At 39.3% G+C, this 1,095,701-nt stretch overlaps 1 protein-coding gene across 1 annotated transcript; it reads left to right on the top strand.

The window, feature by feature from the left end:
* The first annotated feature begins 358,142 nt into the window (after positions 1-358,142).
* Positions 358,143-1,057,955, top strand: Orc1 (origin recognition complex subunit 1). The gene is made up of 14 exons (XM_090372377.1): positions 358,143-358,391; positions 408,162-408,289; positions 493,585-493,763; positions 521,801-522,014; positions 562,502-562,943; positions 602,592-602,757; positions 626,913-626,998; positions 710,318-710,419; positions 752,414-752,585; positions 859,044-859,301; positions 908,110-908,229; positions 962,496-962,677; positions 1,014,716-1,014,840; positions 1,057,798-1,057,955. The coding sequence occupies exons 1-14, from the start codon at positions 358,297-358,299 to the stop codon at positions 1,057,953-1,057,955; spliced, it is 2,427 nt and encodes an 808-aa protein (XP_090228503.1). The 5' UTR covers positions 358,143-358,296.
* Positions 1,057,956-1,095,701: the final 37,746 nt, after the last annotated feature.

Raw genomic sequence — 1,095,701 nt, 5'->3', positions numbered from 1 at the left:
TAAAATAAAACAATGTTTATTTACATATCATACAGAAACTAATAATAGTGACTTGTTATTTCATTAACCTTTATATGTGTAAATATCTTGTTCAAACTCCAATGTTTTATCATCAGATATCCTATTCTAATACACATTATTATTCATTATGCAATGGTGTCTCTTCGTGTTCTTTACAGGGACTTGGATAGGTCGTGGTATTCACTTCACATAGATTCTTCCAACTCTTCTTCTGAACAGTCTATATAATACACCAACAACTACCAGCCAATGAACTGGCTCACAAAAACCTTCAGAGTTCGTGTCTCAATTTGTAAGAAAATTTCATTTATTCAATTAGACACCTTTACTGCAATCAGGTTAACAGGAAATATTAATCAATTCAATTTAACATTACCCTTCAGGACCGTTAATCCCCTATACCTTTATATATATCACTTTTAATTAGCCCCTACTCAAATCAGAAATACTCTCCACAAATCAACTCATTATAAATCAAAATTCCAACCTTTAACTTCATATATAATATAAAAACCTTTCCCAACTTTAAACAATTCTCAGTTATCTATTAAACCCTCTCCTTCCATCAAGCATTATTATGAGGAGCTTCACTTCAAATTATAGGCTACGTCCGTCTTAAATACATTACACTTTTATACATATATTCATTGCTTAAATCTCCCTCCTTAACTATATATATTTATTTCTCCTAAAGTCCTCTCCTTAATAAATTAGGTACACCTATTTCGGTAAACTCTATAGCACTTACATGTTTGGCCTGGAACTTTCCTCTCTGCTCGGCTTCCTTTCATATCGGTCATTCAGGTACTGGAATGCGGGGGCGCTCATTTGGGGATCTCGGTGATTTATGGTGTCTCCCTACCGGATACTGCACGGCTGGAATCAATCAGGGTCGTATATTCTTTACCGGTCAGCATTTCTTCTTCCGTGGATAGAGGAGTTGTCTAGTAGGTCAATGGTTCGACCACTCATTCGACTGGCTTTGCCTACATAATTTTCAGGATGTGATTCTTCCTTGCTACGGCTTCCATGCTTACAGGTGAACATTCCTACGGGCTGTCGGGATACGCAGAATTTCTATCATTGCTTCCATCTACCTCAGGGCTGCAGCTATCACCCAAATTAGACTACTGCTCTGCTTTGTATCGTTCTCCAACTCATTCAAATCATTCTCCAGACCGCTTCGAGAACTTCTTCCGACTCCTCCGAAAACTTCTTCCGAATCCCACGAAACTTCTTCCGAATCCCACGAAAGCTTCTCCCTGAATGCCACGAAAACTTCTTCCTAATCTCCCTCTCAAAATTCCCTCCACTTTCTTCCTGGCCAATAGGAGATCTGCGCATCCCTTTTCCTGTGCTCTCATTTGTCTTCTCTCATCTTCCGTGGGCGGGTCTTCTTCCCAACTTCCGTGGCCTAGAATATACGAGAACCATCTAGAACGAGAGGCGGAAGTTCAGGTTAACTGAGAAACGTCACAGCTCTTCCCGTGACCTCACGCGCGCACACCTGGTGACGTCGCCCACCTCTAATGGCGTTTCACCGTGAAATTTCTAAGAGAGCCAACTTAAGTGCTCTTGGCCCTTACTATGGTGCATCTGCCTCTGTCTTAATGGGGATTTGTCACGGTTATTTACTTTTACTGACTCGTCAAAGAATTTCCATACAAACAAACTACAACTAAACAGGGAGTGACTGGAAGGTATTTTTGAATTCCAGAGCTTCTTAACCCATGTTGTTTTTATCAGAAAACCACTATTCGTATCACAGTTAAATTCACATAATATTTAACAAATTTTATTAATTAATGTAAGGACGGGTCCTTACATAGCATTCCTCTTCCCCTAAAAAATTTATATTCCATATGTAAATTTTTTTCTTTCTTTCTGTCCTCAGACGGATTTTCCTTTATCCCAGATCCACTTAATCGACAGCCAATCTCCTCTAATTGCCTTTTTATATTTTCTAATTACACTTATATACCAGACATTACTTAAACTTATATTAAGCTTCATTAACTACTCCCATCCCATATTTTCGTCGAATACTGCTCCTAGATACATTTGCTGCATCCTGTTTATTTCCTTCAGTTTGTGTGCCTTCTCCTCACTGGAAGCTTCAGTTCTGTAATTTCCTAATCCTTCGATTCCTTTAATTTCTGTTGCTCCATTTAATTTGCGATCCTTCTCATCACAGCCATTCTCTCCCCCTTCATGTGTTTTCTCTCCCGAATGTAAACCGACCCTTTCTCTCGTTTCCAAAATTCCTACGTGTAACACCCTCCCCTTCTCTTGGCACCTTCCCTCATTATTCCTATTTGTTTTGGTGTTCTTATTTAATTTCCATTTGTTTTGTGTAACCAGAACTTTATTATCTGTGCTTGCCTTACACCCTTCTAATTCTTCCCCACTAGCTTCCTTTGGAGTTTCCCCTTTCTCTGGCTCATACTGGGCTCTGACGCCTGCCTTTCGCCTCCTGTCTACCTTTGGACTCGCCTGGGTATTACTGCCGAAGGTAATGCGGCCATTTCTCACATCTATCTTGGCTCTTAACTTCCTTAGGAGGTCCGTGCCTAGTATTGCGTCGTGTCGACGACTGTTTATTCTGTTTGCCACAAAATATGAATGGGCCACCAAGTTATCACACCCCTGTATTCTTACCTTGTCTCTGACAATGTAATCGGTGTGAATTTCTCCAGCACCTACCCCCTCCACAAGAAAATCGCGGCAACATCTTATATCTCCCTTACTCGGCCTTTTGCAGTATTTAATGAGGTAGTCCCACATTAAAATAGACCTCGAGGCTCCTGTGTCCACCAGAAACTTACCTGGTACCCCTCCTAAGCTGCCTCTCACATATAATAGGTCGTTTCTACTGCCATTATCACTTACCGCACCTAAAGATATGGTTTTTCCTTTGGCGGTGTTTGAGTGTAATGATGGCCTCCCGCAGCGGGCATGTCTAAAAGATCCATGTCTCTTGACTACGGCATTGTTGATGCGCTCTTGTTCATTCCGATACCCCCCTTGTTTTGCGCAATGCCTTTCCTCCCTGTGCTTGTCCATGTTTCTGGGGTTTTTTACGTGTGGGTACCTGTCTCGTTCCCAATACTCTTCTCTTTCCCAGCTTTCTTTAGCACCCTGTTTCACTTTGCAGTAGCGGGTCCAATGGTCTGAGTCCTGGCACTTATAACACCATTTACGACCGCTATCCTTGTCTCCCCCCTCGTATGTTCGTGAAACTGTACCCAATCTTTGTTTCACTTCCGTTTGTTGCTGATTTTCTCTAGCATCATTGCTTAAAGAGAGCCTTTCCATCATCCACTCCATCTTTCTTTCGATGCTATTTAAATGTTTAGCTAACCCTTCGATTTCGCTTCTCCCAAAATTTTCGCAGTCCTCGCCGCGTTTCCTACCCTTTCTTGGCATTTTTTTATTTTATATCTATTAATCTCTAGCTATCAACTTTAACTAATCAATATGTCTGCCGATTAATCTTTCTACAATTCTTTAACTATATTAGATAATCCAATTCAATCTATCATTAACATTTACCTGATTGGTCAATAATCAATTAGTAAAAGTTCAACACCCAATAATTATAAAACTCCTTAAGTTTTACCTATCTATCCTTGAAGTTTCCCTGTTCGGTCTCACTAATTAATTCAATTGTACATAAATAATAATTTCCAGTTCAACACTAAATCAATACTTGCCTCTAAAATCCACCATTATTTACTTGTTCAATCTAAATTCATTCAACAATAATCAACTCAGTAATACATATATAATTCTAACTTACGCTTTCTGGCTCGCCAGCTGAATTTTAGTTTCAGCAACTGATTATAATGAATCTTTGTTTTGTCATTTCTAAACACAGCCTTCCATTGAGGAGTTTTCCTGGCTGGCATATCGCCAATTGTGGGGGGCGGGGTAACGTTTATTACTTATGGGGTTATTTTTTTTGTATATCTTCCTTTTGTATTAATATTTTAATTTTTTTTATTACTTATATCCCCTCTTTATATATGTATATCCCCGTAGTCCAATCCTCCCACTTAGCATCTGACTTGTTTGTTCTCAGAAGATTACCTGACTCGAAGGGGACCTTAATTATTTTAAGTATTTCTCCACAGGATTGGCTGAGTTTCGGAATGACAGACTCCAACACATGAATGTAAAATAAAACAATGTTTATTTACATATCATACAGAAACTAATAATAGTGACTTGTTATTTCATTAACCTTTATATGTGTAAATATCTTGTTCAAACTCCAATGTTTTATCATCAGATATCCTATTCTAATACACATTATTATTCATTATGCAATGGTGTCTCTTCGTGTTCTTTACAGGGACTTGGATAGGTCGTGGTATTCACTTCACATAGATTCTTCCAACTCTTCTTCTGAACAGTCTATATAATACACCAACAACTACCAGCCAATGAACTGGCTCACAAAAACCTTCAGAGTTCGTGTCTCAATTTGTAAGAAAATTTCATTTATTCAATTAGACACCTTTACTGCAATCAGGTTAACAGGAAATATTAATCAATTCAATTTAACATTACCCTTCAGGACCGTTAATCCCCTATACCTTTATATATATCACTTTTAATTAGCCCCTACTCAAATCAGAAATACTCTCCACAAATCAACTCATTATAAATCAAAATTCCAACCTTTAACTTCATATATAATATAAAAACCTTTCCCAACTTTAAACAATTCTCAGTTATCTATTAAACCCTCTCCTTCCATCAAGCATTATTATGAGGAGCTTCACTTCAAATTATAGGCTACGTCCGTCTTAAATACATTACACTTTTATACATATATTCATTGCTTAAATCTCCCTCCTTAACTATATATATTTATTTCTCCTAAAGTCCTCTCCTTAATAAATTAGGTACACCTATTTCGGTAAACTCTATAGCACTTACATGTTTGGCCTGGAACTTTCCTCTCTGCTCGGCTTCCTTTCATATCGGTCATTCAGGTACTGGAATGCGGGGGCGCTCATTTGGGGATCTCGGTGATTTATGGTGTCTCCCTACCGGATACTGCACGGCTGGAATCAATCAGGGTCGTATATTCTTTACCGGTCAGCATTTCTTCTTCCGTGGATAGAGGAGTTGTCTAGTAGGTCAATGGTTCGACCACTCATTCGACTGGCTTTGCCTACATAATTTTCAGGATGTGATTCTTCCTTGCTACGGCTTCCATGCTTACAGGTGAACATTCCTACGGGCTGTCGGGATACGCAGAATTTCTATCATTGCTTCCATCTACCTCAGGGCTGCAGCTATCACCCAAATTAGACTACTGCTCTGCTTTGTATCGTTCTCCAACTCATTCAAATCATTCTCCAGACCGCTTCGAGAACTTCTTCCGACTCCTCCGAAAACTTCTTCCGAATCCCACGAAACTTCTTCCGAATCCCACGAAAGCTTCTCCCTGAATGCCACGAAAACTTCTTCCTAATCTCCCTCTCAAAATTCCCTCCACTTTCTTCCTGGCCAATAGGAGATCTGCGCATCCCTTTTCCTGTGCTCTCATTTGTCTTCTCTCATCTTCCGTGGGCGGGTCTTCTTCCCAACTTCCGTGGCCTAGAATATACGAGAACCATCTAGAACGAGAGGCGGAAGTTCAGGTTAACTGAGAAACGTCACAGCTCTTCCCGTGACCTCACGCGCGCACACCTGGTGACGTCGCCCACCTCTAATGGCGTTTCACCGTGAAATTTCTAAGAGAGCCAACTTAAGTGCTCTTGGCCCTTACTATGGTGCATCTGCCTCTGTCTTAATGGGGATTTGTCACGGTTATTTACTTTTACTGACTCGTCAAAGAATTTCCATACAAACAAACTACAACTAAACAGGGAGTGACTGGAAGGTATTTTTGAATTCCAGAGCTTCTTAACCCATGTTGTTTTTATCAGAAAACCACTATTCGTATCACAGTTAAATTCACATAATATTTAACAAATTTTATTAATTAATGTAAGGACGGGTCCTTACAATTATAAAGGCCAATAACTTACGCTGAAGCCACCATAAATAAAATCGTGACTTAATTGCATTTTAAACGCGCTGAAGGTGAAATAAATAAATAAATAATGCGCAGAAATTTTCTCCGCTGCGCAAACAGTGACAAAAAAAAAAAAAAAAAAAAAAAATAGGATAAATCAGAAGTGAAGTAATTTTTTGTAATTTTTTCTTATAACGAGATATTAAATTTCACTGAAACTTCATTCAGTCAGAAACTTCAAAATGACTTTGAATGTTTTACTTAAAAGTGAACACAGTCGAAATTTGAACTGGGCGTTAATTCTTGATATGTGGAAAAGAATTAACACTCAGGAAAAAACTGTGTTTCTGCCATTCGCAAAGATTCGAGTCCCGAAAACCCTTGTGAATGGCAGACTTAAGATCGTACGGAAAAGTAGAGGGAACCAAAGTCGCAATGAACTCTATGAAAGCTCTCACAAATGTTTACTGCTCAACTAAATTATAAATAATACACATAAAACATAAAGTTAATGTACATAAATGGCATTTTAAACCATAAATTAGTAATAAATTCTTCTATCTTTGATCCTGAAATGGTATTCATTGGTGGCGATGACGGTGATGATGATGCGCCTTGATGATTGCGTGCAGATGATGGGAATGGACGGAGGTCGTTTGTCACTGGGGTGAGGAGTCCTGTGGACACTGCCCCCTCCCAACATATCAGAGTAAACTGCATCATAAACTTCTGAAACTATGGAAATCGATCCCTTCGTGGAAGGAAGCTTTGGCGTGAAACCGTGAGTGTGGCTTGATGATTTTGTTATTTTTTGAAGTCAACTCCAGAAAAGCTGAGCTGCCTTGTTTCGAAGATCGCTTTGTACGCTGGCAAAGTTCTGGTGCACCGTTCACAATCTGTTTAAAGCCGAAGTTTCCGTCCATGAAGGCATCGATTTCCATAATTTAAGAAGAAATGGATGGCCATTAATTTGTTTGCATCTGCTAGGGTTATCCTCTTTTTCGGTAAGCGCATTGTAGCCTTAGTCGCTGATGCACAAGTAAAACCTAAATCCAAACCCAACCCAAAACTCTTTTTCATTCCAATATCTTCCACCTTATGAATGGATGGTGCAGTCAGCTTTTAAAGGTCTCCTTTCACTAACTTCTGAGAGTGAAAGTTTAAAAGTCCAGCGACTTCATTTGAATGCATGTAATCAAATCTTTCACCATACAGACGTAAGAATTCGGATAATCTCATCATCCATAACAAGGAAACCTGTGAAATCATTATTCATAGGTTTATTTGAGAATAATGAATTCACAAGTTTCATTATCCACATTTCTCCCGTGCAAAAATTAAGGGTGAATTAAGTTCATCCACTGATTCCTTTATGGTGGCCAATGCATGAACGATGATATATCCTTTTCATGCGTCTTTCAGTGAAGTCTCCAATATGGTCGAAAGTGCTTCAGATGTAAGTTTTTGAATGCTTTGATTACACATTGATCCATGGGTTTAAGGGGTGGGTAAGTATGGGGAGGTCTTTACTATTAATACAATTTAAATCAACAGATTCACGATCACTGTTTACCACCCGTTATTATATACCCTGTATGTGATACGCTGCAATATAATATGCGAAACACGAACAGAGTTGTTAACTTTCGGGAGTCGAAATGCAATACGACTACACGCAAATAAAGTTTGACACAGAAGGGCAAGTGATAATTTGTTGAAGGCAGTTGCTGATGCTCTTGGTATACATATTCCGATCCTACTCTATGCCTCCGTAATCTAGCCTTCAGCTCCTAAGCACAGTAAAAGAAACTACTATAGGCTAGAATACTGGATCATGCAGTGGGTCAACCGGTTAACGGGAGGGGGGGGGGGCAACTGTTTACAATCTCTAGGTCGATCCTTTATTCCATCCTAGGTCTAACTTCATGGAAAATACAGATTTCAGCTCTCTCTCTCTCTCTCTCTCTCTCTCTCTCTCTCTCTCTCTCTGCTAGAAAAACTTTTCTCAGGGAACGTAGACACACTTTCAATTACAAGTAATTGGATGCTGAAGCCAGGTGGGCCGAGAATCAGGATGCACGAGACTTCCGCTCCGGAGTAGCGTCAACAATTTAGTGTGTCTGAAAAACACATTCTCATCCAGGATGAGATAACTGGTCTCTACAATTCGCTCGCCATAGATCCCTACAAATTTTGCAAAGAGAACAGCTATAGGAAAGACGCAATCAAGAACACTTACTAATTCATTGAGATATAGCACAGCAACTACTGATATTGGACATGAGCGAAGTAACTGAGACGACCAGTTAAACTATGACCAATTTATCATAACAAAGTGGTATCTTCCTGGCATGCTGTGGCACCCTTGCATCCTCAAAAGAAATAAATTATTGATCCCAAAGAATATATTTTATTGTCACTCTATAAAACTGTATGCACTTTCAGCCTGAATTTGTAAATACTCTATGTTCATAATCGGTAAATGAGTACGGCTGATATCCCGGTGTTAGTCATAATTACCTATAAATAATTATACATGTTTTAATGCGATTATTGTAACATTTTGCCGGAATATATAAGCACATCATCTTCTGTAAAAATAGAATTGCTACATCAAATTTCCACTGCTAATTAATACTTTGAATGCATATGTGAATCTCACTGAGATGGATGCGTTTTCATTTTTCACCATGTCTTCTGACTGCGTAAGCACAAAACCTTACGGTTAAATTAACATATAATAATAAAATGCGAGAAGTAGCGGATGTCCAGTCGTTACTGGGAAAAGTTACAAACTTCGGATTGCTTTAAATAAAAAAAACAAAAAAAAAAAAAAAACAACAACAACAGCGGAAGCTGGGCCGCAGTGATGGCATAATCAAATGAGTAATAATTCAAATATTTCAATAATCAAAATAGTTGATTATGTAAATCATTCGAAGTGATGCTATCACAACTAAAACTCAAGTCCTATAATGTCGTATGCCACTCGGCCAACCTCTTCTTCTTTCTCAGTTTTCGCAGTTTAAATGGAATGGAATCTTGCTAATTCTGACTAACAGAGAGAAACGGATAGTCCAAATTCATGAAACAGAATGTAATAATACAAAATATTTTCAAGTCATAGTTACTAAAAAATAAAATTTATTAGCACTCTAGCAATATATGTTAATTTCGATGGTATTAGCATACAGTTATGATGAAAAGAAAAAGAAAAAGAAAAAGGATTTTATGAAAATGTTTATATTCAAAACAAAGCTATTTTGAATATACAAATTACTCTTTGAATATAAACAAAAGATCCTAAGTGGGATTCCCTCGTTTGAGATTCCCTCACAATAAACATGATTTTCAACATCGCAACTAGGTCCCAAAAATGCTCAATTCGGGCTGTGTTGGGCGGCCATGGGAGCACGGAGAATTCATTGTCATGTTCCTAAAACTAGTACGCAACCAACCGGGTCTTGTGGCATGGCGCGTTGTCTTGTTCACAGACGCTGGAGTTGTCTGAATACACTGCCAACATAATGAGGTGTACCTGGTCGGCGACGACAGAAAGGAAGACGTTGATTAACTGTGTTCAGAGGACCCAGGGCTCGCCACAAAAACAGCCCCCAACTTCGGGATGTGTTTTGGCTCGATTGTGACAAAAGGCATTAAAAGGCAGAGTCCCCGATCACAGGCTCGCCCCTGCCAAGCTGTCCTCCCCCTGATCTTGATAGCTGACACCACGTTTGGCTTCCGCGTAGCTGGGTTGGGCCTGCGTTGGCCTCTGGCCTTCACAGAGTTTGTATATCATATACAAACTTTGTAAATACAAAGTTTACTACGCGGAGTTGGGGAAAGCGATTCCCGGTGCAGCTTATTATGTTACACTAAACACTAAAAGTCCATGTGGATATTGATCTTGCTATTCCTACGTTGTACCAGATAATTAGCTTGGCCACTGTGCTCTCTTGCTCATGTGTTGTACAACGCTCATGCAATCGTCAATCGCACGTTGTCATAGCAGAATCGTGATATCCCAGAACGGGCGCACTTAACAATGTTAGCTGTGGTCCAGATACTGGCATCTGTATGTCTTGTCCCCTACAATCATTCCATGTTCGAAGTCAGAATGATCTCGGCGCCGACCCATTCTCCCTCGTAGACACTCAAAATCTTCTCTTTCTTGGTGAATCCTTTCTACTCTCTCTCTCTCAGGGTAATAGGAAAAAATTTTTTTTTGGCCAGTGCAGCATAAGCCTCAGGCTTCCTTGCACCATATGGCTAATAATAATAATAATAAAAACTGTCGCCACGTGTGCGAAGTAGAGCAGAATCACTAGGCAAAATCACGAGGTCTTATGCGAGACTAGATAAATCTTTCATGAAATTAATAATGATTTTCAAAATTAAGAGATTATTTATTTATTATTATTATTTTTTATTTATTTATTTATTTTTTTTTTTTTTTTTTGTATTAATGAAATTACGGAACAGTAGCAATAAGAAATGCTGAACCTTGTGAAAGTGCTGTTCTCTGGGGAGAACGATCTGGATAGCTCTGCCCAAGCGCATTAAAGAGGTTCTGTCTGATAGCAGGCATGCAAGCGAGAGCAGAGAATTGTTCAGAACCCCGTAGAGTTGGAGCGTAGCCAGAATAGCTCAGTAAGAGCGAATCAAAGAAAAATTGGATAAGTCAAATGAATTACATTTGGGCTCTAAATATTTAAGAATATTTAAATTTATAAGAATATTTAAATATTTTTTCTTCCACAAACTTGTTTTTTTTTTTTTTTTTTTTTTTTAGAAGGTCATTAGAAACTCTAGCACTTTAGTGCCGTGAGGCTGAAGGTTTAGAAAACGAAGGATAGTTAATGATATTAGACTTAATTTCATGGAATTCAATTTTCGGAAATACATCTGAGAGAAGGTTGTTCAAACGAACAGCAGCAGTAAAAGGGATATATGAGGAAGAGAAAAAGTCGGTTCTGTGATGGAGTTGGGCAGTGAATGGATGTTGAGGCACGCGTACGGTTCGGGAGAGAATTGAAATTACACACGTCCGTTCAGAAGAACCCGAGAAAGGATTTAGGCATCACCTCTCATATTAGAACAACATTCCATGATAGAGTGGATCCAAGATTTGTAGTCAGTAGCTTTTTAGAAAAAAAAAGTAATGCCGAGAGGGAAAAATAAAACAGTTTTTCAATGCAGAGGAAGCAATATACATATATTTATTAATTTTTTTATTATTCCTCCAAAAAAAAAAGCATGGCCTTATACAAAAGAAACATGTATTATACACTGAGCAGAAATACATTAAAGTGGAATAGATTAGAAAAGAATACATTAAAAAATAAAGAAAATATTAAAGTGGATTAAAAATAAGTTTAAAAAAACACTGACAATTGATTTATTGTGTTAGCGGCGCAGACCAAACTCCGGTGTGTATTATGTGAAGATACTGTACTAATAAATCCAATCAGTGTAGTGTATGTATCGTAGTGTGATGTTGGGTTGAATGACTGACTGGCAACTTAGCTCAGATGGCAACAGAAACTGCCTCATCTGATTACCATCCCTGGCAAGTGGAGCAGGGTCAGGGATCTACAAATCTTGCGTTCTTTACAGATGTATAAAAATTAAACTGTATTTCAGTCTGCTAACGTTGAGTCACAGAATAAAAGTGATCATTTCCTCAATTACCCCCAGCACCACCAATGCAAGAGCGTGAACTAATGCGGCTATCAAAATCCACAGATTAGTAATTGCACAGCTGTATGTTTTCATTATGAACAGGAACTACATGCGTTTAGTATGCAACAAGCGCGAAATACGAACGTACCGATTTTCAACAGATAATTCAACCATAAAGCGACACAATCTGAAAATAAAAGCGTGCATTAAGCAAATGTAATAACTACTTTAAAACTAATTACATCCATAATAATAACATCGATATTAATCGCAGTTAATAATAACTATGTAGAATGAAATAATTAACCAATTTAATTTGATGGATTACTACGTTGTGAGTTGTGTTAAACCCCATCATAAATTTAAATATATTATGTTAATCGTTCCTGCACACCTTAATACATTTTTTAAACTTAAACGAGATCCTTTAGTTTTTGTTTTTCACTTTTTTTTTTTTTTTTTTTTTTGGCTAACTGACTGGTTAAAATACACTAGTTGGTAAGATATCAAACATAATCAGGATTATTTTCACTAAACTATGTGCTTCTTATTTTCCCTATTGGCTTCAGAGAATGAGTCCAAAGCAATTAAAAGAACACCTAAACGCCATGCTGGGATTAATTACATCCAGACTTAAAGATAAGTTCTGAAATTTCAGTAAGTTAAAAATTCCTTTTTCAACAGGTCTAAAAACAGCTTCCCTGCAATACAATACGCATCCCTTTTATCCCAAATTTGATAATCGACATATAGTTTGAGTTAAATATTGGATAGCTTCAGACAAGGCTTTTGCTCTCATATTTACCTTCATAGTCCAAGCACTTACAAGTTACTGAGAAGAAAGCTCAACTTACCAAGTAATGTTGACCCTGAAATGTTTACCATTGCTGAGAACAAGGATTCTATCTTATTCTGCTGAATGTTTAGAAAAGCATAAAAAATAAACGGCACAATCTTTTTACTGTAAAGGACTTTGCGCTTTGTTTCGACGAGACATCCTTGAAATTTCTGCAGATTATTAGTCACAAAAAGAACTCAGTATAGGGCTGGACAAATTTTATAAGGTTTTTTTGTTTTTTTTTTCAGAGCTTATAAAACAGCACATGGAAATGTACACAAACTACTGTTATACAGTTCAAAGGTATGTTAAATACAGATGGTAATTACAACCACTATTGTCAACTAAAGCACTTATGATTTTGGCTTATTGACAGTGCCACAACTGTAAATAAGTGATCGGTTATTTTCGTTTTTTTTCCCTTCTAACTTCACCTCAACTTTAAAGAACTGTTCTGAATGCATTACAAGCTATAAAAGTTACTAGGCTGAGTGTTGTGTTGATAGTGTATGATTAGGCACCCATTAACTAAGGCTTATTTTGAGATCTTCAAGTGCCAGAAGAAAAGCCATGATTTTTCATTCATGAAAAATAATTGCATTTTATGATGTGCGGTACTTGTTGAAGCGTATGAGAATTAAAAAAAAAAACCCAAAAACATAATATTCAATTTTTTGTTGAGTAAAAAAGGCTTATGAAGTTCATTATCTAATTACAGATAATGAACACTGATAATGAACTTTGTTTAATTATTTGTGTATTCTCGTAATGGTTTGCTTATCTCAAAATCTATCTCTATTTCTTCAAAGGGGAGGGAGAGAGTTTTCTGATCAGCGTTCTTTTTGTTAATTAAAACATTTAAAAAATAAAAAAAGGAAAGCAATTGATGATATTGCAAATCCATATTTGCATGACACTTTTAATTGTTAAGATTGTCGTACCTTCCTATATATATTTTTTTTTTCAATAACATTGTACCATGACTAATCTTTTCTTCCAACATGTTTTTTGCATGGCGTTTTGAAGTTACAACTACACCATATTCTTTACTGGTGTTTCAAGTACTATTATGTAGTGAGTTCAAAAAAATATTCATCTCCTCCACTAAGTCTTCTGTAAATGACGCATCTGCAAATAAGCCACCAATAAACACAAAGGCCAGAAGCCAAAGAATGACTTAGTATCTGAGCTTTCAAATTTAACAGATATGATTCCTGTCCTGCTTATCGTAAAATGCCTTTTGGTCAAACACAGTGCTTGCTGATATCGCTTGGCTTGGTTCAACTCAAAAAACTTAAATATGTAGATATTCTCTGTGGAAGTTTCATTTGATTTGTGGCTGAAAAACATGGACCGCACTACTTCAAAAATCACACTTCAAAAGAAAATTCATTTATTTGGTTCAAAAAATTTGTGTTTCTGGTTTTTTCTTTTCTTTTAGTGTTCGTAATTGTTTTTATTTCAGTACTTATGCTTCTTAGGTATTCCTTGAGCTGCATGGTGCGTAGGGAAACTGTGCTGTTTGATCGGAATCGGTTATTAAAGAAAATAAAACACTCAAACCTACGTTGGTATAATTACGTTTATTTCCGAAGTGGAAATGTGTACATAACGGAGCCAAACGTTTCGTGGCTCCATTACGTATATGTTTCTTACCGCTTCTTCAGTGACCTTTCGTGACGGTGCTCTTGCAAAGAGAGCTGTCACTGAAGAAGTGGTAAGAAAAACCACGAAACGTTTGACTACATTTCCAGTACATATTTACAATTCGGGAATAAACATAATTATGCCAACGTAGGTTTGAGTACTTTATTATCTTCAAACTTATGATAATTATCATGGAAATAGACAGTGCACAGTATATGATTATTATATATTAGTGAAAATAATCCCAACCTGCATAAACTATACTTACTAATTGCTTTAACTAATCAATCTGCCTTTAGAAATTATCAGAAAGAAGGGATGCTATTTAAATAAAAATAATGTTTGACTGGCAGAAGAAATGAAATGATTGGCATGGCATGATATACAATATTTAATTAACTGCTGCTTTGGAGGAAACGGTGGCGAACACCCAACTCTGCGATATCAGTAATTGCATCTTTAGATTTTGTATTTGTCAAATTGAAGTGGTTAAATATTACGCTGTTAATTACTAATCGTGATTAGTAAGTAACAGCGTTAGTTAAATATAACCTTTATATTTAACTAATAGTTAAATATAAGGTTAAAAATATATTTAAAAGTTAACTAAACAAATTTGTTATAACGAATTTTGAAAACGAATATATGATTATGATGAATTTTGATTAATAATGAATAAATAATTTTATTATTTTAATGAAAAAAAAGAAGAAAACACGAAAAAAAAAGCGATTTGAACCGACAGTAGTAAATTAAAAAAAAATACACAGCGCAATTACCACTCAGTTTCTGAAACTTTGTTATCATTTTGTTATCATTCGGTCTGTTATACGATTATTTTTTCTTGCGCGGTAATAACATTTCTTGTGAACATTATAGTTTCAAATTGGGGATCGATATAACTTACATCACAATTTAGTAATATAGAAAAACTCTCCGAGAAAAGTTTCTCAATGCAGTGCTTGTTTCTCAGCGCTCACATTGGGCTCTACTTTCTATGCGTTTTAAAGGCTGACCGGAGTTAACATTATCGCCTGTCCACTCTGTGTGTTACTACTCTGTATTGCAACATTTTGCTGATAATCTTAAACTTTACAAAGTTATGTCGTCTTTAACCGAAAGTAATAAATTGCAATCCTGTCTTGGTTCGCTCTCACTCTGGCTTAACAAAAATAACATTTCTAAACCCAGTGAAATGTAATTTATGTCGCTTCCTTCCACTCAAATCGCGCAGTTCGTCCTTTCACACATTGAAAGACTTCGGTGTCTTATTATGATTTGATCTTTATCGCTCTGGCCATACACTGGGGAGGAGACCCAGTTCTCAAATTTCCAAACTTCTTGGTTTATTAAACGTTCTTACACGATTTTTAAGAATGACAAAGTTATAATTCTCCGCTTCGGTATAGTGTGGGTCTTTCTAGGGTCCATTCCCTAGAATTCTGCTAAGGCTGTCTTCCACTCTTGTTTCATTCTGGATATTGCGATCTCTTCCGTTTCCCCTTCAGTTGCTCCGGCTTGTGGTTCTTGTACTTGCTGTTCCTCCTCTATTTCTGGCTCCCTCGTGTCCGTAATCGTTGTTGTTTGTGTTTTATCGCTCACATCCTGCTTGATTTTTTCCAAGATTGCAGGAACCATCAGGTTCTTCTTGACGGTGGTCCTTCTCTGGTCTGCTTTTCGCTGTTCGGTGACTTGAACAGTCGGGAATCGTTCCAACCATTTAGTATGTAGTTTCATCCTGTACATTTTCATGTCTATCTCTAGCTTCGTTACTTCGTAGTATGCTGGCATGAGGAATGTATTCATTTCGATACTCCACTTCATACGTTGGCTCTTTCCTCCTGGGTGGTCACTTGCACAGGAAGCACTTCTAGTTGGTTGGGCTGTGTGTGTGTGTGTGTGTGTGTGTGTGTGTGTGTGTGTGTGTGTGTGTGTGTGTGTGTGTGTGTGTGTGTATACTGGTTCCCAGGCAAATGCCCATCTCCACCTAAATCATTTAAAACAGAAAATCTGTAAAGTGGACCTGATAAATAAAAAGATAGCTAAGAAATAAGAAGACAAAACATATTTTTGAAAAGAGAAGTAAAGTAAAAAAAAAAAAAATTTAAGTTAAGTTCATAATCTAAGCTAAGTTAAGTGTATAAACAAGAAATTTTGAATAGGAAAGAATAAAAGTAAATATAAGAGAGATGTTTGTGAGTGTAGTATGTTGTTTATGTCAGGTCACTGGATGGTCTTGGCCTTCAGTTGTGCCAGCCATACGGGAGGCAGCGCCACTCGCTCCACTGTCGTCCACTGTCTCCGACTTTTCCAGCCAGGAAGTGTGACTTTATCCTGCACCATATTCGATGCAGTACGTTCAATATTTTTACAACTGATTGTCATCCAGCTATGGAGGTGGATCTGTTTATATCTGACATCCAGTGATGGATGGTAGTTATGGAAGCGACAACAGATGGCACCACTCTGCCTCAGCTGTCATTCGACCTTGGAGAGGTAGGTCCAATGGAGCGACTTTCGTGATTTTTTTTCTCTGGTCCGCGTTTTTTATTTTTATCTCCACGGAGGAATTCGAGCCCGGGTCCAATATATTTGGTAGTCCGACGTCGTAACCATTGGGCTAATCGCGCCTTTTTATTATTATTTCTCTTATATTATTATTACTTTTATATTATTATTACTCTTATATTATTTCTACCTGATTGGGGAGTCCACCTCGTGATGGGTATTGCTACCATGTACACCGGATGGTTGTTGTCATGACTGGTGTTCAGGATTTCAACTTTCTAGAGTTCCTTGTAGGTGTTCGCTGGGAGACCTATTGCTGCTACGCTGTTATGTACGGTCATTGGCACCATACCGGTGGTGGATACGATGATCGGGACGGTCGTTACTTGTTGCATATGCCTCCTCTCTTTAATCTCTTGTCTTAGGTTCGTGGACTTCCTGATTTTTTCCTCATGGGTTTTCTGGAGGTTGCCAACGTTGGTGATCGCTATGTCAATAAGATAGGTAGCCTTTTCCTTCTTGTCAACAAGGTTAATGTCCGGTCTGTTGTGCGGGATTGTCATATCCGTTATTATGACGCGGTCCCAGTACAGTTTGTAGATTGGGGTCTCTAGTACTGCCTGGGGTTCGTACTTGTAGTACGTTTTACTTTCTTTGATCAACTGGTATTTCCTCGCTAGCTTCTGGTGTATTATCCTGGCTGCCTGGTGAGTGTACTCAGTCTGGGTGATCACCTTGCATCCCGCGGTGATATGTTGGATCGTTTCTGAGGCCAGGTGGCATCGTCGACATGTGTCATCGGATACTCCGGGCTCCTTGGCGAAGTATTTTCTATAGTTTCTGGTGTTAGACCTGATCTTGGATGGCGAGCATGAATCCTTTAGTCTCAGGGAAGAACGTCTCGCTCGTGAGCGGGACATTACTTGTTGCAGCCTCCAATTGCCCATTGGAAACAATTTTATCTATGTGATCCTGATGGAGGACACTGTAGTGCAGCGAGTCTCAAACTTTCTGAGCCCACGCCTACCTTGATCTGTAAAATTTTCAAGGTGCCTCCCTTGAAGTAAAGCATCTATAATTGTGCAATTTCTTATTTTTAATATGTTAATACAATAATTATTAATACTACATGAAATAATAAGCATCTGTAGTTCTAAATTACTAACATAATTTAGAACTACATCTTCTAAATTACTAACGATTATTATCAGTAAATAATCATGCCAAAAATAATAAAAAACACAATCGCATACCACTGAAACCATATTTTCAACCATGCAGCTAATGCTATATTATGCAATCTACTTATATATGTCATACATAGTACGCACTAAATTATATATATATTACGTTACATCATATAAATCATAATTCATCAATCCATTTCAGCAAAAAATAATATGTTTTTCCCAAATAAATGTTTATCTCATTTTTATATCGAAGTTAGAGTGAGATAGGTGGCGGTAAATGCTTTAAAAAATTGGTTATAAAATTTAATGTTATGTTATGAAAGTTTATTTATATGTATATTTTTTTATTTATATATATTATGTTATGAAAATTACATTTCTGTTAAACTTTTCGCGCCTCCTTTTGCACCAGTCCGCGCCTCCCAGTTTGGAAATTGCTGCTGTAGTGTCTGCCGTGGAGTATCTTCTTTGCCATTCTTTTTAGCTTTCTTTGTGCCGTCAGGGTGGGAGAGGACTCCTCGCTTAGGTTGAGTGGGTATACCGCTTGTTTATCTTCTTTATGGCTTGGTAGAGTGCTGCTATGTGGAGTATGGTCCTGATAGAGTATTATCTTTCTGTACATTAAAAAAGTTTTCCTTCTAGTGATAATTATTCGAGCCAATGGAAGAAGAGGGTGGGGCAATTACATCACTACAAATATGCAGGTAAATAAGTACATAGGTCATTTCTCGATTAGATAGGTCATTACATAGGTTATTTATTGATTAGATTTCGATCAGTGCGTTATATTAGTATAATGTTATTATTATACAAATAATAAAACTATAGCATATTTACAGAAAACTAAAATATTTACCCCTGTAGTTATTATTATTATTATTATTATTATTATTATTGCTGCTTTTATACAGGGTGAATCAAAAATACACGGTATAACTTCAGGAATGAGTTCCTCATATGTAGACAATAAAAATATTTTATATCAACATAGTTCGGGAAATGCTTGGTTCCCGAGTTATTAACCGGAATGTCTTGTCATCCGCAGGTGATTTCCTTCATCACAAGGTACTGACAGAATCTGGTGGTTTTCCATTCCGACCGTGTACTCAAATCAGGAGCAAGCGGATATGCACTTTATGTACGTTTGGCGGACGACAATGCTCTGAAGGCTCGTCGTTTGTATCACGAAAGGTTCCCAGAATGAAGATGTCCAAACAGGAAAACGTTTGAAGGTATCCATCGCCGCCTTTGTGAACATGGAACCTTTACACCTCGTGCTGCCGACAGAGGACGACCAAGATCTATGACTTGGTCGAGTAGAGGAGGAGATTTTGGATGTTGTGCATGCCACGCCTGGAATCAGCACACGCAGAATAGCAATGCAACTGGCTGTTCAACGTTCGACTATTTGGAGAGTGTTGCGAGAACACCAACTGTATCCTTACCATCTGCAACGGGTACAGGCCTCGTCACCAGCAGATTACCCTGCGCGATTAATGTTCTACCAGTGGTTCTTGCAGCAGTGTGGTACAACTCCTCACTTTTCTGCCTTAGTGATATTCACAGATGAAGCACTGTTCACACGAGACAGAATCCAAAACTTTCACAATCAGCATGTATGAGCTGAGGAAAACTCACATGCAATTCTTCCATCACATCACCAACAGCGGTTCAGCCTCAACATCTGGGCGGGTGTTTTTTAGTTATAAGTTATTTGGGCCCCATGTACTTCCAAACAAACTCGCAGGGTAGGCGTACAGAAACTTTGTGGAAAACAACATGCCTGATTTCTTGGACGACACGCCACTGATCATTTGTCAACAAGCACACTTCATGCACGATGGCGCTCCCGCACATTTCAGCCACCTAGCCTGCAATTACCTGAATCGAAGGTTTCCTGGTCAGTGGATAGGTAGAGGTGGACCAATTGCCTGGCCTCCACGCTCACTGATTTAAACCCACTAGATTTCTTATTGTGGGACCATTTAAAGTCATTGATATATTCGACTCCGGTAGCTGATGTGGAAACTCTCCGCAATCGAATTGTGGCAGGTTGTAAGACGATACGAAGCATGCCAGGAATTTGGCATCGTCTTCGCGAATCCATGAGACGTCGATGTGATGCCTGTATTCAGGCCTCACATCGACGTCTTGTGGACATTTTGAACAATTACCTTAAGGTGATGTGACATTTTGGTGGACATTTTGAACAATTACTATAAGGTGATGTGAACAATTAAGTGTCATAGACAGACCTTCAAAACTCGGAAACCAAGCATTTCGGAACTATGTTGATATAAAATATTTTTATTGTCTACATATGAGGAACTCATTCCTGAAGTTATGCCGTGTATTTTTGAGATATCCTGTATTATTTCTCCCTAATTGGGGATTCAACCCTATGATGGATATTGCTACAAAGTACACGGAGTGGTTGTTATGTCCTGTGTTATGATTGGTCGAAGAACTATCTGATTATTATTGTTGCTCGTATATATTTTTTCTCTCTGATTGTGGGATTATCTCTCTATACATTAAAAAAAGTTTTCCTCAGTAATATTTATTCAAGCCAATGGGAAAAGAGGGCGGGACTATTATGGCACTACAAATGCACAGGTAAATACTTACATTGTTGCCTTCCACTGAAAGACAACTGCTTCCATAATTCACCAACCTCGTGCACGTGCTTCACTGCGTAATACATGACCATGCCCGGAATCATTTGATGTCCCATTGTAATTTCAGCTGATGAAAGTACCCGATATAGTCGTATATTTGTAAATAGTTTAGTATTTTGTAAATAGTTTAAATATTTGTATAGATTGTAAATATTTTAGTCCTTTTCTTTCGGGTGCAACAATATTCCTCATGCCTTATGGAAACCGAAGCAAAAGGCCTTTTTCTAAGTGATCTGTGTAAAAGTAGGTAAATAATTGCATGGAGATATTTATTCCATCTTGAAAATGCCTCGGGGTGTAGTAGCCAATGGGAGAAGAGGGATGCGGGCACGTGGTACAAGTGGGCGGGGTAATGACGGCACTACAAATGCAGAGGTAAATAATTACATAGTTCATTCCCTGATTAGTGCGTTTCGACAGGTGAGTCTTTTACGTAGAAAAGGTTTGACTTACTCCGTCATACCTCTACATTTTACGTAGAGAAGCGTGCGCAGGGGTTGGCGAGCAAAGGGCGAATCCCCCTAGTAATTATTATTATTATTATTATTAAAATATGTTTATTTTAGCAGAAATACTTTTAACTCTTTATAAAAATTTAGTTAATATAATGCATGCAACGCATTATAAAAGAACAAGTGTTCCTCTGACATTATTAAATAAATCAGTGGCCACTGGCCGATTGAAAAGAATGTATAAAGTATACTGTTAAAAAAAAAAAAAAAAAAAAAAATATATATATGCCTATTCTATGTGCATAATTACAAACTGCGATTGAAGCATTCAGTTTTATTACTTGCATTCCTGTGCTGTTACTTCTAATCTTGAAAGTAGATAGTAATGAAACAAGAGTGGTTTAAAAGATGAAAAACAAAATGGTCTGCAGCTTTAAAAGAGAGCGCTTCCTCCTTTTATGACATTCTCAATGCTATTGGTTTGGAACAAGAAAGCATGCTTCAGAAGATAGTGTCTCTTCACTTTATTGTGCCAAAAGTCCTCAGATAAGAAGGCGAATGAGTGCTACACTTAAAGATACACAAATCTAGTTATACAAATAATATGTACATAGCTTTTGTTTCCTATAAACTGAAATATTAATATATTCTATGCCATGTACAGTATACGGTGATGCGCTAATATCTAGAGTAAAACAGACATTATCAAGTGAATCAAAATATAACCCAGTAATAGAGGAAACGCCACAGTTTATCCTATGTGCAACTGTTGTTATCGGTTGGAATGTTTTGGCGCATCCTCTGAACCTAGTGCGCTAGTTCTTCTAGCCTCCAGTTCATACGGTTTTATATCTGTATAAGTGTGGCAAACATAAAAGTGGGCGGTATGTACAGGCTGAAAAACTGCTAACTGCACTCCTGATTGAAGGAACATTTAAGAATCACTCCAGTTTCTGCGGGTTTGAAACCAGACTTATCCAAACAAATGGCCAAATCATTATACTGTCAAGGAGGAAAAGACCTATGCATGGGTAGCCCGTGGACGGACAGTGGCTACTTAAACTTGAACTTCAACGAGAGGTACATATAAGCAAATTAAGAGGTCGTCTAGACTCTAGAGGGCCAAGTGAGGAAAAAATCAAGTTTAAAAAAAAAAAAATGAAAAAAAAAAAAAATATATATATATATATATATATATATATAATAATAAAAAAATAAAATAAATATGTCATTATTTCGATTCACATGAGCGTACTGAGGAAATATGACTTAATTAATTTCTTTACCTTTCTGGGAATTTATTAATATTTCAGATCTCTTTTATTTACTACAAAGAGTTAAGCAAAACTACTCCGCTAAAACTTGGCCCACATCTGCCCTTAGGAGTTGCCGATTCCATAGTTTGCTTGGGGAGCCAATTTCGGCACCTGGTCAAGCGCAACCCCCTAAGTATCTGTAATAACAGTTTCCATCATATTAACACATGAGGCATTATTACAGGTTTAATTTTAATGCTTTAATTTATTCAGAATTACAGAAATTAAGCTTACCTAAATTCTTTAATGAAATGCAATTATATATATATATATATATATAGGTTTCTTCGGACTGATCCACATTTATTCATCCACAAGTAGTTGGCAGAATAGTTTACACGTTACACAGTAGTTTACACAGTAGTTTACACGTTTCCACTAGTTTCAGAACACCATCCCATCCAAAATTCTGCTACCGCACTAAAACCATCGGCAATAATGACAATATCTGTAGAGAATAAGTTATCATATTTTGAATAAATCAGCACCCTCACTTGCTGTTCATGTTCAACTAAGCTCCCTTACTTGCTGTTCGGCTTCAAATAGGCAACACAGTGAGTGATTACATGACTAAGAGCTCGCCAAAACGAAAAGATTCCTTTATAATTAAAATTACATTAAATTAAGTTAAAACACTTATCCCCACATTTTAAAAACAAGCGCTATTCACTAATCAGTACTACGTCTTCTGCTTCCCTCCTTGTTTTCGCACAAAGTAGTCTTTACTAAATTCAGTTGCTTAGCAACACACTTCTCCAGCGCGAATTCACGTGAACTGCTTAGAGCTATGTATTACATTAGAAATTTTATATTATATCTCCATTATTATTTTGTAACTTCATAAAAATAAATGCTGCTCTAGTTGCCAAAATATTATTTTAAATTTTTGGTGAATGATATTATTAGAATAATGATTATACAAATAGTAATATTAATAATAATTGCCATCGTAGTTCCTTATACGTTGGCAATTCTCGATTTCACGAAATAGCATTAACATTAGTAGAGGCATATGATGCAAGAAAGCAAGCTTATACAGCATTAGCCAAAAAAAAAAAAAAAAAAACCTTCCCATTTCACCCATCCATTCGCTCCAAAAGTTTGTCCACTTCTTTCTTGAATTTATTTAAGCTATCAACTTGAACAGATGGAAGTTTGTTCCAGCAATCAACTACCCGCTGGCTAAAGGCAGATTTCCACACATATATTCGACAACTGTCTTTCCTTTCCTCAATTTCATTTTATTCCCCCTTAGGTTTGTAATCTAAGCAAGAGGAACCCCATCAGCATTGAGCCTGCTCAATCCATTTAAGGCCTTATATCCTTCAATTCAATCAAATCACCTCGTAGGTGCCCAGTCTCCCTGCAGGATTTAAGCCTCTCTTCGTAAGAGAACCCTTTTGTTCCCGTCACCAATCTCGTTGCCCTTCTCTGTACTCGTTCTAGGAACTCTACATCTTCCTAAAACGAGACTTCCAGACCTGTACGCAGTACTCAAATTGTGGCCTGACCGTTGCCCTATACAAGGGGATTATCACCTCCTTATCCATACTAGCAAAATTCCTGTATATCATTGACAAGACCCTATGACCTGCTCTGGAAGTCTGTCTGCACTGCTCAAAAAACTCCATATCTGACTGCACAATTACTCCCAGGTCTCTTTCATTCTCCACTACCCTGAGTATGACACCAGTTGGTACCTTTCTCTTGGGTTACTGCTACCCATATGCAGTACTTTGCATTTGTCAATGTTAAACTTCAGTTGCCACTTCTCAGCCCATCTGCTCAGCTTTTCTAGATTCTGTTGTACAGATTCTGTTTTCTAGATTACTGTTATTAACAACCCTGCCAACCTCTGTATCATCTGCAAACTTCGACATTAAGCTTGATATACCTTTATGAATATCATTGATAAATACACAAAACAACAATGGGCCCAACACCGAACTCTGGGGGATATCACTAATAATATTAGTCCACGGAAAGCAATGCCCATTGATTACCACTCTCTGCATTCTCCCACTGAACCATCCTTTTATCTATTGTAGCAACTTGCCCTTAACGCCATACTGCTCCAATTTGTACAGTAGTCTTCCATGTGCAACAGTATCAACAGCTTTCCTGAAATCGAAGTACTATGATATAAAAATTATTTCATATAAATTAATAAAAAAAACTATTTTTTACATTTGCAGCATTATTGATTCAGGCCAAGTTGAGGCCTTGACAGACAACTTGACTGTATTTTTAAACTGTATAGCAATCAGTGTCGGCTCGTGGCCAAGTTGTAGACTTACGCAACTACCAGTTTCTTTTTCTTTTTTTTTAATCAAATAAAGTTGGTATATAATTAAAACTTATTGTGATTTCTCGGTACTGTAATATAATATTTTTTATTTGTATAAAACAGTATTCCTACACGCAAGTCAATACTCCTACAATTTTTTTTCATATTTTTCCTTTATTTACACACACAAAAGAGACTTATGCATATCAAATTATATACAAGATATATTTACATATATTTAAATGCACTCTAACATAACTTCTAACGTACGTGTGTGTGTGTGTAAATATGTTCCTGAATCTTGGTAGCTCCCAGTCATACGCCCAACTTCACCTTGGAGATGTCTGTTATAGTATAAAATCTCTACAGAGCCGGCCTGCAAAAGTATATTGCGTGACGGTCTACTATCACTGTAGGGAAAATGTTAAAAAAATGAACGGAATGAAGCGTTGAGCGCAGTTCTCTGTATGATCAATTTGTAAACATACGGGTCATCAGTTCGAGACTTTTTTAGCATTTGCTGAGGGTTTGGGAGTCTATTTATGAAACTTTGCTAGATCACAGAGAAAAATGCAGTAAAATTGCGTTACAACCAACTTCGGGGGGCACAAATCATTTTGTTATATCGAAATTCCACTCTCCATGAATATCGCTGAAAGTTATTTCAAAATAATAATTATTTATTTATTTTATTTTTTTTTTACCCCAAATAAATTAGGTGCAATATGCTGCACTTTTATAATTACAGTATGTAGAAGTAGTAAAACTTAAACACCTATTTCAAAATAAATAAAATAATACTGTATATAAATAAAATGGCAAAATACATTGAAGACATACTTTATTTATAAGGAATATAGCATTTATTCAGAAATACGGTATAGATAAAATTTATTGTTACTTTTCATAAATAAATACATCAATTTTCGCTTTTTAATGCTGAACTCGTATTTTAATATGTGGATCCAACCTTGGTGCAATTGAAAATATGCGGGTTCAACTATCACAGTGGTGTCCACTCCGCGGCCAGTGTGAGGCTCACTCCATCACAATGTGCGACCCACGGCCATATACAGGCAGCCTCTCAGGCGATGCCGCCCACGAGTTTAATAACTAGCGTGTTACAAAATTTTAGCGTTTCACGCTGACTTTTGCAAGCATTCGTTTTCAACCCATTCGACATATTATATTCGACTTTTCAACATTTTTTCCTCATGTTTTATGTATCTTTCTCAGAATTTAGCAATATTATTATTTAACCGTATCTTGCGGTAGAGTCTTACGAGTCTCGTATTAGTATCATGTAATATGTAATTAGTGGATTTTTGTATTCAATTATTAATTGAAAAAAAAAGTGTAAATACGAACGTAGAAAAAATTAAAATCTATTTCGAAAAGCGCATAATTAATGAAAAGGGGACTGGCCTTGCGGAACGCGACCTTCAGCAATTTGTCTGTTTTGGCCCCTAACCAAAAAGGGTTGGACGACCTTGAACCAGCACCAAATTGGATTCGATTACTAATTCTGATACTTTTTTAGACGGTCCAGTGAACTCTTTACGTGACCGTAAACGGAAGAACCTGAAATCATGGAAAAACGAGACTCGTTTCATTACTGGCCCCAATTTGACTTTCGTATTTTTTCTTCAATTTCAGCATTTTTCAAAAATTTCCTCTACAAACTTCGTAATCACACATCATTCTTCTTTTTTTTTGTGTGTGTGCATGAAACGTTCCCGGAATGCTGTACCGGTTGAGTGGAAGGCTCGAAACATCCTTCATTCAAACATCTGGAAAATGCAGAGGGTGCAATATTGAATTATTTTGCCTTGTTTGTTAAAACTTTCACATTTTCCTTCAAGCAAAATGCTCCTATAACAAACAACTGCTTTTAGTAATTGGTTATCCAGTTTTCTCTCTGATTACTTACGGCGGTGATGGTAGATGGCTCGCTGTCTTCTAACTTCTTCACTAATGCTGGTGTTCTCCCAAGGTTCATTTCTTTCTCCCACTCTTTTCCTCTTGTATATTAATACACCTCTTTCCATTGACCTGAAATCCTATTCATAGTTTTGCTAATGATAGCACATTGCATTCCATCTTCCAGTTTGAAAAACCTTGCCCTGCACAAACAACTTCAACTTCTCGAATATCCACTACTAATTCTTTAAATGCTGACCTCCAGGTAATTAAGTTATCTTTGTCATGGAGGGGCAAAGATAACTTAATTACTTATGAATCCTTCTAAAAGTCAGTCCTGTCTTATATCTCGCAAAACAGGATCCTTCTGTTCCTATGGTTATTTTCCATGACACTCCGATTTCTAGGCAAGATCATATATCTCTGCTGGGGATATATACCTAGAGGCGGCCTAGAGCCTGTAAGTTAAAGAGCATTACATCCCTACATATATACCCTTATTCTCAGTGGATGCCACCAACCAGACGGTGGTTCAGAAAATTGTGAAAATAACGAGATCGGAAAAAAATTATGAAAACTTCAAAATACTCTTTCTCAAAGAAAGAAAATATGTACTACCTTTTGGTATAAAAATTTTCCTAAGTAAAGAAAGTGATTTTTTTTTATTATATTTAATTCATTCACAAACGGATGACAACGAAACAAACATTATGAAACTTATAATTTAATTTTGAAGAAACCAAAAAGTTATAATAATAAAATAAATAAAACAATAATGAAAAATGAAGGAAATTTCAAAATTGGGAATTCTCTTAGTAAGTTTGTTTATTGTTATTATTATTATTATTATTATTATTATATATTTTTAATTATTTTATTTATTTATTTATTATATTTTTTCATATATCCTTTAAATTTATTCAAAGGATATACAGGGAATTCAAAGTAAATGACATGAGATACTCACCTCATAAAGACAGCTGTGGATACGGATGCAAATCCGCTTCCTTTCTATTAATCTCAATTCACCGCCACCGTCCCACATAGGTTGACAAATCCTAAGATGGGTCACAGTACAAGAGTGTGTTCTCAGTCAAACTGCATGTTGTGCAGGAGAAAAAAACAGAATAATTCTGGGTGGGGTTAGAAGAAACCTGCTTTCTCTCTGCCTCTGATCAGCTAATTATAGCTGTGATGGAAGAGGCCTAAAGAATTTTTACAGTCGCAGGTGGGAGTTGAACCCAGACCTTTCTAAAGGGGCAGGCGGTGATATTTCGTAGAGACTGTGCTGCGCGACGGACTCAAAATAAATATGATGTGAAAAAGAATAATTTTTACTTCATGGTAATATAGTAATATGAGAGGAATAAACTTAAAACTCTACGAATCTTCAATTTATTGGCTCAATCACGTGAAGAAAGAACGGACCACAAAATGTACTTTAATTATTGCTCTCTTTATTTGTGTGTAAATATGGCGAAATCAAAAGTTCTTTGGGCAGTGGTGGATTATAATTATCGATGCCAAAGACGTTGCTCTTTGAGATTCGGTACTATAGGCATAGGTAAAGCTGAACAGGTACAGTCACTGGCTTCTGCTTTCGCATCTCCATTTTCCCTTCCCATTTTTGCCCCTCCCTCTCTTTCTTTCTGTTATGTTTCGCATGACACATAGAGAGAGAGAGAGAGAGAGAGAGAGAGAGAGAGAGAGAGAGAGAGAGAGAGAATCACTTTTTTAAAGTTCATTTTCATCATCGAACGTCCGGATTTAAAAAATTCATGTTTTCGATGTTCAAGTATGTGTACTCGTTTCCAAACTTTACTTCAGTAAATTTCATTGTGATTACTGAACTGTCTACTGATTTTTATTTTACATTCGCGGGGAGGAAAAATACACAATTATACTCTTTAGACGTTACAGGAAGCCTACTTACCTACTTACTAACGCCAGTTATACCTGTGAAACGGACCTTTCAATATTCAATCTAGCACGCACGTGTCAGTTAACTGTCCGTCCACAAAGTGTAATTTATCAGACACATCTGTGCGCAGAAATGGCCATGTGGAACAGTCAGCTTCCTGTAGCTCGTCACGCCACTGTTAAGAACGAGACGACTCGGGATGCCCGAGATTACTGATAACGTGCGAAAACCATGCGTAGAGATGAGAGACAGATCGCACGCTTGACAACAATAGCGAAAGTAATTCTATGGCCTGGAGCGGCAGCGTGAAAAGTCATGCTATTCTGGTCATAGTTACAAAAAGATTAATCGCAGTTCTGTGGCCGTTCATTCTTTGAATGTATGAACTTCCTCAATAGAGGTACGACACGTGGATAGAGATCGAAAGTGCTTTACCTCATGTTGCAAGTGGAGAGCGTGAATAGCAGGTCTCCTGCGTAGCTAGGCCTCCTTTCTCCCTCCCTTCATCCCTCCCCGACCGCTTCACTCTCCACAGAAGCCACTCCCACTGAAAGGGAGCTTGTGGTGTTTGGCTCTAATTAAGAAACGTCTTTTTTTGCTGATATCTCAAGTGATAAACAAGCTGCTGATATTTTATTTCATTTCCATTGTCCACCCTTGTATCTATCACTCGCACAAGATATTCTTCCAATGATTAGCACTATAAAAATACATAGTTAACTAAATTCCGCACTTTTACTAATTAACTAATACTGGTTATTGTATACTGTATGCAGCCGTAGCTTTTCGTTCAACTTTTGCGATTACCATTACACTGTATTCCATAAAGATATATTAAATTTTCTGCCCACTGGGCTGTAATTGTCTGTACGCTGTGTGCCTTTAAGGAGCATCATTGTGTAATACCATCGTATCCGATGGAAAAAACTGCGATTGCAACTCGAGACCAAGCAACCAACACTTAAAAGAAGGCCACAACAATTCGAAATCTGACTGGAACGAAACGTCTACAGTGGATTGCAAATTGGGAAATGTGTGACGTGTTAGCAATCAGAAACGTACGCTTGAAGGAAAAGTAGGAACAACGGGACTAAAGGTTTTTGAAAGGTAACAGAACACTTATTTTATATTAGTTGATACAAAAAAAAATACAGATAAAAATTTTGAACTTTATGATGACATAATAAAGAAGATTTATTTACTTATAAAACTATCCTAAGGTTAGATAAGAAATGTATATGGAACGGCAAGTTTATTCAATAGGTTTATTTTACAACGTGGTAATTTAGAAATTTAATTTAGAAATAATGTTTAAAACAGGGATGGGTTCCGCTCAAGAAGAAGCTTCTTCGTCACATTTTGAGGTGGTGGCTGATCCAGGAATAGTTTGGAAGTTGATAAACTAAGGAAATGAAAGTTTAGAAGTTGATTGCCAACACATTATATAAACCATTCGTCTCTGTCCGGGACAAATAACAAAGAAGCAATCTTGGCATATCGAATCGTTGGATAGTATTTTGCAGAGCTTAACTTCCTAAATAAGAGTGTGCATTTGCATAAGGAATATTCTGTCGTGTAGGGTCTGGGTATCCTTCCTCATGTAAATAATTTCTATTGACGAAAAAGATAAGTCGCGCTGGCAATCCTTGTCCTGGTGAAAATCCAAATATATCATAATTCGGCTGTGGGGTTCGACGACCAGAACTGATTTATACGTTTTCAGCCCTGAATGCATCACATTTACTCTATCAAATCAGAAAAATAATCCTTATCATGTTGTTTTTTTGTGGCATACTTTTCATCTCAAGATCGACTCTTCCTCAGGAAAGACTCAAGACGGTAAGTTTCCATTCATTCCGTGATCGACTAAGAGAAGAGAACCCTGTAATTCTGGTTGCAGAACATGTTGAATCCTATGGATAACAAGGCTGGTGATAGATATTTTACAATTAGGGCCATTCGCACATTATATTTACAAGGGTATTCTCGGATATCTTGTCTAACAAGATTTCCAAAATTTCTGCTAAATTCTTGAAAGCAAGTGTCTGACTTCTTCCCAAGCAATTTCCCATCTGAAAATATTTAAACCTAATAGAGAATGAACATGTAGTAAAAGCTTCCCCTAGACTTCACAACTGCTCCAGTTGTTTCTCACCACTTTGGGTCACTTATTGTGTCCCAAACTGGAGAGTTCATATTGAAAACAATTCTGAAGTGAATTCATATTGAAAATAACTCTGATCTGTGTTGAACACAAAGGAGTAAGCGATATCAGTTTTGTATCAAGTATTTTCGAATTCGGTCAGCGAATTCCTGAGGTTCTTTTTTTTTTTTTTAATATCACTTGCTTCCTCTACTTTTCTTCTTGAAAGCAAGTGTCTGACTTCTTCCCAAGCAATTTCCCATCTGAAAATATTTAAACCTAATAGAGAATGAACATGTAGTAAAAGCTTCCCCTAGACTTCACAACTGCTCCAGTTGTTTCTCACCACTTTGGGTCACTTATTGTGTCCCAAACTGGAGAGTTCATATTGAAAACAATTCTGAAGTGAATTCATATTGAAAATAACTCTGATCTGTGTTGAACACAAAGGAGTAAGCGATATCAGTTTTGTATCAAGTATTTTCGAATTCGGTCAGCGAATTCCTGAGGTTCTTTTTTTTTTTTTTAATATCACTTGCTTCCTCTACTTTTCTTCTTGAAACGAACATGGTAACTTTCCATAAAAGGGTTTGCATTTTTTTTAAATTTAAATTATGGCCTGCTGTAATATTTGGTAAACATTAATTTTTAGCATCTCCTTTAATCCATTTCCACAAATGCCAGTAATGCAGCGACACGCCGGTCCCCCCCCCCCGCACCATAAAAAATACATAGAATATCAAAAAATACGGATATCTTTTGATTTTTTCTATGCTTTTCTGACTTCATCCCTTCAGTATGAACTTAACAATCTAACGTACCTTATGGAGTGTCTTATACTTTTTTTTCAGGAGCATCCATTGCCTTTTCTGCTTTCTAAATCGATACGTCCCTCTAATATTTCTTCCGGATCAACTATTTGATCTGATCACTGTCGAGATCAGACTCACAACACAATGTATCTCCTTCCACTGTGGCAGTCTCTCCGGTTATTACATGTCGTATTACTATTAACATGGTGATGGTGTAACACATAACGTAACTTAACTAATGCAGTTTTCGTGAATTAATGTGAATTTTGCTTAAAACTTAAAACAGAAAGTGCGAAAATGCCCTAAGAGGCATTCACTTTGAAGCTTCGTTTAGAAATATGTGTGAGAATATGTTTAGCCATGGTGTACGCACGGTCAACGATTTCTTTATGTTTTTAACTGCATTGTGTGCAGTCTGATCAATAGTTTTCGTATGGTCTTAATTGCCGTTAGTCCAATGCATATTTTTATTATTAACAACACATACACACGGTTATAAACGAACCAGAAAGAAATATGCTTCTTAAAGAATTTCAGTACTTTTATTTTTAAGGCAACTTCACGCTAATTAACTTCATATTAATCATAGCTTCAAATTAGCGCCATTGTAGCTAATTTATCCATGGATGAGCTAGAGCGTATTATTTTTGGGAACTCGGTTCCGCCACCGTGCGTGTATAGAAACGTTATGTTAACGTCCTGTTCGTCATTATTCAGAGGGGAAATACAAAGTTCTCAATTTTCTTAATGGAATTTCTCCTTTCATTCAGTTTATTTCGGAGGTGGAATCAGAGAATACTCTCTCCCTTTACTTGTTGATTGGTTCGTAGAGATGGCTCGTTGTTGTGTTGTACAGTTTCAGGCCCATCAGAAACTTAGGCCATATTGCGCTGTACATGATATGTTGGTAAATTGTGTGTGTTCTGTGGTCGATTTGCTCTTTGTTGAATGAAAAACCTGAGTTTCTTGGAGAAAATATCATTCTACTCTCGTCTGACATCGACTAATTCAGTTAATGTGGCGAGGAATTTTTATGGATATTTTTCATGTGAAAAATACCGATAAAAATTCCTCGAGACATTAACGGGATTCGAACTGAGATCTTTTTAACTTACACGAGTGTGTATGTTAATCGCTAAATTAATATTAGTAATTATGCTGCACCAGCCAAAAAAAAAAGAAAAAAGGAAAAAGTAAAATAAATAATTAATAAAAGAAAAGGAAATAAACAATCTGTGCATTTCCCTCCTCCCGTAGGTAACTATCCAGCTGACCTTTTAATTTCCCCAAACTATCAGCCTCAACCACCCATGTAGGTAACTTATTCCAGTAATTTATAACTAGCTGGCTAAAATCAAAGGTTATGAGCCATCAGTATACTGTGTTGGCAAATGGCGTATAGGCAATTTGCAGACACAATATAGGCCAATTTGCCTGTTCGTGCCCTCGTGGGTAGCACAGTTGGTAGAATCGCCGTCCTCCCCACACCGGGTGGAAAAGACATGCGTTCAAGGACGGCGGTTCTACCAACTGTGCTACCCACTAGAGCAATTTGTAGAGAACTTTGTGTTTCTGTAATAGGCAGCTTATATGAATTTTTTTATTTTAAAAACGTTTTATTATTATAAAACCAGCTTTCAGAATAGCACCAATATATTCTATTGTTCAGTTCTATAATATATGTACAGATTAGAGAAGCCTCTCTCTCTCTGTTCCAGGAGAAGCACATATACTAGTACCATCAGTACCCTCAATGAGAACAACTGGTAATATTTATAATTTTTTCCAATATATACACATAGCAACGTTTTCCCAACAAGCTAATTCGTCGATGCGATGATCCCAATTACCTCCGTCGCTGCATTTAGTTTGATGTAATTTCCGTGATTCGTTACACTGGAGTTATGTCAAGAATGTTTTACTGCAAGAGATTTAGAAAACATGGATCAACGGAAGAAAATTTAATAAGTAAAGCTCGTTGCATTGGATTCTAATAGACCCATTCCAGTCTCAATGAGCAACCTTTATTGCAATGGAATTTTAATGGAGAGTCTCCTGTGAGTTACAGCATTTTTGCTTATATCCATTGTATGGTGAGTCATTTCTTTGTGCAAGATGTCGGCAATCCGACGGATTGAATTGAAAACTCAATATAGTGTTAGGCATGATTGAATTTCAGAGGAAGCCCTGAGCTCAGGGCACCAAATTGAATTGAGCAAATGAAAGCTATGGGCTCATCAGAGAGCCAAGTGTCTGATGCTATGTCAGGGCGACATACTTCCGAATGATATCGCACAGAGAATGAATACAATTGAACTATGGTACGCTTTTAAAACATTAATCACAGACGCCTTGAATGCGTATTTACCATTAAAAAAATACTCAACGAGGAGGGTTCCAAGTTGGATGAACAGTGAAGTTGTCACATTACTTGAGCAGAAAAAAAGGTGGCATGGAAAAGTTACAGAGCAATAAAAAGTACTGAAGCCTATAACAGCTACAAGATGATCTGTAATAGAGCCACAGAAAAGGTTCGACAGGCAAAGGCAGTTTATGAGAAATCGCTAGCAAACAGAGCAAAGAGGGAGGGATAAGGAATTCTTCACATATATAAATGCCAAGAAGAGCAGGACAAACCAGATCAGACCTTTACGTAAGGGAAATGGGATAGTATTAAATACACCAGCTGCCGTTGCAGATGAACTCAACAGTTATTTTGCATCGATATTTACAAATGAAAAACCTTTTGTGGTAATGGGAAATTGTGGGAGCGAAGTTGAAAAATATGTAATTAATGATATTGAAATTTTATTTAATAAAAAAACTTTCGAGCCTACAGGCTCCTGGAGTTGATAGAATATACCCTATAATCTTAAGGGAGGCGGAAAGTGAGTGCATTGAACCATTGAGGCTAATTATGTGAGCATCACTAGACTCTGGGTAGATTCCGTTGGATTGGAAAAGTGCCAATGTATCTCTCATACATAAGGGCGATTCTAAGAGAGAAGTGGGAAATTATCGACCTGTCATTCTGACTTCAGTAGTAGGGAAAATCATGGAGGCAATGATCAAGGGTGGAATTCAGGATCATTTGGATAGAATTGAAATTCTCAAGGATACTCAGCATGGTTTTGTACAGGGAAAATCATGTTTAACAAATCTGGTTCGCTATTTTGAAAGGGTCACTCACAAGCTGGATTTAGGGAATAATTTCGACATTGTTTATTTTAGATTTCAGCAAAGCTTTTGACTCAGTCCCACATGAGCGATTGCTTTATAAGCTGTAACAGGTTGGAATCACTGGGAAAAAATCCTTGGATGGATAGAAGGATGGCTTCAGGGCAGGAGGCAGAGGGGTGTGATAAATGGCTGTTCCTCAGATTGGGTTGATGTAAGAAGTGGGGTTCCCCAAGGATCAGTATTAGGACCACTGTTGTTTTTAATTTTCATAAACGACATTGATGAGGGGATAGAAGGCGTGATGTCTAAATTTGCAGATGATGTTAAAATTGGTAGAGTAGTTAATGATCACTGTCAAGCTGAGCTTCTTCAGAGAGACCTAGATAGACTTCAGGAATGGTCAGAAAAATGGCAGCTATGCTTTAATCAAACATAGTGTAAGGTATTACACCTGGGAAACAGTAATCCCAAAATAACTTATTCACTTGGTGGAGTTCAACTAAACCCAGTACTGGAGGAAAGGGACTTGTGTGTTACGATACGGTCAGACATGAAACTCTCTGAGCATTGTAAACAGGTTGCAAGGAAGGCCCATGGTGTCCTATCAATGATCTATCGAACTTTTGCAAGTAGAGATAGAGACGTGATAATCCCATTATATAAGGCTTTTGTTAGACCACACTTGGAATACTGTGTTCAAGTATGGAGACCGCACCTAAAGAAACACATCGAGCTTCTTGAAAAGGTGCAAAAGACAGGTAACTCGCCTGGTGAGATCGGCAAAAGGGCGTCCTTATGAAGAAAGACTTCGAATATGTGGGTTGCAGAGTTTGTAAACTAGACACCTTAGAGGAGATTTGATTGAGGTGTTTAAGGCTCTGAGAGGCATCAGTAAAATGTATGAGGATAAAATTTTCAAGATTATAAATGATGCTAGATCTAGAGGACATAAATTCAAGTTATGTTAAATTGGACTGCAGGAAGTTTTATTTTAGCCAGCGAGTTAAAAATTACTGAAATAAGTTGCCTACAATGGGTGGTAGAGGCTGACAGTTTGAGGAAATTCAAAGGTCATCTGGATAGTACCTTCGGGTGAGAGAAACACATAGGATGATAGGTTTAATTTCCTTTTCTTTTATTAATTGTTAGTTTGTTTTTTTTTATCATTGTTTTATTCCGTTTTTTTTTTTTTTTTTTTTTTTTTAGCTGGTGCAGCATAAGCCATAGGCATTATTGCACCATGCGGCCACTGCTAATAATTAATACTAATGTGGCCTCAAAAATTGATTAACCAGTACAGAACGTTTTGGTTTCCGCAGGTATTCTCTATTGGGGACTACTCAATTGTAAAGGAGATGGGAACATATTCTGTAAGAATGACAGGTGACACAGGACCTGAATATATCTACCAGGGTGCAAAAATTGACGCTGTAAGAAACAATTTATCAGCTCTTAATGGTACTAGTAGTGAAAATAATATATGTGAGGGACTAATGATTTTTAAATCTTAGATGAATTGATGAATTTATTATTAATTACGATAGTGTCAAAAAAGTGTAGCGAAATAATACAGAATGTTTTCGTGTCTGCAATTCTGCCCAGCCGTGGAGAAGGAATTTCACGATGAAAGCCTTGTAGATTAACCCTAAGCTTGAAGGATATTGCAAGGCTTAAGGAGAGTATGGTCCACCTCAGTTGCTAGACAGAATTTATTTTGTAAAAACTGTATTCACTTAAATAGAGGAAGTGCAAGGGTTTTTGTTAATGCCATTGAGAAGACGTATAGGTTCTTTGTGGTATCACAGTTGATAGGATCGCCGTCCTCCCCACACCAGGAGGAAAAGATCTGTTCGAGTCCCGTTGATGACGGAAGAAATCTTATGAGCCTCTTTCACATCGCGGCCGAGTTAGTCGGTCTCGAGCTAGGAAAACAATTTTTCTCCGGGAAACTCTGATTTTTCGTTCAGCAAACAGAAAATCAACCTCAAAATACATGCAATTTACAGATAATATACACGGAGCAGTATAACCTTAGTCCCTGAAGCTCCTAAAACCTTACCACAACAACAATAACAACGAGACATAGGATTCAGGGAAAACTGTTAGTTCGGGAGGTCAGCGAAATCTACAGACGAGTCGACTGAGGTCAATAGCACGGAAAACATTTACGTTCAAACCCTCTTTTAGAGCGCTACCAGTAACTATCTTAATCACTGAAAGGGAAGCTAATAGAAAAAATCCACTATAAATATAAGCTCACGTGAGAAAACATAAGGTGGGGGCTGCAAAGTTCACTTAAACTTCTGAACATCCGATTTAGGTATATGAGATGCTGAAGGGGTTGGGTAAAATGAATGAGGAGGGTCTGTTCTCCTTTATAGGTGAGATAAAAACCAGAGGAGCACAAATACAAATATTTCAGGGAATAATGGAAGGCTGTATTTCATGAAATTTGTTTATATGCAGAGAGTTATCTAACACTGGAACAAGTAGCCTTCCACCTACGTGGTAGAAGTAGTGCGTCTCGTTAAGTTCAGAGAGGAACTGGATTGTTACTTTGTAAGAATGGGAATAATATATTTCTATACATTAAAATAATTTTCCTCCTAGTGATATTTATTCAGCCAATGGGAGAAGAGGGATGTAGATTACGTGTAATATGTAACAAATACTAAAATTCGTAACAGAAGCTTGTTTTATCACAGTAAAACAAGCTTCTGTTTTAGCGTGATCATGTTAAATGAACCTCGCGCTTTGTTTATCTGGCATAACCACGGGGTAGCATTATTGATTTCTATATGTAACGTATAACCTTAGTTTTCATAACTAAGGAAGAGACCCACATTGTGTCGAAAGCTTCTGTAAGTATTTTATTTTATTTTATCAAAAGAAGCGAGCGCAGTGAGCAGGAAACGAAGTCACCCAGTAAAAATTATTATTATTATTATTTATTTATTTTTATGAAAATCCCAAACACGCGAGAGGTATTAAAACCTATAGTACTTAGTACCGTGCATGGGTTGGAGGTTGAGAAGGAGAAAGAAGATATTTGCTGACTTCTATAGATTGTAATTTTCAGGAAATACGTATGAAGGAAGGCTGTTCCAGAGAGCGGCAGTTGAATGAATAAACGAGGAAGATTCAAAGTTGGTCCTGTGAGTTTCAAGTTGGACAGTAAAGGAGAGTCATTAATTAACCTAACTGCCCTCTTCTGAATGGAATCTAGAAGCCTCAGAGAGGTTTTGGGGGCACCGCCCCAGATGTGGGAACAATATACCATGGTAGGGCGGATTTGCGTTTTGTACAGAGTGAACAGATGTTTGGAAGAAAAGTAACGCCGAGAGCGAAAGAGAAAACCAAGTTTTTTAGATGCAGAGGAAGCAATATTTGTAATGTACTTGTGCCAAGAGAGATTAGAAATCAGGGTAATCTCTAAAAGAGATGTATCATCATGCCTAGAAATTGGAGTGTTACCGAAGATAAGCATAGGAGCAGAAGAATCCTTTTGCGAGATATAAGACAAGACTGAGTTTTAGAAGGATTGAAATAAATTAAGTTGTCTTTGCCCCACTAGAGAATTACCTGGAGATTGGCATTTAGGGAATTGGTAGCGGATATTCGAAAAGTGGAAGCTGAGCAGAGCAAGGTTTCTCAAAGTGGAGTGCAATGTGCTATCATCAGCAAAACTATGGATAGGATTTCCTGTCAATGGAAGAAGGTCATTAATATACAAGAGGAAAAGAGTGGGGGAAAGAACTGAACCTTGGGGTACACCAGCATCAGTGGAGAAGTTAGAAAACAGAGAGTCATTTACCACCACCCTCAGTGAGCGGTCAGAGAGAAAACTGGATAACCGATTACAAAAAACAGTTGGCAAACCGTAAGATGGATTTATTGTTATTTATTATATATAATAATTATTTATTATTATTAAATATTTATTGCAGAAAAAGTACGCTTTCTTGCACCATTTGGCCTTATTAATACTAATTATGTGTGACTAATATACAGGCATAAATAATTAAATAAATAATAATTTTTATTAAGAAAAATATTAATTCTTTTTATTTAAAATACAACCCACAAGGTTGCTAGATGAGTTTGCAACTTTATTGTGGCCGTTTTAATTGTGGTACTGGTACTGACAGGGTACAGGTACTGGGTTTGCATTTTGGGTCAATCTCATTATGTACTTACGTTGCATTCACGACGTTCGATATATTTTCTTATATATGAGTATTTACATAATTTCAAGGTAGATGCATAAAGAAAAGATGCGTGAAAAAAAAATCCCTGAAAAAATTAAAGCTAAAAATTAAAGCTAAGCAGTAGTCACACCGAACTCACAAAAAAGGACAAGAAGGATAATAGACAATTTTAATAGTACCTTTCAGAAGTGAATGAGAATTTCTTATTATTTGTGTTTAACGACGGTGATGTTAATCGAATTGTGGCGCCTCCGTAGCCAGGTGGGCTGGAGCAGCAGTGCGTAGCACACGCTTCTTGATTAGACCGGGATTCAAGTCCGTGACCACCAAATACGGAGGATGCGGTAGGTCAGGGAATGACCACCGCATATCCCCAGTCCGGATAAAGGGTGAGGGTTGGCGTCAGGAAAGGCATCTGGTCGTAAAAATTTCATGCCAAAACAGTAAAAACGCTGACCACATATATATAATGGGAAAAAGGCGAGGACAAAAAAAAAAAAAAAAGATGTTAATCGAATTGTAGAACAATTTAGCATTTCAGTTCTCGATGGAGTGTCTGCTTCGACAAAGAGAATGCTTTTTCAAAATAAATCAGTGTTAGAACCAATGTATATTTTATGTTTCACGTCTGAAGAAAACTGTATAACGAGATTGACAACAGAATGCATTATCTGTGTATATCCATTTAGTGCCATAAATTCCGCTCACATATTTGTCGGACTGTTTCGTCTAAAAACACTGGTGCGAGAAATACCTTAAGGAATTATGAATATCAGTCTCTCGAAGAAAACGGACACCATTAAATGTACTTATTGTATTTAGCCGTGTTATCGTATCACCATTTTCCTGAAAAAATACAATACATACGTATAAGAGCAAAGTATAATTCATAGCTCTGTATTTGGAAGTGCCTACTTTTAAATACAGGGTTATGAAGCTTCCTTCCAAGTTAAGCCATGAAGCGATGTTATAAATAATTAAAACATTAAAGATATGAATTTTGGTAAAAAAAAAAAAAAAAACTTGTCTCATTCTGAACAAGATATTGGCAAGGTACATGATCCGAATCGAGTTTCCTGTATTACATCTCATTACCGGCAATAATGTACGTATATATTCAGACAGTAAGCAGCTTCTATAGCTCAAGCTAAATTCTGTTAGCACGAATTAGACAGGCCTAGGTGCACTGCATACGTCGTAGCTAATTAGCATCGTGTGAAGCCAGCCCATCAGTGAGAAGCTGACATTCGTCCAAACAAAAGAGAATGTAAATTATCACAGCATAAACAGCGTTGATGGCTGCTATCGTTTCCGGCTTGCAGAAGACGCCGCCCGAGTGCAGAGATGTAGCTTTTCATCTAGTCAAGATCTTAGTTTATTAACTGGTGAAGGTAAGCTAAACATTAAAGATTAAAAGCGTCGCCTATCAACAGCAACTGCAGTGACGCGTTTGACACTGTCATGCTGATCACATTAGAAAACTTTCAAAACCATCTTCATAACAAATAAAGCAAGATAAAGATGCATTACACGTGGTAGAACCAACAACCTCGTCTGTATACTATTTGCAAACCAATCATTTCTTCCAGTTAACTTAGTACACATTATTTTCCCCTTGAATGTTATTTTCTGTGGATGTTTTGAGATGACATAGTGGTCTTTTTTTTCTTTTTTTTTTTTTTTTTTTTTTGTTAGTTGTTGGCGCATCGGCTTCTGTGGCCATAATGCACCTCCCAAGGTTTTCACACTACTCTGATCCAAGCCCGAGGCGGGATTCAAACCCGCGACCTTTGGGTTGCCAGGCAGGCACCATACCCACCCGGCTAGCCCGGTCGGCTACATAGTGGTCATAACGGATGTGCATTCGTCGACGTACGATTCTGTGCGTAAAGGTAAACGACGTGTCAGACCTGGTGAATTTCTGTTATATCAAACGTATATTAGTCAGATTTTAGCAAAAACCTTTGGATCTCAGGGCAACTGCAAATTTTGTATTTCACGCAGATGAAAGAGGCACTGATAGCCACTATTTAATATATTTTAGAGTCTGCTTTCTTTGATGCTAACATCCTCTGCAAGAAAAGTTATTCTTTCCAGAAAACTGTAAAGTAATCAAAGAGAGAGAAAAAAATCCTCCAAGAAACATTATCAGACCAAACTGACGTCTCGTTGATTGTTAGTTTTGCCCTGTGTAGCGAAAAACACAAACGGTTACTTCACCTTCAGTATGCTAAACAAATTCCGCTGAGGATCAAGTCGCTTAACACCGCTAAACTGGGACTATTTTTACTTGTAAAAGAACTCGTAATCTCAAGTGCGGATTTCTTTCTCCGCCTTATCATTATGCAAATATTGCACACTTTGGTATATCGATCTTTCTGAGAAACTACTTCTTGTATAGCAGAAATCGATATCATTTTCACTGTTGGAAATACAATAATTAATTGATTAAAAGAATTCATACAGTTGTTTCATCCAGAATTCCTTGCCTTTAACTCCACATTCATGTGGATTTAAAGGTAATGAATGCTGGGTAACAACTGTCAGCTCTATAAAAGTGCAATATTATTCTATCCGTTTGATATTTAAAGGCATTTTATCTATTACTCAAAAGTATAACGGCGTCTAAAGATTGCACCCTGTATTTAGAGTCAGCACGATCAAGGTATAGTTACTCGTTATTGTAGTACTCAACTTAATATAGTTTTGAGTATTCGCAGGCCGATATGCATGTTATGTGGGCGGAACTTGTGATATCTTGTCCTTGGCAGCTTTTGGCGTATCGGCTGCTCAGGTCTAATTCGCCAGTTTCCATATGGATGAATTTCTTGTATTATATCTGTACAAGAGTTGCTCACAGGCCGATTTACATGTTGTAAGGGCCAGCAAATCGGAATAACTCTCAAGAGGAACCCTACTTCCTTGGCTTGTGATCTGTTAGGGGGATTCATATAAAGTTATCCTTGGCGTTAATACGTTCATCCCATTGTATTATCCATATAATTAAAAACAACTGCCAGGTACCTGTAACGATCCTTTAGTATGGTTTTCGGTCTCAGAATTTCTTGGTCTTGAAGCTACGGCGCGCGCGCGCGCGCGCACACACACTTTTATTATGTTTACACTCCGCTACAACCACTAGGTCAGAGTTTACAATTACTGTAATCATTCAATAATAATACAGTACTGTACAATCGTTAACCTTTAACAATCACGTGAACTTGAATCACTCAAACGCGTGTGCTATTGCACTTTCACGCTTGACAACTCGACTACATGTTATTTTTGAGACAATATCATCCAATATGTTTTGAGATATTAAATTATTAACAATATCGTTGGGAAAAATAATTTTTTACATCGAGCGTGACGTTCACGGGCTTTAATGACATTAAAATTACCCTCTGCGAGACACTGTATAAGTTACATGGAGACTGGAATCTTGCTCCACCCCTCCAATAAGACTGCGGAAAGTTCGCTGCTTGAATTAGGACGTCTGGTTCTGGCTCTTAACTGTTTCAAACGTGAACTCGAGAGCTAACGTGGGCCCCGTATAAAATGCATGACCTTGTTTTTGTATATGTGTTTGAATGTGAGGGTTAAAAGGCAACAAGTCAATGTGGTAAATCCAAATGTATAAATTAATTAATAAAGTAAAAAATTAATTAATAAATTAATAAAGTAAAAACATTTTTATTATTTAAGTTTGTAGAATTTTAGCCGATTATTAAAATGAAATTAATTATTATAGAATGTATTATTGAGGTCAATTAAGTGGGGGGCGGGGACGATCCGACTTTTCGTTTTAGAGTAATACACGAAATATACTTTCATTTATGTGAATAGTTTTCTGGGGTCGGATGGAGGAGGGCAGGGGAGGTTCTGATTGATCTCAAAAGCGTTCCAGGGACCAACGAAATATACGCTGAAAATGTGATATCGATTGAACTTTTTCTTATTAATAATGCCTAACCATCCAATAACAAATTTCCATTTAGGTAATACACGCAGAACAACTTTAATTATAACTTTATGAACAATTTTAATTATAACTTTTTAACTTTACTTTCTCTAAACTTAGCTATCTAGTTTAATTACAACTTCATAATACAGTATTTATTACCGTTTTTTATTTTTAAGTATCTTTCCTCTCTGCGTATCCAGTACGTGTCTCTTCACAAGCGACATCACGTTCATGAGTCTTGCATAACAATACACACGAAGCATGCACAAACAGTCTAAAGCTAACAGTACTGCATTAAAACTATAATTAATCTATGAATTTTTTTCCCCTTACAAATTGCATGAAGAAAAGAAATAATAATCGTCGTTTTTCTATTTGTCTGACGTTAAGGAAATTTCGATGGCTCGACAGATATTTTTATATGAACCAAATGTAAAATTTCATGAAAATACCATCATTTTATTTTTTAAAACACGTCCTCTCCTTACACCATTATATCTATTGGAAAATCACTTCGAATTTGCGAACTTCCGCTGTACAAACTACTTTTCAGAAAAGCATGATGCTATTAAATCGGGTGGCAAATGAAAGGATGAAAAACGATTGGCATTATACTTAGAATGTTGTTGTAGAGTTTTAGGCGCACCAGTGATTTAGACTAAAGTGTAAAGTGTATTCGTGTCTAGCGGCACCGGAGGTTTCCCCCAACTCCGCGTTGCTTTCATTGTAGGTGTAACATTCACTGTAAAGGCCAGAGATTTAAAAATGTATGGATTTTGCAAGTGTAGTGTTGTGTATCATTGTTCTTCTGGAGATTTAGCCGCTAGACCCCTGCTGGGGCCCAACGATGTCCACACTTAGCCTCGTGGAGGCAGACCAGGTACCCAGTAGTTGATATTTTACTCTGGCAGGCCTTGCCACTTAGTTTCCTGAGATTTCAGTGGCTAGGGCCTTAAAAATAAAAAAATAAAATAATCGCTGAAAAAGGTTTAAGCCGAAAGAGTTTTGCGTGCGCGGTTTGAATTTGGACATATTTTAATTTTTAACATTGTGTGGGACATGCGCTGGTGTATAGACAGAGTAGGGGAGGGAGGCTAAAGACTGGGGGGGAAAGCCAGAAGTATGGGGACAATATAGTAGGTGTCCCCAAAAGCAGTAGGGCAGGCCCATGCCCCACCAGAGGTAGAGAAGCGGGGAGTGGCAGGGGGGAAACAGGAAACCGTCTCCCCCCTGCCTGGGGATTGGGAATTAAAGGTGAATAGGACTAGGGAGTCCTATTCAGACCGCCATATGGCGTAATGCAAATAGTTCCTGCATTTATGTCCAGTTCGGGCTTTTTGTCATTTGGTTTGTTTGCATGTAATCATCTTCGTCGGTTAGTTCCTATGGCAGTGTCTGACCAGGTTCCTTGTCACTTTGCTATTTTCTTGATCTTTGTAGGGTTCTGTTGGGTCCTTTGATCCGTTTGTGGCCTCACTTTGGTCGGGGTTGTCTTCATCCATGCTCATTTTGATTTCCTCTTACTCTTTGCAGTCTTGTGGGGTGGTCGATTATCTTCGAGTATGTAATTTAATTTCATTCATTGTGGATGGCAATTTCCGTTCTTCTTCGGTCGAAGACTTCTCGTGCAAATTGGCTGAAAGCCGCGTAGTCGTCTTCTGTGTCCAAGAGATGATGTTCTTTGTTTTTTGGTATGTACTGTATTTTAGTTATTAGCACGCTTCTGTGTTCCTCATAGCACTCACAGTCGTGCATTATATGATGCCATGTTTCGGGATCACCACAGGTGCAAGTTAGCTCCTCCGTTATACCCAGCATGTTCAATTTTGCCTTGAATGGGCCATGGCCCGTTAGTAAGTACGTTGCATTTAACCCCGGGTTAAACCACGGGGGGCTTTTGGATACGTCTTGGCAAGTGGTATGAATCTCTTCGTCACTTCGCCTTTGTTTGATGCTGTCCATCTGTCCTGCCACAGCTGTAGCAGGTGAGCCACGATTCTATGCTTTTTCTGCTTTGCGGTTGTTGTTTGGTTCTAGGGTGAGTCCATAGATTGTAGTGGGTGTTCCCTTAGAGAGGTGGTACATGAGCCCGCAGCGAGTCACCTCCAGGTCCAGTGGGAGGACTCCTGTCAAGACCTGGAGGGCGTGCGTGCTCACTGTTCTGCATGCATGAGAGATGATGAGCATAATGCTACGCCGGATTGTGTCCAGGTGTCTTTTATTTACTACTGTTCTTGCTTTTTTGTACCATATCGGGGATCCGTAGGTAATGGCTGGGATGAAAATTGCTTTGTAGTACAGGGACAGGGTTTTTCTGTTTAATCCCCAGTCCCTGCGTGAGACTCTTGCTATTAATGCTGCGTAATTCCTTAGTTTTTCTTTCAGGTGGATGATGTGAGGGGTGAAGGATAAATTACTGTCGATTGTAATTCCTAAGTATCGTATTTGTTTTGCAAGTTTGATGGTTGCTCCTGCTATCTTTATTTGCGATGGTCTGTGGATGTCAAGCACTCCTTTCAGTAGAACAGAGTTCGTCTTCGTGGGTGAGATCTTCAACATTTGTAGCTTTGCCCAATCCTGTAACACCTGTATTGCCTGGTTTGCATGAATCTCCAAGCCCGATCTAGAGTCTGCCTCCACCATCAGGACCAAATCGTCAGCAAAGGCCTGGCAACTCACTTCGCCCAAGTCCTGAGCCAGGAAGTCGTCAAAGTCAATGTTCCACATGAGCGGCTAGGACCGAGCCCTGGGGGCACCCTCTGCGGGCCCATCGAGCCACTTTTCGAAAAGGTGTTACCACCTCAATTCTTCGGTCAGTTAGGTAATCCTTTCTACACTTGTAGAGGTTTGTTGGGAGCGCTGCCTCCCGGAGCCGGCCGAGGACGCTCGGCCACAACAGGGTGTCGAACGCCCCTGCGAAGTCCACTGCAATGACTAAGAAGTACTTCCTGTAGCATTGGGTTGCTTTGAATATAAGGTTTTGGACTGCTTCTATGGTTTGAATCCATATTGTTTTGGTGATTATAGGTTTGCAGCTTTGTTAGTGGTTCATAATTCTTTTATGCAACAGCCTTTCGTAAAGTTTACTCAGGGTAGTCAATAAAGCTATCGGTCGGTAGGAATCCGGTTGTTCCAGTGGCTTGTTAGGGTTCTTCAGGATGAGTTTCAGATTTGCGGTTTTCCAGGAGGTCGGAAATTTCCCCGCTTGCAGGCAGCAGTTTAGAAGTTTGAGCAGGAGGCCAGGTATGTGTTCCACAGCCTTTTTGATCAGCCCCGGTTCCAGGAGGTCCGGTCCCGAACATTTCCTATTTCGCATCTGTGCCGCAGCATTTTGTAGCTCGTCCATGGTGAAGGGCGGCTCCATTTGTTGCTATGTGTATGCCTCGTTCGCTTGGGAGATTTCTTCTTGCTTGTCACTGAGGTTGTCTGGGGATTTTAGAATGATTGTATTTAGAATGTTATTAATTGAATCATCCCATGTTTTAGTGAGGGATCCTTGAGGCGTTTTTGTTGCCGTCGTTATTTCCCCCCTAGGGAGCTTATTTGTGGTTATTTTGTATACAACCCCCAGGGGTACTCATTTCCGGTCGCAGAGACTAGTCGCTCCCAGGAGGCTTTCTTATTTTTCTTTATTTTTTCAGTGTAGGTATTGCGTAGCTGTTGGTATTGATGTCTTAGATAGGCTACCTCTTCAGGTGGCCAGGTTCTCCATGCCCTCTGGTATTCTTTTCTCTTTATTTGAACTTGCTTTCGTAGTCTTTGTAACTCCGGGATCCACCATGGCATGGCTCCTACGGAGGGTGTCTTCCTTTTCATCGCCATTTCCGCTGCAGTGGTTATAATGTGGGTGACTTTCTCCTGCATCCTGTCTACGTTTCCCATCCGGTCACTTCCTCTTGTGCTTTGCGGATCAATTGTTCTCGAAAGAGCTCCCAGTTTGCCTTTTTGATGGCGAACCTGCTCGTCATGTATTTGCCATTTGTTGGTCTTGGCATCGTTCTCTTGATATTGAAGGTGATTGTGCGGTGATCCGATGTGGTCCAGGCGTTTTGCACAGTCCAATCGGTCACATGAGCTTCTATGTTTCTTGTGGTTAGCGTGATGTCTATGGTTGATTCCCATAAGGTGTTGCAGTATGTCGGTAGATTGAAGGGTTGATTCTTTACAGTGAAGATAGAATTTGCTAGGAACTCCTCAAGCCTCTGTCCATTCCTGGTACCTCGTCGGTCTGGTGTAGTGCTGTGCCAGACAGGGGAGCGGCAGTTTACATCGGCGCCGATTACGACTCTTTGTCCTGCTAGGGTTTCTTGCACCGTTTGTAGGTAAGTAATAGCGAAATCTATTTCTATTCCGGGTCTGCAGTACAGCGAGATCATATACAGGCTGCCAACAGAGCTAATAATATGGGCACATGCTACCCATGGCGTGCAGAGTTGTGGTATTTTTGTTGTGGTTATCTCCGGGTTCCGTACTATCACCGCCGCCCTCGGAGTGTCTTCGTTGCATTGTACAATTTTATATCGGAGCGGATAGCCCCTGACTTGCCCTGTGTGAGTCTAGGGCTCCTGTATCAGGATAACATCTGCGTTTGCCTCATCAGCGCTTTGCCGTACTTGGTCGGCCACTGCTCTGGCCCGCTGCGCGTTATTTGGTGCACCACAAGAATTCCGTTATTAAATTTCTTATGGTGTATCCCCATAATTGATTCGTGACTGGTATGAACTCTTAGCTTCCTGGTAAGTTGGGCAGTTTGTGTCGCGTGTGGAATGGGCATGATCTAACCTCAGGGATTTGCAGTTGGTGCAGATAGGATCTTTTTCTTTCTTTGGGCAGCTGCTGTAATTGTGGCCCATTTCAGAGCAGTGGCCACATGTTGCTTCTTTTTGGGCGCAGGTGTGTGTTGTGTGGCCGTACTTGCAGCATCGGAAGCACCTTGGTACATCCACATGTTCTCTAAATCTATGACTGCCCCACTCTATGTATATGGTGTTTTGCTTTCGTAGGATCTCCCATGCTTCGGGGGCCAGCTCTACCACCCAGTTGCAGTTTCCACTATTTCTCGATTTCGTTCTGTACTTGGGTATAATCAGCTGTTTTTCATCCTTGTCAGGTAATTGGTTTAGGAGGTTTTTCCTGTATATCTCTTTCCTTACACTTTCCTTACACTACCTGTTACCATCCCGAATGAACTCCGCTAAACATCGGATCTTTCTTGAACAAGTTCTACCAGGGTTACTTGACGATGTTACAGCAAATGCGAAACGCAACTTTTGGTTTCAACTTGACGGGGCGCCTGCCCATTATGGAAGGTGTGTTCGTGACCATTTGAACAGGCGTTTTGGGCGTCGATGGATTGGCCGTGGTGGACCCGTTGTCTGGCCCCCACGCTCACCTGATTTATCGAGCCTTGATTTCTTTTTGTGGGGGGGCTCAAATCTATCGTGTATGAATCGCCTGTGGAGACGGAAATGGATCTCGTGGCGAGACTCGTCTGCGCTGCTGCTACTGTCAAAGAAACTCCAGGTGTGTTCGACCGTGTCCGCCAATCCATGCTGCGTCGGTGTCACGCATGCATCACGTCTCATCACCTTCGAGCATCTGTTGTAACATCATGAAATGCATCCATCTCGTACTCCATTGTTAATATTATGTCAAATAAATGTTTGCCACTAATTACTGTCTTGTGTCATTTCTTCTACTACTTTCCCGTGACGTTTCCGGTTAGGAGTTCCTATGCAATTTACATTCCTTTAGATGTTGCCTACCTCCCCTAAACGTTTGTACCAGTATTTTTGAGACACCCTGTAAATAATGTATAAATAATGCGCAAAGTTCATGTATAATATGTGCACTAGCTGTAAATAATTTTCCAGAAAAATTCAATATAAAACCCCTGGAATTGCTGTACAGTGAAAGGTATATCAATTTTGTGTGCAGTAAAGATTATAGAATTAGCGGCCAGCTAGTTAATAGGCCACTAATTTTGTCAGTTAAATGAAAAATACCCATGTTTTAACTCAAATCTACCCATGTTTTAGCTACTCAGCAAGTACAAAGTACACGATAAGCAAAATAATTGTAACCAGAATTGCGAATTGTTTTTGCCGTGTTACGTTGTTTTATGAAATCGCATGTTTTGTTAATTTTTATATTTATTTTCGGGAAGTGTAAATTCTAAAACCGTGACTCATGCTTATAGTGCCGATGTTCACTTCCAGTCAGAAGTCGCCTAAATATGACTGCTGCACAAGACAGAAAATTTATGAAGGTTTATACCGTCCCATCGTAGAGATGCCCGGCGCCAGTGTCAGTTACCGACAATATATTGGTTTTTCAGTGGTCTGTTTTCCTGAATAAACAGGAAATCGTTGTTGGATAAAGTCACAGCGACTTAGAAACGGTTCAAATACTACTTCATTTTGGTGTGCAGTGGCGGCCATTAAAGATGTTGCGTTCACCTGTTAAATTTCTTCCTGGAAGGCGTGCGTTTTCTCATAACCTAATGGAGATCATTCGTGTGAAGAAATTATTTTACAGGAACAGACTCCATTTTCATTACCACATACACTACTTCATTGCTCACAATAATGAATCAAATGTTCCTCGTAATGTTAGTGCTGGTAACGTGCAATAAAATGAAAAATACAGGATAAAATAAAGGTGCGAAGAGGCTTCCGAATCTTTCACAGTCGATAGTATGTACGAAGTCCACTAATGAACATTATGGCACTTGAAGACTACTTAGCTTGATAATTGCGGCCGAGAATCTCCCTTTATTTAATATTGCTATTGAAATCCATAATTCTTACCTTGTGTTCTTTACATTCGTTGCTATGGGCCCTGCATCCTTATTCATTGCACATTGCTGTTTCGGAATACCTGAAATGTTCAGGTTTTTATTACAGCTTTTCATTACTTGTTCTCCCTGCCATCGATTATTACCATACTTAAGATTGGGGTGTGTGTTAAGTGCCAAAGCAACTAAGGCTATGAGGCGTCAGTATGAGAGAAAGAGAGAGAGATAATCTTTATTGCCCATCATGGCCATAAAGCCAGGGGTTTACAGCCTCCCGACAATTCCGGTATAATCGAACAATTATTTACAAAAAAAAAGGTAATTATACAAACGAAAACATATTTTAATACAAAGGAGAGAACTCTTCACGAGAGTTTAGTCTCAGACAGGAACAGATGCAAGGTACACATCAGTAATTGCTGATTAGTCCTGCTGGTCATAATTTTTTTCCGGTAAGTCCGGTCAACAGCGAATTTGTTCAGGTCGGCGTCAAGTGCCTGGGTTTGCTTGAGCATTTGCTGAGGGAGGAATCTGTCCGAGAGATGGAGTCGTGCTGAACGCGAGTAGAGCTCGGGATTGGCCCTAAGGGCAGCAGGCGGAACCCTCCAGCCACAGGTATCCCAGAATGAAGGTGTTGCAATTATGCCTGTTATCATCTTGACTGTTGCTAGGAGGCGTTGGTCGTCGACTAAGGTGGGAAGCCGTGAAATCCCGAGAGAGTCGGCAAGCTGCGTGGTGCGAATCAGAGCTGGAAGGTTGTGCTTCCTGTTGGCCCCTTTAGGAGCCAGAATTCTGCGGCAAAGAGTGGTTTCTTTATTGACGGTGCCGCTGACTCCCAAATTTCAGCAACATAGAGTAAAGGTGGAAAGATAACTGTTCTTATGGACCTCACGGTTGTCTTTTTATCTGTGATATGAAGGAGATGTTGTTTGCTATCCACCGGAGTCTCTAAGCACGTGTGAGAAGCATGTCTATGTGGGCGTTGAATCGAAGTTTGGAGTCGAATACCAACGCCCAGATCACGATGGCTGGACACAATTGGGATGAGGGTGTTGCCGACCGAAGGCTGGAGAGAAGAAGGAGTTTGCTCCAATGAATACACCATAAATCGGACTTAGCAGGATTGATCTTGAGTCCAAACTGGCAGAGGTAAAATGTGACTGCGGTGAGAGTGTTGTTAATTTCCGCTTTTACCAGATCTAGGTCTTGACCGGGGATGATGGGAGTGAGTATCTTGATATCATCCGCATAGCTCAGTAGACATCGGGAATGTGCAACCAGTGGGAAGATAATATATGAAAACAGAAGGCCCGAAAGGACTCCTCCTTGTGGGACTCCTGCGGTGACGGATCTTGTAAGGGTGCGATCTCCTGTATGAAGCTTTATAACTCTGTTATTCAGAAGAGAGGAGAGAAAGCATAGTATGTTTCCTGTGATCTGGAAGTGGCATTCCAGGAGAGTGAGTAGTTGGTTTACTTGGACGGCATCAAATGCAGCCTCAATGTTTAAGTAAGTAACAGCTAGTTCTTGCCTTTTCTCAAATGCTGACAACATATTATTCGTGGTTGCTAGCAGATTGGTGATCGTTAATCTGTTTGGAAGGGAGCAGTGAATTTGGGCTGGATTACTGGGAAAGATCTGCTTAGTGAGGATGGGGATATGTTGTGTCTGCAATTGCGATCATATAAAACATCATTATAAAACTATTTCTTGAAAGTGAAACTTCACCAGTCAGTTAATCAGCTGTTCTGAAGCGGTGTTTCGCGAATAATTGGGAGACGTGTCGGCGAAATTTAGTAATAGGTTTAGTCGATTTAAAATCCAAGAAGCGAGTTCTTAATACATTTAAGACGGGTGTTTATTTTTTATTTATTTATTTTTGCTGGCAATTCACCTGGAAATGGCACCTTGAAGATTGAAACACGGTGTGTACCAATAAGGTCAATTTTGGCTCTTTATAAAATTTGAATGAAAAATCACAATGATGTATAATTATCGTCTAATCTGTTAAAAAAAAAAAAAAAAAACTTTAGTTGAAATTAACATTTGCAGTATTTAGGCTGTGATTTATAGTTTCTTAAAATAGTCAAATGGGTCTCTTTTTTTTTTTTTTTTTAGAAGCATTTAGTTCTAAATAAGATCCATGATGTCTTTAGATAAAATTTTAGATTTACAGTTATTTTTGCATCACTTCCGGTTATTACAGTTAAACTTCCGGTTATTACTCATTGTCGGCGAATTCAGAACTGCTTTGCTCCAGACCTTATCGCCAGGCTTTCTTTATCGGCTGCCATAGCATTTCTGAGTCTGTCTGTAGACAGATCAGACAGACTCGGAAATGCTTAGATATGTAAAGAAAGGAAAACACTTTTTCATTCATTCATTGGAACAACCACATGTCAATAAGGCCCACCCGGTCTGCATCAGCGCCTATTAGATTTTCCTCTAGCTACGTTGCCATCTAAATATTTTAAAAATCTTTATGTAGTCTATGCCCTATGGTAAAGGAATATAAATGCTGCATAATAATATATAGAACATTTAGATTCCTTTTATTTTATCAGAAATATGAACTAATATTTTCAAAATTATGATTGTGAAGCCCTATTAAAATTTTATTATAATAAGTATCTTAAAGTGGCTTGCTGCAGTTATCAAAGCAACTGAATGAGGTTTTTTTTTTTTTTTTTTTTTTTTTTGATGCGGTTGGCGGCTCTTGATCCCAGCAAGCACTGCATTAAAATGGTGAACAGTGAAGAAGAAAGCAATGTGCGCTTTGTGGCTCTGGGACTGTAAAAAGATATTTTCAACGGGAATTCCAGAAATATCCAACTACTGAACAATCAATCAGGTGATGGTTGAATCAGTTTTTAAAGAAATCGAGCAGCGCGCTGCACCAGAAAGGAGCAGGTAGGCCTAGTTTATCTGCAGATAAAGTTTTGGAAATTCAGGAAGTGTTTTGGAAAATCTGCAGTTTTGGAAATTCAGGAAGTGTTTTCCCGAAGTCCTACAAAGTTTATCTGCCGGGTAACTTGCAGCTGCAAATACCGCGAGCTCTTTGTTTGTTGTACGGTTTTTTTCAGGTGTATCAGTGACTTAGACCTTATATTATGTCTAAGTGCATATCATGCATCAATATATATTATTCTGTTCCGTATATATTATGTTTTTAAATTGCTTGTGTTCTGTGGTAGATTTGCTGTTTGCTGGACACCCGAGTTTCCGGGAGTAAAAAGCATACTACCCTCGCCTGAGACTGATTAACTCAGCCATGATGTGAAAAATTCCTCACATCATCAAGGAAGGGGATGATGAGAGGTATTTTCTACGCGGTGTGGGGAATTCCGCGATCCTACAAACTGTAGGATGGTTTCCAAGAGATAGACTCTTTATGCTTACAAATTGCAAATCGCACAAAAAATTAAGCCTCACGACAAACCACAAGGAGAGAGGAATTCGCTGTTCTCATTCTCAACCGTATAGACGAAGATGAGTACTTTCTGGAAAACGTAGTTTTCAGTGATGAAGCAACATTCCACCTGTCTAGTAAAATTAACAGCCGCATTTGTCACATATGGGGTCTGAAAATACTCACTCAGTTTGGAACACTAGCGCGATAGTCCCAATGTAAACGTATAGTGTGCACTGTCCTTCAGCCAAGCGATTGGACCATTTTGATTCCATGAACACTCTGCGCAAATCACCTAGATATGCTTGAATTGTATATTGCCCCATCTCACTATCTTGCAGAGAGCTGCAAGATGGGGCAGCACCACACTGGAACTCGCATGTGCGCGATTTCCTCAATAAAAAAATTCCTAGTCAATGGATCGACCGGAAAGGTTCCCTTCCAATGGGAATGGAACCTCCTCGTTCCCCGGATGTCGCACTTGAATTTATTTGCATGGGGCTCCGTAAAGAACAAGGTGTTTACAAAAAAGTTAACAACGTCACAGTGTTAAAAGAGCAGATTGAAGAGTACGCGCAGTGACTTCTATTTCTCAAGAGATGCTTAAAAACATTTGAAATGAAATTGGCTACTATCTTGATATTCAACGGGCTACCAAAGATGCCCATGTTGAGGTTTACTGAAGTGCGGTTGTGTAATAAGAAACTGTGCTAAGAAATTCTTTCAGTTTCTTTATTGTTTGAGTTGCTTTCTTTTCTTTATAAATTGAGTTTCTTTTTAAGTGCAGCAAATGATTTTACAAAACCTATTACAATAAACTTTTAATCCAGCTTCATAATCAGGTGAATAATTTATAGACACCCTGTATTATATTGTTGTTTAATAATTAAATTATTTTATTTATTCAATTAAGACATACAATATAATAAATTCATAAAATTGAATTAATATTACGATATAATTATAATTTAATTAATACTTCGAATGCTATATAATTAATATAAAAGACTTCATATAATATAATAAGAATTTCATTCTTTTTAATTGTTGCATAAATAATCAACACGGCATCATCGACTCTCATTGCTGCCTGGAAACCCACAACTCCCTTTTCTTCGCGAATTATTTTTAGTTCAACACCTTCAAGTCAATAAATTATTTTTGAGTTGTATTTTTCCAAAACGAAGAACTTTGCTTTTGCAGAATAAAAACGGTTGCCACTTTGTTGAACATTTCTGAAGGCTATCCATGTCTTTTGGAAGGAGTGTTGCTTGGCGCTGGTAATTATCCATCCTCACAATTTTCACACCATCTGCATATATTATCATGTCATATCGCTTCATCAATACGATGAAATAAAAAATCAGAAGCATGTATTGACCCAGCACCAATCTCTAACAGACCCCATTTATAACAGCAGCAGGATAAGCATTAATTATAACCCTTTGTCTCTTGTGTGTTGTCATGCCAATGCCTACAGCACAAGAGAAAAATGATTTTGCGAATGATCCCAAATGTTCCAGCTATATGATCCCAATATGTCACAAAATGTAGCAATATCGCTTGCGGGAACGAGTCAAATGCTTTACTAATGTCCAAATAAACAACGTCAAAGTTATTTCCTACATCCAACTCATGTGAGTACCTGCCCGGCAACCCAAAGGTCGCGGGTTCGATTCCCGCCTCGGGCTTGGATCAAAGTACTGCAAAAACCTTGGGAGGTGCAATATGGCCACAGAAGCCGATGCGCCAACAACTACCAAAAAAAAAAAAAAAAAAAAAAAAATACCAACTCATGTGTGACTTTGTCATAATAGCTTATCAGGTTGGTTGAACAAGATTTTCCCTCTACAAAACCAAATCTGGTTTTCCTTGAGAATACCATTCTGCCAAGATGATCCTATGTTTATTTATAATGTTTTAATAACACCTCTATAATTTATTGACGTTTAACCAACATGTCTGCAATTACGAACTTTGTTCTTAGAACTACTTTCATGAATTGGTGATATAGGTGGCGCCTTTCCAACCTAAGGGGAATTAATTATCTCTGAATTAAATGAAGCCCTCATAATTAACCTCAATGCTCCGATGTTCTCCTTTTTCCGCTTTCCCACAAGATATTTAGATCATCTGCGCAAAATTCTAGCAAGAAGTACTGAAGTTAGAATAGCAATCCTTTAACCACTTGGAAAAGGACTGAAATTGAATCCTGTAAACGGACGGGAGAGATTTTTTTTCACACTGTGAAAGAGTTACTTGGTCTGAGTTGAGGTTGCATGCCCTTCACGGTAACACAGTGATTATAATCACAATCCTCCCGTACCTTGTGAAAGGTTTCGTACATGAGGAACTTCTATCAGCTTTCTTCATGCCATTGACGAGTAAGTCGGAAGAGTGGTTTCAAGTGCTTTACCTCGGAAACTCCAGTTAACCCGAACTGAAAATGAACTTCTGAGGTTTCATGATTTTTTCCCCCAACTCAGTTTTCTTAAAACAAAACTGGCTAACCTCGAGCATAGCATACGCACAATTTATAGTCACAATGCACTGATGCTTTATTTCCTTGATTGCTTTGGCACAAAAACGAACTAATTAACTAATTGAAAGAAACCATAGACGAATTTACTTGAAAAAGTTTTCAAGTAAACAATCATCTGTAATTTCCATACCACTGATTCGCAATGCGATTAAGTTCAGTACACAATTCCTACGTCATGAAGTGGCTTTCTTCTATAAAGATCGATATGAAACATCAATTCAGTTCATCAACTAATTTATCAATAGCTATCCCGCATCTATGACACAAAGGTGCAACTTAATTTTTTCTTTTCTTCTTTTTTATTTAAGGACAAGGGCTGCTCTAGACTGTCTACCAGCAACTGGTAGCAATCGATGTCTCTAGTTTTTCGCAACCGATGCCCTGGGCAAAGTATGAAACCGCCATTCCTCTTCTCCAAGCCGGTAGGGTTTGTTTGTTTATTTGGTTTTTAGGAGCATTAGTAACTAAGGCCATATTGCTCCGGGGATATGCGGTGGTCATTCCCTCACCTTTCCGCATCCTCCGTATTTGATGGTCACGGGCTCGAACCCCGGTTTTTAATCAAGAAGCGTGTGCTGCTCCTGCCCACCTGGCTACGGAGGCGGCCTAGCCGGTAGGGTAGATATAAGCTGAGGCTTTGATCAACATGTTGTTGAGTGGCCGACTTGTTGTGGCTCAGTTACTGGTTTAATAAAGTTGTGGAGCAGGCCACCACCGGCCTTATCCGGAAAATTAAAAATGAATTTCCCAGAAATATTATTTATTTTTGAAGTACATAAAAGATGTTAATAAATTCTCAGAAAGTAGAGAAATAATTATAATTCATTCTCTCGGTGCGTATGCGGCAATTTTCTGATATTTTTAATTTTATTTTCATTTTTTAACTCATATTTGTCGTTTGGCGATCGCCTGCTTTGCCTATATGGTTGGAGCGCACCTCAACAGTGTAAAACTACTTACCCTTTCTTGGTTCGCTTAGGCAGCGGTTTCTCTTTTTCATTCTTTGCCAGCCGAACGATTTCTGTAGTATTGCTTCGTATCAACTTATAACTCAGCACGTAATAAAAATATAAATGATTAAGAGATTTTCATTGCTCTAACTGCCTTCTGCTTTTTATTTTATTGTTGTTGTTTTGAATTAGGCAGTTCGTGCTCTATTATTTTATTATGATAAAATAAAGGTGATAAGTAATTAGCCTGGATTCATCTCAAACCTGTATGCGGAACGCTGAGCACACAGAACTAACAAGATCATTCGGATAGAATGATCATTGGATGCTATGGTGGTAAAAACGTCCGTGTGCTGTTTCTCAGGAATTTACACTCGAAGAAATGAAAATCCATAGATTACATTGAAAATTACTGAATGAGACCATCCAACGCACCTTCACATGGTTGGTTACCACATCTTGCCATCAGACCCTCGTCTGAGTTTGAGTTGTGAGAGACCACGGGCAAACCTGTGGATCAATTGAAATCGGACATACGTTCCCGTTTTATGGGAGTGTTTGGGCATGGAGGAAAGCTTGTAGAACACTTATTAGCTGAGTGTATTTTTCTAACAGGCTATTAATTTTTTTGAATAAGTACGTGTTTCATTTGTGTATTTATTCAAAAGCCGAATTTTTTTTTTTTTTTTTTTTTGTCAGTACCGCTTTCCCTGATCTGAAACTTCATTGTTTATATTTGCTAATTTGTAATTGCAATGTGTCTTTTTTCTCTTAATTTAATTCACTGTAATCACATTGAATATTCACTTTTATGTACAGCCTTCCAACCGAACCAGGCTGTTCCGCGGATGCCCACTGATGTGGAAATAAAAGGATATTAATAATAATAATAATGATTGATAGGAATATGTATACACATTCATGGCTTTCGTGCGGTCTCCAATTATTCCATTGTTTTCTGTATTTCCCTTCCTCCCTCCCGTCCCGAGCTGCTATTCTAGTTAACAGAGGTCTTACAACGTCTTAGATTGTCATAGTTTCCTTCTCGAGACTAAAACCTCTGCCATTACCTTAACAACAAAGACCTTACTCACCGTTGTCCTATATAGCACTCCATGATCGCTTCGAGCTAAGAGCCCTTGTTAGATTCGGTTCACTTAGGTTAAGGGTCCAGGCAACTAAGATTACAAGGCGTCAGTATGTTGTGTCTGCAACTGCGTGTATTTTGTTTATCGGTTTGCTGTGTACCGGAAGAAAAAGCAGGGTATCAAAAAAACATGGAGCTTCTCCTGAGACTGACAAAGTCAGACACTTTATGAAAAAGGACATAAAAATTCCTCCCGTCATTGACGGGATTCGAACTCACTCGTGTTGGGGAAGGATGGTGATTATAGCCATTATGCTACCAGGAGAAGGCTCGGGTTTCTGAACTGCATACTCAGTATAGTACGTGAATCGAGGCAGACGATCAGCTCGAGAAATTTCTTGCCATTAGTATCTTCTCTAGAGACTGCGCGGGTAGTACATACTCTAGAGAGGGTACTAGATTCTGCGAAAAAGTGGTATTGTCACCGACCCCTCCCGCCCACGCTTGGTGGAAAAGGCCCGGGTTCGAATCCCGTCGATGACGCGAGGAACTTTATTGGATTTTTTTCACTGCGTGGCTGAGTTAGTCGGTCTCACGCGTAGATAGCAAGGTTTTTTACCCCCAGAAAGTGGGGTTTTTCGTCCAGAAAAACAGGCAAATCGACCAGAGAACACACGCAATTTACAGACATAATACCTATATGGGTATATACAAGAAATTATGAGTGGCCCTAATATAATAGTTTGAGTACCCTATCTAGTGTTGACCTTGTTTCTGTAGGCAGGGGACAAGGCGGGATTAGTACAGCTGGCTGACTGATGCGATAACAGCAATCAAAACAATACAAACTGTGATATTACCTTATGATACATGAACACTATTATCATGATAACGGCCAATCAATTTCATTATTGGATATTATAGTATCTGAAATATCCTATAACAATGCACTTGCTTGCCTTTTAATAATTAAATTATAAAATAAAACCTATTAAATTATTATCGATTTTTATATTATCTAGATACTATCGGTGTAAATACACCATAGTTAACCCATAAATTTGAACTACGTAAGTAGCGTAGAAGGCATCGTTTTAATTGTATCTCATATTGTGGTTGCTTTCACAACGAGATTGCTGCTATTGCAGTACTTCAAATAAATAACGCTTCTCTAGTAGAGAAGACTACTGTTATTTATTTTCAGAGGATACCACCACCCAGACGATCGTTTCGAAGCTATTGTGAATTTAATGTGAAAAAAAACCCATTGGACCAGATCTATTAAATCAAACAAATGAATTATAAAATTCAAACCATTTGTCCGTATTAGATTTAGAAAAGCAAAAAGGTAGAGGGAAAGTAATAGTAGTAGTGGAAGAGGAAAAGAAACATGTCGAAGAATGAAAGGGACAGTAACTCTTCAACTCACACCACTCAAAAACTCAAATTCCTCCAATAGGTAACGCTTCCCCAGTAGAGAAGACTGTTGTTATCCATTCTCGGAAACTCCGTGAATATCAGGCTCCCCAGACATGTTTCAAGGCTATTGGCTTATCATCAGTGGGTGGGCAGGTACCCTGGTAATACAACATGCTATCACGGTTGCGAAGTTATATCCACAATATCAGAGATACCAAAGGGTGTTGGTAAAAAATGTAATAACAATAGTTTTCTCTACTAGAGAAGCGTTATTTATTTGAAGTACTGCAATACCGCTATCTCGTTGTGAAGGCAACCACAATATGAGATACAATTAAAACGATGCCTTTTAAGCTACATACGTAGTTCAAATTTATGGGTTAACTATGGTGTATTTGCACCGATAGTCCGATACTATGTAGTTAATTACCAAAACCTATAAGAATTATGCCTTGTCCATTTCATTTTCAAATTACATTTTTACCAACACCCTTTGGCATCTCTCATATTGTGGATATAACTTCGCAACCGTGATGGCATGTTAAATTAACAGGGTACATGCCCGCCCACTGATGATGAAGCCCAATAGCTTCGAAACGATCGTCTAGAGGCTGGTTTGTGATTTGTTTCGTTCAGATCTGTTCTACTCATTCTGAAGGTTGAGGAAAGTGTCCGATCGTATCAAGAGGTTAGCGGCGGTCCTTTCAGCTGAGGTAACCCCCTTGTGGGGAACCTCCTTTAGGAGAGTAGTAAGTAATTGATTTTTTTTTGTTTTACATTTCTTTGAAATTTATTTCTGCCAAGTTAGGTATTTTCTTTTTTTAGTTTTGCTGGTGTCAGGCAGGACACGGGATTTTTAACTATTCATTTTCCTTAAGGAACCGAGATTAATTATGGCACAGTTCTTTTTTAGAGAAAGGACAGTGGAGTTTCAGACTACAGAGGTTTGTCCAATTAGAGAGGTAATGCGGGGAGCGGGGAGTGACTCAGGTTGTTTCGGTTCACGAGATAAAAGGATTAACTCCATTACCGAGGCAGAAATATCAGTTGGTCTTAAACAGTAGAGGCAAGAGAAAAGGTTTTGAAAGGGTTTTCTATTAGAAATGTCATGATCAAACCTGTGCAAATTGGTAACATACGCAAAGTGATTACTATTGACAGGTTTCCGGTAGAAATGTCTAATAGTCCTGTCGAGAGTTTTTTTAACAAGTTTGGTAAGGTTGTTAAGATTCACAGGAAAGAATATGAGGAATGGCCAGGCGTAGAAACAGGTACGGTGCAAATTCATATTGACATGAAAACGCCCAAACATCATCGATTTGATGGGTCACAGGTTATTAATAAATTACCTGTGACCAGGAGTTCAGAAAGTTTGTTTGAGGTGTGGAGGTAAAGACCATTTGGGAGCAGAATGCCAAAAATCACGTTGTTTTAATTGTAATGGCACAGGTCATATTACGGCCAACTGCCTTAATAATTGTAAAAAATGCGGAGCTTCCACGCATAAATTCATTCAATGTCCGGAATGCACGTTTGCCGAAAGAGTAGGGGAGGACAGCAGAAAGCCAGCGAGCGGCCAAAAGATATGCCTAACGCTGAGAGCGCAGAAACTATAGTAGCGCAGAGGAGTGAGACGCAGATTAAGGAAATCACACCCCAACGTTTACAATAGCTTACGATATGTCGACAACACATGCGGAACTAACCGAGGACATGGAAGCGGAAAATACAGTACAAAATGTACATAAGCGGGGGGAGATGGAAGAAATAAGCGGTAAAACTAAAAGAGCAAAAGGGGGAACAGAGGAAATTTGATGATTCAATTTGATGAATTTGAGGTATTGCTCAAAAGATCAAAGGCAGATATTGTAGGAATTTCAGAGACATGGTGTCACACAGATATAAGGAATGCAGAACTAGAATTTGGGGAGTACAATGTCTACAGAAAGGATAGACAGGATAGGAAGGGAGGAGGGGTTATGCTATTAGTTAAGAAATACATAAAATCCAAGGAAGTGAAGCCAGTTGCCATTACTGGACAGTGCACTATCGAGTCAGTTTGGTGTGACATAAGCATTGGGAGATCAAAATTGAGAGTAGGAGTGTGCTATAGGCCTAATGACTCTGATGAATATAATAAGAAACTGTACAGGGAAATAGAGTGGGCCAGTAAATCAGAGAATCTTTATAATGGGGGATTTTAATTTCCCAGATATTGACTGGAATTTGGGGGCTGGTCACTCAAACACTAGCAAGGCTTTTGTGGATTTATTGGATGATTGTTTTCTACATCAGCATGTTCGGGAGGCAACTAGAGGGAGTAATACTCTTGATTTGATTATCAGCAGAGATTCTTCATGCATTAAGAATCTGCAGATAAATGAACCACTAGATGGCAGTGATTACAGTGTGCTGAAGTGGGATTTACTCAAAGATGTAACTACCATCAGGGGTAAAGGGAAGGGTTATTGCTTTCGTAAAGGCGACTACGATGGACTGAGACAGTATTTAAATTCTATACAGTGGGACCAACTGATGATGTTACCAATAGCAAATTCAAAATGGGAAGCATTCAAAGAACTTATCTTACAAGCTACTAGGCTTTACATACTAACTAAGAAATATTGTTCAAGGTTTAGGCCTAAATGGATGTCAGATGACCTAATGAGACATATGGCAGAGAAGTAAAATGCATGGGATACATACAAATCAATGGGTGACATGGAAGCCTATGATAGATATACGTTGGTCTGTAACCAAGTTACAAAGGAGGTTAGGCAGGCGAAGACAGATTACGAGAAATCTTTGGCAAGGGATGCAAAGAAAAACAGCAGAGTTCTTTATTTATGTAAACTCTAGAAGGAAGGGGACGAATCAGATTGGTCCACTTCATATCGATGGGTCAACTTTTGATGATCCTGCTCAAGTAGCAAACAAACTAAATGAATATTTTGCATCGACATTCACACATGAGGAGTTATTCAGCGAGGGGAATTCCAGAGGTGTATTCAACTCTGGCAGTAAGCTAGAGAATCTTATAATAACTGGGAGAAAATTGGAGGAGAAATTTTTGAAGATAAATACAAGAAAGGCACCTGGGGTGGATGGGATCTATCCAGTTATATTAAAGGAGGCAGCAAAGGAAGTAAGCAAACCCTTAGCCATAATTATGAGAGCTTCCTTGGACTCAGGGGTGGAGATGATCAAAGGTGACTCCAATTCACAAAGGAGGATCAAAGGGCGACAAGTAATTATAGACCTGTTAGTTTAACTTCTGTTCCCGGAAAATTAATGGAGGCACTGGTTAAAGAAGCACTGCAGGATCATCTAGACAAGACTTCAGTTATAGCTCAGACACAGCATGGTTTTTTTAATGGGAAGTCTTGCCTAACCAATTTGATTGGATACTATGATGCAGTCACAAAGGAACTGGATGCAGGGAATAACTTTGATATTATATACTTGGATCTTAGAAAGGCTTTTGATACTGTTGCACCTGGAAGACTGCTGCACAAATTGGAGCAGTGTGGCATTGGAGGCAAATTGCTGCTATGGATCAAGGGCTGGTTGAGGGGCAGAAGGCAGAGAGTGGTACTCAATGGACACTGCTCATCGTGGACTAATGTTATTAGTGGAGTCCCTCAGGGTTCAGTATTGGGTCCATTATTGTTTTCTGTATTTATAAATGATATTGATGATAGTATATCAAGCTTAATGTCCAAGTTTGCAGACGATACAAAGATTGGCGGGGTTGTCAAGGACACTACTGACACTATGCTACTGTAGCAGGATCTGGAAAGGTTGAGCAGATGGGCTGAGAGGTGGCAAATGAAGTTTAACATTGACAAATGTAAAGTGCTACATATGGGAAACAGCAACCCCAGAGCAACGTATCAACTCTGTGGTACTACACTGACAGTGGTAGAGAATGAAAGGGACCTGGGAGTGGTTGTGCTGGCAGATATGAAGTTTTCTGAGCAGTGCAGACGGGATGCAAGAGTAGCTCATGCTGTATTGTCGATGATACATAGGAATTTTTCTAGCAGGGATAAGGAGGTGATTATTCTCTTGTATAAGGCAATGGTCAGGCCACACCTAGAGTACTGTATACAGGTCTGGACGCCTCATTTCAAGAAGGATGTAAAGATGCTGGAACGAGTACAGAGAAGGGCAACAAGATTAGTGAATGGAACAAAGGGGTGCTCTTAGGAAGAAATGCTTAAGTTTTGCAAATTACAGTGTCTGGAGACTAGCCACCATCGAGGTGATCTGATAGAGGTGTATAACGCCTGGAATGGTTTGAGTATGCTCAATGCTGATGGGATTCTTCCTCTTGCTCAGAATAATCACCTGAAAGGGCATAAATTCAAATTGAGGAAGGACAGATGTAGGATAGACGTGAGGAAATTTGCCTTTAGCCAGCGGGTGGTTGGTTGGTGGAACAGACTTCCATCCCTTGTCGTGGAAGTTGATAGCCTAAATAAGTTTAAGGCTCAGCTGGACAAGTATTTCGAACTAACAGAGGGGTGAAGTGGAAGTGGTTATTTTTTATTTATTTATTTATTTTATTTTTATTTTTATTTTTATTTTTTTTTTTGGCTGATGCTGCATAAGCTTGCTTTCTTGCATCAAATGCCTCTACTAATGCTAATGCTAATTCAAGAAGTGACCGAAACAAAACAAATAGAGGGGGAAGAGGTATCAATTTTGTCAGGCGGTAAGAAAGATTGCAAAACACTTTCGGGGTCTGATTCGGATTCAGATGGCATACAAACGAGGGAATACGAAGGAATAGAATGGTTAAATGTAGTAGGAAACACAAAAGAATACAGGGAATATAGGCGAAGCTGGGCGGAAATTGTTAAAACTCGAGGAGAACCGATTTTTCTTTGGAATGAAAACGAGGAGGGTGAAGTAGTAAATATACAGTTCGCTTGGGGAGATTTTGTTATTTCCAATATTAGAAATAAGACTGTTGAAGATCTCATTGTGTTGGTCACCAATAACAAATTAAAGCTAAATGCCGAACATAGGAATATCTTAGCAGAAGTTCTAGTAAAGTTCTGCTCATAATGTCCGGAATAACATTTATGTCGTTAAATGTACAGGGTCTGAGAGTGGTTAACAAACAAAGGATGATATGGCAAATTGTGATGGACATGGGGGTGAAGATTTGGTTTCTACAAGAAACTCACTTCGCAAATTTAGCAGACATCCAGCAGTTTCGAAACAGATACTGGTTTTTTAGAGCTTTGGGACAAATCGATCCGCAGGGGTGGGAATAGTAGTGGTTCCTCCAATTTTAGGGACTGTCCGACTGGCGGGTAGGGATACAGAAGGTCGGGTTGTGGCAGTGGATTGGAGTTATAGGGGGCGCACAATTAGACTAAGCTGTGTCTTTAGTCCAAATTCCACTTTAGAAAGGAAAACTCTGTTTCAGGGACTGGGCAACTATATGAGGGGGTGCAGTGGGTTGTAATGGCAGGGGACTGGAACTGCGTTCCTGACCCCATTATGGACAAAATTCTGGGGGGGGGTACCCTGCATCATGGTACAGGGGGGTTCGTGAATTAATCGAGGTTTGTACTAAATGGGACTTGGTAGACGTCTGGAGGGAAAAAAATCCGGGGAAACGAGGGGCCACCAGAATAGCCAATAATATAGGAACTAGGATAGATCGCACTTATGCAACGAGTCAGTTGAAGATTAAGATGACAATAAGATGAGCTTGCTTTGCAGAAAAAAGAGAGACAACCCATTTAGACGATTGGACAATTCACATCCGAGCAAAAAGCATTACAGGACAGGGAAATAATTATGGGGGATCTAACTGTGGCTCTAAAATCGTGTAAATTACGACGCGTGCTGGGATCGCATGGTTTGGGGGTTGAATTTTATAAGAAATTTTGGAACTTGTTAGCGCCTATTCTTCTGGCCGTCTTTAACAAATTTTTTCAGGAAGGGGTTGTACCCTTTCCTGAAATGAAAGGTTTTAAATGCCTATACTACTTTCATTCCGAAGCAAGGACGGAATTTAAAGAAAATTGGCTAATTGTGAGTACAAAATATTTGCAAAGATTTTGATAGCTAAGTTAAAACGCGACGTAACCCAGTTAGTTAGCAGCACACAGTGCTGCGGTATACCGGGGAGGCGGATAGAATATAACCTTTGGCTATTAAAAGATATATTAGAATATCGGAAACGAAAGAGGTACAATTTAGCGTTAGTGGCAATTGACCTAGAAAAGGCTTTCGATAGAATCGATACACGACTACCTTTTCTCTATAATTAAGATAGGAACATAGGATCTCAGTTGTTTACAGTCCTGAGAAATCTATATACACGTAGTAGGACACGACTTTTGATAAATGGAGAAATTTCGAAAAACATTAAAATTGATAGGGGAGTAAAACAAGGATGTCCGCTTACTCCTTTGTTATTTACGTTAGCACTAAAACCACTACTGGGAAGAATAGACAGAACTGAGGCCATTCAGGGGATGCCGTTGCCAAAGCTGGCAGAATAAATGTGTAGTGTACGCTGATGATGTTACTGTCACTCTCACTACGAGTTATGCGGTGGAAGAATTTGTCACTCTTTACTTCTTTTGGTAAGAAGTCGGGGTTAAACATAATTGAAGATAAAACTAAGATCAAATTGTTAGGGGAATGGGTACATAGGCCTTTACCACAGCCAGAAGTGGAGTCGGATAAATCGATTCAAATATTGGGAGTTCCGTTTAGAGAGAGTCCCATACTACCTGTAGGAGGGCTCACCACTAAAATACGGGAAAGTTTAAAAGAGTGGAAAGTGGGACAATTTTCTTTTGAGAACAAATTCATCGTTGTTAGAACCGTAATTCTTCCTATAATCTTATACACGGTGTTTATAACAGGAATCACAGCTAGGACAATGAGACGAATTTACGTTCCAACATTTCAGTTTCTATGGGGAGGAAAACGGCAAGAGATAGCGCAGAAAGTTTTATTTTTACAGTGGGAAGATGGGGGAATAAGTATTCCAAAAATTAATTTGAGGTGTAGCTGTAAGAAACTGCTGGACGTGGCTAATATGGTGCAATCTAACCATTTAGTAGCGGTACTGATAAAATATTTAGGGGATTTAATACAGCCTTAATTAAAGGCGGCAATTATCTAGGGCCAAAAGCAGAGACAATTCCTATATATTAGGAATAAGGGAGAAAGATATAGATCCTTTTAAGGGTGGTTTAAAACGACTCTACTGGACACTGTTTAACTCAGAAAAGCCAAATTTAGGAAACCATAATGCGCAGTTGTTTTTTAAAAATCTAAAATTGGCGGAAACTACCCATCGCGTATTGACTTTTCGTGGAGGGTTGGTTACGGAAACATACCAGTGAACGATATCACGTACAGATTTAGTCAGACAGGCAACAGATTATGTGAATTTTGTACCGAAATTGAAACAGTGTACCGTTTATTTTATTACTGTCGATTCGCGCAGGAAGTTTGGAAGAAAATTTGTAGATTTTTGAGGATAAGACAGTTCACACTGGAGGAGGTAATTTACTTGCAATTCGATCATCCCTTGGGCAAGAAAAAAATGTTCACGATATTTTTAATTACAGAGGCAAAATATCATGTGTGGAAGCTTCGAAAACAGAAAAGATCTCTTTGGGACTTGAAACAAACAATGTCTGCTTCCATGCAAAGGTTTTTACAGTTCGAAAAATGGCGTTTAGGGTCTGATAAGTTTCTGAAAAGGTGGAGAGAGCCACCTCTTCTGTGCAGTTTGGTTGGAAATGAGGTTCATCTAAAGTACTGGTTTTAGTTATTTGGAGGAAAAAAAAAAAAAGCACCTGGGTTTTTTTTTTTTTTTTTTCGTTTATTAGAAAATTGAGGTTTTTTTTATAAAAATCTAGATCTCTTAGGCTCTCATCAAAACAGTTCCATGATATAGGTTTGAATTTTATAACTCACTTGTTTGGTTTAATTGATCTGGTCCAATGGGTTTTTTTTTCACATTAAATTCACAATAGCTTCGAAACGATCGTCTCGGTGGTGGTATCCTCTGAAAATATATAACAGTAGTCTTCTCTACTAGAGAAGCGTTATTTATTTGAAGTACTGCAATACCAGCTATCTCGCTGTGAAGGCAACCACAATTAAAACGATGCCTTCTACGCTACTTACGTAAATCAAATTTATGGGTTAACTATGGTGTATTTGCACCGATACTATATAGTTAATTACCAAAGCTCACGAGAATTGTGCATTTCATTTTCAAATTACATTATCTATATACGTAAAAATAACAAGCATTTAGAGCAATATTTTGTTTTTAAAATGAATTATAAACTGCTTCTTTAACTGTATGCGGCGCCTATGGCCACGGCCATATTCTGTGACGTCCTTGTCTCCTAGGAATCTAGGGAAACCCGGAATATTGTTATTAACAGCGCCAGTGCTGCATGACGTGCCAGTGTTTCATGTGCATCTGTTAGAGGTAATCATACGTCCTGTGCAGTCTACAACCTCCTCTGATGGATATTTATTTTCAGGTATGTATGAGCTAATTTTCATATTTCAGTAATATTATGCTTTACTAGTAAGTTTATACAGGATGGCAGGGCCGGCGGAAGCGAGCCTGCATTGCAGACAGGCGCCACTACAAGGTGGGCGCCGTTTCGAAGTTTTAGTATGAAGTTTAGTAAAATAATAAGAGGAGTTTACCTCAATATAGTGCGTAGAACACTTCCGTGTGATATCCTCCAGAAATTAAAACGGAAAAAACGAAAAAATCGACAACTTACCGGTACATTAGAGTAAAATATAAATAATTAAATAATCAATTTAACACAATTCAAATCAATTTAAAACAATTAAAAATCAAATTAACGCAATTAAAAGAATCTAACGAAAATATTCAAAACGATTTTCCTTCCTTTTTTTTTTTAGTATTACCACTGTATCTCCTTTATCTGCCCTCTGTATAATAATGTCCTTATTTCCCTGAAGTTCTCGTAAAGCTGAACTGTCATGTGTATTCAATTTAGGAAGTCGCGTTTCTTTTATGTTATTCACTACTTGGTTAACTTGTTGAATAAATACATCTTTTTGTGGAACATTTCGAAGTCCAAATTCAATATCAATTACGCATTGTTTTTTATGCAGTTTTCGAGGTGGTAAATTATAATTAGTCCTTTGGATAAAAGCGAAATCTGGTCCTGTGATAGTGTGCACGAGGAAAGATTTGTAACCTGTTGATATGTCGGTTCGTTGGATAATTGGTGAGGGGGTGTTCGTGAACTAGCTGACATATTCTGTGGTAACACGTTGTGTGTCTGTGGGGGGGATGTCATCCAACTCGTATGAACTTGGTCGCAAGCCCGCGACAATGTGTTAGAATTCGCATGAACGTGTCTTGACCTATCCGATAATGTTTGCAACTTATTAACGTGTCTGTTTTTTTATTTCTGAGGCCTGTGCTTCCCGTCGCAAATCTATGGAGGTCTTCAATACAGACCAATCGTTCGGATGTAGATAATTTTTTAATTTATCGCGAAGCTTCCTAGCCTGAGAAAGGTATTTTTGTTTATTCGAATATCGAGATTTTAAGGCAAGCTTAACAATATTACGCGATGTCGCCAGTGTTAGTTGTTTTATGCCTGAAATTTTTTGATTTAAATTCACCCTGGCAAACTTCGGAACGATGTTGTTTTGAAGGCAATATTTTAGAAAAGAAATATGGTAACTTTGGGCCGAGTCCCTTAGTGTAGATTTAATGTAATTTTGTACCAAGCCATTCAAAAAATATTCCATAGTTGTGTGTATCGATTGTTTACTGCTGGAGAGGCAGGAAGTGAATGAAATAGTCAATAAGAGTTTAAAAATTAATTAGATAGTATGAATCAGAGCTGTACTACTCAATTAGGAAGGAAAATCGTTTTGAATATTTTCGTTAGATTCTTTTAATTGCGTTAATTTGATTTTTAATTGTTTTAAATTGATTTGAATTGTGTTAAATTGATTATTTAATTATTTATATTTTACTCTAATGTACCGGTAAGTTGTCGATTTTTTTCGTTTTTTCCGTTTTAATTTCTGGAGGGTATCATACGGAAGTGTTCTACGCACTATATTGAGGTAAACTCCTCTTATTATTTTACTAATATTATTATCAACGTAGAACATATTGAGTAGTACAGCTCTGATTCATATTATCTAGTATGAAGTTTAATATGTTTGGGGGCGCCCATTTCAGCTTTGCAGGCGGGTGACGTCCAGCCTAGCGCCCGCCCTGCAGGGTGGAAAGCATCTATTCGTAGCTGTGGGGATCAAAACATCTACTTCATTTCGTATTCTTTTCCCACTTCACTTCATCCGACAGTGATTCTCAGAAGACTCCGACAAGCCAAAGCACCACTCAACCTTTATAGCTGTGTCAAGGAGTACCTGAGACACCGCACTGTCCATGTTAGTACCACCTATAAATCTGTCACTAGCCAGGTCTCCCGAGGCTGTCCCCAGGGCTCGGTCCTGGGGCCTTTCTTTTGGTCCATCGTCCTGCACGAGTTCCTTGGGATGGACTTGGGGATTACTCAACCCCTTGCGTTTGCTGACGACTTGGTTTTGGTGGTGCATGGTGACACAAGAGCTGATCTATAGGAGCGAGCAAATTGCGCACTAACTAAGCTCCAGAATTGGGCAGCCATTCACCGACTAAAGATCTCCGGAGAGAAAACAAAATCTATATTGCTCAAGAGAATGCTCCAACTACGAAGACCACCGGTTATCAAAATTGACAACACCTCCATAAGATTATACCCAGAAATCAAGTATTTAGGAATCGTCTTAGATATGAAGCTAAATTTCCATCCTCACTTGAAATATACGTCACAGAAAAAAAAAAAAATTACTCGGCCATGATCATCAGTATAAGCCGTGCAGACTGGGGCCTTAAGCGCCGGGCTCTGGCCCTCATCTATAATTCCATATTTATCCCAATGCTATGGAGCCTCAGTATGGTGTACTAGAGCCTCCCTCGACCGGAATCGCCATAAACTAGACTCCATACAGCGTTCTATGCTCCTTGCCTTAACAAGGGCGTGCCGTATAGTAAGCACCCCAGCTCTACAGGGGCTACCTGGATGTATACCCCTATACCTAGAGGTAATAAGAAGAGGATTGTATTAACGGTTGAAGAAGAGTATTCCCACCGAAACAGCAAGCATCACTCTTAACCTTGATAACAACCCCAAACAGGAAAGGAAGAGAATCTCTGAAATTATGTACAGGATCTGGCAAGAGACATGGGACACCACCAACAAAGGATTAATAAGCAAAAGTTCATTCTCTCTGTGAACCTCATCAGTCCAAAGCCTCCTCCCTGGTACTCACCAGGTCTCCATACTACATTTCTATTGACAGGCCACGGACTCTTTAAAGAGAAGCTAACATCCCTAGGCATTGAAGATGTTCCACTGTGTCACTGCGGGGCTGAAGAAACGTGGGATCACGTAATGTATGATTGCCATGAATATGACCAGTTCCGGCTAAGGTTTGCCATTAAAATCCCCGGCATTGTGAGCACCTGATTATAGTGGACGAGCAGCGCTACGCCACCTTTACCGAGTTTGCGCAGTCTGTCTTCACTGCTAGATGGGTTAGGCACCCAAACACCACCCATTGAAGATCAAAGTAAGAAACTTCCTGGATATGACAGTCCTCTCAGGAAAAAAAAAAAAAAAAAAAAACACATCCTTCCTTCCTTCGTCCCTGGAGTGACAGAATCCACCAGCACAGCTCAGCTGCTGTCATTAGGCCTCCCTAGCCACGCTCCCTTGCGTGGTCTTTGCCTCCACTCCCCGGCGGGAGGGGGAAATTACCCCCTGGTTCCTCATCCCTCTTTTTCACTTTGGTAGGGAATGGGCCTGCTCCACTGACTTTGGGTCATCTTCTCTATGGACCCCGTATCTCTATCTTTTCCCTTCAGTCTCCCTCCCCTTCTCTAACTTAGCTAGCGCCCGAATCAACTCCAAATTGCTTGAGCCCTAAACCCAAAAACTAAATAAGCCCAACTAGTACTGCCTTTGTTTTGGCTGACCCCTGTCAATAGCGATTTTTTTTTTTTTTTATAGGTCCTTGCCACTGAAATCTCAGTAAATTAGGTGGTAGGACGTGCCAGAGTAAATAACTATAATAGTGGTGTACCTGGTCTGCGTCCACCGAGCAGATTGGGGCAACGTTGGTTCCCATTAGAGGCCCAGCGGCTAAATGACCAGATGAACAACAGTACACGACACTACACAAATACAAAATCCATATACTTTTAAACCTCTGGCATTGAGAATGTTCTATTTCACACCCACAATGAGGCCGCCGTAGCCTAGTGGTCAGGCGCGTGGGTACATAAGTATACGTGCCTTGAGTGGCCGGGGTGCAAGCCGTGACTGCTGAATACGGTGCTGTTTCTTGTGAAACAGCACCGTATTCAGCAGTGCTGTTTCTTGTGAACTCTTCTGCCCGTTTGGTCGTCCAGGAGTATAAACAGAAAATTTATTTATTTTCAATGTATAGCACGCAGAGATGGGGAAACCCCTGGTGCCGTTTGACACTAAACACACTGTACTTCATCCGACAGTGGTTGACAAGTTCTAATACGAACCATATGTCTTTTGTCCGTACATGTGTGTTCGCAACTCGATTTACAAATCCCTGCTCCCCTCTGTTTGAGATCGGAGAATTACAGCGCCAATTGAAGAGCCCTAACGAATTCTTTCAGTCGCACGTGGAAACCGAACCCAGATCTCTCCATGGCATGCGGTCATGTATCGTGTAGACAGGGCCGGATTAAGGATGAAATAGGCCTCCGGCCATATTTAAATTTGAGGCCTCTTTAATATATATATATAAAAACTATTAATATTATTAGAAATTTTAGCACTATTTTAGAAAATATTTACACAGAAAATGAGGCCCCTCTTCTAGTGAGACCCCCAACCATATTCGGTTGGGCCGTAGCGTTAACGCGGCCCTGTGTGTAGACTAAGCTTCCACGGAGGTCTGTATCGAACGGAGCTACAAACTACAATTTTGCAAACGCTATGATTGTTGCGCTTTTATGATTTATACTATAACTTTTATCCCAAAATACATGCGTCTTTATTGATGATTATATACCGCTACAAAGAGCAGATCATGTAGTTTGTCGCTTCAGAGTAAAGGACATATGCGCTTGATTTTACTAACTTGGCATACGAATTGCATAATGGAAGCAAACCGAAGAAAGCAGCGTAATTTGTGAAGAAACGCATGTATTATGATATGCGAGTATTACGAATTAAAAGAAATTGTCAAGTTATGCTCGAGTGCCGCTTTCGGCACTGTACCAAAGTTGCCGACCTCTGATCTATACAAATGTACACATCCACAATGTAGGCAGATCTCAGTACTGAGCTGTAGAACTTTGTAAACACAGCAGTGTGATGCTGGTTGAAGTTTTTAGCATATCTCTTCCTTCTCCCCTCCACATCTCCCTTAATTTTGTTTTTACAATTGCGTGACTTTTAAAAATAGCAAAGAACTCATGGAGTAGAACAAAATATAAAATAAATTTTTGTATTTCTTATAAATTTGTAAGAAATATAAATTCTATTGCGCCAAACATGACTAATGTCTGTTCAGATACCAACATTTAAAGGTTAAAAACAAGACACGATCTGCGAAAAAAAAAAAAAAAATGGAAACACCGACTAGCGGTTGTTAGTAATGCTATTTTGGCATTTGTATCGAGGAAACTACGGCCATGATGTGTCAGGTGTGTGCATCTGGAAACTGCTTGTGTTTTATGGGTGTGGTTTTATTTATGATATTTTGTAAGATGAAGAACTCTATGATGAAGAGTAACTTGTAGTATAGTTGTGACGAATGGCAGTTAGGTTGACTGGAGAAATATACACTCATCTAATCCATTTGGTTTTTATTTATTATTATTATTATTTTTGTTGTTGTTGTTTTCATAGTGGCACAATAAGACCAAAGTCGCTGATGCGCTTAAAAAGATATATACATAATATCGGTTTAGATACACCATAGTTAACCCATAAATTTGAACTACGTATGTAGTGGGCATCGTTTTAATTGTATCTCATATTGTGGTTGCCTTCACAGCGAGATAGCTGGTATTGCAGTACTTCGAATAAATAACGCTTCTCTAGTAGAGAAGGCTACTGTTATTTATTTTCGAGAATACCACCACCCAGACGATCGTTTCGAAGCTTCATCAGTGGGCGGGCACGTACCCTGGTAATGCAACATGCCATCACAGTTGCGGAGTTATGCATATCTTTACACTAAATACCTAGTTCAAATTTATGGGTTATCTTGTATCTACACCGATATTATATTGTTAATTACTAAAACCCATAAGGATTATGCCTTGTGCATTTGATTTTCAAATATATATATATATATATATATATATATATATATATATATATACAAAATTTGTATATAGAACTCAATTCCTTTTAATAGTGGTATGGTAAAGTGTGGCATAATTATACTTGCCATTTTGGACTTGTGAGAGTTTGGAAAGGCTAGGGAATGATGTGATTCATTGTTGGAACAAACTACGATATGGTATTATGGAAATGTAGCTTGAATAAATTTTAGGACGAATTAAACATATTTTAATAGGGAATGGGTAGTGAGGTGTGTTGGTGTTTTTTTTTTGGCTGATGCATTATGAGCTTGCTTCGTTTCACCATTTAACACCACCACTACCTACACTACTAAATCGTTATAGTTATCCAGAAGGAAGCGTAATTATGCCCCCTTCCATTTACCACTATTAAAAACAGATGATGAATGCTTAATGCAGAATTTTAAAACATTGCGTAATTTATTAAATTCAGACTTTTGTAGCTGCTGAGAAATTCTCATTGTGAAAGCAAATTGTTTAAGATTAAGGACTGAGTTTCGCGTTTAAACTGATATAAATAAGAAATATTAGCTGCAATCTCCAGATTAGATGTTTCTGCAGTTGTACGATATTCATATTAACCCTACTCTAATAGCAGAAACAAGACCACGTGGCAGAACAGTTTCGTTGGTCACTAATTTGCAATCCCTCATACCAGCAGATGTTCTGTACGAGATAGAAAGAGATGAAGAGCGACTATTATTCATATACCATTTACTCAGTTGTGAAGACCTCGGATCCAACTTAGAGTGCAGATTTAATTAGATGTTGTTGTGGTAGGGTTTTTAGGAGCATCACCGACTTATGCCATATTGCTCCGCGTATATTGTCCGTAAATTGCTTGTGTTCTGAGATCGCTTTTCTGTTAGCTGGACGAAACACCCGAGTTTCCGGGAACAAAAACCATGCAACCCTCGCCTGCGACCGAATAATTCAGCCACGTTGTGAAAAAGGCCCATAAAAATTCTTCCCGTCATTGATGGGACTCAAACTCGGGTCTTTTCCACCCTGCGGGTGGGGGGGGGGGACGGCGATCCTACCAACTGTGCTACCACGAAAAAAAAAAAAAAGGTAAAGTGCAGCCATTATCAACCCACTGCAGGATGGAAGCCTCAACATTTCATGCTGAGGGAAATGGACCATAATCTGCCACGCTGGTCTTGTGCGGGTTGGCAGATCGACCGTATTCAGCAGTCAGGAGCTTGAACCCCGGTGTACTCAAGGAGCGTGTGCTACTGCACTCCCGCTCCTGACCACTCGGCTACGAAGGCAGATTTAATTAGAGTAGGACTTATTAAAGCTTTTACAGCCTTAGTAACGCTTATTACAATGGTTATGGGTGATACAGGATGAAGCTTTATTGTTTTTGATTTGCCTTATTTCAGGTTATTCTTTGGGAAACTGATGAATTCAATGGATCTCTGAAATAGGAGGACTGACATGTTATTTGTGATGATTTTAGTCGAAATGTTCAGCAGATCCTCACTCTAATATAGTATTTAAAATTTTTGCTGGGAAGCTAAGCTTAGTGCATTATACACGCATGAACACCTACAATAATAGCTTGTTGAGCCACCTTTCGCCTTGATAACACTTGCTTCTTGTAGGATTGTTTTGGCATCAGCGATTTAGGCAATATTATCTAATTGGGCCTGTCTGTAAATTGTGTGTGTTACTTAGTCGATTTGCTGTTTGCTGGACGAAAAATTCCGGAGAAACACCGTGCGTGGGCCTCGACTCCACGAGATCGCGGAAGGCGTTTTAAAGTTTTCTGGAGTACTGGATAGAAGGATGTCGAAGAATGCGGCAATGGAGCGAGGCACTGGCGAAAGCTCTATTCCATCTTCATCCCACAAATTTTTGATAAGATCAATGTCGGAAGAATTTGGCGGCAAGGGGAGCACACGAAATGCTTAAATATGATCCTTCAACCATTCATTCCCGCTGTAAGACATAGTCTTACAAATATATTTCTCTTAGTAAGAAATAAAGAAAACATCCTTACCGAAATATTTCCTCAAGTTGGGCACTTGAGGAAAATCTGGTAAATGGTCAGGTGCGGAAGTGGGTTAAAATTAAAAGCTTTGGAACAATAGACAAAGTAGCGGTGTCGTTAGAAAAAATAGCCGCAAATGAGAAATTTGAAAGTGTCTGTACCTCTGCCCAGACACGATTGGAAGGAATATATGAGGAGAGCCTTGTCAATCAATGGAAAGATTGTGCAAGGCTCATGGGCTAGAATTTTTCTCAGCGTGGTCTGTGCTTGTTAACAGAAGAGACTGCTTCTAGAGGGATGTGATACACTTAAACGGCGCCTCCGTGGGCAGGAGCAGCAGTGCGCAGCACACACTTCTTGATTAGACCGGGGTTTGAGCCCGTGCCCGCCAAATACGGAGGATGCGGAAAGGTCAGGGAATGACCACCGCATATCCCCGGAGCAATATGGCCTTAGTTGCTAATGCTCCTGAAAACCAAATAACAAATACAAATACACTTAAACGGAAAGGGTGCAAGAATATTTGCTGATGTTATTGAGGCAGCGTTAGGCGGTCGGAAAACTGGTAGTTTGGGGGGATACGCAGACTAATAGATTAATCATAGCCGCAGGCAGAGATGAAAATAATCTAGCATTGCTTCTATTGGAAAGAGCAGCAGCCTGGAAAGCAAGGTACTGGAGATTTCAAGAACTGCTGGTAGCCATCACGGAACAAGAAAATACATGGGCTGTGTTAGGGTAATTTAGAGTAAAAACAGATGCATGTATAGTCGCAAGTACACCAATTCTAGGGGTATAGTAAATAAATCTGGGATATTAAAAACGTGGTGTCACACAGATGCAGAATTGGAATTTGGGGAATACAATGTGAGCAGAAAGGACAGACCGGATACGAAGGGAGGAGGGGTTATGCTGTTAGTTAAAAACACATAAAATCTAAGGAAGTGCACCCAGTTCACATGGGTGGCCGCTGGAATTTTGAATCAGTTTGGGGAAAAAGCACTGGGAAAACAAAATGAGAGTAGTAGTTTGTTATAGGCCTAATGACTCTGAGTACAACGAACAACTGAACAGAGAAATACAATGCGCTAGTAAATCAGTGGGCTAGCAAGACTTTTGTGGATTTATTGGATGACTGTTTTATAGTATTAGTATTAGTATTAGTAACGGCCGCATGGTGCAAGAAAGCCTATGGCTTATGCTGCACCAGCCAAAACAAAAAAAAAAAAAAAAAAATTAAAAAAAATAAATCCGAACAAAACAATGATAAAAACAAAAAAATAAAAATAAATAACTAAATAATAATAATTAATAAAATAAAAAATAAATAAAAAGGAAATTCAACCTATCATCCTATGTGCTTCCCTTACCCGAAAGTACTATCCAGATGACCTTTGAATTTCCCCAAACTGTCGGCCTCTACCACCCATGAAGGCAACTTATTCCAGTAATTTATAACTCGCTGGCTAAAATAGAACTTCCTGCAATCCAATCTAAACATTTCCCCCCGTAACTTGAATTTATGTCCCCTAGTTCTAGCATCATTTATAATCTTGAAAATTTTGTCCTCATTCATTTTACTGATGCCTCTCAGAGCCTTAAACACCTCAATCAAATCTCCTCTAAGGTGTCTAGTTTCCAAACTCTGCAACCCACATATTCGAAGTCTTTCTTCATAAGGACGCCCTTTTGCCGATCTCACCAGGCGAGTTACCCTTCTTTGCACCCTTTCAAGAAGCTCGATGTCTTTCTTCAGGTGCGGTCTCCATACTTGAACACAGTATTCCAAGTGTGGTCTAACATAAGCCTTATATAATGGGATTATCACGTCCCTTTCTCTACTTGCAAAAGTTCGATAGATCATTGATAGGACACCATGGGCCTTCCTTGCAACCTGTTTACAATGCTCAGAGAATTTCATGTCTGACCGTATCGTAACACCCAAGTCCCTTTCCTCCAGTACTGGCTTTAGTTGAACTCCACCAAGTGAATAAGTTATTTTGGGATTACTGTTTCCCAGGTGTAATACCTTACACTATGTTTGATTAAAGCATAGCTGCCATTTTTCTGACCATTCCTGAAGTCTATCTAGGTCTCTCTGAAGAAGCTCAGCTTGACAGTGATCATTAACTACTCTACCAATTTTAACATCATCTGCAAATTTAGACATCACGCCCTCTATCCCTTCATCAATGTCGTTTATGAAAATTAAAAACAACAGTGGTCCTAATACTGATCCTTGGGGAACTCCACTTCTTACATCAACCCAATCTGAGGAATAGCCATTTATCACAACCCTCTGCCTCCTGCCCTGAAGCCATCCTTCTATCCATCTAAGGATTTTCCCAGTGATTCCAACCTGTTCCAGCTTATAAAGCAACCGCTCATGTGGGACTGAGTCAAAAGCTTTGCTGAAATCTAAATAAACAATGTCGAAATTATTCCCTAAATCCAGCTCGTGAGTGACCCTTTCGAAATAGCGAACCAGATTTGTTAAACATGATTTTCCCTTTACGAAACCATGCTGAGTATCCTTGAGAATTTCAATTCGATCCAAATGATCCTGAATTCCACCCTTGATCATTGCCTCCATGATTTTCCCTACTACTGAAGTCAGACTGACAGGTCGATAATTTCCAACTTCACTTTTAGAGCCACCCTTATGTATGGGAGATACATTTGCACTTTTCCAATCCAAGGGAATCTCCCCAGAGTCTAATGATGCTCGCATAATTAGCCTCAATGGTTCAATGCACTCGCTTGCCGCCTCTCTTAAGATTATAGGGTATATTCCATCAACTCCAGGAGCCTTACTGGTCTGTAGGCTCGAAAGTTTTTTCATTAAATAATCTTGCGAAATTTCAATATCATTAATTACATATTTTTTAACTTCGCTCCCACAATTTCCCTTTGCCACAAAAGGCTTTTCATTTGTAAATATCGATGCAAAATAACTGTTGAGTTCATCTGCAACGGCAGCTGGTGTATTTATTACTATCCCCTTTCCCTTACATAAAGGTCCGATCTGGTTTGTCCTGCTCTTCTTGGCATTTATATATGTGAAGAATTCTTTATCCCCCCTCTTTGCTCTGTTTGCTAGTGATTTCTCATAAACTGCCTTTGCCTGTCGAACCTTTTCTGTGGCTCTATTACACATCACCTTGTAGCTGTTGTAGGCTTCAGTACTTTTTGTTGTTCTGTAACCTTTCCATGCCACCTTTTTCTGCTCAAGTAATGCGGCAACTTCACTAGTCATCCAACTTGGAACCCTCCTCGTGGAGTATTTTTTTAATGGTATATACGCATTCAAGGCATCTGTGATTAATGTTTTAAAAGCGTACCACAGTTCAATTGTATTCATTCTCTGCGCGATATCTACCCAGTTAATAGAGGCCATGTAGTACCTTAAGGCATCGTAATTTCCTTTTCTGAAATTAAAACCCATTCCTTTGCCTTTTACTTCTGCTACCTCTCTCGTCATCATCCACCGTAGAACTCCGTGATCACTTCCTGCTACTGGTTCCTCTACTGTCAGCCCTGTTATGTCATCTGATTCATGTGTGATGATGAGGTCTAGGATACTCTTTTCTCTAGTATTTTCCCTGACATGTTGATACAAATAACAGTCATCTAGTTGATTTAAAAATTTTGTTCCCCATGTCGAGTTTCCTTCCCATTTACTCCAATCAATTAGAGGCAGATTGAAATCACCCATAATAAGGCATTGACGCTTACTTGCCCATTCCATTTGCATGTAGAGGCTTTTGTCATAATCTTCACAATCACCTGGTCTGTAGATTACTCCTACTCGCATTATACCTTTGTTTCCAACTATCTCACACCATACAGACTCTATACTAGCATGTGAAACGTCTGAATCCGGGAATACAGTAGCTTATTAGGGAAGCAACCAGAGGGAGTAATACTCTTGATCTGATTATAAGCAGTGATTATTCATGCATTAGTTATCTGCAAATAAAGGAACCAGTATGTGGCAGTGATCAGTGTATTTATGTGGGATTTGCTTAAAGATTTAACTACCATCAAGGGTAAAGGTGAGGATTTTTGCTTTCGTAAAGGTGACTACAGTGATCTGAGACAGGTTTTTAAATCTATACAGTGGGAATAAGTGATGATATTACCAACAGTAAATTCTAAATGAGAAGAATTGAATGAATTAATCTTGGAAGTTACTAGGCTTTCCATATCAACTAAGATATACTTTTCAAGGTTTGGGCCTAAATGGTAGTTTCAGGTGGTAGATGACTTTCATCAACCGGTGAAATACCACCACTTTGCTTATTGGAGGCTTGAAGTGGGGAAACCCATGTTTAGTCTCTAGAGCAAAGTTTCCGGCATCTTCTCCCCCCCCCCACTTCTCCTTCAACCCATGCATGGTACTAAGTACTATAGGCTTTGATACCTTTCGTGTTTGGGGTTTTCATAAAAAAAAAAAAAAAAAAAAAAAAATGGATGTCGGATGAATTAATGAGGCTCGTGGCAGAGAAGAAAATGCATGGGATACATATCAGGCGACAGAAGCCTATGGTAAATAAGAGCTAGTCTGTAATCAAGTCACAAAGTAGGTTAGACAATCGAAGGCTGATTACGAGAATTCTTTGGCAAAGGATGCAAAGGAAAACAGCAAAGACTTCTTTACTTATGTTAACTGTAGAACGTAGGGATGTATCAGATCGATCCACTCGATATCGATGGTTCGACTGTTGATGACCCTGCTCAGTTAGCTGACAAACTGAATGAATATTTTGCATCTACATTCACAATGAGGAATTCTATAGGGAAGTGTAGGCCAGAAGTTTGTCAAACTCTAACAGTGAGCTAAATGAGAGTAAAGTGGAAAAGAAATTGTTCAAGTTAAACATAAGAAATGCACATGGGACGGATGGAATATATTTAGTTATAATAAGGGAGGCAGCAAAGGAAGTAAGTAAACCCTCATGAGAGCATCCTTGAATTCGGCGGAGATCCCCACGGACTGGAGTTGTGGAATGTATTCCCAATTCACAAAGGGTGACACGAGTAATTACGGACTTGCTAGTTTAACTTATGTTATAGGGAAATTAATGGAGTCACTGGTTAAAGAAGTAATGCAGGATCATCTAGATAATACTGCAATTATATTCAGACACAGCATTAGTATTTTAAGAGGAAATTTTGACTAACCAATTTGATTGGATACTACAATGTGGTCCCAAAGGAACTGGATGCAAAAACATTTTGATATTATATACTTGGATTTCAGGAAGGCTTTTGATACTGTTGCACATAAAAGACTGCTCTATAAATTGCAGCGGTGTGGCATTAAGGGCAATTACTATGGATAAAGGGATGGTTCAGTGGGAGAAGGCAGAGAGTGGTAATCAATGGACACTGCTCTTCGTGGACTAATGTTATTAGTGGAGTCTCCTAGGGTTCGGTGCTGGGCCCATTGTTGTTTTCTGTATTTATCAATGATATTGATTAAGGTATATCAAGCTTAATGTCCAAGTTTTCAGATGATACAAAGGTTGGCAGGGTTATTGATGACAGTAATGATGGTATGCTAGTGCAACAGGATCTAGAAAAGTTACGCAGATGGGCTAAGAAGTGGCAACTAAAGTTTGACAAATGCAAAGTACTGCATATTGGTGGAAGTAACCCAATAGTAACGTACGAAAGTAACGTAATTATGCAATCAGATATGAAGTTCTTTGAGCATTGCAAACAGGCTACCAGGACAGCTCATGGGGTTTTGTCCTCATTTCTGACACTACTGTGGACACAGTTAAGACTAAGTAGTATTCTTTTGTTTATTACCTTGACACACCCCTTGGAATTATTTTTTTTCCTAACTTTATCTTCCCGCTCGTTTGAAACATTGTTACCCTCAGAACAGCTTAACAACATCGGCTGTTGCGGCAAGAAACACGAATTCCATTAATTTGGATCAGTGTATGGTGTTTATTGTTCATCAGCACCGAAGTTTCCCCTAAAAACCGCGATGTGTACTCTGTAACGCAATATAAACTGTGTAAATGCCAGAGATAGGGTAGGTTTTAGGGCAAGTTTGCGTTGTGTAATGTTGGGTTATGTTGGTCTGTTGTTACTCTCGCATTTGGCTAGTGGGACCCCGCATTTCCATCCACCGTCTCGGGGAGGCAGCCGGGTAGACGAAGAAAGTTCTCTGCCACGGGAAAACTCTGCGCTGTGCCTGAGCTTGCCAGGGTGAGCACCAGTAAAAAAAAAAAAAAACCGCTAGAGGTAGAAGACGTCGAGGGTGACAGTGAAAGGGAGGAACAGAGCAAGAAGATTAGGGTGGGCGATAGGATGTTAAAGGGATAAAAGAGTATCCCTGTGGAAGGAGCCCATCCACAGGGGAGACTGTCAAGGAGAAGCGAAAGGTTTGTGGTGGGAGAGCCCACAAGGCGGCAGGTGGGGTGGGAGGTGAGGGAAAGAAGAATAAATATTTGGGGATTAAAAGCAAAGGGCTAGCATCCCCTCCTACATGGTTGCCCAATTTGGGTGGAGATCGCACTGAGGGCAGTGGTTCTCTGTATGTATTCTCACACACCAGCCAGACCAGCTTCAGCTGGTGTCAGCATAATAAATCTCAGAGAACGACGCAGAAAATCAAATCCCATAAATTTATTTATTAGTGCAATACTTAAAATTCAATATACTTTTTGTTATCAATCGGCCAACATAGCACGTACGCTACTAGAGGCTCAACCATTTCTCACTTTTTCTAATTCAATTAGGAATACAGTTCCATAAATCATTCGAGATTTCAGTTACGTAATCCAGTCAAGGGTCCCGTATATAATACAATTAAGATCCAGTTCACAATCGAAATTTTATCTTTAAGGTTTAAGATTCAGAAGGTGCTAAGGCGATTCTCGAAACGCCTTTAAATTACAGTTGTAAATTATTGAAGCATAAAAAAAAAAAGTTTTATTTTAACAAAGTAATTTGAGAAATATTTCTAAAGTCTACTAAAGCAGCATTATAAAGCAATAAGGCAGTGACAGAGTTTATAATTTTTCTATTGGATTTGAGTCAATTGGTTATGAAACATGTCGGGCGGGATAGACAGTTCATCCTGATAAGTTTTGACCTATTTTATTTTGAAGTCGTTCTCACCTCTGAACCCTTGCAACATACCAGTAAAATACTAGCTACATGCCCCCTGGTATACGCACGAAGTTTGTACTGGTATTTATAAAAATACCGCGTTAATAAAAGTTTGAGGATGATAAAAGCCTCATTGCTTTATGATAGCCATGTTTTTAATACATTTCGCATAGGCGACAAATGAAACTAAATGTGTTTTTAAATATTTAATTTATTTAAATGATTTTGAAAAGAGTAAGTCCAAAATCAAAGCAATGTGAAGTATGTTTTTGTTTGTGGTTTCATTGTATATGAAAAATATTCTGTAAATCAAGTCCATTTGGTGCATGAGAATGTTTATACCGATAGATAAGTAGTAGATATACCAACCCTACTACTAACGTGGAAAAAATTACCAATTACAGACTGTTAGCGTATAGATGGTTCCCATCATCTGTGCAACTTAACACCGGTGACCTGTTGCTGCGGCAACAAACAGGAAATTTAATCAGCGTTCTTGCGTCTTACGGTAAGCAAGACACATTCATCTGCGCCACACTCACTAAATTGGGACCATCTGCGTTTACAAGGAAGGAAATTGGATAGGCGGTGAAACGGTGTGCAGGCAAACTAGCAAAGCAGCAACGTGAGGAAGTGTAGCAGAAACTGGAGTTGATTAATTTTTCTCTGTTTGGCCGGATTCAAGATAAAGATGTTGTTTATTTGTCTTCCGCTGTCTATACGTGTAAGGGCAATCAACAGATTATTACAAGTCTCATTTTCAAATGAGAGAAACGTACTTCAGAAAAAAAAAAAATCTTTTCTGTTTAGCACATGTGGTGATTACGATCAATATTAAGTTTTTACCTATAGATACAGACTTCTACAAAAGTTGCTCTTTATTGTTAAATACTTCAGTTATTCTTTTGAAAATAATATCTGGCAAAATCAAGCGTCAAACAGATTTCGCTATATTCATGAGTATATTATGCGCGATCATCCGATTAAAATTATCTCGTGGACTAGAAACCGATTCAGCAGATGAAGGCATTAAGAGTAATTTTCAAATTGCCAGCTGGGAGCAGTTTGACAAAGCTATCATTCTGCTAATTTCGCGAAGATAGATGTTATCAGCTGTTCCATTAGACCTAGGCCACTAACTTTATTTTGTTCAGTTGCCTCGCTTGACATTTTTTTGCCTTGTAAATCGAGGCTATTTTAAGCCGTTATAATGAAATAATCTACATAATAAAACACTATAAAATAATAATAAAATTAAAAATATGTTGCTAATATCGTATTGTCGAATCATATTAAATCAAAAATTAACTTAACATAAAACCTTGCTAAAATAAATAAAACCATGAATTCTTAGTATAATAAAAAAATAAAGAATTTCAAATCTTTAATAAAACCATGAATTCTTAGTAAAAAAAAAAAAAAAAAAAAGAAGAATTTCGAATCTTTAAAACTTTTCAAGCTTTTCGCAAGATTTAAAATATATTTTAAGAGAATTAGGATTTAAAAGATATTTTAACTTTTAAAAGGAGCAAATTTAATTTATAACACATTAAACATTAAGAACGTGCCAGCGCTAGAAGATTCCGATTTTTTTTTTTTAATTTGTGATTTTAATATTTGATTTTAATTTATGATGCTACGGATTTTGAAATGGGCTGACAATTATTTATAACCCTGACTTTAGACTGTTCCCTATATGTATCTATTTTTGTGTCGTCTTACAGGGTATTTCCTTCCTTGTAAATGGGTAACAAGCGAGGAAGTATGTTAGAATACAATTATGTAAATTATCTGTATAATAGACAGTAATGTTGCCAAATGTTAGTATGGACTGGCCAAATACAATAAATAAATGAAAAATAGTATGTACTCTGGAGGGCAGAGGAATTTGTAACTAATGTTGAGTTTTCAAATAACACAAACCCTTGTATGTAAATTGCAAAAGCATTTGTAATTATTTGGAGAAGACTTCGTATACCTTCGTAAGTGGCTCGTTGTTTATTTCCTGGAATGTACATATTGTGTACAGGATAAAGATTCTAGATGATTTTAGCAGAAGACTCCAGAATTCTAGCAGAAAATATAACCGGTGTTTCGGTTCCCATATTAAATAACTAAGGTTTCAGTATCTGACGAGAAGAACTAGTATAGTTGGTAAACACCTCACCATTGTATATTTAAAAAAAAAAAAAAAACTTGTGGTATAATATTGTTTTTTTTTTCTTTTTTTTAAATTAGCGTTTAATGATGCCATGCCAGTTATCGTCCCTCTTCCAACTTATTAAATTTTAATATCTTTGAAATGAAACCTATAGTGGGACCAACCAAGTGACATCCACTCCTTCCTTGATGCCTGGGTGCCAGACCGTTGGATGAATGGAGATGGCCATTCATCCAACGGTCTACCACCCAGACATCCATTCCTTGGCCACGAACAACTGTCCATCGACCAATTGCCTGTCGAGTAACTATCATAGACCTGTCGAGATTTAGGTAGACTTAGTATCTGTCCTGGCCAGACCAATCGTCGGTTTTTGTTATTGTAGGATTTTAGGAGCATTTTGCTTCGTATACTGTATGGGAATTGCATGTGTTCTGTGGTCGATTTTCTGTTTGCAGGATGAAAATTTCGAATTTCCGGACGAAAAAAACCCGATCTCGATGTTAGTGAGCATGTAAATTGCTAAATTTACATGCTCACTAACATCGAGCATGTTACCATGCATAAAAAACGTTTATGCATAGTTACTACACATACATCATTTCTACTATCGAGATTGTATGAATGCATCGTTTAATTATATCTCATATTGTGACTACCTTCACAACGAGTGGTCGAGGCTTTATGTTATTGTTCTGCTTTGAATAAGTAACGCTCCAAGAGTGGAGAAGACTAATGTCATTAATTCTCGGCAGATACTACCACCTAGGATTCCTGCTGACAACATCTCCAACAGGCTATTAACTCATGGTACTAATAAAGTGGCCAGGCAGTTTAGATCCAGCTTGGTATTTACAGTCCTGTGTGCTTTCAATAGAAATGAAACAACTTTGAAGCCTTGTAACATTTTTTATATAAAAATGTTTCTGATTATATGTTGATATATTATATTCATTTTATATAATGTGTTTTAGATTTAATTATGTTAATACCATAACATAAACCGAAATGTGTGCTATTGATGACTGGATTAGTCATTAACTAGAGGACACGCATATTTAGACATGCTGCAGCTGTTTGCGGCGTCAAAATTATTACAACAGAATGGGGCTTCGCTTCACTTCACTGATCTCGTGACATCCGCTCCTTCCTTGGCCACCAGGATCGACTGACCTTACCTCACTCGATTTTCATATGAACGTGATGTTGAACTATCACAGACATCATGATCAATATAAACAGAGAAAAACGGTGTCGGGAGAGTAGATCGCGCAAAGGATCATGGGAGGTGATCTTGGATGTGCTCATAGCTGGCATAAACCTGCTGGTGGCGGAAAAAGGTTTTATGATTCGGGGCATACCACTTAGATGGCTTTGGGTTAACCATTGCTACCCGTGGCAGAAACCTTTGGTAACCAGAGAAATGGATATCTTGAGGGCAGTGATCTTGGATGTGCTTAGAGCTGTCATAAACCAGCTCTGAGCACATCCAAGATCATTACATTACATGCACTTCAGCCTTGCCAGTTGAAGAGAATGTAATGGAGGCGATACAGTACCCGTCTGTATTACTTGTACAGGCGTTTTTCTGAAACCAACTGGGCCGGTCAAGAATATTTGAATCGGTTTGCGATTAGGAGATAACAGACTCCAAATTACATGTATGAGTAGAATCTTTTGCTTGTCATTGGTCATTTTCATTAAGCTGCAGAAGTCCTCGTTGGTCATCAAGTTTTCGCGTTTCTTTGCAATTGCGCTGAGTCTGTTGAGCGTGACGAGCTTTAGATCCTAATTCAACTCGCTGTTTGGATGATTGTAAAAGTTTCGAAAGGGGTCTTCTTCTCGCAGTTGCGTTACAAGGCTGTGCACGTCATTACCGCATGCTCCGTCAGGGTCACCGTCGTCGTTGCCTTGACGCATCGCTTACATACAGTATTTCAATCGTTTTGCGAATGTCCAAGTCCGATTACACTCTAGTATGAGTTCTTCATTGTCGTCGTAGATCTTGACATATTTAACCTTTGACAGTATCTCTGTTTCCTCATTATCAAATGGAATGTGCAGCATTACTATCTCGCGCTTGCACTCGTTGGGATCATATTTAATCTTTGACAGTATCTCTGTTTCTCATTGCGAAATGGAATGCGCAGAGTTACCATCTCGCGCTTGTACTCGTTGAGATCCTGAGCCAAGTCATAGTTTCGATAGCTTAATATGCGTGGTCGTTTCTTGAAGATCTCGTAGCGCTGCATGTATAATTTGCGATAAAGCATGATAGAGTAACATGATCCAACATGATACTATAATTGTAAAAATACAAATACTTGTATTGTTGCAATCATACTATTCAACAAATGGCTACAATCAAATGGGTAATTAGGCTATTAACCTAACCTCTTTTAAATGTTTATTCGGTAGAGTAAGTAGCGGGCGTGAGCATACATTTCATCGTTCATTATTTCGGTTCTAACTGTTCGAAATTTAGTTGGTGTCGTCAAAGATGTTTACACATAAAACATCTTTCGCGTACAGGGTACACACGCGATTTTTTTGGTTTACAGAATGCGAGAGGAATAGAACATTTATTCTCGCAGGCCTGCGGGAAGTAATATTCTATTCCTCTCGCATTCTGTAAACTAGAAGGTTGTAACTTTTGAGAATATCGCCTACTGCGCTGCGTCTTTTTTTTAAAACTTTGACTTGCAAAATATCAGCTGTCTCGATGACTGGCATAAACCTGCTGGTGGCAGGTTTATGCAGGAGCAATATATGGGCATCGAGACAGCCCATATATTGCTCCTGCTTGGTTTATCTCGAGAAACAATGTTAAAAAAAACAAATGACGTTGTTAATTAATATTAATATGGTTTGAATGACTGAAGGTGTTAGAAGTATAGTTAATCAATTTTTGACGAGATATTCAAATACTGCTAATAATAAATACTTCAGGCGTGTCAAACAAGGCATTAGCATGGCCAAAATGATTTTATAATAAATGTCATCAGTGGCCTTCATCTATATTCATAATGACGTAAAAAAAAAGCTATATTATAAAGTTTATCTACGTGCAAATAAACATTGGAAGAAGTGGAATTATATTTGAAAAAGTGAAATTATATTAGAAGAAGTGGAATAAAAAGGGGCTAAATAGTTGCTAATAAGGCTTCAGAGTTAATAATCGATAAAGATAAACAGTTAAATAGGTAATAAAAAGGACACTTTTCTGAAATTACAGTAATATGTGGCCTTATGAATTTCAAGAAGCGCCCTATTTTTAGTTAACCAGTTCTGGTCAAGTTGTAGTGGCGAAATAAAATGCCGCACTAATATCAGGATACGTAGGTGATGCCCAGTTATTTAATTTCTCAAGGGTTTTTCTTAATGAAAAACATTAATTTAAAATAAAAAAATGAATGCTCAGTTTGAAATTGCATTAATAGAAAAGTTAATATGAATTGAGAAGCTGGCTAATTCTATCCTCTCCTTCAGGTCTTAATTAAAAATCGAAAACTTACTTAGATCGCTGCCATTGCAGATTTTTACACCAAGGAATCGAATTCATTCTTTATTTCAGGGGTACGCAATCAGGAGGTCGCGGAAGAAGTTCCAAGAATCGCGAGGGAGGGTCACCAACCAAGAGACAGTGAAAAAAGAAAAGACACCCAAACATAACTTTTATCATATCGTATGGCAATTGTAGCAACTACAATGTCACGCTAAATGATAAAAGTATTATGATTGGGTCTTGTTTCTTTAAAAAAAAAATCCTTTAATTGCGACACTCCCCGACCCCATTGTAGTTCCTACAGTGCCACGCGATATGATACAATAAATGAAATGTAGTTGAACAATTGGGATAAGCCTTCTGATCTTAATCTCAAGCTACGGCTGAGGTGACGTCATTTGTTCAAGACTTATCCCAATTGATCAGAAGGCTTTGTTTCACGAACGTGACATTCTTAGCTAAATGCACGGATAGTAAAATATGAGAGATAGTTTTCTATATTTCCAATCTTCTGTTTTTCTATTCTTTATTCTGTACCATCTTCATTGTATAAATATAGTAAATACTATTCAAAACCTATAAAATATGTATGTTTTAAATTAAGTAATTAATTTAATTTCAAAACCTATAAATTACGTATATTGTTCCCTAGGCAAGTAAATAAATAATCTTTATTTACTAGTAATAGTCCGTATTATTCAGTTACAATGTATTACCAGTATATGCTCATCACGGCAGCAGGGACTGGGGGGGGGGGAGTTGCATGTCACTGTCATCTAAATTTAAGGGTCGCGACTAGTAAAAGGCAGCGCGCCCCTATTTTATCTCGTAGTTCTACAAAACAGTACTTCTGAACTCGAATTAACGGCGAATCGAAGCAGTCGATTATGAGCATACTTATAAGTTTTTAATTGTAATTCCAAACTCAAAAACTAGCAACAGCTTCTAGAAAGCACATACTTGTATGAAGTCATTTAATGCATTCGAACATAGTAAAGAAAGTAATAAATAGTTTTATATATAAACTAAGGTAATTACTAGAAAATTTATAGCAGCAATTAAGGTTCCTTTGTAATTAACAATGCTACAACCAGGAGCTACTTTCACTCAGAAGGGTGGTGTTAACTGCAAAAAGTTAGCCACCCAACTTTTCCTTTCGAGTTAAATAGCAGCAGAACTTCATTTACTTTAATGAGAAAATTTTTGCAAGAAGACAGCACAAACTGCGCACAAGGGATTGAAAAATTCCCTTAACAGACACTTCAAGAACTGTTACTAACAGAAGTCACATAGATAAATAAAAAGCAAATTACAACAGACATAAGTCAATGTGGTAAGCTTTCTGGTGTTAACCAGCATTCCCAACCGGCTTGCGGGAAGAAATATTCTATTCCTCTCGCATTAAAAAGTTGTGACTCTCAAAAGTTACTCTCTGAAGTCATCGAGATTATAACGTACTGAAGATTTTTTCAGTTGGCTTTTTAATTTTTATGTATTGCTTAAAGAACACATAAAAATTAAAAAGGCAACTGAAATCATCGAGATTTGGCAATGCTGTACATAATTTTTTCTTTTTAAAATACGTGGCGGTAGTTGTTAATGGCTATTTTTTTTTCCTACGAACTTCACTCTTTCTTACTTAACTGAAATTTATACTTATTACCTTTGCATTTCTTCTAGTACATTTAAGTAATTTATAGATGCTGAATAGCTGCATCATTATTAAAGGCGCTGTTCATAATACCATATGAGTATTTACAAGAAAAGCAAAATCACACACACTTGGGTGAGCGTGATTTTACAGTTCTGTTATAATGCATATGCTGTAGATATGATTCGTTTAATGACTTTTTTTTAGTATATTTTTCCGTTGAAATCGGGTAATTTGACAGTCTCCTATGACAAAGAATTCTTATTAGATTTGTAAACCAATAGGCGATTTAACCAAAAAAATTTAATTAATAAATGGTTTCTGTATTATAAAAAAGCCTCGTGTAAAAAAAAAATCAGGAAGAGGTATTGTGGGAAATTCTTTCACTCAAGTAATTCAAGTATTGGTTAAAAATGACAGAAAAAATTTAATGTTAACAAATGCAAAGTATTGCACTTCGGGAGCAGGAACTCAGGAGTAGTAGATTAGAGGGAGAAGAATGGGTGTTGAGAAAGACTTGAGGTTCCCGATACAAATGCTACCTGCTTACACTGTGTTCAACATGCGGTGTAAGCAGGGGGGCAAGAGCACATAACGGTCTATTTATGATTTATCGGAATTTTGCAGGTAGAAGGACGTCATTATTCCTTTCTATAAGCCCATGGTGAGGTGTCTAAGCTCTGATAATTGCTTATCAGAGCTTAGCAATTAGATATCTTAGAGGGATTGATGGATTGTATAAGGCGGAGTACACATTATCCTCATATACTGAGGTGTGAGAATAATGCATATATTATCCTACTGCTGTTAGGATCATCGGTGTCGCCACGACAACCTGTAAGCTGGCAGAGCGCGTATAAACATTGTCAGACTTTGATTTTCATCATTTGATTACCTCCTCTCCTAAGTAAGGTCCCGTTTGACTGTCTCCCATCCTAAGTAAGATCGCATTTGATCGTCTTCTATCCTAAGTAAGATCGCATTTGATCACCTCCAAGTAAGGTCAATAAGGAAGGAATATTTTCGGTGGCGAGTGAGACAAGAACCAGAGAGCACAACTACAAAATCATATTGCGGAACAGTACACCAGACCTTTTGAAGTTTATCTTCTGGTTGCATGTTGTGGAACGTTGGAATAAGTTGTCTGAAAGTCGAGGAGGAGAGTTTGGTCGAGAAAGGTCAAGGCGGAGTTTCGTAAAATTAAAGGACGAATTGGATGGGCACTTTATCAAGAATTTGAGAGTTATTTGTTTATTTAATTTTTTTTTTTTTTTTGGCAGATACAGAATAAGATTGATTACGCCATTTTAATACTAAAGCTCACTCCTCCCCCAATGAAACTTTTTGCTTTCATGAATATTGATGTAATTTCTCTTCCTATAATCCCATTTACATTGTATCTGCAGCGCATTGTCCATCTGTTGGTCCATCTGAACAATATGACCCAGTGAATGCTAAAGAAAAGTTCTAGGTTTCGATCTCGTAAGCAAATTAATCAAGACCAAATTCTTAACTGTGGCGCCTCTAGTTAAAGATTCAGTGAGCATCACTTTAATTCTGCAGTATGTCAAAAATATAGGAAATAAATTCGAAAATCATCAAATTATTCAACACGTAGTGGGCGTAATACACAGCAGGAGCAGCAACAGGATTTTAAGAAACACTGAACACCCACGCACAGTTTAAATGTACATTCCCAGATAATGATTTCGGTTCAGTCTGTTCCGTGTGTTTGGTTCAAGAACGATGTGAGCATTGTAGCAGCTCGAGGTCACGTCTTCTTCAAACAGCATTTCCAAATGAGGATGTAAGTCAAATGTCGGCCTATAACAGCTATTTTGGCTCCCTCAAGAACAAAGTTGTTCAAAGTGATGTTACTACATAAGTCACTATTTCGTAGTAACAAAAATTCTAAGCTTATAGCTAGCTTTCATAGATTCTGTTAAAGTACTCGTATGATGTCGATATTTGGACCTAGGCTAATTAGTCTGAGCTCAACTTGATCAAGATTTGATTACATAGAATAAAGAAAGTGAGGCTGAACTCCAGATTATGGGTACATCTTGTCACCGCGTTGCGTGCATGGTCAAATTCGGGATGGATCGGATTCAAGCAAAAGAAGTGTGGATTTTTTAATATACTTTCATTTTTGGCCATTGAAAAAAAGGTTATGTTAGTTTACGCCAGTAACTCGGGACGGATTCAAGCAAAAGAAACCACTTCCTCCAGAGGTGTACCCATAATCTGGAGAATAGCCAAAAGTGATTACGGGGAAGGATACTTGGAATAATAGAGTAGAGAAAAAGGCTTCTTACTTAAGCTTAAAATAAAATTATCTGAGCAGAAACGAAGATATAACTTGTTCTGCTCTAATATGCCATTATATCAGAACAAATATCATATGATGATTATCCTATGATTTAAACAAGTACGATTAAAAACATATTTTGATGATGATTAATGGAATTTTGACTAATCTGGATTTTAAATTGAGACCAACTTATGAATACTTTTAATAATTAAATTATTATTGACTTTGAGAAGAATAATTTATACATCTTGCAATACTGATTTGCAATTATATTTACCATTGTAATTTGATATACACATAAGTGTAATAGAGATAAAATATAAACAAAATTTAACAATTGAGACTATAGAAAGGAGTTTTCTAGAAATCATCTAGTAGTTAGCTGAAGATGGGTTACTAAGTGTAGTACTCTACTATACAAAGTGAGTGTGGTAGCTTCCTGGGATTAAGCGGGGCTTTACAGTTGGTTTTTTGGGTTAGGTATTCTCCCAGGGTTTAGGCATAACTCAAGCAAGCCAGCGATAAAGGTTACCCTGGATTGTCTTTTTGTATGCCTTATTTTCAGTTAGTTTGTAATGGTCAATTTGAAGATCATTTAAATATTTTATGGTGTTCGCTGGAAACAGTATAAAACACCATTTTCAGGTGGGCGAAGTTGTTAACTTGTATTTTTTAGGGAATGGGAGGATTTTGCGTGCTTGTGTGCCCGTGACGGTATCCGCGACCTCTGACAATATCAATAATGTTAGGAATATCAACTCTTTTGGTCAGTAATTTTGGCCGAGTGGAGATATTTTTTTAATATAATGAGGCGTTCCAAGGTGTCGTGTCGTTCGGGATATAGTGAACGATAACCCTCCGAGTCGGCTTAGCCATCTTAAGATCCAATATTCGATGAAATATATCTTTTATTGGTGGCATGTCGGTGCAGAGGACCAGATCTCTGAAGAATAGAGGGGAATGGGTGTGAGCTGCCTTGTTATATAATAGCATATTAGGGCCACGTTATGGTAACTGAAAGGAAGGATCCTTTCTATGATTTTTTTCTTGCCTGTAGGAAATGCGGCTGAAAAGTTGAGGTTCTCATTCCGCGTTAGGCCAAGATCTGTGTGGGATGAGAATTTCTGCACTATATTGCCATTGATGAACGCTTGGATATTGGATTTTATAGCACCTCTTCGTACAAGTCACCTGTGAAGTTTTTTAATGGCTCAGTTGTAACCATGAACTCTCTAAATAATCGACAAGTAGGTAGGTTGATTTGATTTGTTTGCAGCCGTATTTTGATTTATTTCTTCGATTGTTTTGGAATCATTAGAGGTGACAAACAACTTCAAGTCTTTGGCATTAGAACTGAACTTTATGAGAAAGGACGACTGCATAGAGGGTTGCTGATAACACCCCAACTTGTGGTATTCTTTTTACAGTAGTCATAGCACTGTAGTTTCCATGATATGATACGTATTCCTTTCGTAAGGAGGTTCTGTAGAATAGAGATTAATGAATCAGTTGCCTTGGGCATCATTTTTTAATATATGAAGTAGTGCTTGAATTGATATTGTCGAAAGCTGATTTTATATTAGGTAGAGTGAACTTGCTAACAAGAATCTATCCTTAACAAGTCATTTTTAATTTTTCTTTTTTGATTTCTTTCAACGCAACTTATCGGATAAGTTATTAGGAAATTGAGGGTATAATTTAATTCTCCTGTGGGATTTAGCCAGGCCCGCATGTTGAACACCTTTTCACACCTCTTGACATTAATGAGAGGTGGGATATGATAAGGTACAGCAATCTTTTGCAACATAAAACTACTTTTACGTGTAAAATGCGCTAAATGGTGAAGAACAGTTACATGGTACTTAATAATTAAATCGTAGTTACACTTTCATGTGGTAATTAATCTCAAGTTGCAAATTCTATCAGTATTGTTAAATTAACCATCATTTATCGTAGAATGCGTTTGACAATTATGCTATCTCTATCCTTTCCAAAACGCTTTACTTTATGTATATGAAAGTGAATAAAATTCTGTTTATATTGCACCATTAAAGTCGTTAATTATCAAGTTAGTTTACCTGCGGCTATGGGAACGTTAGTGCTGCGGTTAGACGAACCGCATTGAAAATACTGACGCTTACCTTATCTCTTTCTAACAATTGTCAGTCTCTGCGTTTGTCGACCACAAAGCTGTGAATATGCTAATAGCTTGATTTCTACGTTAATGGAGTGAACAGCATCCCAGAAGCCAGATAATGGCATTCGCAAAATATTTAATGATTATCCGATTATGTTGCTTGGGTCATTAACGGTAATATAAACAGTCTTTTTCTTACGAAAGCAGAAATTTAGATGCGAACAGTTAAAACAATCGTAGACGTTTTCACTACAAACAGCATTGGGGAAAGAGAGGGGCCTGATAATGAATACTGGCAAGGGAGTTTTCTTGTTTTATTTCTACAGAACAATACCCATTTGTAGATTAGCAACTGTCCGTGTATTTATAGACAATCCGTGAAAAGAGCGAAAATTGGATTTATAAGTAAATTTAGTTAAACTATGTATATTTCCCTAAACACAGTAAGAAATTAAGGGATTTACAGAATATAAAAGTGCACTGATGGCAAACTTTTTCTGAAACGTACCAAATATATTTGAAGGATGGGACATCGTAGAACTAGAGCCTCTATTCTAAGATTCTTCTTGTTATAGTACAACAACCCCTTTTTTTCCTTAGGAAAGAAGGGGTTGCGAGTTTACTGCACTAAAGAATTTGGTTGACCACTTTTCCGTTAAAGAAAAGCAAAGCTGTCTCTTACCATTTTAAGGTCGGACTATTGAAGGAAATTGACTCACTACCTTCCCAACCTTTCACTAATCTGCGTCTGGAACCATCCAATATTATTGTTATGCTAAAATGCTGAAAAATATGAAATACCCAGTCTCATTTTTGGACTAATGGGCTACAGCCTCCCTCCCGTGATAAAATGTTTTTTTTTTTTTTTTTCTCCTTTTTACTGCTACAGCTGCTACAAGATGATTAAAGTTCACCCGAAATATAAAATGATTTTTCTGAAAAGGAAATGTACTTAACTAAAAAGGAAAAAAAAAAAAAAAAAAAAAAAAAACAGATTCCCAAACTTTTATACCTTGAGCACCTTAAAATTTTTCATAAATTTCAAGCACCCCCCCCCCTAAGTTTCAGAGCAAGTGCTAATTACCAGATTTGACATAAATTTTGCTACGAATTATACATACTTTTATAAATTAATACGAGTATACTTGTATATACTGTACTTCAATACATTTAATCCTAAATAAATAAAATACGTATAATAGAAACAAATAAGAAACGCTTCGTACCTGAATTAGTGGGATGATTTTTCCATATTTAGCTAAAAAAGTGCTTTCTGAAAACAAGTTTTTCCTCCCAAAAAAAAAAAAAATGTAAATTTTTATTATAATTTACATATATTGAAGGCAATTTAAGGTGCGGTTTAATGTAAATCTTAATTTAAATTACTTTTATATTTCTTGAAGAAGCGCAAGGAATATTTTGTAGACATATTTCTACTGCTTTAAGTTAAACATAAAAAGGATGAAAGGATGGCCTTTTTTTATAGTTAGTGTGTTAAAGTTCTTATTTTCTTTGAAATACAATTATGATATTATATCTCTTTACTATTTATGCATATAGTTAAGCCGAAATTTCACAATATTCCTTTTATCAAAATTTAAATCTTTCATATATTCTGGCTCTATCACTTTTCTTCGAAGATTGATAATAACTAGGTGGTTCTGCATCCTTTATTTCGCTGGCTCTAAACAATATCCTCTAGCGGCCACACTAGATGCATATTGGAGCTGCTGAATCAGCAACTTAGCATGCAGTTATTGGACTGTGAAGTTTGTAGCTGGGAGCAGAACGTTCGCCATCACTCACATCCCAAGGACAGCGTCACATATTCAAGAAACAGATGGGTCAAGGTAAATTCCGAGGGTTAAAGAACCTTTCTTCCTGTCTGTAACCTATTCAGGTCTTCCTAATGCCGGCTGACGTCATGGTTCATACTTGTAATGCTTTCTTGACGAGCAAAAACTTACCCAACTGGTTTGTAGGAGACTCAACGCATTCTTTCACATGCATCGAAATAATACTTAAAGCGCAAGCGAAGTAAGGAAGAGAAAATATTCAGCTCGAACGAAAGCACAAAATAAAGCAGAACAGTAACGTACAGTACAGGAATTCTCTACCAATCATGGGGGATAATATCTGATGAATATTGCGTTTGGTAAAACAAAGATCCTGTAGAAAATTGGGGATTAGGGGAAAAAGAATAATGCCGATAAAATGCAGTGAACATATTGAGACGTCCTCGCGAAACACTATATTTATCAGGGGTCGTCAATTGTCAGTCCGCGTTCGGATCGTTAAAAATTTTTAACGGATCGCAAGTGATCTGAACCGATATCAATAATTTGCGCTTAAAATAACTTTAACATTGCATTATTGTAACTTTCCTTAATTTTATGTGTGACATTTAAGAAATCGATCTCGATCTCACGTTATAGTGAATGCACCTTTCTTCATGCTTCATAATAAAATGAAATTAAAATGCGAGTATGTTACCATATTATTAACTGGACTCGCATTAATTTTACGCCAAAAGGGATCTGGACCGCAATGATAACATATTTTCTAATACCTACCTCGAAGAAAATTAATTGGAAACCCCTAGTATACATACTAGTTACCGACTTGTGCGTCATTGAGAGGGTAGAACCTAAACAAATCCGCACCACTAGTGAGGTGGATTTACCGAAGGTGCAGTGGCCTGGTTACTCCAGAGTCCACGATTGAGAACCCCGGAACAATGGAATTGGTGTTGTGCAAAGGTCTGCACCCGAGAACAATTTAAATGAAGTTTAGCCTCGGTCATCTCTTTCTTAAAATCAAGGGGAAGAAAGTTTATATACGGGTTTATTCCTTCTTGAGACCTTAAAAAAGTGGTAGACGTTAAATGCATGCCTCTTCATAGGATTTGAGATGGGCCTAGGAAAAAACCGCTTGAAGTGCGACAGAGCGCTGTAAGCAGGAGTGTTATAAAGTAACGTGCAGCCATTATCAACCCACTGCAGGATGGAAGCCTCCTCAGCAATTCATGCTAAGGGAAATGGACCATAATCTGCCACGCTGGTCCAGTGCGGGTTGGCAGATCGACCGTATTCAGCAGTCAGGGGCTTGAACCCCGGTCTACTCAAAGAGCGTGTGCTACTGCACTCCCGCTCCTGCCCACTCGGCTACGGATATAACGGAAGTTAACTATATTCTGTGTTAAAAGGGAAACAAAGCAAACATTCAAGCAAAAAAACAAAATTTAAAGTACAACTAGCCACCAGTTACTAGACATCTCATATCAGTAGGTTATACATGATCAGCAGAGCTGTGCAAAGTTCTGTATTGTCCTATAAGAAGATTTTATTTAACCCTTCAACTCCTCGTTGAGAGGAAAAATAAAAAAAAAATAAACGACCTCTAGTCAACTGCGCCATGTGCCTAGGTATAGACCTCACTACCTTGTTTAAGGCAAAGGTAATCAGTGGGCAGCTAGAGAGCTAAATATTGTCCTTATACACAGTGGCTACCCAGGTACGGGCAGTCATTCGAGTTTCCGGAACTTTAGAGGAGCTGTCTTGCCTAACTTTGTAATATTAAATATTTTTATTTCGTACAAGTTAGTGCAATTGCATAATTTCTGTACGTAGCCAACTACTTAAGTAGTTATAAATTGGCATCATTAAGTATATCTCATATTGTGATATACATATAGCATATCAATATCATGGCAACTCATATAGCATATCAATATCATGGCAACTCGTTGTGAACGAGTTGCCATGATATTGCACTACCTGGAACAAGTAATGCTTCACCAAAGGAGAAGACTCCTACGTAACCTGAGGCTTTAGCCCTAAACTATTCTGTAATATTTTTATTGCATATTTCTGTCTATATATAAAGGCCGTGCAGAAGAAAGCATAGCAACATTTTTTGGCATTACAGCCAGAATAATCGTGGAGTACACAGAGATTATTAAAAGACAGATGATAATAATAGAAGGAAGGTCAGGGACGTATTAAGGGGTGGGCAGAGGGGGCATATGTCCCCTTATAACCAAAAATTTTAAACTAAATAAAAAAACGCAGGAGGCGTTCTAAAAAAAAAAAAACTGCAAAGCCTGGTTGCCATGCCCCCCCTTAAAATGATATCTGGATACACCACTGAGGAAGGTAATAGTCAAAGGATGCGCAGAAAGCAACGACTATTGAGTAAGAGTTAATTGAATTACTGTAAGTAACTGTAATTCAAAATAAACTAAAGTTAATCAAGATACACAAACATGAAGTTAGAAATCAGAACTCCAATGAAGATCCTGAACATCAGAGGAAAGAAGGCTTTCTGAAACAATGGGTATCATCATTGCATATTTACAGAGCAAACTATTTACGTATTTTGTTACAAATTAACACGTCTAAAGGCGTCACGAAGTATTTCTAACAAAAACGAACAGGTGATGTGGCGATATGATGAGTTCATGGTTGAGCTGATCTAGAAAGCTTCTGCAATACCTCGACTCCAGTTACCTTTAAACTGTTTCCGACCAGGCGCATTCCTTCATGGCTGCAGTGTATTCACCTGTAAATGGTTTCTCCCAATAGGATAATGCGTTATGTCCTAAGGACAAAATTGTACAGAGCTAGTTCTAGGAACATGAGAGTGAGTTCAGCCTCGTGCGGTGGCTTCCCGTGTCATCAGATTGCAATCCAATTGAGCACCTCTGGGATAAGGTGGAGTGAGTCCTTGAGAGTTTATAGCCTTAGTAGCTAATGCGCCAATAAAACCAAACCAAACCAATTCTTGGGAGTAGCACGATCCACAGCCATCCAATTTGCAATAACTGTGGGAGGTAATTGAGTCAAAATGGACCAGTTTTCATGTAGTCCGCGTTAGACTCTTCGTTGCGTCCATTTCTGTTTCTTAAAACTTCAAAATCAGCCTTTCCCTGCTGATTTTGAGTTTAAGAAACAAAAATTAGCTTTAAAGGGACCTAGCTATTATTTAGGTAAGAGTTGAGGTACTTCTTATTTAGATAACGAGTTGTCTTACCTAAATAACGACTATGCCACATAATATTTACTGTATTTAAAATACAATGAATGGCCGCTATAGAGACTTAACTAATAGCGACTTTCCCATCGATCCTATCTCATCTTACGTTTTGATTCATTTTCTGGCTTCACTCAAACGTACTCTGTTCACTTAGGAATAACTCACTATGCTTTCCAAAGTAATTTTTTTTGCCAATTCCCTGTTAAAATTCAAAGTTTTCTCTCGAATAGAAGGTTCTCTAGAAATTATGATACAGAATTGGCCGTATCTTATGATTTCACAAGACCTTTAAATAATACTTCAGAGAAGTTTTAGAAACGGGTAAACAGTGAAATAAAGTCGCATAATGAATTCAATAATTCGAAATATGTAAAAATCCGTGATAGGTTAATACGAAATGAAAGATGAAATTAATAAAATTTAGATAAAATTAATAAGATTCAATTATTTCCTTGTCTCACAGGCATGCTCATTTCAAAGTTTTTGTGCAGTAATTAACTGCCAAGAATTGAATCGAATACTTAAGGTGTGCGATCACAAGAAAGTACACTCCAGTAGCAAAATTTCTATACCGTGTTCAATAGGAAACCGAATGAAACACAGACGATGAGCAAAAGTTCCCCCCGCCCGATAATCTGCACTTTGATAGCATCCCTCATTAGCTGTGACCTTGCTCCTATAAGGTAGTATTCCTTATTAATTCGATGTTTGGGGATAGACAACGAACGCCTTTGTGGTGACAGAATAAAGTGCTCTAATTGGAAACGTGTCACCAGAGAATCGTGTACATTCAATTAGAGCCAAGGTAAATCGTCACTAAGGAATGATTACCGGACACGGTCACCATTCGTTTGAACAACTTCCGAAACATGACAGATAGGAATAGAAAAAGAACTACACCAACAACAACAATTCGATTGTGAACTAAGTGAACATGAACTTCAAATAAAAACGTGCAGTTACATTTTAAACAAACACTGAATAATTTCTGCGAATTTTGCGATATCTTCCCATCCATTTAAATTGACAAGATTCGTCCGAAATTCCTTAAATGCATGAACATTATTCTCATTAAAAATTTTGAGAGCTAAGATACTTTACTGCTTCTTAATGTTATTAGCATACAACCTCTCTGCAATAAAGGTTTGAGTGCATTTTATTTATTTTTTTATTTTTATAAATTATAAACATGCAGTAGATGATTAAAATTAGCATTTCGCATTAATTCAGATCATCATGGAAATTTGAACAAAGGATCAAGGAAAATTAAACCAGTTAAATGCAATTAAAATTAATCTTGTTTAAGGTTAATCCAGTTATTTCTTAAACATTTTAATATGTTTGCAGTTTCATTGTCACATGGACTTAGAACTGTAGCACTTAGAGAAAGATGCTTTTGAAATATTTTTCGAACATATTTCAAATATTAATGGTATTGTTGTCTGTAACAACACTTATCGCATGCGCGCTCCCATTCCACTCAATTTTTTTTAACAAATTAACAGTATGGAAATATAATTGGTCAATATAATTGAAATATAATATAAAAATTTAAAAAGATTTTCCTCTGATACATCTTTTGTGCTTCAGCACAAAGATGTATCAGGAAAATCTTGTTAAATTTTTATATTATATTTAAATCATCTGAATTTATTTCATAAGAATTTCAAACTTCCTCTCATCAGCATTATCTAACTGTGCTTTAAAATCACTCAAGGTTTTCATAGACGTCAAGATTCAAGATGTCTTGACTAGCACTTCAAATTCTTCAGATTTATTTACTATACTCCTACCATTGGTATACATGCACCTGTTCTTACTCTTAGTTACCCTAACACAGCCCATGATTACTCCTAGCAGTTCTAGAAATCCCTAGCACCTTGCTTTCTAAGCTATTACCTCAATCCAATAGAAGCAGTGCGGTATTTGGCGCATTATAGCCTCAGTTGCTGATGCGCCAATAAACCCCAAACCAAACCAAACCAAGAAGCAGTGCAAGAATTACTTTCACCTCTGCCTGCTGCCATCGTTAATCTTTTAGCATGTATATCCTTGAAGCTAGTAGTTTTCTGACGCACCAAACACTGCCTGGATAGCATCAGAAAATATTCTTGCACCCTTTCTAATTAAGTGGGTTCCATTCCTGAAGAAGCAGTCTCTCCTGTTAATAGGCACAGACCACGCTGAGAATAATTCTACCCCATGAGTGTGGCACAATCTCTACAGGGCCGAATTAATTGACAAGGCTCTCATTATGTACTCCTTCCTATCATGTCTGGGCAGAATTGCAGACACTTTCAATTTAGCCCTAACTTGCGACTTGTTTTCAACATTGATATGTACTTGCTAAATAATTCTGCAGATCTACTCTTAATGTCATTAGTGCCAACGCGTACAACAATATCACCTTTTGTGCCCTTAAAAGATGATATCTACTCTACAACGTTATAAACTTTTGCCCCTAGCAGACATACACGACTTTTCCTTCTTACTCCCTGACAATAGAGTCACCAACAACTAGTTGCTGTGGGACCAGAGCATACTGCCTTGGGGATTGCCACTGTGTTGCCTGATGATCAACTGCAATCTCTGGCGTTGATGTGGGCAGCTGAAAGCTTGATGGGCCCCCAATTTAAATCCTTAGACGGTAAATCCGCCCTGTTCTTCAAGATCTCATAAAGGTCCTTAACAACGCTGAGTTGGCGTCTTGACTTCCTCATACTCCTTATATCGAGCACACACAAAGACATCCATCCCTCTTAACAATATCATGCCCCGTTCCTGATAGTCCACAAACATCAAACAAGCAGTACATTTCAAAAGACAATTCAGATGACAACCACCCTACTTCAATTCTCCCTCCAGCCACAGCACTCCTACTTTGAGCCTTTTGCTTTGCTACTCTGGTCTGAGGCATGATTTCGATTCAATTTATTGTTTCGTTTTGAAAATTTTTCTAAAGATATGATTCAATGAAGTCAATCAATTACAACTATAGATTTGTATCAGCATTTTCAACCTTAATTTCAAATGAATTTTGAAATAACATAAATGAATTTTAATCACTATCAAAATCAATAAATCGTCTTTGAAATTGGGTCTGCAACAAAATAATACTTTCATTACGATGCGTTACGGAAAAATTGAATTTAGGCGCCATTTTTTTTCCAAAAATTTCACATCACTGAAAATGTGAATTTTCTTTTTCATTTAACTGTTTTTTGAAGAAACTCTAATTTCACTTAATGATTTTACATCACAAAAGAGTCCATGCACAAGTTTACCCTTGCTTTCAAGTTTATGGTGAGATCGTTAAGATGTTTCTGTCAGGAGTGCGAGATCCCATAACCGTGCAGGTTAAAAAAGTTGAGGTATTGGTTTCAATTTTTTATCCATAAACATTAGTTTTGTTATGCAGGTCAATAGGACGTTTCAACATTTGTCTGCAACTTAACTACCGCACTTCACAATAAATCACCAAATTCAGTTCGATAAACTTCGAAAACTTTTACTGACGATGATTCAGTCCAACTTTTCGAATATAATCCACTGTAGAAATGGCAGTAGACATGACAGAATAGTCAAGGGATTTTCCTCATAACGACTGTTGGAAAATAATGCCATGTAACTGCAACGATTTTTGGCTACCTCTGTTTTTAGTCAATTTGTTGAAGGGCCTTGTTAATCTCAGATTAGCGCCTATCATATTTTTAGCGCCATCAATGGTAACATAAGTAAGGAATTCCCATTTTGATCCAAAGTTAGTCTATCGTTTCAGATACCTTCACAAATATATTTTCATATATATATTAGGATACTACTGCTATCCTTTAAGCTCTGTAATGCTGATACTTCTTCAGTTAATCCCATACATAAACAACTCAGAGACATGACTTGCATCTTCTCTTTTGTCAATTGCCGAAAACAAAAGTGAATAAAATCAAGCGCTTTTTGTTTCAGTTGAAAACATTCTTTCTCAAAAGTCTTCAACTCGTCTGGTTGTGTTTGGAGACATGCTAACTTCGGAAAAAGCTTTCATTTTATCCGGGCATACAGGTTGGTTTTTTTTTTTTTTAGGAGCATTAGCAACTAAGGCCATATTGCTCCGGGATATGCGGTGGTCATTCCCTGACCTTTCCGCATTCTCCGTATTTGGTGGTGACGGGCTCGAATCCCGGTCTAATCAAGAAGCGTGTGCTACGCACTGCTGCTTCTTCCCACCTGGCTACGGAGGCGCCCGGGCATACAGAATTCCTCTTCAGCCATCGCTAAAACATATTTTTTAATTAACTCACCATCAGAGAAAAGTTTGCCTTCTCCAGTGAGATTATGAATTCGGAAACTAGCGCATACTACCGCAACATTTTAATTTGAGAAATTTTTGAGAAAATATCTTATTAACTTCTCACTTTCGTTGAGTTCCTGTAATTTTTTTCTTGTGTGCGCTCCCTTGAAAGATGTATTTCTCATCATGCTTCTTATAATCCCATTCAAATTATATTCTTTGAAGGCTGAGACAGTTTCCTGCAGATAAGGCATATACATATGTCTTTAAACTCTATGAAAAAAATAATTGATTGTCCTCTGTTCATTAAAAACACTACATTCACTGTCCACTTTTCTCTTCCTTGACATCTATCGAAAAATGAATTAAATTTTATTTAATATAAAACGTTATCATTAAACAGAAGAACAAATTGCTATTCCCAACCTCGTATTGTTTGGCATTACAAGAATGCAAAATGGGATGACCTGCGAGACTTCTTTTCTTCTTTTCCTTGGTCTGATTACTGTTTCAAAACTTCTGATGTCAACGTTTGCTCAGATCGTGTCAGTGAAATTATTCTTGCAGGAATGGAATCCTTTATCCCACACTCCACTTTAAAATCTCGTCCTTTATCTAAACCTTGGTTTTCCAATAAATGTGCTAAGGCTGTCCAAGAGAAGAACGTTGCATATCGTAATTGGCTTGTTTCTAATTCTTCAGTTTCATTTTCTGCCTACACCAAAGCTCGCAACAATTGTAAAGCAGTTATTAATCAGTCCAAACTAGAGTTTGAACAGGCTAAGAGTAGAAAACTTGCTTCTTGCCCTAATGGTAGCCGAGCATTCTGGTCTCTTGCCAAAGCTATTGGCCGCAACTTTTGCCCATCTGTGCTCCCACCTCTGTCTAAACCAGATGGTTCTGTTGTCACTTCAGCCAAGGATAGAGCTGACCTGCTAGCATCCCATTTTTCTTTGAGCTCATGTATTAATGATCTTGGTAAAACACCTCCCACCATTCCTAACACGCTCCATTCAATGCCTCCTGTGGTCTTCCGTCAAAAGGATATCAGAAGGATTTCGATGAATCTTGATGCTAAGAAAGCTCCAGGTCCTGATGGTATTTCTCCACTTGTTCTCAAAACCTGTGCTCCTGAACTTACTCCTATTCTTTGCCGCCTTTTTTCACTTTCTTATTCCAAAGGTGTTTTTCCTTCTGCTTGGAAATTTGCTCATATCCAGCCAGTTCCTAAAAAGGGTGACAAATCCCTCCCATCCAATTATCGTCCCATTGCAATTACTTCTACTCTTTCTAAAGCAATGGAGAAATCAATTAACCGCCAACTCTTAAACTACCTAGAAACCTTCCGTCTGATCAACGATCGCCAGTATGGATTCCGTCAGTGTCGATCCACTGGTGATATTCTGGCTTATGTTACCCATTTATGGACTAATTCAATGGAAAGGTTCGGTGAAACACAAGTAGTTGTTCTTGACATCTCAAAGGCTTTTGATCGTGTTTGGCATAAAGGTCTTCTAAACAAGCTTCCATCTTATGGTTTGCCAACTGTTTTTAGTAATTGGTTATCCAGTTTTCTCTCTGATCGCTCACTGAGGGTGATGGTAGATGGCTCTCTGTCTTCTAACTTCTCCACTAATGCCGGTGTCCCCCAAGGTTCAGTTCTTTCCCCCACTCTTTTCCCCTTGTATATCAATGATCTTCTTCCATTGACTGGAAATCCTATCCATAGTTTTGCCGATGATAGCACATTGCATTGAACTTTCCATTTTGAGAAACCTTGTCCTGCTCAATCAGCTTCAAGTTCTCGAAAATCTGCTGCCAATTCCTTAAATGCCGATCTTCAGGTAATTCTCCAGTGGGGCAAAGACAACTTAGTTGATTTCAACCCTTCTAAAACTCAATCTTGTCTTATATCTCGCAAAAAGGATTCTTCTGCCCCTATGCTTATCTTTAGTGACACTCCGATTTCTAGGGAAAATGATATATCTCTTTTGGGGATTACCCTGACTTCTAATCTCTCTTGGCACAAGCACATTACAAATATTGCTTCCTCTGCATCTAAAAAACTTGGTTTTCTCTTTCGCTCTCGGCGTTACTTTTCTCCCAAACAGCTGCTCACTCTGTATAAATCGCAAATCCACCCTGCCATGGAATATTGTTCCCATATCTGGGGTGGTGCCCCCAAGACCTCTCTCAGGCTTCTTGATTCCATTCAGAAGAGGGCAGTTAGGTTAATTAATGATTCATCTCTAACAGAGTCTCTCCACTCGCTTTCTCATAGACGCACTGTTTCTGCTGCATGCCTCTTCTACAGATACTTCCATGGGCACTGTTCTTCTGAATTGGCTTCTATAATTCCCGCTCTCTCTTTCAAAACAGTCCGAACACGTGCCGCCACCAGCCAACATCCATTTACTGTCCAACTTCAAACCCACAGAACCAACTTTTCATCTTCCTCATTTATTCATTCAACTGCCGTTTTCTGGAACAACCTTCCTTTATACGTATTTCCTGAAAATTACAATCTACAGAAGTTCAAGTCCAATGTCAACAAATATCTTCTTTCGTCTTCTCAACCTCCAACCCAAGCACGGTACTAAGTACTATAGGTTATAATACCTCTCGTGTTTGGGGTTCTCATAAAAAAAAAGAAAAAAGAAAAAAAAAATAGTCATTATCCTCCGAAAGACGCAACTAAACTGAAATAGTTCGGAAACTACAGCTGATTCAATTGGCCGTACGTCGGGCGCCTCTGTAGCCAGGTGGGCAGGAGCAGTAGTGCGTAGCACACGATTCATGATTAGACCGGGGTTCGAGCCCGTGACCACCAAATACGGAGGATGCGGGAAGGTCAGAGAATGACCACCGCATGTCCCCGGAGCAATATGGCCTTAGTTGGCCATATTGCTTAGGCCAACAAGAAAAAAGTTGAGATTCGACGAATCGCCCATTGTGTTTATTAACATAAACATTCAGTAAGTCACCTTCATGTGTACTAGGGGAGTACGCATGAAGGCACTTTGAAGCCACTTTACATAAAATCCTACTAGGTCATTACTAACCATAAAAATGAACAAACAAATATTACTCCTGGAATAAAAATAATAAAAAACGTATTCTTATTTAAAACACAGAAGGAGCAATATTAAAGATAAAAATACGTTTCAAGTGGGAAAATAAAACTTAAGTTTATAAAATCTGAATATAAAATATCTGCAGGTCGCTTAAAATCCCTCGCGGCCGTAGTTTTGGGATCCTTGCACCAATCCCATCAAAATACAGAAACGTCCTCCCTGTCTTGGCTCAGACTACATCTGCTTTCTCTATAGGCTCTCAACTGAGTCACCATCGCACCAGAAATTTCTATTGTTTGTTAAAATATTTTTCAGCTCATGCGATCTATTTTGCAAACCTAGAGCGGAATTTTTCCATCTCGAGCAGCATACCCAAATCCCGAGACAGAATGTATTCATTTATTAAAATAATTTTATTTCCTTTCGGTGGTGTTCAGCCCAGTGAAAGCCGATTATTGAGAAGGGTGCAAAACATATGTGACATACAAGTACAGTATTATACAGATCAGGGAGGTACGTGTACTAAAACAATCTCATACTCTCATACAGATTGGATTTGGAGATAATGCAGCAGTATCCAATGGCTACAAATTGGCTTCAAATAAAGCTGAACATCAATTAGTAAAGTGTGAAGTCAGTAAGACAAACCATTCGCTTTACGAACAGTATATACCAGAGGTGACCAAGCTGTGTCTACAGGATGTCATAAGTGACTCGCGTACCACCTAGGTTCCAATCTAGAAGCTTCCGGAATCACTAAACCCTTTCCTCACCACTACTGATCTGCTTCTTGAACTAACAAATATTTTCGCCAACTACGTAAAAATTTTGTTCTTGTAATAAAAAATAATTTTACGCTTATAAAATAAATTTAATATAGGTTAACGAATAAATGTTCAACTTAAGAGAATCGACGTAGTTAGACATTAGCGCCCATATTTACCCGAGTCAAAAACAGGATCATAATTTCTGCTAATAAGAGTCAAAGCGTTCCAAACTTTTTTGATACTGACAAACTATATCCGTGCCAAAAATAATTATTCGACACGCCACCCTTTTTGTCTTTGATCATTAAATGATAAATGAAATGGTAGGCAACTTTATTTGTTTCGACCAAAAACATCTAAACGAGAGAGAGAAAGAGAGCGAGCGAGCGTTACTAGATCTTACTCGTTATAGTGTAAACAACGTTGATACGTTTCCAAAATTTGGCAGTACCCATTTTGTAAGCTGCTGTATCTGTTTAGCTTCATTTCTGATTTTTTCAAATCGGTTGTACGATGTTTAGGTTTTTTTTTTTTTTCAAATCGGAAAGCTTGCCGCTAACAGGATCTGCACGGGTCAAACCTCTACCCTATTCATCCTTGAAATCTTTCTACTCTCAAAGCAAGCACTTCTAGGGGGAGTTCATACTTTAAGAAAATTTCGGTGACGACCAGGTATCTACATATATGAAACCTTTTAAATATAAACTTTTCTTTCATTCACCTTCAGAAAGAAGAAAAAAAAAATTGCCTTAATTGCTAGAAACCAAATAATTCAAGGTAATTAAATTAAGAGAGTTATGCAGTATAGATCTAACGACTATTGTTTCCTTAAAAATGCTTGAAACTCCATCCAAGCAACATCGGTTGGAAAACACTGTACTAAAATTAACAGTAATATTTTGTACTGCTGCCAGTCTGGTCGATAGATGGATAGTTGTTCATTCTTCATCTTGTTATGCCAATTATTCGTGTTAAACTTTTATTACAGTGAATTAACTATTCTCTTAAAAATAGTTGCCCAATATTTTGAAAACAAGAACATAGAAATATATTCATTTGACATATTTAAATGAAGAATTCAAATAGCTCTCGGAAAGAAAGTTGGGAAATCTTAAAATATAACTAATGCTTTAGATTAGGGCGAGCCTAAAATTTAGGGAGTCAGGATTCGACGATTAATGATGGAAGAAATTAAAGTTGGAGGAAAGCAGAAAGGAGTCGGATTGAGGGGAAGAGGAGCACCCTTTCTTGTTATTTGGGTCGTTTATCAGTCTGTGGCGACTGCACCCTTAAGACTGATCGTCCCTACCTTAGACTGCGATGGTTATATTTTTATTGCTGGTGATCGCGTGGTGCAGTTTTTCAAACTGTGTGAATGAAAGCAATAATTAATGTGTGCAGTTTTGTAAAAGCACTCTTTAAGTTGTAAAATATCGAATATATATGATATCAGAGATGAGTACACAATTTCCGTGTTTCAGCTTCGAACACAATTTTTTTTTCTGCTTTTTTCTGGCTTCTTGTGAAGATAAGAATACCGTTCACTGACTGGATGCGCTTTAAAAGGATACTCCATTACCTGTCCCGTGTTAAACAGGATAAGCAGGTTTTTTTCTTTCTCTCTCTAACATGCTAATTATCAGCGCGTGGGAATAACAAGTACGATGACTGTATTCCGGTTACATCTATGAATCAAGTAACAAAACTAAACCAGGTGGACAAAGATAAGTGTGTTATTGTGACAACAATGGTATCGCTAATACCAAAACTGGTACTAGAGTTTAACGTGTTATTTTGGCACAAACGCTAATGTTAAAAGTTATACAGTGCCCTCCACTGTGAGAACAATATTAATGTTATCGGAAAAATTAATGTATGTATTATATAAATGTTGACAACAGTGGCATGCTGTAAATTATATAAGCGCTTATTGTAAGTAAGGATTATAGTAATTATTTCATTGACTGTGAAATTATGTTAATAACCATGCGCACACAGTGATTACCCCATCCATAATGGACTATGCTACATAGCTCGCAAAATAAAAGACCGAATTTCCATCTTGTCTTTCAAGACAAAGTGATAAAATAGCAGTTATGGGACGTAGTAAAGGTATCACGGAATTTCAAAAGGGCACGATTGTGGGAGCTCGTGCGTCAGGTGTTTCCATATTAAATTATTATATTAGAGTTACCCGTAATTTAATACATAAACCCGTATTTGTGTCTCTGTAAATTGCGTATGTTCTCTGGTCGATTTGCCTGTTTTGCTGGACGAAAAAATAACCCTGTTTCTGGGCGGGGTGGGGGGATACTGTGTGTGTGTGCGCGCCAAACACGCATAGCGGAAGTTAAGTGAAACTTCGTTAGGCGAACATATATCACTTGACTTAGGACCCGTATTGACCATATGAATGCCGCCAGCAACGAATCTGCATGAATGAAAACATTGGAGATATGAGACGGTCCGTTACCAAATCTAGTTTCGACAAGTGCTGTGGCATCGGATGATATTTAAAACCATTTTACTTCGATCGAGCCGGAATCACTGTGCTCTTGAGAGAGCCACGACAGCTGTTACCGGCCGACATGTGACTTACATCCTCATTTGGAAATGCTGTTAGAAGAAGAGCGTGATCTTAAACTGCTGCAATCTTCACATCGTTCTTGAACCAAAATTGACCACACGCGGAGCAGACTGAACAGAAATCATTATCCAGGAATGTACGTTTAAACTGTTCGTGGATGCTTCGGTGTTTCTTAAAATCTTATTGCTTACACCGGCTACGTGATGAACGATTTCATGGAGTACTTCCGGCAGTCGGTTTTGGCTTCTTCGCTTTTTGTTTACGACTGGGCTTAGAGGACGCTTCATCGTTTTCATTTGCAGTATCAACTTCCATGACTCCTTCCAAATTCATTTCTGGGGAGATGTAAGGCTCTGAAGATGTGGATGGACCTTCTCCAGCTTCTTTGTTCAACTCCATCGCACGCTGTAATTTCTTCCGCTGTCGAAATAACTTAGATCTCTCTCTCCTTTGTACTCAATGGAGCTGGTTTCGGTGGTCGTATTGCACGTATACGTGCTCTGTGCCCCTTACAACACTCACTACAGCTAACCCCTGCTTTACGATTGGTTCACTCTACGATCAAATTACTTTAAGATGGACACCCCATAACAAAATATCTTTCAATAGACCGTAAGCGCCGGTCATCGTGACCGCATTTGCGAATTGAATTTTAATTCTATTAATGGCGATTCTAATAAGCGAAAATAGGAGGAATATTATCCACATGCTATAAAAGTAAAGATATAAAGCACAGATTAAACAAAATTAAATGATACATGGAAATAAGAAGAATATTTTCTACAGGTTAATAAAAAAAATTTTAAAAAAAGAGAGAAGGCAAAAAATCAATTACGCTCTCTATTCCCAAGTCATCACCCTCGCCATTACTAACTGCGCCTAAACTTCGGTGATCGTATGAAAACCGGGGTATTTATTCTGGTACGATAGTTGGCTGTTCAGAGTGCCTGTAATGCGTTTACTTATGGTAACGGTAGCATTTTCGTTGCTATTTTTGTCGATCTACGAACGCAAGCTACTCTCATCTGAAAACCGCCTAATGAAGTTTCACTTCAAAAGTCAATTATACCAGGTATTACCAAGTGGTTACCCTACTTATTTATTAACCGTAATAATATTATTACGGTGGCGAAGGCTTGACACTGCTTAACTTTACTGATTGCATGAAAACCTCGGCATTTAGCCTAGTACGATAGCTAGCTATTCAAAAAGCCTGTAATGAGTTTACTTATGATAATCGTTGCATTTTCGTGCGTTTTGACTTTAAAATTGTTTTTACTGGCGTTATTCCAAAAATTTTGTAACGAAAAACTGTCGTGCGAAAGCGTTCGGAAGTGACGTAATCTTCAGCCAGAAGAGAATTGTTGAAATCATACTTTTTTTTTTTTTTTTTTTTTTTTACGAAAACCCCAAACACGAGAGGTATTAGAACCTATAGTACTTAGTACCGTGCTTGGGTTGGAGGTTCGGAAGACGAAATAAGATATTTGTTGACATTGGACTTGAACTTCTGTAGATTGTAATTTTCAGGAAATACGTATGAAGGAAGGTTGTTCCAGAAAACGGCAGTTGAATGAATAAATGAGGAAGGTGAAAAGTTGGTTCTGTGAGTTTGAAGTTGAACAGTAAATGGCTGGTGGCGGCACGTGTTCGGACTGTTTTTAAAAAGAGAGAGAGAGCGGGAATTATAGAAGTCAATTCAGGAGAGCAGTGCCCATGGAAGTATCTGTAGAAGAGGCATGCAGCAGAAACAGTACGTCTCTGTTTCTGCTGCATGCCTAGACAGCGAATAGAGAGATTCGAGAGATTCTGTTAGAGATGAGTCATTAATTAACCTAACTGCCCTCTTCTGAATGGAATCTAGAAGCCTGAAAGAGGTTTTGGGGGCACCGTCCCAGATGTGGGAACAATATTCCATGGTAGGGCAGATTTCTGATTTGTACAGAGTGAACAACTGTTTGGAAGAAAAGTAACGCAGACAGCAAAAGAGAAACCCAAGTTTTTTTGATGCAGAGGAAGCAATATTTGCAAAGTCCTTGTGACAAGAGAGATTAGATGTCAGGGTAAACCCCAAAAGGGATATATCAACTTGCCTAGAAATCGGAGTGTCACCAAAGATAAGCATAGGAGCAGAAGAATCCTTTTTGCGAGATATAAGACAGGACTGAGTTTTAGAAGGATTGAAATCAACTAAGTTGTCTTTGCCCCACTAGAGAATTTCCTGGAGATCGGCATTTAGGGAATTGGTAGCAGATTTTCCAGAAGTTGAAGCTGATTGAGCAGGGCAAGGTTTCTCAAATTGGAAAGTGGATGCAATTTTGCTATCATCGGCAAAACTATGGATAGGATTTCCAGTCAATGGAAGAAGGTAATTAATATACAAGAGGAAAAGAGTGGGGGAAAAAACTGAACCTTGTGGTCACCAGCATTTGTGGAGAAGTTAGAAGACAGAGAGCCATCACCCTCACTGAACATCAGAGAGAAACTTGGATAACCAATTACAAAAAACAGTTTGCAAACCATAAGATAGGAGCTTGTTAAGAAGAGCTATATGTCAAACACGATCGAAAGCCTTTTAGTTGTCTAGAGCAACTGCTTGTGTTTCACCGAACATTTCCATTGAATTTATCCATAAATAAGTAACATAAGCCAGAATATCGCCAGTGGATCCATACTGACGGAATCCATACTGGCGATCGTTGATCAGACGGAAGGTGTCTAGGTAGTTTAAGAGTTGGCGGTTAATTGATTTCTCCATTACTTTAGAATAAGTAGAACTAATTGCAGTGGGACTGTCTGCGCGGGTAGCACAGTGGTATCGTCACCGTAATCCTCACACCGGGTGGAAAAGGCATGGGTTCGAACCCGTCAATGACGCGAGGAACTTTAATGGGCTTTTTTCACTCCGTGGCTGATTAGTCGGTCTCAAAGCGTAATAGCAAGGTTTTTCTCCCCAGTAACTGGGGTGTTTTCGTCCAGCAAAACAGGAAAATCGACCATAGAACATACGCAATTTACAGACACAAATACGGGTTAATGTATTTAATTACGGGTAACCCTAAAATAATAATAATTTAATTGCAATGGGACGATAATTGGATGGGAAGGGATATGAGCACATTTCCAAGCAGAAGGAAAAACACCTTTGGAATAAGAAATTGAAAAAAGGCGGCAAAGAACAGGAGTAAGTTCGAGAGCACAGGTTTTGAGAACAAGTGGAGAAATACCATCAGGACCTGTAGCTTTCTTAGCATCAAGTTTCGTTATCATCCTTCTGACATCCTTTTGACGGAAGACAACAGGAGGCATTGAATAGAGCGAGCTAGGAATGGTGGAAGGTGTTTTACCAAGATCATTAATACATGAGTTGGGAGAAAAATGGGAAGAAAAAAGGCCAGCTTTATTCTTGTCTGAAGTGACAACAGAACCATCTGGTTTTGACAGACGTGGGAACAGAGATGGGCAAAAGTTGCCGCCAATAGCTTTGACAAGAGACCAGAATGCTCGGCTACCATTAGGGCAAGAAGCAAGTTTTCTACTCTTAGCCTGTTCAAACTCTAGTTTGGACTGATTAATAACTGCTTTACAATTGTTGCGAGCTTTGGTGCAAGCAGAAAATGAAACCGAAGAATCGGAAAAAAGCCAATTACGACATGCAACATTCTTCTCCTGAACGGCCTTAGCACATTTATTGGAAAACCAAGGTTTAGATAAAGGACGAGATTTTAAAGTGGAGTGTGGGATAAAGGATTCCATTCCTGCAAGAATAATTTCACTGACACGATCTGAGCAAACGTTGACATCCAAAGATTTGAAACAGTAGTCCGATCAAGGAAAAGAAAAAAAAGAAATCTCGCAAGTCATCCCATTTTGTATTCTTGTAATGCCAAACAATACAAGGTTGGGAATAGCCATGAGATAAACGGCTCCATTGGAGAAGAGGCAATCACCAAGTTGTGACCCGAGGTGCTTAAAGGACCATTCACTTTGACCGTGTACTTAGATGGGTTGTTTGTGAGAAAAAGATCAAGCGTGTTGGCTGTATGGTTAGGATTGTCCGGTATTCTTGTAGGTAAATGAACAATTTGTGCAAGGTCATTAGTAATTGCAAAAGCCTCAGCATCTCGACTAACTGAGTCGGTGTGAGTAGAAAACGGAAGCCAGGTGGAGCTGTGAACGTTAAAATCACCTCACTGTTAGGAAAGTTGGACTGGAGAAAGTCAAGTTGCAAAGAGAGGAAGTAGAAGAGCTCCATGTGATTAGTGGAGTTGGGAGAACGGTAGAGACAACAAATGAATTTGACACAATGTGGTAGAGAGAATTTAAGCCAGAGAAGATCGAAAAGAGGAGATTCCAAATTACCAAGTCTGTGATTGGGAATATCGGAACGGACAAATTCACAAGTACCACCTTTGAGGCAAAAGGAATCTTGTAGCGAATAATTTGTGGAACTGAGATGAGCAGTAGTTGAGTCAACCGATAACTGAGATTCTATCAGAAAAAATACATGGGGGTTGGCAGACTGCAAATGGAAATGGACATCGTTCAGATTAGAATTGAGACCACGTATATTTGTGAAATTAACTAGGAAGTGTTTCGGAGGTTTAGATCTTTTCGCAGATAAGCTTGCTCTATTAGTTTGACAATTCATGATGTATTCAATAGTAAAAAAAAAAAAAAAAAAAATTGAAAAAAGTGCTGTATGAAGTAATGAAATTTTTGGATATGGCGTACACATGGTAAGAATATACCCAGATCCTTGACATAACGTGGCCTCAACAATGCCCCCCTGCATACACAATACTCAGACTCCGTCCAGTCACTATCTGGGAGAGTAGGGACAGCAAGGTTATACACTAGCTGATCCGGAGGCCTCCTAAAGAGTTACCAATAGGTTCGGGCCGGTGACAGAGGCCGACCTGCGAACACCGTTTTAGAGTTGTACCCTCGAAATGTAAGGAAGATTGGATCTCACCATGATGTCCATCATAACCCCAAAAGTAATCACTCATACTGCATGATGGAAAAAATGGGGACGGGTGACTGGGACTTAGTTCTGGAGACTAAACATGGGTTCCACCACTTTAAGCCTCCAATAAGCAAAGTGGTGGTATTGCACCGGTTGATGAGAGTCATTTACCATCTAGTGTTGACTGGTAACACAGAGGGGTGGCATTCCTCCATGAAGTGTGGGCACCACACCTCGATCCCTACTTACGTTGGTTCACACCTAGGTGGTCACCCACAGTGCTTGTGCATGGGGGTGACCACCCAGTGCTTATGCAGGATTACTAACTGTCCCACCATCGTGAAGGTGAAAGCAGAGGATTTGACTGTCACAGACCGTCGGGACTTTACCGAAATAGGGTCCACTTGACTTGAGTGTCACCCGAATATCAGTTCCATCAGCGTTTTAGACTCCCAGGTAGCAAGTACAGCTTGTCTGGCATATCTGAGAGAATGTCTGTGACAACCTCAAGGACCAAATGGACCAAGAACTTGTATGATGACAACAATAATTTATTTTCTACTGGACCAAATTTAATGAAATTTTGCAAGGCACTTCATCTTGGCTCTATACTAGAGGAAAAACTTTCAAACCTCTTAAAATTGCAGTAGTTTTTCCAGGATAGTGGAAAATATGAACATCTGATTAAGGAAATTTAGTCGGTCTCAGGCGTAGATAGCAAGGCTTTTCCCCCCAGAAACCCGGATTTTTCGTCCAGCAAAACAGACAAATCGACCATAAAACACGCAATTTACAGACATAATGCACGGTAGATGAATTTAAATATTCAGGTGGCCTAACACAATACTAGTATCAGCAGCTCTTCGTAGACCATATGCACTCTGCCCTGATACATTTTTCCACGGAGACAAATGGGATCTTCCAAGACGATAAAATCATCGGCCCCCACTGTGAACGAGTGGTTCGAGGAACACACTGACGATATCATCCATTTTAATTAGTCTCGCTTCAGTCCAAATGAATACCGTTCTGACGTCTGTTATCCGTGCGAACGTGGGTTAGATAGGTGGTCAATATTCAGTTATCACTGAACAAATATATCAGTATATTAATTTTTACCATAAAATCTTCCTGCTGATAATTTTAATGTCGTTTTTAATTAAATATTACGTGATCGCTATATATATTTGTTTAATTTTACTAGAATGGTATTGTATCCTTAATTTTATATACCCAAATATTATCACCAGACAAACAGCAAAATATATGGGGATGCCTTTAACTATCCTCTCCATCTTTCTATCACTATTCCCACCCACCAATCTTCTCCCTACTGTATATCCACTCTCCTTTCCTGTTCTCACGGATTTCCCCAGACCCTCGGTTCTGGGGCCGCCCAGCAAGAGCTAATAGATGAATCTTGCATGCCTCTGCACAGCTAGAGATGAGAGAAATGGAACAATCAAACTGGTGTTTGTCGCCTTCTGGCTGCTAAATCGCTTGCTGCTGGCCACTCAACACAAGATAACATTGCATCTTCACATACACCAACACTACAGACAAATAGCGAGCCATGGCACTTACCTCACTGCAAGATGACAAAACGACGAATGTGGGAACCCCAGAATCCGAAAAAAAACACACACACACAAAAAAAACCACTAATAATAATATGGGATCCTCCAAGGGCAGTAATTTCAAATATTAGGGGATGATATCCGGCCTGTGAGAAGTTTGGCTATCAAGACTAACCTCTTTTCCATGATCAGGGACTTCACCCTCGGGATTTCGAGTGTTTGTGCCACCTTATTAGTTGTGGTAGTGGGAAGTTGGCGAAGCTTGGTATTGGCCCATTTTACTAACTAATATTCAGTGGTGTACATCCGCTTAAGGTTTGGTAGGTGCGGCTGAGGCCCATATCCCTACTGCCAGTACTAAGTAAATTGTATGAACACCTACTACACAGCAGGATACAAGCTCACTACCAAGAAGCAGGCCTCCCCTCTCCCAAGCAATTTGGCTTTCGACGAGGATGTTCCACCGTGGATGCCCTGGAACGTATAATAAATGCAGCTACACACAGCAATAGTAAATACTTCCTTATTATCTCCATTGACTTTGCCGGGGCATTTGACTCACTTTGGTGGCCAAGTGTCCTCGGCAGACTCCGGGAGGCAAACATTCCCAGCAACTTATACCAATGCATCAAAACCTATCTTTCGGACAGAAGGATCTCAGTATCTACACCCTATAGCCAACTCACCCGGCCGGTGTTCCGGGGATGCCCACAGGGATCAGTCCTGGGGCCTCTCTTCTGGAACTTGGTGTTGGACGGCTTCCTCAACCAGGATCTAAACGGAGCAGATGCTCAAGCCTTCGCAGATGACCTGGTCCTGATGCTGGAGGCGGACAATCGTGCACAACTTGAGGCTATTGCAAACAGGGCCATAGATACCCTCCAAGAATGGTCAAAAAATCATCACTTAAGAATATCACCTTATAAGACATCCTCAATACTTTTAAAAGGCTCCCTTGATATCAGGAGGCCACCTCAGATAAAAATAGAAGGAAAAACCATAAAACTGACCACGGAATTAAAATACCTAGGAATCATCCTTGACAAAAATCTTTCATTCACCCCACACCTCGTATATCTACAAAAAAAGATCAAAAACTACTCAGCCCTCATAGCAAGAGTCTCGCGAAAGGATTGGGGCTTAAGGAAAAGAACCCTGATCCTCTTTTACAAGGCTTTCTTCATTCCAGCCATCAGCTATGCAGCAGGGATCTGGTTTAAAAAAGCAACCACCGCAGTCAATAAAAGAAAGCTAGAAACGATACAGCGCAGCATCTTACTCACTGTCTCCAGAGCATGCTGCACGGTCAGCTCACACGCACTGCAGGCCCTTGTAGGGCTCCTACCCTTGGACCTGGAGATTGTCCGCTGTGGCATGCTATATCAACTATCAAGAGGGAACAGTGTAACTTGCATTGGCTTCACCACAGACCCGACCAACAACAGCAACGCAGAAAAGAAACGACTAACCAAATATCTTCAACAAACCTGGCAGTCCCGATGGGCAGACTCAACTAAAGGTGAGATAACCCGGAAGTTCATCCCGGACATTACCCAAGTGTATCCCGAACAGCCAAACTGGTTCTCACCGGGGCTCTACACCACCTTTCTTCTAACAGGGCATGGCTCTTTTAATGCCAAGCTGTCAACCTTCGGCATCAGGGATTCCCCATTATGCCACTGCGGAGAAAACCAAACATGGTCACACCTAATGCACGATTGTCCCCTCTTTGAGGACATCAGATGACATTTCATCACAAAGATACGCTTTAATCCGAAGGAACGGGAGCACCTTATATTACATGAGGAGGAGCACTACAAGGCCCTCTCGTGCTTTGCACATGAGCTGTTTACCCGGCTAAGGGCAATGACCCAACCTCCCCAGGCTTGATGCAGGACCTGACTACAACTACAACTCATCGGACGGGACTCTGCTCTCATGAGTGCCATTACTTTGTCAACTGTACCAGAAAGCTCAAAGTACCACGATATCGGACGGGACTTTGCTCCCACGAACATCACAATCAAACACGGACACCCTGTCAACTGGACCGACAGCGCATGTAATTTACCCAACGAACTACCCTAGAATGTGACAATCACCATATGCAGGAGTGACAACACTGCATCGACGCCCAGATAACAGAACAAACAGTGAAAGTGACCACATACCAAGAATGACCACCCAAAATGGAAATAGAAGGACCATGACCACGACCAAACTGGATGAGACCTTGATCCCATGACCAACGCCGGCATTCAACCGATCTCTGAACAAGTCGGTAGGGACCTTGTCCCTGTATGTACCTCCTGGTGGGGCCAGTGTTATGATGCTGTCCTGAACCTGCTGGCCTAGCCACCACTCTGCAGCCAGGCTGCACACACGCCATATTGGCGACCTGTGCCGGCTCCCTTGTCCGGCCCTTTCTATCCCATCCCGGCAGGGGGGAGGAGACGGTCATACTGTTTCCTCTCCTCCACGCCACCCCCATTCTTCCTTCTGGCAGGGCATGGGCATGCCCTGCTGACACCAAATTGAGGCCTCCTACTCTATTGGCCTTATCCTTCCTCCTTTAACCCCCCAGTCTTCATTCTCTCCCCCTTCTCTATCTTTACACAAGCGAATTCCCCCACACACATAAATTCAATGAATCCAAATTAACTGACGCCCATATTTCGGTCTATCCCTATTCAAGCGACATCACCCTACGCAATCGAGAGATATCACACATATATCTATACATATATGTGTAAAAAAAAAAAAATTTTTTTTTTTTTTTTTTTTTTTTTAAGGTCCTAGCCACTGAAATCTCAGGAAATTAGGTGGCAGGACCTGCCAGAGTGAACTAAAGACTATCGGGTACCTGGTCTGCCTCCACGGGGCGTAAGTGGGACAACGTTGGGCCTCAGAAGAGGTCCAGCGGCTAAATGGCCAGAGGAACAACGGTACAAAACACCACACTTCCATAATCCATACACTTTTAAATCTCTGGCCTTCCCAGTGAACTGGTACACCCACAATAAAAGCAACGCGGAGATGGGGGAAACCCCTGGTGCCGTTTGACACTGAAAACACTTACACTTACACTTACACTATTTCTGCACCATACCTCGTATATCTACAAAAAAAGATCAAAAACTACTCAGCCCTCATAGCAAGAGTCTCGCGAAAGGATTGGGGCTTAAGGAAAAGAACCCTGATCCTCTTTTACAAGGCTTTCTTCATTTCAGCTATGCAGCAGGGATCTGGTTTAAAAAAGCAACCACCGCAGTCAATAAAAGAAAGCTATAAACGATACAGCGCAGCATCTTACTCACCGTCTCCAGAGCATGCTGCACGGTCAACTCACATGCACTGCAGGCCCTTGTGGGGCTCCTACCCTTGGACCTGGAGATTGTCCGCTGTGGCATGCTATATCAACTATCAAGAGGGAACAGTGTAACTTGCATTGGCTTCACCACAGACCCGACCAACAACAGCAACGCAGAAAAGAAACGACTAACCAAATATCTTCAACAAACCTGGCAGTCCCGATGGGTGGACTGAACTAAAGGTGAGATAACCCGAAAGTTCATCCCAGACATACCCAAGTGTATCCCGAACAGCAAAACTGGTTCTCACCGGGGCTCTACACCACCTTTCTTCTAACAGGGCATGGCTCTTCTAATGTCAAGCTGTCAACGTTCGGCATTAGGGATTCCCCATTATGCCACTGCGGAGAAAACCAAACATGGTCACACCTAATGCACGATTGTCCCCTCTTTGAGGACATCAGATGTCATTTCATCACAAAGATGCGCTTTAATCCGAAGGAACGGGAGCACCTTATATTACATGAGGAGGAGCACTACAAGGCCTTCTCGTGCTTTGCACATGAGCTGTTTACCCAGCTAAGGGCAATGACCCAACCTCCCCAGGCTTGATGCAGGACCTGACTACAACTCATCGGATGGGACTCTGCTCTCATGAGTGCCATTACTTTGTCAACTGTACCAGAAAGATCAAAGTACCACGATATCGGACGGGACTTTGCTCCCACGAACATCACAATCAAACACGGACACCCTGTCAACTGGACCGACAGCGCATGTAATTTACCCAACGAACTACCCTAGAATGTGACAATCACCATATGCAGGAGTGACAACACTGCATCGACGCCCAGATAACAGAACAAACAGTGAAAGTGACCACATACCAACAATGACCACCCAAAATGGAAATAGAAGGACCACGACCAAACTGGATGAGACCTTGATCCCATGACCAACGCCGGCATTCAACCGATCTGTGAACAAGTCGGTAGAGACCTTGTCCCTGGATGTACCTCCTGGTGGGGCAAGTGTTGTGATGCTGTTCTAAACCTGCTGACCTAGCCACTCTGCAGCCAGGCTGCACACACACCATATTGGCGACCTGTGCCGGCTTCCTTGTCCGGCCCTTTCTATCCCATCCAGGCAGGGGGAAGGAGACCGTCATACTGTTTCCTCCCCTCCACGCCACCCCCATTCTTCCTTCTGGCAGGGCATGGGCATGCCCTGCTGACATCAAATTGAGGCCTCCTACTCTATTGGCCTTATCCTTCCTCCTTTAACCCCCCAGTCTTCATTCTCTCCCCTCTCTATCTTTACACAAGCGAATTCCCCCACACACATAAATTCAATGAAATTTAAATCCAAATTAACTTGAAAAAAGAAAAAGAAAGGACCTTAAAAAAAAAAAAAATTTTTTTTTTTTTTTTTCTTTTAAGGTCCTAGCCACTGAAATCTCAGGAAATTAGGTGGCAGGACCTGCTAGAGTGAACTAAAGACTATCGGGTACCTGGTCTGCCTCCACGGGGCGTAAGTGGGGCAACGTTGGGCCTCAGAAGAGGTCCAGCGGCTAAATGGCCAGAGGAACAACGGTACAAAACACCACACTTCCATAATCCATACACTTTTAAATCTCTGGCCTTCCCAGTGAACTGGTACACCAACAATAAAAGCAACGCGGAGATAGGGGAAACCCCTGGTGCCGTTAGACACTGAAAACACTTACACTTGCACTTATTTCTGCACCATCTGGTCAGTGCAAATGGCAATGCTGACCCATGGGGAATTGTTTATAGAGCTGTCACTAAAAAGCTCCCAAGAGGGGAAGTGGTTACAGCCACCGAAACTGCACCGGGTAGTTATACCAGAACCTGGAAATCATCAATTGACAACATATTAGATCACATCTTCCTACCTCAAACTGAACCCCAGACTGAGGAACAGAGAAAACTCTATGAAGAAAACTCCTCTTATTGTACCATGGCAGTTGAGGCCCCCCCTTTACAATCATGGAGTTGAGCATAGCAGCAGCAAACATTAAAAACAGGAAAGCCCCTGGTGACGACAGGATTGAACCAGAGATGCTCAAAAAGGCAGTAGAGAAGATACCAGACATCATTCTAAATCTCTTCAATCGCTGTCTTTCAGAAGGCTATTACCCTAATAAGTGGAAAACAGCAAGAGTAAGACTTATACTTAAGAATCCAACCAAACCCCAGGATAAGACAACATCGTACAGACCCATAGCTTTGCTTTCTACATTGAGCAAACTTTTTGAGCTGCTTCTATACCATAGATTAGAGACTCACTTCCAGGAAGCGAACATAATGTCGCCGAACCAGTTCGGCTTCAGAAGAGGACGCTCAGCGGCAGACGCTTTGGAAAACATAATTGAGGCAGCAAAAAACTGCGACATGTAGTATTTTCTCCTCATATCAATAGACTTTGCTGGCGCTTTTGATTCTCTCTGGTGGCCGGGAATCCTGGCCAGACTTCCGCGCGCCCAAATTCCAGGCAACCTGTTCTGCTGCCTTAGATCATACTTGGATGACAGAAGAATTACAGTGACTGCTCCCTTTGCCACTCTCTCTGCAGGCAGGTCCACAGGGATCAGTTCTGGGGCCCCTTCTGTGGACTCTTGTGCTGGATGAGTTCCTCAATATGGAAATCCCTAATATAAGAACGCAGGCATACGCCGATGATCTTATACTGATGCTGCACGCTAATAGCAGGACACAGCTGGAGACCCATGCAAATCAGGCCATTACTGTTCTGCAAGGATGGGCAAATGGGAATCTACTGAACATCTCACAGGAAAAAACACATTCAATACTCCTCAAGGGCTCCCTTGATCCCAGGAGGCCTCCTTAGATCAAGATAAATGGAACAACCATTAAACTCCAAACAGAAGTCAAGTATCTTGGCGTTATCCTCGATAGACACCTTAACTTCACACCGCATCTGAGTTACCTCAGAGTAAAATTCAGGAAATATTCCGGCCTATTCACTATGCGCTCGCCATCCTCTACAAGGCATTCTTCATTCCGGCACTAGCTTATGCAGCAGGAGCTTGGTACGCTAAGGCAAGCACTGCTGTTAACAGAAGGAAATTGGAAACCATCCATCGAATAATTCTCCTCACAACAACCAGAGCATGCTGCACGGTGAGCACCCACGCTCTCCCTGTCCTTGCGGGATGTCTCCCTCTGGACTTGGAGATTGTCGGCCGTGGGCTGCTGCACCAACACGCCAAAGGAAGGGTAATCACACATTTGGGATACACTACGGACCCAACTCTGACTAGACCACAGGAAAAAAGACGTCTTACAGACCACATGAGAACAGTGTGGCAGAATCGGTGGAATGACTCCACTAAAGGCCGCATAACTAGAAGCTTCATACCAGAAATTGGACGTGTTTACCCTATTTCCCCGACCTGGTACTCTCCTGTACTTCATACCACTTACCTGCTGACAGGGCATGGCTTCTTCAGGAAGAAGCTACACGATTTTGGAATCTCGGACATAGCGCAGTGTAGATGCGAACAAGAAGAAACTTATTACATTCATAGATCACCTGCTCTATGAATGTAATATATATGAAGACCTCCGTGGCCTGCTGTTTACCAAACTACGCTCCATCCTTAGAAATCAGGAGGACATAGTGCTGCAGGAAGAAGAAAACTATAAGGCTTTCACGCGTTTCGCTCAAAATCTCTTCGCGAGGCAAAGGGCACCTCCACCACCCTGAAACAAACTTCAGACTTTGGATAACCGATGGACAGAAAGAACACAACTGGCCATTGACGACCAGCTGAGTGACTACAGCACTTGAACACAAGTGGTGGGGACAACCTACAGCAACTGAAAGACAACTGAGTCCTAACTGGATGCGACCAAACATTGGGACTAGATGTAGTTGGCCTGTCACGTGCAGGTGACGCATCCTGGCCTCTGCCGAGACTAAGTCCACCACCTGGAGAGTCAAAGTGAACGACTTAGATTGCAGCCTTGCTGCCAACTAGCCAAATGGCGACCCAGATCCGACACCTTCCGGGTCTGCTTTATCTCCTTTTCCCGGCGGGGGGGGGGACACCCCTCTCTCCTCCTCTCCCTGCAAAACCCAATTTCCCTCTGGTGTGGCATGGGCATGCCCACTGAACATTTGGGGGCCACCTTCTCTATCGGTCCTTTTCTTCTTTTTCTATCCTCCAGCCTTCCTTCTCCCCACCCAAATCTGTCTACCTTCACAGCGCACAGCCCCACATGTCAAAATTGTAACTACACCAAAATTGCTTGCCCGACCCTTTTCGGCCAAAAATAAAACTCATCCAGCGTACAATCCATTCTCGCTCTTAAGGCAAATCTCTATGACCAAACAAAGCACCAACAGCGATTAAAGCAATGTCTTTTTTTTTTAATATATATATAGGTCCTAGCCATTGAAATCTGAGGAAAGTAGGTGGCAGGACCTGTCAGAGTACTGATTCCTTACTGGTAACACCTGGCTAGCCTCCACGTGGCGCGGTATGGGCAACGTCGGGTCCCATCAGGGGCCGATGGCCAATAAGCCAGATGAACAATGGACACAACAGACTACACTATACAAGATGCACACACTTTAAATTTTTTTTTTTTTTTTTCTACTCTGTCGGCCCCTAGACATGTATAAGATATACATGTAGACTTGTATATCTTCTACATGTCTACATGATGGCACCTGAACGTCAATTCATCTCTCGCGCCTTTGTACACTGTGATGATTACAGAAAGCACTGTAAAAGGCCAGAAATGTGTTTAATATTATGTTCTAGAAGTGTGTGTGTGTGTTGTTTAGTTGTTTCTGGCCGTTTTGTCACCAGGCAGGCGATCGCCTGGAAAGCCTGTCCAGTGTCCATCTACGCCACGGGGAGGTAGACCCCAACTACGCATGTATCGCGGCTGCCCTCCGAACGCTTTGGTTTACCAGCTCTTATTGCCCTAATATCAGAGCAAAAATAAAAAAATAATAAATAAATAAAAATAATAATAAAAAAATAAATAAATAAAAATAACAATAAAAAATAAATAATAAATAAATTAAAAAAATAATAAAAAAAAATAATAAATAAAAAAAAAAATATATATATATACACATATATGTAAGAAATATATATGTGTGTTTCGGTGCCGTTTGCAGGTACCGACCAATAAACAGTAGGGGAATAGGATTTGTTCCTGGTAAGGCGATAAACAAGACCCCATGGGTCCCGATTGCCAGTAGAAATAACCAAGTTCTGCCACGATTTTATTTTACAGGTAGTGATGGTTTTGACGTATTGTCTTTTGAGAACTTGATATTGTGTTTTAAGACTTTCGACGTCGGGAGGTGGCCAGCTCCTGCGATGTCGTTGGTAAGTACGCCTAGCCCGATGCACTTGCTGACGAAGCAGAGTAAGTTCTCGGTTCCACCGTGGAATGGGATGGGAAGACCGAATTTTCTTGTTGGCTGCTTTATAACAGGCGTAGCTGAGAGCATCATTAACATAGGAAGCTAATTCAGAAGATGTAAAGTGATGGATGAAGTTTATGATTGGGAAATCAGTGTTGATTGAGTCATTAAACCAATTCCACATGATGCGTCGCAAAGAAAGTCTTCTAAGATCCTCTAGTGGAGGATTATATGATTGTGCAGAGCAAATCACGGAGGAGGTGATCGCACTATGGTCATTTGAGCAAATGTTAGTATTTACTGTCCAGTCATTAATGTTTGAATAAACGGTGTAAGAAGTAGCAGTGATGTCTATATTTGATTCGCCATTTAGAGAGCTGAAGGTATAAGGTGAGCCGGGTTTATTTAGAACCGTCAGCTCATGTGAAAGGAGAAAGTCTTCTATGAGTGAACCCTTGTTATCAGTATGGTCTTAGTGCCATAGACTGGATTTGGCATTAACGTCTGACATTATAATAAGTTTAGCAGTACCTACCAAAGAAATAACTTGATCGAGGTAGGCAAGATGGAGTGTAATGTCGGAAGTTGGTGGGCAGTATAGTGAAACTAGAAAGTAAGAGCCATGAGGAGTAGATACACTTATGCAGACAGCGTGTTGATTAGTAAGACTAATTATCTTGACTACGTCCAATTTAGGATTAACTATGACGAAGGCTGTACGTGGTTCAGCATGTTCCGGCTGAAAAAAGAGATAGGGTTATTTTACCGCGGAAATGGTATGGTTCTTGTATGGCTATAATATCGTGTTTAATTTCGTCGGTTACCTTTCGGACTTCATCGGCCACCAATCGTGACCGCTGAGCATTCAGTTGAAGCATGCTAATTTCAGAGACTGATTCATCTGCAGATGAAGAACTGGTAAAAGACAATGTATCCATAATTGGTCCGTTGTCTTACAAGATCAGATACGCAAAAGTTCCGGGCATTTGCAGTCACGAATTGCCTCATTGATCAGCGGTCCTTAATCGTGCAATCTCTAGAGCTCTTTTATATTCATGGCAGTTAGGATCGCGGATGGAGTGCCGAAAGTCTCTTTTACGCCTCTTGCAATTTATGCAGCAGGCAGGCTCATCCTTATGAGGGCATTCTGCATGCAGATGACCACTACAGGCGCAATGTCCCCAGGATGGGAAGTTATGGGTACAGTATTGTGTTGTGTGCCCATATCCCAAGCACACACTTAGGAACTATTGTAAATGGCCTATGCCTATGTGAGCTACAAGCAAGAAATATTCTGTCTATTGACGAAATACACCTGTAAATTTTTGGGGAGAAATTGATTACCCAGTGTACCAATGACAAGGACCTTGACTTAGTTGTGAATCTGAACGATGTTTTTTCTTAATCTCCTCCATTGTAAAGTCATAGTCAGCTAGATTTTTATTATACAGTTCTTCTATTATGTCCTCCTTACTTAGATCCTTGGGCACGTCGTAGATAATTATGGAAGGGTTACTTTTTTTAGGAACTCCCGTAGAGGTTCCTGCAGAGGACAAAGAATCAGATGTTGAGATACTAATCAAGTCCGACTTAGAGGCCAATTCCAAAATTACGCCTTTGTTGCATGCTAATTTGATTGATTTTATTTTGACTGTTTTAAATTCTGTCTTCAAAATATTGGTTACCAAGGTTTTTACCTCAGCGCTGGTTTTAAAATTGCTGTTCTCTAACGCTGTAAGTACCATTACATTCTCACTAGGTTTAGCTATTTGTTTCTTCAGTGTGGGTCTATTTCGGGCTACATCTGCATAAGATCTAACAGAAGGGGATCCCTGTAACAGGAGGTCCTCATTTTGCACTTTCCTATCAGCAGGGGCCTTAACTTCTGGCTCTTGTACATAATCTGTTTTATTTGGAGTCATTGTGGAAAAGGTTTGTATTATTTTGCTCGCATATTTATTTCATGATTAGTGGCCTTCAGTATTTCATTTTCTATCAGGAGGGCTGTTGTTACTTTCTCAAGCTTGGACCATTTGTCCATAATAGCATCTCCTGTCTTTTTAGTTACTTTATTGGACTCTCCCAAAACGAAGCTCCTCATATCTTTACGTATTTTTGAAATCACCTCATAGACCGAAAATGCATCCTGAGTAACATCTAATTCTTTAGTCGTTTTGTTATCTTCAGAATTTGTGGTTGTCACAGCGTTTCGATCAGTAGATAAACCACCAGCAATATCTTTCTCATGAGACGATTGTGGCATTTTGGGAAGCAATAAGGGGGTGCTGTCGTTTCCTCCCTCAGACATATCTGTAAGTTTTCTGACACCAGTATTATTTCCATCCATACTGATTCCCTATTCCATGCTATTCAACACAAATTCAATATTAGACTCGGATATGCTGTCCTGAGAAAAGAAACTATGTAATGGTACAGCAAAGGTGGCAGTTTGGTGTACGGGATTCGATATCACACAGTACGGGATTAGACAAGGAAATCTGTCAACCTCATTTGTTTATTTTCGTAGCGCGTATGTGAGACAAAAGGCTAATTCAAGGTCCGCTTGCTATTGTCCTACGATGTACGGGGGGGGAAGGATAAATGGGACGCTTTAGCAGACTATGGACGTCCAGTCAAGGTCACGCAGCTTGTTCTGGGACATGCGTGGGGAGAACTGTCGCAACAAATGGATAATGGCCGAACACGCTGGTAAAGCAATTACAGCGAAGAGCATGCAGAAATTTAAACAGTACTTATCTTTTATCCATTCTTAAAACGAAATGGTCACATCTGGCATTTGCACGAGTCCTTCTTGAAGTAGTAGCACTGAAAGGTAACTACATACTGCTTCCTTAATAAACAATACTAAAAATCTATCCTGGGAGTAAGTTTATTTTAGATTTTTTTGGGTTCTCCGTTGAGATATTTTCATTATTTATCTAGCGCTGTTGTCTATGGGTCGGGTCACCACGCCACCATAGACATAGCATTGGAGAGCGCGGTCACTCTACCTTTGGCCGCCACGAATATATCTAGGCCATACTGGCGATCTGAGTCAGCTTCCTTGAGTGGCTCACTGTCTCTCCCCTCCCCGGCGGAAAGGGGGGATGACGGTCCCCCTGTATCCCCCTGCTCGCCACCCCTCTTCTTCCCTCTGGTGAGGCATGGGCATGCCCCACTGACATCTGATTGGAGTCTCCTTCACTATCGACCCCATACTTCTGTCTTTCTCCAGCCTTCAGTCTCCCCACCTTCTCTATCTGCAAGCTAGCATATGCCCAGACGTCAAAATCCAACTTTATCCAACTTTATCCAAATCTAGATTTGCTTGTGACTTGAGTGTATTTGAACATTCTGGAACTCTTCTGACCTTGAAATTCTCACCAGGTCTATTCTCACTGACCGACAGCGAAACCAAGACCTGTATTGTCTTCCTCGCCTCTTCCACTGTGCTACAACGGATTTTATAATGAATTCTGTGTCCCCCCCACTTCCACAAACTTTCCGTGGCTGACTTTCGACTCTTTCTTAATCTTGGTACGTCTGACAGAGTTTATCAACTTTAGCATTTAAAACAAATTATCCCACGAAGTTGTGGTTTGCATCAATCGGAAGATTTTTTTTCTCCCTTTTAAAAGGATACGCACAGACATCTCGCTTATCCGAACTATAATCGGCAAGCCGAATTATCATGGAGAAAACATTTGTGTGCCAGGATAACAGGGAAAATCAATCCCAAGATTCCCCTGAAGTCGAGCTGTTGGATGAGACTGAAAACCCCACCCGACCGCAACCTCAAGAAGACGGTTGTACCCAATTCTGATCGTGAGACACGGAGCCAATCCGAACTAAAGGACTCACAGGGCAACAACAACTCGCAAATTCTCCCAGGGAACGACCGAGCAAAGCAAGCAGCAACAAGTAATGATGGCCCAAACAAACAAAAAAACAGCAATCATCTGTGCCCTTGGATGCTACCCTACCAGAGGGTTCAATGTTGGAACAGGTACTTGTCTTGAGGACAAAACTAGAAACTCTTATGAAAGAGCCAACCAGCCAGATTACTACTTCCTTCCGCGGCGACATTGTCGCTTTATGGAGCAAGTTAGAGACAATCCTTACGGAGCATTTGGAACAGGAAAAAACTAAGGCAAGACTTACTAGAAGAGAGAGATATATACAAATGCCACAGCGTTCTCTCTCCTATTCCGACGCGTTGACGATTCCAGCACCATCGACAACAGCGGGAAAGATAGTATAGCATTATATTGTAATTTTCTAATTAATCTGGTGTATTTATTCTTTACTCGGCCTTGTAATTGCATAAAAGTATCGGTAAGGGTATCCAATCCACGTGTTACAAGTTGCAGCTCCGCTGAACAAGAAGTTTTTCAGCCCTATTTAGCCATCAAATTATTTTCTATAAGTATCTTATAGACCTAGTCAGGATCCTCAGTTTATTAGGAATTGAGACAGCGAGATTTGGAAGTTAATTAATACTTAAGTGTCTGCAGATTTACCGTTCGTAACTTGCCGCCATTGTTATACAACACAACGTTATAGTATAATATAGTATACAATATAATATTGTCAATTAATCAGTAAAATCTATTAATCTTATTAAACTTCATTGTCAATTAAATTGTACTTTTAACTAAATACATATAACGACTTAGATTACAAACGTAACATAATTAATTAATACATAACTTGATACGGAAGTTATATAAACGGAACTCGTAGATAATACTCGATACTGAAAAATATATACAGCGTTATAACTGTGTTGAGATACAAGTTTAGGGTTAGAATTTTCTACTGAAATTGAAATTTTATTGAAATTAAATCGAAATCATGACTCAGACCAGAGAGGCAAAGCAAAAGGCTCAAGCTTATGGGAGTGCTGTGGCTCAGGGGAGAACTGAGGGGGGGGGGGGGGCAGTTGCCTTCTGAATCATAGCCTTTTAAAATGCACTGCTTGCATGATGTTTGTGGAACAATCGGGTACGGGATATGATATTGCCATGGGGTATGTCTTTGTATTGGCGCGATGTAAGGAGTGTAAGGAAATCAGGCGACAACTCAGCGTTGTTATGGGTCAAAATGAGAGCTCGAAGGATCTAAATTGAGGGGCCCATCAAACTCTCAGCTGACCACATCAACGCCAGAGCTTGCACTTTGCCATCACGCAACACAGCGGCAACCCCCCAAGGCAGAATGTGCTGGTCCCACAGAAACTAGTAGTTGTTGGCGACTATTGTCTGGGAGATGGGGATCATGCTTTGTAAAAAGGAAAGGTGGAACAGGACCAGGGTATGTTAAACAGCGGCAAAGGTTGATGACGTTGTAGAGCGGATATCATCTTTTAAGGGCACAAAAGGTGATATAGTTGTACACGTTGGCACTAATATTAAGACTAGGAGACCGGCAGAATTACTTAACAAGTACAGGTCACTGTTGAAAAAAAAGCGATGAATTACGGTTGAATTTGAAAGTGTCTGCAATTCTGCCCAGACACGATAGGAGGGAGTATATGATGACAGCCTTGTCGATCAATTCGGCCCTGGAAAGATTGTGCAAGGCTCAAGGGGTAGAATTTTTTTCAGCCTGGTCTGTACCTGTTAACAGGAGAGACTGCTTTTAGAGTGATGGGATACACTTAAATAGAAAGGGTGCAAGAATATTTGCTGATGCTATCGAGGCAGTGTTATGTGAGTCGGAAAACTGCTAGCTTGGGGGATACAAGGATTAATAGATTAACAGTAGCCACTGGCAAAGGTGAAAGTGATTCTTCAGCAGCAGCCTGGAAAACAAGATACAGGATATTTCAAAGACTGCTGGGAGTCATCGCGGTACAAGTAAAAGCATGGGTTGTGTTACATTAGCTAAGAATACAAACAGGTGCATGTATACTTGCGTGTACACCAATGCTAGGAGTTCGGTAAATAAATTTGATGAATTTGGGGTATTGCTCAAAACATCAAAGGCAGATATTGTTGGGATTTCAGAGAGGTGGTGTCACACAGATATAAGAAATGCGGAACTGGAATTTGGGGAGTACAATGCGTACAGAAAGGATAGACAGGATAGGAAGGGACGAGAGGTTATGCTATTAGTTAAGAAACACATAAAATCCAAGGAAATGAAGCCAGTCGACATCGCTGGGCAGTGCAGTGTCGAGTCAGTTTGGTGTGACATAAGCATTGGGAGATCAGAATTGAGAGTAGGAGTGTGCTATAGGCCTAATGACTCTGATGAGTATAATAAGAAACTGTACAGGGATATAAAATGGGCCAGTAAATCAGAGAGTCTTATAATGGGGGATTTTAATTTCCCAGATATTGAATTTGTGAGTTGGTCACTCAAATACTAGCACGGCTTTTGTGGATTTATTGGATGATTGTTTTCTACATCAGCATATTTGGGAGGCAACTAGAGGGAGTAATACTCTTGATCTGATTATCAGTATTGATTCTTCATGCATTAAGAACCTGCAGATAAAGGAACCACTAGGTGGCAGTGATCACAGTGTGCTGAAGTGGGATTTACTCAAAGAGGTAACTACCATCAGGGATAAAGGGAAGAGTTTTTGCTTTCGCAAAGGCGACTACGATGGTCTGAGACAGTATTTAAATTCTATACAGTGGGACTAACTGATAATGATACCAACAGCAAATTCAAAATGGGAAGCATTCAAAGAACTTATCTTGGAAGCTACTAGGCTTTACATACCAACTAAGAAATATTGTTCAAGGTTTAGGCCTAAATGGATGTCAGATGAACTAATGAGACATATGGCGGAGAAGAAAAATGCATGGGATACATATAAATTAATACGTGACACAGAGGCCTATGATAGATATAAATTGGTCTGTAACCAAGTTACAAAGGAGGTTAGGCAGGCGAAGGCAGATTACGAGAAATCTGTGGCAAAGGATGCAAAGAAAAACAGCAAAGAGTTCTTTATTATGTAAACTCTAGAAGGAAGGGGATGAATCAGATTGGTCCACTTGATATAGATGTTTCAACTGTTGATGATCCTGCTCAGGTAGCTAAGAAACTAAATGAATATTTTGCATCGACATTCACACATGAGGAGTTGTTCAGCGAGGGGAATGCCAGAGGTGTATTCAACCCTGGCAGTGAGCTATGTAATCTTGTAATAACTGAGAATAAAGTGGAGGAGAAATTGTTGAAGATAAACACAAGAAAACCACCTAGGATTGATGGGATCTATCCAGTTATATTGAAGGAGGCAGTAAAGGAAGTAAGCAAACCCTGAGCCCTAATCATGAGAGCTTCCTTGGACTCAGTGGAGGTTCCCATAGACTGGAGATGTGTAGATGTGACCCCAATTCACAAAGGAGGATCAAAGGCTGACACAAGTAATTATAGACCTGTGAGTTTAACTTATGTTCCTGGAAAATTAATGGAGGCACTGGTTAAAGAAGCACTAAAGGCTCATCTAGACAAGATTTCAGTTATAGCTCGGACGCAGCCTAGTTTTGTTAAGGGAAAGTCTTGCCTGACCAATTTGAGTGGATACTCTGATGCAGTCATAAAAGAACTGGATGTAGGGAATAACTTTGATATTATATATTTGGATCTTAGAAAGGCTTTTGATATTGTTGTACATGGAAAACTGCTGCACAAATTGGAGCAGTGTGGCATTGGAGGCAAACTGCTGCTATGGATAAAGGGATGGATGGTTGAAGCGGAGAAGACAGAGTGGTAATCAATGGACACTGCTCATCATGGACTAATTTTATTAGTGGAGTCCCTCAGGCTTCAGTGTTGGGTCCATTATTGTTTTCTGTATTTATAAATGATATTGAAGATGGTATATCAAGCTTAATGTCCAAGTTTGCAGACGATACAATGGTTGGGAGGGTTATTAAAGACACTACTGACGCTGTGCTGGTGCAACCGGATCTGGAAAGGTTGAGCAGGTGGCAAATGAAGTTTAACTTTGACAAATGTAAAATACTACATATGGGAAACAGTAACCCCAGAATTTTTCTAGCAGGGATTAGGAGGTGATTAATCCCTTGTATAAGGTAAGGTCAGGCTACACCTTGAGCACTGTATACAGGTCTGGAGGCCTCATTTCAAGAAGGATGTTGAGCTGCTGGAACGAGTACAGAGATGGGCAACAAGATTAGTGAATGGAACAAAGGGTTGCTCTTTAGAAGAAAGGCTTAAAGTTTTACAAATTACAGTGTCTGGAGACTAGGCACCAGCAAGGTGATCTGATAGAGGTGTATGAAGCCTTGAATGGTTTGAACATGTTCAATGCCGATGGGATTCTTCCTCTTGCTCAGAATAATCACCTGAGAGGGCATAAATTCAGATTGAGGAAAGACAGATGTGCGGAAATTTGCCTTTAGCCAGCGGGTAGTTGGTTGGTGGAACATACTTCCATCCCTTGTTGTAAAAGTTGATAGCCTAAATAAATTTAAAGCTCAGCTGGACAGGTATTTCGAACGAACGGAGGGGGTGAAATGGAAGTATTTTTTTATTTTTTTTTGGCTGATACTGCATAAGCTTGTTTTCTTGCATCATATGCCTATGATAATGCTAAAAGGAACTAATCACAAAGAAACTGCTGCTACTAACGTCGGACATAGTAATATTCCAACCGTAGGATACAGAAAAAACCTGGACTAGTGAGGACATAAAAACAAGATAATAGCCAACATGAAAGAAGACTTAAAGCAAACAAGAATTAACTAAATTAGAAAGATGAGAAATATGGGAGGGGTAATTGAAACAGAAAGTGAAAAAGAAGTGCAAATCACCATTGAGAATCCTAAAATTTCAACCCTTGGACTCAAAGCTGAGCCACCCAAAAGAAAGAGACCGTCCGTAGCTATTTTTGACTGTAGTAAAGAAATCTCACCACAACACCTAGCAGAAGAAATATATCACAAGAATTTGCGAAACACACTCCCTGACGCGGAATCGCGTCATCTAGTAATGCCAAGATACTCTACTAAATTCAGGGATGGCGCAAGTGCCAAGTGGATCGTGGAGCTCTCCGGCGGCATGGCAGGTGATAAAGAATCAAGCCAGGATCTACATAGAATGGGGAAGCCACCGCCTCCGGGAGCATGTGACCGTGCCCAAATGCTTTATAAAGCTCTATCATTAATATATAAGGCAGTATATGGCCCGATTGTGTGCTACGGAGCATCCATCTGGTGTGAAAAGGCAATCCTGGAAAGGAACAAGCACAAGCTTGATTCCATTCAAAGATTTATGTTACTATCGGTTACCAGGGCGTGCTGTACTGTCAGCAGCCCTGCATTACAAGTCATTGCAGGTTACTTACCTCTCTATCTGGAAGTTGTCAAGAGGGGTCTCTTCCAGCGCCTGAAGAAGGGAATCCCAACGCAATTGTTAAATCTGCAGTTGAACCATGCAAACGACCCTAAGAAAGAAAGAAGAAAAATTGCAGACCACCTACAAAACCTCTGGCAAGAAACATGGGACACAACGCCGAAAGGAGCAGTCACCAAAAGGTTTATTCCCTCAATAATTCGGACTTCCCCAAAGCCTCCTCCCTGGTACTCGCCTGGATTGCAAGTGACCTTCCTGCTTACAGGCCATGGACCGTTCCAGCAAAAATTAACAGCCACGGGAATAGAAAATAACCCATATTGCTACTGTGGTGATGAAGAGTCCTGGGAACACGTTATGTACGAGTGTCTCACTTACGACAACGCCAGACTTCAATTCCTCACAGAGATTCAAGGAAACCCCCGCAATCAGGAGTCAACTTTACTTCAAGAAGAGGCCACATACCTAGACGTATATAAAGAGCCTGGACGTAGCCTTAACACGCTACGTCCAGGCTCTTTTCAATTCTAGAAGAGCAAGACTTGTGGAACTCAGGGCAGAACAGAATAACGTGCCACCCCTGCGATCTCCGAATGGGGTAGGATAATGCAATTCACCCTGGATGCAGGATTTTCAACTCCCTTCTCCATCCACTACCTTAGAGTTGACTGCCTTCCCAACTACCCCCACATTTTGACCTCTTCTTCTTCTCTTACTCCCCATATGCTCTCTTCAGAAAAGAAAAAAAAAAAAAACCGCCTCAACTTTTTTTTTTCTCTTTTCATTTTTTCCCCTCTCTTTTCAATTTTTTTTTTTTTATTTATTTATTTTCTTTTCCTCTCTTTTCATTTTTTTCTCTCTTTTCAGCTTTTTTTATGGCCTCTGTCAGGAAGCTCAGGCAACCCTGGCAGAGGCAGCCAGACTATAATGGGCAACCTGGCTCACCTCCCAGTTGGTTGTGGCGGCAACGTAGCGTCCCGGTAGGGGCCCCGCGGCCAAGCAGCCAGACACAATAACAGAACAAAGCACAATACTACATTAACCAGACATTACATTTTTTTTCTGGTCTGCGCGGGTAGCACAGTGGTATCGTCACCATCCTCCCCACACAGGGTGGAAAAGGCCTGGGTTCGAATCTCGTCGATGACGCGAGGAACTTTAATGGGCTTTTTTCACTCCGTGGCTGAGTTAGTTGGTCTCAGGCGTAGATAGCAAGGTTTTTCTCCCCAGTAACTGGGGTTTTTTCGTACAGCAAAACAGGCAAATCAACCATAGAACATACGTAATTTACAGACACAAATACGGGTTAATGTATTTAATTACGGGCAACCCTAAAATAATAATAAATTGATTACACTTTTTTCTGGCTGTGCAGTAGTTCTGCATTTCATTACAGAGTACATATGGCGCAGATGTGGGAAACCACCGGTGACGCCTGAACCTAAATACTATGCCACTATGCTTTAGGTGCTGCAAATACGGCCGCACCTCCCACACATGCATGCAAATCACCCCCACCTGCGGTCACTGCTCTGAGAAAGGGCATGATTACAGTGCCTGCCTCAACAAAGCCATGGAGCCAGTTTGCATAAACTGCAAGTCGCTGAGAATAGATCACAACCATTCAATCAGGGATCCCAAGTGTCCAACCTACATAAAGGACAGAAGTTTACACCAAGGACGAATCAATTATGGAGACACGTATTAAAAAGTTTAACGCTACTATGATTAAGATCTTTCAACTAAATGCGCACAGAGCCAGAGCAGTGGCCGACCAAATCCGTGTCAAAGCGGACGAAGAAAATGCTGATATTGTCATACTCCAGGAGCCATATGTGAACACAAAAAGTGTTAGGGGTTATCCCCTGACCTATAAGATAATTCAGACGGATGTGGACCCCCCTGGGCGGCTATCCTAATCAGGAACCAACATATTACTGCTACCAGAGTTACACAACTTTGTACGGCTTGGGCTGCCTGTGCTCACATTATTATAGCCTTGGGCGCCTTTTATATTGTCACACTATATTGTAGGCTCGGAGAATAGATCAATTTTTGCAATTAATTACTTACAATACCTCCTTGATGTACTACCGAAGATAAGCATAGGAGCAGAAGAATCCTTTTTGCGAGATATAAGACAGGACTGAGTTTTAGAAGGATTGAAATCAACTAAGTTGTTTTTGCCCCACTAGAGAATTACCTGGAGATCGGCATTTAGGGAATTGGTAGCAGATTTTCCAGAAGTTGAAGCTGATTGAGCAGGGCAAGGTTTCTCAAATTGGAAAGTGGATGCAATGTGCTATAATCGGCAAAACTACGGATAGGATTTCCAGTCAATGGAAGAAGGTCATTAATATACAAGAGGAAAAGAGTGGGGCGAATGAACTGAACCTTGTGGTCACCAGCATTAGTGGAGAAGTTAGAAGACAGAGAGCCATCTACCATCACCCTCACTGAATATCAAAAGATAATGATCGGTGCAGACGTAAACTGTCGCTCACCAGTCTGGTTTAACACAACACCCGACAGATGGGGTACCAGGAAAGGCCAACTTCTTGAGGAGTTCCTCATTGGCTCCCAGATCTCCGTGCTTAATCAGCCATACCAACTGCCGACCTTTTGCCACACCCTTTGGGAGTCCACGATTGACATCTCTCTTGCTGCAGGAAGTATTGCACGGTTCGTGACCAACTGGAGGGTGTAAGACTCATGGATAATGTCAGATCACCGCGTTTCAAATTACCAGAATTCTAACAAGAACACCGCCAATCAAGCAGCTCCACAACAGATTTGCCATAACTAAAGCAGACTGGGAGCTCTTCAGGAACTCCTTGACTGCAAAGGCAGAAAATAATCAACAGATGCTGGACCAATGGAGTGATCCTGACTCATGCCAACGCAAGGTAACAGAAATTATTACAAGTGCCAGTTCAACAGCTATAAAAAGAAAAAAACCACTGGTGCAGTTCCCTGGTGGACACCTGAGATTCAGCAACTAAGGAGAGAAGTAATTAAAAGAAGGAAAGCCTTCCAAAGAGCACGGAGGACCTGGCCGGCTGCAGAAGTTGAAGTGCTTAGGCAGCACTACAGAAATGTCAGGAATTTATACAGAAACTATGAAGAAAAGTAAAATACAGAAACTATCAAGAAAAGTAAAAAGAGATCATGGGAGAGCTTGGTCTCCACAACAGGAAATGCTAACCCCTGGGGGGTGGTTTACAAAGTCACCATCAATAAACTCCCCAGAGGCGAAGTTTTAACATCTACTGGAACACCGCATGGTGTGCTCACGACAACTTGGGAGCAATCAATGGAAAATATTCTCGGCGTTATTTTCAAGGACCCAGCTATACCGTTCCAACAAGAACAGCACCAATTGTGCTAAGAAAACCAGAATTATGACACATCACAGCAGGAGCCCCCTTTCTCACGGAAAGAGTTCCTATTAGCCCTCGCAGAGATCAATACCAAGAAATGTCCGATCTTAGATCTGATCGAGCCGAAAATTGTTTAAAAGGTAGCTGAATATGCACCGATCCTTCTGCTGGATCTGTTTAACTGCTGTATGGAAGCAGGAAAATACCCAACTGAATGGAATACAGCAAATATTATGTTAATTCTGAAGAACCCAACCAAACAGACAGAGAATCCATATTCGTATAGACCCATTGCACTTCTATCAGTGGTGTGTAAACTATACGAAAGATTACTGCATAAAAGAATTTCCCAGCACTACGAAGCAGCAGGACTACCAGCAGTGAACCAATATGGGTTCAAACCAGGTTCCTCCACGATAGATGCATTGAAAAACCTGTTCATTGCAGCAGAAATACTTCCTCCTGATCTCCATTAACTTCGCCGGGGAATTTGACCCATTTTGATGGCCGAGTGTCCTTGGTAGGCTGAGGGAGGCCAGGATGCCAATAAATCTATTCAACACTATAAAAGATTACCTATCACAGAGAAAGGTTGACGTCAATACCCCGTACAAGAACATAGTAAAACAGATCTACAGAGGCTGTCCGCAGGGATCTGTACTGGTCCCATTGCTCTAGAACATTTTCTTCGATGAATTCTTGAGGATGGCCATGGGGGAAGCCAAATCCCAGGCTTTCACGGACGACCTCATCCTTACAGTGGAAGCGAACTCAAGAGCTCAGCTTGAGACCCTGGTCAACCATGTCCTTCGACTGCTTCAAACCTGGGCAGCAAAGAACTTTCTCAAGATATGACCTGCGAAAATCCATTCTCCTTAAAGGCTCTCTCGACCTGCGTAGACCACCCCAAAACAAAATTGATGAGAGCACGATAAAATTGGCGCCACAGCTCAAATATTTAGGTATTCTCCTAGACAGCAAACTGTCCTTTCAGACACATCTTAAATACATCAGAACGAAGATCAGGAATTAATTGGCCATGGTGGCCAGAGTCTCACGTAGAGACTGGGGCCTCAACAAGAGAACGCTGGCACTCTATTATAAGACAGTTTTCATCCCGGTAATCTCATATGCTTCGGCCATATGCTACGATAAGACCACGCTAGTAATAAATAGGAGAACGCTGGATTCTACCCAGCGATCCATCCTCCACGCCATAACCCGCGCCTGCAGTACAGTGAATACTCCAGCCTTACAAGTAATAGCAGGAACGCTCCCACTAGACCAAGAAATCGTTAGAACTGGAATGTTCTATTACCTTTCCAAAGTAGTCGCAGTTATCTTCCTTAATTTTACAACTGATCACACTAATAATAGGAAGGCAGAAAAAGTACGCCTACAGAACCATCTGCTGTAGGAGTGGCAAAACAGATGGGCCGGTACCACCAAAGGAGAGATCACCCGCAAGTTTTTTCCACAGACAAATAGAGTATACCCGAAATCACCATCATGGTTCTTCCCAGAACTTCATGAAACGTACTTAATAACAGTGCATGGCCCCTTCAATGCAAAGCTCGCTGGCTTCAGACTCACAGAAAACCCACATTGCACTTGTGGAGAGATAGAAGTCTGGAACCATCTTATGTTTGACTGTCCCATCTACGAAGACCTAAGATGTATTCTGATTACAAAAGTGAGATATCTTCCAAGAGGACAAGAATTTCTCCTCCTTGAAACAGAAGAAGATTATAAAGCATTGTTACGATTCCCCCAGGACCTCTTCGCGAGAAGGAGGGTGCAAATTGCCATGCACTGAGGAAAAGAGTAAATGCCACCCGACCATGGCAACCCAAAGACAAAGCATATCACCAACCAACATTTCTCCTCTTTAAACGGAAGAAGATTAAAATCGAAAACTTGATGACAGACTGCAAGCGCAACCTCAACAACCTGAACTGCAGTACGGGACTTGTTCCAGGAATGACCCACAACCATAGAAGTTGACATCTATTTAGAAGAACTAGAACCTAAATAGAAGACCTACCATGGACTTGACCTCATTGCAGCTCTGGTGCCAACGCCACAGGAGATCCTACACCTGTGCTCTCTTGCACGGTATTTTCTTTCCACTTCTCTGGGGAGGGTAGGAAATGGTTTCACTGGCTCTTCCCCTCCTTTTCCTCCTGGTGGGACATGGGCCTGCCCCACTGACCACAGGGGTCACCTCCTCTATCGACCCCTTACTTTCTGTTTCTTCTCCCCAGCCTTGAGTCTTTCCCCTACTCTGTTCACTTTCACAGCGTAACCCTACACAGTCTAAATTGAAATTTGAGACCTTGACCTGGGGTCGCCTTCCCTATTGGCTCCATATTTCTGACTTTCCCCCCTACTCTGCCCCATACAATGTCAAAATCTTAAAAAATTGTCACAATTCCAACTGCATACGAAAACCCCTTTCGGCCTAATTTAATAGTATTGCTTCCCGATACTATTAAATTATTATATTTTTTATTATTATTATTATTATTTATTTATTTATTTATTTTTATTAATATTTATTTATTTATTACTATTATTTATTTATTTATTTATTTTTATTAATACTTATTTATTTATTACTATTATTTATTTATTTATTTTTATTAATATTTATTTATTTATTACTATTATTTATTTATTTATTTTTATTACTTTTTTTTTTAGGTCCTTGCCAGTGAAATCTCAAGAAATTAGGTGGCCGGATCTGCCTGAGTAAATATCTAAATACTGGTGTACAACGTTGTACCACACCATGCCTCTAAGAGGCATAGTGTGGACAATGTTGTGCCCCAGCAGGGGGTCTGGCGGCTCAATGGCCAGAAGAACAACGGTACACGACACTGCACAGAAAATCCATACACTTTTAAATCTCTGGCCTTTACAGTGTTCTGTATCACAAGACAATGTGTACCACGCGGACATGGGGGGGAGCCTCTGGTTCCGTTAGACACGAACACACTATACACTATATTTCTGCACCATAGGGAATGGCGGCGAAGAATGGAGATCATGAATCTTTTAACAATGAGGGGATGTCAAACGTGTAGCAGCTGCTGCTTTGAGATCCACTTTCGACGAGAAAATTTGGTATTGATTTTGTTGATCTGATTGACAAAGGACACTTTTGGTCAAATAGAACGCCATGGCCTGTGTGCGAGAGCACATTTGGTATTCGTACTGCTTCGAGTGAAACATTGAGTAGTGTTGGCATGGATTTTAGGGAAAATATAATTTGAACAGACTTCAGTGAGTTGATTTGAAGATTGAGCTTGCCAGGTACATTTTAAGGACCTTAAGTTGCGAATTGATCCTTTTGCTGAGCTGAACAGGGTTAACTCGGATCGACACGTCATCAAAGGCTGCACTTACGTCGACATATGTAGTTGCAAGCTCGGCTCTTTGTTCGAATACTGAGAGGATGCTTTCGGTGGTAGGCGAAGGAAGATCATTTGACGATCTTCCTGAGATGGCGTAGTGGATTTCAAGTGGTTTCATTTGGAGGATTTGGTGAGTAATTGTGGGGAGCAAGTCCTTTTCGAGAGATTTTAACAAACTGGAGGCAACTGAGATGGGTCTAAACTGGCTGATGCGTGTGGCAAATTGGATTTCTGATTTGGGGTGGAACACAATGCTCAGGTATGTATCTGTTGTAGATCGAAAGAAGGGGAGTCTAAGATAACACAATACTAGTACTTACTAAGTTAAGACCTAAGAACGCCACACTTACAATAGAAGGCGAACTCGGATGTAAGGTCATGTGAGTGTAGACACGCATGCACGTCGCTCCTAATTATTTGAATAATTCGATCTATAGGCGTTTCTAATGAATCAAGTTACACCATCAAGTGCCGCCGTAGCCGAGTGGACAGGCGCGGAGGTTCATAAGTACACGTGCCTGGAGTGACCGGCGTTCAAGCCCGTGAGTGTATAATATGAACGGCCGCCGAAGAATATGTTCATAAAATTATGTTTATTGTAATTTTTTTTATATTTGTTGTTATTAACATTTTGATTGCGCGATGTCTAATGAATCATTTGAATTTGTTCCACGACTCGAGTATTTTAATCAATTTAAGCAGCAGCGTTGCCAAACAGTAAGCAAGCATGGCTTCTAGCAACGCTGGTAAGCAGGCACACAGTCGGTAGTGGTTTCCGGACTCTCGGCTCTGCAGAATGTGGTTGCAGTGCAAGTGTATTGTGCGTTTCAACGGCAGACGTCAGTGAATAATTGACGAACAGGTAAATCCTGTTCAAATAATTTGAACAGGATTTACCATTTCATTTTTATGAAGGTAGTTACTGAAACCTATCGAAATGCATAATTGAAAATCTACGTTTATTAAGGTTTTATAAATTCTTTGAAATTATAACAATTTTCGATTTAATTTTTTTGTCTATGAATATGGTTATTAAAGGTTATATATGGCTACACCATATAAACAGAGAATTGTATTTGTATTTTGTTATTATAATTGTATTTTTGTATTTTGTTATTATACTTGTATTTTTGTATTTTGTTATTATAATTGTATTTTGTTATTATACTTGTATTTTTGTATTTTGTTATTATAATTGTATTTTTGTATTTTGTTATTATAATTGTATTTTTGTTATTTGTTATTGTAATTGATAAATTTTATTTAGAGTTACAAAAAGAACTAGATAAGAATATAAAAATGGACCATGTAATTATTTTGGGAGATTATAATGCTCGGGTAGGGAATAAGCCAATAAAAAATATTATGGGATGTTATGGAGAAAATAAAGTAAATGGAAATGAATATAAATTAAGAGATTTTACAACATTTAATAATTTAAAGATAACAAATACATTTTTTTAGAAAACGTGATATACATAAATACATAGTCGGCAAGAGTCAATCAATCAATAATAGACTATGTAATAGTAAATCAAAAATTAGCAAAACAATGTCGAGATACTAGGGTGTTTAGAGGATATGATATTAATTCAGATAATATTTTAGTGGCTTCAAAAATAGAGTTATGGGCTAAATGCAAGAAGAGAAAAGCTATTAAACAAGAGAAGCAGGAGTTGGGTTATAAAATATATCTACTTCAAGAAGAGAGTATACAAAATTCATATGAACAAAGGATTAAAGACGAAATAATTAAAACATCGGAGAGAGAACAAACAGAAGAAGAATGGAATAATATACGAAATATAATTCAAAAGATAGCAAAAGTGACACTAGGACAATTCAGGAAAAAGCTATAAGAAGATATGGAATGAAGAAATAGCTAAAGAAGTACAAGATCTTAAATATATACAAAATAGGACAAGTGAGAATGAAGAAATATATAAACAAGGACGCAATAAAACTAAAGATATAATAAGAAAGGTTAAAGCAGAGTCAGGGGATAGATTTATAAGCACAATAGAACATGATGTTCATGGAAGACAAAATTTGGCATATAAAATGGTAAAACACTTGAATAGCACCGAGAAAGACACTTCAAGAATAAATATAATAAAGGGAAAACAATGGAAAAAAACATTATGAAGAATTGTGGAAAGACCCAACATATCAAACAGAAGAGATACAGTTAGTGACATAGATCCGATAACGAAGGAAGAATTGGAAAAGGCATTGAAACTACAAAAAATAGGAAAGCAGTAGGAATGGATGGTATAAATGCAGACTGATTAAGTATGGAGGAAGTTCTTTAAAAGACAGGATACTAAATTTATTTAATAAATGTTGGGAACAATATAAAATACCAGAAGAATAGAAGATAGCAAAAAATATTTCAATATATAAAAAAGGAAATAGAAATGATACAAAGAATTATAGAGGGATTAGCATACTAAATACAGTATATAAAATGTATAGCAAAACAATAAATAATAGAATTAAAATTATCTCTGATGAAATATCAATAGAAGAACAGGCAGGTTCAGAAAAGGAAGATCAGGTACAGATAATATATTTATATTAAAACAAATAATAGAAAAACGAAAAGAGTTTAATTTAGAAACGCATTTAGTATTTATAGATTATGAAAAAGCATTTGATCGAGTAAACAGACGAAAACTATAGGACATATTGAGTAATAAAGGGTACCCAAAGCATCTTACAAAAATAATACAGAGTTTATATCAAGGAACAAAAATAGTACAGGTAATAAATTAACAGAAGAAAGTATAATAAATCAAGGAGTTAGACAGGGATGTAACTTGTCACTAACGCTGTTAAACATATATATCGAGGATATGATATGTAAACGGAAAGAAGAAATTAATACAGGTATATATTTAAATACAAAGAATAGGATTAATACCCTGTTATTTGCAGATGATCAAGTAATTATTCAAGATAGTGAAGATAATTTACAGAGCAGTATTTAAATTAAACCAAATAACAGAAGAATATAAAGTTAAAATATCAATGATGAAAATTAGAACAATGGCTTTTAAAGGAAAAAATACGCTGAGAACAAAAATAGTTATAGAAAATAAAATATTAGAACAAGTAAAACATTTTAAATATCTAGGATGTGATATAACATATGATGTCGAAGAAGATCATCATCATCATCATCAGCCATTTTCAATCCACTGCAGGATGAAGGCCTCTCCAGCAACTTTCCAGTTCCTTCTGTTTTGAGCACTGGCCATCCATTTACTACTCAAAAAGTCATGAATTTCATCTATCCATCTCCGCCTTTGTCTTCCAGGTTTTCTTCTAGCTCCTCTTGGGTACCATTCTGTTATTTTCTTAGTCCATCTGTCATCATGTCTTCGAGCTATGTGTCCTGCCCAAGACCATTTTAGTTCTTTAGTTTTGATAAGAATGTCCTTTACTTGAGTTTGCTGCCTAATCCATGTGTTTCTCTTCTTATCTAACAGTCTGATTCCCAATATAATTCGTTCCATTCTTCGCTGTGTAGTTCTTAGCTTCTCTTCCATTCTTTTGGTGAGTGCCCAAGTTTCACTTCCATAAGTCATGGTGGGGAGTATACATTGATCCATTATTTTACGTTTCAGACAAACTGGGATATTGCTCTTCAGTATGTGACTATATTTCCTGAATGCTATCCATCCAAAATTTATTCTTCTCTTGACTTCCAGCCATTTATCATTATTACAGCTGATAACTTGTCCCAGATAAGTATATGACTCCACCTTTTCAATTACTGCTCCTTCAATCATTATTTCCCTTTCCGTGGCATACTTGTTCATCATTACTTTTGTTTTAGCCATATTCATCTTTAGTCCAAAATCCTTACTAACTGTGCATAACTGATTAAGATTTTCCTCTAATTCTTTGGGATCGTGGCTTATGACCACAATGTCATCTGCAAATCGTAAATGGTTTAGGTACTCTCCGTTCACATTGACTCCTTTCTGCGACCAGTCTAATCTTCTGAAAGCTTCCTCAAGGGCAGCAGTAAACAGCTTCGGAGATATTGTGTCTCCTTGTCGAACTCCTTTCTCGATTTTAAATTTGCTACTGTCTTTGTCTAGTCTAATAAAGGATGTAGCACTCTCATATATTTTCTTCAAAATCATAATATATATGGAGTATCTATGCCTTGTCTTTCCAGTGCCCGAAACATTGCCTTATGCTGTATGGAGTCAAATGCCTTTTCATAATCCACAAATGCCAGGCATAATGGTGTTTTATATTCATTTGCTTTCTCCATTAGCTGTGATATTACGTGAAGGTGGTCCATAGTTGAGAATCCTGTCCTAAAGCCAGCTTGCTCTTTCGGTTGATTCTCATCAAGTATTCTTTCTAATCTGTTAGTAATGACCCTTGTGAACAACTTGTAGATATGGGATAACAAGCTAATTGGTTTATAATTTCCAATTTCTGATTTATCTCCTTTCTTATGCAGCAAAACTATGTTTGCATTATTCCACTGCTTAGGCATCACACCTTTTCTAATGCACTTTGTGAAGAGCCTTGCCAGTTTTTGTGTTATGTCTCTTCCTCCCAATTTTAACAACTCTACAGTAACTTCATCTTCCCCCGGGGCTTTCCGATTCTTCATTTTCTTCAATGCATGTTCTACCTCATCAGGAAGAATATCGGGTATGTCGTATGTATTGCTACTTTGCAATCCATGTTCCCCACTGCTGGTATCATTCCCTCGCTCCTTGTATAATTCTCTATAGTAGTCTTCTGCTATTTGAATTATGCCTTCTCTGCTCTTTATAAGTACACCATCGATATTCTTCAGTTTCAGTATCATTTGTCTTTCTGTATTACTGCTCATGGCTGCTTATTTAAATCCTTTGTTTTCCCTTAATGCTTGTTCTACTTTTCTTGTGTTAAATCTTCTTATGTCCTCTCTGAGTCTCTTTCTAATGGCTTTGCATAACTCAGTATACTCAATTTTCTTCCTGTCAGTGTTTTTCTTGACTAATTTTTTCTTCTTTGGATTTCTGTTTCCCTATAGGTTTCTTGGGCTTTATCACTTTCAGAAAGTTGTAATATTCCTCGTCGATATCTTGGTCCTGAGCAGTCTGCAGAAGATCAAACTTGTTCTTAAGTTCCAGTACATACTGCTTTTTCTCCTCCTCTGTTATTTCAAAGACCTTTGTATTATTTACTCGAGTCAGTTTTTTCCTTTCCTTTCCTACATCTATATCAAGTGTACATCTTACCATTCTGTGATCACTTCCAATTTACCTTATTCAGGACGGTAACATCATTCACAATATATCTTCTGTTAGTGAAGATGAAGTCGATTTCATTAGTTGTTAATCCATTTGGACTCTTCCATGTCCACTTTCTGTTCACCCTTTTCTTGAAAAAAGTGTTCATTACTGACATTCCTTGAGATTCTGCAAATTCCACAAGTCTTTCACCTCTTTTATTTCTTTCACCAATTCCAAAATTTCTTATAATTCCTCTTTCTGCGCTGTTTTGACTTTTTCCAACCTTAGCCTTGAAGTCCCCCATAATAATATTGTAGTGGGTTTTCTGCTCATCTAGAAGACTCTCAATTTCTGTGTACATTTCTTCAACCTCTTCATCATAATGGCTCGATGTTGGTGCATAAATCATTATAATCTTTAGCTTGTACCTCTTAGAAATCTTGAGTATTAGTCTTGACACCCTTGGTGATGTACTTTTGAATTCCAAAATGTTGTTTTTAAAATCTTTATGGACCAGAAACCCAACTCCACCTTCACTCCTTTCACTGTTTCCATTGGTGTACAGCAGATTTCCACTTGATAAACTTATAAATGATTCATTTCTTCTTCTTGTTTCAGCCAAACCGATGATATTCCAATTCACATTTTCTAATTCCTTTTCCAGCTCTAATATCCTGTCTTCACCGATGAGTGATCGTACGTTATAACAGGCCAAGTTCAATTTCCGTGCATGGCAGCCTGGTCGTACCCAGAGATTCTTAGCACCCTCTGCTTCCACCCTGATCCTCTCGCTGCCGTAAGAGGGAGAGTGAAAGCTGCTGGGGACTGAGGGCCATTTGTATTGTTGTGCTCTCATTGCTGGAGGGTTTGGTCTTTTTCTCTTCACGCTGACCAGGCGTCTTGAAGAGAACCACTCTACACGTTCGTTGCCACCTAAGTGACGTAACAGGGCTTACCATCGAGAAGGTGTGCATGAGTGGATTTTAGGGAGGCAGGCCAACCGGACTTCTCCTAAATCTTCTGTAATAGAGAGATATTGGATCCAAGTCGAAGAAGATATGAACCAACCAAAAATTCGCGAAATTTCAAAATATATGTGGAACAATAAAAAGAACTCTGGCTAAGAAAACAAGGAAATAAACACAATTGAAATTTTACAAAGTAATGGCAATACCAACACTTCTTTATGGTTCTGAAACATGGATACCGAAACAAAGAGACATTAATAGAATACAAGCTGCAGAAATGAAATTTTAAGATGATGTACAAAATTAGATAAAATACCAAACGTAAATATTAGAAAGGAATTGAAGATTTACTCAATTAATGGAAAAATTATAGAATATAGACAAAGATGGAAAGAACATGTAGAAAGAATGGAAGATAATAGATTCCCTAAATTAGGTTATACATATAGAGCAAAAGGAAAAAGAGACAGAGGAAGACGAAAGAAAAGATGGGCAGACCTCTTCGAGATCGGAACAGGCGGATTGCCTAATCCATGAAGGAAGATAAGATAAGTTATTATAATTGTATTTTTGTAATTTGTTATTATAATTGTATTTTTGTAATTTGTTATTATAATTGTATTTTTATAATTTGTATTTGTTTTTCTTACTAATAAAATTAATTATATGTTCGAGTATGTATAATATTGCAATCAATAACATGGAACTGTTTATGACAATTTTTTCATCATACATCATTTTAAGAATCCTAACAATCGTGGAAAGCTAAAAAAAATTTCAGCCCGCGTGTACCTCACAGACAAAGGCCACAGGCCAAATAAATCACAGAGATTTATTTGGCCCTCCATTTAAAAATGATGCCCACTCCTTCTCTAGACAGATTGCATTTAAAATCGATTATCCGAAAAAAACAAAGTATCCTAAATAACCCCGATCCCTATATGTTTCGAATAATCGGGATACTGTACTCGGTTAAGCTTTATTAGACGCATCGCATTTTGTTCTCATGAATGAAAGAAGTTCAAAATTGAGATTATAAAATGAATGAATATAATTTTATGAATATATTCTCTTTGAAACTAGAAAGTTTCAAAAATAAAAACTCAAGTTCCATTCCTTTCTTATATTGCAATCAACTCCCACTGGCAGGAGGACTGACCAGTAAACACTTTTTTTTTTTTAAAAAAAACAATAACCAATTAAAAGCAAGCCTGTTATTAATTTATTTATTATTAGTGTTGTTTTTGTAATAGGACAAATAAAATGAGTGGCACGTGTCTGTCGAGTTCAAGAGCCAGAACAACCACTGAATCAGGTCATTGTCAATGGCGATTACCTACTATAAACCGTAACAACGTTAACGAAACCTTTAAGGCCACGAATATTTATGAACACTCCTACGGTGCTTTGTACGCTAACTCAGATAACCTACTTATCGCATTTTATTCCGAATTGTCACATGTTCCACTGCCTTAGACTCTTCGTACTACTTTAAGTTTGCCGTTGTGTCACACTTGGAGGAGTTTTCAGTTTTTGTAACTGTAGCACGCTGCTTATTCCAAGGCAAAAAGTGGTGTTTTGAGAGCTCGGAGATGGAAACTGAATGCTGTTCCAGTTCTTCATTCAACTACTGTCTTATTTTGACTAACATAATAGGTTAGTGTAAAAGCATCATTTTAACGTAGCCATCTACCAAAGTAGTAAAATTAATTAATTAAATTGGCATCGTTTTGGTTATATCTCATATTGTGAATGCCTCCACAACGAGTTGCCATGGTATTGTACTACATCGAATAAGTATCACTGCACACCATCAGACACTACACACCATCATATTGTGACGTTATACTTCATAACTGGGTTGTCACTATTGCAACACCAGGGTACCTGCCCACCCACCGAAGAGGAGCCAACAAGCTTTGAAACGGTGCCGTCTGGGGAGCCTGATGGCCAATGAGTTTCCTCGAAGGTAACAACAATCTTCTCTACTGGGGAAGCGTTGCCTATTCGAGGAATATATGAGCTTTGAGTGTGAGTTGAAGGAGCAACTGTCCCTTTCTTCCTTCTACGGCATTTCCTTCCTCTACATCTTTACCTATTTTATAAGTCTAATAGGGATAGTATGAGGATAACCAAGAACTTTATCCCATACCATATTTCAAAACGGTGCTGTCTGGGTGGTGGTATCCGCTGAGAATAAATAACAGTAGTCTTCTTCATTGGTGAAGTGTTACTTTTTTGAGGAAGTAAAATACCATGGAAACTCGTTGTGAAGGTATTCACAATATGAGATATAACCAAAACGATGCCAATTTAATTAATTAATTTAACTACTTTTGTAGATGGCTACGTTAAAATGATACTTTTGCACTAACCTATATTTTTGTCATTCTACCTCGTAGCATGCGGCCTTTGCCCTTAAATATTTTATAGTCTGTCTTATTTTGTTATTCCGTTTCGTAAGATTTTCCATTTCGAGTTCTAGACATAGTAAGTATTCCAAATTTTTGAACTTCGGTTGTTCTCACTTCTTCTCATTGTAAATGGCATCTTCTCTCCTGCTTATCCGGTTCTTATTAAAGAAAAAAAATCCCAGTTTCGCATCGCAGTCGAGAAAACGTTGTAATCATGAAGCAATTAGTTGAGGAGGACTATAACGAGTTGTCTCGCGAGAGTCGAAATAGGGAAACTATTTTCTTATATTGTTATTCCGTTTTGATTGGATTTTATAATAAAATAAACAAAGCAATGCAGCAGCGTTAGTATTATTACAGAAGGCACCTTGCAAGCAAAAAAATAATGTTGTTATTTGTTATCCCAATGTTGTTATCTCTCTCTCTCTCTCTCTCTCTCTCTCTCTCTCTCTCTCTTTCCCTTGCGCCAGGTTTAGATGGGGTTCTCTCAGATCCTTTGTTTCCGGGTTTTCGCCATTCACGGCCACGTAACCAGCATTTCTATGATATATAAAAATAAGAGTAAATATACAGCTGTACGAACCTATTTTATTTGCTTCGTACTCGCGCCAAGGCTTTTTTCCCCTCTTTTTCTCACGAAGAACCATTTCAAGTACATGGCCGAGGTGAGTGTTTCTCTACACACCTCAGATCGCAACTCGGAGATGGTTTATTCTCCGATGGAGCCTATCTCTCATGGCTACTCTAAACACCTCGTGTAGTTTGGCATTACAACATGCAAAATGGAATGACCTGCAAGATTTTTATTCTTCTTTTCCTTGGTCTGATTACTGCTTCAAACCTTCTGATTTTCTCAGATCGTGTCAGTGAAGTTATTCTTGTAGGGTGAAATTCAACACGCCACTTTAAAATCTCGTCCTTTATCTAAACTTTGGTTCCCAATAAATGTTCTAAGGTTATTAAAGATAAGAATGATGCATAATAGAATTGGTTTGCATCAAAATCTGCAGGTTCATTTTGCGTATAAAGCAAAGCTTGCAACATTTGTAAATTAATTATTAATCAGTCCAAACTACATTTTGAAAAGCTAAGAGTAGAAAACTTGTTATTTGGTCAAAAGGTAGGCGAGCATTCCGATCTCTTGCCAAAGCTATTGGCCGCAACTTTTTCCCTCCTCTCTATTCTCACCTCTTTCAAAACCGGATTGTTCTATTTCGACTTCAGCCAAAGATAAATCTGACCTACTAGCATCCTACTTTTCTTATAACTCGTGTATTGATGATCTTGGTAAACTACCTCCTACTATTCCCAGTACACTCCGTTCAATGGCTCCTGTGCTTTCCGTAAAAAGGAAGTCAGAAGAATTTTGAACAGTATTGATGCCAAGGAAGCACCGGGTCCTGAAGATATTTTGGTAAAATTCAAATTTTGAAACGTCCTAAGTACATACCTAATACATACTTAATTTATTATTAAACAGTAAGCACGTTACAAAAAAGGTTAAAATTCATTTATTTCGTTGGAAATTATTTGTAAATGACATGAATGATCCAACACTAGTGAATATCGCCATGTTCTAGGTATATGCCTCTTCTGGATTTCTGCTCCTTCAGGTATTTTGTAAGAACCAGTAGGAATCTCGAAGATATGGTGAATGAAGATCTTGAATAATCTTTGATGAGACTTTTCAATCGGTCTTGAATAATCTTTGATGACACCTATTTCACTTTCTTTCGTTTTCCCTTCTGCTTGAAAATTTCCTCATATTAAGCCAGTTCCTAAAAAGGGTTACAAATCCCTCCCATCCAATCACTGCCAACTCTGAAACTTTCCATCTGATCAATGATCCCCAACATTAATTTCGTCAGTGTCGATCCATTGGTGATACTAGCTTGTGTTACTTATCTACGGACAAATTCAGTGAAAAAGTCTGAATCTCAAGTAGTTGTCTTGATATTTCAAATTCGTGTTTGGATAAGGACCTTCCAAATAAACTTCAATCTTATGGATTACCAACTGTTTTTTGCAATTAGATATCCAGTTTTCTCTCTCACTACTCACTGCGGGTGATGGTTCTCTATCTTCTAACTTTTTCACTATTGCTGGTGTTCCTCAAGGTTCAGTTCTTTTTCTCACTCGTGTCCTCTTGCACTGACTAGAAGTCCTATTATAGTTTTTTTGATAATACTACATTGCATTTCATCTTCCAGTTTAAGAAACTTTGCCCTGCACAAACAGTTTCAACTTCTCGAGCCCTCGTGGGTAGTACAGTTGGTAGGATCGCCGTCCTCCCCAACACCGGATGGAAAAGACCTGAGTTCGAACCCCGTCGATGACCGGAGGAATTTTTATGGGTCTTTTTTCTGTTTCAGGCGAGAGTAGCATGGCTTTTTCTACCGAAAACTCTCGTTTTTCGTCGAGCAAAACAGAAAATCGACCTAAAAAAACACATGCAATTTATAGACAATATACACGGAGCAAGATGGCCTTAGTCGCCGATGCTCCTAAAATGCAATAACAATCAACTTTTCGAATATCTGCTACCATTTTTTAAAATGCTGATCTCCAGTAATTCATCAGTGCGGAAAAGATAACTTAGTTAAATAATTTCAATCTTCCTAAAACGCAGTTCTCATATCCCGCAAAAAAAGATTCTTCTGCTCCTATGTTTGTCTTTGACGACACTCAGATTTCTAGACAGGTTAACATATTTCTGTTAGGGATGACCTTGACTACTAATCTCTCTCTCTCTCTCTCTCTCTCTCTCTCTCTCTCTCTCTCTCTCTCTCTCTCTCTCTGTCTAGGCATAAGCACCTCACAAACATTGCTTCCTCTGCATTCAAAAAACTGGGTTTCCGCTTTCGGCGTTACTTGTCTTCTGATCAGCTACTCACCCTGTACAAAGTCCACTCAAGTCCTATTTGGGGTTTTCATAAAAAGAGCTTTACAAACTTAAGGGCGGCTCCGAGAACGTCAGTTCAAATACTAATTCTAAGTTCATTCAGCTATAGCTGATGTGGGAGAAAGAGTGAGGCAATAAAATATGCGCCATCTAAACCAACATCTCCAAATTCTAAAGGAGAACATCCAGCCCATTCTCAAATATGTGAACGTCGGAAGCCATAAAAAAAAAAATATAGAAGTATAGGGCAGAGCGAAATATCTCATAACAAGAAATTCATTCAACTCTCCCACTCTTAATAAAATCACTTTGCGAAACCGAAACTTGAGAAAAAGCAGCGAACATATAGTTATTTCAGTCCCATCTCCTTTAACCGGTTCGCTAACGAAAAACGATCAACTTCTTCGTAAATTCTTTTTGAACAAACGAAAATAGAAGAAAAGAAGTTAACTGATGAATCAATGTTGGCAACATTCATAGATAAGGTTATCAACACAGGAAAACGATACTTTCAAAAAATAAAATAATAATGAAATTAATAAATAAAAAATCAAAACCGGAAAACTTTAAACCACGGAAAAAGATTAGAAAGGTTGTAACAAACCTATACTATTAATAGAGTAATCTGGTTGAACTGTTCAAGGGTTCCATAAAAATATAGAAAATGTGCAAATTATTATTATTAGTTTATTTATGTAATACCCCTCCCCTGTACAGACAGTATCTAGGAGGGTGGCTCTAATACTAATACTGTACACGCGTTTATGTTTACAAGAAACATTTTTAAAACATAGGAGGGGCTAATGCATTACACAGTAATATTTCGAAGAGACAGAAGCGCAGAAAGAATAACACGTGGAGATGATGGAATTTTAATTAATAATTTTATACCTGGCCAACATATATATCGACGATATCAACAGACTTTTTATATTGTTGACCTTATATCTTAATCATCAGGTTGATCCTGCTAGCACGCCACCCAAGACTTTCCATTTAAAGTGAATATCTATAAATAGTGAATTTAAAGATATAAGCTGCTGTTTTGATAATATTTTATAAATATGATTAATGTAAATAACACGTTTTAAATAAATAAGACTAATTTAAATGTTTTAGCAGATGAGACTCGTATGTACTGATATGTAACCTCCAGTGCATGTGGTAACTCGCATCTAAGTATGTAGTTATCACTCTCCTAGCCTATGGCTGTTCAGGGGTGAATCCTATAAGATTAATAAACTGATAATAATAATCCACCTGGAAAAAAAAAGTTTGCGCAGTCCTAAAAGGCTAAGCATGAACGGTTAATCGGAAAAGAGTAAGATACAGGTTATATTTAAAGCTGTGACAAGTATTAGACAGAGTCTACAATAATAGTCCGAGACTTTCATGCGCACCAACCCCGAAGTAAAGAGACACACATGTCATCGGACAAGTAAACTTAATAATAAAGTACATTTATAAGAATTCCCAGACAATAATAAATCAATTTTATGTTCAAACTCCGGAAGTGTCACTTAGAATCGGTAGAGTTTAGAAGAGGAGAGGACACCACAAGAAAAGGCTAACTTGCTTTGTGGTATCACATGAATTCTATGGTGTGCGGAAATAGAATATTCATTTGAGTACTCGGCGGTGATAAGGTTTATATTTAATTTCTATTTAATATTGACGAAAAGTGTCAAAACGAGATTATATGGTGAGCTGAATATCAAATAATATTTCTTTAGAAGGAATTTCATTTGATACTTAAACACACATGCAAGAATTTCAATTGTTGTCGAAGTTGTGCTTTTAAAAAACTATTAGTACTTACCCATTCACAGGAAACGGCCTATAGATAAAAAAAGATCGATATGTAGCGTCACAACTTAATTCCAATAAACGAGATTCATAGAAGTTTATTATTTTCTGTTAATACAGTGTATCCTCTCTTAAAGGTCGCCACGCACAAGCCACCAGTGCTTCTCATACTAACAGAAAGGGGCTACCAGATTCCTGTATCCATTTAGACAGTTTAACCACGGTAACGCCAGGTTCAGGTAGGCTAGGGATGAGTAGTAAAGAGTCTAGGGGTTCTACCTGCCACTATTGACCTAAAGCCTGAGGAGATGAAGCGGAAGCGAGCCTCTTTTGAAGCAGTCAAACCTGAATAGGCTACGCGGAGGAAGGAAAGGACCAGGGATCAAACTGGTCTGAACTAAAAAATCGCGGTCACGAGAACTACCTGGGGAATGTGACGAACAGTCACGATCACTGGAGTGTAATACGTTTGCAAGAGACAAAGGTGATGTAGTTTTCTTCTTACAAGTGGGAGCTGAAGCTCAATCGCATCATTTGTGTGTGCAAAATGTAGAGTTTTTGTGAAAAAATCACCTAATAAATTTGTTAACGAGCTACACTACCCTCGCTACTTTCTTAGGACCGTAAAGGTTTGCAGCAGTCTGTGAAAAATATGTAAATCAAAGATATCACATGGTGTGTGACAATTGTAGGAAAGTGCTATGAAGCAGTGTGACAACTAGCGCCCATATCAGTTTAGAGGCAATGGAAAATGAAGAGGAACTCATGAACTTCCAAGCAGGTATGTCGGAGCTCGGATTTTTCACCTGCTACAGCAGAGAGCACAGTTGCACTTTTGGAGTATTTGAATCTTTAACGAAATGGAAACGCATCCATGAACAGTAGCAAACTGCTGCGGAAAATGTAAGGTGACTTGAGCAAGGTGATTTGACATGTCGAGAGGATTATAAGTCGTAATCATGGCTAAACGACCGAACAATTAACCTCTGCATTTAATGCGAGAGCATCAAAAGACAAGACTACCAGTATTCTCGTCACAACCTCAACAGGCATTCCCCAAGGAGCCGTTCTCTCCAGTACTATATTTTCAGCATCTCTTCAACCACTTCTACAAGAAAATCCAAATCTACTGGCATATGCCGATGATTTAAAGTTATTTATAATCTCCAAAGCCAGTGATGATATTCGCAAAGTTATCAATGATGCGAATTCACAGATTTGTGAAATCATCGAGTACCTGAAAGATCTCAATCTGAATATAAATGCAAGCAAATCTGCTCAAATTACTTATTCCCTTGAGAAACAACCCAACCACATAGAAATAAAAATTGCAGATGTCCCAATCCCAAATGTTTACGCTCACAAAGACCTTGGGGTTGTTTTCGATAAAAATCTCTCCTTTAATACCCACTATTTATATGTTGCTCAAAAAATTCAAAAAGCAAAATGGTTAATCAAACAAGAAATAGCAGCGATTCAAGACAGAAAAACAGTCATTAAGCATGTTCAAAGATGCATCCTTCCCATTCTGTCCTATGCTTCCAAAATCTGGTCTGGCGCTCCTCAAGTAACCGTCAAGAAATTCCTTGCCCTAGAATATTGGGTTCTTAGATGGCTCAATAGTAAGCTTCGTTTTCCCCATACAATATCCAGGCAACAGCTTTATAGAAACCTAAAAACAAAGCCTCTGCAACAGATGATCAACGAGTCTGGAGTCATGCTTCTTGCAAAGTTAATCACCTCTGCATGCGATTCACCAAACTTAGCCAATAAAATAGCTATCCCCAACAGGGAAAATTCAAGAAACCAGCAATTCAAATCCAACCTCTCCAGGCTCAAACAAATGGACAGAATGTTCCCCAATACATCTCTTCACCTCATAAATCATCACAACATTGATTGCAACAGGTTAATCAACTCTGAAGCCTACAGGAGTCAGATCTCCGATAAAATAAAGAAAAATAGTCCAACCCAGTAATTGCAACTGAAAGCCAAATGTCCTGTTCTGCAATTTTTTTTAAATTCATAACTGTTCTGCAATTTTTAAATTCATAACTAAAATTCCTAGGCATTGTTTGTATAAAATCTGCTATGTACATATACTGGATTATTTTATTCATTCCCGTTGTATTTTTACCTGCCCCTAGCCATGTGCTGTGATGGGCTTGCTGTATTTGCAATAAATGAATATTTATTTATTTATTTATTATTATGGGAAGAGCCCTATAAAAGGAAAACAGCACTACGGGAGTAGATCTGTTCGTAAGACTGATGGATCTGGAAAATATCCATTCGTTGGTGCTAGGAAGGAACGCAAAGGATGGACAATTAGGACCCGCTATAACCCAAAGTATGGGTTATAGCGGGTTCAATGAGTCTCTATTGTCGCTTTACGCTCCGAAGGAAGAGCGCACATATGGGAAAAATAACCACATGAGGTTATTTTTCCCATATGTGCGTTGATTCTGTTGTGTAGCAACAGTATACACACTGCTTTAGGAGGTTAATGGTGTGAGGCATGTTTTCGTGGAATATACGTGGTTCTCTGATACCATTGGAGGACACCATGAATCCCATAGAACATCTAAACATCGCTGCTGATCAGACACATCTGACATTTTTGCATGTTTACTCGTATGGAAGGGATATTTTCAGAATGACAGTGCAACCGCCGTGCCAAATGTGTGAAAGAGTACAAGTAAACACATGGGTTGTGTTAGAGTAGCTAAGAATAGAAACAGGTGCATGTATACCTGCGTGTACACCAATGCTAGGAGTTTGGTAAATAAATTTGATGAATTTGAGGTATTGCTCAAAACATCAAAGGCAGATATTGTTGGGATATCAGAGACGTGGTGTCACACAGATATAAGTAATGCGGAACTGGAATTTGGGGAATACAATGTGTATAGAAAGGATAGACAGGACAGGAGGGGAGGAGGGGTTATGCTATTAATTAAGAAACACATAAAGTCCAAGGAAGTGAAGCCAGTCGACATCGATGGACAGGGCAGTGTCGAGTCAGTTTGGTGTGACATAAGCATAGGGAAATCAAAATTGAGAGTAGGAGTGTGCTATAGGCCTAATGACTCTGATGAGTATAATAAGAAATTGTACACGGAAATAGAGTGGGCCAGTAAATCAGAGAGTCTTATAATGGGGGACTTTAATTTCCCAGATATTGACTGGAATTTGTGGGTTGGTCACTCGCACACTAGCAAGGCTTTTGTGGATTTATTGGATGATTGTTTTCTACATCAGCATGTTCATGAGGCAACAAGAGGGAGCAATACTCTTGATCTGATTATCAGTAGTGATTCTTCATGCATTAAGAACCTGCAGATAAATGAACCACTAGGTGGCAGTGATCACAGTGTGTTGAAGTGGGATTTACTCAAGGAGGTAACTACCATCAGAGGTAAAGGGAAGGGTTTTTGTTTTCGTAAAGGCGACTATGATGGTCTGAGACAGTATTTAAATTCTATACAGTGGGACCAACTGATGATGTTACCAACAGCAAACTCAAAATGGGAAGCATTCAAGGAACTAATCTTGGAGGCTACCAGGCTTTACATACCAACTAAGAAATATTGTTCAAAGTTTAGGCCTAAATGGTTGTCAGATGAACTAATGAGACATGTGGCAGAGAAGAAAAATGCATGGGATACATACAAATTAATGGGTGACATGGAAGCCTATGATAGATATAAGTTGGTCTGTAACCAAGTCACAAAGGAGATTAGGCAGGCAAAGGCAGACTATGAAAAATCCTTGGCAAAGGATGCAAAGAAAAACAGAAAAGAGTTCTTTACATACTTGAACTCGAAAAGGAAAGGGATGAATCAGATTGGTCCACTGGATATTGATGGTTCAACAGTTGAGGATCCTGCTCAGGTGGCTAACAATCTAAACGAGTATTTTGCATCTACATTCACGCATGAGGAGTTATTCAGGAAGGAGAATGATGTAGGTAAAGTAAACATTGGCAGTGAGCTGGATGATTTTGTAATAACTGAGAGGAAAGTGGAGGAGAGATTGTTGAGGATAAACATAAAAAAGGCACCTGGGGTGGATGGGATCTATCCAGTTATATTAAAGGAGGCAGCAAAGGAAGTATGCAAACCCCTAGCCATAATTATGAGAGCTTCTTTGGACTCAGGGGAGGTACCCATAGACTGGAGATGTGCAAATGTAACCCCAATTCACAAAGGAGGATCAAAGGCTGACACAAGTAATTATAGACCTGTTAGTTTAACTTCTGTTCCAGGTAAATTAATGGAGGCACTGGTTAAAGAAGCACTGCAGGATCATCTAGACAAGAATTCAGTTATAGCTCAGACGCAGCATGGTTTTGTTAAGGGCAGGTCTTGCCTGACCAATTTGATTGGATACTATGATGTAGTCACAAAAGAACTGGATGCAGGGAATAACTTTGATATTATATATTTGGATCTTAGAAAGGCTTTTGATACTGTTGCACATGGAAGACTGCTGCACAAATTGGAGCAGTGTGGCATTGGAGGCAAATTGCTGCTATGGATAAGGGGATGGTTGAGTGGCAGAAGACAGAGAGTGGTAATCAATGGACACTGCTCAACGTGGACTAATGTTATTAGTGGAGTTCCTCAAGGTTCAGTGTTGGGTCCGTTGTTGTTTTCGGTGTTTATGAATGATATTGATGATGGGATATCAAGTTTAATGTCCAAGTTTGCAGATGATACAAAGGTTGGCAGGGTCGTTAAGGACAATACTGACGCTATGCTGCTGCAACAGGATCTGGAAAGGTTGAACAGATGGGCTGAGAGGTGGCAAATGAGGTTTAACATCGACAAATGTAAAGTGCTGCATATGGGAAACAGTAACCCCAGAGCAACGTATCAACTCTGCGGTACTACACTGACAGTGGTGGAGAATGAAAAGGACCTGGGGGTAATTGTGCAGGCAGATATGAAGTTCTCTGAGCAGTGCAGACGAGCTGCAAGAGTAGCTCATGGTGTCTTGTCAATGATATACAGGAATTTTTCTAGCAGGGATAAGGAGGTGATTATTCCCTTGTATAAGGCAATGGTAAGGCCACATCTTGAGTACTGTATACAGGTCTGGAGGCCTCATTTCAAGAAGGATGTAGAGCTGCTGGAACGGGTACAGAGAAGGGCAACAAGATTAGTAAATGGAACAAAGGGTTGCTCTTACGAAGAAAGGCTTAAGTTTTGCAAATTACAGAGTTTGGAGACTAGGCCCCGGCGAGGTGATTCTGATAGAGGTGTATAAGGCTTTGAATGGTTTGAGCATGCTCAATGCCAATGGGATTCTTCATCTTTCTCAGAATAATCACCTCAGAGGGCATAAATTCAAATTGGGGAAGGACGGATGTCGGATAGATGTGCGGAAATTTGCCTTTGGCCAGTGGGTGGTTGGTTGGTGGAACCGACTTCCATCACTTGTTGTTGAAGTTGATAGCCTAAAGAAATTTAAAGCTCAACTGGACAGGTATTTCGAACGAACGGAGGGGTGAAATAGGAGTGGGTTTTTTTTTTTTTTTTTTTTTGGCTGATGCTGAATAAGCTTGCTTTCTTGCATCATATGCCTCTGCTAATGCTAATGCTAATGCTAATGCTGAGAGTAGTTTGAGGAACACAAAGAGGTTTGAGCATCTGCCTTGGTCGGCCCTATCCTCGGATCGCAATCTCATTCAGCATTTGTGGGATGAGTTGGAAAGGTGTCTTTGTCAGCTCAGCCCTCTGCCCATGCCACTGTGGACAGTTTTGTTACCTGAGTGATCCAATATTCCTCATGTCACTTTTAAACACTTTGTCGTCATGCCTTGTCTTGTCAGAGCGGCGATTCAGACTAATGCCCGTCCAAAACTTATGCCAGACAGTGCATTATTATTTTTACAAATACCAGAGTCTTTCTTGAGGTAAGGGCAATTTTCCTTCTTGTTACCAATCTACTAAAAGAATCCTATTATGTCACGAAGCCAATTGACAGAGAAACAAATGTTTATAGCTCTTTATTTTTCTTTATACTGCGGAACAACCACGTAGATCAGAAGTTTACAATTTATTTACAACATATTGACAAGAATGCAATCACTGCCGTCCTTAGCAGTCATATATGATTAGGCTCGAATATGATTAGGCCCCAATAAATTCAAAGGCTTGTGCTACTGCATTTCCATGCAAAGCCGTCTTCCCATTAGGCACTGTGCCTAGGGATACAAAAAAGAAAAAAACAAAAAACAGGAACCTGAAAATATGTAATTCAATAGAATTCTACTATTTTATTCCAATAATAAAATTCTTCAATATAATTTTTAAACATAGATTTCTAAGGCATTTTTTCTTAAGCTTTTCTATTTAGTAAAATCATTATCATGATTAAAAATTCATATTGCGAAGAACTGTGCTGGATCAAGCGTTATGGAAATAACTCAATAATCAAATTTATAGGAACGGTTTCGAATTTTCTTTAAAAACAAAATAAAAAATAAATTTAACCCGAAGTCATTTTAATACGTTTGATATAATGAGGTAAGGCCTAGGAAGAGGCGTACCTAGGGCCTACGAACCCTACTGGCATTCACCACTCTGCTACATCAAGCCGAGTGACCATACTGAAGAATAAGTAATTCCACAGAGTAGATATTCCCGTATATCGTGAATAATTTGAGTGCCAGCTATCAAGTGAATGTAGTCGGTTCTTCAGAGAGTGGTTGCAGTCAAAGGATGACACCACATTGTTCTTTTCTTGCTTTAGGCCAATCAGCAACTTAAGCCATATTGCGTAGTACATACACTGAGTGATCACTGAATTATGACCACCCCTATAAAAACTGAATGCGATCCGTTGACCACGTGAGGTACGAGAGTGCGGAGTTAGTCGGCCTACGCAGCATAGATAAGGTATCAGTGGTTCAGTAGGTAGTAAAATTCCGAGCGTGATGGGTAAAAGAAGTATAGTATAGTGTATAGCGTGTTCGTGTCTAACGGCACCAGGGGTTTCCCCCATCTCCGCGTTCCTTTCATTGTAGGTGTACCAGATCACTGGGAAGGCCAGAGATTTAAAAGTGTATGGATTTTGTAAGTGTAGTGTTATGTTTCGTTGTTCTTCTGGCCATGTATCCACTAAACCGCTGCTGGGGGCCCAACTTTGTCCACACTATGCCTCGTGGAGGCAGACCAGGTACCCAGTAATTTTAAGTTTTACTCTGGCAGGTCCTGCCACCTAATTTCCTGAGATTTCAGTGGCAAGGACCTATAAAAAATAGTAAATAAATAAATTAATTAATTAATTAAATAAAATAAAATAAAATAATAAAATAAAATAAAATAAAAAAATAAAATAAAAAAATAAAATAAAATAAAATAAAATTAAATTAAAAAATAAAATTAAAAAAAATAAAAAATAAAATAAAAAAATAAAATAAAACAAATAAATAAAATAAAATAAAATAAAAAATAATAAAATAAATAATAATAATAATTTAATAGTATTGGGAAGTAGTCACTGAAAGGTTAGGCCGAACCCCCAGGTCAAAGTTTTAAATTTAATTTTAGACTATGTGGGGTTACGCTGTGAAAGTGAACACAGTAGGGAAGAGACTGAAAGCTAGGGGGAGGAAATAGGAAGCAAGGGGTCGATAGAGGAGGTGACCCCTGTGGTCAGTGGGGCAGGCCCATGTCCCCCAGGAGGAAAAGGAGGGCGAGGAGGGGAAGAGACAGTGAAAGCATCTCCTTCCCTCCCCAGGGAAGTGGAAAGAAAGTACCGTGCAAGAGAGCATAGGTATAGGCTGTGGCGTTGGCAGCAGAGCTGCAATGAGGTCAAGTCCATGGTAGGTCTTCTATTTAAGTTCTGCTTCTTCTAAAGAGATGTCAACTTCTAGGGTTGTAGGTCATTCCTGGAACAAGTCCTGTACTTGCAGTTCAGGTTGTTGCGGTTGCGCTTGCAGTCTGTCATCAAGTTTTTCGGTTTTAATCTTCTTTCGTTTAAAGAGGAGAAATGCTGGTTGGTGATATGTTTTGTCTTTGCGTTGTCATGGTTGAGTGACATTTCCTCTTTTCCTCAGTGTATGGCAATTTGCACCCTTCTACTCGCGAAGAGGTTCTGGGCGAATCGTAACAATGCTTTATAATCCTCTTCGGTTTCAAGGAGGAGAAATTCTTGTCCTCTTGGAAGATATCTCACTTTTGCAATTAGAATACATCTTAGGTCTTCATATATGGGACAGTCAAACATAAGATGGTTCCAGTCTTCTATTTCTCCACAAGTGCAATGTGGGTTGTCTGTGAGTCTGAAACCAGCGAGCTTTGCATTGAAGGGCCCATGCCCTGTTATTAAGTACGTTGTATGAAGTCCTGGGAAGAACCATGATGGTGATTTCGGGTATACTCTATTTGTCTGTGGAAAAAACTTGCGGGTGATCTCTCCTTTGGTAGTGCCGGCCCATCTGTTTTGCCACTCCTATAGCAGGTGGTTCTGTAAGCGTACTTTTTCTGCCTTCCTATTGATAGTGGGATCAGTTGTAAAATTCAGGAAGGTAATTGGGACTCCTTTGGAAAGGTAATACAGCATTCCAGTTCTAATGATTTCGAGGTCTAGTGGGAGCGTTCCTGCTATCACTTGTAAGGCTGGAGTACTCACTGTACTGCAGGCGCATGTTATGGCGCGGAGGATGGATTGCTGGGTATAATCCAGCATTCTTCTATTTACTACTAGCGTGGTCTTATCGTACCATATGAGATTGCTGGGATGAAAATTGTCTTATAATAGAGTGCCAGCGTTCTCTTGTTGAGGCCCCAGTCTCTACGTGAGACTGGCCACCATGGCCAATTAATTCCTGATCTTCGTTCTGATGTATTTAAGATGTGTCTGAAAGGATAGTTTGCTGTCTAGGAGAATACCTAAATATTTGAGCTGTGGCGCCAATTTTATCGTGCTCTCATCAATTTTAATTTGGGGTGGTCTACGCAGGTCGAGAGAGCCTTTAATGGATGAGGAAATGGATGAGGTTTTCGCAGGTGATATTGTGAGAAAGGTCTTTGCTGCCCAGGTTTGAAGCAGTCGAAGGGCATGGTTGGCCAGGGTCTCAAGCTGAGCTCTTGAGTTTGCTTCCACTTTAAGGATGAGATCGTTCGCAAAAGCCTGGGACGACCTCATCCTTACAGTGGAAGCAAACTCAAGAGCTCAGCTTGAGACCCTGGCCAATCGGAGTTTGATAAAGGACAGATTGTGGGTGCTCGACGAGCTGGTAACTCGATTTCCCAAACGGCTGAACTGGTGGCGTGTTCGAGAGCCGCCGCAGTTAAAGTGTACCAAGACCGGCGTCAAAATGATGAAACAACGACCCGACGGCAAAACTACAAAGGTTAGCGAAAGGCTGAGGTTAGAGGTGAGCAATCGGGTCCGACAACTCATAAAGGCGAACAGGCATGGCACTGTTGAAGAGTTGACTACCCAATGCAACATGGGCCAACTCGGAACAATATCTGACATGAACACGGGTCGCACGCATGGTCTATACCAGCAGACAACCCCTACGGCTTCCTCTCCTAACCAAGGTTCATCGGCGTAAAAGACCCTTGGTGCAAACAGCATTCATGTTGGACGTTAGAAGACTGGAAGAAGGTATGCTGGTCGGATGAGTCACGTTATTTACTCCACACCGTGGATGGTCGTGTACGGATTTGGCATCAACAACATGAGTTTCTTGATTTATTATGCATGGTATCAAAAGGGCTGAGGCCGTTGTATGGTGTGCGGAATGTTTCGCTGGCAGGAACTTGCGCCCTTGGTGCATGTAGAACAACGTATTACTGGTCTCCGCTATCGTAAACTGCTTGCTGACTGTCTACATCCCGCTATGTTACACTTTTCCGCGAATGGTGATGGTGTCTTCCAAGATGACAGTGTGCCGAGCCATCGGGCACTTGTTGTGCAGGAATGGTTTGAGGAACACAGTTCTGACTTCCAGCATATCGATTGGCCTCCGAACTCCCTCGATATCAATCCTATAGAGCACTTTTGGGACACTATGGAAAGGCATATGAGGCGTCTGGATACACCAATCACCTTCATACCTGACCGCATTACACCCAGCTTGGTTGGCCACACTTCCTGAGTGCTTCCAACATCTTGTTGAATCAATGGCACGTCGGATAGCTGCTGTACTGAGGGCAAAAGGAGGACCTACGAAGTATTAGGTAGGTGATCATAATTCAGTGATCACTCAGTGTATATATAATATGTCAGTAAATTTCGTGTATACTATGGACGATTTGCTAGTTTCTGGACAAAAAATCTGGATTTCCTGGAAAAAAAACATGCAACCCTCGCTAAGACCGAGTAACTCGGCCACGTTGTGAAAGAGACTCATAAAAATTTCTGGCGTTATTGACGGAATTCAAACTCAGGTCTTTTCCATCTGAGTGGTTGTGGGGAGGATGGTGATTATACCAACTGTGCTATCCACCTGGGCGTGTTCTCTTTGCAGGCGCTTAGATACAATGCGACCATAATGTGCCATGGTCTACTCAAAGAGCGTGTGCTGCTGCACTCCCGCTCCTGACCACTCGAATAAAAAGGCCTCGGGGGGGTACACACGGTCAAATAAATCGGGAAATCTGTGTTAACGGAATCTCTCTTTTTAGATTTCTGGCATGGGAGAGAAATTTTATTTATTTAAACGTTGGAGATTGAATACTTTCCCACACGAGAAATTTTATTTATTTAAACGTTGGAGATTGAATACTTTCCCACACGAGAAATTTAAAAAGAGGGAGACCACGGTAACAATACAAATACAGTACTTGATTTCCCGATATAGTTCTCCTCGCGTTGCTCAAGCCTTCATTCTTGCTCCTAGTCGGTAGAAGAAGGATGTTCTCCGAAAATTTTCGTTCCATTTGCTGACGCTTTTTCAATTCATTTTAAATTGTGCAAAGAAACCAGAACATCGAGATGCACTTTCAGCTTTTGAGATTTTCTTAGTTAATTTCAATCTTCTTCTATGTACTTAATATTTGTATTATGCATTTACGAATATATAATTGAAATAATCTCCACGGTTTTCGCGGGCGAGTGAGCCCTAAAAAGAAAAGATTAATACCACTTTTAGATATACAGGGTGTCTCAAAAATACACGGCATAGCTTCAGGAATGAGCTCCTCATATGTAGACAATAAAAATATTCTATATCAACATAGTTCCGGAAATGCTTGGTTCCCGAGTTATTAACCGGAATGTCTTATCTCCCGCAGGTGATTTCCTTTATCACAAGGTACTGACAGAATCTGGTGGTTTTTCCATTCCGACCATGTACTCAAATCAGGAGCAAGCGGATATGCACTTTATGTACAGGTGGTGGACGGCAATGCTCTGGAGGCCCGTCGTTTGTACCACGAAAGGTTCCCAGAACGAAGATGCCCAGACAGGAAAACGTTTGAAGGTATCCATCGCCGCCTTTGTGAACATGGGACCTTTACACCTCGTGCTGCCGACAGAGGAAGACCACGATCTACGACTCCTGAAGTAGAGGAGAAGATTTTGGATGTTGTGCATGCCACTCCTGGAATCAGCACAAGCAGAATAGCAATGCAACTGGACGTTCAACGTTCGACTATTTGGACAGTGTCGAGAACACCAACTGTATCCTTACCATCTGCAACAGGTACAGGCCTTGTCACCAGCAGATTACCCTGCGCGATTAATGTTCTGCCAGTGGTTCTTGCAGCAGTGTGGTTCAACTCCTCACTTTCTTACCTTAGTGATATTCACAGATGAAGCACAGTTCACACGAGACAGAATCCAAAACTTTCACAATCAACATGTATGGGCTGAGAAAAACCCACATGCAATTCTTCCATCACATCACCAACAACAGTTCAGCCTCAACATCTGGGCGGGTGTTTTTGGTGATACGTTATTTGGGCCCCATGTACTTCCGAACAAACTCACAGGGCGCGCGTACAGAAACTTTGTGGAAAACAACATGCCTGATTTCTTGGACGACACGCCACTGATCATTCGTCAACAAGCACACTTCATGCACTATGGAGATGTACACAAATGTACTTCCCGCTCATTTCAGCCACCTAGCCCGCAATTACCTGAATCGAAGGTTTCCTGGTCGGTGGATAGCTAGAGGTGGACTAACTGCCTGGCATCCACGCTCACTGATTTAAACCCACTAGATTTCTTCTTGTGGGCCATTTAAAGTCATTGGTGTATTCGACTCCGGTAGCCGATGTGGAAACTCTCCGCAATCGAATTGTGGCAGGTTGTGAGACAATACGATACATTCCAGGAATTTGGCATCGTCTTCGCGAGTCCATGAGACGTCGATGTGAGGCCTGTATTCAGGCAGAAGTCGGACATTTTGAACAATTACTATAAGGTGATGTGAACAGTTAAGTGTCATAGACAGACCTTCAAACTCGGAAACCAAGAATTTCCCGAACTACGTTGATATAAAATATTTTTATTGTCAACATATGAGGAACTCATTCCTGAAGTTATGCCGTGTATTTTTGAGACACCCTGTAGAATAATAATGATAATGGATACGAAGCAATATGAAACAACTTTTTCTGAGCTTTGTTTTTATCGCAGATAACTTCTCTGTAGTATTTAAATGGTCTGCAAATTTTTTCATCACTTTTCACAATATCTCAGTCAGTCAATTAACTTAGTTAATTAATCCAATTAAAGTGACAGATAAGCACACGCTCTCTTTAATAAAGACCCCCAGAGCCCATTGGGCTCTATGGTGTGCAGTGGTATTTATTTATTTATTTATTTATTATTTTTTTTATTTATTACTCCAAAACAACCGAAGCCTTACAGAGGAGGAATATGACAGTAACAATATAGTAATACTGTAATTCTATTTACAATCTGTACATAATGTCAGGTCTCAATATACAATGTCAATTTACAACATATACAATGCATATCATACGTTACAAGCGATTTGCATTTGAGCAAAGCTGTGGTGACAGAGAAATTTGTATTTCTAAGCATTTTGTTGTTTTCTTTTCTTGTTAGTTCACATTAAGTAGTTGCATTGATTGAGTTGTGTTATTATTCTTATTGTTATCCCTATTTTTTTTTTTTTTATAATTGTTATTTCTTATCTTTGTTCATTGAAAAAAAATTTTTTTTTTTTTTAAAGCTAAGTATACCTATCTTTATAGTATTATTATTGTTATTATTATTAAATTAGTCATTTATTTTCATTCTCTAGTAGCGTGATTGTAAAACCTTTGTAACTCTTTTTTGATATTAATGTTTTCATTTAGAATATCAATGTTGGATTCATTTAGCAGCTTTGCAGTTCTGTTAAAGTAATGGAATTTAAGTTGATCAGTTCTGAATGGATCTTGTGCCAGCATATTTTGTCTTCTCAAGGCTCTTGGAGGACAGCTGAAGTTGGTGAGGTAGAGCAGCTCGGGGCATCCAACTTTCCAGCCACGAGATGCATTAGGAATTTGCAGTCTGCCGCAGCTCTTCTTTGGTACCATCCAGAAGTGAATACACCATTCATCGTAGGATTTTGTGTTCAATTCCAACCTAGATTTGTACACCAGGAATATGACTATGGATTTCTGAATACGTTCAAGTTGTTTTATAAGAATTTTGGTATGAGGATTCCAGATTTGTGAGGCATATTCTAGAATTGGGTTGATTATCATTATGCAAGCTGTTTTTTATGAGCTGTACGTTGGTGTGCAAAACTTAAGAACAACACTATTTCTAAAGGTTGCAACCACAAAATCAAACGAAACAGCCTGTGGCGATTTGCATAACTTGGCCGTTCAGTAGAAACCTGGTGCACATGCTAAAATTTGAATCGTGATGAGAGGGCTCACATAAACAGATTGAAGCAGCAGTTCAGCAGTTATGTGAAAATTACTGAATGGTGAGCACGATTGTTACAGACGTTCAATTGGTTTCATACAGTGCTACAGACAACGACATGGCCAGTAGACAATATCTGGATGAATTTACCAGGGGTCGAATAATTGGGAAGCTCGAGGAAGGTCCAAGCGCGAGGAGTGTGGCTGCAGAGTTCGATATCGCCCATAGAATCGTCCCACGTGCGTGGTCGGGCTTCAGAACGACAGGTACAGCTGTTCGAAGGACCAGTGGCGGTTGTCCACGAAAAACAATGTCCAATGATGACCGCTATATACTCTAAAAGTTGATGACGCTACAAGCCAAGAGGGACCGACACCAGACAGCGGGATCCATTGCAAACCAGCTGCAGAGGACGCAGGATATCGTGGTTTACTGTGACCAGGCGACTCCACAAAGGTGGACTGTTTGACCCACGGCCGGTACGCTGTGTCCCTTCAACACCTGCTCATCGGAGACACCGTTTACAGTAGTGCATCGAACACAAGGACTGGACAGTAGCGCAATGAGGTAAGGTACTCTTTACTGATGAATGTAGATTCAGTTTCAGCAGCGATTCTGGACGTCAGCTAATCTGGTGAGAGGTTGGCACACGGTATCACCTCGCAAACATCACTGAAAGGGATCGATATGGAGGTCGAAGTGTTCTCGTCTGGGGAGGCGTTATCCTGGAGTACACAACTCCAGTTACTGGAAGGCGGTACTGTAACCGGTGCACGCTACTGCACTGAAGTAATCCTTCCCCATGTGCGTCTGTTTCAACGTGCCAATGGCCCCGAGTTCGTGTTTATGGATGATAACCCCATACTCCATCACACTGCAGCTGTTGATATGCTTTTGGAAAGTGTTCGTATGGATTGTCCCCGTTCCCGTCGATCTAAATCCCATAGAACACATATGGGACGCTCGGGGGAGACGCCTAGCGGCACGTTCACACCCACCAGAAAATGTTCACCAGTTGAAGACGGCGCTGGCAGAGGAATGGACGAAGTTACCGCAAGAATTTGACAGGCGGTGCAAAGCCTGCATCGATATTAGGGGTGGCCATATTTCCTACTGAGGACCACCTCTTCCCTTTGTTCCATCTTTGGCAGTGATGCATCTGTATCATGGCAGCCAGTGCTATTTTGCCATTTTTGAATAAAGTCCGTCTGTACCATTTTGTTTCCGTCGTTCTGTCGGTGTTGTTTCCTTCATCGTTTCTGTACCTCATGAGATTCCTTTGGTATGCTTTTCCCAAATCCAGGCCACTCCTATCAGAAGCTACAGGTGAAAACCTGACTAGTCCTTAAGTTTTGCACACCAGTGTACTTATTTAGATACTCACCGGTGTCTAACTGACTACGATCATTCTCGAACTACTGAGACTGAATTACTTATTACCTATTGCGCAATCTTTTATGCATAAATATATTCCCAAAACACACACTGGGATACGAGAATATGGAGCAGGTTTATTCAGCCATATTAGATAATGGCTATGGGCCACCATCTTTATTTTCGAATATTTTATTAGGACATATGAAAGTTGCGTGTGTGCTGGGTGCGACTGGTTTACCACATGTGTATAAGAGTTAACTATTAAACAAAATCAGCAGACTTAAAATACAATACTGTGGCCACATCATAAGAGGTTCTAAATATGAAATAACTAATTGACCTTAAAAGTGAAAATTCCCAGCAACCGAGAGGAAGAAAAAGAAAGAAACGGGATGGACGATATAAAGGACTGCACTGGAGTTCCCACAGAAGAAGTCATTCATAGGAGTAGAGAAAGAGATAACTGGTATTTGATGGCCTCCAACCTCTAAGACGGAGAGGACACATGAAGGGGGAGAAGAGATAAGGATGACTGGGAGTATAAATTCGCCTCTGGTATTTATAAGCACTATCGATTTATTAGTCCCAATAAGGAAACAGAAGGAAACAGTTTAAATTATGGAAACAACTTGCCATCTAATCGTGCAACACTAGAGCTTCAATAAATTTAAGGAAGGATTTAATTGGATTTCATCCAATTATCTTGCCAGTATTTGGATGAAAACGTGAGCAAAATTTATTGTAAAAGTAAAGTGCATACTGCAAACGAATCTAAATATATATTCATTTAAAAATATATTTATTTATTTAAACAGATAAAATTACTAGTCAGAACAGATTAATGCCATCAGAAATGATTATACAAATCATCATTTAATTATTTAATTCAATAGATATTAGCATAAAATGGTACCTATCACGACAAATTAAAATTCTAAAACAAAATTGGCAGGAATATCTGCAACATATAAGGGACCCTCTCAGCCTCTATATTCAGTCATATATAGCACAGCTAATATGGAATTATTATGATTTTTATTAGCTTTGCTGGATAGGGTCCTTTGTATGTTTGCAGATATTCACTGCCAATTTTTTTTGAATTTTAATTTGTCGTACCATTTTATGCTATATCTATTGAATTAAATAATGATATATATATATATATATATATTAGTGATAAAAAAGAAAGTTAATTATTATAACGACTGTAACTGTAACTAATATTTATGGGTCAATGCAGTTGCAGAGCAATCATGCATTACACCCATAATGTCTATAAAATATTAAAGATAATAGAAAAAGTAATCAATCAAATAATACATTCAGGGATTTAAGAAAACGCAAAAAAAAAAAAATTATTATCGCTTTTTACCCACAATCCAGATGACTTCAACTGGGGCCAACCTCCCAGACTGAAGGCAAAAAACGACAAGAGGTTCTCTGTTTCTGTAATAATCAATATATGCTAAGTAATTTAAATCTAAACCAAATATAAACCAATATAGGTAAAATATAAATCAAATATAGTAATTAAAAAGTTAAGAAATATTAGAATTTTTAGAATCAAAAGTAAGAAAATATAAGTAAATTATAAATGTAAGCATATATTAATCATCGTTGACCCGACAGGAAAGCGATAAGCATAATTAATTTCAAAAATTGGTTTTCTGAACCCATTGGTTCAATATAATTGTCATATTTAGTGCCAATGATATACGTACATAGGATACACTTTGCATTCATGGTGTCTTACGGCGTAGAAAACTTGTACCGGCTTGCAAATTACAGTGTATCACTTTTTTTTTTTTTTATATATACATAGTTAAATTCATTTAAGTTTACTTAAGTTCACGCTAAGGTAATATGCAAATTCAGCTCAGGGTCCTACTATAGGAATGGGTTTGCGATCCCGGGCATACCCGAGCCACAACTTATATCTTGTAATGTCTTTAAGCTGTCCTATACTCTATTTTTATTTCTCCGAAATTATTAGGGCAATCCGAGGACGTAGGAGAAACTATTTCTTATCTATACCACTATTTTTCGCCTTTGTGGAGTTCAGGTTCTATTATTCCTACTCTAGTTTTTCTTCTTACTATCTGCATGTTTCTCTTTGCGTTAACTTAGATTTGATTGGCTAATTGATTAATTATTTATTTATATTTATTTTTACCATATCCATCACATAGGGGGCACCGCATATTATTTTGACGGCTATTACATTATGTCCTGGATACGGTAAATATGTAGTATGTATTATATATTTAATCTTATTTTAATCATTAAATTACGTTCTCTGTTGGGTCAACGATGATTAATATATGCTTACATTTATAATTTACTTATATTTTCTTACTTTTGATTCTAAAATTTCTAATATTTCTTAACTTTTTAATTACTATATTTGATTTATATTTGGCCTATATTGGTTTATATTTGGTTTAGATTTAAATTACTTAGCATATATTGATCATTACAGAAACAGAGAACCTCATGTCGTTTTTTGCCTTCAGTCTGGGTAGTTGGCCCCAGTTGAAGTCATCTGGATTGTGGGTAAAAAGCGATAATAATTTTTTTTTGGTTTTTTTTTTTGCGTTTTCTTAAATCCCTGAATGTATTATTTGATTGATTTACTTTTTCTATTATTGTCTAATATCTTTAATATTATATATAATATTAAAGATATTAGACAATAATAGAAAAAGTAAGTATGCATGAAAGTTTTCATATTTTCATATCACCCGTTTATTTTGCAAAAATATAATTCATTTTATAAAACCAATATGAATATATTGGTTTTTATAAAACCAATATAAAAATAATTCATTTTATAAACCAATATGAATTTATTGTTCTGTTACTTAAAAATGAAAATCATATAAAAGGGATTTGCAGTGATAATAACAGACACGGGAGAATCTACTCCCGTGTTGTTAATAATAGATACTTCTGCAAATATGAATGTTACTGCTTTTTACAATAGTGTACATGCATTTTTTAAATGATTTCTCTACATATTGTAACCGGGCCATCGCTTGTAATAAATAAATAAATTAGGTGGCAGTTTTTCGTGGGTGATAAGTAATACTTCCATATAACTAGCATCCGGCAGTAACAGTCGCAAAAAGTATAAGATATCTGGTATCTGCATTTCCAATAAAAAAAAAAAAATACAAAAATGTACAAAGCTCTGCGGTAAAGTGACTAAGATTTCGAAATTATTCTTAACCAGCAATATTACAATCAATTGTGATATTGAAATTGTTAGTTCTTACTTCAGTGTTCTGAATAGTTTATTTGCTCGGTTAAGTTTTAATGGTGCAAAATAAGTAAGGTTTATACTGTTATAATGCACAACGTAAAAGCTAAAATTTCAAAAATAAAGAGATTTTGGTAACGTTTAACAAGTTTAAAAGGTTATATACTGTATATAGAAAAATTATAAAAATAAAGAAAATAAATATAAAGGTATCATTAGAGGCAGTAAAATACACAATCCTCCACATGATGCCCGATGCATAACCGATATTCAGTTTAAAATTAAAATCAAAACATATGCCAGTAGTATGGCAAAACTGTTGAGCGAAAATTCAAACATAATAGTTAAATTAACATAAAGGTTAAATCAACGAGGAGGGGAAAGTAAAGGTAACAAGACTAAAATTGACTAACAAGACGAAAGCTTCCGAATAATTTAGAAATTCAATTAAAAATCCAATTAAAAATAATTCCATTTAAAATTTAAAATTAAAGCCAATTTATATAAAATTTTGCGCCCCCCAATAAGGTGCAAGTTCCAAGATACGTGAAATATCACCAGTAGAGACTAAACAAACTAAGAAAACAAAACAAAGTAATAAAAATAATAGACTGACCATTATGGCCCATATCGACAGAGGACATGACCATTATTGGCCACAAGGCCAATAATGGTCATGGAATCGCTGCATTTCAATTGATTTAACCTTTATGTTGATTTAACCTTTATGTTAATTTAACTATGTTTGAATTTTCGCTCAGTTTTGTCAGTGAGACTAGTAATCTTTAAAATTAATAGATATCTTTAAAATTTTATTTAAAAACAAAAATATAAATTTCACAATGAAACTTGAACGTTTATTACAAAATTACAATGTGTTAGATAAAGAGATCCAACGAATGAGATATACTGTGATGCGAGCGAACGCTGCATCTTGATTCGCCATGAACTGAACGATAGAACTAGTTGTTCTATGAACCGTGAGTCTGAAGCCTGATTCAGTTACTGTACAGTCGATGTGGCGTAATCATACAGTCTTCTGGAGAACCACGTACAGGATTTTTTTTGTCATTCATATACGTGCTATATATATAATATGTACATGTGAGTTTATGACCGATCTCTACTATTTAGATTAATTTATTTATTACTGTTTCTTCTAAGGTAAAAATTAATTTTAGGGGATTAAATATTTAAATTTACGTAATTTCAGTATTTAAAAATTAAAATAAATTTTCATTATATACAAAATGAGCGAAAAACGCAAGCAAACAATATTAAATTGATTTTTTGATAAATAACTGAAAACTGTGCAAGAAAATGTACAAACATGTGGAAATGATAACGACATGACCTCTTCTTTTCCATCAAGTTCTAAAGATGAGAGAAACAGTGATACAGAATTAAAAATTTAATTGGCCCCACGTTTGGAATGCTGACGTGTGCACTGAGAAGAAAAAAAAGCATATCCTTACTTACATGCGACGCTGGAAAATTAGGATGTTTGACTTGTGCTGCTGTAAAAGAATTAGGACCGTCTAAAACACAGGGACTTAGCATTTCAAAGGAATGGAGTTAGGTAGTGGTATCATCTTATGGCAAAAATAGAAGTGCACAATTGACATCTTTGTGTAAGAAAATTTATGAACATGCAAAAAGTACTTCACATATACCGGCTGAAAAAATCTTGCCAGCTGCAAATGAACAATATTTAGAAGAGGTAAGTGATCAAATGAATGACTCCGAAATTTCTAGCACCCGTAAGGTTTTCAGAACTGCATATTATGTTGTGAAACATGATCGACCATATTCTGACCATTTTGAGTTGTTACAACTTCAAGAATTGAATGGCACTGTTATTGCTCACGGTTTGCGTTCAAGATTAAGTGCTACTAATATAATAGAGCATATAATAGAGCAAGGCAAATGGAATTGAAATTGTGCCAACAAATTGTAGACATACGTGGAAACTTATCAATTCTCATTGATGAGTCTACCGCTCTAAGCAAGAAATCTACTCTGATTATTTATTTAAAATGTGAAATCAATAAACGAAAGAACGACATTACATGTTTCTTGATTTAATCGAATTGCCAGATCGAACAGCTTTCACAATAACAGTGTCTCTTAATGTCTTGAAAAATACGGATTTGACGACAATTATTTAAAACCCTAGGTAATTTCTTTTATGGGGCAAGAAAATCTGGAGTTGGAAATAAATTATTAGAAAAATATCCAAATTTGATCATGTTTCATTGTTTAAACCATCGGCTTGAGTTATCACTTGGAGATGCAATATCAGAAGTTCATGGAATTAACCATTTTCAAATATTTATGGACAAACTGTAAGCCAATCTCCAAAAAACTAGAGAGAAATAAAAGCATGCGCTACCAACATCGGCGAAGAAATTACAAGGATTGGACAGGTATATTTAATGTAAGGTGGGTGGCCAGCTCTTTTAGGACCGTATCAGCAGTTTGGAAAATTTTGCATCTTTATGCCATCATTTTGAAAATGCCAGAAAAGATAACAACCGAAACGAGACTGAACAATTTATGTTCAACGGATTATATAAACGAATTTCATCCAAACAGTTTGTTCTAAATTTAGCCCTGATGTACGATATATTGATTGGGCTATCGATTCTTTCAGAGTCATTGCAAAAAAGAGATACGACAATAGTATATTATGCAGACAAATTGATTCGTTGTACAATTCGTTACTTGGAATTTTTAAAAGATCCTCAAAAAGGAAAAAAAGTTATTAGAAGCCTTAGATGCTATTGAAAAAAATGCAATTATTTTCAGTAACATCAATTCATATAAATCAATTTCTAAACAGTATTATTAATAATTTGAAGCTGATCATTAGTATGAGGCTGAGCATCAGTACAGATTCTACTGAATTTACTGAAGGAATTTCAACTTCAGACATTAAGAAAGAGTTGCGAATTCTTGAACCAAGCGAATGGCCATCTGAAATTGAAATTGTATTTGGAGAAAATGAAATAGAATTTCTCTGTAAACGTTTTAATTGATATTTAACAAAATGTTTGAATGCCTACAGGGATTATTTTGCTAATGGTGGTCGTAGCGTGCCCACAGATTTGTAACATTTAAAAACTTATTTCAAAATTATAGCCTGCAGTTCTTCTGAATACGAGCGTGGCTTCAGCAGTATGAATTTAATATTAACTGAGGAAAGATTCCGTATTCTTGTCGAACATGTGGCAAGTTTGTTGTTTATTAAACTACACGGTCCACCATTGGAATTATGGAATCCAAATTTTTATGTCCGAAATTGGCTTCGGTCTCATCGTTCAGTTGTTGACCAACAAACAAAAAGTGCAGTCACACAAGAATACGTAATCGATCCTTTATGCGAATTTCTATGATTCTTCTGAACAGTATTTTTTATATTATTTTGGAGTTTTTTGTTTTCGTTTTTTTCTTTTCGGATTTTTAAAATTTTTTTGTCTTTGTTTTTTACTTTTGAAATTTTTATTTAATAGTTATAAATAAATACTGAACAAATATTCTTATCTTTGACTTATTTATTTTTGCAAATGAAAAGAGCGTAGGTAACTATTTGTAGTTAATCGACGATTTTTTTTTTTTTTTTTAGCAATACACCTCTGGTTACTCTAATGTCCAGTATCAGCATCCCACACCACACCTTTCCCAGCTAGGAAAAGCTACAGCATGGTGTCAGCTTAGATAACCATGAGGCCACAGATGGCCTGCATAGCCATCAGTCTGTCCGGTGGAGAGGCTAAGATAGAACATGCAATTAATAATAACTTTCATTCACACAGTTTTACTTTTTATAGGTTTTACTTACATTTTCTCTTTTATACTTGTTTCTTACATTTTATAGACAACACGCATTTTATATATTTTACAATTTTAAAATATATTTTTTTGTTTGTTCATTCATTCATCATCTTTTACACCAGGGGGGTAAGCATATGGCAAATGTAATATATCAGTAACCAACGTCATTTAATCTAGCCTATATGAGAGGATAACTAATTAAAGTAATTGGTCAAATTAATAGACATTTACACATTTATGTGACCTTAATACTCGTATAATGGGGGTGAAAGTTCCTTTTATGCCATCTATTGTTACTTGTGTTATTCCATTCAGTTCATTTTATTAGTCAATTTCAGTCAGTTATTCTCCCATTCTCTTATTTTCACTGATGCACTTCAGCATTCATCCAGTAATGCACACAGTCATTTATTCATCCACAGATTAATTTGTTCACTCATTCAACTCAGCCATTCTCATTCAGACATATTCACGTCATTCACGTTCCCCACAACATTTTGTCTTTCACATTCACTACAACTGCTCGGGTTTCCACATTTACTCCACTAGTCACTCGCCTTCACCACAGCATTCAGTCACTCGCCTTCACCACAGCATTCAGTCACTCGCCTTCACCACAGCATTCAGTCACTCGCCTTCACCACAGCATTCAGTCACTCGCCTTCACCACAGCATTCAGTCACTCGCCTTCACCACAGCATTCAATCACTCGCCTTCACCACAATACTCATTCTTACAAATAATTTACTCATAGCCATGCATCTACTCACTCACTTTCTAGCATTTAGACTTGCATATTCAAACAAGGATACCACAGTGACTCTCAGCTGACTATTATTATTCAGCTGAGAGATCATTTATCAATCAATGAATTTATAAATTTAATAATTTGAGTTATTTAATTTAAAACTTTAGCAGTTCAGTTTAATCATTTATCAATTTAACAATCACTCACATTCACCACAGCAATCAGTCACTTACCTTCTCCACAATACTCAGTATCTCAATCAGTCACTCACATTCACCATAATACTCAGTCTTTCAATCATTTACTCGCAGCCTTGCATCTACTCACTTCCAAGCATTCAGACTTGCTCATCTCATTCACACAAGGATACCACGATTACTCTCAGCTTACTGTTATTCTTCAGCTGCGAGAGGTTACTAATCAATCAATTTACCATTTATAAATTTAATTATTTGAGTTATTTAATTTTTTTTACAATTCAATTCAATCATTTATCAATTTAACAATAAATCACCCACATTCACAACAATCAGTCACTCACATGCACCACAACAATCAGTCACTCACATGCACCACAATACTCGCATTTACTCAATTCCTCCTTGTGTGAAGGAGCATTTACTTGCTCCTTCACACAAGCATACCACAGTGACTCTCAGCTTACGGTTATTCTTCAGCTGAGAGGCAGTCCTGGCTGCAGGCACCATTTAGCCTCCTGGTGATCCTGTCGGTTATTTGGTAAATTTAGGTATGTTTATCCAATTTGGTTTTAGGATATGTGCTACGATGGGAGCAATACCAGCTCTTATTCCCATTCGGTCACGTAGGTTGTTTTCCTGCATCTGGGGTCCCCCCCCCCAGAAGTGTATCAACTCTTGTAATGTGACCTTTTTCAGTAATTCTTATACAACCTCTATAAATGTCCCTTATACCTGTCCGAAGTTTCTCACTATCTCCTCATTTCATCGTTATTCTATGGTATACGACCATGCCAAATTTTATCCTGTTTCATCGCAAGCTTCACGAATTACACCACGTTTTCTACGTGTTCTGTAAATTTTGTCGAGCAGTGTATTTTAAATGCTTGTCTTTGTGGCATAGTTAAGTCCATTGTGTCTCGTGTTTCACATAGGTCTTCTCACACAGTTTCTTCACGCGGATTTTGTTATATGATTTTCACCCTTACAGGCCACTTATTTATGAAATATATTTTCAATATGTATGTTAGAAGATTTATGTTATTCATTGGATCTCGCATTATGCAATATTTTACTCTTTTCTTCAGATAAACCAGTTTAATTTCAATGATGTTGCCAAAGTGCAAGCAGCTGCAATGCAAACGCTGAAGAGAACTGATTGCTTTCGATTTAATCCTAACTGCTTTTGGAATGCTCTACGTGTGTAACAACACAGAAACTAACAATTTCTCCTCAATGAAATTCAATTCGGAAAGAACGAAGTACACCCTACAATTCAGGGGTCCCCAAACTTTTAGTGAAGCGGGCCACACGAATTTTTTGAATATTTGGCAGGCCGGAGAAAATTCCTAAAAACTCCATTCTCCGCATAACTTTAATGTTATGCAGAGAAACGATTTTTATAACCACCTATATCTATAGATTCAAAAATAAATTGATGGATATGTAAAATAAAATATACCAGTTTGTTTATATCAAATTTTAATCATTACTTATTTATTATAATAATCACAAAAATACAATTAGTAATACAACAAAATTAATTATTACTTTTTTATTGTACTAATCACAAAAATACAACAAAATTATAATTAATGCGATGAATGTGGACTAAGTTACAAAGTGCGACTAAGTTTCGCAATATCGTGTTTTAAAGTAGTGGTTCTAATTGTTAAAAAGTCATGTAAATGCGGATCAGTTCGACGTGATCGTATTTTTGATTTTACATATTTCATTTTTGAAAAGGTCTGCTCGCATATATACAGTGAAACTTCCCTTTAACGGACAGCCATGGGGAACGAAAATGTGTCCGTTAGAGAGAAGTGTCCGCTAACAAGAAGTCTGAGGGAGAAAAAAAAAAAGAAAGAAAGAAAAATCGTTAAACGTTTAATGTAAAATTAAATTAAATTATATACAGATTTTGCACAATATTTTTGTAAATAATATACATACAATTGTGCTATGAATATTATGACTTTATCTTAAGAAAAATACATACAGTAATCACTTATTTTCTTCTGCACCTTCTTCCGGCTGATAATTTTGTTTTCAACATTTGTCTGGAGTGAAGAAACCATCGAAAGTCCTTCAGTATCTTCTTCAGCGGCGAAAAAATTTTTAAACGATTGATTTGTATGAGCGCTTCTTCTATTTTCATCGGTGGTTCGTCGTTAATATGTTCTTCGACAGAATGACCTCCTTCCATTTCTTCATCCTCATGAGGAACTTCTTGAAAAATATCGATGATAATGTCGTTGATATCTAGAGCACCATCTTCTGTAGTGAGGTTCGAGTCCATATCTTTGTAGCCAGGGTCACTTGTAGCGGAAGCATCGTACATTATCAATAGATGTTGAAGTTCTTGTTCTTCTTGGTGCTCCACATTGCTGTTCACAATTTCAATTTTTGCGTTTGAGAAGCCAGACAAAACAGTTCACGACAGTTTGTTTTCTAATTGCGTTTACTGAAGAGAAAATCCATTGAATCGCATCTAGGATGCTGAGTTTCTTTGCAAGGTCACTCGCACATGTTACATCGTTCATGTTTGCAATGAGATGTCTTAAAACACGTTTTCTGTAGTGAAGTTTAAAATTTTTTATTATCCCTTGATCCAAGGGCTGACACTCTGCAGATGTGTTTGGTGGCAGAAAAACGATTTGAATGTTGGACAATTCAATGTGCGGGTGAGATGCAGCATTATCCATGAAAAGAATAATTTTTCTGTTTTGACGAATCATGTTTTGATTAAAGTGACTTATCCATTCGCTCATGATATCTCGTGTCATCCACGCTTTTTTATTAGACTTCCAGTCAACATCCAAAAGATTCAACTTTATGCCCTTGAAACAACGAGGATTTTGTGGTTTTCCTATAACAAGAGGTTGTTCAAAGTCTCCCAGCATATATGTACACAATAATACAGTCAAGCGTTCCTTAGAAATTTTTCCGCCCTAGCACTTTTCGTTTTTTAGACTCATTGTTTTTTCAGGAAGAGCTTTAAAAAACAACCCTGTTTCGTCACAGTTGTAAATATCCTTAGCTTCAAAATCACGACATAAATCTTCCAGTTTGACGGTCCACTCTGTTACAACCCCAGTATCAACAGATCCACCTTCACCACTTACGGTTTTCCAAGAAATTTTATGCCGAGTTTTGAACTTGTCTAGCCATCCCACAGAAGCTTTGACCTCATTTACTCCCATAGATTTCGCAACCTCCAAAGCCTTTTCCCTAATAATAGGCCCATTAATTGGAATTTTTTTATCACGTTCGCGACAAAGCCACTCATACGTAACATTGTCAATTTGAAGTCCAACAGTTTTCGGGAATGATTTTTGAACCTGATCACTTCCGTGTTGAAAAAATTGTTTGAGCAGTTCATTTTTTTTCTTTAGAATGTCACTTACCTGCGTTTTCTCGATTTTGAATTTTGCAGCGAGATTGCGAACACTATTTTTTTGCCAATCATACACATTAATGAGTTCGACTTTATCTTTTAAAGTTAAATGTAAATGTTTACGAGAAGACATTGTGCACCTCACACGACACTGAACAAAACTGAAAACTGAAACTGCACACACCGAATTCATCAGAAGTTTTACACGTGCCTTAAAATTCTTGAAAAAGGGTTTAGAACCACGACGTAAAAATTGATAAAATTCAGAGAATCGGAAATAGAAAATAAACACACGATTGAGGCAATACGTGGAAGAAACGTTCCTAGAAAAAGGGCCGTGAACTCGCCCGCTGTCCGTTATGGGGAGATCAAATTAAGTGCTAATCTAAACGAAACAGTGCAGATTGCCTGTCCGCGTCCGTTACAGAGAATGTCCGCTAGACAGAAGCTGAAAACACGTTAAAACCAATGGAGGTGAGTTGGGGAATTTAAAAATGTCCATTTTAGAGAGATGTCCGTTAAAGAGAGGTGTCCGTTAGGAGAGGTTTCACTGTATGTACTTCGAAAATTGATGTAACCTTTCTTGAAACATTATATGCAAGAAAGGAATGCATCGGAATTATATTGCAGGAAAGGAATGCAACTGGAATGCATCGCCAACCAAGTATTACAAAATTTGCAGCACTGGGCTACAAGAAAGCAGCAACAAATCTCACCGACTAAACCCGTATCTATCCTACTTAAAGAAACCCTCCAAGTCCACCACAAAACAAAATAGTTGAAGTGAACATCAAACTTGCAAACTAACTGAAGTACTTATCAATTATTATAGACAATAACCTATCCTTCCATCCCCATCTAAAATACATAAGGATAAAAATAACACAATACTCAGCACTGGTGGCCAGGGTCGCAAGGAAAGACTTGGGATTAAAAAAACGAACTCTAATGTTATATTATAGGTCTACCTTCATCCCAACAATAACTTATGCAGCTGCAGTATGGTATAACAAAACGATACTTGTAGCCAACAAAAGAATGCTGGATATGATTAAGAGTAGGAGACCGGGAGAATTACTTAACAAGTAGAGGTCAACATGTATACTTGCGTTTACACCAATGCTAGGAGTTTGGTAAATGAATTTGATGAATTTGAGGTATTGCTCAAAACATCAAAGGCGGATATTGTTGGCCTATCAGAGACGTGGTGTCACACAGATATAAGGAATGCAGAACTGGAATTTCGGGAATACAACATCTACAGAAAGGATAGACAGGATAGGAAGGGAGGAGGGGTTATGCTATTAGTTAAGAAACAAATAAAATTCAAGGAACTGAAGCCAGTCGACATCGCTGGACAGTGCAGTGTCGAGTCAGTTTGGTGTGACATAAGCATTGGAAAATCATAATTGAGAGTAGGAGTGTGCTACAGGCCTAATGACTCTGATGAGTTTAATAAGACACTGTACAGGGAAATAGAGTGGGCCAATAAATCAGAGAGTCTTATAATGGAGGATTTTAATTTCCCAGATATTGACTGGAATTTGTGGGTTAGTCACTCACACACTAGCAAGACTAGTGTCTGGGTGACAAATCAAAATTTCCTTTTGTGGATTTATTGGATGATTGATTTCTACATCAGCATGTTCGGGAGGCAACTAGAGGGAGTGATACTCTTGATTTGATTATCAGTAGTGATTCTTCATTCATTAAGAATCTGCAGATAACGGAACCACTAGGTGGCAGTGATCACAGTGTACTGAAGTGGGATTTACTCAAAGAGGTAACTACCATTAGGGGTAAAGGGAAGGGTTATTGCTTTCGTAAAGGCGACTACGATGGTCTGTGACAGTATTTAAATTCTATACAATGGGACTAACTGATGATGATACCAACAGCAAATTCAAAATGGTAAGCATTCAAAGAACTTATCTTGGAAGCTACTAGGCTTTACATACCAACTAAGAAATATTGTTCAAGGTTTAGGCCTAAATGGATGTCAGATGAACTAATGAGACATATGGCGGAGAAGAAAAATGCATGGGATACATATAAATTAACATGTGACACAGAAGCCTATGATAGATATACGTTGATCTGTAACCAAGTTACAAAGGAGGTTAGGCAGGCGAAGGCAGATTACGAGAAATATTTGGCAAAGGATTCAAAGAAAAACAGCAAAGAGTTCTTTATTTATGTAAACTCTAGAAGGAAGGGGATGATATCGATGGTTCAACTGTTGATGATCCTGCTCAGGTAGCTAACAAACTAAATGAATATTTTGCATCGACATTCACACATGAGGAATTATTCAGCGAGGGGAATGCCAGAGATGCATTCAACTCTGGCAGTAAGCTAGATAATCTTATAATAACTGGGAGTAAACTGGAGGAGAAATCGTTGAAGATAAACACAAGAAAGGCACCCGGGGTGGATGGGATCTATCCAGTTATATTAAAGGAGGCAGCAAAGGAAGTAAGCAAACCCTTAGCCATAATTATGAGAGCTTCCTTGGACTCAGGGAAGGTACCCATAGACTGGAGAAGTGCAAATGCGACGCCAATTCACAAAGGAGGATCAAAGGCTGACACAAGTAATTATAGACCTGTGGGTTTAACTTGTGTTCCAGGAAAATTAATGGAGGCACTGGTTAAAGAAGCATTGCAGGATCATCTAGACAAGACTTCAGTTATAGCTCGGACACAGCATGCTTTTGTTAAGGGGAAGCCTTGCTTGACCAATTTGATTGGATACTATCATGCAGTCACAAAAGAACCGGATGCAGGGAACAACTTTGATATTATATACTTGGATCTTAGAAAGGCTTTTGATACTGTTGCACATGGAAGACTGCTGCACAAATTGGAATAGTGTGGTGGCATTGGAGGAAAATTGCTGCTTTGGATTAAGGGGTGGTTGAGGGGGAGAAGACAGAGAGTGGTAATCAATGGACACTGCTCATCGTCTACTAATATTATTAGTGGAGTCCCTCAGGGTTCAGTTGGGTCCATTATTGTTTTCTGTATTTATAAATAATATTGACTATGGTATATCAAGCTTAATATCCAAGTTTGCAGACGATACAAAGGTTGGCAGGGTTTTAAGGACACTACTGACGCTATGCTGCTGCAAGAGGATCTGGAAAGGTTGAGCAGATGGGCTGAGAGGTGGCAAATGAAGTTTAACATTGACAAATGTAAAGTACTACATATGGGAAACAGCAACCCCAGAGCAACGTATCAACTCTGTGGTACTACACTGACTGTGGTAGAGAATGAAAAGGATCTCGGGGTAATTGTGCAAGCAGATATGGAGTTCTCTGAGCAGTGCAGACGGGCTGCAAGAGTAGCTCATGGTGTCTTGTCAATGATATAGAATTTTTCTAGCAGGGATAAGGAGGTGATTATTCCCTTGTATAAGGCAATTGTCGAGCAACACCTTGAGTACTGTATACAGGTCTGGAGTCCTCATTTCAATGCTGTTGTAACGAGTACAGAGAAGGGCAACAAGGTTAGTGAATGGAACAAAGGGTTGCTCTTATGAAGAAAGGCTTAAATTTTGCAAATTACTGTGTCTGCAAATTACTGGCACCAGCGAGGTGATCTGATAGAGGTGTATAAAGCTTTGAATGGTTTGAGCATGCTCATTGCTGATGTGATTCTTCCTCTTGCTCAGAATAATCACCTGAGAGGGCATAAATTCAAATTGAGGAAGGACGGATGTCGGATAGATGTGCGGAAATTTGCCTTTATCCAGCTGGTAGTTGGTTGGTGGAACAGACTTCCATCCCTTGTTGTGGAAGTTGATAGCCTAAATAAATTTAAAGCTCAGCTGGAGAGGTATTTCGAACAAACAGAGGGGTGAAGTGGAAGTTTTTTTTTTTTTTTTTTTTTTTGGCTGATGCTGCATAAGCTTTCTTTCTTGCATCATATGCCTCTACTAATGCTAATGCTAATATGACGCAAAGGACCATCCTACTAACAACCACACAAGCATGCAGTACAGTGAGCACACCTGGTGCTCACTGGTGGCACCTCCTGGAACTAAAAGCTGTAAAAGCAGGCCTACTCTTCCTGCATAACAATCGACCCAGTCAGTAGTTTAAAAACAGAAAAAGCCCGATTGCAGGCCTACTTACTTAGGGAGTGACAACAAAGATGGATAGAGACGACAAAAGGCGAGATCACTCGCAAATTTTTCCCAGACCTAAACAACATACATCCCAAGCAACGGGCCTAGTACTTCCCGGGGTTGCCTGACTTCTCTACTAACAGAAAGATAGTACTAACTACTACTATCTTTCAATGAAAAGCTTCCCGGTTTCGGCCTCACTATGTCCCCAATTGCACATGTAGCGATGTCACCCTAGCCACTAGGAAGTCTGGCGGGCTACATCCTAAACTGGTGAGTCTAGTACTCGTGGACGACCTCCGACCACAGAGTAATTACTTATCACCTACAAAGAAACCTGGAGCACAACCAAATTCCCAGACAGATAGAGGCACGCTTTGCGGTTAAAAAGGTGATCTGGGAATGTTTCAAAGAAATCCTTATTCTCGCGGCTGCTAGGCAAATGGAGGAAATCCAACGCCTGACAGATCTCAATGAGATTCAAACAAGCGTCACAAACGCCATTACGGATGCAAGCCAAAAGACCATTCAGAGGAGAAAACAAATCCCAGGACTGGTCCCATGGTGGACCCAAGTAAAAGGTGTCATCAGAAAAAAAATATCATTCCAGAGAGCGAGACGAAGCTTGGCCGCCAACTGAAGTGGAGGCATTAAGGAATATATAAAGAAGGGCCAGAAATAAGTATACTAGCGAAATAGTCAAAAGCAAACGCAAGACCTGGGAAAATCTAGTTACTGAAACTGGAAACAGGGAACTCTGGGGAGTGGTGTATAAAATCACCACCAACAAGTGCCCCAGGGGAGAAGTTATTACCACAACACAGACTCCACAAGGAACTCTGACAACAAACTAGCATCAATTGGTGAGCAACATACTGGAAGCTATCTATCCTGAACCAGCAACACCAACTCTGCCTGAACAAATTACCATCTGTGCTGAGAATGAAACATAGGCCAGCGGACAGCAGGAACCAGCTTTCACTGTGGAGGAATTGAACTTGGCTGCAACACAAATTAGAAATAAAAAATGCCCCTGTCCCGATCTCCTGGAGCCAGAAATAATTTAAAAAGTTGTATAAATATAGTGCAAATGCATCAGAAATACATAGCTATATCTGAATAAATCAGAATATTGGTAAAACGGCATCGTTTTAAGTTATATCTCATATTGTGAATACCTTCACAACGAGTTGCCATGATATTGCACTACTTCGAATAAGTAACGCTTCACCTAAGGAGAAGACTAATGTTACTTATTCTCAGATGGATACCACCACCCAGACGGCACCGTTTCAGAGCTATTTGGCTCTTCTTCGGTGGGTGGGTAGGTACCCAAGTGATGCAACGATGGCAAAACAGTTATGAAGTATAACTCCACAATATGAGAGATGCCTGATGGTGTATCATGTATTTAGACTCAAGCGTTTAGGGCATAAGCCTCAAGCTATGAAGGAGTCTAGACTATGTATAAATATAGTGCAAATGCATCAGAAATACATAGCTATATCTGAATAAATCAGAATATTGGTAAAACGGCATCGTTTTAAGTTATATCTCATATTGTGAATACCTTCACAACGAGTTGCCATGATATTGCACTACTTCGAATAAGTAACGCTTCACCTAAGGAGAAGACTAATGTTACTTATTCTCAGATGGATACCACCACCCAGACGGCACCGTTTCAGAGCTATTTGGCTCTTCTTCGGTGGGTGGGTAGGTACCCAAGTGATGCAACGATGGCAAAACAGTTATGAAGTATAACTCCACAATATGAGAGATGCCTGATGGTGTATCATGTATTTAGACTCAAGCGTTTAGGGCATAAGCCTCAAGCTATGAAGGAGTCTAGACTATGTATAAATATAGTGCAAATGCATCAGAAATACATAGCTATATCTGAATAAATCAGAATATTGGTAAAACGGCATCGTTTTAAGTTATATCTCATATTGTGAATACCTTCACAACGAGTTGCCATGATATTGCACTACTTCGAATAAGTAACGCTTCACCTAAGGAGAAGACTAATGTTACTTATTCTCAGATGGATACCACCACCCAGACGGCACCGTTTCAGAGCTATTTGGCTCTTCTTCGGTGGGTGGGTAGGTACCCAAGTGATGCAACGATGGCAAAACAGTTATACTTCATAACTGTTTTGCCATCGTTGCATCACTTGGGTACCTACCCACCCACCGAAGAAGAGCCAAATAGCTCTGAAACGATGCCGTCTGGGTGGTGGTATCCATCTGAGAATAAGTAACATTAGTCTTCTCCTTAGATGAAGCGTTACTTATTCGAAGTAGTGCAATATCATGGCAACTCGTTGTGAAGGTATTCACAATATGAGATATAACTTAAAACGATGCCGTTTTACCAATATTCTGATTTATTCAGATATAGCTATGTATTTCTGATGCATTTGCACTATATTTATACATAGTCTAGACTCCTTCATAGCTTGAGGCTTATGCCCTAAACGCTTGAGTCTAAATACATGATACACCATCAGGCATCTCTCATATTGTGGAGTTATACTTCATAACTGTTTTGCCATCGTTGCATCACTTGGGTACCTACCCACCCACCGAAGAAGAGCCAAATAGCTCTGAAACGGTGCCGTCTGGGTGGTGGTATCCATCTGAGAATAAGTAACATTAGTCTTCTCCTTAGGTGAAGCGTTACTTATTCGAAGTAGTGCAATATCATGGCAACTCGTTGTGAAGGTATTCACAATATGAGATATAACTTAAAACGATGCCGTTTTACCAATATTCTGATTTATTCAGATATAGCTATGTATTTCTGATGCATTTGCACTATATTTATACATAGTCTAGACTCCTTCATAGCTTGAGGCTTATGCCCTAAACGCTTGAGTTTAAAAAGTTGTATAATGCGCTCCGCAGTTACTACTCCAATTATTCGATAGTTGTCTGAATGCCAGTACCTTTCCCACCTCTTGGAAGGTTGCTGGAATTAAACTAATATTGAAAATCCCACAAAGCCAGCTATACTATCAAGTTCTTACAGACCCATCGCTCTCCTACCAGTTGCTAGTAAACACTTCGACAGGTTTCTGCACTCAAGAATAAGCCACCACTATCAAACAGCAAACTTGACCGCCCAAATGCAATATGGATTTAAGCGAGAATCGTCCACTACCGAAGCCCTGCGCCATCTCATCAGTTCTGCTACTGCATGCCAAGAAAAATATTTCTTAGCGATCTCCGTGGACTTTGCCGGGGCGTTTGACACCATATGGTGGCCGAGCGTCCTGGCGAGGCTCAGAAGGGCTCAGCTTCCTGGGAACCTCTTTGGTACCATTAAATCATACCTTGACAACAGAAGAATCCAGATTACTGCACCATATGGTAAAATTCACCGACGGGTCTGCAGGGGATGCCCCCACGGTTCTGTCCTGGGGCGTTCCTTGTGGAACATTATCCTTGATGTTCCTCACCCTTGATTTGCAGGGCGTGCTTTCCCAGGCTTTTGCGATTGACTTGATCCTGATGGTTGCTGCGAATAACACGGCCCAGCTTGAGGAAAAAACAAACCAGGCCATGACTAAGCTCGAAAACTGGGCTACGATTCATGACTTAAAAGTATCGTCGGAAAAGACTACATCCATTCTACTCAAGGGCAGACTTGACATCCGCAGGCCACCCCAAATTAAGATTGACCAAGACCATTGACTTAACCGACAAAATGAAATACCTTGGCGTTGTTCTTGATAGTTGGCGTTGATCTTTCCTTCAAGCATCACCTATCCTACATTCACACAAAAATAAAAAGATACGCTGGCCTACTAGCAAAAAGTGCACGACGGGACTGGGGGTTATCAAAACATACTCTCAACTTATATTATAAAACAGTCTTCCTCCCAGCCATCTTATACGCAGCTCCGGCTTGGTACACCAAAACAGCAATGGTTTTAAGTCGGAAGACCCTGGATGCAATCCAAAGAACTGTGTTGCTCACTATCATGCGAGCCTGTAGCACCACAAGCACTAACGCCCTGCAAGTTCTGGCAGGGATCCTACCCCTAGACTTGGAAATTGCAAAGAGTGGAATCAATTACCATATAGTGAAAGGACTCCCCTGCACCTTCCTAGATTACACAGTTAACAACAGCACGCCATGCAAAGAGGAAAAGAATAGGCTTTCAGAACCACCTCACACGGATCTGGCAACGTCGTTGGACTGAAACCACCAAAGGCTGCATCACCAAAACATTCATCCCGGACCTGTGGAAAATATTCCCGCAAACGTCCACTTGGTTGAAACCAGGACTTCATACATCATATGTACTGACAGGCCATGGCGCCTTCAAAGAAAAACTGGCCCAGATGGGATTGGAAGAAGACCCAAGATGAGTGTGTGGTGAGGCCGCCGTAGCCTAGCGGTCAGGCGCACGGGTGCATAAGTACACGTGCTTTGAGTGACCGGGGTTCAAGCCCGTGACTACTGAATACGGTGCTGTTTCTTGTATTCTGTCTATCTCGTGAACTCCTCTGACCGTTTGGTCGTCCCGGAGTATATGGACTCGAGTGAAGAATATGGAGCACTAACAAACTTTGCTCAGTAGCTCTTCACCAGGCGAAGAACACTCATCGCCTTACACAGAGTGATATAAAAATGGCGATACAGAACAACGCAACAAAATACCTACGTTCTCACCAACCCTCCCAAGGTGACCGGGGTTCAAGCCCGTGACTACTGAATACGGTGCTGTTTCTTGTATTCTGTCTATCTCGTGAACTCCTCTGACCGTTTGGTCATCCCGGAGTATAAACAGAAAAAAAAAAAAAAAAAGTGGAGAGTTGGACACACGTCATATATAACTGCCCAAACTATGAAGACATGCGATGTAGGTTAATGACTACAATAAAGTACTTCCCAAAAAATATGGAATCACACTTGCTGGACTCGAGTGAAGAATATGGAGCACTAACAAACTTTGCTCAGTAGCTCTTCACCAGGCGAAGAACACTCATCGCCTTACACAGAGTGATATAAAAATGGCGATACAGAACAACGCAACAAAATACCTACGTTCTCACCAACCCTCCCAAGGTGAAAGCAGACAAGACAACAACCAGAAAACTGGACTAGACAAAACGATAAAACCGCAATGATTAAATGGAAACGACAAACGGTCTCTTTCCGCGTGCACCACTGAGTGCTCCGGTGGTGTGGGGACCCTGAAAGGACTACCTAAATACAAGGACTGGAACGGACATCCTCTGAACCTAGGACGGTTGCCCTGAAAGCCGAGGAAAGCCATCTGACAAACTGGGCTGGACATCTGTTACAGTCTGCTTTTCCCCCCTTTCCAAGGCGAGGGGGGCGACGCTTTCGCTGTCTACTCCCCCTCCTGCCACCTCACTTTTCCTTCTGGTGCGGCATGGGCATGCCCACTGAAAAACGAGGGGCTGCCTTCCCTATCAGTCCCTTTCTTCTACTTCTGCCCCCAAGTCTTCTGCCTTCCCTCCCAAAACTTTTCCTATACAGCGTATTACCCCCACAGGTCCAAATCTAATACACCAAAATTACTGCCCAAACTATTAGACCTCCAGAGAAACTCATTCAGCGAAAACCCCACTCTATGTTTAAACAAATCGTATTATTAAGCAAACGGCGAATAATTTTTTTTTTTTTTTAGGTCCTAAACACTGAAATCTCAGGGAAGTAAGTGGCAGGACCTACCAGAGTACCATTACTTTTATTGGGTCTGCGCGCGTAGCACAGTGGTATCGTCACCGTCCTCCCCACACCGGGTGGAAAAGGCCTGGGTTACAATCCCGTCGATGACGCGAGGAACTTTAATGGGCTATTTTCACTCTGTGGCTGAGTTAGTTGGTCTCAGGTGTAGATAGCAAGGTTTTTTCTCCCCAGTAACTGGGGTTTTTTTCGTCCAGCGAAACAGGCAAATCAACCATAGAACATACGCAATTTACAGACACAAATACGAGTTAATGTATTTAATTACGGGAAACCCTAAAATAATAATAAAAATAATAAATTACTCTTATTGGTACAACCGGCCGGCGTCCCCGTCGCTGGGTATGATAACGTCGGGCCCCACTAGGGGCCCAGCGGCTGCGGCTGACAGGCTGGATGAACAATGGGCACAACATACTACTACATTCTACATGACCCACACACTGTCAAACCTCTGACATTGACAGAACACTGTCACTCGATACAGAGAACGTACGCGGAGATGGGAGAAATCCCAGGAGCCGTTACACTCTCAACATACCCAATACCCAATGGGCAACGGTTGGAGGAGATCCTGGCCAAGGTCTGGAAGTCATTAATAGGCGCAACAACCTGCCGACGTTTTCCAGCTCACTTTGGGAAGCCACGATTGATTCCAAAACCGTTATTGGTTTTGGAGGTTCCAGTGCATGTGAAACAGCAGCTGAGAAAATATTCAATTGAACTGTGATTTTTGAAGTTTATAGTTCATCCAGACTATTGAATATTATTGTTGTTTTATTATATATATATATATATTTTTTTTTATTATTATTTTTTTTTTCCCTGCTGGCTCCCTGGTATGGCCAACCCGGGGCGCGGGATTGCTGGCACTCACTGGTATTGCACTACCTCCAGTGGGTGCGGGATTTCAAGTGCGAATAGCGCTACAGTAAAATCAGACTCAAGTAATTTAACATACTTTTTAAGGACTGCTTTGTAAAGACTATATATTCCCAAGTTCTCAAGGTAGATTTGGGCTTATGCCTGGGAGCTACCCTGAATAAGAACACACTTGCACACACACACGAGAGTTTAATGTTTGTCAGAGCATATAATTATATGTAAATATATCTTGTATATAAATCATGTATATACTTTTATGTACATAATGTTGAGACTATATTGTGTGTAATTAATAAATGAATGAATGAAAAAAAATGTCAGATTGGACCGTGCGGGAGGGCTTGTCCACCTCAGACCATCGAGCCATAACTTTCAATATGTACAGATCGATCACTCAGTCCACAATTCTCAGACAGAAGCAACACAGATACGCTTTGAACAAAGCTGACTGGAACCTGTTTAAAGAAACACTCATCAATGGGATATTGCGCCTACAAACCGAGAACGAGCAAATTCAGCATCCAGACTCCCATCAGTGCAAGGTCACAGACATAATTACGAACGCTGCAAATACAGCAATAAAACGGAAAAATCCCATCCCCGGGGCGGTCCCTTGGTGGTCAGGGGAGCTTCAGGCCCTTAGACGCGAAGTAAACCAAAAGAGGCGCGCATTACAATGGGCCAGGCGATCCTCTCCCCCCCCCCCGCAGAAATTAAATACCTCCGACAGGAGTACAGAGAGAGACTCGAAACGCCTACAACGTGATGATCAGGCAGCGTAAAAGACTGTCCTGGGAGCACTTGGTATCAACAGTTGATAACTCTGACCCCTGGGGTGTCGTGTTCAAGATAAGAACAAATAAACGGCCAAGAGGTGAAGTTATTCGCTCCGCAATCACCCACAAGGCCATGTGACCACCAGCTGGCAGCATTCAATTTCAAACATACTTGATCACTCTTTCAAATAGCCACCAGATGACAACTCTCCAGAACAGCAGCAGCTTTGCCTCGACATTAACAACTATAACTCAACACTCGTGGAAGAGCCTTTCACTGTCGAGGATCTCTCTATGGCCTTTGGGAGAGTGAGAAATAACAAGTCACCAGACTGGATATTCTCGAGCCCGAAATAATTAAAAAAGTTGCCGAATTCGCTCCTGAAACACTGCTAAACCTCTTAAACCATTGCCTGCTAAAGGGATGATTCCCAAATGATTGGAAAACTGCATCCATTCGGCTCATACTCAAAAATCCAACTAAACCGCACGATCGACCTGACTCGTACAGACCTATTGCTCTCCTTTCTGTGCTGAGTAAGGACTTTGAGCAGCTCCTTAGACGGAGACTGGAAAACCACTACAATACTGCACAGCTACCAGCACGAAATCAATTTGGATTCAAGCCGGGCATGTCTACGGTCGATGCGCTGGAGACCATTACCAATGCTGCCAGAAACTGCACACAGAAGTACCTCCTCGTCATCTCGATCGACTTTGCTGGGGCGTTAGACACCTTATGGTAACCTAGCGTCCTCGGACGGCTGAGATGCGCTGAGCTCCCAGGAAATCTCTACAACTGCATTGCTAGCTATCTCAGTAACAGGAGCATTGTGGTTCAGGCTCCCTTCTCCAGTGTGGAACGTCGTGTCCACCGAGGTTGCCCTTAGGACTCTGTCCTGAGCTCCCTTTTCTGGAACTCTGTACTCGACGAGCTTCTCAGTACTGACTTAGGCGATGTCCAGACCTTGGAATACGCTGATGATCTCTCCCTTATCCTGGCAGGGGACTCCAGGGCTCAACTTGAAGTATCTGCTAACAGAGCTCTTACTACCCTGCAAGAGTGGGTCTGGAAAAACCATCTTCTTCCGCGGAGGCCGCCTCAAATCAATATACATGGCACAACCATCAAGCTTGTTACCCAGCTGAAACTCCTTGGCATTATCATCGACAGCAAACTAACATTTCTCTCACACCTCAACTATCAACAGAGGAAAATAAGAAATTACACTGCACTGGTTGCCAGGGTGACCGGCCGAGATTGGGGACCCAAACAACCCACTCTGGCAATACTCTATAAGCCATATTCATACCGGCTATCACCTACGCTTCTGGCACATGGTTCACCAAAGCCTCCACTGTGGCAGGACGAAGAAAGCTGAACATCATTCTACGGCCAATTCTCCGTACGATAACCAGAGCATGTTGCACCTCCAGCACGCACGCTCTACAGGTCCTCGCCGGTGTACTGCCCCTAGACCTTCAAGTGGCCCATGTGGGAATGCTGTATCAGCTCAGCAGAGGAAAGTGTACTACCTTTATTGATTTTACCAAGGATCCTGCTAACACCTATTCCAGTGAAAAAAGCAGGCTCCTAATCTACTTACAACAGACCTGGCAAGCTAGATGACCTGAATCCACCAAAGGGGCCATCACCCGCAAATTTATACCTGACATATGAAAAGTATATCCAAAATCACCATCCTGGTTCTCCCCAGGCCTTCTAACCACGTACCTCCTAACAGAGCATGGTGCCTTTCGCAGAAAACTGAACCTTCTTGGACTTTCCGACAGCTCCCTTTGCACCTGTTGTGCCCAGGAGACCTGGGACCACTTAATGCATGACTGCCTACTATATAATGACCTCGGATCTTCTCTCATCACACAAATTCATTTCATCCCGAGAGACCAGGAGCAACATCTCCTGTAAGACCACCATACCTATACAGCCTTTTCTAACTTTGCTGAAGGCCTCTTCACGAGGCGGAAAACCCTACCACAACCTCAGAATCAGACCCAACCAAACAATGAAACAGCCTAATCAGCCATGTGTCAAGACCATTACTTGCTTCAGCATACTGAAATACACGTGAATACTTTCAACTTGCACAATAATCATGCCTTTACAATATATTCTCAACATAACCTCGTTCTACCATGACTGCTGCTCCGGCTTCGCCCCCACCAAATTAACTCACCACTGAAATGACTCCACTATCTGGACGGAACTTCTCTGTTCCAGAATTAACACTAACCGGATTTGATCCTCTCGGATTGACTCTACCAAATATATTTTCATGCAGCTCACTAATGAAATGACTTCACCACCTGGACGGGACCTGTCTGTCCGAGGAATGCACTACTCGAATTTGACCTTCTCGGACTGGACTCTGCCAACTATGACTTCACGCAGCATTGCTGCCAATGCCACGTGGCGATCCTAAACCCGTGATCCCTTGCACGGTCCTGTTTCTCCCCTGCCCTCCTGGCAAGGGGGGAGGTGATGGTCCCTTTGTCTGCTCCCTGCCACTCACCATTGCTGCAGATAGCAGGGCCCAGCTAGAGGAAAAGGCCAATCAGGCAATGCTGATATTGCAAAACTGGACCAGAACCCACTGCCTGACGATATCAACAACAAAGACGTCCTCCATCCTGCTAAAAGGCAAGCTTGATATACGTAGACCGCCACAAATAAAGGTGGGACCTACCACAATAAAATTAGTGACCCAGTTAAAATATTTAGGGGTTATACTGGATGGTAATCTTACCTTTAAACACCATCTAACGTATATCAGAGCCAAAATTAAAAGATACTCTGGATTGGTGGCTAGGATCGCCAGGCGGGACTGGGGGTTAAACCAACGCACCCTGTCATTGTTTTATAAAACAACCTTCCTACCCATCATCACTTACGCCTCAGCAATATGGTTTCCCAAAACAGCAACTGTAGCAAACCGACGCATCCTTGATGCAACGCAAAGAACCATCCTACTGACAGTTACACGTGCTTGTAGGACAACCAGTACCCACGCACTGCAGGTCTTGGCCGGAGCTCTCCCCCTTGACTTAGAGATCACGCGCAGGGGAATGAACTACCACATAGAGAAAGGAATACCTTGTACACACCATGGCTATACTGTGGACGTTAATGCACCACAAAAAAATGAAAAGACAAGACTGCAAAAACACCTGATGCAAGTTTGGCAGGAGCGCTGGGCCAACTCAAATAAGGAAAATATCACCAGGAAATTCATTCCGAACATCGACAGGATGTACCCCAGTCCCCCAACTTGGTTTCAACCTGGCTTATACACCACCTATTTATTGACTGGTCACGGGGCCTTTAAAGCCAAGCTGGCAGCGCTGGGGATTGAGGTGGATCCGAGCTGTGCCGGTGGAGAGCTTGAGTGCTGGGAGCACATTATGTATGATTGCACCCATTATGAGGACCTCAGGTGCAGACTGATCACTGCAATACACTACCTCCCCAAGAACTTGGAATCACATCTATTGGACTCACTAGAGGAATACAGGGAGCTAAAGGAATATGCCCAAAAACTATTTGGTAGGCGTAAAACACTGATAGCCATCTACAGAAGATAAAAATAAAAAATAATAAAATAAAATAAATAAATAAATAAAAAGAGACACAGAACACGCGTGGAGAGGATTCAAGGAGAACCTCCCTCAGGAACCTGCTCACTACTAATCATCTAAAACCAGCGATCGCAAGAATAACCCCATGGAGATGCGGATCTTCCCATGACGAAGAGAACCACAGCCATTGCTAACAGACTAACAACGGGCCTGACCAGTGTTCATAGCTGTAGGACAAATCTGGATACCAAACGCTACCAATGACAGAGAAGACCGACGAAGATAGAGAAACTCCAAGTTTCTGCCTCAACGGAGCCATATTGGCTCAAGGCTCTGCACTCTCTTGTGCAGTGCAATTCTTTTACTCCCACACCCGGCAGGGGAGGGAGGTGACGGCTTGCTGTCTCCTCTCTTCCCTGCCACACCATTCCTTCCCTCTGGTGGGGCATGGGCATGCCTCACTGAATAATTGGGGGTCACCTACCCTATCGACCCTCTTCTTCCTATTTCACCCCCCAGCCTTCACTCTCCCCTCCCAGCACTTTCTCTTGCACAGTGTATAGCCCTACACGTCCAAATTTAAAATACACCAAAAAAATTTTGCCCAACCTTTTAGGCACTTCAGAAAAAGGCCTTCAGCGTCAAACCCCATATTAGCGCTTTAATGTAAGTGAATTAAAATCAACCGCGGTCGTTCCAATTTTATTTTAGGTCCTAGCCACTAAAATCCCAGGAAAGTAAGTGGCAGGACCTGCCAGAGTACAATTGACTCAATGGTAACACCCGGCTAGCCTCCACGTGGCGAGGTATGGGCAACGTCGGGTTCCATTAGGGGCCCTGGCGGCCAATAAGCCGGATAAACAATGGGCACAACATATAACACTACTCATGACCCACACACTTCTAAATCTCTGGCTTTGACAGGGTACTGTCACCGATACATAGAACATTCGCGGAGATGGGAGAAATCCCAGGAGCCGCTAGACCCTCAATATACCTCATACCTCATACCTCATACCCTGCCACCCCCTCTTTCCTTCTGGTGGGGCATGGGCCTGCCTCATTGATTTTGTGGTCATCTTCTCTATCGACCCTATACTTCTGCCTCTCACTCCCCCAGCCTTCAGTCTCCCATCACCCTCTAGCTTTCCCATGTAAAATTTATCCTAGCCCTACACCCAAAATTCTTAATTCCACACTGTATAACTTAAAACTCCTTTGGCCTGACCCAACCTCTAGCGCACCTCTTTTTTTAAGGTCCTGGCCACTGAAATCCCAGGAAAGTAGGTGGCAGGACCTGCCAGAGTACTTATTTAAAAATACTGGTGTACCTGGCTTGCCTCCACGGGGCTAAGTGTGGGCAACGTTGGGCCTCAGTAGGGGTCCAGGGACTAAATGGCCAGATGAACAACGGTACACGACACTACATCCAACAATATCCATACACTTTTAAATCTCTGGCCTTTACGATGTTCTGTAACACACGATAATATAGACTACACGGAGATGGGGGAAACCCCTGGTGCCGTTAGACCCTAAACACACTTTACACTTTTACCCACATACTCACCGAGTGAGAAATTTATTTTTATTTTTTTTTTAGGTTCTAGCCACCGAGATTTCAGGAAATTAGGTGACAGGACCTGCCAGAGTAAATATCTAAATACTAGTGTACCTGGTCTTCCTCTACGAGGCATAGTGTGGACAACGTTGGACCCCAGCAGCGGTCTAGCGGCTAAATATCCAGAAGAACAACGATACACAACACTACACTTACAAAATCCATACGGTTTAAATCTCTGACCTTTACAGTGAACCTGTCACAGCCACAATGAAAGCAACGCGGAGATGGGGGAAACCCATGGTGCCATTAGACTCGAACCCACTATACACTCTATACCCATACACTTTTAAATCTCTGGCCTACAGTGAAGTGAACTGGTACACCTACAATAAAAGCAACGCGGAGATGGGGGAACCCCTGGTGCCGTTTGACACAAAATACACCTCACCTTACACCATACGGCTGAACTGGTGGGGTGCTCGAGAGCCGTCGTAGTTAAAGTGTACCAGGACTGGCGTTAAAATGGTCAAACAACAACCCAAAGGCAAAACTGGAAAGGTCAGCGACATTTTGTTAGAGGTAAGCGCCGGGGCCGACGATTCGTACAGGCGAACAGAAGCAACACTGTTGAAGGATTGACTATCCAATACAACACGGGCCAACCCGGAACAATATCTGGCATTATCATGCGTCGTACGTATGGGCTATACCAGCAGACGACCCGTACGACATCATCTCCTAACCAAGGTTCAACGACTTAAAAGACTCGTCTGGTGGAAAGACCATGCAAATAGACTGGAAAAAGGTGCGCTGGTCGGATGAGTCACATTATTTACTCCAAACCGTGGATGGTCGTGTACGAATTTGGCGTCAACAACATGACAACATGAGGCTCTTGATCGGCGTAAAAGACTCGCCTGGTGCAAAGAGCATGCAAGTTGGACGTTAGAAGATTGGAAGGTGTGCTGGTCAGATGAGTCACATTACTTAATAGGGATCGTGGACGGTCGTGTAGGGATTTGGCGTCAACAACATGAGGCTCTTGATCCATCATGCATGGTATCAAAAGTGCAGGCCAGAGGAGGCTGTTATATAGTGTGGAGCATGTTTCACTGGCAGGAACTTGGACCGCTGGTGCATGTGGAACAATGTATCAGTGGTCTCCGCTATCGTCAGCTACTTGCTGACTGTTTATCCCCCCATCACCATGGTGATGGTGTCCTCCAAGATGCGTGGAGCCATCGGGCACTTGTGTGCAGGAACTGTTTGAGGAACACAGTTCTGATTTCCAGCATATCGATTGGCCTCCGAACTCCCTCGATATCAATCCGATAGAGCAGGGGTGGCCAACAAGTCGATTGCGGCTTTAATTTCGGTCGATCACGACGAATTTTAAATATACTGTATATAAAAAATATAATTGTCAAAATCTAAATGTTATTATTATTATTATTATGAGCCTCACTGCGTACGCTTATTACAAATCCGTTGAACCACGTGATTACTCTTGCCGCCGCGCAGCCGCTAAGCTTGTCTAGTTCACGTAGTTACGTTGTGGAGAGCATAGTGTATGTGTCGAATTCTTATTTAGCTTATTTTAATATAAATAACTGGACAGTGTTTATACGTTAATTTAATACCTATTGATTTAAAATGAATACTATGAAAAAGAGTAAAACGTATCATTTTCAACAAGAGTAAGAACTAGAATTCTTTTTTGTGATGATAAAAGAAACATATTGTTTGATTTGCAACTTCCGTGGACCCAAAAAAGGAAATTTAGAAAGGCACTTTATAAATTTAGATTGTCGATCGCATTACAAATTAGTTTGCCAGCCTTGCCATAGAGCACTGGTGGCATAATATCGAAAGGCATATCAGCCGTCTGGATACACCAATTACCTCCATACCTGCATTGCTGACCGCATTACACACAGTTTAGTTGGCCATACCTCCCGAACGCTTCCGACGTCTTGTTGAATCAATGCCACGTCGGATAGCTGCTGTACTGAGGACAAATTTAGTGATTTAGTGATCATAATTTAGTGATCACTCAGTGTATACTGCAGAGTTACATGCAATTAAAGTAGTCCTTGAGCACATTAAAAATAGCCAAATCAAAGGTATATGATATACAGGGTGTCTCACAAATACTGGTACAAACGTTTATGAGAGGTAGGTAACATCTAAAGGAATGTGAATCGCATAGGAACCCATAACCGGAAACGTCAAGGGAAAGTAGTAGCAGAGGCACAAGAAACAGAAATGACACAACACAGTAATTAGTGGCAAACATTTATTTGACATAATATTAACAATGGAGTACGAGATGGATGCATTTCATGATGTTACAACAGATGCTCGAAGGTTCCACCATGAGACGTGATGCATGCGTGACACCGACGCAGCATGGATTAGCAGACACGATCGAACACACCTGGAGTTTCTTTAACAGTAGCAGCAGCGCAGACAAGTCTCGCCACGAGATCCATTTCTGTCTCCACAGGCGATTCATACACGATAGATTTGAGGGTCCCCACAGAAAGAAATCAAGGCTCGATAAATCAGGTGAGCGTGGGGGGCAACGGGTCCACCACGGCCAATCCATCGACGCCCAAAATGCCTGTTCACGAACACACCTTCCATAATGGGCAGGCGTCCCGTCATGTTGAAACCAAATGTTGCGTCTCACATTTGCTGGAACATCGTCAAGTAACCCTGGTAGAACTTGTTCAAGAAAGATCCGATGTTTAGCGGAGTTCATTCGGGATGGTAACAGGTATGGGCCGACTAAGCAGTCACCGACCATACCTGCCCACACATTTATTGCGAAGCGATGTTGTGCCGCATGGGGGCGCACACCGTGTGGGTTGTCGTGAGCTCACACATGAGCATTGTGCTGATTGAATAAGCCTTCCTGAGTGAAATCTGTGAACAAAACATAGGCTGGAAAATTCAACTCTTGAACACTTTCTTGGAGAAACCACTGCGCAAAAGCCACACGTGCAGGATGATCTTGGGGGGGGGGGGGCAGTAACTGAACCCTTTGGAGATGAAAGGGGTGTAAGCAATCGTCGTGCCAGACACGCTGTACACTGCAACGAGACACTCCTAAGGCAGAGGCAACGGCACGCTGAGCTGGTTAGTAGGATTATTCTGGACGGCATTCAACACACTTTCTTTCATGGCGGGAATTCGCGTCGAACGTGCTCTGCCCGCACTTCTCCTGTTACCTCTAAATGACCCATAATCGCACAAATTTTGATGCACACGCGCAAACAAACGGTAGTCCGGTACATGTCTGTCTGGGAAGCGTTCTCCATAAATTCGTTGAGCGACTCGTCCATTGCCCTCTGCTAATCCATACACTAGGCGCATGTCTGCCAGCTCACAGTTCATATATCGATGCATACTCTTCGTGCGGCGACTACCGCGCCGTCTACCGAATTACGGTGACGTTTCCGGTTATGGGTTTCCTATGCGATTCACATTCCTTTAGATGTTACCTACCTTCCCTAAACGTTTGTACCAATATTTTTGAGACACCCTGTATATAGTGATTCATTGAGCGTATTACAGACTCTTTTATCGGTGAGATGTAATCCTGATCCAGTCCTGTCCCGAATTTGGTGGATGCTTTTTTCTCTTCTTGAATCAGAATTTGAGATTTGCTTATGCTGGATCCCAAGCCACATTGGGATTAGGAGAAATGAATTAGTTGATGTCGCGGTGAAATTAGCTACTCCCCTGGAGAGTCATTGCCTTTCAGTCCAATATACAGACCACAGGCAAACAATGAGCTCCAGATTGTATCCCAATGATCATTGGCACAGATAGACGATAAATAAACTACATGAAGCCTGTAATTACGCAATGGCAGACTAATCTAGGCAGGGTCTGAAGAGAGGAAGTTGTTCTTGCTTGGCTGCACATAGATCACAGTCATCTACGCTTCTGATATTAATTTAGTTTAGATCGTTATACTTAACGTTATAAAATGATTCGCCTACCAGCGAATTCCTCTTCTGCTCAAGCTTGATGTCGTATCATCTTCGTGATATGATAAACAGGTATATCTGATTTTTTTTAATTATTCCTGTATGCACGGCGCTTTAGCCTTCATGAATCCGGCAAACGCCCCATTACCCTAAAGGCTTAATGTGACAATGAGTCAGTCTTCACCGAGTAACAAAGCATCGCACTACTAGGAAGTTCCCTAGGAAAATCCTCCCTCTCTTCTGCCTCTTGTGCTAAATACACCTGTCTCAACCATTTATTCTTTCTGCTTTCTTGTGTTCTCCCTTTTCGCGTTTACAAAGAGTAATCTCTTTGGAAACGCGAACATAAAAGCTGCAAGCTTAATAGTGCGAGAGCAAACAAACAACTGGGAATTAAAGACAAACTCTTAAAAGTGAGCATGTTTATTGCTCTTCCCATCCAAGTGAGTTAAAGACCCGAAATCAGGCATGGCACATAAACAGAATAAAACTTGCAAGAATCCGTCTGCCTTAGCCTGCCGCGACAGGAAGGAACCAACCATTCGATGTCATGTATGCAAAACAAGCATTTGTGCCCACTCAGTTAAAACAGACATCACACATCTTTCTAAACAACGTCGGAGAAGGTTCGCATGTGACATTTGCCTTGGAGAAGACGCTGAAATATCTGAAGTTCCTCTGTCCCAGACTGAAACTAGCCCTATCGACCAGATGTTCACTGTTATCATTCAACATTCACATTTAAATACTGGTTTGCCTAAACCTTCACTCATGACCATCGCATGTGATGAAACAGTGGGCAAGGGAACATCACCTGACGGTACTGCCAACCACGTTATATGCAGAAATAATCAGTCCAATTCCCCACCAGAAACTAATGATCAAAACTGTGCCTCGGTCGTTAACGTATTCTCCACCTCAAACCGGACACTAGTCAACAGGTACTTTTCAAGTTGAAGATGATTCTCCAAGGATTAACGCCGAAACTACAGTGTCGACCCCTCTTCTACAACCAGACATCATAGACTTATTGATTCTCCTAATTTACCAGTTGTGGTCCCAAATTGAGGATCTCAAGGATGAGGAACCAAAATAAGCATATCGCACATATGCTCTCCGACCTCTGCTCTTTAGTGAGCCAAAATGGTAAGCTGACATCTCAGACACCATTAATATCTAAACGGACAAAAACTATTCATCCTGTCAAACCTCCTAGCCTTATAAAGCCTGCCTCCCAAAATCAAATTCACTCGAGGCAATAAGTAGATAGACCTGCAGACACTCCGACTGAGAACGCTAGTAGGGCCCAGTCATGCACTCAGCAGAATACTGGTGACCAACCACAGCTGCAATCTCTTGAAGAAGTATCCTAACCAGAGAACCCATCAGGAAATAACAAACACTCCCTACAAGTCCAAGAACTAAACAGTAATTCAACTAACGCCCATCAAGCTCTACCCACGTCATATGCCGGTATGCTTACCAACAGCGATTTTAGCGATACCTGCGTCCCATCTGGAGATATACAAAATTCACTCATTTCCGCAGCTAACCCTGCCTCAAATTCCTTTGGATGCCTTCACGCTACCAATATTGATTGCCCTCCCTATCACGCTATTATTCCTAACCAGATCTCCTTACCCAGCCAAGTAACAGCCACCAAACCTCATCTCACACAGGCCAAAATATAATATCTCCCTGGAAATATAATATCCCCGAAATATAATAGAACCAGAGTCAATATTTACTACTCCAGATTTGGATCTGGAACATCTCCTGAATCTATAAGCAGAATGTTTAAAGAGGAACATAATCTATCAGTTCCTTATAACACCTCCTTCCTTATAATGTTTTAGCCCGCTGTCTACCAAAAGGTAGATAGCGGGCTAAAACATTATAAGGAAGATCGTGCCTCCTGGCCCCAAGGCGTATACACTGAGTTATCACTGAATTATGATTGAACAAGCTGTGGCATTGATTCAACAAGATGTCGGAAGCGTTCGGGAAGTATGGCCAACCAAGCTGTGTGTAATGAAGACAGCAATGCAGGTATGGAGGTGACTGGTGTATCCAGACGCCTGATATGTCTTTCCATAGTGTCCCACAAGTGCTCTATGGGATCGATATCGAGGGAGTTCGGAGGCCAATCGATATGCTGGAAGTCAGAACTGCCTCAAACCATTCCTGCACAACAAATGCCCGATGGCTCAGCGCATTGTCATATTGGAAAAATCGGGAAAAATTGTAACATAGGGGGAGATACACAGTCAGCAAGCAGTTGACGATAGCGGAAACCACTGATACGTAATTCTATATGCACTAGGTGTCCAAGTTCCTGTCAGTGAAACATGCTCCACATCATACAACCACCTCTACCGGCCTGCACTTTTGATACCATGCATGATGGATCAAGAGCATGTTGTTGACGCCAAATCCGTACACGACCATCCACGGTTTGGAGTAAATAACGTGACTAAATAACTCATCGGACCAGCACACCTTCTTCCAGACTTCTAGTTCTAACGTCCAACTTGCATGCTCTTTGTATCAGGCGAGTCTTTTACGCCGATGAACCTTGGTTAGGAGAGGATGCCATAGGGGTCGTCTGCTGGTATAGCCCATACGTGCGAGCGTGCGACACATGGTCATGCCAGATATTGTTCCGAGTTGGCCCATGTTGTATTAGGTAGTCAACTCGTCAACAGTGCTGCCACTGTTCGCCTGTACGTGTCGTCCGACCCGGCGCTCACCTCTAACATCAACCTTTCGCAGACTCGTCGGGCACCCACAATCTGTCCTTTATCAAATTCCGATAAATTCTTCCTTTTACCCATCACGCTCAGAATTTTACTACCTACTCAACCGCTGACACCTTATCTATGCTACGTAGGTCGACTAACTCCGCACTCTCGTACTTCACGTGGTCAACGGGTCGCATTCAGTTTTCATAGAGATCGTCATAATTCAGTGATCACTCAGTGTATATCAGGCCCTTTTTTGAGAAAAAGAGACCCCCATTGACAACCTGAACTAATTCGCCTTCCTCGATAGCAATCAATGCTGCAAGGGAACAAGCATGAAAGCTCCACATTCTGGGTATTTTCTCAAAATGTGCGCAGCATAATTCAAAATTAAACCAGCAGTGACAACATCGGCATCCTCAAATCGTTACCATCAGCCTTCAATCACCAACGATAAACAGTTTGGGAATGCTGATCCCAACGTGAGTCACGAATCGATAAATTCGAAAGCCTGCCTTGAATAAAAATACTAGAGACACTTGCCTTAATTATACAATCAGTCTTGTACCAGAACGTTAGAAGCCTCCGAAACAAACTGGATACCATTGACCAAATTCTTCTCGCTTGTGATATCGATAATCTCTGTGTCACCGAGACCTGGCTCGATAAAGATCAAGAAATTTTTATATCTTGTACTCCCTCTGGGTATAAATCAGCGTTTATATCTAGAGTTGGCCAAAGAGGAGGCAGTGTTTCCATTTTCTTCAAGAGCTCACAGAACTCACTTTTTCATCAAGTTTCTAGCCAAACACCAGCATATGAAGCTCTTACTGTAACTCTCAGCTGTCTACGCTGGTAGCACAGTGTTACACCACCGTCCTCCCCACACCGGTTGGAAAACGCTCGGGTTCGAATCCCGTCGATGACACGAGGAACTTTAATGGGCTTTTTTCACCTGTTGGCTGAGTTAGTCGATCTTAGGCATACATAGCAAGGTCCCCCCCCCAGAATCTAAGGTTTTTCATCCAGCGAAAACAGGCAAATCGACAAGCGAACACATGCAATTTACAGACATAATAAATAAACTGGTATATGTAAGAAATTTCGGGTGGCCCTAACATAATAATTTGAATTTTGTTACTCTCAACTACTATAGCGTCCCCATAGACGTAATTGTTATTTATATACCCCCAACACCTTCATATAAAGCCATCCATGAAATATCAAACTGGATCATTAATCAGCATTGCACTTTGTGTGTCGAGACTTTAATCTTCCTCCCTAGCTAGCTAACCTTCAGCAAACGTTCCTGTCAAACCTATCTTGTACAGGGTTACAAATGATCAACGACCTCCCGACTAGAGGTCCCGACCAACTAGACCTCATCCTTGCCTCCTTTCATTGCACACCTGATTACCTGCCAGAGACCTATTTTAATTCGGATCACGAGCCAATTATTGTTCTTTTACATATACCTGCCCCTAACTTTAATGTTGCGAATTCAACTAATGCCAAAGTAATAGTTAGTCCCAGATTTTTGAGTATTGCTAAATGTGCTGAGGCTGCCTCTGCCATCCCGTGGTCAGTCCTAGAAAACTGTGATCTTGAAATTGCAGTGAATTGTTTACAAAATGACTTAAGACGATTGCGATCCTTGCAGCATCAAAGAGAATTTCTATTATGCCTCAGTTCAGAGCATGGTGGACTCCCGATCTTAATATGAACTTCAGGTTAAAACAGCATCTGCACAAAATGTGGAAGCAGTCGCAGTGTTTAGTCTAGAGCACGTGCAACATTTAACAAGCTGAAATCTCAAGCAATTAAGAATTATATGCACTACCCTTCGTAGAGGAAAAACCCCTACTTTGAGTGGCCTTTTGATTTCCCACAAAATCTTGAACCTGACCAATGGCTCGACTTTATATCTAGATTTGCCTTGAACTCGGAACAATGTGCTGATCTTCAGACACCAACAACTGGAATACCGCCTGACACGCTGTCTGCAGTATCAATATCCAGGAACAGCTTATGGCTGCCATTAATTCTACACTGGCTTTTGCTACTGCAGGTGCACATTGAATACCCAAATTCATTAATAAATGTCTTAGCTCATACATTTTGGGTCCCCTTCTAACAATTATAATGCTCTTTTGTCAAGTCATATCTTTCCCCAGCAGTGGAACATCTACCTTGTGAAGCCTATACCCAAAATCCAATCTTCTACTCTTCTGAAGCATTACCAGCCAATATCCAACGCCCCAAGTCTTCTAAAACTCCTTGAGAAGGTACTTCTCCCCGTTCTAACTAAACAACTTCTTCCACATCAGCCTCATCAAATCCATTACCGGTACTCCCTTCCTCATAGATCCAATAACCTCTTAGCCACCACCAGCTCTTATCTGTGGCTAACCTCTTAGCCACCACCAACTCTATCCTCTCAGCGTTCGAATCTCATGCAGAGCTTGTAGTCACCTACGTAGACCTCGAAGCAGCTTTCGACTCAATAAACGTTCCTGCTATGCTGAAGCTACTTTCAGACCATTATCAAATCAAGGGAGATACTCTTCAGTTCATCACTTCACTCCTTCAAAATAGAATAATCCGGCTTACTGTCCACGGCCAAACATAAGAGCGATGTCTCTCTTCAGGCGTGTCACAGAGTAGTGTCTTATCTGGGCTCTTGTTTACAGTGCTTATCTCTCCGTTTGTTGAGTCCAGGCATGATACTTTACGTTATGCTGATGATATGGAACTCCTCACACTACTTTCTCCACATGATGATCTTCTCGTTATAACAGCATCAATTAATAATATACTCCTGGAATTTGCAAACTACCTCAACCAGTCTGGACTAAAAATAAATCCAGAAGAATCTGAATATATGAAATTTTCATTAAAGAAAACGCCTTCTTATATTCAGCCAACACTATGTAATTCTCCTATTCCTATCGTCAGTAAGCATACTGATCTCGGGGTTGTTTTTGATTCTAAACCCTGCTTTGGTAACCACTTGGAAAATCTGCTCACACGGGCAACTCGACTCCGATGGATGGCCAAACAGCATTTGCATTATATTGATGAAGTCATGACTACCAGAAGATATATGTAAACTACAGTCTACTCTCCGCTTTTATATGCTGCAGAGGTATGGGCATCTGCTGCCCCTATCACAATTCGACCACTCTTTTCTACTGAGTTTGGGCTCTTAAAATGGACCATAGTTCCTCCACAGTTAAGGACTACTGAAATGGCCAGTTTAACAAAAATTCACAGGCACTTCACACTGATTAGGATGAAACGCCTTACTACGACTGTACAAATGACCACTGGCAAGATTTCGTCACTATCATTTTGGGACTTGTGCTCTTGGAGAGTCCCTCGTCCTTCCTTCAGAGCAACTCCAACTCTGCCCACATCTCAACCGTCTCCACCTATCTGATAGGTTTCTGCCATTTCAGCTACTTTCATGTTCCCAGTTTGTTTGTTTGTTATTTGGTTTTTAGGAGCATTAGCAACTAAGGCCATATTGCTCCGGGATATGCGGTGGTCATTCTCTGACCTTTCCGCATCCTCCGTATTTGGTGGTGATGGGCTATGTTCCCAGTCTTTGGATGCTTACCTTAATAAGTTTTCTTGTGACAGGGAACACAGACGCTGCATTCTTAAATTGTACTTCCCTGTCCCGGATCCTTCTACTCGAAGCTCGCCTTAATGCTGCAAGCCAGCAATATGACATGAAGATGGTTTACTAACTTTTGAGTTTTCCACCTATATATTCTTTGTACATGTGATGTATTTTCCAGGATAGATGGTAAAAAACAAATCCGGGATAATCGATTTCCAGGTTAATCCAAAAATACAAAAGTCCCCGACATACGTAAGAGATACGTTCCAGAACTTCTTACTTCGTCGAGTTTTACGTAACTCGGGAATGACTAATAACATATTGCTACTATATTATTATTGACAAATCTGAATTCCGCGCGATACTTGTTAATGTTTGGCCATTTTGGCTTCTTTATTATAATAATTCCTTAGATTTAACAGTTGCACCGTTTTCAAACTTTTGAATAATTTCGTTTTTGTTTAACTGAAAACGCAACTCTTTTGCATTTACCCATCATTTTCGCGATTTCTAAACAAAAAAAAAAATTTACTATAAAAAAAATTCTGATATCCCTGACATAAATAACGAAACAAGTTTGTCCTTTTTCGCTGCGACGGAACACAACAATCGACGCGATGCACTAAAACAAGCTAAACATTTGGTCTCTTTTTTCTTTTTTTTGAGCGGCGGATGTGAAGACAGCGGGGATTGCAAGATAATAGGTACACTAATCTCCCAATGACGACTTATAATGTCGCTTGTCACTTATTTACGACTTGCAAAATATCTATTTATACCTATTCTAGTTATTACTTGAATTTTTTTGATTTCTGGTTGTTGTTTTTTTTTTTTTTAAATTGGAGCTTGAAGTGTTCCGGTTAATCCGCTTCCCGGTTATTCTAGAGCTCGCTGTACTTTGAGTTTTGAGCTGTATTTCCTTTTATTCGTCCACATATGTATTTCTTATGTTTAATTTATCAATTTCTTTCTCTTACATATTGTACTATTACTGTTAACCCGTGGCCTTGTGGCCGTGAAGGGCAATATTGCAATGTATCCATTTGTATTTTTTATTGGAATAAAGATTTCTAACACACTTATTTGCTGAGGGCGAATGTGAGAAATATATAAAACTATTTTAACCATTGCTTATAAATAAAAAATAAAATAAATTTTCTGTTTATACTCTGGGACGACCAAACGGTCAGAGGAGTTAACAAGATAGACAGAATACAAGAAACAGCACCGTATTCAGTAGTCACGGGCTTGAACCCCGGTCACTCAAGGCACGTGTACTTATGCACCCGCGCGCCTGACCACTAGGCTACGGCGGCTTTATTGAACCCTGAAAGTCGTTTATATTTTACTGATTTTATTAATCTTGCTGAACTTTCTACGCTCAGCCAGATTTTAAATGACAGAGACGATATTTCTAACGTTTTTAATTTTTTACAGTCCGTGAATTTATACACGCTTATTTGAATTTATACTTTTATACTTTGATATACATTTCCATTTTTTGACGTGGTAACCTGTTTAGGTTACCAAATATATTTGATGTGCTTTTTTGACTTGGTCTGGCGCCTCCGTAGCCAGGTGGGCAGGAGCAGCAGTGCGTAGCACACGCTTCTTGATTAGAGCGGGGTTCGAGCCCGTCACCACCAAATAGGGAGGATGCGGAAAGGTCAGGAAATGACCACCGCATATCTCGGAGCAATATGGCCTTAGTTGCTAATGCTCCTAAAAACCAAATAACAAACAAACAACTTGGCCTTATTTGCCAATGTGCCATAAAAAACCAATTAGCATCTATGGTTATTTGTTTGCGGGTAGATATAAAATTTACAAAATTATTGTCATAAACGTAGTTTTGTTGCTGACTGGCTATAAATTGTTTACTGAAAAGAGATATCTAGTTTGACGAAACAGTATGGTACTTTCCTCTGATATTCGCAGATTCCTAACACACAAAATTCTTTTAGATGGCATCTGAAAATATCTTTTATTTCCGAGCTTCTTCAAGTCATTCAATTATGATATAACTTTCGTTCAGAATAATTTGTTGAAAACTGTTGGGTTTATTATTTTTCTCCTATTTCAGTGCCAGCAAAAGGAACGAGTACCAGGAAGAGAAATGCGATAGTATTGCATTTACATGGGGGTTTGCTGTGAAGGGTTTCTTTAAAACCACTCTCCCCCCCCCCCTTCGAAATGTGCATTCTGGAGGCTAACTGTCACTTGCACTGCCTGTTTCCTGTTCGTATCTCATCGGCTTAACTTATTGACGGCACTAATAACATCATCCCTCTGCAATGGTACCGAGCTGAAAACGGTACGATATTTATCGAAATTAATCTCCAACTTGTATTGAAGACATTGCCGGCGCCCAGTCCCAAAAGAAGTCTATTTTTGAAAAAAGAGAACTCCTTGTGCCAGCTGAGAACTTTGTCTCCAGAGCCGTGGATGACGTATGATAAGGGACTTATGGACTTTATAGGGGTATCGATCTTATACAATACCATGAGAACCCACTGCAGTCGTCTTGTGCAGGGGGGAGGCGAAGTTACTGGTGTAGGTCACAATATATAGAGCGTTCTTTCCATGAGTGAATATGAGTAGCTGATGTGCGATCTCTTTTTATCAGCCTTTCATTTATGAAGACCACCAAAAAAAAAAAAAAAAAAGCTCGACTTTTACAATATCGCTGTCAGACAATATTTTTGTTTTATTTTCGTAGTTTCTTGGCTACCCAAGGTATGCTCTCAGAATGAAGCCGAGAATAATATAAGTTCCATTATCTGCATTATGAAAGGATACAAAAGAAAAGAAGAAGAAGAAGAAGAACTCTTTATTTCATACAAAAAGCACGCTCCGTATACAATACCCTTCACAGCTACAAGCCAGGGGTTAGTCTCACTCGCTCTCCCTCTGTCCCCTTCCAAACTTTGTTTTCTTTTCGAAGAAAAGAAAAGAAAGTATGGGAATAAGATAGCATTATCGTAACTATAATATTTCTACCTTCTAAAACGTACGAATCTGTATGTATCATGTCATCATCATCAGCCATTTTCAATTCACTGCAGGATGAGGTCCTCTCCAGCAACTTTTCAGTTCCTTCTGTTTTATGCAATGACCATCCATTTACTACCCACGAACTTGTGAATTTCATCTGTCCAACTGCGTCGTTTCTTTCAGGTTTTCTTCTAGCTCCTCTTGGATATCATTCTGTTATTTTCGGAGTTCTTGGTTCTTTTCTTAGCAAGATCTTCATGATAATAAAGAGGCAGTTAATTTCTCGTACAGCTTTTGAGCAAAATGCAAAATGAGAAACTTCTGTACAGAATTCATAACGACTAACATTTGTAATAAATGTTAGTTTGCACTTATCTTTGAATATGGTGTGAATAGTACGATTTTAACAGATGACCTAACAAAGAGGATAATCCCATCTGTGAAAATTAGCTAAACTCCACCGAAACCACTATCCACAAGTTGTTCACAAGGGTCAGTATAGTTTGGGACACCAATTCATTGTTTTATCTGTGTGGTGCTGGTAACGAAGTTTATGAGTAAAATGCGAGCAGATAAAAATGTATATTTGAAAATAAACACATGTGCTTTACTATTTCCCCGTGATATTCACGTGGTTTTAATTCGTTTTTGAAAATACAGACAATGATGTGTTTTTAGATTTTTCAAAAACAACTACAGATATGAAAGTAAAAATTCTGTATAGCTCTTCTAGTGGGAAAATATCAATTTAATTTCAAAGAAAAAATATATATCCATTAAATTCCAAAAAGAAGAGGTAAGTTTTATCGTTTTTACATGTATGTCGGCGTTAATGTTATTTGGTTATAAGGCGGAAATTATTGCTTTGATAATCGCCGCTTAATATCTGCTCCACACAAACCTCTATGCTGTCTTGGAAAGGAAATAGCTTTATGTGGTTTTGAAATTAACCTTTTCAAAAATAAATTGAAGAAGAAAAAATGTCATTGTAAATTCAAAATATACCCAAACAAGAGTAAAGCTAACAGTGTTTAATTAGTTTAAATTTTCAAAAAGGTAGCTACAGACAATGGGAAAAAAATATATATTTGATTCTGAAGAAGGGAAATGAATATCAGGTTATATTTTCAACTAATCAGAAATCATTATGTATTTGTAAATAAATGAATGCTACAGAGAGTTTGCTAGCTTGAGAAGAAACATCCGAAAAGATTTGTAACATCAAAAAGCTTAACAGGACATGACCCACAGCTGAAAAGGACACGTCCGGGCTTGTTTCCTAGGTGCCTCTAATAAGGAAAGAAGCAGTGGTGGCTCATGACTCTGATGTTTGGGGGTGCTGTGTCTTAAAGTTATGTTAAATTGCCTTTGTTATAAGACATGTAGACATACACAGTAATAATAATAAGCAAGTTAAAAATACTACAAAACATTAACTAGACATTTACCATTAACAGACCATTAACTTTTATTTAAAAACAAAATCCATTCTTCAATTTTTATTTGTTGAAAATAAATTAATAACTTTTTCATTCAAGTTTGGTGCACTGTTAACCAAGCTTTTCTCTATTCAAAGCATTGCTTGAGCATTTAGCCTTTCCTGATTCATAGTGCACCTTAAAAATGGTTTTATTATTTTTAATGTTGAATGGCAGCGTTCAGGCTCTGAAGTAGTCATTGGAATGGTCAAAAGAACTTTTATAAGTTTTGTACGTTTACCAAAAACTTCAGCTAGATTATTTTTGGAGATAAATTTTAGCAAGTCAGTTAATTTGCAATAGTTTTGTAGATCATGTCTGCTATAGAAAACTTGTAATTCCGTAAGAAGTTTTTCTCTTTCAATCATCGAATATGACTCAATAGTCCCCTGTATCTCTTCCACGGGCATTTTCGTACGAAAAATAACAAAGTTCTCCTTGTTAAACAATTTAGCAGCAATTAATTGCTTTGTAAAATAATATCTCTCCCCAATGTCAACACTTATCTAGTCGCATACCTCCTTCACTTAAATCATGAGTTTTTGAAGGATTTTCCCAGTACATTGAATTCCTGATTTTTAGAATGGCAGTCTTAAAAGTTTCAAACATCTGATAGTTTATCGTTCCACGAAACCCATTGTATGTCGAAAATATTGTAAGTTGAAACCAATAATACATTGATTTCCTGTAATTCGTTCTAAACTCTTGACGGTCGACCCCAATAACACATAAAATACAGTAGGTATTTCTTATTTATTTCATTTCCTATACATGTTATAATTCATTTTTACATTAAAATGAGTGTTTTATAAAGATTATTTAATAAATAGTCATAAAACATCTTAAAATGAAAAACAAACAATATATTAGCATTTACCTTAGACTTGAATTGCAGAGCTATGAAATCAGTGGCTTCGTACTGGTGGTGGGACTATATCAGACGTCAGGTGTCTTTTCAGTGTTTTGTCTTTTGCTGCTACTGGCAAAGAAACAGTCCAAAGTGGACTGTTTTTGACGACATGTTTTGTAGATTCCTGACAAGAAATGACAGTCTTCAACTCTTCAGCTGACACTTTTTGGGTGTCTTCTTCTTTCTCTTCCTCTCTAGTGTCACTCTTCGTAATTTTCTCTAGGTCTTGTAGCTCCTCTGTTGTTAGCTCACGCCCATGAGCATCAATATGGTCGTCTACATCCTCTTCATCAACCTTCAGACCCATTGATTTACCATGAGTAACAATATCATTTGTCAAAGCACCATCATCTTCAAATCTGTCAACGTTATGGATAATTAAAGGCCAGATATTTTTCCAGGCTGAATTTAAGCACCTGGTGAAAACATCGTTCCAAGAACTTACAATCAGCCTCACACAGTCCAGGACGTTGAACTTCGACCTCCAAAAATCGTTGAGAGCGACAGTATTTTCACCAGAGGTGGCGGCAAAGCAACTTGTAAACATTTTCTTGGTGCAGATTTTCTTGAAGTTTTCTATCACTTGCTTGTCCATTGAAGAAAAGGAGTGGTGCTGAGTGGCAAAAATTTCACCTTAACAAAGTCAGAATATGCCTCAAGAGATTTATCAAGGTTGGGATCATGGCCTGGAGCATTATCCAGCAGAAGCAGTGCCTTCACAGGAATTCTATTTTTCTCAAGATAACTCTTCGCTGAAGGACAGAAAACTTCAAGCGCCCATTCACTGAAGGCATATCTTGTAACCCAGGCCTTCTTGTTACTGTGCCAAAATACTCCCAACATGCCTTTGTCGACCTTTTGTTGTTTAAATACTCTGGGGGTGTTATACTTCATTTCAAGCTGAAGCCTTTTCTTGTGTATCACTCTTTCAGAGTGATACACAAGAAGAGGCTTTAGCTTGAAATCTCCAGAGACATTGGCACCCAATAAGAGAGTGAACCTATCTTTCATAGGCTTATACTCAAGTAAACTAACCTCATCCTTAGCGATGTACATTCTCCTGGGCATTCGCTTCCAGAAAAGGCCGGTTTCGTCAATGTTAAAAACCTGTTGTGGAAGATAACCCTCCTGATCAACAAACTCTTGGAATTCAATTTTTAAAGGCATCAGCTGCTTTATTATCAGAACTGGATGCCTCTCCGTGCTTTCCAACACTTTTGATATTCGCCCTTTTTTTGAAGCGCTCGACCCAGCCTCTGCTAGCTTTCAAGTCCTGAAAGTGCACAGCGCTGCCACTGGTGGATGGAGCTTTAAGTTTCAGATCGTCATATATCTGCTTAGCACGTTCGCAGATAAATTGTCCAGGCACTGTGTCACCCTTCATCTGATTTTCCCTAATCCATATCAACAAAAGGCTTTCCATTTCCACAATAAAGTCTCTTCCCTTATGCATCGATGTGGAATCATCACTAACTTTAACACTCTTCAGAATATACCGTACTTTTGTTTAAGTATTGTAGAAATAGTCGATTTAGGAATATAAATCCATACTCGCGTATTAATGCACTAATTTTTACTCCTTCTTCGTGTTTTTTTTTATCATCTCTTGCTTCACTTTAATAGAAATTTTATTCTTAACTTGCGCAGCCATTGTTATTTAATTTCAATTTATTTAATTAATTAATTCAAAAATAACCACAATTAAATTACTGTAATTACATATGCTTAACAAAAAACACACTGCTTACACACTGAACAAGAGCATCAAACAGAAAATAAAGAAACTCTCCAAAGTACTGGTAACACATGGGAATGTTTATTGAACAATAACAAATATGCTAATTTGTTGAGAACAATTGTACGAGTGATATTCCACGCGCCACGCGTCTGAAAATATCCACCCATGTATCGTTCCAGCTATATCGGAAAGCCATCGGTACCTGCAAATATCATCGGTTCTTAAAATATCGCATGAAGGTATAACGGTTCCCGAAAATATCGCATGAAGGTATAACGGTTCCCGAAAATATCGGATGTCGATGTCATCGTAAGTCGAGGCCCACTGTATATTCATGTATTTTAATTGCCTCTATTTCTCGAGATTGCATTTGATTATAAATAACTTCCACGTGAGGCATTATCGGATGGAAAAGTTCTAACCAGAACTCGAATTTTTCATTACTCAAGATGTGCAAAATTCCAGTTGCTTCTAAAATCGTCTTATCTATGTTTGCTGTCGCTTGTAGTTCCTCCATGCACTTTTTTAAGGATTCAAAATTTTCATAAACGTTGTTCACGGTGGGTATATTGAAGTTCCATCTTGTAGGGGAAGGTCGGACAACACGACTGTCCATATGCTTTCTGAGAACAGAGAGACGCTGTGGCGATCTCGAGAAAAACGTTGATATCGACATTAGGTTCGAAAAGAATATTCTTGAATCTCGGGTACTATTTGCTGCATTTTTCATCATCAGATTCAGTTGGTGTGCAGGCAGTGAATAAAATGTGCATTTTTGTACTCTTCTTTTATTTTAGACTGAACTCCCCCTTTCTTGCCTTGAGCCATCAAATATTTAAGCAACCAGTTTTTTACATTAAAATGAGTGTTTTATAAAATGCAATGGTTTTGTAGATCATTTCCTTCGAGGATTATGTCTAACTGATCTAGAATGCACTTCGATATTCGGTCTGCCGTTTGGTTTTCCGGAGTGAAAAAACGCTCAAAAATGTCTCCATTCACTTCATATCTCAGAAAAATTACCATTTGTATACGTTCTGAAATAGCTGTTGTGTCATCAGCTGCGAATGAAGCTTCTTTAATTTCTTTTTTTTTAACAAAATCTGGTGACTAGCAAAGTAGGAGGAAATTATCCCTTTAATTCTGCAGCTCATTACCGGCCGGTAGATGTCGCTGACTAAATCTGGCTAGACGCACAGTTCTTATGCTCCTCGGATTAATTAGTTAATTAGTTATTCAAAGTGATTAAAGTGGACTTATTTTGTGTTCAGAAAATACTATTCGTCAAGATCTATCAGTAGATGGTCTCAAAATCAAGATCGGCAAAGGTAATGAGAAGTTATGACTATTTCAACATTTTGACTTGTAGCGTGTGATTACTATGTACAACTGCACACAGCATGGCGACGCTATATAGGTCCGGCCGTTATTCAACATAGTTTTTTTTTTTTTTTTTTTAAGGAGTTTGTAACTTTATTGTCTATTTAGATGTTTGACATTATGCAGGATTGAAGCTGCTTCATTACGGTTTAGTTATATTTAATTTTTAGAAAGATTGTATTTGTCATTAATGAAATAGATACTCATGAAGATTTTGTTGAAATAATTACGTACATCGGCGGCGGCCATAACTTCTTCCTCAATCAAATCAAAGGGCATTGTTTCCGTTATTTTGGTCACGTGACCATCAGCAACACCTCTCATTGGTTCGCTCTGTGGAACGGACCCCTCCAATCCCACGAGATGTGATACGGTATAATTCAAAAAAGGCAGACTGGCAACGTTTTCGGACTGAGCTAACAAGAAGACTCCCTGAAGACACTCCACTCCCTGAAGCACTCCCTTCAGACGATTGTGTACAGATTATTACCACTGCCATAAGATCTGCATGTGATCTCTCCATCCCACGCAGAAGGCCCTACCGATATGCAGTTCCCTGGTGGAATCCCCAACTACAGGATCTCAGAAGAAGAGTCCACCATGCAAGAAAAATGTTCCAGCAGGCTCGATCAAGGCTACCTCCCCATGAGGTAGATGCCGCCAGGGAGGCTTATCGCATTGTCAGAAATGAATACACAAAGCTAATTCGTAAAAGTAAAAAGCAAACTTGGCAAACCCTGGTATCCACTTCTGGGAATAAGGACCCCTGGGGCATAGTTTTCAAGATCGTAACAAACAAGCTGCCGCGAGGAGAGGTACTCGATACGACACTAAAGATGGATGGCTCCTCTACTTACACCTGGAAGGATAGCATTAACAATATTCTAGACACCATTTATCCCATTGAAGCTGCAGCTATGACTCAACAACAACAAGAAACAGTAGATGAAAATCACAACTATCATCCTGCCTCTGTGGAATTCTCCTTCACTAACATTGAGATGGACTTGGCAATAAACAAAATGAAAGTAGGAAAAACACATGGTGCTGATCTGCTGGAAATGGATGTGGTTAAAAAATTTGCAGAATGCTATCCTGTTACTCTCCTAAGCCTTCTAAATAGGTGCCTGACAGAAGGCACATTTCCAACATCCTGGAAAACGGCAACCTTGAAATTTATATTGAAAAATCCCGACAAGCCACCACAAATTCCAACCTCCTACCGCCCGATTGCCTTGCTCTCTGTAATGGCCAAGCTACAAGAACGCCTGCTCCTATTTCGCTTAACCGCCAGATATGAAGAACAAAAACTTCGAAGTGACAAGCAATTTGGATTCAAAGCAGGTAGCAGCACAGAAGATGCCATTAACAGTTTAATCACTCAAGCAACTCACACAGCCTTTAAGTACTCCCTTGCAATCATGGTAGACTTCGCTGGGGCCTTTGATCGACTATGGTGGCCCAGTGTTCTTCGGAGGCTTCGGCAATCAAATGTTTCCAACAACCTATACAACAGTTTAAGGTCATATTTAACTGGTAGAAAAGTCCAAGTTACCAACAGATTCCAGACAGTGACTAGGTACATCGATCGAGGCTGTCCGCAGGGCTCTGTGCTTGGCCCTTTCCTCTGGTCTATTGTCCTGGATGAGTTCCTGGGCATGGACCTGGGAGGGTGTTGAGCCCTTGGCCTTCGCGGATGATCTTGTCCTTTTGGTATGTGCTAACACCAGGACGAACTTAGAGAAAATGGCAAATGGAGCACTGGTAAAACTTCAGAACTGGGCAGCCCTGCACAACCTTACCATTTCAGGAGAGAAAACAAAGTCCATACTCCTTAAAGGCAGGCTACAAATCACAAGGCCACCTATAATAAAATTAAACTTTTTGCCCATACGGCTGCACGCTGAAGTCAAGCTCCTAGGTATCTTCTTAGACTCGGGGCTTACCTTCCACCACCACCTAAAGTATCTAGCCAACAAAATTCAAAGGTACAGTGCTATGATAAGGCGGGTCAGCAGGGCAGACTGGGGGCTGAAGCACAAAGCTCTTACTCTGATATACCAAGCGGCATACGTGCCAATTGTGTGTTATGGTACCTCCATCTGGTAAGGAAAAGCCATCCTAGCAAGAAATAAACGTAAGCTGAATTCAATCCAGAGATTCATGCTCCTTTCAATTTGCAGGGCATGCCGCACCGTCAGCACCCCTGCTCTGCAGGTATTAACTGGATAACAGCCACTATACTTAGAAGTGGTTAAAATAGGGATTTTTTATCACTTAAGGAAGGGAGTTCCAACCCAACTGCTAAATTTTCAACTTGACACCACAAACGGCACCAGGCAGGAAAGACAACGGATAACCAAACATCTACAAGAGATATGGCAACATGACTGGGACACTACAACAAAAGGGGCCATCACAAAACGATTCCTTCCATCCATAAGTTCAACTCACCCAGAACCTCCACCTTGGTTTTCGCCTGGCCTCCATGTGACCTTTATCATCACCGGCCATGGATCCTTCCAACAAAAACTGACCGCCATGGGAATCGAGAATGATCCACGTTGCCACTGCAGTGAAGAGGAGTCCTGGGGGCACCTCATGTATGAGTGCCCCAGCTACGACAACATTAGGCTTAAATTCCTCACCACAATACAGAGAAACCCTCGCAATCAAGAATCCACTCTGCTACTCGAGGAAGATACCTATAAGGCATTAACCGCCTACGCGCAAGAAACATTTGCACTTAGGCGAGCTAAGATTGCAGAACTCAGAGCCCAAGAACTAAACCGGACCGGCGTGGGATAACTCTCCATTCCCCCGGAAAAACGCAGACATAATCATGCAAACCCTAATAGGGTAGGATTCATTGCAGGCACCATCCAAGGTGCGGGATGCTGGCACTCCTCGGAGTGCGGGATTTAAAAGTCATCGCAAACCCGAAATGGGTAGGATATACTGCTGGCACCGATCTAGGTGCGGGATTGCTGGCACTGACCTCAGTGCGGGATCTACAGGCACTATGCCATTGGCAATTACTTTTAAACCCACACTCTTTCCTATACTTCGCCTAAATTAGGGTGGATTTATTCTCCCCTGTCAACCCACCCAAATTCATTCTCCCTCAAATCCTCTCTTTTTCTATGTCCCTCTCTCTCTCTCTCCCTTTTTTTTTATTATTATTATTTTTTTTTAATCTATTACTTTATTTTACTTATTTTTTTTAATTAATTTATTTTTTTTATTTATTTTATTTATTTATTTTTTTATTTATTTTTTTATTTTATTATTATTTTTATTTTTTATTTCTTTTTTTATTTATTTATTTATTTTTATTATTTTTTATTTATTTATTTTATTTTATTTTTATTTATTTATTTTTATTTTTTTATTTATTTTATTTTATTTATTTATTTTTATTTTTTTATTTATTTTTTTATTTTATTTTTTTATTTATTTTTTTTTATTTTATTTTATTTTTTTATTTATTTTTTTTTTATTTTATTTTATTTATTTATTTATTTATTTTTTTTTTTTGTCTCCGTCAGGAAGCTCAGGCAACCCTGGCAGAGGCCAGCCAGAGTATAATGGGCAGCCTGGCTCACCTCCCAGTGGTGGTGGTGGGTAACGTGGGGTTCCCTTAGGGGCCTTGCGGCTAAGCAGCCAGAGACAGAACAAAGAGACAGAACAACACAGCACAACTCTGTCACAAACCAGACACCACACTTTTTCTGGCTTTTACAGAGATTCTGTAAATTCTTCACAAAATACCATGGTGCAGATGTGGGAAACCACCGGTGGCGCCTTCCACAAAACACTATGCCACTATGCCACTATGGGCGGACCATTCTACGAGCAGTATGTCGTCAGAAGATTTTTTACACACCTGTCAGGCCTGCCTGAAGAAGGTAAAACATGTAATAATCTGCAATGGCGACTGCAGCCGATCCCTATGCGGAAATTGCTCAGGACGGTCACTAATTTCTAAAATGACAAAGGTAGCTAAAGAGCGTTACGTTTGTGCCCGATGCCAGTGCAAAGCTGCCCCAAGGGCCGCCACAGAAGCTAACCTGCTGCCAGAGCAGAATGACGACCCCAAAGACTCTACATCACTGAATACAGATGCTAACACCATACAGTCACTAGATGGATCTATAACAGAACAAATTCATTCACTGCGCCTAAACCTGGAGGCAATAATGGCAGAACAGAGCAATCAAATCACTACCATTGTCAGAGGAGAAATCATAGAAGTATGGTCACGAATGGAGCATGTTCTGGTAAATCTTCATGTAGAACATGAGAAAACGAAGGCTAAGCTAGAAGCTTACCTTGAAGGAAGGGGGAAAGAAATGCCACAGCGCCCCCTATCCTACGCCCAAGCGCTGAGGACAACTCCAGATACAACCGCAAGCATCAAACTACCATCAACAAAGAAGAAAACACTACTCAGCACGCCACATCTGGTCATAATAAAGCCAGTGGAAAATTCGACTATAGACAGTAGCGAAGCAGTAAAAACTACCGTTGTCCAGAAACTGGCCAAGGACTTTAAAACCACAAGAATAAAGTCCATCCGAAAAACAAGAAATGTTGGAGTAATCATTGAAACAACAACCAACCAAACAAGGGGCTCACTCTATCATCACCAATCCAACAGTCAGTACCCTAGGTCTTACAGCAGAAATCTCTAAAAAGAGAGGCCCATCCATGCGTATATTTGATGTGGGCAAGGATATCACTCCAGAGAACATCACAGATGAACTCTTCAACAGAAACTTCCAAGAATTAACTGACATAAGTAATGCCAAGGAACACATCAAACCAAAATATCACACTAGCTCCAAGTCTCCCCAGCTATACAATTGGGTGGTGGAGCTTTCTCCACAGGCATGGAACATCCTCAAACTACAGGACAGAGTCTTTATGGGTTGGAGCAGTCACCACTTCAAGGAGCACGTGCCTGTTCCAAAGTGCTTCTGATGCTGCCATTTTGGGCACACCACCCACACATGCATGCAAACCGTGTCTACCTGTGGACACTGTGCCCAAAAAGGGCATGACTATAATTCTTGCCCAAACAGATCCACAGATGCAGTTTGTGCAAACTGCAAAGCAGCAAAGCTCGATGCAGCCCATTCTCTCAGGGACAGTAAGTGCCCTGTTTATCTAAAAGCTCAGAGGAACCAACAAATAAAGACCGATTAGCATTAGCATTAGCATTAGTAGAGGCATTTGATGCAAGAAAGCAAGCTTATGCAGCATCAGACAAAAAAAAAAAAAAAAAAAAACCCACTTCCACTTCACCCCTCTGTTCGTTCAAAATACCTGTCCAGCTGAGCCTTAAACTTATTTAGGCTATCAACCTCCACCACAAGGGATGGGAGTCTGTTCCACCAACCAACCACCCGCTGGCTAAAGGCAAATTTCCGCACGTCTAGCCTACATCTGTCTTTCCTCAATTTGAATTTATGCCCTCTCAGGTGATTTTTCTGAGCTAGAGGAAGAATCCCATCAGCATTGAGCATGCTTAAACCATTCAAGGCTTTATACGCCTCTATCAGATCACCTCGCTGGTGCCTAGTCTCCAGACACTGTAATTTGCAAAACTTAAGCCTTTCTTCGTACGAAGCAACCCTTTGTTCCAATCACCAATCTTGTTGCCCTTCTCTGTACTCGTTCCAGCAGCTCTACATCCTTCTTGAAATGAGGCCTCCAGACCTGTATACAGTACTCTAGGCGTGGCCTGACCATTGATGGTGAAAAGATGGTGAACTATACCTGGGCAGGACGAAGCCAGAGGAAACTCTGGTGGAGGTCCGCAGCGGTTCTGACGTGCAAATCGATCGTCAGACCCGGGTATAGGGGCGAAAGACTAATCGAACCATCTAGTAGCTGGTTCCCTCCGAAGTTTCCCTCAGGATAGCTGGCGCTCGAGGGAATCAGTCTCATCCGGTAAAGCGAATGATTAGAGGCCTTGGGGCCGAAACGACCTCAACCTATTCTCAAACTTTAAATGGGTGAGAAGTCCGGCTTGCTTGACTCGAAGCCCGGACGAAAGGATGTGAGTGCCCAGTGGGCCACTTTTGGTAAGCAGAACTGGCGCTGTGGGATGAACCAGGGATAAGGAGGTGATTATTCCATTGCCTTATACAATGGAATAATCACCTCCTTATCCCTGCTGGAAAAATTCCTGTATATCAGTGACAATACTCCATGAGCTACTCTTGCAGCCCGTCTGCACTGCTCAGAGAACTTCATATCTGCCTGCACAACCACCCCCAAGTCCCTTTCATTCTCTACCATTGTCAGTGTAGTACCACAGAGTTGATACGTTGCTCTGGGGTTGCTGTTTCCCATGTGTAGTACTTTACATTTGTCAATGTTAAACTTCATTTGCCACCTCTCAGCCCATCTGCTCAACCTGTCCAAATCCTGTTGCAGCAGCATAGTGTCAGTAGTGTCCTTGACAACCCTGCCTACCTTTGTATCATCTGCAAACTTGACATTAAGCTTGATATACCATCATCAATATCATTTATAAATACAGAAAACAATAATGGACCCAACACTGAGCCCTGAGGGACTCCACTAATAACATTAGTCCACGATGAGCAGTGTCCATTGATTACCACTCTCTGTCTTCTCCCTCTCAACCACCCCTTTATCCATAGCAGCAATTTGCCTCCAATGTCACACTGCTCCAATTTGTGTAGCAGTCTTCCATGTGCAACAGTATCAAAAGCCTTTCTAAGATCCAAGTATATAATATCAAAGTTATTCCCTGCATCCAGTTCTTTTGTGACTGCATCATAGTATCCAATCAAGTTGGTCAGGCAAGACTTCCCCTTAACAAAACCATGCTGTGTCTGAGCTATAACTGAAGTCTTGTCTAAATGATCCTGCAGTGCTTCTTTAACCAGTGCCTCCATTAATTTTCCTGGAACAGAAGTTAAGCTCACAAGTCTATAATTACTTGTGTCAGCCTTTGATCCTCCTTTGTGAATTGGGGTCACATTTGCACATTTCCAGTCTATGGGTACCTCCCCTGAGTCCAAGGAAGCTCTCATAATTATGGCTAAGGGTTTGCTTACTTCCTTCGCTGCCTCCTTTAATATAACTGGATAGATCCCATCCACCCCGGGTCTCTTTCTTGTGTTTACCTTCAGCAGTTTCTCCTCCACTTTACTCCCAGTTATTTCAAGATTCTGTAGCTTACTGCTAGAGTTGAATACACCTCTGGCATTCCCCTTGCTGAATAACTCCTCATGTGTGAATGTCGATGCAAAATATTCATTTAGTTTGTTAGCTACCTGAGCAGGATCATCAACACTTGACCCATCAATATCAAGTGGACCAATCTGATTCATCCCCTTCCTTCTAGAGTTTACATAAGTAAAGAACTCTTTGCTGTTTTTCTTTGCATCCCTTGCCAAGGATTTCTCATAATCTGCCTTCGCCTGCCTAACCTCCTTTGTAACTTGGTTGCATATCAACTTGTATCTATCATAGGCTTCTGTGTCATGTGTTAATTTGTAAGTATCCCATGCATTTTTCTTCTCTGCCATATGCCTCATTAGTTCATCTGACATCCATTTTGGCCTAAACCTTGAACAATATTTCTTAGTTGGTATGTAAATCCTAGTAGCTTCCAAGATAAGTTCTTTGAATGCTTCCCATTTTGAATTTGCTGTTGGTAACATCATCAGTTGGTCCCACTGTATAGAATTTAAATACTGTCTCAGTCCATCGTAGTCGCCTTTACGGAAGCAATAACCCTTCCCTTTACCCCTAATGGTAGTTACCTCTTTGAGTAAATCCCACTTCAGCACACTGTGATCACTGCCACCTAGTGGTTCATTTATCTGCAGATTCTTAATGCATGAAGAATCACTGCTGATAATCAAATCAAGGGTATTCCTCCCTCTAGTTGCCTCCCGAACATGCTGATGTAGAAAACAATCATCCAATAAATCCACAAAAGCCCTGCTAGTGTGTGAGTAACCAGCCCCCAAATTCCAGTCAATATCTGGGAAATTAAAATCTCCCATTATAAGACTCTCTGATTTACTGGCCCACTCTATTTCCCTGTACAGTTCCTTATTATACTCATCAGAGTCATTAGGCCTATAGCACACTCCTACTCTCAATTTTGATCTCCCAGTGCTTATGTCACACCAAACTGACTCAACACTGCACTGTCCAGCGATGTCGACTGGCTTCACTTCCTTGGTTTTTATGTGTTTCTTAACTAATAGCATAACCCCTCCCCCCTTCCTATCCGGTCTGTCCTTTCTGTAGACGTTGTACTCCCCAAATTGCAGTTCTGCATCCCTTATAGGCGCCTCGGTAGCCAGGTGGGAAGGAGCAGCAGTGCGTAGCACACGCTTCTTGATTAGACCGGGGTTCGAGCCCGTCACCACCAAATATGGAGGATGCGGAAAGGTCAGGAAATGACCACCGCATATCCCGGAGCAATATGGCCTTAGTTGCTAATGCTCCCAAATAACAAACATCCCTTATATCTGTGTGACACCACGTCTCTGATATCCCAACAATATCTGCCTTTGATGTTTTGAGCAATACCTCAAATTCATCAAATTTATTTACTAAACTCCTAGCATTGGTGTACACGCAAGTATACCTGCACCTGTTTCTATTCTTAGCTACCCTAACACAACCCATGTGTTTACTTGTACCGCAATGGCTCCCAGCAGTCTCTGAAATACCATGCATCTTGTTTTTCAGGCTTCTGCTCATTCTAATAGAAGCAGTGCAAGAATCTCTTTCACCTCTGCCAGTGGCTACTGTCAATCTATTGGTCTTTGTCTCCCCCCCAAGCTAGCAGTTTTCCGACCCACCTAACACTGCCTCGATAGCATCTGCAAATATTCTTGCACCCTCTCTATTTAAGTGTATCCCATCCCTGTAGAAGCAATCTCTCCTGTTAACAAGTACAGTCCAGGCTGAAAAAAATTCTACCCCTTGAGCTTTGCACAATCTTTCCAGGGCCGAATTGATCGACAAGGCTCTCATCATATACTCCCTCCTATCGTGTCTGGGCAGAATTGCAGACACTTTCAAATTCAACCCTAATTCTCGGCTTTTGTTCAACAGTGACCGTACTTGTTAAGTAATTCTGCCGGTCTCCTACTCTTAATATTATTAGTGCCAACGTGTACAACTATATCACCTTTTGTGCCCGTAAAAGATGATATTCGCTCTACAACGTCATCAACCTTTGCCCCTGGCAGACATACCCTGGTCCTGTTCCACCTATCTTTTTTACAAAGCATGTTCCCCGTTTCCCTGACAATAGAGTCACCAACAACTACTAGTTCCTTCGGGACCAGCGCATTCTGCCTTGGGGGTTGTCTCTGTGTCACGCGATGCCCAAGTGCAAGCTCTGGCGTTGATGTGGGCAGCTGAGAGCCTGATGGGCCCCTCAATTTAGTTTCTTCGAGGGCATCCACCCTGTCCTTCAAGCTCTCATATAGGCCCACAAGAACGCCGAGTTGTTGCCTGATATCGATACACTCCTTGCATCGCGCACACACACAAAGACATCCCCCTTGGCAGTATCATGTCCCGTACCCGATTGCTCTGCAAACATCAAGCAAACAGGGCATTTTATAAGGCTGTGAGTCAGAGGACAACTGCCGCCCTCAGTTCTGCTCTGAGCCACAGCACTTCCATTAGCTTGAGCCTTTTGCTTTGCTGCTCTGGTCTGAGTCATGATTCTATTAATTTATTAATTAATTATAATTAATTATGTTATGTTATTAATTATGTTAAATATAATTAATTATATTATGGCAGCACGCCATAAATCATTCAACAGCAATATCATAAAGTTTATCCAACTAAACGCCCAGCGAGCCCGTGCAGTAAGTGCCCAGATTAGAATCAGGGCCGAAGAGGAAAATGCTGACATATTAATTCTACAGGAGCCATATACCCATTCAAAGCTAGTCAGGGGATACCCCCTGACTTTCAAAATCATACATACAGATGAAGACACGCCCTGGGCTGCCATAGCTGTCCGTAACCCTAACATCATGGTTACAAGGATTTCCTCCCTATGCACTGCATGGGCGGCGTGTGCCCATTTAATTTGCCTGTTGGGAGCCTTCTACCTCATCTCCCTCGACTGCAGACCTGGCCACTCCAACAATAAATTATCACTCCAACAATAAGACCTGATCACTCCAACAATAAATTATATACGTACAGTCCTTGCTACACTTCCCAACAGTAAGATTATCCTTGGGGCAGATGTAAATTGCCGCTCTCCTACCTGGTACATCCTGACCACTGATCGCTCTGGGTGCCACAATGGGCAGCTTCTTGAAGATTTCCTGGCCACTTCTTCCTTCCTGGTTCTGAACAAGCCCAATAACCTGCCTACCTATTCCAGCACTCTGTGGGAATCCACAATAGATATCTCCATAGCTACACGATCCATTTCCAGCAAAATTTCTGGGTGACAGGTCAATGAGGCCTGGACCACCTCAGATCACAGAGCTATTACATTTAAACTCACAAGATCCATTGATCCAACTCCACCACCTCACTACAATATTAGTCGCTATGCCATTAACAAGGCCAATTGGGAAATCTTTTGCTCCACGCTGCAGACCATGATCCAGAACCACAACTCTTCTGATCTTCCAGCACTGGACCCCAACCAACATCAAAAGCTCACCACAGAAATCATCATCCAGGCCTGCAATCAATCAATTAGAAAGAAAAGACCAATGCCTAATGCCGTCCCATGGTGGTCCCCAGAGCTGGAGCACTTTCGCCGAATTGTACACTCCAAAAGAAAAGCCTTTCAGAGAGCTCGTACCTCTTTGCCCCCAAATGAGGTCAACACCCTCTGTGAAGAATATCGAAGAGTCAGAAACGACTACACCTCCCTTATAAGGCAGCGTAAAAGATCATCTTGGGAACGACTCGTCAAAACGACTGACAATACTGAACCCTGGGGGATGGTGTACCGCATCACCACCAACAAGCTCCCGAGGGGCGAAGTTATCCAATCCACTCTCACACCAAACGGCACTATAACTACATCGTGGGAGCAGTCTATGGCCACGCTTTTTGGTACAGATACTGATCCTCTGACAGTACAACAGCAAGAAATATGCCAGGCAAACAACATCTACTTCAACAATGCTGTAGAAGACCAATTTACCACCGATGAACTGCTGCAGGCTCTTACCAAAATGAAAGAGAGGAAATGTCCTGGACCAGACCTCATTGAACCTGAAGTCCTTAAAAAGACCGCCCAAATTAACATCCAGTTTCTACTCGACCTCTTCAATAAGTGCTTGTCCCATGGATCTTTCCCAGAAGAATGGAAAAACGCCAATGTAAAACTGATCATAAAAAATCCGTCTAAACCGCTCCAACAACCAGAGTCATATCGACCCATTGCCCTTTTATCCATGGTCAGTAAACTGTTTGAACGACTACTCCTTGTACGGCTCCAAGACCATTACACCAAAGCTGGGCTACAGTCCAACTTACAGTTTGGATTTCGACCGGGGCGTTGTACAGAAGACGCACTGCAAAGGATCATCTCTGCAGTCTCAACTTCTACCTCCAAATACTACCTACTAATAGCAATATATTTCGCAGGAGCATTTGACAAGCTCTGGTGGGCAAGTATCCTTTGCAGACTTAGGCAAGCAAATATTCCATTAAATTTATACAAATGCATCGAAAACTACTTATCAAATAGGAAAATTACAATCTCCTCAACGTACCGAAGAATTACCAGGTCAATCTACAGAGGTTGCCCCCACGGTTCAGTCCTTGGTCCTTTTTTGTGGAACATTGTCCTGGATGAGCTCCTTGGACTGGACCTAGGTCCTGTAGCTATACAAGCCTTTGTTGATGATGTGACCATCTCGATTGAGGCTGACAGCAGAGCTTCTCTGGAAGCCAGAGGAAACCAGGCACTTCAAATCCTTCAGAACTGGGCTGCCCTACACAAACTAAGACTCTCACCCCAAAAGACACAATCCATTCTCCTGAAGGGATCACTGCAGCCTACTAGAAACCCCACTATCAAACTTCAAGGCCAAACCGTCAAGCTAGTTTCTACGTTAAAACTACTGGGAATAGTACTTGACCCTAAGCTCACTTTCTCTCCGCATCTTGCACACCTCCACGCGAAAGTGAGAAACTACACTGCTCTCATTGCACGGGTGAGTGGTCGTGATTGGGGATTGAACGAACGCACCCTTAAGATTCTGTACAAATCAATCTTCTTTCCCTTCATAACGTATGGATCAGGGGTCTGGTTTCGCAGGGCAACTCTTTACAACAACAAACGTAAACTGGGAACCATCCAGCGCACCATCCTTCTTACTATTACAAGGGCATGCTGCACAGTTAGCAACCCAGCCCTTCAGGTTCTTGCGGGCGTCCTTCCGCTTGATCTGGAGGTTATTCGAAGGGGCCTCCACCACTGTCTATCCAGGGGTATACCAGCAACTATCCTTGGACACTCCATCAATAACCTGAATGAAATCAGGCAGGAAAAGAAAAAAATTGCCATCCTACTACTTCAGACCTGGCAGAATAGATGGACTGCTACCGACAAGGGCCCAATCACCAAGAAATTTATACCGTATGTGAATGCCGTATTTCCTAAATCTCCAAATTGGTTTTCTCCTGGTCTTTATACCACCTACCTCATTACTGGATACGGATTAATAAACCATAAATTAACATCCATGGGAGTCATTGACAACCCCTACTGTGCATGTGGTGAAATAGAAGACTGGAACCATCTAGTATATACCTGTCAACACTATGAGGACCTCCGCAGCATCCTGTTTACTCGTATACAAGATAACCCTCAAGGAAATGAACACTTATTCATCACAGAAGAAAACTGCTACTATGAGTTTACCAAGTTTGCACAAGCCCTCTTCACAAGACGGAGCACCCTATTGCCAACACAAAATAGGAACAACCCAAACATCTGATCCTAACCTAACTGGCCAACCGATCTTAACCTGGATAGGATCAACTGGCGTATGGACCACCTCATTCCTCAGTGGCAACTTGCACACGGCTCTCTTGCTGTCTTATTTATCGTCCCTCCCGGGTTCCCCTTTCAACTGATGGCGCTTATTGCTCCATTGATAACCTGGAGGATACCTTCGCCTACATCCTCCATATTTCTAGCTATACCCTCCTTTCTTGCGTACACTCTGTACTTCCCCGACTCTACCTTTTTTTTTTTTTTTTTTTTTTTGTCTCCGTTCAGGGAGCTCTGGCGACCCTGGCAGAGACAAGCCAGAGAATAATGGGCAGACTGGCTACCTCCTAGTGGTGTGTGCGGGCAACGTGGAGTCCCACCAGGGGCCCTGCGGCAAAATTCCAGGACACACAACAGAACCTAACGCAATATGTCATATACAACACACAACACTTTTCTGGCATTTACAGTAGTACTGTATTCCTTCACAGCGAACATATGGCGCAGATGTGGGAAACCACAGGTGGCGCCTGACCCTAATACTATAAAAAAAAAAAAAAAAGCTCATTACCGGTCTGGACATGTGTTGTATCCCCATATGGACATGGTTAAATATGACTCACTTTTTAATTGAACGAAAACTAAAAGCGAAAAACTATCAAATTTGTTAGATGAGAAATTACTATTCATTTCGAAGTCATAATCGAGTTGCAGCACCACATAGCTTGACTTTTTGTCGATGTTAGGGAAAATCATCATGAAATGAAAACAACAAGCCCACAAATTATTTTTAAAACTAAGTTTGGTTGTGTGATTGAAAATTAAAGACTAAACAACCACTTAATATGAGCATAGAGAAAAACATTGCATGTTCACATCGTCAAAAACAACAAATTAAAAGCAGATGGATGTTGGTTATTTGGAGCATTAGCAACTAAGGCCATATTGCTCCGGGAATATGCAGTATTCATTTCCTGACCTTTTCGCATCCTCTGTATTTTGTGGGCCCGGGCTCAACCCCGGTCTAATCAAGAAGCGTATGCTACGCACTGCTGCTCTTGCCCACCTGGCTACGGAGGCGCCTAGATGGATGTGACTTCCACTCAAGCTAAATGATGATTTTGCTTACTGTAATTCTTAATGTTTGAGCATTCAAGGAGGAAATCACGACGAGCAAAAAACCACTTTGTATCGTGTTTACCTGTAGTCTTCGAGCAAATGGACTGATTCTTTAGATTGATGTATGTGTAGAAGTGTATCTCTATCTCCTTTTTAGCCCTTGACATAGTGATTCCACGGGAACAGAAGTCAAGAAAAGAGTTATCTCCAAGAACTTATCAAGCCCGAACCCCATTCCACAACAATGTATAACTACACCAGCATAGCTACCTGTCCTCTCTAGCGGAGTCTCCCAAATTATATCCGAGAGCGGGTGCAACTTATGGATGTCTAACATGGAGATGACGAGCGAACATCGGACCGATCGCATTCCATTTAGAATATCCAGTAAGAGAGCACATCAAACGCGACATCGATCCCGGGACGAGATTTCAGATCATTATGTGAAAAGAAAATACTGTTCAAAGAGTAATCTCATCATAGTACAACCTTCTGTCCAAATAAAAATTCGATGTTTCCTACAAAACATCAGGAGTGTCAAAAACAAGCTAGATGGCCTACTTGATTTGCTTTCCTGCTCAGAGTACGACTTCGTCATTCTGATTGAAACCTGGCTCAGATATGAAATGGAAATTGCTGCCTTCACCTCAAATCTTGGGTATCACACGCTGGCTGCTAATAGAATTGGGAGACGAGGTGGCAGTGTAGCAATCTGTGAAAGGAGTTCACTACCCCTGATTAAGGCATCCACTTATCCAGGAGGTGACATAGAAGCTGTTCTTGGAATCTACTGAATTGCTGGTTTGTCGGTCTCTGTGTGTGCCGTTTATTTACCTCCACCAGTTTCTGAGGATTCTGTCCTTAATCTGGCAGCATGGCTGCCATCCACAATCAATCATCGGCAAAAGCTCATCATCCTCGGAGACTTTAACCTTCCACTGCCAGCCACAAAGAAGCTCCTAGATACTCTGTCATTGAACATGTCGGAAATGGGCATTGGTCTTATTCATGTTCCTCTCTCACACGGCGATGCCACCCTGTAGCGCATCTTCTCAAACTGTTTAGTATAGGAAACCCTGACCATAACTGAGAACTTCCTCCCGTCCGATCATGTTCCGATTGCTGCGATGATATCTCTGCAGGCACCTAAGGATGAATTTACACAAGTACAAACTACGAACACTGTCAGGAGAGTATACAATCCAAAATACATCAACATTGGAAAAGTTACTACCCTTTTCCAACTTTACCCATGGAACATACTGGCTGAGCTTAACATAAATGAGGCTGCCTACTGGCTCTCGAGATGGATGGAATTCATTGCAAGGTCTGCAATGTCCAAAACTTGCATCCTTAGTCCCCACTCAAAGCCATGGTGGAATGACCTCCTGACCAAGGCCTTTAGGGAAAAACAGGCAGCCCATGCCTCTTACAAGAAGTCACCTTCACAAGAGTCATACGCCAAATTTTCCAAAGCAAGGATGGATTTCCAGAAGAGGAAACAATTTTCTATTGACAATTTCATGAACGGCCGGCTATGCAGGGGAAAACGTGTGTGGTCCACTAGTCATACTTGCACCCCTCTACCTTTAGATGTCCAGGAATGGTGTGAGCATCTGCTGCGTTTTAAGCGAGATCACCGTGTGTCCGAAGCATATCCTTGGAACGAAGCGTTTAACATTTCTTCACCTACTAGTAATACAGAAATTTCCGAAGAACAGCTAATAAAAATAATAAACTCGCTACCTGACAAGTCCACCATAGGAATTGATGGTGACTTCAGGCCAATATCAATTGCCTCTCCCTTCTTGAAATGCCTCGAGAAGTGCATCTATAATGATGTAGCACTCGCAATCTTTGCGCATAGGCCAGAACACACCCATTATGCCATGCGTAATAGATCTACGGTAACCTGCTTACAGTCATTATCACAGAAAATACTTCAGGCCTGGAATGACAACGAAGATCTTCACACCATTTTTCTCGACGTGAAATCTGCTTTCGACTCAGTCCAAATAACACCCCTTCTTGCCTTACTTGAGAGATTCTACGGGATATCCGGAAATATGCTCGAGATCCTCAATAATTTGCTATCTAGGAGAATGCTTCACTTCAAAGGCGATGGCATTAAAGTCACTAAAAGCGTCGAAGTAGGGATCCCACAAGGTGGTTGTCTCTCAGCCTTGTTATTTGCAGCTTGTTGTGCTTGTTATTTGGTTTTTAGGAGCATTAGCAACTAAGGCCATATTGCTCCGGGATATGCGGTGGTCATTCCCCGACCTTTCCGCATCCTCCATATTTGGTGGTGACGGGCTCGAACCTCGATCTAATCAAGAAGCGTGTGCTACGCATTGCTGCTCCTTCCCACCTGGCTACGGAGGCGCCTGTTATTTGCAGCAATTTTCGTTCCAGTAATGGATCAAATTCCAGCGTTCCTATCATATGCGGATGATATTGTTAGCTACTTTCTATGCAAACGCCATGTTGGTCATTCACAAGAAAGACAAACCGCCTCTGAATCTGTAAACAGCTACCTAAATACATTCTATAAGTATGCTAAATTTTTTGGCATGTCAGTCGATCCAGAGAAGTCAAACTATCTCATCTTTACGCCAAGTCGGATCACTTCTACTGATACTGCATCTTCTCTACTTCCGGAATTGGCAGGAAATGTCCTGACTCCCACAGACAGTGTCAAATTCCTAGGAGTAATCCTTGATGCCAACTTCACCTATAAAAACAAATCCAAGCTCAGTATTCCAAAGCCCTGAGAGCGTTCTGGGGAATGAAAATTGATCTGTGCAAAACGCACAATAAGAAAATAATCAAGAAGTACCTCGCAACTTACTTCTGTAGTGTACTCTCCTATGCCGTAGAAGTTTGGTCGGCGGCACCACCCACCAGCCTCAGGAAATTATGGGGCCTCGAATTCTGCTGAAGTGGGCCAACTTGTGGTCGCACCAGATCTACACAACATCTGAATCTACTCTCTGCTGCAACCTGCAATATACGCCCATAGTCCACAGAGCCCATGTGCTAAAAATAAAGTCATTCCTCCATCTGTGCTCAGCTAAGCAGGATCACATCAACATCTGGAACACGGTTGGTTGGCGTTTGCCAGGCAGACATCTCCGTAGTACCCCCTCCTTGTGCTCAAGGCTCCAGCGGTTACAGAATTTCAAGAGACACTTCCCAAATGTGACTCTGGACACTCTCAACTCGCTCAACATCGACATCGACCTGTGGACTATAGACAAGGCATATTGAGATGGCATCTTGTCCCATCTTGCTGTTTGTAAAGGACATTTATGTAAGTGCCGATCTTAGTAAGTTAACCGATGTCATATCATGTTCTGTTCAAATTGTAGTCCTTTTTCGCTGTAATTACTACTTCATTTTTACATTTTGATTATCATCTTTGCTTTGATCTATTAATTATTATTATTATTTTATTTTATTTTTTTATTTTTTTTTTTATAAATCAAAATCACTTGTATAAACAACTAATTGTAAGATTCCTCTGGCTTTCTGTGTAAGGAATCACTATTGTATAAAATTTATGTTAATAAAGAATCTTATTATTATTATTATTATTATTATAGTTGAGAATCTGTAAAAGTTGAAATTCCGTTTAAACATGCCAATATGAAAGATGTACCAGTAATTTTTTTTTTCAAAACAGATCCAATGCTTGAACAAAAAAGTTTTTTTTTCTTGCTTAATGGTTTGAAAGAGCATTTGTACTGTTAGACAGGCAGAGACAATACTCAGACACTTAATGTGTGGCTATACACATCAACATGAGATGTAACTTCCCCCTTTTCGACTGACTTTTGATTTCATGTTGTTTTAATCTGAAAGTAGAGTTAATTGAAAAAAGTTTGAATTCTAACGCAGTTCAGAATCATAACTTAGCATTTTAAATATCTAACCCATTTTACTTTTGCTGTTAATGACATTTTAATAGCTTTCCTTTATTTTTCTTTGGCGTCAGACAGTCATCGGTATTTGTGTCAGACATTCATAGTCTCAAGATGTGGAAGACGAATCCTCCCTATCTTCATTAGCTAGGATACATTTCTGATTTTTCCCCTCTTGCATCCCAACCCAACACACGCTGAGGGAGCGAAGGTTGGGATGCACTTGCTACTCGAACCGACCAAAGGCACCCGGTCGGGGCCCCCCAGCCATCCGAGACGCTGGTCTTCTACTGCGCAGAAGGCCGGCAGCTGTGTGGGATGTTGAGGTTAAGATGTGAATACTATCTGTTTCTCGGTAGACTGCAAAGACGTGTGAATAGTTAAAATAGACTCTCTCATGTTTGTTTCCGATATAAACGCGTGTGTTTTTCAATGAAAACTCAGCCGAAAAATAAGAATTTACACATTTCGGGTTTAATAAAACGAAAAATGTCAATTTTAATTAGATTACAGAAGCGAAAATGCGTTATTAAGTATAATTTTATTCTGTATACATTGGAACAATGCCAATTTTTTATTCAGCTAATATCAGGAAAATGTATTTTTTCCGTATAGACTACATTGGTTCTATCAGAAAATCGTATTCACATGTCTTGAAGATGAAAACGGGTAATTTCGTTCTCTTCAAACAGACTGGAAAACGATCTCGGAACGCGTCGGATTCTTCAAAGCTATATTCTTCTTCAGCAGATATCAGTCAAACTAGTAGATACAGTGTGTACGCGTGTTTTCGCTAGTGATATTCAAGTGAACAAGGGGAATTAAAATGGAACTGTATTCTTTCTGTCGGTTGAAGTTGTATATGGTTTATGTTTTCATACAGCTAAGTGGATAAAATGTGTTTTCTTGTTTGCTGAGGGCGGTGGGGCCGCAATCCCACAGCTTAGCCAACCCCAAAATACACCTTCCCTATTAGCACCCACAATGCATTGCCACAAAATTTACGCTAAAAATATTCACAAAAATTCACTATGACGTCACAATCGATACATTCAAAAGCTACATCTAATCCAAATCTAATGGGGAATCCGCGCAAGGAGACATAGGTAGTGCCGCTTGGTGGCCAAGCGTTGAGGTAGTAGTTTGTTGGTTTGTTATTTGGTTTTTAGGAGCATTAGCAACTAAGGCCATATTGCTCCAGGGATATGCGGTGGTAATTCCCTGACATTTCCGCATCCTCCGTATTTGGTGGGCACGGGCTCGAACCCCGGTCTAATCAAGAAGCGTGTGCTATGCACTGCTGTTCCTGCCCACCTGGCTACGGAGGCGCCTTGAGGCTAGTAGTTAGTAAGCCTAATTAACTTAAAGAAAAAGTTGATTTCTTAGTGGTTTTAAGAAAGTAAAGCTACTTAACAGAAAAATTTATTAAGTAAGAGAGAAAACAAGGAAAACTCAGTCGCAGGACAGAAAATTTCTCTTTAAACGCACAAAAATTGATTGGCCTTGATTATAACCGCTGTAGTACCGCTAGGCTCTGTGTTTAACATTAAATGATTTTGAGAAAAATTATTATTTACATACACTAGGAATAATGTCACAGTTTATAAACTTCTAATTGAGTATTCAAGTTAAATCATAATTATCAAAACTGTAATTAAAAACAGTGAAGTGGGGGCGTTATCGTCAGAAATTACTCAAGCTCTGTAAGCCATTAATTTTGAAATTTTGATCTCTTGTTTTCTTAACAGTAGATATAAAATTATGTCTGGTGATTTATACCCAAGGAAACATAATGAAGATAACTAGATAATAAACATTTGGTTACTGAAAGTCTTCGAATGTATATACAGAATTTCTTCTAGTTCTTTCGCTGTGTCCTGAGGGATCTGAATAATGACATTAGTCCACAAACATGGCAACCTCGTCTACTCTTGTAATCGCTGGGTAAGCAAGAAGTGTCCTCTAGAAGCAGCGGTTAATCAGGGATAAGCTTCATGACCTCGGTTCGTCCGTAGAACCTTTCTTCTTACTCTAGGGAAAAGTAACAAAGGCTGCTCGAAGTTCTAAAGGTATAATATTGGCTTTACGGCCACTAAAATGGCTGTGAATTAATGAGGCGAGACCAGCAGAAATGAACTGCACTAGAATGTAATGGGATCTCTTAACGATGTAAAAGAATAAATCATTTCGGAAATCTGCAGGCCGAGGGACGAAGTCCGAAACTTGCCCCAGTATTTCATCGTGGTGGAATAGCGTAGCTTTGTATTTTCTCTCCTCTTGTTCTTACTCTATTCATTTTGTTTTTTTGGGTTCTAGTTTTCATGATATTCATTATAATTAGTTTTCTTATCAAATTAATAATCTCCCTAATTTTGCTTAAAAAAGCAACTACTTTTCTCGTTATGCTAGTTTCTGTCTTAAGGACGATTAGGCAATATTTCGCTTCCAAAAGTATTTGAGGTTATTCATGAAAACTACCTGGGGAGCAATTAGTTTATAATTTAGGTCATACATTTGAATTTAAATCAAATAGGTCATACATTTGAATTTAAATTTGTTTTGAACAAAGACAGAACTCAGAGAGATTTGCTTCTTTACTTATGATGAAGTTGAGAGACGAAGGTTCTTGAAGATCAGTAGTAATGGATGCCGGTATGGTAGGTTCACCACTCACATGGGGAATTGGTTTATATTTTCTGGCAGGTGTTTTTATTTTTTCTCAATAGATGGCGTTAGTCGTAATTTCTGAATTTGGAATCTATTTTTTTTATTTTTGGAATATTTGAAGACTGCAATCCGGAGACCTCTTGATTGAAACAACCACCTGAAAACACTGTGCGCGGCTGTTAAAGACAACAACATTTGATGGATTCCTAGTATAAATTATTCCCCACAACATCTTAAATTCGTTGAAGGTGTCATTAGCGAGTGGGACCTAATTTCAGTCTCCAAAGAAGAACTACTCCAAGAATTTAACCGTCAAAAAGTAATAAATATGAAAGGGATCATAACTAAAAAAGATAGAAATCTCTCTCCAACTCTAGTTGGAGTGAGATCTCCATCGTTTTAACATTCACCACTCCTGATTTACAATCCTTAATTAAAGCTGGCTCTGCCCCGAGTGCCAAGCGAGTGATCAAAGCGACTTTAAAAGCGAATTTCAACGCGAATTTAAAAGCGAATTTCAAAGCGACTTCTCTAGAATTAGCAGTTTTTAGAGAATTTTCTAGTCTTTATTTGCAAAATTACTACATTTCTAGTCTTCCAAATAAAGAAGTAAGCTTTCCAAAAGAGAAAGGAAAGTTATCTCTCTTCTTGTTGAATTAACTTACATAAATAGAATTAACTTACATAAAATTATAGAATTATAGAATTAACTTACATAAAACACTAACCACTGACTTCTTATTGTTTAGTCACTGGTGACACCGCTCCTGCCTCCACGTGGCGAGGCCGGTAACCTAGAGCAGTGGTCTCCAAAGTGGGATGCACATACCCCTAGGGATGCACGAGATGATCCATGGGGTGCGCGGATGATCCAGCGGGAATTTTACGTAGTGTCCATCTACGCCCGACCAGGAGAAGACATACTCCCTACAATACAATATCTTCAGAATCTGCAGAAATAACTACCAAACGCCAAACTTATATTAGGCCTTGATGCAAACTGCAGATCACCTGCCTGGCACAGTGATACACCAGAACGGAGAGGAACAAACAAAGGCCAGCGCCTAGAGGAGTACATATCAAGCAGCGACCTATTCATTCTAAACAGACCAAACCAGCCACACACCTTCTCGAGCACTATGTGGGAAGCTAATATCGACCTAACCCTTGCAAGTCATTCCATAGCAGGACACCTCTCTTCTTGGAAGGTACAACAACACTGGACCACTTCAGATCACAGCGTGTTAACTTACAACCTCCACCGATCACTCTAAACGCAACATGTCACACGACTTTTATTACCAAGATACGCCATATCAAAGGCGGATTGGAAACTTTTTAAGCAGTTGCTGACGGAGAAAGCAGAAAACTTCCACCCCAATGAATTCAACCTAGACCGGCATCAGCGAGAGGTAACAAAACTAATCACAGAAGCGGCAGATATAGCCATCAAGAAGAAGATGCCTTCCCTCAAAGCCGTTCCTTGTGGTCGCCAGAGCTCAGAGATCTCCGGAAAACGGTAAATAGTGCCCGCAAGGCATTTCAGAGGGCGCGTAGATCCTGCCCACAGGCAGAGGTCGATGTACTACGGCAACAGTACCATGAGGTCAGAAATGACTACACAGCTAAAATAAAGAAAAGAAAGAAAGCCTCATGGGAAAACCTAGTAAATACAGAAGGAAATGCTAACCCCCTGGGGAGTGGTGTATCGGGTCACCACAAACAAAATCCCCAGAGGGGAAGTCGTAAGGGCAAACGAGACAGCTCAGGGAACCTATACCCGAACATGGAAATCCTCTATAGACAATATCTTGGACCATATCTTCCTTCCTGCAACCGAGCCTCAAACCCAGGAACAAAGAAAACTATGTGAGGACAATAACTCATACACAACCACAGCTGTTGAACCTGCATTCTCACCAATGGAGCTCAGGATAGCGGCAGCGAGGATGAAAAATAGAAATACCCCTGGTATAGATCAAATTGAGCTCGAGATGCTCAAGGTGGTGGTAGAAACTATACCAAACACAATATTGGGACTCCTCAACCGATGTCCCTCGGTGGGCCACTTCAAGGCCTCGTGGAAAACGGCACGAATAAAACTCATTTTAAAAAACCCGACGAAACTACAAGGAATTCCAGGGTCGTATAGGCCAATCGCCTTGCTGTCAATCTTCAGCAAGCTCTTCGAGCGCCTTCTCTACCAAAGAATCGAGAACCACTTCCAAGAATCAAACCACATGTCGCCTAATCAATATGGCTTTTGGAAGGGGCGCTCGGCTGTACAGGCTCTGAAAAATATTATTCAAACAGCTAAAAACTGCAACACAAAATACTTCCTCCTAATATCGATTGACTTCTCTGGAGCCTTTGATTCTCCCTGGTGACCTGCTGTTCTGGCCAGGCTCCGGAAGGCTCATATCACAGGAGACTTATATCGATGCCTCAAATCCTATCTTGAAAAAGGGCGAATCACTGTGACCACTCCATGCGCCTCTGTTTCTAGGCCGGTCCACAGGGGCTGCCCTCAGGGTTCTGTCCTGGGGCCGCTCTTGTAGAACCTGGTCCTAGACGAGTTCCTTAATTTGGATATTCCAATGTTAAAACCCAGGCATATGCAGATGACCTGGTTCTGATGCTGCAGGCTGACAGCCAGGCACGACTTGAGACCATAGCAAACCACTAGCGACTTGCAAAATTGGGCTAGTGCAAATCTCCTTACTATCTCCTCAGACAAAACAAGTTCAATATTTCTCAAAGGATTCCTTGACCCTAGAAGGCCACCGCAGATTAAGATAAACGGGAAAACCATAAAGTTGCTAACAGAAATAAGATACCTCGGAGTGATACTTGACAGAAACCTTAGCTTCACACCACATCTCTGCTACCTGAGAACAAAAATAAGAAGGTATGCAAGCCTACTGGCCAGAGTCACTAGGAAAGACTGGGGCCTGAAGAAGAGGGCCCTTGGCGTCCTCTATAAGGCATTCCCTATCCCAGCACTAGCCTATGCAGCTGGGGCCTGGTACACAAAGACTAGCACAGCTGTCAACAAGAAAAAAATGGAGATGACACACCGATCGATATTACTCATAACGGCAAGAGCTTGCTGCACTGTGAGCACCCACGCACTCCAGGTCCTGGCGGGATGCCTTCCCCTGGACTTGGAGATTGCGTACTGGGGGTTGCTGTACCAAAATTCCAAAGGAAAAATAGTCTCTCATATAGGATTCGCCACAGACCCAACAAACTCCAAAACTGTGAAGAACAGACGGATTTTGCAACACGTGAAATCACTATGGCAAAATCGCTGGAACCTCACTAACAAAGGCTCCATTACTAATAAGTTTATACCGGATGTCGGACAAGTTTATCCACTCTCCCCAGCCTGGTTTTCGCCCGGACTACAAAGCACCTACCTATTGACTGGACATGGCTCGTTTAGAAAGAGGCTATATTACTTTGAAATCTCAGCTACTCCGCGGTGCTCCTGTGGGCAGGAGGAGTCCTGGGAGCACCTGGTCTACGAGTGTGACCAATACGTGGACCTCAGATGTAAACTATACACTAAGATTCACTCGCTTCTTCAAAACTAGGAGGACATCGTTCTACAAGAGGAAGAGACCTACAAAGCATTCACACTTTTTGCGCAAAATCTGTTCACAAGACAACGGACCCTATCCTCCCCTTGAGTGGAGGTATCCCAAAAGTTCACAAATCCATGAATAGGATAATATCAATCACGAGACAACAGCCATCCCTCAATGGCCCAGAGTAATGGAAACACAACTAAGACTCTGACTCAACTTGTTCAAAGACACCACAGAAGACCAGAAGAACCCCACTTTGCCCTGTTGGGCACCTGGGCTAAAGGACATCCAAGATTGTCATATGACTCAACATACACTGTTTCTGTCTTGAACGGTGCTTTCTTTCCCTTCCCGTGGGGAGAGGGGGCTTTGCCCCCACTCCTTCCCTTCCCTTCCCCAAATCTCTTCCCTCTGGTGGAGCACGGCCTGCTCCACTGCAATCGCAGGGCCATCCTCTCTATCGGCCCCTTACTTCCTTTTCTTCCCTCCAGCCTTCAGTCTTCACACCCCCTTTACTGTTGACTTTCACAATGTTTTCAGAACCACGCGTCCAAATTTAACTACATCAAAATTTCCTGCCCGACCCATTTAGAGATATAGAAAATATTATTTCAGCGTATAGCCCCTCGCAAGCGTCTAAATTATTCTAACAAACGCTAATAACTAAACCGCGAGCAGCACTTTTTTTTTTTTTTTTTTTTTTTTATGTTCTAGCCACTGAAATCCCAGGAAAGTAGGTGGCAGGACCCGCCAGAGTACTATATAGGTAACACCCGTCCGGCCTCCCCGTGGCGAGGTATGGTAACGTCGGGTCCCATTAGGGGCCCGGCGGCTAACAGGGCGGATGAACAAGGGCACACATGACCCATATACTTTTAAATCCCTGGCTTGTCCGATACAGTGTACATATGCGGAGATGGGAGAAATCCCAGGAGCCGTTAGACCCAAATATACCTATATCTATACCTATGATCCATCGGGTGATTTGGTAAGTATAACGAACGATGCAATCCTTCCATTTGGATCAACGTACCTATGTGACTTTCTCTGCAATGACTATTATTAAAACCACGTTTAGAAATAAACTTAACTTCGAACCAGATCTTTCGGTAGCTGTGTCCCAAAATATGAAACCAAGATACACATGAAAAATATTCAAATATATTTTTCCCACTAAAGAATGCTGTTGATTTGATTTATACCACCTTGTACTTTAATTTCGATTTCGTTTTGTTTTGTATTTTTGCATCGAATTAGATTGTGATCTTTTCAAATTATATATGATTTTTATATATGATTTTATATATGTGATTCTAGATATAATGCATAAAATGTAAATTATGTATAAATAAAACAAATCGAATTACATTACATTTACTACACTTGTTAGATTAATTATTTAATATTATTTTGTGCTTGAACTTCAACTTAATTTAGTTTTGTATTTTTTTTATTTGTGATCTTTTAAAATTATATGTGATTTTAGATATAATGCCTTCCATGTAAATGATTTATAAATAAAAATATATATATTAAACTTATATACAGTATTTAATTTTTTTATTCCTGGGTGCGCGCTAGTCCTTTTAAATAAAATAAGGGTGCGCGACCAAAAAAGTTTGGAGACTACTGACCTAGAGGAAAAGTTATCCGCCGGGGCTAAAAGGTGCAATTATGGATTTTGACAACTACCCAGCACTTGAGCTAGACGCTCAACTGTTTGTGCGTATCGTCACCGTCCTCTCCACGCAGTGGAAAATTCACGGGTTCGAACCGTTATGACCGACAAACTCAGCCACGGAATGAAATTCCGTGGCTGAGTTTGTCGGTCTCAGGAGTAGATAGCAAGGTTTTCCCAAAAAAAAACTGGGTTTTTTTTCGTCCAGAAAAACAGGCAAATCGACCAGAGAACACACACAGTTTACAGACAAAATACATATATGGATATAGGTAATCAATTACAGATAAGCCTAATATAATAATAATAATAATTTAATTTTAGACGCTCAACTCATGACCTGAAGGACTCATGGCGAAACCGAACATAACGCATCACAAATAAGAAACTACGTAAAAATGAGAATCAGCAGGAATTTCCAACATTCCTTATGTTACATTTTCTCTCATCCAAGCCTGTGATTGCCCTATCACCATATTCAGAAATGTTTAGAAAGTGTGGCTGGTTCACCGAAAATGGTGAAAGACTCCGATTTGGAAATCGACTAGTTGAAACAGCTAAGCATCAGCATTCTCAGGCACTACTGAAATTATCAAATTTCGGCGGAATATCTATACATGTCACCGCTCATGCTGTGAGGAAAGTCACCGCTTAGCCCGGAAGCAGGTACAAACTTTATAAACAAATTAGGTTAAATGTGACATCCAGTAAGTTCTACAGTCATCAGTAAGAAAGTCACAGTCAGCCAATCACCAATAACAAAGTCACCGTCAGTTAACAGCCAGCCGAACAATTTGAGGAGCAGTAGAATTTACTTCGTAAAATTGAGTTGTGGGTGCAACACTTCTAGAGTTGCAAAAAATGGGACCGACGAACATTATAAATTACACTATTAGTCCTAAAATTGAAGATCTTGATTTAATCTTGATAAAATTAGATTTAATTTAATCAAAAGTTTATTGGAGTAAGTGACGTCATGGCACAGAAGGTGATAAGTTTTGGGCAGAATCCAGTACATTCTGGAACGTGAAAGATCTCTCGAAGTTTAGGACAATCAAAACCACTACGAGGTGAATTTATTCTGTAAGCTAGAAGAAAAGCAAATAATAGAAAATGTATGTCATTGGAGTCAAGTTGAAGCGTCTTGAGCTGAATTTTAAACGTTCGAAGACGCAATAATTGCAGAAAGCATTTCAAGTAGGGCTTACAATACAGAGATTCCGAAATCCTGGTCATTTTTTTCCGGTATTCAAATCCTAGTATTGATACAAAAATACCGGATTTTCGGTACTAATTTAAAAAATAATTATCCATGATTTATTCACATAAAGGTTATAAAATCGACAACAATAAATCATTAACACTGCTGAATTTGAAAATGAGAGATTGTTATGCACAGTACAAATGCAACTGAAACCTGAAAACGTATAAACTGTAAGACATAAAATCTTACAAATATATTTCTCTTAGTAAGTATAGTGTGTGTGTGTGGAAGTAAAGCACTTAAAGGAATAACGAAAACTTCATTACGGAAATATTAAAAAATTAAAATTATTAAAAAAAATTAAAAGCTTCTGAACAATAGTATAATTCCTCTATTACATCTCTACTTAAGGATGCGACACTTAGTGTATTTTGGGAAAGGGTGTCGGTATGGAGTAGTTCAAAGATATTGTGAACAGGTGATAAATAAAAATAAAATTTTCTGTTTATACTCCGGGATGAGTATAAGATAGACAGAATACAAGAAACTGCACCGTATTTAGCAGTCACGGACTTGAAACTCGGTCTTACTCAAGGCATGTGTACTTATGCAACCGCGCGCTTAATCACTTGGCTATGGCGGCCGTTAAAAAGGCAAACTGCAGCAATTATCAATTGACTAAAAGGTGGAAGCTACCCTCAACAATTCATGTGAAGGGTTTTTAACAAGCAAGGGTTTGGACGCCGGTCTACTCAAAGAGCGTGTTCCACTGCACTCCCACTCCTGACCACTCGGCTACAGATGCCACTCGATCTTGAGGTAAAAGATGAAAGCGTTTCCTTGTGTGGGAAAAATATTCTGTTTTTCCCACACAACGAGTGAGTTCAAAGACTAACACCGTGATTTTGTCACGTTTAAATTAGATAGGGGAAGATACGTAAATACGTGCAAACTCCTCTGGGGTTTGTATATAAGCTTGCATATAAAATGGGCGATTCTATCTTGCAATCAATTCAATAAATAAATAAATAAGAAGGAAATAAATAAGGTGTTCGCACCAAAAGACAGGTTTGTGGTTGCTGTTGTTGTTCGGAGGGGTTGCAGACTTCCAGTCTGGGTTCAGTTCGGGTCAGGTTCTGGGAGTGTCCGGTAGCGAAAGGTTCCGCCGGGCATGTTCCTGTGCTAGAAGTTAATCCGGAAGTTGAATAACAAGCCAGTCAGATAGTGCCCTGGCTTCTACTACTGCTGTGGTAATTTCCTTCAGTATTAACAGAGAACCGTTCTCGAAATCCCTAAATAAGACAGTACTGGAAGAGCTATACAGCAGAGATGCAGAGTTCAACTAAGAAGAGAGAGAGAGAGAGAGAGAGAGAAAGACATCACCGCACTCCATGGAAGGAACCCGCACAAAGGAATCTCACCGTGAAAGAGAAGGAAGGTAAGTCCTCTGAACTGTGTTGTTTTGGAAATGGTACTTAGATAAAGTGGGAGATTATTTTAGAGTAAAATTGAAGCTGAAGAAACACGAGAAATAAGGAAATGTTTAGTATTGAGTTGGTTTGTTGGTTGAAGTTGTAAAGAAAATTGATATTGCTAAATTAAGAGAGATTACATGGAATTGTTAGTATTAAGTTAGGGACTTATGGTTACTGTTGTGAAGAGATTGATATTGGTGATTAAGAGATTATTATTATTATTATTATTATTATTATCTTCATTTTCTCCTAAGAGACACCCGCTTACAGCTATTTACCAGGGGGGGGGGGTGCACATTCATATATACATATAAGTTATATACATGATTATCCATTTATATTTATACATATTATAGATATATGAGGAAATGATTAAGATTGAATTAGTTTAGTGTTTGAAGCTGTACAGAGAGTTGAGATTATTAATTGGGAGAAATTTTATGGAAATGATAGCATATATTAACAGATTAAATGAGAAAAATGAATAGATTAAATGTAAATGAACACCAGTTATGTACTGTAAGTAGATTTGTATGATAAATGACTTTTGTTTTATATTTGTGTCATTTCTCTTGAGAAATTGACAACTCACATATAATACATATACGATATTAATATACTCGTATGGGGGGAGAGATATCCCTCAGCTCCTGGAAATTCTCATAATTTTAACGCAGTCAGGTAGCTTGTGGGGCTTAGTGCTTGAGGGGAGCTGCTGTACGAAAATCATAACAATGGCCATTGACTGAGATACTAAGGTACAGGAAAATTAAAATAAATAAATAAATAACCCTCCCCCAACAACCATCTCAGATTTGGTTTTCTCACCAAGCTTAACCGTCTGATCCTTTCTTTCGTTAATATGGGTATAGTGCCATAAAAAGGACGTTTTCTGCCACTAATTAAATATGTACCAAAATTAGATCCAGTTTAAACGATATTGAGTTTCTTAAGAGCTCACTTTATTCGGACAAGTAGTGTGGATGCTTATTTATTTTTTTTGTTTTTAGAATAATTGTATGTTTGATAATTTTTACTAGAATATTTATTATTGTAATAAAAGTTTGATTTAAAACGTGAATTCAAGTAATTACTTGTTTTTTCCTTACTTTATTGCACCTAGTTTTCATCAAAATTTATTGCGAAAAATGTTTTTTTTTTTTGGAATACTGTTATTAATACCGGTATCCCGGTTTCATAAATTAAACATACCAAAATACCGATATTAAGATTTTGACCGGTATTGTGAGCCCGAATTGCAAGCCTTTTAGTGAAGGCTTCCCTAGCAAAATCCTGAACGGGCGTGATAACTGGTGGAATTTGATACATATTAGGTTCCAATCCTGATGAAAAGTTGGGTCCGCCAAATTGTATTCTTTTTCTTTTATTTTTTTATACATATATTTTTATTATATATACACTGGTGTTCGAAGAAAGTGCATCACCTCTTAAAATTGTAATTCAAAGAAAGTGCATCACCTCTTAAGATTGTAATTGTCGTCCCCCCGAATAACGTAGGTATATGACAATATTTCTTGCAGATTGCATCAGATAAGATTGACACGCGGAGATGATGATGTAATATTGCATCAGCTGTTACTTTCAGCTATATAAGCATGCTCTGCAAGGGTTGCAGTCATTCCTTGCTTGTGTCAGGATGGCGAGTTACGTGCAGTTGACGCCACGAAGATAGAATGGTTTTATTGCTTTACGTGAGGAAGGATTTTCTTCCCGTCATATTACTTATAGAGTGTCTTGTAATCAGTCGATAGTGAATAAATTTCTTTCCAAACTCAAGAATACTGATTCGCCAAAACAGTTCAGCATTTTGAAGCGCTCATGCCGTAAAAACCATAAGGCTTCTTCGTCTGAGCTGAAAAGAGAATGGGAAGAACATACAGGAATGGTAGCAAATGTAGTAACAGTCAGAAGACGCCTCTTCAAAAATGGACTTGTAGCCGGACTTGTTCTTCTTGTAGCCCAAGAAGAAGCCCCTCCTCACACAAAAAATGAAACAGGCCCGATTAATTTGGTGTAACGAGCATGTCAAATGACCTCCGAGCAGTGGAAGTCAGTTATTTTCTCGGATGAGAAGAAATTCAACCTGCATGGCTCTGGTGGGAGACAAACGATTCGCCGTAGACGTGGTGAAGAATACCATCCAGACTGCATGGTGTCTACAGTGAAATTCCCTACCAGCCAAATGAATGGGGGGTGCATTTCGTATCGCTTGCAGTTTATAAAAGGTTCCGTAAATGCCAATGGATACCTGGCTATATTGGAAGGCAAATTAGAGACCATTTCAACCTGCCAAGTAACTGCATCTTTCAGGACGACTCTGCTCCTTATCATCGGGCAAAAAGTGTAAGTAGGCACTTCTGTAGTTATTTTAGCTTCATTTCTGCATTAGAGGTTCGACAGTAATGTGTTTACATTTGTTACAGGTGAAAAAATGGTTGGAAGAACGGTTCATTACAACTCTTAGCTGGCCAGGAAACAGCTCGGACCTGAATCCTATAGAGAACTGTTGGTATCGTGTGGAATCTGCAGTTGCCAGAAAGAAACAAAAGACCTTTCGTGAACTTCAGGAGGAAGCCATAATTCGTTTTTGGAACCACGAACTATCAGTTGATTATCTTCAGAAATTGATCTTGTCAATGCTTCGACGGTGTGTTGCTGTCATCAGGGCCAGAGGCGGTTCAACTTAATATTAGTTTGCACCTGGTGAACTTTTCATTTTGTTTTCCATTTAAAATGATAAACTGAAGAAAACTGAGTGCTTCTGACATCATTTCAGCCACAATTGTCGTGTTTACCAAAGGTTGCAGATGCTCATTTTGGAACATTTTGAGAGCACCTGTCGAATATTACTTAGCCTTAACTATTAATAAATATCATTTGTTTATATTTCTATTTGTGATTCTAGTCATTAATGTAACATACCATCTCGAAAAAGGGTTAGAAATGTGAAATTCCTTGGTGATAAACTCTCTTTGAACACCAGTGTATACAAATATACGAGATAGATACAAACACTTTCTATTTACAATCATCACATTCTGTGTAAGAAACTCTTTCAAAATTATACAGCTTCTCTTTCAAAATTATACAGCTTCACTTTCAAAGATTATACAGCTTCACTTGCAAACTATAAAAGGCAAAAAAACATATACTATGTGTGTATGTATGCGTACATGTTTGTTTAGGGTGGCACCTAAACGTTTAGTCGAACTCCGCCTTAGAAAATCTGTGTTGAAAAAGGAACACTGTCTACAGCGATCAACGCCCTGTCGATCGCTGCCTAGTGCCTATTTCTAAACACGAGGAGCCGTGCCTGCTTCCATTATCTAGTGCTGCTGCACCAATTTGTCGTCCAGTGGAAGGAGTGCAATACCAAAGGACAGGAGCCCCCAGGCTGTCCAACCTGAGGGAAAAAAAGACTTATCTTTATGCTGATGACCTCACTATGTCCAGTCACTCACAGAATGTGTACTCCATTGAAAGGAAACTAACTATCAATAAATAAAACACAATCATGGTTATTACAGAATGATTACCGACTGTCTCCACAGAAACCGTTTGTTAAACACTTCTGCAAGAAGCGAAAACTGCACCCTGATCCTGAATTGCTCCTGGGAAGTCATGTTATTACAGTTAAGGACAACGTTAGATACTTAGGTTTAACATTAGATGAGAAATTAAACTTCTTGAAACAAATAGAGCATATAAGAACTATTTGTTTGAAGAAACTAAATATTCTTAGAGTGCTTTCTACGATGTCATGGGGAACTGACTGGTACTCCCTTCTTCACCTGTATAAACACAGGTGCAATACATACTGTATTGCACCTGTATAAATTCAACTAGAAAATCAGCATTGCAGTCCCTCGATACCATTCAACACAATGCATTTAGAATAGCTCCAGGTGCCTTCCAAACATCGCCAGTCGATAGTCTATATATTGAATCGCATGACCTCCATTATCCTGTCGGAGACAGATGCTGCTGCTGGCGTATGCGGCCAAACTTCGGAGTCTTTCCTCACATTCCATCTGGCCCCGTCTCTTTAACCCGTATTTCGTAAATTTCTACAGGAATAAACCAAATGAAAATAAACCTGCTAGAATCAGATTGAAGGATGTAATTCAGAATTGGAGTGTCCCACTAGACAATATCCACCCAGAAACTGGAGAAATGGAGCTACCATGGTCCACATCCAAACCATTATGTGGTGACTTTTTTCAGAAGTGGGGAAAACAGGCACTGGACAATCAAATTATACAGCAGCTACATTCAGCTCATGCATCAGCAAACACACTGTCTGCAAATATATAGTGATGGATCCAAATATGATACATGTGTAGATGCTTCAGTAGTTCTTTCCACGTGCTACCTCTGAAAAGGGTTTCCTTAATTGCAGCATTTACACCGCTGAACTTCATGCAGTCAGAATGGCTATTGAATACGTCAACAACACATCGAATGAAGAGATAATAATCTATACCGATTCCTTGAGTGCAGTAACTTCTTTACAATATAAATGTCACAATTCTCATCCTATTTTGAAAGAAATCAGAGCACAGTTTATAAATCTCAAGAATACAACACAGCGGTAAGGTTCTGCTGGATTCCTGGGCAAGCTGGAATCCAGGGAAATGAGAAAGCAGATCAAACAGAAAAAAGTCCTATCAACCCCCGTGTCTTCACTTGCCCCGATTCCTTATATGGACTGCAAACTCATCATGAAACAGTCATGCATTGACCAATGGTCATCAGCATGGTATCAACAAACCTATAATAAACTCTTCCAAAAAAAAAAAAGCCAATACTGAAATCTAGTTCACGATTAAACAGACGAAAAGAGGTTGTCCTTGCAAGGACACGCATTACGCATTCCCATCTTACCCACCTTCACTTGTTGACAGGTGATGATCCTCCTCACTGTCGTCATTGTCCCGTCCTACTAAAAGTGAAATATGTCCTCCTCGAGTTACCCCACAATCATGCTGTTCGATTAACAAATTTTAATTCAGTTTTAACTCAAAACAATTGATTACAGATGTACCAGTGATGATGCAGATCTGTCCGATTTATTTAATTTTTTAAAACAAATTCATTTATATGAACTTATCTGACATTTGACTGAAAAAACAGGGGGAGGATGGTTTCATTTGCAGAATTACTGTGACAGGCACAATTTGACCTTAGTTGCCCTTGTGTCAATAAATTCCCATTAAAACCAACCAATCTCTCACAGATTGAACAGCTACTGACATCCCTCGTGGTAGTGACCACTTTCCGATCATCTGTAATTTCTGTACAAGTTCTCCGCTCATTTAGATTCCTCCATCGTTGCGATTGACAAGACTGATTCTGCAGTATATTACATAACAAATAATGACGGCAGCTGAATCTGCTGTCCCGAAATCATCATTTAAAATCCGGTTCCATCCAAAAATGTGGTGGAATGAAGCTTTCCTTTTTAGCATTGCTAAAAGAAAGAAAGGAATAAATATTGGAATCACTTTCGAAAACATCCAATCACAGACAACCTCTTACAATTTAAGAAAGCAAGGGCTTGTTGTGTAAGACGAGTGATTAAAAAAGAAACATTGGCGCATTATGCTGCCACCATAAACAGATCCATAGGTACTGCTACAGTGTGGTAAATAATCAAACGAATTAACAGCAAATATTTGTTTGCAACTTCTCCGATTATAATTCTAAAAGGGAAAGAAATTTCTGAACCTGTGGAAATTGCCAATGAATGTGGTTCATCTTCTGAAACTCGTTCAGCTGTTTCCACATATGAACCAGCTTTCAGTTGCTAAAATCTCGGACAGAAAAATACACACTGAATTTCAATACTGCTCTCCAGAATTCATACAATCTGCCACTGACCGTGACAGAACTGCACAATTCTTTCAGGGGTAAAGAACAGTGCTCCGAGTCCTGATGAAACTTTTCAACGTGTTTCCTTGGATTTTTTATCACGTTTATCTGCAATGTTGATGTATTCCAAAGTAAAATTAAGCAATTGTTAAAATGTTATTACCTGTGTGTGTGTGTGTGTGTGTGTGTGTGTGTGTGTGTGTGTGTGTGTGTGTGTGTGTGTGTGTGTGCTTGAAGTCTTGTAAACTTTATCTGTAATGATTATGTTATTTTCTCAAAAGCTGTAATTTGTGAATATCGAGAACTAGACAATTCGATTTTATTTTGGTTACATTGATCTTCTGTAGAATTAAAATGGATATTTTCCCCTTAAAAAGCTGTATAGCTTTTTAAGGGGAAAAAAAAGATACGGAATATATATTTCTATCTTCAACAGTTTATTTCTACGACTCATGAATATAACTGTAAAAGTCACCCTACTGAAGAGGGCAGCCACATATGAGTCGTTCAAAATTGAGTGTGATGAAAAAGATATTAATAATGTTGCCGCCACTTCCTTCTGGCTAGTGGGAGCTCTCATCAGGCCTTTTTATCACAACGGCCAGCCGAGATTAAAACTACCTCGCTATGTATATCCCAGTAAGCCAACAAACAAACTCCCAAGTATGACGCCAAAGGAAGGAAACCAGGCCATCACAGAATATACGCACCCCGTCAGTTACACAGGATACTGAACCTCTACCGGATCGCCAGTCAGATGTCAATCGAATTTATACAATAGCCACTACCCGACACATGATACAAAGTAAGACTATACCCCGCAGAAGACCTACTAGGATACAGATAAAACCATTATCCATAGGGAAGATTTTTTATCAGAATGTTAGGAGCATACGAAACAAGCTGGACACATTGGAACAAATGCTCTTGTCACGGTCTGCTGATGTTAACTGTCTTACCGAGACCTGGCTCCAGCCACATCAAGAGTCTCTAGTTGCTGCTGGATATAATGCCTACTTCAAATCCAGATCTGTAGCGAAGGGTGGAGGAGTAGTCCTGTTTGTACGTGATATAGCACTTCACTTCAAATAATTTCGGTCGCCTACTCGGATTTAGAGCTTTATGAGGCATTACTTGTCACTTTAAAAGTCCACACAGCACTCTTAGATATAGCAGTCGTTTACATTCCACCTATCCCTAGTCTAGAAATGATAAATAAGGTAGCAGACTGGCTTCTCAACAAATTACATGTGTTAGCCACCCATATAGTATGTGGAGATTTCAACCTTCCACCACAGCTCAATAACCTACTGGACACCATGTTAAATAAATTACAGCCATGCCCCATCTCTCTTATCAATGACCAACCTACAAGAGGTGAAAATAGACTTGACCTAATTCTGTCTTCTGGTAAATGTATAATTGATGCATCCCCCGAAATGTTCTTTCCGTCCGATCATAGCCCAATTGCAATGCTCATAATACAACCGTATGTGGACTTCAATGCCAAGGAAACAATTAAGAGCCAGCTTGTCACTTCGCCAGCCTTTCTGGACCCAAATAAATGCTTATTTACTGCCAGCTGTATCCCCTGGGAATGTCTACTCAAATGTGATGCCTTATTTGCAACAACTCTCCAACCAGTTGGATCAAATCTATTACAGAATTGGCGGCTTCCAAAGTAGTAAGGATATCATCAAAATCGAAAACCTAGTGGAACTCTAGCTTAACTGCATTGTTTAAACTAAAGCAAACTCTGCACAGAAATGGAAACTGTCTAATGATACACATAATAGAATTAACTACTCGAGGGCCTGAGCAATATTTAATACGGAAAAATCTAGAGCAATCAACCACTACATGAAAGACACACTTGACAGGGGAAAGCTACTACGTTGCACACATAAAAGTGACACAAATCAGGGGCTTGACCAAGAAGTGTAGATGAACCACATCAGAAGATTCTCCAGCATATATCATGAGTCTCAAGTCAGAGAGTTTGAGTGGGATCAATTAGTTGACAATGAGATGGAGTCTGTTCTTATCACTAAAGAAGCACTAATACAGAGTATTAACTCCCTCAGGGCAACTAAGACAGCTAGAGTTGATGGAGTCCCCCAATTCATGGTAAAGTGTCTCAGCCCTTACCTAACTGAACCACTCCAAGCAATTTATAGTTCTATCCTTGCTTGCCGAGTTTTCCCTGAGAACTGGATTAAGTACGCTGTAATTCCAATGCCGAAAATTACAAAGCATAACCTTGTGGAGCACTATAGGCCAATATCTACTGCATCTACCCTGTTAAAAGTACTGGAGAAAGCTCTTTTGCCAAAGTTGTCGAATCAGATACTGGCTGGGCAGCCTCAACAAATTCATTATTCAATAACTGGAAGATCAACAATTACTAACCTCCTCACAGTTCAAGCCGCGATACTAAATGCTTTCCAAGCCAGAAAGGAAACTGCAATAATTTATGCCGATATAAAAGCAGCCTTCGATAGTCTGGATGTACATGCCTTACTTCATCTGCTCCAACACGCCTTCCAAATAAAAGGAAATTTGCTGAAGTTCCTACAGGCCCTACTTACTTGTCGGTCCATTTATTACCACACAGATAGTCAGATCCTCCAACGCCAACTCCATGCAGGAGTTCCACAGGGTGGAGTTTTATCTGGACTCCTCTTTACCGCCATGTTGATCCCGTTCTGCAAGGGTAGGGATGATGTATGCACTTATGCAGACGATATTAAGATCCTAACACCCATCCAACCATCCATGAACAATAGGGCATTGTATGAGCAGATTAATTATAAGCTTCTGAAATTATTCGTGTACTTAGACAAATTTTGCTTGGCCCTAAATCCGCAGAAGACTGTAATCATGGTGTACTCGCTTAAAAAATCGCCTACGCTCGTACACCCGAAACTTAATGGCAAACCTATCCCAGTTGATGAGACGCATAGAGATCTGGGAGTAACATTTGATACGAAACTTACGTTCAAGCCTCATATTGACCTGATTGTAAAGAAAATTGACTATTTACGTTGGGCAACAAAACAGCACCTCTTGCACGTGAAACAGACTACAACAACCGCACGATATTTAAGAACCACAGTGTATTCGGCCATTTTGTATGGCGCCGAATTGTGGGCGTAAGCCACCCCTACCCACATTAGGAGAATATATGCGAGTGAATTCTGGCTGCTGAAGTGGGCAAATCAAAAGCACCATCTCCCTCAACAGTTAAGAACCACGCAGCTCTCTGAGCAGCTTAAACTGCAGCGTTTACCAGACATCATTGCCTGGAAACGATTAATAACCACAATCAAAATGATGACTGGCACGGTATCATCACCATGCTTCTGGCAGCTTTGTGAGTGGCACATCCCGCCATCTGCATTAAGAGGCCCAAAATCCTTGAGAATGAAGACCAACAGACTGAAGATGGCCGACAGGTTTATACCCGCCAGTGCGTTAGAATCAATTCAGTGCCTAACACGTATAGGAATTGACCTACAAAGGGTAATAGAAGATCTGAAATATAAGAAACAAACCGTAGTGTGGTTCGCTGAGGCTACTGTTGCCTAGTAGTTGTGTGAATTTCTGTCGAACTGTGTGTACGCAATTGAATAATGTATATCTCGCACAAGTTGATCAGTGGATGTGATGTTAAGATGAACTTTTGTATTACAATTGCCAGGACTCTACACAGAAATGTAATGATGAGTAATGCAGTTTATATTTCATCTTTTCGTGTATATTTAACCTTTCTTGTATATTTTAGACATTCGTTTATTCACATTTTATGGTAATCCCCTGGAATTTTCTGCCGTGAAGGGAATTTGTCACTTACCGATGTACACCTATATTTTAAATTTGGTAGGACAAATAAAGATTTATTTATTTATTTTTACGCATATCTCCACAGTAATTAAATCATCTGTATTCTTAAAGTATTTCTGGACCAAAGCTCCACCTGTTCTGTTAAAGCTGAAAAACTAAAGCTGTGTGTGTGTGTGTGTACTTGATGCTTATCTAGTTTATCTGCAATGACTGTTTAATTAATGTGTAAAACCTATTTAAGATTTAAAATTAAACAGTTGTTTAACGCTTAAAATGTTATTTTTCTCTCTAATACTAAAGAATCAATACAGACACAGATAACATTATCAAAAAAATGAATAATTTTTATTGGGGTAAATATAATAGTCACTCACATATTTTTTACACAGTGTACATTTTCTGTCTTTTTTTCCATCTAGTTGAACAGGAAAGCACTATATTTGCGAGAATAACTGGTCTCTAGTTCTCTCATCATAGGTACAACAGCCTGGTAGATGGCATAGGAGTTGAATTTTGGATGTCTGTCTTCTCTTACCTTTAGCTTAAAATTTTTGCACCATAATAAAAGGACTTGCCGTGCGTAGGTAGTGTTCATAAACAGGTAAAAATGGTATGCCGAACGAACCAGGAAAATATTCAGATCTCAGTCGCTCGCGTACCTGATCGAGGTCTTCCATTACTGTTAGCTCTGTTAGATGGAATAATGGTTTTTCTGATTCCAATTGCTGTAAGAAATCATCACTGAAGGGGATTTCAAGAGAAAAGACCTCCAACTCGGAAATTTCAAGAGTTAATTGCACTTCAGCATTACCAACGTCAGTGAGCCATTCTATAACTGCATGAGCATTACCTATTTCGATTGTTAGCCTGTGAAGATGTAAGGTCTTTTTAATCCTTCCACGTATGAGAAGTAAAATTTCATCAAGTTTTCCTTTCAGCTCAGTCCATTGGTTTTTGAACAGCTTTATGTAAGCTTTAGACGTTTCAATGAGTATAATGGGATGGAAATAGATAAACAGCGCACGGAGTGTTCAGTGTGTACCCAAACGTCTATAGAAAACAACATTTTTCTCACCCGAGCAGGATGAGTCATAATTTGTACTTGCCATTTTTATTAGCAAACACAAGCTCAAGAACTGAGAATTAAATGTCTCCTTCAGCCACAACCAGAGCAATTGTGAAATGTGGGTGTGCAGTAACGACTCGAGTGACGAAAAGGACATGCTACCGTATCGAAATGGAGTTTTCTGATTGATGGACAGTTCAGATCGTTCACATCCGTAAGAGGCAGCGATGTAAAGTTTTTCAATATTTTTACTTTTTCTAGCCCTTTAACAGAAATATGATCGATGTCGTTTGTTTTAGCCCATAACCATGTCCAGATAGCCTGCCACAGAATTCTGCGGTTCTGTCATCGGATTTTAAATGGCAATAGCCACCGTGTACAATCTGGATGGATCATGGCAAAATACGTACCTGAATCGTTAGAAACACAATTTCTTTTACTATTCATTCAGACTGTTCATTTAAGCTCATTTGAACATCAGAGGCAATCATTTTAACACTTTCACAAAACACGTCTGTTCATGCCACCCTCCCAGCAACAATACACACTACAACTATGAGTCACTTTCGATCGACAAAACACAACAGCGCCACCTAGTGGAACAGAAAATAAACAATGCCAACTGCTGGATAGAAAAATTTCTCCACCCATACAAACCCTCTTCAGGACGACAAACCTCCCTCCTCTTGAGGGGGGAGATTTGTCGTACAGACAAATGTATTTGTCTGAACGACAAATCATTTCTGATTTTTTCCCTTACATCCCAATAGAACACACACACACAGAGAGACCGAAGATTGGGATCCGCTTGCTACCTGAACCGACCAAAGGGCACCCGACCTGGGGCCTCCAATCATCCCATGCAGCCGCTGGCCTTCTACTGCGCAGGTCTGTGGCAGCGTGGGATGGACTGATCTGAAAGGAGGAAACTTGATGAAATTTTACTTCTCATATGTGGAAGGGCTAAAAACACATCTTCACAGGCTTACAATCGAAATAGGTAATGCTCATGCAGTTATAGAATGGCTCACTGACGTTGGTAAGGCTGAGGTGCAATTAACTCTTGACATTTCCGAGTTGGAGGTCTTATCTCTTGAAATCCGAGTTGGAGATCTTATCTCTTGAAATATATATCATTGTAAATTCAAAATAAACCCAACACTCATGACTGTTTTTTCCCTGTTTGATTAATAAGAGCAAAGATAATGGTGTTTGACGATTTTAGATTTTCAAAAAGGTAGCTACAGACAATGGGAAAAATATATGCATATAAATTTCATTCGAAGATGGGAAATAAATATCAGGTTATATTTTCTACCAATTAGAAATCGTTATGTCTTTGTAAGTAAGAGAATACTACAGAGAGTTTGCTAGTTTTAGAAGAAACATCCAGAAAGTTATGTGACGTCAAAAAGCTCAACAGGATATGACTCACAGCTGAAAAGAACAGGTCCGGGCTTGTTTCCATTAAACGTAGGAACCCCTAATAAGGAAAGTAATGACGTTAGTCAAGATTACTGCGCATGTCACAGCCGATGAATGCTACTGCTCTGTTTAAGATTGTCATTATCAGTTTGATCTCTCTGTGTACGGTTCAAAAGAATTACTAGTGTTACTAAATATGATACGTCCTCCTGGAAAAATAAAAATGTTGTTTTCTGTAGGTGTTTGGGTATGCACTCAACGATTTGAGGTTTGGTTTTTGATTTCCAGCAATCTCTCTTGTTGGAGGATATTAATAGCTCTATAAGACTATCCAAAAGCCAATGGATAGAATTGAAGTCAAAAATTTGCGAAATTCTTGTACTCCTACATGGATGGGCTCTTCTGACTTTACAATCTCCACCGGTTGAGTTGAAACAGGTAATTCCAAAGCAACTATAAGAGTACTCACTGACAAAGGGACATAAGTTCAATGAATGCTTGACATTTCCGAGTTGGAGGTATTATGCATTAAAACGCCATATATCGATGATTTGTTCCAGTTATTGGAATAAAAAAAAACATTATTCCATCTAATGGAGCTTACCGTTATGGAAGACGTCGATCAGGTACGTGAGCATCTGAGATCTGAATATTTTCCTGGTTCATTCGAATACTTTTTTTCTTTGTTTATGAACACTATTTATGCAGAGCAAGTCCATTTATTACGGTGCAAAATATTTTAGCTAAATGTAAGAGACAGGATAGACATCCAAATTTCAACTCCTATGCCATCTACCAGGCTGTTTTATGTATGATGAGTGAACGTGGGGCCAGTTATTCTTGCAAATATAGAGCTTTCCCATTCAACTAGAGGTAAAAGAGACAGAAAATGTGCTCTGTGTAAAATATATGTGACTGACTATTGCATTTATGGACATGAATTTCACATTCTGTTGCTAGTTAAGAAAATAATTTATATGCTTACTGGAATCTTCTTTAGAATTTGTTTATTGGTTACACCCAATAACAATTATTATTTTTTTACAAATATTATCTGTGTCTGTGTTGATTCTTTAGTATTAGAGAGAAAAATAACCTTTTAAGCATTAAACAACGGCTTAATTTTAAATCTTAAATAGATTTACACATCAACATATACAAAGGTTAGAGAAAAAACCAGATTGCAAATAAACTTGATAGCACTTCAATAAACACAATGGTTTAATTTTCAGCTTTTCAAGAACAGGTAATAACCATTTAACTACTGTTCAATCTTAAATTTTACTTTGGAATAGATTTTACACATTAAGTATATAAAGAGGTTTGAGGAAATAACAATCATTGCAGATAAACTACATAAGGCTTCAGACACACACAAACACAGGTTCAATTTTTCAGCTTTTCAAGAACAGGTGCAATTTTTGGTCAAGAAAAAACTTTAAGAATACAGATAATTTAATTACTGTGGATAGAGATATGTATAAAAATAAACTGTTGACGATATAAATATATATATATGAAAAGGTGATATAGTTGTACACGTTGGCACTAATGATTTTAAGAGTAGGAGACCGGCAGAATTACTTAACAAGTACAGGACACTGTTGAAAAAAAGCCGTGAATTAGGGTTGAATTTGTAAGTGTCTGCAATTCTGCCCAGACACGATAGGAGGGAGTATATGATGACAGCCTTGTCGATCAATTCTGCCCTGGAAAGACTGTGCAAGGCTCAAGGGGTAGAATTTTTTTCTTCCTGGTCTGTACTTCTTAACAGGAGAGACTGCTTCTACAGGGATGGGATACACTTAAATAGAAAGGGTGCAAGAATGTTTGTTGATGCTATCGAGGCAGTGTTAGGTGAGTCGGAAAACTGCTAGCTTGGGGGGATACAAGGATTAACAGATTAACAGTAGCCACTGGCAGAGGTGAAAGTGATTCTTGCACTGCTTCTATTGGAATTAGCAGAAGCCTGGAAAACAAGATGCAGGATGTTTCAGAGACTGCTGGGAGTCATTGCGGTACAAGTAAACACATGGGTTGTGTTAGGGTAGCTAAGAATAGGAAGAGGTGCATGTATACTTGCTTGTACACCAATGCTAGGAGTTTGGTAAATAAATTTGATGAATTTAGGTATTGCTCAAAGCATCAAAGGCGGATATTGTTAGGATATCAGAGACGTGGTGTCACACAGATATAAGGAATGCAGAACTGGAATTTGGGGAGTACAACTTCTACAGAAAGGATAGACAGGATAGGAAGGGAGGAGGAGTTATGCTATTAGTTAAGAAACACATAAAATCCAAAGACGTGAAGCCAGTCTACATAGATGAACAATGCAGTGTCGAGTCAGTTTGGTGTGACATAAGCATTGGGAGATCAAAATTGAGAGTAGAAGTGTGCTATAGGCCTGACTCTGATGAGTATAATAAGAAAATGTACAGGGAAATAGAGGGGGCCAGTAAATCAGAGAGTCTTATAATGGGGGATTTTAATTTCCAGATATTGACTGGAATTTGTGTGTTGGTCACTCACACTCTAGCAAAGCTTTTGTGGATTTATTGGATGATTGTTTTCTACATCAGCATGTTCGGGAGGCAACTAGAAGGAGTAATATCCTTGATTTGATTATCAGTAGTGATTCTTCATGCATTAAGAGACTGCAGAAAAAGGAACCACTAGGTAGCAGTGATCACAGTGTGCTGAAGTGGGATTTACTCAAACAGGTAACTACCATCAGGGGTAAAGGGAAAGGTTATTGCTTTCGTAAAGGCGACTACGATGGTCTGAGACAGTATTTAAATTCTATACAGTGGGACCAACTGATGATGTCACCAACAGCAAATTCAAAATGGGAAGCATTCGAAGAACTTATCTTGGAAGATACTAGGCTTTACATACCAACTAAGAAATATTGTTCAAGGTTTAGGCCTAAATGGATATCTGATGAACTAATGAGACATATAGCAGAGAAGAAAAATGCATGGGATACATGTTTTATTAACACGTGACACAGAAGCCTATGATAGATATAAGCTGGTCTGTAAGTCACAAAGGAGGTTAGGCAGGCAAAGGCAGATTATGACAAATCTTTGGCAAAGGATGCAAAGAAAACCAGCAAAGAGTTCTTTACTTATGTAAACTCTAGAAGGAAAGGGATGAATCAGATTGGTCCACTTGATATCGGTGGTTCAACTGTTGATGATCCTCCTCAGGTAGCTAACAAATTAAATAAATATTCTGCATCGACATTCACACATGAGGAGTTATTCAGCGAGGGGGAATGCCAGAGGTGTATTCAACTCTGGCAGTAAGCTGCTCAACTCAGTAGTAAGCTAGATAATCTTGTAATAACTGAGAGTAAAGTGGAGGAAAAATTGTTGAAGATAAACACAAGAAAGGAACCTGAGGTGGATGGGATCTATCCAGTTATATTAAAGGAGGCAGTAAAGGAAGTAAGCAAACCCTTAGACATAATTATGAGAGCTTGCTTGGACTCAGGGGAGGTACCCATAGACTGGAGATGTGCAAATGTGACCCCAATTCACAAAGGAGGATCAAAGGCTGACACAAGTAATTATAGACCTGTGAGTTTAACTTCTGTTCCAGGAAAATTAATGCAAGCACTGCAGGATCATCTAGACAAGACTTCAGTTAAAGCTCGGACACAGCATGGTTTTGTTAAGGGGAAGTATTGCCTGACCAATTTGATTGGATACTATGATGCAGTCACAGAAGAGATGGATGCAGGCAAAAACTTTGATATTATATACTTGGATCTGAGAAAGGCTTTTGATACTGTTGCACATGGAAGACTGCTGCACAAATTGGAGCAGTGTGGCATTGGATGCAAATTGCTGCTATGGATAAAGGGGTGGTTGAGGGGGAGAAGACAGAGAGTGGTAATCAATGGACACTGCTCATCATGGACTAATGTTATTAGTGGAGTCCCTCAGGGCTCAGTGTTGGGTCCATTATTGTTTTCTGTATTTATAAATAATATTGGTGATGGTATATCAAGCTTATTGTCCAAGTCTGCAGACGATACAGAGGTTGGCAAGGCTGTTAATGACACTACTGACGCTATGCTGCTGCAACTGGATCTGGAGAGATTGAGCAGATGGGCTGAGAGGTGGCAAATGAAGTTTAACATTGACAAATGTAAAGTACTACATATGGAAAACAGCAACCCCAGAGCAACGTATCAACTCTGTGGTATTACATTGACAGTGGTAGAGAATGAAAAGGACTTGGGGATAATTGTGCAGGCAGATATGAAGTTCTCTTAGCAGTGCAGACGGGCTGCAAGAGTAGCTAATGGTGTCTTGTTAATGATATACAGGAATTTTTATTGCAGGGATAAGGAGGTGATTATTCTCTTGTATAAGGCAATGATCAGGCCACACCTTGAGTACTGTATTGAGTACTACAAGAAGGATGTAGAGCTGCTAGAACGAATACAGAGTAGGGCAACAAGAATGGATCAAAGGGTTGCTCTTACGAAGAAAGGCTTAAATTTTGCAAATTATAGTATCTGGAGACTAGGCACTGGCGAGGTGATTTGATCGAGGTGTATAAAGCCTTGAATGGTTTGAGCATTCTCAATGCTGATGGGATTCTTCCTCTCGCTCAGAATAATCACCTGAGAGGGCATAAATTCAAATTGAGGAAAGTCAGATGTAGGATAGATGTGCGGAAATTTTCCTTTAGCCAGCAGGTAATTGGTTGGTGGAACAGACTTCCATCCCTTGTTGTGGAAGTTGATAGCCTAAATAAATTTAAGGCTCAGCCAGCTGGACAGGTATTTCGAACGAACGGAGGGGTGAAGTGGAAGTTTTTTTTTTTTTTTTTTTTTGGCTGATGCTGCATAAGCTTGCTTTCCTGCATCATATGTGTCTACTAATTCTAATATTCTCTATAACTTTTTCAAGGGGAAATATCCTTTTAATTCCAATGAAGAGCAATATAACCATTGTAAAATTGAATTGTCACGTTATCGATATTCACAAGTTACAATTTTTGAGAAAATAACATAATCATTGCAGATAAAGTTGACAAAACTTCAATCACATGATAAATGTGTGATTCACACGCACACAGGTTTAATTTTTGCTTTTCAATTACAGGTAATAACCTTTTATCAACTGTTAAATTTTACCTTGCAATAGAGTTTACAAACCACCATTGCAGATAAAACTGACAAAACTTCAAGGAAACACACAGGTTTAATTTTCAGCTTTTCAAGAACAGGTGGAACTTTGGAAGGAAAAAACTTTAAGAATACAGATTTTATTTTCAGGTCTCAGCAACAGATGGAAAGAGCAAGGAATTCATTTTCAGATCTCAACAACAGAGGGAAACAACAAGGTGTTTTGATCTTTCAGGGAAAAAAATGGTTTTTCCTCCCGCAAAGCTTTTCTTTTTTTCATCCCATGCACAAGGTTTCGTGTCTGCGACGCGGCTGCCTGTAACTCAGACGTGAGGCAGGCAGTGGTGTTGAGGGCGGTGCCCCACCCACAGCATAAACATCCCCAAAATACACCTTCCCAATTAAGGCACACAATGCATTGCCACAAAATTAACTCTAAAATTATTCACAAAAATTCACTATGAGGTCCCAATCTATACATTCAAAGACTACATCTAACCCAAATCTAATGGGGGAACCTGACATAGTTGCGATGTATGTTCACCACTCACCAAGCATAATAACCTCAGTTCACGCCTGAGGTAAAAATTAAGATAATAATATTTATTATAAAAATTATAAAATTAAGATAATAATATTTATTATAAAAATTATAATATTGAGAGAAAAACAAAACTTTTTATTCCCAAATAACATTTCCCGCTAAATCGGACCCGCCTCCGTTCCCGCAAAATCAGTTCATATTATCGGGACCTGCATCCTTCTGCGAACCCGTACCCGCAAATTTCGTTCAAACGGTATCCCAATACTACTTACAATAACGAATTTAAAAGAACGAATCTTTGTAGCAATGGTTTGACCAAGATTTTTAGTATTGATGTCTCTACTCAGATATTAATTGTAACAATGTGTTATAAATTTCATCAAGTTGAAATCTTAATGGCGTAACTGCTTTTATTCTACTTTTCCAAGGCATATCGGTCATGGATTTTAAGGTGAATTTTGGAATATTTTCCATTAATTTTTCCTATCTGTATAAGGATCAACCTTCAAGAAGATGCTAAAAGAGAAAGAAGGAGACTGTGGAACGAGTTAGTAAACATTTGGCAGTCTCGATGGGATACAGCTCCCGTTGGCGCAACAACGAGAAAATTTATACCACAAGTTTCATTTCTCCTTGATAAACGTGTTCGATTGTGGTTCTGTATGGACATATTCACGTCGTACCTGTTGACAGGACATGGATCGATGAACCAGAGTCTTCTTAGGTTCAATTTATCACAAACAGACATCTGTTCGTGTGGATCACCAGAGAGTTGGGATCACATCTTGTTTCATTGTTCCCTGTATGACGATCTCAGACTTCCTCTTCAAGCACTTACTAATTTTCAATCAGGACAGGAGTCGTTTCTGCTTCAAAGCTCGGAGTCATTTCAGATTCTTCAGGCTTTCGCTCAAGGCGTATTTCTTCGAAGGCGTTCAGTGTCGACAGATCTCAACAGAATGCAGCACAACGGTCCTGCTGATGAATAGCTGGCTAGATCTCCTTATAATACATAAACTCAAATCCTCAAGAAATGAAATTTTCCTCGGCCTGCAGACAAAATTAAGTGCTTTCTTCCTTTTCTTTTTTTTTTTTTTTTTAATTTTATTAGTTATTATTAATTATTATTTAGTTACATAAATGTTTTATTTTAATAATTTTGGTTCCAAATCCAGCACCACGGGTGATCCTTTTTTTTTTTTTTTCTCCTTCTGGAATGGGCCCCCAGAGGATCCTGGCCTACCTTCTGACAACATTAGGTGGGTCAGAGTCTCTCTTGAGACAGTACGTGCTTTACATGGACTGGCCCACCTTCCCGTGGTGTGGACGAGTACCCAGAATCATCTGTCCAGATGACTGATGCTTCTAGGTAGCCAAGCGGCCAGAACAGAACAACAAAACACACACATAATACACACAAACTGACGTCACACACATATCTGGCCCATTTGTAGTGATACTCTTCTTCACAGAGATACGAGGCGGAGTTGAACAAACGTTCTAGGAGCCGCCCTTTACATATACACATGTCCACATATCTGTATAAGGAACATACTGAACATACCTAACAAATGACAAGAACTGTATAAACCTGCAGATTTGGACGAGATCAATATCACTGCACTTGATATGGATCCCGGAATTGACACTTCTACTACCTGGACAGAACTTCACCAACAGTGACAAACCACCGAACTTGACATTCATCAACACAGACCTTCACTGACTTGACTGAACTGGACAGGAGCTGGTCCCATGAGTGATATCCCAAATGGGAACACCAATACGACTGAAGACCAACCGCAGCTTGCTGCTGGCCATCTTGGCTCTCAAACCATGCTCCCTTTCGTGGTCCTATCTTTTCCTCTTTCTCCCCTGGCAGGGGAAAGGGAGGGGACGGTCTTTTCCTTCCCTCCTTGCCACTCCTCACTTTGCCTGGTGGGGCATGGGCCTGCCCCACTGATTATCTGGGGTCGCCTTCTCTGTCGTCCCCATATTTCTGTCTTTTCCCCAGCCTTCCATCTCCTCCCTCACTTTACCTAATACGCTAGCGTATACCCCACATAAGTTAAAAATTTTAATAACGACTAAATTTAATTGCATTCACTCTAAACTCATTTGGCATTTCTACTCAATTTTCTTAAGCCCCCACCGAGCGAGAATTTTTTTTAGGTCCTAGCCACTGAAGATCAGGAAATTAGGTGGCAGGACCTGCCAGAGTAAATATCTAAATACTAGTGTAACTGGTCTGCCTCCACGAGGCATAGTGTGTGGGCAACTTTGGACCCCAGCAGGGGTATAGTGGCTAAATGACCAGAAGAACAACGATACACAACACTACACTTACAAAATCCATACACTTTTAAATCTCTAGCCTTTACAGTGAACTGTCACACCCACAATTAAAGCAACATGGAGATGGGGGAAGACACCCTAGTGCCGCTAGACACGAACACACTATACACTATACACTATACACTATCTGTATGAGGAGTCTGCATGTGTAGCACAGTGGTATCGTCACTGTCCTCCCCACACCGGGTAGAAAAGGCCTGGGTTTGAATCCATTTTGATGCGTGGAAAGTTGTTGTAAAATCGGCTTATACAGAGATAGTAAGAGATGTAGTGAGAGGATGTCCTAAAGGCTCGATGATCTGTCCTCAGGCTTGGTACATGATAATAGATGAATTTCTGAAGCGTATTTATATTGGGGTCGTCGATGTGATTGCTTATGCGGGTGACCTTCTCTTTTTAGTGTATGGGAATGCATGGGCTTATACTGAGGAACAAGCTGCGAGAGTTCTAGGTGATTTGATGGAGTGATCTAATTTACATGGTTTGCAACTTCCGAGACAAAAACAGTACAGATACTGTTGAATGGGCAATTATGTATGAATATGCACCCATTAGTAAGGGCTCATAGAATGTCTGTCAAATATGTTACTGTTGTAAAGTACTTAGTTGCGATGATAGGGTAACGAATTAGTTTTGTGCGGCATGCCTAATATTTGAAAAAGAAAATTAGAATGTTATATGCCAAGCTAAAGAGAGTTATAAGAGTAGACTGGAGCATAAAGGACAGGGCGCTCAATTTATTGTATGGCTATCTACTTGTACCGATAATGTCATATGCCTGGGCAGTTTGGCTTCATAAACTGACTAATTCTTTAATAAAGAAATATATATGGCAGGCACAGAGATTTGCTTTGCTGTCTATTACAAGAGTATGCAAACAGTGTCGCAGATGCTCTACAAGTAGTCTCGAGAAGGCTGCCTGCAGATTTGCAGAAAATTATGTTTTAATGTACTGCACAAGGCATAATATAAGGAGAACCATATTGAACATAAGCTCGTGTCCTAGGCTATATACCAGACAGAATCTGCAAGAGGAAAAGAAAAGGATACTGTCAGGACTTATGTATGAATGGCAAGTGAGGTGGGATGCCTCAGATAAGGGACAAGTAACTTATATGTTTTTACCCAAAGTTGAAATTACTAATGTGAAAAAGAGTCTGACAGCACTTTGGTGTAAATGCAGCCTTCCTGATTAGTGGACATCGTCTTGCGAAGAGACTCTAGGTTTTGTTGAAGATCAGAATTGTATATTTAGTGACCACGCAACGTCTGAACTTGCAGCTATTATGTAGATATAAGAAATCAATTGGAAATATTGATAGGAAGTTTAGAGTGTAGGTCCTTATGGACTTTGTTTGTGAAGAGATGCCATTTTACTTGTTTTAGTGATTTTGTAGTTGCAGTTTTTAAAAGAAGAGCGCAGATAAAAGCCAGATAGTAGAGCCTGCCTCCCAGTGACAGGGATGGAAACCTGGTCCATTGGGATAGACGTGACTGGAATTGAAGCATTCCATGTCTATTTCACTTGGCTAGGGCAAAGTGGTATTAAGTGATCTCTATTTTGAGAAGTTAAGCATTGTTTTCAGTTGTATTAATTTAATTATTATAAATTTTGTGAGTTTTAAATTAGACAGCTATGTTCAAAATTTAATTAAATCATAAACCACATATAAGCTTAAGCTTGAGTGGTGGATTGGCTCTAATGGTATCTTGAATGGTGTTCCTTTTAATATAAGTTTCAGTTGTGCTTCCTTCCAACTACGTGGGAAAATACCATCTTTTAAGCACTTATTACACATACTTAAATACAGCTCTGGAGTTAGTGAATATGCCCTTTTCATAACAATTACTTCTATTTTATCCAGGCCCGGTGACTTGTCAACCTCCGTCCGGTTCATTGCCAAAGTTAACTCATCAAGAGTAAATTATCTTTCTTGAATATCTGATTTATATTTTAAATTCTTGGAAACAATTTGTCTTTGATGTAAAGTCTTCGTGTCCATTTCTTCCTGTGGAAAGAGGCTGTCTATGATCTTGTTCACAGAGTCAGCCCATGTTACAGTTTCTGGATATCATTCCATATAGTACTGGTCATATCCGGCAATTTTCTCTTATTAGTTATTATCTTAAAAATCGAACTCCATGGATCTCGGGATCCTTACTCTTCTACGAATTTTCTCCAACTATTTATCTTAGCAGTGTTAACAGCTTTACATACTCTCTTCGACATACTGTCCCATATAATAATGTAATATATCTAAATTACGATACCTAAACGTCTATGGTTCTAACATTTTCTCCTCAATTTCATTGATTGCTTTCTTAATTGAGTCAAATGGTCAGACCACTGAAAAAACAGGCCTATTTACAAATTTCCTTTTCCTCATGCTAACATTGCATGATTGATCCAAGATTCTTGTCAACTAATCAACATACTGAATAGGTGAGAGGTCTTGCCAGTTTATAATATTTATTAAGCTTAAATGCATGGTATTAAATTTGGACCACATAGCACTTTTAGTTAAGAATCTATCAATATCATTTGTGCTCCGCATTTCATCTTCTGCACTTACTGTAAAAAGGATAGAATTGTGATCACTAGTGGAATGCGACTCTATTACCTTCCAGTGTTTAATTTTGTTTCTTATAGCGTTTGTAATCATAATAAAGTCTATATAGGATTGCTCATGGACAATGGAATAAGTAGGAGGATGTCCTTCCTCGTCAACCACCTCCATGCCAGAGGCAGCAATAAATTCCTCCAGAACATGTCCTCTTTCATCAGAACAACTACTGCCCCATAATTGTGAATTGAAGTTCGAGTCTAAAGGCATGGCCACCTCGCAGGAGTCGAACATGCCATGTACCTTTGCTAGTTCACAGTAGGAGTTCAACATGCCATGTACCTTTTCTAGGTACTACACATATGGTTCAACAGGTTCTGCATGCTGACAATATAGCGTTATTAGGTAAACTCTTCCAAAGACCCCCATTATTTCGCAACAGGTTGCATTATTGTCTGACAAAAGCATCAATTTAGTCACAACCACAGCTTTTGCACTTACTATAATAGTGGTCTTAGGAGCATTGCTTTCAGCAATAACTTTACAATTTTGTGGATATCCTCTGATCTGAGCCAGAGCAACGTATGGCTCCTACAATAGGACTGCAGCGATATCCTCTTTCTCCACAAGGTAGTTAACTTCAAAGGCAACACTTTTAGCTCTCTGAGCATTTATCTGTAGAACCTTAATATTTACACCGCCCCATGCGTTGCCTCTATATTATTTCTTTTACAATTTCCACAAGATGGTTGTTTATTTATTTTTGTACAATCGTTAAAAACATGCCCATTTTCCCCACAATGTCCACACATCAGCTCCTTTATACAGTATTTAGCTACCTATCTTTACATCATACATTTGTAACACTGTGTTACTGTTTATATATTTCCTTATGTCAGCAGGACGATCAACCTATCAGCAAATGCTTCCTATTCATTATTATTTGCCATACCTGAATGACCAAATTCAGGTGTTGTAAATAGTGTGGCAAATTTGGAGCTACCTGAATGACCCAATGTTCCATTTGAGTATTCTTAGATCTATTTACAGTTAGAAACTCTAGGCCATAATTATAATCCTTCTCACCAATATTAAAGTCTTTAAAGTTCTTTATCCAAATTTCTTTGCGTAAACCTTTATAGAGCCTGTTTCTTGGGATAAGACCTCTACAGAGCCTATTTCTTTGGATAAGGCCTTTACAGAGCTTATCCATCTATAAACCGACCAACTGGGATACGTTTTTGCTCTGCTCACTACAGGCTGACTGGCAAATTGACCTTAATAAGATGCAGCCTATTGCCTCTCATACAGTCCCACCTTGGATGTATCATATACTGCTCTGTGACCTTTCACAGCCTGGGGAAAATACATCCTGTTCCAACAGAACATACAGCAAATACATGCCACACTGTGAACCCAGCACAGTCACTACACACCAATCTACACAGATGAGTTTGAATCTAAAAATCAGCAGCATTATTTCCCAACATTACCATATCCAAGAAACTCCCGACTGAATGTAGCAGCTATACTGCAGAACTCTGTGCTATTCACATAGCCTTAAATTACACACTCTCTACAACGATATTGCACAGTGTTATTTTTACAGACTCCGTCAGTGCCAGGACCGAATTTCCTATTAGGCACTGTACCTAGGGCCTACGAAGGAAAGAAAAATAGTAAAAAAAAAATAGGGAGGAGAAAGGTTTTCGGACATAAAATAACGCAACTACAAATCTTCAACATATTGTTGAAATTAAAAGGAAACAAAATCTACAATATCGCCCATATTTAAATTACTTGTAACACTTGTAACATTTCTTAATATCACAAAAGTTTCTTGGTTCGGCTATTCGTTGTAGCAAAATCTTTAGTAACGTCCTCGAAGTCCATATGACTCGTTATATCGTTCTCGATACATAGAAGTGAGAAGTGCCAACGACGATAAGCGAACTTTGCTCATAGTCAAACAACCCTTCTAAGTACCCTTCTAGGCACCTCAGATCACAACTTTGCGATTGTCTCTTCTCCAATGGAGCCTATATCTCATGGCTATTCTCAGCCTCGTGTTGTTTGGCATTACAAGAATGTAAAATTGGATGACCTTGAGGCCTCCAGATCTGTAGACTTTGTTGTCTACAGATCTGGAGGCCTCATTTTAGGGAGGATGTAGATTTGCTTGAGCGTGTACAGAGAAGGACAACAAGATTGGTAAGGGGAACGAAGGGGTCCTCTTACCAAGAGAGGCTTAAGTTCTGTAAATTGCAGCCGCTGGAGACTAGGCACCTGCGAGGTGATCTGATTGAGGTGTATAAGGCCTTGAACGGGTTGAGCACGTGGAATTCTGATGGGATTCTTCTGATTACTCAAATTACGAACCTAAGGGGGCATAAATTCAAATTGAGGAAAAACAGCTGTAGAACAGATGTGCGGAAATTTTCCTTTAGCCAACGGGTGGTTAATTGTTGGAAAAAACTTCCATCTGTCGTTGTGGAAGTTCATAGCTTAAATAAATTCAAGGAAGAACTGAAAAAACATTTAGAGGTAACAGTTGTGCGAATTTTTTTTTTATTTTTTTTGGCTGATGCTACATAAGCTCATACGCTTTCTTTCTTGCATCACATGCCTCTATTACTATTACTATTACCTGATGGATTTCCTTTCCTTGGTCGGATTACGGTTTCAAAACTTCTGATGTTAATATTTGTTCAGATCGTGTCAGTGAAATTATTCTTGTAGGAACGGAATCCTTTATTCCACACTCCACTTTAAAAATCTCATCCTTTATCTGAACCCTGGTTTTCCAATAGATGTGTTAAGGCTGTTCAAGTGAAGAATGTTGCATTTCGTAATTGGCTTGTTTCCAATTCTTCAGTTTCATTTTCTGCCTACACCAAAGCTCGCAACAATTGAAAAGCAGTTACCAATCAGTCCAAACTGGATTTTGAACAGGCTAAGAGTAGAAAACTTCCTTCTAGCCCTAATGGTAGCCGAGCATTCTGGTCTCTTGCCAAAGATATAGGCCTCAACTGTTGCCCATCTCTGCTCCCACCTCTGTCAAAACCAGATGGTTCTATTGTCACTTCAGCCAAGAATAAAACTGACCGGCTAGCATCTCATTTTTCTTCCAACTCATGTATTAATGATCTTGGTAAAACACCTCCACCATTCCTAGCATGCTCCATTCAATGCCTCCTGTGATTTTCCGCCAAAAGGATGCCAGAAGGATTTTGACGAACCTTGATGCTAAGAAAGCTCAAGGTCCAGGTCTCAAAACATGGGCTCCTGAACTTACTCCTGTTCTTTGCCGCCTTTTTTCACTTTCTAATTCCAAAGGTGTTTTTCCTTCTGCTTGGAAATTTGCTCATATACAGCCAGTTCCTAAAAAGGGTGTCATATCCCTGCCATCCAATTATCGTTCCATTGCAACTACTTTTACTCTTTCTAAAATAATGGAGAAATCGATTAACCAACTCTTAAACTATCTAGAAACCTTCCATCTGATCAATGATATCCAGTATGGATTAAGTCAGTGTCGATCCACTGGTGATATTCTGGCTTATGTTACCCATTTATGGACAGATTCAAATGAAAAGTTCGGTGAAACACAAGCAGTTGCTTTTGACATCTCAAAGGCTTTCGATCGTGTTTGGCATAAAGGTCTTCTAAATAAACTTCCATCTTATGGTTTGCGAACTGTTTTGTGTAATTGGTTATCCAGTTTTCTCTCTAACTGCTCACTGATGGTAGATGGCTCTCTGTCTTCTAACTTCTCCACTAATGCTAGTGTCCCCCAAGGTTCAGTTCTTTCCCGCCCACTCTTTTCCTCTTGTATACTAATGACCTTCTTCCATTGACCGGAAATTCTATCCATAGTATTGCTGACGAAAGCACATTGCATTCCATGCTCAATCAGCTTCAACTTCTCGAATATCTGCTACCAATCCCTTAAATGCTGATCTCCAGATAATTTTCCTGCGGAGCAAAGACAACTTAGTTGATATCGATCTTTCCAAAACTCAGTCCTGTCTTATATCTCGCAAAAAAGATTCTTCTGCACCTACGCTTATTTTTGGTGACACTCCGATTTCTAGGCAACATGACATATCTGTTTTGGGGATTACCCTGGCTTCTCATCTCTCTTGGCTCAAGCACATTACAAATATTGCTTCCTCTGCATCTAAATGACTTGGTTTTCTCTTTCGCTCTCGGCGTTACATTTCCACCAAACAGCTGTTCACTCCGTACAAATCGCAAATCCGCCCTACCATGGAATATTGTTCCGACATCTGGGGCGGTGCCCCCCAAAACCTCTCTCAGGCTTCTAGATTCCATTCAGAAGAGGGAAGTTAGGTTAATTAATGACTCATCTCTAACAGTGTCTCTCCATTCTCTGTCTCATAGACGGCTACAGATACTTCCAGGCCTTTTCTACAGATACTTCCATGGGCACTGTTCTTCTGAATTGGCTTCTATAATTCCCGCTCTCTCTTTCAAAACAGTCCGAACACGTGCTGCCACCAGCCAACATCCATTTACTGTGCAACTTCAAACTCACAGAACCAACCCTCGTTTATTCATTCAACTGCCGTTTCCTGGAACAACCTTCTTTCATACGTATTTCCTGAAAATTACAGTCTACAGAAGTTCAAGTCTAATGTCAACAAATATCTTCTTTCGTCTTCTCAACCTCCAACCCATGCAGAGTATTAAGTACTATAGGTCCTAATACCTCTCGTGTTTGGGGTTTCTATAAAAAAAAATGTTGAGAGTTACACAATTCTTGATCTGCTTAAGTTTCGAAAATGAGCGCTCTCCTTCAGCATTCGATCCAATAATGCATAGATAAATTCTTAAAGCTATGTGTACGTTTGGGAAAATAGTAATCAATTTACCTTTTTTTTTTTTTTTGCCTTTTTTAATTCTGCCACAGACGTTTTGTCCTTGTATAGTGCCGAAAACAATAGGAATTCATCAACGAAGTCTACTTCTCAGTCGGAAGAGTAGTTGATTAATGCTGTAGTTTTCGATCGAAATTTTTCTTTTGACATTGATTTATCTATAACAAAATGAAGGTATCATGCAATGTATGCACTTTTTTCTGCTGGTACCAATTCCTCTGGTGTTTCATCATATTCTTCCTGTTCCGCTTTCGGGCTTCATATTGTCTGTAATCAGAATTTCAGAAGAATTCTTTTGCCATTTTTTTCAAAATCATCAAATTTTATTTCGTCACCAACATCAATCAAATCTAAAGAGCATCATATAATTTCACAATTATGCAGAAATCAGTTCCAGGTTCTTGAATTGCTTTATTCGCTCTATCTATGTCAGCAGTTTTCAACCGGGGTGCCGCGGCACCTTAGAGTGGCGCAACAACGTTCCAGGGGTGCCACGTAATTTGGGTTTAAGTTACTTAAACTTATTATTATTTTTTAATTTATATATATGGTCCGAATCTATAAATAACATCCTTGACGCCATGTTCCATCAACACACGCCACCAAGCACCCCAGAACAAATACTACTATGTGAGGAAAACAGCACATACCCCACGGCCCAAGTTGAAGACAGCTTCACCAAGGAAAAACTGGACACCGCTGCAGCAAAAATAAAAAACAAGAAATCTCCAGGAGAAGATATGCTGGAGCCCGAGATCGTAAAGAAGGCTGTTGAAACCATCCCAAATGAGACCCTAAACCTCTTCAACCATTGCCTTGAAGCAAGCCATTTCCCAGCAGTATGGAGGTCTGCAAAATTAAGGCTTATTCTCAAGAATCCGACAAAACCACAAGACCTTCCGGAGTCATACCGGCCCATCGCTCTTCTATCCATACTAAGCAAACTTCTAGAACATCTTCTAAGCAATAGAATAGAAATTCATTACTCCAAGGCTGGCCTTCACTCTGACAACCAATACGGCTTTAGAAGGGGATGCTCCACGGTGGACGCCTTAGAGAATATCGTCAAAGCAGCTACCACTACCAGCCATAAATACTTCCTTGTCATTTCAGTGGATTTTGCCGGGGCGTTTGACTCCCTCGGGTGGCCAAGCGTCCTCGGCAGACTCCGGAAAGCAAAACTACCAGCTAATTTGTACAATTGTATAAAAACCTATCTTGCAAACAGAACAATAACAGTCAGTGCTCCGTACTGTTCAGTCACACGACCAGTCTATAGAGGATGCCCACAATGCTCAGTACTTGGCCCACTTCTCTGGAAAGTGGTGCTCAACAGCTTTCTAAACCTCGACCTTGGTGATGTGAGGTCACAGGCCTATGCGGATAACCTGATCCTGATACTTGCGGCAGACTCAAGAACTCAACTAGAGATCTCTGCAAACCATGCTATAAATATCCTACAAGACTGGGCCACCCAAAACCACTTAAAGATATCCCAAACAAAAACCTGCTCCATCCTACTTAAAGGTTCTCTCAATATCAGAAGGCCTCCCCAGATAAAGATTCAGGAAACAACAATTAAGCTTTCCACCGAACTTAAATATCTTGGTATTCTGCTGGATAAAAATCTGTCATTCACACCCCATCTTACTTACCTACGAAGCAAAATCAAAAAATACTCCGCACTAATAGCTAGGGTAACTCGTCGCGACTGGGGGCTTAAGAAGAGGACCCTAGCCCTCTTCTATAAGGCAGTCTTCTTACCAGCAATAACATACGCATCAGGAGTCTGGTTCCACAAGCCGGTAACAGCAGTAAACAAAAGGAAGCTAGAGACCATTCAACGTTCAGTCCTACTGACAATCTCGAGAGCCTGCTGTACTGTAATCACCCAGGCCCTCCAGGTCCTCTTGGGCGCTCTCCCCCTGGACCTGGAGATCGTCCGTTGTGGGTTGCTTTATCAACTATCCAAAGGCAAAGCAATCACCTGCCCAGACTACACAACTGATCCGGCGAACGATCGTAAACTCGAGAAAAAACGCCTTTTCACCCACCTACAGCAGGCCTGGCAAACCCACTGGACGACTTCGACAAAAGGGGAAGTCACCCGAAGATTCATACCGGATAATCAACTAGTGTTTCCCAAAAGCCCAAACTGGTTTTCACCGAGACTGCTGACATCTTACCTACTCACGGGACACGGCGCAATAAGAGCAAAACTCTCCAGTTTCGGATTGAGTGACACCCCTCTCTGCCACTGTGAACAGCCAGAGACGTGGGAGCACCTCATGCACCACTGCCAACTATACGAAGATCTCCGCTGCCTCTTAATAACTAGAATACGTTTCTCGCCAATAAACCAAGAACAATATCTCCTGGAGAGCGAGGACAACTATAAAGCCTTAACGCAGTTTGGGCAGGATCTTTTTACTAGAAGAAGAACATACCCACAATCTTAGCAGGAAATTTCCCACAAACTAACCACTCGTCATCCATAATAAAGATCCTAAGATGTGTCAACAAAACAAAAACCTAACAGCTACAATCTGAAAACTAATCATTAACTTAACCTGGATCTGACCACTGGCTTAAACTGGAGTCATTATCTGGACTTGACCAGGACAGGATGACATGTCCCAGGAATGGCATACGAAGACCTGACAAAGACATTATGCAGTTTGCTGCCGAAACATCATTAGGCGATCTGAACCGGGTACACTCACTCGGTTCACTTTCTTTCCCTTCCCTTGGCAGGGGATGGTTACTCTGTACTCTCCCCCTGCCATCCCCTATCTTCACCTGGTGAGGCATGGGCCTGCCCCGACGACTTTTGGGGTTATCTTCACTACTGACCCCATATTTCTGTCTTTCACCCCCCAGTCTTCAGTCTCCCTTCCCTCTCTAGCTATATTGCAACTAGCGTTTGACCCTTGCCAAAACTACACAAGCCCCACACTAAAAAATAAAAAAAATAATAAATAAAAAATGAACTCTAACCCGCATAACTTAAATCTCTTTCGGCCTGACCTAATTTCTAGCGTTTCTCCCCCCCCCCCCATCCACTTTTTTTTTTTTTTTTTTTTTAGATCCTAGCCACTGAAATCTCAGGAAATTAGGTGGCAGGACCTGCCAGAGTAAATAGTAAATTTCGAAAATACTAGTGTACCTGGACTGCCTCCACGAGGTATAGTGTGGGCAACCGTGGGTCTCATTTAAAACACAACGGCTTAAAGACCAGATCAACAACGGTACAAAACATTACACACCACAATATCCATACACTTTTAAACCTCTGGCCTCTACAGTGTTCTGTATCACACCACAATGTATATTATGCGGAGATGGGGGAAACCCCTGGTGCCGTTAGACCCTAAACACCCTATACACTATAAAAAGGTGTACAGTATCTTTTTAATTTTGTGGTGATCTATAATTGATGTTTACTTAGTACCTCTATATAAAGAATAAAATTATATCTGTATATATATAATTTGTATTATTAAATGTAATTTTTATAATGATATTATTGTAATAAATATCATATAACATATATATTTTTTAATATTATATATATATATATATATATATATATATATATATATATATATATATATATATTAAGGATAATAGAAAATAATAGAAAAAGTAAATCAATCAAATAATACCATTCATGGATTTAAGAAAACGCAAAAAAACCCAAAAAAAAAAAAAATTATTAATTATCACTTTTCACCCACAGTCCAGATGACTTCAACTGGGGCCAACCACCCAGACTAAAGGCAAAAAACGACAAGAAGTTCTCTGTTTCTGTAATGATCAATATATGCTAAGTAATTTAAATCTAAACCAAATATAAACCAAATATAGACCAAATATAGTAAATAAAAGTAAGAAAATTTTTAGTTTGTAGCTATTATTTTATAGTTACACGCTTTAAGACCAAATGGTTTAGAATATCTAAATCTGATATTAATATGTAAGTTATTAATAGGCAGTAAGGCATTACGTAAATTAATAGTTCTATGTATATTAATAGTTCTATGTATAATTTGGATATACATAGAACTATTAATTTACGTAATGACTTGCTGCCTATTAATAACTTACATATTAATATCAGATTCAGATATTCTAAACCATTTGGTCTTAAAGCGTGTAACTATAAAATAATAGCTACAAACCTTCACAATATTAACATCGAACAGGATACATGTGTTTGCCACAAACCTTCATTTCATAGATACGTGGATCCTAACCATAACCACATTATAACCGGCGATATAGATATAATCCCATATCCTGAACTTAGAGATATTTTATCACTTGGTTTTAAATTTCGACCTATTAATAAATCTACCTTTAAAAAATTGTTATATCTAGATTTATTAAAATACTGCATAAGATCAGCATACAAATACAACATACCGGTTGAGGCATACCACGTGTGGTTATTTACAATGCTTAATATCATATCTAACAAATATAATCAATTGAAATTCATACCGGATAATCTATATAATCCAAAATTAATAAATAGGCAGCTCAAAGATATACATGAACATTTTGTATTTACTCCCGTTGACAAAGCTGCTTGTAATTATGCAATTATATGTAAGTCACATTATATAGAAATTATTAAAAATGAACTACAGTCTAGCCATACATATAAATACATAGCATCCTCCTCTAATATAATAATCAAAAAATTAATTGCATTGCATAAAGAATTAAAGTTAAAGTATAATAACCATTTATATATGGCATACCCAAATTTCATAAATCACCTATTGCATTTAGATTCATAACATCATGTAATAAATAAATAATAAATTTTCTGTTTGTATTCCGGGACGACCAAACGGTCAGAGGAGTTCACAAGATAGACAGAATACAAGAAACAGCACCGTATTCAGTAGTCACGGGCTTGAACCCTGGTCACTCAAGGCACGTATACTTACGCACCCACGCGCCTGACCACTAGGCTACGGCGACCTTCTTAGAGATAGTTATGCTAAAATTCCAGGAAAAACATTAGAAAAGTTACTTAAAATCATATTAAATAATGTAAATAAAACTATTATAATAAATAATAACTTACCGATTATAAATGCAATAAAAAATAACAATATTCAACAAATACAAACATTTGACTTTAACAGTTTATTTACCACTATTAATCTTGATAATTTAAAAGTAGTTCTCCAGAAACTATATTTGGAAAATAAAAATGCTGTAAAGGTTGATTTAACCTATTGGGATACTCTAATAAATTTATGCATCTTTAATAATTATGTATATGACGGAACATCGTTATACTTGCAAGTGAATGGCACCCCTATGGGAAGTCCAGCATCAAGCATAATCGCAAACCTTTATCTATATTATACAGAAAGAGCATTCCAAGATAACCTACTTATATTCAGATACGTAGATGATCTATGTGTGTTTAATTTTCCACATTTTGTCCAGGATTACAGTAAATTATATCCAGAAGAACTTGTATTAGAAAAAACTAATAGTTCTGATACTGTAGCAAATTACCTGGATCTTCATATAGAAATATTCCATAATAATATAGACGTAACCGTATATAATAAAAGAGACGCATTTAATTTCAATGTAGTCGGCCTTACAAACTGGAGATCTAATATATCAAAATCAGTGCATGCTAATATCATTTTATCCCAATGTCTGAGGATTGCTTATATTTGCAATAATAATAAAAACTGTTCAGCAAACATAATAGCATTGTACAGCAAGCAAGTTGATCAATAATAATTTCCCTATCGCTTACCTGAAATACCACTTCAGGAGGGCGATAAGCATAATTAATTTAAAAAAAAAATTGTTTTCTGAACCCATTGGTTCAATATAATTTTCATATTTAGTGCCATGTAGTGCCATAGGATACACTTTGCTTTCTTGGTGTCTTACGGCGTAGAAAACTTGTACCCACCGGCTTGCAAATTACAGTGTATCATTTTTTTTTTTTTTTTTTACATAGTTAAATTCATTTAAGTTTACTTAAGTTCACGCTGAGGTAATATGCAAATTCAGCTCAGGGTCCTACTATAGGAACGGGTTTGCGATTCCGGGCATACCCGAGCCACAACTTATATCTTGTAATGTCTTTAAGCTGTCCTACACTATTTATTTTTATTTCTCCGAAATTATTAGGGCAATCCGAGGACGTAGAAGAAACTATTTCTTATCTATACCACTATTTTTCGCCTTTATGGAGTTCAGTTTCTATTTTTCCTACCCCTTTAGTTTTTCTTCTTATTATCTGCATGTTTCTCTTTGCGTTAACTTAAATTTGATCGGTTAATTAATTAATTAATTAATTAATTATTTTTACCATATCCATCACATAGGGGGCATCACATATTATTTTAACGACTATTATCGTTACTACATTATTACGTTATGTCCTGGATACTATAGATATGTAGTATGTATTATATTATATATTTAATCTTATTTTAATCATTAAACTACATTCTCTGTCGGGTCAACGATGATTAATATATGTTTACATTTATAATTTATTTATAATTTACTTATATTTTCTTACTATTGATTCTAAAATTTCTAAATTTTTTATTTACTATATTTGGTCTATATTTGGTTTATATTTAAATTACTTAGCATATATTGATCATTACAGAAACAGAGAACTTCTTGTCGTTTTTTGCCTTCAGTCTCGGTGGTTGGCCCCAGTTAAAGTCATGTGGATTGTGGGTGAAAAGCGATAATTAATTATTATTATTTTTTTTTTTTTTGCGTTTTCTTAAATCCCTGAATGGTATTATTTGATTGATTTACTTTTTCTATTATTTTCTATTATCTTTAATATTTTATACAAATTATGGTTGTAATGCAAGATTGCTCTGCAACTGCATTAACCTATAAATATTTGTTACAGTTAGAGTCGTTATAATTATTAACTTAGAGAGATAATCGGATCTAACAGGCAGAAAATTGAGTAAGGGTGCCGCAAAATAAAATAAATTACTTAGGGGTGCCGCTATTAAAAAAAGGTTGAAAACCACTGATCTATGTTTTTTTAGAGGATCTTCCCAAATGACAGTCATTAATGCTTTTTCTAACCTGTTGAGTTTATTTATCAAAGCTTTTGCTTCATGAACGACTGTCGGTTTTTGTTCTTCGTATTCTGAGTATCAATATGTGCTGCACGAATTTTACTGTAATTTTTTTTCAATGATCTCTCAGCATCATAACGTGATGACCATCCTGTGTCTGATAGATTTTTGATCGAGATTGTATTCTCCATCGTACTCAATTTAGACTATGATCGTGTTGAGGCTGCAGAGAATGTGTAGAGCGACTGTAAAATGCCGAAAAAATTAACGGCAGCCAAACAGCATTCTGTGGATGTGGTTCCTACTAAATTAAGACCGTGTGAAGCACATGGAACCCATACTGCTAGTTTTTTGTCTTCCTTGAATCTGTCTTTGACTCCGGAATACCTACCACTCATTGTTTGTTTGTTATTTGGGTTTTAGGAGCATTAGCAACTAATGCCGTATTGCTCCGGGATATGCGATGGTCATTCTCTGACCTGTCTGCATCCTCCGTATTTGGTGGTCACGGGCTCGAACCGCAGTCTAATCAAGAAGCGTGTGCTACGCACTGCTGCTCCTGCCCACCTGGCTACGGAGGCCTCTCATACCACTCATCTTGGCAGCGTTGTCATATGACTGAGATCTGCAATTTGCTATATCTATTCCATGTTCAAGATCAGATGCTACCGTGTCAAAAAGATATTTTGGATCATACTTTTCAATGGGAACAAACATCAAGAAACTCTCATGTACTTCGCCATCTTTTGATACATAACGAATAATGACCGACAACTGATCTGTGTGACTTATATCAGTGATTGAATCTTCATTTTACCCAAAGCTTTTTCTTTTTTCATAACCAGATTCGTTTTTTGCATATATCCATCAGACATTTTAAATCACGTCAAACGCAGTTAACACAATAAATTATTCTAGGATCAGAATATATAAAAATTGAAAATACAGCTCACCAGTCTTCTTTTAAAATTCACACTGTTTTCTTAAAATGTCACACCACAAACTTATTCCGCTATTTAAAAAATATAATAATAATAAATGTTCTTGTGTATGCTCCGGCACAACAACCAGGTCAGCGGAGTTTACAATATTATAATAATTATTATTATGATCATTAGCCATATGGTGCAAGGAAGCCTGAAGCTTTTGTTGCACCAGCCAAAAAAAAATAGAAAAGAAAATTCTGTGTTACCCTGAGAGAGAGAAGTAGAAGGGAATCACCAACGCAGAGAAGAATGATGATATCTAGCTCATGACCCTGGGTGTGCCAAGCCCCAACTCACCAGAAGTGAGTCCCTGGGGGTTAATATAAATCAATCGATACAAATGTTAATCACATTTAGTAGTCACGGGCTGGAACTCCACTTCACTCAAAGATCGAGCGCTACCGCAGTCAAGCTCCTGACGAATCGACTACCGCTCTCTTCGCATAATAACTCGCATATACATATTTGTGAGTACAACTGTTTTGAACAGGAGAATGTACGTTTAACTCTCTACGAAACAAGTCAGTTTAACAAGATGGGCATGAGACAACAGTCATAGACGTTTATTATTATAATATTATTTCTCCCTGATTGGGGGTTCCACCTCGTGACGGTTATTGCCACCAAGTACACAGGGTGGTTGTTGTTATGTCTGGTGTTACTGTCGGTCGAGGAACTCTCTGACTATCCTACAAGTGTTCAGGATTGCGACTTTCTAGAATTCCTTGTAGGTGTTTGCTGGGAGACCTATCGCTGCTAGACTGTTATGTAGGGTCTTTTGCACCATATCTGTGGTTGAAACGATGATCGGGATGGTCGTTACTTGTTGCATATGCCACATCTCTTTGATCTCCTGTCTTAGGTTCGTGTACTTCCTGATTTTTTTCACCATGAGTTTTCTGCAGGTTGCCAGTGTTGGGTACCGCTATGTCAATCAGATAGGTGGCCTTTTCCTTCTTGTCCACAAGGGTTATGTCGGCCTGTTGTGCGGGATTGTCCTATCCGTTATTATAGCGCGGTCCCAGTACAGCATGTGGGTTGGGGTCTCTAGTACTGCCTAGGGTTCGTACTTGTAGTACGGTACACTTTCTTTGCTCAACTGGTTATTATTATTATTATTATTATTATTATTATAAACGTGCATGCGCTGATCAACTGCACATACTTGCAGTACATCAAAAGATATAATTCGCAGTCAGTGTGTTAATACAGTATAATTTATTGTAAGAAATATTTTACTCCTCTTTTCCTACTTTTCAGAATAAAATTGCCTAGGGCCTACAAATATTAAAATCCGGCTCTGATCAGTGGTATTCAAGCTATACAACAGAATATGAAGAATAATAACTATTAAAAAAAAAAAAAACGATTTATTAGGGTTATCCCTAGAATGTTAATTCAGCTACCCATGTGTATTGAGTCTCTAAATTGCGTGTGTTCTCTGGTCGATTTGCTGGCTTTGCTGGACGAAGAACCCCGGGTTCCGGGGGAAAAGTCTTGCTATTTACGCCTGAGAGTGACGCCACTGAGTGAAAAAAGCCCATTAAAGTGCTTCGCGTCATCGACGGGATTCGAACCCGGGCCTTTTCCACCCAGTGTGGGGAGGACAGTGACGATACTACTGTGCTACTGCGCAAAGAAGAATGGTTACCCTTACTTCAACGGATTTCGACTGGTTTAACTTACCAGAATAAACAATAAGTTCTCTTTCGTTGGATACCTGGTCACACTGGAATTTCTGGAAACGAAGAGACCGACCTAGCTGCCAAAATTGTTACTGATCCTATTGACCAATCCTGTGCTACATCTGCACTGACTTCACGGACATTATAAAGAAACGATGTCTTGAGCAATAGCAATGCATCTGGCAGAATAGCCAATAACAAACTACCCGGTATAAAAAAATATCTAAAACAATGGAAGTCCAGTATACATGAGAACAGACATGAATAAATCATACATTTGTATTTGTCCGATTACGGACAGGCCACGCACACCTGTCACATCGTTATCTGCTTGCGGCTACTGACCAGCCACAGTGCACAAACTGCAATGTCCATCTTACAGTCTAGCATATACTCCCATTTATAACAGTGAGCGACAAACTTTCTTTGCCTCATTTTCAGCAACAAAGACTCCGAGTATTGCTCATCAGTACGCCACAGGTGAACAAAATCTTTATTTTTCTCAAACAGAAACTCTATAACGCACTCTAACTTCAATCGCAGTCCATATTGATATAAAAAAAAAAAAAAAAACCAGTCCATTAAACTCTACCATAGTTAAGCCCATTATGGCCATGCTGCCTTTCGCCGTAAACCTCCCAAACAAACACAAACAACAGACAAATACAACAGAAAAGAAATACTACGAGAAATGAAAAACCAAGGAGTGGTTCATGTTAAAAGAGCAACGGTCAGAAAAAAGAAGGAATAATTATCCACACCAGAAATATCATTTTAACTTTAAATACTTCATGTCTACCGCAGCACGTGAAAGTGGATACTTGCTCTGTGAAATTCGACCCTATATATAAAATCCTATCTGATGTTTTAAATGTTAAAAATAGGGACATTCACAAACAACATGCAGAGGAAAACAATATGTACCAAATGTGGTTTCTGAGAACATACCAGTAGTAGTGATGGCACTTTGAACAGAATTTCACAGCGGGTGATCTGTCGAGCCTCCCGCTGCCCCTACCCCAGAAACACCTTGAACAGAATTTCACCGCGGGTGGTCTGTCAACCCACCCCGCCGCTAGGTGGCGCTGCCATCGAAACACTTTGAACATAATTTGTCAGCGGGTGGTCTTCCACCCCCCCCCCCTCTCCCCACCTCGCCATCTAAGAGATGCCACTTTGAACCAAACTGACCAGGGAAGTATTCCCTCCTCCACCGCTAGGTGGCGCTGCCATAGTAACACTTTGAACCAAGCTGACCAGGGAAGTATTCCACCCTCCCCCTCCCCACTCCTTTGCGGTGGCACCGTCGGAAAGGAGTTATTTTATTAAATAAAATAAAATTGCTCGACAAGCTATTTTGTAGTCCCACAATGATCAGGGTTAAGTAAAATTTCTTAAGCTCGTCGCAAAGGAGCATTGTTAGTGGGTGTAATTGTTATTTCCCCGTTTTAAGGTTGTTCCTTATGTACCCCATCTTTTCACTAAATCAAACGTTTTGACTTATTGACTTAGGTTGGTGTTGTTCGGTCTTATCGTGTGTAAAATAGTCGGTGATCTGCAGCTGTTATTTTATTTTTCAGGTTTATTTTGGGTCAGTGTGAATGTGAAAATAGCATGCACAGTGTGTGTGTGTGGTTAGCCTAATTGCCTTCGGCGGGTACTATTTCTGCAGAAATCGGCTATTTTCAGTCGAAATAATGAAATTAAAAGGGTGACACTTCAAATGTATACGCTTCCAGTTAAAATTATCTTAAATTTTCATGTGTTTGCTTCGAATTTTCAAGTATAAAGTGAGGTGTTACGTTGGTAAATGACGAATTATATAATAAACACGGTATCTGCTGATACATTAATAAGGATGATTGTAACAGCAGTGATTATTACTGCTATTACCATGGTTTCAGAACTCTTGTTTGCTTTGAGATTCAAAATTACTTATGTTTCTGGAAAATTGTGGTGAGCTTTCCTAATTGTGTAACACACTGCTGGGTTTTCTTATTGTAACATGCACTTTAAATATGGTAGTTTTGAATTGTTTGAACACATGTATGGTGTTTTGCTCTCATCTAGTATATTGTTTTTGTTTAGCTTTGTTAAATCAAGGTTTTTGTCTCAAATTACTGTTGCTAAAAGTATAGTTTCCTGTTGTCGTTGTTAATTTTACAGTGTGGTGTGTGTATTTTCATGTTTCTGCTGCAACAACAGATCCAAAAATTGTTAACATTTCAACTGTTCAGAGTATGTACTTTGAAAAGTTTTTTTATCATTAAAAATATCATCTTTTTACTGTTTTGCTATGTAAAAACCAGCAAAGTTATTTGTTTATATGTCGCACACATGCAAATTTTCAACGTTTGATTGTAAATAAGAAAAAAAACGCTTTTTTATTTGAAAAAAAAAAAAAAACCCTTATTTTTCACTAATTCTAATATGTTTCCTTGATTCCAAATGTGTAATTTCTGAAATTTTGAGGGATGATGGAATTCCTGGAAACACAAAAGATCTAAAATGTAATTATTTCAATGATAACGGTTTATATATTTTTAACCTTAGGCGTGTCTTAACACCATAATCGTTTTGAGGGGGGTTGTTAAGAACCTGTGAAGTTGTGGCTGGAGTCTGAGGGTTGAATAAATGTTGAAGCTGTATTATTTAAGATATTTTTACTTAATTTTCTTATATTTCTGTCAAAAATTTTCTTATATTTCTGTTTCTTATATTTGTGCTGTCAAAACATGAAATTCATTCAAACATGAATGAATTTCATGTTTTGACAGCACAAAAATGTTGTGATGTGTAAACAAATTTTAATTAAAAATCTCACAAACACATCCCTTGGGTACATGGGAAAAAGCCGATTATTTTCTTTCTTTCTGACCATTTTCTCTAATTTTAAAGGGTCCATTAATTACTTGTACACAGTTTCCGTTGTTTTTTCATGTTAATGTGTAAGCTTATTGGAATTCTGAGGAAAAAACCCAAGAATGTTATAATCATTATTAATCCCCTTGAGTTGGTGATGACGCTCTATATATTTTTGAATCATGAGGCGGTAATCTGCTGTGACACAGTGATCCTTTTGTGTGTACAATGGTGGGTTGGGATGTGGGTGGGGTCTCAATCTTAAATAAATGTTGAAAAACATTTTATTAAGATTTTTTATATTTTTTTTCTTAGATTTTCCGAGGTTTGGCTGTATTTGTTGGAGTTTTACACTGTTGAACAAATTTTTTCCATCAAATAGTTTCTTTTATAAAATAATTTTCCATTCCAATTGTCTTTATCTGAAATCTTTTTTGTAGATGCGGCTTTCTTGGAAATGGCTCTCTCAGGAATAGGTCAGTTTTGTATCACATGATTACAAGCTCAATATAAATCCCATGGTTCTTGGAGATGAGCACTTTTCTTGTTGCGTTTCATGATTTTTGCTGTTATTTGGTTGCTATCAGTTGTATTTGGTGATATGCAATCCAATACTGTAAGTATTATTTATAATATTTGAATTTTTCACTTTAGTTTACCTGTTTAATAAAAATTCATTTTTCGGAACATTCGTTTTTTTTTTTCGACTAATGATAGTTAAGAATAGAAATAAGGTGAATGTTTTCTATTGCTATTTTTCCATGGTAACAAGGCGGTTTTGAAATCACAACAATGTTATTGTTTATCGACAAGTTTTTATTGCAAATTCCACACTCTTTAACGGTCAAATTGTTAATCTATAGGATATTGTGTATAATGTCCACCAAATTCATACGAAAAAATGGGGTGTGTAAAGGTGTGGTTACAAAGGAACTGGATGCAAAAAATAATTTTGATATCATATATTTGGATTTCAGGAAAGCTTTTGACACTGTTGCGCATGGAAGACTATTGTACAAATTGGAGCAGAATAGTATTAAGGGTAAGTTGCTACAATGGATAAAAGGATGGTTAAGTGGGAGATGACAGAGGGTGGGAAACAATGGGTGCTGCTCTTCTTGGACTAATGTTATTAGTGGAGTCCCACAGGGTTCGGTGTTAGGTCCACTGTTGTTTTCTATATTTATCAATGATATTGATGAAGGTATATCAGGCTTAATGTCGAAGTTTGCAGATGATACAAAGTTGGCAGGGTTGTTAATGACAGTAATGGCAGTGTGCTACTGCAACAGGATCTAGATAATTTGGGGTTAAGAAGTGGCAACTGAAGTTTAACCTTGACAAATGCAAAGTACTGCATATGGGTAGAAGTAAACCGAGAGAAAAATACCAACTGTGTGGTACTACACTTAAAGTGGTAGAAAATGAAAAAGACCTGGGAGTAATTGTGCAGTCAGATATGAAGTTTTCTGAGCAATGCAGACAGGCTGCTAGGGCAGGTCATGGAAATTTGTCAATGATATATAGGAATTTTTCTAGCAGGAAAGAGGAGGTGATTATCCCTCTGTATAAGGCAATGGTCAGGCCACGCCTTGAGTACTGCGTACAGGTCTGGAGGCCTCATTTTAGGAAGGATGTAGATTTACTTGAGCGTGTACAGAGAAGGGCAACAAGATTGGTGAGGGGAATGAAGGGATCCTCTTACCAAGAGAGGCTTAAGTTCTGCAAATTGTAGTGGCTGGAGACTAGGCACCTGCGCGGTGATCTGATTGAGGTATATAAGGCCTTGAATGGGTTGAGCACGCTGAATTCTGATGCGATCCTTCCACTTGTTCAGATTACGAACCTAAGGGGGCATAAATTCAAATTAAGAAAAGACAGATGTAGATTAGTTGTGCGGAAATTTGCCTTTATCCAGCGGGTGGTTAATTGCTGGAACAAACTTCCATCTGTGGTTGTGGAAGTTGATAGGTTGAATAAATTTAAGAAGGAACTGGACAGGCATTTGGAGGGAATGGTGTGATTTTTTTTTTTTTTGGCTGATGCTGCATAAGCTCATACACTTGCTTTCTTGCATAAAATGCCACTGCTACTACTACTACTGCTACTTACGAGAACCTTCTAATAAAAAATTAAATTTGTTGGTTTTCCAATTTTGAAATTTTTGCTGATATTTTTATAAATACAAGATTTTATGATTCTCGTTTATCTAATTCAATTAGATTTATCGCACGCATCTTTTGCTTTCCAATTAATAATAGAGTAGAAATAATATGCTTTTTTTTTTCATGGTATACGGTTTTGATTTTTTTTTTTTTTTTTATGTGAACCCCAAACACGAGGGGTATTAGAACCTATAGTACTTAGTACCGTGCTTGGGTTTGGAGGTTGAGAAGACGAAATAAGATATTTGTTGACATTGGACTTGAACTTCTGTAGATTGTAATTTTCAGGAAATACGTATGAAGGAAGGTTGTTCCAGAAAACGGCAGTTGAATGAATAAATGAGGAAGATGAAAAGTTGGTTCTGTGGGTTTGAAGTTGGACAGTAAATGGATGTTGGCTGGTGGCGGCACGAGTTCGGACTGTTTTGAAAGAGAGAGCGGGAATTATAGAAGCCAATTCAGAAGAACAGTACCCATGGAAGTATCTGTAGAAGAGGCATACAGCAGAAACAGTACGTCTATGAGAAAGCGAGTGGAGAGACTCTGTTAGAGATGAATCATTAATTAACCTAACTGCCCTCTTCTGAATGGAATCAAGAAGCCTGAGGGAGGTTTTGGAGGCACCACCCCAGATATGGGAACAATATTCCATGGCAGGGCGGATTTGCGATTTATACAGAGTGAGCAGCTATTTAGAAGAAAACTAACGCCGAGAGCGAAAGAGAAAACCAAGTTTTTTAGATGCAGAGGAAGCAGTATAAATAAACTAAGTTGTCTTTGCCCCACTGGAGAATTACCTGAAGATCGGCATTTAAGGAATTGGTAGCAGATTTTCGAGAAGTTGGAGCTGATTGAGCAGGACAAGGTTTCTCAAAATGGAAAGTGGAATGCAATGTGCTATCATCAGCAAAACTATGGATAGGATTTCCAGTCAATGGAAAAAGGTCATTAATATACAAGAGGAAAGGAGTGGGGGAAAGAACTGAACCTTGGGGGACACCGGCATTAGTGGAGCAGTTAGAAGTAGGAGAGCCATCTACCATCACCCTCAGTGAGCGAACAGAGAGAAAACTGGATAACCAATTACTAAAAACAGTTGGCAAACCATAAGATGGAAGCTTGTTTAGAAGACCTTTATTTAGAGGACCTTTGAGATGTCCAGAGCAACTACTTGTGTTTCACCGAACCTTTCCGTTGAATTAGTCCATAAATGGGTAACATAAGCCAGATTATCATCAGTGGATCGACCTGACGGAATCCATACTGGCGATCGTTGATCAGACGGAAGGTTTCTAGGTAGTTTAAGAGTTGGCGGTTAATTGATTTCTCTATTACTTTAGAAAGAGTAGAAGTAATTGCAATGGGACGATAATTGGATGGGAGGGATTTGTTACTCTTTTTAGGAACTGGCTGGATATGAGCAAATTTCCAAGCAGAAGGAAAAACACCTTTGGAATAAGAAAGTGAAAAAAAGTGGCAAAGAATAGGAGTAAGTTCAGGAGCACAGGTTTTGAGAACAAGTGGAGAAATACCATCAGGACCTGGAGCTTTCTTAGCATCAAGATTCATCAAAATCCTTCTGATATCCTTTTGACGGAAGACCGCAGGAGGCACTGAATGGAGCGTGTTGGGAATGGTGGGAGGTGTTTTACCAAGATCATTATTATATGAGCTGGAAGAAAAATGGGATGCTAGCAGGTCAGCTTTATCCTTGGCTGAAGTGACAACAGAACAATCTGGTTTGGATAGAGGTGGGAGCAGAGATGGGCAAAAGTTGCGGCCAATGGCTTTGGCAAGAGACCAGAATGCTTGGCTACCATTAGGGCAAGAAGCAAATTTTCTACTCTTAGCCTGTTCAAACTCTAGTTTGGACTAATTAATATAACTGCTTTACAATTGTTGCGAGCTTTCGTGTAGGCAGAAAATTAAACTGAAGAATTAGAAACAAGCCAATTACGATATGCAACATTCTTCTCTTGAACAGCCTTAGCACATTTATTGGAAAACCAAGGTTTAGACAAAGGACGAGATTTTAAAGTGGAGTGTGGGATAAAGGATTCCATTCCTGCAATAATAATTTCACTGACATGATCTGAGCAAACGTTGACATCAGAAGTTTTGAAACAGTAATCCGACCAAGGAAAAGAAGAAAAGAAGTCTCGCGGGGCATCCCATTTTGCATTCTTGTAATGCCAAACAACACGAGGTGGGGAATAGACAGGCGATAAAGGTTCCATTGGAGAAGGGAGAAGAGACAATCACCAAGTTGTGATCTGAAGTGCCTAAAGGACCTCTCACTTTGACCGTGTACTTAGAAGGGTTGTTTGTGAGAAAAAGATCAAGCGTATTGGCTGTATGATTAGGATTGTTCGGTATTCTTGTAGGTAAATGAACAATCTCTGCTATGATGTTATAGCACAACGATGTTATTGCTTATCGATAGGTTTTAGCTGTCGAATGGTTAATGTAACCTTTTGCAGAATATTGTGTATAATGTACTCCAAATTCATAAAAATTGGGATGTGTAAAGGTTTGACTGGGACAATGAACATTTGTGATATATATTTTATTTTTCTTTCCAAAAAGTTTAACAGCCTGTCAATATGGTAATCTTATTCTTTCGGCAGTGTTGTTTTTTTTTTTTTTTTTTCATATTCTTAGTTGTACGATTTTATGTTGAAATGTGGGACCACGTCAACTGATCACAGACAGTTCCAGGAAATGGGTCAGAAATCAGCAGTGATCGATTTTCAAATTTTCTAAATTTTTCTAAATTCTCATGGAAATTATTTTATAAAGGAAGTTGCATTTTTTGACGGTGAAAATTTATTTAGCAATGTAATGTACCCGCCACGTGGGTGGAACGAATTACCAAACGCAATTAAGAGACAAAATATTTGGATTTTTAAAAACTGTCACCAATTACCATGGAATTCGGGTTTCATTCAACATAAAGATTTAAGGATGTGGTTGGATATGGTCACTACAAAGTATAGTATAATTTATGTGAAAGGAGAAGAAAAGAAACACATTTTGTCAAAATATACCAATGCATCTGTAATTAATTTAGAAAATATTGGTTGTCCACAAAGAACGGAAATTCAGCTTGAAACGGCCCCTTGTTTATATGATCAAAATATTTATTATTGCGCTCATATAAACGTGCAATTATTTTTTTTATTGGCTACAAACAAATTAAAATAATGTAAAAAATTAAACTATTTAATTAGGAATTGTGTTCGAAGAATAACGCCAAAGTTTATGACGTCATAAGACTTGTTATACTTATACCCTGTATGGGGAAGAAAACCTTCTCTTTGAATTCCAGGAATTACCCCAAAGGGTTATTATGTCATAAGACTTGTTAGGCCATGCAATGGTTTTAATCACGATTGAACATGTCTAAAGTTCAACAATTTACAGATTTAAAAAGGTTTGGAAGTTTATACCTTTGTGCATGTTTGTACGCATCTGTTTTTGATTGGTTGAAAAGTAGGGATATTTGGTTTAAAAAGGGTTTTTGATCTGTGCTCATTTCAGCTCTCTCTCTATAGCCACAGCGTCTAAGTTTTGCTAGTACAGTTTCTTTCGCTCTGTGTCTTCAAAATGGCTTGTCCGGGTTGAATTTGTAAATTTTAAACCCTGTGTTCAGCTGGAATCCGATTCCCAAGAGTAGTAGGGGAGGCACTTTGAACCAAACTGACCAGGGGGGGCGGTCTGTCAAACCTCCCTTCCCCCACCCCACCAACCCTCCCCTCTCCGCGCTGGCGGTCTGCCCCCCCCCTCCCCTACCCCACCAACCCTCCCCTCTCCGCGCTCGCGGTCTGCCTCCCCCCTCCCCTACCCCCGAAACACTTTGAACCGATTTTGTCAGCGGGTGGTCCGTCGACCCCTCGCCACTAGGTGGCGCTGCCATTGAAACACTTTGAACCGATTTTGTCAGCGGGTGGTCTTCCTCCATCCCCCACCTCCGTCACCAGGTGGCGCTGCCATCGAAACACTTTGAACCGATTTTGTCAGCATGTGGTCTTCCCCCCCCCATCTTTGCCGCCAGGTGGAGCTGCAATCGTAACCCTTTCAACGATACTGACGGGGGGTTGTGTTCCAACCTCCCTCTTCTTACCCCCGCCGCTAGGCGGCGGTACTGTCTCACAATGTTAAAACATGCATGGTGTAACATGTCTTATGACGTCATAATCCTTTGTAGTAATTCTTGGAATTCAAAGAGAGGATTTTTTTAATTTTACTGTTGGATGGTATATTTTTAATAGAATTTTAAATGAGAAGACTATTTTAAACCACAGGCAATAAATTAAAGTATTCATGAAGAAATCAATGGTATTATTTGAACGTCGATGGTATTTTTTAAAGTATTCATGAACAAATCAATGGTATTTTGTGATTTGAAAGTGATTTTCAATATAATTTTTAATGAAGACAGATTTTAACGGATGACCTTTTTTGTTTGGAATACTGAACTACAGTTGCTTTCGAATAGATTTGAATAAATTTGTACATGAATATCCTCGTGAATATTGTTGTTTGCCGTATAACGAACAGTCAAACTCATTCATGGCAAGATTTCACTGGTTCTCTTTATTTCGAACACAGTTATAATTTGATTAGTGTTATTACTTGAATGCAATTAATGTGTTTTTTCATAATTATAAAGTTCGAAATTAATTTAAAATGGTTGAAGTTTAAGGGGAAATTTAAAAAGTTAAAATAAATTAAGGGGAAATTTAAAAAGTTAAAATAAATTTACCACAGGTTGTGTGAAAATTACAAGGTAAACATCGTAACTCCCAAGCTGTATAACATTCTTACTATTCTGGTTAAAATTCTAAAATCTTCATTGCAGACACGGGTTAAACGAGCTTTTATCGGAATTCTAAAGAGACCGCACAGGTCTTTACTAATAACAATTCAGATTGCATACTGTTATGAGAACAATCCATTTTTTGTTTTCCTGTATGATGTTTTCAAGCATAGTTCCAGAAAGTGTTCAGCATTTACAGTATGGAAAAATTTTCGAGCTCCACAAAAATAGAGCGGTGATGCTAAGTTTAAGTACTTAGCAATTAAGTTTAACTTATTTACATAGTTTTCCACTCACCTAGTTTTATTAGAGTTCACATTTTGTCCTTTCAGTTAGCGAAATTTTTACACACACATAGCTGAACGAGAATGGTTTGAATTTGAAATTGTACGCTACCCAGAGCCACAATCCTTGACACGTTGTCTTCCTTTTGCTGCGAATATTTTATTAATTCTGGACATTTCTTCACCACTTTGATAACTACAACACAAGAATCTGAATGGAGGGTTGAAAAATTCACAAAACCAACACGAGCAATCCATTTGAAGATACAGAAATTGTAATGACACCAACCCCACGGCTAAAGGCAACTGAAATGCTATAATTATCACGTGGGAGTTTAACCAATCATAAACCAGCTTTGTACGATAACAAGCAAAAAATTAAGTGATATCCACAATATTTTTTCAAAAAATGTTTCCAACATTTGTGCGAAACGTAATCTGTATACTGATATGTCCATAAGCCTGGAAAACGCAAAATAGGTAGAACTCTGAGAAAAACCCCCAAAACAGCAGTGCCATAAACCTCCGTTTATATCATAATCCTTTGGTTTAATTCCAGGAACACAATTCCCAATTAAACAACATAGTTTTACATAATTGTAACATGTCTCTGTAACCAATAGAAAATAATTGCATGTCTATATGAACGCAATAATATTTATTGTGATCCAGCGATTGTGTTTTTACCAAAACACTAAGACGTTAGTATGAACTTATTTTCTCTCTCAATAATAGTACTAAGACACAGATAAAATTCGCAAAAGAATAAAAACTTATTTCTCTATCAATAATAATGTTAAGGAACCACAAAGACACAGATAAAAGTTACAAAAGAATATTCTATTTTATTCTTAAAAAAACTAAAGAAAGATACAAAATACTTACAACTAAAGATTCCCTAATCTAAATAAATCAAGCTACTGTAACCACCATCTGTTGTTAAAACATCGTTACTCCGATCGTGCCAGATGATGGGCATGGTGGAAGCACCGGACGTGGAAAAACCGCTCTCGTCAACGGCATAGGGATTCCGAGGACCACCAACATTTACATTGTCTTCTTCTTCTTCTTCATACTCCCTGACAATAATTATGTCCGGTGAATGAACCTCACGATCAACGTATGCCGATCCTATTGACACTCCCGATGCCGACCGTGAGGAGTTGGATGCGGATATATCACCATCGTATGAAAGATGCAAACTTGCAGAGGTTGAAAATTTCATTGACACTTCCCATGAACAGAGGCTATCATCCAGCGATAGAGATGAATTGGTGTAATCGATACAGGACAGCCCCGTACTAATGGGAGTTGAGCTCCGTGTTTTTGGAAAATATGTCGAGGCATTCCAGTCAAAGACCTCATAACGGTTAGCAACGTCCGAAAGGTCTATGTCGTCGCAGGAATCCAAGGGAGTTGAACTCCGTATTTTCGGAAAATATGTCGAGGCGTTCCAGTCAAAGGTCTCACAACGGTCAGCAACTTCCAAAAAGGTCTACGTCGTTGCAGGAAACCCACGGGTCACCACACTCTGAACTTTTATCATAACAGACACCTGACCCTGAACACATGCACAAACTGTAGCTACACAACATTGTAAAGACGGAAAAAACGTGAGAGTTGCATGAAGAAATAAACACAAAACTAGCCCCCTTTTAAACTCAGGCAGGTTCAAATGTTAACCCAATACAACCAATCAGATTGGTAGGAAAAGCTGAAAATTTAACCAATGAGATGCGTTCATGAACGTGAGTACGCGCCCGCGTGTACGTACCGGAATCATCGTATATAATACTGTTGCTAAAAACAACTTATTAGTTAACGTGCTCCTTTTTACCTAATTTGTTAACACACATTTTGTTGGATCTGTGAACTGCAAAGATTTAGAACATATTTTTCTGATATAATTTTAAAACTTCATAAATGAACGTTCTGTTATGGTAATAGAAATGAGAAAATACAGATATATACACCTAAAAATTAACAGATTTTCTAATTTTCACAACCTATTTGTAGGTGTCAAATGTATATTTTAGCCGTTAGGGGATAGCACAGCTTGGAACTTCACAAAGTTTACGAAAGATAGCCTTTGTTTGTCCATAAGATCTTCACTGAAAATAGGAAAGTTTGAGAAAATCACATGTCACCTTTAGATATTTTGCGTGTCCAACCGGAAAATTTGTCCCGTTATATTCTTTTCAATTGCTAGAATTTGTACGAAATCGAACTTTTTGTGGCAGTTTCGCTTTCGAGATAGAGAAATTGTCCTTAAACGATTTCGCCCACCTTTCAATCCAACCCTCAAGTTTTTTTATGCATCCCAACTCAAAAAATTACGCAAAACGACTGTAAAACGGTCCGCAACCGACTCGTTGGAATTATTGAAATTATGAAAAATAAATATCGTAAAGATACATTGACTGGTAGTTTAAAATCAACACTTGTTGACAAGCTGATGGAGGGGAAAAAATAACATTCAATCTCAGCAACTGCGAATGGATCCAAAACAGTTAAAAGCTGAGATTTTTAATAAATTTTCAGTTATCCATCAACACTTTGTAACCTTTTCAAAACAAACGTGAAAAAATCAACTTAAAATTTTTAATTTTAAGCATTTTCCGTGTACTATAAGATAAATTTGAACCTGAACAGCTCATTCAACTAATAAAAAACATCCCCGAATAGCATAAAACTCAAACAAATACACCCAAACCTCGGAAAATCTAAGAAAAAATATGTAAAAAATCTTAATAAAATGTTTTTCAACATTTATTTAAGATTGAGACCCCCCTCACCCACACAAGAGGATTACGGTGTCCCAGCAGATTAAAGCCTCATGATTCAAAAATATATAGAGCGTCATCACCAACTCAAGGGGATTAATAATGATTATAACGTTCTTGGGTTTTTTTCTCAGAATTCCAATAAGCTTACACATTAACATGAAAAAACAACGGAAACTGTGTACAAGTAAATAAACATTACATCCATTCACAATGCTTCTTTGCACGAAAACTTAAGAATTTTCATTTTAACAAACCAGGACCACAAAATAGCTCGACGAGCTAATTTTATTTTAATAAAATAGCTCCTTTGCGTCGAGCTATTTTGTGGTCCTGGTTTGTTAAAATGAAAATTCTTAAGTTAAAAACTTAAGAATTTTCATTTTAACAAACCAGGACCACAAAATAGCTCGACGAGCTAATTTTATTTTAATAAAATAGCTCCTTTGCGTCGAGCTATTTTGTGGTCCTGGTTTGTTAAAATGAAAATTCTTAAGTTTTCGTGCAAAGAAGCATTGTGAATGGATGTAATGTTTATTTACTTGTACACAGTTTCCGTTGTTTTTTCATGTTAATGTGTAAGCTTATTGGAATTCTGAGAAAAAAACCCAAGAACGTTATAATCATTATTAATCCCCTTGAGTTGGTGATGACGCTCTATATATTTTTGAATCATGAGGCTTTAATCTGCTGGGACACCGTAATCCTCTTGTGTGGGTGAGGGGGGTCTCAATCTTAAATAAATGTTGAAAAACATTTTATTAAGATTTTTTACATATTTTTTCTTAGATTTTCCGAGGTTTGGGTGTATTTGTTTGAGTTTTATGCTATTCGGGGATGTTTTTTATTAGTTGAATGAGCTATTCAGGTTCAAATTTATCTTATAGTACACGGAAAATGCTTAAAATTAAAAATTTTAAGTTGATTTTTTCACGTTTGTTTTGAAAAGGTTACAAAGTGTTGATGGATAACTGAAAATTTATTAAAAATCTCAGCTTTTAACTGTTTTGGATCCATTCGCAGTTGCTGAGATTGAATGTTATTTTTTCCCCTCCATCAGCTTGTCAACAAGTGTTGATTTTAAACTACCAGTCAATGTATCTTTACGATATTTATTTTTCATAATTTCAATAATTCCAACGAGTCGGTTGCGGACCGTTTTACAGTCGTTTTGCGTAATTTTTTGAGTTGGGATGCATAAAAAAACTTGAGGGTTGGATTGAAAGGTGGGCGAAATCGTTTAAGGACAATTTCTCTATCTCGAAAGCGAAACTGCCACAAAAAGTTCGATTTCGTACAAATTCTAGCAATTGAAAAGAATATAACGGGACAAATTTTCCGGTTGGACACGCAAAATATCTAAAGGTGACATGTGATTTTCTCAAACTTTCCTATTTTCAGTGAAGATCTTATGGACAAACAAAGGCTATCTTTCGTAAACTTTGTGAAGTTCCAAGCTGTGCTATCCCCTAACGGCTAAAATATACATTTGACACCTACAAATAGGTTGTGAAAATTAGAAAATCTGTTAATTTTTAGGTGTATATATCTGTATTTTCTCATTTCTATTACCATAACAGAACGTTCATTTATGAAGTTTTAAAATTATATCAGAAAAATATGTTCTAAATCTTTGCAGTTCACAGATCCAACAAAATGTGTGTTAACAAATTAGGTAAAAAGGAGCACGTTAACTAATAAGTTGTTTTTAGCAACAGTATTATATACGATGATTCCGGTACGTACACGCGGGCGCGTACTCACGTTCATGAACGCATCTCATTGGTTAAATTTTCAGCTTTCCCTACCAATCTGATTGGTTGTATTGGGTTAACATTTGAACCTGCCTGAGTTTAAAAGGGGGCTAGTTTTGTGTTTATTTCTTCATGCAACTCTCACGTTTTTTCCGTCTTTACAATGTTGTGTAGCTACAGTTTGTGCATGTGTTCAGGGTCAGGTGTCTGTTATGATAAAAGTTCAGAGTGTGGTGACCCGTGGGTTTCCTGCAACGACGTAGACCTTTTTGGAAGTTGCTGACCGTTGTGAGACCTTTGACTGGAACGCCTCGACATATTTTCCGAAAATACGGAGTTCAACTCCCTTGGATTCCTGCGACGACATAGACCTTTCGGACGTTGCTAACCGTTATGAGGTCTTTGACTGGAATGCCTCGACATATTTTCCAAAAACACGGAGCTCAACTCCCATTAGTACGGGGCTGTCCTGTATCGATTACACCAATTCATCTCTATCGCTGGATGATAGCCTCTGTTCATGGGAAGTGTCAATGAAATTTTCAACCTCTGCAAGTTTGCATCTTTCATACGATGGTGATATATCCGCATCCAACTCCTCACGGTCGGCATCGGGAGTGTCAATAGGATCGGCATACGTTGATCGTGAGGTTCATTCACCGGACATAATTATTGTCAGGGAGTATGAAGAAGAAGAAGAAGACAATGTAAATGTTGGTGGTCCTCGGAATCCCTATGCCGTTGACGAGAGCGGTTTTTCCACGTCCGGTGCTTCCACCATGCCCATCATCTGGCACGATCGGAGTAACGATGTTTTAACAACAGATGGTGGTTACAGTAGCTTGATTTATTTAGATTAGGGAATCTTTAGTTGTAAGTATTTTGTATCTTTCTTTAGTTTTTTTAAGAATAAAATAGAATATTCTTTTGTAACTTTTATCTGTGTCTTTGTGGTTCCTTAACATTATTATTGATAGAGAAATAAGTTTTTATTCTTTTGCGAATTTTATCTGTGTCTTAGTACTATTATTGAGAGAGAAAATAAGTTCATACTAACGTCTTAGTGTTTTGGTAAAAACACAATCGCTGGATCACAATAAATATTATTGCGTTCATATAGACATGCAATTATTTTCTATTGGTTACAGAGACATGTTACAATTATGTAAAACTATGTTGTTTAATTGGGAATTGTGTTCCTGGAATTAAACCAAAGGATTATGATATAAACGGAGGTTTATGGCACTGCTGTTTTGGGGGTTTTTCTCAGAGTTCTACCTATTTTGCGTTTTCCAGGCTTATGGACATATCAGTATACAGATTACGTTTCGCACAAATGTTGGAAACATTTTTTGAAAAAATATTGTGGATATCACTTAATTTTTTGCTTGTTATCGTACAAAGCTGGTTTATGATTGGTTAAACTCCCACGTGATAATTATAGCATTTCAGTTGCCTTTAGCCGTGGGGTTGGTGTCATTACAATTTCTGTATCTTCAAATGGATTGCTCGTGTTGGTTTTGTGAATTTTTCAACCCTCCATTCAGATTCTTGTGTTGTAGTTATCAAAGTGGTGAAGAAATGTCCAGAATTAATAAAATATTCGCAGCAAAAGGAAGACAACGTGTCAAGGATTGTGGCTCTGGGTAGCGTACAATTTCAAATTCAAACCATTCTCGTTCAGCTATGTGTGTGTAAAAATTTCGCTAACTGAAAGGACAAAATGTGAACTCTAATAAAACTAGGTGAGTGGAAAACTATGTAAATAAGTTAAACTTAATTGCTAAGTACTTAAACTTAGCATCACCGCTCTATTTTTGTGGAGCTCGAAAATTTTTCCATACTGTAAATGCTGAACACTTTCTGGAACTATGCTTGAAAACATCATACAGGAAAACAAAAAATGGATTGTTCTCATAACAGTATGCAATCTGAATTGTTATTAGTAAAGACCTGTGCGGTCTCTTTAGAATTCCGATAAAAGCTCGTTTAACCCGTGTCTGCAATGAAGATTTTAGAATTTTAACCAGAATAGTAAGAATGTTATACAGCTTGGGAGTTACGATGTTTACCTTGTAATTTTCACACAACCTGTGGTAAATTTATTTTAACTTTTTAAATTTCCCCTTAATTTATTTTAACTTTTTAAATTTCCCCTTAAACTTCAACCATTTTAAATTAATTTCGAACTTTATAATTATGAAAAAACACATTAATTGCATTCAAATAATAACACTAATCAAATTATAACTGTGTTCGAAATAAAGAGAACCAGTGAAATCTTGCCATGAATGAGTTTGACTGTTCGTTATACGGCAAACAACAATATTCACGAGGATATTCATGTACAAATTTATTCAAATCTATTCGAAAGCAACTGTAGTTCAGTATTCCAAACAAAAAAGGTCATCCGTTAAAATCTGTCTTCATTAAAAATTATATTGAAAATCACTTTCAAATCACAAAATACCATTGATTTGTTCATGAATACTTTAAAAAATACCATCGACGTTCAAATAATACCATTGATTTCTTCATGAATACTTTAATTTATTGCCTGTGGTTTAAAATAGTCTTCTCATTTAAAATTCTATTAAAAATATACCATCCAACAGTAAAATTAAAAAAATCCTCTCTTTGAATTCCAAGAATTACTACAAAGGATTATGACGTCATAAGACATGTTACACCATGCATGTTTTAACATTGTGAGACAGTACCGCCGCCTAGCGGCGGGGGTAAGAAGAGGGAGGTTGGAACACAACCCCCCGTCAGTATCGTTGAAAGGGTTACGATTGCAGCTCCACCTGGCGGCAAAGATGGGGGGGGGGGAAGACCACATGCTGACAAAATCGGTTCAAAGTGTTTCGATGGCAGCGCCACCTGGTGACGGAGGTGGGGGATGGAGGAAGACCACCCGCTGACAAAATCGGTTCAAAGTGTTTCAATGGCAGCGCCACCTAGTGGCGAGGGGTCGACGGACCACCCGCTGACAAAATCGGTTCAAAGTGTTTCGGGGGTAGGGGAGGGGGGAGGCAGATCGCGAGCGCGGAGAGGGGAGGGTTGGTGGGGTAGGGGAGGGGGGAGGCAGACCGCGAGCGCGGAGAGGGGGGGTTGGTGGGGTGGGGGAAGGGAGGTTTGACATACCGCCCCCCCTGGTCAGTTTGGTTCAAAGTGCCTCCCCTACTACTCCCAAGTAATTGTTATTAAGTGTGAAGAATGGATGCTGATTCAAAAGAAACTTCCGGAATTTACAAAATATTTGAACCGAAAAGAATACACCGAATGCAGAATAAGTGAAAATCTGGCAACAGTGTGTGGGAATGGATCTTTGACTATTCGTCGTATAGAGAACAACGATATTCACGATGTTAAACTCGATGATTTCGAGGCGGAAACTTTATCAATTAAAACCATATCCATTCAAAAACGACTGCAGTTTTTACAGGAGGAAGCGGCTATCTTCAAACTTATGGGTGATATTATAGTTTCACGTTTATATCAATACCGTGAGGTGTTCCTAAAAAGGAAACTCTTCCAAACCAATACTTTCTTGAACGGCGCTGAGGATGAAAATTTCATCTATATATATGAATTATATTTAAAGATTGTATATCCTTATGATGTTGTTCGTGAATTTGACGGGGAAAAGAAAGGTAAAGGACTCTTCTCATAATTCGATTCTTATCAAATATTCAATGCTGTAAATTCAATGTTATCTGAACTGAGATCCATGTTGTTAGACCAAGCACGTGCTCATTTTTATTATTAGTTTCCATTGTGCATATTGAAGAAAGAGCGGTGTGTACAGATTTTATCAGAATAATTGTAAATAATTTTGTTAACAGTGTTCAATAAAAGACTTCGTTCATTATAATTCTGTGTCTTCCTTAAAAATTATATTGAAAATCACTTTCAACTGACAAAATACCATTGGTTAAAAATATTGTTCATGAATACTTTAATTATATTCAAATAATACCTTTGATTTGCTCATGAATACTTTAAAAAATACCATTGGTTAAAAATATTGGTCATGAATACTTTAATTATGTTCAAATAATAGCATTGATTTGTTCATGAATACTTTAAAGTAAAAACAACAATTCAAAATAGCACTAATTAATTTATTGCCTAAAAATAACACATTGTTTAAAATAGTCTTCTCATTTAAAATTCTTTTCAAAATATACATGTGTTGCCATCCAGCAGCAAAATTTAAAATAAAATAAAAAAATAACGAAATTCGGTGAGCGCAAAGGATCATGAGAAGTCAAAAACAAAAATGTCCTGAGAGGAGATTTCTCAAAGGACCAGGAGAAGGATTCACGTGATTGGGGATGTCATCACATTCAAAGATTCAATTTCTGCGTGCGACGGTGCCGCCGCCTAGCGGCGGGGAGGGGGGCAATACTTCCCTGGTCAGCTTGGTTCAAAGTGTTATTATGGCAGCGCCACCTAGTGGTGGGAAGGGGAGGAGGGAATACTTCCCTGGTCAGTTTGGTTCAAAGTGCCATCTCTTACATGGCAGGGTGGGGAGAGGGGAGGGTGGAAGACCACCCGCTGACAAATTCTGTTCAAAGTGTTTCGATGTCAGCGCCACCTAGCGGCGGGGGTGGGTTGACAGACCACCCGCTGTGAAATTCTGTTCAAAGTGCCATCACTACTACTCACACAAATCAATAATGCACAACTGAACACCCTAAATGCCCAAATTGTAGTGGAAACCACACTGCCTACTCTCGGGAATGCGACAGATAGAAACAGGAAAGGAAAATCTAAAAATACAAAGCAGAACATAAAATTACATACCAGGAAGCCAGAAAGACGTTACAACCAGCCAACATAAGGAAACCTACCTATGCACGGATAGGACAAGTAGTACAAATAACAGGATCACAAACCGAAGTCACAATCGTACCAAATGAATCGTTGTCGGATTGGGCACTCAAATGGCTCACGTCCACAAAACAGCAGAACCGAGAACAGGCTGCAAACACCCTTATCTCAGTTCCACCGACTGTAATTTCACCGCTACAGGGAAAAACCAAAGAAGACCCCTGCTTAACAGTACACCATGCTGCTGAACAAATGGACACAGCAGGAAAAACAAAACCAGAAGAACCCATTCTAGAAATATTTGCTGAGGAAGATATGAACAGTGGAAAGCCATATTTCCAAAAAAAATACAAATCACGGACTGCAAAATATAAGACAGTTACGAGAAAACAACCTTAAAACTCATCTAAAACAATGAGTATTTTTATTCAATGGAATTGTCGAGGTTTCCATAATAATATTGACGATGTCCGGAATTTATTTTCTCAATATCACCCAATATGTTTCTGCTTACAAGAAAGATATCTAAAACCTGACGATACAATCTTAATCAAGTACTACACTATACATAAACGAGATCGAATAATTCTATATCCCACGGAGGAGTAGCAATCCTTGTCAATTCTCACATATCAGTCCAAAATGTCCGCCTACAAGTCTATAACTCTTGAGGCAATAGCAGTACGTAGTAGCGAGTAGCAGCAAGTAGTTTAATAAAAATAGTATCAATATGTTTACCCCCGAACCAAGAAAAAAATTATGAAGACTTAGAAGAACTGTTAGATCAACTATCCCTTCTTACTGTATAATGAGGATCTAGATGTACATCATCCCTTATTGGGAAATATAGATCTTAATAAAAGGGGACGTGAAATAGAAAAAGTAATAGATGCCAAAAATCTAACCCTTCTGAATAGTGGAAAAAACACGTATGTTTTCCACTGTTCAATTCCGTAGCCATTAGAAGGACTTGTGGACTTGCCTATAGAAAACTTGGTACTGGACTGTCATTTGGTATTGAAAATTATCTTCTGTTTTGTTTAGTGCTGGCTTGTGCTAAGTTGAGAAGGTTTTATTTAACGTTGCTAATATACGTAACATACAGTAATGCACTGTATATTTCTGAACAATTATTATTGTTCGGTATGGCCTTGATTTAAGTATAGCTTAAATATTGTCGGTGTTGCTTAAGCTTGGATGTTAACTGCAAACTTATTATTATAATTAGGTTTGATTGGCTTACTGCTTGGATGGAATTAATGTGTACATAACTTAAATAACATTATTAACAATTCTAAAATCAATTAGATTTTAGAATTGTTAATAATGTTATTTTACTGATTATTTCATTTGAAGATAGCTGACATGCTTATCTACCTCTGTGACTAAAGGAGATTGTCTTATTTTTGACACAAATCATCTATTCTTAGCTCGGTTAGAGCCTTGTATATTTCATCACTATATATTTTTTTTTTCTTACAGGGGGACAACCTGTGGGATAGAGTGCATTCATTGGATGTACTAGGTATCCATTGCTCATTTCTTATTTTATCCCAAACTGTTTTAGTATTTGTAGTTCTCTTTATGGTTGAGGCGAAAGGTATCCAGGAGGCTTTCTTGCATGCTCATCTGACGTATCTTGCTCTTGCTCTCATTTTTTAAAAATATATTAGATTATCTGTGATAAGATTTATATATATTTTATGTACATTCACCTAGACGCAAGTCAAACTCCACCTTGTCAATCTGTCCTAGAAACAGTAAAACTGTCTAAAAGAGTGAGAATGTTGTGTCTGTGTTAAACATACACAAGCACAGCCGATACCTGGGCAGTTGCTTCCTTGCACCCGTCTCTAGGCACGTTTAGCTGGGACCGGTTCTGCTATCTAGTGCTTATACGCACCAAGTTCTCATTCATTGGAGATAGTGCTGTTTAACTTTTTGGAAAGAAAAATAAAATATATATCACAAATGTTCATTGTCCCAGTCAAACCTTTACACATCCCAATTTTTATGAATTTGGTGTACTAAGAATAGGACGTACCAATGTTACCCACTCCGAGCTGAATCTCCACCTGAGTGCTCTGACTATCAAACTGTGCTAACAATTCATCATATTCTACTTGACTGCTCTAACTTTACAAGAGAACGACAAATTACTTTTAAATCCTTAAAAGCGACGGACGCTATTTCATTACGAACAATATTCACAGATAGACCTAATATATCGGAAGTTTTCTAGTTTCTGAAATGTGTACACCATAATATAATACAGAATACATAAGTGAAAAAATTACAAATCATAAGTTTGGCGCACTGTGGCCATAAAAGCTGATGCGCCAGAAGAATACCCAAACCAACCTTTTGAAGTGATAACCTGTTTATAGGGTACCAAACACATTTATAACTGTTTTCATTTTGATTTGCCATATTATGGACTGAACTGCCATTGCGGCATTAAAAACGAATTCAACCATTCATGTTTAACCTTCATATCGTTGATAGGCACAAAATGACTTTAGTAGCCATTGCGCCAGAAACAACGACAACGACGTTCTTGTGCTTTAACCAGCAGGACAACACTACAACCGCTTATGTGAAAATATTCTGTGAGTTCCTTATTTGATTCATTATGATTTTCAGTCGATCTTGCGCCGTGAGGCACATACAATAACGACAGTGCTTTTTCTGTTAGTGTATAAATATCTCCATGTAATCTCGATTTGCAAAGCGATTCCAGCTCGTGTATTGCGGTAGTTACCGCTGCTTTTAACACTCCTCATATCTGTTTCAAACAGGCTATGAAGGGTAAATTAAAAATAGTAACTAAAAATAATAAGAATAATGCACTAGTAAATAATTTAATACCAACGACTGCCAAGTTTCAGACCATTTGTAATATTACGACGTATTCTAATAAATTAACTGTATCAAAATCGTGTTGAAACCATTCACATTTGTATGTCTTTCGGCATAAGAGTTTATCTATGCCCATCATGAATACATCAATATTTGGAAATAAAATGTTCTTCATACTTAGCAATAGTGTTAAAACAAAACTTCCTAGTAAATTATTCTGAATAATGACGTGACTAGCCAGCACCGATATCTACAGACAGAGTGGTCCCATCTGCGTTTCTAAGCTCGTGCGAAATTGCCTCCACAATTGAAGATGTAAAAAAGGGGTAACTCGAGCAGTACCATCTGCGTTCTTGGCATTCCGAAAACATTTGTCCTCCTATGGGATTTCATTCTCGCAAAGGCAAACGAACCGGGAAGCGTGATCGTTGAAGCAAGGAAAACAGAAATTGGGTAATGTAAACAGTTTTCTTCGACTGGAGATATTTTACTTGGTGACGTCTAAACATTCAGCTTTCTCGCCTCCGGGCGTTCATTTTATAGCCAAATAGAGACAATCACAAAGATTTGAAAGATAAAGAAGAGTTATAAGAATTATGTTTCATAGTTCTATTTCACAGTGGTAATGCCAACTGCTTCTAACTGATGGTCTTTCGTTAAGATTATACATACTCTCCTAGAGATTAATAGAAAAATACACTGACTGTTTATTCAAAACATGTTATTAACACAATTTTTTTTTTGATCTCTTGTTTTTTTTTTTGGTAATTATGTGAATTACAAACGTATATGCGTAATGATACAAATGAGAAATTAATGTTGTTGGCAACATCGATAAATAGCATATACAAAAGGTAAAATTAAACCGGGATTGATGTTGTCCTAGGATGAAGCAAAGCGAGCTGATGAAATTCGCGCTATGTGACATCGATTCCATACACTCCCACAAAAAGATAACAGTCCATTGTTAGTTGCTGCGCTGTTATATCGGCTGCAATAAAACAATTACAAGGAAGTTGTAAATTCTTCTAGAGGCAGTCGTCCACATTACAAATGTATATTTATTTATTTTATACATCAGATGAAACAAATATTTTTAGCTATCATATTTTATCTTCAAAACAATATTAATATAGAATAGGCCGCAGGTGCCAAAAGATTTTGTGATCAAGTGACTTTGCTAGTAAATTTCCACTCTTTCTTGAAAAGCTAAATAGTTTACTTGTTCATAGCATTATACACTGCTTGACAAAATTAGTGTATGGTGGTTTACCATAAAATAACGATTAAATGAGAAGACGGCGAGAAACTTCGGACAGGGACATTTATAGGGGTTGTATAAGAATTACCAAAAACGTCAGGCCCAGGGTGCCAAGGGTTATTGTGATCAAGCGATTCTCTAAGCTATTTATAGAGCATATTTTTACTGCGACCGTTCTGCTTAATTTGGACAGCTTTTCTTACGTTCCAAGTACAGTCAGTCCTCGTATAACACGTGTTTACATTACACAAATTCGATCATACACGATTTATAAATAGGGGTACGATATCTTATATAACACGAACCGAATTCGCTTATGCACGATTCGCCTTTGTGTTTACAAGAATTGGCAGTCGAACGCGAAATCGCCCCAACTGAACGCAACAGGATAGGAATGAAGAGAAGATTCCGAAAATGTATTTATGTGTTTTATATCAGTAAAGGGGAAACATATTTCACCATAATAACGTAAAAACCAACACAGTTCCAGCTATCGATATAATCGCAAATGCAATTAGATTGAGTCTACTACCAGTTTATAACAGATTCCACTAGCAGAAACGCAACTGGAAATTGTTTTAATGTTTTATGGTAGTAACCCTAGAAATGTGCTTTAGTAAAATGTGAGGTATTAAAAGTGTATCTCTGCCTTTATGGTGTTGTTTATTCAGTTTGCTACACGCGCGCAGCTTTGTTTATGTGTATCAAGCGTGCCTCCTCGTTTTGTAATTGTGCTTTATTCCCTAAAAATGAGTAAAATACTTAAAAGGTGTGAAAAGATTCAGATTCAGACACTACAGATTCAGAGAGAAAAAGAAAAGCAATATCGATAAACAGAGGCGGACTGGATCAAAAATTCTTACCCGGGAAAATTTAGTGGCCTCATACTACGGTTTATGGCCAAAATCACACCGGCCTCCGGCCCACCGGGGTTTCTCCGGTAAGGCTTATGGCCAGTCCGCCACTGTCGATAGTGCAAAGTGAGTAGGAGAGGGGGCACTTTGAACGAAACTGACCAGGGGGGGCGGTCTGTCAAGCCTCCCTTCCCCCACCCCGCCAACCCTCCCCTCTCCGAGCTTGCGGTCTGCCTCCCCCCTCCCTCCCCCACCCCCGAAACACTTTGAACAGAATTACACAGCGGGTGGTCTGGCGACTTCCCCCTCCCTCCCCCACCCCAAAACACTTTGAACAGATTTTGTCAGCGGGTGGTCCGTCGATCCCACCCCGCCACTAGGTGGCGCTGTCATCGAAACACTTTGAACAGAATTTCACAGCGGGTGGTCTGTCGACCCACCCCCGAAACACTTTGAACCGATTTTGGTTGCGACGGTCGCCGCTAGGTGGCACTGCCATAGAAACACTTAAGCTAGCTGACCAAGGGCAGTATTCCACCCTCCCCACCCCCACACACAGATGTTGAATCTTTGATTGTGATGACGTCATCAATCACGTGAATCCTTCCCATGATAATGTTATTTTTAGGCAATAAATTAATTAGTGTTATTTTGAATTGTTTTTACTTTAAAGTATTCATGAACAAATCAATGGTATTTTTAAAGTATTCATGACCAATATTTTTAACCAATGGTATTTTTTAAAGTATTCATGAACAAATCAATGGTATTATTTGAACATAATTAAAGTATTCATGACCAATATTTTTAACCAATGGTATTTTTTAAAGTATTCATGAAGAAATCAATGGTATTTTGTGATTTGAAAGTGATTTTCAATATAATTTTTAATGAAGACAGATTTTAACGGATGACCTTTTTTGTTTGGAATACTGAACTACAGTTGCTTTCGAATAGATTTGAATAAATTTGTACATGAACATCCTCGTGAATATTGTTGTTTGCCGTATAACGAACAGTGAAACTCATTCATGGCAAGATTTCACTGGTTCTCTTTATTTCGAACACAGTTATAATTTGATTAGTGTTATTACTTGAATGCAATTAATGTGTTTTTTCATAATTATAAAGTTCGAAATTAATTTAAAATGGTTGAAGTTTAAGGGGAAATTTAAAAAGTTAAAATAAATTTACCACAGGTTGTGTGAAAATTACAAGGTAAACATCGTAACTCCCAAGCTGTATAACATTCTTACTATTCTGGTTAAAATTCTAAAATCTTCATTGCAGACTGGGTTAAACGGGCTTTTATCGGAATTGTAAAGAGACCGCACAGGTCTTTACTAATAATAAAATCTCAATTCAGATTGCATACTGTTATGAGAACAATCCATTTTTTGTTTTCCCGTATGAAGTTTTCAAGCATAGTTCCAGAAAGTGTTCAGCATTTACAGTATGGAAAAAATTTTGAGCTCCACAAAAATAGACCGGCGATGCTAAGTTTAAGTACTTAGCAATTAAATTTAACTTATTTGCATAGTTTTCCACTCACCTAGTTTTATTAGAGTTCACATTTTGTCTTTCCAGTGAGCGAAACTTTTACACACACACACACATAGCTGAACGAGAATGGTTTCCATTTGAAATTGTATGTTACCCAGAGCCACAATCCAGAGACACGTTGTCTTCCTTTTGCTGCGAATATTTTATCAATTCAGGACGTTTCTTCTCCACTTTGATAACTACACCACAAGAATCTGAATGGAGGGTTGAAAAATTCACAAAACCAACACAAGCAATCCATTTGAAGATACAGAAATTGTAATGACACCAACCCCACGGCTAAAGGCAACTGAAATGCTATAATTATCATGTGAGAGTTTAACCAATCATAAACCAGCTTTGCACGATAACAAGCAAAAAATTAAGTGATATCCACAATATTTTTTCAAAAATGTTTCCAACATTTGTGCGAAACGTAATCTGTATACTGATATGTCCATAAGCCTGGAAAACGTAAAATAGGTAGAACTCTGAGAAAACCCCCCAAAACAGCAGTGTCATAAAATTCCGTTTATGTCATAATCCTTTGGTTTAATTCCAGGAACACAATTCCCAATTAAACAACATTTTTTACATAATTGTAATATGTCTCTGTAGCCAATAGAAAATACTGTAATTGCATGTCTATATGAACGCAATAATATTTATTGTGATCCTGCGATTGTGTTTTTCCCAAAACACAATCGTTAGTATGAACTTATTTTCACTCTCAATAATAGTACTAAGACACAGATAAAATTCGCAAAAGAATAAAAACTTATTTCTCTATCAATAATAATGTTAAGGAACCACAAAGATACAGATAAAAGTTACAAAAGAATATTCTATTTTATTCTTAAAAAAACTAAAGAAAGATACAAAATACTTACAACTAAAGATTCCCTAATCTAAATAAATCAAGCTACTGTAACCACCATCTGTTGTTAAAACATCGTTACTCCGATCGTGCCAGATGATGGGCACGGTGGAAGCACCGGACGTGGAAAAACCGCTCTCGTCAACGGCATAGGGATTCCGAGGACCACCAACATTTACATTGTCTTCTTCATACTCCCTGACAATAATTATGTCCGGTGAATGAACCTCACGATCAACGTATGCCGATCCTATTGACACTCCCGATGCCGACCGTGAGGAGTTGGATGCGGATATATCACCATCGTATGAAAGATGCAAACTTGCAGAGGTTGAAAATTTCATAGACACTTCCCATGAACAGAGGCTATCATCCAGCGATAGAGATGAATTGGTGTAATCGATACAGGACAGCCCCGTACTAATGGGAGTTGAGCTCCGTGTTTTTGGAAAATATGTCGAGGCATTCCAGTCAAAGACCTCATAACGGTTAGCAACGTCCGAAAGGTCTATGTCGTCGCAGGAATCCAAGGGAGTTGAACTCCGTATTTTCGGAAAATATGTCGAGGCGTTCCAGTCAAAGGTCTCACAACAGTCAGCAACTTCCAAAAGGTCTACGTCGTTGCAGGAAACCCACGGGTCACCACACTCTGAACTTTTATCATAACAGACACCGGACCCTGAACACATGCACAAACTGTAGCTACGCAACATTGTAAGGACGGAAAAAACGTGAGAGTAGCATGAAGAAATAAACACAAAACTAGCCCTTTTAAACTCAAACAGGTTCAAATGTTAACCCAATACAATCAGATTGGTAGGGAAAGCTGAAAATTTAACCAATGAGATGCGTTCATGAACGTGAGTACGCGCCCGCGTGTACGTACGTACCGGAATCATCGTATATAATACTGTTGCTAAAAACAACTTATTAGTTAACGTGCTCCTTTTTACATAATTTGTTAACACACATTTTGTTGGATCTGTGAACTGCAAAGATTTAGAACATATTTTTCTGATATAATTTTAAAACTTCATAAATGAACGTTCTGTTATGGTAATAGAAATGAGAAAATACAGATATATCCACCTAAAAATTAACAGATTTTATAATTTTCACAACCTATTTGTAGGTGTCAAATGTATATTTTAGCCGTTAGGGGATAGCACAGCTTGGAACTTCACAAAGTTTACGAAAGATAGCCTTTGTTTGTCCATAAGATCTTCACTGAAAATGGGAAAGTTTGAGAAAATCACATGTCACCTTTAGATATTTTGCATGTCCAACCGGAAAATTTGTCCCGTTATATTCGCTTTCGAGATAGAGAAATTGTCCTTAAACGATTTCGCCCACCTTTCAATGCAACCCTCAGGTTTTTTTATGCATCCCAACTCAAAAAATTACGCAAAACGACTGTAAAACGGTTCGCAACCGACTCGTTGGAATTATTGAAATTATGAAAAATAAATATCGTAAAGCTACATTGACTGGTAGTTTAAAATCAACACTTGTTGACAAGCTGATGGAGGGGAAAAAATAACTTTCAATCTCAGCAACTGCGAATGGATCCAAAACAGTTAAAAGCTGAGATTTTTAATAAATTTTCAGTTATCCATCAACATTTTGTAACCTTTTCAAAACAAACGTGAAAAAATCAACTTAAAATTCTTAATTTTAAGCATTTTCCGTGTACTATAAGATAAATTTGAACCTGAACAGCTCATTCAAATCATAAAAAACATCCCCAAATGGCGTAAAACTCAAACAAATACAGCCAAACCTCGGAAAATCTAACAAAAATTATGTAAAAAATCTTAATAAAATGTTTTTCAACATTTATTTAAGATTGAGACCCCCACCACCCACACAAGAGGATTACGGTGTCCCACCAGATTAAAGGCTCATGATTCAAAAATATATAGAGCGTCATCACCAACTCAAGGGGATTAATAATGATTATACCGTTCCTGGGTTTTTTTCTCAGAATTCCGATAAGCTTACACATTAACATGAAAAAACAACGGAAACTGTGTACAAGTAATTAATGGACCCTTTAAAATTAGTGAAAATGGTCAGAAAGAGAGAAAATAATCGGCTTTTTCCCATGTACCCAAGAGATGTGTTTGTGAGATTTTTAATTAAAAATTTGCTTACACATTACAACATTTTTGTTCTGTCAAAACATGAAATTCATTCATCACAGTAAAAATCAGGGTGGAAACACGCAAAACACTGTCAAGAGACAGAAATATAAGAAAATTAAGTAAAAATATCTTAACAATACAGCTTCAACATTTATTCAACCCTCAGACCCCAGCCACAACTTCACAGGTTCTTAAAAACCCTCCTCAAAACGATTATGGTGTTAAGACACGCCTAAGGTTAAAAAAATATTAACCGTTATCATTGAAATAATCACATTTTAGATCTTTTGTGTTTCCAGGAATTCCATCATCCCACAAAATTTTAGAAATTATGTAAGGACCCAGCCTTACAATAAATTATAAAGTTTGTTAAATATTGGAAGAATTAATTGTGGCGTATATAGTTAGTTTCAGACAAGTATCATTTGTTAAGAAACACTGAAATTTGAAGGTTAGTCCAAACACACCCAGTTAGTTAAATCTCGGTTGTATGGAAAAATTCCTTAAGCGAGTCAGTAAAAGCAATCATAATGGACCGAAACAAATCCCACTTAAGACAGGAGCATATACACTATAGAAAGGGCGCTGAGTGCGGAAGTGGCCCTATTAATAAATTTCACGGTTCGACCTCTAGCAGGTGTGGGCGACGTAGTAATGGGGGGTGAGGTCACAAAGAAAGCCTGAAACACTCTTAGCTGACCGGAACTTACGTTTAATTTCGAGAATTTACCAGTATTTTCCAGATTATCGGAAGTTCGGTCACACTAGGAAAAAGAAAGCACGCCCACGGAAATGAAGGGAGACGAATAGGAGCACGAATGAAAGGATGTGGAAGTCAATGATTGGCCAGTAAGAAAGCGGTGGGAAATTTGAGAGAAAGGAGAGAAGGGAAGAAAAAATTGATACTGTTCATTCGGAGAGGAGTTTTTGTGGTGGATGCAGTCCTGGGGAGATGGAAGCTGTAGTGGGAGAATTTGTTATAAGAATTGTGAAAGTCTAGAGTCGGAAGGAATGTTCCCTTGAAGAAGTTAATGCAGTCAATGGAGGAAGAATGGTGAAACGCCCTAGAGGCAAATTTCTCGATTGAGCAGTTGAGTGACTAGTCGACCCGGAAGGTATCCCAGTCCTCGGACGCAACGCAGATGGAGGAAGAAAGGAGATAAGATCCGGTATTATCTTCAGCCGTGCAGTACCCGGTAGAGAAACCCAGGATAGATTACTGTGTTCCCCGGATGAGCAACCTTTCGCTTTCCAGTCCTCAACCCGAGCAGATAGGAAGAGAGACTGAGCAGGGAGGAATACCAGACCATTGCGTAAGTGTTAGAATAAGTACTGAGAATATAATTTGAAAAAAAGGGGAACTAATTTAATAATGAAAAGGACTCTAGGAGGACGCTATAAGTTTTAAGAGAGAATGTCAAAGTACTAAATATATACATATATATTTGAACGAGTGTAATACTTAAGGAGTGATAATTCAATTTAGTATAGAGATCAGAGTAATGCAATTTAAGAGTAAGTTAATCTGTAGTAGGAAGTAAAAATTTTGTCCTTGAATTATTGTGAATGTTAAATTGCTGTGAGTATGACTTATTTGGGGTAGAAAATGATTAAACAGGTAAACAATTAAATGAGCATCTAGCCCTAATTGTGAAATAGTGGATTAATTGAACGGAAAGGTAACTTAAGTAAATTGGTTGGATATTGTTGACTGTTGACATGTTTGCAAGTAAGGATTCTGGAATGAATATATATGTATTTCCTAATAAGTTGGGAAACGAGCACTTATGAAATTATATTTTGTTTGTTCATTGGCTGATGGTGGTTTATTGACTTACATGGACTGTTAAAGAGCAAAGAGACAGATTGTGCGTTGTGAGGGGTAATAAATGCCCGGACCTACTGAAATCTTTGTAGAGCAACATGAAGAGACACAGTGATATATATGTAGATATATATAAGTATTAGGATTTAGTAGTTCTTTTGATAACAAGGTTGACTGTAAATTACAAGATATATACACATTTAAAAATTAGTAAAATAACAAGTGTCAAACTAAATACTGTATTCTGTTAAAGGTTATTGTAATTTTCTTATATATAATATGACAATAAAAAACAAATTTGTATATTCTACATTCTTGTGTGTGTGTCTGTCATTTCTAAACTCAGCCAGTCCAGTGGAAGAATACCTTAATATATTAGGGGTCCCCGTGAGTCTGGGAATTTTCTGAAATCAATCAAGTCAGGTGTTAAAGTGGGAGGGGTTAAAATAAGGGGATATAAAAAAAATATAACATAATATAATATAATTGTAGGCCTCCCTTGAGCAATAGAATTTTCAGAAAAAATAAAAATAGCTTTTTACCCACCCCCACAATTGGCGAGCGTAAGCCAGGATAATTCTGCACAACGGAAGGCTGAGTTCAGAACGACAGGAAAATATATATACATGTATATATATATGTAATCCAGTTGCTGAAACTGATAGAAAAAATTCAGCTGGCGAGCCAGAAAGTGAAAAGTGAAAAAGTAAGTAGTTAAAGTGGGTACTGAAATAGAATTTCCTTGTGTTTAGAATTAGGTGAATTAAGTTATAGAATAAGAAAGGTATTGACAACAAATAACTAGTTAATTAGAATAAACCCCCTCCTCGAAAGATAAGTCATGGCTACAAGGAGAGCGAACAGCAGTAGGGATAGAGAAAGGGAGGAAAATATCAACGGGCAGGAGATATCAGGAGAAGCAATTGTTAGTATAGGGAATGATAATAGGGGCCCAATTAAGTTAAGCAAATTTTTAAAAGTATTTAAAGGGGAACCATCAGAAAATGTGGAACATTTTCTGAGAAAACTGAAAATGATTAAGGAAAAGGAAGAATTAACGGAACTAGAAATAGTCATGATGGCGGAATTCAAACTGGAAGGCAGGGCCCAGACTAGGTATTTAGAGGAAACCCAAGGGATGGAAATAGAAACATTAGATAATTTTGAAAAGATATTAAAGAAGTTATTTTCCCCAAAGATCACGTTTCTGGAAGGGATCGGGATATTAAATAATTACAGTCAAAATAATCGCGAAAGCATAGAGGACTATTACAAAAGATTTTTAACAGTAAAATTAAATACTGAAGTATCAGAAAAAGAAAAAAGTGCCTTTGACAAAATCCTGATGGGACAGTTTTTGATGGGGGTCAGAGATAAATATAAGCGAGAAATCCTTAGGAGAAAACCCAATTCATTAGCTGAGGCCATGAAACTAGCCACTGATGAGGAAAAGCTAGATCTCCAAGGTCGGGGGGCAACAAGAGGGGACATAAATATAGTATCAACTGGAGAAGGGACAAAACCGAAAGGTAATAAAGAAAGGGAAGGCGAAATTAAGCTAGAAGGGCTAGAGAAACAGATAGCGGGAATGGAAATAAAATTAAATAAATTATTAGAGCAATTAAACACGAAAAATAATGCACTAGATGAAAATAATAGGCAGGGGGGTGAAAGACCGCAAACGGGGCAGAGCACAAGAGGTAAGTACAACGACACAGAGGGGTGGAAAGGGGAAGTCAAAGAAGTTAGGCGAGAAAGATATGGAAAGAAATGCTATATATGCGGGCGAAGCAATCACTGGGCCAAAGACTGCTGGTATAGGGATAGATATCACGGGGACAGAAATGAACACTGCCAAGACAGGGGCACAAATCAAGGGCAGCATATAAGTATGAATGCTCTGCATCTTAGACACTGGAAAAATAATTCCTGTGAAAAAGGGAGGAATAAATCAGGCAGCACAAGGACGATGCCCCTCACACATAGAAGTAAGTTTATGAATAAAGAACCAATAGTTTTGGCCAATCGAGGACATAAATGGAATCATCAAGGTCAGGTGAAGTGTTATAGGTGCAGCAGATATGGGCATATAGCCAGATTCTGCCGGACTCAGATGGTGGATCAGGGAGTCAAGTATGGGAATACTGATCCCAGAAAGTCATGGAAGATCAAGAGAGGTCGATTTTATCCTTGGCGCTCAAGAAACCTCATATTTGGTCCAATAGAGTGCAAGGATAGGCCAGAAATGAGAGAGATGAATTATGGAAGTCCGGTAAGTGAGAGAAACGACAAGAGATCAAGCTCGGTAATTGAAAGGAAAGAAAAGAAGTGGAAAGAGACTGAAAAAATTGATGTGAAAGGGCGAAAGAAGGGACCCAGACGGCGGAATAGGACCAAAACACTACACGTGGGAACATTAGAAGTAAAGGAGAAAGATAAAGAGAAACATGAAGATAGCGAACTGTTAAATAAAGTGGAAGAAAGTGGAGGTGAAAAGAATGACAACTGGGTAAATGAATCAACAGAGTCGAAGAGAATCGAATGGCCATGGAACCACAGAACTGAAACTTCCTATGGGGAAAGGGCCCTCAAGTTGAAAGAGACAAACAGACTACAACAAATGTATTTAGGAGCAGTATTTAATGAAAACATGGGATGGAAATAGTTTTAGAAAAAAAAAAAATTAAGTAATGTCATGTATATAATTGTATATAGAAAATTTAGAAGGAGGGATAGATTGTAGTTAATAAGTAGGCCCTGGAAGAAGGCACATCCGCCTGAGGACCTGTATAAAATTTATATATATGGGATATAAATTTTTAGGGGGAGAGGGATGCAATGTAAGGACCCAGCCTTACAATAAATTATAAAGTTTGTTAAATATTGGAAGAATTAATTGTGGCGTATATAGTTAGTTTCAGACAAGTATCATTTGTTAAGAAACACTGAAATTTGAAGGTTAGTCCAAACACACCCAGTTAGTTAAATCTCGGTTGTATGGAAAAATTCCTTAAGCGAGTCAGTAAAAGCAATCATAATGGACCGAAACAAATCCCACTTAAGACAGGAGCATATACACTATAGAAAGGGCGCTGAGTGCGGAAGTGGCCCTATTAATAAATTTCACGGTTCGACCTCTAGCAGGTGTGGGCGACGTAGTAATGTGGGGTGAGGTCACAAAGAAAGCCTGAAACACTCTTAGCTGACCGGAACTTACGTTTAATTTCGAGAAATTACCAGTATTTTCCAGATTATCGGAAGTTCGGTCACACTAGGAAAAAGAAAGCACGCCCACGGAAATGAAGGGAGACGAATAGGAGCACGAATGAAAGGATGTGGAAGTCAATGATTGGCCAGTAAGAAAGCGGTGGGAAATTTGAGAGAAAGGAGAGAAGGGAAGAAAAAATTGATACTGTTCATTCGGAGAGGAGTTTTTGTGGTGGATGCAGTCCTGGGGAGATGGAAGCTGTAGTGGGAGAATTTGTTATAAGAATTGTGAAAGTCTAGAGTCGGAAGGAATGTTCCCTTGAAGAAGTTAATGCAGTCAATGGAGGAAGAATGGTGAAACGCCCTAGAGGCAAATTTCTCGATTGAGCAGTTGAGTGACTAGTCGACCCGGAAGGTATCCCAGTCCTCGGACGCAACGCAGATGGAGGAAGAAAGGAGATAAGATCCGGTATTATCTTCAGCCGTGCAGTACCCGGTAGAGAAACCCAGGATAGATTACTGTGTTCCCCGGATGAGCAACCTTTCGCTTTCCAGTCCTCAACCCGAGCAGATAGGAAGAGAGACTGAGCAGGGAGGAATACCAGACCATTGCGTAAGTGTTAGAATAAGTACTGAGAATATAATTTGAAAAAAAGGGGAACTAATTTAATAATGAAAAGGACTCTAGGAGGACGCTATAAGTTTTAAGAGAGAATGTCAAAGTACTAAATATATACATATATATTTGAACGAGTGTAATACTTAAGGAGTGATAATTCAATTTAGTATAGAGATCAGAGTAATGCAATTTAAGAGTAAGTTAATCTGTAGTAGGAAGTAAAAATTTTGTCCTTGAATTATTGTGAATGTTAAATTGCTGTGAGTATGACTTATTTGGGGTAGAAAATGATTAAACAGGTAAACAATTAAATGAGCATCTAGCCCTAATTGTGAAATAGTGGATTAATTGAACGGAAAGGTAACTTAAGTAAATTGGTTGGATATTGTTGACTGTTGACATGTTTGCAAGTAAGGATTCTGGAATGAATATATATGTATTTCCTAATAAGTTGGGAAACGAGCACTTATGAAATTATATTTTGTTTGTTCATTGGCTGATGGTGGTTTATTGACTTACATGGACTGTTAAAGAGCAAAGAGACAGATTGTGCGTTGTGAGGGGTAATAAATGCCCGGACCTACTGAAATCTTTGTAGAGCAACATGAAGAGACACAGTGATATATATGTAGATATATATAAGTATTAGGATTTAGTAGTTCTTTTGATAACAAGGTTGACTGTAAATTACAAGATATATACACATTTAAAAATTAGTAAAATAACAAGTGTCAAACTAAATACTGTATTCTGTTAAAGGTTATTGTAATTTTCTTATATATAATATGACAATAAAAAACAAATTTGTATATTCTACATTCTTGTGTGTGTGTCTGTCATTTCTAAACTCAGCCAGTCCAGTGGAAGAATACCTTAATATATTAGGGGTCCCCGTGAGTCTGGGAATTTTCTGAAATCAATCAAGTCAGGTGTTAAAGTGGGAGGGGTTAAAATAAGGGGATATAAAAAAAATATAACATAATATAATATAATTGTAGGCCTCCCTTGAGCAATAGAATTTTCAGAAAAAATAAAAATAGCTTTTTACCCACCCCCACAATTGGCGAGCGTAAGCCAGGATAATTCTGCACAACGGAAGGCTGAGTTCAGAACGACAGGAAAATATATATACATGTATATATATATGTAATCCAGTTGCTGAAACTGATAGAAAAAATTCAGCTGGCGAGCCAGAAAGTGAAAAGTGAAAAAGTAAGTAGTTAAAGTGGGTACTGAAATAGAATTTCCTTGTGTTTAGAATTAGGTGAATTAAGTTATAGAATAAGAAAGGTATTGACAACAAATAACTAGTTAATTAGAATAAACCCCCTCCTCGAAAGATAAGTCATGGCTACAAGGAGAGCGAACAGCAGTAGGGATAGAGAAAGGGAGGAAAATATCAACGGGCAGGAGATATCAGGAGAAGCAATTGTTAGTATAGGGAATGATAATAGGGGCCCAATTAAGTTAAGCAAATTTTTAAAAGTATTTAAAGGGGAACCATCAGAAAATGTGGAACATTTTCTGAGAAAACTGAAAATGATTAAGGAAAAGGAAGAATTAACGGAACTAGAAATAGTCATGATGGCGGAATTCAAACTGGAAGGCAGGGCCCAGACTAGGTATTTAGAGGAAACCCAAGGGATGGAAATAGAAACATTAGATAATTTTGAAAAGATATTAAAGAAGTTATTTTCCCCAAAGATCACGTTTCTGGAAGGGATCGGGATATTAAATAATTACAGTCAAAATAATCGCGAAAGCATAGAGGACTATTACAAAAGATTTTTAACAGTAAAATTAAATACTGAAGTATCAGAAAAAGAAAAAAGTGCCTTTGACAAAATCCTGATGGGACAGTTTTTGATGGGGGTCAGAGATAAATATAAGCGAGAAATCCTTAGGAGAAAACCCAATTCATTAGCTGAGGCCATGAAACTAGCCACTGATGAGGAAAAGCTAGATCTCCAAGGTCGGGGGGCAACAAGAGGGGACATAAATATAGTATCAACTGGAGAAGGGACAAAACCGAAAGGTAATAAAGAAAGGGAAGGCGAAATTAAGCTAGAAGGGCTAGAGAAACAGATAGCGGGAATGGAAATAAAATTAAATAAATTATTAGAGCAATTAAACACGAAAAATAATGCACTAGATGAAAATAATAGGCAGGGGGGTGAAAGACCGCAAACGGGGCAGAGCACAAGAGGTAAGTACAACGACACAGAGGGGTGGAAAGGGGAAGTCAAAGAAGTTAGGCGAGAAAGATATGGAAAGAAATGCTATATATGCGGGCGAAGCAATCACTGGGCCAAAGACTGCTGGTATAGGGATAGATATCACGGGGACAGAAATGAACACTGCCAAGACAGGGGCACAAATCAAGGGCAGCATATAAGTATGAATGCTCTGCATCTTAGACACTGGAAAAATAATTCCTGTGAAAAAGGGAGGAATAAATCAGGCAGCACAAGGACGATGCCCCTCACACATAGAAGTAAGTTTATGAATAAAGAACCAATAGTTTTGGCCAATCGAGGACATAAATGGAATCATCAAGGTCAGGTGAAGTGTTATAGGTGCAGCAGATATGGGCATATAGCCAGATTCTGCCGGACTCAGATGGTGGATCAGGGAGTCAAGTATGGGAATACTGATCCCAGAAAGTCATGGAAGATCAAGAGAGGTCGATTTTATCCTTGGCGCTCAAGAAACCTCATATTTGGTCCAATAGAGTGCAAGGATAGGCCAGAAATGAGAGAGATGAATTATGGAAGTCCGGTAAGTGAGAGAAACGACAAGAGATCAAGCTCGGTAATTGAAAGGAAAGAAAAGAAGTGGAAAGAGACTGAAAAAATTGATGTGAAAGGGCGAAAGAAGGGACCCAGACGGCGGAATAGGACCAAAACACTACACGTGGGAACATTAGAAGTAAAGGAGAAAGATAAAGAGAAACATGAAGATAGCGAACTGTTAAATAAAGTGGAAGAAAGTGGAGGTGAAAAGAATGACAACTGGGTAAATGAATCAACAGAGTCGAAGAGAATCGAATGGCCATGGAACCACAGAACTGAAACTTCCTATGGGGAAAGGGCCCTCAAGTTGAAAGAGACAAACAGACTACAACAAATGTATTTAGGAGCAGTATTTAATGAAAACATGGGATGGAAATAGTTTTAGAAAAAAAAAAAATTAAGTAATGTCATGTATATAATTGTATATAGAAAATTTAGAAGGAGGGATAGATTGTAGTTAATAAGTAGGCCCTGGAAGAAGGCACATCCGCCTGAGGACCTGTATAAAATTTATATATATGGGATATAAATTTTTAGGGGGAGAGGGATGCAATGTAAGGACCCAGCCTTACAATAAATTATAAAGTTTGTTAAATATTGGAAGAATTAATTGTGGCGTATATAGTTAGTTTCAGACAAGTATCATTTGTTAAGAAACACTGAAATTTGAAGGTTAGTCCAAACACACCCAGTTAGTTAAATCTCGGTTGTATGGAAAAATTCCTTAAGCGAGTCAGTAAAAGCAATCATAATGGACCGAAACAAATCCCACTTAAGACAGGAGCATATACACTATAGAAAGGGCGCTGAGTGCGGAAGTGGCCCTATTAATAAATTTCACGGTTCGACCTCTAGCAGGTGTGGGCGACGTAGTAATGGGGGGTGAGGTCACAAAGAAAGCCTGAAACACTCTTAGCTGACCGGAACTTACGTTTAATTTCGAGAAATTACCAGTATTTTCCAGATTATCGGAAGTTCGGTCACACTAGGAAAAAGAAAGCACGCCCACGGAAATGAAGGGAGACGAATAGGAGCACGAATGAAAGGATGTGGAAGTCAATGATTGGCCAGTAAGAAAGCGGTGGGAAATTTGAGAGAAAGGAGAGAAGGGAAGAAAAAATTGATACTGTTCATTCGGAGAGGAGTTTTTGTGGTGGATGCAGTCCTGGGGAGATGGAAGCTGTAGTGGGAGAATTTGTTATAAGAATTGTGAAAGTCTAGAGTCGGAAGGAATGTTCCCTTGAAGAAGTTAATGCAGTCAATGGAGGAAGAATGGTGAAACGCCCTAGAGGCAAATTTCTCGATTGAGCAGTTGAGTGACTAGTCGACCCGGAAGGTATCCCAGTCCTCGGACGCAACGCAGATGGAGGAAGAAAGGAGATAAGATCCGGTATTATCTTCAGCCGTGCAGTACCCGGTAGAGAAACCCAGGATAGATTACTGTGTTCCCCGGATGAGCAACCTTTCGCTTTCCAGTCCTCAACCCGAGCAGATAGGAAGAGAGACTGAGCAGGGAGGAATACCAGACCATTGCGTAAGTGTTAGAATAAGTACTGAGAATATAATTTGAAAAAAAGGGGAACTAATTTAATAATGAAAAGGACTCTAGGAGGACGCTATAAGTTTTAAGAGAGAATGTCAAAGTACTAAATATATACATATATATTTGAACGAGTGTAATACTTAAGGAGTGATAATTCAATTTAGTATAGAGATCAGAGTAATGCAATTTAAGAGTAAGTTAATCTGTAGTAGGAAGTAAAAATTTTGTCCTTGAATTATTGTGAATGTTAAATTGCTGTGAGTATGACTTATTTGGGGTAGAAAATGATTAAACAGGTAAACAATTAAATGAGCATCTAGCCCTAATTGTGAAATAGTGGATTAATTGAACGGAAAGGTAACTTAAGTAAATTGGTTGGATATTGTTGACTGTTGACATGTTTGCAAGTAAGGATTCTGGAATGAATATATATGTATTTCCTAATAAGTTGGGAAACGAGCACTTATGAAATTATATTTTGTTTGTTCATTGGCTGATGGTGGTTTATTGACTTACATGGACTGTTAAAGAGCAAAGAGACAGATTGTGCGTTGTGAGGGGTAATAAATGCCCGGACCTACTGAAATCTTTGTAGAGCAACATGAAGAGACACAGTGATATATATGTAGATATATATAAGTATTAGGATTTAGTAGTTCTTTTGATAACAAGGTTGACTGTAAATTACAAGATATATACACATTTAAAAATTAGTAAAATAACAAGTGTCAAACTAAATACTGTATTCTGTTAAAGGTTATTGTAATTTTCTTATATATAATATGACAATAAAAAACAAATTTGTATATTCTACATTCTTGTGTGTGTGTCTGTCATTTCTAAACTCAGCCAGTCCAGTGGAAGAATACCTTAATATATTAGGGGTCCCCGTGAGTCTGGGAATTTTCTGAAATCAATCAAGTCAGGTGTTAAAGTGGGAGGGGTTAAAATAAGGGGATATAAAAAAAATATAACATAATATAATATAATTGTAGGCCTCTTTGAGGAATAGGATTATCAGAATAATAAAGATAACATAACGAAACCCACCCCCACAATTACACATTTGGAATCAAAGGAACATATTAGAAAAATAATAGGGTTTTTTCAAATAAAAAAGCGTTTTTTTTCTTATTTACAATCAAAAGTTGAAAATTTGCATGTGTGCGACATACAGACAAATAACTTTGCTGGTTTTTACCTAGCAAAACAGTAAAAAGATGATATTTTTAATAATAAAAAAGACTTTTCAAAGTACTCTGAACAGTTGAAATGTTAACAATTTTTGGATCTGTTGTTGCAGCAGAAACATGAATGTACACACACCACACTGTAAAATTAACAATGACAACAGAAACTATACTTTTATGAATCTATCGGCATAACAACTGATGAATTTTCATATGCACACACTCATACAAAAGATGAGCAAAAGTAATTTGAGACAAAAATCTTGATTTAACAAAGCTAGACAAAAAAACAACATACTAGATGAGGGCAAAACACCATACATGTGTTCATACAATTCTAAACTACCATATTTAAAGTGCATGTTATAATAAGAAAGACCAGCAGTGTGTTACAATAGGAAAACTCACCACAATTTTCCAGAAACATAAGTAATTTTGAATCTCAAAGCAATCATCCTTATTCATGTATCAGCAGATACCGTGTTTATTATATAATTCGTCATTTACCAATGTAACGCCATATTTGAAAAAGGAAAAATTCGAAGCAAACACATGAAAATTTAAGATAATTTTAACTGGAAGCGTATACATTTGAATCGTCACACATTTAATTTCATTATTTCGACTGAAAATAGCCGATTTCTGCCGAAGGCAATTAGGCTAACACACGCTGTGCATGCTCTTTTCACATTCACGTTGAACCAAAATAAACCTGAAAAATAAAAAAAAACAGCTGCAGATCACCGGCTATTTTACACACGCTAAGACCGAACAACACCATCCTAAGTCAAAGATGGGGTGCATAAGGAACAAACTTAAAACGGGAAAATTACACCCACTAACAATGCTCCTTTGCGACAAGCTTAAGAATTTTCATTTAACCCTGATCACTGTGGGACCACAAAATAGCTTTTTTATTAAATAAAATAAAATAGCTCGTTTTCGACGAGCTATTTTGTGGTCCCACAGTGATCAGGGTTAAATGAAAATTCTTAAGCTTGTCGCAAAGGAGCATTGTTAGTGGGTGTAATTTTCCCGTTTTAAGTTTGTTCCTTATGCACCCCATCTTTGACTTAGGATGGTGTTGTTCGGTCTTAGCGTGTGTAAAATAGCCGGTGATCTGCAGCTGTTTTTTTTTTATTTTTCAGGTTTATTTTGGTTCAACGTGAATGTGAAAAGAGCATGCACAGCGTGTGTTAGCCTAATTGCCTTCGGCAGAAATCGGCTATTTTCAGTCGAAATAATGAAATTAAATGTGTGACGATTCAAATGTATACGCTTCCAGTTAAAATTATCTTAAATTTTCATGTGTTTGCTTCGAATTTTTCCTTTTTCAAATATGGCGTTACATTGGTAAATGACGAATTATATAATAAACACGGTATCTGCTGATACATGAATAAGGATGATTGCTTTGAGATTCAAAATTACTTATGTTTCTGGAAAATTGTGGTGAGTTTTCCTATTGTAACACACTGCTGGTCTTTCTTATTATAACATGCACTTTAAATATGGTAATTTAGAATTGTATGAACACATGTATGGTGTTTTGCCCTCATCTAGTATGTTGTTTTTTTGTCTAGCTTTGTTAAATCAAGATTTTTGTCTCAAATTACTTTTGCTCATCTTTTGTATGAGTGTGTGCATATGAAAATTCATCAGTTGTTATGCCGATAGATTCATAAAAGTATAGTTTCTGTTGTCATTGTTAATTTTACAGTGTGGTGTGTGTACATTCATGTTTCTGCTGCAACAACAGATCCAAAAATTGTTAACATTTCAACTGTTCAGAGTACTTTGAAAAGACTTTTTTATTATTAAAAATATCATCTTTTTACTGTTTTGCTAGGTAAAAACCAGCAAAGTTATTTGTCTGTATGTCGCACACATGCAAATTTTCAACTTTTGATTGTAAATAAGAAAAAAAACGCTTTTTTATTTGAAAAAACCCTATTATTTTTCTAATATGTTCCTTTGATTCCAAATGTGTAATTTCTAAAATTTTGTGGGATGATGGAATTCCTGGAAACACAAAAGATCTAAAATGTGATTATTTCAATGATAACGGTTAATATTTTTTTAACCTTAGGCGTGTCTTAACACCATAATCGTTTTGAGGAGGGTTTTTAAGAACCTGTGAAGTTGTGGCTGGGGTCTGAGGGTTGAATAAATGTTGAAGCTGTATTGTTAAGATATTTTTACTTAATTTTCTTATATTTCTGTCTCTTGACAGTGTTTTGCGTGTTTCCACCCTGATTTTTACTGTGATGAATGAATTTCATGTTTTGACAGAACAAAAATGTTGTAATGTGTAAGCAAATTTTTAATTAAAAATCTCACAAACACATCTCTTGGGTACATGGGAAAAAGCCGATTATTTTCTCTCTTTCTGACCATTTTCACTAATTTTAAAGGGTCCATTAATTACTTGTACACAGTTTCCGTTGTTTTTTCATGTTAATGTGTAAGCTTATCGGAATTCTGAGAAAAAAACCCAGGAACGGTATAATCATTATTAATCCCCTTGAGTTGGTGATGACGCTCTATATATTTTTGAATCATGAGCCTTTAATCTGGTGGGACACCGTAATCCTCTTGTGTGGGTGGTGGGGGTCTCAATCTTAAATAAATGTTGAAAAACATTTTATTAAGATTTTTTACATAATTTTTGTTAGATTTTCCGAGGTTTGGCTGTATTTGTTTGAGTTTTACGCCATTTGGGGATGTTTTTTATGATTTGAATGAGCTGTTCAGGTTCAAATTTATCTTATAGTACACGGAAAATGCTTAAAATTAAGAATTTTAAGTTGATTTTTTCACGTTTGTTTTGAAAAGGTTACAAAATGTTGATGGATAACTGAAAATTTATTAAAAATCTCAGCTTTTAACTGTTTTGGATCCATTCGCAGTTGCTGAGATTGAAAGTTATTTTTTCCCCTCCATCAGCTTGTCAACAAGTGTTGATTTTAAACTACCAGTCAATGTAGCTTTACGATATTTATTTTTCATAATTTCAATAATTCCAACGAGTCGGTTGCGAACCGTTTTACAGTCGTTTTGCGTAATTTTTTGAGTTGGGATGCATAAAAAAACCTGAGGGTTGCATTGAAAGGTGGGCGAAATCGTTTAAGGACAATTTCTCTATCTCGAAAGCGAATATAACGGGACAAATTTTCCGGTTGGACATGCAAAATATCTAAAGGTGACATGTGATTTTCTCAAACTTTCCCATTTTCAGTGAAGATCTTATGGACAAACAAAGGCTATCTTTCGTAAACTTTGTGAAGTTCCAAGCTGTGCTATCCCCTAACGGCTAAAATATACATTTGACACCTACAAATAGGTTGTGAAAATTATAAAATCTGTTAATTTTTAGGTGGATATATCTGTATTTTCTCATTTCTATTACCATAACAGAACGTTCATTTATGAAGTTTTAAAATTATATCAGAAAAATATGTTCTAAATCTTTGCAGTTCACAGATCCAACAAAATGTGTGTTAACAAATTATGTAAAAAGGAGCACGTTAACTAATAAGTTGTTTTTAGCAACAGTATTATATACGATGATTCCGGTACGTACGTACACGCGGGCGCGTACTCACGTTCATGAACGCATCTCATTGGTTAAATTTTCAGCTTTCCCTACCAATCTGATTGTATTGGGTTAACATTTGAACCTGTTTGAGTTTAAAAGGGCTAGTTTTGTGTTTATTTCTTCATGCTACTCTCACGTTTTTTCCGTCCTTACAATGTTGCGTAGCTACAGTTTGTGCATGTGTTCAGGGTCAGGTGTCTGTTATGATAAAAGTTCAGAGTGTGGTGACCCGTGGGTTTCCTGCAACGACGTAGACCTTTTGGAAGTTGCTGACTGTTGTGAGACCTTTGACTGGAACGCCTCGACATATTTTCCGAAAATACGGAGTTCAACTCCCTTGGATTCCTGCGACGACATAGACCTTTCGGACGTTGCTAACCGTTATGAGGTCTTTGACTGGAATGCCTCGACATATTTTCCAAAAACACGGAGCTCAACTCCCATTAGTACGGGGCTGTCCTGTATCGATTACACCAATTCATCTCTATCGCTGGATGATAGCCTCTGTTCATGGGAAGTGTCTATGAAATTTTCAACCTCTGCAAGTTTGCATCTTTCATACGATGGTGATATATCCGCATCCAACTCCTCACGGTCGGCATCGGGAGTGTCAATAGGATCGGCATACGTTGATCGTGAGGTTCATTCACCGGACATAATTATTGTCAGGGAGTATGAAGAAGACAATGTAAATGTTGGTGGTCCTCGGAATCCCTATGCCGTTGACGAGAGCGGTTTTTCCACGTCCGGTGCTTCCACCGTGCCCATCATCTGGCACGATCGGAGTAACGATGTTTTAACAACAGATGGTGGTTACAGTAGCTTGATTTATTTAGATTAGGGAATCTTTAGTTGTAAGTATTTTGTATCTTTCTTTAGTTTTTTTAAGAATAAAATAGAATATTCTTTTGTAACTTTTATCTGTATCTTTGTGGTTCCTTAACATTATTATTGATAGAGAAATAAGTTTTTATTCTTTTGCGAATTTTATCTGTGTCTTAGTACTATTATTGAGAGTGAAAATAAGTTCATACTAACGATTGTGTTTTGGGAAAAACACAATCGCAGGATCACAATAAATATTATTGCGTTCATATAGACATGCAATTACAGTATTTTCTATTGGCTACAGAGACATATTACAATTATGTAAAAAATGTTGTTTAATTGGGAATTGTGTTCCTGGAATTAAACCAAAGGATTATGACATAAACGGAATTTTATGACACTGCTGTTTTGGGGGGTTTTCTCAGAGTTCTACCTATTTTACGTTTTCCAGGCTTATGGACATATCAGTATACAGATTACGTTTCGCACAAATGTTGGAAACATTTTTGAAAAAATATTGTGGATATCACTTAATTTTTTGCTTGTTATCGTGCAAAGCTGGTTTATGATTGGTTAAACTCTCACATGATAATTATAGCATTTCAGTTGCCTTTAGCCGTGGGGTTGGTGTCATTACAATTTCTGTATCTTCAAATGGATTGCTTGTGTTGGTTTTGTGAATTTTTCAACCCTCCATTCAGATTCTTGTGGTGTAGTTATCAAAGTGGAGAAGAAACGTCCTGAATTGATAAAATATTCGCAGCAAAAGGAAGACAACGTGTCTCTGGATTGTGGCTCTGGGTAACATACAATTTCAAATGGAAACCATTCTCGTTCAGCTATGTGTGTGTGTGTGTAAAAGTTTCGCTCACTGGAAAGACAAAATGTGAACTCTAATAAAACTAGGTGAGTGGAAAACTATGCAAATAAGTTAAATTTAATTGCTAAGTACTTAAACTTAGCATCGCCGGTCTATTTTTGTGGAGCTCAAAATTTTTTCCATACTGTAAATGCTGAACACTTTCTGGAACTATGCTTGAAAACTTCATACGGGAAAACAAAAAATGGATTGTTCTCATAACAGTATGCAATCTGAATTGAGATTTTATTATTAGTAAAGACCTGTGCGGTCTCTTTACAATTCCGATAAAAGCCCGTTTAACCCAGTCTGCAATGAAGATTTTAGAATTTTAACCAGAATAGTAAGAATGTTATACAGCTTGGGAGTTACGATGTTTACCTTGTAATTTTCACACAACCTGTGGTAAATTTATTTTAACTTTTTAAATTTCCCCTTAAACTTCAACCATTTTAAATTAATTTCGAACTTTATAATTATGAAAAAACACATTAATTGCATTCAAGTAATAACACTAATCAAATTATAACTGTGTTCGAAATAAAGAGAACCAGTGAAATCTTGCCATGAATGAGTTTCACTGTTCGTTATACGGCAAACAACAATATTCACGAGGATGTTCATGTACAAATTTATTCAAATCTATTCGAAAGCAACTGTAGTTCAGTATTCCAAACAAAAAAGGTCATCCGTTAAAATCTGTCTTCATTAAAAATTATATTGAAAATCACTTTCAAATCACAAAATACCATTGATTTCTTCATGAATACTTTAAAAAATACCATTGGTTAAAAATATTGGTCATGAATACTTTAATTATGTTCAAATAATACCATTGATTTGTTCATGAATACTTTAAAAAATACCATTGGTTAAAAATATTGGTCATGAATACTTTAAAAATACCATTGATTTGTTCATGAATACTTTAAAGTAAAAACAATTCAAAATAACACTAATTAATTTATTGCCTAAAAATAACATTATCATGGGAAGGATTCACGTGATTGATGACGTCATCACAATCAAAGATTCAACATCTGTGTGTGGGGAGGGTGGAATACTGCCCTTGGTCAGCTAGCTTAAGTGTTTCTATGGCAGTGCCACCTAGCGGCGACCGTCGCAACCAAAATCGGTTCAAAGTGTTTCGGGGGTGGGTCGACAGACCACCCGCTGTGAAATTCTGTTCAAAGTGTTTCGATGACAGCGCCACCTAGTGGCGGGGTGGGATCGACGGACCACCCGCTGACAAAATCTGTTCAAAGTGTTTTGGGGTGGGGGAGGGAGGGGGAAGTCGCCAGACCACCCGCTGTGTAATTCTGTTCAAAGTGTTTCGGGGGTAGGGGAGGGAGGGGGGAGGCAGACCGCAAGCTCGGAGAGGGGAGGGTTGGCGGGGTGGGGGAAGGGAGGCTTGACAGACCGCCCCCCCTGGTCAGTTTCGTTCAAAGTGCCCCCTCTCCTACTCACTTTGCACTATCGACAGTGGCGGACTGGCCATAAGCCTTACCGGAGAAACCCCGGTGGGCCGGAGGCCGGTGTGATTTTGGCCATAAACCGTAGTATGAGGCCACTAAATTTGTGTGGATCATGTGAGTGTGTTATGTTATGTACCTTTGTTCTTCTGGCCATTTAGCCGCTGGACCCCAGCTGAGGCCCAACGTTGCCCGCACTTCGCCCTGGAGGCAGACCAGGTAACCACTAGTTTAAATTTGCGCTCTGGTAGGTCCTGCCACCTAGTTTCCTGGGATTTCAGTGGCTAGGACCTTAAAAAAAAAAAAAAAAAAAAAAAATTCCATGGGAATATTGCGCTAGAATTGGAAAAGCCAAAATGGCAGGCGAACAGCGTAATTTAGACACGGTTATTTTTGGCATGTGGGGCATTCACTTGCAAACAGATAGAGTTGGGTAGGGAGAATGAAGACAAGGGAGATAAAGACAGAAGAATGGGGTCAATAGGGAAGACGACCCCAGGTGGAATCAGTGGGGCATGCCCATACCCCACCAGAGGGAAGAGTGGGGTCGGCAAGGAGGGGAGGAGACAGGAAAGCCGTCGCCTCCCCCCACCGGGGTAAGGGAGAAGAAAGGGCCGAACAAGGGAGCCGGCTCAGATCACTAACATGGCATGTATGCAGCAAAGCTGTGGCTTCGTCAAGTCCGTGACAGTGCACAGTCCATTAGTTGGTCAGTGTTGGGATAGGATCTCATCCACTGCTGTTCCAATAATCAGTATGTTAGTGTGGGATGGTGTCACTAAGGGGATATAGATCTCATCCAGTAAAGTCCTAGTCATTGTTGTCCGTTTCAGTTGTCAGAGTTCCAGTGTCGAGTTTAGGGAAGTTGTGGTAATGCTCGTAGTCTGCTGAACAGTTCGTGCACAAATTTCGAGAGGGCTCTATAGTACTCCTCCTCCCACAGTACAAGGTGTTCCCGATCCTTCAGGTTGAAACATATTTTTGTTATAAAGTGACATGTTATATCATCAAATAGAGGGCATTCATGCATCAGATCGGTCCATGTCTGATTTTCACCACAGTGGCATAGTGGTGATTCTTTTATTCCGAAGGTCGAAAGTTTGGCATTAAAGGAACCATGTCCCGTTAGAAGGAAGGTGGTGTAGAGCCCCGGTGAGAACCAGGCCGGCTGGTGGGGGTAGACTTGGGTAACGTCCGGGAAAAATTTCCGGGTTATGGCTCCTTTAGTTAATTCTGCCCATCGGGACTGCCAGGTTTGCCGGAGATAGTGGATAAGGCGTTTTTTCTCTATGTTGCTGTTGTTGGCTGGATCGGTAGTGAAGCCGATGCAGGATACACTTTTACCTCTGGACAGTTGAAAGAGCATGCCGTAGCTGACAATTTCCAGGTCCAGGAGGAGTGATCCTGCCAGGGCCTGCAGAGCATGAGAGCTGACAGTGCAGCATGCTCTTGTGATGGTGAGCAAGATGCTGTGCTGTATTGATTCTAATTTCCTTTTGTTCACAGCTGTGGTTGCTTTGTTGTACCAAATCCCTGCAGCGTATGATACGGCAGGGATGAAAAAGCCTTGTAAAAGAGAGACAGGGTCTGTTTCCGTAGTCCCCAATCTTTTCGTGTGACTCTTGCTATGAGGGCTGAGTAGTTCCTGATCTTTCTCTGGAGATAGATGAGATGTGGGGTAAAGGATAAGTTTTTATCCAATACGATTCCGAGGTATTTTAGTTCTGTAGTTAGTTTAATCGTGGTTCCTTCTATTTTGATTTGTGGTGGCCTTCTCGTGTCGAGAGAACCCTTGAGGAGTATTGAGGATGTCTTGGTTGGTGATATGGTTAGGTGGTTCTGTTTCGCCCACGCTTGCAGGGAGTCAATTGCTCGGTTTGCAGTGGCTTCCAGTTGTGCCCGGCTGTCCACCTCCAGCATCAAGACGAGGTCGTCTGCAAATGCTTGTGCATCTGCCCCATTGAGATTCTGATTCAGGAAGCCGTCCATCACCAGATTCCAAAGGAGTGGCCCCAGGATTGAACCTTGTGGGCACCCCCGGAAGATAGGCCGAGTAAGTTGAGAGTAGGGGAGCACATACTGAGATCCTTCTATCAGATAGGTAGGTTTTGATACAGTGGTACAGGTTATTGGAGATATTTGCCTCCCGGAGTCTGCCGAGTACACTTGGCGACCAGAGTGAGTCAAATGCCCCGGTAAAATCGACAGCGATCATTAGGAAGTATTTGCGGTTACAGTTGTTAGCTGTGGTTATTATGCGTTCCAAAGCGTCTACAGTGGAGCAGCCTCTACGAAAGCCAAATTGTTTGGGGGAGCGGAGCCCTGCTTCTAGGTAGTGGGTTTCTATTCTGTTGTGGAGTAAGTGTTCAAATAGTTTGCTCAGTACCGGTAATAGTGCTATAGGTCTGTACGACTCAGGAAGATCCCGTGATTTTGTCGGGTTCTTCAAGATCAGTCGGATCCGTGCAGATCTCCAGTCGTGAGGAAAGTAGCCTGCAGAGAGACAGTGATTGAACAGATTTAGGATAGTTGTTGGGATGTATTCTATGGCCTTTTTTACGATCTCTGGTTTCAGATAGTCTTCACCAGGCATTTTCTTGTTTCGTATTTTGGCAGTTGCCAAGTCTGCTAGTGTGAATGGGTCTTTGCGTTCTACTGGGTTGTAGTTTGCGTTTTCTTTGCAGAGACGGAGCTGCTCCAGGGAGTGAGCTGTCGGGAGTTGCCGAAAGGTGGTATTGAGGATATTGTCTATTGATTGGTGCCATGATTTTGTATAGAAGCCAGCAGGTGTTTTAGTTGAGGGAACTACCTCTCCTTTGGCTAGCTTATTCATTGCGACTTTATATACAATCCCCCAAGGGTACTCGTTCCCGGTTGTTGAAACTAGCATTTCCCAGGATCGTTTCTTCCGTGTTCTGATCAAAGCGGTGTATTCATTCCTGACCTCATGGTATTGCTGCCTGAGGACCTGCACCTCTGCTGCCGGCCAGGATCTTCTTGCTCGTTGAAACTTTTTCCTGCATGTATTTACCTCGTGTCGGAGTCTCTGAAGCTCCGTGCACCAAGAGGGGACCGCACCTGGGAATGGTTTCTTCCTTTTGATGGTTCCGTTTGCAGCCTCTATAATTATGTTTACAATGGCGCGTTGGTGTTGGTCCGGGGTAAGAGTTGCATAGTCAAAAGTTTGGACAGAGCCAGTCAGTGCTTCTTGAAATTGTTCCCAGTTGGCCTTGTCCACGGCGAATCTGTTGATGGTTATTCTAGGTGTGGGTTGTCTGTTAAGGGCACGGTGCATCTGGAATGTAATAACTCTGTGGTCAGAGGTTGTCCAATCCTCTCTGACCTTCCATGAAGATATATGTCCAGCAATGGAGCGGGTAGCAAAGCTTACATCTATTGTTGCTTCCCTAATGTGCTTGAGAAGGTGGGCGGATTGTTCGGCTGTTTTAGTATTGCCAGGCTATTGTTGGTGAGGAATTCTTCGAGGCGCTGGCCGTTAGTAGTACCACGTCGGTCAGGGATTGCACTGTGCCACGCCGGCGACCTGCAGTTAACATCTGCACGGACTATTACTTTGGCGTTGGGGAGCTCATGGAGAACATTTTGCAGGTAATGTATTGCAGGGAGGATGTCTTCGCCAGGTCGACAGTATAATGATATTGCATAGAATTCTCCTAATGGGAGAGATGATTTGGGCACAGGCAGCCCATTTATTGCAGAGATGAGTTAACTTTGTTACCATGAGGTCAGGATTGCGAACTATCAAGGCTGCCCAGGGGGTAACTCCGTCATGCTGAACTATTTTATACGTGAGGGGATAGCCTTTCACCTCCTTCTTGTGCGTGTAAGGCTCCTGGAGAAAGAGAACATCAAGATTGTCTTCATCGGCCTTCTTCTTTAGTTGCGCGGCAACAGCTTTAGCCCGTTGTGCATTATGTTGAGCAAATTACATTGTGTTTACATTATTGCTTATATGAAGAGTTCCCATAATCGGTTCTTGATTGTTGAGCACTTTTGGCTTTTATGTAGACGGGGCAGTTTCTGTCTCTAATGTAGTGATCTGCTGGTAGTTTTAAGGCTTTGCAGTTTGCACACACTGGTCGGGCGGTTTTATTAGGGCAGGAGTTGTAGTTGTGGCCTATGTCTGCACAGTGCCCACAGGTTGGGGAGGTTTGTGGTTGCACACACGTATGTGTGGTATGGGCGAATCGGCAACACTGGAAGCATTTGGGCACAGCCACGTGCTCTCTAAAGCGGTGGCTGCCCCAATTGATGTAAATCCGTGTCTGTTGGCTGATTATCTTCCAGGCTCTTGGGGCTAACTCAATCACCCAGTTTGTGGCGTTACCGCTTCTTTGTCTGGTATTTAGGTGTGATTAGCACCGATGGGTCAGTATCTGGAATGTTGTGCTGCAGGTTTCTTCTGTAGATTTCGTCCTGTAGTTGGGTTGGAGAGAGGTCACTCCCAGTGTCATAAACTACAATACTCGGTCCCTTTCTCTTGGGGACATGTGGATATGTGTATATGTAAGGGCGGCACCTAGAACGTATGTTCAACTCCGCCTTGTGTCTCTGTGAAGAACAGTATCACTACAAATGGGCCAGATATGTGTGTGTGACGTACGTTTATGTGTATTATGTGTGTGTTCTGTTGTTATGTTCTGGCCACTTGGCTACCCAGAAGCATCAGTCGCCTGGACAGATGATTCTGGGTACTCGTCCACACCACGGGAAGGTGGGCCAGTCCCAGAAAAACACGTACTGTCTCAAGAGAGACTCTGACCCACCCAGTGTTGCCAGAAGGTGGAACAGATTCCTCTGGGGGCCCATTCCAGAGGGAGGAGATAAAGACAGAAGAGCCCAAAAAAAAAAAAAAAGAAACCCACCCGTGGTGCAGTTAGGGAAAAAAAAAAAAAAAGAGTAAAATAATAATAATAAATTAATTAATAAAAAAATATATATATTAAATGATAATGATAAAAAATAATAATAAAAAATAGGGATATAAGAAGAAGAAGAAGAAAAAAAAAACAATTTAAATAAATTGGCTGTACTAGAGAGGGAACTCAAGGCAGAGCACGTGAAAAGAAAAAAAAAAATAATTAAAAAATATATATAATAAAAAAAAAAATAGGAATAGAAATAATAAAATAAAATAAATAAATAAATTGGCTGCACTAGAGTGGGAACTCGAAGCAGAGCACGTGAAAAAAAAAAAATAGATATAAAATAAGTCAATAAATTGGCTGCGCTAGAGTGGGATCTCAAGGCAGAGCGCGTGAAGAACAAATTACATAAATAAGAAAAATAATAATTTAATAAAAATAAAGAAAAGAATAATTTGATTTAGAAAATAAAGAAGAGAAAAATAAATAAATAAATGAATGAAATGAAATGAAAATGAATGAATAAATAAACAGGCTGCACTAGAGTGGGAACTCCAGACAGCACGTGGAGAAAGAAAAAAAAAAAAAATGAAGAAGATGGTGGCATGCGAATATAGAACTCTTTAAGTCACTGAAGAGGTATTGTTAGGTGCAGTAACAACTATGTAACTCTGCTTCCTGCGCTCAAAGACTTCGGATGCATAGGATTGGAATGCCTTTAGATTGTCAGGTATTTGGAGTAGAGGCTCTGGTTGCTGTTCTGAGATACCTGGCACAGCCTGCAGCAGGGTCCTTTTTATGTCATCGTACAACCTGCATTCGAAAAGAAGATGTTTCCAATTCTCTGAACTGCCACAGAAACAGCGATCTGTTGGTAGCAAACCCGGTTGATGTAACTTTTCGTTGAGGGACCCGTGTCCGGTAACCAAGTAGGAGGATTCCAAGGTGAGAGAAAGCCAGGTCTTTACCGTTTTCAGGGTTGTGAAAGTGACATCAGGGAGGAATTTTCTGGTAACGGAGCCTGTGTGTGAGGTGTTGCATCTATACTGCCAAATGTTGACGAGTTCCTTATAACAGCGAGCTCTTTCTGCTTTGGGGTCAGTATTGAGATTTAGTTCTAGGCCCTGTATCTTCGTTGGTATTTTCTTTTTAATTCTGAAATCAAGCCCTCTGAAGATAACAAATAGATTGTGGGGGGGTGATGTTAAGTAAAGATTATATTTATTTTAATATATTATTGTATATACTTTATATTTAGTTCCCCTTTTTAAATAGATCCCCTTTTACATATCTCCCCACTTGCGCATCTGACTATTGCTTCACAGAAAATTCTAAGTTCAAGGGGAAAATCTCCATAATGTGTTTAATTCCCTTTGGATAGGCTTGTACTCAGAACAACAAAAAACACACAAATGTTGTATATAAAAAAAATCAGTTTATTAGACATATTTACATGAGCATAATTAAAACCAAATGATAATTGAATTCATACATATGACAACATGATTTGATCTCACCTACATGTGTATATATATATATATATATCATATTCATACTTCAGAAAAAAATCATCAACAAGCTAATATCAATCCCTTCCTTTGTTAATATATTTTATCCTGCATCCTCTAAATACCATTAGTAAAAAAATATCCATTCCATTCTATCCCCTTCTACATATGTTTAATACTGCATCAGTTAAATACCATTAACAAGATATATCAATTCCATTCCATTCCTTTCAACATATACTTAATACTGCCTCAATTAGATACCATTAACAAGAAGTATCAATTCCATCCATTCCTTTCTACATATACTTAATACTGCTTCATTTAATTACCATTAATAAGAACCATCAATTCCATTCTATCCCATCCTACATGTATAATACTGCATCAGTTAAACAAGAAATATCAATTCCATTCCATTCCTCCCTACATATACATAATACTGCATCAATTAAATACTATTAACAAGAATTATCAATTCCATTTCCTTCCTCCCTACATATACTTAATACTGCATCAATTAAACAAGAAATATCGGTTCCATCCATTCCTTTCTACATATACTTTCTACTGCTTCATTTAAATACCAATAATAAGAAATATCAATTCCATCCATTCCTTTCCACATATACTTAATACTGCTTCATTTAAATACCATTAATAAGAAATATCAAATCCATCCATTCCTTTCTACATATATTTAGTACTGCACCAATTAAATACTATTAACAGGAAATATTAATTCCATTCTATTCCATCCTGCATATGTTTAATACTGTTTCATTTAAATACCATTAATAACAATTAATGATTAACATCAATTCCATTCTATCCCTTTCTACGTTATCATATATCCAACATTCTAAATATCTTATATCTAATAAATCTCCCTCTTTTTTAATTTTCTTCCTTCCTGATTCTTCACTAAACTATCTTTACAATTAGGTATTTCTAAAGTCCTGCTGACCAATTTACTGGGTTTCTACAGTTCTTTGTGTATGTGAAGGTACTATGTACTACAAACTAGCGACTTACTTGTAGAACTCGGCGGGGCGTCATCTTTCATCCTTCCTATCAGGTACAGCTTATCTTCACTATCTGGGGCGGCATCTTACTATTCTTGAAGAATTAGGCACTGGTAGTGGTGCTGCCAGGTAGGTTTCGGCTTCATTTTATTCGGCTCACTTGATGCACCTCTCCTGTTTCGGAATGGCTACTCTCATGTCGGTCAGGATTCCGATTCCATCCGATTCCAGCACTTTGCTTTCCAAGATTTCAGGAATCTTGGTCTTTAATGGCAGATTTGATTTCACCTTTTTTTTGTGACAGGCTCGTTTATCTTTCCCATATTTCTTCCCAACTCCTAGACTTTTCCAAAGAGCAAACATTGACTATATTCCACTCAAAAAAAGAACTCTGACTTTCTCAACGACTAACCCATTCTTATTAGCACCGACCAAAATCTAAACTTGTGTCTGACTAAACCATTCTTACTAGCACCGACCAAAATCTAAACTTGTGTCTGACTAAACCATTCTTACTAGCACCAACCAAAATCTAAACTTGTGTCTGACTAAACCATTCTTACTCACACCGCCAAATTCTCAACTTAGTGTGTCTTGCAACTCGTTCACTGCCTTTTTTTCTTTCTCTTACTGCCGATTTCGCCACGCCCATTTCCCAGTGACTTCTACCAATCTTACATTTACTTTCGGATTCTATCTCATTCCATTTGTTGGAAAACCCCTTATTCCGCTGGCCCAGTAGCACGTGATCAATACACCCTAGTTTACAACCTGTTGGATCTGCGGCCATCCGGTATGCCGTTTGATGGTGCTGATTGTCCAAAAACAACTTTACTCTTCACATATAACGCCTTGTCTCCATAGCGTTCTAAAACCACAAAAAGTGACATTAGTGACCACAGCATCTATTTTTGGAAACTTGTGTGTGCCGTTTAAGAACCGACTTCCGGTCTGCGACTGAAGTAAATTGCCCTACTATTTTGACCTTGCATAAACATTAACTTGTTTGTTTCGCTAAACCACTTGCTGCTTTTGCCGTAGTATTCACCGTCTATTCCCTGCTTACAACGGAAGTTATGCTAATGGCTCTGTTTTTCATTACTACTACCCACTAATTTTACAATTCTTACTGAATAATTCTTGTTATTGAAACTGGGGATATTACCATTTTATCCTATTAACGGCAAGAATCCAAAAGGAAAACTAACTTCCAAAGTCTAAAAAAAATATTTTATTTTATTTTTGTAAGATTTTCAAATCTTACAAGATCAAGTGGCAGAGTTCCAGCTGTCACCTGGATGGCAGCTGTAGACACTGCTCGGCATAATCTGTGCGTGGCCAAGAGCATAGCACGTTGAATGGAGTTGACCTTGACTTTCATATGTACTCGTTGGACCTGGTGAAACCAACTTTCTGGTTTTCAATGGGGGGGCACTTTCTGGTTTTCAATGATTTTATTCGCCTCTTCCTGTGTCTCAGTTTCAATAATGACACCGACGTTGCGAGTCTTAGTCATCGATTTTATTCTGGTGGTTTTAAAATCTTCACCAAGGTTAGTAATTACCGAGTTTTTCACCTCTTCGCTTGTATGGTGAGTCTCTGGTGTGGTTGGCCTTAAGATGACCAGATGTGGGCATTGTAGTAGGGGCCCCTTCTTCCTGCTGGGGGCAGCAGGAATCGGCTGTTGCTCTATTGTTGTGGTCCTCAGCGCTTGGGCATATGTGGGGACGCGCTGTTGCATTTTGTTCGCCCCACAATCAATATAAGCCTGGAGCTTTGCTGTTGCTCTTTCACTCTCTAGAAAAGTTTCTATCAGGAGTGTATCCAGCTTATTCCACAAGTTGACGATTTGGGCTCTAAGCCCTGTGGTCACCCTGTTGGTTTGCTCCTTGAACAGTGTTTCCAGAGCTGCCTTGAGGAACATTGATTTTTCATGTACGGTGCCCTCTGGCAGGGTGGGATCCAGAGGCAGATCCGGTTGTTTCTCCTCGCTGGCATCTTTTTGACTTTGCTGGTTGTCGTGTATTTCTTTTTTCTCCTTAGGCTCAGTGTGTGAGCGTGTCTCCCGCTGCAAATTTGGCACTATTCCCTTCCTATTCTTTCTCTTGCTTGTCTGGGGGGGCCCCAGAGCGGGGGTCCATCGCTTCATCCTTGTGTCCGATGATAATGGGATCATCGTTTGGGTTTTGCTGCATGGTGTCCTGGTTATTATCACGTTTTCCCTCCATATCGGGTAAAATCCGGATTATTGAGTCGATTCGGTTTAACGGGGTTTTGTGGGTTCCTGTGAGAGGGCTCGTGAAAACGTGCAGATTGTCGCCGGTAGCAGGTCTGTAGGTGGAATAGCGGCTGAACAGTCCGTCAGCGAGGTTTTGTGCTGGCCCCCACTGTCCACAGGTGGGGGGGAGAACAAACAAATGTTAGAATGCACCTAGAGCAGTGGAATTAGTTGCCTATAGTGTTTTTGGGGCTGCTGAAGATGATGGTGATGCAATAACACAATAGAATTCACTGGAGGAGAGTTTTTCCTCACCATGAAAAGTTTATGGTGGGGGGGAGTTCACTAAAAACATATTTCTCAGCTGTTTAAGACAGTTTAAGCACAAATTGTTGTAGCTCTCTTTCAGCCCGATAAAAACACTGTTGGGGCACCCTCCCCAGTCAAGTGCACACTACCAACGTGGCCTCCGGTTTATAATCGGTGCTCTCTATGGCCCTGCTGCCAGCCACATGGTGACCATTGTAGTCTGGCAAACAAAGGACCCAGATAAAAACGCTGGTAATTTGCTAAATTCCCAAAATTTTGTAAAATTGTCTCAGCTTGGTAATCCTCAGATGAATGTCTTTCGACAGGAACACTTTTCTTGGCGAACTAAACACTTAAAACTCATATTTTAACACAAAAATCAGGAGCTCGTAAAAATGTGTCTACTCGTAACAGCAGCCACTGTAGTGTCCTCGCCACTGTCGATATAGTAGTGGCATAGTGTTTTGTGGAAGGCGCCACCGGTGGTTTCCCACATCTACACCATGGTACTTTGTGAAGAATTTACAGAATCTCTGTAAAAGCCAGAAAAAGTGTGGTGTCTGGTTTGTGACAGAGTTGTGCTGTGGTCTGTTGTTCTGTCTCTGGCTGCTTAGCCGCAAGGCCCCTAAGGGAACCCCACGTTGCCCGCCACCACCACTGGGAGAGGTGAGCCAGGCTGCCCATTATACTCTGGCTGGCCTCCGCCAGGGTTGCATGAGCTTCCTGACGGAGACCAAGAAAAAAAAATAAATAAAAAAAAATAAAATAAAAAAATAATAATAAAATAAAATTAAAAAATTAAAATTAAAATAAAATGAAATAAAATAAAAATAAAAAATAAAGCAACAGATTAAAAAAAACTAATAAAAAATAAATAAAAAGATAATAATAATAAAAATAAATAAATAAAATAAGTAAAAAAGTAAATAGATTAAAAAAAAGAGAGAGAGAGAGAGAGAGAGAGAGGGGCATAGAAGAGAGAGGATTTTTTGAGGGGGAATGAATTTGGGTGGGTTGACAGGGGAGAATAAATCCACACTAATTTAGGCAAAGTATAGGAAAGAGTGTGGGTTTAAAAGTCACAGGGGACAGGTGCCCCTGTGTAATTGCCAATGGCATAGTGCCTGTAGATCCCGCACTGAGGTCAGTGCCAGCAATCCCGCACCTAGATCGGTGCCAGCAGTATATCCTACCCATTTCGGGTTTGCGATGACTTTTAAATCCCGCACTCCGAGGAGTGCCAGCATCCCGCACCTTGGATGGTGCCTGCAATAGATACTACCCTATTAGTGTTTGCATGATTATGTCTGCATTTTTCTGGGGGAATGGAGAGTTATCCCACGCCGGTCCGGTTTAGTTCTTGGGCTCTGAGTTCTGCAATCTTAGCTCGCCTAAGTGCAAATGTTTCTTGCGCGTAGGTGGTTAATGCCTTATAGGTATCTTCCTCGAGTAGCAGAGTGGATTCTTGATTGCGAGGGTTTCTCTGTATTGTGGTGAGGAATTTAAGCCTAACGTTGTCGTAGCTGGGGCACCCACTGTCGATAAGTGTAAAGTGTAAAGTGTGTTTAGGGTCAAAAGGCACCAGGGGTTCCCCCCATCTCGATGTAGTTTACATTGTAGGTGAACCAGTTGACTGGAAAAGCCAGAGATTTAAAAGTGTATGGACTTTGTATATGTATGATGCCTTGTACCGTTGTTCATCTGGTCATTTAGCTGCTGGGCCCCTACTGAGGCCCAACGTTTCCCCACTTATGCCCCGTGGAGGCAGACCAGGAACCCAGTAGTCTGTTTCACTCTGGCAGGTCCTGCCACTTAAATTTCTAGAGATTTCGGCGGCTAGGACCTATATATAAAAAAAAAAAAAAAAAGAAAGAAAGAAACACATCGACGTAGGGGTAGAATCGCTTAGTTTTGCTAGGCCAAGTTATGGGCGTAAGGTAATTTAGATATGTTAAGTTTTTGGTATGTAGGGCTTTCGCTAGCGTATAGATAGAGAGGGGGAGAGGCAGAAGGCTGGGGGGAGAAAGACAGAAATATGGGGCCAATAGAGTAGGTAGCCCCAGTTTTCGGTGGGACATGCCAATGTCCCACCAGAGTAGAAGATATAGGGTGGAGAGGAGGGGAGGACGAAACTGTCCCCCCTCACCCCAAGGAAGTAAGTTTAAAGGTGAAGGGGGCTAGATTGCCCTCTTCAGATCGCCATATGGCTATTGGCAGCTATTGTTTCAAGTTTCTTTACTCATGGGGCAAGCTCCGTCCTTGTGCTTGTGTCCCTCATCTTTAGTTGCAGCCTTTGCATTGTGCTGGCTGGTGTCTCAATAGTGGTACTTGATGTCAGTCATTGTAGATGGTTATTAATGTCCTTCTCCTGACGAAGAGGTCTTGTGCGAACTGGGATAATGCTCTATATTCATCCTCAGTATCTATGAAATGGGATTCCAGTCCTTTTGGTAGGTATCTTATTTTTGTTATAAGTACCCCTCTGAGGTCTTCATATTGTGGGCACTCGTACACTATGTGATTCCAGCTTTCTGTCTCCCCGCATGTACAGTTGGGGTCCTCAGTGAGTCCGAATCCGTGCAGCTTCTCATTGTAGGGTCCATGTCCTGTTATTAGAGATGTAAAATGGTACCCTGGGAAGTACCAGGTCGGCTGTTTTGGGTAGATTTTCTGGAGGTCTGGTAGATGTCTTCTGGTTATCTCGCCCAGTGCCCTTGGTGGTCTCCGTCCATCTTCTCTGCCATAATTTTAGCAGGTGGTTCTGTAATCTAGTTTCTTCCGTTTTTAGGTTGTTTGCTGGGTCAGTTGTGTAGTCCAGATGTGTGGCCGCCACTCCCCTGGATAGCAAGTATAGCAGACCTGTGCGAACGACCTCCAGATCCAAAGGAAGTGCTCCAGCGAGTACCTGTAGTGCTGGAGTACTCACTGTACTACACGCACGCGTCGTAGTTAAGAGTATGGTCCTTTGGATCATGTCCAAAATTCTTCTATTCACTGCCAGTGCAGTTTTTGGGAACCAAATAGTTGAGGCGTAAGTAATTGCTGGGAGAAACGTTGTCCTGTAATATAGCGTAAGGGCTCTTTTTTTGAGTCCCCAATCTTTCCTAGTAACTCTGGCTACCAGTGCAGAATAACTCCTGATTTTTTTTCTTATGTACTTTAGGTGCAGCTGGAACGAGAGGTTGTTGTACAGTACCACGCCTAGGTACTTAAGTTGGTTTACAAACTTAATGGTGACATTGTCAATTTTTATTTGTGGTGGTCGTCGCAATTGCAGGGTTCCTTTAAGCAGGATTGAAGTGGTCTTTATGGGTGAAATTGTTAGCTGGTGTTTTGCCGCCCATTGCTGGAGGTGCTGCAGTGCCTGGTTTGCTTGGGTTTCCAACTGGGCACGGGAATTCTCTCCCACGGTCAATATCAGGTCATCAGCGAATGCTTGTGTCCTGATGGGTCCCAGATCCATCACTAAGAACTCATCGAACACCATATTCCAAAGGAGTGGTCCCAGCACCGACCCCTGCGGACAGTCTCTGTGCACTTCTCTTGTGACCTTATGTGACCTTATGGTATTCTCTTGTGACCTTATGGTATTCTCTTGTGACCTTATGGTATTCTACATTGATCTCCACTCTTCTTTGTGATAAATAGTTTTTCATGACCTTGAATAGGTTTGTTGGCACCCGTGCCTCCCTCAACCTCGCCAGGACGCTTGGCCACCAAAGTGAGTCAAACGCCCCAGCAAAATCAACCGAAATGAGAAGCAGGTACTTGTTTCTACATTCTTGCTCCGTCCTGAGTAGGTTTCCTAGTGCGTCCACTGTCGAGGTCCCTGGCTTGAAGACATACTGATTCGCGGCATGGAGTCCAGCTTTTCCGTAGTGAGCCATTATTCTTCTGTGAAGTAGTCTTTCGAATACTTTACTTACCACCGAGAGCAGTGCGATGGGTCGATATGCATCTGGGCTTTCTGGGTTTTTTTGGGGGTTTTTTGGAATTAGTTTTAAGTTGGCCGTTTTCCATGCCTTTGGAAAGTAGCCGGCTTCCAGGCATCTGTTGTATAGGGTGAGCAATAGGTACGGTGCGTATTCAACAGTTTTCTTTAAGATTTCAGGCTCAATCATGTCGAGACCTGGGCATTTCTTGCTTCTTACTCGACTAGCTGCCACGCTGAGCTCGTCATTGGTAAAGGGGGGCACCATTGCCTGATTGGTGTAACTGGCATTGCTCTCACATATTTCGCTCTGTGCTGGTAGTATCGGCATCGCTGGTTCTGGTAGATTGTGTCCAGTATATTGTCCATCGACTGCTCCCAGGTCGTGGTAAGGTTTCCCTGCCGGGTCCTGGTGGTGGCATTCACCTCCCCTCTGGGCATTTTGTTGGTGGTTACTTTGTAGACTAGGCCCCAGGGGTCAGTGTTTCCTTCTGTGGATACTAAGAGCTCCCAAGAGCGTCTTTTGCTCTTCTTAATAGCATCAGTATAGCGGTTTCTTATCTCCCTATATTGTTGTCTCAGGACTTCGACTTCGTTTGCAGGCCATGATCTGCGGCCCTCTGAAAGTTCTTCCTTGCTATTATCGTTTGCCGCCGGAGCATGGCAATTTCTCGAGTCCACCAGGGTACTGGCCCCAGTTGGGGGTGTTTTTTTCTTATTGCTTGGTTACTGATAGTTGTCATCAGTTCCGTAGTAACTTTCTGCAGGTCGTCCGGGCTGTTCAATGGGTTCAGGGTTAGTGGGTTACTGTTGATCGCTGTGGTCAGTAGTTCTTTGAATAGCGGCCAATCCGCTTTGGCAACTGCATATCTATGGCATCGTTGGTTGATTGTTGTTGCTCTTGTCATTGTGCAAGTTATAACTCGGTGATCCGAGGTGGTCCAGGCTTCCTCCACCCTCCAGTCGGCCACGTGATTCGCCAGGTTCCTAGTAGCTAAGGATATGTCGATTGTGGCCTCCCAGAGGGTGTTACAGAATCTCGATAACTGGTGTGGTTGGTTTAGGACCGCTAACTGTGATCCTGTCAGGGAATTCTCAAGCTGCTGTCCATTTGCTGTCCCTTTTCTTTCATCTGTAGCGCTATACCATAGCGGGGAGCGGCAGTTTACATCCGCGCCTATTATGATTCTTTCGTTTGGCAGGATGTTCTGTAGGTAGCGTAGGTAGTTGATGGCGATCTCTATTTCTTGTCCCGGTCTACTGTATAGAGCCACCACGTAGAGGGAACCCAGTGCTGTGATGAGTTGGGCACAGGCTGCCCAAGCCGTGCATAGTTGCGTTATTCTTGTTGCGGTAATATTCTTGTTTCTGACCAATACCGCCGCCCACGGGGTGTCTTATTCTGTGTGGATCACTTTATATTGTAATTGGTACGGCTCCTGTAATATAATAACGTCTATGTTCTCTTCATCGGCCTTGACCCGAATCTGGTCAGCCACCGCTTTTGCTCGCTGGGCATTTGTTTGTATTATTTTGATCATGGTTGTTTTATATTTCTTAATTTTTGTACCCATAATCGATTCTGTTTTGGTAGGTGCTCTTGGCTTTTATATAGATTGGGCAGTTAGGATCCCTGATTGAGTGTGTATATTCGAGTTTCATTGTTTTACAATTTGCGCATGTGGCTTCCTTGTCTTTGTGTGGGCATTCTTTATATTTGTGGCCCTTTTCAGTGCAATGTCGGCATGTTGGGACTGTCTGGGAACAGACGTGGCTGGAGTGGCCGAACTTACAGCATCTAAAGCATTTCGGTACTGCCACCCGCTCACGAAAACGATAGCTTCCCCATTCTATGTAGACCCTTGTCCGGTCCTTTAAGACTTGCCACGCCTCCGGGATTAGTTCCACACTCCAGCTGTTTTTTAAGCCTCCTCTCGCCTCCATGTGGAACTTTGGTGTTATCACTTCTTGCGGCTGCTTGTCCAGGATCTCGCGTTGGAGGTTTCTGTGGTAAAGTTCTTCAGCCATCTGGGTGGCTGTAATTTCTGGGCTAACGTCATAAATTAATATATTTGGTCCCTTCCTTTTGGGCGGCTGGGCCGTTAATCCAAGGGCTTCAATCTTGGGGTTTTCAATGATGCTCTGGATTTCTTGCCTCGTCTCTGTCTCTATTACCAGTCCTACGTCTCTCATCTTTCTCATCCCTTTTATTCGTGTTAGCTTCAGGTCCTCCTTCATGTTATTTATTACTTTTGCTTTGAGGTCTTCGCTTGTGGGAATTTTTCCTGTTTGTTTCGGTCTAAGTATCACCAGGTTTGGTGTTGGTAGGAGGGTCTTCCTCTTCTGCTGCGTTGTTATTGTCTGTTGCGTTTCCGTTGGGGTCCTCAGCGCTTCTGAATATGTCGGGGCACGCTGTGGCATTTGTCTTGCCCCGCATTCGATGTAGGCGTGTAGCCGTGTGATGCCTCTCTCGTTTTTCAACATGTGTCATGCAGGATTGTCTCCAACTTGTGAAAGATGGTGACAATCGGTGATCTCAGGCCAGACGATATCCTACTGGGATTCTCCTTAAAAATGGTTTCGAGGGCCGTTTTCAGAAAGAGAGTTTTCTCGTATACGAAGCCCTCTGGTATGGTATGGTCCAGACATAGTTCTTGTTGTTTTTCATCATTTCTTTCTTTTTGTGATGCATTGGCTTCTGGCTGTTCCTTTGTTTCAACCCGAGATTGTGTGAAGGCGCCTCCGTAGCCAGGTGGGAAGGAGCAGCAGTGCGTAGTACACGCTTCTTGATTAAACCGGGGTTCGAGCCCGTCACCACCAAATACGGAGGATGCGGAAAGGTCAGGGAATGACCACCGCATATCCCGGAGCAATATGGCCTTAGTTGCTAATGCTCCTAAAAACCAAATCACAAACAAACAAACAACCGAGATCGTGTTTCGCGTTCCGGTTCGGGAACCAATCGCTTGCGGGTTTTCCGCTTGGTTGGGGGGTCCCAGGTCGGGTGTCCTCTATATCCTCCAGTTGATCAATAATGATGGAGTCATCATTTTGTGTCTCTGTCAGGGAGTGTTTGTGCTTGTCTTTCCCCTCCATATCCGTGGATTACGGATTACCGGGACTGTTCGGTTAATCGGGTTCACAATGTTGGGGTTAGATGGTTTGTTAAAAATGATGGCGATTGATGCCAACCACAAGTTTGTGGGTGTATTTGAAGGCACACAGTGGACTGTGGAAGTTTTGGGTCTCCCTACAGCACTTGGAGCGGGGGGGGGGGAAACGCCGGATGTAGAAATGCTCCTAAAAGGACAGGACTACTTTCCCAGCGGGATATAATATCTAGTATATATATCTAGTATATAACAATATCTTAATATCTAGTATAATATATAATATCTAGATATAATAGATAGAAATATAATAGATATCTAAATATATAAATATATAATATATAACTATAATATATAATAGATAGAAATAATATCTAAATATATAAATTTATAATATATAAATATAATATATAATAGATAGAAATAATATCTAAATATAATATCTAATATATATAATAGCAAAGCAAAAGCAAAGCAAAAGGCTCAGGCTAATGGAAGCGCTGTGGCTCAGAGCAGAACTGAGGGGGGCAGTTGTCCTCTGAATCACAGCCTTATAAAATGCACTGTTTGCTTGATGTTTGCAGAGCAATCGGGTACGGGACATGATACTGCCAAGGGGGATGTCTTTGTGTGTGCGCGATGCAAGGAGTGTATCGATATCAGGCAACAACTCGGCGTTCTTGTGGGCCTATATGAGAGCTTGAAGGACAGGGTGAATGCCCTCGAAGGAACTAAATTGAGGGGCCCATCAAGCTCTCAGCTGCCCACATCAACGCCAGAGCTTGCACTTGGGCATCGCGTGACACAGAGACAACCCCCAAGGCAGAATGCGCTGGTCCCGAAGGAACTAGTAGTTGTTGGTGACTCTATTGTCAGGGAAACGGGGAACATGCTTTGTAAAAAAGATAGGTGAAACAGGACCAGGGTATGTCTGCCAGGGGCAAAGGTTGATGACGTTGTAGAGCGAATATCATCTTTTAAGGGCACAAAAGGTGATATAGTTGTACACGTTGGCACTAATAATATTAAGAGTAGGAGACTGGCAGAATTACTTAACAAGTACAGGTCACTGTTCAACAAAAGCCGAGAATTAGGGTTGAATTTGAAAGTGTCTGCAATTCTGCCCAGACACGATAGGAGGGAGTATATGATGAGAGCCTTGTCGATCAATTCGGCCCTGGAAAGATTGTGCAAGGCTCAAGGGGTAGAATTTTTTTCAGCCTGGACTGTACTTGTTAACAGGAGAGATTGCTTCTACAGGGATGGGATACACTTAAATAGAGAGGGTGCAAGAATATTTGCAGATGCTATCGAGGCAGTGTTAGGTGGGTCGGAAAACTGCTAGCTTGGGGGGAGACAAAGACCAATAGATTGACAGTAGACACTGGCAGAGGTGAAAGAGATTCTTGCACTGCTTCTATTAGAATGAGCAGAAGCCTGAAAAACAAGATGCATGGTATTTCAGAGACTGCTGGGAGCCATTGCGGTACAAGTAAACACATGGGTTGTGTTAGGGTAGCTAAGAATAGAAACAGGTGCAGGTATACTTGCGTGTACACCAATGCTAGGAGTTTGGTAAATAAATTTGATGAATTTGAGGTATTGCTCAAAACATCAAAGGCAGATATTGTTGGGATATCAGAGACGTGGTATCACACAGATATAGGGGATGCAGAAATGCAATTTGGGGAGTACAACATCTACAGAAAGGATAGACAGGATAGGAAGGGGAGAGGGGTTATGCTATTAGTTAAGAAACACATAAAAACCAAGGAAGTGAAGCCAGTCGACATCGCTGGACAGTGCAGTGTTGAGTCAGTTTGGTGGGACATAAGCATTGGGAGATCAAAATTCAGAGTAGGAGTGTGCTATAGGCCTAATGACTCTGATGAGTATAATAAGGAACTGTACAGGGAAATAGAGTGGGCCAGTAAATCAGAGAGTCTTATAATGGGAGATTTTAATTTCCCAGATATTGACTGGAATTTGGGGACTGGTTACTCACACACTAGCAGGGCTTTTGTGGATTTATTGGATGATTGTTTTCTACATCAGCATGTTCGGGAGGCAACTAGAGGGAGTAATACTCTTGATTTGATTATCAGCAGTGATTCTTCATGCATTAAGAATCTGCAGATAAATGAACCACTAGGTGGCAGTGATCACAGTGTGCTGAAGTGGGAGTTACTGAAAGAGGTAACTACCATTAGGGGTAAAGGGAAGGGTTATTGCTTCCGTAAAGGCGACTACGATGGACTGAGACAGTATTTAAATTCTATACAGTGGGACCAACTGATGATGTTACCAACAGCAAATTCAAAATGGGAAGCATTCAAAGAACTTATCTTGGAAGCTACTAGGCTTTACATACCAACTAAGAAATATTGTTCAAGGTTTAGGCCAAAATGGATGTCAGATGAACTAATGAGGCATATGGCAGAGAAGAAAAATGCATGGGATACTTACAAATTAACACATGACACAGAAGCCTATGATAGATACAAGTTGATATGCAACCAAGTTACAAAGGAGGTTAGGCAGGCGAAGGCAGATTACGAGAAATCCTTGGCAAGGGATGCAAAGAAAAACAGCAAAGAGTTCTTTACTTATGTTAACTCTAGAAGGGGATGAATCAGATTGGTCCACTTGATATTGATGGGTCAACTGTTGATGATCCTGCTCAGGTAGCTAACAAACTAAATGAATATTTTTTGCATCGACATTCACACATGAGGAGTTATTCAGCAAGGGGAATGCCAGAGGTGTATTCAACTCTAGCAGTAAGCTACAGAATCTTGAAATAACTGGGAGTAAAGTGGAGGAGAAACTGTTGAAGATAAACACAAGAAAGGCACCCGGGGTGGATGGGATCTATCCAGTTATATTAGAGGAGGCAGCAAAGGAAGTAAGCAAACCCTTAGTCATAATTATGAGAGCTTCCTTGGACTCAGGGGAGGTACCCATAGACTGGAAATGTGCAAATGTGACCCCAATTCACAAAGGAGGATCAAAGGCTGACACAAGTAATTATAGACCTGTGAGCTTAACTTCTGTTCCAGGAAAATTAATGGAGGCACTGGTTAAAGAAGCACTGCAGGATCATTTAGACAAGACTTCAGTTATAGCTCAGACACAGCATGGTTTTGTTAAGGGGAAGTCTTGCCTGACCAACTTGATTGGATACTATGATGCAGTCACAAAAGAACTGGATGCAGGGAATAACTTTGATATTATATACTTGGATCTTAGAAAGGCTTTTGATACTGTTGCACATGGAAGACTGCTACACAAATTGGAGCAGTGTGACATTGGAGGCAAATTGCTGCTATGGATAAAGGGGTGGTAGAGCGGGAGAAGACAGAGAGTGGTAATCAATGGACACTGCTCATCGTGGACTAATGTTATTAGTGGAGTCCCTCAGGGCTCAGTGTTGGGTCCATTATTGTTTTCTGTATTTATAAATGATATTGATGATGGTATATCGGGCTTAATGTCCAAGTTTGCAGACGATACAAAGGTTGGCAGGGTTGTCAAGGACACTACTGACACTATGCTGCTGCAACAGGATCTGGAAAGGTTGAGCAGATGGGCTGAGAGGTGGCAAATGAAGTTTAACATTGACAAATGTAAAGTACTACACATGGGAAACAGCAACCCCAGAGCAACGTATCAACTCTGTGGTACAAGACTGACAGTGGTAGAGAATGAAAGGGACTTGGGGGTGGTTGTGCAGGCAGATATGAAGTTCTCTGAGCAGTGCAGACGGGTGCAAGAGTAGCTCATGGAGTATTGTCAATGATATACAGGAATTTTTCCAGCAGGGATAAGGAGGTGATTATTCCATTGTATAAGGCGATGGTCAGGCCACACCTAGAGTACTGTATACAGGTCTGGAGGCCTCATTTCAAGAAGGATGTAGAGCTGCTGGAACGAGTACAGAGAAGGGCAACAAGATTAGTGAATGGAACAAAGGGGTGCTCTTACGAAGAAAGGCTTAAGTTTTGCAAATTACAGTGTCTGGAGACCAGGCACCAGCGAGGTGATCTGATAGAGGTGTATAGAACCTTGAATGGTTTATGCATGCTCAATGCTGATGGGATTCTTCCTCTAGCTCAGAAAAATCACCTGAGAGGGCATAAATTCAAATTGAGGAAAGACAGATGTAGGATAGACGTGCGGAAATTTGCCTTTAGCCAGCGGGTGGTTGGTTGGTGGAACAGACTTCCATCCCTTGTGGTGGAGGTTGATAGCCTAAATAAGTTTAAGGCTCAGCTGGACAGGTATTTTGAACGAACAGAGGGGTGAAGTGGAAGTGGTTTTTTTTTTTTTTGGCTGATGCTGCATAAGCTTGCTTTCTTGCATCAAATGCCTCTACTAATGCTAATGCTAATGCTAATGCTATCAGATCACCTCGCTGGTGCCTAGTTTCCAGACACTGTAATTCGCAAAACTTAAGCCTTTCTTCGTAAGAGCACCCCTTTGTCCCATTCACCAATCTAGTTGCCCTTCGTACTCGTTACAGCAGCTCTACATCCTTCTTGAAATGAGGCCTCCAGGCCTGTATACAGTACTCTAGGTGTGGCCTGACCATTGCCTTATACAAGGGAATAATCACCTCCTTATCCTTGCTAGAAAAATTCCTATATATCATTGACAATACACCATGAGCTACTCTTGCAGCCCGTCTGCACTGCTCAGAGAACTTCATATCTGCCTGCACAACCACCCCCAGGTCCCTTTCATTTTCTACCACTGTCAGTGTAGTACCACAGAGTTGATACGTTGCTCTGGGGTTGCTGTTTCCCATATGTAGTACTTTACATTTGTCAATGTTAAACTTCATTTGCCACCTCGAAGCCCATCTGCTCAACCTTATCAAATCCTGTTGCAGCAGCATAGTGTCAGTAGTGTCCTTGACAACCCTGCCAACCTTCGTATCGTCTGCAAACTTGGACATTAAGCCTGATATATCATCATCAATATCATTTATAAATACAGAAAACAATAAAGGACCCAATACTGAACCCTGAGGGACTCCACTAATAACATTAGTCCACGATGAGCAGTGTCCATTGATTACCACTCTCTGTCTTCTCCCTCTCAACCACCCCTTTATCCATAGCAGCAATTTGCCTCCAATGCCACACTGCTCCAATTTGTGCAGCAGTCTTCCATGTGCAACAGTATCAAAAGCCTTTCTAAGATCCAAGTATATAATATCAAAGTTATTCCCTGCATCCAGTTCTTTTGTGACTGTATCATAGTATCCAATCAAATTGGTCAGGCAAGACTTACCCTTAACAAAACCATGCTGTGTCCTAGCTATAACTGAAGTCTTGTCTAGATGATCCTGCAGTGCTTCTTTCACCAGTGCCTCCATTAATTTTCCGGGAACAGAAGTTAAACTCACAGGTCTATAATTACTTGTGTCAGCCTTTGATCCCCCTTTGTGAATTGGGGTCACATTTGCACATCTCCAATCCACGGGTACCTCCCCTGAGTCCAAGGAAGCTCTCATAATTATGGCTAAGGGTTTGCTTACCTCCTTTGCTGCCTCCTTTAATATAACTGGATAGATCCCATCCACCCCAGGTGCCTTTCTTGTGTTTATCTTCAACAATTTCTCCTCCACTTTGCTCTCAGTTATTACAAGATTCTCTAGCTTACTGCAAGAGTTGAATACACCTCTGGCATTCCCCTCGCTGAATAACTCCTCATGTGTGAATGTCGATGCAAAATATTCATTTAGTTTGTTAGCTACCTGAGCAGGGTCATCAACAGTTGACCCATCGATCTCAAGTGGACCAATCTGATTCATCCCCTTCCTTCTAGAGTTTACATAAGTAAAGAACTCTTTGCTGTTTTTCTTCGCATCCCTTGCCAAGGATCTCTCGTAATCTGCCTTCGCTTGCCTAACCTCCTTTGTAACTTGGTTACAGATCAACTTGTATCTATCATAGGCGTCTGTGTTACGTGTTAATTTGTATGTATCCCATGCATTTTTCTTCTCTGCCATATGCCTCATTAGTTCATCTGACAACCATTTAGGCCTAAACCTTGAACAATATTTCTTAGTTGGTATGTAAAGCCTAGTAGCTTCCACGATAAGTTCTTTGAATGCTTCCCATTTTGAATTTGCTGTTGGCAATATCATCAGTTGATCCCACTGTATAGAATTTAAATACTGTCTCAGTCCATTGTAGTCGCCTTTACGAAAGCAATACCCCTTCCCTTTACCCCTAATGGTAGTTACCTCTTTGAGTAACTCCGACTTCAGCACACTGTGATCACTGCCACCAAGTGGTTCATTATTATTATTAGCCATATGGTGCAAGGAAGCCTGAGGCTTATGCTGCACCAGCCAAAAAAAATTTCTGAGTTACCCTGTGGGTGTGTGTATGTGTCTGTGTGTGTGTGTGTGAGAGAGAGAGAGAGAGAGAGAGAGAGAGAGAGAGAGAGAGAAGTAGAAGGAAATCACCAAGAAAGAGAAGAATGATGATATCCAGCTGAGGACCCTGGGTGTGCCAAGCCCATACTCACCAGATGTGAGCCCCTGGGGTTAATTTATCTGCAGATTCTTAATGCATGAAGAATCACTACTGATAATCAAATCAAGAGTATTACTCCCTCTAGTTGCCTCCCGAACATGCTGATGTAGAAAACAATCATCCAATAAATCCACAAAAGCCTTGCTACTGTGTGAGTGACCAGCCCCCAAATTCCAGTCAATATCTGAGAAATTAAAATCCCCCATTATAAGACTCTCTGATTTACTGGCCCACTCTATTTCTCCGAACAGTTTCTTATTATACTCATCAGAGTCATTAGGCCTATAGCACACTCCTACTCTCAATTTTGATCTCCCAATGCTTATGTCACACCAAACTGACTCGACACTGCACTGTCCAGCGATGTCAACTGGCTTCACTTCCTTGGACTTTATGTGTTTTTTAACTGATAGCATAACCCCTCCTCCCTTCCTATCCTGTCTATCCTTTCTGTAGACATTGTACTCCCCAAATTCCAGTTCTGCATTCCTTATATCTGTGTGACACCACGTCTCTGAAATCCCCACAATATCTGCCTTTGATGTTTTGAGCAATACCACAAATTCATCAAATTTATTTACTAAACTCCTAGCATTGGTGTACACACAAGTATACATGCACCTGTTCTTTTTCTTAGCTACCCTAACACAACCCATGTGTTTACTTGTACCCCAATGATTCCCAGCAGTCTCTGAAATATCCTGCATCTTATTTTCCAGGCTGCGGCTCATTCCAATAGAAGCAGTGCAAGAATCACTTTCACCTCTGCCAGTGGCTACTGTTAATCTATTAGTCCTTGTATCCCCCCAATCCAGCAGTTTTCCGACCCACCTAACATTGCCTCGATAGCATCCGCAAACATTCTTGCACCTTTCTATTTAAGTGTATCCCATCCCTGTAGAAGCAGTCTCTCCTGTTAACAAGTACAAACCAGGCTGAATAAAATTTTTCAGCCTGGTCTGTACCAGGCTGAAATTTTTCAGCTTGTCTGGCATATCTGAGAGAATATCTGTGACAACCTCAAGGACCAATTTTGCCACGTTCTGCCCAGAAATGGCTCAGAAGATTTTCGTACAGTGCTGAATTCAAGTAATGAGGAGTTGTATGAATTTTATAATGAATAAAACTTGAGTTCAATAACTTTATGTAATACATTTTTTTTCAAATTTTGGGGCCCAAAATTACGGTGCGTCTTATACATGGGGAAATACGGTAATTGATAATACTATACTAAGCTAACAGATTCCTAATACAGTGCTTCGTATTACGCTATCTAGATTTATGTTATATCTTACGCTATCAGTTAAAGCTATATACGTTAAGCTATTTCTTATTGACTACAATATGGCGACTAGTTCAACAATATTGGCTCCAACACCAGAAGTCGTAAATTCCAAACTCACTGGTTAAATTCAAAAAAAGAAGCTAACGAATGCTACTAAACCTATTTAATATCTTTGTAAAACACAATGCAGTATGTTAATTAATGAAGAATACAATAAAAATATCAAAAATACTTATCCAATAGCTTATATATCCAATATACTTATCCAATCAAAAATACTTATCATAAAATTAAAAGCATTACTAAAGACATATACCTAGTACAAGCAACATAAACAAATAAATTAATAATAGTAAAGCACTGTGTCACAGTCTTCAATACAATTCTTGATTTCATGAACTGTAAAGATGCTGTGACATGCTGTTATTGAGAGATTAGCCTTTGTTTCCTTTGCAAATACAAATATCACTATCAATTCCAGCATAAAAATTAAATTCAGAAAATTTTGATACTGGAGTTGTACAAAAGATACTGATACAAATAAAGACTCTGAAACATGCTTAAGACTTTCTTGTGGACAGTTCACTAGACTAAAACAAGTGGGAGCTGTCATCTTCAACAATATCAGAACCTTTTTTTTTAAACTATGATGCCAATTCTGAACAATTTTTTTTTTATAAAAAGGAACAGGTATTTTTCATATTTACAATAATCTTCAGATGCTCAAAGGTCTCAAAGTAATCTTCAGGTCCCCAAAGATTACTTTGGAATGTCTCTGAAAGCCAGAAGACACTTCAGTGATTTGGAGTTCACCAGACAATAGAATTCCATCTAAATTATGGAGTTGTGTCTTATTTGTGGATTTGTCATGTTTTATGTAGTTCAGGATGGTAAGTTAATATTGCTTTAATCAAGACACAATTTTGCCCCTCTAGCTTTCACAGCACATGTTTCCAAGTTAAATGTATTTAACTTATTTAAATTTTTTTTTGAAGGGATTTTGATGTTTGATTAGACCGGTAAGCCAAGTTCACATTTTCAACTTTTTGTTTTATCATAATTATCAAGGAAGACTGAATAAGAACTTTTTGCATATTATCTTTGTGCTTGTGGTTCCCAATCCTCTCAAGGTCAATAAAACATGTTTTATCACAAAACTTTCCTTATTAAATGCCAAATCAACTTCAGAAAAGAAGATATTTGATACACATATCATTGTATTCAACAATTCCTTTGATGACCATTTTAATCCATACTCCTCACATTAAATCTTTAAAATACAACAACAATTTGGTCAATATCAAGATCTTTTGGGCCTAATAGCAAACCTTTACATGTTTCACAATTGCTGCTCTTTAAAATATTTCTGGCTAGGTAACCTGAGACAGTACATTTTCATCATAAATATCCATATCCTCGCTGTACCTAGTTGATTCTGACTCTTTCACTTTGTCAGTGAGACTTACTGGCTCACTAGCATCCTGGTGAACCAATTCAAGCAAAGTATCAGTATGGTTTGAGAGGCAAAGAAGAACAGCAGCATCATCATCTTCATGACTTGATAATACACTTTGTTTATTCATTGTATGCACAGTTTGTCTTTTTCCTGCAAGCTGTTATTTGCTTCCTTAAACAATTCAGCAAAACAGGGCAGAATCCTGGCTTATATTAGCATTGTTCAACATTAAATGCTTCAGGGTTTCTTTGCTTGGTAAATTGAGCTTACTTCTCAATAACTTAAGTACTTGGGCTTTGACGGTAAACATTAAGAGCCACAGACTTGTCTATGGATGTCCACCTTCTGCCTTTCAAGCTACATGCAGATGACAGAATTTGAGATAAAAGGAATGCATATTGTGCTGCAGTAAGGCTATCCTTAACTCTGTTGAGCAATAAATTTTTATTCTGCTGAAATTCCAGAACTTTCTTTTTAAGCCTGGATGTAGCTGATCTTAACATTAAGATTTTTTTGTATTTTGGGTGTTGGCTAATTCTCTGCACTTAACCCAGGTACTTCATGCAAAGTATCACTCAGCAGAGTTGTTTCTGTATTAGGAATGACTGAAAAACATGGACTGAACACCTCGCAATCAGTTGAGGAAGAAACTCAGTATCGGCCAAGCAAATTTGATAAGGTTTTCCTTTTCAGTGCTTGTAAAACACCAATCATAAAAATGAGATCCACACTAACTGCTTTCAGCCAGTCAGTAACCCAGAAAAAAAAAAAAAAAAGAAAAGATTAATATGAGCAGAAATGGCATATTTATAGAAATGTACAATTTAAATGGAAAGAGTGAACTCCCCAAACCAATCATGTCTTTACATCTATAAATTTTAAATTATTTGATAAACTATTACTTCAATTTATATCAATACACTATTCATATGTAGCCATGTGGTCGGGAGTGCAATAGCACACACTCTTTGAGTAGACTGGGGTTCAAGCCCCTGACTGCTAAATATGGTTGGTCTGCCAACCAGTGTGTGGCATATTGTGGTCCATTTCCCTTAATATAAATTGCTTGAGGAGGCTTCCATCCTGCAGTGGATTGATAATGGCTGCTGCTTACCTCTTGTTCATATTAATTAATGTAATAAGTTTGGAATTAGTAATAATTAGCCATTCAGTAGTGTTTTTTTTTTTTTTTTTACATTTCAGGGTTTTATCAATTATGATAAATTATTTTAAAATGTTCTTCCAGAAATCAGTATAATCGCACTCCAGATTTATTACAAGAGAAACACTTCCCTTGTCCATAATATCAGCAAATAAAAACAAAATGATAATAATAATGCACAAAAATACTTATAATAGTAACCAAAATGCAATGAAAAATGAACTCGCTACGCTAATAATAATAATACAGAAACAATTAAAATAATTAGTAATCAAAATGCAAAGAAAAATGAACTCGCTACGAATATTAATCTTTTCAAAGCAATGGGCATGAGCTGTGGATTTTGAAGGACGCATTAGTTTATAGGTCCGAAACTGGTGGCGCTGGGATTATTTTAGCAAGTGGGTACTGTATCTTATTGCTCTCTGCCTTACTACTCCGTGTACGTATATCGCTTTTGATTTACCGCTAGATTCAAGTTAGGCTTTCGATATGTCGTTGGTATTTTTGGGGAGTAAATTGACTTCAGAGTTATCCAATTAGCGGGTTTATGGCTTGTCTCCTTTAAGTGTGTGGATTTATATATATATAAGTTACATATTTGATTACAGAACTGGTTTCCTGTGCACATTGTTAAAATGCGTTATTCGAAGGACAAAACAGATGGTTCACTTAAGTGGATCGGTGGTGGACGATCAATTGATAGAAGACGACTAAATGAATTGCACTATGAGTAAGTTTGACTTTTCTAAGTAGTCATTTGTGTTTTAAGAAGAGAGTTTTGCAGTATAACTTTAGAACTGAAAGTTAAAGTCATTTCTTTGATATGTAAAAATGATAGATAGCATTAGCAGAGGCATACGATGTAAGAAAGCAAGCTTATGCAGCATTAGCCATAAAAAAAAAACGCAAAACCCCCCTCACATTTCACCCCTCCATTTGTTTCAAATGCCTGTCCAGCTTGCACACCTCCAGTCCTTAAATTTATTTAGGCTATAAACTTCCACAACAAAAGATGGAAGTGTGTTCCATCTGCTGGCGAAAGGAAAATTTCCACACATCTGTTCTATGACTGTCTTTCCTCAATTTGAAATTGTGCCCCCCTCAGGTTCTTAATCGGAGCAAGAGGAAGAATCCCATTAGCATTCAGCTTGCTCAACCCATTCAAGGCCTTATACGCCTCAATCAGATAACCTTGCAGGTACTTACTCTCCAGGCGCTGCAACTTGCAGAACTTAAGAATCTCTGGGTAAGAGACACACCTTTGTTCCCCTCACCAATATTGTTGCCCTTCTTTCTACTTGTTCTAGCAACTACATCCTTCCTAAAATGATGCTTCCAGACCTGTACACAGTACTCTAGGTGTGGCCTGATCATTGCCTTGTATAATGGTATAATTGCCTCCCTGTCCCTGCCAGCAAAATTCCTATATATCATTGACAAGACTCCATGATCTGCCCTGGCAGCCTGTCTGCACTGATGAGCAAACTTCATATTTGACTTCACAATTGCCCCCAGGTCTTTTTCACTTTCCACTTCCTGACTGTAGTACCACACAGTTGGTATATTTCTCTTCGGTTATTGCTACCCATATGCAGTACTTTGCATTTATCAATGTTAAACTTCAGTTGCCACTTCTCAGCCCATTTGCGCAACTTATCTAGATCCAGTTGGAGTAGAATCCTGTCTTTACTGTCGTTAACAACCCTGCCAACTGTTGTATCATCTGCAAACTCGGACATTATACCTGTTATATCTTCATCAACATCATTGATAAATATATAAAACAACAATGGGCCCAACACCGAACCCTGGGGAACTCCACTAATAACATTTGTCCATGAATAGCAGTGTCCATTGATTACTGCTCTGTCATCTCCCACTCAACTATCCCTTTATCCATTGTAGCAACTTACCTTTAATGCTATACCTCTCCAATTTATACAGTAATCTTCCCTGTGCAACAGTATCAAAAGCTTTCCTGAAATCCAAGTACAGTAAACCCTCAATTTAACGGACCCCGATATAAGGGATTTTGGATTTAACAGACCGGACAACTAATAATACAGTAATGTACATTACTGTATTATTATCACATCTTGACCATATTATTTTTTTTTAGGTTATACAAAACTTCAGTGTTATTATTAATTTAAATTAAAAATAATTACCTATTTCCATTATTGTTTTGATAATTACCTACTTTTATTATTATAATCAAATTCAGGAAATTGTTTTTTATTCTTTCTGAAAATGTATTCAAATAGCTGTTTTCCCAGATTATAGATAACAGATAAGAGCAGGTGGTGATTTGCGAGCTGAATGTGACTCGGGACACTAAACTGCAGGTCTACCGACTCTTTGTTTCGGTCTCAGTCTGCCTCAAGCTATCACGCGGTGAAGTTGTATACAGGGTGTTTCTGTGATTTCTGAATTGTGACTTTATTTATTAAATAATTTTGCAATCCTTACAGTTTAAAATGGTTTCAAGTGATAGAGGAATTAAAAGAAAGCATGTGAACTTAAATGTGGCTCAGTAGTACATGTTTGTGAAATTTATGGTGTAAAAAGAAAAAAAAAAGCAAACTGTTTCTGGTATTCATCAATTGAAGGCCAAATTACAACAATTTTATATTGTACAGCACTGTATATTGTATTAAAACTTTTTTTTTTTTTTTTTACATTAAAAACAACAACAAAAAATTCTCCCCAGGTTACATTCGATTTAACGGACTTTCGGCATTAACGGACACCCCTTCTCCCCTATAAGTCCTTAAAATTGAGGGTTTACTGTATATGATACCAAAATTATTTTTGGCATTCAGTTCCTTTGTGACCACATCATAGTATCCAATCAAATTAGTCAGACAAGACCTCCCTTTAACAAACCCATACTGTGTCTTAACTATTATTGCAGTCTCGTCTAGATGATCCTGCAATGCTTCTTTTACCAGTGATTCCATTTTTTTCCCTGGAACACAAGTTAAACTAACAGGTGTCTAGTTAATTGTCACCTTTTGTGAATTGGTGATAAATTCGCACACCTCCAGTCCATCGGGACTTCCCCTGAGTCCAAGGATGCTCTGATAATTATGGCTAAGGGTTTGCTTACTTCCTTTGCTGCTGCCTTTAATATAACTGGATAGATCCCATCTACCCCAGGTGCCTTTCTTATGTTTAACTTCAACAATTTCTCCTCCACTTTGCTCTCAGTTATTACAAAATCACTTAGCTCCCTGTTAGAGTTTGATAAACTTCTGGCATTCCCCTCATTGAATAACTCCTCATGTGAATGTAGATGCAAAATACTCATTGTTTATCAGCTACCAGAGCATGGTCATTGATAGTCAACCTGTCTAGTTTGTGGTCCAATCTGATTAATCCCTTTCCTTTAGAGTTTACATAAGTAAAGAACTCTTTGTTGTTTTTCTTTGCATCCTTTGCCAAAGGATGTAATCTCTTAATCTGTCTTCGCCTTCACAACTTCCTTTGTGACTGGATTACAGACTAGTTTATATCTGCCATAGGCTACTGTGTCACCTGATATTTTATATGCATCCCATACATTTTTCTTCTCTGCCACGATTCATCTGACATCCATTTAGGCCTAAACCTTGAACAGTATTTCTTAGTTGGAATGAAAAGCCTAGTAGCCTCCAAAATTAAGTCCCTGAAGGCTTCCTATTTAGAATTCAGCATTGGTAACATCATCAGTTGATCCCGCTATGTTTATTTTATCAAAGTGCCTTCATGTAGCTTGGTAACCAACACTATAAGAAACGAAAGATTAGTTAGTATTAACAATGCAAGGAAGTAAAGCTTGTACAGCATCACTGATAATGTGTGTCAAATAAAATCATTTAGTAATAATTAAAAAAAACATTTGTCCATTCCTGCCAATAATTTGCCTAACCTCTCAATGAGCTTATGAAAATTACCCATTTCAACAACACTAAGTTCCTTCCTACATTCAGCGAAAACTAATTTCTAAAAATAAATTATATTCATACTGTTAATTAATTATAATAGTGTTAATTCAAGAATAACATACAGTTGATAGAATCACTGTAAGCATTGTAGAAAGAAAAAGACCTGCTGTTAAGTGTACAGTTTGCCATGAAGTTTTCTCAGCAGTTTAGACAGGCTGCTAGGACAAATCATGTCTCACTTTCAGTGAAGGAATTTTGCCAGCAGGTACAATCAAGTGATTATCTCATTGTATAGAGCAATAGTCAGGCTACATTTTGAGTATTGGATACAGTTGTGGATGCCTCATTTCAGAAACTGTGGATCTATTGGAATGGTTGCAGATATGAGCAAGCAGGTTAGTCAAGAAACCATAGGGTACTTTTTCCACAGAATGCTTCAATTCTGCAAATTGCTGGAAACTGGGCACTTGTGAGCAAACCTCATTGAAGTCTTTAAATGGAATAAACAATGATAATGGCATTCTTACTCTTTCATGGATAACATACAAAAACAAATATAAATTAAAAAAAGATGGCTGCAGGATAGATGCACAATATTTATATTTAAAATTTGAATATTTCTAGCAATATCGAATATGCTCAGATAGCTGATAATCTGAATGAGTATGTTGCATCTCCATTTCCACAAGGAGTTATTAAGGGAGGAAAATGCCAGAAGTTTATCAAAGTGTAACAGGGTGCTTAATGATTTTGTAATAACTGAGAGCAGTGGAGGAGAAATTGTTGAAGTTAAACCTAAGAAAGACACCTGGGGTGGATGAGATCTATTCAGTTATATTAAAGGAGGCGGCAAAGGAATCAAGCAAACCTTATGCCATAATTATGAGAGCATCCTTGGACTCGGGGTAAGTTCCCTCGCACTGGAGATGTGCAACTGTATCCCTATTTCACAAAGGGGGATCTAAGGGTGATACGAGTAATTATAGACCAGTTAGTTTAACCACTAAAATAATGGAGTCACTGGTTAAAGGTGCATTGCAGGATCATCTAGACAAGGCTGCAACAATAATTCAGACACAGCATGGTTTTTTGTTAAGGGGGAAGTCTTGTCTGACAAATTTTATTGGATACTATGATGTGGTTACAAAGGAACTGGATGCAAAAAATAACTTTGATATCATATACTTGGATTTCTGGAAAGCTTTTGACACTGTTGGGTGTGGAAGATTACTATACAAATTTGGGCAGTATGGTATTAAGGGTAAGTTGCTACAATGGATAAAAGGGTGGTTGAGTGGTATAGGTGCTGCTCTTCATGGACTAATGTTATTAGTGGAGTCCCACAGAATTCTGTGTTGGGCCCACTGTTGTTTTATATAATTATCAATGATATTAATGAAGGTATATCAGGTTTAATATCCAAGTTTGCAAATGACACGAAGGTTGACAAGGTTTTGTTAATGACAGTACTGACAGTGCACTACTGCAACAGAATCTAGAAAATTTGAGTAGATGGGCTGAGGTGGAAACTGAAGTTTAACATTGATAAATGCAAAGTATTGGATATGGGTAGAAGTAACCCCAGAGGAACATATCAACTGTGTGGTACTACACTTAGAGTTGCAGAAAATGAAAAAGAGCTGGTTGTGATTGTGCAGTCTGTTTTTTTTTTTTTATGAAAACCCCAAACACGAGAGAGGTATTAGAACCTATAGTACTTAATACTGTGCTTGGGTTGGAGGTTGAGAAGACGAAAGAAGATATTTGTTGACATAAGACTTGAACTTCTGTAGACTGTAATTTTCAGAAATACATATGAAGGAAGGTTGTTCAAGAAAATGGCAGTTGAATGAATAAATGAAGAAGATGAAAAGTTGGTTCTGTGAGTTTGAAGTTGGACAGTAAATGGATGTTGGCTGGTGGCGGCACATGTTTGGACTGTTTTGAAAGAGAGAGCGGGAATTATAGAAGACAATTCAGAAGAACAGTGCCCATGGAAGTATCTGGTGAAGAGGCATGCAGCAGAAACTGTCTATGAGACAGTGAGTGGAGGGGAGTCATTAATTAACTTAACTGCCCTCTTCTGAATGGAATCAAGAAGCTCGAAAGAGGTTTTGGGGGGCACCCCATATGTGGGAACAATATTCCATGTTAGGGCAGATTTCTGATTTGTAGGGCGGATTTGCAATTTTCTTCCAAACAGCTGTTTGAAAGAAAAGTAACACTGAGAGCAAAGAAGAAAACCAACTTTTTTAGATGCAGAGGATGCAATATGTGTAATGTTCTTGTGCCAAGATAGATTAAGTCTGGGTATTGGTCATCACGCAACACAGCGGCAACCCCCAAGGCAGAATGCACTGGACCCACAGGAACTAGTAGTTGTTGGTCAGGGAAACGGGAAACATGCTTTGTAAAAAGGATAGGTGGAACAGGACCAGGGTATGTCTGCCAGGGGCAAAGGTTGATGACGTCGTAGAGCGGATATCATCTTTTAAGGGCACAAAAGGTGATATAGTTGTACACGTTGGCACTAATGATATTAAGAGTAGGAGACCGGCAGAATTACTTAACAAGTACAGGTCACTGTTGAAAAAAAGCCATGAATTAGGGTTGAATTTGAATGTGTCTGCAATTCTGCCCAGACACGATAGGATGGATTATATGATGAGAGCCTTATTGATCAATTTGGCCCTGGAAAGATTGTGCAAAGCTCAAGGGGTAGAATTTTTTCAGCCTGGTCTGTACTTGTTAACAGGAGAGACTTTCTACAGGTATGGGATACACTTAAATAGAAAGGGTGCAAGAATATTTGCTGATGCTATTGAGGCAGTGTTAGGTGGGTCGGAAAACTGCTAGCTTGGGAGATTACAAGGACTAATAGATTAACAGTAGCCACTGGCAGAGGTGAAGATTCTTGCACTGCTTCTATTGGAATGAGCAGCAGCCTGGAACACAAGATGCAGGATATTTCAGAGACTGCTGGGAGTCATTGCGGTACAAGTAAACACATGGGTTGTGTTAGGGTAGCTAAGAATAGGAACAGGTGCATGTATAGTTGCGTGTACACCAATACTAGGAGTTTGGTTTATGAATTTGAGGTATTGCTGAAAACATCAAAGGCAGATATTGTTGGGATATCAGAGACGTGGTGTCACACAGATATAAGGAATGCAGAACTGGAATTTGGGAGTGCAATGTGTACAGAAAGGATAGGAAGGGAGGAGGGGTTATGCTATTAGTTAAGAAACGCATAAATTCAAAGGAAGTGAAGCCAGTCGACATCACTGGACAGTGCAGTGTCGAGTCAGTTTGGTGTGACATGAGCATTGGGAGATAAAAATTGAGAGTAGGTGTGTGCTATAAAAAAAACATTTTGGAATTCAAAAACAACATTTTGGAATTCAAAAGTACATCACCAAGGGTGTCAAGACTAATATTCAAGATTTCTAAGAGGTACAAGCTAAAGATTATATGATTTATGCACAACATCGAGCCATGATGATGAAGAGGTTGAAGAAATGTACACTAAAATTGAGTCTTCTAGATGAGCAGAAAACCCACTACACTATTATTATGGGGGACTTCAATGCTAAGGTTGGAAAAAGGCAAAACAGCGCAGAAAGAGGAACTATAGGAAATTTTGGAATTGGTGAAAGAAATAAAAGAGGTGAAAGACTTGTGGAATTTGCAGAATCTCAAGGACTGTCAGTAATGAACACTTTTTTTTTCAAGAAAAGGGTGAACAGAAAGTGGACATGGAAGAGTCCAAATGGATTAACAACTAATGAAATCGACTTCATCCTCACTAACAGAAGATATATTGTGAATGATGTTACCGTCCTGAATAAGGTAAATGTTGGAAGTGATCACAGAATGGCAAGATGTACACTTGATATAGATGTAGGAAAGGAAAGGAAAAAACTGACTCAAGTAAATAATACAAAGGTCTTTGAAATAACAGAGGAGGAGAAAAAGCAGTATGTACTGGAACTTAAGAACAAGTTTGAGCTTCTGCAGACTGCTCAGGACCAAGATATCGACGAGGAATATTACAACTTTCTGAAAGTGATAAAGCCCAAGAAACCTATAGGGAAACAGAAATCCAAAGAACAAAAAATTAGTCAAGAAACACTTGTCATGATGAACCAAAGACGACAAATGAAGAGCAAGAAAAACACTGACAGGGAGAAAATTGAGTATACTGAGTTATGCAAAGCCATTAGAAAGAGACTCAGAGAGGACATAAGAAGATTTAACACAAGAAAAGTAGAACAAGCATTAAGGGAAAACAAAGGATTTAAATCAGCAGCCATGAGCAGTAATACAGAAAGACAAATGATACTGAAACTGAAGAATAGCGATGGTGTACTTATAAACAGCAGAAAAGGCATAATTCAAATAGCAGAAGACTACTATAGAGAATTATACAAGGAGCGAGGGAATGATACCAGCAGTGGGGAAGATGGATTGCAAAGTAGCAACACATACGACATACCCAATATTCTTCCTAATGAGGTAGAACATGCATTGAAGAAAATGAAGAATCGGAAAGCCCTGGGGGAAGATGAAGTTACTGTAGAGTTGTTAAAATTGGGAGGAAGAGACATAACACAAAAACTGGCAAGGCTCTTCACAAAGTGCATTAGAAAAGGTGTGATGCCTAAGCAGTGGAATAATGCAATCATAGTTTTGCTGCATAAGAAAGGAGATAAATCAGAAATTGGAAATTATAGACCAATTAGCTTGTTATCCCACATCTACAAGTTGTTCACAAGGGTCATTACTAACAGATTAGAAAGAATACTTGATGAGAATCAACCGAAAGAGCAAGCTGGCTTTAGGACAGGATTCTCAACTATGGATCACCTTCATGTAATATCACAGCTAATGGAGAAAGCAAATGAATATAAAACACCATTATGTCTGGCATTTGTGGATTATGAAAAGGCGTTTGACTCCATACAGCATAAGGCAATGTTTCGGGCACTGGAAAGACAAGGCATAGATACTCCATATATTATGATTTTGAAGAAAATATATGAGAATGCTACATCCTTTATTAGACTAGACAAAGACAGTAGCAAATTTAAAATCGAGAAAGGAGTTCGACAAGGAGACACAATATCTCCGAAGCTGTTTACTGCTGCCCTTGAGGAAGCTTTCAGAAGATTAGATTGGTCGCAGAAAGGAGTCAGTGTGAACGGAGAGTACCTAAACCATTTACAATTTGCAGATGACATTGTGGTCATAAGCCACGATCCCAAAGAATTAGAGGAAAATCTTAATCAGTTATGCACAGTTAGTAAGGATTTTGGACTAAAGATGAATATGGCTAAAACAAAAGTAATGATGAACAAGTATGCCACGGAAAGGGAAATAATGATTGAAGGAGCAGTAATTGAAAAGGTGGAGTCATATACTTATCTGGGACAAGTTATTAGCTGTAATAATGATAAATGGCTGGAAGTCAAGAGAAGAATAAATTTTGGATGGATAGCATTCAGGAAATATAGTCACATACTGAAGAGCAATATCCCAGTTTGTCTGAAACGTAAAATAATGAATCAATGTATACTCCCCACCATGACTTATGGAAGTGAAACTTGGGCACTCACCAAAAGAATGGAAGAGAAGCTAAGAACTACACAGCGAAGAATGGAACGAGTTATATTGGGAATCAGACTGTTAGATAAGAAGATAAACACATGGATTAGACAGCAAACTCAAGTAAAGGACATTCTTATCAAAACTAAAGAACTAAAATGGTCTTGGGCAGGACACATAGCTCGAAGACATGATGACAGATGGACTAAGAAAATAACAGAATGGTACCTAAGAGGAGCTAGAAGAAAACCTGGAAGACAAAGGCGGAGATGGATAGATGAAATTCATGAGTTTTTGAGTAGTAAATGAATGGCCAGTTTTCAAAACAGAAGGAACTGGAAAGTTGCTGGAGAGGCCTTCATCCTGCAGTGGATTGAAAATGGCTGATGATGATGATGTGTGCTATAGGCCTAATGACTCTGATGAGTATAATAAGAAACTGAACAGGGAAATAGTGGGCCAGTAAATCAGAGAGTCTTATAAAGGGAGATTTTAATTTCCCAGATATTGACTGGGATTTGTGGGTTGGTCACTCACACACTAGCAAGGCTTTTGTGGATTTATTGAATGATTGTTTTCTACATCAGCATGTTCGGGAGGCAACTAGAGGGAGTAATATAACTCCCAATATAACTCGTTCCATTCTTCGCTGTGTAGTTCTTAGCTTCTCTTCCATTCTTTTGGTGAGTGCCCAAGTTTCACTTCCATAAGTCATGGTGGGGAGTATACATTGATTCATTATTTTACGTTTCAGACAAACTGGGATATTGCTCTTCAGTATGTGACTATATTTCCTGAATGCTATCCATCCAAAATTTATTCTTCTCTTGACTTCCAGCCATTTATCATTATTACAGCTAATAACTTGTCCCAGATAAGTATATGACTCCACCTTTTCAATTACTGCTCCTTCAATCATTATTTCCCTTTCCGTGGCATACTTGTTCATCATTACTTTTGTTTTAGCCATATTCATCTTGATCTGATTATCAGTAGTGATCCTTCATGCATTAAGAATCTGCAGATAAAGGAACCATTAGGTGGCAGTGATCACAGTGTGCTGAAATGGAATTTACTCAAAGAGGTAACTAGTATCAGTGGTAAAGGGAAGGGTATTTGCTTGTTTAAAGGCGACCACGATGGTCTCAGACAGTATTTAAATTCTATTCCGTGGGACCAACTGATGATATTACCAACAGGAAATTCAAAATGGGAAGCATTCAAAGAACTTATCTTGGAAGCTACTAGGCTTTACATACCAACTAAGAAATATTGTTCAAGGTTTAGGCCTAAATGGATGTCAGATGAACTAATGAGACATATGGCAGAGAAGAAAAATGCATGGGATACATATAAATTAATGCGTGACATGGAAGCCTATGATAGATATAAGCTGGTCTGTAACCAAGTCACAAAGGATATTAGGCAGGCAAAGGAAGATTATGAGAAATCTTTGGCAAAGGATGCAAAGAAAAACAGAGTTCTTTACCTATGTAAACTCTACAAGGAAAGGGATGAATCAGATTGGTCCACTGAATATTGATGGTTCAACAGTTGAGGATCCTGCTCAGGTGGCTAACAAACTAAACGAGTATTTTGCATCTACATTCACACATGAGGAGTTATTCAGGAAGGGGAATGCCAGAGGTGAAGTAAACTCTGGCAGTGAGCTAGATGATTTTGTAATAACTCAGAGGAAAGTAGAGGAGAAATTGTTGAGGATAAACATAAAAAGGCACCCTGGGTGGATGGGATCTATCCAGTTATATTAAAGGAGGCAGCAAAGGAAGTAAGCAAACCCTTAGCCATAATTATGAGAGCTTCCTTGGACTCAGGGGAGGTACCCATAGACTGGAGATGTGCAAATGTGACCACAATTCACAAAGGAGGATCAAAGGCTGACACAAGTAATTATAGACCTGTGAGTTTAACTTCTGTTCCAGGAAAATAAATGGAGGCACTGGTTAAAGAAGCACTGCAGGATCATCCAGGCAAGACGTCAGTTATAGCTCGGACACAGCATGGTTTTGTTAAGGGAAAATTTTTTTAATTTAATTAGATACTATGATGCAGTCACAAAAGAACTGGATGACGATAATAACTTAGAAAGGCTTTTGATACTGTTGCATATGGAAGACTGCTGCACAAATTGGAGCAATGTGGCATTGGAGGCAAATTGCTGCTATGGATAAAGCGATGGTTGAGGGGGAGAAGACAGAGAGTGGTAATCAATGGACACTGCTCATCATGCACTAATGTTATTAGTGGAGTCCCTCAGGGTTCAGTGTTGGGTCCATTATTGTTTTCTGTATTTATAAATGATATTGATGACGGTATATCAAGCCTAATGTCCAGGTTGGCAGGGTTGTTAACCACTCTACTGATGCTATGCTGCTGCAACAGGATCTTGAAAGGTTGAGCAGATGGGCTGAGAGGTGGCAAATGATGTTTAACATTGACAAATGTAAAGTACTACATATGGGAAACAGCAACCCCAGAGCAATGTATCAACTCTGTGGTACTACACTGACAGTGGTAGAGAATGAAAAGGACCTGGGGGTAATTGTGCAGGCAGATATTAAGTTCTCTGAGCAGTGTAGACGGGCTGCAAGAGTAGCTCTTGGTGTCTTGTCAGTGATATACAGGAATTTTTCTAGCAGGGATAAGGAGTTGATTATTCCCTTGTATAAGGCAATGGTCAGGCCACACCTTGGGTTCTGTATACAGGTCTGGAGGCCTCTTTTCAAGAAGGATGTAGAGCTGCTGGAACAAGTACAGAGAAGGGGAACAAGATTACTGAATGGAACAAAGGGTTACTCTTATGAAGAAAGGCTTAAGTTTTGCAAATTACAGTGTCTGGAGACTAGGCACCGGCGAGGTGATCCGATAGAGGTGTATAAAGCCTTGAATGCTTTGAGCATGCTGAATGCCGACGGGATTCTCTTTCTTGCTCAGAATAATCACCTGAGAGGACATAAATTCAGATTGAGGAAAGACAGATGTAGGATAGATGTGCGGAAATTTGCCTTTAGCCAGCGGGTAGTTGGTTGGTGGAATACTTCCATTGCTCTGGAAGTTGATAGCCTAAATAAATTTAAAGCTCAGTTGAACAGGTATGTCAATGGACGGAGGGATGAAATGGGAGTGGTGTTTTTTGTTTTTTTTTTTGGCTGATGGTGCATACGCTTTATTTCTTGCATCATATGCCTATGCTAATGCTAATCCTCAAAAGAGAGGTCTTTTTGCCTAGAAATTGGAGTGTCTCCAAATATAAGCTTAGGAGCAGAAGAATCCTTTTTGTGAGATATAAGACAAAACTGAGTTTTAGAAGGATTGAAATCAACTAAGTTGTCTTTGCCCCACTGGAGAATTACCTGGAAATCAGCATTTAAGGAATTGGTATTGGATATTCGAGAAGTTGAAACTGATTGAGCAGGGCAAGGTTTCTCAAAATAGAAAGTTGAATGCAATGTGCTATCATCGGCAAAACTATGGATAGGATTTCTAGTCAATGGAAGAAGGTCATTAATATACAAGAGGAAAAGAGTAGGGGAAAGAACTGAACCTTGGGGGGAATACCGGCATTAGTGGAGAAGTTAGAAGACAGACAGCCATCACCCTCAGTGAGCGATCAGAGAGAAAACTGGAATTACAAAAAACAGTTGGAAAACCATAAGATGGAAGCTTGTTTAGAATACCTTTATGCCAAACACAATTGAAAGCCTTGGAGATTTCAAGAGCAACTGCTTGTGTTTCACTGAAATTTTCCATCGAATTTGGCTATAAATGGGTAACATAAGCCAGAATATCACCAGTGGATCAACACTGACTTAATCCATACTGGTGATTGTTGATCAGATGGAAAGTTTCTAGGTAGTTTAAGACTTGGCGGTTAATTGATTTCTCCACTACTTTAGAAAGAGTTGATAATTGGATGGGAGGGATTTGTCACCCCGTTTTAGGAACTGGCTGGATATGAGCAAATTTCCAAGTAGAAGGAAAAACACCTTTGGAATAAGAAAGTGAAAAAAGTGGCAAAGAACAGGAGTAAATTCAGGATCACAGGTTTTGAGAACAAGTGGAGAAATACCATCAGGACCTGGAGCTTTCTTAGCATCAAGATTCATCAAAATCCTTCTAACATCCTTTTGACCGAAGACCACAGAAGGCATTGAATGGAGTGTGTTGGGAATGGTGGGAGGTGTTTTACCAAGATCATTTATACATGAGTTGGAAGAAAAATGGGATGCTAGCAGGTCAGCTTTATCCTTGGCTGGTGACAACAGAACCATCTGGTTTTGACAGAGGTGGGAGCAGAGATGGGCAAAAGTTGCAACCAATAGCTTTGGCAAGAGAACAGAATGCTTGGCTACCATTAGGGCAAGAGGCAAATTTTCTACTCTTAGATATTAAATTTTCTGAGCAATGCAGACAGGCTGCTAGAGCAGGTCATGGGGTGTTTTTAATGATATACAGGAATATTACTAGCAGGGAAAAGGAGATGATTATACTTTTGTATAAGGCAGTGGTCAGACCATGCCTTGAGTACTGCATACAGGTCTGGAGGCCTCATTTTAGGAAAGATGTAGAGTTGCTTGAGCACGTACAGAGAAGGACAACAAGATTGGTAAGAGGAACGAAGGGGGTTATCTTACCAAGAAAGGCTTAAGTTCTGCAAATTGCAGCAGCTGGAGACTAGGCACCTGCAAGGTGATCTGATTGAAGTATATAAGGTTTTCACTTTCGCTTGCCCAGATTACGAACCTGGGGAGGGGACATAAATTTAAATTGAAAAAAGTTGTAGAATAGATGTGTGGAAATTTGCCTTTAACCAGTCGGTGGTTAATTGCTGGAACAAACTTCCATCTGTTGCTGTGGAAGTCGATAGTTTAAATAAATTCGAGGAGCCGGACAAACCTTTGTTGAAGTTACATAAATCATGTGCTTGCTTTCTTGTATCATAATCCATTATTGCTATTTATATTTAAATGTTTTATATTTAAAAAGATCTGTTTTATAATTAAATTTTATATTTAAAAAAGTAGAGGCTTTGTGATATTAAAAAAAAAATCAAGATTTTAAAATAATTTATAAATTAATTTATTGTATGTTTTTAATAACCATTTGGTGCCTGTGTTAAAACAATGTCTGTGGCCATTACCATACTCCCTGTACTCTAGTTATGCCTGCGGTAATGGCTGTGGGGAATTCAGATAACCTTGCTAATTTTGTGGATGAATTGAACAGCGCTTTAATGTTTACAGACGAAAGACTGTAGTTCAAGAGAAACTGATTTTATGCTTCTCACTCATGTAGTGGGAAGCATGAAATTAGTGATATTCTGATTTCAAATTATTTATGAACAAAACATTTGAGCCCAAATGAAAATAAGGCTCCAGGGAAATTAATGGAGGTGTTGGTTAAAGAAGCACTGCAGGATCATCTAGACAAGGCTTCAGTTATAATTCGGATACAGCATGGGTTTGTTAAGGGGAAGTCCTCTCTGACCAATTTGATTGGCTACTATGATATGGTCACAAAGGAACTGGATGCAAAGAATAATTTTGATATCATATACTTGGACCTTAGGAAGGCTTTTGATACTGTTGTACATGAAAGACAACTGTATAAATTGGAGCATTAGTAGAGGAATATGATGCAAGAAAGCAAGCTTATGTAGCATCAGCCAAAAAAAAAAACAAAAAATACTCCCATTTCACCCCTCCGTTTGTTCAAAATACCTGTCCAGCTGAGCCTTAAATTTATTTAGGCTATCAACTTCCACAACAAGGGATGGAAGTCTGTTCCACCAACCAACTATCCACTGGCTAAAGGCAAATTTCTGCACATATATCCTACATCTGTCTTTCCTCAATTTGAATTTATGCCCTCTAATGTGATTATTCTGAGCAAGAGGAAGAATCCCATCACCATTGAGTATACTAAAACCATTCAAGGCTTTATACACCTCTATCAGATCATCTCGCTGGTGCCTAGTCTCCAGACACTGTAATTTGCAAAACTTAAGCCTTTCTTCATAAGAGTAACCCTTTGTTCCATTCACTAATCTTGTTGCCCTTTTCTGTATTCGTTCCAGCAACTCTACATCCTTCTTGAAATGAGGCCTTCAGACCTGTATACAGTACTCTAGGTGTGGCCTGACCATTGCCTTATACAAGGGAATAATCACCTCCTTATCCCTGCTAGAAAAATTCCTATATATCATTGACAATACACCATGAGCTACTCTTGCAGCCCGTCTGCACTGCTCAGTGAACTTCATATCTGTCTGCACAACTATCCCCAGGTCCCTTTCATTCTCTACCACTGTCAGTGCAGTACCACAGAGTTGATAAATTGCTCTGGGGTTGCTGTTTCCCATATGTAGTACTTTACATTTGCTACCTCTCAGCCCATCTGCTCAACCTCTCGAGATCCTGTTGCAGCAGCATAGTGTCAGTAGTGTCCTTGACAACCCTGCCAACCTTCGTATTGTCTGCAAACTTGGACATTAAGCTTGATATACCATCATCAATACATTTATAAATACAGAAAACAATAATGGACCCAACACCGAACCCCGAGGGACTCCACTAATAACATTAGTCCACGATGAGCAGTGTCCATTGATTATCACTCTGTCTTCTCCCCCTTAACCACCCCTTTATCCATAGCAGCAATTTGCCTCCAATGCCACACTGCTCCAATTTGTGCAGCAGTCTTCCATGTGCAACAGTATCAAAAGCCTTTCTAAGATCCAAGTATATAATATCAAAGTTATTCCCTGCATCCAGTTCTTTTGTGACTGCATCATAGTATCCAATCAAATTGGTTAGGCAAGACTTCCCCTTAACAAAACCATGCTGTGTCTGAGCTTTAACTGAAGTCTTGTCTAGATGATCCTGCAGTGCTTGTTTAACCAGTGCTTGCATTAATTTTCCTGGAACAGAAGTTAAACTCACAGGTCTATAATTACTTGTGTCAGCCTTTGATCCTCCTTTGTGAATTGGGGTCACATTTGCATATCTCCAGTCTATGGGTACTTCTCCTGAGTCCAAGGAAGCTCTCATAATTATGGCTAAGGGTTTGTTTACTTCTTTTGCTGCCTCCTTTAATATAACTGGATAGATCCCATCCACCCCAAGGTGCCTTTCTTGTGTTTATCTTGAACAATTTCTCCTCCACTTTACTCTCAGTTATTATAAGATTCTCTAGCTTACTGCCAGAGTTGAATACACCTCTGGCATTCCCCTCGCTGAATAACTCCTCATGTGTGAATGTCGATGCATAATATTCATTTAGTTTGTTAGCTACCTGAGCAGGATCATCTACAGTTGACCCATCGATATCAAGTGGACCAATCTGATTCATCCCCTTTCTTCTAGAGTTTACGTAAGTAAAGAACTCTTTGCTGTTTTACTTTGCATCCCTTGCCAAAGATTTCTCGTAGTCTGCCTTCACCTGCCTAATCTCCTTTGTAACTTGGTTACAGATCAACTTGTATCTATCATAGGCTTTGTGTCACGTGTTAATTTGTATGTATCCCATGCATTTTTCTTCTCTGCCATATGTCTCATTAATTCATATGACATCCATTTTAAGATAATGGTATGAAATGCAAAGTTTTACACTTGGGAATTGCAATTCATATGATATCAAGTTCAGTAGAGTAATTAATGATCAGTGCCAAACACAGTTTCTTCAGGATGACTTAGACTTTCAGAGATGATCACAAAAGTGGCAGCTGTCTTTTAATTCAGGAAAATGCATTACACTGTGGGAACAGGGAAATAGTAACTCCAAAGTAACTTGCATACCTGGTGGTGTTGAAATAAGAACAGTAGAAGAAAGATTTGGTAGTTATGATATGGACACACATGAAGTTTTCTGAGCAGTGTAGACAAATGGCAGGAGGGCCCTGTGGTCTTCTGTCAATGATTTATTGAACATTGCTGGTTGAGATATGGAAGTCATAATACCATCTATAAATCAGTGATATTTTTTAATGAAAACTCCAAGCATGAAAGATATTAGAACATATAGTATTTAGTACTGTGCATGGGTTGAGAAGATGAAAGAAGATACTTGTTAACATTAGACTTGAAGTTTTGTAAATTGTAATTTTCAGTAAATATGTATGAAGGAAGATTGTTCCAGAAAAATGGAAGCTGAAGGAAAAAATCAGGAAGAAGAAATGTTGGTTCTGTGAGTTTGAAGTTGGACAGTAAAAGGATGTGGTATGTGTTGGGATTGGTTTGGAAGAGAGAGCAGGATAGAAGCTAATTCAGAACAGTGCCCATGGAGGTATTTATAGAAAAGGCATTCAGCAGAAACAGAACTTCTATGAGAAAGAGAGTGGAGAGACTTTGTTAGAGATGAGTCATTAATTACCCTAATTAATGTGGGAACAGTATTCCATGGTAGGGAAGATTTGGGATTTGTACAGAGTGAGTAGTTATTTGGAAGTATAATGCCAAGAGTGAAGGAGAAATCCTAATTTTTTAGATGCAGAGGAAACAATATTTGTGATGTGCTAATGTCGAGAGAGAGAGAGAGAGAGAGAGAGAGAGGGGGAGGGTCAGGGTAATTCCTACTAGAGCTTATGACCTTGTCTGGAAATTTGAGTGTTATCAAAGAATCCTTTTTTGCAAGATTTAAGACAGAACTGAGTTTTAGAAGGATTGAAATCAACTAAGTTATCCTTGCCTCTCTGGAGATCAACATTTAAGGTCCACCAGGATCCCCCTTTCCTGTATGTGGTGAGGGGGACCTACCAGTAATGTTGCTGGTTGCCCAGATTAGTGTCACTGGGATTCAATGATTACAGCCTAGGTTCCAAGCTAACACTATAGGAATCTGGCTTGTTTGCCGTGCACTGTGACCTGTGGAAATTTGGAAAGGGGGATCCTGGTGGTCGAGGGGCTCAACTTGAGCACACCACTTTGGCCCCTGCTTTGACAAGACGGGTAGTCCTGGAAGGTCCGGCCAGGATCAGTTGGCTAGTGGGTTCTCCTGCAAGGTGAACTGTGTCATTGCCATGTGCGTGACAGGATTCAGGCTGGCAGTGGTGAGGGTATGGTGTCTGGATAACCCTAGCATCCCATTTGGGCTGTTTGTGTTTGTTATTTGGTTTTTAGGAGCATTAGCAACTAAGGCCATATTGCTCCGGGATATGCAGTGGTCATTCCCTGACCTTTCCGCATTCTCTGTATTTGGTGGTGACGGGCTAGAACCCCGGTCTAATCAAGAAGCGTGTGCTATGCACTGCTGCTCCTTCCCACCTGGCTACGGAGGTGCCCCCATTTGGGCTCTGTGGTGGTAGCCCGGGCAGCGAACAATAATAAAAAATGCTATTAGCAGAAGAATAAGAGAAATTTACCTCAGTATGATACATAGAACATTTCCGTGTGATACTCGCCAGAAATTAAAACAAATAAAAGATTAATGCAATTTGATTACAGTAAAAAATCAATTGAACGTAATTCAAAAATTAACTAAAATTCAAAAAACAATTTAAAAAAAAATTTAAATCAATTAAAGTTAACATAAAAATGTTTAACTTTAATTTAAATGTTTTACGTTTAACTTTAATTGATTTTTTACAATTCTTTTTTGTTTAGTTAATTGTGTTCAATTGTGTTCAATTGATTTTTTACTGTAATAACATGATCTTATTGAAGTAAATTTTTCTTATTTTTCTACAAATATTGATATCAATGTAGAACGTAGTGAGCACCATAGCTCTGTTATATACTAATAAAAAACGCTATGAATCAGCTACTCCGATCAATATCGATCGGATGAATACTGATAGCGGACACCACACAGAACACATTAAGGTGTCATATCAGAGTGGGACCTCCTTGAGGTCACTGAGCAAATCTGCTTGGAAAAAAAAACCACAGGGAGTGGCAGCCATTAAAAGAATTTCAATCGTAAAGATGAGAAGTTGGTACCAACTAGAAACCTCATCCTTGTGTTTAATTCTCCACCAATCCCCAACTCAATAAAAACTGGATATATTCATTGCAATGTAAGGCCATACCTTCCAAACCCACTGCAATATTTCAAATGCCAAAAATATGGGTTATTTGCAGATGGCCTGCCATGGAACAACTGTTTGTCCTCTTTGTGGTGCACAAGACCATGAAAGCATTGCATGTACAGCCACCAAACTCACTTAAGGGCACAAAAGGTGATATAGTTGTTAAGTTTTTAAGGGCACAAAAGGTGATATAGTTGTACACGTTGGCACTAATAATATTAAGAGTAGGAGACCGGCAGAATTACTTAACAAGTACAGGTCACCGTTGAACAAAAGCCGAGAATTAGGGTTGAATTTGAAAGTGTCTGCAATTCTGCCTAGACACGATAGGAGGGAGTATATGATGAGAGCCTTGTTGATCAATTCGGCCCTGGAAAGATTGTGCAAGGCTCAAGGGGTAGAATTTTTTTCAGCCTGGACTGTACTTGTTAACAGGAGAGATTGCTTCTACAGGGATGGGATACACTTAAATAGAAAGGGTGCAAGAATATTTGCTGATGCTATTGAGGCAGTGTTAGGTGGGTCGGAAAACTGCTAGCTTGGGGGGAGACAAAGACCAATAGATTGACAGTAGCCACTGGCAGAGGTGAAAGAGATTCTTGCACTGCTTCTATTAGAATGAGCAGAAGCCTGAAAAACAAGATGCATGGTATTTCAGAGACTGCTGGGAGCCATTGCGGTACAAGTAAACACATGGGTTGTGTTAGGGTAGTTAAGAATAGAAACAGGTGCAGGTATACTTGCGTGTACACCAATGCTAGGAGTTTAGTAAATAAATTTGATGAATTTGAGGTATTGCTCAAAACATCGAAGGCAGATATTGTTGGGATATCAGAGACGTGGTGTCACACAGATATAAGGGATGCAGAACTGCAATTTGGGGAGTACAACGTCTACAGAAAGGATAGACAGGATAGGAAGGGGGGGGGGTTATGCTATTAGTTAAGAAACACATAAAAACCAAGGAAGTGAAGCCAGTCGACATCGCTGGACAGTGCAGTGTGGAGTCAGTTTGGTGTGACATAAACATTGGGAGATCAAAATTGAGAGTAGGAGTGTGCTATAGGCCTAATGACTCTGATGAGTATAATAAGGAACTGTACAGGGAAATAGAGTGGGCCAGTAAATCAGAGTGTCTTATAATGGGAGATTTTAATTTCCCAGATATTGACTGGAATTTGGGGGCTGGTTACTCACACACTAGCAGGGCTTTTGTGGATTTATTGGATGATTGTTTTCTACATCAGCATGTTCGGGAGGCAACTAGAGGGAGTAATACTCTTGATTTGATTATCAGCAGTGATTCTTCATGCATTAAGAATCTGCAGATAAATGAACTACTAGGTGGCAGTGATCACAGTGTGCTGAAGTGGGATTTACTCAAAGAGGTAACTACCATTAGGGGTAAAGGGAAGGGTTATTGCTTCCGTAAAGGCGACTACGATGGACTGAGACAGTATTTAAATTCTATACAGTGGGACCAACTGATGATGTTACCAACAGCAAATTCAAAATGGGAAGCATTCAAAGAACTTATCTTGGAAGCTACTAGGCTTTACATACCAACTAAGAAATATTGTTCAAGGTTTAGGCCAAAATGGATGTCAGATGAACTAATGAGGCATATGACAGAGAAGAAAAATGCATGGGATACATACAAATTAACACACGACACAGAAGCCTATGATAGATACAAGTTGATATGCAACCAAGTTACAAAGGAAGTTAGGCAGGCGAAGGCAGATTACGAGAAATCCTTGGCAAGGGATGCAAAGAAAAACAGCAAAGAGTTCTTTACTTATGTAAACTCTACAAGGAAGGGGATGAATCAGATTGGTCCACTTGATATTGATGGGTCAAGTGTTGATGATCCTGCTCAGGTAGCTAACAAACTAAATGAATATTTTCCATCGACATTCACACATGAGGAGTTATTCAGCGAGGGGAATGCCAGAGGTGTATTCAACTCTAGCAGTAATCTACAGAATCTTGAAATAACTGGGGGTAAAGTGGAGGAGAAACTATTGAAGATAAACACAAGAAAGGCACCCGGGGTGGATGGGATCTATCCAGTTATATTAAAGGAGGCAGCAAAGGAAGTAAGCAAACCCTTAGCCATAATTATGAGAGCTTCCTTGGACTCAGGGGAGGTACCCATAGACTGGAAATGTGCAAATGTGACCCCAATTCACAAAGGAGGATCAAAGGCTGACACAAGTAATTATAGGCCTGTGAGCTTAACTTCTGTTCCAGGAAAATTAATGGAGGCACTGGTTAAAGAAGCACTGCAGGATCATTTAGACAAGACTTCAGTTATAGCTCAGACACAGCATGGTTTTGTTAAGGGGAAGTCTTGCCTGACCAACTTGATTGGATACTATGATGCAGTCACAAAAGAACTGGATGCAGGGAATAACTTTGATATTATATACTTGGATCTTAGAAAGGCTTTTGATACTGTTGCACATGGAAGACTGCTACACAAATTGGAGCAGTGTGACATTGGAGGCAAATTGCTGCTATGGATAAAGGGGTGGTTGAGGGGGAGAAGACAGAGAGTGGTAATCAATGGACACTGCTCATCGTGGACTGATGTTATTAGTGGAGTCCCTCAGGGCTCAGTGTTGGGTCCATTATTGTTTTCTGTATTTATAAATGATATTGATGATGGTATATCGGGCTTAATGTCCAAGTTTGCAGACGATACAAAGGTTGGCAGGGTTGTCAAGGACACTACTGACACTATGCTGCTGCAACAGGATCTGGAAAGGTTGAGCAGATGGGCTGAGAGGTGGCAAATGAAGTTTAACATTGACAAATGTAAAGTACTACACATGGGAAACAGCAACCCCAGAGCAACATATCAACTCTGTGGTACTACACTGACAGTGGTAGAGAATGAAAGGGACTTGGGGGTGGTTGTGCAGGCAGATGTGAAGTTCTCTGAGCAGTGCAGACGGGCTGCAAGAGTAGCTCATGGAGTATTGTCAATGATATACAGGAATTTTTCCATCAGGGATAAGGAGGTGATTATTCCATTGTATAAGGCGATGGTCAGGCCACACCTAGAGTACTGTATACAGGTCTGGAGGCCTCATTTCAAGAAGGATGTGGAGCTGCTGGAATGAGTACAGAGAAGGGCAACAAGATTAGTGAATGGAACAAAGGGGTGCTCTTACGAAGAAAGGCTTAAGTTTTGCAAATTACAGTGTCTGGAGACTAGGCACCAGCGAGGTGATCTGATAGAAGTGTATAAAGCCTTGAATGGTTTAAGCATGCTCAATGCTGATGGGATTCTTCCTCTAGCTCAGAAAAATCACCTGAGAGGGCATAAATTCAAATTGAGGAAAGACAGATGTCGGATAGATGTGCGGAAATTTGCCTTTAGCCAGCGGGTGGTTGGTTGGTGGAACAGACTTCCATCCCTTGTGGTGGAGGTTGATAGCCTAAATAAGTTTAAGGCTCAGCTTGACAGGTATTTTGAACGAACAGAGGGGTGAAGTGGAAGTGGTTTTTTTTTTTTTTTTTTTTGGCTGATGCTGCATAAGCTTGCTTTCTTGCATCAAATGCCTCTACTAATGCTAATGCTAATATTCATTGCAATGTAAGGCCATACCTTCCAAACCCACTGCAATATTTCAAATGCCAAAAATATGGGTTATTTGCAGATGGCCTGCCATGGAACGACTGTTTGTCCTCTTTGTGGTGCACAAGAACATGAAAGCATTGCATGTACAGCCACCAAACTCACTTACATCAACAGTGAAGGTGAGCACCCTGCATACTCTAGGGCATGCCAGTGGTGGAAAGAAGGAAAAGAGATACAAAGGCTTAAGGCATAGTTGAACATATCCTATCAGGAAGTGAGGAGAGCAGTCAAGCCAACAAATAGTAAAAATCCTATATATGTGGAGAAAGTTGCAGGGAAACAGTCCATTGAGATGCAAACTGATATGTTGGCCCCTTGTGGCAAGCAGTTAAGCGTGACTGGTACGCTTAACTCTAAAAATACATTTCTCCTGAGTTTTGCAAGTCTGTTAATATTAGAATTAAATACTAATGTTAACTTTCTATTCAAATACTATAACCTAGAAATAGTTAAAAATTCAGAGCTACGGGGCTCAATAACTTCCATGATTTTTTAATATATTAAAAAGTAAGAGATTATCTCAGTCTTTTTCGTGGAATGCTTGCAGTCAATTCTCTCCCATATGTGACGAATAAAATAAGATAAAAAGGTGAAAAAAACGAATTAACGAATTCCCTCGCTCATAGAGATACGACCAAATCCGATGTGCAACAGAATTGAAAGCCGAGAGCCCCAACCCGACCCCGAAACACATCAAGCCACCGCAGCAAGACCATGAGTGCGAGAAGACATTCTGTCATAATAAATAGTTAAAACTGCTTCTGATAATAAATAATTAAAATCACAATTAAAAAGATTAAAAACTATTAAAATGAAAAGGATTAAAATTTACGATTTGGATGAATGCTCAAATTAAACAAAATGCACAGCTGTTTCCCTTCCTTAAGCAGACCACGCTTTTCAGTTGATCGCCGTGTTCACCTTAAATTACCCAAAAAAGAAATTTTTAAATCAATCAAACTTCTTGATGCTAACTATTTTGTGTTTAAAGAGACTATATACAAACAGGTTTTCAGTTTACTGATGGGTTTGAACCCGAGTGGTCTTATAGCAGAAATCTATCTTGCCAATATCGAGGACATTCATTTAACACCGTTTCTTCCCCGCATTACTTACTTTTGGAGATATAATGATGATATACTTGTTATAACAGATCACAACACCACTCAGGACATTCTACGGGTATTCAGTAATATTCACATGAGACTATGTTATGCCCTCACTGGAGAAGGAACAGATAGATACAAAAGCCCGAAATTTCTTAAATTTCACTCTCACACATGACATGCAAAAAATCCAAGTTAGCATTTACCGAAAACCTACCAATTCGGGGATGTACCTGCATTACCGAAGTCATCATCCATGCACGTATAAGAGATCTATTATATTTAACGTAACAAACAACGTTACAAATATTCCACATCTGAACCCACCTTACACTTAGAAATTGTTACACTAACCAATAGGTTTTTAAATAGAGGCTATCCTTACTCCGTTATAAATCAAATCAGATTACATGCTAAAAATAAAACAGCAAATATGATACCCATTAATAATACCAATTAAACACACTTTATTTCCATATTGTACGTTGAAAAATGGTACAGGCAGCTTAATAAACTCTTTAGAAATACGGAATTCAAAATTATAGCCAGGCCCATGCAGAAGCTCCATAATATATTAAAAAAAATCACACAATTCTTCCTTCTTGCTCGGCACAGGTAAATGATCTTGTGTAGTCAGTGTGATTCATCGTATGAAGGTTCCACTTGTTGCACGTTAGAGTTACGTGTCAAGCAACATGCTGTTTCCGTCCGCACATCGTGTGCAAACACGTCAGAGTTGGCCTTTCATGCGGTCTATGATAGTCGCATATTCCTATTCAATGAAGCTGTAATTTTAAATATACAACACAATTACATAAAATTATTGATCGCTGAAACGCTTGAAATGAAATGACACGAAAATTCTATCAACGTGCGACAGCCTTATCTAATTTCGGATTTTTGGTGTTTTTTGTGCATGCGCCAATATAAATAGTCTCTCTAAATTTAGAGTCAAATACACACACAAACACTTTGCGATATTCTCATCCTGTGAACACTCATGGTCCTGCTGTGGTGGTTTGATGTGTTTCGGGGTCGGGTTGGGTCTCTCGGCTTTCGATTCCGTTGCGCATCAGATTGGGTCGTATCTCTATGAGTGAGGGAATTCATTAATTCTTTTTTTCCCCCTTTTTTTCATCTTATTTTATTCATCACATATGGGAGAGAATTGACTGGAAGCATTCCATGAAAAAGATTGAGGTAATCTTACTTTTTAGTATATTAAAAAATCGTGGAAGTTATTGAGCCCTGTAGCTCTGAATTTTTAACTATTTCTAGGTTATAGTACAGGCTGGCCTCGATTAACGCAATTAATTCATCCCACGAGGGCATCGTGCAAAATGGAAATGCGTTAATCGAATATTATAATCAATAGAAAAAATTATAATTGGTCCTTGACCTTCTGGAATGTCCATAAAGAATTTTAAAAATAACTTTTTAACTGTATATAATGTAAAAGATAATGAGAATAATTGTAGAATTAAATGTTTATTACATAAAACAGCGGTTCCCAAACTGTGTGCCGTGGAATATTTTAAACTTTCGAGGGAAACACAGCAATACTCAACATCTGCCGGACACCGCGCGAACTATTAGTTCGAGGTAGTTCACAGTTTCAACATTTCCTAACTACTTAATAAACGGAACTGTTAGGTATTTCTTTTGATCTAGGTGCGCTGTGAAAAAATTACTGGGACACTAAGGGTGGCGTGAACCGAGAAAGTTTGGGAAACTCTGACATAAAATACACAATGAAGAAATGACTGTTGTGGAAATATTCGAACAGTGTTGACTCTCTCTCTTTTTATCAATCAATTTCCAATAGCCGACAACAATATTCTCTGGGCCCTGGCGAAATAAATATCGCAGAGAACCTCAAAACCTTTTGTTTGAGGTTCTCTGTGATATGAAAGATTTCATCCAGTTCTTTTACCATTATCTCCTTCGCAGTAACATTTTCATTTGGTTCATTTAAAATTTTTAATTTTTAAATGCAAGTCTGCATTGACTGTATTAGCGGGAGACAAACAAGTAGCACGTCTTCTTCCGATGGTTGATGAGGCGGACAGCAAGCAAACGTTTGTTTATTGCTCGTCTGACGTGCGGTAAGCTTAACGCGCGATTCAAATCTTTTTCAACTATTGCATAAAAAAAAAAAAAAAGATCGCGTTAACTGGAAATTTGCATCGTGTAAAGTGAAAGGTGGTATAATTTTTTCAAATAGCGGTAACTAAAAAACGCATTATGCGAGGCCTGGCTGTATTTGAATAGAAAGTTAATATTAGTATTTAATTCTAATATTAACAGACTTGCAAAACTCAGGAGAAATGTATTTACAGTTAAGCGTACCAGATAATCACTATGAAAAGGCACTGTGGTCACTAATATTGCTTGCCACTAGCAGCCGATATATCAGTTTGCATCTCACATGGGAGAGAATTGACTGGAAGCATTCCACGAAAAAGATTGAGGTAATCTCTTACTTTTTAATATATAACCTAGAAAGGAAAATCACCTTTCTTTTAACACCTTTTTATTTTTAGTTTATACTAATCCTGTCTTCTTCACTTGGGTCACTAGATGGCACCGTTACTCCACATGGCAGGGCTGGTAACCTGGGAGGAAAAGACAATCTCCCATTTCCAAAAAGAGCTCACCATGAATGAAAAGAGCTCACTCTGACTTATTTAGACTGCCAGACACACCCCAGACATCCAAAAAGAAATATAGTTCTACTGCAGGAACTGCCATAAAACAGACAGAGACCTGTCCTATTCCAACTTTCTTAATTATCCACTCAACTGATGAAAGCGCAATTGCCAAACTCTCACCATTTAGAGTTCAAAAGGAATTAGAAAGTAGAGTTTGATCTCCCAAGTTTGTAAAAAGACTGAGGTCAGGAGACATTCTCATTGAGACCTCTAATGCTAAACATTCAGAGTGACATTTGAGCACTAACCTCTTTGCAGGACTATGTATAACCCTCACACATCACTGAAAACTTCTAAAGGAGTGATCTCGGACTTGGATCTACTAGATCTGTCTCCGAAGTGGAGATGCTAAAAGAACTTAAAAAAAAAAATAGGAGTTAGTCAAGAGAATCTCCACCAGAAAAGATGCCATTCTGATCCCTACACGCAATCTCATCTTGACATTTAATACACTGCATCATCCAACATCCATTAAGGCCCAATATCTGGTATGCATTGACGGACCATATATTCCAAACTCACTACGGAGTTTCCGATGTCACAAGTACGAACATTCCCAGACAGCTTGGGGAACTCTACTTGTAGTAGAATACAACTAGGTCAGTAGAACACAACTACGAAGCTTGTACTGTCCCTCAACCAATATGCCCAAATTGTAAAAAAGACCACCCTGCCTATGCTGGAACGTGTGAACACTGGAAAAGCAAAAATCTTATTCAGAAGTAAAAAAACAAACCAATTGTTTCCTATCAAGAAGCAAAGAAAATCATCTCACCACCAATCAATCCAAACAGACCTATGTATGCTCAGATCGCCAAAAAATACCAGTCAGCTGCAATGCAAACTGAATTATCGGTACCCCTAAAAGAGCCTTTCTCAAATTATGTCAGAACCCTGTAAAGTACAACTCAAACTAAAGCAGTCAATACACCAATATCCATACCATTCGAAACCCCCTCCCCTTCAGACCAAGAATGCAAAGAAAAACAAATCATAACTTTCAGAGGCGCCTCCGTAGCCAGATGGGAAGGAGCAGCAGTGCGTAGCACACACTTCTTGATTAGACCGGGGTTCGAGCCCATCACCACCAAATACGGAGGATGTGGAAAGGCCAGTGAATAACCACTGCATATCCCAGAGCAATATGGCCTTAGTTGCTAATGCTCCTAAAAACCAAACAACAACAACATAACTTCCAGACATCAAGAGGAAATGGATGTTAATGAAAAATCTGCAGATGATGCTGTCCTAGAAATTTTTGTTGAAGATGGCAATGAACACGGGAAAGCCTTTGTTTCCAAAAAAGATAAAAATGAGTGAAATACAGAGAACCTCATCAACACAAAAATGCTCTGAAACCAGTTCGCACATCCATTCTGTTTAAACGTTTGTCCAGTTCCTCGAGTTTATTTAAGCTATCAATTTCCACAACGACAGATGGAAGTCTGATCCAGCAATTAGCTACCTCCTGGCTAAAGGCAATCTTCTGCACATCTATTTTACAATTGTCCTCAGTTTGAATCTATGTCCCCTCAGGTTCTTCATCTGAGCAAGTGGAAGAATCCCATCAGCATTGAGCCTGCTCAAACCATTCAAGGCCTTATACACCTCAATCAGATCACCTTGCTGGTGCCTAGTCTCCAAATGTTGCAACTTGCAGAATTTCTGCCTGTCTGGGTAAGAGAACTACTTTGTTCCTCTAACCATCTTGTTGCTGTTCTCTGTACTCATTCTAGCAACTCTACATCCTTCCTAAAATGAGGCCACCTGACCTGTATGCAGTACTCAAGGTGTGGCCTAACCATTGCCTTATACAAAGGTGTAATTACCTCCTTGTCTCTGCTAGTAAAATTCCTATATATCATTGAAAAAACTCCATGACCTGCTTTGGCAGCCCGTCTGCACTGCTCAGACAACTTCATATCTGACTGCACAATTATTCCCAGGTCTTTTTCATTCTCCATCTGAGTGTAGTACCACACAGTTGGTACGTTTCTCTTGGGTTACTGCTACCCATATGCAGTACTGCAGTACTTTGCATTTATCAATATGAAACTTCAGTTGCCACTTCTCAGCCCATCTGCCTAACTTTTCTAGATCCTGTTGTAGTAGCATACTGTCTTTATTTTCATTTTTCTGGCTTTTTTTTTTTATTTCTTACTCTTTTTTTTACTTCTTTTTTTTCTGCCTCTTTGCATTGGATATACAGTAAACCCCCACGAATAGCGGGGGTTACGTTCCTGAGAAATGCCGCAAATACCGAAAACGTGAATACTGAGTTATGGCTCCCATAGTAATAAAGGGGTTCTGTTCCAAAGTATGAAATATATAAGGAAAACTGGTCTAAAATTTTGTCCATGTATGTATTATATGTACTTTCATAATATGACTATGTACATAGACAGTACATAGTGAAATGCAAGCATATGGCATCGAAATGAAAATAAGAAACAATTTAATATTAAATGTAATATTTATTAGAAATTTCAAACAAATCTTTCAAACCAGCGCCTTTGTTAGCTAAAACACTTATCCCGCCAGTACTATCACCAGTTTCGCTAAAGTATTGATAAAGGAGTTTTGCCTTTTCACGAATGATAAGTGAACTTAACGGAATTTTATTTTGAGTTCGGTCTTCTATGCACAGATTTAAAGCTTTTTCCATTTTTTCTAATTTAACATCACAAGTTATAGAGCAAATTTTTGAAGCAATTAGTGCATTTTCACGGACACTACAGCGGATTTTATCTTCCGATTTCTTGATTGATCATACCGTTGACTCATTGATTTTATAATGTTTTGCTACTGAGGAGACACTTTCACCATTAGAAATTTTGTCTAATAACTCAATTTTATTCGCTAATATCATCACCTTCTTTGATCTTTTCACATTTCCCTTGTTATTCGTAGCCATATTTTTGTACGGGTTAGAAAGAACTTGTTCCTTTTAAAGTGAACTTTATTGTGAACTTGTTCACAATAAAGTTACTTTCTTCCGTTAAAACACTTGAAAAAGTCTGTTTTACACTACAAAACGGTAGATTTATCAGTTTTGTAAGCATATCAATTTATAAATTGATAAATTTATTCAATTTATAAGCATATAAATTAAAAGCAAACGATGAAACCTTCCACGACAAGCGCATAACACATACTGAACAAGAATTAGCGAGAAACATCCACGCTCGCGATTTTGTCACCTCTTTCCCCACCCACTGAGCGCTATTTTGACCGGGAAAGATAATTTTAGCCACGCCCATGTTTTTTTAAGACGGAAAATGTTCACGGTGCTTTAAAATTCACATTTTTTTAGGTTTCATTTTATATTAAATCAGCGACCGCGAATACAGATACCGCGAATAGCGGGGGTTTATTGTATTATTTTTTTATTTATTTATTATTATTATTATTTTTTTTATTTATTTATTTTTTTTTCACTTGACCTTTATCAGGAAGCTTAGGCAACCCTGGCAAAGGCCAGCCAGAGTATAATGGGCAGCCTGGCTCACCTCCCAGTGGTGATGGCGGGCAACGTGGGATCCCACTAGGGGCTCTGCGGCCAAGCAGCCAGAGACACAACAACAAAACATAACACTACTCTGAAAGAAACCAGACATTACACTTTTTCTGGCTTTTACAGAGATTCTGTACTTCTTCATAAAGTACCATGGTGCAGATGTGGGAAACCACAGGTGGCGCCTTTCACAAAACACTATGCCACTATGTATTAATATCCTTCTCACTATCACCCGTGCCTGCTGCACAGTAAGCAACCCAGCGCTCCAAGTCTTGGCAGGAGTTCTCCCTCTAGACCTGCAGATAATTCGCAAAGGCGTGCACTACCGGCTTGCAAAGGGACTCCCTACCACCATCCTGGATTTCACTACAAACCCGGCAAACACCATCAAAGAAGAAAAAAAATCGACTTGCAGTCTACCTTCTTAATGCCTGGCAAAACAGATGGAATACCACCCCCAAAGGTTCCATCACTAAAAAATTCTTACCTGAAATAGCCCAGATCTACTCTAAAGCTCCAGCATGGTACAGCCCAGGGTTATATACCACTTTCCTGATTACAGGCCATGGATCCATAAATCACAAACTTGCCTCTATGAACATCGTGGATGACCCTCGCTGTCTTTGTGGTGAAAACGAAGACTGGGATCACCTATTCTATGTTTGCCTGCTCTACGAGGACCTGCAAACGTTGCTCATAACAAAAATACATGCCTTGCCTCGAGGAAATGAACATTTTCTGATCAATGAGGAAGACCAGTACCACGCTTTCTCTGCCTTCGCCCATGATCTCTTCACCAGAAGAAAATCACTGGTACAACATCCTGGAACTGATGCACATTGATCAACACCCTTTTCTCATATGCTGAACATCTTCACCTAGATTGTGACCACTTCTAGCTACTGGACTTGACACTCAAGTCGCTTGAATTGTTTCATCCGTGTCTCTCTTGATACGTGATTGTCTTCCCACCCTCTCGAGGGGCCTCCTCTTCCACTTCCGCTTAGGTGAGAGAATTCCCACCCAACCTGTGGAGGATGCCTTCCCTTACATCCTCCGTCGCTCTGTCTATACCTCCTTTCCTTTACCCTCTCCAGTACATCCTGTACTCCCTGAACCCTATTATTTTATATATATATATATATATTTTTTTTTTACTTGGTCTCTTTCCAGGAAGCTCAGGTGACCTGGAGGAGACTAGCCAGAGAATTATGGGCAGTCTGGCTACCTCCTAATGGTGTGTGCGGGCAACGTGGGTTCCCATCAGGGGCCCTGCGGCCAAAAGCCAGGACACCCAACAGAACCCAGCACAATACTTCATTTAAAACACAAAAAATTTTTCTGGCTTTCACAGTGATACTGTTTGTCTCCACAGAGTATATATGGCGAAGATGTGGGAAACCACCGGAGGCGCCTTTTCCCCCAACACTATGCACACTATGTATTAATGTCATCTCTGATCAGTGGATTGGGACCAAGGGATCCATAAGTGGAACGTCTGTTGATATCCATTGTTGCTCCTTTTAGTCCTTGGAGAGTAGGTTTCTTCTCCCTGGTTACCGGCCCTGACAACCTTTGTATCATCTGAAAAGTTGGACATTTAGCCTGATATACCGTCATCAATATCATTAATAAATACACAAAACAACAATGGGCCCAGCACTGAACCCTGGGGTCTCCCCTAATAACATTAGTCCACTTGGGATTAAGGGCAGGAACTTGCCCTTAATGGCATACTGTTCCAATTTGTACAGCAGTCTTTCATGTGCAACAGTATCAAAAGCCTTACTGGAATCCAAGTATATGATATCAAAATAATTTTTTGCATCCAGTTCCTTTGTGACCACATCGTAGAATCCAAACAAATTGTTCAGACAAAACTTCCCTTCAACAAACCCATTGTGTGTCTGAACTATTACTGTGGCCTTGTCCAGGTGATCCTGCATCACTTCTTTAACCAGTGACTCCATTTTCCCCGGGATAGAAGCTGTACCAACAGGTCTCTAATTGTTTGCATCACCCTTTGAATCCCCTTTGTGAATTGGGGATATATTTGCACATCTCCAGTCCATGTGGACTTACCCTGAATCTAAAGATGCTCGTGGGCTCACATCTGGTGAGTATGGGCTTGGCACACCCAGGGTCCTGAGCTGAATATCATCATTCTTCTCTTTCTTGGTGATTCCCTTCTACTTCTCTCTCTCTCGGGGTGGTTCAGAAAATTTTTTTTTTGGCTGGTGCAGCATAAGCCTCAGGCTTCCTTGTATTATATGGCTAATAATAATAATAATTATGGCTAAGGGTTTGCTTACTTCCCTTGCTGCCTCCTTCAATATAACTGGATAGATTCCATCTGCCCCAGGTGCCTATTTTACATTTAACTTAAACAATTTCTCCTCCACTTCGCTCTCTGTTATTACAAAATAATTTAGCTGCCTGTTTGATTCTGTGCTTAAAGGATTAAAGTAAGAACCCAGAAAGGAAATCGACGTTTCTTTACTTAGTGTATATATTAATTACTAACAAACTCCACTAACTTCTGCAACCGTTTGGTCACTGATGGCGCCTTGCAACTTGAAACGTTGGTTCTGTGGGTTTGAAGTTGGACAGTAAATGGATGTTGGCTGATGGCGGCACGTGTTCGGACTGTTTTGAAAGAGAGAACGGGAATTATAGAAGCCACTTCAGAAGAACAGTGCCCATGGAAGTATCTGTAGAAGAGGCATGCAGCAGAAACAGTACGTCTATGAGAAAGCGAGTGGAGAGACTCTGTTAGAGATGAATCATTAATTAACCTAACTGCCCTCTTCTGAATGGAATCAAGAAGCCTGAGAGAGGTTTTGGGGGCACCACCCCAGATGTGGGAACAATATTCCATGGCAGGGCGGATTTGCGATTTATACAGAATGAGCAGCTGTTTGGAAGAAAAGTAACGCCGAGAGCGAAAGAGAAAACCAAGTTTTTTAGAAGCAGAGGAAGCAATATTTGTAATGTGCTTGTGCCAAGAGAGATTAGAAGTCAGGGTAATCCCCAAAAGAGATATATATCATTTTTCCTAGAAATCGGAGTATCACTAAAGATAAGCATAGGAGCAGAAGAATCCTTTTTGCGAGATATAAGACAAGACTGAGTTTTAGAAGGGTTGAAATTAACTAAGTTGTCTTTGCCCCACTGGAGAATTACCTGAAGATCGGCATTTAAGGAATTGGTAGCAAATTTTCGAGAAATTGAAGCTGATTGAGCAGGACAAGGTTTCTCAAAATGGAAAGTGGAATGCAATGTGCTATCATCGGCAAAACTATGGATAGGATTTCCAGTCAATGGAAGAAGGTCATTAATATACAAGAGGAAAAGAGTGGGGGAAAGAACTGGACCTTGGGGGACACTGGCATTAGTGGAGAAGTTAGAAGACAGAGAGCCATCTACCATCACCCTCAGTGAGCGATCAGAGAGAAAACTGGATAACCAATTACTAAAAACAGTTGGCAGACCAAAAGATGGAAGCTTGTTTAGAAGATCTTTATGCCAAACACGATCAAAAGCCTTTGAGATGTCAAAGCAACTACTTGTGTTTCACCGAACCTTTCCATTGAATTAGTCCATAAATGGGTATTCTATATTAGAATATCACTGGTGATATTCTAAGCCAGAATATCACCAGTGGATCGACACTGACGGAATCCATACTGGCGATCTTTGATCAGACGGAAAGTTTCTAGGTAGTTTAAGAGTTGGCGGTTAATTGATTTCTCCATTACTTTAGAAAGAGTAGAAGTAATTGCAATGGGACGATAATTGGATGGGAGGGATTTGTCACCCTTTTTAGGAACTGGCTGGATATGAGCAAATTTCCAAGCAGAAGGAAAAACACCTTTGGAATAAGAAAGTGAACAAAGGCGGCAAAGAATAGGAGTAAGTTCGGAAGCACAGGTTTTGAGAAAAAGTGAAGAAATACCATCAGGACCTGGAGCTTTCTTAGCATCAAGATTCATCAAAATCCTTCTGATATCCTTTTGATGGAAGACCGCAGGAGGCATTGAATGGAGCGTGTTGGGAAAATGGTGGGAGGTGTTTTTCCAAGATCATTAATACATGAGCTGGAAGAAAAATGGGATGCTAGCAGGTCAGCTTTATCCTTGGCTGAAGTGACAACAGAACCATCTGGTTTTGACAGAGGTGGGAGCAGAGATGGGCAAAAGTTGCGGCCAATAGCTTTGGCAAGAGACCAGAATGCTCGGCTGCCATTAGGGCAAGAAGCGAGTTTTCTACTCTTAGCCTGTTCAAACTCTAGTTTGGACTGATTAATAACTGCTTTACAATTGTTGCGAGCTTTGGTGTAGGCAGAAAATGAAACTGAAGAATTAGAAACAAGCGAATTACGATATGCAACATTCTTCTCTTGAACAGCCTTAGCACATTTATTGGAAAACCAAGGTTTAGATAAAGGACGAGATTTTAAAGTGGAGTGTGGGATAAAGGATTCCATTCCTGCAAGAATTATTTCACTGACACGATCTGAGCAAACGTTGACATCAGAAGTTTTGAAACAGTAATCCGACCAAGGAAAAGAAGAAAAGAAGTCTCGCAGGTAATTCTATTTTGCATTCTTGTAATGCCAAACAACACGAGGTTGGGAATAGCCATGAGATAAAGGTTCCATTGGAGAAGAGACAATCACCAAGTTGTGATCTGAATTGCCTAAAGGACCTCTCACTTCGACCGTGTACTTAGAAGGGTTGTTTGTGAGAAAAAGATCAAGCGTATTGGCTGTATGATTAGGATTGTTCGGTATTCTTGTAGGTAAATGAACAATCTGTGCTAGGTCATTAGTAATTGCGAAAGCCTCAGAATCTCGACCTGCTGGGTCAGTGTGACTAGAAAACGGAAGCCAGCTGGAGTTGTGAACATTAAAATCACCAAGGAAAATTACCTCGCTGTTAGGAAAGTTGGACTGGTGGAAGTCAAGTTGCAAAGAGAGGAAGACAAAGAGCTCCAAGTGATTAGTGGAGTTGGGAGAACGGTAGAGACAACAGATGAATTTGACACAATGAGGTAGTGAGATTTTAAGCCAGAGAAGATCAAAGAGAGGAGATTCCAAATTGCCAAGTCTCTGACAGGGAATATCAGAACGGACATATGCACAAGTACCACCTTTGAGGTGAAAGGAGTCATACAGCGAATAATTTGGGCATCTGAGATGAGCAGTAGTTGAATCAACCGATAACTGAGATTCTGTCAGAAAAAGTACATGGGGTTTGGCAGACTGCAAGTGGAAATGGACATTGTTGAGATTAGAATTGAGACCACGTATATTTGTGAAATGAATTAGGGAGTCCTTGGGAGGTTTAAGATCTTTTCGCAGATAAGCTTGCTGTATTAGTTTGACAATTCATGGTGTATTCAATAGTAAGAAAAAGTGGGTGGGACATGCTGTATGAAGTAATGAAATTTTTGGATATGGCGTATACGTGGTAAGAATATACCCAGATCCTTGACATAACGTGGCCTTGACAATGCTCCCCGCATACACACTACTCGGACTCCCTCCAGTCACTATCTGGCAGAGTAGAGGTAGCAAGATTATACACTAGCTGATCCGGAAGCCTCCTAGAGAGTTACCAATAGGTTCGGTCCGGTGTACTAACTAGTGGCCGGCCTGCGAACACCGTTTTAGAGCTATACCCTCGAAATGTAAGGAATATTGGATCTCGCCACGACGTTCATCATAACCTCAAAAGTCATCAATCGTACTACATGGTGGAAGAGATAGGGTAGGGTTGACCGGAACTTAGTTCTAGAGACTAAACATGGGTTCCACCACTTCAAGCCTCCAATAAGCAAAGTGGTGGTATTTCACCGGTTGATGAGTGTCATCTACCACCTAGTACTGCCTGGTAACATAGAGGGGCGGCGTTCCTCCATGTGGTGTGGGGGCCACACCTCGACCCCTGTTTACGTTGGTTCACACCTGGGTGGTCACCCACCATGTACTTGAGCATGGAGGTTATACCCAGGATTACTAACAGTCCCACCATCGTGAAGGTGCAAGCAGAGGATTTGGCTGTCACAGACCGTCTGGACTTCGCCGAAATTGGGTCCACTTGACTTGAGTGTCACCCGAATATCAGTTCCATCAGCGTTTTAGACTCCCAGGTAGCAAGTACAGCTTGTCTGGCATATCTGAGAGAATGTCTGTGACAACTTCAAGGACCAAATTGTATTTAATTTTAAAATTTATAAACAACATTTTTCAATATGTGTTGATTAACCTTTTTAACCATGTGCAATAAGTTCTTGAGATGGTAGATCGCGGCACATTTTTAGGGAAAAAAAAGTCGATCGCATCACAAATTAAGTTGGTCACCCCTGGTTAAAATCATCTGCTTGTGTTATCAGTTGGAGATGCAATATCAGAATTTCATGGAATTAACCATTTTTAGATATTTATGGACAAGTGTGCACTTTATACAGTCAATCTCCAAAAAACCTGAGAGAAATAGAAGCATGTGCTACCAGCATCGGCAAAGATATTGAAAGGATTGGATGGGTATTTAATGTAAAGTGGGTGGCCAGCTCCTTTAGGACCATGTCAGCAGTTTGGCAAAATTTGCATCTCTGTGCCATCAATTTGAAAATGCCAATAAAGATAACAACCAAAACAAAACTGAACAATCCATGTTCAGTGGATTATATAAACGAATTCATCCGAACAGTTTGTTTTAAATTTACCCCTGATGTAATATGTATTGGTTGAGCTATCGATTCTTTCAGAGTCATTGTAATAAAGGGATATGACAGTAGTATATGCAGACAAATTGATTTGTCGTACAATTTGTTACTTGGAATTTTTAAAAGATCCTCATAAAGGAAAAAAGTTGTTTAGAAGCCTCAGATGCTATTGAAAAAATGCAATTATTTTCAGTAACATTAACGGACAATAACAAAGTAACATTAATTCATAGAAATCAATTTCTAAACAGTATTATTAATAATATGAAGCATAGGCTGAGCATTAGTACAGATTCTATTGAATTTACTGAAGGAATTTCAGCCTCAGACATTATAAAAGAGTTACAAATTCTTGAACCAAGCAAATGGCCATCTGAAATTGATCTTGGATTTGGAGAAAATGAAATAGAATCTCTCTAAACATTTTAATTTATCTTTCACAAAATGCTTGAATGCCTACAGGGATTATTTAGCTAATGGTGGTCGTAGTGTGCCCACAGATTTGGAACATTTAAAACTTATTCCAAAATTTTAGCTTGCAGTTCTTCTGAATGTGAGTGTAGCTTCAGCAGTATGAATTTAATATTAACTGAGAAAAGATCCCGTATCCTTGTTGAACATGAAATCCACCCTCAGCTGATATCAACTATTGTAACCAGCCGTGCTAAAAAGCCAACGAAGAAAATAAATCCTGTCCTCGAATCAGCACTCCCGAAGGTCTTGTGTCACCTTACACTCAAGATTTTTTATCAAAATGTTCGTAGTATTCGGAATAAGCTCGAGACACTTGAGCAGATACTCCTGTCCCAAATGGCTGATGTCATCTGCATGTCTGAAACCTGGCTGGAACCAAAACAAGAATCAATTGCTTCCGCCCAAGCTGCCGGTTACAAATCTTTCTTCACCTCCAGATCTCACACCTGTGGTGGGGGTGTTGCTGTTATCATAAATGCCAGCAGATTTGAGTTCGTACATGTAGTCTCAGCAAATCCAATCTATTCGAAGCATTGATAGTAACCGTGAAAATCAACTCCTGCTTATTAGATCTCGGTGCAATATATATACCCCCAACCCCCGATGCTCAGATAGTCAATGATGTTGCATCCTGGCTAATAAATGTACTCCACACATCTGCTGTCCACCTCATCTGCAGAGACTTTAACTTACCACCAAGTCTCCAACATCTTCACGAGCCACTTATGGCTAAGATTGCACCTAGTGGCCTCAGGATCATAAATGAAGGCCCAACTAGAGGTCTTCATCGCCTCGATCTCATATTATCGTCTGGTTCCTGTAGCTTCGACATTAAACCTGAAACTCACTTTGAATCCGATCATGAACCCATCGTAGTCCTATTCCAGCTCCCAACGCCCAATTTTAACGTCTCTCACAATGTCAAAAGGAAGATCATCATCTCTCCCACCTTCCTACAACCGAACAGGTGCCTTTATGCAACAAGATTAATTCCTTGGGAAGTTCTTGAATCAGGAGGTCCGGAACTGGTTCTAGATATACTAACTAGATGGTTTCACACTGTTACCATGTTCTCACTGCTAGAACTAATGCTTGGTGGTCTTCGGAGCTAAATTACAGTTTCAAGTGCAAACAGTCCCTCCATAAACAATGGAAACAGTCTGGTACAGTATATGACTGAATTCAGTACTCCAAAGCTAGAGCACTCTTTAACAGACTGAAATCTCAAGCCATTAAAAAATATACCGACAAGACCTTATCCAAAGGCAAAGTGCCATATATCCGTAACTCTGAACCAGGTTCCAACTTCAATCCAGTTGAATGGATCAACTATGTAGCCAGATTCCAAGACAACATCACACAACCATATGATTACCAACCAGACTCCATTTCTGGTCCAGATGATGAGCTGTTTTCCATTCAAATCGATCGACAGCAGCTCCTTCAAGCCATCAACTCGCTGCATCTGTCATGCATCTCTGGCGTCGATAAAGTCCCGCATTTCATCGTAAAGTGCCTAAGTCCATATATCCTTGATCCTCTGCTCTACTTGTTCAACTCCATCCTCTCTTATAGAGTGTTTCCTGCATCTTGGAGCAAATATGCTCTCGCCCCAATACCTAAAGTTCAACTACCAAGCCAGCCGAAGCACTATAGACCGATATCCACGCTCCTAAAGCTACTGGAAAAAGTCCTTCTTCCGCATATAACACGCCATCTTCTTCCACAACCATCAAAGCAACTCCATTATGATTCTCCCTAATAGATCAACTGTCTCCAACCTTCTGGCAGTCCAAACGGAAATTCTAAATGCTTTTGAGGCCAGATCAGAAATGGCGGTTGTTTATGCCGATATCGAAGCTGCCTTTGATAGCCTGAACATCTCAGCCCTTCTGAATCTCCTAACCAATTACTTTCGGATCAAAGGTGACTTTTTGCTTTTCTGCACTCACTCCTCTGGAATAGAACAGTGTACCTCAATCATCACAACCTCTCCTATACCCGATCCATCAATGCAGGTGTGCCACAAGGTGGCATTTTATCGGGGTTACTTTTTACCGCCCTCCTTATTCCGTTTGTGTGTAACAGAGATATGTTATTATCTACGCCGATGATATAAAGTTCCTAACAGAAATACCACCATCAGCCGACAGAGGAGTGATCACCTCGGAAATCTGTAATAAGATCACAGCTTTCTGTAGCCATCTCAACCATTTCGGTCTTAAACTGAACCCTCAAAAATCTGTTATTATGGTTTTTTTTTCTCAAGAAGTGTCCCACATTCATACAACCCTCACTGGAGGGTGCAGTTATTCCAAGTGTAACTAAACACAAAGATCTCGGTGTAACCTTTGACCCAAACCTTAGGTCCAACTGTCACATTGAACGTGTTCTACGCAATATCAGCCGAATCCGCTGGATTGCCCGTCAACATCTTCTTCATAACTCATACGCAAGAACCACAATCAGATATCTGGAAACCATCGTGTATCCTGCCTTTCTGTATTCCTCTGAAATATGGGCCTCCACAGTACTTTCTCTCATGAAGCCCATTCTCGCCAGTGAATACTGGATACTGAAGCGGCAACCCGCAAACATCGACTCCCTCCCCCAACAGAGGACCACCAGCATGGCTGACCAACTTCATATCCCGCGGCTGCCTCAAATAATCGGCATGAGTTGAACTGTGACCGCAGTCAAAATGCTGGTTGGCAAAATCAACTCCCCTGACTTCTGGGATATATGTCAGTGGCATGTTCCACTTCCTTCCTTACGAGTCGCCCCTCTTCTTCAGCTACAACAGAACAGGCTGAAGATCAGTGACAGATTCCTACCTGGCCAAGTACTTCCTACAATACAAGCTCTGCTAACGATCTGAGTTGATCTCCTGAATTTCGCTTCGGATCGCAATTACAGGCGCTCGTTGGCCGAACTTGTTCCCCTTTTGTTTGGCCCCTGATGTCGACTGTTACTGATATCTCCTATGAGGCGCAGAACGGCACGTCACAGGCAAATCGATGAACTGTTTCACAAGAAAATGCTATACCAAACATCAATTTGGCACTGTGAAATATTCTGACTTGTGTGAATATTCTGAAATATGTACTTTGTACATATGAACATGTACATATCTTGGTGTATATCTGCCTTATACTCATATCTATTGAATGGTTAATGCTACGTTTTTAAGTTAATTTAATGTTATGTTATTTTTTTGTTATACTGTACATATTTTTATATTACCCTATATCTTTGTCAAGCCCCTGGCCTCCTAGCTGTGGTGGGCACATTATTGTATCTATAGTGTACAATAAAGATTTCCCCCCCCCTCTCTCTCTGAAGTTTGTTGTTTATTAAACTACACAGTCCACCTTTAGAATTATGAATCCAAATTTATATGTCCGAACTTGATTTTGGTCTCATCGTTCTGCTGTTGACCAACAAACAAAAGGGCAGTCACACAAGAATACGTAATTGATCCTGTATGGGAATTTCTATGATTCTTCTGAACAATATTTTTTTATATTATTTTGGAGTTTTTATTTTCGTTTCTTTCTTTTCTGATTTTTAAAAATTTTTTTTCTTTGTTTTTTACTTTTGAAATTTTTATTTAATAGTTATAAATAAATACTGAACAAAATATTTTAATCTTTGACTTATTTATTTTTGCAAATGAAAAAAAACATAGTTAACTATTTGTAGTTAATCAACAAGCGTTCCGGTACTATTTTTTTTTTTTTTTGCAATACACCTCTGGTGCAGCTATAGTTCTACCAAATATTACAATATTTAATCAGTTCCCTTTTTAGTGCAGCACTGCAGAACTCTCCTGATTGCTTTAGAGAATGTAAAAATTGTTTTAGAGAATGCAGTGCTATCCTGATAGCTTTAGAGAATGTAAAACAGTCTCTATCCCTTCAAACCACTATCAGTACAGATTCCCGAAGCACTGTATCTACTCTTCCGTGTAAACTTGCTTATAGTCATTCCTTTTTAAAACGAATTCAAATAAATTTAGGACAGCTTATTATGAACAAGCAAAAAATATTTCTGTTGGATATGCTGGAATCACTGGAAATGAACAAACAGATTTTTATGCCAAGAATGTGAGTCTCATAACATCAGACTTCCAGATACCTTACACTGATTACAAATACATTAAACAGTGAACCAATAGGAAAAAAATGGCAATCCATTTGGCAAGAGAACAAAAGCAATAAACTGTTCCAGATTAAAAATGATCATAAGCAGTGGTTATCAAGCCTAAGAAGGGATATGAAGGAAGAAGTCGGACTTGCTAGATTGTGGATTGGGCATACCAACCTGACTCATAGTGATCTACTCACACAGGATGATCCTTCACTATACAGCAACTGTCAAACTCAACTCAGTAAAACACCTTATTGAATGCCCATTATAATTGAGAGAACAACAAATAGCTTTCTCATCCCATCCATGTTCCCTAATCAACTTACTTTACAGCAGATCCTCGGAGACTGACGAGATATTAATGATTTTTTTTTTTCATTCCTGAACGTGATAAATATCATCTCTGAACCCACCTGTTTAATATACCAAACCTCTGCCTGCTAAGATTGTAATAGGTGCGTTATGGTTTAGTGGCCCTTGCGCCGACTGGGCTAGCCGGGTGGGTCAAGTGCTTGCCTGGCAACCCAAAGGTCGCGGGTCGATTCCCGCCTCGGGCTTGGATCAAAGTACTGCAAAAATCTTGGGCAGTGCATTATGGCCACAGAATGACCTATGCACCAGCAACTACCAAAAAAAAAGTAGCCCTTGCACCAGTAAATCAGACAAACAATAATAATTATACAGTCACTCCCCGACTTATGTAAGGGGTATGTTCTGTGGAATTCTAGGTAAGTAGGAATTTCTTTAAAGCTTATGCAGCACTCACAACTATGCACACTGAATTTTATTGAAGCAAAAAAAAAAAAATAGAAATGTTCGGCAAACATGAAAATAGAATTACAGCAGACTCTCGATTTACCGGGATCGGATTAACCGGGACACTTCAAGACTCCAAATAAAAAAATAAAAAATCAGCAAGAAATCATAAAATTCAAGTGATAACTAGAATAGGTATAAACAGATATTTTTCTAGTCGTAAATAAGCGACAAGAAGTGGCGTTATAAGTCGTCATTGGGAGATTAATGTGTCTATTATCTTGCAACCCCCGCTGTCTTCACACCCGCTGCTCAAAAAAAAAATAACAAAAGAGAACAAATGTTTAGTTCGATTTAGTGCGTTGCATCGATTGTTGTGTTCTGTCCCACCGCAAAAAGACATTTTGTTTCGTTATTTATGTCAGAGATGTCGAAATTTTTTTTTATAGTAAATATATATATATTTTTTGTTTAGAAATCGCAAAAATGATGGGTAAACGCAAAACAGTTCTGCTTTCAGTTAAATAAAGACTTGAAATTATTCAAAAGTTTGAAAACGGTGCATCTGATAAATCTCTAATGAACCATTATAACGTTGGTGACCAAACCATACGTGAAATTGTAAAAAATAAAGGGAAGCTATTAGATTTAAAATCGACATCGCAAAAAATAAAGGGAAGCTATTAGATTTAAAATCGACATCGCAAAAAATAAAGGGAAGCTATTAGATTTAAAATCGACATCGCAAAAAATAAAGGGAAGCATCGTATTGGACACACGAGTAGTATGTGGTAAGTTTTTTATCTATCGCCATATTTTTTACGTTGGTTGCATAACATTTTTTGATACAGTAAGTCCCCGACTTACGCAACTACGGATTTACGTACATGTGTTTTCACACAAATTTTTTTTTTTTTTTTTTTATATATATATTTTTAGGATTGTAAAATTTAAAACAACAAAAAAAAAAAAAATAAAAATAATAAGCAATCAATAACGACGATCATGGCACACACAAATTGCACAAGTGAGATTGGAGTAACAAGAAAAAAATAGGAAAGAAGATTTTTGCAATTATTTATGGTTTTTTAATATGACTGAAGATTTCAGTGAAGGGGACACACACTTCACCATGTTAACGTAAAAACCAACAGAATTCCAGCTCTCGGTATCATTGCAAATGCAATAAGATTGAGTTTACCACCCATTTATACTAGATGGTGCTAACAGAAACGCCCAATGAAACGGAAACTGCAAATTGTTTTCTGTTGACCTCCAGAAATGTGCTTTAGTAAAATGTGAGCTTGTGTGGGGTGTAATGGTGAATTTTCGCCTTAACCCTGTGAAGTTCTTTACAGAAAATTTTATTTCGACCTTTATCATGGTGCCGACTAAGAGAATAAGTGACAGCGGTACTAGTAAATGAAGAAGAAGAAGAACTCTTTATTATATACAAAAGGCACATTGCTGTATACAACTCTCTTTACGGCTACAAGCCAGGGGTTTACATAAAAGAAATAACACAACATAATAAACAAAAAAAAAAAAAAAGCATCCACTCCAGAAAGGTTTGAACACTGGGGTGATGGAATCATGGCAGTGATAGATAGGTCCCCGAGAGCAGGTTCTACTGTCCTCTGACGTCCTGGGAAGCAAGTCGACCGAGTACTTTCTGCCTATATTCCTTATCGACAGCGAATTTGTAGAGGTCACCATCCAAGGACTGTATGTCTTGCAGTATTTGCATGGGTAGTAACCAATCAGATAACTTTAATCGGTTTGGAATGGCCTGTAGGATTGGATTAGCCCTAAGGCTTGGGACCGGGATCCTCCATCTGCAGTTAGTCCAGAAATCTGGTACTGAAATATAGGGAATTAATTCTTCTTTATTCATCCGTAAGTACATCTTGAACCGATTTTCACCTTCTTCTAAGTCCTGCAGTAAATGATGGAATTTGCTTTTTCTGTTCTATTCCAGTTTGTTGTGTATACTCTTTTGTTTTCTCAGTTATAGGAAAAGTGCATGCATTTTCTAAATCTTCTTCAAAATCTGAAGAGGAGGATGAACTGTGGCAATTTATTTTGCTTCAGCTTTCCTCAAAGAGAATGACACATATACAATGTTTCAGGTTGCCAGACATACCCCTTTTGGAATTATAATAAAATTTCCAAGATATCCCTTTTTTAACATTTGAAATGAGGAATTTGAAAAAATCAGAAATCATAAAACAACCTTAGAAAACAGTCCTTGTGCGTCGGGTTGCATTAGAGCTGATGAAGAGGCACTTCGCTTCGAAAGCTACTATCTATGTATTTTAACGCTTTTATTATATATATTTTAATGCTTTTATCCTATTTTATTTCTGTTTTATCTTATGTATATATCATTTTTATTTTCTTCTTCTTCTTCTTCAAGAGGAGTGTTTCCATTTACAATGGGTTTCCTCAGCCTACAAGTTATTTCTTGTTAGGAATTTTTTCCCGCCATAAAGTGCGGTTCAAGGTGTCTTGGTCGGTTAAGCCTCTGGCTGTCATGCACTCCCGTACTCCATCCATCCATGTCCTCCTAGGTCTTCCTCTTCTCCTTCTTCCAGGAGGTATCCATTCCAGGATAGCCTTTGGATATCTCTTTTCTTGCATCCGATTTACATGTCCATACCATGTTAGACGCTTTTCTCTGATGGTGTCAATAATAGTCTTTTTCACTTCCATTTTTTCCCTTATGTCTTCATTCCGTTTTCTGTCTCTTCTAGAAGTTCCTGCTGAGCGTCTCCAAAAATCCATTTCTGTGGAGAGCAATTTGTTTTCCGGTCGCCTGTTCAACATCCAGGTTTCTGCTCCATACAATAGAAGACTTTGTGCAATCGTTTGAAATATAAGTTTCTTTGTTTTATGTAGGATATTTTTGCTCCACAGAACAGAGTTTAACATGCCGATAGCCTTTCTGTCATTTGTAATTCTCTTATTGATCTCTGCTTGTGATGATCCATCACTTTGTAAGATTGATCCCAAATATTTGAATTTATCAACTTGTTTGATTTTTAAAACCTGCAATATTTAGAACGTGTCCTGGCCCTGAAGACAACATTTCAGTCTTGCCAAAATTGATTTTTAGACACCATTGTTTATATTCCTCAAACAATTGACGACATGCATACTTTGCATCTTCTAAGCCTTGTGCTATCACCATCTGATCGTCTGCAAAAAGTAAATTGTGAATATAGGTGTTCTTATTAATCGGCAATCCCATTTTATTACATTTTTTTGACCAGGATCTTAGGCAGATGTCGATATAAATTTTGAAAAGTATTGGTGACATGCAACAACCTTGTAATAAGCCTTTTGAAGTGTGGAATTCAGGTGACAAAGCTGATCCCACTTTAATTCTGCATCTGTTATTCCTGTAAATTGCCTTAATAATGTCAATCAGTTGTCCATCAATATTTGCCTCTTTCAGTGCTTCCCATAAGAGTTTTCTTGGAACACTGTCATATGCCTTTTCAAGGTCAATGAAAATCATAAAGATTTTTTTTTTTGATTGGCATTTTTCAAGGATCTGTCGTACTGTTGAGATATGATCTATACATGACCTCCCAGCTGAAAAACCACTTTGTTCTTCTGATACCTCGATTCGGGCATCTAAATGGTTCCCGATCCATTTTCCAAGGATCTTTAACAGCGGGTTCAGGACGCATATTCCTCTGTAATTTGAACAGCTTTTCCGATCGCCCTTCTTATAAATTGATGTAATATATCCTGTTATCATTTCTTTTGGTATTTCTTCTCCTCTCAGTATACTATTTAACAGTTTTTGTATCAGAACAGCCACTCCTCTTCCTCCGTATTGTAGAAGTTCCATGTAAACTCCTCCAGGTGATTTGCCATTCCTTCCTTCCTTTAGCAGGAGTTCCACTTCCCTAACAGAAACTTTTAAGCCTGAGTCTTCTACACCAAAATCCTCCATCGCCTTGAACTCTTCCCTGTCTTCTTTTAAAAGTCCTTCGTAGTACTCCGTCCAGTCTTTCAAAGGTATTAATTGCAAACCAGCATTGTGTTTATTCTGTTTTCTCAAGTCTTTAAGGACCTTCCATGATTCCGCTGATTGCTTGAAGCCCAATTTGCTATTAATAGTTGCACATTTCCTTTCCCACTCTTCATTTTTCGCTTCTACTACCAACCGATTGGCTATTTTCTTTTTTTCAACATAAATGTTCCTATATGCATCATTCCTATCACCCAGCTATTTCTGATATGCAAGTTTCTTTTCCTCTACAGCAGCTCTTACTTTCTCCGTAATCCAGGTCTTTTTTGGTCCTTGGCTCTTCTTTTTGCCTAGGATTTCATGAGCTATTTTTTAACAGTATTTTTTAAATATTCGTAGATTTCTTCAGTATTACCTTTTATCTCTATGTTAATTGCAGCATCCAGTCTCTGGGTGAAGTTGTTTCTAATACTGTCGTCCTGGAGTAGGTCAGTGTTAAATTGCTCCACTTGTAGCATTTCTCCTTCCCTGCATTGTTGGTTGTCCACACATATTTTATTAATCCAGTTCCACCTCAGTGTTGTTTTAACAAGAAAATGGTCAGATCCACATTCAGCTCCTCTATAAACTCTGACGTCTTTCAACACATAGGTTCCTGAATGTTTTGAAATAATGTAATCTATAACTGATCTAATTTGTCTTGTCTCCTGTGACCAAGTATATTTATGGATATCTTTGTGTTGGAAAAATGTGTTGTTTATTCTCAAGTCGAACTGTTCACAAAGATTGCATAGTCTATCTCCGTTGTCATTCCTCTCTTTCTCTCCAAATCTTCCAATAATTTTGCTATTTTGTTCAGTTCCTACTCTTGCATTGAAATCTCCCATTAGAAATATCTCTTTGTTCTTAGGAATTTTTTCTATTAGTTCTCTCAGATCCTCCCAAAATTCATCCTTCAAGGTATCAGCGGTGTCATTAGTCAGGGCATGTATTCCCAAAATACATATTTCTCTCCCATACATTTTCAGTTCCAATGAGATCATTCTTTCATTAATAAATTGCCAGTTTTTGATGTTGTCTCAATTTCTTTTTAACAGCAATAGAAACTCCTGCTCTTGCTCTTTCACTCTTATCAACTCCACTCCAAATTGGTAGTATTCTCCCATTATTTCCTCTCCACATCCCTTTTTCTTTGTCTCTCACGACGATGTCTAACTTGAATTTTTGCAGTTCATCCGAAAGAAAGTTTCTTTTAGTTGAAAGGCCTTGAATATTCCAGCATCCCAAAATCATAGTCCTTTTCCATTTGCCGAGTTGTTGCCGAAAGTGCAGTCCATTTTTATTTTAATAAATTTATTTTAACCAGTTAATCGGTCGTCACAAGAAACTTTGATGATATAAAACAACCTGTTGAGATGATTATTTAGGAAGAAAGACTTAACTGGCGATAAAGTTGTTGTTGAAATGCACCCTTAATTAAAGACTCAATAAAACGACATTCTATCCTATTTACAAAGAGGGTGATAGAATATTTATATAATGCTTACTTTGTAACCTTTTACATTCTACTTGACCTCTTTTTTATTTTGTTGTAATGGTTTAAGGCTCAGGCAACAAACTTTTTTTTTATTTAAAATTCTCAATATCAATATCCATTTGCTGTATGAAGAATATGTTCTGTTGAAATCATTCCATAAAAATATTGTGACAAAAGACCTCAAAAATACCACAGATGTTTGGATAAAAATTTTAAATGCGTATGAAGTACATAATACAGGAAAAAATATTAATTTTGTTTTTGCTTTGCCTCACTCAAATGCAATGAGTGAGCGTGTATTTAGCTCAATGTTTAACATGCAGAACAAGGATAGAAATAAGAATGTTGGAGAACTGTTGCCGAAAACCAATCACAATATGTCATGCAAAGAATTTTATGCAAATGCACTAAAAAATTAAAAACTGTTAAAGAAAATTTGCTCAAATGAAGAGTATTGCAAGGTAAATATTTTCTTTTTGATTAAATAAATCAGGTTTATTGAATGTGTATTATTGTAAACATAAAATATGTAAAATATTTGATGTTAATATTTTAAAAAGTTTCCTTTAGTGTTTTTACAACTCTTGCAATAAAATTTTCCGAATTAAACAAATTAAAGCATGGGCTATAATTTTAATTTTATTAAAATTTGACTAATTTTGCATTCCACGAACTTGTAAAAATCAACAAAATATAGAAATAAAATGGTTGTTATTAAAATTGTTCGGTTTTCTTAAGATATAATGCAAGTACCCCTAAACAAGGAATGAATACCCTAGACATAAGCATGAGTACCCCGAGATCAAATTTTTAATCTGGTCACCCTGTTACAGTGACGCTTCTTCTCTGACCAGCTTCACAGTTTGCACTAAACAGTGACATGACAAGAGTTCCGTGATGTGATAATAGTGTGTTTCTGCCTTAAGTAACATTAGTCTTCACTCCACTGGTAAAGCGTTACTTATTCAATTCGGTGCAATACCTCGGCCACTCGTTGTGAGATATAATCAAATGATGCATTAAAACTACCTTGGTGGTAGAAATGATGTATGTGCAGCAACCATGCATAAACCAACCCCTTCATTGTAATATAATAAGTAAATAGGAATGAGGATTCTGAAAATTTGTTTTTTTATATGATTGAAGATTTCAGTGAAGGGGAAACACATTTCATCCTAATAATGTAACAACCCACACAATTCCAGTTATCGGTATTTTCGTAAATGCAATAAGATGGAGTTTACTGCCCATTTATAATAGATTTCACTAACAGAAAAGCCTAATAAACCAGAAAGCACAAATTGTTTTTAGTTTTATAGCCATAACCTCCAGAAATGTGCTTTAGAAAAATATCACAAAGGCATTCAAAATTGATTCTTACAATGGAACATATGATAATGATGAAAGTATAGTGCATTCTCTAGCCAGACCGCGTAGCCCTTCCTCTTGGCCAATAGTAGCATTTGTAAACGTGTTGACCACATGTTTTGTTTTTGCATCCTTTAGTTAAAAGTGATTTTTGTGTTGTGCTTATTTGACATAAATTTATATAAAACTAATACCATATCCATTATAAAAATGACCTTTTAGAGAGTTAAATAGCTTAGTTATATAGCAAAAATTTCAACTTCTGAGGTCTTGAAACGAATTTGAAACAAAAAAATGTGTTATTGGGTTTACATTACGATATTTCATAATACCTCCATTTATTCCTAAGGGATGCAAAATACACTTCCATATATTTTATGTAAGTTGGGCAATGCCTGTACTTGTACAAATGGTGAAACCCACATCCATAATACCAATGGTTGCCAGCAATGTCTTGTACCACTGGATAAACCCATGGTGCTACCATAAGATTCTGCCTATAGCGAACTAGAAAAAAGACAACTTGTCAGCTTTCATTGAAGGAATTTTCAAACAGGATATGTATAGTAATAGGGATTTTTTTTTTTTTTTTTTTATTATTTATATTTCACTTTAAAATGAATCGAGTTGTTTGCAAATATTTTGGAACACATTGAGAGAAACTACATGAGATTATGGAAAATTAATATTGGGTTAACACGTTGTTTCCCAGAATTGCTTTGCATATTGAGTGGGCATTAGGATGTATTTCTCTTGAAATATTTGTGTATGTCATCTGTTCTTTTCAGTTCTCATTAAGTGCAGAATATTGATTCTGCAATAATGGGAGTGTGAACTTGTAGCAGTGTAGGATTTCCCATAGCTTTTAATCTAGATTTTGATCTACATAAAATTATTTTTTTCTTGTAATACAAAAGAATAATTTTAGGCTTTGTTATCCAACACAGATCATTTACTTTGGGGAAACTGAAAATAAGTCTTCAAGATTATGTTTTAATTCGGAATGGTGATAGTCTAGATCCAGAGTGCCCTGATAGCTGCTTTATTGCACAGGTTACAGATGTTTTTGATAAAGGTATGTGATGTTTATATTTCAAATTTTAAAACTATTTCATAAATGTACCGTATTTCCCCATGTATAAGATGCTCCCATGTATAAGACGCACCTTAATTTTGGGACCCGAAATTTGAAAAAAAATGTATTACATAAAGTTATTGAACTCAAGTTTTATTCATCATAAAATTCATACAACTCATCACTGTCAAAACTCCCATCCATTAACTTGTCCTCATCTGTGTCTGATGACGAATCACTGTCTTCATATATTGCTTCGTCCTCAGTTCCATCTATGGCATTTGAAATGCCACACTTCTTAAATGACTTGACAACGATCTCAATCTTGATATTATCCCAGGATCTTTTCACCCAGGTACAAACTTCTCCTATAGTTGGTTTCTTCACTCTTCTGCTGGTGTCAAATTGTCCCCAGAAGACTTCATCCATTGGTTTCATTCGTCTCTCATGGCAGCTTTGAAGGGTTTGTTAATGCTGGCATCAAGTGGTTGGAGCTGGGATGTCAAGCCTCCAGGTATGACGGCAAGTTTTGTTTTTTGCTCTGCAGCAATCTTTGTATTTTTTGTTGTGTGCCCTGAACTGATCAAGCACCAATAGGGCAGGGCAGGTTTGCATAAGAGCCCACCTGGTCTCCTGCTCCAAACTTTCTCAAACCAAATCTTCATCCCATCCTGATCCATCCAACCCTTGTCATTAACGTGGACAATCACTCCTCGAGGAATGTCTTCTTTTGGCATTGTTTTGCGTTTGAAAATCAGCATAGGAGGCAGCTTGGTTCCGTCGGCACAACAAGCTAGAACAACTGTATAATGGCTCTTTTCATGTCAACTTTCTTCACAGTTACAGTTTTCACTCCCTTCTTATCAACAGTTCTGTTACTTGGGACATCAAATTGAAGGGGGACTTTGTCCATATTTGCAATCCGTCCCAACTCAAACTGATGTGTCTTCCGACATTGAATGACAAAACAATGAAATTCAAGGACCTTCTGCTCATAGCTTTCAGGCATCTTTTGGGCAAGTCTGGTGTGTGTACATATGCTTAGTCCATTCCGTTTCATGAACCTGAAGCACCAATTGTGTCCTCCTTTGAAATCAGTAACTTATTTTTCATCAGCAATTCTTCTTGCCTCATGCTGAACCATCTTTGTGGACACAGGAATTCCAATTGCCTTTTGCAATTCAATCCATATTTTCAATTCCCTCTCTAAATCAGGCCATTTTGCTGACTTGCCTCTAATGGCCTTCTTCTGCCATGGCGTTTTCAGTAGGGTTTCTTCTTCCCGTAACCAGTCTCGGATTGTTTTCTCAGTTGGAGGAGGACCAAACTTACGTTCAGCAGCACGATTTCCATTCACTTTTGCAAACTGGATCACTTTTAACTTGAATTCAGCACTGTACGAAAATCTTTTCTGAGCCATTTCTGGGCACAACATGCCAAAACGTAACCTAATATACCGGTAGCAAGTGCAAAACAATGAGCGCAAAGACAACAAGCGTGAAAAAGCGGGAAATGCAAGTAAAAAAAATCTACGACCACTGTATAAGACGCACCCAGTTTTTAGACCGCAAATTTTTCGAAAAAAGGTCCGTCTTATACATGGGGAAATACGGTATATCTTTTTTTGTTATCCAGATTACATTGGGTTTTTTATTACTTAATGCTATATTAAATCCAAATGCAACAAGGCATAATGTTATAAGAGCTTAAAATTATTTAAGAGACATCTATGGTGTAGATACACCATAGATGTCTCTTAAATGAAAACTATGATGGTAGTATAAAAGCATCATTTCAACTGTATCTCGTATTGTGATCATCCTTCACGAGTTGCCATGTATTGTATTACCTAAAACAAGTAATGCTTCACTAATAGAAGTAATGCTTTGCTAATAGAGAAGACTATCGTTATTTATTCTTGGTGGGCACCACCGCCATCACCCAGATGGCACCGTTTCAAGGCTTGTTGGTCTTTCATCGGTGAGTGGGCAGGTACCCTGGTATTGCAATCATGGCAACCCATCTGTGAAGTTAATCCCATAATATGAGAGATGCCAAAAGGTGTAACTGATAATACTATAATAAATTACCATGTATTGCAGTATTCGAGGTAGTGCAATACATGGTAACTCATTGTGAAGGATGATCACAATATGAGCTACAGTTGAAACAATGCCTTTACACTACTATGGTAATTTTTGTTTAAGAGCTATCTATAGTGTACCTACACCAATATTTAATAGATTATTACCTAATGTAATATCACTGGCAGTGAATGATTTGCATAAAATTGGTGACTGTATAGCACTTTGCAACTGAAATTTTCAAGGCAGCATAAATGATCAGAAATTCATTCATCCTATATTTGAGAATTTAGAAGTCCAAAGAGTGCCTAGTATTAAATATTGCAGCAATACTATCCTTTTAAAAAAATAAATGGAACAAACTCTCATGTAGTGTTGTAAGGTGGTTTGAATAAATTCAAATAATAACTTGATAAACTGTTAGGACTTATGGACAAGTGAAATGTTAATTTTTTGGCTGATGCTATATAAGCTTGCGTTGTTGCATAATTTGCTACAACCACCACCACTATTACTACTACTACAAATAATAATAATAATAATAACATGAGCATGTAATTACCTTAGTATATAGTGTTAATTGTAATGAGGCTCTGGGAGTTTCCCCCCAACTCCGCATCAAGCAATGTGATGAAAAAAAAACTGTAAAGGCCAGAGTTATGTAGGTTAGCAAGTGTTCGTGTGGGATTGTGTTGTTCATCTGACCTCTTAGCCTAAAGGCCTGTGTTTTCACACAAAAACCTCTAGTTTACCGTCCAGCACCACAAAGAGGCAGGTCGGACAGTAGGAAGTGTAAAGCACTGGCTGGCGAACCCAGTGGCAGCCTAGGCCAGTGGTGTGCAAACTGCAGGGCACAACCCACAGAGGGGTCGCGAGATAAATTAAAGGGGTCCTGGCAATTTTTAAATAAATTTATTTTTGGTGTACATAAAAGCTAAATACCTGTTGTTAAAATTACTTTTTCAATACTGTAGGTGTAGAGAATTTACAACTCAAACTAAGTCTGAGATACGAATGAACCCTACTGCCTATTGCGTCGGGAATATATCTTAATTTGCTCACTGGCTATGGACCCATATTTTTATGGACAATATAGATTCATATTGTTAATACTAGCAGACTCCAGCGCCTGAGGACCGGAATCAATTGACCCAAATCTATCACAGAATGTATACATACTTTGCTTAGGTATTGACCATATGAGATACTTGAAATAATTTGAAACATTACGAAGAAATTGTGCTGCAAATAGCAAGTCTGTTGCACGCATGCTTTATTCTGCTTCGTAATTCGGTGCTTTCATATCAACTTGTTCTCCCTACTGCAACAAAAATGATTTCAATTATGCATGGAGAAAAATACAGCAACGATTTAAAAACCATTCCTCTGTCCAGAGACCAGTCTCATGGTGTATTACAGTTATCACGGACAACATAAAATTCAATTTAATAAATCGATTGAGAGAAAGTCCAATTTTTGCAATACAGTTTGATGAATTCACAGATATTTCCAACCTTGCTCAACTTATTGTATATGTCAGATACTGCTATGCGGGAGATATTTTGGAGGATTTTCTATTTTGCAAAGCTTTCGAAGAAAGAATGACGGGCGAGAAGATTTTCGATGTTATAAATATTTTCTTTCAAACAAGTGATCTAACATGAAACAACTATGTTGCAATTTGTACTGATGGTGCGGTTGCATTAACGGGAGAAAAAGGTTTAAAAGGCGAAGTAAAGGAAATTGCTCCAAATATAGTTTAGAATCATTGCATCAGTGGCGTAGCTACCATGTAGGCAGGCAAGGCAATTGCCTCCATGCCCGGGCCTTTTAGGCCCCGACGTCTTTTGGCTGTCTCCTGTTTTTGCAATTTTCATTAATTAAGTAGGGGCCCGAACATGTTCTTTGCCTCCGGGCCCGAAAAAGGGTAGCTACGCTACTGCATTGTATTATACATAGGGAAGCATTAGTAGCAAAGGAAATCCAAACTAGATTGGATGAAGTTTTGAAAGATGCAGTAAGTGTGATCAACTTTATTAAAAGTGGAAGCCTAAATAGTAGAGTTTTCACTAACTTTGTAATGAAATGGAATCTACTTATGAAACACTTCTTTTATATATGAAAATGAGGTGGTTGTTCAGTGGTAAAGTGTTGCAATGTCTTTTTGAATGCAGTTTTTATTGATTTTATCAGATAAAAATCAGAACCTTGCTTAATTGTTTACAAATCAAAAATGGCTTGGATACCTTAGTTACCTTGTTGATATATTTGAAAAACTTAATGATTTAAATTTAAGTCTTCAAGAACAGGGAACTGATATTAATACTCAGTAATAAAATAGAAGCTTTCAAAAAGAAACTTAATCTTTGGAAAATTGAATTGGAGTGTAATAATACTGAGACATTCCCTTGTTTTTCTGAATTTGTTAATAGCAATAATACTGACAGTCTACAATTTAGGAATATCGTTGCCACCCACCTGACAATGCTAATTAAGAATTTTTCCAAACGATTTAATGTATCTCCAGAAAAAAAAGTTGTATTGGATTTGTGATCCCCTTGTTTTTGAAATTTCTTCGTGTGAAAATTTCTTTCTTTTGAAAATTCATCAGACTTCAGATCGATAAGATCTGAAGTCTGATGGATCATTACTTACACGTTTCAGGACCTCGAACTTGTGAAAAATTTTTGGCTTTCTCTTCAAGAAGAGTATCCAGAATTATCGAAAATGGCGATACAAACTTGCTACCTTTTGGGTCTAAAAATTTATGTAAAGTTGGCTTCTCAAAATTAACAGCTATAAAAGCAAAACAACGTTCCAGACTTGATGCAGAAGATGACACGAGATTAGCAATTTCAAATATTGCAGCAAATATTATCGGTTATCCAGGCTCATCCTTCTTATTAATTGTTTTGTTTTGTAATTGTTCATTTTTTATTGTTTTGTAATTTTAATTGAAGAATTTGATTTATTGTGTTTTGCTTATATTCAATTGAAATATTAAACAATTATTTTAATACGTAAATTAAAAAGGAGACAATTTTTTTATTCCTTCCTCAGTACTCGAATATAATTTTCTACTACATAATTTATAAAATGCCATTTTTGTTCTCTAAAAATCTTGTCATCCTACCTCGGAATTTACATTAAGGGGTTGTGTCAATTTTATATTAATAAAGGGGGGTTGTGAGTGAAATAAGTTTGCACGCCGCTGGCCTAGGCTACAGACAGGAAGAACTCAGTAAAAAAAAAAACAGCCCCTTCTGTCCCCATTTCACTTGTGCGCATCCGCATGAGTGAAAGAGGGAACAGAAGGGGGACCTCCCCAGAGTAGGATGGGCATCCTACTCTGAGGGTGGAATATGATAATTGGCAGTTTGAAACACAATGTTTAGTACAAGGAAGCCACAGGCTTTTGATGCACTGACAAAAAAAAAAAAAAAAAAAAAAAAAAAACCAAATAGATAAGAAAAATATAAATGATATGCTTCCCTCCTCTCACACAGGTAAGTACCCAGTTAACCCTTGAATTACTCAAACTGTTAGCCTAAACTACTTGCGAGGGCCACTTTTTACAGATACCAATGACTTGCTGGCTAAAAGAAAACTTCCTACAATCTAATCTGAACCTTGAGCACTGTAATTTGAATTTATAACCCATAGTTCTGGAATTGTTTAGAGCATGATACATAGTGTTATTTGTAGTGCAGCTCTGGGTGTTTCCCCCAATCCACATCAGGCAAAGGCGCCTCCGTAGCCAGGTGGGAAGGAGCAGCAGTGCGTAGCACACGCTTCTTGATTAGACCGGGGTTCGAGCCCGTCACCACCAAATACGGAGGATGTGGAAAGGTCAGGGAATGACCACCGCATATCCCGGAGCAATATGGCCTTAGTTGCTAATGCTCCTAAAAAAAAAAACCAAAAAAAAAAAAACATCAGGCAATGTTATGAATATAAAACTCTGTAAAGGCCTGATTTATGTAGGTTAGTGAGATTGGTTGTGTTGTTCATCCTGCCTCTTCGGCACCTACGCATCCGGCGCATGGTTTCAAAAAACTACAACAGCAGTAAACAGATGTATCACAGACCAAATTCACAGATCCATCCTCCTTACCATCACTCGTGCTTGCCGCACGGTGAGCACCCATGCTCTGCAAGTGCTCGCCGGCACTCTCCCGCTGGACTTAAAAATCATACAACACGGCCTACTGTATTACCTAGACAAAGGTACCCCACAGACTTTTCTGGGGTTCACTATTGATCTAACCAGCAACAGAAATGTGGAAAAGAAGAGGATACAAACTCACCTGCAGCAGGCATGGCAGAAAAGGTGGAGCAACTCTCAAAAGGGAGAGATCACAAAGAAGTTTCTACCCAATATTGAACAAAAGTACCCAACCTCACCCAACTGGTTCTCCCCAGGTATACAAGTAACGTGCCTGTTAACTGGACACAGTGATTAATGCCAAACTGTCTCTACTTGGGATCCAGGATGATCCAACTCGCACTTGTGGGGGGGGGGGCTGGAGAGTTGGCAGCATGTATGACTGCAGGCTCTATGAAGACCTACGTGGTGTTTTACTCACCAGAATCCACTACTTACCACAAGAACATCACCTCCTAGACACGAAGGAGGAGTATCAAGCTTTCTCGGATTATGCACAGGCACTATTCGCGAGGAGGAGAAACCAAATGGCCTTAGCCCACAACCCACTACCATTATAACCAAAGAACATCTGTTCTTCAGCTCGCTTGGTCTGGGACACCAGAAATGACCCACCCCCAAGAATTAGAAAACTCGGGAAACAAACTATACCAAAATAGACTAACATGGATGGGACCCATGTCCCATGAAAGACAAACAGAGATGACACCAGATTTGACACCACCAAAAGGGTCATTGTATAGTTTTCCTGCAGATGTTGGCGATCACATCGGGCTCCCCTCTCTGGTGCCTTTCCACCCCCTCTCCCTGCACTGGTGGTGGGATCCCCCCCCGCACCCCCTACTTTCTCCTGGTGAGGCATGGGCCTGCCCCACTGACTTCTGGGGTTGCCTACACTATCATCCCCATATTTCTACCTTAACCTCCTCCAGCCTTCAGTCTCCCACCCACTCTATCTTTATGCCAGCGAATGTTCCACACACAAAAACTTAATTATGTCAAAATTGCCGTTCACCCATTTTTTCGGCCTTTATTATGCAAGCATTATCCTCCCCACCTAACGATCATCAAAACCGACGATGATGGATATATGTATCGCATATATATGGATCTGTCTGTATGTACGTGCATATAAAAAGAGTGCGTGCATTTTTTTTTTTTTTTTTCTTCTTTTTTAGGTCCTAGATACTGAAATCTCAGGAAATTAGGTGGCAGGACCTGCCAGAGTGAAACTAAAACTACTGGGTTCCTGGTCTGCCTCTACGGGCGAAGGTGGGGCAACGTTGGGTCTCAGCAGGGTCCAGCGGCTAAACGACCAGGTGAACAACGGTACACTACACATATACAATTTTAAACCTCTGGCATTTCCAGCAAACTGGTACACCCACAATGAAAGCAACATGGAGCTGGGGGAAACCCCTGGTGCCATCTGACACTAAATACACCTTACTTCATACAGCATGCCCCCCCACTTTTCTTACTATTGAATACACCACGAATTGTCAAATTAATAGAGTAAGCTTATCTCCAAAAATATCTAAACCTCCCAAACACTTTCTAGTCCATTTCACAAATATATGTGGTCTAAGTTCTAATCTCAGTGATGTCCATTTTCACTTGCAGTCTGCCAAACCCCATGTTCTTTTTCTGACAGAATTTCAGTTATCGGTTGATTCAACCACTTCTCATTTCAGTTACCCAAATTATTTGCTGTATGATTCCTTTAGTCTCCAAGATAGTACTTGTGCATATGTCCCTGCCGTTATTCCCTGCCAGAGACTTGATAATTTGGAATCTCCTCTTTTCGACCTTCTCTGGCTAAAAATCTCTCTACCTTATTCTGTCAAATTCATCTGTTGTCTCTACCATTCTCCCAACTCCACTAATCACTTGGAGCTCTTTGAATTCCTTTCTTTGCAACTTGACTTTCTCCAGTCCAACTTTCCTAACAGTGAGGTAATTTTCCTTGGTGATTTTAATGTTCACAACTCCAGCTGGCTTCTGTTCTCTAGTAACACAGACCCAGCTGGTTGAGAAGCCGAGGCATTTGCAATTACTAATGACCTCACACAGATAGTTCATTTACCTAGCAGAATACTGGACAATCCTAACGATACAGACAACATGCTTGATCTTTTTCTCATAAACAACCGTTCTAAGTACATGGTCGAGGTGAGTGGTCCTTTCGGCACCTTAGATCATAACTTGCTGATTGTCTCTTCTCCAATGGAGCCTTTATTTCATGGCTATTCTCCACCTCTCATTGTTTGGAATTACAAGAATGCAAAATGGGATGACCTGCGAGATTTCTTTTCTTCCCTTCCTTGGTTGAATTACTGTTTCAAAACTTCTGATGTCTACTTTTGCTCAGATAGTATCAGTGAAATTATTCTTGTAGGAATGGAATCCTTTATTACACATTCCACTTTAAAATCTCGTCCTTTATCTAAACCTTGGTTTTCCAATAAATGTGCTAGGGCTGTTCAAGAGAAGAATATTGCATATCGTAATTGGCTTATTTCCAATTCTTCAGTTTCATTTTCTGCCTACACCAAAGCTTGCAACAATTGTAGAGCAGTTATTAATCAGTCTAAACTAGATTTTGAACAGGCTAAGAGTAGAAAACTTGCTTCTTGCCCTAATGGTAGCCAAGCATTCTGGTCTCTTGCCAAACCTATTGGCTGCAACTTTTGCCCATCTCTGTTCCCACCTCTGTCAAAACCAGCTGGTTCTATAGTCACTTCAGCCAAGGATAAAGCATCCCATTTTTCTTCCAGCTCATGTATTAACGATCTTGGAAAAACACCTCCCACCATTCCCAATATGCTCAATTCAATGCCTCCTGTGGTCTTCCATCAAAAGGATGTCAGGATTTTGATAAATCTTGATGCTAAGAAAGCTCCAAGTCCTGATAGTATTTCTCCACTTGTTTGTCCACTTGTCATCTTTTTTTACTTTCTTATTTCAAAGGTGTTGTTCCTTCTGCTTGGAAATTTTCTCATATCGAACCAGTTCCTAAAAAGGGTGACAAATCCCTCCCATCCAATTATCGTCCCATTCCAAACTTCTACTCTTTCTAAAGCAATTGAGAAATCAATTAACCACCAACTATTAAACTACCTAGAATCCTTCCACCTGATCAACGATAGCCACTATGGATTCCTTCAGTGTCGATGCACTGTTGATATTATGTCTTATGTCACCCATTATGGACAAATTCAGTGGAAAAGTTCGGTGAAACACAAGCAGTTACTCTTGACATCTCAAAGGCTTTCAGTCGTGTTTGGCATAAAGGTCTTCTAAACAAGCTTCCATCTTATGGTTTGCTAGCTGTTATTTTTAATTTTGTAATTGGTTATCCAGTTTTCTCTCTGACTGCTCACTGAGGGTGATGGTAAATGGCTCTCTGTCTTCTAATTTCTCCACTAATTCTGGTGACCTTTTGGGTTCAGTTTTTTCCCCGACTCTTTTTTCCTGTTATATATTAATGACTTTCTTCCATTTACTGGAAATCCTATACATAGTTTTGCTAATGATAGCACATTGCTTTCCACTTTCCATTTTGAGGATTCTTGCCCTGCTCAATCAGCTTCAACTTCTTGAATATCTGCTATCAATTCTTTAAATGCCAATCTCCATTGAGTCAATGACAATTTAGTTGATTTCAATACTTCTAAAACTCACCTCTGCCTTATCTCGTAAAAAGTATTCTTCAGATCCTATGCTTATCTTTGGTGACACTCCGATTTCTAGGCAAGGTGTTATAATACCCATTTTGGGGGATTGCCCTGACTTTTATTCTCTCTTGGCACAAATACATTACAAATATTGATTCTTTAAAACTTGGTTTTCTCTTTTGCTCTCGGCGTTACTTTTCTTCCAAACAGTTGTTCACTCTGTACAAATCACAAATGAACCCTACCATGGAATATTGTTCCCACATGTGAGGCCGTGCCCCCGAAACCTGTCTCAGGCTTCTAGATTCCATTCAGAAGAGGACAGTTAGGTTAATTAATGACTCATCTCTAACAGACTCTCTCCACTTCTGTCTCATAGATGTTCTGTTTCTGCTGCATGCCTTTTCTATAGATACTTTCACTAGCCCTGTTTTTCAGAATTGACTTCTGTAATTCCTGCTCTCTCTTTCAAAACAGTCTGTTTGAATGCTGCCACTAGCCGACATCCATTTACTGTCCAACTTCAAACTCACAGAACGAACTTTTCAGCTTCCTTGTTTATTCATTCAGCTGCCATTTTCTGGAACAAACCTTCCTTCATATATATTTACCGAAAATTACAATCTACAGAAGTTCAAGTCTAATGTCAACAAATATCTTTCGTCTTCTCAACCTCCAACCCAAGCACGGTACTAAGTACTATAGGTTCTAATACCTCTCGAGTTTGGGGATTTCATAAAAAGAAAAAAAAAATTCTGGAATCCACCTCATATTCAGTTTCTATCTTTCTACTCTGCACTCTACCCTCCTCAGGCACTCCAACTTGTTAACATTTTTTCAATTGCAGTGCAACCTGACTGCATTACTGGAGGCCAGAGAGCAGTACAGTGCTTTGTGTGTGTGTGTGTGTGTGTGCGTGTGCGCGCGCGCACACACACACACACACACACACACGCAATAGACTCTCGATTTTCGGGATAGATGGTAAAAAACAAATCCCGGATTTCCTGGTTAATCCAAAAATACAGAAGTCTCTGACATATGTAAGAGATATGTTCCAGGACTTCTTATTTCGTCGAGTTTTACATAACTCAGGAATGACTAGTAACATTTGCTTCCATTTGAGAAATCTGAATTCAGATTTCTCAATTATTCTCTCAGATTTCTCATAATGGTCAAAATGAAATTTTCTGTAAAGAACTTCACAGGATTAAGGCAAAAACTCACTATTATCACCCCCGCACGAGCTCACATTTTACTAAAGCACATTTCTGGAGGTCAACAAAAAACAATTCGCACTTCCGTTTTAATGGGCATTTCTGTTAGCACAATCTATTATAACCGGTAGTAAACTTGATCTTATTCATTTGCGATAATACCAATAGCTGGAATTCTGTGGGTTTTTTATGCTATTATGGGTGAAACGTTGTGTCCCGAAATCTTCAGTCATATAAAAAAAAACCCATAAATAATTGTAAGAATCTTCTATTCCCCCCCCCCCCATTTTTTGCTTGTTACTCTGATCTCATTTGTGCATGCCGTGATCATCGTTATTGATTGCTTATTATTATTTTTTTGTTGTTTTAAATTTTACAATTCTAAAAGGAAACAAAAAAAAATTGAGCGAAAACAAATGTACGTAAATCCATAGTTGCGTAAGTCGGTGGCTTTCTGTATAGAAAAATGTTCACAGATGTACATAAAAATATGGCGATGCATAAAAAACTTACCACGTACTAGTCCTGTGTCCAATTCGATGCTTCCCTTTATTTTTTGCGATGTCGCGTATGGTTTGGTCACCAACATTATAATGGTTCATTAGAGATTTAAGCGATGCACCGTTTTCAAACTTTTGAATAATTTCAAGTCTTTTGTGTTTACCCATCATTTTCGCGATTTCTGAACAAAAAAAAAAATATTTATTATAAAAAAAAATTTTTTTTAATAATAATTTTATTTATTTTTTTAAAATTTGGAGTCTTGAAATGTCCTGGTTAATCCACTTCCCGGTTAATTCGATCACAGTAAATCGAGAGTCTGCTATATATATATATATATATATATAAGGTGGTTCACTACCAGTGCGACAAACTTGCAGGAGGTGTAGGGGTCACAAAGACGAATAGGAATCACATAGCATTGCAGGGTCCGAAATGCTTTCGTCATGCGGTAGAGGACGTTGAACGGGAGGTCGCGTGAACAGCGATCCCGCTGGAAGTCAGCGTTTGCGAACCAGTTCCCGAGGCAGTAGGATGGATGAGTATTCAAACGTTGAACTGGCTGACATGCACCTCGCGTATGGAGTTGCGGACTGTAATGGGCGCGTCGCTCTGTGCTTGTACCAGGAACGTTTCCCGCACAGGCATGCTCCTTATCATACAATTTTCGCATGTGTGCACAGAAGGTTACGTGAGACTGGTTGTTTCATGAGAGGTACCATGAATCGAGAGCGAATGATGAGGACGCCAGACAATGAGGAGAATGTCCTACGTCTTGCAGAAGGCAATCCGAGTACTCGAGCGATAGGCCAATGATTGGGTATTTCCCAATCCACTGTATGGAGGATACTGTCAACAAACCAAATGAGTTCATACCATCTGCAACATGTCCAATCATTGGAGCCTGCGGATAATCGACTCGCCAGGACTTTTGCTACTTGGTTTCTTCAACAGAATGTGGCAGACAGCGCATTTTCTGCGTCCGTATTGTTAATGGATGAGGCAAGTTTCACAAGAGAGGGAACTTCAATCGACATAATGCCCATTTGTGGGCCTTGGAAAACCCCATGGTACACGAACACGTGCAACTCAATGCTGTTTCTCTGTCAATGTTTGGGCTGGCATTATTGGAGACCACCTCATTGGACCGTACCTTCTGCCCCCCTTGTCTGGACGGTAGGGCATACTTGATCTTTCTACAACAAGTCCTGCCCGAACTTATTACAGGCCTGACGTAGCTGCCCCCTTGTCTGGACGGTAGGGCATACTTGATCTTTCTACAACAAGTCCTGCCCGAACTTATTACAGGCCTGACGTAGCTGCCCCCTTGTCTGGACGGTAGGGCATACTTGATCTTTCTACAACAAGTCCTGCCCGAACTTATTGAAGAAGCACATGTTCCTCAGTCGTTGCGCTGCTCATTGTGGTTCCAGCATGATGGGGCTCCCCTACATTACACCAATGACGTCCGCCAACACCTAAACGTTACATTTGGACAGCATTGGATAGGCTGTGGTGGTCCGGTTCATTGGCCTGCTAGATCGCCGGACCTATCACGCCTGGACTTCTTCTGCTGGGGTCAAATGAAGACATTGGTGTACGAGACCTCTGTTGATTCAGTTGAAGACCTTGTTGCTTGCATCTCTGTAGCTGTCGGGGAGATTCGAGACACACCAGGAATCTTCCAGAACGTTAGGGATTCCATGCGGCGGCGCTGTGAAGCCTGTGACTGCTTCTGGTCGAACTTTCGAACACCTTCTGTAGCATGGCTTTTTGCCAATGTAAAACTTGTCTTTAAAATGATTTCTGTTACACTAACAAGTTGCTTCTTTGTTCACGCGACCTCCCGCATGACGAAAGCATTTCGGACCCTGCAATGCTATGTGATTCCGATTTGTCTTTGTGCCCTCTACACCTCCTGCAAGTTTGTCGCACTGCTAGTGAATCACTCTGTGTGTATATATATATATATATATATATATATATATATATATATATATATACACAGTGCTTTTTTTTGTGACGGTATGCAACAGTACGGCATACCGGCACCTTTATTAAGTGACATTTGCATACAGTGCACTTTGAAATTTGTAATATACCGTAAATTTTTTTCACATGTTTATCTGCTATTCAAATAAGCTTAAAATTATTTAACTAAATTTACATTTTTCACTGTCTATTGTTAAGATATTTTCTATATAAAACTGTATAACCATTTTTATAATTCTAAATTACTCAGTCGGACCTCTGTTTAATTATTTTGAATTCCCCTTGGAAGTTACATTTAAAATAGTTTCCGTCGAGCGAGAAAATTTTCATGTAGCAAACAGATTAGGAGAGATGAACTCGGTACGCCCTCTTCGCATTTCTGGCCTTTAGGCAATTAGTGCTGCTGCATGAATTAAGAGAGCTGAAGGGATTACCATTCTACAACTTAGTGGTACCCGGTAATAACTATCCGACCACCTGTCCCACATATGGAGAAGTTACGCTGGTCTGCAGTGAGCAGATCAAGGTGTATTCCCAATGGGCTCTGGTCTACCTTCTACTGCAGTGGTGTCCAAACATTTCCCATGCAGGGGCCATATTCAAAGAAATTCAAAGTTAGATTTCGTTAGTGTGTTACATTTTCCATATCTTGTTGCATGTAAAATTGAAAATATTTGAAAATTTATTAAGTACAATACACAATTACATTTACCGAACAAAACATTTAATGAGATTTTTTTTTTGATAATTAACAAAATTTAAAATGCCGTTTTAGTTTACTTTCCGGGCGGGCCGTAGGTTGGACACCTTCGCGAATCGACTGTAAGCGCCCCGTTCGGGAATTGGAAGAGGGTGATTTTCTTTTACCCCGACAAATAATCATCTGTTGTTTTGCGGAAGTGCATTAACAACATTTTTCCGTAAATTTTTCCTATCTCTGTTTACATGGTCACAGTACCTGAATATCCGGAAGACACCGACATTTTCAACAGTTTAAAAAAAAAAAAAATTCAAATTTAACAACTAGTGACAATACTGATGACGAGAGACGGAAAACGAGGACAACGAAGGTATTAAACTTTGAGTTGGCATTTGGTGAAAACAAAGTTAGAAAATTGTCAGTTGGGTTATAGTTAAATGCAATTCGTGGATTTCGGGGGTACCTAATTGAAAAGATGTTTTCGGAAGAATTGAAGAATTTGATGGACGCTCTGAGTACGATACCAGTTTCATCGAGTGAATGTGAACGAGGATTTTCACAAATGAATCTGATTGTCAGCCCAACCAGAGCTTCGTTGATGACAAAAACAGTTTCTTCAGTACTGTTTCTTAAAATTGTATGCCCACCGCTGACCCGCTTCGATCCAGCAAAATATGTCGATTCGTGGCTGCTTCGGAAATGCCATTCAGCAACCGACACACAAAGAGGAAGAAAAGAAGTTGGCATAGGGTGTCAGATAAAAACTTAATAAAAATTTGGAATATTCTACAAAAACTTTATGAAATTAATTTTACTTGTTATTTATTTTTACTTATTATTTTTAGGGGCCATAGTATAACGAAGGACCCTTAAAATGTCACTCGGTTGTCTGCCTGTTCGTCCGTCTGTCATAGCATTGTATCTCAGGAACCACTCAACCTATTGACTTGAAATTTTGCCTGGGTTTGCACATCAAGTGGGCCAACATAACATCGTATTGATCATTGTTGACAAAAATTTGTCTGAGAAATGGAGGGGGGTTAAAAATGTCAACAACATATCCATTGGAAAGAGCTCAACGAGTATGTTTAAAATATAATTTTAAAATATTTTTAAATTAAAAATTGCGGCGCCAGACAGGAAAATGTGAGTAAATTTTGTGTCCCCCTCTCTCTATTTCTGTCACTAACGGAGCTGAAAATTTAGCTGCGTTATTCGATGCTTATCAAGGGAAAACTATTCCGATTGAAATCTATCATTTATTTTTGTGTTAAAATTAAAAAAACAATTTTTATTGCACTTCGATAGCGTGCTTCTTTGTACTAAGAAACTCCTTTTGGTGACAAAAAGGTTGCTAAATAGTTAGTTAACAATTCTATAAAGGGTCATTTATAAATTTTGCGACCAGAAGTATTTTTAATAATTTCAAAGCTGGAGTTGTCCCGGCAAGGAGCCAGTGTTGAGGCAGTGGTGGTGGAGAGGTGCCTGTGTGGAGTCTTGCATGGCCCTCACCTGCCAATTGCTTCTCCCCCGAGACTTTAATTGCTTCTCCAGGAAGAAGTCGGAGTCGCTTCTCCCGCCCTTGGCATTCACAGCAACTGGAAAGACTCAATTAGACAACGTTTTCGTTATTTCCTAAGTTTTAGGCCAAGCCGGGGTACTGGAAACTTTTTTTCAGTCACCATAAAGCTCTCTATTTGAGATACTACATTAATGACCATTCAGTCATCCTGAGTGCCCGGCACTCAGTAGTTGACTGATTTATTTACTTATTTTACTTATTTTATTCACATTTTACTTATTTTTCTATATATATTTGAATAATTAATTTATACTTAATAAACTGTGTTAATATACTAAATTTGTTGTTCTTATTCCAAAAACAGTACTATGAAAGTAACAATATCAGGGAAAAAAAATTTTTGGAGTACTTTTCATATCCTTTTAATTTTCAATTTTTCCTGATAGCAAAGAATGAGTACCGGCACCTATTTTTTTACAAAAAAAGCACTGTGTATATATATATATATATATATATATATATAATTTTTTGATTATAGTTTAAGTAAATTAGGTACATGCTGTTTAATAATATATTATGTTAGATATAATGGTGGTGTCCGAAAATATAAAACAGATTCTATATAAATATAAGAACATATGTATATTAAAATATACCCGTAGATCAAAGCACCAATTAACTCTATAATAGCTGATACCGGCCCCAGTGGCCAAACCTAGTAAAGAATAATCATTAGTAAAACAAAGTAATAATAATATAATGCATAATGTTAATTATAGGTAATTGGATACATTGAAAAGGACTATCGAGGGCTAACCCTCTCAATATATCCCACTCATAATTAACAGAGCTACAGTTTCTGTTGTCATCTGCCTGTTTAACATGGTCAAATATGTAATATTAAAAGTTTAGAGGTTAAGTAGATAATTTAGTTGTTAACAGGCAAGATGACATTTAGCCCGACCGATAGTTAAACACATATATAGAAAACTTGAAGAAACAATTATTTAGAATGAAGAGAAAAAGAGAACCAATATCAATCTATAATTTTCATATAAATAGGTACAAAAGAAGCTATCGCTAAAATAAGTAGAACAGAAGTAAGGTTTAAGTATAGTAATGGTACCTCAATCGCCCTCGAATTGAGCTCTGACTGGAGGACACGTCAAACCAGATAGAACTGGTAGGGCAGAGGTAGAGACAGTTCTACATGCCCTAACTAGTACTAGGAGGAAACTGCGCTGGATTGAACCAAGCTTGGACTGAACTGTAAGCAATTTAGTGCATCTACACCAGTCTGCAGCAGCCTAAGTGGTAATTGGCAAAACAACAGCTTTGTATAGTGTATGGAAAACCATACTGTTCAGACCCCAGTCCTGACAGAAAATGCGAACAGTTTGAAAGACAAATTTTCCCACTTTGTCAGAAAGATGATTCAGATGTGGAAGAAAGGTAAGGCTATTATCAATCAGTAATCCAAGGAATTTTGTGGTAGTTACAAAAGGCAGATTTGCTATTAATTTTTATGAGAGGAGAATGAGTTGGAAAAAAGGTGCCTTTATAGACCTTCATACAAGTTTTACTGTGAGAAATAGTAAATTTGTTATGCATTGACCAATTAGAAAGTTTTTGGAGAACAGAATTTGCGTTTTTAATGGCGAGAATTTCCATAAAAAAGAACTAAATCATCTGCATATGCAAGTGATGAATAATTTGGGAAAACCTTAGCAACCATTGGTTGAGAGCAAGATTCCAGAACAAAGGTTCAAGAAAATAGACCCTTGCGGACATCCATGTAAGACTTTTCGAGAAACTGTGTGAAAATTTGATGTTACCTTAACAGATCTATTTAAAAAATAATTCCTAATAAGTTTGTATAGGCAGAGCAGTTTAGAGTTCTGAGATGTTCGAGGGCACTTTGCCATCAATGAGAGTCAAAGGTGCCCTCGAAGTCAATAAAAATTGCCAGACATATTTAGAGGACAATTCATTAATGAAATTCAGAAGAGTAACAAGGGCATCTTCAACACCAACTGCAGAATGAAAACCATATTGATTACTAGAATAGCTGTCTGTGTCCTGAAGCAAAGCCAAGATTCTATACGAGATTAAGCATTCTAGGATTTTACCAAAATTAGATAAGTGATAGGTTTGTAAGACTGGGGAAGTTTTAGGAGACTTGCCAGGTTTCAACAGAATTCTTAAGATGGCAGATTTCCAGGAATTTGGGAAAACAGACCATTGTAGACATTTATTATATATAAATTTAGAAGAACATTTGGACAGCAGGAATGAAGTTTTATCAAGAACTCCCCTTCAATAAGATCTTTGCCAGGACACTGATTAGGTTTAATCCTGGCGATGGCAGAAGATAATTCAACAGGAGTAAAAGGAACAGCAACTGAGGAAGTAAAGTAATTAAGATTAAGTGATTGAATATATGCATGATAGGCCAAATCTAAAAGGGATCATCAGATAAGAAGAGAAAATCCAGAATTGAATTTATAGTCTGTCCAAGAAAGAGATTGTGTTATTATTTATAACAGTATTATAGATAATAGGTGCATATAGCTTGTTTCTAGCAATTTTGTAAATAATGTTCCAGGGATTTTGATTACTGACATGATGAACAGATTTCTTCCAGGTGTCAAATTTTGATTTAGCAATCCAAAGGGAGGAGTTCAGTGTAAAGTAAAGTGTGTTTAGGGTCAAACAGCACCAGGGGTTCCCCCAACTCCGCATAGTTTGCATTGTCGCGTGATACAGTTCACTGTAAAGGCCAGAGATTTAAAAGTATCTGGATCTTGTGGTGTGTGATGTCTTGTACCGTTGTTCTTCTGGCCATTTAGCCGCCAGACCCCTGCTGAGGCCCGACGTTGCCCACACTTCGCCCCGTGGAAGCAGACCACGTATCCAGTAGTTGTAGTTTACTCTGGGCAGGTCCTGCCACCTAGTTTCCTGAGATTTCAGTGGTTAGCACCTAAAAAAAAAAATTACGTTTGCGTGGGTTGATCGCTAGATTGAAAGACTGAAATGTGGGCGAACTTAATTTGGAACTATTAAATTTTGACCTGGGGGGGGGTATACGCTGGTGAGCAGATAGAGGGAAAGCAGACTGAAGACTGGGGGGGAGAAAGACAGAAGAAATGGGATCAGTAGAGGAGACGACCCCATTATAAGTCAGTGGGGCATGCCCATGCCCCACTAGGAGGAAAGAAAGATGGGTCCAGCAAGAGCACCGGCACTGATTGCCATTATGGCTGGCATATGCAGAAAGCTCTGCAGTCTCATTGGGCTGGTTGGAATTCAGCTGAATAGAAAGTCACTCATGAGGCTGTGTCTCGTCCGGGGTAGGTCCACATATCGGGTGTGCACTTCTCATGGGTTAGGTCTGGTTCGTGTGATTGGTTTCTTATCATGGTGTTTTTTTTTTTTCTCTGAGGCAGTTAGTTTGTATTGTTTGCTGTCATAGGTTATTCATTTCATGGTTGTTGCTGCTGTTGTGGTGGTGGATGCGGGAGAGTCCGCCTTCTTGTGAAGAGGTCTTGCGCATATTGAATGAAGGCACTATAAGTATCTTTTTCAGTAAGTATCAGATATTCCTGGTCTCGTAGCATTATTTGGGTGGTGATTATAAATCGGCAGCCGAGATCCTCGTACAGTGGGCAATTGTACATTGAGTGCCCCCCGATGTCTCGCGTAGACTGCAGTGGCATAGGGGGGTGTCACTCAATCCAAATCCATGGAGTTTTTGTTTTATGGCGCCATGGCCGGTCAACAGGTAGGTGGCGAGAAGTCCAGGAGAAAGCCAAGGTGGATAGTTTGGGTACATTAGTTGGATATCGGAAATAAATTTTTTAGTGATTTCACCTTTGGTTGATGTCTGCCAGCGGTTTTGCCAGCTCTGGTTGAGATGTGCGAGGAGACGTTTGCGTTCCACTTTGTGGTCAGTTTCAGGGTCCACGGTGAAGTTCAGGTGGTTAGACTCCCGTCCCTTGGAGAGTTGATATGTTAGGCCGCGGAAGACTATTTCAAGGTCTAGGGGAAGAGTCTCTGTCAGGGCCTGGAGAGCGTGCGTGCTTACAGTATTGCAAGCTCTTGTTATTGTAAGTAATATATACCGCTGCGTGGTGTCCAGTTTTCTTCTGTTGATGGCCGTAGTGGCCTTCCTGTACCACACGCCAGCGGTATACGTTATGGCAGGCAGGAATACAGTTTTATAGAATAGCTTGAGGATTCTCCTCCGCAGGCCCCAATCCTTGCAGGAGACCCTCATGAACAGAGCAGAGTATCTTCTGATCTTTTTTTGTATGTAGGTCAGATGGGTGAATGAGAGGTTATTATCTAGGACAACCCCAAGGTGTTTTAGTTCCTTTGTGAGCTTAATTGTAGTGCCTTGGATGTGGATTTGGGGTGGTCTCCTGATGTCCAGGGTACCTTTTTAACAGTACTGAGTTGGTCTTGGTTAAGGATATGTGGAGATTGTTTTCATTGATCCACTTCTGTAAGGTGTCAATGGCACGAGTAGCAGAAGTTTCTAGCCTGGCTCTGCTGTCCTCTCGCAGTACCAGGGTCAGGTCGTGTGCGTATGTCTGAGTTGCCACACGACCTAGGTCTAGGAAACCGTCGAGAACCATATTCCAGAAGAGCGGACCAAAGACTGAGCTCTGTGGGCAGCCAGCCTCTGAAGATCTGTCTGGAAATAGAACAATATGGAGTTTCTACGACAACCATTCTATTGCCAAAATATGTTTTGATGCATTGGTATAGGTTGGCTGGAATGTTGGCCTTCTGGAATCTGCAGAGGATGCTTGGCCACCACAGGGTGTCAAATGCCCCGGCAAAATCTATTGCAATTACAAGTAGATATTTATGCTTTGTTGTTTCAGCAGCTCTGGTAATGTTTTCCAGGGCATCCAGAGTGGAGCAGCCCCTCCTAAAGCCGTATTTATCCTGTGATTATAGGCCTGCAGCCATGTAGGAAGTTTCGATTCTATCTTTGAGGAGGTGGTCAAAGAGTTTATTTAGCACCGAGAGAAGGACCATTGGTCGGTATGACTCAGGAAGGTCCTGTTGCTTGTTTGGGCTTTTCAGGGTTAAGCGCAATTTGGCAGTCCTCCAAGCTTGTGGAAAGCATCCCTCATTAAGGCAATGATTAAAGAGGTTGAGTGTTACCTCTGGAATTGTTTTGACGGCCTTCTTGACGATTTCAGGCTCCAGTAGGTCGATACCCAGTGATTTCTTGTTGCGCAGTTTTGCTGCAGCAGTGTGAAGTTCCCAGTGATTTGTTGTTTCAGCAGCTCTGGTAATGTTTTCCAGGTTCTTCCTTATTGGTGGTAGTATAGGTATCATTGTCTTGACATAATTGTTTCTGTTCTGGTTTAGTTGGAGTATTATGTCCCAGAAACATGTCCAAGATGTTGCTATTTTCCTGCCAGGTCTTGGTATAAGTGCCTAGCGGCATCTTTGTTGCGGGGATGACTTCTTCCCTGGGGAGTTTGTTTGTCGTTATTCTGTAGACAACCCACAGGGGTGCTTGTTTCCAGTTGTAGAAACTAGTTGCTCCCATGAGCGCTGTTTCCTGAGTCGGATTAGAGCCGTGTACTCATTACTTGTGGCGCGATAGTGGTCGCTGAGTTGGTCTATTTCTGCTGCTGGCCAGGAAAGTCATGCTCTCTGGAATAGTCTTCTCCTTCTGTTCCCCTCATGTCTGAGCTGTTGTAGTTCCAGGGACCACCAGGGCACGGCTCCTGGAGTTTGGTTTCCCCTTTTAATTGAGTGGTTTGCAGCGGCAGTGATGTGGTCCACCACAGTGGTTTGGTGCTGGTCTGAGCTCAGCCCCTCTATTTGCAGGGTTTGATGCTGCTTCTCTTAAGGTAGTCTGGAAGAGTGGCCAGTCTGCCTTCTATATGGTGTATCTATGTTGGATTTGTCGGGTTGGTTGTTGCCTGTCTATGGTGCATTGAAGCTTGAAGGTTATGACCCTGTGGTCTGGCTTTCCCTGACCATTCATCCCGAGAGGTGACCAGCCCCGAGGGCTGGTCACCTCTCGGGATGGATGGTCAGGGACCTTGAGGCGAGTGTAACATCAATTGTGGCTTCCCACATTGTGCTCGAAAAGGAGGTGGGGTTATTTGGCTGATTGAGTATAGTGAAGGTACTGTTTGCCAGGAACTCCTCTAGGTGTTGTCCATTTGTGGCGTTGCGATGCCCTGGGGTTTGGCTGAACCACGCCGGGGATCGACAGTTCACATCTGCTCCCACGACGATCCTGACATTCTGGAATTCTGTGAGTAAACTCTGCAGGTAGCTGGTAGCTGGGAGGATATCCCCCCCTGGGCGGCAGTACAATGAGATTGCATGGAATTCGCCAAGGTCCGCACAGGCGGCCCAGGATGTATAGTAGCTGAAAATCTTGGTTACATTGATACTAGGGTTTCTAACCAGGATGCAAGCTCGGGAGTTGTCTCTGTTGTCTTGAACTATTTTGTAGGATAGGGGATATCCTCTCACCCCCAGTCTGTGCACATATGGCTCTTGGATAAGTAGGATGTCGAGGTTCTGTTCATTCGCTTTCTTGGTGAGTTGTCCGGCCACGGCCTTAGATCGCTGTGCGTTTTTAACTGTGCAGAGTTGATCCTGTCTAGGTTAAAAGGCCTAAGGCGTGCATCCATAATCAATCCTCATTCGGTACGTACCCTTAGCTTTGATGTAGATGGGATCCTGATTGTCCTCGAGTGAGTGGTCTGCAGGCATCTTCTGTGATTTACAGTTTGCACATGTGGACGGGTCATCTTTTTTAAGGCAGCGCCAAACTCGTGGCCTTTCTCTGCACAGTGGCCGCGAGTAGGCTCTGTCAGACACATGCTCTTTGAAGCGATGGCTGCCCCAATGTATGAAAACCCTGGTTGTTTGGGCAATCGTTTTCCATGCCTCTGGTGTGAGTTCAACCACCCAATTTGTGTGGTCTCCTGTCCTGGATTTTGTTTCGAATTTTGGGGTGATCAGTGTCGCTGGTTCCACGTTTGGGTACTCATGCTGAAGGTTCCTCCTGCAGAGTTTCTAGTGTTCGATCCTTGTTGGTGTTAAAAATGACTATACTGGGGCCCTTTCTCTTGGGGGACGCTGCCTCTAAACCAAGTGTCTGGATCCTCGGGTTGTTGAGGATTGCGTTTGCATCTTCCTTCGTCTGGGTTTCAATGATGACACCCGTGTTCCTTATTTTCTGGACAGATTTGATTTTTGTAGTCTTTAGATCCTGTGAGAGGTTCTTCATAATGGTTTGTTTCACCTCTTCACTAGTGTGGTGTTGTGCTGTTGAGGTCGGCTTTAATATTACTAGGTGTAGAGTCGGCAGGAGCGTTTTTGTGTTTTGTAGTAGTTGCCACACATGGCAGTTGAGGAGAGATATCTGGAGACGTGGTCCTCAGCGCTTGTGCATATGTGGGTGCACGCTGTGGCATTTGTTTTGCCCCATATTCAGCGTAGGCTTGCAGTTTAGCATTGCCCTTTCGCTCTCGAGGTAGGTTTCGACAAGGAGTGCATAGAGTTTGTTCCACAGTGTTATCATTTGAGCCCTTAGTGCAGTGGTGACTCTGTTGTTTGCTCTTTAAAGAGGGATTCTAGAGCAGTTTTCAGGAACAGGGATTTTTCATGTATTGTACCCTTGGGTAAGGTAGGATCCAGGGAGGTTTCCTGTGTCCTTTCATCGCTAGTCTCCTCTGTCGCAATCACTGTGAGGTTTTCCTGCGTTTCCCTTATCTCTGTCTGGGAACGGGTTTCTATTTCAAATTTTGGTATTGAGCCTTTTTTTGTTTTTCTTCTTACCTGTTGGGGGGGTCCCGGAACGGGGATCCATCCATTCTTTCTGTTGGTTCGTGATGATAGTGCATTCGTAGCCTTGGGTTTCCTTAAGAGGGTCTCTGCTTTTGTTCATATTCCTCTCCATATCACTATTTCGGGAAGGACCGAGACTCGTCAGTTTACGTGATTTCCTCTCTACTATCAAGAAGCACTGTGAGCGTTATGAAAAATGAAATCAGCGACAACTGCGTAGCACAGAAAGAAGGAGAGTTGTGAGCATTTAAGTCACTTGTGGGGGGGGATATAACTGGGTGGAAAAATAGCCCTAGAACAATGGGACTACTTCCCTATGGACTTTCTGGGCGTGGCAAACACTATGGTAGCATTAAAAAGACAGTATAATCTACCAGAGAAAAGTTCAGCCTTTACCATGGAAAGTCTATGGCAGAAAGGGGGAGCACACAGAAGTCATTATTTTTGGGTAAAACTCGCACACAGTTTAGTGGGAAATTACCATTCGCATTAGTAGAGGCATATGATGCAAGAAAGCAAGCTTATTCAGCAAAAAAAAAAAAAAAAAAACACTTCCATTTCACCCCTCTGTTCATTCAAAATACCTGTCCAGCTGAGCCTTAAATTTATTTAGGCTATCAACTTCCACAACAAGGGATGGAAGTCTGTTCCACCAACCAACTACCTGCTGGCTAAAGGCAAGTTTCCGCATATCTATCTTACATCTGTCTTTCCTCAATCTGAATTTATGCCCTCTCAGATGATAATTCTGAGCAACAAGAAAAATCCCATCAGCATTGAGCATGCTCAAACCATTCAAGGCTTTATACACCTCTATCAGATCACCTCACCAGTGCCTAGTCTCCAGAAACTGTAATTTGCAAAACTTAAGCCTTTCTTCGTAAGAGCAACTCTTTGTTCCATTCACTAATCTTGTTGCCCTTCTCTGTACTCGTTCCACCAGCTCTACATCCATCTTGAAACGAGACCTCCAGACCTGTATACAGTACTCTAGGTGTGGCCTGACCATTGCCTTATACAAGGGAATAATCACCTCCTTATCCCTACTAGAAAAATTCCTGTATATCATTGACAAGACATCATGAGCTACTCTTGCAACCCGTCTGCACTGCTCAGAGAACTTCATATCTGCCTGCACCATTACCCCCAGGTCCTTTTCATTCTCTACCACTGTCAGTGTAGTACCACAGAGTTGCTACGTTGCTCTGGGGTTGCTGTTTCCCCTATGTAGTACTTTACATTTGTCAGTGTTAAACTTTATTTGCCGCCTCTTAGCCCATCTGCTCAACCTTTCCAGATCCTGTTGCAGCAGCATAGCGTCAGTAGTGTCCTTAACCCTGCAAACTTGGAAATTAAGATTGATATACCATCATCAATATCATTTATAAATACAGAAAACAATAATGGACCCAAAACTGAACCCTGATGGACTCCACTAATAACATTAGTCCATGATGAGCAGTGTTCATTGATTACCACTCTGTCTTCTCCCCCTCAACCATCCCTTTATCTGTAGCAGACATTTTGCCTCCAATGCCACACTGCTCCAATTTGTGCAGCACTCTTCCATGCTCAACAGTATAAAAAGCCTTTCTAAGATCCAAGTATATAATATCAAAGTTATTCCCTGCATCCAGTTCTTTTGTGACTGCATCATAGTATCCAATCAAATTGTTCAGGCAAGACTTTCCCTTAACAAAACCATGCTGTGTCCGAGCTATAACTGAAGTATTGTCTAGATGATCCTGCAGTGCTTCTTTAACCAGTGCCTCCATTAATTTTCCTGGAACAGAGTTAAACTCACAGGTCTATAATTACTTGTGTCAGCCTTTGATCCTCCTTTGTGAATTGGGGTCACATTTGCACTTCTCCAGTCTATGGGTATTATAATTATGGCTAAGGGTTTGCTTACCTCATTTGCTGCCTCTTTTAATATAACTGGATAGATCCCATCCACCCTGGGTGTCTTTTTTATGTTTATCCTCAACAATTTCTTCTCCACTTTCCTCTCAGTTATTACAAAATCATCTAGCTCACTGCCAGAGTTTACTTTACCTCTGGCATTCCCCTTCCTGAGTAACTTCTCATGTGTGAATGTAGATGCAAAATACTTGTTTAGTTTGTTAGCCACATGAGCAGGGTCCTCATCTGTTGAACCATCAATATCCAGTGGACCAATCTGATTCATCCCTTTCCTTCAAGAGTTTATTACATAAATAAAGAACTCTTTTTTGGTTTTCTTTGCATCGTTTGCCAAGGATTTCTCATAATCTGCCTTTGCCTGCCTAATCTCCTTTGTGACTTGGATACATACCAGCTTATATCTATCATAGGCTTCCATGTCACCCATTAATTTATATGTATCCCATGCATTTTTCTTCTCTGCCATATGTCACATTAGTTCATCTGACATCCATTTAGGCCTAAACCTTGAACAATATTTCTTAGTTGGTATGTAAAGCCTAGTAGCTTCCAAGATAAGTACTTTGAATGCTTCCCATTTTGAATTTGTTGTTGGTAACATCATCAGTTGGTCCCACTGTATAGAATTTAAATACTGTCTCAGACCATCGTAGTCGCCTTTACAAAAGCAATAACCCTTCCCTTTACCCCTGATGGTAGTTACCTCTTTGAGTAAATCCCACTTCAGCACACTGTGATCACTGCCACCTAGTGGTTCCTTTATCTGCAGATTCTTAATGCATGAAGAATCACTACTGATAATCAGATCAAGAGTATAACTCCCTCTAGTTGCCTCCCGAACATGCTGAGGTAGAAAACAATCATCCAATAAATCCACAAAAGCCTTGCTAGTGTGTGAGTAACGAACCCACAAATTCCAGTCAATATCTGGGAAATTAAAATCCCCAATTATAAGACTCTCTGATTTACTGGCCCACTCTATTTCCCTGTACAGTTTCTTATTATACTCATCAGAGTTATTAGGCCTATAGCACACTCCTACTCTCAGTTTATCTCCCAATGCTTATGTCGCAGCAAACTGACTCGACACTGCACTGTTCAGCGATCTTGACTGGCTTCACTTCCTTGGATTTTATGTGTTTTTTAACTAATAGCATAAACCCTGCTTGCTTCCTATCCTGTCTATCCTTTCTGTACACATTGTACTCTCCAAATTCCAGTTCTGCATTTCTTATATCTGTGTGACACCACATCTCTGATATCCCAACAATATCTGCCTTTGATGTTTTGAGAAATACCTCAAATTCATCAAATTTATTTAGCAAACTCCTAGCATTGGTGTACAGGTAAGTATACATGCACCTGTTCCTATTCTTAGCTACCCTAACACAACCCATGTGTTTACTTGTACTGCAATGACTCCCAGCATTCTCTGAAATATCCTGTATCTTGTTTTCCAGGCTGCTGCTCAATCTAATTGAAGGAGTGCAAGAATCACTTTCACCTTTGCCAGTGGCTACTGTTAATCTATTAGTCCTTGTATCCCCCCAATCTAGCAGTTTTCCAACCCACCTAACACTGCCTCGACAGCATCAGCAAACATTCTTGCACCCTTTCTATTTAAGTGTATCCCATCCCTGTAGAAGCAGTCTCTCCTGTTAACAAGTACAGACCAGGTTGAAAAAAATTCTAGCCCTTGAGCCTTGCACAATCTTTCCAGGGCCGAATTGATCGGCAAGGCCCTCATCATGTACTCCCTCCTATCGTGTCTGGGCAGAATTGCAGACACTTTCAAATTCAACCCTAATTCACGGCTTTTTTTCAACAGTGACCTGTACTTGTTAAGTAATTCTGCCGGTCTCCTACTCTTAATATCATTAGTGCCGACGTGTACAACTATATCACCTTTTGTGCCCTTAAAGGATGATATCCGCTCTACAACGTCATCAACCTTTGCCCCTGGCAGACATACCTTGGTCCTGTTCCACCTATCCTTTTTACAAAGCACCTTCCCCGTTTCCCTGACAAGAGTCACCAACAACTACTAGTTCCTGTGAGACCAGCACATTCTGCCGTGGGTGTTGCCGCTGTGTTGTGTGATGACCAAGTGCAAACTCTGGGTTGATGTGGACAGCTGAGAGCATGATGGGCCCTCAATTTAGATCGTTCGAGGACATCCACCGTGTCCTTCAAGCTCTCATATAGGCCCATAACAATGCTGAGTTGTCACCTGATTTTCTTATACTCCTTACATCGCGCACACACAAAGACATCCCCCATGGCAATATCATGTTCCGTACCTGATTGCTCCACAAACATCATGCAAGCAGTGCATTTAAAAAGGCTGTGATTCAGAATGCAAATTCCCTCCTGAGTTCTCCCCTGAGCCACAGCACTCCCATTAGCTTGAGCCTTTTGCTTTGCTGCTCTGATCTGAGTCATGATTTCGATTTAATTTCAATAAAATTTCAATTTCAGTACAAAATTGTAACCCTAAACTTGTATCCCAAAACAGTTATAACCCTATATATATTTTTCAATAACAAGTATCATCTACGAGTTCTGTTTATTTAACTTCAGTATCCAGTTATGTGTTAATTAATTATGTTACGTTTGTAATCTAAGTCGTTATGTGTGTTTTGTTAAAAAAGTAAAATTTAATTGACAATGAAGTTTAACAAGATTAATAGATTTTACTGCTGATTGACAATATTATATTATATACTACACTATACTAAGTTTACGCTATCTAGTGTGGGATATAACGTGTCATATAAGAATGGCGGCAGGTTACGAATGGTAAATCTTTGGACAGTTAAGTATTAATTAACTTCGAAATTTCGCTGTCTCAATTCAGAATAAACTGAGGATCCTGACCAGTTCTATAAGCTTACAGAAAATAATTTGATATAGCAATTGGTCAATAAAGCGGCTAAATAGGGCTAAAAAACTTCTCGTTCAGCGGCGCTGCAACTTGTAACACGTGGATTTGATATCCTTATCGATACTAAGGAAATTTTGGGACACAAATGTTGTCCAAGGTTACAAGCAACGTTGCACCTCCCAAGTCAAGAGCAAGGTAGAAACGTGGCAATCGCTTGATATTGGTCGCCTCTCTATATTCCAAATGTCAGCCACATGGTGACCATGTGGTCTGACACAGATTACAAATAGTGACGCTTCTAACCAGCCAAACTCCCAACAAAGCACAAAAAGTTTTCTCACCTTGAGATTCCACTGGAGTTGAAGAATCACTGTAAATACTTTTGATGAGAAAAACACTTTAAACTGAAATCCACGAGTGTAAAATGAACAACGTGTCTGGCAGCCATATTGACGATTGTGAAGGCGGCCATATTGGCTCTACGCATACAGGCTACATACGAGCACAATGCTGTCATATGTATGATTTAAAAACTCGCATAAATTCTTTAAATCCGCACAGGATTTCACATAAAATCACCTGGTGATTCAGTATCATTAGTTCTTCAAGTCCAGATCTTTGGCAAATGGTAAATCCATTTTTAATTGGCACTAAAATCACTTATTAGTCAGAGCACATAGAAACATGACCGCATGCTCAAAGTTTCACACTACCTACTCTACAAAAAAAGATCAAAAACTACTCAGCCCTCATAGCAAGAGTCTCGCGAAAGGATTGGGGCTTAAGGAAAAGAACCCTGATCCTCTTTTACAAGGCTTTCTTCATTCCAGCCATCAGCTATGCAGCAGGGATCTGGTTCAAAAAAGCAACCACCGCAGTCAATAAAAGAAAGCTAGAAACAATACAGTGCAGCATCTTACTCAGTCTCCAGAGCATGCTGCACGGTCAGCTCACACACACTGCAGGCCCTTGTGGGGCTCCTACCCTTGGACCTGGAGATTGTCCGCTGTGGCACGCTACATCAACTATCAAGAGGGAACAGTGTAACTTGCATTGGCTTCACCACAGACCCGACCAACAATAGCAACGCAGAAAAGAAACGACTAACCAAATATCTTCAACAAACCTGGCAGTCCCGATGGGCGGACTCAACTAAAGGTGAGATAAACCGGAAGTTCATCCCGGACATTACCCAAGTGTATCCCGAACAGCCAAACTGGTTCTCACCGGGGCTCTACACCACCTTTCTTCTAACAGGGCATGGCTCTTTTAATGCCAAGCTGTCAACTTTCGGCATCAGGGATTCCCCATTATGCCACTGCGGAGGAAACCAAACGTGGTTACACCTAATGCACGATTGTACCCTCTTTGAGGACATGAGATGTCATTTCGTCACAAAGATACGCTTTAATCCGAAGGAACGGGAGCACCTTATATTACATGAGGAGGAGCACTACAAGGCCCTCTCGTGCTTTGCACATGAGCTGTGTACCCGGCTAAGGGCAATGACCCAACCTCCCCAGGCCTGATGCAGGACCATGACCACGACCAAACTGGATGAGACCTTGATCCCATGACCAACGCCGACATTCAACCGATCTGTGAACAAGTCAGTAGAGACCTTGTCCCTGGATGTACCTCCTGGTGGGGCCAGTTTTGTGATGCTGTCCTGAACGTGCTGGCCTAGCCACCACTCTGCAGCCAGGCTGCACACATGCCATATTGGCGACCTGTGCCGGCTCCCTTGTCCGGCCCTTTCTATCCCACCCCGGCAGTGGGGGGGTGGAGACGGTCATACTGTTTCCTCCCCTCCACGCTACCCCCATTCTTCCATCTGGCAGGGCATGCCCTGCTGACACCAAATTGAGGCCTCCTACTCTATTGGCCTTATCCTTCCTCCTTTAACCCCCCAGTCTTCATTCTCCCCCCCTCTCTATCTTTACACAAGCGAATTTCCCCACACACATAAATTCAATGAATCCAAATTAACTTACGCCCATATTTCGGTCTATCCTTATTCAAGCGACATCACCCTACGAAATCGAGAGATATCACACATATATCTATACGTATATTTGTAAAAAAAAAAAAAAATTTTTTTTTTTTTTTTTTTTTAAGGTCCTAGCCACTGAAATCTCAGGAAATTAGGTGGCAGGACCTGCCAGAGTGAACTAAAGACTATCAGGTACCTGGTCTGCCTCCACGGGGCGTAAGTGGGGCAACGTTGGGCCTCAGAAGAGGGCCAGCGGCTAAATGGCCAGAGGAACAACGGTACAAAACACCACACTTCCATAATCCATACACTTTTAAATCTCTGGCCTTCCCAGTGAACTGGTACACCCACAATAAAAGCAATGCGGAGATGGGGGGAACCCCTGGTGCCGTTAGACTCTGAAAACACTTGCACTTACACTACCTACTCGGGGGGAGAACAGTGTGGAGGTCTCGGCATGCAGACGCAATAATTTGAGCTCCTGATACTTTGTTTAATTTAAGTGCTTAAAGTGCCCCATACTTCTGGAATTATGTTCTCCATAGACAAGTTTAGAAGAGGATTCCGTTGGTGAGACTTTTTTGGTGTTGTCTGGGATCTTTCTGCTAGATCTTAACGTTAATTATTCACGTCTTTGTCAATGGTTAGGTCACCATGCCGCTATTGGCAGGAAGTTGAAGAGAGCAGTTTTCGGTCTTTTCGGAGCTGCCACGCTAATATCTAGCATATTGGGACTGGGGAGGGGACCACTCGCTGTGTGTCAGCAAATGTCTGCTTAAGTTGCTTAGTAATTGTTGCTTAACAAGGTCAGGAATAACGTCACGTGGCGACAAGGTTAGGGATTATACCTCTTCCACCCTAAATGTACTTTTCTCCCCTTAAGCCCACAGGTACAACGTCTCTGAAACTTTTCGCCTGATTTAAACTAACTTTACCATGTTTTCTGTGTGCTCCCCATACTTCTACAAACTTTCTGTGGCAAATGTGAAACTTCCCCCGGGCTTATCCTGCAAGAAAATGAAGACTGTCATCGTATTTATCGTCCCCAAAAACTTCTAATAATAATAATAAAAAAAAAAATAAAAAAAAAAAAAAGTTGTTCTGTTCATTTAGAGGTTTTTCCTCTTGAGCTTTTCTATTTTTCCCACGTGACCAGAAGGCTACAGCCCAATGCCCGGTTCCTGTTTATCATGGAGACTTGTTTCAACCATAATTTTGCTACTTTTTAGGAGAATACTAACGGCGACCCGATTATCTGGAAACCCCTGTTTTTCATTTTTCAGAAATCATGTCCACTGCAGACTATAATATCATTGATGAATGCCAGGAAATTACTCCTGAAACTATCCAAACTCTAGGCCTACGGGGTGATACTGAGGATTCCAGGCCTACTCCAGCCTCCAAGAAGCGTAATAAAAAATCATTTCCGAAATCAGAAATGGAAACCAGATCCCAAAGTGAACGAAAGGAACTACTAGACCGATCTTCCCAGCAAGGAGAAAATGATGATGAAGAGACACCACTGGATCCCACTCTGCCTGAGGGTCCCGTTTTAGAGCAGGTTCTAGTGCAGTTCTCTACCTGAGAACTGCACTAGAAACTTTAATGAAGACAACCAACAGCAGAGTCAGTACAGCTCTGCGTGCAGACATAGTTTCCCTATGGACGAAGTTGGAAACCATTTTACTTACAACGCACCTCGAATGCGAGAAAGCAGTGGCTAAACTCGAGGCATATCTTGACAGTAGGGATAATTAAATGCAACAGCGTGCCCCTACCTATGCAGATGCGCTGAGGATTCCCAGAAATGCTGAACAAACAACTGAATCAGGAAACTCAACCAAAAGGAAAACTCTTCTACAAAAACCACATCTGGTAATTGTTAGATCTACTTCCACAGAAGATCATCACACAAGTGAGGAAGTAAAAAATATAGTGGTCACGAATTTAGCAGAAGACCTGAAAATGGCAAAAATTAAATCTGGGCGTAAGACACGTAATATTGGTGTCATCATTGAAACTGAGACGAAAGAAGCTAACAAAATCATTAGTAACCCCAAAATACAAACACTTGGCCTACAGGCTGCACCCCCGAAAAGAAAGGGGCCCAGCATAATAATTTATGATACCGAAAAGGACCTAACCCCATCAACACTCCAGGATGAACTATACAGAAGAAACCTCCAGCAGGACCACCCCGATGTTGAACCAAATGACCTCGTTTTCCCGAAATTTCAAAAAAATGCCAGAGTGGGAAATTCTACCAACTGGGTAGTGGAGCTTTCCCCCGCAGCCTGGAGAACAGTAAGTCAACAAAATAGTGTTCATAAATTGGGGCAGTCACCGCTTCAAGGAGCATGTGGCTGTCCCCAAATGCTACAAGTGTTGTCGTTTTGGACACACGACACACACGTGTACCCAAGCTCAACCCACATGTGGACACTGTGCTGAGAGAGGCCACGACTTTAAATCGTGCACTAAAAAAGAAGACCCACCCACTTGCGCAAACTGCAAATCAGTGAAAATGCAGGCAGATCATTCCATCCGTGACAATAAATGCCCTGTCTACACAAAAGCTAAGAGCACATGCCAGCTAAGGCTCGATTATGGGGACTTACCTTAAACCATTTAATACTACCACTGTAAAATTTGCACAAATTAATGCCCAGCGAGCTAAAGCAGTTGCAGCGCAGTTGAGGAAAAAGGCAGATGAGGAGAACCTCGATATCCTCTTTCTTCAAGAGCCATATTCGCATAGTAAGGCAGTCAGAGGGTATCCGTTGACTTATAAGATCGTTCAAGTGGACGGGGAGACCCCATGGGCAGCTATTCTGGTCAGAAACTCTGATCTCACAGTTACCAAAATACCACATTACTGCCTTCCCTGGGCCCATATCATCAGCTTGTGCCCATATCATCAGCCCTTTGGGGGAATTTTACGCAGTTTCTCTCTACTCTCGGCTGGGGGAGGATATTCTCCTGATTATTAGATACTTACAAAGCATCTCTCTGGAATTCCCAAATGCGAAAATCATCGTTGCCACTGACGTAAACTGCAGGTCGCCAGCGTGGTTCAGTGAAACTCAAGATAGATGAGGCACAAACAACGGACAAAGACTGGAAGAATATCTCTCAAACAGTTCATTCTCAACCAACCAAATAACCTACCGACCTTCTCTAGTACAATGTGGGAAGCCACAATTGATATCACCCTGGCCACAAGATCCGTTGCATGACACCTTTCATTCTGGACAGTTAGAGAAAGCTGGACCACTTTGGACCACTGCTTAATAACTTTCCAACTGCACCGATCAGTAAGCCGACAACCAATTATAAGGCAAACTCTACATAGATTTGCAATTGACAAAGCAAACTGGCAGCAATTTAAGGATTCACTGATCATGGCCGCCCACTCTCTCAGCACAGTTGGACTGAACGTAGACGAGCACCAAAAGGCAATTGTAAGCCTAATCACTGAAAGCTCAATTAACTCTATTAAAAGAAAGAAACCTTCTCTTGGAGCCATACCTTGGTGGTGCCCAGAGCTCCAACAACTGCGACGGGAAGTTTACACCCGACGGAAAAATTTTCAACGCGCAAGACGGACATGGCCGGAAGCGGAAGTAGAGTATCTCAAGCAGCAGTACTGAATGGCAAGAAATGAATACACAGTCCTGATTAAACAAAGGAAGAAGCACTCCTGGGAGCACCTAGTCTCCACAGTTGGAAATTCTGCTCCATGGGGAGTGGTCTACAGAGTAATCACAACCAAACTCCCCAGGGGAGAGTCATCCCAGCCACCAAGACGCCACAAGGCACGTATACAAAGACATGGTCCGAATCTATAAATAACATCCTTGATGCCATGTTCCATCAACCATGCCACCAAGCACCCCAGAGCAAATACTACTATGTGAGGAAAACAGCACATATACCACGGCCCAAGTTGAAGACAGCTTCACCAAGGAAGAACTGGACACCGCTGCAGCAAAAATAAAAAACAAGAAATCTCCAGGAGAAGATATGCTGGAGCCCGAGATCGTAAAGAAGGCTGTTGAAACCATCCCAAATGAGATCTTAAACCTCTTCAACCATTGCCTTGAAGCAGGCCATTTCCCAGAAGTATGGAGAACTGCAAAATTAAGGCTTATTCTCAAGAATCCGACAAAACCACAAGACCTTCCAGAGTCATACCGGCCCATCGCTCTTCTATCCATACTAAGCAAACTCCTAGAACATCTTCTAAGCAATAGAATAGAAATTCATTACTCCAAGGCTGGCCTTCACTCTGACAACCAATACGGCTTTAGAAGGGGATGCTCCACGGTGGACGCCTTAGAGAATATCGTCAAAGCAGCTACCACTACCAGCCATAAATACTTCCTTGTCATTTCAGTGGATTTTTCCGGGGCGTTTGACTCCCTCTGGTGGCCAAGCATCCTCGGCAGACTCTGGAAAGCAAAACTACCAGCTAATTTGTACAATTGTATAAAAACCTATCTTGCAAACAGAACAATAACAGTCAGTGCTCCGTACTGTTCAGTCACACGACCAGTCTATAGAGGATGCCCACAAGGCTCAGTACTTGGCCCACTTCTCTGGAACGTGGTGCTCGACAGCTTTCTAAACCTCGACCTTGGTAATGTGAAGTCACAGGCCTATGCGGATGACCTGATCCTGGCGGCAGACTCAAGAACTCAACTAGAGATCTCTGCAAACCGTGCTATAAATATCCTACAAGACTGGGCCACCCAAAACCACTTAAAGATATCCCCAACAAAAACTGCTCCATCCTACTTAAAGGTTCTCACAGTATCAGAAGGCCTCCCCAGATAAAGATTCAGGAAACAACAATTAAGCTTTCCACCGAACTTAAATATCTTGGTATTCTGCTGGATAAAAATCTGTCATTCACACCCCATCTTACTTACCTCCGAAGCAAAATCAAAAAATACTCCGCACTAATAGCTAGAGTCACTCGTCGCGACTGGGGGCTTAAGAAGAGGACCCTAGCCCTCTTCTACAAGGTAGTCTTCTTACCAGCAATAACATACGCATCAGGAGTCTGGTTCCACAAGGCGGTAACAGCAGTAAACAAAAGGAAGCTAGAGACCATTCAACGTTCAGTTCTGACAGTCTCGAGAGCCTGCTGTACTGTAAGCAGCCACGCCCTCCAGGTCCTCTTGGGCCCTCTCCCCCTGGACCTGGAGATCGTCTGCTGTGGGTTGCTTTATCAACTATCCAAAGGCAAAGCAATCACCTGCCTAGACTACACAACTGATCCGGCGAACGATCTTAAATTCGAGAAAAAACGCCTCACCCACCTACAGCAGGCCTGGCAAATCCGCTGGACGACTTCGACAGAAGGGGAAGCCACCCGAAGATTCATACCGGATAATCCGGATAATCAACTAGTGTTTCCCAAAAGCCCAAACTGGTTTTCACCAGGACTGCTGACATCTTACCTGCTCACGGGAAACGGCGCAATAAGAGCAAAACTCTCCAGTTTCGGATTGAGTGACACCCCTCTCTGCCACTGTGGACAGCCAGAGACGTGGGCGCACCTCATGCACCACTGCCAACTATACGAAGACCTCCGCTGCCTGTTAATAACTAGAATACGTTTGTCGGCAATAAACCAAGAATAATATCTCCTGGAGAGCGAGGACAACTATAAAGCCTTAAAGCAGTTTGCACAGGATCTTTTTACTAGAAGAAGAACATACCCACAACCTTAGTAGGAATTTTCCCACAAATTAACCACTCGTCATCCATAATAAAGATCCTTAGATGTGTCAACCAAACAAAAACCTAACAGCTACAATCTGAAGAACAACTAATCATTAACTTAACCTGGATCTGACCACTGGCTTAAACTGGAGTCATTATCTGGACTTGACCACTCACACGGACGGGACAACATGTGCCAGGAATGTCATGCGAAGACCTGACAAAGCCATTGTGCAGTTTGCTGCCGAAACATCATTAGGCGATCTGAACCGGGTACCCTCACTCGGTTCACTTTCATTCCCTTCCCTTGGCAGGGAATGATTACTCTGTACCCTCCCTCCTGCCATCCCCCTATCTTCACCTGGCGAGGCATGGGCCTGCCCCGCCAACTTTTGGGGTTATCTTCACTATTGACCCCATATTTCTGTCTCTCACCCCCCAGTCTTCAGTCTCCCTTCCCTCTCTAGCTATATTGCAACTAGCGTTTGACCCTTGCCAAAATTACATAAGCCCCACACTAAAAAAAAAAATAAAAAAAATTTAAAAATAATAATAAAAAAAAAAAATGAACTCTAAAACGTATAACTTATATCTCTTTCAGCCTGACCCAATTTCTAGCGTTTCTCCCCCCCCACTCCACTTTTTTTTCTTTAGGTCCTAGCCACTGAAATCTCAGGAAATTAGGTGGAAGGACCTGCCAGAGTAAATAGTATGTTTCTAAATACTGGTGTACCTGGTCTGCCTCCACGAGGTATAGTGTGGGCAACGGTGGGTCTCATTTGATACCCAACGGCTAAAAGACCAGATGAACAACGGTACAAAATATTACACACCACAATATCCACACACTTAAACCTCTGGCCTCTACAGTGTTCTGTATCACACCACAATGTATATTACACGGAGATGGGGGAAACCCCTGGTGCCGTTAGACCCTAAACACACTATACTACCTACTCGGGGGCTGCTGTTACGAGTAGACACGTTTTTACGAGCTGATTTTTGTGTTAAAATATGAGTTTTAAGTGTTTAGTTCGCCAAGAAAAGTGTTCCCGTCGAAAGACATTCATCTGAGGGTTCCCTAGGTGAGACAATTTTGCAAACTTTTGGGAATTTAGCAAATTACCAGCGTTTTTATCTGTGTCCTTTGTTTGCCAGACTAGAATGGTCACCATGTGGCTGGCAGCAGGGCCATAGAGAGGCACCGATTATAAAGTGGAGGCCACGTTGGTAGTGTGCACTTGACTGGGGAGGGTGCCCCAACAGTGTTTTTATCGGGCTGAAAGAGCTCCAACACATTTTAATTTTAAGCATTCATATTCCAGTTAATAGGAAATTAACCCCATTCTTCTAGGGGCATTTCCACATCTGGCTGTTTTCCCCCACCCCAAGTGACAGAGGGGGATAGCCCAAAATCTTCACTGAAGGACTATTCAGCTCCAAATTCAAACAGAGATGGGACGAAGGTGGCCTCTTGCTCACCTCCACGAGCTCTTTCGTGAGGGACCTCACGAACTCCTATCATCCGTAAAAGTTCGATAATCTGAAATTTGCAAAGATGGATAGGAAATTGAAAAAACCCACAGATGCCGCGCATCAGAGCCAAAATGGCGACCCCGTTGTCATAGACCAACAACAGGAGACGTCAGAACCCCATTCGGGGGCCCTGCTAACAGGAAAACGCGAGTATGGCAAGCCAACACCTAAACCGGAGCGGGAGATGCACTCCCAAACTGAATCAAAAGACATAACAGAAAACCAAAAGGACACCAGCGACTAGAAGCCACCGGAGGCTCCCCTGGATCCCTCCTTGCCAGGGGGTACAGTTCATGAGAAGTCTCTGTTCTTCAAGGTCTCCTTGGAAACATTATTTAAGGAGCAATCTAACAGGGTAACCGCAGGGCTAAGGGCACAAATCGTGAACCTGTGGAACAAGCTGGACACTCTCTTGACGGAAACTTATCTCGAGAGTGAGAGAGCCAATGCCATGCTCCAGGCATACATGGAATGTGGGGCAAACCAAATGCAACAGCGCATGCCCACATATGCCCAAGCGCTGAGGACCACAATGACAACGGAGCGACCACCAACCTCGCTGCTCCCAGCAAAAAGAAAGTACCACTACTACCAAGACCCAACCTGGTTATGCTGAAGCCAACAAACACCGAGACTCTTCACACAAGTGAAGAAGTAAATAAGACTAATTACTAACCTTAGCGATGAATTCAAAAACACAAGAATAAAATCGATAAGGAAGACCTGCAACGGCGGCGTCATCATCGAGACAGAAACACAGGAGGAGGCGAACAAAATTATAGCAAATCCGAAAGTGTGCCGTCCTTGGGCCTACAAGCAGAAACTCCCAAGAAAAAAGGACCAAGCATTGCAATCTTTAACACAGGAAATGACCTATCCCCAACACAATTGCAAGGTGAGATATATTGCAAAAACGTGCAGCAAGCATTCCCAGATACGGACCCATCGAATCTGATAACACCCAGATTTTAGCATTAGCATTAGCAGAGGCATATGATGCAAGAAAGCAAGCTTATTCAGCATCAGCCAAAAAAAAAAAAAAAAAAAAAAAAAACAACCACTACTCCCATTTCACCCCTCCGTTCGTTCGAAATACCTGTCCAGCTGAGCCTTAAATTTGTTTAGGCTATCAACTTCAACAACAAGCGATGGGAGTCTATTCCACAAACCAACTGCCTACTGGCTAAAGGCAAATTTCCGCACATCTATCCGACATCCGTCCTTCCTCAATTTGAATTTATGCCCTCTCAGGTGATTATTCTGAGCAAGAGGAAGAATCCCATCGGCATTGAGCATGCTCAAGCCATTCAAAGCCTTATACACCTCTATCAGATCACCTCACCGATGCCTAGTCTCCAGGCTCTGTAATTTGCAAAACTTAAGCCTTTCTTCGTAAGAGCAACCCTTTGTTCCATTCACTAATCTTGTTGCCCTTCTCTGTACTCGTTCGAGCAGCTCTACATCCTTCTTGAAATGAGGCTTCCAGACCTGTATACAGTACTCAAGGTGTGGCCTGACCAATGCCTTATACAAGGGAATAATCACATCCCTGTCCCTGCTAGAAAAATTCCTGTATATCATTGACAAGACACCATGAGCTACTCTTGCAGCTCGTCTGCACTGCTCAGAGAACTTCATATCTGCCTGCACAATTACCCCCAGGTCCTTTTCATTCTCTACCACTGTCAGCGTAGTACCACAGAGTTGATACGTTGATCTGGGGTTACTGTTTCCCATATGTAGTACTTTACATTTGTCAATGTTAAACTTCATTTGCCACCTCTCAGCCCATCTGCTCAACCTTTGCAGATCCTTTTGCAGCAGCATAGTATCAATAGTGTCCTTAACAACCCTGCCAACCTTGGTATCGTCTGCAAACTTGGACATTAAGCCTGATACACCATCATCAATATCATTTATAAATACAGAAAACAACAATGGACCCAACACTGAACCCTGAGGAACTCCACTAATAACATTAGTCCACGTTGAGCAGTGTTCATTGATTACCACTCTCTGTCTTCTGCCACTCAACCATCCCTTTATCCATAGCAGCAATTTGCCTCCAATGCTACACTTCTCCAATTTGTGCAGCAATCTTCCATGCGCAACAGTATCAAAAGCCTTTCTAAGATCCAAATATATAATATCAAAGTTATTCCCTGCATCCAGTTCTTTTGTGACTACATCATAGTATCCAATCAAATTGGTCAGACAAGACCTGCCCTTAACAAAACCATGCTGTGTCTGAGCTATAACTGAATTCTTGTCCAGATGATCCTGCAGTGCTTCTTTAACCAGTGCCTCCATTAATTTTCCTGGAACCGAAGTTAAACTAACAGGTCTATAATTACTTGTGTCAGCCTTTGATCCTCCTTTGTGAATTGGGGTTACATTTGCACATCTCCAGTCCATGGGTACCCAGCCGACCGGGCTAGCCGAGTGGGTAAAGTACCTGCCCAGCAACCCAAAGGTCGCTGGTTCGATTCCTGCCTCGGGCTTGGATCAAAGTACTGCAAAAACCTTGGGAGGTGCAATATGACCACAGAAGCCGATGCGCCAACAACTACCAAATCAAAAAAAAAAAAAAAAAAAAAAAACATGGGATACCCCCCCCCCCCCTAGTCGAAAGAAGCTCTCATAATTATGGCTATGGGTTTGCTTACTTCCTTTGCTGCCTCCTTTAATATAACTGGATAGATCCCATCCACCCCGGATGCCTTTTTTATGTTTATCCTCAACAATTTCTCCTCCACTTTCCTCCCAGTTATTAGAAAATCATCTAGCTCACTGCTAATGTTTACTTCACCTACGACAATCCTCTTCCTGAATAACTCCTCATGTGTGAATGTAGATGCAAAATACTCGTTTAGATTGTTAGCCACCTGAGCTGGATCCTCAACTGTTGAACCATCAACATCCAGTGGACCAATCTGATTCATCCCTTTCCTTCTTGAGTTTAAATAGGTAAAGAACTCTTTGCTGTTTTTCTTTGCATCCTTTGCCAAGGATTTCTCATAATCTGCCTTGGCCTGCCTAATCTCCTTTGTGACTTTGTTACAGACCAACTTATCTCTATCATAGGCTTCCATGTTACCCATTAATTTGTATGTATCCCATGCATTTTTCTTCTCTGCCATATGTCTCATTAGTTCATCTGACAACCATTTAGGCCTGAACCTTGAACAATATTTCTTGGTTGGTATGTAAAGCCTGGTAGCTTCCAAGATTAGTTCCTTGAATGCTTCCCATTTTGAATTTGCTGTTGGTAACATCATCAGTTGGTCCCACTGTATAGAATTTAAATATTGTCTCAGACCATCATAGTCGCCTTTACGAAAGCGAAAACCCTTCCCTTTACCTCTGATGGTAGTTACCTCCTTGAGTAAATCCCACTTCAGCACACTGTGATCACTGCCACCCAGTGGTTCCTTTATCTGCAGATTCCTAATGCATGAAGAATCACTACTGATAATCAGATCAAGAGTATTACTCCCTCTAGTTGCCTCCCGAACATGCTGGTGTAGAAAACAATCATCCAATAAATCCACAAAAGCCTTGCTAGTGTGTGAGTGACCAACCCACAAATTCCAGTCAATATCTGGGAAATTAAAATCCCCCATTATAAGACTCTCTGATTTACTGGCCCATTCTATTTCCCTGTATAGTATCTTATTATACTTATCAGAGTCATTAGGCCTATAGCATACTCCTACTCTCAATTTTGATTTACCTATGCTTATGTCACACCAAACTGACTCGACACTGCCCTGTCCATCAATGTCGACTGGCTTCACTTCCTTGGATTTTATGTGTTTTTTAACTAATAGCATAACCCCTCCTCCCCTCCTGTCCTGTCTATCCTTTCTATACACATTGTACTCCCCAAATTCCAGTTCGGCATTCCTTATATCTGTGTGACACCACGTCTCTGATATCCCAACAATATCTGCCTTTGATGTTTTGAGCAATACCTTAAATTCATCAAATTTATTTACTAAACTCCTAGCATTGGTGTACACCCAAGTATATATGCACCTGTTTCTATTCTTAGCTACCCTAACACAACCCATGTGTTTACTTGTACCGCAATGACTTCCAGCAGTCTCTGAAATATCCTGCATCTTGTTTTTCAGGCTTCTGGTCATTCCAATAGAAGCAGTGCAAGAATCTCTTTCACCTCTGCCAGTGGCTACTGTTAATCCATTAGTCTTTGTCTCCCCCCAAGCTAGCAGTTTTCCGACCCACCTAACACTGCCTCGATAGCATCAGCAAATATTCTTGCACCCTTTCTATTTAAGTGTATCCCATCCCTGTAGAAGCAATCTCTCCTGTTAACAAGTACATTCCAGGCTGAAAAAAAGTCTACCCCTTGAGCCTTGCACAATCTTTCCAGGGCCGAATTGATCAACAAGGCTCTCATCATATACTCCCTCCTATCGTGTCTGGGCAGAATTGCAGACACTTTCAAATTCAACCCTACTTCACGGCTTTTTTTCAACAGTGACCTGTACTTGCTAAGTAATTCCGCTGGTCTCCTACTCCAGATATCAGACACTACCGATATCTCCTACTACAGATATCAGACAAAACCCAGAAATAATAACTTCACTAACTGGGTGGTAGAACTAGCTCCCAGAGCGTGGAAAGTACTAATGCAGCAGGCAAGAATCGACATCGATTGGGGCAGTCATCGCTTCAGAGAGCACGTGGCTGTTCCAAAGTGTTTTAGATGCTGCCTATTTGGCCACACCACACACACGTGTACCCAACCGCAAACTTCTTCAACCTGTGGACACTGCGCAGAAGTAGGCCACAATTACAATTCCTGCCCAAACAAAACTGCTCCACCAGTGTGCGCAAACTGCAAAGCTCTAAAGTTACCAGCAGACCACTCTGTCAGAGACAGTAACAGTCCCGTGTACTTAAAAGCCAAAAGCACTCAACAACAAAGAACAGATTATGGGAACTCTTTGTAAATATAAAGATTCTAACGTGACTGCAGTGATTGCAACGTGCAATTGCAGTCACTGCGCAACTAAAGAAAAAGGTAGACGAGGACAACCTTGACATCCTCTTCCTCCAGGAAACCTACACACACAAGAAAGAGGTGAGAGGATACCCACTAACGTACAAAATTGTACAACATAACGGCAACACCCCCTGGGCTGCCCTGGTCGTCTGCAACCCTGACCTCACGGTTACTAAAATAACCCACTTTTGCAATGAATGGGCTGCCTGTGCCCAGATAATCTCTCCATTGGGAGAATTTTATGCCATATCGCTATACTGCCGACCCGGCGAAGATATTCTCCCTGCAACCCAATACCTGCAAAATGTCCTCCACGAGCTCCCTAATACTAAAATAATCGTCTGTGCAGATGCAAACTGCAGGTCACCAGATTGGCACAGTACAACTCCTGATTCACGAGGAACTGCCAATGGGTGCCCGGAAGAATTCCTGACCAACAGCAGCTTCACAGTATTGAATCAGCCATATAATCTACTGACCTTCTCAAGTACTCTTTGGGAGGCGACAGTAGGCATAAGCCTAGCCACTCGCTCCACAGCAGGATACATATCCTCATGGAAGGTCAGAGAGGACTGGACAACCTCTGACCATAGAGTAATAACTTTCCAGATGCACCGTGCCCTCAATAGACCACCCACACCCAGAACAATCCTCAACAGATTTGCTATAGCCAAGGCAAACTGGGAACAATTTCGGGAGGCACTGACATACTCTGCTGAAGCATTCGACAGCACAAACCTCACCCCAGATCAGCACCAGCGTGCTATATTAAGTCTAATCACAGAGGCTTCAAACATAGCTATAAAAAGAAAGAAACCATCCGCAGGTTCAGTCCCATGGTGGTGCCCTGAGTTTCAGAGACTGCGGAATGAAGTAAATACACGCCGTAAAAGCTTCCAGCGAGCGATAAGATCCTGGCGCGGCAGAGGTAGAAGTCCTCAGACAACAATACTGTGAGGTCAGAAACAAATACACAGCCCTGATAAGAACCCGGAAAAAATGTTCATGGGAGACACTAGTCTCAACAGCAGGAAATAAGGACCCCTGGGGGGTTGTATACAAAGTGGCAACTAATAAATTACCAAAAGGAGAAGTAATATCTTCGACAAAGACACCCGATGGCCACTATACCACATCCTGGCACCAATCTATTGACAATATCTTGAATACCACCTTCCAGAAACTGCCCTCAGACCACACTCCTGAGCAACTTCTGCTCTGTGTGGAAAATACTAACTACTGCCCAGCACATCGGGAGGACCCGTTCACACTTGAAGACCTCCATCTGGCGACAGCAAAAATAAGAAATAAGCGAACACCCGGCGAAGACTACCTCGAGCCAGAAATTGTAAAAAAGACCGTGGAATATATCCCAACAACTATATTAAATTTATATAACCACTGCCTATCTGTAGGATATTTTCCCCATGATTGGAGGGCAGCACGAATTAGACTAATACTGAAGAAACCACAGGAACTCCCAGACTCATACAGACCCATAGCCCTACTTCCAGTACTAAGTAAATTGTATGAACACCTACTACACAGCAGGATACAAGCTCACTACCAAGAAGCAGGCCTCCCCTCTCCCAAGCAATTTGGCTTTCGACGAGGATGTTCCACCGTGGATGCCCTGGAACGTATAATAAATGCAGCTACACACAGCAATAGTAAATACTTCCTTATTATCTCCATCGACTTTGCCAGGGCATTTGACTCACTTTGGTGGCCAAGTGTCCTCGGCAGACTCTGGGAGGCAAACATTCCCAGCAACTTATACCAATGCATTAAAACCTATCTTTCGGATAGAAGGATCTTCGGTATCTACACCCTATAGCCAACTCACCCGGCCGGTGTTCCGGGGATGCCCACAGGGATCAGTCCTGGGGCCTCTCCTCTGGAACCTGGTGTTGGACGGCTTCCTCGACCAGGATCTAAACGGAGCAGATGCTCAAGCCTTCGCAGATGACCTGGTCCTGATGCTGGAGGCGGACAATCGTGCACAACTTGAGGCTATTGCAAACAGGGCCATATATACCCTCCAAGAATGGTCAAAAAATCATCACTTAAGAATATCACCTTATAAGACATCCTCAATACTTTTAAATGGCTCCCTTGATATCAGGAGGCCACCTCAGATAAAAATAGAGGGAAAAACCATAAAACTGACCACGGAATTAAAATACCTAGGAATCATCCTTGACAAAAATCTTTCATTCACCCCACACCTCGTATATCTACAAAAAAGATCAAAAACTACTCAGCCCTCATAGCAAAAGTCTCGCGAAAGGATTGGGGCTTAAGGAAAAGAACCCTGATCCTCTTTTACAAGGCTTTCTTCATTCCAGCCATCAGCTATGCAGCAGGGATCTGGTTCAAAAAAGCAACCACCGCAGTCAATAAAAGAAAGCTAGAAACAATACAGCGCAGCATCTTACTCAGTCTCCAGAGCATGCTGCACGGTCAGCTCACACACACTGCAGGCCCTTGTGGGGCTCCTACCCTTGGACCTGGAGATTGTCCGCTGTGGCACGCTATATCAACTATCAAGAGGGAACAGTGTAACTTGCATTGGCTTCACCACAGACCCGACCAACAACAGCAACGCAGAAAAGAAACAACTAACCAAATATCTTCAACAAACCTGGCAGTCCCGATGGGCAGACTCAACTAAAGGTGAGATAACCCGGAAGTTCATCCCGGACATTAGCATTAGCATTAGTAGAGGCATTTGATGCAAGAAAGCAAGCTTATGCAGCATCAGCCAAAAAAAAAAAAAAAAAAAAAACCACTTCCACTTCACCCCTCTGTTCGTTCAAAATACCTGTCCAGCTGAGCCTTAAACTTATTTAGGCTATCAACCTCCACCACAAGGGATGGAAGTCTGTTCCACCAACCAACCACCCGCTGGCTAAAGGCAAATTTCCGCACGTCTATCCTACATCTGTCTTTCCTCAATTTGAATTTATGCCCTCTCAGGTGATTTTTCTGAGCTAGAGGAAGAATCCCATCAGCATTGAGCATGCTCAAACCATTCAAGGCTTTATACACCTCTATCAGATCACCTCGCTGGTGCCTAGTCTCCAGACACTGTAATTTGCAAAACGTAAGCCTTTCTTCGTAAGAGCACCCCTTTGTTCCATTCACTAATCTTGTTGCCCTTCTCTGTACTCGTTCCAGCAGCTCTACATCCTTCTTGAAATGAGGCCTCCAGACCTGTATACAGTACTCTAGGTGTGGCCTGACCATCGCCTTATACAATGGAATAATCACCTACTTATCCCTGCTGGAAAAATTCCTGTATATCATTGACAATACTCCATGAGCTACACTTGCAGTCCGTCTGCACTGCTCAGAGAACTTCATATCTGCCTGCACAACCACCCCCAAGTCCCTTTCATTCTCTACCACTGTCAGTGTTGTACCACAGAGTTGATACGTTGCTCTGGGGTTGCTGTTTCCCATGTGTAGTACTTTACATTTGTCAATGTTAAACTTCATTTGCCACCTCTCAGCCCATCTGCTCAACCTTTCCAGATCCTGTTGCAGCAGCATAGTGTCAGTAGTGTCCTTGACAACCCTGCCAACCTTTGTATCGTCTGCAAACTTGGAAATTAAGCCCGATATACCATCATCAATATCATTTATAAATACAGAAAACAATAATGGACCCAACACTGAGCCCTGAGGGACTCCACTAATAACATCAGTCCACGATGAGCAGTGTCCATTGATTACCACTCTCTGTCTTCTCCCCCTCAACCACCCCTTTATCCATAGCAGCAATTTGCCTCCAATGTCACACTGCTCCAATTTGTGTAGCAGTCTTCCATGTGCAACAGTATCAAAAGCCTTTCTAAGATCCAAGTATATAATATCAAAGTTATTCCCTGCATCCAGTTCTTTTGTGACTGCATCATAGTATCCAATCAAGTTGGTCAGGCAAGACTTCCCCTTAACAAAACCATGCTGTGTCTGAGCTATAGCTGAAGTCTTGTCTAAATGATCCTGCAGTGCTTCTTTAACCAGTGCCTCCATTAATTTTCCTGGAACAGAAGTTAAGCTCACAGGTCTATAATTACTTGTGTCAGCCTTTGATCCTCCTTTGTGAATTGGGGTCACATTTGCACATTTCCAGTCTATGGGTACCTCCCCTGAGTCCAAGGAAGCTCTCATAATTATGGCTAAGGGTTTGCTTACTTCCTTTGCTGCCTCCTTTAATATAACTGGATAGATCCCATCCACCCCGGGTGCCTTTCTTGTGTTTATCTTCAACAGTTTCTCCTCCACTTTACTCCCAGTTATTTCAAGATTCTGTAGCTTACTGCTAGAGTTGAATACACCTCTGGCATTCCCCTCGCTGAATAACTCCTCATGTGTGAATGTCGATGCAAAATATTCATTTAGTTTGTTAGCTACCTGAGCAGGATCATCAACACTTGACCCATCAATATCAAGTGGACCAATCTGATTCAATCCCTTCCTTCTAGAGTTTACATAAGTAAAGAACTCTTTGCTGTTTTTCTTTGCATACCTTGCCAAGGATTTCTCGTAATCTGCCTTCGCCTGCCTAACCTCCTTTGTAACTTGGTTGCATATCAACTTGTATCTATCATAGGCTTCTGTGTCATGTGTTAATTTGTATGTATCCCATGCATTTTTCTTCTCTGCCATATGCCTCATTAGTTCCTCTGACATCCATTTTGGCCTAAACCTTGAACAATATTTCTTAGTTGGTATGTAAAGCCTAGTAGCTTCCAAGATAAGTTCTTTGAATGCTTCCCATTTTGAATTTGCTGTTGGTAACATCATCAGTTGGTCCCACTGTATAGAATTTAAATACTGTCTCAGTCCATCGTAGTCGCCTTTACGGAAGCAATAACCCTTCCCTTTACCCCTAATTACCCAAGTGTATCCCGAACAGCAAAACTGGTTCTCACCGGGGCTCTACACCACCTTTCTTCTAACAGGGCATGGCTCTTTTAATGCCAAGCTGTCACCTTTCGGCATCAGGGATTCCCCATTACGCCACTGCGGAGAAAACCAAACATGGTCACACCTAATGCACGATTGTCCCCTCTTTGAGGACATCAGATGTCATTTCATCACAAAGATATGCTTTAATCCGAAGTAACGGGAGCATCTTATATTACATGAGGAGGAGCATTACAAGGCCTTCTCGTGCTTTGCACATGAGCTGTTTACCCGGCTAAGGGCAATGACCCAACCTCTCCAGGCCTGATGCAGGACCTAACTACAACTCATCGGACGGGACTCTGCTCTCATGAGTGCCATTACTTTGTCCACTGTACCAGAAAGATCAAAGTACCACGATATCGGATGGGACTTTGCCCCCACAAACATCACAATCAAACACGGACACCCTGTCAACTGGACCGACAGCGCATGTAATTTACCCAACGAACTACCCTAGAATGTGACAGTCACCATATGCAGGAGTGACAACACTGCATCGACGCCCAGATAACAGAACAAACAGTGAAAGTGACCACATACCAACAATGACCACCCAAAATGAATGGGACCTGGGGGTGGTTGTGCAGGCAGATATGAAGTTCTCTGAGCAGTGCAGACGGGCTGCAAGAGTAGCTCATGGTGTATTGTCAATGATATATAGGAATTTTTCTAGCAGGGATAAGGAGGTGATTATTCCCTTGTAAAAGGCAATTTTCAGGTCACACCTAGAGTACTGTATACAGGTCTGGAGGCCTCATTTAAAGGAAGGATGTAGACCTGCTGGAATGAGTACAGAGAAGGGCAACAAGATTAATGAATGGAACAAGGGATGCTCTTACGAAGAAAGGCTTAAGTTTTGCAAATTACAGTGTCTGGAGACTAGGCACCCAGCGAGGTGATCTAATAGAGGTGTATAAAGCCTTGATGGTTTGAGCATGCTCAATGCTTATGGGATTCTTCCTCTTGCTCAGAATAATCACCTGAGAGGGCATAAATTCAAATTGAGGAAAGACAAATGTAGGATAGACGTGAGGAAATTTGCCTTTAGCCAGCGGGTGGTTGGTTGGTGGAACAGACTTCCATCCCCTTGTCGTGCAAGTTGATAGCCTAAATAAGTTAAGGCTCAGCTGGACAGGTATTTTGAACGAACAGAGGGTGAAGTGGAAGTGGTTATTTTTTATTTATTTATTTATTATTATTATTATTATTTATTTTTATTTTTTGGCTGATGCTGCATAAGCTTGCTTTCTTGCATCAAATGCCTCTACTAATGCTAATGCTAAATGGAAATAGAATGACCATGACCAAACTGGATGAGACCTTGATCCCAAGACCAATGCCGGCATTCAACTGATCTGTGAACAAGTCGGTAGAGACCTTGTCCCTGGATGTATCTCCTGGTGGGGCCAGTGTTGTGATGCTGTTCTAAGCCTGCTGACCTAGCCACTGTGCAGCCAGGCTGTACACACACACGCTATATTGGCAACCTCGTCCGGCTCCCTTGTCCGGCCCCTTCTACCCCACCCCAGCAGGGGGGAGAAGACGGTCATACCGTTTCCTCCCCTCCACGCCACCCCCATTCTTCCTTCTAGCAGGGCATGGGCATGCCCTGCTGACACCAAATGAGGCCTCCTACTCTATTGGCCTTATCCTTCCTCCTTTAACCCCCCTCTCTATCTTTACACAAGTGAATTCCCCCCACACATAAAATTCAATGAATCCAAATTAACTTACGCCCATATTTCGGTCTTTCTTTATTCAAGTGACATCACCCTACGCAGTCGAGAGATATCTATACATATGTGTAAATTTTTTTTTTTTTTTTTTTAAGGTCCTATCCACTGAAATCTCAGGAAATTAGGTGGCAGGACCTGCCAGAGTGAACTAAAGACTGTCGGGTACCTGGTCTGCCTCCATGGGGATGTATCTGGGGCAACGTTGGGCCTCAGAAGAGGTCCAGCTGCTAAATGGCCAGAGGAACAACGGTACAAAATACCACACTTCCATAAGCCATACACTTTTAAACCTCTGGCCTTCCCAGTGAACTGGTACACCAACAATAAAAGCAACGCGGAGATGGGGGAAACCCCTGGTGCCGTTAGACACTGAAAACACTTACATTTACTTACTACGTACTCGGGGTCACATAAACATTTATAAAATACATTTTAATCTTTTCTATACAAAATTTCAATTATTATTTTTCGACATTTTGTTTAAAATTAGTAACCATCTCAACATTTTTCTTGTTTTGGATTTTCAATTTCTTAGATAAATATCAGGCCCGTTTTACAGTTTTTCTGTAAAAACTGTAAAATGGGCCTGATATTCTGAATGATTTAGGTGGAGATGGGCATATGCCTGGGAACCACCCCAACACAGTACACACACACACACACACACACACACACACACACACACACTACCTACTCGGGGTTTTGTGTTACTTTTATCTTTGCGCCGCTAAATGTACCACATGCTCAGTGCCCCCCCCCCCCATAGACATTCCATGGAAGAGACAGATCTCTCTAATTATTGTTCCTTTTGTGAAACTGATTTCACCAGCATGATTAGCACCTCCGAAAACCGTAAGGGGAAGTAACCCCGTTTTTCTAGGAGCACTTTCATACCTAGTTGTTTCTCCCCCCCCAGCTGACAGAAGGGATAGCCCAAAATTCTCATAACCAACTGTGTACCCTCAAATTAAGACCACGGACTTGTGGTAGGCATCATTTGCCAACATTTTCAGTGGCCTATCTTATTATCCTGTCATACACCCGATAATCTGAACTGTACCGGTTATCCGAATTTCGTTAAATGGAGGGAAGAACAGGAAAACACAATGATCCCCAGGGCCAGAGTGACAACCCTGTTATTGTGGAACCCCAGGTTGAAGAGAAGGACCCCTGTTCTGGATCCCAACTCAACAAGCAGAAAATTAGCAATCAGCTGATCCCCTAGACAGAGACTAAAGAACAGCCTGAAATAGCTGCATCATAAAAAGACCCGAAAGAAGACAAACAGCGGGACTCATCCCTCGACCCTGCCATTCCAGAGGGTACTATATATGAAAAGATGCTCTTCCTCAAAACTGCACTTGAGGACATTTTCAAAGAAAACTCAAATAGAGTGTCAGCAGCACTCAGATCTGAGATTGTCACAATCTTCCACTAGATGGAGACAATCCTACATGATGAACATCTTGACAAAGAGAAAGCAACCACCTGGCTACAGGCCTATATGGAATGCGGGGCAAGTCAAATGCGACAGCGGGCCCTGACATATTCTGATGTGCTGATTAATCAACCTGCGACAACAAAGGCTATCACAAACACCACCAACACCAAGTCTGCACCCAGCAAGACACTGCTCCCTACACCACATCTTGTGGTTCTTAAGCCAACCACTACTGACACTGTTAAAACTAGCGAAGAGGTCAAAAAGAAAGTCATTGATTCTCTGACGCAAGAATTCAAAACAGCCAAGATTAGAGCCATCAGGAAAACGCGTAACACTGGGGTAATAATCGAGACGGAAACAAAAGACGATGCCAACATGATCATAAATAATGCCAAGATACCGATGCTCGGACTCTCTGCTGAGCTGCCTAGAGGAAAAGGCCCCTCAATTGTTATATTCGGCATAGACCCTGGATCAGACCCCCACTTCCATCTGCGAGGAGATATATACAAGAAACCTCCAACAACACCTACCAGACAGAGACCATGCAAGTCTACTGGTGCCTAAACACCAAACCAAGAGCGGGAATGGCAGCTCAATAAACTGGGTGGTCGGACTGGCCCCCAAGGCATGGAGGGTGATAACAAAACAAGAGAGAATATATATAAACCAGCTCCCACTGCTTCACATTTGGGAACACATCGCGGTACCCAAAGTGCTTCCGGTGCTGCCGATTTGGCCACACCACCCACACGTGCGTCCATCAGGAGCCTACCTGTGGACACTGTGCTGAGAAGGGGCACAATTACGCAAGCTGCCCAAATAAAGAAAGGGGACCAGCCTGTGCAAACTGCAAGTGGCAACCCCCCCCCAACACACATTGTCAGAGATAACAAATGCCTGGTATATATTAAAGCAAGATGCACCCAACAATTAAGAATTCATTATGGGGACTCTGCCTAAAAGTTATAACACCATTTGCATTAAATATCTCTAACTCAACGCTCAGCGAGCAATTGCCATAGCTGGACAGATAAGGCAAAAGGCCGAAGAAGAAAACCTAGACATCCTCCTGCTGCAAGAACCCTACACCTGCGCTGGGGCTGTCCGGGGTTACCCACTCAGTTATAAGATCGTTCAGGTGGATGGAGCAATCCCATGGGCTGCTGTCGCTGTAAGAAACCTGAACATAACCGTCATCAGGATCTCACACCTGTGCCACGAGTGGGCATCTTGTGCACACATAGTTGGTTCCCTAGGAGAACTTTACGTCATCTCCTTGTACTGTCGTCCGGGGTGGACATCCTCCCATACATCCAATATCTACACAAAGTGCAAACTGAACTAACAGGAGCTAAGATCCTCATATCAGCCGGCCTGAACTGTCATTCACCTCTATGGCACAGCGAGACCCAGGAGCGTAGAGGCTCTATAAATGGACAGCAGATGGAGGAGTTCCTAGCCAACAGCAGCTTTGTCATCATCAATTGCGCCAACAATCTTCCCACATTTAGTTCGACACTCTGGGAGCCACCATGGCCACTAGGTGTCTAGCTGGTCACCTCAACGATTGGATGGTGCAAGAGGATTGGACTACTTCCGACCACAGGTCCATCACCTTCACTGTGCATAGGTCACTCCATCGAATCCAGATAAACAGCTACAAGCAGGAAAGATATGCTATCAATAAAGCAGACTGGAGTAAATTCAAAGAGGTGATCACCAGAAACGCACACAACCTGCCATCCAACCAGCTCCAGAAACAGACCCCTCACCAACATCAACGCGCTGTAACCAATGCCATAGTCAACACAGCTAATCAATCAATTAGGAGGAAGACCTCCCAGCCGTGAGCTGTCCCGTGCTGGTCGCAAGAGCTCGACCAGCTTAGAAGAGCAATGAACGAGAAGAGACGCGCCTTTCAAAGAGCCCGACGGACCTGGCCACCCCCCGAGATGGATACTCTCAGGCAACAGTACAGGGAGGCCAGGAACATCTATACTGCGATGATCAGGCAGCGGAAAGAAGCTGTCCTGGGAGCATCTGGTCTCTACTGTCGGCAACTCTGATCCCTGTAGCATTATCTACCAGATAACCACAAACAATCTGCCTAGGGGGGAGGTTACGGTGGTAGGTAACCCCTTCCACCGTAACACTACAAGGTGTCATGACCAACAACTGGCATGACACAGTTAATAACATACTAGACACCACTTTCAAAACAGTCGAAGGCAACAACACTCCCGAACAGCAACTGATATGCCAGGCCAATGAAGTATACAAATCCCCCAGAACGGAGGAGCCTTTTACCCACCCAGAACTACAAACTGCCATAAGCAAGATAAGAAATAGGAAAACTCCAGGGCTAGATATGCTTGAGCCAGAGTTTGTTAGGAAAGTGGTTGAGTACACCTCAGACCTGCTCCTGGACCTTTACAACCACTGTCTTTGTTTAGGCTGTTTCCCCTCTCGACTGGAAAGTGGCAAACATCAAATTGATCCTAAAAAATCCATCCAAACCACAGCATAAACCGGACTCCTATCGACCAATTGCCCTACTGTCTGTGCTCAGCAAAGTACTGGAGCAGCTGCTCAGACAGAGGATTGAAGTGCACTATACCACTGCTAGCTTAACAGCCAACAAACAATTTGAATTTAAGCCAGGAATTTAAGTCGACGCACTGGAATCCATCCTTAACATGGCAGAGAGCTGTCGACAAAAATACTTTCTCCTCATCTCTATTGACTTTGCGGGGTGTTTGACGCCCTTTGGTGGCTGAGCGTCCTCGGAAGACTCAGGGCTGCCCAGTTGCCGACAAACCTCTATGATTGCGTAAGAAGCTATTTGACCAACTGACAGGTCCTAGTACAGGCCCCAGTACAGGCCCCGTATTGCAAGGTTGACCGACAAATACACCGGGGATGCCGGCAGGGCTCTGTCTTAGGCCCTCTCCTGTGGAACTATGTACTGGACGAGTTCCTCTCCCTCGACTTAGGGGGACGTACAGGCATTGGCATATACAGACGACCTGTCCCTCACCCTTACTGCAGATTCAAGAGCCCAACTAGAAACTCTTGCGAATGCAGCAGTAACCACATTGCAAGAATGGACGGAAAGGCATCGACTCACCATATCAGCCACCAAGACCAAATCCATCTTACTTAAGGGCTACCTAACACCCCAACTAGACTGCCACAAATAAGAATGAACAATAGAACAATTCAGCTAGCCACAGAACTAAAGTAACTGGGTGTTATCCTGGACCGTAATCTATCTTTCACTCCACACCTAAAATATATACAGGCTAAGATGAAAAAATATGCTGGCATGCTTGCGAGAGTCACACGTCATGACTGGGGCCTAAAAAGGCGCACCCTTGCGATCCTTTATAAAGCAGCCATTATTCCGGCAATCACATACGCCTCCGGTGTCTGGTTCCACAAAGCCTCAACAGTGGTAAACCGCAGACGACTGGATATTATACATAGACCCATCCTGTTGACCCTCACCCGACATGCAAGACAGTCTCTACCCATGCACTACAAGTGATCACGGGTGCTCTCCCCCTTGATCTTGAGGTGACTCGCACCGGCATGCTTCAGCAACTCAGATGCGGCAAAGCCACAACATTCCAGGACCACACCACGGACCCGGCAAATAATTGTAAAGCTGAGAAGTACAGGCTGCAAACCTACTTAACATCAATATGGCAACAAAGCTGGACGATGTCTGACAAAGGAGACGTCACCCGAAGGTTCCTCCCAAACTTGCAACGAGTATACCCAAAATATCCCACATGGCTCTGCCCTGGTCTCCATGTCACCTACCTTCTCACTGGACGTGGAGCCATCTGCTATAAGCTTAACCTCTTCGGACTAACAGATAACCCAGCATGTGCATGTGGCTCCCTTGAAACCTGGGACCACCTGCTGCACGAATGTGAGTTGTATGAAGTTCTTCGGGGTAATTTCATCACACGAGTCCGCTTCAATCCTAAAAATCAAGAGCACTACCTACTAGAAGACGAGGCAACCTAGAATGCCCTCACTAACTTTGCACAGTGCTTATTTGCAAGACGACAGACTCTACCTATGCCACCAAACCCAGAACAACCAGAATAAAACAGCATACAGACATACTGAAACTGAATATTGATCCATGGATAGGACATTGATCCCATGAGAGAACTGAACCAATGAATGACAATCTGCATGGACTGCCACCAAAATCCTGGCTGACTGTCTGGATTTCCTACTTGCCAATCTATGGACGGAGTTACCACCGACGAGGACAAACTCGCTGAACAGCGGACGGGACTTGTATCCCACGAGTATATTTATGTAACGAGAACTTACATAAATCACTACCAAACCTAGACCAAAACCTTGGATGGAAACACCCTCGCTGGTTTCCCGAATGGCACATCCCTGTTGCCTCGGCACCTGGCCTGCAGCCTCTTGCATCCATGCCCTATTGGCGATCTGGGCCAGTCCCCTTGACTGGCCTACTATTTTTCCCTCTCCCTGCGTGGGAGGGGGAGGAGATGGTTTTGCTGTCTCCTCCCCCTTCTTCCATCCCTTTTTTCCCTCTGGTGGGGCATGGGCATGCCCCACTGTAAACCGGAGTTGCCTTCCCTTTCGGTTCCATATTTCTATCTATCTCCCCACTATATCTGACAGCGTGAACACTCCCCACACAATCTAAAGTCACCAATCTAAATTAATTTTGCCGAACATTCTGGACTTCTCCATAGCGCTTCCCACGACGTGTATGTGATAATTTTTTTTTTTTTTAAAGGTCCTAGCCACTGAAATCTCAGAAAATTAGGTGGCAGGACCTGCCAGAGTGAACTGTATACTAGTGGGTACCTGGTCTGCCTCCACGGGGCAAAAGTGGGGCAACATCGGGCCTCAGTAGGGGTCTGGCGGCTAAACGACCACAAGAACAATGGTACACAATGCTACACATGTACAATATCCATACACTTTTAAATCTCTGGCTTTTCCAGTCAACTGGTTCACCCACAATGTAAACTATGCGGAGATGGGGGAAACCCCTGGTGCCATTTGACCTTAAACACACTTTACACTTTACTACCTACTCTGGGGGGGGGAATCGTCTTAGTGACCGCTGTCCAGTATTGACGCACGTTTTCTGCGCTCCTGGATTTTGTTCATGAATATGTGATTAGTGTCTACTAGTTTTTGAAAAGTTTACTCCTTAGTAGAACTACTACAGTGAATCTCAGGGTGAGAAATTTTTGATTATTTACTGGGAACTTTGCAGATTATTTGCATTTTTTTTATCTATATCCTTTGTTGCCAGACCGTACTGGTCACCGTGCGGCTGACAGCAGGGATATGGAGAGGCACCAATTATACTGTGGTTGCCACGCAAATACCCTGCACTTGACTTGGGAGGAATGTGTAGCACTCCCCTCCGGCGCAGGGAATAGTGAATTGATATCTACTCCTTCAGCTGTGACCTTGACTGCCGCATTGATTGGGGATGGTGTTCCTACCTGTGAAACCTTCAACTGTGATAACGTCCCAATATCTTCAAACTGTGATAGAAAACAATTTTCGGTTCAATCATGATTTCAGTGATTTCCCCCCACCCCTCTGCAACAGACTTACCATGGACAGCTTTTACTTTCGTTCCTGCTTGTATAGTGGAAAAACAGACTTCACCATAAGCTTCTGCGGCTGCGAAAACGCTAAAAGAAAGTAGCACAGGTTCTCCAAGGCTATCTTTACGCTTGTTCGTCCCCCTCACGTGACAGTGGGGGATAGCCCAAATCAACATTCGTGTGCTATCTGTCTTCAAATTTAGCCACAAACCTGTGGTTGGCACCAAACTTTGTCATTCCTTAACCTCTATTTAACTGTGCAGCAATAATCTCAGTTATCCGAATATTCCCGATAAACCGATATTTCCAACTAATCTGAGAAAATGGATACACCCAGTACAAATCCAACTGAATTGATTTGTAACGTTCACTGAACGGCCATCGAGCACTCCACAAACCACTGATATCACCAAAAGTGACCAACCTGTCATTGAAGTCCCAGATAATTTTGAGGATGTTCGGCTGACACCGATATCCAAAAAGAAATACAGAAACGGGTAGTTCCCCAATCGGATAGGAAAACCTGCTCACAGAGTGAGCCCCAGGGATCCCAGGGCCCCACACAAGACAACTGCGAAAAGACAACAAAACAGCAAGCATCGACTAACATGGACCCAACTCTTCCAGAGGGCACCGTCAATTAGCAGGTATTGGCCCTGCGAGTCGAACTAGAAAATAAACTAAAAGGGTCTTCCAGCCGCATTACCTCAACCCTTTGGGGCGAGATTGTTGGCATCTGGGCAAAGCTTGAAACCATCCTGGGCAATGTTCACCTTGCTTCTGAGAGGAATGGGGCCAAACTCAAGGCATACCTCGAATGTAAGGGCACACAAATGCTACTGCGTGCCCCAACTTTTAGCTGATGTGCTGAGGAACACAACGCCAAATACAAGAACGTACCCGCCACCAAAAAGAAAAACATTACTACCAACACCACACCTGGTAGTTCTCAAGCCGGCCACAGCCAGTGCACCAAAAACAGGTGAGGAGATTAAGAAGACTGTAATCGGTTCCCTTATTGATGACCTGAGAAACACTAAAATAAAATCCATCCGAAAGACCCAAAATACGGGCATCATCATAGAAACTGACTCGAAGGACGATGCTGATAAGATATTAACAAATGCTAAGATACCCACCCTGGGCCTTCTAGCTGAGCCCCCAAGGAAAAAGCACCCTCAATAGTAATTTTTGACATCGACAAGGGCCTGGACCCCAACACCATATGAGATGAATTGTACAGGCGTAACCTCCAACATGCACTCCCAAAAGAGGATCCATCTAACCTGATAAAGCCAAAGTACCAAACAAAGTCTAGAAGTGGCACTTCCTTCAACTGGGTTGTAGAACTGGCACCAACAGCCTGGCACATACTGATCCACCACAATCGAGTGTACATAAATTGGGGCTCCCACCACTAAAGGAGCATGTAGCTGTCCCAAAATGCTTCAGATGCTGTCGTTTTGGTCACATGACCCACACGTGCAACCAAACAGAACAGACTTGGGGTCACTGTGCTGATAAAGGACTCCTCGGCCGGGAGCCGTCCCATGGTGGTCGCAAGAACTTCTTCTTTTAAGAAGAGAAATGAACCAGAAAAGACACCTTCCAAAGAGCCAGACGGATCTGCCCCCCCCCCCCCCCCCCAGGTGGAACCACTCAGGCAACAGTACAGGGATGCCAGGAACACCTATACTGCGATGATCAGGCAGTGGAAAAAGCTGTCCTGGGAGCTGCCAAGGGAAGGTAACCCCCCCCCCCCCTCCACCACTCCCCAGGGTGCCATGACCAACAACTGGCACGATACTGTAAACAACATACTAGACACCACTTTTAAATCCATTGAGGAGACAACGTTCCTGAACAGCAACTGCTATGCCAGGCCAACGATGCATAAAAATCCCCCAGGACGGAGGAGCCCTTCACTCATGCAGAACTCCAAATTGACATTAACAAGATAAGAAACAGAAAATCCCAAGGATTAGATATGCTCGAGCCGAAACTAGTAAGGAAAGTGGCTGAGTACACCTCGAAGCTCCTGGACCTTTACAACCACTGTCTCCACTCAGGCTGGTTCCCTATGGACTGGAAGGTGGCAAACATTAAATTGATCCTTAAAAACCCTTCAAAATCACAGCACAAGCTGGACTCCTGTCTGTGCTCAGCAAAGTGTTGGAGCAGCTCTCGGACATAGGATTGAATCACACTACCTCACAGCTAGCTTAACAGCAAACAAACAATTCGGCTTTAAACCTGGAAACTCAACCCTCAATGCACTGGAATGCATCCTTAACATGGCAGAGAGCTGCCGACAAAAATACTTTCTCCTCATCTCTATAGACTTTGCAGGGGCGTTCGATGCCCTCTGGTGGCCGAGCGTCCTCGCATGACTCGGTGCAGCCCAACTGCCATCAAATCTATACATAGCTGAGCACAGACAGGAGTCTAGCTGCATAAGAAGCTGCCTAACAAACAGATGGATCCTGGTACAGGCGCCTTACTGCAAGGTTAGATCAACAGTTATTACACCAAGGATGTTCCCAGGGCTCGGTATTAGGCCCCCTCCTGTGGAACTATGTACTGGACGAGTTCCTTTCCCTCGACTTAGGGGGCGTACAGGCAATGGCCTATGCAGACGACCTGTCCCTAGCCCTTACTGCGGATTCAAGAGCCCAACTAGAAACTCTCGCGAATGCAGCAGTAACCACACTGCAAGAATGGATGGAAAGGCATCGACTCACCATTTCGGCCACCAAGACCAAATCCATTTTACTTAAGGGCTACCTAACCCCAACTAGACCGCCACAAATAAGAATGAACAATAGAACAATTCAGCTAGCCACAGAACTAAAGTAACTGGGTGTTATCCTGGACTGTAATCTCTCTTTCACCCCACACCTAAAATATATACAGGCTAAGATGAAAAAATACGCTGTCATGCTTGCCAGTGTCGCACATCGCGACTGGGGCCTGAAAAGGCGCACCCTTGCGATCCTTTATAAAGCAGCCATTATCCCAGCAATCACATATGCCTCCGGTGTCTGGTTCCACAAAGCCTCAACAGTGGTAAACCACAAATGACTGGATATTATACGTAGACTAATCCTATTGACCCTCACCCGAGCATGCAACCTCTACCCATGCACTACAAGTGATCACGGGTGCTCTCCCTCTTGATCTTGAGGTGACTTGCACCGGCATGCTTCAGCAACTCAGACGTGGCAAAGTCACAACCTTCCAAGACCACACCACGGACCTGGCTAATAACTGTAAAGTTGAGAAATACAGGCTGCAAACGTACTTGACATCAATATGGCAACAACGCTGGACAACGATTTCTGACAAAGGAGATGTCACGCGAAGGTTCTTTCCGAACTTGCAAAAGGTGTACCCAAAATATCTGACATGGCTCTGCCCTGGTCTCCACGTCACCTACCTTCTCACAGGACATGGAGCTATCTGCCACAAGCTAAACCTCCTCGGATTGACAGATAACCCAACCTACGCGTGTGGCTCCCTCTAGACCAGGGACCACCTGCTACACGAGTGTTAGCTGTATGAAGATCTGCGTGGACACCTCATCACACAAGTTCAGTTCAATCCCAAAAATCAGGAGCACTACCTACTGGAGGACGAGGGAACCTACAATGCCCTCACGAACTTTGCTCAGTGCCTCTTTGCAAGACGCCAGACTCTTCCTTTTCCGGCAAACCTAGGACAACTAGGATAAATACAACAACAATCACAACAAATGACGAACCAAGATAAAACTGGACTGTGCCTGAACTGCACTCTCCCAAATACTGACCCGTGGATGGGACTCTGATTCCATTTGAGAACTGTTAACCAATCGCATCACAAAACCGCACAATCGCATTGACTACAATCGGACCTTCGGGAGTCCACCCTGATTTTGACTGAACCCTATCCTACTGAACATCGACCATTGGACGGACCTGGATCCCACGAGTAACTACTTATTAAAAGACCAAGCAGGACCTGGACAGAGATATCTTCACTCCACTCCTGGGAATACCAAATGGGGCAGCCCCTGGCACCTTGGCGCCCGAACTGAAGCCATCCCACATCTATGCCCTGTTGGTGATCAGGCCGGCTCCCTTGCCTGGCCTACTTTTTACCCTTCTCTGGCGGGGGGGTGAGGGGTCAGCCCTGCTGTCACCTCCCCTTCTCGCCACCCCTTCTTTTCCTTCTGGTGGGGCATGGGCATGCCCCACTGTAAACTGGAGTTGTCTTCCCTATCGGCTCCATACTTCTATCTCCCCCAGTCTTCAGTCTCCCTCCCAACTCTACCTGCATACTAGTGAAAGCCCCATACAATCTCAATTCCACAATTGAAAATCAATTTCACCCACCATTCTTTTGACCTTCTCCTAGCTCTTCCTCCTCAATGCGATCACTTTTTTTTTTTTTTTTTTTTTTTTTTTTTAAGATCCTAGCCACTGAAATCTCAGGAAATTAGGTGGCAGGACCTGCCAGAGTGAACTATATACTAGTGGGTACCTGGTCTGCCTCCATGGGGCAAAAGTGGGGCAACATCGGGCCTCGGTAGAGGTCTGGTGGCTAAACGACCAGAAGAACAATGGTACACAACACTACACATGTGTGTGTGAGGTGCCTCCGTAGCCAGGTGGGAAGGAGCAGCAGTGCGTAGCATGCGCTTCTTGATTAGACTGGGATTAGAGCCCGTCACCACCAAATACAGAGGATGCGGAAAGGTCAGAGAATGACCACTGCATATCCCGGAGCAATATGGCCTTAGTTGCTAATGCTCCTAAAAACCAAATAACAAAACAAACAAACAAACAAACTACACATGTACAACATCCACACACTTTTAAATCTCTGGCTTTTCCAGTCAGCTGGTTCACTCACAATGTAAACTATGCAGAGATGGGGGGAAACCCCTGGTGCCGTCTGACCCTAAACACGCTTTACACTACGTACTCGAAGGGGTTCAGTGTGCATGTTGGTGTTATTAATGTATAGATCAGATTGGGTTAGTATCTTAAGCTGAATAAATTATTTTTAACTGTGTATTCATGTAGCCAATTACATTCATTCCTTCACTCACTCCCATTCACCACAACACTCATTCTCTCTCTCTCTCTCCAAAACAAACATTCATTCCCATTTCCTGCAATTCCTATTTCAATCTATCATTCAGTGCCCAGCCCATTCACTCTTATATTATATATTGCATTGCCTTGCTACTAGCTTACTAATATTTTTCAGCTAAGCTGCTTCCCTGGCTGCCTTACATCTCCCTCCCCTGCATGTTTACTTATTAAGTTAGGAGGCTCCCAGGTCCCCTACTTAGGCAGGATAATTCTGGGGGGGGGGTTTCCTAGTCAGTCTGGTTTGTCATATTTAGGCATCTGTTGGGGTGCTGATACAGCTAGCCTGCCAGTTTAAATGTCATCATCTGAACATGGTGGGTGACATGGGTATTTTTCACTATTTTTCACACTTTTGCATGAAATTTGCGAAAGCTTTATAATTGTTCTCTTCTGTTATAAATAAGTGTTCTTGTTCCCTGGGGAGGGAACCAATTTCTGCTATTGATTGGGTTCTTGGTATATCATAAATTTTACATTCATAGAGAATGTGTACCCACCACAGGTACAGTTTGGGTCATCATTTAGCCCTAAAGAAGTTAATTTAGCCTTTAGGGAGCTATAACCTGTCAATATAAATGTTAATGGTCCAGGAGTGAACCACTATGGTGGCTTTGGGCTCACCATTGCCACCTGTGGCATAAACCCCTTTTCCGGTTTCCTGCTTCTAATTTGTTTGGCATAGCTCTTGAAGCTTTGTGGCTATTGTCTTTCTTTCAGCCTTGATGGTGTTGGTTGCCTTCTTCTTAAGTCTGTAGTACAAGCTCTTTTGACTATTTCAAAGTAAAGTGGGAGGGCACCCACAGTGCTGGTGTGCTCACAGTGCAACCTGCTCTGGTGATAGTGACAAGTGTGAGTAAACCACGCACCGGCTCCACACGTTATGACAGTCAACAACACTACTCGGTATATGATTGCCAGGGTCCTTCTTTTGAGCCCCCAGTCAGCCCGACTGATCCTGGCAATCATGCCTGCATAGTTTCTCACTTGTTTTGCCAAGTATGCCAAATGAGGATAAAAAGTTAATTTTTGAGTCAAAAACAACCCCTAGATATTTTAGTTCTGATACTATTTTTATGGTTTTTCCATTAAACATTTCACCTTTGCTCTCCAACCAGTGGTGGGATTCAGCCGGTTTGCACCGGTTCGACAGAACCGATATATAATTTTTTGTTGAGTTCAGCGAACCAGTTGTTAAAATGGCACTTGTGATTCTCTAAGGTGACATAAGCACTGGGAAAGCAAAATTGAGCATCGGAGTGTGCTATAAGCTAATAACTCTATAAGCCTAATAATGAGTATAATGAACATCTGTACAGAGAAATAGCATGGGCCAGTAAATAAGATTGTCTTATAATGGAGGATTTTAATTTCCCAGATATTGACTGGAATTTGTAGGTTGGTCACTTACACACTAGCAAGGCTTTTGTGGATTTATTGGATGATTGTTTTCTACAGCAGCATGTTCAGGAGGCAACTGGAGGGAATAATACACTTGACCTGAAGAATCACTTGAGTAGTGATTCTTCAGTCATTAAGAATCTGCAGATAAAGGAACAACTAGTTGGCAGTGATCACAGTGAGCTGAAATGGGATTTACTCAAAGAGGTAACTACCTTCAGGGGTAAAGGGAAGGGTTTTTGCTTTCGTAAAAATGGTGACTACTGTGGTCTGAGACATTATTTAAATTCTATACAATTGGACCAACTAATGATGTTACCAACAGCAAATTCAAAATGGGAAGCATTCAAAGAATTAACCTTGGAAGATACTAGGCTTTTCATTCCAACTAAGAAATATTGTTCAAGGTTTAGGCCTAAATGAATGCCAAATGGACTAATGAGACATGTGGCAGAGAAGAAAAATGCATGGGATACATATAAATCAACAGCTGACATGGAAGCCTATGATAGATATAGGCTGGTCTGTAACCATGTAACAAAGAAGATTAGACAGGCAAAGGCAGATTACAAGAAATCTTTGGCAAAGGAAGCAAAGAAAAACAGTAGAGATTTCTTTACTTATGTAAACTTAAGAAGGAAGGGGATGAATCAGATTGGTTCACTTGCTATCGATGGTTCAACTGTTGATGATCCTGATCTGTTAAACTAAATGAATATTTTGCATCTACATTCATACATGATGAGTTATTCGGGGAGGGGAATGCCAGAGGTGAATTAACTCCTCATGTGCAGATGTGACCCCAGTTCACAAAGTTGGATCAAAGTGTGTAACCCAAGTAATTACAGACCTGTTAGTTTAACTTCTGTTCCAGTGAAATTAATGGGGGCACTGCAGGATCATCTAGACAAGATTTCAGTTATAGCTCGGCCACAGCATGGGTTTGTTAAGGGGAAGTCTTGTCTGACCAATTTGACTGGATACTATGATGGGATTACAAAGCAACTGGATGCAAAGAATAATTTTGATATCATATACAGGCATACCTCGGTTAACGTTACCTCTGATAACAAAGCTTCGATATAACGAAGTCGGCAATTTCAAGCCCCATTTAACATAAAAAAAAAATATTCCAGTTTAATCACCTGAAATCTAAACAAACTGAAGAAATTACGGAAACCTTTGGGGCTTCTCGTGGTTGGTTCGAGAAATTTAAAAAACGGGCCAGGATTCATAGTGTAAAATTAACAGGAGAAGCTGCAAATAAGTTTCCAGAAAAACTAAAGGAAATAATTGAACGTGAAAAATTTCCAAATTTGGTGTTCAATGTTGACGAAAGCGGTTTGTTCTGGAAACGGCTACCAACAAAAAGCTTCATTTCTATTGAAGAAAAATCAGCTGCTGGGTTCAAAGCAGCCAAAGACCGTTTAACGTTACTCTTTGGATCAAATGCCTCTGGTGATTATAAATTAAAATTGTTATTAGTTTACCATTCAGAAAATCCGAGGGCGTTAAAAGGTAACATAAAAATGAATTTACCTGTAATATGGAAAGCAAATAGAAAAGCGTGGGTTACCAAGGAGTTATTTACTGATTGGTTTGTTAACCACTTTTGTCCTGAAGTAAAACGGTATTGTCAAAAAAACAACTTTGAAGAAAAAGCTCTTTTGTTGTTAGACAATGCTCCGGGACATCATACTGATCTTAACACGTTGGACACATGCATTCCTGTCAAAGTTGTGTTTCTGCCAGCAAACACAACTTCCCTGATTCAACCATTGGATCAGGGAGTAATAGCATCATTTAAAGCTTATTATCTGCGTCGAACATTAAGCAGTTTAACTGAACTAGAGGATAAAGAGGAAATGACAGTTAAAACTTTTTGGAAAAACTACACCATTAAAAACGCAATTGAAAACATTGATAGTTCTTGGAAAGAAGTCACTAAGAAATGCTTAAATGGAGTTTGGCGCAAAATATGGCCAGAAGTTGTACTAGAAGAAGAAAATAACATCCAAGAAATTAGAAATGAAGTTATCCAGATGGCTCAATCAATAGGTTTCGAAAATGTCGATGAAGAGGATGTTAGAAATTTATTGAATGCAGAAGATGATGGTTTTTCAGTGGAAGATTTAGAAAACCTTGTTAGCAATGAAGACGAAGTTAAAGAAGTTCCAGCCGAAAAAGTGTTAAAAAACCAAAGATTTAAAAAGGTGCTTAAATGACATTGAAAACGTTTTAAATTTTTTTAGTGAAAATGATCCTGATTTAGGAAGAAGTATTATTGTTAAGCGATCAGTGTTAAATGCAATAACTCCGTATAGGCAATTGTTAAATGAAAGAGAAAAAGAGCATAAACAATCAACTTTAGACTCGTATTTTAAAATGTGATTTCACTTTGTATGTAATTTGACTGTTTATTTAATAAAACTTTTCTTTGTCCGAAAAAAAAAAAGCTTTTCATTTTCTTTACGTAGGAACGTATCCCTATTCTGGCCATAGTATTTTTACCTCTGAAAACGAAGTTTCGCTTAACGAAGTAATTTCGTGGAACGCATCCTATTCGTTATTCGAGGTATGCCTGTATTTGGATCTTAGAAAGGCTTTTGATACTGTTGCACATGGAAGATTGCTGCACAAATTGGAAAATTTTGGCTTTGGAGGCAAGGCAAATTGCTGCTATGGATAAAGGGATGGTTGAGTGGGAGAAGACAGAGTGGTAATCAATGGACACTGCTTTTCGTGGACTAATGTTATTATTGGATGCAACTGGATCAGTGTTTGGTCCATTGTTGTTTTCTGTATTAATTAATGATAGGGATGATGGTATACCAAGTTTACAGATGATACGAAGGTTGGCAGGGTTGTTGATGACACTAATGACAGTACACAGCTGCAACAGGATCTAGAAATGTTGAGAAGATGATCCGAGAGGTGGAAACTGAAGTTTGACAAATTTAAAGTACTGCATATGGGAAGCAGTAACTCCAGAGTAACGTATCAACTGTGTGGTACTACACTGACAGTGGTAGAGAGTGAAAAGGACCTGGGGGTAATTGTGCTGGAAGATATGAAGTTTTCTGAGCAGTGCAAATGGTCTGCAATAGTAGCTTGTGGTATCTTGTCAATGATATACTGGAATTTTTCTAGAAGTGATATGAAGGTGATTATCCCCTTGTATACGGCAATGGGCAGGCCACACACCTTGAGTACGTATATAGGTCTGGAGGCCTCATTTTAAGAAGGATGTAGAGCCATTGGAACAAGTTCAGAGAAGGGCAACAAGATTAGTGACTGGAACAAAGGGTTGCTCTTACGAAGAAAATCTTAAGTTTTGCAAAATACAGTATCTGGAGACTAGGCACCTGCGAGGTGATCTGATTGAGGTGTATAAAGCCTTGAATGGTTTTAACATGCTCAATGCTGATTTGGTTCTTCTTGCTCAGAATAATCACCTTAGAGGGCATAAATTCAAATTGAAGAAAGGCAGTTATAGGATAGATGTGCAGAAATGTGCAATTTGCCAGTGAGTTATTGATTGCTGGAACAAATTTCCATCTCTCATTGTGGAAATTGATATTTTAAATAGATTGAAGGCAGAACTAGGCAAACATTAGGAGTGAGTGGTTGCGTGAAATGAGAAGGGTGTTTTTTTTTTTTTTTTTTTTGCTGATGCTGTATAAGCTTGCATTCTTGCATCATGTGCCTATGCTAATGCTAAGAATCGTTCGCTGTCAGGATACATCTTCTCAAATCTCGTCATTGCTGATGCATTTTCACAAAATGCCATTGCCATCTCTCTGGTGGTGAAGCCTCTCTGCTCCTCATTTGGTTCATCTTGAGCTTCATCATTTTCTTCTTTCACTATTGCTCCCTGCAGTTCAATAAGTTCTTCGTTAGGTAATTCCTTCTCTTCTTTCCCTATTAACTCTTCCACATCTTTGGCATCAACCTCCAACTGAAGTAGCTGTGCAATCTTATCAGTAAACTCTTCATATGATTCATCTTTTTCAAATCCTTTGAAGCCTTTTACGTGCCGTGGGCCTATTTTCTTCCATGGGACCTTATAAACAACTTTTAGTATTTTCCGCCCAGGCTTTATTAATGTTTAAGATATTGTAAGATTTCCAAAAATCTCTCAACGTAAAATTTTTCTCATCGTCTACTGCAGACAGTGCCTGAACCAATGTTGTGCATAAATAGCAAGCTTTTAAATTTGAAATAACACTCTGGTCCATAGGTTGAATGAGTGAAGTCGTGTTTGGCAGTAGAAATATGACTCTCATGTTCAAATTGAAATCATTAAGATGCGTAGGATGCCCAGGAACATTATGTAATAGAAGCAAAATTGTGAAAGGAACGTCGTTGTCTTTACAATATTTTTAAACCTCTGGAATGAAGCAGCATTTAAACCAATCCTCAAAGAGAGATATTGTTATCCATGCTTTCTGTTTCGATCGGAAATGCACTGGTAGGGTGGCTTTATTGATGCCCTTAAATGCATGAGTATTTTTAGAATGGTACACAAGCAGTGGTTTTAATTTGTAATCTCCCGCTGCATTAGCCCCAGGCAAGAGTGTGGCCCTGTCTTCTCATACCTTGAAACCTGGCATTGTATTTTCCTCTATGGGAATGTATGTTCGATCCATCATTTTTTCCAATACAGAGCAGTCTTGTTAATGTTAAAAATTTGCTGCACTGAATAGCCACTTTAATCAATAATTTTTTCCTACACATCACAAAATTTCTTTGCAGCTGGAGAATTGGCAATGATGACTTCACCGCATACTTTCTAGTGGGTAGCTGACTCTCATCTACCGGTGCAATACCACCACATTGCTTATTGGAGACTTCAAGTGGTGTAATCCAAGTATAGTCTCTACATCTAAGTTCCAGTCAACCCTTCCCCATCTCTTCCTTCATGCAGTATGACTGATGACTTTATGATGAACATCATGGCGAGATTGAATCTTCTTTATATTTCAAGGGTACAGCTCTAAAATGGTGTTCACATGCCGGCTGCTAGTTAGTACACCGGACCGAACCTATTGGTAACTCTTTAGGAGGCTTCCAGTGTATAATCTTAATACCTCTACTCTGCCAGATAGTGACTGGAGGAAGACTGAGTACTGTGTATATGGGGGCATTGTCGAGGCCACATTATATCAAGGATCTGGGTATATTCTTACCATGTCTATGCCATATCCAAAAATTTCATTATTTCATGCAGTAATGAAGTCCCCCCCACTTTTTCTTACCATTGAATACGCCATGAATTGTCAAACTAATAGCGTAAGCTTATCTGCGAAAAGATCTAAACCTCTCAAACACTTCCTAGTTCATTTCACAAATATACGTGATCCCAATTCTAATCTTAACGTTGTCCATTTCCACTTGCAGTCTGCCAAATCCCATGTACTTTTTCGGACAGAGTCTCAGTTATTGGTTGATTCAATCACTGCTCATTCCAGTTGCCCAAACTATTCATTGTATGAGTCTTATAATGGGAGATTTTAATTTCCCAGATATTGACTGGAATTTGGGGGCTGGTCACTCGCACACTAGCAGGGCTTTTGTGGATTTATTGGATGATTGTTTTCTACATCAGCATGTTCGGGAGGCAACTAGAGGGAGTAATACTCTTGATTTGATTGTCAGCAGTGATTCTTCATGCATTAAGAATCTGCAGATAAATGAACCACTAGGTGGCAGTGATCACAGTGTGCTGAAGTGGGATTTACTCAAAGAGGTAACTACCATTAGGGGTAAAGGGAAGGGTTATTGCTTTCGTAAAGGCGACTACGATGGACTGAGACAGTATTTGAATTCTATACAGTGGGACCAACTGATGATGTTACCAACAGCAAATTCAAAATGGGAAGCATTCAAAGAACTTATCTTGGAAGCTACTAGGCTTTACATACCAACTAAGAAATATTGTTCAAGGTTTAGGCCAAAATGGATGTCAGATGAACTAATGAGGCATATGGCAGAGAAGAAAAATGCATGGGATACTTACAAATTAACACGACACAGAAGCCTATGATAGATACAAGTTGATATGCAACCAAGTTACAAAGGAGGTTAGGCAGGCGAAGGCAGATTACGAGAAATCCTTGGCAAGGGATGCAAAGAAAAACAGCAAAGAGTTCTTTACTTATGTAAACTCTAGAAGGAAGGGGATGAATCAGATTGGTCCACTTGATATTGATGGGTCAACTGTTGATGATCCTGCTCAGGTAGCTAACAAACTAAGTGAATATTTTGCATCGACATTCACACATGAGGAGTTATTCAGCAAGGGGAATCCCAGAGGTGTATTCAACTCTAGCAGTAAGCTACAGAATCTTGAAATAACTGGGAGTAAAGTGGAGGAGAAACTGTTGAAGATAAACACAAGAAAGGCACCCGGGGCAATGGGATCTATCCAGTTATATTAAAGGAGGCAGCAAAGGAAGTAAGCAAACCCTTAGCCATAATTATGAGAGCTTCCTTGGACTCAGGGGAGGTACCCATAGACTGGAAATGTGCAAATGTGACCGCAATTCACAAAGGAGAATCAAAGGCTGACACAAGTAATTATAGACCTGTGAGCTTAACTTCTGTTCCAGGAAAATTAATGGAGGCACTGGTTAAAGAAGCACTGCAGGATCATTTAGACAAGACTTCAGTTATAGCTCGGACACAGCATGGTTTTGTTAAGGGGAAGTCTTGCCTGACCAATTTAATTGGATACTATGATGCAGTCACAAAAGAACTGGATGCAGGGAATAGCTTTGATATTATATACTTGGATCTTAGAAAGGCTTTTGATACTGTTGCACATGGAAGACTGCTACACAAATTGGAGCAGTGTGACATTGGAGGCCAATTGCTGCTATGGATAAAGGGGTGGTTGAGGGGGAGAAGACAGAGAGTGGTAATCAATGGACACCGCTCATCGTGGACTAATGTTATTAGTGGAGTCCCTCAGGGCTCAGTTTTGGGTCCATTATTGTTTTCTGTATTTATAAATGATATTGATGATGGTATATCAAGCTTAATGTCCAAGTTTGCAGACGATACAAAAGTTGGCAGGGTTGTCAAGGACACTACTGACACTATGCTGCTGCAACAGGATCCGGAAAGGTTGAGCAGATGGGCCGAGAGGTGGCAAATGAAGTTTAACATTGACAAATGTAAAGTACTACACATGGGAAACAGCAACCCTAGAGCAACATATCAACTCTGTGGTACTACACTGACAGTGGTAGAGAATGAAAGGGACTTTGGGGTGGTTGTGCAGGCAGATATGAAGTTCTCTGAGCACTGCAGACGGGCTGCAAGAGTAGCTCATGGAGTATTGTCAATGATATACAGGAATTTTTCCAGCAGGGATAAGGAGGTGATTATTCCCTTGTATAAGGCAATGGTCAGGCCACACCTAGAGTACTGTATACAGGTCTGGAGGCCTCATTTCAAGAAGGATGTAGAGCTGCTGGAACGAGTACAGAGAAGGGCAACAAGATTAGTGAATGGAACAAAGGGGTGCTCTTACGAAGAAAGGCTTAAGTTTTGCAAATTACAGTGTCTGGAGACTAGGCACCAGCGAGGTGATCTGATAGAGGTGTATAAGGCCTTGAATGGTTGGAGCATGCTCAATGCTGATGGGATTCTTCCTCTAGCTCAGAATAATCACCTGAGAGGGCATAAATTCAGATTGAGGAAAGACAGATGTAGGATAGACGTGTGGAAATTTGCCTTTAGCCAGCGGGTGGGTGGTTGGTGGAACAGACTTCCATTCGTTGTAGTGGAGGTTAATAGCCTAAATAAGTTTAAGGCTCAGCTGGACAGGTATTTTGAACAAAAGAGGGGTGAAGTGGAAGTGGTTTTTTTTTTTTTTTTTTTTTTTTTTTGGCTGATGCTGCATAAGCTTGCTTTCTCGCATCAAATGCCTCTACTAATGCTAACGATTCCTTTCGCCTCAAAGGTGGTACTTGTGCATAAGTCCCTTCCGATATTCCCCATTACAGCTTTGGTAACTTGAAATCTCTTCTTTTCGATCTTCTCTGGCTTAAAATCTCTCTACCTCATTCTGTCAAATTCATCTGTTTCTACAGTTCTCCCAACTAGATTAACACTTGGAACTGTTTGACTTCCTCTCTTTGCAACTTGACTTTCTCCAGTCCAACTTTCCTAAAAGTGAGTTAAATTTCCTTGGTGATTTTAGTATTCACAAGTCTAGCTGGCTTCAGTTTTCTAGTCACACAGACCCAGCTGGTTGAGATGCTGAAGTTTTTGCAATTGCTAATGACCTTGCACAGATTGTTCATTTATCTACCAGACAGGACAATTCTAACCATACAGCCAAAACGCGTGATCTTTTTCTCACAAACAACCCTTCTAAGTATACCATCGAAGTGAGTGGTCCTTTAGCCACTTCAGATCACAACTTGGGGATTGTCTCTTCTCCAATGTTGCCTTTATTTCATGGTTATTCCGAACCTTGTGATGTTTGGCATTACAAGGATGCAAAATAGGACGACCTGCGAGATTTATTTTCTTCTTTTCCTTGGTCGGGTTACTGTTTAAAATCTTCTGATGTCAATGTTTGCGCAGATCGTGTTAGTGAAATTATTCTTGTAGGAATGGAATCCTTTATTCCCCACTCCACTTTAAAATCTCGTCCTTAATCTAAACCTTGGTTTCCAATAAATGTACTAAGGCTTTTCAAGAGAAGAATGTTGCAAATCGTAATGGGCTTGTTTCCAATTTTTCAGTTTCATTTTCTGCCTACACCAAAGCCCACAACAATTGTAAAGCAGTTATTAATCATTCCAAACTAGATTTTGAACAGGCTAAGAGTAGAAAACTTGCTTCTTGCCCTAATGGTAGCCAAGCGTTCTGGTCTCTTACCAAAGCTATTGGCTGCCACTTTTTGCCCAGCTCTGCTCCCACCTCTGTCAAAACCAGATGGTTCTGTTGTCACTTCAGCCAAGGATAAAGCTGACCTGCTAGCATCCCATTTTTCTTCCAACTCTCGTATTAACAATCTTCGTAAAACACTTCCCACCATTTTCAACATGCTCCATTCAATGCCTCCTGTGGTCTTCCATCAAAAGGATTTTACCTGTGCTCCTCAACTTACACCTGTTCTTTGCTGCCTTGTTCACTTTCTTATTCCAAGGTGTTTTTCCTTCTTCTTGGAAATTTGCTCATAACCAGCCAATTCCTAAAAATGGTGACAAATCCCTCCCATCCAATTATCATCCGATTGAAATTACTTCTACTCTTTCTTAAGTGGAGAAATCAATTAACCTCCAACTCTTTAAACTACTTAGAACACTTCCGTCTGATCAACGATTGCCAGTATGAATTCCGTCAGTGTTGATCCACTGGTGATATTCTGTCTTATCTTACCCATTTATGGACAAATTCAGTGGAAATGTTCAGTGAAACACAAGCAGTTGCTCTTGATATCTCCAAGGCTTTCGGTCGTGTTTGTCATAAAGGTGTTCTAAACAAGCTTCTATCTTTTTGCCAACTGTTTTTTGTAATTGGTTATCCAGTTTTCTCTCTGTAGATGGGCCTCTGTCTTGTAATTTCTCCACTTAAGCTGGTGTCCCCCAAGGTTCATTTCTTACCCCCCCTCTTTTTTCCTCTTATATATAATGATGTTCTTCCATTGACTGGAAATCCTCTCCATAGTTTTGCCGATGATAGCACATTTTGAGAAACCTTGTCCTGTTCAATCAGGTTCAACATCTCGAATATCCGCTACCAATTCTTTAAATGCCGATCTCCTGGTAATTCTCCAGTGGGGCAAAGGCAACTTAGTTGATTTTAATCCTTTTAAAACTCAGTCTTGTCTTATGTCTCAAAAAAGAATTCTTCTGCTCCTATGATAAATAAATAAATAAATATTCTGTTTATACTTCTGGATGACCACATGGTCAGAGGAGTTCATAAGGTAGATAATACAAGAAACAGCACCATACTTAGCAGTCACGGGCTTAAACTCGAGTCACTCAAGGCACGTGTACTTATGCACCCGCATGCCGGATGATTCGGTTACGATGGCTTATGCTTATTTTTGGTGACACTCCGATTTCTAAGCAAAATGATATATCTCTTGGGGATTACCCTGACTTGCAATCTCTCTTGGCACAAGCACATTACAAATATTGCTTCCTCTGCATCTAAAAAACTTGGTTTTCTCTTTAGCTCTCGACGGTACTTTTCTTCCAAACAGCTGTTCACTCTGTACAAATTGCAAATCCTCCCTACTTTGGAATATTGTTCCCACATCTGGGTCGGTGCCCACAAAACCTCTCTGAGGCTTCTAGGTTCCATTCAAAAGAGGGCAGTTAGGATAATTAATGACTCCTCTCTAAAAGAGTCTCTCCACTCGCTGTCTCATAGACGTACTGTTTCTGCTGCATGCCTTTTCTAGAGATACTTCCATGGGCACTGTTCTTCTGAATTGGCTTCTATAATTCGTGCTTTCTCTTTCAAGACAGTCAAATACGTGCCGCCACCAGCCAACATCCATTTACCCTCCAACTCAAACCCACAGAACCAACTTTTCATCTTCCTCATTTATTCATTCAACTGCCGTTTTCTGGAACAACCTTCCTTCATACATATTTCCTGAAAATTACAGTCTACAGAAATTCAACTCTAATGTCAACAAATATCTTCTTTTGTCTTCTCAACCTCCAACCCAAGCACGGTACTATAGGGTCTAATACCTCTCGTGTTTTGGGTTTTCACAGAAAAAAAAAAAATTAAAAATGCTTTAACGTTGTGGAAACCAGTGTGATGCTTGAACCTATTAAAGCACTTGTTGCTTGGCATGAACTTGGGTTTGGGTTCACCGTACTTATCCTTAATATCTTTATAAATAATTCTTGCTTTTGCTTGTGTGGTCATTATACAGGAATTTTTCTAGCAGGGATAAGGAGGTAATCATTCCCTTGTATAAGGCAGTGGTCAGGCCACACCTTGAATACTGTATACAGGTCTAGAGGCCTCATTTCAAGAAGGATGTAGAGCTGCTAGAACGAGTACAGAGAAGGGCAACCATATTAGTGAATGGAACAAAGGGTTGCTCTTATGAAGAAAGGCTTACGTTCTGCAAATTGCAGTGTCTGGAGACTAGGCACCGGCGAGGTGATCTGATAGAGGTGTATAAAGCCTTGAATGGTTTGAGCATGCTCAATGCCGATAGGATTCCTCCTCTTGCTCAGAATCACCTGAGAGGGCATAAATTCAGATTGAGGAAAGACAGATGTAGGATAGATGTGCGGAAGTTTGCTTTTAGCGAGCGGGTAGTTGGGTGGTGGAACAGACTTCCATCTCTTGTTGTCGAAGTTGATAGCCTAAATAAATTTAAGGCTCAGCTGGACATGTATTTCGAATGAATGGAGGGCTGAAGTGGAAGTGTTTTTTTTTTTTGTTTTTTTCTTCTTATTTTTGGTTGACGCTGCATAAGCTTGCTTTTTTGCCTCATATGCCTCTACTAATGCTAATTAGATCAGGGGCACTCGCTTCTGAATCTGATTTTACATCCATATTATTAACAGCTGTTCCATCTTCGATATAGCAACTGAACACTGTGATGAATGTTGATCGTAAGTGCATTGATCCTTTGACATGTTTTCTTATACGTGCACTGTCCTTTAAAATAGTTGAAGCGGTGAGACCTAATTCCTTTGCAATAGATGACGAACTTTGTCCTTCTTCATACAGTACTTCTTTATCATTTTCATCTTCATTTCTAAATGAATTTTGTTTCGTTTCCTGGCACTGCCACCCCTTGCACTTTCCATTGGTCCCTTTCCCTTCATCATTCTAATACATAAATGAGAACGAAGAAAAGTTTCTGAAAATTTGTGTTTTATATGGTTGAAAATTTCTGTGAAGGGGAACATATTTCACCATATTATTGTAAATGCAATAAGATAGTTTACTACATGTTTATAATTAGATGCATTAACGGTCAAGCTCAATAAACTGGAAAGTGCAAATTGTTTTTATGTATTGTTTTTTGGTTGTGACCTTTAGAAATGTGCACAAAGATGTTGAAAATTGATTCTTATAATGGGATCATAGAATAACGATAAAAGGTAGTGCAATTTCCATTATAAATTTGACCATTTAGAAAGATAAATAACTTGGTAATATAGCGAAATTTTCAACTTCCAAGGAATTGGAACGAATTACAAAAAATCATGTGTCATTGGGTTCACATTACGATATTTTCACGATACCTCCATTTATTCGTACTGGATGCAAAATATGTTTCCACGATTTGAAGTTTTCACCTGCCGGCCAAAACTTACTTAAAACCAAATTTTCCTGAGTCGAGTATTATGTAATTCGAGGAGTTCCTGTAATTGATTTTCAGTGCAACAATGAATTAAAACACATTCATGCCATGGCATTGTGAGCACCTTTGGATCCACATGCGTTTGTGAAAATTTCTTTTCAAAAATGAAATTTAATAAAAGTAAGCCTTGTGCTTCAATAACAGACGAAAATCTGGAAAATCAATTAAGATGTTCAACTACCAATATTGAAGTAGATTTAAAATACAGTGTGATTGCAAAGAAAAGCAAATATCTCATTTATGTAGATATATAATAAAAATAAATGAATAAAATAAATTTTTATGGCATTTGATTTTTTATTTTTAAAAGATTGTGTTATTTTATGTGTGGCCTGCGGAAAATTGTAGCTCTTCAAGGTGGCCTGCAGAACGATTTGGGTTGGCCAGCCTGCACTAGTACTTTCTCTAACATGCTGGTAAAAATAATCGTCTAGTTTATTTAAAAAAAAAAATTCCCCCATTGTGAGTTTCCCTCTCACTTATTCCAGTCATTCTGGGGAAGATAAAGTCACCCACAATAAGGCATTCACACTTGATTGCCTATTCCATCTGCATGTAAAGATTTGTCATATTCTTCACAATTTTTTGCTGTGTAGGTTCCTCCCACTCTCATTGTTCCTTTGCTTCTGGCTACCTGACACCACACAGATTCTATGCTGGCAGACGTCAACTTCAGACTTGCAAAAACTCTTTTCGCACTAGGGCTGCTTTTGATAAGAAGCATGAACCCTCTACCCCCTGCTATGTTTCCTATATACATTATACAAACCATAGTGGAACTCGTCATTCCTAGTGACACCTTGTTTCTGTTATCCCTGTTATATCACCATTAGTTGTCCTAACCAGGAGTTCAAATTCAGCCATTTTATTGACAATTCTCTTGACATTATTAAAAACTTCTTCTTTATTGCTGCTAAGTACGGTACATTGTACTAGTGACAATAATTCTGATCACGGCAACATGGCCAGGAGTGAGGGGCCCATCAAGCTCTCAGCTGCCCACACCAATGCCAGAGCTTGCACTTGGTCATCACGCAACACAGCGGCAGCCCGCAAGGCAGAATGCGCTGGTCCCAAAGGAACTACTAGTTCTTGGTGACCCTATTGTCAGGGAAACGGGGAACATGCTTTGTAAAAAGGATAGGTGGAACAGGACCAGGGTATGTCTGCCAGGAGCAAAGGTTGATGACGTTGTAGAGCGGATATCATCTTTTAAGGGCACAAAAGGTGATATAGTTGTACACGTTGGCACTAATGATATTAAGAGTAGGAGACCGGCAGAATTACTTAACAAGTACAGGTCACTGTTGAAAAAAAGCCGTGAATTAGGGTTGAATTTGAAAGTGTTTGCAATTCTGCCCAGACACGATAGGAGGGAGTATATGATGGGAGCCCTGACGATCAATTCGGCCCTGGAAAGATTGTGCAAGGCTCAAGGGGTAGAATTTTTTTCAGCCTGGTCTGTACTTGTTAACAGGAGAGACTGCTTCTACAGGGATGGGATACACTTAAATAGAAAGGGTTCAAGAATGTTTGCTGATGCTATCGAGGCAGTGTTAGGTGGGTCGGAAAACTTCTAGATTGGGGGGATACAAGGACTAATAGATTAACAGTAGCCACTGGCAGAGGTGAAAGTGATTCTTGCACTGCTTCTATTCGAATGAGCTGCAGCCTGGAAAATAAGATGCAGGATATTTCAGAGACTGCTGGGAATCATTGGGGTACAAGTAAACACATGGGTTGTGTTAGGGTAGCTAAGAAAAAAAACAGATGCATGTATACTTGCGTGTACACCAATGCTAGGAGTTTAGTAAATAAATTTGATGAATTTGATGTATTGCTCAAAATATCAAAGGCAGATATTGTGGGGATTTCAGAGACGTGGTGTCACACAGATATAAGGAATGCAGAACTGGAATTTGGGGAGTACAATGTCTACAGAAGGGATAGACAGGATAGGAAGGGAGGAGGGGTTATGCTATTAGTTAAGAAATACAAAAAATCCAAGGAAGTGAAGCCAGTCGAAATTGCTGGACAGTGCAGTGTCGAGTCAGTTTGGTGTGACATAAGCATTGGGAGATCAAAATTGAGAATAGGAGTGTTCTATAGGCCTAATGACTGTGATGAGTATAATAAGAAATTGTACAGGGAAATATAGTGGGCCAGTAAATCAGAGAGTCTTATAATGGGGGATTTTAATTTCCCAGATATTGACTGGAATTTGGGGGCTGGTCACTCACACACTAGCAAGGCTTTTGTGGATTTATTGGTTGATTGTTTTCTACATCAGCATGTTCAGGAGGCAACTAGAGGGAGTAATACTCTTGATTTGATTATCAGTAATGATTCTTCATGCATTAAGAATCTGCAGGTAAATGAACCACTAGGTGGCAGTGATCACAGTGTGCTGAAGTGGGATTTACTCAAAGAGGTAACTACCATTAGGGGTAAAGGGAAGGGTTATTGCTTTCGTAAAGGCGACTACGATGGACTGAGACAGTATTTAAATTCTATACAGTGGGACCAACTGATGATGTTACCAACAGCAAATTCAAAATGGGAAGCATTCAAAGAACTTATCTTGGAAGCTACTAGGCTTTACATACCAACTAAGAAATATTGTTCAAGGTATAGGCCTAAGTGGATGTCAGATGAACTAATGAGACATATGGCAGAGAAGAAAAATGCATGGGATACATACAAATTAACACGTGACACAGAAGCCTATGATAGATACAAGTTGATCTGTAACCAAGTTACAAAGGAGGTTAGGTAGGCGAAGGCAGATTATGAGAAATCTTTGGCAAGGGATGCAAAGAAAAACAGCAAAGAGTTCTTTACTTATGTAAACTCTAGAAGGAAGGGGATGAATCAGACTGGTCCCCTTGATATCGATGGGTCAAATGTTGATGATCCTGCTCAGGTAGCTAACAAACTAAATGAATATTTTGCATCGACATTTACACATGAGGAGTTATTCAGCGAGGGGAATGCCAGAGGTGTATTCAACTCTGGCAGTAAGCTAGAGAATCTTGTAAAACTGAGAGTAAAGTGGAGGAGAAATTGTTGAAGATAAATACAAGAAAGTCACCTGGGGTGGATGGGATCTATCCAGTTATATTAAAGGAGGCAGCAAAGGAAGTAAGCAATCCATTAGCCACAATTATGAGAGCTTCCTTGACTCAGGGGAGGTACCCACAGACAGGAGATGTGCAAATGTGACCCCAATTCACAAAGGAGGATCAAAGGGCGACACAAGTAATTATAGACCTGTTAGTTTAACTTCTGTTCCCGGAAAATTAATGGAGGCACTGGTTAAAGAAGCACTGCAGGATCATCTAGACAAGACTTCAGTTATAGCTCAGACACAGCATAGTTTTGTTAAGGGTTCTTGCCTGACCAATTTGATTGGATACTATGATGCGTCACAAAAGAACTGGATGCAGGGAATAACTGATATTATATACTTGGATCTTAGAAAGGCTTTTGATACTGTTGCACGTGGAAGACTGCTGCACAAATTGGAGCAGTGTGGCATTGGAGTCAAATTGCTGCTATGGATAAAGGGGTGGTTGAGGGGGAGAAGACAGAGAGTGGTAATCAATGGCCATTGCTCATCGTGGACTAATGTTATTAGTGGAATCCCTCAGGGTTCAGTATTGGGTCCATTATTGTTTTCTGTATTTATAAATGATATTGATGATGGTATATCAAGCTTAATGTCCAAGTTTGCTGACGATACGAAGGTTGGCAGGGTTGTCAAGGACACTACTGACACTATGCTACTGCAACAGGATCTGGAAAGGTTGACAGATGGGCTGAGAGGTGGCAAATGAAGTTTAATATTGACAAATGTAAAGTACTACCAATGGGAAACAGCAACCCCAGAGCAACGTATCAACTCTGTGGTAATACACTGACAGTGGTAGAGAGTGAAAGGGACCTGGGGGTGGTTGTGCAGGCAGATATGAAGTTTTCTGAGCAGTGCAGATGGGCTGCAAGACTAGCTCATGGTGTATTGTCAATGATATATAGGAATTTTTCTAGCAGGGAATAGGAAGTGATTATTCCCTTGTATAAGGCAATGGTCAGGCCACACCTAGAGTACTGTATACAGGTCTGGAGGCCTCATTTCAAGAAGGATGTAGAGCTGCTGGAATGAGTGCAGAGAAGGGCAACAAGATTGGTGAATGGAACAAAGGGGTGCTCTTACGAAGAAAGGCTTAAGTTTTGCAAATTACAGTGTCTGGAGACTAGGCACCAGCGAGGTGATCTGATAGAGGTGTATAAAGCCTTGAATGGTTTGAGCATGCTCAATGCTGATGGGATTCTTCCTCTTGCTCAGAATAATGACCTGAGAGGGCATAAATTCAAATTGAGGAAAGACAGATGTAGGATGTGCGGAAATTTGCCTTTAGTCAACGGGTAGTCGGTTGGTGGAACAGACTTCCATTCCTTGTCGTGGAAGTTGATAGCCTAAATAAGTTTAAGGCTCGGCTGGACAGGTGTTTCGAACAAACAGAGGGGTGAAGTGGAAGTGGTTATTTTTTATTTATTTATTTAATTATTTATTTTATTATTATTATTTTTTTATTTATTTATTTTTTTTGGCTGATGCTGCATAAGCTTGCTTTCTTGCCTCAAATGCCTATGCTAATATGTGATTAATTGGGAAAAATTACAGTTACACTGGAAATTATGAGTTACACAAAATTAGACATGTAAAAATGAAATTATAATAATAGCAAAATATAAAGAGGAACTGAACATCATAACCCAGTTTGGAGGAATTTATTCCAGTTCCACAGATGTAATCCACTCGAAGAGTATGTGACGGTATTTGTAGTTGGTAGCCATTTTCTGTAGGTTGACTCCAAGTTGGAGCAGTGTCTGAATTTTGGGGTGTGCCTGGGCAGGTAGGAACTGATTATACCGTTTCAACCGGTTGTATTTAAGGATTAGTGTGGGGTCTGACCTCAAGGATGGCAGAGGATTGTGCCACTGACAGAAATTCCAGTTGCTGTTTGGGGCGTTTATCACTCCTGCGTACATTTTTACTGTAGTTATTAAATGCCTGCTGTCAATTAACCTCAGGAGCCTGGGTGCATTTAGCTGCTCAGCCATGTCAGTTGTTCTCATTTGAGGGGGTCGACGATGCTTATACCGGCCCATTTCATGGTCCAGTATTCACATGAGAACACCGGTTTTTGAAGTGAGGGCGACACAGATGCCCAAATTTCAGCAGCGTATAAAATAACCGGATAAACAGTGGTTCGAAGATATCTGGTAGTGGTTGCGGCATCATTGGAATGAAGTAAGTGTTGCTTCGCTCTTCAGCGTAGGGTGTTAAATCGCTTCCGGAGGTATTCTGTGTGAACATTAAATTTCAACTTTGGATCAAAATAGACGCCGAGATCCTTATGGCAGGTAACCACTGCGATGAGAGTACCCAAAACTGATAGTTGAATTATTGTTAGTTGCTGTTTCAATGAGTAAATCGTTATTGCAGATTTTGAAGGGCTAAGGTTTAATCCAAATGTCTTCAAGTAAGTTGAAAGAGCAGTTGAGTTCTCTGTGATTGAAGACGTAATTGCCATTGGGTTTGCAGATGGTGGGATTAAGGTAAGAAACTTTATATCATCGGCATATATTAGGGCATCATCACGGGGACTTGTGAAAGGAATTAGAATGGCTGAGAAGAGAAGGCCAGACAGGACGCCACCTTGTGGGATTCCTGCATTGATTTTTCTTGTAAAATGGGTCTTCTTCATTGTGAGGTGGACACTTCTATTCCTCAATAAGACGGGGAAGAAAGCTAGTAGGTCTCCATTAATCCTTAAGAAGAATTGCAGATGACTGAGAAAGGCTGTGACATGACGTCTAGGCTGTCAAAAGCAGTTTCAATATCCGTGTACACAATAGGTAATTTGGATTTAGTTTCGAAGGCTTGAAGAATTGATGTCTGTGCGGCCATGAGGTTTGTTATGGTGGATCTATTTGCGACTGCGAAATGGAACTGTTTCGACTTCTGTGGCATCAGCTGTTTGTTTAATGCTGGGAGTACCTTTTCAAGAAGTTTGAGGAGGGTGGAAGAAGTTGAGATTGGTCTGAAATCTTTTAGGCTTGTTGGTGCTTTAACCTTAGGCAGTGGCCTCACAGAGTATTCATTCCATTGAGCAGGGAAAATTCATGTGGAAAGAACAGAGTTGTAGATTGAGAGAAATGCATCTTAGGATATTGGGGTTAAGGCACTTAATTATGAAATGAGGTATCTTATCACGGCCTGCGGTACTAGATGGATGCAGAGAGTTAATAGCATATATCAGTTGCTGTCTTGGAAAGATCATCAGTAGGAGCAAATTGGGAGTTTTGGAGAGGAATTTCAGCAGAAGTGGAATTGGCTTTGAATCTTGAAATGTAGTCCATCCAGTTATCTAGATCAAGATTTGAATTAATGAGGCTATGTCTGGATGAGTATGGCCCTTTTCCTTTAGACAAGGTAGCATCGGTGTGTCTCTTTATTGCTGATGCCTTGAGTCTGTTGAAAATAGCTTTTGCTCTAGAGTATAGGATTCGATCTTGGGTTGTGCCAAAGATTTTCCACTGCCTGTGAAGGTACTATTTGTTGTGGAAACTGCGTGCTAGATCTTTGGTCCACCAAGCTGTAGTCCTTGGAGAAATGTGTATGGTTTTGGCTGACGCATAGAGGGTGACTGATTTATCCATCTTGTGATTAGGTCAACTGCAAGGATTGGGTCACATCCATCAAGCACATGCCATGGAATAGACTGCGCTGCCTCAAGGCACTCTTTGGGATCCAGAAAAGTCGGAGAGAATATGATTTTCCTTTCAACCAGTATTATGGCAATTGAAGCTGAGCATATGCAGAACAAGAAGTAATGCAATTGGGTCATAATCTGATTTGAAGGACGTTTCTGGTGGAATGTCGACTCTGCAAATTATAGAACATAGAATCAAGTTGAGGCGATCGGTGCCTCTCGTTGGCTCCTCATTGATAATCGTAAACTTTAATGGACAGAGATTGTTCATTAGTTGCTGAAGGAGAGGGCTCAGATGGGGTGGAAGGTTAAAATTGCCGCAGAGAATGTGAGTAGCAGAAGGGTGTAACTTACTCATTATCCAGCCGGTAGCATCATCAATTGTTGCAATATCTGGAGCTGGGGATATGTAGATTGCCGCTAAATCGATTAAACAGGCATTAAACTTCACAGTCACAAGTATTGCTTCATAAAATAAGGAGTTGCTAGATGCGACGTGCACAAATTTCAGTGTGGAATCTTTGATGAAGATGGCAACACCATCGCTGCCTCTAGATTGAGATCTTGATGTGAAGAACAATGAAAATCCAGCAGCTGGAGCACAGACTATTGACTCCTGGTCAGGTTCAAGCCATGTTTCAGATAGACAAATTATATCCATGCTGTCGGACAACAAGAGTTGTTCGAGAGTTTCAAGCTTATTTCGGAGGCTCCGGACATTTTGGTAGAAAACTCTAAGGGTGAGTTGAAAGGGAATTTTTATAAGTGCTGATCTATTTGATGATGCTTTTGAACACCTCAACAGATTAGGCCTGGTGGAAATTATACTGTTAATTGAAAAGCACGGTTATGTGGTGTCACATCAGTATGTTTATAAGCAGTAGCGGGGCAAGAAAGTGATTGGAGCTGAACATGTGGTGCAGTGGTTTTCGACAGTCGAGAGACACTAGTGCAGTTTCACAATTAGTTAGTAATGCGAGGAAGGGGGGGGGGGAGCTGTGTCATTCTTCAGTTTTGCTCACAAGATGAAGTGGATGGTTTTGGGTCTTTTGATTCATAAAAAGGTCTGATTAGAGTGCCAACTGGCCACACAGATGTGGATGCAACAGATCTGAATGCCCGACTTTCACAAACTACTCTATAAAGGACGAGTAATTTGGCATTTTCTTGAGTAAATTTGTGAATACTTTGGTATGCAGTTCTTTACTCATTGCTGCCTCAATATCCTCAGCAGTTGTCAGTGGCCCCAGTCGGGAAATAAAAAGGCCTCTGTGCTGGGAGGTGGGAGGCTTGCTCATCGATCTCAGAATAGAGGACGTGGAGGTACCAATCCTAATCTGACACTTTTCCTTGATATTGGCAGGGTGACCCTTAATTTGAAAGGGTTACCTGGAGAAATGAGGGTTCTGATTAGCTGTCAATTGAGGAGATGAAACAGAACGGGTAGCAGCGATTTTAGCCCAAGATTGTTTGTTCATGACAGGTGACAAATGACTGCCTAGATTTTTGTCCGTGAAGGTAGAGGTGTTGCTGCTTTCAGACAGCAGCACAGATGGTAAAACTGAGGTTAATTTTGGAGGTGGGATGCTAATTTGGTGGGCCGACACTTGTGGATCGCACCTCTGTTCAGCTGCTTGACAAGAATTCATGACCGGGACTTCACTGCCTGAGTATCTTGGGCAACATTCAAATTCAGCGGGATTGTGTGAAGTCAAAATATCTAATTCTGCTGATTGGGTGGTGAATTTAGTGTTGATTCTGTTAACTGATTCATTTTGTTTGGAAAACTTATGAGTTTTGAAGCATCAGGTTTTGATTTGCATATTAGTATACAGATCATTTAGAGCAGACATCAGTTTATCTATTAACACAGGTAAGAAATTGCTTTTCAACTCATCTGCGACGGACTTGCTCATTGATTCATTCTGGATTTCTAGCCTTGGATTGTCCTGTATGGACAGTGCGGCCGTTGACACTATTCCTGGCAAAGAGATATCAGTTTGGATCGTTGCATTATCCAAGCCTGGGAAACAGTTAATTTGTGTTTCATACATGACGGTTGCAAAAAGCTTTGCGACAAAAAGCTTCTCACCCCTGATACACCCCGGTGTTTTGCCACTGATTAACGTGGGTGCTTCGTTATGACAGTTATTGAGAATATCCGCAGGGAGGACCGATTTAGTGGTATTACTATTCTTTGAAATTACATCAGATGGAACATCTCGCGACAAAACTTGTTTACTGACCATGTTTTTCATATCAGAATTTTCATTCGTGTTGCTATGTTCAGAATGGTCTGCTATTGAATGCGTCTACACCGTTTGGTTTTAAGTTCCATTTCGTGCACATTGCAAATTGAAGAATGGTTGTTCCTTGATGTACACATCAAATTATAGATTGTGGTAACTTGCTCGCTGAGTTTTTTTCGTTCCATTGTTTTTACTATAGTTTACTACCCTGACCTATATAACTACACCCCTTGTAGTTATATAGGTTTGTATCTCAAACTATACCTTCCCTCTCATTTGAAACATTGCTACCCTCAGAACATCTTATCGACATCAGCTATTGTGGCAACAAACAAGAATTCATGAGGTGAGTGCAAGCTTTACTTTGACCCATGTAATCAAATAAGTGTTGATTTAATTAACCTTCTCCCTCCCTAACTAAAGTTTCCCTGAACCCTTAGGCTATCCTCAATGATATTGGCAAAAATCTCTCACTTATTGCAAAATCATTTAACTCCCTGTTAGAGTTTGATAAACATCTGGCCCTCTCCTCCTTGAATAACTTCTCATGAGTGAATGTAGATGAGTATTTTGCAGCTACATTCACACATGAGTTATTGCAGGAGGAGAGGGCCAGATGTTTATCAGACTCTAACAGGGAGTTAAATGACTCTAACAGGGAGTTATAAAAATTAGAGATAGTACATAAAGTATTGTAATGTACTTATTTTTTTTCCATTAATTTACTCTTGAAAACAACTTTTTAAATATCGTTTAATTTTATTGACATTGAACAACTACAGGAGATGATTCAGAAGACTGTTATCGAGCAATTGTGAAGTGGTATTCTCATATTTCTGAACTTTCTCCATATCATCAAAAGCTCTTGGGAAAAGTTAATTACAAGTCAGAAATAATCCAAGACCAAAGAAATTATTGGACCACTAATATTGATGCTGAAACTATATGTGGAAAATGTTCAGTAAGTATCAAATTTATTTACATATTAAAAAAAAAAATCAGACAAATGGAAATCATTGATGTAGTACAGTGGATTAGAACAGAAGTCAAGCTTGCAGTTCCATAATAACTCACCTTGCCCTTTGATCCCAGCTTGTAAATGCAAGAGACATTTGCAAACTTCCAGTCATAGGAACCTTCCGTGAATTTAAGGGTGCTCTCATAATTATAGCTAATAATTTACTTACCTCTTTTGATGCTTCTTTTAATATAAGTGGACAGTTCCCATCAGTTCAGGTGCTGTTTTTTACTTTTAGCTTCAGCAGTTTCTCTTCCACTTTATTCTTAGTTATCAGAATCATTTATTTTCCAGTTATAATTTAGTGAATTTCTGGCGTTAAAACATCCCTAAAATGTTTTCTGTGGGTGAATGTAGTTGCAGAATATTTAATTTTTAGAAACCTGGACAGAATGATAGTTATGTGATTCACACTTTGTGGGCCAATGTTGTTCATCCCTTTCCTTCTAGGTTAGCATGAACAAAGAATTGTCTGTTACTTTTGTTTGCATTCTAAGGACTTCTTATGATCTGCCTTAGCTTGCTCAACTCCCTGCTAAAGAGTATTTTATTATGTACATCTGGAAAAATTGATAAGGAAGCATTTGTCTTTTAATGGATTGGACAATATTTATTTTCACAGCCACGTTAAGAAGAAAACCTCAAAAATATTTAAAGTGTGCAAAAAAAATAAGCAGTAGTGGAGCTCTCTTCACTGAATTTTGGAACCCAATAAACTAAAGAAAACTAAGAATGAAATAAGAATATGAGGTGTTTTAAGCTTGCATATTTTATTTTGAATTACATTGAAGATGCACCACTTATACCACGGTTATACCATGTGATTTCGGGGGCAGGCTGTGACCCGCATTACAAGACAATTGCTCTATAACTGATGTCTACAATTTTTCTTTGATTCTCTAAAACACGTTAAAGTGATAAAACAATTTATTTTATTACTTTAACAAGTCTGCAGTTTTTGTTGTTTTTTTATGGGGGTCTATTTTTTTTTGTAAGGTCATATATTTTAACGACACTAATTGCAAAATCTTTCCTTTCTCAACTTCCTACTGTGCCGCTAACCACCCAATTGTATCAAACCCTTTTAGTGCTTCTTGATCTGTGAGAACATTGACAAGCTCCTCCTCTAGTTCTTTCATTTCCACATCACTTCCCTCTGTCCTTTTCTCATTGCTGATACTTTCAACAATGCTTTTGTCTCTTAATAAGTGACACACTAATTCTTCTTTGTCAATATCGACTCACTGATGGATTTCATTGTTGTTGTTATTTGATTTTTAGGAGCATTAGCAACTAAGGCCATATTGCTCCGGGGATATGTGGTGGTTATTCCCTGACATTTCCGCATCTTCCGTATTTGGTGGTCACGGGCTCGAATCCCGGTCTAATCAAGAAGCGTGTGCTATGCACTGCTGCTCCTGCCCACCCGGCTATGGAGGCGCCAATGGATTTCATGGGTTATGCCTAACGTTAAAGAAATTCTTGCACCATCAAGGAAAAGCTGACTGTAACCAAGAGTAAAAAGTGGAGTGTCGAAATCTCACATGAAAGGGGGGGTTGGGTATTACAGAGGGAACAACAATAGAGGGATGGATTGCAGAAGGAAGACTACATTCCTTCTTGGATAATCTGGACAAAATCAAGACTCTGCAAAAACAAGGCAGTGGATGACTGTTTATACACTCAGTTCAGTCAGAAATGAAGTTTAGAGTATCAACTTTAAGGTCCCATTCTGAAGATGTAAAAGTCTGAGTTCATGCACCTCAAGGATATCTATCTCCCTATAGATCACAATGTATTACAATTTGTCCACTGTTTCGCTCTTTATCAGTCAGTTTTATTCTTTCCCTCAACTATTCTCAGAAAACCACTTTTTCTCCAACAATTTTGAATTGAATCTTGAAATAATCTCCCAAGCAAGACCAGTTTTGTATGCTCTTTCCTTTCAAGTCAACAGTTTTATTATTTCAGAAGCATCACGATCTGAGGCAGCAAAGATAAAGATATCTCACATCTGTAGTATACCTTAAAATTATTGATTCCTTGATCAAGGGGTTGGTTAATGCTATGGTATGTGTTAGTAAATACATAGCCCTAACTTTCTTTCTTTGAAGACTGTCAGAAGGCATTACTGTTTTTTATTACTGGCAGACAGTTATTTAAAAACAGTAATGCTTTCAGTTTGAGGCATTTTTTTTCCAAATGCCATTTCAATGTTGGTACAAATGTTTCATGGAACCAGGTCAAAAATAAATTTGCAGTCAGCGATGCTTTTGAGTTGCTCACATATGCTATAGGAGATGTTTTCAGTTGATGGATTTAAAGCATTGCGGATTCTTACTTTTCCTGATTACCACAGGTGTCAGCTTACGAGTTCCTCTTTTATTCAAGTAAAACAATAGAGTTATTTAACTTCAAACCTGCTTTGTTCGTAGCTGATTTCAAGGTTAAAGATTTTGTTGGTAACATTTGGCACTATAAAACGGTGCTGACTCGTGACAATTGTATAGTTACCCTTTACGGTAACCACCTTCACGTGTAAATTAAGTTGCTAAGAAATTGTTTTGCATTGTTAGAATCTGATGATTTTGCTTCACCACTAATTGTTATTTCAACAATACTATGTTTCTGCCAACAATACATGTTTCTGCCAATGTGCCATCCATCAGTGACAGAGAATTCACTATCAAGTCTAGAAAAAAAAAATTGTCCACTTGCATCTTCAAAATGGGACTTTAAAGTTGATACTCTAAACTGCATTTCTGAATGAACTGAGTATATAAACAGTCATCCATTGCCTTGTTTTTGCAGATTTTTTTCCTTTCCAGTCCTAGGGTTTTGTCCAACTTATCCAAGAAGGATGTAGCCTTCCTTCTTCAATCCATCCCTGTATTGTTCTTCTCTCCGTAATACCCAACCCTCCTTTCGCGTAGGATTTCAACACTCCACTTTTTACTCTTGGTTACAGTCAGCTTTTCCTTGATGGTGTAAGAATTTCTTTAACGTTCGGCATAACCCATGAAATAAATTCTAATTTATTGTGAATGATAGTTATGCATGAGCTTGCAAAAATGTAAATTCACCTGATATACACCAAAAAGTCACAAAAAGGATAACTGGCACAGGTAAGTTCTCAAACTACAGATCACTTTTTTCTGTTTGCAGTGACAACACTTATACAAGCAGTAGGTGTTCGATATTAACTGCACTGGCTAAAACAGTGTTGTTGCGAGTAATCTTGAAGAAGATTAGCAAAATATCCAACTCAAAGAAAGGGTAAGGCAGGAAAGGATATCGTCTCATGAAAAAAACTTAAAATGAGCAGGAATCGCTTTGTTTGATAAACATCCTTTTTTGCTTATTAACTTGGCAGGAGAGTTTGTCTGTATGATTTCTGAGACACCCAGTTTTTTCCCTCCCTTGCCAATAATAGGGGAACTCTCTTGCAGTGTAAAGTTTTCAGAAGGTTTTCACCATCAAGTTTTAAGTCTAGAAAAAAAATTAACATTTTTCTCAGAATTTCTTTCAATGGCAGGGCAGAAAGAGCTCCAGTATATCTGAATCCACAGTATAAATGACTGTATTATATACAGGGAGTGGTTTATGTATTTGTTGCACAGTAGTTTCAGAAATATTTATTTATGAAAGTACTTTAGTTTTCACTCTCAATCATATAATTTATATGATTGATGTGTGCATTGGCTTACTCTTTTTGAAAAAGGTTATTTTTAATAATAATAATAGTATTTTCAGGTGCGTTTGCATATGTGTACGTTTGTTCTGGCTGATTAAAGCCAACTTTTATCCATTACAATTTACACAAGTACTTCCTTATAATGTTTATTGTCCTACTTTAATTTATATATGTTAGGGCCTCTGACTGCTGGGAAAACTCCATGTACTTTTAGAATACAGAGTAGAGTGAAGACAAATTTTACTCCAGACACACTTTACTATCAAAGAACAATTTAATATACAAATAATAATATTGCTAGGCCTTGATCATACATTTTCTTTATAAGACACAGTCCTCATCGATAACATCACATTTTACAATACAGTCTTCCTGAATAACGTGGATATTACAACAATTCACACTTTGCATGAGGGGTCTTCATAGTTATTATAATTTACTTTTACATTTCAAATACAAAAACTCCTACAAACTCCATATAAACTCCACACTCTAATGAGTTAATATAATTATCCTTAACAATAGTCCGATGAAACATATATTATTCCTTAACAATAGTCTCATGAAACATATTATTCCTTAAGAACACTGAATGCCTTCCACGAGTTCCAGTTAGTACTAAATCCTTCTAGTTCGAATAATTTTTGTTCGGGAGACATTATAAAAGAAAATTTGGCAACTTACTTCCAGATCCACTTGCTAAATATTCATCTGCCGAATTAATTTGTCCTGGATATCTATTTTCTTGTACCTTTTCTTTGACGAACTTTGGCTTTAATTCCCAAAAGCGGGTATCCCTTCCTCATTTTTTATACCATTTCTCCCCAAAAACTTCCACTGCACAACCCTCAACTTCTCTACCTACCACCCGACACCTCTACACAACAAAAAAGGCAAAAAGGCGCCTCAAATTTGCACCCTTCTCCTTATATATCTATGCTACACCCTGTTTTCTCTTAATCCCTTTTTCCAGGAAAAACAGTCATGACCTACTTTGGGTCAAAGTTCTCTCCTTTCTGCGAGTTTCTCCTTGCCCTTTTGCCCTTCTTAAACGTTTATTACCCATTTATAATCCTTCAAATTGTTCGCGTATTTAAAATTTTATAAATACAAAAAAAATTATACAGTCAGTCCTCGTATAGCACGATAGTTGTGTTCCTAGAAACCCTCGTGCAATGCAAAATCGTGCAATATAAACAACAGGCCCTATGGGAAAAATAGGGTTAGGTGCCGACCACCCAAGATTGAACACACATTTGTAACCAAAACATTACCAAACACAATAAATAATCGTGATAAAATACTTATGTATTTTATTACGACTATTACATAATAAAATATTGCTACTGCTTTTGCTTCTATCGTAAGCAAACTTGTTTTTTGTTTGATTTTCTATCGAAACAGATGACAGCCGTTCCATCTCTTCCAATTCTTTGTGTCTTAATGTAATGGATTTTAATTACACTTTGAGTTGTTCCTGCTATGAAAGTTGTTTTTATTTTCTCTGCATTCTTTGTAATTCTCGGCGTTGCCTCATTTAGGTCTATAGCATGTGCAATTTCATGGTCTTTCATTTCGCTCAAAGCGTTTCACAGTTTCATATTTTTTCACTATCAACAGTGGCAGACTGGCCATAAGCCTTACCGGAGAAACCCCGGTGGGCCGGAGGCCGGTGTGATTTTGGCCATAAACCGTAGTATGAAGCCACTAAATTTTCCCGGGTAAGAATTTTTGACTCAGTCCGCCTCTGTTTATCGATATTGCTTTTCTTTTTCTCTCTGAATCTGTAGTGTCTTCACCAGGACGCTTTCTTTTCACACCTTTTAAGTATTTTACTCATTTTTAGGGAGGCGCCTCCGTAGCCAGGTGGGAAGGAGCAGCAGTGCGTAGCACACGCTTCTTGATTAGACCGGGGTTCAAGCCCGTCACCACCAAATACGGAGGATGCGGAAAGGTCAGGGAATGACCACCGCATATCCGGAGCAATATGCCCTTAGTTGCTAATGCTCCTAAAAACCAAAAAAACAAAACAAAACAAACAAAACAAACATTTTTAGGGAATAAAGCACAATTACAAAACGAGGAGGCACGCTTGATACACATAAACAAAGCTGTGCGCGTGTAGCAACTGAATAAACAACACCGTAAAGGCAGAGATGCACTTTTAATACTTCACATTTTACTAAAGCACATTTCTAGGGGTTACTACCATAAAACAATAAAAACAATTTCCAGTTGCATTTCTGCTAGTGGAATCTGTTATAAACTGGTAGTAGATGCGATCTAATTGCATTTGCGATTATATCGATAGCTGGAATTGTGTTGGTTTTTACGTTATTATGGTGAAATGTGTTTCCCCTTTACTGATATAAAACACATAAATACATGTTCGGAATCTTCTCTTCATTCCTATCGTGTTGCGTTCAGTTGGGGCAATTCTGCGTTCGACTTTCATTTCTTGTAAACACAAAGGCGAATCGTGCATAAGCGAATTCGGTTCGTGTTATATAAGATATCGTTCCCCTATTTATAAATCGTGTATGATCGAATTCGTGTAATGTAAACACGTGTTATACGAGGACTGACTGTATATATAATTTTTTTTTTTTTTTTACTGAGCTTACAATCCCTCCTTCCTTCTCTGTAGAAAATTCCTTCTAAGGGATTTTCTAGGATGTCATTTTGCTCTACAGCTTCTTTATCAAAATTTCTCCCCCCCCCCTTTATTTTTGTTTTAATTCCAGACACAGAAATCACCCCTATTCAATCTAAAATAGTCGGTCCCGCTGCCTGCTCGGTGCCTATCTAGGGGTTCTTTTTTCTTCGCCCCTCTTCCTCTCTGGTGCATTCCTTGACTCTTAAGTCCGCCAGGGTTTCTCCTCTTAATTATGAAGTCCCTGAAGTATCCTCCTCCCCTGAAAAGATAGCTCTTTAACCTGTCCTCGTGTTCCACTCTGGTGTCTCCTCATTGCCTGAGTTCCCTTACTTTAAATGTAATGTCCGATAACCTTTCCATTATTCTATACGGGGCACCTGGCCCCCACCCCCGTTTCCAACTCTCCTTTTTCTGATTGCTCTCTTTAATTAACACCCAATCCCCTGAGAATCCCTTATGTTTCTGCCCTATGTTTAACCTATCCCACTGTTTTTGACTATATGCCTCACCTTGTACCCTTTCCAAATATCTAGCTTTTTCATTTTTAATTTCATGCTTTTCCATCTTTTCTAATCCCCTATGAATGCCCACTTGATGACCTTTCTTTCTTTCCCCCAGTTGTTTTCCCCCTTTTTCATCTCTTAATTCCTTTCGCAATTTCCTTTTCTCTGGATATCTTTGCTGGCACATCCCACGAGATTTATCCCCCCCCCCCGGCACTTATGTGTTGGGAGTCACCCACGGTTACTAATAGGGTTGCCACCTCCTCTTTTCTTTCGGATATCTCCATACTTCTCTCTAGATATTGATTTGGGTCAGTCTGTTCTCTGTTTATCGGTGGTAGGGTATCCCTTGGTCTGTGTTGGGGCCCCTGTCACCATAGCCCTTCTATTTCCTCTCTCCCTTCTGATCTCCATTTATTTCTTAGGCAGAACCTGACCGAATGGCTTAAGCTATTGCATATAAAGCAGTCACACTCTCTCCTTTGTTGCCAGTGAGGTGCAGCCATCTTGTTTTCCCTTCTCTCCCCTTAGAACTCATCCCCCTGTGGTTGGAGCCATCTCGGTTCTGGTTCCATCAATTTATTAATCATCACAGCTAATTTTTGTTCTAACTGGCCTACTCGGGTTTCCCATTCCCTGTATTTATTTTCACTTTTCTGGGGTTACCCCCACCTTCCTTCGCCCTCCTTGCTCACATTTATAGTGTTTGCATCTTCTCTAATTTATTTAAAAATATTTCTACATTTTCCTATTTTCCCCCCTTAACGCTCTTAAGTAGTCTCCTTTTAAAGTTAACATTTCTTCCCTCCCCACTGTATAGTAGTGCCTGAGGCCCTTCTGTCATTTCACCTCCTGTGCTTGTGGAGAGTTGGTCAGGGTGTGCTGGTCCTTCCTGGCTCCCATTTCCGTTCCATTTATTACCCCCAGGCATTCTGTCTTCCTTTACAATTTTTCACAATTTTAATTATTCTACACACTTTACACTAAATATTTTTCTGGCTCGCCAGCTAGTTTGTAAGTACAGCTACTATGGTAAAATTTCAATTTACTTTACACTTCTTTATCTCAATATCTAATTCTTATATTAACCACATCCATTCATGAATCATTACTAACCATATAACTTTTCAGAATTTACTCATTAATTTATTGTTATCGTTGTTTCACTCCACTCTATATATTTCTCTGTTATCCTGGCTAGCAACTTCGCCAATTGTAGGTGTACATTTGTTCTGGCTGATTAGAGTCAACTTTTATCCATTACAATTTACACAAGCACTGCCTTGTAATGTTTAAAAGGGCCTCTGACTGCCAGGAAAACTCCATCTACTTTTAAAATACAGAGTTGAGTGAAGACAAATTTTACTCCACACTTTTAAAGAACAATTTAATATACAAATAATAATATTGCTAGGCCTTGATCATACATTTTCTTTATAAGATACAGTCCTCATCCGTAACGTACACATTTTACAATACAGTCTTCCTGAATAACATGGATATTACAACAACTCCACTTTGCAGGAGGGCTCTTCACCGTTATTATAATTTACTTTTACACTCCAAATACAAAAACTCATACAAACTCCATATAAACTCCACGCTCTAATGAGTTAATATAATTATCCTTAACAATAGTCTCATGAAACATATATTATTCCTTAAGAATACTGAATGCCTTCCGGGAGTTCCAGTTAGTACTAAATCCTTCTAGTTTGAATAATTTTTGCGCGGGAGACATTATAAAAGAAAATTTGGCAACTTACTTCCAGATCCACTTGATAAATATTCACCTGCCAAATTAATTTGTCCTGGATATCTATTTTCTTCTACCTTTTCCTAGAAACCTTTTCTTTGACGATATTCGACTTTAATTCCCAGAAACTTCCACGTGCACAACCCTCAACTTCTCTAGCTACCACCTGACATCTCTACACAATGAAAAAGGCAAAAAGGTGCCTCAAATTCGCATCCTTCTCCTTTTATATCTATGCCGCACCCTGTTTTCCCTTAATCCCTTTATCCAGGAAAAACGGTCATGACCTGCTTTGGGTCAACGTTCTCTCCTTTTCTGCAAATTTCTCCTTGCCCTTTCGCCCTTCTTAAACATTTATTACCCGTTTCTAATCCTTCAAATTGTTCGCGTATTTAAAATTTTATAAATACAAAAAAATTATATTAGATAGTATGAATCAGAGCTGTACTACTCAATATGTTCTACGTTGATAATAATATTAGTAAAATAATAAGAGGAGTTTCCTTCTCTTTTTTTTTTTTTTATTCACGAATAGTGTGGGCCTAAAATTTTTGGGGTGTGATGGATGGCTGTGGTGTTGTCAAAAGGTCCATGGCATTTTTAATAAAAGAAGCTGTGGTGAATTTTTAGGTGCAGAGGAAGAACAAGTTGTGACTTTCAGAAAATATCTAAATGACCTCATTAAAAATGAGGGCTTTATTTTGTCACAGCTTTATAATGCTGACAAGACTGGGCTTTTTTATCATGCTGTTCCTGAAAATACCCAGACTTACAAGCATGAAACAAGCACGAAACAAGCAGTCCTGATCATAAGCTAAATAAGGAGCGAATTTCAATTTTATTTGTGCAAATGCTGATGGCTTGCATGGGCTTAAGCCTATGGTAGTTGGTAAGGCAAAAAAACCTCGTGCTTTAAAGGATTTAATGAACCAGCTACCGGTGATATATTCCCACTCAAAAAATGCCTGGTTTACAATGGATATTTTCTGTGACTGGTTCTTTAACCATTTTATTCCTGATGTGTGATGATCTCAGATAGATGTGCTGAAAATTCCTTCTCATGAAATAAAGGTGGTTTTACTACTAGCTAATGCACCTGTTCACCATAATGCTGAGAGGTTAGTTAGCAGGGATGGGAGAATTAAGTGTTTTTCTGCCTCCTAACACTACTTCACTGATACAGGTGATGGATCAGGGTGTAATTGTTGCATGTAAAAGGTTGTATAAGAAGAAGTTTTTGGAAGAGGTAATGGTTGTTTTGGAAGAAACAGAAGATGCAGAAGAAGATACAAGAGGCACCAGGACACTGCAAAATTTACATGCATACAACATCAGCTCTGCTAGCTTCAACTTAGCAGCTGTGTGGAAAGATATGGAGTTACTACCTTGGCCAATGCTTGGAAGAAGTTGTATGATGTAGAACCTGAAATGGACTTTGAGGGAGGTGAGGCATCTAAATTTTGGGGCCCTCTTCCAAGGGCCGGCAACAAAATGCAACTGAGAATAATGTGGAACAGTGGCTCGAAAACGAAAGTGATCCGGGCTATCAAATTTTTTCTTTGCGGAAAATCTTCTTCGTGAGAACATGAGGACGTTGATGATGACAAAGACGAAGAATCAGTTGTACTTCATCCTAAATTGTCTGTTATAAGACAATATATGGATGAAATCATATATTTTATTGAATCGTCATCAGACCCTGATGTGCTTCCTTATTATGAATATTTTAGAGAATTTCGATCTACAGTAATAAGGAGGCAGCACCAAGGTGTAAGGCAATTGAAGCTTGATGATTTCTTCAAGACCACTTCATCAACTGGACATGTTTCATCAGAACCCTCTTCCAACAAGGAATTAACACCTCTCCCTCCATATGGCAGTTGTTTCTGACTCTGAAAATTTTGATTCGTTTAATTAAGTTAATATTAATATTGCATATTTTGTATATTTTTTTAACGTTTTTGTGTACGTTTCTTATTCTGTGGAGTTTAAGAATTTTTTTTCCCTCTAAAAGGGATTTAAGTTATAAAACTAATATTCACATTGAAAACAACTTTGTGTGAGCTGTAAGAAAAAATAAAATAAAAAAAAAGTGGTGGAAACACTTCATTGGTTGTATAGTTTTTGATGTGTTTAATTAAAATAAAGTTTGGTTCCTGTCGTAAATTTATTTTACTTATACATTAACCCCTGGCTTTTAGCCGTGAAGGGTATTGTGTACGGCATGTGCGTTTTGTATGCAATAAAGAGTTCTTCTTCTATTATAATAACATTTTAATACATCCTGTTCATTGTAAGTTCAGTATTAATATATGTTTTTAAAATACATTTGATTTAATGGACTTTTGTCAATAGTGGACATCCCTTTCCCCAATTAGTCCATTAAATCGAGGGCCTACTGTACTAGTAATGCCTTATATTTTACACTGGAATTGCAGAAGATTTTGTAGCAACATTAATGATATGCAAGACTTAATTGCTACTCTCCATGGTTTCTGTCTGCAAGAAACCTATTTAACTTCTCAAATTTCTACCGCCATGAAAAAAACTATTCTATCTATTTACAAGATTGCAATATGTCTGCTGCCCAATGGGGTTGTGGCCATCTTGGTTATCTCAAAGATCTCAACCAAGAAAATTGTTCTTCAAACTGAAATTGAAGCTGTTACTGTACATTTCATAACCCAGATTGCATTAATACTAGTTTCAATCTATCTCCTACCAAGTTCTACTTTCTCTTACAGACTTAAAGAACTTCTAATACAGTTACTTTCTCCTGTCTGTCTCTTGGGAGATTTCAGTGCCCACCACCCCTTATGGGGATTGACTATATTAAATAGACTAGACCAACTGATTGAAACCTTCCTGGATAAGCAAAACCTTACCATTCTTAAAATCCTTACCGGTGCATCCACTCACATTATCAACTTGACAAGCTTCTGCAATCGATCCCTCGATATGCTACCCAATTCTGTTTCCAATCATGGAATGGGCCATTATAGATCATCTCATGGGCAGCAACCATTTTCCAATTGTTTGTGATCTGGTCACTACACAACAACAACAACCATTAGCCCAACCCTGCATGAAATGTAAATTCTCTCAAGCCAACTGGGTCAAATTTCAGTCAGCTCCCAGCGTGGATGAGAAAATTATACGAACAGAGCCAGTAGATGGTCTCAGATTATATTACATCACACCTATTATCTGCAGCTAATTGCTCAATTCCATTGTCGAATCCCTCGTCCCAGTGGCACCATAAATATTTCTAGAATGAAGGATGCACAGAAGCAAAGAAGTTAAAAAATAAAGCATGGAATTTATTTCATAGATCCCCAACCACAGTTAGTCATTAACTACAAGAAACTAGGGGTAAAAGTACGTCTCGTTCAAAGACTAGCCAAGAAAAATTCCTGAATTTGGTTTGCCTCTACTGTAAATAGAAACACCAATTCCAAGTTAATATGGAAGAAAATTAGGCAGATTGCAGGCAAGTTTCCAATCTTCCATTTCCCAATTTTTTTGTGGAACGGGCAAGAACTCTCTGCAAATGCCTTGGGCAAAACCTTTACCCAACATGCAGCAGTGCCGCTGGGCCAGATGGAATATATTATATCATGTTACAGTGATACATATCCCCTCCTCGAAGAAAAAAAAAAATTACAAATAACTGCTTGTCTTTTATAACCGAATCATTCTGGAAAACATTTATCCCACCTCTTGGCACCATGCCACAGTTCTGGCCTTTGTGAAACCTGGAAAAGATTCTACCAGTCCTTACAGTTACAGACCAATTTCTCTCTCCAGTTGCCTTGGTAAATTACTTTAAAAAATTATCCATTTGTATCATTGAACTGCGACATTTAATCAGTAATAATCAGCATGGTTTTCTCAGGAACAGGTCTTCCTTAGAACTCACGATCAAGGCTGCGATTGGCAATGTCTTTCTGAAAAACGAAAAATACTATATGGCATTATCAGTGACCTTCATGCTCTTGGTCTATGAGGCAACCTGCCTATATTCATTAGGAACTTCCTTCAGAATAATTCGTTCTGAGTTCGATATCAATTCTTGCTCCCCAAGACATTCTTACAGGAAGAAGTAATGCCACAAGGGTCTGTACTGAGTGCAACCCATTTTCCCTTAGAATTGATTCCATCACAAAAGAACTGTCAAATACTGTTGAGACCTACCTTTACGCAGATACATTGAATGGCAATTGCAGATATCCTGAATAAAGTCCAAAGGTGGGCAGAGTTCAATGGCTGTTGTCTGTCACATCAACGAACCGTTGCAATTCACATTTGCAATAAATGTAAATTGCATACAGATCTTGAACTATAGATGTCAAACTTTACCATTCCAATGACTAACAACATCAGATTCAGTCCAATATCAGATTTTGTCCTTGAGGGTGTTTCAGACATTCTCTCAGATATTCCAAGCTGTGCTTGCTACCTGGAGTCTAAAAATGGAAGTGATATTTGGGTACATTCAAGTCAAGTTGAGCTAATTTCGGAAGTCCGATCAGTCTTTGACAGCCAAATCCTCTGCTTGCGTCTTCACGATAGTGAGACTGTTAATAACCCTGGATATAATACCCATATGGCAACCTAGTACACTGTGGATGACCACCCAGGTGCGAGCCAACATAAGCAGGGGTCAAGGTGTGGCGCACACACCACACGGAAGAATGCTGCTCCTCTGTGTTACCAGGCGATAGGAGGTGATAGATGACATCAACTGGTGCAATGCCACCACTTTGATTATCGGAGGCTTTAATTGGTGGAACATGTTTAGTCTCCAGAGCAAGCTCCGGTAAATCCTCTGCCATCATCATCTCTTCCAGATTGAACCTATTGGTAACTCCCTGGGAGGATTTGGATTAGCTAGTGTATAATCTCACTGCCTCTACTCTGCCAGATAGTGACTGGAGGGAGTCCAAATAGTGTGTATGCAGGGGGGGCCATTGTAGAGGCAATGTTATATTAAGGAGCTGGGTATATTCTTAACATGTGTATGCTATATCCAAAAATTTTATTACTTCATACAGCATGTCCCCCATCCCTCACTTTTTCTTACTACTGAATACACCACAAATTGTCAAACTAATAGAGAAAACTTATCTGTGAAAAGATCAACCTCCCAAACATGTTCGTGTTCATTTCACAAATATACACGGTCTCAGTTCTAATCTCAGTGATGTCCATTTCCACTTACAATCTTCCAAACCCCATGTACTTTTTCTGACAGAGTCTCAGTTATCGGTTGATTCAACCACTGCTCATCTCAGTTGTCTGTATTATTTGCTGTATGATTCCATTTACTTCAAAGGTGGTACTTGAGCATATGACTGTTCTGATATTCCCTGGCAGAGACTTAATAATTTGGATCCTCCTCTTTTCAATCTTTTCTTGCTTAAAATCTCTCTACCACATTCTGTCAAATTCATCTGTTGCTTCTATTGTTCTCCCAACTCCACTAATCACCTAGAACTCTTTGAAACTTGACTTAATCCTGTCCAACTTAACTAACAGTGAGATAATTTTCCTTGGTAATTTTAACATTCACAATTACAGCTTGCTTCCTTTTTCTAGTCACATGGATCCAACTGGTTGAGATGCTAAGGCTTTTGCAATTACTAATAACCTCGCACAGATTGTTAATTTCCCTACCAGAATACCGGACAATCCTAACTGCACAGGTAACATGCTTGATATTTTTCTCACAAACAATCCTAAGTACACAGTTGAGGTGAGTGGTCCCCTAGGCACCTCATCACAAATTTCTGATTGTCTCTTCTTCAATGGAGCCTTTTTCTCATGGCCATTCGGATTACTTGGTCGGATTACTATTTCAAAACTTCTGATGTCAATGTTTGCTCAGATTGTGTCAGTGAAATTATTCTTGTAGGAATGGAATCCTTTATTTCATACTCCACCTTAAAATCTCATCCTTTATCTAAACCCTGGTTTTCCAATAAATGTGCTTAAGGCTTGAACAGAGAAGAATGCTGCATGTCGTAATTGGCTTTCTTCCAGATCTTCAGTTTCATTTTCAGAATATACCAAAGCTTGCAACAATTGCAAAGCAGTTATTAATCAGTCCCAACTAGATTTAAAACAGGCTAAGAGTAGAAAATTTTCTTCTTGTCTAAATGGTACATGAGCATTCTAGTCTCTTGCCAAAGCTGTTGGCTGCAAAAGTTGCAGCCAATAGCTTTGGCAAGAGACTAGAATAGAAAATAGCTTTGGATGCATGTGGTTATAGATCCAATACCAGATGGTTCTGTTGTCACTTCAGCCAAGGATAAAGCAGATGACTAGCATCCTATTTTTCTTCCAACTCGTGTATTAATGATCTTGGTTAACCACTTTCTACCATTCCTAGTACACTTCATTCAATGCCTCCTGTGTTCTTCCATCCAATGGATCTCAGAATAATTTTGAACAATCTTGATGCTAAGAAAGTTGCAGGACCTGATGGTATTTCTCCACTTGTTCTCAAAACCTGTGACCCTGAACTTACTATTGTTCTGTATTCTGTATTTTCTCTTTGCTTTCTTATTCCAAAGGTATTTTTCCTTCTGCTTGGAAATTTGGTCATATCCAGCAAGTTCCTAAAAAGAGTGACAAATCCTTCGCATACAATTATCGTCCTATTAAAATTAATTCTATTCTTTCTAAAGTAATGGAGAATTCAATTAACTGCTACCTCTTAAACTATCTAGGGACTTCCCATCTGATCAGTGATCGCCAATATGGATTCTGTCAGTGTCGATCCACTGGTGATATTCTCCCTTATGATACCCACTATGAACAAATTCAATTGAAAAGTTTGGTGAAACTTAAGCAGTTGACATTTCAAAGGCTTTCAATCGTGTTTGGCATAAAGGTCTTCTAAATAAGCTTCCGTTGTATGGTTGGCAACTGTTTTTTGTAATTGGTATCCAGTTTTCTCTCTGACTGCTCACTGTAGATGGCTTTCTGTCCTCCAACTTCTCCACTAATGGTGGTTTTCCCCTGGGTTCAGTTGTTTCTCCGACTCTTTTTCTCTTGTACATTAATGACCTTCTTCCATTGACTGGAAATCCTATCCATTGTTTTGCTGAAGATAGCACATTGCTTTCCAGTTTGAGAAATCTTCGCTGTTCATACAGCTTCAAATTCTCGAATATCCACTACCAATTCCATAAATGTTGATCTCCAGGTAATTCTCCAGTTGGGCAAAGATAACCTAGATCTCAACTAGTCAACTAAAACTCGGTCCTGTCTTGTATCTCGCAAAAAGAATTCTACGCCTGTGCTTACCTTTGGTTACACTACGATTTGTAGGCAAAATGATATATCCATTTTGGGGATTACCCTGACTTCTAATTTCTCTTGGCATGTGCACATTAATAATATTGCTTTCTTTGCATCTAAAAAACTGGGTTTTCTCTTTTGCTCTTGGCATTTCTTTTCTTGCAAGCAGCTGTCCACGCTGTACAAATCACAAATCTGCCCTACCAACAAGTATTGTTCTCACATCTGGGGTGGTGCTCCCAAAATGTCTCTCTCTCTCTCAGGCTTCTAGATTCCATAGGTTAATTAATGACTCATCTCTAACAGAGTTTCTCCACTCTCTGTCTTATAGACATTCTGTTTCTGCTGCATGCCTTTTCTATAGATACTTCCATGGCCACTGTTGTTCTTCTGACTTGGCTTCTATAATTCCTGTTCTCTCTTTCAAAGCAGTCCGAACATGTGCCGTTACCACTCAACATACATTTACTTTCCAACTTCAAACTCTCAGAACCAATTTTCCTTCTTCCTCAATTATTCATTCAACTTCCGTTTTCTGGAACAACTTCACTCATATGTATTTCCTGATAATTACAAACTTAAGTCTTTCTTTGTAAGAGCAACCCCTTTGTTTCTTTCACTAATCTTGTTGCCCTTCTTTGTACTCGTTCCAGCAGCTCTATATCCTTCTTGAAATGAAGCCTCCAGACCTGTGTACAGTACTCAAGTAGTGGCCTGATTGCCTTATACAAGGGCATAATCACCTCCTTATCCCCACTAGAAAAATTCCTGTATATCATTGACAAAACACCATGAGCTACTCTTGCAGACTGTCTGCACTGCTCAGAAAACTTCACATCTGAATTCACAATTACCCTGAGGTCTTTTTATTGTCTACCACCTGAGTGTAGTACCACACAGTTGATAAATTACTCTGGGGTTACTGCTACCCATATGCAGTACTTTACTTTTGTCAATGTTAATCCTCAGTTGCCACCTCTGAATCCATTTGATCAAATTTTCTAGATCCTGTTAGAGTTACAGTAGTGTAACTGTAACTGTCATTAGTGTCCTTAACAACCCTGCCAACCTTTGTATCATCTGCAAACTTAGACATTAAGCCTGATATACCTAAATCGCTATCATTAATAAATACAGAAAACAACAATGGACCCAACAGTGAACCCTGGGGGACTCCACTAATAACATTAGTCCACGAAGAGCAGTGTCCATTAATTATGACTCTGTCTCCTCCCACTCAACCATCCCTGTATCCATAGCAGCAATTGGCTCCCAATGCCACACTTCCAATGTGTACAACAGTCTTTCATGTGCAACAGTATCAAAAGCCTTCCTAAGATCCAAGTATATGATATCAAAATTATTCTTTGCATCCAGTTCCTTTGTGACCACATCATAGTAACCAATCAAATTAGTCAGACAAGGATTCTCCTTAAAAAAACCCACGCTGTGTCTGAACTATAACTGAAGTATTGTCTAGATGATCCTGCTGTGCTTCTTTCACCAGTGTCTCCATTAATTTCCCCAGAACAGAAGTTAAACTGACAGGTCTGTAATTGCATGTGTTAGACTTTCATCCTCATTTATGAAATGGGGTCACATTTGCACATCTCCAATCCATGGGTACCTCCCCTGAGTCCAAGGACGCTCTCATAATTATGACTAAGGGGTTGCATACTTACTTTGCTGCCTCCTTTAATATAACTGGATAGATTCCATCCACCATAGCTGCCTTGTGTTTATCTTCAATAGTTTTTGCTCCACTTTGCTCTCTGTTATTACAAAATCATTTAGCTCACTGCCAGAGTTTAATACACCTCTGGCATTCCGCTCCCTAATAGCTCCTCGTGTGCAAATGTAAATGCAAAATACTCATTCAGTTTACTATCTACCTGAGCAGGATCATCAGTTGGACCAATCTGATTCATCCCCTTCCTTCTAGAGTTTATATATGTAAAGAACTCTTTGCTGTTATTCTTTGCATCCTTTGCAAAAACCAAAAACTGAAAAAAGAGATCTAAAAACGAAAGGTAAAAGTTTGCAAATCTATACCTGGGATACAGAAAAGAAAGGGCTTGAAAATTGTTTTTTATCTCCTACCGAGTTACATTATATAAATTTCGTATCTCCTATCAACTTGAGTTATATGTATTAAGTTATAATATTACTTTTGTAAAATCTAAGTAGTTATAATTGATAATAAATTGAACTATCTACTGCCACCCATATTGTTCAAACTCTCACACTAGCTCTATATATGCCAAATCACCAATTCTAAAAGCTTTATGAATATTACTGATGTACGTTATGATCTACGTGGCAAGTTAAATTATTAAAACATGTAAGTATACACTGCTACAAGTTACGTAGAAACTTTTTGTATCTGCTATATCGATACAAAAACAATGGCAGCAGATTCGAATGCTACTGTCGATTCAATGCTGGCAGCAATCGACTCTGGTTTTTTATGCAATTACAAGGTGGAGTAAAGAATAAATGTACCAAATTAATCAAAAAATCACAAAATTACTATACTACTAAATTAAATTTAGTAGTATCTAAATCAAAAGTTATACAAAAACAATAATTTCAAATCAATAAATAAAAAAAAGTTTACAGCAGCTTTGAACATGTCTGTCTCCCGCTAGCCTTGTAAACAGACTCTTGTAAACAGACTCTAAAAAACGTTCAAATTCAACAAAACGTTCAACAATACATTCAACAAAACATTCATCTTCTGAACCTCCAGCCCATGCACGGTACTAAGTATTGTAGTTTCTAATACCTCTCGTTTGGAGATTTCATTAAAAAAAAAAAAATCTTGGGATTAATCCTTGACAGCAAGTTAGATTTCTTTGAGCACGTTAAATTTTTATGTACTATCTGTCTCAAAAAGCTGAACATTCTAAGCGCTTTATCAGCCTTGTCTTCAGGTGCAGACTGTACATCTTTGCTGTTCTTATATAGAGCATTGAACAGATTTGGATTATGGTGCTCCACTCTATGATTCTGCCTGGAAGAGTATGGATCTTATACAGCACAGTGCATTGCAGACTGCACTTGGTGCTTTTGGAACATCTCCTATCCATAGTCTATATAATGCTAATGAAATCTCATTTACCTTTTCAAAAAAACACTACTATGTAATTACAAAGCCAAAATACAGAGGAGTAGTCATTCTTGTTAATTCTAATGTGCCATCAAGACCGATCCGATTAATAATCAATCTAGAAGCTGTGACATTAGGTATTTCAGTTGCCCTTGTTTCCATTTATATTCCACCATCTCTACCATTTTCCCATTCAGGTCGACAACCTCGTTACACAGATCTCAACTCCAATTTGTCTTTTCAGAGATTTTAATGCACACCATCCATTGTTGGTGGTCTGCTACAACAAATTGGGATTGAGGAATTTATGAATAATGAAGATAAATTTAGATAAAAAATTGAAGATAAAGACCTTTATCTTAATTTACTAAACTCTGGATCTCCTACCTACAAGATCTACTTCTGCAGTTGACTTGTCGATTTGTTCACCATCCATCTTTCCAATACTGGAAAGATGAATAATACTGACCATGACATGGTCAGTATTATTCGTTCCCTTTAACAGCGATTAGTTTCCTTGATACAAACAGTGGCAACTTGAAATCCTTATAAACGATTCAGTTGCAAGTTTAATAAGGTGTACTGGGATGGCTATTCTGCTCAAATGCTTTTAGATAGAATTTATCTTCAATGAACCTACTGATGTAACTATTTTCATAACCAATCAGATTCTGACTGTGATTAATGTTTCAGTCCAAAATCCAAGACACATCGCACTCACCAAAATCAAAGACACATCGCACTCACCAAAATCACTGCTGGAATATAAAGTGCTATAATGCAAAACAAGTAGAAAAATTGTGCTTGGAATAATTTCTGCAATGTATCTTACCACCGGTGACATATTTTTATAAAAGACCTAAAGCTAAAGCAAGACAAATTAGATGGAAAGCAAAACTCAGTTCAGGGATTGCTTTTGCCTCAACCATCACAAAAGACACCGACATATGGCTCATCTGGAAAAGGATATAGGCCCCAAATGGCAAATTTCTTCAGCCGCCTTCTCCAATACTTCATTGGAAAGGGAAAAATGTGTCTACTCCTGAAGAAATTGCTAACTCACTAACAGAATTGTTTGCCACTATCTCTGCTTCCAAAAAATCAAGAGTACCATCTTTTAGACTCTGCAGACGAATATGAGGCATTTTCTCAGTTCATCCAGAAGCTGTTTACCAGGAGGAGAGCACAAATCGCACTAAACTGACATTAAGCCCAACGTTGAAGACTGACATCAGAACTATCTAGAAAGTTAGACTGCCCCCAGGAATAATGAAGCAGATCTAAGCCGACCACAACAACAGATCACAGTAAAAACAGCACGGACAGGACTTATCCCATGAATGGCTTGATAACCAGTCTGATCTCTGCTGAGATCGGACTGGAACCACTGAACAAATTGTAGCTATGCTGCCAAATGCCTTTTGGCGATCTGAATAGGGTGCCCTAACCCTATTCACTTTAAACTCCCTTCCACCTGGCAGGAGAGGGAAGAGACAGTTCCTCTTTTTCCTTCCTTCCTTCCTGCCATCTGCCTGATGAGGCATGGGCCTGCCTCACTGACCTACTGGAGTTGCCTTCCCTATCATCCCCATATTTCTGTCTTTGCTACTGAATGCCCCATGCAGTGTTAAAAATTTTAAATGTTCAAAAATTAATATGCTTATTTAGACCTCTTTCGGCTTAACTAGATTTCAATGTTAACCCCAACCCCCCTTTTTTTAGGTCCTAGCCACTGAAATCTCAGGAAATTAGGTGACAGGACCTGCCAGAGTGAAAATTTAAAACTACTGGGTACCTGGTTTGCCTCCACGGGGCTCAGTGCGTGCAATGTTGTGCCTTAGCAGAGGCCCAGCAGCTAAATGGCCAGAGGAACAATGGTACATGACACTACACATATACAAAATCCATACACTTTTAAATCTCTGGCTCTCCCAGTGAACTGGTATGACTACAATGAAAGCAATGTGGAGATGGGAGGAACCCCTGGTGCCATTTGACACTAAATACACTATCTCTGCTTCTGTCTCCTATGCATCCTTCTTCCAGTACATCAAAGCAGAACAGTATAAAATCAACTTCTTCAAGCAGTGCTCCTTCCTGTACAACCAACCCTTTATATTAATAGAATTTAAAGAATTGTTAAATAGATCTTCCAACAGTCCTGCAGGCCCAGATGGTGTTCATTACATTATACTCAAGCATTTACTTGAAGAGGACTTGTGTACTCTGTTGATTTGTTACTATTGGATCTTTTCTGAAAATGCTTGTCCTTTGGTCTGGTGACGCTCTTTCATTATCACCTTACCAAAACCAGGGAAAGATCCTTCCCTGGTTCAAAATTATAGGTCGATATCTCTCATGAGCTGCGTGGGTAAAATTTTTGAAAGGATGGTTAACACAAGGCTCACTTTGTTTCTGGAGTCACAGAATCTTCTGCTAGATCAACCCTAGATGTGATCATCAAAGCTGAATCTCATATCTGCAATGCCTTTGTCATGAAACATCTAGTCTCACAGCACTTAGATCTCGAAAAGGCGTTTGACACCACCTGGTTATGGTAATGGTATTATAATGGATCTTTACCATCTAGGAATAAGGGGACAGTTGCCTGAAATAATTCAATTTCTTGCACCTGTGTTCATTTCCAGTCTGATGTAAAAACATACCCTCTACATTTCATATTCGGGAGGAAGGCCTACCAAAGGATTCAATTCTTAGTTCAACATTATTTGCAATTCAGGTTAGCAACGTTACACAGGATATCCCAAAACCCATTGAAGCTTACATGTCTGCAGACGACTGTACAATTTCCTGTCAGTCTAAAAGTACGAACACCATCGAACGATAGCTCCAACTAGCCATAACCAAAATAGAATCCTGGACCTCACAGAATGGTTATCAATTATCAGAAAAGATATGCTCTACCACTCACTTCTGCAAGCTACAGGCTCTCCATCCTGATCCCAAACTAGAAATAAACAAAAATCTCATCCCATTTGTTAATACTGTTGGATTTCTTGGATTGACATTAGACAGCAAGCTAAACTTCCAAGCTCACATCACTCATTTAAGAACTACTTGTGTAAAGCATTTGATTATACTTCAATCAGTCTCATTCTTGTCATGGGGAGCTGATTGATATGCTGGGATCCTAGTTGGGAATATCTGTGTAATGCCCAGTGGGATTCCTTTTATGAAAATAAGCCCACTGAAAACCAGATCGTGTCACTCAGACTTAAAGAACTTCTTCATACTAGGAATGTTGATGTAAATGACACTAAGATCAACAGGGGAAATGTATCAATGTTGAACTTATTCCAGTATCAGACAGTTTTATGCTGTCCATTCTCATCTCAATTGCAATGCCTATACAACATACACTGATGGATTGAAAACTGCAATGCAGTAAGTGTGTAGTAGTAGTAGTAGTAGTGGCACTTGATGCAAGAAAGCAAGTGTAGGAGCTTATGCAGCATCAGCCAAAAAAAAAAAAAAAAAATCACACCATACCCTCCAAATGCCTGTCCAGTTCCTCCTTAAATTTATTTAACCTATCAACTTCCACAACGACAGATGGAAGTTTGTTCCAGCAATTAACCACCCGCTGGCTAAAGGCAAATTTCCGCACATCTATTCTACATCTATCCTTTCTTAATTTGAACTTATGTCCCTGTAAGTTCGTATTCTGAACAAGTGGGAGGATCCCATCAGAATTCAGCGTGCTCAACCCATTCAAGGCCTTATAGACCTCAATCAGATCACCGCGCAGGTGCCTAGTCTCCAGCCACTGCAATTTGTAGAACTTAAGCCTCTCTTGGTAAGAGGATCCCTTCATTCCCCTCACCAATCGTGTTGCTCTTCTCTGTACACGCTCAAGCAAATCTACATCCTTCCTAAAATGAGGCCTCCAGACCTGTACGCAGTACTCAAGGCGTGGCCTGACCATTGCCTTATACAGAGGGACAATCACCTCCTTTTCCCTGCTAGCAAAATTCCTAAATATCATTGACAAAACCCCATGACCTGCCCTAGCAGCCTGTCTACATTGCTCAGAAAACTTCATATCTGACTGCACAATTAGCAGTCAGCAGTTTTCCCCTCATTTACAGTTACTGCCTCATTACCAGCTACGTGCAGTATCTACATTGCTGAGCTATATGTCATAAAGCTAACACTTCACCAGATTGTTTAAAGTTCCATTTCACCTGCCCTTATTCCTACTGATTCTCTCAGTGCAGTCTTTGCCTTAATGGCAATTTCCCTTCATGTCTTCCTACACTGAAAACTGTTCACTATCAGTAACTCTCCTGCAGAGTGATTTCAGTCAGTAAAATTTTTTTGGATACCCAGACATTCTGAAATCCTGGGAAATGAGACTTGATCTTGCCGCTAAATAACCTCTTACTACCACCTCACAGCACCGTCAAGTTCCTTATACATATTACAAGTCTGTAATTCGCAAGGCCTGTTCTCAAAACTGCTCACATCTGGAAAAGAAATATCAGCAAAAAACTTTACCAGATAAAACTAGCTCCCGAGCTCTGTCTCTCTCTGGATTCAAATGAGATAGATGAGAAGAAGTGGTATTGTCAAGACTGAGAATTGGGCATAATCATCTTGCACACCTGTTTTTATAATTTGAGAAGATCCACCCCAGTGTACATCCTATCACACCCAACTTACAATTTGCCACTTTCTTGTAGACTGTTCTCTTTATCCATCCTTTCGGTCATTTAGCAAATTGAATGAAGCACAGATTTTATCCTATTTTCTTGGAAATCATTCAAACGAAGAACTCAGCATACTTAAATCGTACTGGCCTATACGTATGTATATAATACTTGTACAATTCTATTTGTTAAAAAATACGAAATAAACAACAAATTGACACAATTTGTCCTTAGTGGCCCTTGTATCATTCAACTTAATACCAGTAACAACAACATATAATCCAAAGTATATTCGTATTGGTCACAACAATAAGTGCTTAATAAAGCATATTCTTATTGATCCTGTTTATTATTGAGTACACCTAATTCTGTTTTTACACGATAGATACGTTCCTGAAAAATACGTGTAAAAAAAATTCGTGTAAAAAAAGACACTGTACTTATGGAAGAAAAGAAGATTGGTTCCGGATCTAAAAAAATCAGTAAAAATAATTAAAAAAAAACACATAAAAATATTCGTTTTAAGCTTATTATTTTATTTAAACAAAATACACATGTAATAATATGTAATGAAAATGTATTAAAGTAAATTTGTATGCATATGAAATGAAAAAAATTCTTCATGAACAAAAAAAATCTGTTTTACACATAATATTTTAAACGGCGCATACGTTTGCGTACGACTGGAATATCACTGCCATCACTAGAAATGTTGTGGACATCATCTTCTTCCTCTATTAATGAAATTCTTTCTGTGATCTCTTCAGCAAAATCAGCACGAGTCTCCTCTGGTGCTGATGTTTCACCGGTTTTACGAACGAATTCAGTTATTAATCGTTGTGTTCGTGTTTTGGTTAGGCCCTTATATAATTCTCTGTAAGAGGCTGTCAACAACTTCAGTTCACATTGAAACTTCCCAGCGCGTTCCTCATTAGGGTCATGTTTGACAAAATGATTACCTAATTTTCTGGCCAGTTCCAGACCTTTTATTAAATCTGCATTTAGAACATGATCATTTTCTTCATTATCACTACGTTCTGTGGGATAAGGAGTCCCAAGGACAAGCTCTAATATTTCATCTTCGCTTAGGGCTTTGTCGGTTAACAATTCATCAATATCTTCAAACGATAGATCATCGAATCCTTCTCCACCAATTTTGTGTGCCATTGTAATGATGTTGGGAAATTCGGTCGTATTAGGGATGATGGGATCTTTGCTTTTTACACATTGTGACCAAACCGCTTTCCAACACACATTTAAAGTTGCTGGTTTTAATTCAGTTAACGCTAATCCAACTTGATTGATACAATCCATAATTGAGAATTTCTTCCACATATCAATGACTGTTAGTGTTTCATCATTCAGTTTGTCCAAAACGTGTTGGAATGTTCGTTTTACGTAGTATGTTTTAATTGTCGCAATAATTACCTTGGTCTAGCGGTTGTATCAAAGATGTAGTATTAGGTGACAGAAATAAAATTTGTACGTTTGGGTGTTCCAAGACAGGATGGCCGGATGCATTGTCAAGAATCAGAAGAACTTTAAATTCGAGACCTTTCAAATTCATATAACATCTGACTTCTGGGACGAAAAATTTGTTGAACCATTCTGTAAAGATAGCAGTGATCACCCACCCAGGCCTTCTTGTTTGCCATTCCGTGAACAGGCAGTTTATTGATATCTACACCTTTCATTGAACGTGGGTTTAGGGCTCGATTTACCAATAGTGGTTTCAACATACGATCTCCTGAAGCGTTGGAGGAAAAGAAGGTCACACGATGTTTAGCTACCTTAAAACCACCAGCAGTTTTCTGCGATTTGGCTACATACGTTCTGTTCGGCATTCGTTTCCAGAAGAAACCAGTTTCATCTGCATTCCACACTTGATCAAGGGTGTATCCTCCATCTTCAATAATTTTTGCAAGTTCCTGCGGGAATACTTTAGCATCCGATTCATCTGCAGATGCAGTTTCACCTTTAATTTTTACATTATGAAGAGCATTCCTTTTAAGAAACCCTGTCATCTAACCTGTACTCGCAGAAAATTCATACTTTCTGTTTAACTGAGATGAAGTGCTTTGCTCTTTTTCTTTAATCTGTCTGTAAATTCTTAGTGCTGTTTGCTTGATGGCATTTCCATCTACTGGTACTCTTTTTTTTTGTGACTGATCTTCTATCCATATACCAGAGCCTTTTCCATTTTTAACTTGACAATATCTCTTGTATATGATGATGAATTAACACTTACTTTTGTTCCAGAACATACCGACTTCCTAATTGCAGCTTCATTTTTCTTAATAGTTCTTACGGTAGCTTCATGTACACCAAAATGCTTTCCTACAGACATAGCCCCTTGTCCAGTTGCAAGACGATCTAAAATTTGAATTTTAAGTTACAAAGAAATCGCTTTCCTTTTCATTTTGGTAATAGGCGAATTATTCGACATTATATAAGGGCTACCGAAAAATATCTCAGTTATAATTAATAAAAAAAGGTATGAAAAATTTGTAAACTTACAATTTATTGACTATCGGCAAAATTAATAAATTTATATGTGCACAAATTTCACTAAATATTCTTTCACTTTGAAATAGAGCTTACTACTAAATGTCTTTCGAAGATACAAATCACGAATACCGTAGATGTGCACCAAATTCAATAAAAAACGTTGATGATTCATAGATACCTAGACGTACACATTGGTAAACAAAAGCATGCGTTTCAAAACGCACACACTAGCTGTTATCCAATCTATTGGTGAGTGTAAAAAAAAAAGAAACTAATATGCCACAAATAAAATTTTTTTTTTTTAGAATTTAGGCAAAAAAAAAAATTCATAGAAATCGTGTTAAATCAAAATGACTCGCGCAAAAAGAGAATGAAATATTTATTTTGAATTCGTGTTAAATCAAATTCGTGTAAAAAAAGTTCGCGCAAAAACAGAATTAGGTGTACTGCATACAGGTCTGGAGGCCTCATTTTAGGAATGATGTAGAGTTGCTAGAACGAGTACAGAGAAGGTCAACAAGATTGGTGAGAGTAACAAAGGGATGCTCTTACCAAGAAAGGCTTAAGTATTTCAAATTGCAACGTCTGAAGTCTAGGTACCTGTGAGGTGATCTGATTGAGGTGTATAAGGCCTTGAATGGCTTGGGTAGGCTCAATGTTTATGGGATTCTTCCGCATGCTCAGATTACGAACCTGAGGAGGCATAGATTGCAGAATAGATGTGTGGAAGTTTGCCTTTAGCCAGCGGGTAGTTGATTGCTGGAACAGACTTCCATCTATTGTTGTGGAAGTTGATAGCTTAAATAAACTTAATTTATTCTGAATTAGACAAACATTTGGAGTGACTGGATGGGTGAAATGGGAAGTTTTTTTTTTTTTTTTTTTTGGCTGTGCTGTATATGCTTGCTTTCTTGCATCATATGCCTCAACTAATGCTAATTATCAGAATGCCAGATCTACAATTTTGCTGTCTTTCAAAGTTACTTGAGCCACTGGCACTCCACCTTATCGGGAGTGAAGCAAATTCTAATCACTACCAAGAGTGTATTTTAAATTAAGTGGATAAGCACGATTTAGCCACAGCAACCTTTTTTATTTAGAGACAGTACATAGAGACAGTTTCATGAATCCACTTATACAATACACATAAATACATATATTTGAAACACAGATCTAGTTAGTCCAGTCTAGTAAACGACACTCAAGAACTGCGACCCCATTTGATAGGAGCTTACTAAAATGCCAACATTCCATCAATTATAGAAGTGCATATTGATGAGTTCATACTTAATGAAGATGGCACCAGAAAGAATCCACATTAGCTGGTTTTAATTCAATGAAATTCAAAAGAAATGATGGGTTCACCAACAATTTGCTCTCCATTTTATTAAGTATATCTTGGCAGGCTGTAAACACTGTAGTAGCATCATCATTCATCAAAAGAAGAATAACAAAAGAGGTGAGTAAACCTTTAGCATAATTATTAGAGCATCCTTGGATTCGGTTGAGACCTTATGGATTCGATGTGTGCAAATTGTCTTCCTTATTCATAAAAGGGATCAAAGGAAGAACTGAATAATTATAGACCTGTAAGCTTCACTATTAAAAGTTTGTAGGCTCTTGTATTACTTTTTTCGTTTAACCTGTTAGCAGGGATTTAGTAGTATTAAAAATATGGAATGTAGTAATTAAATATTTGGTTTGGAAACTTCACAAAGCCAAGTGATGGAATTAAAATACCATTTATTCTACTTTCCTTCTTGCTTTCTTTTTTATCAGGTAATATTACTTCCAGAAGGAATAACAACTGATAGGATTTGGGAATTGGAAGACACTAAGGAATTGCCTACATTTTTTTGTAGATGGAAATTCAATGGACACTCTTTTGAGCCAGTTATTCCTTCCAGTTTTGTTCATAAAAAATATGCCAATAGACAAATCTCAAAAACAGCATTGTCTTTAGGTACTCCTGTTTTAAAAAAGGAATATGCAAGTAAGTATATGGTAGTAAGCTAAAAATTAATTCAAACAGTTTTTATTGCCTGTTCACATATAAAAAAAATTATATCTAATAAATATATCATAGAAATATACTTATACATATATTTGAATAACGTTTAAAATAGTTGGAAACTGAATCTTTCATGATAAAAATAAAATAAAAAGGTACAGCAAACATCAGAGGCAGCAAAAAGCATATTCCTCTACATGATGCTTGAAATATAACCATACAAATAAATTAGAATGAGTTAAAAATAAAATAATGCCAGCAGTATGGTAAGACAAGAGCGAAAATAGTTGAAATTAAACTTAAGAATCAAACCAAACAGGGAGGGAAGAGGGGTAACAAGAGTAAAAATATTGCGGCAGAAAATCTAAGATAATTTAGAACATCTAATTATAAAAATAATAATTCATTAAATTTTGAAAGCCAAATAAAATAGAAATTTAGCGGCACCCCCTCTGACAGGCACAAGGTCCAATTTATGTGAAATATCACCAACACAGATCTAGACCACTACAGTAAAATAAACCAAAAATAGACTGACCATTATGCCCCATCTCAACAGAGGACCACAACGCCAATAATGGTCAGGGACTGAATGGTCAACAGACCGGGGTTCGAGCCCGTGAGCCACCAAATACGGAGGATGCGGAAAGGTTAGGGAATGACCACCGCATATCCCCAGAGCAATATGGCCTTAGTTGCTAATGCTCCTAAATAATAACAACATTACAATGGACCTGGTACCCGTCAGAGGGGACGCCATTAAATTTCTATTTTATTTGGCTTTCAAAATTTAATGAATTATTATTCTTATAATTAGACGTTCTAAATTATCTTAGAGATTTTCTGCTGCAATATTTTTACTCTTGTTACCCCTCTCTTCCCTTGCTGTTTGGTTTGATTCTTAAGTTTAATTTCAACTATTTTTGCTCTTGTCTTGCCATACTGCTGGCATTATTTTATTTTTAACTCATTCTAATTTATTTGTATGGTTATATTTCAAGCATCATGTAGAGGAATATGCTTTTTGCTGCCTCTGATGTTTGCTGTACCTTTTTATTTTATTTTTATCATGAAAGATTCAGTTTCCAACTATTTTAAACATTATTCAAATATATGTATAAGTATATCACATGACAGTAGTGGGTGAATTGCTAACGCTGCGCCTGTGCTGCCATCTATAGTTCATATTTCGTCTATATAAACCGATTAAGATTACTTTTGAAAGTAGTGTGGCTTTGCACTGGAGTGCTCGTATCTATTCTATTTTTAATTTTCACTGCATCAGGACCACCGCTGTTCAGGTCCTCTGCATTGGAGGTTCGATCTGGAGATCGGGTGGCCGACTGATCTTTCGATCGACTTGCCTTAGCTGCGATTTGTCTAGCGATCGAATTGCAGCGATTCCCTACCATTATTGACCTTGTGGTCCTTTGTTGAGATGGGGTGTAATGTTCAGTCTCTTTTTGGTTTATTTTTGTTTTATTTTACTCTAGTGGTCTAGATCTCTGTTGGTGATATTTCACATAAATTTGGACCTGGTGCCCGTCAGAGGGGGTGCTGTTAAATTTCTATTTTATTTGGCTTTCAAAATTTAATGAATTATTCTTATAATTAGATGTTCTAAATGATCTTAGAGATTTTTCTGCTGCAATATTTTTACTCTTGTTACCACTCCCTTCCCTCCCTGTTTGGTTTGATTCTTAAGTTTAATTTTGACTATTTTCGCTCTTGTCTTGCCATACTGCTGGCCTTATTTTATTTTTTATTTTTAACACATTCTAATTTATTTGTATGGTCATAGAAATATATATATATGCAGCGATTCCATGACCATTATTGGCCTCGTGGTCTGTCGATATGGGGCATAGTGGTCAGTCTTTTATTTTGATATTTTGTTTTTCTCTTAGTAGTTCTTTTAACCCCTTTTTGGTGATATTTCACGTTTTTTGGAACATGTACCTTACGAGGGGAGTACCGCTAAATTATAATATAATTGGCATTATTTTAAATTTTATATCGGTTTTATTAATTGGATTTAAAGTGTGCTAAATTATATAGGGGATATTCGGCTACTGTTTATGTCTTATTACCTTTACATCCCCCCCCCCCCCCATTTATTTTATGTTAATTTTCGCTCTACAGTTTTTGCCATACTACTGGCTTATGTTTTATTTTATTTTGAATTATCGGATATATATATATAATTATTAATATCATATAAGTATAATATCTGTAAAAGAGTAGTAGAGGCTAATGGTATAGTATACAAAAAAATTGCCGGTTATAGTGCAAACCGAGAAAAACCAGTACGACGTAACGGCCCCAGAAACATAAAAACTTATGTACGCGCCAATGGTATCCTGAAAAAAAAATATATGTGCAATACAAAGTAAGGTAAACCTTACATATAAAATATAACAAGAAAAGTCAGTAAGAATAAGATAAATATATATATAAAAACTGCTTACCACAGCAAAAGAAATGTTAGAAAGGCCGAATAATACCGCACGTGTAGTATATATGTGACACAAACCAACCGAAGCTCCCCCTAGGATCTGTAACTACAGATCCTAGGGGGAGCTGTGGTAAGCAGTTTTTATATATATATTTATCTTATTCTTACTGACTTTTCTTGTTATATTTAATAACCAGGATCCCTTACTATAAGGGACGAGAAGTTATGCCCCCGGTTTTATCCTAAGTAACCTTCTTTCCTTCTATCCTTCCTGTACACATTGTACTCTCAAAATTCCAGTTCTGCATTCCCTTATATCTGTGTGACACCACATCTCTGAAATCCCAACAATATCTTCCTTTGATGTTCTGAGCAATATCTCAAATTCATCAAAGTTATTTACCAAACTCCTAGCATTGGTGTATATGCAAGTATACCTGCACCTGTTCCTATTCTTAGCTACCCTAACACAACCCATGTGTTTACTTGTGCCCCAATGACTCCCATCAGTCTCTGAAATACCCTGCATCTTGTTTTCCAGGTTGCTACTCATTCCAATAGAAGCAGTGCAAGAATCACTTTCACCTCTGCCAGTAGCTACTGTTAATCTATTAGTCCTTGTATCCCCCCAAGCTAGCAGTTTTCCGACTCACCTAACACTGCCTCGATCGCATCAGCAAATATTTTTGCACCCTTTCTATTTAAGTGTATCCCATTCCTGTAGAAGCAGTCTCTCCTATTAACAAGTACAGACCAGGCTGAAAAAAATTCTACCCCTTGAGCCTCGCACAATCTTTCCAGGGCCGAATTGATTGACAAGGCTTTCATCATATACTCCCTACTTTCGTGTCTGGGCAGAATAATGTCAGGATTTGGGATTCAGAAAATCCTCATGCCACCCTAGACCATGAAAGGGATACTCCCAAGGAAACATGTTTTGTGCCGTAAGTTGTTCTAATGTTTTTGGGTCTTTCTTCTTTGCTGAAAAAACTGTTACTATAATCGTATACCTGGACATGCTTCAGATTTACCTTATGCCAATCCTGAAGGAAACAATGCATGGAGGTTTCATTTTCCAACAAGATGGTGCACCCTGTCACTTCCACACTGCAGTTACTTCTTACCTCAGTGCTGAAGTCCCAGTATGGATTGGTCGCGGAGGTGTTATTCCATGGCCACTACGATCACCAGACCTTTCACTCCTAGATTTCAGTGTATGGGGTTTTGTAAAAGATCATGTTTACAGTCCGCCGCTTCCAACATCCATTCCTGAATTGAAATCACGAATCAGTATTGCACTTGGTTTGATCGACGTGAACATGCTCAGAAACATATGGCAAGAACTGATTTACCGATGGGACATTTGCAGAGTAACGAAGGGCAGCCACATCGAACATTTGTGAAAAAGGTAAACTTTGTGTTTCACTATCTTATAATCATGTGTACTCTCATGTTTGGCTGTATACCTATGCATAATAAACCATTTATTTTGCCCAACTAATTTATGTACACCCTGTATTAAAAACCAACTTAGAAGCAGTGGCAGTGAGAATAGTCATTGGAATTTCTATTGGAATCTTATCCCTCTATCTTTCTCTCTCTAGATTGGAATTAAACAATCTCACTATGCAGCTTCAATCTACCTATTGTGTTTTAGGAGAAATGGATGTCCATCATCATTTATGGGTTTCCTCTACAGTAGAAGTAACTTGATTTGAAATTTCCCTTGATGATCAACACTTAAATGTATTGAACACTGAATCACTCTTGTATTCAGTGTTCAATTATGCGTTATAATTATGTTAAGTCTTCGGCAGTAGACTTAACAATGTGTTCTCCATCAATTTATCCGAACATAGAATAGTTTGTATTAAATGATCCTTACAACAGTGATTATTTTCCAGTAGCATGTTCCATAGGGGCTCCCATCTAGTGAGTATGGGCTTAGAACACCCAGGGTCCTGAGCTGGATATCATCATTCTTCTCTTTCTTGGTTATTTCTCTTTCTCTCACTCACACACAGGAAATTCTTTTTGGCTGGTTTCCTTGCACTATATGGCTGATAATAATAATTGTTATTTTGGAATTTCAAAAAGATAATTGGAGTAAAAATATATGCATTTAATCAAGCTGGTTAAGCAACGAATAGAAACCCTGCCAGTAGATGCCCTATACATAGGACCAGGGTATGCTTGCCAGGGGCAAAAGTTGATGATGTAAAGTGGATATCAACTTTTAAGGGCACAAAAGGTGATGTACACAGAACTAATGATATTAAGAGTTGGTTGGGTTTTATTGGCGCATTAGCAACTAAGGCTATAATGTGCCACATTAAGAGTAAGAGATCTGCAGATTTACTCAACAAGTACAGGTCAATGTTGAAAAAAAGTCGTGAGTTCGGGTTGAATGTGAAAGTGTCTACAATTCTGCCCAAACACGATAGGAGGGAGTATATGATGAGAGCCTTGTTGATTAATTCGGCCCTGGAGATATTGTGCAAGGCTCAAGAGGTAGAATTATTTTCAGCCTGGTCTGTGCTTGTTGACAGGAGAGACTGCTTCTACAGGGATGGGGTACCCTTTAATAGAAAGGGTGCAAGAATATTTGCTGATGCTATCGAGGCAGTGTTAGGTGGGTTGGAAAACTGCCAGCTTGGGGGGATGCACAGACTAAAAGGTTAACAGTGGCTGCATGCAGAGGCAAAAGTGATTCTTGCAGAATAAGCAGCAGCCTGGAAAGTAAGATAATCGAGATTTCCAGGACTGCTGGGAGTCATAGTGGAACAAGTAAATACATGGGCTGTGTTAGGGTAACTAAGAGTAGGAACAGGTGCATGTATACTTGCATGTACACCAATGCTAGGAGAGGAGTATAGTTAGGAAATTTTATGAGTTTGAAGTGCTAGTTAAAACATCAAAGGCAGATATTGTTGAGATATCAGAGATGTGGTGTCACATAGATATAAGCAGTGAAGAATTGGAATTTGGGATTACAATGTGTACAGCAAGGATAGACAGGACAGGGTAGGAGGGATTATGCTGTTAGTTAAAAAACACACAAAATCTAAGGAAGTGCATCCAATTGATGTTGGTGGACAATGCAGTGTTGAGTCTGTTTGGTGTGAAATAAGAACTGGGAAAGAAAAAAATGAGAGAATATGTGTGTTATAGGCCTAATGAATCTGATGAGTATAATGAGCAATAGTGCAGAGAAAAAGAGTGGGCTAGCAAATCAGAATGTTGTATAATGAGGGATTTTAACTTGGCAGATATTGAAGGGAACTTGTGAATTGGTCACTCGCACACTAGCAAGACATTTGTGGATTTATTGGATGACTGTTTTCTTCAGCAACATGTTCGAGAGACAATCAGAGGGAGTAATACTCTTGATCTGATTATCAGCAGTGATTATTTATACATTAAGAATTTGCAGATAAAGGAACCACTGGGTAACAGTGATCACAGTGTACTGATGTGGGAATTTCTTAAAGATGTAACTACTATCAAGGCTAAAGGGAAGGGCTTTTGCTTTCGTAAAGTTGACTACAGCGGTCTCGGATAGTTTTTAAATTCTTTACAGTGAGATCAACTGATGAGGATGTTACCAATGTTGAATTCTAAATGGGAAGCTTTCAGGGAATTAATTTTAGAGGCTACTAGGCCTAAATGGAGGGCAGATGAATTAATGAGGCTCGTGGCAGAGAAGAAGAATGTATGGGATACCTACAACGTATCAGGTGACATAGAAGCCTATAGCAGGTATAAACTAGTCCGTAATCAAGTCACAGGGAAGGCAGATTACGAGAAATCTTCGGCAAAGGATGCAAAGAAAAACAGCAAAGAGTTGTTTACTTATGTAAACTAGAAGGAAAGGGATGAATCCGATTGGACCACTTAACATAGATGGGTTGACTGTTGATGATCATGCTCAGGTAGCTGATAAACTGAATGAGTATTTTGCATCTACATTCACACATGAGGAGTTATTCAGTGAGAGGAATACCAGAAGTTTAACAAACGCTAACAGGGAGCTAAGTGATTTTGTAATAACAGAGTAAAGTGGAGGAGAAATTGTTGTAGATAAACATAAAGGCACCTGGGGTGGATGGGATCTATCCAGTTATATTAAATGAGGCTGTTGTTGTTATTTGGTTTTTAGGAGCATTAGTAACTAAGGCCACATTGCTCTGGGAATATGCGGTGGTCATTCCCTGACCTTAGGAGCAATATGGTCATAGCAGCCCTTGCGCCAATAAATCCCACTCCAACAACAACAATTCCCTGACCTTTCTGCATCCTCCGTATTTGGTGGTGACGGGCTCGAACCCCGGTCTAATCAAGAAGCGTATGCTACGCACTGCTGCTCCTTCCACCTGGCTACAGAGGCGCCTATTAAATGAGGGAGCAAAGAAAGTAAGCAAACCCTTAGCCATAATTATGAGAGCTTCCTTGGACTCAGGGGAGGTCCCCATGGACTGGAGGTGTGCAAATGTATCACCAATTCACAAAGGAGATCCAAAAGGTGACATAAGTAACCACAGACTTGTTAGTTTAACTTGTGTTCTGGAGAAAGTAATGGAATCACTGGTTAAAGAAGCATTGCAGGATCATCTAGACAGGACTGCAGTAATAGTTAAGACAGCATGGGTTTGTTAAAGGGAGGCCTTGTCTAACCAATTTGATTGGATTCTATAATGTGGTCACAAAGTAACTAAATGCAAAAATAATTTTGATATCATACATATACTTGGATTTCAGGAAAGCTTTTGATACTGTTGCACATGGAAGACTGCTGTACAAATTGGAGAGGCATGGCATTAAGGGTAAGTTGCTACAATGGATAAAGGGATGGTTGAGTGGGAGACGACAGAGAGTGGTAATCAATGGACACTGCTCTTTGCAGATAAATGTTATTAGTGGAGTTCCCCAAGGTTCAGTGTTGGGTCCATTGTTGTTTTGTATATTTATCAATGATATTGATTAAAGTATATCAGGTTTAATGTCCAAGTCTGTAGATGATACAAAGGTTTGCAGGGTTTTTAACAACAGTACGGTATGCTACTCGAACTGGATCTAGATAATTTGGAGAAATGGGCTGAGAAGTGGCAACTGAAGTTTAACATTGAGAAATGCAAAGTACTGCATATGGGTAGCAATAACCGAAGAGAAACATGCCAACTGTGGGTACTACACTCAAGGAAATGGAAAGTGAAAAAGATCTGGGGTAATTGTGCAGTCAAATATGAAGTTTGCTGAGTAGTGCAAACTGGCTGCCATTGCAGGTCATGTAGTCTTGTCAAAGATATATAGGAATTTTGCTAGCAGGGACGGGGAGGTGATTATCCCGTTATACAAGGCAATGGTCAGGCTCACCTAGAGTACTGTGTACAGGTCTGGAGTCCTCATTTTAGGAAGGATGTAGAGTTGCTAGAATGAGTACAAAGAAGGGCAAAAGGATTGGTGAGGGCAACAAAGTGGTGCTCTTACCAAGAAAGGCTTAATTTTGCAAATTATAGCACCTGGAGAGTAGGCACCTGCAAAGTGATCTGATTGATGTGTATAAGGCCTTGAATGGGTTGAACAAGCTGAATTCTGATTGGATTCTTCCTCTTGCTGAGACTAAACCTGAGGGACACAGTTTCAAATAGAAGAAAGATAGTTGTAGAATAGATGTGTGGAAATTTGCCTGTAGCCAGCAGGTAGTTGATTGGTGGAACAGGCTTCCATCTTTTGTTGTGGAAGCTATTAGTCTAAAGATGCAAGAAAGCAATGCTGCATAATGCATTTCTTTCTTGCATCATATGCTTCTACTAATTCTAATGCTAATATATCGACAACCAACTGTTAGAAGCTTCAAAATCTAACAATATCTCAAATGAGTAAGAGAAGGCAGGCAACTGTACAACCCTTGGCCGAATGAAGAATGTGCAACGATAAAACAAAACAGCATGGAATGAATTCCGAAAATATGCAACTACAGTCAATTTCACTGTATATAAAAAAGCCAAGGCAACGGAAAAAAATTTTGGATCATGTTTGTTTCCACACTTACTAGGAACTCGAGTCCTGGTTTGGTGTGGAAAAAACATTTGAATGTTGAGTATGGAAGATATCTGAGCATCCAATTTTCCATTGGAAAGGGGGAGTGCATTTTTGCACCAGATGAGATTTCAGAAATTCTGACTGATTCTTTTGCTTCTGCATCAACAGTTACAAGCTACAGCACTTATTTTCAAAAAAAAAATAATAATTTACCATTTCTGAAAGAAGAACTACTTACAACCAGGACTGTGGTGGAGGGTATATGCCATATCCTCTGGAATTTTTTAGGTAAATTGCATACCTTCTGGTTTGGAAGACTTGAGAAAACAAATATTAAAATATTTACTGAAAATTAAAAAATAAATTTATTAGCATTTTATTTTTAGGCAGCACTTATAGTTTTATTATTTTTAATATATATGCCTTATGTACAGGCAACCTCCATATAACATGGTTTTGCTCTAACACAATTGATAAATTGTGTCAATCCTCGCATAACACGGTTTCGCTCTAACACGGTTGGAGAATTGCTGCAAACCTCCCGTAATACTGTTTTCGAGATTTTGTGCAGCAAAAACTCTGCTACTTATGTTGGATATAATTTTTTAACATTTCCATTCTTTTTTTTTTTTTTTTTTGTGAATCCCCAGTGTTGCCTTGCTAGTCATCATCATCATCATATTTTTGATCATTATAATTCATATTCATGGTTAATATACATATAGAATATGCTATTTATTTGTTTTTATATTTGTCTCCTTTGTACTGAATTTATGCCCCTAGCCTAGTGCTGTGATGGGCTTGCTGTATTTGCAATAAATGAATACAGGGTTATTCAAAATGAAGTCCGGGGTTTCAGAATTTTTTTTTTGGGAAAGCGCATGTGACAAAATCATTTGTATTCATCTCGAAAGAACGCATAATATCTCAAGTTTCATTCCCACACTAGCGATGTTCGGTATGCTGCACGGCTAACCACCAGATGGCATTGGATGCATATCGCCGTGCAGTCGTTCATTTGCCTGTGACGCCAGTTCTGCTCTGTTGTGACATGGCTTCAGAATGTAATGAGAACGCTTTTACTGTGTTTTCTTCCTGTGGGATTTTGTAAAGAATAATGTTTTTGTGCCTCCCTTACCTGCGACTGTACCAGAACTGAAAGATCGGATCACCAAAACCATTGACAGCATCACTCCTGACTTACTAAGCCATGTGTGGGAAGAATTCCTTTTCCGAGTTGATGTCTGCCGGATCACTAAAGGCTCTCATGAACATTTATGAGGTATGTGAAAAAACTTCATTATTATACTTACATTCTGGAAATATTTCTTTCTTCCTATGTCTGCTCATGTGTGTACAGGAATTGTTTGAAACCCCGGACTTCATTTTGAATAACCCTGTATTTATTTATTTATTTATCATTAACTTGGTCCGGCTTAGGTCTTTTATGACTTGTTCCATTGTAGCTCTTGGAGGTGGTCTTGATCTCTCCATCATTGTCTTGGTCGACCCACATCTCTCTTGCCTGTAGGTTTATAGTTAAAGGCTAATTTTGGTATCCGGTCTGGGTTCATTCTTTCTAGGTGGTTGATCCATTTTTTCTGATGTCCATTTTTATGTCATTTACTATGTTATCAAGGCCTCCGTAGCCAAGTGGTCAGGAGCGGGAGTGCAGTAGCACACGCTCTCTGAGTAGACCGGGGTTCAAGCCCCTGACCGCTGAATACGGTCGATCTGCCAACCCGCACTGGACCAGCGTGGCAGATTATGGTCCATTTCCCTCAGCATGAATTGTATGTTATCCACTTTTAATTTCTTGCGGATATCTAAATTTTTGTGGTAGTCTAGTCTTGTAAAGCCTAATAATGGGCTTAAAAATCTCATTTGTGCTGCTTCTAGTTTGTTTAATTAACTTAAACAAACTAGAAAGTTAAATTAACTTTCTAACATTTGCCTCTTTTTTTTTTTTTTAACTGACATTTAGTGACATTTGATGCCTTTAGTATGTTTGACTTTAAACATACTAGTGAGAGACTGTACTGAAACTTTCTGCAAATAAATAATTATTAGATTAATAAAACATTAATGACGTTAGTAACATTATTAATGAATATATTTATAAAATATTGATGCCAATTTGGGCAGCACAATGCAGAATTATAATATGTGCTTTCTTATTTATGACCCAAGTTTCACAGCTGTAGAAGAGGGCTGATTTTGAAGTGATGTTGTGCAGTCATAATTTTGTTTCAGTTGTCATTTGTTGTCCGAAGTGGCGTTTAATCGTTCCATTCATTTTATTATATTTTTGTAATTTAGTATGGATGTCTTCCCTTCATTTGATATTAAATTTCCCAAATAGGTGAAGTCAGATATTTGTTCTATTATTTAGTTATCAATAACAATTTTGACTCTTTGTATGTTTTTTCCACATAATCCCATTGATTTTGTTTTTGAGGTGGAGATTTTCATCTCGTACTTTTTTACCTATTTTATTCAGTTCATTTGTTGCTATCTGTAGTTCATCTTCCGATTTTTGCCATTATATCTTGATCATCAGCATATAATATAGTTTGGATTTTATTCCTGTTGTTCAACTGTATTCTGTTAATTGTTTGCTTCCATTCTTTAATAATTTTATTGATGTAGATATTAAATAAATTTGGTGATGGTCCACATCCTTGTTTGACTCCTTTATTGGTGTTAATTGGGTCTGAGAGTTGACCATTAAAATATTTTATGCAGATTTTTGAGTTTTTGAGGCTTCGCATCGATTTCCAGAGTTGGGTTAGGATATTTTCTTCACGTAGAATCTGACAAAAGTTTTTCCCGGTTTACATTGTCATATGCTTTTTCATAAACAGCAGAAATGTTGGTAGATTGAATTCTCTTATTTTCTCCAAAATTTGTTGTAATGAGGAAATGGCATCTATTGTGCTTCTCCCTTTCCTGAACCCACATTGTTCTTCTTCTAAGAATTGTTCACTGTATTTTTTAAGTTTATTTTTTAGTATATTAGAGTCTTAGTATATTGCTATATAGGGGATAACACTACTATCAGCTGCTTTGAAGCAGATGATAGTAGTGTTATCCCTTTGCAGTTATTAGGGTTATTTTTGGAGCCTTTTTTGTGTAAATTGATTACTATTCCTGTTTCCCAATCTTTGGGTATCTGTTGCTTATGACCTATGATTTTAAATAATTTTGGTAGTGTGTTTTTTTGTAAGGTGCCACCATATTTAAATAGTTCTATGTTCAAATTGACTATACCTGGGCTTTTTTGATTTTTGTAATATTAACTCTAGTTCTTCCATTGTTATATTTTCTTCATCTTCGGTCTTCCAATTCCCTAGGGTCAGGGTTATTCCATAGTTTGGAATAGTGTTGCTTCCATTCTGCTTGAGAGATGGAGTTGGTTTTTATTTGATTATTTGTGTCTAGTTGTAATTTCTTAAAAATTTTAAAACCTCTTCTCTATGGGCACGTTCTAAAGATTTAACAAATTTATCCCAGTCATCTCATTTGGATTCTTCTGGTTATTTTTCTAACTTCTGCTCTAAGCTTTTTATATTTTATATGTAGATGTAGGTCTTTAGTTTGTAGGAACAGTTTATACGTCTTTTTTTTTTCTCATTGATTGTTTGTTTCAATTCTTCATTCCAAGCTCTTAGCCAATTTTTTATTTTTTATAAGTTTATATCCAAGACTTTCTTCAGCAGCTCCCAGAATTGATTTTTTCATGTTTGACCAGATTTCTTCAACATTATCACTTTAATCTGATTTGAGTTTATCTTTCAATCGATTTTCATACAGGAATTTAGTGCTTTCATCTTCCAACAAATGTATTTTTAATTTCTTAATAGTTTTTTTGGTATTTTCTTCTTTTTATTAGGATAATTTCTTTTCATTTTGAAAGTGCTTTCTACTAGGTAGTGATCACTGTCAATTTCACTGCCTCTGAATACTCTAGTGTCTCTAATTTTGTAATTTAAATTTTCATTAGTGATAATATAATCTATTATAGACTGTCTTTCTTGCTTCCGATGTGAATTTATGGATATTCTTGTGTCTGAAAAAAGTATTTGTAATTTTAAGTTTATTAAAAATTCAGAAGTCTATCGAGCATCTTCCATTATTGTTCACCACAGATTCACCTTCTGATCCTATACATTTGTCTATGGATTGAGCACCAGCCCTCGCATTAAAATCTCCTGCTAGTATGAGGTATTCGTTTTTGTTAGTTTGGTCTATGATCTCTTTTAATTCGTCATAAAATTCTGCAGATTCATCAATGTTGCCTTCTACTGGTGCATAGATGCCAGTGATTGTTATTATATAAGATAGAATTTTTAGTCTTAATTTCGATATTCTGGGTGATATCCAAGAGTAGTCTAATATTTTGTTTTCTCATTCTTTCTTTATTATAACAGCAACTCCCGACGATGCCCACATTTCACTTGGTATGCCTTAGTATATCATTATGAAGTTACCTATTTCTTTGGATCCTTTGTTCTTTTTTGTTTCGGTAATGATTGCTCGGTCAATATTTCTATTTTCTAGTTCCATGGTCAATTCATATAATTTGTGATTTATGCTAGTCGTTATGCAAAAAAAAATTATTGGGAAATCCCCGTGTTAGGTTCTGGGCTATTGAACTTGTGCTTGTTTGAGACCATGAAAAAATGCAACTTCGAAACGTGTGGTTCGTGACTTTTACGGTTTTTGTAAAGTTATTTTGATTTTCATTTGATCGTTTATAAATTTTTCTGGGTATGTATTACTAAACTTTGTTCTTAAGAACTGTATTGGAATAATTTCTTTGTTGTGAAGTAAATACCGGCACTAAATTATTCCTAAGGAACTTAGGCATAATTTGAGTAACTGTCAATATATTTAAAGAATGGTTTCTAAATGGTTTTGTGCTAGTTGTGGAAAACTATTTAAAGTGGAAAAATCTAGATTTAAAAGTTTTATTACTATTAGACGACAATGTACAAGGCCATCTACCTTTAAAACTCATTACATCAGAAAATTGTTACAATGGATTTTGTAAGAAATTGATTCCGAATCTCTTGAAGTGATGGAGGCATGAAAAAACTTTAAATGTGGACTGCACCGGAATCAGCTTTATCGCTCAAAGGAGTAAAACCGTCAACATCTGCGTGTTGGAAAAATGTATGGCCAGAGTTAGTTCATTCAGGAAATATGGTCGAACCAGCAGGAAACGGAATCGGTACGATAGTAGAACTTGCTAATTTGGTAGGAGGGGAAAGTTTTGATGATGTGACTACTGAAGACGTTCAAGAATTTCTGGTGGAAAGAGGCTGGTATTGTGGATTTGGTGGAAATGACATCGGAAGGAAACCAAATCAGTTCAGAGGATGACAGGCAGATGAAAATTCTAAATTTTACATTGAAAAGCAACAGGAAGGCATAAACTTAGTCAAGAAATTAGAATCTTATTTTTTGAATGCAGATCCTTCGACTGAAGTACAAATTTGAAAAGGGAGCTTCAAAAATGCTTAGCTTCATACCATGCAATTTACAAAGATCTATGAAGCAAACAATCCCAGAATACTGATTTTTTAAAGAGAGCAGAAAATACATGAAATCTAGATGCTGCAGCATTAGCATTAGCAGAAGCATACGATGCAAGAAAGCAAGCTTATGTAGCATCGCCAAAAAAAAAAAAAAACCCTCCCATTTCACCCCTCCATTCGTTCCAATGATTGTCTTCCATTTCACCCCTCCATTCGTTCCAATGAATGCCTGTCCAACTCAGCCTTAATTTTATTTAGGCTAACTTCCACAACAAAAGATGGAAGTCTGTTCCACCCAGCAACTGCCCACTGGCTAAAGGCAAATTTACACACATCTATTCTGCAACTGTCTTTCCTCAGTTTGAATCTGTGCCCCCTCAGGTTCTTAATCTCAGCAAGTGGAAGTATCCCATCAGCATTCAGCTTGCTCAACCCATTCAAGGCTTTATACAACTCAATCAGATCACTTCGCAGGTGCCTACTCTCCCGGTGCTGCAGTTTGCAGAATTTAAGCCTTTCTTGGTAAGAGCACCACTTTGTTCCCCTCACCGTTCTTGTTGCTCTTTTTTGTACTCGTTCTAAGAACTCAACATCCTTCCTAAAATGAGGCCTCCAGACCTGTACACAGTACTCTAGGTGTGGCCCGATCATTGCCTTGTATAACAGTATCATCACCTCCCTGTCGCCGACCAGGCTAGCCGGGTAGGTAAAGTGCATGCCTGGCAACCCAAAGGTCGCGGGTTCGAATCCCGCCTCGAGCTTGGATCAAAGTACTGCAAAAACCTTGGGAGGTGCATTATGGCCACAGAAGCCGATGCGCGAAAACTACTACCAAAAGAAAAAAAAAAAAACCTCCCTGTCCCTGCTAGCAAAATTCCTATATATCATTGACAAGACTCCATGACTTGAACTGGCACCCCTCTGCACTGCTCAGCAAACTTCATGTTTGACTTCACAATTAACCCCAGGTCTTTTTCACTTGCCACATCCCTGAGTGTAGTACCACACAGTTGGTATGTTTCTCTTCGGTTATTACTACCTGTATGCAGTACTTTGCATTTGTCAATGTTAAACTTCAGTTGCCACTTTTCAGCCCATTTCCCAACTTATCTAGATCCAGTTGGAGCAGCATACTGTCTTTACTGTCATTAACAACCCTGCCAAGCTTTGTATCATCTGCAAACTTGGATATTAAACCTGATATATCATCATCAATATCATTGATAAATATACAAAACAACAACGGGACAACACAGAACCCTGGGGAACTACACTGATAACATTAGTCCACGAAGAGCAGTATCCATTGATTACCACTCTCTGTCGTCTCCTACTCAACCATCCCTTTATCCATTGTAGCAACTTACCCTTAATGCTATACCTCTCCAATTTGTACAGTAGTCTTCCGTGTGCAACAGTATCCAAAGGCTTTCCTGAAATCCAAGTATATGATATCAAAATTGTTTTTGGCATTCAGATCCTTTGTGACCACATCATAGTATCCAATCAAATTGGTGAAACAAGACCCCCCCTCCCTTTAACAAACCCATGCAGTGTCTTAACTATTACTGCAGTCTTGTCTAGATGATCCTGCAATGCTTCTTTAACCAGTGATTCCATTATTTTCCTGGAACACAAGTTAAACTAACAGATCTACAGTTACCTGTGTCACCTTTTGAACCTCTTTGTGAATTGGTGATACATTTGCACACCTCCAGTCCATGGGGATCTCCCCCGAGTCCAAGGAACCTCTCATAATTATGGCTAAGGGTTTGCTTACTTCCTTTGCTGTCTCCTTTAATATAACTGGATAGATCCCATCCACCTCTGGTGCCTTTTTTATGTTTAACTTCAATTTTTCCTCCACTTTGCTCTCAGTTATTACAAAATCTATTGTGAATGATGTTACCATCCTGAATAAGGTAAATGTTGGAAGTGATCACAGAATGGTAAGATGTACACTTGATATAGATGTAGGAAAGGAAAGGAAAAAACTGACTCGAGTAAATAATACAAAGGTCTTTGAAATAACAGAGGAGGAGAAAAAGCAGTATGTACTGAAACTTAAGAACAAGTTTGAGCTTCTGCAGACTGCTCAGGACCAAGATATCGACAAGGAATATTACAACTTTCTGAAAGTGATAAAGCCCAAGAAACCTATAGGGAAACAGAAATCCAAAGAAGAAAAAATTAGTCAAGAAACACTTGTCATGATGAACCAAAGACGACAAATGAAGAGCAAGAAAAACACTGCCAGGGAGAAAATTGAGTATACTGAGTTATGCAAAGCCATTAGAAAGAGACTCAGAGAGGACATAAGAAGATTTAACACAAGAAAAGTAGAACAAGCATTAAGGGAAAACAAAGGATTTAAATCAGCAGCCATGAGCAGTAATACAGAAAGACAAATGATACTGAAACTGAAGAATAGCGATGGTGTACTTATAAACAGCAGGGAAGGCATAATTCAAATAGCAGAAGACTACTATAGAGAATTATACAAGGAGCGAGGGAATGATACCAGCAGTGGGGAACATGGATTGCAAAGTAGCAACACATACAACATACCCGATATTCTTCCTGATGAGGTAGAACATGCATTGAAGAAAATGAAGAATCGGAAAGCCCCAGGGGAAGATGAAGTTACTGTAGAGTTGTTAAAATTGGGAGGAAGAGACATAAGACAAAAACTGGCAAGGCTCTTCACAAAGTGCATTAGAAAAGGTGTGATGCCTAAGCAGTGGAATAATGCAATCATAGTTTTGCTGCATAAGAAAGGAGATAAATCAGAAATTGGAAATTATAGACCAATTAGCTTGTTATCCCACATCTACAAGTTGTTCACAAGGGTCATTACTAACAGATTAGAAAGAATACTTGATGAGAATCAACCGAAAGAGCAAGCTGGCTTTAGGACAGGATTCTCAACTATGGATCACCTTCACGTAATATCACAGCTAATGGAGAAAGCAAATGAATATAAAACACCATTATGCCTGGCGTTTGTGGATTATGAAAAGGCGTTTGACTCCATACAGCATAAGGCAGTGTTCCGGGCACTGGAAAGACAAGGCATAGTTACTCCATATATTATGATTTTGAAGAAAATATATGAGAGTGCTACATCCTTTATTAGAATAGACAAAGACAGTAGGAAATTTAAAATCGAGAAAGGAGTTCAACAAGGAGACACAATATCTCCGAAGCTGTTTACTGCTGCCCTTGAGGAAGCTTTCAGAAGATTAGACTGGTAGCAGAAAGGAGTCAATGTGAACGGAGAGTACCTAAACCATTTACGATTTGCAGATGACATTGTGGTCATAAGCCACGATCCCAAAGAATTAGAGGAAAATCTTAATCAGTTATGCACAGTTAGTAAGGATTTTGGACTAAAGATGAATATGGCTAAAACAAAAGTAATGATGAACAAGTATGCCACGGAAAGGGAAATAATGATTGAAGGAGCGGTAATTGAAAAGGTGGAGTCATATACTTATCTGGGACAAGTTATTAGCTGTAATAATGATAAATAGCTGGAAGTCAAGAGAAGAATAAATTTTGGATGGATAGCATTCAGGAAATATAGTCACATACTGAAGAGCAATATCCCAGTTTGTCTGAAACGTAAAATAATGAATCAATGTATACTCCCCACCATGACTTATGGAAGTGAAACTTGGGCACTCACCAAAAGAATGGAAGAGAAGCGAAGAATGGAACGAATTATATTGGGAATCAGATTGTTAGATAAGAAGAGAAACACATGGATCAGGCAGCAAACTCAAGTAAAGGACATTCTTATCAAAACTAAAGAACTAAAATGGTCTTGGGCAGGACACATAGCTCGAAGACATGATGACAGATGGACTAAGAAAATAACAGAATGGTACCCAAGAGGAGCTAGAAGAAAACCTGGAAGACAAAGGCGGAGATGGATAGATGAAATTCATGAGTTTTTGAGTAGTAAATGGATTGCCAGTGCTCAAAACAGAAGGAACTGGAAAGTTGCTGGAGAGGCCTTCATCCTGCAGTGGATTGAAAATGGCTGATGATAATGATGATGATTACAAAATCACTTAGCTCCCTGTTTTGATAAACAGGGAGCTAAGTGATTTTGATAAACTTCTGGCACTCCCCTCATTGAATAACTCCTCATGTGTGAATGTTTATGCAAAATACTCATTCAGTTTATCAGCTACTTGAGCATGATCATGAATAGTCAACCCATCTATGTTAAGTGGTCAATCTGATTCATGCCTTTCTTTCAAGAGTTTAAAATAAGTAAAGAACTCTTTGTAGTTTTTCTTTGCGTCCTTTGCCAAAGAATTCTCGTACTCTGCCTAACCTGCTTTTTGACTTGATTACAGACTAGTTTATATCTGCCTTAGGTTTCTGTGTCGCCTGATAAATTATAAGCATACCATTCATTTTTCTTCTCTGCCACGAGCCTCATTAGTTCATCTGACATCCATTTTGGCCTAAACCTTGAACAGTAATTCTTAGTTGGAATGAAAAGCTTAGTAGCCTCCAAAATTAAGTCCCTGAAGGCTTCCCATTTAGAATTCAACATTGGTAGCATCATCAGTTGATCCCACCGTACAGAATTTAAAAACTGTCTAAAACCCATGTAGTCACCTTTGCAAAAGCCCTTCCCTTTAGCATTGATAGTAGTTACATCTTTAAGTAATTCCCACATCAGTACATTGTGATCACTGTCACCCAGTGGTTCCTTTATATGCAAATTCTTAATGTATGAATAATCACTGCTGATAATCAGATCAAGAGTATTACTCCCTCTGGTCGCCTCTCGAACATGTTACTGTAGAAAACAGTCATCCAATAAATCCACAAAAGGCTTGCTAGTGTGCGAATGACCAAACCACAAGTTCCAGTCAATATCTGCCAAGTTAAAATCCCTCATTATGCAACATTCTGATTTGCTGGCCCACTTTTTTTCTCTACACTATTGCTCATTATACTCATCAGATTCATTAGGCCTATAACACACACACCTACTCTCATTTTTTCTTTCCCAGTTCTTATTTCACACCAACACAGACTCAACACTGCATTGTCCACCAACATCAATTGGATGCAGTTCCTCAGATTGTGTGTTTCTTAACTAACAGAATAACCCCTCCTTCCTTCCTTCCTTCCTGTCCTGTCTATCCTTTCTGTACACATTGTACTCCCCAAATTCCAATTCTGCACTGCTTATGTCTGTGTGACATCACGTCTCTGATATCCCAACATCTGCCTTTAATGTCTTGACTAGCACTTCAAGCTCATCAAATTTATTAACTATACTCTTAACATTTGTGTACATTCAAGTATCCATGCACCAGTTTCTACTCTTAGTTACCCTAACACAGCTGATGTATTTACTTGTTCTATAATGACTCCCTGCAGTCCTAGAAATCTCCATTGCCTTGCTTTCTAGGCTGCTGCTCATTCTAATAGAAGCAATGCAAGAATCACTTTTTCCTCTGCTTGCAGCCACTGTTAACCTTTTAGTCTGTGTATCCCCCCAAGCTAGTAATTTTCCGACCCACCTAACACTGCCTCGATCACATCAGCAAATATTCTTGCACTCTTTCTATTTAAGTGTATGCGATAACTGTAGTATCAGTCTCTCCTGTCAACAAGCACAGACCATGCTGATAAAAAAAATTCTACCCCTGCAGCCTTGCACAATCTCTCCAGGACTGAATTAAGTTCAGAAGGTGAAGATATTTTGCAACAGAGAAAACGTTTGATGATTGTGCTTAGCAGTGATGAAGAGGAAGAAATTAAATTAACCTACATTATCTGACGTATATGTATCATAGTTTGTAAGACATTTGTACAGTTATTACAGTTTTTAATAAAAATTAAGTTCCCGATTGTTAAAAAAAATATGTATTTTTGTTAGCTTTTTGAACATAATCTCCCTTTTTGTACTGGTTCTTATTCCAGTATAACACAGTTTCACACTACATGAGATCTTGTAGGAACCTAACTGCTGTGTTATATGACGGTTACCTATATAAGTAAGTAAAACTGCCACACGTGTGTGTGCGCGCGCACGCGCGCACACACACACACACATGTATACTCTGTACCCCCTGGAATTCAAATAATATGCACAGTATACTCTCTAGCTTTTCGTAACATTCATAGAGTACACCTGCTAATTTTACGACTACAGCACTGCTTACAACCATAATAAACGTGCCTAATAGTGTTCCAGGTGGCATTTATTATACTATGATACATCTAAATTCTGATTCTCTGGATATTCTACTGGCATTATATAATCAAATTTTTTAAATAACTTCTATCTTGAAAAACAAGATGCATGGTATTTCAGAGACTGCTGGGAGCCATTACGGTACAAGTAAACACATGGGTTGTGTTAGGGTAGCTAAGAATAGAAACAGGTGCAGGTATACTTGCGTGTACACCAATGCTAGGAGTTTAGTAAATAAATTTGATGAATTTGAGGTATTGCTCAAAACATCGAAGGCAGATATTGTTGGGATATCAGAGACGTGGTGTCACACAGATATAAGGGATGCGGAACTGCAATTTGGGGAGTACAACGTCTACAGAAAGGATAGACAGGATAGGAAGGGAGGAGGTGTTATGCTATTAGTTAAGAAACACATAAAAACCAAGGAAGTGAAGCCAGTCGACATCGCTGGACAGTGCAGTGCAGTGTGGAGTCAGTTTGGTGTGACATAAACATTGGGAGATCAAAATTGAGAGTAGGAGTGTGCTATAGGCCTAATGACTCTGATGAGTATAATAAGGAACTGTACAGGGAAATAGAGTGGGCCAGTAAATCAGAGTGTCTTATAATGGGAGATTTTAATTTCCCAGATATTGACTGGATTTTGGGGGCTGGTTACTCACACACTAGCAGGGCTTTTGTGGATTTATTGGATGATTGTTTTCTACATCAGCATGTTCGGGAGGCAACTAGAGGGAGTAATACCCTTGATTTGATTATCAGCAGTGATTCTTCATGCATTAAGAATCTGCAGATAAATGAACCATTAGGTGGCAGTGATCACAGTGTGCTGAAGTGGGATTTACTCAAAGAGGTAACTACCATTAGGGGTAAAGGGAAGGGTTATTGCTTCCGTAAAGGCGACTACGATGGACTGAGACAGTATTTAAATTCTATACAGTGGGACCAACTGATGATGTTACCAACAGCAAATTCAAAATGGGAAGCATTCAAAGAACTTATCTTGGAAGCTACTAGGCTTTACATACCAACTAAGAAATATTGTTCAAGGTTTAGGCCAAAATGGATGTCAGATGAACTAATGAGGCATATGGCAGAGAAGAAAAATGCATGGGATACTTACAAATTAACACATGACACAGAAGCCTATGATAGATACAAGTTGATATGCAACCAAGTTACAAAGGAGGTTAGGCAGGCGAAGGCAGATTACGAGAAATCCTTGGCAAGGGATGCAAAGAAAAACAGCAAAGAGTTCTTTACTTATGTAAACTCTAGAAGGAAGGGGATGAATCAGATTCCACTTGATATTGATGGGTCAAGTGTTGATGATCCTGCTCAGGTAGCTAACAAACTAAATGAATATTTTGCATCGACATTCACACATGAGGAGTTATTCAGCGAGGGGAATGCCAGAGGTGTATTCAGCTCTAGCAGTAAGCTACAGAATCTTGAAATAACTGGGAGTAAAGTGGAGGAGAAACTGTTGAAGATAAACACAAGAAAGGCACCCGGGGTGGATGGGATCTATCCAGTTATATTAAAGGAGGCAGCAAAGGAAGTAAGCAAACCCTTAGCCATTATTATGAGAGCTTCCTTGGACTCAGGGGAGGTACCCATAGACTGGAAATGTGCAAATGTGACCCCAATTCACAAAGGAGGATCAAAGGCTGACACAAGTAATTATAGACCTGTGAGCTTAACTTCTGTTCCAGGAAAATTAATGGAGGCACTGGTTAAAGAAGCACTGCAGGATCATTTAGACAAGACTTCAGTTATAGCTCAGACACAGCATGGTTTTGTTAAGGGGAAGTCTTGCCTGACCAACTTGATTGGATACTATGATGCAGTCACAAAAGAACTGGATGCAGGGAATAACTTTGATATTATATACTTGGATCTTAGAAAGGCTTTTGATACTGTTGCACATGGAAGACTGCTACACAAATTGGAGCAGTGTGACATTGGAGGCAAATTGCTGCTATGGATAAAGGGGTGGTTGAGGGGGAGAAGACAGAGTGGTAATCAATGGACTCTGCTCATCGTGGACTGATGTTATTAGTGGAGTCCCTCAGGGCTCAGTGTTGGGTCCATTATTGTTTTCTGTATTTATAAATGATATTGATGATGGTATATTGGGCTTAATGTCCAAGTTTGCAGACGATACAAAGGTTGGCAGGGTTGTCAAGGACACTACTGACACTATGCTGCTGCAACAGGATCTGGAAAGGTTGAGCAGATGGGCTGAGAGGTGGCAAATGAAGTTTAACATTGACAAATGTAAAGTACTACACATGGGAAACAGCAACCCCAGAGCAACGTATCAACTCTGTGGTACAACACTGACAGTGGTAGAGAATGAAAGGGACCTGGGGGTGGTTGTGCAGGCAGATATGAAGTTCTCTGAGCAGTGCAGACGGGCTGCAAGAGTAGCTCATGGAGTATTGTCAATGATATACAGGAATTTTTCAGCAGGGATAAGGAGGTGAGTATTCCATTGTATAAGGCGATGGTCAGGCCACACCTAGAGTACTGTATACAGGTCTGGAGGCCTCATTTCAAGAAGGATGTAGAGCTGCTGGAACGAGTACAGAGAAGGGCAACAAGATTAGTGAATGGAACAAAGGGGTGCTCTTACGAAGAAAGGCTTAAGTTTTGCAAATTACAGTGTCTGGAGACTAGGCACCAGCGAGGTGATCTGATAGAGGTGTATAAAGCCTTGAATGGTTTAAGCATGCTCAATGCTGATGGGATTCTTCCTCTAGCTCAGAAAAATCACCTGAGAGGGCATAAATTCAAATTGAGGAAAGACAGATGTAGGATAGACGTGCGGAAATTTGCCTTTAGCCAGCGGGTGGTTGGTTGGTGGAACAGACTCCCATCCCTTGTGGTGGAGGTTGATAGCCTAAATAAGTTTAAGGCTCATCTGGACAGGTATTTTGAATGAACAGAGGGGTGAAGTGGAAGTGGTTTTTTTTTTTTTTTTTTTTTGGCTGATGCTGCATAAGCTTGCTTTCTTGCATCAAATGCCTCTACTAATGCTAATGCTAATGCTAATCTATCCATATGGCAGCATGCAATTGTCCTATCATTTCCCAAACCAGGAAAAGATCCTTCCTATACATATAATTATTGCCTTATTTCATTGACCAGCTGTCTAGGAAAATTCCTCGAACGAATGATACCTAACAGACTTACGTGGTTTCTTGAAAAATGGAACATTTTATCACCCCATCAATTTGGATTTAGAAAAAAATAGATTGGCATTTGACCTACCTGTCAAAGTTAAAACAAATATTAGAAATTCATTTATGAGAAAACAGCATATGGTTGAGGGTAAATCTAGATCTCAAAAAAAGCTTTTGATACAACATGGTGATTTGGAATCCTACGAATTCTGTTTCATTTAATCCTACGAGATCTGTTTCAGTTAGTATACAGAGGGTAACTTCCTCAATTTATAGAGAAATTTCTTACTGCCAGAACATGTCGGGTACGGTGGCTGTTTATCTACAATACATATACATCAGTAAGGAATTCTTCCACAGCCTAGTATTTAGTGCAACTCTGTTTGCCTTCAGGATGAACAAAATAAAAAGAAAAAGTTATACCATTTTCACTGGAAATTTATGTATGCAGACAATCTTTCTATTTCATGTTGATCACAAAGCATGAACATGATTGAGCAACAGCTCCAGTTATCCATAGACAAAATAGAAGCATGGACAAAAAATAACGGATATACAGAGGCGGACAAAAACTGCATCAGCTTTAAAAAAAAAAGTAACATTTGTAGTCAAACGTATAAGATATTGTTTGATTACAGTAATTTTGTTTGTCACAAAGCAAAGGTATTCCGGCAGATACCACTTTTATTACATCAGACAGTAATTGCATGGTATTGCATCAGCCATTTCTATAAATACGACATTAGAAGGGTATACACGCTCATTAGTATCCTGTTTTTCAGAGGTGTAAGCATGGCTCCATATGTTCAGTTGACACCAAGAAAAATAAAGTGTAGCTGTTCCTTTGTCCTAGGAAGGGCTTTCTACGTGTGCTATCGCTGATAAAATAGGCTGCCACCAGTCAACAGTATCCCAGGCGCTTAAATTAAAGCATGAAACCAGTGATGTGAAGAGAACACCTGGATCAGGCTGTAAGAGAGTGATTACGCCTTCCCAAGATCGATATTTGAATTGGCTATGCCTTCGTAATCACCATGCTAATGCTCCTGATCTAAAACTGGACTTTGAGATGGTCTCTGGTGTTGAAACAAGTGATTGAATTATCCAAAGACGGCTTTCGGAATGTGGTCTGCATGCCTATCGGCCCAAGATGAAGCCTTTTTTTTGTTGACCCAACAAATGAGGAAGAAGCGACTTGCTTGGGCTGAAACGCATGTTTCATGAACAAAAGAGTAATGGGACGCTGTCATCTTTTCTGACAAATCGAAATTCAACCTACATGGTTCGGATGGGAAGCGATATGTCAGAAGATGAAAATCGGAGGCATACTATCCTGACTGCATAATACTGACTGTAAAGTTCCCCGCCAGTCTGATAGTCTGGGGATGCATAACAAGCAAAGGGGTAAGGCAAATTAAGTTTATTAACAGAACGGTGAATGCAGAAACCTACACAGCTATCTTGGAATACTGTAAACATGAGTGCCTGAAACCCGTTATTAGGGATCACACATAGACATCCAAAACCTTTTTCAACAGGACTCAGCACCTTGCCACACAGCAAAATTGGTAAGTTTTATGCTATTTAGATTTAATAATGAGTTTGTCTTCTTGTCTCACAAGGCTTAAAACATATTTACACTAATGTTTTCCCTCGTTTTTCTCCCTTAAGGTGCAGTCATACCTCAGAAATGCTGGCATTACAGAGTTGGACTGGCCAGGCAACAGTCTAGATTTGAACTGCTGGTATATAATGTCATCTAAAATTGCTCAGAAGAAGCCAACAAGTAAGATTCAGCTGCAGGAGAGCATTAAGGTTGTGGTACCACGAAATTGAGCAACCTTATATCCAGAAGTTGATTAACTCTATGCCAGATTGTTGCAAGGCTGTAATCGAAGCTTGAGGAGGAACCACAAAATATTGAGGAATTATTTTGCTGATTTACATTACATAATATTATTACTTTTACTTATCATTTCAGTTTGTACACGTAAATGCAATAAAATGTAGGTTTGGTTATCATGATTGCCATTTGCATGATCTCTCATATTTCCATTAATTACACATTTTACCTTTGGGAAGATATTTATGGCATTTAGGTATATTGGGTGGAGTCTCTTTATTGGATTTCATTCACAGAGTTATATATCCCATCTAAAAAATGCATTTCGAACATTTCTGCAAACCACAATGCAGCGCAAAACACATTATTTGCAAAATTCAGAAGTGATGCAGTTTTTTTTGTCTGCCACTATAGAATATCTGAGAAAAAATCAGCTGTTATACACTTCTGTAAAATCTGTGGCCTTCATCCTGAACCGGTTTTATATTTAAATAATTTTTCTCTACCTGTTGTTCAAAATTTCACCTTTTTAGGCTTGTCATCAGATAGAAAATTAAACTTTTATGAATATATATTAAGACTTCAAACTAGTTGCCTCTCAGAACTTAACATTTTGCTCACAATATCTTCAATGGCCTGGGCAACCGACAGATACACATTACTACAGTTATATAAAACTTTGATTAAATCTCGATTGGATTATGGATCTCCTCTTTATGCTTCAATAAGAAGAATCATGTTACAGTGCCTAGATATCATTCACCATAGTGCTCTTTGAATAGCTCTAGGAATCTTTAGAACTTCACCAATTTACCGCTTGTATACAGAAGCATCTGAACCTCTGTTGAATCTTCGACTGGATTACCTACTTTGCATGCATGCAGTAAAAATATACAGTCAACCCTCACATCCAAACTGGTCCATTATTCACGATCCACTATGGACGAGTAATTATGATTGCAAGCCAAATGAAAATAAACCAGTAGGACTGCATCTCAGACACTTAGTTCGAGTTTGGGAAATAGATTTCCATATCATTTCTACAGTAGATATAAATTCAGAAACTCCTTAGCTGCTGACTATACTTTTGTCCATATATCTTAAAAAGTGGAAGAAAAAGGACATATCTACAATTATTATACATAAGCTCCATGTGCTGCATAGTCATCAGATTTACATGGATGGATCAAAATCAAACAACTCAGTTAGTGTGGCAGTAGTTTTGCCGGAGTACTCTACATCTGCCTTCTTGCCTCATGTTTGCAGTATTTTCACAGCATAACTGAATACTAGCACAGGATGGTATTAGTGAACACCAGCTTTTTTCTGCCATAATCTTTACTGACTTCCTTAGTGCAATAGTATCCCTTCAGAATAGCAAATATTCTTCAAATTCCTTGACTCAGTATTTAATAAAACAACTCAGGTTTTCAAAGAGCAAGAAAACAGATTTCTATATGTTGGATTCCAGCCATGTTGGAATTGCCGAAAATAATCATGTAGATCAAGCTGCCCAGAATCCAGATCTTAATGCACATGATAACATTCAGTTCATACCTTTTACAGATTATGGGATGTCTTTTGTACCAAATATACTTCCATTTGGACACAACTTTGGAATGATAAACTGTGCAATAAACTCTGCAGAATGAAAAAGGTGTAGGTGTTGTCTGACCAGATCCATGTTTGTCGCTTGTACATTCACATACATATGGATGGGAAGAAGTTACATTGACAAGACTGCCCATTGGGCATACCTTTCTCACATATACAAACTTCTGTTTCTAGGAGAAGATCCTCCACTCTGTTCTGTCTGTCAGATACAACTCACAGTAAAGCACATCCTGATTAATTTTCCATCCTCTTCAGCCGTTTGTACCACTTCCTTCTGATCATTAGCAAACTTGCAAGCTCCTCTGACTCTTTTATATACTTGGTGACAAAGCAAACCTGAGTAAATGCTTTAAGTATATTAAACATCTTAGAATAATAGATACACTTTTGATATTATATCCATAATCATTAAAATAGTGACTCTGAAAGACACATTTTGGCCATAGTTGCCCTTGTGTTGTATTACAGAAATACTTTACAGAAATAATGTATTACAGAAATAATTTACAATATATTACATGGTTAAATTCTGTAATATATTGTAAATTTAAATTTTACCTAAATAATGCTTGTTACAAGATCCACTTTCAGTACATAGTCCAAGGATGCGCTCACACAGAAATGCATCTCCAGTGTGAGTCATGAGTTCAGTGTTTGGATAGCCTTTGGCATTTATTCAGTGATTGGTCTAGCAGACAAAGAAGTGCAACTGACAAGTCTTTTCCATGCATCCAATCTAAGGAGTGTACTAATCAATAATTAAAAACTTGGTGAATTACTAGGAGTGTAGGGTGTGTTTAGTGTCAAATGGCACTGGGTTTCTTCCATCTCCACGTTGTATACATTCTAGGTGTGAAACAGAACACTGTCAATGACAGAGGTTTAAAGGTGTATGGATCTTGTATATGTGTAGTGTTGTGTACCATTGTTCCTCTGGTCATTTGGCTGCTGGGCCCCTAATGGGACCTAGCGTCGCCCACACTCCATGCCTTGGAGGTAGACTAGGTACACCAGTATTTCAGTTATTTACTCTGACAGGTCCTGCCACATAATTTCCTGAGATTTCAGTGGCTAGGACCTTAAAAAAAAAAAAAATGCTATAGATAGGGGTTAGCCAAAAGGAGTACTAGTTATGCTATTTAATGTTAAGTTTTTGGTATAGGGCTCAAGCAATTTAATAATGATTCCAACGCTAGTAGTTGTATGTTAGAGGGGAGAGACTGGAGGCTTGTTGGGAAAAAAAGTTTAGTTTTTTCTGCCAAAATTTTGGTCTTGTGGGTTAGCACCCATTCCTGCAGTTCAGTGCCACGTTTTGCTCTTTCTTCCACCACCCTTCTGGTGTTACCTTTTACCAATAAGACAAGGTTGTCAACAAAGGCGACCCTGTCTGTAGGGTCTAAATCTTTTGTCACGAATTCATCAAGCACAGAGGTCCAAAAGAATGGACCTAGTACTGAACCCTGTGGGTAACCTTTTGTAACTGGGCGTTTTATTTCTTGGAACTGTATGTGTACTGCTACATATCTTTTACCAAGATAGCTGTTTATACATTGATATAGATTTTGTGGTACATTTGTCTGGCAGAGTCTTCTGAGGATACTTGGCCACCAGAGGGTGTAAAATGCACCAGCAAAGTCAATGGATATTGCCGGCATGTACTTTTGATCACCATTATTTACTGTTATTAGGATATAGTGCATGGCATCCTCAGTTGAGGATTTTTTGCTTGAAACCAAATTGCTGTTCAGAATTTAGGTTGGCTTCAGTATAATATAAATTAAGTCTATAGAGGAGTAGGTGTTCCATTATTTTTCCTAGAACAGGCAATAAAGCTGTAGGTCTGTATGATTTAGGTTCCGTAGAATTTTTTTCCCAGATTCTTCGAGATTAATCTAATTATAATTAGTTTTCATGCTTGTAGGAATAGACCCTCAGCCAAGCAGTTATTAATTTTCTATTTTCTAGCAGTTTCTATTTCAATTAAGTCAGGTCCAGGGCACTTATTGTTTTTGGTTTTTAAGAGTGCTGCTTGAAGTTCTTCCATGGTGAAGGGTGGTTGTTCTATTGACATATTGCTATAATTTATGTTGCTGGCCATTATGTCACTCTGAGGCTGGGTTAACCCCTGGTTCTCAGACTGGAATAAATGATCTAATATGATATTTACGGAGTCCGCCCAAGTGAGTTGGGGTTCCTTTTGCCTTAATTGTAGAGTTCACCACGTCACCTCTTGGCAGTTTGTTGGTGACAGCCTTGTAGACCACAACCCAAGAGTTGGCATTACCGAATGTCCCCACCAAGGCCCGCCAACATTCCTTCTTTTTTGTTCTTATTAGAGCAGTATATGAGTTTCTGAGATTCTTATAGTTATCTCTCAGAGCATCAAGCTCATTCTGGGGCCAAGTTGCCCTTGCTCTCTGGAAGTGTTTTCTGGCCTGGTGCACCCTTTACCAGAGTATATCAAGTTCAGTGCACCACTATGGAACAGCATTTTTCTTCTGGGTATTACTAGATTGGATGCTTTTTGAAGCATAATTGTGGCATTTAGGTTGTGTTCATCCGGGATATAGTTGTTATAGATCTGAGTCGGCTGCTGTTCTATTTGGTTTTGCATTTCATCTGTGAAGGTCTGCCAGTTGGCACAGAGAAAACACCCAGAATTATCTACAATAATATCAGTAGTGCTGTCAACAAAATAAGTGAATTTGAACTTCTCATCATCACAACTAATGCTAACATAATAGGGTTAACTGAAACGATGTGTGCCACCCAGAAATTGGGGGTGATCAGTTCCATTATGGTATGTGTAATGTATTTAGGGATGATAGAAGGGTGGTAGGATTATGCTTCTTATCAAAAGATCTGAGTGCAAAAAAGAGCTTTTGCTGAGCCAGAAGTTACTTCTGTCAGCATAGCATCTGTGTGGTGTGAGTTAGTTGGAAGCATTAGCATTAGCATTAGTAGAGGCATATGATGCAAGAAAGCAAGCTTATTCAGCATCAGCCAAAAAAAAAAAAAAAAAAAACCCTCTCCCATTTCACCCCTCCGTTCGTTCGAAATACCTGTCCAGTTGAGCTTTAAATTTGTTTAGGCTATCAACTTCAACAACAAGTGATGGAAGTCGGTTCCACCAACCAACCACCAGCTGGCCAAAGGCAAATTTCCGCACATCTATCCGACATCCGTCCTTCCTCAATTTGAATTTATGCCCTCTGAGGTGATTATTCTGAGAAAGATGAAGAATCCCATTGGCATTGAGCATGCTCAAACCATTCAAAGCCTTATACACCTCTATCAGATCACCTCGCCGGTGCCTAGTCTCCAGACTCTGTAATTTGCAAAACTTAAGCCTTTCTTCGTAAGAGCAACCCTTTGTTCCATTTACTAATCTTGTTGCCCTTCTCTGTACTTGTTCCAGCAGCTCTACATCCTTCTTGAAATGAGGCCTCCAGACCTGTATACAGTACTCAAGATGTGGCCTAACCATTGCCTTTTACAAGGGAATAATCACCTCCTTATCCCTGCTAGAAAAATTCCTGTATATCATTGACAAGACACCATGAGCTACTCTTGCAGCTCGTCTGCACTGCTCAGAGAACTTCATATCTGCCTGCACAATTACCCCCAGGTCCTTTTCATTCTCCACCACTGTCAGTGTAGTACCGCAGAGTTGATACATTGCTCTGGGGTTACTGTTACCCATATGTAGTACTTTACATTTGTCAATGTTAAACTTCATTTGCCACCTCTCAGCCCATCTGTTCAACCTTTCCAGATCCTGTGGCAGCAGCATAGCGTCAGTGGTGTCCTTAACGACCCTGCCAACCTTTGTATCATCTGCAAACTTAGACATTAAACTTGATATCCCATCATCAATATCATTCATAAACACCGAAAACAACAATGGACCCAACACTGAACCTTGAGGAACTCCACTAATAACATTAGTACACGTTGAGCAGTGTCCATTGATTACCACTCTCTGTCTTCTGCCACTCAACCATCCCCTTATCCATAGCAGCAATTTGCCTCCAATGCCACACTGCTCCAATTTGTGCAGCAGTCTTCCATGTGCAACAGTATCAAAAGCCTTTCTAAGATCCAAATATATAATATCAAAGTTATTCCCTGCATCCAGTTCTTTTGTGACTACATCATAGTATCCAATCAAATTGGTCAGGCAAGACCTGCCCTTAACAAAACCATGCTGCGTCTGAGCTATAACTGAATTCTTGTCTAGATGATCCTGCAGTGCTTCTTTAACCAGTGCCTCCATTAATTTACCTGGAACAGAAGTTAAACTAACAGGTCTATAATTACTTGTGTCAGCCTTTGATCCTCCTTTGTGAATTGGGGTTACATTTGCACATCTCCAGTCTATGGGTACCTCCCCTAAGTCCAAAGAAGCTCTCATAATTATGGCTAGGGGTTTGCATACTTCCTTTGCTGCCTCCTTTAATATAACTGGATAGATCCCATCCACCCCAGGTGCCTTTTTTATGTTTATCCTCAACAATCTCTCCTCCACTTTCCTCTCAGTTATTACAAAATCATCCAGCTCACTGCCAATGTTTACTTGACCTACATCATTCTCCTTCCTGAATAACTCCTCATGCGTGAATGTAGATGCAAAATACTCGTTTAGATTGTTAGCCACCTGAGCAGGATCCTCAACTGTTGAACCATCAATATCCAGTGGACCAATCTGATTCATCCCTTTCCTTCTCGAGTTCAAGTATGTAAAGAACTCCTTTCTGTTTTTCTTTGCATCCTTTGCCAAGGATTTTTCATAGTCTGCCTTTGCCTGCCTAATCTCCTTTGTGACTTGGTTACAGACCAACTTATATCTATCATAGGCTTCCATGTCACCCATTAATTTGTATGTATCCCATGCATTTTTCTTCTCTGCCACATGTCTCATTAGTCCATCTGACAACCATTTAGGCCTAAACCTTGAACAATATTTCTTAGTTGGTATGTAAAGCCTAGTAGCCACCAAGATTAGTTCCTTGAATGCTTCCCATTTTGAGTTTGCTGTTGGTAACATCATCAGTTGGTCCCACTGTATAGAATTTAAATACTGTCTCAGACCATCATAGTCGCCTTTACGAAAACAAAAACCCTTCCCTTTACCTCTGATGGTAGTTACCTCCTTGAGTAAATCCCTCTTCTACACACTGTGATCACTGCCACCTAGTGGTTCATTTATCTGCAGGTTCTTAATGCATGAAGAATCACTACTGATAATCAGATCAAGAGTATTGCTCCCTCTTGTTGCCTCACGAACATGCTGATGTAGAAAACAATCATCCAATAAATCCACAAAAGCCTTGCTAGTGTGTGAGTGACCAACCCACAAATTCCAGTCAATATCTGGGAAATTAAAATCCCCCATTATAAGACTCTCTGATTTACTGGCCCACTCTATTTCCCTGTACAATATATTATTATACTCATCAGAGTCATTAGGCCTATAGCACACTCCTACTCTCAATTTTGATTTCCCTATGCTTATGTCACACCAAACTGACTCGACACTGCCCTGTCCATCGATGTCAACTGGCTTCACTTCCTTTGACTTTATGTGTTTCTTAATTAATAGCATAACCCCTCCTCCCCTCCTGTCCTGTCTATCCTTTCTATATACATTGTATTCCCCAAATTCCAGTTCCGCATTACTTATATCTGTGTGACACCACGTCTCTGATATCCCAACAATATCTGCCTTTGATGTTTTGAGCAATACCTCAAATTCATCAAATTTATTTACCAAACTCCTAGCATTGGTGTACACTCAGGTATACATGCACCTGTTTCTATTCTTAGCTACCCTAACACAACCCATGTGTTTACTTGTAACGCAATGACTACCAGCAGTCTCTGAAATATCCTGCATCTTGTTTTTCAGACTTCTGCTCATTTGAATAGAAGCAGTGCAAGAATCACTTCCACCTCTGCCAGTGGCTACTGTTAATCTATTAGTCCTTGTATCCCCCCCCCAACTAGCAGTTTTCCGACCCACCTAACACTGCCTCGACAGCATCAGCAAAAATTCTTGCACCCTTTCTATTTAAGTGTATCCCATCCCTGTAGAAGCAATCTCTCCTGTTAACAAGTACAGTCCAGGCTGAAAAAAATTCTACCCCTTGAGCCTTGCACAATCCCTCCAGGGCCGAATTGATCGACAAGGCTCTCATCATATACTCAAAGATGAGTATATGACATCTCTCACAAAGATGATATCCGCTCTACAACGTCATCAACCTTTTCTCCTGGCAGACATACCCTGGTTCTATTCCACCTATCCTTTTTACAAAGCATGTTCCCCGTTTCCCTGACAATAGAGTCACCAACAACTACTAGTTCCTGTGGGACCAGTGCATTCTGCCTAGGGGGCTGCCCCTGTGTTGCCTGATGACCAAGTGCAAGCTCTGGCGTTGATGTGGGCAGCTGAGAGCTTGATGGGCCCCTCAATTTATTTCCTTCGAGGGCATCCACCCTGTCCTTCAAGGTCTCATAAAGGCCCATGACAACGCTGAGTTGTCGCCTGATTTCCTTGCACTCCTTACATCGTGCACACACAAAGACATCCCCCTTGGCAGTATCATGTCCCATACCCGACTGCTCCGCAAACATCAAGCAAACAGTGCATTTTAATAGACTGTGATTCAGAGGGCAACTGCCCCCCCTCAGTTCTCCCCTGAACCACAGCACTCCCATTAGCTTGAGCCTTTTGCTTTGCTGCTCTGGTCAGAGTCATGATTCCAATTTAATTCAATAAAATTTAAAACAAAAATTAAATCCTTAAGTTATATCCCAAAACAGTTATGTTATATATATATATATATATATATATATATATATATATATATATATATATTTTTTTTTTTTTTTTTTCGGTATCTAGTGTTCCCTTTATACAACTTCCGTATCACGTGTACCACTATAGTTATGTATTAATTATTTGTTACGATTAAGTCGTTATATATATATATATAGAGTTAAAAATACAATTTAATTGACAATAAAGTTTATCAAGATTAATAGATTTACTGATTAATTGACAATATTATATTATGCAGTATACTACACTAAGCTTATGCTATCGTGTAAAAATGGCGGGAATTCACGAACGGTATTTCTACGGACTCGTAAGTATTGATTAGCTTCGAAATCTTGCTATCTCAATTTAGAATAAACTAAGGATCCTGACTAGGTCTATAATCTACTTATAGAAGATAATTTGATATAACAATTGGTTAATAAATCGACTAAATTTGGTTAAAAGACCTCTCGTTCAATTTGTGACACGTGGATTTGATACCGTTACCGATACTAAGTAATATCTACGAAATCTCTGTCTAAGTTAAACTTTAAACTAAGTATCGTAACTAGGAATATAAAGCTACTCTAGAAAATAAGTTAATATGACAATTTAAACTAATAAAGCAGAAAATAAATCAGGAAAAACTTCTCTGTTTGAAGAGCTTTAAGGAGCAATGTCTGCACAGGCTAACCTCGTACCCAGACTCAAGCAAAGGTATAACGAGAATGGAGTGATCTACAGACCACAAGAGTATAATGAGAGTCTGTGTGCAGATGGAATGGGCAAGCAAGTGTGAATGTATTATTATGGGTGACTTCAATCTGCCCCTAAATGATTTGAATAAAAGAGGGAGGAGAAAGTCCCCATAAGGAACAATATTTTTAACTAAAATAGATCAAGGGTCAGCAACCTGCAGCTCATGGGCCGGATCTGGCCTGCCACTTGAAATAATTTGGCTGCAGTCCCAAAACGAAATATCATATCCACCTGGCCTGCAGTGGTCCTAAAAAATATTTCTATCTCAGGCCTAATGTAGAACTGCAGTATTTTAATCAACTGTAATGATTTGAACTTGTTAAGAGTCCATATATAAATATACAGGGTATCCGGAAAGTCTGGAACCACAGAAAATACTATATTTACAAAAGAGTTTTTACAATTTAAAATACATATTACCATTCATGAATACCCTAAAATAGGAGAAAAGAGAATAAATTTTTAATCTGGAATTTTAATTTTAGATTATTGGACTCCTTAATTTGGATTCCTCGGAATTGTGTGATTTTGTGTGTTATACATGCATGTGTTTCTTGTATTTTCTACTTGTGGCATGGTGGTGTAATTTATAGCTAATCTGTGAGGCGTTATCTTATTCACTTCCAATTATAATTTAAATTTTGTTTAATTAAAATTAGAGATATGAGTTTTGTATTATTACTTTGTAATAATAAATAATATTTATGACATATCAATTTCTGTTACCTTTTGTAACAGAAATTGGCGTAAAAGTAGATTGCTGATTTGTGAGAACATAAATTTTGTAAAAGTACTCTCATCATTATTTTTAAGCTATTATATACTTTTCTGTTACTTTTTGTAACAACGGGTAAAATGCCAGCTATGATTATGATGATGATTGTAATAATAGTTATAGTGATAGTAATGTTTGAATTTCTTCTTTTTTTTTTTTCAGCAGCGAACTCCAATGGCAACAAAACGCAGGAAGGTTGATTCTGAGTGCTGAATATTCCAAGACACTTGGACAGAAAAATACTTTTTTACACAACACTTTGGCATGCCCATATGCCTAATTTCCATGCAAGTTATATGCAAGTTGCTGTGAATGAGGAGTTCAACATCAAGTGACACTATGAGACAAAACATCCGGAATTCAGTGAATTTAATGGGCAAGCAAGGAAGGATGAATTTCATAAACTTAAATTGAGCCTAGAAAAACAAAATTTGGTATTCAAGAAACAAAGTACAGAATGAGAAAGAAATAGATGTGCGAGCTACGCGGTGTCAATGTTGATAGCAGAAAATATGAAGCCTTTCACTGACGGGGATTTTGCAAAAGAGTGTTTGATGACAGTTGCAGACATTCTATGTCCCGAGAAAAAGACTACTTCAAATGTCAGTCTCTCTGCAAAGAACAGTTACACGACGAATAGAAGAAATGTCAGTGGATGTGAAAAATTGTTTAAAGGACTACTGCAAAATTTCCAGTTCTTTTCATTAGTGATTGATGAGAGTAGAGATACCAAAGACACCACTCAGCTTGCAGTATTTGTAAAAAAAAAAAGATAAACTGCAGCCATTATCAGTCCACTGCAGGATGAAAGCCTCCTCAAAAATTTATGTTGAGGGAATGGACTATAATCTGCCACGCTGGTCCAGTGCAGATTGGCAGATGAACCGTATTTAGCACTTAGGGGCTTGAACCCCAGTCTACTCAAAGAGCATGTGCTACTGCACTTCCACTCTTGACCACTTGGCTACGGAGGCCTGCAGTATTTGTACGTGGAGTAAATTCAACTTCCAACGTTCTTGAGGAGTTTATTCAATTGGTACCTATCAAGGGCACTACCGCAGTAGCAGACATTCTTGAAGTGTACTGAAGACACGAAGCTGGATCTATCAAAGCTAGTATGGGTATAGCAACCGATGGAGCGCTGGCAATGGTTGGAGAAAAGAAAGGTGTTGTGGCTCTGCTTCAAAGATACATGGAGAGCCTCGGAATTAAACACAAAGTCCAAAAAATGCACTGCGTAATCCACCAGGAAGCATTGTGTGCTAAATCTTCAAATTTGAAGGAAATGATGGACGTAGTGGTGAGGCAGTAAACCCGATCATGTGAATGCCTCAGAATTTCGTTATCCCAAATGGTGTTCATATCTCACATTGTTGGTGGATTTATTATCCCATTTAAACAACCTGAACTTGTAGCTTCAGGGAAGAAATCTGCTGTTACATGAGATGTGTGGATACATCGTCACCTTTGAAACAAAATTACGACTGTGGTAATGCCATCTTGAGAAATCAAACTATGCTCATTTCCCTAAACTCCAGGAGGCCAAACCAACAGACGCCAACATAATTGCGACTGTGACGTGTGAGTTGAAAACTGAGTTTTCTTCCCGTTTTGCTAACATTCGTTCTCACACAGGCGATTTCAGGCTGTTTGCCATTTGACATGGAAGTGGATACCCTACTAGAAAATGTTCAAATGGAGCTTATAGAGATGCAGTGCAGTGAACTATTAAGATCCAAATTTCATGCAGAGGGCATATCTCTACTAGAGTTCTACAGGAAATATCTTCTTGAATCTGAGAAATATACAAACTTGGTAGATCACACGAAAAAAATGGCATCAATGTTCGGTAGTACTTATGTGTGCTAGCAACTCTTCTCAAAAATGAAGTACACAAAGAGCAAGTTAAGAACCCAACTGACTAATGCCCATTTAGTTTATTATGTTTTATTATTATTACCTTCATTTATTAGCCATAGAGATGAATGTAGCCTGCCGTCCACTCACAGACATGGCCTCTGTGCAGAAGAAGGTTGCCAACCCTTGAACTAAATGATTATTATTTGTATCAGAATATTAGGGACGAGAATATTCTTGACTTCATCATTACTCATAAATCAGATGACATCGCAGGGCTTAAAGTACAGGAACCATTGGCAGGTAATGAACCCGCATTTGTTGGTTGGAAGATGATGCAAGACATGTTGCAGTAATTAAAGGTAAAGGCATGGGGATTATGGCAGTGTAAGGTGCCACATGGTATCTATTAATTGAGCAGATTGCATAGGAACAGCAAATATATTAGAATCATGGAATACCTTCAAAGCAATAATCATGGAAGTCATGAACACTTAAATACCATAAAGAAAATATAGCATGAGGAGGATGTTGGAATGGATGAATATGGAGCTAGCTAGTCTAATAGAAAAGAAAAAGACAGCATGGAAAACTTACATAGCGATGAAAAGTACTGGACCCTACAACAGCTACAAGTTGATCTGTAATAATACCACTGATAAGGTTAGGGAGGCCAAGGGGAAGCCTGAGCAGGTACTGGTTAAGAGAGCAAAAGATGGAACAAGGAGTTTTTCTTGCATGTGAAATACAAAGAAGAAGAAAATGAACTGGGTCAGACCCTTTTGCATTAGGTTTGAGGAAGTCTCCAATAATGCAGTTGACGATTTATTAGAAAAACTTTTGAGCCTAAAGGTATGTAAGGCTCTCGGAGTTGATGAAGCCTCAGGCTTCCTTGCACCATAGGGCTTAATAATAATACAAGACTACATATTTCTTGTTCCTATTATGCTATCATATCTGTTGTTTCTGCGGGGAAACTTAAAACTTGGAGTTTGTAGGCAAGCTATTATGGGAAGACACTTTAGGATAATGCTCAGAGGGATCACTTTGACAGTGCACATACAAACTGCTCGGTTTCTGTTGATTGCTAATTGTGGTGGTATCATTTGTCTACAACATGTTGCGAGAAAGCAAGATTGTGTTCTCAGAGAGAAAGAGCTAGATTTTTGGGATTGTGCTGGTGTTTTTTCCAGAACAATTCTTCAGCATCTGGACTGAGGGCTGAAACTGCAGAAGCCTGATGAACAGAAGGGCAAGTTATAGTTATAGAAATAAAATTTCTTAGCTACAAAAAAAAAAAAAAAAAATTGGCAACCTATGTGATTAGAACCCTCCTAGCCACCTATTTACCACAATAAAACAGTGCCATGCACTACGCTACTATTTATGAGATACGATATTCGTACCAAATCTCTGATACAAAAGTTGTAAAAATCTTAAGTCATAACTTACAAAATCTCTAAATTTTCAAAACAAGCTAACAGATGTGACAGAACCATTATATTATTTATTGCAATATGAGAAAGAGCAAATGATGCACAATATGAGAAAGAGCAAATGATGCCCACAACAACTACTTTGTAGTTTTTAAGAGTTGTCTATGGTGTATCTAAACACCGATATTATATATATTATTTATTGAACACGATTTAATATGTTAATTAAGTAAAAAAAAAAAAAAAAAAAAAAAGCAAGATTTTTAAAAAACATTCATTTCCAAGAGCTCAAAATTCTTTGACTGCACAGTTCATAGTCCTGTTGTTAGGGCATTAGAGCCTGTGTTGCCAATGTAGCAATAAACTCCAAACCAACTAACCATGCCATGAATTTTTTTCAAACCTGCATACAAGTTTGGAAACCTCATTCTAGGAAGAACAGAGATACATTAGACACGGTGTAGAGAGAAAGCAAGCAGAGTAGTTGGGATAAAAAAAAATATCTTACCAACAAAGATGGGGATTCTGTAAATTGCAGTCTCAGAAACTTGGCATCTATGTATTGACCTAATTGAATTGCATAAGGCTTTTAGAAAGGTTAAATAAACTAAATGTTGGTAGCATGTTTACTCTCAAACAAACAACAAATTATGCCGAAATCCTAGAAATCATTTTCGGCCAAACAGACATGAAGAGGTTATCCTCGAAGAGGTCAGCTACTCATCGGCCACACACATTTAATACACTGTTACCTCCTAATGAAAGACAATCCTCCACAATGCCCTCAGTGTCAGACTATACTAACAGTGAAGCACGCCATAATAGAATGTCCATGTTATCAAATTGCCCACCAATCAGCTTTCAAATCACATGCAAATGCCTTGAGCTCATTTTGGGAGAAAGATCAGATATAAATGAACTCTTTACATACCTTAGTGTAATAAACCTTACTGGCCATATTTACCAACATCAGTAACAGCATTAAATGTAAATTACAAAACTTGGACAGGTGCAATATAGCCAAATCAACTTTTGCGCCTTAAAACCACAAAGAAGAATAACAACAATGTTTGCTCGTTCTAAATTGATAAACTCAAGAGGGCATAAAATTAAATTCAAAAAAGTCAATGGTTGAATAGATGTACAGAAATTTATGTTCAGCCTAAGAGTTATTGATTTTGAGATAAACTTCTGTCTAGTTTTTTTTTTTTTTTTTTTTTTTTATCGTATGATGTAAGCAATACACGAAATAACTAGTTTTTTTCCTGTTCCTTCGTGGCTGTGAGGTCCAACTGGAGAGTGCGGCACTGTCGTAATATCGAAGCCTGAGGTTGGATTCGAACCCGCGAACTTTGGGTTGCCAGGCAGGCACTTAACCCACCTACCCACCCACCTAGCTCAGTCGGCTTTCTTTCTAGTGGGAATAAATGTAAAGTATGGACAAATTATTGGCAGGAATGGGCCAATGAAGTGGGTTATTTTTTATTTTTTTGGCTCATTCTGTATAAGTTTACTTCCTTGAATTATGTTACTAATACTAATGCATGGACAAGATTACAGTAATTCTGCAATTTGCAAGGAAGATGTAATGGTTGCAATTAAAGGGCTGTCCAGCAGTGTTAATTTTTGAGGCCTAAATTGAAAATGTGGACTTGTTGATTTTACTAGTGTCATAAATACTTTATAGCTTTAATTGAAGCAAAATATTTTTTTGTTTAAGTTAAAATGTTGAAAAGTGTTATTTTCAAGTGTTGTTTGACTTCTGTTCTTTTCATATTTTAGGCACATGTTGAAATGAATTTTTTTTTGACTCCGAGTTGATATATATTGATATATCTTTTAATAAAACTGCTAAATCTTATTACATATTCTATACAAAAGATTGAAATATTTTCTTTCGTTTAGGTTCTATGATCCAGAAGAAAATGTGTGTTTCACCAGTGGTTGAAGAATCACATCAAAAATCTGTGCAAAATGCTTCAGTGAAAAGTTATATAAGAAAGGGACATTCAGATGGAGCTGTAACAAGAGATTGCCTGAAAAATATTTCATGTCCATTAATTACTAAGTTTCATTATAATTTGCCATCAGAAACCCATGAAAAGCTTTTAGAATCATCTTTTTTAATATCACTTAAAGAAGAATTGTTTGATGTAAGAGTAAAACTAAAACGTCTAGATAGTGAATCACTTAGTGATATAGCATTAGAAAAAAAAAAACCTCATGTGAAAAAAAAAAATAAGCACATTAGTTTTGAGCTAACTCCAAACTCTAGTGAGTCATGTGCTAAAGGGAAATTACATTCAGCAACAAAAGATTTAGTTGTAAAACCTGAAAGTGATTCTAGGTATAGAAAACTTTTATCTTAGTGGGCTTTATCTTACTTTATCTATAAATATTTTATAGATTAAAAACACTGAATTTTTTTAAACAATTTTGATATGATTTTGTTTTTTAGTTACTTTACAGTTTTTGTTAGTGAATATAACAAAAACTGTAAAACTGTAAAAACTAAAAAATTTAGAATATATACAATAAAAATAAGAATTAAATTCCATTTAATTCTTATTTTTGTTGTATATATTCTCAATTTTTTTCATCTCTTTTAACTGTTTCTTGAATATTCATGTATATGTGTTTTGATGTTTCTCTCAATGCAGTATATCAAATTATATCTGATATAAGTATAAATACAAATTATATCTGTATAAGTACAGATTCTCTTAACCAATGCCCTGCTGCTGCTATCAGCCGCCATGTAAATATGTGTTTACAAGTACAGTAGAATATAGTTAATACAAAATCAGCTTATACAGAGTTCTTGTTTATGTGAAGTGCATATCGTTCAACTACCAAAGGATAGGCTTTTCTGTGTAAACATTTATTTATTACAAAATTCGGTTAATATGTATTATATGTGTTAGGCAATGGTCAGGCCACACCTTGATTACTGTATACAGGTCTGGAGGCCTCATTTTAAGAAGGATGTAGAGCTGTTGGAACGAGTACAGAGAAGAGCAACAAGATTAGCGAATGGAACGAAGGGTTGCTCTTATGAAGAAAGGCTTAAGTTTTGCAGATTACAGTGTCTGGAGACTAGGCACCTGCGAGGTGATCTGAATGAGGTGTATAAAGCCGTCAGCATTGAGCATGCTCAATGCTGATGAGATTCTTCCTCTTGCTCATTATAATCACCTGAGAGGACATAAATTTCAAATTGAGGAAAGACAGTTGTAGAATAGATGTGCAGAAGTTTGCCTTTAGCCAGCGGGTAGTTGATTGGTGGAACAGACTTCCATCTTTTTTTGTGGAAGTTGAAAGCCTAAATAAATTTAAGGCTGAGCTGGACAGGTATTTGGAACAAATGGAGGGGTGAAATGGGAGTAGGTTTTTTTTTTGGCTGAATGCTGCATAAACTTGCTTTCTTGCATCATATACCTCTACTAATGCTAATGCTAAAGTCTGTTTTCACCCTGTGAGAAATAAATGATGCTATTTTGTATGGTTAATACAAAGCTTGGTACAGTTGTGCTGTTATTGCTCCACCACCAGCATGCATGTGGCCACCTGGTTTTGCATTTTATGAAAGACAGTACTGACTTGTTAATTTACTCTTATCATAACAAAGCCAGTTGATGGTAGCTATGTCATAAATACACTCTGAAAAACATTTGTTATAGGTGAGTTGCAGTTGTTGTGTGCTATGTTCAAAGAATCATTTGTCATCCACAATCTAATTTTTGTGCAATTTTTAAAAGGACCTGAACTGATATCTCTTTGAAGCTTGTCTTTAAATTAATTTAAAGGCTAATTATATTAAACTCCATGTGTCTTATTGTGATGAAGCATAAACAGAGAGAATTAAGCCTGGAAATTATTCTTGTATAATTTTAACGGGACTGATGGAATGAAGTTAAACAGACATTGCAAAAGAATACAACATCCCTTTACCTACTTTGTCTACGATACTGAATAAGAGGAAAAAACATCAAGTACATGACACTGAAACAGCAATAAAAACTGGAAATTAATTTTTTCTGCAAAATGAGCTTGAAACAAAATTTTCGAATGCTACCAACAAATGTGTGTATCTAATTTGCCAGTAATCAGGTCAATTTTGTAAACATTCAATTAGTGACTTCAAATGCAATGGTAACTGGCTCTAAAGATATAAAGAGAGGAATGACTTTGATTCACAAAATTTTTGCAGCAAATCTGCATCAGTTAACAACGGACTAGATTTTTTTCTGTACAATGATTTGTTCAAAAATAAAAGCCAAAGGATATTTTTAATCTCGAAAAAGATAGGTGCAATTTAAGATAAAGATAGGTGCAGATAGGTGTATGTAATGTTTTTTTTTTTTTTTTTTGGGGGCTTAGAGGGGAACAGGTATCCTGTGTGTTATCAGACACTCAGCCTAAAACACTGATGGATCCAATATCTCTCTATTACAGAAGATTTAGGAGAAGTCCGGTTGGCCTGCCTCCCTAAAATCCACTCACGCACACCTTCTCGATGGTAAGCCCTGTTACGTCACTTAGGTGGCAACGAACGTGTAGAGTGGTTCTCTTCAAGACGCCTGGTCAGCGTGAAGAGGAAAAGACCAAACCCTCCAGCAATGAGAGCACAACAATACAAATGGCTCTTAGTCCCCAGCAGCTTTCACTCTCCCTCTTACGGCAGCGAGAGGATCAGAGTGGAAGCAGAGGGTGCTAAGAATCTCTGGGTACGACCAGGCTGCCATGCACGGAAATTGAACTTGGCCTGTTATAACGTACGATCACTCATCGGTGAAGACAGGATATTAGAGCTGGAAAAGGAATTAGAAAATGTGAATTGGAATATCATCGGTTTGTCTGAAACAAGAAGAAGAAATGAATCACTTATAAGTTTATCAAGTGGAAATCTGCTGTGCACCAATGGAAACAGTGAAAGGAGTGAAGGTGGAGTTGGGTTTCTGGTCCATAAAGATTTTAAAAACAACATTTTGGAATTCAAAAGTACATCACCAAGGGTGTCAAGACTAATATTCAAGATTTCTAAGAGGTACAAGCTAAAGATTATAATGATTTATGCACCAACATCGAGCCATGATGATGAAGAGGTTGAAGAAATGTACACCGAAATTGAGAGTCTTCTAGATGAGCAGAAAATCCACTACACTATTATTATGGGGGACTTCAATGCTAAGGTTGGAAAAAGGCAAAACAGTGCAGAAAGAGGAACTATAGGAAATTTTGGAATTGGTGAAAGAAATAAAAGAGGTGAAAGACTTGTGGAATTTGCAGAATCTCAAGGACTGTCAGTAATGAACACTTTTTTCAAGAAAAGGGTGAACAGAAAGTGGACATGGAAGAGTTCAAATGGATTAACAACTAATGAAATCGACTTCATCCTCACTAACAGAAGATATATTGTGAATGATGTTACCGTCCTGAATAAGGTAAATATTGGAAGTGATCACAGAATGGTAAGATGTACACTTGATATAGATGTAGGAAAGGAAAGGAAAAAACTGACTCGAGTAAATAATACAAAGGTCTTTGAAATAACAGAGGAGGAGAAAAAGCAGTATGTACTGGAACTTAAGAACAAGTTTGAGCTTCTGCAGACTGCTCAGGACCAAGATATCGGCGAGGAATATTACAACTTTCTGAAAGTGATAAAGCCCAAGAAACCTATAGGGAAACAGAAATCCAAAGAAGAAAAAATTAGTCAAGAAACACTTGTCATGATGAACCAAAGACGACAAATGAAGAGCAAGAAAAACACTGACAGGGAGAAAATTGAGTATACTGAGTTATGCAAAGCCATTAGAAAGAGACTCAGAGAGGACATAAGAAGATTTAACACAAGAAAAGTAGAACAAGCATTAAGGGAAAACAAAGGATTTAAATCAGCAGCCATGAGCAGTAATACAGAAAGACAAATGATACTGAAACTGAAGAATAGCGATGGTGTACTTATAAACAGCAGAAAAGGCATAATTCAAATAGCAGAAGACTACTATAGAGAATTATACAAGGAGTGAGGGAATGATACCAGCAGTGGGGAACATGGATTGCAAAGTAGCAACACATACGACATACCCGATATTCTTCCTGATGAGGTAGAACATGCATTGAAGAAAATGAAGAATCGGAAAGCCCCGGGGGAAGATGAAGTTACTGTAGAGTTGTTAAAATTGGGAGGAAGAGACATAAGACAAAAACTGGCAAGGCTCTTCACAAAGTGCATTAGAAAAGGTGTGATGCCTGAGCAGTGGAATAATGCAATCATAGTTTTGCTGCATAAGAAAGGAGATAAATCAGAAATTGGAAATTATAGACCAATTAGCTTGTTATCCCATATCTACAAGTTGTTCACAAGGGTCATTACTAACAGATTAGAAAGAATACTTGATGAGAATCAACCGAAAGAGCAAGCTGGCTTTAGGACAGGATTCTCAACTATGGATCACCTTCACGTAATATCACAGCTAATGGAGAAAGCAAATGAATATAAAACACCATTATGCCTGGAATTTGTGGATTATGAAAAGGCGTTTGACTCCATAGAGCATAAGGCAATGTTTCGGGCACTGGAAAGACAAGGCATAGATACTCCATATATTATGATTTTGAAGAAAATATATGAGAATGCTACATCCTTTATTAGACTAGACAAAGACAGTAGCAAATTTAAAATCGAGAAAGGAGTTCGACAAGGAGACACAATATTTCCGAAGCTGTTTACTGCTGCCCTTGAGGAAGCTTTCAGAAGATTAGACTGGTCGCAGAAAGGAGTCAATGTGAACGGAGAGTACCTAAACCATTTACGATTTGCAGATGACATTGTGGTCATAAGCCACGATCCCAAAGAATTAGAGGAAAATCTTAATCAGTTATGCACAATTAGTAAGGATTTTGGACTAAAGATGAAAATGGCTAAAACAAAAGTAATGATGAACAAGTATGCCACGGAAAGTGAAATAATGATTGAAGGAGCAGTAATTGAAAAGGTGGAGTCATATACTTATCTGGGACAAGTTATTAGCTGTAATAATGATAAATAGCTGGAAGTCAAGAGAAGAATAAATTTTGGATGGATAGCATTCAGGAAATATAGTCACATACTGAAGAGCAATATCCCAGTTTGTCTGAAACGTAAAATAATGAATCAATGTATACTCCCCACCATGACTTATGGAAGTGAAACTTGGGCACTCACCAAAAGAATGGAAGAGAACCTAAGAACTACACAGCGATGAATGGAACGAATTATATTGGGAATCAGACTGTTAGATAAGAAGAGAAACACATGGATTAGGCAGCAAACTCAAGTAAAGAACATTCTTATCAAAACTAAAGAACTAAAATGGTCTTGGGCAGGACACATAGCTCGAAGACATGATGACAGATGGACTAAGAAAATAACAGAATGGTACCCAAGAGGAGCTAGAAGAAAACCTGGAAGACAAAGGCGGAGATGGATAGATGAAATTCATGAGTTTTTGAGTAGTAAATGGATGGCCAGTGCTCAAAACAGAAGGAACTGGAAAGTTGCTGGAGTGGCCTTCATCCTGCAGTGGATTGAAAATGGCTGATGATGATGATGTATATTTTATAATTTTGTGCCAAACAAAAGATTGTTCTGTTAAAGGGAGAATCTTATAATGGTGGAAAATTAAACAAAGAAAGAATCACTTTATGTTGTGTTGTAAGATATTTTAGGAGTTAACCAACTTCCATGCAATTATGAGGCCAATCAGGGACTCTGGCTTTTGGTCTAAATTTTCAGTCTTTTGTCCACTGTTATTGAGAATGTACAGAAGAATTTCTTCAGAAAGAAGGAAGGAACATTTTAATGTTCAAGATCATTGCACAATACATTCTGCCTGCCGAATCATTTAAGTTTGCAAATATATGACAATTGTTTTAATCTTTTAGTACCACTGGTTTTAAGCAGTGAATGGATCAAGACATTATTTATAACCTCAAGAGAACATATAGAGCCTGCATGAAAAGGTACTTTAATTGCAACGTAGAAGTTTGCAGCCAAATCAGAATGTATTGCATCAAGTGTAATAATCAACTGCTTCAGACAGAGAGTGAATTGGTGAGAATATTATCAAAAAATATTGTCAAGAAAACTAATGTAATAGGGACATTAAAAACGACAATCATTGAAGGAGCATATGGTTTTGTTGATGAAGTTCAGGAGATTAAATTGAATGATATACAACAGCATAATGCATTGAATATAAATATATACTGTATTTTTATTTCAATTGTTGTTTCTTTTCTCTTACTTTCTCTTATCTTATAAATAAAATATATATACAGTAATACCCCGAAGTTACGCGATAGGTGGGTCCGACGAAAATCGCGTAAGTCGAATTCGCGTTAGTCGGGGTACAACTTTGCATATAAATACATATAAATTTTGCTTAATTGGGACCAAGGACTAACAAAAACACTAGTTTAGAAGAAAAATATTAATAAAATTGCAGTTATTTATACATATTAATGTAAAATATGTATTAAAAAAAAACAAATGACTTACGTAAAAAAGTTATTTCGATGTCGATGGCTTCATAAAATCTAACAAATTCGTCTGACGACACAGCGCGTTCTTTTTTTCACGCAGAATTTCTTCGTAGCAAGCTAATAATTTTTTTTATTCCTTGCTTTGTAGCTATAACGCGTTCTTCGTTGGAGTCTACGTTTTCTAAAATTTTTAAGCCCTTTACAATTGAGCCCTTTTCAATTTTCAACCTGTCAAGTTTGCAATTGTCATGTGCTTTTCGCCGTTGCTTCATTTAGGCCTATAGCACGTGCAATATCACATGGTCTTTCATTTCGCTCAAAGCGTTTCACAATTTCATATTTTTTCTCTATCGACAGAGGTGGACTGGCCATAAGCCTTACCGGGGAAACCCCGGTGGGCCAGTGTGATTTTGGCCATAAACCATAGTATGAGGCCACTATAAATTTTCCCGGGTAAGAATTTTTGACCCAGTCCGCCTCTGTTTATCGATAATTGCTTTTCTTTTTCTCTCTGAATCTGCAGTGTCTTCACCAGGACGCTTCCTTTTCACACCTTTTTAATTAAGAATTTTACTCATTTTTAGGGAATAAAGCACAATTACAAAACGAGGAGGCATGCTTGATACGCATAAACAAAGCTGCGCGCATGTAGCAACCGAATAAACAACACCATAAAGGCAGAGATACACTATTAACACCTCACATTTCAAGGGGTTACTACCATAAAACAATAAAAATCCAGTTGCCTTTCTGCTAGTGAAATCTGTTATAAACTGGTAGTAAACTCGATCTAATTGCATTTGCGATTATACCGATAGCTGGAATTGTGTTGGTTTTTACGTTATTATGGTGAAATGTGTTTCCCCTTCACTGATATAAAAAACATAAAAGCAGCAAAGTTGAATTTTGTTCATCTTTCGCTCTCATTCTCCGCCGTCGCACCGTATATCGATAACATATGAAAAACGACCTTGAAGATAGTGGGCGGCAGCGTTGCCAAACGAAAAAAATCAAGAACCGCGTAACTCCGAGTTCGCGTAAGTCGGGGTAGCGTAAGTCGGGGTATTACTGTATATAAAATATGTATTCTTACTGTTAGGCAAGGCTTTTGTTATTGTTTTTATTTTTGACTGTTTCATTTTATTTATTTTATTTGATTATTTTTATTATATCATTTTACTTTTTCATTTGTTTTTGTTATTATTTCTTATTCTTCTTAGATATATTACACCCCCCCCCCCAAAAAAAAGGTAAACATTTTGACAGTTTTTGATAGTTTTGAACCTTGTTATTATAAACCTCATTATTCCAAAACATGAAAATGAAGGCCTCTTGAAATTTGTATTATTATTATGAACTTTTTCTCCTTTTTATGTGATTTTTTTTTTTTTTTTTTCTGCACCGTGACAGGTACTGGTACCAAGTGCAAGGGGTAGTTGATTGTGTCTAGTTACTGTTATTACATCATCATTGTCTTAGGGGCTCACATCTGGAGCCCCTGAGACAGTGAGTATGGGCTTGGCACACCCAGTCCATATCAACAGAGACTATCTTGTATTTTTGTCGTTATGTTAATCCTGCTAGCACTCCACCAAAGACTTTCTTCCATTTAAAATTGTCTCTCTGAATAGTAAATTTAATGATACTATTAATATAAGCTGTTGTTCTAGATAAGATTTTATAAATATCACTCATATAAACAATAGGTTGTATAAAGACTTGTGTAAATAATACAGCATAAATAATACCAAAGTAAATATTTATCATGTGGGACTTGCATGTACTGCAACGTAGTCTTTTGTATATCTGGTAACTATCACCTCAGTATGTAGTTATCATCCTCCTAGCCTATTCACTCCAGGAGTGTGAATCCTATAGGATTTATAAACTGATAGTAGTAATAATAATAATTTACACCTACGAAGAATATGATTCTTACCTTAAATATCCCAAATCTACTCCACCAGTAAAATCAGGTTATCTATTTGCTGAATTTGTCCCTGTATTTCCAGTCCCTTGATTTGTTATATAAGTGCAACAAGTATAGTCACTCTCAAACAACATGTAGATGAAACCCAGTTTGTCCCAAATCACATTCATTGGGATTGTTTGGCGACAGACGTAACTGCCCCAACTGCAAAGGCAGTTGATCTGTATACTATGAGACATGTGAAAGAGGAAAAACTAAGAAAAAAATTGTAAAATATAAGGTTGAAAACAAAGTTATCAAGAAACTAATTGCACCAGTATATCCAAACATAACTATGCCAGTATTGCCCAAAAATATCAGTGACCTCTCAAATTGATGTTACAGTCCTTTCAAACATATCAATCTTGGAGTGGGGTCAGGTTGTCCTATTCAGCAACAGGTAAATGTCCCTTAGCACTTTGATCAGACAAGTAATACTCCCCTTACAATACCAACAATATCTCCTCCTCCAGTGATTGCTACTACATCACATAGTCCAATTCAACAAGGAATATTCAAGTCACATCGGTGGATACAGATGAATCATCCAGACAGGAAGATCTGATTCTATAAATATATGTGCAAAAGATATGGACACTGTGGTTGACCTTTCTTCCCAAAAAAAAAAAAACACAAACTGAAGTCTGAATGGCATAAGCCAGCCACACTAAAAAACAGTTGGATATAGCTTCCTTGCCTGAATTCAAGTAATACCTTTTATTTTAGAGTTAAATTGCAGAGGCTTTCTTGGAAACATTGTTTGCTATTCAGGACTTAATTAATTTCATGGTTTCTATCTGCAGGAAACTTATTGAACTTCTCAAATTTCTACTTTCATAAAGAACTATTCTATCCATTAACAAGATTGCAATACATTGGATGCTGCCAGTGGTGGTGGTGGTGTAGCCATCTCATAAATCCTGACCAAGCAGATCTCTGTTCAGAACTAAATTGAAGCTGTTGCTGATTACTCAGATTGCATTAACACTAGTTTCAGTAAGTCTTCCACCAAATCATACCTCTTACAAAGATCTATAAGAATTTTAAATACGGCTACCTTCCCCCTCTCTGTCTGTTAGAGGACTTCTCTTGCCATCACCCTTGTGGAATCCCATAAATTAGATAGATGTGGTCAACTGATTGAAACTTTTGCTGATAAGAAATCTTAGCATTATTAATTCTGGAATGCACACTGATATGCAATTTTCATATTCTTCAATTGATCTTGTGATTTGCCTGATACTGTTTTCAGTCGAGGAATGGTCCATTGTGGATGATCCTGCAGACAGTGGTAATTTTTTTAAATTTTTTCTAATGTGCATAATTGAAAAATTCTCTCTAGTCAGTTTTGTCAAATTTCAGTCAGCTGTCTCACCCTGGACAAGAAAATTATACAGTTAAGCACATAGATGAAGTTGCCGATTTTACATCGCATCTCACCTCTTATCTGCAGCTAATGTTCAGTTCGCTTTTATCCAAAGGACTAAATTATAATTTACCACCTCGAAAACTGCCTAAAAAAAACAATGCGTAATTGATATTGAATTTGGACTTCGTAATGTTCCACAAAAAGATGTATTTATTCAACAAGTTAACCAAGTAGTGAATAACATAAAAGAAATGCGACTTCCTAAATTGAATACACATGACAGTTCAGCTTTACGAGAACTTCGAGGAAATAAGGACATTATTATACAGAGGGCAGATAAAGGAGATACAGTGGTAATACTAGATAAACATGATTATATTAATAAGTTAGATTCAGTTGTGTCAGATACCTCCACTTATCGTGAAGTAGACCCGGCACTGTTTACCAATTTGGTCAATCAATACAATAAAACGTTAACCACGTATTGAAAAAACGACTACATTACTATGGTTCAGTTAAAGGAATTGAAGTCCAGAACATACAATATTCCTGCACTTTTCGGTCAGGTAAAATTACACAAGACTGGGTTTCCTATTCGACCTATGTTTCCTACAGGAACTCGGCATTTTCATCCTTAGCCACACATGTATATAACATTATAAAACCCTTTAGACAGGTAATACGATTTGGGATTAAGAACTACGATACATTATTTAATAAGCTTTTAAAGACTGTAGACTCGGTGACAATGACAATTTATTCTCACTAGATGTTACTTCATTATATACGAATGTAAACGTTGAATACACATTAGATATTATTTGGGATATGTTAAATAAAAACTCGACACCGATTAATTATATGAAGCTACCTATTAAGGAAATTTTTCACTTAATTAAACTGTTAGTTGAGGCTAACTACATCACCTTTCGAGACAAGGTGTACAAACAAATTTTTGGATTACCAATGGGTTTGAGCCTGAGTGGCTTAATGTCAGAGATCTATCTCTCAACAATTGAGCAGATACATTTGACACCTTTTCGAACCAGTATCACATACTATGGGAGGTATTTAGACGATGTTCTCGTTATTACCGATAGTAATACTATCCAAGACATTTTACATTCGTTTAATAATATTCATTCTAGACTCAAATTTACATTGGAAAGGGAGGATACGGATACAAAGTCATTAAACTTTCTAAATTTCATGCTTACCCGGGACTCGAATAAAATACAATTTAGCATCTATCGAAAACCTACAAACACTGGTATGCTTCTACATTATAATAGCTATCACCCGTTCACCTACAAAAGATCGATTATCTTTAATCAATTTCTTAATGCCTATAAATGTTCAACGACGGGTTCTGCTTTGGACTCAGAAATACAAATATTAACTAGCAGATTCTTAAACAGGGGTTATTCCATTACCACAATAAACCGAATTAGGGTACAAGCTAAGGATAAGATACAAAATACTACACCAATCAACAATAGTAATATCAAAAAATACTTTATTTCTGTCCCATATGTTGAACAGTGGCACAAACAGCTTAACAGATTCTTTAAAGATACCGAATTTAAAATTGTAGCTAGGCCAATACGGAAGTTACACACTATACTGAACAATCGCTCGGTTCTTTCACAATAGTAATATCAAAAAATACTTTATTTCTGTCCCATATGTTGAACAGTGGCACAAACAGCTTAACAGATTCTTTAAAGATACCGAATTTAAAATTGTAGCTAGGCCAATACGGAAGTTACACACTATACTGAACAATCGCTCGGTTCTTTCAGCGTTCGCAACACAAATTAATGATCTGGTATACAACATTTCTTGCGGTGATTGCGACTCGTCTTATCAAGGTTCGACCCGATTTTCTCTTAATATTCGTGTAAATCAACACGAAGCCTCAGTTCGTGCTTCTCGTTCAGCAGCGTCAGAATTAGCCTTTCATGCCATTAACGAAAAACATACTTTTTTATTTAACGAGGCCAAAATATTTAACGTTCAACATTAAATTTCTGCAATTAATAGTCGCGTAATTATACGCAACTATTAATTGCAGAAACCGTTGAAATTAAATTACACGAGAATTCTGTTAATGTTCGGCGGCCATATTTGATCTCCGATGCGTGGACCTTTACGCGCATGCGCGAAGACAAATAATCTCTATTTAAGTATCAGGTTTAACCCGATTCGGTAATTTTCATTCCTGTGATCACGACATACGGTCGAAAAGCGTTGTCAGCTTCAGGAAGGAAAATCGTTTTGAATATTTTCGTTAGATTCTTTTAATTGCGTTAATTTGATTTTTAATTGTTTTAAATAGATTTGAATTGTGTTAAATTGATTATTTAAATTATTTATATTTTACTGTAATGTACCGGTAAGTTTCGATTTTTTCGTTTTTTCCATTTTAATTTCTGGAGGGTATCATACGGAAGTGTTCTACGCACTATATTGAGGTAAACTCCTCTTATTATTTTACTAAAGTTCCATTATTGAATTCTCCAGCCTGATGGCATTTTAATTATTGGTGGAATGAAGAAAGCATGAAAGCCAAGAAGGAAAAAATGAGTGGAATATATATTTCATCAAACCCCCAAACACAGTTAATCTTATTAACTAAAAGAAGCTAAGGGCAAAAGCTCATCTTATTTGAAGACAAGTCAAAAAGGAATGCTGGACTTGGATTGCATCTACTTTTAATAAAACATTGACTCAGATTAGTATGGAGGAAAATCAGGCAGCTTTCTGGGAAGTTTCCAACTATCCCTTCCCCAATTCTTTCCTGGAATAGGCAAAAACTTGCTGCTCCTGTGGTTATATCAAATGCCTTGGGTAAACGTTTCCCCAAGTCTTAGCAACAATAGCTTACTCTCTGGGAGCATTCCAGAAATTTAAGCTCACCACTGAACAGTGATCCTTCAACTTCGTACCTCATTATTCCTTCTATACTCAGTGGCAACAGCTGACTCTTGGAGCATTCCAGAAAATTAAGATCACCACTGAACAGTAATCCATCAACATTCAAACTTCTTTATTCCTTCCATATACCAACCTCTTGAATATTGTTCTTCTACAAGCTATTAGAACAGCATATAACAATGCAGCTGGGCCCGATGGGAATATATTATGCCACAATACAGCATTTTGGTGACAAAAATTTACTAACTGCTTCTGGTCTTTTATAATCAAATCTTTCTGGAAAATATTTTTCCCACATCTCGGAGGTTGCCACAGTCCTGGCCTTATTTGAAGCTGGGGAAAGATCACATCAGTTCTTATGGTTGCAAGCCAATCTTCAATTTACTCGATAAAATCCTTGAAAAAGTAATCCAGAGTCAACGTGTTTGAATCATTGAAGTGCTACATCTAATGAGTAATAGCATGCATATGGTATGGCTTCTGATACTATTTGGCATCATGACGTTCTCAGTGATCTTCATGCCATATGAGACAACCTGCGTATTCATTAAGAACTTTCTCCAGAGTCGTTCCTTTCAAGTTCAATATCAAAGCTCTCTTTCCATTACATTCTTACTGGAAGAAGGTGTACTGCAAGGGTCTGTACTGAGTGCAACCCTTTTTTGCCCTTAAAACTAATTCCATTACAAAAGAACTTCAAAATACTGTTAAGGCTTACTTTTACATTGATGATTGATTTCCTGCAATTCTTAGAACATGAGATCTGTTGGTCACTGCAGATATATCTGAAATAAAGTATAAAAGTGGGTAATGCACAGTGTTGTCATCTTTCATAACAGAAAACTGTTATTGATCCACCTTTGCAGATAACATAAATACAGATCCTGATCTTCAGATGTTAAACCTTGCCATCCCAACTGCCAACAGCATCAGATTTTTGGGATTAATCCTCGACAGTAAGTTCAGCTTCTTTCAGCACATTCAACTTCTGCATTCTACCTGAATTGAAAAGCTGGGCATACTGAGATTTTTATCTGCCCTGTCTCGGAGAGCAGATCATATCTCCTTGCTGCTCTTATATAGAGTACCGATTAGATTCCTTTTAGATTATGGCACTCCACCCTATGATTCTGCCTGAAGGAGTGGGCTATGCTGGCTCGATCCTGAACAGCACAATGCAGTGCAGATTAAACTTGGTGCTTTTTAGGACATATTTGACTCATACCCTATATATTGAAGCTCATGATATTAAACAAACACAACCTGACCATTTGTTGGATAAATGTAGGACCATGCTAAAAAAATGACAGGAAAAAAAAAAAAAACCCACAATAAGATTATATGCTAAAAGGCTTGTAAATTAACATAAGACTCTGGAGGGGGGGGGGATTTTTATAAGCTTTGTCCACACTTGTAGGTAGAAGGAATTTGTAGTGATAATATTCATTTGAACAAAAGTGGTAAAAGATTTTTGCCAGTGTGCTTGAGGATACCTTAAGGGCTGAGTAAACTGCTAGTTGGGGGGGGGGAAAGGGTAATAGATCCATGTTTGTCTGATGATATGAATCAAAATAATGCTTGCACTCACTCAAGAATTCTTGTTTTTTGTCACAAAAGCCAATGTTGGCAAGATGTTCTGAGGTTCAAATGAGAGGGATGAGAAAGACAGGAAAACAAACCTAAATAACTTCAAGGTGTGTGTCTGGGTAGTAAACTATAGAAGGATTCTGTCTTAACTGTGTCTACAGTAATGTTAGAAGTGGTGTCAATAAAATGGCTGAACATGATGAAAATGACTTCCACTATGGTATTTATAATGTATTTAGGGTTGGGGTGTTGTGCTTCTTATCAAAAGCATCCTGAGTGCAAAAAGAGCTTTTGCTGAGTCTGAAGTTGACGTCTACCAGCATAAATTCTGCATAGTGTGAGTTAGTTGAAAGCAGTGGTATAATAAGAGTGGGAGTAATCTGTAAACCAGAAGAGCATGAATAATATTGCAACGGTCTTTACATGCAAATGAAATGGGCAAGCAAGTGCAAATGTTTTATTATGGGCAGCTTCAGTCTTCCCCTAATTGATTAGAATAAGTGGGTGGGAAACTCGCCATAGGGAACAAAATTTTTAAGTGAACTAGATTATTATTTGTACCAGCCTGACAGAGATAATACTAGGGTTTAGAATATCATTGACCTCACGATTTAGATGACATCACAGGGTTTAAAATATAAGAACCATTGGCAGGTAGGATTATGCTGTTGTCAGTTGGAAGATGAAGAACGATGTTGCAGTAATGGTAAAGTTACTGGTTTTAATTTCAGAAGAGGGGACTTTGAGTGTTTAAGGTGCTATATAGCATCTATTAATTGGACGGATTGCAGAATAAGGGAAAATACACTTGAATTATGGAATACCTTTAAAGCAAATATCACATGCCATGAATGTATACATACCATTAAGAAAATGTTGAAGGAGAAGGATGCCAAAATGGAATAATGAGGAGCTGGCTGGCCAAATAGAGCAGAAAAAGAGAGCATGGGCAGTTATGGAACAATTAAAAGTACTCAAGCCTGCAACAGTTACAAGTTGATCTGTAATAGTACCATATAAGATCAGGGAGGACGTTGGCTAAGAGAATGGGGGGGTGCAAGGAATTTTTCATGTATTTGAATACAAGGAAGAAATTAGGGAATTGGATCACACCCTTGTGCACTGGGTTTCGGAAAGTCTTAGACAACCCAGCTGACAGTGCAGGTGAATTAGGCTGAGTTGAATGAAATTAGTGATTTCGAAATTGCAGATGATTGTTTATTGAAAAACTTACAATAATAAAGGCAAATAAGGCTCCTGGAGTTGATGACATATACCTAGTAATTTGAGGGAGGTGCCAGGGAGTGTATCGAACCATTAAAGTTAATTATGAGGGCATCTTTGGACTCCAGTAAGATTCCTTAGGATTGTAGAAGTGCCACCACATCACCAATATATGTTTGTTTGTTTGTTATTTGGTTTTTAGGAGCATTAGTAACTAAGGCCATATTGCTCCGGGGATATGCGGTGATCATTCCCTGACCTTTCCACATCCTCCATATTTGGTGGTCACGGGCTCAAACCCCAGTCTAATCAAGAAGCATGTGCTACGCACTGCTGCTGCTCCTGGCTACGGAGGCGGCTCACCAATATATAAAGATGGGTCTAAGAGCAAAGTTGGTATATACAAACTGATTTGTCTGACTTTGGTGGTAGGGAAAATCTCAGAGGAATGATTAAGAGGAGAATCTTAGAAGCAATGATGAAGCGCCCCACTACTTAACTGCAATCTAAGTATATTTAGATATGGCATTCTGAATAACACTAAACATGGTTCAGGGAAAATCATGTTTAACTAAATCAGCAAGCTATTTTGAAACAGTTACTCATGAGCTGGATGTAGAGAACAATTTCAACAGTTTATTTGGATTTTAGCAAGGCATTTGACTCAGTCCCTCATAAGAGCTTATTGTATAAGCTGGAACATGTTGGGACTACTGGAAAAATTCTAAAATGGTAGCTGCAGGGCAGATATTCTTTAATTAATGGATATTCTTTAGAGTGGTGTTATATCAGAAGTGGGCCCTCAAGGAATGGTTCTTGGACCACTGTTCTGATTTTCATAAATGACATTGACGATGGGATAAAGGCTTGATGTCAAAATTTGCAGATGATGTAAAGATTGGTAGAGTAGTTGATGAGTGCCAGCTGTCCTTCAGGATGATGTGAATAGGCTGCAAGAATGGTCAGAAAAGAAGCATTATGTTTTACTGCAGCAAAAAGCAAGGTCGTACACTTGGAAATAGCAACCCCAAAATAAATTATACATTTGGTTGGGTTGAATTGAAAACAGTAGAGTAAGAAAAGGATCTGGGAGTTATAATACAGGCAGATTAAACTGAGCAGTTTAAACAGGCAGCCAGAGGACCCCATTGTTCTATCGATGATTTATCGAATAATATCCTGTATCGATATGGAGGTCATAGTCCCACTGTATAAGGAATATAGCAATGACTCAGGATGCCCCACTTTTCTCAGAAAAGAAAAAAAATCAAAACTTGACTGTTATATACAATCGTATATAACAATCAAGTTATATACAACCGTGCTCACCAAACGTATTTGGTGGGCACGGGCTTGAACCCCGTGCCCACCAAATACGGTCTTATCAAGAAGCATGTGCTACACACTGCTGCTCCTGCCCACCTGGCTACGGAGCCGCCTTCCTTCCACTTATAAAACCAAATAATGAAACACATCATACAATGGAATTGCAGAGGTTTTCACACTAACGTCAATGATATCTGTTAATTTATTCACCACTAGAAACCTGTTGGCATGTGTTTACAAGAAACGAATTTTAAACCTCAAGTATACCCGTCAGCAAAAATTATACTATATTCAGACAAGATAGAGCTGACACTAATAGTATTCATAGAGAGAGTAGCCATATTCTTGGGGCGCCTCCGATTCTGTGTGTACACACACACACAGAATCGGATCTAATGGGCAGATATTTGAGTAGGGGTGCCACAAAATAATTTAAATTACCAAAGTGGTGCCATTATCAAAAAAAGGTTGAAACCACTGAGTTAAGTCTATTGCATTATGATCATTAAGTCTATTGAAAAGATTGAACTAGCAGAAAAATGGATATAGTTAGGAGAGCTGGTGTTCAGTAACATTAAATTCTGTCTGTTGATCACCATTTCAATAAGCTTTTCTTATCTATCTGAGGTGGCAAAGCCCCATGGTGGATGGTTTGCATTAGAGTAACCTAGTAAACAAAATGGTGATAGTAAGGGGTTCAAGCCCGTGCCCACAAAATAAAACCTTCAATTTCCTGAATATTATATGAATGATTAGGCAAAAGATAAATCGAGACCAGTGTCAGTGTGATATCAAGTATAACAGGTACCACAGTGACAATGGCTTCTAGGATGTTTTCAATGGGATGCAACTGGAGGAGACTTGAATCCAAGAATATGGTTTTTAGGAGCATTAGCAACTAAGGCCATATTGCTCTGGGGATATGCGGTGGTCATTCCCTGACCTTTCCGCATCCTCCGTATTTGGTGGGCACGGGCTCGAACCCCGGTCTAATCAAGAAGCGTGTGCTATACACTGCTGCTCCTGCCCACCTGGCTACGGAGCCGCCTTCCTTCCACTTTCACACACACACACATGCACGCACACACGTGTATATATTTGCTATCATATAAAATGCTATACCAAAGAGTTAAAAGCAGATGAAATAGAGGAAAAATAAAAATAAACCGGATATGTATATATATATATATATATACAAATACACACAGACATATATATGACATTAAAAAATATATATGCTATATGATAGTTATTATAATAATAATTATAAACAAAATTGCAATTCATAATATAAATTATATACTATGTGCTTATATAATAATTTTATTCTTTATATACAGGTACTAAATAAACATCAATTATGGATAACTACAAAATTAAAAACATACCGTACAGTGGAAGGTATTTAAACACTTGGTTTATAACTTTTCAATGAGATATTTGTGCCTGGTGTAATTCGCAGATCTTTTTGATATTAGGTGGAATACTGGAGAGACATACTCTCATTTCTTCCTCAATCGTTTGTAGTCTTTCCCTTTTGTGAGTTTTTATAGTGGTAAGCACAGAAAATCCTAACTCACATAAGTAAGATGTAGAAAATTGCAACAGAATTACCACAGCTTTTTTTTTGCAATATGAGGATATTCATTCTTCATCTCTATCCAGAATTCTTCGATAAATAGTTCTTTATGTTTTAATTTCAAAGTGCCATCTTTACGTATTTCAGTTAACTCCTCCTGATCTGTGACACTGAGCTTAGAATGGCTTGAAACTGATGCAATAAATGGGTTCCTCACCCAGTCAGTCTTCGGTATGTAAGTTTGGAAAATAGTACTGAATGTTTTTTCATATCTTCTTTTCTTAATAACAAACTTGTCCATCTTACTATCAAGGGTATTACACCAACTGAAATTTGTGTTTTCACAGGTCATTGCAGTACAGGTATATCAGCAAATCAGTTTTTCTTCTTTTTCACTGCGCTACTTCTGCCGTCTGCTTACCCTACCACTCTATATTAACTTCTGCTTGCCGAAAAGTTGTGATTCTTTCTTTAGGTTGGAAATACTACTTGAGCTCACATGCTCTCGTTTTACTAAAACACATTTCTGGAGGTCACAACCATAAAACAATAAAAACAATTTGGTGTATTTGGATTGTCTGTTAGTGCATCTAATTATAAACGGGTAGTAAACTGTATCTAATTGCATTTGTGATAATACCAATAGCTGGAATTCTATGGGTTTTCACATTATTATGGTGAAATGCATTTCCCTTTCCATGAAATCTTCAATCATATAAAAAACATAAATAAAATTTCAATCTTCTCTTCATTTCTATTTTTTAAGCTTTGTAAACTGTGACATAAATTTAAAAAAAAAAGTTTAAGTAACTTAAATCCAAATTATGCGGCACCCTTGGAATGTTGTTGTGGCACCCCATTTGAAAACCACTGACTTAACTCTTAATGATCCTTATAGCAGTGACCATTAACTGCTGATATACAAAATTGAAACATCCTATTCCTTCACAATAGAAAATCCAATTAAATGGAAATTTTTGCAGGCTGACTGATCAAAAGACAGCATGCACATCACATTTGATAAACATATCATTCGGTCGTTTTCTGTCAATCTCACTACCAAGCATGTTGAAAATAAAATGCTGACAGCTGTGACCGCTGATACTCTGCAATATCAAGTAAGAAATTTTGGAAAATAAATTACTGGTGGCGTGATAATTGCGACCATTCAAAACAAGAGAAAAACAAAGCATGCATCCTATTCCGTAAACATTTGACCACCTCCAATCTTATTAATTATAAACGTCTTGGAGCAAAAGCCCATTATATCAGATGTAAAGCAAAAAAAAAAAAATCTTGGATTAAATTTAGCTCTTCAGTTAAGAAAAAAAAAAAAAAAAATACTGGCATCAAATTGATCTGGACAAAAAATAAAACATTTAAACAGTCAATTTCCTTCTTTATGCACTCCATTACTTAACTGGAATGAAATGGAATTTCTAGTGTATTTGATATTTTTCCTACAGAAATATCAAATACAGTAGAAATCATATTTTCTCAGTTGTCTTCTTCAACTGCTTAAGATCATTCATTCATTTCAAAAAATTAAAACTAACTGAGAAATCCAAACTGAATTCCATTGACACTGAATTTCATTGACATTGCCATATAATCAACCATATAGCACGTTTTGAAGTGCAGTAATCTCTTACCAACTCAAACAGTGCTGCTGGCCTTGATGGGATATACTATGTAATGCTCCAAAATTTAGATCAAAAATTACTATTTTCACTGTTGATCTTTTTCAATCAAATCTTCTCTGAACCCTTCTCAAGCTCCTGCTATTGTTCTATGTACCTGCAATTCCAAAACCTGGTAAACACCATTCTGTTCCTCAAAACTACAAACCGATATCTCTTACCAGCTGTCTGAGCAAAAGCCTCAAGAAAATGACACACAGCTGTCTCACTCAGTATCTTGAATCCTGAAACCTGATAAACAATAGTGAATTTGGTTTCCAAAAAAATTTATCATCATTGGATCTCTTGATTAAAACCAAAGCAACCATCAGGAATGACTCATCAAAAATTAACATGTCACAATCTGATTTGATGTTGAGAAAGCGATAACATGGCATTTGCATCTTAAAGGATCTACATTCTCTTGACTTGAGAAGCTGTTTACCATAATTTATCCAAAATATCCTTCAACACGTCCTGTCAATGTTATTGGCAAGCTCTCTCAAAATCTATCCAAGAAGCAGCAATCCCACAGGGTACTGTTCTCGGTGCCACCTGATTCACCATTAGAATGAATCATATAATCAAAATAATTCTGAAAACAGTACTGTTTGACCATCAGCATAAAGACATGAATCAACTGGGCTTCATGTCTTTACGCTAATGATCTCACAATTTCCTGTCATTCTCATAACATTAACTACATTGAGTGACAAATGTAGATATCAATAAATTGTATCCAGCTATGGTTGACACAAAATGGTTAGAGTATCTAGCAAGAAATCTGCTATTCATTTCTGTACCAGATGTAAGTTGCACACTGAAACTGATCTCTATTTGGACAATTATTCTCTTCATATATCAAATAATATTCGTCAATTTTTCTAAACAACTTGTATCCATCCATATAGCAGAATGCAATTTTCCTTGCATTTCCCAAACCCTGTATTGATCCTTCCTAAGCATATAATTGTCCTATTTCTTTGATCAACTGCTTAGATAAAATTATTGAACGAATGGTGCATAACAGACTTCTGTGGTTGCTAGAAAAAGAGAATATTTTATCACCCCACCAATTTGGGTTTAAGAAAAATAGATCTACACTTGATCTGCATTTCAAAGTTGAAACATATTAGAAATTCATTTGAAACATATAAGAAAATAGCATATGGTATATTGGTAAATCTAGATCTTGAATAAGCTTTCAATATAACATGGAAATTTGAAATTCTACGGGATCTATTTCAGTTAAGATACAGAGGAAAATTTCCCCAATTTATAGTAAAATTCCTTTGTACCAGAACATTTCAGGTACAGTATAAAGGCTGTTGCCCTTATGGTGAATGATATGCAAAATTTATACTGCCTTCACTGTAAATTTATACGAATGGAGATCATCATTTCATTGCAATTACAAAGCATGAACACCATTGAGCGACAGCTCCAGTTATCCATAAACAAAAAAGAAGCATGGACAAAAAATAATGGATACAAAATATCTGGGAAAAAATCAGCTGTTATACACTTCTGTAAAATCCATGGTCTTCATCTCGAACCGATTTTATATTTAAATAATATTTCTCTACCTGTTTTTAAAAATTCCTCCTTTTTAGGCTTAACACTAGATAGGAAACTGAACTTTCATGAACATATATTAAAACTTTGAACCAGCTGCTTCTCAAACTTACATCTTTCACACAGTATTTTGAATGGCTTGGGGAGCCAACAGATACACATCACTACAATTATATAAAACTTTGATTAGATTGCAATTTGATTATGGATCTCCTGTATATTCTTCAGCAATTCAGAACAGGTTACAGTGCCTAGATACTATTCACCATAGTGCTCTTTGCATAGGTCTAGGAGCCTTTGGCACTTCGCCAATTTATAGCTTATATGCAGATGCATCAGAACTCCTGCTGCATCTTTGACAAGATTATCTACTCTGCAAGTATTGGCAAAAATATATGGTCAACCATCACATCCAAACTGGTCCATTATTCATGATCCACTGTGGATAAGTAATTATGATTGAAAACCAAATGAAAATAAACTAGTAGGACTAGGCATTTCAGACAGTTAGTTTGAGTTTGGGAAATGCATATCCATCATGTTACTACAGTAGACAAATTCAGAACCTCCTTGGCTGCTGACTATACCTTTGTCCATATCATATCTTACAAAGTGGAAGGAAAAAGGACATATCTTCAATCATACATAAACTTCATACATTGCACAGTTTTGAAAATAGAAATAGAAATCAGATTTGCATGGTTTGATCAAAATTGAACAGCTCAATAGGTGTGGCAGTATTTTTCTGGAGTACACTGCATCTGTCTCCTTGCCTTATATTTGCAGTATTTTCACAGCAGAACTGTATCCTGTTAAACTAGCACTGGATGGTATTAGCGAGCACCAGCTTCTTCCTACCCTAATCTGTACTGACTCTTAGTGCAATAGTAGCTTTACAGAATAGTAAATATTCCCAAACTCCTTGATTCAACATCTCAAAAAACAACTCAGAGATTTTCGAAAAAAACAAGAAAACACGTTACTATTTATTGAACCCCAAGCCATGTTGGAATCCCAGGAAATAATCATGCAGATCAAGCTGCAAAAAATCCAAAACTTTATACACTCGATAACCTTCCATCAGGACCTTTTGTAGATTATGGAGACGTCTTTCATGCCAAATATACTTTCACATGGTTGGAGAGATCAACTATGTAATAAACTTTGCAGAATAAAAAAAAATATATTTGTTTATGGTGTTCTAGTTCATGCACAAATAGCAAGGCAAGAAGTTATGCTGACAAGGATATACCTTTCTTGTACACAAATATCTACTTTTTGGAGTTCCTGCACTCTGTTCTGTCTGTTGGATACAACTCACAGTAAGCCACATTCTGATTGACTGTCCATCATTTTCAGTTGTCCGTACCACCTCCTTCCGATCAATTTTGAAAACTTGAAAGCTCCTCTGACTCTCACCATATACTGACAAACCTCATCAGAACAGAGCTGATTTGTCTCCATGAACATAAGGAAAATGCTGTTTTCTGTTGAATCCATGTCCACACTGGAATACCAGGAAATGAAATCGCAGATGATGCAGCCAAGTGTCCATCCAGCATAAGCCCACCAAATTTCTAAGTACTCTTTCACCATGATTACAAAACGAATATGTGAAGTATAAGTAAAGATAATGGATGTTTAGTGATGGACGTTTTCATGATTGCTACTGAAGTGACTTGTCACTTCAGTGGCAAGCATGAATTCATAATAAACTCCAAATTAAAACTGTACCAAAATTATGGGCTTCCAGCTTTGTTATAAACAGACAAGATAAAGTAATTCTAGCCAGACCCGAATAGGCCATAATCATTTAATCCATCTGTTTTTTTTTTTTTTTTTTGTCAGGAAATAACCCTCCACTCGTTGCCACATACCACTCAGTCAAACATATGTTCCTGGAACGTGCTTTGTATAATAATGCCCATCTAGTGTCATTCAGCTCTTACATAAACTTAAAGGAACCTTTGTTGTGTACCCTATTATAAGCAAAAACTCAAATTTCACAGAATTTTTCTCCTTCCTGAAAGGAAATTGTTATATGACTGCTTCTAACTATTCCCACAGCAACTAGCACAGGTAGTGTAGTTGTTATTGTTATTTTGGTTTTTAGGAGCATTAGCAACTAAGGCCATATTACTCTGGGGATATGTGGTGGTCATTCCCGACCTTTCCGCATCCTTCGTATTTGGTGGTCAAGAGCTCGAACCCCGGTCTAATCAAGAAGCGTGTGCTACGCACTGCTGCACCTGGCTACGGAGGTGCCAACAACACAGGCAGTAAGAACCAATTTTTTGCCCCTCAATGTGGGCACCTGGGTGTGGTCAGCAGACCACCCTGTGATTCTGCTGGTCCTCTAGATTCAACACCCACAGCCTAGGTTCCAGGCTAACACCATAGGAATCCGGCATGTTTGCTATGTGCTGCAACCCATGGAAATTTGGAAAGGGGATCCTGGTTGCGGGGGACAAGCTTCAACACATGCACACCACTTGGGCCCCTGCTTCTACACGACAGGTGGTCCTGGCTAGTGGGTTCACCTGCAAGGATCAACCATGCCGATGCCATTCCCCTACTCTAATGGTCCAAGAGAGACAGGATTTGGATTGCTGGAGGAGCTGAAATATTGTCTGGGTAGGTTTGGTGAACCCACTGTGAATGCATTTATTGCTTGGTCAGATAGTGGGTGTTCCATTTGAGCTCAGATGTGGATGGGGAGTCCAGGCACTGAACCAAATTAAAAATACTACAAGTCCTGATGCTCTAAATTTTTATTCTGTAACCCCAACAAGGTTACTTCCAGAAAATTATAACAATGAATCAGAAAATGCTATCTCAGCAGAACAACCCAGAAGCAAAGATACATAATGTGCAACACCTCGATACCTGATTGTTTATTCTACCAATGAAAAGTCCATAGGAAAAATGTCACCCATCTTCCTACCGAATGGTTTGCAAGGGCTGACAAGCTCATTCAAATCAGTTAAATCACTTTGTTCTAGCAACATTCTAGCTGAGATTAAATCTGATTGGCACTCTGAACAACTTCTCTGAGCAACATCTATTGGGGGAATACCAATTGTAGTAATACCCCACAAGACAGTAAACTCATCCCGAGGCATAATCTCAGAATGGGATCTTCTTGAAGTGTCTGAGGAGGAAATCTATTCAGAACTAAAAAGCCAAGGAGTGACAGCTCCAAAGAGAATGCTCATATGTAGAGATGGGGATCTAGTCCCAACTAGGAACTTTCTCTTTACTTTTAATATAACAATATCTAGAAACAAGATTAAAGCAGGTTATCTGAACTGTACAGTATGTCCATCTGTTCCAAATCAATTAAGCTTGTTCAAGTTCAAGAAATGTAGACATTCATTAATGGCCTGCTGTGGTGTCCTTGCATGTGCAAAATGCAGTGTAAAGAACCATGAAATAATACTGTGTAAAGCTGTAATACCCACCTGCATTAACTGGCAAGGAGTGCATCCTGCCTACTCTCAAACCATGGATCCACCAAGCCCACATAATGGCTAAATTCCTACAGTGAAATTATCATGGATTAAGAGAAATGCAGAAGACATTGAGGCACTTCTGCAAAAGCATGCACCATCCTACTTTTGCTTACAGGAGACTTAGGTAAGTCTCCTGTAAGCAAAAGGGCAAATGTTTACCCAGCATATGTGACATTACTGTTATTCATAAGGATAGATTGTGGATGACCCTGCACATGGAGGAGCCACAATCTTCATAGCTAACAACATAGCAGTTGCAACCCCATTTCAGTCTCTGCAACTTACAACCGGCATAGAGTTTGTAGCAATTTGCTTTACGGTGGGTTTTCATTAACCGCCTGCTCCATATATTTACCGCCTGGGACTGACATCCCCCAAGAAAGACTGATGATCATGTTATGCATTTTTCCCCTCCATTCTTACTTCTTGGAAATTTTAATGGTCATATGATTAGTCCTCTTCCATTATTCTGGGGTAATGGAAGGGGACATAGAGCATATGCTCACTGAAAATGGCCTCTTCTTTCTAAATGTGGTTTTCTGTCATTGATCTTTCTATTTGCTTCACTCCTCGCCTTCCATTACTTACCCAGGAGGTGGAGGAGAACCCATATAGAAGGGATCATTACTCAAATTAGTAGGAGATCCTGCCTTCCATTTAAGTTAACTTGGTGGAAGATTGACCAGGCTGAGTAGAATGTTTTAAAATACATAGCAGCAAAGAAGGCTGCTGTGCATACAAAATATTAATATATTAATTATATATTAACTATATAATATCGGTGCAGAAATACCGTAGTTTACCATAAATTTGAACTATGATGTTAGTTCTTGAGGTTGTCACAGACATTCTCTCAGATATGCCAGACATGCTGTTCTTGCTACCTGGGAGTCTAAAACGCTGATGGAACTGATATTCGGGTGACATTCAAGTCAAGTGGATCCAATTTTGCCGAAGTCCTGATGGTCCGTGTCAGCCAAATCCTCTGCTTGCACCTTCGCGATGGTGGGACTGTTAGTAATCCTGGGTATAACCTCAGTGCACAAACACACTGTGGGTGACCATCCAGGTGTGAACCAACGTAAGCAGGGGTTGAGGTGTGGCGCCCACACCACATGGAGGAATGCCACCTCTCTGTGTTGTTACCAGGCAATAATAGGTGGTAGATGACTCTCATCAACCGGTGCAAAACCACCACTGCTTATTGGAGGCTTAAAGTGGTGGAACCCATGTTTAGTCTCCAGAGCTAAATTCTGGTCAACCCTTCCCCATCTCTTCCATCATGCTGTATGACTGATGACTTTTGAGATTATGATGAACATCATGGCAAGATCCAATCTTCCTTACATTTGGAGGGTACAGCTCTAAAACGGCATTCGCATGCCGGCCACTAGTTAGTACACCAGACCGAACCTATTGGTAATTCTTTAGGAGGCTTCCGGATCAGCTAGTGTATAATCTTTCTGCCTCTGCCAGATAGTGACTGGAGGGAGTACGAGTAGAGTGTATGTGGGGGGCATTGTCGAGGTCACATTATGTCAATGTCGGGATATATTCTTACCATGTGTATGCCATATCCAAAAATTTCATTACTTCATACAGTATGTTCCCCCCACTTTTTCTTACCATTGAATACACCAGGAATTGTCAAACTAATAGAGTAAGCTTATCTGTGAAAAGATCTAAACCTCGCAAACACTTACTAGTTAATTTCACAAATATACGTGGTCTCAATTTTAATCTCAATCTCATCGATGTCCATTTCGAGATTATGATGAACATCATGGCAAGATCCAATCTTCCTTACATTTGGAGGGTACAGCTCTAAAACGGCATTCGCATGCCGGCCACTAGTTAGTACACCAGACCGAACCTATTGGTAATTCTTTAGGAGGCTTCCGGATCAGCTAGTGTATAATCTTTCTACCTCTGCCAGATAGTGACTGGAGGGAGTACGAGTAGAGTGTATGTGGGGGGCATTGTCGAGGTCACATTATGTCAATGTCGGGATATATTCTTACCATGTGTATGCCATATCCAAAAATTTCATTACTTCATACAGTATGTTCCCCCCACTTTTTCTTACCATTGAATACACCAAGAATTGTCAAACTAATAGAGTAAGCTTATCTGTGAAAAGATCTAAACCTCGCAAACACTTACTAGTTAATTTCACAAATATACGTGGTCTCAATTTTAATCTCATCGATGTCCATTTCCACTTGCAGTCTGCCAAACCCCATGTACATTTTCTTACAGAATCTCAGTTATTGGTTGATTTACTGCTCATCTCAGTTTCTCAAACTATTCATTGTATAATTCCTTTCGCCTCAAAAGTGGTACTTGTGCATATGTCCGTTCCGATATTCCCTGTCAGGGACTTGGTAATTTGGAATCTCCTCTTTTGGATCTTCTCTGGCTTAAAATCTCTCTACCTCATTGTGTCAAATTCATTTGTTACCTCTACCGTTCTCCCAACTCCACTAATCACTTGGAGCTCTTTGACTTCCTCTCTTTGCAACTTGACCTTCTCCAGTCCAACTTTCCTAACAGTGAGGTAATTTTCTTTGCTGATTTTAATGTTCACAACTCCTGCTAGCTTCCATTCTCTAGTAACACAGACCCAGCTGGTCAAGAAGCTGAGGAATTTGCACTTACTAATGAACACGAACAAATTGTTCATTTACCTAGCAGAATACTGGACAATCCTAATGATACAGCCATCACGCTTGATCTTTTTCTCATAAACAACCCTTCTGAGTACACGGCCGAGGTGAGTGGTCCTTTAGGCACCTCAGATCATAACTTGCTGATTGTCTCTTCTCCAATGGAGCCTTTATCTCAAGGCTATTCCCCACCTCGTGTTGTTTGGCATTACAAGAATGCAAAATGGGATGACCTGCGGGATTTCTATTCTTCTCTTCCTTTGTCAGATTACTGTTTCAAAACTTCTGATGTCAGTGTTTGCTCAGATCATGTGAGTGAAATGATTCTTGCAGGAATGGAATCCGAGGTAATCTAATGGTAGTCGAGCATTCTGGCCTCTTGCCAAAGCTATTGGCCGCAACTTTTGCCATCTCTGTCAAAATCAGATGGTTCGGTTGTCACTTCAGCCAAGGATTAAGCTGACCTGCTAGCATCCCATTTTTCTTCCAACTTGTGTATTAATGATCTTGGTAAAACATCTCACATCATTCCCAACACGCTGCATTTAATGACTCCTGTGGTGTTCCGTCAAAAGGAGGTCAGAATGATTTTGACGAATCTTGATGCTAAGAAAGCTCCTGGTTCTGATAATATTTCTCCACTTGTTCTCAAAACCTGTGCTCCTGAACTTACTCCTGTTCTTTGCCATCTTTTTTCACTTTCTTATTCCAAAGGTGTTTTTCTTTCTGCTTGGAAATTTGCTCATCCAGCCAGTTCCTAAATAGGGTGACAAATCCCTCATATCCAATTATTGTCCCATTGCAATTACTTCTACTCTTTCTAAAGTAATGGAGAAATCAATTAACTGCCAACTGTTAAACTACCTAGAAACCTTCTGTCTGATCAAAGATCGCCAATATGGATTCCGTCAGTGTCAATCCACCGGTGATATTCTGACTTATGTTACCCATTTATGGACTAATTCAATGGAAAAGTTTGGTGAAACACAAGCAGTTGCTCATGACATCTCAAAGAATTTCGATCGTGTTTGGCATAAGTCTTCTAATCATCTAAACAATCTTCCATCTTATGGTTTACAACTTTTTTTTTTTGTAATTGGTTATCCAGTTTTCTCTCCGATCGCTCACTGAGGGTGATGGTAGATGGCTCTTTGTCTTCTACTTTCCCCATGTTCAGTTCTTTCCCCCACTCTTTTCCGTTTGTATATTAATGACCTTCTTCCATTCACTGGATATCCCATCCATAGTTTTTTTTTTTTTGATGATAGCACATTGCATTCCACTTTCCATTTTGAAAAACCTTGTCCTGCTCAATCAGCTTAAACTTCTCGAATATCCGCTACCAATTCCTTAAATTCTGATCTCCAGTGGGACAAAGACAACTTAGCTGATTTCAATCCTTCTAAAACTCAGTCTTGTCTTATATCACGCAAAAAGGATTCTTCTGCTCCTATGCTTATCTTTGGTGACACTCTGATTTCTAGGCAAAATGATATATCTCTTTTAGGCTTTACCCTGTCTTCTTCTTTTGGCACAAGCACATTACAAATATTGCTTCCGCCGCATCTTAAAAACTTGATTTTCTCTTTCGCCCTCGGTGTTACTCTTCTTCCAAACAGCTGTTCACTCTGTACAAATCGCAAATCTGCCCTACCACAGAATATTGTTCCCACATCTGGGGCGGTGTACTCAAAACCTCTCTCAGGCTTCTAGATTCCATTCAGAACAGGGCAGTTAGGTTAATTAATGACTCCTCTGTAACAGAGACTCTCCACTCGCTGTCTCATAGATGTACTGATTCTGCTGCATGCCTTTTCTACAGATATTTCCCTGGACACTGTTCCTCTGAATTGGCTTCTATAATTCTAGCTTTCTCTTTTAAAACAGTCTGAACACGGCCACCACCAGCCAACATCCATTTACTGTCCAACTTCAAACTCACAGAACCAACTTTTCATCTTTCTCGTTTATTCATTCGACTGCCGTTTTCTGGAACAACCTTCCCTCATAGATATTTCCTGAAAATCACGGTCTACAGAAGTTCAAGTCTAATGTCAACAAATATCTTCTTTCATCTTCTCAATCTCCAACCCAAGCACGGTACTAAGTACTATAGGTTCTAATACCTCTCGTATTTGGGGTTTTTATTAAAAAAAAAAAAAAAAAAAAAATGTAAAAGGCATTATTTTAATTGTATCTCATATTGTGGGTGCCCTCACAACAAGATAGCTAGTATTGCACTACTTCAAATAAATAACGCTTTTCTAGTAGAGAAGACTACTGTTATTTATTTTCAATGGATACCAGCACTTAGACGATCGTTTCAAAGCTAGTTGGATTCATCATCAGTGAGCGGGCAGAGGTACCCTGGTAATGCAACATGCCATCACAGTTGCAAAGTTATTTCCACAATATGGGAAATGCTGAATGGTGTATAAATAATAATGTATTAGAAGATGAAATGCACAATTCATAATTTATTATGGGTTCAGGTAATTAACTATATAATATCGGTGTAGAAACACCATAGTTTACCTATAAATTTGAACTACGTATGTAGTGTAAAAGGCATCGTTTTAATTGTATCTCATTTACCAGGTACCTGCCCACTCACCGATGTTGAAGCCAATTGGCTTTGAAATGATTGTCTGGGTGGTGGTATCCACTGAAAATAAATAACAGTACACTTCTCTACTAGAGAAGCGGTATTTATTTGAAGTAATGCAGTACCAACTATCTCATTGTGAAGGCACCCACAATATGAGATACAATTAAAACGATGCCTTTTACACTACATACGTTGTTCAAATTTATGGGTAAACTATGGTGTTACTACACTGATATTATATGGTTAATTACCCAAAAGCATAAGAAATTATGCTTTGTGCATTTCATCTTCTAATATATATTAATATAAATATATATTAACAAATATTAATATTTTGTAGTAAACGTTTTTATAATTAACCAAGAAAAAGCCATTTGACGTTTTCTTGGTTTGCTGTAAATGTGCTTATAGCCCAAGCTAACTTGTAAACTACTAGAGATATATATTTCTATTACATGATATGCATTATTATTTGTATTAATTTAAACTAAAGTTGTCTCAAAACAAAAATGCAATTTTGTGGTTAATGTTGTCTGACACTAAGCCCCCATATAGAGAATGCATATGGCACAGCCTGCTGATTTGGCATATTGCAGGACCTTCATAACTTTGGTCGAAGAGTAATCTGCTTGTTTTTATTAAGAAATTTCTATTCGATTGCCAATTTCTAGTTTGCTGGGGATTCAAACTCTCCCAAGTGTTTTGCCAAGAGGACCATCCTCCTGGCAGTGCATACAAGCATGACCCTTAGAACGGAACCACAAGATTCTAGTCCAAGGGTAATGCTTTTTGCAATTAAAATAAACTTTTTCAGAACATTTTTCGGCAATGGTAAGCAATGTACTATGTATTGACGATTTTACTATATTTTTTTCAATCATACAATATGAGGATCATTGAAAGCAACTACAAAAATCCGTTGATCACCTTGCATCTTGGGCTTTGGCAAATAGGTTCAGGTTTTGATCACAGAAGATAATTTGTGTATACTTAATCACAGATTTGATCTTCATCCAGAAGATAAAGGAAAATCCTCTTGTTAGTAGAATCCAAATTCCTATTTTTGACAAGAAGCTGACATTTCTACAAAACATTCTTCAGCTAAGGACATGGTGTTCCAAGCAGCTTAATATTGCACAGTCCCTTTCAACTTTGCCATATTGTACAACTTAATATTGTTCAGTTCCTTTCAACTTTGCCATCTCTGTCACTTTGCCATAAGCATTTGTCCTTACAATATTCTTTTAAATTAAAACCCCTGCCTGAAAACCCTACGTGGCCATCAGTTTTCGAACCACAATGGGAAGATCTCTATAACACCTGTCAGTGTGTCAACTGACCTTTTGGTATTTGAATCCAAGGGCTAAAATGAACTAAAGATGATGGTAGACAATGTTGCCCAGTCGCCAAAGGCCATCCTTCCACCCTGGCTTGCTCATCTTCCAATTTGTGACTTCTTCAAGATGTGGGAGAAAGCTAACACACCACTAGCTGTCTACCAGCAACTCTTTGGATCACACCTAGCACAGTATTGACTTCCTGCCAGTCTACACCAAAGACTTGAAGTCAGCTTCATATGTGGGATCAGCTGTGGTCCTTCCACACAGTATCAAACATGATTCCACAAGAAACTATGTACTGGAGAGGTGTATGCAATTGAAATTGCCCTTAAGTACATTAAAAATAACCATTACAAATATGTCATGAGATATATAGTGATTCCTTGAGTATATTACAAACTCGTATCAAAGAAGTGTAACCCTCATCCAGTCCTGTCCCAGATGCTATTTTATTTCTCCTTGAATCCCAAGCCACATTGGGAAATTATTTGCTCATGCCGCTGTGAAATCAGCCATTCTCCTGGATAACTAGTGCCTATCAGTCTCCCATACAGACAAACAATACGCACTGGATTGTATTCGCAATGACAAAATCATTGGCACAGATAGGCAATAAATAAACTATATCAGATTAAGCCTGTAATCCGTCAATGGCAGTCCAGTCTATGCAAGGTCCAAAGAGGGAAAGTAGTTCAGCTCTCCATAGGTCACAGTCATCCGACACACACCTGTTTACTGAGTGCAGATGACCCACCTCTATATGAGAATTATAAGATTATTTTAACCATTATTCATATTTTTGTTCAATGGCCAATTTTACCAATGCACATCGTTTATATTTTACTCATTTTATTAATCTGGCTGAACCATTCACACTCAGCCAGATTTTAAAAATTAGACGATATGTCTAACGTTTGTAACTTTTTACAGTTTGTGAATTTATACATACTTATGAATTTATACGTTATATTTTGATATACATTTCCATAGTTTTATTAGCATTAGTAGAGGCATATGAGGCAAAAAAGCAAGCTTATGCAGCATCAGCCAAAAAAAAAAAAAATGCTCCCATCTCACCCCTCCATTCGTTCCAAATACCTGTGCAGCTCAGCCTTAAAGTTATTTAGGCTATCAACTTCCACAACAAAGGATGGAAGTCTGTTCCACCAACCAACTATCGTTGGCTAAAGGCAAACTTCTGCGCATCTGTCCTACCTGTCTTTCTTCAAATTGAATTTATGCCCTCTCAGGTGATAATTCTAAGCTAGAGGAAGAATCTCATCAACATTGAGCATACTCAAACCATTCAAGGCTTTATACAACTCAATCAGATCAACCCGCAGGTGCCTAGTCTCCAGACACTGTAATTTGCAAAACTTAAGCCTTTCTTCGTAAGACCAACTGTTTGTTCCATTCACTAATCTTGTTGCCCTTCTCTGTACTTATTCCAACTGCTCTACATCCTTCTTGAAATGAGGCCTCCAGACCTGTATACAGTACCCAAGGTGTGGCCTGACCATTGCTTTATACAAGGGGATAATCACCTCCTTATCCCTACTAGAAAAATTCCTGTATATCACTGATATTTCTGAGCAGTGCAGACAGACCACCTGCACTGCTCAGAAAACTTCATATCTGCCTGCGCAATTACCCCCAGGTCCTTTTCGTTCTCTACCACTGTTAGTGTAGTACCACAGAGTTCATACGTTACTCTGGGGTTACTGCTTCCCATATGTATTACTACTCTCTGTCTTCTCCCACTCAACCATCCCTTTATCCATAGCAGCAATTTGCCTTCAATGCCACACTCCAGTTTGTTCAGCAGTTTTCCATGTGCAGCGGTATCAAAAGCCTTTCTAAGATTCAAATATATGATATCATCGGAATCAGGAGAGGTATCCATGGGTACCTCTCCTGATTCCGATGAAGCTCTCATAATTATGGCTAAGGCTTTGCATGCTTCCTTTGCTGCCTACTTTAATATGACGATAGATTCCATCCACTCAAGGTGCCTTTCTTATGTTTATCTTCAAAAATTTCTCCACGACTTTTACTTTCAGTTATTACAAGAGTATCTAGCATGCTGTCAAGTTTAATACACCTCTGGCATTACCCTCCCTGAATAACTCCTCACTTGTGAATGTAGATGCAAAATATTCATTTAGTTTGTTAACTACCTGAGCAGGATCATCAACAGTTGAACCATCGATATCAAGTGGCCAAACTGATTCATACCCTTCCTTCTCGAGTTACATAAGTAAAGAACTCATTGCTGTTTTTCTTTGCATCCTTTGCCAAGGATTTCTCATAATCTGCCTTTGCCTGTCTAATCTCCTTTGTGACTTGGTTACAGACCAGCTTATATTAGGCTTCCATGTCACCCATTAATTTATATGTATCCCTTGCATTTTTTTCTCTGCCATATGCCCCATTAGTTCATCTGACATCCATTTAGGCCTAAATCTTGAACAATATTTCTTAGTTGGTATGAAAAGCCTAGTAGCTTCTATGATTAATTTTTTGAATGCTTACCATTTTGAATTTGCTGTTGGTAATATCAGTTGGTCTCACCATATAGAATTTAAATACTGCCTCAGACCACTGTAGTCCTTTACGAAAGCAAAACCTTTCCCTTTACCCCTGATAGTAGTTACCTCTTTGAGTAAATCCCACTTCAGCACAGTGTGCTCACTGCCACCTAGTGCAGTGATCACAGTGTGCTTACTCTATCTGCAGATTCTTAATGCACGAAGAATCAGTACTGATAATCAGATCAAGAGTATTACTCCATCTATTTGCCTCCCGAACATGCTGATGTAGAAAACAATCATCCACTAAATCCACAAAAGGCTTGATAGTGTGTGAGTGACCAACCCACGAATTCCAGTCAATATCTGGGAAATTAAAATCCCCCATTTATAAGACTCTGGTTTACTGGCCTACTGTTTCTCTGTACAATTTCTTATTATACTCATCAGAGTCATTAGGCCTATAACACATCCTGCTCTCAATTTTGATCTCCCAATGGTTATGTCACACCAAACTGACTCGACACTACACTGTCCAGCAATGTTGACTAGTTTTACTTCCTTGGATTTTATGTGTTTCTTAACTAATAGCATAACCCCTCCTTCCTTCCTATCCTGTTTATCCTTTCTGTACATATTGTACTCCCCAAATTCCAGTTCTGCATTCCATATATCTGTGTGACACCAAGTCTCTGCTATCCCAACAATATCTGCCTTTGATGTTTTGAGCAATACCTCAAATTCATCAAATTTATTTACAAAACTCCTACCAGGGTTATGTGGTAACCTGTTTATTACCAAATAAGTTTTTGGTTTGTTTTTGTGTTATTTGACTTCGTGCATTATGCCCTTTGGTGCCAATTATTATTATTAATAGCCATGTGGTGCAAGGAAGCCTAAGGCTTATGCTGCACCAGGAAAAAAAAAAGTTCCCGAGTTACGGTGAGAGAGAGAGAGAGAGAGAGAGTCAGTCAGTCAAAAGTAGAAGGGAATCACCAAGAAACAGAAGAATGATGATATCCAGCTCAGAACCCTGGGTGTGCCAAGCCCATACTCACCGGATGTGAGCCCCCGGGGTTGCACCATAAAACACCAACAAACCAATTTGATAGGTGCAATATGGCCTAAGTAGCCATTGCACTGAAAACCCCATCAACAACAAGATATCCTCAACTGAAGAGTTAATCAAGTCTTTGTGGCAGTATTTGCTGAATTATCTGTTGTATTGTTGAATAGTGCTTCCTTTCAGTAACAGAAAAATATAGCGTAAATGTTTAAACCAATAATATCTTTCATTACAACCAGCCATTCACAATATCTGAACAGCATTAAGCATTAAAACAAGATACTAACAGTGCTCTTGGTCAACCACAGATTATCTTATCTAATGCTCCAGCATTTAAATGACACTGCATTACATTCTGAGCTAATATTTTTAAACCATACATTTACTGAAAACTCCCATTCTGACTCTTGGCATTAGTCTTTCTGGCATTCTCCAAAACAGGAAAATATTCATAATTTCTGTAGAATTATCAACCAATGTCTTTTACAAATTTGTATATATGCATCTGGACAAAATGGTGTATGAATGGCTCATGTGGCATTTTATCTCTCAGCGACTGATGAATTGTAATCAATAAGGAATTTGATGAAATAGATCCACTTGGTTAAAGATGAGTGAAGCATCAGTAAATGAATTTTGGATATTGAAAGAAGCAATTGACACCCATGGATCAGCAGCATCCTTAAATGCCTTTATATTTGAGGACCATGCAGTCGCTTACTGCTCTTAATCCAAAGTTTTCTACAGTCCAGATCTTTCAAATATGCTACGAAACTGCTCTTTCCCCAATCTTTCATCCAGGAAAAAGGGAGTCATCACTGCGATCTGGACTCAGTGCCACCATAGAGTAAACCTATTGGCAGTTATTGTGGTCAGTCCTGAGTCATAATCAGGATTATGACTTAGGATATTCCAAATACTGTTGAAGCATATTTTTATATTGATGACCTCTCAATTTCATATGACTTGTGGAATAAGTTAGCTATTGAAAGTCAACTTAAAATTGAATTAAGTAAAATAATACTTATTCATAATTCATTTTACTTAATACTTAAGTAAAATAAATTGAATTAAGTAAAAAAATAAAATAAAATGGTTCTCTAGGTTGTCACAGACATCCTCTCAGATATGCCAGACATGCTGTACTCGCTACCTGGGAGTCTAAAATGCTGATGGAACTGATACTCAGGTGACACTCAAGTCAAGTGGACCCAATTTTGGCAATTCCGAAAGGTCTATGACAACCAAATCCTCTGCTTGCACCTTCACGATGGTGGGACTGTTACTAATCCTGGGTATAACCTCCATGCACAAGTGCATGGTGGGTGACCACCCAGATGTGAACCAACGTAAGCAGGAGTTGAGGTGTGGCGCTCACACCACATGGGGGAATGCTGCCCCTCTATGTTACCAGGCAGTACTAGGTGGTACATGACTCTCATCAACTGGTGCAATACCACCACTTTGCTTTGAAGGCTTGAAGTGGTGGAACCCATGTTTAGTTTCTAGAGCCAAGTTCCGGTCAACCCTTCCCTATCTCTTCCATCATGCAGTATGATTGATGACCTTTGAGGTTACGATGAACATTGGTGAGATCCAATATTCCTTACATTTCGAGGGTACAGCTCTAAAACGGTGTTCGCAGGCTGGCCGCTAGTTAGTACACCGGACCGAACCTATTGGTAACTCTCTAGGAGGCTTCCGGATCAGCTAGTGTATAATCTTGCTACCTCTACTCTGCCAGATAGTGACTGGAGGGAGTCTGAGTAGTGTGTATGCGGGGGAGCATTGTCGAGGCCATGTTATGTCAAGCATCTGGGTATATTCTTACCATATGTATACCATAATCAAAAAGTTCATTACTTCATACAGCATGTCCCACCCACTTTTTCTTACTATTGGATGCACCATGAATTGTCAAACTAATAGAGCAAGCTTATCTGCGAAAAGATCTAAACCTCCCAAACACTCCCTAATTCATTTCACAAATATACATGGTCTCAATTCTAATCTCAATGATGTCCATTTCCACTTGCAGTCTGCAGTCTGGCTCGCCTCCGTAGCCATGTGGGAAGGAGCAGCAGTGCGTAGCACGCTCTTCTTGATTAGACCGAGGTTCGAGCCCGTCACCACCAAATACGGAGAATGCGGAAAGGTCAGGGAATGACCACCGCATATCCCGGAGCAATGTGGCCTTAGTTGCTAATGCTCCTAAAAACCAAATAACAAACAAACACACTTCCATGGGCACTGTTCTTCTGATTTGGCTTCTGTAATTCCCGCTCTCTCTCTTTCAAAACAGTCCGAACACGTGCCGCCCACAGCCAACATCCATTTACTGTCCAACTTCAAACCCACAGAACCAACTTTTCACCTTCCTCATTTATTCATTCAACTGCTGTTTTCTGGAACAACCTTCCTTCATACGTATTTCCTGAAAATTATAGTCTACAGAAGTTCAAGTCCAATGTCAACAAATATCTTCTTTCGTCTTCTCAACCTCCAACCCAAGCACGGTACTAAGTACTATAGGTTCTAATACCTCTCGTGTTTGGGGTTTACATAAAAAAAAAAAAAAAAATAGAACAGGTGACGTTACGAAATGTTTATCATTTTTCTGAACATAAATCTGCTATCCAAGTTTGCAAGAAATAAAGTGCATCCAGAACTCGAATTACAGATGAGAAACTGTCAGCAGTACCTCTCACCAATAATGTAATCCTCAACAGAGAAGTCAGTTTTTTTTAAAATATATGACTCATTGCCAAACTCTTTTCTTGAAAACCACGAATACACTAAATGTAATCACTGCCATAGCATAGGGTGCTAACTGTTATATTTTGCTTCATCTATATCTAACATTAATGAGGTCTTGTTTTTTAAATTGCTACATCTTATGGCTCTGCATTAAAGAATGCTCTGCAGTGGCCGAATCCTATCCACTACAGTGTTCTCAAAATAGCTGCCGGAATAGGTGATGTTCAGTGCATTCTGAACATCACTTGAACCTCCACATGCTCTCAGAACAAAATTGCTCCTACTCAATTATCCAGTTAAAATTAGGAGTTTTCCATCTCATCCCATTTGGTAGCTACTTTTTGAAATGTAGTTGTTAAATATTTAAGGAAACAAACATAATGAAAATAACTGACTGGAATCAGATTAAAGGAGCTAATGCAAGATTGGAATATTCATTTTGATAATATTTCAGGATTTTGAAAAGTCTAATCCTCCATCGTCCAGTGATGATTCCAGTGATGACTACATCCATCAATAAGGAAAATATTGCTTAGCAAATTACACTACAACTACCTGAAGCTCATATATCAACTAATTCCCATTCCTATCAAATTTATACTGATGGCTCCAAAACAAATTCGGCTGTGGGTGCAGTAGTTGTACTTCCCACTGCCATACTATCCATATCACTTCTGTGCTACCTATTGAATGTAGCAGATTTCTGCAGATGTGTATGCATTTGGTTATCTTTGGAAAGCATCATAGACTTCTCTGAGCAACATCACAATCTTCACCGTTTCCTTCAGTAGCCTAACTGCATTACAAAATAAATTTTCATTTCCTTTCCTCAGACAAGGACCCAAGTAATTAAATTCTACAAAACTAATACAATTACTTTTTGTTGGATTTTAGGTCATGCCAGTATTATGGGAAGTGAATGTGCAGACCAGGCAGAAAAACATACAACCTTTAATGATAGCATCTGTGTACAAGTCCCATTTATGGACTATAAATGTGTCATTAAAATTGTGTCATTACTACTGAATCCAAATCTGACATGCCCAAATAAATAATAAGTTATAAGAAATAAAACATAAACCACAGTTATGGAAATCCAGCTTTTGCCAAATAGGCACGAAGAAGTTGTTCTTACACCAGTCTGACAAAATGCGAGGTTGCAATTTTCAGCTCACTTGCAGAGTTAAATGAGAATTTTTACTTATATAAAAGGATTCCAGTTATACACCAAATTCTAATCACTATCGACAACATATTTTAAATTAAATTGATAGGTACAATTTTGCCACAGCAGTCCTTATGTCATTAAACCATAAAACAATAAATTCACCCTACTTCACTTGTATTGTACCCATATCAGGTCTTAACTGGCCTATGGCATTTCTGTATATGAACCTTGTAGAAAGAGTACCCTTGAGCGGATTTAATCCATAATCCTCCTGCATTTTCCAAAAAAAAAAAAATCTTGTTTTCATTTTACTTTTTTGTGACAAACTCCTGGTTTTTAAAAAAAAAAAAAAAAAAAAACACCCTTTTTTTTGCCAGTTTTTGGCCCAAAAATCTCCCATTTTTCCTGCTAAATGCCTGGTGTGCAGTTCACAGCTGTGTGTGTGTGTAATTTGTATTTTTTAAAACAATTATATTCTGCCTGGCTCTTACACTAAAAAATTCAGTTAAAGGGGTACATATTTTTATTTCTTGATTATACCTGGTAATTTATTACTAACATAGTTTAATGTTATAGGAAGCTGCAGTTTTTGAGTATTAGTGATTCCGAAAGTGAACATAATCAGGAAGCTGATTCTACAGATGGCGAAGATGAAGATAATATCTGTCAAGCCATAAAAAGATCAAGCAAAAGTATATACAAACCAATAAAATCAAAGCAGGCTGCTAAAGAGAATACTTCGGTAAGTACAGAGCCATAATTAGTTTCAGAATATGATTATTTACGGACTTTTTTTTTTTTTATCATTATTGGTGTGCATTATGATACTTGACCATAACACTACTATCATTACATGAAACAAATAATGGAGAATACCCATTGGACAAAATTATATGCATTAACTATAGTTGGTTTTTAAATAGTTTCTGCCCCTCAACATGCACACCTATACCTGGTAAGGAAACTTCCCAATGATTGTTGGGAACGAACTCTTACATCTTAGGTTCTCTAAGCTAACATCATAATAGGAATTTGATATATTTGCCATGCCACGCGATTCATGGAAACTTGAAAAGGGGGTTGTGGTGGTTTAAGTCTAACACACCACTTTGGCTCCTAGTTCAACAAAATAGGAGATCCTGGGATGGCTCAGCCACATTAAAGTGACGTCACACTTGCAAAAGCTGTATCCTATCCTCATGGAACAGGAATCAGGTTCAAATATGCAAGTGTAGGGGTTTGGGTAGCCCTGTGGCAGGGCTTGGAAGCCTTTGGCAGAAAAGTTCATCTGCCAAGGGCCAAAAGAAGTAAGGAGCACAGTCTGTTTCTACTTTTAGAGCCGACAAACTCTCAACCAGAGACTGAAACTGATTATGACATTTTGCAATCCAAGAGGTTTAAAAAAAAAAATTCACCAACAATAGATTTTCCTGCTTTTCTAATATTGTACTCACTTTCAGACCAACCTCTCAGCAAATTATCTCCCTTCCTCCCTAATTTACATATCCAGAAACATTTGTCAAGTATTGCAGGATCTTCTAAGACTTCAAAGGGACTTCAATTAGGAGACCTACTTTTAGAAACTGTAAACTGTAGGCATTCGAAGAAACTCCTACAACTTAAAAATTTTGCTGGGATACCAGCGAAAGTTTTTCCCCATAAAACTCTGAACATGGCAGAGCAGAAAATAGCTCAAGAGCTTCAGGAGCAAAATATCTGCGGCCAAAAGAATCATGATTAAAAAAGACAATAAACTTACACTTACCAGGAATATTATCCTTATGTTTAATTCCCCAAACCTATCATCATCGGTAAAAGCAGATTAACTACTTTATCATGTTCGTCTCTACATTCCCAATCCTTTGAGATGTTACAAGTGCCAAAAGTATGGCCACTCTCAGACAACATGCAGAGGAAACCCAGTTTGTCCCAACTGTGGATCATCTGATCATGCTCATTCTGATTGTTTGATGAAGAAATTACTTATCCCAACTGCAAAGGCAACCAGCCTGCTTGCTCTAAGGCTTGTGACAGATGGAAAACTGAGAGGAAAATTGTTAAAATATAAGGTTGAGAAGAGGGTAAGTTATCAAGAGGCAAGGTAAATAATTGCTCCCACTATACTGAAACATACCTATACCAGTATTGCACAAAAACAACAAACAGTGTCCACCCAAACTGATGTTATGGTACTCTCAAACATGTCAATCTCTGACTGGGCTTGAGTTGTCCTCTTTCAGCAACAGTCCAGTGTCCCTAAGCACCAGGCAAGTAACACTCCTCTTACAATACCAGCGACATCTCCTTTCCCTGATGTAGTGATTGCTACTACATCACATAGTCAAAGTTGCAATTCAAGAAAGAATATCCAAGACACATCTATGGATTCTGATTACTCATCCAACCAGGATTATCCGATTCTAAAAATATACAGGGTGATTCACTTCCAGCGGGATCGTGTGAACAGCGATCCCGCTGGAAGTCAGCATTTGCGAACCGTTTCTGTTGAAGAAACCAAGTAGCAAAAGTCCTCCGAAGTGGATAATCCACAGGCTCCAATGATTGGACATGTTGCAGATGGTATGAACTCATTTGGTTTGTTGACAGTATTCTCCATACAGTGGATTGGGAAATACCCAATCATTGGCCTATCGCTCGAGTACTCATACTCGGACCTCATTGTCTGGCATCCTCGTCGTTCGCTCTCGATTCATGGTACCTCTCGTGAAACAACCAGTCTCATGTAACCTTCTGTGCACACGTGCGAAAATCATATGATGAGGAGCACGCCTGTGCGTGAAACGTTCCTGGTACAAGCGCAGAGTGGCGTGCCCGTTACAGTCCGCAGCTCCATACACGAGGTGCATGTTGGCCAGTTCAACGTTTGAATACTCGTCCATCCTACTGCCTCGGGAACCGGTTCGCAAATGCTGACTTCCAGCGGGATCGCTATTCACCCGACCTCCCGTTCAACGTCCTCTACCGCATGACGAAGGCATTTCAGACCCTGCAATGCTATGTGATTCCTATTCGTCTTTGTGCCCCCTACAGCTCCTGCAAGTTTGTCTCACTGGTAATGTGCGCCTCCGTAGCCAGGTGGGAAGGAGCAGCGGTGCGTAGCACACGCTTCTTGATTAGACCGGAGTTCGAGCCCGTCACCACCAAATACGGAAGATGCGGAAAGGTCAGGAAATGACCACCGCATCTCCCGGAGCAATATGGCCTTAGTTGCTAATGCTCCTAAAAACCAAATAACAAACAATAACAAATAACAAACTCACTGGTAATGAATCACCCTGTATATGGAAGAAGCTATGGACACTGGTCGGCCTATATTTCCAAAAAAAGACAAACAGAAGTCTGACGGCCATAAAAATGCCATACTGATAAAGCAGTCAGATACAACTTCTTGTGCTCATTTTTAGTAATGCCTTTTATTTTACAGTGGAATTGTAGAGGACTTCATAACAGTATCAGCAATATTCATGACCTAATCCAAAAACCTCCATAGTCAAGTGGTTAGGAGCTAGAGTGCAGTAGCACACACTCTTTGAGTAGACCGGGGCTCAAGCCCCTGACTGCTAAATACAATCGATCTGCTAATCCACACTGGACCAGTGTGGCAGATTATGTTCCATTTCCCTCAACATGAATTGTTGTGGAGGTTCCATCATCCTGCAGTGGATTGATAATGGTTGCTGCTTACCTTGCCTTACCTTTACCATCGCTACTCTCCAGTTCATTTCTGCTTACAGTAAACCTATTTAACTTCTCAAATTTCCACCTCCATAAAGAACTACTCTATATATCGAAAAGATTGTAATACATTGAATGCTGCCCGTGGTTGTGTGGCCATCTTGATCAACTCATAGATCCTCCACCAAGCAAATTGTTCTTCAAGTTGTTCAACAGAAATTGTAGCTGTTGCTGTATGTTTCTTTATTGACTGTAATAACACTAGTTTCAATCCACCAAATCATACCTTCTCTTACAAAGAACTTGAAAACCTTCTAATACAGTTATCTTCTCCTGTCTGTTGGGGGATTTCAACAGCCACCACCAACAGTATGGAATTTTCTAAATTGGATAGATATGGCCGACTAATCGAAACCTTTGTGGATAATCAAAACCTTACCATTCTTATTACAGGTGCACCTACTTTCATACAATTTCCACCTGGACAAACTTCTGCAATTGGTCTCTCAATATGCTCCATGATACTGTTTCCATTCATGGAATGGTACTGAGAAGATTACAAACATAAACGGTCCATTATGGATGATCCCATGGGATCATCCATAATGGACCGTTTATGTTTGTAATCTTCTCACTACACAACCACCATTAGCCCTGCAGGAAATGGAAATTCTCTTGAGCCAAATGGGTCAAATTTCAGTCAGCTATCACTCTGGATGAGCAAATTATATGACTACAGCCAATAGATGAAGTGATGGAACATATCACATCTTGTTTTCAGCAACTAAATACAACTAAAGTCTCAGATGCATTATCAGCAACTAAATACTCATCATTGTCAGCAACTAAATACTCAAATATCGTTATCAGCAACTAAATACTCAAATATCGAACCCTCCAGCATGACAGAATTTTAACCACTGGTGGACTGAGGAATGCACAAATGCAAAGAAGGAAAAAAATAAAGCTTGGAATTTATTTCGGTGATTCCCAACCACAGCTAATCTTATTAACTGCTAAGGGAAAAGCACGTTTCCTCCGAAGACAAGCAAAAAAGGGTTCCTGGACTGGACTCTGTTTGCATCCACTGTAAATAGAAACAGTCACATCAGATTAATATGGAAAAAAAAATTAGGCAGCTTTCCGGCAAGTTTCCGACTATCCCTTCCACAATTCTTTCCTGGAATGGGCAAGAACTCTGCTCCTCTAGATATAGCAAATGCCTTAGGCAAAACCTTTGCCCAAAGTCTCAGCTGCTTCAACTGCTACACTCAGGAATTCCAGAAAATTAAGACCACCACTGAACAGAGACCCATCAACTTTTGAACCTCATTATCACTTCCAAATAACCAGTCTCTTAAATATTTTGAACTTCTATACGCTATCAGAACTATTTGTAATGGTGCCACTGGGCCAGATGGAATATATTATGTCATGTACAACACCTTGATAACAAAACCTTACAACTGCTACTAATATTTTTTATCTGAATCTTCCTAGAAAATATTTATCCCACTTCTTGGCACCATGCTACAGTTCCGGCCAAACTGAAACCCGGAAAAGATTTCTCCATCCCTTATTGTCTCATTTGGATCATTGAAACTTAACATCTACTGAGTAATAATTAGCATGTCTTTCTCAAAACAGGTCCTTCCTAGATCTTGATGGTCAAGGTTGAATCTGAAATTTGCAGTGCCTTTGTGAAAAAGTAATGCCTTGTTATAGTCTCCATAGATATAGAGAAGGCATTCGATACTACCTGGGGTTATGGCATTCACAGTGACCTTCATACTCATAGTCTATGAGGCAACCTGCCTATATTTATTAGGAACTTCTTTCAGGTATAATATCAAAACTCCCTCCAGGGATAATATTTCCAGGTATAATATCAAAACTTCCTCTTTACTACATTCTCATAGGAAGAGGGAGTGCAACCCTGTTTGCGAGGGTTGCACTCGGTACTGACTCGGTATACTGTAGAGGTGTACCTTTATGCTGACGATCTCTCTATTTCTTGTCATTCTCAAAACATGAAATCTATTGAATGGCAGTTGCTGTGTCATTCAGTATAGTATAAAAGTGGGCTGTGCTCATTGGATATCATCTTTCCCATCAGTTGTGGTCCATTTTTGCAGTCAACGTAAATTTCAATCAGATCCTGAACTTGATATCAAATTCCATCTTTCTGATTGCCAACAATATCAGATTCTTGGGATTAATCCTTGACAGCAAGTTAAGCTTTTTTGAGCACCTAAAATTTGTACATACTGCCTGTCTAAAAAAGTTGAACGTGCTAAAAGCTTTATCTGCCCTGACTTCGGAAGAAGATTGTATGACTTTGCTACTCTTATATAGAGCACTGATTAGATCTTGTTTAGATTATGGGCACCAGTTTAAGATTCTGGCCAAATGAGTTCATTACACTGGCTGAATCCTATACAACACAATGCACTGTGGATTGCACTTTGTGCTTATAGGTCATCTCCAACTCATAGTTGAATCCCCTCCAATTCATAGTAGGCTATGAACCCCTCTATACCTCTGCAGAAGGTACAGATTACTTAAATAAGTGGCCAAAATTCAAAGTTGTGCTCCACATTCTATTCAGCCATACTCCTTTAATCCACCATTTCTCAATAGAAATAAACCAAGTAAAATAAGAGCAGCAGGCCTACAGCTCCTTGGAATATCACTGAATTGGAATATTCCTCTTCACAATAGGCCACAGGTAAAGAATTATTCTCACCCACCATGGGCTCACTTTCCTCAAACTGACCTGGGATACTTATTTTGTTCAATGGGGAACGAATTGTCTACTGAATCTGAATGTTGTAGTGGTAGTAGTAGTAGAGGCTTGTGATGCAAGAAAGCAAGCTTATGTAGCATCAATAAAAAAAAAAAAAAAAAACATTTCACACATCCATTTCCTCTAAACGTTTGTCCAGTTCTTTCTTGAATTTATTTCAGCTATCAACTTCCAAACAACAGATGGAAGTTTGTTTCGGCAATCAACTACCCGTTGGCTAAAGGCAAATTTCAGCACGTCTATTCTATAACTGTCTTTCCTCAATTTGAATCTATGCCCCCTCAGGTTCCTAATCTTAGCAAGAGGAAAAATCTCATCAGAATTGAGCCTTCTCAACCCATTCAAGGCCTTATATGTGCAACAACTCCATGGTAGCCATATTCAAAAGTATGCTGACTTCTTGCTGATATATACGAATGGTTCCAAATCACATTCAACTGTTCAAGCAGCAGCAGTGTTTCCCTCTGCTGTCATATCAGCTTCTCTTCCACCTGAATAAAGTAAGTTTTCAGCAGAACTATACACAATAAAATCAGCTCTAGAAAATTTGACTCCTTACCCATCTGCAAAATATTTAGTTTACACTGACTCTCAGCTCAATTAGAGCAATGCAAAATTCCTCTCATAAGAATCACCCTGTTTTAAACCATGTCAGGAGTTTGCCATTGCAAATTGATAGTCGTCAGCAGCTAGTAAACTTTTCCTGGATTCGAGCACATTCAGGCATAAAAGGGAATGAACTGGCTGATATATCTGCTAAAAATCCATCAGCTTTAGACTTAACCTCTTCCCTTATTCCAGCCTCTGATTATAATATCATAATTCCAGCAGCATGCCATGGCATTAACCCAGGGGCTCATATCTGGTGAGTGTGGGCTTGGCACATCCTGGGTCCTGAGCTGGATATCATCATTCATCTCTTTCTTGGTGACTCTCTCTCTCTCTCTCTCTCTCTGGATAATTCAGAATTTTTTTTTTTTTGCTGGTGCAGTATAAGCCTCAGGCTTCCCTGCACCCTATGGCTAATAATAATAATAAATAATAATAAAAATTAATAATAACCAAATGAATGATAAACTTTTCTAGTTGAAAAAGGACCCAAAAGTTTGCACTCAATCGGAGAGTGCGGAGGGAAGAAGGTAAGAAGTGATACTCGCATGCATCAGAATGGGACATATTTTTCTGACTCACCTCCATCTACTCACAGGCGATGGCCCTCCTCAGTGTTCACACTGCTTATAAAATCTAAAAGTTGAAGATATTCTGATTGACTATCTAACTGTTAGAGGGGAGAGGAGAACAGGCATTCTGTGCGTTATCAGACACCCAGTCTAAAACACTGATAGATCCAATATCTTTCTATCTCAGAAGATTTAGGAGAAGTCCAGTTGGCCTGCCTCCCTAAAATCCACTCGTGCACACCTTCTTGATGGTAAGCCCTGTTACGTCACTTAGGTGGTAACGAACGTGTAGAGTGGTTCTCTTCAAGACAGCTTCAAGTCAGCGTGAAGAGGAAAAGACCAAACCCTCCAGCATGTGACAGCCCAACGAAACAAATGGCCCTCAGTCTCCAGCGGCTTTCACTCCCCCTCTTATGGCAGCAGGAAGATCAGAGTGGAAGCAGAGGGTGCTAAGAATCTCTGGGTACGACTAGGCTGCCATACACGGAAACTGAACTTGGCCTTTTACAACGTAAGATCGCTCATCAGCGAAGACTGGATATTAGAGCTATAAAAGGTATTAGAAAATGTGAATTGCAATATCATCTGTTTGGCTGAAACAAGAAGAAATGAATCACTTATAAGTTTATCAAGTGGAAATCTACTGTACACCAATGGAAACAGTGAAAGGAGCGAAGGTAGAGTCATATTTCTGGTCCATAAAGATATAAAAAACAACATTTTGGAATTCAAAAGTACATCACCAAGGGTGTCAAACTACTACTCAAGATTTCTAAGAGGTATGAGCTAAAGGTTATGATGATTTATGCACCAACATCGAGCCATGATGATGAAGAGGTTCAAGAAATGTACACTGAAATTGAGTCTTCTAGATGACAAGAAAACTCACTACACTATCATGATGGGGGACTTCAATGCTAAGGTTGGAAAGAGAAAAAACAGCACAGAAATGGGAATTATAGGAAATTTTGGAATTGGTGAAAGAAATGAAAGACTTGTGGAATTTGCAGAAATTTGAGGATTGTCAGTAATGGATGCTTTTTTCAAGAAAAGGGTGAAAAGAAAGTGGACTTGTAGGAGCCCAAATGGATTAGCAATTAATGAAGTCGACTTTGTCCTCACTAACAGACGATATATCGTGAATGATATTACCATCCTGAACAAGGTAAATGTTGGAAGTGATCACAGAATAGTACGATGCACACTTGATATAGATATAAGAAAAGAAAGGAAAAAAACTGACTCGAATAAATAATACGAAGGGCTTTGAGATAACAGAAGAGGAGAAAAAGCAGTATGTACTGGAACTTAAGAGCAAGCTTGAGCTTCTGCAGATGGCTCAGGACCAAGATGTCGAAAAGGATTATAACAACTTTCTGAAAGTGATAAAGCCCAAGAAACCTATAATTAAAAAGAAATCCAAAGAAAAAATTAGTCAAGAAACACTTGTCATGATTACCAAAGATGACAAATGAAGAGCAAGATAAACACTGACACGGAGAAAATTGAGAAAATTATGCAAAGCTATTAGAAAGAGACTCAGAGACGATATAAGAAGATTTAACACAAGAAAAGTAGAACAATCATTAAGGGAAAAAAAAAGGACTTAAATCAGCAGCCATGAGCAGTAATACAGAAAGGCAAATGATACTGAAACCGAAGAATAGTGATAGTGTACTTATAAACAGCAGAGAAGGCTAATTCAAATAGCAGAAGACTACTATAGAATAGAGAATTATACAAGGAGCAAGGGAATGATGCCAGCAGTGGAGAAGATGGATCGCAAATTAATAACACATATGACATACCCGATATCCTTCCTGATGAGGTAGAACATGTGTTGAAGAATATGAAGAATTAGAAAGCCCTGGAGGAAGATGAAGTTACTGTAGAGTTGTTAAATTGTGAGGATGAGACGTGGCACAAAAACTGGCAAGACTCTTCACAAAATACATTAGAAAAGGTGCAATGCCTAAGGACTGGAATAATGCAATCATAGTTTTGCTGCATAAGAAAGGAAATAAATCAGAAATTGTAAATTGTAGAACGATTAGCTTTTTATCCCACATCTACAATTTGTTCACAAGGGTCATTACTAACAGATTAGGAAGAATACTTGATGAGAGTCAGCTGAAAGAGCAAGCTGGCTTTAGGACAGGATTCTCAACTGTGGATCACCTTCACGTAATATCACAGCTAATGGAGAAAGCAAATAAATATAAAACACCATTATGCCTGTCATTTGTAGATTATGAAAAGGTATTTGACTCCATATAGCACAAGGCAGTGTTTCGGGCACTGGAAAGACAAGGCATAGATACCCCATATATTATGGGGTATCTATGCCTTATGATTTTGAAGAAATATATGAGCCACCTTTATTAGACTAGACAAAGACAGTAGCAAATTTAAAATTGAGAAAGGAGTTCAACAAGGAGAGACAATATCTCCGAAGTTGTTTACTGCTGCCCTTGAGTAAGCTTTCAGAAGATTAGACTGGTCGCAGAAAAGAGTCAATGTGAACGGAGAGTACCTAAACCATTTACGATTTGCAGATGACATTGTGGTCATAAGCCACGATTCCAAAGAATTAGAGGAAAATCTTAATCAATTATGCAGAGTTAGTAAGGATTTTGGACTAAAAATGAATATGGCTAAAACAAAAGTTTTTTTTTTTTTTTGGTAGTTTTTGGCGCATCGGCTTCTGTGGCCATAATGCACCTCCCAAGGTTTTTGCAGTACTTTGATCCAAGCCCGAGGCGGGATTCGAACCCGCGACCTTTGGGTTGCCAGGTAGGCACTTTACCCACTCGGCTAGCCCGGTCGGCGCTAAAACAAAAGTAATGATGAACAAGTGTGCCATAGAAAGTGATATAATGATTGAAGGAGCAGTAATTGAAAAGGTGGAATTATATACTTATCTCTGACAAGTCATCAGCTGTAATAATGATAAATGTGTGGAAGTAGTAGTAGTAGTAGTAGTGGCATGTGATGCAAGAAAGAAAGTGTATGAGCTTATGCAGCATCAGCTAAAAAAAAAACAAAATAAAATATACCATTCCTTCCAAATGCCTGTCCAGTTCCTCCTTAAATTTATTCAACCTATCAACTTCCACAACGACAGATGGAAGTTTGTTCCAGCAATTAACCACCCGCTGGCTAAAGGCAAATTTCTGCGCATCTATTCTTCATCTGTCCTTTCTTAATTTGAATTTATGCCCCCTTACGTTCGTAATCTGAACAAGTGGAAGGATCCCATCAGAATTCAGCTTGCTCAACCCATTGAAGGCCTTACACACCACGATCAGATCACCACACAGGTGCCTAGTCTCCAGCCAATGCAATTTGCAGAACTTAAGCCTCTCTTGGTAAGAGGATCCCTTCATTCTCCTCACCAATCTTGTTGCCCTTCTCTGTACACGCTCAAGTAAATCTACAGCCTTCCTAAAATGAGACCTCCAGACCTCTACGCAGTACTCAAGGCGTGGTGACCATTGCCTTATACAGAGGGATAATCACCTCCTTTTCCCTGATAGCAAAATTCCTATATATCAAAGAGAAAACCCCATGACCTGCCCTGGCAGCCTGTCTGCACTGCTCAGAAAACTTCATATCTGTCTGCACAATTACTCCCAGGTCTTTTTCATTTTCTATCACCTTAAGTGTAGTATCACACAGTTGGTACATTTCTCTGGGGTTACTTCTACCCATATGCAGTACTTTGCATTTCTCAAGGTTAAACTTGACACTTCATTTGTCAAGGTTAAACTTCAGTTGCCACTTCTTAGCCCATCTGCCCAAATTATCTAGATCCTGTTGCAGTAGCACACTGCGATTACTGTCATTAACTACCCTGCCAACTTTGCATCATCTGCAAACTCAACATTAAGCTTGATGTACCTTCATCAATATCATTGATAAATATACAAAACAACAGTGGACCCAACACTGAACCCTGTGGGACTCCACTAATAACATTAGTCCACGAAGAGCAGCAGACATTGATTACCACCCTCTGTCTTCTCCCACTTAACCATCCTTTTATTTACTGTAGCAACTTACCCTTAATACCATTCTGCAACAATTTGTACAATAGTCTTTCATGCGCAACAGTGTCAAAAGCTTTCCTGAAATCCAAATATATGATATCAAAATTATTTTTTGCATCCAGTTCCTTTGTAACCCCATCATAATATCCTATAAATTTGTCAGACAAGACTTTCCCTTAAGAAACCCATGCTGTGTCTGAATTATTGCAACAGTCTTGTCTAGATGATCCTGCAATGCATCTTTAACCAGTGACTCCATTATTTTACCCGGAACAGAAGTTAAACTAATTGGTCTGTAATTACTCGTGTCACCCCTTTGTGAATTGGGAATACATTTGCACATCTCCAATCCATGGGAACCTCCCCTGAGTTCAAGGATGCTCTCATAATTATGGCTAAGGGTTTGCTTAGTTGCTTTGCCACCTCCTTTAATATAACTGGATAGATCCCATCCACCCCAGGTGCTTTTCTTATGTTTAACTTTAACAATTTCTCCTGCACTTTGCTCTCAGTTATTACAAAGTCATTAAGTATCCTACTACAATTTGATAACCTTCTGCCATTTTGAAACCTTAATAATTCCTTATGTGTGAATGTAGATGTAAAATACTCATTCAGTTTGTTTGCTATCTGAGCAGGATCATCAACAGTCAAACCAGAACCATCGATGTCAAGTGGACCAATCAGATTCATCCCCTTCCTTTTAGAGTTTATATAAGTAAAGAAATCCTTTCTGTTTTTCTTAGCATCTTTTGCCAAGGATTTCTCGTAATCTGCCTTCGCCTGCCTAAGCTCCTTTGTGATCTGATTACAGACTAGCTAATATCTGCCGTAAGCTTCTGAGTCGCTTGATAATTTATATGCATCCCATGCATTTTTCTTCCCTGTTATGAATCTCATAAGTTCATTACATAACCGTTTAGGCCTAAACCTTGAACAATATTTCTTAATAGGTATGAAACTTTTAGTAGCATCAACGATTAATTCCTTGAATGCTTCCCACTTAGAATTTACTGTTGGTAACATCGTCAGTTGATCTCACTGTACAGAATTTAAAAACTTTCTGAGACCACTGTGCTCACCTTTATGGAAGCAAAAACCCTTTTCTTTACCCCCTGATGGTAATTAAATCTTTAAGTAAATCCCACATCAGTACACTGTGATCACTGCGACCTATTGGTTCCTTTATCTGCAAATTCTTAATACACAAATAATCATTGCTGATAACCAGATCAAGGGTATTACTCTCTCTGGTTGCCTCTCGAACATGCTGCTGCAGAAAACAATCATCCAATAAATCCACAGAAGTCTGACTAGTGTGTGAGTGACCAACCCACAAGTTCCAGTCAATATCTGGGAATTTAAAATCCCCCATTATAAGACATTCTGATTTACTAGCCCACTCTATTTCTCTGTACAATTGTTCATTGTACTCATTCGAGTCATTAGGCCTATAACACACTCCTGCTCTTATTTTTGTTTTCGCAATGCTTATGTCACACCAAACTGACTCAACAGTGCACTGTTCATCTATATCAACTGGGTGCACTTCTTTTGATTTTATGTTTTTCTTAATTAACAGCATAACACCTCCTCCCTTTCTATCCTGTCTAACCTTTCTGTACACATTGTACTCCCCAAATTCCAGTTCTGCATTCCTTATATCTGTGTGACACCACGTCTCTGCTATCCCAACAATATCCACCTTTGATGTCTTGACCAACACTTCAAATTCATCAAATTTATTTACTATACCTCTAGCATTGGTATACATGCTCCTATTCCTATTCACCATAACACATCCCATATACCCACTTATTTCAGGATGACTGCCATCCGCCCCTGAAACCCCCAACACCCCTCGCTCCAGTTCACTACTTATTCTAATAGAAGTTGTGCAAGAATCACCTTCACCTCTGCCTACGGCTACTGTTAAACTATTAGTTCTTGTATCCCCCCCCCCAAGCTATCAGTTTTCTGACCCACCTAACACTGCCTCGATAGCATCAGCAAATATTCTTGCACCCTTTCTATTTAAGTATATCCCATCCCTGTAGAAGCAATCTCTCCTGTTAACAAGTACAGTCCAGTCTGAAAAAAATTCTACCCCTTGAGCCTTGCACAATCTTTCCAGGGCCGAATTGATCGACAAGGCTCTCATCATATACTCCCTCCTATCGTGTCTGGGCAGAATTGCAGACACTTTCAAATTCAACCCTAATTCTCGGCTTTTGTTCAACAGTGACCTGTACTTGTTAAGTAATTCCGTCGGTCTCCTACTCTTAATATCATTAGTGCCAACGTTTACAACTATATCACCTTTTGCCCTTAAAAGATGATATCCGCTCTCCAACGTCATCAACCTTTGCCCCTGGCAGACATACCCTGGTCCTGTTCCACCTATCCTTTTTAGAAAGCATGTTCCCCGTTTCCCTGACAGTAGAGTCACCAACAACTACTAGTTCCTGTGGGACCAGCGCATTCTGCCTTGGGGGTTGCCGCTGTGTTGCGTGATGACCAAGTGCAAGCTCTGGCGTTGATGTGGGCAGCTGAGAGCTTGATGGGCCCCTCAATTTAGATCTTTTGAGGGCATCCAACCTGTCCTTCAAACTCTCATATAGGCCCATAACAACGCTGAGTTGTCCCCTGATTTCCTTACACTCCTTACATCGCGCACACACAAAGACATCTCCCATGGCAATATCATGTCCCGTTCCAGAGAGTTCTGCAAACATTTCACAAGTTGCAAATTTTTTTAGGCTGTGATGCGTTGGAGAATCGCCCCCCCTCAAGTCTCCCCCGAGTCACAGCACTCTTGCCACTTTGTGCCCGTTGCTTTGCTGCTCTAGTTTGGGGTATGCTATTTTAAATTAATAAGATCAATAAATTAATTTAATTAAATGTCAATACTACGCTATCTAATAGAAACAGTGAAGTGTATTACTCTATATAATTATATGTTACAGCTACCTAGCTACCTCAATTAAAAAATTTGAATTCCCTACCACTATATACAAAAACAATGGCTTCAAGATTCAAACAGAACAATGGTTCTATGCATGTTAAGTATTAATCCACAAAAACCCCTTATCTAAATTAAAATAACCTGCATAACTATAACTATAAGACTACGTATTAAGTACAATACAAAATATCAATTATGTAAATAAAAAGGCAAATACTTACTGCTTTTTTGGAGCCTGTAACTCACAGCTGTAATTTTTAAAGAGAATCAGCGCCCTCTTTTCAAGAGTCAAGAGAAGAATAAATTTTGGATGGATAGCACTCAGGAAATATAGTCACATACTGAGGAGCAGTATCCCAATTTGTCTGAAACGTAAAATGACTTCTGGAAGTGAAACTTGGGCACTCACCAACAGAATGGAAGAGAAGCTGAGAACTACACAGCGAAGAATGGAATGAATTATAATGGGAATCAGACTGTTAGATAAGAAGAGAAACCCATGGATTAGGCAGCAAACTCAAGTAATAGTAATCGTGGCATGTGATGCAAGAAAGCAAGTATATGAGCTTATGTAGCATCAACCAAAAAAAAAAAAAAAAATTCATACAATCATTCCTTCTAAATGTTTGTCCAGTTCCTCCTTAAATTTATTTAACCTGTCAACTTCCACAACGACAAATGGAAGTTTGTTCCACAGTTAACCACCCGCCGTCTAAAGGCAAATTTCTGCACATCTATTCTACAGCTGTCTTTCCTCAATTTGAATTTATGCTCCCTTAGGTCGATAATCTGAACAAGTGCAAGATTCCCATCAGAATTCAGCGTGCTCAACCCATTCAAGGCCTTATACACCTCAATCAGATCACCTCGCAGGTGCCTAGTCTCCAGCTGCTGCAATTTGCAGAACTTAAGCCTCTACTGGTAAGAGGATCCCTTCATTCTCCTCACCAATCTTGTTGCCCTTCTCTATACATGCTCAAGCGAATCTACATCCTTCCTAATATGAGGCCTCCAGACCTGTATGTAGTACTCAAGGCGTGGCCTGACCATTGCCTTATACAGAGGGACAATCACTTCCCTTTCCCTGCTAACAAAATTCCTGTATATCATTGACAAAACACCATGACCTGCTCTTGTAGCCTGTCTACATTTTTCAGAAAACTTCATATCTGACTGCACAATTACTCCAAGGTCTTTTTCATTTTCTACTGCCCTAAGTGTAGTACCACACAGTTGGTCCATTCCTGTGGGTTACTTCTACCCATATGCAGTACTTTGAATTTGTCAATGTTAAACTTCAGTTGCCACTTCTCAGCCCATCTTCCGAAATTTCTAGATCCTGCTGCAGTAGCGCACTTCCATTACTGTCATTAACAACCCTGCCAACTTTTGTATCATCTTCAAACTTCGACACTAAGACTGATATACCTTCAGCAATATCATTGATAAATATACAAAACCACAGTGGACCCAACACTGAACCATGTGGGACTCCACTAATAACATTAGTCGATGAAGAGCAGTGTCCATTGATTACCACTCTCGGTCTTCTCCCACTCAACCATCCTTTTATCCATTGTAGCAACTTACCCTTAATACCATTCTGCTCCAATTTGTACAGTAGTCTTCCATGCACAACAGTGTCAAAAGCTTTCCTGAAATCCAAGTATATAATATCAAAATTATTTTTTGCATCCAGTTAATTTGTTACCACATCATGATATCCAATAAAATTTGTCAGACAAGACTCCCTTAACAAACCCATGCTGTGTCTGAAAAAAATTACTGGTTAAAGATGCATCTTTAACTAGTGACTCTATTATTTTACCTGGAACAGAAGTTAAACTAACTGGTCTGTAATTACCCGTGCCACCCTTCGATCCCCCCCCCTTTGTGAATTGGGGATACATTTGCACTTCTCCAGTCCGTGCGGACCTCCCCTGAGTGCAAGGATGCTCTCATAATTATGGCTAAGGGTTTGCTTAGTTCCTTTGCCGCCTCCTTTAATATAACTGGATAGATCCATCCACCCCAGGTGCCTTTCTATGTTTAACTTCAACAATTTCTCATCAACTCTGCTCTCAATTATTACACAATCATTAAGCACCCTGCTACAATTTGATAACCTTCTGCCATTTTCAAACCTTAATAATTCCTCTTGTGTGAATGTAGATGCAAAATACTCATTCAGTTTGTTTGCTATCTGAGCAGGATCATCAACAGTCGAACCATCGATATCAAGTGGACCAATTTTTCTTAGCATCCAAAGATTTCTTGTAATCTGTCTTCGCCTGCCTAACCTCCTTTGTGAATTGATTACAGACCAGCTTATATCTACCAAAGGCTTCTGTGTCGCCTCATAATTTATATGCATCCCATGCATTTTTCTTCTCTGCCACAAGTCTCTTTAATTCACTTGACAACCATTTAGGCCTAAAACCTGAACAGTATTTCTTAATAGGTATGAAATGTTTAGGAGCTTCCACCTTTATTCCTTGAATCTTTCCCACTTAGAATTTGCTGTTGGTAACATCATCAGTTGGTCACCTTTACGGAATCAAAATCCCTTTCCTTTACTCCTGATGGTAATTATATCTTTTAAGTTGTTGTTATTTGGTTTTTTTTAGGAGCATTAGCATGTAAGCCATATTGCTGCGGGGGGATATGCGGTGGTCATTTCCTGACCTTTCTGCATCCTCCACATTTGGTGGTCACGGGCTTGAACCCCGGTCTAATCAAGAAGTGTGTGCTCTGCACTGCTGCTCCTGCCCACCTGCCTATGGAGGCCACCTAATGGTTCCTTTATCTGCAAATTCGTAATACATGAATGATCACTGCTGATAACCAGATCAAAGAGTACTACCCTCTCTGGTTGCCTCTCAAACATGCTGCTGCAGAAAACAATCATCCAGTAAATCCACAAAAGTCTTACTAGTGTGCGTGTGACCATCCCACAAATTCCAGTCAATATCTGGAAAGTTAAAATCCCCCATTATAAGATTTATTCTGATTTACTAGCCGACTCTATTTCTCTGTACAATTGTTTGTTGTACTCATTCGAGTCATTAGGCCACTCTCAAAGAACTAAAATGGTCTTGGGCAGGATACATAGCTCGAAGACTAGATGACAGGTGGACTAAGAGAATAACAGAATGGTACCTAAGAGGAGCTAGAAGGAAACCTGGAAGACAACAATGGAGATGGACAGATGAAATTCATGAGTTTGTGGGTAGTAAGTGGATGGCCATTGCACAAAACAGAAGGAACTGGAAATTTGCTGGAGAGGCCTTCATCCTGCAGTGGATTGAAAATGGCTGATGATGATCTGACTGTTTGGGAGTTCTTTTGTAATGGAATCAATTCTAAGGGCAAACAGCGTTGTACTCGGTACTGACCCTGGCAGTACTCCCTCTTCCTATGAGAATGTAGTAGAAAGGGAGTTCGATGTTATACCCGGAAAGAGTGACTCTGAAAGAAGTTCCTAATAAATATAGGCAGGTTACCTTGTAGACCAGTGCCTTCTCTATATCTATGGAGATCATAATAAGACATTTATTTTTCACAAAGGAATTGCATCTAAGACTGTAATAGGTGTATAATGGTCTAAAGCAACAAACTATTTTCCTGAAGAAAATTAGTACCTTTGGTACACTCATATATGACATGGAGCATTGATACATTTTACTTTATCTGTAATGAACCACAGTCTAATTATGAATGGGCTTATATAAGTTCTGCCATATATAAATCCATTTCCAGAACCGTTAGAACAACATCAGTTCATAACTTATACATAAATGCCCACTGTTAAGCCTCAGTATGCAAGTTTCAGGTCCCTTTCATCTGAGCAAAACTTCTCAGAACTGATAATAACTGTTCTTTTGTTTAATATTTCCCTTTTTTTTTTTTTTTTTTTTGTTATCTCATTAAAGTTCAGGTATATGGCTGTTTTTAATAGGCTGTATGAATAAAATTAAAGATTCAATCCACGTAACTATGTAACAGATGAAATTTAGCCCTAGATGCCCCCTTGTGCCAGAAATCTTCATATCAACCAAGAAATACAACCAACTGTTGCAGTGTTATTTTAAACCTGCAAACTTCATATTAAAGGTGGGGGGGGGGGCTTAATCCAAGAGATTACCCTAATTATATGAATTTATTCCATATAAAAAGCCTCTATTGCAAAATAGTGTGTGTCACTTATGATAATTTTGATGAAAGTTCAGGATTGCATCATATCACAAATGTGAGGAACTTATTATTTAACATGCTTTATATGCAAATACAGGTAGTTCCCGACTTTAGGAATTAATTCGTTCCTAGCAAATAAATTCCGTAAAGCCGAAATTTATTTCCCATAGACATAATTTTAAAAACAGGGGTTACGTTCTCAACAATGAAAATAGTTAGCTAATTAGTTTATGTTTAAACAATGATTGATTTATCCAAAGAAATGAAAACATAGCCTGTGAAATCAAGCAAATTATAATAATAAAGAAATTATTTGTGACTTACAAATGTTAAGGAATGTTTATTCTTCATCATCATCGACTAAATGTGCACTCGTTGATCACTCATTGTTGGGTTAGCACTCGGTTTGTTGCAAAAGAAGTTGTCTTCTTCAGAAACACTTCAAGGGGTGTTTGTTTCCAAGGTAATCTCTTCTCTTTTCTTTATAAATTTCACGATAGCATGCATAAGCATTTTTCACACAGAAATTGCAACTAACTACTAAGACACGTACAAGTGAGATTGCAACTAACATGATTTGCATGGAGTAACAAGTTTGTGAAACTTAAAAAAAAAAAAGAATGAAGAGAAGATTCTGAAAATTTACTTGTGTTTTTTATATGATTGAAGTGAAGGGGAAACACATTTCACCTTAATAACGTAAAAGCCAACACAATTTCAGATATCGGTATTTTTGCAAATGCAATAACATAGAGTTTACTACCCGTTTATAATTGATTGCACTAACAGAGAAGCCCAATAAACTGGAAACTGCAAATTGTTTTTATTGTTTTATGGTTGTGACCTCCAGAAATGTTCTTTAGAAAAATATCAACAAAGCTGTTCAAAATTGATATACAATAACGGAACATATGATAATGATGAAAGTGTAATGCAATTTCCATTATAAAAATTACCTTTTAGACAGATAAATAGCTTAGTTATACTGTATAGCGAAATTTTCAACTTCCGAGGTCTTGTCACGAATAACTAAAAAAAAATGTTATTGGGTTCATATTACGATATTTTCACGATACGATGGTGTCTCTGGAATGGAATATCATAAAGCGAGGTACACTGTATTGTATTGCTATGCATTTGGTTTGAAATGCAGTACAGTCAGTCCTCGTATATCACGATAGTTGTGTTCCTAGAAACTCTCGTGCAATGCAAAATCGTGCAATATAAACAACAGGCCCTATGGGAAAAATAGGGTTAGGTGCCGACCACCAAAGAGTGAACACACATTTGTAACCAAAACATTACCAAACACAATAAATAATCATAATAAAATACATAAGTATTTTATTATGACTATTACATAAAAAAAATATTGCTAATGCTTTTGCTTCTATCGTAAGAAAACTTGTTTTTTGTTTGATTTTCTATCCAAACATATGACAGCCGTTCCATCTCTTCCAATTCTTTGTGTCTTAATCTAATGGATTTTAGTTACACTTTGAGTTGTTCCTGCTATGAAAGTTGTTTTTATTTTCTCTGCATTCTTTCTAATTCTCGGCGTTGCCTCATTTAGGCCTGTAGCATGTGCAATATCACATGGTTTTTCAATTCGCTCAAAGCGTTTCACAATTTCATATTTTTTCTCTATCGACAGAGGCAGACTGGCCATAAGCCTTACCGGGGTAACTCCGGTGGGCCGGTGTGATTTTGGCCATAAACGCTAGTATGAGGCCGCTACAAATTTTCTCGGGTAAGAATTTTTGACGCAGTCCGCCTCGGTTCATTGATATTGCTTTTCTTTTTCTCTCTGAATCTGTAGTGTCTTCACCAGGACACTTCCTTTTAACACCTTTTAAGTATTTTACTCATTTTTAGGGAATAAAGCACAATTAAAATGAGGAGGCAAGCTTGATACACATAAACAAAGCTGCGCGCGTGTAGCAACTGAATAAACAACACCGTAAAGGCAGAGCTACACTATTAACACCTCACATTTTTACTAAAGCACATTTATTAGCATTAGCATTAGTAGAGGCATTTGATGCAAGAAAGCAAGCTTATGCAGCATCAGCCAAAAAAATAAATAAATAAATAAATAAAAAATAACCACTTCCACTTCACCCCTCTGTTCGTTCGAAATACCTGTCCAGCTGAGCCTTAAACTTATTTAGGCTATCAACTTCCACGACAAGGGATGGAAGTCTATTCCACCAACCAACCACCCGCTGGCTAAAGGCAAATTTCCTCACGTCTATCCTACATCTGTCTTTTCTCAATTTGAATTTATGCACTCTCAGGTGATTATTCTGAACAAGAGGAAGAATCCCATCAGCATTGAGCATGCTCAAACCATTCAAGGCTTTATGCACCTCTATCAGATCACCTCGCTGGTGCCTAGTCTCCAGACACTGTAATTTGCAAAACTTAAGCCTTTCTTCGTAAGAGCACCCCTTTGTTCCATTCACTAATCTTGTTGCCCTTCTCTGTACTCGTTCCAGCATCTCTACATGCTTCTTGAAATGAGGCCTCCAGACCTGTATACAGTACTCTAGGTGTGGCCTGACCATTGCCTTATACAAGGGAATAATCACCTCCTTATCCCTGCTAGAAAAATTCCTATATATCATCGACAATACACCATGAGCTACTCTTGCAGCCCGTCTGCACTGCTCAGAAAACTTCCATATCTGCCTGGATAACCACCTCCAGGTCCCTTTCATTCTCTACCACTGTCAGTGTAGTACCACAGAGTTGATACGTTGCTCTGGGGTTGCTCTTTCCCATATGTAGTACTTTACATTTGTCAATGTTAAACTTCATTTGCCACCTCGAAGCCCATCTGCTCAACCTTTCCAGATCCTGTTGCAGTAGCATAGTGTCAGTAGTGTCGTTGACAACCCTGCCAACCTTCGTATCGTCTGCAAACTTGGACATTAAGCTTGATATACCATCATCAATATCATTTATAAATACAGAAAACAATAATGGACCCAATACTGAACCCTGAGGGACTCCACTAATAACAGTAGTCCACGATGAGCAGTGTCCATTGATTACCACTCTCTGTCTTCTCCCCCTCAACCACCCCTTTATCAATAGCAGCAATTTGCCTCCAATGCCACACTGCTCCAATTTGTGCAGCAGTCTTCCATGTGCAACGGTATCAAAAGCCTTTCTAAGATCCAAGTATATAATATCAAAGTTATTCCTTGCATCCAGTTCTTTTGTGACTGCATCATAGTATCCAATCAATTTGGTCAGGCAAGACTTCCCCTTAACAAAACCATGCTGTACTGAGCTATGACTGAAGTCTTGTCTAGATGATCCTGCAGTGCTTCTTTAACCAGTGCCTCCATTAATTTTCCAGGAACAGAAGTTAAACTAACAGGTCTATAATTATTTGTGTCACCCTTTGATCCTCCTTTGTGAATTGGGGTCACATTTGCACATCTCCAGTCCATGGGTACTTCCCCTGTGTCCAAGGAAGCTCTCATAATTATGGCTAAGGGTTTGCTTACTTCCTTTGCTGCCTCCTTTAATATAACTGGATAGATCCCATCCACCCCAGGTGCCTTTCTTGTATTTATCTTCAACAATTTCTCCTCCACTTTGTTCTCAGTTATTACAAGATTCTCTAGCTTACTGCCAGAGTTGAATACACCTCTGGCATTCCCCTCGCTGAATAACTCCTCATGTGTGAATGTCGATGCAAAATATTCTTTCAGTTTGTTAGCTACCTGAGCAGGATCATCAACAGTTGACCCATCGATATCAAGTGGACCAATCTGATTCATCCCCTTCCTTCTAGAGTTTACATAAGTAAAGAACTCTTTGCTGTTTTTCTTTGCATCCCTTGCCAAAGATTTCTCGTAATCTGCCTTCGCCTGCCTAACCTGCTTTGTAACTTGGTTACAGATCAACTCATATCTATCATAGGCTTCTGTGTCACGTGTTAATTTGTATGTATCCCATGCATTTTTCTTCTCTGCCATATGTCTCATTAGTTCATCTGACATCCACTTTGGCCTAAACCTTGAACAATATTTCTTAGTTGGTATGTAAAGCCTAATAGCTTCCAAGATAAGTTCTTTGAATGCTTCCCATTTTGAATTTGCTGTTGGTAACATCATCAGTTGGTCCCACTGTATAGAATTTAAATACTGTCTCAGTCCATCGTAGTCGCCTTTACGAAAGCAATAACCCTTCCCTTTACCCCTAATAGTAGTTACCTCTTTGAGTAAATCCCACTTCAGCACACTGTGATCACTGCCACCTAGTGCTTCATTTACCTGCAGATTCTTAATGCATGAAGAATCACTACTGATAATCAAATCAAGAGTATTACTCCCTCTAGTTGCCTCTCGAACATGCTGATGTAGAAAACAATCATCCAATAAATCCACAAAAGCCTTGCTAGTGTGTCAGTGACCAGCCCCCAAATTCCAGTCAATATCTGGGAAATTAAAATCCCCCATTATAAGAGTCTCTGATTTACTGGCCCACTCTAATTCCCCGTACAGTTTCTTATTATACTCATCAGAGTCATTAGGCCTATAGCACACTCCTACTCTCAATTTTGATCTCCCAATGCTTATGTCACACCAAACTGACTCCACACTGCACTGTCCAGCAGTGTCGACTGGCTTCACTTCCTTGGATTTTATGTATTTCTTAACTAATAGCATAACCCCTCCTCCCTTTCTACCCTGTCTATCCTTTCTGTAGACATTGTACTTTCCAAGTTCCAGTTCTGCATTCCTTATATCTGTGTGACACCACGTCTCTGGAATCCCGACAATATCTGCATTTGATGTTTTCAGCAATACCTCAAATTCATCAAATTTATTTACTAAACTCCTAGCATTGGTGTACACGCAAGTATACATGCACCTGTTCTTTTTCTTCGCTACCCTAACACAACCTATGTGTTTATTTGTACCCCAATGATTCCCAGCAGTCTCTGAACTATCCTGCATCTTATTTTCCAGGCTGCGGCTCATTCCAATAGAAGCAGTGCAAGAATCACCTTCACCTCTGCCAGTGATCTATTAGTCCTTGTATCCCCCCAATCTAGCAGTTTTCCGACCCACCTAACACTGCCTCGATAGTATCAGCAAACATTCTTGCACCCTTTCTATTTAAGTGTATCCCATCCCTGTAGAAGCAGTCTCTCCTGTTAACAAGTACAGACCAATCTGAAAAAAATTCTACCCCTTGAGCCTTGCACAATCCTTCCAGGGCCGAATTGATCGACAGGGCTCTCATCATATACTTCCTCCTATCGTGTCTGGGCAGAATTTCAGACACTTTCAAATTCAACCCTAATTCATGGCTTTTTTTCAACAGTGACCTGTACTTGTTAAGTAATTCCGCCGGTCTCCTACTCTTAATATCATTAGTGCCAACGTGTACAACTATATCACCTTTTGTGCCCTTAATTTTTGGCGATTACTACCATAAAACAATAAAAACAATTTCCAGTTGCATTTCTGCTAGTGGAATCTGTTATAAACTGGTAGTAAACTCGATCTAATTGCATTTGTGATAATACCAATTGCTGGAATTGTATGGGTTTTTACGTTATTATGGTGAAATGTGTTTCCCCTTCACTGATATAAAAAAAAACATAAATACATTTTCAGAATCTTCTCTTCAGTCCTATCGTGTTGCTTTCAGTTGGGGTGATTCCACTTTCAACTGCCATTTCTTATAAACACAAAGGCGAATCGTGCATAAGCGAATTCGGTTCGTGTTGTATACGATATCGTTCCCCTATTTATAAATCGTGTATGATCAAATTCGTATAGTGTAAACACGTGTTATACGAAGACTGACTGTATATATGAATGTTTAACATTCACTTTTTGCAATTAATGTTCTTATTTTCAATTTTGTTGATATTTGATACTTGAAAAAAAAAATACTCGTAGACCCAGGAATTCATAAAGCGGGAACTGCCTGTATATTAAAATGTGTCATTGTTAATGCATATTTACTTAATTGCAGCATCTGAAATCTTTCATACCATCGATTCCATGTTGTAAAAGAAAAATTTATATGCCAGTAAGCACACTGCAAGAGGCAAGAAGTAGGTGAGGATTGTTTTGTTCTTATTTTTGAAACCACAATGTGAATCCAAGTGAATTGTTATCCTCTTTTTATTTATTTATTTTTTTAATAAAAGGCCTAAAAAAAGCATGCAAATTGTGCAGATGTAACTCAAATTTATTTCTTATTTATACTCCGTTCTCCGTACTTTTAGTACTTGTCTTGTTTTAAAAAATATGTCTGCAGAGTTAGATTTCCAGAAAGCAATAATTGACCACCTCATTAGCATTAGCATTAGTAGAGGCATATGATGCAAGAAAGCAAGCTTATTCAGCATCAGCCAAAAGAAAAAAAAAAAAAACACACACACCACTCCCATTTCACCCCTCCGTTCGTTCGAAATACCTGTCCAGTTGAGCTTTAAATTTGTTTAGGCTATCAAGTTCAACAACAAGTGATGGAAGTCGGTTCCACCAACCAACCACCCGCTGGCCAAAGGCAAATTTCCGCACATCTATCCGACATCCATCCTTCCTCAATTTGAATTTATGCCCTCTGAGGTGATTATTCTGAGCAAGATGAAGAATTCCATTGGCATTGAGCATGCTCAAACCATTCAAAGCCTTATACACCTCTATCAGATCACCTCGCCGGTGCCTAGTCTCCAGACTCTGTAATTTTCAAAACTTAAGCCTTTCTTCGTAAGAGCAACCCTTTGTTTCATTCACTAATCTTGTTGCCCTTCTCTGTACCCGTTCCAGCAGCTCTACATCCTTCTTGAAATGAGGCCTCCAGACCTGTATACAGTACTCAAGATGTGGCCTAACCATTGCCTTATACAAGGAATAATCACCTCCTTATCACTGCTAGAAAAATTCCTGTATATCATTGACAAGACACCATGAGCTACTCTTGCAGCTCGTCTGCACTGCTCAGAGAACTTCATATCTGCCAGCACAATTACCCCCAGGTCCTTTTCATTCTCCACCACTGTCAGTGTAGTACCGCAGAGTTGATACGTTGCTCTGGGGTTACTGTTTCCCATATGTAGTACTTTACATTTGTCAATGTTAAACTTCATTTGCCACCTCTCAGCCCATCTGTTCAACCTTTCCAGATCCTGTTGCAGCAGCATAGCGTCAGTAGTGTCCTTAACAACCCTGCCAACCTTTGTATCATCTGCAAACTTGGACATTAAACTTGATATCCCATCATCAATATCATTCATAAACACCGAAAACAAAAACGGACCCAACACTGAACCCTGAGGAACTCCACTAATAACATTAGTCCACGTTGAGCAGTGTCCATTGATTACCACTCTCTGTCTTCTGCCACTCAACCATCCCCTTATCCATAGCAGCAATTTGCCTCCAATGCCACACTGCTCCAATTTGTGCAGCAGTCTTCCATGTGCTACAGTATCAAAAGCCTTTCTAAGATCCAAATATATAATATCAAAGTTATTCCCTGCATCCAGTTCTTTTGTGACTACATCATAGTATCCAATCAAATTGGTCAGGCAAGACCTGCCCTTAACAAAACCGTGCTGCATCTGAGCTATAACTGAATTCTTGTCTAGATGATCCTGCAGTGCTTCTTTAACCAGTGCCTCCATTAATTTACCTGGAACAGAAGTTAAACTAACAGGTCTCTAATTACTTATGTCAGCCTTTGATCCTCCTTTGTGAATTGGGGTTACATTTGCACATCTCCAGTCTATGGGTACCTCCCCTGAGTGCAAAGAAGCTCTCATAATTATGGCTAGGGGTTTGCTTACTTCCTTTGCTGCCTCCTTTAATATAACTGGATAGATCCCATCCACCCCAGGTGCCTTTTTTATGTTTATCCTCAACAATCTCTCCTTCACTTTCCTCTCAGTTATTACAAAATCATCCAGCTCACTGCCAATGTTTAATTTACCTACATCATTCTCCTTCCTGAATAACTCCTCATGCGTGAATGTAGATGCAAAATACTCGTTTAGATTGTTAGCCACCTGAGCAGGATCCTCAACTGTTGAACCATCAATATCCAGCGGACCAATGTGTTTCATCCCTTTCCTTCTTGAGTTTAAATATGTAAAGAACTCTTTTCTGTTTTTCTTTGCATCCTTTGCCAAGGATTTTTCGTAGTCTGCCTTTACCTGCCTAATCTCCTTTGTGACTTGGTTACAGACCAACTTATATCTATCATAGGCTTCCATGTCACCGATTAATTTGTATGTATCCCATGCATTTTTCTTCTCTGCCACATGTCTCATTAGTTCATCTGACAACCATTTAGGCCTAAACCTTGAACAATATTTCTTAGTTGGTATGTAAAGCCTTGTAGCTTCCAAGATTAGTTCCTTGAATGCTTCCCATTTTGAGTTTGCTGTTGGTAACATCATCAGTTGGTCCCACTGTATAGAATTTAAATTCTGTCTCAGACCATCATAGTCGCCTTTACGAAAACAAAAACCCTTCCCTTTACCTCTGATGTTAGTTACCTCCTTGAGTAAATCCCACTCAACAACACTGTGATCACTGCCACCTAGTGGTTCATTTATTTGCAGATTCTTAATGCATGAAGAATCACTACTGATAATCAGATCAAGAGTATTGCTCCCTCTTGTTGCCTCACGAACATGCTGATGTAGAAAACAATCATCCAAACAATCACCTCATGTAGTTGTCGATCTCTTTTGAAGAATATTTTTCCATCAATACAGACATTGAAAATTACAGGTTAGCTATTCACCTCAGGAGTTTCAGTTTTCTTGAAAACTGAAACTCCTGAGGGAAGAATAAGACGAACTGAATGATATTTCTTGTGCCACATCACTCCAAGGAAAGTCTTTTAGTGTTTCACTGTCTTCATTCTGGACTAGTTTGTTGGGCTCTTTCCCTGATGTAGCAGACAAAACAGTTCGTAAGCTTTTACTATTTGTGACAACTTATATGGGTGAACTTGGGTTTACCAAATAGTATGACTCAAAATTTAAAAAGAGAAACAGATTTGACACTTCAGCAGACATTCGCTGAAAATATGTAGCAGCAGGTCATTAGATTCACTGAGTAAGTCTTTTTTTTTTTTTAATTTGGAGTTTTGATAATAGTTAGTTACCCATGCCACCCTCAACTCCTCTAAGAGAGTAATAACAGAATGGGATATATTAACTACATCAGAGGAGGAAATTGTCCAGGACCTAAGTGAACAAAAAGGCATCCAAGCAAGGAGAATCATGACTTGAAGAGATGGTACTCTGGTTCCAACAAAGAGCATAATTCTCACTTTTAGTTTTCCTATCTTACCAACACCTGTGAAAGCAGGCTATCAACATTGTCGTGTCCAACCATACATCCCAAATCCTATCAGTGCTACAAATTCCAAAAATACAGACACTCTCAACTTGCATGTCGAGGTGAGGCAATATGTCCCAACCCACAGCATGGGTTTGTTAAAGGGAAGTCTTGTTTGACAAATTTGATAGGATATTATGATGTGGTTACAAAGGGACTGGATGCAAAAAATAATTTTGATATCATATATTTGGATTTCGGGAAAGCTTTTGACGCTGTTGTGCATGGAAGACTATTGTACAAATTGGAGCAGAATGGTATTAAGGATAAGTTGCTACAATGGATAAAAGGATGGTTGAGTGGGAGAAGACAGAGGGTGGTAATTAATGGATGCTGCTCTTCGTGGACTAATGTTATTAGTGGAGTCCCACAGGGTTCGGTGTTGGGTCTTCTGTTGTTTTGTATATTTATCAATGATATTGATGAAGGTATATCAGGCTTAGTGTTGAAGTTTGCAGATGATACAAAGGTTGGCAGGGTTGTTAATGACAGTAATGGCAGTGTGCTACTGCAACAGGATCTAGATAATTTGGGCAGATAGGCTAAGAAGTGGCAACTGAAGTTTAACCTTGACAAATGCAACTACTGCATATGGGTAGAAGTAACCCCAGATAAACGTACCAACTGTGTGGTACTACACTTACGGTGGTAGAAAATGAAAAAGACCTGGGAGTAATTGTGCAGTCAGATATGAAGTTTTCTGAGCAATGCAGACAGGCTGCCATCGCAGATCATGGGGTTTTGTCAATGATATATAGGAATTTTGCTAGCAGGGAAAAGGAGGTGATTGTCCCTCTGTATAAGGCAATGGTCAGGCCACGCCTTGAGTACGGCGTACAGGTCTGGCGGCCTCATTTTAGGAAGGATGTAGATTTGCTTGAGCGTGTACAGAGAAGGGCAACAAGATTGGTGAGGGGAATGAAGGGATCCTCTTACCAAGAGAGGCTTAAGTTCTGCAAATTACAGTAGCTGGAGACTAGGCACCTACGCGGTGATCTGATTGAGGTGTATAAGGCCTTGAATGGATTGAGCACGCTGAATTCTGATGGGTTCCTTCCAGTTGTTCAGATTACGAACCTAAGGGGGCATAAATTCAAATTAAGAAAAGACAGCTGTAGAATAGATGTGCAGAAATTTGCCTTTAGCCAGCAGGTGGTTAATTGCTGGAACAAACTTCCATCTGTTGTTGTGGAAGTTGATAGGTTAAATAAATTTAAGGAGGAACTGGACAGGCATTTGGAGGGAATGGTGTGATTTTTTTTTTTTTTTTTTTTTTGGCTGATGCTGCATAAGATCATACACTTTCTTTCTTGCATCACATGCTACTACTACTACCCTGGGATCAAAGGAGCATAACCAATCTGATTGCAATCATTCATTATCACTCCGCGTTGTTCAAACTGTAAGGGTAACCATCTGGCTTTCTCAAAAACATGTGAACTATGGAAGCAACAAAAAAAAAATTCATAAATATGAAGTAGAGAACAAAGTGACGTGTTTAAGAGGTGAGAAGACAAATAATCAAAACAGAGACAGAGTGCACATATGCCAAAGCTGCTCAACATTTCTAGTCAGTAGGGATTTAGACTGATGTATCGGTTCCTCCGAATACATCTGTCACCAGTTGGGCACATTCGTTGCTCTCTATTTTCAGCGTCCTTCGCAATAAAAAAGCAAACATGTCCATAATACCCCAATTATCATACCAACCGATGTGACATTGATGAACAACATGATTCAAATAATGGAATTCTAGAACTACATGCAACCGATGAGATAGACATGACCCACTCGTTATTCTCTAAGAAAGACAAAACAAAAATAGATTGATACAAATAAACTACAACTAAAAGGTTGTCAGAACGAAAAACTCATAAAACCACATAATTGAATTGTACAGGCTTTTGGAATATAAAAGATGATTTGCAGGATCTTATCGATTGGTATGAATCAGCTGCCAATAGCCCTACAGGAAACTCTTTTAAATTCCCCATAGTGTCCTACCATTAAAAACTATACTGGTAGCCTTCGATTTACAACGATTTGTTTTGCGTTGTTTCACAGTTATGTCGGTTTTGAAATGAGAAGGCCAAAAATATCAAAAACTATAAAAAATTTCAAAAATGTGCAACCATAAATACTGGATATGATGTAAAGAAACAGCACAATCAATGAGATAAGTGCTATCCCCATCTACCATCTAAGCTGATCAGGGATGAGGTGGCCAGAGATAAGAGGAGAGGAACACTCAGTTCATTTGTTGGTGTACTATTGTTGGGCCATTATTTGTGAGTTTTAATTAAAAATTGTTGATTTAATTAATAAAATAAGAGCCACCATGTCTAGTAAGCGAAGTACAGTAAAGCCAAGTGAATGTGAAAATGTCGCTAATATGTCACATAGATCTCTCACATTGGAAAATAAGATGGAGATAATTCATAGAATGGAAGATGTTAAGTCACGTCCTAATGTGTATAGAATATAATATTGTTTCCATCAACTGTGAGTACCATAATGAAAAATGCAGATAAAATAAAATGGTCAATGCAACATGCTGCGACATGTAAGTGCAATGCAAGTGAGTTATAGTAGAAGTAAACTTTTAGAAAAAATGGAGAAATCATCATTGTGGGTGGATGACTTAAATAAATAAAAAAAAATGTTGGCTCAAGCTGTCATTACTGATAAGGCAAAGTAATTTTTTGAAGATCTTAAGAAAAAAAGAGGTTGGTGATGAGACATTTTTAGGTAGCAAGGGATGGTTCATGCAATTTAAATCTTCAAGTAAGTGCCACTGTGTGAAATTAAGTGGCAAGTGCAGATGCTGCACTTGCCACTTAATTTCGAAATGGCAGTAGCAGCATTTCTTGCAGAGTTTCAAGCCATTGTACAGGAGGGTAATTATCCTCCTGATCTTATTTTTAATGTTGACAAGACCGGACTTTATAGGGAGAAATTGCCATCACAAACCTTCATTGCCCATGAATAGCACTCTACACCAAGTTTCAAGGCTGCAAAAGAAAGGCTAATGCTTCAGTTGAATACAAATGTCTCTGGCACTTAAAAATTGAAACCAATGTTGGTGTACACAGACATCACATGCTCTTGAGGGCCTAAACAAAGCCACGTTGCCAGTCTACTGGAAAAGGAACAAGGCTTGGGTGACACAAGAAATCTTGGTTGGTACACAAAATATTTTTGCTCTACTGTGCTCTGTTCTTGTCAAGAGAATGATTTGCCAGCCAAAGCTCTTCTCTTGGACAATGCCCCTGTCCACTGTGCAAATCATTCTAAAGTCAGAACATCTGTGGATATTAATGTTGTTTACATGCCACCAAACACCACTTCTATTTTGAAACCATTTGGCCAAGGGGTAATAGCAATATTTAAAGCCAATTATCTTCGCCAAACCTTCATGGAAATGGTGAGAGTTTTGGACAGGTCAGACAAAACTATCAAGGATTTGCACTCATTTGACATTTTGAAGGGTATTAATAACATCTACACAGCTTGGAAGTTCAGTGAACCATTTGAATGGAATGTGGCGCAAACATCTCCCACAATTTATGCATAACTTCACAGGATTAGAGCCAGTGGAGAACGTTGAAGGTGTTAGCAAGATGTCGCAAGAACTGGGATTGGACGACATTAAGGTTACAGCTGAAGATATAACAGAGCTGTTGGATAGCCATGGACAGCAGCTTTCCAATGAAGACATTGAAGAATTGGCTAAAGAACCAAGCCAACAGAAGGAGAAAGAAAAAGATGACGAGCCTCCTCAAAAATCTTTGAATACAGGTGATCTACACCACATCCTTTCAGTCATGGAGATCCTAATTGATGAGCTCTGTCAGATTGATCCAGACTAGGAGCAAAGTGTGAAAGTGAAAAGGAACATAATTGTATTCATTGGTCTTTATTCTGAGATTCTCAAATAAAGAAAGAGGAAATTTGAACAGTCAACACTGCGTGCTGTCTTCAAAAAAAAGGGGAAGAATCTCAACCAGGGACTTCATCAGAGAAGTGAAATCTCTGCATTATGCCACTGTCAAAAAAAGATCAATGCAGGAGCCTTACATTTTACGCTTTCTAAAACTTTCAGTTTGGCCTTCAAACATGGCAAGTAAATGTACAAAATGAAATTTTTTTATTTAATTAAATTTAGTTTGGTTATTTTATACTGTATTGCATATAATTGATTTATATTCATAAAAATATTTTTACATTCATAGCATTCACTTCAGAGCCTTAAATATAATAATATTTTATTACTTATGTCAATTTTGAGAGGGGCCTGGAATGTAACTCATTGACTTACATTATATAATTTGGTTCATTTTACGGCGATTTTTTTTGTGACAGTTCCTCAGAAACAGAATCCCATTGTAAAACGAGGGCTACCTGTACTATCTTTAGACAAGATAGGAGTATTGACTCATAGAGGGGTGCCGATTATTGTCAAAAATAACATTCCATCTAAACATGTTTCTCTTCAGACTCCTTTTGAAGTAGTGACAGTGCTCAGTGTAATTGGTATAACTCTCACAATAGCTTCTATATATCTCCCTCCTAATTCGCCAGTATGGATTCCGTCAGTGTCGATCCACTGGTGATATTCTGGCTTATGTTACCCATTTATGGACTAATTCAATGGAAAGGTTCGGTGAAACACAAGTAGTTGCTCTTGACAACTCAAAGGCTTTTGATCGTGTTTGGCATAAAGGTCTTCTAAACAAGCTTCCATCTTATGGTTTGCCAACTGTTTTTAGTAATTGGTTATCCAGTTTTCTCTCTGATCGCTCACTGAGGGTGATGGTTGATGGGTCTCTGTCTTCTAACTTCTCCACTAATGCCGGTGTCCCCCAAGGTTCAGTTCTTTCCCCCACTCTTTTCCTCTTGTATATCAATGACCTTCTCCCATTGACTGGAAATCCTATCCATAGTTTTGCCGATGATAGCACATTGCATTCAACTTTCCATTTTGAGAAACCTTGTCCAGCTCAATCAGCTTCAAGTTCTCGAAAATCTGCTACCAATTCCTTAAATGCCGATCTTCAAGTAATTCTCCAGTGGGGCAAAGACAACTTAGTTGATTTCAACCCTTCTAAAACTCAGTCTTGTCTTATATCTCGCAAAAAGGATTCTTCTGCTCCTATGCTTATCTTTAGTGACACTCCGATTTCTAGGCAAAATGATATATCTCTTTTGGGGATTACCCTGACTTCTAATCTCTCTTGGCACAAGCACATTACAAATATTGCTTCCTCTGCATCTAACAAACTTGGTTTTCTCTTTCGCTCTCAGTGTTACTTTTCTCCCAAACAGCTGCTCACTCTGTATAAATCGCAAATCCACCCTGCCATGGAATATTGTTCCCACATCTGGGGTGGTGCCCCCAAAACCTCTCTCAGGCTTCTTGATTCCATTCAGAAGAGGGCAGTTAGGTTAATTAATGATTCATCTCTAACAGAGTCTCTCCACTCGCTTTCTCATATACGCACTGTTTCTGCTGCATGCCTCTTCTACAGATACTTCCATGGGCACTGTTCTTCTGAATTGGCTTCTATAATTCCTGCTCTCTCAAAACAGTCCGAACACGTGCCGCCATCAGCCAACATCCATTTACTGTCCAACTTCAAACCCACAGAACCAACTTTTCATCTTCCTCATTTATTCATTCAACTGCCGTTTTCTGGAACAACCTTCCTTCATACGTATTTCCTGAAAATTACAATCTACAGAAGTTCAAGTCCAATATCAACAAATATCTTCTTTCGTCTTCTCAACCACCAACCCAAGCACAGTAATAAGTACTATAGGTTATAATACCTCTCGTGTTTGGGGTTCTCATAAAAAAAAAAATAAAATAATAATTTCTCTTTCTCCTCAGATGACTTATTCGGTTACTTCAGTGCTCATCATCCATTATGGGAATCTCCAACAGTTGACAAAAGGGGCAAACTAATAGAATCCCTGCTTGATGCTCATCATCTTACCCGATTAAACACTGGTGAGTCCACCTATATCCATATTTCTACAGGATTCGTGATTGCAATACACCTTCCAATCTGTTCTTCCTCCATATATGTCAACCAGGGGTGGGGGCTCACATCTGATGGGTATGAGTTTGGCACACCCATCTCTCTCTCTCTCTCTCTCTCTCTCTCTCTCTCTCTCTCTCTCTCTCTCTCTCTCTCTCTGCCCCCGGGTAATTCAGAATTTTTTTTCAGCTGTGCAACTTAAGCCTCAGGCTTCCTTGCACCATATAGCTAATAATAATAATATGGAGTGGTCAATTCTTGATAACCCACTAAGTAGTAATTGTCTACCAATCCTTTGCAAGATTCAAACACGAGTAAACTTTTCTCCGTTGCAGCACTCCACTTGGAAATTCCTTAGGGCACTGGCATTATGCCTCTCTAATTCAGACTGATTATATAGTCCAGTCCCAGCCCACAGATAATGTCACTGATCATATAACCAATTAGATATTACAAGCTGCTACTTCTGCAATATCTAAATCTTTGCTTGGGAAACACAAACACAGCAGTTACTGGTGGAATCAAGAATGCACACATGCTAAACAGACAAAAAAATCAAGCTTGCAATTTGTTTCCCAAATTTCCTACAACTGCTGATCTTATTAACTTTAAAAGACTCGAGGCCAAGTTCCGCCAAATAAGAAGAAAAGCAAAGAAAGATGCCTGGATAAGTTTTACTTCCACTATTAACAAGGACATGGACAACAAACTCGTCTGGAAGAAAATCCAAGCACTTAATGGTAAATATGTGTAGTCTCCAGCCTCAATCCTAAACTGGAAAGGGCAGTTGTCTGCTCCAACAGAAATAGCAAATCATTTGCTAGTATATCAGCAGTGATCCACATCCAGCCTAACCTGAGTGGTTAGGCTGTATGTGGACACTGCTGATTTCAAACATCTGCAGAACAACATAAAATAAATGTTTCTACTATTGTATCACCCGTACAATCAGCCATTCTCTTTAACAGAACTTTCGGAGTCTCTCAATGCATCTAGTGCTGCTGCTGGTCTGGATGAAGTCTGCTATATAATGTTAAAAAAACTAAATAACAAAGCAGTAAGCTTTCTATTGAAATTCTACAACTGAATATTTTTAGAAAATACTTATCTGCACTCCTGGTGTCACTCAGTAGTACTAGCTTTTCCGAAGCCAGGGAAGGATCATACCAACCTGCATAATTACCGGCTAATTTCGCTGATTAGCTGTTTAAGCAAAGTCTTAGAAAAAATGGTTCACAGGTGACTAATGTGGTTTTTTGGAAACAAACAATCTGCTAAACAAGTATTTACTTGTTTAGTAAAAACAATTTTACTAAACAACTAAAACATTGCAATGCTTTCATAAGGAGACAGCACTTGGTTATGGTCAATCTCGGTATTGAGAAATCCTTTAACACCTCTTGGCAGTATGGTGTCCTCCATGACCTCCATTCTTTTGGTTTGAGGGGCCAGTTACCCCAATTTATACAAAACTTCCTACACCAAAGAACATTTCTGCTCAAACAAAAAAAAACTGATAGTTGCAAATCAGATGAAGATGTAGGTGCTGCAGCAATTTCTTCTACCTTCACAATAGCTGTGTCCCTTCCTACTGAATGCAGTATCTATACTGCAGAATTGTATGCACTAAAACTAGCCCTAGATAATATATGCAGCCAACATTTCAAGCAAGCTCTGATATACACAAACTCTTCAACAGTTTATCCAAATCATTTGAACAAGAAGAGGGTGTGCTACAGGGTCCTATCCTCAGTTCAACATTATTTACAGTAAGAATTACAAATATGACACGAGCCATACCAAAAACAGTTGAATCATACGTGTTTGCTGACGACCTCATTATCTCCTGTCAGTCACAAACTATGAATACTATTGAAAGGCAAGCTCGATAGCCAGAATAGATTCTTGGGTGCCGCGGAATGGCTATTCCTTTGCAGAAAATAAATTCACTGCACTTCATTTCTGTAAAAAATAGAAATTTCATCCTGATCCTGAAATATATTTAAAAACTAACCTGATTCCTCTTACCAACGATTTTAATTTATTCGGTTTATATATAGACAATAAATTTACTTTTTCTACTCATATAGTCTACCTTTGAATGTCTTGTCTAAAGAAATTGAACATCCCAATAGCTGTCTTCACTAACTCCTGAGGTGCTGATAGACACTCGCTCTCACATCTTTATAAAACTTTAATTCAGTCCCACTTAGATTGTGATTCACCTGTCTGTGACTCTGCAGGGAACAGTTCCTTGTTATGTTTGAATACTCTTCAGCATAGTGCCCTAAAGATAGCCATGGGAGCCATCAGAACATCTCCAGTTCACAGCCTGTATATTGAGGCAAATGAACCACTAGTGCACCTCACACAAAAAGCCTTACTATGTAACTGTGCTGCAAAAATGAAAAGTATTCCATCTCATCTCAGCTGGCAGTACCTGTTTGATACTCAATATGTATGTACAATATGTAACTTCCAGCAGAAGCCCACACCTAAAAAACTCAAACAAACTACATATTTATACTGATGGCTCCAACTCAGATGAAGCTATAGGTACTCCAGCAATTTCTTCTACCTTCTGAATAGCTATGTCCCTTCTTACTGAATTAAAAAGCTCAATCTTTTTCGTGGAATGCTTCCAGTCAATTCTCTCCAATATGTGATGAATAAAATAAGATGAAAAAAGGTGAAAAAAAACGAATTAATGAATTCCCTCACTCTTAAAGATACAACCAAATCTGATGCACAACGGAATCGAAAGCCAAGAGCCCCAACCCGACCCTGAAACACATCAAACCACCGCAGCAAGACCATGAGTGCATGAAGACATTGTGTCATAATAAATATTTAAAACTGCTTCCTATAATAAATAATTAAAATCACAATTAAAAAGATTAAAAACCATTAAAATTAAACAGATTAAAAGTTATGATTTGGATGAATACTCAAATTAAACGAAATGCACAGTTGTTTCCCTTCCTTAAGCAGACCACGCTTTTTAGTTGATCACCATGTTCACAGAATGGGAATATCATGAAGTATTTGACTCTGAAATATAGAGAGATTATTTATATTGGCACAAGCGCAAAAAAGACCAGAAATCCGAAATTAGATAAGGCCGTCGCACATTGATAGAATTTTCGTGTAGTTTCATTTCAAGCGTTTCCGCGATCAATAATTTTATGTAATTGTGTTGTATATTTAAAATTACCGCTTCATTGAATAGGAATACGTGACCATAATTGACTGCATGAAAGGCCAACTCCGGCGTGTTTTTCCGCGGCGTGCAGACGGAAGCAGCATGTTGCTCGACACATAACTCTAACGTGCAACAAGTGGAACCCTGATACGTTGAATCACACTGACTACACGAAATCTTGTACACAAGATCATTTACCTGTGCTGAGCAAGAGGGAAGAATTGTGTGATTTTTTTTAATATATTATAGCTAATATTTTAATATATTATAGCTTAATAAATTATAGCTAGGCCCATGGAGCTTCTGCATGGGCCTAGCTATAATTTTGAATTCAGTATTTCTAAAGAGTTTATTAAGCTGCTTGTACCATTGTTCAACATACGGTATGGAAATAAAGTGCGTTTTATTGGTATTGTTAATGGGTATCATATTTGATGTTTTATTTTTAGCCTGTAATCTGATTTGGTTTATAACAGAGTGATGATAGCCTCTATTTAAAACCTATCAGTTAGTGTAACAATTTCTAAGTGTAAGGTGGGTTCAGATGTCGAATATTTGTGAGCGTTGAAAACCTGGTTAAATATAATAGATCTCTTATACATGAATGGATGATGACTTTGGTAATGCAGGTACATATCCAAATTAGTAGGTTTTCGGTAAATGCTAACTTGGATTTTTTGCATGTCACGTGTGAGCATGAAATTTAAGAAATTTAGGGATTTTGTTTTTATCTGTTCCTCCTCCAGTGTATAATGTAGTCTCGTGTGAATATTATTGAATACCTGTAGAATGTCCTGAGTGGTGTTGTGATCAGTTATAACCAGTATATCATCAATATATCTCCCATAGTAAGTAATGTTGGGAAGAAATGGTGTTAAATGAATGTCCTCGATATTGGAAAGATAGATTTCTGCTATAAGACCCCTCAGGTTCAAGCCCATCGGTAAACCAAAAACCTGTTTGTATATAGTCTCTTTAAACACGAAATAGTTAGCTTCAAGAAGAAGTTTGATTAATTTAAAATTTTCTTTTTTGGGTAATTTAGTATGATTTATCGCGATAGAATCTTTGTTTAACAGTTTCCAAACTACATCGAGAGCGTAGTCCACATTTACATTGGTATACAAAGAGGTAACATCTAATGAAAATAATTTATCATGAATGCCAAGCGTAATATCTTTAATATTGTTAAATAAAGTGTCATAATTTTTTATGCCAAACCTAATCAACTGTCTAAATGGTTTAATGATGTTGTATAACTCTTGATTTTTTTTTTTTTTTTTTTTTAAGGAGTCCTTATGTGCTGTAATGTAATAACTAGATCGTATGTATGAGGTGAGTGCTGAAAATTAAGCTAAGCTATACATATGATCTAATGATGTTGTATAAGTGACAGCTAAGTGTGAAAACGCTGAATGTTTGTATGGTACAATAGGGTGTATGGGAAAACGGGTTTATGAAGTTTAACCTGTCCAAAAAGTACAGGAATATTGTATGTCCTTGCTTTCAGCTCTTTTAATTGGACCATGGAAATAAAATCACTCTTACAAAATGAAGTTAGGGTTTTGTTGTATTGGTTTACTGTATTTGTGAATACAGACCGGTCTATCACCCTGTAAGTAGAACTGTCCAATGTAATAGAGTCCAATTTTCTAAAATAGTCCGTTTTATCCATCATAACTACAGCGTCCCCTTTATTTGCTCTTTGGATAACAATATCTTTGTTCCCTCTAAGACTACACAATGCTGTAATTTCATTCATATTAAGTCTGGGTACCCAAAGAGTTTTAGAGTTATTGATTACCTGATTAACCTGCTGAACCAATAAGTCTTTTTGCGGAATGTTGCGGAGACCATATTCAAAGTTGATCACAAATTGTTTCTTGGGGAGTTTGAGGGGGTAAATTGAAGGGAGGAGGAAACGAACTGATATCAATAACTAAACTCACTTCCTTGTATAAATTTTTTTGATAATTATTAGTATTTTGAAATATTATTATTAAAATATGTGACCACAGATTTGTGGTTTACCCTTCGAAAGGAGAGAAATCTGATCCTCAGATAACACATATGAAGACAAATTAATAACTTGTTTATATGTCGCCTTATTATGCATATGATGTGGGGGAAAACGCATGTAAGCTGGATCTGTGTTATGTCTAAAAATAGTAGACGTACTTCTGTGTGTATGAGCATCCCCTTGCATGAACATGTCCGGGTTATTGGTGGGTATGTTGCATCTGTATAAGGGGGGGGGTCGATCCCAATATGAAACTGTTAATAAAGCATTTAACTTAAGCGGCAACGCCTCTGTAGCCAGGTGGGCAGGAGCAGCAGTGCATAGCACACGCTTCTTGATTAGACCGGGGTTCGAGCCTGTGACCACCAAATACGGAGGATGCGGAAAGGTCAGGGAATGACCACAACATGTCCCCGGAGCAATATGGCCTTAGTTGCTAATGCTCCTAAAACCCAAATAACAACAACAACAACAAATTAAGCGAGTGCCTATTTTTTATGTTGGTAGCCAATTTAAATCTATAAAGGATTTTAACACGGTCCAATGGTTAGAATGTAAATATTTTTTTTATTTTATCATGGAGTGCAGTCACCTGAGAATAATAACACCTCTTCATTGCAAAGGCCGACTGGGCTAGCCAGGTGGGTAAAGTACCTGCCTGGCAACCCAAAGGTCGCGGGTTCGAATCCCGCCTCGGGCTTGGATCACAGTATAATGCAAAAGCTTTGGGAGGTGCATTATGGCCACAGAAGCCGCTGCGCCAACAACTAAACAACAACAACAACCTCTTCATTGCAAAATGAGAATTTAAGGCGAGTTTGATAATTTGGCACAACGTAGCAAAAGCCAGTTCTCTAATACCAGAAAACCTATGATTAAGATTAACCCTCGCGAATTTAGGCATGATATTTTCATGGAGGAAGTATTTCAGAAAAGAAATACGTTTTTGTGCAGAATATTTCAGTGTCAATTTGTAATTTTGCACCATATTATACAAAAAATCTCTCATAGTCAAACTTAAATTATGTATGTATTATGTTGATAGACTGTTGAGAGAGAGAGAATTAAGGGCAAAGTCAACGGGGATATATATTCAAATAAGAGTTCAGAGCTACAGGGCTCAATAACTTCCATGATTTTTTAATATATTAAGGAAGGGAAACAGCCGTGCATTTTGTTTAATTTGAGTATTCATCCAAATCATAACTTTTAATCCACTTAGTTTTAATAGTTTTTAATTGTGATTTTAATAGTGATTTTAATTATTTATTATTGGAAGCAGTTTTAAATATTTATTATGACACAATGTCTTCTCGCACTCGTGGTCTTGCTGCGGTGGTTTCGTGTGTTTCGGGGTCGGGTTGGGGCTCTCGGCTTTCGATTCCATTGCGCATTGGATTTCATCATATCTCTGTGAGTGAAGGAATTCATTAATTCATTTTTTTTTTTTTCGCCTTTTTTCATCTTATTTTATTCGTCACATATGGGAGAGAATTGACTGGAAGCATTCCACGAAAAAGATTGAGGTATTCTCTTATTTTTAATATATTAAAAAATCGTGCAAGTTATAGTAGTAGTAGTAGTAGTAGTAGTGGCATGTGATGCAAGAAAGCAAATGTATGAGCTTATGCAGCATCAGCAAAAAAAAAAAAAAAAAAAAATCACACCATTCCCTCCAAATGCCTGTCCAGTTCCTCCTTAAATTTATTCAACCTATCAACTTCCACAACGACAGGTGGAAGTTTGTTCCAGCAATTAACCGCCCGCTGGCTAAAGGCAAATTTCCGCACATCTATTCTACATCTGTCTTTTCTTAATTTGAATTTATGCCCCCTTAGGTTCGTAATCTGAACAAATGGAAGGATCGCATCAGAATTCAGCGTGCTCAACCCATTCAAGGCCTTATATACCTCAATCAGATCACCGCGCAGGTGCCTAGTCTCCAGCCACTGCAATTTGCAGAACTTAAGCCTCTCTTGGTAAGAGGATCCCTTCATTCCCCTCACCAATCTTGTTGCCCTTCTCTGTACACGCTCAAGTAAATCTACATCCTTCCTAAAATGAGGCCTCCAGACCTGTATGCAGTACTCAAGGCATGGCCTGACCATTGCCTTATACAGAGGGATAATTACCTCCTTTTCCCTGCTAGCAAAATTCCTATATATCATTGACAAAACCCCATGACCTGCCCTGGCAGCCTGTCTGCATTGCTCAGAAAACTTCATATCTGCCTGCACAATTACTCCCAGGTCTTTTTCATTTTCTACCACCTTAGTTTTGTACCACATGGTACGTTTCTCTGGGGTTACTTCTACCCATATGTAGTACTTTGCATTTGTCAAGGTTAAACTTCAGTTGCCACTTCTTAGCCTATCTGCCCAAATTATCTAGATCCTGTTGCAGTAGCACACTGCCATTACTGTCATTAACAACCCTGCCAACCTTGTATCATCTGCAAACTTCGACATTAAGCCTGATATACCTTCATCAATATCATTGATAAATATACAAAACAACAGTGGACCTAACACCGAACCCTGTGGGACACCACTAATAACATTAGTCCAAGAAGAGCAGCACCCATTGATTACCATTGATTACCAGTGCTAGAAGACCCTCTGTCTTCTAGCACTTAACCATCCTTTTATCCATTGTAGCAACTTAGCCTTAATACCATTCTGCTCCAATTTGTACAATAGCCTTCCATGCACAACAGTGTCAAAAGCTTTCCTGAAATCCAAATATATGATATCAAAATTATTTTTCGCATCCAGTTCCTTTGTAACCACATCATAATATCCTATCAAATTTGTCAGACAAGACTTTCCCTTAATAAACCCATGCTGTGTCTGAATTATTGCTGCAGTCTTGTCTAGATGATCCTGCAATGCATTTTTAACCAGCGACTCCATTATTTTACCCGGAACAGAAGTTAAACTAACTGGTCTGTAATTACTCGTGTCACCCTTCGATCCCCCTTTGTGAATTGGGGATACATTTGCACATCTCCAGTCCGTGGGAACCTCCCCTGACTCCAAGGATGCTCTCATAATTATGGCTAAGGGTTTGCTTAGTTGCTTTGCCGCCTCCTTTAATATAACTGGATAGATCCTATCCACCCCAGGTGCTTTTCTTACGTTTAACTTCAACAATTTCTCTTCCACTTTGCTCTCAGTTATTACAAAATCATTAAGTATCTTGCTACAATTTGATAACCTTCAGCCATTTTCAAACCTTAATAATTCCTCACGTGTGAATGTAGATGCAAAATACTCATTCAGTTTGTTTGTTATCTGAGCAGGATCATCAACAGTCGAACCATCGATGTCAAGTGGACCAATTAGATTCATCCTCTTCCTTTTAGAGTTTATATAAGTAAAGAAATCCTTGCTGTTTTTCTTATCATCTTTTGCCAAGGATTTCTCATAATCTGCCTTCGCCTGCCGAACCTCCTTTGTGACCTGATTACAGATTAACTTATATCAGCCATAGGCTTCTGAGTTGCTTGATAATTTATATGCATCCCATGCATTTTTCTTCTCTGTTACGAGTCTCATTAATTCATTTGACAACCATTTAGGCCTAAACCTTGAACAATATTTCTTAATAGGTATGAAACTTTTAGTAGCTTCCACGATTAATTCCTTGAATGCTTCCCACTTAGAATTTACTGTTGGTAACATCGTCAGTTGATCCGACTGTACAGAATTTAAAAACTGTCGGAGACCACTGTACTCTCCTTTACGGAAGCAAAAACCCTTTCCTTTACTCCTGATGGTAATTAAATCTTTAAGTAAATCCCACGTCAGTACACTGTGATCACTGCCACCTAGTGGTTCTTTTATCTGCAAATTCGTAATACATGAATGATCACTGCTGATAACCAGATCAATAGTATTACTTTCTCTGGTTGCTTCTCGAACATGCTGCTGCAGAAAACAATCATCCAATAAATCCACAAAAGTCTGACTAGTGTGTGAGTGCCCACCCCACAAGTTCCAGTCAATATCTGGGAAGTTAAAATCCCCCATTATAAGACATTCCGATTTACTAGTCCACTCTATTTCTCTGTACAATTGTTCATTGTACCCATTCAAGTCATTAGGCCTATAACACACTCCTACTCTAATTTTTGCTTTCGCAGTGCTTATGTCACACCAAACTGACTCAACAGTGCACTGTTCATCTATATCAACTGGATGCACTTCTTTTGATTTTATGTTTTTCTTTATTAACAGCATAACACCTCCTCCCTTCCCCATCCTGTCTATCCTTTCTGTACACATTGTACTACCCAAATTCCAGTTCGGCATTCCTTATATCTGTGTGACACCACGTCTCAGATATCCCCACAATATCCGATATGCTTTTGATGTCTTGACCAACACTTCAAATTCATCAAATTTATTTTCTATACTTCTAGCATTGGTATACATGCAAGTATACATGCATGATTTTTTTACTTCCTACTGAATGCAGTATCTATACTGCAGAATTGTATGCAATAAAACTAACCCTAGATAATATAAGCAACCAGCATTTCAAGCAAGCTCTGATATTCACAGACTCCACAAGTGCAGTCACCATCATTCAGTCTCCTACTTCTTCTGACCCTTTCATTCTGAAACAGATTGATCTCAATTATGTCAATATCAAACATCCAACCAGATGGTCACCTTCTGCTGGATCCCCTGTCGTGTCGGCATCACAGCTAATGAATGTGCTACTACATCCCAACAGTGGGTCATTCTGTCATCTGAAAGTGCCATACACTGATTATAAATCCATTGTTAAAACAGCATGTAGTACTGAACCATGGTCTGAAATGTGGCAAACTCAAATCAATAATAAACTATGTGGCCCAGGGTTCACAGTAGTGCAGTGTATGACTCAGCTGCATTACCTTATTACACAGTATGTAGTTGCTTTAGCGTGATTGAGTTTATAGTGTCATTGATTTCATTCTAAGCAACTTTGTTATTGGAGACAGCTGTTTTTTGGCACTTTGCAGGTTTGAAATCAGTCAGAATTTATCCTCTACATTTTACCTACTTTTTTATTACAATATATTTCAATTCATCAGTTCTCAGAAACAGCATGGCGTAATACTTGAACGACTCTTTAGTCAGCTGGAGTCTTTGCTAGTAAATGTCAGTGTGAGTTTTCGAGTTGAATGAAAAGTGACTTCATTGTGTGTGTTTTGTCATTGAGTGAATTTATATTTTATTTCAATGGTAACTCTAACATAATGGCTTCAAAGCATGCCTCTACAACCAAACGTGATTCCGGGAAGGGGGAATAAACCAGAAAAATTCTGTCATTGCATGAGAAAATTATTATTTTGGGGAAAATAGAGCAAGGAACAAAGAATGCATTTTTAGCTGAAGAATACGAGGGCAATAAATCATTGATAGATGATTTAGGTCCAATCCCCCTTTCATGATACAGTGAATGCCTCAAAAATAGTAATGACTGAGTTGGATCTTCTTTAACACATATAAACTTTAACATTGACAAATGTAAAGTACTACACATGGGAAACAGCAACCCCAGAGCAACGTATCAACTCTGTGGTACTACACTGACAGTAGTAGAGAATGAAAGGGACTTGGGGGTGGTTGTGCAGGCAGATATGAAGTTCTCTGAGCAGTGCAGACAGGCTGCAAGAGTAGCTCATGGAGTATTGTCAATGATATACAGGAATTTTTCCAGCAGGGATAAGGAGGTGATTATTCCCTTGTATAAGGCAATGGTCAGGCCACACCTAGAGTACTGTATACAAGTCTGGAGGCCTCATTTCAAGAAGGATGTAGAGCTGCTGGAACGAGTACAGAGAAGGGCAACAAGATTAGTGAATGGAACAAAGGGGTGCTCTTACGAAGAAAGGCTTAAGTTTTGCAAATTACAGTGTCTGGAGACTAGGCACCAGCGAGGTGATCTAATAGAGGTGTATAAAGCCTTGAATGGTTTGAGCATGCTCAATGCTGATGGGATTCTTCCTCTAGCTCAGAATAATCACCTGGGAGGGCATAAATTCAAATTGAGGAAAGACAGATGTAGGATAGACGTGCGGAAATTTGCCTTTAGCCAGCGGGTGGTTGGTTGGTGGAACATACTTCCATCCCTTGTAGTGGAGGTTGATAGCCTAAATAAGTTTAAGGCTCAGCTGGACAGGTATTTTGAATGAACAGAGGGGTGAAGTGGAAGTGGGTTTTTTTTTTTTTTTGGCTGATGCAAGAAAGCAAGCTTATGCAATAAGCTTGCTTTCTTGCATCAAATGCCTCTACTAATGCTAATGCTAATTAGATTTTACAAGCATAACGCAAACTTAATACGTATCACTTAAACTTCATAGGAGATACAAAATTCATATAACTTTAATGTGGTAGGAGATAAAACTTGATACTGAAATATATATATATATATATAATGTTATTACTGCATTGAGATATAAGTTTCGCGTAAAATTTTAAAGTAATATTTTTAATTGTATTGAAACGAAATCAATCATGCATCAAACCAGACTTTTTTCTGGTGGGACTCCTGTGGCTCGGGGGAGAACTGGGGGGGGGGGTTGTCCTCTGAATGACAGCCGTTTGAAATGTACTGCTTGTTTGATGTTTCTGGACTATCAGGAACGGGGCATGATATTGCCAAGGATGCCTTTGTGTGTGCATGATGTAAGGAGTATGAAGAGGTTAGGCACCAACTCAGCTTTGTTATACGCATTTATGAGAACTTGAAAATCAGGGTAGATGCCCTCGAAGGACTTAAATCGAGGGACTATCAAGCTCCCAGCTGCCCACATCAATGGTAGAGCTTGATGTGGGCAGAGAGCGGGAATTCCCGAGGCAGAATGTGCTGGTTGCACAGGAACTAGTTGTTGTCAGTGACTGTATCGTCAGGGTAATGGAAAATATCGTATGGAAAAAGGATAGGTAGAACAGGACCAGGGTATGTCTTCCAGGGGCAAAAGTTGGTGACGTTGTAGAGCAGATATCTAGCAGACATCTTTTAAGAGCACAAAAGGTGATATTGTTGTACATATAGATACGTATAATTATAACACAGTTTAATATAATAATAAAATATAACAGGCAGTAGCTTTCAAGACTAATGAGTCTCTTTTTCAACTGAATTCAAATACAAATACAACGGATAAGTGCATTGAGTTGAGTGAGCACGTTATTCATTTGCTATTGTTGCACGGAAGTGTGCTGTTTTACTCGATTGATCATCTAGCATTAAAACGGTTGTCTCTAGGATGGGGTGTAGACGTATGCCTTTGTGGCGGTTTATTGCCTTTTGATTGTTTAATATGTTAAGTGACTCTAGCCATAGGCAGTGGCGAAAGTGTCGTGAGTGGTCTATTTCAAAGTCACGTTTGGGATCAAGATCGTGGTTGGTGGCCCAAAAATGTTCCGCGACTGCGGACTGATCAGTTTCGGCAAGCCGGATTGCTCTGTCATGTTCCATAAGGCGATCTTGGAGATGCCTTGATGTTTCTCCTATGTAGCAGCTGTCACAGTCTCTACAGGTGGTGCAATATACTACATTGCTGCGAAAGAGAGGTGTGACAGGGGTCTTTGCACCGGAGACAAGTGAACGTAGGTTCCTGCAGGGTAACTGCACGCATTTGATGTAATTTCTAAGTATCTTCGAGATCCGTCCTGACACGCCTGGATAATAGGGAATGTAGGCGGACGGTATACCGTCTTCGTTTGGTGGTCTTGGGTTGGATGTGAGTTCTTGTGCCTGTAATAGGCATCTGCTTAGCACATGGGATAGATAACCACATTTGGTTAGGTCCGCCTTCACACAGGAGATCTCATTACGCCTAATTGCGTCAGTGCTAGAATTGCTCCAAGCCCTGGAGAATTGGGTGCGGGCAGTGCTATTGAGATGACTTGGTGCGTGGCTGGATCTGTAGTTAGTGAATTGTCCACACCACATAGGTTTGCAGTATACTGAAGTCTCTAGATGTGGGCCTACGCGATGCACTAAGACATCCAGGAACGGGAGCGCATCGTTGACCTCTAACTCTATAGTAAACTTGATGAAATTAGATAGGGAGTTGAGGTATTCCAGTAGTGCTGTTTCAGAGCCACGTGGTATTACAGTAAAAATATCGTCAACATATCTGCACCATGCTGTAATAGGTGCAGGTGGTTCAAGTGTATCTGCTCCTCCAGATCTTCCATGGCGATGTTGGCTACTACGGAACTAACAGGGGCACCCATAGCAGTGCCATGTACCTGCTGGTAGACTGAATCCTCAAAAGTGAAGATGCTGCTTGATAAGCATAGGTTGAGGGTGGTACAGATGTCATCAGTGGATAGTGATTTCCTGGATTGGAGGCTTAAGTCGTTCTCGAGGAGCCTTCTGGCGCATTGCACGGCCTGTTGGACGGGAATTGAAGTGAATAAAGAAATCACATCAAATGATGCCATGACGGTGTTGTCAGGGATTGAAAGGTCCTTAATGAGGTGGATGAATTCACTGCTTACAAGGGGATAATCACCTCCTTATCCCTGCTAGAAAAATTCCTGTATATCATTGACAAGACACCATGAGCTACTCTTGCAGAATGTCTGCACTGATTATACGTATCTATATTTTTCTCTCAACCATGGACCCCAGTACACCAGGCCCATTCGTTACTATTGTTGTACATGTTGGCACTAATGACATTAAGAGTAGGAGAATGTCAGTGTTGAAAAAGCCTCTGCAATTCTGCCCAGCCACGATAGTAGGGCATATATGATGAGAGCCTTGTCAACCAATTTGGCCCTGGAGAGATTGTGCAAGGCTTATGGGGTAGAATTTTTCTCAGCCTGATCTGTGCTTGTTAATAGGAGAGACTGCTTCTACAGGGATGGGATACATTTAAATAGAAAGGGTACAACAATATTTGCTGATGCTATTAAGGCAGTGTTAGGTGGATCGGAAAACTGCTAACTCTGTATAACGAAATTTCTCTATAACGAATTTTTGCGCTGGATTTATCGAATTCGTTATAGGGAAGTTCGACAGTACTTGGATTTCAGGATAGCTTTTGATACTGTTGCACATGTAAAACTACTGTACAAGTTGGAGCAGTATGGCAGTAATGTTGTTGTTGTTGTTTGGTTTTTAGGAGCATTAGCAACTAAGGCCATATTGCTCCGGAATATGCGGTGGTCATTCCTTGACCTTTCCGCATCCTCCATATTTGGTGGTGACGGGCTCGAACCCCGGTCTAATCAAGAAGCGTGTGGTACGCACTGCTGCTCCTTCCCACCTGGCTACGGAGGCGCCAATATGGCAGTAAGGGCAAGTTGCTGATTTGCATAAATGGATAGTTAAATGGGAGAAGACAGAGAGTGGTAATCAATGGGCACTGCTCTTCATAGACTAGTGTTATTGATGGTGTCCTCCAGTGGTCTGTGTTGGGCCCATTGTTGTTTTCTGTATTTATCAGTGATATTGATGAAGGTATGTCAGGCTTAATGCTCAAGTTTGCTGATGATACGAAGGTTGGATAGGGTTGTTAATGACACTAATGACAGTAGTCTACTGCAACAGCATTCAGATAAGTTGAGAGATGGCAACAAATTTTAACATTGACAAATGTAAAGTTCTGTATTTGTAGCAGTAACCCGAGAGCAATATATCAACTGTGTGGTACTAATCTCAGTGCTGTAGAGACTGAAAAAGACCTTGAGGTAATTTTGCAGTCAGATATGAAGTTTTCTGAGCAGTGCAGACATTCTGCAAGAGTAGCTCATGGTGTCTTGTCAATGATATACAGAAATTTTTCTAGCAGGGATAAGGAGGTGATTATCCCCTTGTATACGGCAATGGTCAAGCCACACCTTGAGTACTGTAGACAGGTCTGGTGGCCTCATTTTAGGAAGGATGTAGAGCTGCTTGAGCAATACAGAGAAAGGCAATGAGATTGGCGTATGGAACAAAGGGTTGCTCTTACTGAGAAAGACTTAAGTTCTGCAAATTGCAGTTTCTGGAGACTAGGCACCTATGAGGTGATCTGATTGAAGTGTATACGACCTTGAATGGTTTGAGCAAGCTCAATGCTGATGGGATTCTTCCTCTTTCCCAGATCAGTCCCCTGGGGAGACATAAATTCAAACTGAGGAAAGACAGTTGCAGAATAGATGGGCAGAAATTTGCCTTTAACCAGTGGGTGGTTGATTGCTGGAACAAACTTCCATCTGTCGTAGAAGTTGACCCCTTAAATAAATTCAAGGCAGGACTAGACAAACATTTGGAGTTAATGGATGGGTGAAATGGAGTTTTTTTTTTTTTTTTTTTTTTAAGGCTGATGCTATATAAGCTTGCTTTCTTGCATCATATGCCTCTACTAATGCTAAAATTTATCTTAGTCTGTGTGGACCAATACCAGAAACGAAAGCAATTTAGTCCTTACAACATAATACTAACTTTTAATATATTGTGTGTAGTTAAAGCGAGTTATGTAAAGTTTACTGGAAAGTGAGACCATTCTTTCCAAATCTGTTATGATGTTCAGAAATATGGTCAGTCCCAGACCATCTGCTGAGTAGAATGCATTCGTCAAATCACCTGAAATTGAATGAATGGCATTCACTCTCTGTGTGTCCAAAATGCAAAGGTTCACATCTGCCATATTCTAAAACTTGTGAAAAATGGAAGGTAGGAAGACATCTAAAAGTTCAGGATTGAAATAAAGTTTCCTATCAAGGAGAAAGAGACCAGTGCCTCTTAACTCAACCAATATTTACTTATGCCGGAATCACACTAAATAAACAGAATATTGAAACTCCGATAGCTATCATTCTCCCCAAGATCATTTCCCTAATATTTATAGAATAGAAACTCATCACAAAAAATAAGAAATTTTGAAGGCACTGGATAATCAAGTTTGACAGCCGGTTATTTGTTTATGATTTGATGAACACATTATCTACTTTAACTCTATTGGCTCTGTTTCTGAGCATATCCGCCTTTGGTACAAAGTGATTCTTGTGCATTTATAGAACATTTTTCTCACCAGTGACTGAGTTTTCCTTTATTTTCTCTTGTACTTATTAAAGTTTTCTGTTAAGTAGCTCTACTTTCTTAAAAGCACTAAGAAGAGAGCCCAGAAGAAGGAACGTTTTTTTTTCTTTAATTTAACTGGCCTTACTAACTGTACTAACCTCTATGCTTGGCCACCAAGTGGCACTACTCCTGCCTCCCTGTGGTGAGGCTGGTAACCTAGGTGGTAATGAAAAACCCTCTGAGCCAAAAGGAGCCATCCTGGATAAAAACATTTATCCACCCTTAGAGCCTTCGAGCTCAAGAGCAGAAACTTCTTACATTGACCCTGACTACAGTCACTACTTTGGAAATGATAATCCAAAGAGACAGAAGACTGATCAGATAGAACAAACCTGCTCATTGTTTTTAATTTTCCACTCCCTTACTAGTTAGCCTATGGGTAAACTGTCTCCATTTGTCATACAGAAACATCTGGAAGATATTGCAGGATCTCCCTAAGACAGTTAAGAGACTGCAATCAGGAGACTTATTAGTAGAAACTACAAATCACAGACATTCTGAGAAACTTTTACAACTTACAAACTTTGCTGGCGTTCCAGCAAATCTGATAAAAAGCATTCATTGAAAGCTTTTTATCGGTACTAAACCTCGCCATACTCAATAATCATGTGCACACACACACACACACTCACGTTCAGCTCCCAGCTGGACATACCTCAGCAATAGCTCTCTCAATTTGTTCTCTAGTAGTAGTCTGGACCATAGAGTGGTACGTTATAACTGATCCTATGAGCAGTGATCACTTCCCAATTGTATGCAAAATATTGATAGCACAGATTTATTCAGCTCACCCCTGCAGGAAATGGTTATTTTTCCTAGAAAACTAGGCAAAACGTAATTCATCAACCTTTCTCAATAATGTGACAAATCACATCATGTAGTGGCCCCAGGTGCCAAGCGATTCATTAGCGACTAAGTGATTTCAAGTAAAGCATTCTGATAAATATACCAGTTAATTTAATTTTCAACCTTAACTCCCTTGCATTATAGCCATAGCAGCTTATGTGCCATCAACCCCCCCCCCCATTAACTCCCTTTTATTTTTATTAAAACACATTTATTTCATTAAAATTTCACTTACAATTTGTAAGTGAATACATAGAAAGGAAACTCTCCTTTCTTTTTTTTTCTCTTATTCTCACCTTTACTAATCTAACTAAGACAGTAGCTGCTTAGTCACTAAGTGGCACTGCTCTTGCCTCCATGCGGCGGGGCTGGAAACCTGGCAGAGGAAAGTAACACTCCCAGGGCCAAAAGTGCAAACATGAATAGTAAAATAACTATTACTACAGGGCTTTAAGAGAAAGCTCTACCTAATAATAATACAGACAATATAGAAAACACAGAGACAGAAGACAGATGTGGACCCACCAAAAACATCGACATACCTATTCATACATGCGACAGGAGATCAAACAGTAGGACTTATGTCTCCATTCGTCATCCAAAAATCATTGAAAAGTCTAGTAGGATCACCCAAGTTGGTTTTACGACTTAGATCTGGCTACATACTATTAGAAACAGAAAATCCCAAACACTCCCAGAAGTTGTTAGCAACAACAATATTTGGAGATGTAACAGTAGTTGTAACACCACACAATGTGCTGAATTCTTCCAGACGAGTGATCTCTTAGTGGGACCTCTTAAATGTGTAAGAGGAAGAGCTCACTGAAGAACTGAGAAATCAAGGCGTGAAAAGGGTAAAAAATAATCAGTATCCGAAGATACAAAAATATAATTCCAACAAGAAACCGTACCATAACCTTTAATACACCAAAACCTCCAACAGCAATCAAAGCAGAATATCTGAACTGCCAAGTAAGACAGTACATACTAAATCCATTGCTATGTTACAAATGTCAGAAGTTTGGACATTCGCAAATGGCATGCAGAAACACAGCAACCTGTGCAAAATGTGGTTCTAAAGAACACGAAACTACTGTTTGCTCTGCCAACATCTCGAAATATAAAAACTGTAAAGGGGAACACCCAGCTTACTCAGAAACATGCAAAAAATGGAAACGAGAAATTAATTCAGAAATATGAAACAGAACACAACACAATATACCAAGAAGCAAGGAGAGTAATACAGCCATGGCCGACAAACAAGCCAATATATGCTCAAGCAGTGACCCCCCATCTAAATCAGTAGCAGTCCAAACCGAAATTCCCATGCTGCCAAAAGAATCATTTACTGGATTGAAGCTGGTGAAAACAGTTAATACTCCAATTTCTACTCTCACAGATGTCCACAAATCAGCATCACAACAAAGACCAACATAAACCTACAAAATGAATGAAACTGAAAAGGTGGATATAGACAAAATAAACACATCTGAAGAACCCATACTTGAAATTTTTACAGAAGAAGAAATGGACATGGACCAGCCTACATACCCGAAAAAATAAAAGACAAAATATAAGAATGCTTCATTTCATTTCGGAAACAACCCGAAAGCCCTAGGAAAACCAAATAATGGATAAGTTCATCCGGTGGAACTACAGTCCAATTATGATGATGTCCGGTACCTAATAACAAACCATACGCCAATATGCTTTTGTCTTCAAGAGACATACCTTAAGGAACAAGATAATCTTTCAATAAAAAGTTATACAATGTATAGATAAGACAATAAGAGAAGGGCCAGCACATGGAGGAGTAGCCATCTTGATCCATAACCGCATCCCAAATTAACATATTCCTCTAAATAGCAATCTAGATGGGATAGCTGTAAGAATAACACTAAGATTTTGGGTAAACATCTGTTCAGTGTACCATCCACCAGGATCAGATATACCATTTGAAGAGATAGACCAAGTAATCTCCCAACTCCCACCACATTTCTGTATAATGGGAGATCTGAATGGGCATTACTATCTATCTATACTGACATCAACAGACAGGGATGAATAATAGACCATTAAACCTTTCTTTACTCAGCAATGGTAAAGATACTTATTTTCACTTTCCTACTCATACAACCTCAGCAGTTAGACCTAACCATATGTACCCCTTCACTTTTACCAGAATTAAAGTGGCAAGTAATAGAAAACCCATACAGCAGTGACCACTACCCAGTAATTATGACACTGACCAGAAACCCTCCCTGCCATCGCAGCAGATCACCCCTCTGGAAAATAGGAAAAAGCAACTGGGAAAAATTTAGAGAACTGGCAATATTTATTCCACAAAGCATTCAAGAAAAATCTGTCAATGAAGCTCCGAAACACATCACAGATACCTTAATACAGGCAGCTGAACGAACAATACCTAGAACTTCAACTCATTTTCCACTACACCCAAAATCCTAGTGGAATGAAGAATGCATGAGAACAAAAAGACAACAAAACAAAGCTTTCAATAAATTCTGGAGATATCCTACAGTGGATAATCTCCTAAAATATAAACAAGCATGAGCGTTAGCTAGGTATATCGGGAAACAAGCCAGAAAAAGTTCCTGGATCCAGTTTACTTCCTCAATAAATAGAACAACAGGCAATATGGAATAAAATATGCGAAATGAATGGGAAATACAAAAACCAACTGTCCTTAGTATTACATTGGAATGGAGAAAGTATCACCGAACCCTCAGAGACAGCTAATTTATTTGGAGAAACATTTGCCAATGTATCGATACATTCTGCAGTGCAAAATTCTGCAGTGCAATCATGCACTGCAGAATTTTCGACCTACAAGGAGAAAAATAAAAAAAATAAAATAAAAATAATAAAAAAAAACCAGAATTAATTTTCACACCAAAAAGATTGTACCCTATAATCAACCAATTACATTGCATGAATTATGTGAAGCATTATCAAAAACAAAACCAAGCGCAGTTGGACCAGACAACATACACTATGATATGTTTAAACATAAAGCAAAAGGAAGTAGAAAACTTTCTTAAACGGTACAGTCACATTTTGCTAGAAGATCAATGTCCATAAGCATAACATCATGCAATAGTATTAGCTTTACAGAAACCCAATAAAGATGGGAACAACCCAAACAACTAACTGATAGCTCTCACTAGCTGCCTAAGCAAAGATTTGGAGAAGATAATCATCAAAAGATTAGTCTGGTATTTAGAAACAACCAACTGAACCAGTTGGTCTTTTCTAAATACCAGAAACAACCAGTATGCAATTCAATATGCAGTGTGGATTTAGACAAAATAGATCCCCCTCAGATCACCTCATATCAGTGGTGTCCAACCTTTTCCTGTACAGGGGCCGTATTCAAAGTTAAATTTGTTTCGCGGGCTGCACAGAGTGATTTGAGAATAAATTGTGTCACATTTTCTGTATCTTGTTACTCATAAAAGGAATTTTATATTTTAATGTTACCTTTTTTTTTTCTTTTCAAGCTAAATATAAAAAAATGCAAAATCCCAGCACTTTTATGTGCAACAAATCTAGGTCAGTGATTTATTTTTTAGATTTTATTAAAATTATAAAAATATGACTTGCTGTTGTTTTTTTTTTGTTTTTTTTTTAAATGCGTTACTTTGTTTCTGTTTGAAATACTTTACTTTTGCTTTTAAATGCTCATTTTAGAAAATTTACAACCTGAAAAGGATCACTGCTTTTCAATATTAAGGTGAATAAATAAATATAATGATAAACCTAAAATTGAAATATTCGAAAATTTTATTAAGTACAATACAAAATAACATTTACTGGACAAAACTTAACATTTAATGAGATGATTGAAGCTTCATATTTTTAAATAATTGTTCAAAATTTGTTTGCAAATTTGTGATGCCAATCTCAATACATATGAAGATTATGTCCTGATGGTATTTCTCGATGGAGCTCCAGGTCCTGATGGTATTTCTTCACTTGTTCTCAAAACCTGCACTCCTCAAATTACTCCTGTTCTATGCCACCTTTATTCACGTTCTTATTCCAAAGGTGGTTTCTTTCTGCTTGGAAATTTGCTCATAACCAGCCAGTTCCTAAAAAGGGTGACAAATCCCTCCTATCCAATTACTTCTACTCTTTCTAAAGTAATGGAGAAATCACTTAACCGTCAACTCTTAAACTATCTAGAAACCTTCCGTCTGATCAACGATCGTCAGTATGGATTCCATCAGTATCGATCCACAGGTCATATTCTGGCCTATGTTACCAATTTATGGACAAATTCAATGGAAAAAGTTGGTGAAACACAAGCAGCTGCTCTTCACATCTCAAAGGCTTTCAATCGTGTTTGGCATAAAGGTCTTCTAAACAAGCTTCCATCTTATGGTTTGCCAGCTGTTCTTTGTAATTCGTTATCCAGTTTTCTCTTTGACCGTTCACAGATGGTGATGGTAGATGACTCTGTCTTCTAACTTCTCCACTAATGTTGGTGTCCCCCAAGGTTCAGTTCTTTCCCTCCGTTCTTTTCCTCTTGTATATTAATGACCTTCTTTCATTGATTGTAAATCCTATCCATAGTTTTGCTGATGATAGCACATTGCATTCCACTTTCCAGTTTGAGAAACCTTGCCCTGCTCAATCAGCTTCAACTTCTCGAATATCCGCAATCAATTCCTGAAATGCTGATCTCCAGGTAATTCTCCAGTGCGGCAAAGACAACTTAGTTGATTTCAATCCTTCTAAAACTAAGTCTTGTCTTATATCTTACAAACAGGATTCTTCTGCTCCTATGATTATCTTTGGGGACATTCCAATTTCTAGGCAAGATGACATATCTCTTTTGGGGATTACCCTGATTTCTAATCTCTCTTGGCTCAAGCAGATTACAAATATTGCTTCCTCTGCATCTAAAAAACTTTGTTTTTTTTTTCTCTCTCGGCATTACTTTCCTTCCAAACAGCTGTTCACTCTGTATAAATCACAAATCTGTCCTACCATGGAATATTGTTTCCACATCTTGGGCGGTGCCCCCAAACCCTCTTTTAGGCTTCTAGATTCCATTCAGAAGAGGCCAGTTAGATTAATTAATGACTCATCTCTAACAGAGTCTCTCCACTCGCTGTCTCATAGATGTATTGTTACTGCTGCATGCCTTTCCTACATATACTTCCATGGGCACTATTCTTCTGAATTTGCTTCTAAAATTCCCGCTCTATCTTTCATAACAGTCCAAACACGTGCCTCCACCAGCCAACATCCATTTACCGTCCAACTTCAAACTCACAGAACCAACTTTTCATCTTCCTCGTTTATTCATTCCACTGCCGTTTTCTGGAACAACCTTCCTTCATATGTATTTCCTGAAAATTACAGTGTACAGAAGTTCAAGTCTAATGTCAACAAATATCTTCTTTCATCTTCTCAACCTCCAACCCATGCACAGTACTATAGGTTCTAATACCGCTCGTGTTTGGGGGTTTCATAAAAAAAAAATGGTCATCTGTTATTCTGTTTCTTTTTAAATATTTATTTGATTTTACGTGTTAAAAAAAGCTGTTTGCAAATAGTTTTTACGTTGATCTGAACAAAGTAGCCATTTTCGTGGCATTTTCTTTTATTAGCGGAAAATCTTCAGATGGGAAAGCCTCGTAGAATTCAAATAGTTTATTTTTGCAGTCTATGTACTTATTTTTGAATTATATTTTGGCTTGAAGATCAGTAAATTAAGTTGCAATCTGGGATTGTAGTTTCCAGCCATAGAAGTAAATGGGTTTTGAAACAAAAGCTTATGTTTTTTCATGGGATTTTATATCAGAAAATCGACTTTCAAACTTGTCAAAAAGTAATTGTAATAATGAAAGGAAACAATTCTTTGGAAATGTGTTTCTCCTTTAGCTCAATACAACATTCAAAGTGAACTAAATTGTCTTGCTCAACTAGGATTTTAATAATAACAACTTATTCTATAATGATTTGATGTCACCAAACAAATCAGATTAATTTTCCTTTTCCTTGTAGTTTTAAATTAAGAGAATTTAAATACTAGATATGTACGTATCAATTGCAAGATCAGACAGCCACTCCATATTTGATAGTTGTTTTATTGGTTTCCCTTTTTCTGTGTTGAAACATTCGGTGATGTTTCAACAGCCACATTAAGGCCATGTGATCTTGTAAAATTTATAGTTGAAATAACCACATTCATAAAGTGTTGGAGATCCAATACTTTCCCATAAAGAGCTTCTTGATGCACGATGCAGTGAATTCCAATCTGAGTTTCAGCTCTGATATCTATCATTTTCTTGGTTATTCTACCCATAAGCCCAATGTTTTTACCAATCATATTTTTTGCACCGTCAGTTGTGACTCTTACCAGGTTTTTAATATTTAATCCTAACTTTTCGATAGATAGCAAAGATTTTCACCGCGCATACTCTGTAGATCAGCTAAATGTTCAACTGGTACAAAATTATCATTAATTCCGTGTATGAAGATGAGGAGTTGGGTTGTGTCATTTACATCAGTATTGTCTTCCAGTGCCACACATAAAATATTTCATTTGTTTTATGTTTTCCAATATCTTCTACTCTTCACATAATTGTTTGTCGGGACAAACTAATGTATTGTATCATTGTTTGTTTCTCCATAAAAATTTCTTCCACAACTTTTAACAAACAACACTTAACAAATTCACTATTATTGAATGGTTTTCTTTCAGACGCAATCAAATGTGCAACTTGATAACTGGCATGTACAGCAGATAAATTTTTTGACTGATACTTTTTCAATATGGTTTGTTGTTTTCTTAATTTGTTTTGTAACTTTGAACATTTTTCTTTTCACAGCACTCCTTTATGTTGAACATAAGATTTATGATTGGAATCACTGTTATATTCTTTAAAAACTCACACAGTCCCATGACACACCAAACACACTGCTTTTTTGTGGTAATCAGTGAAGAAATAGTCTTCAGTCCACCTTGGATCAAAAAGACGACACTCCAAATCGATTTTCCCCTTTTGGAACAATTTTAAGAATGTTTTTTTTTAAGGCAATACAAATTAATAATTAATTCAATGCAATGAACAAGCTATATCAAAATACATAACTATATTTAGCGTACATATTCTGCACTGGACCACATTTACATGTTTTATACAGTCGAGCTGGACGATTGCATGCCTGTACACCCAGTGGAGATCGATGCTGTTTTAGTTCACTTTCTGTGTGGGCCTTATAAAAATTATTCTTGGGCCGGATCTGGCCTACGGGCCGTAGGTTACAGGCATAAGAGATATAATTATAAGTTCAGAACATATGTTTACCATATATTTTGATATAGGAAAGGCCTATGACACAGCATGGAGATATGGTATATTACAAGACATACACGATACAGGCCTCAGAGGACATTTACCTCTATTTATTCAAAACTTTATATGAAAAATAGAACATTTCAGGTTAGAAACACTGTGTTAAAAACATATAAAGAAGAAAGAGTTCCCCAGGGTTCCATCTTGAGCACTGTACTATTCGTCATAAAAATAAATAGAATTACAGAACAACTGCCACCCACAGTGTCACATGCACTTTATGTAGATGATTTCAGTACAGGAACTCCCCGACTTATGTAATACTCGACTTAAGGAAATTCGGCTTTATGTAAGTTTTTGCCACCCGGTGCAAAGTTAAAAAAATCGTGGAAATGTATTTTGCACCCCGTAGGAATAAATGTAGGTATTGTGAAAATATCGTAATGTGAACCCAATTATTTTATTATTTTTTTTTTTTTTTTGTAATTCGTTCCAAGTCCTTGGAAGTTGAAAATTTTGCTATATTACTAAGCTATTTATCTCTCTAAAAGATCATATTTAAAATGGAAATTGCACTACCCTTCCATCGTTATCATATGTTCCCATTATAAGAATCAATTTTGAATGCCTTTGATATTTTTCTAAAGCACGTTACTGGAGGTCACAACCATAAAACAATAAAAACAATTTGCACTTTCTGGCTTATTGGGCTTTACTGTTAGTGCATCTAATTATAAATGGGTAGTACACTCGATCTTATTGCATTTGCGATAATACCAATAATTGTAGTTTTGTGGATTTTTATGCTGTTATGGTGAAATGTGTTCTCCTTCACTGAAATTTTCAATCATATAAAAAACAAATTTTCAGAAACTTCTCTTCATTCCTATTTATGTATTACAACAATGAAGGGAAAACGACCAACGGAAAAGTGCAAATGGTATTAGTGCCAGGAAACGAAACAAAAAAAAAATTGATTTAGAAATGAAGATGAAATGATTAAGAAGTACGGAGCAGGACAAAGTTTATCATCTATTGCAAGGGAATTAGGTCTTGCTGCTTCAACAGTGAATACTATTTTAAAGGACAGTATGCGTATAAAAGAACACGTCAAAGGATCAATGCACTTAAGATCAACAGTGATCACAAAACATCGTTCAGGTGCTATATTGAAGATGGAGTAGCTGTTAATAATATGGATGGAAAATCAGATTCAGAAGCGAGTGCCCCTGAGTCTAATGATCATTCAAGCAAATGCAACAAGTATTTATAAAGATATTAAGGATAAATACGGCAAACCTCTACCCAAGTTCGTGGCAAGCAATGGGTGGTTTAATACGACCCATTGCTTGCCAATGGGTCGTATTAAACGTATCATATGCCGAATCGAACATACGTTGCCAAAGAGGAAAAGACAATGCCAGGTTTCAATGTTTCAAAAGATAGGGCAAGGCTAGTGCAGCAGAAGATTACAGATTAAAACCACTGCTAGTGTACCATTCTGGAAATCCTCGTGCATTTAAGGGCATCAATAAAGCCACCCTACCCATGCATTTCTGATCGAACCAGAGAGTATGGATAACAATATCTCTCTTTGAGGATTGGTTTAAATGCTTCTTCATTCTCGAGGTTGAAAAATATTGTAAAGACAACGATGTTCCTTTCAAGATTTTGCTTCTATTAGATAATGCTCCTGGACATCCTACGCATCTAGATGATTTCAATTTGAATGCGAGTCATATTTCTGCCGCCAAACACGACTTCACTCATCGAACCTATGGATCAAGATGTTATTTCGAATTTGAAAGCATACTATTTACGCACAAGACTCAGGCATTGCTGCAGTAGACGATAAGAAAAATTTTATGTTAAGTGACTTTTGGAAATCTTACAATATTTACCACACCATCTTAAACATTAATGAGGCCTGGATAGAAATTACTAAAAGTTGTTTAAATGGCGCATGGAAGAAAATATTCCCACTTCAAAAAGGCTTTGAAGGATTTGAAAAAGACTAATCATATTAAGAGGTTACAGATAAGATTGTAAAGGTTTCAGAGCTACTTCAGCTGGAGGTTGATGCCAAAGACATGGAGGAGTAATAGGGGAAGAAGAGTAGGAATTATCTGATGAAGAACTTATTGACTTGCAGGCAGTGATGGTGAAAGAAGAAAATGCTGATGAAGCTCAAGATGAACCAAATAAGGAGCCGAGATACTTCATCACCAGAGACATGGCAATGGCATTTCGTGAAATTGCATCGGCAATGGCGAGGTTTAAGGAGATGGATCCTGACAGCGAATGATTCTTAAAAGTTAACAGAGTGGTGAATGATATGCTTGCTACAAAGAAATCTATGGTGAAAAGAAAAAAGCCACCGTCCAGTGATTCATTAATATGTTCTTTCATAATGCACGGTCTTGTAATTTTTCCTGCAAGAATAATGGATTTAGAATTTCACGACAAAAGACAGCTTGCATACATTTCTGTAGAAAAATAAATTTTCATACTGACTCTGAACTAACAATACAAGGCCACAAAATACCAATTAAGCAAAGCGTAAAATTTCTTGGACTCACTTTAGACAAGTTGACCTTCGTAGAGCATATAAAATAATTACAAATAAAATGTATGAGACGACTCAATATTCTTAAAGTCTTAACATCAGTATCTTGTGGAGCAGAGCGATATACCCTACTTAACTTTTATGAAGGTCAAAAATAGATTACAAAGCACTCATTTATGCATCCGCCAAAAAGAGCGCACTCAATTGGTTAGACCCAATTCACCGTAGTGCTACGAATAGCAACGGGAGCCTTCAGCACTTCCCCTACATAGTCTCTATACATGAGATAATAGACTACCATCAGGAGACACATATGGCACTACTGTGTGTGCATACAAGATAAGATCCACAAGAGACCATCTCACTTGAACAACCCTATTCTCACCAAAATGAGAAAACATATATAGAAACCGCAAAAGTGCAAACAAACCTCTAGGAATCAGATTACAAGAGCTACTGATAACGTATGATTTCAAAATGGATAATGCTGCAAATCTAGAGGGGCACATAATACCACCATTTGTAAACCACTCCACAACTTGTGAACTCTCCAGATAAATCTGGAATAAAAATACTTGTCAGACATCAACTTTCAACAATAATATGCAGTACATAGAACTAAATATCCCAGCCACATACCAATATATACAGACGGACCAAAATCAGAAAACCATGTAGGAACATTAGCAGTTTTCCCAGATATTACACTGTCCCGAAAACTTCCAAAAGGATGCAGTGTCTAAACTGCAGAATTTGTAGCAGTTCAGATATCCCTGGAACACTTCAAAACCACATATCATTTGAAAACAGTAATATACTCTGATTTGTTAAGTGCAATACAAGCTATACAAACCACAAACATTAGTATGCAAGAAAGCAAGCTTATATAGCATCAGCCAAAAAAAAAAAAAAACACCCCTTATTTCACCCATCCACTCGCTCCAAATGTTTGTCAAGTTCTGCCTTGATAGCCTAAATAAGTTTAAGGCTCAGCTGGACACGTATTTCGAACGAACAGAGGGGTGAAGTGGAAGTGGTTTTTTTTTTTTGGCTGATGCTGCGTAAGCTTGCTTTCTTGCATCAAATGCCTCTACTAATGCTAATGCTATTTAAGCTATCAACTTCTACGAAGATGGCAGTTTGTTCCAGCAATCAACCACCTAAAGGCTAAAGGCAAATTTCTGCACATCTATCCTCAATCTGAATTTATGCCCTCTCAGGCGATTATTCTGAGCAAGAGGAAGAATCCCATTAGCATTGAGCATGCTCATACTGTTCAAGGCTTTATACACCTCAATCAAATCACCTCGGGGGTGCCTAGTCTCCAGACACTAATTTGCAAAACTTAAGCCTTTCTTCGTAAAGGCAACCCTTTGTTCCATTCACAAATTTTGTTGCCCTTCTCTGTACTCATTCCAACAGTTCTGCATCCTTCTTAAAATGAGTCCTCCAGACCTGTATACAGTATTCAAGGTGTGGCCTGACCATTGCCTTATACAAGGGGATAATCACCTCGCTGACTGGGCTAGCCAGGTGGGTAAAGTGTCTACCTTGCAACCCAAAGGTTGCGGGTTTGAATCCTGCCTCGGGCTTGGATCAAAGTACTGCAAAAACCTTGGGAGGTGCATTATGGCCACAGAAGCCGATGCGCCAGCAACTAACAAAAAAATAAAAAAAGATAATCACCTTATCCTTGCTAGAAAAATTCCTGTATATCATTGACAAGAGACACCATGAGCTACTCTTGCAGCCTGTCTGCACTGCTCAGAGAACTTTATATCTACCTGCACAATTACCCGCAGGTCCTTTTCATTCTCTCCCACTGTCAGTGTAGTACCACAGAGTTGATACGTTGCTCTGGGGTTACGGTTTCCCATATGTAGTACTTTACATTTATCAATGTTAAACTTCATTTGCCACCTCTCAGCCCATCTGCTCAACCTTTCCAGATCCTGTTGCAGCAGCATTGCGTCAGAAGTGTCCTTAACAACCCTGCCAACCTTCGTATCGTCTGCAAACTTGGACATTAAGCTTGATATACCATCATCAATATCATTTATAAATACAGAAAACAACAATGGACCCAACACTGAACCCTGAGGGACTCCACTAATAACATTAGTCCATGAAGAGCAGTGTCCATTGATTACCACTCTCTGTCTTCTCCCACTCAACCATCCCTTTATCCATAGCAGCAATTTGCCTCCAATGCCACATTGCTCCAATTTGTGCAGCAGTCTTTCATGTGCAATAGTATCAATGGCCTTTCTAAGATCCAAATATATGACATCAAAGTTATTCTTTGCATACAGTTCCTTTGTGACTACATCATAGTATCTAATCAAATTGGACAGGACTCCACTGAGGGACTCCACTAATAACATTAGTCCATGAAGAGCAGTGTCCATTGATTACCACTCTCTGTCTTCTCCCACTCAACCATCCCTTTATCCATAGCAGCAATTTGCCTCCAATGCCACATTGCTCCAATTTGTGCAGCAGTCTTTCATGTGCAATAGTATCAATGGCCTTTCTAAGATCCAAATATATGACATCAAAGTTATTCTTTGCATCCAGTTCCTTTGTGACTGCATCATAGTATCTAATCAAATTGGTCAGACAAGACTTCCCCTTAACAAACCCATGCTGTGTCCGAGCTATAACTGAAGTCTTGTCTAGATGATCCCGCAATGCTTCTTTAACCAGTGCCTCCATTAATTTCCCTGGAACAGAAGTTAAACTAATAGGTCTGTAATTACCTGTCTCCCTTTGATCCTCCTTTGTGGATTGGGGTCATATTTGCACATCTCCAGTCCATGGGGATGTGCAAATGAGACCCCAATCCACAAAGGTTCATGATTCACCGACAAACAATATAACCCATCCAGTTCTCAGGTAAATTAAACATGCTAACAGACTTAAAAGAAAAACAAGAACTACTTTTCTTCTGGATACCAGGACACAAAGGGATAAAAGGAAACAAAGAAGCTGACAGAATTGCAAAGTCAACAACTAACCACCAGAAACAGTCCTTCCCAGTTCCATATAAGACAGTATTTCCCAACCTTTTTCAAGTTGTGATTCCTGCCACATTTGCATAAAAAGCATTTTTATGCAAATTAAATTATATTTTTATATGAATTTAGAAAAGAATTTACATTTTTATGTAAATTCTTTATATCTTGATTCCTCAAGATATAAGGAAAACACCTTAAAAATAGATTTTTCAGAATATACTTCTAACCTAATATTTAATGCGATGGTTGTATTGCATCTGGGCAACCAGCTTCAAATTTCACGGCTGAGTGTTTGTTAAAGCCAACCTCGTTGGCTTTAACAAACCTCACCCTCAACATTTGGTCTATTTCTTGTTTGATATGGAGAAGTGTTGAAAATCCACTCTCGCAGAGATATGTCGAGGCAAATGGAAGTAAAACGCGAAAGGCAAGCATGGTGACATTTGGATATGACTGATACACAGCACACCAGAACTGAGTCAGCAATTTTTCATAAAACAAATTACTTACCGAGGAATCATTCCATAGATCCAAGAATTCATCTTGTACTTCATCGAGAATGCTGGAGAAGCCACGCATTGTGGCTTCTCTACATTCTGGGACGCAGAGAATGGGTTTCGTACCAGTGCAGCTGCTTCTTCTGTAAGCTCAGGGAAGTACCGCTGAAATTCCTTTTCAAGGAATTCAAGGTGCCCAGTAATCTCCTCTTTCAGATTCTCATCCAGTTCACCTTCAGATTCCTCTACCACACTGCTGAGTTTTTCAAACATGGCAGTGTTTCCAAGATTTACTTTCCAACGCTGCAGCTTTTGCAGCTTGAATTCAGATGCCTGAAGATTGTCTTGAAATTGGATAATGTGTTTCCTTTCCCTGAAATTTCAGGTTCAACTTATTTAGCTGGTCTAAAATGTCTGCTAAGTAAGCAGTTCTTTTCTTCCAAACTTCATCATCAAAGTGAACCACAAGGTCATGTTTCCCTTGCACTTGCAGGAACAACTTGATTTCATCTTTCAACTCAAAGACACGGTTGACAACATTTCCTTTCGACAACCAGCATACAGCAGTGTAGAAAAGAAGAACCTCGTGATCAGAATTCATGTCTTTACAGAGTTCTTTAAACAGATGTTTGTTGAGGGCTCCGGATTTTATGTAATTCACAATTTTGATCAGAGAATCAAATACTTCTTGCAGAGGAGCTGGAAGAGCATGTCGGTGAATCATGCAGTGAATGCCCTTTGATTGGGGAGCAAGTTCTTTCACTTTTGTCTGTAAGCCCGACTTTGACCCTAGCATAGCTGGTACTCCATCTGTGCGAACCCCACAGATGTTTTTCCACTCTCGTCCTCCACTTTTAAAAAAAGGTATTTATCTTCTCCATAATATTTTCACCTTTTGTGGTAGTTTCAAGTGCACTACAAAACAGAAACTTTTCTTTGATGCCATCTGAATGAATATATTTCATGAAGACAAGCAACTGAGAAAATGAACTTGCGTCCGTTGATTCATCAACTTGAAAATAAAACAATGGAGAAATTTTTATTTCATTCAAAACCTGCCCTTTCATGTCCACGGACATATCTGAAATGCACCTCTGAATAGTGTTATTAGACAGAGATATTTGTCGCATCTTTATCTCACTGGCTTCCCCAAGAATTAACTTCACCATCTTCAACATGCAGGGTTTGATGAGTGTTTCTCCAGTCGTGTAAAGTGTTTTTGTTTGGCAATTTGTGTGATGATGCTTCCACTGCTGCTGTGCTCTTTGCTGAAAACTTCCTGTAGGATCAAGTCTCTGACTTCTGAGACCAGTTTCATGGCATCGAAAGAACTCCAAATCCTTTTTAGTATGTTCTGAATGCTTTATCTCTAGAACAACATTACATAAAGCGCATTGTGGCTTCTCTATGCCTTTGCTGATCAAATTTCTCTATGCCTTTGCTGATCAAATTTTAGATAGTCTTCTGAATATTTACGTTTTTTGTCCATGGGTACAGATTTCTGAAAATATAAATAAAAATATTTTTTCGCAAAAAAAAAAATTTCTTTTTGTATTTTTATTATTTATTCTCGTTTCACGAAATTTATCAATTGTAATATATTTTTTAAAATAAATGTTTAATAATGTTTAGTGTTAGTCACTTGGCTCACCATTTTATTAAAATAATACACCTATTAATACTAATAATATAACAATGAAAATATAAATAAACAATTACCCAAATAAATTGTTTTCCATTGGGAAACGATAATAGCGATGCAGAAAGCTGAATGACAGCACGGACTGATGACAACCTACTGACGCTCTAGATTTTAGAAAGTGAAAAGCCTACCATAGCAAATAATTAAAATAATATAAAATGTTTAACATGTATGAACACAGCAGGCTTTTAATATTTTTTAAGTATCTGCTGTGGTGGACCTTAAGTCACTTCCTTTCATTTATCAAAAATCAGTGTTACATCCATTAGTACAATATTGCAGTGTAGCCATATTGAAATAGTTGAAAACCTTTGTGGTGAAATTTCCTATAAAAATAATTGCAACTAAAAATAACCACAGCGAACTCCCCCAGAAAACACTTTGCGACTCCCTTGAGGGTTGCGACCCCAGGTTGGGAACCTGGGATGTAAGGACTGCAAACCAGTCATTCAAAACTGCAGTCTAACTCAATGGCAAGAACTCTGGCAAAAACAAACATCGAATAAATTATAAGAAATAAAACCAAAAGTTGAACATTTGGAAAACGAGCACAAGGAAATCAAGGAGAGAAGAAGTCATTCTGACCAAACTACGAATTAGACATACACTCATCACACATGGCTATTTACTGCATGCTAAAGAACCTTCAAGATGCCAGACATGCAGTACTATCCAAACCATCAAACATATACTGATAGAATGCCCAACCTGTGAAAATGATCAACAAAAGATTTTCTCATCACTATATACAGGAAATCAAAACATCACCCTCAAAGATATCCTAGGCGACAAGGAACATGCAGCAGACATTTTCAGCTTCATGCAGACAATCAGCGTTTACCCTATACTATAAAATAGTTAACTCCCATTCAATCAAGATATAGAGATTAACATATACATATAGAGAACATAGTATAACAAATGAACTGGTGCATTATAATTTCTGTTGTCAATGTGCCAATAAACACCAAAAAACCAACCTACCAAAAATCATGTAGCATCTCCTAGATGTGACCAAAGTCACAATACCACTATCATATCCCCTGAGCCAAAAGTGTTATGATTATTTGTGGAATGAGGAATGTACAAAAGCAAAGAAAGAAAAAAATAAAGACTGGAATTTGTTTTGGAAATGTCCAACCGCAGCCAATCTCATTCATTATAAGAAGTTAATGGCAAAAACACGTTTCATACAAAGGCAAGCCAAGAAAAAATCCAGGACCCATTTTACATCAAGCATTAACAGAAACACTGACACCAAAATAATATGGAAATAAATTATACTGCTTTCTGTTAAGTTTCCTACTGTATCTTTTCCAATTTCTCTCCTGGAATGGACGAGATCTATCTAGTCCTTTAGATGTAGCTAATGCTTTGGGCAATACGTTTGCTGGAATCTCAGCAGCATCAGCTTATACTACATCGTTCCAACAAATTAAAAACACTACAGAACAGCATTCTATTAACTTTCAAATTGACCATGTAAGAAACATCTGCAATATTCTGAACTTTTGCATGCCATAAGAACATCCCACAATGGTGCTCCTGGACCATCTTGATGACAAAGCTTTGCACCTCCTCCTGGTCTTTTACAGCTGTTTTTTTGTTAGAAAATGTTTATACAACTTCTTGTCATCATTTTACTGTTTTGACATTTCTAAAAGCTTCGAAAGGATCCAACCAACCCCCATAGCTATACATCAGTATCTCTCTCTCTCTCAAGCTGCCTCAGAAAATCGTTGAAAAAATTGTCCACAGTACACTCATCTGGATCATTGAGCCAGAACATCTAATGAGGCATAGTCTACATGGCTTTCGGCAAAACAGGTCATGCTTAGATTTTTATATTCGAGGCTGAATTTGCCAATGCTTTTGTTAAATTCAAACATCTAGCAATGGTTTCAATAGATAGAGGTTTTTGACACCACCTGGTGGAATGGCATACTTTGTGATCTTAACTCTCTTGTTCTGTGAGGCAACCTTTCTATATTTGTGAAGAATCTTCCACACTCTAGATCAGCGTTTCCCAAACTGGGCTCCGTGGAACCCCAGTTCCAGGGGTCCGCAAAACGGTGGTCAAATTTATACACACACACACATATATACACACAGTAGATTCCGGTTATTTGGGCCACCGGTTGATCGGAGCAGCCATTTATTTGGGGCAAATCTTAAAAAACAGAGCCCAATCGAGAAAATAGCCAGGGTTTATTTCGCTTAATTGGGACAACATGCTGTTTAATCGGGGCAGGAGACCGCAGCACTGGAGATTACCCTATGATTGTCTCCAGCTGTTCAGTCAGATTTCTGGAGGTCACAACCATAAAACAATAAAAACAATTAGCAGTCATCTGTTTATTGGGCTTTTCTGTTAGTGCAATCTATCACAAACAGATAGTAAACTCGATCTTATTGAATTTGTGATAATACCGACAGCTGGAATTCTGTGGTTTATTATGGTGAAGTGTGTTTACACTTCCATGAAATTTATAACTTGTTACTCCATTCTCACTTGTGCATATTGTGTTACTTGCAATTTGTGTGTGCCGTGTTCTTTGTTATTGATTGCTTATCTTTTTACTGTTTTAAATTTTAACCCCCACCCACAAATGTCAGTGAATAAAAATGTCAACTAGTTAGTATGTACACATTACAGTACATATTAATTATTCCGATTATCACGTATATTCTTCCAATTTTCACGTATCATTTAATTTTTTAATTCGTAAGGTAATAAAGGGTAAATTTGTGCTTAATATATCTTTACTTTTATAGCCTGTCGATAATATTCCTCTTTTTTCGCTAATTAGAATTGCTGTTTAATAGAATTAAAATTCAATTCACAAACGTGATCACAATCACCGACATTTACTACACATTGTAACGTGATTTGATTGTACAGTGAACCAATTGTAAAGTGGGGATCCATTGTATTTTAAACTATTAATGTGAAACTTTGGATAATTGGGCACCTGCTTAATCGGGCCAAAATGCAGTCATCCTGATGTGTCCCAAATAACCAGAATTGACTGTATATATATATATATAAAACAGGGTGGGCCGATAGTAGGTATATAGTACTGTATACCTACTTTTGGCCCACCCTGTGTATATACAGTCAGTCCTCGTATAACATGTGTTTACACAACACGAATTCGATCATACACGATTTATAAATAGGGGAACGATATCGTATATAACACGAACTGAATTCACTTATGCATGATTTGCCTTTGTGTTTACAAGAAATGTCAATTGAACATGGAATCACCCCAACTGAATGGAACACGATAGGAATGAAGAGAAGATTCTGAAAATGTATTTTCGTTTTTTATATCAGTGAAGGGGAAACACGTTTCACCATAATAACGTAAAAACCCACACAATTCCAGCTATCGGTATTATCGCAAATGCAATTAGATTGAGTTTACTACCAGTTTATAACAGATTCCATTAGCAGAAATGCAACTGGAAATTGTTTTTATTGTTTTATGGTAGTAACTCCCAGAGGTGTGCTTTAGTGAAATGTGAGCTAGTGAAGTGTTAATAGTGTGTCTCTCTGCCTTTACAGTGTTGTTTATTCAGTTGCTACACGCACACAGCTTTGTTTATGCATATCAAGCGTGCCTCCACATTTTGTAATTTTGCTTTATTCCTTAAAAATGAGTAAAATACTTAAAGGATGTGAAAAGGAAGTGTCCTGGTGAAGACACTACAGAGGCGGACCGGGTCAAAAATTCTTACCCGAGAAAATTTGTAGTGGCCTCATACTAGTGTTTATGGCCCAAATCACACCAGTCCCCGGCCCACCGGGGTTTCCCTGCTAAGGCTTATGACCAGTCCGCCTCTGTTGGTAGAGAAAAATTGTGAAATGCTTTGAGCGAAATGAAAGACCATGTGATATTGCACGTACTACAGGCCTAAATGAGGCAACGCCGAGAATTAGAAAGAATGCAGAGAAAATAAAAACAACTTTCATAGCAGGAAAAACTCAGTGTAATTAAAATCCATTAGATCAAGACACAAAGAATTAGAAGAGATGGAACGGCTGTTATCTGTTTGCATAGAAAATCAAACAAAAAACGTTTGCTTACGATAGAAGCAAAAGCATTTGCAATATTTTATTACGTAATAGTCGTAATGAAATATATATGTATTTTATTACAATTATTTATTGTGTTTGATAATGTTTTGGTTACAAATGTGTGTTCAATCTTGTGTGGGCGGCACCTAACCCTATTTTTTCCCATAGGCCTGTTGTTTATATTGCATGATTTTGCATTGCACAAGGGTTTCTAGGAACACAACTATCGTGCTATACGAGACTGACTGTATATGTATATATATACACACACACATATATATACGTATATATATATATATATATATATATATATATACACACAGTGGAACTTCTCTATTACGAATTAACCCCATATAGCGAAGTGTTAATCTCTCTATAATGAATTTTAAAAAAAATTTAGTGAAAGCATTTTTGCAAATCTTTGAAGATTTTCAAGCATTTACTGCTAAACAGCCGCTCAAATATACAACCTCCTTCCCTCCGAAATTACGCATTAGCATATGGAATTAATCATCCTTTTAGTGAATACTTGTGGCCATTGACGCCCGTAGGAGGGTCTTTGTTTCATTTTTGTTACAATTATAAAACCAAATGGGGTTTTCTTAAAAGTGGTCATAAACTTTACAATAAATAGGATAGATTTGTAAATTGATGTTGGCTCAGGGGAAAACGAAATTCGCTGCGGTAAGCCTTTAGTGTGCTGCGGCGGGAATACAGTCAGCCCTCGTATAGCACGATAGTTGTATTCCTAGAAACCCTCATGCAATGCAAAATTGTGCAATATAAACAACAGGCCCTATGGGAAAAATTGGGTTAGGTGCCGACCACCCAAGATTGAACACACATTTGTAACCAAAACATTACCAAACACAATAAATAATCGTAATAAAATATTCCTAATGCTTTTGCTTCTGTCATAAGCAAACTTGTTTTTTGTTTGATTTTCTATCCAAACAGATGGCAGCCATTCCATCTCTTCCAATTCTTTGTGTCTTGATCTAATGGATTTTAATTACACTTTGAATTATATAATAATTACGTTGTTCCTGCTATGAAAGTTGTTTTTATTTTCTCTGCATTCTTTGTAATTCTCGGCATTTCCTCATTTAGGCCTGCAGCACATGCAATATCACATGGTCTTTCATTTTGCTCAAAGCATTTCACAATTTCATATTTTTTTCTCTATCAACAGAGGCGGACTGGCCATAAGCTTTACTGGGGAAACCCCGGATGGGCCAGAGGCCGGTGTGATTTTGGCCATAAACAAATTTTCCCGGGGAAGAATTTTTGACCCAGTCCGCCTCTCTTTATCGATATTGCTTTTCTTTTTCTCCCTGAATCTGCAGGTCTTTACCAGGACGTTTCCTTTTCACACCTTTAAAGTATTTTACTCATTTTTAGGGAATAGAGCACAATTACAAAATGAGGAGGCATGCTTGATACACATAAACAAAGCTGTTTGCGTGTAGCAACTGAATAAACAACACCGTAAAGGCAAAGATAACTCTACCTCACTAGCTCACATTTTACTAAAGCATATTTCTGGGGGTTACTACCATAAAACAATAAAAACAATTTCCAGTTGCGTTCCTGCTAGTGGAATCTGTTTTAAACTGGTAGTAAACTCGATCTAATTGCATTTGCGATAATACCAATAGCTGGAATTTTACATTATTATGGTGAAAATGTGTTTCCCCTTCACTGATATAAAAAACATAAATACATTTTCAGAATCTTCTCTTCATTCCTATCTTGTTGCTTTCGGTTGGGCTGATTCCGTGTTTGACTGCCATTTCTTGTAAACACAAAGGCGAATCGTGCATAAGCGAATTCGGTTCGTGTTATATAAGATATCTTTCCCTTATTTATAAATCGTGTATGATCGAATTCATGTAATGTAAACACATGTTATACGAGGACTGACTGTACATAGAATGCTACCATAGTCTGTTTTTAGTAACGCCTACTGAGTGACATTCGCTTCTCACCTCAACCATACCATGTGACCTTCCTGTCAATCATTATATGATATGTCCGTTCTCATCTAACTGGACTCCCAGTAGATGGCGTGCTTCCATAGCAAGGTGGGAAGAAGCAGCAGTTCATAGCACACGCTGCTTGATTAGACCGGGGTCCAGCCCGTCATCACCAAATATGGAGGATGCAGAAAGGTCAGGGAATGACCACTGCATATCCCGGAGCAATATGGCCTTAGTTGCTAATGCTCCTAAAAACCAAATAACAACAACAACAGTAGATGGTTTTGGTGAATTTTTTTTTTTTTTTTTTATTTCGTTCTTTCAGAACAATTTGTCATCAATCACATAGGCTATATGCTCTTGTAATTTTTTTTCCTGAAAAGTAACATACAGCATACATTAACTGTGAATTTTCTTTCGTGTATATATATGAATGAAAGTCGTATATTTCTTCAAAGTGATTGATAGGAAAAGTGACATGATACTGTTGAATTGGCAAGCGAACGTCATTGTGTAGGCGGTACTAACAATTCACTATATGGCCAGTGCAGTGAAGTTTGAAGTGTATGTATGAGCAAGAGCTGCAGTCCAGTAATCTTTACATTTGCGGAAGCAATGTCGAAGAGAAAGTGTTTAAGTATTAATGATAAAGTAAAAATTCTTCATGATATTGACCAGGGTTTTAAGAAAAAAGATATTGCGGAGAAATATTGCATACCTGCAAGCAGCTTATCTACGATTTAAAAAAATCGAGAATCAATTTTAAATGCAATTGAAGGAAGAGCAGACGAAGCGAATTAAGTTGTGTATATACGAAGATGTTGATAAAGCTGTTCTAAAATGGATGCAAATGATACGTGAAAAGAATATACCAATATCGGGTCCAATAATTAAGCAACAAGCTCTTGAACTTTGCACAGTCCTTGGGACATACAGAATTTAATGCAAGCACTGGGTGGATAGATAAATTTAGGAAGCGCCACAGAATTGTGGAAAAGGTTATTTGTGGAGAAAGTGTGAATTTAAGTGAAGAAGATTGCAACAGTTGGAGGAACAATACCTTAAGGAAGATTTTGGAAAAATAATGCTGATGAAATGGGTTTATTCTTTAAATGTTTACCGAATAGAACACTTTCTTTTAAGGATGATAAAATGTTTTGGCAGAAAACAAAGGAAAGAAAGAATCACTGCTAGTTGCAGCAAATATGACAGGAAGTGAAAAATTAAGACTTTTAGTCGTCGTAAAATCAAAAAATCCAAGATGTTTTAGAGGCACAAAATCTTTGTAAGTTGACTACACCTTTAATAAAAAAGCATGGATGACCAGTGATATCTTTGAAGACTGGATATTAAAACTAGACAAGCGTATAACAAAAGAAAAAAGGAAAATTGTGTTGGTAACTGACAGCTGTCCAGCACATCCTGCCAATATTTCTGCCAAACTTAAAAGTGTGAAGTTATTGTTTTTACTACCAAACATGACGTCAGAACTCTAGCCAATGGACCAAGGCATTATTAAAAATTTTAAATTTCATTATCGAAAGAGAATAATAAAGAAGATTGTCAATGCATTATCAGAAAATAGAAACTTGGAGGTTGCAATTAACCTTAGAGATTGCATCTCTGAACTGGCAAAAGTTTGGACAAACGATATCACTGAATACACTATTCAAAATTGTTTTTCCAAAGCGGGATTTGCATTGAATACAGAAGTCGAACATCAACTGGATGAACAAGATGAACTGTCCCTTTCACAACTGAAAAACCTTTGGACATTATTAGAATCGTCCGAAAACATCAAAAATGAAATAACACTGAATAGTTATGTTTCTGTAGATCAAGATCTGACTACAACAGAACATCCAAATGAAGATGAAATACTGCTGAACAGTGTTAGAGGCTACCATGATCACGAAGAAATTAACGATGAGGATGAAAACGCATCAGAACAACCTGTAGCGAAGCCAACTCGTGAAGAAATGATTAACGCTTTTAAAACGGTTCGTATGGGTCTACAGTTTTGTGAAAATGTTCCTGATAATGTTTTTAATGCTCTAAACAAATGTGAGGTTTTTTTTTGAGAATCAGACAATTTTTTAATTGTACTGTGCAAACGAAAATTACAGATTTTTTTTTAATTTGTGATACTTGCCAGCGAAAATTGTGTAAATGTAATTTAAATAAGTGTTTTTGAAATAAAATACATTAAAAATAAATGTAGATTCATTTTCTAATTAAATAACAATTTCTAATAAAAAAGATATTCTCTGTATAACGAAATTTCTCTATAATGAATTTTTTCTCTGGATTTATCGAATTCGTTATAGGGAAGTTCGACTGTGTATATATATATATATATATATATATATTTATAATTACTGATAAAAAAGTAAAGAAAGAAAGTTAAAATGACAATAACTGTAACTAATATGTAACTAATATTTATGAGTCAATGCAGTTGCAAGCAATCATGCAATACACCCATAATGTCTATAGAATATTAAGGTTAATATAAAGAATTATTAGAAAAAGTAAATCAATCCAATAATAATACCATCAGGGACCTAAGAAAACGCAAAAAAAAAAAAAAAAAAAAAAAATTTATCATCGTCTTTTACCGACAATCTAGATGACTTCAACTGGGGCCAACCACCCAGAATGAGGCAAAAAACGACAAGAGGTTCTCTGTTTCTGTGATGATCAATATATGCTAAGTAATTTAAATCTAAACCAAATATAAACCAGTATAGGCCAAATATAAATCGAATGATGATAAAAGTTAAGAAAATTTAGAAATATTAGAATCAAAGGTAAGAAATATAAGTAAAATATAAATGTAAGCATATATTAATCATCGTTGACCCGACAGAGAACTTAATTTAATGATTAAAATAACATTAAATATATAATACATACTACATATTGACCGTATCTAGGACATAATGTAATAGTCATCAAAATAATGTGGTGCCCCCTATGTGATGGATACGGTAAAAATACATAAATAATTAAATTAACGCATAGAGAAACATGCAGATAGTAAGAAGAAAAACTAAAGGAGTAGGAATAATAGAACCTGAACTCCACAAAGGCGAAAAATAGTGGTATAGATAAGAAATAGTTTCTTCTACGTCCTCGGATTGCCCTAATAATTTCGGAGAAATAAAAAATAAAGAGTGTAGGACTTAAAGACATCACAAGATATAAGTTGTGGCTCGGGTGTGCCTGGGATCGCAAACCCGTTCCTATAGTAGGACCCTGAGCTGAATTTGCATGTTATCTCAGCGTGAACTTAAGTAAATTTAAATGAATTTAACTATATATTAAAAAAAAAAAAAAAAAAAAAAAGTGATACTCTGTAATTTTCAAGCCGGTGGGTACAAGTTTTCTATGCCGTAAAACACCAAGAATGCAAAGTGTATCCTATGTACATATATACATGGCACTAAATATGACAATTATATTGAAACGATAGGTTCAGAAAACAAATTTTTGAAATTAATTATGCTTATCGCTTTCCTGAAGTGATATTTCAGGATAAGCGAAAGGGAAATTATTATTGATCAACTTGCTGTACAACACTGTTAAGCCCGCTGAACAATTTTTATTACTATTGCAGATATAAGCAATCCTTAGACATTGCGATAAAATTATATTAGCATGCACTGATTTTGATATATTAGATCTCCAGTTTGTAAGGCTGACTACGTTAAAATTAAATGCCCCTCTTTTATTATATATGTTTACGTCTATATTATTATTATGGAACATTTCTATATGAAGATCCAAGTAATTTGCTATAGTATCGGAACTATTAGTTTATTAAATTACGTTCTCTGTCGGGTCAACGATGATTAATATATGCTTACATTTATATTTTACTTATATTTCTTACCTTTGATTCTAATATATCTAAATTTTCTTAACTTTTATCATCATTCGATTTATATTTGGCCTATACTGGTTTATATTTGGTTTAGATTTAAATTACTTAGCATATATTGATCATCACAGAAACAGAGAACCTCTTGTCGTTTTTTGCCTTCATTCTGGGTGGTTGGCCCCAGTTGAAGTCATCTAGATTGTCGGTAAAAGGTGATGATAATTTTTTTTTTTTTTTTTTTTTGCGTTTTCTTAGGTCCCTGATAGTATTATTATTGGATTGATTTACTTTTTCTAATAATTCTTTGTATTATCCTTAATATTCTATATATATATATGCATATAACATATGCATACGTTATATATAGGGGTCCGCAAACTGTTTTTGAAATTTGGAGGGGTCCATGAACTTTTTTTGATAGGGTCCGTAGATCTCAGTAGTTTGGGAACCACTGCTCTAGATCGTTTCAAGTTGGATACCAATATGCCCAGTCTGCAATGTTGTTGCAGGAAGAAGGTGTTCCACAGGGATCAGTACTGAGTGCCACTCTTTTTGCTCTTAGAATAAATTCTATCACTAATCATCATCATCATCACTCTAGTCCACTGGTCAAGGTATGAAGCTTCGCCACCATGCCCTGTCTGTGTGTTTCTCTCTGTCATTGATTTTGCTCGTTTCCTTCTCCCTTAATGACATCAGTCTTTATTATGTCCTGCCACCTTAGTCTTTTGTCACTTAATTGTAAATCAAACATTCTTCTTGGCAAATGCGTCTCGTTCATCCTCTTGACATGTCTAAACCATTTCAATCCTATTCTTGAATTTTTCAACCTGAATTCTCTCCCTAATCACATCATTCCTGATTTTTTCTCATCTTGTCTTTCCAGCTATGCTCCTCACAAATCTGCATTCTGCTTTCATCCTTTTTTCTCATAGTCCAAGTTTCAGGTGCATACGGCATAACTGGTACATAATAGGTCTGATATATAGCCGCCTTATACTTCAATGATATGTTCCTGTTCTAGATCAGATCTCTTGCCTGCCTATAGAAATTCCTGCCCAATTGTATCCTTCTATTTATTTCTTCATCTATCACTTCAGTCTTTGTAATAGTGCTTCCTAGATACTTGAAGTTGTTAACCATTGTAATGTATCTGTCAGGCTCGCAACCCCTCTTCACTCTTCTCCTGACTGAAAAGCAGTCCAAATTCATTGGCTATACTAGCCCACAAATTAGCTTGCCATTGCACTTGTTCCCTGCTCTCTCTCCCCATATACAGAGGTCATCTGCAAAGTGCATGACTGTCATCTAGTCTTGTTCAAGTTGTTCCACCACTCTACATTGCACATCATTCATGACAGCTATGAACAGTAGTGGTGACAGGACGCCTCCTTGCCACAAACCTGATGTTATTTTGAATCTCTCCGTCAACCCCATTGCTGTTCTTACTTTGCTCACTGTGTTGGTGTATTCTCTCCACGAGATGTTCCTCTATCCCAAAGTTTTTCAAAACCTCCCACACTTTCTCTCTTTTCACGGCATCAAATGCTTTCTTTATGCCAAAAAATGGCATCCATAATTCTTTATTATGTTCATAACATTTCTCCATCAGTTGCATGATACAGAAAATTAGATCCACCATCGATCTGTCAGGCCTAAAGTCATACTGTTCTTCGGCCATCTGGTTTTCAATCGTTTCTCTTATCTTCCCCTCCAAAACTCTCTCATACAGCTTACTGACATGTGATGCTTTTATAATTGGAACACTTCTTCCTGTTCCCCTTCTTGAACAACGGGATGATCAAACCTTCTTTCCAGGCCTTCGGCACCTGTCTCTCATTGCAGATCTTACGGAACAGTCTGTATGTCCACGCTATCCCTGCCTCACCTGTAGCATTCAGCATCTCTCTGTTTATCTCATCTATACCATCAAATTTATCTATCTTGATGTATTTCCATGCCTGCAGTATATCATTCCACATCAAGTTCTGTCTGGTCTATCTCCGTATCTTCTCTTTCATCTCCTCTTTTATGATTAATCTGCCTTTGTCCATTTTGCTGGCTGTCCTGCAAATTCAACAGATTTTCAAAATGCTTCTTCCATGTTTGTATTATCTCTTCATCCTTGGTTATTAGGTTCTCATTCTGATCCATCAAGTATTTTCTCTGCTCACCATCTCTTCTATTCCTGACAATATCACATAGCATCTTTTTATTACCACTGATATCTTGTTGTAGAGTTTCACTCCATTCATCCAACCACAATCTTTTCTCCTCATTAACTCTTGGCCAGCCTCTCTCTTCATGGTTTCATATCTCTCTTTATTCTCATCATTTCTATTCTGGAAATAGTTCCTTAATGCATTATTCTTGTTTTTCACAGCCTCTCTCGTCCTCTCATTCCACCATGGGGTTTCTTTCTATCTTCTTCTGTTGCTTGTCCTTCTGCATACCTGCTCTGTCAGTCCTATTATGCAGTCTTTGAATGGTTTCCATTCTAATTCCACAGTGTTCACCACCATCTTAAGTACAGCCTTCCTGAACTCTTCTCTGAACTTTGCCCCTTTTTCCTCTTCTTTCAACTTCCACATCCATAGTTTTCTCCCCTTTGTTATTTTGATCCTCTTCAATTTAGGGAATCTTAAAAGTCCAACTAACCTGTGATCCCTACACAGGGAGACACTCAGAATGGCCATGTCATCGCTCCTTATCCATGAGTATATAGTCAAGGAGGGATTCCTGTTGACTGTCCCAACTGTATCTTGCCACTTTATAGCTCTTTCTCTTCTTGAACCAGGTGTTTCCCATGGCCAAGCTGTTCCATAAACAGAAATACAACAGCTTATAACCATCATCATTCCCAGCTCCCCAACCATGTAGACCCATAACATATTCTATTTCTTGTCTCCACTCATTCATTCAGGTCACCCATGATGACTATATCTCCACCTGTAATGTTCTCTTTGAGCTTGTTCTCAAACTCCAGCTTCTTCATTTCTTTTCAACTGGTTTATGGTGCATAGGCATTGATATTAGTCTGTCGCTGATATTATTCACCTCTAGTAGCCTTTCCTTAATCCTGTGATCTATAATGATGGCTACACCTTCCTCCCTACATCACCCCCAGACCAATATATGTAATAGCTTCCTTGTAACTCTCTACACCTATTTCCTTTCCATTTTGATTCACTCAATCCAAATAAGTTGATATTTCTGCCCTTTAATATGTCCACATGCTCAATTTTTCCTGACAGTGTCATAATATTGAGTGTGACTAATTTAATATATGTCGCCATCAGGCTTGTGGCCATCACAGATACCACCAAAACGATCAGGTGTGTCATTTCCTGGGCTTATTACTTTTGAAGCTTCTTTTTCTATTGAAGGCGATAAATTTAAGCTGCCCATCTGCAAACCCGTGTCTCACTAAACAATTTCTAAATACAGTTTCAGCTTACATTTATGCAGATGACCTTTCCATCTTCTGCCATTTGCAGAATATGAGATCTATTGAATGACAGCTTTAGATATCATTTAATAAAATACAGCAATTGGCCTGCCTCAATGGGCTATCTACTCTTGCAGCAGAAAACAGTTGCTATCCATTTTTGTAGACAACTAAAACTTCATCCGGATCCTGAACTTCAAATTACTAATGTCTCTATCCCAGTCACTAATAACATCAGATTTCTATGATTAATCCTTGACAAAAAGTTAAATTTCTTAGATTATATTAAAAATGTACATGCTTCTTGTCCAAGAAAGTTAAACATACTCAGAGCATTATCTTCCCTAATATGGGGTGCAGATCATACCTCTCTGCTTCGGTTATACAGGGCATGAACCAGATCCCATCTTTATTATGGAGCTCCCATCTATGATTCTGCCAGAATGAGTGCATTACTCTGGCTTGATCCAGTTCAACACAGTGCTTTGAGGATTGCACTTGGTGCATTCAGAAAATCACCAGCATAGTCTCTACATTGATGCTCACGAGTCCTTGCTAACTTTACTTGTTGTCAAGATAAAAAGTTATGCCTCGCATCCCATTCAGTCATACCTATTCAATCCACCATTAGTAAAACCAGCTGGTCTTCACCTTTTTGAACTGATTCAGATTTGAAATGTTTCCATCCATGTCGTACAACAGGTAGCAACTTGCACTCAACCACCATGGGTTCCTCCTCCTCTCCTGACCCGTGACACACACCTCTAGCAATGGGGAAAAATATTTTGGAAGCATCAAATGTCAAACAACTTCTTGCATTTCACATGCAAAGATATATTGATTGTTCCCCAATTTATATAGATGTCTATAAATCTATTTCTATGGTTTCTAATTAGAAACCATAGAAATTAAATTACACAAGAATTCTGTTAACGTTCGTCAGTCATATCTGATTTCCAATTCATGGGCTTTTACACTCATGCGCGAAGACAAATCATTGCCTATTTAAGTTTCGTGCTCACTCTATTTGGTAATTTTCATTCCTGTGATCACGACATACGGTTGAAAAGCATTGTCAGCTTCAGGAAGGAAAATCGTTTATTAATTTTCTTATTTTTAATTATGTTAAATTGATTTTTAATTATTTGTTACTCTAATGTAAGATTTTCGATTTTTTCATTTTAATTTCTGGAGAGTATCATACGGAAGTGTTCAATGTACTATATTGAGGTAAACTTCTCTTATTATTTTACAAATATTGATATCAACGTAGAACATATTGAGCATTACAGCTCTGGTTCATACTGTATAAATCTAATTCAAACATTGGAGCAGCTGCAGTGTTTCCGAATTCCATTATTTCAGCATCTCTTCCATCTGAATTCAATATCTTCTCAGTTGAATTATATTCAGTTAAACTAGCTTTAGAAAATCTGTGTTCTGACTGTTCTTTAAAATCACTGATTTACACTCATTTACACTGATTCGCTCAGCTCAATCGTGGCATTATATAATTCCTCAGATAAAGTTCACACTGTGCTAAATGAAATAAAGAGTTTATTACTGAAAATTGATATACGGCATCAATTTGTCACCTTTTGTTGGATTCCAGCACATTCTGGTATTTTCGGTAATGACCTGGCCGATAAAGCTGCAAAAAATCTAACCACCTTAAATTTAACCAATATCCCTGTTCCAGCATCAGACTATGCACTAATCATTCATGCTGCATGCCTATTGGAATAGACATCACTATGGCATTCTCAAACTAATAATTAAATTGTTTCAGTTTAAACAGGATTCTAAAATTTGGTGCTCCATTATTTCTACATCAAGATGAGAAGTAGTAGACCTTTCAAGGGCAAGAATAGGTAATACTCGTCTTACCCACCATTTACTCACAGGAGGCGATCTGCTACAGTGTCCACATTGTTCTTTAAATCTGACTGTTAAACACATTCTCATTATAAACAAGACAGAACTTCAAACCTGCTATCACTGGTTAATCTTCATAAACCAATAACTCTAGAGAATCTCATTGGTGACAAAGCAAATATTTCTGAATTTTTGAAATTCCTGAAGCAAACTGGAGTTTTTAAATCTTTTCTGATTTCAGATTTTTCTGACTACAAAATTTCTCCTTTCATTTATATAATAACTGAATAGACGCATTATAGCAAAAGCAGCTTATGCACCAGCATTTGCTGGTGCTTAACAACAACATCTGAGGATATCCCACATGAAATACTGTCAGCAATCACCATTGTTATACTGCAGTATTTATCCCTTGTACATAAGCATGTCATACAGTAGTGGAACAAGGCCTGCAATAATAATGGGGAAAAAATATTAATAAATAAGGCCTGGAATCAGTTTTGTACAATTCAGTAGCAAATTTCCTCCGGTTACCTCCATAATCATGATCTGGAATGGGCAAGAACAGTATTTGCTACAAATACATATGATCCTTCTTTGCAAAGAATTAAAAATATAAGAGAAAAATATAAAGTAAACTTTAATATGTGCCTTATAATCCAGCACATGCAATGCCTGAATTTCGAGAATCAGTTAGAAGATCAAACCATAATGCTGTGCTCTTGACAGGCTTTACTATATGATGGCAAGACATTTAGATGAATCTGCTTGCACCTTTCATTAGTAATTTTTAATCAATTATTCAGTGAAAAAATGTAATCTGCTGGTGCCAAGTGATTTGTGATCAAGGGACTTACCTGCGTATTAGATTATTTTGATTAAAGTTACACTAAAACACAATTAAGCCTTAATAAAGAAATCCATTTTAGTAGTTTACAGATTAGGTAGGAAAGTAACCTTTTTTTTTATTTATTTTTTTTATTTCTCTATATATATATATTATAGTTGTTACCAGTGCTTTTTTTGGGGATGGTACGCAACAGTACGGCATACCGGCACCTTTATTCATTTAGATACAGTGATATTCTGAATTAACTTGGTACGCACTGTTAACATTTCTGGCCTTTAGGCAATTAGTGCTGCTGCGCGAATTAAGAGCGCTAAAGGGATTACTATTCTGCAACTTAGTGGTACCTGGTAAAACCTATCCGACCACCTGCCCACATGTGGAGAAGTCATGCTGGTAAAGAGTGAGCAGTTCATGGTGTATTCCCAATGGGCTCTGGCCCACCTTCTGCTGCAGTGGTGTGCAACCTTTTCCCGTACAGTGGCCATATTCAAAAAAATTCAAAGTTAGATTTCTTTAGTGTTACATTTTCCATATCTTGTTGCATGTGAAAGTAAAATTGAAAATATTTGAAACTTTTATTAAGAATATTCTACAAAAACTTTATTATGAAATTATTTTTACTTATGTTATTATTTTTTACTTATTTTACTCACATTTTACTTATTTTTTTTATAAACTTGAATAATAAATTTATGCTTAATAAACTGTTAATATACTTAATTTGTTGTTCTTATTCTAAAAACATTACTACTAAAGTAACAATATCAGAAAAAACAAAAAATTCAGAGTACTTTTCATATCCTTTTAATTTTCAATTTTTCCTGATAGTAAAGAATCAGTATCGGCACCTATTTTTTTTACAAAAAAAGCACTGGTTGTTACTAACCCTCTCTACCACTTGGTCAGAAGTTGGCACTGCTTCTGGCTCTACGTGCTGGGCTGGTAACCTGGTCAGGATAACTTTTCCTGTATAGGATGAAATCAAAGGCAGGTATTGTTGGGATATCAGAGACACAAGGTGTCACACAGGTATAAGCATTGCAGAAGTGGAATTTGGGAAGTACAATGTGTGCAGAAAGGATAGACAGGATAGGAAGGGAGGAGGGGTTATGCTGTTAGTTAAGAAACAGGTAAAATCTAAGGAAGTGCATCCAGTTAACATTAATTGAATAGTGCAATGTTCAGTTAGTTTGGTGTGACATAACCCCAGGGGCTCACATCTGGTGAGTATAGGCTTGGCACACCCAGGGTATACCACTGAGCTGGAAATCATCATTCTACTTTTTCTTGATGATTTCCTTCTCTCTCTCTTGGGGTAATCCAGAATTTTTTTTTTTTTTTTTTAAGCTGGTGCAGCATAAGCTTCAGGCTTCCTTGCACCATATGGATAATAATAATAAGCACTAAGAAAGAAAAACTGGGTAGGAGTGTGTTATAGGCTTAATGGCTCTGATGAGTGCAATGAACATTTGTACAGAGAAATAGTGTGCACCAATAAAACAAAATGTCTTGTATTGAGAGATTTTTAATTTCCCTTATATTTTCTTGAACTTGTAGATTGGTCACTTGCATATTAGCAAGACTTTTGTAGATTTACTGGATAATTGTTTACTATAGCAGCAGCATGTACGAGAGGCAACCAGAGGGTGTAATACTCTTGATCTGTTTATCAGCAGTGATTCTTCATGCATTAAGAATCTGCAGATAAAGAACCCACAAGGATTTGTGGGTTGCTCTTACGAAGAAAGGCTTAAGTTTTGCAAATTACAGTGTCTGCAGACACTAGGCACCAGCGAGGTGATCTGATAGAGGTGTATAAAGCCTTGAATGGTTTGAGTATGCTCAATGCTGATGGGATTCTTCATCTTGCTCAGAATAATCACCTGAGAGGGCATAAATTCAAATTGAGGAAAGACAGATGTAGGATAGATGTGCGGAAATTTGCCTTTAGCCAGCGGGTAGTTGGTTGGTGGAACAGTTACAGCTCCGCTGAACGAGAAGTTTTTTGGCCATATTTAGCCGCTTTATTGACCAATTGTTATATTAAATTATTTTCTATAAGTAGCTTATAGATCTAGTCAGGATCCTTAGTTTATTCTGAATTGAGAAAGCGAGATTTTGAAGTTAATTAATACTTAAGTGTCCATAGATTTACCGTTCTTAACTTGCCGCCATTGTTATATCCCGAACTAGATAGTGTAAGCTTAGTATAGTATATAATATAATATTGTCAATTAATCAGTAAAATATATTAATCTTGTTAAATTTCATTGTCAATTAAATTGTACTTTTTAACTAAATACACATAACGACTTAGATTACAAACGTAACATAATTAATTGCACTGATGGAACAGCCGACCGGGCTAGCCGAGTGGGTAAAGTACCTGCCCGGCAACCCAAAGGTCGCGGGTTCGATTCCCGCCTCGGGCTTGGATCAAAGTACTGCAAAAACCTTGCGAGGTGCAATATGGCCACAGAAGCCGATGCGCCAACAACTACCAAATCAATCAAATCAATCAAACTGATGGAACAATTTGAGTCCCTGAAAAAACGGGTACTTGCCCTCGAGAATAATGCATTTGGGAGCTCATCAGGGACTCAAGACTCCAGCAATCTACCAAGTAATGCACACCCGATTCGGGCCTAAAACAGAAAAACCAAGCGCAAACTACTCTGGTTAAAAAGGACATTGTTTTATTAGGAGACTCCATTGTCAGGGTAACGGGGAATATTTTTTGTAATAAGGATAGGTGGAGTAGAACCAGGGTATGTCTGCCGGCAGCAACTATTAATGATGTCACCAACAGATTGTTAGATTTTAAGGGGGGTAAAGAGAATATTATTATTCATGTGGGAACTGACATTAAACGTACATGATCTGATGATTTGTTGGAAAAATACAGGACCATGCTGAGGAAATGCCGCAAACGAGGTCACAATGTCTATGTGTCTGCAATTCTGCCCAGACACGATAGGAGGGATTATATGTTAAAAGCCTTGTGGATTAACTCAAGACTTGAAATACTCTGCAAGGCTTTGGCACCTCCGTAGCCAGGTGGGAAGGAGCAGCAGTGCGTAGCACAAGCTTCTTGATTACACCGGGGTTCAAGCCCATCACCACCAAATACGGAGGATGCAGAAAGATCAAGGAATGACCACTGCATATCCTGGAGCAATATGGCCTCAGTTGCTAATGCTCCTAAAAACTAAATAACAAACAAACAAAACAGCAAGGCTTTAGGGGGGAAATTTCTATCAGCTTGGCCCACACTTGTAGGTAGAAGGAATTTGTTTTGTAGAGACGGGATACACTTAAACAAAGGTGGTGCAAAAGTTTTTGCCAGTATTATTGAGGATACCATAAAGGTTCAGGGTAACTGCTAGTTAGGGGGGGGATGTGGGTAATACTGACATGCATTTATCTGATAATATTGGTCAAAGTAACTCTTGCACATACCTCAAGAGTTCTTATCTGTTACCCCAACTGGACATATTATCTAGATGTTCTGGGGGCAGAAACGTTTCAAGTGAGCCGGTAGCTAATGCCAGGAAGAGAGCCTAAAAAACTTCAAGGGTTGTGTTAGGGTAGTTAAATATACAAGAACAGTAAGTCTTAATTGTTTATATTGTAATGTTAGAAGTGTCGTCAATAAAATGAGCGAATTCGAACTGCTGGTGAAAACAAGTAATACGGACATAATAGGGATTACGGAGACGTGGTACCACCCGGCAATTGGGGTTGAAGAGTTTCAGTACGGCTTGTATAATGTATTTAGGATGGATAGGGTAGATAGAAGGGGTGGTGAGGTAATGCTTCTTATCAGAAGCAGCCTGAGTGTGACGATAGCTATCCCGGATTCAGACGTTTCACATGCTAGTATAGAATCTGTATGGTGTGAGATAGTTGGAAACAAAGGTATAATGCGAGTTGGAGTAATCTACAGACCAGGTGATTGTGAAGATTATGATGAAAGCCTCTACATGCAAATGGAATGGGCAAGTAAGCGTCAATGTCTTATTATGGGTGATTTCAATTTGCCTCTAATTGATTGGAGTAAATGGGAAGGAAACTCGACATGGGGAACAAAATTTTTAAATCAACTAGATGACTGTTATTTGTATCAACATGTCAGGGAAAGTACTAGAGAAAAGAATATCCTAGACCTCATCATCACCCATGAATCAGATGACATAACTGGACTGACAGTAGAGGAACCAGTAGCAGGAAGTGATCACGGCGTTCTATGGTGCAGTAGTAGCAGCAGTAAAAGGTAGCAGTAGTAAAAGGCAAAGGAATGTGTTTTAATTTCAGAAAAGGAAATTACGATGCCTTAAGGTACTACATGGCCTCTATAACTGGGTAGATATCGCGCAGAGAATGAAAACATTTGAACTATGGTATGCTTTTAAAACATTAATCACAGATGCCTTGAATGTGTATATACCATTAAAAAAATACTCCATGAGGAGGGTTCCAAGTTGGATGAATAATGAAGTTGCCACATTACTTGAGCAGGAAAAGGTGGCATAGAAAAGTTACAGAGCAATAAAAAGTTCTGAAGCCTATAACAGCTACAAGGTGATCTGTAATAGAGCCACAGAAAAGGTTCGACATGCAAAGGCAGTTTATGAGAAATCACTAGCAAACAGAGCAAAGAGGGGGGAGGATAAGGAATTCTTCACATATATAAATGCCAAGAAGAGCAGGACAACTGGTGTATTTAATACACCAGCTGCAACGGCAGCTGGTGTATTAAATACACCAGCTGCCGTTGCAGATGAACTCAACAGTTATTTTGCATCGATATTTACAAATGAAAAACCTTTTGTGGCAATGGGAAATTGTGGGAGCGAATTTGAAAGATATGTATTAATGATATTGAAATTTCGCAAGATTATTTAATGAAAAAACTTTCGAGCCTACAGGCCAGTAAGGCTCCTGGAGTTGATGGAATATACCCTATAATCTTAAGGGAGGCGGCAAGTGAGTGCATTGAACCATTGAGGCTAATTATGCGAGCATCACTATACTCTGGGGAGATTTCCTTGGATTGGAAAAGTGCCAATGTATCTCCAATACATAAGGGTGGCACTAAGAGTGAAGTGGGAAATTATCGACCTGTCAGTCTGACTTCAGTGGTAGGGAAAATCAGGGAGGCAATGATCAAGGGTGGAATTCAGGATCATTTGGATCGAACTGAAATTCAGGATCATTTGGATCGAACTGAAATTCTCAAGGATACTCAGCATGGTTTTGTAAAGGGAAAATCATGTTTAACAAATCTGGTTTCTCTATTTTGAAAGGGTCACTTATGAGCTAGATTTAGGGAATGATTTTGACATTGTTTATTTAGATTTCAGCAAAGCTTTTGACTCAGTCCCACATGAGCGGTTGCTTTATAAGCTTGAATGGGTTGGAATCACTGGGAAAATCCTTAGATGGATAGCAGGATGGCTTCAGGGCAGGAGGCAGAGGGTTGTGATAAATGGCTATTCCTCAGATTGGGTTGATGTAAGAAGTAGGGTTCCCCAAGGATCGGTATTAGGACCACTGTTATTTTTAATTTTCATAAACGGGTCGACAAAGGGATAGAGGGCGTGATGTCTAAATTTGCGGATGATCTTAAAATTGGTAGAGTAGTTAATGATCACTGTCAAGCTGAGCTTCTTCAGAGAGACGTAGATAGACTTCAGGAATGGTCAGAAAAATGGCAGCTATGTTTTAATCCAACAAAGTGTAAGGTATTACACCTGGTAAACAGTAATCCCAAAATAACTTATTCACTTGGTGGAGTTCAACTAAACCCAGTACTGGAGGAAAGGGACTTGGGTGTTACAATATGGTCAGACATGAAATTCTCTGAGCATTGTAAACAGGTTGCAATTAAGGCACATGGTGTCCTATCGATGATCTATCGAACTTTTGCAAGTAGAGATAGGGATGTGATAATCCCATTATATAAGGCTTTTGTTAGACCACACTTGGAATACTGTGTTCAAGTATGGAGACCGCACCTAAAGAAAGACATCGAGCTTCTTGAAAGGGTGCAAAGACGAGTAACTCGCCTGGTGAGATCGGCAAAAGGGTGTCCATGTGAAGAAAGACTTCAAATATGTGGGTTGCAGAGTTTGGAAACTAGACACCTTAGAGGAGATTTGATTGAGGTGTTTAAGGCTGTGAGAGGCATCAGTAAAATGAATGAGGGCGGAATTTTCGAGGTTATAAATGATGCTAGAACTACAGGACATAAATTTAAGTTATGGGGGTTGATATGTTTAGATTGGACTGCAGGAAGTTTTATTTTAGCCAACGAGTTATAAATTACTGGAATAAATTGCCTACATGGGTGGTAGAGGCTGACAGTTTGGGGAAATTCAAAGGTCATCTGGAAAGTACCTTCGGGTCAGGGAAGCGCATAGGATGATAGGTTTAATTTCTTTTTCTTTTACTAATTATTATTATTTAAATTTTTTTTTTTTATCATTGTTTTATTCAGTTTTTTTTTTTTCGTTTTTTTTTTTTTTTTTTTTTTTTTTTGCCGTTGCAGCATAAGCAATAGGCTTTCTTGCACCATGCGACCATTACTAATACTAATTAATACATAACTCGATACGGAAGTTATATAAACCGAACTCGTAGCTAGTACTCGATACTGAAAAATATGTATAGCGTTAGAACTGTGTTGTGATACAAGTTTAGGGTTATAATTTTGTACTAAAATTGAAATTAAATCGAAATCATGACTCAGACCAGAGCAGCAAAGCAAAAGGCTCAAGCTAATGAGAGTGCTGTGGCTCAGGGGAAAACTGAGGGGAAGGGGGGGGCCAGTTCCCTCTGAATCACAGCCTTTTAAATTGCATTGCTTACTTGATGTTTGTCGAGCATTCGGGTACAGGACATGATATTGCCATGGTGGATGTCTTTGAGTATGTGCGATGCAAGGAGTGTAAGGCAATCAGACGACAACTCAGCGTTGTTATGGGCCTATATGAGAGCTTGAAGGACAGGGTGGATGCCCTCGAAGGATCTAAATTGAGGGGCCCATCAGGCTCCCGGCTGCCCTCATCAACGCCAGAGCTTGCACTTGATCATCACAAAACACAGCGGCAACCCCCAAGGCAGAATGCGCTGGTCCCAGAGGAACTAGTAATTGTTGGTGACTCTATTGTCAGGGAAACGGGGTACATGCTTTGTAAAAAGGATAGGTGGAACAGGATCAGGGTATGTCTGCCAGAGGCAAAGGTTGATCACGTAGAGCAGATATCATCTTTTAAGGGCCCAAAAGGTGATATAGTTGTACACATTGGCACTAATGATATTAAGTAGTAGGAGACCGACAGAATTACTTAACAAGTACAGGTCACTGTTGAAAAAAAGCCGTGAATTAGGGGTGAATTTGAAAGTGTCTGCAATTCTGCCCAGACACGATAGGAGGGAGTATATGATGAGAACCTTGTCAATCAATTTGGCCCTGAAAAGATTGTGCAAGGCTCAAGGGGTAGAATTTTTTTCAGCCTGGTCTGTACTTGTTAACAGGAGAGACTGCTTCTACAGGGATGGGATGCACTTAAATAGAAAGGGTGGAAGAATATTTGCTATCGAGGCAGTGTTAGGTCGGTCGGAAAACTGCTAGCTTGGGGGGGATACAACGACTAATACATTAACAGTAACTACTGGCAGAGGTAAAAGTGATTCTTGCGCTGCTTCTATTGAAATGAGCAGAAGACTGGAAAACAAGATGCAGGATATTTCAGAGAGTGCTGGGAGTCATTGCGGTACAAGTAAACACATGGGTTGTGTTAGGGTAGCTTAGAAAAAGAACAGATGCATGTATACTTGCATATACACCAATGCTAGGAGTTCGATAAATAAGTTTTATGAATTTGAGGTATTGCTCAAAGCATCAAAGGCGGATATTGTTGGGATATCAGAGACGTGGTGTCACACAGATATAAGGCATGCAGAAATGGAATTTGGGGAGTACAACGTTTACAGAAAGGATAGACAGGATAGGAAGAGCGGAGGGGTTATGCTATTGATTAAGAAACACATAAAATCCAAGGAAGTGAAGCCTGTCGACATCGCTGGACAGTGCAATGTCGAGTCAGTTTGGTGTGACATAATCATTGGGACATCAATTTTGAGAGTAGGAGTGTGCTATAGGCCTAATGACTCTGGTAAGTATAATAAGAAACTGTACAGGGAAATAGAGTGGGCCAGTAAATCAGAGAGTCTTATAATGGGGGATTTTAATTTGTGGGTTGGTCACTCACACACTAGCAAGGCTTTTGTGGATTTACTGAATGATTGTTTTCGACATCAGCATGTTCGGGGGCAACTAGAGGGAGTAATACTCTTGATTTGATTTTCAGTAGTGATTCTTCATGCATTAAGAATCTGCAGATAAAGGAACCACTAGGAGGCAGTGATTACACATCATGCTGAAGTGGGATTTACTCAAATCAGTAACTACCATCAGGGGTAAAGGGAAGGATTTTTGCTTTCTGAGACATGATGGTCTGAGACAGTATTTAAATTCTATGCAGTGGGACCAACTGATGATGTTACCAACAGCAAATTCAAAATGAGAAGCATTCAAAGAACTTATCGTGGGAGCTACTAAGATTTACATACCAACTAAGAAATATTGTTCAAGGTTTAGGCCTAAATGGATGTCAGATGAACTAATGAGACATACGTCAGAGAAGAAAAATGCACGGGATACATATAAATTCACATGTGATACAGAAACCTATGATAGATATAAGTTGATCTATAACCAAGTTACAAAGGAGGTTAGGCAGGCGAAGGCAGATTATGAGAAATCTTTGGCAAAGGATGCAAATAAAAACAGCAAAGAGTTATTTACATATGTGAACTCTAGAAGGAAGCGGATGAATTTGATTGGTCCACTTGATATCGATGGTTCAGTGGTTGATGGTTGATGATCCTGCTCTTGTAGCTAACAAACTAAATGAATATTTTGCATCGACATTCACACATGAGGAGTTATTCAGCAAGGGGAATACCAGAGGTGTATTCAACTCTGGCAATAAGCTAGATAATCTTGTAATTACTGAGACTAAAGTGGAGGAGAAATTGTTGAAGATGAACACAAGAAAGGCACCTGGTGTGGATGGGATCTATCCAGTTATATTAAAGGCGGCAGCAAAGGAAGTAAGCAAACCCTTAGCCATAATTATATTATGAGAGCTTCCTTGGACTCGGGGTAAGTACCGATTGACCGGTGATTTGCAAATGTGACCCCAATTCACAAAGGAGGATCAAAGACTGATACAAGTAATTATAAACCTGTGAGTTTAATTTCTGTTCCAGTAAAATTAATGAAGGCACTGGTTAAAGAAGCTAAGGGAAAGTCTTGGATGACCAATTTGATTGGATACTATGATTCAGTCACAAAAGAACTTGATGCAGGGAATAACTTTGATATTATATACTTGGATCTTAGAAAGGCTTTTGATACTGTTTCACATGGAAGACTGGTGCACAAATTGGAGCAGTGTGGCATTGGAGGCAAATTGCTGCTATGGATAAAGGCGTGGTTGAGGGGGAAAAGGCAGAGTGGATGTTATTAGTGGAGTCCCTCAGGTTTCAGTGCTGGGTCCATTGTTGTTTACTGTATTTATAAATGATATTGATGATGGTATATCAAGCTTAATGTCCAAGTTTGCAGACGATACAAAGGTTGGCAGGGTTGTTAAGGACACTACTGATGCTATGCTGCTGCTGCAACAGGATCTGGAAAGGTTGAGCAGATGGGCTGAGAGGTGGCAAATGAAGTTTAACATTGACAAATGTAAAGTACTACGTGTGGGAAACAGCAACCCCAGAGCAACTGTCAACTCTGTGGTACTACACTGACAGTGGTAGAGAATGAAAAGGACCTGGGGGTAATTGTGAAGGCATATATGAAGTTCTCTGAATAGTGCAGACGGGCTGCAAGGGTAGCTCATGGTGTCTTGTCAATGATATACAGGAATTTTTATAGGTGGGATAAGGAGGTGATTATTCCCTTGTATAAGGCAATGGTCAGGCCACACCTAGAGCACTGTATACAGGTCTGGAGGCCTCCTTTCAAGAAGTATGTAGCGCTGCTGGAATGAGTACAGAGAAGGGCAACAAGATTAGTGAATGGAACAAAGGGGTGCTCTTACGAAGAATGGCTTAAGTTTTGCAAATTACAGTGTCTGGAGACTAGGCACCTGCAAGGTGATCTGATAGAGGTGTATGAAGCCATGAATGGTTTGATCATGCTCAGTGCTGATGGTATTCTTCCTATTGCTCAGAATAATCACCTAAGAGGACATAATTTCAGATTGAGGAAAGACATGTAGGATAGATGTGCTGAAATTTGCCTTTAGTCAGTGGATAGTTGGTTGGTTGAACAGACTTCCATCCCTTGTTGTGGAAGTTGATAGCCTAAATAAATTTAAGGCTCAGCTGGACAGGTATTTTGAACAAACAGAGGGTTGAAATGGATGTGTTTTTTTTTTTTTTTTGGCTGATGCTGCATAAGCTTGCTTTCTATTAAGCTTGCTATTAATGCTAATGCACATTTCTGGTGGTTATGTGTATCAAGCTTGCCTCCTCATAAAACAATAAAAACAATTTACAGTTTCCATTTTATTTGGGGGCTCCTGCTTGTGGAATCTTTTATAAATGGATAGTAAACTTGATCTAATTGCATTTGCAATAAAACCAATAGCTGGAATTCTGAGGGTTTTTACGTTATTACGTGAAATGTTTTCGTCCTTCAATCATATAAAAAACAAATTTTCAGGCTTCTCTTCATTTCTATTGTGTTGTGTTCAGTTGGGGTGATTCTGCCATGTTCAACTGGCATGTAAAAACAAAGTCAAATCGTACATAAGTTAATTCGGGTTCATGTCATATTCCACTTTGTTCCCCTATTTATAAATCATGTATGATCGAATTCATGTAAACTAGTGATATAGAAGGACTGTGTGTGTGTGCGCGCCCATCCGTCCTCCGTCCTTGGGAAAGCTCCACAATTTACCAGCGACGTTGCGGACAATGTAATTAGTTTATGTGAGATTTCTATGGCTAATATTAAAAATGTATTAAGAATGATTTTTTTTTTTTTACTATTAGATATCTACTACTATTTGATCTGTATTATTATTTTACATATAAAGAATTGAAAATATTTTAGGTATTTTTGAAGATGAGAATGCATCATGTTCCCTGATCATAGGCCCCGAGTGCCAAGTGAAGTGATCTAGCGATTTGAAAGCGTCCTTTCTATAAACAAGTAGTTTAAGAGATTTCCAGTCTTTTTCTTTCAAAGTTATTTATTTTTGGCTACTTCTAAATAAAGAGGCAAGCTTTATACCAAGAAAGGAAATACACCTTTCTTTTGTATTTATATAACTTACTTCTCTAATACAGTAATCACTAACCTCTTATTGCTTGGTCACTGGTGGCACCTCTCCTGCCGCCACATGGCAGGTCTGGTAACCTGAGTATAAATTCAATCCTCAGGGCAAAAAGGAGCAAACATCGATCATTTAATATCACCAACTGTAGAGTCTACGTGCTCACGTGAACTTGAATCATCTCAAGCAAAAAGAATTAAGATGATCCTTCATCTGACATACCTGCTTTCTTAATTCTGCATTCTTTGTCAACAAAACTGCTTAACAGTTTATCTCCATTTCTTGTGCAGAAAAGCATAGAAGCTGTAGCAGGTACTTCTGAAATGGTCAAACAACTTTGCCCGGGAAATCTTGTAGAAACATTGAATCCAAATCAAACTGGGCAGCTCCTGAACATCTCGAAAGGAGTTATTTCAGAATGGGACCTCCTTAATGTTACCAAGGATGAAATTGCTGAAGAACTTAATGCACAGCATGTCATCAGTGCTAAAAGAATTATGACTAAACAAGATGGTGTTCTTACATCCACAAGAAATGCAATCCTTACCTTTAACACTCTAAATCTTCCTGTATCAGTTAAAGCTGGCTATCTTTTCTGTAAGATTTGACCATACATTCCAAATCCACTTAGATGCTTTAAATATCAGAAGTACGGTCATTCTCAAACAGCATGTTAAGGAAAGGCCATTTGTCCCTTGTGTGCCTCTCCTGACTACTCCCAAACTGAATTCACAGCAGTAACACCAAAGTGTCCCAACTGGCAGGGTGCTCACCCTGCATATTCTAGAACTTGTGAATCATGGCAGGGTGCTCACCCTGCATATTCTAGAACTTGTGAATCATGGAAGATGGGTAAGAAAATATTGAAATACAAGGTAGACAAAAATGTTTCATACCAAGAAGCACAAAAACAGATATTAAACGTGATACCTTCCAAATCATACTCTAATGCAGCTAAAAACACTAAAGAGGTTTCATCACAGACTTACATTACAATTCCTCCTAAATTATCTCTTGTCCAATGGGCCAATCCATTCTGATGGATGATGAGACATTGACAACAACAAGGACCAAAAGTACATCAAATATTCTACTAATACAAAGCCATCCAATCCACAACAAGACAATGCCCCCAAGTCAGGAACACTAACAAAGGAGAAAGATGTCCACCTTACACAGAATAAACCAACTGATGGAACTATGGAAATTGATGAGAAGTCAGATAATGAATATGCAGTTCTCCTGCTACACGCCGAGGACGAGATAGATATCACTCTTCCAGTTTTTCAAAACGTGAAAAATATAAACAGGATCGAGGGACAACAAAACGATCAGACCAATCCGCCTAACCTAAACCAGGCGCCTCCGTAGCCAGGTGAGAAGGAGCAGCAGTGCGTAGCACACACTTCTTGATTAGACCGGGGTTCGAGCCTGTCACCACCAAATATGGACGATGCGGAAAGGTCAGGGAATGACCACTGCATATTCCCGGGTCAATATGGCCTTAGTTGCTAATGCTCCTCAAAACCAAAACAACAACTAACCTAAACCCAAGTAATACAGAAAATCATTCAATGGAATTGTAGAGGCCTAAAAAGTAATTTTGATGAATTAAAATATTTAATACACCAGCACGATTCTGCAAGCATTTGTCTACAGGAAACATATTTATCCTCAAATAATACTCCACACTTATCAAGGTATACTCTATACAGATGGGACAGATGTTCTGAATCTCCGGCAAGAGGAGGAGTAGCCATTTTAGTTTGTAGAAACGTTCCATCCAAACCTATTCAGCATTGCACCACTCTGGAAGCAGTAGCTGTTTGCATTGTTTTTGACATTACTCTCACCCTCGTGTCTATTTATATTCCACCAAATGCTTCACATTCCAATGCAGAACTAGACAATTTACGAAATCAACTGCCTCACCATGGATTGGAGAAGGCAGATAATTGAAACTCTACTCGATAATCATCATTTAGCCTTGCCGAATGATGCTGCATGACCGGTATACACAATTATATCCACCTGCCTACAGGATAAAGCTCTGCTCTTGACCTGTCCATATGCTCCTCATCCATTTATCCTAGCCTTGAGTGGACAATATTAACTAACCTTCACAACAGTGATCATTTTCCCATAATTTGCAAAATACAGACAGATACAAACTATGCCTCCAACCAATGAATTACGTGGAATTTTCACCGAGCAAACTAGGAACAGTTTTCTAGTACCATCCAAATTGATAGCCATCCGATACTTACTACATCTATTAATAATGCCGCTAGACTTATAGTAGAAGAGCTGCTTGGAGCTGCTGCCACTGCAATACTGAAATCAAATATTACCAAACAAAGATATGATGGTTGGTGAATAAGAGATTACTTGCCAAAAGAAAACAAAATAAAGCCTGGAACATTTTTTGTCGAAATGCTACAATGGAGAACCTTATAAATTATAAATGACTGAAAGCTGAAGCACGCTGAATTCGTAGGAAAGCAAAACAGGATGCGTGGATTCAATTCACTTCTACCACTTGCAGAAACACTGACCCCAAAATAATCTGGAGAAAGATCCATATCCTCAGTGGAAAGTTCCAACAAACTTAGGCCCCAATCCTGTCTTGGAAAGGAGTGGATATTTCCTCTCAAACTGATATTGCAGAGGCACTAGCTGAAACATTCTCTGCCACTTCATCCTCTTGGTCTTAAAAAGTCTCATTTAGACGAACAAAAATGTTTGTAGAAAAATATAAAATTAACTTCAATATGAACCAATCATATTCCTATAACCTTCCGTTCACTATTACTGAACTCAGTGAAGCTCTCCAGAATTCTCGAAATAGTTCTGCTGGGCCAGATGGCATTTACTTCACACAATGCTTTGCCACCTCAACTCACACTCAAAATGTACACTATTAAAATTTTACAACAGAAGCTTTGAAGAGAATGTTTATCCTGATACATGGCATCAGTCAATAGTGGTAGCCATAGCAAAACCGGGGAAAGATGCTTTCTCCCCCCAACAGTTATTGTCCTATATCATTGACCAGCTGTTTAATAAAGATGGTTTACAGGAGACTTGTCTGGATTATTGAATATAACTTTGATATTACCAAAGCATTCAACACAACATGGAGATATGGAATCCTCAAAGACTTGTACAACTTTGGACTGAGAGGTAACCTCTTTAGATTCATTCAGTATTTTCTTCATCTCAGGACCTTTCAAGTAAGATTCCAGAAGGAGCTGCCCAAAATTCACATGCAAGAAGTACCTCATGGATCGATTTTAAGTGCCACACTTTTTGCATTACGTACCAGTAGCATTACTCGAGACATTAGCATTAGCATTAGTAGAGGCATATGATGCAAGAAAGCAAGCTTATTCAGCATCAGCCAAAAAAAAAAAACACACACCACTCCCATTTCACCCCTCCATTCGTTCGAAATACCTGTCCAGTTGAGCTTTAAATTTGTTTAGGCTATCAACTTCAACAACAAGTGATGGAAGTTGGTTCCACCAACCCACCACCCGCTGGCCAAAGGCAAATTTCCGCAAATCTATCCGACATCCGTCCTTCCTCAATTTGAATTTATGCCCTCTGAGGTGATTATTCTGAGCAAGATGAAGAATCCCATTGGCATAGAGCATGCTCAAACCATTCAAAGCCTTATACACCTCTATCAGATCACCTCGCCTGTGCCTAGTCTCCAGACTCTGTAATTTGCAAAACTTAAGCCTTTCTTCGTAAGAGCAACCCTTTGTTCCATTCACTAATCTTGTTGCCCTTCTCTGTACCCGTTCCAGCATCTCTACATCCTTCTTGAAATGAGGCCTCCAGACCTGTATACAGTACTCAAGATGTGGCCTAACCATTGCCTTATACAAGGGAATAATCACCTCCTTATCCCTGCTAGAAAAATTCCTGTATATCATTGACAATACACCATGAGCTACTCTTGCAGCTCGTCTGCACTGCTCAGAGAACTTCATATCTGCCTGCACAATTACCCCCAGGTCCTTTTCATTCTCCACCACTGTCAGTGTAGTACCGCAGAGTTGATACGTTGCTCTGGGGTTACTGTTTCCCATATGTCGTACTTTACATTTGTCAATGTTAAACTTCATTTGCCACCTCTCAGCCCATCTGTTCAACCTTTCCAGATCCTGTTGCAGCAGCATAGCGTCAGTAGTGTCCTTAACAACCCTGCCAACTTTTGTATCATCTGCAAACTTGGACATTAAATTTGATATCCCATCATCAATATCATTCATAAACACCGAAAACAACAACGGACCCAACACTGAACCCTGAGGAACTCCACTAATAACATTAGTCCACGTTGAGCAGTGTCCATTGATTACCACTCTCTGTCTTCTGCCACTCAACCATCCCTTTATCCATAGCAGCAATTTGCCTCCAATACCACACTGCTCCAACTTGTGCAGCAGTCTTCCATGTGCAACAGTATCAAAAGCCTTTCTAAGATCCAAATATATAATATCAAAGTTATTCTCTGCATCCAGTTCTTTTGTGACTACATCATAGTATCCAATCAAATTGGTCAGGCAAGACCTGCCCTTAACAAAACCATGCTGCGTCTCAGCTATAACTGAATTCTTGTCTAGATGATCCTGCAGTGCTTCTTTAACCAGTGCCTCCATTAATTTACCAGGAACAGAAGTTAAACTAACAGGTCTATAATTACTTGTGTCAGCCTTTGATCCTCCTTTGTGAATTGGGGTTACATTTGCACATCTCCAGTCTATGGGTACCTCCCCTGAGTCCAAAGAAGCTCTCATAATTATGGCTAGGGGTTTGCTTACTTCCTTTGCTGCCTCCTTTAATATAACTGGATAGATCCCATCCACCCCAGGTGCTTTTTTTATGTTTATCCTCAACAATCTCTCCTCCACTTTCCTCTCAGTTATTACAAAATCATCCAGCTCACTGCCAATGTTTACTTTACCTACATCATTCTCCTTCCTGAATAACTCCTCATGCGTGAATGTAGATGCAAAATACTCGTTTAGATTGTTAGCCACCTGAGCAGGATCCTCAACTGTTGAACCATCAATATCCAGTGGACCAATGTGATTCATCCCTTTCCTTCTTCAGTTTAAATATGTAAAGAACTCTTTTCTGTTTATCTTTGCATCCTTTGCCAAGGATTTTTCGTAGTCTGCCTTTGCCTGCCTAATCTCCTTTGTGACTTGGTTACAGACCAACTTATATCTATCATAGGCTTCCATGTCACCGATTAATTTGTATGTATCCCATGCATTTTTCTTCTCTGCCACATGTCTCATTAGTTCATCTGACAACCATTTAGGCCTAAACCTTGAACAATATTTCTTAGTTGGTATGTAAAGCCTGGTAGCCTCCCAAGATTAGTTTATTATTATTATTATTATTAATATCCATATGATGCAAGGAAGCCTGAGGCTTATGCTGCACCAGGGAAAAAAAAAAGTTCCCGAGTAACCCTGAGAGAGAGAGAGTCAAAAGTAGAAGGGAATCACCAAGAAAGAGAAGAATGATGATATCCGGCTCAGGACCCTGGGTGTGCCAAGCCCATACTCACCAGATGTGAGCCCCCGGGGTAAAATCCCCCATTATAAGACTCTCTGATTTACTGGCCCACTCTATTTCCCTGTACAATATATTATTATACTCATCAGAGTCATTAGGCCTATAGCACACTCCTACTCTCAATTTTGATTTCCCTATGCTTATGTCACACCAAACTGACTCGACACTGCCCTGTCCATCGATGTCGACTGGCTTCACTTCCTTGGACTTTATGTGTTTCTTAACTAATAGCATAACCCCTCCTCCCCTCCTGTCCTGTCTATCCTTTCTATACACATTGTATTCCCCAAATTCCAGTTCCGCATTACTTATATCTGTATGACACCACGTCTCTGATATCCCAACAATATCTGCCTTTGATGTTTTGAGCAATACCTCAAATTCATCAAATTTATTTACCAAACTCCTAGCATTGGTGTACACGCAGGTATACATGCACCTGTTTCTATTCTTAGCTACCCTAACACAACCCATGTGTTTACTTGTACCGCAATGACTCCCAGCAGTCTCTGAAATATCCTGCATCTTGTTTTTCAGGCTTCTGCTCATTTGAATAGAAGCAGTGCAAGAATCACTTCCAACTCTGCCAGTGGCTACTGTTAATCTATTAGTCCTTGTATCCCCCCCAACTAGCAGTTTTCCAACCCACCTAACACCGCCTCGACAGCATCAGCAAAAATTCTTGCACCCTTTCTATTTAAGTGTATCCCATCCCTGTAGAAGCAATCTCTCCTGTTAACAAGTACAGTCCAGGCTGAAAAAAATTCTACCCCTTGAGCCTTGCACAATCCCTCCAGGGCCGAATTGATCGACAAGGTTCTCATCATATACTCCCTCCTATCGTGTCTGGGCAGAATTGCAGACACTTTCAAATTCAACCCTAATTCACGGCCTTTTTTCAACAATGACCTCTACTTGCTAAGTAATTCCGCCGGTCTCCTACTCTTAATATCATTAGTGCCGACGTGTACAACTATATCACCTTTTGTGCCCTTAAAAGATGATATCCGCTCTACAACGTCATCAACCTTTGCCCCTGGCAGACATACCCTGGTCCTATTCCACCTATCCTTTTTACAAAGCATGTTCCCCGTTTCCCTGACAATAGAGTCACCAACAACTACTAGTTCCTGTGGGACCAGCGCATCCCAGCTATGGTGGAAACTTATTTTTATGCATACGAGCTTGCTATTTCCTGTCAATCATCAAACTTGGCTACCATTGAGAGACAACTACAGTTAGCAATAACTTGGACAAAATGTAACAGCTATCTATTAACCGAGGGTAAAACAGCAGCAATACACTTCTGTAAATTAGGATCACTTCATCTGGAACCTGTATTAAAAACTGAAAGGCAGAGAAATACTGATGAACGACCCCATATGACTCTTGGGTTTGATTTTAGATACCAGAATTAATTTTCATAAGCATATAATCTACCTGCGAACTACGTGCCTTCAGAAGTTAAATATCCTTCGTGCAGTATCCTCAACTACTTGGGGTGCTGACAGGCAGTCAGTACTTAATTTATATCGTGCTCTAATCCGATCACGATTAGATTATGGAGCTAATCTAATTGATTGCTTCATATGCTTCAGCTAAAATCAGCATCTTATGGTTTCTGAACACCATCCAACACAGTGCTCTGCGATCTGCACCAGGTGCCTACAGAATCTCGCGAGTACAGAACTTGTACATAGAAGCACAAGACCCTCCACTTCATCTTAGAAGACAATGCCTACTCTGCCAATATGCTGCCAAAATAAGAAGCTTTCCAACTCACCCCTGTTAGGTATACCTTAACGATCCTCTTTGGCCAACACTACGAATCCAAGCCTAATTGCTATTGCTATTATTAGCCATATGGCGCAAGGAAGCATGAGGCTTATTCTGCACCAGCCAAAAAGAATTCCCAAGTTACCCTGAGAGACAGAGAGCAAGAGTCAGAAGTAGAAAGGAATCACCAAGAAAGAGAAGAATGATGATATCCAGCTCAGGACCCTGGGTGTGCCAAGCCCATACTAACAAGACGTGAACCCCTAGGGTTGATGAACCTAGGCCTGCTGCGATACGTCTTCTAGAAGCAATACAGAAGTGGAAAATTGACATCAATAAAATTACGGAAAGTAGAAATATGCCTTTACCTCTATGGGATAGACATTGATCTATACTTCGCTCAGTGGTCAAAAAATACCATTCCACCACTTAACTCCGTGGATTATCCCGAGATATCTCCTTTTTAGTTTTAAAAGTTATTTGGAACTACACGAAATATCTCGGGATACAATAATACCTGAACCAAACAATAAAAAAAAACCCTCCAAATTTAGTATTGAAGCGTATTTTCTTGGTTTTCATCTGGTTAATTTTGCATTAGCCAGATAAATCTCAGGATTTTCTTATGTCTGGCAGCAGATGACGCTTTCATTTTACTTATATTTACTTATTGTACATCAATGTCAGAACAGTAGCACACGTTCCTATGTGTCGCCAGTAAGCAAAATAAAATTTGCCGTCCTAAATGCTGAATACTGATAAGCATTAACCAATATGTCAAAAAATAGTTTGCTGCCTTCTTGAACTGCTGCCCATAAGTGACGCTTACCTCGCCTATCCACTTGCGGTGGCCATGTATCAGAATGTAGTTAGTGCACAATTATTGCTTGTAGTGGGAGGTTATTGCTTACGCGTTCCGCTTGATTTTTAAAATTTATTTATATAATGAGTAGTGAAGAGTGTTTTTCTGTTCCTTTCTTTTAGCTCAAGCACTAATTTATTAAAAAAATCTGTATAATTTGAAACTTTTTGGCCTACACGAAATAACTCGGGAGAGCCCACATGGGTTGGTTACTCCCATGTATTTTCTTCTAAAAATTTATAAAAAACACAAAAAACTATACGAGTACTTTTAATCTGTAAAATAAAAAAGTCGATCCGTTATGGCACATTTTCAGGAAAAAATGTTCCAGGAAGGGGTTAATATCTTACAGTTATATGCCAGCACACTGAGAAACTCATAGTCTATATGCATGGGTCTAAGTTGCAATCACATGTAGGGGCAGCAGCTGTTTTCCCTTCGAATGTAATCTCAAAAGCCCTTCCAGTTGAATGCAGCACTTTCTGCAGAATTATATGCCATCCAGCTTTCATTAAGTGAAATATGTCCACAGTCATCACTCTCTGCCCTAGTATATTCAGATTCACTCAGTGCTATCTCAGCCATACAGGGTAAACAACATTCTCATAATCCTCTCCTACAAGAAATTGGCCTTCTAATCAACCTCTGTCAAAAGAAACATTAGTAGAGGCATATGATGCAAGAAAGCAAGCTTATTCAGCATCAGCCAAAAAAAAAAAAAAAAAACCACTACTCCCATTTCACCCCTCCGTTCGTTCGAAATACCTGTCCAGCTGAGCCTTAAATTTATTTAGGCTATCAACTTCAACAACAAGCGATGGGAGTCTATTCCACAAACCAACTGCCCGCTGGCTAAAGGCAAATTTCCGCACATCTATCCGACATCCGTCCTTCCTCAATTTGAATTTATGCCCTCTCAGGTGATTATTCTAAGCAAGAGGAAGAATCCCATCGGCATTGAGCAAGTTCAAGCCATTCAAAGCCTTATACACCTCTATCAGATCACCTCGCCGATGCCTAGTCTCCAGGCTCTGTAATTTGCAAAACTTAAGCCTTTCTTCGTAAGAGCAACCCTTTGTTCCATTCACTAATCTTGTTGCCCTTCTCTGTACTCGTTCGAGCAGCTCTACATCCTTCTTGAAATGAGGCCTCCAGACCTGTATACAGTACTCAAGGTGTGGCCTGACCAATGCCTTATACAAGGGAATAATCACATCCTTATCCCTGCTAGAAAAATTCCTGTATATCATTGACAAGACACCATGAGCTACTCTTGCAGCTCGTCTGCACTGCTCAGAGAACTTCATATCTGCCTGCACAATTACCCCCAGGTCCTTTTCATTCTCTACCACTGTCAGCGTAGTACCACAGAGTTGATACGTTGATCTGGGGTTACTGTTTCCCATATGTAGTACTTTACATTTGTCAATGTTAAACTTCATTTGCCACCTCTCAGCCCATCTGCTCAACCTTTCCAGATCCTGTTGCATCAGCATAGTATCAGTAGTGTCCTTAACAACCCTGCCAACCTTGGTATCGTCTGCAAACTTGGACATTAAGCCTGATACACCATCATCAATATCATTTATAAATACAGAAAACAACAATGGACCCAACACTGAACCCTGAGGAACTCCACTAATAACAGTAGTCCACGTTGAGCAGTGTCCATTGATTACCACTCTCTGTCTTCTGCCACTCAACCATCCCTTTATCCATAGCAGCAATTTGCCTCCAATGCCACACTTCTCCAATTTGTGCAGCAGTCTTCCATGCTCAACAGTATCAAAAGCCTTTCTAAGATCCAAATATATAATATCAAAGTTATTCCCTGCATCCAGTTCTTTTGTGACTACATCATAGTATCCAATCAAATTGGTCAGACAAGACCTGCCCTTAACAAAACCATGCTGTGTCTGAGCTATAACTGAATTCTTGTCCAGATGATCCTGCAGTGCTTCTTTAACCAGTGCCTCCATTAATTTTCCTGGAATCGAAGTTAAACTAACAGGTCTGTAATTACTTGTGTCAGCCTTTGATCCTCCTTTGTGAATTGGGGTTACATTTGCACATTTCCAGTCCATGGGTACCTCCCCTGAGTCCAAAGAAGCTCTCATAATTATGGCTAGGGGTTTGCTTACTTCCTTTGCTGCCTCCTTTAATATAACTGGATAGATCCCATCCACCCCTGGTGCCTTTTTTATGTTTATCCTCAGCAATTTCTCCTCCACTTTCCTCTCAGTTATTAGAAAATAATCTAGCTCACTGCCAATGTTTACTTCACCTACGACATTCCCCTTCCTGAATAACTCCTCATGTGTGAATGTAGATGCAAAATACTCGTTTAGATTGTTAGCCACCTGAGCAGGATCCTCAACTGTTGAACCATCAACATCCAGTGGACCAATCTGATTCATCCCTTTCCTTCTTGAGTTTAAATATGTAAAGAACTCTTTTCTGTTTTTCTTTGCATCCTTTGCCAAGGATTTTTCGTAGTCTGCCTTTGCCTGCCTAATCTCCTTTGTGACTTGGTTACAGACCAACTTATATCTATCATAGGCTTCCATGTCACCAATTAATTTGTATGTATCCCATGCATATTAAAAAGTTTGAAACACTTTGAAATAACTCTTTGCTGGATCCCAGGACACTGTGGAATAGAAGGCAATGAAAAAGAAGGCAATGCAGCTAAGTCAGCATCAAAACTGCCAAATAGAAGAATGATAGTCCCACATACTGATTTTAGTCCACTCATTATTAGGGAAAGTGAAAATTAATGGGCCCAGATATGGAAAAATCAAGTCAACAATAAATTACACCAAACAAAACCTAATCCATAAATATGGCACTCCAGCATCAGAGGAAGTCGCAGAGAAGAAGTAATGATTACCAGACTACGAATTCGCCATACTCATCTTATGCATTTCCATCTATTAGCAAATAAAAATCTCCCACTGTGTTCAATGCGAAGTTCAGCTTTCAGTAAGATGCATTCTTTTGGTATGCCCTCAATTCAGAAATTCCAGATTCCTCTGTTTTCAGAGATTATGTAATAAACAGAATCCATGTACCCTTCAACAGATCTTAGGCAATACTGCAAATCTAGATGAACTGTTTAATTTTATTTGGCAAATCAGATTTGATAAACAAATTAAAACAATGTTTGATTTGCATTTAAAACTTGGAAAGACACATCTTGGCCATTGATGCCATTATGTCTTAAAACCCGTAAACAACAACAACCCTGACCATATTCTTGGGATCTGGTTACTACAAGAGATTGATTCGTGTATTTTTGTATGTTTTATTTTAGATTTGATCTGGTTTTTATTCCTTTCCTTGTTGGTCTCTTGGTTGGCTGTGAAATATACGTCAGCCTACTTTTTTTACCTCTTGTTATATATATTTCATATCAGAAACATAGGCCTTGCTTCTTGCTATATTTCCTTTGGTTTTGGCTGTTGACCCTTGATGGTATGGATAAAATCATTGGATCTGTAGCATTCGGTATTATTATTTTAATTTACTTTTATTAACAGGTACCTATTTAATTTTTCAATTTTTTATACCTTTGTACATCTGATGTGGTCAGCATTTGTCCATTTATTCTCTAATCCTGTGTTCTCCAAACTTTTCTGGTTTTGCACCCTTATTTTACTTAAAAGGACTAGTGCACACCCCATAATAAAAAATTAAATATATAAGTTTAATATATATTTTTTATTTTTAAATCATTTACATTAAAGGCATTATATCTAAAATCACATATAATTTTAATCAAAATTAAATTGAAGTTCAAGTACAAAATGATATGAAATCGTTAATATAACAAGTATAGTAAATGTAATGTAATACTATTTGTTTTATTTATAAATAATTTACATGGTATGCATTATATCTAGAATCATATATATAAAATTCACATATAATTTGAAAAGATCACAATCTAATTCAATGCAAAAATGCAAAACAAAACAAAATTGAAATTAAAGTACAAAGTGTATAAATAAAATCCAGCAGCATTTTTTAGTGGAAACAATATGCTTGAATATTTTTTATTATTGCTGTGTATCTTGGTTTCATATTTTGGTACACAGCTACCTGAAGATCTGGTTCCTAGTTAAGTTTCTAAACGTGGTTTTAATAATAGTCATTGCAGAGAAAGTCACCTCACAGGTACTTTGATCCAAATGGAAGGATTGCATTGCTAGCTCTGCTTACCAAATCACCCCGTGCATCATCCATGGATCATCTTGTGAACCCCACTCTGAGACCACTGCCCTAATCTACTTATCTGTATTCCATTATGAACATTGGTTATTTCTGCTATTACTTGCAGTGCCCCTTCTCCATAATCCGTACCAATTTTTTTAATTATCATTCTTTTCAAGCCATTACAATTTACTACAACTACTTATTATTAATACATTATATTAGCATTAGTTGAGGCATATGATTCAAGAAAGCAAGCTTATAGAGCATTGGCCAAAAAACCCTTCCCATTTCATCCATCTGGTCACTCCAAATGTATGTCTAGTTCAGCCTTAAATTTATTTACGCTATCAACTTCCACAACAACAGATGGAAGACTGTTCCAGCAATCAACTACCCACTGGCTAAAGGCAAACTTCTGCACATCTATTCTACAATTGTCTTTCCTCAGTTTGAATCTATGCCCCCTCAGGTTCTTAATCTCAGCAAGTGGAAGTATCCCATCAGCATTGAGCCTCCTCAAACCATCCAAGGCCTTGTACACCTCAATCAGATCACCTCACGGGTGCCTAGTCTCCAGATGATGCAACTTACAGAATTTAAGCCTTTCCTGGTAAGAGAACCCCTTTGTTCCTCTTGCCAATCTTGTTGCCCTTCTCTGTACTCTTTCTACAACTCTACATCCTTCCTAAAATGATGCTTCCAGACCTGTACGCAGTACTCGAGGTGTGACCTGACCTTATACAAAGGTATAATCACCTCCTTGTCTCTGCTGGCAAAATTCCTATATATCATTGACAAAGCTCCATGACCTGCTCCGGCAGCCCATCTGTACTGCTCAGAGAACTTCATATCTAACTGCACAATTACCCCAAGGTCTTTTTAATTCTACACTCCCTGAGTATAGTACCACACAGTTGGTATGTTTATCTTGGGTTACTGCTACCCATATGCAATACTTTTCATTTGTCAATATTAAACTGCAGTTGCCACTTCTCAGCCCATCTGCCTAACTTCACTACAACTACTTGTTATTAATACATTATATTAGCATTAAAAATAACTAAATGGAACAAGGCATAATACGTTAAGAGTAAGAGTTTAATATCTATATAATATCGATATAGATACACCATGGATAACTCTTAAGAAACTACAATATATACGATAGTAGTTTGTGTGGGAGGCATCGTATGCTCTGTATCTCATATTGTGCTCTTCCTTCACAACGAGTTGCCATGGTATTGCACTACCTCGAATAAGTAACGCTTCACTAATAGCGAAGACTATTGTTACTTATTCTCAGTGAGTATCACCACCCGGGGTACCTGCCCACCCACCATATTGCACTACCATGGCAACTCGTTGTGAAGGAAGAGCACAATATGAGATACAGAGCATATGATGCCTTCCACACAAACTAGCATTGTAGTTTCTTAAGAGTTATCTAAGGTGTCTCACACTGATATTATATAGATATTATATTAGCATTAGCATTAGTTGAGGCATATTATGTAAGAAAGCAAGCTTATACAACATCAGCCAAAAAAAAAAAAAACAACCATTTCCATTTCATCCATCTGATCACTCCAATATATATATATATAGGTAATTTTATTGTGATATAAACTGTGAAATTAATATGCCTAATTTGTTAATTTTTTATATTAATTATACAATATTATACCATATTGTATATTGTAGAATTATCATGATAGATATCACTTTTCACAGGTTACATGTGGCTTCAGTTCCAGAGTCACTTCCATGCAGGGAATATGAATTTGCAGACATATGCAATTTTGTTGAAGGCAAACTGCGGAATTCAGCTGGAGGGTATTTTTTGATCTGTTTAATTTTATTTATTTACTTTTTTTAATGTTTAATTTTTTTGTGTCATTAATTTTTTTTTAAAGCCTGGTAAATATAATTCATTTATATCCAGCTGGCCAACTATTTAATTCATACTTCCATGAATATGAGTGAAATAAATATTTCAAAGGAAAATTGAGATGTTCCCTGATTGGTTTAAGGCAGTTATATTGCCATGGCCATTTGTATGCTATCAAAATTCACTGAATTCTTCAAATCAGAAAATACAGTAGTTATACTTTTGAATTATATGCTATCCAACTTTATATATATGCTCTCAAAGTGCACTGTCAGCCTTACAAAATATCTTCTCAACTATCCATCCTTTAATGAAGCATAGAAGAGCTGAGCTGATGCTTTTCCAGGAATGCCAGCAAATAGTCATCTTTTGCCCGATGTAACACTACAAGGGAATAAATGTGTGGATCATTCTTCTAGACCAGCATTTTCCAAACTGGGGTCTGCAGACCCCTGGCATCTGTAATAAGTAATACCCCGACTTACGCGAACTCAGAGTTACGCAGTTCTTGATTTTTTCGTTTGGTGTATATCTAAAATTAGCTTACCAGTGATTTGGAAGTCAAATCATAAAGCTTGGGTGACAGCTTCCGTTTTTGAGGACTGGTTTGGTCACCACTTCATACCCGAAGTCGAATGTTATTGTAAGTCTAAACAGATTCCATTCAAAGTGATGCTTCTTATTGACAATGCACCCGGTCACGCTCCTGCCACCCTAATTAATTTCGACCCACATGTGAAAGTGGTGTTTTTGCCTCCAAACACAACCAGCTTGCTTCAACTGATGGACCAGGGAGTCATCAAAACATTCAAGGCTTACTACACGAGGCATTTGTTTGCACGTCTGAATGAAGCTATGAGACAAAATAGTGAGATATCTGTTAAAGACTTTTGGAAACAATTCAGTGTTTTAGATGCCGTAAGAATCATTGAAGAATCTTGGGATGAAATTCACAAAAAAACATTGAATGGTGTCTGGAAGAAACTTTGTCCATTGTTTTTCAAAAACGAGACGAAAACAATGCCAGAAACTGATCATGTCACTCGTGTGATAGAAGAAGTTGTTAATCTTGCCAGGCAATTAGATTTGGAAGTCAATGGTGATGATGTCAACGAGCTGTTGGATTCACGTAGTAAGAGCTGACAATGAATGAGCTCATAGAGATGTGTGAGCAAAACGTCACTGAAGTAACTGACACTTCAGACCCAGTTCCACCAGAAAAGCACATGACAATTATTGCAAGCCTGACAGAAGGTCTCAGCTCAATTGAAAAGGACTTCAAAATTTTAGAACACATAGACTCCAACGAAGAATGCGTTATAGCTACAAAGCAAGGAATAAAAAAATTATTAGCTTGCTATGAAGAAATTCTGCGTGAAAAAAAGGCACTGTGTCGTCAGACGAATTTGTTAGATTTTATGAAGCCATCGACATAGAAATAACTTTTTTACGTAACTCATTTATTTTTTTAATACATATTTTGTATTAATATGTATAAATAACGGCAATTTTATTAAATATTTTAGTGTTTTTTTTAGTCCTTGGTCCCAATTAAACAAAATTTATATGTATTTATATGCAAAGTTATACCCCGACTTATGCGAATTCGACTTAAGCGATTTTCATCGGACCCACCTATCGCGTAACTTCGGGATATTACTGTATGTGTTTATTTTCTTAAAAAATATACTGCTAGAATCACAACGAACTTGGTCATAGAACATTACTTATTTTCAATAAGATTAGTGTATATAATTGTATACATATTTCACATTATTCGTTCTATGTATAGCAAATTGATGATAAATAAAGTTATGTATCTGTATAAAAATAAGAATAAAATTGAGTTGTTTCACTCATTAAACTTTGAATTTTCTATTCAGAAAACCCAGTGTTCATAATGGGTTTTCTTTTTTGAAGGAGTCCATAAATCTCAGTAGTTTGGGAACTGCTATTCTAGACATCCATCTAACACACTCTCAGTACATAATACCATTTATGGACAACAGACACTTCTATGGCAAGCTCAAACATAATATGCTCTTTCAAATTAAGTCTGTATCACAAATCTGTGCACCTCAACCTCTGTAAACAGATTGGAAGAATTAATTCTGGCCAAAGTCCAAGTTGGTCTTTATCGGCTTACTCTCTGTTGTGTATACATTGCTTTTCACCGAAGCATATATTTGTTGAATGTACATCGTACAGTAATGCCTGACACTCTTCATTCAGTATCCTCCCAAATCTAAAAGGCCCTTTAATTCTGCCATATTGTAGGTGATGAAACAGACCTCTCAGAATTTTTGTTTACTAACATGAATACGATTATATGACTATTCTCACTGCTATCGCAATGGTCCCTGTGTAAATCCATGGCATCATTGATAGACAGTCTTGCACCAAATAACTCCATGCCAGAATGAATCTAGACTGTTTTTAGGTTTAAAGGAATCTTGCTATTCGATATTAAGTGGGTGCACTAAATCAAGCGACTACTCAAATACATTGCAAATTGCCATAGAGCACAAAGTTTGCCAATACCCTTAATAACATAATATTCACAGACCTTCTAAACTCATTGCAAGCACTGAAGAAACCCTTGGATTCCACACATCCAAGGTCTTGAGAAATTCTACACTCCTTAACTGTCCACACAGAACATAAAAGTGCCCCAAACTTTTGCCGGTTAACTGGACATACATAGGAACCTCAGACAGTGTGGCAAAATCAATCACAGAACACCATATGATAGCAGACAGAAAATACATTAATGCCCAGTTATTTACACCAGTGGCAATAAGCTGGAAAGACCAAACAGCAAACAAACTGAGCCATATTAAATGAGCTCTTCAACCATGATTATCTTGATTCAGAGAAAACAGAAAGGAGTTATTAAAGTGGCTTGTTTCTGAATGCAATTATGCAAATGCTTTTTGTGCCTAACTGCTAAGAGACATGACTCTCCTCCCCCAGTTCCAAACATCCAGTTATATAAAGTGTGATTTCCTGCATCCTTTATAGGAAACTTTACATTTGCTTCTCACTTGCAGTATTATTGGCCCATAGTGACAAGCAATTTTCTCTGAGATATATAGAATGCTCTTTCTAAGTGACAAAGTTTCATTTCTTTCTAGTGTCATTTTCTCTTTTGTTTACCTAAATTGGTCCTGTGCTCTAAGTGTTAAAGTAAGAACCAAGAAAGGAAAACTACCTTTCTTTTTTCAGAGTGTATATATATATTAATTAATAACAAACTACTAATTTTTTACAACCACTTGGTTATTGGTGGCACTGCTCCTGCCTGCATGTGGCGGGGCCAATAACATGGGAGAAGAAAGGTCCCTCTCCCAGGGCTAAAAAGAGCAAACATGGAACTTGATAATTTCCCTCCAGTTGAGCATAGATGCTCATCATGTCCCAAATTAAATGATAATGACCATGACACATCACAGTTGAAAAGACTGCAGACTGATAAAGAGCAACAGGAATTCCCATATTTCCTTATCTTTCACTCCTTGTCAAATAAAAGCATGAGTACGCTCTACCCATTTCTGATACAGAAAAGCCCAGCAGATTAGCCTAAAATGGTGAAAACACTTAGATCCGAAGATTTGCTAATAGAAAGTGCGAGTCATAAGCAATTAGCTCTGCTGAGCCTCTCAAACTTTGGGGGTATTCCCTTGCAAGTTACCTCATATGCAGCATTAAATACCTCCAAAGGGTAATTGCTCAGTAAGACTTTATCACTGTCACAGAAGATGAACTGGTTGAAGAGTTAAAAAAACAAAAAGTCACACAAGCTAAGAGGATTATGATCAGAAAAGATGGCCAGCTTGTTCCCACGCAGAACATTATCCTTAAGTTTGGCACACCAAATTTACCATTGAGTGTTAAAGCCAGCTATCTAATTTGACGTGTAAGACACTACATTCCTTACCCCATCAGGTGTTAAGTGTCAAAAATTGGGACACTCTCAGACCATTTGTTGAGGGGATGCAGTGTGTCCAAACTGCGGGTCAAAATCCCACACACAAACAGAATGTTATGCCGAAACACCACATTGTCTGAACTGTCAAGGCAAACATCCTGCTTAATGAAGGTCCTGTGAACAATGGAAAACAGGGAAAAACATCTAAAAATACAAAGTAGAGCGAAAAGTGACTTACCAGGAAGCAAAGAAACAAATTATGCTTACTATACCTAAACACACCTACTCAACAGCAGCAAAGAAATACCAGTCAGCAGCTGCTCAAACTGTCTTGTCAGTTCCCCTAACCATGTCTATTGCAGATTGCATGCAAGAAATACTCTCAACCTAAAGCAATCTGCTAAGGAACAACATGCATTAGCATTAGCAAAGGCATATGATCAACTTCTACAACAACAGATGGAAGTTTTTCCAGCAATCAACCACCCACTGACTAAAGGCAAACTTCTGCACATCTATCCCACAACTGTCTTTCCTCAATTTGAATTTATGTCCTCTCAGGCATTCCATCAGCATTGAGCATGCTCAAACCATTCAGTGCTTTATACACCTCAATCAGATCACCTCACAAGGTGCCCAGTCTCCAGACATTGTAATTTGCAAAACTCAAGCCTTTCTTCGTAAGAGCAACTATTTCTTCCATTCACGAATCTTGTTGCCCTTCTCTGTACCTGTTCCAACAGCTCTACATCCCTTTTAAAATGAGGCCTCCAGACCTGTATACAGTACTCAAGGTGAGGCCTGATCATTACCTTATACAAGGGGACAATCACTTCCTTATCCCTGCTAGAAAAATTCCTGTATATCATTGACAAGACACCGTGAGCTACTCTTGCAGCCCTTCTGCACTGCTCAGAGACCTTCATATCTGCCTGAACAATTATCCCCAGGTCCTTTTCACTCTCTACCACTGTCAGTGTAGTACCACACAGTTGATATGTTACTCTGTGGTTACTGCTTCCCATATGCAGTACTTTACATTTGTCAATGTTACCGACCTTTGTATCATCTGCAAACTTGGACATTAAGCCTGATATACTATCATCGATATCATTAATGAATACAGAAAAACAATGGACCCAACACTGAATGCTGGGGGACTCCACTAATAACATTAGTCCACGAAGAGCAGTGTCCATTGATTACCACTCTTGTCTTCTCCCACTCAACCTTTATCCATAATAGCAATTTGTCTCCAATGCCACACTGTTCCAATTTGTGCAGAAGTCTTCCATGTGCAACAGTATCAAAAGTCTTTCTAAGATTCAAATATATGATATCAAAATTATTCTTTGCATACAGTTCCTTTGGGACTACATCATAGTATCCAATCAAATTGGTTAGACAAGACTTCCCCTTAACAGTCCCATGCTGTGTCTGGGCTATAACTGAAGTCTTGTTTAAATGATTCTGCAATGCTTCTTTAACCAGTGCCTCCATTAATTTTCCTGCAGCAGAAGTTAAACTAACAGATCTGTAATTACCTGTGTCTCTCTTTGATCCTCCTTTGTGGATTGGGGTCACGTTTGCACATCTCCAGTCCATGGGTACCTCCCATGACTCCAAGGAAGCTCTGATAATTATGGCCAAGGTTTTGCTTACTTCCTTTGCTGCCTCCTTTAATATAAGTGGATAGATTCCATCCACCCCAGGTGCCTTTCTTATGTTTATCTTCAACAATTTCTCCTCCACTTTACTCTCAGTTATTACAAGATTTATCTAGCTTTCTGCCAGAGTTTAATACACCTCTGGCATCCCCCTCCCTGTCCTGTGTGTGAATGTAGATGCAAAATATTCATTTAGTTTGTTAGCTACCTGAGTAGGATCATCTGCTGTTTTTCTTTGCATCCTTTTCCAAAGATTTCTCATAATCTGCCTTTGCCTGCCTAACCTCCTTTGTGACTTGGTTACAGACCAGCTTATATCTATCATAGGCTTCTGTGTCACCTGTTAATTTATATGTATCCCATGCATTTTGCTTCTCTGCCACATGTCTGATTAGTTCATCTGACATCCATTTAAGCCTAAATCTTGAACAATATTCCTTAGTTGGTATGAAAAGCATAGTAGCTTCCAAGATTAATTCTTTGAATGCTTCCCATTTTGAATTTGCTATTGGTCTCACCGTATAGAATTTAAATACGATAGATCATGCAATAACACACTAATCATTGCCTTATACAAGGTAATGATTAATGTGTTATGGCTGCCAGTACCGCCAACTGCAGTGCAGTCTTCATCAGAAACCATAAAAACTAAAACAGCAGTCCTCATGCAAAAGACTCATCCAAATATAACAAATGTGGATACAGATGAAAACATTAATCCGGATGAGCCAATATTAGAACTGTATGCAGAAGCTGACATGGATACAGGGCGACCTATCTTCTCGAAAAAAGAAAGAATAAAATTGGATAGACAAAAACAGACAGGACCCAAAAAATCAAACCCAACTGCTAAAAACAAATAATGGATCACATCACACAACAACATTCCAGGGGTGCCATGTAATTTGGGTTTAAGTCACTTAAACTTTTTTTAATTTATATGTGTATTTCATTATAGAAAGGTGTACAGTATTTTTTTAATTTTGTGGTGATCTATAATTGGTTTATTTAGTACCTCTATATAAAGAATAAAATAATTATTATATTTATAATTTGTATTATGCAATGTAATTTTTATAATCATATTATTGTGATAACTATCATATAACGTATATTTTTTTAATATTAGATATATACGAGTATATATATATATATAAAACACATTATTATAACACACACACACACACACACACACACACACACACACACACACACACACACACACACACACACACAGAGTAAAATAAATTACTTAGGGGTGCCATTATTATAAAAAGATTGAAACCACTGCAGTATACCAACATAATAGAAATAACAATAATACTGTGCCTGGAGGTGTGGCCATTCTAGCAAACTCAAGAGTCCCTACTAAACACATTCCACTACAGACTTTATTAGAAGCAGTAGCAGTACGTGTCTCCTTAGGAATCATGTTTACAGTAGTTTCAATCTACCTATGACCAAACAAAGAATGTACTTATAATGACCTAGAAGAACTTTTGCTACAGATCCCTCCTCCATTTTGTTTATTAGGAGATTTTAATGCACACCACCAACTGTGGGGCTCCCCACATACTGACTGATGAGGAAAAGTTCTAGAATCGCTGGTTTGCAGACACATAATCTTACACAGTTGAATACTGGTGCTGATACTTTCATTCATTTCTCCACTATAACAGCTATATATACTTAACAACTGTATACTTAACATTAGGCCCTGGAAAGATTGTGCAAGGCTCAAGGAGTAGAATTTTTTTCAGCCTGGTCTGTACTTCTTAACAGGAGAGACTGCTTCTACAAAGATGGGATACACTTAAATAGAAAGGGTGCAAGAATATTTGCTGTTGCTATCGAGGCAGTGTTACGTGGGTCGGAAAACTGCTAGCTTGAAGGGATACAGGGACTAATAGATTAACAGTAGCCACTGGCAGAGGTGAAAGTGATTCTTCACTGCTTCTATTGGAATGAGCAGCAGACTGGAAAACAAGATGCAGGATATTTCAGAGACAGCTGGGAGTCATTGCGGTACAAGTAAACACTTGGGTTGTGTTAGGGTACCTAAGAATACGAACAGGTGCATGTATACTTGCATGTACACCAGTGCTAGGAGTTTGGTAAATAAATTTGACGAATTTGAGGTATTGCTCAAAACATCAAAGGCAGATACTGTTGGGATATCAGAGACGTGGTGTCACAAAGATATAAGGAATGAAGAACTGGAATTGGGGGGGGGGGGCAAAGTGTACAGAAATGATAGACAGGATAGGAAGGGAAGAGGGGGTTCTACTATTAGTTAAGAAACGCACAAAATTCAAGTAAGTGAAGCCTTTCGACATCACTGGACAGTGCAGTGTCGAGTCAGTTTGGTGTGACATAAGCATTGGGAGATCAAAATTGAGAGTAGGAGTGTGCTATAGGCCTAATGACTGATGAGTATAATACGAAACTGTAGTTTCGTATTATACTCATCAGACCGGGGTTCAAGCCCGTCACCACCAAATACGGAGGATGCGGAAAGGTCAGGGAATGACCACCGCATATCCCGGGGCAATATGGCCTTAGTTGCTACTGCTCCTAAAACCAAAATAAACAAATAAACAAACATACCAACTAAGAAATATTGTTCAAGGTTTAGGCCTTAATGGATGTCAGATGAACTAATGAGACATATGGCAGAGAAGAAAAATGCATGGGATACATAAAAATTAATGGGTGACATGGAAGCCTATGATAGATATAAGCTAGTCTGTAACCAAGTCACAAAGGAGATTAGGCAGGCAAAGGCAGATTACGAGAAATCCTTGGCAAAGGATGCAAAGAAAAACAGAAAAGAGTTCTTTACTTATGTAAACTCTAGAAGAAAAGGGATGAATCAGATTGGTCCACTGAATATTGATATTTCAACAGTTGAGGATCCTGCTCAGGTGGCTAAATGAGTGTTTTGCATCTACATTCACACATGAGGAGTTATTCAGGAAAGGGAATTCTAGAGGTGTATTCAACTCTGGCAGTAAGCTAGATGATTTTGTAATAACTGAGAGGAAAGTGGAGGAGAAATTGTTGAGGATAAACATCAAAAAGGTACCCTGGGTGGATGGGATCTATCCAGTTGTATTAAAGGAGGAAGTAAGCAAAACCTTACCCATAATTATGAGAGTTTCTTTGGACTCAGGGGAGGTACCCATAGACTGGAGATGTGCAAATGTCACCCCAATTCACAAAGGAGGATCAAAGGCTGACACAAGTAATTATAGACCTGTGAGTTTAACTTCTGTTTCAGGAAAATTAATGGAGGTACTGGTAAAAGAAGCACTGCAGGATCATCTAGACAAGACTTCCGTTATAGCTCGGACACAGCATGGTTTTGTTAAGGGAAAGTCTTGCCTGACCAATTTGATTGGATACTATGATGCAGGGAATAACTTTGATATTATATATTTGGATCTGAGAAAGGATCTTTGATACTGTTGCACATAAAAGACTGCTGCACAAATTGGAGCAGGGTGGCATTGGAGGCAAATTGCTGCTATAGATAGAGGGATGGTTGAGGGGGAGAAGACAGAGAGTGGTAATCAATGGACACTGCTCATGGTGGACTAATGTTATTAGTGGAGTCCCTCAGGGTTCAGTGTTGGGTCCATTATTGTTTTCTGTATTTATAAATGATATTGATGATGGTATATCAAGCTTATTGTCCAAGTTTGCAGACGAAGGTTGGCAGGGTTGTTAAAGACACTACCAACGCTATGCTGCTGCAACCGGATCTGGAAAGGTTGAGCAGATGGGCTGAGAGGTGGCAAATGAAGTTTAACCTTGACGAATGTAAAGTACTACATATGGGAAACAATAGCCCCAGAGCAACGTATCAATTCTGTGGTACTACACTGACAGTGGTAGAGAATGAAAAGGACCTGGAGGTAATTGTGCAGGTAGATATGAAGTTCTCTGAGCAGTGCAGACAGGCTGTAAGAGTAGCTCATGGTGTCTTGTCAATGATATATAGGAATTTTTCTAGAAGGGATAAGGAAGTGATTATTCCCTTGTATAAGACAATGGTCATACCTTGAGTACTGCATACAGGTCTGGAGGCCTCATTTCAAGAAAGATGTAGAGCTGCTGGAACGAGTACAGAGAAGGGCAACAAGATTAGTGAATGGAACAAAGGGTTGCTCTTACGAAGAAAGGCTTAAGTTTTGCAAATTACAGTGTCTGGATACTAGGCACCGGCGATGTGATCTGATAGAGGTGTATAAAGCCTTGAATGGTTTGAGCATTCTCAATGCCGATGGGATCCTTCCTCCTGCTCAGAATAATCACCTGAGAGGGCATAAATTCAAATTGAGGAAAGACAGATGTAGGATGTGCGGAAATTTGCCTTTAGTCAACGGGTAGTCGGTTGGTGGAACAGACTTCCATCCCTTGTTGTGGAAGTTGATAGCCTAAATAAATTTAAGGCTCAGCTGGACAGGTATTTCGAACGAAAGGAGGGGTGAAATGAGAGTGTGGTTTGTTTTTTTTTTTTTTTGTCTGATGCTGCATAAGCTTGCTTTCTTGATCATATGCCTCTACTAATGCTAAAACAATCTGCTCTCCGACATTGTATCCACTCATATGCTGGACAATCCATTAAACAGTGACCATTATCCGATAATTTGTGAAATCAAAACAACCAGAATCTCTCAGGCAAATAATACTCACAAAACATGAAAATTTTCCAAGGCTGATTGGAAGTTATTTGCTTTGAGTATCTCATTCAATGATGAAATTATCAAATACCAATCCATCGATGATACCACAAGCACATCACAACTCAGATTCTAAATGCTGCAACCAAGGCCATACCTAAAATCCATACTAGTACTTTTAAGGGGCTTAGAGGGGAACAGGTATCCTGTGTGTTATCAGACACTGATGGATCCAATATCTCTCTATTACAGAAGATTTAGGAGAAGTCCGGTTGGCCTGCCTCCCTAAAATCCACTCATGCACACCTTCTCAATGGTAAGCCCTGTTATGTCACTTAGGTGGCAACGAACGTGTAGAGTGGTTCTCTTCAAGACGCCTGGTCAGCGTGAAGAGGAAAAGACCAAAGCCTCCAGCATGAGAGCACAACAATACAAATGGCCCTCAGTCCCCAGCAGCTTTCACTCTCCCTCTTACGGCAGCGAGAGGATCAGAGTGGAAGCAGAGGGTGCTAAGAATCTCTGGGTACGACCAGGCAGCCATGCACGGAAACTGAACTTGGCCTGTTATAACGTACGATCACTCATCGGTGAAGACAGCATTCAGGTGCTATATTGAAGATGGAATAGCTAATGACCATTCAAGTAAAGCAACAAATATTTATGAAGATATTAAGGATAAATACGGAGAACCCCTAGCCAATTTCTTGGCAAGCGATGGGTGGTTTAATAGGTTCGAGCATCGTGCTGGTTTCCACAACTTTAAAGTATGTGGTGAAGTTGCCAGTGCCAATTCTGCAGCTGCAGAGAAATTTGGTGATGTATTGGAAAAAATTATTGAAGAAGGTGGCTATTCAACACAACAAATTTTAATGTTGACGAGACTGCTCTGTATTGGAAAAAAATGCAGAATCAAACATACATTGCCAAAGAAGAAAAGACAATGCCAGGTTTCAATTTTATGTTAAGAGACTTTTGAAGGCTTCAAAAGATAGGGTCACGCTCTTTCTTGGAGTTAATGCAGCGGGAGATTACAGATTAAAACCACTACTTGTGTACTATTCTGGAAATCCTTGTGCATTTCCGATCGAACCAGAGAGCCTGAATCACAATATCTCTCTTTGAGGATTGGTTTAAATGCTGCTGCATACCTGAGGTTGAAAAATATTGTAAAGACAGCGATGTTCCTTTCAAGATTTTGCTTCTATTAGATAATGCTTCTGGACATCCTACGCATCTAGATGATTTCAATTCGAACGTGAGATTGATATTTCTACTGCCAAACACGATTCTGAATTTAAATGCGTACTATTTACGCATAACATTCGCTCAAGCATTGTCTGCAGTAGTCGGTGAGAAAAATTTTATGTTAAGAGACTTTTGGAAATCTTACAATATTTACCACGCCATCTTAAATATTAATAAGGCCTGGACGGAAATTACTGAAATTTGTTTAAATGGCGCATGGAATGGAAGAAAATATTCCCACAGCACGTAAAAGGCTTTGAATGATTTGAAAAAGACGTATCATATGAAGAGGTTGCAGATAAGATTGTAAAGGTTGCAGAGCTACTTCAGTTGGAGGTTGATGCCAAAGACATGAAGGAGTTAATAGAGGAAGAAGAGAAGGAATTATCTAATGAAGAACTTATTGACTTCCAGGCAGCAATAGTGAAAGAAGAAAATGCTAACAAAGCTTGCTCAAGATGAACCAAATGAGGAGCTGAGATGCTTCATCACCAAAAGAGAATGGCAAAGGCAAGGTTTGAGAAGATGGATCCTGACAGTGAACGATTCTTAAAAGTTAACAGAGGGGTGAATGATATGCTTGCTTGCTATAACGAGTCAGACTTTTGTGGATTTATTGGATGATTGTTTTCTGCAGCAGCATGTTCGAGAGGCAACCAGAGAGAGTAATACTCTTGATCTGGTTATCAGCAGTGATCATTCGTGTATTAACAATTTGCAGATAAAGGAACCACTAGGTGGCAGTGATCACAGTGTACTGATGTGGGATTTACTTAAAGATATAATTACCATCAGGGGTAAAGGAAAGGGTTTTTGCTTCCATAAAGGTGAGTACAGTGGTCTCAGAAAGTTTTTAAATTCTGTACAGTGGGATAAACTGACGATGTTACCAACAGTAAATTCTAAGTGGGAAGCATTCAAGGAATTAATCGTGGATGCTACTAAAAGTTTCATACCTATTAAGAAATATTGTTCAAGGTTTAGACCTAAATGGTTATCTAATGAACTAATGAGACTCGTAACAGGGAATTAAAATGCATGGGATGCACATAAATTATCAAGCGACTCAGAAGCCTATGGCAGATATAAGCTAGTCTGTAATCAGTCACAAAGGAGGCTAGGCAGGTGAAGGCAGATTACGAGAAATCCTTGGCAAAAGATGCTAAGAAAAACAGCAAGGATTTCTTTACTTATATAAACTCTAAAAGGAAGGGGATGTATCTGATTGGTCCACTTCACATCGATGGTTCTGGTTCGACTGTTGATGATCCTGCTCAGATAGCAAACAAACTGAATGAGTATTTTGCATCTACATTCACACGTGAGGAATTATTAAGGTTTGAAAATGGCAGAAGGTTATCAAATTGTATCAGGATACATAATGATATTGTAATAACTGAGAGCAAAGTGGAGGAGAAATTGTTGAAGTTAAACATAAGAAAAGCACCTGGGGTGGATGGGATCTATCCAGTTATATTAAAGGAGGCGGCAAAGCAACTAAGCAAACCCTTAGCCATAATTATGAGAGCATCCTTGGACTCAGGGGAGGTTCCCACGGACTGGAGATGTGCAAATGTATTCCTAATTCACTAAGGGGGATCGAAGGGTGACACAAGTAATTACAGACCAGTTAGTTTAACTTCTGTTCCGGGTAAAATAATGGAGTCACTGGTTAAAGATGCATTGCAGGATCATCTAGACAAGACTGCAGCAATAATTCAGACACAGCATGGGTTTTTTAAGGGAAAGTCTTGTCTGACAAATTTTATAGGATATTATGATGTGGTTACAAAGGAACTGGATGCAAAAAATAATTTTGATATCATATATTTGGATTTCAGGAAAGCTTTTGACACTGTTGCGCATGAAAGACTATTGTACAAATTGGAGCAGCATGGTATTAGGGGTAAGTTGCTACAATGGATAAAAGGGTGGTTAAGTGGGAGAAGACAGAGGGTGGTAATCAATGGGTGCTACTCTTCGTGGACTAATGTTATTAGTGGAGTCCCACAGGGTTCGGTTTTGGGTCCACTGTTCTTTTGTATATTTATCAATGATATTGATGAAGGTATATCAGGCTTAATGCCGAAGTTTGCAGATGATACAAAGGTTGGCAGGGTTGTTAATGACAGTAATGGCAGTGTGCTACTGCAACAGGATCTAGATAATTTGGGCATATGGGCTAAGAAGTGGCAACTGAAGTTTAACCTTGACAAATGCAAAGTACTGCATATGGGTAGAAGTAACCCCAGAGAAACGTACCAACTGTGTGGTACTACATGTAAGGTGGTAGAAAATGAAAAAGACCTGGGAGTAATTGTGCAGGCAGATATGAAGTTTTCTGAGCAATGCAGTCAGGCTGCCAGGGCAGGTCATAGGGTTTTGTCAATGATATATAGGAATTTTGCTAGCAGGGAAAAGCTGGTGATTATCCCTCTGGATGCAAAAAATAATTATTCCTCCCATCCCAATGGTCAGGCCATGCCTTGAGTACTGCATACAGGTCTGGAGGCCTCATTTTAGGAAGGATGTAGATTTACTTGAGCGTGTACAGAGAAAGGGAACAAGATTGGTGAGAGGAATGAAGGGATCCTCTTACCAAGAGAGGCTTAAGTTCTGCAAATTGCAGTGGCTGGAGACTAGGCACCTGCGCGGTTATCTGATTTAGGTGTATAAGGCCTTGAATGGGTTGAGCACGCTGAATTCTGATGGGATCCTTCCACTTGTTCAGATTGCAAACCTAAGGGGACATAAATTCAAATTAAGAAAAGACAGATGTAGAATAGATGTGTGGAAATTTGCCTTTAGCCAGCTGGTGGTTAATTGCTGGAACAAACTTCCATCTGTGGAAGTTTCGTTCCAGTTTATTAAACCTATCAACTTCCACAAATTTCCATTGTGGAAGTTGATAGGTTTAATAAATTTAAGGAGGAACTGGACAGGCATTTGGAGGGAATGGTGTGATTTTTTTTTTTTTCTTTGGCTGATGCTACATAAGCTCATACACATGCTTTCTTGCATCACATGCCACTATTACTACTACTACAAAGAAATCTATGATGAAAAGAAAAAAGCCACCACCAATTATCCATTAATATGTTCTTTCGTAAGGTTGAGCGGCCCACATCTTCTAAATCTCCAAGACTTCAACTTCCGCAGCCACGTACTTATCCGTTGAAGACTTCTATTTTGGCAAGATGCTCAAGCGGTAAAACTTACTGGTGCCTGTCTCCTCTTTTTTTTTGTAATTTTATCATTTTGAATTTTTTTAAATTGCACACTTTTCCTACTATTACTATTTTTACTACTAATTACAATTTTAAATTGTAATTTTTCCTATGCATGAGATAAAAAAATTAATTGTTTAGGAAAATTCCGACTTATGTAGTGTTCTGCAGAATGGAACCCTTGCATAAATCGAGAATTGGCTGTATTTCAAAAATATCTGTGATAACATTATTCCTCCCATCCCAAGAGTTCTTCTTGGCGCCTCCGTAGCCAGGTGGGAAGGAGCAGCAGTGCGTAACACACGCTTCTTGATTAGACTGGGGTTCGAGCGCGTCACCACCAAAAACGGAGGATGCGGAAAGGTCAGGGAATGACCACCGCATATTCCCATAGCAATATGGCCTTAGTTGCTAATGCTCCTAAAAACCAAATAACAACAACCCAAGAGTTCTTGGCCCTAAAAGACAAAAGTGAAAAAAAGTTAATTAAACTGCACTTCAAATGTGCATGGACCTACAATATGCCCTTTACTCAAGAAGAGTTAAGTGCTGCACTCATTTTTTAATGATTAAGCACACTGGGGCCAGATGGCATCTGCACTGAAATGATAAACCACCTTTCTGCACAATCGAAGGATCATTTTTTAGTTTTATTAAACAGAATCTTTCTTGGCAAGAATTTCCATATGCCTGGAGGAAGGTAATTCTTTCTTTCCTGAAAACATAAAAGATCCTAGAATCCAAGCAACTAATTGCTCCCCCCCCCACCCTGACAAGCTGTTATGCAAGTTTCCAGAAAGAATGGTTAATGCTCATCTGATATGATGTTTGGAACCAAATGGTCTGCTTTCTAGGACACAGGTTAGTTTCCAAAGAAACCGGTCCACTTTGAAACCTATAATTAGACTCAAAATGTACATTTGTGATGCTTTTACTAAATCAGAGCATCTGTGGTCAGTTTTCTTTGATATCAGAAAAGCATACAACATAGCTTGATGATTTGGCATATTATAAGACCTCTGTAACTTTGTTCTTAGGGTTCACCTTCTTGTTTTTAGTAAAAACTTCCTACTTAATCACCAACTTTTAAGTTTGTGGATCCACACTCTTCAATGCTTTGTCAACAAGAGTGAGTTCCTGTAATGATCTGTAGTAAGTGTTACACTTTTCACCATCAAAATAAACACTACACAGAACAACTTCCACCAATGGTAAATAATACTCTCTATGTTGATGATCTATAGCCATTTGACCTGATTCTTTTTGCCATAGGTTTTTTTTCAGTAGTAAAAAATTGAAGGGAAAAAATAATAATAAAAAATTTCCACCAATTTTCAAATTCTGAGAATTTATTTAGCTCCCAGTGAAACTAACTTGCCATTTACTTTAAAGAGAGACAATTTTTTAGCTTTTTTCATTACAATCAAAAAGTCTCAGTCAGACTTTCAACAAAGTTGCCGTTTTTTGCTTCTGGACAATTTTACTTATCAATTTCCTAGTTCAGATAATTTTTGTGCAGTAATTGTAATTTTTTTTAAAAGATGTTATAGTCAGAACAGATAAAAATTTATCAAATTGTATTTTTACCCAACTCCCTCCCACTGACATAGCTATTCCCTTAACTAGCAACAAAGGGAACCAAGTGAAGGGTTTTTGTAATTATTTCAGTATTAATCTCTACTTCTCTGAAACAGTTTTAGTGAAATATCTGCCACAGTTATTCTAGTTTTAATATACTTGTCATTCCTCCAAAATGAGAATCATTGAAAAGCAACTGCAAAAAGCAGTTGATCACATTAATAGGTTCAGATTTTCATCAGAGGAGACTGCTTCAGTATACTTTTTCAAAAATGTAACCTTCATCCTGACCCAGAATTGAGACTTGGGCAAAACAACATCCCAATGGTAGCAGAAATGAAATTCCTAGGACTTATTTTTGATAAAAAGCTATTTCTACAATATATTCATCAGCTGAGGACATGGTGCTAAGGGACTTAACAGCTTTTTCCTACCCTTTCGTCAGCTTCATGGGGGTTGCAGATTGCTGTACCCTACTATCTACTGGCTCTTGCCTGTTCTAGACTTGATCATGGCTCCCAGGTTTATGCTTCTGTTGGATATAGTTCACTTCAGTTGTAAGATCCAGGCTACCACCGGGCCATCTGCACTGCCACTGGAGCATTCTGTTCATCTCCTGTCCAACGCCTCTATGTCAAAGCAAATGAACTTTCTCTTTGACCTAAATAGTTGTCCTTGTAGTACACTTTTAAATTATTGTCCCTGCCTGATCACCTCACATGGGCATCAGTCTTCGCACAATGATTTGAAAATCTCTACAACAACAATCAGACTGCCTCCGGACATTGTACTATTATTATTATTATTAGCTGTATGGTGCAAGTAGAATGAGAGTTTTAGAACGAGAGTAGCCTGTGTGGACGTACATTTTTGCCGCTCCTGGAACAGAGAAGTTTTTTCTGATTTATTTTCTGTTTTATTAGCTTAAATTGGCATATTAACTTATTTTCTAGAGTAGTTTTATATTCTTATTTACGATACTTAGATTAAAGTAACTTAGAGATTTTGTAGGTATTACTTAGTATCGGAAAGGGTATCAAATCCACGTGTTTACCGTTCGTAAATAGCCGCCATTGTTACGCGATACAAAATATCTCGAAATAGATAGCATAAGCTTAATATAGTATAGTATAGTACATAATAGTGTCAATTAATCAGAAAATTAATCTTGTTGAACTTCATTGTCAATTAAATTGTACTTTTAACTATACATATAACGACTTGGGTTACGTAACATAAATAATTAGTAAAAAATAAATAATTAATACTTAACTTGATACGGAAGTTATATAAAGGGATTTCGTAGATAACACTCGATACCGAAACATAAATATAGCGTTATAACTGTGTTGAGATATAAGTTTAGGGTTTTAATTTTGTACTGAAATTAAAATTTTATTGAAATTAAATCGAAATCATGACTCTGACCAGAGCAGCAAAGCAAAAGGCTCAAGCTAATGGGAGTGCTGTGGCTCAGGGGGGAACTGAGGGACGCAGTTGCCCTCTGAATCACAGCCTATTAAAATGCACTACTTGCTTGATGTTTGTGGAGCAGTCAGGTATGGGACATGATACTGCCATAGGGGATGTCTTTGTGTGTGTACGATGCAAGGAGTGTAAGGAAATCAGGCGACAACTCAGCATTGTTATGGGCCTATATGAGAGCTTGAAGGACAGGGTGGATACCCTCAAAGGATTAAAAGTGAGGGGCCCATTCCACTTGGTCATCACGCAACACAGCGGCAGCCCCCAAGGCAGAATGCGCTGGTCCCAAAGGAACTAGTAGTTGTTGGTGACTCTATTGTCAGGGAAACGGGAAACATGCTTTGTAAAAAGGATAGGTAGAACAGGACCAGGGTATGTCTGCCAGGGGCAAAGGTTCATGACGTTGTAGAGCGGATATCATCTTTTAAGGGCACAAAAGGTGATATAGTTGTACACGTTGGCACTAATGATATTAAGAGTAGGAGACCGGGGGAATTACTTAACAAGTACAGTTTACTGTTGAAAAAAAGCCGTGAATTACGGTTGAATTTGAAAGTGTCTGCAATTCTGTACAGACACGATAGGAGGGAATATATGATGAGAGCACTGTCAATGAATTTGGCCCTGGAAGGATTTTAGCAAGGCTCGAGGGGTAGAATTTTTTTCAGTCTGGTTTGTACTTGTTAACAGGAGAGACTGCATCTACAGGGATGGGATACACTTAAATATAAAGGGTGCAAGAATGTTTGCTGATGCTATCGAGGCAGTGTTAGGTGGGTCAGAAAACTGCTAGATTGGGGGGATACAAGGGCTAATAGATTAACAGTAACCACTGGCAGAGGTGAAAGTGATTCTTGCACTGCTTCTATTGGAATGAGCCGCAGCCTGGAAAATAAGATACAGGATATTTCAGAGACTGCTGGGAATCATTGGGGTACAAATAAACACATAGGTTGTGTTAGGGAAGCTAACAAAAAGAACAGGTGAATGTATACTTGCGTGTACACCAATGCTAGAAGTTTAGTAAATAAATTTGATGAATTTGAGGTATTGCTCAAAACATCAAAGGCAGATATTGTGGGGATTTCAGTGACGTGGTGTCACACAGATATAAGAAATGCAGAACTGGAATTTGGGGAGTACAATGTCTACAGAAAGGATAGACAGGGCAGGAAGGGAGGAAGGGTTATGCTATTAGTTAAGAAATACATAAAATCCAAGGAAGTGAAGCCAGTCGACATTGCTGGACAGTGCAGTGCCGAGTCAGTTTGGTGTGACATAAGCATTGGGAGATCAAAATTGAGAGTAGGAGCGTGCTTATAAACCTAATGACTCTGATGAGTATAATAAGAAACTGTAAGGGGGAAATAGAGTGGGCCAGTAAATTAGAGAGCCTTATAATGGGGGATTTTAATTTCCCAGATATTGACTGGAATTTTGGGGGCTGGTCACTCACACACTAGCAAGGCTTTTGTGGATTTATTGGATGATTGTTTTCTACATCAGCATGTTCGGGAGGCAACTAGAGGGAGTAATACTCTTGATTTGATTATCAGCAGTGATTCTTCATGCATTAAGAATCTGCTGGTAAATGAACCACTAGGTGGCAGTGATCACAGTGTGCTGAAGTGGGATTTACTCAAAGAGGTAACTGCCACTAGGGGTAAAGGGAAGGGTTATTGCTTACGTAAAGGCGACTACGATGGACTGAGACAGTATTTAAATTCTATACAGTGGGACCAACTGATGATGTTACCAACAGCAAATTCAAAATGGGAAGCATTCAAAGAACATATCTTGGAAGCTACTAGGCTTTACATGCCAACTAAGAAATATTGTTCAAGGTTTAGGCCTAAGTGGATGTCAGATGAACTAATGAGGCATATGGCAGAGAAGAAAAATGCATGGGATACATACAAATTAACATGTGACACCGAAGCCTATGATAGATACAAGTTGATCTGTAACCAAGTTACAAAGGAGGTTAGGCAGGCGAAGGCAGATTATGAGAAATCTTTGGCAAGGGATGCAAAGAAAAACAGCAAAGAGTTCTTTACTTATGTAACCTCTAGAAGGAAGGGGATGAATCAGATTGGTCCACTTGATATCGATGGGTCAACTGTTGATGATCCTGCTCAGGTAGCTAACAAACTGAATGAATATTTTGCACCGACATTCACAGATGAGGGGTTATTCAGCGAGGGGAATGCCAGAGGTGTATTCAACTCTGGCAGTAAGCTAGAGAATCTTGTAATAACTGAGAGTAAAGTGGAGGAGAAATTGTTGAAGATAAATACAAGAAAGGCACATGGGGTGGATGGGATCTATCCAGTTATATTAAAGGAGGCAGCAGAGGAAGTAAGCAAACCCTTAGCCATAATTATGAGAGCTTCCTTGGACTCAGGGGAAGTACCCATGGACTGGAGATGTGCAAATGTGACCCCAATTCACAAAGGAGGATCAAAGGGCGACACAATTAATTATAGACCTGTTATATTAACTTCTGTTCCTGGAAAATTAATGTAGGCACTGGTTAAAGAAGCACTGCAGGATCATCTAGACAAGACTTCAGTTATGGCTGAGACACAGCATGGTTTTGTTAAGGGGAAGTCTTGCCTGACCAATTGGATTGGATACTATGATGCAGTCACAAACTGGATGCAGGGAATAACTTTGATATTATATACTTGGATCTTAGAAAGGCTTTTGATACTGTTGCACATGGAAGACTGCTGCACAAATTGGAGCAATGTGGCATTGGAGGCAAATTGCTGCTATGGATAAAGGGGTGGTTGAGTGGCAGAAGACAGAGAGTGGTAATTAATGGACACTGCTCATCGTGGACTAATGTTATTAGTGGAGTCCCTCAGGGTTCAGTATTGGCTCCATTATTGTTTTCTGTATTTATAAATGATATTGATGATGGTATATCAAGCTTAATGTCCAAGTTTGCAGACGATATGAAGGTTGGCAGGGTTGTCAAGGACACTACTGACACTATGCTACTGCAACAGGATCTGGAAAGGTTGAGCAGATGGGCTGAGAGGTGGCAAATGAAGTTTAACATTGACAAATGTAAAGTACTACCAATGGGAAACAGCAACCCCAGAGCAAAGTATCAACTCTGTGGTACTACACTGACAGTGGTAGAGAATGAAAGGGACCTGGGGGTGGTTGTGCAGGCAGATATGAAGTTTTCTGAGCAGTGCAGATGGGCTGCAAGTGTAGCTCATGGTGTATTGTCGATGATATATAGGAATTTTTCTAGCAGTGATAAGGTGGTGGTTATTCCCTTGTATAAAGCGATGGTCAGACCACACCTAGAGAACTGTATACAGGTCTGGAGGCCTCATTTCAAGAAGGATGTAGAGATGCTGGAACGAGTACAGAGAAGGGCAACAAGATTAGTGAATGGAACAAAGGGGTGCTCTTAAGAAGAAAGGCTTAAGTTTTGCAAATTACAGTGTCTGGAGACTAGGCACCGGCGAGGTGATCTGATAGAGGTGTATAAAGCCTTGAATGGTTTGAGCATGCTCAATGCTGATGGGATTCTTCCTCTTGCTCAGAATAATCACCTGAGAGGGCATAAATTCAAATTGAGAAAAGACAGATGTAGGATAGACCTGAGGAAATTTGCCTTTAGCTAGCGGGTATTTGGTTGGTGGAATAGACTTCCATCCCTTGTCGTGGAAGTTGATAGCCTAAATAAGTTTAAGGCTCAGCTGGACAGGTATTTCGAACGAACAGACGGGTGAAGTGGAAGTGGTTATTTTTTATTTATTTTATTTTATTTATTTATTTTTTTAGCTGATGCTGCATAAGCTTGCTTTCTTGCATCAAATGCCTCTACTAATGCTAATGCTAAAGTAAGCCTGAGGCTTATGCTGCACCAAATAAAAAAAATTCCTGAGTTACCCTGAGAGAGAGAGAGAGAGAGAGAGAGAGAGAGAGAGAGAAGAAAGGAATCATCAAGAAAGAGAAGAATGGTGATATCCAGCTCAGGGCCCTTGGGGTACCAAGCCCATACTCACCAGGTGTGAGCCCCTATGTAATTCCAAGGGCTGTTAAGTGAACTAAACATGACATTAGACAATGTTGCCCAGAAGATAGACATGTAAAGGGTGGTAAGGGCAGTTCCTTCAATCTTGGCATGCCCATCTTCCAACTTCTCCCTCTGAAGAAGGCTCTGACACCACCATCTACCAGCAACTCTTTTCAGCACATCAAATTAAATATCCTGACTTTCTGCCACTGTACACAAATGGCTCTAAGTCAGAATTATAACTTGGGTCAGCTGCTGTCCTTCCGCATAAAATAATGTCCATCCAGCTTCCACAAGAAAGTATCACATGTACCACTGAGCTACTTGTAATAGAACTAGCCTTGGATTACAAGAGTTTTTGTCGTTACGAGTTAATATCCCATATACGTAATGTTAAAAATAGGGGTTACATTTTCAACAATGAAATTTGACCATGGTAATGTTAAATAAAGGTCAACAAAACAATAGTTTAAATGATGATTTATTATCCAAAGAAATTAAATGTAGCTTTTAAAATTAAGCAAATTATAATAATAAAGAAATTGTTTATGTCATAAAGATGTTAAAGCATGTTTATTCTTCATCATCAGCGATTAAATGCACACTTGTTGATGGTTTGTCACTTGCTGATGGTTCAACAAGTGACAAAGTTGTTTGTTGGAAGCACAAGGAATCATCTTCTTCAGAAATTCTTCAAGTGTCATTTGTTTCCAAGACAAATCTGTAGCAACTTTTCTAGTGCACTCGAAAATTGAATCTTGTGACTTGAATATATCAATAGCTTTTTCTGTGTTGAAAAGTTTCATCAAGTCCTTTGAGAGTGTAGGAATGAACAGCAGTTTCAGCTGTTAAACGTTCTCCTTCCTCACCTTCACATTTTTCCATTTCAATGACGTCTGCATTTGTGAGCTCCTCATTGTGTGTTTAAAGCAGATCAGTGACGTCAGTTGTACAAACCTCAAGCTGCAATTGGTTAGCAATATTTATGACTGCTTCTGTTTCATTTTGTACGGTCTCTTTTGGTTCTGGAAATCCTTCAACATTATCAATAAACTGATAACAGAGTTTATCCCAAGCACACATCATGGTCTTCTCTGTAATTTTGTCCCACACTTGTTTTGTTATTTTCATTGCATCTAAAATGTGGAGTTCTTTCCAAAATTCTTTTAAGAGTTGGGCCTCTCTTCTTATATCTGCCTGAACAAACAAATGCATTACAGGAGTACTGTATTGTATAGCTATGCATGTGTTTTGAAATGACGTATTTATGAATGTTTATCATTTATTTATTGCAATTAATGTTCATATTTTCGATTTTGTTGACACTTGATAAAAAAGATCTCGTTAAGTGGGAACTGCCTGTATATAAAAGTTTGCAGTGATAAAAGATATATTATATTAGCATAGCATTAGTAGAGGCATATGATGCAAGAAAGCAAGCTTATGCAGCATCAGCAAAAAAAAAAAAAAAAAAAACCTTCCACTTCACCCCTCCGTTCGTTCGAAATACCTGTCCAGCTGAGCCTTAAATTTATTTAGGCTATTAACTTCCACAACAAGGGATGGAAGTCTGTTCCACCAACCAACCGACTACCCACTGGCTAAAGGCATTTTCGCACATCTATCCTACATCTGTCTTTCCTCAATTTGAATTTATGCCCTCTCAGGTGATTATTCTGAGCAAGAGGCAGTATCCCATCAGCATTGAGCATACTCAAACCATTCAAGGCTTTGTACACCTCTATCAGATCACCTTGCCGGTGCTCAAAATCCAGACACTTTAATTTGAAAAACGTAAGCCTTTCTTTGTAAGAGCAACCCTTCGTTCCGTTCACTAACCTTGTTGCCCTTCTCTGTACTCGTTCCAGCAGCTCTACATCCTTCTTGAAATGGGGCACCTCCAGAAAGGTGCGGCCTTACCATTGCCTTATACAAGGGAATAATCATCTCCCTATCCCTGCTAGAAAAATTCCTGTATATCATTCATAAGACACTGTGAGCTACTCTTGCAGCCCGTCTGCACTGCTCAGGGAACTTCATATCTGCCTGCACAATTACCCCCAGGTCCTTTTCATTCTCTACCACTGTCAGTGTAGTACCACAGCGTTGATATGTTGCTCTGGGGTTGCTGTTTTCCATATGTAGTACTTCACATTTGTCAATGTTAAACTTCATTTGCCACCTCTCAGCCCATCTGCTCAACCTTTCCATATACTGTTGCAGTAGCATAGCGTCAGTAGCGTCCTTAACAACCCTACCAACCTTTGTATTGTCTTCAAACTTGGACATTAAGCTTGATGTACCATCATCAATATTATTTATAAATACAGAAAACAACAATGGACCCAACACTGAACCCTGAGGGACTCCACTAATAACATTAGTCCACGATGAGCAGTGTCCATTAATTACCACTCTGTCTTCTGCCACTCAACCATCCCTTTATCCATAGCAACAATTTGCCTCCAATGCCACACTGCACCAATTTGTGCAGCAGTCTTCCATGTGCAACAGTATCAAAAGCCTTTCTAAGATCTATGCTGCTGCAACAGGATCTGGAAAGGTTGAGCAGATGGGCTGAGAGGTGGCAAATGAAGTTTAACATTGACAAATGTAAAGTACTACACATGGGAAACAGCAACCCCAGAGCAACGTATCAACTCGTGGTACTACACTGACAGTGGTAGAGAATGAAAGGGACTTGGGGGTGGTTGTGCAGGCAGATATGAAGTTCTCTGAACAGTGCAGACGGGCTGCAAGAGTAGCTCATGGAGTATTGTCAATGATATACAGGAATTTTTCCAGCAGGGATAAGGAGGTGATTATTCCATTGTATAAGGCAATGGTCAGACCACACCTAGAGTACTGTATACAGGTCTGGAGGCTTCATTTCAAGAAGGATGTAGAGCTGCTGGAACGAGTACAGAGAAGGGCAACAAGATTAGTGAATGGAACAAAGGGGTGCTCTTACGAAGAAAGGCTTAAGTTTTGCAAATTACAGTGTCTGGAGACTAGGCACCAGCGAGGTGATCTGATAGAGGTGTATAAAGCCTTGAATGGTTTAAGCATGCTCAATGCTGATGGGATTCTTCCTCTAGCTCAGAAAAATCACCTGAGAGGGCAGAAATTCAAATTGAGGAAAGACAGATGTAGGATAGACATGCGGAAATTTGCCTTTAGCCAGCGGGTGGTTGGTTGGTGGAACAGACTGCCATCCCTTGTGGTGGAGGTTGATAGCCTAAATAAGTTTAAGGCTCAGCTGGACAGGTATTTTGAACGAAAAGAGGGGTGAAGTGGAAGTGGGTTTTTTTTTTTTTTTTTTTTTTTGGCTGATGCTGCATAAGCTTGCTTTCTTGCATCAAATGCCTCTACTAATGCTAATGCTAATAAAGATCATCTAGCTCACTTCCAGTGTTTACTTCATCTATGGCATTCCCCTTCCTGAATAACTCCTCATGTATGAATGTAGATGGAAAATATTGATTTAGTTTGTTAGCTATCTGAGCAGGATCATGAACAGTTGAACCATCGATATCAAGTGGACCAATCTGATTCATCCCCTTCCTTCTAGAGTATACATAAGTAAAGAACTCCTTGCTGTTTTTCTTTGCATCCCTTGTCAAAGATTTCTCGTAATCTGCCTTTGCCTGCCTAACCTCCTTTGTAACTTGGTTACAGATCAACTTATATCTATCATAGGCTTCTGTGTCACATGTTAATTTATATGTATCCCATGCATGTTTCTTCTCTACCATATGTCTCATTAGTTCATCTGACATCCATTTAGGCCTGAACCTTGAACAATATTTCTTAGTTGGTATGCAAAGCCTAGTAGCTTCCAAGATAAGTTCTTTGAATGCTTCCCATTTTGAGTTTGCTGTTGGTAACATCATCAGTTGGTCCCACTGTATAGAATTTAAATACTGTCTGCGAACATCGTAGTCGCCTTTACGAAAGCAATAACCCTTCCCTTTACCCCTGATGGTAGTTTCCTCTTTGAGTAAATCCCACTTCAGTACAATGTGATCACTGCCACCTAGTGGTTCCTCTCTCTGCAGATCCTTAATGCATGAAGAATCACTACTGATAATCAAATCAAGAGTACTACTCCCTCTAGTTGCAGGCGCCTCCGTAGCCGGGTTGGCAGGAGCAGCAGTGCGTAGCACATGCTTCTTGATTAGACTGGGGTTCGAGCCTGTGAGCCACCAAATATGGAGGATGCAGAAAGGTCAGGGAATGACCACCGCATATCCCCGGAGCAATATGGCTTTAGTTGCTAATGCTCCTAAAAAACCAAATAACAACAACCCTCTAGTTGCCCACCGAACATGCTAATGTAGAAAACAATCATTCGATAAATCCACAAAAGCATTGCTAATGTGTGAGTGACCAATCCACAAATTCCAGTCATTATCTGGGAAATTAAAATCCCCCATTATAAGACTCTCTCATTTACTGGCCCACTCTATTTTCCTGTACAGTTTCTTATTATACTCATCAGAGTCATTAGGCCTATAGCACACTCCTACTCTCAATTTTGATCTCCCAATGCTTATGTCACACCAAAATGACTCGACACTGCACTGTCCAGCGATGTCGACTGGCTTCACTTCCTTGGATTTTATGTGTTTCTTAACTAATAGCATAACCCCTCCTCCCTTCCTAACCTGTCTATCCTTTCTGTAGATGTTGTACTCCCCAAATTCCAGTTCTGCATTCCTTATATCTGTGTGACACCACGTCTCTAATATCCCAACAATATCCGTCTTTGAATGTTTGAGCAATACCCCAAATTCATTAAATTTATTTACCAAACTCCTAGCATTGGTGTACACGCAAGTATACATGCACCTTTGGTCCTTGAGGTTGTCACAAACATTCTGTCAGATGTGCCAGACAAGTTATACTTGCTACCTGGGAGTCTAAAACGCTGATGGAACTGATATTCGGGCGACACTCAAGTCAAGTGGACCCATTTTCGGCGAAATCTGGACGGTCTGTGACAGCCAAATCCTCTGCTTGCACCTTCACGATGGTGGGACTGTTAGCAATCCTGGGTATAACCTCCATGCACAAGTACATGGTGGTTTACCACCCAGGTGTGAACTGACATAAGCAGGGGTCGGTGTGTGGTGCCCACACCGCATGGAGGAACGCTGCCCTTCTATGTTACCAGGCAATACTAGGTGGTAGATGACTCTGATCAACCATTGAAATACCACCATTTTGCTTATTCGAGGCTTGAAGTGGTGGAACCCATGTTTAGTCTCTAGAGCTAAGTTCCGGTCAACACTTTCCAATCTCTTCCATCATGCAGTATGATTGATGACTTTTGAGGTTATGATGAACGTCGTGGCAAGATCCAATATTCCTTACATTTCGAGGGTACAGCTCTAAAACGGTGTTCGCAGGCCGGCCGCTAGTTAGTACACCAGACCGAACCTATTGGTAACTCTCTAGGAAGCTTCCGCATCAGCTAGTGTATAATCTTGCTGCCTCTACAATGCCAGATAGTGACTGGAGGGAGTCCGAGTAATGTGTATACGGGGAGCATTGTCGGGACCACGTTATATCAAGGATCTGGGTATATTCTTAACACGTGTACGCCATATCCAAAAATTTCATTACTTCATACAGCATGTCCCACACACTTTTTCTTACTATTCAATACACCATGAATTGTCAAACTAATAGAGCAAGCTTATCTGTGAAAAGATCTAAACCTCCCAAGCACTTCCTAATTCATTTCACAAATATACGTGGTCTCAATTCTAATCTCAACGATGTCCATTTCCAATTGCAGTCTGCCAAACCCCATTTACTTTTCCTGACAGAATCTCAGTTATCGGTTGATTCAACTACTGCTCATCTCAGATGCCCAAGTTATTTGCTGTATGATTCCTTTCACCCCAAATGTGGTACTTGTGCATATGTCCGTTCTGATATGCCCTGTCAGAGACTTGGCCATCTGGCTTAAAATTTCTCTACCTTATTTTGTCAAATTCATCTGTTGTCTCTACCGTTTTCCCAACTCCACTAATCACTTGGAGCTCTTTGGCTTCCTCTCTTTTCCACTTGACTTTCTCCAGTCCAACTTTCCTAACAGTGAGGTAATTTTCCTTGGTGATTTTAATGTTCACAACTCCAGCTGGCTTCCGTTTTGTAGTCACACCGACCCAGCAGTTCGAGATGCTGAGGCTTTTGCAATTACCAATGACCTATCACAGATTGTTCATTTACCTACAAGAATACTATACAATCCTAATCATACAGCCAATACGCTTGATCTTTTTCTCACAAACAACCCTTCTAAGTACACGGTCGAAGTGAGAGGTCCTTTAGGCACTTCAGATCACAACTTGATGATTGTCTCTTCTACAATGGAACCGTTATCTCATGGCTATTCCCTACCTCGTGTTGTTTGGCATTACAAGAATGCAAAATGGGATGACCTGCGAGACTTCTTTTCTTCTTTTCCTTGGTCGGATTACTGTTTCAAAACTTCTGATGTCAACGTTTGCTCAGATCGTGTCAGTGAAATTATTCTTGCAGGAATGGAATCCTTTATCCCACACTCCACTTTAAAATCTCATCCTTTATCTAAACCTTGGTTTTCCAATAAATGTGCTAAGGCTGTTCAAGAGAAGAACGTTGCAAATCGTAATTGGCTTCTTTCTAATTCTTCAGTTTCATTTTCTGCCTACACCAAAGCTCGCAACAATTGTAAAGCAGTTATTAATTAGTCCAAATTTGAGTTTTAACGGGCTAAGAATTGAAAACTTGCTTCTTGCCCTGATGGTAGCCGAGAATTCTGGTCTCTTGCCAAAGCTATTGGCCACAACTTTTACCCACCTCTGTTCCCACCTCTGTCCAAACCAGATGGTTCTGTTGTCACTTCAGCCAAGGATAAAGCTGACCTGCTAGCATCCCATTTTTCTTCCAGCTCATGTATTAATGATCTTGGTAAAACACCTTCCACCATTCCCAACCCGCTCCATTCAGTGCCTCCTGTGGTCTTCCGTCAAAACGATATATGAAGGATTTTGATGAATCTTGATGCTAAGAAAGCTCCTGTTCCCGATGGTATTTCTCCACTTGTTCTCAAAACCTGTGCTCCTGAACTTACTCCTATTCTCTGCCGCCTTTTTTCACTTTCTTATTCCAAGGGTGTTTTCCTTCTGCTTGGAAATTTACTCATATCCGGGCAGTTGCTAAAAAAGGTGACAAATCCCTCCCATCCAATTATCGTCCTATTGCAATTACTTCTACTCTTTCTAAAGTAATGGAGAAATCAATTAACCGCCAATTCTTATACCACCTAGAAACCTTCCCTCTGATCAACGATCGCTAGTATGGATTCCATCAGTGTCGATCCACTGGTGATATTCTGGCTTATGTTACCCATTTATGGACTAATTCAATGGAAAGGTTCGGTGAAACACAAGTAGTTGCTCTTGACATCTCAAAGGCTTTTGATCGTGTTTGGCATAAAGGTCTTCTAAACAAGCTTCCATCTTATGGTTTGCCAACAGTTTTTAGTAATTGGTTATCCAGTTTTCTCTCTGATCGCTCACTGAGGGTGATGGTAGATGGCTCTCTGTCTTCTAACTTCTCTACTAATGCCAGTGTCACCCAGGGTTCACTTCTTTCCCCCACTCTTTTCCTCTTGTATATTAATGACCTTCTTCCATTGACTGGAAATCCTATCCATAGTTTTGCCGATGATAGCACATTGCATTCCACTTTCCATTTTGAGAAACCTTGTCCTGCTCAATCAGCTTCAACTTCTCAAAAATCTGCTACCAATTTCTTAAATAACGACCTTCAGATAATTCTCCAGTGGGGCAAAGACAACTTAGTTGATTTCAATCCTTCTAAAACTCAGTCTTGTCTTATATCTCGCAAAAAGGATATTTCTGCTCCTATGCTTATCTTTAGTGACACTTCGATTTCTAGGCAAAATGATATATCTCTTTTGGGGATTACCCTGACTTCTGATCTCTCTTGGCACAAGCACATTACAAATATTTCTTCCTCTGCATCTAAATAACTTTGTTTTTTTTTTCTCTCTCGGCATTACTTTCCTTCCAAACAGCTGTTCACTCTGTATAAATCACAAATCTGTCCTACCATGGAATATTGTTCCCACATCTGGGGTGGTGCCCCCAAAACCTCTCTCAGGCTTCTTGCTTCCATTCAGAAGAGGTCAGTTAGGTTAATTAATGATTCATCTCTAACAGAGTCTCTCCGCTCGCTTTCCCCCGCTTGCTTTCCCATAGACGTACTGTTTCTGCTGCATGCCTCTTCTACAGATACTTCCATGGGCACTGCTATTCTGAATTGCCTTCTATAATTCCCACTCTCTCTTTCAAAACAGTCCGAACATGTGCCGCCACCAGCCAACATCCATTTACTGTCCAACTTCAAACCCACAGAATCAACTTTTCATCTTCCTCATTTATTCATTCAACTGCCGTTTTCTGGAACAACCTTCCTTCATACGTATTTCCTGAAAATTACAATCTACAGAAGTTCAAGTCCAATGTCAACAAATATCTTCTTTCGTCTTCTCAACCTCCAACCGAAGCACGGTACTAAATACTATAGGTTCTAATACCTCTCGTGTTTGGGGTTCACATAAAAAAAAAAAGAAAAAAAAGCTGTTCCTTTTCTTAGCTACCCAGTCTCAGCAGTCTCTGAAATATCCTGCATCTTGTTTTCCAAGCTGCTGCTGATTCCAATAGAAGCAGTGCAAGAATCACTTTCACCTCTGCCAGTGGCTACTGTTAATCTATTAGTCCTTGTATCCCCCCAAGCTAGCAATTTTCTGACCAGCAAATATTCTTGCACCCTTTCTATTTAAGTGTATCCCATCCCCGTAGAAGCAGTCCCTTCTGTTAACAAGTACAAACCAGACTGAAAAAAATTCTACCCCTTGAGCCTTGCACAATCTTTCCAGGGCCGAATTGTTCGACAAGGCTCTCATCATATACTCCCTCCTGTAGTATCTAGGCAGACTTGCAGACACTTTCAAATTCAACCCCAATTCACGGCTTTTTTTCAACAGTGACCTGTACTTGTTAAGTAATTCTGCCGGTCTCCTACTCTTAATATCATTATTTCCAATGTGTACAACTATATCACCTTTTGTGACCTTAAAACATGATATCTGCTCTACAACATCATCATCCTTTGCCCCTGGCAGACATACCCTGGTCCTGTTCCACCTATCCTTTTTACAAAGTATGTTCCCTGTTTCCCTGACAGTAGAGTCACCAACACCTACTAATTCCTGTGGGACCAGCGCATTCTGCCTTGGGGGTTGCCGCTGTGTTGCATGATGACCAAGTGCAAGCTCTGGCGTTGATGTGGGCAGCTGAGAGCTTTATGGGCCCCTCACTTTAGATCCTTCGAGGGCATCCACCCTGTCCTTCAAGCTCTCATATAGGCCCATAACAACACTGAGTTGTCGCTTGATTTCCTTACACTCCTTGCATCGCGCACACACAAAGACATCCCCAATGGCAATATCATGTCCCATTCCCGATTGCTCCACAAACATCATGCAAGCAGTGCATTTTAAAAGGCTGTGATTCAGAGGGCAACTGGTCCCCTCAGTTCTCCTCTGAGCCACAGCACTTCCATTAGCTTGAGCCTTTTGCTTTGCTGCTGTGGTCTGAGTCATGATTTGGATTTAATTTCAATAAAATTTCGATTTCAGTACAAAATTATAACCCTAAACTTGTATCCCTACACAGTTATAACACTTTATATATTTTTCAGTATCAAATATTATCTATGAGTTCTGTTTATATAACTTCTGTATCAAGTTATGTATTAATTAATTATGTTTCGTTTGTAATCTAAGTCGTTGTATGTATTTAGTTAAAAGTACAATTTAATTGACAACGAAGTTTAACAAAATTAGTAGATTTTGCTGATTAATTGACAGTATTATATTATATACTATACTGTATATACTATACCAACGCTATCTAGTTCGGGATGTAACGTTGTATCGTATAACAGTGGTTCAAGTTACGAACGGTAAATCTACGGACACTTAAGTATTAATTTACTTCCAAATCTCGCTGTCTCAATTCAGAATAAAGTAACGATCCTGACTAGATCTATAAGCTTCTTATAGAAAATAATTTGATGTATCAATTGGTCAATAAAGCGGCTAAATATGGCTAAAAAACTTCTCGTTCAGCGGAGCTGCAACTTGTAACACGTGGATATGATACCCTTACCGATACGTTTATGCAATTTACAAGGCCGAGTAAAGAAGAAATACACCAGATTATTAGAAAATCACAAAATAATGCTGTACTACTAAATTTAAATCAAAAGTTTTAGAAAAACAATAATTTCAAATCGATAAATAAGAAAATCCACTTAGCGGCTTTGAACACGTCTTGTCCCACTAGCCTCATCAGCAGACTTATGCTAACGATATATCAGTATTTTAATTTATTATATTTTAATTTTAATATATAATTAATTCTTTTGATGTGGTAATCTGTTTAGAAGCTTCCAAATATATTTTTTTATTTGATGTTTTTTCTTTATTTTCACTGGAAACATTATGTCCTTAACTGCCAATGTACCATTAAACACCTTTAACCAAACAACCAATCTCTCAGACAGTGACCCTCCTCATTGTCCACACTGTTTAGCACATCTATCAGTTAAACATATTCTTATTGACTGCCCTCACTATCAACAGAACAGGACTTCAGTCCTTTGGTCCCTGGCTTATCCTTGAGAACCAGCAAAACGACAGCACATTATTGGTAATGAAGTAAATATTATCAACTTTTTCTGTTTTCTGAAACAGTTTGGTGGATTTCATCAAATCTGAGCTGATTTCTGTAATGATTATATTTCAACACTTCATTTTGATTATAGAAATTGATTACTTCATGGTTATTTTCTAGCACAATTTCCATTACTAGGTACACTATAAATGCAAATGGGCCTGTGGTACTGAATTCCATGACTTAAAGAAGAAAATAATACAGTATATATCCGTCCAGTAATTAGAATTTTAATGACAAAGAATGAAGCTTTCAGGAAAATGGATCCCTTCTTCAGCAAACGCATACATATTAGAACAGAATATGGACATTAGAGATAAAATTATAATAGATACAAAAGCTGTGCATGCTCTGATGCGTGCATGGCAGCGAGATTGAACATTCATCTACTAGATTTCCATTCATTGTTGGTACATGGACTTTCATGGGTTTGCTACCAGCGTTTATCAAGCTTCAAGACTGATTCCAAGATAGTAGGATGTAGCCTTGTGCCCTTGCAGCGATTCAAGGTTTTTGAATTAGGTACATGGTACTGCTATGAGTGGTGTACCATGTACTTGACAGGGGCACACATGGCTGTACCATGTACCTATTTCCGTCTATATTCCCTACCTGTACAGGTACATGGTACAGCCTTGGGTGTCCCTGTCATCTCCATCATAGCCAACATCGCTATGGAGGAATTAGAGGAACAAATATTCCTGAGCCCGCCTCTACCTATTACAGTGTTGTTCAGATACGTCGGTGACATCTTCACTGTCATCCCATGTGGTTCACAGGTAACACTACCAGAGTACCTCAGTTCTTTACCACTATTCATCCAGTTCACTGTAGAATCAGAAGTGGATGGATCCCTTCCATTCTTAGATGTTTTAGTAAAGCGAATGGGCCCATGCCCGGAAACCTCAGTATACTGTAAGCCAATGTGGTGCAGCCCGTTTACCAACTACAGATCTGGGCATGCTCCTTGTCATCTCAACAGCACTGCATGCACTCTATTCTCGCGAACTTGGAGCCATTCCAGCTCAGGGGAAACCAGATGCACCGAGATTTCCAGAGTAAAAACTGACCTGGTCAATTCTGGTTACCCAACCCATATATTAGACAAGTGCTTGCTACAAGCGCAAGAGCCTATGACCCACCCGAGGCCGTCATTCCCACATGACAATATGCATATGGCCTATATTGCCTATTATCTGGGCATATCGGACCAGATCTCGAAAATGCTCCAGGAATACTGCATAAAATGAGTACAATTACCCGGTAGGAGCTTACTTTCTCAGGTTTTCAACGTGAAAACTCCAGTCACTCCTATTTTGCATAGCGGAGTGGTATACTGTGTAACTTGCAAAGATTGTGGCAATTGCTATATAGGGGAGAGCTCGAGTCGCCTTCAAGACCACCTTGCAGAACGTGCCAGATCAATTCGCCTTGGTGACACCACTGACCACTTCACAATCGTGGAACATTTCTCGTCGATCCACCATGGCCTTGAATCACTGCAAAGGCATGATGCTACATCCAATCTTGGAATCAACAGTCTTGAAGCTTAATAAACGCTGACAACAAACCCACACAAGTCCGTGTGCCAAAAATTAATGCCAATCTAGTAGATGAAAGTTCAGTCTCTTTCCAATTTACGCAACAGATACAAGAGCTATGCAAATTTGGCAATTTGCACAGCTCTTGTATCTATTAAATTTTTATCTCTAATGTCCATATTCTGTTATAATCTGTAAAGTTTGCTGAGAAAGGGGACCATTTGCCCTGGAAGCTTAATTCTTTGTCATTAAAATTCTAATTACTGGATATAGCATTAGGAAAGGCACACGATGCATGAAAGGAAGCTTTTTTTTTTTTTATTTATATATATTTTTTTTTATGTGAACCCCAAACATGAGAGGTATTAGAACCTATAGTACTTAGTACCGTGCTTGGGTTGGAGGTTGAGAAGAGGAAAGAAGATATTTGTTGACATTGGACTTGAACTTCTGTAGATTGTAATTTTCAGGAAATACGTATGAAGGAAGGTTGTTCCAGAAAACGGCAGTTGAATGAATAAATGAGGAAGATGAAAAGTTGGTTCTGTGAATTTGAAGTTGGACAGTAAATGGATGTTGGCTGGTGCGGCACGTGTTCGAACTGTTTTGAAAGAGAGAGTGGGAATTATAGAAGCCAATTCATAAGAACAGTGCCCATGGAAATATCTGTAGAAGAGGCATGGAGCAGAAACAGTACATCTATGAGAAAGCGAGTGGAGAGACTCTGTTAGAGATGAATCGATAATTAACCTAACTGCCCTCTTCTCAATGGAATCAAGAAGCCTGGGGGCACCACCCCAGATGTGGGAACAATATTCCATGGCAGGGCAGATTTGCGATTTATACAGAGTGAGCAGCTGTTTGGAAGAAAAATAACGTCAAGAGCGAAAGAGAAAACCAAGTTTTTTCGATGCAGAGGAAGCAATATTTGTAATGTGCTTGTGCCAAGAGAGATTACAAGTCAGGGTAATCCCCAAAAGAGATATATCATTTTGCCTAGAAATTGGAGTGTCACTAAAGATAAGCATAGGAGCAGAAGAATCCTTTTTGCAAGAAATAAGACAAGACTGAGTTTTAGAAGGGTTGAAATCAACTAAGTTGTCTTTGCCCCACTGGAGAATTACCTGAAGATCGGCATTTAAGGAATTGGTAGCAGATTTCCGAGAAGTTGAAGCTGATTGAGCAGGACAAGGTTTCTAAAAATGGAAAGTGGAATGCAACGTGCTATCATCGGCAAAACTATGGATAGGATTTCCAGTCAATGGAAGAAGGTCAATGATATACAAAAGGTAAAGAGTGGGGGAAAGAACTGAACCTCAGGGGACACTGGCATTAGTGGAGAAGTTAGAAGACAAAGAGCCATCTTCCATCACCCTCAGTGAGCGATCAGAGAGAAAACTGGATAACCAATTACTAAAAAATGGCAAACCATAAGATGGAAGCTTGTTTAGAAGACCTTTATGCCAAACACGATCGAAAGCCTTTGAGATGTCGAGAGCAATTACTTGTGTTTCACCTAACCTTTCCTTTGAATTAGTCCATAAATGGGTAACATAAGCCAGAATATCACCAGTGGATCGACACTGACGGAATCCATACTGGCGATCGTTGATCAGAGGGAAGGTTTCTAGGTAGTTTAAGAGTTGGCGGTTAATTGATTTCTCCATTACTTTAGAAAGAGTAGAAGTAATTGCAATAGGACGATAATTGGATGGGAGGGATTTGTCACCTTTTTTAGCAACTGCCTGGATATGAGCAAATTTCCAAGCAGAAGGAAAAACACCTTTGGAATAAGAAAGTGAAAAAAGGCGGCAAAGAATAGGATTAATTTCAGGAGCACGGGTTTTGAGAAGAAGTGGAGAAATGCCATCGGGACCTAGAGCTTTCTTAGCATCAAGATTCATCAAAATCCTTCTGACATCCTTTTGACGGAAGACCACAGGAGGCATTGAATGGAGCATGTTTGGAATGGTGGGAGGTGTTTTACCAAGATCATTAATTCATGAGTTGGAAGAAAAATGTTATGCTAGCAGGTCAGCTTTATCCTTGGCTGAAGTGATAACAGAACCATCTGGCTTGGACAGAGGTGGGAGCAGAGATGGGCAAAAGTTGCGGCCAATAGCTTTAGTAAGAGACCAGATTGCTCGGCTACCATTAGGACAAGAAGCAAGGTTTCTACTCTTAGCCTGTTCAAACTCTAGTTTGGACTCATTAATAACTGCTTTACAATTGTTGCGAGCTTTGGTGTAGGCAGAAAATGAAACTGTAGAATTAGAAAGAAGCCAATTACGATATGCAACATTCTTCTCTTGAACAGACTTAGGACATTTATTGAAAAACCAGGGTTTAGATAAAGGACGAGATTTTAAAGTGGAGTGCGGGATAAGGGATTTCATTTCTGTAAGAATAATTTCACTGACACGATCTGAGCAAACGTTGACATCAGAAGTTTTGAAACAGTAATCCAGGTCATCAGACAGAAACATTCTTGCAGGTCATCCCATTTTGCATTCTTGTAATGCCAAACAACATGAGGTTGGGAATAGCCATGAGATAAAGGTTCCATTGGAGAAGAGACAATCACCAAGTTGTAATCTGAAGTGCCTAATGGATCTCTCACTTCGACCGTGTACTTAGAAGGGTTGTTTGTGAGAAAAAGATCAAGCGTATTGGCTGTATGATTAGGAATGTCCGGTATTCTTGTAGATAAATGAACAATCTGTGCTAGGTCATTAGTGATTGCTAAAGCCTCAGCATCTCGACCTGCTGGGTCGGTGTGACTAGAAAACGGAAGCCAGCTGGAGTTGTGAACATTAAAATCACCAAGGAAAATTACCTCACTGTTAGGAAAGTTGGACTGAAGAAAGTCAAATTGCAAAGAGAAGAAGTCAAAGAGCTCCAGGTGGTTAGTGGAGTTGGGAGAATGGTAGAGACAACAGATGAATTTGACACAATGAGGTAGAGAGATTTTAAGCCAGTGAAGATCAAAGAGAGGAGATTCCAAATTGCCAAGTCTCTGACAGGGAATATCAGAACGGACATATGCACAAGTACCACCTTTGAGGCAAAAGGAATCATACAGCGAATATTTGGGCATCTGAGATGAGCAGTAGTTGAATCAACCGATAACTGAGATTCTGTCAGAAAAAGTACATGGGGTTTGGCAGACTGCAAGTGAAAATGGACATCGTTGAGATTAGAATTGAGACCACGTATATTTGTGAAATGAATTAGGAAGTGCTTGGGAGGTTTAGGTCTTTTTGCAGATAAGCTTGCTCTATTACTTTGACAATTCATGGTGTATTCAGTAGTAAGAAAAAGTGGATGGGACATGCTGTATGAAGTAATGAAATTTCTGGATATGGCGTACACATGGTAAGAATATATCCAGATCCTTGACATAACGTGGCCTCGGCAATGCTCCCCGCATACACACTACTCGGACTCCCTCCAGTCACTATCTGGCAGAGTAGAGGTAGCAAGATTATACACTAGCTGATCTGGAAGCCTCCTAGAGAGTTACCAATAGGTTCGGTCTGTTGTACTAACTATCATCTGGCATGCGAACACCGTTTTAGAGCTGTACCCTCGAAATGTAAGGAATATTGGATCTCACCACAATGTTCGTCATAACCTCAAAAGTCATCAATCATACTGCATGATGGAAGAGATAGGGAAGGGTTGACCGGAACTTAGCTCTAGAGACTAAACATGGGTTCCACCACTTCAAGCCTACAATAAGCAAAGTGGTGGTATTTCACCGGTTGATGAGAGACATCTACCACCTAGTACTGCCTGGTAACATAGAGGGGCGGCGTTCCTCCATGTGGTGTGGGCGCCACACCTCGACCCCTGCTTACGTTGATTCACACCTGAGTGGTCACCCACCATGTACTTGTGCATGGAGGTTATACCCATGATTACTAACAGTCCCACCATCGTGAAAGTGCAAGCAGAGGATTTAGCTGTCACAGACCGTCCGGATTTCGCCGAAATTCGGTCCACTTGACTTGATTGTCACCCGAATATCAGTTCTATCAGCGTTTTAGACTCCCAGTAGCAAGTACAGCTTGTCTGTCATATCTGAGAGAATGTCTGTGACAACCTCAAGGACCAAATTTTGGCTGATGCTTAATTAGCATCAGCCAAAAAAAAAATTTTTTTTTTTTTTTCCCTTTCAGTACACACCCATCCAATCGCTCCAAAGTTTTTTCCAGCAATCAACCACCAGCTGGCTAAAGGTAAACTTCTGCACATTTATCCTACAACTATCTCACCTCAATTTGAATTTATGTCCTTTCAGGTGATTATTCTGAGGAACAGGAAGAATCCCATCAGAATTGAGCATGCTCAAACCATTCAAGGCTTTATACACCTCAATCAGATCACGTCGCAGGTGCCTAGTCTCCAGACACTGTAATTTCCAAAACTTAAGCCTTTCTTCGTAAGAGCAACCCTTTGTTCCCTTGACTAATCTTGATGCCCTTCTCTGTACTCGTTCCAACAACTCTACATCCTTCATAAAATGAGGCCTCCAGACCTGTATACAGTACTCAATGTATGGCTTGTCCATTGCCTTATACAACAGGATAATCATCTCTTTATCCCGGCTAGCAAAATTCTTCTGTATCATTGACAAAGCCCCCTTGAACTGCTCTGCCAAGAAAACTTCATATCCCACTGCACAATTAGCCTGAGGTTCTTTTCATTCTCTACCAATGTCAGTGTAGTACCACACAGTTGATACATAACTTTGGGGTTACTTCACCTCATATGGAGTACTTTACATTTGTCAATTAAACTTCAATTGCCGCCTCTCAGCCCACCTGCTCAACTTTTCTAGATCCTGTTGCAGCAGCATATTGTCATTAGTGTCATTAACAACCCTGCCAACCTTAGTATCATCTGTAAACTTGGACATTAAGCCTGATGTAACATCATAAATATCATTAATAAGTACAGAAAACAATGGACCCAATACGGAACCGTGGAGGACTCTACTAATAACATTAGTCCACGAAGGGCAGTGTCCATTCATTACCACACTGTCTTCTCCCACTCAACCATCCCGTTATCCCTAGCAACAATTTGACTCCAATGGCACAGTACTCCAATTTGTGCAACACTCTTCCATGTGCAACAGTATCAAAAGCATTTCTAAGATCCAAATATATGATATAAAAATTATTCTTTGCATCCAGTTCCTTTCTGACCATATCATAGTATCCAATCAGATTGTTCAGACAAGACTTCCCTTAACAAACCTGCTGTGTCCAAGCTATAACCGAAGAGCTATAACATGTCTAGATGTTCCTGCAATGCTTCTTTAACAGTGTCTCCTTTAAGTTCCCTGGAACAGAAGTTAAACTAACAGGTCTGTAATTACCTGTTGCCCTTTGATCCTCATTTGTGGATTGGGGTCACATTTGCACATTTCAAGTCCATGGGTACCTCCCCTGAGTGCAACGGAGCTCTTATAATTATAGTTAAGGGTTTGCTTATTTCCTTTGCTGCCTCCTCTAATATAACTGGATAGATTCCATCCACCCCAAGTTCTTATGTTTAACTTCAACAATGGCTCCTCTACTTTACTCTCAGTTATTTAGCTTAATGCCAGAATTTAATACACTTGGCATTCCCCTCCATGAATAACCCCTCATGTGTGAATGTAGATGCAAAATATTAATTTAGTTTGTTAGCTATCTGAGCAGGATCATCAACAATTGAACCATCAATATCAAGTGAGCCAATCTGAGTCATTCCCTTCCTTCTAGGGTTTACATAAGTAAAGAACTCTTTGCATCCTTTGCTAAAGATTTCTCGTAATCTGCCCAACCTCCTTTTGTGACTTGGTTACTGACCAGCTTATGTCTTTCATAGGCTTCCGTTTCACCTGTTAATTTATATTTATCCCACGCATTTTTCTTCACTGCCACATGTCTAATTAGTTCATCTGACATCTATTTAGGCCTAATCTTGAACAGTATTTCTTAATTGGTATGAAAAGTCTAGTTGCTTTCAAAATTAATCCTCTCAATGCTTCCCATTTTGAATTTTCTGTTGGTAACATCATCAGTAGGTCCCACTGTATAGAATTTAAATACTGTCTCAGACCATCGTAGTCGCCTTTATGAAAGCAAAATCCTTTCCCTTTACCCCTGATGATAGTTACCGCTTTGAGTAAATCCCACTTCAGCACACAGTGACCACTACCACCTAGTGGTTCCTTTAACTGCAGATTCTTAATGCATGAAGAATCACTACTGATAATCACATCAAAAGTATTATTCCCCCTAGTTGCTTCCCAAACATGCTGCTGTAGAAAACAATCATCCAATAAATCCACAAAAGCCTTGCTAGTGTGTCAGTGTCCAACCCACAAGTTCCAGTCAATATCTGGGAAATTTAAATTCCCTATTATAAGACTCTGATTTACTGGCTCACTCTATTTCTCTAAACATTGTTTATTTTACTCATCAGAGTCATTAGGCCTCTAATACACTCCTACTCTCAATTTTGCTTTCCCAGTGCTTATGTCACACCAAACTGCACTGTCCACCCATGGCGACTGGCTGTCCTTCCTTGGATTTTATGCTGTTTCTTAGCAAATAGCATAATCCCTCCTCCCTTTCTATTCTGTCTATCCTTCCTATACACATTGTACTCCCCAAATTCCAGTTCTGCATTCCTTATATCTGTGTGACATCACGTCTCTGTTATCCCAACAATATCTGCGTTTGATGTTTTGACCAACACCTCAAATTCATCAATTTATTTACCAAACTCCTAGCATTGGTGTACATGCAAGTATACACGCACCTGTTCATATTCTTAGGTACCCTAACACAGCCCATGTATTTACTTGTTCTGCAATGACTCCCAGCAGTCTCTGGAATCCCCTGCACCTTGTTTTCCAGGCTGATGCTTATTCCAATAGAAACAGTGCAAGAATCATTTTCTCCTCTGCCAGCAGCCACTGTTAATCTATTAGCCCGTGTATCCCCCCAAGCTAGCAGTTTTCTGATCCACCTAACACTGCCTTGATAGCATCAGCAAATATTCTTGCACCCTTTCTATTTAAGTGTATCCCATCCCTGTAGAAGCAGTCTCTCCTGTTAAGAAGTACAGACCATGCTGAGAAAAATTCTACCCCTTGAGCCTTGCACAGTCTCTCCAGGGCCAAATTGGTTGACAAAGCTCTCATCATATATTCCCTCCTATTATGTCTGGGCACACACAAAGACATTTCCCTTGGCAATATCATGTCCCGTTCCTGATTTATCCACAAACATCAAATAAGCAGTGCATTTCAAAAGACTGTGATTCAGAGGACAATATATATGTACTGTATTATTTTCTTCTTTTGGCACATTATATTTATCCAGCTTATGCACCATTAAATATCCTTTGCACATTCTCTCCGTCATATTGGAAATTATTTTTTCTATAATAAAATTACTGGTATATAAAATTATTTGGCTCATAAGAAATGATTGCATGGTGCCATAGCAACTATATTCTTACCTTAATTTTATATATATATTACTTTTTGAATAATCAGTGTATGTCTTTTAAATGTTTGTCTTTATCCCTTTTATTTTATGATTTAATATTAATTTTATACCAGTGTAAGAATTTTTTTATAATGTCATGTGTGCTTCAACTTTACATTTCAACTTTTTTGTATTTCATTTAAAGTTATTAATGATAGAATTTTATAGTTGCATGTACATATCAGGAATGCCTGGATCAGGAAAGACTGCAACTGTTCTTGAAGTAGTTCGGTATCTTAAAAAAGCCAGAGAAAATGGCAGTCTTCCAGCATTTCAGTTTATAGACATCAACGCCATGAAAATGTCAAATCCCCACCAGTTCTATGTACAGCTCTTAGAGGTAACAAAAATTAGAAATTGTATTGATTAGTAATTGTGTATGAATTCCATAACACACTGGACTCAATTAAATGTAACTTAATAAAATTAAATGTAAAAAAAAAGTGTAAATGGAACTGAAAATAGACAATTAATTGTAAAAGTAGTTAAACCAGAGTTAGATTTTAGCTTAAATAAAATAAATTTAATATGTGAACTGTGGAAAATCATATTTTGACATTTAGTGTGCATTTATTATGATTAAGAAAACAATAATTTATCAAATGTTAAATAAACCAAATGACAACTGATACACGCGATTTACAGTAGTGTCTATTGTCCTTACAGTTCATGGGAGAGAGCAGCATGAGCAGTAACAGGCTCATTTTCCGTTATGCTCATTAGTTGATTCACAGGATCTCCAAGTGTTGATGAAGGATATGCTGTCTTTGCATGTGAAGAAAGAAGGCTTTTCCTTGGACACACTGTTTGAATGTACATAAGAGTATTCCTTACTGGGAGCACCAGTGTAGTTTCACTTCCATCTAGACAGTTGCGATCGGTTGTAACAGTTTGTCAAGAGATGATGGTACCACATCTCCTGAGGTTATCATTCCCTGTTTTAGTTAAGGAGTTTGGTGATTGGCAGATGCAGCTGACAGTTCACGGTCTATGGGGTGTGTGGAGCCAAGTATCCTATATCTATATCATCGGTTGACAGCAAATTTCTGAAAGTTGGCATGGATTTGTCCGAGCATCTGGTATGGTAAGAAATGATCTGATAGGTGGCGGCATGAATGAAGAGGTCAGATAGTCAGCGTGGCTCTGAGCTGGACAGGTGGAAACTTCCAGCCACAGAGATCACAGAATGGAGATGTGATGAGACTTCTTAACATCTTTACTAATGATTACCAGTCTTTTTTTCATCAATGAGAGAGGACAGCCTGGGGATTCCCAGAGTCTAGGCCATTTCATTTGTGTGAACATGCGGTGGTAACCTGTGCTTGTAGGTTACCCAATTGAGGAGCCAATATTCCGCTGCCTAGATAGGTTTTCTGATAGTAGGTGTTACTGATGCCAAGATTTCAGCTGCATAAATTAGTGGGGAGTATATAATGGTACTGACATATTTTGTTGCTGTGATCCTGTGTGAGTCATAATGCAGGTGTTGTTTCACTCTCCATTTCAGGTATGCTGCAAGACTGATGAGTTTGTCATTGTGCTGGTTGAATCTCAGTTTTGTGTCAAAGACAAACCCCCAAATCCAAATGATATGGAACAGCCGGGATGGAAACTCCACTGATGTTGGGTGAGATAGTTATTGTTTCTTTCTTCAGGGAGTACAGCATGCAGTTTGACTTTGCTGGGTTAATGTTGAGGCCATATTGTTTAAGAGTACATAAGAGTATTCCTCACTGGGAGCACCAGTGTAGTTTCACTTCCATCTTTCTTATGATTAAGAAAACAATAATTTATCAAATGTTAAATAAACCAAATGACAACTGATAGACACGATTTACAGTAGTGTCTATTGTCCTTACAGTTCATGAGAGAGAGCAGCATGAGCAGTAACAGGCTCATTTTCTGTTATGCTCATTAGTTGATTCACAGGATCTCCAAGTGTTGATGAAGGATATGCTGTCTTTGCATGTGAAGAAAGAAGGCTTTTCACTTGGATGGCGGCACCTCCGTAGCCAGGTGGGAAGGAGCAACAATGCGTTACACACGCTTCTTGATTAGATGGGGGTTCAAGCCCGTCACCACCAAATACGGAGGATGCGGAGAGGTCAGGGAATGACCACCGCATATCCCGGAGCAATATGGTCTTAGTTGCTAATGCTCCTAAAAACGAAATAACAACAACAACACTTGGATGGTGGTCAGTATTTTAAGATCATCCATATAAGACAATACATCTGGTCTCTGGCTTATAAAAGGAGGTAATGGCAGTAAATAGGAGGCCAGAGAAGACTCCCCCTTGTGGTACTCCTGTAGATATTTGCTTGGTGTAGTTTTTTTTTTGAATAATGGAGTATGATCATGGTGAGCTGTAGTGGGCTCGCAAGAGCCATTATTACTTTTTTTTTTTAAATTTGCGAGCCCATTGTTGAGACAATAATTTATTTTACAAATGAAATCCTGAATGCAATTATTGAGTATCCAGAGCCGAAACTACAGTGGGGTGTGCGGGACCCCATTCCCAGCATTTTAATGGCGCAATCGATCAGTTATGTATTTTAAAATTGCTTCATTTTTGATTTAATTACAGTCAGACCTCTGTTCAACAAATTCTTTATAGCGAATTTTTTTGATTCCCCTTGGTAATTACATTTAAAATAGTTTCCGTTGAACAAAGAAAATTTCCAAGTAATGAACGGATTGGGAGAGAAACTTTGTATGCATTGTTCTCGCCTCTGGCCTTTCGGCAATTTAGGCAATTAGAAAGCACGAATTAAGGGTGAAGTGGATTACCATTTCACAACGTTAGTGGTTTCCATAAAACCTATGCAGTCACATACCAAGAAGTTGCACTCGTCAATCTGCTTTCCATAGCCAGTCACAGGATTAAGAAGATTACCGACACAGATGATAGCCTCTGGTCAACCTGTGTTGTGGTTCCCCTTTACTCTGACAAATGGGCATATGTTTGTCAGGGAAGTGAGTGATCCATGCCTTCCAGTAAATTTCTCACGTCTCTGTTTACTTGGTCACAGTAGCTGAATATTTGTGTGATTCTGACATTTTGCACAATATTCAAAGAACTAGCGACAGTAGCAACGTAGAGGAGAGGGGATTGAGGCAACTAAGATAAATAACTTTACGAAGATGAAATGTTGGCAGATGTTTGAAACTTTGTTGAGCTTTTCATATGTAGAAAATGTTCTAAAATATAATGGCATACAGGCAATAATTAAAAAAAAATAAACTATTACCATCTCCAAAAAGTGGCGCGAATTAGCATTAGCATTAGCATTAGTAGAGGCATTTGATGCAAGAAAGCAAGCTTATGCAGCATCAGCCAAAAAAACAAAAAAAAACAAAAAAAAAAAACCCACTTCCACTTCACCCCTCTGTTCGTTCAAAATACCTGTCCAGCTGAGCCTTAAACTTATTTAGGCTATCAACCTCCACCACAAGGGATGGAAGTCTGTTCCACCAACCAACCACCCGCTGGCTAAAGGCAAATTTCCGCACGTCTATCCTACATCTGTCTTTCCTCAATTTGAATTTATGCCCTCTCAGGTGATTTTTCTGAGCTAGAGGAAGAATCCCATCAGCATTGAGCATGCTTAAACCATTCAAGGCTTTATACACCTCTATCAGATCACCTCGCTGGTGCCTAGTCTCCAGACACTGTAATTTGCAAAACTTAAGCCTTTCTTCATAAGAGCACCCCTTTGTTCCATTCACTAATCTTGTTGCCCTTCTCTGTACTCGTTCCAGCAGCTCTACATCCTTCTTAAAATGAGGCCTCCAGACCTGTATACAGTACTCTAGGTGTGGCCTGACCATTGCCTTATACAATGGAATAATCACCTCCTTATCCCTGCTGGAAAAATTCCTGTATATCATTGACAATACTCCATGAGCTACTCTTGCAGCCCGCCTGCACTGCTCAGAGAACTTCATATCTGCCTGCACAACCACCCCCAAGTCCCTTTCATTCTCTACCACTGTCAGTGTAGTACCACAGAGTTGATACGTTGCTCTGGGGTTGCTGTTTCCCATGTGTAGTACTTTACATTTGTCAATGTTAAACTTCATTTGCCACCTCTCACCCCATCTGCTCAACCTTTCCAGATCCTGTTGCAGCAGCATAGTGTCAGTAGTGTCCTTGACAACCCTGCCAACCTTTGTATCGTCTGCAAACTTGGACATTAAGCTTGATATACCATCATCAATATCATTTATAAATACAGAAAACAATAATGGACCCAACACTGAGCCCTGAGGGACTCCACTAATAACATTAGTCCACGATGAGCAGTGTCCATTGATTACCACTCTCTGTCTTCTCCCCCTCAACCACCCCTTTATCCATAGCAGCAATTTGCCTCCAATGTCACACTGCTCCAATTTGTGTAGCAGTCTTCCATGTGCAACAGTATCAAAAGCCTTTCTAAGATCCAAGTATATAATATCAAAGTTATTCCCTGCATCCAGTTCTTTTGTGACTGCATCATAGTATCCAATCAAGTTGGTCAGGCAAGACTTCCCCTTAACAAAACCATGCTGTGTCTGAGCTATAGCTGAAGTCTTGTCTAAATGATCCTGCAGTGCTTCTTTAACCAGTGCCTCCATTAATTTTCCTGGAACAGAAGTTAAGCTCACAGGTCTATAATTACTTGTGTCAGCCTTTGATCCTCCTTTGTGAATTGGGGTCACATTTGCACATTTCCAGTCTATGGGTACCTCCCCTGAGTCCAAGGAAGCTCTCATAATTATGGCTAAGGGTTTGCTTACTTCCTTTGCTGCCTCCTTTAATATAACTGGATAGATCCGATCCGCCCCGGGTGCCTTTCTTGTGTTTATCTTCAACAGTTTCTCCTCCACTTTACTCCCAGTTATTTCAAGATTTTGTAGCTTACTGCTAGAGTTGAATACACCTCTGGCATTCCCCTTGCTGTATAACTCCTCATGTGTGAATGTCGATGCAAAATATTCATTTAGTTTGTTAGCTACCTGAGCAGGATCATCAACAGTTGACCCATCAATATCAAGTGGACCAATCTGATTCATCCCCTTCCTTCTAGAGTTTACATAAGTAAAGAACTCTTTGCTGTTTTTCTTTGCATCCCTTGCCAAGGATTTCTCGTAATCTGCCTTCGCCTGCCTAACCTCCTTTGTAAATTGGTTGCATATCAACTTGTATCTATCATAGGCTTCTGTGTCATGTGTTAATTTGTAAGTATCCCATGCTTTTTCTTCTCTGCCATATGCCTCATTAGTTCATCTGACATCCATTTTGGCCTAAACCTTGAACAATATTTCTTAGTTGGTATGTAAAGCCTAGTAGCTTCCAAGATAAGTTCTTTGAATGCTTCCCATTTTGAATTTGCTGTTGGTAACATCATCAGTTGGTCCCACTGTATAGAATTTAAATACTGTCTCAGTCCATCGTAGTCGCCTTTACGGAAGCAATAACCCTTCCCTTTACCCCTAATGGTAATTACCTCTTTGAGTAAATCCCACTTCAGCACACTGTGATCACTGCCACCTAGTGGTTCATTTATCTGCAGATTCTTAATGCATGAAGAATCACTGCTGATAATCAAATCAAGAGTATTACTCCCTCTAGTTGCCTCCCGAACATGCTGATGTAGAAAACAATCATCCAATAAATCCACAAAAGCCCTGCTAGTGCGTGAGTAACCAGCCCCCAAATTCCAGTCAATATCTGGGAAATTAAAATCTCCCATTATAAGACTCTCTGATTTACTGGCCCACTCTATTTCCCTGTACAGTTCCTTATTATACTCATCAGAGTCATTAGGCCTATAGCACACTCCTACTCTCAATTTTGATCTCCCAATGCTTATGTCACACCAAACTGACTCAACACTGCACTGTCCAGCGATGTCGACTGGCTTCACTTCCTTGGTTTTTATGTGTTTCTTAACTAATAGCATAACCCCTCCCCCCTTCCTATCCTGTCTATCCTTTCTGTAGACGTTGTACTCCCAAAATTGCAGTTCTGCATCCCTTATATCTGTGTGACACCACGTCTCTGATATCCCAACAATATCTGCCTTTGATGTTTTGAGCAATACCTCAAATTCATCAAATTTATTTACTAAACTCCTAGCATTGGTGTACACACAAGTATACCTGCACCTGTTTCTATTCTTAGCTACCCTAACACAACCCATGTGTTTACTTGTACCGCAATGGCTCCCAGCAGTCTCTGAAATACCATGCATCTTGTTTTTCAGGCTTCTGCTCATTCTATAGAAGCAGTGCAAGAATCTCTTTCACCTCTGCCAGTGGCTACTGTCAATCTATTGGTCTTTGTCTCCCCCCAAGCTAGCAGGTTTCCGACCCACCTAACACTGCCTCGATAGCATCAATACGTCATATCCCGTACTAGATAGTGTTAGCTTAGTGTAGAATACAGTATTATCGATTAATCAGTAAAATTTATTAATCTTGTTAAACTTCATTATCAATTAAAGTACTTTTTTAACTAAATACATATAACCACTTAGATTTTACAAACGTAACATTATTAATTAATACATAACTTGATACGGAAGTTATATAACGAAACTCAGAGATAATACTCGATACTGAAAAAAAAAATACACACACACTGCATTGGGATACAAGTTTAGGGTTATAATTTTGTACTGAAGTTGAATCGAAATCATGACTCAGACCACAGCAGCAAAGCAAAAGGCTCAAGCTAATGGGAGTGCTGAGGCTCAGGGGAATACTGGGGGGGGAGTTGCCCTCTGAATCACAGCCTTTTAAAATGCACTGCTTCCTTGATGTTTGTGGAGCAATCAGGAATGGGACATGATATTGACAAAGGGAATGTCCTTGTGTGTGCACGATGTAAGGAGTGTGAGGAAATCAGACAACTCAGCGTTGTTATGGGCCTATATGAGAGCTTGAAAGACAGAGTGGATGCCCTCGAAGGATCTAAATTGAGGGGCCCAACAAGCTCTCAGCTGCCCACATCAACACCAGAGCTTGCACTTGAACATCATGCAAAACAGTGGCAACCCCCAAGGCAGAATACGCTGGTCCCACAGGAACTAGTAGTTGTCGGTGCCTGTTTTCAGGGAAACAGAGAACATATTGTGTAAAAAGGATAGGTGGAACAGCACAAGTGTATGTGTCCCAGGGTCAAAGGTTGATGACGTAGAGCAGATATCATCTTTTAAGGGCACAAAAGGTGATATTGTTGTAAAAGTTGGCACTAATGATATTAAAAGCAGGAGACCAGAGGAATTACTTAACAAGTACAGGTCAATGTTGGGAAAAAAAAAAAAAAAAAAAAAAAAAAAAAAGCCGTGAATTAGGGCTGAACCCAAAACTGTCTGCAACTCCGTCCAGACACAATAGGAGGGAGTACGTGATGAGAGTTTTGTCGATCAATTCGGACCTGTGGAGATTGTTAACAGAAGAGACCGCATCCACAGGAATGAGACACACTCCAACAGAGAGGGTGCAAAAACACTTGCTGATTCCATCAAGGCAGTGCCAGGTGGCTCGGAAAACCGCCAGCCTTGGGGGGCCACACGGACTAATAGGTAAACAGCAGCCACTGGCAGAGGCGAAAGCGACCCCCGCACCGCCCCCACCGGAATGAGCAGCAGCTTGGAAAACAAAATGCAGGGGACTTCAGAGACTGCTGTGAGCCACTACGGCACAAGGAAACACATGGGCCGTGCTAGGGCAGCCAAGAACAGGAACAGTTGAACATACACTTGCATGCACACCAACGCCGGGAGCCCGGCAAATCAACCCGATGAATCTGAGGCGCTGGTCAAAACATCAAAGGCAGACACCGTTGGGATACCAGAGACGTGGCGTCACACAGACACAAGGAACGCAGAACTGGAACTCGGAGAGCACAATGCGTACAGGAAGGATAGCCGGGGAGGAGGGGTATGCTATCAGTTAAGAAACACACAAAATCCAAGGAAGTGCAGCCAGTCGACATCGCTGGACAGCGCAGCGCCGAGCCAGCCCGGCGCGACACAAGCACCGGGAAACCAAAATTGGGAGCAGGAGCGCGTCATAAGACCAACGACTCCAATACGAACAATAAAAAACTGTTCAGGGAAACATTAAGGATGATTGCTAAAGAACATGTGGAAACTATAACGATCAGTTGTGTGTTCAGGCCACGATGGGCAGTTGTGGCTTGCGGACAACAATTTCAGATTGGAGGAATTATCACACTTTGTTTAAACATTTTGAATCAGAAGTTAAATATTTCAGATTATTAAATCGACTTTTAAATTTGGAATTTCTTAAAAATTTAGCACTAATGATCGACATCCTACAGGAGCTCTCTTACTATTCAGAAGCCTTACAGAATCACAATGGTAAAAGCATATAAATTAATTAGTAATTCGAACTATCAATGCTATTGCTAATTTGAAAAATTCTGAAGGAAATTATGAAGCTAAAATTGAGTGCATGTTGAAGTGGAAAGAATTTGAAGGAATCAAAAGTAAAAAAAATTACCCGTGACAAGTTATTAAATGCATTCTTTTATCCTTAAAGGATAAGATATTAATGCAACAGAATGATTTTAAATCAAATAAAGAAAATAACGATACCATTGAAAGAAAATTTTAAACATATGCTACCTGAAATCGTGGAATGTGAAAGAACTTTCATCTCGGTGGCAAGACAGTGAAAACCGAAAAAGAAATTTAAGTTTTCTGATAAAATATGAAATAAAAATTAATGATTTTAGAGATTTTGTCAAAGACAGTTTATCTTTAAAATCCGTGAAATTCCTTTTTCAATTAAGAAAGCCAGAAATATCTTTGAAACCATTGCAATTAGCTGTGCTGAAGCTCAGTGAGCTTTCAGCGTAATGAATAATATTGTGACAATTAAACACGTTGCAGATTATGATAACCATACATCTAAATGGAAAACCATTGCTTCAATTTGATCTGAATCGTTATGTCAAATCATTCCTCTGTAATCATCGCTCAGCCATTGAGCAAAGCAGATCGACAACAAATATTAATAAAGAAGTAAATTGCCAATTTTTAGAATAAATTTTTCTTGAATATTTGGGAAATAATTTTTTTTCATGTAATCTGTGATTTTTTTGTGTACTTTTTCTAGAAAGTTTGTTTTTTTATGTAATATATGTTTTTATATTGTGGAATGTTTTGTGCTTGTGTTTTTTTTTTTTTTTTGTTATTTATGATATGGGAAATATTTCATGTTATTTTTTATTTGCAATATTAGAATTTTATCATGAAAAAAATGTATCCATTATGTTTCCCTATTTGTTAAAAAAAAATGAATAAAAAAGTTGTGTGTGAGGCAAGTACGCGCGATAGATGGTTTATGCAAAATATCCTTCACGTTTCTTTTAAGTATTTTGATTTGTATATATCGATTATGAAATAAAAGAGCTTTTTTATTGTAAATATTTTATTGATCATTCACAAATTTTCATAATTTCTAGAAGACAATGGATTATGATAACTAAATATACCTGCGAGTTGTTGTTGTTATTTGGTTTTTAGGAGCATTAGCAACTAAGGCCATATTGCTCCGGGGATATGCGGTCATTCCCTGACCTTTCCGCATCCTCTGTATTTTGTGGCTCACAGGCTCGAACCCCGGTCTAATCAAGAAGCATGTGCTACGCACTGCTGCTCCTGCCCACCTGGCTATGGAGGCGCCGTATACCTGTGAGTGTAATATATCTAAATATCTCTGTAAAATAGCACCGATTGATGTACCAATCTTGTAGTTGAAGCGACATATGCAGCTGTTAGAGGCACCTAACAACAGAATGTAACGAAAATGCGAAACAAAAAAAGAAATTGTTGACAAATATACCGTTGTAACTTCAGGAAGCATGATTTTGACATCATACTATTCGAAAATTCTAAAAATTTAGAACTCCAGACACTGTCGTATTCAATTATCATTGTAAGGCAAGGCATGACAACCAGATTTTTAAGTTTTTTTTTTAGATAGTTTTTACACATTCACTTATACGTGTGGTTAAGGGGATTAATAAGCCGCGATCTGTCCACCCCCTAAATCTACCCCTGACTTGAGATATCATACCGGTCACGAAAAATGCGTCACGTGCTCTAATCACACTACTGCCAGTGCAAGCGTGGGAAGCGCCTCTGGTGGAAGCCACGGATGACGTCACTTCTGTGACTGATCAAATTTACTGGGTAGAAAGTCTGAAAAACTGCGAGCCCATTGTTAAAATATTCACAGCTCACCACTGAGTATGATAGTATGGTTGAGAAGGAATGATGACAGGAAATGCAATGCATCCCCGCCTGTGGAGTAGTGATCTTCAAGCAGTTGTAGGAGGGCAGGTACTTGAAATGGCATCAAAAACTGCTTCAATGTTGAGGTAGGTTATGAGGAGTTATTCTTTTCTCTCAAATGCTGTAAAGATGCTGTGTGTGGCAAGGAGTTTGATAATGGTGCACCTGTTTTGTAATGAACAATGAATTTGTGGTGGAGCACCTGGAAGTATGTGCATTATTAGAGTTGGAAGAAGGGTCCTTTTTAGTAGTTTCAGGACACGTGAGAAATTATAGATGGGTCTGAAGTGTTTCTCCAATGATGGTGTTCTTATTTTCGGATGTGGTCTTACGAGACAGATATTCCATTAATGGGGGAAGATGCATCTGGTCAGCACTGCATTGAAGATGGTAACAAGGAGCTGGATAATATATGGTCCCAGGCATCATAGCATGAACTGCGGTATTCCATCAGCACCTCCAGCTGTAGAGGACAGGGTTGAATTCAAGGCTGCCAAGATTTGGTGTTTAGATATGATGATAGATGGCAGAGAGCCCTGTTTGTCATGATTGCATATGTGGTCGGGGTTACTGCTGGATCCCGTGACGTCTTCAAATCTGGTTATGAAGTCAGTCCATCTCTGGGGGTCGAGTTGCTTTAGGAAACTGGTGGTTTGTTCCGTGTATGGTATCTTACCAATTGTTAGTAAACGATCAAAATAGCTCTTGATGGCCTGGGATTTTTGGCTGTTAAAAATGGCTCTTGTTCTTGAAAAGCCTATCCTGTCATTAATTTTGCATGACTGTTTCCATTGTTTATAGAGTTGCTGCTTTAGTTGAAAGCTAGAGCTTAGATGTGGGGACCACCATGCTCTAGAGTGGGGAATGATAGTGACTGTCTTTGAGGCAGTGTAACTGTAATAATCCATTGAGTTGACAGGTCGACCACTATTAGGGTGTTGCAGGACTCAAAAGCATACCATGGAAAGAGAAATGCTGCTGTAACACATCTGGAAACATCCATATATTTTGGACTATAGATTGTTTTTCATATCACTTGTCCTTTTGAATTGAAACTTGGGATTTACTTCAAGATGTAACTGCCATCAGCGATGAAGGGTAGGGTTTTTGCTTTCATAAAGGTGACTACAGTGGTCTCAGAGATTTTTTAAATTCTATACAATGGGACCAGCTGATGATGATATCAACAGCAAATTCTAAACGGGAAACGTTTAAGGAATTAATCTTGGAAGCATAATTCTTGGCACTAACCAAGAAATACTGTGTAAACCTTGAGTTTAGGCTTAAACGGATGTCAGATGAACTAATGAGACTCATGCCAGAGAAGAAAAATACATGGGATACATATAAATTATCAGAAGACACAGGTGCCTATGGTAAATATAAGATAGTCTGTAATCTAGTCACAAAAGATGTTAGGCAACCATACTCAGATTACAAGAAATATTTGGCAAAGGATGCAAAGAAAAACAGTAAAGTGTTCTTTACTTATATCAGCTCCAGGAGGAAGAGGATGAATGTGATTGATCCACTTGATATCAATGGTTCTACTGTTGATGAGCTTACTCAGAGAGCTGACAAACTGAATGAGTATTTTGCATCTACTTTCCCACATGAGGAAGTCAGTAGGGAAGTGAAGGACGAAGCTTATCAAACTCTGGCAGGGAATTAAATGATTTTGTAATAACTGAGAAGAAATTGTTGAAGTTGAACCTAAGAAAGGCAACTGGGGTGGATGGAATCTCTCCAGTTATATTAAAGGAAGTAAGCAAACCCTTGGCCATAATTATGAAAGCTTCCTTGGATTCAGGGGAGGGCTCCATGGACTGGAGATGTACAAATGTTTCCCTAATTCATAAGGTATAACTTGTATAGGTTATACTTTGTGAATTTTTGATCAAAGGGTAACACGAGTAAATACAGACCTGTTAGTTTAACTTCTGTTCCAGGGAAAATAGTTCCTTTAAAAAAGCAATGCAGGATCATCTAGACAAGACTGCAGTTACAGTTCAGACACAGCTTGGGTTTCTTAACGGGATGTCTTGTTGGACAAATTTGGTTGGATACTACGATGTGTGGTCACAACAGAACTGGGTGCAAAAAATAATTTTGATATAATATCCTTGCATTTTAGGAAAGCTTTTGATACTGTTGCATATGGAAGACTACTGTACAAATTGGAGCAGTATGGCATTAAGGGCAAGTTGCTACAATAGATAAAATGATGGCTGAATGGGAGAAGACAGAGAGTAGTAATCAATGGACACTACTCTTCTTGGACAAATGGTATTAGTGGAGTCCCCCAGGGTTCGGTGTTGTTTTGTATATTTATCAGTGATATTGATGAAGGTATATCAGGGTTAATGTCTAAGTTTGCAGACGATACGAAGGTTGGCAGGGTTGTAATAACAATAATGATAGTACGCTACTGCAACAGGATCTAGAAAGGTTGAGCAGATGGCCTGAGAGGTGGCAACTGAAGTTTAACATTGACAAATGTAAAGTACTGCATATGGTAGCAGTAACCCCAGGGTAATGTACCAACTGTGCAGTACTACACTCAGGATACTGGAGGATGAAAATGACCAGGGGTTTATTGTGCAGTCAAGTATGAAATTTTCTGGGCAGTGCAGACAGGCTGCTAGAGTGGCTCATGGTGTCTTGTTAGTGATATACAGGAATTTTGCTAGCACGGATAAGGAGATGATTGTCCCCTTGTATAAGCCAGTGGTCAGGCCACACCTTGAGTCTGCATACAGATCGGACCTCATTTTAGGAAGGATGTAGAGCTACTGGAACGAGTATAGAAGAGCAACGAGATTGGTGAGTGTAACAAAAGGTTACTGTTACTAAGAAAGGCTAAAGTTCTGCCAATTTCAGCATCTAGAGAATAGCACCTGTGAGGTGATCTAATTGAGGTGTATAAGGCCTTGAATGGTTTGAGCAAGCTCAGTGCTTATGGTATTCTTGCTCAGATTACTCACCTGAGGGAAGATAAATGAGGCAAGAGAATCGTAGACTAGATGTACGGAAATTTGCCTTTAGTCAGTGGGTTGTTGACAGTTGGAATAAACTTCCATCTGTTGTAGTGGAGGTTAACAACTTAAATAAGTTCAAGGCAGAACTAGACAAACATTTGGAGTGAATGGATGAGTGAAATAGGAAGGTGGCTTTTTTTTTTTTTGGCTGATGGTATATAAGCTTGCTTTCTTGCATTATATGCCTCTACTAATGCTAATACTAACCATTGAGCAGATCAAACAGGGCTCTAAATGCCAAGTGATAGTTTCCAAATGAGTTTCTTTGCGTGATTTAATGATATCTTCCTGGTGCGAGTACCAGCTTCTTAATACTTTTACTGCCCTCCCAACATTATTGCTGACTGCTAGCAATATTATTGCTACTTCTGCTCACAGCATACTGCTCTGCTACTCCTCTGATCACTTGGTCACTGATTAGCACTGCCCTTGTCTCCATGTGGCAGTGCCAGTAACCTGGGGGAAAGTTAATCCCCAGAGCTGAAAGGAGAAATTTTAGATTATCACAACTACCCTGCATTTGAACTTAGACAGTCATCTTATGACCCAAATGAAACAGACCTTGACACATCTCAATCCATGAGACTACAAAAAAATGTGAGCATAAATGTTCCTTATATTACACTCTCTTTCATGCAAACCAACAATTACCCTTTCACTGTGTCTAATTCAGAAATATTTAGAAAATTGGGTGATTCAATGACAGGCATACCGAGGATTGTGAGACTCTACTGGAAACACCAACTTTTCATGGAATACCTCTACAGGTTATGCTGCATGAAATAGTTCCAAAGGGGTATTTGCAGAGTAAGACATGACAAATGTGACCAAAGACTAGCTTATTCAATAATTAAAAGATCAAAGTCATTCAGCAAAATAAATAATGATCAAAAAAGATGGTAAACTTCCTCTAACTATCATTATCATTACAATTAGTAGAGGCATATGATGCAAAAAAGCAAGCTTGTACAGAATCAGCCAAAAATAAAAAACCTTCCCATTTCACCCATCGATTCACTCCAGTTTTTCCTTGAATTTATTTACCCTATCAAATACTGCAATAACTGATGGAAAATATCTATTCTGGAACCTGCTTTCCTCAGTTTGAATTTATGCTCCCTCAAGTGTGTAATCTAAGCAGTAGGAAGAATCCCATCGGCATTGAGCTTGCTCAAACCAGTCAAGATCTTATACACCTCAATCAGTTGACCTAACAAGTTCCTAGTCGCCAGACTCTGCAATTTGCAGAACTTAAGCAGTCAAGTATGAAATTTTCTGGTCAGTGCAGACAGGCTGCTAGAATGGCTCATGGTGTCTTGTTAGTGATATACAAGAATTTTGCCTCACCAATCTCGTTGCCCTTCTCTGTACTCGTTACAGCGGATCTACATCCTTCTTAAAATGAGGCCTCCAGACCTGCATGCAGTGCTCATGGTGTGGCTTGACCATTGCCTTATACAAGAGGATAAATATCTCTTTATCCCTGATAGAAAAATTCCTGTGTATCATTGACAAGACCCCTTGAGCTGCTCTGGCCTGTCTGCTCTGCCCAGAAAACTTCATATCCCACTGCACAATTAGCCCCATTTCTTTTTCATTTTCCAACTTTTTTTTTTTTTTTTTTTTTGTAGTTGTTGGCGCATCAGCTTCTGTGGGCATAATGCACCTCCCAAGGTTTTTGCAGTACTTTGATCCAAGCCCGAGGCGGGATTCAAACCCACGACCTTTGAGTTGCCAGGCAGGCACTTTACCCACCTGGCTAGCCCGGTCGGCATTTTCCAACTAACTTGAGTGTAGTATTGCATACTTTGTACATTACTCTGGGGTTACTGCTACCCATATGCAGTACTTTGCATTTGTCAATGTTAAACTAGAAACATTATTCTTACATTTAGTATGCTAACTCTACCAGCATATTTCGAATCCAGATACCTCAGTTGCAGCATACATCCATATATATAATATCTAATCTTTAGATTTAAAGTTTTAAAAAATTGGACACATTCGAACAGTACTGATTCTGCTGGATCACACATCAATCTGGCAAGTGTCAAGGTCAGCATTCTAGCACGGCATTCGGTCGCCATATAAAGTAAACAGGTGGGCTGTGTTTATTTGAACCATGTATTAAATTAGAGTAAAGAACAGGAATACCAATGTTTGGAGCATAGTAAATAAATATGATGAATTTGAAGTACTGATTCAATCATCAATTGCAGGCATTAAAGAGATATTGTAGACATTATTATTATTATTATTATTATTATTATTATTATTAGCCATATGGTGCAAGGAAGCCTGAGGCTTATGCTGCACCGGCCAAAAAAAAATTTCCCTATTACCCTGAGAGAGAGAGAGAGACAGAGAAGTAGAAAGGAATCACCAAGAAAGGGACGAATGAGGATATCCAGCTCAGGACCCTGGGGGTAATGGTGTTATAAGGGATTCAGAAAAATATAAGGATAAAATATACACAGGACAGGACAGATAGGATAGAAGAGGGAGCAGTAATGCTCTTAGTTAAGAAGCATATTAAATATAAGGCATGCATCCAGTCAGCATCTGTGTCCAATGCCATGTTGAATCAGTTTGGTGTGACACAAGCGCTGGGAAAATGAAGATGAAAATAAAAGTGTGTTATACACATAATGACTGTGATGAGTATGACAAGCACATATACAGAGAAATAGAGTGAGCTAGTAAATCAGAATGTCTTATAATGGCAGACTTTAACTATCTAGATCAGGGCCCAGAAAACTACGGCCCACGAGCTAAAGATGGTTTTTTTACATTTTTAAATGGTTAAAAAAAATCGAAAGAAGAATATTTCATGACATCGTGAAAATTTTATAAAATTCAAATTTCAGTGTCCATGAATAAAGTTTTATTGGAAAACAACCGTGCTCATTTGTTTACATAGTTGCTCTCATCATTTTGCAGTGACTCAGTGATAACTTGACAGCATTTTGAATGCCACTCATTTTGCTGTTCCACGATATTTTATTTTATTACCTATGCACACCCATCATGTCAAAACAAGAAAAGGAAGAGAAAAATGGTATTTCGAATGTCCCACTTTTAATGCTCTGTGGAGTGTGGATTATTTTGTTACCAAATTAAATGCCAAAGCATTATGTTTATTATGCAATGACACTATATCGGTGCTAAAAGAATACAATATACATCAACATTACCAAACTAAGCACTTATCACAATATTCCCAACTCAGAGGAAAGCAATGGTCAGAAAAAGTAGAAAATTTAAAATGGAATACCTTATCACAGCAGAATTTCTTCACAAAAATAAAAAATTAAAATGAAGCTGCAACCAAAGTAAGTTTCCAATTGGCTCATTTGTTAGCTAAACAAGGAAAGCCATTTACCGATGGTGAGTTAATTAAATAGTGTTTGATTGCAGCAGCCGAAAAAATGTGTCCAGAAAAAATAGACTTGTGTAAGACTATTAGCCTTTCAGTGAGAACAGTTGCTCGAAGAGTTGAGGCCATTGGGAGCAACATCAATAGTCAATTAAAAAACAAGACAAATGATTTCAAGTGGTTTTCCTTAACTCTTCATGAGTCAACAGATGTTTCTGATACTGCTAAATTGTTGTTTATTCGAGGAATCAATGCAGAGTTCGAAGTAACTGAAGAAATTAGTCCATGTGGAATACAGGGGAGAATATTTTCAAAGAACTAATTCAGTACAATCTGAAGTGGAATCTGCTAAGATCTGTTACTACTGATTGTAGTAAAAATGTATGTGGAGCAGGAAAAGGCTTAGTTGGACAAATTTACAAAGCTTGTGAAAATGCTGGGTGTTTAAATTGAGAGCATTCATGGCTAAGGGTTTGCTATGGTTATTCATTGTATTATTCATCAACAAATACTTTGTGGAAAATATTTGAATCTATCATGTGTCATTGAACAAGTAGTGTCAGCGGTGAACTTCATTCACTCTCGTTGACTTAACTATCATCAGTTCCATGAATTTTTGTCAGAAATAGAAGCTGAATATAATATCCTGACGTGCCCTACCACATAGCAGTGGTAAATTTTTAATGTGAGGAACTCAGGGCCAAGAATGAAATTTTTCCGAACGAGAAAAACCACCATCAACCACTATTATCAAACACTGAATGGCTTTGGAAATTAGTTTTTGCTGCAAACTTGATAATGTATCTTAATGAATTCAACCTAAAATTACAAGGCAAAACAGTGCTTATATGCGAAACTTATACTGTGGTAAAGTCATTTCAACGATAACTAAAATTTTTTGAATCACAGGTAATGTTAAGCTACTTTATACACTTTTCATGCTGTCAAAAGTGAGATCTCCATTCCCATACAGATTTGCAGAGGACATTTTCCAAGGTCAAACTACGGTTCCAGCAGCGTTTTTCACACCTTGATGTAAGTGCAAAAGAAATTAGCATTTTTCAAAATCCATTTAACTGTGCAATTGAGGAGCTTCCACCTAACCTTCAATTGGAAGTGATTAATCTGCAATGTAATGACAGGCTAAAAGGCAAATATCAAGAGAAGAATCTAACAGAATTCTGTAAATGCCTTCCAAGCAATGAATATGATCAATTGAAATTACATGCTTGTGGATTAATATCAGTATTTAACACTACCAATATATGTGAAAAGACAATTTCAAAGATGGAATACGTAAAATCTCATTACAGATGAACATTTGAAATCGATTTTTTTGAAAGGGAACACTAACTTTGAACCCCAATTAAGCAGAATTATTTCTCAAAAAATAGAATTCCATTCTTAGCATTAGTAGAGGCATATGATGCAAGAAAGCAAGCTTATGCAGCATCAGCCAAAAAAAAAAAAACCACTTTCACTTCACCCCTCTGTTCGTTCGAAATGCCTGTCCAGCTGAGCCTTAAATTTATTTAGGCTATCAACTTCCACGACAAGGGGTGGAAGTCTGTTCCACCAAACAACTACCCGCTGGCTAAAGACAAATTTTCGCACGTCTATCCTACATCTGTCTTTCCTCAATTTGAATTTATGTCCTCTCAGGTGATTATTCTGAGCAAGAGGAAGAATCCCATCAGCATTGAGCATGCTCAAACCATTCAAGGCTTTATATACCTCTATCAGATCACCTCGCCGGTGCCTAGTCTCCAGACACTGTAATTTGCAAAACTTAAGCCTTTCTTCGTAAGAGCACCCCTTTGTTCCATTCACTAATCTTGTTGCCCTTCTCTGTACTCATTCCAGCAGCTCTACATCCTTCTTGAAATGAGGCCTCCAGACCTGTACTCTGGTGTGGCCTGACCATAGCCTTATACAAGGGAATAATCACCTCCTTATCCCTGCTAGAAAAATTCCTGTATATCATTGACAAGACACGATGAACTACTCTTGTAGCCCGTCTGCACTGCTCAGAGAACTTCATATCTGCCTGCACAATTACCCCCAGGTCCTTTTCATTCTCTACCACTGTCAGTGTAGTACCACACAGTTGATACGTTGCTGTAGGGTTGCTGTTTCCCATATGTAGTACTTTACATTTGTCAAGGTTAAACTTCATTTTCCACCTCTCAACCTCTCCAGATCCTGTTGCAGCAGCATAGTGTCAGTAGTGTCCTTGACAACCCTGCCAACTTTTGTATCGTCTGCAAACTTGGACATTAAGCTTGATATACCATCATCAATATCATTTATAAATACAGAAAACAATAATGGACCCAACACTGAACCCTGAGGGACTCCACTAATAACATTAGTCCACGATGAGCAGTGTCCATTGATTACCACTCTCTGTCTTCTCCCACTCAACAATCCCTTTATCCATAGCAGCAATTTGCCTCCAAGGCCACACTGCTCCAATTTGTGCAGAAGTCTTCCATGTGCAACAGTATCAAAAGCCTTTCTAAGATCCAAGTTTATAATACCAAAGTTTTTCCCTGCATCCAGTTCTTTTGTGACAATATCATAGTATCCAATCAAATTGGTCAGGCAAGATTTCCCCTTAACAAAACCATGCTGTGTCCGAGCTATAATTGAAGTCTTGTCTAGATGATCCTGCAGTTCTTCTTTAACCAGTGCCTCCATTAATTTTCCTGGAACAGAAGTTAAGCTCACAGGTCTATAATTACTTGTGTCAGCCTTTGATCCTCCTTTGTAAATTGGGGTCACATTTGCACATCTCCAATCTATGGGTACCTACCCTGAATCCAAGGAAGCTCTCATAATTATGGCTAAGGGCTTGCTTACTTCCTTTGCTGCCTCCTTTAATATAACTGGATAGATCCGATCCACCCCCAGGTGCCTTTCTTGTGTTTATCTTCAACAATTTCTTCTCCACTTTACTCTCAGTTATTACAAGATTCTCTAGCTTACTGCCAGAGTTGAATACCTCTCTGGCATTCCCCTCCTTAATAATTCCTCATGTGTGAATGTCGATGCAAAATATTCATTTAGTTTGTTAGCTACCTGAGCAGGATCATCAACAGTTGACCCATCGATATCAAGTGGACCAATCTGATTCATCCCCTTCCTTCTCGAGTTTACATAAGTAAAGAACTCTTTGCTGTTTTTCTTTGCATCCCTTGACAAAGATTTCTCGTAATCTGCCTTTGCCTGCCTAACCTCCTTTGTAACTTGGTTGCATATCAACTTGTATCTATCATAGGCTTCTGTGTCATGTGTTAATTTTTATGTATCCCATGCATTTTTCTTCTCTGCCATATGCCTCATTAGTTCATCTGACATCCATTTAGGCCTAAATCTTGAACAATAAAATTAGTATTTTATCTTCTCATTAGTAGACCTGTATTCCAAAAAATTTGTGGAAATTTATTTTCTCTCTATTATATATATATATATATATATATAATAAGAGATATACATATATACCTACATATCCCCGATATTGAGTATCCTAGATTTTGCCTTTTGGCTTGCAAAGCCTATCTAGATTAGGGGTCAGCAAACGTTTTGCTGACCCCTGCAAATTAGTCTGCATGGAATACGGGGAAGAATATTTTCAGGGGTCAGCAAAAAGTTTGCTGACCCCTGATCTAGATAATGACTGCAACTTGTGGGTTGGTTACTCACACACTAGGAAGATTTTGTGGATTTATTTTATGACTGTTTTCTATGACAGCCTGATAGACAGGCAACAGAAGGATGATTCTTTGTCTTTAGCATTAGTAAAGGCATATGATGCAAGAAAGCAAGCTTATATAGCATCAGCCAAAAAAAAAAAAAAACCTTATTTCACCCATCCACTCGGTCCAGATGTTTGGCTAGTTCTGCCTTCAATCTATTTAAGCTATCAACTTTTACAATGACAGATGGAAGTTTGTTCCGGCAAACTTCCACACATCTATCCTACAACTGTCTTTCCTCAGTTTGAATTTATGCTCTATCAGGCGATTATGCTGAGCAAGAGGAAGAATCCCATCAGCATTGAGCATCCTCAAACCATTCAAGGATTTATACACCTCAATCAGATCATTTCGAAGGTGCCTAGTTTCCAGACACTGTAATTTGCAAAACTTAAGCTTTTCTTCGTAAGAGCAATCCTTTGTTCCATTCACTAACCTTGTTGCCCTTCTATGTACTCGTTCAACGGAATGAACGTTCCACGTTCCACAGCTCTACATCCTTCTTAAAACTAGGCCTCCAGACCTGTATACAGTATTCAAGGTGTGGCCTGACCATTGCCTTATACAAGGGGATAATCACCTCCTTATCCCTGCTAGAAAAATTCCTGTATATTATTGACAAGACACCATGAGCTACTCTTGCAGACCATCTGTACTGCTCAGAAAACTTCATAACTGACTGCACAATTACTCAGAGTCCTTTTCGTTCTCTACGACTGTCAATATAGTACCACATAATTGACACGTTACTCTGGGGTTATATAGGGGGTTACTCTGGGGTTACAAATGTAAATTAGTGCTTCCCATGTGTAGTACTTTATATTTGTCAATGTTAAACTTCAATTGCCACCTTTCAGCCCATCTGCTCAACTTTACTAGATCCTGTTGCAGTAGCGTACTGTCATTTGTGTCATTAACAACCCTGCCAACTTCTATCATCTGCAAACTGAGACATTAAGCATGATATACCATCATCAATATCATTAATACAGAAAACAACAATGGACCCAACACTGAACCCTGGTGGACTCCACTAATAACATTAGTCCACGAAGAGCAGTGTCCATTGATTACCACTCTATCTTCTCCCACTCAACCATCCATTTATCCATAGCAGCAATTTGCCTCCAATACCACACTGCTCCAATTCGTGCAGCAGTCTTCTATGTTCAACAGTATCAAAAGCCTTTCAAAGATCCAAATATATGATATCAAAATTATTCTTTACCTCCCGTTCCTTTGTGACCACATCATAGTGTCCAATCAAATTGGTCAGACAAGACTTCCCCTTAACAAACCCATGCTGGTCTGAGCTATAACTGAGGATGTCTAGATGATCCTGCAGTGCTTCTTTAATCAGTGTCTCTATTAATTTCCCTGGAACAGAAGTTAAACTAACAGGTCTGTAATTACTTGTGTCACCCTTTTATCCTCATTTGTGAATTGGGGTCACATTTGTGCATCTGCAATCAATGGGTACCTCCCCTAAGTCCAAGGAAGCTCTCATAATTATGGCTAAGGGTTTGCTTACTTTCTTTCCTGCCTCTTTTAATATATCTGGATAGATCCCATCCATCCGAGGTTCCTTTCTTATGTTTATCTTTAAACATAAGACTCTCACTTTGCTCTCGGTGATTACAAAATCATCTAGCTCTCTTCCAGAGTTTAATTCACGTCTGGCATTCCCCTCCCTGAATAACTGCTCGGGTGTGAATGTAGATGCAAAATACTCATTTGTTAGGTACCTGAACAGGATCATCAACAGTTGAACTATTGATATCAAGTGGACCAATCAGATTCATCCCCTTCTAGAGTTTACATAAGTAAAGAACTCTTTGCTGTTTTTCTTTGCATTGTTTGCCAAAGATTTCTCGTAATTTGCCTTTACATGCCTAACCTCCTTTGTGACTTGGTTATAGACTAGCTTATATCTGTCATAGGCTTCCATGTCACCTGTTAATTTACGTGTATTCCATGCATTTTCTTCTCTTCCACATGTCTCATTTGCCATCCATTTAGGCCTAAACTTTGAACAATATTTCTTAGTTGGTATGAAAAGCCTAGTAGCTTCTAAGATTAATTATTTGAATGCTTCCCATTTTGAATTTGCTGTTGGTAACATCTTCAGTTGGTCCCAGCGTATAGAATTTAAATACTGTCTCAGACCACCATAGTCACCTTTACGAAAGCAAGAATATTCATGTTCTTTTACTTGAATATTCTTAAGAATATTCATGTAAAAATACAACTTGTTGACAATGATTACAGTGTACTGATGTTGGATTTGCTTAAAGGCTCTGAAGGGTAAATAGAAGAGCTGTTATGACTAGAGAAGGTCTCAGACAATTCTTCAATTATATGCTGTGGGACCAACTGATCAACCAATTGTAAATGGAAAGTTCAGGGAAATAATTGTTGAAGCTAGTAGGGTTTTATACCAACTAAGAAATAATGTTTAATGCTTAGAACTAAAAGTATGTCATATGATCTAATCAGACTTTGTTGCCTTAAAGAAAAATGCATGTGATGCATAAGCCTGTACCTATAAAATAGTCTGATTAAGTCACAAAGGTTAAGCATTCTAAGGCAGATTAAAAGAAGAATGGAAAGAAAAGCAGAAAACCTTCTTTGCATATAATAACAGTAGAAGTAATGTGTTGAAATTCATTGGTCCGATTGATACCTGTAGCCAGTGGTGAGCTATACTGGGCTCGCGAGAGCCCATTGTTATTTTTATTATTATTTTTTTTTAATTTGTGAGCCCATTGTTGAGATTTATTTTACAAATGAAATCCTGAATGCAATTATTGAGTATCCAGAACAAAAACTACGGTGGGGCGAGCAGGACCCCATTCCCAGCATTTTGTTTGTTTGTTATTTGGTTTTTAGGAGCATTAGCAACTAAGGCCATATTGCTCGGGGATATGCGATGGTCATTCCCTGACCTTTCCGCATCCTCCATATTTGGTGGTGACGGGCTCGAACCCCGGTCTAATCAAGAAGCGTGTGCTACGCACTGCTGCTCCTTCCCACCTGGCTACGGAGGCGCCTGGGCCCAGCATTTTAATGGCACAGTCGATCGGTTATGTATTTTAAAATTGCTTCACTTTTGATTTAATTACATTCGGACTTCTGTTTAACAAACTACTTTATAGCAAATTTTTTTGATTCCCCTTGTTAATTACATAAAATAGTTTCCATTGAACAAAGAAAATTTCCGTGTAACAAACGGATTAGGGGAGACAACTGTGTATGCATTGTTTTCACCTCTGGCCTTTAAGCAATTTAGGTAATTAGAAAGTGTGAATTAAGGGTGGAAGGGATTACCGTTTCACAATGTTAGTGGTGTCCGTCAAACCTATGCAGTCACATACTGAGAAGTCGCACTAGTCAATATACTTTCCATAGCCAGTTGGAGGATTAAGAAGATTCTTGACATGGATTATAGCCTCTGGTCAACCTGTGTTGTGGTTCCCCATTACTCCGACAAACGGACTTATGTTTTTCAGAGAAGTGAATGATCCATGCCTTCCAGTAAATTTCTCTTGTCTGTGTTTACATGGTCACAGTGGTTGAATATCCGTGTGATTCCAACATTTTGCACTGTATTCAAAAAACTAGTGACAGCAGCAACGTAGATTGGGGCAACTAAGATATTATATAAACTTTACGAAGATGAAATGTTGGCAGATTTTGAAAATTTGTCGAGCCTTTCACTGTGTAGAAAATTTTCTAAAATATAATGGCATACAGGCAATAATTAAAAAAAAAAAAAACTGTATCACCAATCTCCAAAAAAACTAGCGGGAATTAAGGATGATTGCTAAAGAACTTGATGTGGAAACTGTAAAGATCGGTCAGGTGTTCGGGCCACGATGGACAGCTTGTAGCTTGCGGATGGCAATTGTGGGTTGGAGGAATTATCCCGCTTTGGGCAAACATTTTGAATCGGAAGTTAAATATTCTGGATTATTAAATCAACTTTTAAATTTGGAATTTCTTAACCATTTAGCACTAGTGGTCGACATCCTGAAGAAGCTCTCTTAACTTTCAGAAGCTTTACAGAATCACTATGGTAAAAGCAGATAAATTAATTATTCGAACTATCAATGCTATTTGATAGTTCAAAAAATTTTTCAAATTATTCGAAATTATTCAAAGATATTTGAAATGATATCTGAAAAGGGGCTTAGAGGGGAACAGGTATCCTGTGTGTTATCAGACACTCAGCCTAAAACACCGATGCACTCGTGCACACCTTCTCGATGGTAAGCCCTGTTACGTCACTTAGGTGGCAACGAAAGTGTAGAGTGGTTCTCTTCAAGACGCCGGGTCAGCATGAAGACGAAAAGACCAAACCCTCCAGCATATGACAGCACGACAAAGCAAATGGCCCTCAGTCCCCAGCAGCTTTCACTCTCCCTCTTTCTTTCTTGCTGCCTCCATAGCCGGGTTGGAAGGAGCAGCAGTGCGTAGCACACGCTTCTTGATTAGACCGGGGTTCGAGCCCGTCACCACCAAATACGGAGGGTGCTGAAAGGTCAGGGAATGACCACCGCATATCCCGGAGCAGTATGGCCTTAGTTGCTAATGCTCTTAAAAACCAAATAACAACAACAACAACTCTCCATCTTATGGCAGCGAGAGGATCAGAGTGAAAGCAGAGGGTGCTAAGAATCTCTGGGTACGACCAGGCTGCCATGCACGGAAACTGAACTTGACCTGTTATAACGTAAGATCACTCATCGGTGAAGACAGGATATTAGAGCTGGAAAAGGAATTAGAAAATGTGAATTGGAATAGCATTAGCATTAGCATTAGTAGAGGCATTTGATGCAAGAAAGCAAGCTTATGCAGCATCAGCCAAAAAAAAAAAAAAAAAAAAAACCCACATCCACTTCACCCCTCTGTTCGTTCAAAATACCTGTCCAGCTGAGCCTTAAACTTATTTAGGCTATCAACCTCCACCACAAGGGATGGAAGTCTGTTCCACCAACCAACCACCCGCTGGCTAAAGGCAAATTTCCGCACGTCTATCCTACATCTGTCTTTCCTCAATTTGAATTTATGCCCTCTCAGGTGATTTTTCTGAGCTAGAGGAAGAATCCCATCAGCATTGAGCATGCTTAAACCATTCAAGGCTTTATACACCTCTATCAGATCACCTCGCTGGTGCCTAGTCTCCAGACACTGTAATTTGCAAAACTTAAGCCTTTCTTCGTAAGAGCACCCCTTTGTTCCATTCACTAATCTTGTTGCCCTTCTCTGTACTCGTTCCAGCAGCTCTACATCCTTCTTGAAATGAGGCCTCCAGACCTGTATACAGTACTCTAGGTGTGGCCTGACCATCGCCTTATACAATGGAATAATCACCTCCTTATCCCTGCTGGAAAAATTCCTGTATATCATTGACAATACTCCATGAGCTACTCTTGCAGCCCATCTGCACTGCTCAGAGAACTTCATATCTGCCTGCACAACCACCCCCAAGTCCCTTTCATTCTCTACCACTGTCAGTGTAGTACCACAGAGTTGATACGTTGCTCTGGGGTTGCTGTTTCCCATGTGTAGTACTTTACATTTGTCAATGTTAAACTTCATTTGCCACCTCTCAGCCCATCTGCTCAACCTTTCCAGATCCTGTTGCAGCAGCATAGTGTCAGTAGTGTCCTTGACAACCCTGCCAACCTTTGTATCGTCTGCAAACTTGGACATTAAGCCCGATATACCATCATCAATATCATTTATAAATACAGAAAACAATAATGGACCCAACACTGAGCCCTGAGGGACTCCACTAATAACATCAGTCCACGATGAGCAGTGTCCATTGATTACCACTCTCTGTCTTCTCCCCCTCAACCACCCCTTTATCCATAGCAGCAATTTGCCTCCAATGTCACACTGCTCCAATTTGTGTAGCAGTCTTCCATGTGCAACAGTATCAAAAGCCTTTCTAAGATCCAAGTATATAATATCAAAGTTATTCCCTGCATCCAGTTCTTTTGTGACTACATCATAGTATCCAATCAAGTTGGTCAGGCAAGACTTCCCCTTAACAAAACCATGCTGTGTCTGAGCTATAACTGAAGTCTTGTCTAAATGATCCTGCAGTGCTTCTTTAACCAGTGCCTCCATTAATTTTCCTGGAACAGAAGTTAAGCTCACAGGTCTATAATTACTTGTGTCAGCCTTTGATCCTCCTTTGTGAATTGGGGTCACATTTGCACATTTCCAGTCTATGGGTACCTCCCCTGAGTCCAAGGAAGCTCTCATAATTATGGCTAAGGGTTTGCTTACTTCCTTTGCTGCCTCCTTTAATATAACTGGATAGATCCCATCCACCCCGGGTGCCTTTCTTGTGTTTATCTTCAACAGTTTCTCCTCCACTTTACTCCCAGTTATTTCAAGATTCTGTAGCTTACTGCTAGAGTTGAATACACCTCTGGCATTCCCCTCGCTGAATAACTCCTCATGTGTGAATGTCGATGCAAAATATTCATTTAGTTTGTTAGCTACCTGAGCAGGATCATCAACACTTGACCCATCAATATCAAGTGGACCAATCTGATTCATCCCCTTCCTTCTAGAGTTTACATAATTAAAGAACTCTTTGCTGTTTTTCTTTGCATCCCTTGCCAAGGATTTCTCGTAATCTGACTTCGCCTGCCTAACCTCCTTTGTAACTTGGTTGCATATCAACTTGTATCTATCATAGGCTTCTGTGTCATGTGTTAATTTGTATGTATCCCATGCATTTTTCTTCTCTGCCATATGCCTCATTAGTTCATCTGACATCCATTTTGGCCTAAACCTTGAACAATATTTCTTAGTTGGTATGTAAAGCCTAGTAGCTTCCAAGATAAGTTCTTTGAATGCTTCCCATTTTGAATTTGCTGTTGGTAACATCATCAGTTGGTCCCACTGTATAGAATTTAAATACTGTCTCAGTCCATCGTAGTCGCCTTTACGGAAGCAATAACCCTTCCCTTTACCCCTAATGGTAGTTACCACTTTGAGTAAATCCCACTTCAGCACACTGTGATCACTGCCACCTAGTGGTTCATTTATCTGCAGATTCTTAATGCATGAAGAATCACTGCTGATAATCAAATCAAGAGTATTACTCCCTCTAGTTGCCTCCCGAACATGCTGATGTAGAAAACAATCATCCAATAAATCCACAAAAGCCCTGCTAGTGTGTGAGTAACCAGCCCCCAAATTCCAGTCAATATCTGGGAAATTAAAATCTCCCATTATAAGACACTCTGATTTACTGGCCCACTCTATTTCTCTGTACAGTTCCTTATTATACTCATCAGAGTCATTAGGCCTATAGCACACTCCTACTCTCAATTTTGATCTCCCAATGTTTATGTCACACCAAACTGACTCCACATTGCACTGTCCAGCGATGTCGACTGGCTTCACTTCCTTGGTTTTTATGTGTTTCTTAACTAATAGCATAACCCCTCCTCCCTTCCTATCCTGTCTATCCTTTCTGTAGACGTTGTACTCCCCAAATTGCAGTTCTGCATCCCTTATATCTGTGTGACACCACGTCTCTGATATCCCAACAATATCTGCCTTCGATGTTTTCAGCAATACCTCAAATTCATCAAATTTATTTACTAAACTCCTAGCATTGGTGTACACGCAAGTATACATGCACCTGTTTCTATTCTTAGCTACCCTAACCCAACCCATGTGTTTACTTGTACCGCAATGGCTCCCAGCAGTCTCTGAAATACCATGCATCTTGTTTTTCAGGCTTCTGCTCATTCTAATAGAAGCAGTGCAAGAATCTCTTTCACCTCTGCCAGTGGCTTCTGTCAATCTATTGGTCTTTGTCTCCCCCCAAGCTAGCAGTTTTCCGACCCACCTAACACTGCCTCGATAGCATCAGCAAATATTCTTGCACCCTTTCTATTTAAGTGTATCCCATCCCTGTAGAAGCAATCTCTCCTGTTAACAAGTACAGTCCAGGCTGAAAAAAATTCTACCCCTTGAGCCTTGCACAATCTTTCCAGGGCCGAATTGATCGACAAGGCTCTCATCATATACTCCCTCCTATCGTGTCTGGGCAGAATTGCAGACACTTTCAAATTCAACCCTAATTCTCGGCTTTTGTTCAACAGTGACCTGTACTTGTTAAGTAATTCTGCCGGTCTCCTACTCTTAATATTATTAGTGCCAACGTGTACAACTATATCACCTTTTGTGCCCTTAAAAGATGATATTCGCTCTATAACGTCATAGTGTCAATATCATCAGCTTGGCTGAAACAAGAAGACGAAATGAATCACTTATAAGTTTATCAAATGGAAATCTGCTGTACACCAATAGAAACAGTGAAAGGAGTGAAGGTGGAGTTGGGTTTCTGGTCCATAAAGATTTTAAAAACAACATTTTGGAATTCAAAAGTACATCACCAAGGGTGTCAAGACTAATACTCAAGATTTCTAAGAGGTACAAGCTAAAGATTATAATGATTTATGCACCAACATCGAGCCATGATGATGATGAAGAGGTTGAAGAAATGTACACCGAAATTGAGAGTCTTCTAGATGAGCAGAAAACCCACTACACTATTATTATGGGGGGACTTCAATGCTAAGGTTGGAAAAAGGCAAAACAGTGCAGAAATAGGAACTATGAGAAATTTTGGAATTGGTGAAAGAAATAAAAGAGGTGAAAGACTTGTGGAATTTGCAGAATCTCAAGGACCGTCAGTAATGAACACTTTTTTTCAAGAAAAGGGTGAACAGAAAGTGGGCATGGAAGAGTCCAAATGGATTAACAACTAATGAAATCGACTTCATCCTCACTAACAGAAGATATATTGTGAATGATGTTACCGTCCTGAATAAGGTAAATGTTGGAAGTGATCACAGAATGGTAAGATGTCCACTTGATATAGATGTAGGAAAGGAAAGGAAAACTGACTCGAGTAAATAATACAAAGGTCTTTGAGATAACAGAGGAGGAGAAAAAGCAGTATGTACTGGAACTTAAGAACAAGTTTGAGCTTCTGCAGACTGCTCAGGACCAAGATATCGACGAGGAATATTACAACTTTCTGAAAGTGATAAAGCCCAAGAAACCTATATGGAAAAAGAAATCCAAAGAAGAAAAAAATTAGTCAAGAAACACTCGTCATGATGAACCGACGACGACAAATGAAGAGCAAGAAAAATACTGACAGGGAGAAAATTGAGTATACTGAGTTATGCAAAGCCATTAGAAAGAGACTCAGGAGGACATAAGAAGATTTAACACAAGAAAAGTAGAACAAACATTAAGGGAAAACAGGGGATTTAAATCAGCAGCCATGAGCAGTAATACAGAAAGAAAAAGGATACTGAAACTGAAGAATAGTGATGGCGTACTTATAAACAGCAGAGAAGGCATAATTCAAATAGCTGAAGACTACTATAGAGAATTATACAAGGAGCGAGCGAATGATGCCAGCAGTGGGGAAGATGGATTGCAAAGTAGCGAAACATACGACATGCCTGATATTCTTCCTGATGAGGTAGAACATGCATTGAAGAAAGGCGCCTCCGTAGCCAGGTGGGAAGGAGCAGCAGTGCGTAGCACACGCTTCTTGATTAGACTGGGGTTCGAGCCTGTCACCACCAAATACAGAGGACACGGAAAGGTAAGGGAATGGCCGCCGCATATCCTGGAGCAATACGGCCTTAGTTGCTAATGCTCCAAATAACAATAACAACAGCATTGAAGAAAATGAAGAATCAGAAAGCCCCGGGGGAAGATGAAGTTACTGTAGAGTTGTTAAAATTGGGAGGAAGAGACATAACACAAAAACTGGCAAGGCTCTTCACAAAGTGCATTAGAAAAGGTGTGACGCCTAAGCAGGGGAATAATGCAAACATAGTTTTGCTGCATAAGAAATTAGATAAATCAGAAATTTGAAATTATAGACCAATTAGCTTGTGATCCCACATCTACAAATTGTTCACAAGGGTCATTACTAACAGATTAGAAAGAATGAATACTTGATGAGAATCAACCGAAAGAGCAAGCTGGCTTTAGGACAGGATTCTCAACTATGGATCACCTTCACGTAATATCACAGCTAATGGAGAAAGCAAATGAATATAAAACACCATTATGCCTGGCATTTGTGGATTATGAAAAGGCATTTGACTCCATTCAGCATAAGGCAATGTTTTGGGCACTGGAAAGACAAGGCATAGATACCCCATATAGTATGATTTTGAAGAAAATATATGAGAGTGCTACCTCCTTTATCAGACTAGACAAAGACAGTAGGAAATTTAAAATCGAGACAGGAGTTCGACAAGGAGACACAATATCTCCGAAGCTGTTTACTGCTGCCCTTGAGGAAGCTTTCAGAAGATTAGACTAGTCACAGAAAGGAGTCAATGTGAATGGAGAGTACCTAAACCATTTACGATTTGCAGATGACATTGTGGTCATAAGCCACGATCCCAAAGAATTAGAGGAAAATCTTAATCAGTTATGCACAGTTAGTAAGGATTTTGGACTAAAGATGAATATGGCTAAAACAAAAGTAATGATGAACAAGTATGCCACAGAAAGGGAAATAATGATTGAAGTAGCAGTAATTGAAAAGGTGGAGTCATATACTTATCTGGGACAAGTTATCAGCTGTAATAATAATAAATGGCTGGAAGTCAAGAGAAGAATAAATTTTGGACGGATAGCATTCAGGAAATATAGTCACATACTGAAGAGCAATATCCCAGTTTGTCTGAAACGTAAAATAATGAACCAATGTATACTCCCCACCATGACTTATGGAAGTGAAACTTGGGCACTCACCAGAAGAATGGAACGAATTATATTGGGAATCTGACTGTGAGATAAGAAGAGAAACACATGGATTAGGCAGCAAACTCAAGTAAAGGGCATTCTTATCAAAACTAAGGAACTAAAATGGTCTTGCGAAGACATGATGACAGATGGTCCAAGAAAATAACAGAATGGTACCCAAGAGGAGCTAGAAGAAAACCTGGAAGACAAAGGCGGAGATGGACAGATGAAATTCATGAGTTTTTGGGTAGTAAATGGATGGCCAGTGCGCAAAACCGAAGGAACTATAAAGATGCTGGAGAGGCCTTCATCCTGCAGTGGATTAAAAATGGCTGATGATGATGATGATGAAGTGGAAAGAATTTGAAGGAATCAAAATTGAAATTAAAAAAATTACATCCTGACAAGTTATTAAATTCATTGTTTTATCCTTAAAGGATAACTTATTAATGGAACAGGGTGATTTTAAATTAAATAAAGAAAATAACGATACCATTGAAAGAAATTTTAAATATGATACCCGAAATCGTGAATTTGAAAGAACTTTCATTTCGGTGGCAAACCAGTGAAAACCGAATAAAAAATTTAAGTTTTCTGATAAAATATGAAATAAAAATTAATGATTTTAGAGATTTTGTCGAAGACAGTTTATCTTTAAAATCGAGTGAAATTACCTTTTCAATTAAGAAAACTAGAAATATCTTTGAAACCATTGCCATTAGCAGTGCTAAAGCTGCACGAGCTTTCAACGTAATGAATACTATTGAGTGAATGAATGAATAATGTTGACAATTAAACATGTTGAAATGGAAAACCATTGCTTCAATTTGATCCGGATCGTTACGTCAAATCATTCTTCTGTAATCATCGCTCAGCAATTGAGCAAAGCAAAAGATCGACAACAAATATTAATAAAGAAGTAAATTGGCAATTTTTAGAATAAATTTTTCTTCAATATTTGTGAAATAATTTTTTTTCATGTAATCTGTGATTTTTTGTGTACTTTTTCGAGAAAGTTTGTTTTTTATATTGTGGAATGCTTTGTGAAAGTTTTTATGTTATTTGTGTTATGGGAAATATTTCATGTTATTTTTTATTCGCATTATTAAAATTTTATCATGAAAAAAATATATCAATTATATTTCCCTAGTTATTAAAAAAATGTTGCGCGTATGCCGAGCATGCACAGTAGATGGTTTATGCGAAACGTCCTTCACGTTTCTTTTAGCCATTTTGATTTGTATATATCGATTACGAAATAAAAGAGCTTTTTTATTGTAAATATTTTATTGATCATTTACAGATTTTCATAATTTCTGGAAAACAAGATACAATGGATTTATGATAACTAAAGTAAGAGATGTATACTTGCGAGTGCCATGTATCTAAATATCTCTGTAAAATAGCACCAATTGATGTACCGATCTTGTAGTTGAAGCGACATACGCAGCTGTTAGGGGCACCTAACAATGGAATGTAACGAAAATGCGAGACGAAAAAAAGAAATCGTTGACAAATATTTGTATTGTTGAAATTGTACTTACTGCAGTAGTAACTTCAGGAAGCATGATTGTGACATCATACTATTCAAAAATTCTAAAAACTTAGAACTCCAGACACCATCATATCCAGTTATCATCATAAGGCAGGGCATGACGACCAGGTTTTTAAGTTGTTTTTTTTTTTTTTTTTTTTTTTTAGATAGACCTAGGAACATTTTACACATTCACTTATACGCATGGTTAAGGGGGTAATAAGCCGCATCTGTCCCCTCTCCTAAATTCGGTCCTGACTCGAGATATCATACTGGTCACGAAAAATGCATCACACACTATAATCACAGTACTAGTAGTGTGAGCATGGGAAGCACCTCTAGTGGAAGCCGCGGATGACGTCACTTCCATGACCGATCAGATTTACTCGGTAGAAAGTCGGAAAAACTGCGAGCCCATTGTTAAAATATTCACGACTCACCACTGCCCGTAGCCATAACTGATGAGGATGCTGACCCATCAAAGCTAGCACGTGGATGTAGTGAGGTGACTCCCAGTGACACTGCTGGCATAATAGACATTAGCATTACTGGGATTAATATCCCTAGCCTAGGTTCCAGGCTGACACCATAGAAATTTGGCATATATGCCATACAGTGCAGCCCATGGAATTCCTGGTAGTTAAGGTGCCCAGCTTCAACATACCACTGTGGCACCCATCTTGATATCAATTCCACACCCTTATTTTCATGATCCGACAGCTGGGATTCAGGCTGTCAGAGGTGTGGGTAGGCCTGGCATCCCGCTCCTGAATTTGTTTATTGCTTGCCAGGTAGTAGGCAACCTTGTTTGGTGGGTGGGGAACTTGAGCACTGAAACAATGCCAAAACTAATATGAATCCTCATAATCTTAGCTTTTCTTTTGGGGCCCCAAAATGGTCCATACCAGAAATTAATAACAGATGCAACCACCACTTCAGAAAAAGGTCCAAGACTGAAGCTATATTAGGTCCAGCACCCAGATACCTGATACTCCATTATACCCAGAGAGAAACCTATATGGAAAATGTCACCCTTCTTTATTCAGAAGGGTTTGGGAGAGTTGTAAGGCTCCTCTAAATCTATAAAATGGCTACCTGCGTTCTAGCAATATCCTCATCGAAAAAAAGTAATAAACACTCTGAACACCTCAATGCCATCCATATTTGGGGATTGCCAGTTACCATAGCACCCCACACAACACTGAACTCGTCCAGCGGCATGATCTCTGAGTGGGATCATTTGAAGCAATGGAAGAAGAGATCTGTGCAGAACTAAAATCGCAAGGAGTGACAGTTGAAATGCAAAAGTCCCTACATAGGGGTGGGATCTAGTGCTGGATAGAAACCTTCTCCTTACTTTTAATACACCAATATTACCAAATAAGATTAAAGCTGGCTGTCTAAAGTGCACATTATGTCCATATGTTCCAAACCTATTATAGGGCTTCACGTGGTAGAAATATGGACATTCAGAAATGGCCAGCCATGGTGCTGTCCCATGCACTTGATGTGGTTCAAAGGACCAGGAAATTATATCATGCAAAGCTAAAAATGCCACTTGCATTAATTGCCAAGGTGAGAACCTTGCATCTTCATACTCTTGAGCATGCCAGAGGTAGAAGGAAGAAAAAGAAATATAACTAAAGTCAGAGCTTAATATCTTTTACCAGGATGCCAGAAATTTAATTAAAGCAGTAAATAACAACAAAGCAACATATGCTGAAAAGGTTGCCAAGAAATGTTCTGTAGGGACTCAAACGGAAATGACTGTACCACCAAAAGAGTCATTTACACCTAATCCCACTATTTACTGAAAAACCAGCACAGAAAACTCAGTCAGCTGCCAATCCAATATTGATACATCCCTGTACCCCAGAAATACAAAAATTGAGAGGTAATGTAACAGTGGAGAAAACCAAACCACCAACAGCAGTACAAGAAAAAAAAATAGATGTTGAAACTAAGAAGGTACATGATGAAAAAACTCTTTGCAAGAAGACATGGACACAGGCCAGCATCAATACCTCTCCAAAAAAGATAAATCCATGACATAAAAGTAAGCCCTCTGGCACTTTGGAAGCCCGCTGATAGAACCACCAAGCCCAAGTAATGGCCAAATTCCTACAATGGAATTGTCATGGATTCCAACAAAATGGAGAAGACATCAACACACTCCTAAAGCATCATAAACCAGCCTGATTTTGCTTACAGGAGACTTATCTAAAAGCAAATGATGACCTCCACCATGCATAACATCACAATTATTTGTAATGAAAGAATTGTGGATGGCCCTGCTCATGGAGGGTCACTACCAGTGTTGCCATTTTAGCAGTTTTCCCGCTAGATTTAGCGGATAAAAATATGAAATAACGGATAGCGGATTTTTTAGCGGGAAGAGTATAAATGTTTAGCATTTTATGTATTTTGGCAATGTAACATTTAAATTAAGAAATATTAAATTAATTGTTCAATTAATTATTTAATTAACAATAAAAATAATTCATAATTGAAATAGTAGGGATAACATATTTCATAGTTTTTTTTTTTTTTTTTTTTTTTTTTTTTTTTTTATAAAGCAAAGAATCGGTTTTATATTATTCTGGATTTCCCTGAGGAGAACCCCAACAATTTTACGTAGTTACGCTCGCGGTCAAACGACCTGATCATTGGGTCATAGCTTTAAATTGTTGGATCAAATCTAAAAATGTGGGAAAAATTCTAATGACGCCTTTTTTTGAAACCGCGAAGGAATGGCATTGGATAATTTTTCTTCGTCGTATTTGTTTGGCTTCCAAGAAATGCGATCCGAATTACCGACATCTCTTTCAACTTTTCTAATAACCACAGAGCAATAAGTAATAAGAGTAATAAGTAATAATTATTTCTAATAACCACAGTGTAATAATATCTTAGTATAGTCAGTCCTCGTATAGCACGATAGTTGTGTTCCTAGAAACCTTCGTGCAATATAAACAACAGGCCCTATGGGAAAAATTGGGTTAAGTGCCGACCACCCAAGATTGAACACACATTTGTAACCAAAACATTACCAAACACAATAAATAATCGTAAAAAAATACTTACGTATTTTATTACGATTATTACGTATTTTTTTTATTACGTAAAGGTCGTAATAAAATATTGCTAATGCTTTTGCTTTTATCGTAAGCAAACTTGTTTTTTGTTTGATTTTCTATCCAAACAGATAACAGCCATTCCATCACTTCCAATTCTTTGTGTGTTAATGGATTTTAATTACACTTTGAGTTGTTCCTGCTATGAAAGTTGTTTTTATTTTCTCCGCATTCTTTGTAATTCTCGGCGTTGCCTCATTTAGGTCTGTAGCACGTGCAATATCACATGGTCTTTCATTTCGCTCAAAGCGTTTCACGATTTCATATTTTTTTCTCTGTCGATAGAGGCGGACTGGCCATAAGCCTTACCTTACGGGATGGCGGACAAAAACAAAACGAAATATACCCAAAATTTTCGGAAGGAATGGTTAGCTTTTCCGCAATTCAAAGACTGGTTAGTAGAGATTCCAAAACATCCAACTGGAGCAAGATGTAAGTCTGATTTTACTGCTAAAATTTCGGACATTAAAAGTCATTTAAAAACTTTCAAACATATTAAGTCAGCAGAACCATTTTCACCTAATAGATCAGGCAACCAATCTAAATTAAATTTTCCCACCAAGAATTTACAAACAGTGGAAGCTGAAGCAAAGTTGTTTGTTTGTTTGTTTGTGCTCACTCTTCAATACTGGCAATAGACCACCTTGGTGAATTATGTAAGAATGCATTCCAAGATCAAACAGCCAAAACTTTAAAAATTCATCGAACAAAATGCAGCGGCATTATAAAATATATCGTACACCCCCACTTTCAGAAAGATTTATTGAAGTCAGTGCTCGATGATTTTTCAAATTATAGTTTGTTACTAGATGAATCAAACGATATTAGTGTGACAAAACTATTAGGTATTGCAATTGGGTATTATGATGAGCAATTCGATAAAAGACTTTCTACGTTCTTAGCTCTTGTAGAATTAGATGAATGTAACGCTGAAAATATTTCAAATTCAATTAAAATAACGCTGGAAAAATTTAAACTTCCTTTAAATAATCTTGTGGGCATTTGGACAGATAATGCTAGCGTTATGATTGGAGTTAATAACAGCGTTTATACACATTTGAAGTCCGATGTATCGAACTTGATATTAATTAAATGCGTATGTCATTCTTTGCAATTAGCAGTATCTCATGAAACACGCGAAACATTCCCTAGAAGTCTAGAATTCATGATCGCTGAAACTTATAATTGGTTTAGTAAATCCACTAGCCAACAAAATCAGTTCAAATATTTATACAATGCCACAAACGATGGTGCAGATCCGAAAAAGATAGTTCATTCGTGTCAAACAAGGTGGTTATCCATTGAAGCTATAACAAGAATTTTAGAACAGTATATTGAATTAAAAGCCCATTTTGAAATAACTCGTTTGACTGACAAATGTTATACTGCAGAACTTCTTTATTCAATGTTTAAAGATGAAAGTTATTATCTTTTATTTTTAAAACCTATCTTATCTGAAGTACAAAGAGTAAACAAATCTTTTGAATCAAATACTGCCGATCCTACATTATTACTACACGATTTAAACACGCTATTGTCGATGATTGCCAATAAAATGTTTTTACCAAATACACATATTGAAAGGATAGAAGAGGACATTAATAATTATTTAGACCCTAAGCCATATTTAGGTTACCAATTTGAAAGAAAAATAAATGAGTTAATAATGAATAAACTTATCAGGTGAAATGGCAATAAGAGAGAGAGAGGTCGTAATTTCTTGATTGATTTGTATCTACAATTAAACCAACGCCTTCTGGACAACATAAAAGAATTAGAAAAAATATTATTAATCTCAGTTAACAATATATTAAAGCAACAAAAAGAACCACTGATAAATTTATTACAAAATTTAAAATTGTCTGAAGTAAAAATTGAGAAACAGTATATAAACATTACTCTCGTTAAATGGGAAAACATCTACAATACAATGAATTTTTGGTCAGAAGTTTCGAAATATCGAGATGCAAGCGGTGAAAATCCATTTAAAGAAATTAGCCAATTTGCATTGGATATTTTAATTTTGCCATTATCCAATGCAGATGTGGAAAGAATATTCAGCAACTTAAATCTAGTAAAACACGCAACAGAATGAGTGTTGGCATGGTTAATGCAATCTTATCAGTACGATACGGGCTCAAAAGTGTTGTAAAAATTGTTTTTCCTGAAGAAGTGCTTCGCAAAATAGGTACACAAGAAGCATATAATGAGGAGGTATTGAATTTCGAAATTAATTTAGATTTTTAGATATTGATTTTATATTAAAAACAGAAAAATAAATAACTATTTATATATACTATTTGTTTGTTTGTTTTTATTCATTACAAAGTACAAACAAATGAAAATTTTAAAAATTTGGCGGGTCAAGTGCTAAAAATAGCGGATTTTGAGTATGCGGCTAGCGGGAAATATTATTAAGAGTTGGCAACACTGGTCACTACTCTTATGGACAAACAGACCCCATTTCAGCCTTTGAGATTATAACCAACATAGACTGTTGTAATTTCCTTTACAGTGCGATATTTATTAACAACCTGCCCTATTTATTTGCCAGCTGGGACTGAAGTCCCCCAGAAAGGCCTTGATGAAATTGTTATACAGTTGCCTCTCCCTTTCTTTGTATTTGGTTATTTTAATAGAGATAACATACTGTTAGGATAGTGCTGACGTTAATGAAGGGGAGGAGTAAAAGATCATATGCTCACTAACAATGACCTCTCCCTTCAGAACGTCAGAATAAACATCTTCTACCCATGTGTTTTCTGCCGGTGACCTTTCTATCTGCTCCCCTTCTCTCCTCTCTACACTTACCTTGGAGGTGAAGGAAAACCTGTATGGACATGATCATTTCCCCATGATAATCTGATTACATACTGAAAGACCGTTTCTTCCATTCAGCTTACTGCAGTGGAAGATTGATCAGGCTGACTGGAATGCCTTTTATGAACTAGCAAATTTTGAAGTCACTACAGTTAGTCAGGTCCCCGGGTGCCACACGTTATAGTGATCTATCAATTTTCTGAGTGATTTATAGAGCGTTAACTCAGTTTTCAGCTCGAAAAGTTTATTATGTTCTGTTTAATCAATAATAATCTTAGTCTTACGAATTGTAAGGAAGTTTCAGAAAAGAAAACCGCCTTTCTTTTTTTCCTTTAAGCTAACATTAACTTTTATACCGTAATATTAATAGTATTGTCCATATGTTGCAAGGAAGCCTCAGTCTTTTGCTACACTGGGTGGGAAAAAGAACAAAAAATACAACCAAGTACATAAGAAAACACAAATTATATGCTTCGCTCCTCACACAAGTAAGTATCCAGTAGACTTTTGAATTATTCAAACTGTCAGCCTCAACTACCTACTAGGGCAACTAGTTCCAGCTATCTACTCACTGGCTAAAAGAGAACTTCCTACAATCTCATCTAAACCTCAATCCCTGTAATTTGAATTTATGACCCCTAGTTTTGGAATTGTATGGAACATAGTGATAGTGTTATTTGTAATGTGGCTCCAGCGGTTACCCCAACTCTGCATTCAATGTAATGAATATAAACTCTGTAAAGGCAAGTAGCCTGTTTTTTATGTAGGTTAGTAAATGTTCGTGTAGTGGGTTGTGTTGTTCATCTGGCCTAGGAGCCTGTGTTTTCACACAAAAACCTCTAGTTTACTATCTAATGCCAGGAGGAGGCAGGCTGGGCAGTAGGGAGTATGAAGTACTAGCAGGATAAACCCTGTGGTAGCCAAGGCTACAGACAGGGAGAACCCAGTAAGAAAAAAGAGTTAGAAGGTAGTAGCAGGCAGGTAGGAAGTGGGAGAGAGTTCAAGTGGTAGAGAGAAAGGGGAGAGAGCAGTAGTGAAGGCACCCAGCTGGTTGAAAGAGGGAACAGAAGGGAGATCCCAGGTCAGGAAGCCCAACCTGCTCTGAGGTTGGAAGGTAATAGTTGGCAATGGGGCGACCCTCCACACGAAGGGGTCCCACCCAGGTGGTAGGAGTGAAGGATCAGATGGAAAGAAATCCTTACGTTGGGCCTGTGTGGTGCTCTGTCCCACACTGGCCAGGGTTAATTTAAATAATTTAATAAATACACTGAGTGACAAATTTTGGGTCATATCTTGTTACAGGCATGAAAGTAAGTTTACTTTATAGATTTTGGGGTGCTAAACATGGAAATAGTGCTTAAAATGGCAGATTGGCTCTTGCTTTCGGAAAAGTAGTTTTTTATATTTATACAAGGTATTTCTTATTTATATGGCAGTAAGGCATCTTCAAGATGCCTGGTCAGCGTGAAGAATTTTCAGACCAAACCCTCCAGCACATGAAACAAATGGCCCTCAGTCCCCAGTGGCTTTCACTCCCCCCTTATGGCAGTTGGAGGATCAGAGTGGAAGCAGAGGGTGCTAAGAATCTCTGGCTACGACCATGCTGCCATGCACGGAAACTGAACTTTCCCTGTTACAACGTAAGATCGCTCATTGGTGAAGACAGGATATTAGAACTGGAAAAGGAATTAGAAAATGTGAATTGGAATATCATAGGTTTGGCTGAAACAAGAAGAAGAAGAAATGAATCACTTATAATTTTATCAAGTGGAAATCTCCTGAATGAAAACAGTGAAAGGAGCGAGGGTAGAGTCGGCTTTCTGGTCCATAAAGATATAAAAACAACATTTTGGAATTCACAAGTAGATCATCAAGGGTGTCAATACTACTACTCTGGATTTCTAAGAGGTATAAGCTAAAGGTTATATGCATCAAAATGATTTATGCACCAACATCAAGCCATGATGATGAAGAGGTTGAAGAAATGTACACCGAAATTGAGAGTCTTTTAGATGAACAGAAAATTCACTACACTATCATTATGGGGGACTTCAATGCTAAGTTTGGAATGGATCAAAACAGCACAGAAAGGAGAACTATAGGAAATTTTGGAATTAATGAAAGAGGTGAAAGAGTTGTGGAATTTGCAGAATCTTGAGGAATGTCAGTAATGAACACTTTTTCAAGAAAAGGGTGAACAGAAAGTAGACATGGAAGAGCCCGAATGGATTAACAACTAATGAAATCGACTTCATCCTCACTAACAGAAGATATATCGTGAATATTGTTACTGTCCTGAACAAGATAAGTGATCATAGAATGGTAAGAGGCACACTTGATATAGATGTAAGACAAGAAAGAAAAAAAGTGACTCGAGTAAATAATACAAAGGTCTTTGAGATAACAGAAGAGGAGAAAAAGCAGTATGTACTGGAACTTAAGAACAAGTCTGAGCTCGGGACCAAGATATCGACGAGGAATATTACAACTTTCTTAAAGCCCAAGAAACCTAGAGATAAAAAGAAATTCAAAGAAGAAAAAATTAGTCAAGAAACCCTTGTCATCATGAACTGAAGACGACAAATGAAGAGCAAGAAAACACTGATAATGCCATTAGAAAGAGATTCAGAGAGGACGTAAAAAAATTTAACACAAGAAAAGTACAACAAGCATTAAGGGAAAACAAAGGATTTAAATCAGCAGCCACGAGCAGTATTTTTTTTTTTTTTTTTATGAAAATCCCAAACACGAAAGGTATCAAAACCTATAGTACTTAGTACCGTGCATGGGTTGAAGGAGAAGTATGGGGGGAGGGGGATGCCAGAAACTTTGCTCTAAAGACTAAACATGGGTTTCACCACTTCAAGCCTCCAATAAGCAAAGTGGTGGTATTTCACCGGTTGATGAAAGTCATCTACCACATGATACAGAAAGTAATACAGAAAGACAAATGACACTGAAACTGAAGAATAGCGACGGTGTACTTATAAATAGTAGAAGACTACTGAGAGAATTATACAAGGAGCGAGGGAATGACGCCAGCAGTAGGGAAGATGGATTGCAAATTAGTAACATATACAACATACCTGATATCCTTTCTGATGAGGTAGAACATGCGTTGAAGAAAATGAAGAATCAGAAAGCCCCGCGGGAAGATGAAGTTACTGTAGAAATTGGAAATTGTTGTTCCACAATTTCCAATTTCTTAATCAGTAATTGGAAATTGTAGAACAATTAGCTTGTTATCCCACATCTACAAGTTGCTCACAAGGGTCATTACTAATGGATTGGAAAGAATACTTCATGAGAATCAACCGAAAGAGCAAGCTGGCTTCAGCACAGGATTCTCAACTATGGATCACCTTCATGTAATGTCACAGCTATTGGAGAAGGCAAATGAATATAAAACACCATTATGCCTGGCATTTGTGGATTATGAAAAGGCATTTGACTCCATGCAGCATAAGGCAATGTTTCGGGCACTGGAAAGACAAGACATTGATACCCCATATATTATGATTTTGAAGAAAATATATGAGAACACTACCTCCTTTATTAGACTAGACAAAGACAGTAGGAAATTTAAAATTGAGAAAGGAGTTCGACAAGGAGACACAATATCTCTGAAGTTGTTAACTGCTGCCCTTCAGGAAGCTTTGAGAAGATTAGACTGGTCGCAGAAAGGAGTTAATGTGAATGGAGAGTACCTAAATCATTTACGATTTGCAGATGACATTTTGGTCATAAGCCACGATCCCAAACAATTAGAGGAAAATCTTAATCAGTTATGCACAGTTAGTAAGGATTTTGGACTAAAAATGAATATGGCTAAAACAAAAGTAATGATGACCAAGTATGCCACAGAAAGGGATATAATGATTGAAGGAGCAGTAATTGAAAAGGTGGAGTCATATACTTATCTGGGACAAGTCCTTATTGATAAATGGCTGGAATTCAACAGAAGAATAAATTTTGGATGGATAGCATTCAGGAAATTAGTCACATACTGAGGAGCAATATCCCAATTTGTCTGAAACGTAAAATAATGAACCAGTGTATACTCCCCACCATGACTTATGAAAGTGAAACTTGGGCACTCACTAAAAGAATGGAAGAGAAGCTGAGAACTGCACAGCAAATAATGGAATGAATTATGTTGGGAATAAGAAACTTAGATAAGAAGAGAAACACATGGATTAGGCAGCAAACTCAAGTAAAGGACATTCTTATCAAAACTAAAAAACTAAAATGGTCTTGGGCAGGACACATAGCTCGAAGACATGATGACAGATGAACTAAGAAAATAACAGAATGGTATCCAAGAGGAGCTAGAAGAAAACCTGGAAGACAACAACGGACGGAGATGGACAGATGAAATTTGTGAGTTTGTGGGTGGGTGGTAAATGGATGGCCATTGCACAAAACAGAATGAACTGGAAAGTTGCTGGAGAGGCCTTCATCCTGCAGTGGATTGAAAATGGCTGATGATGATGATGAAGATGTAGCTACAAACACACCTCTATCAAACACGGGACCTTTTCGCCTTTTGCTTGTATTCAACTTCGGGAGCATCCCTTTTCACCATCGAACAATAATCGGCTAACATTGTGGCACTCTGTTTGCTTTTATATCTTTGTTTCATCACTGCTATGTCTTGATGGAAGCACTCACAGTGTTCATCACTGATGGCACCACAGTTTTGCATGAAGAAATCCAGGTGTGAATTCAAGAAATGCATCTTTGATGACCTGTCACACCCCAGTTTTTCATAAGAAGTAATGAGATCTTCCACAAGCTGCCAGTATTTGCTGGCTTTAATATTTTCTAGAAAAGCAGTCAAACCATTTCGAAAGGTTTTCCATGCTGATTTCTCGCTGTCACTAAGGACATATTCGAACTGTGCATCTTTGACAAGTTGCCTTATTTGTGGACCAATGAAAATGCCTGCCTTAATCTTCTCTGTACTAAGTCTTAGAAATTTCTCTTGCCAGTATGTGAATGCAGGACCATTTACATCCAAAGCCTTCACAAAATTTTTCATGAGACCCAGTTTGATGTGGAGTGATGGGAGCAAAACGTTATTTTGATCTACCAGAGATTCAGATGCTACTTTCTTCATTCCATGTGTTAATTATTTCTCGCTATCACAAAGGACACGTTTGACCTATTCGTCTTTGAAAAGTTGCCTTGTGTGTAGTCCAATAAAAATGCCTGCCTTAATTTTCTCTGTACTAAGCCTTGCAAATATGTAAATGCAGGACCGTTAACTTCATGGGATGCATATAAATTATCAGGCGACACAGAAGCCTGTGGCAGATATAAGCTAGTCTGTAATCAGGTCACAAAGGAGGTTTGGCAGGCGAAGGCGGATTACGAGAAATCCTTGGCAAAAGATTCTAAGAAAAACAGCAAGGATTTCTTTACTTATATAAACTCTAAAAGGAAGGGGATGTATCTGATTGGTCCACTTGACATCGATGGTTCTGGTTCGACTGTTGATGATCCTGCTCAGATAGCAAACAAACTGAATGAGTATTTTGCATCTACATTCACACGTGAGGAATTATTAAGGTTTGAAAATGGCAGAAGGTTATCAAATTGTAGCAGTGTGCTTAATGATTTTGTAATAACTGAGAGCAAAGTGGAGGAGAAATTGTTGAAGTTAAACATAAGAAAGGCACCTGGGGTGGATGGGATCTATCCAGTTATATTAAAGGAGGCGGCAAAGCAACTAAGCAAACCCTTAGCCATAATTATGAGAGCATCCTTGAACTCAGGGGAGGTTCCCACTGACTGGAGATGTGCAAATGTGTCCCCAATTCACAAAGGTGGGTCGAAGGGTGACACGAGTAATTACAGACCAGTTAGTTTAACTTCTGTTCCGGGTAAAATAATGGAGTCACTGGTTAAAGATGCATTGCAGGATCATCTAGACAAGACTGCAGCAATAATTCAGACACAGCATGGGTTGCCGACCGGGCTAGCCGAGTGGGTAAAGTACCTGCCCGGCAAACCAAAGGTCGCGGGTTTGATTCCCGCCTCGGGCTTGGATCAAAGTATTGCAAAAACCTTGGGAGGTGCAATATGGCCACAGAAGCCGATGCGCCAACAACTACCAAATCAATCAATCAACAGTATGGGTTTGTTAAGGGAAAGTCTTGTCTGACAAATTTGATTGGTTATTATTATGTGGTCACAAAGGAACTGGATGCAAAAAATAATTTTGATATCATATACTTGGATTTCAGGAAAACTTTTGACACTGTTGCGCATGGAAGAATTGTACAAATTGGAGCAGAATGGTATTAAGGGTAAGTTGCTACAATGGATAAAAGGATGGTTAAGTGGGAGAAGACAGAGGATGGTAATCAATGGGTGCTGCTCTTCGTGGACTAATGTTATTAGTGGAGTCCCACAGGGTTCGGTGTTGGGTCCACTGTTGTTTTGTGTATTTATCAATGATATTGATGAAGGTATATCAGGCTTAATGTCGAAGTTTGCAGATGACACAAAGGTTGGCAGGGTTGTTAATGACAGTCATGGCAGTGTGCTACTGCAACAGGATCTAGATAATTTGGGCAGATGGGCTAAGAAGTGGCAACTGAAGTTTAACCTTGACAAATGCAAAGTACTGCATATGGGTAGAAGTAACCCCAGAGAAACGTACCAACTGTGTGGTACTACACTTAAGGTGGTAGAAAATGAAAAAGACCTGGGAGTAATTGTGCAGTCAGATATGAAGTTTTCTGAGCAATGCAGACAGGCTGCTAGGGCAGGTCATGGGGTTTTGTCAATGATATATAGGAATTTTGCTAGCAGGGAAAAGGAGGTGATTGTATAAGGCAATGGTCAGGCCACGCCTTGAGTACTGCGTACAGGTCTGAAGGCCTCATTTTAGGAAGGATGTAGATTTGCTTGAGCGTGTACAGAGAAGAGCAACACGATTGGCGAGGGGAATGAAGGGATCCTCTTACCAAGAGAGGCTTAAGTTCTGCAAATTGCAATGGCTGGAGACTAGGCACCTGCGCGGTGATCTGATTGAGGTCTATAAGGCCTTGAATGGGTTGAGCACACTGAATTCTGATGGGATCCTTCCAGTTGTTCAGATTACAAACCTACGGGGACATAAGTTCAAATTAAGAAAGGACAGATGTAGAATAGATGTGCAGAAATTTGCCTTTAGCCAGCGGGTGGTTAATTGCTGGAACAAACTTCCATCTGTCGTTGTGGAAGTTGATAGGTTAAATAAATTTAAAGAGGAACTGGACAAGCATTTGGAGGGAATGGTGTGTTGTTTTTTTTTTTTTTTTTTGGCTGATGCTGCATAAGCTCCTACACTTGCTTTCTTGCATCACGTGCCACTACTACTACTACTTCCCAAGCCTCCAAAAAATGTTTGCGAGTTTGAAGTGGAATGGTAGATGCAAAACTTTATTTGGTTCTTCTGGAGGTTCAAATGCTACTTTCTTCATTCCAGGTGTTAATGATTTTTGTTGAAGCCAACTCCTCTTCTCATAGTTCATATCCTTGGCACGACCATCCTACTTGCAGAGAAAGCAACACTTAGTGTAACCCTTTTGTGGTCCTAATAAAATACTGATTACCTTTAAATCACCACATATCTTCCACTTATACTTCTGATAGTATACACCTAAGAGCATGTTCTTCAGGTTTGTGTATGTTTCTTTTTTGTGGACAGCATACGCAAGAGGTATTAAAGGCAGCATATTTCCATTGTGTAATAACACAGCCTTAAGGCTAATCTTAGAAGCATCTATAAATAGTTGCCGGGTGCCTGTGTGACCAGGTGGGCAGGAGCAACAGTGTGTAGCACACGCTTCTTGATTAGACCGGGGTTCGAGCCCGTGACCACCAAATACGGAGGATGCGGAAAGGTCAGGGAATGACCACCGCATATCCCGGAGCAATATGGCCTTAGTTGCTAATGCTCCTAAAAACCAAATAACAACAACAACAACAAATAGTTGCCATTCTTTGGGAATGTTTATCATGTTCATTGATGCCATTAGACCATCAACATTCTTATAAACAGTGAGTTCACCTTGTTGATAGAATTTATCATAGTCTTTATTTCGGGTACAAAATGTTGTCACTAGTGGAATCTTCTAGAATGATCTAGAAGATTCCACTGATGTAGCCCCGAGGCCAAAAGCTCTATCTTATTCTTCGATAGTTTGAGATCTCCGATGAGGTCATTAAGCTCACTTTCTGTGACATTGTGTGGTTCAGAAGGGTAAAGGCTTGGACAAAATGGTTGATCCCTTGACATAGACAGCTGCCATACTTCTTCATGTATATCAAGTTTATGTTCATCTTCATCAGAGTGTACAGAAAAATGATCAGGTGGTTCAGGAATAGGCAGTACTTCACAATTGCAGATGGTATATTTGGGTAAGTTACTGTCCACTTTGTCTTCGTTGTAATCCCTTTTCTAATAGGAGGCACCATGTAACAGTTTATGACGTGATTAGTTGGCTTGCTTCATATCATGGGACTGCGAAAGGAATAAAGCAACCCTTTTGTTTCATCCACACATTGAGTTTTGATGAACAGGTAGTGCAGCATATGTGTGGAGCTGAGCTCTTGTCCTGATCACCTACTTTACACCCAAAGCAGCCGACCGGGCTAGCCGGTTGGGTAAAGTGCCTGCCTGGCAACCCAAAGGTCGCGGGTTCGATTCCTGCCTCGGGCTTGGATCAAAGTACTGCAAAAACCTTGGAAGGTGCATTATGGCCACAGAAGCCTATGCGCCAACTACAAAAAAAAAAAAAAACACCCAAAGTACAAGATGTAAGTCTTTTTTTTTTTTTTATGGCTGAAGTTAAGGGACGTTTTCTTGAAACTAACATGGCTTCTTTACATACGTAACAGAAGTCATCTGGAATATTCACACAATTATGAAGCATATTAATCTTAATGGCAGTATTTGTGTTCATGACTGAACGCAAATACTGCGCAAAAAGTAGTAATCTCGCAGAGAACATATCACTCATTATCTGGTCATATTCAAAGATTACTGCAACAGAGTTAAAGACACATTTGAGGAGAAAAACTTATCACATGATGCAGAGCGAGTCGACAGTTGCTGTTCACATGATAATAGCATTGTGATACTGAAACTGCAGTGCTGCCATGTGTTTTGCCGAGAGCCGTAGTTGATAATGCATAGCAGCGATGTTCAAACTGGGTACTACGGAACCACAGTGTTCTGCGAGATATTTTCTGAAGTTTTGCAAAAATTATAATTTTCATTTTTGTCATAATTATGTTATTTAAAAAATTTATACATTCAGTCAAGCACTCGGTATATATAATTAATATTTCATAATTAAATAATGTTTTAATAAAGTACATATTATGATTCTAAAAATTTTAAGTAATTTATGTACCTAAAAACACATATTGACTGAGTAGGATTTCACAAAAATAATATTTAGAGATAAGGGTTCTGTAGATGTTGAAAGTTTGAAGACCTCTGAAGTAGAGTAACTCGCTAATATGAGACCACAACTGTAATTTGCAAAGAAGAGCCAGTTAAAAAAATTTTAATGTGAATTTCGTGATCAGCAGCATAAAATTAGTTGGGTATTTTTGTTTTCATAGCATTTTACGTGTTGACCATTTAATAATTTAAACCATGCACTGGCTACATAGGTGATGACAGGCAAGAACATTGCTCGGTATATGATTTCCAGGATCTTTCTTTTGAGCTCCCATTCAGCTGTACTGATCCTGTCAATCATGCCAGCATAGTTGGCATGATTTTTTTTTTTTTTTTTTTTTTTGCTAAATATCTGCTAAATGGGGATAAAAAGTTAATTTCACCAGTTTACAAATTTAAGTTTGTTCACTGGGGTTTGAATTTCAATCGGTCCTACTGCCGAAATATGTTGCTGTGATTTCAAATATGACTTAGATTTTTTTCTATCACATCCAGATACATCACAATTTAAGAAATAAAAAAGTATTGTTTTTTACGAAAGTATGTAACTTTATTGTATTTAGTAATGACAAATTGATAGGATTACATTTTCATATATCAAAAAATACGTAAATACTAACAAGTATTAATCAAAATTCTAAAACTTTCATTAGTCAGACTTTCGTCTTTTTGTTTGAAAAAGACGTTTAATCATTTTTCTTTTATGACAGTGCCAGGTTTCTCTCTTTTTAAACACCAGCAGTAGTCGGCCATCATGCTTGTATTCCAGCTTCCCTGGTCCATTTCCTTTATGTCCTGATGGAATCTCTCCCCTTGTTCTTCGCTCATTTGTGCAAGATTTTCGGGTAAAAAATCAAGATAGGCATGCAAAAAGTGAATTTTGATGCTCATATTGCAACCTAAATTGCGATGCTTTAGAGCATATTTTTTACAATTTTCTCATAATCCTGTGATTTATGATTTCCTAGAAAGTTTTCCATTACACTTTTAAAAGCAATCCAGGCTTCCCTTTCAATGTCAGTCATAGTAATTTCAAACTGACCGTCTAAAACCAATTTTCTAATTTGGGGACCAATGAAGATACCTTCCTTAAGTTTTGCGTCAGATAAACTGGGAAATTTACTGCAAAGGTACTTAAAGCAGTTGCCATCCTTATTCAGCGCTTTAACAAATTGCTTCATTATGCCTAACTTGATATGCACTGGAGGTAAAAGTATTTTATCTGGCTTCACCAAACTTTCGTGCACAATACTTTTTGACCCCGGTGTAAGATTGTGCCTCTGAGGCCATTGCTTCTTTGTCCAGCGCTTTAGCTCTGCTGTCCCATTCACAAATAAAGCATGGCATTTTAGTGTACCCACCCTGTTGCCCCAACAACATACATAACACTTTTAAGTCTCCACATAGTTGCCATTCATTATCTTGATATTTTATTTTCTCCAGAAGCAACTTTAGATTGTCATAAGTTTCTTTTAAGTAGACTGAATGAGCAACTGGACAGATGTGTAGTTATCTCCATTATACAAGAGAACACCTTTTAAGCTAGTCTTATAAACGTCTATAAATAGTCTCCATTCACTAGGAACATATGATAGAGCTCCTAGGGCACTCATTAAACCAGCGATATTACTGCAACATACAAGAGGACCTTCTTGTGAAAAATACTGTATAAACTTCCTTTCACGATTTCTGTACCAGGAAAATGATGTACCTGGAGCAGAGTAAGTTCTTCGTTTGAAGTCTGGATCCCAGAATTTCAGCAGCATACTTTGAAAAACCTAAGTCCCTTACTAAATTGTTCAGTTCGACTTGCGTGAATTGCTGTGGCGTTAAAATATTTTCTGGTTGATAACATAACTCTTTAGCTTCTGCTTCGGTGGAAGAAGATGTGGACTCCAAAGTTTCTGGTGGAGGTTTTACAGGTAGATCAGGTCCATGCGGAACAGGTCTTATGGCTGACAGTAGATCTGGATATTTGATGTGCTTTTTATTTTTTGAATTGTACCTTTAACGTCACATACACAAAAGTAACATTCGGCATGGCTTACTGGCTCGCGCCACACCATAGGAATAGCAAATGGCAAGCACACCTTTTTTCCTTGACTCCATTTTCTAAGATGTTCAACTCACGTATCGCTTAATTTATGTGGTGCCCACGATTTATCCTGATCGCCTAGTTTTATGTCAAAGTATGCATAATACGATTTTTTTACAAAATCGGTAATATTTCGCCTCTGCTTTACAGGAACAAAACAACCACATATGTAACAAAATATGTGGGGACTGTTTATACACTTTCTGGTTGCCATACTAAACGAAAACTAACACACATTGAGAGCTCATGATGGTTTTTACAGGAGTATTGTGACCGCATAAGGGATGTGCCACTTATATAGGCTCTGTGGTTGAGTGGATTGTACAAACAAGTGAGTGCATGCTCAGACAAGTTTAACCCATAACTACACACATGAGTCTTCCAGACTCCGCTTGGAAAATAAAATTCTGTGAATCACAGATGGGCCCGAAAAGCCCTGCTCTTCCAGCCCATCAATGAAAAAACTTCTACCTTCCTGGGTCACGGTCGGGGCTACCTTGCAGTGTGTGTGTGTGTGTAGTTACGGGTTAAATATGCACAATCTGTTGTATTTGAGGCAAATATTTGATACTGATTACGAATATAGGGATATAAAACTTGTAAACCATTGCAAATGTGTACATAACTATAGTTATGTACACATTTGCGTATAATACCAAGGTAATATTTTGTTAATGAATTGGGAAAAATCTTTACGTGATAGAAACAAATGGACTTTGGTTTAGTAATCAGTAAACATGCATAAATAAACTTACACTGTAAACCAGTGTTTTGAGTCAGAAGCAGTCCGTAGGAATTTTAGTTCTGATACTATTTTTATGGTTATTCCATTGATTTTAATTTTGGGGGGGGTCTCCTTTCAAATGTATGGATTTAATTTTTTTCTGGTGATATTCTAAACATGTGCATTTGTGCTCACTCCTGTAGTTGCATGAGGGCAGCATTTTATCTTTGCTCTACAACCATTCTTGTGTTTCTTTTTAAAAGGAGAATCAAATTGTCTGCAAAGGCTAGGCTTTCCACTGGGACCAGATCCATGACCAGACATTCAACTAGAACATTTGTCCAGAAGGATCAAGGGCAACCTTTATTCAGAGGGCGTGTCAACTCCTGGAACCTTGTACAAACCAAGAGACTTCTGTCTTTAAGATAGCTGTTTCTTACCTAATAGAAGTTGTGTGTGAGAATTTGTCTGGCAGAACCTGCTAAGGACACTAGGCTACCAGAATGAGTCAAAAGCCCAGCAAAGTCTGTTGAAATTGACAGCATACTTTTCCTCTGTGTTTGTTACTCATGAGAAAGGTGGTGCATTGCATCCTCCATAGAGTTGCCTTGTTTAAAACCATACTGATAGTTTGAATGATGTCCTGCTTCAGTATAATAAGTTGAGATTCTATTTTAGATTAATCTCTCATATATTTTCCCTATTACTGGGAATAGAGCTATAGGTCTATATGATATTTGGTCCGTGGGAGGTTTCTCACGATTCTTTAAGCACAGCTATTTTCCAAATTTTGGGGAATTTTCCCTCTGTCAGCAGTGATTATACAGATTTATAGTTTATCAGGTGCAATTTCAGCAATTTTTTTAATTATTTCCACTTCTAGGAGGTCAAATCCAGGGTATTTATTGCTGTTGGCTTTAATTAAAGCTGCTTATAATTCTTCTATTGTAAATAGAGGTTCTGTGTTAGCATTTTCGAAGTGTGTATTCTCATTGATTATGTCACTCTGAGTAGGGAAATAATCTCCATCCTCAGTGTAGATAATAGTATCTAATATCCCCAGGGGCTCACATCTAGTGATTATGGGCTTGGCACACCCGGAGTCCTGAGCTGGATATAATCATTCTTCCCTTTTTTGGTGATTCCTTCCTACTTCTCTCTCTCTTAGGGTACTCAGATTTTTTTTTTGGTTGGTGTAGTATAATCCTCATGCTTCCTTGCACCATATGGCTAATAATGATAATATGTTATTAACAGACTGCCCACTGCAATGTTCGGGTTCCATCTGATTTTAGTATAAATTGAAGTACGTCTCCTCTTGGCAGCTTTTCAGTTACTATTCTGTACGTAACTCCCCATGGATCAGCATTTCCAGAAGTTCCCACCAAGTGCTGCCAGGATTCCTTTTTCTTTTCTCTTATGAGGGAAGTATATTGTTCCTGAAAGTCCTATATGTATCTCTTCTCTTAGGGAGTCAATCTCGTTTTGAGGCCAAGATGTTCTGGTCCTCTGGAAATGTCTCCTTTCCTGGTTTACCCTTCTCCTGAGCATAGCAGTTCAGGGCAACACCATGATTACCATCTTTCTGGATTTTTTCCTCAAGATAAACACGTTTGTTGTTTTGCTGATCATATGAAGAGAGCAACTTATTACGTGGTGCAGAGCGAGGCGACAGTTACTGATCACATAGTCATTGCATGGTCATCTGGACTATAATTGTTGCTTGATCTAGACTGCTCATTTTCCTGTTTCTGCAACTCAGCTGCTGTGAGTTCAGTGAAGATGTTCCAGTTTGCTTTCTTTATATTGTGCCTTCTTATATCTGGTACAGACTGTTGAACTATCTGTAGCTGTGTGTTTAACTTGAAAGTTATTGCTCTATGATCTGATGTAGTCCAGGCTAGCTGAACACACCAAGTGTGTTCAGCTAGCCTGGGGCAAGTGTGACATCAATATTACTCTCCCACATGGTACTGATAAAATTGGGCAGGTTGTGCAATTGATTTAACACCTGAGATGTAGAGGCAGCAATATATTACGTAAGAATTTGACATTATGGGTGCCTGCTCTGTCTTCTGCACGGCTATGCCATAAGGTTGTTAACAGAAAGGAAGGCTTCTACAGGGATGGGATACACTTAAATAGAAAGGGTGCAAGAATATTTGCTGATGCTATCGAGGCAGTGTTAGGTGGGTCGGAAAACTGCTAGCTTGATGGGATACAAGGACTAATAGATTAACAGTAGCCACTGGCAGAGGTGAAAGTGATTCTTGCACTGCTTCTATTGGAATGAGCAGAAGCTCATTCCAATAGAAGCAGTTCCAAAACCCCAGAGCAACGCATCAACTCTGTGGTACTACACTGACAGTGGTAGAGAATGAAAAGGACCTGGGGGGTAATTGTGCAGGCAGATATGAAGTTCTCTTAGCAGTGCAGACGGGCTGCAAGAGTAGCTTATGGTGTCTTATCAATGATATACAGGAATTTTTCTAGCAGGGATAAGGAGGTGATTATTCCCTTGTATAAGGCAATGGTCAGGCACTGGTTAAAGGAGCACCTTGAGTACTGTATACAGGTCTGGAGGCCTCATTTCAAGAAGGATGTAGAGCTGCTGGAACGAGTACAGAGAAGGGCTACAAGGTTAGTGAATGGAACAAAGGGTTGGTCTTACAAAGAAAGGCTTAAGTTTTGCAAATTACAGTGTCTGGAGACTAGGCACCGGTGAGGTGATCTGATAGAGGTGTATAAAGCCTTGAATGGTTTGAGCATGCTCAATGCCGATGGGATTCTTCCTCTTGCTCAGAATAATCACCTAAGAGGGCATAAATTCAAATTGAGGAAAGACAGATGTAGGATAGACGTGCGGAAATTTGCCTTTAACCAGCGGGTAGTTGGTTGGTGGAACAGACTTCCATCCCTTGTTGTGGAAGTTGATAGCCTCAGCTGGACAGGTATTTCGAATGAATGGAAGGGTGAAGTGGAAGTTTTTTTTTTTCTTGGGTGATGCTGCATAAGCTAGCTTTCTTGCATCATATGCCTCTACTAATGCTAATGCTTGACTATCAGTTGACATTACCACAGACTAATTAGCATTTGGCAATAGAGCTGTAACCGTTTGTAGGTATTCAATGCTGGGATTTATATCGTCATCAGGTCTACAGTATAATGAAATAATGTAAAACTGTCCTACAACAATTGTGATGTGTGCACACACACACTGTCACTGGGGAGCAGAGGTGACCCACCTTTATGACATTAAGATCAGTGTTTTTAACTGCTACTGCAGTTGAAGGGACACGTGAGGTGTATTCTATGATATTATAGCCTCTTGGGTATCCTTGAACTCTACCCATATGTGTGTGTGTGGGGTTCTTTGAGTTCCAAGATATCTATATCATTTTTGTCTAGTTTGAGTTTTATCCGATTAACAACAGTTCTTTGCTCTTTGAGCATTCAATTGGACGAAATTTAGAGCCCAGTCACATTTATATTCTAAATCTTAGCCATAATTGGTTCTAGATTAATTTAAGTTAACCATTTTCTGGTAGCAGTGCATTTAACATCCCTGATGCTATGGCAATGGTTAGTTAGCCGTTTTTTGGCTGCTGGTTTATGTTTTTTGCAGTTCTTATAGTTGTGGCCAGGAACTGCTTGGTGACCACAGACCGGAGTTTTCTGACTGCAATCCCTGGCAGTGTGACCATATTTGTGACAATTGTAGAATTTTTGAATAGGAAAATGCTCCCCTAAATCTAGGGCTGGTTCAGCCAGCATGGATTCTCTGCTGTCCTTGTAGGTGTTTCCATATCTTGGGGGAAATTTCTGTTTTAATGTTTAGCTGGCCATTTTTCTGTCTTCTTGTGCATTTTTTGAGTTGAAATTGCTCCCAAAATTGTTTTGTATTCATTTTGGAAAGGGGGATCCTGGTGGTTGAGGGGCCCAGCCTTAATGCACCACTTTGGCCCCTGCTTCGACAAGACGGGTGGTCCCGGACCGGCCCAACTGGGATCAATCGGCGGGTGGTTCTTACTGTTAGGGTCAACTGCATTCCAATAGGTCTCCCTCCCTTTGGTCCTGGGATGGGATCAAGGCTTATTGGAAACGTGGGTATGGTACCTCTAAGCTAACTTGGCGTCCCTTTCGTGTACGCAGTACCTGCTAGTTCACGAGTGGGTGTCCCCTCGTAGGGCTCCGTGGTGGGTGAGGTACTTAGGGCATCAGAAATTTTTATCTTACTCCTATGAGTAATTTAAATCCTTCTTCTTCTGGGGCCCCAACAAGGCCCCTACCTAACCGAGATCATGACACAGAAAACACCGCTGCCAAAAGAGCCAGGACTGCGGATACACCACCACCACCACCACCATCAGTGACACCGCTTTTCTTCATTCTCCATTCCACCGGAGAGCAGTCAATTGGAAAGATGTCACCCTTCTTTATCCAGAAAGGACTAGAGGGCTGGCAGGGTCACCTAAATCTGTAAAAAGAGTGCGTTCTGGTGACCTTTTGGTCGAAGCTTCTACCACAAAACAAGCGGAAAAAATCATAAAGTCTACATCCATAGGGGGAATACCTATCACGTAACCCCCCCCACACACAAAACTCTGAATTCTTCACGTGGTGTTATATCAGAGTGGAACCTTCTTCATGTTTCTGAAGAAGAGATCTGTTCTGAATTAAAAGACCAGGGAGTGACAGCTGTTAAGAGAATATCGATACGCAAGGATGGGAATCTCATCCCTACCCGAGTTCTTATCCTCACGTTCAACACCCCATGGCCTCCAAGTTCCATCAAGGCAGGCTATCTAAACTGCCCAGTGAGGATTTATATCCCAAACCCACTGCGGTGTTTTAGATGCCAAAAATACGGCCACTCACAAACATCTTGTCGTGGTAACCCCCTGCCTGTGCTCGATGTGGTGTTAAAGACCACGAGAGCAAGGAATGCTCAGCTCCAAAACTGATCTGTGTCAACTGCCAAGGAGAGCACCCCGCCTACTCTAGAGCATGCCAGCGGTGGAAGGATGAAAAAGAAAGACAAAAACTGAAAATAGAGCTGAATATCTCCTACCCAGAGGCCAGAAAACGTATCCAACCAATAAATAGCAGGAAACCTTCATATGCCCAGAAGGTTTCCGCTGAGTGCACTGTCGGGACACAAACTGAGATGACTACACCACCAAGAGAGTCATTCATTCCGATTGCACGCTATTTATTGAGTTCACAAAAGCCCACCAAAAAAACACAGTCAGCTGACACTCCTATATGCATACCTCCTAGTGCTCCAGCACTACCAAAACCAAGTGGTAAAGAGCCAACAGTAATAACAGAAACAATGGATGTAGAGAACAAGGAGGTACAGGATGAGTCATTCTTGGAACTCTTTGTGGAGGAAGAAATGGACACGGCACAGCGTCCTTTCTTCCCCAAAAAAAGTAAATCCTAGACTGACAAAAGTAAGCCCTCAGCACCTCGGAAGCCACTGATGGACCCACCAAGCCAAAATAATGGCTAAATTCCTACAATGGAATTGTCATGGATTCCAGCGAAATACAGATGACATCTAGGCACTCCTGCAAAAGCACGAGCCAGTTTGCTTTTGCTTGCAGGAGACTTCATCATCATCAGCCATTTTCAATCCACTGCAGGATGAAGGCCTCTCCAGCAACTTTCCAGTTCTGTTTTGAGCACTGGCCATCCATTTACTACCCAAAAACTCATGAATTTCATTTATCCATCTCCGCCTTTGTCTTCCAGGTTTTCTTCTAGCTCCTCATGGGTACCATTCTGTTATTTTCTTAGTCCATCTGTCATCATGTCTTCGAGCTATGTGTCCTGCCCAAGACCATTTTAGTTCTTTAGTTTTGATAAGAATGTCCTTTATTTGAGTTTGCTGCCTAATCCATGTGTTTCTCTTCTTATCTAACAGTCTGATTCCCAATATAATTCGATCCATTCTTCGCTGTGTAGTTCTCAGCTTCTCTTCCATTCTTTTGGTGAGTGCCCAAGTTTCACTTCCATAAGTCATGGTGGGGAGTATACATTGGTTCATTATTTTACGTTTCAGACAAACTGGGATATTGCCTTTCAGTATGTGACTATATTTCCTGTATGCTATCCATCCAAAATGTATTCTTCTCTTGACTTTCAGCCATTTATCATTATTACAGCTAATAACTTGTCTCAGATAAGTATATGACTCCACCTTTTCAATTACTGCTCCTTCAATCATTATTTCCCTTTCTGTGGCATACTTGTTCATCAGTACTTTTGTTTTAGCCATATTCATCTTTAGTCCAAAATCCTTACTAACTGTGCATAACTGATTAAGATTTTTCTCTAATTCTTTGGGATCGTGGCTTATGACCACAATGTCATCTGCAAATCGTAAATGGTTTAGGTACTCTCCGTTCACATTGACTCCTTTCTGCGACCAGTCTAATCTTCTGAAAGCTTCCTCAAGGGCAGCAGTATACAGCTTCGGAGATAGTGTCTCCTTGTCGAACTCCTTTCTCGATTTTAAATTTGCTACTGTCTTTGTCTAGTCTAATAAAGGAGGTAGCACTCTCATATATTTTCTTCAAAATCATAATATATGGGGGTATCTATGCCTTGTCTTTCCAGTGCCCGAAACATTGCCTTATGCTGTATGGAATCAAATGCCTTTTCATAATCCACAAATGCCAAGCATAATGGCGTTTTATATTCATTTGCTTTCTCCATTAGCTGTGATATTACGTGAAGATGATCCATAGTTGAGAATCCTGTCCTAAAGCCAGCTTGCTCTTTTGGTTGATTCTCATCAAGTATTCTTTCTAATCTGTTAGTAATGACTCTTGTGAACAATTGTGGATGTAGGATAACAAGCTAATTGGTCTATAATTTCCAATTTCTAATTTATCTCCTTTCTTATGCAGCAAAACTATGATTGCATTATTCCACTGCTTAGGCGTCACACCTTTTCTAATGCACTTTGTGAAGAGCCTTGCCAGTTTTTGTGTTATGTCTCTTCCTCCCAATTTTAACAACTCTACAGTAACTTCATCTTCCCCCGGGGCTTTCCGATTCTTCATTTTCTTCAATGCATGTTCTACCTCATCAGGAAGAATATCAGGTATGTCGTATGTGTTGCTACTTTGCAATCCATCTTCCCCACTGCTGGTATCATTCCCTCGCTCCTTGTATAATTCTCTATAGTAGTCTTCTGCTATTTGAATTATGCCTTCTCTGCTGTTTATAAGTACACCATCGCTATTCTTCAGTTTCAGTATCATTTGTCTTTCTGTATTACTGCTCATGGCTGCTGATTTAAATCCTTTGTTTTCCCTTAATGCTTGTTCTACTTTTCTTGTGTTAAATCTTCTTATGTCCTCTCTGAGTCTCTTTCTAATGGCTTTGCATAACTCGGTATACTCAATTTTCTCCCTGTCAGTGTTTTTCTTGCTCTTCATTTGTTGTCTTCGGTTCATCATGACAAGTGTTTCTTGACTAATTTTTTCTTCTTTGGATTTCTGTTTCCCTATAGGTTTCTTGGGCTTTATCACTTTCAAAAAGTTGTAATATTTCTCATCGATATCTTGGTCCTGAGCTGTCTGCAGAAGCTCAAACTTGTTCTTGAGTTCCAGTACATACTGCTTTTTATCCTCCTCTGTTATCTCAAAGACCTTTGTATTATTTACTCGAGTCAGTTTTTTCCTTTCCTTTCCTACATCTATATCAAGTGTACATCTTACCATTCTGTGATCACTTCCAACATTTACTTTATTCTGAACGGTAACATCATTCACAGTATAACTTCTGTTAGTGAGGATGAAGTCGATTTCATTAGTTGTTAATCCATTTGGACTCTTCCATGTCCACTTTCTGTTCACCCTTTTCTTGAAAAATGTGTTCATTACTGACAGTCCTTGAGATTCTGCAAATTCCACAAGTCTTTCACCTCTTATTTCTTTCACCAATTCCAAAATTTCCTATAGTTCCTCTTTCTGCGCTGTTTTGCCTTTTTCCAACCTTAGCATTGAAGTCCCCCATAATAATAGTGTAGTGGGTTTTCTGCTCATCTAGAAGACTCAATTTCGGTGTACATTTCTTCATACTCTTCATCATCATGGCTCGATGTTGGTGCATATTTATGCACCAACATCGTTATAATCTTTAGCTTGTACCTCTTAGAAATCTTGAGTATTAGTCTTGACACCCTTGATGATGTACTTTTGAATTCCAAAATGTTGTTTTTAAAATCTTTATGGACTAGAAACCCAACTCCACCTTCACTCCTTTCACTGTTTCCATTGCCGTACAGCAGATTTCCACTTGATAAACTTATAAGTGATTCATTTCTTCTTCTTGTTTCAGCCCAACCGATAATATTCCATTTCACATTTTCTAATTCCAGGAGACTTATCTAAAGGCAAATGATAACCCCAACATGCATAACCTAACATTTTTTCATAAGGAAAATATTGCGGATGGGCCTGCTCATGGAGGAGTTGCTATCCTTGTGGGCAACCATACCCCAGTTCAGCCCTTGCTAATTACAACTAGCATAGAGGCTGTTGCAATTCGCCTTACAGTGGGATTTTTATTAACAGTGTGCGCTATTTATTTGCCACCTGGGACTGACATCTCCCAGGAAGACCTTGATGATCTTGTAACCCAGTTGCCTCCCCCTTTCTTACTTCTCGGGGTTTTTAATGGACATAACACCCTGTGGTGTAGTGCTAACATCAATGGAAGGGGACGAGTCATAGAGCGTATACTAAATGACAATGACCTTTCCCTTCTAAATACTGGAACAAATACCTTCTTCCACATGCCTACCCGTACTTTTTCTGCCATTGATATCTCTATCTGCTCCCCTTGTCTACTCCCTTCTTTCACTTGGGAAGTGGATGAGAACCCATACGGAAGTGATCACTTCCCTGTGATAACCTCGTTACACAGTGGGAGACAATGTCTTCCTTTCAGGTTACCACGGTGGAAGATTGATCAGGCTGACTGGCCTGCCTTCCAAGATCAGGCAGATTTTGACCTCAGTCAGGAGCCTATCAATTATACAGTAACGTACATCACAGAAATTATTGTCCAAGCAGCTGCGAATGCTATCCCAAAAACATTTGCCCGGTTTCCACCATTTCCCAAACCATGGTGGAATTCACAATGCACAGCAGCAAAAAAGGCTCAAAACAAAGCGTGGGGGATATTCCGCCGATATCCTACCACTGTTAATCTAATAGCTTTCAAGCATGCACGAGCCAAAGCACGCTACATTCGCCGTCAGAGTCAAAAGGAATCATGGATCTGTTTTACATCATCCTATTAACCAGTCTACCAACTCTAAGGTAGTCTGGGATAAAATCCGAAAAATGAAGGAAAAATATACATCCCACCCTTCATCGATCCTAGACTATAATGGATGCACTATTGCAGAGCCCACTGCAATAGCCAGTGCTCTTGGGAAAAGTTTTTCAGACATCTCTGGGATATCATCCTATTCCCCAGAGTTCCTGGTCCTGAAACGTAAAACAGAAAAAAAGGCCCTAAATTTAACGTCGAAAGGCTTTTTTCCCTACAACATACCTTTCACTCAGCAGGAACTAAAACGAGCTCTCTACCATTCCAAGGCAAGTGCTGTTGGACCAGATGGCATCCATTATGAAATGCTTAAACATCTGTTACCTGCATCTATGGATCGCCTGCTTGTTCTGTATAACCGAATCTATATAAAAGAGCAATTTCCGGATTCTTGGCGCATGGCACTTGTGCTTGCCTTTGCGAAGCCATGAAAGGATCCTAAACTCGCTACTAATTACCATCCTATAGCTCTGACGAGCTGTCTGTGCAAAATCCTGGAGAGAATGGTTAATTTTCGGTTAATGTGGTATTTAGAATCGAATCATCTTCTCTCCAACATCCAGTGCGGCTTCCGAAAAAACAGATCAACTCTTGATCATTTAATTAGACTGGAAACATCCATCCGGGATGCTTTCCTAAAACGCGAACACTTGGTGTCAGTGTTCTTTGACATGGAAAAAGCGTATGACACAACTTGGAGATTTGGCATCTTAAAAGATTTGCATAGCCTTGGTCTTAGAGGGCATCTCCCCATTTTCATTAGAAACGTTTTAGCCAATTGATTTTTCCAAGTCCGTGTGGGATCCTCACTCTTTCATCCCTTCTGCCAAGAGGAGGGAGTACCACAAGGATCAGTATTAAGTGTCACGCTTTTCGCCATCGAAGTAAATTCCATCACAGAACAACTTCCTCCAACTGTAAACAGTGCCCTCTATGTTGATGACTTTAGCATATTTTTCAGTCATGCAACATGAGGGTTATTGAAAGACAACTGCAACAAGCCATCAATTGCCTTAATTCATGGGCACTTGCCAATGGCTTCAGGTTCTCGCCGGAGAAGACCATTTGTGTACACTTTTGTCGTAAGCGTAATCTTCATCCTGAACCTGAATTAAGGCTTGGACAAAATGCTATTCCAGTAGTGTCAGACATAAAATTCTTGGGACTTGTTTTTGATAAAAATTTGACCTTTCTAGAACATATTCGTCAACTTCGTACAAAGTGCACATGGGGACTAAATATTCTTCGCTCTCTCTCCTCTACGCGTTGGGGAGCAGACACGTACACCCTACTACGTATTTATTGTGCACTTGTACGATCCAAATTAGATTGCGGGTCCCAGGTATACTCCTCAGCCAGAGATAGTATCCTTCGATGGCTGGACCCTGTCCACCATCAAGCTATCCGTATCGCTACTGGAGTATTTTGAACATCTCCTGTTCAGAGCTTATACATCGAAGTAAATGAACCACCGTTATCCCTTCGACATAAGCAGTTGTCTTTAAATTATGCTTTAAAGTTGAAATCCCTGCCAGACCATCCTACGTGGACATCCATTTTTGAGCCACGTTGGGAAAACTTGTACAATATCTGTCAGATTGCCAACCGACCTTTTGGTATTCGTGTCCAAGAGCTACTCAGAGAGTTTAACATCATGGTAGACAAGGTTGCACTAACACTAAAAGAAACTCTTCCACCCTGGTATGCTCATACCCCATTGTGCGACTTTTCCATTAAGAAATGGGCAAAGTCTGAGACTCCATCATCTGTCTACCAGCAGTTCTACACACCGAGCTGAGCACTCCAACTTCCTGCCCGTTTACACAGACAGCTTAAAGTCTGAATCGAGCATAGGATCTGCTGTTGTCTTTCCGGACACTATAATATCTCAGCAGATTCTTCCTGAATCCAGCATATACACTGCAGAGCTGCATACTCTGCAGTGTTATATTCTGGATCTGCATGCTCTGCAAGTTAGCCTTGGATCACATTCGAACTTGTCAATGCCAGAGGTCAATAATATATTCTGATTCTTTGAGTGTATTACAGGCTTTATCATCTTTGAGACACAACTCTCATCCAGTTCTCTGTCGGGTTCAGCAGAAGATACATTCTCTTCACGAATACAAGTTTGATATCCACTTCTGCTGGATTCCTAGCCACATTGGGATAAGGGGAAATTATTTGGCTGACATTGCAGCCAAATCAGCAGCTCCCACTAATAATCATTGCCTGTCAGTCCCATATACAGACTACAGGTAAATAATATGCAACAAGATAGATTTCCAATGGCAAGAACTGTGCATAGAGAGAGAACAAATAAATTATATCAAATAAAGCTTGTAATAGAAACTTGGCAGTCCAGTCTGCGCAGGAATCGGAGCGAGGAAGTTGTTCTTGCTCGACTCCACATAGGACACAGTCATTTGACACATTCGTTTCTGCTGAGGGCAGATGACCCTCCTATGTGTGTGTCTTACGACACCATTTTATCAATAAAGCATATTTTAATAATTGCGTTAATCTTACCCATGTTCGCAATATATATTTTACCGCTTTTACTCATCCGACTGAGCCTTATACACTCAGTCAGATTTTATCAGCCAACGACCACTTGTCAGCAGTTTTAAGTTTTTACGAGCCATTAAAATATATACACATATATAGATTGGATCATTTACTTTTAAATTTATACTGCCTTATACATATATATATAAATAACTATTTGACGAGGTGACCTTTTTAAAGGTTACCAGAATTTATCTTTGTTGATATTTTAATATTTTCTTGGCGCAGTATAACCTTAGTCGTTTTTGTGCCAATAAATTCAAAATCATCATCATCATCCCGTGCTTTGATTGTTGTTTGATCTATACCACTCAGTTTCCTGGTTCTGCAGCTCAGTTGCTGAAAGTTCAGTGTAGATGTTCCAGTTTGCTTTCTTTAAGTTGTAACTTTTTATATCTTGTAGAGACTATTGATCTGTCTGAGATTTTATATGCTATTGAATTTATGACAAGAATGACATCAATATCATTCTCCTCTATGGTACTGCTAAAATTGCCGGGTGTGTGGCTTGTTTAAAATCTGAAATGTAGAAGTTGCTATATACTCTGATGGTATTTGGCCATTAATGTGTACCTACTCTGACTTCTGCACAGCTATGCCATAAGGATGACTGGCATTTGCCATCAGCACATGCAATAATATTCGCATTTGGTAGCAGAGCTGTAACTGTTTGTAAATACAGGCAGTTCTCGCTTTACGAGTTCCTGAGTTTATGAGGTTTTTTTCCCCCAAGTATTAAGTATCGACAAAATCGAAAATATGAGCATTAATTGCAAAAAATGAATGTTAAACAGTCATAAATACCGCATTCCAAACCATGTGCATAGCTATACAATACAGTGTACCCCACTTTACGATATTAATCAGTTCCAGAGACACCATCATATCATTAAAATATTGTGATGTGAACCCAATAACACATTGTTTTTGGTAATTTGTTTCAAGATCTCGGAAGTTGAAATTTTCTCTGCAATAAATAAATAAATTATTTATCTCTCTAAAATGTCGTTTTTAAGGTCACAAATGTGACCTTAAGGCCATATAAAAGATCATGAGCTTGTTTTGTAAATTGTATTAGTTGCCAATTCAAATCATTAAAATACACTACTTTCATCATTATCATATGTTCTGTTATAAGAATCAATTTGAAACGCCTTTGCGATATTTTTCTAAAGCACATTTCTGGAGGTCACGACCATAAAACAATAAAAACAATTTGCACTTTCTGGTTAATTGGGCTTTTCTGTTACTGAAAGCAATTATAAATGGGTAGTAAACTCGATCTTCTTGCATTTGAGAAAATACCGATAGCTGGAATTGTGTGCTTTTTTACGTTATTATGATGAACTGTGTTTCCCCTTTACTGAAATCTTCAGTCTTATAAAAAACCTAATTAAATTTTTAGAATCTTCTCTTCATCCTTTTTTTTTTTAAGCTTCTTAAACTTGTTACTTCACGCAAATCATGTTAGTTGCAATTTGTGTGTGCCGTTAAAAAATGCTTATGCATGCAGTCGTGAAATTTATAATTAAAAGAGATTTTCTTGGAAACAAACGCCTCTTGAAACATTTCTGAAGAAGACGATTCCTTGTGCAACAAACCAATGAGTGCCAAGCCAATAATGAGTGATCAATGGGTGTGCATTTAGTCAATGATGATGAAGAATAAACATTCTTTAACATTTGTAAGTCGTAAATAATTTCTCTATTATTATAGTTTGCTTGATTTTACAGGCTACGTTTTCATTTCTTTGGATAAATCAGTCATTGTTTAAACATAAACTAATTAGCTAACTAATTTCATTGTTGAGAATGTAACCCTATTTTTAACCTTATGCCTATGAGAATTAAATTCCCACTTTACGAGCGCATGCGCTAGTCACGAATTAGCTCGTAAAGTTGAGAACTTCCTGTACTTTATGAAATAATATAAAACTGTCCTACAGCACTTGTGTTATATTCACACACTACCACTGGGGAGCAGAGGTGTCTCACCTTTGTGACAATAAGTCAGTATTTTTACAACTATTGCAGTAGAGGGGATACCATTGGTGTATTCTATGATCTTATAGCCTCTTGGCTAGCCTTGAACTCTACCCATGTGTGTGTGTATAAGGTCTTTGGAGTACCAAGATGTCTATATCATTTTCATCTAATTTGAGCTTGATATGATCAACAATTGCACGTACTCTTTGAGCATTTAACTGGATGAAATTTAGAGCCCTAGTGTTGTCTGGGCTAGCTGGGTGGGTAAAGTGCCTGCCTGGCAACCCAAAGGTCGCAGGTTTGAATCCCGCCTCGGGCTTGAATAAGAGTAGAAAATGCAAAAACTTTGGGAGGTGCATTATGGCCACAGACGCCGATGCACCAACAACTAACAAAAAAAAAAAAAGGAAAAAAAAAAGAGCCCTAGTCACATTCATGATCAGTGTCTGACCCCTAATTGGTTCTAGATTCGATTAATTTAATAATATTCTGGTAACAGGGGCATTTAACATCCCTGATGCTATCTATGTAAAGGGTCAGTCAGCCTGTATACAGGTCTGAACTCCAGACCTGTATACAGTACTCAAGGTGTGGCCTGACCATTGCCTTATACAAGGGAATAATCACCTCCTTATCCTTGCTAGAAAAATTCCTGTATATCATTGACAAGACACCATGAGCTACTTTTGCAGCCCATCTGCACTTCTCAAAGAACTTCATATCTGCCTGCACAATTACCCCCAGGTCCTTTTCATTTTCTGCCACTATCAGTGTAGTACCACAGAGTTGATACGTTGCTCTGTGGTTACTGTTTCCCATATGTAGTACTTTACATTTGTCAATGTTACACTTCATTTTCCACCTCTCAGCCCATCTGCTCAACCTTTCCAGATCCTGTTGCAGCAACATAGAGTCATTAACAACCCTGCCAACCTTTGTATCGTCTGCAAACTTGGACATTAAGCTTGATATACCATCATCAATATCATTTATAAATACAGAAAACAATAATGGACCCAACACTGAACCCTGAGGGACTCCACTAATAACATTAGTCCATGATGAGCAGTGTCCATTGATTACCACTCTGTTTTCTCCATCCCCGAGTGCCAAGCGATATTAGTGACCACAGCACCTTTCCAGAGTGATTATCTAGTACGCTTAACTGTAAATACGTTTCTCCTGAGTTTCGAAAATCCAATAACTTCTGAATATTATAATTAAATAGATATATTCAAATACTATAACCTAGAAAGGAAAGCCACCTTTCTTTAATCCCTCTTTTATTTTTAGTTAATACTAACCCTTTTCTTCGCTTGGGTCACTAGGTGGCACCGCTCTTGCCTCCATGTGGCGGGGCTGGTAACCTGGGAGAAAAAGACAATCTCCCGGGGCCAAAAAGAGCATATAATGAGTAAATCAAACTCAGACTTATCTGGTCTGCCAGACGCAACCCAGATATCAAAAAAGAAAGACAGTTCCACAGCAGGAACTGCAAAGTGCCAAAAAACTGAGCCAGAGACCTATCCAATTCCAACCTATCTGATCATCCATTCAACTGGTGAGAATGCAGTTGGCAAACTTTCTCCATTTAGAGTTCAAAAGGAATTGGAAAGTAGAGCAGGATCTCTGAAATCCGTAAAAAGACTCAGATCAGGAGATATTCTCATTGAGACATCTAATGCCAAACATTCTGAGCGACTTCTGAAAACTAATTTCTTTGCAGGACTCCCAGCAACTGTAACACCCCACAGATCACTAAACACCTCTAAAGGAGTGATCTCAGACTGGGACTTACTAGATGTATCTGAAGAAGAAATGCTAGAAGAACTGAAAGAACAAGGAGTTATTCATGTCAAGAGAATCTCCACCAGAAAAGATGGCAGTCTGATCCCTACCCGCAACCTGATCTTGACCTTTAATACACCGAATTGTCCATCATCCATTAAGGCTGGATATCTGCTCTGTAATGTCAGACCATATGTCCCAAACCCGCTACGGTGTTTCCGATGCTAGAAGTATGGACATTCCCAAACAGCTTGCCGGGGAACCCCTACTTGCCCAAAGTGTGGTTCAATCGAACATGATTGTGAAAACTGTAATGCTCCTCAATCAGTATGTCCAAATTGTAAAAAAGATCATCCCGATTATGCTAGAATATGTGAGCGCTGGAAAAGTGAGAAACTTATCCAGAAATATAAAACTGAGCATAATGTTTCTTACCAAGAAGCAAAAAGAATCATCTCACCACCAACTCATGCAAACAGACCTACGTATGCCCAAGCCACCAAAAAATTCCAATCAACCGGAATGCAAACTGAACTAACAGTACCCCCAAAAGAGTCTTTCTCGAATTACGTAAAATCTTTGTACAGTGCAACTCAAACCCGAGCAGTCAATACACCAATTACCATACCACAAGAAAACATCCACACTCCGGATGAAGGACTCAAAGAAAACATATCCTAACTTCTAGTTACCAACAACAAATGGACACTAAAGAAAAATCAGCAGATGACATGACCCTGTTCTTCAAATTTTTGTTGAAGAAGACATGGACACCGAAAGGCCTTCCTTCCGAAAAAAAGATAAAAACAAAAGTTAAAAACAGAAAACCTCAGCAACCCAAAAACGCTCAGAAAGTCTAATAACAGATAAACAATGAACAGAATAATACAGTGGAATTGTCGTGGATTCCTTGCCAATATCGATGACCTATACGATCTTTCCTGTAAATACTCACCAATATGTATCTGCCTTCAAGAAACTTATTTAAAACCCCAAAATACACCAAAACTGTCTCGTTATAACATTATTAGAAAAGACAGAACCAATCAGAATATTGCACATGGTGGTGTAGCTATTTTAACAAACCCACATATTCCTACCAAACAGGTCTCACTGAACTCTCCCCTCGAGGCAATAGCAGTTCGTGTAGCTGCTGACATCCATATGACAATCTGCTCCTTATACGTCCCACCAAGCTATACTTTCCAACAAAATGATCTCAACAATCTTATAGCTCAACTACCAACACCTTTCCTCATTCTGGGAGACTTAAATAGTCATCACACTCTATGGGGTAACAACGACATCGACCAAAGAGGAAAACTAATTGAACAGTGTCTAGACAATAACAACCTCCTCCTTCTAAATGACGGTTCACCTACATACGTTCACCTTCCTTCAGGAACAAGCACTGCAATAGACTTGTCTATCTGTTCAGCAACCTTATATCCTATTCTAAAGTGTACGATAAACAATGATCCACTACATAGCGATCATTTCCCCATAATAATTGAATTACTTAATAAGCCCTCTCATCATCCTACTAAAATTCCGCATTGGCTTACTGATAAAGCAGATTAGCAGTCCTATAAAAAATTAACCAAGCTTGATCCCGAAATAATCCAAAATTCCACAACTGACGAAGCAGTTGACTATGTCACCAAAACGATATTACATGCAGCAGAACAAACCGTACCGAAATCCTCATCAAAATTACCGATTCATCCAAAAACCTGGTGGAGTGATGAATGCCTTGTGGCTAAAAAAGTGCAAAGCAAAGCTTGGAATTCTTTTTGCTGGAGTCCAACTACAACCAATCTCATTCAATATAAGCGTGCTAGAGCAAGAGCGAGATATGTTAGACGCTGCAATAAAAAGACTGCTTGGATCCGCTTCACTTCGACTATTAATCAAGCAACGCCTACACATAAAATTTGGAAAGCAATCAGAAAAATGAGTGGCAAATATAAAACAATACCCCTACCCATCATGGAATGGAGAGAGCAGAATGTAAATGATCCTGCTGGAATTGCCAATATACCAGGTGAAACCTTTGCAAAAACATCAGCAATAGAAAGTTATACACTGACCTTCAGAAGATTAAAAACAAGTTTAGAAAAACAAAAGTTAAACTTCTCTTCAAAAGGAGATGAACAATACAACTTACCTTTTACCATTCACAAATTACATAGAGCTTTGTCAACATCTAGACGCAGTGCTGTAGGACCAGATAACATTCACTATTCCATGTTTCAGAAACTAAGTACCGAATCATTACAGTTACTTCTTCATCTATTCAATAGACTCTTCCTGGAAGATAAATTCCCTAATCAATGGCATCATGCTACGGTCCTTGCCTTCCCTAAACCAGGTAAAGACCCTACAAATCCCACTCATTATAGACCAATCGCCTTGACCAGTTGCATTTTCAAAATTCTCGAAAAGATGGTGAACCGCCGACTGATCTGGTACCTTGAAAATCTCAATCTGTTACGTTCTGCACAATACGGTGTGCGACAAAACAGATCTACACTAGATATACTGATATACTAGTCAGACTATAGAGAATTCCATTCGGAATACATTCCTCAGATCGGAACACCATGTGTTAGTCTGCTTTGATATCAATAAGGCCTATGATTCCACGTGGAAGTATGGAATACTCCGTGAATTACATCGCCATGGACTTCGGGGGTCACCTCCCGATTTTCATACAGAATTTCCTATGCAAGCGTACATTCCAGGTTCGATTCAAAACCTCACTATCCAAAGTTTTTTCACAAGAAGAAGGAGTTCCTCAAGGCCCTGTACTCAGTGCTTCACTCTTTATAATTGCAATAAACACCATTGCCAGACAAATTCCAAACACTATTGATAAAGCACTGTTTGTAGACGACCTTAGTATTTGGTGTCATGTGAAAAACATGAATACTATTGAGAGACAGTTGCAAGGGGCAATAACTAAGATAATGGATTTCAACTTTGTCTGGAAAAAACATTTTGCATCCATTTTTGCCGCCAACGCAAACTCCATCCAAATCCGGAGCTACAACTGAATCGCCAACCAATAGCAGTTCATCCCAGCAGACGGTTCTTAGGAATCACTTTAGACCATAAACTCACTTTCGTTGAGCATATCAAAAGACTAAAGGCGCCTCCGTAGCCAGGTGGGAAGGAGCAGCAGTGCGTAGCACATGCTTCTTGATTAGACCGGGGTTCGAGCCCGTCACCACCAAATACAGAGGATGCGGAAAGGTCAGGGAATGACCACCGCATATCCTGGAGCAATATGGCCTTAGTTGCTAATGCTCCTAAAATCTAAATAACAATCAAAAGACTAAGAACATCATGTCAACAAAAACTAAATATCATCTGGGTTCTCTCTGCAATTAATTGGGGAGCTGATCGCCTTACTTTATTACGGTTATATAGAGCATTAATAAGATCGAAACTTGACTACGGAGCACCAGTGTATAGTTCAGCAAGACCTAGTGCCCTTCGCTGGCTTGACCCTATCCATCATAGTGGAATATGCGTTGCATTAGGAGCATATTGCACGTCTCCAATACATAGCTTATATGCTGAAGCACACGAACCTCCTCTCTCGATCAGGCGACAACAACTGATACTACGTTACGCCTATAAAATTAGATCTATTCCAGAACACCCAAACTGGCAGATACTTTTCTCATCACAGCACACCAGGTTATACCAAAACCGCCCTAATGCTAATCGTCCTTTGGGTATGAGAATAAAACACCTCTTAGAAGAACTAAATCTAACCTTAGACAATGTGGCACAAAGCTTCCCATCCTCTCTTGCTCCTTGGAATATCATTCCACCTTCATGTGACTTACATCTGCATGAATGGAATAAATCTACATTGCATAGAGAAAACTTCTTGCAACTATACCATGCAGTAGTGGACCAGTTTCCTAGCTTTTCCATAGTACATACTGATGGATCAAAGAATGATGTCCACGTTGGAATTGCCGCAGTTTTTCAAAACATCACATTAGCTTATCAGTTATCCCGTGATTTCAGTATATTTTCCACCGAACTAATAGCAATTCAGGTTGCACTGAATCATATTGAATATTCTGATATTAACAACAGCATAATTTTCACTGATTCTTTAAGTGCACTTCAAGCACTAAAAAACACCATGAACATCACCCACCCAGTCGTGAAAAGAATAGTCAGCTCTCTACATACCTTATCAGAGAAAAACATACACTTCTGCTGGGTCCCTGGACATATGGCAATTCCTGGAAATGAACTAGCGGACAATGCTGCCAACTTAGCCCACCTACCACCCGAGAAAAAATGGAAAGTGCCTCATCAAGACTATCGACCAATAATCCCAGAAAAATGCATGTGCCAATGGCAGTTATCATGGGAAAATCAACCTAACAATAAGCTTCGAAGTATCAAGCCAAACCTTGAGCGATGGCCTTCCAGTTTCAGTTCAATCCGACATCAGGAGGTAATTTTGGCTCGTCTGCGAATAGGACACACAAATATTACTCGTGGTTATCTTTTAAGAGGAGAGATACCCCCTCAATGCCATCACTGTAATACAATGCTCTCAGTGAAACACATTCTAGAATGCACAAAATATACAAGAGAACGCCAGAAACTTTACACTTCAGCCACAACAAAAGATCCTACACTTACCTCACTTTTAAACAATGAAACAAATGTCTCAAGCATTTATGACTTTCTGAAGATGATTAAAGTATATCACCTCCTTTGGGGGGGGGGGAAATTACTCTCTGGTTCCTTTTTTCCATTTTCTCTATTTGAGAAGAAATGGCATGCATAGTTACCATATGTATGGCGCACTATGGCCATATTTGCCGATGCGCCCAATAAATCCCGAAACAAACAAACAAACAAACTGTTTTCTTTTTTTTTTTTTTTTTATGAGAACCCCAAACACGAGAGGTATTAGAACCTATAGTACTTAGTACCATGCTTGGGTTGGAGGTTGAGAAGACGAAAGAAGATATTTGTTGACATTGGACTTGAACTTCTGTAGATTGTAATTTTCAGGAAATACGTATGAAGGAAGGTTGTTCCAGAAAACGGCAGTTGAATGAATAAATGAGGAAGATGAAAAGTTGGTTCTGTGGGTTTGAAGTTGGACAGTAAATGGATGTTGGCTGGTGGCGGCACGTGTTCGGACTGTTTTGAAAGAGAGAGCGGGAATTATAGAAGCCAATTCAGAAGAACAGTGCCCATGGAAATATCTGTAGAAGAGGCATGCAGCAGAAACAGTACGTCTATGAGAAAGCGAGTGGAGAGACTCTGTTAGAGATGAATCATTAATTAACCTAACTGCCCTCTTCTGAATGGAATCAAGAAGCCTGAGAGAGGTTTTGGGGGCACCACCCCAAATGTGGGAACAATATTCCATGGCAGGGCGGATTTGCGATTTATACAGAGTGAGCAGCTGTTTGGAAGAAAAGTAACGCCGAGAGCGAAAGAGAAAACCAAGTTTTTTAGATGCAGAGGAAGCAATATTTGTAATGTGCTTGTGCCAAGAGAGATTAGAAGTCAGGGTAATCCCCAAAAGAGATATATCCTTTTGCCTAGAAATTGGAGTGTCACTAAAGATAAGCATAGGAGCAGAAGAATCCTTTTTGCGAGATATAAGACAAGACTGAGTTTTAGAAGGGTTGAAATCAACTAAGTTGTCTTTGCCCCACTGGAGAATTACCTGAAGATCGGCATTTAAGGAATTGGTAGCAGATTTTCGAGAAGTTGAAGCTGATTGAGCAGGGCAAGGTTTCTCAAAATGGAAAGTTGAATGCAATGTGCTATCATCGGCAAAACTATGGATAGGATTTCCAGTCAATGGAAGAAGGTCATTGATATACAAGAGGAAAAGAGTGGGGGAAAGAACTGAACCTTGGGGGACACCGGCATTAGTGGAGAAGTTAGAAGACAGAGAGCCATCTACCATCACCCTCAGTGAGCGATCAGAGAGAAAACTGGATAACCAATTACTAAAAACAGTTGGTAAACCAAAAGATGGAAGCTTGTTTAGAAGACCTTTATGCCAAACACGATCGAAAGCCTGCCTTTGAGATGTCAAGAGCAACTACTTGTGTTTCACCGAACCTTTCCATTGAAGTAGTCCATAAATGGGTAACATAAGCCAGAATATCACCAGTGGATCGACACTGACGGAATCCATACTGGCGATCGTTGATCAGACGGAAGGTTTCTAGGTAGTTTAAGAGTTGGCGGTTAATTGATTTCTCCATTACTTTAGAAAGAGTAGAAGTAATTGCAATGGGACGATAATTGGATGGGAGGGATTTGTCACCCTTTTTAGGAACTGGCTGGATATGAGCAAATTTCCAAGCAGAAGGAAAAACACCTTTGGAATAAGAAAGTGAAAAAAGGCGGCAAAGAATAGGAGTAAGTTCAGGAGCACAGATTTTGAGAACAAGTGGAGAAATACCATCAGGACCTGGAGCTTTCTTAGCATCAAGATTCATCAAAATCCTTCTGATATCCTTTTGACGGAAGACCACAGGAGGCATTGAATGGACCGTGTTGGGAATGGTGGGAGGTGTTTTACCAAGATCATTAATACATGAGCTGGAAGAAAAATGGGATGCTAACAGGTCAGCTTTATCCTTGGCTGAAGTGACAGCAGAACCATCTGGTTTGGACAGAGGTGGAAGCAGAGATGGGCAAAAGTTGCGGCCAATAGCTTTGGCAAGAGACCAGAATGCTCGGCTACCATTAGGGCAAGAAGCAAGTTTTCTACTCTTAGCCTGTTCAAACTCTAGTTTGGACTGATTAATAACTGCTTTACAATTGTTGCGAGCTTTGGTGTAGGCAGAAAATGAAACTGAAGAATTAGAAACAAGCCAATTACGATATGCAACATTCTTCTCTTGAACAGCCTTAGCACATTTATTGGAAAACCAAGGTTTAGATAAAGGACGAGATTTTAAAGTGGAGTGTGGGATAAAGGATTCCATTCCTGCAAGAATAATTTCACTGACACGATCTGAGCAAACGTTCTCCTCCTCAACCATCCCTTTATTTGCCTCCAAGGCCACACTGCTCCAATTTGTGCAGCAGTCTTCCATGTGCAACAGTATCAAAAGCCTTTCTAAGATCCAAATATATAATATCAAAGTTATTCTCTGCATCCAGTTCTTTTGTGACTGCATCATAATATCCAATCAAATTGGTCAGGAAAGACTTTCCCTTAACAAAATCATGCTGTGTCAGAGCTATAACTGAAGTCTTGTCTAGATGATCCTGCAGTGCTTCTTTAACTAGTGCCTCCATTAATTTTCCTGGAACAGAAGTTAAACTCACAGGTCTATAATTACTTGTCAGCCTTTGATCCTCCTTTGTGAATTGTGGTCACATTTGCAATTACTTCAGTATCTCCTGCCTTTTGCCTAATATGTGAATGGTAGAAAGACAATTGCAAAGTGCCATCTACAAAGTTGTGAAATTGTCCCAAAACAGTGGTTTTCGCCTCTTGCCACAAAAAACTGTCGGAGTACACTTCTGTAGGCAGCGTAACCTAAGTTCAGACCCAGAATTTCATCTAGAAAATCATCATCCCAGTGATTCGTAGTGTCCGCTTTTTTGGTGCGATTCTTGACCAAAAACTTACCTTCCTCGAACTGATAAAAGAGCTCTGGATTACTTGCCTTAAGAAGCTAGACATCTAAAGAGTACTATCTGGTACAACATGAGGAGCTGACCATTACACACGTTTGTTTGTTTGTTTGTTTTTTTTTTTTTTTTGGAGCATGATCTTAAAATACTGACCACCATCCAAGTGTTGTTGTTGTTATTTCGTTTTTAGGAGCATTAGCAACTAAGGCCATAATTGCTCCTGGGATATGCGGTGGTCATTCCCTGACCTTTCCGCATCCTCCGTATTTGGTGGTGACAGGCTCGAATGTGGGTCTAATCAAGAAGCGTGTGCTACGCATTGCTACTGCTCTTTCCCACCTGGCGACGGAGGCGCCATCATTACACACTACTGCATTTGTATCATGCATTACTACAGTCACATCTAGACTATGGTTCTGTGGTCTACAGAGCCGTAGTCTAGATGTGACCAAGTGCCTTACGTTGGCTTGATCCTGTACACCACAGTTCACTTTGTCTTGCACTAGGAGCATTCCGGCCAGTCCAGAGCTTATATGCTGAAGCAATTGAAACCTCTAGATCTATGCAGACAAATGCTTCTGTTAAACTACACAGAAAAACTCAAAGGGCAATGGGACAACCCTACTCAAAATGGACTTTTCTTGCCCAAATGGGAGAACTTTTATTCAGCATACCCATCTAAAAACCCATCAACAGGGATACGCCTGCATTCCCTGTTCAGTGACTGGCAAATTGACCTTGGCATGATACAGCCTATTGCTTCTTGTACAGTCCCGCCTTGAATGTATTACATACTGCTGTGCAACCTTCCACTCACATCATTGGGGAAACACACCTTATCCTAACAGAACATCCTGCAAATTCATGTCACATTGAGAATCCAGCAAGCAGAGTACACACCTTTTGTGTACTCTGCACGTACAATATACACGGACGTATCTAAAACTGATGGCCATGTTGGTGCAACAGCAGTATTTCCCAACCTTACCATAGCCAAGAAACTCCCCATCGAATGCAGCAGCTACACTGCAGAACTCTGCGCTATCTTCATAGTGTTAAATTTCACCTTATCAACAAATATATTGAATAGCGTTATCTATACAGACTCCATTAGTACTACCCAAGCTATACAGCAGAATAAAAATAATGATAACCCCTTACTCATACAGATTTTGAATACCGTGACTAAGCTAAATAGGAAGAAACAAGAAGTTATGTTTTGTTGGATCCCTGGTCATGTTGGAATTTCTGGAAAAGAACGTGCTGATCTAGCTGCGAAAACTGCTACAGATCCTATAGATTAACCTTTTAGTATACCGATCACAGACTACAAGTCAATTGAAAAGAAGCTGTTTCTTGAAAAATGGCCACACATCTGGCAAAGTTAAGTTGGGAACAAACTACTCCGTATAAAGAAACATCTCCAAACTTGGAAATCCAGTATACATGAAAACAGGCATGAAGAAGTCATATTAGCCTGACTACAAATGGGCCATACATGTCTAACATGTCTTTATCTTCTTGCAGACACTGATTAACCACTGTGTACAAACTGCAACACTCTCCTCACTATCCAACATGTGCTCATTGATTGCCCCAAAAACAATAGTGGCTGACAAACTATGTTTACCTCTTTTTCCAGGACGAACATTTATTTCAGTATTGCTGACCTCTTAGCAGATACCTCACATGTGGCCAAAATTTTTTCACTACTTAAATGGATACAACTGTACAATGCAGTATGAACTTAACAATATTTATCAATTGTAGAAATAAAGTAGTCTGTAATCAAGTCACAAAGGAGGTTAGGCAAGTGAAGGCTGATTACGAGAAATCCTTTGCAGCGGAAGCAAAATAAATGACAAAGACTTCTTTACTTAGGTAAACTCTAGAATGAAGGGTATGAATCAGATTGGTCCACTTGATATTGATTGTTCGACTGTTGATAATCCTGCTCAGGGCATCTCCGTAGCCAGGTGGGAAGGAGCAGCAGTGTGTAGCACATGCTTCTTGATTAGACCAGGGTTTGAGCCCATCACCACCAAATACGGAAGATGCGGAAAAGTCAGAAAATGACCACCGCATATCCCGGATCAATATGGCCTTAGTTGCTAATGCTCCTAAAAACCAAATAACAAACAAACAAACAATCCTGCTCACATAGCTGATAAATTGAATGAGTATTTGCCTCTAAATTCACACATGAGGAATCCTGGAAGGAAGAGGAGGATAGAAGTTTACTAAACTCTAGCAGGGAGCTAAATGATTTTGTAATAATGGAGAGCAAAGTGGAGGAGAAATTGTTGAAGATATACATAAAAAAATACTCCTTGGATGGATGAAATCTATCTAGTTATATTGAAGGAGGCAGCGAGGAAAGCAAGCAAACACTTAGCCATAATTATGAGAGCATCGTTATATTCAGGGGAGGTCCCCATGGGCTGGAGATGTTCAGATGTATCCCCAATTCACAAAGGGATGGAGGTTTAAAGAGTGTCACAAATAATTATAGAACTGTTTGTTTAACTTCTATTCTGGGGAAAATAATGGAGTCACTGGTTAAAGAAGCATTGCAGGGTCATATAGACAAGACTGCAGTAATAGTTCAGACACAGCATGGGTTTGTTAAAGGACGTTCTTTTCTGACCAATTTGATTGGATACTATGATGTGGTCAGAAAGAAGCTGAATGCCAACATTAATTTGGATATCATATACTTGGATTTCAGAAAAGCATTTGATACTGTTGCACATGGAAGACTGCTGTACAAATTGGAGAGGTATGGCATTAAGAGTAAGTTGCTACAATGGATAAAGGGATGATTGAGTGGGAGACATCAGAGAGTGGTAATAAATGGACACTGCTCTACATGGACTAATGTTATTAGTGGAGTACCCCAGGGTTCAGTGCTGGGTGCATTATTGTTTTGTGTATTTATCAATGATATTGATGAAGATATATCAGGCTTATCTCCAAGTTTGCAGATGATACAAAGATTGGCAGGGTTGTTAATGACACTATGCTACTGCAACAGGAGCTAGAAAAGTTACGCAGATGGGCTGAGAAGTGGCAACTGAAGTTTAACATTGATGAATGCAAAGTACTGCATATGGGTAGCAATAACCCGAGAGATGCTAACTGTGTGGTACTACACTCAAAGAAGTGGAGAATGAAAAGTCCTTGAGGAGTAATTGTGCAGTCAGACATGAAGTTTTCTGAGCGTGGGCAGATGGGCTGCCAGAGCAAGTCATGGAGTCTTGTCAGTGATATATATTGCCAGGGTGGCCTACAGCTCAATTGTGGCTTTAATTTGTGTCGATCATGACGAATTTTAAATATATATAAAAAATGGATTAGTCAAAATCTACATGTTATTATTATTATGTACCCCACTGAATACGCTTATTACAAATCTGTTGAACCACATGACCACCCTTGTAGCTACACAGCTGCTAGGCTTGTCTAGTGAAAATTCATGCCGGTATGTTGTGGAGAGCATAGCGTATATGTTGAATTCTTATTTAGCTTACTTAATATTAAGAACTGGACAGTACTTGTACTTTAATTTAATAACCTTTGATTTAAAATGAATACTACGAAAAAGAGAAAAAGGTATCATTTTCATCCAGCGTGAGAACTAGAATACTTTTTTAATGATAAAAGAAAAATGTTGTTGTTTGATTTGCAATACTTCTGTAGCTATACCCAAAAAATGAAATTTAGAAAAGCACTTCAACGCACTATTATTATTATTAGCCATATGTGCAAGGAAGCCTGAGGCTTATGCTGCACCAGCCAAAAAAAAATTCCCGAGTTACCCTGAGAGAGAAGTAGAAAGGAATCACCAAAAAAGAGAAAAATGATGATAACCAGCTCAGGACCCTGGGTGTGCCAAGCCCATACTCACCAAATGTCAGCCCCTCTGGACAACTCCATGATAAATACCAATTGAATTTTCCACCTTATAGTGACCTTAGCAAAATAAATGAAAGGAACTTAAATCCTGATTATTTGCACAACAAAATTTCTTCGTGATACCTAATTTACAATCTAAAGCATTAGCTGTAGTATCATTTAAAGTGAGTCATTTTCTTCCAAAAAAAATGCAAACCATTTTCTGATGGTCAATTCATCAAAGACGCATTTTTATAAATAACAGATTCACTTTTTGAAAATTTTAAGAACAAAAATGAAATTAAAAGTACTCTTCAAGATCTGCAATTATCTCGAAATACTGTGATGCAATGCATCGAAAAAATGAGAAATAATGTGAGAAAACAATTACGTGCTCATATTGCTAATTGTGTCTCTTTTTCTTCGCAACTGGATGAATCTACAGACGTCAGTGATACAGCTAAATTGTTCATTTTTATTCATATGGTTTTTGATGATCCTGCCACTAGAGAACTGCTGGGTATGGTTTCGTTAAAAGAAAGAACTAGAGGTCTTGATATATTTAACACATTCAAAAATTTTATTGAAAAAATTAAATTGCCACTATTTAAGCTCTTATCAACAACAGATGGAGCAATGACGGGCATCTTAACAGATTCATCGAAGTCTGCCAAAAGGATGCTGCATTCCCAGATTTTTTGAGTTCCACTGTATTATTCATCAACAAGTGCTAGCCAGCAAAAGATTAAATACTAAAAGTTTTATGGACATAGCATTCAAAATCTTGAATTCCATCATTTGAAGGAGCCTTTTCAAAATGCAACTCGATGAAAATGAACCAGATCTGATATTACACACAGATGTGAGGTGGCTGAATCAGAGTAAGTTTCTACAGGGATTTTGAAATTTGCTGAATTAAATTACAAAATTTGTGGTTGTGTTATTGGCTTTTTTGGCAGATTTTACCAGTAAATTAAGTGATCTGAATTTGGAATTACAAGGAAAAAATAAAAATGTGGGTAACATGATTAGTAATATTTCTGCATATAAATATCAATTTTTGGCAATGGCTAAGAATCTCAAAGAAAAATATTTTGATCATTTTGCAAATATGCAAGATCATTTACAAAAATATCCTATTTTTGAATTTATTAGTGAGAAATATGTTTCTGAAATTGAGAAAGTTCTGGATGATTTTAAAACAATTGAAGACATTGTTCAATATATTTCTTATCCATTTAATGTCAACTTAGACACGAAACAAATTGTAGAAAAAATCGCTGAGATTTTTCACACAGAAAAATATTACTTGAAAACAAAATTATTACATTGCAAAATGATATCTTCCTAAAAGCCAGATCATCAGAATAAGACTTTTGGAAATATGTTTGCCAAGCAAAGTACCCAAATGTAAAAAAAATGCATTGAAATTTTAAATTCCTGTTTTGTTTCCACATATCTATGTGAATCAGCCTTTTTGTATTTGAAACAAACACAAAGACAAAGAATCGCTCTACTCTTACGGACTTGTATACAGAAAATTCTTTACAGTATGTCCCTGATTTTGAAAGCTTGGCAGATGACATGAAGACAAAAATTTAAATACGTATGAATTTAAAATAAGAATTCTGAAGTATATTTAATTTTAAAATTTGTAAACAACATTTTTCAATATGTGTTGATTAACTTTTTTAACCATGTGTAATGAAATTCTTGAGATGGTAGATTGCAGCACAATTTAAATAAAAACAGTAAATTGCATCACAAATTAATTGGCTACTGCAGATATATAGGAATTTTGCTAGCAGGGATAAGGAGGTGATTAATCCCCTTGTATAAGGCAATGGTCATGCCACACCTTGAGCACTGCATACAGGTCTGGAGGCCACATTTTAGAAAAGATGTAGAGTTGCTAGAATGAGTACAGGGAAGGGTGACAAGACTGGTGAAGGGAACAAAGGGGGTGCTCATACCAAGAAACGTTTAAGTTCTGCATATTGCAGCATTTGGAGACGGTACCTGTGAGGTGATCTCATTGAGGAGTATAGGTCCTTGAATGGTTTGAGCAGGCACAATGCTTATGGAATTCTTTGCTCATATTAAGAACATGAGAGGGCATAGATTCCAATTGAGGAAAGACAGTTGTAGAATAGATGTGCGGAAATTTGCCTTTAGCCAGCGGGTAGTTGATTGCTGGAACAGACTTCCTTCTGTTGTTGTCGAAGTTGATAGCTTAAATAAATTTATGGCTGAACTAATTTAAGGTCGGAGTGACCGGATGGGTGAAATGGGAAGAGATTTTTTTTTTTTTTTTTTTTTTTTGTTGATGCTGTATAAGTTTGCTTTCTTGCCTCATATGTCTCAACTTTTTTTTTTAAAGTAAACCCCAAACACGAGAGGTATTAGAACCTGTAGTACTTAGTACCATGCTTGGGTTGGAGATTCAGAATATGAAAGAAAATATTTGTTGACATTGGACTTGAACTTCTGTAGACTGTAATTTCCAGGAAATATGTATAAAGGAAGGTTGTTCCAGAAAACGGCAGTTGAATGAATAAACGAGGAAGATGACAAGTTGGTTCTGTGAGTTTGAAGTTGGACAGTAAATGGATGTTGGCTGGTGGCGGCACGTGTTTGGACTGTTTTGAAAGAGAGAGCGGGAATTATAGAAGCCAATTCAGAAGAACAGTGCCCATGGAAGTATCTGTAGAAGAGGCATGCAGCAGAAACAGTACGTCTGTGAGACAGTGAGTGGAGAGACTCTGTTAGAGATGAATCATTCATTAACCTAACTGCCCTCTTCTGAATGGAATCAAGAAGCCTGAGAGAGGTTTTGGGGGCACCACCCCAGATGTGGGAACAATATTCCATGGCTGGGTGGATTTGTGATTTATACAGAGTGAGCAGCTGTATGAAAATTTGCCTAGAAATTGGAGTGTCAGTAAAGATAAGCATAGGAGCAGAAGAATCCTTTTTGCGAGATATAAGACAAGACTGAGTTTTAGAAGGGTTGAAATCCACTAAGTTGTCTTTGCCCCACTGGAGAATTACCTGAAGATGGGCATTTAAGGAATTGGTAGCAGATTTTCGAGAAGTTCAAGCTGATTGAGCAGGACAAGGTTTCTCAAAATGGAAAGTGGAATGCAATGTGCTATCATCGGCAAAACTATGGATAGGATTGCCAGTCAATGGAAGAAGGTCATTAATATACAAAAGGAAAAGAGTGGGAGAAAGAACTGAACCTTGGGGGACACCGGCATTAGTAGAGAAGTTAGAAGACAGCGAGCCATCTACCATCACCCTCAGTGAGCGATCAGAGAGAAAACTGGATAACCAATTACTAAAAACAGTTGGCAAACTATAAGCATTAGCATTAGCATTAGTAGAGGCATTTGATGCAAGAAAGCAAGCTTATGCAGCATCAGCCAAAAAAAAAAAAAAAAAAAAAAAAAAAACCACTTCCACTTCACCCCTCTGTTCGTTCAAAATACCTGTCCAGCTGAGCCTTAAACTTATTTAGGCTATCAACCTCCACCACAAGGGATGGAAGTCTGTTCCACCAACCAACCACCCGCTGGCTAAAGGCAAATTTCCGCACGTCTATCCTACATCTGTCTTTCCTCAATTTGAATTTATACCCTCTCAGGTGATTATTCTGAGCTAGAGGAAGAATCCCATCAGCATTGAGCATGCTTAAACCATTCAAGGCTTTATACACCTCTATCAGATCACCTCGCTGGTGCCTAGTCTCCAGACACTGTAATTTGCAAAACTTAAGCCTTTCTTCGTAAGAGCACTCCTTTGTTCCATTCACTAATCTTGTTGCCCTTCTCTGTACTCGTTCCAGCAGCTCTACATCCTTCTTGAAATGAGGCCTCCAGACCTGTATACAGTACTCTAGGTGTGGCCTGACCATCGCCTTATACAATGGAATAATCACCTCCTTATCCCTGCTGGAAAAATTCCTGTATATCATTGACAATACTCCATGAGCTACTCTTGCAGCCCGTCTGCACTGCTCAGAGAACTTCATATCTGCCTGCACAACCACCCCCAAGTCCCTTTCATTCTCTACCACTGTCAGTGTTGTACCATAGAGTTGATACGTTGCTCTGGGGTTGCTGTTTTCCATGTGTAGTACTTTACATTTGCCAATGTTAAACTTCATTTGCCACCTCTCAGCCCATCTGCTCAACCTTTCCAGATCCTGTTGCAGAAGCATAGTGTCAGTAGTGTCCTTGACAACCCTGCCAACCTTTGTATCGTCTGCAAACTTGGACATTAATCCCGATATACCATCATCAATATCATTTATAAATACAGAAAACAATAATGGACCCAACACTGAGCCCTGAGGGACTCCACTAATAACATCAGTCCACGATGAGCAGTGTCCATTGATTACCACTCTCTGTCTTCTCCCCCTCAACCACCCCTTTATCCATAGCAGCAATTTGCCTCCAATGTCACACTGCTCCAATTTGTGTAGCAGTCTTCCATGTGCAACAGTATCAAAAGCCTTTCTAAGATCCAAGTATATAATATCAAAGTTATTCCCTGCATCCAGTTCTTTTGTGACTGCATCATAGTATCCAATCAAGTTGGTCAGGCAAGACTTCCCCTTAACAAAACCATGCTGTGTCTGAGCTATAACTGAAGTCTTGTCTAAATGATCCTGCAGTGCGTCTTTAACCAGTGCCTCCATTAATTTTCCTGGAACAGAAGTCAAGCTCACAGGTCTATAATTACTTGTGTCAGCCTTTGATCCTCCTTTGTGAATTGGGGTCACATTTGCACATTTCCAGTCTATGGGTACCTCCCCTAAGTCCAAGGAAGCTCTCATAATTATGGCTAAGGGTTTGCTTACTTCCTTTGCTGCCTCCTTTAATATAACTGGATAGATCCCATCCACCCCGGGTGCCTTTCTTGTGTTTATCTTCAACAGTTTCTCCTCCACTCTACTCCCAGTTATTTCAAGATTCTGTAACTTACTGCTAGAGTTGAATACACCTCTGGCATTCCCCTCGCTGAATAACTCCTCATGTGTGAATGTCGATGCAAAATATTCATTTAGTTTGTTAGCCACCTGAGCAGGATCATCAACACTTGACCCATCAATATCAAGTGGACCAATCTGATTCATCCCTTTCCTTCTAGAGTTTACATAAGTAAAGAACTCTTTGCTGTTTTTCTTTGCATCCCTTGCCAAGGATTTCTCGTAATCTGCCTTCGCCTGCCTAATCTCCTTTGTAACTTGGTTGCATATCAACTTGTATCTATCATAGGCTTCTGTGTCATGTGTTAATTTGTAAGTATCCCATGCATTTTTCTTCTCTGCCATATGCCTCATTAGTTCATCTGACATCCATTTTGGCCTAAACCTTGAACAATATTTCTTAGTTGGTATGTAAAGCCTAGTAGCTTCCAAGATAAGTTCTTTGAATGCTTCCCATTTTGAATTTGCTGTTGGTAACATCATCAGTTGGTCCCACTGTATAGAATTTAAATACTGTCTCAGTCCATCGTAGTCGCCTTTACGGAAGCAATAACCCTTCCCTTTACCCCTAATGGTAGTTACCTCTTTGAGTAAATCCAACTTCAGCACACTGTGATCACTGCCACCTAGTGGTTCATTTATCTGCAGATTCTTAATGCATGAAGAATCACTGCTGATAATCAAATCAAGAGTATTACTCCCTCTAGTTGCCTCCCGAACATGCTGATGTAGAAAACAATCATCCAATAAATCCACAAAAGCCCTGCTAGTGTGTGAGTATCCAGCCCCCAAATTCCAGTCAATATCTGGGAAATTAAAATCTCCCATTATAAGACACTCTGATTTACTGGCCCACTCTATTTCCTTGTACAGTTCCTTATTATACTCATCAGAGTCATTAGGCCTATAGCAGACTCCTACTCTCAATTTTGATCTCCCAATGCTTATGTCACACCAAACTGACTCGACACTGCACTGTCCAGCGATGTCGACTGGCTTCACTTCCTTGGTTTTTATGTGTTTCTTAACTAATAGCATAACACCTCCCCCCTTCCTATCCTGTCTATCCTTTCTGTAGACGTTGTACTCCCCAAATTGCAGTTCCGCATCCCTTATATCTGTGTGACACCACGTCTCTGATATCCCAACAATATCTGCCTTCGATGTTTTGAGCAATACCTCAAATTCATCAAATTTATTTACTAAACTCCTAGCATTGGTGTACACGCAAGTATACCTGCACCTGTTTCTATTCTTAGCTACCCTAACACAACCCATGTGTTTACTTGTACCACAATGGCTCCCAGCAGTCTCTGAAATACCATGCATCTTGTTTTTCAGGCTTCTGCTCATTCTAATAGAAGCAGTGCAAGAATCTCTTTCACCTCTGCCAGTGGCTACTGTCAATCTATTGGTCTTTGTCTCCCCCCAAGCTAGCAGTTTTCCGACCCACCTAACACTGCCTCGATAGCATCAGCAAATATTCTTGCACCCTTTCTATTTAAGTGTATCCCATCCCTGTAGAAGCAATCTCTCCTGTTAACAAGTACAGTCCAGGCTGAAAAAAATTCTACCCCTTGAGCCTTGCACAATCTTTCCAGGGCCGAATTGATCAACAAGGCTCTCATCATATACTCCCTCCTATCGTGTCTGGGCAGAATTGCAGACACTTTCAAATTCAACCCTAATTCTCGGCTTTTGTTCAACAGTGACCTGTACTTGTTAAGTAATTCTGCCGGTCTCCTACTCTTAATATTATTAGTGCCAACGTGTACAACTATATCACCTTTTGTGCCCTTAAAAGATGATATTCGCTCTACAACGTCATCAACCTTTGCCCCTGGCAGACATACCCTGGTCCTGTTCCACCTATCTTTTTTACAAAGCATGTTCCCCGTTTCCCTGACAATAGAGTCACCAACAACTACTAGTTCCTTCGGGACCAGCGCATTCTGCCTTGATGGAAGCTTGTTTAGAAGACCATTATGCCAAACACGATCGAAAGCCTTTGAGATATCAAGAGCAACTACTTGTGTTTTACCGAACCTTTCCGTTGAATTAGTCCATAAATGGGTAACATAAGCCAGAATATCACCAGTGGATCGACATTGACGGAATCCATATTGGCGATCGTTGATCAGACTGAAGGTTTCTAGGTAGTTTAAAGAGTTGGCGGTTAATTGCTTTCTTCATTACTTTAGGAGTAGAAGTAATTGCAATGGGACGATAATTGGATGGGAGGGAGTTGTCACCCTTTTTAGGAACTGGCTGGATATGAGCAAATTTCCAAGCAGAAGGAAAAACACCTTTGGAATAAGAAAGTGAAAAAAGGCGGCAAAGAATAGGAGTAAGTTCAGGAGCACAGGTTTTGAGAACAAGTGGAGAAATACCATCAGGACCTGGAGCTTTCTTAGCATCAAGATTCATCAAAATCCTTCTGACATCCTTTTGATGGAATACCACAGGAGGCATTGAATGGAGCGTGTTGGGAATAGTGGGAGGTGTTTTACCAAAATCATTAATACATGAGTTGGAAGAAAAATGGGATGCTAGCAGGTCAGCTTTATCCTTGGCTGAAGTGACAACAGAACCATCTGGTTTGGACAGAGGTGGGAGCAGAGAAGGGCAAAAGTTGCTGCCAATAGCTTTCGCAAGAGACCAGAATGCTCGGCTACCTTTAGGGCAAGAAGCAAGTTTTCTACTCTTAGCCTGTTCAAACTCTAGTTTGGACTGATTAATAACTGCTTTACAATTGTTGCGAGCTTTGGTGTAGGCAGAAAATGAAACTGGAGAATTAGAAACAAGCCAATTACGATATGCAACATTCTTCTCTTGAACAGCCTTAGCACATTTATTGGAAAACCAAGGTTTATTTAAAGGACGAGATTTTAAAGTGGAGTGTGGAATAAAGAATTCCATTCCTGCAAGAATAATTTCACTGACATGATCTAAGCAAACATTGACATCAGAAGTTTTGAAACAGTAATCCGACCAAGGAAAAGAAGAAAAGAAGTCTCGCAGGTCATCCCATTTTGCATTCTTGTAATGCCAAACAACACGAGGTTGGGAATAGCCACGAGATAAAGGTTCCATTGGAGAAGAGACAATCACCAAGTTGTGATCTGAAGTTGTTTGTTGTTGTTGTTGTTTGTTATTTGGTTTTTAAGAGCATTAGCAACTAAGGCCATATTGCTCCAGGATATGCGGCGGTCATTCCCTGACCTTTCCGCATCCTCCGTATTTGGTGGTGATGGGCTCGAACCCCGGTCTAATCAAAAAGCGTGTGCTACGCACTGTTGCTCCTTCCCACCTGGCCCCTCGACGTGGGCACCTGTACGTGGTGAGGGGACCTCCCAGTGACGCTGCTGGACTTCCAGACTAGCATCACTGGGATCCAACGCCCACAGCCTAGGTTCCGGGCTTACATCAATGGAATCCGGCGTGTTTGCCGTGCGCTGCGACCCGTGGAAATTCGGAAAGGGGGATCCTGGTGGTTGAGGGGCCCAGCTTCAATACACCACTTTGGCCCCTGCTTCGACAAGACGGGTGGTCCTGGAAGGCCCGGCTAGGATCAATCGGCTAGTAGGCTCGCCTGCGAGGGTCAACCGTGTCAATGCCACGCCCCTACCCTCATGGTCCGAGGGACAGGATTCAGGCTGGCGGCGGTGCGGGTATAGTGTCTGGGTAGCCCTGGCGTCCCACTCCCGAGCGCATTTATTGCATGCCGGGTAGTGGGCGTCCCTTTGGGCTCCGTGGTGGGTGGGGAGCCCGGGCACTGAACAATTTAAAAATCTTCATGAATCCTGATAAACGTATTCCTTCAGGGGCCCCAACCCGGTCCCTATCTGAAAATAACGACGGAGAGGCAGATAGCATTATTGCTACAAAGAGGCAGCGAACCGAACTACCATCAGGGCCTGTCCCAAGGTTCTTAATAATGCATTCCACCAATGAAACACCGATTGGTAAAATGTCGCCCTTTTTTATACAAAAAGGGTTGGATGGGTTAGCAGGTACACCCAAGTCAGTTAAGAGGCTCCGTTCTGGGGACCTCTTGATTGAAACAAAAAATGACGGGCAGTCTGAACATCTACTCCGAGTAACATCAATCGGAGGTATACCCATAACAGTGACACCACACAGAACACTAAATTCATCGAGAGGTGTCATTTCGGAGTGGGACCTTCTCGACGTCACCGAGGAGGAAATCTGCTCCGAATTACAACCACAGGGAGTTACTGCCGTCAAGAGAATCACTGCGCGAAGGGATGGGAAAACTGTTAAAACCAGGAGTGTTATCCTGACTTTTAACTCTCCCAAACCTCCTGATGAGATTAAAGCTGGATACATCAACTGTCCAGTACGTCCATACATTCCGAACCCTTTACGGTGTTTTAAATGTCAAAAGTATGGACATTCTCAAATGGCCTGCCGTGGAGTCCTTGCATGTGCCCGGTGCGGTGCAAAGGACCACGAAACAACAGCATGTTCAGCCACTAAACCCACTTGCATTAACTGTGAGGGAGAACATCCGGCCTATTCAAGGGCATGCCAGAGGTGGAAAGAAGAAAAAGAAATTCAACGGCTGAAGGCAGAGCTAAACATATCGTACCAGGAGGCAAGAAAAGCAGTGAAACCTCTTAACATCAAAAAACCTACCTACGCCCAGAAGGTAGCAGGGAGATGTTCGATTGGGACTCAGACGGACATGTCTGTCCCTCCTAAAGAATCATTTACTCCCATTGCACGTTATCTTTTAAGCTCCCAAAAACCTGCACAAAGGGACCAATCAGCTGCCACTCCTATATCGATACCTCCTAATGCTCCACAAGTAACAAAAGCAAAAGAAAAGAATAAGAAAGGGGAAGTAACACCTAGTACCCAGGAAAACATGGATGTCGAGCAGAAGGAGGTACATGATGAGTCAGTTTTGGAACTCTTCGCTGAGGAAGAAATGGACACAGGACAGCGTCCATACTTCCCCAAGAAAGATAAATCCAAGACTGACAAAATTAAGCCCTCAGCACCTCGGAAGCCGCCTGACGGACCCACCAAGCCCAAATAATGGGTAAATTCCTACAGTGGAATTGTCGTGGATTCCGGCAAAATACTGACGACATCAAGGCACTCCTGCAAAAGCACAAACCAGTTTGCTTTTGCATACAGGAGACTTATTTAAAGGCAAATGATGACCCCACCATGCATAACATTACCATCATTCGTAAGGATAGAATTGTGGATGGTTCTGCCCACGGAGGAGTCGCAATCCTCGTCGGCAACCAGATCCCATTTCAGGCTTTGCAGCTTACAACTAGCATTGAAGCTGTAGCAATTCGCCTTACAGTGGGGTTCTTATTAACTGTCTGCTCTGTTTATTTGCCACCTGGGATTGACATCCCCCAGAAAGACCTTGATGATCTTATCATGCAATTGCCTTCCCCTTGTTTAATTCTTGGGGATTTCAATGGACATAACACTCTGTGGGGTAGTGCTGACATCAATGGAAGGGGACGAGTCATAGAGCATATGCTCACTGACAATGATCTCTCCCTCCTAAATGTGGGAACAAACACCTTCTTCCACATGCCTACCCGTACATTCTCTGCCATTGATCTTTCTATCTGCTCCCCTTCTCTCCTTCCTTCACTTACTTGGGAGGTAGAAGAAAATCCATATGGAAGCGATCACTTCCCCGTGATAACAACCCTAACTAATGGTAGACCCTGTCTGCCAATTAGTTTACCGCGGTGGAAGATCGATCAGGCTGACTGGAATGCCTTTCAATATCTGGCAAACTTTGACATCACTACAGTCAGTCAGGAGCCAATCAATGATGCAGTCATGTACGTCACAGAAAGAATTGTCCAAGCAGCTGCAATTGCAATCCCAAAATCATCCAGCCGGTTCCCACTATTTCCCAAACCTTGGTGGAATTCCGAATGCACAGCAGCAAAAAAAGCACAAAACAAAGCGTGGGGGATATTCCGCCGATATCCCACCACTGAAAATTTCATATCATTCAAACGTGCACGTGCGAAAGCGCGTTATGTACGACGTCAGAGCCAAAGGAAATCTTGGATTCGTTTTACATCTTCCATAACTCAGGCTGCTAGCTCAAAAGTAGTCTGGGATAAGATCCGGAAAATGAAGGGAAAATATCCACCATGCCCTTCTGTGATCCTCGAGCATAACGGATGTCCAATTGCAGATCGAACTGCAGTAGCAAATACTCTAGGGGAAACATTTGCAAAAATATCTGCAATAACATCTTTTCCCGCAGAGTTTTTGGCCCTGAAAGAGAAAAATGAGAAAAACCCCCTGAACTTCTATTCAAAAGGGCTTGAATCATATAACAAGCCCTTTTCACGGGAGGAATTAAATGCTGCACTCTTTCTCACACACGCAAGTGCTGTAGGGCCCGATGACATCCACTATGAAATGCTAAAACACCTCTCACCACAATCTAAGGATCACCTTTTAATTCTGTTTAACAGAATTTTTATTTACAAACAATTTCCGGATTCCTGGCAAAGGGCTATCGTCCTTCCTTTCCCAAAACCAGGAAAAGAACCTAGCAATCCAAGTAACTATCGGCCTATTGCTCTGACAAGCTGTTTGTGCAAAGTCCTGGAAAGAATGGTTAATGCACGACTGGTATGGTATTTAGAAACAAACGGTCTGCTTTCCAGGACACAGTGCGGCTTCCGAAGAAATAGATCCACTCTGGATCATTTAATCCGATTGGAAACGTCCATTCGTGATGCTTTTATTAAATCCGAGCATTTGGTAGCAGTTTTCTTTGATATTGAAAAAGCGTACGACACAGCCTGGCGATTTGGGATTTTGAAAGACCTTTATAACTTTGGTCTTAGAGGTAACCTTCCTCTTTTCATTAAAAACTTTCTTTCGAATCGCCAATTTCAAGTCCGTTTAGGATCCACCCTCTCTCGAGTTTTCTCTCAGGAAGAGGGAGTCCCACAAGGATCCGTTCTAAGTGTCACGCTTTTCGCAATCAAAATAAACTCTATCACAGAACAACTTCCACCCACTGTAAACAATGCCCTCTATGTAGATGACTTTGCTATATTTTGTCACTCATGCAATATGAGGGTCATTGAAAGGCAACTGCAGAAAACCATTGACCATCTTACAGCTTGGTCTTTGGCTAATGGGTTCAGATTTTCATCACAGAAGACGGTTTGTGTACACTTCTGTCGCAAACGTAATCTTCATCCTGACCCAGAATTAAGGCTTGGGCAAAATAACATCCCAGTTTTAGCAGAATTCAAATTCCTTGGACTTATTTTCGACAAAAAGCTGACATTTTTACAACACATTCGTCAGCTGAGGACAAGGTGTATCAAAGGGCTTAACATCCTTCGTGCCCTTTCGTCAACTTCATGGGGCGCAGATCGTTCTACCCTTCTTCGCCTGTACCGAGCACTTGTCCGCACCAAACTTGACTATGGGTCTCAGGTTTATGGTTCTGCTAGAGATAGTGCACTTCGGTGGTTAGATCCAATCCACCATCAAGCCATCCGGACAGCCACTGGAGCATTTCGCACATCTCCTGTCCAAAGCCTTTACGTTGAAGCAAATGAACCATCTCTGTCTCTTCGACGTAAGCAGTTGTCCTTACAGTATGCATTCAAATTAAAATCCCTGCCCGATCATCCCACGTGGCGATCCGTTTTTGAGCCGCGCTGGGAAAACCTCTACAACACCCGTCGGACTGCCAACAAACCCTTTGGTATTCGCATTCAAGGGCTGCTGAATGAGTTAAACTTGACGGTAGACAACGTTGCCCAGTCACCAAGGCAATTCTTTCCACCCTGGCATGCTTATCTTCCAACTTGCGACTTCTCCCTTAAGATCTGGGAGAAGGCTACTACACCGCCATCAGTCTACCAGCAACTCTTTGCAGCATCACATAGACAGCAGTATTCTGACTTTCTGCCAGTCTACACAGATGGCTCAAAGTTAGAATGTCATGTGGGATCTGCTGTTGTATTCCCTCACAAAACATTATCCTATAAGATCCCACAAGAAACTAGCATTTATACTGCAGAGTTGCATGCAATTCAAACAGCCCTAGATCACATTAAAAATCGCGACTACCAGAGGTATATGATTTATTGTGATTCGTCGAGCGTGTTACAGGCTCTGGCATCGGTGAGTTTTAATCCTCATCCGATCCTGTCCGGGATCCGGCAGATTCTTTTTTCCCTCAAGAAATTAGAATTCGATATTCGTTTTTGCTGGATCCCAAGCCACATTGGGATCCGGGGAAATGAATCAGCTGATGCCGCTGCCAAATCAGCCATTTCCCTGGATAATTATTGCCTGTCAGTCCCCTATACAGACTACAGGCAAATAATACGTTCTAAACTACTTTCCCAATGGCAAGATTCTTGGCATGGACAGGCCACAAATAAATTACATCGCATTAAGCCTGTAATTATGCAATGGCAGTCCAGTCTACGCAGGGTCCGAAGAGAGGAAGTTGTTCTTGCTCGGCTCCGCATAGGTCATAGTCATCTAACACATTCCTATTTGCTGAGGGCGGATGACCCACCTATGTGCGAGAATTGTAATGTTATTTTAACCGTCAGTCATCTTTTTGTAGAATGTCCTGTTATTACTGAAGCACGACGCTTGTGTTTTACTGATTTTAATAATTTGACTGAGCCATTTACACTCAGTCAGATTATAGGTGACAGAGACAATATGTCTGACGTTTTTAACTTCTTACAATCTATTAATGTTTATCCAAAGATGTAAGTTTTATGGTTTTACTTTTATACCTTGTTAACGTAATAATTCTTTGTTTGACGTGGTAGCTTTTGCTACCAAAATGTTTAATAACATTTTAAATTTGTCTTGGCGCATTATGACCTTAGCTGCCAATGCGCCATTAAAAACCAAACCAAACCAAAAAAACCAAATCCTTCCCACCTGGCTGCGGAGGCGCCTTGTGATCTGAAGTGCCTAAAGGACCTCTCACATTGACCGTGTACTTAGATGGGTGGTTTGTGAGAAAAAAATCAAGCGTATTGGCTGTATGATTAGGATTGTCCGGTATTCTTGTAGGTAAATGAACAATCTGTGCAAGGTCATTAGTAATTGCAAAAGCCTCAGCATCTCGACCAGCTGGGTCGGTATGACTAGAAAACGGAAGCCAGCTGGAGTTGTGAACATTAAAATCACCAAGGAAAATTAACTCACTGTTAGGAGAGTTGGACTGGAGAAAGTCAAGTTGCAAAGAGAGAAAGTCAAAGAGCTCCAAGTGATTAGTGGAGTTGGGAGAATGGTAGAGACAACAGATGAATTTGACACAATGAGGTAGAGAGATTTTAAGCCAGAGAAGATCAAAGAGAGGAGATTCCAAATTGCCAAGTCTCTGACAGGGAATATCAGAATGGGCATATGCAAAAGTACCACCTTTGAGGTGAAAGGAATCATACAGTGAATAATTTGGGCAACTGAGATGAGCAGTATTTGAATCAACCGATAACAGATTCTGTCAGAAAAGGTACATGGGGTTTGGCAGACTGCAAGTGGAAATAGACATCGTTGACACCCAGGTGTGAACCCCTACTTATGTTGGTTCACACCTGGGTGGTCACCCATCATGTACTTGTGCATGGAGGTTATATCCAGGGTTACTAACAGTCCCACCATCGTGAAGGTGCAAGCAGAGGATATGGCTGTCACAGACCATCCGGACTTGTCCGAAATTGAGTCCACTTGACTTGAATGTCACCCGAATATCAGTTCCATCAGCGTTTTAGACTCCCAGGCAGCAAGTACAGCTTGTCTGACATATCTGAGAGAATGTCTGTGACAACCTCAAGGACCAAAACTAATGCTAAACCTAAGATACATGACTTTTCCATTTTGCAGGAAAAGCAAGGAGACACAGAAAACTACTTTAAACTCTTAGTATGAGCTAAATCCAAAGTCAAATTTGCATTTTTAATACAAAATAATATCTATTCAACTAATTTTAATGTTAAAGTAATCAAAATTGTTGAACTTTTGAACTGTAAATCTGTCACAGGTTGTGACAGTAGGATCGCCAGCACTATAGCGATTGTGCTACATAAAACACATTCAAAAGTTCAAAAATAAGTAAGAACAACTACTAAATGCAAACTTACTTGAATAATAATACTTTCCTTCATCTGCAGACATCTTTATAATCCAGAAATCTGAAGCACTCATTTATTTAGAACATAGTTTATAGTGTTAATTGTAATTGGGGGGGTTATGTTGCTTGTGCTATTCAGCCAGCCTCTTTGCCTAGGGGCTTGTGTTTGCCCACAGATGCCTCTAATTTACTGTTCAGCACCACGAGGAGGTTTGCCAGGCAGCAGGGAGTGTGAAGCACTAGTGGGGCAAACCCTGAGGTAGCCTCAGGGTTTGCTACAACAGGAAGAGCTCAGTAAAAAAAAACTAAAATTTAGGAAGGAATAGTGAATATCCCCTGCTGGATAGAGTGATGAGCATATGGCCTCATGACCATCCAAGCAGACACCATGTTGTGGCTTTTAAGAGAGGTCAACCCCTACTGGTCGGTAGAGGTTGCTCTCTGGCCAGTGGGGTGACCAACCAGGTATGAGGGTGGAGGTAAAATGCCACCCGGGGGGTGGGGAAAAGAGAAGAGAACCACCCCAGGTGGTAGGAGTGAAAGCCCATGTGGGGGGGGAGGTACCTGTGTTGGAGCACCTGTAGGTGCTCTGTCCTACACTCATCAGAGATCGACCTCTACTGACCAGTGTCAGCATCCCACACCATGCTAGCTAAGTAGCCACAGCATTGTGTCTGCTTGAATGAGCATGGGTCCATATTCCCATCACCATGGCCAGATTTAAGGTTGTTGTGACCCCTGAGCTATAACTTTTAAGAGGCCCCACACTGAGTAAATTTCAGGTTTAATAGGGTTTCATGGTCATCAAAGGGTGCATATGAAATGCTACATACATTTTTAGTAATTGTTAAAAAAAACAGATTTTGTGACACTGTTAATAATACCAATAATATAATGAAACAAAAGATTAAATACGTATGTCCTATAAAATTTTTTTAATAAACGTTTAATTACAAATGGTTTGTAGCTTTCGAGTTTAACGGGCCTCTTCATCAGCAAATACTAACAGAATGGAGATGTTATAAGAGACAAATTTTCATTCATTTTTGTTTAAAAAAAATAATGGTGCACATTGTAAAAACAACCAAAAGTATATTGTGATAAATTCTTTTTTACAAAAAGTAAAAGCAGAAAAGCAAAAAGTCTATAATAACAACAATAATTTTCATATTTTTGTATAGTGATGTTCATTATTTATTTTTTATTATTTTTTTCTATATTGACGCAGAGGCCTCTTGTAATGTGAGGCCCTTAGCTGTAGCTTGTCTAGCTTATGCGTAAATCCGGCCTTGCCCATCAGTTTATCCAGTGTGGAGGGGGAGACAATTTATTACCCCCATACACTCTCTTTCACTCTGCTTTCATTCTATTTTTATAATTTTTTCTTGTATTTTCTATTATAAATTTTTTTTAGTTAATTTTTTTCTCTCTGTCTTTCACACACCAGGGGAATGCAATGGTGAGTAATGTAACTTAAAGTAAGGCATGCATAGCAACAATTTATAAATTAATAAGTGGTTAGTAAATAATTATTAAGTAAATAATGATCTATATCTTTATATTTTTCGCTGAAAATATGGTGTTTTCTTTCACACACATACTACCGTTCATTCAGGTATTCATTTCACATATTCAGTTCCTTTCTTTCTGCACTGCGTTCTCAGGCATACCAGCTTACTATTATTTTTGGTTGAAGTACAGCCCTGGCTTTGCCTTCAGAGGCAGACTGGCTATAAGATTTACCGGGAAAACCCCGGTTGGCCTGAGGTTGATGGAGGCCAGAGTGATTTTGACCATTAAACACTAGAATGTAATTAGTATGAGGCTGCTACAAGTTTTCTTTGGTAAGAATTTTTGACCCACTCTGCCTCTGTGTGCCTTGCACACCAGGGAGGTATGCCTTTGGTGTGTTGGTGTTGTTAGTAACTAAGTTCAATTAAGGTTAATACTTATTACTCTAATATATATAGATATACATATACAGGTAACCCTCGTATAACAAGATAGTTAGGTTCCTCTAAAATGTTGTGTTGTGCGAAACCATGTTATACGGGACAAAAAAAAAGTAGAAAAAGAGGGTTACTTTCCAAAAGCTAACAAAAATACACCATTCTAGATTTAGTGTATCTTCTGCTCTCTTTAAAAAATCAGTAATCTGGTTTTGTTAGCTTTTGCTTGATAAATCTTTGTAAACTTCATCATGTGGAGCTAATCATTTTTGAAGTTCCTTTCGGAACTTTGGGTTTCTTTCATTCACAAATCTGCAATTAAAAAATAAGATTCTAATTGCGCAGGTAACTTGATTCCTTCCCATATGCTTTTTAATATAAAATTTAGAAGTTTAGAATTTTCATCTGCACTATTATCCTTGAATTGTTTTGATTTACCTCCAATGCCATTTCCACCAAATCCACTTTACCAGCCTCTTTTTCTACCAGTAATTCTTGAACATCTTCAGTAATCATTTATTTTTATTTTTTTAAGAACATCAGTGACTACGGCCGTGTTGCTCTGCATATATTGTCTATAAATTGTGTGTGTCCTGGAGTCGATTTTCTGTTTTGCTGGACGAAAAACCGAGTTTCCGGGAGAAAAAAACCATGCTACCCTCACCTGAGCCCGACTAACTCAGCCACATTGTGAAAAAGACACACAAAAATTCCTCCTGTCATTGACAGGATTAGAATTCAGATCTTTTCCACCCTGTGCGGGGAGGATGGTGATTCTACCAACTGTGCTACCTATGTGGGCTTCAGTAGTCATATCATCAAAACCTTCCCCTCTTACCGATGTAGCAAGTTCTACTATCGCACTGATTCCATTTTCTGCCTATTCAACCATATTTCCTGAATGAACTGGCTCTGGCCATACAATTTTCGACACGTATTTAACGTTGATGGTTTTACTTCTTTGAGCGATAAACTTATGATTCTGATATAGTCCAAAATTGAGAAATGTTTCTATGCCTCCATTACTTCAATAGATTCGGAATCAATTTTTTCCAAAATCCATTATAATGATTTTGTGATGTAATGAGTTTTAAAGGTGGATATAATTCCTTGATCTAATGGCTGAATAAAAGAAGTTGTATTAACCTAGTACAACTATGGTGATAGAAACAACTTCAACATTTGAATGACTTAAATCTTTTGGATGGCCTGGCGTGCTATCCAATAGTAATAAAACTTTGAAATCTAGATTTTTCAACAAGCACAAGTTCAATAGCACAGAACATAACATGGAGATTTTCCAACAAAATAGAATACAGGAATTTCTCAAAATTTATTATTATTTTTTTTTTTTTTTTTTGACTAGCGGATCAACAGCAGGGATTCAAAAACAATGGAAATGTTGAAAAATACATCTAACATAAGCTCAAAAATACCATTATGCGAGGTTTGCTGAAATTCTCTAACCGTATTATTATTATTATGTTGCTCTTATATTATTTCTCCCTGATTGGGGGATTGTTGTTATTTGGTTTTTAGGAGCATTAGCAACTAAGGCCATATTGCTCCAGGGATATGCCGGTGGTCATTCCCTGACATTTCTGCATCCTCCGTATTATGTCAAGGGCCCAAACCCCGGTCTAATCAAGAAACGTGTGCTATGCACTGCCGCTCCTGCCCACCTGGCTACGAAGGCACCCTGATTGGGGGATTCCACTCCGTGAGGGATACTGCTACCAAGTACACAGGGTGGTTGTAATGTCTGGTGTTACTGTTGGTTGAGGAACTCTCTGACTATCCTACAGGTGTTCAGGATTGCGACTTTCTGGAGTTCCTTGTACGTGTTCTCTGGGAGACCTATTGTAGTGTCTTTGGCACCATACCGGTGGTTGACACAACGATCGGGATGGTCGTTACTTCTTGCATATGCTACATCTCCTTGACCTCATGTCTTAGGTTCGTGTACTTCCTAATTTTTTCCTCGTGTGTTTTCTGGACAATACTAGTGTTGGGCACCACTATGTCAATCAGGTAGGTAGCCCTTTTCTGTCTTGTCCACAAGGGTTATGTCTGGTCTGTTGTGAGGGATGGTCTTATCCGTTATTATGGCACGGTCCCAGTACAGCTTGTGGGTTTGGGTCTCTAGTACTGCCTGGGGTTCGTACTTGTAGTATGGTACACTTTCTTTGGTCAACTGGTATTTCCTTGCTAGCTTCTGATGGCTACCTGGTCGTGTCTATGAGTGTACTCAGTCTGGGTGATCACCTTGCACCCCGCAGTGATGTGTTGGATTGTTTCTGAGGGCAGGTAGCATCATCGACATGTGTCATCTGACATTCCAAGCTCCTTTGCAATGTATTTTCTATAGTTTCTGGTGTTGATTACCTGGTCTTGGATGGCCAGCATGAATCCTTCAGTCTCAGGGAAGAGCATCCCACTTGTGAGCCATGCATTGGAAGCAGTGTTATCGATGTGATCTTGATGGAGGTCATTGTAGTGTCTTCTTTGCCCATCTTTCTAGCTTCATTTCTTGTGCTGTCTGGGCGGGAGGGGGGGTTCCTCGCTTAGGTTGAGTTGGGTTTATCACTTATCTATCTTCCTTATGGCCTGGTGGAGTGGTGCTGTGTTGTTCTCGAAGTAATCCTTCAGGTTAACTATCACTGTTTTCTGTTGCTCTATCAGGCCCCTTCCTCCCTCTTTCCAAGCTATTATTAGTCTCTCGACTGCTGGCTTCAAGTGGTGTTGGCGGCTCTTTTTCGTCATTGTCCTTGTCTTTTGCATGATATTCTCTAGCTCGGTGTTAGTCCAATCTATGACCTCGAAGGTGTATGTTAGTACTGGAGCTGCATAGGTTTTATGGCTTTAACTGTGTTCCCTCCATTCAATTTTGCCTTCGGTAGGCTTCTGAGTCTCTGATGATATTTTTCAGTCAGGCACTTCTTTATTTCCTTGTGCTCTAACTGCTGAGCCTGCTTCATATCTCCCTCCTAATTTCTCTTTCTGCTCAGATGACCTAGAGAAGTTAATATATCAACTGCCATCTCCATTCTACTTACTCAGGGACTTAGATGTTCATCAACTGCTGGTGGAATCTCCAACAATTGACAGAAGAGGTAAACTAATTGAATCCCTGCTTGATGCTCGTCATCTTACCCCGTTAAGCACTAGTGAGCATGCCTATATCTATTTTTCTACAGGATCCATGACTGCAAATAGACCTTTCAATCTCTTTGCTTTCCATATAGTAATAGTAAGAGTAATAGCCATTTGGCACGAGGAAGTCACAGGCTTTTGCTACACTGGCCAAAAAATATATATATATATATTTTTTTTTTTTATAGTAGACTCTCGATTTTCCGGAATAGATGGTAAAAAAAGAAATCCCGAATAATCGATTTCCTGATTAATCCAAAAGTACACTGTCCCATTTATGGAATGCAACTTTTAATGAAAATAAAAATAATGGAAATGCAGAAAACTGGATTACAGGCAGCACAGTAGTTTGAAACTGATCTATAATCACGGCGTTTATTGTCAGATGGCGCTGAAATACAAAAAGTTAGGACAGAAAGCATTTACAAGTTTTTCGTTTTCAAGCATGTGTGTGTGTCATAAGAATGATAAGTGTATAAAAGTTTCTCTGTTTTTTCAAACACTATAAGGGTTCTAGAAATATATTCTAGAATAGTTGCTTTTTGTGATTCAACTAAAAGGGTAAGCCACCTACACTATTATTTATTGTAAATTTGTTATTTACGTTGATGTCCCATTTTTAAGACATTGGCTGAAAATAACATCAGCAAGCACGTGGATGTTTCTCGAGTCAAAACGAAATTTTAGTGGTTTACCTTTGTAAAAATATATAACAAAGCCATGAGCGGTGGAAAGTACACTATTAGAAAATATATAACTACAAAAGAGATAGAGGAAATGTTTGCGGATCCTGCATTTTGGGAAGACATGGATAACGACGATGTTGATGTTCCAATCATTCCTCCAGATCCTGATGAGCTAACTGACAAGAGAATTTTGAAGAAAATAATCTTGAAGGAGAAGTGGAAGATGTTGCAGGTACCCTAGAGTTATTTACACCTATAAATGACGAATCTGAATTGAGCAGCGATGACGACGCACTGGCTGTACAAAAACGTAAGCTGTATAAAGTGACGAACCATCTTCCGCTTAATGAAGATACATCAGGAAGCTTTTCAAGCCTATCAGAATCTTGCAATAAATACAAAAAATCAATTTCTCAAACAGTTGCAAAAACAAGTCACATAAAAGGAAAAACACCAGAGTGGACAAAGAATCAAATACAGTACACTGAGACGAACAGTTTATCCCAAAATAATTTTGAAAATGTTACATCTCTGTTATACGGTAAAACAGCAGTTGAAATTTTTGAAGAGTTTTTCTCTCAAGGCATTATTGATCATATAGTAGAGCAAAGCACATTGTACGCACAACAAAAAATGACCCAAATTTTTCGTTTAGTGCCGATGAATTGAGAAGTTTTATTGTTTAGTGGTTATCACAAACTTCCTCAAGAGGACATGTATTGGGAACAATACGTGTCCTCTTGAGGATGCCGGTATTTCTAGCCCATTTATCAATAGGTGAAATGATGATTTGATATTATGGACGACATTCTGCAAAAATGTTTATGCGTGGAAAACCAATCAAATTTGGTTACAAACTCTGGTGTTTATGTAGTTCAAGTGGTTATTTATATAATTTTGAAACATATTGTGGCAAAAGTGAGAAAATGGAGGGACTGTTGGGAGTTCGAGTTATTACAAACCTAATTTCATGAATACCTGCTGATCAATATGAAAAACATGAACTGTTTTTCGACAATTTCTTCACCAGCCATGAAATAATGTGCCACCTTAGAGAGCTGAGAATGAAAGCAACCGGAACAGTCCGAGAAAACCGAACACAAAAGTGTCCTTTGATTTCTAGCAAGCAAATGGAAAAAGAGAAGGATCGGGGCTATTTTGATTATAGATTCGACCAATCAAATGAAGTACTTGTGCTAAAATGGAATGATAATAAACCGGTTTCACTTGCCACTAATTACAGTTGCATTGAGCCATTAGGACAAACTAGACGTTACTCCCGTAAAGACAGAAAGCAAATTCAAATTCCTATACCAAAGGTCATACAAGAATATAATTCACATATGGGTGGAGTGGACATGTTAGATAAGCAAGTTTCACTTTATAGAATCAGAATTCGTTCATAAAAATGGTGGTGGCCATTATTCACACAACTCCTAGATATATGCATTGTCAACACTTGGAGATTTTATCAAATGACAAATTCTCAAGAAAATGTATCACTTCTGGATGTACGCAGAAAAGTAGTGTTGGCCTACCTTTCTAAAACAACTTCTTCTGCTTCAAAAAGGCCGGGTCCACAAAAATCTAAACTTCTAGGTGGACGAGTGAGCTTGGACATGAGATTTGATGGCAATGGACATTTGGTAGTTCCCAATAATGACACAACGAAGATGTACTTTATGTGGTAAAAAATCAGACTTTGTAACAAATGTGATGTACCCCTACATGACATGTTTTGTTCCCTTTCACACAAAATGACTTTTTTATTATTATATGTTTGATACATAGTTAGTGTAAAACACTATTGTTTGATTTTGAATATATTTTTTTTTTTCTTACATAGTTAGTGTAAAACACTATTGTTTGATTTTGAATATATATATTTTTTTTTCTTTGTCTAATTTCCTAAATATTTCTTATTCTCAGCCAACTTACTTTTTTTCTGTAACCAGGGAGTTTTTTGAATAAAATTTTTTTATGTCTTCATTTGAATGCTTTTAGCTGATATTAAGCGATAAAATGGCATTTTTCTTTTAAATTCAATTATGGCTGGTAATGGGTTAAGAGGACGTTCCAGGACTTCTTATATAAGTCAAGTTTTAAGTAATTCAGGAATGACTAATGAAATGTTTCTACTATATCCCTGATATACCAAAATTACAAGCACCACATAATATCCTCATAAAAGGAATTAAAAACATGTTATTGTAATGTAAAAACTGATATGTATTTCGTAGCCTTGGTTATTATAGTTGAATTCATTGGTGCCGATCCTTCACCGCTTCTCATATTCTCTCTTTGTCCTTTATTATTGTGTTTGCTGTTGACACTGACAAATCTAAATCCGCGCAATACATGCTAATGTTTTACCATTTTCATATATACAGGCACTCCTCGACTTACTTAATCGTTTTTTGTACGTATGTCCAACTTCGGTCTAGTAGATACAAAATAAATGTAGATTATAGTATATATTGCACTGAGATTATAATCCCCAACAAACTTATTCATATACAGCATTTTACGATTTGTAACCGAGTTAAATGAAGCTGAAAAAAACACACAATGAATAATAATGTAGAGTACAGTAAACCCCCGCTATTCGCGGTCGCTGATTTAATATAAAATGAAACCTTAAAAAAATGTGAATTTTAAAGTGCCGTGAACATTTTCCGCCATAAAAAAACATGGGCGTGGCTAAAATTATCTTCACCGGTTAAAACAGCGCTCAGTGGGTGGGAGGAAGAGGGGTCACAAAATCGCGAGCGTCGATGTTTCTCCCTAATCCTTGTTCAATATGTGTTATGCTCTTGTCATGGAAGGTTTCGTCGTTTGCTTTTAATTTATATGCTTATAAATTGAATAAATTTATCAATTTATAAATTTATATGCTACAAAATGATTAATCTACCATTTTGCGATGTAAAACAGACTTTTTCGAGTGTGTTAATGGAAGAAAGTGACTTTATTGTGGACAAGTTCTTTCTAACCCATACAAAAATATGGCTACGAATAACAAGGGAAATGTGAAAAGATCAAAGAAGGTGATGACATTAGCGAATAAAATTGAGTTATTAGATAAAATTTCTAATGGTGAAAGTGTCTCCTCAGTGGCAAAACATTATAAAATCAATGAGTCAACGATACGATTAATCAAGAAATCGGAAGAAAAAATCCGACGTAGTGTCCTTGAAAACGCGCTAATTGCTTCAAAAATTTGCTCTTTAACTCGTGATGTTAAATTAGAAAAAATGGGAAAAGCTTTAAATCTGTGGATAGAAGACCGAACTCAAAATAAAATTCCGTTCAGTTCACTTATCATTCGTGAAAAGGCAAAACTCCTTTATCAACACTTTAGCGAAACTGGTGATAGCACTGGCGGGATAAGTTTTTTAGCTAGCAAAGACGCTGGTTTGAAAGATTTGTTTGAAATTTCTAATAAATATTACATTTAATATTAAATTGTTTCTTATTTTCATTTCGATGCCATATGCTTGCATTTCACTATGTACTGTGTATGTACATAGTCATATTATGAAGGTACATATAATACATACATAGACAAAATTTTAGACTAGTTTTTCTTATATATTTCATACTTTGGAACGGAACCCCTTTATTACTATGGGAATCATAACTCAGTATTCGCGGAATTTCTCAGGAACGTAACCCCCGCAAATAGCGGGGGGTTTACTGTACAGTATTTATTCAAAACTAATTTCATCTAAATATGATACATAATTTAATTTAATCTATGATCAAATCACTCTGATAAACTCTCCAAAATAAAATACAGTTCACTATACGATATGTCTGCTATCGGCAACCTGTTTTGAATGAAGGGCCATTTTTGCTCTAATTAAAAAAAAAAAAAGCAGAACCGAAGAGCCGGGCCTCATTTCAACCTGGGAGGGGGGGGTTAAGAAATGGAATAGAGTGGGAAGGTTTTTTGTTAAAAAAAATATATTTTTTGAAATATTATTTATTAATACTGAAGAAACGCAACAAACATCCAATTAGGTACAAATTAATGTGACCTTTGCTGCTGAACTTCTTGAGTGAGTCTCTCAACATCAGGCTAGTATGCCTTAATTTTAATTTTTAAACCTACTGAGAGACTTGCATTGTTCAGACAGTTTCTTAATTTATTTTTAATATAGTTCATGTTTGAAAATATTTGCCGCAGAAATTCATCAAACCAAAAACTGAGAGAAGTCCAAACGCAAATATTTTCAAATTTCTATATGTGTCCGATAAGGTACTCCGTGTCAAACACAATTTGATCTTGCTTTTTCAACTCATCTATCGCCGTCTCTTTGTGTAGAATTGCAAGGGCAGTCTTTTGCCTCTCCAAATTCCCAATTTCAGTTTTAAAGCATTTTAGTCTTGTATTCCACATGTCCTGATTTTTAAGTCCTCAAAATCCATTTCAAATTGTTCTTCATGTGGGCTAAAAGTTAAAGAGCCGCATTTACATGTTCAAAGAGCCACAGGTTGCCGACTCCTGTGATATGTAGTAAGAGCCAGTCATTGTGATCACGTTTGGGAACTAATTTTAATTGTATTAAATGGCTCTTCTAATAAGCGAAAATAGGGCAATATTGTTGTTGTTGTTTTGGTTTTTAGGAGCATTAGCAACTAAGGCCATATTGCTCCGGGATATACAGTGGTCATTCCCCTGACCTTTCCGCATCTTCTGTATTTGGTGGTGACGGGCTCGAACCCTGGTCTAATCAAGAAGCATGTGATACGCATTACTGCTCCTTCCCACCTGGCTACGGAGGCACCAAGGCAATATTATCCACAGGCTATAAAAGTAAAGATATAGAGCACAAATTTACACTTTACTTCCTCCAATTAACAAAATTAAATAATACATGAAAATCAGTAGAGTGTTTTCCACAGGTTAGCAAAATAAAAATAAATTTACACTTACATACATAGCTTAATTAATAGTGTAACTGATTGGTATGGCGCCTCCGTAGCCAGGTGGGAAGGAGCAGCAGTGCGTAGCACACGCTTCTTGATTACACCGGGATTCGAGCCCGTCACCACCAAATATGGAGGATGCGGAAAGGTCAGGGATTGACCACCGCATATCCCGGAGCAATATGGCCTTAGTTGCTAATGCTCCTAAAAATCAAATAACAACAAATAACAGTAACTGATTGATATTTCTGTTCACTGACATTTTTTTTTTATTTTTGGTCGTAAAATTTAAAACAGTAAGAAAATAAGCAATCAATAACAAAGAATATGGAATGCACAAATTGCAACTAACACGATACACGCAAGTGAGATACGGAGTAACAACTTTATGAAGCAAAAAAATAGGAATGAAGAGAAGATTCTGAAAATTCATTTATGTTTTTTATATGATTGAACATTTCAGTGAAGGGGAAGCACATTTTACCATAATAACATAAAATTCCACAGAATTCCAGCTATCATCGCAAATGCAATAAGATTGAATTTACTACCTGTTTTTAATAGATTGCACTAACCAAAAAGCTGAATAAACTGGAAAGTGCGAATTGTTTTTTACCCATCGCGCTTACCCATAATTTTATCGATTTCTAAACAAAAAAAAAAATAATTACTTTAAAAAAAATTTCACCCTCCCTGACATCAATAACAAAACAAAATTTGTCTTTTTGCAGTGCAGTGGAACACAACAATCGACATGACATGCAAAAACAAACTAAAGATTTATTCTCTCTCTCTCTCTCTCTCTCTCTCTTTTTTTTTTTATGAGCAGCGGATGTGAAGACAGTGGGGGTTGCAAGATAATAGATACATTAATTTTGCAATGATGACTTATAATGCCACTTCTTTTTGCTTATTTACAATTTGCAAAACATCTGTTTAGACCTATTCTAGTTATTAGTTGAATTTTATGATTTCTGGCCGATTTTTTATTTTTAAATTTGGAGTCTTAATGTGTCCCAGTTACTGATCCCCATAAATCGAGAGTCTGCTGCATATGTCAATATGGAATGGTCAGTTCTTGATAACCAATTAAATAGTGTTCACCTACCAATCCTTTGCAAGCTCCAAATGTGAGTAAACTTGCCCCCATTGCAGCACCCCACTTGGAAATTTCATAGACCATTCTGGCACAAATATGCCTCTAATATTCAGCTTTATTATATCCAGTTCCAGCCCATTGATATTGTCGCTGATCATATATCCAACCAAATATTACAAGTTGCTACTTCTGCAATTACCTGGACCTTTGCCTGGGAAATGCAAACAGAGCATTACTGGTGGAATCAGATTTGTTTGTTTGAGGATTTATTAGGTGCATTGGCATCTATGGCCATAGTGCACCAGTGGAATCAGAAAAGTGTGCACATTAAATAGATAAAAAATCACTTGGAATTTGTTTAGCAAATTCCCTACAATTTGTAATCTAATTAAGTTTAAAAGACTGAAAACCAAGTTCTGCCAAATAAGAAGAAAAGTAAAGAAAGGTGTCTGGATAAGTTTTACTTCCACCATTAACAGATGCCCTAGCCAGATCATCACAATCTCAGAACAGTTGTCGCCTGTTATTTCCCCTATACAGACTAATCAGATGTCGTAGCCAGATCATCACAATCTCAGAACAGTTGTTGCCTGTTATTTGCCCTATACAGACTACAGGGGCATGTGATACACTCTAAATTATTCTTCCAGTGGCAACAATCTTGGCGTGGGCAGGTCACAAACAAACTCTATCAGACCACAGGCACTCGAGTCTGCACAGGAACCATAGGGAGAAAGTACTTCTTGCTGATCTCTGCGTAGAACACAGTCATCTTATTCATTCTTGTTAATGGCAGATGACTCTCACGTGTGAGAATAGTGGAAATGTTCTAAGCATTCGGCATATATTAACTGAGTGTCTACATGATAGACCTGAACGTGTTTTATACTTTAATGCTTTTAGTTACCTGACAGCCTTATGTTCTGTCAGTTTTATCTGAAAACATGTGTCAGCCATGTTTAATTATTTAATTATTTGAAATTAATAATTTAACATTTAAATAATTAAAATTTTATTTCAAATTTAAACATTTTTATTCTAATTTAAAAATGTATCTTTCATACTGCTGATATACTTTTATCGTTATACCATTTGACAGCCTAACTTTATAGATCACTGCAATCTTTTCCATGACCTTGTTTTCGCACATTATAGCCTTAGTTGCTAATGCACCAATATTTATTTTACCCCATGGGCTCACATCGGTGAGTATGGGCTTGGCACACCCAGGGTCCTGAGCTAGATATCATAATTCTTTTCTTTCTTGGTGATTCCCTTCTACTTTTGACTCTTGTTCTCTCTCTCTCTCTCTCTGTCTCTCTCGGGGTAATTCAGAATTTTTTTTTTTTTTTTTTTTTTTTTTTTGTCTGGTGCAGCCTGAGCTTCAGGCTTCCTTGCACCTAATAATAATAATAATAATAATTTTTTTAATATATTTTTATATAATTTATAAAATATAAACAATATCTTATAATATTTTTTTTTCTGTTATTTTAAATATTTTAGGCCCTATCTGGACAGAAAGTTTCTTCTGTGCATGCTGCAGAATTACTTGAAAAGTTGTTCACTAAACGTACTTCATTGCAAAAGTCTACTGTGATTCTAGTTGATGAGCTAGATTTGTTATGGACTCACAAACAGAATGTAATGTACAACATTTTTGATTGGCCATCAAGACCACATTCCCGATTAATTGTTATTGCTATTGCAAATACAATGGATCTTCCAGAAAGAATCATGATGAACAAAGTTTCAAGTCGACTTGTATGTATCATTGAATTATATCTGTAAAAAGTAGTGTAAATTTATTCAAATTTATTTATTTATTTATATTTTGTCACATCTTTAAAGTGAACCCTGGTTCAGTATGAAGTGTCTAGTAATGCCACTTCACTCTACCTTCTAAAAGTCAGTTCTCTTGTAATCTGTGAGAGAAGAAAAGAGGATTTTTTTTTTTATTTCAAATTTATGTACTGTTGCCAGATAGTTACATCCATAGTGCATCATTTTATATTTTGCTATATTTTTATTTTATTTTCACGAAATCCATTCATCCCTTCCATCAGATTATATTGAAATTTTTGAATTTTTATATTTAAAGTGTAAGAACATTCACAAGCATTTTTGGCTACTTCTGAATTCCTAGTAGTTTCCTATTTTTTTTTTTGGTACCCTTGTGCCATGTAATAGTGTCCAAGCGATCTCTCTAGTACAGTTTTCTAGTGTTTTTTTGTAGGGAAAATACAAGATTTTTTCATAAACCCTCATTTGCTTGCAGTGTTACGGCCTTCCTCCGCTAGTATCGTCTGGTCACTGGTTTGCACCGCTTCTGCCTCCATATGGTGGGACTGATAACCTGGGGGGAAATTCAACACTCAGGGCCAAAAGGAGTATAAAGGGACGTTAATGATTTTTCATGGTTAAAGCCATGAAAAATTGTTGTGATCAGGACTCTTTAGTCCTCATCACAACAATGTGATATGATTCTCTAATGTGGAAAAGACTAAAAAAGGACATAAACAGGTAGGAATCTCCAGCATTCCTGAAATTGCATTCTCTGTCAGTACCACCTGTTAGCAAGATCCTCCCTTTCATCATTCAAAGATGTCTCAAAACTGCAACAGCATCACCAAAAATGATTGTCTTCAATCTGCGGGACTTCAAACATCCTATTCTTACCAATAGAGACCTCTCACTTTAAGTGAGCGAGCCCTCACTCTAAGGGCTCGCTTCTTTAAGCAGAATTCTGTTGTCACCCCACATAACACACCGAATTCTTCCAAGTAAGTGATCACTGAATGGAGTCTATTAAATGTTTTTGAAGAAGAAATAGTCCAGGAACTAAAAGATCAAAATGTAACTTATGCAAAAAAAGGATCATAATACAAAAAGCCATCACCTTAGTCCCAACATGCAGCATAATTTTAACCTTCAGTAGCTTAAATCTACCAGCTTCAGTTAGAGTAAGTTGTTTAAACTGCTATGTTTGGCCCTTTACCCTCAACCCCCAAGATGGTACAAATGCCAGAAACTTCGTTACTCCCAGACAACAGGCCATGTAGAGGCAAGATGTCCGAACAATAGGTGCAAATGTCATATGCAATGAGAATGCAAGGCACTAACTCTAGAGTACGCTAATTGCAGGGGCAGCCATACAACTTACTGTATACATTGCAAACTCTGGGGAAAAAAATATAAGATTGAAAATAGTTTCTTGCCAAGAAGAAGAACTCAGGTTAAATTAAGCATGCCAAAAAAAGCACTTATGCTCGGATCACTGCAGCTGCCAATCAGTAGCATGGCAGACTGGACTTGATCAGTCCTCCCCCCGATTGAGCATCCATCTCAACTACAGCAGCAATGCCCACAACATTGCAGGAAAAGGCACTATTATGAAGCTGTATATCAGAACAGCAACAATGCAGCTGCAGCTATCAGAGAATTCTGCATAAGGCGTCGACCTATGACTGTTTGTGCTGTTAGCAAAATGATTGTTAAATTTGAAGCAACAGAACATCTTGGTGTTCAACCAGGTAGAGGTCAAAAACGAGTGGACTCCTCTCATGTTGAAGATGTGGCTATGGCTGTCATGGATTTATCAAGTCAATCTCTGTGGTAGTGCAAGTGTGCCAGCTGTTTCTTGTGAAGTGGACATGCCGTATTCCACTGTAAGGCTAGTAATGCATCAGGTGTTGTGGTACTATCCTTACAAGATGCACATGCTACAGCAGCTAAACCATGGTAATGCAGATATTCGTTTCACATTCGCACTTCAGTTTCTGGCATGAATGACAGTGGATATCACTTGGCCATGGAACATCCTTTGGAGTGACGAAGCCCACTTCTGCTTAAATGGAGTGAATACGCACAACTATGGCATTTGGGCAACATAAAACCCTCGAATTATCCAAGAGGTCCCGTTGCATTCTCCAAATGTGACAGTGTGGTGTGGATTTACAGCCACATTCATGATTGGGCCATATTTTTTTGAACAGGTAACACCGACTGAATCTCGCACCTGTTCCATCACTGGACAACAGTATTATGAAATGTTGGTAAATTTTGCAATACCAGAGCTGCAACAACATGGGTGCTTTCAGGATACCATATTTGTGCACGATGGTACGCCACCCCACATTCATCATTGTGTCCAAAGATTGCTAAGGCAACACTTTACAGACAAATGGGTCATCAGCCATTGTTTCCAGACATCTTGGCCACCCCGATCACCAGACCTGACTCCATGCGACATCTGCAAAAAAGATAGGTGGAACAGAACCTGGGTATGTCTGCTAGGAGCAAAGGTTGATGATGTTGTAGAGCAGATATCATCTTTTCAGGGCAAAAAAGGTGATATTGTTGTACATGTTGGCACTAATGATATTAAGAGTAGGAGACCGACGGAATTACTTAACAAGTACAGGTCAACGTTGAAAACAAGCCATGAGTTAGGGTTGAATTTGAAAGTGTCTGCAATTCTGCCCATATATGATGAGAGCCTTGTCAATCAATTTGGCCCTAGAGAGATTGTGCAAGGCTCAAGGGTTAGAATTTTTCTCAGCCTAGTCTGTGCTTGTTAACAGGAGAGACTGTTTCTACAGGGATGGGATACACTTAAATAGAAAGGGTGCAAGAATATTTGCTGATGCTGTAGAGTCAGTGTTAGGTAGGTCAGAAAACTGCTAGCTTGGGGGGATACACAGACAAATAGATTAACAGTAGCTGCTGGCAGAGGTGAAAGTGATTCTTGCACTGCTTCTATTGGAATGAGCAGCAGCCTCGAAAACAAGGTGTGTGGTGTTTCAGAGACTGGTGGAGTCACTGCGGAACAAAATACGTCGGCTATGTTAAGGTAGCTAAGAATAGGAACAGGTGCATGTATACTTGCATGTACACCAACGTTAGGAGTTTGGTAAATAAATTTTATGAATTTGAGGTGTGGTGCCAAACAGATATAAGGAATGCAGAAATGAAATTTGGAGAGTACAATGTGTACAGGAAAAGAGGAGGGGGTTATGCTATTAGGCAAGAAACACACAAAATCCACGGAAGTACAGCCAGTCAACATGGGTGGACAGAGCAGTGTCCAGTCAGTTCGGTGTGACATAAGCTCTGGGAAAGCAAAACTAATGACTGACGAGTATAATAAACAACTGTACAGAGAAATAATGGATCAGTAAATCAGATTGTCTTATAATGAGGGATTTTAATTTCCCAGATATTGACTGAAATTTGTGGGTTGGTTACTCACACACTAGCAAGCCTTTTGTGGATTTATTGGATGATTGTTTTCTACAGCAGCATGTTCCTGTGTCAAGTAGAGGGAGTAATACTCTTGATCTGGTTATCAGTGGTGATTCTTCATGCATTAAGAAACTGCAGATAAAGGAAGCACTAGGCGGCAGTGATCACAGTGTGTTGAAGTGGGATTTACTCAAAGAGTTAACTACCATCAGAGAAAAGGGACAGGTTTTTGCTTTCGTAAAGGTGACTACGGTGGTCTGAGACAGTATTTAAATTCTATATGGTGGGACCAACTGATGATGATGTTACCAACAGCAAATTCAAAATGGGAAGCATTCAAAGAATTAATCTTGAAAGCTACTGGCTTTCATACCAACTAAGAAATATTGTTCAAGGTTTATACCTAAATGGATGTCAGATGAACTTATAAGACATATGGCAGAGAAGAAATATGCATGGGATGCATATAAAATAACAGGTGACATGGAAGCCTGTGATAGATGTAAGCTGGTCTGTAACCAAGTCACAATGGAGGTTAGGCTGGCAAAGGCAGATTACGAGAGATATTTGGCAAAGGATACAAAGAAAAACAGCAAAGCGTTCTTTACTTATGTAAACTCTAAAAGGAAGGTAATGAATCAGATTATTCCACTTGATACCGATGGTACGACTGTTGATGATCCTGCTCAGGTAGAAAACAAACTAAACGAGTATTTTGCATCTACATTCATACATGACCAGTTATTCAGGGAGGGGAATGCCAGAGGTGTATTAAACTCTGGCAGTGAGCTAGATAATTTTATAGTAACTGAGAGCAAAGTGGATGAGAAAATTATTGAAATTATTGAAGATGAACATAAGAAAGGCACTTGGGGTGGATAGGATCTATCCAGTTATATTAAAGGAGGCAGCAAAGGAAGAAAGTAAGCCCTTAGCCATAATTATGAGAGCTTCCTTGGACTCAGGGGAGGTACTTATGGATGGGAGATGTGCAAATGTGACCCCAATTCAGAAAGGAGGATCAAATTGTGACACACAAGGAATTACAGACCTGTTAGTTTAACTTCTATTCTAGGGAAATTAATGGAGGCACCGGTTAAAGAAACACTGCAGGATCATCTAGACAAGACTTCAGGGGCGCCTCCGTAGCCAGGTGGGAAGGAACAGCAGTGCCTAGCACACGCTTCGTGATTAGACCAGGGTTCGAGCCCGTCACCACCAAATACGGAGGATGCGGAAAGGTCAGCGAATGACCATCGCATATTCCGGAGCAATATGGCCTTAGTTGCTAATGCTCCTAAAAACCAAATAACAACAACAACAAGACTTCAGTTACAGCTCGGACACAGCATGGGTCTGTTAAGGGGAAGTCTTGTCTGACCAATTTGATTGGATGCTATGATGTGGTCACAAAGGAACTGGATGCAAAGAATAATTTTAATATTATATATTTGGACCTTAGAAAGGCTTTTGATACTTTTGCATGTGGAAGACTGCTGCACAAATTGGAACAGTGTGGCACTGGAAGCAAATTGCTGCTATGGATAAAGGTATGGTTGAGCAGGAGAAGACAGAGAGTGATAAAAATGGACACTGCTCTTCGTGGACTAATGTTAATAGTGGAGTCCTCCAGGGTTCAGTTTTGTTTTCTGTATTTATTAATGGTATTGATGATAGTATAACAGGCTTAATGCTTAAGTTTGCAGATGATACGAAAGTTGTTTGGGTTGTTAATGACACTAATGACAGTACGCTACTGCAATAGGATCTATAAAAGTTGAGTAGATGGGCTGAGAGGTGACAACTGAAGTTTAACATTGACACTTGTAAAGCACTACATATGGGAAACAGCAACCCCAGAGCAACGTATCAACTCTGTGGTACTACACTGACAGTGGTAGAGAATGAAAGGGACCTGGGGGTGGTTGTGCAGGCAGATATGAAGTTTTCTGAGCAGTGCAGACGGGCTGCAAGAGTAGCTCATGGTGTATTGTCAATGATATATAGCAATTTTTCTAGCAGGGATAAGGAGGTGGTTATCTCCTTGTATAAGACAATGGTCAGGCCACTCCTTGACTACTGTATACAAGTGTGGAGGCCTCATTTTAATAAGGATGTTGAGCTGCTGGAACTAGTACAGAGAAGGGCAACAAGATTGGTGAATGGAACAAAGGGTTGCTCTTATGAAGAAAGGCTTAAGTTTTGGAAACTACAGTGTCTGGAGACTCTGCAGCTGCGATGTGATCTGATTGAGGTGTATAAAGCCTTGAATGGTTTGAGCATGGGCAATGCTGATGGGATTCTTCATCTTGCTCAGAATAATCTCCTGAGAGGGCATAAATTCAAATTGAGGAAAGACAGTTGTGTGGAAGTTTGGCTTTAGCCAACAGGTGGTTGATTGCTGGAACAAACTTCCATCTGTTGTAGAAGTTGATACCTTAAATAGATTCAAGGCAGAACTAGACAAACATTTGGAGCAAGTGGATGGGTGAAATGAGAAGGTTTTTTTTTTTTTCTTTTTTTTTGGCCGATGCTGTGTAAGCCTGCTTTCTTGCATTATATGCATTTACTAATGCTAAACTACAACTGCAGTCATTCTACAATAATAGTTAAGAAATCATTAAAAAATAAATTTCTGGTGGAACGAAGATTGCAACAATGCAAAAAAAGAGAGAAAAACAAAGCATGGAACCTGTTGTACAAACAGGTTCCATGCAGGTACAAACCACTTCCAGTCTTATTAATTATAATCATCTCAGAGCAAGAGGCCTTTATATTAGACATAAAAGAAAAGAATCTTGAATTAAATTCACCTCTTCAGTTAATAAAAAAATACTAATATCAGACTGATTTGGAGAAAAATAACACAGTTAAATGATCAGTTTCCACTGTTATCTACTCCAGTTCTTAACTGTAATGGACACGTGCTCTCTACTCCTAAAGAATAACTCAAATGCTCTAGGAACTGTATTTTCTTAGGCCGGTACATTAGCTGCTTATGGTCAGTCATTTCAAAAATTTAAAGATATAATTGAGAAATAGAAACGGAACTTTGTCGACACTCTGCCTTGCCTTATATTCTACCAATTACTACGTTTGCACTACAGCAATCTATTACCAGCTCAAGGAGGAGTGCGACTGGCCATGGTAGGATATATTATTTAATGCACCGAAATCTATATCAAAAATCACTTATCTTCAATGCTGATATTTTTCATTTGAATCTTCACTGAGCACATATTCCCAATCTCCTGGTATCATTCCTATGTACTGCCAATTCCAAAATGCTAAAGACCGTTGCATTCCTCATAACTACAGACCAATATTTCTTACCAGCCATCTGAGCAAAACCTTCGAAAAAATTATACATCACCATCTCACTTGGTATCATCAGTTTCAAAACTTGATTAATAATAATTAATTCAGATGCTGAAAAAATCAATCACCATTGGATCTCATGATTAAAGCCAAAGCAAACATCAGAAATGCTTGCGTAAAATATGAACATTTTGTAAGATCTGCTTTGACACTGAGAAATAGTTTGATACCACATGGCGTTTTGTCATCTTAAAGGGTCTATGTTCTCTTCTCTTTGCCTGAGAAGGCAAAGAGAGGAGAACATAGAAGAGAACAACTCTGTTGAAGCAAATTTCATCCAAAATTTGCTTCAACAGAGATCCTTTCGGATCTGCAAGCTTTCTCTAAAAAGTTTCCAGGAAGAAGAAATTACACAAGGTTCTATTTTCAGTACCATTTTATTCAAAATTAGAATGAATTGTACAATAATCAAAATCTCTCTTAAAACTACTTATATAGATCCATAAGTAGATCTAGAATAGGCTATGATTCTCCTGTTTTCTTTTTTGCTAGGCAGAGTGCTTTATCCCTCCTCAACCCTGTTCAACATATAGCTCTGGGTGCATTCAGAACATCTCAAAACATGCAAAGTCTGTGTGTCGAATTTTATGAAGCTCCTTTTAATATCAGGAGAGAGATGTTATTACTAAACTAATAACATGTAATCAAGATCCAAAGCCAGTCCACTCATCCCATTTTGTCAATTCTTAGTTATCTTCAGTTTATGACATACTATAGAAACAACTGCAGGCAACTTGGCCTGCTGATATTAGGTTAAAGGAACTAACAGAAAATTGGAACATACACTTCAATAAAGTCCTCCAGGATCCTATAGATCCTGACCCTCCATGGTCAGCCCCAAGTGCCAAGCGATATTAGTGACCACAGCTCCTTTTCATAGTGATTATCTGGTACGCTTAAATGTAAATAGTTTCTCCTGAGTTTTGCAAAGTCCTTTAACTTTTGAGTATTAGATTTAAATAAAAAATAAAAGTAAAACTGCAGGTTGGAAGCCTCCTCAACAATTCATGCTGAGGGAAATGGACCATAATCTGCCATGCTGGTCCAGTGCAGGTTGGCAGATGAACCGTATTTAGTAGTCAGGGGGCTCGAACTCCGGTCTACTCAAGGAGCGTATGCTACTGCACTCCCGCTCCTGACCACTCGGCTACAGAGGCTAATCCATTAGGTTTAAATACATCTATTCAAATACTGTAACCTGGAAAAGAAAGACACCTTTCTTTAATACCTCTTTTGTTTTTGTTTATATTAACCCTCTCTTTGCTTGGGTCACTAAATAGCACCACTCTTGCCTCCATGTGTGCAGTGCTGGTAATCTGGGAGGAAAAGACAACCTCCCAGGACCAAAACAAGCACATCATGAGTAAGTCAAATTCTGATTTATCTGGACTGCCAGATGGACCCCAGACATCTAAAAAGAAAGATAGTTCCACTACAGGAACAGCCAAACACCAAAAAACTAAGTTAGAGACCTACCCAATTTCAACTTTCTTGATCATCCACTCAACTGGTGAAAATGCAATTGGCAGAAACTCTCACCATTTAGAGTTCAAAAGGAATTGGAAAGCCAATCTGGTTCTCCCAAGTCTGTAAAATGACTCAGGTCGGGAGACATCCTCATCGAGACCTCTGATGCTAAACACTCAGTCTGTTAATTCTTTAACATAGTTACTGGTAGTTCTGCATTAATCCTTTGCAGGACTACCAGTAACTATGACATCCCACAGATTACTAAACACCTCTTGAGGAGTGATCCAGGACTGGGAATTATTAGACGTGTCTGAAGAAGAGATGCTAGAATAATTTAAGAACAAAGAGTTATACAAGTCAAGAGAATCTCTGCCAGAAAAGATGGCATTTTAACACCTACACACAATGTCGTCTTGACATTTAACACACTGCATTGTCCAACGACAATTAAGTCTAGATATCCGGTATGCGAGGTCAGACTATATATTCCAAATCCACTACAGTGTTTCCGAAGTCGGAAGTATGGACATTTCCAGACAGCTTGCCGGGGAACACCTACTTATGCAAAGTGCAGGTCAGTGGAGCATGATTATGAAGCCTGTACTGTCGCTCAGCCAATATGCCTAAATTGTAAAAAACACCACCCTGCCTACGCTAGAACATGTAAATGCTGGAAAAGCAAAAAACTTATTCAGAAGTATAACAAACTATAATGTGTCCTAACAAGGAGCAAAGTGAATCATCTCACGCCAACCAACCCATCCAAACAGGCTTATGTATCACCAAATCACCAAAAAAAAAAAAAAAAAAACCAATTAACCGATCACAGACTGAACAAACAGTACCCCCAAAAGTCTTTTTTGAATTACTTCAAAATCCTGTACAGTGCAACGCAACACAAACTCAAGCAGTCAATACACCAATTTCCATACCACTTAAAAACCTCCACTCCTGGGACTAAAGATGCAAAGAAAAACAAACCATAACCCCCAGTCACAGTCACCAACAAGAAACGGATACTAATAAAAAAATATGCAGCTGAATCTGACCTAGAAATTTTTATCAAACAAGACATGGACACAGAAAATCCTTTCTTTACAAAAAAAGATAAAAACAAGGATGAAAAACAGAGAACCTCAACAACATGAAAACAGTCTGAAAGCCTAACAATTCAGTGGAATTGTCGTGGTTTCCATGCTAATATCGATGACCTATAAGATATCTCTAAATACACACCGATGTCTCTGCCTTCAAGAGACGTATTTAACTCTTCAAGATACACCAAAACTGTGTCAGTATAATATCTTTAGAAAACACAGAACCCATCAAAATATTGCACATGGTGGTGTATCCATATTACAGTCTGCTTCTTATACATTCCAGCAAGTTATACCATCCAAAAAATGATCTAAATCATGTGTGTCAAATGCATTTCTGTCGCGGGCCATTTTGTGTGATGGTATGATTTTTGTGGGCCGCATAAAATTTTCTTAAATATTATACAGTCGATTCCGGTTATTTGGGACACATCGGGACTAGTGCATTTTGGCCCGATTAAGCGGCTGCCCCAATTATCCGAAGTTTCACGTAAGTAGTTAAAAATACAATTTACCCCCTCCCCCCCCCCTTACAATTAGTTCACTGTACAATCAGATCACGTTACGACGAACTCACCATAGTAAAGTACCGTTCACTATACGATGTGCAGTAAGCGCCGGTCATTGTGATCACGTTTGTGAATTGAATTTTAATTCTATTAAACAGCGATTCTAATTAGCGAAAATAGGAGGAATATTATCCACAGGCTATAAAAGTAAAGATATATTAAGCACAAATTTACCCTTTATTACCTTACCAATTAAAAAATTAAATGATACGTGAAAATCGGAAGAATATACGTGATGATCGGAATAATTAATACATACTGTAATATGTACATACTAACTAAACTAGTTGACACTTCTGTTCACTGATATTTGTTGGTGGGGGCTGAAATTTAAAACAGTAAAAAGATAAGCAATCAATAACAAAGAACAGGGCACACACAAATTGCAAGTAACACAACACGCGCAAGTGAGAACGGAGTAACAAATTAGGAAGCTTTAAAAATAGGAATGAAGAGAAGATTCTGAAAATAATTTTTTTTATATGATTGAAGATTCCATGGAAGTGTAAACACATTTTACCATAATAACCCACAGAATTCCAGCTGTCGGTATTACCGCAAATCCAATAAGATCGAGTTTACTGTCCGTTTATTGCACTAACAGTAAAGCTCAGGTGACTGCTAATTGTTTTTATTGTTTTATGGTTGTGACCTCCAGAAATCCGACCAAACTACGTGGTACGGTCGGAGACAATCGTAGGGTAATCTCCAGTGCCGAGGTCTCCTGCCCCGATTAAATGGCATTTTGTCCCAAATTAAGCGAAGTAAACCCTGGCTATTTTCTCGATTGGTTTTTGTTTTTTAAGATTTGCCCCAAATAAACGGCTGCCCCGATTAAACCGGTGGCCCAAATAACCGGAATCCACTGTATATTGATTCAGGATTCAGTAGCATAATCAGGATAATTAAAACTCATATATAATTAACATTTAAATTTTTATTCAGATCTACAGAATACAAGTAATTTAGAATTTAGTATGTATAGTGAAGAAATGGGAGTAAAGTGGCTGTTGATGAACTGGTAACCAAAGGAGCGCAAGGCAACCAAAGTAACTCACCTCTATTAGTTTTAGTTTATTAGGAAACGTTTCCTAATAAATTGTAACTAATAGAGGTGTGTTACTTTGGCTGCCTTGCGCTCCTTTGGTTTTAGTATATATAATTGTTATATTATTATTTTTATTTAAAAATTAAATATTCAATATATTTATGAAAATAATTTATTTGTTTTCCCGGAAACCTGCCAGCGTTTACCCCCTACTAGTTTTTCAACATCAGGAGTCAAAGACTGGGAACATACAATCTTCAGTATGTCTGAAAGATGTTTATCTGTCAATCTCGATCTATACGCCGTTTTATTTAATTTCATACATGAAAATAATTGCCCGCATGAGTATGTACTCCCAAAGTGGCACATAATTTGTGCAGCAAACTTTTTAATTTCCGGGTATTTTTCACCTAAGTAAGAGTATATTTTTGGAATTCCTACTTCTCGACATTTGTCTTTCAAAAATGAATCATTTTGGAAATCAATTAATTCCAGTTGAATCAAAGTGGGAGCTTTTTCGGTTTCAAATGAAAAAGGTCCTTAAGGTCCTTACAGACATTCTCTCAGATATGCCAGACAAGCTGTACTTGCTACCTGGGAGTCTAAAACGCTGATGGAAGTGATATTCGGGTGACACTCAAGTCAAGTGGACCCAATTTCGGCGAAGTCCAGATGGTCTGTGACAGCCAAATCCTCTGCTTGCACCATCACGATGGTGGACTGTTAGTAATCCTGGGTATAACCTCCATGCACAAGTACATGGTGGGTGACCACCCAGGTGTGAACCAACGTAAGCAGTGGTCAAGGTGTGTGCCCACACCACATGGAGAAACGCCGCCCCTCTATGTTACCAGGCAGTACTAGGTGGTAGATGACCCTCATCAACCAGTGAAATACCACCATTTTGCTTATTGGAGGTTTGAAGTTCCAGTGAACCCTTCCTTATCTCTTCCATCATGCAGTATGATTGATGACTTTTGAGGTTATGATGAACGTTGTGACGAGATCCAATATTGCTTACATTTCGAGGGTACAGCTCTAAAACGGTGTTCGCAGGCCGGCCGCTAGTTAGTACACCGGACCGAACCTATTGGTAACTCTCTAGGAGGCTTCCGGATCAGGTAGTGTATAATCTTGCTACCTCTACTCTGCCAGATAGTGACTGGAGGGAGTCTGAGAAGTGTGTATGCAGGGAGCATTGTCGAGGCCACGTTATGTCAAGGATCTGGGTATATTCTTACCACGTGTACGCCCTATCCAAAAATTTCATTAATTCATACAGCATGTCCCACCCACTTTTTCTTACTATTGAATACACCATGAATTGTCAAACTAATAGAGCAAGCTTATCTGCGAAAAGATCTAAACCTCCCAAGCACTTCCTAATTCATTTCACAAATATACGTGGTCTCAATTCTAATCTCAACGATGTCCATTTTCACTTGCAGTCTGCCAAACCCCATGTACTTTTTCTGACAGAATCTCAGTTATCGGTTGATTCAACTACTGCTCATCTCAGATGCCCAAATTATTCGCTGTATGATTCCTTTCGCCTCAAAGGTGATACTTGTGCATATGTCTGTTCTCATATTTCCTGTCAGAGACTTGGTAATTTGGAATCTCCTCTCTTTGATCTTCTCTGGCTTAAAATCTCTCTACCCCATTGTGTCAAATTCATCTGTTGTTTCTACCGTTCTCCCAACTCCACTAATCACTTGGAGCTCTTTGACTTCCTCTCTTTGCAACTTGACTTTCTCCAGTCGAACTTTCCTAGGTAAATTTCCTTGGTAAATTTCCTTGGTGATTTTAATGATCACAACTCCAGCTGGCTTCTGTTTTCTAGTCACACCGACCCAGCAGGTCAAGATGCTGAGGCTTTTGCAATTACTAATGACCTAGCACGGATTGTTCATTTACCTACAAGAATACCGGACAATCCTAATCATACAGCCAATACGCTTGATCTTTTTCTCACAAACAACCCTTCTAAGTACACGGTCGAAGTGAGAGGTCAATTAGGCACTTCAGATCACAAATTAGTGATTGTCTCTTCTCCAATGGAACCTTTGTCTCATGGCTATTCCCAACCTCATGTTGTATGGGATGACCTGCAAGACTTCTTTTCTTCTTTTCCTTGGTCGGACTACTGTTTCAAAACTTCTGATGTCAACGTTTGCTCAGATCGTGTCAGTGAAATTATTCTTGCAGGAATGGAATCCTTTATCCCACACTCCACTTTAAAATCTCGCCCTTTATCTAAACCTTGGTTTTCCAATAAATGTGCTAAGGCTGTTCAAGAGAAGAATGTTGCAAATCATAATTGGCTTGTTTCTAATTCTTCAGTTTCATTTTCTGCCTACACAAAAGCTCGCAACAATTGTAAAGCAATTATTAATCAGTCCAAACTAGAGTTTGAACAGGCTAAGAATAGAAACTTGCTTCTTGCCCTAATGGTAGCCGAGCATTCTGGTCCCTTGCCAAAGCTATTGGCCGCAACTTTTGCCCTTCTCTGCTCCCACCTCTGTCCAAACCAGATGGTTCTGTTGTCACTTCAGCCAAGGATAAAGCTGACCTGCTAGCATCCCATTTTTGTTCCAGCTCGTGTATTAATGATCTTGGTAAAACACCTCCCACCATTCCCAACACACTCCATTCAATGCCTCCTGCGGTCTTCCGTCAAAAGGATATCAGAAGGATTTTGATAAATCTTGTTGCTAAGAAAGCTCCAGGTCCTGATAGTATTTCTTCACTTGTTCTCAAAACCTGTGCTCCTGAACTTACACCTATTCTTTACCGCCTTTTTTCACTTTCTTATTCCAAAGGTGTTTTTCCTTCTTCTTGGAAATTTGCTCATATCCAGCCAGTTCCTAAAAAGGGTGACAAAGCCCTCCCATCCAATTATCGTCCCATTGCAATTACTTCTACTCTTTCTAAAGTAATGGAGAAATCAATTAACCGCCAACTCTTAAACTACCTAGAAACCTTCCGTCTGATCAACGATCGCCGGTATGGATTCCGTCAGTGTCGATCCACTGGTGATATTCTGGCTTATGTTACCCATTTATGGACTAATTCAATGGAAAGGTTCAGTGAAACACAAGTAGTTGCTCTTGACATCTCAAAGGATTTTGATCGTGTTTGGCATAAAGGTCTTCTAAACAAGCTTCCATCTTATGGTTTGCCAACTGTTTTTAGTAATTGGTTATCCAGTTTCCTCTCTGATCGCTCACTGAGGGTGATGGTAGATGGCTCTCTGTCTCCTAACTTCTCCACTAATGCCAGTTTCCCCCAAGGTTCAGTTCTTTCCCCCACTCTTTTCCTTTTGTATGTCATTGACCTTCTTCCATTGACTGGAAGTCCTATCCATAGTTTTTCCAATGATAGCACATTGTATTCCACTTTCCATTTTGAGAAACCTTGTCCTGCTCAATCAGCTTCAACTTCTCGAAAATTTGCTACGAATTCCTTAAATGCCAATCTTCAGGTAATTCTCCAGAGGGGCATAGACAACTTAGTTTATTTCAACCCTTCTAAAACTCAGTCTTGTCTATCTCGCAAAAAGGATTCTTCTGCTCCTATGCTTATCTTTGGTGACACTCCGATTTCTAGGCAAAATGATATCTCTCTTTTGTGGATTACCCTGACTTCTAATCTCTCTTGGCACAAGCACATTACAAATATTGCTTCCTCTGCATCTAAAAAACTTGGTTTTCTCTTTCGTTCTCGGCGTTACTTTTCTTCCAAACAGCTGCTCACTCTGTATAAATCGCAAATCCACCCAGCCATGGAATATTTTTCCCACAACTGGGGTTGTGCCCCCAAAACCTCTCTCAGGCTTCTTGATTCCATTCAAAAGAGGACAGTTAGGTTAATTAATGATTCATCTCTAACAGAGTCTCTCCACTCGCTTTCTCATAGACGTACTGTTTCTGCTGCATGCCTCTTCTACAGATACTTCCATGGGCACTGTTCTTCTGAATTGGCTTCTATAATTCCCGCTCTCTCTTTCAAAACAGTCCGAACACGTGCCGCCAACATCCATTTACTGTCCAACTTCAAACCCACAGAACCAACTTTTCATCTTCCTCATTTATTCATTCAACTGGCGTTTTCTGGAACAACCTTCCTTCATACGTATTTCCTGAAAATTACAATCTACAGAAGTTCAAGTCCAATGCCAACAAATATCTTCTTTTGTCTTCTCAACCTCCAACCCAAACACGGTACTAAGTACTATAGGTTCTATTATTAACTTATTTTTACCTTGCAATGAAATGTTAAGATTATTGAGGTGGCTTGTAATATCAATTAAAAATGCCAAATCCTTTAATCCACAAAGGATTTTTTATAACTGATACATTTTCATTTCAAGAAAAACTGTTATTTACTCCAAAAGCATATAAAATCTCTTTAAAACTTTGTGGCATGATAACCATCGAACTTCTGTATAATAAGGAAGATCGTCGAACTCAGATTCAAAATCTTTAAGAAGAGAAGTAAATTGCCGATGGTTGAGTGCTCTCACTCGAATAAAGTTGATCGTTTTTGTTACTGTTTTCAATACATCGTCCATTTTTAATATTTTTAAACACAGAACTTGTTGATGAATAAGGCAGTGGACAGCCATGGTTTTCGGTTTATCAGCTTGTAATTTTCTGATCAATTTTGACACAAATCCTCGATTTTCACCTGTCATTGATTTAGCACCATTGGTTGTTACGGACACAACTCTGTTAAGTAGAAACTTACACTTTTCTAAAATGCTCCACACAGCAGCAAAAATATCTTCGCCAGTCGTAGTTCCAAGTTGAGGGATAACTTCCAACAATTCTTCAGTGATCCTCATGTTATTATCGCAACCACAAAAAAATACAGCAACTTGAGCAACATATCGTATATCTGTACTTTCATCAATCGCAATTGAAAAGAACAAGACTTCTGTAGATATATCCTGTAGTTGTGAATTGATGTTATCTGCCATTTCGCTAATTCTTTCAAACACTGTATTTTTTGATAATGAAATATCGCGAAATGATTGCACTTTTTCACGACAGACAATTTCAGCTGCTTTTATCATACATTCTTTAATTAACGAACCATCCGTGAACGATTTTGAACTTTTTGCTAACAAATAGCTTATTTCGTAACTTGCTCTTACTACTGATTCATTAGTTTTCATGAATTTTGTAAATGCTTGTTGTTGACTATGAAGTGTTTTCTTCATTGTTTTTAATTTTTCTTCTCTTACTTTTCCTTCGAAGCCCGAATATTGTTCCTTATGATTAGAGTTATAATGTCACTTAATGTTGTATTCTTTAGCAACACTAATATTTTACTTACAAATTAAGCGTGTAATTTTACTGTTCACTTCCATACAAAAACAGTTCAGCTCCCACTTTTCTTGGAATTTTCTTCCCTCGTTATCAATTTTTCTTTTCTTGACTGGTGTTGAAAGCGACATTTTCTATATAAATTCTATTGTTGAAATTAAAATTATAAAATTTAAAAAAGATTACTTAGGTATTTATTTGTTAAATTATACAACAAACATAACGCACACAACACAACAGATCCCGACAAAGAAACTAGTACAAATGAAGTATCTTTTCGATAAAATTATAAAAAACGCTGCATTTGTAATATTGTAATATTAGTTTAAATGTAAAAGAAATTTTGATTAAGATTTCTCCATTTAAAAAATATTTAAAAAAATAAAATGGAACCCTTTTATTTTTAAAAAAATAAACTAAAAAATTACAATGTTATTTAAAGATAATCATTTCAATTTTCATTCAGTTGAAATTACTATTTATATTTTTAGTTCTTTCTAATCAAGGCTCCATTGATCCAGTCTTTTTTTTTTTTTAATTATTATCAATTAAAAGGATTATTTTTATATTTATTACAGAGGTTTTTTAATCCTTATATTCTAGAATTATAAATAGGTACTTTTTACTTTACTTTAAAGTTTACTTTAACATTTTATTTTTGGGCATCGCGGGCCACAAAAATTTTGTCGCGGGCCGGATGCGGCCCGCGGGCCACCAGTTTGACACCCTAGATCTAAATAGTCTCATAGCCCAACTTCCCACACCTTTCCTCATTCTGGGAGATTTAAATGGTCAACACACACACACACACACTATGGGGTAATAGTCACATTGATCAAAGAAGAAAACAAATTGAACACTGTTTAGATGATAACAACCTTCTTCTTCTAAATGATGGGTCACCCACATATATTCAACTTCCTTCTGGAACTAATATTGCTGTAGACTTCTCCATCCGTTCAGCAACCCTGTATACCACTCTAAAGTGGACAATAAACAATGATCCACTGAATAGTAACCATCTTCCCATAATAATTGAATTACTAAACAAAATCATCCTACAGAATTCAGCAGTTGGCTCACTGATAAAGCGGATTGGCAGACCTATAGAAAAACTAGAAAAATTTGACCCGGAAATAATCCAAGACTCCGCAGCTGATGAAGCAGTTGAGTATGTCACAAAAGCAATATTACAAGCAGCAGGAAAAAACCATACCAAAATCCTCTGCAAATTTTCTGATATACCTAAAGAGTCTGGTGAAGTGATGAATGCTGTGCAGCAAAAAAAAAAAAAAAAAATCCTGGAATACTTTTTCCTGCAGACCAACTACAGCTAATCTTATCCAGTATAAAGTGTCAGAGCAAGGTATGTTAGATGCTGTAACAAAAAGGCAGCTTGGATCTGCTTTACTTCAATCATCGGTCAAGTTGTTGTTATGTTGTTATTTGGTTTTTAGGAGCATTAGCAACTAAGGCCATATTGCTCCGGGATATGCGGTGGTCATTCCCTGACCTTTCCGCGTCCTTCGTATTTGGTGGTGACGGGCTCGAACCCCGGTCTAATCAAGAAGCGTGTGCTACGCACTGCTGCTCCTTCCCACCTGGCTACGGAGGCGCCCTCATCGGTCAAGAAACCCCTACACATAAAATTTGGAAAGCAATCAGAAATAAGAGTGGTAAATATCAAACGACTCCTGTGCCTATCACGGAATGGAGGGGACATAACGTTTCTGACCCTACTCAAATTGCCAATATCCTAGGAGAAACATTTGCAAAAGCATCAGCAACAGAAAGTTACACACCAACCTTCAGAATGTTTAAAATAAATAAAAAACAAAAATTAAACTTTTCATCAAAAAGGGATGAGCCGCCTACCTTTTACTATCCATGAACTGCATAGAGTTCTGTCGACATCTAGATGCAACACTATAGGACCAGATAATATTGACTATTCAATGATACAGGAACTAAGTGCTGAATCATTGCAGTCACTACTTGATCTGTCCAATAGATTACCTAAATACATTCCTTAAACAATGGCATCATGCTACAGTCCTTGCCTTCCTTTATCCAGGTAGATGTCCAACAAACCCCCTCTTGCTATAGTGATTTACTATAGACCCATGGCCTTGACTAGTTGCCTCTGCGAAATTCTTGAAAAGATGGTAAACCATTGACTGATATGGTACCTAGAAAATTATAATCTCCTACATTCTGCACAATTTGGTATCCCTCAAAACAGATCAACACTAGATATATTAGTACAACTTGAACTCCATCTGAAATGCATTCCTTAGATCAGAACATCATGTCATGATATGCTTTGATATCAGTAGAGCTTATAATTCCATGTGAACATATGGAATAGTCTGTGCGAATTGCATCATCATGGACTTTGAGGTCATTTCCCGATTTTCATACAGAACTTCCTGTACAAACACGCATTTCAGGTTCAATTTTCCAGAATGTAGGCCCAAGTGCCAAGAAATTTTGTGATCAAGCGTCTTCACCAGTAAATTTGCACACTCTCTCTTGAAGAAATAAAATTGTTTCCTTGTTTTCACTGTTACACTAATACTTAGTTAAATAGCATTAGCAGGAGCACATGATGCAAGAAAACAAGCTTATATAGCATCAGCCAAAAAACACACACACACACACACACACACCCTTCTCATTTCATCCATCCACTTGGTCCAAATGTTTGTTTGGACCAAGTGGATCAGTTCCAGCAATCAACCATCCGCTGGCTAAAGGCAAACTTCCTACAACTGTCTTATGTAAATTTGAATTTATGCCCTCTCGGCGATTATTCTGAGCAAGAGGGAGAATCCCATCAGCATTGAGCATGCTCAAACCATTGAAGGCTTTATACACCTCAATCAGATCACCTCGCAGGTGCCTAGTCTCCAGACACTGTAATCTGCAAAACTTAAGCCTTTCTTCGTAAGAGCAACTCTTTGTTCCCTTCACTAATCTTGTTGTTCTTCTCTGTACTTGTTCTTCTTAAAATGAGGCCTCCTGACCTGTATACAGTAGTCAAGGTGTGGCCTGACCATTGCCTTATACAAGGGGATAATCACCTCCTTATCCCCGCTAGAAAAATTCCTGTATATATCATTGACAAGCAGTGGTGAGCTATAGTGGGCTCGCAAGAGCCAATTGTTATTTTTTTTGAAAATTTGCGAGCCCATTGTTGAGACTATCATTTATTTTACAAATGAAATCCTAAATGTGCAATTATTGAGTATCTATCCAGAGCCGAAACTACGGTTGGGTGAGCGGGGGCTCCATTTCCAGCATTTTAATGGTGCAATCGATTGATTATGTATTTTAAAATTGCTTAATTTTTGATATAATTACAGTCGGACCTTTGTTTAACCAACTTCTTTATAGCGAATTTTTTTCTCTGTTTAAATAGAGTAGCAACATAGAGGGGGGTAGGATTGAGGCAACTAAGATATTATATAAACTTTACAAAGATGAAATGTGCGAATGATTTTGAAACTTTGTCGAGCATTTTTTAGAACATTTAAAAAAAGTTCTAAAATATAATGGCATACAGGCAATAATTAAAAAAAGAAACTATCACCAATCTCCAAAAAACTAGCGCGAATTAAGGATGATTAATTCGCGCATCCTGAATGAGCAGCTTGTAGCTTGCGGACGGCAATTGTGGGTTGGAGGAATTATCCCACTTTGTGCAAACATTTTGAATCAGAAGTTAAATAATCCAGGATATTTACTTTTAAATTTTGAATTTCTTAACCATTTAGCACTAATGATCGACATCCTGCAGGGGCTCTCTTACCTTTCAGAAGCTTTACAGAATCACTATGGTAAAAACAGATATTAATTATTCGAACTATCAATGCCATTGCTAATTTGAAAAATTCTGAAGGAAATTATGAAGCTAAAATTGAGACTACGTTGAAGTTGAAAGAATTTGAAGGAATCAAAATCGAAAGTAAAAAAAATTACCTTGTGACATGTTATTAAATGCATTGTTTCATCCTTAAAAGGATAAGTTATTAATGCAACAGGATGATTTTAAATTAAATAAAGAAAATAACGATACCATTGAAAGAAATTTTAAACATATGCTACCCGAAATCGTGAAATGTGAAAGAACTTTCATCTCGGTTACAAGACGGTAAAAACCGAATAAGAAATTTAAGTTTTCTAATAAAATATGAAATAAAAATTAATGATTTTAAAGATTTTGTCGAAGACAGTTTATCTTTAAAATTGAGCGAAATTTCCTTTTCAATTAAAAAAGCCAGAAATATCGTTAAAACCATTGCGATTAGCAGTGCTGAAGCTGAGTGAGCTTTCGGCGTAATGAATAATATTGAGTGAATGAATGAATAAATAATGTTGACAATTAAACACATTGCAGATTGTGATGACCATACATCTAAATGGAAAACCATTGCTTCAATTTGATCCGGATCATTACGTCAAATCATTCCTCTGTATCATCGCTCAGCTATTGAGCAAAGCAGATTGACAACAAATATTAATAAAGAAGTAAATTGTATATGGCAATTTTTAGAATAAATTTTTCTTGAATATTTTTGTGTAATAATTTTTTATGTAATATTTGAGAAAAAATATTGTGAAATGTTTTGTAATAGTTTTTATATTATTTGTGATATGGGAAATATTTTGTGTCATTTTTATTCGCGATATTAAAATTCTATCATAAAAAATGTATCCATTATATTTTCTGAGATGTTAAAAAAACGACGAATAAAAAAGTTGTGCGTGTGCCGAGCAGGCACAGTAGATGGTTTATCATATGATGTACCATCATTTAGTCATATGATGGTTTATGTGAAACATCCTTCGCATTTCTTTTAGGTATATTTATATATTGATTACAAAATAAAAGAGCTTTTGTAATGTAAGCATTTCATTGAACATTCGGAAATTTTCATAATTTCTGGAAGACAAGATACAATGGATTTATGTTAACTAAAGTAAGAGATGTATACTTGCGATTGCAACTTATCTAAATATCTCTGGAAAACAGTGTCGATTGAAGTACCGACCTTGTAGTTGAATCGACATACGCAGCTGTTAGGGGAACCTAACAATGGAATGTAACGAAAATGGGAGACGAAAAAAGAAATTGTTGACAAATATTTGTATTGTTACTGTCATATGACAAATACTTGTATTGTTGCAGTCATATGATAGACAGTTGTATTCTCGCAGTCATATGACAAATACTTTTATTGTTGCAATCATACTTACTGCAGTAATAACTTCAGGAAGTATGATTGGGACGCCATACTACTCAAAAATTCTAAAAAAGAACTCCAGACACTATCGTATTGAGGTATCATTGCAAAGTGAGGCATGACGACGAGGTTTTTACGTTTTTTTTTTTTAGTAGACCTTATACACATACACTTATTTGCATGGTTAAGGGAGTAACAGGCCCATCTGTCCACCCTCTCCTGAACTGTCCTGACTCGAGATATCATACCGGTCAGTCACGAAAAATGCGTCACACGCACTAATTACACTACTAGTAGTGGGAGCGTGGGAAACGCCTCTGGTGGAAACCCCAGGTGACGTCACTTCCGTGACTGATCAAAAAGCAAGACTATTGTTAAAATATTCACAGCTCTTGCAGGCCGTCTGCACTGCTCAAAAAACTTCATATCTACCTTATAGACTTCAGTAATGAAAGCACTTTACTAGATCAGGAGGAAAAGTAACCTTGCTTCCTTTTTATTACTAACCCACTATTGTTGGTCACATAGCTGGCACTGCTCCTGCCTCCACATTGGCAGATCCAGTAACCTGGAGGGGGAAAGCTCTCCCTTCCAGGTGGGCCTGAGTGCCAAGTGATTTAAAGTGATACTATAGTTGCTTCTCTTTTTTCTTATTTTCAAACTAATACAAGTTGCACATTTTTTAAGGCTGTGATGCATTGGAGAATTGTCCCCTTCAGTTCTCCCCCAAGTCACAGCACTCCTGCCACTTTGTGCCCATTGCTTTATTGCTCTAGTCTGGGGCATGATATTTTAAATTAATAAGATCAATAAATTTAATTAATTAATTGTCAATACTACGCTATCTAATAGAATCCTAAATGCAGTGATGCGTATTACATTATATAATTATACGTTAGAACTGTCTAGTTACCACAATTAAAAATTTGAATTCCCTACTACTCTATACAAAAACAATGGCTGTAAGATTCGAACGAAATAACGGTTTTACATATATTAAGTAGTAATCTACAAAAACTCTTTATCTAAATTAAAAATAAAAATAACCAGAGTAAAAATAACTATAAGACTACGTATAAAGTACAATATAAAATAACAATTAGGTAAATAAAAAGACAAACACATCGCTTTTTCGGAGCCTGTAATTCACAGCTGTAATTTTTAAAGCGAGTCAGCACCCTCATTTCTTGTTTTCTTGTCACCCCAACCAGTATACAGTCAGGCCTCGTATAACACATGTTTACACTACACAAATTCGATCATACACGATTTATAAATAGGGGAGCGATATCTTATATAACACAAACCGAATTCGCTTATGCACGATTCGCCTTTGTGTTGTCAAGAAATGGCAGTCGAACGCAGAATCACTCCAATCGAACGCAACACGATTGGAATGAAGAGAAGATTCTGAAATTGTATTTATGTTTTTTATATCAGTGAAGGGGAAACACATTTCACCATAACAACGTAAAATTCCTGCTATCGGTATTATCGCAAATGCAATTAGATCGAGTTTACTACCAGTTTATAACAGATTCCACTAGCACAAACGCAACTGGAAATTGTTTTTTATTGTTTTATGGTAGTAACCACCAGAAATGTGCTTTAGTAAAATGTGAGGTGTTAATAGTGTATCTCTGCCTTTACGGTGTTGTTTATTCAGTTGCTACACGTGCGCAGCTTTGTTTATGTGTATCAAGTGTGCCTCCTCGTTTTGTAATTGTGCTTTATTTCCTGAAAATGAGTAAAATACTTAAAAGGTGTGAAAAGGAAGTGTCCTGGTGATGACACTGCAGATTCGGAGAGAAAAAGAAAAGCAATATCGATAAACAGAGGCGGACGGGGTTAAAAATCTTACCCGGGAAAATTTGTAGTGGCCTCATACTAGCGTTTATGGCCAAAATCACACTGGTCTCCGGCCCACCGGGATTTTCCCGGTTAAGCTTATGGCCAGTTCACCTCTGTCGATAGAGAAAAAATATGAAATTGTGAAACGCTTTGAGCGAAATGAAAGATCATGTGATATTGCACATGCTACAGATCTAAATGAGGCAACGCCAAGAATTACAAAGAATGCAGAGAAAATAAAAACAACTTTCATTGCAAGAACAATTCAAAGTGTAATTAAAATCTATTAGATTAAGACACACAGAATTGGAATATATGGAACGGCTGTCATCTGTTTGGATAGAAAATCAAACAAAAAACAAGTTTGCTTATGATAGAAGCAAAAGCATTGGCAATATTTTATTATGTAATAGTCGTAATAAAATACTTATGTATTTTATTACGATTATTTATTGTGTTCTGTAATGTTTTGATTACAAATGTGTGTTCAATCTTGGGTGGTCGGCACCTAACCCTATTTTTCCCATAGGGACTGTTGTTTATATTGCACGATTTTGCATTGCACGAGGGTTTCTAGGAACACAACTATTGTGTTATACGAGGACTGACTGTACCTGGTTGGGGTGACCACAACGAGGTATACTGGTTGTGGTCACCCCCCCCCCCCATAACACACTGCATCTCTGAGTGGGATCTCTTTTATGTTACTGAAGAGGAAATCAGCAGCGAACTGCAAATTCAAGGAGTGACGAATCTAAGAAGGATTTCTATTCAGAGTGACAGAAATATAATACCTACCAAAAACTTTATTCTGACTTTTAACACACCAAAAATCCCACTAATGGTAAAAGCAAGATATCTGAACTGCCAAGTAAAATCATATATCCCAAATCCCTTACACTGTTTCAAATGTAAAAAATATGAACACTCACAGGGTGCATTTAGAAGTACACCATTATGTGCTAAATGTGGATCGAAAAAACATCAGATCAATGACTACCAGCTCCAACCCCAAAGTGTAATAAAGGAGAATGGCCTGCCTACTCCAGAACACCTGAAAGATAAAGAAAATGAAATACAAAACAGTCCTCAATACTACATACCAAGAAGCAAGAAAAATAGTTCAGCCAACTATAACCAGTAGACCAACATATGCACAAATAGCAGCCAGATATAAATCAGTTGAATGTCAAACTGAAATCTCAGTTCCTCCACATAAATCTTTCTCTTCACAAGTCAAACACTTGTTCCAAACAGAACAACAAGATAAACATGAGAAAACAGTAAGCACATTGATCTCAATCCCCTCAGATTCACCGACTTTGCAACAGTGTAATGGCAATGAAGGACCATGCAATCATCAACCTACCTCTGAATTTATGGAATTAGACAAAACAGAAAAGATGGATGATGGAGTTTTGGAAATCTATGTCAAAGATATGGATACTGGAAAATAGTCTTTCTCAAAAGAAATAGATTAAGGAGAGAAAAGCAAAAGACTACCACCCAATGAAAACAGCTGGAGGGGCTGAGCATATATAAATGATGGACAAAATTATTCAGTGGAACTGTCGAGGATACACACTAATTTTGATGATGTCCAGTATCTGATCACACAGTACACACCAGTCGGTATCTGTCTCCAGGAAACATATCTTAAACAACAAGGTACCCACTATATCAGGAACTACTCTATTTACACAAAAGACAGAATAACTGAAAACCCATGGAGGAGTTGCTATATTAGTAAAGGACAGAATACCAACACAACAAGTGCATGTAAATAGCTGCTACGAGGTGATAGTAATTTGTGCAATCCCTATTAACCATTTGTTCAGTATACATTCCACCAAGAGAAGATGTCTCTTATGAAGACATAGATGCATTATTCATTATTACATCAACTACCTCTTCCCCCCTCTCTGATGGATGATAAAAATGGTCATAAATCCCTGTGCAGATGCTCAGACTGACAGAATAGGATGAATCATTGAACAACTACTGGATAATCACAATTTCTTGCTTCTTAACAGGGGCAACTACACTTCCACTTTACAACTCAGAACATTACAGCAATAGACCTCACCATATGTACATCTACACTTTACACAGCATTTGAGAAGTATTTGAGGACCCTCTTGGTAGTGAACATTACCCAGTAATTTCCACACTGGTGGGCGACTATCCATGTCATCCCAGCTGAACTCCACACTGAAGATAGATAAAGCTAACTGAGAAGCATTTAGGAGGAAAGCAGTTTTCAATACTAAAATCATTGAGCACAAAACAGTAGGTGTTGCACTAGCATATGTCAGAAACCATACAAAAAATGCAGGCATGATCACAATCCCGAAGACTTCATCACGTTTCACAAACTGTCCAAAGACATGGTGGAACACTGATTGTACTGAAACAAGAAAAAAACAGAATAGGGCATGGAACCGATTCTGCAGATACAGGCCCTAAATTACAAATTTTTATGGCTCCCCTCTCTGATACTTCACTGGAAAGGGAACAACATGTCTATTCCTGAAGAAATTGCTAATGCACTATCAGAATCATTCATGGATTTGCTGATTTTGCTTCAGCCATCACAAAAGACATGGCTTATCTGGAGAAGGATACAGAGGCCCTAAATGACAGATTTTTATGGGTGTCCTCTCCAATACTTCAGTGGAAAGGGAAAGACATCTACTCCAGAAGAAGTTGCTAATGCACTTGCAAAATTGTTTGCCACAATCTCAGCATCTGCCTCCTATGCATCCTCCTTTCAGAACATCAAAGCAGGTGCAGAACGGTAGAAAATCGACTTCTTCACGCACCGCTTATTCACATACAACCAAACATTTAATAGAACTAAAGAATAGTTAAATATATCTTCCAACAGTGCTGCAGGCCCAGATGGCATTCATTATATTATGCTGAAGCAAGTACTTTAAGAGGACTTTTGTACCCTGTTGATTTTCAACAGTTCGATCTCCTCTGAAAATGCCTTTCCTTTTTTCTGGTACCATTCTTTCATTATCACCTTACCAAAACCAGGCAACAATCCTTCCCTTGTTTAAAAGTGTAGGCCAATATCTCTCACGAGCTGCGTCTGTAAAATTTTAAAAATGATTGTTCGTACAAGGCTCACTTGAATCCCAGAGTCATAGAATCTCTTGCCAGATCATCAGTATGGCTTTTGGAAACACAGATCAGTCCCACACATGCACATCAAAATTAAATCTTATCCACAATGCCTTTGTCATGAAACAACATTGAGCCATTGTCAACTTAGACCTTGAAAAGGCATTTATTTGACTCTACTTGGCATCAAGGTATTATAATGGATCTTTACCATCTAGAATTAAGGGGCAGTCACCTGAAATAATTCAAATTTTCTTTTGAGGTCCATTATAAAAACACAGTCTCTACATCTCACATTGAGGAGGAGGGTATACCATAGAGTTCGATACTTAGTTCAACACTATTTGCAATTCGAATTAGCAACGTGACATGGGATATCTCAAAATCTGTTGAAGCTTACATGTAAGCAGACAACCTTGCCATTTCCTGTCAGTCTCAATGTCTGAACACAAAGAAACAGCAGCTCCAACTTGCCATAACAAAAATAGAATCCTGAACTTCACAAACCGTTATCGACTATCAGAAAAGAAATGCACTGCCACTGACTTCTGCAAGCTACTGTCTCTCCATCCTGATCCTGACCTACAAATAAATGAACTTCCAATTCTACTTGTTTTTACCATTAGTTTTCTTGCACTGATATTAGAGGGCAATCTATACTTCCAAGCTTACATCACTCATTTAAGAACTATTTGTCTAAAGCATTTCAATATACCTTGATCAGTCTTGTCCATGTTATGGGAAGCTGATTGGTATACCCTTCTATGGCTCTTAAACTCTAATCTGTTAATGCCTAGATTACCAATCACCAGTATATGACTGTGCTATAATAAGCACGTTAGAATGGCAAAACATCAACCAACACAGTGCTCTGGTGACAACCTTGGGAGCTTTCAAGGCTTCTCCAAAGCTGTCATCAGAGCACTATGCTTGATGATGTTAGAAATCTCCCATCACATCCTTGTTGGAGTATCATATAATATTCAATGGGATTACTTTTATGAGAGTAAGCCACATGAAAAACAACCTGTGTCGCTCAGACTTTCATACTTGAAATGTTGATCTAAAAGACATTTCTCAGCACACAGCTCTTCTTCTACCACCCTGATGAAATGTTCATGCCTTTCGTGATGACCACTTTCTCCAGTGGAAGAAGAATGTTTTATCTTCTTCCAATATCATACAGTTGCATGCAACCCTTTCTAATCTCAGCTGCGATGCCTGTGCAATATACACTGATGAATCAAAATTTGACAACCCTGTAGGTGCTGCAGCAGTTTTCTCCTTTAATTAGTTACAGCCTCATTACCAGAGGCACCTCCGTAGCCAGGTGAGAAGGAGCAGCAGCAGTACGTAGCACACGCTTCTTGATTAGACTGGGGTTCGAGCCCGTCACCACCAAATACGGAGGATGCGGAAAGCTAGCACTTCACCAGATTGGTCAACATTCCATTTTACCTGCCATAATCTCTACTGACTCTCTCAATGCAGTCTTTGCCGTAAGGGTGAATTTCTCTTGGAAACTTTGGAAACTATTCACTATTAATTACTTTCCTTCAGTGAGTCCAATCAATCTAACATTTTGTTGGATATCGGGACATTCTAGAAATCCAGGAAATGAGAGTGCTGATCTTGTTGCTAAACAAGCTCCTACCTTCGCAGCACCTTCAAGTTCCTTATGTGGATTATAAGCCTGTAATTCATAATGCTTGTTATGAAACTGGTTACAGATCTGGAAGGGAAATACTGACAACAAACTTTACCAAATAAATGGAATAAAGAAAAAAGAATACAAAAGTACAAGGCAAAAATACCTTAGAAACAAATATTTTAGGTTAGAAACAATACCTTAGGTCACAAATACCTTAGAAACAGATTAGAAAGAATTCTAATCATTACTAACAGATTAGAAAGAATACTTGATGAGAATCAACCGAAAGAGCAAGCTGGCTTTAGGACAGGATTCTCAACTGTGGATCACCTTCACGTAATATCACAGCTAATGGAGAAAGCAAATGAATATAAAACACCATTATGCCTGGCATTTGTGGATTATGAAAAGGCATTTGACTCCATACAGCATAAGGCAATGTTTTGGGCACTGGAAAGACAAGGCATAGATACTCCATATATTATGATTTTGAAGAAAATATATGAGAGTGCTACATCCTTTATTAGACTAGACAAAGACAGTAGCAAATTTAAAATCAAGAAAGGAGTTCGACAAGGAGACACAATATCTCCGAAGCTGTTTACTGCTGCCCTTGAGGAAACTTTCAGAAGATTAGACTGGTTGCAGAAAGGAGTCAATGTGAACGGAGAGTACCTAAACCATTTACGATTCGCAGATGACATTGTGGTCATAAGCCACGATTCCAAAGAATTAGAGGAAAATCTTAATCAGTTATGCACAGTTAGTAAGGATTTTGGGCTAAAGATGAATATGGCTAAAACAAAAGTAATGATGAACAAGTATGCCACGGAAAGGGAAATAATGATTGAAGGAGCAGTAATTGAAAAGGTGGAGTCATATACTTATCTGGGACAAGTTATTAGCTGTAATAATGATAAATGGCTGGAAGTCAAGAGAAGAATAAATTTTGGATGGATAGCATTCAGGAAATATAGTCACATACTGAAGAGCAATATCCCAGTTTGTCTGAAACGTAAAATAATGAATCAATGTATACTCCCCACCATGACTTATGGAAGTGAAACTTGGGCACTCACCAAAAGAATGGAAGAGAAGCTAAGAACTACACAGCGAAGAATGGAACGAATTATATTGGGAATCAGACTGTTAGATAAGAAGAGAAACACATGGATTAGGCAGCAAACTCAAGTAAATGACATTCTTATCAAAACTAAAGAACTAAAATGGTCCTGGGCAGGACACATAGCTCGAAGACATAATGACAGATGGACTAAGAAAATAACAGAATGGTACCCAAGAGGAGCTAGAAGAAAACCTGGAAGACAAAGGCGGAGATGGATAGATGAAATTCATGAGTTTTTGAGTAGTAAATGGATGGCCAGTGCTCAAAACAGAAGGAACTGGAAAGTTGCTGGAGAGGCCTTCATCCTGCAGTGGATTGAAAATGGCTGATGATGATGACCTTAGAAAATTGAGTTTCATATCAAGAAGCTAAAAACGTTATTTCAAAAAACAGCAAACAAACTTTCCTATGCCCAAGTTATCACAATCAAAAAGGCTCTGGAAAGTAAACTGCCTAATTCGAAATTAGCATTAGCATTAGTAGAGACATATGATGCAAGAAAGCAAGCTTATGCAGCATCAGCCAAAAAAAAACCCTCTCATTTCACCCCTCCATTTGTTCCAAATGCCTGTCCAGCTCAGCCTTAAATTTATTTAGACTATCAAATATTTATTGATATTTGGTGAAACACAAACGGATATTACAATTAACCCAAGAGAATCAAACTCAGAATGGGTTCGTGAGTTTTACAAATCATCTCCACCACAAAAACAATAAGAAAAAATGATCAGTACTCCCTCTATCTTACTCACCAGAAAATGCATAAGAAGAAAAATAAAGGATGAATAAGAAATACAGACACAAAGATGGCAATACAGAGGTAAGAAATCACAGAGAAGAGCCTATTTTTCAAAGAAAGACGACTAAACCAGCCCCAAGGACACAATCTGAGGGCTCGTTCAACCCCAAATGATAGATACGATTATCCAATGGACTGTCGAGGTTTTCCAAACATAAATGGGTGCTTCATAATCTATTTTTGACCTTATTAAAGGTTAAGTAGGGTATAACGGTCCCCAAGATACTGATATTAAGACTTTAAGGATATTGAAGTCTCATACATTTTATTCGTAATTGTTTTATATGCTCTACAAATGTCAACTTGTCTAAAGTGAGTTCAAGAAGTTTTACTCTTTACTTAATTGGTATTTTGTGGCCTTGTATTGTTAGTTCAGTCAGGATGTAAATTACTTTTTTCTACAGAAATGTACACAGACTGTTTTTTGTTGTGAAATTCTAAATCCATTATTCTGGGCCCAATTACTTATTTTGTTGATTGCGCATTGTAGTTGCCTTTCTATTGTTTCCATGTTCTACGCTTGATACGAAACACGGGAACTCCCTGACTTATGTAAGGGTTGCATTCTTGGAGCACTATGTAAGTTAGAATTTCCCCCATACTTGTGCAGCACTTGCAACTGTGCTCGCTGGATTGATTGAATCAAAAAAGAAATGTTCAATGAACACGTAAATCGAATTATTTATTGTATTTATTCAATTTTTTATCTTATGCACAAGAAAAATTACAAGCGCGTGCAATTTAAAAAAATTTCAAAATTATAAAATTACAATAAAAGAAAGGAGACAGGTATAACATCATAAGTTTTACCTCTCGAGCATCGTTGCCAGAATCGATGTCTTCAGCCGATAAGTACGTGCTGTGGAGGTTGAGGGCTGTGGAGATTTAGAAGAGCTCAGCCGCTCAACCTTATGAAAGAACATATTAATGGATTACTGGACAGTGGCTTTTTTCTTTTCATCGTAGATTTCTTTATAGCAAGCATATCTTTCCCCCCCTCTGGTAAGACTCGTTCGCTGCCAGGGTCCATCTTCTGAAACCTCACCATTGCCGATGCAATTTCACGAAATGCCATTGCCATGTCTCTGGTGATGAAGTGTCTCGGCTCCTCATTTGGTTCAGCTTCGTCAACATTTTCTTCTTTCGCTATCGCTGCCTGCAAGTCAATAAGTTCTTTGTTAGATAATTCCTTCTCTTCTTCCTCTATTAATTCCTCCATGTCTTTGGCATCAACCTCCAACTGAACTAGCTCTGCAACTTTTACAATCTTATCTCTGACGTCTTCATATGATTCATGTTTTTCAAATCCTTCGAAGCCTTTTACGTGCCGTGAACATATTTTCTTCCATGTGCCATTTAAACAACTTTTAGTAATTTCTGCCCAGTCCTTATTGATGTTTAGGATGTCATGGTAAATACTGTAAGATTTCCAAAAGTCTCTTAACGGAAAATTTTTCTCATCGTCTACTGCTAAATCGTCTACGGAAAATTTTTCTCATCATCTACTGCAGACAATGCCTGTGCGTAAATAGCATGCTTTTAAATTCGAAATAACACCCTGATCCATAGGTTGGATGAGTGAAGTCATGTTCGGCGGTAGAAATACACAAGCAGTGGTTTTAATCTGTAAACTCCCACTGCATTAGCCCCAAGCAAGAGCGTGGCCTTATCCTTTGACACCTCAAAACCTGGCATTGTATTTTCCTCTTTGGCAATGTATGTTTGATCCGGCATTTTTTTCCAATACAGAGCAGACTGCTCTGTACTGGTCAACATTAAAAATCTGCTGCGTTGATAGCTGCCTTCATCAATAATTTTTTCCAACACATCACAATATTTCTCTGCAGCTGCAGAATCGGCACTAGTAACATCAGTGCATACTTTAACTTTGTGGAAATCAGCACAATGCTTGAACCTATTAAACCACCCGTTGCTTGACATGAACTTGGGTTGGTGTTCGCCGTACTTATCCTTAATGTGTTTATAAATACGTGTTGCTTTTGCTTGAATGGTCATTAGACTCAGGGGCACTCACTTCTGAATATGATTTTCCATCCGTATTATTAACAGCTGTTCTGTCTTCGATATAGCACCTTAAACACTGTTTTATAATCACTGTTGATCTTAAAAGCTGATTGATTCTTTGACATGTTCTTTTATATGCTCACTGTCCTTTAAAATAGTATTCACTGTTTAAGCAACGAGACCTAATTCCCTTGCAATAGATGACAAACTTTGTCCTGCTTCATACTTCTTAATCATTTCATCTTCATTTCTAAATCAATTTTGTTTCGTTTCCTGGCACTACCACCACTTGCACTTTTCGTTGGTCGCTTTCCCTTCATCAATGTAATACATAAATAGGAATGAAAAGAAGCTTCTGAAAATTTGTTTTTATATGATTGAAGATTTCAGTGAAGAGGAACACGTTTCACCATAATAGCATAAAAACCCACACAATTGCAGTTATTGGTATTATCGCAAATGCAATAAGATCAAGTTTACTACCTGTTTATAATTAGATGTACTAACAGAAGAGCCCAGTAAGCCGAAAATTGCAAATTATTTTTATTGTTTTATGGTCATGCCCTCCAGAAACATGCTTTAGAAAAATATCACAAAGGCATTCAAAATTGATTCTTATAATGGGAACATATGATAACGATGAAAGGATGCAATTTACATTATAAATATGACCTCTTAGAGAGATAAATAGCTTAGTAATATAGCAAAATTTTCAACTTCCAACGACTGGGAATGAATTACAAAAAAAAAAAAAAAAAAATGTGTTATTGGGTTCACATTACAATATTCCTACGGGATGCAAAATACGTTTCCATGATTTTATTAAGTTTACGCCGGCTGGCAAAAACTTTACGTAAAGTCGAATTTCTGTAAGTCTAATATTAGACTTACAGAAGGGGAGTTCCTGTATTCATCAGCTATGCACAAAAATGCATGAGAGGGGCTGGACATTCTCTCTCTCTCTCTCTCTCTCTCTCTCTCTCTCTCTCTCTCTCTCTCTCTCTCTCTCTCTCTCTCTCTCTCTCGCGGCGCCTCCGTAGCCAGGTGGGAAGGAGCAGCAGTGCATAGCACACGCTTCTTGATTAGACCGGGGTTCGAGCCCGTCACCACCAAATACGGAGAATGCGGAAAGGTCAGGGAATGACCACCGCATATCCCGGAGCAATATGGCCTTAGTTGCTAATGCTCCTAAAAACCAAATAACAATAACATCTCTCTCTCTCTCTCTCTCTCTCTCTCTCTCTCTCTCTCTCTCTGGGTGCATACCGGTGCAATTTACTTTGTCTGTATCGTGCACTAGTGCTGTGAGAACTAGATTATGGTTCTCAGGTATATGCATCTGCAAGAAATAGTGCCCTTCAATGGCTTTACCACATTCACCGTTAGACCATCCGTTTTAGTACTGGTGCATGTAGAACATCATTACCTGTCCAAAGTCAACTGTTTTTGCTTCAGTGAAAACAATTCAGTTAGGGTATCCACAGGACAAGATATTTCAGCTCTGCCGAACCCTAAATTTTTAATTATATTTAGCCGTTTTATTTTTATTTAGTCGAGCTCTTTGGTTTCTTTTGAATTTAGATAGCAGTTTTAAAAGTTAATACTTAGTGTCCGTTCGTAACTTACCAGCATTGTTGTATGATACACTGTATATCCCGAATTAGACAGCGTAAGGTTTAACGTAAAAAAACTAGATAGAAAACATGTAGTTTTCTATTAGAAAACTACATGTTTAACAGTATTAGAAATCTGTTATCAGTATAGTATAGTATTATCAGTAAAATTTATTAATCTTCTTAAATTTCATTGGTAATTAAATTGTACTTAAACAGAATCATGACTCAGACTGCTGTGGCTCGGTGGAAAACCAAAGGGGGCAATTCTCCAACACATCACAGTTTAAAAAAATGTGTGAAATGTGAAATGTTTGCAGATCTGTCTAGAACAGGACATGATCTAGCCAAAGAGGATGTCTTTGTGTCTGCCAGGTGCAGAGACTGTGAGGAAATTAGGCACCAACTGAGCATTCTGATGGGCTTCTATGAGAGTTTGAGGTGTAGGATAGATACCCTCGAGGAAATTAATAAGAGGGGGGCCCATCAAGCTCTCAGCTGCCTAACTCAACACCACAGCTCATTCCTGTGCATCAGGCAACACAGCAGCAATTTCCAAGGCAGAATGTGCTAATCTCACAGGAACTAGTTATTGTGGGTGACTCTATTATCAGGGAGATGGGGAATATATTATGCAAAAATGATTGGTAGAACAGGACCAGGGGCAGAAGTTTATGATGTTGTAGAGCAGATATCATCTTTTAAAGGCACAAAAGGTGATATTGTCTTACATGTTGGTACTAAGGACCTTAAGAGTAAGAAATCTGCAGATTTAAATAACAAGTATGAGCTTGTTGTGAAAAAAAATTCGTGAGCTATGGTTGAATTTGAAAGGGCCTGCAATTCTGCCCAGGCACAATAGGAGTGAGTATATGATGAGAGCCTTGTCAATAAATTCGGCCTTGTCAATCAATTCTTGCTAACAGGAGGGACTGCTTCTATAGGATGTGATACATTTAAATAGAAAGGGTGCAAAAATATTTGCCGATGCTCTTGAGTCAGTGTTATGTGAGTCGGAAAACTGCTAGCTTGGAGGGATTCACAGACTTAAATATTAACAGTAGCCACAAGCAGAGGCGAAATTGATTCTGGCACTACTTATATTGTAATGAGCAGCAGCCTAGAGAGCAAGTTGCTGGGGATTTCAAGAGCTGCTGGGAGTGATCATGGAACAAGTAAATACATAGGCTGTGCTACGGTAACTAAGGGTAAGAAAAGGTGCATGTATACACCAATGCTAGAAGTATAGTAAATAAATTTGATGAAGTTGAACTGCTAATCAAGGCATCAAAGGCAGATATTGTTGGGATATCAGAGACATGGTGTCACACTGATATAAGCAGCGAAGAATTGGAATTTTGGGACTACAATGTATACAGAAATGATAGACAGGGTAGGAAGGGATGAGAGGTTATGCTGTTAGTTAAGAAACATAAAATCTAAGGAAGTGCCTCCAGTTGACATGGGTGGACAGAGCAATGTAGAGTCAGTTTGGTGTGCAACACTATTCATTAATGTTATTTTATACCACTTATCTATACACCCCTGGCCTTTTGGCCGTGAAGGGAAAGTGCAACACTATTTAACCTTGTAACTAGCTATAATCAAATGTTGTTGCAATAAAAGATTCTCTCTCTCTCTCTAAATCCGACATCAGTAAACTATGATCACTGCCACATAGTGCAGGATTGGCATTAGGGTTTTTTGCACCCCTATACAGAAATGTATTTGTCATCCTTGAAATACTTTTGTTAAATATTATTATAATAAAAATTTTGAATGTCGGCAACTCCAGACGTTGCCACCTCTATGCCCTGCTTACCAGGCTTACTGTGTTCCGCCTGCCCTGACCTAGTGATTCCTTTATCTACAAATTCTTAATGCATGAAGAATCACTGCTGATAATCAGATCAAGAGTATTACTCCATCTTCTTGCCTCTTGAACGTGCTGCTGTTGAAAACAATCATCTAATAAATCCACAAGTCTTGCTAGTGTGCGGGTGACCAACACACAATATCAGGTCTATATCTGGCAAGTTAAAATCCCCCATTATGACAATCTGATTTACTGGCCCACTCTATTTCTCAGTACAGTCGTTCGTTGTACTCATTGGCGTCATTAGGCCTAAAACACAATCCTACTTTCAACTTTGTTTTCCCAGTGCTTAGGTCACACCAGACTGACTCAGCACTTCGCTGTCCACACATGTCATCTGGATGCACTTCCTTAACATAAACACTGGAAAAGTGAGAGTAGACGTGTGTTATAGGCCTTTCAATCTGATGTGTATAACGAGCAGTTGTGCAGAGAAATAGTGTGGGCCATTAAATCAGAAAGTCTTGTAATGGGGAATTTTAACTTAACTTTCAGATATTGACTGGAACTTGTGTGTTGGTTACTCGCACGCTAGCAAGACTTTTGTGGATTTATTGAAGGATTGTTTTCTACAGCAACATGTTCAAGGGGCAACCAGAGGGGGTAATACTCTTGATCTGATTATCAGCAGTGATGATTCATGCATTAGAAATTTGAAGATAAAGGAACCACTAGGTAACAGCGATCACAGAAAGATGTGGTATTTACTTAAAGATGTAACTACCATCAAGGGTAAAAGGAAAGGTTTTTATTTTCGTAAAAGTGACTACAGTGGTCTCAGGCAGTTTTTGAATTCTAAATGGGAGGCGTTCACAGAATTAATCTTGGAAGCTGCTAGGCTTTTCATACCAACTGAGAAATACTGTTCAAGATTTAGGCATAAATGGATGTCAGATGAACTAATGATGCTTGTTTCATAGAAGAAAAGCTACTGGAGCATTTCGAACATCTCCTGTCCACAGCTTATACGTCGAAGCAAACGAACCGCCGTTATCGCTTCGACGTAAGCAATTGTCTCTAAACTACGCTCTAAAACTAAAATCCTTGCCAGACCATCCTACGTGGCTATCCGTTTTTGAGCCACGATGGGAAAATTTGTACAACACTCGAAAGACTGCCAATCGTCCTTTTGGTATTCGTCTCCAAGAGCTACTCAAAGAACTTAATATCAAGGTAGACAAAGTTGCTCAAACACCGAAGCAACCCCTTCCACCCTGGCATGCTCATGTTCCGGCATGTGACTTGTCCCTTAGAAATTGGGGAAAGTCGGACACTCCATCGTTTGTCTACCTGCAGCTTTATTCAGCACACCGAGCTGAATATTCTGACTTCGCGCCAGTTTACACAGACGGCTCGAAGTCGGAATCATATGTGGGATCTGCTGCTGTCTTTACAGACAGCACTACATCGGAGCAGATTCCCTCTGAATGCAGCATATTTACTGCAGAGCTGCACGCAATAGAGTTAGCCTTGGATCACATTAGTGATCCAAGGCTAACTCTATTGATTTCCTAATTCATTTCACAAATATACGTGGTCTCAATTCTAATCTCAACGATGTCCATTTCCACTTGCAGTCTGCCAAACCCCATGTACTTTTTCTGACAGAATCTCAGTTATCGGTTGATTCAACTACTGCTCATCTCAGATGCCCAAATTATTCGCTGTATGATTCCTTTCGCCTCAAAGGTGGTACTTGTGCATATGTCCGTTCTGATATTCCCTGTCAGAGACTTGGCAATTTGGAATCTCCTCTCTTTGATCTTCTCTGGCTTAAAATCTCTCTACCTCATTTTGTCAAATTCATCTGTTGTCTCTACCGTTCTCCCAACTCCACTAATCACTTGGAGCTCTTTGACTTCCTCTCGTTGCAACTTGACTTTCTCCAGTCCAACTTTCCTAACAGTGAGGTAATTTTCCTTGGTGATTTTAATGTTCACAACTCCAGCTGGCTTCCGTTTTCTAGTCACACCGACCCAGCAGGTCGAGATGCTGAGGCTTTTGCAATTACTAATGACCTAGCACAGATTGTTCATTTACCTACAAGAATACCGGACAATCCGAATCATACAGCCAATACGCTTGATCTTTTTCTCACAAACAACCCTTCTAAGTACACGGTCGAAGTGAGAGGTCCTTTAGGCACTTCAGATCACAACTTGGTGATTGTCTCTTCTCCAATGGAACCTTTATCTCACGGCTATTCCCAACCTCGTGTTGTTTGGCATTACAAGAATGCAAAATGGGATGACCTGCGAGACTTCTTTTCCTTGGTCGGATTACTGTTTCAAAACTCCTGATGTCAACGTTTGCTCAGATCGTGTCAGTGAAATTATTCTTGCAGGAATGGAATCCTTTATCCCACACTCCACTTTAAAATCTCGTCCTTTATCTAAACCTTGGTTTTCCAATAAATGTGCTAAGGCTGTTCAAGAGAAGAATGTTGCATATCGTAATTGGCTTGTTTCTAATTCTTCAGTTTCATTTTCTGCCTACACCAAAGCTCGCAACAATTGTAAAGCAGTTATTAATCAGTCCAAACTAGAGTTTGAACAGGCTAAGAGTAGAAAACTTGCTTCTTGCCCTAATGGTAGCCGAGCATTCTGGTCTCTTGCCAAAGCTATTGGCCGCAACTTTTGCCCATCTCTGCTTCCACCTCTGTCCAAACCAGATGGTTCTGCTGTCACTTCAGCCAAGGATAAAGCTGACCTGTTAGCATCCCATTTTTCTTCCAGCTCATGTATTAATGATCTTGGTAAAACACCTCCCACCATTCCCAACACGGTCCATTCAATGCCTCCTGTGGTCTTCCGTCAAAAGGATATCAGAAGGATTTTGATGAATCTTGATGCTAAGAAAGCTCCAGGTCCTGATGGAATTTCTCCACTTGTTCTCAAAATCTGTGCTCCTGAACTTACTCCTATTCTTTGCCGCCTTTTTTCACTTTCTTATTCCAAAGGTGTTTTTCCTTCTGCTTGGAAATTTGCTCATATCCAGCCAGTTCCTAAAAAGGGTGACAAATCCCTCCCATCCAATTATCGTCCCATTGCAATTACTTCTACTCTTTCTAAAGTAATGGAGAAATCAATTAACCGCCAACTCTTAAACTACCTAGAAACCTTCCGTCTGATCAACAATCGCCAGTATGGATTCCGTCAGTGTCGATCCACTGGTGATATTCTGGCTTATGTTACCCATTTATGGACTACTTCAATGGAAAGATTCGGTGAAACACAAGTAGTTGCTCTTGACATCTCAAAGGCTTTCGATCGTGTTTGGCATAAAGGTCTTCTAAACAAGCTTCCATCTTATGGTTTACCAACTGTTTTTAGTAATTGGTTATCCAGTTTTCTCTCTCATCGCTCACTGAGGGTGATGGTAGATGGCTCTCTGTCTTCTAACTTCTCCACTAATGCCGGTGTCCCCCAAGGTTCAGTTCTTTCCCCCACTCTTTTCCTCTTGTATATCAATGACCTTCTTCCATTGACTGGAAATCCTATCCATAGTTTTGCCGATGATAGAACATTGCATTCAACTTTCCATTTTGAGAAACCTTGCCCTGCTCAATCAGCTTCAACTTCTCGAAAATCTGCTACCAATTCCTTAAATGCCGATCTTCAGGTAATTCTCCAGTGGGGCAAAGACAACTTAGGTGATTTCAACCCTTCTAAAACTCAGTCTTGTCTTATATCTCGCAAAAAGGATTCTTCTGCTCCTATGCTTATCTTTAGTGACACTCCAATTTCTAGGCAAAAGGATATATCTCTTTTGGGGATTACCCTGACTTCTAATCTCTCTTGGCACAAGCACATTACAAATATTGCTTCCTCTGCATCTAAAAAACTTGGTTTTCTCTTTCGCTCTCGGCGTTACTTTTCTTCCAAACAGCTGCTCACTCTGTATAAATCGCAAATCCGCCCTGCCATGGAATATTGTTCCCACATTTGGGGTGGTGCCCCCAAAACCTCTCTCAGGCTTCTTGATTCCATTCAGAAGAGGGCAGTTAGGTTAATTAATGATTCATCTCTAACAGAGTCTCTCCACTCGCTTTCTCATAGACGTACTGTTTCTGCTGCATGCCTCTTCTACAGATATTTCCATGGGCACTGTTCTTCTGAATTGGCTTCTATAATTCCCGCTCTCTCTTTCAAAACAGTCCGAACACGTGCCGCCACCAGCCAACATCCATTTACTGTCCAACTTCAAACCCACAGAACCAACTTTTCATCTTCCTCATTTATTCATTCAACTGCCGTTTTCTGGAACAACCTTCCTTCATACGTATTTCCTGAAAATTACAATCTACAGAAGTTCAAGTCCAATGTCAACAAATATCTTCTTTCGTCTTCTCAACCTCCACGGTACTAAGTACTATAGGTTCTAATACCTCTCGTGTTTGGGGTTCTCATAAAAAAAAAAAAAAAAAAAAAAAAGTGAATGCCAACACCAACGGTTCATTTTATATTCTGACTCTCTCAGCGTGTTACAGGCTTTAATAACCGTGAAATATAATTCTCATCCAGTTCTGTCTAGCATTCAGCAGAAGATTCACTTCCTCCGTGAACGTGAATATGACATCCGCTTCTGCTGGATTCCTAGCCACATTAGCATTAGCATTAGCATTAGTAGAGGCATTTGATGCAAGAAAGCAAGCTTATGCAGCATCAGCCAAAAAAAAAAAAAAAAAAAACTATCAACTTCCACGACAAGGGATGGAAGTCTGTTCCACCCACCAACCACCCGCTGGCTAAAGGCAAATTTCCGCACATCTATCCTACATCTGTCTTTCCTCAATTTGAATTTATGCCCTCTCAGGTGATTTTTCTGAGCTAGAGGAAGAATCCCATCAGCATTGAGCATGCTCAAACCATTCAAGGCTTTGTACACCTCTATCAGATCACCCCGCTGGTGCCTAGTTTCCAGACACTGTAATTTGCAAAACTTAAGCCTTTCTTCGTAAGAGAACCCCTTTGTCCCATTCACCAATCTAGTTGCCCTTCTCTGTACTCGTTCCAGCAGCTCTACATCCTTCCTGAAATGAGGCCTCCAGGCCTGTATACAGTACTCTAGGTGTGGCCTGACCATTGCCTTATACAAGGGAATAATCACCTCCTTATCCCTGCTAGAAAAATTCCTATATATCATTGACAATACACCATGAGCTACTCTTGCAGCTCGTCTGCACTGCTCAGAGAACTTCATATCTGCCTGCACCACCACCCCCAGGTCCCTTTCATTCTCTACCACTGTCAGTGTAGTACCACAGAGTTGATACGTTGCTCTGGGGTTGCTGTTTCCCATATGTAGTACTTTACATTTGTCAATGTTAAACTTCATTTGCCACCTCGAAGCCCATCTGCTCAACCTTTCCAAATCCTGTTGCAGCAGCATAGTGTCAGTAGTGTCCTTGACAACCCTGCCAACCTTCGTATCGTCTGCAAACTTGGACATTAAGCCTGATATACCATCATCAATATCATTTATAAATACAGAAAACAATAAAGGCCCCAATACTGAACCCTGAGGGACTCCACTAATAACATTAGTCCACGATGAGCAGTGTCCATTGATTACCACTCTCTGTCTTCTCCCCCTCAACCACCCCTTTATCCATGGCAGCAACTTGCCTCCAATGCCACACTGCTCCAATTTGTGCAGCAGTCTTCCATGTGCAACAGTATCAAAAGCCTTTCTAAGATCCAAGTATATAATATCAAAGTTATTCCCTGCATCCAGTTCTTTTGTGACTGCATCATAGTATCCAATCAAATTGGTCAGGCAAGACTTCCCCTTAACAAAACCATGCTGTGTCCTAGCTATAACTGAAGTCTTGTCTAGATGATCCTGCAGTGCTTCTTTCACCAGTGCCTCCATTAATTTTCCGGGAACAGAAGTTAAACTCACAGGTCTATAATTACTTGTATCAGCCTTTGATCCCCCTTTGTGAATTGGGGTCACATTTGCACATCTCCAGTCAATGGGTACCTCCCCTGAGTCCAAGGAAGCTCTCATAATTATGGCTAAGGGTTTGCTTACCTCCTTTGCTGCCTCCTTTAATATAACTGGATAGATCCCATCCACCCCAGGTGCCTTTCTTGTGTTTATCTTCAACAATTTCTCCTCCACTTTGCTCTCAGTTATTACAAGATTCTCTAGCTTACTGCTAGAGTTGAATACACCTCTGGCATTCCCCTCGCTGAATAACTCCTCATGTGTGAATGTCGATGCAAAATATTCATTTAGTTTGTTAGCTACCCGAGCAGGGTCATCAACAGTTGACCCATCGATCTCAAGTGGACCAATCTGATTCATCCCCTTCCTTCTAGAGTTTACATAAGTAAAGAACTCTTTGCTGTTTTTCTTCGCATCCCTTGCCAAGGATCTCTCGTAATCTGCCTTCGCCTGCCTAACCTCCTTTGTAACTTGGTTACAGATCAACTTGTATCTATCATAGGCGTCCGTGTCACGTGTTAATTTGTATGTATCCCATGCATTTTCTTCTCTGCCATATGCCTCATTAGTTCATCTGACAACCATTTAGGCCTAAACCTTGAACAATATTTCTTAGTTGGTATGTAAAGCCTAGTAGCTTCCACGATAAGTTCTTTGAATGCTTCCCATTTTGAATTTGCTGTTGGCAATATCATCAGTTGATCCCACTGTATAGAATTTAAATACTGTCTCAGTCCATTGTAGTCGCCTTTACGAAAGCAATACCCCTTCCCTTTACCCCTAATGGTAGTTACCTCTTTGAGTAACTCCCACTTCAGCACACTGTGATCACTGCCACCAAGTGGTTCATTTATCTGCAGATTCTTAATGCATGAAGAATCACTACTGATAATCAAATCAAGAGTATTACTCCCTCTAGTTGCCTCCCGAACATGCTGATGTAGAAAACAATCATCCAATAAATCCACAAAAGCCTTGCTACTGTGTGAGTGACCAGCCCCCAAATTCCAGTCAATATCTGGGAAATTAAAATCCCCCATTATAAGACTCTCTGATTTACTGGCCCACTCTATTTCTCCAAACAGTTTCTTATTATACTCATCAGAGTCATTAGGCCTATAGCACACTCCTACTCTCAATTTTGATCTCCCAATGCTTATGTCACACCAAACTGACTCGACACTGCACTGTCCAGCGATGTCGACTGGCTTCACTTCCTTGGATTTTATGTGTTTTTTAACTAATAGCATAACCCCTCCTCCCTTCCTATCCTGTCTATCCTTTCTGTAGACATTGTACTCCCCAAATTCCAGTTCTGCATTTCTTATATCTGTGTGACACCACGTCTCTGAAATCCCCACAATATCTGCCTTTGATGTTTTGAGCAATACCTCAAATTCATCAAATTTATTTACTAAACTCCTAGCATTGGTGTACACACAAGTATACATGCACCTGTTCTTTTTCTTAGCTACCCTAACACAACCCATGTGTTTACTTGTACCCCAATGATTCCCAGCAGTCTCTGAAATATCCTGCATCTTATTTTCCAGGCTGCGGCTCATTCCAATAGAAGCAGTGCAAGAATCACTTTCACCTCTGCCAGTGGCTACTGTTAATCTATTAGTCCTTGTATCCCCCCAATCTAGCAGTTTTCCGACCCACCTAACATTGCCTCGATAGCATCAGCAAACATTCTTGCACCCTTTCTATTTAAGTGTATCCCATCCCTGTAGAAGCAGTCTCTCCTGTTAACAAGTACAGACCAGGCTGAAAAAAATTCTACCCCTTGAGCCCTGCACAATCTTTCCAGGGCCGAATTGATTGACAGGGCTCTCATCATATACTCCCTCCTATCGTGTCTGGGCAGAATTGCAGACACTTTCAATTTCAACCCTAATTCACGGCTTTTTTTCATCAGTGACCTGTACTTGTCAAGTAATTCCGCCGGTCTCCTACTCTTAATGTCATTAGTGCCAACGTGTACAACTATATCACCTTTTGTGCCCTTAAAAGATGATATCCGCTCTACAACGTCATCAACTTTTGCCCCTGGCAGACATTGGGATTAAGGGAAATGATTTGGCTGACGCCGCAGCCAAATCAGCAATTCCCAATAATAACCGTTGCCTGTCAGTCCCCTATACAGACTACAGGCAAACAATACAGCAAAAGATACATTCCCAATGGCAGGATTTGTGGAATAGACAGACTGGGAATAAACTATATTGTATAAAGCCTGTAATTGAACCGTGGCAGTCTAGTCTGCGCAGGAATCGTAAGGAGGAAGTTGTTCTTGCCCGGACCCGCATAGGACATAGTCATTTGACTCATTCGTTTTTGCTGAGGGCTGATGACCCTCCTATGTGTGTGTCCTGTGGTACAACTTTAACTATCAGACACCTTTTAATTGACTGTCCAGATTTTAGCAATATCCGTTTTACCGCTTTTAACCATCTGACTGAGCCGTATACACTCAGTCAGATTTTATCTGACAATGACAATGTGTCTGCTGTTTTTAGCTATTTTAAATTAATAAAAGTTTTTAATTGTATTTAATTTATGCTTTTGTTACATTATTATATATTTGGACATGGTGGCCTTACTAATTAGGTCACCGAGAATTTAAACTTTTTAAATATTACGTAGTCTTGGCGCATTATGGCCACAGCTGCCAATGCGCCATAAAAAACCAAACCAAACCAAACCAATCATAGAAGAAAAATGTAGCAGGTGACACAGAAGCCTATGGCAGTTATAAGCTAGTCTGTAATCAAGTCACAAAGCAAGTTAGGCAAGTGAAAGCTGATTACGAGAAATCCTTGGCAAAGAATGCAAAGAAAAATGACAAATACTTCTTTACTTATGTAAACTCTTGAAGGAATGGGATGAATCAGATTAGTCCACTTCACGTTGGTGGTTCGACTGTTGATGATCCTGCTCAGATAGCTCACAAACCGAATGAGTATTTTGCATCTACATTCACACATGAGGAATTCTATAAGGAAGGGGGAGGACAAAAATTTACTAAACTTTAACAGGGAGCTAAATGATTTTGAAATAAGGGAGAGCAAAGTAGAGGAGAAATTGTTGAAGTTAAACATAAAAAAAGGCACCTGGGGCAGATCCAGTTATATTGAAGGATGCAGAGAGGGAAGTAAGCAAACCCTTGGCCATAATTATGAGAGCATCCCTAGATTCAGAGGAGTTCCCCATGAACTGGAGATGTGCAGATGTATCCCCAATTCACAAAGGGGGTTCAAAGGGTGACGCAATTAATTATAGACCTGTTAGTTTAACTTCTGTTCTAGAGAAATAATGGAGCCACTGGTTAAAGAAGTGATCCAGGATTACCTAGACATGACTGCAGTAATAGTTCAGACACAGCATTGGTTTGTTAAGGGTAAGTCTTGTCCTACCAATTTGATTGGATACTACAATGTGATCACAAAGGAACTAGATGCAAAAAATAATTTTGATATCATATTTTTGGAATTCAATAAAGCATTTGATACTGTTGCTCATGGAAGACTGCCATACAAATTGGAGCAGTATGGCATTAAGGACAAGTTGCTGCAATGGAGAAAGGGATGGTTGAGTGGGAGTCGGCAGAGAGTGATAATAAATGGACACTACTCTACGTGGACTAATGTTATTAATAGAGTCCCCCGCGTTTGGTGCTGGGCCCATTGTTGTTTTGTGTATTTATTAATGATAATGATGAAGATATATTAGGCTTAATGTCCAAGTTTGGCAGGGTTGTTAATGATAGTAAAGATAGTATGCTACTGCAACAGAATCTAGAAAAATTATGTAGATGGGCTGAGAAGTGGCAACTGAAGTTTAATATTGACAAATGTAAAGTACTGCATATGGGTAGCAGTAACCCAAGAGAAACGTATCGACTGTGTGGTACCGCACTCTAGGAGGTGGAGAAGGAAAAAGACCTGGGGGTAATTGGGCAGTCAATATGAAGTTCTCTGAGCAGGCAGAACGGCTGCCAGAATAGGTCATGGAGTTTTGTCAATAATATATAGCAATTTTGCTAGCAGAGACAAGGAGGTGATTATTCCTTTGTATAAGGCAATGATCAGGCCGCACCTTGAGTACTGTGTACAGGTCTGAAGGCCGATTTTAAGAAGGATGTAGAATTGCTAGAACGAGTACAGAGAAGGGCAACAAGATTGGTGAGAGGAACAAAGGGGTTCTCTTACCAGGAGAGGTATAAAGGTACAAAGGGGTTCTCTTACCAGGAGAGGTGATCTGATTGAGGTGTACAAGGCCTTGAATGATTTGAGCAGGCTCAATGCTGATGGGATACTTCCTCTTGCTGCGATTAACAACTTGAGGGGGCATAGATTCAAATTGAGGAAAGATAGTTGTTCGAGGGGTTTCCAAAAAAGTATGGTAACACATCTGTTTTTTCTTAATAATGGTGGAAGGGAATGAGATGAAACGTGGTGGACAGAGAGTCCCATTAATAATTTCAAAAAGATCGCCAGTGTAGTGTTACAGTACTGTCTCCTCACAGCAGATTCCAGTTGCAAAATGGCAGCTACCGTGCGAGTTTGGTCCCAAACAGGTGTTTGTAAAGTTATTCGCTTTTTACAGGCAAAAGAGTCTTCACCTAGTGACATTCACCATGAACTAGTTGCTGTGTATGGGGAAAAGGTGATGACAAAGAAGCAGGTGTGTTTTTGTTGCAATGAATTTAAAGCAGGCCGTGTTGACATTGAAGGTCTACATAGGGCGGGCAAGCCTGATGTCATGGCCACAGTGTTCTGGGATCGCCAAGGCGTTCTGTTGGTGGATTTCTTGCTGAAGGGAGGAAATCAGTGCACAGCTTTACCGTGCAAAATTGGAAAAACTGAAGGCCAACATTCGACGTAAACGACCAGGACTACTGACAAGCGGCATGATTTTGTTACACTACAATGCAACTCCACATGCTGCCCACATCAGCCGTGAGTGGTTGTGCTGTAATCATTGAGAAACTCTGTCACATCCCCCCTATAGCCCAGGCTCAGCGCCTTCAGATTTCCATTTGTTCAGCCCTCTGAAAAAAACACCTTTCAGGAAAGCATTTCGCCACAGATGAGGAAGTTCATCAGGAGGTGGGATGTTGGTTACTGTGTGTGGGCACAGACTTCTCCAGCACTGGTATTGATAAACTGATCCATCGTTGGGACAAATGCATCAATAAAACTGGAGACTTTGTGGAGAAGTAGTGCATGTTCACTTATTTCTTGGTGTGTAATTTCAACTTCTTATTATTCAACATCATCGAGAGAAAAAGTGTTACCTTACTTTTCGGAAACCCCTCATAGAATAGATGTGCGGAGCTTTGCCTTTAGCCAGCGGGTAGTTGATTGCTGGAACAGATTTCCATCTGTTGTGGAAATTGATAGCTTAAATAAATTTAAGGCTTAACTAGACAAACATTTGAAATGACTGGACTGGTGAAATGGGAAAGATTTTTTTTTTTTTGGCTGATGCTCTATAAGCTTGCTTTCTTGCATCATATGCCTCGCCTAATGTATTTGCTAACTTTCATAAAAAAGAGCCAGAACTGAGGTGAAACCATCAGTGACACTGCTTTTCCTCATTCTCCATTCACTGGACAGCAGTCGATTGGGAAAATGTCACTGTTCTTCGTTCTGGAGAACCTTTTAGTCAAAGCTTCAAGTACAAAACATACACTGAAAAAATCTTTAAACCCTCATCGGTATGGAAGATATCTATCACCATAACTCCCACACACACATACGCACAAAACTCTAAACTTTTCACATGGTGTCATATCAGAGTGGGAGGGAATGACAGATGTCAAGGAATATCCACAAAAAAGGATGGGAATCTCGTTCCCACTCGAGTTCTCATCCTTACATTTAATACCTCCATGGCCTCCAAGTTCTATCAAGGTCAGCTGCTTAAATTGCCCAGTGAGGATTTACATTCCAAACCCACCAAGGTGCTTTGGATGTTTAAACTATGGCCACTCACAAATAGCTTGTTGTGGTAACCCTGTCTGTCAGAGGCAGGCCATCCCAAGGGTGCAAGGGATGCACTGCACTTGGTCACCAAAGTTCAGGGGGCACCTGAAAACCAGAAACTTACATACACATATGAAAAAAATTTTAAAGGGGTCTGCCAAATTGCGATTGGCACCCAGGCACCACATATCCTAGGAATGCCTCTACTGTCTTTGCTCAGTGTGTTGCCAAAGACCACAAGAGCAAGGAATTTTCAGCTTCCAAGTCGATTTGTGTAAATTATTCAGGAGATCACCCTGCATAATCTGGAGCATGCCTGTGGTGGAAGGATGAGAAAGAAATCTAAAGACTAAAAATAGAGCTCAACATCTTCTATGGAAAGGTCAAAAAATGCATCCAACCAGTAAACAGTGCCAAGCCTTCATATTCCCAGAAAGTTTCAGGGAAGAGCACCATGGCTAGTCCACCAGGGGAGTATGTTGCTTCCATTGTATGCTATTTATTGAGTTAACAAAAACCATAGTTGGATGCCACTTCTATATCCATACATCCTAGTGCTCCACCACTTTCAAAACATGGTGCTAAACCTGCAGTACAAGAAACAATGGATGTAGAAGTTAAGGAATTACAGGACGTATCTGTCTTTATGAAAGAAAAGAATGGATACATGCCAATTCCCATTCTTTCCAAATAGAGTTAAATCCAGGACTGAAAAAACAAAGCTTTCAGCCCTTCAAAAGCCACCATATAGATCCAGCAAATCTATATAATGGCCGCATTCAAATTCCTAAAATGGAATTGTCGTGGATTCTGTTGAAGTAGTGACGACATCAAGGCTCTCCTGCATAAATTGCTTTTGTTTACAGGAGACGTATTTAAAGGCAAAATGATATCATTTGCCTTTAAATCTGCAGTCATAATTCACTTTAATTCAAGCTACACTGTAACAAGTTTTATAAAACCTTTTCATAAAATAATACACTGCTGAATAGTATATTCCATACAGAATCACTGGCATTCAAAACCATTGTTTGTTCTTGATGACCCTGATCATCTCTATTATAATTGAAACATTGAGGAAAGAGAATAAATTTCACATCATGAAAAAAGCATTCAGATGATTTATTTCACTTTTGAATTTTTGTTTATAAATATAAATATATTTTTATTTCTAGGGTTTGACCCGCATGACATTTCATCCATATACCTATAAACAGCTGCAGGAAATAGTGCTATCTAGAATACAGAATTTGCAAGCATTTGATCCTGATGCAGTACAGTTGGTAGCCAGAAAGGTTTGCATTTTTTATCTTTTAAGACTTTGTAATCATACAGGGTAATTCTAAATTATTGTCGGGGTTGCCATGGCCTGTAATTTTCAAACTGGAAACATCAAAATAAAACTGCTTACGGAATATGAAAGTGTAACTCATAAAGTGTTATTACCTATAGAATCAGTACTGCATAATTCTATACAACTTCAACATGCACACCTTTTGTAGCACGTAAGATGCCCAAGCTATATTCAATTTCCCTCCAAGTGTTCTCCAGCATTTGCAGTGTAATTGTTTCGATCGCAGCAACAATTCTGAACTTCGGTTCATCGAGGGAAGTCACAGGGGTCTTGTACACAATGTCCTTCACGTATCCCCACAGGAAGAAATCATGTGGTGTAAGATTGGGTGAGCGTGGAGGCCATGAAATCGCTCCACCACGCTCAACCCAACACCCAGTAAAATGCATGTCAAGAAATTCTTGGACAATAAGAGCCCAATGTGGTGGTGCACCATCTTGCTGGAACACCACATTTGGCTGATGATTTTCCAACTGGGGTAACAGATACAGCTGTAGCATGTCCAGATAGGTCACCACTATCACTGTTTTTTTTTGCAAAGGAAAAAGGGCCCCAAAACTTTTGAACATGACAAAGCACACCAGACATTGACCTTTGAACTATCTCTTTCGAATTCTCGAATGCTGTGAGGTTTTTCTGATCCCCATATTCTGCAGTTATGACGATCTACCCTCCCTGATACATAAAATGTTGCTTCATCACTAAATCTCCCTCTCCAAAAGTAATTTTCTTCATCTTTGACGTTCGACAATGTCTTGGGCAAATTGGAAACGGCGGGGTTTATTGTTTGGATTTAAAGCCTGCACATCTGCAGTTTGTAGGCATAGAGGTGAAGGCAGTTATGAACAACCCTCCAAATAGTCGTTTGTAGTATACCTAACTGCAAAGAAGCTCATCTAGTTGATTTTTGTGGGCTTCAAGAAAACGCTTCATGGATTCGATCAACATCTTCCTGCTCCTTTTTGGTGCAGAACACTACCAGTCTCTTGAAATTGCTTTAACCAACGTTGGATAGCATTATCTGAAGGTGGTGAATCTTTTCAATGCTGAGTTCTATAATGACGTTGTGTTGTGATAACGGACTTTATTTCGAAAAACCAAAGTATGCACATTGCCTTCTTTTGAACAGTCGCCATTTTGAAGTAATGCCATCAATATCTCCCAGACATCAATGTGGTGAGGACAGCATTGCCAAATAAAACTTTTTGCGTTACACTTTCATATTGCATAAGCAGTTTTATTTTATTGTTTCTGGTTTGAAAATTATAGGCCATGGAAACCCGGTAATTTAGAATCACCCTGTGCATACATACATACATACTGCATGAAATAAAGTAACACATGATAGATTATTTTGAATTGTTGAAATCCATAGTTACCTCAAACAAGTAAGAGAGAGAGAGAGTGTTAGTCTTGGTGATTGAGGTCTGCAATTCTTAAGGAACATGCATTATCTAAGGGTGAGTGATAATTTTTATATCCTTGGATTATGCAGTTTTAGCCATTCTGATGCTAAGTTCATTTCATATGAATGTGTTGTTTGTAACCCCATCTCCTGCTCCAAAACTTAAACCTTTGAAATTAATATTGAATTGTGTATGCATATTTTCTGCAAAGTCAAAATTGAAATGATAAATGTATTACAGCAAACTTTCTCCTTGTACCACCACCCCTCCCACAATATGGACACCTGTATATAGTGAGTGTACTTTCCAGTGAAGCTACTGTTCCTCGAGCTTAGCATCACTGGCATCCAATACTCACAGCCTAGGTTCCAGGGTAACTGAAGAATATGGTGCGTTTGCAACCACAGGATCCCCTTTTCCTAGTTTCCACTTTTCCTTTTTTTTTTTTTTTTGATTTGGTAGTTGTTGGCACATCGGCTTCTGTGGCCATATTGCACCTCCCAAGGTTTTTGCAGTACTTTGATCCAAGCCCGAGGCCGGAATCGAACCCGCAACCTTTGGGTTGCCGGGCAGGTACTTTACCCACTCAGCTAGCCCGGTCGGCATGAGCAGTGGAAACTAGGAAAGGGGAATTGCTAACCAACATACCACTTTGACAAGACTGGCAGTCCTGTGTCCCAGGGATCAGTTGGTTAGTGGGCTTGCCTTCGAGGTCAACCATCCCAATGCCATGCCCCTAACCCCTAACCTCATCCAACAGAAAGAATTCTGGTTGACAGAGGTACAGGTATTGTATCTGAGTAGCCCTGGTGTCTCAATCCCAAGCTCATTTATTTCTTTGTGGGTAGTCATCATCCCATTGGGTTCCATGGTGGTTGGGGGCACTAAAACAAATTATAAATCTGATAATGAAATTTATTCTGTGTCCCCAGGATATTTATATCAGGATACTTAAACCATGATATAAATAATGTCAATACAGAACACAGACTCTGAACTGACATAGTATTGGGCCCTGTTCCAAGATTTTTAATCATTTGTTGAACATCCGAGAAAGATATTGATAAAATGCCATTTTTCATGCAAAAGGGATTAGTGTGATTAGCAGGTTCTTCCAAATCAGTTGAAAGGCTTCATCAAGGGGATTTTTTATTTGGTACCAAAAGTAACAAACATCCTGAGCAGCTACTCCAAATGACTTCAATCAAAGGAACAACAGTTTTTTTTTTTTTTTTTTTTTTTTATGTTAACCCCAAACACGAGAGGTATTAGAACCTATAGTACTTAGTACCGTGCTTGGGTTGGAGGTAGAGAAGAAAGAAGATATTTGTTGACATTGGACTTGAACTTCTGTAGATTGTAATTTTCAGGAAATACGTATGAAGGAACGTTGTTCCAGAAACCAGCAGTTGAATGAATAAATGAGGAAGATGAAAAGTTGGTTCTGTGGGTTTGATGTTGGACAGTAAATGGATGTTGGCTGGTGCCGGTACGTGTTCGGACTGTTTTGAAAGAGAGAGCGGGAATTATAGAAGCCAATTCAGAAGAACAGTGCCCACGGAAGTATCTGTAGAAGAGGCATGCAGCAGAAACAGTACGTCTATGAGAAAGCGAGTGGAGAGACTATGTTAGAGATGAATCATTAATTAACATAACTGCCCTCTTCTGAATGGAATCAAGAAACCTGAGAGAGGTTTTGGGGGCACCACCCCAGATGTGGGAACAATATTCCATGCCAGGCCCGGATTTGCGATTTATACAGAGTGAGCAGCTGTTTGGAAGAAAAGTAACGCCGAGAACGAAAGAGAAAACCAAGTGTTTTAGATGCAGAGGAAGCAATATTTGTAATGTGCTTGTGCCAAGAGAGATTAGAAGTCAGGGTAATCCCCAAAAGAGATATATCATTTTGCCTAGAAATCAGAGTGTCACTAAAGATAAGCATAGGAGCAGAAGAATCCTTTTTGCGAGATATAAGACAAGACTGAGTTTTAGAAGGGTTGAAATCACCTAAGTTGTCTTTGCCCCACTGCAGAATTACCTGAAGGTGGGCATTTAAGGAATTGGTAGCAGATTTTTGAGAAGTTGAAGCTGATTGAGCAGGACAAGGTTTCTCAAAATGGAAAGTGGAATGCAATGTGCTATCATCGGCAAAACTATGGATAGGATTTCCAGTCAATGGAAGAAGGTCATTAATATACAAGAGGAAAAGAGTGGGGGAAAGAACTGAACCTTGGGGGACACCGGCATTAGTGGAGAAGTTAGAAGACAGAGAGCCATCAACCATCACCCTCAGTGAGCAATTGGAGAGAAAACTGGATAACGAATTACTAAAAACAGTTGGCAAACCAAAAGATGGAAGCTTGTTTAGAAGACCTTTATGCCAAACACAATCAAAAGCCTTTGAGATGTCAAGAGCAACTACTTGTGTTTCACCGAACCTTTCCATTGAGTTAGTCCATAAATGGGTAACATAAGCCAGAATATCACCAGTGGATCGACACTGACGGAATCCATACCGGCGATCGTTGATCAGACGGAAGGTTTCTAGGTAGTTTAAGAGTTGGCGGTTAATTGATTTCTCCATTACTTTAGAAAGAGTAGAAGTAATTGAAATGGGCCGATAATTGGATAGGAGAGATTTGTCACCATTTTTAGGAACTGGCTGGATATGAGCAAATTTCCAAGCTGCAGGAAAAACACCTTTGGAATAAGAAAGTGAAAAAAGGCGGCAAAGAATAGGACTAAGTTCAGGAGCACAGGTTTTGAGAACAAGGGGAGAAATACCATCAGGACCTGGAGCTTTCTTAGCATCAAGATTCATCAAAATCCTTCTGATATCTTTTTGATGGAAGACCACAGGAGGCATTGAATGGAGCATGTTGGGAATAGTGGGAGGTTTTTACCAAGATCATTAATACATGAGCTGGAAGAAAAATGGGATGCTAGCAGGTCAGCTTTATCCTTGGCTGAAGTGACAACAGAACCATCTGGCTTGGACAGAGGTGAGTGCAGAGATGGTTAAAAGTTGCGGCCAGTAGCTTTGGCAAGAGACCAGAATGCTCGGTTACCATTAGGGCAAGAAGCAAGTTTTCTGCTCTTAGCCTGTTTAAACTCTAGTTTGAACTGATTAATAACTGCTTTACAGTTGTTGCGAGCTTTGGTGTAGCAGAAAATGAAACTGAAGAATTCGAAACAAGCCAATTACGTTACGCAACATTCTTCTCTTGAACGGCCTTTAGCACATTTATTGGCAAACTAAGGTTTAGATAAAGGACGAGATTTTAAGATGGAGTGTGGGATAAAGGATTTCAATCCTGCAAAAGAATAATTTCACTGACACGATCTGGGCAAATGTTGACATCAGAAGTTTTGAAACAGTAATCCGACCATGGAAAAGAAGAAAAGAAATCTCGCAGGTCATATCATTTTTCATTCTTGTAATGCCAAACAACACGAGGTTGGGAATAGCCATGAGATAAAGGATCCGTTGGAAGAGACAATCACCAAGTTGTGATCTGAAGTGCCTAAACGACCTCTCACTTCGACTGTGTACTTAGAAGGGTTGTTTGTGAGAAAAAGATCAAGCGTATTGGCTGTATGATTAGGATTGTCTGGTATTCTTGTAGGTAAATGAACAATCCGTGCTAGGTCATTAGTAATTGCAAAAGCCTCAGCATCTCGACCTGCTGGGTCGGTGTGACTAGAAAACAGAAGCCAGCTGGAGTTGTGAACATTAAAATCACCAAGGAAATTTACCTCACTGTTAGGAAAGTTCGACTGAAGAAAGTCAAGTTGCAAAGAGAGGAAGTCAAAGAGCTCCAAGTGATTAGTGGAGTTGGGAGAACGGTAGAAACAACAGATGAATTTGACACAGTGGGGTAGAGAGATTTTAAGCCAGAGAAGATCAAAGAGAGGAGATTCCAAATTGCCAAGTCTCTGACAGGGAATATCAGAACGGACATATGTACAAGTACCACCTTTGAGGTGAAAGGAATCATACAGCGAATAATTTGGGCATCTGAGATGAGCAGTAGTTGAATCAACCGATAACTGAGATTCTGTCAGAAAAAGTACATGGGGTTTGGCAGACTGCAAGTGGAAATGGACATCGTTGAGATTAGAATTGAGACCACGTATATTTGTGAAATGAATTAGGAAGTGCTTGGGAGGTTTAGATCTTTTCGCAGATAAGCTTGCTCTATTAGTTTGACAATTCATGGTGTATTCAATAGTAAGAAAAAGTGGGTGGGACATGCTGTATGAAATAATGAAATTTTTGGATATGGCATACCCATGGTAAGAATATACCCCACATCCTTGACATAACGTGGCCTCGACAATGCTCCCCGCATACAACTACTCGGACTCCCTCCAGTCACTATCTGGCAGAGTAGAGGTAGCAAGATTATACACTAGCTGATACAGAAGCCTCCTAGAGAGTTACCAATAGGTTCGGTCCAGTGTACTAACCAGCAGCCGGCCTGCGAACACCATTTCTGAGCTGTACCCTCAAAATGTAAGGAATATTGGATCTCGCACACGACGTTCATCATAACCTCAAAAGTCATCAATCATACTGCATGATGGAAGAGATAGGGAAGGGTTGACCGGAACTTAGCTCTAGAGACTAAACATGACTTCCACCACTTCAAGCCTCCTATAAGCAAAGTGGTGGTATTTCACCGGTTGATGAGAGTCATCTACCACCTAGTACTGCCTGGTAACATAGAGGGGTGCGGTTCCTCCATGTGGTGTGGGCACCACACCTCGACCCCTGCTTCCGTTGGTTCACACCTGGGTGGTCACCCACCATGTACGTGTGCATCGAGGTTATACCCAGGATTACTAACAGTCCCACCATCGTGAAGGTGCAAGCAGAGGATTTGGCTGTCACAGACCGTCCGGACTTCACCGAAATTGGGTCCACTTGACTTGAGTGTCACCCGAATATCAGTTCCATCAGCGTTTTAGATTCCCAGGTAGCAAGTACAGCTTGTCTGGCATATCTGAGAGAATGTCTGTGACAACTCAAGTTCCAAAGTTATCGTGGTTCCACATAAAACATTAAATACATAAAGAGGCATCATCTCAGGGTGGGACCTCTTGATTGTTAGTAAGGAGGAAATCTGTTCTGAATTATCTAATGGGGGGGGGGAGACTTTAAATCTCATCGTTACTTTTAATTCTCCAACAACCTCTAACTCAATAACAACTGGGTGTCCAAGGTACACAGTAAAGCCATACATTCCAAACCCTTTTAGATGTTTCCCCGCCACCATGGAGCACAAGACTCAGACAGAAGTAACAGTTCCTCCACAAGTTTATCATGAATTGGGCTCAAAAGCTACACACTACTTCCAGAGGAGCAGTTGGTGAACATCCACTCTGTATTCCTCCCAAAGCCAAGAGTGTGAAAAAAGAAAAGCAAAGAAAGGCAGCTCCGGATGCCAAGCAATATGTGATTTAGCAATTTCCCTGTGCTTCAAGTGAGATTAACCGAAAATGATTGCTAGTTCTTTTACTTTTCTGCCAAAAGGCAGAAAAAAAAAAAAAAAAAAAAAAGGCTGGGTATTAAAGTTTTACAAAAATGTAAAACTTTAATAACCAGATCTGTTTTTTTTTTCAAGAAGTAATTGAAAAGAGCAAGGAAGGAAGATACCTTTCTGTATTTTTTTTTTTTTTTTTTTTTCTATGTAATCACTAATTCTTACTAATTTCACTTTATCATATCAAGCTGCTTTCCTGTGGCTCTAAAAATCTTGTCAGAAAGGTTAATCTGCCATGGGCTGAAAGGAGCAAATATGGACTATACTCTCTCTCTCATTGGCCCATCGATCCATCACACTCTAGAGCACAGGAAGATCACAGCCTCTCCCATGCTGAAAAGCAAAAAGAAGGATATAGACTAGAATGTCTGGCCTCACTTCCTGTTTATAGGAAGTGAGACCTCACTTCCTGATCCAGAAATGTTTAGAGAATTCTACTGGTTCACAGAAAATGGTTTACCAACTAAAATCAGGCAACCTGCTACACTTTGAACAATTGCTTAAATAGACAAATTTAATTTCCCAGATATTGACTGGAATTTGGTGGCTGGTCACTCACACACTAGCAAGGCTTTTGTGGATTTATTGGATGATTGTTTTCTACATCAGCATGTTCAGGAAGCAACTAGAGGGAGTAATACTCTTGATTTGATTATCAGTAGTGATTCTTCATGCATTAAGAATCTGCTGGTAAATGAACCACTAGGTTGCAGTGATCACAGTGTGCTGAAGTGGGATTTACGATGGACTGAAACAGTATTTAAATTCTATACAGTGTGACCAACTGATGATGTTACCAACAGCAAATGCAAAATGGGAAGCATTCAAAGAATTTATCTTGGAAACTACTAGGCTTTACATACCAACCAAGAAATATTGTTCAAGGTTTAGGCCTAAATGGATGTCAGATGAATTGATGAGGCATATGGCAGAGAAGAAACATGCATGGGAGACATACAAATTAACACATGACACAGAAGCCTATGATAGATACAAGTTGATCTGTAACCAAGTTACAAAGGAGGTTAGGCAGGAGAAGGCAGATTACGAGAAATCATTGGCAAGGGATGCAAAGAAAAACAGCAAAGAGTTCTTTACTTATGTAAACTCTAGAAGGAAGGGGATGAATCAGATTGGTCCACTTGATATCGATAGTTCAACTGTTGATGATCCTGCTCAGGTAGCTAACAAACTAAATGAATATTTTGCATCGACATTCACACATGAGGAGTTATTCAGGGAGGGGAATGCCAGAGGTGTATTCAACTCTGGCAGTAAGCTAAAGAATCTTGTAATAACTGAGAGTATAGTGGAGGAGAAATTGTTGAAGATAAACACAAGAAAGGCACCTGGGGTGGATGGGATCTATCCAGTTATATTAAATGAGGCAGCAAAGGAAGTAAGCAAACCCTTAACCATAATTATGAGAGCTTCCTTGCACTCAGAGAAAGTACCCATGGACTGGAGATGTGCAAATATGACCCCAATTCACAAAGGGGGATCAAAGGCTGATACAAGTAATTATAGACCTGTGAGTTTAACTTCTGTTCCCGGAAAATTAATGGAGGCACTGGTGAAAGAAGCACTGCAGGATCATCTAGACAAGACTTCAGTTATAGCTAGGACACAGCATGGTTTTGTTAAGGGGAAGTCTTGCCTGACCAATTTGATTGGATACTATGATGCAGTCACAAAAGAACTGGATGCAGGGAATAACTTTGATATTATATACTTGGATCTTAGAAAGGCTTTTGATACTGTTGCACATGGAAGACTGCTGCACAAATTGGAGCAATGTGGCATTGGAGGCAAATTGCTGCTATGGATAAAGGGGTGGTTGAGGGGGAGAAGACAGAGAGTGGTAATCAATGGACACTGCTCATCGTGGACTAATGTTATTAGTGGAGTCCCTCAGGGTTCAGTGTTGGGTCCATTATTGTTTTCTGTATTTATAAATGATATTGATGATGGTATATCAAGCTTAATATCCAAGTTTGCAGACGATACGAAGGTTGGCAGGGTTGTCAAGGACACTACTGACACTATGCTATTGCAACAGGATCTGGAAAGGTTGAGCAGATGGGCTGAGAGGTGGCAAATGAAGTTTAACATTGACAAATGTAAAGTACTACATATGGGAAACAGCAACCCCAGAGCAAAGTATCAACTCTGTGGTACTACACTGACAGTGGTAGGGAATGAAAGTTACCTGGGGGTGGTTGTGCAGGCAGATATGAAGTTTTCTGAGCAGTGCAGTCGGGCTGCAAGAGTAGCTCATGGTGTATTGTCAATGATATATAGGAATTTTTCTAGCAGGGATAAGGAGGTGATTATTCCCTTGTATAAGGCAATGGTCAGGCCACACCTAGAGTACTGTATACAGGTCTGGAGGCCTCATTTCAAGAAGGATGTAGAGATGCTGGAATGAGTACAGAGAAGGGAAACAAGATTAGTGAATGGAATAAAGGGGTGCTCTTACGAAGAAAGGCTTAAGTTTTGCAAATTACAGAGTCTGGAGACTAGGCACCAGTCTCCAGAAATTGAGGAAAGACTGATGTAGGATAGACGTGAGGAAATTTGCCTTTAGCCAGCGGGTTGTTGGTTGGTGGAACAGACTTCCATCCCTTGTCGTGGAAGTTGATAGCCTAAATAAGTTTAAGGCTCAGCTGGACAGGTATTTCGAATGAACAGAGGGTTGAGGTGGAAGTGGTTATTTTTATTTATTTATTATTATTTATTTTTATTTATTATTATTATTTTTTTTTGGCTGATTCTGCATAAGCTTGATTTCTTGCATCAAATGCTAATGCTAATTTAGAGGAATTCCCATACAAGTATCCATCGCATGCTACCTTAAAATACTCAAAGGAGCACTAACTGGATCAAACCTTTTACGTGTATCTGATGAATTTACACAGGAACTCTTTGATCAAAACATAGTAAAAGCAGGATTTCTGAACTGTCGTGTCTGATCAATTACAGTATCACACACACACCTATGCAGAAACTGTCCAATGACATAAACAAATAACTACTACTGCCACCACTACAACTGCAGTTTCAAATCAATTTTTCAGTTCCTCCTAACATTTCTAGGACTGAATGTGTTCACTCATTGCTAGTTTCAACACTAAAGTCGATTTCACCACCAACTTTCACTTTCAATCAGGCCATCAGCACACCAGATACAATTCCTTTGCTAATGCTAATTATCCCTAACCACTAATGCTAAAACTCTAGAAACAAAATACAAACCAAGAAGACCTGGATGACCCAATTTTAGAAATACAAGTTGAGGAAGAGATGAAAAGGCATCTTTATTTCCCCAAAAAAGAGAAAAAGCATGAAAAATACAAGAAAATCACCTTTCGCAGAAAGAGAGATAAAAATACAAAGTGAATTTAATAGGTGCAATAATACAGTGGAATGGTCAAGGTTTCTGAAGTCACATCGATGATGTTGTTGTTGTTATTTGGATTTTAGGAGCATTAACAACCAAGGCCATATTGCTCCGGGGATATGCGGTGGTCATTCCCTGACCTTTCCGCATCCTCCGTATTTGGTGGTCACGGGCTCGAACCCCGGTCTAATCAAGAAGCGTGTGCTACGCACTGCTGCTCCTGCCCACCTGGCTACGGAGGCACCCACATCGATGATATTCATGACTTACAGTAGAACCTCGTTAATCCGGACTTGATGGGTCCACACTTGGTTCGGATTGGTGAAAGGCCAGATTAACCAGAAGCTATCTTTAATTTTTGTTTTCCAATTTTCTTTTTCCAGTCGGACACAGTTTGTTTTGCTACCCCTATATTGAGAGCAATCTTTTTTAAACTTTCCCCCTTATCAATGCGAACAAGCTGTGTCCAGTTTTTGTTCCATAGAGATGGTAACACTTTCTTTTTGTTGCTATCTTCTGTAAATCCAAAACCACAAAAAATAAATAAAAAAACAAGTAAAAACACAAAAAACATGGTGAAGAACTGAGGTAAGGTGTATGTGAGGACAAATGCTAGCTGCAGCTGTCAACTGAATAGGCCAGCACTCGAGATTACCCTATGATTGTTTCCAACCATAAAACAATAAAAACAATTACCAGTCCCTGTTTATTAGGCTTTTCTGTTAGTGCAATCTATTATACACGGATGGTAAAAACAATCTTATTGAATTTGCGATAATACCAACAACTGGAATTCTGTGGGTTTTTACTTTATTATGGTGAAATGTGTTTCCCCTTCCATGAAATCTTCAATCATATCAAAAACATAAATACATTTTCAGATTGTTCTATTCATTCCTACTTATTAAGTTTCATAACTTGTTACTTCGTTCTCACTTGTGCCTATCGTGTTAGTTGCAATTTGCTTTGCCTGACCATTGCCATTAAGGCAATGGTCAGGCATTGCATTGAGTACGGTGTGCAGGTCTTTAGGCCTCATTTTAGGAAGCATGTAGATTTGCTTGAGCGTGTACAGAGAAGGGCAACAAGATTGGTGAGGAGAATGAATTGGTCCTCTTACCTGGAGAGGCATAAGTTCTGCAAATTGCAGCAGCTGAGACTACACACCTGCAAGATGATCTGATTGAGGTGTATAAGGCCTTGAATGGGTTGAGCACGCTGAATTCTGCTGGGATTCTTCCACTTGTTCAGATTACGAACCTAAGTGGGCATAAATTAAATTGTGGAAGGACAGATGTAGAATAGATGTGCGGAAATTTTCCTTTAGCCAGCGGGTGGTTAATTGCTGGAACAAACTTCCATCTGCATTGTGGAAGTTGATAGGTTAAATAAATTTAAGGAGGAACTGGTGAAACATTTAGAGGGGATTGTTTTGTAATTTTTTTTTTTTTTTTTTTTTTTTGCTGATGCTGCATAAGCTCATACACATGCTTTCTTGCATCACATGCCTCTACTACTACCTTTGGAATAAGAAAGTGAAAAAAGGCGGCAAAGAACAGGAGTAAGTTCAGGAGCACAGGTTTTGAGAACAAGTGGAGAAATACCATTGGGACCTGGAAGCTTTCTTAGCATCAACATTCGTCAAAATCCTTCTGACATCCTTTTGACAGAAGACCATAGGAGGCATTGAATGGAGTGTGTTGGGAATGGTGGGAGGTTTTACCAAGATCATTAATACATGAGTTGGAAGAAAAATGGGATGCTAGCAGGTCAGCTTTATCCTTGGCTGAAGTGACAATAGGACCATCTGGTTTGAACTGAGGTGGGAGTAGAGATGGGCAATAGTTGCTGCCAATAGCTTTGGCAAGAAACCAGAATGCTTGGCTAACATTAGGGCAAGAAGCAAGTTTTCTACTCTTAGCAAGTACAAACTCTAGTTCGGACTGATTAATAACTAGTTTACAATTGTTGCAAGCTTTGTAGGCAGAAAATGAAACTGAAGAATTAGAAACAGGCCAATTACGATATGCAACGTTCTTCTCTTGAACAGCCTTAGCACATTTATTGGAAAACCAAGATTTAGATAAAAGATGAGATTTTAAAGTGGAGTGTGGGATAAAGGATTCCATTCCTGCAAGAATAATTTCACTTACACGATCTGAGCAAACATTGACATCAGAAGTTTTGAAACAGTAATCCAACCAAGGAAAAGAAGAAAAGAAATCTTGCAGGTCATCCCATTTTGCATTCTTGTAATGCCAAACAATACAAGGTTCGGAATAGCCATGAGTTAAAGTCTCCATTGGAGAAGAGACAATAACCAATTTGTCATCTGAGGTGCCTAAAGGACCTATAACTTCGACTGTGTACTTAGAAGGGTTGTTTGTGAGAAAAAAGATCAAGCATGTTGGCTGTATGGTTAGGATTGTCAGGTATTCTTGTAGTAAATGAAGAATCTGTGCAAAGTCATTAGTAATTGCAAAAGCCTCAGCATCTTGACCAGCTGGGTCACTGTGACTAGAGGACAGAAGCCAGCTATAGTTGTGAATATTAAATAAAATCATCAAGGAAAATTACCTCACTGTTAGGAAAGTTGGACTTGAGAAAGTCAAGTTGCAAAGAGAAAGTAGTCAAAGAGCTCCAAGTGATTAGTGGAGTTGGGAGAATGGTAGAGACAACAGATGAATTTGACACAATGAGGTAGAGAGATTTTAAGCCAGAGAAGATCAAAAAGAGGAAATTCCAAATTACCAAGTGTCTGAACGGACATAGGCACAAGTATCACTTTTGAGGCGAAAGGAATCATGCAACGTATAATTTGGGCAACTGAGATGAGCAGTAGTTGAATCAACCGATAACTGAGATTCTGTCAGGAAAAGTACATGGGGTTTGGCAGACTGCAAGTGGAAATGGACATCGTTGAGATTAGAAATGAGACCACGTATATTTGTGGAATGAATTAGGAAGTGTCTGGGAGGTTTAGATATTTTCGCAGATAAGCTTACTCTATTAGTTTGACAATTCATGATGTATTAAATAGTAAGTAAAAGTGGGAGGGACATGCTGTATGAAGTAATGAAATTTTTGGATATGGCGTACCCATGGTAAGAATATACCCAGATCCTTGACATAACATGGCCTCGACAATGCTCTCTGTATACACACTACTCGGACTCCCTCCAGTTACTATCTGGCAGAGTAGAGATAGCAAGATTATACACTAGCTGATCCGGAAGCCCCCTAGAGAGTTACCAATATGTTAGGTCTAGTGTCCTAACTAGCAGCTGGCCTGCGAACACCGTTTCTGAGCTGTACCCTCGAAATGTAAGGAATATTGGATCTCGCCATGATATTCATCATAACCTCAAAAGTCATCAGTCATACTGCATGATAGAAGAGATGGGGAAGGATTGACCGGAACTTAGCTCTGTAGACTAAACAGGGATTCCACCACTTCAAGCCTCCAATAAGCAAAGTGATGGTATTTCACCAGTTGATGAGAGTCATCTACCACCTAGTACTGCCTGGTAACACAGAGGGGTGGCATTCCTCCATGTCGTGTGGTGTGGGCTCAACACCTCAACCCCTGCTTACATTGGTTCACACCTGGGTGGTCACCCACCGTGTGCTTGAGCATGGAGGTTATACCCAGGATTACTAACAGTCCCATCATTGTGAAGATGCGAGTAGAGGATTTGGCTGCCACAGGCTGTGCGGACTTTGCTGAAATTGGGTCCACTCGACTTGAGTGTCACCTGAATATCAGTTCCATCAGCATTTAAACTCCCAGTAGCAAGTACAGCTTGTCTGGCATATCTGAGAGAATGTCTGTGACAACCTCAAGAACCTAGCCTCACTAAAAATATAATGGGGAACTGTTACAGTACATACAGACAAAACCAATTTCCCTCCATGGTGTACATGGTAGAGTAGCTATTCTAATAGACTTCCGTATCTCTTGTAAATGTATTCAACTGAAAAACATCTTTGGAAGCAGTTGCACTGCAAGCGTCAGTCCAATTTACATTCACACTGGTCTTACTTTACCTTCCTCCAAATCAAATCAACAGTATGCATATGCAAATCTTGAAGGGTTAGTGCCTCAGATACAATCCCCGGATTGTATCATGATATATATAGATGGACACCATCCCGTGTAGGGATCTCGCCATCAAGATAAACAAGAAAAACATGTATCCATTTTGTGCAAGAACAGCTGCTGCCATTGATGTGTCCATGTGTTCACTAGTCCTCTACCTAGTCAATGAATGGATAATGTTAACCAATCAACTTAATAGTGATAATCTCCCTGTAGTCTGTAGAATATTAACAAATGATGTTATACATCAGGATGGCAGAAAAAGTGATGGAAATTTTATAAAGCTAACTGGATAAAACACAGCTTTCGAAAATAGATCAACAAATGACATTGGTCGGAAAAAAAAAAATTAATCCCTAGAATCCCCTAGAATTTGTTCAAATTCTAGGTGATTCTAGTATATTTGACTTTGCTGACTTCGAATATGGCAACCATATTGCTGTAACACTCACCAATTTTAAGAAAGAAGGGATTAAAGTGAAAAGATTTCATATATTTTAAAAAAATGTTACATATAGTACAAAATATTGAGACCTCGGATGCCACCTGTTCTGTGGCCAAGCGATTCTAGGGCATTTCTGAAAGAACGTTTTCTAAAGAGAATTCATCATCGTCATCATCATTCTACTCTTCCATTTGGCACGTGTTGAGTCCCTATTTAGATATCGTCCTCTATTGTTGTCAATCTCTGGAATCTTGCATCATTTGTTGATAATTCTGAAAGCCTGTATTTTCCTTTAGGCATTGGAGCCATTCTCTTTTGGGTCTTCCTGGTGATCTGTTATCTCCAATTCTTCCTGTCAGTACTACATTAGGCAGCCTGTGTTGTTTCATCCAGTTCACATGTCCAAACCACTGAAGTTGTTTTTTGTAAATCTGCTCTATTATTCTGCATTCAAAATTTAGATCTCTCCTTACTTGTTCATTAGTTTTATGTTCTCTCCAATTTGTGTTATTGATTTTCCTTAGACATCTCATTTCAAATGACATTATTTTTTACCTTTCTTTCTTATTTATTCTCCAATTGTCTGATCCATAAGTTGCTTTGGGTATGATGACAATTTCATATAGTTTAATTTTTAGACTATTTGAGATTGTATTGCTCTTCCATATGTTTTTGAGTTTGTTCATGTTTGTCCATCCGATATTCAATCTGTGATTAATTTATTATTAATATTATTATTATTAGCCATATGGTACAAGGAAGCCTGAGGCTTATGCTGCACCAGACAAAAAAAAATTTTCTGAACCACCCCGAGAGAGAGAGAGAGAGAGAGAGAGAGAGAGAGAGAAAGAATCACCAAGAAAGAGAAGAATGATGGTATCCAGCTCAGGACCCTGGGTGTGCCAAGCCCATACTCACCAGATGTGAGCCCATGAGCATCTTTAGATTCAGGGTAAGTCCACATGGACTGGAGATGTGCAAATATATCCCCAATTCACAAATGGGATTCAAAGGTTGATGCAAACAATTAGAGACCTGTTGGTACAGCTTCTATCCTGGGAAAAATGGAGTCACTGGTTAAAGAAGTGATGCAGGATCACCTGGACAAGGCCACAGTAATAGGGAAGTTTTGTCTGAACAATTTGTTTGGATTCTACGATGTGGTCACAAAGGAACTGGATGCAAAAAAATTATTTTGATATCATATACTTGGATTCCAGTAAGGCTTTTGATACTGTTGCACATGAAAGACTGCTGTACAAATTGGAACAGTATGGCATTAAGGGCAAGTTCCTGCCCTTAATCCCATGTGGACTAATGTTATTAGGGGAGACCCCAGGGTTCAGTGCTGGGCCCATTGTTGTTTTGTGTATTTATTAATGATATTGATGAAGGTATATCAGGCTAAATGTCCAACTTTGCAGATGGTACAAAGGTTGTCAGGGCCGGTAACCAGGGAGAAGAAACTTACTCTCCCAGGACTAAAAGGAGCAACAATGGATATCAACAGGCGTTCCACTTATGGATCCCTTGGTCCCAATCCACTGATCAGAGATGACATTAATATATAGTGTGCATAGTGTTGGGGGAAAGGCGCCTCTGGTGGTTTCCCACATCTGCGCCATATATACTCTGTGGAGACAAACAGTATCACTGTGAAAGCCAGAAAAATTTTTTGTGTTGTAAATGAAGTATTGTGCTGGGTTCTGTTGGGTGTCCTGGCTTTTGGCCGCAGGGCCCCTGATGGGAACCCACGTTGCCCGCACACACCACTAGGAGGTAGCCAGGCTGCCTATAATTCTCTGGCTAGTCTCCTCCAGGTCACCTGAGCTTCCTGGAAAGAGACCAAGTAAAAAAAAAAAAATATATATATATATATATATATATATATATAAAATAATAGGGTTCAGGGAGTTCAGGATGTACTGGAGAGGGTAAAGGAAAGGAGGTATAGACAGAGCGACGGAGGATGTAAGGAAGGCATCCTCCACAGGTTGGGTGGGAATTCTCTCACCTAAGCGGAAGTCGAAGAAGAGGCCCCTCGAGAGGGTGGGAAGACAATCACATATCAAGAGAGACACAGATGAAACAATTCAAGCGACTTGAGTGTCAAGTCCAGTAGCTAGAAGTGGTCACAATCTAGGTGAAGATGTTCAGTATATGAGAAAAGGGTGTTGATCAATGTGCATCAGTTCCAGGATGTTGTTATTGTTATTGTTATTTTGGTTTTTCAGGAGCATTAGCAACTAAGGCCATATTGCTCCGGGATATGCGGTGGTCATTCCCTGACCTTTCCGCATCCTCCGTATTTGGTGGTGACGGGCTCGAACCCCGGTCTAATCAAGAAGCGTGTGCTACACACTGCTGCTCCTTCCCACCTGGCTACGGAGGCGCCTCCCAGGATGTTGTACCAGTGATCTTCTTCTGGTGAAGAGATCATGGGCGAAGGCAGAGAAAGCGTGGTACTGATCAATGTTACTTAGGTTTCCGGTTATTAGAGAACCCAGGTATGCAAATTTTTGTACTTGTTCTATTTGTTGATTTTGGATATTTATGTCTTTTATGTTTTTTTCCGATTTGCATTACTTTGGTTTTATTTATATTAATATTAATTCCATAATTGTTGCTTGCTTTATCGATGTTTGTTAATATTTCTTTTAGTTGTTCTTTGGTTTCTGTTAAAATCACAATATCATCTGCATATTTTATGTGGTTTATATTTTTTCCATTTATTATTGTGCCTCTTTTTTTCTTTAATTGATTTCATTAGTTCTTTTAGGTAGATATTAAATAGATATATGGGGCCCTGCATGACTCATTTCTCTGTTTTAAGGTTGAATTTTACTATTGCTCTTGTATTTTTGTAGAAATTATTTACAAACATGATTATTTCATGGTCAAGTGGGATTTTTTGTAGTTGCTTCATTAAATTTTCTCTGTTTACTGAGTCAAATGCCTGCTTGAAATTGATGAAGCACAGATAAAGAGGTTTCTTCTTATTCCAATATTTTTCTGCAATGATGTTTAGGGTGAATTTGGCCTGAATATTTGGCCTAAAGAGCATTCAGTGAACAGATTCTAGTTTTTGTTTAAACAACTGTTTTTTTATTTGTGCATCAGAGTACCTCTTTTGTATTACAAGAAGTAGGCAGAGGCCCAGAAAGGAAAGCCACCTTTCTGTTTCTTTTTCTAAAACTAACTAACTAATTCAGCTGCTTGGTCACCTTGTGGCACTGCTCCTGCCTCCCCATGGCGGGAATGGAAACTTTGGCAGAACAGTTAATCTGCCAAGGGCTGAAAGAAGCAAATATGGAAACAAACTATATCTTCCCTCTCATTTGAAAGATTGCTGTCCTCAGAACATCTTATCAACATTGGCTGTTGTGGTAACAAACATGAATTCATAAGATGAGCGCAAACATTACCTTGACCAATATCATCAGATAAATGTGGATCTAAATACAATTTTCTCTCCCTAACTAGTAGTTTCCCTGAACCCTTAGGGTGTCCTCAATGATACTGGCAAAAATCCTTGCACCACCATTGTTCAAATGAATACCATCGCTAAAAAATAAATTCCTACTATCTACAAATGTGGGCCATGCTAATAAAATCCCCCCCCCCCTTTCCCAGAGCCCTGCAGACTTCATCCAAGTCTCACATTAATCCACAATGCTTTCAGCATATAATCCCTCCTGTCGTGTCTGAGCAGAATTGCAGATATATATACACATTGACCTAACTCAGGACATTTCTTCAGCATAGTCCTATATTTCTCCAAGAGATGGTCCGGTTGTGTACGTTTAATATCATTTGTCCCCTCATGAATAATAATTCTCTCATTAACCTATGATATTTGAAAACCGAGGGTGATGAGAGAGAGAGAACTTTATAAGCTCTATCTCAGTTTTTGAACATATTTTCTATGAGGATTTATCAAAATTATTTCGGAGAGGAAATCGATAAAATCGATATAACGAAAGCTTATATACATTGCTGTAAATAATGTCGTAAACCAAATATTAACGGCAGCAAAAGCGACACTGTCTTGATCATCCGAAAAATATCATAAAGAAGGCACTATATGGTGGAACAACAAATGCAGTCAAAAGAGGGAACAATAAGGCATTCCAAAAGTATCCCATTACCACCAGTCTTTTTAATTTTAAGAAAACAATGGCTAGAGTCAGATGCATCTGTGAAGCCAAATATTCATGGCTTCACTGTTGACAGAAATACAGATATTCGTTCCCTAGATGTGGGCACCTGTACATGGTAAGACTTCTAGATTTTGCTCTCATGAGTAATTTAAAATCTTCTCTTTCTTTTGGGGGCCCACCAAGGTTTCTAGCTAATTGAATAGATGGTAGTGACAACATCTTTGTAAAAAAGAGCCAGAAACTGAGGACACATCATCAGTAACACTGTTTTTTCTTGTTCTCCAATCTACAAGAGAACAGACAATCAGGAGAATATCACCTTTCTTCATCCGGAAAGGATTAGACAGGTTGGTGAAAACTCCAAATCCAAGCATATGCAGAAAATTCTAAAACCTACATTGGTTGGGGGATGTACTACCTATAACTCTAACCTACTGTAAAACTTTGAAGTCATCATGGGTTATATCAGAGTGGAATCTTCAAAGGAGTGATCCCACAACCTCCAAGCTTCATCAACAAAGACTACTTAAAGTGCCCAGTGAGGATTTTCATTCGAAACCACCTGAAGTGGTTGTGAGTTGCCAAAAGTATGGCAACTTACAAACAGCCTATCATTACTCCCTGGCCTGTGCTTGATGTGGTGCCAAGGAGATATTCTGCATACTTTTGAGCATGACATCGGTGGAAGGAAGAAAGAAATTCAAAAATTGAAAACAGAATAGATCTCCTATCAGGAGGCCAGAAAGTGCATACAACCAATAAATAGCGGGAAGCCCTCATTATGCCCAGAAAGTTTCTGGACTGAATACTGTCGGGACCAATACACGATTGTTCCACAATGTACAATTGGACATCACTATTCCACCAAGAGGATCATATATTCTCATTCACACTGTTTATTGAAATTTCAGAAATCCACCCAAAAAAATACAATCAGTTGCCGCTCCAAAATCATTATTTCCTGTTATTCCACAACTATGAAAATGAAGTGGTAAAGAAAATCCACAAAAACTGGAAGTACAATAATAGATATAGAGGTTAAAAAATTACCAGATGAATCAGTTCTGGAACTCTTTTACAGAAGAAGAAGAAGAATGAATACAGGCCAACGTCCTTTCTTTATTTCCAAAGAAAGATAAAGCTAGGACTAAGAAAACCAAGCTATCATCCCTGTGAAAGCTACCAGTGGACCCAACAATTCTAATTAATAGTTGCATTCAAATTTTTAAAAATGGAATTGTTGTGGATTCCATCAAAATAGTGATGCACCAAAATAATGTTAATAAAATATACTTTTTAAGTGAAATTCCTGCCAGACAACCCTACATGGACTTCCATCTTCAAGCCACGATGGGAAACTATAACACCCTTCAGACTGCCAACTGTCCTTTGGTATCCATACCCAAGAGCTGCTCAGAGAGCTCAACATCACGGTAGACAGTGTTGCCCAGTCACGATGGCAACTACTTTCACCTGGCTTGCTCGCTTGCCATCATGTGACTTCTCCTTTAAAAATTGTGGTAATGCCATCAATTCAATTTCTGTGTACCAACAATTCTGTGCTGCCCACTAAACTGAATACTCTGACTTTTTGCCTTACTTTACTGGTGGCGTGAAGTCAGAGTTATCTGTCGGATCTGCTACTGTCTTTCCAGTTAGTACTATATCTGGAAAGATTCCCCACGAATGGAGCATATATACAGCTGAGTTGTATGCTATAGAGTTAGCCTTGGATCACGTTAAAACCCACAAGTCCCAAAGGTGTATACTGACTCTCTAAGTATACTACAGGCATTATCGGGGATGTGGTATAATCTTCATCCATTCCTGACCCAGATAGCATTCTCTTACCAAATGTTCATTTGTTTCTGCTGGATTCTGAGCTACATTGGGATCAGTGAGACTGAACTGACAGGCCTAATCACCAGAATCCTACAACACTCATGGCCTGTTAGTCCCCTATACAGAATACAAGCAGTGATAAACCTTGCACTACTCTCCCAAATGGCATCAACCTTGGTATGGGCAGGTCACGAACAAGCTGTATCAGATAAAGCCGATAAAGCCTGTAATCCGACACTGGCAGTCTAGTCTGCACAGGAACTGCAGAGAGGAAGTCATTCTAGTTTGCCTCTGCATAGAATACAGTCATCTTATGCAAGCATTTCTGCTGAAGGCAAATGACTCTCCTGTGTGTAAGAATTGTGGCACTGTTTTAACCATTCGTCATATTTTGTTTGAATGTCCACCTTATAGACACAAGTGTGTTTTATATTTTACCGCTTTTAATCATCTGGCTGAGCCTTATACACTCAGTCAGATTTTATTTGATAATGACTGTGTCTTCTGTTTTTGGTTATTTAAAATCAGTTAGCCTCTTTACTCATATCTAAAATTTTCATATTTATTTATGCTTTTATTGTTGTTTTATACATTTTTATGCATTTATCATTATATACTTTGACATAGGGACCTAATTAAGTAGGTCATTGAAATTTAATTGTGTACTTTTATGACTTGGTTTTGGCTCAGTTACTAATACACCAATAAAACCCAATGCAAACCAAACCCAAGAAAAAATTCTTGGGGCTTGAATTTGTTAAGAAGTTTACATCCCTACCACGTATCGTTTAACTCTGGACAAAGTGCAGAAGGTTACTAAACCTCCTACATGCCATCTTATCCAGTAAATGGGGAGCAGATCTCTGTTCTTTCCTTTGCCTCTATTTTGCAATTGTTCAATCTAAATTTGATTATGGGGGCGAAGAGTATGCATCTGCTCGAAGCAGCACACTTTGATGGTTAGACCCAGTTCAACAGAAAGCCATCCGCATTGCTACTGGAGCATTAAGAACATAACCTGTCCAGAGTTTATACGTTGAAGCAACTGAGCATCTCTGTCAGTGTGTGTTAAGCCACTGTGGATGCTCACTAACTCGCTTTGTGAATTATTTCATACTACTTTGTAGTATAAAGGTGGATGAAAACAGATGTACCTCAAATGGAATATCCATCTTTCCTTATACTACATTCATTAATGAATCAGTCACTTGGTACATTATCTCCATTTTATATACAAACGTGTTTAGAAACTGTAGCCGAATCACCAAAAATGGTACCAGAATGAAATCTGGTACCATTAGTTGAACCAATCAACTGTAAACATTGAGTCTCTCCTCAAACTTCATTTGGTGAAGTCCCTACTAAAGTATCCCCAAATGGGACCTATTGAATGTCAAGGAGGAGGAAAAAAACTCCAGGAACCAGAAAGTTACTCAAGCAAGACAAATAATGCTAAAGAAAGGTGGCAAATTTGTTTCTACTTGTAGCATCGCTCTTCCTTTTTCTACACCAAACCTTCTTCATCGTTATAGCCGGATACCTAAACTGCTGCATCTGTCGTTATATCTCCAATCTTATTCATCCTACAAGTGTCAGAAGTTTGCACATTCCCAACTGGGGAGATTCAGTGTGCTCAAACTGCAGATAAAAAGGAACATATTGTACTAATTGTGATGCCAAACTGCAAAGTCAAACCATGCAGCCTTTTCTACATCCTGTGAGCAATGGAAGCTAGAGAAAAAATCCAGAATCACAAAGCAGAGAACAAAGCGGAGGCAGCAAAGGAAATAAGCAAACCCTTAGCCATAATTATGAGAGCTTCCTTAGACTCAGGGGAGTACCCATAGACTGAAGATGTGCAAATGTGACCCCAATTCACAAAGGAGGATCAAAGGCTGACACAAGTAATTATAGACCTGTGAGTTTAACTTCTGTTCCAGGAAAATTAAGGGAGGCACTGGTTAAAGAAGCACTGCAGAATCATCTAGACAAGACTTCAGTTATAGCTCGGACACAGCAGGATTTTGTTAAGCGGAAGTCTTGCCTGACCAATTTCATTGGATACTATGATGCAGTCACAAAAGAACTGGATGTAGGGAATAACTTTGATATTATATACTGGGATCTTAGAAAGGCTTTTGATACTGTTGCACATGGAAGACTGCTGCACAAATTGGAGCAGTGTGGCATGGGAGGCAAATTGCTGCTATGGATAAATGGGTGGTTGAGGGGGAGAAGACGGAGAGTGGTAATCAGTGGACACTGCTCATCGTGGACTAATGTTATTAGTGGAGTCCCTCAGGGTTCAGTGTTGGGTCCATTATTGTTTTCTGTATTTATAAATAATATTGATGATGGTATATCAAGCTTAATGTCTTAAGTTTGCAGATGATACAAAGGTTGGCAGGGTTGTTAAAGACACTACTGACGTTATGCTGCTGCAACAGGATCTGGAAAGGTTGAGCAGATGGGCTGAGAGGTGGCAAATGAAGTTTAACATTGACAAATGTAAAGTACTACATATGGGAAACAGCAACCCCAGAGCAACGTATCAACTCTGTGTATCTACACTGACAGTGGTAGAGAATGAAAGGGACCTGGGGGTGGTTGTGCAGGCAGATATGAAGTTCTCTGACAGTGCAGACGGGCTGCAAGAGTAGCTCATGGTGTCTTGTCACTGATATACAGAAATTTTTCTAGGAGGGATAAGGAGGTGATTATTCCCTTGTATAAGGCAATGGTCAGGCCACACCTTGAGTACTGTATACAGGTCTGGAGACCTCATTTCAAGAAGGATGTAGAGCTGCTGGAACAAGTACAGAGAAGGGCAACAAGATTAGTGAATGGAACAAAGGGTTGCTCTTACGAAGAAAGGCTTAAGTTTTGCAAATTACAGTGTCTGGAGACTAGGCACCAGCAAGGTGATCTGATAGAGGTGTATAAAGCCTTGAATGGTTTGAGCATGCTCAATGCTGATGGGATTCTTCCTCTTGCTCAGAATAATCACCTGAGAGGGCATAAATTCAAATTGAGGAAAGACAGATGTAGGATAGATGTGTGGAAATTTGCCTTTAGCCAGCGGGTAGTTGGTTGGTTGGTGGAACAGACTTCCATCCCTTGTTTTTTTTTTTTTTTTTTATGTGAACCCCAAACACGAGAGGTATTAGAACCTATAGTACTTAGTACCGTGCTTGGGTTTGAGGTTAAGAAGATGAAAGAAGATATTTGTTGACATTGGACTTGAACTTCTGTAGATTGTAATTTTCAGGAAACACGTATGAAGGAAGGTTGTTCCAGAAAACGGCAGTTGAATGAATAAATGAGGAAGATGAAAAGTTGGTTCTGTGGGTTTGATGTTGGACAGTAAATGGATGTTGGCTGGTGCCGGTACGTGTTCGGACTGTTTTGAAAGAGAGAGCGGGAATTATAGAAGCCAATTCAGAAGAACAGTGCCCATGGAAGTATCTGTAGAAGAGGCATGCAGCAGAAACAGTGCGTCTATGAGAAAGCGAGTGGAGAGACTCTGTTAGAGATGAATCATTAATTAACCTAACTGCCCTCTTCTGAATGGAATCAAGAAGCCTGAGAGAGGTTTGGGGGCACCACCCCAGATGTGGGAACAATATTCCATGGCAGAGCGGATTTGCGATTTATACAGAGTGAGCAGCTGTTTGGAAGAAAAGTAGCGCCGAGAGCGAAAGAGAAAACCAAGTTTTTTAGATGCAGAGGAAGCAACATTTGTAATGTGCTTGTGCCAAGAGAGATTAGAAGTCAGGGTAATCCCCAAAAGAGATATATCATTTTGCCTAGAAATCGGAGTGTCACTAAAGATAAGCATAGGAGCAGACGAATGCTTTTTGCGAGATATAAGACAAAACTGAGTTTTAGAAGGGTTGAAATGAACTAAGTTGTCTTTGCCCCACTGGAGAATTACCTGAAGGTGGGCATTTAAGGAATTGGTAGCAGATTTTCGAAAAGTTGAAGCTGATTGAGCAGGACAAGGTTTCTCAAAATGGAAAGTTGAATGCAATGTGCTTTCATCGGCAAAACTATGGATAGGATTTCCAGTCAATGGAAGAAGGTCATTGATAAATAAGAGGAAAAGAGTGGGGGAAAGAACTGAACCTTGGGGGACACTGGCATTAGTGCAGAAGTTAGAAGACAGAGAGCCATCTACCATCACCCTCAGTGAGCGATCAGAGAGAAAACTGGATAACCAATTACTAAAAATAGTTGGCAAACCATAAGATGGAAGCTTGTTTAGAAGACCTTTATGCCAAACACGATCAAAAGCCTACTTGTGTTTCACCGAACCTTTCCATTGAATTAGTCCATAAATGGATAACATAAGCCAGAATATCTGCAGTGGATCGACACTGACGGAATCCATACTGGTGATCGTTGATCAGACGGAAGGTTTCTAGGTAGTTAAGAGTTGGCGGTTAATTGATTTCTCCATTACTTTAGAAAGAGTAGAAGTAATTGCAATGGGACGATAATTGGATGGGAGGGATTTGTCACCCTTTTTAGGAACTGGCTGGATATGAGCAAATTTCCAAGCAGAAGGAAAAACACCTTTTGGAATAAGAAAGTGAAAAAAGGTGGCAAAGAATTGGAGTAAGTTCAGGAACACAGGTTTTGAGAATAAGGGGAGAAATACCATCAGGACCTGGAGCTTTCTTAGGATCAAGATTTATCAAAATCCTTCTGATATCCTTTTGACGGAAGACCACAGGAGGCATTGAATGGAGCGTGTTGGAAATGGTGGGAGGTGTTTTACCAAGATCATTAATACATGAGTTGGAAGAAAAATGGGATGCTAGCAGGTCAGCTTTATCCTTGGCTGAAGTGACAATAGGACCATCTGGTTTGAACTGAGGTGGGAGTAGAGATGGGCAATAGTTGCTGCCAATAGCTTTGGCAAGAAACCAGAATGCTTGGCTAACATTAGGGCAAGAAGCAAGTTTTCTACTCTTAGCAAGTACAAACTCTAGTTCGGACTGATTAATAACTAGTTTACAATTGTTGCAAGCTTTGTAGGCAGAAAATGAAACTGAAGAATTAGAAACAGGCCAATTACGATATGCAACGTTCTTCTCTTGAACAGCCTTAGCACATTTATTGGAAAACCAAGATTTAGATAAAAGATGAGATTTTAAAGTGGAGTGTGGGATAAAGGATTCCATTCCTGCAAGAATAATTTCACTTACACGATCTGAGCAAACATTGACATCAGAAGTTTTGAAACAGTAATCCAACCAAGGAAAAGAAGAAAAGAAATCTTGCAGGTCATCCCATTTTGCATTCTTGTAATGCCAAACAACACGTGGTTGGGAATAGCCATGAGATAAAGGTTTCATTGGAGAAGAGACAATCACCAAGTTGTGATCTGAAGTGCCTAAAGGACCTCTCACTTTGACCGTGTACTTAGAAGGGTTGTTTGTGAGAAAAAGATCAAGCTTATTGGCTGTATGATTAGGATTGTCCGGTATTCTTGTAAGTAAATGAACAATCTGTGCTAGGTCATTAGTAATTGCAAAAGCCTCAGCATCTCGACCTGCTGGGTCGGTGTGACTAGAAAACGGAAGCCAGCTGGAGTTGTGAACATTAAAATCACCAAGGAAAATTACTTCACTGTTAGGAAAGTTCGACTGGAGAAAGTCAAGTTGCAAAGAGAGGAAGTCAAAGAGCTCCAAGTGATTAGTGGAGTTGGGAGAACGGTAGAGACAACAGATGAATTTGACACAATGAGGTAGAGAGATTTTAAGCCAGAGAAGATCAAAGAGAGAGATTCCAAATTGCCAAGTCTCTGACAGGGAATATCAGAACGGACATATGCACAAGTACCACCTTTGAGGCGAAAAGAATCATACAGCGAATAATTTGGGCATCTGAGATGAGCAGTAGATGAATCAACCGATAACTGAGATTCTGTCAGAAAAAGTACATGGGGTTTGGCAGACTGCAAGTGGAAATGGACATCGTTGAGATTAGAATTGAGACCACGTATATTTGTGAAATGAATTAGGAAGTCCTTGGGAGGTTTAGATCTTTTCGCAGATAAGCTTGCTCTATTAGTTTGACAATTCATGGTGTATTCAATAGTGAGAAAAAGTAGGTGGGACATGCTGTATGAAGTAATGAAATTTTTGGATATGGCGTACCCATGGTAAGAATATACCCACATCCTTGACATAACGTGGCCTCGACAATGCTCCCCGCATACAACTACTCGGACTCCCTCCAGTCACTATCTGGCAGAGTAGAGGTAGCAAGATTATACACTAGCTGATCCAGAAGCCTCCTAGAGAGTTACCAATAGGTTTGGTCCAGTGTACTAACTAGCAGCCGGCCTGCGAACACCGTTTCTGAGCTGTACCCTCAAAATGTAAGGAATATTGGATCTCGCCACGACGTTCATCATAACCTCAAAAGTCATCAATCATACTGCATGATGGAAGAGATAGGGAAGGGTTGACCGGAACTTAGCTCTAGAGACTAAACATGGGTTCCACCACTTCAAGCCTCCTATAAGCAAAGTGGTGGTATTTCACCGGTTGATGAGAGTCATCTACCACCTAATACTGCCTGGTAACATAGAGGGGCGGTGTTCCTCCATGTAGTGTGGGCCCCACACCTCGACCCCTGCTTCCGTTGGTTCACACCTGGCTGGTCACCAACCATGTACTTGTGCATGGAGGTTATACCCAGGATTACTAACAGTCCCACCATCGTGAAGGTGCAAGCAGAGGATTTGGCTGTCACAGACAGTCCGGACTTCACCGAAATTGGGTCCACTTGACTTGAGTGTCACCTGAATATCAGTTCCATCAGCGTTTTTGACTCCCAGGTAGCAAGTACAGCTTGTCTGGCATATCTGAGAGAATGTCTGTGACAAACTCAAGGACCAAAGCCTAAATAAATTTAAGGCAGGTATTTCGAATGAACGGAGGGGTGAAATGGAAGTTTTTTTGTTTTTTTTTTTGGCTGATGCTGCATAAGCTTGCTTTCTTGCATCATATGCCTCTACTAATGCTAATGCTAAGTGACATACCTTGAAGCTAGAAAACATCTACAAAACATGCCTAAATGTATATATGCTGATGCAGCCAAAAGATACCATACAGTTCAACTGAAACAGATACATCAGTTCCACCAAAAAGATCAATTTCCAACTGAGCTCATTCACTCTTATAATCTGCATCACAATCCACAAAACAACAAACTGTACATAGCACAAATAATACACCAATCTTTATACCCCTTACTACTACTCAATCAGATCATTTCAGGAAGAAATAATCTGATACCGCAAATATGAATATTGCAGAGAATAATACTTCTGATGAACTCATTCTAGATCAGCTAGGGAGGGCACTCTGGTCGCGGAAGAGAACAGTCGGTTGATTTTTGTCTGCTGTAACGGGATAAGTATTTTTAATTTTTACCATATTCTTTGCTAATTAACATACTACATTGTGTTTTATAGAGATATTAAATAGGTTTGAAAGCGTTCATTAACTCCTTATTTTGAATTTAACTAGAAATTTTTGTGAAGTTGTGACTCCCAGTGTTGGCGCCAATATTGTTGAACTAGCCACCATATTGTAGTCAATAAGAAATATCGTGTGCTTTGTATTCCTAATACAAAGCACTGTATTAGGAATCTGTTAACTTATTATAGTATTATCAATTAATCAAAAATATTATTAATCTTATTAAATTTCATTGTTAATTAAATTGTATTTAAATGGAAATCATGACCCAGACTAGAGCTGCGAAGCAAAGATCACAGAATCGGGAGAGAAAGAAAGGGGGCGATTCTCCAATGCGTCACAGTCTCATAAAATGTGCGAAGTGTGAAATGTTTGCCGACCTTTCTAAAACAGGACATGATCTAGCCAAGGAGAATGCCTTTATGTGTCTAGAGTGTCAAGAAATTAGGTGCCAACTCAGCATTCTGATGGGCCTCTATGAGAGCTTGAGGTGTAGGGTAAATGCCCTTGAAGAAATTAATATGAGGGGCCCATCGAGCTCTCAGCTGCTCAGCTCAAATGGAAGAGCTCACTCCTGTGCATCAGACACCACAGACGCAATCTCCAAGGTAGAATGCGCAGGTCCAACAGGAACTAGTTATTGTTGGTGACTCTATTGTCAGGAGACGGGGAATATACTATGCAAGAAGGATAGTGAAACAAGACCAGGGTATGTCTGCCAGGGGCAAAAGTTGATGATGTTGTAGAGTTTAAGGGTACAATATGTGATATTGTTGTACATGTCGGAATTAATGACATTAAGAGTAAGAGATCTGTAGATTTACTCAACAAGTACAGTCAATATTGAAAAAAAGTCGTGAGTTCGGGTTGAATGTGAAAGTGTCTACAATTCTGCCCAGACATGAAGTATATGTTGAGAGCCTTGTTGATTAATTCGGCCCTGGAGAAATTGTGCAAGGCTCAAGGGGTAGAATTTTTTCAGCCTGGTCTGTGCTTGTTGACAGGAGGGAATGCTTCTACAGGGATGGGGTACACTTAAATAGAAAGGGTGCAAGAATATTTGCTGATACTATCAAGGCAGTGTTAGGTGGGTCAGAAAACTGCTAGCTTGGGGGGATACAGAGACTAAAAGGTTAACAGTGGCCGCAGGCAGAGACAAAAGTGATTCTTGCACTGCTTCTATTAGAATGAGCAGCAGCCTGGAAAGCAAGGCAATGCAGATTTCCAGCACACCTGGGAGTCAAAGTGGAACAAGTAAATACATGGGCTGTGTAAGGGTAACTAAGAGTAGAAATAGGTGCAGGTATACTTGGTTAGGAGTATAGTTAATAAATGCTAGGAGTATAGTTTCTAAATTTGATGAAATTGAAGTACTAGTCAAGACATTAAAGGCAGATGTTGTTGTGGTATCAGAGACGTGGTGTCACACAGACGTAAGCAGTGCAGAATTGAAATTTGGGGAGTACAATGTGTACTCCACATATTCCAATACAGAAAGGATAGGAAGGGAGGAGGGGTTATGTTGTTAGTTAAGAAACACAAAATCTAAGGAAGTGCATCCAATTGATATAGATGGACAGTGCAATGTTGAGTCAGTTTTGTGTGACATAAACACTGGGAAAGCAAAAATGAAAGAAGGAGTGTGTTATAGGCCTGATGAATCTGATAAGTATAATGAGCAGTTGTGCAGAGAAGTAGAGTAGGCCAGTAAATCAGAAAGTCTTATAATGGGGGATTTAACTTTGCAGATATTGACTGGAACTTGTGGATTGGTCACTCGCACACTAACAAGACGTTCGTGGATTTATTCAATGACTGTTTTTACAGCAACATGTTCGAGAGGCAATCAGAGGGAGCAATACTCCTGATTATGAGCAGTGATTATTCATGCATTAAGAATTTGCAGATAAAGGAACCAGTGGGTGACGGGGATCACAATGTACTCATGTGGAAATTACTTAAAGATGAAACTACCATCAAGGCTAAAAGGAAGGGCTTTTGCTTTCATAAAGGTGATTACAGAGGTCTCAGACAATTTTTAAATTCTGTACAGTGGGATCAAATGATGATGTTACCAACATTGAAATCTAAATGGGAAACCTTTGGGGTCTTAATTTTGGAGGCTACTAGGCTTTTCATTCCGACTAAGAAAATACTGTTCAAGGTTTAGGCCTAAATGGTTGTTAGATGAACTAATGGTGTTTGTGGCAGAGAAGAAAAATGTATGCAATGCATATAAAGTATCAGGTGACACAGAAGCCTATGGCAGATATAAACTATGTAATCAAGTCACAAAGGAGGTTTAACAGGCAAAGCCAGATTATGAGTAATCCTTGCAAAGAAAAACAGCAAAGAGTTCTTTACTTATGTAAACTCTAGAAGGAAAGGGATGAATAAGATTGGACCACTTAAGATAGGGTTGACTGTTGATGATCATGCTAGGGTAGCTGATAAACTGAATGAGTATTTTGCTTCTACATTCACACATGAAGAGTTATTCAATGAGGGGAGTGCCAGAAGTTTGTCAAACTCTAACAGGGAGCTAAGTGATTTTGTAATAACTGAGAGCAAAGTGGAGGAGAAATTGTTGAAGTTAAATATAAAAAAGGCACCTGCGGTGGACGGGATCTATCCGGTTATATTAAAGGAGGCAGCAAATTAAGTAAGCAAACCCTTAGCCATAATTATGAGAGCTTCCTTGAACTCAGGTCAGATCCCCATGGACTGGAGGTTAAAGGAGCAATGCAGGATCATATAGACAACACTGCAATAATAGTTAAGACACAACATGGGTTTGGTAAAGGGAGGTCTTGTGTGACCAATTTGATTGGATATTATAATGTGGATACAAAGGAACTGAATGCAAAAAATAATTTTGATATCATATACTTGGATTTCAGAAAAGCTTTTGATACTATTGCACGTGGAAGGCTGCTTTATAAATTGGAGAGGTATGGTATTAAGGGTAAGTTGCTACAACAGATAAAGGGATGGTTGAGTGGGAGATGACAAAGAGTTGTAATCAATGGACACTGCTCTTCGTGGTCAAATGTTATTAGTGGAGTTCCCCAGGGTTCGGTGTTGGGCCTATTGTTGTTTTGTATATTTATCAGTGATATTGATGAAGGTATATCAGGTTTAATGTCCAAGTTTGCAGATGATACAAAGGTTGGCAGGGTTGTTAACGACAGTATGCTACACCAACTCAATCTAGATAAGTTGGGAAAATGGGCTGAGATGTGGCAACTGAAGTTTAACATTGACAAATGCAAAATACTGCATATGGGTAGCAATAACCCAAGAGAAACGTACCATCTGTGTGGTGCTACATTCAGGGAAGTGGAAAGTGAAAAAGACCTGGGGGTAATTGTGCAGTCAAATATGAAGTTCACGGAGCAGTGCAGATGGGCTGCCAGGGTAGGTCATGGAGCTTTGTCAATGATATATAGGAATTTTCCTAGCAGGGAGAGGGAGGTGATTATCCCATTATATAGGGCAATAGTCAGGCCACACTAGATTACTGTGTACAGGTCTGTAGGCCTCATTTTAGGAAGGATGTAGAGTTGCTAGAATGAGTACAAAGAAGGGCAACAAAGTTGGTCAGCCGACCGGACTAGCCAGGTGGGTAAAGTGCCTGCCTGGCAACCCAAAGGTCGTGGGTTTGAATTCCTCCTCGGGCTTAGATCACAGTAAAAATGCAAAAACTTTGGGAGGTGTATTATGGCCACAGAAGTCGATGCACCAACAACTAACAAAAAAAAAAAAAATTGGTGAGGGGTACAAAGGGGTGCTCTTACCAAGAAAGGCTTAAGTTCTGATAAATGCAGTGCCGCGTGGAGAGTAGGCACCTGCAAGGTGATCTGATTGAGGTGTATAAGGCCTTGAATGGGTTGAGTAAGCTGAATGCTTATGGGATTGTTCATCTTGCTCAGATTAAGAAACAGAGGGGGGGCACAGATTCAAATTGAGTCAAGACAGTTGTAGAATAGAAAATTTTCCTTTAGCCAGCGGGTAGTTGATTGGTGGAACAGACTTCCATCTTTTGTTGTGGAAGTTGATAGCCTAAATAAATTTAAGGCGTAGCTGGACAGGCATTTGGAATGAATGGAGGGTGAGTTGGGAAGGGGTTTTTTTGGCTGATGCTGCATAAACTTGCTTTCTTTCATCGTATGCCTCTACTAATGCTAATGCTAGATCCTTATGCAGAAGACAACATGGACACACACATCCATTCTTTCCAAAAAAAAAAAAAAAAAAAACACACGAATTGACCATCACAAACAGAGCAACTCTAAAATCACCGATTCGACTTCTGATTCTAAACCTACACAATGAACAACATAATTCATTGGAATTTCAGAGGCTTTTGTAACAACATAGATAATATATACGACTTAATCAATCGTTATCCTTCTGTGGGTATCTGCCTACAGAAGATAAATCTAACAGCTCAAGTATCAGTTAAATATTATGCTCTTTTTCAGGTCTCTTACAAAAAGTGCTCATGGAGGAGTGGCCATACTTGTAGACTCAAGTTACTTGCAACAAATTGCTCTTGAAACCTCCTTTGAAGCCGTCATAGCTCATATAATGATTGGCATTTCTTTAACACTTGTTTTGATTTATCTTCCACCCAGTCAACCATGTATGATTCAGTAACTGGAAAACCTTGTTTTATGATTACTGTCTCCTGCCTGCTTATTAGATTTTAATGGACACAATCCGTTATGGGGATATCCCCCCCCCCCTCAGACAGTTTGGAGAGCTCATTGAAATATTACTAGACTGACAGAATTTAACGTTGCTGAACACTGCCTTATCCACTTATATTCATCTTCCTACTGGATCAACCACTGCAATAGATCTCTTGATCTTCTCTCCAATCCTATTCCCAAGTGTTAAGTGGATGACACATGACAATCCTTCAACAGCGATCGCTATCCAGTAATATGCAGAATTCAAACCACCCATTCTAAAACAACCGAAACACGAATGAAACGGAAATTTTCCAAAGTAGACTGGACAAAATATAAAAATGTCTCTTTCGATGATTACTCATTGAATCTTCTCTAACAGTGCAGATAATTACAGTTGCAACAACCGCTATCCCACAGTCTCAACTAGGAAAACGCAGACATATCAATCACTGGAACAAAGATTGTTACTAGTTGAAAAGGGAAAAAAATGCAGCATGGAATCTATTTTGCAAATACTCCACTACTGTCAGCCTTATTACTTATAAACATGATACATCTGCTGAAAAACCTAAAAAGGATTATTGGATAAAATTCACTTCATCAATTAACAAAGATACTAAAGCCAGAATAATTTTAAAAAACAAGGTAGTTAAATGATAAATATCTTACATTACCTTACCATAACCTATTGTTTAATTGGAATGGGAAGGAGGTCTCTACTCCTACAGAGATTGCAAATGCCTTAGGAACTGTGTTCTCTGAGTTGTCAGCCTCAATCTCGTGTCAACCATCATTCCAAAAATTTAAAGCCAAAGCTGAGAAATCCAAACTACGCTTCAAAGCTACCTGTCCTTTACCCTATAACTAACCACTCACACTATGTGAACTGAAAGAATCCATAAATGCTTCTAGAAACAGAACCCCTGGCCTTGCGATATTTACTACAATCTGTCGCTGACATACGTAACAGATACATTCCAGTACTTCTTACGTAAGTCGAGTTTTACATAACTCGGGAATGGCTAATAAACTATTGCTACTATATTCCTGATATGCCAAAATTACAAAAAACACACAATATCCTCAGAAGAATGAAGAAAAATAGTAGTACCGCTTTCACTTATTCTCTTAGGCAGCACCATGATAACGGTCAAAATAAAATCTTTGTTAAAGAACTTCACAGGGTTAAGTTACAAGAGATGCCTTCACACCTTATAACATGCAAAAATTAGGTGCCTCCATAGCCAGGTGGGGAAGGAGCAGTAAGCTACAGTAAGCAGCAGTGCGTAGCACACGCTTCTTGATTAGAGAAGACAGGGGAGACAAAGACCAATAGATTGACAGTAGCCACTGGCAGAGGTGAAAGAGATTCTTGCACTGCTTCTATTAGAATGAGCAGAAGCCTGAAAAACAAGATGCATGGTATTTCAGAGACTGCTGGGAGCCATTGCGGTACAAGTAAACACATGGGTTGTGTTAGGGTAGCTAAGAATAGAAACAGGTGCAGGTATACTTGCGTGTACACCAATGCTAGGAGTTTAGTAAATAAATTTGATGAATTTGAGGTATTGCTCAAAACATCAAAGGCAGATATTGTTGGGATATCAGAGACGTGGTGTCACACAGATATAAGGGATGCAGAACTGCAATTTGGGGAGTACAACGTTTACAGAAAGGATAGGAAGGGGGTAGGGGTTATGCTATTAGTTAAGAAACACATAAAAACCAAGGAAGTGAAGCCAGTCGACATCGCTGGACAGTGCAGTGTTGAGTCAGTTTGGTGTGACATAAGCATTGGGAGATCAAAATTGAGAGTAGGAGTGTGCTATAGGCCTAATGACTCTGATGAGTATAATAAGGAACTGTACAGGGAAATAGAGTGGGCCAGTAGATCAGAGAGTCTTATAATGGGAGATTTTAATTTCCCAGATATTGACTGGAATTTGGGGGCTGGTTACTCACACACTAGCAGGGCTTTTGTGGATTTATTGGATGATTGTTTTCTACATCAGCATGTTCGGGAGGCAACTAGAGGGAGTAATACTCTTGATTTGATTATCAGCAGTGATTCTTCATGCATTAAGAATCTGCAGATAAATGAACCACTAGGTGGCAGTGATCACAGTGTGCTGAAGTGGGATTTACTGAAAGAGGTAACTACCATTAGGGGTAAAGGGAAGAGTTATTGCTTCCGTAAAGGCGACTACGATGGACTGAGACAGTATTTAAATTCTATACAGTGGGACCAACTGATGATGTTACCAACAGCAAATTCAAAATGGGAAGCATTCAAAGAACTTATCTTGGAAGCTACTAGGCTTTACATACCAACTAAGAAATATTGTTCAAGGTTTAAGCCAAAATGGATGTCAGATGAACTAATGAGGCATATGGCAGAGAAGAAAAATGCATGGGATACTTACAAATTAACACATGACACAGAAGCCTATGATAGATACAAGTTGATATGCAACCAGGTTACAAAGGAGGTTAGGCAGGCGAAGGCAGATTACGAGAAATCCTTGGCAAGGGATGCAAAGAAAAACAGCAAAGAGTTCTTTACTTATGTAAACTCTAGAAGGAAGGGGATGAATCAGATTGGTCCACTTGATATTGATGGGTCAACTGTTGATGATCCTGCTCAGGTAGCTAACAAACTAAATGAATATTTTGCATCGACATTCACACATGAGGAGTTATTCAGCAAGGGGAATGCCAGAGGTGTATTCAACTCTAGCAGTAAGCTACAGAATCTTGAAATAACTGGGAGTAAAGTGGAGGAGAAACTGTTGAAGATAAACACAAGAAAGGCACCCGGGGTGGATGGGATCTATCCAGTTATATTAACGGAGGCAGCAAAGGAGGTAAGCAAACCCTTAGCCATAATTATGAGAGCTTCCTTGGACTCAGGGGAGGTACCCATAGACTGGAAATGTGCAAATGTGACCCCAATTCACAAAGGAGGATCAAAGGCTGACACAAGTAATTATAGACCTGTGAGCTTAACTTCTGTTCCCGGAAAATTAATGGAGGCACTGGTTAAAGAAGCACTGCAGGATCATTTAGACAAGACTTCAGTTATAGCTCAGACACAGCATGGTTTTGTTAAGGGGAAGTCTTGCCTGACCAACTTGATTGGATACTATGATGCAGTCACAAAAGAACTGGATGCAGGGAATAACTTTGATATTATATACTTGGATCTTAGAAAGGCTTTTGATACTGTTGCACATGGAAGACTGCTGCACAAATTGGAGCAGTGTGGCATTGGAGGCAAATTGCTGCTATGGATAAAGGGGTGGTTGAGGGGGAGAAGACAGAGAGTGGTAATCAATGGACACTGCTCATCGTGGACTAATGTTATTAGTGGAGTCCCTCAGGGCTCAGTGTTGGGTCCATTATTGTTTTCTGTATTTATAAATGATATTGATGATGGTATATCAAGCTTAATGTCCAAGTTTGCAGATGATACAAAGGTTGGCAGGGTTGTCAAGGACACTACTGACACTATGCTGCTGCAACAGGATCTGGTAAGGTTGAGCAGATGGGCTGAGAGGTGGCAAATGAAGTTTAACATTGACAAATGTAAAGTACTACACATGGGAAACAGCAACCCCAGAGCAACGTATCAACTCTGTGGTACTACACTGACAGTGGTAGAGAATGAAAGGGACTTGGGGGTGATTGTGCAGGTAGATATGAAGTTCTCTGAGCAGTGCAGACGGGCTGCAAGAGTAGCTCATGGAGTATTGTCAATGATATACAGGAATTTTTCCAGCAGGGATAAGGAGGTGATTATTCCATTGTATAAGGCAATGGTCAGGCCACACCAAGAGTACTGTATACAGGTCTGGAGGCCTCATTTCAAGAAGGATGTAGAGCTGCTGGAACGAGTACAGAGAAGGGCAACAAGATTAGTGAATGGAACAAAGGGGTGCTCTTACGAAGAAAGGCTTAAGTTTTGCAAATTACAGTGTCTGGAGACTAGGTACCAGCGAGGTGATCTGATAGAGGTGTATAAAGCCTTGAATGGTTTAAGCATGCTCAATGCTGATGGTATTCTTCCTCTAGCTCAGAAAATTCACCTGAGAGGGCATAAATTCAAATTGAGGAAAGACAGATGTAGGATAGACGTGCGGAAATTTGCCTTTAGCCAGCGGGTGGTTGGTTGGTGGAACAGACTGCCATCCCTTGTGGTGGAGGTTGATAGCCTAAATAAGTTTAAGGCTCAGCTGGACAATTATTTTGAACGAACAGAGGGGTGAAGTGGAAGTGGGTTTTTTTTTTTTTTTTTTTGGCTGATGCTGCATAAGCTTGCTTTCTTGCATCAAATGCCTCTACTAATGCTAATGCTAATGCTAATTAGACCTGGGTTTGAGCCAGTCACCACCAAATACGGAGGATGCAGGAAGGTCAGGGAATGACATTGCATATCCCGGAGCAATATGGCCTTAGTTGCTAATGCTCCTAAAAACAAAAAAAAAAAAAAAAAAAAGACATGCGAATGAAGAACGCACTACACGATGATAGTTTGGTGCGACGTTGTCGAAAATGGTTGGACAATGTGAATTTCAACTTCACCACAACAACCCAATGTGTAACAAATATTACATACAAAATGCAAATTAAAGCTCCCACTTCACTCTCAAACAAAACTAAACTGACTCTACAATCCAGAAAGAAAGGAACAAAAGCATATAGAGATGAATGGCTAGAGTGTAATTCTCTGAAGAAATAGCCGATGGGACACAGTCCTCTGGCTTGAACGTTGTAGGAAATTTTATGTAAGTCTGTAGTTTATATAATTTATGTAAGCAAGTCTCAAACACGTCAAATATTTTTTCAGAGTATTTTTCCTGGGCAAAGGCCAATGGTTTTAGGAGATGACTGTTTGCATCAATTTTTGACGCAAGCGTAATCTTCATCCCGAACCTGAATTGAGACTTGGACAAAGTACCATTCGAGTAGTTGCAGAAAAGAAATTCTTGCGACTCATATTTGACAAAAAAGTGACATTTCTTCATCATATCCATCAGCTACCCACCAAATGCACGAGAGAGCTGAACCTTCTTCGTGCTCTCTCCTGTTGGGGTGCAGACTGGTGCATGTTACTCCTTTTGTATTGTGCACTTGTGCAGTCAAAATTAAATTATCAGTATCAAGTGTATGTGTCTGCCAGGAATAGTGTCCTCCGGTGCCTTGATCCCATCCACCACCACCAGGTTATCCATATTGCTACTGGTGCATTTAGAATGTCTCCTGTCCAACGTCTTTATATTGAAGCTAATGAACCGTCTTGTCCCTTCACCGAAAACAGTTGCCTCTGCTGTATGCTGTCAAGCTTAAATCCCTGCCAAACCATCCCATGTGGCTCAAAAACATCTGTTTCTGAGCCACATGGTACGCTGGGAAAATCTGTACAACACTTATTAGACAGCCAATAGTCCATTCAATATTCGTATCCAAGGTCTATTCAGCAATTTGGATATCACAGTAGACAACATTGCCTCATCACCTAGGCAATTAGCATTAGCATTAGCATTAGCATTAGTAGAGGCATTTGATGCAAGAAAGCAAGCTTATGCAGCATCAGCCAAAAAAAAAAAAAAAAAACCCACTTCCACTTCACCCCTCTGTTCATTCAAAATACCTGTCCAGCTGAGCCTTAAACTTATTTAGGCTATCAACCTCCACTACAAGGGATGGAAGTCTGTTCCACCAACCAACCACCCGCTGGCTAAAGGCAAACTTCCGCACGTCTATCCTACATCTGTCTTTCCTCAATTTGAATTTATGCCCTCTCAGGTGATTATTCTGAGCTAGAGGAAGAATCCCATCAGCATTGAGCATGCTCAAACTATTCAAGGCTTTATACACCTCTCTCCTGTTGCGGTGCAGACTGGTGCATGTTACTCCTTTTGTATCGTGCACTTGTGCAGTCAAAATTAAATTATCAGTATCAAGTGTATGTGTCTGCCAGGAATAGTGTCCTCCGGTGCCTTGATCCCATCCACCACCATCATGATTCCATCCATCATGAATCCCTTCCACCCTAGCATGCTCGTGTTCCTACCTGCAACTTCTCTCTTAGCAACTGGGGGAAGGATAATACTCCATCTGATATCTACCTGAAGCTCTTTTCAGCCCACAGATTTGAACATTCTGACTTTTTGCCAGGCTTCACAGATGGTTCTAAGTCAGAGGTGTCTGTTGGATCTATAGCTGTCTTCTCAGATGCTACTATATCTGAGCATATCCCTGTCAAATGCAGCATATTCACTGCAGAGCTGCATGCAATTAAACTAGCCTTGGATTACATATATATACACCACCACCACCACCAAAAATGTGTTATATATACCAATTCTCTTAGTTCATTACAGGCTTTGTCATTAATGAGGTGCAATCCTTATCCAGTCTTCTCCCAGGTACAGCAGAGAATACACTCCCTTTCTGGATTGGAATTTGATATTCGCTTCTGCTCAATCTGGAGTCAAATCAGAGACCCATTATAACTCTTGTCTGTTAGTCCGCTGTACAGACTACAGGCAAGTAATTAGAAAGAAACTGGTTTTAATGGCAACACTCTTGGCATGGGCAGGCTGAAAATAAGCTATACGAGATTAAGCTTGTAATTGAACATTGGCCGTCTAGTCTTCGCAGGGACCATAAAGAAGAAGTTGTTCTAGCTCGGCTCCACATAGGACACAGTCATCTGACACATGCTTTTCTGCTGAGGGCTGATGACTGTCCTGTGTGCAGCCACTGTGAAACCTGTCTTTACTGAGTGTCCTAGATTTTTAAATGAATGCCATTTATGTTTTAGTGCTTTTAATCATCTGACTGAGCCTTATACTCAGCCAGATTTTAGCCGACAAAGACAATATGTCCACAATTTTTAAAAATTACATACCTTTATACTAGTTTATAAGTGGTTTTAGTATGTACATCTCTTTTTTTACCTGAATTTATTATCTACATTTACTTGTCTTTTAGTCATTTGTATATGCTGATATATCAATTTTAAATTACTTGTATCCTATTCTTTTTAAATACTGGACTTGGCACATCATGACCTTAGTCAACTTTGGCACCATAAAACCCAAAATCAAATCAAATCAAATCAAATTGTTCCCACATGTTTTCCCAGACCCTCGGTTTGGGCAATGCCCACCAGGAGCTATTAGATGAATCTGGTGTGGCCGGCCGGGCTAGCCGGGTGGGTAAAGTGCCTACCTAGCAACAGGTCGCGGGTTCGAATCCCGCCTCAGGCTTGGATCAAAGTACTGCAAAAACCTTGGGAGGTGCATTATGGTCACAGAAGCCGATGCGCCAACAACTACCAAAAAATAAATAAATAAATAAATAAATAATCTGGTATGCCTCTGTGCAGCTAGAGACGAGAGATAGGGGACAATTAAACTTGTGTTTCTTTCCCCGCTGGTCGCTAAATCACCTAATGGTGACTACTCAACACAACTTCACATAATCCACACTACACACAAAGGGCTGGCCATGGCACTTACATCGCTACAAGATGACATAGTGGCAAATGGGGAAAAACACTAGAATCTGCAAAACAACCACTAATAATAATAATAATTTCCTATTTAAAATTAATTAATTTGCTTCCTGTTATTTAAAATATACTCTTATTTTGTATGCTTTTAACTGTTATATATGGCTTGCAAACCTTTTCTTTACACGGTGACAGATTTTAATGGGTCAGTGTAAATTTTTAATTATCTTCCTATTTTTTACTGATTTTATTACTATTTTTTTTATTAATTTACATTGTTGGCACATTAATGCCTATGTTGCTGATGTGCCAATAAACACCAAACCGGAGAGACTGCTTCTACAGGGATAGGGTACACTTAAATAGAAAGTGTGCAAGAATATTTGCTGATGCTATCAAGGCAGAGTTAGGTGGGTCGCAAAACTGCTAGCTTGGGGAAGATACACGGACTAAGAGATTAACAGTAGATTAACAGTGATTCTTGCACTGCTTCTATTGAAATACAATTAAGCAGCAGCCTGGAAAGCAAGGCAATGGGGATTTCCACGAATGCTGGGAGTCATAGTGGAACAAGTAAATATGGGCTGTGTTAGGGTAACTAAGAGTAGGTAGGTAGGTGGATGTACACCAATGCTAATAACTGAGAGTCATCAAAGTAGGATACTGTTGGGATATCAGAGACGTGGTGTCACACAGATATGAGCAGTGCAGAATTGGAATTTGGGGAGTACAATGTGTACAGAAAGGATAGACAGGACAGGAAGGGAGGAGAGGTTATGTTGTTATTTAAGAAACACATGAAATCTAAGGAAGTGCATCCAATTGACATTGTTGGACAATGCAATGTTGAGTCAGTGTGGTGTGACAAAAACTGGGAAGGGGAAAACGAAAGTAGGTGTGTGTTATAGGCCTAATGAATTTGTTGACTACAATGAGCAGTTGTGCTGAGATATACAGTGAGCCAGAAAATCAGAATGTCATATAATGGGGGATTTTGAGTTTCCAGATATTGACTGCAACTTGAGGGTTGGTCACTCGCCCACTACCAAGAATTTTGTGGATTTATTGGATGACTGTTTTCTACAGCAACATGTTGAAGAGGCAACCAGAGGGAGTAATACTCTTGATCTGGATTTTTTTTTTTTATGAACACCCCAAACATGACAGATATTAGAACCTTAGTACTTAGTAACGTGCATGGGTTGGAGGTTGAGAAGACGAAGAAGATATCTGCTGACGTTAGACTTGAACTTCTGTAGACTGTAATTTTCAAGAAATATGCATGAAGGAAGGTTGTTCCAGAAAACAGCAGTTGAATAAATAAATAAGGAAGATGAAGGGTTGGTTCTTCGAGTTTGAAGTTGAGCAGTAAATGGATGTTTGTTGGTGCTGGCACGTGTTCGGACTGTTTTGAAGGATAGAGTGGGAATTATAGAAGCCAATTCAGAAAAACAGTGCCCATGGAAGTATCTGTAAAAAAGGCATGCAGCGCAAACAGAACGTCTATGAGACAGAGAGTGGAGAGACTCAGTTAGAGATGAGTCATTAATTAACTTAATTGCCCTCTTCTGAATGGAATCTAGAAGCCTGAGAGAGATTTTTGGGGCACTTCCCCAGATGTGGGAACAATATTCCATTTGTACAGAGTGAAGAGAAGAGCAATATTTGTAATGTGCTTGTGCCATGAAAGATTAGAAGTCAGGGTAATTCCCAAAAGAGATATATCATGTTGCCTAGAAATCAGTGTCACCAAAGATAAGCATAAATGCAGAAGAATACTTTTTGTGAGATATAAGACAGGACAGAGTTTTAGAAGGATTGAAATCAAGTAGTAGTAGTGGCATGTGATGCAAGAAAGCAAGTGTATGAGCTTATGCAGCATCAGCCAAAAAAAATCACACCATTCCCTCCAAATGCCTGTCCAGTTCCTCCTTAAATTTATTCAACCTATCAACTTCCACAATGACAGATGGAAGTTTGTTCCAGCATATAACCACCCTCTGGCTAAAGACAAATTTCCACACATCTACTCTACCTCTGTCCTTTCTTAATTTGAATTTATGCCCCCTTAGGTTCGTAATCTGAACAAGTGGAAGGATCCCATCAGAATTCAGCGTGCTCAACCCATTCGAGGCCTTATACACCTCAATCAGATCACTGTGCAGGTGCCTAGTCTCCAGCCACTGCAATTTGCAGAACTTAAGCCTCTCTTGGTAAGAGGATCCCTTCATTCTCCTCACCAATCTTGTTGCCCTTCTCTGTGCACGCTCAAGTAAATCTACATCCTTCCTAAAATGAGGCCTCCAGACCTGTACGCAGTACTCAAGGTGTGGCCTGACCATTGCCTTATACAGAGGGACAATCACCTCCTTCTCCCTGCTAGCAAAATTCATATATATCATTGACAAAACCCCATGACCTGCCCTGGCAGCCTGCCTGCATTGCTCAGAAAACTTCATATCTGACTGCACAATTACTCCCAGGTCTTTTTCATTTTCTACAACCTTAAGTGTAGTACCACACAGTTGGTATGTTTCTCTGGGGTTACTTCTACCCATATGCAGTACTTTGCATTTGTCAAGGTTAAACTTCAGTTGCCACTTCTTAGCCCATCTGCCCAAATTATCTAGATCCTGTTGCAGTAGGACACTGCCATTACTGTCATTAACAACCCTGCCAACCTTTGTATCATCTGCAAACTTCAACATTAAACCTGATATACCTTCATCAATATCATTGATAAATATACAAAACAACAGTGGACCCAACATCGAACCCTGTGAGACTCCACTAATAACATTAGTCCACGAAGAGCAGCACCAATTGATTACCACCCTTTTATCCATTGTAGCAACTTACCCTTAATACCATTCTGCTCCAATTTGTACAATCTTCCATGCGCAACAGTGTCAAAAGCTTTCCTGAAATCCAAATATATGATATCAAAATTATTTTTTGCATCCAGTTCCTTTGTAACCACATCATAATATCCTATCAGATTTGTCAGACAAGACTTTCCCTTAACAAACCCATGCTGTGTCTGAATTATTGCTGCAGGCTTGTCTAGATGATCCTGCAATGCATCTTTAACCAGTGACTCCATCATTTTACCCGGAACAGAAGTTAAACTAACTGGTCTGTAATTACTCGTGTCACCCTTCGATCCCCCTTTGTGAATTGGGGATACAATTTGCACATCTCCAGTCCGTGGGAACCTCCCCTGAGTCCAGGGATGCTCTCATAATTAAGGCTAAGAGTTTGCTTAGTTGCTTTGCCGTCTCCTTTAATATAACTGGATAGATCCCAACCACCCCAGGTGCTTTTCTTATGTTTAATTTCAACAATTTCTCCACTTTTCTCTCAGTTATTACAATATCATTAAATATCCTACTACAATTTAGCATTAGCATTAGTAGAGGCATTTGATGCAAGAAAGCAAGCTTATGCAGCATCAGCCACTTCGTTCAAAGGGTTCGTTCGAAATACCTGTCCAGCTGAGCCTTAAACTTATTTAGGCTATCAACTTCCAGGACAAGGGATGGAAGTCTGTTCCACCAACCAACCACCTGCTGGCTAAAGGAAAATTTCCGCACGTCTATCCTATATCTGTCTTTCCTCAATTTGAATTTATGCCCTCTCAGGTGATTATTCTGAGCAAGAGGAAGAATCCCATCAGCATTGAGCATGCTCAAACCATTCAAGACTTTATACACCTCTATCAGATCACCTCGCTGGTGCCTAATCTCCAGACACTGTAATTTGCAAAATTTAAGCCTTTCTTCATAAGAGCACCCCCTTTGTTCCATTCACTAATCTTGTTGCCCTTCTCTGTACTCCTTCCAGCAGCTCTACATCCTTCTTGAAATGAGGCCTCCAGGCCTGTATACAGTACTCAAGGTGTGGTCTGACCATTGCCTTATACAAGGGAATAATCACCTAATTATCCCTTCTAGAAAAATTCCTATATATCATGACAATACACATGAGCTACTCTTGCAGCCCATCTGCACTGCTCAGAGAACTTCATATCTGCCTGCACAACCACCCCCAGGTCCCTTTCATTCTCTACCACTGCCGATGTAGAACCACAGAGTTAATATGTTGCTCTGGGGTTGCTGTTTCCCATATGTAGTACTTTACATTTGTCAATGTTAAACTTCATTTGCCACCTCTCAGCCCATCTGCTCAACCTTTCCAGATCATGTTGCAGCAGCATAGTGTTAGTAGTGTCCTTGACAACCCTGCCAATCTTCGTATCGTCTGCAAACTTGGACATTAAGCTTGATATACCATCATCAATATCATTTATAAATACAGAAAACAATAATGGACCCAATACTGAACCCTGAGGGCCTCCACTAATAACATTAGTCCACGATGAGCAGTGTCCATTGATTACCACTCTCTGTCTTCTCCCCCTCAACCACCCCCTTATCCATAGCAGCAATTTGCCTCCCATGCCACACTGCTCCAATTTGTGCAGCAGTCTTCCATGTGCAACAGTATCAAAAGCCTTTCTAAGATCCAAGTATATAATATCAAAGTTATTCCCTGCATCCAGTTCTTTTGTGACTGCATCATAGTATCCAATCAAATTGGTCAGGCAAGACTTCCCCTTAACAAAACCATGCTGTGTCCGAGCTATAACTGAAGTCTTGTCTAGATGATCCTGCAGTGCTTCTTTAACCAGTGCGTCCATTAATTTTCCGGGAAGAGAAGTTAAACTCACAGGTCTATAATTACTTGTGTCACCCTTTGATCCTCCTTTGTGAATTGGGGTCACATTTGCACATCTCCAGTCCATTGGTACCTATCCCTGAATCCAGGGAAGCTCTCATAATTATGGCTAAGGGTTCGCTTACTTCCTTTGCTGCCTCATTTAATTTAACTGGATAGATTCCATCCACCCCAGGTGCCTTTCTTGTGTTTATCTTCAACAATTTCTCCTCCACTTTACTCTCAGTTATTACAAGATTCTCTAGCTTACTGCCAGAGTTGAATACACCTCTGGCATTCCCCTCGCTGAATAACTCCTCATGTGTGAATGTCAATGCAAAATATTCATTTAGTTTGTTAGCTACCTGAGCAGGATCATCAACAGTTGACCCATCGATATCAAGTGGACCAATCTGATTCATCCCCTTCCTTCTAGAGTTTACATAAGTAAAAAACTCTTTGATGTTTTTCTTTGCATCCCTAACCTCCTTTGTAACTTGGTTACAGATCAACTTGTATCTTTCATAGGCTTCTGTGTCACGTGTTAATTTGTTGTATCCCATGCATTTTTCTTCTCTGCCATATGTCTCATTAGTTCATCTGACATCCATTTAGGCTTAAACCTTGAACAATATTTCTTAGTAGGTATGTAAAGCCTAGTCGCTTCCAAGATAAGTTCTTTGAATGCTTCCTATTTTGAATTTGCTGTTGGTAACATCATCAGTTGGTCCCACTGTATAGAATTTAAATACTGTCTCAGTCCATCGTAGTCGCCTTTACGAAAGCAATAACCCTTCCCTTTACCCCTCATGGTAGTTACCTCTTTGAGTAAATCCCACTTCAGCACACTGTGATCACTGCCACCTAGTGGTTCATTTATCTGCAGATTCTTAATGCATGAAGAATCACTACTGATAATCAAATCAAGAGTATTACTCCCTCTAGTTGCCTCCCGAACATGCTGATGTAGAAAACAATCATCCAATAAATCCACAAAAGCCTTGCTAGTGTGTGAGTGACCAGCCCCCAAATTCCAGTCAATATCTGGGAAATTAAAATCCCCCATTATAAGATTCTCTGATTTACTGACCCACTCTATTTTCCTGTACAGTTTCTTATTATACTCATCATAGTAATTAGGCCTATAGCACACTCCTACTCTCAATTTTGATCTCCCAATGTTTATATCACACCAAACTGACTCGACACTGCACTGTCCAGCGATGTCGACTGGCTTCACTTCCTTGGATTTTATGTATTTCTTAACTCATAGCATAACCCCTCCTCCCTTCCTATCCTGTCTATCCTTTCTGTAGACATTGTACTCTCCAAAGTTCTACATTCCTTATATCTGTGTGACACCACGTCTCTGAAATCCCAACAATATCTGCCTTTGATGTTTTGAGCAATACCTCAAATTCATCAAATTTATTTACTAAACTCCTAGCATTGGTGTACACCCAAGTATACATGCACCTGGTCTTTTTCTTAGCTACCCTAACACAACACATGTGTTTACTTGTACCCCAATGATTCGCAGCAGTCTGTGAAATATCCTGCATCTTATTTTCCAGGCTGTTGCTCATTCCAATAGAAGCAGTGCAAGAATCACTTTCACCTCTGCCAGTGGCTACTGTTAATCTATTAGTCCTTGTATCCCCCCCAATCTAGCAGTTTTCCGACCCGCCTAACACTGCCTCGATAGCATCAGCAAACATTCTTGCACCCTTTCTATTTAAGTGTATCCCATCCCTGTAGAAGCAATCTCTCCTGTTAACAAGTACAGACCAGGCTGAAAAAAATTCTACCCCTTGAGCCTTGCACAATCTTTGCAGGGCCGAATTGATCGATAGGGCTTTCATCATATACTCCCTCCTATCGTGTCTGGGCAGAATTGCAGACACTGTCAAATTCAACCCTAATTCACGGCTTTTTTTCAACAGTGACCTGTACTTGTTAAGTAAATCCGCCGGTCTCCTACTCTTAATATCATTAGTGCCAACGTGTACAACTATATCACCTTTTGTGCCCTTAAATGATGATATCCGCTCTACAACGTCATCAACCTTTGTCCCTGGCAGACATACCCTGGTCTTGTTCCACCTATCCTTTTTACAAAGCATGTTCCCCGTTTCCCTGACAATAGAGTGACCAACAACTACTAGTTCCTTTGGGACCAGCGCATTCTGCCTTGGGGGCTTCCACTGTGTTGCGTGATGACCAAGTGGAAGCTCTGGCATTGGTGTGGGGAGCTGAGAGCTTGATGGGCCCCTCACTTTTAATCCTTCAAGGGCATCCACCCTGGCCTTCAAGCTCTCATATAAGCCCATAACAATGCTGAGTTGTCACCTGATTTCCTTACACTCCTTGCATCGCGCACACACAAAGACATCCCCCATGGCAGTATCATGTCCCTTACCCGACTGCTCCACAAACATCAAGCAAGTATTGCATTTTAAAAGGCTGTGATTCAGAGGGCAACTGCCCGCCTCAGTTTTCCTCTGAGCCTCAGCACTCCCATTAACTTGAGCCTTTTGCTTTGCTGCTCTGGTCTGAGTCATGAGTCAATTTGATAACCTTCTGCCATTTTCAAACCTTAATAATTCCTCATTTGTGAATGTAGATGCAAAATACTCATTCAGTTTGTTTGCTATCTGAGCAGAATCATCAACAATTGAACCATCGATGTCAAGTGGACCAATCAGATTCATCCCCTTCCTTTTAGAGTTTATATAAGTAAAGAAATCCTTGCTGTTTTTCTTAGCATCTTTTGCCAAGGATTTCTCGTAATCTGCCTTCGCCTGCCTAACCTCTTTTGTGACCTGATTACAGACTAGCTTATATCTGCTATAGGCGTCTGAGTCGCTTGATAATTTATGTGCATCCCATGCATTTTAATTCCCTGTTACGAGTCTCATTAGTTCATTAGATAACCATTTAGGCCTAAACCTTGAACAATATTTCTTAATAGGTATGAAACTTTTAGTAGTTTCCACAATTAATTCCTTGAATGCTTCCCACTTAGAATTTACTGTTGGTAACATCGTCAGTTGATCCCACTGTACAGAATTTAAAAACTGTCAGAGACCACTGTACTCACCTTTACGGAAGCAAAAACCCTTTCCTTTACCCCTGATGGTAATTAAATCTTTAAGTAAATCCCACATCAGTACACTGTGATCACTGCCCCCTAGTGGTTCCTTTATCTGCAAATTCTTAATACAAATGATCACTGCTGATAACCAGATCAAGAGTATTACTTTCTTTGGTTCCCTCTCGAACATGCTGCTGCAGAAAACAATCATCCAATAAATCCACAAAAATCTGACTAGTGTGTGAGTGACCAACCCACAAGTTCCAGTCAATATCTGGGAAGTTAAAATCCCCCATTATAAGACATTCCGATTTACTAGCCCACTCTATTTCTCTGTACAATTGTTCATTGTACTCATTCAAGTCATTAGTCCTATAACACACTCCTACTCTTATTTTTGCAGTGCTTATGTCACACCAAACTGACTCAACAGTGCACTGTTCATCTATATCAACTGGATGCACTCCTTTTGATTTTATGTTTTTCGTAATTAACAGCATAACACCTCCTCCCTTTCTATCCTGTCTATCCTTATTGTACACATTGTACTACCCAAATTCCAGTTCAGCATTCCTTAAATCTGTGTGACAGCATGTCTCTGCTATCCCAACAATATCCGCCTTTGATGTCTTGACCAACACTTCAAATTCATCAAATTTATTTACTATACTTCTAGCATTGGTATACATGCTCCTATTCCTATTCCCCCTAACACATCCCATATACCCACCTATTTGAGGATGACTGCCATCCGTTCCTGAAACCCCCAACACCCCTCGCTCCAGGTCGCTACTTGTTCTAATAGAAGTTGTGCAAGAATCAGCTTCGCCTCTGCCTATGGCTACTGTTACACTATTAGTTCTTGTATCCCTCCCCCCAAAGCTATCAGTTTTCAGACCCACCTAATACTGCCTCCATGGCATCAGCATATATTCTTGCACCCTTTCTATTTAAGTGTATCCCATCCCTGTAGAAGCAGTCTCTCCTGTTAACAAGTACAGACCAGGCTGAAAAAGATTCTATCCATTGAGCCTTGCACAATCTTTCCAGGGCCAAATTGATCGACAAGGCTCTCATCATATACTCCCTCCTGTAGTATCTAGGAAAATTTGCAGACACTTTCAAATTCAACCCCAATTCTTGGCTTTTGTTCATCAGTGACCTGTACTTGTTAAGTAATTCTGCCGGTCTCCTAATCTTAATATCATTAGTGCCAATGTGTACAACTATATCAGCTTTTGTGCCATTAAAAGATGATGTCCCCTCTACGTCATCAACCTTTGCCCCTGGCAGACATACCCTGGTCCTGTTCCACCTATCCTTTTTACAAAGCATGTTTCCCGTTTCCCTGACAATAGAGTCACCAACAACTACTAGCTCCTGTGGGACCAGCGCATTCTGCCTTGGGGGTTGCCGCTATGTTGCGTGATGACCAAGTGCAAGCTCTGGCGTTGATGTGGGCAGCTGAGAGCCTGATTGGCCCCTCAATTTAGATCTTTCGAGGGCTTCCACCCTGTCTTTCAAACTCTCATATAGGCCCATAACAATGCTGAGTTGTCGCCTGATTTCCTTACACTCCTTTCATCGCGCACACACAAAGACATCCCCACTGTAATTCTCCCCACTGGAGTTCAGCATTTAACGGATTTGTAGCAGATATTCGAGAAGTTAAATCTGATTGAGCAGGGTGAAGTTTCTCTAATTGGTAAGTGGAATGCAATGTGCTATCATCAGCAAAACTATGGATAGGATTTCCAGTCAATGGAAGAATGTCATTAATAAACAAGAGGAAAAGAGTGGAGAAATTAGAAGACAGAGAGCCATCTACCATCACCCTCAGTGAGCAGTCAGAGAGAAAACTGGATAACCAATTACAAAAGACAGTTGCAAACCATAAAATGGAAGCTTGTTTAGAAGGCCTTTGAGATGTCAAGAGCAATTGCTTGTGTTTCACCAAAATTTTCCATTGAATTTGTCCATAAATGGGTAACAACAGCCATGATATCACCAGTGGATCGACACCGATGGAATCCATACTGGCAATCATTGATCAGACGGAAGGTTTCTAGATAGTTTAAGAGTTGCCAGTTAATTGATTTCCCCATTACTTTAAAAAGAGTAAAAGTAATTGCAATGGGACGATAAATGGAAGGGAGGGATTTGTCACCCTTTTTAGGAACTGGCTGGATATGAGCAAATTTCCAAGCAGGAAGGAAAAACACCTAAAACACTCACTTTGACAGTGTATTTAGAAGGGTTGTTTGTGAGAAAAAGATGAAGCATGGTGACTGTATGGTTAGGATTGTCTGGAATTCTGGTAGGTAAACGAACAATCTGAGGTCATTAGCAAATGCAAAAGCCTTGGCCTCTCGACCAGCTGTGTCTATGTGATTATAAAATGGAAGCAAGCTAAAGTTTTAAACATTAAAATCACTATGGAAAATTTTTAGGAAAGTTGGTCTGGAGAAAGTCAAGTTGTAAAGAGAGGAAGTCAAAGAGTTCCAAGTGATTAGTGGAGTTGGGAGAACAGTAGAGACAACAGATGAATTTGACAGAATGAGATAGAGAGATTTTAAGCCAGAGAAGATCAAAAAGAGGAGTTTCCAAATTACCAAGTCTCTGACAGGGAATATCGGAACAGACATATGTACAAGTACCTCCTTTGAGGAGTCATACAGTGCCTAATTTGGGCAACTGAGATGAACAGTAATTGAATCAACCAATAACTGGGATTCTGTCAAAAAAAAGTATAATTGTACAATTTGTACAATTTCTGTCAGAAAAAGTACAAAGTAAATTTGCCTGTAGCCAGCTGGTAGTTGATTGCATGAACAGACTTCCATCCCGTGTTGTGGAAGTTGATTGCTTCAATAAATTTAAGGTTGAGCTGGACAGACATTTGGATTGAATGGATGAGTGAAATGGGAGGTTTTTTGTATTTTTGGCTGACGCTGCATAAGCTTGCTTTCTTGCATCATATGGCTCAACTAATGCTAAATGTTAATTAGTTCAGATTTATGTGTAAGTATTAACCCTGTAATAGGCATGCTTTTCAATACAATTCAGTGCAAAATCCTTAAATTGAAATGACAGAATTATGTCATTGTGAATTTTAATATGCTCCAGTATGGAACCCCCTTTCAGTCTATCTCACTGATTAAAAAAAAAAAAACAGCTAGTGTACAAAATATGGATGTTCACATAATTATTTTTTTTTCCCTCCTACAAATATAGCCACTCCCCGACGTACTTAAAGGTTGCATTCTGCCAAACTCTACATAAGTCAAATTTTGTGAAAGTTAGAATTTCCCAAAATGCAACTACTCGCTGAATTTGATTGAACAAAAAGAAATTTTCGACGAACATGTATATAGAATTAGTTATTCAATTTTTTTATCTCATGCACAGGAAAATTACAAAAGTGTACAAAATTACAAAAACGTGCAATTACAAAAATTTTACTTTAACGTTGTGGAAACCAGCACAATGTTTGAACCGTTGCTTGCCACAGACTTGGCTTGCAGTTTGCCATTTATATCATTAATCTTCATAAATACTTCTTGCTTGTGGTTGAATTCCCATTAGACTCAGGGGCTCTTGCTTCTTCTGGTTTTCCATCTAAATTATTAATAGCGTTTCCATCTTCAATATAGCACCTGAACACTGTTGATCTTAAAGGTGTTAATCCTTTAATATGTTCTTTTATATTTGCATTGTCCTTTAAAATAGTATTTACTGTTTAAGCATTGAGACCTAATTCCCATGCAATAGATGACAAACATTGTACTGCTTTGTACTTCTTAATCGTTTTCATCTTCATTTCTAAATCAATTTTGTTCTGTTTCCTAGCACTGTGGCACTTGCACTTTCCGTTAATCGTTTTCACTTCATCATTGTAATAAGTAAATAGGAATGTATAGAAGATTCTGAAAATTTATTTAAGTTTTTTATATGATTGAAGATTTCAGTGAAGGGGAAGCAAATTTCACCATAATAACCCACACAATTCCAATTATCAGTATTATTGCAAATGCAATAAATCAAGTTTACTACCTGTTTATAATAGATTGCATTAAAAAAAACTCCAAAAAACCAGAAAGTATAAATTGTTTTTATTGTTTTATGGTCGTAACCTCCAGAAATATGCTTTAGAAAAATATCATAAAGACATTCAAAATTGATTGAAGTACAGTAATACCCCGAAGTTACGCGTTAGGTGGGTCCGACGAAAATCGCTTAAGTCGAATTCGCGGGGTACAACTTTGCATATAAATACATATAAATTTTGTTTAATTGGGACCAAGGACTAACAAAAACACTAGTTTAGAAGAAAAATATTAATAAAATTTCAGTTCTTTATACATATTAATACAAAATATGTATTAAAAAAATAAATGACTTACGCAAAAAAGTTATTTCGATGTTGATGGCTTCATAAAATCTAACAAATTCGTCTGACGACACAGAGACTTCTTTTTTTCACGCAGAATTTCTTCGTAGCAAGCTAATAATTTTTCATTCCTTGCTTTGTAGCTATAACGCTTTCTTCGTTGTAGTCTGTTTTCTAAAATTTTTAAGCCCTTTTCAATTGAGCTGATACCTTCTGTCAAGTTTGCAATTGTCATGTGCTTTACGCATTTGCCTCATTTAGGCCTGTAGCACGTGCAATATCACATGGTCTTTCATTTCGCTCAAAGCGTTTCACAATTTCATATATTTTCTCTATCGACAGAGGCGGACTGGCCATAAGCCTTACCGGGGAAACCCCGGTGGGCCTGTGTGATTTTGGCCATAAACCATAGTATGAGGCCACTATAAATTTTCCCGGGTAAGAATTTTTGACCCAGTCCGCCTCTGTTCATCGATAATTGCTTTTCTTTTTCTCTTTGAATCTGCAGTGTCTTCAGTACGCTTCCTTTTCACACCTTTTAAGTATTTTACTCATTTTTAGGGAATAAAGCACAATTACAAAACGAGGAGGTACGCTTGATCCGCATAAACAAAGCTGCGCGCATGTGGCAACTGAATAAACAACACCATAAAGCCAGAGATACACTTTTAACACCTCACATTCCTAGGGATTACTGCCATAAAACAATAAAAATCCAGTTGCATTTCTGCTAGTGGAATCGGTTATAAACTGGTAGTAAACTCGATCTAATTGCATTCCGATAGCTGGAATTGTGTTGGTTTTTACGATATTATGGTGAAATGTGTTTCCCCTAAAGAAAAACGACCTTGAAGATAGTGGGCGGCAGTGTTGCCAAACGAAAAAATCAAGAACCGCGTAACTCCGAGTTCGCGTAAGTCGGGGTATTACTGTATATAATGTAATATATGATAACGATGAAAGTGTGGTGAACTTCCAGTATCCTTGCATCCTTTAGTTAAAAGTGAATTTTGTGTTGTGCTTATTTGACATAAATTTCTATAAAACTAATACAATTTCCATTATAAAATTATCTTTTAGAGAGATAAATAGCTTAGTTATATAGCGAAAATTTCAACTTCCGAGGTCTTGGAATGAATTACCAAAAAAAAAAAAAACTATTTGTTATTGGGTTCACATTACGATATTTTCACAATACCTCCATTTATTCTTACAGGATGAAAAATACATATATATATAATTTTTTTTTTTTTTTTTTTTTTCAGTTTGCACCAGTAATCAAAAATGTAAGTCATTACAATAAATCAGGGAGTGCCTGTATTTAGGTTCTTTTCATTTTGCTTTTTTTCCTGAGATAATATGGTGAAACAATCAAGTAATTTTTATCTGTATTTTAGGTTGCAGCTGTGTCAGGAGATGCTCGTAGAGCCTTGGATATTTGCAGGCGAGCTGCTGAAATTGCTGAGGATAAATCTGTACAACTTAGTCCAAATAAAAAAATTAATCATTTAGTTTGTATGCCACATGTTGATATTGCACTCCAAGAGATGTTTAGCTCACCAGTTATTGCTGCTATAAGGTTGGTATAATTTATTTTAGAGTTAGTTTCTTGATATTTGTCCATCTCATTTTATGATGTTTTTTTTTTCTCTTCTAATATTTTATAATTTCCCAAACAGTATATACGTGTTTTCAGCATGCAATATCATACAACGATTCAAGTGGTTATACACAGATAAAATGTATTTTTATTTTTCCAAAGAAGTTCTACTTATAAAAAATATTGCATATATTATAATATAATCAATAAATACTCTATATTCTTACACAGCAGAACTTCATAAATCTGGAACACTGAGACATTTCTTAGATTTTTAAAACTAACGGTGTCTGGTTACAATGAGGTTTCAAGATCATCAGCTATGTCAGAGAAATTATGTAAAGTGGTGACTGAGCAGCAAAAAATTCTATTACCACCACAGTAATTATTACATCTCTCACTTTGGGAATTTTTCTTGATCATTGCTGAATGGCATGCCTTTTGACAAGCTGGAGTGTGTATTAGTAAATTAGCTTGGATTTGCTAGAGTTAGCTTCCTTGAAATGTGTATGTCTTAGTTGTTTTCTGGAGGGTTTTTTGCACTCACAAGATAACATATTAATTGCTCATCTTTTCACATCCATTGGAATAGTAGTATTACTTCCAGTGTGAAAATACTATATACTACCATATCTGCCACCGAGTGGGACAAGGTTCATTTGGTTGCCAGAGAATGTTGCATGCCCATTCATGAATCTTGTGGAGAGAGGGCAGAATTTCTTGTTTCATGCTGATTATTGGATAGAAATGAATAAGAAGCTTATCAGAAAATTTTAGTTACTGAAGAACATTGTGCTTTTCTTACTTTTAGAACAATGTGGAAGTTTCAAAGAAGCATGCTTGACTTGAATTCGGTATTCTATTTATTGAATATTAAGCAGAAATTTATATGAGTGAAGAAAATATTCTTCATAAATGCAAAGAAGCTGCATCGTTGTTTTTGTAAGTTTGGGTGTGCCATTAGTGCAGAGTTAATAATTCCCAGTCAGGATTATTTGTTGAATTTTGACAGCAGTCTGAAATCACAGTTGCCCTGTAACTCAACTGGATCCACCATTCATTGTGGATCCAGTTGAGTTACAGGATCAACTGGATCCACCATTCATTGTCACTTTAAAATGACTGAAAAAAAAGTAACAAAACTTTAAAAATGGGTTGGACCTAAACCTTCCCATCGTCCAAGATTTTCAGCTCATGCAACATGCAAATCATTCAGTGAACTTCTATACACGGTATGGATATGTACGTAATGCACTATTTCTGGATAGATTGTTAGTGGGGAATAAGGAAATTGGTATTTACAATTGCATTAAACATTGTTGACATTGGATTAATATTGAGGTTATGCTGCTAGCTTTTACCTAGGTTTAAAGATAAATCGAAATAAATCCCATTAGACGATCGCAGCTGATGTCTGGTGCTAGCAGTCGAAACAATTGAGTGCTGCATTACGACAAAAATGCCCTTCTTTGGTCAGTTAAAAGTGTGTTGTTTGATCACAACAGTGTGTGCTGTTTTGAAAATTGAGGTCCTCAGGGTCTCAAGTGATAGTTTACAAATGATTTTCCTAGCGTGATGCGTTTTATAAATTTTTTTCTCCACATGTAATGTGCCAACTCCCATTAGCAGTGTACAGCTCTTGTACTCTTCTGTTCACTTGGTCACTGGTTGGCATTGCTCCTGCCTCCACATGATGGATTTAGAAACCTGGGTGGAAAGACCTACTTCTCCAGGGCTAAAAGGAGCAAAACATACAATTTGATAATTACTCTCTGATTGAGCCTCAATCTCATCAATGTGCTCAAATTTAAATGAAACTGACACATCACAGTCTAAAAGACTGCTTACTTGACACAGTGCCACTCAAACTGTGCACTTTATACAGTGGGGAGCTCCCAGAGATGCTGCTGGGCTTCCAGATTAGCATCACTGGGATCTGATTCCCACAGTCTAGGTTCCATGGTAACACCTTAGGAATCTGGTATGTTTACCATGTGCTGCAACCCATAAAAATTCAAAAAGGTGGGTCCTGGTGGTTGAGGGACACAGCTTCAACACACCACTTTGACCCATGCTTCGACAAGGTAGATGGTCCTGGAAGGCCATACCAGGATCAATCAGCTAGTGCAGGGGTCACCACTTACTTTTCATTGCAGTCCGTATTAGAAAAAAATATTGCAATCCATATGCTTGAAATTAAAATAAAATTAATAAATTGTCTAATAAATATTAGGTAGCCCCAACTTTACAAAATCAAATCATTTTGCAAAGGACTCTTCATGCTAAAATACCATTCACTATGCAATATGAAGTAAACACCAGTCATTGTGATCAAATTTACAAATTCAATTTTAATTTTATTAAATGGCGATTCTAATTAAGCAAAAATAGGAGGAATATTATCTCCACAGGCTATAAAAGTAAAGATCACAAATTGACACTTTATTACATTACAATTAAGAAAATTTAAATGATATGTGAAAATTGGAAGAATATTTTCCACAGGTTAGCAAAATAAAAATAAATTTTCACTGACAGCATTTTTTTTTTTTTTGGAGGGGCGGGGGGGGTTATAAAATTTAAAACAGTAAAAAAGATAAGCAATCAGTAACAGAGAACACAGCAAACACAAATTGCAACTACCACAATACAAGCAAGTGAGATACGGTGTAACAATTTAAAATAGTAATGAAGAGAAGATTCTGAAAATTTATTTGTTTTTTATATGATTGAAGAGTTCGTGGAAGGGGCAACACATTTCACCATAACATAAAAACACAGAATTCCAGCAATTGGTATTATTGCAAATGCAAAAAGATCAAGTTTACTACCCATTTATAATAATTGCACTAACAGAAAAGCCCAATAAACCGGAAAGCACTAATTGTTTTTATTGTTTTATGGTAGCGACCTCCAGAAATGTGCTTTAGAAATATATCACAGAGGCATTCAAAATTGATTCCTGTAACTGAACATATGATAGCGATGAAATTGTAGTGCACTTTAATGATTTGAATTGGTTTTTTGAAATTAAAACATCTGATTCCACTAACCAGTGATAATGTTAAGCATCTACTGTTTTCACTTTACGGTGGGATGGGCTTATAGCTGTCTCCAACCATACCACATCGTCCTTCCTCTCAGCCAATAGCAGCATTTGTTTACTTGTTGGCCGCATGTTTTGTTTTTGCATCCTTTAGTTGAGGAGATTGTTTGTGTTGTGCTATAATCAGTAATTAGTTTTAATCAATTTTTTAATCAATATGCGCAATTTACATTATAAAAATCGCCTTTAAGAGAGATAAATAGCTTAGTTATGGAGAAACAATGTTGCGCCACTGGGAAAAACAGATAAATAAATGGTTTGAGTTATAATTACAAAACGATTATACAGGGTGTCTCAAAAATATTGGTACAAACGTTTAGCGGAGGTAGGTAACATCTAAAGGAATGTGAATCGCATAGGAACCCATAACCGGAAATGTCACGGGAAAGTAGCAGCAGAGGCACAAGAAGCAGAAATGACACAAGACAGTAATTAGGGGCAGACATTTATTTGACATAATATTAACAATGGAGTACGAGATGGATGCATTTCATGATGTTACAACAGATGCTCGAAGGTTCCACCATGAGACACGATGCATGCGTGACACTGATGCAGCATGGATTGGCAGACACGGTCGAACATACCTGGAGTTTCTTTGACAGTAGCAGCAGCGCAGATAAGTCTCGCCCCGAGATCCATTTCCATCTCCACACGATAGATTTGAGGGCCCCCACAGAAAGAAATCAAGGCTCGATAAATCAGGTGAGCGTAGGGGCCAGGCAATGGGTCCACCACGGCCAATACATCGACGCCCAAAACGCCTGTTCAAATGGTCATGAACACACCTTCATAATGGGCAGGCGCCCCATCATGTTGAAACCAAATGTTGCGTCTCACATTTGCTGGAACATCATCAAGTAACCCTGATAGAACTTGAGAGATCTACCTCAAGAAAGATCCGATATTTAGCGGAGTTCATGTGGGATGGTAACAGGTATGGGCCAATTAAGCAGTCACCGACCATACCTGCACACACTGTGTGGGTTGTCGTGAGCCCACACATGAGCATTGTGCTGATTGAATAAGCCTCATCCGTGAATAAAACATAGGCTGGAAAATTCAAGTCTTGAACACTTTCTTGGAGAAACCACTGCGCAAAAGCCACACGTGCAGGATGATCTTGGGGAGCAGTAACTGAACCCTTTGGAGATGAAAAGGGTGTAAGGAATCATCATGCCAGACACGCTGTACACTGCAACGAGACACTCCTAAGGCAGAGGCAACGGCACGTGTGCTGGTATAGGATTATTCTGGACAACATTCAACACACTTTCTTCCATGGCGGGAGTTTGCGTTGAACGTGGTCTGCCCGCACTACTCCTGTTACCTCTAAATGACCCATAATCGCACAAATTTTGATGCACACGCACAAACAAATGGTGGTTCGGTACATGTCTGGCAAGCATTCTCCATAAATTTGTTGAGTAGCTCGTCCATTGCCCTCTGCTAATCCATACACTAGGTGCATGTCTGCCAGCTCACAGTTCGTATATCGATGCATGCTCTTCATGTGGCGACTACTGCTTGAATGAGTAAACCAGAAATTTTCCCTTTCACGAACTGATGAACAGCGCCGTGTACCGACTTATGGTGACGTTTACAGTTATGGGTTCCTATGCGATTCACATTCCTTTAGATGTTACCTACCTCCCCTAAACATGTGTACCAATATTTTTGAGACACCCTGTATAATAAAGGAACAAAAAACAAAAGTAATAAACACAAAAGTTTTCGGACGTAGGATGTCCTTCTTCAGTTGTGCTTGTTATTGTAAAAATAAAGAAAATCATGTGCCACAGGTGCTTGCGACAATTAGCTGGTTGAAGTGGAGGCTTGTAGTTATAATACTTGGGAATACTCTGAGTGCCAATGTTTGTCAGCTAGGAGTATGGTTGCCTCAGTGATGGGGTTGATGCAACATCCTCTGTTCCAGTTAAAGGAACGGCTACAACATGAGATGTGGAGCAACTCCAACAAGACACTGTGATGATAGTTGCGGGATCAGTCAATAATCTTGACGGCGCAGCATGGATCACTGTTGTGCTGGGTATACCAGAAGTGCTCAGCAATCGCTGAGTGATCCATGTCTTCTGAACAGATGGCTTTCTCATGCTCAGAGACCCAATTACTGAGTCTTCTGCCAGTTTCCCCAACATAGCAGTCATGGCAGAAAATAATGGTACACTAATCCACTCTGCAGTAGATGGGGAACCGGAGTCTTAATCCTTGAAAATAGGGACTGTAACTTTCTTCCTGGAAGTTGTAAACACTTTATCCCATGAGCCTGTAAGACCCTAGAAATTTGTTGCGACAGGTTCAGGTACTATGGAATAAATGTGGCTGAGGTGGGGTCATTACTGCGCATGGCACTGCAGTTGGCAATGTGGTCACAGGCCAGTAGGTCGCATCTTTCTAGGGTACTGGTAGGGTAACCGCACTTTGCCAGATCTGCCTTAACCTTAGTAATCTCAATGCACCTGTCATCCTCAGAACTGGAGTAGATCCAGGCATGGGTTAGTTGGGTTCGTTCCATGCCAAGAAGATGGCTGCGTGCATGTGCTGACTGGTAGTTGGTGAATTGGCCAGCACACATCGGCTTTCGGAAGACTGAAGTCTTTAAATGCGAACCCTCGCATCAGACAAGGGTATCCAAGAAAGGAAGGGCATCGTCCGACTCCAGTTCAATGGTGAATTGAATGGAGGGCAACAGAGAGTTGAGGTGGCATAGGAGTCAGTCTCCTGACTCTCAAGGAATGACCACGAACACATCATCCATGTAGTGGCATCAGAAGGCTATTGAATCCACCAGACCCACAATCTCGCAACCCTCCAGCTCCTCCATTGTGATGTTTGCCGTGACTGAACTAACCGGTGAACCCATGGCTGTACCATGTATTTGCCATTAAATGGACTCACCAAACATAACGGCTTAGACCAGTGAAATTAGCTGCGCATGGTGATTACAGAATAACATCGAAGACCCAAAGACGTAAGCCAATAGTTCTCTGTACAGTATATTTATATCAGTCGAAGTAACCCCGAGTGAGGGGGGGGGGGAGAAGGTGTGAAATCATTAGAGTGAACCGTGTCCATGTGATGGAGATGTAAGCAATTAAAGAGATGAGGCAAAGTGCCAGCAAAGGGAGACTCAATGACTAACAAGGTAGTGTAGAAAAGACATTAAACATTGTTTAAGAAGGAAAAAGGAGCGATAGCATAGAAATAGCATCTTGATATTGCTTTCGGCCAGCCTAATCGTGCACAAGTAATAAGTTGTAGTTATTAAGGACAGTAGAAAGCAATTGGAAGAAGGAGAATATAGTTGTACTCGGATTGTCTGGGGTTGCGAAACCCATACCATAGTACGGGTTTTGCAACTTGTTATGATATGGCCAAAGTGTGTATCAGTAAACAGTTGGACACTGGCCTGATAGCAAATACATCCATTGGAAACGGGTCAAGATTAATTTATCCAAGTTGCTAGATGCTTGTAATTACAAACCCGAGCCTAAAAGGTTTAGCATATCTGAATCTGGATATAATGTTCAAATTTTGGCAGCCATCTGAAAGTAGGTTAGCAGATTTATTAATGCAATCATTAATGTTGGATTTTAATTTAAATTTACAGATATCTGTAATAAGGTCAAGTAAATGTTTAGGTGCAAAATTGAAGGTGAGTATGAATCTGTAAAGAGCCTTTAGGATGCTATGTTTACTACAAATTAGCAGATCATGAACATTCTATAAGCTGAACTGACAGTTGTTCCTTTCAAAGATAGTCTGTTGAAAGTTACCTAGCTTGTATTTATGTGCAGTAATGTCGATGCTATTGGGTTTGTGTTTCCTATAAGGTCTGGTTGTATTAAGGCCTTTGATAACTTGAAATTTGTCATATATGTAAATAACTGTAATATTATTCGTGATGATTTTATGATTGAACTTATTGTTAAGCCCATATGGATATAGAGTTTTACATTTTAACATGAATAATTCTTCCTGTTGATTTTGGGCATTTGTCTCAGGTACTTGTGCTAGGATGGAAATATAAATGTTGGCAAAGCAATGTGTCTGGAAATGATTGTACTCTATTTCTTGTTCAGAGCTATAGATATTGCAGTTATTGTAATTCTTGATATCTGATCTGTGCAGGTTAAGCCTGAGGTGGAGCTTATTTCGAGTTTGTCCTACATATATCATATTACAGGTTCGGCAGGTTAAGATTAACAACGTTGCTGCTTTTGCAGAATATTAGTTCTTCGGTAATGTTTGAAACATGTTGTGAATGCATGTATGGGCATGTAAGGCAGAGCTTGTTGGAGCATTGGTTAAATTTTAGATTGGAGTGTGGATGATAGGAATTGGAGGTGGTGACCTCAATACAATTCAGGTTAGAAGCATTGGATGCTAGTTTGCGCTGTGTAGTGTGTGTTAAATGTGGATTTTGCAAGTTTGGAGAATGTGTCGAGGAGCTGTATAGAGCATAGGTCCCCGGGATCAGATTTATCCTACAGAGCTCCACTGCAGGCTAAACCCGCATAGATCGGGTAACAAGAATTACAATAACCACAACATCCATAACTCTGAACAAGAAATAGAGTACAATCACTTCCAGATACATTGCTTTGAAAGTGGAATGCATCAGCAAAACTATGGATAAGATTTACAGTCAATGGAAGAAGGTCATTAATATACAAAAGGAAAAGAGTGGGAGTGAGAACTGAACCTTGGGGGACACCAGCATTAGTGGAGAAGTTAGAAGACACAGAGCCATCTACCATCACCCTTAGTGAGCGATCAGAGAGAAAACTGGCAAACCATAAGATGGAAGCTTGTTTAGAAGACCTTTATGCGAAACACGATCGAAAGCCTTTGAGATGTCAAGAGCAATTGCCTGTGTTTCACCGAACTTTTCCATTGAATTTGTCCATAAATGGGTAACATAAGCCAGAATATCACCAGTGGATTGACACTGACGGAATCCATACTGGCAATTGTTGATCAGATGGAAGATTTCTAGATAGTTTAAGAGTTGCCAGTTAATTGATTTCTCCATTACTTTAGAAACAGTAGAAGTAATTGCAATGGGATGATAACTGGATGGGAGGGATTTGTCACCTTTTTAGAAACTGGCTGGATATGAGCAAATTTCCAAGCAGAAGGAAAAACACCTTTAGAATAAGAAAGTGAAAAAAAAGGTGGCAAAGAAGCAAGTTCAGGAGCACAGGTTTTGAGAACAAGTGGAGAAATACCATCAGGACCTACAGCCTTTTTAGCATCAAGATTCGTCAAAATCCTTTTGACAGAAGACCACAGAAGGCATTGAATGGAGTGTGCTGAGAACTGTGGATGGTGTTTTACCAAGATAATTAATACATGAGCTGGAAGAAAAATGGAATGCTAACAGGTCGACTTTAACTCTATTTTATATGTATATATTTATTTGTTTGAATTTTATTCCTTCCTTTTGGACTCTGTTGAGTTGGCTATGTTGTACACATTTCATACTTATACATCATAAGAGGAACAGAGACCCTGCTTATTGCAGTGGCTCCTACGGTTTTGGCTGCCGACCACATGAAGAAGTAGTTAAAGCTTTAGGACCCAATGCTTTAGGTACCTTCGTTGTTATCATTATTATTTTTATGTTAATCTTATTTAATTTCAGGTTATCTGCTTTTACCTTGCAGACATTCTCAATTTTTTCCATGGTAATTACATTGGACAGGTCAGCACCCCTACTCAATGCACTGAAAAAAATTAAAAATAAAAAATGAATAAATATATATATATATATATATATATATATATATACAGTCCATTCTGGCTATTTGGGATACGTCGGGACTAGTGCATTTTGGTCCGATTAAGCGGCTGCCCCAATCATCCGAAGTTTCACGTAAATAGTTAAAAATACAGTGTACCCCCCTTTACAATTGGTTCCTTTTGCAATCAAATCACGTTACGACGAACTCAGCTTGGTAAAGTACTGTTCGCTATACGGTGTGCAGTAAGCACCGGTCATTGTGATCATGTTTGTAAATTGAATTTTAATTCTGTTAAACAGCGATTCTAATTAGCGAAAATAGGAGGAATATTATCCACAGGCTATAAAAGCAAAGATATATTAAGCACAAATTTACCCTTTATTACCTTACCAATTAAAAAATTAAATGATACGTGGGTGCCTCCGTAGCCAGGTGGGGAGGAGCAGCAATGTTTTGCACACGCTTCTTGATTAGACTGGGGTTCGAGTCTGTGACCACCAAATACGGAGGATGCGGAAAGGTCAGGGAATGACCACCACATATCCCCGGAGCAATATGGCCTTAGTTGCTAATGCTCCTAAAAACCAAATAACAACAACAAATGATACGTGAAAATCGGAAGAATATACATGATAATCGGAATAATTAATACGTACTGTAATATGTACGTACTAACTAGTTGACATTTCTGTTCACTGACATTTGTGGGTGGGGGTTAAAATTTAAAACAGTAAAAAGATAAGCAATCAATAACAAAGAATACGGCACTCACACACACAAATTGCAAGTAACATAATACGTGCAAGTGAGAACCGAGTACCAATTACAAAACTTTAAAAATAGGAATGAAGAGTAGATCTGAAAATTAATTTTTTTTATATGATTGAAGATTTCATGGAAGTGTAAATACATTTCACCATAATAACCCATAGAATTCCAGATGTCGGTATTATCGCAGATTCAGTAAGATTGAGTTTACTGTCCTTTTTTTAATGATAACTCTCACTAACAGAAAAGCCCAATAAACAGGTGGCTGCTAATTGTTTTTATTGTTTTATGGTTGTGGCCTCCAGAATTTTGACCGAACCACATGGTACCGTCGGAGGCAATCGTAGAGTAATCTCAAGTGCTGCGGTCTCCTGCCCCGATTAAATGGCATGCCGTCTCAATTAAGCGAAGTAAACCCTGGCTATTTTCTCGATTGGGTTCTGTTTTTTTTTTAAGATTTTCCCCAAATAAACGGCTGCCCCGATTAACCGGTGGCCAAATAACCGGAATCCACTGTGTAAGTGTGTGTTATTTATTCATTAATATGACACAAAATATTAACATTATCATATACTGTTTGCATAACTGCAATGTACATGTTCCATGTGTTCAAATAAAATTTTAATGTCTATTTTGATAACATTGAAAAACATGTTTTATTGCAAAAACAGTTTCGGTTTGTTTTTTTTTTTTAAATACAATCAGTATGTCGGGATTTTGGGCGGCACTGAACCTGCACATGGAGGAGTAGCTATTCTTGTCAATTCTAACATTCCATCCAGGCCAATCCAATTAAGAACCACCCTAGAAGCTGTGGCAGCTCATACTGCAGTTGGTACTTCAGTTACCATTGTTTCCATTTATATTCCTCCATCTCTGTCGCTTCCCCATTCAGAACTTGACAACCTTGTTACAGAATTCCTATCTCCAATTTTTCTTTTTGGTGACTTTAATCGACACCATCTCTTGTGGGGGTCTGCTACACACAAGCAGCAAATTGATTGAAGAATTTATAAATAACTATAAAAATAATGATCTTAATTTATTAAACTCTGAATCTCCTATATTGCAATACTTAATACTTGAATTGGGATTCCAATCCCACTTGTTAATACCATTAGATTTATTTGAATGATATTAGACAGCAAACTAAATTTAGAAGCTGACATCAATCACTTAAGAACTACTTGTATAAAGCATTTGAATATACTTCAGTCAGTCTCATCCATGTCATGGTCAGCTGATCAGTATACTTTACTAATTGTCAAAGTTATATTGTACACAGATTTTTAAGGCATTGCAGGCTCTATTATTGATGAGACACCATCCTCTCTAGTCCTGTCCAAGGTTCAGCAGAAATTGTATTCTCTTTCTGAATTTACGTTTGACATCTGCTTCTTCTGGGCCCGGAGCCACATTGGGATGATAGGGTTAATGATCTGGCAGATGCTGCAGTTCGATCAGCACAATCCCAGAGAAATCACAGCCTAACAGTTCCTTACAAGTGATACGAATTGTACTACATTCCCAGTGGCAACAATCATGGCATGGACAGGCCATAAACATGCTGTATCAGATTAAGCCAGTAATCAAAACATGGCAGTATATAGCTACTGCGCAGCAGCCATAGATAGGAAGTTGTTCTTTCCTGCCTCTGCATAGTACATAGTCATCTTTCACATGCTTTTCGTCTGAGAGCAGATGATCCTTCTATGTGCGAGGATTGCAACACCTTTATAACAATTAAACATATTTTAAATGCATGTTCATGTTTCAGGTGAACAGTGCATATCTTTTACTGCTTTTAACCATCTGACTGAGCCCTATACACTCAGTCAGATACTATCTACAATGACCACGTGTTGACTGTTATTTCCTATTTAAAATTAACTTGTTTCCTTTTATTTCAAATACACTCTTATTATGTATACTTTTAATTGTATTTATATATTGCTTATTCTTTTATGATCATTTTCTAATTTTATATATGGCTTACAAACCTCTTCTTGACACAGTGACCAATTTTAATGGGTCACTGTAATCTTTAGTTACATTTCTATCGTTTATCTAATTTATTACTGTTTGTTATTAATTTACTGTGATCAATTGTGAAGTCTTAGGTTTATCTGTCGATGTTAGTAGGGATCTGTCTTTTGATCCTGTAATTAAGTCCTCTTCTTTTTTGTTTTCAGGTCTAGTGGCAGTGCACCAGCCAGGACCTGCAAATCAAGAATACTGACTGTGAAGCATGCTCTAGTGATTGTTAACAGTATGACCTGCTGGATAGAACCCAGTTTAACTTGGTTGTTATCTAACAGTATCCTGGGGAACCATACTCCAGCTCATAGGTTATTACTAGGAGAAAGATTGCCTTATAAATGAGTTCAAGGATCTTTCTTTTTAGACCCCAGTCCATTCTGCTAATTCTGGCTGTTATGTTTAAGTAGCTTTTCATTTTGTTGCCAACATATGCAAGATGAGCGTAAAAAGTTAGTTTGGAATCAAAAATGACTCCTCAGAATTTTAACTCAGTTGTATGTGCTATTGTTTTATCTGAGATCTTTATCCGTGGTGGTCCTCTTTTGTTCAGTTTTCCTTTAAGTAGAATAATTTGGTTTTAATATTGGAATAACCAGTTTGTGGTTTCCTTCCAGCCCTACAAAATGTTCAAGGCATGATTTGCTTTTTTCTCGAGGGCCCTTCTGGTGTTACCCTTTACAAGGAGATGGTGCTGGACAAGGCTGCCTTTGCAGCCTTGTCCAGCACCATCAGGTTCCAGAAACAGGGACAGAGCACTGAACCTTATATAGTGTTTCTTGTCTAACAGTACCAGCAGTTACCCCTAAAAACTGCAAAAATGCTTTGTGAAGAAGTACAAACTCTGTAAATGCCAGAGATAGTGTAAGTATTTGTATTAATTTACATAGTGTAGTGTTGGGTTATGTTAGTCTATTGTTTTTCTGCCATTTAGCCACCAGGGCCCCCCTAGTGGGACTAAGTGTTTCTGTCCACTGTCTCAGGGAGGCAGCCAGGCGAGTAATAAGGTGGATGGTAGGGTCCACAAGGTGAATAATAGGGATGGGGGGTGGAGGAAGGGATTAAGGGTAAGCTGGGAATAAAGCATGGGTCTAGGGTGCCCTATGTTGGGCAGGGTCGCACCGAAGACAGCGGTTTCCTATGAATTATCCCATACCAGCTGTAATCGGTGTCAGCATATCCCACGCCATGCCACAAAGGAGAGGGCATGACATCAGCAGTGGTTCCACGTAGATTGCCCAACTGCAGTCCATTTGGGGGTGGGGGTCTGCTAGAACAACACATACTAACCATTTATATCACTCAGTAGTATACATCTGTCATACTAACAATTACACAAGTACATCTTTTTTTATTATTATTTACTTTTTTAGGGATAGACTGGTTTCTGACAGTACGCAACACTCATTTACCTTGTTACATCCATCGTCACACATTCAGACAGGACACAAGTGCCACCAAAATGAAGACATCTATCACAGTGCATTCATACAATCACTGCATAGTTTACACACACTTTTTTTTTAAATTAATTTTTAAAAAAGTGACCAGTCTTTACACTCTCATTTGTACTGTTTAATCCAGTACAACAGTCAACATATTGGAACACTTTAATTCAGTCCTCATTTATGCATATTAAACTCATTCATAACAGTACCCTGAAAAAGTCTATCACAAAACACATTGTGATTCCCCCCTCTCCTGGTTAAGTGAACTCGTTTCCCACCCAGCATATTGCAGTGTTGCCCACACATGCATGTGTGGGAAAAGATACATGGAAGCAAAACACTAATTTTACTCACTATATATTACTCAGTATATATTGTGACATAGTGTCTAGTGTTGAGGGTAAGGTGCCACTGGTGGTTTCCTGCAACTGCACCATTTATACTCTTGTGATGTATACAGACTCTGTAGATTCGAGAAGTGTTAGTAGTTTTTGGTTTGTGTTATATTGTGTCATGGTGTGTTCTGTTTTTCTTCTGCCACCTGGCTGCAGGGCCCCTGTGGCACCCTGCATTACCATCCTCAGCCAACAGGGTTGCAGCCAGGTCAGTAGGGATCATTCTCTGGGACTCTTCCTGGGTCTCCTGAGTTTCCCGACAGAGACCGTTTGGAAAAAAAAAAGTTTTTGTTAGAAGAGAGCACGGGGAATATAGAGAAGGAAGGTCAGAATGTGGAGATAAAGTACAGGTGGGCCATAGAGAAGAGGGTCCACCTAGGATATAGTAGGGGGAGGGGAAGTGGGTGTGAAAGAGACAGAACCAGGTGTCCCTGTATGAGCGGCATTTCCAAGCTCAGGTGGTGATCCTGCACCCCATTTGGATGCCAGCAGCAATGAATTGCTCCAAGGATCCCACATTCAGTGAATGCCAGTAGTATTCCTACCCCCACGGAGAGGTTATCATGGCAGCATATCAGCTGCTGCTGATTCTATACTCCAAGGAGTGCTAGCAGTTCTACCCCTGTTGAGGTTAGCTTGGGGGATTTCTAATCCAGGCTTCCTGCAGAACTCTACTAATTGTCTAATGGGAGTCTTCTCATATATAGCAGTGGTTACTCAAAGCTGAGGTTGCTTCTACTCCGTGTTTCATGGTTGATTTTGATGTTGATTCTATGTGCCCACCCAGTGGCAAGGACTACTTGGGTGAACCGTGCAAAGGCAATGCAAGCATTTTCATCCAAGAGTAGAATGTGTTCTTGATGATGGAGGCTACCCTGTATCTCTGTGTAGAAGCTTAGTCTGTGATCTTTGTACATGGGGCAGAAATGCATTATGTGCTCTCATGTATCTTCGTCTCCACAGTGGCAATGAGGATCTTGTTCAATTCCCATGGCAGTGAGTTTATGCCGGCAGGGCGGTGCCCAGTCAGGAGGAATGTAGCCTGTAATCTGGGAGAGTACCAGGGAGGCCTGGGACAGGTGTCTGACTGAGGGGAGGAACTTCTTGGTGACTGCACCCTTCTCGGTGGTATCCCACTTAGTTTGCCATTGGTTAACAGGTGTTCTGTGATTCATTTCCTTTCCTGTTGGTTATATGCTTGGTCCAGCTGAAGTCCCATGATGGTGGTCAGGATTCCTTTTTTCAAATGCTAGAACATCCCCCCATCGAACAACCTCCAGATGGAGAGGCAAATATCTTGCGATAACATGGAAGGTACGGGTGCTGAGAATACAGCACGATGGTCATTGAGAGGAGCAGTATAAAGCATTGGATGAAGTCCAGTTTCCACCTGTTCTGTTCTAGTCCGATGTTGGTGCACCAAATCGAGGCACCATAGCAAATAATGGGCACAAAGACAACTTTTTATGAGTGAGAGAATTTTATGTTTCAGGCCCCAATTAACTCTGCTTAAGCACCTGATCATTGCAGAGTATTTCTGAATTTTGGGAGTGGAAAGTAAGCTTGACATCATGTTATACAAGCCCAGGTATTTCACCTCATAAAGGCAGATGGAGGTTTTGCTGATTTTAATAACAGATGGTCTCCTGAGTTTTCGCTAAGCAGTATAGATTTTGTTTTTTCTCCAGAGATGGTCAGACAATGGACAGAGGCCCAGTTCTGAAGTTTGGTCAGCACATAATTGGCTTTTTCTTCCAAGGAGATGCTCGTGCCAGACTGGACGGCAAGCACCAGGTTGCCCACAAAGGCAAGGGGTTGAGCCCTGGGTAACATTCTTGGTAACTATCTAGAATTTAGTGGAAATCAGGACTTTTCTGTCAGATAGGTAGGTTTCCATACAGTTGTATAAGTTACTTGAGACACTTGCCTGGCGAAATCGACATAGCATGTTTGACCACCACAGGCGGTGGCCGAAACCGATCAGTTTTGCAGGAGCAAAACTGATCAGAATCACGAGTGAGTATTTTTGATCCATGTTGGTGGCTTGGTTGATTAGGCTGCGGATTGCATCCTCCGTGCTCTGAGGCAAGGTTCTCTTCCATGTAGTGACTTGCTAGGCGGTAGAGAAGTGTTTCCAAGAGCTTGGCATGGACTGATAACAACACAATTCGTTTATATGAACAGAGGAGTTGCGGTGGTTTGTTAGGGCTTTTGAGTATTAATTTAAAGAAGCCTCTCTCCAAGATAGTGGGAAGGTACCCTCTGTTAAACATCTGTTGAATGTGCTGAGGAGCATTGCAGGGTACAGTTTTGCAAATTTTTTAATGATATCCACTTCTAAGAGATCACAACCAGGAGTTTTTCCTTCCTGGTCTCCATCATGTATGTGTGTGATTCCAGTCTATGATTTGTTGCTGTTCCTCTGTAATTGGTGTCTCGTCTGAGGGGAAGAGTGAGTCCAAGATATTGAGGCATTCAGCCCAGAAATAGGTGTAAGTGCCATCTGGCTTTACTGTAGTATTTAAAGACTTCTCCACAGGTGATGTGTTCAGGATAGTTATGAACTATCCTGAACACATCACCTTCGGGGATCACTGTTTCCTGAGGAGATGACTAGCCACTGCCATGAGGCTTTCTTGCATCGTCGGATCTCCTGTGTGTAGCTGTTGCTGAGTGCATGGGCTGCCTCAGTTTCTGGAGTTGATAGACGTGCTTGTATACATTGAAAGGCCTTGTGGACCTGATGAACTCTCATTCTGACATCCCATAGGTTGGTATTTTCTTGGTATTGCAGCATCACAAACTCGTCTGATAGTATGTAGAGTGAGAAGGCTCATGCAGTCAGTGGACATGAGATGACTGGGTAGTGGGATGTCCCTGGGAGGTTCTTTGCCAATTCTGCTTGAAAACTGGGCCTGTCAGCTTTCTTGGTGTTACAGCAAACAATATCTTTGGGTGCCAGTGGTGTGCATTCCACAGAGTGAACAAGAAAGAATGTGATTGCCCTGTGGTCCAAAGTGGTCCAGGATTCATGGACAGTGCAACGTTTACTGGCTATGTCTGGAGTAGCCAGAATAACACCTGGAGGCAGCCCGCTCTGATGTGGTACTATGCCATGGGGGGGGGGGAGTTTATGTCCATTCCTATTATGAGTCTTCCATTAGGGAGAAGATTGAGTGCAGCATGGATGATTGCTAGTGCTTTTGCCAATATCTTTGCCTGGGTGGGTATAAAGTGATAAAAGGTAGAGTTTCAATTGGAGTTGGGATCTGTTCATGTGACTAATAGCTGTACATAGTTGAGCAATGCGGCCTGCCATTGTCTCTGGATTTCTTATGGCTATGGCAGCCCACAGATGATTGCTGGTGTCCTGGATAATCTTATAGAACATAGGGTTCCTGCAGTAGGATTATGTTGATGCAGTCCTCCTGGGCCCTCACCTTTATTTGATCGGCAGCCACTCTTGTCCTTTGCACATTTATTTGTAAAAATTTTATTCCTTGAATTGTTGGTGTAAGTCATCTATCATAATTGACTCTTTGCTGGTTCTGGCCCTTAACTTGTAGACCAGGCATTTGGCATATCTAACAGAATGGTTGTGCAGGGCTGTTACACTCTTACAGTTTGCACATACCAGGGGTAAATCTTTGGTGGCACAGTCCTTTAAACTCGTGCCCCCTCTCTGCACAGTAGCCACATGTCAAGTCCTACTGATTGCAGGTGTGGCTTGTGTTGCCAAAGTGCAGGTACTGGTAACATTTTGGGACAGGGACATGTTTTTTAAACCTGTGGCTTTCCCAGCTGACAAAGATCCTGGTTTGGGTGCAGATGATCTGCCAGGCCCTTGGAGACAGCTCAATCACCCAATTAACTGTGTTGTGGATTTCACCCTAATGTACTTCGGAATGACGTCTTCAAGCAACCTGAGACTCTGATAGGTTTGCTCCTAAATTCTTGTGTTAAAACTCCTCAATTCCCCAAGGTTCTTGGGGAATTGAGGGAGGAGTTCAACATCAAAGAGGACCATTGTCGGTCCCTTTCATTTGGGGGGGCTTCTGCCCTCAGGCCGTGATTAGGAATATCCAGATTACTCAGGATGTTGAATGCCTTTCCCTGGTGCCAGTCTTAATGATTACTCCCAGGTTTCTTGTTTTCCAGGTACTTTTAATTTTGATTCTTTTCATCTGGTCTTAAGTTTTTAGTGAGCATTTCACTGGTATCAAGGTGATTGTCCTCTGCTGGTTTAACTAGTATTATATGTGATTCTATTGGCTTCTTTGTTCTTCCTAAGGTAGGGGGTTTCCTCGCAGTCTTGCTGGTGCGGGATCAGTCAGGCCATCCCTCAATACCTCTGGAAAGGAATCGGGACATTGTTGCATTGTATTTTCCCATTTCTGGTTCAGTAAATCTATTATCTCCAGCTTTTCATTGGTAATATGGAGTTGGAGCACCATCTCCATTCTGACTCTATAATATCTTTCCTAATTGTTAGTTATCTGATTAGATTGTTTGGCCATGTATTTTTCCAGTGTCCCTCTTATGACTATGATAAAGTCCACTGGAAATCCAGCCAAGGGTGTTTCTTCTTCTATTGTTTCTTCATGTTCAGAATCACTAGAGGATTCTTTAGTTCTCTGTTATTTCTTTAAGTGTAGGGGAATCAGTCCCAGATCTGTGTCTGCACTTTTTTTTTTTTGTGCTTAATTTTACTTTTATTAGTTTTGGCAGTGTCCTCCCAGTCTGGTCACAAGTCTCCCTTGGCATGCTGGGAAGGCTCATCATGATCCTTTGGTATTATTTCTAGCTCCAAGTCGCTCATTGTAGATTTTGTCAAGAATCCAGATTATCGGATTGAAAGTGTCTGAGTCCATCAGTAGGCCTCAGTTCAAGCGTAATTTGCCACAAGCCGAGAAATCGTTCAGCAATTTTTTGGACTCAAGGTTACAGTAACACAGAAAAACACTCTTTTTGTACTAGACTAGTTTGTTCATATAGGGAGTTTCACTGGATGCTGTATAAGCTAGTGTCATCAGTTTTCCAGCAGGTGTACCAGTTGAGAAGATAGCCATGTGAGCTGTTTGCCAAGAAAAAAATGGCCTCAGTTGAAGTCCGTGGGTTTGCCACAAGCCGAGAAATCCTTCGGCGATTTTTTGGGCTTTATTATTTTTTCTGTCATTGATCTTTCTGGCTGCTTGCCTTCTCTCCTTCCTTCACTTACTTGGGAGGTGGAGGAAAATCCATTTGGAGGTGATCACTTCCCCATGATAACCACCACTAACTAGTGGTAGATCATGTCTTCTATTTACTTTACCGTGATGGAAGATTGATCAGGCTGACTGGAACATCTTTCAACATCTGGAAAATCTTGACATCACTACAGTCAGTCAGAAGCCTATGAATGATGCAGGCACGTACACCCACAGAAAGTATTGTCCATGCAGCTGCAGTTGCAATTCCCAAAAAGTCCACCCAGTTTCCACTATTTCCCAAATCTTGTAGAATTCAAATACACAGCATCAAAATCTTGGGCAAAATTCCACCAATTTCCCACAAATGAAAATTTAATATCATTTAAAAGTGCACATGCCAAAGCACACCGTATTTGAATCAGAGCCAAAGGAAATCTTGGATCCCTTTTACATCCTGCATAACACAGGCTGCTATCTGAAAAGTAGTTTGGGATAAGATCCAGAAAATGAAGGGAAAATATCTAGTGCCCTTCAGTGATCATAGAGTGCAACTGCAGTTGTAATAACATCATTCCTCCTCACCAGAGTTTCTGGGCTTAAAAGAGAAAACTGAGAAGCTTCCATTAAACTTCTCTTCAAAGGGGCTTGAACCACATAACAAGCCTTTTACACAGAAAGAGTTAGGTGCAGCACGCATTCTCACATGAGCAAGTTCTGTGAAGCCAGTTGACATCCATTACAAAATGATAAAACACCTCCCACATCAATATAAGGATCACCTTTTAATTTTATTTAATACAGTCTTTCTTAACAAACAGTTTTCAGTTTCCTCCCAAAAAAAGCAATTTTCCTTGCCTTCCCAAAGCCAGGAAATGATCCTAGAAATTCAAGTAAGTATTGTCTCATCACTCTGATAAGGTGTCTTCTCGACGTGGGCACCTGTACATGGTGAGACCTCCCAGTGATGCTGCTGGTCTTCCAGACTAGCATCACTGGGTTCCAACACCCATATCTAGGTTCCGGGGTAACATCATTGGAATCCGGCGTGTTCAGCTGTGCATCGCAATCCATGCAAACTTGGAAAGGGGAATCCTGGTGTTGAGGGGACCAGGTGGAAACTGGTTCTTACTGCTAGGATCAACTGCATTCCAATAAAATCTATATATATATTTTTTTTCTTCTGCAAGCTGTTGCTCGTAACATTGCCAAATTGTTTATTCAAGTCTTTTGCTCTTCTTTAAGGCTACTTGCTTTTTACTTCCTTCTTTAAGGCTACTTCTTATGGTATATCATCAATATCATTAATATATACAGAAAACAACAGGCTTAATGTCCAAATTTGCAGATGGTACGAAGGTTGGCATGGTTGTTAATGATACTAATGACAGTACACTGCTGCAACACATTATCTAGAAAAGTTGAGCAGGTGGGCTGAGAGGTGGCAACTGAAGTTTAACATATTAACAAATGTATAGTACTGCATATGGGAAGCAGTAACCCCAGAGTAACATATCAATTGTGTGGTACTACACTCATGGTGGTAGAGAATGGAAAGGACCTGTGGGTAATTGTGCAGGGAGATATGAAGTTTTCTAAGCAGTGCATACGGTCTGCAAGAGTAGCTCATGGTCTCTTGTCAGTGATATACAAGAATTTTTCTAACAGGGATAAGGAGGTGATTATCCCCCTGTATAAGGCAGTGGTCTGGCCACACCTTGAATACTGTATTGGGTCTGGAGGCCTCATTTTAAAAAGGATGTAGAGATGTTGGAATGAGTACAGAGAAGGGCAACAAGATTAGTGAAAGGAACAAAGGGTTGCTCTTACAAATGAAGGCCTAAGTCTGTTGTTTTCAATCTTTTTTTAATAACAGCATCCCTAAGTAATTTATTTTATTTTGTGGCACCCCTACTCAATTTTCTTCCTGTTAGATCCGATTCTCTCTCCATATATATATATATATATATATATATATATATATACTTCCAATATTTTAAATTAAATTAAATAAAACATAAGCCAGTAGTATGGCAAAAACTGTAGAGCGAAAATTAACATAAAAATAACCCAAATAAACAAACGAACGAAAAGAAAGAATAGACATAAATAGTGTCCCAGAAACCCTTGTATAATTTCGAACTTTAAATCCAATTAACAAAAACTATACAAAATTTAGGATAATGCCAATTACATATTAATTTAGCGGTACCCCCCCAAGAGGTACCAGTTCCGAGAGACGTGAAATATCACCAAAAGAGGGTTAAAGGAACTACCAAACGATAACAAAATCAAAATAAATTAAAATAAAATAGACTGACCATCATGCCCCATATCGACAGAGGACCACAAGGCCAATAATGGTCATGGAATCGCTGCATTTCAATCGCTATACAAATCGTCGCCATGGTGAAAAGATCGAGGTACCAATTCACCCTCCCTCCTCCGATCGATCCACCAATGCAGAGGATTTGCACGGCGGTGGTCCTTATGCAGCGAAAAATAAATTATAGAACAGACAGCACTCTAGAGCAGAGCCACACCACTGACATACTGTAAGCTGACTGAGCTTATATAGAAGAAAAAAAAGAAAATAGATGGCGGCACAGGCGTTGCTAAATTAGCATATTGACCCATTACTATTGAATTATGTTAAATGTTGACGAAAGTTAAATTATAATAAAATAAATAATTAATTATTTATTCACTTTATTATAATTTAACTTATGTTAATATAATTCAATGATAGTATATATATATATATATAATATTTTTAAAAAATGTTATATCATAGTTATTACAATAATATAGCTATAAACAAAATTACAATTCATAATACAAATTACAGGAATACCTTGCTTAGCACGGCTTAGCACATATTCACTATAACACGATTTTCAGTTAAGTTTAAATCAAAAATTTACAGTATATTAAAACTCATTCAATAGCCTAGACACATACTGTACATATATGCTGTGTTGTTATAGCCTAGTAGGTATGTGTACATATATGCTGTGCTGTTGTAGCCTAGGTATGCGTACATATATGCTGCGCTGTCATAGCCTAGGTACGCGTATTTGTCGTAGCCTAGTTATGCATATATATATGCTGCGGTGTCAACTCTATTTTCTCACATTCACATGTGCCAATAGCAACGTGATGTGACCTGTGTTCAGTATTCTTAATTCCATCCTGGCAAGATGACGTGATAGCTTTTCATTCACAATTTATTTTTTTTACTCCTTTAAAGACAATTTGAAATATATTTGCATCTTGGCTAGAAATTGCTGCCAACTACATGTGTTCTGTTTGGCAGCATGTTTTGCCCTATTTGGCAAATGATTTCACTGGTTTTGAATTCCAAATTCAGACAATTACTAAAGACATTGTGAAGATCTGAAAAGACTTGTGATTCGAACATTTTAGACACTGCCAATGTATGTTACTGCCTTATTATTATTATTATTGCTCTCTTATATATTATTTCTCCCTGATTGGGGGGTTCCACCTCGTGACGGGTATTGCTACCAAGTACACAGGGTGGTGGTTGTTATGTCTGGTGTTACTGTTGGTCGAGGAACTCTCTGACTATCCTACAGGTGTTCAGGATTGCTACTTTCTGGAGTTCCTTGTAAGTGTTCACTGGGAGATCTATTGCTGCTAGACTGTTATGTAGGGACTTTGGCACCATACCTGTGGTTGACACAATGATCGGGATGGTCGTTACTTGTTGCATATGCCACATCTCCCTTATCTCTTGTCTTAGGTTCACGTACTTCCTGATTTTTTCCCCATGAGTTTTCTGCAGGTTGCCAGTGTTGGGTACCACTATGTCAATCAGATAGGTAGTGTTTTCTTTCTTGTCCACCAGGTTTATCCAGTCTGTTGTGCGGGATTGTCCTATCCGTTATTATGGCACGATCCCAGTACAGCTTAGTGGGTTGGGGTCTCTAGTACTGACTGGGGTTCGTACTTGTAGTAGCTACACTTTCTTCGACTAACTGGTATTTCCTTGCTAGCTTCTGATGTATTATCCTGGCTACCTGGTCATGTCTATGAGTGTATTCAGTCTGGGTATCCCGCAGTGATGTGTTGGATCGTTTCGGAGGTCAGGTGGCATCGTCGACATGTTTCATCGAACACTCCAGGCTCCTTGGCGATGTATTTTCTATAGTTCCTGGTGTTGATTACCTGGTCTTGGATGGCGAGCATGAATCCTTCAGTCTCGGGGAAGAGCGTCCCGCTCGTGAACCATGCATTGGAAGCTATTTTATCTATGTGATCTTGATGGAGATCATTGTAGTGTCTTCTCTGCCCATCTTTCTATCTTCGTTTGTACCTCCTGGTTGGGGAGGGGGATTCCTCACTTAGGTTCAGTGAAGTATACTGCTTGTCTATCTTCCTTATGGCCTGGTGGAGTGCTGCCGTGTGTTTCTGGAAGTAATCCTTGAGGTTAACTATCGCTGTTTTCTTTTGCTCTATCAGGTCTATCAGGCCTCTCCCTCCTTCTTCCCAGACAAATGTCAGTCTCTCCACGGCAGATTTCGGGTGATGTTGGCAGCTCTTGGTCATCATTGTCCTTGTCTTTCTCATGACATCCTCCAGCTTGGTGTTAGTCCAATCTATGACCCCGAAGGAGTATGTTAGCACTGGGATTGCATAGGTGTTTATGGCTTTGACTGTGTTCCCTCCATTCAGCTTTGCTTTCAGCAGGCTTCTGAGACTCTGTTGGTATTTTTCGGTCAGGCAGGTCTTAAATTCCTTGTGCTATAACTGCTGAGCCTGCATCATCCCAAAGTATTTGTAAGCCTCTCCCTCTGCCATGGCTTCAATCTCTTTACCACTCTGCAGCTGCTTATTATTATTATTATTGTTGTGTTGCTCTTATATTATTTCTCCCTGATTGGGGGGTTCCACTCCGTGATGAGTACTGCTACCAAGTACACAGGGTAGTTGTAATGTCTTGTGTTACTGTCGGTCAAGGAAATCTTTGACTATCCTACAGGTGTTCAGGATTGCAACTTTCTGGAGTTCCTTGTAGATGTTCTCTGGGAGACCTTTTGCTGCTAGGCTGCTATGTAGAGTCTTTGGTACCATACCGGTGGTTGACTCGATGATTGGGATGGTTGATACTTCTTGCATATGCCATCTCCTTGATCTTATTATTATTAGCCATATGGTGCAAGGAGGCCTGAGGCTTATGCTGCACCAGTCAAAAAAAAATTTTCTGAAATTTCAGAGAGAGAAGTAGAAGGGAATCACCAAGAAAAAGAAGAATGATGATATCCAGCTCAGAACCCTGGGTATGCCAAACCCATACTCACCAGATGTGAGTCCCTAGAGTTGCATCTGAAGTACAGCACTAAGTACTTATAATATAATTTTTTTGACTTTTTGTTGCAGGTTCGAATTGTGTTATTTTATGACTGCCTTTCTGTTATCTAACCCATTGGTTGATTACACTACCTGCTGTTCTTTCCACACTAATAGCACACATATATATGCATAATTTTACATGAAAGTGAATTGACCTTTCTGCACATTTAAAACCCTTATGGTAATAAATTTAGTGATATTTATGTGCCTCTGCAACACAAACAAAACTGTCTTATAAAAGTCTCCAATCAGTATGGACACAAAAAACAGCAATTAGTTGTTACTGATAGTAGTTAAGTTTAAAAACTTTTTATATTGCTCTCCATAGCTTAGCTCTTAGTAATCGCAGAACAGTAATAAAATCTACAAATACAAAGTTATCAACAATTACACAAAAACTTTGCCAAATTAAGTTTGTTATCACTTTAAAAAAAAAAAAAAAAAGTAACAGCATATACCGAGCTAACTTACATATGGTTGTGTATTCCGTTGTAATTAATTAATTCTACTCTTCCAAAGCTCCAATTAATTGCCACAGTGGAGGCACCCGGAGTTGAAAATGCACTATTGTCATTGGCACTCCACAGAGCTTCTTCTGACTCTTTTCCATACTCGCCAATAACTTCAATATCATGGCAATGCACATGCATCTCGCGATCGGGGTATGCTGATGTGTCTGATACATTCGAACTGAGGCTGTTATTTGGACAATGCTCAAAGGACACTGATCTGATGCAGAGGCATGTTGATGTCTGAGCTTAATATGATATGTCAGCATCATATTAAGCACTAGAAATTTCAAACCGAACTGGATCAGCAATATACATAGTTTATGTTAATGCTGATGTATATTGCATAGTTTATACAACCGAACAGGGTTGAGCAATATACATAGTTTTCTTTATTCCTCACACTCAAAGCTCAGTTCAAGGTCTTCCGCAATCACCAGAAGACCAATTTTATTGTCAAGGTTCTCTGCAATCTCCAGGTCTGTGTCCTCTGCAGAAGACAAGTTTCCGCAGCACTTACTACTAGTGTCGAGGTCAATATTGGCGACAGAATACAACTTGTGATACGCCATTTAAAAAGTAGCGAAGGTTCGAGAATGAAAATCAAATTACAGAAAGAAAAATAGCAAATAGAACATAAGTGACATGATGAGAATGTCATCAAAATTAGACCTTTTAATCCCAAGTGTGGATCCAAATGTTAATCCAATATAACCAATCAGATTGCGTGGAAAGAAGGTGCAGTGTGGTTGTTTGAAAATTAGTGATGCTGATCTTCCTGAGATCCTGTAGTGTGTTTGCTCAGGACAATTAAAGAGAATTTGGTGGGTAATGGACGGTAGTAGTGGATTTTTAGAAATACAAAGGCTGGCTTGGGAGAGTTGATTTTAGGGGCATGGGAAGGGGCCAGATAGAGTACCTGTTCCACTGTGGTGGAAAGTAATAATCTTCAAGACACTTGTTGTGTAGATTGAAGAGCAATAGATGATCAAGACACTTAAGCATTTGGTGATCTAGGGCAGTGGTGCACAAATTGTGGGGTCACCGGATAAATTGTACATCAAAGCTAAAAATCTGTTGCTAAAATTACTTTTTCAATACTGTAGTTTCAATACTAGAACTGAGTCTGAGATATGAATGAACCCTACTACCAACTGCCTTGGGGGTTTTTTCCTTAAGTTGCTCAATGACTATGGACAGAAAGAAAACAACTGACTAGTGCAACTTCTCAGTGTGTATTAATACTTCTCAGTACTACTCATCTTTTGAGTAGTACTATTCAATTAATCTCATTACGGTAATCCCTTTGGCCGTTATTTCGTGCTTCCTACAGCAGCACAAATCCTTCATATATTGATATTATTTGGTTTTTAGGAGCATTAGCAACTAAGGCCATATTGTTCTGGGGATATGCAGTGGTCATTCCCTGACCTCTCCACATTCTCCATATTTGGTGGTCACTGGCTCGAACCCCAGTCTAATCAAGAAGCGTTGCTATGCACTGCTGCTCCTATCCACCTGGCCACGGAAGTGCCACACAAATTCTTCAGTTGGCTCTACTGAATTGCCTAAAGGCTAGAGGTGTGAATATGTGGTAGCAGTATATATATATATATATATAGCAAGTGTTGTACGCAAACTGTATTCTGCTTTGTAATTTGATGCATCCTGCTGCAATAAAAATTATTTCATTTATGCAGGGAGAAAAGTACAGCAACCATTTAAAAACTATTCCTCTATCCAGAGACACGGTCTCTAGGTGTATTACAGTAATGAAATTCAATTTATTAAATCGATTGAGAAAAAGTCCAGTTTTTGCAATACAGTTAGATGAATCCACAGATCTTTTAAACCTTGCTCAACTTATTTTGTATCTCGGACACTTCAGCCCTGGAAAGATTGTGCAAGGCTCAAGGGGTAGAATTTTTTTCAGCCTGGTCTATACTTGTTAACAGGAGAGACTGCTTCTACAGGGATGGGATACACTTAAATAGAAAGGGTGCAAGAATATTTGCTGATGCTATCGAGGCAGTGTTAGATGGGTCGGAAAACTGCTAGCTTGGGGGGAATACAAGACTAATAGATTAACGGTAGCCACTGGCAGAGGCGAAAGTGATTCTTGCACTGCTTGTATTGGAATGAGCAGCAGCCTGGAAAATAAGATGCAGGATATTTCAGAGACTGCTGGGAGTCATTGCAGTACAAGTAAACACATGGGTTGTGTTGGGGTATCTAAGAATAGGAATAGGTGCATGTATACTTGCGTGTACACCAATACTAGGAGTTTGGTAAATAAATTTGATGAATTTCAGGTATTGCTCAAAACATCAAAGGCAGATGTTGGGATATCAGAGACATGGTGTCACACAGATATAAGGAATGCAGAACTGGAATTTGGGGAGTACAATGTGTACAGAAAGGATAGACAGGATAGGAATGGAAGATGGGTTATGCTATTAGTTAAGAAACACAAAATCCATGGAAGTGAAGCAAGCCGACATTGCTGGACAGTGCAGTGTCGAGTCAGTTTGGTGTGACATAAGCATTGGGAGATCAAAATTGAGAGTAGGAGTGTGCTATAGGCCTAATGACTCTGATGAGTATAATAAGAAACTGTACAGGAAAATAGAGTGGGCCAGTAAATCAGAGAGTCTTATAATTGGTGATTTTAATTTCCCAGATATTGACTGAATTTGTGGGTTGGTCACTCACACACTAGCAAGGCTTTTGTAAATTTATTGATGATTGTTTTCTACCTCAGCATGTTCAGGAGGCAACTAGAGGGAGTAATATTCTTGATCTGATTATCAGTAGTGATTCTTCATGCATTAAGAATCTTGAAAGCTACTAGACTTTACATACCAACTAAGAAATATTGTTCAAGGTTTAGTCCTAAATGGATGTCAGATGAACTAATGAGACATTTGGCAGAGAATAAAAATGCATGGGATACATATAAATTAATGAGTGACGTGGAAGCCTATGATAGATATAAGCTGGTCTGTAACCAAGTCAAAAAAGTGATTAGGCAGGCAAAGGCAGATTATGAGAAATCCTTGGCAAAGGATGCAAAGGAAAACTGAAAAGAGTTCTTTACCTATGTAAACTCTAGAAGGAAAGGGAAGAATCAGATTGGTCCACTGGATATTGATGGTTCAACAGTTGAGGATCCTGCTCAGGTGGCTAACAAACTAAACGAGCATTTTGCATCTACATTCACACATGAGGAGTTATTTAGGAAGAGGAATACCAGAGGTGAAGTAAACTCTGGCAGTGAGCTAGATGATTTTGTAATAACTGAGAGGAAAGTGGAGGAGAAATTGTTGAGGATAAACATAAAAAAGGCACCCGGGTGGATGGGATCTATCCAGTTATATTAAAGGAGGCAGCAAAGGAAATAAGCGAACCCTAAGCCATAATTATGAGAGCTTCTTTGGACTCAGGGGAGGCACCCATTGACTGGAGATGTGCAAATGTGACCCCAATTCACAAAGAAGGGTCAAAGGCTGACACAAGTAATTATAGACCTGTGAGTTTAACTTCTGTTCCAAGAAAATTAATGCAGTCACTCATTAAAGAAGCACTGCAGGATCATCTAGACAAGACTTCAGTTATAGCTCGGACACAGCATGGTTTTTTTTAAGGGAAAGTCTTGCCTGACCAGTTTGATTGGATACTATGATGCAGTCACAAAAGAATTGGATGCAGGGAATAACTTTGATATTATACATTTGGATCTGAGAAAGGCTTTTGATACTGTTGTACATGGAAGACTGCTGCACAAATTGGAGCAGTGTGGCATTGGAGACAAATTTCTGCTATGGATAAAGGGATGGTTCGAGGGGAGAAGACAGAGAGTGGTAATCAATGGACACTGATCATCGTGGACTAATGTTATTAGTGGAGTCCCTAAGGGTTCAGTGTTGGGTCCATTGTTGTTTTCTGTATTTATAAATGATATTGATGATGGTATATCAAGCTGAATGTCCAAGTTTGCAGATGATACAAAGGTTGGAAGGGTTGTTAAGGACACTACTGATGCTTTGCTGCTGCTGCAACAGGATCTGGAAAGGTTGAGCAGGTGGACTGAGAGGTGGCAAAGGAAGTTGAACATTGACAAATGTAAAGTACTACATATAGGAAACAGTAACCCCAGACCAACATATAACTCTGTGGTACTACACTGACAGTGGTAGAAAATGAAAAGGACCTGGGGGTAATTGTGGAGGCAGACGTGAAGTTCTCTGAGCAGTGCAAACGGGCTGCAAGAGTAGCTCATGGTGTCTTGTCAATGATATACAGGAATTTTTCTAGCACAGATAAGGAGATGATTATTCCCTTGTATACAGCAATGGTCAGGCCACACCTTGAGTACTATATACAGGTGTGGAGGCCTCATTTCAAGAAGGATGTAGAGCTGTTGGAATGAATACAGAGAAGGGCAACAAGATTAGTGAATGGAACAAAGGGTTGCTCTTATGAAGAAAGGCTTAAGTTTTGCAAATTACAGTGTCTGGGCACCGGCGAGGTGATCTGATAGAGGTGTGTAAAGCCTTGAATGGTTTGAGCATGCTCAATGCTGATGGGATTCTTCCTCTTGCTCAGAATAATCACCTGAGAGGGTATAAATTCAAATTGAGGAAAGACAGATGTGGGATAGATGTGCGTAAATTTGCCTTTAGCCAGCGGGTAGTTGGTTGGTGGAATAGACTTCCATCCCTTGTTGTTGAAGTTGCTAGCTTAAATAAATTTAAGACTCTGCTGGACAGGTATTTCGAACGAGCGGAGGGGTGAAATGGGAGTGGGTTTTTTTTTTTTTTTTGGCTGATGCTGCATAAGCTTGCTTTCTTCCATCATATGCCTTTACTAATGCTAATACTGCTGTTTGTTTGTTGTTGTTTGATTTTTAGGAGCATTAGCAACTAAGGCCATATTGCTCCGTGAATATGCAGTGGTCATTCCCTGACCTTTCCGTTTCCTCCGTATTTGGTGGTGATGGGCTCGAACCCCGGTCTAATCAATAAGCATGTGCTATGCACTCTTGCTCCTTCCCACCTGGCTACAGAGGCGCCCTAATACTGCTACGAGGGGGATATTTTGGAGGATTTTCTATTTTACAAAGCTTTGTAAAGAAGAAAGACGGGCCAGAAGATTTTTGATGTTATATATATTTTCTTTCATACAAATCTAATGTGGAACTTTGATTCTCATGCAAATGACTTAGATAATGCAACTTTCCTTAAACAGGTGTAAGTCAGGTGATGAGCAAACCACACATGAAGAAAAGGAAAACAATTCCGAAGTGGATAACACTGATGTGGCACCAAAAACTTTAGCAGAAGAACATGTTACATAATAAAACAGGCCTACGTGCTCTGGATTCATAATGCGAAAATTTATTTTTATTTTTGTTACACAGAGCATTAAAACTACGATAAATGAATTAGCTTTCGGCTGGGTGGCAGCCTTCATCAGATTAAAATACTTTGAATGGCAGTTGGAATAGAGATGCACTGCCAGGATGGTGTGTGAGGCACGTGGTTAATTGTTTGTTGATGTTTGTGGCTGTGACGTATGGTGGTGACGTGGCCAGCGTTTGTCTATGGACAGAATTACTGCTTCTGTGATAGGGTTAAGTTGACAACCACTGTTCCTGTTCAACGAGGTATCCGAGCATTTTATATTTAACGATTCCAACCAGGTGCGCCTTAGGTAATGGTGGGACTTGTCCACAACCACGACATCGCGGTGTGGGTCGATGTCGTGGTGGGTTGTCCAGACATGCTCGGCAATAGCTGAGTGTTCTACATCCGCCAAACGGATCACCCTTTTATGTTCTGAGAGGCGTTTCTCGAGTCGACGTCCAGTCTCTCCAAAGTAGCAGCTCATGCAGTCACGGCAAGAGATGCGATAGACCAAACCACTCTGTAGAAGGGTGGGGACAGGTGTTTTTTATGTTGGAAAGGAGAGAACGCAGTTTCTTGCCTGGGAGTTGGATGCACTTTATCCCATGCGATCTTAGGATTCTACCGATCTGCTGTGACAGGTTGGGGTAGTATGGGATGAATGCCCTCGTGGATGACTCGTCACTGTTGGCGTTGCTGTTGGTCGTCACGTTGTCGCGTGCTTGTAGATCACACCTGTTAAGGACGTCGATGGGGTAGCCACACCTCGTAAGGTCTACTTTGACTCTGGTGATCTCTTTGCGCCTTTCATCTGCAGAGCTGGAGTGTGTCCAGGCGCGAGTTAGCAAGGTTCGGGCGGTTGAGAGGAGGTGGCCCCGTGCGTGTGCTGACTGGAAGTTGGTAAATTGGCCAGCACACATAGGCTTACGATAAACTGTCGTCTTCAAGCATGTGTCTTCGCGCCGGACGAGTGTATCTAGGTATGGTATAGGTTTGTGGCTGTGACGTATGGTGGTGACGTGGCCAGCGTTTGTCTATGGACAGAATTACTGCTTCTGTGATGGGGTTAAGTTGACAACCACTGTTCCTGTTCAACGAGGTATCTCTATACCATACCTAGATACACTTGTCCGGCGCGAAGACACATGCTTGAAGACGACAGTTTATCGTAAGCCTATGTGTGCTGGCCAATTTACCAACTTCCAGTCAGCACACGCACGGGGCCACCTCCTCTCAACCACCCGAACCTTGCTAACTCGCACCTGGACACACTCCAGCTCTGTAGATGAAAGGCGCAAAGAGATCACCAGAGTCAAAGTAGACCTTACGAGGTGTGGCTACCCCATCGACGTCCTTAACAGGTGTGATCTACAAGCACGTGACAACGTGACAACCAACAGTGACGAGTCATCCACGAGGGCATTCATCCCATACTACCCCAACCTGTCACAGCAGATCGGTAGAATCCTAAGATCGCATGGGATAAAGTGCATCCAACTCCCAGGCAAGAAACTGCGTTCTCTCCTTTCCAACATAAAAACACCTGTCCCCACCCTTCTACAGAGTGGTTTGGTCTATCGCATCTCTTGCCGTGACTGCACGAGCTGCTACTTTGGAGAGACTGGACGTCGACTCGAGAAACGCCTCTCAGAACATAAAAGGGCGATCCGTTTGGCGGATGTAGAACACTCAGCTATTGCCGAGCATGTCTGGACAACCCACCACGACATCGACCCACACCGCGATGTCGTGGTTGTGGACAAGTCCCACCATTACCTAAGGCGCACCTGGTTGGAATCGTTAAATATAAAATGCTCGGATACCTCGTTGAACAGGAACAGTGGTTGTCAACTTAACCCCATCACAGAAGCAGTAATTCTGTCCATAGACAAACGCTGGCCACGTCACCACCATACGTCACAGCCACAAACATCAACAAACAATTAACCACGTGCCTCACGCACCATCCTGGCAGTGCATCTCTATTCCAACTGCCATTCAAAGTATTTTAATCTGATGAAGGCTGCCACCCAGCCGAAAGATAATTCATTTATCGTAGTTTTAATGCTCTGTGTAACAAAAATAAAAATAAATTTTCGCAGAAGAACATGGCCTGCTTGGCAATTATGAATGGAGATCCGGATGTTGAATGTAGCATCAAGAAATGGCAATTTTACAAGATGGGATTCAATGCTACAAAGACTTGTACTCCTAGAAAAAGAAGAGACAACTTCATGAAATACCTAAATAAATAATAAAGCTGTTTTCTCATCTCTCATGTTACCTTTTCATTAATAAAATTTTTGCAATATTTTTTATTTCAAATTCTTTTAATTGGCTATCAAGCGGAAATTGTTTATAGATTTATTATAATTTGTTTATAGACTGTTTGTCTGGTACGCATTCAATTAAAACTCATTATAATTATACCTCAATCAGCACGGTTTCACGTAACACGGAACAATTTTAGTACCAATTATCAGTGCTATGCGGTGTATTGCTGTATATATATATATATATATATATACTGTATAATTTTATTCTTTATATAGGGGTACGAAATAAACCTTAATTAGATCACTACAAAATTAAAAAGATACCATACAGCTTTTTATAATGAAATGAATGGTTAGTGGACGAGCGTCGGTGCGGACGCAAATTTTATGTGCTCCGTGTGTACGTTTAATAGTGAATGATATTCCCTATGAACTGTTCCATGTGTAATATCTACATGATCCCTAGGATACCAGGTACATGGTGACATTCATCTTTGACCTGTGTGTTAATCAGGTAATTATTTATTAATATTTTTATTTATAGTAATTTAACTGTGGACGTGGGCCATAATACCGCCTGACCTCGTTTCAAGGTGATTGTTAATCTCCATGAAGAGAGCTATTTCAGTGGATAGCCTCAGGAGTCGAAAACGGCCGCTGCCCCACCTCTTGGAACTCTAATCTGTTAATTCATCAAAAATACAAAGCCGCTGGCTAACTGCAACAATGACTCTGACTAAGAACACAGCACTCGCAATAACTGCCGGGACATGCGACCTTTGCCACACCTCGGCAGACGAAACCTTAATCTGTAGCAAGTCAAAGCACAGAATATGCCTGTTATGCTCGGGGTATTCAAGCCTCTCTCGCTTGTCACTGAGCAAAAGGAAAGGGTTCTTGGGGAAATGTTGTCTAAAGAGTAAACAAATAGGCACCATAGCAACGGCGATTAGGAAAGGTGATACCCCACCTCCACGAAAAGAAATAAATGCATCTGCAGAAGTACTTCATACTTTGAAAGAGGGCAATTCCGTAACCCCTTACTGCTGCACAGATATGCAAACCAATCACTTGGAGGATAAAGAAAGCAATGTTGATAAAGAAGTCACACATCCTAAGGAATATGAGCGAGACCGGGCAAATGACCCACCTAACGATATTAACAGAAACGCTGAGAGTTCACAAACGCAGCCCGGTACAATCAATGAAAACAATTCGTGTCGTAATATCTCGTCTGACAATTGCCAAACAGCCAGTCGTCGCAGCTCCGTGAATGAACATTCGTACGCCCCAAATCTCAACAACCTCACCAATAGCCTCAGCAGCATAATAGCGGAAGCTTTTACACAATTTGTTTACCCTGTTGCTATGCAGGCCGAAGAGTATATGCACAATTTAGAGGAGAAATTCCCAAAAATATTTGAATGTTTATCAGCTCTACTCACTATAAATCAAGAACTTCGTGCACAGAATGAGGAAATTAGAAAGGAAATGAGCCTTTTGAAAAACCAAAGGATGGACATTAAGAGTAATATTGTGCTATCGGAGAGATCCGCATATCAATCGTCTCTGCGGGGTCCTCAAACCTCAAAACCAGCTTGCAGAAATCTGGATACCTTATCTTCTCAATTTGGAAAAGGTTGTGTTGACCGTGCATCCTTCTCGACGACTAGCTCTCGCGTTAAAGCTGTTAACCGACCAGATCAATCAGTCGTGAACACGCCGCCCACTACTCGCTATGAACGAAATAGAAAAGCAGAAGATTTCATTGAACACTCTTCCGAGAGAAATAAATCATATCTAAACGCGCTCAAGCTAAATCTGCCCCAGGAAACAATAGGTGGTGTGCCACCCGACGAAGTTAGCTACGATCAGTACATAAATAAAAATGCCACATTAAACGCCCATGAACTCAACCCAGGAAGCCACTCGCCATCTAGGCCTAAACAAGACCGAACCACTGCGACCAGCTGGGTGATGGGTGCCGAACCGGGAAATAACCAGACAACCAAGTGCAAGACGGCCAGTAGAAAAAGTTTGAACAGGAAGAAAACGACTTGGACGGGCACCGCACTAGCCTCGAAGCTTCGGCCTTTCAAACGGGATGGTTCTTCTCCCAGACTCCCCCCCCCCCAGCAGTTTGTTTGTCTCACGGTTGGCCCCAGACACCTCAGCACAACTCGTCACAGATGTACTGATTGAGGAATTACAATTAGAATTAAAGATTCAGAGACTGAACACTCGAAGCACAGCATATGCTTCTTTTCGCATCTATTGTGATCGAAGTCAGTTTGAAATGATTGGAACGTGCACCAAATGGCCCCTCGGCACCATCATCAGACCATTTTATGAGGCACGAAGTAGAAAAGAAGCGATATCCATAAACGCTCCTGAGATGTGTCCACAACAGTCCAGACTCTGACTATACGATGTATCTGTATTCTCCACTAAAAACCCAACTGCTCTGCATGGGAATAGCCGTAGGAAAAACAAGGTAAATCCATACTTCGCCCTTAACATACCCACGGAAAGGGGGCTTCCAGCGGTCATTGAAAATGATGAGATTGAAAATTACCCACAATCTTTATCATCTCTCTCCTCGAATTTTGCGATCCCTGTCATGGTCTCAACATCTCGAAGACCAGCGACGCATCACAGACGGATCAGACCACGTACATCCCTCGCCACAGTAAAGAGAACAGCTTCATTCCAACTCCTTTTCCAAAATGTGCGATCCATGAGGAATAAACTGAATGAAGTTGAGGAGCTCTTGCTGTCCAGTACAATGGATGTGGTTTGCTTCGCAGAAACCTGGCTGGACCCCAATGAAGAAACACTTTCCTCTACTTGGCCTGCAAGGTATCAGATGGTGTGCACGTCAAGAGAAAACCGGAGGGGAGGAGGAGTTGCGATCTTCTTCAAGGAGCAAGTATTTTCTATCCTCCACTCAGTATCGAGCCAGTCCGACTCTTTCGAGGCAGTTCTAGTTACGCTAAAACCTAAAAACAGTAACAGCCAGAACAATTCTTTCGACATTGTCGCAGTGTATATCCCACCGGTTCCAGACGCACAAGTAGTTGATGAACTCCTCAATTGGTTGCTTAACCATCTCCATTCATCACTGAAACACGTCGTCTGTGGGGATTTCAATCTCCCGAATACTCAGGGAAACCTCAGGAGGAGACTGAGTCAGCATCTAGGTATATTAGGTCTCAAGCTGGTTAGCACACCACCCACGAGGGGCGAAAGCACATTAGACCTTGCGTTCGTGTCAGCAAATTGTGTGGCTAATCAAAATCCTACAAGCAACATACAGTCTGATCACAACCCCATCATTCTCTCTGTGCAAATAGAAATGCCCATCATTTCTGGAAGAAGGAAAGTCTCAACCAAAACAATTACAGCGCCCAAATACCTTAATCCTGAAAAGTGTGTCTATGCGGCTCAAGCAATCCCATGGGTTGTCCTTGAGGAATGTGATCCCGAACTCGGGATAGACTTGATGACAAGATGGATAGCCACTGTTTCTCTCTATGCTGCAACGAAGAAACTAACCATCACAGAGCATTCAAAGGCCTGGTGGAATCCAGAAGTCTCTGAAAGTTTCCACGTTAAACAGAATTTGCACAAAAAGTGGAAAAACTCCGGGTCACCTTCGGACAGAACTGCCTATTCCCGAGCAAGGGCGCTTTTTATTCGGAACAAGAGGAAGGCAATAAAACTTCACCTAGAGGATACCGTAAATAAGGGGAAGCCCTTCCATAGAATCCATTCAGAGGATGCCATTGACTCACTCAATATGAGGAGCTGGCTCGACCATATAACTAGGTTCGCTGCTCAGCCAGAATCCACTACACCAATGGAATTCCCAATCAATCCGATTTCGACAGACCCTTTAAATTCAGTTCACCTCACCAGAGACCAGCTGATCGACGTAATGAATAGCTTAGCACCTACGGCCGCATCAGGTGCCGACGGAATTCATCAGTTTATGCTGAAATGCCTCAGTACATTTGTTGTTAATCCAATCCTGTCCTTATTTAACAAGATCCTTAATCAAAACTTCTTCCCTCCTATGTGGCATGTCTATCTAGTAAGACCGCTGCCGAAAAGACGCTCTGCTTCTCAGCCCAGTCACTTCCGTCCAATTTCCTCTGCATCATGCCTATTAAAGCTCTTTGAGAAATCTCTTCTAAGAACATTAACCATCCAAATTATGCCACAACAGCTACCGCAGATCCACTATGCTACCCGGTCAAGATCCACCGCTACAAATCTAGTCACCACCACTACCAAGATCCTCGAGGCATTTGAGCACCGTTCGGAAATCACCGTTACGTATATCGACGTCCAGGCAGCATTCGATTCCGTATCCGTTCACGCATTGGCAAGGTTACTACGTGAGTATTACCTCATTGGTGGAGACGTGCTCTGGTTTATTCAGACAATGCTGGAGAACAGGACCATTATTGTTCGTGATGGAAATATGCGCTATACCAGGACCATTACAGCTGGAGTTCCACAAGGCGGGGTCCTGTCCGGAATCTTGTTCTCAGCTATTCTCGTGCCATTTGTGATAGGCCGAACTGACATCCTCACCTTTGCCGATGACATAAAACTGTTTACTCCTATCAACCCTGGAGACACTGCTGAATACATCAATACCTTAATCCTTCAGAAAATCCAGAACCTTGAGGCCTTCCTCTGTGGTTTCAGACTTCAAATCAATCCTGAGAAGTCAAAACAGTTGACTTTCTCTCTCAAACATAGCCCAACAATAGTACAACCCATTTTAAGGGGATGCGCGATTTCTGCCGTCCAGCAACATACAGATCTGGGCGTTACTTTTGATCAAAAGCTCTCCTTTGTACCGCACATAGATAACTTGCAAATAAAGTTCTGTCGACTCCGGTGGATCATCAAACAAAAACTAATGCACGTCCATGACCAGGCTGTTGGGTGCAGATATATTAAGACATGTGTTTATCCGGTAATATTGTATGGCGCCGAAGTCTGGACCTCAACTGCTACGACCCATCTTAGACGGATTTTCGCGGGGGAATTCTGGCTACTGAAGTGGGCCATATGGAAATTTCGGCTTCCCTCTACACCAAGGACCACCCAGATGGCGGCAGCTCTCAACATGAGGCGTCTTCCTGCCATCATTCACGAGAGAAGACTCGTCTTTGCCATCAAAATGATGGTCGGCATTATTTCAGTGCCAGATTTCTGGGCTAACTGTGGATGGAGGATCCCGGTCCCAAGCCTTAGGGCTAATCCAATCCTACAGGCCACTCCAAACCGGTTAAAGCTAACTGAGCTGTTCCTACCCGTGCAAATGCTGCAAGACATACAGTCCTTCGACGGCGATCTCTACAAATTCGCAGTCGACAAGGAATATAGGCAGAAAGTACTCGGTCGACTTCCTTCCCAGGACCACGTTAGAGGACAGCAGACCCTGCTCCCGGAGACCTATTCATCACTGCCCTGACTCCATCATCCCAGTGTACAAACTTTTCAGGAGTCATAATGCTCTTTTTTTTTTTTTTTTGTGTTTATTGTGTTATATGATTTCTTTTATGTAAACCCCTGGCTTGTAGCCGTGAAGGGAGTTGTATACAGCAGTGTGCTTTCTGTATATAATAAAGAATTCTTCTTCTTCTTATATATAAATTTTAAAAAAATATATGTTTAAGTAACTTAAACACAAAGCACGTGGCACGCCTGGAATGTTGTTTCGGCACCCTGGTTGAAAACCACTGGTTTAAGTTTTGCAAATTACAGTGTCTCCAGACTAGGCACCTGCGAGGTGATCTCATTGAGGTGTATAAACCCTTGAATGCTCTGAGCATGCTCAATGCTGATGGGATTCTTCCTCTTGCTCAGCATAATCGCCTGATAGAGCATAAATTCAAACTGAAGAAAGACAGTTGTAAGACAGATGTGCAGAAGTTTGCCTTTAGCCATTGGGTGGTTGATTGCTGGAACAAACTTCCATCTGTCATTGTAGAAGTTGATAGCTTAAATAGATTCTAGGCAGAACTAGACAAACATTTGGAGTGATTGGGTGGGTGAAATGAGAAGGGTGTTTTTTTTTTTTTGTTCGATGCTACATAAGCTTGCTTTCTTGCATCATTAGCATTAGCATTTAGCATTAGTAGAGGCATTTGATGCAAGAAAGCAAGCTTATGCAGCATCAGCCAAAAAAAAAAAAAAAACCTACTTCCACTTCACCCCTCTGTTCGTTCAAAATACCTGTCCAGCTGAGCCTTAAACTTATTTAGGCTATCAACCTCCACCACAAGGGATGGAAGTCTGTTCCACCAACCAACCACCAGCTGGCTAAAGGCAAATTTCCGCACGTCTATCCTACATCTGTCTTTCCTCAATTTGAATTTATGCCCTCTCAGGTGATTTTTCTGAGCTAGAGGAAGAATCCCATCAGCATTCAGCATGCTTAAACCATTCAAGGCTTTATACACCTCTATCAGATCACCTCGCTGGTGCCTAGTCTCCAGACACTGTAATTTGCAAAACTTAAGCCTTTCTTCGTAAGAGCACCCCTTTGTTCCATTCACTAATCTTGTTGCCCTTCTCTGTACTCGTTCCAGCAGCTCTACATCCTTCTTGAAATGAGGCCTCCAGACTTGTATACAGTACTCTAGGTGTGGCCTGACCATTGCCTTATACAATGGAATAATCACCTCCTTATCCCTGCTGGAAAAATTCCTGTATATCATTGACAATACTCCATGAGCTACTCTTGCAGCCCGTCTGCACTGCTCAGAGAACTTCATATCTGCCTGCACAACCACCCCCAAGTCCCTTTCATTCTCTACCACTGTCAGTGTAGTACCACAGAGTTGATACGTTGCTCTGGGGTTGCTGTTTCCCATGTATAGTACTTTACATTTGTCAATGTTAAACTTCATTTGCCACCTCTCAGCCCATCTGCTCAACCTTTCCAGATCCTGTTGCAGCAGCATAGTGTCAGTAGTGTCCTTGACAACCCTGCCAACCTTTGTATCGTCTGCAAACTTGGACATTAAGCTTGATATACCATCATCAATATCATTTATAAATACAGAAAACAATAATGGGCCCAACACTGAGCCCTAAGGGACTCCACTAATAACATTAGTCCACGATGAGCAGTGTCCATTGATTACCACTCTCTGTCTTCTCCCCCTCAACCACCCCTTTATCCATAGCAGCAATTTGCCTCCAATGTCACACTGCTCCAATTTGTGTAGCAGTCTTCCATGTGCAACAGTATCAAAAGCCTTTCTAAGATCCAAGTATATAATATCAACGTTATTCCCTGCATCCAGTTCTTTTGTGACTGCATCATAGTATCCAATCAAGTTGGTCAGGCAAGACTTCCCCTTAACAAAACCATGCTGTGTCTGAGCTATAGGCGCCTCCGTAGCCAGGTGGGAAGGAGCAGCAGTGCATAGCACACGTTTTTCTTGATTAGACCGGGGTTCGAGACCGTCACCACCAAATACGGAGAATGCGGAAAAGTCAGGGAATGACCACCGCATATCCCGGAGCAATATGGCCTTAGTTGCTAATGCTCCTAAAAACCAAATAACAAACAAACAATCTGAGCTATAACTGAAGTCTTGTCTAAATGATCCTGCAGTGCTTCTTTAACCAGTGCCTCCATTAATTTTCCTGGAACAGAAGTTAAGCTCACAGGTCTATAATTACTTGTGTCAGCCTTTGATCCTCCTTTGTGAATTGGGGTGACATTTGCACATTTCCAGTCTATGGGTACCTCCCCTGAGTCCAAGGAAGCTCTCATAATTATGGCTAAGGGTTTGCTTACTTCCTTTGCTGCCTCCTTTAATATAACTGGATAGATCCCATCCACCCCAGGTGCCTTTCTTGTGTTTATCTTCAACAGTTTCTCCTCCACTTTACCCCCAGTTATTTCAAGATTCTGTAGCTTACTGCTAGAGTTGAATACACCTCTGGCATTCCCCTTGCTGAATAACTCCTCATGTGTGAATGTCGATGCAAAATATTCATTTAGTTTGTTAGCTACCTGAGCAGGATCATCAACAGTTGACCCATTAATATCAAGTGGACCAATCTGATTCATCCCCTTCCTTCTAGAGTTTACATAAGTAAAGAACTCTTTGCTGTTTTTCTTTGCATCCCTTGCCAAGGATTTCTCGTAATCTGCCTTCGCCTGCCTAACCTCCTTTGTAACTTGGTTGCATATCAACTTGTATCTATCATAGGCTTCTGTGTCATGTGTTAATTTGTAAATATCCCATGCATTTTTCTTCTCTGCCATATGCCTCATTAGTTCATCTGACATCCATTTTGGCCTAAACCTTGAACAATATTTCTTAGTTGGTATGTAAAGCCTAGTAGCTTCCAAGATAAGTTCTTTGAAGCTTCCCATTTTGAATTTGCTGTTGGTAACATTATCAGTTGGTCCCACTGTATAGAATTTAAATACTGTCTCAGTCCATCGTAGTCGCCTTTACAGAAGCAATAACCCTTCCCTTTACCCCTAATGGTAGTTACCTCTTTCAGTAAATCCCACTTCAGCACACTGTGATCACTGCCACCTAGTGGTTCATTTATCTGCAGATTCTTAATGCATGAAGAATCACTGCTGATAATCAAATCAAGAGTATTACTCCCTCTAGTTGCCTCCCGAACATGCTGATGTAGAAAACAATCATCCAATAAATCCACAAAAGCCCTGCTAGTGCGTGAGTAACCAGCCCCCAAATTCCAGTCAATATCTGGGAAATTAAAATCCCCCATTATAAGGCTCTCTCATTTACTGGCCCACTCTATTTCTCTGTACAGTTCCTTATTATACTCATCAGAGTCATTAGGCCTATAGCACACTCCTACTCTCAATTTTGATCTCCCAATGCTTATGTCACACCAAACTGACTCAACACTGCACTGTCCAGCGATGTCGACTGGCTTCACTTCCTTGGTTTTTATGTGTTTCTTAACTAATAGCATAACCCCCCCCCTTCCTATCCTGTCTGTCCTTTCTGTAGACGTTGTACTCCCCAAATTGCAGTTCTGCATCCCTTATATCTGTGTGACACCACGTCTCTGATATCCCAACAATATCTGCCTTTGATGTTTTGAGCAATACCTCAAATTCATCAAATTTATTTACTAAACTCCTAGCATTGGTGTACACACAAGTATACCTGCACCTGTTTCTGTTCTTAGCTACCCTAACACAACCCATGTGTTTACTTGTACCGCAATGGCTCCCAGCAGTCTCTGAAATACCATGCATCTTGTTTTTCAGGCTTCTGCTCATTCTAATAGAAACAGTGCAAGAATCTCTTTCACCTCTGCCAGTGGCTACTGTCAATCTATTGGTCTTTGTCTCCCCCCAAGCTAGCAGTTTTCATGTGCCTATGCTAATATATATATATATAATACAACTGTTAAGAGCAAAATAAGGAGAAAAGGGAAAATAACAAAATTATCGTATGTCTAATACTCCAAAACGTGCAGTGCAGCAGTAAAGGAAGCAAAAGGATATAAATAATGTGTGGTTTGTAAAATAGATAAAGTGTCTGTGAAAATGGAAATGAAAAGTAAACACGGTGCGTGAACTAAGAATTTTAAAGGACAGTTGAAAGTGGAAGTGAAGTATCAGTTAGACAGGTGTAAGAATTTGGAAAACCTAGTACAAAAATGAACTGGGACTGAGGAAGCAAAAAAATAAAAAAATAATTAAAAAATAAATAAATAACAAAGAAATAAATAAGTAAATAACACTATATTCAGATATGGGATGGCAATTTTAGCAAGAGGTTGAATCAGGGGATGGCAAATATGCAAAATCTGAATATAGTAGATGAAAATATGATACATAGTCGCTAAATTCATCAGGGAACTACTCCTGACCATGTACCAGATTTTATCTCCTGCAGTTCAGAATTATTCTTGTTCTTCTTTCTGTTTCACATGTTCCTTCACATATTGATATGTCTGCGGCCTTTTTTTCTTTTTTCAACGATAGAGGTCATCCCTGTCTGTTTCTCTAAATCTATATAACTCAGTGACTTGTCATTGTTTCCCACTTTTGCATCCTGGCTGTGTACATCTCTCCTCTGCTCGACTTAATGACTCCAGGTAACTCCCACTTTTAGTTTTGGTTTCGATTTCCCTTCCTCTCTACAAGCCTATGGTATTAACACCCATTTTGACTAACACTTGCTTATACCAGAACCTTTCTTTAAAGTTGTGCCTTACACACCCAGTAAGTTCAGTATTTTTAATGACTTTTTCTACACTTTTTATCTTTATACTGTCTTTTTGTATTTTTTTTCCTGTTCTTAGAACTATTAGTGTAATATGAGGGTGATATGAATGCTCTGTCTATCCTCAATCCTATCGCTATTTTCGCCTTCTTTTAACCATCTGTTTCAACACACTTTTCGATCAAATTTCTCTGCTTTGTATTTGAATTTTAATTTTCAACCACGTTAATTTAATTACCTTTCACCCCTCTCGCACTTCACATATGTATTATATTTCACATTACACTTTTGTAAATTTGTATTTAGTTTAATTTACATTATTAGCTTTATTTTTACACTGCGTAGGGACTACCTTGTCTACTAGTATTACGATAAAGGCCACATATTTGCTTCCCCCCCTTTTTCTAATACCACAGACAAGTTTGGATACGCAATGCCTGATACATGGTCAGGGGTAGTCTCCTGATGAATTTCCTGACTATGTATCATATTTTCATCTACTATATTCAGATTTCGCATATTTGCCATCCCCTGATTCGACCTCTTGCTAAAATTGCCCTCCCATATCTGATATAGTGTTATTTACTTATTTATTTATTTTTTTGCTTCCTCAGTTCCAGTTCATTTCTGTACTAGGTTTTCCAAATTCTTACACCTGCCTAACCGATACTTCACTTCCAACTATCCCTTAAACTTTTCTTAGGTCACGCACCGTGTGTAGTGTACTTTTCATTTCCATTTTCACAGACACTTTATCTATTTTACAAACCACATATTATTTATATATATATACTATTATATGAATAGGCTATGGCCATTTCATTGGGAATTAAACCTTCTAGATGATTAATAATAATAATTAAAAAATTCAAAATCAAATGCATTGTGACCAATAATATGTTTGTTTATTGAAGTCATAGTATGTTTGTTTGATTTTGAATTGTTTTATTTATTAGTAAAAAGATAAAGTTGGGCACTAAATACCCTACTAAAGAACAAGAAGTAATACAGTATCCTCTTCAGTACCTTCGGTTTTTTTAAGTGGAGCACTGCATCTGAAACATGCCCCCCATGTCCCCCCACATCATTACTTTCTATGTAGTTATTGCATGAAAATCAATGCATTCATGTTTATCTATTCAGTTTAATGTTCCCATTTTAGTTATAATTATAATCTGTTCATTTTATTTTATATATATATATATACAGACTGATTTTTTATTCATCTGAAAAACTGTTTAGAAACAAAATGTTTCTAAACAACATTTTGTTTAGAAACTTTTGTTTCGCATTCAGACTGTGAAATTGTGTAGAAATTTCCCCTAACATTTCATCCAGTGTTAGATTTACATATGGGCTGAGCGGGCTGCAGTCCAAGGCTTCATAATGTAGGGGGGCCTTTGCCTCCTGCCAAAAAAAATTTTAAAAATTTACCATTAATTTTATTTCATTTGTAACAATAAAAATCAGTTGTGTACCCAGGCCAAAATAATGTGTAAGCACAAATCCAAAATTCAGGAACACATTGATGGGAGTTCCGAATGCACTCGCCCTTGAATCCTTGATTTTACTATCTAGGCCCAGTTGCTTAGTAACATTAAACACATGACGTATGAGTCTATGACTGTATAACAGTTACACAAGTGCGTACTTACTGTTTAGTAAAGTTCGTCAGCTATGAAACAACACAAATGTTCGGATCACTGTCTGTCATTATAGCGTGCATTTTGAGAACAAGTGAGAATTCTTTTATATCATTGTGAATCACAACAATAATATTTAATTTTGATTTTTTGTAAAAATAATGAGTAAGCAAAATGCAAGTGGTGCTAGTAAATGCTAGGAGTTTAGTAAATAAATTTGATGAATTTGAGGTATTGCTCAAAACATCAAAGGCAGATATTGTGGGGATTTCAGAGACGTGGTGTCACACAGATATAAGAAATGCAGAACTGGAATTTGGGGAGTACAATGTCTACAGAAAGGATAGACAGGATAGGAAGGGAGGAGGGGTTATGCTATTAGTTAAAAAACACATAAAATCCAAGGAAGTGAAGCCAGTCGACATCGCTGGACAGTGCAGTGTCGAGTCAGTTTGGTGTGACATAAGCATTGGGAGATCAAAATTGAGAGTAGGAGTGTGCTATAGGCCTAATGACTCTGATGAGTATAATAAGAAACTGTTCGGAGAAATAGAGTGGGCCAGTAAATCAGAGAGTCTTATAATGGGGGATTTTAATTTCCCAGATATTGACTGGAATTTGGGGGCTGGTCACTCACACAGTAGCAAGGCTTTTGTGGATTTATTGGATGATTGTTTTCTACATCAGCATGTTCGGGAGGCAACTAGAGGGAGTAATACTCTTGATTTGATTATCAGTAGTGATTCTTCATGCATTAAGAATCTGCAGATAAATGAACCACTTGGTGGCAGTGATCACAGTGTGCTGAAGTGGGAGTTACTCAAAGAGGTAACTACCATTAGGGGTAAAGGGAAGGGGTATTGCTTTCGTAAAGGCGACTACAATGGACTGAGACAGTATTTAAATTCTATACAGTGGGATCAACTGATGATATTGCCAACAGCAAATTCAAAATGGGAAGCATTCAAAGAACTTATCGTGGAAGCTACTAGGCTTTACATACCAACTAAGAAATATTGTTCAAGGTTTAGGCCTAAATGGTTGTCAGATGAACTAATGAGGCATATGGCAGAGAAGAAAAATGCATGGGATACATACAAATTAACACGTGACACGGACGCCTATGATAGATACAAGTTGATCTGTAACCAAGTTACAAAGGAGGTTAGGCAGGCGAAGGCAGATTACGAGAGATCCTTGGCAAGGGATGCGAAGAAAAACAGCAAAGAGTTCCTTACTTATGTAAACTCTAGAAGGAAGGGGATGAATCAGATTGGTCCACTTGAGATTGATGGGTCAACTGTTGATGACCCTGCTCGGGTAGCTAACAAACTAAATGAATATTTTGCATCGACATTCACACATGAGGAGTTATTCAGCGAGGGGAATGCCAGAGGTGTATTCAAATCTAGCAGTAAGCTAGAGAATCTTGTAATAACTGAGAGCAAAGTGGAGGAGAAATTGTTGAAGATAAACACAAGAAAGGCACCTGGGGTGGATGGGATCTATCCAGTTATATTAAAGGAGGCAGCAAAGGAGGTAAGCAAACCCTTAGCCATAATTATGAGAGCTTCCTTGGACTCAGGGGAGGTACCCATTGACTGGAGATGTGCAAATGTGACCCCAATTCACAAAGGGGGATCAAAGGCTGACACAAGTAATTATAGACCTGTGAGTTTAACTTCTGTTCCCGGAAAATTAATGGAGGCACTGGTGAAAGAAGCACTGCAGGATCATCTAGACAAGACTTCAGTTATAGCTAGGACACAGCATGGTTTTGTTAAGGGGAAGTCTTGCCTGACCAATTTGATTGGATACTATGATGCAGTCACAAAAGAACTGGATGCAGGGAATAACTTTGATATTATATACTTGGATCTTAGAAAGGCTTTTGATACTGTTGCACATGGAAGACTGCTGCACAAATTGGAGCAGTGTGGCATTGGAGGCAAGTTGCTGCTATGGATAAAGGGGTGGTTGAGGGGGAGAAGACAGAGAGTGGTAATCAATGGACACTGCTCATCGTGGACTAATGTTATTAGTGGAGTCCCTCAGGGTTCAGTATTGGGGCCTTTATTGTTTTCTGTATTTATAAATGATATTGATGATGGTATATCAGGCTTAATGTCCAAGTTTGCAGACGATACGAAGGTTGGCAGGGTTGTCAAGGACACTACTGACACTATGCTGCTGCAACAGGATTTGGAAAGGTTGAGCAGATGGGCTTCGAGGTGGCAAATGAAGTTTAACATTGACAAATGTAAAGTACTACATATGGGAAACAGCAACCCCAGAGCAACGTATCAACTCTGTGGTACTACACTGACAGTGGTAGAGAATGAAAGGGACCTGGGGGTGGTGGTGCAGGCAGATATGAAGTTCTCTGAGCAGTGCAGACGAGCTGCAAGAGTAGCTCATGGTGTATTGTCAATGATATATAGGAATTTTTCTAGCAGGGATAAGGAGGTGATTATTCCCTTGTATAAGGCAATGGTCAGGCCACACCTAGAGTACTGTATACAGGCCTGGAGGCCTCATTTCAGGAAGGATGTAGAGCTGCTGGAACGAGTACAGAGAAGGGCAACTAGATTGGTGAATGGGACAAAGGGGTTCTCTTACGAAGAAAGGCTTAAGTTTTGCAAATTACAGTGTCTGGAAACTAGGCACCAGCGGGGTGATCTGATAGAGGTGTACAAAGCCTTGAATGGTTTGAGCATGCTCAATGCTGATGGGATTCTTCCTCTAGCTCAGAAAAATCACCTGAGAGGGCATAAATTCAAATTGAGGAAAGACAGATGTAGGATAGATGTGCGGAAATTTGCCTTTAGCCAGCGGGTGGTTGGTGGGTGGAACAGACTTCCATCCCTTGTCGTGGAAGTTGATAGTCTAAATAAGTTTAAGGCTCAGCTGGACAGGTATTTCGAACGAACAGAGGGGTGAAGTGGAAGTGGTTATTTTTATTTATTTATGTTACTTTTTTTTTTTTTTTTTTTTTCTTTTTTTTTTTTTGGCTGATGCTGCATAAGCTTGCTTTCTTTCATCAAATGCCTCTACTAATGCTAATGCTAATGCTATATACTTGGATCTTAGAAAGGCTTTTGATACTGTTGCACATGGAAGACTGCTGCACAAATTGGAGCAGTGTGGCATTGGAGGCAAGTTGCTGCTATGGATAAAGGGGTGGTTGAGGGGGAGAAGACAGAGAGTGGTAATCAATGGACACTGCTCATCGTGGACTAATGTTATTAGTGGAGTCCCTCAGGGTTCAGTATTAGGGCCTTTATTGTTTTCTGTATTTATAAATGATATTGATGATGGTATATCAGGCTTAATGTCCAAGTTTGCAGACGATACGAAGGTTGGCAGGGTTGTCAAGGACACTACTGACACTATGCTGCTGCAACAGGATTTGGAAAGGTTGAGCAGATGGGCTTCGAGGTGGCAAATGAAGTTTAACATTGACAAATGTAAAGTACTACATATGGGAAACAGCAACCCCAGAGCAACGTATCAACTCTGTGGTACTACACTGACAGTGGTAGAGAATGAAAGGGACCTGGGGGTGGTGGTGCAGGCAGATATGAAGTTCTCTGAGCAGTGCAGACGAGCTGCAAGAGTAGCTCATGGTGTATTGTCAATGATATATAGGAATTTTTCTAGCAGGGATAAGGAGGTGATTATTCCCTTGTATAAGGCAATGGTCAGGCCACACCTAGAGTACTGTATACAGGCCTGGAGGCCTCATTTCAGGAAGGATGTAGAGCTGCTGGAACGAGTACAGAGAAGGGCAACTAGATTGGTGAATGGGACAAAGGGGTTCTCTTACGAAGAAAGGCTTAAGTTTTGCAAATTACAGTGTCTGGAAACTAGGCACCAGCGGGGTGATCTGATAGAGGTGTACAAAGCCTTGAATGGTTTGAGCATGCTCAATGCTGATGGGATTCTTCCTCTAGCTCAGAAAAATCACCTGAGAGGGCATAAATTCAAATTGAGGAAAGACAGATGTAGGATAGATGTGCGGAAATTTGCCTTTAGCCAGCGGGTGGTTGGTGGGTGGAACAGACTTCCATCCCTTGTCGTGGAAGTTGATAGCCAAAATAAGTTTAAGGCTCAGCTGGACAGGTATTTCGAACGAACAGAGGGGTGAAGTGGAAGTGGTTATTTTTATTTATTTATGTTACTTTTTTTTTTTTTTTTTGGCTGATGCTGCATAAGGTTGCTTTCTTGCATCAAATGCCTCTACTAATGCTAATGCTAATGTAAGCGATAAAAAGAACAGAAGGAAATACTCAAGCGTTTAAAGCGAATCATGTCATATGGCTTTCAACAGCAGGAGGAAACAGCCCTACATAATCCCTCAGATACAGAACATTCGTGTTTACAAACAGAAATAAATCAAGTAGACTACACTGAGTAAGTGAGAAGACTAAAGAACAACCAATTTATATACAGAACATAGCCTAGCCTCCGAAGAACTTCAAGGAGAACTGTTGTCAGTAACTATCGCTACAAGTATGGAAACTTCTAGAGAAAGTGACAATGAAGTGACAGGGCTTACAGCCAAAGAATTAACACAAGGCGCTGAAGGAACATGCCACGAGATAGTTACATCCAAAGAAGCAGTTCAAGCTCATTACCATCGTAAAGACTTGAAAAACAAAGCAAATGATCTCAGCGAAAACCCTAGCATTGCAGATGCAAAAATACCAATTGTTCATGCTACTAGTGATTTCAGAGACAATAATGACATAGATTTGTGGACCACATTGAATAACGAGGAAATGTCATTCTGAACTGAGAAAGGTCCATCAGAATGTTAGCATTGGAATGGATCTTTTACCAATTCAAAGCAAACATACAAAAACCAAGCCCGGTTCTGCTCAAAGAATTTATTCCATTCCACCAAAGTAAATGACTAGTGTATTCTCTCACAAAAGGAAAAGTCTACTGTTTTGTGTGCAAACTTTTCTCTAACCAAACTTCCTCAACAACAGCTTTAGCTTCTACTGGATTCGATGACTGGCATCATACTTATCTTGTTCAAACCCACAGAAACTGTATAAATCATATGAACTCTATGCTAACATACTTAACAAGAAAGCGTGGTCAAATGCTCACATCAAAACTCAAAGAGCAAATCAAAGCAGAGCAGGATTACTGGAGGCATGTACTTCAGCAAGTTATTGCAGTAATTTCCCTTTTGGCAGAACATGGCTTGGCATTTAGGGGAGATGATGAAACATTTGGTTCACCAAACAATTGTAACTTTCTCGGATTGCTTGAATTAATTGCCAAATTTGATCCCTTCCTGTGTGCCCACATAAATCAGTATGGGGGTAAAGGCTCTAGTTAGCCATCATACTTATGTGAAGAGGTTATTCAGTTGATGGCTAATGAAGTTCGAGAAGCAATACTGAGCGACATTAAACAGGCTTATTTAAGTTTATCATTCGATTCAATCCCTGATGATATTTCCCGTGTTGATCAACTTACTGTCATTGTTAGATATGTATCTCCTAGTGATGGATTACCACGACAACAGGCTAAAATCTTCTGCAGTTGAACTCTTTCTGAGTTTTTTTGAACTGAGAGATCACACTGGGGAAAGTGTGGCTGAGCTGATACTGAACTACTTCAGTGAACTTGAAATAGATTACAGTAAATGTAGAGGATAATCATATGACAATGCACCCAATATGGTTGGAAAGTATAATGGCGTTCAACAAAAAATTTTGGAAAGGAACAAGTTTGCAAAGTTTATTCCATGCGCTGAACATTCCCTAAATCTAGTTGGACGAACCGCAGTTGACTCGTACCTGGATGTAGTGAATTTTTTTGGCACAATAAATGAGCTTTATTGTTTTTTCTCAGCTTCTACAAAAAGATGGGCAGTGCTAAAAAATTTCTTGCCTCCTGAGTCAAAAGTTCCTAAACATTTATCAGACACAAGATGGGAGGCTTACTCCAAAGCTACTGCAGCCATTAGTGAAAGTTATGCTAACATTGTTGAGCCCTCAGTCATATTTACTGTGATGAAACTGAAAAAGGAGATACTAGACAACAGGCTAAAATCATCTGCAGAAAATGGAAGAATTTGAATTCATTTTCATGCTTCATCTTTGGACACATTTGCTAGACCAATTTCATAAAGTTAGCAACTTACTGCAAAATTCACAAATTTTATTGAGCACATATGCAAATATTTACAGCTCACTATTGCAGTTTGTATCAAACACTTGGGCTAATTTTGATGAAATCGAATAGCAAGCAAAATTTATTCTACTGGATGTAGAGTACAAAACTATCAAAAGAACGCAAAGAGTACGAAAAAAAAAAAAACAATGATGGGACAGCACCCGAAGCCTTAGGCGAACTTTCTCCAAGAGACAAGTTTAGGGTAAATTCATTTATCCCTGTCATGGATGCTCTTGAAGCCAACCTAGACAGAGGAGCAACAGTATATAGGAGTGTAACTGGCAATTTTTCATTTCTGTTTGTTGTTTGTTTGTTTGGTTTTTTTTAGGAGCATTAGCAACTAAGGCCATATTGCTCCGGGAATATGCGGTGGTCATTCTCTGACCTTTCCACATCCTCCGTATTTGGTGGTGACGGGCTCGAACCCCGGTCTAATCAAGAAGCTTGTGCTAGGCACTGCTGCTCCTTCCCACCTGGCTACGGAGGCGCCTTTTTCATTTCTGATGAACCTGCAAGCAACCAAGGAACAGATTCACAATGGTGTCGAGATTGATGCAAGAGTATCCAAAGGATGTTGACCTTAGTCTAGTCGATGAACTCTTACACTTCCATCTGTACATCAAACAAGCTCACCAAGATATGTATCAAATAATATTCCAGGAGAAAATTTAGACAGCTTTTCCAAATGTGGAAACAATTTTCAGATTGTTCCTGTGTTTAATGTTTACTAATGTACTGGAGAAAGATCATTTTCTAGACTAAAAGGGATAAAGAATGATGTACGGTTAACAATGTCCCAAGATCGGTTGTCTGATCTAAGCATTCTCTGCATAGAAAGTGATAAACTGCGACTTACTGATTTTAATGATATAATCGATGTTTCATCCCAAAAAGCTCAAAAGAAACTGTTCTGACTTTATATATAGCTATGTTATAACATAGCTATGATTCCCCTATGAATGTTCTGTGTGAAATCTTTATTAATTCCATACTTTTATAAACTTAATAAAGGTTATAAATTTATAAACAATCTTTTTATCAGTGCTAAAATTTCAGTAATGTTCTACTTTCATTGAGTAGATAAAAAAGAGAACAAGATTTTATTTCTCATGATCAGATGCTATTAAGTTTGGGCCTCCCAAGGTCTCCTAGCCCAGGGCCTCCAGTTGCTTTAATCTGGGACTGATTTCACCTAATGCAGAAAAAAATTCATTTTCAATTGTTTTCAGAGCAGGAATGGTTCATTGATTCTTCTGAAACACTATCTTTGAGATTACCCCAGAGATAAAAATTATACAAGTTTAAATTAGATGACATTGGAGTTCACACTAGTCCTTTACCATACCTCTTGGGGTAGCAGTTAGAAACCATTCTGGTTTACTGAATGGCAATCCATATTGCCATTCAGTATTCCCAACCAAATCTCAAATTCTCTACAGAATAATGACGTTGGCACAAAAACATTTGAATATTACAGAAGTCAAAGAAAAGAAATAGCACAGTGAATAAAAAATCACCTTGTATATATTGATGTGAAATGCAAAGATAAATTTATTTATTATTTTTATTTTTTCAAAGTTCATATTTTTGAAAACAAAGTTTGCTAATAGGAAATTAAGTGCTTTAAATACTTTGTTTCATAGATCATCTTCTCACCAAGAACGAATGTTTCTGAAGTCTTTAGTTGCAGAAGTTCAGCAGTCTGGATTAGAAGAAACATGCTTCTCTCGAGTTTATCAACAGCACATTGCTCTTTGCAGGTTTGCAGGTGTGTTAAAATTATCTGCATCCAAACATAGAAAAAGTTTGTTTGAAAATGTTCCATTAGTATAGTGCATATTGATCTATATAATTATTTGACACTGAATAGGGTGAACAGATTTTTTAAATTACGTGCTCCTTATTTCCCATGTTGTTTGCCTTTCATTATCATTTGCTGATTTCATTATTTGAATAAGATTTTTTGTAGAATAACAAATCTCTTCCATTTCTGTGTTATTACTATTCCGCCCTTGACATGGGTGCCTGTACATGATGAGGGGACCTTTAGTGATACAGCTGACCTTCCAGATTAGCATTATTTAGATCCCATACCCTGGTTCCATGAGTTGCATGAGTGTGATGCTATAGTTACAAAGTGATTTTCCTAGGGCGAATACTAGCTTATTTTTATAACCCTTTGTCAAACAAATGAAAAAGTGCGCTCTCCCCATTTCTCATATAGAAATGCTTGAAAAGCTCAGCAGGTTCGCCTAAAAATAGTGAAAAGACTTAGATCCAGATATTTACTAATACAAAGTGTGAGTTGTAAGCAATCAGAGACTCTGCTGAAACTCTCAATCTTTGGTGTTATGCCCATGCAAGTTACTCCACATGCAACTCTAAATATCTCCGATGGGGTAATTGTTTAGTGCGATTTGATTAATGTCACAGAAGATGAACTGGTCCAAAAGATAAAAGAACAAAAAGTCACAGAATCCAAGCAGATGATGGTCAACTTGTTTCCATGCAGAACATCATCTTTATGTTTGGCACACTAAATTTACCATCAAGTGTTAAAATCATCTATCTCAAGGCTTGTAAGACCCTATGTTCCTAATGCCATCAGATGTTATAAGTTTAAATATTTGAGCACTCTCAAATAGTCTGTCAAGGGAATGCAGTGTGCCCAAACTCTAGTTCAAAATCCGACACACAGACAGAATGTGATGCTGAAACATCACGTCCAAACTATCAAGGCTAACATCCCGCTTATTCAAAGTCCTGTGAACTATGAAAAACAGGAAAAAAGATCCAAAAATACAAAGTAGGGCAGAAAGTCACTTACCAAGAGGCAAAGAAAAAAGTTATGCTTAGCACACCAAAACATATCTATGCAGCAGCAGCAGCAAAGAAATACCTACCAGTCAGCAGCAGCAGCTCAAACTGGCATGTCATTTCTCCCAACCATGCCTATTGCAGATTGTGCCCAAGAAATACGCTGAACCTCACTGCAATCTCCTAAGGAACAGAATGTAATACATTGTGCCAACAACCCACCAATTACAGTGTGGCCAAGTACATCGCAGTCTCCATCAGAAGCCATAAAAAATAAAACAGCAGCCCGATGGAGGAGACAGCCAAATTTAATAAATATGGATTCAGATAAAACACCAACCTAGATGAGCCAATCTTAGATCTGTATGCAGAAGGTGACATGGACACAGGACGTCCTAACTTTCTGAAAAAAAAAAGAAAAAGAATAAAATTGGAGAGCAAACACAGACTGGACCTAAAAAACAGAGATAATCAAATCCAACTGCTAAAATCAAATAAAGAATCACATCATATAAGTGTAAAATGTAAAGTGTGTTTGGTATCAAGCTTTGTGATGGGTGTGCCAGTTTGCTAGAAATGCGAGAGATTTAAAAGTGTATGGATATTGTACATGTGTAGTGTTGTGTACCATTGTTCATCTGGTCATTTAGCCGCTGGACCCCTGCTGAGGCCCAACGTTGCCCCACTTTCACCCCATGGAGGCAGACCAGGTACACCAGTATTATAATTTGTATTTACTCTGGCAGGTCCTGCCACCTAATTTCCTGAGATTTCGGTGGCTAGGACCTAAAAAAAAAAAAATCATTTAATTAGTTTTATTTTGATTGCAAAGGGCAATGTCATTTGAATTGGAAAGGCCTAGAATATGGGCAAAAATTAATTTGAACGTATTTAAATTTTGTTGTGTGAGGCATTCGCTTGCATTAAGATAGAGTGGGGGAGAAGACTGAAGACTGGGAGGAAAGGACAGAAATATGAAGGCAATAGAGAAGGCACCCCCAAGGAAGTCAGTGGGGCAGGCCCATGGAAGGAAAGAAAAGGGATGTCGGCGAGGAGGAGAGGAGACGGAAAAGACTCCCCCTCCCCCACCCCACCAGGGAGAGGGAATGAAAGTGGCCAGGCAAGGTGCCTGGTCCAGATCGCCAGGTGGCATGTTGGTAGCAAGGTGCTGCGGGATCGTAGATAGCTAGTGCAGAGGGGTATTTCTGCACTCAAATTGAGCTCTGCCAAGATGATAAAGCATGGGACAGAATCCCATCCAGGTTTGGTTGTTGCAGTCAATATGTTTTTCTTTCTTTCCTTAAAATCATTTCTCTCTTACTTCTTTCCTTTTACTTCATTCTTTCCCTTTTCCTTTCTTTTCCATTTCTTTTCTTATTCTCTCCTCTGGTTCTTGTACTTTATTCTTTCCCTTTTCCTTTCTTTCCCATTTCCTTTCTTTTCCTTTTCCTTTCTTTTTCTCTCCTCTGGTTCTTGCAGTGTCTCTTAAGAGTTGCTGGGTTTGGAGGATTTGGACTGATCATTGTGGGCTTCAAGCCATGCTGGTAGCTTTACGAGGTATCGTTCTATGGTCGTGGAAGAGTTTTTTTGTCTTGAAAAGAGTTCCTGTGCGAAGAGTGTGAAGGCACGGTAGTGTTCCTCATTTTGCAACACAAGCTATCCTTGGTTCCTGAGTGTGAACTGGGTCTTTGTCATGAGGATGTCATGCAGGTCCTTGTAGGTAGGACATTCATGTATGAGGTGATCCCGGGTTTCTTCCTCTCCGCAGTGACACTGCAGTGAATCTGAGAGATCCAAGTTGTAGAGTTTCCTCCTGAAGGACCCATGTCCCGTGAGGAAAAAGGTGGTATGTAGGCCTGGAGCGAACTATGCAGGCTGGCTTGGGTATTTCTGATGTACATCTGGGAAGAATTTCCGTATTATGGCTCCTTTTGGGGGAGTCAGACCATCGGGCCTGCCAGGTCTGCAACAGGTGTGTCATTAGATGCCTCTTTTCAGCACTTGTGTTGTTTATTGGATTGGTGGTGAAGCCAATGCAGGTGGCCGGTCTGCCTTTGGACAGTTGGTAAAGCAGCCTACAGTGCAAAATTTCCAGGTCCAGGGGAAAGGAGCCAACAAGGACCTGGAGTGCGTGGGTGCTAATCGTACAACACACTCTGGAGATAGGAGGATAAAGCGCTGTATGGTGTCTACTTTTCTCCTGTTTATTGCAGTGATTGCTTTGTTCTACCACACACCTGTGGAATATGACAGAGTTGGGATGAAAATAGCCTTGTAAAAAAGGGAGTGTGTCCTCTTCAAGCCCCAGTCCCTTCTGGTAACTCTGAAAATCATAGCAGAGCAATTCCTGATTTTGGTCCTTAGGTAATTGAGATGTGGGGTGAATGACATGTTCTTATCGAAGACTATCCCGAGATATTTAGTTCCATTTTTAGCTTTATGATTGTTCCATGGATTTTTATCTGTGGAGGCCTCCTAATATCCAGAGAACTCCTCAAGAGGATTGAACTCGTTTTTTCCAACAAAATTCTAAGCTGGTTCTCTAGGGTCCAGTGCAGCAGTGTTGAGATGGCTTGATTTGCCGTTGCTTCCATTAAATTATTTATTAATTTATTATTTAAAAATTATTTTAACAATCGCATATTGGTGTTGTTCAGGACTGAGGTCTGAGGGGTTAAAGTTCTGGGCTGTCTTACTCAGGGTTTCCCGGAAGAGGTTTCAGTCAGCTTTGTCGACTGTGAATCTCTGAAGAGTCTGTCTTGCTGTTGGTTGGACATTGAGAGAGCAATGCAATTGAAAGTTCAGCACCCTGTGATCAGATATTGTCCAGTCAGGAAGAAAGGTGTCCTGCAAACGAGCGGCTTTCGAGGCTTACGTCGATCGTCGCCTCCCACAGAGTGCTCAAGTAGGTTGGTAGATTATTTGGTCTATTGAGGATCATGAGGCTGCCGTTGGAAAGGAAATCTTCTATCATATAGTGGAATTGTAGAGGCCTATGTAGCAATATTAATATCTATGACCTAATCAAACAGTATAGTCAGGTAAGCAAATGCTTACAAGAAACCAATCTAATTCCACAAGTAACTTGGCCCCGAGTGCCAAGTGACTGTGTCCAAGTGATTTTTCTTTAGACCATAATAAGTGATTTTCCCAGTGATTTCGTGCTGTTTTATTTCCAGTGCCTTTCATATTCATTTAAGTGGTTCTGTACTTAACAGATACTGATTAAGAACCCAGAAAGGAAAATCACTTTTCTCTCCTTAGTATACAGTAAACCCCCGCTATTCGCGGCGGTTACGTTCCTGAGAAATGCCGCGAATACTGAGTTATGGCTCCCATAGTAATAAAGGGGTTCCGTTCCAAAGTATGAAATATATAAGAAAAACTAGTCTAAAATTTTGTTTAAGTATGTATTATATGTACCTTCATAATATGACTATGTACATAGACAGTACACAGTGAAATGCAAGCATATGGCATCAAAATGAAAATAAGAAACAATTTAATATTAAATGTAATATTTATTAGAAATTTCAAACAAATCTTTCAAACCAGCACCTTTGCTAGCTAAAAAACTTATCCCGCCAGTGCTATCACCAGTTTCGCTAAAGTGTTGATAAAGGAGTTTTGCCTTTTCACTAATGATGAATGAACTTAACAGAATTTTATTTTGAGTTCGGTCTTCTATCCACAGATTTAAAGCTTTTTCCATTTTTTCTAATTTAACATCACGAGTTACAGAACAAATTTTTGAAGCAATTAGCACGTTTTCACGGACACTACGGCGGATTTTTTCTTCCAATTTCTTGATTGATCATACCGTTGACTCATTGATTTTATAATGTTTTGCCACTGAGGAGACACTTTCACCATTAGAAATTTTGTCTAATAACTCAATTTTATTCGCTAATGTCATCACCTTCTTTGATCTTTTCACATTTCCCTTGTTATTCGTAGCCATATTTTTGTACAGGTTAGAAAGAACTTGTCCACAATAAAGTCACTTTCTTCCATTAACACACTCGAAAAAGTCTGTTTTACACTGCAAAAGTAGATTTATCACTTTTGTAAGCATAAAATTTATAAGCATATAAATTAAAAGCAAACGACGAAACCTTCCATGACAAGCGCATAACACATTGAACAAGGATTAGCGAGAAACATGCATGCTCGCGATTTTTCACCCCTCTCCCCCACTCACTGAGCGCTGTTTTGACCGGGAAAGATGATTTTAGCCACGCCCATGTTTTTTTTATGGCGGAAAATGTTCACGGCGCTTTAAAATTCACATTTTTTAGGTTTCATTTTATTTTAAATCAGCGGCCGTGAATACACGAAACCGCGAATAGCAGGGGTTTACTGTATTTATTAATTTTTTTACTAACAAACTAACTTCTCCAGCCACATGGTCACTAGGTGGCATCACTCCTACCTCCTTGTGGCAAGGCTGGTAACCTGGGACAAGGGTATCCTTCAGGGCAAAAGGAGCAACCATGGATAAATGACTATCCACCTCTAGAGCTGTTTGATTGCTTAGAAGACCAGTAACATCCATCCATCCATCTTAACCTACCTAACTTGCTAGTGATAAACTCTCTGTCTACTCAGCCTGTGGGCAAGTTCTCACCATTTATGATCCAAAAATATTTGGAAGCTATTGCGGGATCACCAAATCCAGATATCCAGAGACCTCCTGGTTGAAACAGCCACTTCCAAACATTCTGAGTGGCTATTTAAAACAACTACATTTGGCGAGCTACCAGTATCTGTTACTCCCCACAATACCTTAAATTCATCAAAAGGCATCATGAAAGATTAGGAACTACTTGCAGTGTCTGAGGGGTGCCTCAGTAGCCAGGTGGGCAGGAGCAGCAGTGCATAGCACATGCTTCTTGATTAGACCGGGATTCGAGCCCGTGAACCACCAAATATGGAGGATGCGGAAAGGTCAGGGAATGACCACCGCATATCCCCGGAGCAATATGGCCTTAGTTGCTAATGCTCCTAAAAAAAACCAAATAACAAAAATAACAGTGTCTGAGGAGGAATTAGTTCACAAACTTAGTAATCAGAAGGTGATCAGTGCAAAACGAATTATGACTAAATAAGATAGAAATCTCATTCCAACTTGATCCACAATGAAAGCTATTTAAACTGTAGAATTTAGCCATACATCCCAAATACTTTTCGTTGCAGAGGTGATGCCATCTGGCCTATATATGGCTCTAAGGATCACACACAAGCAGATTGCTCAGCCTCAACTACCATTTGTCATAACTGCAAAAGAAGCAATCCTGCCTTTTCTAAATCATGTGAAACCTGAAAAAAAAAAATTCAAATATACAGAATAGAACATAAAGTCATATATCCAAAGGCACGCAGACAAATTATGTTCACCATGCTTAGTCTATCCTGTATGTCTCACACCCGAAGCTATCTCTCAACTGCAGTTCAAACAGATGTGTCAATACCAAGTACATCTCTGGGAAACTGGATTAAAGCTATGTTATCAGCCTCCAGAAAAGATACTCCTAAAACTACTAACACTCCAGTTAGTATCCCAACTGATACTCTAACAGTTTCACATGGCAGTGAAAAATTGAAACCTACTTAAGACAGCAAGAAAACCGAATCACCAACCAACAGTATAGAAGTAGATGTATACTCAAATTATGAGGAACCAATACAAGAACTTCATACGAATGACACTATGGATAATGGACACCCCAGCTGCCCAAAAAAAAAAGAATGGAAAAAATGCCCTGCTTACAAAAAGCAGTCAGATGAATCATCTTCAGCCAAACCTAAATAATGTATAACATCATACAATGGAACAGCAGAGGACTAAACAGTCATTCTGATGATTTAAGGGATTTACTAACTCAGTTCAAACCCATAGGTGTATGCCTACAGGAAACATTTTATCACCTCAAGTTTTGCCAAAATTTTCAAATTTTACGATGTACAGGCGAGATAGGAACTCTGAGGCTCCTGCATGTAAAGGAGCAGCCATTCTTTTTAATTCTAATGTGCTATCCAGGCCGACCCAGTTAAGAACCAATCTAGAAGCTTTGGCTTCTCGTATTGAAGCTGCTTGTATTGCAGTTGTACCAACTTGTTTCTGTTTATATTCTGCCATCTTTACCTCTTCCTCATTCATAACTCAACAATCTCATTTACACAACTCCCAACTCCAATGTCTTTTCAGTGACTTTAATGGACACCATCCATTGTGGAAGTCCTCTACAATGGACTCAAGATGCAAATTTATTGAGAAATTTATGAATAATAATGATCTTAATTTATTAACGTCTGCATCTCCTACCTACAGGATATACTTCTGAAGTTGACGTATCAATTTGTTCACCATCCATCTTTCCAATCATGGCATGGTCTGTATTATCCTGTCCCTTTAACAGCAACCTCTTTCCAATGATTTGCGCAATAAAAAAAAAGTTGTAACTCAAAATCCTGATGAACAATCCAATTGGAAATTTAATAAGGTGAACTGGGATGCCTATTCTGCCCAAATGCCTTTAGATAGAGTTTAAGTTCAACAGAAACCCAATGATCATGTAACTACTTACATAATGAATCAGAGTCTGACTGCAGCTAATGCTTCCATTCCATAATTCAAGCCATATCACACCCACCAAAATCACTGATGGAATACAGAGTGGTTTAATGCCAAACAGGAGAAAAACTGTGCTTGGAATAATTTCCGCAAGTATCCTACTACCAGTAACTTAATTACTTATAAAAGAGTTACAGCTAAAGCAAGACAAGTTAGACTGAAAGCAAAACTTGATTCTTGGATCGCTTTTGTCTCAACCATCACAAAAGGTACTGACACACAGCTCATAAATGGCAAATTTGTTCATCTGCCCTCTGCGATACTCCACTGGAAAAGGAAAAACATGGCTAATCCTGAATAAGTTGCAAATGCACTAGCAGAATAGTTCTGTAGAATCACTGCTTCTACCTCCTATACATCCTCCTTCTTCTTCAAACAGTGCTGCCGATTCAGATGGTGTTTATTACCTTATGCTGAAGCATTTATTTGAAGGACTTCTGTACCCTGTAGATTTTCTACAGCCGGATATTCTCTGAAAATGCCTGCGTTTTTCCTGGCTGCATTGTTTCATATTGCCATCCCAAAAACAGACAATGATCCTTCCCTGGTTCAAAAGGATGGTTTATACAGAGCTGACCTGGTTCCTTGAATCACAGAATCTCCTGCCAGATCATCAGTATGGATTTCGAAAAAACAGGTCAACCCTAGACATGCTCATCAAAGCCGAATCTCATATCCACAGTGCCTCTGTTGCGAAACAACAAAGGCACTGTGGATATGAGATTTGGCACATCCTTTGTTGTGAAACAACATCTAGTCATGGTCAACTTAGATCTTGAAAAGGTATTTTACACTATTTGGCTGTCATGATATTATAATGAATCTTTACCATCTATGACTAAGAGAACAGTTGCCTGAAATAATTCAAAATTTCTTGGGCCTTCTAGAAGAAAATAACATCTACACAAACACGCAGTGGGATTTTATACATCACAGATCTACACTAGACTGCCTAGTTAGGATAGAAGCCAAAATCAGAAATGCATTTATCAGATCATAGCATATAGTTATTGTATTTTTTGTCATTGAAAAAGCTTACGATACCACTTGGAGATATGGGATCCTACGAGACATGCACCATGCTGCACTCGGAGGCAACTTCCTATGTTTGTCCAGAATTTCCTTATGAACAGAATCTTCCAAGTCAAAATGCTAACTTCTTTCTCCAAAATCTACCAACAAGGAGCTGTCCCACAGGGCTCAGTGGCACTGAGCCCTGTGGGACAGCTCCTTGAGTGCCACTTTGTTTGTCATAAAGATTTATTCAATCACAAATCAATTCCCTTCATCAGTGTCACATGCACTTTATGTTGATGACTTTAGTATTTCTAGTCAGTCACAGATCATGAGAACTATTGAGAGCAGTTGCAATGTGCAATCAACAATATAAGTAAGTGGGAACTAGATAATGGATTCAGACTGTCAATACAAAAAACAATATGTGTATAATTTCTGTTGCAAAAGAAATCTCCTTCCTGACTTTGAATTAAAACTAGAATGCTGGAATATACCAACTCAGTTGACAGGAAAATTTCTTGGACTAATCTTAGACAAGAAAGTCACATTCGTAGAGCACATCAAGCAACTCCGTAAAAGTTGTACAAAACATCTTAACATACTTAAAATCTTTTCATCAACATTATGGTGAGCAGACAGATATTCCTTATTAAACCTATTTGGTGCATTAATTAGATCAAAGTTGGTCTATGGAGCCCCGGTATACAATTCAGCACGGAAAACTGCTCTGAAATGGCTGGATCCAATTCATCATAATGCATATATATAGTCTCTCATATATATAGTCTCTGTGCTGAAGCCAACAAACCACTTTTAACTCTTAGGCAACAACTGGCATTGCATTATGCATTTAAAATTAAATCTATGCCTGCTTGGGAAACCTTCTTTGACCCACGTTGCAAAAATATCTACCAGAATTGTCAATAAGCAAATCAACCCTTGGAAATCAGAATGCAAGACTTTTATTGCAGTACTTAACCTTAATATAGACAGCATAGCACACATACCAGTTCACACCCATTCACACCCCTACACCATGGGATTTACATATCCCAATATGTGAGTTCTACTTTCAGAAATGGGATAAAAAAGTGATATCTGCAACAATCTTCCAACAGTTACATGTAGTGCATAAACTTCAAATTTTCTGACCATATTCCAATATACGCAGATGGCTCGGAAATGGGCACTTTAGAGGGAGCAGAAGCTGTATTCCCAGATATTTCTTAAATGCGACAACCACCAAACGAGTGCAGTGTATACACAGCAGAATTGTGCACAATAAAAATAGCCTTAACATGTCTACAAGGTAAGTGTTACACAAGAAGTGTAATGTATACAAATTCTTTAAGTTGCTTACAAGCCATGCAAAACATAGGTACACCCAGTCCTTTGGCACATACAGCAAATACTAACCCACTTCTTCCTAAATGAACAGGATATACATTTCTGTTGGATCCCAGGACCTGCAGGGATTGCTGGAAATAAAGCAGCAGGAAGATCATTAAAAGAAGCCATACTACAGAAGGGAGAAGAAATTTCAGTACCGCATTTCAGTTACAAATCTGCGATACAGCATGCTTGCCAGTTGCAATGGCAAGAAAGTTTGGAATCTGCAAACTGCAGACAAACTGTACGGAATAAAGCCAAATATTGAAAACTAGGTTTCTAGTACACAAAAGTCAAGAAACGAAAAAACAGTACTAGTTACACTAAGAATCAGACACCCATATTACGCACTCATTCTTATCACAAACAGAAGAACCACCACCACCATGCAGCAGTATCCAGTCAATCCAACATATATTAATAGACTATCCTTCATATGCAAATGAACGCAAACAAGCTTTCAAAAATATTTATAGGACTCATCACACTATTACTCTACCAGACCTTTGAGCGATAGAGATGATTTTACAGATATTTTCACATTCCTTAAAGCCATTAAGCTATATTACATCCTCTAAAGATTAAATACAATCAACAGATAATCCATGGAAATATGAATCTGGTTAAACAAAATAACTTGGCCCCGAGTGCCAAGCGATTTTCTCTGAGATATATATAGAGTCCTCTTTCTAAGCAGCAAAGTTTAATTTCCTTTGTAGTGCCTTTTTCTCTTTTTTGTTTACCTCAAGTGGTTCTGTGGTGTTAAAGCAAGAACACAGAAAGAAAACTACCTTTCTTTATTCAGTGTGTATATATATATATATATATATATATATTATTAACAAACTCTACTAACTTCTACAACTGCTTGGTCACTGGTGGCACCGCTCCTGCCTCCACATGGTGGGGCCAGTAACCTGGGAGAAGAAAGTCCCTCTCACTGGCCTAAAAGGAGCAAACATGGAATTTGATAATTTTCCTACAATTGAGCCTTGACACTCATGTTCAGAAGTGCATAACACATCACAGTCGAAAAGACTGTGGACTGATAAAGAGCAACAGGAATTCCCATTTTTCCTTATCTTTCACTCCTTGTCAAACAAAAGCATGAGTACGTTCTACCCATTTCTGATACAGAAATATTTGAAAAGCTCAGCAGGTTCACCAAAAATGGTGAAAATATTTAGATCTGGAGATTTGCTAATAAAAAGTGCGAGTCATAAGCAATCAGAGACTACTGAACCTCTCAAAATTTGGGAGTATTCCTGTGCAAGTTGTTGTTATTATTTGGTTTTTAGGAGCATTAGAAACTAAGGCCATATTGCTCCGGGGATATGCGGTGGTCATTCCCTGACCTTTCTGCATCCTCCGTATTTGGTGCCGTGAAAGTTACCCCACATGCAGCACTAAATACCTCCAAAGGAGTAATTGCTGAGTGGGACTTGATCTCTGTCACAGCAGATGAACTGGTTCAAGAGTTAAAAGAACAAAAAGTCACACAAGCTAAGAGGATTATGATCAGAAAAGGTGGTCAGCTTGTTCCTATGTGGTACATCATCCTTACGTTTGGCACAGCAAATTTACCATCAAGTGTTAAAGACGGCTATGTCAATTGCCATATAGGACCCTACACTAAATCCAATCAGGTTTTATTAGCGTCAAAAGTTCGGGCACACTCTCAGACCATCTGTCAAAGGAATGCAGTGTGCCCAAATTGGGTTCAAAATCCCACACACAAACGGAATGTGATGCTGAAACACCGCATTGTCTGAACTGTCAAGGCCAATGCCCTGCTTATTCAAGGTCCTGTGAACTATGGAAAACAGGAAAAATGATCCAAAAATACAAAGTAGAGCAGAAAGTGACTTACCAGGAGACAAAGAAGCAAGCAAATTATGCTTACCACACCAAAATATACCTATGCAGTAGCAGCAAATAAATACGTCATTAGCCACTGAAACTGACATGTTAGTTCCTCATGTTCCATGTGTTAGTGGCCAAATTTAACAAATATGGATACTGATGAAAACATTAACCCGGATGAGCCAATCTTAGATCCGTACACAGAAGATGACTTGGACACAGGGTGTCCTATCTTCTCGAAAAAAGAAAGAATAAAATTGGAAAGACAAAAACAGACTGGACCTAAAAAGCTGACTGAATCAAATCCAACAATGGATCACATCAGACAATGGAACTGTAGAGGCCTATGTACAACATCAATGATATCTATGACCTAATCCAACAGTATAGTCAGGTAAGCATATGTTTACAAGAAACTAAACTATCACCACAAGTAATTCCAAAAATCAAGAACTATCCTGTATATCAGCATAACAGAAATAACAATAACACTGTGCGTGGAGTTGTGGCCATTCTCGTAAACTCAAGAATACCTACTAAGCACATTCCACTACAGATCCCCTTAGAAGCAGTAGCAATACGTGTCTCCTTAGGAATCATGTTAACAATAGTTTCAATCTACCTATCACCAAACAAAGAATATACTTTAATGACCTAGAAGAACTTCTGCTACAGATCCCTCCTCCCTTTAGTTTATTAGGGAATTTTAATGCACACCACCCACTCTGGGCTCCCCACATACAGACAGATGAGGAAAACTTCTGGAATCACTGCTTGACAAACATAACCTAACACCACTGAATACTGGTGCAGATACTTACATTCATTTTGTTACTAGAACAACTATAGCTATAGACTTAACAGTCTGCTCTCCAACATTGTATCCACTCATCTGCTGGTCAACTCTGGACAATCTGCTAAACAGTGACCATTATATGATAATTTGTGAAATCAAACAACTAGAATCCCTCAGACAAATAATACCCGCTTAAAATGGAACTTTTCCAAGGCTGATTGGAAGTTATTTGCTTCTAATATTTCATTCGACAATGAAATTATCAAACGATGATGCTATACAACACATCACAACTGAGAATCTAAATGCCACAACCAAGGCCACACCCAGACTCCATACTGGTGGAGTAATGCATGCCAGCTTGCCTAAAAGGACAAATAATACCCGCTTAAAATGGAACTTTTCCAAGGCTGATTGGAAGTTGTTTGCTTCTAATATTTCATTCGACAATGAAATTATCAAACGATGATGCTACACAACACATCACAACTGAGAATCTAAATGCCACAACCAGGGCCACACCCAGACTCCATACTGGTGGAGTAATGCATGCCAGCTTGCCTAAAAGGAGAAAAACTGGGCATGGAACCATTTTCATAAATACCCAACGGAGAACTTAAAAATTATCTAAATCTAAATGCCACAACCAGGGCCACACCCAGACTCCATACTGGTGGAGTAATGCATGCCAGCTTGCCTAAAAGGAGAAAAACTGGGCATGGAACCATTTTCATAAATACCCAACGGAGAACTTAAAAATTTCAAAAAACTTAAAAACAAAAGTATGACTTGTAACGAAAAAGGCTAAAAACTATTCTTGGATCCAGTTTGCTTCTACTATAATGAAGAATGCCAATAGCAGAATAATCTAGAATAAAATATAAAAAAAGCTGAATGGTAAAATTCTACCAGCATCTTCTGCAATACTGCGATAGAATGGACAAGACTTATCATTTCCAGTTGAAATAGCTAATGTGCTGGCAGAAAATTTTCCACAAATCTCAGATATATATCAGGCTTAGCAGTGCAAATTAAATTTCAGCACAAGACTATCACTCCCGGCCCCAGGTGCCAAGCAATTTTGTGATCAAGTGTCTTTGCCTGTAAATTAGCACTCTTTCTTGGTGAAATAAATCATTTCCTTATTTTCAGCATTACATTAACACTCAATTTATTCAGTAAAGAAAGCATTTTACTAGATCAGAAGGAAAAGTAACCTTCATCCTTTCTTTCTTCTCTTAATTTTTTGTTTTATTACTAAATTACTAACCCACTACCGCTAAGTCACAAAGTTGGCACTGCTCTTGCCTCCGTGTGGCGGGGCCAGTAAACTGGAAGGGAAAAGCTCTCCCTTCCAGGACAAAATGGAGCAAACCTAAAACCCAGAAATCCACTGAGTGCATAGATCTGACCCTTACAGGGCAAGAACAGTTGGTGACTGATTTTGTAGCAGCTAAATGTCAAAAGACTGACGTAGAGCCACAATCAAAACTCCAACTTTCCCTATTATTCACTCGACCCAAGAACAACCTATTGGCAAACTCTCACCATTTCTAGTGCAGAAATGCCTAGAAAGCATAATAGGTACCCCAAAGAGAGTTCATCGCTTACTGGTTGAAGTTGACACTGCTTGACAATCTGAGTAACTGCTGAAACTAAAAACGTTTGGTGGAACTGCTGTTATAGTTTCACCACGTTACCCTGAACATGTCAAGAGGTGTCATCACTGAATGGGCCCTCATGAACTTGTCATATGAAAAGCTAAAACAAGAACTACAAGACCAAGGAGTCATAAATGTCAGAAGAATAATGACATACTAGTTCCTACTCGAAACGTAATACTCACTTTCGATAACCCTAAACCACCGACAGCGATCAAAGCAGGTTATCTTAATTGCCGTGTTAGAATGTACATTCCAAACCCCTACGCTGTTACAAGTGCCAGAAGTTGGCACCTCCGTAGCCAGGTGGGCAGAAGCAGCAGTGCGTAGCAAACGCTTCTTGATTAGACCGGGGTTCGAGCCCATTACCACCAAATACGGAGAATGCAGAAAGGTCAGGGAATGACCACCGCATATCCCCGGATCAATATGGCCTTTGTTGCTAATGCTCCTTAAAACCAAATAACAATAACAAACAGTGCAGAAGTTTGGGCGCTCACAGTCTGCAGAGGAGCAGTTGCCTGTGCCACATGCAGATCCACTACACGCATGAATATCGATTGCACAGCTACAAAATCTAGTTGTCCTAACTGCCGAGAAGCTCATCCGGCATTTTCCAAGGAGTGTCCCCCTTGGAAAAGGAAAAAAATGTACAGCAGTACAAAATTGGATACAATGTCATCTACCTAGAGGCCAAAAAGTTCTTTCCAGCCCTGAATGCTAATAAACTAACCTATGCTCAAGTAACCACAAAACAAATATCAATTGCAACCCAAATAGTGGTAACCATACCACCAAATGAATCACTATCTGTTTGGGCAAGGTCAGTGGTGACCACGGTTTCACTAAACCAAACAGCAAGCAAAAAAAGTAAAACTATAAATACGCCAATTACTGTACTACTAGATGCCATACCTCAGGAAAACACTACAGTATGTACTTCTCCTGATGCAAACCAAACAGATAGCATGGACTTAGAAGATAGTTCACAGCAAGATGAGTAAGTATTAGAACTATTCACTGATGAGGAAAGGACATGGGGAACCATACTTTCCAAAGAAGGAGAAAGGGAAACCTGAGCAAAGCAAACCTTCACCCCTCGAAAACAAATTGAAGGTTCTACTAAATCCAGATAATGCATACATTTCTGCAGTGTAACTGAAGAGGATATTGCAGCAATTTAAATGACATCCATGATCTCCTCACACGATATGAACCTATCACCTGCCTACAGGAAACCAATCTAACCTCACATATAACTGTCTCTCTCTCTCTCTCTCTCTCTCCGGAACTACATTATTTATCAGATAGATCATGTTGTAAACAATCTGGCACATGGAGGTGTTGCGTTGATAATCAACACTCAAATACCCTCTAAACCACTCCCATTGAAAACAAACCTTGAGGCAGTTGCAGTACGAGTCAATGTTAATTTTGACTTGACTGTCATCTCGCTATATATATTTGTCCCCTAATCAAAATATAAGCTATGCTGACCTAGAAGAACTAGTGGTACAACTTCCTCAACCCTACTTCATCCTAGGAGACCTCAATAGTCATCATCCTTTATGGGGAAATCAAAACATGGACAAATTATACAAAAGTTACTTGACCAGCACAATTTGATTACTCAATAATGCCGCACACACTTATATCCATTTACCTACAGGATCTACTTCAGCTATTGATGTGTCTCTATGCTCAGCATCCATATATCCTCTGTTTGGATGGACTATTCATAGCAATCCACTAGGTAGTGACCATTACCCAGTGATAAGTCGAATTAAAACAAACATCCCCTACTTTTCAAACAGAACTGTCAAATGGAACTTTTTCAAAGCAAAATAGGATATATACAAGCAACTAGCAATACTGGAAGAAAAAGCAGGTCCAGCAAACATCCATAAACTTGGCCACAGAATATATATCTAACCAAATACTACAGGCAGCTGACCAAGCAATTCCAAAGCAATCCATTAAAATTTAACCCCAGGGGCTCACATCTGGTGAGTATGGACTTGGCACATCCAGGGTCCTGAACCGGATCTCTCTCTCTCTCTCTCTGGGTAACTCAGAAATTTTTGGTTGGTGCAGAATAAGCATCAGGCTTCCTTGCATTACTATATGGCTAATAATAATAATATCAGCATGCTCAAAATTGTGGTGGAATAATGAATGTAGCATGGCTAAAAAAGAAAAGAACAGAGCATGGAACATCTTCAGGAAGTTTCCAACAACTGCAAATCTCATCTGCTTTAAACAGGCTCAGGCAAAAGCAAAACATATTAGGCAGGCTAGCAAAAGGGAAGCATGGAGACGTTTCGCCTCCACAATTACAAGAACTACAAAAACGCAAATGATATGGGCAAAAATATGATGTAGGTACTCAAAACATCCATGCATCAACCTTCCCATACTAATTGTAAACGGTTGTGATGTTACCAACATCAGTGGAGATTGCGAATGCATCTGGCAAATCATGCATGAAAATCTCAGCCACAACATCTTACACACCTCTTTTTCAGGTACACAAGTCAGAGGCTGAGAAACATTTCATCAACTTCGAATCAGCATCTAGTGCTGAATACAATCTCCCCTTCACAATGTCTGGATTGCACCATGCTTTAGCCACCACTAAACTCAGGACCAGATGGAATACATTATATCAAGATGGAGCACAGCAGGACCAGATGGAATACATTATATCATGATAGCACAACTTACTGAACCCGCCCTTAAGACACTGTTACTTCTTTATAACAGAATTTTCAAAGAGAATACCTTCCCAGACAAATGGCATGTTTTAGCTTTTCCGAAACCAGGAAGAGATCCTACAAATCCACAACATTACCAACCCATTGCACTCACTAGCTGTATGCACAAGGTCCTGGAAAAAATGATCAATGCCTGCCTGACCTAGTTTCTAATCCAAAACAACCTTCTTAACCCAATACAATGCAGTTTCTGTGAAGACAGATCCACTCTTGACTTACTCATAAGGGCAGAAATAAACATCTGTGATGCTTTTGTATGAAAAGAACACCATGGTTCTCTTTGACATAGAAAACCCGTTTAACACAGCTTGGAGGTATGGTATAATACGAAACCTATATGATCTAGGACTACGTGAACACCTGCCAAAGTTGATCAGAAACTTCCTCCTCCTCCATCACTCATTTCAAGTTAGAATTCAACAACCAGTTATCTTCCAGTTTTACCCAGGAAGAAGGGGTCCCACAAGGTTCAGTACTAAGTGCCACCCTTTTTAACATAACAGTCAACTCCATAACACAGGATCTACCACAGACAGTGTCCACTACTCTTTATGCCAGTGACGTCAGTATCTCCTGCCATTCGCCTAATATGCAAATGGTAGAAAGACAGTTGCAACATGCTGTCAACAAAGTTGTAAAATGGTTCCAAAAAAATGGTTTTCGCCTCTCACCACAAAAGACTGTCGGGATACACTTCTGTAGGAAGCGTATCCTACATCCAGATCCAGAACTTCACTTAGAAAATCAAATGATCCCAGTGGTTCATAGTGTTTTCCGGTTTCTTGTTGTGGTTCTTGAAAAAACTTACCTTCCTCGAGCATATAAAACAGCTCCGGATTACTTGCCATAAAAAGCTAAACATCTTAAGAGTATTATCTGACACAACTTGGGGAGCCAACCGTTACACACTACTGCATTTGTACTATGCATTAATACGGTGATGTCTAGACTACGGTTCTGCGGTCTGCTAGACCAAGTGTCTTACATTGGCTTGATCCTGTACACCACAGTTCCCTTCCTCTTGCACTAGGGGCATTTTGTACATCGCCAGTCCAAAGCTTATATGCTAAAGCAACTGAAACCTCTTTAGATCTACGCAGACAAATGCTTCTGTTAAACTATGCAGAAAAGTCAAAGGGCAACGGGATAACCCTACTCGGAATGGACTTTTCTCGCTCAAATGGGAGAACTTTTATTCAGCATACCCATCAACAGGGATACGCCTGCTTTCCCTACTCAGTGACTGGCAAATTGACCTTGGCATGATACAGCCTATTGCTTCTCGTACAGTTCCACCTTGGATGTATCACATGCAACCTTTCACTGACATTGTTGGGGAAACACCTTACCCCAGCAGAACATACTGCAAATTCATGCCACATTGAGAACCCAGCATGCAGAGTACATGCCAATCTACACAAATGTATCTAAAACTGACGCCCATGTTGGTGCAGCAGAAGTTTTTCCCAACCTTACCATAGCCAAGAAACTCCCCATTGAATGCAGCAGCTACACTGCAGAACTCTGTGCTATCTTCATAGCGTTAAATTTCACTTTATCAACAAATATTGAACAGTGTTATCTATACAGATTCCATTAGTGCTATCCAAGCTATACATCAGAATAAAAATCATGATAACCCCTTACTCATACAGATTTGGAATACCATGACTAAGCTAAATAGGAAGAAACAAGAAGTCATCTTTTGTTGGATACTTGGTCACGTTGGAATTTCTAGAAATGAACATGCTGATCTAGCTGCGAAAACTGCTACAGATCCTATAGTTGAACCATTTAGTATACCGATCACAGACTACAAGTCAATTATAAAGAAGCGGTGTCTTGAAAAATGGCAACACATCTGGCAAAGTCAAGTTGGGAACAAACTACTCCATATAAAGGAACATCTGCAACCTTGGAAATTCAGTATACGTGAAAACAGGCATGAAGAAGTTGTATTAGCCCAACTATGAATATGCCATACACATCTTTATCTTCTTGCAGGCACTGATCCACCACTGTGTACAAATTGCAACACTCAGCTCACTGTCTAACACGTACTCATTGCTTGCCCCAAATACAGTAGTGACCAACAAGCTATGTTTACCTCTTTTTCCAGGACAAACATTCCTTTCAGTATTGCTGACCTCCTGGCAGATGCCCCACATGTTGCCAAAAATTTTTAAATTCGTTAAACGGATACAACTGTACTGTACAACGCAATGTGAACTTCAACAACATTTATGTACAAAAACTGTGTATTTAACATCACCATAGTTAGGCGCATTATGGCCTTGCTGCCCTTGCACCGTAAAGCCCATAAATAGACATAAACTATCACTCCCATATAATCAAGCCTCTACAATTTTGGAGCTACAGGACTCTCTAAACAAATAAAAAAAAATGGGATATCAGGTCCTGATATTACATCATTTTGCAACACCTAGACAAAAAGGCATTAAATTCCATATTGCTGTTTCTGAATCGGATCTTCTCACCGAGCTACGATCCTCGCTCATGGTGTCATTCAACAGTGCTAGCTTTTCCTAAACCAAGAAAAGATCAGACAAATCCATGCAACTATAGACCAATATCTCTTACCAGCTGCTTGGGGCAAGACATTAGAAAAGATGATACATGATAGACTTGTATGATACATAGAGTCCCACTCAGTCATAAGTTGTAAGCAATACGGCTTCCACAAAATTTCTCTTCCTATCATCCTACACCGAAAACTGTTCACTATCAGTTACTCTCCTGCAGAGTCCAATCAGTCAGTAAAATTTTGTTAGATATTGAGACATTCTGAAATTCCGGGAAACGAGACAGCTGTTCTTGCTGCTAAACAACCTCTTACTGCATTCTCACGGCATCTTTACATTCCTTATATGGATTACAAAGCCTGTAATTCATAGCATGGCCTGTTATGAAAACTGGTCACAGATCTGGAAAAGTAATACCAACAACAAACTTTACCATATAAAACAAGAACCAGAGTTGTGACTCTCTGGATTCAGATGAAACAGACAAGAAGTGATATTGGCAAGACTGAGAATTGAGCATACTCATATTGCATGCCTGTTTTTATTTTTGGAAGAAGATCCACCCCATTGCACATCCTGTCACACCCAACTTACAGTCTGCCACTTTCTTGTAGACTGTTCTCTTTATTTATTTATTTATTCATTCCAGCAGCTTTCAGTCATTTAGTAAACTGAACGAATCGAAGATTTTATCTCATTTTCTTGGAAATCATGCAAACAGAAAAACTCTTAGCATACTTAAATCATGCTGGCCTATATGCATGTATGTAATTCAATTGTTAAAATATACACAAAATAAACTATGAACTGACACAATTTGGTCTTAGTAGCCCTTGTGATTGTTGCTGTTGGCATTAGGTATTCAAACTAATAACAACCCACAAGTAACACTAATAACACTAACAAAAAATGTTTTTAAAATATGTCAAATAAATGTGCTGATTCCGAAAATCACCATAAAAAGTCTGTCATGTCTACATCAAAGGATATAACAATGTTTAATATTAAAATAAAAGGATATATAAGTACAATTCAAGTTTGTATTACAAGTGTAAAAAAATATATATAACTCATTTAACTTTGATAAAATATAATTAGCAAACCTGTAATTGTCCTTAAAAATGTTTGCTACTAAGGATTTTCTCTTGTATTCCTGCTTACTCTCCCTCGCAAGGAATCAGCAAGTAATCCCCCATCATATGGTACGAAGATTTCCACGGTGGAAAAGTGGTACCAAGGTCACAGGATCCCAGCAACCTTGGTACCACTTTTCCATCGTGGAAATATCTTGATGAAACAGCTCCCCTTGTTCATCACACACACATCTCCCAGATTTTCAGAGAAAAATTCGAGATGGAAATGAAGAAAAGGAATTTTCTTCATTGACTGCTCTTCGTGGACTAATGTTATTAGTGGAGTTCCCCAGGGTTCGATGTTGGGCCCATTGTTGTTTTTTATATTTATCAATGATATTGATGAAGGTATATCAAGCTTAATGTCGAAGTTTGCAGATGATACAAAGGTTGGCAGGGTTGTTAATGACAGTATGCTACTGCAACAGGATCTAGTAAATTTGATAGATGGGCTGAGAAGTGGCAACTGAAGTTTAACATTGACAAATGCAAAGTACTGCATATGGGTAGCAGTCACCCTACAGAAGTGTACCAACTGTGTGGTATTACACTCAGGGTAGTGGAGTATGAAAAAGACCTAGGGATAATGGTGCAGTCAGATATGAAGTTTTCTGAGCATTGCAGATAAGCTGTCAGGACAGTTCGTAAGGATTTGTAAATGATATACAGGCATTTTGCTAGCAGGGATAAGGAGGTGATTATCCCTTCGACTTGGGCACCTGTATGTGGTGAGGGGACCTCCCAGTGATGCTTCTGGTCTTCCAGGTTAGCATCACTGGGATCCAATACCCACAGCCTAGGTTCCAGGCTAAATGGAATCCGCCGTGTTTGCAGTGCACTGCAACTTTTGGAAACTCGGAAAGGGGGATCCTGGTGGTTGAGGAGCCCAGCTTCAACACACCACTTTGGCTCCTGCTTCAACAAGGCAGGTGATCCTGGATGACTTAGCCAGGATCATTCGGCTAGTAGATTCGTCTGCAAGGGTCAACTGTGCGAATACTATGCCCCTACCCTCATGGTCCAAGGGACAGGATTCAGGCTGGTGGCGGGATAATGGTGCAGTGAGATATGAAGTTTTCTGAGCATTGCGGATAGGCTACCAGGACAACTCATAAGTATTTGTTAATGATATACAGGCATTTTGCTAACAGATATAAGGAGGTGATTATCCCCTCGACGTGGGCACCTGTACATGGTGAGGGGACCTCCCAGTGATGCTGCCGGTCTTCCAGGTTAGCATCACTGGGATCCAATGCCCACAGCCTAGGTTCCAGGCTAAATGGAATCCGCCATGTTTGCAGTGCACTGCAACTCTTGGAAACTCGGAAAGGGGGATCCTGGTGGTTGAGAGGTCCAGCTTCAACACACCACTTTGGCTCCTGCTTTAACAAGGTGGGTGGTCATGGATGACTCAGCCAGGATCAATTGGTTAGTAGGTTTGCCTTCAAGGGCCAACTGTACGAATGCTATGCCCCCCTACCCTTATGGTCCCAGGGACAAGATTCAGGCTGGCACCGGTGGGGATATGGTGTCTGGGTAGCCCTAGTGTCCCACTCCTGAGCACATTTATTGCTTGACGGGTAGTGGGTGCCCTTTGGGCTCTGTGGTGATTGGGGAGCCTGGACACTGAACCAAAATTAAAAACTCATGAATCCTGATAAACGTATTTCTTCAGGGGCCCCAACCCAGTCCTTATCTGCAAATACAGACAGAGAGCACCACTGCTGCAAAGAAGACAGCGAACTGAACTACCATCAAGGCCTTTCCCAAGGTTCTTAATTGTCCATTCCACTAGTGAGAAACCTATTGGGAAAATGTTGCAGTTTTTTTAACAGAGAGTTTTAGAGGTGTTAGCAGGTTCCCCTAAATCAGTTAAGAGGCTCAGTTCTGGAGACCTCTTAACCGAAACAAAAAATGATAGACATTCTAAGCAACTACTCCAAGCAACATTATTTGGAGGTATACCCATAAACGTGACACCACATAGTACACTCAATTCATTGAGAGGTGTCATTTCAGGGTGGGACCTTCTCGGGCTTACCGAGGTGAAAATCTGCTCTGAGCTAAAACCACAGGGAGGTATTACTGTTAAAATAATTTCTGTGCATAGAGATAGGAAACTTGTTCCCACCATAAACATAATCCTGACTTTAAATTCACCATCTCCTAATGAGATTAAAGCTGGCTACATCAACTGTTTAGTACATCCACATGTCCCAAATCCCTTACAGTACTTTCAGTATCAAAAATATGGACATTCTCAAATGGCCTGCCTAGCATGCACACAATGTGGTGCAAGGGACCATGAAACAACATCTATCAGCTACCAAACCTACCTGCATTAATTGCCAAGGAGAACACCCTGCTCACTCGCGAGCATGCCAGAGGTAGAAGGAAGAAAAGGAAATTCATCAAGCAGATTTGAACATATCTTATCAAGAAGCAAGAAAAGTGGTTAAACCTCTAAATATAAACAAACCCACCTATGCCCAGAAGGTAGCAGGGAGATGTTCCATTGGAACCCAAACAGAAATTAATATTACCACCAAATGAGTCATTTACTTCCATTTCCCATTACCTCTTAAGCCCAAAGTAGCCTGCACAGAAATGTCAATCTGCAGACTCCCATATTAGTGCCTCCTAATGCCCCACCAGTGAAAAAAATGGAGAATAAGAAGCCTGAGGAACCCCCTAATGCCCAAGAAAATATGGAGGTTGAGGAGAAAGGAGGTACCAGATGACTCAGTCTTGGAACTCTTTGCAGAGGAGGAAATGGACACAGCACAGCATCCATACTTCCCTAAAAGAGACAAATCAAGGACTGAAAAAAATGAAGCACCTCGGATGCCGTCTAATGGACCCACCAAGCCAAAATAATGGCTAAATTCCTACAATGGAATTGTGGATTCTGGCGAAACAATGATGACATCAAGGCCTTCCTGCAAAAGCACGAGCCATTGTGCTTTTGCTTGCAGGAAACATATTTCAAGCCGAATGAAAACCATTCATTTCATAAGACGACCATCATACGTAAGGATAAAACCAGGGATGGACCTGCCCAGGAGTTGACATCCTTGTGGGCAAGCAGACCCCTTTCCAACCAGTACCGCTTTCAGCTAACTTAGAAGCAGTAGCAGTTCACCTTACGGTTGGGTTTTTATTAACCATCTGTTCAATTTATTTACCACTTGGGGTTGACTTCTCCCAGAGAGACCTGGATGATCTCATTATGCAGTAGCTGTCCTAATTCTCAGGTATTTCAATGGACATAACACCCTGTGGAGTAGTGCTAACATCAAATGAATGGCCCAATTTGGAAACTACTTTTCTCTTCAAAATTGGAAACCCTTTACAGAGCCCCTATCAACAGGGTGAAAATGATACTAAAAGCAACTTGACATAAATGATATAAAACCTACTGCCCCCTTCTGCACCTCTCTGGATGTACAGCATGCAATTTATTACTCTCAAAGTGGGAAAAAAGGTCCAACTCCCAAAACTGAACTAAAAAGTTATTCCATATAGAGTAAGACCTGAAAGCATGGCAATACAGTATCAGAGGTAACAGAAAAGAAGTTATACTTGATTGACTACAGAAGATAGGACACACCCATCATTTGCATCTACTTAATGCCACCGATACCCCAAAATGTTAACCCCAGGGGCAAATCTGGTGAATATGGGTTTGGCACACCCAGGGTCCTGAGCTGGATATCATCATTCTTCTCTTTCTTGGTGATACCCTTCTACTTCTGACTTCTCTCTCTCTCTCAGGGTAATGTAGATTGTTTTTTGTTTTTTTTTTCAGCTAGTGTGGCAAAAACTTGACACTTTCTTGCACCACATGGCTAATAATAATAATGTCCAAACTGTAATAGACAGCTACCAGTTCAACATCTACTTATAGATTGTCCCTTACACACTGAGACAGACAGGCAGCCTTTTGGCCCATTTTCTCCCATAACTACACCCATTACTTTAGCCCGGCTCTTAGCAGATACATCAGATGGATCCAGAATTTTTACCTGTCGCAAATATATTAGGCATACTCTTGATCACTCGGCTATAGAGGCAACTTAGATGTAATATAACACGCTATAAATATTAGGGGAGAAAAACTTTCCATAAACTGTATGTCATTTCTTACTAAGATTAGGCAAATTATGGCCTAGCTGCCTTTGTGCCATTAAAAACAAAGAAACAATGATAACAGCTCCAGTGGTAGGAACCAGTCCATCACAGGCCATCCGAACTGCCATTAGAGCATTTTCCTCCCTCCTATCCAAACCCTTTATGTCAAAGCAAATGAACCACTCTGTTTCTTAAATGTAAACAGTTTTCCTTACAGTATGCTTTTAAATTGAAATCCCTGCCTGAAAACCCACTTGGGCATCAGTATTTCAGCCACAACGGGAAAATCTAAATATCACTCATCTGACTCCCAGCCAACCTATTGTTATTTAAATCCAAGGAACTAAACATGAGAGTAGACAATATTGCCCAATCACCAAAGCAATTCCTTCTACCCTGAAATGCCCATTTACCGACTTCTGACTTTTGCTGAAGATCCAGTAGAAGGCTACCAGACCAGCAACATTTTGCATCACATTGAGTGCATATTCTAACCCTGCCAATTTACAGAGATGGCTGAAAGTCAGAATCATATGTGGGATCAACTGGCATCCTTCCACACAAAGTATCTACTAAGATTCCACAAGTAACTAGCATATACACTGAGTGGTCACTAAATTATGACCACCGCTATGAAAACTGAATGTGACCTGTTGACCACGTGAAGTATGAGAATGCGCAATTAGTCAACCTACATAGCATAGATAAGGTGTCAGTGGTTCAGTAAGTAGTAAAATTACGGGTGTGATGGGTAAAACGAAGGATTTATTTGGACTTTGATAAAGGACAGGTTGCGGGTGCTCGACGAACTGCTGCCTCGATTTCCCAAACGGCTGAACTGGTGGGGTGTTCGAGAGCTGCAATAGTTAGTGTACTAGGTCTGGCATCGAAATGGTCAAACAATGATCTTTTTTTTTTTTTTTTTCTATGTGAACCCCAAACACGACAGGTATTAGAACCTATAGTACTTAGTACCGTGCTTGGGTTGGAGGTTGAGAAGACGAAAGAAGATATTTGTTGACATTGGACTTGAACTTCTGTAGATTGTAATTTTCAGGAAATACGTATAAAGGAAGATTGTTCCAGAAAACGGCAGTTGAATGAATAAACGAGGAAGATGAAAAGTTGGTTCTGTGGATTTGAAGTTGGACAGTAAATGGATGTTGGCTGGTGTCGGCACGTGTTCGGACTGTTTTGAAAGAGAGAGCGAGAATTATAGAAGCCAATTCAGAAGAACAGTGCCCATGGAAGTATCTGTAGAAGAGGCATGCAGCAGAAACAGTACATCTATGAGAAAGCGAGTGGAGAGACACTGTTAGAGATGAATCATTAATTAACCTAACTGCCCTCTTCTGAATGTAATCAAGAAGCCTGAGAGAGGTTTTGGGGGCACCACCCCAGATGTGGGAACAATATTCCATGGCAGGGCAGATTTGCGATTCATACAGAGTGAGCAGCTGTTTGGAAGAAAAGTAACGCCGAGAGCGAAAGAGAAAACCAAGTTTTTTAGATGCAGAGGAAGCAATATTTGTAATGTGCTTGTGCCAAGAGAGATTAGAAGTCAGGGTAATCCCCAGAAGAGATATATCATTTTGCCTAGAAATCGGAGTGTCACTAAAGATAACCATAGGAGCAGAAGAATCCTTTTTGCAGGATATAAGACAAGATGGAGTTTTAGAAGGGTTGAAATAAACTAAGTTTTGACCAACAAATAATCCCTGGTGCAATGTGTGGGTCTTGCATTTTTCTAGACCAAATTCCATCCTGATGTCCTGGTGAATTCTTCAGTGATCTGGAGTAGTTGCTGGAGTTGCTTCTCGGTTGCCGTATAGAGCTTGATGATGTCATCCATGTACATTAGGTGGGTGAGGGTGTACAGGTTCTTTCTTCCTTCTTTGAGGTTATATCCATACTTGCTGCCATTAAGCATGGTGGATAGCGGGTTGAGTGCTAGACAGAACCAGAGTGGGCTCAGAGCATCTCCCTGAAATATTCCTCTTCTAATGGGGATTGGCCTGGTTGTGATGTTCTCTACCTTTAATGGTGGTACTCCATTTCGCCATTGTTGCTCCTAGTAAGTTTGTCACTATCGGATTGACCTTATAGATCTTTAGGTCTCTATTAGCCAGCTATGAGGTACAGAGTCGAAGGCTTGTGGTAATCGATGTAGGCCGTGTATAGGTTGTGGTGCTTCTTTAAGGCTTGCTCCATAACTGCGGCATCTATGTTTAATTGCTCCTTGCATCCTTTGCTCCTCCGCTTGCATCCTTTCTGCTGTTTGGCCATTATTTTCTGACTCTCTAAGTGGTTTGATATCTTCTTAGTTATGCAGCTAGTCAGGATCTTGTACATCGTTGGGAGGCATGTGATTGGACTGTTTTTCTCCGGGTTTCTTGTATCTTCATCTTAAGGCTTCAGATATGTGACTCCTTCAGTGAGAAAATGTGGGATTGTCTCCGGGTACCTTTTCATTCGAGTGAACTGCTCTGCTAGGTGCTTGTGTGTTCAGGCGAGCTTCTTGTACCAGTAGTTGTGGATGTTATCAATTCCCGGGGTTTGCCAGTTGTGGGTGTTCCTGAACGACTGTTTTACTTCTTCTTGAATCTCCCAGTCTCTCATCTCTTGTATGCCCTTCGTTTTCTTCCATTCTACTTCTATCCAGGGTTCTCTGCTGTTATGTCTTACTTCACTGCTCCAGATATTTCCCCAGAACTCTTCGATCGTCTTCTTCTCAGGTGGTCCGTTTCCTGCTTTCTCATCTTCATCCAGTTTCCTGTAGAAGGATCTTTGGTCCTCATTGAAGATTCGGTTGTTTATTTTCCTCTGGGAGCTCTCTTTGTATTGGTGTAATCTCTTGCTGAGTGCAAGGAGATTCTACTTCAGTGTGTCTAAGTATTCTCCTATTCCCTGATTTCTGGTCTCATGTTTGCTGTGGGCACTGTCTCTCTTGAGGATGCTCTTCACCTTTCCAATCAATTTCTTACTTCTATTACTCTGTTGTTACTGGGTCAGCTGACCTATCTTGACTCTTAATTCTTCTATCTTCTGCTGAAGTCTTCTTTCCCAAGCTGGCAGTTCCTTCTGTTTTCGATTCTTCTGCTGCTGGTCTCTCGTTTCTTTTCCATTAATCATAGTGGCTGCTATGGCAGCACAGTATACATCTGTGTGGATAGCCTCCAGTGTTGCACCATTGCTATTATTATTATTAGCCATAGGTGCAAGGAAGCTTGAGACTTACGCTGCACCAGCCAAAAAAAATTTTTCTGAATTACTCAGAGAGAGAGAGAGAGACAGAGAGAAAGTAGAAGGAAATCACCAAGAAAAAGAAGAATGATGATATCCAGCTCAGTACCCTGGGTGTGCCAAACCCATACTCACTAGATGTGAGCCCCTGTGATTAAATAATCCAGTTCATTCTAAAACTGTGGATACCTTTATGCAGACTATCTCACAATTTCCTTTTATTCTAGTAACATGAACTACATTGAGCGACAACTGCAAATATCAATTAATTGCATCCAGACATTGATGACACAACGTTTATAGACTACCAGCCAGAAATCTACTACTCTTCACTTCTGTACCAGATGTAAAATGCATCCTTAACAGATTATATCTGAACTCCACTTGGATAACCATCCTGTGCCAATACCTGGTAGTAATTTAATTTAATTTAATTTTTGGCAGAAAGTTAAACTACCAAAGCCACCTTGAACACCTCCAGACTGCTTGTCAAAAAAACTGTATATGTTCAGTCTCATCAGCCACAACCTGGTAGCAGATTGTTACAGCTTGCTGCACTTATATAGATCAGTAATCAGATCATGCCTGGACTACGGCATACCTGTCTTCGATTCTGCTAGGGAAAGTGCTTTATCTCACCTCCCTAACTAAAAATTTCTACCATCATAAGAACGATTCTATCTATCGACAAGATCGTAATACTTCAAATGCTGCCCGTGAGGGCACGGCCGCCTTGGTCAGTACAAAGATCCCGACCATACAAATTGTTTTGCAAACTGAAATTGAAGCTGTCATACGTTTGATAACCCAGATTGCATTAGCACTAGTATCAATCTATCTCCCACCAAGTCATACCTTCCCTTGAAAACCTGCTAATGCAGTTACTTTCCCCTGTCTGTCTCTTGGGGGATTTCATTGGCCACCACCCCATATGGGGATTGACTAATTAGATAGACATGGCCGACTAATTGGAACCTTTCTGGATAAGCAAACCTTACTGTTCTTTAATACTGGTGCACCCACTTACATACAATTACTGGCTCCTCCGTAGCCAGGTGGGCAGGAGCAGCAGTGCATAGCACATGCTTCTTGATTAGACCTGGATTCGAGCCCGTGACCTCCAAATAAGGAGGATGCGGAAAGGTCAGGGAATGACCACCGCATATCCCTGTAGCAATATGGCCTTAGTTGCTAATGCTCCTAAAAACCAAATAACAAACATAAAATTACCAACTAGACAAACTTCTGCAATTGATCTATCAATATGCTCATCGATTCTGTTTCCAATCATGGTATAGTCTGTTCTGGATGATCCCATGGGAAGTGACCATTTTCCAATTTGCAAGCTGCTCACTATCCAACTACCATTAGCCCAACCCTGCAGAAAATGGAAATTCTCTCAAGCCAGCTGGGTCAAATTTCAATCAGCTGTTAGCCTGGATGAGAAATTTATACGAACACAGCCGATAGATGGAGCCACAGATTATATCACGTCACACCTATTATCTGCAGCTAAATGCTAAATTCCTTTGTTGAATCCCTCTTCTCAACGGCGCCATAACTGTTGGTGGAATGAAGAATGTACAAGTCAAATGAATTCCAAGTATGGAATTCATTTTGTAGATCCCCAAACCACAATTAATCTTATTGACTATAAGAAGCTAAAGGCAAAAGCATGTCTCACACAAAGACAAGCCAAGAAGAATTCCTTGATTCGGTTCTCCTCAACCGTAAACAAAAACACTAATTCCAGGTTACTATGGAAGAAAATTCACCATTTTTTCCAGCAAGTTTCCGACCATCCCTTCCCCAATTCTTTCGTTGAATGGGCAGGAACTCTTCACTCCTGAGCACATTGCAAATGCCTTGGGCACAACCTTTTCCCAAGTTTCAGCAGCATTAACTTACTCTCTGAATTTCCAGAAAATTAAGACCACCATTGAACAGCAATCCATCAACTTTCGAATCTCTGTATTCCTTCCATATAACCAGCCTCTTCAATATTCTGAACTTCTGCATGCTATCAAAACAACATACAACAGTACCACTAGGCCAGATGGAATATGTTATGTCATGTTACATCTTGAAGAAAAAAATTTAAAAATACTGTTGTTCTTCTATAACCGAATCTTTCTTGAAAACCTTTACCCCACTTCTTGGCACCATGCCACAGTTCTGGCCTTTTTGAAACCTGGAAAAGATCCTACCAGTCCATACAGTTACAGACCAATTTCCCTCTCCAGTTGCCTCGGTAAGTTACTTGAAAAAATAATCCATAATCAACTTGTTTGGATCATAGAAACACAACTTCTGAGTAATAATCAGCATGGCTTTTGCCAGAACAGGTCTTCCTTAGATCTCATGATCAAAGCTGAGTCTGCAATTCGTAATGCCTTTGTAAAAAATGAACATCTTGTTATTATTATTATTATTGTTGTTGCTCTTATACTATTTCTCCCTGATTGGGGGATTTCATGCCGTGACAGGTACTGCTACCAAGTACACAGGGTGGTTGTAATGTCTGGTGTTACTGTTGATTGAAGAACTCTCTGACTTTCCTACAGGTGTTCAGGAATGCGACTTTCTGGAGTTCCTTGTAGGTGTTCTCTGGGAGACCTATTGCTACTAGGCTGCTGTGTAGTCTTTGGTACCATACTGGTGGTTGACATGATGACCGAGATGGTTGTTACTTCTTGCATATGCCACATCTCCTTGACCTCGTGTCTCAGGTTCGTGTACTTCATTTTTCCCTCATGGGTTTTCTGGACATTGCTAGTGTTGTTGGGCACTGCTATGTCAATCAGGTAAGTAGCCTTTTCCATCTTGTCCACAAAGATTATGTCCAGTCTCTTGTGCGGGATGCACAAGAGACTGGACTTATCTGTTATTATGGCGCGATACCAGTACAGCTTGTGGGTTTGTGTCTCTAGTACTACCTAGGGTTCGTAATTGTAGTATGGTACACTTTCTTTGGTCAACTGGTATTTCCTCACTAGCTTCTGATGATCCTGGCTACCTGGTCGTGTCTATGAGTGTACTCAGTCTGGGTGATCACCTTGCATCCCGTGGTGATGTGTTGGATCGTTTCTGAGGCCAGGTGGCATCGTCGACATGTGTCATCTGAAATTCCGGGCTCCTTTGCGATGTATTTTCTATAGTTTCTGGTGTTGATTACCTGGTCTTGAATGGCCAGCATGAATCCTTCAGTCTCGGGGAAGAGCGTCCCGCTTGTGAGTGAGCCATGCATTGGAAGCAATGTTATCGATGTGATCTTGATGGAGGTCATTGTAGTGTCTTCCTTGCCCATCTTTCTATCTTCGTTTCTCGTGCCGTCTGGGTGGGAGGGGTTTTCTCGCTTAGTTTGATTGGGTATACCACTTATCTATCTTCCTTATGGCCTAGTGGAGTGGTGCTGCTGTGTTGTTCTTGAAGTAATCCTTCAGATTAAATATCGCTGTTTTCTGTTGGTCTGTCAGGCCCCTTCCTCCCTCTTTCCGTACTGTTGTTAGTCTCTCCACTGCTGACTTCGGGTGGTGGCGAAAGACAAGGACATCATTGTCCTTGTCTTTCGCATGATATCTTCTAGCTTGTTGTTAGTCCAATCTATGACCCCGAATGTGTATGTTAGTACTGGAGCTGCATAGGTGTTTATGGCTTTAACTGTGTTCCCTCTGTTCAATTTTGCTTTAAGCTGGCTTCTGAGTTTCTGATGATATTTTTTGCTCAGGCACTTCTTGATTTCCTTGTGCTCTAGGTGCTGAGCCTGCATCATACCTAGGTATTGTTAGGTCTCTCCTGTCATAGCTTCGATCTCTTTACTAGTCAGCAGGTGGTAGTTTCTGCCGACTAATTTTCCCTAGAGCAGTGTGTGGGTCTTGCATTTGTCTAAACCAAATTCCATCCTGATGTCCTTGCTGAATTCTTCAGTGATCCAAAGTAGTTGCTGGAGTTGCTTCGCGGTTGCCGCGTAGAGCTTGATGTCATCCATATCTATCAGGTAGGTGAGGGTGTACAAGTTCTTTCTTCCTTCTTTGAGGTTATATCCATACTTGCTGCCATTAAGCATGGTGGATAGCAGGTCGAGACAGAACCACAGTGGGCTCAGAGCATCTCCCTGAAAGATTCCTCCTCTGATGGTAATTTGTCTGGTTGTGATGTTTTATTATTATTATTGCTCTTATATTGGGGGTTCCACCTCGTAACGGGTATTGCTACCAAGTACACAGGGTGGTGGTTGTTGTTATGTACATCAGGTTGTTATTATTATTATTATTACTAGCCATATAGTGCAAGGAAGCCTGAGGCTTATGCTGCACCAGCTAAAAAAAAATTTTCCGATTTACCCTGAGAGAGAGAGAGAGCGAAGTAGAAGGGAATCACCAAGGAAAAGAAGAATGATGATATTCAGCTCAGGACCCTGGATGGGCCAAGCCCATACTCTCCAGTTGTGAGCCTCTTGGGTTTTATGGTTTCCATAGACATAGAGAAGGCATAACCCCAGGGACTCACATCTGGTGAGTATGGGCTTGGCACACCCAGGGTCCTGAGCTGGATATCATCATTCTTCCCTTCCTTGGTGATTCCCTTCTATTTCTCTCTCTCTCTCTCTCTCTCTCTCTCTCTCTCTCTCTCTCTCTCAGGGTAAGTTAATTTTTTTTTTTTTTTTTTTGCTGGTGCAGCAAAAGCCTCAGGCTTCCTTGTACCATATGGCTAATGATAATAATAATAATTTGACACTACCTGGCATCGTGACATTCTCAGTGACCTCCATGCTCTTGTTCTACAAGGCAACCTGCCTATATTCATCAGGAACTTCCTCCAAAATCGTTCGTTCCAAGTTCGATACCACAACTCGCTTTCTATGATTTTTTTACAGGAAAGAGTGCAACCCTTTTTGCCCTTAGAATCGATTCCATCACAAAAGAACTTCCAAATACTGTTCAGACCTACCTTTATGCCCACAATCTCTCTATTTCTGGCCATTCTCAGAACATGAGATCCATTGAACAACAATTGCAGATATCCCTGAATAAAGCCCAAATGTGGGCAGTGTGCAATGGCTATCATCTGTCACAGCAGAAACTGTTGTAATTCACTTTTGCAATCAACGTAAATCACATACAGATCCTGAACTGCAGATGTCAAACTCTACCATTGCAATGACTAACAACATCAGATTCTTGGGATTAATCCTTGACAGGAAGTTAAATTTCTTTGAGCACGTTAAATTTGTGCATACTACCTGCCTCAAAAAGCTGAACGTGCTAAAAGCTTTATCTGCCCTGTCTTGGGGAGCAGACCGCACATCTTTGGTGCTCTTATATAGAGCATTGAACAGATCCCGTTTGGATTATGGTGCTCCAATCTGTGATTCTGTCCGAAAGAATAAACCACACTGACTGGATCCCATACAGCATAGTGCATTGCAGATTGCCCTTGGTGCTTTCAGAACATCTGCTACCCATAGTTTATATATTGAAGCTGATGAGCTTCAATATATATTTATTGTAGTGTTCGCAAGAAAACTCTACTTCTTAAGTATGCAGCCCGAATACAAAGTTGCTGTCAGCATCCTATTGAGCCATACCTCTTTAATCCACCACTGCAAAATATCTATAGAAATAAACCCAGTAAAATAAGACCGGCAGGAATTATTGAATTAATGCAGAGTTGGGCTATTCCTATTTTCAACAGGCAAAAATTAATGAATTACTCCCAACTACCTTGGACTCCCCCCTCATCAATTAATCTTATCTTCACAGGGCTGAGGGGGAGAGAATTGTCTACTGACAATCAATGTGAGACAACTCCATGCAAGCCATATTCAGAAATACACTTATTTTTTGATGGCTCACAATCACATTTGGTCGTTGGAGCAGTGGCAGAATTTCCCTCTACTATCATTTTCACTGCCCTTCCACCTGAGTACAGCAGCCTCTGTGCAGAACTTCATGCAATAAAATTAGCTTTAGACAACCTGAATTTTTACCCATCTCTAAAATACATAGCATACACGGACTCTCTCAGCTTGAATTACAGCAATGCAGAACTCTTCCTACAAGATTCACCCTATGTTAAATCAAATCAGAAGACTCCTATTACAAATTGAAGAATGCCATCAATCAGTGACCTTTTGCTGGATCCCAGCACATTCAGGGATAAAGGGGAATAAACTTGCTGATCAAGCTACTAAAAATAATCCATCAAGTTTTGATTTAACCTCCGTTCCGGTTAAAGCCTCTGACTACAGTCAGATCATACAAACAGCATGTCTCACACAGTGGAAAGAATTACGGCACACCCAAACCAATAATAAACTCTACCAGTTGAAACACGATCCAAAGTTTTGTCACTCTAGCACCAAAACAGCATGAAGAGAAGAAGTGGTACTTTCACCAGCACGAATCGGACAAAGATATCTGACTCACCTCCATCTTCTCAAAGGTGAAGCTCCTCCTCAGTGCCCATACTGTTCAGCAAATTTTAACAGTCAGACATTCTGAATGACTGCACTCACTATCAAACAGGACAAAACATCTGTCCTGTTTTCCCTGAGAAATATACGAGAACCAGTGACATTACAACATATTATTGGAGATGATGCAAACATCATCAAGTTTTTCTCTTATATGAAAATAATTGGAGTACATGATAAATTCTAAAATAATCCCTGTAAACAGAATCAAGTGGTTATGACTAAATTTTGTTTCTAGCATTTTCCTGTGCATAGGTGCATTATAGCCACAGCAGCTTATGCGCCATTAAACCCCCATAACACACACACACACACACACACTCACTCACTCTCTCACTTTCTCTCCAGTCATAATGAGGAAAAAGCCAGAACATGCATATGTGGACATGTGTTTTTGTAAAGGATGACTCCTAGAATGTCAGTTCATCTCTGCTTCCTATCTCTGTGAAGAAAGGTACTACTGCAAAAGTGCCAGACACTATCATTATGGAGGACTTCATTGCTAAGGTTGGAAATAGACAAAACAGTGCAGAAAAGGGAACTATGGGAGATGTTGGAAATGGTGAAAAAGGTAGAATTTGCAGAATCTCGAGGAATGTCGGTAATAAACACATTTTTCAAGAAAAGGGTGAACAGAAAGTGGACATGGAAGAGCCCAAATGGATTAACAACCAATGAAATAGACTTCATCCTCACTAACAGAAGATATATCGTGAATGATGTTGCCATCCTCAACAAGGTAAATGTTGGAAGTGATCACAGAATGGTAAGATACACACTTGATATAGATGTAAGAAAAGAAAGAAAAAAAACTGACTTGAGTAAATAATATGAAGGTCTTTGAGATAACAGAAGAGAAGAAAAAGCAGTATGTACTGGAACTTAAGAATACGTTTGAGCTTCAGCAGACTGTTCAAGACCAAGATATCAACAAAGAATATTACAACTTTCTGAAAGTGATAAAGCCCAAGAAACCTATAGGGAAAAACAAATTCAAAGAAGAAAAAATTAGTCAAGAAACACTTGTTATGATGAACTGAAGGCGACAAATAAAGAGCAAGATAAACACTGACAAGGAGAAAATTGAGTATACTGAGTTATGCAAAGCCATTAAAAAGAGGCTCAGAGAGGACATAAAAAGATTTAACACAAGAAAAGTAGAACAAGCATTAACGGAAAACAAAGGACTTAAATCAGCAGCCATAAGGATTAATACAGAAAGACAAATGTTACTGAAACTGAAGAATAGTGAAGTTGTACTTATAAATAGCAGAGAAGGCATAATTCAAATAGCAGAAGACTACTATAGAGAATTATACAAGGAGCGAGGGAATAATGCCAGCAGTGGGGAAGATGGATCACAAATTAGCAACACATATGACATACCCGATATTCTTCCTGATGAGGTAGAACAGGCGTTGAAGAAAATGAAGAATGAGAAAGTCCCGGGAGAAGATGAAGTTACTGTAGAGTTGTTAAAATTGGGAGGAAGAGACATAACACAAAAACTGGCAAGGCTCTTCACAAAATGCATTAGAAAAGGTGTGACGCCTAAGGAGTGGAATAATGCAATCATAGTTTTGCTGCATAAGAAAGGAGATAAATCAGAAATTGGAAATTATAGACCAATTAGCTTGTTTTCTCACATCTACAAGTTGTTCACAAGGGTCATTACTAACAGATTAGAAAGAATACTTGATGAGAATCAACCAAAAGAGCAAGCTGGCTTTAGGAAAGGATTCTCAACTATGGATCACCTTCACGTAATATCACAGCTAATGGAGAAAGCAAATGAATATAAAACACCATTATACCTGGCATTTGTGGATCATGAAAAGGCATATGATTTCATACAGCATAAGGCAATGTTTCAGACACTGGAAAGACAAGGCATAGATACCCCATGTATTATGATTTTGAAGAAAATATATGAGAACACTACCTCCTTTATTAGACTAGACAAAGACTAGCAAATTTAAAATCAAGAAAGGAGTTCGACAAGGAGACACAGTATCTCTGAAACTGTTTACTGCTGCCCTTGGGGAAGCTTTCGGAAGATTAGACTCATCGCAGAAAGGAGTCAATGTCAATGGAGAGTACCTAAACCATTTATGATTTGCAGATGACATTGTGGTCATATGCCACGATCCCAAAGAATTAGAGGAAACTCTTAATCAGTTATGCACAGTTAGTAAGGATTTTGGACTATAGATGAATACGGCTAAAACAAAAGTAATGATGAACAAGTATGCCAAAGAAAGGGACATAATGATTGAAGGAGCAGTAATTGAAAAGGTGGAGTCGTATACTTATCTGGGACAAGTTATTAGCTGTAATAATGATAAATGGCTGGAAGTCAAGAGAAGAATAAATTTTGGATGGATGGCATTCAGGAAATATAGTCACATACTGAAGAGCAATATCCCAATTTGTCTGAAACGTAAAATAATGAAGCAATGTATACTCCCCACCTTGACTTATGGAAGTGAAACTTGGGCACTCACCAAAAGAATGGAAGAGAAGCTGAGAACTACACAGCAAAGAATGGAATGAATTATATTGGGAATCAGACTGTTAGATAAGAAGAGAAACACATGGATTAGACAGCAAACTGAAGTAAAGGACATTTACTTGAGGTTAGCTCGAAGACATAATGACAGATGGACTAAGAAAATAACAGAATGGTACCCAAGAGGAGTTAGAAGAAAACCTGGAAGACAACGGCGGAGATTGATAGATGAAATTCATGAGTTTGTGGGTAGTAAATGGAGAGGCCTTCATCCTGCAGTGGATTAAAAATGGCTGATGATGATGACTTATAAATAGCAGAGAAAGCATAATTCAAAAAGCAGAAGACTACTGTAGAGAATTATACAATGAGCGAGAGAATGATGCCAGCAGTGGGAAAGATTGATCGCAAATTAGTGACACATACGACATATCCGATATCCTTCCTGATGAGGTAGAACATGCATTGAAGAAAATGAAGAATCAGAAGGTCCCGGGGGAAGACGAAGTAACTGTAGATTTTTGTTTTGTTTTGTTATTTAGTTTTTAGGAGCATTAGCAACTAAGGATAGGTGCATTATAGCCATAATAGCTTATGCACCTTTAAACTCCCATAACAGCAACAAGCAACTAAGGACATATTGCTCCGGGAGTGATATGCGGTGGTCATTCCCTGACCTTTCCGCATCCTCCGTATTTGGTGGTCACGGGCATGAACCCCGGTCTAATCAAGAAGTGTGTGCTATGCACTGCTGCTCCTGCCCACCTGGCTATGGAGGAGCCAGTTACTGTAGAGTTGTTAAAATTGGGAGGAAGAGACATGACACAAAAACTGGCAAGACTCTTCACAAAATGCATTAGGAAAGGTGTGACTCTTAAGGAGTGGAATAATGTAATCATAGTTTTTGCTGCATAAGAGAGGAGATAAATCAGAAATTGGAAATTATAGACCAATTAGCTTGTTATCTCACATCTTCAAGTTGTTCACAAGGGTTATTACTAACAGATTAGAAAGAATACTTGATGAGAATCAACCAAAAGAGCAAGCTGACTTTAGGACAGGATTCTCAACTATGGATTACTTTTATGTAATATCACCGCCAATGGAGAAAACAAATGAATATAAAACGCCATTATACCTGGCATTTGTGGATTATGAAAAGGCATTTGACTCCATACAACCCAGGGGCTTACAGGAAAACTCATGGTGTGTGTCTCAGGGTGGCTCAGGAGTGGTTTTTTTTTTGTTGGTGCAGCATAAGCCTCAGGCTTTCTTGTACCATATGGCTAATAATAATAATACAGCATAAAGTGATGTTTTGGACACTGGAAATATAAAGCATAAATACTCCATAAATTATGATTTTTAAGAAAATATATGAAAATGCTACTTCCTTTGTTAGACTAGACAAAGACAGTAGCAATTTTAAAATTGAGAAAGGAGTTTGACAAAGAGACACAATATCTCCGAAGTTGTTTACTGCTGCCATTGAGAAAGCTTTCAGATTAGACTGGTTGGAGAAAGGAGTTAATGTGAATGGAGAGTACCAAAACCATCTACAATTTGCAGTGATCATAAGTCATGATCCCAAAGAATTAGAGGAAAATCTTAATCAGTTATGCAGAGTTAGTAAGAATTTCGGACTAAAGATGAATATGGGTAAAACCAATAATGATGAACAAGTATATCATATATTTAACTAGGATAGGTCATTATCTGTAATAATAATAAATAGCTGGAAGTCAAGAGAAGAATAAATTTTGGATGGACAGCATTCGAGAAATATGGTCACATACTGAGGGGCAATATCCCAATTTGTCTGAAACATAAAATAATGACCCAATGTATACTCCCCACCATGACTTATGGAAGTGAAACTTAGACACTCACTAAAAGAATGGAAGAGAAGACGATAACTACACAGTGAAGAATGGAACGAATTATATTGGTAATCAGACTGTTAGATAAGAAGAGAAACACATGGATTAGGCAGCAAACTCAAGTAAAGGATATTATCAAAACTAAAGAACTGAAATGGTCTTGTGCAGGACACATAGCTCGAAGACATGATGACAAATGGACTAAGGAAATAACAGAATGGTACCCAAGAGGAGCTAGGAGAAAATCTGGAAGACAACGGTGGAGATGGACAGGTGAAATTCACGAGTTCGTGGGGGGTAGTAAATGGATAGCCATTGCAGAAAACAGAAGGAACTGGAAAGTTGCTGGAGAGGCCTTCATCCTGCAGTGGATTGAAAATAAAATTGCTGATGATGATGCGAGAAATGTAGGTTTGTGTGTGTTCTGTTATTGTGTCTGGCCACTTGGCTACCCAGAAGTATCAGTCACATAGAGAGATGATTGGGACTGGCCCACCTCACCATGGGAAGGTAGACCAGTACCAATAGGGTTCGTACTTTCTCAATTTGAGACTCTGACCCACCTGATGTTGCTAAAAGGTGGGCCAGATCTTCTACTGGCCCACTCCAAAGGAGTGAAAAAAATAAAAAAGAGAGAATTCCCCATGGTGTATTAATAAAATAATAAAAAAAAGAGTGAATAAAAAGAATGAAAGAGGCTCCAGGTAGTTCTAGCTGGCTTCTGCTTAGAATACAGTCATCTTACACACTCTTTCATGCTAAGCACAAATGACTCTCCTATGTGTGAGAATTGTGAAAGTGTTTTAAGCATTTGGCATATTTTAATTGAGTGTCCACGTTATTGATACGAATGCGTTTTATATTTTACCACTTAGTTAAGAAACACGTAACATCTAAAATCTATAAAGTGCATCCAATTGACACGGGTGGTGGACAGTGCAATGAGTCTGTTTGGTGTGACATAAACACTGGGAAAGGGAAAATGAGAGTAGGAGTATGGTAAAGACTTAATGATGCTGATGAGTACAATGAACAGTTGTTCAAAGAAATAGAATCGTCCAGTAAATCAGAATGTTGTGTAATGGGGGATTGTAACTTTAAAGATATTGACTGGAACTTGTGAGTTGGTCACTCGCACATTACAAGGCTTTTTTGAATTTACGGAATGATTCCCTTCTACAGGCATGTTCAAGCGGCAACCAGAGGGAGTGTAATACTCTATCTGCAGTAGTGATTCTTCATGCATTAAGAATCAGCAGATAAAGGAACCACTAGGTGTTAGTGATCACAATGTGCTGATGTGGGATTCATTAAAAGATGTAACTACCGTCAGGGGTAAAGGGAAAGGTTTTTGCTTTTGTAAATACAGTGGGATCAACTGATGATGTTAATGAAGCAATCATGAAAGCTACTAGGCTTTTTTGTCCCAACTAAGAAATACTGTTCAAGGTTTAGGCCAAAATGGATGTCAGATGAATTAATGGGACTTGTGGCTGAGAAGAAAAATGCATGGGATGCATATAAATCATCAGGTTGACACAGAAGCCTGTGGTATAAGCTGGTGTGTAATCAAGTCACAAAGGATGTTATGCAGCTAAAGGCAAATTAAGAGAAATCTTTGGCAAAGGATGCATAGAAAAACAGCAAAGAGTTCTTTACTTATATAAAGAACTCTTTGCCTCTAAAAGGACGGGGATCAATCACATTTGCCCACTTGGTATTGATGGTTAGACTCTTGAGGATCGGGATCACGTAGCTGACAAACTGAATGAGTATTGTGCATCTGCATTCACACATTATAACTCATGTGTGAATGCAGATGGGAATTCCAGAAATTAATCAAACTCTGGCAGGGAGTGAAATGATTTTGTAATACAGTCAGTCCTCGTACAGCACGATAGTTGTGTTCCTAGAAACCCTCGTGCAATGCAAAATCGTGCAATATAAACAACAGGCCCTATGGGAAAAATAGGGTTAGGTGCCGACCACCCAAGATTGAACACACATTTGTAACCAAAACATTACCAAGCACAATAAATAATAGTAATAAAATACTACTATTACATAATAAAATATTGCTAACGCTTTTGCTTCTGTCGTAAGCAAACTTGTTTTTTTGTTTGATTTTCTATCCAAACAGTTGATACCGTTGCATCTCTTCCAATTCTTCGTGTCTTAATCTAATGGATTTTAATTACACTTTGAGTTGTTCCTGCTATGAAAGTTTTTATTTTCTCTGCATTCTTTGTAATTCTCGGTGTTGCCTCATTAAGTCTGTAGCACGTGCAATATCACATGATCTTACATTTCACTCAAAGCGTTTCACAGTTTCATATTTTTTCACTATTGACAGTGGTGGACTGGCCGTAAGCCTTACCAGGGAAACCCCGGTGGGCCGGAAGCCGGTGTGATTTTGGCCATAAACCGTGGTATGAGGCCACTATAAATTTTTCCAGGTAAGAATTTTTGACCCAGTCCGCCTCTGTTTATCGATATTGCTTTTTTTTTTCTCTCTGAATCTGCAGTGTCTTCACCAGGACGCTTTCTTTTCACACCTTTTAAGTATTTTTACTCATTTTTAAGGAATAAAGCACAATTACAAAATGAGGAGGCGTGCTCGATGTACATAAACAAAGCTGCGCGCGTGTAGCAACTGAATAAACAACACCATAAAGGCAGAGATACACTATTAACACCTCACATTTTACTAAAGCACATTTCTAGGGGTTACTACCATAAAACAATAAAAACAATTTCCAGTTGCGTTTCTGCTAGTAGGTGTGTGTTATAGGCCTAATGAATCTGATGAGTATAATGAGCAATTGTGCAGAGAAATAGAGTGGGCCAGTAAATCAGAATAAAATAAATAAATTTTCTGGGTAGAATTGATCGATAAGGCTCTCATCATATTCTCCCTTCTATCGTATCCATGCAGAATTGCAGACACTTTCACATTCAACCCTAACGTGCGACTTTTTTTCAACATTGACCTGTGACTGTTCAGTAAATCTGCAGATCTCTTACTCTTAATGTCATTAGTTCCAACGTGTACAACATCACCTTTTTTGTACCCTTAAAAGATGATATCTGCTCTGCAACGTCATCAACTTCTGTCCCTGGCAGACATACCCTGGTCCTATTCCACCTATCCTTGCATAGTATATTCCCCATCTCTCTGACAATAGAGTCACCAACAATAACTAGTTCCTTTGGGACAGCACATGTTGCCTGATGCACAGGAATGAGCTCTGCCGTTGAGCTGGGCAGCCGAGAGCTTGATGGGCCCCTCATATTAAATTCTTTGAGGACATTTACCCTACACCTCAAGCTCTCATAAAAGTCCATCAGAATGCTGAGTTGGTGCCTAATGTGACTTGACTCTCTAGATGCCTAGCACACACAAAGGCTAGATCATATCCTGTATTAGAAAGGGTGGCAAACATTTCACATTTCGCACATTTTTTGAGACTGTGATGTGTTGGAGAATCGCCCCCTTCGTTTCTCTCCCAAGTCACAGCACTCTTGCTAATCTGTGATATTTGCTTCACACATAAATTTAAATGGAGGAAAGACAATTGTAGAATAGATGAGCAGAAATTTGCCTTTACCCAGTGGGTGGTTGATTGATTGCTGGAACAAACTTCCATCTGTCATTGTAGAAGTTCACAGCTTAAATAAATTCAAGGCAGAACTAGACAAAAATTTGGAGTTAATGGATGGGAACATTATTTTTGAAGGCAGGAGCATCTCTAGTACAAGTAGTTAACTTGTACTGCAAATACTTCATTGTAATTAATTAATTTGAAATACCTTTGTTCAATTATTAATTCATTTATTGCTGTTTTGTTTTGTTTTGTCAGGATATTCTTCTCCAACTGCATCAGACTTATCAGCATTATGTGCACGCCTTGGAAGCTGCCAAATTATCCTGGTAGATGGTGGAAAAAATGATTTATTTCAGAAAATAAGGTTAAATGTAGGTGTGGATGATGTTAACTATGCTCTTCTAGATTTTTAAATATAAAATATGAAAAGCAGATATATTTTTAAATGTAGTATTGAAATAAGACAAAAATAAAGTTGCAATATACTGTTGTGGACTAAATTGTAATTCATTACATCTTGTATGAAATTAATCCCGTATGACAAAAGTCAGAAATTATTCATTTGTTTCAGTTTATTTTATGGTAAAAAAAGTATCGTTTTTTGTAAGAAACAGATTATTTCTTCATAACTGGATCCTTTTCATTAATTTCCATTACCTTTCAATACTTGACCATACTCAGCATATCGATAGTACACAAGAACACATGCATTTGATTCCTATAAAATAAATTCGATATTGACAGCATTTGTAGTAACTGGTTTGTTTTCATTTTTTATCCGAGTGGCACAGGCACGTGTAGATGATGAAGCAACCTTCCAGGCCCCAAATTCCAAATGATTTAGTGACTAAGCAATTTATAGTGAATTCCTTATAGAATACAGGGCTATAAGTTCAAAGAGGTGTTAAAACCAAATCTCTCCCTCTGCAATGAAGTCTAAGGGAAAGCAACCAAAATCTTAGAAGGAAAATCACTCTGTTAATTTCTTTTTATTCATTAATAAGACTAATCACTAATCCACTAACATCCAGCTGCTTGGTTACTAGTTGGCACTGCTTCTGCCTCCCTGTGGCAGGGCCAGTAACCCATGAAGAAAGAACAAAGTGGACCAATTGTGGAACACTTAATCCCGGCTCAGGCTGGTTTCTTTCTCTAATTGAGATTCAACTGACAGTAAACAATTGCACTCACAATCCTACTTACCTTTTATTGCATTCCCTGATCTACCAATCAGTCAGTAAACTCTCACCCTTTGTTATATTAAAGGTGCCTGGAGTGTAAAGAAGGAACACTTAAATGGTTTGTAAATTGAAGTCAGGATATTTACTACTTAAAACCTCACACCACAAGAACTCAGAACTGTTGCTGAATGCTACAGCATGTAGGGGAATCCCCACATGCTGTGGCACTCAGCAACAGTTTCCAGTCAAAGTCACTTGACGCACAACTTCTAATTATTTCAAAGCAGCATTAATGGAATGGGACTTAATAAACAGCACAGAAGAGGAAATAATCCAAGAATTAAAAGATGAGAAAGTAATTCAGGCCAAAAGTATTTTGGTTAAACTAATTATAACAAAAGCATTTTGTTACAATTGAAAAAAAAAAAAAAATCCTTACATTCAGTTTTCCAACTCTCCCAAGCACAGTGAAAACCATTTATTTGATTTGTAATAAAACCATTTATTCCAAACCTAGTATGGTGTTACAAATACCAGAAGTTCATTCATTCACAAACAGTATGCAGGGCAACAGCTGTGTACATCTTATGGATCAAAGTAGCACACAGGCAAGGGTGTAAGAAATAATTTGCCGCCCTTTAGGCCGTTTACATCAACTGTTTTCTTGTCAGTCACTGAAAAGTCAATGAAGATGAGTTTGATTCATATGTACATGTCTTATTATGAAGACTAAATGCATAAGGCATAATAGGTTATAATTAATTATATAATAGTGGTGTAAATACACCATAGTTTACCCATAAGTTTAACTACATGCAGTAGTAATTCACCTTGTCACAGACATTCTCTCAGATAGGCCAGACAAGCTGTACTTGCTACCTGCGAGTCTAAAATGCTGATGGAACTGATATTTGGGTGACATTGAGTGCCAAGTGGACCCAATTTCGGCAAATTCCGGACGGTCTCTGACAGCCAAATCCTCTGCTTGCACCTTCATGATGGTTGGACTGTTAGTAATCCTGGGTATAAACCCCATGCACAAGCACTATGGGTTCTAACCAGGTGTGAACCAATGTAAGCAGGGGTCGAGGTGTGGTGCCCACACCACATGGAGGAATGCCACCCCTCTGTGTTACCAGGCAATACTAGGTGGTAGATGACTCTCATCAACTGGTGCAATAGCACCGCTTTGCTTATTGGAGACTTGAAGTGGTGGAACCCGTGTTTAGTCTCCAGAGCAAAGTTCCGGTCAACCCTTCCCAATCTCTTTCATCATGGCGAGATCCAATCTTCTTACATTTTGAGGGTACAGCTCTAAAACTGTGTTCGCAGGCCGGCCGCTAGTTAGTACACCGGCCCGAACCTATTGGTAACTCTTTAGGAGGCTTCCATATCAGCTATTATATATCTTGCTACCGCTACTCCATATAGTGGCTGGAGGAAGGCTGAGTAGTGTGTATGCGGGAATGGGGGGGCATTGTCTGTCAAGGATCTGGGTATATTCTTACAATGTATATGTCATATCAAAAATATAATTTTTAAGTATTTTTCACCAACCATATGTTGAAATGACAAAATAAAACGAAAGACAAATTTTGATAACTTTATAATTAAGCTTACAATAAATTACTATTTGCAGTGAGTATAAAACAATTAAAATATCATGAAATAAAATATGCCAGGTTAAAAACGATAAAATATCTGTAAAACAAATAAGATACAATAAAATATACCAGGTTAAAAGCGATAAAATATCTGAAGCTTTCGAAGGCTCCGCCTTCTTTCTCAACAGTACGCTTTTTTATTTTACAGTGCAACTTTAAATACCCGCAGGTTCACGGCACATGTCATGTGATTCGATGGCACAAAGAGGGAATGATCCTTAGAGGGGATGAGCGATTCCACCTGACGTGTTCCCGAGCCACTTTCGGTTCCGACATGCACGAGAACAGTGCAGGTGCCATTGAATCACGTGATGTGCCGTGCCGTGAACCTGTGGGTAATTAAAGTTGCATGCACTGTAAAGTAAAAAGCATACTGTTGATATTTTATCGCTTCAGATATTTTATCGCTTTTAACCTGGTATATTTTATTTTATTTTAGGATATTTTAATTGTTTTATACCCACTGTAAATAGTAATTTAATTTTAGCTTAATTATAAAGTTATCAAAATTTGGCTTTCATTTTATTTTGTCATTTCAACATACGGTTGGTGAAAAATACTTAAAATTATATTATGAATAAACCCAACCCCAGAGGCCTATTTGGACAGTCATATCTACAAAATTTCAGTACTTCATACAGCATGTCCCCCCTGCTTTTTCTTTACACCGTGAATTGTCAAACTAATAGAGTAAGCTTATCTGTGGAAATATCTAAACCTCCCAAACACTTCCTAGTTCATTTCACAAATATACATGGTCTCATTTCTAATCTCAACGATGTCCACTTCCACTTGCAGTCTGCCAAACCCCATGTACTTTTTCTGACAGAATCTCAGTTATCGGCTGATTCAACTACTGCTCATCTCAGATGCCCAAATTATTCGCTGTATGATTCCTTTCACCTCAAAGGTGGTACTTGTGCCTATGTCCGTTCCAATATTCCCTGTCAGAGACTTGGTAATTTGGAATCTCTTTTTGATCTTCTTTAGCTTAAAATCTCTCTACCTCATTCTGTCAAATCCATCTGTTGTCTCTACCGTTCTCCCAACTCCACTAATTACTTGGAGGTCTTCGACTTCCTCTCATTGCAACTTGACTTTCTCCAGTCCAGCTTTCCTAACAGTGGGGAAATTTTCCTTGGTGATTTTAATGTTCACAACCCCAGCTGACTTCCGTTTTATGGTCACACTGACCCAGCTAGTCGAGATGCTGAGGCTTTTGCAATTACTAATGACCTTGCACAGATTTTTCATTTACCTACAAGAATACCAGACAATCCTAACCATACAGCCAACACACTTGATCTTTACCTCACAAACAACCCTTCTAAGTACACAGTCGAAGTGAGTGGTCCTTTAGACACCTCAGATCACAACTTGGTGATTGTCTCTTCTCCAATGGAGCCTTTATCTCATGGTTATTCCCAATCTTGTATTGTTTGGCATTACAAGAATACAAAATGGGATGACCTGAGAGATTTCTTTTCTTCCATTCCTTGATCGGACTACTGTTTCAAAACTTCTGATGTCAACGTTTGCTCAGATCGGGTCAGTGAAATTATCCTTGTAGGAATGGTATCCTTTATCCCACACTCCTCTTTAAAATCTCGTCCTTTCTCTAAACCTTGGTTTTCCAATGAATGTGCTAAGGCCGTTCGGGAGAAGAATGTTGCATATCATAATTGGTTTGTTTCCAATTCTTCGGTTTCGTTTTCTGCCTACACCAAAGCTCACAACAATTGTAAAGCACTTATTAATCAGTCCAAACTCGATTTTGAACAGGCTACAAGTAGAAAACTTGCTTCTTTCCCAAATGGTAGCCGAGCATTCTGGTCTCTTGCCAAAGCCATTGTCCACAACTTTTTCCCACCTCTGTCAAAACAAGATGGTTCTGTTTTCACTTCAGCCAAGTATAAAGCTGACCTGCTAGCATTTCATTTTTCTTCCAACTGATGTATTAATGATCTTGGTAAAACACCTCCCAACATACTCCATTCAATTCCTCCTTTGGTCTAAAGGATTTTGGCAAATTTTGATGCTAAGAAAGCTCCAGGTTCTGATGGTATTTCTCTACTTGTTCTCAAAACCTGTGCTCCTGAACTTATTGCTATTCTTTGCTGCCCTTTTTGACTTTCTTTTTCCAAAGGTGTTTTTCCTTCTGCTTGAAAATTTGCTCATATCCAGCCAGTTCCTAAAAAGGGTGACAAATTCCTCCCAGCCAATTATTGTCCCATTGCAATTACTTCTACTCTTTCTAAAGTTATGGAGAAATCCATTAACCGCCAACTTTTAAACTACCTAGAAACCTTCCGTCTCATCAACGAACGCCAATTGGATTCCATTAGTGTCGATCCACTGGTGATATTTTGGCTTATGTTACCCATTTATGGACAAATTCAATGGAAAAATTCGGTGTAACACAAGCAGTTGCCCTTGACATCTCAAAAGCTTTCGATCGTGTTTAGCATAAAGGTCTTCTAAACAAGCTTCCATCTTATGGTTTGCTAACTGTTTTTTGTAATTGGTTATCCAGTTTTCTCTCAGATTGCATGGTAGATGGCTCTCTGTCTTCTAACATCTCTACTAATGCTGGTGTCCCCCACTCTTTTCTTGTATATTAATGACCGTCCATTGACTGGAAATCCTATCCATAGTTTTGCCGATGATAGCACATTTCATTCCACTTTCCATTTTAAGAATCCTTGCCCTGCTCAATCAGCTTCAACTTCTTGAATATCCACTTACAATTCCTTAAATGCCGATCTCCAGATAATTCTCCAGTGGGGCAAAAGCAACTTAGTTGATTTCAATCCTTCTAAAACTCAGTCTTGTCTGAGTTTTAGAAAGGATTGAAAAGAATTCAATCCCTCTAAATCTCGCAAAAAGGATTCTTCTGCTCCTATGCTTATCTTTGGTGACACTTCGATTTCTAGGCAAGTTGATATATCCCTTTTGGGGATTACCCTGATTTCTAATCTCTCTTGGCACAAGCAAATTACAAATATTGCTTCTTTCGCTGTCGGCATTACTTTTCTTCCTAACAGTTCACAGTGTTGCCATTTTAGCGGTTTTCCCGCTAAATTTAGCGGAATTGCTTCAGGTTTAGCGGATAAAAATATGAAATAGCGGATAGCGGATTTTTTAGCGGGAAGAGTATAAATGTTCAGCATTTTATGTATTTTGGCAATGTAACATTTATATTAAGAAATATTTAATTAATTGTTCAATTAATTATTTAATTAACAATAAAAATAATTCATAATTGAAACAGTAGGGATATCATATTTCATAGTTTTTTATTATATAAAGCGAAGAATCGGTTTTATATTATTCTGGATTTTCCTGAGGAGAACCCCAACAATTTTACGTAGTTACGCTCGCGGTCAAACGACCTGATCATTGGGTCATAGGTTTAAATTGTTGAATCAAATCTAAAAATGTGGAAAAAATTCTAATGACGCCTTTTTTTGAAACAGCGAAGGAATGGCATTGGATAATTTTTCTTCGTCGTATTTGTTTGGCTTCCAAGAAATGCGATCCGAATTACACCGACATCTCTTTCAACGTTTCTAATAACCACAGAGCAATAAGTAATAAGAGTAATAAGTAATAATTATTTCTAATAACCACAGTGTAATAATATCTTAGTATAGTCAGTCCTCGTATAGCACGATAGTTGTATTCCTAGCAACCCTCGTGCAATGCAAAATCGTGCGTTTAGTAAATCCACCAGCCGACAAAATCAATTTAAATATTTATACAGTGCCATAAACGATGGTGCAGATCCGAAAAAGATAGTTCATTCGTGTCAAACAAGGTGGTTATCCATTGAAGTTGCTATAACAAGAATTTTAGAACAGTATATTGAATTAAAAGCCCATTTTGAAATAACTCATTTGACTGACAAATGTTATACTGCAGAACTTCTTTATTCAATGTTCAAAGATGAAAGTAATTTAGCATATCTTTTATTTTAAAATCTATCTTATCTGAAGTACAAAGAGTAAACAAATCTTTTGAATCAAATACTGCCGATCCTACATTATTACTACATGATTTAAACATGCTATTGTCGATGATTGCCAATAAAATGTTTTTACCAAATACACATATTGAAAGGATAGAAGAGGACATTAATAATTATTTAGACCCTAAGCCATATTTAGGTTACCAATTTGAAAGAAAAATAAATGAGTTAATAATGAATAAACTTATCAGATGAAACGGCAATAAGAGAGAGAGGTCGTAATTTCTTGATTGATTTGTATCTACAATTAAACCAACGCCTTCTGGACAACATAAAAGAATTAGAAAAAATATCATTAATCTCAGTTAACAATATATTAAAGCAACAAAAAGAACCACTGATAAATTTATTACAAAACTTAAAATTGTCTGAAGTAGAAATTGAAAAAATTGAGTAACAGTATATAAACATTACTCTCGTTAAATGGGAAAACATCAACAATACAATGAAGTTTTGGTCAGAAGTTTCAAATTTTTCGAGATGCAAGCGGTAAAAATCCATTTAAAGAAATTAGCGATTTGCATTGGGTATTTTAATTTTGCCATTATCCAATGCAGATGTGGAAAGAATATTCAGCAACTTAAATCTAGTAAAAAACAAAACACGCAACAGAATAAAGTCCCCCATTATAAGACTCTCTGATTTACTGGCCCATTCTATTTCCCTGTACAGTATCTTATTATACTCATCAGAGTCATTAGGCCTATAGCACACTCCTACTCTCAATTTTGATTTTCCTATGCTTATGTCACACCAAACTGACTCGACACTGCCCTGTCCATCAATGTCGACTGGCTTCACTTCCTTGGATTTTATGTGTTTTTTAACTAATAGCATAACCCCTCCTCCCCTCCTGTCCTGTCTATCCTTTCTATACACATTGTACTCCCCAAATTCCAGTTCTGCATTCCTTATATCTGTGTGACACCACGTCTCTGATATCCCAACAATATCTGCCTTTGATGTTTTGAGTAATACCTCAAATTCATCAAATTTATTTACTGAACTCCTAGCATTGGTGTACACGCAAGTATACCTGCACTTGTTTCTATTCTTAGCTACCCTAACACAACCCATGTGTTTACTTGTATCAGAATGACTTCCAGCAGTCTGAAATATCCTGCATCTTGTTTTTCAGGCTTCTGCTCATTCCAATAGAAGCAGTGCAAGAATCTCTTTCACCTCTGCCAGTGGCTACTGTTAATCCATTAGTCTTTGTCTCCCCCCCCCAAGCTAGCAGTTTTCCGACCTACCTAACACTGCCTCGATAGCATCAGCAAATATTCTTGCACCCTTTCTATTTAAGTGTATCCCATCCCTGTAGAAGCAATCTCTCCTGTTAACAAGTACATTCCAGGCTGAAAAAAATTTTACCCCTTGAGCCTTGCACAATCTTTCCAGGGCCGAATTGATCGACAAGGCTCTCATCATATACTCCCTCCTATCGTGTCTGGGCAGAATTGCAGACACTTTCAAATTTAACCCTACTTCACGGCTTTTTTTCAACATACTGTTGAAACAACCTGTCAACAACCTGAAGCAATTCCGCTAAATCTAGCGGGAAAACCGCTAAAATGGCAACACTGCATATTCTTATTGGCTGCCTCCACTATAAACAAAACAGAACTTCAGCCTTGATCTCACTGATTAATCTTCATAAACCAATATCTCTTGAAAATCTCATTGGTGATAAGGCAAATATTTCTGAATTTTTTACTTCCTCAGGCAAACTGGGCTTTTTAATTATTTCTGATTTCAGATTTTCTTCTAACTTTATGGAAAATTCTGATCTTCTAATATAATAAGTGAAAAGGCACATTATAGCCTTAGCAGCTTATGTGCCATTAATCCTCCATAACAACAACAAAAACTCCAGAAACTACTCTGGATCACGGAAGAATTCAGCAATGAAATTCGTATGGAATTTAGTCTAGACAAATGCATGATCCACGGATTGCACCAGGGAAAATTAATTAACCGAAACAACCAGTTTCAGACTGGTAAAGAGATCGAAGCCATGGCAGAGGGAGAGGCCTACAAATACTTGCGGATCATGCAGGCTCAGCAGTTACAGCACAAGGAAATTAATGCCTGCCTGACCGAAAAATACCATCAGAGACTCAGAAGCCTGAAGAAAGCAAAGCTGAATAGAGGGAATAGTTAAAGCGTTACCTATGCAGTCCCAGTGCTAACTAACTATTAAGTATTATATTTAGGCCACCCAAAATAATTAAATTCATCTGCCGTGCTGTGTCTTATGTCTGTTAATTACGTATGTTCATTGGTCGGTTTGTCTATTTGCTTGACGAAAAACCTCGGTTTTCTGGGGGGAAATCTTGCTATCTACACCTGAGAATGACTAACTCAGCCACTGAGTGAAAAAAGCCCATTAAAGTTCCTCTGGTCATCGACGGGCATTTTCCACCCGGTGTAGGGAGGACGGTGACGATACCACTGTTCTAACATACTCCTTCGGGGTCATAGATTTGACTAACACCGAGCTGGGGGATATCAGAGAAAGACAAGGACAATGATGACCAAGAGCCGATAAAACCACCCGAAGTCAGTCGTAGTGAGACTGATATTTGCTCGGAAAGAAGGAGCAAGGGCCTGATAGACCTCATCGAGTAACAGAAAACAGTGAGTGCTAACCTGAAGGATTACTTCCAAAGACAAACAGCAGCACTCCATCAGGCCATAAGGAAGATAGACAAGCGGTATACACCACTCAACCTAAGTGAGGAGTTGCTTTCCCAACCAGGAGGAGGCACAAACGAAGCTAGAAAGATGGGCAGAGAAGACACACCATGGCAGACACTATAATTATCTCCATCAAGATCACATAGATAAAATTGCTTCCAATGCAGTGGGACGTTCTTCCCCGAGACTGAAAGATTAATGCTTGCCATCCAAGACCAGGCAATCAACACCAGAAACTACAGAAAATACATCGCCATCGCAAAGCAGCCTGGAGTGTCTGATTACACATGTCGATGATGCCACCTGGCCTCAGAAACGATCCAACACATCACCGCAGGATGCAAGGTGATGTGCTTTATCCTGCCTACACAACCAGGTAGGCAGGATAAAACATCAGAAGCTAACAAGGAATTAACGGTTGATCGAAGAAAGTGTACCATATTACAAGTATGAACCGCAGGCAGTACTAGAGACCCCAACCCACAAGCTGTACTGGAACCGTGCCATAATAACGGATAAGTCAATGTTGTGCGGGATTGCACAATAGACTGGACATAACACTTGAGGACAAGAAGGAAAAGGCTACCTATCTGATCGACATAGCGGTACCCAACACTGGCAACCTGCAGAAAACCCATGGGGAAAAAATCAGGAAGTACACGAACCCAAAACAGGAGATCAAAGAGATGTGGCATATGCAAAAAGTAACGACCATCTCGTTCATCGTTTCAACTACAGGTATGGTGCCAATGGCCCTACATAGCAGCCTAGCAGCAATAGGTCTCCCAGCGAACACCTACAAGGAACTCCAGAAAGTCGCAATCCTGAACACCTGTAGGATAGTCAGAGAGTTCCTCGACCAACAGTAACATCAGACATAACAACCAACCTGTGTACTTGATAACAATACCAGTCACGAGGTGACTGGTATTGTTATCAAGAAGTATTGTTACTGGTATTGTTATCAGTAACAATACTTCTTGATAACAATACCAGTAACAATACTTCTTGATAACAATACCAGTCAAGAAGTATTGTTACTGGTATTGTTATCAAACTTCCATCAGGAAGAAATAATATAGAGAAATAATAATAATAAATGATCTTCTAATAACTGAGAGCAAACTTGAGGAGAAATTGTTGAAGTTAAATATAAGAAAGGCACCTAGCGTACATGGGTTCTATCTATTTATATTAAAGAAGGTGGCAATGCAGTAATCCAATCCCTTAGCTACTATGAGAGCATCTTGGTCTCAGGAAGGTCCCCACTGACTGGAGATGCGCAAATGTATCCACAATTCACGAAAGGGATCAAAGGGCGACAGAAATAATTACAGACCTCTTAGTTTAACTTCTGTTCTGGGAAAAATAATGGACCACGGTTACAAAAGCATTGCAAGATTGTATATACAAGACCGTAGTAATAATTCAAATGATATGGCAGAATAGTAAGTTAATGGTAAGTTTTGTCGGACAATTTGATTGGATACTATGATGTGACCACAAAGGAACAGAATGCAAAAAATAATTTTGATATCCTATACACTACAGTATTTGGATTTCAGGAATGCTTTTCATTCTGTTGCACATGGAAGACTACTGTACAAATTGGAACAGTATGTCACTGTAGGCAAATTATCAGTGCGGTCCCGCAGGGTTCCAAGTTGGGCCCATTGATTTTTTTTTTTGTGTATTTCTCAATGATATTGATGAAGGTATATGAGGCTTAATTTCGAAGTTTGCAGATGATACAAATGTTGGCAGTGTTGTTAATGACAGTAGTCACAGTTTGCTATCACACCAGGAAAAGTTGTGGAGATGGGCTGAGAAGTGGCAACTAAACTCTAACATTGACTAATGCAAAATGCTGCATATGGCAGCAGTAACCCCCAGAAAAATGTGCCCACCTGGTGTACTACATTCAGGGTAGTGGAGGATGAAATATACGTGGGAGTATTTGCGCAATTAGATGTGAAATTTGCTGATCAGTGCAAACAGGCGGTCAAACCAGGCCAATGATATACAGGAATTTTGCTAGCAGGGGTAAGGAAGTGATTATCCCTTTGTTTAAAGCAATGATCAGGCCACAGCTTGAGTACTGTATACGGTTCTGGAGGCCTCATTTTTGAAGGATGCACAGTTGCTAGAACGAGTACAAACAAGCACAACAAGATTAGTGAGGGGAACAACGGGTTGCTGTTTTCAAAGGCAAAAGTTCTGCAAATTGCAGCGTCTGGACACTACCCACCTGTCAAGTGACTTCATTGAGGTGTATAAGGCATTTAACGGTTTGAGCAGGATCAATGCTGATGCCATAATTCCACTTGCTCAGACTAAGAACCTGAGGGGGCATAGATTCAAATTGAGGAAAGACAGTTGTAGAATAGATATGCGGAAATTCGCCTTTAGCCAATTTAGCGTCTAGAACAAACTTCCATCTGTCGTTGTGGAAGTTGATAGTTTAAATAAATTCAACGAAGGCTGTACAATCTTTTGGAGCGAATGGATATGTGAAATGGAAATGGTTTTTTTTTTTGGCTGATGCTGTATAAACTTGCTTTCTTGCTTCATATGCCTCTACTAATTAGCATTAGCATTAGCATTTGTAGAGGCATATGATGCAAGAAAGCAAGCTTATTCAGCATCAGCCAAAAAAAAAAAAAAAAAAACCCTCTCCCATTTCACCCCTCCGTTCGTCGAAATACCTGTCCAGTTGAGCTTTAAATTTGTTTAGGCTATCAACTTCAACAACAAGTGATGGAAGTCGGTTCCACCAACCAACCACCCGCTGGCCAAAGGCAAATTTCCGCACATCTATCCGACATCCGTCCTTCCTCAATTTGAATTTATGCCCTCTGAGGTGATTATTCTGAGAAAGATGAAGAATCCCATTGGCATTGAGCATGCTCAAACCATTCAAAGCCTTATACACCTCTATCGGATCACCTCGCCGGTGCCTAGTCTCCAGACTCTGTAATTTGCAAAACTTAAGCCTTTCTTCGTAAGAGCAACCCTTTGTTCCATTTACTAATCTTGTTGCCCTTCTCTATACCCGTTCCAGCAGCTCTACATCCTTCTTGAAATGAGGCCTCCAGACCTGTATACAGTACTCTAGGTGTGGCCTAACCATTGCCTTATACAAGGGAATAATCACCTCCTTATCCCTGCTAGAAAAATTCCTGTATATCATTGACAAGACACCATGAGCTACTCTTGCAGCTCGTCTGCACTGCTCAGAGAACTTCATATCTGCCTGCACAATTACCCCCAGGTCCTTTTCATTCTCCACCACTGTCAGTGTAGTACCGCAGAGTTGATACATTGCTCTGGGGTTACTGTTTCCCATATGTAGTACTTTACATTTGTCAATGTTAAACTTCATTTGCCACCTCTCAGCCCATCTGTTCAACCTTTCCAGATCCTGTTGCAGCAGCATAGCGTCAGTAGTGTCTTTAACGACCCTGCCAACCTTTGTATCATCTGCAAACTTAGACATTAAACTTGATATCCCATCATCAATATCATTCATAAACACCGAAAACAACAATGGACCCAACACTGAACCTTGAGGAACTCCACTAATAACATTAGTCCACGTTGAGCAGTGTCCATTGATTACCACTCTCTGTCTTCTGCCACTCAACCATCCCCTTATCCATAGCAGCAATTTGCCTCCAATGCCACACTGCTCCAATTTGTGCAGCAGTCTTCCATGTGCAACAGTATCAAAAGCCTTTCTAAGATCCAAATATATAATATCAAAGTTATTCCCTGCATCCAGTTCTTTTGTGACTACATCATAATATCCAATCAAATTGGTCAGGCAAGACCAGCCCTTAACAAAACCATGCTGCGTCTGAGCTATAACTGAATTCTTGTCTAAATGATCCTGCAGTGCTTCTTTAACCAGTGCCTCCATTAATTTACCTGGAACAGAAGTTAAACTAACAGGTCTATAATTACTTGTGTCAGCCTTTGATCCTCCTTTGTGAATTGGGGTTACATTTGCACATCTCCAGTCTATGGGTACCTCCCCTGAGTCCAAAGAAGCTCTCATAATTATGGCTAGGGGTTTGCATACTTCCTTTGCTGCTTCCTTTAATATAACTGGATAGATCCCATCCACCCCAGGTGCCTTTTTTATGTTTATCCTCAACAATCTCTCCTCCACTTTCCTCTCAGTTATTACAAAATCACCCAGCTCACTGCCAATGTTTACTTTATCTACATCATTCTCCTTCCTGAATAACTCCTCATGCGTGAATGTAGATGCAAAATACTCGTTTAGATTGTTAGCCACCTGAGCAGGATCCTCAACTGTTGAACCATCAATATCCAGTGGACCAATCTGATTCATCCCTTTCCTTCTCGAGTTCAAGTATGTAAAGAACTCCTTTCTGTTTTTCTTTGCATCCTTTGCCAAGGATTTTTCGTAGTCTGCCTTTGCCTGCCTAATCTCCTTTGTGACTTGGTTACAGACCAACTTATATCTATCATAGGCTTCCATGTCACCCATTAATTTGTATGTATCCCATGCATTTTTCTTCTCTGCCACATGTCTCATTAGTTCATCTGACAACCATTTAGGCCTAAACCTTGAACAATATTTCTTAGTTGGTATGTAAAGCCTGGTAGCCACCAAGATTAGTTCCTTGAATGCTTCCCATTTTGAGTTTGCTGTTGGTAACATCATCAGTTGGTCCCACTGTATAGAATTTAAATACTGTCTCAGACCATCATAGTCGCCTTTACGAAAACAAAAACCCTTCCCTTTACCTCTGATGGTAGTTACCTCCTTGAGTAAATCCCACTTCAACACACTGTGATCACTGCCACCTAGTGGTTCATTTATCTGCAGGTTCTTAATGCATGAAGAATCACTACTGATAATCAGATCAAGAGTATTGCTCCCTCTTGTTGCCTCACGAACATGCTGATGTAGAAAACAATCATCCAATAAATCCACAAAAGCCTTGCTAGTGTGCGAGTGACCAACCCACAAATTCCAGTCAATATCTGGGAAATTAAAATCCCCCATTATAAGACTCTCTGATTTACTGGCCCACTCTATTTCCCTGTACAATATATTATTATACTCATCAGAGTCATTAGGCCTATAGCACACTCCTACTCTCAATTTTGATTTCCCTATGCTTATGTCACACCAAACTGACTCGACACTGCCCTGTCCATCGATGTCAACTGGCTTCACTTCCTTTGACTTTATGTGTTTCTTAATTAATAGCATAACCCCTCCTCCCCTCCTGTCCTGTCTATCCTTTCTATATATATTGTATTCCCCAAATTCCAGTTCCGCATTACTTATATCTGTGTGACACCACGTCTCTGATATCCCAACAATATCTGCCTTTGATGTTTTGAGCAATACCTCAAATTCATCAAATTTATTTACCAAACTCCTAGCATTGGTGTACACGCAGGTATACATGCACCTGTTTCTATTCTTAGTTACCCTAACACAACCCATGTGTTTACTTGTAACGCAATGACTACCAGCAGTCTCTGAAATATCCTGCATCTTGTTTTTCAGACTTCTGCTCATTTGAATAGAAGCAGTGCAAGAATCACTTCCGCCTCTGCCAGTGGCTACTGTTAATCTATTAGTCCTTGTATCCCCCCCAACTAGCAGTTTTCCGACCCACCTAACATTGCCTCGACAGCATCAGCAAAAATTCTTGCACCCTTTCTATTTAAGTGTATCCCATCCCTGTAGAAGCAATCTCTCCTGTTAACAAGTACAGTCCAGGCTGAAAAAAATTCTACCCCTTGAGCCTTGCACAATCCCTCCAGGGCCAAATTGATCGACAAGGCTCTCATCATATACTCCCTCCTATCGTGTCTGGGCAGAATTGCAGACACTTTCAAGTTCAACCCTAATTCACGGCTTTTTTTCAACAGTGACCTGTACTTGCTAAGTAATTCCGCCGGTCTCCTACTCTTAATATCATTAGTGCCAACGTGTACAACTATATCACCTTTTGTGCCCTTAAAAGATGATATCCGCTCTACAACGTCATCAACCTTTGCCCCTGGCAGATATATCCTGGTCCTATTCCACCTATCCTTTTTACAAAGCATGTTCCCCGTTTCCCTGACAATAGAGTCACCAACAACTACTAGTTCCTGTGGGACCAGCGCATTCTGCCTAGGGGGCTGCCCTGTGTTGCCTGATGACCAAGTGCAAGCTCTGGCGTTGATAATGCTAATTATAAGTCCCCTCTAGGAGTGATTACTGATCATAAATGGACTTCTGTCCACATTTAAATTATGAAAAGGAAAAGATCAATACATACACCGACATGCTAGCATGAGTTATTTGCTAGGAAGGATCGGGGCCTTAAATAAAATGCACAACTGATGTCGAAACCTGTTTTGCTCCCCATTACCTCCTATTTGTCCCCAAATCTCCTTCAGATGCATCAACGTCATCGATTCACCAATAACCTGCACGAAATCTCTCCTCTTTTTTATTATTTTATTTATTTATTACTCTTATTATTTTATTTTCTTAATCTGGTTTGGCTTGATACGAGCATGGCCTGCTACGTTAAGTCTGCTACGCAACTTGTTGCAGAGCCAGTTGACTCATTAAATCTAGTTCTGCAGATGATGTGTAATGTCAGGATGAACAAAATGTCAGAATTCCTCATAATCACGTTCAGTGTAGATCATAACATCGTCACTGAGAAAAAAGAGAATATTGAATTAAAAAAACCTACTTTGGATATTATTATTATTATTATTATTTTAGGGTTACCCGTAATTAAATACATTAACCCGTATTTGTGTCTGTAAATTGCGTATGTTCTATGGTTGATTTTCCTGTTTTGCTGGACGAAAAAACCCCAGTTACTGGGGAGAAAAACCTTGCTATCTACGCCTGAGACCAACTAACTCAGCCACGGAGACCTACTTTGGATAGATAGATGTTCCCACAGTATCAAAGGAGAAATCACTAAAATATTCCTCACAGACTCTTCACAAAATCCATACTGACCTGGCTTCGCCAAAATCTAGAGACTATCTACCTATTCAACATTTTCAACACTATTTTTGATTATTTTTTTCCCCTACAGGTTTGGTAGCCTGTGCATCCATTGAAATTGAACTTTCTCCAATGGATGCGAACTTGGTGCATATATACCGAACCAGGGCCTTACACCTTACTCGAACACAATATTCTTAGGTCTTTAAACAGGTTACTGTTTTCAACACAGATTTCCAAGTTGCAGTTTGATATGCATCTAGGTGCCACCCAAACCATGTAACTCATATAACATAACATACGCATATTTATCCACGTGTGTAGCAAGAAATCCCAAATATCAAGAAGATACGAAGAGGTAATCTCATGTATTTAGAGTAATACCATCGCAATTATCGTATGTGGTTTAAAGAATCATCATCATTAACCGTTTTCAAATCACTGCAGGGTGAAGGCCTCTCCAGCAACTTTCCAATTTCTTCTGTGCAATGGCCATACATTTACTACCTACGAACTCATGAATTTCATCTGTCCAACTCCGTTGTTGTCTTCCAGGTTTTCTTTCAGCTCCTCTTGAGTACCATTCTGTTATTTTCTTAGTCCATCTGTCATCATATCTTCGAGCTATGTGTCCTGCCCAAGACCATTTTAGTTCTTTAGTTTTCATAAGAATGTCCTTGATTTCTGTTTACTGCCTAATCCATGTGTTTCTCTTTTTATTTTATGAACAGAACAGTCTGATTCCTAATATAATTCGCTCTCCATTCTTCGCTGTGTAGTTCTCAGCTTCTCTTTCATTCTTTTGGTGAGTGCCCAAGTTTCACTTCTATAAGCCATGGTATGGAGTATATATTGGTTCGTTATTTTACGTTTCAGACTCTTCAGTATGCGACTATATTTGCTGAACGCTATCCATCAAAAATTTATTCTTCTCTTGACTTCCAGCCATTTATCATTATTACAGCTAATTGTCTGGGACAAGTATATGAATACACCTTTTCAATTACTGCTCCGTCAACGATTATATCTGTAACGCCGCCTTTTCTCTCCGTTATAGCGCGGGCATGCTGTGTAACTTTCACCAATATCCATACAACTTTCAAGCATGCTCAACGCTAAAATGAATGTCCAGAGAGTCGGGTTTTAATGTGTTCGTCTACCAGTTTGACTTAGGACATAAACCTCAACGTGTTCTTCAATCTTATTCATGGAATAAAATTGGCAACATCGGAGGGCGCTGTGTTCTCCACCCCGATTCTCTATTGACTTAATAGAGCCTCGAGAGTGGCCACAAATAAAGGTTCTTTCTTAATTCGGATTCCGTGGTCCGTGTGTAACCAGAGAATGTCATGAGGCAAAATTAGCAAACAAACATGGTTTATTAAACAGCAACATTACATAACAACATTACATATAAACATACAATAAACATAATATAACCGTATCTAGTATCCAGATAATTGTTAAGTTAGTTTAAGGGATATTTGGTTGGTACATTAAATCTGTGTATCTTCATGTAGTTAGGCAAACAACGATTCCTTTAAATGATGACATAGATATTCTCCTATCTTAGTGTTAAATGAGTAGCAAAGGTAATTGCTGGGTAAATAATAGAACACAATATGGTATCATTGGATAATATTACTTTACTGTTACAATCACATCAAACACATCTTGAAGCTTACTTCAATGAGAAGAAAGGTGGGTATAATATGACATACTATCATATACAATTCTATTGATTAAAATGGGGTGAACTTACCGCAAAGTTCTGAGCCACGTCGGAGCGAGGACTTCACTACCTCTGGCATCATCTTATCTCACTTCTACTCGGGAAGAACACTTCTAATACCGCTCTCTGCCTCTTTCTCCTTACTGCTCTCGAATCAACTCGACTGTGACCACTGGACCACGGCAACTGGACAACTTTCTGATCAACGAACTGGACCACTCCCTCGACGACGACCCCTCTCCTTTGTTCTCAATCTCTATATATAAGTTTGTCCCCTTTCTGCCTTTCCCTCTGAGATGCAGGTGTTCATTTGGACGGTCAGGCAAAAAGGGTTTTTGCTTGACACTTTTAGGACCTGACTCACCCAGGGACGATATTTATTAAGGGGCTGGCATATTCGTGCAGGGCTGCTTTGGAGAAGTTTATGTGACATTCACCTCTCCCCTTTTTAGCCTCCCCACTACCAAACATTCCGCTGATACGTGATTCAGTCGGCATCAGTAGTATGACTCTCACAGTGGCGACTTTTCTCAGAGTGTCACATCTCACATTCTCTCTTTTGAAAACATGCGTCAGCCCACTGCCTGGGGGAAAGATGACCACTCTCCACTAGCTGGCGGCACATGACGGAGCGATACTGTTTCACTCGCGCGGCGTCACCTGCACACCACAGGGGGCAGCGACGCAACCTTCTCCGTTGGGGAGGGAGGAAGCTTTTACTTATATAGGCCGTGGCAAAGTATTAGCGTTACCAAGCTTACTTATTAAGATAAGTCCAAGAGGTAAAATAAAGCTATTTTACACACCTTTACCCCACCAGAAGATTTTGCGCACGTGAAAAGTTAATTTCTCGTGCCCAAAATTTTAAAGGGGTGTACGTACTCGTCGAATCGAGCATGGAGTTCTTGGACTAGGGTAAAAACACACATTTCTTCTCTTACATAACTGGGTTACTCTTTCTAATCTAAGTAATATCTAAAATCAATTTATAATAACTTGTTATGTATTAAGATGGTTATCTCAGAATAATTAGTATCAAAGCAATACCGTTATATTGTTTTCACATAAATAATTAACACAATAAATGTTCACATGTTTTTGGGAGTCCAAATGTTCTTAGGTGTATGTATGAATGTCTCATGAATGTCTCTTGAATTCACTATTTATACATTATCATGTTCACTGCATCACCTTCTTCTGTTTGTGACAGTTGATTCAGGATAAGCATAGTCTGGTTGAAACTGTTTAACACTGGAACGGAAGTTCTTTGTAAGTTTCTTCTCCTGGTATGCTGAAGACATAACTGGTTTGTGACTCTTGTCATTCGTTGTCATACGAAATGGTGATACAACATGAAACAAAGGAACACAACATTAGTATCTGTCCTTATTTCTAATATAATTTGTCAAACACATTCATATTTGTCATATATATTTGTTATTAAAGACACAACACATTACCATCAATATCCAAGAACAATCCATTATATATGTACTACTATCTAATAACTTGAAAAGTTATATATTTTGATTAACTATCATATTGATTAAATATCATATTGATTAAAAATACCTTCAGATATATTCTCAAGGTTTGATAGCAAAACACACAATAAATGCTTATGAAGGTTATATTATAAACGAAATAGGTAACATACTTGACCCATTTATAAAGCAATGATTTTAGAAAGTGCATAGTTGATAATGACAGGTGCTACAATGCTGCCAATTATCCATACTATTAATAACATAGGCAATTATCTTAAAACCTACTTATTTATCTAAAAAAAGTAATTTCCGCATACATATGATTATTTCTTTTTTTTTTCATTATGATATATATATATATATATTTTTTTTTTTTTTTTTTTTGATATACATATAAGACCATTTCATATATAGCTGGTCAATAATTAAATTTAAGCAGTATTAGCAGTAAGTTATTAGTTATAAAATAGCCAAAAATACATGTTAGTTACAATAGGATATGGTTATAGTCAATACAATTTGTGTGGAGGGAGGTTTTCTCCCCATTTTTTTTTCAATCAATAAAAGATCCTCCTGGGATACTTCTTTTCATCAGTCTAGAGAGGATCACTCCCACCATTCGGTTGAGCTGGTCTCACTACGCAGCTGGATCAGGCCCTCGGATTCTGCCCACTGAGTGAGGACACCGACCGAGTGGACCGCGCAAAACTTCTCTTGGTGACCCCAAGGACATCTAAATTGGTGGTTTCGAACCGCAGGGAGACGGTCTTGAGCAGGGCAGGAGAAGTCTTTAATGTACAGGACGGTCTTGAAAACAAGAGACTCACGGAGAAGCCGTGCCTTTTCCGAACCATCTGTGAGAATCACAGGGTAGCTTCTTAGGAGTTGGGTCAGCTGAGAATCAAACTCCGGGGAAAAGAGGGTTCCTGGCTGGAGAAGGAAAGCACCATCCTGACCATCTGCCGTAATGAAGGTAAGTTCTTCAACTGGCCCTGACTCTTGAATATCTCTCGTAAAACGAGCGTCTAAAAATGCCCAATCTTTAAATGGCACTTCGAGCGTCTTGAAAGGGCGACTCGTAGTGGCAATCTGGGATGGGGTAAGCTTGATAAACGTCGCTCTAGCATCTTCAACGTGCTGCTCCGGGGTGTGACGGGGAAGACTACCTTCTAAGGAGCTGTCGTCTTCACGTCTCCTTTTTACCACACGCATTCTTGCCGCCTCATGTCTTCGGCAGTGCCTGGCAAGTTTCTTCGGCGTCAATACCAGCTGTGCCCTGGTATGGTCTTGGCAGGTACTCCGAGAGGGGGGAGAGGGTGCTGCATCCCTCCAAAACCAATTCAAATGAGTGCCGAGGAAGATCCTCAGGAACTCAACACATACCCCCATAATTTGGTTATTGCTGAAACTGTGAGTGGGAAGAAACAAAGAGAAATAGGTGTAAAATTAATCTCTGTTTTTTTTTCATTTATTCTCCTCACTCCTTCCTTTTAGACAAAAATTTGCTTCATTTGTACTTCTGTTCACCTCTTATGTTGGAATCAAGCAGGAGGACATTTGCTGTCATTTACTCTTCACATTCATACTATCCATTTACTGTTCACATTTTTAATCTTCTTTCATTCCTCTTCACACACAGAATTTTAATTTTTTTTTTAACTAATATTATCCTTATTATTTATTATTATTTGCGAAAACAAGCTAAGCATGTCGAGACAATAAATGATCCTAATAAGGCCATAGAAAGGAGTATAATAGGTATTTTAATCCAAGAAATGAGGCCTCCATCCATTAATTGGTGGAACCACACTGTCCATGGCGACAGTCCCGATGCGTAACTTGCTATGTGTGAAACTTGTGAAAAGTTTGGGTGGTTTACTTGTAATGCTGGGTCTTCTAAACAGAATTCTATGTCCTTACAAGCTGTAATAGTTCGTGCGACTAGGCACAAGTTCTCATTATGACATTTAATATCGGTCTTGAATTGAATAGTGTATGTACTAGTTTCTTGAGTTAACTTAACTGATCTTGTGGCCACTAATATGTTTTGAAAGTTTACAGAAACTGTTCCAGAAAGACATGTCGAAAATGCTTGAAAAGTAAGTGTAGCCAGTGTATCACATGTAAAGCAACCAATCGGTTTGGTAACCTCATCAACAAACTTTGGACATACTGTGTGTGTTTCCAAGTAAAATTCGAATCCAAGAAACGACAAGTCTAAGGTTAATGGAGCTGATTGCAGCATTTTTGATGTGAGCCTACCAGAAGGCTCAACTTCTAGCTGATGAGAAACTTGCGTTTTGGGGAGCTTATTTATTTTGCTGACTACCATTTGTTCTAAAAAAGACTCGCTTTTTTGACAACGAACTTTCTCTTCATAGTATTGACACTGTATCATTCTGTCATCAAAAATAAAATGTTTTGACACACTATAATTCGCTTGTACGTCACCAATCTCTCCGTATTTTGGTCGAGATATCAAAGCTGCTTGTTCTAAGTAGGCTTCAGTACTATCACCAACTCTCAAAATTAAATAGTGTTCGAGAATGTCGGTGGGTTGATCAAAAGCTCCTAAAACTTGAATTTCAATATTATTTCGTGTGATAGCGAAATTCTTTAATGACAACGTCTCAACAGTTGCATTAGCGTGTGATTGTACTTCCACTATGTATCTACAAGTCACTCCTTCAATCTTTCGGACTTCATACACACGTGTGAAGTCGGGAACTAGCCAAACTTGATAGTGTAAACAGGGCTGGCTATCGATAATGAAACAATTCGAACCACTATCTCCTGCAATGCAATTTGTAATCCCTGGCCAACTCAAGGATTCCTTAGTCAATGCCTCAAAAATATACATTCCAGCATACTCTTCTCATTAGTCAAAATTGTAAAAATTTTATTTATTTTAATTATTTTTTATCATTATTTATTTATTTTTTTTTTAATCCCTCCAAGCATCTCTGAGGAGACTTGACCAATTAAAACTCTTGTCACTGTCCTGTGAATCAACCCTTGATGCAAGTGGTCCAAGCATCCACTGTAATGTCCTTTCGGCACCACCTGGTGGTTCATTTTGTTCAGGACTACTAAGGTCTACAAGATTCTGCTCTTGAACTTCATCACTCGGCATCTCTACTTCGAGAATGGGATTACTCTGTCCTGTTTCCTCTCTTTCACTGGGAACTGATTCGGGAACTAACACTTCATTTTGTGGTGGGGAAGTGATAGTCACTACATGCGGAGTATGAGTCACTCGATTTCGGCTACGCAAGTTGTATCCATGTGTCTGTGTTGGCACTTGGGTAGCTTCCACTGATTTATCAGCCAGAATATTTTTATTCCGACATGGGAGATTCCTTAAGGGAATGGATACTGGCACAGTTGTAGGCCGAACTGGTCTTGTTATTGCCGGCCTAGGATCTATTGGTGGGATTAGATCACAAGCTTCCACCACAGGTTCGTCAAATATCCAAGTTTCCTTAGGCACTGTCTCTGTACAAGTTTCTTCCAGCGGTTCATTATCTTCAGCTTCTGCTGTCTCTTCAACTCTCAGTTCAGGGAAAACTTTTCGATCAACTACCTTTGTCAATCGGTCCACATGCACTAATTGCTTGTCTCTTGGGTTGGACAGATTCTGAATCTCAAAATTTACTGGCGAAGTTTGGTTGGTTACACGGTAAGGACCTGTACTCAATCGAGCCAGTTTCTTTGTTGTGCCAACCTTTATTTTAGGAGTAAAAAGATAGACAAGACTTCCCACATGAATATTCTTGTCTACAGCTACTGTAGCTCTTCGTTCTTCTTGTTTTTGCACTGCCTCTTCCAGATGTTGGGACACAATCTCATAGGTTCTTCTAAGACGCGCACACAACTTTTCAGAATAATTTTCTAGGGATGCATAAGACTGTTTTTCTTTCGCATGCCATAAATCAGAAGGCAACAGTAAGTCTCTACCACAAATTAAAAAGTTAGGCGATTCCTGAGTAGCACTATGGGTTGCTGCATGGTACACAGCTATCGCCAATGGTGTCATTTCGTCCCAGTCTGATTGAGCCTCATTTATGACATGTGATAAAATATTTGCTAAGGTGCGATTTAGACGTTCTACTTTGGCATTTGTTTGCGGATGATATCGAGACGTATGAATTTGATGAATATTCAACCTCTCACACACTTGTCGTAACAATGAAGACATGAAATTTGTGCCTTGGTCTGTAAGAATGTACTTAGGAATTCCATGCCTAGCAATCACATTATTAATAAAAGCTGTTGCAACTTCATCCGCTTTTTGAGTCTGCAGTGGGACCACTTCGGCATAACGCGTAAAGTTGTCAACTGCCAACAGCAAATACTTGTTTCCTTTCAGTGTCATTGGGAGAGGTCCCAAAATATCTAACGACACCCTCACCCAAGGGGCGTTTTCGACTGGGACTCTCATCAGAGCCGCCTTCGCTTTAGGGTTAAAACCTCTACGTTCCAAACAAGATGGGCATGATTCAATATAATTACGGATGTCTGCGTACATGCCTGACCAGAAAAAGTCCCTCTTAACTTTTTCCAGTGTCTTCTGTAACCCAAAATGGCCTCCAGAAAGTAAATCGTCGTGGCATGATTTTAAAATTTCCCCCTTCAGACCTTCTGGAACAACTAACTGTTCATTTGGGTCTTCCCGGGTGTTTCCAGAGCCCGACAGAGTATAGTGGTATAATAATCCATCATTACTCATATAAAAGGAATCTGGCACTCTTGTTGATGCCTGGGGTGTGCCTTCTAGCGCTTCAATTAATTTCTGCAAAATCGGATCTTCTCTCTGTAGAGTTTTGATCAAAGTTCTGGTTTGATTTTGAGGAAAAATCACTGATTCCTGATTTGCCTCTGTCGATAATGGAGCGACTACCTTCGTATTTCTTGGTTTCCTATTCCTTTTTTGTGTCTCATCTTCTTCTAAAACAGGTCTAGAAAGATAGTCTGCATTTGAATGCACTTTACCAGGACGGTAGATAATTTGAAAATCGTATTCTTGCAACACCATACTCCATCTAGCTAAGCGGGGCGATGGGTTCTTTAGATTAAGCAAAAAGCTCAATGGTTGATGATCCGTTATTAACGTAAAATGATTTGACACCAAATAAGGCCTAAATTGCATGACTGCAAAGATTATAGCCAAGGCTTCTTTCTCTGTAGTACTATAGTTCAACTCTGACTTTTTTAACAATCTGGACGCATAAGCTACTGGCTGTCTAGAATTGTCATCTATCTGTACTTCTAAGCATGCTGAGACACAATATGAAGACGCATCCGCAGACACGACGAGAGGTCGGGAAAAGTCAGGATAGACTAGCAAAGGTGGTGTAGTCAAAACAGCCTTTAACTGATCGAAAGCCTGCTGCGTTGAGCTGTTCCAGACAAATGGTGTTTCTTTCTTTGTCAAATTTGTTAGAGGTCTCGCAATCTCCGAAAAATTAGGAATAAACTTCCTGTAAAACCCTGCCATTCCTAGAAAAGATCGCACTTGTTTTGCGTTCCGAGAAGGACGCGCATCTCGAACAGCAGCCACCTGGTCTGCATCAGGACGAATACCTTCAGAATTGATTAAATGCCCAAGGTATTTTAATTGTTCTTTTAGGAACTCATATTTCTTGGGTTTTAGTTTAAGGTCGTATTCTCTCAGACGCTGGAAAACCTTTTGCAACCTCAAGAGATGTAAATCAAGGTTGGGCGAAGCAATAATTATATGTGCAAGGTAAGCGAAAACCGATTCTTCTCCGAGTCCATGAAGCACTAATGATAAGGCTTTCAAAAGCGACGTAAAACCATTCTTTAATCCATGCGGCATTCGAGAAAATTCATATAAGGATTCACCAGTAGTGAAGGCGGTTTTGTGACGATCAGCTTTGTGCACTTCAATTTGGTGGAATCCACTTCGTAAATCGAGAGAAGTAAAATAACGCGCTTGCCTGAGATGTTGGAGTACCTCGCTAACATTAGGGAGAGAATAATTTTCAGAAAGAATTTTAGAATTTAATTTTCGAAAGTCCACACACATCTTATAACTCGAATCAGGCTTTTTGACTAGGACTATAGGCGCTGCGTATGGGGAATGGCTTGGTTGTATGATGTTGGACTCCAATAGTTCATTTACCTGCCTTTGAACTTCATCTTTTAACAAATATGGAACTCTATAGGCTGTCTGCTTCACCGGTACATCATCAGTCAATCTAATCCTATGTTTTAGCACCTTCGAATTTCCTAGCTGAGCTGGGGACTTGGCGAAGATATCTCTATATTCGTATAACAAATCGGACAGTTTATGCCTTTGATCATCTGTCAAGTGATCGAGGTCAAAGTCTTGCAAAGTCACGGGAGATGTAGCTTTCTCACCTGTAAAAACAACTTTGTTATCCCTAACACCCTCAAGACTAGCAATATTCATCCCTTTTGGAAGATGGAGCGGTTCGTCTGTCAGATTGGGAACAAGAACTGACACTCTGCCATCTGGACCTACTCTGTCTATTGAGCATTTAACTGCCAGGTCGTCACGACCTAAGTTAGAGTTAGGTTCTGTCAAAACCAACTGTTCGGCAAAAACAGCAAGTTGGTTACAAACAGCCGTTACTACTTTTTCTGATGAGGCGGGGATCAAATGTTTACCCGTTAATTTATCTACCGACTGTTTTAAATTCAAATACTGGTCTCTTACGCCTTTCTCCTCGCTACCCTCTTCCCTTAAGCAGATGTTCAATGGGGCAGAGTGTATAATTCCCTTACCTAGATCTATGGTAAATGAAAAACGTCTTAAGACATTTAGTCCTAATATTAAATCATAACGATCCTTAAAATTCCCTGAAGCTACTAAAACACTTTCTTGGAAAGTAGCATCACCTAACTTAAAATTCGCTGTAACCTCAGTATGAATTGGAACAATATAGCCAGAAACTCCGGTTATAGTTAGGTCTGGTGTTCTCGAATTTAATGACTTATCATGCTTAATTTTATTATATAAATTTGTATTCATAAGCGTTATGCTAGCTCCTGTGTCCACTAGAAATTTAGCCGGAACACCTTGAATAAACCCACTAATCAATGGCAATTTGGAATCATCATCTAATATATATACCCCTTGTTGTACGTTTTTACTACGGGCATACGATTTAGCGACTCCGTTTACATTTTTTTTCAATGAGGTGGTTTTATAACATGAAAAACTCTTTCTATTTGGTGCAGGAACTGATCTTTGTCACATATATCTCTCCCTATCTGTTTTGTAATTATCTTGATTTATTTGCCTTCCCAAAACAGCTTTAGGTTGAGTTTGTTCAAAAATATGCCCACTTTTATTTATTTCCCTTCTTTCCCTATTATATGAGTTCATATTACTCTTATTTCGATTACTATAATACGTTCTGTTTGCTATCTTGTCTCTATTCCTGTTAAAATTGTAACCCTGACTGTTAGTATGGGGTGTCCCATTTTTTGGTAAGGTAGTGTACTCGCGCGCGGTATACCTCGCGCACCGAGGAGGAGAACAATCTGGCGTCGGGTAATAGTTGCCCCGACAGCCGCATCGATCAGAACAACGGCCCCTGCCTTCTGTAGTCTTAGCTTGGTTACGGTATGCTTGCTTCCCGGCATAACTCGGCTCTCTGTAGCGCCTGTGACAACGAGTATCGCTAGCGTCTCTTGGCAATGCCCTGTTCGACTGTAAGTGCCTTACAGGGAACGCTTCGCGGTCGCACGAAGGGGAAGATGCATAAGCTCCAGTGCTCCATTTTTGATATGAATTATTTCCATTGTTTGTAGTACCTTGCGTTTCTAATTTATTTTGCATAACATTATTTACCGATAGAGTATATAACGACTGTTGTAGGCCTCGTATCTGTTCTTGTAACGGCTTTAAAAATTCTTTAAAATAGCTTACTTGTTGATTGAGCATTTCTCCATCACTATTAGTTTGCCCACAAAGAGTGTTAACGGATCTATGTTTTGAATCCGATATGAGGTCATTTGTTTCCTCACGCTTCGCTATGTTTATCGCCTGTGAGAAAGTTAACGGATTTTGGGAGAGCACCATCCTTCTAATTTTATTTGATACCCCCCTGAGAAATTGAGCCAACATTGCCTGGTCTAAAATTGATAATGCCTCAGGCGACTCACTTTTGGTTTTAAACGCTAGTCGTCCCAAATTTCTAACGCGGGCGCTAAAATTCGCCACATTTTCGGTGGGCCCCTGAACAGCATTTGAGAATTGACTCAAGCATGTCACTATTGGTTCCGTTTTTTCGAACTGGGCTAAGAAAGCATTCTTGAACACGGTATAGTCTTTTTCTCTACGTAATTCTAACGACTGTGCTAAGAATTCCGCTGCAAGAGAGCGAAACTTAGCTTTACAGACTGCCAAAAGTTCAGAATTTCCCCAAAGAGCTAATTCCCCTACACTTTCCAGCATTTCGAAAAAATATTGCACAGATGGGCCTTCATCAGGGCTACCTGAAAAAACTGGAACAAGACCCAAGTAACCTGCAATATTAGCCAACTGCGGTCTAGCTGCATCGGGAGGAGACTGAGTCTGTTCTGTTACGAATAATGGAGCTGAAGGATCTATTCCAACCTGTGTGGTTTGTGGGCTCTGTCTCTCCATTTTAAACTTATTCCTGTGTAAGTGAAATTAGATGACCCTATTAATTTTCAGATAAAATGTTGGTGTAAGCCTATCTATGTACTGTGGGATCCCGTTTTCCAAAATAGTGTGACCTACCTTTACGTCGCTGAAAACATAATTATATAACGTTAGTAATCAATAATCTTAAACAAAAGTGTTACAACATATAGCAACTATTTATTTTATTGATTTTCCCTTCTCTCTTAGGTGTAAAAATAATACTAGCTACTAGTTGCTAACTGTTGTTCAATGTAGGTGTTCCTGAAGACGACCGTGTTACTTGTGCTGATGTGCTGAAAAACAAACTGCCTCTACCATTCTCTGCAAACACATCCATGGTACTAGTGTCTTCTCTTCTACAGTAGTAATTTTCTTCTATTTCTTCTTCTCTATTTTCGTTGGTTCTACTGCTGTTTCACACTTCAGTCTACAGCAATCCTAGTTACCAATAAGTACTCATAAAACAGTTTTTCATCCCGAAATAACACATCCAATCCTGGTCGCGATTAGCGCCAGTGTAATCCTGGTCACGGCACCAGTGTAACGCCGCCTTTTCTCTCCGTTATAGCGCGGGCATGCTGTGTAACTTTCACCAATATCCATACAACTTTCAAGCATCCTCAACGCTAAAATGAATGTTCAGAGAGTCGGGTTTTAATGTGTTCGTCTACCAGTTTGACTTAGGACATAAACCTCAACGTGTTCTTCAATCTTATTCGTGGAATAAAATTGGCAACATCGGAGGGCGCTGTGTTCTCCACCCCGATTCTCTATTGACTTAATAGAGCCTCGAGAGTGGCCGCAAATAAAGGTTCTTTCTTAATTCGGATTCCGTGGTCCGTGTGTAACCAGAGAATGTCATGAGGCAAAATTAGCAAACAAACATGGTTTATTAAACAGCAACATTACATAACAACATTACATATAAACATACAATAAACATAATATAACCGTATCTAGTATCCAGATAATTGTTAAGTTAGTTTAAGGGATATTTGGTTGGTACATTAAATCTGTGTATCTTCATGTAGTTAGGCAAACAACGATTCCTTTAAATGATGACATAGATATTCTCCTATCTTAGTGTTAAATGAGTAGCAAAGGTAATTGCTGGGTAAATAATAGAACACAATATGGTATCATTGGATAATATTACTTTACTGTTACAATCACATCAAACACATCTTGAAGCTTACTTCAATGAGAAGAAAGGTGGGTATAATATGACATACTATCATATACAATTCTATTGATTAAAATGGGGTGAACTTACCGCAAAGTTCCGAGCCACGTCGGAGCGAGGACTTCACTACCTCTGGCATCATCTTATCTCACTTCTACTCGGGAAGAACACTTCTAATACCGCTCTCTGCCTCTTTCTCCTTACTGCTCTCAAATCAACTCGACTGCGACCACTGGACCACGGCAACTGGACAACTTTCTGATCAACGAACTGGACCACTCCCTCGACGACGACCCCTCTCCTTTGTTCTCAATCTCTATATATAAGTTTGTCCCCTTTCTGCCTTTCCCTCTGAGATGCAGGTGTTCATTTGGACGGTCAGGCAAAAAGGGTTTTTGCTTGACACTTTTAGGACCTGACTCACCCAGGGACGATATTTATTAAGGGGCTGGCATATTCGTGCAGGGCTGCTTTGGAGAAGTTTATGTGACATTCACCTCTCCCCTTTTTAGCCTCCCCACTACCAAACATTCCGCTGATACGTGATTCAGTCGGCATCAGTAGTATGACTCTCACAGGGGCGACTTTTCTCAGAGTGTCACATCTCACATTCTCTCTTTTGAAGTGTCAGCCCACTGCCTGGGGGAAAGATGACCACTCTCCACTAGCTGGCGGCACATGACGGGGCGATACTGTTTCACTCGCGCGGCGTCACCTGCACACCACAGGGGGCAGCGACGCAACCTTCTCCGTTGGGGAGGGAGGAAGCTTTTACTTATATAGGCCGTGGCAAAGTATTAGCGTTACCAAGCTTACTTATTAAGATAAGTCCAAGAGGTAAAATAAAGCTATTTTACATATCACTTTCTGTGGATACCTCTTCATCATTACTTTTGTTATAACCATATTCATCTTTAGTCCGAAATCCTTTCTAACTCTGCATAACTGATTAAGATTTTCCTATAATTCTTTGGGATCTTGGCTTATGATCACAATGTCATCTGCAAATCGTAAATGGTTTACATACTCTCCATTTGCATACTCTCACATTGACTCCTTTCTGCAACCAGTCTAATCTTCTGAAAGTTTCCTTAAGGCAGCAGTAAACAACTTCGGAGATGTTGTGTCTCCTTGTTGAACTCCTTTCTCAATTTTAAATTTGTTATTACCTTTGTCTAGTCTAATGAAGGAGGTAGCGTTCTCATATATTTTCTTTAATATCATAATGTATGGGGTATACATTTACAAGGTATGCCTTGTCCTTTCAGTGCCCGAAACATTGCTCATGCTGTATGGAGTCAAACGCCTTTTAATAATCCACAAATGCTGGGCATAATGGTGGTTTTTTATTAGCATTAGTAAAGGCACATGATGGAAGAAAGCAAGCTTATATAACATCAAACAAAAAAAAACACTTCTCATTTCACCCATCCACTCGCTCCAAATGTTTGTCTAGTTCTGCCTTGAATCTATTTAAGCCACCAACTTTTGCTAAAGACAGATGGACGTTTGTTCCAGCAATCAATCAAAGGCTGGCTAAAGGCCAACTGTCGCACATCTATCCTACAACTGTCTTTCCTAAATTTGAATTTATGCTCTCTCAGACGATTATTCTGAGCAAGAGGAGGAATCCCATCAGCATTGAGCATGCACAAACCATTCAAGGCTTTATACACCTCAATCAGATCACCTTCCTGGTGCTTAGTCTCCAGACACTTGTCATTTGCAAAACTTAAGCCTTTCTTCGTAAGCACAACCCTTTGTTCCATTCATTAATCTTGTTGCCCTTCTCTGTACTCGTTCCAACAGCTCTACATCATTCTTAAAATGAGGCTTCAAGACCCGTATACAGTATTCAAGGTGTGGCCTGACCATTGCCTTATACAAGGGGTTAATCACATCCTTATCCCTACTAGAAATCAAATATTCATTTGCTTCCTCCATTAGCTGTGATATTACATGGTGATTCATAGTTGAGAATCCTGTCCTAAATCCAGCTTGTATTCATTCTAATCTGTTAGTAATGACCCTTGTCAACAACTTGTAGCTGTTGGACAACAAGCTAATTGCTCTATAATTTCCAATTTCTGATTTATCTCCTTTCTTATGCAGCAAAACTATGAATGCATTATTCTGCTCCTTAGCTGTCACTCCCTTCCTAATGTATTTTGTGGAGGCTCTTGCCAGTTGCTGTCTCATATCTCTTCCTCCCAATTTTAACAACTCTACAGTAACATCATCTTCACCGGGGCTTTTCGAATTTTCATTTTCTGCAATGTATGTTCTACCTCATCAAGAAGGATTTCGAGAATGTCGTATGTGTTGCTAGTTTGTGATCCATCATCCCCACTGCTGGCACAATTTCCCTTGCTGCTTATATAATACTTTATATAAGTAGCAAGGGAAAAACTACATATATATATATATATATAATACTTGATATAAGTAGTCTTCTGCTATTGAAATTATGCCGCCTCTGATATTTATAAGTACACCATCACTATTCTTCAGTGTCATTTGTCTTTCTGTATTACTGTTCATGGCTGCTGATTTAAGTCCTTTGTTTTCCCTTAATGCTTGTTCTGCTTTTCTTGTGTTAAATCTTCTTGTCTTCTCTCAGTCTCTTTCTAATGGCTTTGCATAACTCAGTACATTCAATTTTGACGTTGTCAGTGTTTATCTTGCTCTTCATTCGTTGTCTTCGGTTCTTCATGGCAAGTGTTTCTTGACTAATTTTTTCTTCTTTGGATTTCTTTTTACCTATAGCCCAAGTGATAAAGCCCAAGGTTTATTGGGTTTTATCACTTTCAGAATATTGTAGTGTTCCTCATCCGATATCTTGGTCCGGAAAGGTCTGCAGAAGCTCAAATTTGTTCTTAAGTTCCAGAACATACAGCTTTTTCTCCTCTTCTGTTATCTCAAAGATTTTCGTATTATTTACTCGAACCAGTTTTTTCCTTTCTTTTCTTACATCTACAGGGTGTCTCAAAAACATTGGTACAAACGTTTAGGGGAGGTAGGTAACATCTAAAGGAACGTGAATCGCATAGGAACCCATGACCGGAAACGTCACCGTAAATCGGTAAACGGCGCTGTTCGTCAGTTCGCGAGAGGGAAAATTTCTGGTTTACTCATTCAAGCAGTAGTCGCCGCACGAAGAGCATGCATCGATATACGAACTGTGAACTGGCAGACATGCACCTAATGTATGGATTAGCAGAGGGCCCACACGGTGTGCACCCCCATGCGGCACAACAAAGCTTCACAATAAATGTGTGGGCAGGTATGATCGGTGACTGCTTAGTCGGTCAATACCTGTTACCATCCCGCATGAACTATGCTAAACATCGGATCTTTCTTGAACAAGTTCTACCAGGGTTACTTGACGATATTCCAGGAAATGATGTTACCGTCCTGAATAAGGTAAATGTTGGAAGTGATCACAGAATGGTAAGATGTACACTTGATATAGATTTAGGAAAGGAAAGGAAAAAACTAACTCGAGTAAATAATACAAAAGTCTTTGAGATAAAAGAAGAGGAGAAAAGGCAGTATGTACTGGAACTTAAGAATACGTTTGAGCTTCTGCAGACTGCTCAGGACCAAGATATCGACGAGGAATACTACAACTTTCTGAAAGTGATAAAGCCCAAGAAACCTATAGGGAAAAAGAAATCCAAAGAAGAAAAAATTATTCAAGAATCACTTGTCATGATGAACCGAAGACGACAAATGAAGAGCAAGAAAAACACTGACAGGGAGAAAATTGAGTATAGTGGGTTATGCAAAGCCATTAGAAAGAGACTCAGAGAGGACATAAGAAGATTTAACACAAGAAAAGTAGAACAAACATTAAGGGAAAACAGAGGATTTAAATCAGCAGCCATGAGCAGTAATACAGAAAGAAAAATGATACTGAAAGTGAAGAATAGCGATGGCGTACTTATAAACAGCAGAGAAGGCATAATTCAAATAGCAGAAGACTATATTAGAGAATTATACAAGGAGCGAGGGAATGATGCCAGCAGTGGGGAAGATGGATTGCAAAGTAAATGGTTTACATACTCTCCATACCTGATATTCTTCATACGACATACCTGATATTCTTCCTGATGAGGTAGAACATGCATTGAAGAAAATGAAGAATCAGAAAGCCCCGGGGGAAGATGAAGTTACTGTAGAGTTGTTAAAATTGGGAGGAAGAGACATAACACGAAAACTGGCAAGGTTCTTCACAAAGTGCATTAGAAAAGGTGTGACGCCTAAGCAGTGGAATAATGCAATCATAGTTTTGCTGCATAAGAAAGGAGATAAATCAGAAATCGGAAATTATAGACCAATTAGCTTGTTATCCCACATCTACAATTGTTCACAAGGATCATTACTAACAGATTAGAAAGAATACTTGATGAAAATCAACCTAAAGAGCAAGCTGGCTTTAGGACAGGATTCTCACCTATGGATCACCTTCACGTAATATCACAACTAATGGAGAAAGCAAATGAATATAAAACACCATTATGCCTGGCATTTGTGGATTATGAAAAGGCATTTGACTCCATACAGCATAAGTTAATGTTTCGGGCACTGGAAAGACAAGGCATAGATACCCTATATATTATGATTTTGTAGAAAATATATGGGAGTGCTACCTCCTTTATTAGACTAGACAAAGACAGTAGCAAATTTAAAATGGAGAAAGGAGTTCGACAAGGAGACACGATATCTCCGAAGCTGTTTACTGCTGCCCTTGAGGAAGCTTTCAGAAGATTAGACTGGTCGCAGAAAGGAGTCAACGTGAACGGAGAGTACCTAAACCATTTACGATTTGCAGATGACATTGTGGTCATAAGCCACGATCCCAAAAAATTGGAGGAAAATCTTAATCAGTTATGCACAGTTAGTAAGGATTTTGGACTAAAGATGAATATGGCTAAAACAAAAGTAATGATGAACAAGTATGCCACAGAAAGGAAAATAATGATTGAAGGAGCAGTAATTGAAAAGGTGGAGTCATATACTTATCTGGGACAAGTTATTAGCTGTAATAATGATAAATGGCTGGAAGTCAAGAGAAGAGTAAATTTTGGTTGGATAGCATTCAGGAAATATAGTCACATACTGAAGAGCTTGTCTGAAACGTAAAATAATGAACCAATGTATACTCCCCACCATGACTTATGGAAGTGAAACTTGGGCACTCACCAAAAGAATGGAAGAGAAGCTGAGAACTACACAGCGAAGAATGGAACGAATTATATTGGGAATCAGACTGTTAGATAAGAAGAGAAACAAATAGATTAGGCAGCAAATTCAATTAAAGGACATTCTTATCAAAACTAAAGAACTAAAATGGTCTTGGGCAGGACACATAGCTCGAAGACATGATGACAGATTGACTAAGAAAATAACAGAATGGTACCCAAGAGGAGCTAGAAGGAAACCTGGAAGACAAAGGCGAAGATGGATAGATGAAATTCATGAGTTTTTGGGTAGTAAATGGATGGCCAGTGTCCAAAACAGAAGGAACTGGAATGTTGCTGGAGAGGCCTTCATCCTGCAGTGGATTGAAAATGGCTGATGATGATGATGATTCCAGCAAATGTGAGACACAACATTTGGTTTCAACATTACGGGGCGCCTGCCCATTATGGAAGGCGGCCCGTCATGTTGAAAAATTTGGACAGGCGTTTTGGGCGTCGATGGATTGGCCGTGTTGGACCCGTTGCCTGGCCCCCACATTCACCTGATTTATCGAGCCTTGATTTCTTTCTGTGGGGGAACCTCAAATCTATCGTGTATGAATCGCCTGTGGAGACAGAAATGGATCTCGTGGCGAGACTCGTCTGCGCTGCTGCTACTGTCAAAGAAACTCTAGGTGTGTTCGACCGTGTCCGCCAATCCATGATGCGTCGGTGTCACGTATGCATCTCATCTCATGGTGGAACCTTCGAGCATCTGTTGTAACATCATGAAATGCATCCATCTCGTACTCCTTTGTTAATATTATGTCAATTAAATGTTTGCCACTAATTACTGTCTTGTGTCATTTCTGCTTCTTGTGGCTCTGCTACTACTTTCCCGTTACGTTTCCGGTTATGGGTTCCTATGCGATTCACATTCCTTTAGATGTTACCTACCTCCCCTAAACGTTTGTACCAATATTTTTGAGAGACCCTGTATATCAAGTGTGCGTATTACCATTCTGTGATCCCTTCCAACATTTACCTTGTTCAGGACGGTAACATCATTCACAATATATCCTCTGTTAGTGAGAATGAAGTCTATTTCATTAGTTGTTAATCCATTTGGGCTCTTCCATGTCCACTTTTTGTTCACCATTTTCTTGAAAAAAATGTTCATTGCTGACATTCCTCGAGATTCTGAAATTCCACAAGTCTTTCACCTCTTTCATTTCTTTCACCAATTCTAAAATGTCCTATAGTTTTCCTTTCGGCACTGCTTTGTCTCTTTCAAACCTTAGCAATGAAGTCCCCCATAAAAATGGTGTAGTGAGTTTTCTGTTCATCTAGAAATCTCTCAATTTCAATGTACATTTGTTGAAACTCTATATCATCATGGCTCGATGTTGGTGCATAAATCATGGTAGAAATTAAAAAACCTCTTAGAAATCCTGAGAAGCAGTCTTGACACCCCTGGCGATGCACTTTTGAATTCCAAAATGTATTTTTATATCTTTATGGCCCAGAAAGCCAACTCCACCTTCGCTCTTTTCACGTTTTCGTTGGTGTACAGCAGATTTCCAGTTGACAAACTTGTAAGTGATTCATTTCGTTTTGATATTTCAGCCAGACCAATAATATTCCGATTCACCTTTTCTAATTCCTTTTCCAGGTCTAATATTCTATCTTCACCAATGAGAGATCTTACGTTGTAACAGGCCAAGTTCAACTTCCGTGCATGGCAGTTTGCTCATACTCAGAGATTCTTAGCACCCTCTGCTTCCATTCTGATCCTCTCGCTGCCGTAAGAGGAGAGTGGAAGTCGCTGGGAACTGAAGGCCATCTCTTTTGTCGTGTCGTCATGTGCTGGAGGGTTTGGTCTTTTCCTCTTCATACTGCGTGTTGAAGAGAACCTAGAAAACTCTACGTTCGTTGCCACCAAAGTGACGCAACTGAATCTACCTTTGAGAAGATGTGCATGAGTGTATTTTAGGGAAGCAGGCCAACCGGACTTCTCCTGAATCTCTAAAATAGAAAGATATTAGATCCATGTGTTTTAGACTGAGAGGCTAACATACAGAATGCCTCTTCCCCTCTAATAGCACGAGTCAAATCTATGAATCCACTGATATGTTTTTTTTTTTTTTTTTCTCCCCTCTTCTTTATGGGATGGGCTCCCAGGGTTTTTTTTTTTTTTTCTTTTGTTTTACTTCATAATCTGAGAGATTACGTGTCCTAACTACTGGAAATGGCCCACCTTCCCATGATGCGGATGAATACTCAGATTCGGATTTTTAGGAGATTTCTGCTTCCCGGTAACCAAACGGCCAGAACAACACGCACATTATAAAAACAAACTTACACTCCACGCATATCTCTCCCGTTCTGCAGACTTTCTGTATCGTCACGATGCACACAAAGTGACTTCAACAAACGTTCCAGGTGTCACTCTTTACAAGAACACATGTCCAAATGTCCACACCATCTCAACCTGTTCCTGATGAAGGAGTTCAAACTCTGTTTTGTTTCTCCTGATTTTTTTATGAAAAAGATGCTTCAAATTGAATTGAATTTTTGGAAACCACAAAACTAAAATGAGGATTTTTGCAATGAAGACTTCGGGACTTTGGCTGGCATTCACTGGTATAGCACTACCTCCAGCGGTGTGCGATATTCTTTAATATGCACCCTTCTATAGGCTTTTTGCCCACTAGCTGCCTTCAGTCATCCTTCTCACCGCTGAGATGTCTTCGCTGTCTGTTTCTTCCTTAACTCACCCTCACCATCTCAGTCCAACTCTGTCTTCCACTCACTCCTTTCACTGAGTCCCTCCTTTCTCTGTTGGAAGGATGGCTCAGCAAGACATCCCTTCTCTCTCTTCCCCGCCTAATTTGGTTCCCTATGCTGTGGAACACTGTCGGGAAGTTTATTCCCGGGGAATTGTGCTCCCCCCAGTAAGTTACCGGTCAAACAACAACAGAAACAGCATACTACTCAGTTAATTCACACTACCCACACGGAAAAGTTTTGCAAAATCGTGCAGTAACGCAGAGTGTTTGTTAATAGCAGAGACCGTTTTTACATTAATCCTCAAATAAAAGTGGTGCAAGAATATTTGCTGATGCTATCAACGCAGCGATAGGTGGGTCGGAAAATTGCTAGTTTGTGGGATACACAGACAAATAGATTAACCAGAGCCGCAGGCAGAGGTGAAACGGATTTTTGCACTTGCTTCTATTGGAAAATGCAGTAAAGCAAAGTGACGGAGATTTCAAACGCTGCTATGGGTCATTATGCGAAAAGTGAATACATGGGCTGTATAAGGATGACTAAG

This window comes from Mastigoproctus giganteus, chromosome 4 (assembly GCF_048544385.1).
Source record: "Mastigoproctus giganteus isolate SK-2022 chromosome 4, ASM4854438v1, whole genome shotgun sequence".
NCBI lineage: Eukaryota > Metazoa > Arthropoda > Arachnida > Uropygi > Thelyphonidae > Mastigoproctus > Mastigoproctus giganteus.
The sequence above is the reverse complement of the archived record's forward strand: the minus strand, read 5'-3'. Positions and strand labels throughout refer to the sequence as shown.

Excerpts from the sequence above, each read along its gene's own strand:
- Orc1 (XM_090372377.1), top strand. The coding sequence starts at position 358,297 with ATGCGTTATTCGAAGGACAAAACAGATGGTTCACTTAAGTGGATCGGT. Across the intron at positions 522,015-562,501 it reads TTTAAAAAAGGAATATGCAA|GTTCTATGATCCAGAAGAAA; the intron begins GTAAGTATATGG and ends TCTTTCGTTTAG. Across the intron at positions 710,420-752,413 it reads CTGCGGAATTCAGCTGGAGG|TTGCATGTACATATCAGGAA; the intron begins GTATTTTTTGAT and ends AGAATTTTATAG.